The sequence below is a fragment of the Rhizoctonia solani genome, chromosome 12, assembly GCF_016906535.1.
Source record: "Rhizoctonia solani chromosome 12, complete sequence".
In the NCBI taxonomy this organism is placed as follows: domain Eukaryota; kingdom Fungi; phylum Basidiomycota; class Agaricomycetes; order Cantharellales; family Ceratobasidiaceae; genus Rhizoctonia; species Rhizoctonia solani.
In genome coordinates this window covers 815917-1895666 of record NC_057381.1, presented here as the reverse complement: position 1 = coordinate 1895666, position 1079750 = coordinate 815917, and the positions used below count along the sequence as shown (strand labels likewise).

The 1079750-nt window shown below is 47.9% G+C and overlaps 344 protein-coding genes across 344 annotated transcripts in view; 176 read left to right on the top strand and 168 right to left on the bottom strand.

Annotated features, from left to right (window-relative positions):
• RhiXN_11834 (uncharacterized protein) overlaps positions 1-521 on the top strand; it is a gene marked incomplete at both ends in the record, with an annotated part of 1541 nt that extends 1020 nt beyond the window's left edge. The window contains 3 exons of the mRNA XM_043331649.1: positions 1-21; positions 76-289; positions 348-521. The exon at positions 1-21 is cut by the window's left edge and continues 168 nt beyond it. Of these exons, the coding sequence (XP_043185159.1) occupies positions 1-21; positions 76-289; positions 348-521 (409 nt within the window). The remainder of the gene's footprint in view (positions 22-75; positions 290-347) is intronic.
• A 1799-nt stretch (positions 522-2320) lies between these two features.
• On the bottom strand, positions 2321-5453 carry RhiXN_11833 (uncharacterized protein; the record flags this gene model as incomplete). Its single annotated transcript, XM_043331648.1, has 16 exons — positions 2321-2401; positions 2449-2535; positions 2588-2698; positions 2754-2849; positions 2896-2946; positions 2999-3160; positions 3211-3294; positions 3350-3930; positions 3978-4098; positions 4147-4263; positions 4315-4768; positions 4841-4888; positions 4952-5069; positions 5125-5211; positions 5261-5290; positions 5348-5453. 16 exons carry the CDS (start codon positions 5451-5453, stop codon positions 2321-2323), a joined length of 2334 nt encoding a protein of 777 aa, XP_043185158.1.
• Positions 5454-5768: 315 nt separating this feature from the next.
• RhiXN_11832 (Transposase family Tnp2 protein) lies at positions 5769-6401 on the top strand (the record flags this gene model as incomplete). The annotated part of the gene is made up of 4 exons (XM_043331647.1): positions 5769-5810; positions 5871-5999; positions 6027-6063; positions 6130-6401. The coding sequence occupies 4 exons, from the start codon at positions 5769-5771 to the stop codon at positions 6399-6401; spliced, it is 480 nt and encodes a 159-aa protein (XP_043185157.1).
• Positions 6402-9373: 2972 nt separating this feature from the next.
• RhiXN_11831 (E4 ubiquitin-protein ligase UFD2) lies at positions 9374-10215 on the top strand (the record flags this gene model as incomplete). Its single annotated transcript, XM_043331646.1, has 3 exons — positions 9374-9488; positions 9537-9778; positions 9832-10215. 3 exons carry the CDS (start codon positions 9374-9376, stop codon positions 10213-10215), a joined length of 741 nt encoding a protein of 246 aa, XP_043185156.1.
• Positions 10216-10806: 591 nt separating this feature from the next.
• On the bottom strand, positions 10807-12928 carry RhiXN_11830 (cytochrome P450 family protein; the record flags this gene model as incomplete). The annotated part of the gene is made up of 11 exons (XM_043331645.1): positions 10807-10885; positions 10947-11090; positions 11150-11309; positions 11364-11598; positions 11662-11700; positions 11768-11848; positions 11905-12008; positions 12068-12216; positions 12273-12361; positions 12419-12518; positions 12579-12928. 11 exons carry the CDS (start codon positions 12926-12928, stop codon positions 10807-10809), a joined length of 1530 nt encoding a protein of 509 aa, XP_043185155.1.
• A 1488-nt stretch (positions 12929-14416) lies between these two features.
• RhiXN_11829 (uncharacterized protein) lies at positions 14417-16113 on the top strand (the record flags this gene model as incomplete). The annotated part of the gene is made up of 6 exons (XM_043331644.1): positions 14417-14595; positions 14646-14718; positions 14763-14815; positions 14871-15079; positions 15138-15495; positions 15606-16113. 6 exons carry the CDS (start codon positions 14417-14419, stop codon positions 16111-16113), a joined length of 1380 nt encoding a protein of 459 aa, XP_043185154.1.
• A 236-nt stretch (positions 16114-16349) lies between these two features.
• Positions 16350-18036, bottom strand: RhiXN_11828 (uncharacterized protein; the record flags this gene model as incomplete). The annotated part of the gene is made up of 6 exons (XM_043331643.1): positions 16350-16379; positions 16443-16630; positions 16683-17066; positions 17119-17340; positions 17401-17502; positions 17556-18036. 6 exons carry the CDS (start codon positions 18034-18036, stop codon positions 16350-16352), a joined length of 1407 nt encoding a protein of 468 aa, XP_043185153.1.
• Positions 18037-20202: 2166 nt separating this feature from the next.
• Positions 20203-22010, top strand: RhiXN_11827 (hemopexin domain protein; the record flags this gene model as incomplete). The annotated part of the gene is made up of 3 exons (XM_043331642.1): positions 20203-20293; positions 21327-21946; positions 22005-22010. 3 exons carry the CDS (start codon positions 20203-20205, stop codon positions 22008-22010), a joined length of 717 nt encoding a protein of 238 aa, XP_043185152.1.
• Positions 22011-22991: 981 nt separating this feature from the next.
• RhiXN_11826 (uncharacterized protein) lies at positions 22992-24652 on the bottom strand (the record flags this gene model as incomplete). Its single annotated transcript, XM_043331641.1, has 6 exons — positions 22992-23021; positions 23078-23265; positions 23319-23702; positions 23753-23974; positions 24035-24136; positions 24196-24652. 6 exons carry the CDS (start codon positions 24650-24652, stop codon positions 22992-22994), a joined length of 1383 nt encoding a protein of 460 aa, XP_043185151.1.
• An 807-nt stretch (positions 24653-25459) lies between these two features.
• On the bottom strand, positions 25460-27827 carry RhiXN_11825 (transcription factor TFIIIB component B; the record flags this gene model as incomplete). The annotated part of the gene is made up of 6 exons (XM_043331640.1): positions 25460-25704; positions 25786-25933; positions 25985-26470; positions 26519-26625; positions 26680-26860; positions 26913-27827. 6 exons carry the CDS (start codon positions 27825-27827, stop codon positions 25460-25462), a joined length of 2082 nt encoding a protein of 693 aa, XP_043185150.1.
• Positions 27828-28228: 401 nt separating this feature from the next.
• On the top strand, positions 28229-29978 carry RhiXN_11824 (uncharacterized protein; the record flags this gene model as incomplete). Its single annotated transcript, XM_043331639.1, has 7 exons — positions 28229-28642; positions 28716-28837; positions 28889-28987; positions 29037-29205; positions 29269-29375; positions 29424-29834; positions 29894-29978. 7 exons carry the CDS (start codon positions 28229-28231, stop codon positions 29976-29978), a joined length of 1407 nt encoding a protein of 468 aa, XP_043185149.1.
• Positions 29979-32818: 2840 nt separating this feature from the next.
• RhiXN_11823 (uncharacterized protein) lies at positions 32819-34259 on the top strand (the record flags this gene model as incomplete). Its single annotated transcript, XM_043331638.1, has 8 exons — positions 32819-32863; positions 32939-33060; positions 33112-33210; positions 33260-33428; positions 33491-33597; positions 33646-34056; positions 34115-34166; positions 34218-34259. 8 exons carry the CDS (start codon positions 32819-32821, stop codon positions 34257-34259), a joined length of 1047 nt encoding a protein of 348 aa, XP_043185148.1.
• A 2965-nt stretch (positions 34260-37224) lies between these two features.
• RhiXN_11822 (cytochrome P450 family protein) lies at positions 37225-38332 on the bottom strand (the record flags this gene model as incomplete). The annotated part of the gene is made up of 8 exons (XM_043331637.1): positions 37225-37270; positions 37322-37388; positions 37445-37634; positions 37691-37704; positions 37765-37894; positions 37947-38089; positions 38140-38253; positions 38311-38332. 8 exons carry the CDS (start codon positions 38330-38332, stop codon positions 37225-37227), a joined length of 726 nt encoding a protein of 241 aa, XP_043185147.1.
• Positions 38333-40953: 2621 nt separating this feature from the next.
• RhiXN_11821 (aldehyde dehydrogenase family protein) lies at positions 40954-43021 on the bottom strand (the record flags this gene model as incomplete). The annotated part of the gene is made up of 12 exons (XM_043331636.1): positions 40954-41014; positions 41065-41080; positions 41133-41226; positions 41284-41686; positions 41739-41760; positions 41811-41969; positions 42027-42078; positions 42130-42270; positions 42334-42404; positions 42463-42557; positions 42609-42765; positions 42853-43021. The coding sequence occupies 12 exons, from the start codon at positions 43019-43021 to the stop codon at positions 40954-40956; spliced, it is 1440 nt and encodes a 479-aa protein (XP_043185146.1).
• Positions 43022-43842: 821 nt separating this feature from the next.
• RhiXN_11820 (ICE-like protease (caspase) p20 domain protein) lies at positions 43843-45902 on the top strand (the record flags this gene model as incomplete). Its single annotated transcript, XM_043331635.1, has 14 exons — positions 43843-44016; positions 44073-44160; positions 44210-44298; positions 44352-44412; positions 44471-44656; positions 44711-44802; positions 44856-44903; positions 44961-45050; positions 45108-45315; positions 45381-45455; positions 45508-45535; positions 45654-45708; positions 45768-45806; positions 45870-45902. The coding sequence occupies 14 exons, from the start codon at positions 43843-43845 to the stop codon at positions 45900-45902; spliced, it is 1266 nt and encodes a 421-aa protein (XP_043185145.1).
• A 2600-nt stretch (positions 45903-48502) lies between these two features.
• Positions 48503-50628, top strand: RhiXN_11819 (VHS domain protein; the record flags this gene model as incomplete). The annotated part of the gene is made up of 15 exons (XM_043331634.1): positions 48503-48531; positions 48688-48881; positions 49061-49077; positions 49135-49161; positions 49213-49339; positions 49395-49456; positions 49505-49552; positions 49623-49634; positions 49695-49719; positions 49774-50066; positions 50130-50204; positions 50258-50337; positions 50391-50448; positions 50509-50547; positions 50596-50628. The coding sequence occupies 15 exons, from the start codon at positions 48503-48505 to the stop codon at positions 50626-50628; spliced, it is 1119 nt and encodes a 372-aa protein (XP_043185144.1).
• A 614-nt stretch (positions 50629-51242) lies between these two features.
• On the top strand, positions 51243-53247 carry RhiXN_11818 (uncharacterized protein; the record flags this gene model as incomplete). The annotated part of the gene is made up of 10 exons (XM_043331633.1): positions 51243-51308; positions 51362-51426; positions 51481-51522; positions 51575-51650; positions 51709-51751; positions 51806-51987; positions 52045-52218; positions 52266-52394; positions 52447-52632; positions 52684-53247. The coding sequence occupies 10 exons, from the start codon at positions 51243-51245 to the stop codon at positions 53245-53247; spliced, it is 1527 nt and encodes a 508-aa protein (XP_043185143.1).
• Positions 53248-53632: 385 nt separating this feature from the next.
• On the bottom strand, positions 53633-55603 carry RhiXN_11817 (arabinogalactan endo-1,4-beta-galactosidase; the record flags this gene model as incomplete). The annotated part of the gene is made up of 5 exons (XM_043331632.1): positions 53633-53719; positions 53779-54928; positions 54984-55239; positions 55290-55443; positions 55502-55603. The coding sequence occupies 5 exons, from the start codon at positions 55601-55603 to the stop codon at positions 53633-53635; spliced, it is 1749 nt and encodes a 582-aa protein (XP_043185142.1).
• Positions 55604-55897: 294 nt separating this feature from the next.
• On the bottom strand, positions 55898-57008 carry RhiXN_11816 (arabinogalactan endo-1,4-beta-galactosidase; the record flags this gene model as incomplete). Its single annotated transcript, XM_043331631.1, has 2 exons — positions 55898-56623; positions 56676-57008. The coding sequence occupies 2 exons, from the start codon at positions 57006-57008 to the stop codon at positions 55898-55900; spliced, it is 1059 nt and encodes a 352-aa protein (XP_043185141.1).
• Positions 57009-59476: 2468 nt separating this feature from the next.
• RhiXN_11815 (lactonase, 7-bladed beta-propeller) lies at positions 59477-60793 on the top strand (the record flags this gene model as incomplete). The annotated part of the gene is made up of 5 exons (XM_043331630.1): positions 59477-59779; positions 59833-60112; positions 60167-60603; positions 60659-60732; positions 60787-60793. The coding sequence occupies 5 exons, from the start codon at positions 59477-59479 to the stop codon at positions 60791-60793; spliced, it is 1101 nt and encodes a 366-aa protein (XP_043185140.1).
• Positions 60794-61278: 485 nt separating this feature from the next.
• On the top strand, positions 61279-64413 carry RhiXN_11814 (glycosyltransferase family protein; the record flags this gene model as incomplete). Its single annotated transcript, XM_043331629.1, has 7 exons — positions 61279-61599; positions 61653-62059; positions 62120-62554; positions 62615-62769; positions 62827-63097; positions 63982-64108; positions 64156-64413. The coding sequence occupies 7 exons, from the start codon at positions 61279-61281 to the stop codon at positions 64411-64413; spliced, it is 1974 nt and encodes a 657-aa protein (XP_043185139.1).
• A 1266-nt stretch (positions 64414-65679) lies between these two features.
• On the top strand, positions 65680-68968 carry RhiXN_11813 (Sodium/hydrogen exchanger family; the record flags this gene model as incomplete). Its single annotated transcript, XM_043331628.1, has 11 exons — positions 65680-65754; positions 65800-65875; positions 65933-66055; positions 66106-66195; positions 66246-66482; positions 66537-66590; positions 66643-66998; positions 67058-67245; positions 67294-67416; positions 67469-68474; positions 68528-68968. 11 exons carry the CDS (start codon positions 65680-65682, stop codon positions 68966-68968), a joined length of 2769 nt encoding a protein of 922 aa, XP_043185138.1.
• Positions 68969-69843: 875 nt separating this feature from the next.
• On the bottom strand, positions 69844-70623 carry RhiXN_11812 (uncharacterized protein; the record flags this gene model as incomplete). The annotated part of the gene is made up of 4 exons (XM_043331627.1): positions 69844-69857; positions 69908-70073; positions 70132-70410; positions 70459-70623. 4 exons carry the CDS (start codon positions 70621-70623, stop codon positions 69844-69846), a joined length of 624 nt encoding a protein of 207 aa, XP_043185137.1.
• A 2118-nt stretch (positions 70624-72741) lies between these two features.
• RhiXN_11811 (threonyl-tRNA synthetase) lies at positions 72742-74448 on the bottom strand (the record flags this gene model as incomplete). Its single annotated transcript, XM_043331626.1, has 4 exons — positions 72742-73114; positions 73171-73456; positions 73508-74074; positions 74136-74448. The coding sequence occupies 4 exons, from the start codon at positions 74446-74448 to the stop codon at positions 72742-72744; spliced, it is 1539 nt and encodes a 512-aa protein (XP_043185136.1).
• Positions 74449-74812: 364 nt separating this feature from the next.
• Positions 74813-76862, bottom strand: RhiXN_11810 (uncharacterized protein; the record flags this gene model as incomplete). The annotated part of the gene is made up of 13 exons (XM_043331625.1): positions 74813-74815; positions 74872-74969; positions 75029-75395; positions 75449-75505; positions 75559-75762; positions 75831-75839; positions 75889-75954; positions 76012-76140; positions 76191-76211; positions 76272-76319; positions 76367-76537; positions 76586-76798; positions 76860-76862. The coding sequence occupies 13 exons, from the start codon at positions 76860-76862 to the stop codon at positions 74813-74815; spliced, it is 1389 nt and encodes a 462-aa protein (XP_043185135.1).
• Positions 76863-77315: 453 nt separating this feature from the next.
• Positions 77316-79280, bottom strand: RhiXN_11809 (Tyrosine kinase specific for activated; the record flags this gene model as incomplete). Its single annotated transcript, XM_043331624.1, has 11 exons — positions 77316-77624; positions 77764-77772; positions 77831-78034; positions 78095-78103; positions 78153-78224; positions 78284-78406; positions 78466-78486; positions 78546-78584; positions 78650-78820; positions 78870-79082; positions 79134-79280. 11 exons carry the CDS (start codon positions 79278-79280, stop codon positions 77316-77318), a joined length of 1317 nt encoding a protein of 438 aa, XP_043185134.1.
• A 1923-nt stretch (positions 79281-81203) lies between these two features.
• RhiXN_11808 (U3 small nucleolar RNA-associated protein 11) lies at positions 81204-82373 on the top strand (the record flags this gene model as incomplete). Its single annotated transcript, XM_043331623.1, has 4 exons — positions 81204-81536; positions 81604-81811; positions 81867-82054; positions 82104-82373. 4 exons carry the CDS (start codon positions 81204-81206, stop codon positions 82371-82373), a joined length of 999 nt encoding a protein of 332 aa, XP_043185133.1.
• A 1014-nt stretch (positions 82374-83387) lies between these two features.
• On the top strand, positions 83388-89648 carry RhiXN_11807 (SCF E3 ubiquitin ligase complex F-box protein grrA; the record flags this gene model as incomplete). Its single annotated transcript, XM_043331622.1, has 5 exons — positions 83388-85266; positions 85328-85548; positions 85915-87429; positions 87486-87713; positions 87801-89648. 5 exons carry the CDS (start codon positions 83388-83390, stop codon positions 89646-89648), a joined length of 5691 nt encoding a protein of 1896 aa, XP_043185132.1.
• A 278-nt stretch (positions 89649-89926) lies between these two features.
• Positions 89927-92058, bottom strand: RhiXN_11806 (cytochrome P450 family protein; the record flags this gene model as incomplete). The annotated part of the gene is made up of 11 exons (XM_043331621.1): positions 89927-90091; positions 90165-90365; positions 90427-90507; positions 90554-90602; positions 90658-90845; positions 90906-91006; positions 91068-91134; positions 91273-91546; positions 91610-91721; positions 91776-91836; positions 91891-92058. 11 exons carry the CDS (start codon positions 92056-92058, stop codon positions 89927-89929), a joined length of 1467 nt encoding a protein of 488 aa, XP_043185131.1.
• Positions 92059-94295: 2237 nt separating this feature from the next.
• RhiXN_11805 (cytochrome P450 family protein) lies at positions 94296-96585 on the bottom strand (the record flags this gene model as incomplete). The annotated part of the gene is made up of 11 exons (XM_043331620.1): positions 94296-94469; positions 94554-94754; positions 94815-94895; positions 94941-94989; positions 95044-95231; positions 95302-95580; positions 95666-95939; positions 96001-96112; positions 96167-96227; positions 96287-96418; positions 96475-96585. The coding sequence occupies 11 exons, from the start codon at positions 96583-96585 to the stop codon at positions 94296-94298; spliced, it is 1662 nt and encodes a 553-aa protein (XP_043185130.1).
• A 1191-nt stretch (positions 96586-97776) lies between these two features.
• On the bottom strand, positions 97777-102462 carry RhiXN_11804 (exocyst complex component Sec8; the record flags this gene model as incomplete). The annotated part of the gene is made up of 18 exons (XM_043331619.1): positions 97777-97974; positions 98027-98237; positions 98286-98404; positions 98499-98568; positions 98621-98841; positions 98889-99035; positions 99089-99334; positions 99385-99446; positions 99503-99893; positions 99949-100071; positions 100119-100202; positions 100255-100916; positions 100972-101074; positions 101126-101294; positions 101351-101552; positions 101617-101734; positions 101786-101835; positions 101883-102462. 18 exons carry the CDS (start codon positions 102460-102462, stop codon positions 97777-97779), a joined length of 3756 nt encoding a protein of 1251 aa, XP_043185129.1.
• Positions 102463-106971: 4509 nt separating this feature from the next.
• On the top strand, positions 106972-108905 carry RhiXN_11803 (uncharacterized protein; the record flags this gene model as incomplete). The annotated part of the gene is made up of 9 exons (XM_043331618.1): positions 106972-107169; positions 107224-107254; positions 107302-107500; positions 107584-107697; positions 107751-107997; positions 108061-108113; positions 108197-108585; positions 108653-108730; positions 108775-108905. The coding sequence occupies 9 exons, from the start codon at positions 106972-106974 to the stop codon at positions 108903-108905; spliced, it is 1440 nt and encodes a 479-aa protein (XP_043185128.1).
• Positions 108906-109390: 485 nt separating this feature from the next.
• RhiXN_11802 (GMC oxidoreductase) lies at positions 109391-112823 on the bottom strand (the record flags this gene model as incomplete). The annotated part of the gene is made up of 14 exons (XM_043331617.1): positions 109391-109728; positions 109787-109883; positions 109943-110362; positions 110424-110515; positions 110569-110593; positions 110656-110972; positions 111032-111169; positions 111233-111333; positions 111390-111416; positions 111472-111536; positions 111674-112210; positions 112276-112478; positions 112537-112577; positions 112633-112823. The coding sequence occupies 14 exons, from the start codon at positions 112821-112823 to the stop codon at positions 109391-109393; spliced, it is 2592 nt and encodes an 863-aa protein (XP_043185127.1).
• Positions 112824-113799: 976 nt separating this feature from the next.
• Positions 113800-115832, bottom strand: RhiXN_11801 (cytochrome P450 family protein; the record flags this gene model as incomplete). Its single annotated transcript, XM_043331616.1, has 12 exons — positions 113800-113950; positions 114013-114120; positions 114213-114227; positions 114282-114348; positions 114404-114593; positions 114647-114660; positions 114721-114862; positions 114924-115066; positions 115117-115238; positions 115312-115506; positions 115572-115710; positions 115778-115832. 12 exons carry the CDS (start codon positions 115830-115832, stop codon positions 113800-113802), a joined length of 1341 nt encoding a protein of 446 aa, XP_043185126.1.
• A 1464-nt stretch (positions 115833-117296) lies between these two features.
• On the top strand, positions 117297-122659 carry RhiXN_11800 (rRNA biogenesis protein RRP5; the record flags this gene model as incomplete). Its single annotated transcript, XM_043331615.1, has 19 exons — positions 117297-117326; positions 117380-117595; positions 117658-117780; positions 117843-118244; positions 118295-118304; positions 118349-118512; positions 118566-118733; positions 118784-119068; positions 119121-119315; positions 119368-119514; positions 119574-119779; positions 119828-120677; positions 120720-120986; positions 121041-121364; positions 121413-121973; positions 122022-122175; positions 122221-122386; positions 122436-122486; positions 122536-122659. 19 exons carry the CDS (start codon positions 117297-117299, stop codon positions 122657-122659), a joined length of 4443 nt encoding a protein of 1480 aa, XP_043185125.1.
• A 265-nt stretch (positions 122660-122924) lies between these two features.
• Positions 122925-128466, bottom strand: RhiXN_11799 (cell polarity protein; the record flags this gene model as incomplete). The annotated part of the gene is made up of 10 exons (XM_043331614.1): positions 122925-123627; positions 123675-124732; positions 124786-125157; positions 125210-126121; positions 126169-126690; positions 126745-126893; positions 126950-127161; positions 127369-127477; positions 127532-127687; positions 127740-128466. The coding sequence occupies 10 exons, from the start codon at positions 128464-128466 to the stop codon at positions 122925-122927; spliced, it is 4920 nt and encodes a 1639-aa protein (XP_043185124.1).
• Positions 128467-131355: 2889 nt separating this feature from the next.
• RhiXN_11798 (uncharacterized protein) lies at positions 131356-132219 on the bottom strand (the record flags this gene model as incomplete). The annotated part of the gene is made up of 3 exons (XM_043331613.1): positions 131356-131374; positions 131427-132145; positions 132214-132219. 3 exons carry the CDS (start codon positions 132217-132219, stop codon positions 131356-131358), a joined length of 744 nt encoding a protein of 247 aa, XP_043185123.1.
• A 762-nt stretch (positions 132220-132981) lies between these two features.
• Positions 132982-134116, top strand: RhiXN_11797 (uncharacterized protein; the record flags this gene model as incomplete). The annotated part of the gene is made up of 4 exons (XM_043331612.1): positions 132982-133292; positions 133361-133406; positions 133460-134055; positions 134107-134116. The coding sequence occupies 4 exons, from the start codon at positions 132982-132984 to the stop codon at positions 134114-134116; spliced, it is 963 nt and encodes a 320-aa protein (XP_043185122.1).
• A 2201-nt stretch (positions 134117-136317) lies between these two features.
• On the bottom strand, positions 136318-138790 carry RhiXN_11796 (glutamate-cysteine ligase catalytic subunit; the record flags this gene model as incomplete). Its single annotated transcript, XM_043331611.1, has 11 exons — positions 136318-136396; positions 136451-136571; positions 136636-136741; positions 136794-137308; positions 137360-137507; positions 137558-137674; positions 137727-137869; positions 137925-138064; positions 138114-138413; positions 138464-138591; positions 138641-138790. 11 exons carry the CDS (start codon positions 138788-138790, stop codon positions 136318-136320), a joined length of 1947 nt encoding a protein of 648 aa, XP_043185121.1.
• Positions 138791-141350: 2560 nt separating this feature from the next.
• RhiXN_11795 (Retrotransposon gag protein) lies at positions 141351-142703 on the top strand (the record flags this gene model as incomplete). The annotated part of the gene is made up of 2 exons (XM_043331610.1): positions 141351-141360; positions 141403-142703. The coding sequence occupies 2 exons, from the start codon at positions 141351-141353 to the stop codon at positions 142701-142703; spliced, it is 1311 nt and encodes a 436-aa protein (XP_043185120.1).
• A 170-nt stretch (positions 142704-142873) lies between these two features.
• Positions 142874-146133, top strand: RhiXN_11794 (Retrotransposable element Tf2 protein; the record flags this gene model as incomplete). Its single annotated transcript, XM_043331609.1, has 2 exons — positions 142874-143821; positions 143857-146133. 2 exons carry the CDS (start codon positions 142874-142876, stop codon positions 146131-146133), a joined length of 3225 nt encoding a protein of 1074 aa, XP_043185119.1.
• Positions 146134-147218: 1085 nt separating this feature from the next.
• Positions 147219-148570, top strand: RhiXN_11793 (Retrotransposable element Tf2 protein; the record flags this gene model as incomplete). Its single annotated transcript, XM_043331608.1, has 2 exons — positions 147219-147588; positions 147624-148570. The coding sequence occupies 2 exons, from the start codon at positions 147219-147221 to the stop codon at positions 148568-148570; spliced, it is 1317 nt and encodes a 438-aa protein (XP_043185118.1).
• A 77-nt stretch (positions 148571-148647) lies between these two features.
• Positions 148648-151623, top strand: RhiXN_11792 (Retrotransposable element Tf2 protein; the record flags this gene model as incomplete). The annotated part of the gene is made up of 1 exon (XM_043331607.1): positions 148648-151623. One exon carries the CDS (start codon positions 148648-148650, stop codon positions 151621-151623), a length of 2976 nt encoding a protein of 991 aa, XP_043185117.1.
• A 527-nt stretch (positions 151624-152150) lies between these two features.
• On the bottom strand, positions 152151-161646 carry RhiXN_11791 (Retrotransposable element Tf2 protein; the record flags this gene model as incomplete). The annotated part of the gene is made up of 4 exons (XM_043331606.1): positions 152151-153667; positions 154238-157593; positions 157668-158965; positions 160306-161646. The coding sequence occupies 4 exons, from the start codon at positions 161644-161646 to the stop codon at positions 152151-152153; spliced, it is 7512 nt and encodes a 2503-aa protein (XP_043185116.1).
• Positions 161647-162097: 451 nt separating this feature from the next.
• Positions 162098-163411, bottom strand: RhiXN_11790 (Transposon Tf2-7 polyprotein; the record flags this gene model as incomplete). Its single annotated transcript, XM_043331605.1, has 1 exon — positions 162098-163411. The coding sequence occupies one exon, from the start codon at positions 163409-163411 to the stop codon at positions 162098-162100; it is 1314 nt and encodes a 437-aa protein (XP_043185115.1).
• Positions 163412-164583: 1172 nt separating this feature from the next.
• On the top strand, positions 164584-164904 carry RhiXN_11789 (uncharacterized protein; the record flags this gene model as incomplete). The annotated part of the gene is made up of 1 exon (XM_043331604.1): positions 164584-164904. One exon carries the CDS (start codon positions 164584-164586, stop codon positions 164902-164904), a length of 321 nt encoding a protein of 106 aa, XP_043185114.1.
• Positions 164905-165271: 367 nt separating this feature from the next.
• On the bottom strand, positions 165272-166823 carry RhiXN_11788 (Transposon Tf2-1 polyprotein; the record flags this gene model as incomplete). Its single annotated transcript, XM_043331603.1, has 2 exons — positions 165272-165372; positions 165434-166823. 2 exons carry the CDS (start codon positions 166821-166823, stop codon positions 165272-165274), a joined length of 1491 nt encoding a protein of 496 aa, XP_043185113.1.
• Positions 166824-167222: 399 nt separating this feature from the next.
• RhiXN_11787 (Transposon Tf2-1 polyprotein) lies at positions 167223-167709 on the bottom strand (the record flags this gene model as incomplete). Its single annotated transcript, XM_043331602.1, has 2 exons — positions 167223-167597; positions 167650-167709. 2 exons carry the CDS (start codon positions 167707-167709, stop codon positions 167223-167225), a joined length of 435 nt encoding a protein of 144 aa, XP_043185112.1.
• A 3053-nt stretch (positions 167710-170762) lies between these two features.
• RhiXN_11786 (Retrotransposon gag protein) lies at positions 170763-171629 on the bottom strand (the record flags this gene model as incomplete). Its single annotated transcript, XM_043331601.1, has 1 exon — positions 170763-171629. The coding sequence occupies one exon, from the start codon at positions 171627-171629 to the stop codon at positions 170763-170765; it is 867 nt and encodes a 288-aa protein (XP_043185111.1).
• A 4245-nt stretch (positions 171630-175874) lies between these two features.
• Positions 175875-177651, top strand: RhiXN_11785 (cytochrome P450 family protein; the record flags this gene model as incomplete). Its single annotated transcript, XM_043331600.1, has 12 exons — positions 175875-175894; positions 175951-176136; positions 176185-176306; positions 176353-176495; positions 176551-176677; positions 176734-176747; positions 176800-176989; positions 177044-177110; positions 177181-177195; positions 177247-177354; positions 177410-177551; positions 177607-177651. The coding sequence occupies 12 exons, from the start codon at positions 175875-175877 to the stop codon at positions 177649-177651; spliced, it is 1179 nt and encodes a 392-aa protein (XP_043185110.1).
• Positions 177652-177780: 129 nt separating this feature from the next.
• RhiXN_11784 (ketosamine-3-kinase) lies at positions 177781-178891 on the bottom strand (the record flags this gene model as incomplete). Its single annotated transcript, XM_043331599.1, has 5 exons — positions 177781-177843; positions 177904-178057; positions 178111-178190; positions 178246-178315; positions 178374-178891. 5 exons carry the CDS (start codon positions 178889-178891, stop codon positions 177781-177783), a joined length of 885 nt encoding a protein of 294 aa, XP_043185109.1.
• Positions 178892-180064: 1173 nt separating this feature from the next.
• RhiXN_11783 (cytochrome P450 family protein) lies at positions 180065-181668 on the top strand (the record flags this gene model as incomplete). The annotated part of the gene is made up of 8 exons (XM_043331598.1): positions 180065-180119; positions 180180-180333; positions 180383-180571; positions 180629-180750; positions 180801-180943; positions 180995-181109; positions 181171-181184; positions 181246-181668. The coding sequence occupies 8 exons, from the start codon at positions 180065-180067 to the stop codon at positions 181666-181668; spliced, it is 1215 nt and encodes a 404-aa protein (XP_043185108.1).
• A 1696-nt stretch (positions 181669-183364) lies between these two features.
• On the top strand, positions 183365-186376 carry RhiXN_11782 (cytochrome P450 family protein; the record flags this gene model as incomplete). The annotated part of the gene is made up of 17 exons (XM_043331597.1): positions 183365-183566; positions 183621-183759; positions 183812-184000; positions 184052-184173; positions 184234-184376; positions 184427-184553; positions 184616-184629; positions 184689-184875; positions 184929-184995; positions 185065-185097; positions 185144-185216; positions 185298-185395; positions 185451-185521; positions 185679-185720; positions 185771-185778; positions 185833-185946; positions 186020-186376. The coding sequence occupies 17 exons, from the start codon at positions 183365-183367 to the stop codon at positions 186374-186376; spliced, it is 1986 nt and encodes a 661-aa protein (XP_043185107.1).
• A 633-nt stretch (positions 186377-187009) lies between these two features.
• RhiXN_11781 (histidine phosphatase family containing protein) lies at positions 187010-187933 on the top strand (the record flags this gene model as incomplete). The annotated part of the gene is made up of 5 exons (XM_043331596.1): positions 187010-187059; positions 187122-187141; positions 187194-187681; positions 187737-187860; positions 187911-187933. 5 exons carry the CDS (start codon positions 187010-187012, stop codon positions 187931-187933), a joined length of 705 nt encoding a protein of 234 aa, XP_043185106.1.
• Positions 187934-189655: 1722 nt separating this feature from the next.
• Positions 189656-191480, bottom strand: RhiXN_11780 (meiotic recombination protein DMC1, related protein; the record flags this gene model as incomplete). Its single annotated transcript, XM_043331595.1, has 15 exons — positions 189656-189756; positions 189818-189916; positions 189964-189994; positions 190053-190084; positions 190134-190221; positions 190272-190331; positions 190390-190499; positions 190594-190694; positions 190753-190768; positions 190824-190950; positions 191008-191061; positions 191119-191184; positions 191236-191268; positions 191321-191362; positions 191421-191480. 15 exons carry the CDS (start codon positions 191478-191480, stop codon positions 189656-189658), a joined length of 1020 nt encoding a protein of 339 aa, XP_043185105.1.
• A 3235-nt stretch (positions 191481-194715) lies between these two features.
• Positions 194716-199515, top strand: RhiXN_11779 (uncharacterized protein; the record flags this gene model as incomplete). Its single annotated transcript, XM_043331594.1, has 6 exons — positions 194716-194751; positions 194881-195407; positions 195461-196051; positions 196534-197273; positions 197381-197644; positions 197699-199515. The coding sequence occupies 6 exons, from the start codon at positions 194716-194718 to the stop codon at positions 199513-199515; spliced, it is 3975 nt and encodes a 1324-aa protein (XP_043185104.1).
• Positions 199516-201090: 1575 nt separating this feature from the next.
• On the bottom strand, positions 201091-204539 carry RhiXN_11778 (chitin deacetylase; the record flags this gene model as incomplete). The annotated part of the gene is made up of 19 exons (XM_043331593.1): positions 201091-201108; positions 201156-201228; positions 201291-201340; positions 201396-201409; positions 201462-201551; positions 201604-201638; positions 201688-201727; positions 201777-201924; positions 201978-202042; positions 202093-202118; positions 202215-202260; positions 202313-202325; positions 202382-202432; positions 202503-202578; positions 203822-203968; positions 204022-204129; positions 204185-204199; positions 204259-204325; positions 204380-204539. The coding sequence occupies 19 exons, from the start codon at positions 204537-204539 to the stop codon at positions 201091-201093; spliced, it is 1242 nt and encodes a 413-aa protein (XP_043185103.1).
• Positions 204540-204828: 289 nt separating this feature from the next.
• On the bottom strand, positions 204829-205197 carry RhiXN_11777 (O-methylsterigmatocystin oxidoreductase; the record flags this gene model as incomplete). The annotated part of the gene is made up of 2 exons (XM_043331592.1): positions 204829-205028; positions 205077-205197. 2 exons carry the CDS (start codon positions 205195-205197, stop codon positions 204829-204831), a joined length of 321 nt encoding a protein of 106 aa, XP_043185102.1.
• A 6200-nt stretch (positions 205198-211397) lies between these two features.
• Positions 211398-212094, bottom strand: RhiXN_11776 (uncharacterized protein; the record flags this gene model as incomplete). Its single annotated transcript, XM_043331591.1, has 3 exons — positions 211398-211719; positions 211777-211943; positions 212011-212094. 3 exons carry the CDS (start codon positions 212092-212094, stop codon positions 211398-211400), a joined length of 573 nt encoding a protein of 190 aa, XP_043185101.1.
• Positions 212095-212275: 181 nt separating this feature from the next.
• RhiXN_11775 (endocytosis protein end4) lies at positions 212276-216300 on the top strand (the record flags this gene model as incomplete). Its single annotated transcript, XM_043331590.1, has 15 exons — positions 212276-212383; positions 212425-212620; positions 212680-212822; positions 212872-212947; positions 213000-213138; positions 213185-213197; positions 213243-213292; positions 213658-214066; positions 214120-214455; positions 214516-214546; positions 214597-214664; positions 214728-214889; positions 214939-215023; positions 215076-215507; positions 215543-216300. 15 exons carry the CDS (start codon positions 212276-212278, stop codon positions 216298-216300), a joined length of 3006 nt encoding a protein of 1001 aa, XP_043185100.1.
• A 1318-nt stretch (positions 216301-217618) lies between these two features.
• RhiXN_11774 (cytoskeleton assembly control protein) lies at positions 217619-226679 on the top strand (the record flags this gene model as incomplete). Its single annotated transcript, XM_043331589.1, has 13 exons — positions 217619-217842; positions 217919-219253; positions 219310-219655; positions 219704-219744; positions 219797-219901; positions 219974-220151; positions 220206-220688; positions 225189-225350; positions 225405-225477; positions 225555-225667; positions 225757-226054; positions 226108-226379; positions 226434-226679. The coding sequence occupies 13 exons, from the start codon at positions 217619-217621 to the stop codon at positions 226677-226679; spliced, it is 3876 nt and encodes a 1291-aa protein (XP_043185099.1).
• Positions 226680-227624: 945 nt separating this feature from the next.
• Positions 227625-229449, bottom strand: RhiXN_11773 (replication factor C subunit 4; the record flags this gene model as incomplete). Its single annotated transcript, XM_043331588.1, has 10 exons — positions 227625-227738; positions 227872-227895; positions 227947-228067; positions 228126-228256; positions 228316-228477; positions 228662-228857; positions 228914-229015; positions 229074-229180; positions 229228-229339; positions 229391-229449. The coding sequence occupies 10 exons, from the start codon at positions 229447-229449 to the stop codon at positions 227625-227627; spliced, it is 1128 nt and encodes a 375-aa protein (XP_043185098.1).
• Positions 229450-230047: 598 nt separating this feature from the next.
• RhiXN_11772 (uncharacterized protein) lies at positions 230048-231459 on the bottom strand (the record flags this gene model as incomplete). Its single annotated transcript, XM_043331587.1, has 4 exons — positions 230048-230596; positions 230661-230969; positions 231030-231256; positions 231330-231459. 4 exons carry the CDS (start codon positions 231457-231459, stop codon positions 230048-230050), a joined length of 1215 nt encoding a protein of 404 aa, XP_043185097.1.
• A 231-nt stretch (positions 231460-231690) lies between these two features.
• Positions 231691-233070, bottom strand: RhiXN_11771 (uncharacterized protein; the record flags this gene model as incomplete). The annotated part of the gene is made up of 7 exons (XM_043331586.1): positions 231691-231863; positions 231923-231968; positions 232026-232094; positions 232167-232253; positions 232314-232433; positions 232705-232815; positions 232897-233070. 7 exons carry the CDS (start codon positions 233068-233070, stop codon positions 231691-231693), a joined length of 780 nt encoding a protein of 259 aa, XP_043185096.1.
• A 713-nt stretch (positions 233071-233783) lies between these two features.
• On the bottom strand, positions 233784-234248 carry RhiXN_11770 (YABBY domain-containing protein; the record flags this gene model as incomplete). The annotated part of the gene is made up of 3 exons (XM_043331585.1): positions 233784-233859; positions 233917-234022; positions 234212-234248. The coding sequence occupies 3 exons, from the start codon at positions 234246-234248 to the stop codon at positions 233784-233786; spliced, it is 219 nt and encodes a 72-aa protein (XP_043185095.1).
• Positions 234249-234980: 732 nt separating this feature from the next.
• On the bottom strand, positions 234981-237829 carry RhiXN_11769 (tRNA-dihydrouridine synthase 1; the record flags this gene model as incomplete). Its single annotated transcript, XM_043331584.1, has 14 exons — positions 234981-235117; positions 235152-235308; positions 235375-235396; positions 235450-235536; positions 235593-235719; positions 235769-235871; positions 235929-236092; positions 236169-236328; positions 236382-236522; positions 236577-236608; positions 236659-236857; positions 236904-237264; positions 237326-237691; positions 237759-237829. The coding sequence occupies 14 exons, from the start codon at positions 237827-237829 to the stop codon at positions 234981-234983; spliced, it is 2127 nt and encodes a 708-aa protein (XP_043185094.1).
• Positions 237830-238969: 1140 nt separating this feature from the next.
• On the top strand, positions 238970-239353 carry RhiXN_11768 (uncharacterized protein; the record flags this gene model as incomplete). Its single annotated transcript, XM_043331583.1, has 3 exons — positions 238970-239150; positions 239201-239298; positions 239351-239353. The coding sequence occupies 3 exons, from the start codon at positions 238970-238972 to the stop codon at positions 239351-239353; spliced, it is 282 nt and encodes a 93-aa protein (XP_043185093.1).
• Positions 239354-241942: 2589 nt separating this feature from the next.
• Positions 241943-243433, bottom strand: RhiXN_11767 (uncharacterized protein; the record flags this gene model as incomplete). Its single annotated transcript, XM_043331582.1, has 8 exons — positions 241943-242087; positions 242136-242281; positions 242333-242503; positions 242573-242708; positions 242766-242944; positions 243006-243123; positions 243179-243358; positions 243414-243433. The coding sequence occupies 8 exons, from the start codon at positions 243431-243433 to the stop codon at positions 241943-241945; spliced, it is 1095 nt and encodes a 364-aa protein (XP_043185092.1).
• A 227-nt stretch (positions 243434-243660) lies between these two features.
• On the top strand, positions 243661-248020 carry RhiXN_11766 (uncharacterized protein; the record flags this gene model as incomplete). The annotated part of the gene is made up of 12 exons (XM_043331581.1): positions 243661-243702; positions 243846-243947; positions 244000-245106; positions 245159-245388; positions 245440-245689; positions 245741-245907; positions 245970-246072; positions 246124-246558; positions 246611-246901; positions 246966-247558; positions 247625-247725; positions 247779-248020. 12 exons carry the CDS (start codon positions 243661-243663, stop codon positions 248018-248020), a joined length of 3663 nt encoding a protein of 1220 aa, XP_043185091.1.
• Positions 248021-249740: 1720 nt separating this feature from the next.
• RhiXN_11765 (uncharacterized protein) lies at positions 249741-251250 on the bottom strand (the record flags this gene model as incomplete). Its single annotated transcript, XM_043331580.1, has 3 exons — positions 249741-250822; positions 250883-250945; positions 250995-251250. 3 exons carry the CDS (start codon positions 251248-251250, stop codon positions 249741-249743), a joined length of 1401 nt encoding a protein of 466 aa, XP_043185090.1.
• Positions 251251-255333: 4083 nt separating this feature from the next.
• Positions 255334-262802, top strand: RhiXN_11764 (proteophosphoglycan 5; the record flags this gene model as incomplete). The annotated part of the gene is made up of 7 exons (XM_043331579.1): positions 255334-255751; positions 255835-256208; positions 256477-257389; positions 257445-259597; positions 259654-261449; positions 262250-262267; positions 262319-262802. 7 exons carry the CDS (start codon positions 255334-255336, stop codon positions 262800-262802), a joined length of 6156 nt encoding a protein of 2051 aa, XP_043185089.1.
• A 1125-nt stretch (positions 262803-263927) lies between these two features.
• RhiXN_11763 (uncharacterized protein) lies at positions 263928-264571 on the top strand (the record flags this gene model as incomplete). The annotated part of the gene is made up of 2 exons (XM_043331578.1): positions 263928-264061; positions 264109-264571. 2 exons carry the CDS (start codon positions 263928-263930, stop codon positions 264569-264571), a joined length of 597 nt encoding a protein of 198 aa, XP_043185088.1.
• A 661-nt stretch (positions 264572-265232) lies between these two features.
• On the top strand, positions 265233-265883 carry RhiXN_11762 (uncharacterized protein; the record flags this gene model as incomplete). Its single annotated transcript, XM_043331577.1, has 2 exons — positions 265233-265351; positions 265415-265883. 2 exons carry the CDS (start codon positions 265233-265235, stop codon positions 265881-265883), a joined length of 588 nt encoding a protein of 195 aa, XP_043185087.1.
• Positions 265884-266531: 648 nt separating this feature from the next.
• On the bottom strand, positions 266532-266989 carry RhiXN_11761 (NADH-ubiquinone oxidoreductase family protein; the record flags this gene model as incomplete). The annotated part of the gene is made up of 3 exons (XM_043331576.1): positions 266532-266705; positions 266771-266888; positions 266946-266989. The coding sequence occupies 3 exons, from the start codon at positions 266987-266989 to the stop codon at positions 266532-266534; spliced, it is 336 nt and encodes a 111-aa protein (XP_043185086.1).
• Positions 266990-267273: 284 nt separating this feature from the next.
• RhiXN_11760 (Ran GTPase-activating protein) lies at positions 267274-268582 on the top strand (the record flags this gene model as incomplete). Its single annotated transcript, XM_043331575.1, has 2 exons — positions 267274-267480; positions 267551-268582. The coding sequence occupies 2 exons, from the start codon at positions 267274-267276 to the stop codon at positions 268580-268582; spliced, it is 1239 nt and encodes a 412-aa protein (XP_043185085.1).
• Positions 268583-270172: 1590 nt separating this feature from the next.
• On the bottom strand, positions 270173-273138 carry RhiXN_11759 (uncharacterized protein; the record flags this gene model as incomplete). Its single annotated transcript, XM_043331574.1, has 15 exons — positions 270173-270373; positions 270428-270595; positions 270651-270713; positions 270782-271015; positions 271069-271434; positions 271504-271875; positions 271923-271950; positions 272002-272014; positions 272074-272116; positions 272181-272509; positions 272580-272610; positions 272665-272778; positions 272838-272919; positions 272977-272990; positions 273046-273138. The coding sequence occupies 15 exons, from the start codon at positions 273136-273138 to the stop codon at positions 270173-270175; spliced, it is 2151 nt and encodes a 716-aa protein (XP_043185084.1).
• Positions 273139-273996: 858 nt separating this feature from the next.
• Positions 273997-276915, top strand: RhiXN_11758 (uncharacterized protein; the record flags this gene model as incomplete). The annotated part of the gene is made up of 16 exons (XM_043331573.1): positions 273997-274086; positions 274149-274162; positions 274214-274295; positions 274348-274470; positions 274524-274788; positions 274845-274936; positions 274990-275032; positions 275095-275107; positions 275160-275187; positions 275242-275661; positions 275710-275984; positions 276095-276278; positions 276344-276406; positions 276464-276619; positions 276671-276853; positions 276913-276915. 16 exons carry the CDS (start codon positions 273997-273999, stop codon positions 276913-276915), a joined length of 2034 nt encoding a protein of 677 aa, XP_043185083.1.
• A 2026-nt stretch (positions 276916-278941) lies between these two features.
• RhiXN_11757 (uncharacterized protein) lies at positions 278942-280182 on the bottom strand (the record flags this gene model as incomplete). Its single annotated transcript, XM_043331572.1, has 4 exons — positions 278942-279184; positions 279239-279820; positions 279935-280021; positions 280078-280182. The coding sequence occupies 4 exons, from the start codon at positions 280180-280182 to the stop codon at positions 278942-278944; spliced, it is 1017 nt and encodes a 338-aa protein (XP_043185082.1).
• A 3203-nt stretch (positions 280183-283385) lies between these two features.
• Positions 283386-284272, top strand: RhiXN_11756 (UbiA family prenyltransferase; the record flags this gene model as incomplete). Its single annotated transcript, XM_043331571.1, has 3 exons — positions 283386-283401; positions 283456-283677; positions 283731-284272. 3 exons carry the CDS (start codon positions 283386-283388, stop codon positions 284270-284272), a joined length of 780 nt encoding a protein of 259 aa, XP_043185081.1.
• A 1099-nt stretch (positions 284273-285371) lies between these two features.
• RhiXN_11755 (major facilitator superfamily transporter) lies at positions 285372-287441 on the top strand (the record flags this gene model as incomplete). The annotated part of the gene is made up of 15 exons (XM_043331570.1): positions 285372-285509; positions 285564-285574; positions 285633-285659; positions 285716-285776; positions 285836-285892; positions 285954-286033; positions 286086-286189; positions 286239-286403; positions 286450-286625; positions 286675-286722; positions 286773-286832; positions 286889-287021; positions 287077-287134; positions 287189-287306; positions 287361-287441. 15 exons carry the CDS (start codon positions 285372-285374, stop codon positions 287439-287441), a joined length of 1317 nt encoding a protein of 438 aa, XP_043185080.1.
• A 209-nt stretch (positions 287442-287650) lies between these two features.
• Positions 287651-288585, bottom strand: RhiXN_11754 (uncharacterized protein; the record flags this gene model as incomplete). Its single annotated transcript, XM_043331569.1, has 4 exons — positions 287651-288130; positions 288197-288283; positions 288334-288387; positions 288439-288585. 4 exons carry the CDS (start codon positions 288583-288585, stop codon positions 287651-287653), a joined length of 768 nt encoding a protein of 255 aa, XP_043185079.1.
• Positions 288586-289061: 476 nt separating this feature from the next.
• RhiXN_11753 (uncharacterized protein) lies at positions 289062-289446 on the top strand (the record flags this gene model as incomplete). The annotated part of the gene is made up of 3 exons (XM_043331568.1): positions 289062-289181; positions 289244-289274; positions 289331-289446. 3 exons carry the CDS (start codon positions 289062-289064, stop codon positions 289444-289446), a joined length of 267 nt encoding a protein of 88 aa, XP_043185078.1.
• Positions 289447-289822: 376 nt separating this feature from the next.
• On the bottom strand, positions 289823-291847 carry RhiXN_11752 (spindle pole body protein; the record flags this gene model as incomplete). The annotated part of the gene is made up of 9 exons (XM_043331567.1): positions 289823-289867; positions 289919-290151; positions 290199-290495; positions 290573-290680; positions 290733-291276; positions 291327-291416; positions 291474-291509; positions 291584-291722; positions 291780-291847. The coding sequence occupies 9 exons, from the start codon at positions 291845-291847 to the stop codon at positions 289823-289825; spliced, it is 1560 nt and encodes a 519-aa protein (XP_043185077.1).
• Positions 291848-293242: 1395 nt separating this feature from the next.
• Positions 293243-294787, top strand: RhiXN_11751 (uncharacterized protein; the record flags this gene model as incomplete). The annotated part of the gene is made up of 4 exons (XM_043331566.1): positions 293243-293279; positions 293335-293394; positions 293452-293848; positions 293896-294787. The coding sequence occupies 4 exons, from the start codon at positions 293243-293245 to the stop codon at positions 294785-294787; spliced, it is 1386 nt and encodes a 461-aa protein (XP_043185076.1).
• A 2091-nt stretch (positions 294788-296878) lies between these two features.
• On the top strand, positions 296879-297818 carry RhiXN_11750 (pectate lyase; the record flags this gene model as incomplete). Its single annotated transcript, XM_043331565.1, has 4 exons — positions 296879-297068; positions 297130-297232; positions 297285-297746; positions 297806-297818. 4 exons carry the CDS (start codon positions 296879-296881, stop codon positions 297816-297818), a joined length of 768 nt encoding a protein of 255 aa, XP_043185075.1.
• A 2960-nt stretch (positions 297819-300778) lies between these two features.
• RhiXN_11749 (COP9 signalosome complex subunit 2) lies at positions 300779-302606 on the bottom strand (the record flags this gene model as incomplete). Its single annotated transcript, XM_043331564.1, has 9 exons — positions 300779-300926; positions 300984-301111; positions 301153-301468; positions 301531-301609; positions 301659-301708; positions 301735-301985; positions 302038-302399; positions 302460-302549; positions 302594-302606. 9 exons carry the CDS (start codon positions 302604-302606, stop codon positions 300779-300781), a joined length of 1437 nt encoding a protein of 478 aa, XP_043185074.1.
• Positions 302607-302689: 83 nt separating this feature from the next.
• On the top strand, positions 302690-310799 carry RhiXN_11748 (WD repeat protein; the record flags this gene model as incomplete). Its single annotated transcript, XM_043331563.1, has 22 exons — positions 302690-302931; positions 302980-303198; positions 303254-305189; positions 305237-306073; positions 306136-306244; positions 306290-306407; positions 306464-306588; positions 306642-306869; positions 306923-307139; positions 307189-307320; positions 307374-307705; positions 308286-308631; positions 308678-308764; positions 308818-309007; positions 309056-309071; positions 309136-309140; positions 309196-309284; positions 309337-309450; positions 309712-309893; positions 310010-310178; positions 310228-310647; positions 310700-310799. 22 exons carry the CDS (start codon positions 302690-302692, stop codon positions 310797-310799), a joined length of 6213 nt encoding a protein of 2070 aa, XP_043185073.1.
• Positions 310800-311726: 927 nt separating this feature from the next.
• On the bottom strand, positions 311727-315651 carry RhiXN_11747 (phosphate import ATP-binding protein PstB; the record flags this gene model as incomplete). Its single annotated transcript, XM_043331562.1, has 6 exons — positions 311727-311799; positions 311862-311980; positions 312033-312389; positions 312447-312565; positions 313639-313885; positions 313939-315651. The coding sequence occupies 6 exons, from the start codon at positions 315649-315651 to the stop codon at positions 311727-311729; spliced, it is 2628 nt and encodes an 875-aa protein (XP_043185072.1).
• A 1005-nt stretch (positions 315652-316656) lies between these two features.
• RhiXN_11746 (phosphate import ATP-binding protein PstB) lies at positions 316657-318748 on the bottom strand (the record flags this gene model as incomplete). Its single annotated transcript, XM_043331561.1, has 4 exons — positions 316657-316926; positions 316982-317212; positions 318163-318276; positions 318320-318748. The coding sequence occupies 4 exons, from the start codon at positions 318746-318748 to the stop codon at positions 316657-316659; spliced, it is 1044 nt and encodes a 347-aa protein (XP_043185071.1).
• A 2747-nt stretch (positions 318749-321495) lies between these two features.
• On the bottom strand, positions 321496-323791 carry RhiXN_11745 (C2H2 zinc finger; the record flags this gene model as incomplete). The annotated part of the gene is made up of 4 exons (XM_043331560.1): positions 321496-321905; positions 321953-322843; positions 322893-323063; positions 323116-323791. The coding sequence occupies 4 exons, from the start codon at positions 323789-323791 to the stop codon at positions 321496-321498; spliced, it is 2148 nt and encodes a 715-aa protein (XP_043185070.1).
• A 737-nt stretch (positions 323792-324528) lies between these two features.
• Positions 324529-325893, top strand: RhiXN_11744 (uncharacterized protein; the record flags this gene model as incomplete). The annotated part of the gene is made up of 3 exons (XM_043331559.1): positions 324529-324648; positions 324917-325403; positions 325766-325893. The coding sequence occupies 3 exons, from the start codon at positions 324529-324531 to the stop codon at positions 325891-325893; spliced, it is 735 nt and encodes a 244-aa protein (XP_043185069.1).
• A 2434-nt stretch (positions 325894-328327) lies between these two features.
• On the bottom strand, positions 328328-330750 carry RhiXN_11743 (50S ribosome-binding GTPase; the record flags this gene model as incomplete). Its single annotated transcript, XM_043331558.1, has 10 exons — positions 328328-328593; positions 328644-328847; positions 328896-329324; positions 329374-329753; positions 329809-330069; positions 330116-330202; positions 330251-330389; positions 330444-330546; positions 330595-330690; positions 330748-330750. The coding sequence occupies 10 exons, from the start codon at positions 330748-330750 to the stop codon at positions 328328-328330; spliced, it is 1968 nt and encodes a 655-aa protein (XP_043185068.1).
• A 153-nt stretch (positions 330751-330903) lies between these two features.
• On the top strand, positions 330904-334039 carry RhiXN_11742 (FAD-binding domain protein; the record flags this gene model as incomplete). Its single annotated transcript, XM_043331557.1, has 13 exons — positions 330904-330958; positions 331012-331075; positions 331820-331916; positions 331967-332411; positions 332460-332545; positions 332602-332721; positions 332768-332903; positions 332952-333073; positions 333123-333229; positions 333283-333312; positions 333366-333447; positions 333498-333709; positions 333760-334039. 13 exons carry the CDS (start codon positions 330904-330906, stop codon positions 334037-334039), a joined length of 1836 nt encoding a protein of 611 aa, XP_043185067.1.
• Positions 334040-334417: 378 nt separating this feature from the next.
• RhiXN_11741 (The BTB (BR-C, ttk and bab)/POZ (Pox virus and Zinc finger) domain) lies at positions 334418-335558 on the top strand (the record flags this gene model as incomplete). Its single annotated transcript, XM_043331556.1, has 2 exons — positions 334418-334632; positions 334682-335558. 2 exons carry the CDS (start codon positions 334418-334420, stop codon positions 335556-335558), a joined length of 1092 nt encoding a protein of 363 aa, XP_043185066.1.
• A 284-nt stretch (positions 335559-335842) lies between these two features.
• RhiXN_11740 (uncharacterized protein) lies at positions 335843-337126 on the top strand (the record flags this gene model as incomplete). Its single annotated transcript, XM_043331555.1, has 3 exons — positions 335843-335989; positions 336053-336228; positions 336529-337126. 3 exons carry the CDS (start codon positions 335843-335845, stop codon positions 337124-337126), a joined length of 921 nt encoding a protein of 306 aa, XP_043185065.1.
• A 1253-nt stretch (positions 337127-338379) lies between these two features.
• RhiXN_11739 (glycosyltransferase family 8 protein) lies at positions 338380-341995 on the top strand (the record flags this gene model as incomplete). The annotated part of the gene is made up of 7 exons (XM_043331554.1): positions 338380-338515; positions 338574-338708; positions 338889-339408; positions 339467-339540; positions 339585-341260; positions 341317-341401; positions 341457-341995. 7 exons carry the CDS (start codon positions 338380-338382, stop codon positions 341993-341995), a joined length of 3165 nt encoding a protein of 1054 aa, XP_043185064.1.
• Positions 341996-343075: 1080 nt separating this feature from the next.
• Positions 343076-345114, bottom strand: RhiXN_11738 (cytochrome P450 family protein; the record flags this gene model as incomplete). Its single annotated transcript, XM_043331553.1, has 9 exons — positions 343076-343244; positions 343307-343738; positions 343798-344011; positions 344075-344254; positions 344308-344493; positions 344551-344662; positions 344721-344779; positions 344838-344994; positions 345052-345114. The coding sequence occupies 9 exons, from the start codon at positions 345112-345114 to the stop codon at positions 343076-343078; spliced, it is 1572 nt and encodes a 523-aa protein (XP_043185063.1).
• Positions 345115-346758: 1644 nt separating this feature from the next.
• Positions 346759-348208, bottom strand: RhiXN_11737 (BRCA1 carboxy-terminus (BRCT) domain protein; the record flags this gene model as incomplete). The annotated part of the gene is made up of 2 exons (XM_043331552.1): positions 346759-347360; positions 347416-348208. The coding sequence occupies 2 exons, from the start codon at positions 348206-348208 to the stop codon at positions 346759-346761; spliced, it is 1395 nt and encodes a 464-aa protein (XP_043185062.1).
• Positions 348209-349405: 1197 nt separating this feature from the next.
• On the top strand, positions 349406-350349 carry RhiXN_11736 (pectate lyase; the record flags this gene model as incomplete). Its single annotated transcript, XM_043331551.1, has 4 exons — positions 349406-349595; positions 349657-349759; positions 349816-350277; positions 350337-350349. 4 exons carry the CDS (start codon positions 349406-349408, stop codon positions 350347-350349), a joined length of 768 nt encoding a protein of 255 aa, XP_043185061.1.
• A 1130-nt stretch (positions 350350-351479) lies between these two features.
• Positions 351480-352339, top strand: RhiXN_11735 (ion transport domain-containing protein; the record flags this gene model as incomplete). The annotated part of the gene is made up of 2 exons (XM_043331550.1): positions 351480-351782; positions 351851-352339. The coding sequence occupies 2 exons, from the start codon at positions 351480-351482 to the stop codon at positions 352337-352339; spliced, it is 792 nt and encodes a 263-aa protein (XP_043185060.1).
• Positions 352340-354871: 2532 nt separating this feature from the next.
• On the bottom strand, positions 354872-357096 carry RhiXN_11734 (uncharacterized protein; the record flags this gene model as incomplete). Its single annotated transcript, XM_043331549.1, has 7 exons — positions 354872-355531; positions 355607-355681; positions 355736-356458; positions 356510-356684; positions 356736-356850; positions 356914-356942; positions 356993-357096. The coding sequence occupies 7 exons, from the start codon at positions 357094-357096 to the stop codon at positions 354872-354874; spliced, it is 1881 nt and encodes a 626-aa protein (XP_043185059.1).
• A 135-nt stretch (positions 357097-357231) lies between these two features.
• Positions 357232-358419, bottom strand: RhiXN_11733 (formate/nitrite transporter family protein; the record flags this gene model as incomplete). Its single annotated transcript, XM_043331548.1, has 5 exons — positions 357232-357464; positions 357515-357676; positions 357733-357912; positions 357973-358038; positions 358092-358419. 5 exons carry the CDS (start codon positions 358417-358419, stop codon positions 357232-357234), a joined length of 969 nt encoding a protein of 322 aa, XP_043185058.1.
• A 958-nt stretch (positions 358420-359377) lies between these two features.
• On the top strand, positions 359378-364811 carry RhiXN_11732 (formate/nitrite transporter family protein; the record flags this gene model as incomplete). Its single annotated transcript, XM_043331547.1, has 16 exons — positions 359378-359761; positions 359830-360026; positions 360081-360249; positions 360301-360816; positions 360865-361221; positions 361272-361305; positions 361477-361816; positions 361867-362318; positions 362374-362479; positions 362534-362563; positions 363707-363753; positions 363804-363974; positions 364036-364101; positions 364153-364335; positions 364391-364552; positions 364609-364811. The coding sequence occupies 16 exons, from the start codon at positions 359378-359380 to the stop codon at positions 364809-364811; spliced, it is 3417 nt and encodes a 1138-aa protein (XP_043185057.1).
• A 208-nt stretch (positions 364812-365019) lies between these two features.
• On the bottom strand, positions 365020-368383 carry RhiXN_11731 (Fungal specific transcription factor domain; the record flags this gene model as incomplete). Its single annotated transcript, XM_043331546.1, has 11 exons — positions 365020-365104; positions 365157-365840; positions 365906-366311; positions 366376-366493; positions 366557-366716; positions 366775-366813; positions 366867-366896; positions 366950-367098; positions 367158-367841; positions 368026-368079; positions 368336-368383. 11 exons carry the CDS (start codon positions 368381-368383, stop codon positions 365020-365022), a joined length of 2457 nt encoding a protein of 818 aa, XP_043185056.1.
• A 490-nt stretch (positions 368384-368873) lies between these two features.
• Positions 368874-370575, top strand: RhiXN_11730 (elongator complex protein 4; the record flags this gene model as incomplete). The annotated part of the gene is made up of 6 exons (XM_043331545.1): positions 368874-369339; positions 369400-369547; positions 369597-369684; positions 369737-369905; positions 369966-370094; positions 370181-370575. 6 exons carry the CDS (start codon positions 368874-368876, stop codon positions 370573-370575), a joined length of 1395 nt encoding a protein of 464 aa, XP_043185055.1.
• A 154-nt stretch (positions 370576-370729) lies between these two features.
• Positions 370730-373880, bottom strand: RhiXN_11729 (Fungal specific transcription factor domain; the record flags this gene model as incomplete). The annotated part of the gene is made up of 13 exons (XM_043331544.1): positions 370730-370790; positions 370842-370980; positions 371043-371323; positions 371381-371816; positions 371915-372032; positions 372094-372253; positions 372312-372350; positions 372422-372451; positions 372518-372666; positions 372724-373515; positions 373565-373619; positions 373684-373796; positions 373851-373880. The coding sequence occupies 13 exons, from the start codon at positions 373878-373880 to the stop codon at positions 370730-370732; spliced, it is 2403 nt and encodes an 800-aa protein (XP_043185054.1).
• Positions 373881-376552: 2672 nt separating this feature from the next.
• On the bottom strand, positions 376553-377125 carry RhiXN_11728 (double-stranded RNA-binding motif protein; the record flags this gene model as incomplete). The annotated part of the gene is made up of 2 exons (XM_043331543.1): positions 376553-376656; positions 376720-377125. The coding sequence occupies 2 exons, from the start codon at positions 377123-377125 to the stop codon at positions 376553-376555; spliced, it is 510 nt and encodes a 169-aa protein (XP_043185053.1).
• A 255-nt stretch (positions 377126-377380) lies between these two features.
• Positions 377381-377914, bottom strand: RhiXN_11727 (dsrm domain protein; the record flags this gene model as incomplete). Its single annotated transcript, XM_043331542.1, has 2 exons — positions 377381-377656; positions 377714-377914. The coding sequence occupies 2 exons, from the start codon at positions 377912-377914 to the stop codon at positions 377381-377383; spliced, it is 477 nt and encodes a 158-aa protein (XP_043185052.1).
• An 829-nt stretch (positions 377915-378743) lies between these two features.
• RhiXN_11726 (uncharacterized protein) lies at positions 378744-380069 on the top strand (the record flags this gene model as incomplete). Its single annotated transcript, XM_043331541.1, has 3 exons — positions 378744-378778; positions 378826-378987; positions 379634-380069. The coding sequence occupies 3 exons, from the start codon at positions 378744-378746 to the stop codon at positions 380067-380069; spliced, it is 633 nt and encodes a 210-aa protein (XP_043185051.1).
• A 3294-nt stretch (positions 380070-383363) lies between these two features.
• RhiXN_11725 (carbohydrate esterase family 10 protein) lies at positions 383364-385577 on the top strand (the record flags this gene model as incomplete). Its single annotated transcript, XM_043331540.1, has 13 exons — positions 383364-383588; positions 383644-383673; positions 383729-383776; positions 383958-384009; positions 384067-384185; positions 384243-384361; positions 384414-384561; positions 384617-384758; positions 384817-385064; positions 385121-385173; positions 385227-385373; positions 385432-385481; positions 385546-385577. The coding sequence occupies 13 exons, from the start codon at positions 383364-383366 to the stop codon at positions 385575-385577; spliced, it is 1413 nt and encodes a 470-aa protein (XP_043185050.1).
• Positions 385578-385876: 299 nt separating this feature from the next.
• On the bottom strand, positions 385877-387274 carry RhiXN_11724 (pre-mRNA-splicing factor CWC25; the record flags this gene model as incomplete). The annotated part of the gene is made up of 3 exons (XM_043331539.1): positions 385877-386857; positions 386913-387146; positions 387206-387274. 3 exons carry the CDS (start codon positions 387272-387274, stop codon positions 385877-385879), a joined length of 1284 nt encoding a protein of 427 aa, XP_043185049.1.
• Positions 387275-387839: 565 nt separating this feature from the next.
• On the top strand, positions 387840-390177 carry RhiXN_11723 (ABC1 family protein; the record flags this gene model as incomplete). The annotated part of the gene is made up of 5 exons (XM_043331538.1): positions 387840-388427; positions 388482-388679; positions 388741-389259; positions 389312-390040; positions 390097-390177. 5 exons carry the CDS (start codon positions 387840-387842, stop codon positions 390175-390177), a joined length of 2115 nt encoding a protein of 704 aa, XP_043185048.1.
• A 737-nt stretch (positions 390178-390914) lies between these two features.
• RhiXN_11722 (uncharacterized protein) lies at positions 390915-392929 on the bottom strand (the record flags this gene model as incomplete). Its single annotated transcript, XM_043331537.1, has 9 exons — positions 390915-390948; positions 391002-391031; positions 391089-391938; positions 391986-392051; positions 392104-392211; positions 392267-392323; positions 392375-392428; positions 392488-392568; positions 392641-392929. 9 exons carry the CDS (start codon positions 392927-392929, stop codon positions 390915-390917), a joined length of 1569 nt encoding a protein of 522 aa, XP_043185047.1.
• Positions 392930-398729: 5800 nt separating this feature from the next.
• Positions 398730-400781, bottom strand: RhiXN_11721 (FAD-binding domain protein; the record flags this gene model as incomplete). Its single annotated transcript, XM_043331536.1, has 9 exons — positions 398730-398891; positions 398949-399035; positions 399096-399643; positions 399697-399859; positions 399914-399979; positions 400037-400303; positions 400367-400404; positions 400462-400530; positions 400583-400781. The coding sequence occupies 9 exons, from the start codon at positions 400779-400781 to the stop codon at positions 398730-398732; spliced, it is 1599 nt and encodes a 532-aa protein (XP_043185046.1).
• A 1992-nt stretch (positions 400782-402773) lies between these two features.
• RhiXN_11720 (Sugar (and other) transporter) lies at positions 402774-404690 on the bottom strand (the record flags this gene model as incomplete). Its single annotated transcript, XM_043331535.1, has 5 exons — positions 402774-403335; positions 403383-404271; positions 404325-404427; positions 404478-404529; positions 404578-404690. The coding sequence occupies 5 exons, from the start codon at positions 404688-404690 to the stop codon at positions 402774-402776; spliced, it is 1719 nt and encodes a 572-aa protein (XP_043185045.1).
• Positions 404691-405172: 482 nt separating this feature from the next.
• RhiXN_11719 (mitotic spindle assembly checkpoint protein MAD2B) lies at positions 405173-406324 on the top strand (the record flags this gene model as incomplete). Its single annotated transcript, XM_043331534.1, has 8 exons — positions 405173-405242; positions 405298-405324; positions 405388-405551; positions 405600-405730; positions 405812-405915; positions 405968-406035; positions 406087-406182; positions 406247-406324. The coding sequence occupies 8 exons, from the start codon at positions 405173-405175 to the stop codon at positions 406322-406324; spliced, it is 738 nt and encodes a 245-aa protein (XP_043185044.1).
• Positions 406325-406542: 218 nt separating this feature from the next.
• RhiXN_11718 (CaiB/baiF CoA-transferase family protein) lies at positions 406543-408447 on the bottom strand (the record flags this gene model as incomplete). The annotated part of the gene is made up of 9 exons (XM_043331533.1): positions 406543-406662; positions 406714-406759; positions 406831-407102; positions 407159-407282; positions 407334-407505; positions 407559-407905; positions 407956-408070; positions 408123-408234; positions 408289-408447. The coding sequence occupies 9 exons, from the start codon at positions 408445-408447 to the stop codon at positions 406543-406545; spliced, it is 1467 nt and encodes a 488-aa protein (XP_043185043.1).
• Positions 408448-410614: 2167 nt separating this feature from the next.
• Positions 410615-411929, top strand: RhiXN_11717 (aspartyl protease; the record flags this gene model as incomplete). The annotated part of the gene is made up of 3 exons (XM_043331532.1): positions 410615-410718; positions 410769-411010; positions 411070-411929. The coding sequence occupies 3 exons, from the start codon at positions 410615-410617 to the stop codon at positions 411927-411929; spliced, it is 1206 nt and encodes a 401-aa protein (XP_043185042.1).
• Positions 411930-412115: 186 nt separating this feature from the next.
• On the bottom strand, positions 412116-414014 carry RhiXN_11716 (DNA replication and checkpoint protein; the record flags this gene model as incomplete). The annotated part of the gene is made up of 3 exons (XM_043331531.1): positions 412116-412978; positions 413034-413846; positions 413900-414014. The coding sequence occupies 3 exons, from the start codon at positions 414012-414014 to the stop codon at positions 412116-412118; spliced, it is 1791 nt and encodes a 596-aa protein (XP_043185041.1).
• Positions 414015-414591: 577 nt separating this feature from the next.
• RhiXN_11715 (IBR domain protein) lies at positions 414592-417972 on the top strand (the record flags this gene model as incomplete). The annotated part of the gene is made up of 5 exons (XM_043331530.1): positions 414592-414753; positions 415075-415215; positions 415285-415341; positions 415397-416903; positions 416972-417972. 5 exons carry the CDS (start codon positions 414592-414594, stop codon positions 417970-417972), a joined length of 2868 nt encoding a protein of 955 aa, XP_043185040.1.
• A 301-nt stretch (positions 417973-418273) lies between these two features.
• RhiXN_11714 (phosphotransferase enzyme family protein) lies at positions 418274-419233 on the bottom strand (the record flags this gene model as incomplete). Its single annotated transcript, XM_043331529.1, has 1 exon — positions 418274-419233. The coding sequence occupies one exon, from the start codon at positions 419231-419233 to the stop codon at positions 418274-418276; it is 960 nt and encodes a 319-aa protein (XP_043185039.1).
• A 1434-nt stretch (positions 419234-420667) lies between these two features.
• RhiXN_11713 (polygalacturonase) lies at positions 420668-422489 on the top strand (the record flags this gene model as incomplete). Its single annotated transcript, XM_043331528.1, has 13 exons — positions 420668-420687; positions 420765-420945; positions 421010-421102; positions 421159-421208; positions 421271-421287; positions 421343-421445; positions 421501-421613; positions 421667-421735; positions 421790-421798; positions 421849-422023; positions 422083-422206; positions 422258-422348; positions 422401-422489. The coding sequence occupies 13 exons, from the start codon at positions 420668-420670 to the stop codon at positions 422487-422489; spliced, it is 1134 nt and encodes a 377-aa protein (XP_043185038.1).
• Positions 422490-422792: 303 nt separating this feature from the next.
• Positions 422793-423152, bottom strand: RhiXN_11712 (uncharacterized protein; the record flags this gene model as incomplete). Its single annotated transcript, XM_043331527.1, has 2 exons — positions 422793-423069; positions 423121-423152. 2 exons carry the CDS (start codon positions 423150-423152, stop codon positions 422793-422795), a joined length of 309 nt encoding a protein of 102 aa, XP_043185037.1.
• A 608-nt stretch (positions 423153-423760) lies between these two features.
• Positions 423761-425784, top strand: RhiXN_11711 (amidase; the record flags this gene model as incomplete). The annotated part of the gene is made up of 7 exons (XM_043331526.1): positions 423761-424046; positions 424139-424386; positions 424440-424520; positions 424572-424588; positions 424650-424825; positions 424878-425167; positions 425221-425784. The coding sequence occupies 7 exons, from the start codon at positions 423761-423763 to the stop codon at positions 425782-425784; spliced, it is 1662 nt and encodes a 553-aa protein (XP_043185036.1).
• A 1201-nt stretch (positions 425785-426985) lies between these two features.
• Positions 426986-428474, top strand: RhiXN_11710 (aldo/keto reductase family protein; the record flags this gene model as incomplete). Its single annotated transcript, XM_043331525.1, has 9 exons — positions 426986-427019; positions 427074-427197; positions 427255-427381; positions 427432-427542; positions 427599-427895; positions 427949-428043; positions 428094-428147; positions 428203-428333; positions 428389-428474. The coding sequence occupies 9 exons, from the start codon at positions 426986-426988 to the stop codon at positions 428472-428474; spliced, it is 1059 nt and encodes a 352-aa protein (XP_043185035.1).
• Positions 428475-430432: 1958 nt separating this feature from the next.
• RhiXN_11709 (uncharacterized protein) lies at positions 430433-430892 on the top strand (the record flags this gene model as incomplete). Its single annotated transcript, XM_043331524.1, has 5 exons — positions 430433-430530; positions 430583-430605; positions 430656-430708; positions 430760-430783; positions 430839-430892. 5 exons carry the CDS (start codon positions 430433-430435, stop codon positions 430890-430892), a joined length of 252 nt encoding a protein of 83 aa, XP_043185034.1.
• Positions 430893-431358: 466 nt separating this feature from the next.
• RhiXN_11708 (uncharacterized protein) lies at positions 431359-431635 on the bottom strand (the record flags this gene model as incomplete). Its single annotated transcript, XM_043331523.1, has 2 exons — positions 431359-431409; positions 431465-431635. 2 exons carry the CDS (start codon positions 431633-431635, stop codon positions 431359-431361), a joined length of 222 nt encoding a protein of 73 aa, XP_043185033.1.
• An 899-nt stretch (positions 431636-432534) lies between these two features.
• RhiXN_11707 (uncharacterized protein) lies at positions 432535-436251 on the top strand (the record flags this gene model as incomplete). Its single annotated transcript, XM_043331522.1, has 9 exons — positions 432535-433036; positions 434107-434265; positions 434320-434437; positions 434495-434580; positions 434624-434670; positions 434732-434813; positions 434869-435043; positions 435093-435185; positions 435240-436251. The coding sequence occupies 9 exons, from the start codon at positions 432535-432537 to the stop codon at positions 436249-436251; spliced, it is 2274 nt and encodes a 757-aa protein (XP_043185032.1).
• A 242-nt stretch (positions 436252-436493) lies between these two features.
• Positions 436494-440040, bottom strand: RhiXN_11706 (26S proteasome non-ATPase regulatory subunit 12; the record flags this gene model as incomplete). The annotated part of the gene is made up of 17 exons (XM_043331521.1): positions 436494-436629; positions 436683-436799; positions 436902-437054; positions 437130-437139; positions 437199-437241; positions 437294-437361; positions 437494-437603; positions 437668-437819; positions 437873-437891; positions 437933-438111; positions 438162-438221; positions 438683-438931; positions 438987-439228; positions 439275-439615; positions 439684-439727; positions 439789-439802; positions 439857-440040. The coding sequence occupies 17 exons, from the start codon at positions 440038-440040 to the stop codon at positions 436494-436496; spliced, it is 2121 nt and encodes a 706-aa protein (XP_043185031.1).
• A 1218-nt stretch (positions 440041-441258) lies between these two features.
• On the bottom strand, positions 441259-442170 carry RhiXN_11705 (uncharacterized protein; the record flags this gene model as incomplete). Its single annotated transcript, XM_043331520.1, has 1 exon — positions 441259-442170. The coding sequence occupies one exon, from the start codon at positions 442168-442170 to the stop codon at positions 441259-441261; it is 912 nt and encodes a 303-aa protein (XP_043185030.1).
• A 1433-nt stretch (positions 442171-443603) lies between these two features.
• Positions 443604-444825, bottom strand: RhiXN_11704 (proteasome activator pa28 beta subunit; the record flags this gene model as incomplete). Its single annotated transcript, XM_043331519.1, has 10 exons — positions 443604-443645; positions 443697-443810; positions 443862-443995; positions 444055-444095; positions 444144-444181; positions 444251-444308; positions 444359-444532; positions 444585-444589; positions 444649-444711; positions 444772-444825. The coding sequence occupies 10 exons, from the start codon at positions 444823-444825 to the stop codon at positions 443604-443606; spliced, it is 723 nt and encodes a 240-aa protein (XP_043185029.1).
• A 339-nt stretch (positions 444826-445164) lies between these two features.
• Positions 445165-446103, bottom strand: RhiXN_11703 (proteasome activator pa28 beta subunit; the record flags this gene model as incomplete). Its single annotated transcript, XM_043331518.1, has 4 exons — positions 445165-445268; positions 445322-445677; positions 445754-445824; positions 445960-446103. 4 exons carry the CDS (start codon positions 446101-446103, stop codon positions 445165-445167), a joined length of 675 nt encoding a protein of 224 aa, XP_043185028.1.
• A 560-nt stretch (positions 446104-446663) lies between these two features.
• RhiXN_11702 (uncharacterized protein) lies at positions 446664-451346 on the top strand (the record flags this gene model as incomplete). Its single annotated transcript, XM_043331517.1, has 25 exons — positions 446664-447325; positions 447375-447385; positions 447434-447702; positions 447755-447951; positions 448005-448025; positions 448077-448166; positions 448213-448284; positions 448337-448477; positions 448531-448535; positions 448665-448847; positions 448901-449128; positions 449181-449291; positions 449346-449388; positions 449448-449495; positions 449546-449687; positions 449744-449876; positions 449936-449948; positions 449997-450146; positions 450220-450261; positions 450322-450386; positions 450454-450674; positions 450748-451002; positions 451055-451081; positions 451135-451155; positions 451209-451346. 25 exons carry the CDS (start codon positions 446664-446666, stop codon positions 451344-451346), a joined length of 3288 nt encoding a protein of 1095 aa, XP_043185027.1.
• A 669-nt stretch (positions 451347-452015) lies between these two features.
• On the bottom strand, positions 452016-452889 carry RhiXN_11701 (pectate lyase; the record flags this gene model as incomplete). Its single annotated transcript, XM_043331516.1, has 3 exons — positions 452016-452487; positions 452544-452646; positions 452700-452889. The coding sequence occupies 3 exons, from the start codon at positions 452887-452889 to the stop codon at positions 452016-452018; spliced, it is 765 nt and encodes a 254-aa protein (XP_043185026.1).
• Positions 452890-453928: 1039 nt separating this feature from the next.
• RhiXN_11700 (short chain dehydrogenase) lies at positions 453929-454243 on the bottom strand (the record flags this gene model as incomplete). The annotated part of the gene is made up of 1 exon (XM_043331515.1): positions 453929-454243. The coding sequence occupies one exon, from the start codon at positions 454241-454243 to the stop codon at positions 453929-453931; it is 315 nt and encodes a 104-aa protein (XP_043185025.1).
• A 1074-nt stretch (positions 454244-455317) lies between these two features.
• RhiXN_11699 (short chain dehydrogenase) lies at positions 455318-456266 on the bottom strand (the record flags this gene model as incomplete). The annotated part of the gene is made up of 5 exons (XM_043331514.1): positions 455318-455474; positions 455540-455670; positions 455724-455875; positions 455933-456138; positions 456196-456266. 5 exons carry the CDS (start codon positions 456264-456266, stop codon positions 455318-455320), a joined length of 717 nt encoding a protein of 238 aa, XP_043185024.1.
• Positions 456267-456807: 541 nt separating this feature from the next.
• RhiXN_11698 (Integral membrane protein sed5) lies at positions 456808-458148 on the top strand (the record flags this gene model as incomplete). Its single annotated transcript, XM_043331513.1, has 7 exons — positions 456808-456997; positions 457060-457106; positions 457201-457410; positions 457465-457546; positions 457597-457760; positions 457814-458065; positions 458122-458148. The coding sequence occupies 7 exons, from the start codon at positions 456808-456810 to the stop codon at positions 458146-458148; spliced, it is 972 nt and encodes a 323-aa protein (XP_043185023.1).
• A 1423-nt stretch (positions 458149-459571) lies between these two features.
• On the top strand, positions 459572-468943 carry RhiXN_11697 (ABC transporter; the record flags this gene model as incomplete). The annotated part of the gene is made up of 30 exons (XM_043331512.1): positions 459572-459681; positions 459740-459931; positions 459985-460042; positions 460101-460322; positions 460379-460402; positions 460710-460785; positions 461065-461173; positions 461228-461337; positions 461401-461416; positions 461480-461537; positions 461590-461811; positions 461873-461921; positions 463216-463329; positions 463385-463527; positions 463581-463609; positions 463672-464075; positions 464127-464283; positions 464331-464456; positions 464507-464731; positions 464796-465681; positions 465742-466812; positions 466865-466938; positions 467084-467171; positions 467227-467280; positions 467329-467384; positions 467454-467776; positions 467821-468098; positions 468153-468291; positions 468347-468529; positions 468582-468943. 30 exons carry the CDS (start codon positions 459572-459574, stop codon positions 468941-468943), a joined length of 5958 nt encoding a protein of 1985 aa, XP_043185022.1.
• Positions 468944-469589: 646 nt separating this feature from the next.
• On the bottom strand, positions 469590-470358 carry RhiXN_11696 (uncharacterized protein; the record flags this gene model as incomplete). Its single annotated transcript, XM_043331511.1, has 5 exons — positions 469590-469746; positions 469800-469983; positions 470061-470103; positions 470157-470254; positions 470316-470358. 5 exons carry the CDS (start codon positions 470356-470358, stop codon positions 469590-469592), a joined length of 525 nt encoding a protein of 174 aa, XP_043185021.1.
• Positions 470359-471054: 696 nt separating this feature from the next.
• Positions 471055-473056, bottom strand: RhiXN_11695 (phosphotransferase enzyme family protein; the record flags this gene model as incomplete). The annotated part of the gene is made up of 5 exons (XM_043331510.1): positions 471055-471908; positions 471978-472487; positions 472542-472646; positions 472707-472961; positions 473014-473056. 5 exons carry the CDS (start codon positions 473054-473056, stop codon positions 471055-471057), a joined length of 1767 nt encoding a protein of 588 aa, XP_043185020.1.
• A 929-nt stretch (positions 473057-473985) lies between these two features.
• On the bottom strand, positions 473986-476588 carry RhiXN_11694 (alpha/beta hydrolase family protein; the record flags this gene model as incomplete). The annotated part of the gene is made up of 15 exons (XM_043331509.1): positions 473986-474142; positions 474199-474291; positions 474345-474359; positions 474429-474542; positions 474600-474737; positions 474790-474899; positions 474958-475049; positions 475108-475372; positions 475423-475573; positions 475625-475828; positions 475883-475963; positions 476021-476118; positions 476187-476291; positions 476353-476427; positions 476541-476588. The coding sequence occupies 15 exons, from the start codon at positions 476586-476588 to the stop codon at positions 473986-473988; spliced, it is 1746 nt and encodes a 581-aa protein (XP_043185019.1).
• Positions 476589-478697: 2109 nt separating this feature from the next.
• Positions 478698-481175, top strand: RhiXN_11693 (alpha/beta hydrolase family protein; the record flags this gene model as incomplete). Its single annotated transcript, XM_043331508.1, has 14 exons — positions 478698-478745; positions 478811-478942; positions 478998-479102; positions 479152-479249; positions 479299-479379; positions 479443-479797; positions 479851-480106; positions 480163-480254; positions 480305-480417; positions 480468-480605; positions 480659-480772; positions 480826-480840; positions 480893-480985; positions 481040-481175. The coding sequence occupies 14 exons, from the start codon at positions 478698-478700 to the stop codon at positions 481173-481175; spliced, it is 1776 nt and encodes a 591-aa protein (XP_043185018.1).
• Positions 481176-485033: 3858 nt separating this feature from the next.
• On the top strand, positions 485034-487681 carry RhiXN_11692 (Retrotransposon-derived protein PEG10; the record flags this gene model as incomplete). Its single annotated transcript, XM_043331507.1, has 3 exons — positions 485034-485282; positions 485312-486190; positions 487325-487681. The coding sequence occupies 3 exons, from the start codon at positions 485034-485036 to the stop codon at positions 487679-487681; spliced, it is 1485 nt and encodes a 494-aa protein (XP_043185017.1).
• A 1850-nt stretch (positions 487682-489531) lies between these two features.
• RhiXN_11691 (uncharacterized protein) lies at positions 489532-490021 on the top strand (the record flags this gene model as incomplete). The annotated part of the gene is made up of 3 exons (XM_043331506.1): positions 489532-489855; positions 489913-489965; positions 490018-490021. 3 exons carry the CDS (start codon positions 489532-489534, stop codon positions 490019-490021), a joined length of 381 nt encoding a protein of 126 aa, XP_043185016.1.
• Positions 490022-490989: 968 nt separating this feature from the next.
• Positions 490990-491456, top strand: RhiXN_11690 (uncharacterized protein; the record flags this gene model as incomplete). The annotated part of the gene is made up of 2 exons (XM_043331505.1): positions 490990-491181; positions 491235-491456. The coding sequence occupies 2 exons, from the start codon at positions 490990-490992 to the stop codon at positions 491454-491456; spliced, it is 414 nt and encodes a 137-aa protein (XP_043185015.1).
• Positions 491457-491796: 340 nt separating this feature from the next.
• Positions 491797-494831, bottom strand: RhiXN_11689 (Retrotransposable element Tf2 protein; the record flags this gene model as incomplete). The annotated part of the gene is made up of 2 exons (XM_043331504.1): positions 491797-493248; positions 493326-494831. 2 exons carry the CDS (start codon positions 494829-494831, stop codon positions 491797-491799), a joined length of 2958 nt encoding a protein of 985 aa, XP_043185014.1.
• Positions 494832-495235: 404 nt separating this feature from the next.
• Positions 495236-495553, bottom strand: RhiXN_11688 (Zinc finger, CCHC-type; the record flags this gene model as incomplete). The annotated part of the gene is made up of 1 exon (XM_043331503.1): positions 495236-495553. The coding sequence occupies one exon, from the start codon at positions 495551-495553 to the stop codon at positions 495236-495238; it is 318 nt and encodes a 105-aa protein (XP_043185013.1).
• A 131-nt stretch (positions 495554-495684) lies between these two features.
• On the bottom strand, positions 495685-498882 carry RhiXN_11687 (Retrotransposon gag protein; the record flags this gene model as incomplete). Its single annotated transcript, XM_043331502.1, has 3 exons — positions 495685-496416; positions 496714-497010; positions 498736-498882. 3 exons carry the CDS (start codon positions 498880-498882, stop codon positions 495685-495687), a joined length of 1176 nt encoding a protein of 391 aa, XP_043185012.1.
• A 171-nt stretch (positions 498883-499053) lies between these two features.
• RhiXN_11686 (Transposon Tf2-1 polyprotein) lies at positions 499054-500310 on the bottom strand (the record flags this gene model as incomplete). Its single annotated transcript, XM_043331501.1, has 2 exons — positions 499054-500007; positions 500086-500310. The coding sequence occupies 2 exons, from the start codon at positions 500308-500310 to the stop codon at positions 499054-499056; spliced, it is 1179 nt and encodes a 392-aa protein (XP_043185011.1).
• A 625-nt stretch (positions 500311-500935) lies between these two features.
• Positions 500936-501720, bottom strand: RhiXN_11685 (Transposon Tf2-7 polyprotein; the record flags this gene model as incomplete). Its single annotated transcript, XM_043331500.1, has 2 exons — positions 500936-501430; positions 501475-501720. 2 exons carry the CDS (start codon positions 501718-501720, stop codon positions 500936-500938), a joined length of 741 nt encoding a protein of 246 aa, XP_043185010.1.
• A 399-nt stretch (positions 501721-502119) lies between these two features.
• On the bottom strand, positions 502120-503454 carry RhiXN_11684 (Transposon Tf2-1 polyprotein; the record flags this gene model as incomplete). Its single annotated transcript, XM_043331499.1, has 1 exon — positions 502120-503454. The coding sequence occupies one exon, from the start codon at positions 503452-503454 to the stop codon at positions 502120-502122; it is 1335 nt and encodes a 444-aa protein (XP_043185009.1).
• Positions 503455-504024: 570 nt separating this feature from the next.
• Positions 504025-505551, top strand: RhiXN_11683 (uncharacterized protein; the record flags this gene model as incomplete). Its single annotated transcript, XM_043331498.1, has 6 exons — positions 504025-504094; positions 504388-504601; positions 504652-505009; positions 505063-505247; positions 505301-505333; positions 505389-505551. 6 exons carry the CDS (start codon positions 504025-504027, stop codon positions 505549-505551), a joined length of 1023 nt encoding a protein of 340 aa, XP_043185008.1.
• A 1483-nt stretch (positions 505552-507034) lies between these two features.
• Positions 507035-507892, bottom strand: RhiXN_11682 (Vegetative incompatibility protein HET-E-1; the record flags this gene model as incomplete). Its single annotated transcript, XM_043331497.1, has 1 exon — positions 507035-507892. The coding sequence occupies one exon, from the start codon at positions 507890-507892 to the stop codon at positions 507035-507037; it is 858 nt and encodes a 285-aa protein (XP_043185007.1).
• A 132-nt stretch (positions 507893-508024) lies between these two features.
• Positions 508025-508719, bottom strand: RhiXN_11681 (uncharacterized protein; the record flags this gene model as incomplete). The annotated part of the gene is made up of 2 exons (XM_043331496.1): positions 508025-508039; positions 508096-508719. 2 exons carry the CDS (start codon positions 508717-508719, stop codon positions 508025-508027), a joined length of 639 nt encoding a protein of 212 aa, XP_043185006.1.
• Positions 508720-510712: 1993 nt separating this feature from the next.
• RhiXN_11680 (Retrovirus-related Pol polyprotein from transposon TNT 1-94) lies at positions 510713-511039 on the top strand (the record flags this gene model as incomplete). Its single annotated transcript, XM_043331495.1, has 1 exon — positions 510713-511039. The coding sequence occupies one exon, from the start codon at positions 510713-510715 to the stop codon at positions 511037-511039; it is 327 nt and encodes a 108-aa protein (XP_043185005.1).
• Positions 511040-512548: 1509 nt separating this feature from the next.
• RhiXN_11679 (Transposon Tf2-1 polyprotein) lies at positions 512549-513892 on the top strand (the record flags this gene model as incomplete). Its single annotated transcript, XM_043331494.1, has 1 exon — positions 512549-513892. One exon carries the CDS (start codon positions 512549-512551, stop codon positions 513890-513892), a length of 1344 nt encoding a protein of 447 aa, XP_043185004.1.
• A 401-nt stretch (positions 513893-514293) lies between these two features.
• RhiXN_11678 (Transposon Tf2-7 polyprotein) lies at positions 514294-515991 on the top strand (the record flags this gene model as incomplete). The annotated part of the gene is made up of 1 exon (XM_043331493.1): positions 514294-515991. The coding sequence occupies one exon, from the start codon at positions 514294-514296 to the stop codon at positions 515989-515991; it is 1698 nt and encodes a 565-aa protein (XP_043185003.1).
• A 1137-nt stretch (positions 515992-517128) lies between these two features.
• On the top strand, positions 517129-518481 carry RhiXN_11677 (Retrotransposon-derived protein PEG10; the record flags this gene model as incomplete). The annotated part of the gene is made up of 2 exons (XM_043331492.1): positions 517129-517492; positions 517565-518481. The coding sequence occupies 2 exons, from the start codon at positions 517129-517131 to the stop codon at positions 518479-518481; spliced, it is 1281 nt and encodes a 426-aa protein (XP_043185002.1).
• A 170-nt stretch (positions 518482-518651) lies between these two features.
• On the top strand, positions 518652-520895 carry RhiXN_11676 (Retrotransposable element Tf2 protein; the record flags this gene model as incomplete). Its single annotated transcript, XM_043331491.1, has 1 exon — positions 518652-520895. One exon carries the CDS (start codon positions 518652-518654, stop codon positions 520893-520895), a length of 2244 nt encoding a protein of 747 aa, XP_043185001.1.
• A 1527-nt stretch (positions 520896-522422) lies between these two features.
• RhiXN_11675 (uncharacterized protein) lies at positions 522423-530075 on the top strand (the record flags this gene model as incomplete). Its single annotated transcript, XM_043331490.1, has 2 exons — positions 522423-528768; positions 529519-530075. The coding sequence occupies 2 exons, from the start codon at positions 522423-522425 to the stop codon at positions 530073-530075; spliced, it is 6903 nt and encodes a 2300-aa protein (XP_043185000.1).
• Positions 530076-532505: 2430 nt separating this feature from the next.
• On the top strand, positions 532506-533201 carry RhiXN_11674 (Retrotransposable element Tf2 protein; the record flags this gene model as incomplete). Its single annotated transcript, XM_043331489.1, has 1 exon — positions 532506-533201. One exon carries the CDS (start codon positions 532506-532508, stop codon positions 533199-533201), a length of 696 nt encoding a protein of 231 aa, XP_043184999.1.
• Positions 533202-533928: 727 nt separating this feature from the next.
• On the top strand, positions 533929-535712 carry RhiXN_11673 (Transposon Tf2-7 polyprotein; the record flags this gene model as incomplete). Its single annotated transcript, XM_043331488.1, has 2 exons — positions 533929-533944; positions 534256-535712. 2 exons carry the CDS (start codon positions 533929-533931, stop codon positions 535710-535712), a joined length of 1473 nt encoding a protein of 490 aa, XP_043184998.1.
• A 504-nt stretch (positions 535713-536216) lies between these two features.
• Positions 536217-539945, bottom strand: RhiXN_11672 (uncharacterized protein; the record flags this gene model as incomplete). Its single annotated transcript, XM_043331487.1, has 2 exons — positions 536217-539686; positions 539759-539945. 2 exons carry the CDS (start codon positions 539943-539945, stop codon positions 536217-536219), a joined length of 3657 nt encoding a protein of 1218 aa, XP_043184997.1.
• Positions 539946-543214: 3269 nt separating this feature from the next.
• RhiXN_11671 (Retrotransposable element Tf2 protein) lies at positions 543215-543901 on the bottom strand (the record flags this gene model as incomplete). The annotated part of the gene is made up of 1 exon (XM_043331486.1): positions 543215-543901. One exon carries the CDS (start codon positions 543899-543901, stop codon positions 543215-543217), a length of 687 nt encoding a protein of 228 aa, XP_043184996.1.
• Positions 543902-544072: 171 nt separating this feature from the next.
• On the bottom strand, positions 544073-545758 carry RhiXN_11670 (Retrotransposable element Tf2 protein; the record flags this gene model as incomplete). The annotated part of the gene is made up of 1 exon (XM_043331485.1): positions 544073-545758. The coding sequence occupies one exon, from the start codon at positions 545756-545758 to the stop codon at positions 544073-544075; it is 1686 nt and encodes a 561-aa protein (XP_043184995.1).
• A 2575-nt stretch (positions 545759-548333) lies between these two features.
• RhiXN_11669 (Retrovirus-related Pol polyprotein from transposon opus) lies at positions 548334-549590 on the top strand (the record flags this gene model as incomplete). Its single annotated transcript, XM_043331484.1, has 1 exon — positions 548334-549590. The coding sequence occupies one exon, from the start codon at positions 548334-548336 to the stop codon at positions 549588-549590; it is 1257 nt and encodes a 418-aa protein (XP_043184994.1).
• Positions 549591-550602: 1012 nt separating this feature from the next.
• RhiXN_11668 (uncharacterized protein) lies at positions 550603-552281 on the top strand (the record flags this gene model as incomplete). The annotated part of the gene is made up of 5 exons (XM_043331483.1): positions 550603-550794; positions 550848-551134; positions 551185-551542; positions 551596-551780; positions 551834-552281. The coding sequence occupies 5 exons, from the start codon at positions 550603-550605 to the stop codon at positions 552279-552281; spliced, it is 1470 nt and encodes a 489-aa protein (XP_043184993.1).
• A 211-nt stretch (positions 552282-552492) lies between these two features.
• Positions 552493-553350, bottom strand: RhiXN_11667 (Vegetative incompatibility protein HET-E-1; the record flags this gene model as incomplete). Its single annotated transcript, XM_043331482.1, has 1 exon — positions 552493-553350. The coding sequence occupies one exon, from the start codon at positions 553348-553350 to the stop codon at positions 552493-552495; it is 858 nt and encodes a 285-aa protein (XP_043184992.1).
• A 132-nt stretch (positions 553351-553482) lies between these two features.
• RhiXN_11666 (uncharacterized protein) lies at positions 553483-554177 on the bottom strand (the record flags this gene model as incomplete). Its single annotated transcript, XM_043331481.1, has 2 exons — positions 553483-553497; positions 553554-554177. The coding sequence occupies 2 exons, from the start codon at positions 554175-554177 to the stop codon at positions 553483-553485; spliced, it is 639 nt and encodes a 212-aa protein (XP_043184991.1).
• A 2300-nt stretch (positions 554178-556477) lies between these two features.
• RhiXN_11665 (Retrovirus-related Pol polyprotein from transposon) lies at positions 556478-556831 on the top strand (the record flags this gene model as incomplete). Its single annotated transcript, XM_043331480.1, has 1 exon — positions 556478-556831. One exon carries the CDS (start codon positions 556478-556480, stop codon positions 556829-556831), a length of 354 nt encoding a protein of 117 aa, XP_043184990.1.
• A 75-nt stretch (positions 556832-556906) lies between these two features.
• On the top strand, positions 556907-560514 carry RhiXN_11664 (Retrovirus-related Pol polyprotein from transposon opus; the record flags this gene model as incomplete). Its single annotated transcript, XM_043331479.1, has 9 exons — positions 556907-557488; positions 557539-558136; positions 558314-559375; positions 559808-559889; positions 559943-560051; positions 560106-560165; positions 560221-560285; positions 560337-560472; positions 560509-560514. The coding sequence occupies 9 exons, from the start codon at positions 556907-556909 to the stop codon at positions 560512-560514; spliced, it is 2700 nt and encodes an 899-aa protein (XP_043184989.1).
• Positions 560515-561633: 1119 nt separating this feature from the next.
• Positions 561634-562539, bottom strand: RhiXN_11663 (Retrotransposable element Tf2 protein; the record flags this gene model as incomplete). The annotated part of the gene is made up of 1 exon (XM_043331478.1): positions 561634-562539. One exon carries the CDS (start codon positions 562537-562539, stop codon positions 561634-561636), a length of 906 nt encoding a protein of 301 aa, XP_043184988.1.
• Positions 562540-562608: 69 nt separating this feature from the next.
• RhiXN_11662 (Retrotransposable element Tf2 protein) lies at positions 562609-563951 on the bottom strand (the record flags this gene model as incomplete). The annotated part of the gene is made up of 2 exons (XM_043331477.1): positions 562609-563876; positions 563933-563951. 2 exons carry the CDS (start codon positions 563949-563951, stop codon positions 562609-562611), a joined length of 1287 nt encoding a protein of 428 aa, XP_043184987.1.
• A 1017-nt stretch (positions 563952-564968) lies between these two features.
• On the top strand, positions 564969-566321 carry RhiXN_11661 (Retrotransposon-derived protein PEG10; the record flags this gene model as incomplete). Its single annotated transcript, XM_043331476.1, has 1 exon — positions 564969-566321. The coding sequence occupies one exon, from the start codon at positions 564969-564971 to the stop codon at positions 566319-566321; it is 1353 nt and encodes a 450-aa protein (XP_043184986.1).
• A 77-nt stretch (positions 566322-566398) lies between these two features.
• RhiXN_11660 (Retrotransposable element Tf2 protein) lies at positions 566399-569749 on the top strand (the record flags this gene model as incomplete). The annotated part of the gene is made up of 1 exon (XM_043331475.1): positions 566399-569749. The coding sequence occupies one exon, from the start codon at positions 566399-566401 to the stop codon at positions 569747-569749; it is 3351 nt and encodes a 1116-aa protein (XP_043184985.1).
• A 501-nt stretch (positions 569750-570250) lies between these two features.
• Positions 570251-571347, bottom strand: RhiXN_11659 (Retrotransposable element Tf2 protein; the record flags this gene model as incomplete). Its single annotated transcript, XM_043331474.1, has 2 exons — positions 570251-570262; positions 570316-571347. The coding sequence occupies 2 exons, from the start codon at positions 571345-571347 to the stop codon at positions 570251-570253; spliced, it is 1044 nt and encodes a 347-aa protein (XP_043184984.1).
• A 167-nt stretch (positions 571348-571514) lies between these two features.
• On the bottom strand, positions 571515-575236 carry RhiXN_11658 (Retrotransposon-derived protein PEG10; the record flags this gene model as incomplete). Its single annotated transcript, XM_043331473.1, has 3 exons — positions 571515-572962; positions 573932-574540; positions 574792-575236. 3 exons carry the CDS (start codon positions 575234-575236, stop codon positions 571515-571517), a joined length of 2502 nt encoding a protein of 833 aa, XP_043184983.1.
• Positions 575237-576499: 1263 nt separating this feature from the next.
• Positions 576500-577377, bottom strand: RhiXN_11657 (Copia-like polyprotein/retrotransposon; the record flags this gene model as incomplete). Its single annotated transcript, XM_043331472.1, has 3 exons — positions 576500-576694; positions 576998-577158; positions 577209-577377. 3 exons carry the CDS (start codon positions 577375-577377, stop codon positions 576500-576502), a joined length of 525 nt encoding a protein of 174 aa, XP_043184982.1.
• A 26-nt stretch (positions 577378-577403) lies between these two features.
• Positions 577404-577838, bottom strand: RhiXN_11656 (Retrovirus-related Pol polyprotein from transposon TNT 1-94; the record flags this gene model as incomplete). Its single annotated transcript, XM_043331471.1, has 1 exon — positions 577404-577838. The coding sequence occupies one exon, from the start codon at positions 577836-577838 to the stop codon at positions 577404-577406; it is 435 nt and encodes a 144-aa protein (XP_043184981.1).
• A 349-nt stretch (positions 577839-578187) lies between these two features.
• On the top strand, positions 578188-578800 carry RhiXN_11655 (uncharacterized protein; the record flags this gene model as incomplete). Its single annotated transcript, XM_043331470.1, has 4 exons — positions 578188-578246; positions 578311-578404; positions 578461-578606; positions 578665-578800. The coding sequence occupies 4 exons, from the start codon at positions 578188-578190 to the stop codon at positions 578798-578800; spliced, it is 435 nt and encodes a 144-aa protein (XP_043184980.1).
• Positions 578801-579700: 900 nt separating this feature from the next.
• RhiXN_11654 (uncharacterized protein) lies at positions 579701-580102 on the bottom strand (the record flags this gene model as incomplete). Its single annotated transcript, XM_043331469.1, has 3 exons — positions 579701-579808; positions 579868-579903; positions 579971-580102. 3 exons carry the CDS (start codon positions 580100-580102, stop codon positions 579701-579703), a joined length of 276 nt encoding a protein of 91 aa, XP_043184979.1.
• A 372-nt stretch (positions 580103-580474) lies between these two features.
• On the top strand, positions 580475-582946 carry RhiXN_11653 (alpha/beta hydrolase family protein; the record flags this gene model as incomplete). The annotated part of the gene is made up of 14 exons (XM_043331468.1): positions 580475-580522; positions 580588-580719; positions 580775-580879; positions 580929-581026; positions 581075-581155; positions 581216-581570; positions 581630-581885; positions 581943-582001; positions 582084-582193; positions 582244-582381; positions 582432-582545; positions 582598-582612; positions 582664-582756; positions 582811-582946. The coding sequence occupies 14 exons, from the start codon at positions 580475-580477 to the stop codon at positions 582944-582946; spliced, it is 1740 nt and encodes a 579-aa protein (XP_043184978.1).
• Positions 582947-584757: 1811 nt separating this feature from the next.
• Positions 584758-587235, bottom strand: RhiXN_11652 (alpha/beta hydrolase family protein; the record flags this gene model as incomplete). The annotated part of the gene is made up of 14 exons (XM_043331467.1): positions 584758-584893; positions 584948-585040; positions 585094-585108; positions 585162-585275; positions 585329-585466; positions 585517-585629; positions 585680-585771; positions 585828-586083; positions 586137-586491; positions 586555-586635; positions 586685-586782; positions 586832-586936; positions 586991-587122; positions 587188-587235. 14 exons carry the CDS (start codon positions 587233-587235, stop codon positions 584758-584760), a joined length of 1776 nt encoding a protein of 591 aa, XP_043184977.1.
• Positions 587236-588633: 1398 nt separating this feature from the next.
• On the top strand, positions 588634-591223 carry RhiXN_11651 (ankyrin repeats; the record flags this gene model as incomplete). Its single annotated transcript, XM_043331466.1, has 11 exons — positions 588634-588762; positions 588814-589530; positions 589583-589711; positions 589764-589893; positions 589952-590106; positions 590137-590264; positions 590315-590340; positions 590395-590481; positions 590534-590679; positions 590746-590978; positions 591043-591223. 11 exons carry the CDS (start codon positions 588634-588636, stop codon positions 591221-591223), a joined length of 2061 nt encoding a protein of 686 aa, XP_043184976.1.
• Positions 591224-591564: 341 nt separating this feature from the next.
• Positions 591565-594264, bottom strand: RhiXN_11650 (phosphoribosylformylglycinamidine synthase; the record flags this gene model as incomplete). The annotated part of the gene is made up of 10 exons (XM_043331465.1): positions 591565-592037; positions 592063-592290; positions 592340-592611; positions 592666-592846; positions 592906-593044; positions 593094-593245; positions 593303-593548; positions 593602-593889; positions 593945-594011; positions 594067-594264. 10 exons carry the CDS (start codon positions 594262-594264, stop codon positions 591565-591567), a joined length of 2244 nt encoding a protein of 747 aa, XP_043184975.1.
• Positions 594265-594409: 145 nt separating this feature from the next.
• RhiXN_11649 (histone acetyltransferase type B subunit 2) lies at positions 594410-596180 on the top strand (the record flags this gene model as incomplete). The annotated part of the gene is made up of 5 exons (XM_043331464.1): positions 594410-594611; positions 594659-594985; positions 595048-595714; positions 595779-595980; positions 596037-596180. 5 exons carry the CDS (start codon positions 594410-594412, stop codon positions 596178-596180), a joined length of 1542 nt encoding a protein of 513 aa, XP_043184974.1.
• Positions 596181-596596: 416 nt separating this feature from the next.
• On the bottom strand, positions 596597-598354 carry RhiXN_11648 (RNA recognition motif domain-containing protein; the record flags this gene model as incomplete). The annotated part of the gene is made up of 6 exons (XM_043331463.1): positions 596597-596934; positions 596990-597092; positions 597145-597472; positions 597527-597779; positions 597830-597908; positions 597965-598354. 6 exons carry the CDS (start codon positions 598352-598354, stop codon positions 596597-596599), a joined length of 1491 nt encoding a protein of 496 aa, XP_043184973.1.
• A 620-nt stretch (positions 598355-598974) lies between these two features.
• On the bottom strand, positions 598975-600114 carry RhiXN_11647 (RNA recognition motif domain-containing protein; the record flags this gene model as incomplete). The annotated part of the gene is made up of 3 exons (XM_043331462.1): positions 598975-599235; positions 599291-599425; positions 599671-600114. 3 exons carry the CDS (start codon positions 600112-600114, stop codon positions 598975-598977), a joined length of 840 nt encoding a protein of 279 aa, XP_043184972.1.
• Positions 600115-601202: 1088 nt separating this feature from the next.
• RhiXN_11646 (glyoxylate pathway regulator) lies at positions 601203-607148 on the top strand (the record flags this gene model as incomplete). Its single annotated transcript, XM_043331461.1, has 15 exons — positions 601203-601243; positions 601297-601399; positions 601457-601617; positions 601678-601751; positions 601808-602011; positions 602881-603167; positions 603200-603527; positions 603581-603708; positions 603769-604512; positions 604562-605144; positions 605195-605606; positions 605660-606314; positions 606367-606570; positions 606627-606755; positions 606810-607148. The coding sequence occupies 15 exons, from the start codon at positions 601203-601205 to the stop codon at positions 607146-607148; spliced, it is 4392 nt and encodes a 1463-aa protein (XP_043184971.1).
• Positions 607149-607536: 388 nt separating this feature from the next.
• On the top strand, positions 607537-609811 carry RhiXN_11645 (glyoxal oxidase; the record flags this gene model as incomplete). The annotated part of the gene is made up of 3 exons (XM_043331460.1): positions 607537-607615; positions 607665-609539; positions 609591-609811. The coding sequence occupies 3 exons, from the start codon at positions 607537-607539 to the stop codon at positions 609809-609811; spliced, it is 2175 nt and encodes a 724-aa protein (XP_043184970.1).
• Positions 609812-610391: 580 nt separating this feature from the next.
• Positions 610392-611484, top strand: RhiXN_11644 (glyoxylate pathway regulator; the record flags this gene model as incomplete). Its single annotated transcript, XM_043331459.1, has 8 exons — positions 610392-610490; positions 610549-610565; positions 610630-610732; positions 610783-610859; positions 610916-611054; positions 611108-611126; positions 611180-611387; positions 611442-611484. The coding sequence occupies 8 exons, from the start codon at positions 610392-610394 to the stop codon at positions 611482-611484; spliced, it is 705 nt and encodes a 234-aa protein (XP_043184969.1).
• Positions 611485-612460: 976 nt separating this feature from the next.
• RhiXN_11643 (NAD-dependent glycerol-3-phosphate dehydrogenase C-terminus) lies at positions 612461-613917 on the top strand (the record flags this gene model as incomplete). Its single annotated transcript, XM_043331458.1, has 7 exons — positions 612461-612744; positions 612797-612953; positions 613008-613032; positions 613093-613302; positions 613350-613433; positions 613490-613671; positions 613747-613917. The coding sequence occupies 7 exons, from the start codon at positions 612461-612463 to the stop codon at positions 613915-613917; spliced, it is 1113 nt and encodes a 370-aa protein (XP_043184968.1).
• A 321-nt stretch (positions 613918-614238) lies between these two features.
• On the bottom strand, positions 614239-615190 carry RhiXN_11642 (pectate lyase; the record flags this gene model as incomplete). Its single annotated transcript, XM_043331457.1, has 4 exons — positions 614239-614251; positions 614315-614776; positions 614835-614937; positions 615001-615190. The coding sequence occupies 4 exons, from the start codon at positions 615188-615190 to the stop codon at positions 614239-614241; spliced, it is 768 nt and encodes a 255-aa protein (XP_043184967.1).
• Positions 615191-616175: 985 nt separating this feature from the next.
• RhiXN_11641 (major facilitator superfamily transporter) lies at positions 616176-618217 on the bottom strand (the record flags this gene model as incomplete). The annotated part of the gene is made up of 7 exons (XM_043331456.1): positions 616176-616488; positions 616541-616762; positions 616824-616973; positions 617027-617177; positions 617233-617409; positions 617475-617727; positions 617783-618217. 7 exons carry the CDS (start codon positions 618215-618217, stop codon positions 616176-616178), a joined length of 1701 nt encoding a protein of 566 aa, XP_043184966.1.
• Positions 618218-618931: 714 nt separating this feature from the next.
• Positions 618932-620113, bottom strand: RhiXN_11640 (uncharacterized protein; the record flags this gene model as incomplete). Its single annotated transcript, XM_043331455.1, has 1 exon — positions 618932-620113. The coding sequence occupies one exon, from the start codon at positions 620111-620113 to the stop codon at positions 618932-618934; it is 1182 nt and encodes a 393-aa protein (XP_043184965.1).
• Positions 620114-622356: 2243 nt separating this feature from the next.
• RhiXN_11639 (uncharacterized protein) lies at positions 622357-631157 on the bottom strand (the record flags this gene model as incomplete). Its single annotated transcript, XM_043331454.1, has 12 exons — positions 622357-624513; positions 624654-624776; positions 624910-627258; positions 627358-627870; positions 627925-628064; positions 628119-628136; positions 628186-628351; positions 630079-630213; positions 630297-630383; positions 630475-630553; positions 630621-630949; positions 631017-631157. The coding sequence occupies 12 exons, from the start codon at positions 631155-631157 to the stop codon at positions 622357-622359; spliced, it is 6237 nt and encodes a 2078-aa protein (XP_043184964.1).
• A 300-nt stretch (positions 631158-631457) lies between these two features.
• RhiXN_11638 (uncharacterized protein) lies at positions 631458-631897 on the top strand (the record flags this gene model as incomplete). The annotated part of the gene is made up of 2 exons (XM_043331453.1): positions 631458-631637; positions 631703-631897. 2 exons carry the CDS (start codon positions 631458-631460, stop codon positions 631895-631897), a joined length of 375 nt encoding a protein of 124 aa, XP_043184963.1.
• A 429-nt stretch (positions 631898-632326) lies between these two features.
• On the top strand, positions 632327-635081 carry RhiXN_11637 (Retrotransposon gag protein; the record flags this gene model as incomplete). Its single annotated transcript, XM_043331452.1, has 2 exons — positions 632327-632777; positions 633739-635081. 2 exons carry the CDS (start codon positions 632327-632329, stop codon positions 635079-635081), a joined length of 1794 nt encoding a protein of 597 aa, XP_043184962.1.
• A 77-nt stretch (positions 635082-635158) lies between these two features.
• RhiXN_11636 (Retrotransposable element Tf2 protein) lies at positions 635159-637135 on the top strand (the record flags this gene model as incomplete). Its single annotated transcript, XM_043331451.1, has 1 exon — positions 635159-637135. One exon carries the CDS (start codon positions 635159-635161, stop codon positions 637133-637135), a length of 1977 nt encoding a protein of 658 aa, XP_043184961.1.
• Positions 637136-637338: 203 nt separating this feature from the next.
• Positions 637339-638436, top strand: RhiXN_11635 (uncharacterized protein; the record flags this gene model as incomplete). Its single annotated transcript, XM_043331450.1, has 1 exon — positions 637339-638436. One exon carries the CDS (start codon positions 637339-637341, stop codon positions 638434-638436), a length of 1098 nt encoding a protein of 365 aa, XP_043184960.1.
• A 2779-nt stretch (positions 638437-641215) lies between these two features.
• Positions 641216-645806, top strand: RhiXN_11634 (Retrotransposable element Tf2 protein; the record flags this gene model as incomplete). Its single annotated transcript, XM_043331449.1, has 5 exons — positions 641216-641463; positions 641502-642045; positions 642139-642363; positions 642417-645374; positions 645435-645806. 5 exons carry the CDS (start codon positions 641216-641218, stop codon positions 645804-645806), a joined length of 4347 nt encoding a protein of 1448 aa, XP_043184959.1.
• Positions 645807-647021: 1215 nt separating this feature from the next.
• RhiXN_11633 (Transposon Tf2-1 polyprotein) lies at positions 647022-648359 on the top strand (the record flags this gene model as incomplete). Its single annotated transcript, XM_043331448.1, has 1 exon — positions 647022-648359. The coding sequence occupies one exon, from the start codon at positions 647022-647024 to the stop codon at positions 648357-648359; it is 1338 nt and encodes a 445-aa protein (XP_043184958.1).
• A 400-nt stretch (positions 648360-648759) lies between these two features.
• RhiXN_11632 (Transposon Tf2-7 polyprotein) lies at positions 648760-651702 on the top strand (the record flags this gene model as incomplete). The annotated part of the gene is made up of 1 exon (XM_043331447.1): positions 648760-651702. The coding sequence occupies one exon, from the start codon at positions 648760-648762 to the stop codon at positions 651700-651702; it is 2943 nt and encodes a 980-aa protein (XP_043184957.1).
• A 1068-nt stretch (positions 651703-652770) lies between these two features.
• RhiXN_11631 (Retrotransposable element Tf2 protein) lies at positions 652771-654123 on the top strand (the record flags this gene model as incomplete). The annotated part of the gene is made up of 1 exon (XM_043331446.1): positions 652771-654123. The coding sequence occupies one exon, from the start codon at positions 652771-652773 to the stop codon at positions 654121-654123; it is 1353 nt and encodes a 450-aa protein (XP_043184956.1).
• A 239-nt stretch (positions 654124-654362) lies between these two features.
• On the top strand, positions 654363-658341 carry RhiXN_11630 (Retrotransposable element Tf2 protein; the record flags this gene model as incomplete). The annotated part of the gene is made up of 2 exons (XM_043331445.1): positions 654363-657550; positions 658119-658341. The coding sequence occupies 2 exons, from the start codon at positions 654363-654365 to the stop codon at positions 658339-658341; spliced, it is 3411 nt and encodes a 1136-aa protein (XP_043184955.1).
• Positions 658342-659687: 1346 nt separating this feature from the next.
• Positions 659688-661125, top strand: RhiXN_11629 (Retrovirus-related Pol polyprotein from transposon TNT 1-94; the record flags this gene model as incomplete). Its single annotated transcript, XM_043331444.1, has 3 exons — positions 659688-660330; positions 660377-660490; positions 660539-661125. 3 exons carry the CDS (start codon positions 659688-659690, stop codon positions 661123-661125), a joined length of 1344 nt encoding a protein of 447 aa, XP_043184954.1.
• Positions 661126-663949: 2824 nt separating this feature from the next.
• On the top strand, positions 663950-665284 carry RhiXN_11628 (polyadenylate-binding protein, cytoplasmic and nuclear; the record flags this gene model as incomplete). The annotated part of the gene is made up of 3 exons (XM_043331443.1): positions 663950-664099; positions 664162-664352; positions 664684-665284. 3 exons carry the CDS (start codon positions 663950-663952, stop codon positions 665282-665284), a joined length of 942 nt encoding a protein of 313 aa, XP_043184953.1.
• Positions 665285-666163: 879 nt separating this feature from the next.
• On the top strand, positions 666164-667136 carry RhiXN_11627 (pectate lyase; the record flags this gene model as incomplete). The annotated part of the gene is made up of 4 exons (XM_043331442.1): positions 666164-666383; positions 666443-666545; positions 666605-666792; positions 666847-667136. 4 exons carry the CDS (start codon positions 666164-666166, stop codon positions 667134-667136), a joined length of 801 nt encoding a protein of 266 aa, XP_043184952.1.
• Positions 667137-668312: 1176 nt separating this feature from the next.
• On the top strand, positions 668313-670599 carry RhiXN_11626 (ankyrin repeats; the record flags this gene model as incomplete). Its single annotated transcript, XM_043331441.1, has 7 exons — positions 668313-668412; positions 668564-668641; positions 668740-669088; positions 669229-669941; positions 669997-670018; positions 670074-670464; positions 670522-670599. The coding sequence occupies 7 exons, from the start codon at positions 668313-668315 to the stop codon at positions 670597-670599; spliced, it is 1731 nt and encodes a 576-aa protein (XP_043184951.1).
• Positions 670600-671891: 1292 nt separating this feature from the next.
• On the top strand, positions 671892-672335 carry RhiXN_11625 (uncharacterized protein; the record flags this gene model as incomplete). The annotated part of the gene is made up of 2 exons (XM_043331440.1): positions 671892-672004; positions 672059-672335. 2 exons carry the CDS (start codon positions 671892-671894, stop codon positions 672333-672335), a joined length of 390 nt encoding a protein of 129 aa, XP_043184950.1.
• Positions 672336-673265: 930 nt separating this feature from the next.
• Positions 673266-675577, top strand: RhiXN_11624 (isocitrate lyase; the record flags this gene model as incomplete). The annotated part of the gene is made up of 12 exons (XM_043331439.1): positions 673266-673723; positions 673780-673947; positions 673997-674048; positions 674103-674475; positions 674524-674673; positions 674727-674898; positions 674954-675009; positions 675060-675102; positions 675157-675212; positions 675265-675370; positions 675422-675456; positions 675513-675577. The coding sequence occupies 12 exons, from the start codon at positions 673266-673268 to the stop codon at positions 675575-675577; spliced, it is 1734 nt and encodes a 577-aa protein (XP_043184949.1).
• A 320-nt stretch (positions 675578-675897) lies between these two features.
• Positions 675898-679430, bottom strand: RhiXN_11623 (uncharacterized protein; the record flags this gene model as incomplete). Its single annotated transcript, XM_043331438.1, has 5 exons — positions 675898-676186; positions 676250-676708; positions 676770-676960; positions 677034-677422; positions 677504-679430. 5 exons carry the CDS (start codon positions 679428-679430, stop codon positions 675898-675900), a joined length of 3255 nt encoding a protein of 1084 aa, XP_043184948.1.
• Positions 679431-680218: 788 nt separating this feature from the next.
• On the bottom strand, positions 680219-683691 carry RhiXN_11622 (alpha-L-fucosidase; the record flags this gene model as incomplete). The annotated part of the gene is made up of 15 exons (XM_043331437.1): positions 680219-680627; positions 680702-680813; positions 681105-681142; positions 681222-681298; positions 681514-681607; positions 681714-681809; positions 681861-681943; positions 681992-682137; positions 682191-682213; positions 682264-682313; positions 682366-682374; positions 682428-682454; positions 682505-683123; positions 683188-683426; positions 683476-683691. 15 exons carry the CDS (start codon positions 683689-683691, stop codon positions 680219-680221), a joined length of 2238 nt encoding a protein of 745 aa, XP_043184947.1.
• Positions 683692-684116: 425 nt separating this feature from the next.
• Positions 684117-684853, top strand: RhiXN_11621 (endoplasmic reticulum membrane protein; the record flags this gene model as incomplete). Its single annotated transcript, XM_043331436.1, has 5 exons — positions 684117-684160; positions 684215-684257; positions 684315-684537; positions 684599-684780; positions 684830-684853. 5 exons carry the CDS (start codon positions 684117-684119, stop codon positions 684851-684853), a joined length of 516 nt encoding a protein of 171 aa, XP_043184946.1.
• A 119-nt stretch (positions 684854-684972) lies between these two features.
• On the bottom strand, positions 684973-686741 carry RhiXN_11620 (uncharacterized protein; the record flags this gene model as incomplete). The annotated part of the gene is made up of 10 exons (XM_043331435.1): positions 684973-685384; positions 685444-685510; positions 685561-685570; positions 685630-685752; positions 685801-685910; positions 685955-686015; positions 686066-686173; positions 686233-686267; positions 686315-686357; positions 686577-686741. 10 exons carry the CDS (start codon positions 686739-686741, stop codon positions 684973-684975), a joined length of 1134 nt encoding a protein of 377 aa, XP_043184945.1.
• Positions 686742-687994: 1253 nt separating this feature from the next.
• On the bottom strand, positions 687995-689130 carry RhiXN_11619 (helix loop helix DNA-binding domain protein; the record flags this gene model as incomplete). The annotated part of the gene is made up of 5 exons (XM_043331434.1): positions 687995-688133; positions 688184-688274; positions 688325-688476; positions 688533-688959; positions 689019-689130. The coding sequence occupies 5 exons, from the start codon at positions 689128-689130 to the stop codon at positions 687995-687997; spliced, it is 921 nt and encodes a 306-aa protein (XP_043184944.1).
• A 3982-nt stretch (positions 689131-693112) lies between these two features.
• RhiXN_11618 (uncharacterized protein) lies at positions 693113-693967 on the top strand (the record flags this gene model as incomplete). The annotated part of the gene is made up of 6 exons (XM_043331433.1): positions 693113-693284; positions 693352-693462; positions 693516-693655; positions 693718-693779; positions 693853-693860; positions 693918-693967. 6 exons carry the CDS (start codon positions 693113-693115, stop codon positions 693965-693967), a joined length of 543 nt encoding a protein of 180 aa, XP_043184943.1.
• Positions 693968-694508: 541 nt separating this feature from the next.
• Positions 694509-695818, top strand: RhiXN_11617 (homeobox domain protein; the record flags this gene model as incomplete). Its single annotated transcript, XM_043331432.1, has 3 exons — positions 694509-694825; positions 694998-695124; positions 695165-695818. 3 exons carry the CDS (start codon positions 694509-694511, stop codon positions 695816-695818), a joined length of 1098 nt encoding a protein of 365 aa, XP_043184942.1.
• Positions 695819-701261: 5443 nt separating this feature from the next.
• RhiXN_11616 (cytidylyltransferase domain-containing protein) lies at positions 701262-702894 on the top strand (the record flags this gene model as incomplete). Its single annotated transcript, XM_043331431.1, has 7 exons — positions 701262-701361; positions 701425-701448; positions 701514-701592; positions 701651-702160; positions 702213-702508; positions 702570-702598; positions 702649-702894. 7 exons carry the CDS (start codon positions 701262-701264, stop codon positions 702892-702894), a joined length of 1284 nt encoding a protein of 427 aa, XP_043184941.1.
• A 573-nt stretch (positions 702895-703467) lies between these two features.
• On the bottom strand, positions 703468-704878 carry RhiXN_11615 (pantothenate kinase; the record flags this gene model as incomplete). Its single annotated transcript, XM_043331430.1, has 6 exons — positions 703468-703630; positions 703696-703789; positions 703851-703912; positions 703966-704506; positions 704583-704611; positions 704664-704878. 6 exons carry the CDS (start codon positions 704876-704878, stop codon positions 703468-703470), a joined length of 1104 nt encoding a protein of 367 aa, XP_043184940.1.
• Positions 704879-704925: 47 nt separating this feature from the next.
• On the bottom strand, positions 704926-705267 carry RhiXN_11614 (pantothenate kinase; the record flags this gene model as incomplete). The annotated part of the gene is made up of 3 exons (XM_043331429.1): positions 704926-705027; positions 705062-705127; positions 705184-705267. 3 exons carry the CDS (start codon positions 705265-705267, stop codon positions 704926-704928), a joined length of 252 nt encoding a protein of 83 aa, XP_043184939.1.
• A 161-nt stretch (positions 705268-705428) lies between these two features.
• Positions 705429-708817, bottom strand: RhiXN_11613 (coatomer subunit gamma; the record flags this gene model as incomplete). The annotated part of the gene is made up of 14 exons (XM_043331428.1): positions 705429-705748; positions 705793-705913; positions 705973-706137; positions 706193-706437; positions 706496-706630; positions 706690-706770; positions 706895-707002; positions 707054-707422; positions 707479-707514; positions 707593-707804; positions 707859-708250; positions 708370-708528; positions 708593-708663; positions 708718-708817. The coding sequence occupies 14 exons, from the start codon at positions 708815-708817 to the stop codon at positions 705429-705431; spliced, it is 2514 nt and encodes an 837-aa protein (XP_043184938.1).
• Positions 708818-710442: 1625 nt separating this feature from the next.
• RhiXN_11612 (uncharacterized protein) lies at positions 710443-711107 on the bottom strand (the record flags this gene model as incomplete). The annotated part of the gene is made up of 2 exons (XM_043331427.1): positions 710443-710920; positions 710974-711107. The coding sequence occupies 2 exons, from the start codon at positions 711105-711107 to the stop codon at positions 710443-710445; spliced, it is 612 nt and encodes a 203-aa protein (XP_043184937.1).
• A 348-nt stretch (positions 711108-711455) lies between these two features.
• RhiXN_11611 (CK1/CK1/CK1-D protein kinase) lies at positions 711456-712803 on the top strand (the record flags this gene model as incomplete). The annotated part of the gene is made up of 6 exons (XM_043331426.1): positions 711456-711516; positions 711565-711839; positions 711893-711988; positions 712042-712174; positions 712233-712629; positions 712716-712803. 6 exons carry the CDS (start codon positions 711456-711458, stop codon positions 712801-712803), a joined length of 1050 nt encoding a protein of 349 aa, XP_043184936.1.
• A 1618-nt stretch (positions 712804-714421) lies between these two features.
• RhiXN_11610 (uncharacterized protein) lies at positions 714422-716401 on the top strand (the record flags this gene model as incomplete). The annotated part of the gene is made up of 6 exons (XM_043331425.1): positions 714422-714521; positions 714579-714742; positions 714806-714865; positions 714930-714968; positions 715035-715085; positions 715145-716401. The coding sequence occupies 6 exons, from the start codon at positions 714422-714424 to the stop codon at positions 716399-716401; spliced, it is 1671 nt and encodes a 556-aa protein (XP_043184935.1).
• Positions 716402-717492: 1091 nt separating this feature from the next.
• On the top strand, positions 717493-718330 carry RhiXN_11609 (uncharacterized protein; the record flags this gene model as incomplete). The annotated part of the gene is made up of 5 exons (XM_043331424.1): positions 717493-717544; positions 717593-717763; positions 717820-717899; positions 718066-718125; positions 718178-718330. 5 exons carry the CDS (start codon positions 717493-717495, stop codon positions 718328-718330), a joined length of 516 nt encoding a protein of 171 aa, XP_043184934.1.
• Positions 718331-719876: 1546 nt separating this feature from the next.
• RhiXN_11608 (uncharacterized protein) lies at positions 719877-722170 on the top strand (the record flags this gene model as incomplete). The annotated part of the gene is made up of 14 exons (XM_043331423.1): positions 719877-719989; positions 720040-720129; positions 720181-720321; positions 720371-720423; positions 720475-720578; positions 720630-720647; positions 720703-720765; positions 720819-720880; positions 720933-721106; positions 721160-721247; positions 721303-721399; positions 721452-721572; positions 721623-721983; positions 722039-722170. The coding sequence occupies 14 exons, from the start codon at positions 719877-719879 to the stop codon at positions 722168-722170; spliced, it is 1617 nt and encodes a 538-aa protein (XP_043184933.1).
• Positions 722171-722554: 384 nt separating this feature from the next.
• RhiXN_11607 (uncharacterized protein) lies at positions 722555-722980 on the bottom strand (the record flags this gene model as incomplete). The annotated part of the gene is made up of 4 exons (XM_043331422.1): positions 722555-722623; positions 722682-722696; positions 722755-722833; positions 722889-722980. The coding sequence occupies 4 exons, from the start codon at positions 722978-722980 to the stop codon at positions 722555-722557; spliced, it is 255 nt and encodes an 84-aa protein (XP_043184932.1).
• Positions 722981-723525: 545 nt separating this feature from the next.
• RhiXN_11606 (carnitine O-acetyltransferase) lies at positions 723526-726534 on the bottom strand (the record flags this gene model as incomplete). The annotated part of the gene is made up of 17 exons (XM_043331421.1): positions 723526-723554; positions 723610-723658; positions 723712-723737; positions 723789-724294; positions 724346-724455; positions 724509-724612; positions 724667-724784; positions 724846-724980; positions 725039-725230; positions 725287-725399; positions 725453-725594; positions 725648-725757; positions 725809-725875; positions 725929-726109; positions 726165-726248; positions 726306-726475; positions 726529-726534. The coding sequence occupies 17 exons, from the start codon at positions 726532-726534 to the stop codon at positions 723526-723528; spliced, it is 2142 nt and encodes a 713-aa protein (XP_043184931.1).
• A 1003-nt stretch (positions 726535-727537) lies between these two features.
• On the bottom strand, positions 727538-730453 carry RhiXN_11605 (amino acid permease; the record flags this gene model as incomplete). Its single annotated transcript, XM_043331420.1, has 22 exons — positions 727538-727671; positions 727725-727743; positions 727796-727834; positions 727886-727909; positions 727961-728027; positions 728082-728148; positions 728196-728259; positions 728308-728340; positions 728385-728457; positions 728518-728725; positions 728779-728905; positions 728965-729041; positions 729177-729183; positions 729236-729303; positions 729361-729419; positions 729482-729544; positions 729596-729622; positions 729671-729781; positions 729840-729884; positions 730144-730177; positions 730237-730288; positions 730355-730453. 22 exons carry the CDS (start codon positions 730451-730453, stop codon positions 727538-727540), a joined length of 1497 nt encoding a protein of 498 aa, XP_043184930.1.
• A 1947-nt stretch (positions 730454-732400) lies between these two features.
• On the top strand, positions 732401-732865 carry RhiXN_11604 (uncharacterized protein; the record flags this gene model as incomplete). The annotated part of the gene is made up of 2 exons (XM_043331419.1): positions 732401-732580; positions 732623-732865. 2 exons carry the CDS (start codon positions 732401-732403, stop codon positions 732863-732865), a joined length of 423 nt encoding a protein of 140 aa, XP_043184929.1.
• Positions 732866-733012: 147 nt separating this feature from the next.
• Positions 733013-734139, bottom strand: RhiXN_11603 (helix loop helix DNA-binding domain protein; the record flags this gene model as incomplete). The annotated part of the gene is made up of 3 exons (XM_043331418.1): positions 733013-733164; positions 733323-733474; positions 733526-734139. 3 exons carry the CDS (start codon positions 734137-734139, stop codon positions 733013-733015), a joined length of 918 nt encoding a protein of 305 aa, XP_043184928.1.
• A 620-nt stretch (positions 734140-734759) lies between these two features.
• Positions 734760-734989, bottom strand: RhiXN_11602 (uncharacterized protein; the record flags this gene model as incomplete). The annotated part of the gene is made up of 2 exons (XM_043331417.1): positions 734760-734776; positions 734827-734989. The coding sequence occupies 2 exons, from the start codon at positions 734987-734989 to the stop codon at positions 734760-734762; spliced, it is 180 nt and encodes a 59-aa protein (XP_043184927.1).
• Positions 734990-737627: 2638 nt separating this feature from the next.
• RhiXN_11601 (uncharacterized protein) lies at positions 737628-738842 on the bottom strand (the record flags this gene model as incomplete). The annotated part of the gene is made up of 4 exons (XM_043331416.1): positions 737628-738144; positions 738199-738289; positions 738367-738518; positions 738571-738842. 4 exons carry the CDS (start codon positions 738840-738842, stop codon positions 737628-737630), a joined length of 1032 nt encoding a protein of 343 aa, XP_043184926.1.
• Positions 738843-739852: 1010 nt separating this feature from the next.
• Positions 739853-743557, top strand: RhiXN_11600 (ubiquitin-conjugating enzyme; the record flags this gene model as incomplete). Its single annotated transcript, XM_043331415.1, has 14 exons — positions 739853-739888; positions 739935-739985; positions 740051-740059; positions 740131-740484; positions 740539-740751; positions 740799-740949; positions 740997-741162; positions 741225-741801; positions 741888-742560; positions 742609-742788; positions 742843-742849; positions 742898-742957; positions 743011-743091; positions 743248-743557. 14 exons carry the CDS (start codon positions 739853-739855, stop codon positions 743555-743557), a joined length of 2868 nt encoding a protein of 955 aa, XP_043184925.1.
• Positions 743558-743721: 164 nt separating this feature from the next.
• Positions 743722-745977, top strand: RhiXN_11599 (uncharacterized protein; the record flags this gene model as incomplete). Its single annotated transcript, XM_043331414.1, has 1 exon — positions 743722-745977. One exon carries the CDS (start codon positions 743722-743724, stop codon positions 745975-745977), a length of 2256 nt encoding a protein of 751 aa, XP_043184924.1.
• A 43-nt stretch (positions 745978-746020) lies between these two features.
• RhiXN_11598 (Reverse transcriptase (RNA-dependent DNA polymerase)) lies at positions 746021-749872 on the top strand (the record flags this gene model as incomplete). The annotated part of the gene is made up of 1 exon (XM_043331413.1): positions 746021-749872. One exon carries the CDS (start codon positions 746021-746023, stop codon positions 749870-749872), a length of 3852 nt encoding a protein of 1283 aa, XP_043184923.1.
• Positions 749873-750233: 361 nt separating this feature from the next.
• Positions 750234-753626, top strand: RhiXN_11597 (carnitine/acyl carnitine carrier protein; the record flags this gene model as incomplete). Its single annotated transcript, XM_043331412.1, has 5 exons — positions 750234-750921; positions 750984-751277; positions 751329-751922; positions 751982-752399; positions 752561-753626. The coding sequence occupies 5 exons, from the start codon at positions 750234-750236 to the stop codon at positions 753624-753626; spliced, it is 3060 nt and encodes a 1019-aa protein (XP_043184922.1).
• Positions 753627-759253: 5627 nt separating this feature from the next.
• Positions 759254-760411, bottom strand: RhiXN_11596 (metallo-beta-lactamase superfamily domain-containing protein; the record flags this gene model as incomplete). Its single annotated transcript, XM_043331411.1, has 2 exons — positions 759254-760092; positions 760153-760411. 2 exons carry the CDS (start codon positions 760409-760411, stop codon positions 759254-759256), a joined length of 1098 nt encoding a protein of 365 aa, XP_043184921.1.
• A 560-nt stretch (positions 760412-760971) lies between these two features.
• On the bottom strand, positions 760972-761543 carry RhiXN_11595 (uncharacterized protein; the record flags this gene model as incomplete). The annotated part of the gene is made up of 2 exons (XM_043331410.1): positions 760972-761192; positions 761399-761543. The coding sequence occupies 2 exons, from the start codon at positions 761541-761543 to the stop codon at positions 760972-760974; spliced, it is 366 nt and encodes a 121-aa protein (XP_043184920.1).
• A 1581-nt stretch (positions 761544-763124) lies between these two features.
• Positions 763125-764162, top strand: RhiXN_11594 (pectate lyase; the record flags this gene model as incomplete). The annotated part of the gene is made up of 5 exons (XM_043331409.1): positions 763125-763344; positions 763409-763511; positions 763568-763828; positions 763880-764086; positions 764150-764162. 5 exons carry the CDS (start codon positions 763125-763127, stop codon positions 764160-764162), a joined length of 804 nt encoding a protein of 267 aa, XP_043184919.1.
• Positions 764163-765339: 1177 nt separating this feature from the next.
• Positions 765340-766382, top strand: RhiXN_11593 (pectate lyase; the record flags this gene model as incomplete). Its single annotated transcript, XM_043331408.1, has 5 exons — positions 765340-765565; positions 765627-765729; positions 765780-766040; positions 766096-766302; positions 766370-766382. 5 exons carry the CDS (start codon positions 765340-765342, stop codon positions 766380-766382), a joined length of 810 nt encoding a protein of 269 aa, XP_043184918.1.
• Positions 766383-767423: 1041 nt separating this feature from the next.
• Positions 767424-768184, top strand: RhiXN_11592 (pectate lyase; the record flags this gene model as incomplete). Its single annotated transcript, XM_043331407.1, has 3 exons — positions 767424-767640; positions 767842-768115; positions 768163-768184. 3 exons carry the CDS (start codon positions 767424-767426, stop codon positions 768182-768184), a joined length of 513 nt encoding a protein of 170 aa, XP_043184917.1.
• A 549-nt stretch (positions 768185-768733) lies between these two features.
• On the bottom strand, positions 768734-770988 carry RhiXN_11591 (carbohydrate esterase family 10 protein; the record flags this gene model as incomplete). The annotated part of the gene is made up of 13 exons (XM_043331406.1): positions 768734-768795; positions 768842-768891; positions 768946-769089; positions 769144-769196; positions 769254-769501; positions 769558-769699; positions 769754-769901; positions 769952-770070; positions 770125-770243; positions 770295-770346; positions 770404-770477; positions 770536-770583; positions 770643-770988. The coding sequence occupies 13 exons, from the start codon at positions 770986-770988 to the stop codon at positions 768734-768736; spliced, it is 1605 nt and encodes a 534-aa protein (XP_043184916.1).
• An 859-nt stretch (positions 770989-771847) lies between these two features.
• On the bottom strand, positions 771848-778706 carry RhiXN_11590 (ABC transporter transmembrane region; the record flags this gene model as incomplete). Its single annotated transcript, XM_043331405.1, has 30 exons — positions 771848-772008; positions 772058-772134; positions 772188-772258; positions 772312-772331; positions 772361-772691; positions 772743-772808; positions 772860-772888; positions 772949-773025; positions 773080-773117; positions 773172-773359; positions 773418-773460; positions 773515-773744; positions 773803-774065; positions 774133-774295; positions 774347-774469; positions 774523-774552; positions 774613-774710; positions 774773-775106; positions 775171-775282; positions 775339-775438; positions 775501-775519; positions 775573-775710; positions 775802-776241; positions 776308-776327; positions 776401-776865; positions 776928-777500; positions 777605-777674; positions 777727-777899; positions 777953-778482; positions 778541-778706. The coding sequence occupies 30 exons, from the start codon at positions 778704-778706 to the stop codon at positions 771848-771850; spliced, it is 5148 nt and encodes a 1715-aa protein (XP_043184915.1).
• A 1692-nt stretch (positions 778707-780398) lies between these two features.
• RhiXN_11589 (50S ribosome-binding GTPase) lies at positions 780399-781712 on the bottom strand (the record flags this gene model as incomplete). The annotated part of the gene is made up of 4 exons (XM_043331404.1): positions 780399-781203; positions 781273-781475; positions 781548-781581; positions 781642-781712. 4 exons carry the CDS (start codon positions 781710-781712, stop codon positions 780399-780401), a joined length of 1113 nt encoding a protein of 370 aa, XP_043184914.1.
• Positions 781713-782477: 765 nt separating this feature from the next.
• On the bottom strand, positions 782478-783873 carry RhiXN_11588 (50S ribosome-binding GTPase; the record flags this gene model as incomplete). Its single annotated transcript, XM_043331403.1, has 4 exons — positions 782478-783321; positions 783386-783582; positions 783640-783673; positions 783731-783873. 4 exons carry the CDS (start codon positions 783871-783873, stop codon positions 782478-782480), a joined length of 1218 nt encoding a protein of 405 aa, XP_043184913.1.
• A 1526-nt stretch (positions 783874-785399) lies between these two features.
• On the top strand, positions 785400-786836 carry RhiXN_11587 (uncharacterized protein; the record flags this gene model as incomplete). Its single annotated transcript, XM_043331402.1, has 2 exons — positions 785400-785774; positions 785826-786836. 2 exons carry the CDS (start codon positions 785400-785402, stop codon positions 786834-786836), a joined length of 1386 nt encoding a protein of 461 aa, XP_043184912.1.
• A 1018-nt stretch (positions 786837-787854) lies between these two features.
• On the top strand, positions 787855-792636 carry RhiXN_11586 (glycoside hydrolase family 16 protein; the record flags this gene model as incomplete). The annotated part of the gene is made up of 11 exons (XM_043331401.1): positions 787855-787956; positions 788014-788500; positions 788561-788737; positions 788876-789044; positions 789130-789290; positions 789360-789475; positions 789532-789815; positions 789867-790355; positions 790414-790479; positions 791278-791335; positions 791395-792636. 11 exons carry the CDS (start codon positions 787855-787857, stop codon positions 792634-792636), a joined length of 3351 nt encoding a protein of 1116 aa, XP_043184911.1.
• Positions 792637-794424: 1788 nt separating this feature from the next.
• Positions 794425-798622, top strand: RhiXN_11585 (RAV1-regulator of (H+)-ATPase in vacuolar membrane-like protein; the record flags this gene model as incomplete). The annotated part of the gene is made up of 16 exons (XM_043331400.1): positions 794425-794473; positions 794523-794866; positions 794919-794953; positions 794995-795314; positions 795370-795849; positions 795904-795997; positions 796051-796215; positions 796267-796490; positions 796555-796688; positions 796739-796773; positions 796825-796929; positions 796981-797305; positions 797355-797598; positions 797647-797897; positions 797956-798163; positions 798213-798622. 16 exons carry the CDS (start codon positions 794425-794427, stop codon positions 798620-798622), a joined length of 3423 nt encoding a protein of 1140 aa, XP_043184910.1.
• Positions 798623-798837: 215 nt separating this feature from the next.
• RhiXN_11584 (uncharacterized protein) lies at positions 798838-800319 on the top strand (the record flags this gene model as incomplete). The annotated part of the gene is made up of 4 exons (XM_043331399.1): positions 798838-798884; positions 798991-799384; positions 799441-799641; positions 799696-800319. 4 exons carry the CDS (start codon positions 798838-798840, stop codon positions 800317-800319), a joined length of 1266 nt encoding a protein of 421 aa, XP_043184909.1.
• A 1424-nt stretch (positions 800320-801743) lies between these two features.
• RhiXN_11583 (pectate lyase) lies at positions 801744-802647 on the top strand (the record flags this gene model as incomplete). The annotated part of the gene is made up of 3 exons (XM_043331398.1): positions 801744-801933; positions 801992-802094; positions 802146-802647. The coding sequence occupies 3 exons, from the start codon at positions 801744-801746 to the stop codon at positions 802645-802647; spliced, it is 795 nt and encodes a 264-aa protein (XP_043184908.1).
• Positions 802648-803836: 1189 nt separating this feature from the next.
• On the bottom strand, positions 803837-805532 carry RhiXN_11582 (Rab proteins geranylgeranyltransferase component A; the record flags this gene model as incomplete). The annotated part of the gene is made up of 8 exons (XM_043331397.1): positions 803837-804023; positions 804074-804218; positions 804268-804436; positions 804498-804753; positions 804802-804910; positions 804963-805284; positions 805337-805468; positions 805515-805532. 8 exons carry the CDS (start codon positions 805530-805532, stop codon positions 803837-803839), a joined length of 1338 nt encoding a protein of 445 aa, XP_043184907.1.
• Positions 805533-805758: 226 nt separating this feature from the next.
• Positions 805759-807962, top strand: RhiXN_11581 (Phox and Bem1p domain protein; the record flags this gene model as incomplete). The annotated part of the gene is made up of 6 exons (XM_043331396.1): positions 805759-806590; positions 806638-807210; positions 807267-807438; positions 807488-807594; positions 807650-807762; positions 807816-807962. The coding sequence occupies 6 exons, from the start codon at positions 805759-805761 to the stop codon at positions 807960-807962; spliced, it is 1944 nt and encodes a 647-aa protein (XP_043184906.1).
• A 1088-nt stretch (positions 807963-809050) lies between these two features.
• RhiXN_11580 (Phox and Bem1p domain protein) lies at positions 809051-812424 on the top strand (the record flags this gene model as incomplete). Its single annotated transcript, XM_043331395.1, has 5 exons — positions 809051-809612; positions 809660-810814; positions 810868-811669; positions 811725-812214; positions 812272-812424. The coding sequence occupies 5 exons, from the start codon at positions 809051-809053 to the stop codon at positions 812422-812424; spliced, it is 3162 nt and encodes a 1053-aa protein (XP_043184905.1).
• A 642-nt stretch (positions 812425-813066) lies between these two features.
• Positions 813067-814485, top strand: RhiXN_11579 (aldo/keto reductase family protein; the record flags this gene model as incomplete). The annotated part of the gene is made up of 9 exons (XM_043331394.1): positions 813067-813102; positions 813163-813176; positions 813238-813277; positions 813343-813486; positions 813542-813725; positions 813786-813864; positions 813914-814167; positions 814226-814386; positions 814438-814485. The coding sequence occupies 9 exons, from the start codon at positions 813067-813069 to the stop codon at positions 814483-814485; spliced, it is 960 nt and encodes a 319-aa protein (XP_043184904.1).
• A 3923-nt stretch (positions 814486-818408) lies between these two features.
• On the top strand, positions 818409-819138 carry RhiXN_11578 (glyoxalase/bleomycin resistance protein/dioxygenase; the record flags this gene model as incomplete). Its single annotated transcript, XM_043331393.1, has 6 exons — positions 818409-818583; positions 818639-818692; positions 818747-818893; positions 818943-818964; positions 819035-819047; positions 819106-819138. 6 exons carry the CDS (start codon positions 818409-818411, stop codon positions 819136-819138), a joined length of 444 nt encoding a protein of 147 aa, XP_043184903.1.
• Positions 819139-819791: 653 nt separating this feature from the next.
• RhiXN_11577 (DDE superfamily endonuclease) lies at positions 819792-820240 on the bottom strand (the record flags this gene model as incomplete). The annotated part of the gene is made up of 2 exons (XM_043331392.1): positions 819792-819957; positions 820008-820240. The coding sequence occupies 2 exons, from the start codon at positions 820238-820240 to the stop codon at positions 819792-819794; spliced, it is 399 nt and encodes a 132-aa protein (XP_043184902.1).
• A 93-nt stretch (positions 820241-820333) lies between these two features.
• Positions 820334-822020, bottom strand: RhiXN_11576 (uncharacterized protein; the record flags this gene model as incomplete). The annotated part of the gene is made up of 5 exons (XM_043331391.1): positions 820334-820688; positions 820737-821286; positions 821380-821733; positions 821782-821911; positions 821961-822020. The coding sequence occupies 5 exons, from the start codon at positions 822018-822020 to the stop codon at positions 820334-820336; spliced, it is 1449 nt and encodes a 482-aa protein (XP_043184901.1).
• Positions 822021-822761: 741 nt separating this feature from the next.
• On the top strand, positions 822762-824681 carry RhiXN_11575 (uncharacterized protein; the record flags this gene model as incomplete). The annotated part of the gene is made up of 9 exons (XM_043331390.1): positions 822762-823175; positions 823230-823298; positions 823353-823508; positions 823581-823682; positions 823740-823829; positions 823883-824040; positions 824101-824331; positions 824384-824550; positions 824605-824681. 9 exons carry the CDS (start codon positions 822762-822764, stop codon positions 824679-824681), a joined length of 1464 nt encoding a protein of 487 aa, XP_043184900.1.
• A 173-nt stretch (positions 824682-824854) lies between these two features.
• Positions 824855-825636, bottom strand: RhiXN_11574 (mitotic spindle checkpoint component mad2; the record flags this gene model as incomplete). Its single annotated transcript, XM_043331389.1, has 5 exons — positions 824855-825104; positions 825161-825266; positions 825320-825404; positions 825455-825500; positions 825551-825636. 5 exons carry the CDS (start codon positions 825634-825636, stop codon positions 824855-824857), a joined length of 573 nt encoding a protein of 190 aa, XP_043184899.1.
• Positions 825637-825868: 232 nt separating this feature from the next.
• RhiXN_11573 (RNA helicase) lies at positions 825869-829651 on the top strand (the record flags this gene model as incomplete). The annotated part of the gene is made up of 16 exons (XM_043331388.1): positions 825869-825970; positions 826042-826142; positions 826199-826309; positions 826366-826662; positions 826714-827205; positions 827265-827330; positions 827379-827408; positions 827461-827859; positions 827915-828362; positions 828410-828528; positions 828587-828771; positions 828827-828934; positions 828984-829105; positions 829161-829266; positions 829322-829354; positions 829413-829651. The coding sequence occupies 16 exons, from the start codon at positions 825869-825871 to the stop codon at positions 829649-829651; spliced, it is 2958 nt and encodes a 985-aa protein (XP_043184898.1).
• A 583-nt stretch (positions 829652-830234) lies between these two features.
• On the top strand, positions 830235-831712 carry RhiXN_11572 (Ima1 amino-terminal domain protein; the record flags this gene model as incomplete). The annotated part of the gene is made up of 5 exons (XM_043331387.1): positions 830235-830270; positions 830325-830631; positions 830682-830845; positions 830897-831010; positions 831068-831712. The coding sequence occupies 5 exons, from the start codon at positions 830235-830237 to the stop codon at positions 831710-831712; spliced, it is 1266 nt and encodes a 421-aa protein (XP_043184897.1).
• Positions 831713-831982: 270 nt separating this feature from the next.
• RhiXN_11571 (heparinase II/III family protein) lies at positions 831983-835709 on the bottom strand (the record flags this gene model as incomplete). The annotated part of the gene is made up of 3 exons (XM_043331386.1): positions 831983-835302; positions 835358-835458; positions 835516-835709. The coding sequence occupies 3 exons, from the start codon at positions 835707-835709 to the stop codon at positions 831983-831985; spliced, it is 3615 nt and encodes a 1204-aa protein (XP_043184896.1).
• A 505-nt stretch (positions 835710-836214) lies between these two features.
• RhiXN_11570 (heparinase II/III family protein) lies at positions 836215-838784 on the bottom strand (the record flags this gene model as incomplete). The annotated part of the gene is made up of 4 exons (XM_043331385.1): positions 836215-836647; positions 836703-837889; positions 837948-838331; positions 838389-838784. 4 exons carry the CDS (start codon positions 838782-838784, stop codon positions 836215-836217), a joined length of 2400 nt encoding a protein of 799 aa, XP_043184895.1.
• Positions 838785-839480: 696 nt separating this feature from the next.
• On the bottom strand, positions 839481-840449 carry RhiXN_11569 (F-box-like protein; the record flags this gene model as incomplete). The annotated part of the gene is made up of 1 exon (XM_043331384.1): positions 839481-840449. One exon carries the CDS (start codon positions 840447-840449, stop codon positions 839481-839483), a length of 969 nt encoding a protein of 322 aa, XP_043184894.1.
• Positions 840450-841823: 1374 nt separating this feature from the next.
• On the top strand, positions 841824-842474 carry RhiXN_11568 (carbohydrate esterase family 16 protein; the record flags this gene model as incomplete). The annotated part of the gene is made up of 5 exons (XM_043331383.1): positions 841824-841842; positions 841897-842100; positions 842170-842197; positions 842257-842377; positions 842424-842474. 5 exons carry the CDS (start codon positions 841824-841826, stop codon positions 842472-842474), a joined length of 423 nt encoding a protein of 140 aa, XP_043184893.1.
• A 1343-nt stretch (positions 842475-843817) lies between these two features.
• RhiXN_11567 (uncharacterized protein) lies at positions 843818-844249 on the bottom strand (the record flags this gene model as incomplete). Its single annotated transcript, XM_043331382.1, has 1 exon — positions 843818-844249. The coding sequence occupies one exon, from the start codon at positions 844247-844249 to the stop codon at positions 843818-843820; it is 432 nt and encodes a 143-aa protein (XP_043184892.1).
• A 538-nt stretch (positions 844250-844787) lies between these two features.
• RhiXN_11566 (Fungal cellulose binding domain protein) lies at positions 844788-846094 on the top strand (the record flags this gene model as incomplete). Its single annotated transcript, XM_043331381.1, has 9 exons — positions 844788-844894; positions 844948-845030; positions 845081-845329; positions 845382-845499; positions 845551-845602; positions 845648-845841; positions 845903-845920; positions 845974-846034; positions 846086-846094. The coding sequence occupies 9 exons, from the start codon at positions 844788-844790 to the stop codon at positions 846092-846094; spliced, it is 891 nt and encodes a 296-aa protein (XP_043184891.1).
• Positions 846095-846328: 234 nt separating this feature from the next.
• On the top strand, positions 846329-848762 carry RhiXN_11565 (50S ribosome-binding GTPase; the record flags this gene model as incomplete). Its single annotated transcript, XM_043331380.1, has 11 exons — positions 846329-846668; positions 846711-846741; positions 846793-847072; positions 847146-847188; positions 847239-847388; positions 847453-847572; positions 847623-847705; positions 847756-848152; positions 848202-848519; positions 848570-848608; positions 848659-848762. 11 exons carry the CDS (start codon positions 846329-846331, stop codon positions 848760-848762), a joined length of 1905 nt encoding a protein of 634 aa, XP_043184890.1.
• A 583-nt stretch (positions 848763-849345) lies between these two features.
• Positions 849346-852718, bottom strand: RhiXN_11564 (heterokaryon incompatibility protein Het-C protein; the record flags this gene model as incomplete). The annotated part of the gene is made up of 20 exons (XM_043331379.1): positions 849346-850068; positions 850128-850235; positions 850298-850412; positions 850465-850526; positions 850580-850686; positions 850740-850803; positions 850856-850945; positions 851008-851018; positions 851072-851141; positions 851204-851252; positions 851308-851404; positions 851454-851522; positions 851572-851749; positions 851815-851923; positions 851982-851992; positions 852051-852119; positions 852177-852278; positions 852329-852498; positions 852552-852574; positions 852627-852718. 20 exons carry the CDS (start codon positions 852716-852718, stop codon positions 849346-849348), a joined length of 2319 nt encoding a protein of 772 aa, XP_043184889.1.
• A 1651-nt stretch (positions 852719-854369) lies between these two features.
• RhiXN_11563 (ApbA domain-containing protein) lies at positions 854370-855451 on the bottom strand (the record flags this gene model as incomplete). The annotated part of the gene is made up of 3 exons (XM_043331378.1): positions 854370-854884; positions 854937-855268; positions 855330-855451. 3 exons carry the CDS (start codon positions 855449-855451, stop codon positions 854370-854372), a joined length of 969 nt encoding a protein of 322 aa, XP_043184888.1.
• Positions 855452-855904: 453 nt separating this feature from the next.
• RhiXN_11562 (3-ketoacyl-CoA-thiolase, peroxisomal protein) lies at positions 855905-858997 on the top strand (the record flags this gene model as incomplete). The annotated part of the gene is made up of 9 exons (XM_043331377.1): positions 855905-856178; positions 856234-856497; positions 856552-857154; positions 857187-857243; positions 857298-857768; positions 857821-858087; positions 858143-858434; positions 858484-858824; positions 858873-858997. 9 exons carry the CDS (start codon positions 855905-855907, stop codon positions 858995-858997), a joined length of 2694 nt encoding a protein of 897 aa, XP_043184887.1.
• A 290-nt stretch (positions 858998-859287) lies between these two features.
• On the top strand, positions 859288-860804 carry RhiXN_11561 (uncharacterized protein; the record flags this gene model as incomplete). The annotated part of the gene is made up of 7 exons (XM_043331376.1): positions 859288-859439; positions 859494-859524; positions 859583-859821; positions 859886-859955; positions 860006-860085; positions 860134-860539; positions 860601-860804. The coding sequence occupies 7 exons, from the start codon at positions 859288-859290 to the stop codon at positions 860802-860804; spliced, it is 1182 nt and encodes a 393-aa protein (XP_043184886.1).
• Positions 860805-861073: 269 nt separating this feature from the next.
• Positions 861074-862774, bottom strand: RhiXN_11560 (gag-polypeptide of LTR copia-type; the record flags this gene model as incomplete). Its single annotated transcript, XM_043331375.1, has 1 exon — positions 861074-862774. The coding sequence occupies one exon, from the start codon at positions 862772-862774 to the stop codon at positions 861074-861076; it is 1701 nt and encodes a 566-aa protein (XP_043184885.1).
• A 348-nt stretch (positions 862775-863122) lies between these two features.
• RhiXN_11559 (TatD DNase family protein) lies at positions 863123-864804 on the bottom strand (the record flags this gene model as incomplete). Its single annotated transcript, XM_043331374.1, has 9 exons — positions 863123-863248; positions 863301-863602; positions 863659-863684; positions 863826-863908; positions 864050-864222; positions 864283-864438; positions 864496-864609; positions 864661-864726; positions 864780-864804. 9 exons carry the CDS (start codon positions 864802-864804, stop codon positions 863123-863125), a joined length of 1071 nt encoding a protein of 356 aa, XP_043184884.1.
• Positions 864805-865245: 441 nt separating this feature from the next.
• Positions 865246-866086, top strand: RhiXN_11558 (TB2/DP1, HVA22 family domain-containing protein; the record flags this gene model as incomplete). The annotated part of the gene is made up of 4 exons (XM_043331373.1): positions 865246-865277; positions 865331-865507; positions 865565-865628; positions 865685-866086. The coding sequence occupies 4 exons, from the start codon at positions 865246-865248 to the stop codon at positions 866084-866086; spliced, it is 675 nt and encodes a 224-aa protein (XP_043184883.1).
• A 1608-nt stretch (positions 866087-867694) lies between these two features.
• RhiXN_11557 (ABC transporter transmembrane region) lies at positions 867695-875597 on the bottom strand (the record flags this gene model as incomplete). Its single annotated transcript, XM_043331372.1, has 33 exons — positions 867695-867849; positions 867897-867915; positions 867974-867984; positions 868035-868061; positions 868117-868335; positions 868387-868499; positions 868552-868595; positions 868654-868743; positions 868807-868823; positions 868875-869149; positions 869215-869314; positions 869365-869377; positions 869435-869460; positions 869517-869550; positions 869601-869651; positions 869703-869807; positions 869865-869892; positions 869945-869965; positions 870024-870123; positions 870174-870549; positions 870617-870821; positions 870874-870949; positions 871002-871434; positions 871504-871753; positions 871805-872200; positions 872256-872350; positions 872403-872892; positions 872944-872992; positions 875053-875094; positions 875145-875154; positions 875234-875260; positions 875314-875434; positions 875473-875597. The coding sequence occupies 33 exons, from the start codon at positions 875595-875597 to the stop codon at positions 867695-867697; spliced, it is 4143 nt and encodes a 1380-aa protein (XP_043184882.1).
• Positions 875598-875907: 310 nt separating this feature from the next.
• Positions 875908-878140, bottom strand: RhiXN_11556 (aspartyl protease; the record flags this gene model as incomplete). The annotated part of the gene is made up of 14 exons (XM_043331371.1): positions 875908-875954; positions 876012-876034; positions 876087-876174; positions 876289-876482; positions 876535-876633; positions 876696-876869; positions 876921-877209; positions 877265-877276; positions 877350-877370; positions 877432-877467; positions 877527-877663; positions 877734-877756; positions 877844-877874; positions 877941-878140. 14 exons carry the CDS (start codon positions 878138-878140, stop codon positions 875908-875910), a joined length of 1374 nt encoding a protein of 457 aa, XP_043184881.1.
• A 1271-nt stretch (positions 878141-879411) lies between these two features.
• On the top strand, positions 879412-880807 carry RhiXN_11555 (ML domain-containing protein; the record flags this gene model as incomplete). Its single annotated transcript, XM_043331370.1, has 3 exons — positions 879412-879522; positions 879576-879939; positions 880005-880807. The coding sequence occupies 3 exons, from the start codon at positions 879412-879414 to the stop codon at positions 880805-880807; spliced, it is 1278 nt and encodes a 425-aa protein (XP_043184880.1).
• Positions 880808-881256: 449 nt separating this feature from the next.
• On the top strand, positions 881257-883815 carry RhiXN_11554 (amino-terminal nucleophile aminohydrolase; the record flags this gene model as incomplete). Its single annotated transcript, XM_043331369.1, has 12 exons — positions 881257-881394; positions 881496-881644; positions 881709-881771; positions 881839-881848; positions 881905-881937; positions 881988-882691; positions 882933-883168; positions 883228-883288; positions 883337-883385; positions 883439-883518; positions 883570-883661; positions 883715-883815. The coding sequence occupies 12 exons, from the start codon at positions 881257-881259 to the stop codon at positions 883813-883815; spliced, it is 1716 nt and encodes a 571-aa protein (XP_043184879.1).
• An 808-nt stretch (positions 883816-884623) lies between these two features.
• Positions 884624-885296, bottom strand: RhiXN_11553 (uncharacterized protein; the record flags this gene model as incomplete). Its single annotated transcript, XM_043331368.1, has 2 exons — positions 884624-884934; positions 885005-885296. The coding sequence occupies 2 exons, from the start codon at positions 885294-885296 to the stop codon at positions 884624-884626; spliced, it is 603 nt and encodes a 200-aa protein (XP_043184878.1).
• A 1153-nt stretch (positions 885297-886449) lies between these two features.
• RhiXN_11552 (aminotransferase class I and II protein) lies at positions 886450-889103 on the bottom strand (the record flags this gene model as incomplete). The annotated part of the gene is made up of 9 exons (XM_043331367.1): positions 886450-886606; positions 886943-887068; positions 887744-887925; positions 887988-888122; positions 888181-888285; positions 888351-888572; positions 888635-888763; positions 888820-888929; positions 888989-889103. The coding sequence occupies 9 exons, from the start codon at positions 889101-889103 to the stop codon at positions 886450-886452; spliced, it is 1281 nt and encodes a 426-aa protein (XP_043184877.1).
• A 242-nt stretch (positions 889104-889345) lies between these two features.
• Positions 889346-895449, bottom strand: RhiXN_11551 (NAD(P) transhydrogenase subunit alpha; the record flags this gene model as incomplete). The annotated part of the gene is made up of 22 exons (XM_043331366.1): positions 889346-889455; positions 889511-889699; positions 889756-889916; positions 889979-890139; positions 890192-890271; positions 890319-890378; positions 890440-890670; positions 890726-891082; positions 891134-891427; positions 891477-891554; positions 891619-892002; positions 892059-892221; positions 892274-892489; positions 892540-892696; positions 892750-893194; positions 893246-893320; positions 893379-893395; positions 893443-893507; positions 893566-893586; positions 894441-895023; positions 895091-895254; positions 895315-895449. 22 exons carry the CDS (start codon positions 895447-895449, stop codon positions 889346-889348), a joined length of 4146 nt encoding a protein of 1381 aa, XP_043184876.1.
• A 766-nt stretch (positions 895450-896215) lies between these two features.
• Positions 896216-898003, bottom strand: RhiXN_11550 (F-box-like protein; the record flags this gene model as incomplete). The annotated part of the gene is made up of 4 exons (XM_043331365.1): positions 896216-897522; positions 897576-897687; positions 897743-897933; positions 897988-898003. 4 exons carry the CDS (start codon positions 898001-898003, stop codon positions 896216-896218), a joined length of 1626 nt encoding a protein of 541 aa, XP_043184875.1.
• A 434-nt stretch (positions 898004-898437) lies between these two features.
• Positions 898438-900379, top strand: RhiXN_11549 (F-box-like protein; the record flags this gene model as incomplete). Its single annotated transcript, XM_043331364.1, has 3 exons — positions 898438-898719; positions 898768-899644; positions 899697-900379. The coding sequence occupies 3 exons, from the start codon at positions 898438-898440 to the stop codon at positions 900377-900379; spliced, it is 1842 nt and encodes a 613-aa protein (XP_043184874.1).
• A 269-nt stretch (positions 900380-900648) lies between these two features.
• RhiXN_11548 (uncharacterized protein) lies at positions 900649-903012 on the top strand (the record flags this gene model as incomplete). Its single annotated transcript, XM_043331363.1, has 9 exons — positions 900649-900851; positions 900905-901003; positions 901052-901217; positions 901292-901508; positions 901690-901821; positions 902033-902130; positions 902185-902304; positions 902362-902778; positions 902839-903012. The coding sequence occupies 9 exons, from the start codon at positions 900649-900651 to the stop codon at positions 903010-903012; spliced, it is 1626 nt and encodes a 541-aa protein (XP_043184873.1).
• A 295-nt stretch (positions 903013-903307) lies between these two features.
• Positions 903308-904626, bottom strand: RhiXN_11547 (integral membrane family protein; the record flags this gene model as incomplete). Its single annotated transcript, XM_043331362.1, has 8 exons — positions 903308-903512; positions 903571-903735; positions 903791-903917; positions 903966-904053; positions 904117-904222; positions 904272-904441; positions 904490-904495; positions 904546-904626. 8 exons carry the CDS (start codon positions 904624-904626, stop codon positions 903308-903310), a joined length of 948 nt encoding a protein of 315 aa, XP_043184872.1.
• A 604-nt stretch (positions 904627-905230) lies between these two features.
• On the top strand, positions 905231-905899 carry RhiXN_11546 (uncharacterized protein; the record flags this gene model as incomplete). The annotated part of the gene is made up of 5 exons (XM_043331361.1): positions 905231-905233; positions 905283-905344; positions 905399-905618; positions 905671-905779; positions 905826-905899. The coding sequence occupies 5 exons, from the start codon at positions 905231-905233 to the stop codon at positions 905897-905899; spliced, it is 468 nt and encodes a 155-aa protein (XP_043184871.1).
• Positions 905900-906918: 1019 nt separating this feature from the next.
• Positions 906919-907983, bottom strand: RhiXN_11545 (coatomer epsilon subunit domain-containing protein; the record flags this gene model as incomplete). Its single annotated transcript, XM_043331360.1, has 6 exons — positions 906919-907027; positions 907080-907324; positions 907377-907512; positions 907569-907744; positions 907778-907938; positions 907977-907983. The coding sequence occupies 6 exons, from the start codon at positions 907981-907983 to the stop codon at positions 906919-906921; spliced, it is 834 nt and encodes a 277-aa protein (XP_043184870.1).
• A 655-nt stretch (positions 907984-908638) lies between these two features.
• On the top strand, positions 908639-911153 carry RhiXN_11544 (chitinase; the record flags this gene model as incomplete). Its single annotated transcript, XM_043331359.1, has 10 exons — positions 908639-908720; positions 908798-908953; positions 909011-909169; positions 909223-909603; positions 910292-910369; positions 910432-910532; positions 910601-910720; positions 910771-910956; positions 911011-911073; positions 911133-911153. 10 exons carry the CDS (start codon positions 908639-908641, stop codon positions 911151-911153), a joined length of 1347 nt encoding a protein of 448 aa, XP_043184869.1.
• A 659-nt stretch (positions 911154-911812) lies between these two features.
• On the top strand, positions 911813-912983 carry RhiXN_11543 (uncharacterized protein; the record flags this gene model as incomplete). The annotated part of the gene is made up of 2 exons (XM_043331358.1): positions 911813-912757; positions 912819-912983. 2 exons carry the CDS (start codon positions 911813-911815, stop codon positions 912981-912983), a joined length of 1110 nt encoding a protein of 369 aa, XP_043184868.1.
• A 310-nt stretch (positions 912984-913293) lies between these two features.
• RhiXN_11542 (complex 1 LYR-like protein) lies at positions 913294-914367 on the bottom strand (the record flags this gene model as incomplete). The annotated part of the gene is made up of 3 exons (XM_043331357.1): positions 913294-913676; positions 913723-914116; positions 914188-914367. 3 exons carry the CDS (start codon positions 914365-914367, stop codon positions 913294-913296), a joined length of 957 nt encoding a protein of 318 aa, XP_043184867.1.
• Positions 914368-914683: 316 nt separating this feature from the next.
• RhiXN_11541 (uncharacterized protein) lies at positions 914684-916719 on the top strand (the record flags this gene model as incomplete). The annotated part of the gene is made up of 7 exons (XM_043331356.1): positions 914684-914707; positions 914761-914970; positions 915022-915157; positions 915210-915264; positions 915320-915407; positions 915551-916012; positions 916150-916719. The coding sequence occupies 7 exons, from the start codon at positions 914684-914686 to the stop codon at positions 916717-916719; spliced, it is 1545 nt and encodes a 514-aa protein (XP_043184866.1).
• A 149-nt stretch (positions 916720-916868) lies between these two features.
• On the bottom strand, positions 916869-921090 carry RhiXN_11540 (DNA-directed RNA polymerase III subunit C6; the record flags this gene model as incomplete). Its single annotated transcript, XM_043331355.1, has 13 exons — positions 916869-916931; positions 916981-917084; positions 917152-917242; positions 917300-917547; positions 917607-918411; positions 918464-918630; positions 918720-919443; positions 919517-919813; positions 919873-920064; positions 920113-920403; positions 920458-920590; positions 920644-921022; positions 921081-921090. 13 exons carry the CDS (start codon positions 921088-921090, stop codon positions 916869-916871), a joined length of 3504 nt encoding a protein of 1167 aa, XP_043184865.1.
• Positions 921091-922818: 1728 nt separating this feature from the next.
• RhiXN_11539 (C2H2 zinc finger) lies at positions 922819-923862 on the top strand (the record flags this gene model as incomplete). Its single annotated transcript, XM_043331354.1, has 3 exons — positions 922819-922894; positions 922952-923603; positions 923664-923862. 3 exons carry the CDS (start codon positions 922819-922821, stop codon positions 923860-923862), a joined length of 927 nt encoding a protein of 308 aa, XP_043184864.1.
• A 594-nt stretch (positions 923863-924456) lies between these two features.
• Positions 924457-925447, top strand: RhiXN_11538 (uncharacterized protein; the record flags this gene model as incomplete). Its single annotated transcript, XM_043331353.1, has 3 exons — positions 924457-924506; positions 924563-924644; positions 924701-925447. 3 exons carry the CDS (start codon positions 924457-924459, stop codon positions 925445-925447), a joined length of 879 nt encoding a protein of 292 aa, XP_043184863.1.
• Positions 925448-927179: 1732 nt separating this feature from the next.
• RhiXN_11537 (uncharacterized protein) lies at positions 927180-928448 on the bottom strand (the record flags this gene model as incomplete). The annotated part of the gene is made up of 3 exons (XM_043331352.1): positions 927180-928037; positions 928100-928245; positions 928295-928448. 3 exons carry the CDS (start codon positions 928446-928448, stop codon positions 927180-927182), a joined length of 1158 nt encoding a protein of 385 aa, XP_043184862.1.
• Positions 928449-932569: 4121 nt separating this feature from the next.
• Positions 932570-934552, bottom strand: RhiXN_11536 (homeobox domain protein; the record flags this gene model as incomplete). The annotated part of the gene is made up of 4 exons (XM_043331351.1): positions 932570-933706; positions 933757-933870; positions 933929-934038; positions 934093-934552. 4 exons carry the CDS (start codon positions 934550-934552, stop codon positions 932570-932572), a joined length of 1821 nt encoding a protein of 606 aa, XP_043184861.1.
• A 434-nt stretch (positions 934553-934986) lies between these two features.
• On the top strand, positions 934987-938078 carry RhiXN_11535 (homeobox KN domain protein; the record flags this gene model as incomplete). Its single annotated transcript, XM_043331350.1, has 3 exons — positions 934987-935533; positions 935600-936293; positions 936344-938078. The coding sequence occupies 3 exons, from the start codon at positions 934987-934989 to the stop codon at positions 938076-938078; spliced, it is 2976 nt and encodes a 991-aa protein (XP_043184860.1).
• Positions 938079-938658: 580 nt separating this feature from the next.
• RhiXN_11534 (tyrosinase) lies at positions 938659-939926 on the bottom strand (the record flags this gene model as incomplete). Its single annotated transcript, XM_043331349.1, has 7 exons — positions 938659-938670; positions 938722-938931; positions 938984-939057; positions 939118-939253; positions 939306-939494; positions 939548-939606; positions 939659-939926. The coding sequence occupies 7 exons, from the start codon at positions 939924-939926 to the stop codon at positions 938659-938661; spliced, it is 948 nt and encodes a 315-aa protein (XP_043184859.1).
• A 1048-nt stretch (positions 939927-940974) lies between these two features.
• On the bottom strand, positions 940975-942280 carry RhiXN_11533 (tyrosinase; the record flags this gene model as incomplete). The annotated part of the gene is made up of 7 exons (XM_043331348.1): positions 940975-941028; positions 941082-941291; positions 941351-941424; positions 941477-941612; positions 941668-941884; positions 941935-941962; positions 942013-942280. 7 exons carry the CDS (start codon positions 942278-942280, stop codon positions 940975-940977), a joined length of 987 nt encoding a protein of 328 aa, XP_043184858.1.
• Positions 942281-948330: 6050 nt separating this feature from the next.
• Positions 948331-950523, top strand: RhiXN_11532 (homeobox domain protein; the record flags this gene model as incomplete). The annotated part of the gene is made up of 4 exons (XM_043331347.1): positions 948331-948787; positions 948840-948961; positions 949023-949136; positions 949192-950523. 4 exons carry the CDS (start codon positions 948331-948333, stop codon positions 950521-950523), a joined length of 2025 nt encoding a protein of 674 aa, XP_043184857.1.
• Positions 950524-951855: 1332 nt separating this feature from the next.
• Positions 951856-952311, bottom strand: RhiXN_11531 (uncharacterized protein; the record flags this gene model as incomplete). The annotated part of the gene is made up of 1 exon (XM_043331346.1): positions 951856-952311. One exon carries the CDS (start codon positions 952309-952311, stop codon positions 951856-951858), a length of 456 nt encoding a protein of 151 aa, XP_043184856.1.
• Positions 952312-955525: 3214 nt separating this feature from the next.
• On the bottom strand, positions 955526-957860 carry RhiXN_11530 (Tyrosine kinase specific for activated; the record flags this gene model as incomplete). The annotated part of the gene is made up of 9 exons (XM_043331345.1): positions 955526-955852; positions 955911-955919; positions 955981-956169; positions 956222-956242; positions 956293-956340; positions 956394-956564; positions 956619-956879; positions 956949-957244; positions 957320-957860. The coding sequence occupies 9 exons, from the start codon at positions 957858-957860 to the stop codon at positions 955526-955528; spliced, it is 1863 nt and encodes a 620-aa protein (XP_043184855.1).
• Positions 957861-958982: 1122 nt separating this feature from the next.
• On the top strand, positions 958983-960338 carry RhiXN_11529 (uncharacterized protein; the record flags this gene model as incomplete). Its single annotated transcript, XM_043331344.1, has 4 exons — positions 958983-959229; positions 959293-959380; positions 959433-959616; positions 959676-960338. 4 exons carry the CDS (start codon positions 958983-958985, stop codon positions 960336-960338), a joined length of 1182 nt encoding a protein of 393 aa, XP_043184854.1.
• Positions 960339-960553: 215 nt separating this feature from the next.
• RhiXN_11528 (uncharacterized protein) lies at positions 960554-961375 on the bottom strand (the record flags this gene model as incomplete). The annotated part of the gene is made up of 1 exon (XM_043331343.1): positions 960554-961375. The coding sequence occupies one exon, from the start codon at positions 961373-961375 to the stop codon at positions 960554-960556; it is 822 nt and encodes a 273-aa protein (XP_043184853.1).
• Positions 961376-961478: 103 nt separating this feature from the next.
• RhiXN_11527 (uncharacterized protein) lies at positions 961479-961786 on the bottom strand (the record flags this gene model as incomplete). The annotated part of the gene is made up of 2 exons (XM_043331342.1): positions 961479-961724; positions 961772-961786. The coding sequence occupies 2 exons, from the start codon at positions 961784-961786 to the stop codon at positions 961479-961481; spliced, it is 261 nt and encodes an 86-aa protein (XP_043184852.1).
• A 126-nt stretch (positions 961787-961912) lies between these two features.
• RhiXN_11526 (uncharacterized protein) lies at positions 961913-962645 on the top strand (the record flags this gene model as incomplete). Its single annotated transcript, XM_043331341.1, has 3 exons — positions 961913-962214; positions 962252-962264; positions 962322-962645. The coding sequence occupies 3 exons, from the start codon at positions 961913-961915 to the stop codon at positions 962643-962645; spliced, it is 639 nt and encodes a 212-aa protein (XP_043184851.1).
• Positions 962646-962819: 174 nt separating this feature from the next.
• RhiXN_11525 (uncharacterized protein) lies at positions 962820-964689 on the bottom strand (the record flags this gene model as incomplete). The annotated part of the gene is made up of 8 exons (XM_043331340.1): positions 962820-962844; positions 962895-962969; positions 963027-963251; positions 963299-963342; positions 963395-963780; positions 963843-964020; positions 964072-964304; positions 964365-964689. 8 exons carry the CDS (start codon positions 964687-964689, stop codon positions 962820-962822), a joined length of 1491 nt encoding a protein of 496 aa, XP_043184850.1.
• Positions 964690-965496: 807 nt separating this feature from the next.
• Positions 965497-966009, bottom strand: RhiXN_11524 (uncharacterized protein; the record flags this gene model as incomplete). The annotated part of the gene is made up of 2 exons (XM_043331339.1): positions 965497-965904; positions 965956-966009. 2 exons carry the CDS (start codon positions 966007-966009, stop codon positions 965497-965499), a joined length of 462 nt encoding a protein of 153 aa, XP_043184849.1.
• Positions 966010-966886: 877 nt separating this feature from the next.
• Positions 966887-968237, bottom strand: RhiXN_11523 (uncharacterized protein; the record flags this gene model as incomplete). Its single annotated transcript, XM_043331338.1, has 5 exons — positions 966887-967506; positions 967572-967700; positions 967755-967811; positions 967862-968102; positions 968157-968237. The coding sequence occupies 5 exons, from the start codon at positions 968235-968237 to the stop codon at positions 966887-966889; spliced, it is 1128 nt and encodes a 375-aa protein (XP_043184848.1).
• A 777-nt stretch (positions 968238-969014) lies between these two features.
• RhiXN_11522 (triacylglycerol lipase) lies at positions 969015-970719 on the top strand (the record flags this gene model as incomplete). The annotated part of the gene is made up of 4 exons (XM_043331337.1): positions 969015-969885; positions 969933-970205; positions 970297-970476; positions 970535-970719. The coding sequence occupies 4 exons, from the start codon at positions 969015-969017 to the stop codon at positions 970717-970719; spliced, it is 1509 nt and encodes a 502-aa protein (XP_043184847.1).
• A 1010-nt stretch (positions 970720-971729) lies between these two features.
• On the bottom strand, positions 971730-973497 carry RhiXN_11521 (glycoside hydrolase family 88 protein; the record flags this gene model as incomplete). The annotated part of the gene is made up of 12 exons (XM_043331336.1): positions 971730-971806; positions 971859-971985; positions 972052-972094; positions 972154-972249; positions 972305-972401; positions 972465-972486; positions 972538-972549; positions 972591-972634; positions 972691-972790; positions 972844-972994; positions 973052-973138; positions 973187-973497. 12 exons carry the CDS (start codon positions 973495-973497, stop codon positions 971730-971732), a joined length of 1167 nt encoding a protein of 388 aa, XP_043184846.1.
• A 1287-nt stretch (positions 973498-974784) lies between these two features.
• On the bottom strand, positions 974785-976770 carry RhiXN_11520 (origin recognition complex, subunit 5-like; the record flags this gene model as incomplete). Its single annotated transcript, XM_043331335.1, has 6 exons — positions 974785-974952; positions 975009-975173; positions 975232-975392; positions 975443-976148; positions 976205-976453; positions 976540-976770. The coding sequence occupies 6 exons, from the start codon at positions 976768-976770 to the stop codon at positions 974785-974787; spliced, it is 1680 nt and encodes a 559-aa protein (XP_043184845.1).
• A 216-nt stretch (positions 976771-976986) lies between these two features.
• On the top strand, positions 976987-977273 carry RhiXN_11519 (Exocyst complex component Sec3; the record flags this gene model as incomplete). The annotated part of the gene is made up of 2 exons (XM_043331334.1): positions 976987-977171; positions 977243-977273. 2 exons carry the CDS (start codon positions 976987-976989, stop codon positions 977271-977273), a joined length of 216 nt encoding a protein of 71 aa, XP_043184844.1.
• Positions 977274-977416: 143 nt separating this feature from the next.
• RhiXN_11518 (Exocyst complex component Sec3) lies at positions 977417-983743 on the top strand (the record flags this gene model as incomplete). Its single annotated transcript, XM_043331333.1, has 27 exons — positions 977417-977558; positions 977608-978707; positions 978778-978879; positions 978930-979062; positions 979121-979221; positions 979276-979434; positions 979487-979592; positions 979641-979753; positions 979834-980099; positions 980154-980283; positions 980353-980436; positions 980482-980674; positions 980726-980871; positions 980929-981273; positions 982428-982478; positions 982536-982548; positions 982609-982654; positions 982730-982755; positions 982803-982867; positions 982923-983070; positions 983120-983159; positions 983208-983242; positions 983299-983388; positions 983439-983448; positions 983508-983558; positions 983608-983671; positions 983726-983743. The coding sequence occupies 27 exons, from the start codon at positions 977417-977419 to the stop codon at positions 983741-983743; spliced, it is 3777 nt and encodes a 1258-aa protein (XP_043184843.1).
• Positions 983744-984284: 541 nt separating this feature from the next.
• On the top strand, positions 984285-986160 carry RhiXN_11517 (chitin deacetylase; the record flags this gene model as incomplete). The annotated part of the gene is made up of 17 exons (XM_043331332.1): positions 984285-984405; positions 984445-984635; positions 984688-984700; positions 984752-984797; positions 984948-984973; positions 985029-985059; positions 985110-985143; positions 985197-985235; positions 985286-985328; positions 985367-985456; positions 985510-985549; positions 985609-985643; positions 985698-985787; positions 985839-985848; positions 985907-985957; positions 986017-986086; positions 986143-986160. 17 exons carry the CDS (start codon positions 984285-984287, stop codon positions 986158-986160), a joined length of 948 nt encoding a protein of 315 aa, XP_043184842.1.
• A 944-nt stretch (positions 986161-987104) lies between these two features.
• Positions 987105-993311, top strand: RhiXN_11516 (Retrotransposable element Tf2 protein; the record flags this gene model as incomplete). Its single annotated transcript, XM_043331331.1, has 6 exons — positions 987105-987234; positions 987291-987419; positions 988547-989886; positions 989925-991613; positions 991653-992181; positions 992236-993311. The coding sequence occupies 6 exons, from the start codon at positions 987105-987107 to the stop codon at positions 993309-993311; spliced, it is 4893 nt and encodes a 1630-aa protein (XP_043184841.1).
• A 623-nt stretch (positions 993312-993934) lies between these two features.
• RhiXN_11515 (AC transposase) lies at positions 993935-994997 on the top strand (the record flags this gene model as incomplete). The annotated part of the gene is made up of 6 exons (XM_043331330.1): positions 993935-994036; positions 994096-994223; positions 994274-994352; positions 994403-994537; positions 994595-994924; positions 994983-994997. The coding sequence occupies 6 exons, from the start codon at positions 993935-993937 to the stop codon at positions 994995-994997; spliced, it is 789 nt and encodes a 262-aa protein (XP_043184840.1).
• Positions 994998-995480: 483 nt separating this feature from the next.
• RhiXN_11514 (Retrotransposable element Tf2 protein) lies at positions 995481-1000081 on the bottom strand (the record flags this gene model as incomplete). The annotated part of the gene is made up of 3 exons (XM_043331329.1): positions 995481-997119; positions 997177-998885; positions 998921-1000081. 3 exons carry the CDS (start codon positions 1000079-1000081, stop codon positions 995481-995483), a joined length of 4509 nt encoding a protein of 1502 aa, XP_043184839.1.
• A 1389-nt stretch (positions 1000082-1001470) lies between these two features.
• Positions 1001471-1002651, top strand: RhiXN_11513 (hAT family dimerization protein; the record flags this gene model as incomplete). Its single annotated transcript, XM_043331328.1, has 5 exons — positions 1001471-1001560; positions 1001618-1001855; positions 1001930-1002090; positions 1002163-1002391; positions 1002452-1002651. 5 exons carry the CDS (start codon positions 1001471-1001473, stop codon positions 1002649-1002651), a joined length of 918 nt encoding a protein of 305 aa, XP_043184838.1.
• An 828-nt stretch (positions 1002652-1003479) lies between these two features.
• Positions 1003480-1005087, top strand: RhiXN_11512 (chitin deacetylase; the record flags this gene model as incomplete). Its single annotated transcript, XM_043331327.1, has 15 exons — positions 1003480-1003638; positions 1003689-1003701; positions 1003754-1003799; positions 1003944-1003969; positions 1004020-1004050; positions 1004102-1004135; positions 1004196-1004234; positions 1004285-1004393; positions 1004447-1004486; positions 1004544-1004578; positions 1004632-1004721; positions 1004774-1004783; positions 1004839-1004889; positions 1004945-1005014; positions 1005070-1005087. 15 exons carry the CDS (start codon positions 1003480-1003482, stop codon positions 1005085-1005087), a joined length of 771 nt encoding a protein of 256 aa, XP_043184837.1.
• A 1051-nt stretch (positions 1005088-1006138) lies between these two features.
• RhiXN_11511 (alpha/beta hydrolase family protein) lies at positions 1006139-1007451 on the bottom strand (the record flags this gene model as incomplete). Its single annotated transcript, XM_043331326.1, has 6 exons — positions 1006139-1006203; positions 1006258-1006654; positions 1006713-1006808; positions 1006861-1007129; positions 1007185-1007334; positions 1007397-1007451. 6 exons carry the CDS (start codon positions 1007449-1007451, stop codon positions 1006139-1006141), a joined length of 1032 nt encoding a protein of 343 aa, XP_043184836.1.
• A 359-nt stretch (positions 1007452-1007810) lies between these two features.
• RhiXN_11510 (GMC oxidoreductase) lies at positions 1007811-1010505 on the top strand (the record flags this gene model as incomplete). Its single annotated transcript, XM_043331325.1, has 16 exons — positions 1007811-1008036; positions 1008094-1008172; positions 1008225-1008352; positions 1008402-1008419; positions 1008479-1008500; positions 1008550-1008642; positions 1008698-1008782; positions 1008837-1008920; positions 1008974-1008987; positions 1009035-1009056; positions 1009110-1009324; positions 1009373-1009649; positions 1009701-1009897; positions 1009946-1010014; positions 1010071-1010383; positions 1010437-1010505. The coding sequence occupies 16 exons, from the start codon at positions 1007811-1007813 to the stop codon at positions 1010503-1010505; spliced, it is 1911 nt and encodes a 636-aa protein (XP_043184835.1).
• Positions 1010506-1011027: 522 nt separating this feature from the next.
• RhiXN_11509 (uncharacterized protein) lies at positions 1011028-1011513 on the top strand (the record flags this gene model as incomplete). The annotated part of the gene is made up of 5 exons (XM_043331324.1): positions 1011028-1011130; positions 1011187-1011230; positions 1011285-1011357; positions 1011409-1011443; positions 1011511-1011513. 5 exons carry the CDS (start codon positions 1011028-1011030, stop codon positions 1011511-1011513), a joined length of 258 nt encoding a protein of 85 aa, XP_043184834.1.
• A 6166-nt stretch (positions 1011514-1017679) lies between these two features.
• RhiXN_11508 (Fungal Zn(2)-Cys(6) binuclear cluster domain) lies at positions 1017680-1021594 on the top strand (the record flags this gene model as incomplete). The annotated part of the gene is made up of 15 exons (XM_043331323.1): positions 1017680-1017905; positions 1017950-1017957; positions 1018011-1018147; positions 1018199-1018692; positions 1018751-1018801; positions 1018861-1019569; positions 1019625-1019741; positions 1019794-1019810; positions 1019869-1020039; positions 1020108-1020234; positions 1020308-1020658; positions 1020724-1020860; positions 1020922-1020988; positions 1021042-1021109; positions 1021164-1021594. 15 exons carry the CDS (start codon positions 1017680-1017682, stop codon positions 1021592-1021594), a joined length of 3111 nt encoding a protein of 1036 aa, XP_043184833.1.
• Positions 1021595-1021803: 209 nt separating this feature from the next.
• On the bottom strand, positions 1021804-1026168 carry RhiXN_11507 (uncharacterized protein; the record flags this gene model as incomplete). Its single annotated transcript, XM_043331322.1, has 8 exons — positions 1021804-1021989; positions 1022052-1022088; positions 1022149-1022346; positions 1022399-1023610; positions 1023689-1024602; positions 1024659-1024876; positions 1024927-1025257; positions 1025308-1026168. 8 exons carry the CDS (start codon positions 1026166-1026168, stop codon positions 1021804-1021806), a joined length of 3957 nt encoding a protein of 1318 aa, XP_043184832.1.
• A 1782-nt stretch (positions 1026169-1027950) lies between these two features.
• Positions 1027951-1029663, top strand: RhiXN_11506 (DDE superfamily endonuclease; the record flags this gene model as incomplete). The annotated part of the gene is made up of 4 exons (XM_043331321.1): positions 1027951-1028522; positions 1028571-1028976; positions 1029025-1029184; positions 1029245-1029663. The coding sequence occupies 4 exons, from the start codon at positions 1027951-1027953 to the stop codon at positions 1029661-1029663; spliced, it is 1557 nt and encodes a 518-aa protein (XP_043184831.1).
• Positions 1029664-1029843: 180 nt separating this feature from the next.
• Positions 1029844-1033452, bottom strand: RhiXN_11505 (SH3 domain-containing protein; the record flags this gene model as incomplete). Its single annotated transcript, XM_043331320.1, has 8 exons — positions 1029844-1029947; positions 1030015-1031411; positions 1031466-1031737; positions 1031794-1031846; positions 1031885-1032886; positions 1032951-1033080; positions 1033133-1033196; positions 1033265-1033452. The coding sequence occupies 8 exons, from the start codon at positions 1033450-1033452 to the stop codon at positions 1029844-1029846; spliced, it is 3210 nt and encodes a 1069-aa protein (XP_043184830.1).
• Positions 1033453-1036500: 3048 nt separating this feature from the next.
• Positions 1036501-1037412, bottom strand: RhiXN_11504 (uncharacterized protein; the record flags this gene model as incomplete). Its single annotated transcript, XM_043331319.1, has 1 exon — positions 1036501-1037412. One exon carries the CDS (start codon positions 1037410-1037412, stop codon positions 1036501-1036503), a length of 912 nt encoding a protein of 303 aa, XP_043184829.1.
• A 628-nt stretch (positions 1037413-1038040) lies between these two features.
• On the bottom strand, positions 1038041-1038988 carry RhiXN_11503 (uncharacterized protein; the record flags this gene model as incomplete). Its single annotated transcript, XM_043331318.1, has 1 exon — positions 1038041-1038988. The coding sequence occupies one exon, from the start codon at positions 1038986-1038988 to the stop codon at positions 1038041-1038043; it is 948 nt and encodes a 315-aa protein (XP_043184828.1).
• Positions 1038989-1039439: 451 nt separating this feature from the next.
• On the top strand, positions 1039440-1039961 carry RhiXN_11502 (uncharacterized protein; the record flags this gene model as incomplete). Its single annotated transcript, XM_043331317.1, has 3 exons — positions 1039440-1039578; positions 1039637-1039838; positions 1039889-1039961. 3 exons carry the CDS (start codon positions 1039440-1039442, stop codon positions 1039959-1039961), a joined length of 414 nt encoding a protein of 137 aa, XP_043184827.1.
• A 560-nt stretch (positions 1039962-1040521) lies between these two features.
• RhiXN_11501 (cAMP-dependent protein kinase inhibitor) lies at positions 1040522-1051319 on the top strand (the record flags this gene model as incomplete). The annotated part of the gene is made up of 24 exons (XM_043331316.1): positions 1040522-1040609; positions 1040659-1040756; positions 1040816-1041776; positions 1041831-1042886; positions 1042941-1043222; positions 1043280-1043438; positions 1043490-1043775; positions 1043828-1043848; positions 1043904-1044282; positions 1044336-1044426; positions 1044463-1044491; positions 1044549-1044590; positions 1044649-1044888; positions 1044948-1045181; positions 1045245-1045359; positions 1045412-1045486; positions 1045546-1045616; positions 1045669-1045799; positions 1045862-1045937; positions 1046100-1046286; positions 1047357-1048238; positions 1048291-1049228; positions 1049586-1050779; positions 1050831-1051319. 24 exons carry the CDS (start codon positions 1040522-1040524, stop codon positions 1051317-1051319), a joined length of 8124 nt encoding a protein of 2707 aa, XP_043184826.1.
• A 547-nt stretch (positions 1051320-1051866) lies between these two features.
• On the bottom strand, positions 1051867-1052436 carry RhiXN_11500 (ribosomal protein subunit L28; the record flags this gene model as incomplete). The annotated part of the gene is made up of 1 exon (XM_043331315.1): positions 1051867-1052436. One exon carries the CDS (start codon positions 1052434-1052436, stop codon positions 1051867-1051869), a length of 570 nt encoding a protein of 189 aa, XP_043184825.1.
• Positions 1052437-1052539: 103 nt separating this feature from the next.
• Positions 1052540-1054062, top strand: RhiXN_11499 (F-box-like protein; the record flags this gene model as incomplete). Its single annotated transcript, XM_043331314.1, has 2 exons — positions 1052540-1052737; positions 1052788-1054062. 2 exons carry the CDS (start codon positions 1052540-1052542, stop codon positions 1054060-1054062), a joined length of 1473 nt encoding a protein of 490 aa, XP_043184824.1.
• A 1557-nt stretch (positions 1054063-1055619) lies between these two features.
• On the top strand, positions 1055620-1057278 carry RhiXN_11498 (uncharacterized protein; the record flags this gene model as incomplete). Its single annotated transcript, XM_043331313.1, has 3 exons — positions 1055620-1055832; positions 1055912-1055931; positions 1055985-1057278. 3 exons carry the CDS (start codon positions 1055620-1055622, stop codon positions 1057276-1057278), a joined length of 1527 nt encoding a protein of 508 aa, XP_043184823.1.
• Positions 1057279-1057926: 648 nt separating this feature from the next.
• RhiXN_11497 (uncharacterized protein) lies at positions 1057927-1058778 on the bottom strand (the record flags this gene model as incomplete). Its single annotated transcript, XM_043331312.1, has 3 exons — positions 1057927-1058103; positions 1058154-1058344; positions 1058400-1058778. The coding sequence occupies 3 exons, from the start codon at positions 1058776-1058778 to the stop codon at positions 1057927-1057929; spliced, it is 747 nt and encodes a 248-aa protein (XP_043184822.1).
• Positions 1058779-1062069: 3291 nt separating this feature from the next.
• Positions 1062070-1064205, top strand: RhiXN_11496 (uncharacterized protein; the record flags this gene model as incomplete). Its single annotated transcript, XM_043331311.1, has 6 exons — positions 1062070-1062213; positions 1062275-1063069; positions 1063129-1063289; positions 1063341-1063579; positions 1063653-1063859; positions 1064108-1064205. The coding sequence occupies 6 exons, from the start codon at positions 1062070-1062072 to the stop codon at positions 1064203-1064205; spliced, it is 1644 nt and encodes a 547-aa protein (XP_043184821.1).
• Positions 1064206-1068714: 4509 nt separating this feature from the next.
• RhiXN_11495 (3-beta hydroxysteroid dehydrogenase/isomerase family protein) lies at positions 1068715-1070148 on the bottom strand (the record flags this gene model as incomplete). Its single annotated transcript, XM_043331310.1, has 6 exons — positions 1068715-1068750; positions 1068815-1068947; positions 1068989-1069528; positions 1069583-1069665; positions 1069722-1069904; positions 1069960-1070148. 6 exons carry the CDS (start codon positions 1070146-1070148, stop codon positions 1068715-1068717), a joined length of 1164 nt encoding a protein of 387 aa, XP_043184820.1.
• Positions 1070149-1070801: 653 nt separating this feature from the next.
• Positions 1070802-1072132, top strand: RhiXN_11494 (uncharacterized protein; the record flags this gene model as incomplete). Its single annotated transcript, XM_043331309.1, has 2 exons — positions 1070802-1071209; positions 1071302-1072132. 2 exons carry the CDS (start codon positions 1070802-1070804, stop codon positions 1072130-1072132), a joined length of 1239 nt encoding a protein of 412 aa, XP_043184819.1.
• A 582-nt stretch (positions 1072133-1072714) lies between these two features.
• Positions 1072715-1073275, top strand: RhiXN_11493 (cytochrome b5; the record flags this gene model as incomplete). Its single annotated transcript, XM_043331308.1, has 4 exons — positions 1072715-1072735; positions 1072808-1072991; positions 1073050-1073156; positions 1073219-1073275. The coding sequence occupies 4 exons, from the start codon at positions 1072715-1072717 to the stop codon at positions 1073273-1073275; spliced, it is 369 nt and encodes a 122-aa protein (XP_043184818.1).
• A 292-nt stretch (positions 1073276-1073567) lies between these two features.
• On the top strand, positions 1073568-1077626 carry RhiXN_11492 (origin recognition complex subunit 4; the record flags this gene model as incomplete). The annotated part of the gene is made up of 11 exons (XM_043331307.1): positions 1073568-1073729; positions 1073787-1073855; positions 1073907-1075103; positions 1075154-1075906; positions 1075959-1076273; positions 1076330-1076530; positions 1076585-1076818; positions 1076873-1076959; positions 1077012-1077120; positions 1077170-1077366; positions 1077447-1077626. The coding sequence occupies 11 exons, from the start codon at positions 1073568-1073570 to the stop codon at positions 1077624-1077626; spliced, it is 3504 nt and encodes a 1167-aa protein (XP_043184817.1).
• A 146-nt stretch (positions 1077627-1077772) lies between these two features.
• Positions 1077773-1079449, bottom strand: RhiXN_11491 (cyclin-dependent kinase; the record flags this gene model as incomplete). Its single annotated transcript, XM_043331306.1, has 8 exons — positions 1077773-1077851; positions 1077909-1077974; positions 1078029-1078157; positions 1078206-1078297; positions 1078346-1078481; positions 1078533-1078811; positions 1078860-1079379; positions 1079431-1079449. The coding sequence occupies 8 exons, from the start codon at positions 1079447-1079449 to the stop codon at positions 1077773-1077775; spliced, it is 1320 nt and encodes a 439-aa protein (XP_043184816.1).
• Between the last annotated feature and the right edge of the window lie 301 nt (positions 1079450-1079750).

The following is a 1079750-nucleotide window of genomic DNA, read 5'->3' as shown; positions in this document are numbered from 1 at the left end:
CCTCTCGGACGCGCAGGCAGGGTAAGAGGACAGGTGGTGAAGGTGATCGAGCCATCTAACGGACCCGGCTTGTAGAGCACGGACGCCCGAGTCTGGACCGAATGACACGCTGTCGACGACAGTGAGCCAGGACGACCTGTACGAGCTGCTTGGAGATGTACTTGGGGTGCCTGACCCTAGGCTAACAAGCAGCGCGTCCGGGTCGGAGGTCAGGGGCGATGTGGAGGACGAGGTTGGGGTGGAGGTTGAGGGTGAGGGTGAGGTAGGGGGTTCGGATGAGATGATGCCGGTATGTAGCAGTATGAACGACGGTGTTGACGATGTTTCTGACTGCATCGACCACGCAGCCAGCGACTGGTTCGGATGCGGGGGCATCTCTTCCAGTCAGCTTGTCTCCTGCAGTCAGCTCGTCATCCAGTTCTGGCACTCTACGATCGTCATCGTCGAGGATACGAGTGCTTGGGATGGAACGGGCGTGGGCGGGGATCCATACGCGACCGTTCTCGGGCGTACGCACATGAGTGGGGATACCCAGGGCCACTCTGTACCGCTGGCCCCGGTACAGAGGGGTATGCTCTCTCGATGGTAGTGTGCGGTGCGAGGACGGGGGCGTTGGACGGTTGACGGTGGGTGTAGGAAGTGATCACTAATTGGTGGGTATCTGGGTGGGCTGGGGAGTTGTGTAGTATCGGTTACTAATGGAGTCTACAGTATACCATGTTTGTGTGATAGTGTATTGTTAATTTATTTCCGTTTCTTCCCCTTATCTTCTCTCTGGTTAACGAACCTCATGTGGACGCATGTAAAGGGGGTGACCGCGACTGAGAAACTAATTGAGTATGTATGCGTTAAGATTCCGCTGGGTATCTGCGGGAATCTAGGCTGACATTTTCAGCCTGGGCCTCTCTTACAGGAGACGGATGCTTTCGGGACACGAGGTTGGGAGGCGCCAATGGACAAGTCGGACGCTGTGAGGCGCGTGCAGCGCAGCTGCACATGTAGCACTGGCACCGGCCTACGCTTCACTCGTCTCATCTCACTTGCTCTCGCTCGACTCGTTTCATTAGATACATAGATATAAACACGACCTCCGATAGATATATACACCCTCCTTTTCGTGTAGATAGAGGCTCATTCTTGTTTCCGAATACGAGACTCTGGCAAGTCATTCGGCTCATCCCATAAGCCCCAATACCGCCTCCAGCCTCGCCTTCGACGTCAGGTCCTTGCGACCTCACGGACGCTTATGCAGTCATGTTGGACATGCATGAACGGGGTCTATTCTGATCCCTTATTTTTTTACCTCCTTTGAAGTGGGTCCGACTCTAGAGCGCCATGAATTGCTGCAAGGTCATATTCCCGGAACCATATGTGACCATCGTTCCTATATGTCGAATTCCAAATTGACCTAAGCCTTGATGCCGGGACCATACATTCTCGGTCTTATTTCGTAACTCGATCAGCCGGGCCTCGATAGTTTACCACCACAATGACCATATCGATGGTTTTATGCTATAAAATTACCAAGTATTCGAGTTTGTAATGGCCACTCATTTTTAGGGCTGGCCCATGAAGGAGGGAGATATAAATATCTTCGGACTTTTTCAGGCACAGCGACGAGACTTATGATCCTGCCCAGATTTGATGGTATTGTGGCGGCTAGTATGCGAGTACTGCGTGAGTTTAGATGTGTGCTGAGCACGACCACAGGTGTATCCTCTTTGCAAATTCAGATCAAGTGGAGGTGTCACAGAGAAAAGAAACGCAGCTAAAATTAGCTGGGCGAGGTAGGAGCTGGTTTACATGAGAGCCCCACTTAAATTAGATGAGCAACTCACCTCTTTTTACGTGCGTTTTGCATGTGGCAACATTTTCTTGGTTCACACACGTAAATTGCGTGTATGGATTCCCTCGCCGCTTACAGCTAATTTTACACGGTTTTTAACCTATATCAGCTACTGATCCCGCAGGTGGTTTTACGTGCAAATAGTAGTTAATTCTGATCGTATAAGTGATGAATACATGTAAAAATACATGGAAATGTATCTAATAAATGCATGCGAAAGCATACAGTCCTGCGCTGCGATTATCCATTGGGGTGCCTTGCCGGGTTCGGGGTATAGCGCCGATGGGCATTTGCATTAGGATCGGTCGCGTGTTCGAACCCCAGGTGGGCCGCCGGTCGGAATAATGATAAAAATAGAGCATACAGTCAAGTGAAAGCCAGAAATTCGAAAGTAAAGAAACGAAAGTTCGAAGTCGAGGGAAGGGTCTTCAGTTCAAAAGGGGTGATCGGTGAATAGGGGGGGGGGGGTATCGTCTAGGTGCGCTTGCGGAGGCTGCGGTCCGAAGGTGGTACTGGAAGCTTGATCTTTAGTGTTCCAACGGCACGAGCCTTCCCCTGGAGTGATATGTAATAATATACAAACAACGTTGGGCAATACTTACCGTATTGATAAGTTCCTGAGCGGTCTCACCGGTTGATTGTGTGGTCACCTTATTCGACGAACTGGCCTTGGGTCCATTGGCTAAAGGCTGTAAATACTATTATGGTAGGGAAGAAAAGATAATCAAGCAGCCCACTAACCTTGGCAGTCTTCTGCTTCCGGCTTTCTGCAAGTTCCTTAGTGATTTGAGGGATCAGGGAAGGGGGGAGGGGCTCAAGCTCTTCCGCTTCGTCCTCCAGTTGTTCGGGAGCCTACCAGATGGGTCGACGGAAGCCAGCAAGGGACGATTTATTGTGCTCAACGTACCAAGCGCCTTTTCTTCCTTGATTGGGGCTCTTCTCTTTCTCCCTCGCCCTCATCGTTGCTAACTTCCTTGGGTTCCTGCAGGGTTTTCTTTGGTTTCTAGGCCATAGGTTAGTCAAAACGCGAGAGGGTTTGTATAACATACCGGGCGTCGAATTGTTTTGGGGCGCTCGTCATCCTCTTCAATGGGCGGAAGCTAAAAGTGTATGTAGTTATTGGCGCCAAAGGTACAAGCATGATGTACTTACTACATTTTTTCGACTCTTTACCATGTCCTTCTCTGCGGCCTTTACATCCTTTGTACGGGAACTGGTACCCTTCTCGGGCTCCGCCACAGGCTCGGGATCGGCGTCAGATGAGCTGGGGGTGGAGTCGACCCGGCGAATTGATTTGGGAACTTGTCGGGCCGACTAGATGAATATAAATTAGCAGTAGCCGTAAATTAAACAAATAGAAAAACCTGTCGCACAGGCTTGGGATCGGCGTCAGACGAGCTGAGCGTGGAATTCACACGGCGAATCGACTTGGAGATTCGTCGGACGGGCTATGTAAAAATGTATTAATAGCAACAATAAACCCAATAGATAAGGAAAAATTACCTCGTTATCCTCGTTGTCCTCGTCGTCGTCCTCCATATTGGCTTCCTTGCGGCGAATAGGTTTGGGCCTTGGAATGAGAGGACGGCCCTCGCACTCCTTTCCCTTTCCCTTCCCGGGACCCAAGGGATCAGCTGTGGCCTTGGCCCCTGCCCGGTCCCGAGAAGCGCCAAGAGCCTTGTCGCGGGCTTGCTCCCTTTCAACAACCTTGTTGGCCTTGCGAATATTGGCGGCGGTTGGCTTAGGAGGCAGGGTTGGGGGTTGGCTAGACGGCCGATCCTTGTCGTCTTCATCGTCGTCTTCATCATCGCCTTCATCACGCGTTAAGTGCCTTGCTTTTTTCGTAGGTCGGGTGGTACCATAGCTGGGGTGGGGTCGTTTCAAGGAGCGGGATGCTGGTTGGGGTTTTGAGGCTGTTTGAGTGTTGTTGTAGCGACGGGCATTGAGGTTGTAGTCATCCTCCTCGCCACTTTCATCCTTGTCTCTGCCCCGGTCTTCACCCCCTATATCTGAATCCTCATCTGAACCCTTGCTGTTGGGATCAGAGGCATTGCGCTTCAGGAACAGCGCAGCTTTAGCATTTTCTTAAAATTTTGTTAGTTACAATTCGATGTAGTAACGTTAGACTTACTGCCGGATCTGGTGTATGCGCTGTTTGATGCAAGATAGCCAGCGCATATAGCATCAATAGCCCAGCTATCATCACCGGACTCGTCGCGAAAGTGATATAGGAACTTATGATGCTTATACATCTATTGATAAACATTAGAGGTAGTCTGTGCTGAAAGAAAACAACTCACATAATTGTTGATCTGGGTTCGCTTCTGGGAACCGTAATTCTTGTATGTCAATTTCTGACCCGGCTTGAGGTCAAGAGTTTGAGGGCAGTATAACACAAGGGCCTTGCGGGCCGATCCCTACACAATAAACTCAGTAATTGAATATATTCAATACAGGAATAAACTCACTTGAACATCCAGCGCCATGTCATAATCATCACGTAGTCCAATTAACTCAAACCAAGGCTTTGAGCCTGGTCCCCCGCGCCCAACCTGGAATCCCTGCGGCTTCTCGATACGCTTGCAGTTCTGTTCGTTCACGCGGGCCTTGCTGTATGGGTTGAAATAACACCCATGTTTGTCGCCAAATAGGTGGCCATTTTCAAGCACATATCGGTACTTGGCCTTCCTAGTGACAAGACGCTCTATTGGGGTTTGTTCAATTTGTTGCTGGCCTTCAATCATAGTGTGGACACGGCCACCGCGTTTCCCGGGCCGTGTCTCATACGAGGTGGGGCATGCGTCGTATGGGTGGGCAGTTGAATTTGCTGGTGGAGGACTTGGGGAGCGGCTCGACAAGGCGGTCTTGCTGCGATTCTTGCGCTGATCCTGTTGAGCAAAGGCATGTGGAGTTCCACTATGTCTGGGTAGGAGAAACAAATCAATCAAAATAAAATCATCATTTTTGTGAGCAAATGTATGCAAATGAACTTACGTAGAGCTGAGTTCAGGCGTCTCCATATTTTCTGGGTCATTTTCGGAGCTGTGATTGGGAATCATACACAACGTGAGTCAAACCAACCAGATGTATGCAAGTTTAACTCACCTCCAAGGCCTGTTCTCCTTAGGATCCGGGGTGGGCAAACGAGAAGACGGGAGAGTTTTGTCTGGGAGAGACTCAACAGACTCTAAAGTGCGGCCAATTGTTGAGCTCATGTTGCCGCCTGATGCTCAACCGGTAAACAGGAAAAGGGAAATAAAGTAGATACTAGGTCTCACCTGTGTATCTGTCCTGTTCTATGGTCACTTTGACATGGTCCAAGGACCGCCTGATTGTAGGGCTCCGTGCACTCTTAGAAACGCAACCTGAAAAAGATAAATATAATAAGAATAAACCTACAAAAGGAGGCATTACCTGAATCTTTGTGAGTTTTACCGGCTTTATCTACAGCAAGAATGTGTTAACAGATGAGAATAATTAACAGAATTAACTTAGGCTTACTGGCCACTTCCATTGCCAGGAATGCTTTGAATTGCTCCCAAGTGGCTTGATCAATATCCATTGAAGACATATGAACTTCTTTATGATCAATGTAGCCTTGAATCATGATGTGGCGTGAATTTGTTACTTACCTCAGATCTGGTTGCACAAGCTCCGCTCAAGTTGGAGGTAGTAGTGACAAGCAAATTGACGTAGAATATATTTTTGGCGCTTTTATTTAGTTGAATATGAGGTGTGTTCTAGAACAGGGACAGGGGAGCAGGGATGGGGGTTGTGGTTAAGAGCAAGGTGGGAAGAGGGGGAGGAGTGCAAAATGAAGATCAACCCTCACGTGATTGTGCCAAGTGATGCGTGTTGTCAATCAAATTTGTCTAAGTCCCCCAACCCCTGTGCAATTCCCTGGCTCCCTGCATATAACACCATGTCTGCTGTTGCTAGACAATTTCCTGGGGACAAGTTGCTAGTTTATTGTGCTCACTGTAAAAAAAATATTAGCTCTAGTACTCAAAATAAACATTTGAAGAAATACTTTGGTACGGCTGATAGTTTGGATAACAATCTGGAATTGAATGCCGGCAACTCTGAGCAGGACGTCAATATGGGCTCTGACAAGGAGTTATCCACAAATGACCTGGATCCCAGTGGTTCACAAGTGAGTGGAATAGTTGAAATTGCCCAGAACTTGGATGCAGAAGACCAGGAGGAAACTCATACATGTGAGTAACTCTTAAATTGAAACCAAATGTATGCTAATTATATTGTATAACAACACCTTCCAGTAGACAATGCAATCAGATTTCATACCTACAAATTGGATGGGGAGCAATCTGAGTGCTCTGACTACTTGCGCGGGAGTTGGTACCATATCCCAACACCCCCTCCTTCTCCCCCAAGCTCCCCTCCACCCAACCAGAATGTTCCTGAACCATTAGAGGATGAAGACAGGTTTCAAAACCTCAATGCTATTGATTTTTGCAAGTATGATCAATGGTACGCTGAGCCGGATACTGGTGAAGATGTTGAAATGCATAAGTCTCATGGAATGATACTCTAGCATATTGATAATGATAGTTACCCAGATGCTGAGACTCTGACAGACAAAGAGGTTGACAGCATTATAATGCTTGCAATCCAACAATTTGGCACAGTTACACAAAGCAACTACAAGCGCATTTGATACTCATATTGACATAAACTGCAGCTTCTCACATCCCACCACTTGCAAACTCAAATTGCAAAGCTTTCCGGTGTCAACCCAGTTAATATTGACTGCTGTATTAATGTTTGTCACGCATTTACTGGGAAATATGCCAAAGAAACTATTTGCTTGGTATGCAATGCGCCTTGCTACAACTTCAAGAATTGCCCATGCCAGGTCTTTCAGTACCTTCCTGCATCCCTGCGCTTTTGCGCTTACTTCAACAATCCTGACTTAATCCGCAAGATGCTATACCAACATGAATTCAAGCATTTGTCATGCCCTAGAGGCGTGACCACCTTAAAAATCCACTAAGTTGAAGAAATAGTGAATATATGCGCTATTTTCATGAAGATTTATGGATATATGCATCTTTATGCTATTTAGGCGCTGAGCGCTTATTATGTAATCTCATCACATGACCTTTAGTCATGTGATCTTGTTTCCTTATCTCTGGTCATGTGACCTTATCTTTGTTATGATGTTTGTACATGTAATTACTCTTCCCCTTCTCTGTTGAATATATAAGGAGGGTTCTGAGAGCCTTAAGCCTCAGAACTCAACCTCTTATCCCTTCCACACCTACTACCCTAAGACATACACCTAAGAGTATTGCCTGAGAGCATACCAGTCCCTGTCAAAGGTCCCTTGCCCAGCTGTCTTAACAGCATAGTGCACTCTTACTACATTGGTCTTGTCCAACCCCTTATCTGGCAGTTGCCTTGAGCTCTGTTAGATCCTACTAGCCCATACTTAAGTCCCTCTGGGCTGTTAGCTAGTTAGGTTTACCCTGTGGTAGTTGTTGGCTCTGACACATTGGCTTGGACATATCAACAATTTTTTCAATTCTCAGATCTACAAGCAGCTGCTGAGGACAAACATTGTCATTGATGGTGCAGATACTGGCGTCCAACACTTCCCGGGAAAGCACAACATTGCCATTGCCCTTATGTCCAATGGTGTCAACATCTTCAATCAGGGCTCCAAGGAGACTAACACGTGTTGGCCAATCATGGCCCAGAACCTCAACTTGCTGCTGGAGGAACGCGCCCAGATGCGCAATCTTATTCTGTTAGGTGTAATTCCTGGGCCAAACAAGCCCAAGGATTTTGACTCATTCCTTGTCCTGTTTGTTGAGGAATGCATTGATCTTGCAAAAGGCATTGACACATATAATGCAATGACTGGTCAAACATTCACCTTGCATGTCCTAGACATCCTTAAGGGTTGTCTAGGTAGTGGGCGCTTGCAGCTGTATGGAACTGAGTAAGGACCGCATAAGGCGGTGGGGTTGCTACCTACAACAACTAACTATCTAAGTACAGTAACCAAGGCCTGTAAGGGCAATGGCAAGCTAAGTAACTACAATGAGGAAGCCGCTTAAGGCAGTGAGTACAGGAGTGGGAACTAAGTGCTTACTGGCCTAAGGCCTTGTACAGTGTGGAGTGCAACAAGAGGTAATCAACCTGGGTGTTACCATGGTCAGTGTGCCTCCTTATATATTCCAAGTGTCTACTAATTACAAATACAGTATGTCAAATATGTGATCCAATAAGAACCCCGCTCTGCAGTTGGCCTTACTCATGCATACGTGTTACTGACGTGCCATGATGATGTCATAGGTGGAGGTGGCTACATGTGCTTGAGTAAGCGCAGATGGGGACGTGGCTTGGCGCTTAGTGTATGATATAAGCGCCAAGATCACATGATTGAAAATGTCATCTGTTCAGCTTTGTTTAAATTCAAGAAAATGGGAATAAATTCCCTGGTATTGATTGTGTCTACAACATTGCGTGTCCACCCAGTCATTATCTCTGGCAATATGCAGGCTATCAAGTACCTGCAGAACTTCAAAGGTCCAAATGGTTGTGTCCCATGCTGTGGGTGCTTGATGGTTGGCGTCTACCACGCAGACAAAAAGACTTATTACATACCTCTAGCTGAGCCTGTTGCTACTGACAGTTCATTGGCTAATGTTAACTCATACAATCCCCACAATCTCCCACTTTGTACTGACAAGAAGACAAGTATTCAAACTAGGAAAATCAACAAAGCTCTGACTGCTGGCCTTGCAGAAGACTTATGCAAAAGAACTGGTATCTGTGGTCCTTCAATTCTTGATTGCATTCCCTCCATCCAACGCCCATCTTTGTATCCTCATGAATTCATGCATCTATTTTTACTTAACCACAGCCCAGCTCTGGTCTTGCTCTGGGTTGGTACTCATCCTGGTATATCCAATGCAGGCTCTGGATATTACTTGCTCTTGTGTGCTGTCTGGACCGCTATTGGAATTGAGACTGAAGAAGCAACATACTTACTGCCAGCAAGGTTTATTTGACCTCTCCCCAATATTGCTACCAGTGTCAACCTCTATAATGCTGAGTCTTGGTCTTTCTGGCTTGTCTACATTGGTCCTGTGGTGCTACAAGGCCAACTCCTGCCAAAATACTACAACCATTACCTACAACTTGTTAGCATTCTCAAATGCTTGCTCAACCTTGAGAACACCATACAGCAGATCAAAGAGCTCAAACAGGAAATTATTGAATATGTAGAAAAATTTGAAGAGTAAGTAAAATTGAGTATCAATATTTAGCTCTGAACTGAATAATTGCACAAGATACTACTATCAGTACAATTACAACCGCTTGAGTGTGTGTTGACTTACGCTCCACGCTCTGCTTCATGTTGCCAACAATGTTCTCTGCTGTGGTCCTGTATGGGTTGCTTGGTTGTTCTCTGTTGAGCAATACTGTTGGGAGATTGTTGGATGCGCAAGGTCAAAAGTTGTTCCATATTCTACCATTAATTGGCATATTCTCCAAATGGCTCAACTTGCTTTGGTTGCTTGTTGCTTCCCAATTATCCGCAAGGCAATGCTCTTTGGAAAATCTCAAGCACCCGTCCAATCCAGTAAGATGGAAATGATATACCATGGTTGTATGTACTATTCTTATCACTTAGTTCATTACTAACGTATTGCAATAGACCCCAATACAATTCTCTGCTACCCCCATCTGCCTGGATTTCCCCTCAACCCCCACGTACGCTGCCGTCTAGCTCAATATTTCCACACCAACTACCAAGAATGGACTTTCCATGCTTGGTTGGCATTCATTCCTGACTGTGCTGAACGCTGGGGAAAGCTCCGAATCCCAGAAGGTGATAGCGTTTGTTGTGCAGCTGTTGTCAATCCTCTCTTGTTGTACGGCAAGCGTGACTCCTCTTTTGTTTGAGTAAGTACGCGGGAAACTTGCTTGTTCTTTTGCTGAATTAGTATCAGTACAAATTTCAAAGGGATTTGAATGAAAACTTTTGTAATCAACCTTGCAACATGGTCAATGCGTTTGGATATGGACGCCTTGACTTTATCATTGCGCTTACGCTCCCACGCAGCAAGAAGTTCAAGATTGACAAGCCAACACTTCATATATTGGCGCATATAACTGAGGCCAAGGGTGCAGAGGGCAATGCAGCAACAGATTTTGTCTCTTTTACACAGTTTGGCCGCTTGATTATTCTTGATGTCACATCAGTTCAGAGGGTTGTTGGCCAAATTTACACTAAGGGCGTCAAGGAGTTAGGGGAGTGGTATATCATTGACCGGACCCTTGACTGTTGCGAAACGGTATTTCATCCGGCCAAGCATCCATACGACGACGATTAACTTATATGTGTATTATGTATCTAAACAGCTGAGTATAATTTACATGTATTTCACGTCTAGTCCGGTCCATCAGAACCATCGCACATTGTTTACATGCGCGACACATAAACCGGAACACAGCTAAACCTGAAGATGAGGTAGGTAAATATTAGTTGAAAATTTTACCTGCTGACCACATATAAAAACACTTATTCATGCTTCACTCAGGTAAATTTAGCTGGTTCCCTTTTCTCTGTGCTTGCGGGGTTTTGTCTGAGATAAAAGTGGCACGCCAAGGCGTACTGCAAGACTCGGTGTGTGCGGAGCTGGACTGTGGAGGAGGTCAAGCGCAAGCCAACACAGCATGTATGCGGGTCGTGCAAGCCACCAGTCACATGACAATTTCACTTTGTGCTTTCGTTTCATGAATTGTTAGGTTTACGATCATCACTTTGTGCTTTGCTATTGGTATATTTGTAACACAATATCAACGAAATATAGTCGGACAGCATTATAGGATATTAAACACAGACTATATGATTTTTCTAATTCTTTTCATTTCGATATTCTGTACTTATATCAATCACGACTTAATTTCCAACTACTCTAAATCTAGAACATTGTATCCCGAATAATTTGTTTTATCCTTTCTGACCTTGGTTTGACATTGCATTGGAACGGTCTGGGGTGGCTGCAATGTCATATTTTATGGATTCAATGGCGTCGAGGGATACTGACGCATTACTACTTACCTCACGGTCCCATTGCAGTACTCTAGAGAAGGAAACACAGAGTTCCCATCCGTTCCAATAGGCGCAGTTATCTTGTACGCAGCCAGTGTGAGCGCTATTGACAACCAGACGGATGAACGGGCAACGGCTATTCCAGGACAACGACTGTGCCAGCTTCATTAGTCTCAAGAATAAGATTCATCATAGTCGACATATATACATACCGACGACCAAACCCAAAGACAACTTCTTCTGGATCCGGTTCTGGGTTTTCCCGGAAAAAGCGTGATGGATCAAAATTTTCGGGATTCTGGTAAACATTTGGATCACGAAGCATGTTCCAGATATTCGCAATAACTGTCGAATTTGCTGGGATACGCAATCCTTCCGGCATACTATCATCAGTATAGTCTACCTTGGCGATAGAGGAGAACCTACCTTCGTACTCGTCGTCTGTTTGTGAGCCAAGCCGATGTGGGATACCAATTGGTGCTATGGGCTTCCATCGCATAACTTCCTTGAATAGGGCTTCGACATACGGGAGTGAAGCTCGGTCTTTGAATGTGGGTAATATATCTTTTCCAAGAGTTTCTTCAATTTCTTTTTGTGCTAGTCTTTGTGCTTCCGGGTAATGAAGCATAGCCACGAAGAACGTGGAGATGGCTGAGACGGTCTGTATCCATTAGTTGAGATATTGAAGAACAAAAACTCTGCTTGGTTGTAGATATGAACGTACCGTATCAGCTCCACCCGCATATAAAGAAGTAGCGGCAGCCTGTGTCGGATCAATGAAATCAGAAAGGTATGCAGCATGATAACATGTATAATCGGGATCGTCTTACCGGAATAAATCTTTTGTCGTTCTCGTGGCCCGATTCTTCGAGCCACTGGGAAACAAAGGACGACTCTGCAAGATCGTCCTGCTTTATGCATCGAATTAGTACCTGGGTTCTGGAAGAGGATGTACTCAAATGCACACCATTTGTTTGTACACAAATTCCATTGGAAGGTCGATAAGCTCTGATAGCTCTTGACGCCATCTCATAGCAGTACGTTTGAATGGGGCCCATGGGACATATCTTACTGGCAAGAATAAATTTACAGCCACTATAAGAGCTGATTAAATTGTTCATTGAACTCACGTATGGGGAAAACATCGACCATGAATGTTCCCGGGGTTGATGCCAAGGAAAATACGTCCATGACGTGTTCAGCCTTTTCGATATATTCGTCATCTTCATCTTTTGGGATATATCCATATGTTAACCGCACAACCGACGCTCCCGCGGTGCTGTGGAGAACTTCAATTAACGTGGGCGGACAGTGTTGATTTCAAAATATACTCACTGTCTGATATGAGCCAAGAAGTTCTCAGGCGACAATAACAGCTTTTGAAGAAACCGATACGCCTCCTTTTCTTGTTGAGGTTCCCAATCCTAGGAGACATTCATATATGTCATTTGAAGCCCCTGAATAATATTCACGCAACGAACCAGGATTTTTTTAGAACTCATACTGTTGTGCATGTATCTGCGAATAACCCTTGTCCGTTCGGAATAGTCGGACATTCCCAACAATTGTCTCCACCCTACCCTATTAGATTTGAGTTTGACATAATGAAATCAGCATTATAATTTATAATTCAATGCTCACAGATCCTTGAGCATCACCATACTGGGTCGGTCGCTATATTTATTCGACCTTTTCTCAAGTAATTCCAAAGCGGCCTCACGGGTGTTGAGGACGACCGTATCGGTACCTAGTACTCGGAAATGGATAGTGTCGCTTTTTGTCTTGTTAGCCCATCGGGTGAACCAAATCCAAATCGGCTCCGTTGCATCCGGCAAGGAGAAGAAACTGCCGATGATTGGCCAACATGGAGGGCCGGGAGGCAATGGAAGACTAGACACACGAGATGAAGCTTTGAAACGTCTTCGGCTGAGCAACGCGATAGCTGCCACGGTCAAAAAGGCAAGGGTGTATTCTAGGTGGCTGAAGGGCATTATGAGTTAGAGAGGGTAACGGCCGCGTGCTAGCGATACTTATATGTAGAAGGTTGATGTATTATCCAATCAAGCAAAAAGAACCATACAGGAAGCCGCCGAGAAATACCAAATAGCTACACACCCTTGTGCTAATCGGTATACGAAGCCTCAATTTGCAACAAATATGCATTTGCATGTATTCTATCGGTTACTTGTTCAGGCAACAAGTGCCGTAGTTGCCGCCGGCGGAAAGCAAACTCAAACGCCGCGTCTCGGATGTCGGGTGAAAAGAGCTTGCCAAAAAATGCACCCATGAAGTGCATATATTTCAGGTGCACGTGCCATTACAATAGCTCCTCAAACCGTCGATGAGTTGATAAATTAAGGCTTTAATGTTCTTCCCTTGCTACTGTTGACTTAGCGTAGGTATGACCGTGAACTGAAGGAGATGAGCCGGCCCAAATCATGGGATGTATGGGTGGAATAAGGAAATAAGTTCTAACAAGAACCTGCTAGATATCAATATTATAGCTCGATTTTGCATGTATTGCGCGACCGAGTTACCTTAGTAGCTGGGCCCAAGCACTCCAGAAATTAAGTCTCGTTTCCGGCTCGATCCCTTCTATCACCTCTACGCCTGTCATATTTCGAGCGAAATGAGGATCTCTGTTGTACCTTGGCCCGTTTTTTCTGTTGATTATGAGCGGCTTTGTCTTATTCGCGCTTGTCTTCCGCTACGGCCGAAATGGCAATTGTAATATAAGTAAGAATATTAAAGTGACGCAAATTGCACCTCCTGCGTATATGCTCACTCAGAGTCTTCCTGTAAGCTTCGGTTCGCTACATGGTATCAAAGCTGAGATTGGAATGGATATATAGTAACATGGGTAATATGTGAGTAAAACAATAAATATGCGGAAGAAATTGAGGGATGGTCAATGGGTGCTGAGCAGCGAGAGGACAGACTGAATCCTCGCTCAGTACGCCATTCCGAGGACGCAGTATCGAATGTTGTTTGGCCGATTCACGTGACAGCAATCTTCGCCTTCGGTCAAGTGCCACTGCTACATGTGATGCCTCCGCGCGCTGTGGCTCGCATGTCCATTTTCTAAATAGCTCGACCACTCGTTTGGCGGATTTCTGACTCAGAATGAACCTTGAGATTGGAGATTTTATTGCATATCCGCGGTGTTAAGACGGATAATTGTTATCCTACAGCGTCACCCACCAGATTTGTATGTCTTTTCAACTTTTCGAGCTGCGGTACGCCAGTTGAGTCCATTGATGCGGATTTCTGTCCCGCATTACATATTCATCTTTTTGATTGGTTACTCCTTGAATGAACACTCTTGCTTGGACAGTCCCCAACTCCATAAATCTCCTCGGACTTGTCCAGTAAGGGCCATGACCCATACTGCGGCTTCAGTCCGTCGTGTAAAATACTTCTTAGCTTGGTCGTTTCTCGCACCCTTTTCTCGACTTTCTGTAAGTAGCAAGGGCAGGGCAATGGCCACGCTGGACTTTGATGATAGTCTTGTTGAGAGACTTTTCCCTGCTCCTATCTTCGCTTCTACATATACCAGTTCATCTGCACCGACCCCTAACGCCGGAATCACTCCAGATTCTACGGCTGAGCTAAGACGTCTGTTGACCATAAGAGGTTCCATGCGTTTCGCAATCACAAAGTGAGTCGCTTTTGATGAACCAGAGCCTGGACTCTTATTCTACTGCACAGGAATTCCATAATCATTTATCGCATCACCTGTTCGCAGCCTACGGAATCGGAGCCCCAGGACATGTCTTCCAAGGTGCCTTCGATGTACAAGCGAAATACTAACGCCAATCATACAAGTCTCCAGGGCCCATCACCCACGAGAACTGGACCAAGCATCCAGACAATGAAGAGTAAGTCGATTATATTCTTATAAAGAGCCATCTGATTTATCTAATTTTTGCCCAGCTTCTACAATGAATACACGAGCTTCTTCTCGGAGGAAATCCAAACACATGGATTACCCCAGACTCTTGAAAAATTTGTGTTTAGCAGCGGGGCAAAGTGGACCAAAGACGGGCCTCTCATGTTGGACCGATTTATGTCTGCGGTAATTCACCATCTGATACACCTTGGGCACGTTGTCGAGTCTGGAGTGGAAGGAATGGTCGTGGAAGGTGAATTCATCTACGCTGAGCATGTATTAATCCATTCTAATCAGCTTGCACGACCCAGGATTGGCTCAAACTGCGGTTCATGATGTTGATCACGAGAATCTCTATGACGCTAACTACTTCAACCCTCCAAGCTCTGCTGGAAGCCACCTCCCTTCCCTTGACTCCGCGCCGTCCCTCATAACGCCAAACACGAAACCCCAGCATACGCATGCGTTCACCATCCTTGCACGTATCCTCGAAGACGACCGTCCAGAAGCCGGAAAAACCTGTACGAAAGACAGCACGGCCAAGTTTATCGACACGCTGAACAGTGCTGGGGTATCGTTCAGGAGTATACATCCCTCTGGAAAGTCAGCGAGGATGGAAAAGAGATACAAGAGTGATTGGAAGATTTCGCCTGGCTGGCGCTTTGATGTGTGGGGTAAGGGGATGGAGAAATAATCGTGAATTCAAGGTAGACTCCTTTTTGTGAGCTTCTGTAACGACAACATCTAACCATTGACAGTCTGACTTGACGCGTACCCAGGGTTCATCTATTTACCTCGAACTTGTTTGTTCCCTCGATTTTATCCCTCCTCAAGCCTGCATACAAAGAAGACCTTTTGCGTGCGTACTTTCTGGTCCTCCTTGGGTACTTCGTGTGCCACGGTCGTCCCGCCCTCGATATCAAAGGTTTCTTCTCCGTGACCGCCGACCCGAAGCCTGATCAGTCAAGCTCTCTTACTGATTTGTCCGAACGAGTTGGAGATCCGTGGTACACTCTCTTGGCGGAAATTATTCCCCACCGAGATGAACATCACATCAAAACTGAGCGCACGCTTGCCCATTGTGCCGCACTCTACGGCACGCGTCCGAAGGGTCACCTTTCACACACCGGGCTTAAAGGTAGCAGAGAAATTGACGGAACGCTGTTTGTCCGAACCGGAGGACTGCTCATGGATGTGCTCCAGTGGACATCTAGCCCAGGATGTATGGGTGACCAGGACTATGGAGAGCAAGCACTGTGGAGTAAAAGCGGGCTCGGGTGGGATTGAGTATAGGGATAGGTCTCGTATCCGGAATGCCTTTTTTTTCGGACTCGTACGTAACTGACCATTTACACTTATGGACCCCACACTTTTCGTCTATCCCTGTCGTGTCTAAAAGTAACTGCTCCGAATAAATGCACAGTTTACGATAAGTGAAGATGCAAATTCATTTTCTTCGTTCACGGAAACAAAAAGGAAGATGCAGCTACAACACCGAGAAAAAGGGCCCCGAGTCCAGGGGGTTAGTGTCTTCTATTTTCGATCACAAAAACCTACGGATGATAGTGAGTTAGGTTGAGCTTAAGCTTGTGGCCACATGGGCTGTCCAAACATACCTCTCCGGTCTCGTCGGAAGTCGCGTACAGTTCCCCCTGCTTACCGAATGCCAAAGCAACAGGGCGAATGCATTGTGAAGGGCATTTGGTCTTATCGGGCGCATACAATATTTGCTCGTACCCTTTAGTGGAATTAGCGGATGCACGTGGAGCATCGTTCGCCCATGGAATACGAACAACGCTATATCCTACATCATACTAGATTTCAATCAATGATAGCGCACTTAGAATAAAGCTTACCTGTTGGTGGGTTGCTATTGAAGGACCCGTGGAAGGCTGAGAACGCATCGCCGTCCCAGTTGCGGGTGAGGCCAACATCGTTATTTCTAGAGCCGTATTTCGAAGTATCGTAGAAAACAAAGTCGAGAGGCGCGGAGTGTGCTTGAAATAAAAGACGAGATGGTTTACTGTTTTTTGGGTTTTGACACCAAGCATCGTCGGGCTGGCTCCCTAGTGGAAGGATCGAGAATTGGGCGCCCGTCGGCAAGTCGAAGACGGGTTGAGACCAATTGCGAGGAACAGAAGAGGAGTTCCAAGTGGTAAAGCAATATGGGTACCCATAGAACTTGCGCTCATTGGGAATCCTTTCGGGCTCGTGAAGAGAAATCCGGTTGAGCTCCTCCGCTATTTATGCATGTTTTAGTCTTGAGCGATTCAGCCACAGTTTATCACCCACCCGGATTATCATTGTGTACGTCAACACCGCGCCACAGAACGTTGTCCGAGCCATTTTCAATCCCCCACAAGTCCTTTTTATCCTTTGATAGAGCAATACCAACACTGTTACGGACTCCCCACGCCAGAATTGTCCCTTCGTTCCAACTATAACCTTGCGCAGGAATATGTTTCTTGGTGAGAGGAAATCGTCTGATTTGAGCACGTCCCGTATTCACATCGGCTAATGAAGGTACGTATAGGGTTGAGTATTGAGCGGTCCTGAGTTACTCGGATAACATACCCGCCCCGTCATCAGAGTTTCCAGCTGAGCCACGACTAACAATGATATATTCCGATTGTTGATTGGCGTCGGGCTGCAAAAGCAGAGTTCGTGTAACATGATCTGGCAATGGGTCGAAATATATTAGATTAAAAGAGTATAGTTGTATGACTCACTGGGGTTTGTGTCGTTGAAGTTGCCAGGATTCGTCATATTGTACACGAGTATAGTGGAATTTCCAACAATCACAGCGTTCTTTGGGTCGTACTCCCACCGATATAGAGTCTCCTGCGAAGTGGCATACAAGTACTGCTTGTCTTTCTTCCCAGGAATCGGTCCAATTTCGATTCCGTGCTCAAGATCCGCTTGTGATATTACAACGCGCTTCTCCCACCCGACGCAAGTTGAATCATTTCGTTTTGTTAGGGAAACCATTCCCTTGAGCCTTTCAATGACCAGCAGATTATTCTGTCCATCGATGCGGATGCCACGGGGCTCGGTCAAGTTGTTGAATATAATGTGAGCAGAGAGTCCTTTGGCAGTTGAAGGTGGGTACGTAAATGATAGCGACGATAGAGGTTTACATTCGCCTGGAGTGCTGGGCAGTGCCAAGGTATACAGGGCACTGCTGAAGAGAACGATGGAGAGGGCACGCATCTCGAGCTAGGGACCAGTGCTTGACGCCTCGCCTAGTTATAAAGTCTTGGGTATAGAATAGGACCTTGCCAAGAGTAAGTTTGGTGATGAACTGCTACCACGTGGGCACCCTACGACTCTACAATCAACTGCGCCGGCGCTAAATTAGTAATTTAACCTTCTCGGATCCGTTTCGGCCAGCCGAATCTTTCCGAGATCCTATGTCTCAAAGCGATCTCAACTTCGCCCAATACATGCATTGACACAATGCTGCTACCATCGACATGGTAATAACTAAAACCCTTTTGCCGTCACTGCGTTGTAAAAATAGATATGAACAATGCGTTACAGAAATTGTTCCTGGATTCGGGCATCGTGTAAGTGGTACGAGGCCGCAATTGAATGGGGCGCAATATAGCTGCTTCTTCCGGACTCTGATTATAATTCGAAGAGATTTTTCTTGTTAAAATCACACGTGTAAGACAGTTGGTAGAGAGTTCCTGAAGCCTCCTATTTTCTCTATCGTCTCTGGTGATCAATGCCACGTACACTAATTTGCAATATAACTCTCTACTCCGCTTTGTTTGATTATTCTCTTACTCAAAATTGTTCAATTCCAGTGCTACTGCCCGACCCAACCATGTAGCTGTATCACCCCATAGGGCCTGGTCCAAAGACGCCATATAATGTGCACAATTAGAAAAACTAATTGGAAACTGAACAGCTCAGCAACGCTCGGGAGCACCACATAACAGTCCCATATTCAAGAAGTCACCATATTCTGTTAAACCGGATCGAATGTCAAACGGTTTATAGTATATAAAATGCAGTTAATTAAGCGATACTAAGCTCAGTAGAATGAGGAACGCCGAGTAATGATGATAAAGAGGAAAAACCGCAGTGAGAACTGACGGTGTAAATTGTAGTCTTGTATATTAAGTAGAGTCGATATCTCCGAGGCGTAGAAAGCTCGGAGTACATGTGGAAAAAGGTAAACTTAGAAAACGGAACATACAAGCGATAAGAGAAGGTACAAGCGATCTATGTATAGTATGTGCGTTGGAATGTTCGTGTGGGTTGAATCGCATAGCCGTAGATGGCGTGACTATGCGTCATGTTCAACGTATTCAAATGCTATCATTAGTAGTTCAACACCTTTCTTGATTTAGAGAACTATATAAGTGAAAATTTCTCAAACTATAATGACGGCGCTGGTGCTTCTGAACCTTTCAAGTTTCAGTTGAGCCATTCTCAGTATTCCGAGCGAATAAATTTCTCGTCGATTAAATAACATATGCATTGTGTTGGTGAAATGGCGTTACCGCAACAGTGAACAGTGTATTTGCGATTCACACGCACATGGGCTCGGGTTGTTGATAGGTTCTAATCATAAGGCCTTAGGTAAGTTCATCGGGCCGCTAAACCATCCCAAAGTTCATGGTTCACTTAACAGTATTGTCCGCATTGGTATAATTAACTCTATGTATTTCTTACACAGCAACGCCCAGTACGGCGGGATGGGGCAGACTACTTTCGTTAACGTCCCAGTGTCATCTCATCCTCGAGCTTGCTCGGATTATGTTGGTCAATTCAATACTATTCTGTGTAGTATTTGGATATCTGTGATCGTTTATATAGGCTTATCAACACCCACAACAACAAAGATATTAAACTATAAGCACTCTGCGCCGATTACCCCTCTGATGTCTAGGACCTTTGCGCTAAGGTCACATATATCAACAAAATTCACAAGCCCATGTTGGCTTGCGCCACTTCCTTTCCCATTATCGCCGCACGATGGCTTCCTACATACATACAAGAGCACCTATATCAGAATGTTATGTGGATTTGCACGATTGCATGATTGCCGGCCGTACATCTCACAAACCAACGGGGGAGGGGGATACGGCACCCTTATACATTGATTTAACGCGAGCACTCTGGTTCATACTCTCGGGACTAAACCCGAGGGAGGGCGACACTCCAGCGTAGATATAAGTACGTAAACTCTGTCCTCAAACCGGGAACTACTCATCTCACTTCCTTTTTCTGTTTTCAGGATGCATAGAACTTTACTCAGGCCCTACCATCGATCCCATCTCAAAGTAAAATTAAAAAATAAAGCTGAACCACAAGAACGGAAATATGGAAGCTTCAGTTATAATGACGACATAGGCATCATATGCGATGTCGATTGTCGTGGATCAATATTACTCCTGTATTGAAATCATCGGATTATCACCAATGGGTCTAGAAAAGATTGCTGATGCACTTGGAGGTAAACACAGAGACTCGACCGGCTTGTGATTGGTTCTCCGTTACTCTGGGACATGAATTCTAACATACACCCATGAATTAAGAGAAGCAGCAACGATTACCCCTTGATCAAACATCGGATTCCGGTATCCAGATATAGGTTCACAAGTGCGCTCGCGGAGCCGATGTACTATACCTAACTGGGGAGGATCCGCGTTGGTGGAGAATCGACCGGACAGAATAGCCACACCCACACGTCCCTGGGTGTGAGATCGCGGGTTATCTTGATGCTTGACGACTGCATTGCTCTTATTGCACCACGAAAGACTACATGTAAGAATTGTATGCTATGCATGATTGTACAGATATCACGCAGAAATCAAATACCTTGCATAATGGCTGACCAACCACGAACGATCTCGTGACCTTGATTGATCGGCGGAATGTGATCAATCATTTTAAGATACTTCCGCGTCTCTCATGATCCAGCAAGAAGTTCCTGATACGAAGAGAGTTGGGGTCGATAGCGTGGTGATGTGCACTATTGCGTCGTGTATTGGTCATAGCCCATCCTACCTATGTCATGAAGCTGTGGAAAAGGAGCCAAAATCCACAAAGTAGGTAAGGCTTCGAGTTAGTTTGATACATTACTGACACCGAAGCCTGATCCAACTCCTCAGAGCCTGATTCATTGTTTTTCTTCTTGTCTAGAAGTTTTGGACTCGCCGTCATAGCCTGATGAAAGGTACCCATTACAACCTTACTTTCAATGACGGCATTCGGGCTTTCCTAGACTAAATATGTATCATTTCCTGTAGCATTCAGGAGCCACTATTTGAACTGCTATTTGAGATAGATCTCCAAGTTCGGTCACACCAAGTTGGTCACACAGGGCCGGGGCCTCATATAAATACCCCCAGCACTTGCAGACCATACCCAGCATACCTAGCAATCTTACAGACCTACCCCCCCTGTTTATACAGTCTACTGCAAAGAATGACCGGCACAGCCTCTATCTATATTCCAAACGAGGACTCGTCTTAATTTTTTCAAAGATAACCAATATGCCAAGATAAAGTGGTCTCCAAGTGAGGACTCGAGCTCTCTTGGGTTCGGACCGACCAAAATTTCGGAGTGGGCTACGCTTAACAAGCTGAAGTTCGACCGTGTCGACGCCATCTTGCCGGCCAAGCCACACATTAATCGCGGCTTGTTCTTCTCCGCGTCTAATTATGCAGACATCGAATATGTTCCATCGAGCGGCGAAGAAGCTTTGATCCACCACGGATCATTCCAAGAGAAGTGGCCCGCGCTGGTGAAAGCCAACTTTTATCACGTAGACGCCGCATTCTGGGTTCCCGGTAAAACGGACGAGGCCTACTTTTTTAGCGGTTCCCAGTACTGCCGCATCAAATTCTCATACGATGGGAAGGTCAATAAACTGGTCGAAGGCCCAACCGGAATCGACCGCAGTTTTCCTCGCATGCAATTAAGCACTGGCAGAATTGATACCATTGTTCCAAGGCCGGACGATAGCAGCAAATTTTACGTTTTTTCCGGCAACAAGTATCATTCTTACTACATCAATCCTGACCGCCCGGATGAGCAAGAAATGTGGGGTCTTTTCACGGTAGCTCATGGGTGGGGAGCTCTGGTCGAGGCTGGGTTCTACAAGGTGGGTTATATGCGTATCTCGGATAGCGAGATATTGATCTCACCGGTTTGATTCATAGGAATGATAGGTGGACCTATTGGCATCTTAGCGATGGGATGACCGCAAAACTGAAGAGTATTGGTGTTTGGCATGAAACTACTGTATCGAACTGTGAAATTGAAACGTCTGAGATGAATAAAGTGTGCTATTTAAATTTCAGGACGAAGTGAGAAAAGCTTACGAGTACGATAGTCTTAACTTATGAAGTATCTCGAAGACTCATAGGCCACTTATTGGCTATTAGAGTTATACTTGAGACGGAGGGTGTAAAAAAGGAGTTATATGGGGGCGAATGAGGTACCGCACGCCAGGCATCGATTACTGTAGTGATGATTACATGTACTTACATGCGCTATGGCAGATTCTGGTGTCCTGTGGCCTCGTAAACCTCAGCACAATCTGGACCATAGCCTAAGCCCAAAGAGATACCGTTCTGTGTTTACGGTATAAAAAGACTCCACTCCCGAAGCAGTTGTGTCGAAAAGTGGCTTAGTATTCTGTGTGCGCGACCTACCAAGGTTTTATGCAAGAGTAGATTCATGTAAGTCTCTTGAGCTTTGTAATTACGTATAGAGCACGCACAGATGACACCAAATATCCTTCTCAGGGACAAAAATAGGAGAGGCCAGACCTGTCGCGTACCTCGTAACCAGCATATGTAGTCAACCCTTTTACTGACCCTATTGAGCGTCAAGAAAAGAGAAGTTTTGATACAGACCGACTAGTTCGTTTTCACTGTCCTTGCCTTATACAATTGGAGGGTCGGGTCCGGGGCTAACGTCTCGGCACGCTACCACGTAATTGGTTCGGGCATTGTGTATTTATTCTGTCCCTCGGGTATAAGCCTATATACCTTGAGGAGTTTTGCATATACCCTCTAATGTCTTGGATGCGAAAAAGAACACAAAAAGACGAGCTCGAGAGCCCTATAAAATTGATTTCTACTAAACGCAACATCGAACGAAGTGTATCAAACTAGACCGGGCAGGCCTCATTTCACAGTTAATTAGGCTTTCTTCCCTTCAATCACGAAAACCTATAATTATTATAGATCAGATCAAGCTCAAACACGAGACCACGACTCCAACATACCTCTCCAGTTTCGTCCGAGGCTACCATCAACTGCCCTTTCTTGCCGAAAGCCAAACCAACGGGACGGATGCATTCCGAAGGGCACTTGGTCAGGTCTGGTGCATATACAATGTGCTCGTAACCATTGAACGAGCTGGCAGGGGCGCGGGGAGCATCACCCGCCCATGGGATGCGGACAACGCTGTAACCTGCGCGATTCAGATTATTACCAAGCATTATGTAAGGGCTGGATAAATCTTACCGGTTGGTGGTTGGCGATTCCAGGAGCCGTGGAAGCTGGTAAATGCATCACCGTCCCATTTACGAGGGATGCCAACATTGTTATCCCTGGGGCTGCACTTTGAGTTGTCGTAGAAAACAAGGTCAAGAGGTGCCGAATGAGCTTGGAACGAGAGGCGAGGAGGCTTATTGTTGTTGGGGTTCTGGCACCAGGCGTCATCCGGTTGAGTTCCTACTGGGCGTCTGGAGAACTGAGCGCCAGTTGGGAGGTCAAAGACAGGCTGGGATTCATTGCGAGGCACCGATGAAGAATTCCATGCGGTAAAGCAGGATGGGTATCCATAGAACTTGTTTTCGATGGGGATCTTTTCGGGTTCACGAAGGGAGATTCGGTTAAGTTCTTCGGCTATTCACATGTCAGTTCACAATGCCAGGATGTAAACTTAAAAGACCTACAAGGGTTGTCAATATGGATATCGACGTCGCGCCACCGGATATTATCCGAGCTATTCTCAATCTCCCAGAGGTCTTTCCCGTCTTTGGAGAGGGCAATGCCGACACCATTACGAACTCCCCATGCCAGAACCGTTCCTTGATTCCAGCTATAACCCCCTGCAGGGCGGTCCGACTTTGTAAGAGGGAAGCGCCGGATTTGAGCGGGACCGGCGTTCACGTCGGCTAGAGTAGCGTAACGTTATAAGTATCGTCCTACGTAACGGAGCCTATTGACCAACATACCCGACGACTCGTCAAAGTTGCTAGCTGAACCACGGCTGACAATGAGATACTCGGATTCACCATTTTTCCCAGGCTGCAAGAGCAAGGTACGCGTAACATGATCTACCCAATTAATCAGATCAAATTACAAATGAATGTTTGATTGGAAAAAAAAAACTCACCGGAATTCGACATGTTAAACGCGATAATGGTGGGATTCCCAATGATCGCAGCGTTTTTTGGGTCGTACTCCCATCGGTAAACTCTCTCTTGGGAGCTCGCGTACAGATACTGCTTGTCTTTGTTTCCGGGAATCGGCCCAACTTCAATGCCGTGTTCCAAGTCGGATTGGGTGATCACAGTGCGCTTTTCCCAACCAGCGCAGGTGGCATCGTTGCGCTCGGTCAATGCGACAATGCCCTTGCCGCGTTCTACGACAAGCAAATTGACATCTTGATCGAAGCGAAGACCACGGGGAGCAGTCAAGTTGTTGTAAATGACACGAGCAGAGAGTCCTTTGGCGATGGTGGGTTGGTAAGCAAAGGACAACGACGACGAGGGCTGGCATTCGCCTGGGGTCGCAGGGAAAGCAAAAGCAGAGAGAGCGCCACCAAGGAGAGCAAGGGAGAGAGAACGCATATCGAATCGAGGGACCGATGCTCAGTATTCTCACGAATCCTCTCCGCCTTATAACATGACCCGACACCCACAGGGTACAGGCTGTCGTCAGCCGCGTGATAGCCCCATCGAGCTCCGATGCGTCGGCCTGAAAATCTTTGTTTGGTGTTCTCCAAACCCCATTTTGGGTAGCCTGGCCTTTTCGGAGATCTCATGCCCAACATGATCTAATTCGTTGTGCGTGGGGTTTGCGTCTTCCATCACTGACCTGACCAGCACAGAAGCCGCATATCGTCATTGCACCGTATGGTTGCGAGGGACCGAATGGACACATTATTCTTTCAGCCGCGCTGGTGCCTTGACAAACCTTGGGATGCGTATAGCTTCTAATAAGAAGCCAAGCAAGCGTTAAGTTTTAGTAGTACTATTTCTTTGCTTAGTTTACCTTGTATTCACCGCGCCACAGTTGAGCCTGGGCATACAGAAGCTGGGAGGCTGATATTATGGGCGGCCAGGGTTTAGCATACTGATAGGCACAGTGATGTTGATTTATTGTCCAAGCAAGTGTCGGGTATTGTAATCAAAGCCAAGAGCGAAGGGATGGATAAAGGGAACCATATTGGTCAGAGATGGTCAACATCAGAAACGGAACCAGATTTCACGCAGGGTCGGCATTCACCCTGACTTCGATATGTCTTGGCGCCGCCGTCTATGGTCAAATGTTTTCTTTTTGGGAATGTCTACTCGCCCGGTGCTCTCGTTGCGCGACGGGGTAGAGAAACTTCATAATATTCATAAAAACAATAAAAATATACTCAAGGTGCTGCATTAATCATCTTTCCCATCCCGCTCGTATTCTTCCATAGTCATGATTTCTTCCTCGGCATGAGAATTGGCTTTGCGATTCTTCCGAGGGGTGGTAGATGGAGTGGCCGAGGTGGCCTTGGCTTTGCCTGATGAGGGGACCGGCTCTTGTTCCTCATTTTCGGCCCGAGGAGGTACCACAGGTGCCCGAATCTCTGGTGGTGGCCCGGAAAAATCACGCCCGGTGATCCGCCCAAACTCTTCAAGGTCTTGATGTGATGAGTCAATTCCACCATCAGGCACAACAGGCGTTGATATGATATGATATGATATGGTGACAGTTTACCTACCTAGGGGTATCCGCGTCTTGATGGCTAATGTGATCCGCTTTTCATTTCCACGTCTATCTTCCGACTTGGTTTTGTTTTTACATTGCAGTGGGGTTCTTCCAAGGTATCGCGCAATATTCTCGTAATCCTCGCCAAAGGCAGATAGACACTAAATGAACCCGTCATCAGCCCAAGCGAACGACAATAGTCCCTCACATACCCAATAAAATAGCTCGGTCTCGTCCGCTGTCCACCTCGACCCGCGAGAACCTGCCTTTTTCATGAAACTATTCGAATTCGAGAACCGGGTCGAGTCGGCCTCGTCAACAACAACCATCGAATCCTCATCCTGAACCGTAGCCCCTGCCCGATCATAGAACTGCGAGTCTTCATCCAAGACCATCTCGCCATTGACAAATCGAATCTGAGGCGCCGCGGCCGATTCGATAAAGGTTTCCTCCGGCTGTCCAGGCTCAGCCTCGGGTTCGGGCGAAGGCGAGAGGGAAGCGCCAAGTTCCCTTTGCTTCGAGGGTCCGGCCGTCGGGTTCCCGTCCTCGTCCACTTCAGTCCCGGGTGGCACAGGTGTGGGCTCGGGCTTCTTCAAAGGAGGAGGCTGGGGCTGGCTCACGTCTAATCCGCTCTGTCGGAGGTTCTTCAGCCGTTCTGCTGTGCGTGCCACAATTCTCTGGCGTCTCTCTTCGACGTACTACCAGGGGGTTAGTGTGCCTGATGACAACGGCCATAGTGAACTTACTTTGACGTATGCGATCCCCTTTTCGAGATATTTCGAACTTAGTCTCCCGTTGGGGATGTCAGAGTCACAGAGCGATGCCATTGTCGCCATGGTGGGATCTAGAGGTTCTGCAAGAGAAAGTGTTAAAATAGTTAAGTAGATAAAAGACACATTCACCTTACCGGCGTTCTCCACACCAGCAGCCTTTGCCGCTTCCTGCTCCAGTACTTCAATTTTTTCCTCCAAGGTCGCGGATTTGCGGGCTTTTTTCTGGGTTGATCGCCTGCGTCGGGGTTTACCTTCAGGTTGCTCATTCTCAATGTTGTTTTCCTGCCCTTGTGCTATTCCTTCATGCGACTTGGCCTTTACATAAATTTAAATAACAAATCCGTTGGGAGAGGATAAAAAAACTCACTGTTTTACGGCGTTTTCGTGGTTTTGGCTCTTTAGTCGGTACTTGACGACCTCGTTTTGGCTTGGCGGGAGTTACAGAATCGCCAGTGCTGGGCTCATTTTCCTCGTTTTCCCCGGGGTCCGGATCGACGGGCAGCAGGGGCGGAGCAGGTAGCAGGTTAGTTCCATCAGCAAGTTCCGGTCTAATCTCAAGAGGAGGTTCCACCACGATTTGAGGCATCCCCGGCGGAGCGAAGAGCTCGTTCCCTTGGGGTAGGTTGGTAAACTCGAGTATGGCAGGATCGACAGGAAAGTTTGTTATTGGGAGTTGTGTGCTAGCAGGTGTTGGTATTCCGGTTATATTGCTCGTTTGTGATGACCCAGGTTGTATTAACGCTGCAGTGAGGTTTTCAAAGGGTCGTTGTGAGGGTTGGAGTTGCGTGGACAGAGGGGTCGGTAGTGAGATATTCCTACTGGTGACTTGGTGGGGAAATACCAGATGATCGCTAGGTACTATATCAGAACCAGTGGGCCTTGCAAGATGTAGTGAAGTCTGAGTAGCATCGTTATCATCACCAGAAGTCGTTGATACAACTGTAGGAACAGAAATATTCGAAGATTCAGTAGCCCGGCTGGTGGAGGCGACAGCCTGTGGCTCCACAGGTCTTGACGGTTGGAGAGGTCGAGATATACCGGGAGCTATATTGACCCTCGAAGCGCTAGTACTACGAGTCATAATAAGAGGAATAGTCCCTCTCGATGGACCGGCCTCGGTGTCCGAGCTATCAGCTATATGATCATGAGCAGAGGATTCTTGGGTGACATGTGCGTTTAGCTTCGATGGCGTAGAAGGTATCGCGGAGCCGGAATGCGTTGGCGGAGCGGGTGAGTGGGGAATGGTTGGTCGTCGAATAGAAACTCCAGGTCGAAATTTCATGGAACCAGAGTCTATTAAAATTATTTAATTCGTTAATTCTTCGGTATGTAGGAATACACTTGCCAACTCGAGACGATGCATGCCCACCAGCCATGCTGAGATGATCGAGGTCACACAAATTGTTGAGGTATCAGAAGCGCCACATGAGATCACGTGATATTTGAGCTTCTTTGACGCCCGTCGACAACCGCACACCGCTCCAGGACCTTAGTGGAACACTGTGTGGTTCGTCAATCGAAATGCTCACCCTTACGTTTGATGCTTAGCTAGATTGAATCTGAGAATAGCTCTGATCGCCTTTTGTTCTATACCCGAAATGAAGAAATGACCAGGAGCCGATGTTCTTCGAGCGCATAGGTCCAACTGGATTACACAAGACACAGCGCTTCCCGAACACACTAATGAGGCAATATACCCGACCTTTATTGTCAACCACCGTTGTTCTCCTTCAACATCTTGCGAAAATGCTGCGAAACCTTACCCTGGACGACTATTCGCCATTCATACAATATGATTCATCGTGGGTCGATGCCAACATTACAACCGATGGTAGGATGAATTACCAAAACTCAACGTTTCGTCAAACAAATATTTATGATGCAAAGGCGAGTCTAATAACCGGTAGCACCAGTTGTTGTTCTGCTGAACTGTTTCTAACCGGCTTTCTCAAACAGGCAACAATCACATTCAGAGGCTCTGGTTTATACATATATGGAGCAAAGCGAACAGATCATGGTCTCTACCAGATCACGGTGAACAACGAGCCGCCCATGGCCGGCAACGGATACTCCGGTGGATCAAATATTTATCAGACTGTGCGTAGTTCGTGACTTGGTTTGCGGCCGCGAATATGGCAATGGTTACCTTGCATTAAATGCACTCTTATAGCTCCTGTTTGGTCGGTCGAATCTCCGGAATCAACCCAACACGGTCGTGCTGCAAAATATACCTGACTCTGGAAGGTCTTGGCTCGATATTGATTATGTTGTGATCACCTATGAGACAGATACGTAGGTCCAAATACACTACTCATAAGAACTAGCCATTTACACCTCTCTTAGAGATACTTCTGAGTCTGTGGACATTGACAGCGGAAAATTCACCTACTCTTCTGAATGGGATACCGAAATCATATCAGGTTACCGTACATCCGTGCCCTAGTAAGTAGAGAGCTCATCGCCTTTGCTTAGACTAACGCACCTGACTTAGTGTCACGCGCACTGCAGGAGCAACAGCAACACTTGACTTTCAGGGCTCAGAAATAACACTATACGGAAGAACCGGACCAAATTTCGGGATGTTCCGAGTTCAAGTGGATAATCAAGAGGCCTTGACGTTGAACGCCACCAGGGAGAACTCTTATCCTCCAACGGTTCTCGTGAGTCACTTTTCTCTATTATAATCACCTGGCATTGAACTGTAACTCTATTACATCAAGTAGTATACAACCAACGGACTTTCGGCAGGAAAACATACGATAACTTTGACGAACTTGGAGGCTAACAAAGCTTTGGCAGTCGATTACGCCACTTGTATCCCTCACGCCGGGTGAGTTCATCATCAAGACGCTATTTTACAAATGGACCGATTCTCTAGCTCCCCCAGTAGCCCCAAAGTTTTGAGCCCCGGTGCGATTGGTGGAATAGTTGCAGGCACTATGATAGTGCTTGGCATATTTGTATTGGGATGGCACCTACGTCGCAGGCGTAAGCATCGCTACCAAGGTGTATCGTCCGTGCCAAGGTCGGAAAATGTACCAGTCAACTACCAATGGGACCATTACGACCCGCACATATCGCTCAGCAGCAATCAAATTCAGCCTCCTCTTGGATACGTCCATCTCCAGCCGATGCCTTCCACAAACGCGCACAGGAACTTTGCTTCAAGGAAACCTGGTACTGGAGAGGGACCGCCTCGGCCACCAGCAAGTACAGTGTTGGGGTCTGAGACGCAGTCTAGCTATGACTCGCAAAACGATACTTTAGTCACAAGGGAAGCTAATGATGGGTAAGAGTCGGGTATCAGTTAACTAAAGTTCCAAGCGCTAACCGTGGTTTTTTGAACAGGCACTTTGTTCACGAGACAGATGTGAGGTCACTTCCACCCATGTACAATCAGGTTAGTTCTTCAAAGCTTTTATGCTGCAAGTAGGACTGTGACGCAATCGAAATATAGGTATTTGCGATCCGGCCAATTACAAAAAATGGTTGAGTTTCTGTACAGAGGATGCGTCGTTCGCGAACACAAATATACCCGGATACATTATGATGTATGCCATGATGGATATACCACTCAAGTGGTAATTCCGACCCATTCCCTTCATTCGGACAAGTGCTTCAGTAGTTTTTTTTTTGGACAATATCTGCTATTAGGACTCTCATAAAATATAGACCCATGAAAATCTCGTAAGGTAGCACTATTGAATCATGCTTATAATCGACCTGCATTGGCATGGAAATGAGTAAAATGCGTTCCTTCCTCGTAATTAATCGCTTGATATGTGGGAATATACTTGCCAACTCGAGGCGATGCATGCCCACCAGCCATGCTGAGATGTTCGGGGCCAAACACAGGTTATTGAGACGTGACATCTGGAATTCTTTGGCGCCCATCATCGGGTACTGGGTGCACAACCACCGGCTGGACCGGGAGTTGGAATGCGTAAGGGTTTTGATGGTCATGGGTAGAATCTCCGGATCCGAGAGGACACCTGATGGTTGCAGGTGGTCACTCATAAGGCACCTTTTAGGGAATGTACGCTCAGCATCGACCGGCGAACGTACTCAATCATTCGTATAAAGTTTCGGTGAATCAGTCAAATTGACTCACCAGGGCTGCGGGGCGGCCGCGAACCATACATGCAGGGTGAAGGTAGCGGCTAAATTTGGTATGCGAACGCGGAACGGCCTTTCCATGCCGACGCGATAGGTATCCAGGGACAAATAGCGCCTCGAAGGGCGACTTTACCAAGTCTGCATTGGGCTTGAATGGCTAGTACAGAACTAAACGCATGGCGCTGCGTATGAGGGCTGCAATCAGGCCGTTTTTAAGATCAAGTTGGCATCAAGACTCAACTATAACTTGATCGAGCTTATCCGAATTCTGCGCTGACAACTATTTTCTTAATTAACAGGGAAGCTGCGGTAGAATGCGCTGAAGCGAACGCTTATCCGCGCGCTGCAACATCAGGTGTTGTCATCAAGGCTTTGCAGTGTTGTGCGCGAGGGAGAAGAGACTATAGATAAAGGACAGTAAGGGGAGCTGGTTTGGGTTGAGAGTTGTTTGAGATGGAATAATAGCATAAAAGAATGGAAAATTGAGTTCGAAGTTCTCGAGTAGCCTCCTGACCCACGCCTTTTATGTCCTCACAGCTGGACTCTGACAAGCACAGTTTCGGAAAATGACCTGAAGGGTGAATATGTCAGGTTACCATGTGCATGCACACTATGAGTTTCTGAATATTGTGCGTATCATGAGTTGCCTGACACAAACTCCGGCCGCAGGTAACCTGGCGGATATACTCGGTGGACCTGCAACTATTTTGTCCTCTAGATCTATGATGAAGGAGCGGTCACGGGGCCACGGGGCAGTGTTTTTAGAGCGCATAGATACAATCAGATTTTAAAAGACGCAGCGCTTCTCGAACACATATATAAGGCAATGTGCCCGACTGTTGTTGTCAAACATCCTTGCTCCTCCACCACATCCTGTGAGAATGCCGCGGAACCTTACCTTGGATGACTATTCGCCATTAATACAATACGATTCATCATGGTTTGATGGTAATGGGTGACTACCCGTAAGGCAAAATCGGCAATCTAGAACAAAATTTAGAAGTCAGAGCGGTCTAGATTCTTCGGATGTAAATAGAGACCCTGGTAACAAATCCAATTACGTTGCATCCGCCGGAAGTGACTTTGGCCTACAAGTCTAAATTCTAAATCATGAGGATCGTCATTGAAATCTAGAGAGGGGGGGTACCCCCCCTTCTAGACTTCATAATGCATTCTAAATGGCTCAGGGTCCACATCTTATACCTACGTGCAAATCTGTGAGTGTGATAAATGAGACTCAATGCGCGCATACATGCTCTGGGGGGCTGCCCGGAGCTTGCTGGACCTCTTCCAAAGGCCGCCGACGCCAAAGCGTGCCTGATCGAGCTGGAACAAAGTAAATATAAGTCGCCCGATCCCTTCCACCAATAGTCCCGTGCAATCACCGCGCCAGACGAGGCTCTGGTTGCAGGTTTGGGCGTGTAAGATAACGACGGCTAGGCTTTCTGATCCTATTACGAATTGTGGTACCAAGGTAGTATAGAGCTGCTAAGGCCGCGCTGACGCGTATGGCTTTTCTGAGACGAGCCGGTTGAGTGTCTTTGTCATCTAGTATAATGGAATACACGAGGTTGGGATGATCCTCAATGATGTTCATAGCTTTCAGGGGTGGTATCTGAGCTCCCCGCACGGTTTATAATTACTAAAACCCAACTGTATATTGATCTCGACGACTATATGCATGGTCAATTATGTTCAGCTATATTACAAATTGACTAAGTTGATCGCGGTAGTGTGTTTTAAATTCTAGAATTGGTTGCGTGGATGCGTGCCTTTCGGCTTTACGGGGGAGGTCTGCGCCTGGGGTCCGCTTGCCCGTCGGCACGGAATCGGTCCGTATCCGACGGACCGATGATCGAGCGATCTAGAACTTCTAAATCGCTCTCACGCTTACGGGTAGTCACCCAATACCACAACACACCAAGATGATGCAATCCGTTACTACCAGAACTCAACATTTCGTTGTACAAATGTTAGTGGTGCAAAAGTGAGTCTAATAGCTACTTGTAGTCTTAACAGTACTGCTCTAATGAACACGCTCTAACCAACTGTCTTGAACAGGTAACGATTTCATTCAGGGGCTCTGCGTTTTACATATATGGAGCAAAGCGAGTAAACCATGGACTATACCAAGCCACAGTGAACACTGAGCCACCCATGACGGGCAACGGATACCCCGGCAAGACTGATATTTACCAGACGGTGCGTATCTCACAAACCGGTTTGCAGCTATAAATATGGTAGTGTCTACCTTTCATTAATACCACACTCCCATAGCTCCTTTTTGGTCGGTCAAAGCTTCAGGATCAACTCATTACTGTTGTGCTACAAAACGTTCCTACTTCGAATGGGACGTGGCTGGATATTGATCACGTAGTCATCACCTATGAGAGAGACATGTAAGTTAGGACACACTATTCATGGGTCCTAATTGTTAAAACTTATTATAGAGATAATTTTGAACCTGTAGAGGTTGATAATAAAAACTTCACCTACTCTGCCCAATGGGGTGCCGAAACCATGTCGGGCTACCGCACATCTATAGCCTAGTAGGTGCAGCACTAGTTACCTTTGGCTATACTCATTCCCCCAGCTCAGTGTTACGCGCACTGAAGGAGCAACAGCAACACTTGAGTTCCAAGGCTCAGAGATAACTATATACGGGGGGACAGGACCAGGTTTTGGGATGTTCCGAGTTCAAGTGGATGATCAAGCGGCCTTGACGTTGAACGCAACCAGGGAGAAAGACCACCCTCCAACAATTCTAGTCAGTACTTTGCTCGTTCAATCATTTAGAACCTAACTGTAGCTCTCCCCAATATCAAGTAGTATGCAACCAATGGACTGTCTATAGGACAACATAATGTAACTTTGACAAACTTGGAGGATAGTAAGGCTTTGGCAATTGATTATGCGACGTATATATCTCACACCAGGTGAGCTTGTCACTAACACATTATTTCATATGTGAACCTATTCTATAGCTCCCGCAGTAACCCGCATGTTTTGAGCCCTGGTGTCATTGGTGGAATAGTTGCGGGTATTCTGACAGTGCTCTGCATATTTGCATTGGGATGGTGCCTACTCCAAAGAGGTAAATATCGTTACCGGGGCACATTCCCTATATCAGGGTCAGAAAACACACCAATTGGCTACCATTCAAGCAACAGCAACCCTATCACCACGTTTACAGGAGCACACAACCAGCCTCCTCTTGGTTACGTCCAACGTCAGCCTGTGTTTGTTCCAAACGTACGCAGGGCCCTTGTTTCAAGGAAATCTGGGGCTAGAGTGGGACCGGTTCGGCCACCATCAAATACAGTATTGGGATCTGAGACGCAGTCCAGCTATGAATCCCACAGCAATACTTATGTTACAATGGATCAAAATGACAGGTAAGAGTCAAGTACCAGCCGATCGACCCTCCAAGTACTAATTGTGGGGGTTGAGCAGGCATTCCATTCACGAGACAGATGCAGGAACACTTCCACCCATGTATGATCAGGTAAGCCCTCAAAAGCATATCTGCTACAAGTGAGACTCTGATGCAATCAAGAAACAGGTGTTCATGACTCGACCAGCTGCAAAAAACGGCTGAGCTTCTGTATAGAGGCAATCAATGTTGTTACTAAGTGTAGAAATACCTTGTAGATACTATAACAATCTAGTATCTTCCATGTAATTGAATCAGTGTGAACTAACCAATGGAATGTATGCGCAGTAGTGCACAGTAAGTACACGTTGCCCCTACAAGTGACTCGATTGATTTGTTTGCGGGTATATAAGGGAGGCCTGTTCTACCTCCTAGCAACTCATTGTTTTACTCTTACTCTTACTCTTGTTCATACTTTGTATTTGGCTAGTTATTAATATATATATTGTTTTTATATACGTTTTTATCTTCTTTCTACACTGAGCGGAAATACCTCCAGATATATTTCAACGTTGATATATTAGCCAAGTGGTAGCTCCGGCCCATTCCCTTTGTCCAGATAACTGCTCGGGTAGTTACTTCTGGGCAAAAGTGAAACTTATCCTCTGTCCGCTTGTCTGCGTCAGCCATGAGACCCAGACCGGTGAGGTTGGGGAACCCCCGCAGCTGCGAAGCAGCGAGGGTGGACCGGGGGCGCCCGACCGTGAGTCTGGCTCGTGGGTGGGCGGCCCAAACCAACCCTCGTGACCTATGGGATAGTGGGCGGGATAAAACGACACTCAAAGGCGTGCCGCGACACTCGGTGTATACGAGGGCCGGACGGTTGAGGAGGTCGGACGCAAGTCGAAGCGGTCCTCACGTGACTTGCTACATGCTTCGGCTAAGTCGCTGTTTTGCGACTCCGCAGGCTTCGTCGCAAAACGTCCAGATGTATATTGATTCTATGGTTGGCACTCTCGAAAAATGTAGATCTGTAGGAGTTGTATAAGGTAGCATAATAAACTATGCTTATACTGTGCCTAGATTAGCACTGGGCCTTGGGCTGGCACGCGAAGACAAAGACAAGAAGAATGCGCACACATAAAAGGGGGGGAAGAAACGGGCATACGACCGGATCGGCGGACGCATGGGGGTGGGAGCCGGAGAGGCGGTACGCCGAACCGGGGTGCCACTGGGGCCGAGCCACCGAGCGAGCTGGGTGGGCGGCCAAATAGGATTGTATGCGTGTAGAGAAGGCACGGGCGGGTGGGACTCGCGGAGAAAAAAGGGAGAAGACGGACTGGATAAGCTCTGCTGCGAGCGCGTTGTGCTCGCCGAACGTAGAATGGAAGAAAACAGAACAAGAGGCGTAAGTGCCGAAACACGAAATACAATAAACAGTGCGCAAACATGACAGCTACTGAGCAGTAAGGGCACATGCAACGACCTGGTCGGCCCAGTATAAGTTTTGCGTCCTCCATAAGCTCCGTCGCAAGTCTACACAGAAACTCAAGCAGATAAGAAAAAACGCTCCTTCCCGGTCAAAATTGCCCAGTTTGTGCAATGGATTCAGGATGCGTATCTTGTGACTTCTCATAGAATAAAATGCAAGTAATAATTCTAGCTTCGAGATCCCAAGTCCACTGTTTTAAATCGCCGAGCCCGCTATGCCGCCTGTAGAAATAGAATATGCGTAGGCATGGCCCCACATCCTCCTTGTATTTCGCTTCGATAGATCATGAGAGCATTTTCAAAGATTTGATTTTTGATAGTCATTCCAGGGGCTCCCCCTCATAATAGGCTAGAATATCCTCTTAGAAAATGCTAGTGTTCCTTAATCTAGCATGACTCCTAAAGTGATGCTTTTGTTACAAGAGGTCCTGGCAGTAGGTAAGGGTATCAGTCGATCGAGATATCAAATACCAGTCGTGATCTATAAGTAGGCATTCCATCCACGAGACAGATTCAGGGACGCTCCCTCCCGTGTACGATCAGGTTAGTCCCTCAAATTTGGCGCACGTGGAGCTCTGATACTAATCGAGATATAGGTCTTTGGAACCCGGCCAATCGTAAGGAGCAGTTGAGAGATGTAGCATGGAAATACAAATACATCCAAATGTATTGCGGTGTATGCCATCCTGGCTACAGCGGCCAGAATAGTGGCTTTGACCCGTTCCCTTCATTCGGACAGTTGTTATAGTAGCTCTTCATTCCCGGACAATATCGCGCATATGCACTGATTCTGTTATTGCGACACGAACGCGATGTAGACATAGATGGATTGGATAGGGTGGCATAGCATAGCTAAATCATACCAATGTATGACATAAATCAGCGGAAAATGAGCCAAAGAAGCTCCCCGTTTACGCTTTTTCCGTACAAAGATACCCCATTCGTGTGGCAGACGTTACGCATGTGTATGATTTATATAACTTCCCATAAAAGGAAGTGCAACACACGGTTCGAGTTTCGAAGGGCCTCCGATCCTGAAGTATCAAGCCAGTCGGATCATCCACGAAACAGAAGCCACGGGAAGATAGAATTTGGCCCACACCTGGTTTTCTCTCACTTCTAGAAATTAAAATAACTCTTACGATCATGAAAACATATTCAAATATACGATTTATGAAAGTGTTATACAGCTATTTCGGAGTTTCTGCCCCCCCTCGTTGCAGATTGGACCATTCTCTCAGAAGTTGCTGATGTTTCTCAGATCTAGCAACAATTTCACAATCAAATGGAACTGGGTGACTGGTTATCCAGAAAGTATCATTAGACCGGGTTTCTGAATTCGATCTCTTTACTTACTTGACCAGCATATTGGGACCCATTTGAGCGCTTGGCAGGATAGGTTTGCCTAGTGAATCGCATACAGGCCGGATATCAAACACTGTAAGCATCGTGGTTATTGTGCTAAACAAAATTGCTTCGGCGAGGTGAATCCCCGGGCAACTTCTTCATTTTTAGCATGTCAGCTAGCGCATCACCATCATTGTTGTATCTAGATCTACTTGCCTTCGACCGAAACCAAATAGTGGAGCACTTGGAAGATGAGGATTTAAAAACCGGTCTGGGTTGAAGATATTGGGTTGGGAGTAGACTTCTGGATTGTTACTCATTGCCCTGATGTGGAGAAGTCAAAAACGTGTGTCTACAACAATACAGAAGGCAACCAATCTGACCAGACGTTACCAATTCTACGGCATATAATCAGTCGGAAATTATAAGTACAGATCGTCAACACTCACACCATTGCTCCCTGTGGAATTTGATATCCTTTGTAATAATCATCCTTTATGCACCTATGTGGGATTGCTGGAGAGTTATTTAATTTAAAGTGCCCAAAGTAATTGAAGCAGGGATATTTATACCTAGCGGTGTAACCGGGCGCCACCTGCAAACCTCCTTAATGACACGTTCAATATAAGGTAGATATGGTCTATCGGCTAACTCCGGTAGTCGGCCTCCTCCCAGTAGAGCATCAAGCTCCATCTGGGCATTATGTTGTACCTCTGGATGGAGTGTCATTGCAAGGACAAAGACCAATAGCACGGCGACAGTCTAATAGATGAACGCTTCATAATGATGGAAAGCCTCACACAATACCCGAAACCTACTGTATCCGACGTAGCTATAGTAAATGCATATAGTCGGTGTTAGTAATCACTAAACCAGTATCGAATCTGCTAACCGCTGAACATAGTCCCTACAGTCCATCTAATTCGATCCTCCTCTTCCTTGAGTTCCTTCTGGTCTTTTTTCTGGCTAGCTAATTTCAAGAGTAGGCTAGTAAGCATTGATGGTGTCCCAGTCCCAGTCGTCTGTAATTTATGAGAACCTATTTAGATTATGCTAAGAAATCATAACCCTCACCATTTGAACTCTGGTCCAGTCGAATGGTGTATGTAACATTTTATCTTTCTCTTCTCTCCACTTGTTAGCTTGACGCTTCCAACCAGCACCAGGGAGCCAAGATGGAACATATTGTAGCCAGGGAATCACATTCACAAAGAAATCTGGACGGAACAATTCAGGTTAGGCATGAATGTCATATTAGCTTACACACTTCCGGCTAACGCAGACTGGCAGAGTCCTTTATTGGCGGCCTCTACGATCTTGACTAGCTCCTCATCAGACGATGAAACATCGTAGCCATAGGCGCTTGATAGGATCATACATGCTGCCATACTATGAGAGTGTGATAATCTACATACCCCATCTCGATTAGAACACGTACTGTTTGAATTTCCCCTCAACATTCTTAGGGTGGCTTAATAATTGACAGAGTGCGTGCCGTGATTTCCTTGTTATAATGGGCCAAAAGTCTTCGCTGGCCTTTTTGTGAAGGACTTCATGAGTCATCCTGCGCTGTTTGCGCCATCGCTCGCCGTAAGGTAGAAATGCCGTGTTGTTTCCCCATCCAGTACTGGATCCAGCCCCGGTGAGTTCCGAATGAAATCACACGTTACGTATCTGGAAGCTTACAGGTTTTTGTTTCTGACCATCTGTAGCTGTGGGCGATCGGAATATATAGCCGCTCGGTGAACAAGAATCTCATTTGCGGCCTCGGCAGAATTCAAAACAATGATGATTTGACCCATCATATTAAGAGAAATAATATCACCTGCCACACGTAAGTAAACACTTGAGATATCGCAATAAATAAGTACTTTGTAATTCATCGCCCCATTGCTTATAGGTGATATGCTCTTTCCCAGAAGGCAAGAAGCGTATGTGGCCGATAAAAGGGTCAGCCTTTGGTGAAGGTGGCAAGGAGAGACTCGTCTGTTCTCGTTTCGATCCCCAATATAATAGGAATATTAACAAAGATATCAGGCCCACGAATCGGCACAAGTCTTGAGAGTTAGTGAAGGGAAGATGTGTGCTAAAACCTTCCATTGCTCAAATATCAAGATAATAATTGGGAGTGAGTCTTATCTGCTGTTTTATAAGTTGCCATTCAATTAGGCGCTCATATAGTACCGGAACCTCCCACCTTGAAGTAAGAGGCGGAGTAAGCATCAATTCACGATCGCGAAGTAAAGTTTCCATCACACTAACCCAGCATGGTCTGTAGTTACGATGGTTGGAGCATGAATTCGCCCAGCTAACAGAAATCGCCTCGCATACAATCCCCGTATGGAAAGTTCGCCGAGTTGAGAAGTTGGCTCCAAATCAAGGGCTTTGTATGCTGCTGTGAGAACCTCGTTGTACTTCCTCGCAATGTGCTATCCAAGGGGCCTGTTCTCAAAAGGGATAGTAGACGATGAGCTTTGAATGGGTTTACCGTAAATCGCAATTACAACCCCAGGATTTAAGTAAAGTTTGAGACGATAGTCCAAGTTCGCTACCAGTCTTTCGTTGTCACCAGAGGTTCTTGGCTCGTCACAGCCGCAATAGCTGTTACGTCGGCACACTCTGCACAGGTGCCCTCCTTGCTCACTCGATATCATGCCAATTAACTCAGAATCACGGACGCTAACGCGATTGTCTAGCACCTTGCGAGGAGCCAGAAACCTCTGCTGAAAACGAAAGACCGGTAACAAACTTGGACTATCGTCACGAATTTACTTTAGGACACACCGGTAAAACTATGCACCGCAATTTCTATATATTGAATGCTCCAATCTGGTACATTCCGAACAACTTATCCTCTGCCCGCTCGCCCGCGTCGGCCACGAGACCCAGACCGGTGAGGTTGGGGAACCCCCGCGGCTGCGAAGCAGCGAGGGTGGACCGGGGGCGCCCGACCGCGAGTCTGGCTCGTGGGTGGGCGGTCCAAACCAGCTGTCGTGACCTATGGGATGGTGGGTGGGATAGAACGACACGCAAAGGCGTGCCGCGACACTTGGTGTGTACGAGGCCGGACGGTGGAGGAGGTCGGACGCAAGTCGACACGGCATGAAGCGGTCGTCACGTGACTCGCTACATGCTCCGGCTAAGTCGCTGTTTTGCGACTCCGCAGGCTTCGTCGCAAAACGTCCAAATCTGTGCTTACTTGAAAGCTTTATCTATATATATCTGGTCTGCATCGCTTTATTCTCGCGTGAAAATGAGGTGCTCGCTAATTAGATTATTGATATGAGTAACTGTACTAAGATCTTGCTCTAACATACACGGTTATTGATAGATATCTCTAGGAAAACCATATCTGTGGCTTTCTGGTAAGGAGCTCCTCCTATGCTTGCACTAGTTGCTACACATATATGATCTATTAATGTGCGGCATATGATTTTATCTGTGGCAAAATTATAATAAGGCGAGAAATGAGATCAGACAGAGAGCGCATCGAATTGAGCAGAGAGGGCCGCTGGGGTCACGTTAGCGACGCCGGTAAGGATGGTCGGGGCGCCGGGACGCCGGGGGAGGTTTGCAGGTCAGGCAGTCATTCCCCCTAGGCGCACTGTGTATTGGTAGGTGGGACGAAAAATAACAGCCGCGTGAGATTCTGGTGAGATGGGCGGTGTCTGGTTAGTGGGAGGTCACGTGCTGGCGGCAGGGAACTCGACTTCCCTAGTGAATAAGTCTACGCCGCGGCTCGCCAGTAGCCCCGAGCCACACCGTGCAATTTGTATGTCGCCTAAGCATTCCAGACCTCTTATCGGAGGGGCAAACCATTCAATGTTTGGCTATCAAACACCAGTTCGATATTTCAATCGATCTCTTTCAGATTTAGGCAATTGCATTGTATATTTTGAACAATGTATGCCATAAAGCAGGACCTACTAGACTAGCGTAACGTAAAAGTTTGGGCTTGATCTGCGAGTTACCACACTAGAAATTCCGGACATTTGAAGTAATACATTATTGAACTTGAACAATCTGTACAAATTTAACAAGTAAACTTTTAATCACTTTCATCGGCATATTAAGCGTGCATTTATGCCGTTGGGAACTTGTGCAGTTCATTGACAGTTATCACTTTCAGCTGAGTAAATTCCCTAAAATGCCTTTAGCCCCGTTGACAACTTCATAAAGTTACAAAACTTACTTTATTCCTTCCAGACCTATACAGAAAAATAAGTGTGAGATATTAGTGACAGTTAAATTTGAGCATACCATTGAATCGTCCCCAGCCGCTCTTCTTCCAACCTCCGTGTGGAAGAGTAGGATAGTCGTGGATGGTTGAATCGTTAATATGAACCCCGCCAGACTATACCAAATGCAATTGGAGAACATTCAAACAGATGTAAAGAAAAAAAAAACCAACCTCTATGCGTCTAGCAATCGCAAACGCCCTCCCCAAATCCGTCGAGAAAACAGCAGCACTCAATCCAAACTCACGATCGTTCGCAATCCTCACAGCATCTTCCTCGTCCCTGAACCTAATCACACAAACGGCCGGCCCAAAAATCTCGTCCGTCACAATGCGCGCGGATTCGGGTGTGTTGTCCAGGATGGTGGGTTGGATGATGTTTCCTGACCCAGTGGAGCCAGTCACGAGGGACGCCCCTTGCGCGACGGCGTCGTTTATGAGGGATCGGACGCGGTCGGCGGATTGGGCGGTGAAGAGACCACGGTAGGCGGATTCGGGAGATTGTCCGGCCTTGAGAACGCGGCCTTTCATGGTGTTTAGGAATTCATCGGCGATAGAGTCATGGAGAAGTAGGACGCTGAGAGATAAGTTAGCACGCATTGTGTTGGAAACCAGACACGAAGACTGACTTTGCTGACATGCAAATCTGACCTGTACGCTCTCGTAAGAATTGCTTTTCTGGGACAAATAGATTGCCATACCTGAGTGGGTGAATGAAGCATGGATAGCATTGTTCACGGCGTGTTCGATGTCAGCATCTTCGAGAACGATGAATGGTGCTGCACCACCAAGCTCCATTACTGAGGGTTTCAAGTGGCGGCCACACATCTCGGCGATCTTTGCGCCGACCGGGGTAGATCCTATTTAGGCACGTCAATGTGAATGACTCCACGATTTCATTTGGAGTGAATACCCACCAGTAAAGTTAACCTTACGGATTGCTGGGTGAGCCACCATCGATTCGACAACCTAGCAGACCGTATGATTAACTGAATAGATGAGAACGTGATTTGAGTCTACCTTGGGCGCGTCTCTTGGGTCAACGTGAACAACATTAAGAACGCCCGCTGGAAGCCCGGCCTCTGCGAAAATCTGGGCTACAGCATTGTGTATACGGGGCGAATGTTCAGAGCTCTTCAAGATAGCCGTGTTCCCGCCAATCTATCCCCACGAAAAATAAATAAGCGCCACGGATATAACGGACGATTCCACAAAGGCGCTCACAATTGCATTTGAGACCGACCGGAATCCAAGCGTTAACGCCGCATTCCAAGGTGCAATCCCAAGTACGACACCTGTGAAGATCTGAAATGAAATCGACTGTCCAAAGATTGAAATGGAAGCATTTCTTACCGAAAGGTTCTCGAAAGATATATCCTTCCTGGCCTGGAGCCGGACGCACGACTTCCGCTGTAAGTTGTGTAATTGCCGAAGCAAGCTCTTCCAAACTGGGTCTAATATTAGTAACAAGGTTATGTGAAGAGCGCTGCAATACTCACGCGGCAATTGCCAACGTCATATCAACGTGAGTCCAAGCGACCGAGTGGGTTGTTTCGTAGGTTGCGAGCTTGACAATGTCATCCTTGCGAGTTTCAATGATGCGAGCTGCATTTTGGAAAATTTTGCGACGTTCAATTGGCGAGGTAGCTTTCCAAGCTATAGTTACGTGAGCATATTAGCCTGCCGTTTGATGAGTTGATTGCTTGCCTGGAAACGCCGCTTTGGCTGAGTCGATAACAGCACGAGCGTCGTCCTCGGTAACGGCGGTTACATCGAACAAGTGCTTGCCAGTGTGAGGGTCATTTCGAGAATAGGTTTTCGAAGTAACATATGGCTTTCCGTTGATGATGCAAGGGACTTGAGCTGCTGAGAGCGGATTGGAGAGCACATCGATTGAAGCAGTGACAACCATAGTGAAGGTTATTGTATATGTTTAGATCAAGTAATTTTAATACACAAGTGGGGTGTGGGATAACACAAATGTGTTGGTTGACGTAGGGAGCATCAGTGGTTTCCAAGGAGCATCCTTATAGGTAGAGGGAACCGGCTCGTGACCATAGATATATTCCCGAACCGGTTAATTAGCTATTGGCTTATATTTTAACCGGTGGCTCGCTGATTAAACTTATGTATATCCAACCCACCCTGATTCAACAGGTTGCGGCCGTTAGCGTTATCGTCGTGAGGAAGACCCGTTGGATTCCCCGCACTGCCATCCGCGGGATCGAATGCCACGTGATGTACTTGACCCTGATCGTCTGTTTATGGCAAGTGCTGGCGCACCGAATCAAGACACCCACGGCCAATTGCAATATTGCAACATCAATATACGTGCGCATTGAGTCGACCCAAGGGGCTTTTTGTTGGGAATATTAATACGTATATGTATTCGCAGGATTAACTAGCACAGCACCGAGTGGCATGTTTCATATGTATCGTTGACGCTATTAATCCTCAACAGGAATCTTGAAGCGCGCTTCTGACTAATGTTTGAGGTTACATGATCCAGAGGTGAATTCTTTCTTCTCTCCCGGCATTTTGCTGGTAGTTTCACAGTCTATATACTCTAGTTGGCAGCAACTGTGACACGTTTTGATCGCTCATCCAAGTACAGTAATATTTGTTGGGTTCATATATATAGACGAGTGTATCGATCCAAGCAACCCCATCTCACTCACCATCCCAGCCTCTCTCTAAACGCTTCGCCTTATCCCTACTTCATTGGTGAAGCTCATGACATTAACGGTCACCCAGTCTGCTTCGCGTGGTGCACAAGACTTGCCGGTTGCCACACCCTCTTCTCCAGATCGTAGAGAAATAGTGGCCTTTATAAAGCACGCAATCTCGGACGGCGATCTCTTGCCCAACACTTCTGATATTAAACCGGCTCGACGAAGAGCTTTAATTGTATTATTCCTTTTCTTTTCTTACCAAGCTATTACCAGAACTAATGGACCGTAAAGATCGCGCCACAATATCGAGAACCCGGGCAAACCTTTGGTGCATTACCGTCCACTGCCGCCGACGTCAAGCTAGTTTACGAACTTCTCGGTAAGCCCAATCCATGCGTTTTGTGGATGATGACTAAGCCAACCCAAAGTTCGGTCTGGCTACGATCGCCGAAACATTCGTATCCTCTGCGATGTGTGGAGTTTTAACGGTCGAGCTCACCCGACTAGAGAAAATATTGTGAGCATTGTCTTCTTGTGACTTTGATGGGCAATTCCTGATTATTCTTCTAGTTGCATAGTTTGGACTGGCTAGTTGCAGGGGCGACCAAGGGAGATTTTCGTTTTCTACACTGTAAGTATTACGGTGGTTGTCAAATTCAGAGGGCTAATCGCTATTCCTTGCTAACAAGTCAGTGGCCATGGGACGCAACTCACAACTGACTCGTCGAAAGGAAAAGAAAGCCGAATTCTGAACTCCAATAGCTGGTTAAAGATGCCCGGAGGATGGGACACCGAACTGTCACCTAGTACAATGCGTGGCGAGCGAATTACGGAGCAGATTATAACCGAGGCCGAATTGGTGTATTATAATGAAGGTGAATTGCTTGCTTGAAATACTGCATAACGGCTCCTGATCCTGCTTTTGAAAGCAATTGTCACTAGGATTAGTGAGGAGATGGATGCAGACCTAGACCCAGAGGGTAATGAGGATTCGGATTCCATTGGAAGAATATGGGATCGGGTGCGTATTGGTCTTTTCAGTATTATTTGTAAGAGGCTTGATGTCTTTGGCAGGAATTGAACGAGTATATATCCAAACTCCCTGAAGGTTGCACTATCACGGTATGTGTTGTTCAAGTTTGTGCCCAACTTTGTCTTGCTAATTTACGTCTACATTAGTGTATCATGGATGTAAGTGAAACCTCTGCCGCGCATAAAATCTTATTTATTGGACACCTCGATAGTGTTGCTCCAGCGGAAGAATTCTCAGTACGTCTTGGGAGTATGACCTCGTGCAGTTACTAAAGCTATCACTCCGACTCGTAGACCTCAGTAGAAAGCTCCAAGGAAGCGGATTCAGGGGAAAGTCTACTCAAGCAACAACCAAAAGACCACCGCTATACATTCCATCGCTGCCTTCCTTCAATCCCACTACAGAAAACACACCTCGCTCCCCTCTCCGAGCCTTTTGTCGCCCACAATTCCCAGCATTTCAGCCATCGCGTCAACGGTGGTGAACGTCCTCCCTCAAATGGTTCGATATGCGCGTATATGCAATGCGTAGGAAGGGATACCAGATCAATCCTTGGGATCGATTAGTTTGCATGGAGCGCCTGCCACCAGCGTCAATTGTCATGGGACTCGAACGACTGTCAAAACGGACTCTTGACCCGGGTATGAATATTACTTGCATCTATAGTTGACTTGGCTCTGAAAAATGCATTAGACTTTTACCGAGACTTGTCTTCGGTTGGGTACGACGGCGGAATCACCCACCCGCTTCACATACAATACACTTTTTGAAGAAGTCAGGCATGTGTCTTTGATGATATAATGAGCTAAGAACTTGCCTGTACTGATGCACGAACTTAGTAAACTCGTTGCAGAGCCGAGCAATTTTCCGAACCCGGTACCTCAGTTTGTCCAGGTAAGCGCTCTGGGGCTTAGGTATCCTAGAAAGGTACTGATCATTTTGGCAATGAATAGCTTTGGACTTCGTTTCAGGAAGAGAACAGACTGATCGAAGTGGGTCTATAATTTTGTCCAAGGCGAGGCGGCCGATATTAATACTTTCTCCTTTTAATTCAGACAAGTCTATTGGATTCCTATGTCGAATTCTGATCGACTGTTGAATTTCCGTTAGGTTCCTAGTGGTCCCTAACTTTGTTTGCTTATTGTATGTATCCTTTACTTTGTTACGTTTCGTGTCTCGGGTTACGTATATACCCCACATAACGCAGAATATGTGTAGCACTTATAGTTGACGAATTTCTTTAATCACCATATTGAGTATCAATGCGCCCATTATTTAAGTTTTCAGTCAAATAGTCGTCTGACAATCTTCCATGGATCCTCAAGACCTTATGCCAAAGTTCAATGGCTTCAAGTCAATCCGCTTCGCTAAAGGAGTGTATTGAATAAAAACCCGTCTTGCGCTGCCGTTGTGAGCTTGGCGCACAGCTGAAAGAAATTTTGTCTGGGAATCAAGGTGCTACACTTCTTGAATACATATTATAATGACAAGAACCCGTTGGAAGCTGCGGCCCGGAGTCTGCGGGGGGTTTTACAATCTGGGACTTGTGCGCAGGGTTTGCGAGTGTCACCGGCTTAAGCATTAAGTGATTGCAGCTCGTTGTTGGTTGTTCAACACACAGCTTGTAGTGCTTGTTCTGCGGGTCATCCTCACGTCTTAGTACCCCATGCTCATCTTTTGCCCCACACCGGATCTCCTATCCACACCTGGCTTCTGACGGGTTCCCTACTCTGTATTTGGCCTCTTATTAAAGAAGGCTTCGTCACCTCTCGACTCGTTGGTTCACATCTGCGCACAAGTATATAGGGCCCTGGGTTGAGATACGTTTTTTGATATGGCTTATAGGAAGCTGTAGCTCATTCAGAATATAGCTGATGAGCGCTATTACGCATACTTGGCCTCGGGCCGGAGCAGCAATTAGAGAATAGACGTGGGTAATGGATATATAGAAGACACAGACGACCGGGGCTGGAGGACGAAGAGGGATGGGGGGAGGTGAGGCGGTACGCCAAACTGGGGTGCCATCGGGGCCGCGCCACCGAGCGAGTTGGGTGGGCGGTCAAACCAGGTCGAATGCAAGTAGTATAGGTGTGGCTGGACGGGGCTCACTAAAAAAGAAGAGATTTTAAGGACAAAGCCGCTGCGAGTACAACGGCCACGGCGCGTGGTGTGTTGTGGTGTTGTTTGTGTGGAAGGGAAAATAAAACGGTATACAAGCGCCGTGTCGTAACACAATCAACAATGCGAATACGGCACAGAGGTGGACAGTGCGAGGCCCGGTCTGGCTCGCCCGGTATAAGTTTTCAGCCTCCACAGGCTACCTCGCAAAACTCCACATATTTGATTCGTGTATAATCTCCGACTTGATCAAGCTCTACTCGAGCTAATCACATTGCATTCAACGCTTTTTTACACTTATTCATCCTGGTCGCCCAATAGTAAGCGAAATTAGTAAGGGCCCGTCTTTCTACCTTCCACGGCTGAGTCTGTGCATGAGACCATGAATCTGCATCCGAAAAGTGGAACCCATTACCAGTAAGATGTTTTAGGGATGATCGTTTACACCCTGGGCGTATATGAATTTAGTTGCCTAGCCGATAGGTATTGAACAAGGTATCGTACGATGATGAGATACCCTATGACTCGTCTTGTGACTCGACTGTTGCCTCGTTTATTGGTCCATTTAATGACTCGAGATTCCTTTTCTGTATATGTTTATATTACTACTCACGCCGTATGTGTATACAAACCCTGGGTCTCGATGATTCTCGACCCAGGGCTCTTGTTAACGTACTCTCATACTCTGTACTAAGCCGGTACAAACCATCAATTAGCTAACTATATACTATATCGCGTTCAACTAATTTTCCACTGTGCATGTACTTGGGGATTGATTGCCCTCAATAATAGACCCTCCTCATTCCTTCCCAGTCCATAAAAATGAGGAGTAAGAGCTTTAGAGCACTCACCGTTAGAGTAGCCATGGAGGTCGGCTCTCACGCGTGTTTGCACCCAACACTTAGGGTTTTCATAAACACGTTTCAGGAGGGCGGCAGTTAGTGTGGCTAAATTAATCTCTGACTTTGCATTGCAGTGTAACCCAAATGTACCAAATATGATAACTGGGTTTGGGTTCTCCTTGCTTTGGCCCCAAATATATCTATCCCTCCAAAGCGATCGCAGGATACTATATATATCCGTCAAGTCCACAGGAACGCCTTAACATGTTCCGAGCCCTAGGTTACCCCAATCCATGCATTCCTTTTCAGCGCTTGAATACAGATCGTTCCTGGGCGGCTATAAAAAAATTAATCACACGGCCAGGGTCCCGATCAATCGATTCAGGTCCAATACATTGTCAAGTCTGTTGGCTTGGTACTGGCGCTCAATCCCGAGCGCATATAAAGAAATGTAGGTTTGATTCTATATTTCTACTGGGTTTACTATCTAGCTTATATGCTGTCCTAGACCCCGAGACAATCCTCCAAAAACCCCGCCTCCCCGGCTTCCGCTCAGTGATCGTGTCCGTCGTCGCATCGCTGCATATTTCTATACGAACGAGCCGGAGTGGACATTCCACGCCTGGCTTGATTTTGTTCCCACACATGCCGAATGCTGGGGAAAACTCCGATTCCCGATGGCGGCGACTACATTTGATGCGCCGCAGTAGTCGACCCACTCTCGCCATATGGTAGGCGTGACTCCTCATTTATTCGGGTAAGTGCTTTATCTTGAGTTTATTACTTACTAATTGAATGCAGTATGAGTTCGAAATGGACGCGAACGAGAACTATCCTAATCGCGACATCGAGATGGTCGAGGCGTTTGGTTACGGGCGCCTTGATTTCATTATCGCTCTTACTCTCCCCCAAGCCGGAAATTCAAGCTGGACGACCCAAAACTTCACATCCTGGCGCATGTAACCGAAGCCAAGGGAGCGGAAGGCGATGCGAGGACGGAGCCAGTCTCGTTCCGCAGTTGGGACGATCGGTTATCCTCGACGTGTCTTCAGTTAAGCACGTCGTCGGGCGAGTTTATACAACAGGCGTCAAGCGCTCGGGAGAATGGTACTAATTGACCGTTCTTCGGGCGTTTGTGAAACTGCCTTTCGCCCGGCCGAACAAGTGTATGAGGATGAAGACTAAATTACATGTATTATTTCTATCATTATTGATACTTATTTACATGATTCATCAGGTAAATTGAGATGTGAATATGCACATCTAAAGTTTACATGCGTGAGCAGGTGCCCTCACGGAGCATGTAAATTGACGAACCTACAGGTAAACTTTAGCTGGATATTTTACTTACCCGCTGCAGCTAAAAAAAACTTTACCTACCGATCAGGTATGTTTAGCTGTTTCGCTTTTCACTGTGATAATGGCAAAGAGATTCAAGATTCAGACTGGGATCCATAGAGAGCCCAAGGCAAAAGACACAGAGCGATCAAGCTCTAACGTTACGTCCAAGAGTAGAGTCTCTTGGGTGACAGTTCCAAAAAACGAGTTGAAACACTATAATGAAGGTTAGCGAGGTGGCTAACGCTGTTGAGTGACAAGAGTTCAACAGTCACCCTACAGGAATAGCAACGAGAAAAGATGTCAGTGACAGAGAGCACCCAAGAGATATGATTTTAGATAGTGTACGCAGGAAATAAGTGTTTCTATATAGTTTACTAACTATTGTCAAGACGTTGAATCAATGCTTCTCAACTCTTCCTGAAGATTGTATTATCACAGTAAGTAATACAGCAATTAGTGTCACATTTATATCTGGGTTTACTAACTTTGAGTATCTCATTCCACTAGTGCACGCTCGATGTGAGTATCTACGTCATTACCAATGCATCAAATGCCTAAGTGGGTAATACAATAACCAAGTGTTGTGCAAGTGGGAGAATGATTAGTACGTCAATCCACTTAGAAGCCCTCGGTATGGTGTAGGCTAACTTGACCCCAGATCTTCCGACAAAAGTGATAGGAGATGGGTTTAGAGGAAAGGTCACGTACTCGTCGGGAAAGGCGTCTGATTTACACGAGAATGAGCACGCTAAAATAGGCGATATTTCAAGCCATTCTAATCAGATCACCAACAACTCGAATCCGGCTGAAGATACATCCGGGGTAGGAGGAACTATAGAAGCCTTCGCTCGACTCGTCTTTCAACCGCTCAATGTTGACCCTGTGATGGTAACGTTACACGAGAACATTCCCGAAAGAGAGAAAGCAATGAACCGCGTGAAAGCCCGGATTGTAAGTTCAATACCAGAGTACCGTCGTTTTATCTAATATAGGCCACTGGAATTTCGATCGAAGCTATCTTGGAGTGCTAGTCATCAGCGTCAAGAAGCTTGGGATCATAACGATGGCAGCGCGGGACTGTTTACAAAGGTGAGTCTCCACGAATTTAGGCCCCTTTTCTTATATAAGCCCTGTATGCCTAGTCTTTCACCCAAGCATGCAAAGAGCTGAAAGCGACCCAATCTGGAACATTTACCTATAAGCAACTTTACCATAAGGCCAAGTGAGTGTTAATTGGTAACAAGAAGTGTCTATTGTTTACTATACCACACCTAGTGAACTTGTCTCTCGACAGCGGGAAGAAGCTACCCATCCCCGTCCCCAATTTGTCCAAGTAAGTCCTTGTTGCAGCTTCCTTGGGTGCTTTCATGAATCAAATAAATTTTTCGTTTAGTTGTGGAGTTCGTTGGAGGATGATGAACAAGACACCAAGGTAGTTTGACCAGTAGGTTTATTGTTGAGTACTGAAACGTTATAATAGGATAAGTTGTTAGAATCTCTCGTTGTCTTTTAATATGGGGAGGAGAGATTCCAGAGTAAAATCTCCAAGGGTTGACTCATTTCTCGAATTGATGTCTGTATCGTACTACCCTCAAGAGTGGAAATACTCTCTAAGGGGAAATGCAATTCTATCGCGGCATCACAATCAGAATAACTTAGCTTTAATACTTACAATCGAAGAGATAATGCATTCACATATGTGACTAGATAAGCTTACTATGAAATTATTGGGTGGAGCACTGGTTCTTTCATTGCTATTCGTGGTGAGTGTAGAGCACGAGAAATACAGAGAAACCCTATATGGTATCCATAGCTTTAGACCTGGATGCTCATAAGCGCCTTGATGACATCATCCTTCATTCGGCCACACCTGCCGGTTGATCCCTGCACATCATCTCGAAATCGGAAGTCATCCACCACCAAGCTTATCCTCTAATCTACGACATACCAAGATACCCCTCTTTTAGTGACGGAATCAATATAATCGGGAGTCCTTGGTTTCCTAAGTACTTGTTGCTACAATTAAAGATTGTGAGTTTAACACTGAAAACGACCACCAAACGAAAGTATACTAATGCATTTGTGGAATATGTGTCTAGCTAAGCCAGAGAAGGAAGCGTTAGAGTTATGGCTACATCTACTCTAGGTCTTGCTAAGCATGCGCTTAGCACATTAACTGGGGAGAAACCACACGTCTGTCATTCCATCTGGGGTGGTCGACAGAGCAGAGTTGACAATCATTACAGTCATCCATTACCGATTGGATAGAGCTATTGTCGAGAGAGCAGTACAAAGAGGACGACTATGACGGGTAAGCCATCTTCCTTAGGGCAAGGTATAGGCAACCGACAGCACACGGCAATAGGATCCCTGAATTGGTCGAATCAGTCAATCTACAATCAGGAGGGTAAGTTGCACCTCTATCCGTTGTCGTGGCTACTATTAACATCGTATCTCAGTGCGGTGGAGGCGTCCAGGGCCATTCGAAAGAAACTCAAGTATGGGAATGTCCATCGTCAACTCCGTGCATTGACGGTGAGTGCGCACAGCTTGGTTTTCATAACAGAGGCGTCCGAAATGACATAAATCTCAGATGTTGAAGGCTTTGGTCGAAAACTGCGGTCCTAAATTCCAGTGTTAGCAATATGTCAGGTTTGATCAGTATACGGCTTATTTATCTTCTTTCGCAGCGACCTTCGCAAATGACCAGCTGGTTGATCGAATCAAATTGATGTCTCAGGATCCTATGACCGACGAGCATGTGAAACGCAAACTAATGTCCGTTTTGGCAAGCTGGCATCGACAATTCAAGGATGATCCGAAGATGCACACAGTATCAAATTTATATATCCAATGCGGCGGTGGCAAAAAGGTTGACTCAATACCTATGAGCTCCACCTATCCGAACTGACATGATAACATAAAAAAGCCAGTACCAAGCCAAACTCCTACGTCCCCTCGCCCACATGCAGAAACTTTGTACGAGCAACACCAGCGAAAGGCTGAAGAAGAAGCACGTGCTCGCGCTGAGCGAAAGATGAAAGAGCGGGAGGCGAAGGAAGAAGAAAAGCGAAAGCTTAAGGAAGAAAAGCTAGCTGCCAAGGTAGGGACCCAAACTTTTGTATGCATCTGTGGACTAATGACTTGTAGGAGCGGGAGCGGAAGGCACGCTCGCAGCCCGCACGTAGGCCGTTTGTTTATGAAGCAGAGAAACCAAAGATTCTGCAAACTATCGCGGAGGCCTCGCAGGCATCTACTAATCTTGTTAACGCTGTGAAGGTGCGACAATTATTGGTATACTATGGGGTGATTACTCATGATTTTTTATCAGCGCGTCAACCGCGAGCAGGAATCCGTCACTACCAATGCCGATGTCCAAGAGTGCCTGGTGACTGCCAAGACGGTTCGAAAGCAATTGATCCGTTATATTCAACTTGCGATCCAGAAAGAAGAAATCATTGGTACATTACTGGACACAAATGAACGCATCATTGCTGCGATCCAGTTGTATGACAAGGTAGGGTTTCTACATAATCAATTGATTTAATAATATAACGTTTGTAATTAGATGTCTAAATCCCCCGATCAAGATTCCGACGAAGAAATCCGACAAACTCTGGCCTCGACCGCCATGGGGGATAAACCCCAAACCGGGACGACACCAGGGGATGACCGAGACACGGAACTTGAGAAATTACAACTTAGACAGCGAGCCCGTATTCAGCGGGAGATCAGTCGGTCGTCGCTTCGATCCAGTCTCACAGCCGGAGCGGTTGGGGCCGGAGCCGGAGCAGCCGGAGCAACTGCCCTGCATCCCGATTTGCAAGATCTCGCGTGGGGCGGGGCCAGTTCTTCCAACCTGCAACCTCCTCTTCAGCCCGGTGGCCAAGATGCAACTACTGAAGCATATACGAACCGAGGCTCTCTCTCCGATTTCAGTGACTACGATTCATCCGACGAGGAAACGCATCGTAATGCTGCGGCTGGGTCTTCATATAACTATCGAGAAGCGACGTCCGCGCCCCTTAGTTCTCAGCAGGCCGATGACGACGAGGATCCTTTTGCAGATCCTTTTGCAGATTCAAATGGTGTGGGGACGCCTGGAATACCGGAGAGGCGAATGCAGTGGTAAAGCGAGAGTATAGACACCGGCTGGCGTATATTTGGAATTTATATTTGACTGAAACATCCATGTATCCGATTCTGATTTCTTCGTAATAAGATCTGTTCACGTTCATCTTACGCTTAGAAGAAAAGCAAGCCGAGACCCACCTTCACTTGTTAAGGCTTTGGTATTGAAATGCTTCGCCTAACGACGCAACCGTTTGCATGAATACCGTTCTTGCTCTTCGCGCCCGGGTATGAACAGCCCATATAACGTTTTGCTGGCTTGCCCTACTCCCAATCTTCCCGAATCTGATCATTATTCATTTATTCACAACAAAATTATTATAAAAGGCTAGGACGCTGGTATAATAAGTAAGCTTGGTTCCGAGATATCGAAAAGCATAGGTCGACTATGCCTGCAGTTTATAAATGACAACCTTGCTGGGAGGTCCCTCTCCAAGACCGTCAGTTGTGTCTACTGAGTCTGGATCTATTGCCTGAGCCCCAGTTCAATGAATAATTAGTTTCATTGCTCCTAAATGGGTCTTTGGCTTACATTAATACCGACAATATGCTGTCCATCAACTGTCCAGCCTTCTGCCCAGGACGTTTGGCTTTTGGTCACAACTCGATAAGGGAGACTCGATACTACGGGCGTCTTGAACCCCCGAGAGATTACGGTGGGTAGATCACTGTCGATTATTTCCACCAGCCCACGGGATCCTTGGGAATCAGTAGGTATGGGTGTGATCAGCCTCGTGCCCTTTGATACCACCTCTTTGAGTTCGTCCCGATATTCTGCGGTTCCAAGGTAGTCTGTGTCCCTCTGACGGGCGTTCCAGGGGTTGAAGTCAAAGACAGATAGATCATATAGAGGGCGCAAGAACCCCCCGGTATCAAGTCTGATGTATCTAAATCCAGACATGAAGCGAGACCAGGTATCTACTCGGTTCTCGTCCAAGAACCATCGGGTCGTATGTGGGCCCCATTTGGACCAAGGTATCACGCTAGAGTCGTTTTCCATACATCGAAGCAGTCGTTCAACGTCGACGAAAATCTTGAACGTGATATCTTCTATGGAATCCTCGGATAAATCTTCAAGGATGAGGGGAAGACACAGCGTCGAGACATGTGGATGAGCGAATCCTACTGATTTTGAATAGGTGGTGTAACCCGGGACTGGCCCTGCTCGCAATTGTAGGGAGTTGCTGAGCCCATAACGATCGTCTATTTCCGGAAATTCGAAAGTTGCTATTGGGTTGGATTGAGCCACATCTGTGAGTCGTAATATGGGCCCAGTGCGTGAATTCAGAAGAGGCATTGATATGTGAGTCTGGGAATATATATTATATATCATGAGTTTGACTTCTTCCAAGTCACCAGTGCTTTCATTAACTGGACCGGATACCAAAACAAGTCGATCTTTGTCAAGGAAGGCAAAGTCGCTCATACCACATCCAGAATTAGGTCTTATTCGGTTAATTAGAGTACCTAATTTCCAATCAAATATCAAGAGCTCGTAACTGGGTGTGCGATCATCGTCGATTTGGATGGCGAGCAGGTTGTGCATAACACTCAAGAAGAATGTTTCGTAGCGTATGAAGTTGATTTTGAAGTCGACCCGTAAGATAAGCAAGGGGCATCGTGCGAGTGGATGGAATAATCCGGTTTCTGCTGAGAGGAGTTCTATTTGGCCATATTGCTTGCTGTTGCATGGGTTGGTTGACCCCTTTTATTTCAAGGACGCGAAATGATACTAACTTTTGCATTTTTACATTGGCTAGAACGACCAAGTCTTGTGCATAGTCAACGTAGAACTCATGGAATGGCCGCTTGAAGCTCAGAGGATCGCGTGGGACTGAGTCACTCAGAGGGATAGATTGGAGCGAGTGGGGACCGAAATCGTCCGCCCTTCCAAGGCTGACTGCGACGTAATAACCTTCGCTAAGCTTCCATTTTACCATTTGTCCGTTCATAGATTTCTGAAGAGGACCACCAATGTCAAGGTCCAGCCATGCTAGAATTAAAGCTTTAGTGTTATGATAGCTTGTGCGGCCGACCGCTCACCGTTGCGGTACCGTCTAAGTTCTTCCAGTATCAGAGCATAGTTCGAGCCAAATGTCCCTGAGCCGGTAACAACTTCCAGGTTATTCAGCTCCAGCTCGATCTGAAGCTGCAAGCTAATTGTCTCCGCTACAATGCTATGATGCCGCTTGCATGTCTAACCGAATGCAACGACTGGTTAAACCAGTGAAACCACAAGAGAATATCCTACCTACTATAGCGAATTGTAATATCTCCAGGTATCTACAGGAGTGCAAGATTTTCACTATGATTTCATCTGATAGAATAACCAGGCCATGCGACACAACTGGGGTCATCGCGTCTACAAAGAAGTTAAGCCTTCAGGACAGTGATCGTGATTTGACAAATAAGAACCCAAGTTGATATCACGTGATTGTTTCATTAGGAGCGGCTCCATCCGCGAACCCGCTTAGGCCCCACTACGACAGCAGCGTTGGTCCTATTCAACGCATGGTGATGTTACGATGAAACACAACTGAGTCTTGATCCCTGCACTAGCTAACTGGTACTTTTAGTCACAAAACCTGATTTCTGCACTTTCCAACGTGACGAATTCCAAATGAACTGATATTATTATCAAACTCGAAACTTTAGATCTGCCCAAATACACTGAAGCTGCTACGAATCTTTCCCGATGAATCTACCATGAGGTTGTCGGCACAACTCGAGCCTAGCCCGCCATTTCCAACCCAGCCAGGCTCCCAGTAGTACAAGCCGACGCCTCCTGGTGTGCCTGCGACAATCGATGCGACATTCTTTATCCAAGTTGCCTGTCCAGCCGCCGAGATAGGAATCGATGACGTATCGGAAGGGAACTTGTATTGGGGATTGGGGCAGGATACGGGCCAGTTCGTCTCTGCGACGACCAGTTGTTTGCCATAAGTAGACGCAAGCTGGCCAAGCGAGTATTTGAGTGAGCCAAGATAGGCCTCCGAGTTATAGAACGGATAGTACGAGACGCCGATCATATCAAAATCGGAAGTGAAGAGGGGGCCCTGTCCGAGAACGGTCTTGTACCACCACAGTTGAGTGCCCGAGTCCCAGCCGTTGTCGAGATGAATCATAATCTTGGGCTTCGGGTTAAGCTTAGAGTCCTTGACACCCCAAGCTGCGGAGTGAAGAAGGGATGCGATGTTGTAGTAAGAGCTCGTTCCTCCAAGAGGCCAGAGCAGACCAGCCCTGATTTCGTTGCCAATGGAGACAATTGCAGGGTTGACGCCTTCAGAGGCGAAGCGATTGCATACGCTCAAGGTATACTGATACACGCTGTTGGTAAGTTCACCGATGTTAGCTTGCTTCCAAGCTTTGGGTGTTGTCTAATCCGAACTCCTTAGCCTCCAATCATTCAAATAAAGGAAGCACACGTACCTGATGGGCAGGATCGGCCCAAGTGTCACTATAATGAAGATCCAAATACACGCTCATACCGGTAGCCTTGACTCGTTTAGCAAGCTTCACGTTGTAGTCCAGGTTGTAAACACCGTCGGAAGGGTTGACCCAGACGCGTTGTCTGACAGAATTGGCACCCGACTTTTGGAGGATCCATTCGAATCCCTCGACATAGCCGTCAGTCCACTTGTATGTCTTTCCTTGGCCTTCTAGCATGAGGAGCGAAGAAATGTCTGCGCCCTTGTATTGAAGAGCTGCAGCAGCGCGCTCGGCGCACAGGGCGAGAGCAGGTAACAACGTCGCGAGACGCATCGTGAGTAGATAGAGATGCGGGAGCTAGCAAAGCAACCAAGCGAGGTCCAGCATCACTCAGTTAGCTCTTATATCCTTTATTCGGTGGTGCCAGCGGACCGAGAAGTTTTGTCGGCAGAACTGCCCTGTTGTGTTTGTTATTGTAGATCTTACTTAACCTGGTGAATGTAATTTACCGTTTGGTCCTTCTTTCGCATCCAATTCCCGTTTTTACCGCCGGTTTGGCGAACTCGGCCGCTAGAGCTAAATAGAGTGGGCCAGAATGATGCGCTTCTACGCAGGTCACCCTAGTTTGGGATGCCTCCCGGACAGAGGTGACGTGATGGTTTTGCCAGAAGCAGGCTATATGCACATGTTAGAATTTCCTTAAGAAGTAACGACACGACTCTACGCGGAGTCAGATGACACACTCACAAGCGCTGCCCAATCATATGCAATATTCTCCTGTGCGCCTGACTACCAAGAAGCATCAAGCTCAACCGGATTGGGCCACAGGCCCAATGATCCAGGGACCTGCAGGTAACGTGTATGTGTGCCTTCTTCGCGCGTGGGGGTAAAGCCGAGGTCCGAGGGCGAGAATTACGGGGAGAATCGGATTAAATAATTTAGGTACTATAGCCGAATAGATATAAGTCATCAGGACCACCAGTCAGCCTGCTCCGTAATTTTTTTTGTAATTAGCTGAGATCTTCCTACATTATGTATGATATAGGACATGAGTGTTTTGTCCGCCATATATAGAGATTCGTGTATCGCTGAGTGTAATTTGGTCGATCCTAACTATTCGTTCGTTAGAGTATAAATTACATTTTTGCCTCCAATGGGTTCGCAGTGCTGGTAATACACGGGGAGCTCCCAAAGTATGAGAATCCTCACGGATTTTAGATTTTGCCAACCACCCGCACGCCGAAATATACAACCTGCAGCTCGACAACACATAGAGACGTGGTGGCATGTGGATTCACAGAGATACTATTCGGGTTGTTCCAGCACCCCGCATATAAAGTGCGGATTCTGGCGTCCATGAAATCCGTACTTTGGGGGCTCGCCATGATAGGGGTTTTGAGTCGCGGCCGGCAGAGACACTGGATGCGGCGATCCTACACATACATTATGCATATAAGCGATCACGTGATGTCTAGAGCGGATTGACTTCCACTTTTGGGCTGCGCGCTGGTGCCATCCGAATCCATGCGCTTTTATTTTTATCCCGCCGACTATCCCTTTAGGTGATACAGTTGGAGGAGATGGTATGTTATATTTATCTCGTCCAGTATTGATAGTATGCCTTCTTTCACTCGCGGTATTACACTCGTGGTCGTCAGTCTTCGGGCATGCGAGTTTGGTTGGCTCATGGTCCTCTATAGGGTTCCGGACTATAGGTCTCACTGTTCCGATGACACAATGAGCGATTTTCGTTCTGCAAATTTAGCAAACTTTTAATATATACGGTATATCCGACAGAATTAAGCCACATATCGTGATACCTAATCTTGGGTGACGGTAGCGATTGCAGCTTCCCATTACTGACGAAGAGGATCGACATAGCAATATTCGTTAGTCAATGTTTCTTAGTTTTACTTTTTGACAACTCAAACTCATCCGAAGATGGCCTATAAACCCCTGGTTTCCATCGAAGGAGTAAGCTGAATTGACATCCCCAAGTCGGATAATCGCATAGTCAGATGCTCGGCTTGTAGTTCTTGCAGAAGACACGTGACTTACTTTACTTGGCCACCCGACAACCACCATCTTACTTCTGTCTCTTGTTCAGAGTATAAACTAGGACAGTGAGTACGATCATGTACCTCTCCCCCTGCTCTTAAAATTTGTAAGAATAACATTAGTACTATGCGAACTTGTGACACCATAACGAAAGAGCTCGGCTTCTGGAGCTCGCTTGGCATCCCCCAGCTTTTATGTACGACTATATCAAAATTGGGTATTTCGATACCAGTTCTAATCTTGGATGGGGGACGCAGCATTTATATCCGCTATGCCCGGATCGGGTATTTATATGCTCGCGCTCGCAGTGCACTGCCATCGTTCGCGAGCGAATAATATCACACCGAGAAGATCACCTTCCGAGATTGATAGTGGTGCATCTTGGGAGCATCATAAACGCGTCATGACAAGAGGCTGGTAATCACTAGCTAAGCGCCTATGCACCGGTTTGCAGACACCTTCCCCGGTAGCAAACTCGATTGCATCATATCTAGTATATAGCACGCTTTAATTTTGTGAGTGCCATTCGCATAATTGACCTCATTCCGTCAGTCGAGTTCAATATGATACGAATTCTGCCCTCCGAGCACGCAGGTTCGCTCAATCTTCGGGCCCTTCTGAATGATCGCCAAGGGCTATCTTCGGACTATTACGTCATCGCCGATCGACGACTGCGAAGGATATGATAAACCCTCGAGCAAGCTGTCCAATCCATCTTCGCTAGTTTCCCTCTCCCAACAGCTATGACGGTCCACCGTATTCTAGTAGCATCTTACACCCCCAATATCTCAACACTCGAGTTTGACCCTCTTGCACACAAGCTCAAACCGATCGCCCAATCCCCAGCTGGGACAAACCCCTCTTGGGTCGCCGCACACCCGACAGAACCAGGCCTAATTGCTGCCACGAACGAAGTGACAGATGGCAAAGTGCATCTCTTCCGATACCTCAAGGATGGCAAATTGAAGCTTTTGGAGAGTGTGGGAACCGATGGAGAGGATCCCGCACATTTGGCCGTGCTTGAGGATGAGATCGTCGTTGGTAACGTAAGCCACCTCATTCCCCGTCATTGCGAAAGATAAATTAAAGTCTTGAATAGTACTCATCTGGGAACCTCCTTTCCATCCCACTTTCTACCTCTGCCCCTCACCTTGGTTCTGTGTCTCCTTCCATTCAACTTACTGGCTCAGGTCCCAACAAATCGCGTCAATCTTCTCCGCACCCACACCAGATTTTTCCATACAAGGGGCGATTGTATGTTCCCGACTTGGGTTCTGACCGAGTCATTCAATACGAAAAGAAAGACGGCCAGTGGGTTGAAGTAGGAGATATCAAATCTCACGAACCTGGCGCTGGACCGAGGCACGTCCAAATTCACGGTGAATTCTTTTATTCACGGCTCTCAAACTATTCAATCTGACGCATCTGGGCAGATGAAATACTCTACGTCATCGAAGAACTAACCAACACGCTCTCCGCCTACTCGTTATCAGACGGGAAACATATTGCGTCGCTCTCAACGCTCCCCTCGCCTCCTCCCAATCTCACGGTTTCTTCATCGACAACAGGTAGTTCGCCTACCCCGTCTTCTGCAGCACCCGAAGGAGCCCCTTCGGCGCTTCCTTTACTTGCAGCAGAGCTCCTTTTGGTCACGCACCCCGAGCCATTGTTATTTGCGACCAACAGAAACGAAACACACCCCGAAGGTGATTCAATCACTATTTTCTCCCCTATCAAGGACGGGAATACCGACGCCTTCAAGCTTGTCAACTCGGTTCGGACGGGGCTAAACCATGCCCGAGGGGCTGCGTTTGGAGGGGACAAGGACAAGTGGTTGATCGTTGGAGGCGCGGACAAGGGGGGTGTTAAGGTATGTTTTTCGTGACGCTAAATGTAGATAGTGAACACCCTAACCATCTGGGTAGATTTTCGAAAGAGATGGGAAAGACTTGAGGCCTGTGGTAGGCATGGCCGGAGTCATTGCGCCCACTGGGTTCTTGTGGGTTTCGTAAATAAGGCGCTTGATGTAGGCGGTTGATGGTCGGTATTGTAGACCATGAGGGATTTTCTGAGATAGACATACATCTGTACAATTGAAGAATCGTTATCAATAAATAATGACACTGGATTTCTGCCCAGTCTTAAGAATGGATGTTTCCGAGTCTTTGCCGTGGAGATGGATTTATTGATGGGAATTTCTATGCGATACCGAGAATGCGACTTGTATGCATGAGCAGCGAGGTTTTCCGTATTCAATATATTGTATGATTCTAAGCGAGTATGATGGGTGATGGTAGCTTGATTCATAATGTCTTAGTGTTTCCTTTCATGGAGCAGCGACTCCGACTCTGAGCTTAGTTTGGTTCTGTGTTTCTCCTTGCCTAGACCCGAGCCATCCTAATCAGGAAAGTTGCAGTTTGGCTTTGATGTGAATGAATGCAGTCACGTGCGCTTTTACTGTTCTACGAAACCCACTTCTTAGGGCTTTGCTTGGAGAGCCTAATCTCAGGGCGTCGCCTCTCCAAGTCCGATTCCGGTATCCACTATGTCTAGTGTTCACCCACGATGGGGAAGGCCCCTGGACGATTATGTCGGCTCCTATGATCTCGCTGCTGCCAAGAAGAGAATTGACATTACGTCCACAATGAAGGCCGAAGCCGAGGAATCCATCTCCCAAGTAGTCAGGTTAGCAGGACCGTCACAATATCCAGATCCAGAAGGGACGAAGGTAGTAACGCTCCAAGTGCTAGAGTCAATTCTCAATCTATCTATGTGTCCTCAAACCTATCATTATTTTGCCGATCCTCCACTTATCAGCGGGTGTCTCAAATTGATGGGTACTGTTGAAGCAGATGATAGAATGTCGGTTCGTAATCTCATATAGCTTAAAATGTGAAGTGATTATTTATACTTTCGCAGCCATTCAGTTATGAGTATGGCTATCTATGCTTCAAGATCATCGTTCTCGCCATTGGTACCAACATTTTACTTCGAACGGAGAATCTCGATATGACTATTGCGAACATGGAGTCTGATACCAACACAGAGCTAATACTCATACTTTCAGGTCATGTTTCGCGAGCTATCAAAAGCGAAATTGAGATAGGAAATGCCGGGCAGCCCTGTAGTTGGGTTCTTGGCTGGGTTCGTGTCCAAGACCGGCGACGATTACAGCTAACTCCCTTGATGCTACGATCTGATATATTATTACTACTCGACATGTTGTGGGACGATCGACATTTCTTTCTCAAGACATACATGATGACGCACTCGCCTGGACTCTCGGGAGTTATGTTTGTCCTCTGGCGATATTTGTACTCTAATAGGTTCGCATTCCCGATATCCGGCCTTTACACCGAAAGTGGAATACTTATTCTTTAGTTTAGTATTTTTGTCGAGTCGCTTCCGTCAGAGAATCTCGCTATACCTTTTTGCGAGATATTATGGCGATATTTTCTTGTCGCAACTACGGATCAACTCGAATCGCTAGTATACATAAATAACGACGTTCAGCTAAGCAGCAAGGCTGATCAATGGACGGATAGCTCTAAACACGTTACTCTGGACGACCTACGAATAGTACTTCAAGCATATACTGGGAGGATGTCTCTAGTCGATTCGCCGACCTATTTATCACTCGAAATCAACGCCATCCTCGTTCTTTTGAACTTTGTGACGCAGATTATGCAGCCTAGAGTTGAATTTTTGCTCCCGCCATTGATTGGGAATACACTAGACCGGATCTGGGAGATTATAAACAACAAAAAGGAAGATGATCAAGAGACCATCATTGGTATTGGCCGAGTATTTAGACTCATTGGGTGTGTATTGGACTTTTTTTGTCGATTGTTTCAAGTACCGGAAGACTGAAGGAAATACAGCCGGTTGATACGATTTTTAAACCATACATACTATGCTAGCCGATACGCGGTACTGGATCTTGTCGAAACGTTGGCAGGAAGAGACTTGCCAGATATGGTGGCCCGAGCGATGATCGTACTCGAGCCCTATTCGACTAAGGCTTCCGAATCTTACAGTAAATACTTTCTCCTCGATGTTGAGGTGTCCTTAATAACCTATATTAAACCCATAGAACAGTGTATGGAGTTCTTGGAAAACACGACGGAGTTATTCTTGCAACCTGAAGCCGTGGTTCCCAAAAGTTTATTGAAAAAGCCGTTCCTGCCTTATGCCTTTCACTGGATTAAGACTGACCAGCACTTCAAGATGCTTGGAACATCTTTATCAGATGCCATTTCTCCCTATGCTGGCTATTATCAAGCCTGCCGTCGAGTCTGGCACCAGGTTTCGCAGAGCCTGGCTATGGACCTCTATGTTGCGCAAATTCGCGCATCTGGGGCTGGGTGCATGTACACTCGATTTCCAAGTCCTTTTCCCTTGAATTTCAACCCGCTATTCTGTGATCTATGCTGTGACCGGGCTTATTGTAGTATGGGCTGCCAAGTCAAGTAAGAAATCTCAACTTATTTTATCATGTTCAAATTAATCAACTTGGAGTAACTTGGTAGGGCCTGGGAGCTTGATCATGGGTCTGATATATTCAGCAGATCGCATCGGATAGGGTGTGCAAGGCGCATACATCCAATAACATCTGCTGAATCGATCATGCCCGATAATCTGCTCGAGAAGGGAGTCCCATCCCGGGGGTAGCCATGTTTGGGTGCTTCCCCACTGGGACATGTAAAGTATGCATTACCTGCTCCCGTTCTAAAACAAAGTGACGCTGGATATGAGCTTATTGTGAAGTAGGAGGCGTTTTATGAAAATTGATTGGCATTAACTGGCCCTTTTCCTCTAATGTGCCAACTGTGCCATAAACTGAGTACTCTGAATGTTATACAACCAACGTGATATCAACGTTAGAGCAAGTACCGTAGTTTTTCCTACATTGAAGCCTCGCTCGAGGATTTTCCGGATTGGTTATTGGTGCCTGAGTTCGGAACAGCATCCCCCGGTACCTATAGATGTGCCAATCCGATCACAGTTCACACGAGTGATCAGCACATGACCCGTCACCTTCCAATGCTATATAAAGTGACCAGCATCTTGGTTTCATAACTGAGCCCACTCTATTCAATCCTTCTAACTAACATCTCATACTGTTTTAAGTCAATCCGGGGTTAAATGTCGCCACCTGTCCGTATTGAGTCCATTATAAATCGATATCTATGAGCGTAGTCTTACCCAGTGTTACATTACAGTGGGAGATTTATACTGCACCCAATAGTTACGAAGTCAAAATAAGGCTCAGCGATAAGGAGGAGACCTTTTACCTTCAACAATGGATTATACCTAAAGGAGGCAATATTGAGGACAGACATCTTGATGTCAAGGCTTCAGCTTCCGATCCATGGGTATGTGGATTATTGAAGCATTTTTTCGGGTCTGACAGTTTATATAGTACCTGCGTTACCTCATCCCACTGAGTTCCTACCGTCTACGCTTCAGTTTCTTTGAGCAGTATTTCAAAGACGAAACAAAGTATCCTGGATTCCAGACCACTCCACTGTTTCAATGGCCTACCGGCAAAATGCTTACACCTGAAGAATTCTTAGCCACCGATTTGGGAAAGGCCTTACAGACCAATGACATTGATGTGTATCGAAACAAATGGATTGAGTGTTTCCGCCAGTCTATTCAACTCACAAATGAACATTAGAAGGAAGTGAGACAATCTTACATGTGTTACTTAACTCGACCATGTTATAGAAACCCAATAATTCTGTATCTCCGTGCAAGCAATATACTCGGAATTCTGCTGCGAATAGAGGTCCTCTACCAGCTCACTGTAGTTACATACGGTACTTCGCTTACAAATCAACTGCTTCTAATCTTATCTGCGCGAAAGATATCTGCGGCAGTTTCGATCCGGCTAATCTCCAGTTATCTTAGGCACGTGCCAGACTCTATATCTACACTGCCCCAACACTGCCACCAGGTTGGCTCCCAAGGATTCGACTCAGCAACCATTTCGAGGCATCTGCTCGAGTGCCAACCCGTTGAAGTTCCCTTTAAGGAACTGAGCCATCGAACCCTGAAATTCCCCCGGCCTACCGAGGTCCTTCTGAGCACAATCGCTAGCAGGCCAATTGTTATGGCTGACATCAATACCCGTATAAATGAGGAGATAGATGCGTATTGACAATGGAACCCGACTGCCTTTGCTTCTAGGGCATCTCTGGGATACGCCGAGTACCCCCTACTGCTGAGGATGATCTGTTCCGTCAATCCATCATTGCCATCATTTAGTCTAGAAACCTGTTCTGCCTTCTTATTGAGTTCTATTGAATTTTTTGATCTACTTCAGCTCGCGTACGGGTCTGGATCATTCACAGAATTGGCTTGCCACCGTATGTTCTTCATTCCATCCCAAATATTGTCTAATGCCTTTCTTCCCTGTTAGTAACCCTTCGTGCTTTTGCAGCCTCAGTGACAGATGGCAATGCACGTATAGCCGGGGGGTCCCAGCCGCTCATAAAGTCACTCAGCAACCGAAGTCAGTAAAGTAGTGGCCTTTACGTTGGTAATGTTCTAATAGACATTGTACAGGCCTCCTAACGGCTTTCCAGGAGCCTTATGTCGGCACCGTACACAAGTGTTTTATCGAAGCCTTGGATTCCTATCCAAATCTCCCAAATGATAAAATTTCCAATGTCGTACTTCTGAGACAAACGTCGACCACGATAGCGTTTGATATTAAATTGACTTTGTGCTCATGTCCATTCAGGGACTATCATTCAATGATATATCTCACTTACATATTGAATCAAAGCTCCTTACGTGGGACAAGGTCATTGATCGAGTGACTTCCCTATAGGCCAAGCAAACCATCAGGCACATAGGGTCAGATTTTCACAGACTCTAGCGTATATATTCCCTGGGCCGAGTCTCGACCAGCTTATTGTTGCCCCCGTCGTACGTTGCCATGGGCGAAATTTCTGACACGCTTCTGGGCCTTGGTCATGGGCTTGCGAAGCGAGCTGCACGAGAGCAGGCGAGTGTACTGGATTCCTGCGAAAGCCAAAAGCGTACTCACCGACAATAGGGGGGAATTCTGTCAGGAGAAAATCCAGCTCATTTTGACACGGCAAATCCGATACGCATATGGGTTATCCAGCTTAGTGAGTGAATTGAACTACGAGTTGAGCCCTCGATACCAAACGCTTATCCTATGGTAGTTCTTATCGTATGCATGACCCAGGGACTTGCCCTCTTATTCGCAAAAATCAACCAGCCACGCGTTATAGCGGAAGTTGTTGGCGGTATTCTGCTTGGTCCCACAGCTTTTGGTCGAATCCCCAGTAAGTTCACCAGTCTCGGTCTTTTAATTTTACAACTCAAAGAAATCTAGATTTTTCGGCAACAGTGTTTCCTCCTCAATCGCTCCCGTATCTGAGCTTAGTGGCGAACATTGGCCTATGCCTCTTCATGTTTGTAACTGGTAATTTTCGTCTCCCTCGCTAAACCGTCCTAAAACTCACTTGCCCCCAGGCATGGAAGTGGATCTCGCTGTGTTCAGGCGAAACGCCAAGAAGTCGATCGTCATTTCAGCTGCGGGCATGCTCTTGCCCTTTGCCGTAGGAGTTGGAGTTGCGGTTCCTGTTTACCACAAATTCGTTAATCCGGGGGACGCTTCATTTGGCCTGTTTCTCTTATTCATCGGTGTGGCCATTTCGATCACCGCGTTCCCTGTTCTGTGCCGTATTCTGACGGAATTGAACCTGTTGGGTAAGCATTCACTTGCTCTTACTACCCAAAAACTTTGACCCACGGTCCTCGCAGATACACACGTCGGGATCACCACCCTGTCTGCTGCCGTTGTGGATGACGTTACTGGTAAGCAATCGATCTTTGTCACTATACAAGACCGTGAAACCGAACTTGGCAGCTTGGATTCTCTTGGCTTTGACCGTCACTCTTATCAACGCCAGTGATGGGCTCACTGCGCTCTGGATTCTGCTTACTTGTGTTGGGTGGATTCTTTTCATTGTTTTCCCTATCAAATGGGGATATCTATGGCTCGCTAGGCGTAGTGGAAGCCTCGGCAACGGCACACCCACCCCATCCATGATGACTGTCACTATGCTGCTCGTGTTCGTGAGCTCTTTCTTCACCGACGTGATCGGCGTGCATGCTATTTTTGGAGCCTTTATCGCTGGTTTGATTGTCCCTAGAGACAACGGCTTTTCGATTTCGCTTCTTGAAAAGATCGAGGACCTGGTCTCGATTTTGTTCTTGCCCTTGGTAAGCGATCGTCGCATCCGTAGGCCAAGACTGCATTCTAACTTTAAAGTTTTTATTAGTACTTTACGCTCTCAGGTCTCAAGACTGACCTTGGTCTTTTGAACGACGGTACTGCTTGGGGGTATACCTTCTTGGTTATTGCGGTGGCTTTCCTGGGTAAATTCGTTGGTTGTGCCCTTCCTGCACGCTTGATGGGTTTCAACAACCGCGAAGCCGGAGCAATTGGCATGTTGATGAGCTGTAAAGGGTACGTTGACAATTTGTCCCGTTTTGATGCATACTTATTTTATCTCAGTCTCGTCGAACTTATTGTGCTCAATATTGGCCTATCCGCTGGTATTCTCGACACCAAGGTATTTTCCATGTTTGTCATGATGGCCGTCATCTTGACCTTTATTACTTCGCCTTGCACCATTTTGTAAGTCTCGATTAGTTCATTTTGTTTTAAATGTTAACTCAGTCGGATGCAGAATTTACCCCGAACACGCGCGCGAGCATGCTTCTCCGAACAAGTCTTCCAGTGAAACTCCAGTCAACAGGACTCGCCGGCGCTCGACCTCGAACACCACTGGGCCTATTTCCCTCATGACACGCTTCACCGTTGTGCTGAGCAAAGTTGAACACCTCCCAGCAGTCATGACATTGACACAATTCTTGCAACCTCCCCAGACAATAAGTTCGACTATGTCTAAAGCGCATTTGATTGGGTACTCTGACGAAAAGGTGGACGTCTTGGATCCAAACTCTCAGGCGATCTCACCTCTCGCTGGAAATCTGCCCGTCCTTTCCGATGGAACCCCTCGAGTATCGATCGACGCACTGCGTTTGATCGAGTTGACTGAGCGCACTTCTGCAGTCATGAAAGGTACTGGGTCGGAAGAGCTGATGCATCGTGATACTGTAATCAGCGTTATGCGCACGTTTGGGCACCTGAATCGAATCCCAGTCTCGTCCGTGCTTTCGATTGTTCCCCGGGATTCATTCAGCTCGAGCGTTACCTCTCATGCACGCGAAACTAATGCTGATCTTGTGGTTATCCCATGGAACTTGGCTCGCTCGACGCTTGAAGACACACCGCAAATGACTAGCGGAGTCGTTCCGCAGAATCCATTCGATGCTATCTTTGGTGGCAGATCAGCGGGAGCAGACAAGACTATTACCATGAACTATTCGCAATTCATTCGTCGTGTATTTGCCGAGTCTCCGTCTGACGTTGCGCTCTTCATCGACCGTGGTTTATCGCCTTTGGAAACGAATACTACGTACGGCCAGCACATATTCTTGCCGTTTTCTGGTGGCCCAGACGACCGTCTCGCTCTTGCCTTTGTAGTACAGCTCTGCACGCACCCGGCTGTTTCGGCTACTGTTATGAGGATGAAAAAGACAGATGGACTCGAAGAAGTCGAAACTCGCTTTACAGACTTGAAGGCTCAACAGAGTACTACCGAACTTGATAACAACATAACCGTTCATTCGGTGGGTACCTGTTCTCGATTGGCAACGGCATTTTCTAAACGATCGTTTGACAGCTCGAACCCGATACTGTATATCCCCAGAATACCACACAGCATCGTCTCCAGTCTGAAGCTGCCGACAATCTGCTCTGGACCCAAATGACTTCTTCTTCTGCGGTTCAGTCCCCAGTGGTTCAAAACACGCGCTCTCGCGTTACTTTTGTAGAAGATGAATCCCCCGTCCTCTTGGCCGGAATCCTACAACGCTGCAAGTTTGAACATACCACCGCCACGTCGAACAACAAAGCTCTACTAGTCGTTGTCGGTCGTGGACGGAGAATGGCCGAGTTGTACACGGATGAACTCCGTGGACTTGTCGCTTCGTCGAACGCGTCCGCGACGATTGGCAGCGAGGTTCGACGCACTGTGGGAGATGTGGCGACTGCGTTTGTTGCGACGGGTACCAGCGCGAGTTTGTTTGTCTTGCAGGCCGCGGAGAATGTGAGGGACGATTGATTGATTGATGGTTTTTATGATGTTTTTGTTTTGATGCATATATATTGACGTAGCATGTATGCTTAGCCAAGTGACTGCTCTGGCGCTTAGCCTCATCTCCTATTCGCGTTTATATTTAAGTCGAGTTTCACTTGCATTTCCTTCCTGAGTTGGCTTTGTTATTCATCGCTTCCGCTGAGTATAGATATTTATCTGCAGCATCTTCAACATATATCTGCCGTGTGAGTTTGTGTTGTTGTTCTTTGTGCGTTTTTGACTCCTGGTGTTTGTCGCTTGAATTGGGTGTTCGTGTTGCTATAATGACTTTGAAAGCCGTGCTCAAATCAAGTGCATATAGGCCGGATAACTTTGAAGTTGTCTAATAAGATTGCTTGAACCCTGATTGTCTTCGGAAGGTATATGCGAAGTATGGGGAAGAAGTCACCAAGGAGGTCGAGCTTGATTTGTAGGATCTATATAATCCGAGAGCCTTCTGGTTGCGCAAATTACCTATGTTCGCCGTGTGATACGAGAATTTAGTCACAAAAAATGTTAAACGAAGAGGGGAAACAGCAACATGAAGCCAAATTGGCCCTTCAGAAACACGATTCAACTCGGAGGTCGGGGTTTGTTTGTTTGGGTGATATATACAGTATGCGCTAAAACTCCGAGTCACGAAGCAATCGTGTGAATAGATGGAGCTGTTCCGGTTTTTACGGCTCATGGAGCCTTTCAATGGACAGATCTCGCAAACAGCTGCAACGAAACAGAAGATTTTATTCTAGAAGAGGTATGAATGCCGTATTTTACACTAAAACTTGGGGCCTAACAGGGAAGAGTGGGTTCCGTGTGAAAGCCGCTTGTTCATAACCCATACCGTGACACCTCCCTGATCGCTAGTTATAGAACCCTATCCAGGGAGTGAGTTAACCTATATGCGTTTGCTCTCACATGACTCACAATACTTGGCCGTATACGGAACAGTCACGGTCTGACCGGCCGTGCACGACGCGGGAGGTTGGCCCCCCTGGGTATTGATTCGGTAGACATACTTTGCCAAGGTTCCAGAAGTGTTTTGAAGCTCGAGCCAGTCGACATTCTGAGAGCCATCAGGCGACGAGGCGCCCTAATGTAATAGGTCCTACTCGTAAGCGCTCGTTCGCATGGTTGACATGGGCACTTACCCCAATTTTCTTGCTGATCACGTATCCATTACCAGTTTGAGTAAAGTCGAATTTAGGAGCGATAGTGCCACTCTGGGACACAAAGTAATGTTTTCCGAGGACGTGGGTGTAAGGTGCCAGAACAGATACAACGTTGTTCCAGTTGCCGATCACGTTGTATGCGTAGGTTTGGATGTTATTGAACGTTTCTATGTCCGATTGCTCGAGGCAGCTGAGGTCAAAGAGCGTTGCTACAGCTCCCGCTGAGGTGTAAGTTCCTGATGCAGAGCAGGTATAATTCTAGAAAGAATGATTAGTAGATTTAACGAAATATACAATGTCTCGTACTTGTGTGCCAGCCCCAAGTGCAATAAATTGAGGCCCGGCGCCACTGGGCGGGGAAAGGGTGCTAGGAAGTGACATCTGAGCACTCGAAACATCGCACCCGTATGTTTGCTGCCTTGGTGCTGCCATAACAGAGGCTACCAGTGTGGCAAAAACATGGAAGATCATTCTTGAGCTTGAAGTACTAGTGAGTAACTGAGAGTTGAACAGTGGATGAGTAACAGACGCACTGAGTGGGGGTTACTTATACTCTTCGTTTTAAATACTAAAGTTGATGCAACAGCTATGCTCATGAAAGTTTGCTGAAGCTCTGGCGTACAGCTTACGGTTCCGTACATTCAGAGAATGCCGCGGACAAGAACAAGAGCTTACGGATAAGCCATGCACGTCGTGTGAATATGACTCTCGGGGCTGTCACTCAGATGCTTCTTAGGATCTTTATGGATGGCTAATTACTCGAGCTTCAAGTGAAGCTCTCACGACTATGTTGTAGTAAGCTATTATTGGACCATATTGAGGTTTGACGACAAGCTACCGGGGTCAAACTGTCGTGGTTTAGGCTTGGCCCGGGGCAGTATAGTAAAAGGGCGTCCTCGGCGATCATAGAATTTTTATCACAAGATAGAAAATCATGATAAGAGGGACTAGAAGCTTAACAGAATAGACGTGAGAATGCTGAAATGGATGTGGATGCCGATCCAGGCTGTATGACATGTCTAATAATCGCGTAGCCAGAGGGTTCTAGCGTAGAGTTTGGATTTTATATGCCAGAAAGACTAGAATCTCGCCGCCGCTTTATTTGCCTTAGGTATTGTACTGCAGATAACGTACGTGCGTGCTTCGTGGTACCATATGGCAAAACCTCTGGGACTCGATCTAGAGTAAAGGCGGCTTAAGCCTTGACATGAGGCAAGATATTCATTTATTCGAATTTTCCTACGCCCGACAACATTGATGATAGCTGGACGATATGTCCTTTATATTCGGAGCCGACACATGATGGTGCGACGTAGGTCGCGGAGCTGTACGACTGGTGTTGAGCCCAGGAAGCCAGCGCTTACGAGATCAGGTGACCGTCGCCTCACCGAGCAGTTGCGATCATTGACTACGTCCGACAGATGGCTCGAACGCTCGCTGCCTTTTCTTCCCACACTTATAATACGGCCCGGGCGCCTCCTCTCTTTCTGCCATTTTGCACTCGATGTCGTGGCGGCAGGCCCCCACATGTAAGCGCATCCACATACATGAGCAAATCTCACAAGGGAGAGGCCTTGGGCTCAGTATTGCCGCTCTCGGTGTTGAGCTGAGCGAGTCTCCTCTTCAGTCACGGGGGATCAATTACTAGTGCTGATAGATACTGAGCATGCAACTTCAACCTGAGCCTCATCGATAGTTGTGCGAACGACCGATGTGATCGAGCCAACTATGCGCTCAAACCAAGCGTCATTCGTCCTGGATTAATGTGAACCTCACATATGTTCTCTTCCTTTTCATTTATTGATCCACTATAATAAAGGCTACTTGGTGCTTTATGAAATATGATCTACCCATTTGTTTTATACAAATACTGGAGTCTCCGAACCCTACTGATCAATACGTGAACAAGATTTTAGAGGTATTCGGAGTATATTACAACGGGCGAACTCTGTGTCTCCAACACAGGCAGCTAATTCTCCTACCGCGTTGTGAAGCGCTTGGGCCACATCAGTACTTTTTATTCGAGTGTGGGAGCCAAAATTAGAAACAAAATTGAGTAAGGCAAAAGGAATAAACCCTGAGAAACTGTTTAGAGAACACAAACCAGAACCGAGGTCGGTCAGCGTAGTCCAGAGTCACGCTTAGTTCTTGCACATTACTAAGTTATACGCGCGTAAATGTTGGCTACAATGAATTACAGGAGAATAGCTTATTATCCCCCCTCATTCAAAAGTCGGGTGCGAAAGCTTAAAATAGGCAAAAAATTCCTATTTTATTTCCCTCAAGCGGTACCTTGCACCGAGGTACACCGAAAGGAGCCATTGTGGCGTTTACATGTCGCATGGGAAGGAATCGACCATAAAATTGGAGTTCGACGCGTCTACCAAGACAGATTTAAGTCGAACAAGAGGGAGGGTACATATTGGATTCTCTTAACCTGCGTGGTCTCTCACTGAGAGTCACTATTATGCAGTCGACGGACTCGATACATCGTGACCCTTAGATCAACTTGGACCTGGAAATAGAATCGTGGTTTATTAAGTCTACTATGGGTCATAAAATGCGCTTGAATAGTCCTCCTTGAAATTTCTATTCCCAACGAATCTCGATTTCCCCAAACTTATCGCCACCAACCCAGTACCTCCGTAATACAAAGGGTAGGACGAGGTAATCCAAATCACCCTCGTCCTTGAATCTAACTCCATTCTCGATCAAGGCAATAATCAATCTCGGAATAGCCGCGGCAGTGCCATTCAAGGTATGCGCATAAGGGAGTGGTCCGGTTGCTGAAGTATCGTCGTGAGCATATCTATGACGGATGTGGAGTCGGCGAGACTGGTAGTCTGTGCAGTTTGAGGCGGAAGAGATTTCTCCCCAGGCGCCTCGACCGGGCATCCAAGCTTCAATATCGTACTTTCGATGCGCAGGGGCTCCCAGTTCTTCACTTGGCATATCAAGAACACTAAAAATCATACACTTAGCGGTTTGGTTATCCTGTAAAAGTTCGAAACGGCATACCGGAAGGGAATACCTAAACCCGTGTATAACTCGATTTGTAATTCACGAAGATACTCGAGCTCCTGATCGCTGGCTTTGTCGATGTCCATTTTAGTCTGACCATCAATGCGCTTCACTGCTTCGCCAGGAGTGACTGAAAATAACTCGACCTTGGTGAATTGATGTACTCGGTATAGCCCTCGAGTATCTTTGCCACGAGCGCCTGCCTCTGCCCGAAATGCGTGGCCAACCGCAACCGTTCGACGAGGCAGTGTTTGAGGATTATACAGCGCTTGAGCGTGCATAGCTACCCCTGTGATAAGAATAAAGTTGGATATCTAAACTTGGGAAAACTTACCTGCCAATGGAATCTCTGATGTTCCGGCCAACACGAGGCCTGCCTCACTATTCTCATGCTTGGATTGCACCCCATACATTTGTTCAGGGGTCTTTATTTCACTTTCTTCATCACCTTTAACTTCCTCGTCTCGTGGAATAAAGCCACATCGATCGGCCACATCTCGCCGGACAATATCTGGCGTAATGATAGGTTCGAAACCTTTTCGTACAGCAACCCCCATCGCATATGTGATGAGCGCTAATTCCAGGAGGGCACCGCCTCCCCTCAGGTAAGTGAATCCAGCACCAGAGGATATCACGCCAGCGTCTCGATCGAAGAATTTCATTCCTTGGATTTCATTAAGTTGGTTGTGGTCCCTTTTAGGATCACTAGGGATCAATTCTGGGCCATGTGTGGATATTACTCGTGCATTGGGCTCGGGGCCGAGTGGGACATTGGGATGAGAAGTGTTGGGAATACGAAGTCCATGAGCAAGGAGTGATTTCTCAAGTCGTAGAATTTCACGTTCATGTGCATTGACAGAGTCCCTCAAAGTGCGCGCCTTGCGAACTGCACTTTCCTTGTCTATCCAATTCACAGATGCAGTGATCAATCGATTGCTTGGTAGGACCGATTAAACACTCACCCTCGGGTGTTTCCGCTGATCTTACACTATTGCCGATGTGTGACTGCCTGGCTCTGAGATTATCCGCCGCCCTAGTCGTCGTTTTCCATGCTTCCAAATCTCTACGAAGAGCCTCAAATGTTCGTTCCGGGAGGTTTACATTTCTGTCCTTCGCATTGGTGACCTGATCCGCATGAACTAGGCCTTCGTAATTCAGTTTAGGGGGAGGTAGAATCCCAGACGAAGTAGATCTTTTAGGTGGGGTGGGTTTGACTGAATAAGCACGAAACAAGAGCTTGTGAGAGGCACTGGGCCGGCGAAGAGAAAATGACATTGGAAGTCACGTGGATAGACCCTGGAAATTCTGGTAATTCAATTGCGTGCTACTCCCGTTTACTGGTTCAAGGCTATCCCAAAGCCACGCTTCCAGGCCGAGAGATGCTATTCTTCGCTAACCACATATTTTTCAAGAGGAATTAATATAGGATTGAACTCGGGTCTACAATGTATACATAACCAATAAGAGGCGAGTTGCGAATATAGGAACAAGCACTGAATCAATTATGAAGGCTCCCAAATTGAAATCGAATAGGACAATGTCAACTCATTGATAGTTAGTCTCTTAAGCCCAGCTTCCTCATGAGAGATACATAGAATTTCTAAAAGGCTTGATCTTATAGAACATTCATTTTGGTTCATCACTGAGAGAGGAGTTAGCATAAAACCATCAACACATGAGCATTCTCAAATAACTTACGCAAAAGCCCGAATTCATTATCTTTGTAGCGCTCTTGTTCTGTGCCCCGCGACGAGTCTTGTCGCGGCCTTCATACTCGGGGTGGGGCTCGTCCATAACTACTCAAAAATGAGAGTCTCGCCCATTCTGTGACTTGACTCGACACTTAGGCACTTACTAATTGGAGTGGCTTTCCAGCACGGGTCATGCGCACTCCCTTCATTGCTGAAGGTCCAATCCAGTGGACGATCGTTCCATATGGACTTGTGCCATTCGTTAATTATGTTGCGGGCGGCGCTGGTCGAAGCCAGATCTTGGAACAAACCGCCAACTGCACGACTCTTGAATCGGGTTTTTCGGAGAGTAGTAGCTGATTGTGACTTCTCCAGTGAAGGTGTTAGACAGCTATCCTCCAGCTCAGTTCCACTAGGGACGCTGGAAGCTCGTGATTGCCCAGCTAATAAAGCTGACCCAGGTTCCAAATCATTGGACGACATCTTTCCTAGTGGGACCACTGGAGTTTGTGGCGAGGAGAGATCCACGGTCTGTATATGCCTGGATTATTGAGTCGATGATCATTATTAGTCAAGTGATTTACCATTGCCTCGTCAGTATTATTTCGCTGCGCCGTCGGTTGGTGGCTGATGGCTCGAAGCTAAACAGACCAAGCAAGTGATTCAATTGATCCAAGCTAACCAACTGACTTACTGTGCTAGCTATTTCAGTAGCAGTCGGTCGGCCAAGAGGATCAGAATCCCAGCAATGCGTGAGCAGTTTCCATAAAATATAGGCTTGTTCATCATCTCTTGAGAACTTCTGTTCATGCCGAGTTGGGGGTGTTCCAATTAATACTCTCGTGAGAACCACGGGCTCGGCTAGTTCAGCATATGGTAATGTCTCAGTGATTGTTTCCTTGAAAGCACAGTGGATGTCAGTGAGGGGCAGTGGGGGCCGATTTGCGACGAAGGCATCTGGCGTACCAAAATTGTCTACAAAATACTATGTCATTCACTCGCTCTCAAAAGCTGAATAACTCACCATTCCCAAGGCATATACATCCCCTTCGGCCGATAGCTTAGTTTCTTCCCTGAGTATCTCGGGCGCCTGCAACAAACAGTTCGCCCGTGGTGTTTGAGCATAATTATGGATCAGATCACTCACCGTATAGCGAACAGTCACATTCGTCCTACTTCCACTTCCTCTTGTAAACTGGAGAGTATATAGAGTGAGAATAGAGGTGCCGAAATCGGCCAACTTGGGAACATGATCATTTGACACTAGAATATTGAGCTACCAGAAATTATTGCCTATTGTACTTGACGTTGTTGATTTGAGCTTACTGGCTTGATATCACCGTGAATCTGAAAGTAATTCATGATGAGCATTACGCACTGAAATTTGGTTCAAACACCATAACTTACGATGTCACTTGAGTGTAGATGTGCAACCCCGGCAGCAATTTGTGCACACTGCGTATTCGTTATTGTTGTAAGGAAGCCCGTTTTTGCTTTCTTACCATAGCATATCTATCAACATCAGGATGGCGAGATAAAAACCAATTAAGATTCCCTTGCTCCATCCATGGGGACACCATGGATATTCGATTTTGATACCGAGCAATGCCTATCAACTCGAGCACGTTCGGATGTTTACACTTCGACCAGACATATATTTCATGTGCCGCACGCTACACAATAAATGAGCCCAGGAAACTGCCACATTCGTTGGATCGCACCCTAAGCTGTTTTCGGCCCTCTGAATCATCAACGCCCACCATAATACGAAGACACTTGATGGCAACAGGATCGCCATTGTGAAGGAATCCGCTGAATACATCACCGAAGCTACCACCAGCAACGGCATATTGACTACATTTGGCGAGATTCAACTGATCGGTTACGTCTTGGCAGCCGTGGTTGCACAGGTGGGCAAGGATCTCTTCGCACGGCTAGTAGTGTTCCGGTTTGTATACCTATTACACCATCTCCCTTTATTTTTAATAATCTTACCATAGCCCCGCTAATAGTATTTATTATATTAGCATTGTCATTGGAATGAAATGGATCCATGAGTCGTGTTGAATGGCGTTTCTGCAAAAGCTGGCTATTGTAAATTGTGCACGTGAGCTTGCCCCGATTCCCTGACTCAGCCACAACAATACGAGAAAGCGAAAGCCAAACAATATTCCACTTAACATTTCCTCTTCAGGCGAGAAAAGGTCGGATGTGTTCGCTACAACTCACGATATTCGTAAGAAAGCAGCACTCCCAGAATAGACGACAGGGGCACAAAATGATCATATACGCTTGACGAAGCTTTTACGCCAGCTGAATTTATCTTCCTGTGCAGTTATTTCTTCTCGTGGTTTGGGCCTATCTCCTTTTTCTTATAAGATCCATCGTGCTGCACATGTATTCACTTCCCAGAGACAACTAATTCAAATAAAAACACAATAGTAGCTATGCCTAAGTGGGGTTCTTGAGCTTGTTCTTTACACCTGGGGGACGACCAGGTCCGCGCCTCGTACTTGACTCAGGTACAGCCCCGCCCTGGCCCATATCCATATTATTTGCGTTCTCCTCCAAGCCTTCTTCTTGCGGACCTTCCCTCTGTGGGATTTTGTGTTTATTCTTTGATCCTAGTGGGCGACCACGCTTCTTGGTTGGGCTGCTCTTTGGGGTGTCGAGCGCCTGGCCTGGGGCCCCAGGTTCGGATTCGTTGTTTGATTCGTGTTCTGATCCAGAGGTAGAAAATTCTTGAAGCTCCTCGGGCCCCTGTATTATATTACATTGACACGTGCTTGGTTCCTGTAATTTTTACGGGTTATCGACTCGGTAGTCTCAGTTGAATTAAGCAAATTACCATTGGCCTACCAATATTGCTGCTTTGCTCAGAATTTATATCGGTACTAACATCATGGAGCTGGCGTACTTAGTAAGTATATTGGCTCTTTCGTGTCAGAATAACAAGTCTAACTCACCGCACCAGCCACCTCGATAGCACTGGGTCGATTTTCGGGTTCCAACTCCCAACAATGTGTGAGCAATCCCCATATCACATTGGCCTGCTTGTAATTTTTGGGCAAATACTTCTTAGGTCGAGCTGGCTTTAAACCCTCAGTAATTTTACCCGTAGGAACCATGCCTTCATAATCAGAATACGGCGTGCTTCCCGTGATTGCTTCCTGGAGTGCATACTCAATAACCAAAACACAGGAAAATGTGTAATACACAACTTGACATACCAAGACTGTCTGTGGACGACTCAGCCATCGAATTAAGCTTAAGAGCTGCGTGACTTACCATTCCTAACGAATATACATCTGTCGCGGTTGTTAGCTTCAAGTTACCTCGAGTCTTCAGTATTTCAGGAGCCTGTGGTAGCTCAATTAATGCGCCACGAAGTATCATTAATCATCAACCGAATATCTCACCGAAAAACTCATGGTAGTCTGTATCTTGGTGCTCCCGGTGAACTCGAGGGTGCACCAATCTATTTGTGCGCTACCAAAATCTGTGAGCTTAGGAATACCGTTATCTGACATCAGAATATTCGACTATTATAACGCAACGTCATCGTAAGCCTTTTTTGGAAGCGTAAAAATGCACGGCTTACTCCTTTAATGTCGCCATGAATCTACAGGAATTGAAAGTATGTCATGTACCGATAGGATTCACTTTAGTATTTAAGCTCACAATGCCATGCCCATGAAGATGGGCAACTCCTTCGGCAACCTGTGCACACTGGGTGTTTCTCAATGACACTGTCATGCGTCATCAACTTTTCCTTCTTATCTTACTATAGCGTATTTGTCGACATCGGGGTTCTTCGATAAAAACGTTACGAGGTTGCCTTGTTTCATCCAAGGGGACACCATGACTATTCGACTCCGATACTGAGCAACACCGACCAGCTCAAGCACATTGGAGTGTTTGCATTTCGACCAAACATATACTTCGTGTGCTGCCCGCTAGTATATATGATGAGACAAGTTCAGAGCGAGGGAATCCAAACCGTACCTTAAGATGACTCCTGGTTTCCACTCCATTGGCCTGAGTGGTGACTCTAAGACACTTCATTGCCACATTAAGGCGGTCATACAGAGTTCCTGTGTAGACATCACCAAAACCACCATAGGAAACAGGATCTTGGACACATTGTCCAAGATCTAGCCTTTTCGTCACATCGGTACACCCGTGGTGTTGTAGTAGTTTGAGTATCTCATCGCAGGACTGGATGTACTTGAGCAGTGTATCAAACAAAAGTATAGTAAAGAATTTTACCATAGTCCCGCGAATCTTGTCCTTTTCATTGACATTACCAGTCTCGTGTGAGCCCATGAAGTGTGTGGATGAGTGGCGATTCTTGGTCTGTGGGGCAGCCTTATAACCTTGAATAAGGGTTTCCAGCTTTGAGATGTGTACAACCATTGTTTTGTCTGATGGAAGGTGCCAGCTTGAAGATAATGAAAAGGAGCGCACCAGTTTAACCAATATTTACTCGTGAATTGCACAGGAGTGACTGTTGTCAAGAAGCTACGATAGTAAAGTTTAGGAGACCTAGATTGTTTGCTACGAAATGTAGTATGGATATTATAGCAGTATCAGTTGCACCATTTCACCGTTGTTAAAGGTATGAGCGACAGAGACCCATGGTCTTGGAAATCCCCTTTGTATACGAGTAACATTAGTGCTAGCTATCATGTGGTAACAAGTAGCTTTTCCAATCAAACGAAGAGCAAAACCATAGGCAGTTATATCTTTCAATGCAAACTGCACAAAATGGCTGTTTAAGTTTAGCATTGCGCCCAGTAATGCGTCCTTTGATTCCCCCGAGAGACCCCTGATAGTGCAATACATCCGCGTCCACACCTCTTCAATTCGAATTCGATAGTGATTCGGAAGCGGATATAGGTAAAACGAAGGCTCCATGGAAGTCCGAACCATAGCATAGAATAAGTCCCGAAGTTCTGTGCATGATGAACTTATTTTAAGATCTTCAGGTGGCAGATGGCCAAGCTTAGACGCGGTGCGGCTGTGGCATAACTAAATGGAGTAAACTGAGACCGTGGAAAAGGATCAGCGCTTGTAGAACTCGAGTAAGGTATTTGTTACTCGGTAGAATACAGTATATGTGCACACATATTGATTAGTTTGGTTCTGGCTGCTCATGGAAGTAGCGTGCGTTTACGAGTCAGCTCACATATTATTATTTACAAATATTTAAATTTTGTCCCTGATACAAAGTCTGTTCTAACCGTCCTACTATGGTATATCTATCAAAATCGTGGTTATTAGATAGAAATGCTATGAAGCCCCCTTGTTCCATCCAAGGCAACACCATCCCAATTCTACTTTGGTACCAAGCAATGCCGACCAGCTTGTACACATTGATATGTTTACATTTTGACCATTCGCTCCATGCCTTCACCGCTTGCTAGTATATTGATAAGCCTAGACCTAACCAAGATCGGCAAAACAGAATATACCTCGAGCTCATCTGCAATTTCATCATCGTCGACTGGTTCCCTAGCGGAAATCTATCTTGTTTCCACAAGGAGATCGTCGTTGAGAACTGTTTTGTCAATGTGAACAGAACCCCTGGGGGAGGCAGGATCTTGCTCGCATGGGGTTAGATCGAGTTGGTCTGTCACATCATTGGAGTGATGTTGTAGTCGTTCGAGAATATCGCCTCGTGATTGGGTACACTAGAGCGATCTATCAGATGACTCAAGGAAGATGTAGAGTACTTCGCCATACTATTATGGGAAATAGTCGAAAAGTCCCTACAATTAGCTTCCTGTGAGTCTATGAAGGATAATAATGGGTATCGTTGCTTGATCTGTGGAGCCAACGTTATAACTTGGACCTGGGGCTCGAACCATTGGGTGCTGGACAGCCTTTTACCTTTTTAATAATTAGGCGGAGCGTAGAAATGCGTCAACCCTATGCGGATGGCCTTCAAAAGCCTGTTGCGCCAGGCGCTATTGATCGAGGGAGTCATAATGCAAATAAAGAATAAAAGTGTGGATCTAACATGGTACCAATATTCTCACCTGGATATAGTAAGGTTATAATATTTGAGTGAATTTCGGGGAGAGGCTCGGGGGAGTGCCCACGTACCGCCCGAACACGCGGTGGCAAATAGTATCTACAACGCGTGCTTAATCACGCAAGGTTGAATTTTATATAGAAGCCCATCTTAAGATGGACATCTTCCTATTCTTTTTCCTTTATCATCCCTCATTGGGAAACTCGCGGTGACTGGAGCTTCAAGCCGCCACACGATTGATGACGTAATTATCGGAGCCGCCCAGCGGTTCTCGAAATATTTACTTTCCTCCTGCGTCCATCATGCCACTCCGAAATTCTCTCCACCGCCGCACGCACAAAGAGCGCTCACAACTCGCACATCGCTCCAAACTTGGGATATTAGAAAAACATAAAGACTATGTGCTCCGCGCTCGAGATTACCGGTCCAAACGTGATCGACTGCGTACTTTGAAACTCAAAGCCGAGACGAAAAACAAAGATGAATTCTACTTTGGAATGAATGGAAAGAAGACCGAGAAAGGGGTGGAATATCGTGATCGTGGAGGGGAAGGTGCATTGCCTGAAGATATGGTCAAAGTTTTGAAGTCCCAGGATGAAGGATATTTGCGAACGGTTAGAAAGAAAGGGCTGAAGGTATGCACTCATTCCTTCTTGTGTACATTAATGGTGTGTGATGACCACAGAAAATTATGCGAGATAGCGCATCGAGTCTATCAAGACTCAATTGACAGCAATGGTCGATCTTGTCCCAACTCCCGAGGATCTCGACGATTTGGATGACGATGTTGTGGATACATTACGCTCCGCAGGAGTCCTCGCTCCAACGAAGCCAATCTCACGTAAATGGAAAGGCAAGGCAATCCAATCGACGCCTCGACATGTAGTGTTCGTCGATAATCAAGAACAGGGTAAATATTTATGTATTTGATTTAGACCAGGTGACACTTAACATTTTATATGCAGCGATGAATTACACTGGCCCTTCAGGCAGCGAGTCCCCAGCTAAGAGCCGGGACCAATGGTTATCGGACGATGAGGATGATAATACCGAAGATTGGACGGAAGATATGCACGAAGATGATGATGATGAAGATAAATACGCACCCCAACGAGCCCAAAAACAGGAGTTAAAACGACAAGCGGCTGCAAAGGTACGACATATGCATATTTCGGAACTTCATCCCGCTAACCAGATTGTAGAAACACCGTCTTTCTCTGCTACAAGAGCTGTCCGCTCGACTCAAACGTGATACCGTCCTAAGACATACTCTTCGTGAGCTCGAATTACAAAAACGCCTCATGGCTCCTGGTGCTCGCATAAAAATACGGGGGCCGGAGCGTGTGGAACAGGACGATGAGGGTGAGAACGAAGGGAGTAAGAAGAAGCGTGGGGAAGTGAAGTTTGCCAAGCAGGGTGATATCGATTACACACCTCGGGTGTATAAATGGCGGTCGGAGCGCAAGCGATAAACATGCACATCCCGTTCGGATACAGGCTTCATTCTTGTCACATAGCATAGCCAGGATGGACATGGATGTACCTCACCATATGCCCACGCGGATATCCATTTTCCTTCCACCGGATGCCCTTTTCTCCAATAGGCATGCCCTATCGTAGTTTCGTACACGTTGAGCTGCGAAAAATCTTAAGCCCCTTGCATATATATAAGTCGTAATCCCCGTTCCCCGTCCCCCACAATAATTGCGAATAGCTCTACAAATTGTAATCGAGCCTATCAATCATCTGTTGAAAATGAGGTAGACTATACCCTAGGGAGTGTCTTAACATGTCGTGAGGAACGATCAAAGCGGATCGAGACATCCATGTGTCAGAATTATACTTACATAAGCTTCGCCATAAGGTGAATCACCGAAAGGGACTGTACTTCGGGATGCTTCAATCCAACCTAGGGGTCTAATAATAAAATTTCCATGGCTGTGATTGCTAATAAGACATACTGCAATCAAGGTGGCTTGAGATTCCGAGCCCGACAAGATATAGGGGTGCCGATATCCATACCACGACAGAAGATACTACCAAAGGGCACTGCCTATGATGCAACAATATATCAGTATCTCGAGCCGAGTAGCAATCGCAGTATATGGAAGAACCAAGGTTTGGATTTGAGAAGCGATCTACAGCAGCGGTCCAGAGATTCGTGGCTCCTGGATACACGGATGCATGAGGTTGGAACCTTGTGCACTGTAGTGTTAATAACCTAACTCCCCTCGTTGCGTCCGACTTGTAACTTACTCATGGGTGATGGATAGATAGCGGTACCACCCTCGTCCTCATTGTTTCCACGTCGAATCCACGAGCTTAGCATGAGAAAGGGGCTCTGTTCACGACTTGTTCAGCGACCCTGTTTCGTATTGCCGCTGGTTCGAACTTAAAAGGTCTCACTCCGAAGTTTTCTGGAACTAGTCGCGCATGAATTAATCTCGGAGCCAAGTCAATACCGCCATACCCTCGCATTATCTACAATGTTTGAATCTCTGGCTGTCCCGTGTAGCGGCTCTCTTGACTACTCGTTCGCCTCTTCCAGCCAGCGAGATCCGACGTATAGATGTCTTATACGCTTTCCCAATGAGTTCTTTGATCCCGCGGACGAGATTACTGCATGGTACACCGATCAGCCTCGTAAACGATTTAATACAATTCAGTATCGTAAAGAAAAGACTAAAATAGGCCACGAGTTCATTCTTGTTCTATTAGAAGAAGAAGGCAAAGTCGTTTCCCACTGCCGTGTGGAGCGCGCTGGCGACCCGGAGCACAAATTTCAGGTTATGCGTACCGACGGAACCGTTGCACTCGATTTCATACAAGCTATTCCACTCGAAAACCCCAAGTGTCGTAGCTTAGTCCAAAACTCCGATGTAGTTGCTCAAATTACTTTCCCAGTCACCTACGATCTTCGTGACGTACTAGCCATTTGTTATGGAATATCCAAGCAACGACGATCCCAAAGATACACCCTACAGCAATACAACTGCTATTTTTTCTCATGGACAATTATTATAGCATTAGGTCGCGCGAATCTGAATTGGGATCTCTCTGGCTCAGTACAAGAACACATACAGAATATTCGATGTCGGATGTCCAAATTGATTAACGATCAAGGGCTGGAAAGATTCGATTCACTTGCCTATATCACATCCAACCATGCTTACCCAAGCCACGGAGACGCAAACAAGCACCCACTCAACCTACCAGTGCACGATTGGATCCATAGTCCAGAACTTGCTCAATTGGTTCTTGAAATGTTGCAAAACATGCTTTGGACACAGAAGCTCAGATCTAGCATCACCCACTGCCTCGAACTAGCAATAGGCAGGTTAGCACATGGTACTTTCCAGTCCATCATCGAGCCAGAATTAGTACGGCAGCTTCAACACAAATCAGATTCTCGCCACAATCTCGGCTGTAAATTCGAAAGAAGAGTCCATAAACTCACGTGGGAAGCGGTAAACATAGGTCACCAAACCTACCAAAAGTTATTAATCATAACTTTGGGGCGCTTGGCTGAAGATATGGATATTGTCAAACATAGGATGAATCCGAAGTCGTGGGGCAAATGTACCAAAAACTTTATCCTTGCCTCAAGACGCCCAGAGGATTGTCAGTCCACAGATTCCCATTTGTACGAGTCTACTGGATCGCTATTTCCGAGCATCGTTACAGGATATTTAGACGATGATAACCCCGACTCTTACTTCAAAATTACGGGCTATAACCTTGAAATGTTTTTACCATTTTTCTTGCGTACTTCGATGACACTTACGTTTAGTCATTATGGAGGCGGGAGTATTATCCGACGTACAGGCAGGATCGTCAGAAATACGATTCATTTGGGTGTCCGCGATGCATATCGGATGTATCCTGTTTCAAGGCAGCTTTTATGCGCGTTCATGTTCTGCAATACCGAAACGACAGCTGAGCTCACACCCCCCGAGCACACGGGATTTATCGATGATTTTCGAGTTCAAATGAACAGAACCTTCCGAGAAGGTCTCAGTCGAGGTCTGTCCTATCTTAATAATGGCCTCCGAAAGTTGATCGAAGACCATCATACGACAAGTTTGAACGTGCTACACCCCTTTTCGCTTACTCTTTTGGTTGATCTGGGGGAAATGGGACACCGTCCGGGAGCGGAGGTTGCCTGGCGAGCTGTTCTCCAACAACAATTTTTGGACGGCGCGGTGGAAGAAGCTTACCAAGAATTGAAAAGTTTTGTCGAAGCTGCCGATTTAGAAACAATGGTTAAGGCAACTGAAGTGAAGTATGATACCAACGATCATGGTCAAAGTGGTATTTGTGAGGATGAGGCTGGAGCTACCTCGAGTAGCACAACCGCGACTAAGGGTGAGTGTATCAGCTGTCGGCGCATTCGATGTAGCACATGAGTACTTAACCCAGATATTAGGAAAAATGGGTGATCCCAACGAAGCTGACAGCCAGCCTAAAATACAAAACTATACGGAGCTACAAGAGTTTATCAGCCAACGGATATCTCAGCTCAGTACACGGGAAATCCAAGCCCCGTCCTCCTTGAAGTATAAAGAGCTGAAATTTGGCGACATATGTCAGACCCAAATAGAAGAAACGATGGAGGATGTATGGCAAATATGCCGACCTTTGATGACGGTAACTCGGCACTAGGAATGAGTGCGACATGGCAATATGCTATTAAGATGACGAACTGGTCGATAATTAAGATATTAGTTCTAGAGACACTGTTTAAAGCACTTGGCTATCTCTTGAGACCCGTAGGTTTTTCTCATTTGTTATTTCCATGATACGCATTGTTATGTTCATCGTTATGTCTGTATATCTATTGGGGTATAATTTGGTACATTGTTCTCGGCTCTATCAGCGAGTTCAAAGTAACTGGTTCATTAAAGATAGGAAAGTCGGCATAACTAAATTATACGAGTCTTGACGTTTGATGAGCTCAATATTGCGCCTGGTGAGCGTTCATTAAGAAGCAATGGACGGGAACACCACAAATAGCACGAACTAGGTTCCAAGGGAAGAGGGACGAAAGAAGCAGCTATATGCGGAATAAGCTTTCCGATTTCACAACCAATTGTGGACGAATGCGCCGATCAAGTGGAGCACAAAGTGGCACGTGAACTAAAAAAGGATCGGAGCGCACAGCCACCAGAGGAACCCTTTGCGAGGTGGTGTGGGAGAAACGCCCCAGCTCAGTTGACCACCCTCTCACGCATCCAGGCGATTAAAATACACTTGGTCGGGCCGTTGAGTCCCTCGAGCCCAACGACGATGAATCTCAGCACTTCCGCATCAGAGCTCGACGTCCCGATCGGCCTTGCTGTCGATTTTGCCGATGAAATCGAGTTTGAGCTTGGGCTATCTTCGGTGCAGGACAAACCAGTGTCCATGTCCGTGTCTTCGCCCCGTCTATCCTCTGTCCAAATGTCACCTTCGCCGAGTCAAATTTCGACGGGAGGGAATATGACAAGTCTAGCGCCCAATTCACCAACAAGTACGGCATATATGACATCGCCTCCCACTTCGCCTACGCCCATATCTTTCGCACCGGATACGGGGCCCGACTCGGACTCTGAGTGTGAGGAAGAAGACACGATCGATTCGAATTCGGCCGTGGGGCTGGAAAAAGGTAAAGCGCCTATGGCCCCACCTCGACACGACACGAAAGGAAAGTCTCGGGCGATCCCTACTCCAAAGCTCCCTTTTCGCGATTTGAGCTTACACGAATTCCAAACGCCTCCTGATACGACTTTTGGAACTCCCTCGGGCTCGGGTGTGGGGTCTACAGGCACGAGAAGTCGATCCAGGGCGAATAACACGATGCTGCCAGCGGATGAATCCACTCGAGATCTTCCCTCCATTATGCCTCTCGGTCCATCCTCCTCCTCCTCCAACTCTTCCGAACCCGAAATCGACGTTACTCCTCGTCCCTCTAGAATCAGATCCCGCGCTTTGTCAGGCTTATCGTTTAGCTCGCTCCGAGACGCAGTGAATTCACATCGCAAGAGTATGTCCCGCCAACCATCGATAACGATATCGGGAACATCGTCTCCAACTCCAAGTCTAGCACGAAGGCTCAGTCTGAAAGGGCTTAGCGCGCTTATACGTAGGAAAAAGGATCGAGATGGGTCCAGATCCAGATCTGGCTTGAGCTCCGAGGTTGCGTCGGGAGTCAGTACCCCGGCATCGCCGTTTTTAACGCCTTCAAGTACGGTAGCCCGTCGGAATGGAGGAAATGCCAGAGTATGCGTTACAGGGGCATGGGAAGGTGGTCCGAGCGGGAGCAGCGGCGAAGATACCGCTAGTACAGCCCAACAAGATGACGCTCCGCCAGCAGCAGACCCAATTCCAAAAGCCGAGCAAGAAGTCGTATCTCGTCCGGTACGAGGTCGAGCAGACACCGTTCCCACTAGCGACTATTTTGGATTTACGTTTGGATTCGAAGACGAGGAGGAAGAAAAGGAGAAGCCTGACGTTGACGAGCCCAGCAGGGAAGATACTTCAGATGTGCTGGTGCGCATTTTCTGATTCGCACCTCTGAAGAACACAAATGATTGATCTGGAACTAGGTTCGATCCTCTGATACTGCCCAAGTGGACTCGCCCCCTCAGAGTTCTTTCAGTACGCTCCCGCGCGAACTGCACTTGTTGATTTTGGTTCATTTGGCAAGGTCGTATGTTGACGATCATGCGCGGGCCATCCAAGGCGAAGCTTGGAGCACCACCAAGGCGGGAAGCATAGAGAACAAGTGGGTTGGCGAGGCAGCGGGTTTGAGAGCTATTATTGGCATGGCACGGGTGAGTTTAATTTTTTTTCCAAAATAGAAGGGAGTTGATATTTAAGCGGACATGGTGTGTTTTGCCTTATTTGTCCTCTGGCGCTAGGTGTCTCGGGCTTGGTATTCACTAGCGTACGATGGCTCGTTCTGGTCTCAGATCAAATACGCGTCGATCCTTCCTCCTCGACCAGGGGTCCCGTCCCTTGCGAACTGGATTCCGCATTCTATTCGAGCACAAGCCAAGATGCATCCAACTCCCGCAGACCTCGAGGAGCAGGACGAACGACTCATGCGATTGATTCAAACAGCCGGGCCTTGCCTCACCAACCTCGACATGCGCGGGTTCACGCGTTTCAATGCAGGTCATGTCGAACGCGTCGTTCAATGGGTGAGCGTCTCGACTGTGGAGGTACCTAGATCCAATGAGGAAGGTGTTCTGCCGGTCCGATCCCTTCTCTCCCTGACACGATACGATACCTTGCCCGACCTTCCTTCCAAGACCACCAACCTGACCCGTCTCATTCTCTCATCCTGTTTCCAACTCACTTCTCAATCTCTTCATGCCCTCCTCTCAGCCAGCCCAAATTTGATTCACCTCGAGATGCGAGCTCTCGAGGCTGTCACGGACGAAGCTTGTTCTATTCTTTCCTCCCATTGCCGATCAATCACCCACCTCGATATCAGCCGGTGTACTAACCTCGGACCCGAGGCACTAACTCATATTTGCGGCATCGCTCGACCCCACATTCGCAACACCGGCTTGTTGAAGCTGAAATATCTGAACATGGCCGGCTATGCATACGTCGATAGTACGTCACTCAGGCGACTGGGGGATAACTTGGGTCATACCCTCGAGATCCTCAACCTCGCCGGCGCATGGGGCGTCAGCGACTCTGCCATTGCTGCATACGCCGAGATCCAACCGACCGCGGCCCAGATCGAAAAGGCCAAAGTGGCCGAAATCGAACGTTGGGCAAGGACGAGGACGAGGGCAAAGAGCAAAGCCCGGAGAGATGAAACCGAAGAAACCCAAGTCGAGTTTGTCGTTCTTACCGCCCGCGAGGCAGGACTGGATCCTACGCTCGCCGGGCCGTTTTATCGCCGTCGAACCGCACTTCGACACCTTAACCTTTCCAACTGTCGCCGACTTACTGATGTCGGACTCGCCTCGCTCGCTTACGCTGTTCCTCGGCTTGAGATTCTCGAAGTTTCTGGTATTGCTGGTATTGGGCAACCCGGGATGGCCAAACTCTTAAAGACGTGTAAAGATATAAAGAGACTAGATCTAGAGGAGACGTTGGTTGGAGATTCTGTATTAGAGGTTCTGACTCCGCCCATGGAGGTCGAGGATGAACAAGAAGAAGATTTAGACGAAGAATCGATACACATTGCTCTAAAGGCAGACAAATCGCACCCCGGACATGCCCTCACCCATCTCACCCTCTCGCACTGCGCCAGCACACAACTCACATCGGAGGCCGTCGCGCAGCTCATTCGCGCCTGCCCCAAACTCAAAGTCCTGTCCGTCGACGGCACGCAAATCGACGATCGGGTCGTGCGGTTTTTCGTATGCGCCGCTCAGGCCCGCGGTCTACTCGGCGCTGAGATCGGAGCGACGGATACGAGACATGTTGCGCGCGCCGGTCTGCCGCCGCCTACTTCCACCCGCCCTCGTCGCGGGGTTCGTGATTGGGAGAGCCGCGGGATGGGCTACGTCGATGGACGGGACTGGGAAGAGGGAGAAGACGAATGCGATGAGCGCCGTGTGGTACTCAAGACGTACTGGAGTTGGCAGGGCGTGGACGCGACGCTCGAACGAAGGCGTATTAGCTCTGTCCCAGGTATCAACAGGAGAAATACGGATGGTGGAAACGGAGGGAGTGGGATTCGGGGGAATGGGCCGAGGTGGAGAGCAAGGGAGAGAGATACGCGAGGCGGATGTGTTGTTATGTGATCCTCATGTCTTTGTGGTTTTGGTTCAGCAGTATGATTCGGGGGGTTGTGGATATATGCGTTGCTGGTCAGTGTAGATTATACCTTCTTGCTTTGAGTGAATCTTTGAATGAACTACGTGTATGAATATTTCAACATTTCGATTGGGGATTATGGAGGGAAACAGACATCAGTCACGATATGGGTAGGGAATCAACGCGGTGCGTGATAAATTCAGTCAAATTTCAAATTGTGTTATACAAATACAGATATCGGCGAAAAAGGTATTCCTCACTACGCCTAGTTGGTCCCTGAATCATCGACCAGGGTTACCCGAAGGGGCATCTGTGTTCCTTTGCCCTCTTCACCTGCAACATAGGATTGCATCGTTCCTACATATCGGGCATGCATAACTGCGCCTGTATCGTGGAACTCAAACTTCCGAATGTATGTTGCTAGGGTGGTCTTTGGGAAGAGCGTCAGATCAGTATCATACTTAATAGTATGTATGCAATCAAAAGGGGCTCGGTCTACTCACCTTGAATGTGAGAACAGCCATCCTATATCCGATGCATTGACGCGGTCCATCTGAGAAAGTCAGTATGCCATTCCATCCAAACTTCCTGTTCACGAGCTCGAGTCGTGCGGGATCTAACCACCTTTCAGGTTTAAATTCGTCGGCATCGTCACCCCAGACCGACTTCATATGATTAATAGACATGACAGGTATGATAATAGCCTACACGCGCAATCATATGGTAGAACTTGTTTATTAATATATTTATCGGGCATGTACGCACCTGTCCTGCCTTGATCAAAACCTCGGTGATCTTCTTCCCATCCGACCCTTGTATCGCACCCCCAAACCTCAGTACGGAGTCCTAAACAAGATCAGTGATGTATGGAATAAGTCCGCGTAAGATTCACCTCGGTTGCAACTCGTTCCAGGTGTGGAACAACAGGCCGATGACGGAAACTAGACTTTGGATCAACAAACGCATCGCAAAGGAGGGAAATCATATTGGCATCACCTCTCCATCATAATGGCATCGAGCCACGGCATTCCTGACATAAGATCATCGTACGTTGGTTCACGACCTAGTTGGAAGATTTCGTCGCGAAGGCGAGTCTGGTATCCGGGGTACATAGCGAGCTGGTGCAGGCTGAATGCGAGACTACTTGCAGTGGTATCCTGACCAGCAATAATCATGGTGCATACCTAATATTCAATTTGCTTCCTCATTCGGCGTTGGTGGTCTATTAAATATAAAATACGCACATGGTCATAGAGTTCATCCTTGGTACTTTCAATTTGACCTTCATTAGATAACTTGACTTGAAAAGCACGAGGGACAAGTAAGTGTAAGGTACCGAAAGTAGCTTCAGGGAAACATAGCACACCCATAGTAGTAAGCATATCTTCTTCTCTTCCCTCGCTCACGTTCTGGTTTACGATTATCTGTGAGATCTCTTGAAGTATTCTTTTGACGGCCAACTGAGCTTTCAGGCTTGGTATCGGAAGATAAGCAATAAAGGGAAACATCCGGACAGCTACTTGCCCCTGGACGATGTAACCGTGTTAGTATGCAGCAAGTAGCTGAAATTGATCATACGTGAGCGGTTGGTTAGACATTTTAAGTACTTACAAGTACTGCTGTCCAATGCAGATTAGTGGAAGATTGTTTTTTCCAAGACTGCTTGATAAATTTTGCAGCGTGGCCCTTTCCAGATTCAAAGTCATAATTGAGCGCGAAGCGGCCGGTAATGTCTAGCGTTATCGACTCAGTCCAGTCCACTATATCTAATGTTAGACCTTGTTTGGGATTTCCAGTATTATTGATGATGTGTGCTTCAAGATTATCAGCACCCATGCTCGCGCAAACACTAATATTATTGAACATATTGCCAGTTGCTTGAGCTCTGAGTTTCCAATAGATAAGTGCTGCAAATATTGAGGCACATATAGATAGTTTAAGTGCTCACGTGAAAAAAGGTGCAAGTTCTTGTCTCTGTCGCTTATGTAAATTACCTTCCGCCCAAACAAGACCTTTTCCAACAAGGCGTTCAGTGAGGGTGCGGATTATTGGCGATTTTACTGTTTAAACAATAAGTTTCACTGGTACGAAAGACTGCGAAGGAGACTGCAGACCATATGCGTAAGTCATCTTTCCAAGTATGTGGCGAACTGTAACTTGGTCTCCAATAACAATCTAGGGTCACCCAATCTAACAAAGTGATAACACGAATAACTTCCGATAACTTACAATGTCTGGGTGAAACAGTGCTCCTTTGATTTTGTAAACCGGTCCGTACCGGTTCATCCATTCAGTATACGCCCCTTCGTATGGAGTTTGGTGAGCCATCATTTCGTGTCCCCAAAGCCAGTGTCCGCCATCCTGCACACAGTCATAGTCGATCAAAGGCGAGGGCATATAAGGCAGGAAGTCTCACAGGTCCTGGAATATATGAGATGGGACCAGACCCGAGTCTAAAAAACCTATAGGCAAACCAGTATATGGCCAACGGAAAGAGCAATAATAGCGGAATGCCAACCGTAGTAGTCATGAGGAAACTAGCAAGATACAGTTCAATCAACTGAAGTATCTGATTTGTATAGCGGAGACTCATGCTAGTTCAAACCTCGTGCTACTTTACCAAGCTCTGCTACATATACATAACAAGTCATGAGTAACAGCAAGATGACATCAGGCTCACGGTGATCCCTGACCGTCGGTATTACCCAGGATCAAATCGAACTTGATTAAGTGATTTCTACCAGACTTCTCGGGGATTAATGCAGTCAATGATCAGGTTAGCGAGTGGAATCTCCTCCGCTACCGTCAGCCTGGAATTGTACTGCTAGAATAAGGGGCAGGGAGTTGCCTGCTCGAAGTACTAAGTGGGGTTTTGCGACGTAGCCTGTGGAGGCCGCAAAACTTATACTGGGCCGGTCAGACCGGGCTTAGCACCCTTCACCTTTGTACTATATTTGCATATGCTTAATCGTATTACGACACGGCGCTTGTCATGCCGCGTTAGTTCCCATTCCACACCACGCACCACATCCATTGCGCTCGCAGTATTTTCGCCTTCATATTCCTGTCCCTTTTTTATGTGAATTCCACCCACCCGCACCTATACTAACTGCATTCGACCTGGTTTGGCCGCCCACCCGGCTCGCTCGGTGGCGCGGCCCCGGTGGCACCCCAGTCCGGCATTCCGCCTCACCTGCCCCCATCCCTCTTCGTCCTCCGGTCCCGGTCGTTTGTGTCTGCCTTATATCCTTCGCCCTCGTCTATCACCTAATCTCTGTCCCAGCCCAAGGCCAAGTTGCTCTAGAGCGGTTGCAACGTGCTGTAGCTTCAAATCGGGTTTGTTAATATGTATCGAAACCCCCCAGACTGCCTTAAACGTATTTTAACATAGCCTCCGTCAAAATACTTGCTTTTGAGAGCTCATTCGGAGAACATCAATGTGCCAAAAGATGCCGTAGCCTTGAGATTATATAATATGCGGCTGAGCAACTCCCTAAGGAGCAGGCTCAATATGATCAAAAATAAATCTTCCCTTGGAATCCCAAGGAGCAAAATGTCACGGTGGACCCCAAAAGTGCGGATTTTCTGAACGTGAAAAATGGCGCGTTATATGCGGGGTGTTGGCAAAATCCGACCATTTTTTCCATGAATCCGCATCCTCAACTCACCCCTGTGTGTCGTCGAGGTGCGGATTCTGCTATTTTAGATGCGGATGTCTGGCAAAATCTGGACGTCATGCGGATTTTCCGCACTTTTGGGGTTCACCGTGTGTATATTACGGTTATTTACTAGAGTCCCAACCTTAAAGTGGAGTTGGAGTGCAAATGACCTCAGCTTATTAGTTGGCTCGGTTTAGGACGTATGAGAAAAGAACTATGGGCCTTGGGAAACTCATAGATCCCCCCCAGTTTTTACCTTAGGAAATTGAGATTTCATTGCCTACAACATCTCAATAAACGGCTAAGAAAGGATAGATACCAGGTATACAGAACACAATGCGAGGACACCGATGATAGCTTATATATGCAATGTAAGAGACAAACATCATGGGGTTCCGTAAGATACAGTCTTTATGATAAATATATGCGCACCAAAAAGCATCTGTGCAAACACCCGGAAATTTTGGACCCAGACCATTACATAGACTTCTTTTAGTACGATTCTGACCGATTATTCGGAGAAGGTTTAGAAACGGCGACACATACCGGTTTCCGGTGTGCTTCCGGCCGAATATCATGAGGTTGTTTGTTGAGGAACCTCCGTACCCCTGCTGCGCTCAGTGGTGATGTTAGAGTAGGGGAGGCAGCATCCGGGGGAGTCAGTCGAGGTGGGGAAGAAGGAAGTGTACCCGAGGGGGGGCGAATCTGTTGTTATGCGATGCTTAAGAATTTATGTTTTTGATTGGCTGGTGGTGTGATTATGGATTTTGTGAATACATGGGCTGCTGGTCAGTGTAGACTATACTTGTGGCTTGTCTGCCATAAATATTCTGATTGAACTACGTATATGACTGTCTTGAGTTTGGAGATTACATACCCGTACAGGCACGAGCAATGAATGAATGAGCAAACACATATGAGGTAGGTGTTTACATTTTAATTATACTACACGAATATCTGCGGGGATATCTTTCATCAATACGCCTTGTCATCTCCCAAATCATTCACCAAGGTTACTCGAAGTGGCATCTGCGTTCCTTTCTCCTCTTCATTAGCAATATACGGCTGTAGCGTTCCCACATAGCGAGCATGTATCACTGCACCGGTATCGTGGAACTCAAACTTGCGGATATATGCAGCCAGGGCCGTCTTTTCCCGAATTGATAATATTGTTCGATTAGCATGATACTCACGCTGGCATTTATAAAATCCAAATGAACTCCGTGCACTTACTTTGAATATGAGGACAGCCATTCGATACCCAATGCAGTGACGCGGTCCATCCGAGAAAGTCAGCATACCATTCCACCCAAACTTCCTATCAACATGCTTAAGCCTTGCAGGACTGAACCATCTTTCCGGGTCTAGCTCTTCGGCATCATCGCCCCATACAGACTTTAGATGGTTCATAGCCGTGATAGGTATGATGATAGTCTAGATTCATAAACATACTGTCAGTCGTATTTACGTATATAAATAGGAGTACATGCGCACTTGTCCTGCCTTGATCGCAATTTCCGAGATTTTGGCTCCATGGGAGGTCTGAACTGGGTCCCCGAATCGCAGTATAGTATCCTTGACAGATTCAGTAGTTATAGAATACCTTCATATGTGACTTACTTGAGCTGCCACTCGTTCCATGTGCGCACCAACAGGGCGGAGACGAAAACTGGTTATTGGATCAATGGTTGCGCCACAAGGCAAAAATGCAGAAGCGACACACATCTCCATCGTGATAGCATCGAGCCATGGCATTCCTGACATCAGGTCATCATATGTTGGTTCTCGGCCCAGTTGAACAATTTCATCTCGAAGGCGACTCTGATACCTGGGATGTATGGCAAGCTGGTGTAATCCAAACGTGAGAGTACCTGCAGTGGTATCTTGACTAGTGAACGCTATAGTGGATACCTAGTAGTCAGGTTTGTTACTCGTTGTGAGCGGATTGGTAATTATAATTCGTGAAGTACATATCACATACCTGGTCGTAGAGTTCGTTTTGGCCACCTTGGATCTGACCTTTGTTGGATAATCGGACTTTGAGAGCATAAACGGAAGTCTGAGGCGTGATGAATCGAATACTGAGAGGCCATAACTTACCCATGGCAGTAAGCAGGTCTTTGTCCTGCCCTTCGTTCACATTTTGGCTGACGACTGCCTGTGATACATCCCGAAGTACCTTTTTGACAGCTAGCTGAGCTTTCAGAGCTGGTATCGGAAGATGGGCAATAAAAGGTAGTGCCCTAATAATCACTTGCCCCTGAAAGTGTACTAATGTTAGCATATCATGAGTGCCTGAAACCGGACGTGCATATCTATGGGGATACTGCGCCTTGAGCACTTACAAGTACAGCCGTCCAATGCAGGTTAACAGAACATTGCTTCTTCCAAGTCTGCTTAATGAAATTTGCCAAAGGACCTTTTCCAGACTCGAAATCGTAGTCGAGCACAAAACGTCCAGTAATATCTAGGGTCATTGACTCTGTCGACTCCATTATATCCACCGTCAGGCCCTGTTTTGGATCACTAGCATTGTTGATGATGTGCGACTCAAGATTCTCAATGCCAATGTTGGTGCAGGTGCTAACCGTATTAAACATATTGCGAATTGCTTTAGCTCTGGAACTCCAACTGGTAAGCTATATGAACACCAAAGCACACAAATCATTCGGTCACTTACGTAAAAAAAGGCGCAAGTTCGTGGCGCTGCCGTTTATGTACATCACCCTCTGCCCAGGCAAGACCTCTTCCTATGACACGTTCAATGAGGGCACGGATTATCGGAGATTTGACTACTCGAACAATGGATATGTAAGGGACAACAACCTAGCATGAAGAGCACAGACCGTATGAATAAGTGTCCTTTCCAAGTATATCACGAAGTGCAACTTGGTCACCAATGACAAGCTAGAAGGGCTCAATGTGATGAATCGACCCGATGAACATCTGATTGGCCTATAACTCACAATGTCTGGGTGAAACAGTGCCCCTTTAATCTTGTAGGTTAGGCCGTACAGATGCATCCATCTCGTGTACGCCCCTTCATATGGGGTTTGATGGGCTTCCAGTTCATGTCCCCAAAGCCAGTGTCCGCCATTCTGGGCATCGTTGCGATCAACTAGACATCCGAGTTTAGTCGGTAAACAACACGTACAGGTCCAGGCAGACACGATATGGTATTAGATCCAGCTCTAATGAGCCTATGCACGTACCAATAGGCAGCTAATGGGAAGAGGAATAGTGAGATATTGATGAGGGTACTCATTCGGAACTCAATGAAGAACTAAGTTCGCCCTGGGACCTGGCCTATGTATTAGAGAAATGATGCATGCTGCAAACCTCGTGCTGCTTTATAGAATTCTGTCACCTTGGGCAACTAACCCTGATCACGGATCCGAGTAACGAATTGGATACAAGAAAATAAGTTCAAACTTCATGGCCAATGGGTCGACAAGACAATCAAACGTGCAGGAGGGCCTTGGCCTGGTTTGTGCTCGGCCGTTTCAAAGGACGGGATACATTAGGGGTATTTTACACGTACATCTATTTTTTTAAAAATATATTTCTTATCAAAGACGAAGGGGAGCTACATGCGAACAAAGACAAACCGCTCGACAACACGTGCATCTATAGATGAAACGCCAGCAGTACAACCAACTGTACGACCAAAAAAGGGTCCAACTGAACTGTGACACTGCTTCTTTTAGTTGTACGGCCTATGCATGTATTAATTCTGACGTAGATTAGTTGTTGTTAGCTAGCGCTTTTTCTCTGGTATGCACAAGCTCACTGTTGCTGGCACTATCACACTCGTTTCCCCGTTTTTCTGTGAGTTCCACCTACCCCACTGTACAAGGTTAAAATACTAAAAATAAGAATGTGTATTTAAACTGAAATCAATGCCAATATATGCTAACTTTAAATATCAATTCTCTCTTGGTCTGATTCGTACTGAGGAAAGCATACTGACGTTGTAGTTTTCAGGCCAAATTATACTGAAAAAAGATGTCTTTTACTGATATACTGATTTTCAAGATCTTATCACGCCATAGTGCCGCACCTCTACTCATATACGACCTGTGGCGTGGCCCCCGGCGGCACTCCGGTCCGGCGTACCGCCTCTTCATCCCCCATCTCTCTTCGTCTCCCGGTCCTGGCTGTATCCCTTACTCGTTGCACCAGTATTCCCCCCCCCCCTTTGTGCTGTACCGGCCCAAGGACAAGTATATGTCTCTCAAGCAGTAAAGTAAAGTGAGTACATTTCAGAACTGTATGAGACTCCGAAGTAACATTTGGTAGATCAGCAGCTAATTGAGCTGTATGCGAATAGTGTTGGATTTCTAGATTAAAATATCATAAAATTGAAGAGAAGAATACAAAATCATACAAAAAGCTGCCAATAGATGCGTCAGGAAATAATAGCGTCAGAGATAACTGGGTGCGTTATCTAAATCCCCTAATTCCAATCATCGATGGCAAGTGCATGTAATTCAATCAAGTAATCGTTATACTCTCTATCGGAGGTTTGCTGTGGTGCTCCACTTAGTCGAACATTATCCGCCAAAGCTTGATCTACGCCGCACTGAAGATTTAGCATTGATTTGTACTCTTCAAACCCAAACACTTGATTGTTCCGTATCCGTTCAAGCATAGCCTACAAGCCTCTACTTAGTAAACCATAGATAGATGATAGAAATAATGCGAACCGTCGGGCCTAAATCGAACAAGTTATAATAAGCCTGCGCTTGGGAAAGTTCAAAATCCTCAGGTAATCCGGTTATAGTCTTTAGATTTTGACGCAAGGCAGAAAGGTTCCTGAGCATCTTCTGGATTCCAAAGTCATTGGCAAACCGAATGAACCGGGAGTTGGATACGAGCAGATGTTCGACAAGACCACCAATCCCATCGAAGATGAACCTTTGGCACGTGTCAATTTTGAGTAAAGTCGTAAATCCTCCCCCTCACCTCCTTTCTACCTCTGGCAGAACACCGTTGATAGCATCGTCACATGCAATGAGACTTGTATTAAGATCTTGAACAAACGGATCAGGCTGCTTGCATTCTTGATCGATTCGGTAGTTTTCCTAGGTATGAACAATGAGTGGAGTTCGTTGAACTAAAGATAGTGCCCACTGATTGAACCCCTGTATGGAGGTAATGCATGACGCGACAGCGTACATCGATACGGATGGTGCTGAGAGTGAGTTCAGCTAGTTGATCGTATGTTTTCATGATTGCATCGAACCGCCTGAAAGTGCCGTAGTAAGTGCCCATGTTCGAGGGAGTATATGATAGCTTACTGAGCCATAGCACGCGATAAAGGCAACCTGAGTGAGTCAGATGGCATATAAGACGATTGAATTACTTCGAGCGGAATCCTTGGCGAAAATGGCGAGTTGGGGACTTGTGCTGGGCTTCTTGGAGACGGTGGCGGTTTGGGGCTCGCACGAGGGTCGTTGAGAGTAGCGGGTGCATCATTAAGTGTCAATTTCATTCCCAGGAGTTGAGTGATGAACCAGGTCTACTGATGCGTTAGATAATAAGTGAGAAGGAAGATCGGTAACATACCAAACTGCGATACAGGCTCCCAAGTGCAGTCAAATCTCGAACATGTGGGAGGAGATCATCCTTCCCTACGATCGCATTTGCAAGGAATGTCAATTCGACTCTGGTTTCTTGTTTGCACAAGGTTCGACGTTGATTTATTTCATGCAGCTATAGCATTATTGGGTTGGTGGTGAGGAGAAAACCCGAATTTAAGGACTCACCGGCGTCGAATAAAGTTCTCCAAGACAGGCTGCAACTTCAGGTCGTTGGGCCCACTTGGCCGCGATGCTGCTATTTTCTCCGCTGAATGTACTTCGCGAGACAAGGTCGAGGAATCGCTCATAGCAGCGCTGGTAGAATTGAATTATTACACCTAAGATGAGCCGAGCATAATTTTCTCGGTGGAGAGGCGTGGCTTGGAGCATAATACATAGGGAGTTGATGAGTGCCATGAGTTGCATACTGGCCTGGAGAAATGGGTAAATATGTACCAGTATAGTAGGTAGTACTAACTAACTTTGACCAAAGGCTGTTCCGAAATACGCCCTGAATGCGTGTCTTCATGGAAAGCGTCCAAACCTAACACATCAAAAATGTCATATAAAACTAACAGTTTATCATAGAAGACCGCTCACCACCGACTGCTTGGTGAAATAGGTCGGATACCTTTTCCTCTAGCTGCGGCAAGTATACCCTAACGACGAAATCGTCCAGGAATAGACTTCCCCCGCCCATCCCTCCAACGCCCTCGGCAACCCCATCGGGCAAACATGCTGCCGCGCGCTCTAGGAACGCGAGAGTCGGTTGGAACAACACGCTCACATGGAATGCATCGGGACGAACAAGAAGACGGTGCTCGGATGCGTCAGGCCCCGTTGTGAATTGTGTACCAGCACTCGCTTCACCAGCGAGACTGGTGATTAATCCAGGGACGGTTGCGCGTAAAACCTGAGTAATCCCCTCTTCGTGTGTGCGCAGGGCCCGGTTAACGGGTTTGGGGTCCGTATCAGCAAAGTGGAAAGCTCCCTGTAACATTCGAGTTAGACAGCGATAGCCATGCCTTAGAGGAGGATATTGTTACTTTGGTTTTATCTCGGCCAAATTTACCAGTACGAAGGATCTCATTGATTGAGGATATTGGATTCCTTCCCGCAGTCACGCCACTACCTTCGTCGCTGATTTGATCGTGCAACAAATTCCGTACCTAGCCGCACTCAACAAACACACACTCGTATAAAGGAGGCCACTCACCTCGGAGCGGATGGAGCTCCAGGCATTCGCCAATGGGAAAAGTTGACCTGGATTGATTCCCGAAGCGTCTTTAAAGTCCCGTCTCTGAGGCATTATTCAGTAAGCTAAATCTATTCCATTTAGACGGGTTACTCACAGATGCAATCCTTTCAGACACCTCACTGACAACCCTCAGCCCTTGTACGACGGCATCTAACTTGGAGTACAAAGTCCAACACAAGTCCCTCAGAATTTCATGATCCACTTTCTTTGCCGCGCCTTCGAGGGCGGCAAGTCTCAGTGCGCCAGGACCTTCACCCACAAACACATAAATTCCTCCGCCACTCCCTGTGTTCCCGGCACCCGGTTGAGATTGTTCCAGTCCTCTTCTAACAAATTCTGCTCTTTCGTGGACGTCCGAGATCACACTCTCAACAAGCGTGAAGATTTCTACATTGAGACGTTGGTTAACAGTGTCAAGCGCACCACCCAAAGATCCTAAAACTGCCAGCGCTTCGAGTAACATCTCGATGTAAAGGAATGAGTTGGACTCGATATTGTCGGGAGTTTTGACCGTTGGTGTTGGATCGACCACAGACGTAGGACGAGCGGAGAGAGATGGGTTACGGGAATGAGTACGGGATCCCGGTGGTTCAACCACAGATTGCCGAGGATCGTCTGAAACTGAGAATGGTGCATCTGATACTGGTCGCATATTTAAGTCGGTTAGATATTTGGCAAGGGCTTGTGGCATTGCACCGAATGGCGAGATAATTGGTAGCTCATCGTTCGATGACGAGCCAGGGCCAAGGTCAGGTACTTGAAGGAGTATGATAAATCAGCACAATAGTAAATTATAAGCGGCTATACTTACATGATTCTTGACCAGGTTTGTAAGCCGCCCATCGAGACTCGCACCAGAAACTTTTCAAATATAGGTGAGCGTGTAGTTCTTCAATCATGATGTCACGTAGAGCCTTTCTAGACACTTTAGTTCAATATAATACTGGTGGAAACAGTGGACCCACCGTTTCTTGCCCGCTAAGGTACGACCTTAAATCAGTCAAAGCCCCAATATCCATAAGCTCTGCATTCGTGATTGTCTTTTGACTTCGCACCAGCAACAAGGCGGCTTGAAGGAGTTTCTTTTCAGACATGAGCGATTCCAATTGATCGGGTATATTCTTCAGGCGATCTCTGTTACATTCAACGGTTTAAGTAGAGAAATCTCACTTGTCAATCGAATGACATACATTTCATCTAGTATCCTTAGCATCTCCTCGATAGTTTGCCCTCTGGACCATAACTGAACCAAGTCCGCCCTCTGATGACTTAGTGCAGCACGCGCATCAATAAGACACGAACGCGTTTCCGCGATGTGCTTTTGAGTCTCCGTGAGTAGGTTTATTAATTTGCTGTGGTGTGGCAGCGAAGCAGCAAATGCTTGATAATGTTCTATGAAAATGGTTAAATACTGTAGGGGTAATCAATGTGATATAATACATGATGCACTACTCACTGTCAACTGTGCCTTTCAAGGCTCTCTCCAACATTCCTTTGGTTCTCCGAAATGAGTCCAAATCGCGTCCTACAGATGAATCGTCGAGCAAGGCCAACGCAAGGGATACAGGATTAAACTAAAAAGATGTCACACCAAAGTTCTGACAGACGAGACGCAAAATACCAACATCTGGGTCCACAACAAACGCCCATTCGTCTTGCATCTGATCAAGGACCGCTGATTTTTCATAAGTGACTTGAAATAGACCTTGCCCTCGCACTTACCATCAATTTCTCCAATAGTGCCCCTTCGGCCCTTTATCGCCCTCCCAGGTTCGCGCTCCCGTATTCGATCCGTCTGCTCTATCAATCGCTCCCTCTCCTTATCCGGCGCAGCAGCATGTCGGTATCCTGCAATTTGAAAAGCCGATATGACGCTTCCTAGCGCTTTAGGTTCGCCGTGGTCGTCCTGGAACTGCGGCTGTGTAATAGGCAACGCGTCCACTCCTCCATAAGGATCTGCGTCATCATCAATCGAAGGTCTTGAACTATGAGTTTGCCTAAACGAGTCAGATGCAACGGAGTTTATTGGACGCCGTTCTGATCGTGCTGGACGACTCGGCGCTGGAGAGGCTCGGCTGGGGGAATCGTAGTGCATGCGGCTGTTGGATGGAGATGTTCCAAATCTATCTCTGTCTCTATCACTAGTGTATCCTCCGGTGATCGAAGGCACGCGAGGACGAGGCTGGAGAGGACGAGTTATAGGGAGAGGCGGAGTTTCATAAGTATATCCATTGGAGCGCGAGAAATCCTCAGATCCGCGGTCCCGTGAGCGGGAGCCGCGCGTACGAGGCGTTCGAGACATTTTATATGATTTTGGGTCAATTCAGCAAGCTCATAAGCAAGGCCCCAGACTAGATTGCCAGAGCGGAGGACGATTTGGCACAAAATTCCAGGTAAACCCAAGCTTTATTCTCGTATATTTACTTATAAGATTATTCGGTGATGCTGGCCACGTGAAAAATCGATAAATGGTCGATAATAGGTGGTGTTCAGGATGAAGAAGGCACTCTGGATACTTGTGTGCCAAGCGCCTCGCGCTTCCTAGCAATTAGTCACGTGGTCATCTTTTTTTTAATACACGTCCATATATAATTATACGGGAGCTACATGCGAACAATGCAAACCGCTCACAAACCGAGTTAAACTACACCAATAGAGAAGGGGTGAAGAAAAAAGATATGATAGTATAAAAATAGAACGGAGTAAGAGAGGTAGGAAAACTCCGGGGGGAGGGGGAGCGTGAGACCCGATACAGACGCTATATGGGCTATCTACGTGAGGCCGTAAAGGTGGAGGATATGGCGGCCTGAAGAGTCTACGGAGTTCGAGCAGCTGCCGGCAGGCCTCCAAGCCTCCTGATTCCCGACTTAGATATTAATTTAGCTACGGCCTCTGGTCCTGGCAGGGTTCCAAACATTTCTTTCCGGATGCATTCTGGTGACCATATGAATAAGTGGTTTGCCTTGTTCGTATGTAGCTCTTTAAATGTGAATTTTTTAAAAAGAAGTGGGGATCGCATGATCGCAGGCTCTTGAATCTCACCCCCACACTACGAGCTTTTCAATTCTCTACGTGCCTAAAAACCCTGAAGTGCTCTGGAGTGCTCCGGTTTTGGAAACCTACTCGTTAAGATCCGACGGATCCGGATTGCTCGGGGAGCACTCGGGAGCACTCCACGAGCACTTCTGAACGTCATGTCGAACGCTGCGGGGTGTTCGCTGACAATAACAAGTCCCAAAGCGCTCCCGGAATTTTTGGGGCCTTGTAGAGATATACACCCTAGGCGCACAAGTTGTGGTAAACTTAGTCAATGGCAAATTCACAGGCATTAACGAATATTTATTCTGCTATTGCTTCCCTTCATTCAATATTTATGCTTGCTGGTTGGATCAAAGCGATGCTAAACTTGTTTCAAGTTTCCCAGAAATCAACTTGGCCCTGGCAGTGATCACATCGATAGCCCTATGTCGAAATCAAATGCTCTCCCTCATTCCTTTGGGGCACGGCCCTTACGTGTCATAGCTTCTGGTATTAACATGCCTTGATTTTGTTCTCCGTGATCTCTTTATTGCTCTTGGAGATCTGAAAGACATTGGCACTTCTATCGAACGCTACACTCAGGCGCCATCTGTAGCTCTTAGTGGATTTGAAGTCCTGCCAGAACCTCTGGCAGAGATTGGCAGCTCCTACAAAATTCGACATGAACTTTATGGTAACACAAAGGACCTTAAAAGATCTATAGGAAGCCAAGCCAAAGCCATGTCTCTGGTTGGGGGGGGGGGGGAGTACAGGCGATATCCTAGTGCTTCTAGGAAATCTGAACTCTTCATACCTTATTCGTTTTTGCGCTCTCACTGCATCTGAGGATATTGACCAAGTAATCCATTTTTTGTGAAAGCTTTCCGGGATACAGTCGAGCAACACCCCAGCACACGCGAAGTGCTACAAAATCTAGGTCTTGCTTACTTATCCGGGTTTGAGGTTTTTGAAAAGCAAGACGACATCATCATAGCACTTCGGTACCAGGATCATGCTAATTCACTCACTTCCAAACTCTACCCCGAACTTCCCTCACACTTGAGTAATTTTGGTTTTTACACCTTTGTCAATTACAATATACTGGAGTTCCCCAATATCTGCATAAAGTGATTGATTATCGGACTTCGGCGCTATCACCTCTTTCTAGCCGCCTCATACGCCAATCTAGTGTAATAAGATTAGGGACTAAAACGGATCGCGGTTAACCGGGTAAATCCGCGGTGGATCCTGCATTCCCAAACTGCGCCGGCTAGGCGGTCATCCGATTAACTGGCAATATCTACCTGCGGCCTGCGGCCTGCCACAGCCACTGTCACTAGCCGGACTGTGGTCGGGCCGCTGCGGGTTGGAGCGAGCGTTGCTCGGCAAAGACTACTCGCTGATTTTTGCGTCGGTGCTCTGTTAAATCCGTAATGGTTCATGTAACTATCCATATAAAATTGAATATATGCGCAGTATAAAATCCGGTGCCGTTGCGCCTTGTTTGTTAAGTCGATATATCTCATAAATCATGCATAATATTTTGTAAACTATCTCAATTTTTCATTATATGTACTAATGCATCCTTTCACCCCGGATTAAAGTACTTTATACAAGCGTACCGTACGAGACAGACCTGTTCGCCAGCGCATAAAGCGCCATAAGGGAATTAAAGCAGAGTCCGATGCAGAGGCCCAGATGGCAATAGGTTCATGGTATAATACTTCTCTTCTCTTGGATGTTTTGTATCCAACTCATATTTTAGATAGACATTTTGCGACTCCGCTGGCTTCGTCGCAAAATAGCGACTTAGCGGGAGCATGCAGCGAGTCACGTGAGGACCGCTTCATGCTGTGTCGACTTGCGTCCGACCTCCGCCGTCTGGCCTGGTACAAACCGAGTACCGTGGCACGTAAAGGCATGCCGTTTTTATCCCACCCACCATTCCGTAAGTCACGAGAGCTGGTTTGGGCCGCCCACCCACGAGCCAGACTAGCGGTCGGGCACCCCCGGTCCACCTTTGTTGCTTCGCAGCCGCGGGCGTTCCCCGACCCTCACCGGTCTGAATCTCGTGGCCGACAAGGAAGAGCAAGCAGAGGATAAGTTACTGAAATATAGTATGTCGGTGAGTAATGTCTTTTTTCAGTATGATATGGCCTGAAGCCATCCCAGCAAAAACCAAAATGTCATTGACAGTAATTAGACGTAATAAAATAAGGGGAAAAGATCATGGTGTTACAAGACCAAATGACACTGGTGCCACGGTGTGATGAGGGATCATCATACGCCATGGCACCATCATCCTTCACCCCCTGTTTTATTACACCTTTGATTTTTGCAGCGCACGAACTCACCATATACGTCCTCCTCAGTATGAATCAGATTGAGGGATGTTTGATGACTTGTGTCATTATATATAGACCTTAATTTCGGCCCAATCTCTACCCGAATACACATACTTATTGTCAACATGTCAACCTTGCTGCAGCGATCGACAAGCCTGACGTTCTTAGTAATCTGGTCAATGCATACGCAACCGGATCTAGGCAACTCGGAAAAATACTATTGATAGGGCTATTGAATATCAAACTGAAGCTTTGTTTCTCACACCAGATAAGTACGCGAGTATACCTACCCCATTCAGTGAGCTTGGAACCTCCTACCAGTTACGATCCCAATTTTAGGGAATCTCGACGGTACTCACAAATTGATCAAAACCGACTCCTGAAATCTGCAAAAGTGAAAGATACAATAACCTTTAAGTAGAAAACCGGGAGAAGTTCAATGCCCGTATAATTGAGACTGAGGAATCAGAAAAGTCAAAACGACGCCAAATTCACCCCAAACGAATGCTCGTAATGGAGGCTGTGGATCGGAGCCTGCGGAGACCCACGAGCCTAGTCTTGCACGAAGGATGTGACGACCGAGTGCGCGGCCACGTGATCGTCGGATGTTAGTTGTTGGCGACCACATCCACATTGCGCGTTCGGTCCACCGATGCGCTCTTTCTCTTTTTAAGTCCCACCCACCATCCCTGAGTCCACGCATATGTGGACATGCATTGGTGCATGTTGTAAGTGCCGGTTCATCATTGCATGGTATGTTATTTCCTGTACCGGCATTTATACAGCTGTCGCTAGGGATGGCTCACCCGCCCGCGAGTGTTGGCTCGCGTCCGGGTGCCCCAGACCCCCCATCCGGTGCATATATGCGCTGGATCGCCCAGACCAATCTGGTACCTGGCGATAGAATATATATTGCGCGGTCTCACGACTGCCAGAGCACCGGAGCGTAAGAAGTTCTAGGCCTCCTATTTGCTATGCTTACCGAGCGATCTAAATAAGGGCAGTGCCTATTTCCTTCAGAGATTAAATCCTGCTTATTCGAAAAGCTCTCGTTTACGACCCACCCAACTGCTGGCGGAGTGTCTTGGGCTCTGTCCGGACAGGGTCAGGCACACTTGTAAAAAACAGCTGCCACCTATCTTAGCATTCTCCGGCAAGTGTTGAAAACTATGTGTGGGCGCTCTATTCATCACCAAGAAACCAGGCACCAGCACTGATCTGTACAGGGGATACTTACTTAGCCGACACCGGTTATGCGGCTCCGGGATATGCTGTTCGTGGAACAATATGCGGTTGACAAAGGGATACAAGGCGGTTTTCAATAGCCGCACGGGAGAGAGCTTGAGCATCGTGATCTCATCAAAGGGATCACGAATAATACATAAATAACCCAGCATGATTCATTGTCTTGAGCTTCAGACCCCCACTAACTTACCGGTATATCTATCATGAACAATTGCGTCCCGACCCATTTTCCAGTTAAAGAGGGTGGTATATTCTCGACTATGGATGGGGTATCCGAGGCTCTTGCACAAGCTCTCAAGGGCACCATCGTACTTAATCGGGAGGTACCAGGCGAGGGATGGATGAACCAGGAGTTTACCAATGCGATGAATAGGCTAAAACTGAGTGGGCTGGAGAGAGTTGTGAGTTCATTCCCAGGTATCGAAAGCCACGTGCCAGTTCTTACTAGGCCTTAGACAATGACCAAATCCGTAAAAGAGGCCCAAGGTAGGGTCATATTAATACATGTAATAATCACTAATCAAGCAGTGGAGAGGGCCATGATTTTAAGTTCGCCTTTGAGTTCGAGACTCACGAGCTTGAAGCCAATACCCTCCGGATGAAAACAGGATATAAACCATCCAGGGCCAATTTAACGCTATTCTTGCAAGCGAAGGTTGTGAAGTACAATCTCCAACGGGATGGTGAGGATGTACCAAAGTTAAACGATCGTGATTCGTCGGTAGATTTTCTGTGAGTAAGGGTTGGCACGATATGGTCATTGAAAACTTAATTTCGCTATCTCTAACTCGGGATACGCTTTGACACTTATACAGTGATGGGTACGAGCTAATAAGCCGGGGAATAGCCGCAAGCACGTGGGAGCATTCAAAACAATATTATTCTACCAATGAGGCCTATAAAAGAATGCGTGACACTAAACTTCTAAGGTACGACCAAAACAAAATACAGACAAAAAGGGTAGTTAACTCCCTGGAAGCAGTCCAGAGGAAATTACCCGCGAGCTGCAAGAGGACAGCGAGAGAGACGTCAACGCGCCCAGGAGATCTCGAAGGACCCACTACGGCTCACAGGCACCGGTAAAGCTTCCCCAGAGCATGATTGACTATGAGGAAGGCAATACGTCTCGCAACCCTGTGACAAACTCCATACGCAGAGATCGGTTACAAGCGGAAATTCTTCAGTCTGCTATTGCGGGGGCTCAGAGTCAAGCCGATGCCTTCAACCAGGTATTAAATATTGCATTATTTGTATGACGGTAACCTGAAACACTCAACTTATATTATGCACAGGCAAACAGAGACACTGGCAATAAACGTGGATTCGATAGATACGCATATGGCGGGTGAGAATTTTATGTCCCCCCAACTATTTTCATGGAATCAACTTATACCATCCCGCCTTTTTATTCAGCTTTATTGTCTATAGTGTCCAACAGGTGTACTTCTTCCCGATTAACATGGTAGAAACCGCTTTTAGGCTTGCTGTGAGCCAAGAGATAGACATACAGTCCAAGGAACAACTCAATGGCTTCATGTGGGACTATCTTAGGTCTCAAGATAAAGCAAAGATTTCACTTATGGCTATGATAAACTACCGACCCTGTGTCGCCTCGTCCTCTTGGGAGCTGACTCCGACCGATGCCCAAATAAAGAGGCTAAAGTCGCTCGAGGAATCCCGTAATCACAAGAATCCTAAGAGGTCGATGAATGCCGGTAGAGTTAATTCCTCTGACCAAGATAGGGTCTTACGATCAAGTTCGCGGGAAAGAGAGGCGAAAGATTCTACATCCCGTAAATCTTTGAAGGAGCGTCAAGGTGAGTGAGAAATATTGTATTCTGTTACTCCTTTCTAGCCCTTTGATTTCTTAACGTTCCGTGGAAGGCATGCGCAGGGACGCGAAGGAGAAGGTATTCTCTGAAGATAGAAGGAGAGATCTTGAGGACTCCCAGGATAGCAACTGTATGCCACATATAGGTCTCCCATGCTTTACAACATACTTACAGTGAACTGGCAGATTGAAGAAAATGTACTCAACATCCTCATGGCTATGGAACACAAGTCTGCCGTAACTCCGTACTCATGCTACTCTTTCTTGGCTCCTATCTCCCCGAGTACTAGCACAATAAAGCTGTAAATCACATTTGCTTAGCTTATTATGCTGGTGCTATCAAATCATAAGTGATCCGTCAGTATTCTGAACGGTAGGAGTCCCTTTATAACGACCTGATACTGAGTCAATTTCCATAAAAGCTCTTAGAATTTCGTGTTCAACGCATGTATGAACCTGGCGTATGGATGTCAGTAATTACCGGCGGCGTGTCTCCCTATCCTATATGGTCGTAGAAGCGCAACCCTCTTTCAGAATGAGGGCTTTTCAACATGGCTGTAATTGATACTAGAAAACATCATATCATATATTCGCAGAGGTAACCAATGTGCAGTAAGAGACGGCTAAGAGAACAGTATCAGAAGTCCAAACAACTAGTCCGTAGAAACAGGTATATACGATATGCGACATAAAAAGAAAAAGTCAAACGAATGTCTAGAGGCTCTAGAGACAGTCCGAGATAATAGATGAAAAAAGTCAAAACCCATTGAACCATGAGTATATTAAAATGATCATATCCGAGCACCAGTATTGGATCCTGGGGAGGCTCTACCGCTCACATATTGATACTCATGGGGATTGCCGGGATTAAGCCCAGGTGCAGGGCCCATGTATGGAGTGCCAGGTGCGCTGGCGTCGGTGTATGGATTAAATGTCTGAGAGCCATAGGCGTACCCAGGAGAATGAGGGTCATCGTAGTGCAAGTGTTGGTGCTCTTGCATAGGAGTAGCAGCGTGTAGCTGCGCGGTATCCATGGTCGACGCAGACATACGGTAGTCGGGCTTCCCGCCTGTCTTGAATGGAGCAATCGGGGCGTTGAGGTCGGATTGAGAAAGGGTTTGCATGGGAACTAGTTTCGATGGGCGTAAGTAACATAATATTAGACAAGACAGGGGTAAAACACTCACGATCGGAACGGCGTTGGTCGGTAGCATACGCTCCAGAATAAGCATCTTCTTGTGCATTTGCCTTTTTCCCTCGCTTGCGAATAAAGAACAAAACGGCCTACAAACCCAACAATTTAGTCAGTACTCATCCGGATTCCGGGCTCAAATCATACTAACAATCAAGGCAGCGACAGCAGCCGCACCACCAATCGACGCTGCAATGGCAGCCGTCCTTTGGGTTTGGGACAACCCACCAGTTGCGACACCAGTCTCCGTATCAGGGGTGCCGCTAGGACCGCCAGCCTTAGAGCTTGTGGTCGAAGCCGAGGGAGGCACAGGCCAGTAAGCCATCTTGATAATATCCGCACCGTACTCGGCAATCGCGTACGCCGGGGCCATTGTATGCGCGGTCACGTGGATCGGCATCACGCTCGCGTCGATCACGCGCACGTTGGTGGTCCCGTACACGCGCAGGGTTGTATCGACCACACCTCCCATGTCGAGCGGAAGCATGGAGCAAGTGCCGATGGGGTGATAACCGGTCGCAATACTGTTGGCGACGTAGCTATTGATCGCCGCGTCTGTCGTTGCCGCGCTCTAGTGGTGTGGGTGAAATGTAAATATATGCACTAGAACTAGCGCAAGTGAGAATACATACTGTTCCGCCACCCTCGGTTTTCAAGTAGGAACTCATTGGCTCGGTCGAACCCACGCGTCTGACAAACTTGATCCCAGCGTTCATAATATCCACTGCAAGAGTTCCAGTCAGCGCTATTGACCCAAGGCTCGTACGAGTTACTCACCATCCCACCCATTCGATAAATAGTTCTTCACGCCAAAGCCAACTTTATTAGACCAATATCTCTCTATGTTCGATTAAAAAAACATACCGGGTTGATAGTAGGGTAGTCCCAGATACTCGCGCTAGAGATCCTGAGTTCTCCTCTACTCCACGCGTGCTGCTGGGCAACCTGAATACCAACGTTTCCAGCACCCGCAAGCATAGTCATAATAATTTCTAATTGACCGACACCGTTCTTGAGCATGTCGAGTTGAATATTGAATTGCTGAGTTATTCCCTTGAGAACGGTGCTATCGAGGGATTGGGCGGTCGAGAGCGACGACAGAGCGCTGGAAAGTTGGGAAGAAACAGAGGAAATCCAGGTATCGGCAGATGTTCCCATGATATTCTGGATATTTGGATATGCTGCATTGCCCATATTTGATTCAGAATCGTCTTCTCGAGAAAATAGGGTGATGACGTACCGACTGCCTCGTTGATGTATGTCCATAGCCCGGTTGAAGACTCTCGGAATTCTACGAGCTGTTCTGCTTGGAGCGTGGCGTTGCCCGCCAGGTCGGCCCATGTTGCCCCGTCAACGGACCAAGTGACCGTAGTGGCCTCTGGAATCATGTCCGGTCTCAGCGCGGTCCTTGGCACATCAAGCAAATAGTGCGAGAACTCACCGTGGTCCTGCAAATTTTGGCCAACCCCTGGTAGATCAACGACTGATTGGATTTTAAGAGAGTCCATGAGAGCCTTCGGTCCTACTCCGGAAACTTGCAGCCTGAAGGACAATAGTGAGCAGGGAGGAACTTTACTACGAGCCAAGAACATCCTTACAATTGGGCAGAACCAATGACACCACCACTGAAATGGGGCTATGAATTTGATTGACGAATGCAGAGAGGGAGGGCAGGCGTACCATAGGATAACCTCTTTGGAAGCTTTGACTGAATAAGTTTGACCACCAGCACTTGCAGCGAAATTCTGCGAATACGGAAATCAGTTATCCACCCCGATTGAAAATTCGGACTTGTAACGTAATTCCAAGGCCATTGCAAGCTCGCAACGGCGAGCAATTTGCCACTCGTACGCCAAGTCGAGATAGAAATCAAAACACTTACCACACCCGTGGCAACAGCGCCGCCGTTTTTCTTGGAACCCCACACAAGACCTGTCGCTTGTACCCCGGTCAAAATCACAAGGTTGCTCCGAGGTCCCACGGGGGTAATGTAACCGGCAAGACTGTTACTCCTTGTAAAGTTGCTCGGGTTCAAGGTGCTGGGAGTAATGGTCGCGACATTGGTGTCTCCGCTCGCCAAGTCACCTTTCTTCATGCCCACGTTTACGAGCGTGGGAACCCAATTAGAGACCGGGTCGTAGATAAATTCGCTCATGGTTGTTTGGATCGGACCCGAGGTTCCATGCGCGTCGGCATCGATCATCATACCATATTTGGATTGTTGTTCAGCAGGAGGAGCGTGAAAGGTCTCTGATTTTTTGTGGTAATGCTGGATCTGGGTCCATGTCCATGGGAAGGATGCTGGCGTTCCGTTTGGAAGTTTGGAAGAGTTGTAGGACGGCGAAGAAGTAGGGAAGAGCGTAGACCATGCGTCCCAATCGTGTGCCGAACCAATACCCCAGAACATGCCATTTGTGCTCTACGTAATTCACGTGTGTCGATTAGTCCATTAGGACATCGATCGTCAACATAGCAGAAACTTACACCACTGCCTCCAAGGACTTTCCCTCGAGGCCATTTAGTCGCACGGTTCCCGGCGCTGGACTGGTTTGTGATGGTGTATGACCAATCTGCATCGCTGCCGGTTAATCCGTGGAGATATGAATATCCGGGAATATTGATGTTATCTGCGTGGTCAGAACCATCACCACCTGCTTCGATGACAGCGACTGTCATATTCGAGTACTCTGCGATCCGAGCGCATTTAGTGTTACATGTCAATACTGAGATGACAACGAGACCCACCTGTCAATCGAGAAGCCATGGCGAGACCTGCTGTTCCACCGCTATGTACGTACAACGGTAAGTAGCGAATGAATGAATGCAAGTGACGTTGCGTACCCAACAATGACGAAATCGAAAGTTTTGCCATCGAGCTTGGAGGTATCGGCTGTGATGGCACGGGCGAGCAAGTGTCGGTTGGGATTGTCTGGGTTGTGAGCTGTATCTCCGCGTGGAAATGCATGTGCACCAAGAGTGAAAACAATAGTAGATGCGACGAGCGCAGATGTCTTGGCTGCAGAGCGTGCCATTGCAGTCTGCACACACAGTCAAGTATGGAAGGGATGAGAGCGTACGGAGGAAATAACTTTTCTGAACAGAGGAGTATATAAGCAGCGAGGAAGAATGGGGGTTCCATAACATCAGCAATAATCAGCCGAGCCGGCCAAGCTCGCGAATCGAAATCCATTACCACCCGAACGGCTACGGCTGACTATTTCCTCTCGACCAATACACAGCCCCAGCACACAATTTCATGCATGTTCGTTTGACAGTGCAATTATCATATCAAGCTGCCAAGATTATGTCTTGAACTAGTAAGTATCATGTCTTATCCAGACAACCTCCAAGTCCAGCATGGTTCGATTGCGTAATTTTTGCTCTCGGGCAATCACGTGGATAGCCGCGGCTATCCGGCTCCGCCGGCGGTACGTCGGTACAGCCACCCCTTATCGCCAAGATCCCAAACGGGTGCCTTCGGGTGCATCTTTTCAACTCCCATGGAGACGGCATAGACAAAGGCACAGTTTTAAATATCCTCGAAGCGCTTCGGAGGTTCGTTCTTGGTGCTGGTCCAATCGCGCCATGTGTGTTTCTCAGGTGCATGCGGAACATGTATAAAACCGCCTCTGTGCACCAAGTCTGTGATGATGTCTTCGCCGAAAGGTCATCGCTTCCCACGGCGTACTCATCGAGGGCCATTGTTGATGATCGAAAACTGCGCCAGTTTGACCTGAGACATGGGGCATTAACACTAAGCAAACCATATTCATTATCCGTTCTACAACTCGATTGTTGCCATCACATTGCGCGGATGGAAATACCTTAGGACGTATTTGTCAACATTCGCTCAAATATGAGTCAAATATCTCAAAATCAGCTCCGAAGAAGCAGCTTCTTGTGTTCCTCAGAACGTGGGATCAAGGTACACTTAAAGTTGAGCGGGTACCTATATGCATATATCCCACGCTTCAACCAATACGTAACATTCCCCAATCACGACTCTGCTCACCTCACTAAAGAGCTAGGCCCCATTCTCGCATCAGGAATCACCGGATTTCCGTTCTCGTCCCGACCAGGTTGTATGTCGAAAACTGCCAGTAAAGTCGAGATGGCCATAAAAATAGTAGCCTCGGCGAAATGGACCCCCGGACAAATCCTGATCATGTCGCGCGTAAGTCGAATCGAATATTTGCTTCATGTCTCATGTTCCGCACCCACCTTCTTCCAAATCCAAAGGCTGGCGCGTCAGGCACAGCCGGGTCGAGAAACCGGTCCGGGTTGAATCGGCTCGGCTCCGGGTAGACCTGGGGATTGTTGCTGATCGCCCTGAAAAGTGAGGGATTAGACTTGGGGATAATCATGCCGCAGCGACCAACTTATACGTATATCGTAACGGCGTTCCTGGGGAGAGTGCTCACCATATATTCCCAAATCTGCGGGATGGGGTCAGGATGAAAGATTCTTATATTGTGCATATAATCACCAACATAATTGATCCTTTTGGTATACGGTACCCAAGGTATGTATCCTCTTGAGTGCATGAATGTGGAATAGCTGCGTATAAAAAAATCAATAAAGGTTATTGATTGACGGCGCCATTAGTATTTACCTGTCGGAAGAACCGACCTCCAGCGCAAAGTTTCCTTTATGATATTACACATGTACGGTAGACTATCACGGTCTTGTAGAGTTGGAAGGCGCTCCCCTCCAAGTACGCCATCCAGCTCTTGTCTGGCTTTGGCCTGGATCTCGGGGTGACGTATCAGGGCTAGGATGGTCACAAGAATCGACGAGGCCGACTGAAATATACCAAGTTAGGCCATGACAACCAAAATAAATAGCATATACTAACTGTTTCGCTCCCAGCTGTATGCGCAATGGATATGTTAGTAAACTCTTGGGAATCATGCATTCACACGAACCGACCTCCAAACAAAGACCCGACCGCCCACTTGAGTGGATCCTCCTGCTCTTCAAGCGGCGTTACGAATCCATGGGATCCGGAAGTTTTGCTGCGTAGATTGGCCAAGAGCGTGTTAACAATGGACGGGTGGGCTGTTCCAGATGCCTATTGTAACAATATTCTCAATTATTTCAGTTAGAGCAGTTAGTATATCCTGTCAACATACAATCTGCTGCTTTGTCCAGTTGTACGGAATTTCTATCATATTATCTTTGTCTTTCCTCCAAGTTTCTGCTAGACGCTTCCACCCAGCCCCAGGAAACCATGAAGGGATGATTTCAAGGAACGGAAAGTAGTTAACGAGGAAATCTAAAGCGCAGTTCAAGTTGAGGATCTATTTCAGCCAATGCCACACTTACTCGCAGGAGCAGCCGCCTGAATGAACCCGTTCAAAGCGACTTGTACTATTTTCACTAATGGGTCCTCGGCCGAAGTTGTGTCGTACCCGTAGACGGCGGATAAAATACTACATCCTGTCATCCTAAGATACAATATCAATTAATCAGATTTAAGAACACAAAGAAACTTGAGAAATATTATATACGATCACTCACCTACAAATCTCAGAAACGATATCATCAGGGCTAGAATTATCCAGAAATTTCCGTGCGGTGAAGCGAACATCCCGCTCGATCAAGGGCCAAAACATCTTGACCGATTTCTTGCCGAGTGCATCGTGCATATACCTCCGTTGTGCTTTCCAGTGCTCATTGTATCTAGAGACGGCTGCTCCCTTTCCCCATCCCGTACTTGATGAGATGGGCGGGTTTTGTATCAGTGGGGTTGTTCCAGATGTTTTGTCACGAGGACTTACAGCTTTGGACTGGCGATCATATGGATGTATGGACGATCTGAATAGATCGATGATCGTTTGTTGAGCAGCTCATTAGCGTGATCAGCCGAGTTCAGGACGATAATGCTTTGGCCAGGAACTTTCAGAGATATTATGTCACCTGATGGACCCGGCAAAGTATATCCTAAGTCAGAAAACTGGGATATTTCGGGGCTTCAAGAACTCACTACCGACTTTATCACTCCACTCCTTGTACACCTCCTCTTCGTACTGAGTAGGCATGAATCGCAGGTGCCCGATGATAGGGTCCGCATGAGGGCTCGGTGGGAGAGGAAGTAATCCCGACCGGGTCCTCAGTTTACGTCCAGATAAAATCAGAATACCGAAAAATCCGAGCGCGAATGCATATCTATAAAAGGGACTGATAAATTCACTCATTCCAGTGGGTGGAGCCTTTGCGTTCTAAGATGGGTCAGAGAGGGGATCATGGCCGCCTTATATACCCGATATGTCAACGCCTCATTATCGGCAACATCCATGATATTGGTTCAGACAGTATTTTTCGCCCTCAGGAACAGCCATGCGATACAAACAGCTGTAAATTACTGTAAAAGGAAAGCAAATGCCAACCGTGGCCACTTGGCCGGAACTTAGGAGCCGCGTAAATTTGGAAGCACGATGAACCTATTCCTCGAAGTAATCTTTTGCATTTTCCTGCAAAAAACCGTTGACATAGGGGACGCACGGTTTGGTATGCCTTTGATTATAAAGTTACAACTTGAAGTAAATAAGCATTACGTGGAGGTTTACTCCAAACTGGACAGGAATTTAGGGGTCTCTACGGGCCGTTGGACTGGTAACATGCTTCATATGACCAGAGTGGCGTTACACTGGCTGGTCGTGACAGATAAGAGTCCAATAGGATTAAAATGAACTGAGTGTCTCGGACTAGAACATTCAAAGACCGCATTTATTTTAGGAGAAGGGGCAATAGCTCTGCAAATCTTGCTTTTGTAGATCCCATACCGAAGTGGCTCCAGCCACACGCATATACCGATACATTTAGCACACTTATCAATTTCTCATGATACACATAGATCACCAAAGAAATCAAACAGCATTTAGGTGTAGTACGTATAAGGACAGAAAGCGTAGGTCCTGGTTGAGAGATGCATAAAGGAAAGCCGTTTTGAGCTGGATCTGAGTTCGGTAAAGCTGTCATGGTTTGTAGGTTCATTGTTGCATCGAACAGCGTACGAGCTAGGGAGAGCCAAAAAATTCAAAAGAAGTCATCTGCCGAAGCCATCAGGCAGGTAGATAATCAGGGCTGGCGGATCGCGCCCCCGCCTGAGAACCGATCCGTCAATTACGATCGGCAGTGTCTTTGATTTGCTTACCCTGGCAGTGTACACGTCCTTGTCTTCGTGTATCCGCTGGTTTGGCATTTAGGACCTTAGTGTGTACTTGATTCGCCTCGAAAGTGGACCAAGTCAACGGGACGGGGCCTTAGTAAGATGGTTGTAAAAGCGTTGATCTCATCAACCAAGATGTTGTGAGATGTTTACGACTAGGAAACGCCGTTCGCCTTTATACAGGCAATAAAAAGCCTCCTAATCGAGATTAATGAACAAGACCTGATGAGCCCAATAAGCGCCAGGCATATTTCAAATAAAGGTCATTTTGTACCACGTGACCTAACAAGTGATCGGCACAAAATTTGGAAACCTAATTTCGACTCTTTCCATTATGGCACCTCAGAAACGGACTCGGGACTTGGTCGACCAACCAACGCCTTCAACCTCACTGTTGAAAGCTGAAAATATAAAAAGACAAAACGATCTCATGAGCCAGGATCTTACGATGCCCAGGCCGCACCAGCCGGGAAGAAGGTCAAGTTTGGGGAGGACGGCAGCTCGAAGGATGTAGGCCAGAGACCAACCACTTTACTCAGCGAAGAAGTCGACTTTCCTCGAGGTGGCGGTGTCACGCTGGAGGAGCTGAATAAGTCTACAAGTGCTACTGCTATGGAAGTTGATGGCCAACCCGTAAGTCTGCTCATTCGGCCAAGTTAGCCGGCAATTGCTGAGCCTTTTTCATTCCAATTTAGATTCCCAAAAAGGTTATAAAACGAGCTAAAGGAGGAAAGAAAGACAAAAAGGGGAAACAAAAGGCAGATGCGAGCGTTAGCGTTAAGAGCGACACAATCCGGGTAGAGCATCTCAATTATAAAGTGAGTCTAGCATTATTCATGATCATGAATGATTTTTAGTACTAAATTAAAGTTGAAACTAGCGTCTCGAACCTGGACAGAGACTATTTGGTCAAATAACATCCATTCTACCTCTTGCCCTCATCGTTTCCCTACCTAACCAACTGATGGGGCATGTCCCTATCGTCAACGTATCGACTCAACTCACCGCTCGTTTGGAAGCTACGCCGTCAAATTCTTCTGAAGCCGAGGAAGAGGAGGAAGAGGAAGAGGACAATGATGGAGTGCCCTCTTTGTCGCAAATGTTCAAGCCTGGCCAATATGTCTCGTGTATGGTCAAGCAAGTGCGGCCAGTATCCTCTACAATAGATTTTGGTGCAAAACCACGAGACGAAGAGGAAAAGGCCGCTCGGCGGGTCGAGCTGTCGATTCGACCGACCGAGGTTAATGAAGCTGTCGGTACCGGGGACCTCCGAACCGGATTCGTGAGTTGCCCATGTCCCAAATGACTGCATAATTGGCTAATCTCGTTTAGAATATCACCGGTGCTATCAATCCGTTGAAGATCACGGGTACATTGTCGATTTAGGTATCAAAGATGTATCGGGCTTCATTCCGTACAAGGACAAGTCCAATCCCGATGAGAGGCGACTAAGCGTTGGCCAGGTTGTGTCTTCGACTGTAGTAAAATTATCGGAAAACAAGCGATTATGCACACTGTCCGTTGAGCCAGACGCAATCCAAACCGCTTCAGTCCGTATATCACCTTTCTTACCTGGCTAATTACTAACATGAGACTTGTATAGCTAACCGAAGCCACTTCGGCACACGCATTGCTTCCAGGAACGCTAGTATCAGCATTGGTCACTGCAGTTGTCCCTAGCGGATTAAATCTTCAGGTTCTGGGATATTTCGGCGGAACAATCGAACTGTTCCATCTCCCAAGCGGGGCAGATGTTAAAGAGGGAGATAAGGTGAGCACAACAGATTCTCGCTAGATCTCGAGCTTAAATTATAAATAAAGGTCAAAGCCCGAATATTGTGGGATATTCCTGGCTCAAGTCCCCCTCGCTTCGCTCTTTCGTTGCTCCCTCATGTCATTCGACTCACACCACCATCTATCCAGCCTATCCCTGTCCAAGAATCTAAAAAATCGAAGAAAAAGACAGAAATCATCTCCGAGGATGCACCCACTCTGAGGGAAGCATATCCAGTTGGCATGATCCTGGAAGCGGTAAAGGTCACGCGCGTCGAGTCGGAATGGGGGCTGGTGTGCGAAGTAACAGAGGGAGTCGGAGCATTCGTACACGTGAGTCTACACATAGCACTCCAGGTATTGTTTTTGTTTAAACTTGTTCCAGATCTCTCAAATTTCCGATTCGCTTATTCCTCAATTGTCGAGTACATCTGGAACCTGGCGTCTAGGAAGCAGTCACCGCGCACGTGTGATCGGATACCATGCGTTGGATGGGCTCTTGTTGCTCAGCTTCAAACCGAGTGTTCTGGAATTGGAGTATATGCAAGTGGCTGATGTAGAGGTTGGGAAAAGACTAAAGGTGTGCTTTATGATGATCATCTTCACCATCATGTCTTGACAGGCCAATACAGGGAACAATTGTTAGGTTGCGTGAGAGTGGTCTTGTCGTTGCTTTATCGGACAAGGTTACGGGCCTGGTGACCCCGCAGCATTACGCAGATATCAAGTTAAAGCACCCGGAGCGCAAGTTTAAAGAGGGAGCAACCATTAAATGTCAGGTATGCTTTCGCGTTCTCGAGACTCACTGTCTAGGTTGGTTAATTCCAGGTTTGAGTAGGTTCTTAATGTGAACCCTGAACGAAGTCGAGTACTCTTGACCCTCAAAAAATCGCTCCTAGATTCAACTCTTCCTATATTAGCAGCATTCGAAGATGCAAAAGTAGGAATAGTTACACCTGGTGTGGTACAGCGGATCGAAGAACGGTTTGTAATATTGGAGTACTACGGAGGTGTGAAAGCGTTGGTCCCGCTCAATGAATTGACGTGAGTGTATCTGTCCGCGCTTGTTACTAATATCTTACTCTACTATAGGGACACCCAAGTATCCAGCACCTCAGGTCTCTTTACCATGGGCCAAGTGGTCAAATCCCGCATCATCTCTATTGACAAGGACCAGCACCGTCTAACTGCAAGCATCCGACAAGCAGCCCCTTCCTTCCAAGGCCCAGTGGATATTTCCAAAGTTGAAGTCGGAAGTACCGTATCAGGAACGGTCTCGGCGGTACATGACGAAAACGTTGTTCTCTCCTTGGATGACCCAGAAAGTGGCCGGGCCTTACTGAGCGTCTCCAACTTGGCCAATGCGCGTGGAACAACTGTCCCCCAGCTCCGCTCATCGCTAGAGAATGGAGAACGAATCCTAGGTTTATCCGTGATTTCTGTGAACGCAGAAAAGGCGCTTGTCATCGTTTCGGCTGCTAAACCCAAGGAAAAATCCAAGCCTAAAACTGGGATTTCCTCGTCTCTGCGAATCGACGCATTGGAAGAAGGCCAAACTGTATCTGGGCGTATCACTCAAACTATGGGCACTGGGATTGGTGTTAGGCTGTCCAGCCATGTTGTCGGGAGACTCCATGCTACGGATGTGGCGGACGATTACACTGGCCCCTCTGCTGTACACCCAGCCGAGGGAAGCGTTGTCGAAGTCGCTATCGTTCGCGTTGACAAAAACCTCAAACGGGTAGATGTCTCGATGCGTAAATCCCGTCTTGAACCTCCTTCGAAACCCAAGATTGTTGACCGAGAAATTACTAAGATTGAGGAGCTGAAGGTCGGGGAGAAGGTCCGGGGAATAGTAAAATCCATTGTTCAGCACGGAATTTTCGTTATGCTTGGGCGGGACCTGGATGCACGTATTCAAATCAAGGAGCTCTTTGACGAGGTGAGAAACACGCTACTGACGCATTATTCTCATTGCTAATAGCCCACCAAGTACGTGAAAGATTGGCAATCTCGCTTCTCAATCGGCCAGGTCGTTGAAACCCGAGTGCTCGCTACGAACCCGGAAACGAACCAGATCGAATTAACGATGCGCTCAGGGGACATCAATAAGCTTCTCAAACGTACTGTTGGCCTGTCAGACTTCCAAGTCGGACAGAAGGTTGAAGGACGAATCAAGCGTGTGGCCGACTTTGGTATTTTTATCGAGATTTCTGGAACAAAGATTAGTGGGTTATGCCACAAGTCCGAGGTATGTTCCTCTATGTATGCGTCGCGATAGCTGGGTTTGACTGGATACACACAGATTTCCGATAACAAAAAGGCCAACGTTTCCGAAGCCCTGAAGTCTTTCCGAGAGGACGACCAAATCAAGGCTGTGATTCTTTCGATTGACACTGCCGCCCGAAAAATATCCTTTGGAATCAAGCCGTCGTATTTCGATGACGAAGATTTTGCTATGAAGGACGCATCAGAAGATGGGGATAGCTCCGAGGAAGGTGAAGGAGAGGGTGAAGATAATGATGATGACGAAGACCAGGATGAGGAGGCCGGAGAGGAAGAGGTATTAGAAGAGGAAGAAGAAGGGGAGGAGGACTCAGACGAGGAGCTTGCTGAAGCAATAGCAGAGGTAAATTAATGATAAACCTAAGCTTGCATCTACTTATCGATATGGCAGGTGGCCTTGCCCGAAGAAACAATCGCCACGCCAAAGACAACACACTCATCCAAAGACGCTCCCGCCCTGTCTCTGAGCGGGGGATTCAACTGGTCTGGTCAGGGTGAGGACGGGGCTGATGAAGGGGCGAGCGGAAGCGAAGGTTCCGATTCGGAGGACGAAGATAGCGCCAAGAAGTCCAAGAAAAAGAAAAAGCGCGGAATCCTGAAGGACATGACTGCCGACTTGCACACCAAAGTTCCAGAATCAACTGCTGATTTTGAGCGCGTTCTCTTGGGATCTCCAAACTCTTCGTATCTCTGGATCCAATATATGTCTTTCCAGCTTCAACTATCCGAGGTTGACAAGGCTCGAGAGATTGGTCGACGTGCTCTCCAGACAATCAATTACCGCGAAGAACAAGAAAAACTCAACGTTTGGATTGCTCTACTTAATTTGGAAAATCAGTTTGGAACTGAAGAAAGCTTGGAGGCACTGTTCAAGGATGCTGCGCGACACAATGATTCCAAGACGGTGCATTTAAGGATGGCTGCGATATTTGATGAATCAGAGAAGACTCAGGTGCGTTGTGAGTATATGTCAAGTGAAGCCTAGTTAATGATTCAACAGAGAGCGGAAGAGCAATACGCTCGCACTGCGAAAAAGTTTAGCCAGAGCAGTAAAGTCTGGACGTTATTTGGCGAGTACTACCTCAAGACAGGAAAGCTCGAAGAATCACGCAAACTGCTTGCAAGGAGTCTGCTTAGCTTGCCCCAGCGAAAACGTGAGTTCACAAGTGGGATGCATACAACTAACTAACCTCTTTTAGACTTGAAAACAATTTCTACATTTGCCCGGATGGAATACAAGCTTGGAGATCCCGAACGCGGCAAGACCATCTTTGAGGGTATTGTCGAATCTCACCCCAAGCGGAACGACTTGTGGTCCATGTATATTGATATGGAAGTTTCACAAGGCAACGCTCAGAGTATTCGGTATGTCCATGTATTATTTGATATGTTCTTGCTACTAAAACTTGAACAGAAATGTTTTCAACCGGGCCCTTGCACGAAAGCTTACTGCAAAGCAAGCCAAGTAGGCTAATCCCAGACCCAAGTGTACACCCCACTAACCCTTTGACTAGATTCTTTTTCAAAAAGTGGCTTGAGATCGAGAAGAGAATTGGTGACGATGCTGGAGCAGAGGCCGTCAAAGAAAAGGCTGTGGCTTGGATGCAATCGCACTCGGGCTCAGGCGAGGAGTCATAATTTAAACAGAAAATTGGTTATTTCCGGAAGGGGGTGGGGGTGGAGTCATGTAAGATAGCTAGCTATGGGTATACATAACAGATGAACGACTGGGTTGCATTCTCGAAACCAAAACGAAAAAGAAAATAAAGAACATATCAAGCGAGTACCCATATCAAATTATCGACAGCAAATCAAGACGCGAATAGTATCAGACAGAAAAAAGAGAAATGGAAACATGGGATCAAAAAGATCGTGTGGGGATTAACCGATACCAATACAACAATCAAGCGCCAGGGCGTGTCCTGCCGTGCTGGGCATGAGGCGTGCTAGGTTCATAATCACTTTCGCGAGTGGTCGATGCACGCGAATGAATGCGTTGCTGCCAATCCTCAAACGAGTCGAACTGGGTCATGCCGTTTTCGGTGCTTGCCTGGCTTTCGCGCTTCGAGATACCGGACACTCGTCGATCCTCTCCATAGCCGCCTTGGTCGTCGAGGAGAATATGAACCCGGTGCGAGAGCGCGTCCTTCTCACGTCGAAGCGCAGCGTTTTCGTTGGTCAGACGCTCGACGACAGTCTCGTCAGGTCCGTTACGAGCAAGGATAAGTGATCGTTCGAGATGTTCGATCTTGGCTTCGAGTTCTTCGATCTGGACTTCGCGTTCCGAGGCTTCGTTTTGGGCAATCACGAGTTCTTCACGTGATTGCTCCAGGTCGCGCTGTAGCGCTTCGATCTGACGCTTGAGCTCGTTGCGGTCAGTAGTCAGTCGTTGGAGGGAGCGTTGGCTTTCGACAAGCTGACCACGGATGGAATCGTGGCCTTCGTCAGACAAGGGGGTGTTGCGGCCCGTGGCACCACGTGTACGAGACCCAGCCTCGGAACTAGTGATACCGCGCAGCGTATCCAGATCGCTCTGGAGCTTCTCATTTAGTGCTTTACTCTTGGCATAGTCTTCCTTCATGCGACGCATCATCTTTTCAGTTCCCCTGTATCAAATCAGCACCCAATTGATTGGAAGGAGTAAATCACTCACTTGACGTATTTGACTGCCATCTGGTAATCATGGTCGAGCTCCTGGATCCGTTTGTTCAACCTTGTCTCGGTTTCTTCGCGCTTTCGCTCAGCTGACGCTGCTCGTCCTTCCGCATCGGGTGAACTGGGACTGGCAGCTGATTTGGCCCGCTCCAATTGTTGGGCCAGGTGCTGAATACGAGTTTCGGCATCCTCCCGTCGTCGAACAGCATCTTGGAGTTCGCGCTCGAGATCCTGATACAATCGGGTCCGCTCACGGAGTTCGTTCTCGAGCTGTTGAATGCGCACCATTCCGCCTCGACTCTCATTGTCGGCATTGATATCCTCTTCGTCGATAACGATTCCGTTGTCAACCAGGTACTTGCGCAACATTCCGAGTCGAACTTCAGCTGACGATGCGGCACTGGCGCGTTCTCGAACTGCAGCCTCTTTCATCGCGATTTCTTGCTTTAGGCGACCTTGTTCGGCCACATAAGAGACTAATTGAGCCCGTACACCATCCAACTGAGCGCGTAGAGCCGCTGCATCGGCCACCGCTGTACCGGCCTTGCGTTGGTGCGCGACCAAGTCGGTCTGGCTCGCAGTGATCCGGTTTCCAGCCTCGGTCAACATCTTTCGCAAGCTCGAAATTTCCATCTCCATCTCGTGGACCTTTTCAGCATGGCCGCGACTGGCGCGGTCTTCGTCGGCCATCAATTCCTTGTGCGAATCGAGCAACATGCCCAAGCTGGACGTGGTCGCATGTCGGTGCGCATCTGCCTCTTCGCGGGACTTGGCCCACGCTTCTTCTACATCCCGGAGCCTATCGGCTGCACGCTGGGACTCTTGCGTCCGGTCTTCAAGATCGCTTCGAACTCGCGCAAGCTCCTCTTCGAGGGACTGGATCATCCCAGTCGATCGCTCCCACTGACGCTCCATATCATCTGCTCGGGCAGTCGTAGCCGCCAAAGCCTGCTGAGTCTGCTCCAACGCGCGCATATGCTGGTCTCGCAACATGCTCGCTTCTTCAAGCTTCTTCACCACGGCCGCATGTTCCGCTTCGTGCTGCTTGATGCTGCTCTGCACAACGACGAATCTCTCAAGTGATCTCGGTTCGACCCTTCAAGAAATACATTCCGCTCGGACGTTTCGTGATGCTCGACTTCGGCGCGGGCCATGTCTTCCTCTGCAATCTCTGCACGACGAATCGCGTCTGCCGCTCGCTCTTCGGCTTGTTCCCGGAGTTGAGTTTGTAAAGCAAGAGCATCGGTACGTTCGAGTAACGTTCGTTCCAGGACGGCACGTTCGGTCTGAGCAGCAGCAACCAACCGTTCCAAATTCGCGCTCTTTTCGCGCTCGAGTTTCGCGGGGTCGTTTTCGAGCGTCGATTCGTACGCCGCCAACTTGGCACGGCAAAATGCGGCTTCTTGTAGAGCGGCGGTTTTGATCCGGTCCGCTTCGTTGATTCGATCAGAAGCAGATTGAAGTTGAGCAACGAATGAAGACTGTCGCAACATCAGTTCCTGACTCGGTGTCATCTTAAAAAAAACAATCAACCCACTGTAACTTGGCTTGCTGCTGCCTCAGCCCGACAACCAAACCCGCCATCTTGGCGGGGGCATCTTCGACCGTCCATTCGCCCAGTCCTTCCTGGTCTTGATCAGCCCACACGAACCCAGCAGCCGAAGCTCTCGCCAGCGCAGCACGCATCCACACATCTCGACGACGCAGCGCTTCGATTTCTTCCTGCGCGCTTGCGACAAGGGGTGATGCGCCTCCGAGCGGACCCGCTCGATCTTGTGGAATCAATGGAGACCCTCTGTTCGAAACGGCGCTTCCAGCGCGGGTGTGTCCATTCACGGACGGCTTCAACTCGGCAGGCGAATTGCTTCGGCTGTTGGACCCCTGGGCGCGCATGGTGACAGCCGCCATGTTGATCGGGGAGCTCTTGCCTGGTGGAGATCGTGCCCGCTCGGGGGTGAGCTCGGACGGCGTGCGTGCGTGTTGGACTGCTTCGGTGGGTGTACGTGCGTGTTGAACCAGTTCGGATGGATTACGAGTATGCTGAACATACTGAGCTTCGGATGGATTCCGACCGTGTCCAGATAGATTGATGTCGGAAGGAGTGCGAGCGTGGTTGACGTCTGATGGAGTACGAGCGTGCAAGGACCCTTGTTGAAGGCCGAGCGAGTCTTGTCCATTCCTAGCGTCCTGCGGCGACTTGGCCCTCTCAAGCGCATCTTGCGGGCTTCTCGCCCTCTCCAACGCCCCCTGAGGACTCCTCGCACGTTCCGCGGGGCTTTTGGCACGTTCGCCATCTCCCTCGTCCGCGCTCTCGATATCGGATCGCCTAGGTGGTCGAGGAGGTGCTCCCCCGCTCGCATGTCCATCCCGACTGCCATGTCCGTCCCTGCTCCCGCCGCCCACAGCATTCGCCTCCCGAATCCTTCTAACCTCCTCAGGCACACCCTGCGCGCTTCTCCAGCTCTCGTCTAGTCGCCTCGGTTCATCCACACTTTGCGCGCCGCGCCTTGTTTCGTCTGGCAAGCGCCGGGGCTCATCAACAGATTGGGCGCCTCGGCGAGGATCTTCGATTTGTTGGATTCGGCGCAGGTCTTCTGAAGGTTGCTGCCGGCGCGGGTCTTCTGATGCTTGTTGTTGTTGTTGTTGTTGTTGTTGACGACGAATATCTTCTTGGCGACGAGGATCTTCTGGCTGCTGCCGACGGGGTCGCGCCCTTCATCTCCGCTGACTCCTCCCCGTGGTCCATCAGGCGTACCGCTAGCTCGTGGGCCATCCGGAGTACCGCTCCCTCTTTCCAGTCCGAGCCCAAGACCTCGTTGGGGCGTGCCTTGCGTTTGGACGTGGGTGGTTTGGGCTTGTGGGCCGGGAGGAGGGGACGTGACTCCCCCGTTTGCACGTCGCTGGGGCCCAGAGCCAGGTTTGGATTCGGGATATTTGATGAGGTCTGTTTTTATGGGGCCAGAAGTGACGCAAATCGAGTTGAAAGATAACAAGACGGGGTTGAAAAGGATGGTCTGTTAGAAGGGAATGGGTACGGTATATAGCAGACACGTACTTGTATCCAAAACATGGATCATCATTGCATCGTCCTTTGTCGGTCCAACCTCCCCACTCTCGCCTCCAACAACGAAAATCCTCCCGTCGGCAGTCGACATTGCGTGTCCGCTCCTTCCGGAAGGCTGGGGGCCCATATTCTGGAACATGTACCATCTGTGGTCTTTCCAACCAGACGCAATTAGCATAGAATTCGATCAGCGTAGAGTATGGACCCACTGGATATTTTAAAACTGCCCAGATCGCCCAAGTCTTTCCCGTCTACACCGCGTCCGCCAAAGACATACATGACATCTCCGACCAGAGCCGCGGCGTGACCTTCACGCGGGACGGGTATGAATCCAATACATGTGAGCTCGGTCCATGTACGAGTCTGCATATCGAAGCACCATGTGTCGTTGTAGTGGAAAGCTCCATCCGTTCCGCCAAATCTATTGGCATTGATTCACCGACAGTGAGAAGGCGGACAAGCCGGGAAAAGCATGCATTGGTTGTGGAGAAAGACGTGTGTTGACCAAGATGCCAAGTTCGGAAAAACAGGAGATAAGTATTGAAATCAAGCGTGGCGTTCGGGCCAGGTTGGAAATCGAATCCCCATCAGCCTCAGCATTGGAAATCAAAAAGATGAAAACACGTACATGTAAATCTTGTTTTCGTGAGTGACAAGAACATGGCCTGTACGCTTAGGAGGCGGCTCGTTCCCTGGTATGGGAGTAAGTTGCTCCCATGCAGATGTACCACGCACGACTAGTTATATAAAATCACTTAATAAACGCAGATTGAAGAGGATGAGATACGTACGCGAGTGGAGATCAAAGCTCCACAAATCGTTGAGGAATTCGCCATCAACCTGACCACCAAAAACGATAAACTTGTTCCCAGACATGCCAACAGCGTGGCCGTAGCGACCAAGGGGGACGGGGCCAACAGTTACGACCCGCGTCCAATCCCTCGTAGCTGTCCGAACATAATCAACACAGTCACTTGGCTGAAAAGAGAATAAACTGACTCAAGTTGAGAAGGTACAAGCCATCATCGTTCCTCTCGCCCTCTTTGGCAAGCGTATCGCCACCCCACACGATCAACACGCTGCTGACAAGTGCGCTCTTGTGTCCGACTCTCGGACCTGGTGCTTCGCCCGTGGTCTCCATCAGATTGGCTACGACGCCCATCTCCTTGGTTGCTCGCCTTGATCCCGCATCTGGAGCCCATGTACCGCGCAACATCCACAAGTCATCCTTGACTTGGTCTTTGACCAGTCCCCCAAATACGAAGATGTCTCCGCCGGGAGTGGCAACCAGAGGAACTGAGTGTCCGTAACGGGGTAACGGAGGGCCAGTCATCGATGTTACACTCGCAGTTGTCCCGCCGGGCACACGCATAGGCCCCTCGACCTGCAAGCGACGCACAGACCATGGATAATCCTGCCTGGGGCGAGAGCTGCCTCCTGATTGGCTGGGAGTCTGAGCATGTCCTGAGCTTGACGGCGGTTGTTGTGGTTGTTGTTGCTGCTGCTGCTGCTGCTGAGCAAGAGGGTCTGGTGTGTGTTGGTGCGGCTGTTGTTGGAGCGACTGAGGCGGTGGCTGTGGTCTGGGAGGTGCTGGATTTCGACCAATGGATCCCGTGCTCTGTGTCTGGGTGGGTGGTGGTTGTGGTTGAGGCTGTGCTTGCGATTGTGGTTGAGGCGCGGCGGGAGGCTGAGCCGTATGCCGCTTGCGCGAAAAGAACGAGGCCATCCTACTGCTGCCCTCGGTCGGTCTTCCAAACAAGAACGATATCGTGCCAGTCGCCTATCTATCTCCGAGTCCCTGTTATCAACAACAAATCCCCACCAAACCTTCAGCTCAGAAAAAAAACACAATTGCAAAGAATCGAGATAGGCGCACCGTCCTGTTGTGTGACGCAGACTCCAGACTCACGTGACCCGCGGTTTGGGTATTTGGTTCCGAACGGGTGTTGCTAGACAGCTGTCAGCGCCCGTTTTTACGAGGTGATAGTGTTGGTGTGCCTTGGGTTCGGCCTTTTTTGGTAAAGGAGGGGGGAAAAGAGTGTCGGGATGAGTGATGCAGGTGCGGTGGTGGAAGAGAGAATCAACTCGCGGTGTTTGTTTGTTGGATCATGGAATACCTCGTTGCTAACTCCTGAAACCGCGTCGTATTTGATCGAAAGGTGCTCAGGGTCGGCCGGTGCGCTGCGCCCCGACGCCCCGCCCATATAACCTACAGTTAATGAATGAACGCGTTCCGATAGCTTTTATGACAATCCTCCTATTAACGTGGGCTGCATGGCGCCCACTTTTGTTCACTTAAACTTTAACCATCTTTCCCCTGGCTTGACTTTACTCAACGCTTCACTTCGTTATTTGAAACAGAGGCCTGGACATGATCGACCACGGCGAAATCAAACCAGTTCTACACGAGTCATGAGACGAGAGTCACACTACTGGTTTTTTATATTCTGTAGGCTCTACAACACTACAGGGCTAATTCCTATGATGCAACGTATCCACTAGGCGACTACTGTGGGTACAATGTATCTGGGTGAGAACAGTTACCGAAACGGCGGGACAAGACACGTGGTAAATGTGACTAAGTCTGTAGAAGGGAGTATATTTAATTAGATCTTGATACACTATGTGTGTCAGACAAAAGAGAGAGAGAGCGACGGAGAGGAGAAAAGGGAGACGAAAAGGGGAGAAATGTCGTAGCATGTATGCGGTACCACGTGACCGTGTCGGCGCTTAGCATTATCTTCTATCCATAACCCCTTATAAAAGCCGGGTTCTGTACGTTCTTTTCCCTCAGTTAGTTTCGTCGTTATTGCTACCACTGATTCTTTCGTGTTGTATTGCAGCGCCAACAAGAAGGACATGACGAGAGGCAACAATCACTAGTATTGTGCTCGGCGGGACGCAACTAGCCCACAAGGAATTGGCCTGTGGCTTTGACATGGTCGAAGAGGTGGATCAGGGCGTGGAGGTGGAGGTGGGGGTTGAGGAGAACCTTCACGCAAAGAAAGTTAGAACCCAGACGGGTAATGTGCTCTCACCTTTGCTTGGCATAATGGGGGTATTGGTAGAGGAAGTGCGTGACAGTTTTGGGTTCGGTCGGCATTCTGGGAAATGCTAATGAGACCCGACTTGCTCATGCAACCACATGAGCTAAGGGTCTACCAAATTGTACTAACTAGCTACAGGTGGATCTGGCCAAGGTGGTAGGACCGTGTAAATCAAACACTATCATTGTATTAGATTCATTTCATGTTACAGGTGCGACACGTGCATGTGTGTCATTCCGCTCAAATTGATCAAGTCTCATCACGCTTGGGAAGTTATCTGGTCATACAGTAGATCAGTGGCATACGGATCACACACCAGTCTGATCTTGATAATAGGTGCAATAACAAATTACATGTGCACCTACACGCGATAGGCCCATGTCAGCTAGGTACTAATTTCGTGATGTAATTCGGGGCAAGCCCACTATTGTACCCGCTCTCTGAATAGGGGCCCATGATCACGTGGCACAGTCGCACCCAGGCCATGAAATATCCACTGGATATCCCTGGTAAGATCCAGAGCAGAGACTGGAGACTGTTCTCTCAGCATGAGTCCCGTAGTTAGTACACTAAGACCCTACCCGGGGCATCTGCACGAGTAAACGATGGCCCTAGCTGGAGGCGAAATTGAAAGGATTATCGTACATTCCGCACATCTTACCTAGCATGTCCATATCAGTGATACATTACTGTTTACTTGATCTCGAAGTACGAGCAGAAAGCTACATCGTCAAAAATGTGCGATAGAAATGACACCTCTGTATTCATGGGCAATGGATTCCTCTGGCCGGGGCCATACATTTTACGACCATGTATATCGGACATGGTCGTGTTTATTGTGTTTTCTCAGAGAATATATTGTTATCTCTCGTTTTACGGGTGCCTTTCGCTCTCCATCTAAATTGCACTTCCATCATGTATGCGTATCTACGGGAGGGGGCCGGCTTTTCAATAGAGTAATTCAGAATGAAGAGCAATGGCCTTTTCTTTACGCATTCACACTGTGCAATGTTAACGTACTGAAAATATATATGCGTCAGATAAAAGTGGGGCTAAGGCGAAGATCAACATAGACCGATTGTAAGAGCCAACCTATGTTAGCCTGATTCATGCTGAGGAATAGATACTGAAACTACGGTTTTCAGACCATATTATACTGAAACAAGCCGTTTTTCGTCGACGTAACTAAGTTTCGATATTTATTTTCTACTACAGTGGCTAGCTGGTTAACAAAATAGTGGGTAGAGGAACAGTGCTTTCATCGGTGCGGTCAGATTTATAACTCAATTTGTGACCTCAGTGTGGATCGCCCATTAGGTAATATTACTTCAATGCACTCCAAAATGTGTTCTGCCCAATCCGTTCGTGTGTAGGTGATGATTCATATGGTTGGCGTATATAAAAAACCTACGAGCCGAGTGACAATAAAAGCCTGGACTGTGCTGTTAGCCGGCTGTGACGGTCTATACATATATATATGACTTGTTCATTACATGTGATACCGGCCTCGCCCCGTTGCCTATTGTGCTCAAACAAAAAATGGTTTATTCTCGAATTGTTTGTGGTTACTACTGACCAATTCTCATACTTTCAGATTTGTTAGTGTATATACGAGGAGCAGTGCATTAATGGTACATACGCGCGATTGTGTCGGTCTACAAGCGTGTCTCTCCGAGTAGTAGATGAGCCAGGGCCTTCCCAGATGGAGTCCCTATGTGTGACTCGTTCATAACCACGACCAGGTTCATCGTCGTATTGTTTTTTGATGGGCTCTACTTGCAGACGCTCTGTACCAGCGAACGGGACGTGCGATACTCGGTAGTCTTGGTAAATTTCCTCTTCCTTGGTAACAGCATGTGTGGAATTGAGACTTGCGTCCTGTGTGATGACACGCCTCGGTTTGCCATCGGTTTCTCCCAACCACCACTTTCGAACATTAAGTGTGTAAACCTTGACGTAATGGTATTGCGTATTACCAGGCTTGATAGTGAATTCCTTGCTTTCAGATCGCGTACTCGACTTGGAGTTGGTCGTAATCGTAGTATGTCCCCCACCGATATCGAGGTCCAAAACTCCAGGTATTCCGATGCTGGCATTGAAAGACGCCTGGTCGGTCTTGCTCCTTGTGGCGGTGTAACTATAGCTGAACGTATGCTTTATGTCGGAAGTAGTGCTGTTGGTAAACCCCCCCGCTTGAACCTCTTCCCACCTGATCTTTTTTAGGTAGACCTCGGTGATTTCTTCGAAACGGAATTGGTTTGAATGGTGTAATATTTCCTGCTTAGTCTGTCGAATGAGCACTCCCCGTTCACCATACTTGGGATCAGCAACAAGAGTTCCGATCGTGGAGGGATGGTCCTGCCATACATCGTCAGTCGACTGCACCTGGGTGCCTTGGGGAAGGCGAACATGAACAATATACTTACAGCCATAGCGACAATGAAGAACGCAGGAGAAAAATCAGAACACCGGATGCAACTGAGGCTTGAGCACGTAGAAAGGTGGGAAACCTAAGGTAGAAGTCGGCAAATATTGCTTGCTTTATACCCTGCCCACCGGTATATGACAGGCTTGTAGATACTAGGACACCATAGCTGGACGTCAGCACTGATTCTGCTCCCCCCAACACCGTGGGCGGTATGACAACATCAAGATGGCTTGCTGAGAAGATCAAACCTTGATGATAGCGTATCTTCATCGGAGTGCATTGCATGTGTCGAGATATCGACCTTGCCATAAGTATGCTAAAGTGAGGCTTTGCCTTTGATCCAAGGTGGAGAGTGTGATTAATTAAATTGATAAGCTACCAATGATCAAGGGTCAAGGGGTGGGCTCGGGGGAAGCCTGTGACTTATCTTGGACTCCAGGATTTTACCTCTGGGTGCATATGTGTATTCTAATGTATTCACAAGTTGCATTCAAATGTCCAACTATCTAAAAACTTATTGAAGCCAATTTCGAACTCCAATCCATATATCAGATTGTCCCGAATAATCCCCGATTGTGACATTAGAGGTGAGCTAGACGGTGGCCAATTGTTAGTGTAAGCCTCAGAGGTAAAATCCTGGAGTCCAAGATAAGTCACAGGCTTCCCCCGAGCCCACCCCTTGACCCTTGATCATTGGTAGCTTATCAATTTAATTAATCACACTCTCCACCTTGGATCAAAGGCAAAGCCTCACTTTAGCATACTTATGGCAAGGTCGATATCTCGACACATGCAATGCACTCCGATGAAGATACGCTATCATCAAGGTTTGATCTTCTCAGCAAGCCATCTTGATGTTGTCATACCGCCCACGGTGTTGGGGGGAGCAGAATCAGTGCTGACGTCTAGCTATGGTGTCCTAGTATCTACAAGCCTGTCATATACCGGTGGGCAGGGTATAAAGCAAGCAATATTTGCCGACTTCTACCTTAGGTTTCCCACCTTTCTACGTGCTCAAGCCTCAGTTGCATCCGGTGTTCTGATTTTTCTCCTGCGTTCTTCATTGTCGCTATGGCTGTAAGTATATTGTTCATGTTCGCCTTCCCCAAGGCACCCAGGTGCAGTCGACTGACGTTGTATGGCAGGACCATCCCTCCACAATCGGAACTCTTGTTGCTGATCCCAAGTATGGTGAACGGGGAGTGCTCCTTTGACAGACCAAGGATACGGTATTATACGAACAGGGACAATACAGTCTTGACGAAGTCACGGAGGTTTACTTGAAGAGGGTCGACTGGGAGCAAGTCGGCAGGGCATATACCAACAGCGATGTCTTGCCAGTTGTGAATTCATACTCATTTAGCGAGACCAATTCAATGTGCAAGGAAAGAGAGACGTCTTTCTCTTCCGGAATTGGGGGTGTAATCAAAGGTATTGGGATCAATCTGGGCACGGAGTACAAGACAATCACGAGCGACTTTTCTTCAACCACTAATTCCCAGACCGTTCAATACACTGTTCAACCTGGCGAGACGGTATATTATTATGTCAAGGCTTACAAGCTCACCGTTCGAAAATGGTGGTTGGTGGACCTTCACGGCCAAGCAAACCAAGTCGTTACACAAGATCATAGCCTCAATTCTACACATCTCGGTATTCGGGAGGGAATCATTTATCGAGAGAAGCGCATATCGACAACCAGGTTGTCTGGAAGCAAAGTGCTCCCGGTGGGCCAAATTGCAAGGTCGTGGTCTGACGAACATGGGGGCAATGCGAGAATCAAGCATTGGGATCTTCCTTCGGCAGTTTTGAGCGTTATCAAGGATCGTCACCAAAAGATGTATGTCCTTTCAAGTATTACTCACCACTCGCGTATTGACTGGTTTTTAAGAATTTCATGAACACAAATGAAACGCAATAGAAGTTTATTCTGTTCGATTGGCGGTGGGTGTATTTTAAGTGACTTGACAGTCGGACGTAACGGTTTCAACGAGATCGGCTGATACCCACCATCCAGTACCCGTTTTCACGACCAATGTGATACGTTTACGGAGCTAACCAAGGGGTGTATTAATGGCTCTGTTGTGTATATGCTTTGAATTAATGTTCCTCCTTGGAAGTTGCTATTTAGCCTGGGTGCGTTTATGAAGTGACAAATGTATAGGTAGGGTAAGTGTACAGCACTAGCAAAAAAACATTTGGCTGAGAACTGGCACAATAATGCGGGGCTTTTGTAAATCGCAAGGAACTAGGGAGAGTTATCATAAATCGATGGTTTTAGGTTGCTTCTGCCTTTGTCTTGGACATAAATATCGCGTTTTCGATACAGTTTGACGTTACTCACAAGCCGTCAAAAACAAAAGCGCAAAATTATGCCTTTGTTGGTCTTATACCGTATAGTTGCACCAACGCCGCTGAGATTAGTAGGAACACGTGATAATCTGGTGCCATTATAACGCATGGAGGCCTCTATCTCCGTCAAATCTCAATGTAATTTCGCATGCCTTTTTAGATACATTCCATAGCATACTGCAGAGAAACTGTACTAAGGGACCTAGCTCACTGGGAGGAGGGTCCCGTTCTTGAGGTGGTCCAGATGTGTCAAAGATGGAGGTTTTTGTGCACGTCTTGATAAATCCTGTGATTTCTCAAGATGTGACTCAGATTCAACCTTTTGACGCATCTGGTTGGTGGATCTTGATACGCACGTGAAGCAGATGTGAAATAGCGCTGGGCTCTTGTCGTCATACGATTCATTGTGCAATTATCCGTACTATTCATTGGACCATAAGTATGTCGTATATTGAGTGATTATATGTACATTATCTCAGATCCGTCCCCCTCATTATCGAATCAGCATAATATTTAATATCAGCCCGTGTCTGGTGCTTGCGATGAAGCGACCGCTCCCGTTGACTGTGATTTTTGAAACCGTAGTGACAATGAACGATGAATATTGAAAATTGGTGCGTACCTTTTTGCTCCCTTCTACGCCCCCATAGGCGATAGTTAGGCTTGCAAGCCGACTCTTGTCAATTTTTGAGGTGCCGGAGCGATTAATTTTACGCAGTTGGGGGTATAAAACAATCTGTATAAGTGTAGTCAACTCGAAATTGCCTTCAGCCGACAAAATGAATGCACAGAACCCACCTGCTCCTCCAACGGCTAGTCGTGCAACCTCTGGTCCGCAGCAAAACCCCCAAACTCCCTTGGAAAGTTGAACTACGAATCCCGCAATGACGGTGGGGCTTGCTCAATTGATTTCGCGTGTTGAAGGAATCAATGAACGCATTTGTTTCCACCAAAGCCACATAACCTGCAATAATAATAGTCAATTATCAGAGCATACTCATTAGTAGTACATTCGGGGCCCCTTTGTCTTGTCATAAACACTCACCCGGTCTCGAGCCCTCTACTCTCGATTCTGGAGCTACTAGCGGTAGTACGACCTGCCTTGCTAGCCGTTTTTGCTGAGACCAACAGCTTTGTTCGCGTAATTGGTGCTGGCGCCATGCTGAATATTTTGGCATCTTAAACCCCTCAGGGGTCCGTGCGCACTACACTTCGTAACAATGTTCGCAAAGTTTAGCATAATCGGCAGGCTAATGAAGAGCGCCGATAAGAGGTAGACTGGGAGCAATCAATTCATACCATTTCTCAGGTTGAAGGTATTCATGAGTTGGCCACGTAACAAGCGTCCTAAGGTCTCGTGGCGGTAGCTGGCAAGCTTAGGGGGGTATGATATTTTATTCCATTTACATGGCCCACTATATTACATTTAAGGTCCATCTGCGAGTGTTCAAGATGTATGCAAGATGGCACGTGATGTCCAGATGTATCAAGACGTGCAATTGGATACATCTGGGGCGCATCTGATGGTATCCAAGATGGGGCTCTCCTCCCAGTGTAGGCGATCCGCGCATGTGATTACCAGCAAGAGCGCCTGAACCGTGAAACCAGTCACGCGTGCAATACCTTTTGGGGTGACCGTATTATAATTCAAGATAAATTGGTATTGACATGGTGGTAGTGAAGCCTTAACGGATGTACATAGGTTGGGATTAATGGGATACCATTTATGAGAGTTCTCGGAAGCCGCAAGTTATTGATCAGGCTCATCATACTTCGATCCAACGTAACCCGAGGGCAAAAGTTCCGGAGCATGTCGCTCTCCTCGTTCACTACCAGGACGTTTAATTAGCCAAACAAATAAAGGGCCAGAACAAACAGCTCACATTTCGTCGATCGCCTTCATTAGATCGTAGTTGACCTCGCGAGACACGACCGAGTCATGCTTGTATGCAGGGTGAGAGCGAACGAAGTTTCGCATCCAGGTTGCCGGCGTTTGAAGCGAGCCTATCAGCCCCGGTAAGAGTCAAGCTCTTCGAGATATGCTGTAGCTACTCGCCCTCTGCTCGACGCCGAACTAACTCGATGTATTTTCTCAGCTTGAGTTTCCGAGTCGCATCCACATCCAGAGACTCGATGTATGCGTCGACAATCCCAAACAGTCCGAGATAAGATCCCTACTGATGGGTTAGTAGTCGGTCTATATGACACACAAATGCCCAGACAAACCTTTCCATTGATGATCTCGTTGATAGTCATCTCCTCGCATTCATCTTCCGCAGCACCCTGAAGTCCATCTCCAATTACACGTTCGCGACCATTACTATCCCCGTTCGATGAATTGCGGGTGATAGTTCCTACACGCTTCCTAAACCAGAACCCTTCCCCTCGCACAGCATCTCTCCGCTGCGCCCGCTTCATGTTCTCGTCCACCTTGCTGATCGGAAGGTACAAGTTGAGACCAAAGCTCAAGATCGCGCGCGAAAGTAAGACGACAAAAAGTGCCATCGCAGCGTTCTCGAAGTCTGTCGGCTGGACTTCCATCGTTCGGAACTCTATACGCCAGCCGCACTCGCCGGTTTGTGACGGCGGCTTGAGTCGGAGAGACTGCCAGTTTGTGGACTGGAATGACTCGAAGTGCTCTGTGGATGTTTCATCGTCCTGTTCGAGCTTTTCGGGGAGAACTAGGAGTGGGTCGCGGACGAACAGGTGAGCGAGGAGCTTTGCCAGTAGGTCATCCACGTCTAGGAAATAGACTCATTGAAACATCCAATCGGAGGGCGAAGGTCACTCACTGTTATCACGCAAGCGTCGGTAGACACCTTCGTGGAAAGGTATGGGGATATCATTATACTCGGGCCGGTTTTCCGCATTCTCAGACAAGTACATATCCACACTACTCCATCGAGACTTGGGTATCCGATGCTGGCCTTCCTTGAGGGGCTATGTAGAATATTATCAGTATAATAGACAATAAATAATGTAAATCTTACTTTTAATCCTTTCTCCTCCTCTGTCCGATCGTCGCATGATTCTTCAAGAATGTCCCACCGGCAGTCGACATCTGCAAGATACCCACGATACGCCGGGGAGGAAGCGGTCAACGCCATCTGTCGAAGAATTAAACTCACGACGCTATTGGTGACATCAGATTAGACATACCATAATGGGAGCGACTGGTACCAGAGCATCATAAACGACACGAGCCTCGTCTACATCACGGGCCTGGAGAGTAACTTGCAAGCAGCAACAACCGGCACCAAATGTGGTTGTATCCAAGTAGATATGGTCTTGCTTGATTGCCCCTGGGATTCAATTTGGTTAGTTCGAGCTTATTACTGGAAGACAATGGCAACTGACCGTGATCTTCTGGAGAAATGCCTGTCTCCCAAGGAATGGTGGGATCCACAAACGGCCTGGGTGTGTTGGTGTCAAAGTATATGGGAATATTGGCTGCAACTTTGGCCCCTCGTCGGCTCTTCATATTAGCAATCAAAGATCTAAGTGCCAATGAGTAAACGCCAGGAGCCCGTGCTCAAACGCACTTACGGGAAACGGGCATTAGGACTGGTGATGTCACCCGATAGAAACAAACTTTCGCTTGTCGCCGCATGCACAGGGTCAGTTTCAGGGTGATGTGTAAACGGTTCTCGAACACCAAGTCTGGGGAATGAAGTCAACGTCACGAGGGATTCACTTGGCAGCAGATACGCCTTGGCGAGTTTGCGTCGGTTTCGCATATCTTTCTCGACTGATAGTAGGCTATCAACGCTACCGTTGTACGGTGATCCAGGAGCGGACTCCAACATATAGCGATTGCACTCTGGCTGGAACTCGGGGACGGAACCGCTGGGGGAAACCTGTTAGCGCCGGCATTGGAGTCACTATGTTTAGCTTACGCATTACTATGAAACATCTCCCGAAGGCGACTTTCGCAAGCTTGGATCTTTGGCAAAATCTCACTCTGACGCAATGATAATCGAGCATCTCGATTCTCCTCGTCGTAAGAGATGACCATAGATTCAATCTGAATGACCAATCAGTACAGACGACACTGGTGATGGACGATTTCATACCTCGTCTCCCCAGAGGAATGGATAATCTTTTCGATTTTGCTGTTTTCGCCAAATGTTCAGAAATTGTGTGATGCCGTGCTCGCGTATGTAATCTGCGTGCTTTTGGGTTTCTTCCCAATCCAGAGGGGTACCGACAACTGCAAGTCCCATGTTGGCTCAAGGCAAGCAAGCGATATAGTGTGCTGGGTGACCTGGAATAGTTCGAGTTGCAGATGGTGGGCCATCCTAAATTATATGTAGGGCGGCAAGGTCCCGCCTAACAGTGAGATGACGACATAGCAGTACGAATGCGCTAGTGGGGCTTTGTTCGGGTCCTAGGCTTTGCACAAGGGATTCATTCGTCTGTCTCCTTGTATAGACGTCGAGAACATCGCGGATGTACATAAAATGTCATACGCTTACCAGATGAGCTTGGCATATGACGTCATCTCACGTGCCTCAAGGTTCAATGAATGATATCGATACCCGGATCAAAGCGGAGATCGTTAGAGGCCTGGGACGTCGATCTAGGTGTTGGTTCTTAGGAATGCTCCACATGCGTCCGCAGGCCCACCAGTGCCAAACTCAACCAAGTTGCCCTAACACATGGGTCCTTTGACGAATACCACAAACTGTTCCAGTCCAATAACAACTCGAAATGCCCATTCAAGCGGTCAACCATTGCCGGCTAAGCCACAAATGGTTTATATTGTCAGGCACCCAGGGGGGACGACTCAATCGAATAGATATTCAAATTTCGTCGAGCAAGCGAATTCCATCCGTTTTGGAACCAACTTGAACGCCAAATCCTTCATACTTGTTGGTTCAAGGTGCGGTCGAATAGTTACTGAGTCCGTTTGACGGTGAAGCATTCAGGGGTTGCATTATTGTTTGCCAGACACTCTGTGTGGGGATTATTCACGTATCAAGGTTATTGATAGTGCAAACTTAGTCAGTGAGCCCCATGCCGCACCTTAGGAAAATCAGATAACTTCCCCCCCAGAAAACTAGATAGTATGCTTTACACGCATGAGCTCAGACCTCAATCAAAAGCATCCATTCAAGGCAGTGGTCCACATGCATAGCAAGAGACTGGTTGATGGTACTTCCTATTCTGTTCCATGGCGTATGATATTTATGGTTATAGGCAATACACAAATACTTGTTGTTTAACCGTGGAAAGTAAAAACATAGTTGGTTGTTACATCCGTCTTAGTTTTGAATTGACCAATTATGGATCGATTTTTGATGGCTGTGCCTGGAAGGTCACGTCCCCAAAGGCAGGATATCAATTTACCAAATTTCTCTTAGTCAAAAGATAGTTTCACTGGTGGTAATTGGGGCTGCGTTCAGGACATAGGCGCGCATTGGCTCACGCCACCCAATCAAATTTAATGTTCTAGGAACCTTTCCTATTGTGGATGCCAATTTGGACATCTGGCCAAATTGTTCAGAATGAGTGGCTATTTTAATACTCAACCATGTGCTATCTGTATTGAGCGTACTTATCCCTCTGGGTCTCACTTCAGCTGCGCAATATGGCAATCACCCTGCCAGTTGTGGTCTCTTTGATTTTCTGTGCTATATCAACATTTGTATACAAGCGGCAGCGCAAAAATTATAGGTTACCCTTACCACCAAGTCCCAAAGGAGATCTGTTGTAGACACAGTTGATACCAGGGAATTTATTCCCATTTTCTCGAATTTAAACAAAGGTTAACGGACAACATTTTCGATCACGTGACTTCGGCGCTTATATCATACGCTAAGCGCCAAGCCACGTCCCCATCTGCGCTTACCTCAGCATACGTAGCCACCTCCACCTGATGACATCACTATGACACGTCAGTGACACGTATGCATGAGTAAGGCCAACTGCGGATCGGGGTTCTTATTGGTTATGGTATTGCATATATTGTATTTGTAATTAGTTCACCCTTGTAATATATAAGGAGGCCAACCGACCATGGTAACACCCAGGTTGATTACCTCTTGTCACATCCTACACTGTACAAGGGCCTTACAGCCCGGTAAAAACACTTAGTTACACGCCTTAAGCGTTGTCCTTGCTGTACATACGTAGCTTGCCGCCGCCTTATAGCGTGTGGTCATTGTAGATAGTAGTTTGTTGTTGTAGGGTACCCCGTCGCCGCCTTAAGCGGTTTCTGTACTAGTCACACGGCCACAAGCGCCCGCACCCTTGACGTCCTTACAGACGTCTAGGACACTAGGTAATTGACCTTAAGTTGGTTTCAAACTGTGCCCACCAAACACACCCACTTAGCTACAACAAACAAGAAGACCCCCTGTACTAGCACAAGGGAAAACAGGTGATCAAGCTCGCCTTTTGCTGTTAATAATCAAACCAGCGTCAGCTCCACCTAGTACCAAATTGCTATAAGGCAGACGGGTTCTAATCATCCGCATACCCACAGTTGCCGCACCTGTTACCAGCAACCTCAGACAGCAGATACACCCGCTTGCAGAAACAAGGCCCTACATTACGCCTGCCCACGGCTGTAATTAGCGGTACTTACTGTCCAACGCTAGGTTGTTTGACGCAGAGGTTTAGCGTTTGCGTAGCAAAGCGCTCATAAGTCCTGATATAGGCACCCCTGGCTACACAGCCCTCACTCCCCCTCACTCGCCCACCATTACCTCGCGCACTCCCACTCGCTCCTTGTCCCGTGCATCTTCTCACGCTGGCCGCTCCTACCTGCCAACACATACCATGGCAACCCGTTCCTGGCCAGCCTCTTGAACCCGTTCCCCAATCAATCAAGGGGAGCTGGGACCCCAACTTTTGGCAACCCCCTATGTCGAAATTGGGGAAGTTTCCCTCAAGCAAATTACAAGCCTCCTCCTTGGCCTCCTTGGCCAAGTTGAGCACCTTGAGCGGAAAGTGGAAGAAGTCCAAGAAGCAGGGGTTGAGGCCCGCACCAACCTTGAGAACATCTCTCAAGCCGTTGATACTGTCAAGGATGGGCTTAGAAGCCTCCAACTCCATGGGCCCCGGACCCCAGAAGACACAAAACCCCCAGCTGTGGAAGCAACGCCACGCCCCTTATCAAAAGTTGACCCTGTTGGATTGACTAGTCGGGTCTCATTCTGGCCCGAACCGTCTAGAGGGCTCCCCGCCTTTGCCCAACCCACTCCTGTCCAAGCAGTGCCCCCGCAAGTCCCATCTCCCCCTCCATCTCCGCGTCTCCAATCCCCGATTGGGACAGCTGCCCCTCCACCTCCGGCTCCAGTCGCCGCCTATCCTGCTCCGGTCAAGGTTGACCACCCCGACGCCTACACAGGCAAAATAGGGAGCAAAGCAAAACAGTGGTTGACTTGGATGTTAGCCTGGACCCGCCTCAACTCGCGGATGTTCCCCACCAACCAAGAGGTTCTATCCTTCCTCTTGATGAACATGAAGGACACCGCTGGGGCCTGGGCCCACCCTCACCTTGACCAGCTTGGCTCACACTGGGCCATCATTCAAACGGTTGAAGGGTTCAAATTGGAGTTCTTGGCAGCATTTGGCGACCCTGACGCTACAAGGGCCGCAGAGCGGAAAATTACCACCCTCACCCAGTCCGGCACATGCGCGGACTATATTACAAAGTTCAGGACCTTGGCGATGGAACTGGACTGGAATGACGCAGCCCTTCAAGGCCAGTTTGCCCGTGGCCTCCATTGGGAGGTCAGCCGCCAAATTGCTACCCGCAAACACCGCCCCCGTACCCTCCTAGAGCTGCAAAATGCAGCACTTGTCATTGATAACGCCCTCCGTGAGGAGCGTGCTAGCCATCCGCCAAAGGATAATAAGTCTAGCAGACCATCTAACCCCGCAAGGGGGACAAGTGCCGGCCAATCAAGCACTGGTTCTAAGAAACTCTCCAACAACCCAAACTTTGTGTTGGAAGAAGAACAAAACCGCCGCCGCGCCGCCGGCGCTTGCATCAAGTGCGGTAAAATGGGCCACAAGTTTGCGGAATGCCGCACGGGCTGGAAGGCTACCCCTATTGAGGACAAGGGGAAAGCCAAGGAAACTGCCAAGATTGGCAAAGACTCCAAGTACCAATCAGGAAAAGAGTAAGGGTACCTGCTGCCGCACGCAAGGACCCCAAGGACTCTGGTTTTGTCTTGGAATTATGTAATATATCTACTTCACATAGAAATCAACCGCTGTTCACTATTCCAATCAAACCAGAGAAAAGAGCGGAACCATGAGAAGTCCTGATCAACTCAGGCGCCACATCCTCCTTCATGCACCCTTGCACTGCGGAATCACTCTGCCTTCCACTCATTGACCTCCCTACACCCCGCACCGTCACAATGCTCAATGGGTCAAGCCCCCAGGCTGGTAAAATCTGGAAGAAGGCCACTCTAACCTTCTCCTTAGATGGCAAACAAATAACCAAGACCTTCCTGATTTGCAATACAGGGTCCCATGCCACCATCTTGGGATTGAAGTGGCTAGACGCCCATAACCCGGAAATCAATTGGAACCAACGCACACTCTCCTTTCCCCACACACCACCGGAACACGCTGCTATTGCCAAGGAGGAGGAAGCTGATAAGAACCCTCTTGAAGGAGTACCCCCTGAATACCACCAGTATGCCAAGGTATTTGGGGAAGAAGAATTCAACAAGCTTCCCCCCCACAGGCATTACAATATTGGCATAGAACTTACGGAAGAAGGCCCCTTGAACTCACCCTTATACAGCATGACCAATGCCGAGTCCGTCACACTTAAGGACTGGCTCAGGGACGAGCTCAAGGCTGGGAAGATCCGTCCCAGCAAATCATCAATTAGTTCCCCCGTAATGTTTGTTCCCAAAAAGGATGGTTCCCGCCGACTGGTTGTCAACTACTGCCGATCAAACAACCGGACAAAAAAAAATGTATATCCATTACCCCGTCCAGATGACCTTATGGCCCAGCTCCGCGGCGCCAAGGTCTTCACCAAGCTAGACCTGAGATGGGGTTACAACAATGTCCGCGTTAAGGAAGGTGACAAATGGAAAACAGCGTTCCAAACCAAGTACGGTCTCTACAAATCCCTGGTCATGACCTTTGGCCTGACAAATGCCCCTGCCGCCTTCCAGCATTTCATGAATGAACTGTTCAAAGACTTACTGGACGTATGCGTCATCATCTACCTTGATGACATCCTGATTTACTCCAGAGATGACGCGTCCCACACAAAGCATGTTCACAAAGTCCTGAAGCGTTAATGGATAACCAGTTATTCTGCAAAGCATCGAAGTGTACATTCCACGTTACCTCTGTGGAATACCTGGGAATCATTGTTTCAGATAAGGGTTTCAGTCTGGATAAGCTCAAAATCCAGGCAGTACAAGAATGGCTGGTACCAACTAAAGTCAAAGAAGTCCAATCATTCCTAGGATTTGCCAACTTCCTTTGTTGTTTTGTCGCCAACTTCAGCCACCTGGCTAGGCCGTTACATAACCTAGTCAAGAAAGACACGCCGTGGAAATGGGACATCAAGGAACAAGAAGCCTTCCAGGGATTGAAAGATGCTATCACCAACGCCCCAGTTCTTTGTCACGCCGACCCATCAAAACCCTACTTTTTAGAAACGGATGCCTCCGGCGCAGCTCTAGGGTCCATACTCAGTCAACGACAGGAAGACGGCCGTCTACACCCCCTAGGATTCTTGTCTGAATTGTTCAAAGGCGCCAAGCAAAACTACAACACCCACAACAAGGAACTCCTGGCCATCATCCAATCGTTTGAGTATTGGCGCATCTTTTTGGAAGGGACACTCCACCCCATCACAGTTTTCACAGACCATTGGAATCTAGAATATTGGAGGGAGTCAAGAACGTTCAATCGTTGCCATGCACAATGGCACCTGCTACTAGCCAGGTACAATTTCCAGATTGTCTACCAACCTGGGAAGCAATCAGGGAAACCAGACGCCCTTTCACGCCATTCAGACCACACTGACATTCCACCTGCGGATCAAACCATGCTCCCGGACCCCGTATTCGCCAACATTGCCCTAGTAACTCCCAAAAAAGAGCTACAATGCCAGATCGAGACTTCTCTAGACCAGGATGAATCCTTGGAAGAGATCTTGCAGTTCCTACAAAATGAGTCCAAGGCACCACCCTCCATTAAACGCGCATTCAAGGATTATGAAATGGAGGCTGGCCTATTGTTTTACCAAGGACGGATTGTAGTACCGGATGTAGGAACCTTAAGAACGGATTTGCTCAGAATCTTCCACGATAGCCCATTGGCGGGCCACCCAGGCAGACAGAGGACCCTAGAGTTAGTGTCCAGGACTTACTACTGGCCCGGCATCCGTGCCGACACATACTGGCACGTTGACTCATGTGAAATCTGCCAACGGATTTGGAAACCCAAGTATGCGTCTATCCCACCTCAGCCTCTGGAACTCCCATCACGCCTGTGGCAACATGTGTCATACGACATGATAGTAGACCTGCCCAAAGACAGAAATAGTGATTCTATCCTGGTCATTGTGGATAGTTTTACCAAGTACGTAATCCTAGTAGAGTGTTCCAAGAAGCTCAAAGCCCCGGAGTTAGCAGACCTATTCTTACGCCACGTATGGAAACGCTATGGCATGCCTGAAAAGACAGTATCAGACCGCGGACGGGTGTTTAATAACAAATTCCTGAAGGCCCTGTACCAACGCCTGGGAATAGACCCCCACTTCTCTTCGGCCTATCATCCTCAAAGCAACGGGCAAACAGAACGTGTGAACCCCACGGTCAAACACTTTTTACGGGCCTACTCAGGGGTAAACCAGAAAGACTGGGTCAAGTGGTTACCAATGGCGGAATTTGCCTACAACAACGCGGTACATAGCTCAACAGGCAGATCTCCCTTTAAAGCGCTATACGGTTGGGAACCTTCCTTGACTCCAAGTAACGTCCCAACAGATGTCCCTGAGGCACACAATCTAGCAACCCAGATGGAAGCACAATGGCGGGAAATAGAGGCAGCACTCCGGCAATCAAAGTCACGCATGGTGGCCGGAGAAGTAGGAGAACCACTTGAGTTTGAAATTGGGGAAGAAGCCTGGCTAGACGCCAAAAACATGAAGCTAAAGACCCTTAGTCCAAAGCTAACCAAACAACGCCTAGGCCCCTTCAGAGTAACCGAGAAAATCTCCGACAGAGCTTACCGCCTAGAACTCCCGCCAACAATGAGAATCCACAATGTTTTCTACGTGGGTCTTCTGTCAAAGGTCAAAAGGGACAAAAAGCGCAACTTCAAGAACCGGCCACCACCTGTCACCGTGGATGGAGAAGAAGAATACAAGGTTGAAGGGATCACAGACATGGAAGAAAGGAACAGGAAGTGGTTTTTTAGGGTAAAATGGAAAGGCTATGGATCAGAGGAGAATACCTGGGAACCAAGGGAAAACCTCAAAAACGCCAAGAAAATCCTAGAAAAATTTGAAAAAGAAATGAAAAGGAAGGCCCTCGGCGCCGCCAAGGCCCTTAAAGGGGGGGCAGTGTTGTAGACACAGTTGATACCAGGGAATTTATTCCCATTTTCTCGAATTTAAACAAAGGTTAACGGACAACATTTTCAATCACGTGACTTCGGCGCTTATATCATACGCTAAGCGCCAAGCCATGTCCCCATCCGCGCTTACCTCAGCATACGTAGCCACCTCCACCTGATGACATCACTATGACATGTCAGTGACACGTATGCATGAGTAAGGCCAACTGCGGATCAGGGTTCTTATTGGTTATAGTATTGCATATATTGTATTTGTAATTAGTTCACCCTTGTAATATATAAGAAGGCCAACCAACCATGGTAACACCCAGGTTGATTACCTCTTGTTGCATCTACCCACTGTACGAGGACCTTAGGTCCAGTAAACACTTAGTTACTTAGTTTTAGGTTGCCTTAAGCAACTTCCTTGTTGTACTTAGCTAGCTCACCATTGCCCTTACAGGCTTGGTCGCTGTAGTATAGTTGGTTGTTGTTGTAGGTAGCTTGCCCACCGCCTTAAGCGGTTTTTACTTAGTCTTACCCGGCCGCAAGCGCCCGCCTCCTTGACGTCCTTACAGACGTCTAGGACACTAGGTAATTGACCTTACGTTGGTTGCAAACCGTTCTGTACCCCAACCACTTAGATCCAACAAACAAGAGAGCCTCCTGTACTAGTACAAGGGAAATCAGGTGATCGGACTCGCCTTTTGCTGTTAATAATCAAACCAGCGTTGGTCCCACCTAGTACCAAATTACTACAAGGCAGACAGGCCTTAATCGTCCGCATACCCCCGGTCACTGCACCCTCTACCTGCGACCTTAGACAGTCGATCCACCCGCTTGCAGAAAACCTGCTCCACATCACGCCCGCTCACGGCTGCTGATTGGTTGAAAGGACTGTCCAACGCTAGGTTGGTTGAGACAAAGGTTTAGCGTTTGAGTAGTAAAAGCAACCCATAAGTCCTGTTATAGGCACCCTTGGCTACATAGCCCCCACTTCCCCCCACATCGCCCATCATTACCTCCCGCACTCCCTCTTGCGCTTCCTCCCGCGCCTCCCAGCGCACTACTTCTCACCAAGGCCGTTCCTACCCCCATGAAATGGCAACCCGTTCCCGGAGCACCGCTTGTCCCCCGTCCCCTCTTGATCAAGGAGAGTTGGGACCCGCTATTTCGGCAACCACCAATGAGCCAACAAGCCTTGAACCCAAGGTCTATGGGGAAATCTCCCTCAGCCGCACAATCTCCCTCCTCCTGGGATTGCAAAACCAAGTCCTCCGGCTTGAACAGGAACTCAAGGAGCAAAAAGAAGCCACAAAAGAAGCCCAAGACTGGATGGGAGCAGTCAACCAAGCCCTCACTTGCATTGAGGCTAGGGGTGGAACCCCACACACACCAGAAGACCGGAAACCTCCAGCAATTGAGGCCACGCCCAGGCCCCTACCCAAAACCGACCCTCTTCCAGCGCCTAGTGCGCCCCTTGTTGCCCGGGCTAACCCCACAAAGGCTCCCCCCGTCTTTGCACAACCAATGCCTGTCCGAGCTCCCCGCAAGTCCATACTCCCCCTGCACCTACGCCTATCTGGCTCCAATCCCCCCAAGTCCCACAACCAGTGGCCCCTGTAGCCACTTATCAAGCCCTGGTCAAGGTGGACCACCCTGACGCCTATACGGGGAAGATAGGGAACAAAGCCCGCCAATGGCTCACACGGATGTTGGCATGGGTACGTCTGAATCAACGGATGTTCCCCACGGATCAGGAGGTCCTGTTGTTCCTCCTAATGAATATGAAGGACGTAGCAGGAGCCTGGGCTCACCCCCATCTTGATCAACTCGGGTCCCATAGGGCCCTTATCCAAACAGTTGATGAATTTAGGATGGAGTTCTTGGCTGCATTTGGCAACCCCAATGCCACGCGAGCCGCCAAGCGGCAAATCACACAACTCACTCAGACAGGAAGCTGTGCTGAGTACATCACAAAGTTTAGGACCATTGCCATGGACCTAGACTGGAACAACGCCGCCCTTTGTGGGCAATTCGCACGTGGCCTCCATTGGGAGGTCAGCCGCCTCATTGCTACTCAAGAGCGGCGCCCCACAACACTCCTTGAGCTGCAGAACGCGGCTCTGGTCATCGACAACGCCCTCCAAGAGGAACGCGCCAGTCACCCAAGAGGCAATAAGCCTGGCGCCCCCGCCACTACCCCCAACAGGGGGACAAGTACCGGCCAACAGGCCACAAGACCAGGGCGCCTCTCCAACAATCCCAATTTTGTCTCTGAGGAGGAACGGAACCGCCGCCGGGCTGAAGGCCTATGCATCAAGTGCGGCAAATCAGGGCACAAGTTTGCAGAATGCCGCACTGGCTGGAAAGCCACACCCAAGGAGGAAGGCGTCAAGAAAGAAGCCGCCAAGATTGGCAAAGAGTCTGGACCAGAATCGGGAAAAGACTAAGGGGACCTGCTGCCGCGCGCAAGGACCCCAAGGACTCTGGCTTGTGTATTGAATTTTGTAATATATCTAGTAGTAAAATGTCACCCCTCTTCACCATTTTGATCACACCAGAGAAAAAAGCGGAACCCTTAGAAGTCCTGATAGACTCAGGCGCCACCTCTTCTTTCCTTCACCCCCGTACTGCGGAATCACTCCGCCTTCCACTCATAGACCTCCCTTCTCCCCGCACCGTGACTATGCTTGATGGGTTGAGCCCCCAGGCTGGCAAAATTTGGAAGAAGGCTAACCTAACCTTCTCCTTTGATGGCAAATGTATGACCAAGACCTTCTTGATCTGCAACACAGGGTCCCACGCCGCCATCTTGGGATTGAAATGGTTGGATGCCCATAATCCAGAGATCGATTGGAATCAACGCACCCTCTCCTTTCCCCATGCACCACCGGAACATGTAGCCATTGCTGAGGAGGAGGAAGCTGATCAGAACCCCCTTGAAGGAGTCCCTTCCAAATACCATCAATACGCCAAGGTATTTGGAGAGGAGGAATTCAACAAGCTTCCCCCACACCAGCATTACGACATTGGGATTGAACTGACAGAAGAAGGCCCCTTGAACTCTCCGCTATATAGCATGACTGACGCCGAATCCACCACACTCAAAGATTGGCTCAGGGATGAACTCAAGGCAGGCAAGATCCGCCCCAGTAAATCTTCTATCAGCTCCCCTGTAATGTTTGTACCCAAAAAGGATGGGTCCCGCCGTCTAGTTGTTGATTATCGCCGCCTTAACAACCGTACCAAAAAGAACGTCTACCCGCTTCCTTGTCCAGACGACCTCATGGCCCAGCTCTGCGGCGCCAAGGTCTTCACCAAGCTGGACTTACGTTGGGGTTACAACAACGTACGGGTAAAAGAAGGTGACAAATGGAAAACCGCATTCCAAACAAAGTATGGCCTCTACAAATCCCTGGTTATGACCTTTGGCTTAACAAACGCACCTGCCGCCTTTCAGCATTTCATGAACGAGCTATTCAAGGATTTACTGGATGTATGCGTCATTATCTACCTTGATGATATCCTGATATACTCTAAGGATGACGCATTGCATACACAACACGTTCATGAGGTTCTGAGGCAACTAATGGAAAATCAACTGTTCTGCAAGGCATCCAAGTGCACGTTCCACGTCACCTCTGTGGAATACCTAGGGATCATCATCTCAGATAAGGGTTTTAGCCTGGATAAGCTCAAAATCCAGGCGGTACAAGACTGGCCGGTACCTACTAAGGTTAAAGAAGTCCAATTGTTTCTAGGATTTGCCAACTTCCTTTGTTGTTTTGTTGCCAACTTTAGCCACATGGCTAGGCCGTTACATAACCTAGTGAAAAAGGACACACTGTGGAAGTGGGACACCAGGGAACAAGAAGCCTTCCAAGGGTTAAAGGATGCCATCACCAACGCCCCGGTCCTTTGTCACGCTGATCCCTCCAAGCCTTATTTCTTGGAAACAGACGCCTCTGGTGCAGCCTTGGGATCCATACTCAGCCAACGCCAAGAAGACGGCCGCCTGCACCCATTAGGTTTCTTATCGGAGTCATTCAAGGGGGCCAAGCAAAACTATGACACGCACAACAAGGAGCTTCTAGCCATCATCCGCTCCTTTGAGTACTGGTGCATCTTCTTGGAAGGAACACCACAACCAGTCACTGTGTTCACGGACCATTGTAACCTGGAATATTGGAAAGAATCCCGGACATTCAACCGACGCCATGCACAATGGCATTTACTACTTGCCGGATACAATTTCCAGATAGTCTACCGCCCAGGGAAACAGTCAGGAAAACCTGATGCCCTCTCACAACGTGCTGATCATGCTGACATTCCACCTGCGGATCAAACCATGCTCCCGGACCCCGTATTTGCCAACGTTGCCCTAGTGACTCCCAAAAAAGAGCTACAACACCAGATCAAGGCCTCTCTAGACCAGGATGAATCCTTGGAAGAGATCTTACAGTTCCTACAAAATGAGTCCAAGGCACCACCCTCCATTAAACGCGCATTCAAGGATTATGAAATGGAGGCTGGCCTATTGTTTTACCAAGGACGGATTGTAGTACCGGATGTAGGAACCTTAAGGACGGATTTGCTCAGAATCTTCCATGATAGCCCATTGGCGGGCCACCCAGGCAGACAGAGGACTCTAGAGTTAGTATCCAGGACTTACTACTGGCCTGGCATCCGTGCCAACACATACTGGCACGTTGACTCATGTGAAATCTGCCAACGGATTTGGAAACCCAAGTACACGTCGATCCCACCTCAGCCTCTAGAACTCTCATCACACCCGTGGCAACATGTGTCATACAACATGATAGTAGACCTGCCCAAAGACGGAAATTGTGATTCTATCCTGGTCATTGTGGATAGTTTTACCAAGTACGTAATCCTAGTAGAGTGTTCCAAGAAGCTCAAGGCCCCGGAGTTAGCAGACCTATTCCTACGCCATGTATGGAAACGCTACGGCATGCCTGAGAAGACAGTATCAGACCGCGGATGGGTGTTTAATAACAAATTCCTGAAGGCCCTGTACCAACGCCTGGGAATAGACCCCCACTTCTCTTTGGCCTATCATCCTCAAAGCAACGGGCAAACAGAACGTGTGAATCCCATGGTCGAACACTTTTTACGGGCATACTCAGGGGTAAACCAGAAAGACTGGGTCAAGTGGTTACCAATGGCAGAATTTGCCTACAACAACGCAGTACACAGTTCAACAGGCAAATCCCCCTTTAAGGCACTATACGGCTGGGAACCTTCCTTGACTCCAAGTAACGTCCCAACAGACGTCCCTGAGGCAGACAATCTAGCAACCCAGATGGAAGAACAATGGCGGGAAATAGAGGCAGCACTCCGGCAATCAAAGACACGCATGGTGGCCGGAGAAGTAGGAGAACCACTTGAGTTTGAAATCGGGGAAGAAGCCTGGCTAGACGCCAAAAATGTGAAGCTAAAGACCCTTAGTCCAAAGCTAACCAAACTGTCAGAGTCTGACTAATGAAGAATGGGATAAATGCCTAAAGAGGCAGTGCTGGCTTTGGGGATAAGCAGAAGACTGCAACCAACACTTTAGATAGAGAGATTACTTGCCAAATATGGCACAAGACCCCTTAGAATAGAGCAGGAGAGTGGGGAGGGTAGTCAGTAGATTGACAGGAGGTCAAGTTCTGGTCTGAATGCCAGAACTCTCCCTTCATTATATACATCATACAGAACAAGGGAACTGTAAAGTACAAAGGAGAACAATGGAAGACATACTACAAAGGTATGGGTAACTAAGAGAACAATAGAACAATGCAACTAAGGACATATGGTAACTAAGTAACCAGAGGACAAAGCTAACAGGCTAAACAAAGGGACCATTCACATTCCATGTTGATTGCTCTGCCAGGGGAGTCCTTCATGGCCTGTGGTCATGTTGGGAACATCCCTTGGTCCATATAATTCGTAAAATTTAGATAAAAAGATAATAGAATATTAGGGTATCTGTGTTCATGCCTCTTGGGTCATGACACTTCCCCCCCTTCAAGGCCCAGGTGCATCTGAGTGGAGCTGGTGGAATTTGGCAACCTGTTTTGGTGCATTGGCCAAGTGACTTTTGGGTTCCCAGGTGTTCTCTTCTGGTCCATACCCTTTCCACTTGACATAGTACCACAGGTTCCTTCCTTGCTTCCTGGAATCCAAAATCTTCTCCACCACATATTCTTCTTCTCCTGTTTGGGTAATTACAGGAGGCAAAGGTTTGGGTTTGCGCTGGAATTCATCAAAGGGTTCCTTGTGGAGTAGAGCTATGTGGAATACTGGATGGATCTTCATAGATTTTGGAAGTTCCAATTTGTAGCTCTCTTTGCCAATCTTCTCCAAGACTTTGTATGGTCCCAACCTCTTGTGTTCAAGTTTGTGGGAAGGCCTTGAAGTTTTGATATTGCTGCTGTCTAAGAAGACCCTATCACCAGGTTCAAGCTTGATTGCTGCCTTGTGCTTATTATTGTAGTAGAAGGCTTGCTTGTTCTGGGCCATGGTTAATGCAGCTTTGGCTTCCTCCAGGTTTTTCTTCAAGAACTCAGCCAGTTCATCTGCTTGAGGGACTTGGGTAACAGTAATATCCCCAACAGTGAAATCTGGATTGTACCCATAACAGAGGTAAAAAGGAGAGTGTTTGGACCCAGCATGAACCCCATTGTTATATGCAAATTCTGCCAAGGGAAGGAGAGCAACCCAGTCATCTTGCCTATGGCTAAGATAGTGCCTTAGGAAGATTTCAACAAACTGGTTTAACCTCTCACTTTGCCCATCCACTTGGGGTCTGTAGGCTGTTGAGAAGTGTGGTTCTATCCCCAAACGCTTGTATACTTGGCACAGGAATTTGGCATTGAATTGAGGCCCACAATCTGAGATGGTTTTTCTGGGCAGCCCATGGAGTTTCCATATGAAGTTCACAAAGAGATTTGCAACATCAACAGCAGTGGCTTTAGAGGTGGTAGGAATGAAATGGACCATCTTGGATAGTCTATCCACCACTGTGAGTATTGCATCATATCCCTCTGAAATAGGAAGGCCAACAATCAGGTCATATGTAATTTCCTCCCAAGGCTTTCTGGGTAGATCAATAGGTTGGAGTAGCCCCATCTTGGCCTGGTTGGAATGTTTACTTCTGATGCATGAATCACATGCCTGAATGTATTTGGCCACAGATTGCTTCATCCCAGACCAATAATAATGGCGAGACAGCAACTCCATGGTTCTCCACTGTCCTGGATGGCCTGTGGAAGGATTATCATGCCTGCTTTCAAGAACAAGGCGCCTGATTTCTGGCTCATTGGGTACATAAATGCACTGGTGGTAGTAGAGCAACCCATTATCCAGAGACCAGCCTTTAACAGGAATGTTTTCCTCCAAGGACTTCAGGATTTTGGCAACAGTTTTGTCATCAGGCAGTGCATCTCTGATAAGGTCATTGAGGTCACTGTCTGTGAGAATTGAAGAGATAAAAAGCTCTGGTGCAATAAGTGCAGGGGCTTCACCCCCCCCTTTAGCCTCCCCTGTCCTAGACGTCTGAATGGACGTTGAGGGCGCGGGCGCTTGTGGCCGTGTGGAAGTACAGTAAATACCGCGTAAGGCGGCGAGGTCTACCCTACAACGTCTAACTACTAATCTACGATGACCAAGGCCGTATGGGCAATGGCAAACTACGTATACACAGTGGAGTCGACGCTTTAAGGCGTGGTAATACTACTTAGTGATCTGGCTGTAAGGCCTTGTACAAGTGAAGATGCGACAAGAGGTAATCGACCTGGGTGTTACCATGGTTGGTGTGCCTCTTTATATATTCTACAAGCTAGCTAATTACAAATACATTATATCAAATACTGTATCAAATAAGAACCCCGCTCCACAGTTGGCTTTACTCATGCATACGTGTCACTGACGTGTCATAGTGATGTCATCAAGTGGAGGTGGCTACGTGTGCTTAGTAAGCGTGAATGGGGACGTGGCTCGGCGCTTAGCGTATGATGTAAGCGCCGATGTCACGTGACTGAAAATGTTCTCCGATTGCCTTTGTTTAAATTCGAGAAATTGGGAATAAATTCCCTGGTATCGATTGTGTCTACGACACTGCCCCCCTCTAAGGGCCTTGGCAGCGCCAAGGGCCTTCTTTTTCATGTCTTTTTCGTATTTTTCTAAAATTTTTTTGGCGTTTTTTAGGTTTTCTTGGGGTTCCCACGTGTTTTCTTTGGACCCGTATCCCTTCCATTTGACTTGGAAGAACCATTTTCCGTTCCTTTCTTCGGCATCAGTGATTCCCTTGACCTGGTATTCCTCTTCTCCGTCCACGGTGACTGGTGGGGGACGATTTTCAAAGTTACGTTTTTTATCCCTTTTGACCTTAGATAGGAGTCCCACATAGAAGACGTTGTGGATCCTCATGGTTGGGGGAAGCTCTAGACAATAAGCCCGGTCGGAGATTTTTTTGATAACCTTGAAGGGTCCCAGACGTTGTTCCGTTAGTTTGGGACTTAGTGTTTTAAGGTTAACGTTCTTGGCATCCAGCCAAGCTTCTTCTCCAATTTCAAACTCCGTTGGGCTCCCATCTTCTCCGGCTGTCATTTGTTGTTTGGACTGTCGGAGTGCTGATTCCACCTCCCTCCATTGTGCCTCCATTGTTTGGGCCAGGTCGTCTGCTTCCGGGACGTCTGTTGGTACGTTTGATGGGGTTAGGGTAGGTTCCCAGCCATACAGGGCCTTGAAAGGGGTTTTGCCCGTGCTACTATGTACGGCGTTGTTGTATGCAAACTCCGCCATGGGCAGCCATTTTGTCCAGTCCCGTTGGTTGATGCCAGAGTATGCCCTTAGGAAATGTTCGATGGACGGGTTGACCCGTTCAGTTTGGCCATCGCTCTGGGGATGATACGCCAAGGAGTAGTGGGGGTCAATTCCCAGGCGTTTGTACAGCGCCTTCAAGAATTTGTTGTTGAATACCCTCCCTCTATCCGAGACCGTTTTTTCAGGCATGCCGTGTCGTTTCCATACATGTTCCAAGAATAATTCTGCTAGTTCCGGGGCTTTTAGTTTCTTGGAGCATTTGACAAATATCCCGTACTTAGTGAAGCTATCAATGATGACCAGGATCGAGTTGTGATTCCCGTCCTTTGGTAAGTCCACAATCATATTGTAGGAAACATGTTGCCAGGGTCTAGACGGTAGTTCCAGAGGCTGGGGTGGAATAGACGCGTATCTGGGTTTCCTGATCCGTTGACACGTTTCGCATGAGTCTACGTGCCAATACGTGTCACTGCGGATACCCGGCCAGTAGTAACTTCTTGACACCAATTCCAGAGTGCGCTGTCTTCCCGGGTGTCCTGCCAGGGGGCTGTCATGGAAAATGCGGAGCAGATCTGTCCTTAGTGTTCCAACGTCGGGGACTACAATTCGTCCTTGATAGAAAAGTAACCCCGCCTCCATCTTGTAATCCTTGAATGCGCGTTTGATGGATGGCGGTGCCTTGGACTCGTTCTGTAAGAATTGGAGGATTTCTTCTAGCGACTCGTCCTGATCCAGGGACAACTCAATCTGTTGTTGTAATTCCTTTTCTGGTGTGACTAGGGCAACGTTGGCGAATACAGGGTCTGGAAGCATTGTTTGATCGGCAGGAGGGACATCGGCATGATCCAAGCGGCGTGAGAGGGCATCTGGTTTTCCTGACTGTTTCCCTGGGCAATAGACTATCTGGAAATTGTAACCGGCAAGGAGGAGGTGCCATCGTGCGTGGCGGCGGTTGAAGGTTCTAGATTCCTTCCAGTACTCCAGGTTCCAATGATCAGTGAAAACCGTTATGGGGTGCAAGGTACCTTCTAAGAATATGCGCCAGTATTCAAATGATTGGATGATGGCCAGGAGTTCCTTATCGTGGGTGTCATAATTCTGTTCAGCACCCTTGAATGATTCTGACAGGAATCCCAGCGGATGTAGGCGTCCGTCCTCTTGGCGTTGGCTGAGTATGGATCCTAGGGCCGCGCCAGATGCGTCTGTCTCAAGGAAATAAGGTTTGGTAGGGTCGGCGTGGCAGAGTACGGGGGCGTTGGTGATGGCATTCTTTAGGCCTTGGAATGCTTCTTGCTCCTTTGTGTCCCATTTCCAAGGCGTGTCTTTCCTGACTAGGTTGTGTAGCGGCCTAGCCATGTGGCTGAAGTTGGCCACAAAGCGACGAAGGAAATTGGCAAATCCTAGGAACGATTGAACTTCCTTGACCTTAGTGGGTGTTGGCCATTCCTGTACCGCCTGGATCTTGAGCTTATCCAGGCTAAAACCCTTATCCGAGACAATGATTCCCAAGTATTCCACGGAGGTGACGTGGAAGGTGCATTTGGACGCCTTGCAGAATAGTTGATTCTCCATTAGCCGCTTTAGGACCTCATGAACGTGTTGTGTGTGAGCAGCGTCATCCTTGGAATAAATCAGGATGTCATCGAGGTATATGATGACGCATACGTCCAATAAATCTTTGAACAGCTTGTTCATGAAGTGTTGAAATGCGGCGGGGGCGTTGGTGAGACCAAAGGTCATAACTAGGGATTCGTATAGGCCATACTTGGTGCGGAATGCAGTTTTCCATTCATCCCCTTCCTTAACTCGGACGTTGTTGTAACCCCATCTCAAGTCTAATTTAGTGAAAACCTTGGCACCACGGAGCTGGGCCATAAGATCATCTGGACGGGGTAGTGGATAGACGTTTTTCTTGGTCCAGTTGTTAAGGCGGCGGTAGTCGACAACCAGGCGGCGGGAACCATCTTTCTTAGGGACAAACATGACGGGGGAACTGATAGATGATTTGCTGGGACGGATCTTTCCAGATTTGAGCTCGTCCCTGAGCCAATCCTTGAGTGTAGCGGATTTGGCGTTGGTCATACTATACAGAGGCAAATTAAGGGGACCCTCTTCCGTGAGTTCAATTCCTATATCGTAATGCCTGTGAGGAGGAAGCTTGTTGAATTCTTCTTCTCCAAATACCTTGGCGTATTGGTGGTACTTGGAGGGTACTCCTTCTAGAGGGTTTTGGTCAGCTTCTTCCTCCTTGGCAATGGCCACGTGTTCTGGCGGAGTGTGTGGAAAGGAAAGTGTGCGCGCGTTCCAATCTATTTCTGGGTTGTGGGCGTCTAACCATTTTAAACCTAGGATGGCAGCATGACTGCCGGTATTACAGATGAGGAAGGTTTCCGTCATCTTCTTGCCATCATATGTAAAGGTAAGTACTGCCTTTTTCCAGATTTTTCCTGCCTGGGGGCTTGACCCATTGAGCATAGTAACGGTACGGGGTGAAGGGAGGTCTATTAGGGGGAGACGTAATGCCTCGGCGGTGCGTGGATGGAGGAAGGAGGATGTGGCGCCTGAGTCAATCAGGACTTCTAATGTTTCCGCTATCTTTTCTGGTTGGATTGGAATTGTAAAAAGTGGGGCGTGTCTATTGGTACTATTTGATATATTACAAATCTCAGAACAACCAGAATCCTTGGGGTCCTTGCGCGCGGCAGCAGGTACCCTTACTCTTTTCCCAATTGGGATCCAGAGTCTTTGCCAATCTTGGCGGTTTCCTTGGCTTTCCCTTTGTCCTCCTTTGGGGTAGCCTTCCAGCCGGTTCTACACTTGGCAAACTTGTGGCCGGCCCTTCCGCATTTCACACAGAGGCCTTCTGCGCGGCGGCGGTTGCGTTCTTCTTCCGAGACGTAGTTGGGGTTGGAAGAGAGGGGGCCGGTTTTGGTGGCCTGTTGGCCGGTACTCGCCCCCCGGTTGGGGGTGGTAGAGGATTTGGCAGACTTATTACCCTGTTGCGGGTGGCTGGCTCTTTCCTCGCGGAGGGCGTTGTCAATGATGAGGGCAGCATCTTGCAGCTCCCTCAGGGTACGGGGTTGCCTCTCCCTTGTGGCAATCTGTCTTCGGACCTCCCAGTGAAGTCCCTGCGCAAATTGGCCGCGTAGTGCGGCATTGTTCCAATCGAGCTCCATTTGCAGCGTGCGGAACTTAGTAATATATTTGGCACAAGTGCCGGTCTGTGTTAGGGAAGTGATCTTCCGCTCCGCTGCACGGGTTGCATCAGGGTCGCCAAAGGCGGCCAGGAATTCGATTTTGAACTCATCCACGGTCTGGATGAGTGCGCGATGGGACCCCAATTGGTCCAAGTGGGGATGGGCCCAGGCCCCTGCTGCTTCCTCCATATTCATGAGAAGGAAGCTGAGGACCTCCAAGTCCAAGGGGAACTGCCTCTGGTTGAGGCAAACCCAGGCCAACATGCGGGTTAGCCATTGCTTGGCCTCCGAGCCTATCTTGCCTTTGAAGGCATCTGGGTGGTCCACCTTTACAGTGGAGGGGGCTGGAGGCTGCGCCGGGGTAATGACAGGCGCTGGTGGAGGTCCTTGGGCTGGAGCCGGTCCAGAAGGGAAGGAAGAGGAGGGATAGGGGTTAAACAGGGTGAGGGGGTCGCGCCTAGGGGCCCCTGTGGAGAAGATGGGGGCTGGAGCCCCGAGGGATGGTTGAGTCTTGCCAAAAGGCTTGACTTTGGGCGCGGCCCTGGGAGTTTCCTTGACCGCGGGGGGTTTTCGTTCTTCTGGGGTGTGGGGGCCCCGGGATTGCTGGAGTTGGGCAAGCCCATCCTTGACAGTATCGACCGCTTGTGAGATGTTCTCGACATTGGTCCGAACCTCTCGGCTAACTTTGGCTTGCTCCGAGAGGGTCCGCTCGATGCGGTCAACCTGGGATTGGAGTCCCCAGAGGAGGCGGATGACCCGCTCGAGAGATACTTCGCCGAGCTCAGGGGAGGCTGGCGGAAGGAAGGGTCCCAGCTCTCCCTGATCGATAGGGGAGCGGGCTCAAGAGGGTGGCCGGGAGCGGGTTGCCATAGGATGTGTGGGGTAGGACCGGCCAGCGTGGGTGGATGCCCGGGAGGAAGAACAAGGGGGAGTGCGGGAGGTAATGGTGGAAGGTATGGGGTACTAGTGTGCCTATATCAGGACTTATGAGCGCTTTATTGTATGTGTACGCTAAACCCTTGCCTCAACCGGCCTAGCGTTGGACAGTTCTTACCCTGATCAACTGCCGTGGACGGGCGTGATGCGGGGCAGTGCTTCTGCAAGCGGGTGGATTGGCTGTCTAGGGTCGCTAACGAATGGTGCGGCGACCGGTGGTATGCGGACGATTAGAACCCGTTAGCCTTATAGCAATTTGGTACTAGGTGGGGACAACGCTGGTTTGATTATTGACAGCGAAAGGCGATCCCGATCACCTGATTTCCCTCGTGCTAGTACTAGGGGCCTTCTTGTTGTTGGACTGAGTGGGTGTGCTGGTGGGCACGGTTTGCAACCAACTTAAGGTTGATTACCTAGTGTCCTAGACGTCTGAATGGACGTCGAGGGCGCGGGCGCTTGTGGCCGTGTGGAAGTACAGTAAATACCGCGTAAGGCGGCAAGGTCTACCCTACGACATCTAACTACTAATCTACAATGACCAAGGCCGTATGGGCGATGGCAAACTACGTATATACAGTGGAGTTGACGCTTTAAGGCGTGGTAATACTACTTAGTGATCTGGCTGTAAGGCCTCGTACAAGTGAAGATGCGACAAGAGGTAATCGACCTGGGTGTTACCATGGTCGGTGTGCCTCTTTATATATTCTACAAGCTAGCTAATTACAAATACATTATATCAAATACTGTATCAAATAAGAACCCCGCTCCACAGTTGGCTTTACTCATGCATACGTGTCACTGACGTGTCATAGTGATGTCATCAAGTGGAGGTGGCTACGTGTGCTTAGTAAGCGTGAATGGGGACGTGGCTCGGCGCTTAGCGTATGATGTAAGCGCCGATGTCACGTGACTGAAAATGTTCTCTGATTGCCTTCGTTTAAATTCGAGAAATTGGGAATAAATTCCCTGGTATCGATTGTGTCTACAACATCCCCTTTCAGGTCTTCTCTCCTGGAAAGGATATCAGCTTTTTTGTTTTGGGAGCCAGGCCTGTAAACAATTCTGTAGTTATAGTCTGCCAAAAATCCCATCCATCTAGCCTGACGCCTGTTAAGTTCCCTCTTTGTTTGGAAATATTCCAGGTTTTTGTGATCTGTGAGGACTTTGACAGGGATTTCAGAGCCTTCCAAAAGGTGTCTCCATTCCTTCAATGCTCTAATCACTGCAAGCAACTCTTTGTCATAGATGTCATAGTTGCATTCTGCAGGTGATAGGCTCTTTGAAAGGAAGGCCACAGGATGGAGTTTGTCATCTCCACCTTTTTGGCTAAGGATTGCACCAGTTGCATAATCTGATGCATCACACTCAAGGAAGAACTCTTTTGAAACATCAGGCTGAATGAGGACAGGGGATTCAATCAGAGCTCTTTTTAGGTTGTCAAAAGACTCCTGCTGTTCAGCACCCCACTTCCAAGGGTTCTCCTTGCGCAACAGTTGATAGAGTGGATATGCAAGCTTGGAGAAGTTCATAATGAACCGCCTGTAGAAGTTGACAAAACCTAAGAACTCTTGAACCCCTTTAACTGTCTGGGGTGTTGCCCAATCAACAGCTTTGGAGATTTTTTCAGGGTCTGCACATACCCCTTCCCCATTGGCTATGATTCCCAAGTAGTGTACTTGATCCTGGAAGAACCTGCATTTCTCAAGCTGACAGTACAACTTGTGCTTCTGTAGCCTTTTGAGAACTTCCCTGACATGGGTAACATGTTCTTCTCTGGATTTGGAGAAAATAAGGATATCATCCAAGTACACTATCACATAGACATCTAAGATGTCCCTCAGGATATCATTCATGAAATGCTGGAAGGTAGCTGGGGCATTGCACAGCCCAAAGGGCATAACCAGGTATTCAAAAAGGCCATATTTAGTCTTGAATGCTGTTTTCCATTCATCTCCTTCCTTAATTCTGACAAGGTTATATCCAGATTTAAGGTCTAGAGCAGTAAAGCACTTTGCACCCCTTAACTTCTCAATGAGATTGGAAATCAAAGGAAGGGGGTAAGAGTTCTTGACTGTGTTGGCATTCAGTGCACGGTAGTCAATGCACATCCTCCTTTTGCCATTCTTTTTGGGAACAAAGATCACAGGAGAGCTGTAATGGGATTTTGAGGGCCTGATAAGGCCTTGGTCCAGCTGTTCCTTTAAGATCCTCTTGAGTTCCTCATCATCAGAAGGTCTAAGGGGATAGACAGGTCCTTTAACCTGTTTGGTTTGATCTTGGAGGACTATCTCCAAGTCATAGGAGCAATGAGGAGGCAACTCTGTCACCTTGTCCTCAGAAAATACCTCTGCATAGTCACAGAGTTCCTCTGGGATGCCTTCAAGTGAATAATCCACAGCACCTCCAGGATCCCTAGGGATACTTTCAAGAGCCTCATAAGGAGCCTCAGCACCTCCTAGGTCTTCTGGTACACTTTCAAGGTGGTTGGCAGTCCCACCAGTGTTTCCCAGGATAATATGAGAAGAAGAAAAACAAGTTGTACTACAGTATACAGAGTTAAACATTACACGCTTGGTAGTCCATTCTATAGTTGGGTTGTGTAACTTGAGCCAAGACATTCCTAAAACAATTGAGTGTCTACCTATGTCTGCTACATTACATTTCAAAACCTCTTTATAGCTACCTATAAAAAATTCAAAAGTACATTCAAACTCAACCAAACCAGAGCTGATATCACGACCATCAATGACCTTTAATGACCTAGGAATTGACTTCCTGACCAAGGGTATATGATATTGGTCAATAAGATTTTATGGATGAAACAGGATGAAGCTCCTGAGTCAATCATAGCCCACCCATAGAATGGTTTCATCTGGGTGGTGCTTTTCTTGTTGGGGGCACTAATACTTGGAAATGCAGAGTAGTAAATATTGAGTGGAGAGATGTTATTTACAGAAAAGATCTCCAAATTGTCCAAGTTTTTAATTCCCTCTGAGACATGGTGCCTTTTCATGTTCAGAGGTCCCCATTTTCCGACTCATTCTCAGATAGATGGGCTTCATAGCCAGAGTATGTATTAGAAGGACATTGGCTAGCATAGTGTCCCTTTCCTCCACAGGTAGAGCATACAATAGGTTTTTTGCCCTTTCCTGCAGAGTCAAGATCCATAGGGCTTGGTCCAGAGTTGGAAGATTTTGGCTGGACTGGAGAGGGGTCTACAGGATGTGAGTCCTTTTTGAGACTTTTGAAGCTACTCTCAACCACAGTGCCATCATTCCACTTCACAGTAGGAATAGACATGCCCTTTGCATTTTTGCCAATTTTTGAAATGGTGCCTTTCCTTGCTTTTCCATCTGGTCCAATCATGTACACTTTATCCCCAACAGTGAGTTTATCCCTGGTCACATTGCCCAAGGCTCCTGTTGACAATGTAGTGCCACTTTTGGAACCAGAGGAGTTGGTCTGGCCCTTGTGTTGTGCCTGGAACTGTTCTAGGCGCTGGTCAATCTTCAGAGCTTTATCAGCAAGGTTCTCTAAGGAAACATTGCTGGCATTATGGTCATAGTCCTGAGCCATAAGCATCTCCTTGATTTTGAGAGACAGGCCATCATAGAAAAAGTCCCTTAGGGATATGTCATTATACCCTAGGTTCTGGGAGTAGGTTTGGAAGTCCTTGTAGTAATCTTGAACAGACTTGGTTTGCTTTAGGGTCTTGAATTTAGCCCTATAGTTCTCAGTCTTGTTCTGGACATTCCACCTTGCATTGAACTGCAACCAGAACCCATTGATACTGTGGAGCCAAGCCACTGGGTGATTATTGACCACATCCTCTTCTAAGTAGGGTTCAAGCCACTCATGAGCTTTACCCTCCAGGCAAGAGATAATAAAAGCTATCTGTTCCTCAACTGAGGCTTGGGGATATGAAACCCTCAGATAGTGAGAGACAGCCACCCTAAATGAAACTGCTTTGTCTTTGTTACTACCATCAAACTTCTCTGGTAGGTTAAGCTTGGGCCTCCTGGACCCAGAGCCTGAGCCTGAACCAGAACCTTGAGGGGCACCAGCCAGAGCAGAGATAATATTCTCCAGGGCTTTGACTTGCCCTTCCATCTGGGTGATGCCACCATCATGGTTTTGAAGAGAGTTGTTGGCAGTAGCAAGATCAGCAGTGTTATTGTGGATCTGACCAATTGCTACCTGCAAATTATGATTAACAGCCATGATTAAGGTTTTCAAGGCTGTGAGGGTCTGAGACACCTCTGCAGGTAATGAAGGTGCAATGGAAACAGAATCAGGATCCACAGTAACAAAGAGATTTTGGCTGCTCATGATGAAAGTGGAAAAATAAAAAGAAGAAGAAATAAAAGGTAGAAAAGAGTAGAAAGGTTACAGGAGTTCTATACTACTGAAAGTGCTATACTACTAAAAACTATCCTAAAAATGTTCAAAAAACTATACTAAAAATTCCTGCTCTAGGCGCTAAAACTTTGCTCCACACCTAGCCTTGGACAGCCCCTGCAACTAATCAACAGCTATGGACAAGCGTGATATAGAAGTGGGTGTTCTGCAAGCGGGTGTTTTGCTGACTAAGTTTGCAAGGCAGTAGGTGAATGTATCCACCTGTCAGGTTGGTGATTCCTAGTCTATAGCCCTATAGTAATCCAGGTACTGCTTAGTCCCTCAGGGTCTTTGATTATTACACCCCTATGACCTTCAGCTATTCCCCAGGTACTGGTACCACAGATGGTCTCAATCCCCTAAGACTATAGTGCCCACTAAGCTGGCCCACCAATAGTCCTAGTTAAGCAATACTGGGGCAAATGCGTCACCCAGTAGAGTATTATATGCTAGCACTAACAAGAGCACTGCACAGAGCCAAGAACTTGACCTAATGTCAGAGTCTGACTAATGAAGAATGGGATAAATGCCTAAAGAGGCAGTGCTGGCTTTGGGGATAAGCAGAAGACTGCAACCAACACTTTAGATAGAGAGATTACTTGCCAAATATGGCACAAGACCCCTTAGAATAGAGCAGGAGAGTGGGGAGGGTAGTCAGTAGATTGACAGGAGGTCAAGTTCTGGTCTGAATGCCAGAACTCTCCCTTCATTATATACATCATACAGAACAAGGGAACTGTAAAGTACAAAGGAGAACAATGGAAGACATACTACAAAGGTATGGGTAACTAAGAGAACAATAGAACAATGCAACTAAGGACATATGGTAACTAAGTAACCAGAGGACAAAGCTAACAGGCTAAACAAAGGGACCATTCACATTCCATGTTGATTGCTCTGCCAGGGGAGTCCTTCATGGCCTGTGGTCATGTTGGGAACATCCCTTGGTCCATATAATTCGTAAAATTTAGATAAAAAGATAATAGAATATTAGGGTATCTGTGTTCATGCCTCTTGGGTCATGACACAAACAACGCCTAGGCCCCTTCAAAGTAACCAAGAAAATCTCCAACAGAGCATACCGCCTAGAACTTCCGCCCACAATGAGAATCCACAACGTTTTCTACGTGGGTCTTCTGTCAAAGGTCAAAAGGGACAAAAAGCGCAACTTTGAGAACCAGCCACCACCTGTCACTGTGGATGGAGAAGAAGAATACAAGGTTGAAGGGATCACAGACATGGAAGAAAGGAACGGGAAGTGGTTTTTCAGGGTAAAATGGAAAGGCTATGGATCAGAAGAGAATACCTGGGAACCAAGGGAGAACCTCAAAAACGCCGAAAAAATCCTAGAAAAATTTGAAAAAGAAATGAAAAAGAAGGCCCTCGGCGCTGCCAAGGCCCTTAGAGGGGGGGCAGTGTCGTAGACACAGTCGATACCAGGGAATTTATTCCCATTTTCTCAAATTTAAACAAAGGCAAACAGACAACATTTTCAATCACGTGACTTTGGCGCTTATATCATACGCTAAGCGCCAAGCCACGTCCCCATCCGCGCTTACCTCAGCATACGTAACCACCTCCACCTGATGACATCACTATGACACGTCAGTGACACATATGCATGAGTAAGGCCGACTGCGGATTGGGGTTCTTATTGGTTATAGTATTGCATATATTGTATTTGTAATTAGTTCACCCTTGTAATATATAAGAAGGCCAACCAACCATGGTAACACCCAGGTTGATTACCTTAGGTCCAGTAAACACTTAGTTACTTAGTTTTAGGTTGCCTTAAGCAACTTCCTTGTTGTACTTAGCTAGCTCACCATTGCCCTTACAGGCTTGGTCACCGTAGTATAGTTGGTTGTCGTTGTAGGTAGCTTGCCCACCGCCTTAAGCGGTTTTTACTTAGTCTTACCCGGCCGCAAGCGCCCGCCTCCTCGACGTCCTTACAGACGTCTAGGACAAAGATATCATAGTTTCTTTCAGCAGGTGCTAGGGATTTTGATAGGAATGCAACCGGGTGTAATTTATCATCACTGCCCTTTTGATTAAGGACAGCGCCCGTTGCAAAATCAGAGGCGTCACACTCAAGGAAAAACTCCTTGTATGGATTGGGTTGGATTAAGACAGGGGATTCAATGAGAGCCTGTTCAAGAGCTTTAAAAGACACTTCTTGGCGTTCACCCCACTCCCAAGGTATATTCTTTTGGAGTAGTTGGTATAAGGGTTGTGCCAATTTTGAGAAGTTATGTATGAAGCGTCTATAGAAATTTATAAAGCCCAAAAACTCTTGAACCCCTTTGACAGAGCGCGGTGTTGCCCAATCAACCGCTTGAGTGATTTTCTTGGGATCTGCTTTCACTCCTTCACCATTGGCAATGACACCAAGGTAATCTACTTCAGATGCATAGAAATTACACTTCTCCAGGTTACAGTAGCATGCATTGTCTTGCAGCCTTTTCAGTACCTCTTGGAGATGTTTTGTGTGTAATTCCCTGCTTTCTGAGAATATTAGGATGTTGTCTAGATATACTACTACATAGACGTCCAATATGTCCCTAAATATCTCATTCATGAAGTGCTGAAATGCAGCAGGAGCGTTGCATAACCCAAAGGGCATGACTAGGTATTCAAACAGGCCATATTTGGTTTTAAACGCAGTCTTCCATTCATCACCTTCCTTTATCCGGACCAAGTTATATCCAGATTTCAGGTCAATGGTGGAAAAGTATTTTGCGCCCCTTAGTTTCTCAATGAGAGACTGTATTAGAGGTAGAGGGTACGCATTCTTGACTGTATTTGCATTTAGGGATCTATAATCCACAACCATACGCCTTTTCCCATTTTTCTTGTTGACAAAGTGAACTGGGGAACCATATTTGGACTTGGATGGGCAAATCAATCCTTTGTCCAATTGTTCTTTAAGGAGTTTTCTAAGTTCCTCATCATCAGATGCCTTCAAGGGGTATACCATAGCCTTAACAGGTTTATCAGGATCGATTAAATCAATCCCTAAATCAAAAGGACGGTGCGGCGGCAGTTCCGTCACCTTCATGTCCTCAGAAAATACCTCCGCAAAATTGCGCAGTTCTACTGGGATACTTTCAAGTGGAGAATCCACAGTACCTCCAGTTTCCCTAGGGATGCCTTCAAGAGGTTCAATTACCTCAACACCTCCTAAGTCTTCTGGTATGCCTTCAAGGTGGTTAGAAGTCCCACCGACATTTCCCAGGATAGAATTAGAAACAGAAAGACAAGTGTTGTTACAATATTGAGAATTAAAAGTAATACGCTTATTAGGCCAGTCTATAGTAGGGTTGTGTAACTTGAGCCAGGACATTCCAAGGACTATGCTATGTTTACCTATATCAGCTATGTTACATTTCAGAACCTCTTTATGACTACCTAATTCTAAAGTAAATATACATTCTGAATCTACCAAACCAGAACTAATGTCTCTTCCATCAATCACTTTAAGGCAATGTGGTACAGACTTTTTTGTAGTAGGTATACCATATTGTTTGATCAAGTCCTTGTGTATAAAGCAAGATGATGCACCTGAATCAATCATAGCCCATCCAAAGAAGGGCTTCATTTTCTTGGTAACCTTAGGGTTGGGAACTTGTTGAACGCAAGATGCTTGAAAATATATTTAAAGGAGATATATTATTTACAGAAAAGATTTCCAAGCTATCTAAATGTCCATTATTTCCCTCTGATACACTGTTCCCATTAGTGTTCAGAGGTCCCCATTTTCCAACTCATCCTCAGAGATATGGGCCTCATGGCCAGAGTAGGATTTGGAGGGGCATTGGTTGGCATAGTGTCCCCTACCTCCACATGTTGCGCATATAATTGGTTTTTTGCCTTTAGATGAGGCAGAGTCTAAGTCCATTGGTGAGGGACCAGAGTTGCGCAAGGAGGAGGAGGAAGTCTTGGGAGCAGTGGAAGAGGTGGCAGTGGCAGGGTGGTTATCCTTTTTAAGAGATTTAAAGGTAACATCCATGGTGGTGCCATCATTCCATTTGACAATTGGAACTGCTATTCCCTTGGCATTTTGGCCAACCTTTTGTAGAACCCCCTTCTTAGCCTTTCCATCCACAATTGCATACACCTGTTCCCCAACAGACAGTTTATCCCTGGGCGCTCCCTGGGCTGCTGCTGACGTAGAAGTGCTGGATTTGCTTCCAGATTGGTTTGAAGAGGAAGAGGGACCCTTGTGTCATAACCCATATCTGGAAAGGTTATTACCATATATATCCACTGTCAAAGATATATATAGTATATGTGATGTACAGTGATATATGAATATATATTGCTGGGGGACGTTGCACTCCCCCCGCCCCCCTAGCCACGGGCCAATGTTAATGGAGCCTGCGGGCAAGGTCTGAATAATATATTATTATAGAAGAGATTATGTCATCCCCCCCCCCACCTCAAATCCGTAGTAGTTTAGTATAGTATTTGATAAAGGACTGGAGGGGGGGAGGTCATGTGACCCTGGTGGACTGTCAGTCTCTAAGTCATGAGCCCTTAGAGTAATGACAGTTCTGACTGCATATATGTGAGTATATGCGGCCTTCTAAAGACTGTGGAATATCCTATTAGTAGGTGGCTTGGTCAGGAGACATGCCAGCAAAGGCATGGGTCATGACATTGCCCCCCTTTTAAGCACAAGTCTAGGGGACCTAGATCTGTGCAAAATAAGAGGAAAGCTACCTCTAACAGGATACCAGCACTGAATGGACAGAAAAAAAATTTCCCATTTTTGACAGTAATTGGCCAACAGTCATTGGCCAACTACACATGGTTCATCTTGATAGTCCATCCTCCATAGCCTTTAGTTGAAAGTAGTGACATGGTTGTAACTCTCCTCTTGACCTTGGAGTAGTTACCACCCTGTAACCCTACTTTCTTCTCTCTACTCTATCCCCCTTTTAGTGCAAGTTTTAGGGGACCTGAAATTGCACTTATTGAAAATGACTTGACCAATTTTCAATCAAATGCTGTTTGTTCAATATTTGCAGTCATTCATCACTGCCTTCTTCCCTCCCAGGGTTCAAGTAAGGCTAGCTGGAATTGAACCAGACTTATAGAGCTAGACCAAGAGCCTTACTGATCCTGAAGCAGATAAAAGATCATGAAGTAGGAGAGGTAAAGCTAGCTGGGGATGATCCAGCCTTTTAGCAGACCACACACTCTACCATCCCCACCATGATCTAAGGAAGTACCAATATTTGCAGCCATTTAGAGACTGTCTTCTTCCCTCCCAGGGTCCAAGTAAGGCTAGCTGGAATTGAACCAGACTTATAGAGCTAGACCAAGAGCCTTACTGACCCAAAGCAGATGAAAGACCATGAAATAGGAGAGGTAAAGCTAGCTGGGGATGATCCAGCCTTTTAGCAGACCACACACTCTACCCTCCCTACCATGGTCCAAGGAAGTACTGATCAAACTGATGGAAAGGGTGCTTAACCATATGTCTGTGTGCTAGAGGTGAAGATCAATCCTCTCAAGTAGTCTTGAAGCAAGAGTTGACTGATAGGTAAGAAAGACTTCTTCCTTATAATGGAAAAGTTGTTGATCATTGAGTATAAGTAGATATGTCAATAGGTAAGGTTAGCTGGAATTGAACCAAGCTCTCCCCTCTCCAAGAACCTTATTATTCCTATGACCTAGATAGAGGGGGGACCCTAAACCCCCTCAGAAAGAGTAAGAAGTAGTACTCAATGTTGTAGACTCAGTCCCTTCTGAGTAAGTAGTATGATCTTGACCTATGCTGACTTGGGAAAGGTATGATTACTAGTTAGATATATGGTTGATTAAGCAAGGATAAGGGAATGGAAGCTGGACCAAAAGCATTCCATTGCCTGAAGGAGACCTTAATGTTCTGACATCATGATAGAGAGAGTTCATGATATCAAATGTTTACTCATGTTTACACACAATGGTCATGTGATTACCAATAAATGGTCACAAGTTCACACATTAAGGGAGCATGCCTTCCTGGACCTATCTAAGTTTTTGGGTTCAAAGACAGGGGGGAAAAACAAGCTGGTTTTTTAAGCAGCTGTCCCCACCCCTTTATATACCTGGGCTTCACTTGGGTCTATATACATATTTCAAATTGCAGCACAGCCTCAAGAAGCAGTATGAGTCAAAGAAGCATCAGGGTCTTCTTTGATTAGCCAATCAGAAAGCAGTAAAAGAACCGGTGAAAAGAAGTTCCGGTGGAGGAGATACTATATTTGGAAGGAGTTGGAAGAAAAGAAGCTCCAGAACCTTCTAGAAGGATGAGTCATCCACATGGTGTGCACAGCCACACTCCAATATGACTCATCCAAATTTCCTTTTATGGTAATCCTATTCCCCAATCCGGCCCAGGATAGCCGGTCACCCGCACAGCCACAATCACATGACAGTGGCATTACCATGACAAATGGGACATTATTTGAAATGGCATATTTGGTCATGTGATGTGGCTGTGTCAAATCAAATTCATGACTAATCCATCTTTGTCAGCATCAATTACATAATCATCAATTACATAATCTGTGATGACTGAGCATGATTGGATTTGTCATGGTTGATTTGTCATCTTCCCAAAAGGGAAGGTGGACTTCCTTATTTGGTAACTCCTCAGTCAATACCTTCTTGACCTAGGTATTTCCTGTTTTGGCAGGAGAGTTACCATTTAAGGTAATCCAAGTACCAAGGGGTTGACCTTCATTCTTCATATATATGATGCATCATTGATGTAGGGGCATTAGTCATCCCCACATCCCCTATAGGCAATACATATACACATATATATATATATACTGGGTATAGGTAAGCAGCTTGTTTTCAATGTCATAACCCATATCTGGAAAGGTTATTACCATATATATCCACTGTCAAAGATATATAGTATATGTGATGTACAGTGATATATGAATAATATATATTGCTGGGGGACGTTGCACTCCCCCCGCCCCCCTAGCCGCGGGCCAATGTTAATGGAGCCTGCGGGCAAGGTCTGAATAATATATTATTATAGAAGAGATTATGTCATCCCCCCCCCCACCTCAAATCCGTAGTAGTTTAGTATAGTATTTGATAAAGGACTGGAGGGGGGGAGGTCATGTGACCCTGGTGGACTGTCAGTCTCTAAGTCATGAGCCCTTAGAGTAATGACAGTTCTGACTGCATATATGTGAGTATATGCGGCCTTCTAAAGACTGTGGAATATCCTATTAGTAGGTGGCTTGGTCAGGAGACATGCCAGCAAAGGCATGGGTCATGACACCTTGTGCTGGGCTGCAAACTGCTCTAGGCATTGATCCACTTTAAGGGCCTTCTCTGCAAGAGTTGCAAGAGTTACAGAGGCATCTGCATGGTCATAATCTTGAACCATGAGAGTTTCCTTAATTTTGTGGGATAAGCCATCATAGAACATATCCCTGAGAGAGGGGTCGTTGTAACCAAGACCTTGAGAATAGGTCTGGAAGTCCTTGTAATAATCTTGGACTCCCTTGGTTTGTTTGAGGGTGCGCAGCTTGGCGCAGAAGTTCTCAGTCCTATTTTGGACATTCCAGCGTGCATTGAATTGCAGCCAGAAGGCATCCAAATTGTGGAGCCAAGAAACAGGGTTCCCTTTAACAACATCCTCTTCCAGGTAGGGCTCAAGCCACTCATGGGCCTTGCCATCCAGGCAGGAGATAATAAAGGCGATTTGCTCATCCACCGTTGAGCCAGGATATGAGATCCTGAGATAATGAGAAACAGCAACTCTGAAGGAGATTGCCTTATTTTTGTCTGACCCATCAAATTTGTCTGGTGTTGCAAGTTTAGGAGCCTTGGTAGCCAAGGCAAGGGAGGAACCAGAAGCAGCAGCGGTGCCAATTTTGGCAATATCAGCCCCTAGTTTAACAATGAGGGCGTCAAGGTTGGTGATGCTACTATCATGGTTGTTGAGGGTAGCCTGAGTGGTGCCAATGTCTGTATGGTGGGCAGCCGCTTGTCCTATGACCAAGGATAGATTTTGGTTCATAGCCAGGAGGAGGTTTTTGATCTCCTGGGCCCACGCAGGTATCTCCTGGATATTGGTGGGGACTGACAGCGCATTGGGGTTGGCATGCACATAGGTGGAAGGTTGGGTAGACATGGTGGAGAAGGAGGGATATGATAGATACTAAGTAGCGTCCTTGCTAAATAAGGCAACTTCACTACTAGTTTAGGAATAAGGGGAGGCTAGATGATTGGCCCCACTAAGCTCACAGTTTATTCTTTGCGCTAATCACTGTCTCAATACCTAGCGTTGAATGCTCCTTACAACTGATCAACAAGCCTTGGATGGGCGTGATACAGAGGCAGGTTTTGCACAAGCAGGTCTTTGACTGTCTGTGACGCAGAAGAAGTTGTGGCAGACTTTTGGGTGGACGTTTGCAATGCTAGCCGTGTAACAATAACCCCCTAGTGCAACAATCACCAGTTTTGACTATTATCTGGCTATGCTGGATCACTGGTTCTTGATGGGTTGTGCCAGTACTAACACCCTAGTTGTCCACAAGGGTTGGTGATGAAGAACTCAACCTAATGTCAGAGCCAACAACTACCAAGAGGTAAACCTAACTAGCTATTGCCTAATATAGGACTTATCAGCAAGTAGGGCCTAACAATGCTCAAGGGCAATTGCCAGGAAAGGGTAGGACAAGACCTAATACAGTTAAGTGCACTATGCTATAAAGATAGCAGGGCTAAAGACCTTTGACAGGGACTGGTATGCTCTCAGGCAATACTCTTAATTGTATGTCTTAGGGTAGGTAGTGGTGGAAGGGATAAGAGGTTGAGTTCTGAGGCTTAAGGCTCTCAGAACCCTCCTTATATATTCACAGAGAAGGGGAAGAGTAATTACATGTACAAACATCATAACAAAGATAAGGTCACATGACCAGAGATAAGAAAACAAGATCACATGACTAAAGGTCATGTGATGGGATTACATAATAAGCGCTCAGCGCCTAAATAACATAAAGATGCATATATCCATAAATCTTCATGAAAATAGCGCATATATTCACTATTTCTTCGACTTAGTGGATTCTAAGGTGGTCACGCCTCTAGGGCATGACAGGTATTGGTAGATGGATCTGATTATGTGACAATGCGTGCATATAGGGCAATTTGCTCCAATTCTGAGATATATTCTCAACCTGAAAGATTCAATCCAGACCGTTTTATGGACCCTGCCACTCCCGACCCTCCAGCCTTTGGTTTTGGGAGACAGCAAGCATAATCCCTATCTAAATTGATGCCAACACTCAATTCCTAGTAGAATCTGCCTGGGTCAGCAATTTGCTAATGCATCCTTGTTCCTGGCTATTGCCACAATGTTGTCTGTCTTTGACATCAAACCTGCAAAGGATGAACAAGGAAACAATATTATTCCTGACACAAAACTGAATGGAAATTCACTTGTTAGGTAATTAATTCTTAAAGTATTTGTTCAAATTTGTGTACTAACTAGCAAAAGGTTCCCACTTCCTTTCCAATGCTCTATTAGACTGCGCTCCAATGGGAAGCAAGCACTTTTATCCTAACGTTGAAAGCTTGGGATGCCAACAATGGATCTAAAGGCCATCCATACTGTACGCTTTTATCACGTTTGTACTAAGGTTCCAGTTTGCAGTGTATTATTGTTTTAATGGAGTACTTATGCGGGAAGGACAATATTCAATTGGCAACCAAGCAAGAAGTCATGCAAATAGGCTAAAATAAGCGCCAAACTCTGAGCCAATTTTGTAAACATAACACCCCTGGGTAGCTAGAACTTTCTTATAGAAGAAACCCAGACCATTGAGCTCCAGCCTCCAGTAGCTACAGTGCTTTACCCTCAGATCTTTCCCTATTAATTATGCACCAGTATATAAAATAGTACCGTTTGGCTACTTGGCTCTCACTGATATTCATTGGCCTGGGTCAAGGGGCCCGTCACTTTCTATGACATATGTGGGAAGCCCAAGGTGGTGTTTTGTGCAGCTGAATAATAAGCATTTCAATCAATATGGATATACAGGGTTGTCCAATTGCAATACAAAGCAATCACCCTAGATAGCACTCCCCTACACTCCAGCAAGCTCCTGCTTGATATATTGTCCACTATATTCAGCTCCTGTCCTAGACGTCTGTAAGGACGTTGAGGGTGCGGGCGCTTGTGGCCGTGTAACTAAGACAGTAATCCGCTTAAGGCGGTGATGAGGTACCCTACGACGACAAACTAAGTAAGTACAATGACCAAGGCCCTAATGGCAGTGGCGAGCTATGTAACTACGTTGAGTAAGTTGCTTAAGGCAACAGTGACAGGCGTGACTAAGTGGGTTGCTGGGCTGTAAGTGTTGTAAATTGGGGGAAAAGAGGTTGAGACTCTGGTGCTGAGCAGAGTCTGTGTTGGAAGATTTCCCAATTTCCAAGCTAAGTAAAGAAGTAGCTTCTTTAGGGTTCTCTGGGTCTAGCTATCTTGAATACAATCAACTACAGATATATCTTTTCTCAGTGTAAAGTGTCTTAGTAAGTATTTCTGTAAGAGCAAGAGTACTGGCTCAGGTTCCCTTTGGCAGAGATAGTTATGTAAGTTTCACTCCTAGTTGCAGGAACTAACTGGTTACTTAGTATATATCCTTCTTTAAGGATGATTGCCTTCTGTTCACTTAACCTAAGAACTCTGTATCAGGTCTACAACCTTTCCACACTATGGGTACTTGGGAGATCCACTTATACAAGTTTAAGTTATTTGAAATCTTGAGGCACAAAATATCACACAATTGAGGGGGGCAAGCCCAAACCCAAGAGTGACAGTCAACAGTAACAGTGAGGTGGAGTAAAGTAAGGTGGTGCCCTCCAAGGGTATGCAAGAGTCCCCTTTTATACCCTAGAGTGGCAAGGTTACTGAGTCATTCACCTAGTCAGAGTATGAATATGACTTGCTTAGGACTGTGCTTCCTAAGACTTTGATTGGTGGGTGGGAAGGCACAGATATGACTAGGATGGAATGTGACTGCTCTTGGGTTGAACTGCAATTAGTTAAAAAATAGAAACATCTAAATACATGACTCAGTCTATCAAGAAATGCTTGGCAGCCAATGAGCACTTAGAGTGAGTCATTAGTGTGAGTCATTCTGGTGGCAAGCAGAATGACTCATAAGCAGGATTTGCAGTGCCACTAGAAATTACTAGATAAGGAGAACCTTAGTAATCTCATGAGAGGTATGACTCAACTAAGCTAGGAATAAGGTTCATTTCCCAAGTTAGAGCTAGTCATGTGATGAGCTAGATGTAAAGATACAAATATAATGATTAGTAAGGTACTTGAGCCACATAGATAGAATCTTGTGAAGCTAATATCTCCATGAGATCTTATTGTATGAGCACGTGACAGGCAGCGTTAGAACGAGCGGAAGGAGCTCTATTGAACGATATGTAACACATACAGTCAATATGAGCGTTACATAGAGTAATGACAGAAATAATGGAAAATAGGAGTCAAATGGCCATTAAATCAGAAAGTCAGATATATACAGATTATTGTGGATGGTGAGCTGTGAATGCAAAATTGTGTGATACATAACAGTAAGGCCCTTGTACAGTTGGGGGATGCAACAAGAGGTAATCAACCTGGGTGTTACCGTGGTTGGTTGGCCTCCTTATATATTACAGAGCTACCTAATTACAAATACAACTATGTGCAATACTGTATCAAATAAGAACCCCAATCCGCAGTCAGCCTTACTCATGCATACGTGTCATAGTGATGTCATCAGGTGGAGGTGGCTACGCGTGCTGAGGTAAGCGCGGATGGGGACGTGGCTTGGCGCTTAGCATATGATGTAAGCGCCAAAGTCACGTGATTGAAAATGTTGTCCAATTGTCTTCGTTTAAAATTGAGAAAATGGGAATAAATTCCCTGGTATCGAGTGTGTCTACGACAGCTCCCCCCCCTCCCAGTAACTTGCTCAAGCTTGCAGGACAAACTATGGCGGTCATTCCAGCAGCAGTAACATTGGTGATTGTTTGCACAGTTTCAGCACTTGCGTACAAGTGGCAATACAGAAAACAAAACCCACCTCTCCCACCAAGTCCCCAAGGCAATCCAATCATTGGACATATACAACATATGCCAACTGAGTACAAGGAGGTGGCTTATAAAGCATGGGGTGACAAGCTTGGTAGCATGTGATGGCGCGCCTCTTCATTTGATGTTTATTATTGACAATGCATGTACTGCTGTCATCCAGGCAGCATAGTATCCGTGAAACTACTGGGACAGCCAATTGTTGTATTGAATATAGTGGAAGACGTCAATGAACTTCTTGTCAAACAAGCTCTATACTATTCAAATTGTTTCCAAATTCCTATGCTGGCTAGTCCAAGACTGTAAGTTGGGGCTGCAAATAAGACAGGCAAAATTGTCATGTCTGGTTGAATTGCAGAACTAACTGGGGGAAAGCATCTGGTTTATTAAACTATGGCAACCAATGGAAAGGACAGCGTAAAGTGATGCATGAAGTACTCCAGAAGAAGGCGCTCAAAATAATGTGGCCGGCCATTGTTAAACACACCTGGTTGCTAGTTCTACGGATTTCTGATACTTGTGGATTGCAGTCCAAGATTGCACAGTAGGTTATGAATTGCCATGTTGTGAACAGGTTAACCGTGCAGTCTAGTGCGGTAGGCGCTGTTATTCTACAATCTGCGTATGGGTACAAGGCCACTGAAGCAGGAGATCCCATGATTGGCATAGCCAGAGCGGGTATGCAAGGTTTTAGTGATGCATCAATGCCCCCTGGTGTGTGTCACTCTTTATTAATTTCATTAGTTGACCTAGCCTCCAGACTTCCTTGTAAATATATTCCCATGGCTCCAGTACGTCCCTTCATGGTTCCCTGGCGCCAGTTGGAAGCGACAGGCAATAGCTTGGAGCAAAGCTCGTGAAAGCTTGATAAATATACCTTTTGGGTGGACCAAACAACAAATGGTACTCACTGGTGATAAGGACGTGTTGCTTTGAACTTACTAATGAATGATGCAAGGTTAATGGCACGGCTCTGCCTTCCGCTCTTGGCTCCCTTTTAGCCAGGCTGGCAAACAATGGATCCGTAACAGACCAAAAGGAGGAAGAGGATGGAATCAAATGGGCAATAGGATCGCTATATGCAGGTATAGTCCATTATTCAAGATTTAAACTCCATGTGTTGCTAAAATACCACGTGAAGGTGCAATAGAGACGGTAGGTGTTGGCGATGATATAGAACTTCCTCCGGAATATTCAAATATACCAGACAACTTCGACTATCTTGATTTTTATCCTTGCCATGATACACAATCCGGATATACAAGTAAAGGCTCAGCAAGAATTGGATACTGTTGTTGGCAATCAACGCCTTCCCGAAATGCAAGATCAAGATGATTTACCTTACATAGGTCGTGTTGTCAAGGAGGTATTTCGCTGGCGACCAGTAGGACCGTTAGGTATATTGTTTGAGCACAAATCTTAATTGATAGATTGTGATTACTCGTGAATAGGAGTTCCGCATGTGTGCGCCAAAGATGATGTGTACAGGGGATATTTCATTCCCAAAGAGGCCGTTGTGTAAGAGTGCAATCTCTTTTCGATTCCATACCAGCTCTAACTTTATTGAACCCCTATTAATCTACCGCAGAATGGGAAACATCTGGTGCGTATAACATGTAGCGCACGTGTGGGCCAATACAAGTTAACATCGTAGGGCAATGTGTTCCAATCCCGAGACATACCCCAACCCTGAGAAATTCGACCCAGACCGGTTCAAAATCCCAACGACACCAGACCCTCCCACGTTTGGTTTTGGAAGACGGTTTGTATCAATCTTACTTTAACTCTCAGTTTCGCTTATACCTAAATGTTTGTAGCATCTGTCCGGGCCAGGAGTTTGCCGATGCGTTCTTATTTTTGGCCGTTGCTACAACGCTGTCTATTTTGAACATCAGACCCGCCAAAGATAGTCAAGAAAACAACATCATGCCGGAGACAAAGCTAACCGGAAATTCTCTTGTGAGGTATTCGAGCTGTTCCAACCTTTTAAACGATTATTTGTCCTGACCCGCAGAAGGTTCCCTTTGCCCTTTCAGTGCACTATGGAACTACGCTGTGAAGCAAGGCGGATTCTTTTATTCCAGAATTGAACTGCCCATATGAGGATGCTAGCCTTTTCATGCCACTTAAATATTACTGGTCTTGTTTCATTCTTAAATTACCATACTATTTGCATAATACAAACTGTTTACAATGGGAGGGATTTGAGCAGTTGAGTTGCCAGATTCATTGCCTGATTGGCATATCCGCTCTAAGAAAGACGTTGGTCCGCCTATTAGTGCCGACTCGGATGCTCATTTACATCACTTACGCCAAATAGCACAGTATGATTCAAGTAGTGGAAAAGCTGATATAGTTTGACTCGTTGATCGTATTCTTCCAACGGCTCAGACTTTGGCCGGATTAAATGGTATTGCTCATAGAATACAGCTGAAAAGCCACCAAACATTCTCCCAATCGCAAGGCTAGAGAGTGGTGAGACACAAACAAAATTAACATATGTATAGCGTAGACTTACTCTGATTCATTGTGTCCATAGTAGCTTGACGGATCGAATATCGCTGGATTCCCTTCAGAGTCTACTCCCACATTGCCGCTCTACAGTACAATAATTAAGAGTATCCATTCGACATAACCACCTCTGCGAACTTACCCATAGATCTCCGTGACAAAGCACTGGCTCTACCCCTTTTAGGCGATCACCCAGATAGTGAGGAATTACCCTATATAGAAAAAACGTAGTTCAACTTTCAGAATCACTACAGAATATTCCCAAGATACCTTTGTTGAACCTCCCGCCCAGTTCTACATAGTTTTTTGTAAGATTCTTGCTTTTCTAATTTATCTAGCAGTCCGCCAATCATTGCATTGTATGCGTCTGCCCAGGTGCTATACCACCCGTTGTCGATTTTTGTTGCACCGCAAAATGTGGGGCATTCGAAGCCAAACTTGCCATTGTTAGATTTAGCTCCATGGAGCTCGGACGCTAATCTACGAGCAAGAATAGTGGAAGCACCGGCAGAAGAAGCCAGACTGGACAATTCAAGGTAGTCACTAATTAGGTAGGGTCTCCCTTCGTGTGAAGCAGAAACCACACTTGGGCATAAGCCCGGCGCAGCAGCTGACATAAGCTGCAGGCTTCGTATTTCTGCGCGGTATTGTTCTACCTCGCTTGGAGTACCGGATTTGCCATAGTAGGTTTGATCATTGGATGATGATATCCTTGGGCCACCCCTAGCTATGAAAGTCTCTCCAGGAAATGAAATCTTGAGTTTCTCGATTAAAAAAGTGGAAGACATGACGAGTGAGGATCAAGTGGGGAGTTGGATGCTGCGGATGGGTTCATGTGAATGTGACGATTATCACCTCGCTACTGTGCATCGTTTCACGTGACCCGTTCCGACCATTTCAAACCCATTGAGAAGACGTCACGGTCTGGTGTAGTACGCTCTCCTGGCTATAATTATACTTAGAGATGACTGGGCATACGCACACTTGCCTCCGTAGCAGAGGCCGTAGGCACTACCCCATTTTCAAAATGTGGTGATCAAGTTCGCTTCTTGGGTCAGTATAAATGTACTCTGAAATCTCACCAGCGTTGTTGGCTATGATAGATGTTTATAGAAGGGTGAATTGGCTGTAACTTGACCGCCGATCCTACCCTATTGCCAATTCTATCAAGCAATCGACACCCGATCCATTTTCCAGGTAAGCTAAATTAAGACCTCGCTCAGAAGCTCGATCACGGATTTGTTACAACACCGAAGCTGTCCCACACCAAACAATTCAAGTCTAGCAAGGGCCTATGTGTCCCGTTCACGTTATGATTTGACTATGTACCGGTATAACTTCTCTTCAATGGAGCGATTCTCGTTGGAGCTAAATTCCGAATCACGAAGTGATCTACTAGTGAAGGGAGAAAATTCGAGCGCATGAATGAGAGGGAAGCCTCCGGAGATATCAATGATCTCCGGCTCCTTATGGTGCATGCGGAATAAGTATCAAATACACGACACTTCGGCCCATAGCGCCCAACTATCCACTAAACCAAATCAATACTTATATTTCTGAGATAACCCACCTAGAAAGGCGTTACACTCATTCATATAATCATGGTAACTTCCCTTATTCCTAAGAGTGCAATTACATAAGGATCGCGGTTTATTCCAAGGAAGATGAAAGAAGCGAGGTTCTCGGTGTATACCCGTTTCCGCGGTCCCGTGTTCCGCTTTTTGAGTGGCCTTGAAACATATATAGACTGCGGGGTGCTCCTCAACACTCATCGAATATTTTCACACGAGTCCCAATATTGAATTAAATCAACATGGATCATTCCGACGTTTGCATCTACACATGCCTTTTCCTAATGATAATGTGCTGCTTCCTGGTACCCTCTAAGGAAAAGCAGGACTGAGAGACATCTTCCCCCGTCACCCAAACCTGACATGTTGATTGGTCATATGAGATCTCTAATGGGGGTCACTGACGAGCCAAAGGCATACATGAAGTGGAGCAAAGAGCTTAGAAGTAAGTGTAGGATACGCGCAGCTGGGACTCGTATAATCTGAATCATACTGTAAAACCCAGGTGACATCATCTCGATCACACTCCCACCTGGAAAGACACTCGTAATTCTCAACTCGGTGGAGGACGCTAATGAACTCCTTAACAAAAGATCTTCAATTTTTTCCGATAGAGCACAAACACCTATGATTACAAGCGAGAAATTGTGGGTGTACATGTATGCACATAGCTCGGATGATCGGCTCACCAAACGTACTTACATCAAGACTTGGCTGGGGAAATAACACAGGGATGATAAGATATGGTGATCGCTGGAGGGCTCAGCGCCGGATGACGCATGAAACTTTGCACAAGAAGGCCAGTGAAAAATTGTGGCCGACCATTACCCGACAAGCACGATCATCCCTCGTAAGGCTATTAGACGAACCCAGTAATTTCTCAAAGGAAGTTAGACGGTATGTTTCAATATTTACAGAGTGGCCCATCTATATGATTGAAATGCATACCCCAAGCATGGTTGGATCAACTCTACTGTCGGTTGTTTATGGGTACGAGGTCAGGTCTTCTAATGACGAACTTGTTGAAGTCGTTGAGGCGGCCGTTGCTGGGTTTTCGCAAGCTGCAATGATCTCAAGTAAGCTCAGAGCTGATGAGCGAGCATATTACTCATTTTCCCGTACTTAGATTATTATGTCAACGTTATCCCATGGCTACAGCATATCCCAGATTGGTTCCCTGGTATGGAATGGAAACGAAAAACCAACGTATGGCGTAGTCAGACAGAGGGCATGCTTAATATACCTTTTGAATGGACGAGAACCCAGATGGTAAGATATAATAATAGGGCCCTTGGGCCAAACACTTAAAACACTTTTCAGTCCAACGGCAACGCACCTCCTTCAATGCTGACAAAACTACTGTCAAAATGTACCGGCGAAGAGACTGACGAAGATATGGATTCCATTCGTTGGGCAACGGGAACCCTTTTTGCAGGTAAGCACGTCTCATCTTGCAGTTTTAGTTAAGTATTATTATTAATCACTCGCCATGCAAGCCGGTACCGACACTGTATGTGATACATCTCATCTAGATAAGCTCCATTTCCGAGTAGCTGAGAACTGATCCATAGTCTGCGGCAACTATCTTAGTCTTTGTCATGGCGATGGCGATGCACCCCAAGATACAAGCAAAGGCTCAGGCAGAAATCGACTCAGTCCTTCAAGGCGCTCGTTTACCAGAAATAAGTGACTATGAATCTATGCCTTATATGGGGTGTATCATCAAGGAGGTATTTCGTTGGAGGCATACTGTGCCCTTAGGTAAATTTCACTCCACTCTACGAGGCCTCGAAAATCTTGGGAGCGCTCCGGGACTCGCTATCGTCGGCGAACACTCCAGGGTGTTCGGTGTGACGCTTGGAAGTGCTCATGGAATGCTCCCAACTGCTCGCCGAGCAATCCGAATCCGCCGGATCCTAACGAGGAGGTTCCCAAAACTGGAGTACTTCAGAGCGCTCCAGAGTTTTGGAGGGGCCCGTAGAGTACTCGAATAACTCCCTATGAACTAATTCCACAATCCAAGGTGTCCCCCATGTTTCTACTCAGGACGATACATACAAAGGGTATTTTATACCTTCTGGGACGCTTGTGTATGTGCACTATTTTCCGAGCTGTGGCAAACCGGTCTAAGAATCCGCTTGTTTAGTATCTCTAATATTTGGTGGGAGCTCATAGTCGCAATTCAATTGAACATAGTCATCAATAACGATCTCAAGGGCAATGAATAACGATGAACGCATCTATCCAAGCCCAGAAGAATTTGATCCTGACCGTTTCCTCGACCTATCCGTGCCCACGCCTCCGACATTTGGTTTTGGACGAAGGTACAGTCGGCATTTCTTGAATATGCTTATCTAATCCCATCATTCATTCAAAATCCAGGAGTTGCCCTGGTCTTCATCTCGCCGAGGCCACAGTATTCATATTCGCTTCGACGCTACTCAGTTTGTTTACTATTGGGCCTTCACTGGATTCAAATGGGAATCCAATCCCATTAACCGGAGAGATGGGACCAAATTTGGTAGTCACGTAAGTATTTTCCCTCTTGGCTGCTAAAGAGTATCCTCAGCCGTGCACGTAGACAACCCCTTCCATATGAATGTAGGATCGCGCCCCGATCCACAGATCACGAGAAGACCATCCGTGAGTTGATGGATCGGTAAGGCTCCCAGACTCCTCCGGTGAATTAAGCATGTGTGACATTTGATTTGTGCTCAAAAATGTCGAACGGAATTGAGAATCTTATAAATGAAGGGTTTATTGAGTACATTGAGTACCTCAGTGCAAGCAAGAATTTGAAACAATTTTATAGTCATGTTGCTGTACCTTGCTGAGCTTCAGAGCTCAAAGGTTCAAAATACAGATATGCATTCGTATCTTCCCCTTCGATTGTATTCCAAATATTTAAGCTCGCTACTACAAATATGATTATGATACAAGGAGATTAATATAAGCACAATTTCAAAATATTACTTGTGCTCAAACTGCCTATTAGGGGTGACCAATTCCTCTGACCATGTTTACGATACCTTGTCAAGCTTAAGATAAGGATTGATCTCACGAGAGGCTTCTATACGGTAGTAATAATTCGAGCCTAGTCAAGCGACCTGGTGTTGGGCCCTGGCATTATACAGGAACTCCTTCCTGACTTGGGAAGAATGGCTATCATATATCTCAACGCGTTGTTTAGACTGCGTGTCGGAATCAGCAGACTGGTATGGTAGTACTCGATTCTTGTTTTGGCTTGTAGTCTCATGTGCAGACGTCAACTCACGCAGCGGGCCTAAATGGAAAGTGCGCGGGAAAAGGAGTAAACTAAGCCTCCTTTTATCTGAGCTCTCCCAGTCAACCCCTTGACGAGAGAGCTGCAGACCAAAAGCTAACAACTAAGGTATCATCAGTAGGGGTTTAGGATACGATGATGCGGAAAGAAGGTTCGGACGACTTATCTATATCCATTAACCATTTCTGGTCACTGCCGCTACCCAGCACCATACCCAACCTAATCTCGGCCTGCAGTAGCCGAACCCGCAGGCCAGTTCCATAGGCTCGTCTACCACAAACGGAGATCGAACCTCGGGTTCGGTCATAGGCCGATTCCACGGTTTAGTGAAATGCAAAGCAGTTAGCCCTCATATGTGCCTCAACACTCCCGCGAAGCATGACCATTTTCGCCTTACTTATACTACCATGAGCCAAACCTACATATATCTCTTACTTGGGGGGCTATGTTCAACTCTGCTTTGGCTTCGTGCCAGTGCAAAGCGAGAGAAACGCTATGGGCCATTGCCTCCATCTCCCAAAGTCGATCCAATTATAGGTAACTTACGAGCCATGATAAGTGTTATAGACGAGCCACGGGTATACAGGGACTGGGGGTTGGAGCTCGAAAGTAGGTAGGATCCATCTGTAATAAGTTTCATATTAATTTACATTCGTCAATCAGGTGATATAATTTCGATTATCATTCCAGGACAAACGATTATCGTACTCAACTCTCAAGCTGCCGTGGATGAACTGCTTGTAAGGCGCTCATCAATATACTCCGACCGCCCGCATATACCCATGGTATCGAGCGATAACCTGTGAGACCTATGCACTTTAAGTATCTCGTCGTAAACCTAACATCTATAATAGGGTAGGCTGGGGAAACAACACTGGGATGGTTCGTTATGGAGAACGATGGCGTAGCCAACGAAAGATGACACACGAAGTACTACACAAGATTGCTAGTGAGGAGAGGTGGCCACTAGTGGAACGGCAATCACGCCTCACACTTCACCGGATCCTTAATAATCCTGAAGGGTTTTCAGCGGAAATTAGACGGTAGGTTCTTACTTGGCAGCCTATGATTATCCCGGTGATTAATATATATAGTATGGCCGGCTCAACGCTGCTCATGGCAGTTTATGGGTATGAAGTCACATCGCCTGATGATAGTTTGGTCAAAGTAGTAGAAGATGCAGTGGAAGGTTTCAGTCAGGCAGTTATAGTTTCGAGTGAGTATGACATTTAGCTTGATTCCGAATTCAGAAGTTCCATCTCAATCCTTTTTCTAGATTATTTCGTCAATACTGTACCTTGGCTCCAGTATCTTCCAGAATGGTTCCCGGGAGCGTCGTGGAAGGCGAAAGCCAACGCTTGGCGCTATCAAAAAGATCTGATGTTGGGTATCCCTTACGAATGGACGAAGAATCAAATGGTGTGCTATATTCGATACCTTCTGTTGGAGTAGCTACTCACATTTAAGAGGCCGCTGGAACTGCAACTCCATCCATGCTTTCGTTTTGGCTTACGAGATATGTGTATCAAGAGGCCCCCTCAAACCTTGCCGAAGTGGAAGATCGTGTTCGATGGGCAGCAGGTACAATCTTCTCAGGTAACAAATATAGAGTTTAAGCTTTTTACTCCGATTAATGTGCACATTTCCTTTACTTGAAGCGGGAACCGATACGGTAAATCTAATCTAAAGCAGCTTTTCCGAGGTGAATTAACGACCGCGGCTGTTTTCAAGTCAGTTGCGAGTACTCGGGTTTTTGTAATGGCCATGGCCATGCACCCAGACGTCCAGGCCAAAGCGCAAGCCGAGTTAGATGCGGTTATTGGTACGCGGCTACCCGAGATGGCAGATCGGGATTCTTTACCGTATATACGGCGCATTGTCAAAGAAGTGTTTCGCTGGAGAATGGTACTGCCTCTGGGTATGTAGTAATCATACACAAGAGATTCATTGCGTATTGATTCCACTTGCCAGCTCTTCCTCACGCTTGTATTCAAGACGATACTTACAAGGGCTATCATATTCCGAAGGGCGCAATTGTGTGAGTGAATGTTATGTATAATATGCGTGGTATATTTGATGACAAACATGATTGTTCCAATATCTATAGCATTGGAAATTCGTGGTACAGTCGTATTTTGCCGTTAGTATTAACAAACCCAATTTATTTCTTCTTCTTTTGCATTTAGGGCCATAAGTAACAATCCAGATGTATACATCGATCCCGACCGTTTTAATCCTGATCGCTTCCTGGATCTTTCGGTTCCTGATGCTCCCACCTTTGGATATGGACGCAGGAGCTGTCCAGGATCGCATCACGCTGAGCATCATTGTTTATTATAGCAGCGGGCTTGCTTGCCATGTTCAACATTGGCCCTGAGGAAGACACAACGGAAAGCCGATCCATTGAAGCCAGAGATGAGATTAAATGAGGCGGTTCGGTTAGTAGTGTGATATGCCAAGGCGTGAGCTAAATATTGACTCTCAAACAGACAGTTATATCCGTTCAAATGCAGGATTACTCCTCGATCCGAAAGACACGAGCAAATTATTCGGGATTGGGCAGAGTGAAAAGATACCTATTTATTCTGAGCGAGTTATCAAAGATTTGATGTATCAGTGAAATAATGTAGCTGTCAATACGAGATGGTTTTCCACGCGTTTGCTAGCATCACGAGTGTTTCGTTAGCTACTTCATTGCCATCTGAGTTGCTGACACATCAGATCGATCACGTGTCACTGGTGACCTTTGGCAAACAACCATGGGTGAGTAGCACGTAGTCGTGTCCTATGCTTGTCACTACTAATTCCAGTAGATTATCAGGTAAATTATAAGCAGTAAAGGTGTAGCTCTCTTTTGATTAAATAAAATCCGCAGAACCGAGTGGGTAGCAAATTTGGAGGCGGTGGTGTGGCGGGAGCGTCCGAGGCGAATGTCGACCGACGTGAACGACTGAGAAAGCTTGCGTTGGAGACGATTGATCTCGCCAAGGTATGTACGGACTTACGAATGCATATCTCATGCAACGCCCACCGATAACCTATTTAATGTGTTGCGCGAATAGGATCCATATATTCTTCGCAACCACCTTGGATCGCTGGAATGTCGTCTTTGCCTGACACTTCACACAAATGAAGGATCTTACCTGGCTCATACCCAAGGCAAAAAGCATCAAACTAATTTGGCTCGACGCGCTGCTCGAGATGCAAAGGAAACCCAGCTCATTACCGCACCCGCCCCAGCAGCATCAGTTCCCCGTAAAATGTTTATCAAAATCGGAAGACCAGGATATCGCGTAACCAAGGTGCGCGATCCTCTCATGGCTGCTGCGGCAGGTGGTGGGGGTGCCAAGGAAGGCATGATGGTCCAAGTACACCTACCCCAGATCAAAGAAGGTGTATTCCTCGCCGCAGGTTTATGAGTGCATGGGAGCAGAAAAAGGAGCAGCCAAATAGGGCTTACCAATATCTTATCGTGAGTAAAACACTTGGGCTGATGTTCGGAACTTTGCCTAACGGACCAACAGGTGGCTGCAGAACCCTATGAGAGTATCGCATTCCGGATCCCAGCACGTGAAATTGAAGATATAGAGGAAAATCCGGACTGGAATTGGTCGCACTGGGACGCTGATACGAAACAATACAGCTTCCAATTCATGTTCAAAACATCATCTTTGGCGCCGTACGGCCAATAGATATCTTGGGACAATAACTGTGTGTTTACTGCGCTATATGTATCACAAAATGTTCTCTCGCATCCCCACTATGGGGACTCTAATATACGAGACGGGTCAATGGCTCGACTCAGTCGACAAGTTGCGATATTTGTATGAGGTCTGGGCTCATTTGCCAATGATCGAACTAAGCGCTGACTAGGGCATCGTCCCGCACACGACTAAATGACGTCCACTGCCCCACCACCTCTCTTGTCTCCCCCGGTCTACACAAGACGATAACACCGGGCATCTTAAAGTATCTCTGATTTATACTGTCCCGGACTCATCCATCTGCACATCGATTACAGCCAACTTAATTAGTCACTCCATCTTGTTAGAATGTCCTCTAAGCGTGTTTACCTCCTTCGTCATGGCCAAGCTGAGCATAAGTCAGTTTATATCAGTGCCTTATAGAAGAGAATGCGTGATTTAACCCTCTACATCCTCGTAGCGTAGCGAATGATTACTCGAGTAAGGGCATACCATTCATTTGATGAGTCACTACTAATGCTATCTCCCGTAGTCCACGATGCCGTATTAACACCGTATGGACGACAACAATGTGTCGAGTTTGCTCAAGCCAACCCTGATTTTCAGAACATCCCAGAGTTGATTATCGCCTCTCCCTTTAGAAGAACTCTTTCCACCACGCTCCTGGCCGTACCTAAGACCTTTGAACGGCTATCTCCTCGAGGCGTCATATTGATGCCGCAATTACAAGAGACTCACGACTTTCCCTGCGATACAGGCTCAGATCGCGATGTTCTCGAGCAAATAGAAGAATTCAAGGATCGAGGTTTTGACTGGAGCGTATTGACGGATGATTGGAACAAGAACGAGGGATTCTACGCACCGACTCCGGAAGCTCTGGCTGATCGCGCCAAATGGGTCCGGAGGTTTGTGAGGGATCGGCCGGAGACTAACATTCTTCTCATCGGGCACGGCGGAATCTTTCGAGAGATTGATGGCCGGATGAGGGGCCCCAATTCGGGGGTAACGGTCTCATTATCGGTGAGTTTCGACAGCCCGGTAGGCCTGTGACTTGGGATTGAATTTGCTTTGACAGAGATGGGGAAACGTCGAATGTCGAGTGTATACTTTTCAGAACGATGATGACGAAAACGCGACCATGATTCCCATTCAGGAGCCATCCCTCATACATGCGATTGACAAACCCATTGATTCACATGGTACGTAGATCTAGCCTGGTCAATCGAACTTGAGCTGAATCACGGATCAGTTGAAATTGAGGTCGTTGCTTGATCAGATTTGGCAGCTGTTCCTCAAACGAACGATTTCATCGCAACACACGGGCTGCCAATAGTAATTCAAGTGCAATATTTTTATATCAAGGCCTGGTACATCATGTACAGAATTGAGCCATTTTGATTATGAACTTGACTTTACAAGGGACTCTACGGGAGCCAGGCTCTCATGCCTCATTTAGACCAAACTGGTGCACGCAGATAAAGTGCCTACATGAGCTCTACTCGCGCTATTTTACAGGAAGTAGGTGTGTATGTCCCCCCCCCCCCAATCGGCAAATGCGCGGTTTTAATCAGCACAAGGTACAGCCAGTAGGGATACATTTTAGTAGAGTCAATCGAACAGGTTCATAGGTTGGTTTGTAGCGCGAAATGGCACCAAGTCCAAAGACAGGTATTTCCGTCCTAGCAAAGATGCATCTTCTTCGGTTGGTAGACGCGCAAAATAGAACAAAAGTAATGCCTTAGCTATTGGAATCAGACTAGTCTACCTTTGATAGCGCAATCCGACTTGAGTAAAAGACTGTACAAGACATGCATGTGAATAGGGGGCTGTGATAGTTATACCTAGCGGCTACAATGGTATGTGTGGCGCTAGTTGTAACATCAGTTTCATCCCTATAACGTATACTACGCGGCGTATGAAGCCTATCAAATCATTTAGGAATTTCTTTGGTGCGGTATCCAGCAATTACCAAGGTTTCACGCACTTAGACCATCACCACAGAATCATCACCCTCCTAAAAATAAAAGGCGCTTCGAAAGAGTCGATGCACATGGATGAAGAAACCCCTCTTAAGCTTTGGCTCCAGCCCCATCTCAATCTCGTATTAAACAACGTTAGGTTATCAAATTATGCTAGCGATAAAGCACGACGATTTCAAGGACAGGCGTGCGCTTCAATTGGCTACTGGCGACTATGTCATCGCGTATGCATACAACAAACTCAGGAAGCTTTCGTCAGTAATCGCACATCAAAGCAAACGCTAAATACTTTCTGGGCTCTTGTAGTATTGCAGGGACTCGTACAAGTAAGGGGAAACACTTATCAGCCAAGCAAAGGTCACGGTAAATCCCAAGAGTACAGAAAATCGACATGACATGCCGATTTCGCCAACCACCTGCAACCAAAAACGCAGAATCTGTACCTCTACGACACAGCACAGGGCTATCAAGTGATTCATAACTCGGGCCATGCGCCCTCAGTTTGATTTCGGCACTGTGGGGAAATTACTACCCAGCTATAGTAACGGACAAAACCTTTCAAATAAACTCGGACTTTGATTAAGTTGCCTGTATATCTACCGCGCTCAAAAGTCTCGGAAGATCGCATTTATTTCGTTTTAAGCACCCCAATAAGAAGAAAGATATTGATGAAACTGAGCAACCTTGGTACATCATATAGGGCCCGCTTCAACCATGCGCGGAGTGGTAATATAAATAGCAGTGATTGACCAATTGTAACTATTGTATACTCAAGAATACGTAAAGGCACTCAACTGTTATGCATAAACTGACGGCTGCAATGGCACTATTTCAGCGGCTCTTGCGGTGATGTAAAATCATAGTTAGGTGCATGAATATAAGCACAGCAACTTCATATAAACTTCATTTTGAAAGCCTGTGGCTCACTGGAGCCAACGAACAAATATGAACAATAGTGAAACTCGAATGCACATCGCTCAGAATAAGATTACATCACAAAATATGGTCCTTTTGCTCAAACGTCTGCCCAACCACCTTCATCCAGTTTATAGCTACCCTCACTTTCCGGCCGATCTGGACTGTCTACTAGTTTTGCCACGCGTTCTTCGCCACGACCTATTTGATTCATGGACTATAATTAGAGAACGAGTAACGATATTGTTTGATGATCACGTACCTTTACGCAACATGATGCGTGTGGCGGATGCATGAGACAGTATATGGCCTCCAATCGGCTTGACAGTTGGAGCAAATGCCATCGTCGCACCGGGATCAGCTAGAAAAACAAAGTCGGTAGCGATCATACAGCCATGACTAGCATACCTTGTACTTGGTTCGTAAGGAGCACAACGATCTAACATAAAGTCAACTGGGGTCGGAGATAGGGAACGAAGAACATCCATACATTGAACTCCTCCGACAGCTTCGATAGCTTGGCAAGCATCTGAGCCAGCTGTTCAGCAGTAACTGTCAAGCATGTTCTCCACACTAACAAAATCCACTCGCCTTTTGCTGTCGCTCGCTCAATTCTCCGCGCCCGGAGTAGTCAGTCCTAAACAGTGCCATGATGCTGTCCACAATCTGCCACTCGTCATCAGTTGATGACAATTCAATCGAAACCGCTAAACTACCAGCAGCCTAAAGTTCTTCTCTTCTGCGAACCGCATCCCCGCTTCTTGTATTAGCTCCATCTGCCGATGCATGCGTTATTCCAAGCTATTGCGGTACCCTGCAGCCACAAATTCTTACCTGATGTTCACTATTGTATGCACGAGCGTACGTAATGTTCTCCAGTGTCTGCTCAGGATCGACTCCAAACCGGTCGGCAATCGCCCGGATGCGGTCGGGCCGGAATGTGCCTGTGCGAAGACATGTCAGCTTATATAGGTTCAGATCCCATGAGAGCGGTACAAGTTCAGAAAGCGTAAAAGAATACCATCGTGTCGAACCTACCTTCGGTATCTATGTATGTTACCTTGCCCGAGGCGCCGCCCATCTCCGGTGGCAGTTGGGCCATAACAGAAAGCGTGTGTGCGAGTTGGGTTTTCCCCGTGCTGTCCAAGCGGATAATGTCACAACGTGATCATATGGACGTGGAATCCGCTCACGAACCGGAACTCCCCATAGACTACCGAGTTCCATGAGTTTGTATGGCATGTATCGGCAAGAAAACCGAAGCGTACCTTCTGATATACTCTGACTCATGAACCCGCCTCCGAGCATTCCATCGACCGACTTGCTTCCAGAGCTAATCTGTAGCACGCGCTTCCGCTTGTCCGAGACCTGCATTCCGGTCTGGAACGACGATCCCTGTCGCACACAGTTAGATCTCCAAGCCAGTCATTGCTATCGTATTCTATTGCTTACTAGCATCTTCTGCGCTGCTTCCTTGATCTTTTCCACCTTGGCTTCCGACATTCCCTGTTCATGACCCGCATCAGCGTTACGAATGTATGCGCCTGATCATGTGCGCCATACTTTGATCTTGAGCATGTTCCTGCGTGAGGTCATGCGCACCGCTGAGACCGTGCATATGCCTTCTTTCTGTACCTCAATGAGTTAGCGCGCACGCCTTGGCCACTGGATGAGAAGAACCTTGAGCTTGGTGATGTCTTGTGCATTGATTCCCTATCCCAAAACAGGTAAGCGAAATCAATAAGATGCGGTGGCATTGACATACATGTGATTGAAGCTCGTCAATCATGTCCCACTGAGGCTCGTCCTGCGATTTATGGTTAGCGTGCATAAAGGATGAGGCTGACAAGCGCGCCAAGACTAACAAAATCGATATCGTCTCCAGGAGTACCTGGGCGAGATTCATCGGGTGCGGGAACTGGCATGACTGGAGGTCAGGAGAATAGTAGTCAGGCTGTCGGTGGCAGATGAGAGCAAACGATATACAAAGTAGAAAACTGTCTGTATTGATTTAAAACTCGGATGTAAATCATCGTTTGGCTCCGCGACGCGGTCACGTGATGTTAAATATTGATCGTGGCCTTGGACCTTTATGATAATCAACCGGAACAATCTGAGTCTATAAAACCAGATTCAAACTCCGAACTCGCGCAGAAGCAATGCTGCGTTTTTTCACTAGTCAAGGTGATAAAATTTGACCTATTTAATTCCCACGACTTGCTCTGAATTGAAACCTACGATGGAAACAACAAGCACTCGAATTGACTCTCTTAGGCCCGCGATGTAAGTGGGGTAACTGATCCGATGCCGCTTCCAGTGAAGACAGTATTGTTCACAAGTTCAATAACTCTGCTGGCGCCCACAAAACTGCCCTTCAAACCCGCTTTCGTTCAAAAGCAAGATTGGATGCCGCGATCATTACGCACCATCGGAATTCAAGTCAGGGCTGCATGAGCTCACCGAGACGTCTTCCCCATTGGCTAAACCTATCATCCCTTGGCCCTCTTATCACATAGAATACACCACACCAAGGCGCACTATCCGAATTGATGAATGTGCTGGTGCAAGAGGGGATTTCTTCGGAGTTTTGTCTACTTGCCCACACTGTTCTGTTACCCGGATCCGAGCGTCCCACTGACAAGCACGACAGCATATGCTTCCCGCGTACCCAACTAGTTTCGTCCAAGTACTTCTTGGTAGTCAGAAGCATGTATTAGTCGCACCCTCCATAACTCGCATCTTTGATGTAGCACTCGACTCAGTTGAGAGCCAGGGATGATCGACGCTGTCCTGTATCTACATTGTATTGCGCATATTAAATAGATAGTACTCTATTAGGTCGCACCCTGAAACAGACACAACTTCTCACTTGTGAAACATGTATGACTATCGGTCGGGGTTTATTTGTACGAGTCACGTGCGCGTCGGGAGAAGATAGGCCTATAATCAAACCTTTACGCGTAGGTTCGGATCGTATCTCCAACAAAGCTTATCACAATGAACATCCCCGCAGAGACCGACTGACCAAGCCCTGTACTCACGCCCTCATATATCATCCCGGCATCACGATCGTCCATAGGGTCGATTCTCATCCTCCGTTATACCATTGTTTCTTTTTATTATAATTTAGATAAAAGAGAGATAAAGACAAGGTGTCCTAGTGTAACAAGTCCCATCACGAGATGATCAACTCAGGGGGGGCTTCTACTCGTACGTATACGTACCTTTCAAACCCCGGCCTCGGACACACGGAGTTTGGGCCTCCCCCCCTAGATCATTTAGGCCGTTTGGTAAGTTTCAGTTCTCGGAGCGGTTCCACGTGCACATCAACGTTGGGCGATCTCGGATATCATCACGATGCTTTCTCTCGCGCGCGTGGTGAACGTCATTTCTGCATGGGAGTCACTGCGGATGTGCATGCGAAACACGGTGTCATTCGAATGGGCTCGGAAAATGGTTCCGAAATGATTATTCAGAGAATATGATATGTGTGTTATGTTATCAAGAAGTGGGAATGTTTGATCTGTCCCCCACCTCCACCCCCGTATCGAAGGATAGTTCAAGTTCTCGAGTCCGTGGGCCGTGGATGTTCGGGCGGATGGCAGTGTGATGGTGTGACCCTTGGGAGGGTTAAGAAAGAAAGGACTCGCCACTCGGGCTCAATCAGCCACATACGCGCACCAAGAATATGGTTTTCCTCAAAAATAATAAAAAAGGAGATTATGTTTCTGCCCGGGCCCGGATGTATCACGAGACGTCATTGCCCAGTTCAACCTCGCACGGCACCATATAAAAAAAGAAACACACTGTAAAGTTGGAATGTAGTGGAGGTCCGCGCGCATGAACTTGGAAGCTTGGAGATCAAAAAAAGTGTACGATCAGAAAGGAACGAATACGTATGTTGGAATGTGTGTGTTCTCGAGGATCGCTGGTGAGTAAAGGTCTGAGATCGCTGGTCGTGTTCTAGTAAGCGTAGGGGTGTGCATAGCCTTTTTCAAAATGATATTCGTCTGTTGGAGTTTGCATGTTCAGAGTTGTACTAATATATTTTTTTTAAAAAAAAGTTGAAGGTACACCTGGAATCGTCAGTACCTATGAACGGCGAAATACTAAGACTCTTAGGCATTTCCAAGATCCGAGCGAATTCCTACAAGGATTCTTCTGGCCGCAAGTGCCTGCTCATTCTACGATACCCTCTTCCTCTCCCCTTGCTATGTGCCTGCGCAGTTTGTTAGATGCACCCTCGATCGGCTTGAGCACGGGAAGTTTCTGAACAAGTCCCAAAACGGGACGAGTTAGAAGTCTATACTCGTCATTTCTGCACGTTAGTTCCTCGTTCGCGGACATCTAGCGCCCGTTCTTCTCAAACGATGCGTGACCCTTTTCTAGCCTTTAACATGGGAAGGAGGGAGGAGGCTGCGAGTCATGCGCCGAGGTGGGTGAACGATAGCCCGCTACAGCTTCGATTCGTATGTGGGTGCATCTATGTTCCTTGCGTCGAACGCGGGATCAAGGTTATAAGCTCAGGATCAAGGGAGGTTGACGGCGAGGATAGAGTTTGTTCATATTCGACCCAGGGGGGGCAATAGGTGTACCACCGTAGTGATATTGGCTGGGTTGCGATCGGGATGTACATTGTCATACACCACGGTGCTACGACCCAACCACGCCTTGCTCATGTGTGCAAGGAGAAACCGGATCGGGGTAGGCTAGGCTGGAGTGATTAGAAGACGGGTGGTGATGAGGTTAACGACCATCAACGGGGATGGTGCATGTATTTTCAGGGTGGACCGGAGTCGGCCGAAATAGCTGTTGATAGGGATTGTGATTTTTTTTGGGAGTGCATGTAGGCTGTATGCCCTGTGCTACGCGAGTGTGCCACACCACATGGATGGCTAGGAACCAGGTGAGGTGGGGCAATAGGCTGGGACCGGCTGAAGGGGGAGGTCGGACCCGGTGGACAGGCCCTGTCCGGGTACGACATGGGTGACATGGGACATCATATTTACGTATATCGAAAAGTACGGGGGGGGACAGAGAAAAAAAAAAAAGAGAGAGAAATGCGAATAAAGATTGGTAAGGATATGAGAGACATACCCGGCTCAAGACTAGAAGACGCGGTCGCCAAGGTATATTTGACTGTCGGTAAGCTTAGTCTATATGGGGAAGGGAAGAGTCGGGGGCCTGGATAGTGTGGTAAGCGGGCGGAAGCAAAGGGTCAGGGACTCCGGTTTTGTTTCTTGGTTGAGTGGGGGGTTCTTGCTCTGTCTTGCTTGCTACGACGGGGGACGGTTCATTTGGATGAGTTGTGAGTTGTGCTTGTAGCGCGTTGAACGGTGGCTGAGGATTGCAGAGGCGATGTCTGGGATACTGTGGTCCCGACGACCGAGCGATGGGAGCGTTGCGAGCATCGGGGGATCGAGCCATGGGCCACGGACGAGGACGACGTCTGGGGGCAAGGGGGTCATATCCAGTGTGTTTGTGGGGCTCAGCAAGGCCAAGTCGAAGGAGCGACTGCGCAACAACGGGACACCGCCCATGCCTCCACGTTCCTCGAACCGACAGACCGTTGTTTCCACTGGGTCTGGCTTGAGCGATCTCTGGCCCAACGAGCCCACTACTCCATCCAGTGCCACCGACACCAAACGCAGTTTCCATGCTGTTACCATCGGAGGCGCCGGTCTGACTGTCGGTGATGACCCGTTTGCGAGAGAACCACTCTGCCTTGCCAAAGACTCGCCCGCACCCAGTCTCTCGTCGTTTCCGAACCCACCGCTGCGACACCCGAGGACAGCCACCGGTTCCCCCTCGCTCCATCCCGATCCTGGCCCTAGTCGCCATCTCCACCCGCCGTCTCCCCCAAGAGCTCGACACTGTTGTTGTCTCCACGAAGCAGTCGCCCCAGCTCACCCAACAGGAGCCGATCTACCAGTGCATCGAGCTCTCTCAATCCCCCGAGTGTTGGCAAATCTCCGCGCACACCTCCCCCCTTTATATCCAGCGTGTCTCCTGCCGACATGCACGCACACGCAGTTGCTGCCGAGCACCCCTGGGGCCCAGACGACATGGCCATCTACGACTCGGGTCCAGACGTCGACATTCGATCCAGGCACTTTGAGCCAGACAGCCGACACGCACATGAAGTCCACAGACCAGACGATGTTCCGTCCATTCGACGCGGTCAGAGTGCCCATGCCGTCCTCGCTTCGGGTTCCAGCTCCAGATCACCCCGTACGCCCAGGTTGCTTCACTCGGCCTCGTCTTCCCATCTGTCCTCGTACTCACAATCTCCCCCTACCAACACACTCTTGCCTCCGCCCCTCTTGTCTCCTACTTCCCACCACACTGGCCGTGCCGGGTCCAGTGCAACCTCGGAAATGGGCTCCATGACCGCCCTCGCCAGCGGCATCGTCCAGCGACTCGAGGACGAGTCCACCGGGAGCGACAGGCGCAGAGGTCCCCCCAAGAGGCCCTCCAAGAGTCTACTCAGGGAACGGTGCGTCTTGATTCTCTTTCTGTCCCTCTTTATCCAAGTCCCCTCCCAAGCGATCTTCGCCTCCACTGGCCATTGCACACCGGTCGAGGTCCAAAGACTGTTCGCATCGGGTCCTTGGTATTTATGTCTCCCCGATTACGAGCCTGCCTTTAGCCCGATTCCATTGTCCCATCGGGCTTCCAGGTGTCGCTTCATGCCTTCCACTCTGACGTTTGGCTTGCACCACTGTTGAGATGGTGGCTCGCTGTCCTTGTCATTCCATTCTTTTGTACACCGGTTGTAATCAATTAAGGCTCCCATTTTCGTCGTCTTCTATTCTCCAATTTCAGCTCGTCCTCATTTCACCCGATTTTCCCACTGTTTACTGACTGGCGATCCTTTTTCCTTTTTGTTGCTTGCGCGCGCTTGATAATCGATCCATTCAACGCGACACGCTTTGCCATGTCCTATTCCAACACTCGTTACCCTGGCATGTAAAATAGTGCCTCGACCTCGTCACTCGCGAACCATGTTCAGCCACCCAGGCGAAAAGAGTCACTCAATGCGCTGCAAGGAAGCACCTCGCCTGCGTCGGTTGCACTCTCACTCGAGCCTGTCCCCAGGTCTCCCAGTTCGCTGCTCGAATCGCTTCCCAGATCACCCGAGTCGGCAAATAGGTTACTCGAACCGCCTCTATCACCCGAAAGGGCAATCCGATTACTGGAGCCATCAGCAGCACGGTCACCCGAATCAACATCTCCTCCCCGTCCTCGCACGGCTTCGTCCCCTTCCCGACCCCAAACTCACACCTACTCTCATACTCACGCCCACACCCGTTCGCGCCCACCCACATCCCCGTCCCGCCACCGAACGTTTACATCCCCCTCGTCCCCTCCTGCCCGATACGGTGTTCCTCCTTCCCCAGGGGGATTCTCGCCTCCCTCGAGTTTGTTCCCGCATTCGCCCCCGGCCAGTCTTTTCCCCCACGGTTCTCCACCAACTCACTTTACCACTCATCCAAACTCCCTCCACTCCCCGCCCTCGTCCCCTCCCGCCCGACTCACATTCTCGTCCCCCGCCGAGCGACTATCGGAAGACACCGAAGACCTCGACAACTACCACTTTACGATCGCCCCGGCCATCCAAGAGGCCGACGCCCAGAGTATCGGCTTTTCCGATTTCGGGTATGCGTTGAATGAGGATGAGGATGTGTGGAGCGATGATGGGATGGCGTTTCATCATGGTATGTTGCTCGTATTTTTTTGGTTGGGTTGTGTATTGATTGTCTTGTTTGTTTCTGCGCATTTACGCGGGCTGATGTTTATGCATTTACACGCATTTACACGCTAGCTGGACCCCTGTCGAATCGCCGACCCCCGCCGTCGCCCACGAACCTCCCGTTTATGGCTGGAAACGCAGGACGAAGGGCGAGGCATGATCTAGTCTATCCCTCGGGCGTGCACACGATCCCGATGAGTGATTTGGCAAATTTGCGAGGGCTGGCTACGTTGGGTGAGGATATCCCAGTTGGGAAGGAGGAGGATGCGGTCGTTGGGCGTTCGAATGGGGATGCGGTAGAGGGTGGAGTAGGCGGACACTCGAGTATTGATCTCGGTGAGTAGCGCTTCTTGAGGACGACGAGGAATGCGAGTTGACGCATTGGTTTAGACACTTCGAGTAAAGAGTACACTCCCTCGACTCAAGACGAGACTCCTACCGGTTCGTCTCCGTCGCCCGTCAACGTACTAGAACGCATCCCCTCGGCGTCGACAGGGACCAGCTCGTGCAGCTCGATCGCACCTGAGGCTGTCCCTCCCCGAACAGTCAGCTCCCGCATTGAGTTTTCGCGCCACGCACGCACCGAGTCGCACTCCGATTCCGAGCTCGACCTTGATTCCTTCCGTATCAAGCCCAAGCCCAGGCCCACACGGCACCACCAACAACAACACGTCAAGTCGACCCAGACTGCGATCGCATGGCGCTGCGGATCGGGGAACCACGAGAAATGCTGCGCGACGCGCTCGTTGCAAGAGGGCCACAATACCGGCCAGTTCAAGTGCTGTGCCGAGCGCACGCCGAGCGGTAAAGTCGCACGGTGCTGTGCCTCGTTCAACGGGATGCCGTGCGAGCGTGCGCGGGTGTCGAGCACGAGCTCGGCGTCGGTGAGCGATCTCAAGCGACAGCGGTCGTTGCATTTCCCCGGTCTCCCTTCTTCTACCGGTGCCGCTAGCCACTGTACGCCGGCCAACTTGGGCGGAGGGAAAAGGTCGAGAGGGTTCTTTAGGCCGCATACGTCGCATGGGAAGAGTACTAGCTCTGCGCTCATGGACGATGATCTCAAGGCGATGATCGTCCAGTGCAAACCGAGCCGCGAGGACCCGGGTCCGACGACCACGTCGTCCTCGTCGGAGGCGACAGTTACGGGGGCAGGGATGGGAACGGGAACGGGAACGGGGACGACGTTGGAAGGATCCGGGCCCGTGTCGATCGCGAGTCCTCCAATGTCGCCCGTCGCAAAGCAAGAGTTCCAGACCCGTCCGATCATCTCGCCTTCCAAGCTGAACGATCATCTGAAAGAGACGCTCGAGGCCGTTGCGCCATCCTCGACTCCGGACCCTATCAAGTCCCCCGTACTTGGCCCTGTCCGCGGGAGAAGCGATACGACGACGACTGTCCGCAGTGCAACGACGACAGCGACAACAGCGACAACCGCCACAACGACGACGACGGGGACAGGAACAGGGACCGATACGTCCGGTTCAGCCTCGGTCCGGTCGGTGCTCACCAACCAGTCGGACGACTCGCCCGCGCCGATGAAGAAACTCTTCCCCCCGAGACCGAGGAGGAACCAGAACGTGTCGTTGCCGACGATGACGACGAGCACTCAGGCGGTCCTACCTCCACGCCGCTATGTGCAGAGCATCACGCCGGTCATCCAGCCTCCTGGCGCGACGCGTCCTGCTATGCCCCCTCCCAGGTCGCCTATTTCGGGCTTTGGGCTCTCGAGTTTGTCGAGTGGACAGCCGGCGTTTTCGGTTGGGGCTTTGGACGGTTTGTCGCCTGGAGTTAGCACTGGAGCCGGGACCGGGACTGGGACTGGTCTCCCACCCCCGCCGCGTACGGTACACGGACGAACCAACGCCCAGCCGATTGTCTCGTTTATATCCTCCCGCTCCGCACCGACGCCTACTCTTCCTCCCAACGTAGGACTCCGCCACAGCTCGTCTCGCGAATCGTACGAGTCGAGTCGGACCGTGAGGCGCGAGCGGTCGATCCCGCTCCTTCGCGAAATGAGCTTTTTGGAGTTTGAGGAAGGAGTGAGCGAAGAGGATGAAGAGGATCTTGTTGAATCTCAACAGCAGGAACAGGAGCAACAACGAGCCGAGTGGACGCGTCCGACACTGCATCAGACACAGAGCTTCCTCGATCTGAGTAGTCGCCAGTCGGGCGATACGATGCGCGAGAACATGGCCATGTTTTCTTGATCTCATTCAATTCCCTTTTTTTTGTGTACTCCGTTATGCTCTCCGGTTTTTGTTTGTTTGATTTTGATCTTTTTTCATTTCTCATACCCTATACATATACGCATTTAACTTTTTTTCACTGTGCTTATCTCTCTGTTGTTTGTTGTGTTTATGCACTAATTACCCCGGTTATTTATCTATGCGTTTTTGATTTTTGATTTTTTGATTTTTCTTTATTGCTATGCAGTTTTTACTATGTAGAGAGCGCACAGGTTGGTATGCGCAATGGATTAGTTGTAATTGGAAGTATGGTATGCGACTTGATGCGTTGCGGGATGCCATCTCTCGAACACGTGAACTCGACTTGTTCTTGCGTATTCCTCCTGCTCACGCTATTATTAGCCGGAACAATGACTGCGCTTGGTGCTACGGATGTTCTATGCACGACCTGCAGTTGTTCCCAAATTACCTGGTCCATTGACCCTGGGCTCCTCATCTCCATAAACGCTCCCTCGACTCCAACGAGCCGTCGGTTACCGAGGACTTTCTTCCGCATCCCAAGGCAAATTCTTAACCGGCCGCCGAAGGCGTCAAAACTTCTGTAGATCACCCTCAACTCGAAACGGTGTGGGGGGGGTACTTGCTGTATCAGGGAAGAGAGGGACAGATCACTTCTTGGAATCATTAACATGGCTTCGACCGATATCCACGAGTGCGAAATCGTGGCGCTTGCGATTTAGCCGTTCATTTCGTGATTTTTATGATTTCAGCTGTCACTAGTGCACGTGGGCGCGCACGTGCGACGGCTGGTTTCAGGTAGCTGACGTGTATGGAAGACGGGCTTGAGGCTGCTCTATCGGGATCGTATATGCGCGCGGGACTGGACTGTGACGCGAAGAGGGGGAGGGGGGCAGAGATCCATCTGTCGCGCTTTGGCTATCGGCTGAAACACGGATCTTCAAGCGCGCTCATTGTGACTGGGCGTAATTGCAAGAGACACGACGGTTTGGCGCGCTAAATGATTAGACGTGTGCACAGGTTGTATGTCCAATATCTTTGATTGGTGGAATCCGTTTTTGGTGATGTTGATTGCAACGAGGTTGTGACTACCAATTGACGCCGTAAAAGTGCCTTGCTTTGGCCTAGCCTACTAGTTCGTTTGATTCCACCATGGTACGAAAATAAACTCGAATAAAATATGAATAAACACAGTCTCCTCATTGGATCCATTCTTATCTAGACTGGCGCAATGGTGAATTTTAATCCGGGACCTCTGGTCATTATGAAAACCCTATAGTGATCAGGGCAATGGCGGAAAGTCTATTGGTAGCAACAATCTGGCGACGTGGATTGACCACTTCATCTAAGGAAATTAGATCCGGAACCAAGTGATTGTTCTAGGTGAACAGCTGAAAGAGATTGCATATCATGCGGTAATTGGTCAAACTACAAAAATCTTACGAGCATTTCAGCTCCGGCTATTCTAGCAAAACCCTATATATAGCACGATTGCAACACAAAAGAACGGAATGAGAGGTAGTGATCAAACAAGAAATAATGTCCAGTACGAAAGCAAGGCGTGCCTAATAGGAGAACTTAGCAGCTCCAAGAACCCTGTGATAACGTGAGTATGTGGCCAAGGAGGGGTGACTGAAACGCACTGTGGCAGGGGGGCCCTGAGACTGATAGGCTGCGGCCGGTGACTCGCCCAGGCATTCAGAAAGAGTAACCATTCTATGAAGAAATAAAAGGTTAACTACTATTCCTGACTCTAGTTCTATGAGCGCTCAACTTACCTGTAGCCTGCAGCTTGAAGCTTAGCGATTGCATGAGGGAGGATATCAGTCTGAGGAAATCACAAGTAAGTATCGCGACTAATCAAGTATTCTATGGAGCCGGACATACGCAGTAGGCTCTGTAGGTGGATGTGGTCAGTTACCTCCCTTGTTTGTGAGAACGCAACTTACCATAGGTCTCATGGTTAAGTGTCAGGATATTTGAAGGGCGTCGCGCGGTAACATCATCATATCTCCCTTTGGAAGCAGCCGCGCTAATGCCTGGCACAGTCATTAGGATACACTGCAGCCCAACCTAAATACCTCCACTTACCAGCCGAATCACCGCTATCAAAGTCCCAGATAGCGCTAGAATGATGTTGAGTGATGAAAATGGTGAGAATTGGTGAATACTTACACTTTCTGACCGCGAACGGCGGAAGCTCGGAGGACGTTATCTGAAGCATATATAAACACTCCATCCTAATGCTGTTTCTGTTACCGTACCATTGTATTTTCCAAAGGGAGGACGCATATATGCGGGATTAGCGCCAATGATTCTCATTAGAGCCTGTTCAACGCGCCACATCTCATCGTGAACTTGGTCCCAAGTGAGCGTTGTCAGATCTTTATGACCCCAAGTATGAGAGCCGATCTAAGAAGGGGCGATCAGCTGCAGATACCATCTTGGGTAACAAATCAATTTACTTGATGGCCTTTTTCATAGAGGTATTTAATGCGGTTCACGTTGTCCGGATGATAGATGCACTGATCTAGGGAGGGTTACACATGTTGGAATCGAAGTCCGATTTGAATGACTTACAGTTGTTTCCATTAACAAAGAACGTGCTACGGATTAAAAGAAATGTTAGCTAAAGTATCTATCTCGAAACGTAGGCCATATGGCTGGAGGGGGGGATAGCGGAATCGGCCGGGGCCACTTACGCCTTTCCACCAGCCTGAAGGATTCTCTCCGAGATCTCGTATGTATCTACATACAACAAGTCAGCAGAGTAAATTGATGTGAATATGTTGCTACGAACATAGGTAAGGGCCCTAATTAATAGAGGGTGAGCACAGCAGGCAATTTCAATAAGATAAAGAGAGCGTACATCATCAAAGGTAAGGGCCACAGTATTCGGGACAGTGCATTTGGTGATGACCTGATATGCAAAAATCGGGACAATTAAGAAACCCAGTTGGACAAGAGTTCCAGCAATTTGGACTACGTACTTGAGCCAGTTGGCGGGGAAATAGAGTGCTATTTGTAGGAGCAGCCAAGGTACCCAAGAATGAGGATGCTATAGAGCTAACAAGGGCGAACTTGACAAATAGCTGCATATTGAATGAAAGTATATAAAATGACTGTGATGCGACACCGGAAACTTGAGATATGGACTCAAAGCAGGGGACGAAAACAAGCTTAAGGAGTCTTTGAAACTCGGGTACTTTTTTTATACTCCAGTGGCAAAAAAATCAAGGGGTTTGGCACTGTGTTCCGCAAATGCATATGGGGCTTGGCAGGTTTGTGGCTGAAGGTCTTCTTCGATCGGCTGCTGGACATTGACTAAAACTGTCATCAGCGCCCGGGCGTAAGGTCTTGGTTTATTTACTAGGAACCATGTTCTGTCGTGGATATTATTGCCAACAAAACTTTAGCATCTAGGTTCGAAAGCAGTGACGGCACCGTGGTGCGATAGGATCCTGAAATCAGTATATCAACAAAAGATACCTTTTTTCAGTATGATATGGGCTGAGAACTACAAAGTCAGTATACCTTCCTTGGCATGAATTAGTCCAAGGGAGAAATGACACTTAAAGTCAGTAAATATTGACTTTGCTTGCAGCTCGAATTTTACTTAAACATGCATACTTATTTTCGGTATTTAATCTTGTACTGTACGGGTTCTGGGATCAAATAGAGATAGAACAATACGCTAATAGTCCGGGCAACTGTATGCGGACCCAGAATCTAGGCATCAAAAGTCCCAAGACTTGCCTATATTTACTGCTGTTGATTAATAAGGCGAGAGGAACTACCAGTAACTCATGGCAGAACTAAAAGTGCAAGTTTCTTGCACACAAAAAGCCGCGCCTTACGTGCAGAGCGTTAACAAAATTCGGCCACCATCCATGAATCGGTACATCCAACTCGCCCCTGTGTCGTCTAGCTGTGGATTGTGAGTTTAAGTTTTGGGGCGCGGGTGCTTGGTAAAGACTCGGCGCGGCGCGGACTTTTCGTACTTTGAGGGCCCACTGCGAACGTGATGCGTAACTATTTCTGTAAGAGTGAAAATTCCACTTATATGCACTAGTACATAGGCGAATGATATACTCCCTTGCACGTACAACTATGGTACGACCGTATACAATGTTACCGGCATGATTATAGCAACATGAATATTGATGTTGTTCATATTTTCTACTCTATTGAAGTTTAAATAATTCTTTCATGTTTTTCGGACCTTGGGGTAATCCTGCACTCAAATGGACGAAGTACTCTGGGCGAGATACTTTAAAAGCCGCTGTTAAACATTGTATGAAGTGCTTACCTAACTGCCTCGTCCATTGCTATATCAGCCTTCATCGGCCTGGGTCTTCCTTCCACATCCACTGGGGGGCGAATATTAAATACTGAAATGATACTGGCCATTGTCAGAAACATTGTAGCATCCGCGTGGTGTATCCCCGGACAGATTCTGTGTGCATCAGACAATTTAGTAGGATTAATTAATCAGCTAGTCAGTTATACCTTCGGCCGTATCCGAATGCAGGAGCATCAGGAACTGCGGGATCTAGAAAGCGATCGGGGTCAAAGCGGTCTGGATCCGGGTACACGGCTGGGTTGTTGCTTATAGCCCTGTTCGTGGGATGAAGAAGAAGTACATACTGAGCGTTACTTTATGCACACTTACCAGGAGTTGCCGATGCTTTTGTTAAATGAGTTTTTGTCACTTCTAACATGCAAGGGCATGTATGTTAGACTTACACGATGGCACCTTTGGGGATGTAGTACCCTTTGTACATATCATCTTGAGTACAGGCATGAGGGACAGCTATGTGACATGATCAGCGCCCATGGGCCGGGTTGAGACGGCTGGATGACATACCCAATGGAAGCGTTAACTTCCAGCGTAAGACCTCCTTCATGACACATCTGACGTAGCTTAATGAATCCCAGTCTGAAATCCTGGGAAGACGAGAACCGATGGTACCATCGATCTCGGCTTGCGCTTTGGCCTGGATACCTGGATACATAGCCATCGCCATGATAAATACCCGGATACTCGAGACAATCTTTAAATAAATGAGCTCATGCGACCAATAAATAAATTGAATAGTCAAACCTACCGGGGTAATCCCAGCTACATAAGCGTCATACGTAAGTCTGGAGCTAATGGGTCCAGTGTACATGTGAAGACATAAACGCACCTGCAAATATAGCGCCACATGACCATCTAATACAATCTTCCAGTCCACCAATGCCTAGTTCCGACTCTTGGTGCATATACTTAGTTAACAATGAAGAAAGCATAGATGGAGCCGCTGACCCAGTTGCCTAAAGTAGGGGCCAGGAGTTAAATGCCGCACGTGAAAGGAATGCGTTGGTACTCGCCATTCTGCTCTTTGTCCATTCGAATGGCACATGCAGCATAAGGTCGCGCTGGCGGCGCCACTCGTTTGCCTTGGCTTTCCATGTAGCTCCTGGGAACCACTCAGGTACGTACTCAAGCCAGGGTATGGTATTGACGAGGTAGTCTGTGGGGCCGTTATGATGTTGATAATTTTACAATCGCATGTACTCACTTTGAACTATGAGAGCCTGGCTGAAACCTTGAACCGCTGTATCCACAGCTTGGAATAAGCTATCATCTTCCGACATCATCTCATAACCGTAGACAGCCATGAGCATTGTTGATCCTGCCATACTGTAAAGGGTGGTGGGTTGTAGCAGCGGCGAACTTTGTCTAAAGCTGTTTCCTACCGTCTAATCTGCTGCGAAAATTCTGTAGGCTTTACCAATATTCTTTGGATAGCAGAACGGGTCTGTGTCTCTATCAGGGACCATCTAGCGTCGCTCGCAGCTTTTTGGAATGCCTCATACGTCAGTTTGCGCTGAAATCTCCATCTTTCCCCATATCTGATGCTACCTGTGCTATGCCCCCACCCCACTCTTAGAGGATGCTGTCAGATTTTTAATGCAAACTAGTCAAACTTGGGCCTCACAGATTTTCACTCGATACCATAGGGATATATGGGCGATCAGAATATATCGATGACCGCTTGATAAGTAGCTCATCAACTGCATCTTGTGAGTTCAACACAATAATAACCTTTCCCGGAAGAATAACAGAAATAATGTCGCCTTTTCAATGTCAGTTAATATTCACGTGGGACACGATGTTAACTATCCTCACTTTTGAGCTCTAGTCCCCAGTCTCTGTACGCCCTAGGCTCATCTACCAGCTTCGACATAGCACGCAAGTTGCCGATGAGTGGATCGGGTGAGGGTGAGGGTGGTAATGGGCGGTGTGGCTTAGTCCGCTTTGAATAAATCCAAATGGAAACAGCGCAAGAGGTGGCTAATATGCATGTATATAATGTATTCATGGAATGAAGTTGTCGATGTGCGGATTGGGTGCTCTTTACCCCATCCCGCTATGTGTAGGTTTATATAGTAAGGCGATTGCCTACTCAGGATTTGTTCGAGGTCATGACTAGCCAACTTCAGGTAACAATGAATGCAATCTCAACAGGGTATCCAACGAACCTGATTTATACCCTTGATTGATCAAGGTTAAGCAATTGATATTGCGTGCATTTCCATAGTGGAATTGCCTTTGTGCTGGTTGATCAAACCCTCAGAATGTTGATACTTGCTCTACTATAGTTGTATGGGTATACGTTTGAGAAGATAAAGGAGCTGTGCTGAATTATTTCAAATGATTGAAAGATACATTGTGGCCCACAAGATACCCAAATATCTTTCTGCGATCGTGAAACCAATAGTCCCACCCCGTCCCGCGCGCTCCCCTTCTGTGCCAATCTTATTCTTCTCCTTTCCTTTGCTATGTATGTAGCCTCGCTCCAGTAGAGCCTCGGTGCCCGACTATGTGTTCAGGCCTGAGTAATAAATTGCATTAAAAAAAAATCGTGAAACCAACGCTTCCGGTGGAAGCCAAACCTAATTTAAAATTGAATGGTATTCCTCCGCTCAAGCTGGCTTAAGAGCTTTGGCGGATTTTGCAGAGAGCTACCTAATCAATACAGGCTTCAGTTGGCAGAAGCAACATACACATAAAACTTGGCGATGTAATTAAAAACTTTGGTAAAGTACTCATATGTCTGTTAAGTATGCGATTAATCGAATCCAACGGGCAAGTACCTATGAGCTGAGTTGGTAGATCTGCAGGGTCCTCTAGACTTGATATCCCGTATGGATTTTCAAGGCACGAGCTGTGGGACTATAGGGCCCACAAACTATATTCTATACTTGCAAGGCATGGTATCCTGTCGCAGTTTGTAATTGTTTGCTTATCAGATCTCCTTTACTTTGCTCAGTGCACTTTTTGTAGTGCCTCAACTCAGTTTCCCGCGAGCAATTGGTGTCTTTCGCATGTGATCTCTAAATATCTTAAGTATTGAACCCAAAACCCCTCCTGCGTGACCGCACCACGGAGACAAATAATGATTTACATGAGTAAAAAATCAATACGGGCGGCTATTACACTCCATCTCACTCGCTCCCATTCAATAGCAATAGCTGTTCTAATTACCAACCGTAACAAGCTCCATACTTAATGGGCCTTGCCTCGGCATTCCTGCTGAAGATGGTGTGGATTTTGTTAACCTTGGCGTGCTTGTCAATCATCAATTGTTCGCGTACTTTCTAACTAGAAACCGCAGGACGAGCCTCAGTGGGAGGCAGATTTTGAAGGGCACCACGGTGTTACTTAACATAAACCGCTCTGAGCACATGGGGGACTGATTAAATGGTAGCAAAAAGTGTGTTTATATTGACTACGCTACTATAAATGCGTTACTAAGCAGTTTGTCTGGATGCTTGAGAAGTTATTGAAACAGGCAGAGGAGCTTAATATGCCCCTATCGTTATTTACCTTGCATCTGATTCTGGTCACCCAAAGCTTGCCCTAGGCTGCCCTTCTCACGAATCAAATTCAGTTTCAGCCAAATAAACATGTATCAACCTGCCTATTGACGTTTCCTTCAGCAGACCATGGCGTGACAACGGTGCTTGCTGCCACTATATTTATTATCACACATAAAGATAAGTAAATATTCAACAGCCTCACAATTAAATACCTAATCCCACCTATATGAGTGCCCCCAAGCCTTCAATCCGGACAATTGCAGTCTTGGGTCACCCGGCCAACGCCCCTAGGCCACCCGCGGACGCTCACGGGTTCCCTCACTTGTACCGTGTACAGAACCCACATAGCACAAACAAAAACGCGCCATGCGGAGGCACAGGTTAAGTAGAAGTTAGTGATTAATTACTCTGTTTGTCCCACACCCCGCTTGCCCGCTCCCCGACTTTGGTCTCCTAAGAGCTAACGTTTACTTCGTATAAGCAATGATTACCCACCAAACTGTATGACGGTTCAATCGGTGATGTGATAGCCTAAAGAAAAGACCGCCACAACCTCCGCCACAACCTCCGCCACACCCCGGTGGCGCAATGGCTCTCATTTGATTAATAATCAGGTAATTAAAACCATCTAAAAAGTTTCTAGACTAGATATCAAACCTATGGCTATCACAGCTTATCAAGCCAAATCGGTAGTTTCTCTTGATGATAGGTTTGACCTGCAAGAGATTAGGGGCAAGTATGCAAGCTAAAGTCATGAGTATACCTACCGTGACTTGTAGCGCGATTTTAGTTATTCGAGTCGAAACCTGGTGCTATATGTACATGTGATCGCCAGTTGAAGCACCGTGGTATCGAAATTTCGATGATTTGGGTTGCCCGATCGTTATTTAACCAAATATTTATAGCGTAGCAGTTCCTCCTTAATTTAGATTTTGCGCAGTAGTGCTACATATAATATATCGACTGGGTGTTGCTGCAGGGCGCCCTAACCTCTCGTTCAGCCGGTCTGTGTGTTCTTCCAATCTACAGTATATTCATATTGGGAGTTGAATCAACCATGTGCGTCGAGTTGTACTTTAAAGAAACGCGCGATGTATGTTGTTCGCGCAGACCCACTAGGCAGCTAAATGTGGCTGAGGCATATGTTCAATCCCATCAAGGGAGTCCCTAATTACGATCCGATCAAAGGTGATACAGTAATGTCATTAATTCTGCTGTGTAGTGTGTGCATCAAAGCAGGGGAAAAAATTAAACGGCAATTATACCGCATGCCTGTTTGCCAACCTACCTTCAAACAAACATGAGCGTATTTAAAACAGTATTTACCAAAGGTGTTAAGACTTATATATTATAAGGGTACAGTTTTACAGATCGGCCGGTAACGGTACTGGTTTCGATCGGGAATTGATCAGTGTAGATCAGTAGTACTGAACCGGCGGTACCCGGTACGTCGTTTTCGCCTCGTGTTTAGTGACACCATGGCGTACCGAGCCCGATGGCACCGATACCGGCACGATACGGCTAGTGATGTTTCGGTCCAGATTGTGGACAGCTCCGTAGGTGCAGATTGCGAAGGGTAGGAACGCACAACGTGGCGTTACCTGCATGTTCTGGAAGATCGGGTTCTGAAACTATGATTAGATGTTCGTGCCGGGCTCTTGTTTTTGCTTACGCAAGGGAGCCTTGCTGTAAAAAAAAATTGGAAGCAACTGAGTTAAGTTAGGTGTGAAGTGCACTGGCTAACAATTTGCCGCCCATAAATAACGAGGCTGAATCTCCAGAACCTTTCCCGGTGACAGGTCGAGATTGACCTCTGGTAACCCAGGCAAGCAATTGCCCAATTTAGTAACATGTAACCGAATGTACATGCATGATCTGAATGTTCCGTGGCCACGTGGGAGCTATACCAAAGGAACATGTGAAGTGGCTTGATCACCCTTTGTTGACTGGCCTCGGTTGAGAATACACCCTTACATTACAACAAAATACTTCACATTCTTTCTCAGTCATGGGGTTATCAATACAGGTGAGCGAATAAACGCACTGAAAGCAAACAGCGGTTGCAAGACCGGCTCTTATAACTGAATATCCTACTTTTAAATGATAGTATTCATAAAAAAAGTGTGATAAAAACTGAATACTCCAAACGGGGGATGGGTAATTGTGGAGCGTATGTCGGTCTTGGCGCCAGGCTGGGGTGAATACATAGAGCAAGTACATCCCGAACAAAAACCCGCCTCGCTCGACGAGGATAGAATTTTGACGCGCTGTTAATTGCCCCTGCTTGCTGTAAAGCGATAGTATGTTACACGGTCCGGCTATTCTATGTGTTTCATTTGACGGGTCTAATTCGGCTGTGGTTGTCTATCCGTATGGTAACGACATGAAACACGCTGGTTTGGCGTAACTACCGAGATCCAATTAATACCAAGTTGCTATTGTGAATTGGCATGCTTTGGACAGAACTTGTAACTCGGTGAAATATCATACTTTTAGGTCATAGGCCGCCGGCCACGCTTAGTTGCAGTTGCACAAAAATTGGAGCTTTAGGAGGAATTAATAATAATGACATGTATTCAAAATTATTCACCCGATCCCGGATCCCGTCGGAGTCGAAACCTGTCAAACAAAGCTCATGCTTGCTCGTGCATACAAACAAATGAGGTGCACCCAACGAGTAGGATGTGGTCATAAACGTAAGTTGAAAAGGCACGCTGCGTCCAGGGCCACTACAAGTTTGCGCGCGCGGCCAAGATAGACTATCCCCTGTCAGATATCTCTGTGGGGTGTTCCTTTTGCAATGAAGTGGGTAGTAAGTGGAGCTTATTCCCCACGGCTGAGTCTGACTAATATCCGCATCTCATGTGCGTAATGGCTGAAACACGAGGCTCCGTTGCTCACTGCGCGAACCCATTACGGTTAGAGTATTTAATTCAGATGATTGATATTTGCGGACTTGCTTTTCGTGCTGATAGGGGAACTACTAAATGAAAAACGCGTGCATGAGCTACGTACATACGATCGCATTAATCATAGGAAATCGTTCGTAGGTTAGATCTTGCGGGGTAAGGCTATCGATGTCAACTCCAAAGACCCCTGAATGGCATACAACTTGGTAGACAGATACACGTAAAGAGTAATACATTGTCAACGCATACGTTGTATAGTGAAATGAATGTAACAAGAAATGCAAAGCCATTAGCCCAGTGTGAAATTACTTGGGGACGAAGGCTTTGCACATGGGTCTCAACTGCCGGTTTGCAACAGTGAGAAAACTTCGGAGATCCTCTGTTCATTTCCTAGAGTTCCCGAAACATCAAGTGGAGCTTACCAAAATGGCCTTACGCCTATGCGCAGCCGAGATGCCCCGCCCCTAGGCTACATGCCACGCGACTTCGCCTAGTGATGTTGTGCAACGTAGGGACCCGGGGTGAGCGTCGTCGGAGACGGGATGGCTGTACCCGGGACGGAACCAGTAGAAAATTACCCGGATGTAGACTCTGTGGGCTGTTATGGAAGGTTGTAATCTGGGTTGAGGACCTGGAACACAAGGGATGTTTGGTGGCCAATTTTTCTCGACTTCGATCGATTTGGAAAATCCCATCGCTGATCTAGCCCTCACACATCCTATGATTAGATGTCGTTCCCTATTTGGCAATTATCTCCGCCGGCTGGGGGTCACACCAAATTCGTTGGTTTGAGTTTGTCTTATTGGTTCGTAAAGTTCGTGAACAGGAAGGAATAAGAAGGAGTAAGTGTTTGAGAATAACAACAAGGGATGAGAAAAACACACACACACACAGGAAACGCCAAGAGTGGTATCGGTACGTACAATTACAACAGACAACAGGGTAGGGTGAGAGAGAGAAAGGGAGATATGGTACAGGTACAAGAATGTCCGTGAGAGATAGAAGTAAGAGAGATAGAGAAGCAAGCCCGATGAGGGAGGTTCAATGCTAGCCCAAAAGATTAGGAGCGGGTCGATGCGATTCGAGAAGGGACAAGTAAGAAGTAGATCAAAATCCGAGCAAGTTATGAAGTCCGGTTTCTGCGACGGCACCCCATTGGTTGAGACCCATAACCCAGAGCTTAAACCAGACACCGGCAGTGATAGCGCCAAGAAGGCAGCCTGCACCAACCTGTGACATGGTATGGTGGTGAAGACCGACGCGAGATAGGGAGACACCGGTAGCCCATGGGAGTGAGATGACGGAGGGGATAACGCGGACGTAAGGGGAGCTCGGGAAGTGCCATGCAGGGTGAATAGGCAAGAGATTGGCGGCTAGGATGATGTATACAGCATAGAATGTGATCGCAGCTGAATGGGTGCTCGGCATGCTAAGATCGGCGGGACGTTTCAGACAGGGAAATCCGGCTCCGAGCAGGTGTACGTACCCATATGTGACCTTGTCAGTTCCGACCGGCCTTGGCTGGCGAATCATACGCTTGAGCTTCTTGGCGAGCATGCAGACGACGATGACACCGAGGCCAAAGTAAGCAATGCCGGCGGCACGGGTGAGCAGTACGAGTACGATAGTTGCCGAAATGAAAAGGGACTGGGTCTGAGAAAACAAAGAAACATAGCCTGTGAGTACTTGCTTTGTACTAGGTGAGTGATTGCGGACCAACCTCCTTAAAAAGCAACTTGAGGTGGGGGAACTCGTTGAGGAAAGCCTCACAGTCCAGATTGTCAAGTGTAGTCAAGAAAGACATTGTGGGGGAGTGCTCAAAGGCTTAGGAGGAGATGTGAGGAGGAGATGTGTAACTCGGTGCATCGTCTGGGATCTTTTTATGCCAACGCTCGAAACCAGAGCCCGATTTCATGCGTGCGGCAGAGGCCGCTAGGGGATCCGGGTGTGCGGACCAGTAAGGGTCCTGATCGTGAACCAGCGTCATGGCGCAGTTGGCTCAGCAGGCCCTAATTGCAAATTGGGGAGGTGTTTCCCAACACCTTTCGTCACCACGGTCTACACCAGTTGTATCTGTTGGCCTAGAGCATAATGTGAGCGGATATTCGGTAGCCGAAAATGTAGTATAATTTAGTTGAGATTCAGGTTTTCGAGTGGAGGGCGCACGCGGCAAAACCAATCAGACTTTCTGGACGAGCGTGGTGGACGCAGCGACCCACACTTTCCAACGCGTCCAGTCGACCGCGACAAGGCAGAGGCCGAGCTCACACTTAATATAAAGAAAGCCACCAGCCCAGAGGAGAGTGCTCCAAAGCAAAAACACGTGCGAAGTAAGTTCTCGATAGAGTGCTATATCGCCCGTCCCTTCTCACCGCCTTTTCGCGATTAGAGTGTATTGTATATACATGGGACTATCATTCATCCACGTCCATATGGACCGGCCTCCGAGTCCAGCCCATTCTATCCGATGAGGTTCAGACATTCAAGGCGCTCATCACTGTGCACAAGGTGCTGCAAGAGGGTCATCCAGTTGTAAGTCATCACATGTTATTTGCCACATAGACGCGCTAACGTTGATTAGGCACTCCGGGAAGGCCAAAACCAGACTGGATGGCTGGAGACATGTGCTCGCACTATTGGCAGTGATGGCACGCGAGGTACGTCTTGTCGGTGCTTTCCACTCCCGATTTTCCTCTCACTGCCTACTAGGTTACGGTTCATTGATCAGGGCATATGTCGCATTCATACTATCCAAGCTCCGATTTCATCGGACTCATCCAGAGTTCAATGGCATGTTCGATTATGAGGAATACGTCTCATTAAAGAATATCGACGATCCAAATGAAGGGTAGGGCATGGACACGTCTTATCTTGACTTCACTATACTAACATAGTAATCTGCCTCGTGTGAGTCTAGGTATGAAACGATCTCTGATCTGATGAACTTGCAAGACCAAATCGAGTCTTTCCAAAAGCTCGTGTTCTCGACCTTTCGTCACTCGGTAAATAATGAGTGCCGGATATCCTCGCTTGTTCCTTTGGTCAAGGAGAGTTATGGAATTTACCGCTTCGTTACTAGCATGTTGCGTGCGATGCATCGGCGTGCGTATTCTTCCAGATTCTCAAACTGATCGCCACTAAACTCGCACGATCTTCCCTTCGACCCCCCTTCTATCGGGCTATGATATCCCCCCATCGCTCTTTTTAGGAACCGACGTTGGTGACGCACTCGAGCCACTCCGGACTAGGTATAACCAGCAGCACTATAATCTACGCAAGTTCTATTACGAATGTTCTAATCTCAAATATCTTACTGGGCTCATTAATGTCCCGAAACTCGGACAAGACCCCCTTCATTAACTGACAGCGGATCGGCGCCCGACCTTCCCAAGCGCCCAAAGTCGACCGCGGCCCCTGCATCGCCTCCACCCACGGCACCGTCGCCCGATCCAACCGCGGCGCAGATAGCCGAGCAGGCACGCATGCTCAAGGAGTATGAAGATCAACAAGCTGCGTTGATCGCTTCCCGCCAGGCCGAGGAGACACGCCGGCTTGAACAGCAAATGGCTCAGCAGCGCGAGTTTGAGGAAGCGCAGCGCCAACAGGCGGAACGGGAACGCCTTGCGCAAGAGGAGCTTCTGCGTCAACAGCAGCAGGCTGCCCAATTCCAGATGAATAATCAGGCAGCGGCGCGATTGCAAGAGATGGAGCGCGAGATGTTGGGCATGCGAGGCCAATGGGAGCGCGACCAACTGATGCTCGAGCAATATGATCGAGTAAGTGGCTAGTCCATGCGCCACAGGGCCCGAAGACTTAACATCTACCGCAGAGAGTCAAGGCACTGGAAGGGGCGCTCAACACTACCAATGCCGATGCATTGGCCCAAATGGGCGGCAAAGACGAGTTGATTAAACAACTTCAGGACCAGGTCACGCTATGGCGGAACAAGTATGAATCGCTGGCGAAACTATACTCCCAGCTGCGCACCGAGCATCTCGACATGCTTAGTAAGTTTAAGCAAATGCAGCTCAAGGCCAACTCGGCACAAGAGGCAATTGACAAAATGGAGCGCATGGAGCGCGATATCAAGGCGAAGAATCTCGAACTAGCTGACATGATTCGTGAGCGTGATCGGGCGCGGTTCGATCTGGATCGTATGAAGTCGGTAAGTCTGGTTGATCGGGCAGTGTAGAGGCTATACCAGATCTAACACCATCGCCTGTAGAACCATAAAGAGGATATGGACCGCCTCCGCCGTGACTTGAGTTTTGCTAATGAGCGTGCGGAGGATGCAACCCGGAATAAGAGTTCGAGGTATCGACTATGATGACCAAATACAATCGTCAGCTCAACGAGTTGGAGGATTCACTCAGGGTAAGCCCTTCATCACTTACATTAGTTCTACCTTCAATTAAATAACTGGTCCCGAACTAATAGGCCAAACAAATTCAAATCGACGACCTGCTCCGGAAATTGGATGGGCAAGATTCGGCGGTCGAGCGGCTCCGCGAAGAGAAGGACCAAGAGATTGCTATCCTTCAAGAAGAAATGGATAGCACCATTCAGAAAATGGCCGAAATGCAAATGGATCTGCAAACGGTAAGGCGCACCGACCTTTGTTTGTACCTGTGATCTGACCCTTACGCAGTCCCAAGGCATTGTGGAGGAGACGACGAATGCGCAAATCGATACGCTCATCTTGGACAACCGCAAGAAATTGAATCAAATCATCGGTAAATATTTGTCCCTCCCCCTCCGAATCACCCGGCATTGACGGCAGTCCAGATTCCATCTTGCAGAGCTGTGTCCAAAAGATGGATGACGCTATCTATGAGCTTGAGTCGCCTAACCAGAACGGGAACCAGAACGCCACTCCCGAGTATACATTGTCGATGATCGAAAAGGCGATGAATAACGCGACCGAGTTCGCCATGACCTTCAATCTATACCTCGGAGGCGAGGCCGGCGGAGATCACGTCGACGTAATCAAGGCGGCAAACGAGTATGCCCACGCTCTGTCAGAAGTTCTCCTCAACTGCAAGGGAATTACTCGTTTGGCCAATGACGATAACGCTAGCGACAAGTTGATTGCCGACGCCAAACATGCTGGAGACGTTGGCCTCCGCTTCTTCCTCAACCTTCAGTCATACAAATTGGATCTCATTCCCCAATCCCAGCGGACTGAAATTCCTCTCCGCAACAACGTCGAAGCTCGCGGTGCCCTGACGAAGCTCACAGAAGCTGTCGACAAGCTGGTTCCCAAGGGGAAGGCAGGAACTCGCACGAATGGGACTTGGGCGATATGGTCGAGCAGGAAATGTTGGGCGCTGCACGCGCAATTGAGGCTGCTACCCAACGTCTTCAACAACTTATTGACCGCCCACGCGATGCTTCACGTTTCAGTGCTGTCGATTTGCAAGTCCACGACTCGATTCTCGCAGCAGCAATGGCAATTACGAATGCGATTGGTCGCTTGATTCAAGCTGCTACCGAATCTCAGCAGGAGATCGTCGCTCAGGGCCGTGGCTCAAGCACCACCCAGCAGTTTTACAAACGTAACAACCGCTGGACCGAAGGTCTCATCTCGGCGGCGAAAGCAGTTGCCTTTGCTACCAACTTGCTCATTGAAAGTGCCGACGGTGTCTTGAGCGGCACTCACTCACTGGAGCAACTGATTGTCGCTTCAAACGAAGTTGCCGGAGCAACCGCCCAGCTGGTCGCTGCCAGCCGCGTCAAGGCTTCTCTTATGTCTAAGACTCAAGATCGTCTTGAGTTGGCTGCCAAGGCTGTTACTGAGGCATGCAAGGCGCTCGTACGACAGGTTAAGGCTATCACTGCCAAACAGATTGAAGCAGAGGATGTCGATTACAAATCCATGGCCGTCCACGAGTTCAAGGTCAGGGAGATGGAACAGCAAGTGGAAATTCTCAAGCTGGAGAAGGAATTGGGTGCCGCGCGTCATCGGTTGGGTGCGATGCGGCGCGCTGGATATCATGCAGAGGAAGAGTAATCGTATGTTGTTAAACGTCATTCATAGGCCACTGATACTATTGTTTTACAAACACTGTAATACCCCAACTGTGAATATGACGCTATTTTAGGGAGCACATGGGAATAATACATAACATAACTTTGGAGACCGGAAATTTTCTGAAGTGAATGCGTCACTGAATGCTTTTAGATCTCGACCTTGACATCATTACGATTGGTGATGTGAATATTAGTTGTATTGTGGTAAGTTTCCTAGATGGCCTCAAATCTAGATGCTGTTTAATTGAAAATTCGATAAAAGGATCTATCCATCGCGTGTTTCAATCTACAGGCGATTCCATGCAATTGAACAAGTGTGTATTTAATAATACTGAATTTGGAATCCCCTTTGTCTTTTAGCTATGTTTTTCTAATTTGTGAAAGATTACCCAAGAACTCGGTGTGTAGTCAGTGTCCGAGATTTGATTCGGTCCGACTCTCCCCGTAACTAATAGCCGATTTTCACCCAGCCGGGCCGGAAATCAATATACAACCCCTGTATGGGAACCACCTTTACGTGTTTTCATGAGATAGACCCACCCATCGAATACGTAGAGAGAGAACAAGGCACATGTATACGGGCTTCATAAACTGATGTTAGGGCTGTTTGACAGGGCATGAGGCCCGTGACGTCTTACATCTTAGGGCACTCCTTTGCCCACCTCCACACGAGGCATTGTGGCCACCGTTGACGCCACCCATTTTGATCACAATCTCCTCGGGTTTCATTTCGGGTGGGGGGTGCCATTATTGGAATAGTTCTACTGAGATGATCGGCGATGATAATCAACGAAGTGGGAGTCTCCTTTTTGCTTGCTGTCGATCGCATTTCAGTAAAATTCCGTTCTCCCCAGCCATGATGTTTTGCGCTATTTTCACCCAGGATGTCGTTGGATGTGCGAAAGTAGCGGAAAAAGGGCGGCAGCACGTGTTCACATGACTATGTCCAACTGACTTGTACTGTATCAATATTTGCCTACGGCTAGGTCAGTTCTTTGACTTCTTTCGTCCATCCACGCATCCAAACATGTGAACAAGAGCTCTTCGTCGTGGGAAATGGCCAAATATGATCAGGGTGCGTGCTTCAAGGAGTTATGTATGCATCCTTTCGATTTCTTGTCGACTTCGTAGTATTGTGGCCAGCATCCCCGGCCCTCCATTCCCTTGGAATGCAAAGGTCTATACGCATATAGAGTTACGACCGCTTTATATAGCGATATGTGCATTACCCGGAGCTCATGAATGCCAACCCACTTGTCCTCAGTCTTGGTATTTTGCTTGGCTGATTGTCGCACATCATGCTCATATCGAGTTTGATTCTCGGTGCCTTACCTCTCTTGGTAGTGGGCCAACGTTCCCCGACTCTTGGATTATCGAGTGGTTATCTAAACCTCAATATCGGATCGAGCGCCGGCGTGCAGCTGGTCAAAGATTCCCAAGTACTTGCATCATTCAAGCCTAGTTCAGCTGCGGCGTTTGATTTCGCGCCCTTCGATAAACTCTCCCAGAGGCAATATAACGGGTGCGCGCTGATCACAACGTGGCAGAATGTAGCATCACTGAAACATTATTAAGGAACTACCATACCGGGGACGTAGCGCTCCGGGTTCGACAGGTCGGCGCCTCGACATGGTGTCGGGTGATTCTGCAGCCGCACGCAAAGCGGTCACTGCACTACCAGTATCGGGAAGTGTCCTAGCCTCAGCTGACCTGACCCCCACGCTCCCGACGTCGGTCACATCGTTGCTTACTATTACCCGTTCCTGGGTACGCTCATCAACCGGGGTTCTTGGACTTCGCTTCACCTTGCGAAACAAGGCAAGCACGGCAGTTGAAGTTGGATCGCTCGAATTTCCGATTGCGTTCAACTCGATTTTCACCGACCGAACTGCAACCGATACCAATACTAAATGCTCGCTCATCGACCCCTATATCGGAGCAGATGCCGGGTTCGTCCGCGTGACTCCTCTCTCCGGAACTGGTCCAGTGCTTCTCATCACACCATCGGGATCAAGTAAGTCTGGCCTCGAGGCGTGGCGCTTTCTCACCGAACCTGGTGACTCGACTGGCAATGCGCCTTATTATCAAAGCCAGACATTCGAAGGATATTACTCATGGCAAGTTCACTCAAAAGCCTACGCCGAGGCTGAATGGAAGAACGTACCGGGCGGACCGTGGAACGCACCTTCTAGCATAACTATTGAGCCAGGTGCTACCAAGGAATATGCGCTCGATTTTTTGGTCGCGGACGGCGTTCGCACTATCGATGACCGGTTATCGCAAGCTGGTCGCCCGGTAGCCTACGGTATCCCAGGCTACATCATTCCATTGGACACACCAGCGAAACTGTTCTTGAAGCATACTGCTGTCGTTCAGAGTTTGTCAGTTTCTCCTGCCGGTGCACTGACGTGGACTACCAACTCGGAAGGAAAGAATGGTTGGACAGGGTACACAATTACTCCGAAGTCCTGGGGACGGTCTCGCCTTACTATCCAGTTTGCAGACGGCCTTATACAGACAGTCCATTATCATGTCACGCATAGCGCTGTGCAAACAGTGTCCGAACTCGGAGACTTCTTGACGACTAAGCAATGGTACGAGGATTCGTCAGATCCATTTGGGCGCTCTCCTTCAATTATTACCTATGATCGCGAAGTCAACACACCCGTTCTTCAAGACGCTCGGGTCTGGATTGCTGGTTTAAGCGATGAGGGCGGCGTTGGCGGATGGTTGGCCGCAGCAATGAAGAACGCTTTCTTACCTACTCCTGCTGAAGTTGCGAAGCTCGAGCGATTCGTCAGCGAAACGGTATGGGGCGATTTACAGTATTCGAGCGGGTCAAATATCTACGGCGTAAAGAAGAGCGTGTTTTTCTACGAACCTGCTAAGGTTCCTAATTATGGGTATAGCACATCGATTGGTTGGGGCAATTGGTGGGTCTGAGTCATTTCATATGATTAAACAACAGTATTGATGCCATACAATCCAGGTGGTCGTGGAATAAAGCTAATTCAGATGCACTTGACCGCGCATATGACTATGTTCATGTCACTGCATTGTACTGGTCACTCTACCGTGCTACCAGAAACTACCCGTCACTCGCCACTAAGAAGACCTGGCAGTACTATATCTCGCAGGCGCTAAATACCGTCTTATTTGCTACCAATGGTCGTGTCGGATATGCAGACGTAGGGTTGATGGGAGAGACTGTATTTTGGTATCTTTTGGATGACCTGAAGCGCGAAGGTCTGGCAGCCAATGCGACGCTACTCGAATCTAGGATGAAGTCAAGAGCGGATCGGTGGAGTCGCGAACCATATCCGTTCGGTAGCGAGGTCCGTACATTCGTTCGAATCGCATGAATTTTGCTGAGATACTCGTAGATGGCTTGGGACTCTACTGGGCAAGAGGGTGTTTACGCCTGGTAAGCTAATTTTTTCATGTTATTTTCTAACGGAACTAAGCCACGCATATAGGGCACGATACTTTAACTACGGTACAACTGCTGCCAACACAGTGAATTCCATTTTAGGGTTTATGCCTACGGTACCTCACTGGGGATGGAACGGCAATGCCAGAAGGTCTGCGCTTCTTCTTCTTCTTCTTCTTCTTCTTCTTGCTCTATTAGGTTGTTAGTAACGTGGCTACAATAGGTACTGGGATATGATCTACGGCGCCAAACTTCAAAGGATTGAAAGACAGATCCATCACTACGGAAGTGGTCTAAACGCTCTTCCGCTCATTGCAGAATTCATATCTCGCCCAACGGACTTGTATCTCCTACAAGTTGGATTTGCTGGTCTGAGTGGGCCACTCTCGAACATTGACCAGGTGTGTAAATATCACTTTTTTCGTATACAACTAATATCTGGCCCTATCATACAGGAAGGCTTTGCATCGGCGGCGTTCCACTCTTACCCCGATACCCTGAAATGGGACGCATACAGCGGTGATTACGGCCCAAATTTCCTTGGGCACGCTCTTAACACAGGCACATTCCTCGTGAACCACCTAAACTTTGGGTGGCAAGCATTCGGTGGAATAGTCACTAGCGCGACCAGCACATCCGTTTCAGTCAGCCCGCGCGATACCCTCCGGAGACGCGTATATGTTGCCCCGCTAGGCGCTCTATTTACCCTTGATGCAGGAGCCTTCGATACAATCCAATATACGATTTCCGACAAGAGCGTTACGTTGAACATTATCCCGTCGGCAGGAGGCTCGAGCGCGAGTGCTGCGAACGGTCGGCTATTGGTGTCACAACCTGCCGCGGTTTCAGGTATAGGAACGTTAACACCCAGCGGGAGCTACTCCCAGGATGCTGGAGCTTATGTTATTCACTTCTCGAATGGAAGGGCCAGTGTCACTGTACGTTCTAACTGAAGTATTGTTATGGATACTTGCTCTCTCAAAATATGCATACGATTTGACCACAAAATCTGTTAGCTCTCCAGTACCGGTGCCTCCCATATGTCAGACAGAGAGCCACCCTGGGCACTGTGCCCTTGAGCCATGCACAAAGGCTATCGTCAGCAGCTACCCATTAACGTACGCTTCTACTTAGCGCGGTAACTGAAACCTGTCATAGATGTGGGTTTTCCTGCCAGTCAGAGCGAATCAAGATAATCGGGGTTTCGATTTCGTGAAAATCCTAGCTAGAAATTTGTAGATTGAGCTTGATTTATGAAAAATAGGGACTGTGGATCAGAGCTTGCAGAGACGCACAAGCCCAAACTTAAGTGTATGGTCGCAGAGGGTTTTTCATAGACCGTACTTCCGCAGCGCGTCCGGTCCCTCATAGCGCTTTTATTTTCTTCTTTTCCCACCCACCTTCCCGTTCACTTTCTTTTTGAATCCCACCGCACCACTCGTCTCTCTTTCTGTGAGGGGTTTTACTGCTCCCGTCCCTCCGGCTTGCTTGACTGTCGTCAGGCTTGGCCACCCACCCGCGAGTTCTGCTCGAGTCTCGATGCCCCAGCTCTCATCCGCACACTCTGTGCCGGATCCCCCACACCCCGCTGATGTCTGACTATGATTACGCATACACTCACATATGCACAATCTTCCTATTCGAATATCACTCCTTTGAATGCACGAGGCTACCAGAACCTAAGACATGCTTCATAGCCAGGTTGGTGCCCGCGAGCCGGCCTCGTATCACAAGAAACTAACAGTGCATCCCCGCCAACACATTGCGACTGCTTGCGAATGGTTCGGTTACTAACTCCCTTTAATGCCACCATAATACACACACCATACATACTCACGAGCTCCAGATTTGGTCCTGTTGGCGCATATTCATTCGCAACATTCAGTCTCAGGCTGCTATTTGATCTAGCATCCTCCCACCTAGCCTTGATGTCGGACATTCCTGGGTGAGTCTTCCGCTCGCCTCAATAACAAGTGATTAAAGAACGGATGTCAAGGAAAGTTCAAACATTTTATCACTACAGAATAGTGTACCTTGTTCAGATCATGGACTATGAAGGCCCGCTAGTAATCATATGGCCATTAGTGCCGTTTTAGGCCTCACTGCTACAAATAATCCTTAGAATCCCCCGTTGCCTAAGCTTGTATCTAAAGTTCTAATTATCATATCACTGAAACGGACTGATAATTGGTGCGAGTTAGCTAACTGACATATGACATATGTAGCATCCAGAAAGTTGTTGAGAAACGTATGTAAAACACGTCGTTGAATGATTCGCATTATATCGATTACCACAAGTGCCATTCCGCTGTGATTGATTTATAGGAGCCGGGATTATGATGGATCAACTGGAAATCGGATATGTTGGAGGCAAGCCAGACCACAATATCGTCATCATCAGCAATTGGCCTCATTTTGCGGTCGTGGTCCTCATCAAACAAAAATCCGGCCAAGTGTAACTTCTGGATATTGTGGCTTGACACAACAGCGCGAATCCCATTTTCGTCTGAAATTCGAGCGTCGTACATATAGAGGTCGCGAAGTAGAGGTAGTGTTATGGTGTCTGCCCCTATCCAACTAGGAGCACGTGTCAAAGCTTCCCAGTGTTGCTGGTTGATTGACCAAGAATTGAGCTTCAAAGTCTTTATACTCGGCACAGCCCTCAAAAGCTGGGATAACTCGGATCCATCAAGCCAATCACTATTGTATCTCCCCTCAAGTATTAATGTATCTATGTTGAACCCCTGTAGCAAAGGGACTAGCTGCTCGGGAGTAGGCGGGGGTTGTGCTCCAAACAAACACCGATCTTGGAGGAAAATTATCCATTTTTCATTTCTGGGCACAAAAGACTTGAAAACCATTTCAAAATCGTTGAACCAGGCCACTGAAAGGTGAACAATTCTCAAGTTGGAGAGAGAGATAGTAAAGCTGTCTTCCTCTACGGTGTCTACATCCGATGATGAGTAGCTTGATATAAAGTTAAGCCCTAAATACTGAAGATTTGACGCCGAAGATATTGCCCTAAAAAGCCTTCTGACCATCTGTGGACTGCCAAGTATAACCTCTTCAACCTTCAACTCTACCAATCTAGCGAAAGATACGTCATGCAAGTCGATATAAAAATTTCGAAGTCTGAGTGAACAAAGGAAACCCAGAATTTGGTTAAAGCGCTCTTGCTGTTGGAAAGGTAGTTCGATAGTCTCTTGATGCCACGACGAAGGTCCCAATCGTCAGTAAAGTAGATTGCCAGTTCGGAAAGAGTACCTGGCGAAGAAGACGCAATAAGCTGAGACACAGTATCCAGTGGTCGATATGGTGTTTTAATGTTAAAGGCTCGGATACGGCTCCCATAATTGAGCAATGGACGCAGGAATGTAGCAGGATCGAGCGAAGAGTCTATAGCAAAAGAAATGCGAGCACCATCAGACCGGCAAAGACTACGTTCCATTACGGTACTCAGTAGCTGGCGTGAGCATCCACATTCGTCAAACACAGGTACTATCGACCAAAAAGATCCCCTGTGTATTATAGTGTCTCGCCAGGAAGAACAGACACCAATTAGCTCGTATAATTGTCGGTAAATGGCCCGTACGTCGTGCTCAATCGATGTTCGTTTTGGTTCGTTATCAGCGGTAAGTCCATAAATTACCCAGTTAAATATTTCTACGAGGACGTCCTCTGGGATGGTGTAAACCGGAGAGACTACCTTGTTCTGAATCTCCGATAACATGTGACGAGTTCGAAACACTTGCTTGACAATAAACGAGCTTAAAGACGTGATATGGCGTTCGATCCGAGCTATAAAATCTTGGGAATTGCTGGTTAATTCAGAGAGTGTGCTGTTCTCAAATCCGCGCATGTGTCTAGATATGACGCGAGTGCGCTCGTGAGATGATCATGCGCATCTCCCATCGCTGCACGACCGGATAGGGTGACTTCAAGGCCTGGTGGCAACACGAAACCAGTCAAACATGTGTGATGGGTTTTGATAAAAGATTGTCACGCCTACTTCTTTTTTGCTTCGCATGTTGAATATCTGAAAGTGATAGGAGTGTTGTGAAATCTCGGTGCCACCGGGTCAGTGTGGAGTCCAAAGGAAATCGACGCGAGTGCAACTCTGCCCACCAGTCACGTGGTAATAGATTTTGTGATAATGCATAAATTAGTCACATACGCTTAGGCCCGATTCTAGTTAGCTGGGCCATATCAGTGACGATAGTGATCCTTCAAAAACAAGTTCGCTCGATGATAGATAACTCATATTTAAAGCCCACATACTTATGTTTATCTCTCCGGTAAAATCTTCATTAAGCCGCTGACGTGCTTGTCTTAAACCTGACTATATGCGTCTCTCCCTGCTTATGGCCATGTTATAGCCGCGATGACCATGCGAGGCATGGCACAAAAGGTATGGTTTTGGAAGTATTAGGAGGTTATTGTAGGCGGTGATATTGTATGGCAATTTGATGGGGTGAACGTGTGCGGTATCTTCGGGTAAAGCAAGCTATCCTTTACAGTGCATAGGTAGTGCTCAGGCTGTGTGATGGAAATACTAATGCGCGCCTCTGTTCGCCCATATCACTGAGCACAGGGAAGCTAAGAAGACTTGGTGTTCGGGGTAGTCATAAGGGTTGTAGTCAGAGTTATGTCATGTAAAATAATCATGCTGTAACTAAAAGGATCATGGGGCAGCACCATGTGAACATGCGATAGAACATGTTGGCTTACGGCTTCGAGAAGTCGACTCCTCGGTCGCCGAATTGTCGCGGCTCTAGATCGATTTAGAGCCCGAGCGAGGGTCGGTGGTAGTTATATGGCAGAAAACTATGGCCATTTTCAACCCCACCAAGCGGAACGCGCGCCGCGCGCCACGCGATACAAGTGGGTACGTGGGATATATGTGGTCCTAACTGTTTGTTACCCTAACAAACATCACGCTCATTCCCAAATTATACCAGTAGAGATGTTGTTGGTGTGCCAGGGCTGTAAATAGTTTGTAGCACAAAATAGCTACAAAATTCAGTTGTTCAACTTACCAACCCATCAACCAAGCTGAGTCAGTAGGTTCAATCATATGAAACTACCACAGAAAAGCTTGGGGTTTCAAGCCAAAATTCTTGTTGTTTCCTCAGCCGGCAGTTGGCCAAACGAACCGACGCCACACGTCCCTGGTGAGAAAGGCACACAGTTAGTGTACAAGAGATGGAGATAATGTTCCAAGCGTATTTGAGCCTACTATACAAAAATAGTAGACGGGGCAGTTCGCTTACGGCTTGGAGACTGGAAGGGGGTTCGGTTGTTACTGTCTCCGCAGCACTTATTTGCACCCGGTCGGTCAAGGGCGCTTAACTCCCCTCTTCTCGACCTCCATCACACTTCACCATATAAACTCCTATTACCCCACTCTCTCTAACTGCTGCTCTTTCCCATTAACACAGCCATCTCATTTTCTACTCACACACAACAACAACTCTAGCATGTTCATCTCTCGTATTGCGCAGGCCGCACTTGTCCTTCTCGGAGCCCTTCCTACCTACGGCGCCACTATCGAATCTTCATCACAAACAAAGCGAGCAACAATATGCAACGGATACAGTGAGGTCCGAATATTTAGAGCATTTAAGCCACCAAATATGGGCTCACATATCTCGTAGCTTTGCAGTAGAACGTTTGGCAACGTAACCTACATCGGCACTCACAACTCCTACTCTGTTGGGTCCAACAATTGTCAGTCCAGATCGGCGGGTTTATTTTTGGACTTTATTTTGCTAATGCCGAGTTTTTTTTTTTTTTTTCATTCACAGTGGCCGCGAACCAGGACTACGATGTAACGCAACAACTGACCGACGGCATCCGAATGCTTCAGGTACAAGCCCACCTTCAGAACGGCGCCATCCGACTATGCCACACCTCATGTGTACGTTAGCCAAGTTTTCTCCTTGGCTTTGCTTTGAGCCTAATCCAACCATGTCCTTTGTCCGCTTACTAACGGTCACCCTATTTCAGCTACTGATGGACGGAGGCTTGTTTACCGAGTATCTCAAAAAGGTCAAGACATGGCTAGACAGTAACCCGAACGAGGTTATATCCATTCTCATTGTCAACATCGACAACCAACCGGCCTCGTCGTTTGCTGCGATCTATGAAGCTGCGTCCATGGTCGACATTTCTTATGCACCATCCACGCCCACTGTTGCAGCCGATCAATGGCCCACGCTAGGCACACTGATCGACTCCGGAAAACGTGTGCTCACCTTTATGGACAATAGCGCAGATTCTACCGCAGTGCCCTATATCATTGATGGTGCGTTTCGATCCGCAATCCATCTTTCCTGCTTTGCTAAACTTGATTCGCAGAATTTTCGAATATCTGGGAGACAGCATACAACGTTGTAGACAACGCTTTCCCATGCACCTTGAACCGTACCGACGGGACGGCCGAAGGCAAAATGGGCCTATCTAATCACTTCTTGGACAAATACGCGAGTGTCTTGGGCATCCAGTCGCTGGTCCCCGACAAGGATGCTCTCAACCAGACGAACGCTGTCAGCGGAGTAGGCTCTCTGGGTCAAGAAGTGCAAACTTGCCTAGCACTAAACGGAAAACATCAGACATTCTTCCTGGTCGACGTGAGTCTTGTTGTCGTGTGCCGTGACGAGGTTACTGAGATTGCGTTATGCCAGTACTATAACTACGGCGAAGGTTCGGTTTTCCAGGTGGCAGCCACCACAAATGGTGTTACCTATGATGCTAGCAAAACCATTGCTCCTCCCATTACCAACGGCGGCTCCAACTCTTCCTCAAGCTCGAGCCCGCGAACCAGTGCAAATGCTGCGCCTGGTATGCAATTGGTGAACGTAAGTTGGATGGCTTGGGCTGGTTCGTTCCTTGCGATTGGAGTAACTCTCGGCGGTATTGTTATTTTCTAATTGGGGTCGATTCCTCAATGTTTTCTCAAGATGGAATACGAAGGCGAGAGGAGCGGGGAGTGTCAGCTAGCTGGCATGGACTTGATCGGACTCTTCGGACTTTTGAGCAGAATTCCCTTGACCTCTTCTACTTATGGTACATAGTCACATACTATAGGTTTGGGATAATGAGATGATGCTTGGATAAAGATGTGCGTTTGCGTTAGGCCTGGGGGGGGTTAAAAAATCCTGTTATAGGCCTGGGTTAGTAGATCATCCATAAAACTCTAAGCGCTTGTGATCTGTTGTGAGTCGTACGATATTCGATATTCCTACCTGGGATTCTGCGGGGACAGGTACTCACTCAGTATGAACGTATAATACGTAAATCTTGTCCTCTGGGTGGTGGCGGGATGAAGTTGGATCGTCAATAACGTGTTTAGTCTCATTCAGGTACCTGGTGTATACAAACGGGGAAATAGGTTTTGAGGCGGGGGAGGAGTGAGCGAAGAGTTTAAGAAAGTTTTACAGGTGTACATGAGAATGGAAAGGAGACTCAGCTGACAAATCAGCCCGAGTTCGGTGAATGAACTTAAGTATCGTGCTTCAAAGTATCCATAGTTTACTCAACTTGCAATGGCTCAAATCCCTCTGTAAACACAGAGTCTGTTCTGTTCTGGGCAAACGAGGAACTGACCGATGGCAGAACGGGGATGTTTACCCGCGGGCACATGCCTCGATTGCAGCACAACATCAAAGTTTACTCGCTCAGCCAGACTGCTCCATAAGCGACGTCATAAGGAGAGACATTCAACTGGCGCACATGCACTCAGGGATCCATCAGCCATTAATTTTAAATTTGGGACGGGTGGAGTTGAGCGCCAATGCCCGTGCCGCCTTGAAACTTGACAAGCTACCCGTGGCATATGTATTGAACTTTAATACGGTCTGGAACCGACCCAGTTCTTAGAAACGCCGTGCGCGAGTAGGCATGTCACTGAGTTTCCAGTGGCAATAGGCGTGGTAGGAGTACTGAGTCCCATCGCCGATGGGTAACGGCGTTTCGGGTTCAAGTAGGCTCTGATCGTAACGGCGACTATCGTGTATAATTGTGTGAACGTAGGATAAATTATAGTGTTGCATAGGCGACATTCCCAAGGTAATAGAAGAAAGCAAACAGTAGACGGTGCACGCTTGCAGGGATATCCTATACTTCGAAGAGCTCGGGTTTCATATGCTGATAGAGGTAGGGGTTAGCAAGCCGCGAGCGGCCATGAACAGAACAAACCTTGCGACATAACCGCCCCATCAAACCACCCAACTGAACAAGCGTACCAACTCCCTCTAGTACCCGCATGTGTGTCCATCCTATCTCTTTGATGAATTCGAGCTTCATGTACTCTGGTAGGCTATAACGAAATCGTAGCTTAATACAGGGAAGGTAAACTAGAAGCGAAGCAAACGCACTCGTCAAATGTTTTTGTTACGCGGAATAAGGTGGTTACGATATCCACTGCGCTATATCCGTTGTGCCACAGTTCGTTCAACTTGGACATGGCACTATCTATATCTCCGTTTTGGCATGCGCGGATTATTTCCTAACGGACGGGATCAATGATCCCAAGTTGCTAGGAAACAAAAATATATGGATGCTTACCTGCACAATCACTGGATGAGGCTGGTCACATACTCGGAAAACATTATCTGCAGAGACAAAACCAAATCCGGCGTGTGTACTCTGAAGGTTGTTGAGCGCTTGACGAAGATCGCCCTCAGCAGTAAACAACAACGCCGTAAGACCCTCATCATTGTATTTTACCTGATGAATTGAATGAGCATTCAATCATATCACTACCCATATGAAAGAGAATATCTATCGACAAGGTCGTGCCGAATTAGCCTGGGTTCGTTATCAACCGATTGGCTGGTCGCTCCGCCAAAGAGTATATCACATTCGAGTACGAGCGCTCTACTGCAGCCTTTTAACAAAAACTGAGACTTACCTTTTCCATCTCACACACCTCCAATACCCGCTTCAATACCTCTTCATCCCTGAGTTTTGCATACCGAAGTACTGCACAACGTGACTGAATAGGCTCAATAATTTTGTTGGCTTGATTGCAGGCTAATGCGAAACGCGTAGTTGAGGAAAATATCTCCATCGTTCGCCTCATAGCTTGTTGCGCCCCAGTTGTCATGCTATTGTGAAATTCCTCTCAGAATTCGAACGCAATGTATTTTGCGCCAGCACCCACCTATCTGCTTCATCCAATATAACAATCTTGTGCCTCCCTGGTGGCAGCGTAACCTTTTTCTGGGCAAAAGCCTTAATTTTTCCTCGAACAACATCTATACCACTATTGAATATAGGCTCATGTGAGTATGTTTCATATTGAGCAAGTTAAGACAGCGTACCGTTCGTCAGAGGCATTCAATTCCAGGACACCCTCCTTATACGCATCCCCAAGCATGGCATGAGCTAGACAATGTATACTTGTCGTTTTCCCTATACCTGGCATTCCCTGTATCTCTTTAGATACGCAATGTTGTTCGAGAGCTCACAGCTCACCGATATTATGATATGTGGACAATTTCCATCCTGTGCAATGACTTTAAGGCGATCTATTGTTTCCACATTTCCGACGATGTCGTTCAAAGTTTGAGGGCGGTATTTTTCTACCCTGATTTAGTTTTTGGTAAATTTTTCATGTATAAAATAGCAATTGGCTTACCATGGAAGCTCATAGCCGATCTCTGTGGCTTGTTTCGCTTTGTTCGTGACCCCACTCATGGTGGTGTAGTAAATTCAAACCAAAAGAGACGCGTTGTGGCACGCGAGTTGAGAAACTACACGTATCACGTAAGCAAATTACTTTGTTTTTGTTGTTACGGTCGTGACTTGTTCAATTGGTTTCGTTTTTTCAAGACCTCTCCAGAATAGCCAGGTCAGGGGAGTAGTATCAACATTGTATATAAGGAGGGAATATATGGATTAATTTGCGAGAAAGAAATCTGCAAATAGAGCTGCGAGGAATCTCCAGTGATTTTCTTCATCGAGAACCCACCTACAATATATGCTGGCTCTACGGAAATCCTATGTACTTGACGCCCGTATGCACACTCGCTGCGGGCGAAGATTTCTACAACAGTATTGAATCGCGGTAAATCATGGAGTATAAATGTTCGTTTTATAGTACCTAAATTCCGAAGTTATCCCAGCCAATTACAAACATGCAGCACAGTCCAGTCTTTGTTATTACGAATGAGCATTACCCAAGAAAACTGAGAATATATCCATATAGTGTTGATAAGCCATAAGGGCGTAACCTTGATGCGCGGCTAGGGCGCACTCCTAACCCCTGGGGCTAAAGGCGACAGCTGAAGCTATCCTATCCCAATGCATGGGGTGCGCAATAGGTAAATTCGAGGTCCGGACTGTACCATGCGTGTGAGCATGCTTCTTGCCCTGATAGCTCGCAGCCCGGAATGTATGTATTCCCTACGGGGCTAGGTTGGGTTGGTTCTTCATTGTCATTGGCGCAAGCTCCTCTCGGTGCACCCCTTCCTGTCATGTTCAAGCCGAGAACTTCTTGGCTATGAAATAAATCTTCTCCTATGTTGCTACCGTGATACAATCTAGCGAGCACATCTTCGAGCTCACCTAGAGTATCTAGAGGATACTCGAATGACGCCGCATGTTCGTGAACGGAACGGAAGAGAGCTGCCAACCTGTCCCATCTGGAGTGGGCTATATGTGCAGGAGGTCTGGAAATCGTGCAATGATTCCCGGGAACCAGATCCAGCTCACGTGTGTACATAGCAGCCTGAGTGATTGAGTCTGCTTCCTTGTCCCCTATAACGCATAAATCCCCAAGCTCGTGATGCTGGGGATAGAAGGGCCGCTCCAGGAGAGGCTGTTTCTGTGCTTGATCGTAACTCTGTAAATAGGCACGGTGTTAAGCTTCTCTGGTTCATCTCAAAGGTGGCTCTGGAATGACTTACCGCGTCTTCGGATTGGATATCATAAACAGGAAGGGCTGACGATATTGAGTTATGGGAAGGGAATATTGCTGACGGGACATCAGGGGAGGAACATTCCACGCTACTGGTACTTGGGCTATAGCTAGGCGTGACAAGAGACCTTGGAATAGGGTGATTACGTCGGGCTAGGATCCTCCTGCCTTTCTTGGTGAATGGTAAATTATCGGGACCGATAGAATGTGAGTGTTCTCGTTGATACATGACTCGGACGATGCTAGTATTAATGTATGTCTTGTAGCAGATCGAAGCGGGGCACCCAATTCCGTCGATCTAGAGAATCATAGCAAACTTTTAATGGATAAATTATTCGAGCGGATAAATATCACTCACCTTTCGATTCGGGAGCTTACGAATCCTCTCCGGGTACTTCTTGACATATTGCTTTCGACCCCGACGTGAGTGACGTGCGCATACAAGCTTGACATGCTCCTTAAACCGAGGGGGATTGGAACGCGAACCATGAGAATCACCCCTAACAAACTCTATAGTGTACATTTCTTCTTCTTGCTGCCTCCATTCCTCGAATTCAGCAAGTGACTGAAATGTGAGATTGTATCCTAAAGAATAATGGCCAGATCACGATAAAGCATAAGTGAGTTGTGCGCACTCCATCACAGGCTCCCGTCTCACCATCACCTGGATTGTTAGACACGAACAATTCGGAAGACTTAGATTCCGCGTGTGGTCGAATCACAATGAATTTCGCCGCAGCGTCATCCTTGGGGGCTTCCCAACAGTTGTTAGAGGTACTCAAACTCATAGCTTTAGAGCTTCAGATTTTCAAAACGTGTGAAGGAGAGGATACCGCATGGAGCGAGTAAGACTGTGGGTCATTTGTAGGCAGAAATTGTGGCGCTTGAACACGCGGCTGTATCGGAACTTTCGAGTTGCACCCACACCTAACATCACCGATTTAGGAACTTGAACCTAATATTGGGCGTTGATCGATAATATGTTCATTCAGTATTCCTAGGGCAATAGACGTTGGCGCCTAGTGCTCCTTGTCTTTTAATGGAATCTCCTTTCCGGTTACCATCCTAAATCCCGTACGGATTGCATCGCTGATCTGTTCGTCTTTGGCTTGCTCGAATGCACTCTCATTATCTTGCGGGCCCTGCTTCAGGACATGTTCCTGATATAAATCAACCAGCTTGTCCAACTTGTCTATAGGCTCGTCCTAAGTTTGACCACTTTAGAGGATTCATAATACTCGCTCCACCTACCTTCGTTTGCTTCAGATTTTTTACCACCTCCAGCCAGTTCGTTAAGCTTCATTCAGGGACACGTAAGCGCTGGCACCCGTTATCACTGTTCTGTGCCTCTTACCTTGCCAGACAACGAGAACTCTTCCTTCTTGGGCTCCTCTTTCGGCGCTCCAAATAATTGCTCCCCCAACTGAAGTTTTGTTTCAATTCAAACAGTTTCAGCAAGTAATTAGTTGCCCAAACCACATGATCAAATGCCAACCTTGTCCCTCCATGACACCTCTTTGTTAACCTCTTGTTTGAGACGCTCCTTTCCTTCTTCGTCCTCTCCGTCAAATATATCTTTCAACTATTCGGAGGTAACCGAGCGTATTGAGTACTATTAAGTTAGTAAAGTAGTTTTACTAACCTTTCCTTTCCAGCCTTCTTGCTTTTCCGCCTCCTGTTTCTTCAATTCAGCTATCTTTGTTTCAAGTTCAGTGATTTTCGCTCTTCGTGCATCTTGAGACCCATCAAATCGCGCCGCAATCTGTGTTATACAGTACATCAGTAACTAGTTACTTAAAAAAGGAATACAGGAGACAATGAGGTCATGATGTGGATATTTCAAGTTGATCTCCGAAGGGACCACGAGAATGAAGGTAAAACCTTTGGTTGCCTTCGATAGGCTGGTTCTCGACTTCGGTCTGATAGTGTAGCCTAGGATCTCGAGACAGGGTTTAAACTATCCGCAATACAGCTCGCACAACGCCAAGTCGGATAAAACCATGAGCTAAATTGAAATAGACGAATGGACTTACTTTTTCGGTCCATGTATCGTCGGCCTCGTCGGCCTTGAGCTCAGCAAGTTCCTGCTCCAACTTCTTAATCTCTTGATCTAAATCATCCTTGTCTTTGGTCATATCCGCGAGCTGAGGCGTCCGTTGCGGGCGATACGGATATTCAGCAATCTATTCGAGAACCGATCGAACTTGCGTAGCTAAAGCCCTTACCATCTTTCGCCATCCACCAGTCGCCTCCCCCCTCTCCTCTTTCAATTTGGTTTCCTCTCTCAAGGCAGCGTTGAGCGCAGCCTGGTTCTTCTCTTCCGTGGAATTTTCCTTGTTAGCGCCCATGAATGCGTCCTTCAGTCCTCCCAAACCCCAGGTGCTGGTTGTTTCAGCCATAGTTATAAGAGTAGATATATGTATTGGGAAGGGTTTGAGATATCGTATTTATCGTTGTTATCTGACGATTGTGCGAGGCAGCCAGGCCCGCAACCCAGCGGTACTTATACGTATGGGTAGGGATTATTGTGGATCACCTGCTCATCTCGATGATGCAGCTCCTTGCCTCATGGACTTGATAGAACTGGGATGATGTCAGCGTGTAACCGCTTGGAGAATCTCATGGGGATATGCGCCGGTGGGGCTGTGTTTATCGGAGCAAACGCGTTTGCTGGATGCCGTGGTGGCTCACATCGAACCTTGTGTTGGTAATATATAGTTTCAAATAATCGCTATAGGTGAACATAATAGGATGCATTCGCTATTCACTCGAGGATATACCTGTGATCAAGTGAGGCAATAACCGCATAGATAGGCGAGGCTATAACACGAGGTGAGGATATTATGGCACCGTCCGATGAAATTAAATGTCGTGCCATGCTTTCCAGGTTGCCCATAGTTCATGATCAACTCATGCATAATGTTACGATCAGTTCGCTGGTTGGTCGAATCGGTAGGCGTTTATATTGAACCCAAATCGAGAAATCGTACATATGGATCGAAGCTAACATAGAACAGAAAAATAAACAGAAGCGGTATATGAAACGAGACATCCAAGAAACGGGCAGAAGACCACCAGTCATAACGCCAGAGTGTGATCGAATGCAAAGCATCTATTTCTGGTTCTTGGGATTCTCAGGGGACTCGGCCCAGGAAGTGGCAGCCAACTTGAAGCGCTCCTTATGGGACCTGATAGTGGACCGAAATAAGATGGTGTTATAACAGCAGTAAACCAAGATAACTCACAGCTCGGGGTTCTTCTCTTTCAGTTTAGCCAGCTCGGCCTTCATGTAGATGTTATAGGGTGAAGACTTCTTCTTCGAACCAGTGGCAGCAGAGGGTGAGGCCTTGGCTGTGTAACATAGGCGTGTACGACAGCAGGGGTGATTATAGTTGAAATTGGTGATGAGGATAGATCAAGTGAATCGGCCAACGATGAGGCGCCAGCACGCAAGTTGGATCATGATATGCGATAGGGAAAACAATTAGTCATCACACCGATATGTATGCGAGGCTAAAGGGGAGTTGGGATAGAACATACCCTTCTTGGAGGTCTTCTCAGAGGCAGCGCGGGGCATAGCGAGTTACAACTGACGAGCGTCTATAATGACAGGTCGCAATCAGTCAGCGAAAATTCAAGTTTTGTTGGGGTACAGGGCGGGCACAACGCGGATATCGCCGATTACAACGTCAAGAGCCGGTATTTCAGCCCAGACGATATATATAATAATTCGTGTGATAATAATTCTGAATAACTCACTTAATGAAACAGCTTAGTTTGGTCGTCTAGAACGCTTTGAAAGACAAACGGGGGCGAAGTTTGAAGGGAGGTGGTGGATGGGGGGAGAATTTTAGAGGGCATGTTGACTGAGCCAAAGCTTTGAGAGGGATTCACTTGCAATCAGAGGACCCGTGCACCAGTGGTCCCCGGATACTCCAGAGTCAGACCCTTATCCACGTGACTCTCGTCTCGGATTCGCGATTTGGACATTTAATTCCTCCACAATGGCCCGATAGATCTCACTCGGTCCGCTAGTAACCTCCGCGCCATGTTGCATGAAGTGCACGCTCCTAAAGTTCTCAGAGAGATACCGCCCATTCTGGCACCCACAATGCGACTCTCAATCCAAGTGTGAGTCACGTGTAGGGTTTGATTGTTGATTAAAAACACTTAAGCTTGGTCGTGTTTTGTCCAGTCTTTGCTATCATGTGGTCGTTCTGGCTCGATTGGGTCAGGATCGAAATAGAGCGCTCTTCTCATTCGTCTCCAGCTGGACATGATTATCAATTCAAACTACGCCTGCTTCGATTCAACCATTCCCTTCTTCGCTCCCTTGAGCGTTGCTCTTATGCTTCGGAGTGAACGTCCACCCTTCGGGCGCAGGTCCCAGGAACATCTCACTGATCCGCACCCAGTCACTGCTTTTGTTACTAGCTAGAAGGCACTCTGCGAAGAAATGTGTGAGAAAGATGAATCATACGGGCGACTTGGCACCACTCGCCTAACTCATCTCGGCCACGATACGCAGGTGGGCGTTCGTTGATTTTCCCTGGTAATCGCTCTAACAGCCCAATTGGTATGTAGCGATACGTGAATGAAAGCGCCTCGCATAAAAAGCGGCGGGTGTTGTTCACGCCCTAGACGTGAGGTTACGGTGAGCCATTTATGATGGAGACATAATCCGGCGTTTCAGCGGAACTTACCACGGTATCTGAACCCCAGTGACTGGAGCTCTCGTGAGTTTCTCGAATTGCTGAGGTAACCAAGCCGCTACTTACTTTAAGCCATATTCGGCATATTGGCGAATCATATCTAACCGTTCCCTTGAACTGATATCCCATTCCCGGCGCTCGGCGATTTCCGTGCTAGTATTTAACACGCGTGAGTGGCCCTTGGTGAATGTGAAAGAGAGAAATTTTACAATATCCAAGGCTTGATCAAGGCTCCACGCCCAACCATTATACCGTCGACGCCGGTTTGTTCCACGTTCGCCCAGTATTGTTCTGCCGAATATACGTCACCACCACCAAAGACAGGAATCGTTGGCACTATCAGTCACAAGTTAGCCAAAAGCTCCCCCACAATTTCGGTACTTACAATCTTCGTCTTCTGTACTAGTTCTTAGTGTTTCCACACACTCTTTGATGTAGTCCCAATCAGCAAATTTGGTGTAGCGCTGCTGTCGGGTCCTCCCATGGATCTATGGGTTCTCCCGATATTTAGATGATCATGACAACAGGCCAAGTAAGGCACCCACTGTAAACGCATTGACACCCCAGCGGGCCAGCCGTGGCATCAACTTGTGAGAAGTATTGCGCCCATCTTTGATCCCGGTTCGCACTTTGATTGTTAACGGCACCTCGCCCAACGTGCGCGACATGCCAATCAATATCCTCCCCAATTTGTTGTGATTATCGAGCACTGTGAAGGTATTGGTCATTGGTCATTGGTGAGTTCCATGGCACACGTTTAGTCTGGTAGCTGGTATATTACTCACGTGCGGATCCAGCGCCGCTCTTGAACACCATGTCGATAGGGCATCCACAATTCACGTCGACAAAATCTATCTGAGCTCGTTCTCTTCCGCTTTTTGGTCCGAATTCATTGGCCAAAAGCTCGGCAGCACGAACAAGTTGGGGAATTTTGCTACCCGCAATCTACGGGGGGACATTCAGTGCCCAAAGGAAGAGTCGACAGCAAATGTGTATACCTGGACGCCAAATATCTTTTCGCTAGGGTGACGCCTAACCAAGCTCCACTCCGAATTGGCCCATTGCAGCAGCGACTGAGACAGAGCCATCTCGGAGCAAGTAATCTGGGCACCAAACCCAGCGCATAATCGGCGGAAAGGCTTGATTCCAATTCATTCAGTATGGCTGGCTGGGTGTAGTGGCATAAGTCTTACCAGATTTCCTACGGTGGTCAAAGGCGCAAGGTCTAAACAAGATTAGCACTGAGATAAGGGATCAAGCCAAACGCTCCCATACAGCTCATTCCCTGCCACCGTAAACGCTTCTTCTCGCTGGCACGTAACGGTACGTCAGGAGTGTCATTTTGTGCTTCGGGATCGACGCCCTCGGTCTTTTGGTGCGGTTCAAGAGGCGGTTCTATAACTTGTCCGCTTTTATTTTCGTTCATTAGTAAAGAGAGTTCAGCGACGTAAGCGTCCGAGATAGGGAACGGATACTGAATATAACTTAGTTTGGTGCTGGCAAGGCATGCGTGTACATACTTTGTGTGTCCTCAGAACCTTCTGTAATCCAGACGAAGGAAAATTGAATTCCAAACTATTGCTCTTCATCTTTTCGTACTTCTCCTCATCTTTGATAAGTTTGAATATATTGCCAGTTTCCGATTCTTGGAGTTCGACATGTGAGCCGAGATAGCGGCATTTGAATCCAGATTGGCATTTGCCTGAACAAGCGAAATTCGGGCACGCTGAGGCTTTATTAATGCTTGGGTGGGATTCCGACAGAGCTTGGTTCTCCGGCAGTGAGACGAACGGTTGGCTGGTTAATAAGTCTTTTGAAGGAAAGGCCAGGTCGGTTGGCTTGGTTGACAAATAACGAGCAATATCATGCGAAAATCGACATCTGGGCAAAACATTGATTAGTGACAATCAATCAAAAGGACGTCAATCAAGGATTGACATACCCCTCTCCGTCAATACATCCTTCTCCACGCGAGGCACCGTGGCAAAGCGCCACTTGGTCTTGTACTCGAGCAAATTTCCTCGCCTTGTTGGACCCCTTTTGCTCTTTTCTTTTCTCCTTAGCGAGTTGCCTCCTCTCTGATACCGGCATCCGCTGTTTTTTTGCTGCAGGCTCCCCATCTCTTGCATCTGGCTCTTCACCTTCTCCAGGGGTTTGGTTGCTTTGCACTAAGATAGGCTCCACATTGTGATCAGTGCCTGTAGATTCCTCGGCAGCCCTTTTCTTTGGCAAATTGCTTGTTTTTCCCTCCGCAGCGTCATCATCCGGTACTTCACGCTGGGTGGTAAAGGGGTCCCCTGTCAGGTACCTAGGACAAACGTCAGCCAAAGATGTAAGGTAATGTATTGGAACTTGGATGGTAAAACGTAACGTACTCTGATTTGATGGGTGCCATTCCAGCTGGCCACTGTCTAGCGCCTTTACTGGGTTCGATCGCCACTTCCATGATCTACCCTAGCAGACTATCTTTGCGGTGTAACCCGAGCAGGGGCGATCACCACGTGCGGTCAACGTACGCTATCAATTCCAAGAGGCGCTTACACACTGAACCGGTGATATGGCACGATTGAAGTGAAGCAATGATGTTGATAAGAATGGCTATGATTTGCACTATAGGGTAGAGTGTGGTGGTTTGCTCGAGGAAAGCTTAGGAGTTTAGGTTCGCATAGTATGGCCTGCTGGGAACGAAGTCGAGAGCCAAAATCAGTCCAATTGCCAATCGATTTTTCATTTTCGACCATTGGCCGAGGCGCTTGTTCAATGTCCGAACCCAATGTCCAAGCTTCCTACGCCGACAACCACATGAGGTTCCTACACTCCCTCGGTCAAGTGTCATAAAATTCAGCTATCAATGTCCGGGATCTGACACTCATTGCACTTCATACATTATGATATGCATATCTTGCCCTGCTGCTTCTTGGAGTATTGAATTGCTTGCGTCATGCTCGGCCTATCCCCACTAACAGGATTACTATCTGTTCGCGTACGATCTATCATTATCTCCAAAGCTATGCTTGACGCATACTATCAAGTGCTTTTCAACTAATGTCCGTTTCCTATTTTCGACCCATACGTGCTCCGTCAGTCAGCTATCCTAAAGTAGTCCCATGCTTGTGGTCTTTTGATATTGCTGTTGGCTAAACTTCATTTAACTCCAATCCCTGCGAAACGTCAATTTCGTGCCATAATGTCGGCCTATCCTCTAATTATCATTCAGAACCCACCAGAAACTCAATCATGGTCCCTTCTACTCAGCGTTCGATCAAAGTACAAAATACAATCTTGAATTACACCTCCAAACACGACTAATACCGGACTTACCGCTCATTGATGGCAATGCGCTCTCATTGGTGTCAATGTCCGAATTCGCGTAGTCAATGTCCACAGGGCGCAACACGGGTTCAACACTAATAACGATTTCGTCGTTTTACCGATATTCATTGAAAATGTACGTGGCAAGTGCGGCCCTTGCATGCCTTGAATATTCTGCAGCGCTATAGGAGCCATAAAGTATATAAATCTGTAGCTCATTCATCAGCCCATTCATCAGCAGCGCACCTATTTTACATAACCGTTAGATCTCACAATGGCGACCATTTTTAATCGGCGCAACGGGAACCATGTATTTCGAGTCCCTACTAAAGCTAACGGTTGGGCGTCCCTCGTCAACTGTTGGCACCAGCAAGTTTATAACGACCTGCCAGTTGATTACGATTGCGTGCAGACTGGTGCTGATCATGAACCTCAATGGACCGCTACTCCACGGAGTAAGTTACAGTGTCGCAAAGACATAGGCAAGTACTTACACGATGGCTAGTTCTTGGCGAACGCAATGATGATTATCGAGCCACTGGAGCCAAGAAGAGCGAAGCGATAGAAGAGTCCGCTAGGCTAATCGCTGCCTCTGGGCACTGTGTGAGTCCCGTACAACAAATGATCGTACAGCGCATCTCACTGTCCTTTGTAGTAAACTCATTCTTCCCTTTACTAATGATGCTTGATCTGTCAATTACGACCATCTGTCCAATCTAATAATTTATTCTACCTCGTTATAATTCTTCCTTTCGGGTATCCTAAGAGGCCTTCAGCGTTCAATAGAGCTGTCAATCTGCAGTTCAGACCTACTTCTTGTTATTGGCAAGTAGTTCAATTCGCTTCCCGAGTTAACCATCGCGTGAATGTGTGCTGTAGTATATGCTTATTTCTCGAAGTGACCCAGCAACCTTCAGCACGTTTGGTCCGTTGCAAATATTCAAGTACAGCAAGGGCTCATTTTCGAGTTTCATTTACTTGCCCAGTTGCTGTGGCCTTATGTATTCTTCAATTCCTTCAGCTAGATAGACCATTTTGATCTAGATTTGCACTCATGTCTCGGTTGATATACCCAACCTTTAGTTAGCCTGATGACTATGATATCAAGGTGAATGGATATCGCATTAAGACATCAACGTTTCGAAACAAGAAGAATCCAGCCAATTTATTACCCGATAGTGTATTTGAGGCTTCAGGGGGCCAGTTTCCGGACAGCTGCTGGTATCATAGTTTGTGTTGCATAAACCTCGTCAATGACCTAGCTAGCCCCCTTTGCTTTATAATAGTAGCGGGCAGTGAGTAATTAGTTCTGATGTCTCTTCGCAAGGCGTGACTTTAATTCATTCTTCCCGAAGCTGCGTTGTCTTAGCTGGAACTACTGAGGAGCGCTTGGAAGCGCATACAGTTCTCTACTCCAGCGCCTTAGTCAACTGGCGCTTGTGTTGGTACCATCCGGATTACGTAAGTGTCCAGTGTCCAACCCCCATCGGTATTTGCGATACACGAATAGCTAACATCAATTTGTTAGAGTACTCATCTTACGTCTATGGGAATTGAACTGAAAGTTAAGCCAGCACCATGACTGGGCAAAGTAGGGCAGGTGTAGTGGCTTTGATTAGTGATCAGAGCTCGGCGAAAACGATTTTTGCTGGGGAGGGCTCAGGAGCGACATGGTGCACTTCCTAAGTTCGCTGAGCTTCGCGAGCCCCGCCGTGCGATTAGTCAGCTAGCCTCTGAGCCCAAAAGGTGTCCCAAAAATGGTGGCGGCCAAGCTGGCTAATTGGCCAATGGGTTCCCGAAGCTCGGTGAACTTGGGGAGTGCACTATGTCGCTCCTGAGCCCTCCTCACAAAAACCGTTTTCGCCGAGGGCACTTTCGGCAGGTACTAGCGCCTCATAGATCCGGCGAAGGTGCTAGCGGCTTCAAAATACCAACGATTATTTTTGGCGTACCGAGACACACGCCCGACTATGATATAGCCAATTCATAGGATCGGTGCGAACAAATTGTGGCGGAAGGGCTAATACCTGCCAATCAATGAGCCAGCTCCGAACAGATGATAATGATAGCTATCCTAATAGAAATCTACATTAGATATTTATTAAGGTATTATTCTGCTCCCTTTCTGTTCAAAATATTTCTCAATGTCACTCATACGGCAATGTCTCCCAAAGTTCATCAATAACATGCATGTAGATACATTATTACACCTTTATCACATGGTCTACTAAATATTCTTTACTTTTCCGTTTTAAGACCAGTGAATAATGGTATGCTTGTGTTTCTTCTTGCTATTTTGACTGGCCTTTCACATGTTGAGGCACACAAGGGCCTGCAATGAGCTTGAGAATAAAACGGGGACGACGTTAAAGTGCGGCTAAGGAGCATCTCACGATGATTTCGGCTCACTCCTTCCTGTTTACACCTTTCTATTTCAAGTACGATCGTGATTTAATACACACCTCCCGAAAATTCTTTCGTAATTGTTATTCGTTCCACTGTAAGGGTTACGCGATCATCGTAGGCATCACGAAACCGGGCTATGTCATGTTTTCGCATACATGCCCATGTATTTCGCATCAGGTGACGTATTTAGTCATATGCTGATATCGGCATGTCAGTGACTATTCGGTTGCTGTTCAATGACCAGCCGTTTGAGAATTCCGGCAATTTTGAGCACACTTGGGTGTGCCTGATCCCAGGGGCGTGCCTGACGTATGGAATGTGTCATGTAGACAAACTATGTATGTCAAACGTGAATAATACCAATTACGGGGGTAATGGGGCAGTCATCCAGAGGATGCCGATCACACGTCAGATTGAAAGAATGTGCCCGGTAGGTATAATTTACATGCTATGCGCCAGGCTGTTCAAAGCCGATATGTGGGTACATGTAGTTTCATTTTAGACACAATGGCGAAATTCCTATAGTCGACCACAGCATGATGGGATCGTGCATTTGTAGGTATGACGGGCAACAAATATGTATGGAACCCCATTCATTGCGTTTGCTCCATTTTCGGGGTATTATACGACCAGTATATCATACGCAGTATTTGGGCTAAACCGGTTTATATGCGATTAAATGGCATTGGCCGTAGTGTATATACTCGATAAATGAAAGACAGGGTTCTCAAGGATAGAGAGACGTACAATTAAGAACAAAATAAACGAGTGTGAGAAGGTTGTTCAGAAAGGAAAATAAACGAGTAGGTTATGAAAGAGCTTGACCAACGCTATTCTGAGACTATGCCGCCACTCCTTCCACGCCACCGTTACCAACGTTCAGGTCTTGCGTCTCGAGTTGTGCGTCCAACATCGACAGCGTGCCATGTTCACGTCCAAGCGCAGCCGCACCAAGCCCGCCTAACTGGACCCCGTCGAAAACTTCTCTAAATCGGATGTAAGTCATAGTGCATACCAACTCATTGAAAACCCACTTGTTCCACCATTCCACAAGTTCTTTGGACCAACGACGATACTTCGGGTCCTCGAGGAACTCGCGTACCTGGTTATAAAACTCGAGGTAGTTGAAACCAGCACATATCTCGGAAAAGTGCTCGTCGGATGTAAGGGAATGGCGCGTCTACCACATAGAATTAGGTCAATCGAGTGCGTTAGGTTGATTGGTGCATACCACAACACAGATGTAGGCAATGAATGCTGCATTGACTTCGGTGATACTGTATGACTTTGCAATCCCGATCAAACCCCTGTGGTGGCTACTGCGTCCTCTCGAGCCAACTCGAGAGACTGCGTGGGAGTAGGAGTGGGAGGCACCAGGCGAAAGGAGAACACACTTGGCAGACTAAGCAGAAATATCGCATATATAAGTATCCAACACGAATGTATCATGCAGTCCGAGGCCCAAACATACCTTAACTAATAAACTGCTACGCAGCAAGCCTGTTGCACGATTGTTAGGGTCAATTACCCCATCTTGGTACATGAAGCGCTCCCAAAAGCTGGGCTCCATTGCTGGAACCCCAAATGCCCGAAATTGTTCCATCGCGCTGGTGGGTAGCTTGCGTCAGCAGTGAAAATAGATAAATTGGACAAAAGTCACTTACGACTCATCAGTGACATCCACACGACAGTCGGAAAGTAACGTTGCACACTGTGGGTGGTGCAACCCACGGGTGCCCTTCTCGCCAAGTGGGGGGTCCCACTTGCAATCGGCCCACTTTGGCATCTCCTCCCGAACCTTACGCATGTCCTCGGACCGGCCATTGCTTTGGCCAACAGCCAGCTTTTTAAGCATGTGGGACTCAGCACATTACCCTACACATAGAAAACGTCAAGTCACTTACTCGTGACCTTGCGTCCCTGAGAGCAATGGAACCAGGGCGACCGTTTTGACATAAATACTCCGCTAAATTGGGTTGGAGTTCGTATATCTTGTCTGCTATGATAAGCAGACGTTTCTTGCTAAAAGTTGGCAAAGTTATTGGCATGGATTCTCAATGAAAGTCAGTATACTAACCTGGGATCGGCTGATTCCCGCATTCGCAACTCGGCGTCGTCATCCAAACGATGGATCTTCTTTACGAGAACAAGAACGTCCGATGGGCTCCAGAACATCTCGTTCATTCGAGTGATCAAACGACTATGCTTAGCAAGCAAGGTGTCAGTAGGATCTTCAGAATCGTTGGTAGATCTCTGGCTATCAGATGATGTTAGTTAAATGGATACGTATCATTGAGAGTAATAGAGCTTACTTGGCGCGGATGGGAGCCATGAGTGCAGGTTGTTCGAGGGGGAGGATTCTGGAGAGCTAAGTTCATGCCTCAGGCTGTAGCGACTTAAATGGTTGGTTCGGGACCAAATTCAACGGCGAATCACTGCCGCACTTAAGGCACTGACTGCCATCCTCGGCGCCCACCTTTTGCCTGAAACAAACTTGATTTGCATATGGTACCTTACGCGGGCAGGTACCTGACATTTTGGGCTGTATGTTTGGTCTATATGCTCCGATTTTTGCTGGCACATTTTCTCGAAATACTGCTGGTATGCTGGCCGTGTTTCATTGCCCCCCCCCCCTTCCAAAACCAACAATGTCGAGTCAATTATGTTGTATTTCTGGCTGCCCTCGGACTTTTAACACTGCAAAGAGCCGTTCTCTTCATCAAAATCATTGTTGGGTCTATCAGAACAGTCTTTTTGAAGACTGCGATTCGGAGTGCAATGATAATGGAGGTCTAGCAAAGCGTCGCCGGGTCTATAGCCCCACTCATGAGCCTGAGCGCAATGAGGTACGTATTTATATCTGGTTGGCATTTCTGAAGCTAAACAGAGTATATGCAGGCTGGCAGTAGCAACAATGGCCGGGTAGCCCCCAGCACACCTGATCAACATGCCCCTCCACCCTTGCCTCCAGAACCTACTGCAGCTGTAAACCCCTCCCGGACCCGCCCGTTTACACGATCTCAGGCTCTTCGAGTTGGGATTGGATTCCGAGTTGAGCACGATGCTCTCCCAGACGGTCCCCGGCCCCTGGCTCCGCCTCTTGATGAGGTAGCTCCCTTACAAAATGAACACATGAACACAGAGCAACGACTTCCCAGGCGGCAAGGGTATCGAACTTCCCCCGACTTATTTGGTCGCTATCGAGTATATGCATCGCGCCCCTTGACTATCCCTGACCTCAATGCTCCAATGGCTCATGTTCTCCCCCTGCACCTTTGCCGCCCATTAAACCATGCTCAGTCTGTCGAGAAAATCATCCAACCATGCCCCAACTTGTCTGTCTACTATGTACAACGGCACCACTGGCTTAATGGCAATACAAAATCTCTTGCTGACCGGGACTTTCTTGTTGATGAGGTACTGCTTCAACCGGGTTTCAATCCGGCCGACATGGTTGGTGTCAACTTACGGGAGATCGACAACCAACTTGCCAAGGCCGCTCAAAATCAAGATCCAAGCTGTCCGCCTGCAGAGGGATGGAAAAATATTCCGCTGGTTCTTGAAGTCCCTCGCCTTCGGAGTCAACTCAGCAAAGATCCATTTCATGTTGAGGTTTCTGGACTTCGTGCGCGCAGTCTCTTGGACATTATGAGGAAGACCTTTTCGTCTAACAAAAATCCAACCTTCCACTATGAGCCGTACTACGAATACTATAAACCGCCCAATACCCCCAACTCAACCCCGCAGCCTCTTTTTGGCGAAATGTACACTTCTGCGGCAATGAATCGAGTACATCGCAAGGTCCAGACGGCACAAATTTCCGACCAAAATTGCATACTCCCCCGCTGTGTTGCCGCATTCATGTTCTCGTCTGATGGCATACAATTTGCCCAGTTTTCGCACGTTAAAGGATGGCCAATATTATGCTATTTTGGGAACGAAAGCAAATACGAGAGATGCAAGCCCACCTCGAATACCTGTTATGCAGCTGCACATGTTCCTACTGTGAGTATTTTCTTAAAGGTGCACTAATATTATCCTTATTTATATTATAAAGCTACCTGATAGTATAAAGGACGAAATCACAAGGCTTTACGATGGGAAACCTCCAAATGAGGCGCTCTTAACTCACCTTCGCCGTGAACTTATGCATGCCATATGGACTGCGCTCATTGACGAAGAGTTTGTAGACGCATGGAGGAATGGCATAGTTATCGACTGTGCCGATGGGATTCGACGTCGAGTCTTCCCTCGTATCATGACTTACTCAGCTGATTACCCGGAGAAGTAAGTTTGCTATATGCTATGAAACTGGTATATGTTTAAAATCTTCTGTAGAGTTTTATTAGCTACAATACGGAATGGAGGACAGTGCTTGTGTCCCCGATGCCTTGTACAAAAACCAATGGCTTCACAGGTCGGCACCACCCAGGATATGAACACACGAAAGCATAAGCACCGGAAAGATAACGACAAATACCACAAGAAGATTAGCCAGGCACGTGACCTGATTTATACACAAGGCCGCTTGGTTCAGAGCAAGGCCGTTGAAGATTTGCTAAAGGAGGAATCCTATGTGCCTACTCAGGTATGTATGATATGTTTTTATATGTGTGGCTAATTTAATCATATTTTCCAGAATGCTTTCTCACGTCTAGGTGGCCAACAGGAGTTCAATGTATTCTCATCACTTGTAGTAGATCAACTCCACGAAGTTGAACTTGGGGTTTGGAAAACGCTATTCAAACATCTAGTCCGACTGCTACATCTTGGTGGGAACAATGTTGTTTCGGAGTTTAATAAACGGTAGGTAAATCCCTGAATTCAATGTATACAAGTTCAGCCAATTGACATTATACATTATCAAGTTTCCGAAGCATCCCCCCCTTTGGATCCACCATTCGAATGTTCTCAGAGGACGTTGCTAGTATGGGTCGGATTGCAGCCCGAGACTTCGAAGATATCCTTCAGGTGCGCTGATTCTAGCCATTCGTTGGTTTCAAAGCTGAAATGAGATTGCAGTGCTCTATTCCTGCTTTTGAAGGTCTCTTACCGGAGTCATGTGATAGACCCGCACAACAATTGCTGTTTATTTTTGCTCAGTGGCATGGGATGGCAAAACTCCGACTCCATACAAAATCTACCCTCGGCATTTTTAAGTCCCTTACGATCAAACTTGCTTCAGCCCTTCGAGCGTTTTCGGATCTCACAAAGTCCCTGGATGTTCGTGAGACTCCCCAAGAGTATGCTCGTCGCAAGAAAAGACAAGAAGCAGCAAAGGCGGTGGCTATGACAAGAATTCATCAAGAAACCCCAACTCGGCAAACCATTTCCCATTCTGGAGATGGACGGCGCATATGCTCATTAAACTTGAATACCTACAAGTTTCACGCGTTGGGCGACTATGTGCGAACAATTGAGGAGTTTGGAACCACGGATTCATATTCAACTCAAATAGTGAGTTTATTTCCCCCTTTGTCTTAATTTTAGTCTTATTCAACCTCAATAGGGGGAGCTACAGGGCCGGAGATTCAAAGCTCAATATTCTCGAACCAATAAACAAGACGCCGTTACACAAATGACCCGCATAGACGATATAACTAGTGTACTACGAGAGATGGAGGGAGCTCTTACCGCACTGCAGAAAGCTTCAACCAACCAACCACCAATCGACGAAGGAGCAATGGACTCCCTTCTCGATGGGGAACCTTACTTCATCGGGCTTAAGGATCGCTCCGAAGACATGATTCCGAACGTTTCACTGTGGGTCTCGCAAAATTCACACGACATCTCGACGAGAGTGAGTCCCGAATTATCGTAAGATCAAATTATAAAGACATACTTATATACATTGAAATGAACAGTTTTTCCTGCCCCAGCTGAAACGACACCTCCTTGCTCGGGTCCTTGGCGATTCCAATCACCCCGAATTTTGCAATAGCAATATTCTCAAGGTTCGACTTGCCCAAGAGCGCATGTATCGGCATAACACACTTCGAGTCAATTATACGTCGTATGATATCTTGCGCCAGCAAGATTCACTTAGCCCCACTTCCCACCAATGCTTCGCATTGCTCCCAACAAAAGCTGATCGACATCCTGACGAACACCCCTTTGTTTACGCAAAGATCCTAGGGGTTTATCACGCCAAAGTTCTCTATGATCGACGCCCCCCTAAACGCTACGAGTTCATTCACGTAAGGTGGCTTTATTACGACTACGATCGACCTGGGGGGTGGGAACATCACAAGTTGGACCGATTGCACTACCAAATGTGCCGCAACGATCAAGATATTCTTGATGCGTTCGATTTCATAGACCCGAAAGACATTCTTCGTGCAACCCACCTCATACCCGATTTCCAGGCAGGCAAAACACCTGAATATATTCCCCGCTTTCATTCTTTTGCGCACGATCACACCGAAGGTACAGACTGGAGTGCATACTATGTCAACAGGTAGGTACTTATTGAGTGTTACGCTTCTCTTATGGTACTTCAAGTTTGGCTCACACTTTGCAATAGATTTGTGGATCGAGATATGCTAATGCATTACATTGGAGGGGGTATTGGCCATTATCAACCAACCCCTTCCGAGACTACAGTTGGGTCAAACGATGAATCGGGTGCGTTTACCCGTAAGTTGACTAGGCTTATTTATTGATAATTTTCACGACAGACGGGGAAGAGCAAGCTGACAACGACGATGAAGACGAACTTGGGGACGAAGACAAAGACGGCAATGGTGCCGATGAAGACCAAGGCAAAGCGCCGGAATCCGAACGTACGGAAGATACAATCAACCAAGAAGACGTCGATGTCATTGAATTTGACGGAGAACCGAGCGACGAAGACATGGATGACGAGGCTGAGAGCGTTCTTGAAGGCGACGATGAGATAGACGATGAGATTGAATTCTAATAATTTAATTTACTATATGTACACCTACAGCCATCTAGCTAAGGAATGAACAATGTATATTAATTTCACTTAAATCTCACACATAAAACCTCCGAACTAGCCCGCCCTGACGCCGCGGACAACCTCACGCGGTGGCCCGGACACATTCCTGGTGGCAGTTATTGACCTTCATACATGTTGCCGACCAGCGCATGCATCAGGACGTTAGGAAATGACAGCGTGGTTCAAAAATATATGTGGTTGATCATGAAACGTATTTACATATTCCTGTTGTCAGTCAAATACGCCTCGCATGTCAGGATCCGCTAACAATATTCCTATCTCAGGCACGTTTCAGGAACATTGGTTGCACCGGTTGGTTCTTGCCATATCCGCGCTTAATCCGATCAAGTGAGTCTGATTATTTCCATTTCGCATATATTATTGGGCCTGATAGAGCCCGGTTTCGTGATGCACTAGGTCCAGCTCGAGTGTATGCGTTACCCTTACGATACACCGTTACTTCCCCTTGGCGTTACTCCTGCCCCTTGTGCTTTGTTTGACTGATTACCAACTATATACGCTCATTTGGTTTATTCTGTTTACGCATGTATCGAACCGGGCACCTTACAAGGTCCCGGATTCCGACCCACCCTCCTTGTCTTTACTCTGAACACCAATATCGGGTGTGTGTTAGGACTTGTTATTTAGGCGATTGTCGCCGACCGAGTCACATGTATACATCCGATAGGTAGAGACCTTACATTCACCTCTGAAATAGCTATAACCTCTCACTCTCTTTCGACATTCAGAGCTCCTGCCCTCCTTCCCGCGCTTTGCCTAAACCTTACCTGCTTCCGTGTCTTGTCCGGTCATTCCCCGAGTTTGTATTCTGCATATTCATATGATAAAGCTATCTATAGGCTTTCACGCCTTTAGTAGTGTTTGAGCTGACATGGGTGCCGCCTACTGTATTGTATGGTACTCGACCTGCTACCTTACTACATTGTCAATATGTTCATGAATACAACAATATTAGTACTATTGCTTTCTACATGGGCCACGGTCTTTTTCTCCGGGGAGGGGGTCCCGATCGTGTAGATACACGACCAAGATGGGTACGTGATCCAGGACGCTCACTCTGCAAGTGTTCGCTGAGCGGGCGGCATAGTCAACGTAAATCCCATCAGTAAATGGGTAGCCTTCGATAAGGTAGTGCTGTGATAAGTACTCATGAGCCAAAGATGCGCCTGGTGTGTCGTGGTTGGCGGCCTTAGTCTAGCTCACCTGCATACCACAGCCCAAATGGGACGTTCCCCCGGCGCTCCTAAGTCTGCACTCGAGCACACACGCTGCCCTACTTTTGCCGTCGTTTATTTAACAAATTTGTCGCTATGATACGGTAAAGCTCATTAAGTTAAAATGAGCATAATAGATTCAACGTAAAATGGAATAGGAATGTGGCACATTGGATTCAGTTGAATGTATTCTGATCTTAACTGAAATACTCAATGTGTGCGGATGCTGCAGCGTTACTTATGGATGTAGGGAGGGGCGAACGGTATGAAAAATCCACAAGACAGTGCATGTGTATATATCTACTTAGGTTAATTCTGTTTTATTTTAAGATCTAACTCAATAGAATCGTAAAACATTCGATGAGAGGACAAGCGCGCGCTGGACAGCTCAGTCAAAACAAAAAGCTAGAGTGCAAAGCAAAATTAAACACGGAGGAAATTATCTAAACAAATTCCCGGTAAGCTTGAGTCTCATGCTGATATGCTAGATATTGAGAGTACTTGTTGGGTGCCTTGCTAGCCTTCAGCCATTCCATCATCACCTCCACGCTCGGCCAATTACTTTCCTCACTAGGATAGCGCTTTTGACTTGTTGGCTCCATAATATCCTTTATTATCTGATGGTCAATCTTTGCTTCATTCCACTCGGAGGCCTTGTTCCCCATAGAGCTCCAGTTATACCCGGATTCGACCCATTCGTTATAACGGTGCATGGCCAAGTGGCGAAACCACTCTGCATCATCTCTAGGGAAAAAACCTTTGCCGTCATGTTCTCCTTGTGTGATATTGAGTAACCAACTCAGGTCTTGGATTGAGTCTGTTGACCAGCACCCGCGACCCAACTTGGGGCTGAAGTACTTGCACCCGAATGCCATGCGGTCAAGCGCCTGATCATAATCGCCTCCGGCGCTTTCGCAGTCAAGTTTGAATTTTTCTTGACTGGTCTCCGACCAAATAAATTGAGGTTGGCCTATGCCTTTGTCCGGATCGGGACGATGTATGTCAGGAGAATTTGCGTCGTCATTGGTTGAAGCTGAAATTCTTGTACCATCAGACTCCTTGTCGTTCAATATGCCTGTGAACTCAGGATGGGTAGAGTTTAATCCGGCTTTATACCCTGTATGATGCGAGTATGGTTTTTTTATATGCGCGTGGCGGCGGCGGCGGCGTCTGCCTTTGGACTGGCCGGGAAGCATTTGGTGTGGTATCATGCCGGGGGGGAAGGGGACATTGATTAACGCTTGCGGATGAGGCCGATCCCGATTTATTATAGTGTGGTTTGCTGATTCGTCTGCTACAAGGGCTTGGCGATTAACATCAGGCAAGCTATAGGTTGCCCCGGGAGCTTGAAAGGATTCACCGGTAGCGGACGGTTGAGCGTACGACTCCGGTTGAACCAAAGGATGTTGGTTCATGGCCAACCATTGTTCATTGCCGACTCCGTAGGACAAGGGTGAGAAATGTTCCCAGCTGTTAGAGTTCTGATCTCTCTGAAGATGAACCGGCTTTTCCTGGGGGTTTTGACCTGGGTATTGATTAGCATGCCAAACACCAATCAAACCAATCAGCCAATAGATGTACGTACCAGGCAGCTCGTTTGATATCGCATACGGAGCCTGGTTACTCCCTTCGTTGGTAGTTGGATGTGCTATACAACCAATGAGCACAAGCGTTGCGTCAAGGCTTACGACACATACCAGAGAGCAGTTCAGCTGTTAATCCATTGTAATCCATGCCCGAGTACTGCTGCATCGGCGTACTCCAACTAGCTTGAACGGGGTGATTCGCAAGAACCGCAACAGACGCGGGAGACACCGTATACGAGGGCGATGTGAATGTGACACTCTGGTCTACGTCGGACCCATACGGGTGAACACCATGAGAGGGGTTAAAAGCAGGAGCTTGAGGCGGAGCTTGCTCGAATGAACGTGTGGTTCCATGATAGTAGTACATTGTGGTCGATGTACTGTGGTGGATTGACGAAGTATACAGAAGACGGGGAGGGGGGGGGGGCAAGGCAGGCAATCTATTTTATATGCACTATGCTCCCCAAGCGCTACTACATGGCGATGAAACCAGCAACACGTTCACCACGCTGCTTAGCCAAATACCGATTTTGTTATTCTCACTCGTGTCACCCGGTGTACGAGCTCCAAAGTCATTAAGTCTTAATCAAGATAAGCTTCGAGGGCAAATAGGTAGGTATATTGACAAGGTAATGATCAAAAGAGCCCACGATCTCCAGGTCCATGAGCGCTTAGAAGAACAAACGACTCGGTTTGGTCAACAATGCCGGCCCAAGAGCACACGGGGCTTGCAAAACAGTCTTGAGATGACATTCACGATCAGAATCAGACTCCAGGTAGACATCTGAGTTGATACTTCTAACAATACTCAGGGCGGGATCTCGACAACGATCTAGTGGACCACAAAGACTTTACATTACCTGAATCGCCCAATCGAGTGTATTTCGGCTGACGAGTGGCCACCCGCCCCAAAACCAATGCGTACGGCTGTCAGTAATACCATATAAATGATCAAATGAACCGCGGGTGCCGTGTAGCGACCCCACCGGCTCAAATCTTCGAGATGGAGATGAAACGCGGCAGACACCCTAAGTACCAAATCACTCTCTATCATATCCTTTGGTCAATAATTTTACGCACTAACCAATCTTGTCAACATTTTTCTCGTTGGGAAATAGACGCGGGGCTAGATCACAGGCGATATTCATCAACTGAACCGGTAAGTGGTACGGATCGGCGCATACGTCTCTATCACTTCCGAGAGGACGCTGTGTGATCCACCCTGACATAGGCACATAGTCAGAAACGGGGTGCATTCGGCAGGTCGGAGTACGAGCTAGGAAACTTCTTCGATAGACACACGGTCGTGTGAGCTTAGATCGGTGGAATCACAGCTTTCGCCCACGTCTTATGTACAAACTACACATGAAATCGAAGCAAACCACTGACGTGAGCATCCCCCCGCTCAATGCCGCGTTTTATCGCCGACGAGAAAATTGGGCCCGATATTCAACGTCATGAGGCTTGTCGTGTCCAAGTGGCATCAGCTGTATTAAGCTTTGGTTTCCCCCACCGGAAAGAAGGCAGCACAGATGGGGTCCTACGTATAGTAGCATCAGCCATTATCCCGCCGCCCTATAGATCGGGGCCTGTCTGTTGGGGCATAGAGCAGTACAGGGAGAGCCCTTTAATCATTATTCAACCCCGACCCCCGCGCTGCGCACTCTTCCTGGGCCTGTTCTACAGCTGCACCAATGAAATAACGAACAAGTTTTTCTTCCGCCGATAGCGCTATGAACCAAGGGGAAGAGTAGTACATGTGCGTGTCAGGTGCAGCGGGGAAGCAAGTCGGGCAAATAGGTTGTCCGAGAGCGTTTCGTAGGTGAGAAACGCTGTAGATATTTACCCCATGATTAAACCTCCCAGACTTAGCAGGATCACTTTCGAGAGCTAACACAAGGTATTGATTGTATGCATGGTTCTGGTCAATGGTACCAAGTGAACCAACTCGAACATTGGCTGAAATTCGCCAAAATAGGTACATACATGATAAAGAAGTTATAATTGGTTGATTCGAGGCGTTGCCACCCGGGCATCTTTCCACGTGACCGTAGGGTTGGTATGAAGGGCCCAAGTGGGCCGAGAACAATTGCTACTCAATTGCGGATGCTCTGGATTGTCTCGTTTGATCCTTTTTTTCTCAGTGGAGCAGGAGTTCCCTGTGTATCTTACGGCTGTAACCACTTCTTCTTGCACTCGAGCCACACGAGTCTGCTCAGACCCTCATAACGTCGTAAAACTAATTTCTCACTCTATTGCTATCATTTAAGACACAAGTCATCTCTGCGCCATCGATGGGCCTGAGTTACTACGAGATGATATGAACAGAAGCTTCGTGTGAGGCATCGGGCATGGGTTTAAACGCAGCAAGGGCATCCCGTCCCTATTTCGCCTTCTGTATTCAGAAACAAAATCCCGAAAGGCACATCCAATGAGGCTTTGATTTCTGAATACCTTTATGGCATGATGTGCGCGACAACGTGTTCTCAGCACCTTAATGTTCCCGAGTAGTCGGGAATCGGAACCGGTTTGCGAAACAAGCTTTGAGGAAGTAAGGGGACTGGGCAATTCATGCGCGATCAGTGCGATCGTACATGTTACCGCTCTGTAGGAGCGCAATGACTTGCCTCCCGCGCTGATTGCACCTGACAGACAAAGGCCAGGTATCGGGCACGGTAGCCCAGGAAGAACACGCCAATATCATTACGAGTGCTATAACAGCGGCTGGTAAATAGGGTGGCTGAGGATTTGAATTAGGCAAAAGTGGACAAGACCGCACTTGACTCTGCGTGGATTATGGATACGGAAGTTCCCTTTGCGGCACTTTGTACGACCCGGAAGAAGCCTAAGAACGTTCTACATGAGGGTGGGCTAAAACAGAGCGACGCCTGAACGAGTGGTATTGGGCTTGCCTACTGCGTATACATTATACCAGTCAATGTCTCGTATGGTAACCAGCAGTAAAGGCTCAAAAGGATGCACGAGACATCCCCCGGTCTTCTGCGTGGCAACGACCCAATCGCGTATAACGCAAGAGGTTGTAAGAAGTCAAAACCTATCACTTCGAACGCAGCCAAATCGCACCAAACAAGCACCACGATTGGAAGTTTTGTCAATTAGCTGTTCAATTAAGCCGAAAAGACCCAAGACAGGTATTTTTATAGACAGAAGCGCCATAATATCTAGAAGATTGGCTGGTACAATGCACATGTAGTAGAACAGTCAAGTGCCGTTCGTTCGGACGCTACCCTGCCATAACTAATCTACACACAAAGTAATCCTAGGCTCCTCCCGTACAAAGTGTCGCAGCCGGGATTTCCGTAGTCATATTCTACTCAGAGTTAACACGCGTACCAATATATGCGCTTTCTTCCTAGAGACACTACATGTATACCCAATACCTGGCCTCTATCTGTCAGATGCAGGCAGCGCGGGAGGTCAACCATCGGCTCATATAGAATGGTCACGTGTACGATCGCGCCAATCACGTGCACGCATCTTTTTTTTTTGATACAATTTATTACACGGACGACACGTGCACGCATCAATTGTCCAGTCCCGGCAAGGATATGTTCGAGAATGGTACATTCTCGGTATATAGGCCTACGGTCTACATACGCAATAAGCTTAAGATATTAATTCTATGGTAGGGTGTGTACATATACAAGGGCCGGGTGGACTTGGAAAAAGCAGAGATGAGGGGTAGGCATGAAATGGAAGAACACGTAAGCACAGGGGACGAAAAACTTGATCGATTAGCGCCGAGGGTCCTATGAGACCGACCCGACCAAATTCAAATAATGCGCCATTGTCCATGACATTTGAACACAATTGTGACGTACCTGATCGCTAGAACAGGGCCATCTTATGCGGAGGATGTTCGTTCGAGTCCATGAGTTACCTGCTGATCCCCTGATTGTGCGAGTGAGAGTAGGTGGGGGATGTCGGGTTACATCTAGAGTGAATGGGAAAGCTCTTCTGTTTTCCAGCTCGTTCCTCTGAGAATTCTGCCGATTTCAGTTTGGAGTTGGATCGGCTAAGGACTGCGGTGAATGGCACTGCTCGGTTCAGATCTGGCGCGCTGTTGTCTTGGCACGTCTTCTGGGTTGGTTGGCTTGCTGATCACCAGAGCGGCAATTATCGTTCATAAAAGGATTTGTATAAATAGGTACCTTGGAAACGAATGTTCAGATAGAGAACGGCCACGTATAAGCGAGAAAGAAACAGCCTAAAAGCACCACACAAACCTCGACCTATCGACCAGGATTCATAAAGAACCAGTTTTCCACTGTGGCTGGCAGGTCCAATCGCGCAAACGCCAAAACACTCAATTCAAAGCCGTTCCAGTCCGGACCTTGTTAGGTAAGCAGGTTCGAAGAAGCCGGCGGGGATTGGAAATCGATTGCAGCACGAGCCCAGAGCAGACCACGCCAGAGCTCGCAGGACGACGATGAGCGTGGAGACGTTAATCCTGCGAATGTCTTCGGACTCTGAGGCGTCCTCTGCGCCCGAGTCTCCGGCTGTGGACTCGACTCCCGAGAGCGCTCCGTTCCTAGCCGAAGAGGCTTATCCACTTGTCCTGGAAGCGCTGGTATCGACTGGCCTGGGGGAACAGATTTGCTTATCCGAGGACAACATTGGGGAGATATCACGTGTAGCGAGCAAGGCACTTTTCACGCCCGGCTCGGTGTTTACGCAGTTTCTGGTTGTCCCCCGGGTCGAATGTGCCATTTCGGTCCTTTTATGGCGGTTACGAGTTTCATCGACCTGTGCCGAGGGACACTCGGCCCTCGACTTGCCATCGATCCCCGCCCACGTACTGGCAAGCAGTCTGTCTGGACTGTTGGACAACACCAAGCTGTACAAAGGTAAGGATATATTACTTATTCTGTTCTGTTTTATTTTTTCGGGATCTCGAACTTACTGTTTGATGTGTTCCACGCACGCGTAGGGACCAAACAGCACCCTGTGCCTGTCCGGAGACTTGTACTCGACTCCCACCACCACCAACAGTCCCACTTGCTGCCTTCGCCTGTCACAGCCACTCCGGTGTCCACCTCGCCTTCTCCACCGAGGCCGGCCCTGCTCCAGACGCCCATGACTCCTCCAGACTCGGTCGCAGGTGATTCGACACCAGTCCCAAATGGACTCCCGACTCACAAGAAGAGCATCAAATTTCGGCCCCCGCCAATCATCACACGCACAACTCCTGGTCGAAATCCAAAGAGCGCCGGTACTGGCCCTCTTGCTCTGAATTTTGCCGCTGCGGCCTTGGCCGAGTATCAGATCGAGCCCTTGGACTATCAGCCTACTCATGACACCGAGGTCAGTGAGATTCACTATTAACTCCAGGTCTCGTTTTTTTGTCGTTGCACGCGCTGGCGCTAGTCGGTTCATCCCGATCGGTTAACAAAGGGTCGAACATGTGCTTGGCAGTTTTGGTTCCTGCCATATCCAGCCTTGCGTCATTCTATTCATTCTATTCTTGCCATTCCGTTCATTCCAACAGAGACTTGTCAATATCTGCTTGTTGGGCTGTGTTCTCAAAACTCATTTCAACCGCGTGCTGATCAATTTCATACTACCCGAACAGAGTCCAGCAGACAAACTTCCTCCGCCATCTCCATCCAAAATTCCTCCTCCTTCGCCATCCAAACTTGCTTACCTCAGTAAGATCCCGACCACACCATCCAACATCGCTCCTCCTCGTATCCCCTCTCGCCCAGCCTCGCCCACCAAATCAGGCCGATCCCGCTCCAGACCTCCGTCCCCAAATCCACCCAGACCGGCTTCACCCACAAAGCGCCTCAAGAAACCTCCACCTGGCGTCAAGCGCTCCAAATCCCTGACCGGCAAGTCCAAAAAGCCCAAAGACAAGGACAAGGAAAAGGAAAAGGAGAAAGAAAAGGAGAAAGACACGACCGATGGGAGACCCAATTCGTCCATGTGGACTCCCGCAGGGGTTGAAGCGCATTACCGAAACGACTCGAGTGTGCGAACCTTGGCGTTGGGTGCGTTGACGGCTCGGATCGCGACTGAGAGCGGGGAGCTTTCAAGTTCTGTGACGAGCGGGGGATCGACACCGCTCCAGAGTGGAGTTGGGACACCTCTTCAGAGTGGGGTCCCGACGCCTTCTGCGAGTGTGATGGCCACTCCTATTTTGACCGGCGCGATCATCACCCCGTTTGAGCCTGAGCCCGAACCCGAGTCCGAACCTGAAGTCAAACCTGCGTTGGAGGCGCATATTGAGGTGGAGGCTCCTACGCCTTGTGCTTCCCCCAAACCGTCTGTGAAATTATCGGTTCTATCGGCGGAGGATGTCTGCTCGTTTACTGAGCGAAGCGAGGAAGATACCGTTGAAGCTTTGGCACCATCTACATCAAGACAGAATTTAGGGGTTTCCCCTTCACGAGAACATCTGGTACCGTCTGGGTCCAGAGACCATCTATCACCCTCTAGATCAAGAGAGAATATAAGTTTATCAAATTATTCGCAAGAAGAACTAGGTACGCCCTCTTTATCCATCGGAACCAAGTCCAAACCTAATACTCCAATGGCTAGCCCCACCTCGAACTCCGTCCCCCTCCCGACCCAAACGAGTATCCATATCCTCGGACCCACGCACGCCCTCGCCCACCCGTTCCGTCTTTCCAGGTTCGAGCTTGCACGTGCTTCACTCCCCCGACTTGTTACGTTCGCCGGTGTCGAGTATGTATCGGATGAGCGCCATGGGTAGCCCGAGTCCGGGGAGGGACGGTTCGCCTATTCCCAGGTCGATTTTGAGGAACTCGCTGAGCGGGTCTCCCGCTCCGAGAAACGAGCTGCTCAAGCGCGCTACTTCTCCCTCTGGCTCCACTCGTTCGCGGACCATCTCCATCAGCGGCGCGAGCCTCGTGCGCAGTCGAACACTCAGTGGCGCAAGCCTAGTTCGCAATAGGACCGTTAGCTCTGGCGAAAGCGTCCGACACCGAACCCTCAGTTCGAGCGAGAGCATTCGTGTTGAGCGGACGAGAACGACGAGCGATCTCGGTCGGACGAGTGAAGAGGGCAGTTTGCATAGTGTCCAGCGCGCGAGTATCGAGTCTGCCCAACGCGCCAAACTCGAGAGTCCTGTCCGTACGAATCTCGAGTCTGCGCGACGGAGGGCTAGCATTGGGCGCGGGAATAGCTTGGATAGGCGGGTCGGTAGGGAGGACCGGTACCAATTGAGCGTTCGCGTCGAGGATAGACACCAGGCAAGCCACGAGGACAAAAACCGAATGAGCGTCGACATGGACGGAATCACCATCATGGCCGTTAGTATCGCCGACGCGACGCCCGTTACGCCTACCCCCAGACGCACAGCGTTTAATCTCGACGCGGACGACTTTCTCACCCCTGTGAAAAGGGCCGGGTCTCCTGGTGCGATGTCCCTCGGAACCGGAACACCCGGTACAATTTCCACGCCTGGTGCTATACGTACGCCCTTGGGAGCGAACACTCCTGGAGCGATGTCCATCGGTACGGGTACCCCCAACGCCCACCTCGGCGTCTCACCAGGCCCCTCGTTCCACTTGTCCCCGGGCGCAATGTCCATCTCGACCGTTCCTTCGCTCTCCCCGTTTCCAGAGTCCGATGATGGCGATTTCGGGTTTAGAGACGGCGAAGAGGAGAAGACTGTTACCGCTCGCATGCCGCCGAGGGCAGAGAGTCCTACGAGACGCGCGAACCAGAGTCCGTCGAGACGGGATAGCCAGAGTTTGACTCGGCGAAATAACCCCAGCCCCACTCGACGAGATAACCAGAGCCCCGTCCGGCGACCCGAAACTCCCCCCAAGCCCAAACGACGACCACTCCCTCCGCCTCCGCAAGGCAGTCCGACTCGAAATGTAGCCGCTCTGCGTCCCTTGGCGGCCAATCCGCCCGTACGTAACAGGCCAGTCAGTCCGCCCATGAATGGTCGGAGTACTCCTGTTACGGGCCGAGGTACCCCTACTCGCCAGCTCCAAGGTACTCCTACGAGGCAGCACCCCGGTATACCACCCCGCAGTTGGACAGATTCGCCCTCGCGTGCTTCAACCTCTACACACCAGGCGATCGGAGTTCCCATGACCCAAGTGTCTTCCAGGCCACGGACCTTGTCTACTCAGACTCGTGGCCAACAGGTCGAGAGCGGGGTCTCCGAGAGCGAACCCGAGTCGCTGGCCTTTCCCGGCAGTACATCCACATTATCTCTCCCCGGGGACGTCAGCCTATCCGAAGTGTCCCCCTTTACTGCCCCGAAAGAGCTGGAAAGTTCGAGCGAGAGCGAGCGTCCCAGTCCATGGATCGGTCCGGGCGTGACGTCTTCCCCCTGGGTCAATCCTCGCGCGTCGTCTTCGAGTTCAGGTTCACCTTGGATGGGAACGAACAGCATCGAGTTGCTTGGCGGGAGCGGGATGTTGATGAATTCGAGTTTGCCCAAGCTTACGGAGAGTCCGAGCCCGAGGAACAGTGCAGAGACGACTCGGCCAAAGGGTGGTAAACATTCGAGAAACGGTTCGAATTTGGGTCATTCGAGGGCGGGGTCTACCGTCGGACATGAGCGCAATGGGTCTGCTACCGGACACGAGCGCAACGGGCCTGTTGTTGGGCACGAACGCAACGGATCGAGTTCTCGTCCTGGGTCGTCTGTTGGGCATTCTCGTCCCGGGTCAACTATGACCCACTCGCGCACCGGCTCATACACCACCCCGGTCTCGGGCTCAGAACCGGTCAAGATATCCTCGTGCCTATGATCTCGCCATCCAAGGCGATATCCCGCTCGGACGTGATGAGGCTTGTTGGCCGAGGCGACTCGTTTGATTCCAGTCGCGAGGAGCCGACTTCGCCACGACCGTCTGCGCTCAGCACTGTTGCCGAATATAACCAGCCCAAACCTATTTTTATGGTCCCTGGTGCGGATCCGGCCAAGGTGTCGAGTACGTCGAGGCCCAAGAGCATGGCCCATGTCGAGGAGGAGCAGTCGCTTCATGGGCGGGTCGCAAGCGAGGACAGCGAAGAGTCCGTGATCCTTAATCAGGACGGGCAGGCGATGGTGCGGACCACTGAAGTTGGAGTCGGAGCTGGACGAGCGAGGGTGCAGACCGGGGTTGGAATTGGCGTGAGTCGGTCAAGAGGCGGCAGTGTAATCAAGTCCAAGACGGACAGCGGACTACGAAAACGAGTGGATAGCGGCAAGAGCGAACCTCGGGCCAGGGCGGACAGTACTAAATCCAATGAATCCAGGCCGAGAGTAAGCAACGTGCCCCGGCCCAAGATTGAGAATGTGCGTCGCAAGCCCGTCTCGAGTGGGTCTCAGTCTCCCGTGACTGGCTCTCCAGCGACACCTACTTCCGCTTCGACTACTTCCGCACGTCGATTTTTGGTACGCAAGGCATCTTCTGAAGCGCCCTCTCGTACGCGCAAAACCTCCAATGCATCGATGCGCAAGAGCTCAACGTCCTCGTTGCGTTCAACTCCGCACACGACCGTGTCGTCTCCCTCGGCGCGTAAATCGACCCGTACGACCTCGTTTTCCTCTGGGGCCTCTACACCTCGGTCAAATGGCGCACTTAGCCCGCGTATGAGGACTGCGTCTGGAAGCGGCAACGCGACGCCAAAAGCAGGCACCCCTCGGACAAGTATATCTTCTGGTCGCAGCAGCATTGCGTCCCCTAAATCGAACTTGGTCAAGTCTAGCACTAGCCCTCCCAAAGCCGCCCCTAGTACGGCTACTCCCAAGGCGGCCCCGCGGCCATTGCCTCCTAGGCCCGGCCCTCCCCCAGTTCGCCCTCAGAGATCTGCGCTTCGACCCAACCTTCGTGCCTCGGTCACTATTCCGCCTGCTCCTGTTCCTTCCTCATCAGCGACTACTACGCCTACATCCTCTGGCCCACCTCGTACCCGTGCTGTGACCATGGACGTCCAGCCTACCTCACCTACCCACGCCGACCCCCGCCCCAGACGTACAACATCCATCTCGTCCAAACCACCCCCTGTATCCCGCTCAGGCATGTCGAGTGCTCCTACAGCCCCAACTCCCATAGTATCTCGCCCCATGAACCGAACTTCTGTTCATTCCGGATTAGAGCATCCGAGCAACGATGTGCCCTTCCCGAGCCCAGAGTCTAAACATAGCCTCCAGGTACCTGAGCCGCAGCCGTTGAAACGTTCCTTGAGCGTCAGCTCCGCGGCCCGCAAACTTGTCGGTCGCACACGGTCCGGTTCGCCCGTTCCTCCTACTCCACCAGTCGAGACAGCTTCCATAGCCCAGTCCACCGACGCTTCCTCTATCGAAAAGTCGCCCCAAAAGGGTACACGTAGTTTGAGCCGACTTGCATTCTCGGCTTTGCTTCCTAAGCGGGGCTCGAACAATGCTGCTGCCGAGGCAAAGGCCGCGCTTGCACAGGCTAAAGCGAGGGAAGTCGCAGAAGCCAAGGCCAGGGCCAAAGCTGCGGTCGAGGACGCTAAAGCTCGTGCTAAAGCCGAAGCCGAAGACGCCAAGGCTGCCCGTGCTGTCAAGTCCAAGGAGGAAAAGGAGGCGAAAAAGAGCTCGAAACGCTTTGGGTCTATTTCTAGGCGGGGAGGCCAGTCATAGTTACGATCTGTTCTCTTCATTTTTTTTATCTACTTTTTCTATTTCTGGTCTTGATTTTTGGATGTCGCGCCTGGTGTGCGTTGCTTGATGATGTACATGACCGCCTTGGACCTCTTACGATTTTGTAAATGTTGTGCTTTAGGTTGATAATGCGCTACTGACGTCTTGGCTTTGGTTTGTCTTTCGGATGACTCACGCGCTTTCAGTGTAAATGGTTTAGCTATCTTTGTTCAATACAATAGCAACACAATTCAGTTGATTACCTTGTTTCATTTCGTATCTGGGTGGTGTTTTGAGCTGCTTACGTTTACATACATCCAGTCTGGTAGCTGCGCGAGCTGTGCATACAGCCACCCTCGCAAGAGCACACACCCCAGAAACGTCACCAAGGCACATTTTTGGAGTCGCGCGCCGAGCTGGAATGTCTAGACTGTGCCGACCATCGACGGGAGAACTTGTTTGTTGAATGGAGCGTCTGTTCGAAGGCCAGATTGTCAGATAAGGAAGCTGGCTTAACGCTTTCCGAGGATAGTTCTACCTTATTTGAATGCACCCATAGTCTATAGCCCATTGTCCTATGCGGAATCCCCCCCTTCCTGCTTGCATCTTTATAACGAGTAGCTTTGTGCTTGCGCGCCTCCTCAACAAACTCCTATTTCGTATCTAATACACACTCATACTCAATTGGGTTGGTTCGTAAATTTGTATGCATTGTGGGCTCAGCAGCCCAAATCACAGATGTAGCACGAAACTAACCACCATGACCTAGTCACGGCTTCTGGAATGCGTAAGCATATTCGCTCTCCATACGAATATTCTGCTGCTTGAGTCTCTTTAGTGTCTTTTCTCAGCAATATTTCCCTCTTAATGTGCAAAATCCGCCTGGTCCTAATTACCTTATTTCACCCGAGGAGCGGATTAATGCCGCCTCGAGGTTAGATCTGTATATCACCAGACTCAACTGGGATGGTAGCCCTCCAAGCCCAGTGGCGGTCTATGAAGGCAAAGGCGCCACCGCAGGGGATACTTGGGATTCTATTCGCCGTCAACTCCACGACTATGGACAGGCTATAACTACCCAAATGCCGAGAATCCCGGGCGTATATCTGATTGGCGCCAAAGGCCAATCTGCCTGTTTCTGGTTTTACAAAACGGGATATTATACTAACCCCTTGCCGATATTGGTTCAGTCGGGAAGTAGAGTGATAGTGAAGGACAGTTCTCAATTGCCTCCTGTATCTGATGTTGGTACTGGCTTCCCGGATATTGATGATATTCTGCGATTTATTCGTGTTACTCCTGATCCCCAAGTTACTAGATAAATGTCCTGATTCGTTCAATAAAGAACTTTTGCTCACCCTTCATATTAAAGCAGTTGGATGCATATATATGCGAACGCATTTACTTTAAAATAGAATAAAATCCGGACTGGACGGGTAAAGGAGAAAGGAGTAAAGCATTAACAAGAAGTAACCGCATTTTTAAACCTAGTATGAGGTTGAAAATAGCATACTATGTCGGCCTTTCGTCACTGGTACACTAACGACTATCAGAAAAGTTCAGGGCTTCACTTCAAGAGGTCTCAAGGCTGTTTTACATTGCACTACGCCAAGTAAACCTTGTCGTAATACAGTCAGGTTGGTTCATTCTGATCTGCGTTCATTTGTTGGGCAGATCAACCAGACACATAGGGGCCCTCGCCACAGATAAAGCCTACATCCCATTCGATTTCGTCAGGTCGAGATATATATATATAGAGGATTGTGGCCAAAGCCGTTGAAGGTTGTGGCTTCGAACAGTTGGCTTGCTGTGCGACATCCTATTTAAGCGGAGGGCGTTGTATACTTGCCTGTCAGTGAATAGCAAATAGCTTGCCAACTCGAGAAAAGGAAATCATGAAATGAGGATACGATGGCAAACGCGAGGTATTAAGGAATGGAGATGGATGCGAATGAAGCAAGCCAATCACAGTCGCCGACCATACCGAGTCTAAGGGTCTTAGGCTACCGAATCGGTTATCAAACTACGGTGCCTTGATCGCCTCAACCTGCTGTGATGCATATATCACTCCTAGGAATTTCGCGGACATATTTCAGGGACCATCACTTCATTTAAGGGTGCCAGCCTTGGTTCCCTCTGATCATGGATTACAGGTACAATACTAGGAAATAGGATAACCGCGGCGGCTACGCGCACTCCGGGTGCATGAGCAGGGATCGGTTGGGACATCCCGGCACCGGGATAACGCTGGTGAAGCAGTGCGTTGATAGGTTACTGAGACTCCAAGAGGACTGACTAATTGGTTTACTATAAAACTGACCCGAGTCCGCTAGCTGCGACTTGAAAGCCCTCAGAACAGAGACCGCACCCCATAAATCCATTTCCCTTACGTTTAACACATTCAACATATTTATAAAGGCCTAGCGCAGTGAACTACGATCCATAAAATGTATCCGGTTCTACAGCGCAGGCAGGCAGTACTCCAATTCCCACCTTCATTCTTCAACTTGGGCTTCAATGAAGATGATGAGCTATATCAGAGCCTGGAACAGGAGAGTTGTGTGAATGGGTTCTGGATTGCGTAGGTATTTGCTCGTTCATAATAACCATAATCTTACGTTCTTCCAGTGTGCTCAGCAAATGCTTTCCTCCACCAAGGCATTTCGTTCAACCCAATTCGGAAGTGAAAGATTCCTCCGGGGTCGATTTACTGGTCACAAAGCTCGGGTTCAGGTCGAGTGGTCAGGCGATATACACCCCCATCATAGTCTTCAAAGGAGAGGGCGTTGATCATAAAAAAGATCAGAAGAAAGAAAATCTCACGGACCATATTAGAACATGCGCAGCGGACACAACAAGAAAACACAATCTTAGGAAGATATGGTGCATCGGCGCTAAGGGGAGATCGGTCTGTTTCTATTACTTCGGCACCACTTCGGTTTCGTGGACGATGAGGCCCCTTCGTGTTGACGACGATATGATAGTGAGGATTGGGAAAATTGATGACTCACAAGCCGCCCAGTACTTTGATCTCAGCGAGTTTGCAAAGATTAATGCGGCTTTTACCTATATCGTCAATGACCTTGCATAGGTCACTATAATTCAAGGTCCTAGACCGTCTCCGTTATTTTTATCTTCAATTCAGTGTAATCTACTCCCTCTCGAGTTCAGCTTTTGTCTGCTTCCCTCTCTTAATTTGCACTTATGGTTCCCTCCGGCTTGAATAAAACTACAAACGGGGTTTTTATGGTGCCCTCTTGTATTGACAACGGTCTGGTTCCTAACGCTGCATCCTATATAACTAGGGCGCCTCCGTGTTAAAACACTTATCTGTGACTGAGAGATGACCTCTTGATCGAGGATGTTCGCTACAGGGATCAAGATCTGAAGAAATTCCCAGTATCCGGTGTTAAACCAAAATAAGTGATAGTAGGACTTTCCTTGATATTCCAACTGGGTTCAATGGCAGTATTGATCAACTGCACGTACACAGGAGCCCGCGAGTTACTTATACATGTTGCAAGACGGCTTATCGTTGTGAACAAAGGCAGCGGGCGCAATATTCAAGTACTAAAACAGGAACCCGCCGAGCGCCTATGTTTGACAGATCCCTGATATAAGACACTCTCGTTGGGCGGTGTGGTGGCTATCTTCATATCCAACCGCCGTTAGCCCCCCTCCCTCCATTTGAATAAGTGATTTTAGGCCTGGTTCAAGGTATCTAGTAGTATCACTGAACGGGAACATATTTAATGCGGAGTTCTTTTAGGACAAACAACATGTCGTTTATGCCAGGATTGTCACCTCAGCAACAAGGAGTGCTGGCAGATAACCTGACTTTTGAGAGTCGGGTTAATGGATTCTGGTTTAGGTGAAGCATCTTAGCCTTCACGGTTGAATAGTAGGGCTAACCTTGTCCTCAATATCAATCCAGCGTGCTTGGCCAATACTTCCCAACGCCAGCCTACCTCATCAACGCCGAAGAGCATGTCACCACTGCCGATCGGCCCGATCTTTATGTTACACGACTCGATTGGGGTCTAAACAATCAATCCGTAAAGTTCAGCCCAGTCGCAGTCTTTGAGGGAAAGGGCAACACTCCCGGTGCGGATAATTTCGAGAAGATCAAGGCCCAGCTAGCCAGGTACGGCAAGTCTACCACCGATGCAGAACGTGTTGGCGGCGTGTACTGTGTTGGCGCCAAGGGCCGTAAGATCTCGTTTTGGTATTTCAAGAAGGGCGATATGATCGAACTCAAGCCTATCCTCTCATCGAGGAGTGGGCTCATTATCAAGGACACTGCTCAGATGCCTCCTGAGCTCGATGTCATCAACGAAGCTGTTACGATCAATGATTGTTTCCGCTTCATTTTGGCTAATCCTGTACCGACAATTACGCGCTAGCGTACTATTTCGAGCCTAGTATGCGGCCAACAAAAAGTGATATTTTTGTGATTGCTGTAATGAAATGAAATTGAATGAATTATCATCTGTGCTACTAGTCAAGACAGCATACATTATGTTCATGGAGTCCATCAGCATACAGAACTCAAAAATACACGCAGAAGATGTTTTTCGCGAGGCAGCAGAAACTGATGTGTGGTTACGTTAAGGTTTGTATGGTCTAGATCGAGAAGTCGAAGCCCGGGGTATATGCGCCTCCGGGGTCCGAGGCACCAATCGAAGGAGCGTATTGCCGCCGCAAGCACAAAGTGGAGCAGAAGTGGGTTATATAACTGAGCTATTTTGTATATCCGAGGACAACCGAACCGTTCGAACGTGGATATCGTACGTATGCGACATCATTTTGGCAGTCCTACGCGAGTTCTTACACGTCTTTCGCTTGCTCGAACGCGCTCAGTCCTGGAGACTTCCGCAGCGTGAATCAGACTCAGTTGCGGTACGAGCTTGATTCCAAACCCCGCCAGGCCCAAATGTAGATATTCAAAGCCGTCGTGCATTCATGCAGCAAGGACAGGATGTTACAGATAAACAATACAGCACAGCAAAATACAGCAATACATCAAGCTTTCCAACATGCATCTGCCTCATTTACCGACCCACTGCACGCTCCTTGATCTCATGAACCTTGGCACTCGCCTTGAGTGCGACATCTTGGACCTTCATTTCGGCCTTCATAACGGCATCAGTTGTTGCAGCAAAGGCTGAGCGAGGGTCAGGCATGCCGACACGGGACTTCCAGAATTCGGCGTTTGGCGAGTAGAGCTATGGGCCAATCAGAATGTCAGGATAAGTATCAGAAGCAAGAACGTCCTATGGGCTCCAGCGACACGAATAGGACCGGGTGGGCAAGGAGGGGGAGGTATGCGACTTGCCTTGGTATTCTGGTCTTGCCTCACGTTGTTCCATGGGGTGGGGTTGGTGCCGCGTGCGATCAAGACCTCTTGGCTACAGACGGTCGATATATTGTTAGCGGTGAATGATATAGCTATTAGTGATACTCACTTGTTCTTCAAGACGTGGAAGCCAAACCAGCTGGCTCCGACCATGCCTATAGAGTGAAATGGTCAGCAATATGCCATGCGGCGGTGGACAATGCCCTTACCGGCTCCGACAGCGACAAAGAGGGGAGCCAGAGCGGGGTTCGAGACAATAAAAAGAGAAAGAGGCTGGAGGTATAGAGGGAGAGCAGGGCTGGACTAGGGCGGGGTAACCTGGGGCCCCGCTTTTATATACAATGGACACGTGAATGCTTAGAAAGTGATCGCTTGATAAGCTGCACAGCATTCGACACGACCACGTGACTTGCCCTTAGCCGCGACAATCTTTCTCCATGGCCTCAACGACTCCATCTGGAACTTATGCTGACCCCTCGAGGGTATTTACTATTCATGGAAAGGGTCTTACTCTCTCTACGCGAGAGGAAATTGAGCCCTATATTAAACAAATGCGAGAGATAAAGGATTTGGAAGAAGTACATTTCGGTGGCAATACACTCGGTGTCGAGGCATGCCAGGCTATTGCCGAGGTGCTCAAAGAGGTGGACACGCTCAAGGCATGTGTTGTTACGCGTAACATCCCTGACCGCTTACCAACCATACTCTGTTTAGATTGCCGACTTTCACGACATTTTTACTCGACGATTAATTTCTGAGATCCCCCAAGCTCTTTCGGCAATTTGCGATGCCCTCAAAGACAAAAAGTCCATAATTGAACTTAACTTGTCTGACAACGCATTCGGTGGACGATCCGCTGAACCTATGGTTCCTTTCCTTACCCACAACCGAAGTTTCCAAGTTTTCAAACTCAACAATAATGGGCTTGGAATTGCCGGTGGCAAAATCATCGCTAATGCACTCTTGGCCAACGCAGAAGCTTCCAAAGCAGAAGGCATACACACTACTCCACTACGCACTGTCATTTGTGGACGAAACCGTCTAGAGAACGGATCGGCTCCTTTTTGGGCTCGGGCATTTGCCGCTCATGGAGGACTCACCGAAGTTCGAATGCCTCAAAACGGAATCCGAATGGAAGGTATCGCAGAGATTTCCAAGGGCCTCGCGAAATGTTCCAAGCTGCAAATCCTCGATCTTCAAGATAACACTTGCACCGAGTCGGGCTCGAGAGCTGTGGCAGAGTCGCTCAAGTCGTGGCCGGATCTCAGGATATTGAATTTGTCGGATTGTTTGCTTGGCCCCAAGGGTGGTATTGCGCTCGCGACGGCTCTCAAGGAGGGAAACTGCCCGAAACTCGAGACTCTCAAGGTACAATACGGTGAATGGGATCACCGTGCACTCAATATTCTCGCCGAGGCCATCAAAGAGAAGCTCCCGAACTTGACAGCGCTCGAGCTGAACGGGAATAGGGCAGATCCGGAGGACGAGTGTATTACGAATATCCGCGATGCTCTTGAGTCGCATGACCATGGCGATGCCCTTGATGAGCTGGACGACATGGAAGAATTTGACGAAGAGGAGGCCGAGAGGGAGGAAGAGGAAGCTGAGCTCAAGAGAGGAGAAGCAAGTGACGAGGAGGAAACGAAGGAGAAGCAAACTGTGGCTGCCAAGGTTAACGACAAGCTAGACGACGCGGCAGACTCGTTGGCAGAGTTGATGGGCAAGGTTAGCTTGGGAGACAAGTAGAATCTATTGTATCCGGAAAGTATAATTTGCATTACATTTAATGAGATAGAAATCCTTGATTTAAACACTCAATTGCTTGTGCATTTGAAGGCGGTCCAATTGTCGATCAATGAAAGTAGCATTGGTCGAACTATCGTTAATCTGACAGGTGTATACTCCAATCATTCTAAAATAGTCTAGGTCTTTGATTCTGGCATCAATGAAATTTCCTTTTCGATCAAAAGTTAAAACTCCTTCGCCTCCCACGTGGTTTTGCTCGAACAGAAACGAATACGGTTCCGCTAGTTCAGGTATTCAACAGATACCATATTTATCTAGAATAATAAATCCCCATTAAAAATATCATGTAGAATACCTTTCTCCGAATCCAAGAAGGATCTAATAATAAAGAGGCAACGGAAAGCTTCTGATTCTTGTCACGGAGAGCAACCGGATCTTTACCAATAGAATAAAGGGGAAGAAATTGCATGAGAGAATCATTAGGATCAGATCGTTGGTGAGATGACCGTGTGCTCTCCCACAGTCGCCATCTCAGTAGATTTGGGGGGCTGCATATAGAGTTACTTGGTGTGCATTATTCCCTAGTTCTCCATGAGCACCATGCACTTTCGCCTTATCTTCCAGCTCCTTTTCTCTCTTCTTTTGTTAAGAATATCAAAAGCACAAAATGCGATGTGAGCATAACGGTGATACCGACCAAATCCTCAGTTCACCAATGTTTCCTTAAACTAGAGATTCCAGTCATAGTCAACCTTCTCAACGCATTCCCAAGGTCAATCCAGCGCCCGGAACCAATCCATTAGCTGATTCAATCAGAGCACAGCAAAACGGAACACTGCGTGCCCTTGACATGGCTTTATTGAACTCGCCTCAGTAAGTTTCTGTCTGTTGAAGTGTAAAATTAAACTCAAGTCCAGGGTCGATTTAGGTTTACGATTGGTTGGAACGCATTTTTTAGACAAATAAGATACAATAGTACGGTTCCGGGGGACATCCGAGAACTATCGGTTTGTAGATAAGTTTCATAGCAATCGGTGTTATTCATAACCATAATATCAGATACTAAGAATTGCTGCTCTCCAAGGGGCAGCTTATCAATGGCAGCAGCACGAATCCGTGGGGCGTTCCGAAGGCCTAACCTCTGCCCAACTCAAACTAATTCGGGATCCAACATTCTCCCCCTACGCAAGTTCTGTGTCTCTTTTTAATGCGAAACAAATCGCCGCTTTGAAGTTTGCAGATGCCTCGACGAGAAATTCCCACGTTTACGACGAGGTGTGGGGTGGGCTTGCAAAACAGTTCCCAAATTCTCAACAAATTACGGAGTTGGTATTGACTGTGGGCGCATACAATTTGGTTTCGAGGTTTCTGTTAGCTGTCAGCGTCGATGGCGTGGCTGAGATGCAAGTACCATATCCTGTATAGTACAAATTCTCAGCTGTTGTGAATTGGTATCCTCTGTGATTAGCTCCTGAAAAACATGCATACTTGGACTTATGACCATAGATGCGATGGTAATCAAAAAAGGAGAAAGAGGACTTCATTTATATTGTGGGTAGAAAATAAATTTGATGGCCGGCCCAAAGGCAACTACGGATTAAAAGTTATCCAACCCCAGGTCCGGTTTTGTTGAAAGTCGCTTAACCTCTTGTGTTTCGTTCTTGAGGAATTCCTCTCCTGTCTGATGATAGCACGCTGGATCCCTTCATCTGTCGGAGGAAGAATCCCAACGAACGCCTCTTTAATCTCTTCTCCTCTTGTGTGGACGTACTTCTGTACCTCGGCCTCCTCCTTCAAGCAGCTATTTGAGTATGTATGATGATTTCATTAGCTTAATCGGCTTACCTCTTGCACCAACTTTTCCATTCCTTGCCGACTCTCATCCACCCATGCTGAGATATCTTTCTCTGCTTGACTGAGATCCTCGGCTTTGCTTTGCTTGCTCAAGCCTCCCATGCCATCAAGCAGTTCAACACCGCGCTGTATATGCAAATCGTACATCTTGATGTATAACTATTGATGTTACTTTAGTGTGTGCGCCTTCAAGTGAGACAACACAATTACGAACCGCTGAAATCCTCTCCACGACACGTGTTATTTTGACTGCTCCCATAGTCTGGTCGTAGAGGAGCTGTAGAGTGGTAAACAAAACAAAACAAAACAACCACGAATTAGCCAGTAATGGTCTAATATACGTACCTGCTTTGCAAAGCTGGACAATTTGAAGTTTCCGTGAACCAGTTCCGAAGGTTTTCCATCCCTGCTGGTCGTAGCATTGGTTATCACATTTACCAAATAGTCTACTTTGCTCCCTGCGGCTTCGTTGACGATGGAGTCAATGGTGCTGAAATATAGAACTAATCTATGCAAAGATTTGTTTAAGTCGGCCAAGCATGTAATCGCTTGATGCAGGATGTGAGCGACTAAGTCCCACTGTACATAGGGATTTAATGCTAATTTTCCAACTTAATAAACGAGGGACTTACATTGACTTTTTTGGCGTCAATCTTATCGAGCTGCCCCTTGAAATCAGCCAGGCGTCGACTGATTTCGTAGAAGTCGTCTGTTGCTTCCTTGTGTAACTGTCCGTTGGTGGCCAGATATGACTGTGCGAATTGGACTCGAGTCTGAGCTGCTTCGGCATCAATCTTGGCCCACGAGCTGCTGTTGGAAAAATGAACGGTTGGACCGCCATTAAGTATCACATTTGAGGACCCCAAGGATCCTACAGTTATCTTGGCCTCAAGCGTAAAGTCCCTGGACTCCTTAGCCAATTGATCGACCGTTTCAACAAGTTTCTTGATCTCGGGCTCAGGCTTTGTAACTTTGATATTCTCCATAAGATCGCAAGCCTAATAAATATGGTCAGCACACGCTATTGGAAGACAATCGTGCTCGCTTGCCTCGATTCCTTTTTTTACCAATGTCTTGGCCCTATCGCCAATTTCCTTACCCAAATAAGTCTGAAATACTGCACGAATACCCAGCAAGCCGCTTTTCTCCCCGCTGCCCACCAGATCCCACTTTATGCCCCCATCTCCGTTAACAAGGTCCTTGAACTGAATAAATCCGGCATCAATTGCTTCAGCATCAGCATACCCAGGGTCTTGAGAACGCCGGGTGGGCTTCGAAGCCGACTCCTGCTCTTTTGGTGTTTCGGGTTTATCAGAGGCAGGAGTCGAACTTGACCCATTGCCTGAAACCGCCTCTGGCTTGTGTTTTAGTAAGTCTCCAAGCTGACTTTTAAAACACTGCTCATTAATGAAAGCTTCGACCCCGGTTTGCGCGGCATTCTAATATTAGTGAGTACGGAAGCAAGACCGGCATTTAGCCAACTCACGGTCAATCCTTGAGCCAAACCCATCATTCTGGGACAAAGTATTAGTAAAGAAGGCGGCCTACTTGAAATGCATTATTACCCGATTGACCAGGCTATGATATAGATAGAAAACTTGAGTATGAGAAACATACATGCAACGTACCCAACATACCATCTGGTATCTTATCAATAGCCTCCTTCACAATATTATGGCTCTAGAAGACCAGTATTCGGGAGCGTTCAGGCATATATTCTAAACGCAACAGCAATGGGACGTACGGTTTCAAGTTTCTTGCGAGTCGTTTCCATCCACATTTCTGCCTTCTTGAAGTTATCTTCTTCATTTTTCTTTTGAGCTTCAAGGTATTTGATCTGAGCTTCGGCTTGAAGCCTCAATGATTCTGTCTCGCCTTGCGTGGACTTGCATACTTCCTGTAATTGTTGTGCTAGTTCCAAGACAAAAACCCACTCCTTTTTCATCTTTTGGGCTTGCTCAAGGCAGGTAGCGCTGGCTTTTTTTACATCGTTGAGAATACCAGGAAGAAACGCTTGAATATCATTGTTATTATCTTGTCGGCCTAGTAATTGAAAAGCGGTCTTAATGTGTCCTAGACAGTCGGCGTGTCAGTATGACATAGCAATGAAATAAAGAAAAGAAAAGAACAGGAAATAGCTTACCGATCATAGTTTCTGAACTATAGTTGATTTTCTGGTAAAAATGTCATTCACTTTTCAATACATAAAGTATTGGGACCAAACTTACTTCCATTTGACTTCTGCTTTCGGTCATAGCATTTGTGCCAGAATTTGCCAGGTGAGCAATGCTTGCTCCAAAATAATGATATTTAAGATGGCCGGGGTTTTCTGGAATGATTAGCTGTTGTAATTCTCAGATAAATCTATGTAGGAATTTGCCAGCCCCTAATAATCACATACCGGAAAATCAACTACAGTTCCAAGCTGAATGAGACGACTGAGAATCAAAATCACGGTTGGCGCAGGCCCTATCAGGTCCGCCCTATTGTGAATTACTCAAATTAGCTAGGACCAACAATACATAGGGACTAAATCAAACCATTTCGTCTTATGCTGTTGGAATGATGATCAAAAATTGACATATGCATTTTGGACCGCCACAGCTTACCATGAAGCTCGTCACTTGGTCATTCAGCTGTTTAGAGGCTGAGAAGGTCTCGGAGACTTGTTTTCCAAAGTTCGCAGGAGTGGATGTAGTCATTATAGTTAAATTTCAACAAAAATTGAAGCTGGTCAGTACGAGTCGTGATAGACCATTTCAATATTTTTGCTGATTTTTATACCCAGACATTGCGATGCCCCATCGAACACTCTGTACAGCAGATCACATCAATAGATCCAATTCTGGACAAAACGGGCCACTTCAATCCCCAGCCAGAGTGCCCGGAGCTCGGAAGGTGAATAACCGACCGGGAAAGGAGCGTAAAATGAGAAATAGGGGGAGGGATTCCGCATGTCTCAGGGTCAGTTACTACGGGAGTTACGAGCGGGCACAAGAATCATGGTCTAGGCCCGCAGAGCACAATGGAGTCTACTTGTTGTTCATCGGGCCAAGAAAAATACAGCTATAGCCTTTTCGCTTATTACCACTCCGTCCATGCTACTATCGCATGAGATTTACTGCTAGCGATTGCCGAGAGCGGGTATTTTTGACCACTGCGGCTTTTGAAGAGGAATCCAGTTGTAGCACAAACTAGTCATGATCACATGGTTCCTATGCGAAACAATGAATATGTAATTGGCGCCCATCAAACTGAGATCGGGCGGCTACTTGGCCTGAATGTTATGTATTTGTTGCTTTCGAAGTCAAGGGATCCCATGTAGCATTCATCACAATGATTCTCCAAGTTGCAAGATGGCTTGTTTCAGTAGTGACAACTCTTGCTGTTCCTGTTCCTGTTCGACTACCCACACTCAAATTGGGTGTTCTTATCCGACGCCGGGCATCTTGTTTCCGAATTGTGAGAACAATTTTAGTCGCCCATATATCGTCCATAACAAATCGGTTTCCTCTCATAGCGGTCTCTACCTCAAGAACTTGAGAGTTTGACTGGCTAACATGAGAATGGATTTCTCCATATCGAACGCCAATTCTGATATGTTATGGACGCGAACAGATCAAATTGGAGACTACGTATGGCGGCATTGGGTGAGCAATTATGCACATAAAATGAATTAGTAACATTAGGGGTCTGAAGTTGCTCTTTGTAGGGAGAAGTCGATTGGTATGACCTACGATGTATGGCTATTCTACCACTGGTTTATCTTTTAATCAGGTGTCGTGCCCTCGGAGGGGCTCCAGCCACTATTTTAGCCCTAGAGAAAATTGAACAAGTTGCGTCAGTCACTAGCTTTGAGGTAACAAACTGCGTACTGCAAACTTCACGGAATTAACGGCAGTTTTCCCTAGCTCCCGAAGCCTGTTACACCATTCACTCATATACGCCAGTCCGAGCATGAATTTCAGGGTGCAATAGTACAGTTGATCGAGGCCGGCGTACACGCATTACAAGGAAGCTATACGCAAATGATCGTAAGCCCTGATGTTTTTCATTTATATATAGAATGTTGTTGATTGCCTCATAGGGTATTGAATCAAATTGTCTAGCAATGAATGGTGTTTTTCAGTCTTTCTCCCTGAAAATATGCGTGCATGCTGACGAAAAACCGGTAGATGCTGTTGATTTAATCTTGGGTGATCTGGGCTCGAACCCATCTCAAGAAATGATAGAAAATATTGAGAATAACTTAGGAAGACTTCAAGAAAAGGCAACCGAGTGCGTCGAGCGCGCTAAAATTATGGCTACAGCTTTCGACAATCTCATTAAGTTGGGGATGGAAATCCAAGAATGTGTAGGATTACAATCAGCCATAACAAATCAACTACTCGAAGACATCGACATTAAGCAAAAGGTTCTAAACGCTCAAAAGGAGCAGAAGCGGCAGCCATAGCAAGTTTAGAACTCTCAGCAAAGACAGCCGAAAAGGCATACGTACAGGTAGGTTTGGGCCATATTTTATTCGCCATCAATTCATCCCATCAATTCCCAAGGCTAGCCAAGATCTCGAGAAAGCGGTCAGCGAGTTGCCCACAGGTATTGATCCACATCTTTTTTTGTTCTATTATCCGGCTAACAACTCAAACAATTGTTTCTAGCCCAGCAACTCACGTATGTACTGTTCATTGACTTATTTTTACGCCAACTAATGCGAATCTTGAAGAACTTTAACACAACTTGAAGCTTTGTCGGTACAGTACATATTTCCCGGTCATTTATCCTGCGCTAAACAAAACTATCTGCAGTATGAGATTGAAATACTCACAGAAGCAGTGATCGCATACGAAGACCCCCTACATTATGCTATTAGCCGTGTAATCAAGCAAGAGTTACCATTTTCTCGGTTTATAAAAGCTGTGGAGAATCTTGGAAAACAACCTGACCCCAAGCCCGAGCATTCGATTGATACCACACCTCCCCCGGTTACAAAGCGCAACATGTCTTACGAGAAAGCACCGAATCTTAGCGCATCCCTCAACACATTACTGTTGGCCATTTCGACTGGCCCCGACAAGTTTGTTAACTGGGACCAGGTCACAGCTACCGATGAAAGTGGAGTCCCATGGGCTCGCATCAACATGGAATTAGCGCTAAAAGCAATTACAGCGCGCGTTCCAGAGGAAGATGCTGCCGAGGCCAAGCAATTATTTGCAACTGGAATTGAGGTATGTTGAGGAACAGGCTAAACTTTGGCTTAATTAAACGAGGTTTAGCTCTGCAGAAACCTCGAGATCCTTGTGCCAACAAAACCCGTGGATAAAACTAAAGACTTAATCATCAAAATCAAGGCTTTTGCTAAGGATGCCACTTCATTTTGCACAAAAGCGACTCTTGAATTGGGCCCGCCTGCTGGACTTTCAATTCCCAGGCCGGCTTCCAGTAGTGAAACGTCATCCTCAAGCGTTGGTGCTGCAATCCAATTGGCTCGATTTAAAGTCCAACTAGCCGTTACACAACAAGAGGCTAAATGGGTAGAATGGCGAAATTGGTCCGAACTTTGGAGGCCTCCAATAACAAGATGTTTTCTTTTGTCAACCAGCTATCCGAAACGCAGCTGCAACATGACAATGAACACGAACTGCTACTTACACTTAGTAGGACCTTGACATACTTAGCACACCTTAAAGATGGCGTTAGACAACTCATCCATTTCTTCAACGTAATTCAATCAAGAGCTGGAACCAAATTGGGGTCTTCTTTTACTGCATTTAAGAGTATCATCAATGGCTCTACAAAAGATAGTGCCATGGGGCCAATTACTCTTAGCAAATTTGCTAGAGAGGTAAGATCTTGCCTGATACCTTGTGTGTATATTATCATTACTCATCCTAACCCTGATCTGGGCAGATGATATATTTACAAGCGCTTGGACTTGCTAAAAACTGCTGCCTTATGTGGGAGTCTTCCCAGGTAAGTGATCATGACGCGTTGAGGTCTGCGCAACATCTTTTGATCCACGTGTTAAAGCTTTATGTGAAAATCCACGAGGCATATGTGGCGGAAGGCGTTGAGAAACTCCTTGATATTGCAATGCCCGTTGGAACTGTTTCAGAGACGGCCCGCACCGAGTTGAATGACTGGGGAAAAACTGCCCAGAATGGTATAAGTAGCCTGATAATTGAGGTAACAGGATTCATTCTTATCCGATACTATGTGCCTGACTTTTAACTCTAGGGTAACAAGAAGCTAGAGCGAACAGCAAAGATACGAGCTGAGAAAATCCAGAAGTCAACAGCGAAAGAGGGCCTATACTTCTGGGATGAATTATCATCGGTTATAGATTCTGCAAAAGAGGAGCACATAGCAAAGAAGTTTGACCAGCAAAATAAGCTTTCCAATCTTGGTTTCTTGGATAATGTGTTCAATACATAGTTATAGACAATATGTTCCAAGTGCAGTAGATTTTACACGAATAGTAGACTTGGCCTTGGGACGGTACAGCGATTAGGGAATAGACATGGGGAATGGAGATAGGGAATACACAGACGACCGGGACCGGAGGAGGAGGGATGAGGACAGGTGAGGCGGTACGCCAAACTGGGGTGCCACCGGGGTCGCGCCACCGAGCAAGCTGAGTGGGCGGCCAAACCAGGTCGAATGCGAATAGTATAAAGGTGAGGGTGGGTAGGAATCAGAAAAAAAGGGGCGAGTGTAAGGGTAAAATCGCTGCTAGCACAACGGGCGCGGTGCGTGGTGTGGAAGGGAAACTAATGCGGTATACAAATGCCATGTCGTAATATGGTTATCAATACGCAAATACGGCACAGGAGCAAACAGTGTGAGGGCTGGCCTGACCGGCCCAGTATAAGTTTTGCAGCCTCCGCAGGCTATGCCGCAGAACTCCACTTTGGATGGTGTTCCTTCCTACTTGTTGTAGGGCCTAGACCTTGGGCGCGCTCGTCATGCAACAGAACAAGTGTAGAATACGTCAGTCATGATGAGGATGGGTGTTTGCAAGTAAATGTAACAAATGAATTGTGTAGAGCTGGGACAGACCAGCAAGTATCAGAACCTTGCGATTGTTATTTACGATTTATTCTTGTTACCGTTATAAGTTGTGTGATAATTGGTGCGTCACGATTGTACAGAAATGGATAAATGTGTTAATGCATAGGTATGTAGCTTATCCTCTGCCCGCTCGTCCGCGTCAGCTATGAGACCCAGACCGGTAAGATTTGGGAACCCCCGCGGCTGCGAAGCAGCGAGGGTGGACCAGGGGTGCCCGACCGCGAGTCTGGCTCGTGGGTGGGCGGCCCAAACCAGCTCTAATGACTATACGGGATGGTGGGTGGGATAAATACGACACGCAAAAGCGTGCCGCGACACTCGGTGTGTGCGAGGCCAGACGCTGGGAGGTCGGACGCAAGTCGACACGGCGTAAAGCAGTAGTCACGTGACTTCCTGCATGCTCCGGCTAAGTCTCTGTTTTGTGTCTCCGCAGGCTTCGTCGCAAAACGTCCATGGATACATGGAAGTGCAGAGCAGCTATGAAGGGGCACAATTAAGTGACTAAATCTGCATAAGTATGAGGGAGTATTGACGATAGAGTGGTATAAACCTTAACGCCAGCTGGCCAAGGGTCTTTGGAGCCCCAGTGGTCTTACTGGGCCTTAGGCCGGCACACGAAAAAGGGAAGGGAAAAATACGAGTACATAAAAAAAGAGGGAAAAAGTGCATACGGCCAGGACCGGCAGATGGATGGAGGTGAGTGCTGGAGAGGCGGTACGCCGAACCGGGGTGCCACCGGGGCCGAGCCACCGAGCGAGCTGGGTGGGCGACCAAACCGGATTGTATGCGCATAGAAGATGTCGTAGCATATACACGGTACCACGTGACTCGTGTAGGCGCCGATCCCTTTCCCCCTATTGTAGATAGTATAAAAGCCTCGGATATAGTTTCTTACTCCTCAGTTGGCTTCGTCTTTTCACGCTGCCGCCGAGGTATGTTCTCACGTTCTCTCATATCATTACCCACTCACTCATGTACCATAGTCTAGTGTGTTTGGTTTCGCAGCGTGCTCAACAGAAGAGGCGTGGGCGGGCAGGGCTCGCGGAAAGACAGGGATGAAGTGGACAAGATAGGCTCTGCTGCGAGCACGTTGTGCTCGCCGTACGTAGTGTAGAAGAAAATGAGCACGAGGCGCAAGCGCCGAAACTAAATACTATAGACAGCGCGCAAACACGACATATAATGAGTAGTACGGGTACGTGTTTCGGCCTGATCCACCCAGTATAAATTTTGCGTCCTCCACAGGCTCCGTCACAAAACTCCACTGTGAAGATACTTATATTCAGTAGAAATTGTACTAAAAGCCCTTTTGAAGTGTGGATTAAAGCTTGGGATATTGATGTTTTACATAGATATTAGCAAGAAACTTTCATGACTACAGTCGGCAAAGACGCCCCTATACAGGCGATAATGGCGTACCCTAGGCGATGTCATATTTTAGCTATGGGTGGCCGCTGTGTCACCACTGAGATCGACGATTTTACGTATTCCGGCAACAAAACTCTCGGCTGCAGAAGAATCCATTTCTACTAGATGTGTATTGATTCCTCCTTTTGAATTGATTAACTTGGTGAAGTTATCGATTGATTGAATGACGGTTCTCATTGACAGAAAACTATCGATATTGCCTGCTCCTGCAAACAATACACCTGTCGATCCTTCAAGTTTGCGAGACTCGCTCTACGATCAAAGTAAGTTTGCTGGATTATCTGAGGATATTTAGTTCAGGCTTACATTTAGCTCTGCGAGTGACTGCTTGTGGCTTTTGAGCGTTTCAAGCTCAGATTCAAGACGATCTTTATGCTTCTTTAATCCAAGAATGTGCTCTTCATGTCCTGTCACGTCGGATTGTTTCTCCTCGAGTTTCTTTTTTTCCTCTTCTTGCTTTTTCTTGCTCTTGTCGTAGATTGTTTGCGCCGCTTCGACTTTGGTCTTAAGCTCCAAGATCTCGTTGGATCTCCGTATTAGATCAAGCGTGGAGGACATTCCTCCGGATTCGACCGCATTCATACCATCAATAATCATGTCCAGTAATGGTGGGTTTTTAAGCTTCTCTTCCAGTTGGTCGTATGCCGTCTTTGCCTGATCGTGCTTTTGCTTATCGGTGTTCAACTGAGTCTCACAAGTGACCACCACTTCGTTTGCCGCGTCGACTGCTTTCCGTGCGTGATCAAGGTCGAGAGCTTCGGCAGAAAGCAGCTTCTCGGTGTCTTCTAATTTCTTTTTTGTTGTCGCGTGTTCACTTATCGTCTTTTGATATTGCGTTGCAATTTCGCTATGCCATTTGGCGCTTAATTCGGAGGCCTCTTTTAGATCCTAGTGCAAGGTGAGCCCAAGGGATCACGAAACTCAGTGTCGAAAACGTTGAATAAGTTGTCATCCCCTTACCTTTGAACAGTCTCTACTATACTCCTTAAATTTCTCAATTACCGACGGAGGATAATGATCTCTCATTGGAGCACCAGGTTTACTGGTCGGGGTGGGCGTAGGTTGACTCAGGAGAGATACTACATTGTTCTGAACGAGACCAAATTTGGAGATTATTGAGAATCGAAAGCGTGAATAATACATACTATGGACCGGATGGCGTTATTTAGATGATCTTGAACACGTGTTTGGTATGACTGATCTTGTGGTGCAGCCTCAGTAACCACTGTTGTCTCAGGGTTGGTTGACATGACAAAGGTATAATTTTGAGACAATGCAGACTGAAATAGCAAGAGATGAGTTACGAGGTAGCAGAATGCCAATAGGCTTATATACATAGTAAAATACTGCTTCAAACAGACACATCCTCACGAACGATCTACGGACCGCAGCTCGGCTGGGGATTGGCCAATCATGATAAGCGGCGGAACTCCAAGATCAATTGCTGATTGAAGCTGTGCCTGTAAGTTGGCTTGAGCATGTGTGCGGTCCCGGTCTGTAGGTACCCAGCTCCGGCAAACCCACTCCCGAGTAATCGCGTGACTTACGGAATGAGTTATCCGAACGGCTACTCTCGCTCCAATACATGTGATCTTGGGTCCGGTATTACAATAATAAAGCTAAATCGACACGCCCTTTTGTCACTCGGGGGCATGTGTGTCGGCTGGATTTTGAGCACTCCAAAAGCAACTCCAACTCGGATCTTGTGTGCCCGCAGGTTGCTTTTCGGTTGCTGTGAGTTACCAATGGATATTGCATGCCGTCCGTTCGAAGGTTTAGTTGAATAAATAGCATAATGTAAATGAAATTTCAATCCGTAGCACTGTAACATATGGTCTGGCTGGTTTTGAAGCCAGATTTTTACAAAAAAGCCCTCAAAAAGGTAAAGTGGTTTGAATACAGCGAGAACTTCGTTCGGAAGGTTGTGAAACCACCTACTTTACTCTCGTTTATTTAATAGATCACCAATGCGCAGCTCCTAAAACAAAACAGGCACCGGCATTTCCCATCAGAGCAGCACCTAACAGAATTACCAAGACACGCGCGGCAGCGCCTTGGCCAGTCTCCAGCCAGACCCACGCCCCAACAGCTACAAAAAAGGCTAATGCGGACATGCCTCCAAAGAGCGAGGGGGTTGAGTTTAGATAATAAAACAGATAAGTTTGCTTCGATAGGTCCTGTATAAATATGCATGAGTCGATTATTGTAAAGTAACCGATAGTATTAAGTGGTGAAAATGTTGACGTACTTTCAACCGTGATGGGTGGACTCCAACAATTGACCAGAGGCACACAAGCCAAATATAATTGAGAGGAGACTCATGTGAACAGACGATAGGCAGGCAACGTAGGTCATTCGTCGAGTAGGACCCATACATAATAAGCTTACGCCCGATCTAGTAAATAATAGTCAGCAACCCCGATACTGCACATAGCAATAGCAATTAAAACTAGAAATTAGAGTACTTACGCTAGTAACAGACCTGACTGTATGTACTGGGTGAGGAATAGTACGCCGCAGATCGGATAATGCGTACCACAACACCAATGTTTTGAAGCTTGATCATGAGAACTTTACGAAACCTAACCCAGTCCGCTTGCTTTTCAAGTCTTGGAATGCAGTCAAGTTATGTCATTTATGGGTATTTGTTGGGTCTAGCTCGAACTACTAACCGCCTTTGTGAAGACGAGGTTGCATGGCCAGATGTGAGCAGAAGGATGACGCGCAATACCCTATCAAATGGCCCGGCTAGTTTCGAGGCCATGCCTGGCCGATTACGTTGTCGTCGGGATAAGCCACGACAAAGCTTAAGGATATAGTATCAAAGTTACCTTTGACCACTCTTGAAACTATACTGTCATCACCAGAGTGTTGTTCATGCTCCTCAGCTTGTACCTCATCAATAAATGAGTTAGAGTCAGCATCAAAAGACCCGACAAGTGGGCGTGGGAGCTCATGGTTGTTGGGAGAACCTCAAGAAGGTAAAATTATTTTTCTCTTCTCAGACTCGCTACAAGAGAGGAGTTTCCACCCTCAAATAGGACACCAGCGCTTATCGGAACGATCTTCAACTAAATAGCCCTCTGATGGTGGAACGGCCATCCCGGTCTCATCACTTATACCTGGTCAGTTCATTGTCCTCACAGCCACCCTAATTTGGAATACGACTTTCACTCATAAAGTTCGAAGGCAGACAGTATGTAGACAGTGTCTTGATTTGACATAAACGATTATCGGAGTGACAACTTCTGATTCACAATTTCTCCCAGTGGATTGTGCCAAGGACAAAGCATGCACCCGCGTTCCCCATCAATGCTGCACTCAATAAGACTACCAATGCCCGGGAGGCGATTCCCTGATCTGTCTCTAGCCATACCCAAGCCCCAACCGCTACGAAAAAGGCAAGTGCCGCTGAGCCTCCGAATAAACAAGGTGTCGCATTGAGATAGTAAAACAAGGTGGTCTGTTTTGACAGCTCCTACGCACATTTGTAAGCCAATACCACGAACGTCTATGAAGCCCCGTACCTTCAGACGAGATGCGTGTACTCCAACTATTGACCACAGACACAAAATACCGAAAACGATCGATAATAGGCTCATATAAATCGACGCTAGGCAAGTAACATATGTCATCCGGCGCGTTGGTCCCATACACAAGAGATTTGTGTTAGCACTGTCCAGTTTTTGGTTTGAGCGCCGTTCTGGATCTCCACAGAAGACTTACGCGAGCAATAAACCGGACTAGTTTAATAGGCGACTGGTAAGAAAAGGGAAGAAAAGTAGCCATTTGAGCTATCGTACCACCACACCAATATTTTGTAATTTAATCATTAGGACCTTGCGGAACTTAGGCCAGTCCGCCACTTTCTCTAACCTTAGACTAACGTTCAATAAAGCAGTGTCATACTTGAGGGTATAGTGTACCTTCTTTGTTCATCTTCAGTTGGGTATCCAGTTGTCAAAAGACGTACTATTCGGCTTAGACGCTCAATTGGTGTAGTCAAGAATGTGGGAAGGCTTTTCCATATTGCACGCCCCCTTGTTAACAAGCGGTGGTGTGGAACGTCACTGTGGTCGGTGTGATGAGCGGGTGGTTCGAGAGGGGGGAGAGCAGCTTGTTCCAAGCTCATCGTAATCGCATGATGGTTCCAAATAGTGAAATCCGCCTAGATATATAACCTGCAACCTGCACAATGTGGTTGTGGGTGACCATTGAATGGCTCGGCGCCTATCAATCAGGGTCCAGCCTAACCCCATTGGCGCGAGAAAGACTTTTGGAACGCATGATGGCGATCATCATGGTCAAGGCACAGCTTTCTTCGTTACTTTGGGCGAAGACCACCTTATCTTGACACTACACGAAACTATATCTAGATCTGCGACTTTGGTTAGGACCTTGGCCTATATACCCGCTTCCCCCACCTCGTTGTTTGGATCTGATTAATTCAACCATGGTCATGAATTATGGTGAGTGTGGGAGACTAGCTTAAATGTGTACGCTCTAACTTGCTATTACTGTAGGTGCCATCACATCGTATATATCATCTGCGGCACTGGCCCCTAAGCCTACGGTAAGGCAGCACTTCGTGATGCTTCTCAAGTCCAGTAGGCCTCCAGGCTGGACATTCGGCCCGATTTTATATGGGATCGGAGTTATCTATTCTGGAATCATTCCAAATAGCATTGGGGCGCTAGCTATATCAGCGTTCCAAATCGTTACATTGAGCTTTCCACTGTGCATCAGTGAGTTCCATATTGTCTTTGTTATCTAAAGAAATTAGACCATTACCTCCCAGTTGTCTTCGGCATCAATGACATCCATGACTACAAGTCAGATCTATTAAATCCGCGTAAATCGGTCACATCGCTTGAAGGAACTATTCTTCCCCCAGCCCACCACGACTTTGTTCGGAAGGCTGCGATCGCTTGTTCAGTTGGAATCATCATGGTTTCAATGATTCCTTCCTTTTATATCACATCTGGTACCAAAGTTGAGCCTAGTTTGCAACTTAATTCTCCTATTCTATCAACAGCAGGACTTGTTGCTCTCGGCTGGGTCTACTCGGCACCCCCTCTTCGGTTGAAAGAAATACCCATAATAGATTCGATTTCTAATGGTGTCATCGTCTGGCTATCTTGCTTTATTGGGTTCTCTTCTGCACGTGTGTTGACAGGCAACTTGAATTGGGGGCTCGCCGATATTCCAGCAAAAGGATATATATTAGGACTTGTCACCGCATCTGTTCATGCCCTTGGGGCCGCGGCAGACGTCGAAGCAGATATTGCAGCAGGTCAACGAACGATAGCGACCCAAATAGGAGAAGGGGATGTGCATTAATTGGGACTGCTGCATAGTGAGCTTTTTCTTTGTTGTTTCTTGGACACTAGCTCATGGCCATGATCAGTGCAACTGCGCTAGTAACCGAAGCCACGGAGGGTTCTATATCCATCTTTGGGGTCTATCTTGTTGGTGGACTTGGCTTAATGCTTTCAGCATGCGTCAATCCTTCACCAATCTGGGTGCATCGCGCATTCCAGGCGATAGTCTACTGGACTGTGGTATCCTCGGTAGTATGGTTTGGTGTCCGTTTTAGCGAAATATTGAACTGATGAGATTGTAAATATTATCGTAAATTCCACGATTTGATCTTGTTGGATAACGGCGGCCCTGGGCCAGTGTTGGCCGCAGTCGTCTACTCACCGCAGGCATGAATGGCACGTACGCATGACACAGAATATTCTATCAACCAAATCCTTGTCTATGGTGAGTCATGGTTTTCGGATTCCTGTAAGTATGCCTCCTAGCCTTTTTATACTCTCTCTCGCCAAAGAAACCTACTTCTATCATATTTTCTTGCGGTATGGATACCGCACTATTCAGTTTCATAGTTTGACTCATACCGGAAACATTGGTCTTGCAGGTACAGGTTTTTTCGTTTCTTCTCATATAATCATGCGGTCTCCTATTAAGGGCCGTGAACTGCGTTATTTAGTAAGTATGATTTCTCCAACCCATGATCGAGATAGGTCCTTGAAATTGGCCGTGGGTCTCATTCCTACTCCTAATCAATCTCGAGCGCCTACAGCCAGTTGATAGGCACCGCCACATCCTTCTAATATTCTTCTGATTGGGCGATACCATGATGAGCTTGGTCTCAATGCCGAAAAGCACGCGTCCATCGACCGCCAACAGTGCGGGCTTACGCTATGAGGTACATAAACCTCCACGCCCCGGGAGATCGGGGATCCAAATCCACCAATCAGGAATAGTGCCCTTTCCAGTTATGGTTGAGCCGCACAATGCACCTAGTGCTAAATTTAGCTAGGCACTTGCGAACAACGTTGGTCCCCAGTCCTGAATTGGTATATAAAGCTGAGGCGCTTTCTCTGGGATCGGGTTGTGCTATCGCTCTCCGTCCGCGCACCTGACGCACGTAATGGACACTGATCGACGACTTGACGCCGAGACCGCCACTCTTGACGCGTCCAACACAATAGCTACCGATAACGAAAAGCAGGCACCAGTGTATTCACCGCCGCAAATTCCCGATGGCGGAGCGGTAGCATGGGCCACGGTACGTGCAAAAAATTAGGGTATGCCTAGTAGTTAACTAACGCGATTTAACCAGGTTGCTGGAGCGTAAGTACAATGATGTATCTTGGATAACTGGGTAACCCATCCCTAACTTGGCCTCCAGATGGCTTATTCTTTTCTGTTCGTTTGGGTGCGTGTTTATAACCTATAGCTATCACTGAGTTATCGAACTGACTCATCGCTTAGATATGTGAACGCCTTTGGGGTCTATGAGGATTATTATACCCGAATCTATATGACCAATAAAGTAATTATAAGTTTGAGTTCCTTTGCTTTCCGACATTGTCGCTCAATTATCCTTTCTAGACCTCGTCCGAAATTGCATGGATCGGATCGACTCAACTGTGCCTCCAGTTCCTGATGGTATGTGTTTCGGATCGTTGGAGCCGGGGTTGAAGGCCTGACGGAGATAATTGCGAAATAGGGACTTGTTTCAGGCAAGTTGTTCGATGAAGGATACTTTCATACCACTGTTAGCTTTGGATCCATCCTATATGCATTCTGGTGTGTTTGTTTTATTTATTTGTCTCCTAATGTCAGACTGACAAGTACCCAGTCTATTCATGCTCTCGCTAGCAAAGCAAAACCAATATTACCAAGTGTTCTTACCCCAGGCTGTCGGCCTCGGGATCTCTCTTGGTCTGGTATTCTTGCCCTCGAGTATGTGTTAGCTCATGCATATCTGGCATATATCTCATTCTGATTGCAGTTGGTGTGATCTCGCACCATTTTGCAAGACGCCGTTCTCTTGCGATGGGAATAGTAGTCAGCGGCTCATCATGTGGTGGAATTGTTTTCCCAATCATGCTAAACAAAACATTCGAGCGTTACGGATTTGCATGGGGCGTCCGGTCGTCTGCATTTGTGGTATTGGGTGAGCCTTAATTTCGAATAGCTTGATTCATCTAATCAGCATACAGGCTGTCTCATTGTTGCTAACCTCTTGATGCGGACTCGACTTCCACCTAAATCAAAGCGCCCCCCTACTCCACCCCCAGATTTTAAAGCCATAATGAGGGATTCTACTTATCTTTTCGCGATTGCTGGTGCATTCTTGGTAATGATGGGCTTATTCTTGCCCATTTTCTATATCCAAGTGAGTGTTGAGCGCCTGAAGTCCTTGAATCTAACTGAACTCTTGAAAGTTATTCGCTGTTGTACATGGAATCGACCAATCACTAGCTTTCTACTCGGTAAGTGAATATCATTCATCCTTTTATGAAATAAGTCTAACATTAAACAGTTGGCTATCCTCAACGCGGCATCGATATTCGGCCGAACGATTCCAAACTTTATCGCTGACGTGAGTCGAAGTTTCAATCCATGCCTGCGTTACTTGGGCTGATTGTGGTAATACAGAAATTCGGTCCATTCAACCTCTTGATTCCTTGCTCGGGAATTAGTGCTATCCTCATCTTTGCCATGTTTGGTATCAAGTCCTCTGCTGCTTTGATCATCTTTTCGATTCTGTATGGATTCTTCTCTGGAGCTTGTAAGTCTGTTGTATTCAAGCGTGATTTGGCTAGCTGAAACCAACTTTTCCATAGATGTATCGCTCATTTCGCCCGTATTCATTTCCCTTGCGAACGGATTTCATGAAATTGGGTAGGCTCAACCTTTCCTCCAGTGGGATTTGCATTGATTAGGCATACGTTGTAGTATACGAATGGGCATCGCATTCGCCATTGTAGGCTTTGCAGGGCTCACAGGCACTCCCATCGCCGGCGCGCTTCTCACTCATGAACTGACATGGTGGAAGCCCATCGTATTCTCGGGAGTAAGTCGTAACCCGATATTCTTCTATTAAATTATTAATGATGTCTGTCAACAGGTCGTTGTTATGGGCGGGTGTATTATGTTGGTCATTGCCCGGGGAATTCAAGCAAAGAGAAAGGGCACTGGATTGGTTTAGAAGTTTTAGTACTCGGGTTAAGGCCTCATTGTTATACTTGTATATGCAAACGAATCATAATTGCCGTTAATGGTGTCCACCGGAGTATTATATGACAATGCATATATAAGGATAATGTATCAAACTATTTCATTTACTTCAAAACATTGTATGTATACAGAGCCAACTAGTACTCAGCTGTTTCATATTCTCATGCTTCGGGACTCAGATTACTTGGTCATCCCCTCTGTCGCGTCAAACAATCCCCCAGACACTCTCGAGCGCTCACTACCATTCCGATCACCATTTCCATTTGTATTCAACGATCGCGTCACATTAGGGCTTCTTCTCGAGCCCATCTGAAACTCTTGGACCATTGGATCTGGACTCTGAACAACCGGTTTGCCTAGCTGTTGCTCTATCCCAGCCGACATTGACCCAGGTGGACTGTTCCTAAAATGACCCAGACCAGATCCTCCATATTGAGCGGTGAAGTCCAAAAATTCTGGGCGATTTTTACGTTCTCCTTGGTCAGGTTCGTCCGAAAACTTTGCCATTCGCTGAGCTAGGTGGGCTATATGGATGTTGTGCTCCATTCCACCATCACCTTCGTTATCAATGAGATTTTCGACAGTGTGTTGTTTATGGAACAATCTTGCAAAGGCAATAAGGTGACCAACTGTGAGTACTGCAGAGAGAATAATTCCTGCCTAGAAGTACAGCGGCAGCTGAGATCAGATCACAATCCACCAAATCGATGTAATTCAGTTTCAAACCTTGGCTGTCCACCCTTTATCAGATGCGTTCCAGGCAAATACACCAGTGCAAAGGAAAAATGTAACGATACATATGCCTGCCCAGACCTATCGAGCTATGAGTTAGTAGTGGATAGTTGAACTTGGATTGAATATACCTGTGGAATCGAAAGCGCAAAGACGAATAAAATCGGATACCGTGTTCCTATTTTCTACTCAAGGTTAGATGAATTGATACAGTTGTAAATATATGCAAGATCTACCTTGAGAGTCTCTCCTGCAACGTCTCCTAAGACATACATCAACCCGGTTCCGAAGCCGATAGAAATTAAGCTGCTCAGCAGCGAGACGACACCAAATCCGAACGCAACAGCGTCTAATTCGACGTCGGCGAACATGATAGTAGACATAGCACTTCATCGATATTAGTCACCTCTAAACTACTGCTCCGGTACTAAAACACCCTACCCCATTATCAAACCACACTTGCAGAGAATTAAACGTCAGCTCAGGTATTCGAATTACAATAGGATATACATACTACAATGTTCAAATTGGTCCATTTACTCATGAACCCGTCCCGAAACCCAACCCACCGTATGGCATCCCCCTTTTCAACGAGATATCGGACCTGTTCGGTAGGCGCCGCCCAACCAATAGTGTAACTCCCGACCAGACCAATACTGTCTGAAAGGCTCCGGCGCTTCTTGCGTCTACCAGTATGACGGGATTCTCCCGACAATTCCGAGTCAGGTTGCATTTGTAGTAACTAAGCTATGGGGGGAGAGAATACGCGAAGTCAACTAACGCTCGGGTTGAGTTCCTTGTCAATAACTAACCTAAATACAGGAGCGTCTTCGGTCGTTTTCGACCCCGATCATGTGAGATGGCAGTGCACGGTGACGGAGTTCCGCTCTCAGAAGCGCTACGGTTATCTAATCAGACGTTGCCCAAACCGCTCAGTTACTACACTCAGTCACCAGCCACCATCATGCCTTTGATCGAAGTGAGCTTTAATTTCGTGACAAGGCCACACTCAAAGGGAAACTTACTTTCTCTCTGTCGTAGGTCATTGCCAACGATCGACTTGGAAGGAAAGGTATATGATTGCGCGGTGACGAGGCAAAGGACGGCTTACTGACGCTATTTGCTTAGTCCGTGTCAAGTGTAGTCCTGATGATACTGTTGGAGACTTGAAGAAGCTTATTGCTGCTCAGACGGGCACCGACGCAAGCAAGATCCAACTTAAGAAATGGCAAGAACCTATATAACATCCTCGTATTCAACTAACACTCGATCACAGGTATACCATCTATAAGGATCATATTACATTATCCGACTACGAGATACACGATGGCATGAGTCTTGAGATGTATTAATTGCTGCATGTTTTGCTACCTCAACTGGACGCTGCCATCTGTATGGCCATACTGCTGTATCTTTGCGTCTCGCTTATAATTTACTGGGAGCTGGCTACTTTGGGCGAAATCTAGACATAATGGGCATGCGCTAAGTCCGCAATGTGATGGGGCTCCAGCAGAATGGAAATTCTGAGCTCTACGATCCATATTGTGCAACAGGGTACACATCGCACAAAACGCCTGAATCCAGATAGGACAAGGTACATTACTTGACCCAACCCAGGCTCTACGCTTTTCCTTTCACAGGCACCCGTCGACTCAACTCCCAGATCTGTCGCTAGCATTAGTTCTGGACCGAACCTTCAGAATCAAACTCACTAACCTGTACAACAGTCTCCCCCAAGAAAATCATTTCCTTTCTCGTCTCCTCCACAATCATGTCTTGGATCTGGAACCACTGTTCGCGCTCCCCTCGCCCAGCCCGTAAATGAATCTTCCACACGGTACTTTCTTTGTCGTGCGTCGTCCCAGCTGCTGACTCTTGTGTGACGTTTGCGACCAGGTCATAAATAATGGTGCATTGGCTAATTCGGGCGAACGTTCCAGCACTTGTGGCTCAAATTAGTGTTCGAGCGTCTTTCTTAGTACACTGTTTTACATACCTTGGCTGAAATCGACTCCGTCAATCGGAAAGTTGACAATTGTTGGATTCCTCTCCTCTACAAAATTGTTCTTTGTGAATCGTTTAAAATGGAGAATTATGTACGGTGGTAACTTCGTGCATCTAAATCTCTTCAGCTGGCCTGCAAACTCCTGCGTCGTCTTGCCATCATATTTGGCCAGAAGCGAAGCCAGCGAGACTTGCGGAATGATGTTTTTCTCAACGGCGTCCTGGAAGAGAGGTGGTGGCGGGAGGTCGAGGGCAAGTAACAAGAAAGGCGTTGTAGTTTGCTTAATTTCTAAGAGGTTAAAGTGATCGTTGAGTTTATGAAGAACAGAGCAGATATAATAATGACGAGTAGCACCAACTACTCACCTCGGTCAATATCGAAATGAGGTTTGACCCCGCTTGCCGCATCGGCTTTGACTATAACCTGCTGGGTCTCTAATCTAACCTCTCCCTGAAACGACGAATAAATTATACCTGGGCACAGGCTAAACATTTCGCCCGAACGTTCCAACTAAAAAATACTCACTGGATCCCCTTTTCTTAGTTCCTCCAAGGTCTGCATGTATTCTATTTAACAACCATCCCAAAAACTCAACCGGATCGCCTTGCTCTGTGATTTTGAATTTGCCTACGCTCACCCTCGCCACTTCTTGTAAAAACTCGTGGGGGCTTACTTGAGATTTGAATAGCCGAGGATTCCATACTTTTTTAGCTAATCCTGCGAACCGACGCACAAGCTCCGAAGGCTGTTTGACCGGTTTTATGGGAGCGGCGCTCGGTTTTGTTTTCGGCGTAGGCACGGTAGATCCATCCATTGCCAATAGAAAGTCCCTTACAGGTGGGACATGTAGTAATGCTTGAACAATTACTGACAGATAGTCATTGCGTTTTATGTTTTGAAGCCCTACATATCCGGGAATATACGGCCTTGACATCAGGTCGTAAGATGTCTGTATGTTGTCTGTGCGTAGTTTGGCGATCTGGGCAGGCGAGAAACGAGGTGAGAGGACGTATTTGATATCGTCAAGTGAAGGGTCGGAGACTTGGTACCCATCAGGAAGGACGTACACCTACAATATATTATAAACATTTGTATGGGAACATATAGTGATTAGATTACCTCTGTGGTCTCGAGGTGAATGAACACATGGTGGTCTTCATGAATTGAATGTGCATACGCATGGGACGATTTCCCTCGCCCTTGGAAATACTTTCCACATACGAGACATCCGTAGATATTTTGGTTTGACATAGATACTGAGCATACTTTTTCAAAATCAAAGTCGAGGGCCGCACGGTTTACCTGGCTCAGTGGCGGTAAGCTGAAGGGCAAAGTGAAGGGAAGATACAGATCGATCAGATGATTTGCAGGCTTACGGTATCAAGATATAAGTCCGCTGCTCGTGTATTTTCTTGTTTCTCGTCGTATCCTGCGTATGGGTCCTCGTCATCCAGATCGTCTAACGTAGGCTCTTCTTTTTTAATACTATTGGATTCGGGTATGGCCATAGACTCACTAAATGGACAGCCATCTTAGTACATCAGTTATTTAATACACCTATGTGATACGTACTCTGGCTCTTCGGTTTTGGCTCGCTTTGTCGGTCGATCATCGGGGGTCAGCCTGGTGGTGGACTCCATAGTAAACCTGAGTGACACGTGACCGCGGCGCGTAAGCAATAAATGTCCAAAACAAATCAGCTATTATTGGTGTGGCATAAATGTTCGCTGTCGGAAAAAACTACGAGTAATATCAATGCTTTTTGGCTGCTCCGCATAAGCTCATCGTATTCGGTTTAAGTTCTGGTCTATTAAGGGGGCGCAAACGGAGTGATCCTATAGTCAGGAGTGGTTAACCTGGTGACATTCGGAGTACGTGTGTAATCAAAGGTCCAGATACATTATTATGCGGAACTTGAGTATACAGTAAGACCTATCCCTGAAAGTGGAAATATAAGCTTCTAAATCCTTGCGAACCATTTTGCACGCAAACTTGCACTGAAATACTCGCTACTCCATAGTGAAGCTTTCATATCGAGCTTCCCCGTACCCTCGTTCTAAGATACAGGACACGGCCGATACTACAAGAAGCGTGTTGACTAATGATGGGATATAGAGGCTCAAGCTTTCGATTGGGTACGTAAATGTAGTGATCAAACGGGGTCCATCCACTCATTAGCCATGTAAGTCGGGGCTCCAGCATATAAGAGCTTAAAAGGGGCGGAGACACTTTTTACTGCTAATATAAATATAAATCTGCCTACACGATGTAATCACTAAGATTTAAAGTGCTCTCTGGGTCCTGTAGATCTGTGAAGCATCTCCAGTCGAATAAATCCACCCGGAACAGCCCCCCCCCCTCAAAAAAACACTATCATTACCTTGGATTTGTCTTTCCTGGAGTCTAACTCTCATTAATAATGACGCCTTGTCGCTATTATACTAGCTCCGGATCCTCTTAGACCTGATGTCTTTGGCCGGTCCATGATCAATTGATACCATTAAGCGCCCATAGGACCTCGGGGTCACAACGGCTTCCATTGATCCTGATCTGGCTAACCTACTTTCTTATGTCCCCCTTGTACTTGACCCTGATCGAGGCTTACTGACACTAGAGCTCATGTGGTAAAATGCACATAGAAACCACAAAGTGTGTATTGGACCACACAACATGGGTGATGTGGTGTTGTTGTTATACCCTCATGCTAACTCTGGATGGACTTGGTGCATATAAACCGACCTGTTGCACTTGAATTCCCCAGATCCTTGCACCATGATTGACTCTTTCGATCTGTCTCACTGTATCAACGACGAATATGCGTGGGGCTCTCAGGATCTCCTTCCGCCATTCGATCTGACCCTGCCTCAAATTCGAGCAGTCGACTCCACTAATATTGATCTTCAGCGCTGGGCGACACAGTATCTGTTGCTCCTCCAATATTGAGCTCGCCTGCAGAATCTATCGCTGCCCCTCGTACACCTGCTGACGGTTCTGTTCAAGCTGGCTTGAACATACCACATCAACTATATTCGGATATGGCTTATAACACCTCGACAGGCGACCTCTTTGAAGGTATGTATTACAAGTCTTAACGTGGAGCTCATATTAGTGCTCACCATCTATATAGGCCATCTGCCTCTATACAAAGAAAGTACAAAAAACGCATGCGAGTTGTTTCCACAAGCTAGTACGTATCTCTATTGAGGTTATTTTACCATCGTATTTAATTCTACTTGGCTTAAAGATACTATTCCTTCGACAAGCTTAACCCAACCGGAGTTACCAGCCGCCACATTGAATCAGACCTTGCCATCGATTATCGTATCACAACCACTGAGCTTCCAGGATTTTCCTCAACTCGATACCAGTGCTTCATTTAACCACGATATTGCTTTCGATCAACCCCCCGTTTACGGCTTAGAAAACTATGGCTTCATAAACCTGAGCGATATGCACCCCCATGATAATCTTTGCGATATGTCTGTCCGCGATCCATTTCACTTTCCAGCTCAGTGGCCGGTGTCTAATGCAAAGATTCCTGCTTCGTGCGACAACGATTTCGTTTCCAACCAGCTGTTGGATCTCGACACTACCCTTCAGGGGCTGCCCACACCTGTAGTCCTCGAACCTTCTATACTCTCGTGGGGCTCCCCATTCTTCCCGAAGTCTCTGATCACGATCTTCAAAGTATTCTAAACAATACGTTTGTTGATAAGTTCACTCCCAGTCAGAAGGTGGCCCTCAAGCCCCTGGCTCCCAACAGGCAAACTTGTACCGCCACAAACAAGTCGGAAAGTTATATCCCTTATGGGGACAACTCTCACTCTCCGTTATTACCCAAACCTTCCCTATCATCCAGCTCCATGCCACCCCCGGCACTTCCCAAAGATCTGAAACGCAAGAGATTCTGCGTGGATATGCCAGAATCGGTACCCAAGCACATGAAGCCCGCCAGCGGTTTGCGTCCCACTCGTTCTATTGGCAGTTCCTCGGCCAAAAGCTCTGGCTCCGCAAACGAACCGTCTTCCGGATCCAGTAGCCTGGTTTTAGATTGTGATGAGCTAGTCATCCCTCTTAACAATCGCTATGGGTCATTGATAGGCTTAGGAGAGCGCTACTATACTCTGTCAAAGATCAACAAGGCTAAAAATGCTCGACCAATTGCCAAGAAGAATAAGTCACTTAAGAACTTTGCTTGCAAGTACATTGGCCCTGAGTTGGGTGATGTTTGCTTTATGTTAGGCTCAAATCAAGATCCCGAGTGGCTGATGGAGATAACTCAAAACAAGCGTAAAAGCATGGGGTTCTTCCCTAGAAATGAGGCAGAATGGCTTCGTCACTTGGCCATGCATCGACATGATGAATGGATCAAATCACTACGTAACTGGGACTCTATGGGGAGCAATGCGACTGAGTGGGATGACGAGCGGATTGATGAGCAGATTATGAAAGATATTGAAGAGCCGGAAGCTCAGGTGTGGTACCGGAGTGAAAAAAGGAACCGGAATGAGGAGGTGATGATAGAGTGGCTGAAGGCCAGTAGGAAGCCCAACAAGTACAACCGAAAACGGAGGAATTAACCAAGGCTCGATATGAGACGATACCAGTTACCGTATACCTATGGCTGTATTTTGTTTTTTTATGCTTTGTTGATATTCGTCGCTGTCCATTGTCATCAGCAATCATTTCTTGTCATTCTCGCTGTCGCCTGTTAATAGTATATATGTTGTTCAGCTACCAAATACTAAGTTGTCATTTTGTGAAAGGATATTCTAAATTTGTGGGCTTTTCGTGTGTATGTCCATACCTAACACGGCCCTTCACCTAGGTCTGGCCTGTGCGTACATGTCTCCACCAGCCCGACTCACGTCCCCTAATGTTAAGCGATGCGCAATTAGCGTGCCGGATCTCCTCAATATTGATGTCAGGATGTTACTGCGCTCTTAACGAGCTTACCTCTATCAGCATCAAAATGCTCACGGTGGGGCGATATCCATGTTATGCAACGTCTGAGCAACAGGTCCCAGGGAATGTGCGTGTTACAACGTTTCTCTCATTCTTCTTCAAGGATGCGAAATCTTGGCTAGTATTGAAATCGGTATTCATATTATATTTAGGCTCGAATAAAATAGTATCACACGAATGATATATACGCCCAATCCTTGTTGATGCGCAGGTATGTCGATGCTAGATGTAATGTATACTCAGCTTCGACTATGATATAGCGAACTCTATTCAATGTACCTAGATGTAATGTATACTACAGGTACTTGTGAGATAACATGAAAAGATAGAAAACAATCCGTACTTTACCTCAGCTTCGACTATAGCGAACTGAGGTTTACATGAAAAATTCCGTGAGCATATATGCGAATAGGACAAACAGACACAAACGCGTCACGTGGACACGTATACAGGTTATCTAGTTATGATACTGATATTACAACAATCCTTGCATCAATGAGCGGCTTGGATCTGGCAAGTCCAGAGCCTTCAACACAATGTCCCATACGAGCTTAGAGTTCATACTGTAGACTTTGTTATATAGTATAGCACCATATTGAGTACCAGAGGACTGAACAAATAGTAACTATATATGTGTATTTATTACACTTTTTATCACTATTTGATAACTCTCACATGGTTAATTTTGGGGTGCGTAAAGAAGTATACTATCACTCTCAAGGGTAGATTCCACATCCATCTCATCTCCAAATGCGCAAAATTCTGCTCGTATTCAATCTCTAATCGTGTTCATTCAACCTTCTGACCTTACCGTATCAGGAGACGCTGGTTACTAGGTTCGATGTACTATTTAAACCTGCTTGAAGATCTGATACTTATCTTATTTAGTTAATTTACTAGACAATGGGGAAACGGGTTGGAATGATTTGTGTGCTACTAGCAAAGAGAGGATGATAGTATAGTCTTGTGTATTGTACGCTAGGGTATCCAGCTCTCTTGAATACTAAATTGGAGTACAATAATTAACTTCTCTCAATGGCGTCTCCAAATCAATTCAAATTTAACGTGCCACAGATTATGATGATATTTGATATAAATCGTGAGACTACGTTGACTGTGACTGGGCATCTTCGCAGCATATTTCATATATAGAGAGAGAATCAATAGATTACAGAGATGTTAAGAGGAAAATGATAGTCGTGACTAGAATGACCAAAAAGCAAGGGATATGGGAGCTATATTATAAATATTAATCCCCAGTTTGTGTTGCTACACGGCGCACCTACGTTGTCGAATTAGCCTCTGACCTGGCAGGTTGACAATCAATCGGAGCTGATTCGACAACCGCTTGCGTGGATGATCGGTGGGTGTGACAAATTAAGCTGTACCCGGTACCTATATACGGTAACTACCTTTGGTCTTCATCTCTACTCCGCTGCTGGACTGTCGAAACAGGGATGGCTTGGCATGCTCACTCGGTCCATCTCTAACGTGTCGCCTGGATACAGTGCCAAGACCGTCGCGATCTATCATTGGAGTTCGTCAACGCACGCTAGTCCATTCCATGTCCAGCTGATCCCGACATCGCATATAAACCCGACCCCAGCACTGCTCCAACTCAACAACAAGCATCTTTCTTTCATCTCTTCATTACCACTACTATACTCTCCACACCCTCACTTTACACTCACTTTTCCATACACACCATGATCTCTTTCAAGCTTTCCACTATCATTGCCGTCGCTGCCTTCTTCGCACAGGCCGCTATCGCCGCTCCCTCTCCTACCATCGACACCAGAGCTTCATTTATGAAGCGTGCCACCAGCTGCACTTTCCCCACACCTCCCAAGACCTCCAGCCTGAGCGCTCCCATGAGCGTCAAGGGCACATTTGACGGTGAGTGATGACAAGACAGTTATATGCGTGTCACACTAGTTACTTACAAATCGCTAACTAGGTGGCAACGTTCGCTTCGACCGCGGCAAGGGTGCTTGCTCTGGTCAGAAGGAGGGCGGCGACAAGGATGCCGTGTTCCTGCTTGAGAACGGCGCCACACTCAAGTAAGCTACATTCGAGTCTCTTTACTCAGTCTTAACTCAACTTTTTTTGCAGGAACGTCGTCATTGGCGCGGACCAGGCCGAGGGTGTCCACTGCAAGGGCTCCTGCACGATCGAGAACGTGTGGTTCGAGGACGTATGTGAAGACGCTATCACCATCCGCCAGACATCCGGCACGACCACGATCAGGGGCGGCGGAGCCAAGGGGGCCAGCGACAAGGTGGTTCAGCACAACGGTGGAGGAACCGTCAACATCTCGTCGTACTGTGTGCAAGATTTCGGCAAGCTGTACCGCGCATGCGGCAATTGCAAGACGCAGTACAAGCGCACTGTAAACATCAGCGATGTGATTGCAAAGAACGGCAGTCTGCTGGCGGGGATCAACTCGAACTACGGGGATGTCGCAACAATCTCGAACGTGACGCCTACGAGCGTCAAGTCGATGTGCGACACATTCCAGGGCAACAACAGCGGAAAGGAGCCGACGAAGCTGACGTCGAACAAGGCAAACACCAAGTACGTGAAATCTGTTATGGCTGATCTATGAGGTTACTGACGAGTGTTGGGTTTTACAGCTGCAAGTTCTAATCGACAAGGATGCCTTTAGCGTCCGTTACCGAGTCGGATGCATAACTCTAGAACGGATGAGGTCCTTTGCACGTCTGATTAGCAGTTTCGCTATCTCCTTTCGGCCTATGACATCTATGAATCACTTAAGCTTGGAATGAACCATTTTAGTATAGTAGCAACAAAACAGCAGGATTTTTACCGTATTGATGTACTTTCGAAATCGCGCAGCTACGATCTGGGTCTTGCAAACTCTTTGGCGCTATTCGACGCCTCTAGTCTAATGATATCAGGAGAGCCCAGGTGAACATCATGTTAGTTACTCAAGACCAACAGTATTGCCATCCTGTATTCCAGGATTTACTATCTTGATGGTGGGCAATTAGAATTAGTGATAAATCCCATGGCACAAATAACCAAGTCACAAACAAACCCTTTGTTGACGGAGAACCGTCTTTCCATCACCCCACTCACGTCACGTGCATCGAGAACTGGGACATTCCAAGACGTCTTCAACTTGCGCCCCAGTTTTTTCCTCATGGGTGCACTATCCAAAAGAAAGCGTACAGCACGCAACAATCTCAAGAAAGCGCGTGTAAGTGATTTTGAGCCATGTGGTATTCAAATGTAGTAACCCACAAAAAATCAAGGAGCGACGTCTAAGGAATAGAGTGGAGAGACACACTAACTTTTTACGGGGAATCGATCCAATACAGGCCGACCAGTATGTGTACTCACCTGACATGGATACCGAAAATGAGCATGTGATACAAGAGCCATATGTTCCTAACGTGTTACTCTGGGATGACTGTGGTTCCATCGTCTCGGAGTTAGTTGAAAATCGCACAGAGGTTTCCCAGCATGATTTTTCCAATGAACATGAGGCTACGGTAGAAGAGGATAGTGCTCAGGTTTATGAAGCAAATGCAGAATCAAGCACATCTGTTGAAGAGACGCCGTCAGAAGGTCCGTCGGTAAAGGATATCGATCATGGCTTGGAATGTTCTTATCCAGGTAAGTACTGAACGATTCATCAATAGACTTATTTTTACTTACAAGCCTCGAACCAAAAGAAACCACTCGCTCATATTCAATAGATAGAGTGAAATACGCAATTTCTTTAACTGACCCATATGGACCGTAAGTCAACACGTCTTTTTTTATACTATTTTGGACAAACAAACCTTGAGCAATAATATATAGTAAACGACCCGTAAGAGATGCTTCGACGTCTTACTTGAGGAACTATAAAAAGATCTTTCGTGCGTCCAAAAAAGCAATCGCAGCAACGCAATCCTTGCCTATTTCTGGAGAGTCATGGGTAATCGAAGGTCCGTGGTCCTCATTCAAACTTTTTATTGCACCCCAGTAATCGATGGGAAAAATAGGGGTTTCTTTGGAAGAGATGCTTCATACCTACGGCCGGCGTTTGGACAGAACGGAATCTCCAGAGAAGCAAAGAGACACAGGACCATCCCGATACCTGGTTGTCAAGTTGGATTGATCCCGTCTTGTATCTATTTTTCAGGGAGGTCGCACACCTTACAATAATTATTTTGCCTGGAATATGGGGCTAAAATGGAAGCTTATAGTCGGAATTGGAATTGGAGTAGGTCTATTGTAGGATGGTATATAAGGAAAAGAAAGGGGGTTTGTAAAAGGCAGTATTCGGCGCTTATTGGACTGAGCGAGTAGATATTATACGTACATGATCTTTCTATTTATGCATGGGATACTAGAATTTTCAACTTGGAGACAAGCAATTTTGACAAGTGCTTCATTTATTTCCTTATATGTATGCGTAAAATTCAGCGGTGTATCTAGTTGCTCGTATCGTTTAAATCCGTGCCAAGACCATGATCAAGGAAAACAGAAGCGCATTCGCATGTTCACTCTTATAATGACTATGCTTATCGAAACGGTAGAATTCATTTTCGCTAAAGTATCTTGCAACTGCATAGCGCAACATCAACAAGCAATGACATTGATCCGATTGTACAACCAAGGATACATACGATCACAACTCAATTAATGTTTACATCACAAAGTCCCCAACTCCTCGCCTCCCATACCTCAAAAATTCCCCAATTAATGCAAGACCGTTCCAAGTAAAGCAAACGACGCACCGGCATGTCAGAGTCCTCGACAATCTTGAAGTGGCTGCGCCCTACACCACAAGCCGAGGACTCCCCGCATCCGGGAGCGCGCTCTTTACTCCACGCCCCGCAGGGACTATACATGGTCTGTAGGGGACAGGAGGGGGAAAGTGGAAAGGGGGGCGAAAGAGGGCAAGAAAAGGGAGTAAAACACTTACCGTTCAGCTTACCTTTTTTTTTTTTTGCTTGTTGTTCAACTTGTCTCTTGACTTGCCTTGATCACGAGCGAGGGCCGATGGGCTTGGATAGGGGCTAATATGGGGGTTGATGTGGTTATAGTCGAAATCTTTGCGTTCATCGTTAGCTTCGCCCCTTTGACCGAGTCTTACCAAGGTAGCTGCAAGGAAATTGAAGATGATAAAGTCAGTGCACCGGAGTGATGGCTAGCAGCTAGTCAATATCTCGAAATTGGTAGCAAGTAACAATCCAGGGGTACCCTCGATAGCTGCCCATCGCTCGAAGCCTGTTCAACGTTATCAACGTTTCCTCCAGGTTGCACACGACAAGCCCACTCACCTAACTAGAAAACAGGGAAGAAGCAAACGTTAATAGGGTGGCATTAGCAAACGTCGCGCAGTGGTGGTTGAGAATGAACAACCCCAGAGCATAAAGGGGCTTTATACATTAGGGGCTAGCTCGGGGTGGCCAATGCGCATATACGCATCCATCAGGGTCCGACTCATATACGCCGTTTTAGGTATCTGTCCCACGATCATGGATTCCTTGCGTTCCATAAAGACGCAACTCGTTCCCATATTCATCATTAAATAATTAACATTCATCTTTCATGTATATATATCAACTAATATCGCGGGGAGTATGTAACTACATCATCAACGCGCCCATACGTTCAAACTCTCCGCGCGCGTCCCCGGCGCCGCTGATGACTTTACCGGAAATGGCACCGTTGAGATTTTCGAGTGCGCCAGTCCACTTGTCAAGTGCTGCGTACCGCCGACGGGCGAGCGGTTGTCTGCATATAAAACCGAGTAAGCGGGGTTTTACAAAACAAGGAGATAGGGGAGCGCACGTCTTGGTAATCTCCAGCCTCTGAGCCACCTGATCGATCTTTCCTTCTACTTTGCCTTCGAGGATGAGTCCGATGAGGAGTTCCTCGACTTCATGTTTCTCGACGTTGAGTTGCTGTTCACGTTTGGGCTTAAAGGTGTGAGTGAATAGAAAAGTGTATGCGTGCGCACCTTGGCCAGGAACCCGAGTTCGAGACGCGTGTAGGGTTTGATGAGGTCGATGAGGTAGGACGTTCTGAGACTGCGCAAGAGGTCGCCGATGTAAGATGCGATAAAGGGGTCGTCCATGATGGTGTCTCTGTGGTCTGTGGTGGCGGGTAAATCAGAGTAGCGGCGAAAAGGAGTGGGGACTTGCCTCGGAGGATACGTTCCGCCTCGTGCACTTCTCTTCGTTGGTGCACCGACGAGATCGGTCATGGCTGTGATTGGGGGTCGGATTGTACCTAGTCCCGGACTCGAGTGTTGAGGCTCACGGTTTGGCCTCTTGCTGTCAAACGGATTGATCCCGGAACCCATGAGCAAGTTGGCCAAGACAAGGTATTTGAGCACTTGGATCCGCTGGGAGCACCCGACTCGTCATAGTTCCTAAACGACTCGAAAAAGTCGGTCGATGCGCGGGCCCACTGTTCTGTCCTGGCCGTTAGCACCTGGGAAGGATAAAGCAAAAAGATCCCCACTCTCGCCCATCCACATCTTGCCGCCACACTCTTTAATCACGCCCATGATCCTGGGATGAGGAATCGCACTGCGGACCTCGCTCGATTGTTATATATCTCCTTGAGCTTCTTCCAGTTTTTGGTCTCGTTGTACATTTGGATCTCCAAGGCGTAGATTTCGAGGAGGAGGGTACCGCGGGACTGGTCGGATGTGTCGTCGCCGGCCGAGGTGGAGGATGTGGACGAGGCGGAACGGTGGAGTTCGGAAATGACGTGCAAAAGACGGGTGTATTCTTTCCTGTCGAGCCAGAGTTTGGCGAGTTTGAGGTTGATCTTGGTGGACAGACGCTATTTGGGGTGCATTCAGTTTGGGTGTGTGGGTGATTAATAGGTGACACACCTCGTTGGTCTCGATCAACACACTCTTGGTGACTTCGTAGAACTTTTCGAGTGTCTCGACAGGAACGACGGGGTTTGCCTTTTTCTGGCCCTTTTTGAGTGGTTTCTGGCCACCGACATAGTCCAATATACCGTTGATGGTCTTTTCCGAGTAGTTGCGGGTGACGGCGGAGCGGGTGTATCCGAGCAGCTCGGTATAGGTCTCGAGGGCGTCGTCGGGCTTGGCGAGGATCTGGAAGGATATCTTGGTGGATTGCTTGAGGGCCTTGAAGCCCCAGTCGGTGTATTCCTTCTTGTCCTTTTCGGCGTCGATGATCTTGCGGAGAGCCTTGAGCGCATCCGAGGGATCGTCTTCCTTGAGTGCTGTGGGCGTGTTAGTATGCAATAGGGATGGAAGGGGACTTGCCCTTGGCGGTATAGTACTGGTTCTCACGTCGGCATCGGCACCCTGGTCCGACTCTTCTCCGGAATACTCAAAGTCGTCCTCGTCGCCTCCGTCGAGATAGTCCATATCTACGCGGGTGAGTGGTGTGCATGGCGGAACTGGACGCGCCTACCATCATCATCCATGATTGCAATTGGTGGTGGTGGGGAGAGGAAACAAACGCCAGCACAGCCACGTAGTGTGATTCTGACTGATACTTCGACCAGCCATGGCGGGGCGGGGAGGAGCATGGCAGGCGATGACGCCTCCGTCGCCGAGCGAGATGTCTGGGTCCTTCAGCGACGACGAGACCAAGAACGGCGACGAATCCGACTCGGAAGAGTCCGCACCCCAGAAGCTCTTTTCCGAGAAACGGCACTTTAGCTGTGGAAATCCGCGTCCCACTATGGGTGGTGGAGTGCCCAGTGGCGGCTCAAGGAGAAGCTACGCACTGCTCGGGCCGCCCTTGTCGTGTGTTTGAACATCGGTGTCGATCCACCCGATGTGGTCAAGACACAGCCATGTGCAACTCGAGTGCTGGGTCGATCCATTCAGCATGCCCAGCAACAAGGCCCTCGAGGCCATTGGCCGCAATCTACAGCACCAGTTCGAGAACCTCAATCCCCGTATGAACTACAAGCCCTATCTCGATCCCTCGGTCGAAGACACCCGCAAGTGGTGCATCGGTCTCCGCAAGATGGTCGGCCGCGAGTGTGCCCTCTTCTACTACAACGGCCGGTGTTCCCAAGCCTACCCGCAGCGGAGAGATATGGGTCTTCAACAGGGGTTACAGCCAGTACATCCCTGTGTCTATACAGGACCTCCAGTCCTGGCTCGGCTCTCCCTGCGTCTTTGTCTGGGACTGCTCAGCCGCCGGAAACATCGTCTCCAACTTTCTCAAGTTTGCAGAGCAAAAGGACCAGCAGGCCCGTATGGACCCGGCCCACCAAGACCCCCAGGCATCCCGCCCGTTTATGGACTGCATCCAGCTCGCTGCCTGTGCTGCCGACGAAGTCCTCCCCATGACCCCCGAACTCCCTGCCGATGTCTTTACCGCTTGTTTGACCTCGCCCATTGAATGGCCCTCCGTTTCTTTGCTCTGCGCAACCCGCTTCCATCCAACCCGACTCGGAGCGGTGTCCCCCACCTCGACAATGTCATGCAGCTCCCTGGTGACCTCAAAGATCGCCGCACCCCGCTCGGGAGCTCAACTGGATTTTCACAGCCGTCACAGACACCATCGCATGGACCACCTTTCCCCGCGACATTTTCCGCAGGCTCTTCCGCCAAGATCTCATGGTCGCCGCTCTCTTTCGCAATTTTTTACTTGCCGAGCGTATCATGCGCAACTACCATTGTACCCCCAGTCCTACCCTCCCCTTCCTCCATCGCACAACCACCCTCTTTGGAACTCGTGGGACCTGGCTGTGGATTCGTGTCTTGCCCAGTTGCCTCAGTTGCGTGCTGCCGAAGAACAGCGATTGGCTGCACAGCAGGATGTCGGTCCAGGAGGCTCCCAGACATCCGACGCACCCGGCCCCTACCAATACGTCCCCAGCTCATTCTTTGGCGACCATCTCACAGCGTTCCAAGTCTGGCTCACCCGTGGCGCTGCCCTCTCCAAAACAGTCACCGACGAAGCCGTCCAGCCGATCTACTTCAACACCGCCGACAGCAGCGACGAATCCGAACCACGCGATGCGTTTAGGCCGCGCAGGGGCATCTTGGTCCCGCGCCGTCCGCCCGACCAGTTGCCGATTATACTCCAGGTCTTGCTCTCCCAGACCCACCGCCTGCGCGCGCTTATCCTTCTCTCCCAATTCATGGACCTCGGTCCCTGGGCCGTCCATCTGGCGTTGGCCATCGGGATCTTTCCCTATGTCCAAAAGCTGCTCCAGTCCCCCGCACAAGAGCTCAAGCCCGTGCTCGTCTTTGTCTGGGCGAGGCTACTAGCCGTCGACCGATCCTGCCGAGAAGACTTACTCCGAGACGACGGGTACATGTATTTCGTCAACATTCTCTCCCCCCATACCGGAGTCTACATTCCCAACTCAGCCGAACACCGAGCCATGTGTGCGTTTATCCTCTCCATTGTCGCGCGCGACCACCCCGAGGGACAAATGGCCTGCCTCCGCGCGTCCGTCTTTCACATGTGCTTGATCCGCCTCGACGACGCAGACTACCTCTTGCGACAGTGGTCCGCGCTGTGCATCGCCCAGCTCTGGGACGGAAACGACGATGCGAAAAAGTACGGAATCGACCAAGGCGCGCAGGACAAACTTTCAGTCATGATGTCCGACCATTCGCCCAACGTCCGAGCGGCAGCACTGTATGCGCTCTCGGTCTTTCTCGGTGCGTCCGGCTCGGCGATCGAAGGTCGGAACGGGGGCGGTGGAACGGGGTGTCGTATTCCGCTCCAAGAGCGAGACCAGCTCCGGCTCGAAGTGGCCATTGCGACGGGTGCGACCTTGGCCGGGAAAGAAGACGCGAGCCCGATGGTGCGCAAGGAGCTCGTCGTGCTGTTGAGTTGTCTCGTGAACGAATGGCGAGGCTGGTTTGTCGTTGCCGCCTGGGTCTATTGGGAGGACCACGGTGGGCTGAACCCGCTCACGAGTCCGAGCGTGAGAGAACAGCGCACGGCAGAGGGGGCGTTGCGAGCCGCACATGCTCAGCGCGAATGGGCCGATCGGGCAGCGAGCGAGCCGAGACGACGGGACGAACTCCGAGTCGTCCTCACTTCATTCTTTACCATCTACTGCACCCTCTTGGAACTCAGCGTCGACCCGTACCCGAAGTCGCCACGCTCGCTCAGACGGTTGTCGATTATATAACCGCGCTCTTGCTCGAGTCTCCATTTTCCAAGCTCCCCACGAGTGATTTCCCCAAGTCGGTCCCCGCGCGCCAGGCGCACTATCCGCATCAACCGCGGGCGGGCGGGCTGGACGAGGAGAAACACCCGCGCGCGAGTCAGATTGGACGGATGACCGATACACTCAAGCGCACGACCTCGTTTGCGGCCACGTTGAAGAGTATCGCGACGGGCTACGCCTTTCCCGCTCCCGAATCCCCCGGTCCGAGCGAACCCGACCACGCAGGCGCGTTTTTATCCAAGGACGTACCGCGTCCGCATATTCTTAGCGCGCAGTATGTACCCCCCTATCCTCCTTCCTCGGACGCGCTCGTCATGCCTGCGCTCGGGTTCGACGATGGAAAAATCCCGAACGACCCGTCGACGCCTACCTTGGTCCATTCCCCGCGGTTAACCACCAAGAGCGCAAACGGGAGCCCGAGAAGAGATCAGGCATCGTCGCATTTGCCGCTACCCAAATTCACAACCGACCCGCGCGTCTATTCCCACTCGCACTCGCACTCGCAGGGACACGGTACCGCAGCGGACATTATCGAGGCGCTCGTCGAGGAAGATCTGGACCGCCTGCGCGGGCGCAAACATCGTGGTGCGCCGCCCCCGCCGAGCAGCGACGGGACCGAGAGCTCGCTTACGGGGAGCGCGTTGAGTGGGTTGTGTACGGGCGAAGGACTCGCGAATGTTCTTCCTTTGAAGAGCCGGTATTTTGATTGGAGTTGCGAGTACTTTTTGGAGCCGCAGATGAGGGTGTGTCCCGATTTTTATTATTTTCAGAATTTGGGGCTGACTCGAGGGGGTTTTTTTTTTAGCAATCGGAAGAAGACGAGCCGGGAAGTGTGACTTATAACGAGCTGATGTGGAGAAGGCAGCGAAACGAAAAGATTTTGGACGCGACGGATCATCAGGCCGGTGTAGCCCGTGAGTCCCCCGCTTCTCAAAACGATGGTGTTGATGGGAGCTTAGCACACTGCCCATGGGACCGGCCCGTATCCCATTTCTCGGTCGACGGTGTGCCGCTGAGGATCAAGTTCCACCAGTTTGACCCGCATATAGCCGTGATTGACGATACGACCAGTTTGAGGTGGGTTCTCGAGTTGTGTTTTCAGGGTCAAACAGTTGGCTGAAGTGTATACACAGCGTGTGGGATTGGAGCAGGAAGAAAAAGGTCGTCACGTTTAATAATGGAAATCCCCCCGGTTCTGCGATTACGGGTATACACTTTGTGAATGAAGATGCGCAAACGATGATCATGACTGCCTCTGGTGTGCACTCCCTTTATCCTGTCTTTATTTTTTTGGCTGACATGTTTTAAAAGCCGAAGGAACCGTTCGGATATTCCGCAATTACGACCTCCAACGATCGCATGATCCTTTAGAAATGGTGACATCCTTCCGCGCGCTGAACCATACGATTCCGCTTCAGAAGGGGTCCGGGCTGGTGACTGATTGGCAGCAGGAGAGCGGGCTCTTGTTGGTTGGCGGTGATTCGAGGGTCGTTCGTGTTTGGGATGGGTTCCAGGAACTATGTCTGGCCGTGAGTGCCCGTTCTTCCATCCCTACCAGATGGCCTTTTCATTCCATACTAAACTACTCGCAGGAAATCTTCACACAAATGGACACATGCGTCACCTCTGTCGCGTTCGACCCCGAAAGCTCCAACCTGTTCTTGGCGAGCTCGGCCGATGGGCGACTGTGCTTGTACGACCGTCGTATCGGAGGAAACGCGTCGATGGCCCGGAACTGGCATCGCCACCAGAGCTGGATCGAGAGTTTGCATTGGCAAAAGGGAGGGAACAAGGCGATATGACTGCCAGGTGAGGTTCCTTGCTGCCGTGTCAGGTTTTTCGTGCTGATGTATCCCAGTTTGGACGGCGAGGTCCGATTATGGGATTTACGAGACCGGGACGGGGTCGGTATTTTGGGCAAGAAGTGGCAGCCGCACGGAAATGCGCTTGCCAACTTTGCATTGCATCCCAAGGCGGCGGTGTTTGCTGCGTAAGTCTGGTCCGTCCGTGTGTGTGTGACTGTATTGATGTTGGGCACTCTAGTACCTCGGCAATCGTAGCTAGTCCCCGACCACAAAGCATCATCGTCCATTCGATCCCGCCCGTCGAGAAACCTTCGGTCCTGAGCAAATTCACCCTCCCCGGTCATACACACGCGCACGCACACATCTCGGCCCGCTCCCCATTCTTCGCCGGTCCCTCGAGCCTATCCTTCCACCCGAACGAAATGCTATACGCCACAGGCGGGATCGACAACATTGTCCGCGTATACGGATGTAAACTCCGAGAAAGCCAAGAAGAAGACGTCCCCCGGGGCGCGTTTGAGCATGTTCCAAGGATGAACGGACACGGACACGAAGGGTTGAGAATGGCAAGTACGCGATCGGTTGCGTCTTCGGGTTGATCAATAGATGGATATTAATTACATTTGGTTTTCATCCTTTTATTTCTCTGGTTTGGTAATCTTTTTTTTTTTTTTACTTTTCTTTGCCCTTGTGTATTTAATGCATGTGCGGATGTGAAGTGCTTTACCTCGAGATAACGGGTGGAAGACTGGAAGCGTAGAATCTGTACCTGGACGATACCGCTAATACTGTTATGCGGGCTGCCAATATTTTGATGCGGGCACACACAGCTGTAGGAGCTCGGCTGCAGTACAGTGGTACCAGTACCTTGAAGCGCACTTTTCCACGCAAAGTAATGGAATGATTTACATCGAGGCACAAAGTATCTCTATTTAAATTATCTGGATTCTTATGCTTGTTTTCTTCGTAAATTGCCACTTTTAGACTTTCGGGTGGTTATGATTCGTGATAGCCGGTTTACACACGACCAATTGCGACTGCAGCGATCCCGGCTTGTCGATGAATCAAGGGCTCGGATACTGGTGAGTGTAAGTTTGAAATTACATCGGTCTTGGATTCGTAAAACCCCGACGCTTATTCTTTGTGCAAGAACACCACACCGTCGGCCCGCACCGAATCGACTTCTGGAAAAATTGCTTCTGGAGCTTTCCCCATACAGTAACCAACTGCGATGCGTACGTCAGAACAAGTTATCTAGCTGAAATTAAGCGGTCTTCTGACCTCCTCGAGCCTGGCTCCGCATGGCTTAGAGGGACCGGAAGCAGCGATAACGCGCGTAGAAATAGTCCTAGGCCGCTTGGGCACGGCTCCGCACTTCTTTCTCTCCCAGTCATCATGAGGTTGAGCAGCACACTTTTGGTGGGCTTTGTTCTTTCTGGATCGAGTGCATTGGCGGGGAAGCGGATCAAGGGCCTTTCGAACAATGCACAGGAACTGTGAGCAAAAAATCTAGATTATTCTATTTTACAAGATCCAACACAGGTTTGACATAGCCATGACTTATAATGACGATGGGTGGGACCCAATTCGTGGAGCAACTGGCGCTGGAAGTGCTCGTGCGACAGCATGGTTTGTTCCATGTTTTTTTTTTCAGAATGAGCTTGGTCATGATACTTCTGTAGGTATGCTGTTGGCTTGTTGGCACGCAACGATGGTTCAGACGTAGCCACCGCACGGGATATCATCGAGCGTGAAATTGACGCTCAGTATATTGTTCCGGGCAATCCTTGGTATGGAACGTACAAAAAGACATTCGAAGAACCTATTCCAGGAACAGCAGTATCCTGCAAGCATTTACGTGAGTCCCACTCGGTCTGCCAATTGAACTACTTCTCTGACCTCATGGTGGTACCCTGGTAGAACTCGTACGACCCAAGTAAGTTCAGCCTGATTGTACTATATTCAAGGCCCAAGCTGACCACGCTGCATCCGATGTGTAGACTGGGTAAGCCAACAAAATGGTCCATAGCTTTTACCCTGTGGCTTACATGACTCTTTAGCGTGAATTTGTCGGAACAGCATTTATCCTGGCAATTGAAGAGTACTCGGACTTGCTCGGGAAACCACTAGTGAACAAAATGCTGGCTAGGTGTGTGGAATCTCAATGGCTATTCCCCCTTGACTGAATAGCAACCTCATAGCCTAAATCACGCAGTCCTGGGTGGTCTCACTCGCGTTGGCTTGGATGGTGATAACTTGGACTTGATTTACACCAATCCAGCCCTCATGCGCGCATTTTCAACTGGGTGGCTCGGGTATGTCACATTGACCTCAGATACAATGATACACTCTAACACTATTCATTAAATAGGAGCGGATAGGAGATACGAACTTCACGCAAACGGCTGAACGGGTCCGTGTCCAACCGCTGGCCTCGAAGCTTTACTTACGCATATCTTGACAGGAGGCGAAAACCTGTACGAGATCTATCAGACGTCAAACAACTCACTTCCCGAGTTTAACGCGTGAGCTCATTCCTTATTGATATTGATATTAAACTGAAAATAGTTCTGCAGCCCAACTTACTACGGCATTGATATGTGGGCGCTTTCTCTTTGGACCAAGTATTCTCCAAAGAACAGCAGTCTCGCCAAGTACGGACCTTTGATACTTTCAGGACTCTGGGATACAATGGGCGACTACTACAACGCCAATCTCAAGAATTTTGCCGGGCCATACGATCGTACCTACGGAAACGGTCAGTTATTTGGCATCCAGCACATTGTCAGACTTTAACTCCCCCCGAATCCAGACATGACCACCTATATGGCGGTAATCGGTCTATATCAATCATGCATAACCGGAAAATCAAAGGCGCCCTCCCGCCCAAATTATATGCATCTAAACACATTGACGATTGGGCTCAAGGCCACTTGGTTGCCTTGACATGCGACACGGCTGTGAAGCATGCAAGCTCCAAGGCCAAATCTGCCATGACCAAATTTACCAAGCCAAGATATATTGAACGTCACATACGATCAAGGTAAATTCTCTTTAAACCAAAAGCAGACAGACACTTACACTCAGTACAGTGAGACCAACGATACCCGTCGGCCGGTGACGACCTGGATCGAGGACTGGGCAATGTTTGGAGGCGAATCTATTAGCGAGACCGTACACATAAGGGGTGACCAGTTTGTTCCAGGCCTCGTTCAGTGGTCGCCCAAGAAAGGATGGATTTCGTGGATTGCTTGGTCCCAGTCGGCCAATTGGTTGTCCGGAGTCGTTGGCAACTCGAGCACAGGTCAGCCAACATTAACAGTTTCTTATCCCAACCGAGCCATCCCTGGGACTGACCGCTTCACGTTCACTACGGGTGGGCTGCCTTACGTGCGTGGCTCCAATATGTCGTGGAACGGCTTTGAGGCACTGCCTGGGATCAAGCTTAAAGTGACAACAGTCGGAGTAGACGCACCCTCAACTTACTTTAGCAACTCTGCTCTTCACGAATAGTAAGTTGTAATGCTCACGATATAGTAGACTGCATCTAATGAACTCAAATAGCTTATACTGGAACACGACATATCACGTCTCGTCCAATTTCACTGGTGTCCCTTCCATATCGTTTACTCTTTTAGAATCGCCCAAGGAGCCAAGTTCGTGATATTGATTATTGGCATGAGGTTTCAGACTTCATTTGGGAGTCTGTTAGTTGAATGTGGGACAAATTCAAGGTGTTAATGTGCTGGTGTAGCTGAGTGAATCGAGTATTTCTATCGCTTTTGCCTCGCTGGGATCAATTCTCATCGAAAAATGGTAACTAACTGTGACCTCGCGCCACCCCAACCTTCCAGACACATTGTCTATATCACCAAAAGTAGAAATCATATTGGTTTAAGCAGAAGAGACTACTTGGACGTATCACAACATCATAAACATAGACTAGTGTGCATGAAAGGTACAGGAGACCTGGATAATCTGGAATCGCGGCTAGCTCCACTCCCTACTAAGGGGGCCATCTGGCCACTCACCCCAGTCGGCCCAGATTTATATCCTTAGGGGTTGGCCGTGATCAACCTTTTCTAATCCTGAGCTAAAATACCAGGGGTTTTGGAGACATTTGCCAGCTGGAAAGATAATCCCACAATGCATTATTAACTCTGCTGTCAGTAGGTCAGTAATAGAAGCTGGAAGTCAAGAGGGGTAATCACATCACAGAGACACTAAGATGCTGGTGAAATCAGGGATCCTAAAGGCAATTGCAATAACGTACATGAGCCCAACCCCCAAATAAATGCTTGCTTAGTCTTAGATATAGGACTGGGTGGCCGATTTGGTGATCGCAGCTTGCCTTTTAGATATACGCCATGTGCGCGTAAAGTTGCACATACCCCTCGCTCACTTTATTGTTTCGACGTAATAATATTCTTTGGTGCGTACAGGAGCAGGACCATAAATCTCGTGTATTGGATCGTATATGGAATTGCACGTTCTGCTAGATCTAGTGTTCTCCATAAAGATATTGTTAAATAAGCAAAACGCCATCATGAAGCTGTATATATAGAGATCCGTTACTACATATTCTAAGGGATTACAGCTTTGTAACGGGCGAGTCTCCTGCCTTGCGCAACTTTGGTTTAGAGCGACCCTGCGACGAGGCTGCTCTATGAAGCGTAGTAGGTGTTTGAGTAGACCTCCTGCCTTAGCTGCTTGTAGACTATAAAACTTTTCCGTTTCTCTAGTGTATATAGCTAATTCTTGTTCCGTGCGGAAATATCCCACGCGGACGTCAGTCACCGGTTGGTCGACCAGATCCACGATGTTGATGTATAATGACCTGATAAGCTACAACCCCAATATTAGACCCTCTAGAACCGATGCTTATAGATCCGCTAACCTTTTTACAAGCCGGAATATTGGTAGGTATTTCAGCAAGGTTGAGTGCGCTGCAAAGGTTTCGCCAAGCACTGAGGTCCTCAGGATCCTTTCCGTATATAGCATTGAATTGGTTGGTTAGCGCCCCATTCATTCCTTTACGAGCTTTTTCGAATTCATCGATACTCTTTTGCCATCCTGTCCATTGTTTTAGACGCTTGAATTCGTCCATACACGGCTTGGTTGGGTCGTAGTCAAAACCGGGATATTTAGCAAAGAACTTTTCGATATGCGTCCTTAGCTCTTTAGGCGGAGGCTTTTGTGCTGAGTCGGCGCCTATCTTTGATTGATTTGTTGAGTAATTCTTGGTATGCGTTAACTAATCATTATCTCTTTGAGTTGAGGTTGTATTTGAGGAACAATAGAAATGGTGCACCTTTTTCAGGATCTTAGGTCTTGATCTATACAGCGTAGCGAATGTCCCAGCGGGATATCCGAGTATCGTAACTGGATGTGAAATCCCATTCAGCTCATGGAACAACCTTGAGGAGACAGCTGAATTAAGGTCAGATTCAACGGTATTCCAGTGCTTTGATACCTAGTGGGGGTGTAAGCGCAAACATTAAATGCTGATAAACTAGTTGAAACTTGCATTATATCCCACAGAGGTGCTTCTCACACGGTTTTGACTATGAATGAGTCGGTAAGGGATGGTGCCCTGTTTGATGTAGGACATTTGGGGTGAACTTCTTGGAAAATGTTGTGCATAAATACCGACTAGGCTACGGTAGCCCCAGAAGCTATGCGAGCCAACAAGAATCATTTTCAAACAGGCTGAACCAGGTGGACAAATGGTCCAAACGACGTGAGGGTAATGGGAAGGTTCAGGACGCGTGAAGTGGCAACCTGCGAGTAAGATATAAAAGTAAGTCATGGACCGGATGGGACCCCAGTCACGCCTTCCCAACCTTTTTAGTCTAGGTTGGACACAATAGGTATCGGAGCATTGTGTCCTGACTTGTAGATTCAAGGAGTTGTAATTCAGAAGTCTCCACGCTTTTCTGCCATAATACTGGCGGAATAAATGATGGATAAGAAGCCAATCCTACAGAGGAAGCTATGGTAAGAGCGATACTATTTGTGTGAGGTCAAACGCCGGTTTAAGATGAGTGGACCTGATTGCACTAGACATGTAGCCACTCGAAGCCACGTGCCCCTTGACACTGCAAGGACCCTAAACACCCCGTCCAATCAGGTAAAAGCAGTTATATAGGGACAATGTTGTAAGATACCCACATTATTGGCTCGCTACGTTTATTGACCCAATTTGGCCTAGTTCATACAAACCTTTCGCCATTTTACACAACTTACATCCCATTTTACGTCCCTTTTAGGAATTGCTCAAGAGACAGAAAAGGCACAGAAGTGTATTCAATGATGGGGTTAATGCAACCCGGAGCCTTCTCAAATTTTTGCTTACTATACGTACTACATATGTGGATAATCGAACATTTTATACAGTTTCCGGGTTATCCGTTCTCTCTATATCCTAGACCTCTGGAAAGGAAATATTTTATGTACAAGATGTGCAATTGCAAGTTACATATCCACGGTCGCTATACGCTAACTAAAGCTCTGGTGATCTTCTAGTATTGGTATGCTTCCTCTCCAAATTGCCTCTATTTGATCCTCCATTTCCTTTTGAGACTGAGGAGCGGGAGTTGCAAATGGAGCGGGTATGTGTTCAACAATTCGCATAGTCTCGATTTGGCGCTTGCTTAATCGTTCTATTCTCTGGCGCATGAAGGTCTGTAGTTCTTGATGAGATTTTGTAGCCGGCTCTGAAGGTTGGTTTATCGAGTCCAATGAAGTGTTCTATGAAAACCTATGAGAAGGACTTGGTAGCCCTAGAAAATAGATGCACGTACCTGTCTCCATTTAAACCCGATGTTTAGCAGATGCCTCTTAATCACCTTCAGAACTACATCCGTTATGATTTCGCCAAGGCATTGCCACAACATAACATCCCATATCTCTTTCGGGCTCATTTCTACCGCCCCAATTTCATTGGCAAGTTCAAATATAATCTCCACTATAACTTGGCGAATCATCTGCTCGTCCCACTCCGGGTTTTTCTCCCTTAATTCGACTATGGTATCCTGAAGCGTATGGGGGCCATATTTGTCCTGTATACCATGATGGAGTTCGCTAACCATCCGGGCTACCCCAGCTTGACCAATTTCAAAGAACGTTGTATCCAACTCCTTGACCTTTGAGGTAACGATTGAAGTGTATGGGAGGGCAATCTTGGTTGCATAATAGACATGACGAGGAAGATGCCTGATTGTGTTTCCAACAAAAAGAATTTTCCGTAGTGTTCTGTCCCTTCCATCATGACGCCAGAGTCTGTCATCAGCGCGCGCCGCAAGATAAGCTCCCTGGTAGCCGTACTGTGTAATGAATGCAGGCATTATTGCGAGTACAACTCCGCGTGAAGCGCCAATTCGATGAGCCAAAGACTTATGGGCACCTACATCCTCTGTGGAACCACGCTCATTTTTTATTCCACGCTCGAGCTCCTTGACGTGTCCCGGGGCCTGTCTCCATGCATCTCTATGGAATATTTTGGCAGCCTCAAGTGAGTATCGATGTATACTCCGTGGACCAGCCTCCTTTCGTTGGTATATCAAGGGTAACTCGTTGTCAATCCCCAACCCTTCTGCCAGTAAGTCCACTGTATTATCTGCTAGGACCTTGAGTCGACCCCTGAGCGCTGTTCGAATAAAATCGGGGCCATTTTCTTCCCAGAGCATTGAGCTAATGGATTTACCCATGGCAGAAGTAAACCCTTCGCCTCCAAGTTCGACTCCCAAAGTACTAAGAAGCGAGTGTTGATCTTGTGATTCCTCGCTGCCCGATCTTCGAATCTTGGATAATATCAATAGCAACTTTGCTTGAGTTGTGGAATCCGAGCTCTCGACCGAATTGAGTATCTCTTCCTTTATCTCTTCGATACAACTACGATAGGTTACCTCCCACCCTGTAGCATAGCGAGCTAAACAGAGCACAATAGTCCAAGAGAAAAAATAGCAGTTGAATTGTTGTAAGGTGTAGCGTTGCGTTTTTGGGTTACTGCCAATAGCCCAGCAAATTGCAAGTGCGTGATAGAGGTCAAGCGTGCGGGGATAATGAATATCAGCTACAATAAAACAATTCTCCTTGAGATCCTGGTACTCGTTACTGGCCCTATCGAAGACCTGGACATAATCAAAGGCATCGGTGCCATGGATTCCTATGGCGTTTATTCGGTCTTTGAACCGGGGATCGGCCATTCGTTCAATCTTGCAGAACCATTGTGTAGGCTGGTCTGGCCTTTCGAAAAGTGGCAGCAGAATATATTCGTGCTGCACGCCCGTCTTAAACTTGCAATACAGAACGGTTTGGAAGCGAGTGCACCCCCCTTGTAGCCTGTACCATTCACCGACTGTTCCAGGATCACTGCTAAGGTCCTTCCAACCATCCGGAAACGCAATTTGGATTCGCGACTCTCTCTTGAGAAATCCGAGTGCCTCAACTGCTCGATCTAAAAAGTGCTTGGCATTGGCACTGGACGCCAGGAGTGATCGCGGGATAGTGGACATAATGAAACAACAAAAAATTCAGCGTTACAAACTATAATAAATCTCCCGGTCGGAGGGATTTGCTGGTGGCAACTGTGGTACCGATGATACTCTCGTTTATGTAAAACGGACAAAAGTCCATCAGCGATAATGCATGTGGCGCGAACAGTGCTAGCGTTTGTGGTAAAGCTGTGATAGTGGGGCGGTAGATATTGGAGCGGTGGGCAATTATATTTGCCTCGTGTCCAGCTTACAATTGAGTACGGCCCCAACCCGGCCATGTGCTGTGCTGTGCCCTTTTCTTGCCCGTGTTCTGATTTACAGTAGTTTGAATCCAGAGTTCAGAAATGGACTGGGCCTCGCCCTGTGAAGCATGACTATACATTCCAGAAGATACTGGCGTATCCGGATGCATCTCGAAGAAATCTCCTATTTCAATGGCCTTGAATTGCCTTGACCGTACATATGTACCAAGCTAACAATAACTTCATCCTTGATCAAATTATATGGCGCATATACAGTATATACACCCCGTGCCGGCCTTCACCCCATAAACCCGGAGTCTTCCTCGAGGATAGTGTCACCTATTACATGAATATGCACTTTACAGTGCTTCAGCTATTACCTACTTGGAAACTCCTCTTGAACCAACGTAGTAATTGGCCTTAAATCGATAGTAAAGTATAGGCAATACTTCTGCCAACTTCCAGCTAGCTATGGGCTATGCTACGTACTCGAAACTTTAAGTACTATCCCGCCGGAAATGAACTGGAAGAGACATCTAGCGTGCGATTGTTGGATCTTTATAACAAATTATCAGGTTTTGGCAGAATCGAAACTTAAAGTAGTGATAGGGTTGCAATTGGGTTATATATCCCTGGAAGACATATTTCATGACACTTGTGCGCGCACATGTACAACGTACTTCAAAAATTAGCTAACATCATTGACCTGAGACGGAAATGACAACTGAACCAAAATTGGTGAACCAAAATGAGGTTCATCTATACTGTATACAGCGACTTTTTACTTCTTAGCCGTGGCAGGAATGCTTTCAACTTTGACAGAAGGACAGAGAACCTTGTCTTTGGGCTTAGGAGGATTTGTGAGATTACGAAACAGACGAGCGACGATTGGGTCTTCTTTTTTAGAAATGGGAGGGGCTATTTTGGGTCTCACTGAATCTTGAAAAGTATAACTGCTAAGTTCCTTAACGGTAGGAAAATCTTTGACCGCGACCCCAGTAACAGTTTGGTCGATTAAGTCGCAAATATTCAAATTGATTGATTTGGCGCGCTAAGTTTACTCGATTAGATTGTATTAACCTAATCCGGGTCGACCTAAAACACACCTTGTAGCACAAACCAAGGTCTCGAGGCTCTTCATTGATCCCGATAGCCTGGAAGAATTTGTGCCAGACATGGAGCTTGTGAGGACGGACACCATAGACGTCTTGAAACTCCCTAACCATAGCGTCCTTCACGCCCTTTCGTGCCGATTTATACCTCTTTCCATGGCGACCATACCCGTTAGTATTCACTAGGCGCCAAAACTCATCCATAAACGGTTTTGATGGATCATACTTGAAGTTGGGGTATTGAGCAAAAAAAGATGACAAATGAGGTCTAACAAGTGGCTATGGGTGTATATAGCCTGGGTTAGTACGATTCAATTGAAGATTTATATAGAAGCTCACATCCTGTTCACTTCTGGTGTTTTTGGCATTAGTTGATCTATGCAATGCTCGCCTAGAGTTAAGAGGAGGCCCGGTCGCAAGCTTAATCTTAGAGGGAATTTTTATTGAAAGGCATATTGGTGTGGAGATCGAAGCGGTGGTGAGTCTCAGTGAAGCAAGATTAAAGTAGACCATCAGGGTTTTTGACGACGGATGTAGCTAATCGTCTTAGACTCAAATTCAAGATATAGTAGAACGGAGGGGGATTTGGAGGCAGCACTGGTTGGTGGCGAATTGGCCGGGCTGAAATACACAAGTCCCTACTGACAAATCCCCCGGACACTCCATTGCCTCCGTCGATCCCATAAAGGTGACTTAGCCACCATTTCTTCAGATAAGGTGCTAATGCTGCTCCTTTTCTTATCACGAGGGCTTTGAATACAAACTTGGCGATCGAAAGACCGGTACAGTTATAAAAACTCAATATCATTACAGCTCGGAACACAGCAATCCGACCACTTTTGAAAACCCATCTCCAATATGCTTTTCGTATTCGACAGCTTTAATATTCTCTCATATACAATGCGGTAAACGTTTTGTTTGATTTCAACGATATAAACGCAACTTGAAGCGCTGCTATCATGCGTTCCCAGCAGTTTTCAGGCGTGCTAGGTCACCCACGGTAAGAGACACTGGTGCAAACGAGCTTCATATCAAGATAATTGAATATATTTACATTTATTTCTGCAAACCTGGCCGTGGATAGGGCGATGGGCCCTTCGGAGGGTGTAATATATGCCGAAGCAAGAACTTGAGCAACCCTCCCGCGTGCGCATCCTCCAAAGGAAAGAATTTACCCGTCGCTTCGTGTATACACTCAACTTCTCCTCGCTATCGAAATGCCTGACCTTGGTGTGTAGCACAGGGCTATCTACAAGGTCACAAATATTGACATACGACGATTTGACAAGCTGGAAATATGAGTGTCAACTCGAAAGACTAGATTCAACCAACGGGACTACTTGCTTCTCTGCATCTGAATCGGCTTTTTGGTATTTTTGCGATTCCAAGAACACCACAGAGGTTGCGCCAGGCCGCCAAACTCTCCTCATCTTCTCCATAGATCGCATTGAACTGAAGAACACTAGCCTTATTAATCCCTTCGCGAGCCTCCTTAAATTTCGCTTGTTGATATTCGTTCCCTTTTGAATTCCAGCCAAATTGCTTGGTCATGCGATAAAACTCATCCATGTATGGCTTGGACGGGTTATATATGAACCCCGAATGTTGGGGTTGCGCAAAAAAAGCTTCGAGATGGGTTCTCAACTCAGCTTGAGAGAGTTTCTTCTTGGGAGGAACAGAGGCAGAGACCTTTCCCTTAGAGTTTTTTGTCTGCTTCTTCGGCGTATTCGGTGCCTTCAAGTAATGGTTAATGCTAGCCATGAATTGCATAGAACAAAAACCTTTTGAGATTCTGTACTTGAAAGTCTGGTACCCATAGCCGGCTTGAGTTTGAAGTGTAGTAAATCTGGTCGCAAACCAGTACTCAATGGATGACGAGCGAGGCTCGGCAAATTGCCGCTACCATAAGAGAGACGAGTCCCAAATCTAATAAAGGATATATGCGATATTAAACCAACATTCAAAGGTCTGAGCATCTCGCTTCGAAGGAAAATGAGTGTTGAGTTATAAGATAGCGCGCACCACTTAATGTAGCCACCCGAGCCGCGTGTTTCTTCAGGTAGAGACTCCAGACACCCTCCCAACTAGGAGCTGGTATCGACAATCCTGTATTACACAGATGTTATCCGATGTGATAGTGGCTGAGTATTTTTTTTCGAGATAGGCAGCCTTTCAGCCCCAACGAAAGGCGCCTCAACCAAAGCCTTCGGTGTATGCGCTCTTGCCACTGTGCGTTTATAGTACTTAATACACAAACCTTTGTGAATTGTCATGCCTCCGGATTGGGGTAATGATAGCGCGGTCTCCTGGTTCTCAGACGGGAAATTGTGATTACCTGTGGCCGAGGAACGAGGCCCAGGCAATCACACTACCCTATTCACCCACTGCCATACGGCCTAAGATTTGTGGTGGTCGTGACTAAGCAATTCTCACGACCGTTGTTTTGTAAGCCAATTAATGCTTTGTCAGTTAATTAGGCTCCTCGAGATATTTCAAGTTCTGAGTGAATGCTGTGGTAGATACAGTGCTACTGGTTCAGCTTCCCTATGGACTACAATCAATTATATTGAGTCAGGTATCTTATTCGAGAAGAGCACCCCCGAAGCTTGAGAACTTCCAACGCGTACCGCTATCAACACTTATTTGCGATTCGAAGAGGTGGAAGCCTGCATACCAACCGCCCATATCACTTCCCAAGGCAAATCCAATAGCTAGACCTATGAGAAGGTAACACGACTGAAGCTATGCGGTACAAGTTGCGGTATTGTTCTGAGACACACTGAATGAGAAGGCTGAGCGGCGTGCTGTACCGTTCCCGTTTGTATACATCAAATGCTGTCCCAGGATACTATATCCCACCCAAACCGGTGCAAAGAACCCACAAGTCTATTGCAATCATCGTGCGCCCACGCTATTAGAGTGACTTCGACCAAGGTATATATGCCTCGGAGCGCTCGGTCCCGATCATATACGCAAAGCGCAGCGCAGCTCTCGATCATACCGTCTTCCTAAGGACTCAACTACACAGAAGATCAAGCTCTCTGAGAACCCAGCCAATTGAAACTTGCAGCACGCTTAATGACGTCGTGACCGCATCACGATAATGATATCACAAAACCTTCAACCTCCGAAGCAAAACCACACGATATAAATCCTATTGAGTCTAAATCCTATGACGGAATCTAAACGGGGATGGAGAAGAGTCAGATTAAAGTGTTCGCGCCCATTGCCAAGTCGAGCCACCAACGTCAGCCGTCAAGTGGAGAGAGAGGTTATCGATTCGGGATCAATTTCCTCGTCCTTTTTTGCTCGGTCAAAGACAAATCGAGCTTCTTATTTGCGGATGCCAAGCTCCTCGAGCTCGAGCTTACTACCGATCGGGTATGTATGTGCTCTTCAAAGTATACCTATCCTATTGAGTTCCCACGCGCGTGCGTCTTACTTGGCCTCCCGTGCGCCATGAGCTTGCTTACGATCTTGCGCGTGTTAGTGGCACATAACACGCACTCCGGATACAGCGTTTTGAGACCCAGACGACAAAAATAACTCACAACTTGCCGTAAAGAAGTAGATGCGCCCCTTCGAGACCTTGATGTAATACTGAATACGATTTCCTGATAGACCGCATGGCCATGGGACAAGGTAACAACGACAATAACAGTAACAACTCGCAATTCACTCAATAGCCAAAAGTACTGCGCATGCGTTGCAGCAGAACACAAGCTTACAATTGTGGAGCTACATGTATAATACAACAGAACGAGGATCATGAAACACCGCAACCTCGACAAACACGCCCCCCTCGGGAGAAGCTCCACACACATGTACACACAACGCAGCCTGATCGATTCAGGGGCGGGCCGACAACACAGCCTTGCCAAGCCCCCAAGCCACCCGATCGACCCAAGCATTATCTCTCCCTCCTCCCGATCGTCCACGAGGAGCAAAATCATGCACGTGACGAGGGCCACGTATGGCTTGGCATGAGGGGCATAAAAGGTTAATTCACCCGGCAGGGGCGTTTTTGGGAAGGTTCCATGGGAAGAGAGGGGAAGATCGATAGACGGCTTTGTCGTGGAAGTATTGTATTAATCGATACAGTATTGTTTTATCTGCGGTTGATAAGAACCTGAAGCGGCTTGGGGATGATGGACGACAAGGGGAAATACCGGAGTTGAGGGGTATGAACGTCCCCGAACAGGTCGCCCAGACGGAGAAACAAACGCAACCGTCGTCCACGGACCTGTCAAGGCTGATCTCAAGGTTTCGTAACATGCCGACATCCGACATCACCCATCCATGGTCTTTTGCTTTCAAAGTGCACGCACACACACAAAAGAGTAAGAATGTAAGAATAGTGAAAAATATAAACAAAATACGATTCAATGCATACAAGTACAATAATCACACAACTCCAAAGCTACAACTCCAAACCACGAAACAGACAAGACTAAAAAATGAAAACGAACAGAGAGTCTATGCAACCATCTCTACATCCCTCGACACCTCTAACTTTCGCTCCTCCACCTGTGGCTGTGCAGCGCACCGTGCTTGGCAACCCACTCGCGGTTGACAGCGACGATCATTGCCTGGATTACGGCAATATGTCGCATGCGCTCTTCGACCTCCTTGTTGGCCGGGCGAGAGTCGTTGAGCGCGATGGAGGCAAAGGAAGGCAGGACGGTGCCGCCTTGGGCAGAAGGCGAACCGGCACGAGACGTCGCGGTGCTGTTCGAGTCCGAGTCGTCGTCCTCGTTCTCCGACGACGAGGCAGGAGACGAGCTCGATGCGACAGGGCGCAGGCGGAACGAAGGCTCGAGAAGAGACTGGATGCCCGGGAGCTTGATCCGTTCCCCGGACCCACTCGAGTCGGTCGAAGACAGCGAAGCAGGGAGTGAAGGGTAGAGCCCCGAGCTGCCTCCGATGAAGCAGGAATCTTGGCAGGCATCCCGGGTGTGCGCATACCCAGTCGGGGTTCGACTGGCGCGGCGGGAGGAGGCAGCCGGTTGGTCTCTCCTTCTTCCATCTCGGCATCCTCGTCTTCTTCCTTGACGGGCGCGGGAGGAGCGGATTTGAGAGGCACGACGCTTCGCTTGTCGCCCATTCCCATTCCTGGTATACCGGCCGCACCGAACCCAGGGAGCCCAGCGAGGCCAGGGATAACGGGGGGAGGGACGGCAGCACGAGATGGTCGAAGAGCATCGAACTCAAACTCGGACTCCGAGGCAGACGCACTTCGGCGGCTCGATGAGCTAGCGGGGCGACGAGGGGGAGAGGAAACGTGTTTAGCGTCGGCATCGGCTGCAGCGTGCGCGTGGGCCGCGGGGTTGGCTGCGGCAGCAGCGGCGAGCGAGGCAAGGTCCAGTCCTGGGTAGAGGCCAGCTGCAATTTGGGATTGGACAGCCAATGCCTGAGCCTGTGCTTGTTGGTAGGCCGCAATGGCGTTGTAGTCGACACCTCCGAGGCCTCCGGCAGCAGCACCAAGCATACCCAATCCAGGCAAGCCGCTGAGCCCGAGTCCAAATCCGAGCAAGCCCGGCATACCCGCGAGGCCAAACTGGGCGAGCGCGGTGGGGTCGAGGTATTGTTGGGGTGGTGGCGGTGGGGGAGGAGCCAACCCAAGGGCGTGTGCATACACGGATGAAGCCACTTGTTCACCTAGCTTGACGAGGTATTGGTTCCATTGCGCAAGTTCCTCGGCGCTTCGTGGGTCAGGGATCGGTAACGAGGGGGGAACCGCACCAGGTGCAGCCGATGGTGGTGAGTTTGCGTTGGGATGGAGCGAGAGCGACGGGTGGGCCGCGCCCAGAGGAGGGAAGCCAAGTGATGACAAAGTCGAGAGCCTTTCGGCCATTTCTAGGAAGGAGTGAGTGATTGCGCGGATAAAATGGTGACGGCAACTTACGAGCGTCGTACGTAGGCTGAAACCTGCGCTTCTTGGCGTCGGTCCAAAAGTCATCAGAGGGACTGGATGGGTCGCTCGTGCTTCCACCGCGGCCGCGCTTGCCGAGCGAAGGGGTATCCCAGTTGTAGTTGATGTCGGCATGCGGTGGCATAGGCGAGATGCGTGCAGAGGCTACTCGAATTGGATTAATGCAATTTAATTATACTTTCATTGTTTGACTTACCTGGAGTAAGAGCCTCGTCGGCAGAGCGCGGAGAGACACTACCGAATTCACCAATTCCGGGGCCATAGGCATTGTGGTGCTGGGCTCCGGCAAAGCTGGCGAGGGTCGGGCTGCGAGCATGCTCGCGGGTGGCGGTAGCACCCGCGAGATAGGCGAGGTTATGACCTGCGCCGAGACCAAGTCCAGCTAAAGAGGGATGAAGGCTGTTCAAATCCAATCCCCGGGGTGGAGCGGCGTTGGGAGCCTGTGCGCGTACGCGCTCGACATAGGATTCGTCGTGAACGGTAATGGCTTTGGAATGGCGGTGGGCCATGTGATGTTCCTCGGTGTGTATCTTTTCGTGCTTCTTGAGATCCTGAGGGCGCTTGAATGGCTTGCTGCAGATCTCGCAGACATGGGGCTTGAGTGGGGTGTGTACACGCAAATGAGAAGTGATATGGTCTCGCTTGGCACATGTAGCGCCGCATCCCTTCCACTTGCAAGTCAGGCACAGATTGTTGGTAGACTTGCGACCGATGTGGTCGTTGCAGAGATGGATGTAGAGCAGTTCGGGGTCGGGCAGAGTCTTGTCGCAGGACTCCCATTGGCAGGCGTAGCCCTTGTCGGGAGGTGGCGATGCGGCTGTAGTAGCGGGTGCAGCGGCGGGTGGCGCAGGTGGCGGGGTCGCGTCCGGCATGAGGGGCAAGGGATAGGTATATGCGAACAGGGGATGGGGAAGAGTGCGAGCCGCAAGTAACGGATTCATCCTTATAAACGCTGATCTTCGCGCGCCGAGTTTGCCAAGTCCACAGAGCGCCAAGACCAAGGCACTCCAGACTTCGAGGGGCTTTTCAATCTTTCTCTCTACCCGAATGCTCGGTTTACCTCCCTTCCCTTCCCCCGATCACACACGCTCTCCGGGGTCCTCCGCAGCTCGCCGTTTGCGCCGGCCGTAATCCAAAAACAACTTGCAAATTTACCCGTTGCGTCATGCGCTGACACCTCTCCCATCACGTCATTCTCTCCCTCTTTCTCTTGGCTGCACCACCATCGCGAATACACCGCTCGCCCACTCGCACGTGATACGCCTCCTCGTTCCTCTCCAGCACGCTCTATCCCATTCAATCCTGCATACACTCCGCGCACATCCAACATAAATTTAGATCTTGGTTTCCATTGCTTTTCTTAGACACCCAGAAATAGCATGCCAGCACACTTAATCTCACTAATCCTATTTCGCCCACATTCTCCTCCTTACGTGGAGCTGCCGGCATCTCCTGTATCCCACACTCCGTATCAGACATTCCGTCGCCTCGTTGCTGTCACCCTATATGGGAACTCATCCAGGGTACCTTTGCTCGGATCCCCATTGGTCTCGGTCTCGCCTACGCCGCATTCCTTCTTCTCAAAAAATAGCTCCTTTTTTATTGTACAATGACATCCGGGCTGCCCAGTCTGCCCCCTATTCGTTCATCTGCTCTGCGTAAACAGGCATTTACTGATATTTCAGTATACCGCCTTGGCCCGAACCCTTCCCTCGAAGAACTTGATCGAGTGAGTATAGTATTGTGGTTATATAATCGCTAGCATTGGGGTCGCCGAGCCCGACTCGATCAGTCTTGGTATATACTTTCACCGCCTTCCGTAGTCCACGACAAATCCTATCTTATCTGTTACTGGGGTGTCCAGTAGCGATAAGTCAAGTGGCACAAAAATATCCTGCCGCTACAATAAGAACCGCAATTATATTTGAGATGACCGCGCTAGATATTTGACACGGCTAAACTGTATACTCGACAACTGACTGGGCATGTACCCCTAGGTCGAGAACACAGACAATAACCGTCTCTCTTTTCTCGGACGTTCTACACTCGAATATGCATTCACCAAATGCACCTCTCATTCGTTCCCTGACCAAGACCGTAGGTTGGACGACGGACTGGCTTTGTGCGCCCATACGTACGATATCGTCAAGTTGCTCAATGTTGCTTGGACTGGGACGCCAGTCACGGATAAAGAAGCCACACGGTTAATGGAAGCGTACGTCGGCGCGCTGGTCCTCGAGTCCGAGCAAGAAGGAGTACGGTTTGCTGAGGGAGTTGTAACGCATATCTTCCAACTCACTGACCCCCGTCCTATTGTTTCCCCGCCTCTCATTAACAATACCGATGTCCTTCCTTCTGCTCCTACTCCGCCCGCACCGACAGGACTCTTACACGACCTGGCAAAACAACACTTTCTAGAACTCGTATGGGAGGACAGTCCCTGTGGACCTAGACATGCCCCAGAGTGGATCTCGGATGTGACGTGTGAGTCAAGTGTTTGTCACGCTCCCCTCTTCCATTCGTTCCATGCATCTCTCCACATGAATTATTCGGTACGGTCTCGGCACACTTTACATTTGCGCTCCGAATTGCTCCTTGGTCTTGGCATTCATATAAAGTGGTTTCTCACGGCCCCAGGCGGTCGTTAATTACCGAATGCATGCGGGTGCATGTGTATGTGTGGGCAGGGAGGAGGAGGGTACCGTAAAACATTTCTTCGTTCCGCGTCATGTCTAAAAAAAAATTCTTCCGTTTTTCTTTCCCAAGTTCTGCCGTTTCCGTTTCCCCTTTTATTTTTTCTTTTCTTCTTCTGCTTATACAATGTGTTGAAAATTTGACATGTCTAGTGAAAGACACGAAATCGGACCGGATCTGGCCGTGTATTGCTCGAGGGATGGGCACGTCTAAAAAACTGGCGCGGGCTGATGCAGCTAGCAAGGCACTGGTTCTCTGGAATGGGTTGGGATTCAGATGAGCTCGTTAAGGGATAAACATGTCACACCGGGCCGGAGAGGTTAGGTGGAAAGGAAGATCAAAGACAGGGGGGAGGAGGGGAGAGATACGGAACGGTCCCTACCCAAATGATTGCGGAGATGATTGTGAGGAAAGGTACGGAACAGCGATGCAGGAAGGCACGGCGGACCAGAACGACGTTTTTGATGAGATGCTATTTCCAGAAATTCTACTGCACTACGAATCCATATATTTCTAAATTTAGGATCCTTGTGCCTTGTCGTCAGTCCATGTGCCGTAGGCGGCGCATCGAGGGGGGGAGTCGCTAACGTTTGCTCCTATGGAAACTGAGTGCTGTACGACATTTGGCGGTTGTCTTGGCGCTATGTGGTTAGCCTGACGTCTCTATGCGTAAGAGAACTGTAAAGTTTAACAGGGAAGTTGACGTTATATGCAGATTGGAAGGTCCCGGTACTCTGATTAGCCGCCTCGAGAGTCTACTTCAGCCTACTGTCAACGTTTTATTAATACTTTCAATTCAATTAGTATCCCTTTTTGGGACTGTGGGTAGCACATGGGTGCTTTTTACAGGGCGTGTTTTCACAATGACAATACACCGATTTGGTAGTACAAGGAGATATGTCTTTTTCACGGCAAAGGATGCCCTTAAGCCTGTCCATTCGACCCGCGCGTCACTCGCGGGTCGATAACCTCAAAAGAGCCGCTTGTATTCTTCGTGTGCCGATGAGACAATGGATAAATGGAACATACCACATCGGTGCGCATGATCACGTATTCTGTGCCCTCCGTAAGCCGCATCACAGACTGCCCGTGGGGCAACGTAAAGCCTCAGGCGAGTCATTCACCTAGTAACACAATATATGATCAAGGGGCATGGTGTGCATTACAGAGCGTGTTCAAGGATTAGCACACAATCTCGCCATCTGGATCACTCAAGGGTGTGGGTCCACGGGTCTTGGGTCCACCTGACGAGACCCAGTGACGACTCTTACGATAGGGTTATGAGGGGGTGTGCGATCGATTGTTGGCCGAAAAACTCATGCATATATTCAGGGTACGTACCTTGCCCCCCTCCCTAGGCGTAAAGCTATCACCCATATATATCCAGTCCCATGGATCGGCCACGTACAGTACGGGGCAAGTCCCAAGTGTCCACATGCACACCACTAAATACAAATCGGCGGTACTTGCGGTTATGTCGGGTATGCTATCCTTCGCGGACACAGTTATAATACACCGTTCAAATCTCAAATTTGTACAAATTTGTAGGAAGGTCTGTGATTTTGCCAAGAAATCTCTTTGCTCTCGAACTCATTAGCGACGCGGGGTATCAGGTATTTGAAACCGGTAACGGTTACGCATTTCGTCTGTAGATCACTTGTAGCCAAGTTTATGCTTGGCGAAATTCAGGTCCCTAAGTATCTCGAAAAAGGAAAGGCTGGGAATCTGGGTAACATGGTTATCCCGGCAATGGTATATCTAGCCAGTTCATAGTCAGGGGGTACGCATGTACAGGGGTAGATTTACCCTGACTCCTTCAGTGGAGAACGTGTTGCATTCTGGCTTGGCGGTGTGGTTGGCGCTTACTTAGGGCTACGTTTCACATCGTGGATTAAGAGCGTCGATGCCACTTGCAGTAATGATATAGGGTATGTGTAGTGCTACAAGGCGTCGATCCTTTTGGCTTGGCTGACTCGAGTGATAATAACGTCAAAGTCCCAGGCTGAATGTCAAATAGCATTACAGTGTGACTAATGATTGTAAGTCAGACGAATGGCTCCGTGACGTTTGCGCCTCAATTTTTTGATACATGCACTACTTTCTTCTGGATTCAGTCTGGACTTGCCGGCACTCGAGGCAGGGTGTCCCAAGTCACAAGAGCTATCAGTGAAATATAGACATTAGTTATCTCAATTGTTACGTATCCTATACAAGATAGACGCTCCATTCTCCAAGCCATGTGCCTTAAAGCTTAATAGGGGCCACGGCGATCTCGGGAGGATCACCGGCTGCCGAGCGTTTCTCATGACTATAGAACAAACCAGACAACGCGTGCCGCATATACCCGCGCTATCCGCCCCGCCATGCGGTTTCAAAGCCCTTGTCATTTATCGTGATGCTTCATTTAGAATCGTCCAGCGTTCATTAGCATCGGCGCCGGCATTTACGCCATACGCTTGGCGTTGGTGGCGAACCTCCTTGGGTCATTTACTTGGGCGACGTTTCATGGCGTAGCCAATTACATAGCAAGGTTCCGATGCCGCAAACCATGCAACCTAAAGAATGATCGAGAATCTGTTCTTTCAGCCTCGATAACCTTGGCTGCGTAGCGCTTGGCACATCGTGTAGATAGACTTGTATGTGCGATAGCAGTTCGCATCGCATGTTTATTCAAAGTTCAATATTCTATAGTTAAATCAATGTACGTCACAAATCTAGTCGTACCCCTTGCCACTTCGTTGCTTGGCCCTCTTGTTGCCCTTGTTATGTTTCTTGCCTTTAACGGCAGCTTCGTCTGCCTTTATCCCTCCACGTACCATCCTTCCGTCATCACCAATCGAATTTTGATGTGGGTAGGCCGTGGAGCGTATAAACGCCTTGCCCCCCTTGACAAATGCGTTTGCGGCCAGTTCGCTCCCTTGTTCGAAAAACTCGCGATCGAGAACTTTTCCTGCACCGAGCCTGCGCCGGGCGTACTTGTCTTTGCTGAGGCATCAACATCCAAGAAAGTATCGGCGTTTTTGCCTACACGTGTCGCAGGGGCCATTTTCTTTCCTGCGGCTGCTAACCGCTCGAGGGCGAGTTGACGGGAACGTGCATTGAAGGCATCTTCATCGAGACCAGGGGGTGGGTGACAAAATAGGAGCTTTCCAGCAACGTAGTCTTTGAGAATGTACCGGGCAGCGCGAGCTTCATCCGGTAAACCCTGTCCGGCGCGAGCAAATCCACGAGCGACTGGGAGATATTAGTTCAGACTCCGCGATAGAAAATCACTGAACGTACTCGCGTAAGACACTAAGAGATCCTCCGCTGTGACCTGTTCGCCATCGCCATCCCCGCCATCTTCGACGTCACGCCGTCGTATACGCAACCCATAAGTACCTTCCAAGATACCCCGAGGAATGCGCCGAACAACCAAGCCGATTGGCCCGATATGTTCCCTCATCTGGTCGATTGGTAACACGCCATCGCATACAAGCGCAGCTTTTGTGGTCGCAAACTGGGGGAATACTAATCCAGGACAATCACACAAGACAATAGACGGGGATAAATGGATCGTCTGGAAATGTTTCGTTTTACCAGGAGTGGACGAGACTGAAACCTTCTTCTCGCCGAGTAATGCATTGATTGTGCTGGATTTTCCAACGTTGGGGTATCCGACCAACCCTACAACAAGCTTAGATGGGGCCGGGGTTGTTGTTGTGGCGAATGCTAAAGAGAGTTGGTATAGCGTGAGAATAGTATAGGTGGCATGACTTACTGGATAGATCCGGCGCAGAACTCAAGAAGAGCTCTTCCAACTCCAATACTGACAAAACTCGTGTCCGGGGGTCGTCTGTCTCGCTTGCATCGACAGGAAGGTGGTGAGGATCAATATCAGCAGATGTGTCTGCATGTGGGGCGGTTTCTTCCGTAGACTCATCCGTGTGTGACTCTGCGGGGTCCCCAGTAGCATCGACGACCTCGTCTTCCGACTCTATCTCCGAATGATCTTCGCTTTCATTATCTTCATTTTGCTGCGGCTGATCAAAAGTAGCCTCTTCCGCAAGCCGTTTGGCTTCTTGCAATGCCTTGGCGTTTGCTGCTGAAAAAAAGGCGAACTGTATGCCTTCCTTCTCAAAGTAGTCTGCCCACTCTCGCCTACGGAAAATATCGTGAGAACCGTGCTTTGAAGAGACGTGCTTGGCACTCCCACCTTTGATCGGCGGTCAGGAGGTCTGCCTTATTCACAAGCAACAAGCATCTGCGTAGGCCTTTGGGGCCCGAGTCCTCGCCCTCAGGGCCCTCAACGTCGTGCACATATGAATCCAAATCAGCGCATCGGAAGCGCAGGGGATTTCGGGCGTCTACAATCTGAACGACCAGGTGCGCACGCTCCAGAACACGCCATAATTGTCTCCACACAGCAATGTTTCGCTCAAATGGGGTTAGAAGAAAGTTCTCTGCTTCCTGCAACCTATAAGTCGTTAGAGCAACTTCTGTGCAAGAACACAACTACTTACTGGGCAATACTTCTTCTCCACTCCAAGAATGCCTCACGTTCTTGCCGTTCAAGCTGGGATGTAGTAAGATCACGGGTCCAGGGAGGCCTGGGCGTAAGTTAGGTGAGTCAAATGTACAGAGAATGGGGTGCTTACCTTCGGGGCACACGGAGACGATCCTTGTTCTGAGCATGTCTTCGCAGGGTCTCTTTTTCCTCTTGAGATGATAGGAGGTAGGGGTTATGTCCTACTGAGGTAACGGCGGAATTCTGAATTATGGTGATATTTTGACGCTCTGAAATAGAACGCCTTAATTGCTATCTTGCGGGTCCTTAATGTAAAGGCAAACCTGCTGTGAATTCGGTTCCCGCCAGTTGCGCCGTATTTAAAAATTCGTCCAGGTTCCGCTCTTGAGTAATAGACTGCAACCCTGTATCTAGGTCTGTAGTATACTGGGGTTCGCTTAGTTGAAAATAATATAATCTCGGCATGAATCGCACCTTGTCTGTATCTTCTCGGGCTGCTCGAGCATCTTTCACCTTTCGGTTGATGATAGCACGTCCAAGGCCAACTTGATTACGACTGTTCTTTGGCGGCTACAGGTGGATCGTGTTGAATATATATGATTTATTTCAACACCAAGAATGACATACCATGATATCGGTGGTTTGGAGGAAGGTCAGCGGGAAATCTTTGGCCGTGCTCACGTGAGGTGATTTGCATAAAAGCAAATGGGGCGAGCCCGTGATTCACGACAGCCCACAGTGCCTCGACCACAGATATACAACAAAGTTTGCTCCGAATCCGACATGTCCACACTGTCATTGCCACCTCATTTGAAAGCTACACTTGCTCTCCCTGATAGTAAAACGTGTCCGACCTATGTGAATACTCCGCCGTACTGACAGGTGTTTCAGTTCGGACTACCGAGAAAGACATACAGCAGGATAACATGATAGGACGGGCATCGACGCCCGAAGAGTGAGTATTGGCTTGCTCGGGCTCCTCCAGATTACTGAATATTCCATAGTACCCCTATTTATATTTGTACAATCGAGGGTATGGAGATTCTACGTACTGTTTGAATTTGATTTTACATAACCACATAGGATGCAACAAATTATTTCCTTCCAGAGAACGCCTCGGTGGACATAGGAAGAGAGATCATGAATCCGACGACGTGACGACCAATGTATTGACTTGGAATGAATGATTCAGTTTTCAGGGCCGAGTCCTTGCCCTTTTACTTAGCCCAGATACTGACCCATTTCTCCTTGGATCCTACTTTTGCGAGGCTCGGCACGGTCTTCCAATCTGTACTCCGATACTTAATGCCATATCCCTCTCATAACATTTTTTACAACCTCGCCCCTCGGGCTACCTGCCGCCCGGCACACGATACAGCAAGCGCCACTGGAACTCTATCGGACTGAATGTCGAATGTGGCGCACCATCGAAGTGCCTCGTGCAAGTAGCCCAGATACATGACGGATTTTTCGAACCCAGGACTCGGCCAGAGCTCAAGCACGGATGCTCGTCACATATAAAACGCGTACGCATGGCCTGGCTCACTATCAGCTGCTAATCATGACCCCAGAAACGCAAATCGATGTTTTAGTTGTCGGAGCAGGTGCATACCTTTTCTTGCTTAAACTGTTTCTTTTCACAGGTCGCTCACAGTGGATAAGGGCCCGCAGGGCTGATGTGCGCACTGGCTTTAGCTAGAGCAGGAGTTCACACACGTATAGTAGATAAACTTCCCGAAAGAATCAAGCATGGACGCGCGGATGGGCTGCACGTCAGAACGCTCGAGATTCTACAGGTATGGGACCGACTTTATCTATAGAAAATATATTCAACTTCCTCCGCTAGACTTACGGCCTGGCCGAGCGAATTATACCATTGGGCCATCGTCTATACACATCAGTCACTTACAGCACCGATAATCCCTCTGGCAGTTTGAATCGAGTAGGAAACAAAGCCAGCACAATGTTGATGGGCGGTCGTTATCCCTTTGGTATCATGGTCAACCAAGGTATCGTTGAGGGTGTATTTAGGGAAGCCATGTGTGAGACCGGGCGTCAGCATGGTGAGATGGCGTATGAATATCCGGCACCCTCGCCTCCCAGACAGGTTCGAGTCGAACAAGGCACCTCGCCCGTATGGATGAACTATGAGAGCGACTTTGTCGATGTCCACCTGCGTGACTCAGGCGGGAATCTGGAAGCTGTCCGGGCCAAGTATGTCATCGGGTGCGACGGGGCCCATTCTTGGGTTCGTTCCCAGCTCGGTTATAGTATGGAAGGAGATCATAGCAGTGAGTAATGTAGAATATAGTTATTTCAAGCTCTAATCATTCCGATAGATGCAGTCTGGGGAGTCATTGATACGATTCCCATCACCGACTTTCCAGACATACGTAACCACGCGTGGATTAACGCCGGACAGAGGGTTAGTATTCAAACCAGCTAGAGGCTTTTAATCCCAACCTATTGCCCCGAAATTAGAAATGTCAAATTATTCCACGAGAGAACGGATTGGTCCGTTTTTACGTTCAGCTCCTGGAAGCAGACACGGACAGTGAGAGGTTCGACAGGTCCAAAATCAAATCAAAGGACATTGAAGAAGTGAGTTACAACCAGACAACTATAATACTGTACTTAAAGATCATAGATTGCAAAAGAAATATTTAAACCATACAAACTCGAGTTTCCGCAACGCCCTCAGTGGTGGACCGTTTACATTGTCGGACAGCGATTAGCAACCAGATATTCAGCTTCTAGGCGGGTATTTTTGGTGGGAGATGCATGTATGTTACGGATTGCTTTCATGGGCATCGTTACTAAAACATTTGCAGGCCATACCCATTCGCCGCACGCTGGACAAGGAATGAATGCTGCCATCGGTGATTCACATAATTTGGCATGGCAATTGGTACATACACTTCGTGGATGGACAAAGCCTCGCCTACTGGATATGGTATGAGAATTTCTATCCAAAAGAGCAAAACTAACAAAATGCATGGCAGTACGAACGCGAACGAAGACAGTACGCGCATGAACTCATCGAGTTTGATCGAAAACTTTCAAAAGTGCTTGCCTCCAAGTCTGAAAAAAGTTCAGACAGTCATCAAAAGTATGTAGCCAGAACCCTTTTATCACGATTCGCTGCTCATAGTAATGGTCAAGGCTCTTAAAAGCTTTTGCTGGTTTTATCTCGTGAGTCTTGCTGCTCTGTTATTATGAATCGGAAATACTTACAAAAGAGACAGTGGCACTGGGATTAGTTATTCTACTGCTATGAAACAAGCATCAGCCTTTCAGAACCTAGCTCCTAGGATAACAATCGGACAGGTTGAAATTCTCCAAATGTGTTATCAGTTCGGGTGCTAACCTATTTTCAGCGAGTACCTCCTCAGGTTATTCTTCGCATGGCAGATTCACGACCCTTCGAAATACACGACATGCTCCCTTCGGATTCTCGCTTTAAATTATTGGTCTTTGGAGGAGACATGTCACATAATCGAAAAGCGATAATACAGCTCGGGCGATCCCTCGCATGTCACGAATTGGGCACAGCCAAGATGCATGACTTGTTTGGAGTAGTTTATGTCGGGTAGGCGCTGCAAAAACTTCGTCGGGTTCTTATTAACTCTCTGTCTGCAGGAAACTCGGCGAAAACTGTGCGACTATGTTAGATGTCCCCGCGAGCTTGGTATGGCATTGGAGTTGCGCATTTGTGGATGCAACCAACGCTCGTGATGGTGGAGGACAAGCGTATCGATCTTACGGGATAAGCGACGATGGATGTGTTGTCCTTGTTCGTCCAGATGGTTACGTGGGCACAATAATGCCTCTCAATGGAGAGAAGCTTATAGGTCACTTGGCTCTGTACCTTTGTTCTCTTGGTTATCCGGTCAATTTACAACGTCGGGCCCGATTGTGACGAAACAACTTGATATGCACAACATTACCATCTTTCGATTTTCCCGATGCTTTTTATACTAGTATTGTCTCTGACTAATCCTTTTACTATAATGGGATCTCATTTCGCATTTGTTTATTTGTATCAGTTTGACTCTGTGTGCCCCTATAATCGGAATATCACTTGTTATTTGCTCGTCACCTTGACCACTACACACTTACTCCTATGCCCAGGACTGCCTCTCTTTCTCGTGCTGGTTCAGTAAGATCAGTAGATGTTCCGGCCTTTTCAAGAGACGAACACTACTATTTTCAGGATGGCAATATAGTTCTGTTGGTTGCAAATGTCCTATTCAGAGTATGGTATGTTTCAGCTTGCCACCAAACTTGTCGATTGACCATGGCCAAGTTGCATTCATCGCTCCTCTCGCGCGAATGTGAGATGTTCCAGAACATGTTCTCTCGCCCTGCGCGGGTAACATCCTCAATGAGTCTGGATGGCCCACCTGAGATGACCAAGAAAGGCAAGGAGGGCAGCTGCGATGAGAATCCTGTTATCATACCACAGCTTCAACCGCAGTCTTTCCGCAACTTTTTGCTGATAATTTATGGCCGGTATGTGTGCCAGAATTGTTTTCGATGAACTTCACTTAGTCTATGCTAGCCCCGGTGATAAAGAATTCAGATCTCTGTTCAAGAATGCTACTGAATTGGCGCATGCCCAAGCGATCATGGCTTTTATCAAGATTATTGACATAGTCGACCTGGCGCACCGATTCATCGCCCCCGATATCGAAACTTGGGCGCTTTCTCAGCTAAAGAGCTATTCATATCTAATTGAGACCATAAATGCCTATCCAATCAGTTCGGAATCACACAGTCGATTGTTGGGCTACTCTAAAAGGACTGAACACGAAGAGTTGATTCTATGGGCTCGACATTGGACCCGGAGTTACTATGCTGGTGCCATCGAAACCCCTAGCATTGCGTCATCAGCTTTCAGGCCTATCCAAATAATTAGGGAACAACTTGTACAAGAATACAAGCTTGCAGAGATGACACGGTCAATGGATACCCCCATTTTTGGATATCTTTTTTGCCTTCTTCTTAGTCTTGGTCATGAATTCTGGGATAAACAAAGCGGTTTGACGCGTGAAGACCGAATTACGTTATTGGGAGCTCAAGTCCGTCTCACTCCTTTACCCCAGTCCATCCCTCTTGACTGGATCTATTTGGGAAGCCCCGATCAACCCGGGCTAAGAGCTAGTCTTGAACTATGCTCTGAGTGTCACTTTACGCGAACTTGGCGGGCCGTTTTTGGTAGCACCTATCAAGACATGCTAGGGAGCATTGCACCTTTGGGCGGCGTGTTTGCCCTTTCCATACTACCGAGTCGGAGGCAGAAGTTCGCCAATGGGACGAAGAGCTTGGCGTCCGATACATGCACCAAGAACTGTCGAGATGTATGCCTGAAATACATTGACAAGAATATGGACGCAGTTTTCCATCGCCTAACCAAGTTCTGTAAGAAGGTGGAATAGGTGAGTCCGAAAGCGACCTTGCCATTCTCAATATTTCTGACGGCTTCCGTAGGATTTATATGTTCAACTGAAACTGTAGTCTTATTGTAACTGACTTTTATCTTCGTTTTCCCTTCAACTTGATTTATTGAACATTTGTATTGCCTAATTGCCACTTTATGCCAAAATATAACCGTTTTTAGCTGGTATATCACACCTGGCGCTTATCTGTACGATACAGTTTTTGTTGGAAACTTGGCCACGTTGATCTACAAGTGCCTGGACCAGTTTGGTGGAGTACCACGATGTCAGCTCGACACGAGGACAGTTGGGCTGCACACCTCACTGATCTGACTTCAAGCACCTTGTCGCATCCAACATACCCACAAGACCCTACCTATTATTTTCGAGATGGGAGCCTACTTTTGCTCGTGGAAGAGACTCTATTCAAGGTCGGTTCTAGCTATCAGCCTCTTTATCTGTTTGAACGAATTACCAAACCCTGAAACTCAAAGGTTCACTCCTCGATTCTAGGAAGAGAATCAGAGGCCTTTAACATACTTGATCCAATCGATTTCTGTAATACAAACGAAGGAATCGCTCCGGTTCATATCGCGGGTGAAACGGCTTTCGAGATTGCAGACTTAAAGGCCGAGCATTTTCGCCATTTTTTGTTCATATTTTACGGCCTGTAAGTTAGCTTTCTTTCGTTGAGTCCGGAGTCCATGTTGTATATCACTGAACTATAATTCCACGCCCCAAAGCCCAAGCAGTCAAAACTATCGACGTGTCATGAGTTGTGAGAATGATGCGCCCCAAGACGATCATAACTCAGTCGTCAATTTCCACATTTATCTGGACGTCGCAGAGATAGCAAGTCGCTTCTCCGCACACAAACTTAGCTCTTGGGCCCACGATCAACTGCGCAAGATAGCCAAGGCCGTATATGAGGAGCTCTCCGGTTTTTAATGCGTACAGACTATCAACTCAGGGCCCTCTTGTATGCAAAACGGACACAGGACGAAGAACTGGTAGCCAACGTCCGCAATGCCATTCAATTACATTTCGCATGGGTCTCAACCAGCTCTCCACTCAAGCTCATAAATTCTGCTGCAGGACTTGATGGTTCTAGGGAGAGGCTTATCCGGGTATTCAAGCACCCAAAATTAAAGGAAATCGACCCAGCTCTCTTTGGCTTTGCGTTTTGTGCCATCCTCAGCCTTGGTCACGATATTTGGATGAAAGACCCCCTGCTGTCCCGAGAAGATCGAGTTATGCTTTTATCAGGACAAGTTCATTTGATGCCTCTCCCACTTTCGACTCTCGGATTGGGCTGGGTGGAAACTTTGAATTGCCAGAACCCAAAGGGATGGGTACACCGATTGAATGCTGTTCTGAATGCAACCATGTCGTCAGCTGGGAGGCTTCGTTTGGTGACAGCTATCGCCAACAACTGCGCGCCACTACCCCATTGCTCTGTGGAATTTCTCATCTCGCAATTTTGCCGGTTCAAAGACTCATGTTTCGTGGCGCTCTATATGAAAGCAAATCTCCAAATTGTAGAAACGCTTGCTGCGACAGAGTGCTAGAGTTTGTTGATTCGTGTATAAAAGATACATATGTGCGCCTAGCAGAGAATTTTTGTCGGAGTACAGAATAAAGGGTGCCGAGTAAAGGTGAGTTTTCGTTTGATAAAAGTAACTTGAGGCTGGGACACTCACCGAGGCACCAAGTCAAGATTGTATTATAGGTGGGTGGTCCGTTATTTCACCGAGCCGAAGGGTATCAAGTGCTGTCCACGGGAAGAAGCCCCTGGGCTCTGGGCTCTAGAAATACAAGAAGCATCTTCCGCCCAGCCTCGGTGCGAGCGCACGTTTCTGGGGCTTCGGCCCGGCAAATGAGTACTTACTAGCTTGATCAGGGAATACAAACAACGTTCTCTAGTGTTTACGGCGATGATACGCACGCTCGTATCAGATCTTTCGTCCTATGTCAGTGCCCACGCACGGATACTGACCCGGTGCTCCCCGCAAGGGTGGAGTCAAGGTTATGACGATGTATATCTAAAGGGTTCTCGAAGGCAACCACTCGTGAAAGGATGTATGCGCACGACCACAACTGATTCTTCCGATGGTGAAATCACCGAAAATTTCTGGCATTACATTCCAATCACGGTCATGACTGATTATTCCTTCCTTAAATGATCCAGCTTGAAGAATTTCGGGACATTCGAGAGGGAGGGGCGATAAGCGGCGATTCCATAGGTTGCGGGTTTAGCTCCGAAATGGATAGTCGAGTATCACGTAATCCATTAAAGGGTCTTGAAGATCGTTGATGATCATCCCCAACTTGAGTTCGTTAAAACCGAACTCGACGACGTCAAGCCCTAGTGCTCTGCCCTCTGCAACACGACCACGCCCCTCTCACGCGGCTCGAAGGTATGGGAACTCTAATTTTACAGATCCGCCATCGCTCATCACTCACCCTGCTTTTCTTACCGCCCCACTAGGCAACGCAGATCACCTGAGTCTTTGTGTCAAGCACAACTCGCCCCTATTAGATATTTCGGTAAGGCCTGTTTCAGCTCTTTCTCGGTACATCAATGCTTTCCCATCTCACATGAGTTTCATCTTCACTGACTTGGCCTTGCATCGATTCTGTCATTGTACCCGATGTCGCCCTATTTTTTTTGTCCGATACTCAGCCATAGCCCTCTACCCTCGTACCAAAGCAGAATTGAAACCATATTGGATGTTTGTGCGCTTTTCCAATATCCAATATTGCGATACTAATCACACTTGGTAATACAGCTCGCGAATCGATCAAGGGGCGCCCGCATTCAATGACTTCAACCTCGAGTCTGCCGCGTACAGCGGCTGATCACGCATTTGTGACACTCATTACATCAGACTCGTATCTCCCAGGAGCATTGGCTCAGTCCGCTGCTCTGAATGACCTCCATCCTACTCGACGAGGCGGTAAGATCACACGTGTAATCGATTAACGGCGTTGGCGTTTATATGATTTCCCCCTTAGGCCAGTTCCCGTCGGGAGTCGGCCTAGAAGAAGAGACAGACCCGGTTCCCTTTACTACCGTTTGTCTGGTGACTCCCGAGACTGTTGCAGTCGAAACGATTAAGCAATTGCGTCGAACATTCGACCTTGTTATTGGTGTTGAATTGATTGAAGGGGATAGAAACTCACATGAAATTAAACTCTTAGGCGAGTGAACCCCTTTTTCTATTTTTGTAATGTAACTTATGCGTTCTATTCAACCACGGGTACTTCTCGGTTATTTTCTCAAATCTTCGAACCCCTTGGCTTCATGGGATTGACTATTACCAAATCTAGGTCGACCTGACCTCCACCAGACGTTCACCAAGCTTCATATTTTGCGGCTCGCTCAATTCGCTTCGCTTGTGTTTCTAGATGCCGACGTTCTCCCTCTGCGACCTATGTCCCACTTGCTTAACATGGTTTCGTCTTGGCCAGATGAATATTTTGAAGGCGATAGCGGAGACAAGACGCCGACGGCGACGAACCCGGGAGATATTGTAACCCTCAATGCATCGACAGTAACCAAACGTAATCCCCATAGGCTTCAAAATCCTGCTTACCCATGCCCCATTAGTGCGGCGCCAGACAGCGGATGGCCCGATATCTTCAACTCGGGCGTGATCGTTCTGGCACCCCCAGGAGAGCGTGGTTTCAAGCAGGCAATGAATCAAAGGAGTTGGGATGGTGGTGATCAAGGAACCCTCAACGAGTGGGCTGGAAATCAAGCAGGACTTTCAGTTGGCCAAGGATCTGGGGGTCCTGGTTGGAATCGATTGAGTTTCAAATATAATGTTACTCCAACTGCGGCGTATACGTATGTATTTATTCTTTTTCTCTTGACGTTGGGGATTCCATCTTACCGGTGTCCACAGATATGCCCCGGCGTATGCAAAGTTTGGATCGGGCATACATGCAGTCCACTTCATCGGAGGCGCCAAGCCTTGGAGTGCGCTCTCCTTCCGACCACCTTTATTTCGAGTAGTGGTCAAGGGGCAACTTATGAAATTGGTGCCTACAGCCTCACGGCCAAGGGCTCAACCCCTCAATGGAGAGAATCGGCCTATTCCTATTATCTTTTGATAGATCGTTGGTACGCAGTATACGATGCGCACTTCCGTTCAACGGGTACGGATGGTCCCAAAAGTGAATTTGAAGTACAAAAATATGAAAGCGCATGGGAAGGAGGTAAGGGGGCCCCGGAGTTTACCGCATATGATGGTGGTGTCGATTCGGGCGCTACCAAACCACCGACTGATCAACCGAACCAGTACCCACATGTCATCCCGCCGCATACCTATCACGTTACAGTAGCTTCCAGCTCGTCCGAGGGACCATCTTCGGCTTCCCAGCCAGCTTCTCTTGAGGAACTTCGTCGTCTGGCCCTTCATGGGCTCGGACATGCAGGAGTAGTGCGTGCTGGTGAAGGATCTTACATCAGCTTGCCAATGGAAGGACGCTTCACACTGATGCGCCCACCCCCTCCGCCGCCTCCGCCGGAGCCCGAACCCTTTTACGCACCTCCCGAGGCTCATCATCATCATCATCACCAAGAAGAGCCCTATCATGCCCCACCACCACCTCAAGAGCACCACCACGAACATCATCACGAACACCATCAAGAACATCATCAAGAACACCATCACGAACATCACCACGAACATCACGAGCACCATGGGCACCATGATAACCAAGGGCATCAAGAACACCATGGGCATCACGAGCATCACGAGCATCACGAGCATCACGAGCACCATGAGCATCATGGACATCATGAACACCACGAACATCATGAGCATCATGGACACCACGAACACCACGAACATCATGAGCAGCACCAACATCACGAACATCACCATCACCACCACGAGCCCCCTCATCGCCCCCCCTCGCCACCTATGATTGTATGGAACCCTGCATATGAGCCACCCCCTACCACAGCACCTTCTCACCCTGAACATTTCCCGGCTAATACCTGGTACGAAAACCAATGGGATATACCTGCCACCAAGAATTATCATCATGGTGACGAACACGTCCAGGCCCCAGAGCAATTCTTCCAGCCTCCCGAGCCTGAACAGTACATCCCGCCGGTACTCATTGATCAAGGAGATTATTCCGATCTTACGACCAATGGGTATCAGCCTGATGAGACCCGTATCAAAAGCGTATTTCCATGGGAGGAGGTTGAACGCCCTCCACCGACACGAGTCTTCCCAGACAGTAAACCACCACGCGTTACTCCGAAAGTCAAGGAAGAGCCCGTGGCCCCTGTCCCACTTCTGCCCGAGAGGCCCCCGTCGCCTCCGCGCGTATTGGGTTCGGCGTACTATAACGCATGGGACGATATACCCAGTATTCAGCGTTATGCTGCTCGCCTCACCGGCGCAAAATTGTCCCCTCCCGCCGCGCCCGTGGCACCCGTTGATGCAGCTCCTGTATCTTCAGCTCCTCAGAAAGAATGGTCTTGGGAACGCGATCGTGGAGATAGTGGAGATGCGTCGAGCAGAGATGGCGATGATGAAGATGATGAGTCTGAATCTGAATCTGAGAAGGAAGGTACCCCCAAGGCTTCGACGACACCCACTGTCAGTAACGGGAAGTCTATAACTAAACCCAAGTCGCCTCCTTCCGGGTCTATTTCTAGCTCGGAATCGGAGCCGATTGAAGTAGAGTGTGAGTGATGTTGCCTTTAATCCTGGAGTCTCACCGATTGTTATTTCAGCGGTCGACACTGGATCATCTACAACAGCTCCGCCTGAACAAGCCAACCGCCTCAACCAGTACAGCCAGTGCAACCGGTACAACCGGTACAACCAGCACCCATCGCCCAAACCTCCAACTCGCCTAACCCACCTCTCAAAGGGTTTGAGCTATATTTGTCCGAGAAGCGAAAAGATCAAGGTGCGCAGGAAGGTCCTAAGGACATTCGTGAACGACTTGCTATGCCCTTTGGGAGATTCACTGCTCCTATTTATGCGTCCGGGAACGAGGCCCAGTTGCCAGTGCTTCTTCAGATTCCCGTATCTGATAAGCTTCAAATCATCGGAGATGTTGGAAACGTGCTGCCTTTCCTGGCTGAGCCATCGTTTGAATCCTCGCACCCGCGCCGTACCTCCTCGACTGCCGTACCTTTCTCAGTTGTCGCCACTCTAGGCACTACGCTGGAGGTTCTATCCCATACACGAAATGACTCGGACTCATCCGACGGCGAATTCACTGATGACTCGTCATCTACAGCATCTGCCGGGCCTTCTTCGCCCTATGAATACGATCCTAATGGCGTGCCCACTCCCTTGCGAGCCTGGGATGAAGCCCGAAGTGTCGATGCGTTCAAGCGAGACTCTCATGAAGCCTTGGCAAGATTCCTGAGGAAAGGTTCTTGGGGAGGAGGATCCTCTTGAAACGTACAAGGGCCGACAGAAAGATGGAAATTTCAAGACTGAGTGGTAGTTGTATGCGTCATTTTTGCACCTTTTACTCTTCGTGTTTGAATCGAGTGTACCAGTAGAGTGTTCAATGGTGTATCCGTTTCTCCTAGCTCTTTACGTTTGATTGTTTGTTTGTTACCTATAGATTTTCGAGTTTACGTTTTGTTCACCCAAACCCATAAGACGTGTCATTAACAGAAGCAACAAAGGAGCCACTATGGTGTTCGCAAAAACAGCGATTCATTAGAACAAGTTGAGCCAACTCTGCTTTGAAATTATCTCAATCTTGCGCTTCTCGTCTCTAGAGCGAATTCCCCATTTGATAGTCCAGATCATCGTCTTGCGAGATTGCTTCCGGGTCCTCGGCAATTAATCGAGATACACAATAATAGTTTTGATAAAGTTGAATTTAACAAGGCTTCTAATACCGCCCCACCCCCCGAGTGACAGGCTTCGGAGGAAAGTTACCTCAAAGTCGAGCACAGTCTTCCATTTCGACAATAAGCATGCGCAGTTTTCTGACCGCCCTCCGAACCACCAATATTTCGTCTCGACGACCTGCGGTATTGATAGTCCTACTCAAGGTGCATCCATGACTTTCAACTCATACCCGATATCGCGGTTCCTAAATACCCTGTTGATGTGGAATGGTACTACATTCTTCAGATCGTGTCTTTCGTCTCTCATTATGATCTCATCGATGTATTAGTCGCACAGGGTATTAAGGTAGTGTCGAACTGCTTGGCAAGGTGATCAAATTAAATAGTAATGACATTGGGAGTCTACTCGAAGCAATGTACAAGGGATGATATCATGCCGTAGAGTAAAGGTCCTTGGTGGGTGTCTCGAGTGGAAAATTATGCAAATAAATATCGGCATAAATGCAAGGGCGTATATAAAACACCAAATTATTCTACAAACCACCCCACGAGCTAACATCTCAGCCACTATACAAACGATTTAATTGTTACTGGCTTACCACGCTCGCTACAGGACTATTAGACTCGTCGCTTAATAGCAACTTCGCAGTGAGCTGCATCCCTAACAAAGCTCTCAAAAGTCTGCAGCTGACAAGTCATCTTTCAGCGATATTTCGCAGCACGGAGTGGCCGAAGCAAGTACCTTAGTGGTAGGGCTAGCCAACTCGATGTCATACCGACGGAAAAAAGTAGAAGAAACCAATAGTAAGTTAAGGTTTGCTAGATTGCGACCTACGCAGCCGCTTTAAAAACGCATAGAGAGTGTTATTAAATAAATGTTAGACTCGGTGGAACGGCGGCTTACCGAGGTCCAGTCGAGAACGCAGCAAAGTACTTGTTCAAAGACGATGCTCCTTCCTCCAACCACCGTTCTGGCCGGTACGCCTCTGCGTCAGGACCCCACACGTTTGACCTGTTGGTACAGCACGATGGTACACTAATGATGCTTCCTGCGTTAAACGCTTGACCAGCAACAGTCAGTGTCTTGCCTTCTGGGACGACTCGGGGCAGTCCAGAGCCCACTGTGGAATAGAGTCTCAGAGCCTCCTTTACACATGCGGCGAGATATGGCAGGTTTTTGACCTGATCGAAGCTAGGAATTATGCAGGTAGACTTCTCCATTTCAAGATCGTTCATCTTCAGAGCCGAGCTCAGATCAATAGAATCAAGTTCATGCTGGAGCTTCTTTTTGACGTCGGGGTTCGAAGCAATATAGTAGGACATGGCACTTAGGGAACTATGTATGGATTTGGCCAAATTAGATTGAGTGGATCTGAACAATATGTTATAACTCACTTTGCTGTTGTATCGCTCCCTGCCGCAAGTATGACTGTGGCTTCAGCATCGATTTCTGATCTCGTCAGTGGCGAGCCATCGGCATTCTTAACCTCGAACAACTTGTCGAGTAAGTCCACCCCCCTCTCGTTTGCTTCTTGTCCTTCTTTTTCTCTTCTGATAGCACTTGCTTCGACCGCCGCCCGCGTAGCATCCTCAAAGTTCCGGAAAGCAGCTATTTTCGAGAAGTTCCAGGGAGCACAGAAAAGCAATTTCCGCGTCCATGAAGGGCATGAACCTAGAATCATTCCACCCTGTCCTGCGACCGCTGAAAGGTGAATGGGGGCTACGCCTTCAATGCTCTTCTTGGAGGTGAGCGATAGAACAGTAGGAATTGAATCCTTCTGTGCCTCGATCATTCCAAAAGGAGTTCCAAGAGCCAGGTCGCTGATGAGATCAAAAGTAAGGTAGGCGAATTCTGTTGAACGAATGTGTCAGCCCGACAATATGAGACGACTACCTAATACCTACGCGGACAGCTATTAAGAACGGCCCGGCCGTCCTTAGCAACCCAATTAAATCCAGACGTACCGATGGCGGCCTGGTCGCACCGCATATCTAGCTGGTCACAAAATCGCTGAATGTGCACCCTGACACGAGGCTCAAAGGCACTAATGTTCTGGGGACTAAATATGTTTGCGATACGTTTACGTTTCACTGATAATGGGCAATCGTTGGATGGACAATTAATTAGATTATTTAAGTGCCACTTACTGGTGTGGATGGCCCTATCCCGAGTGTCAAATACGTTCCCGTCACCGCTGCCATTAACAAAGACGTCGTAAAATTCGGACTTGAGTAGGCCATTCGAGTGCCCATATACTTCCTTTTAAGCACCGGTGTCGAGGGTTAATATATGCTATCAAAAGAATCATGTAACGTACCACCAGAGCATCAGGATCGGAGATACTGATGTGATTGGGTCCGATTCTCACAAACTTCCCTGTCGTTCAACGTTACTCTCTTTCATGAACTTTGCATCGTTGCACAGCCAGGCTCACCGTATTTCTCGTGGGCTTGGAGAAGGTTCTGGTAGTGCTGGCCAGAGCTAGCACTTCTTGCCAGCCATGAGCCACTGACAGATGCGAGCCATGGGCCAGAGAACCGACGTCGATAGCCATGGGGGTCCAGTAAATAGGGAACAGCATAGTATGCCATCTAAGGGTGTATTTCAGGCTGGTCAAATACTTTGTTAGTTAAAATTTGAATACACACCAGGAGAGCTCCTGCGGCAGCACAGTAGTGAGTGGTCAAGTATTGAGGGGACTCGGTGAACATGGTATGTGTGAACTGCAATCCTGTTCGAGCTTTTCCCTTTAATACTCTACGACCATATATTGTTTCAATATAGAACTCGGGTCAGCCCCCTGTTTCTGTGTCCTTTGCGCGCGTATCGCATTCATGGACTTGCGTAAATTTGATTAGATGTAATGTTAGAAAGACACAACTAAAAGACTATAATGACACATAAATCTGCAGTCTATCCCGAGTAACAGACGGTATGTCGAGTTCGACGTATCAAATATTGTGTATCGCGTGAAGCAAGGGTGGACAAACGCATCCAGCGAGGCTTAGTCAAATATCTCCTAGCTCATTAGCTACAGTATCCCGAGCTCAAGATTAATCTGCGCATCTTGTCTCATTCTAGTGACTATGGCTTTGGTGAATAACTTTCCAATAGTTTGCCAGACTTGTGTGCAGCTTCGGTTTAATGATATACAGACATTAAAGGGCTGAAGTTTTTGTGAGTCCCCAACCTTGCTCTTAATCATTAGAATAATTTTTTCTCCTCGTTCGCGGTGGACCCCAAGTACAGAAAACTCGCATGATATCCAGATCTTGCCAAATATCCGCACCCGGAAATACAGAATCTGGAACTCGATGCCGCAGTGACAAACTTGGGATGCGGATTTATGCAAATTCTGGTTGGATTTCGCCAGTACTCCGCATACAACGCACGGATTTCTTCCGTTCAGAAAAGCGGTGCTTTTGGGGTTCACCGTAATTTTGGTGACTCACCTTGCATGTTATTATGATTTCATCATGTCATACTACAACACCTCTGATGGCATTCCAAATCACCCGCGCACCTTATTAATTGCCCGATGGTGCTAAGCCCCAAGTTCGGAAGTGTGGAGGCACTTCGTCCGGGGATCCCGTCCAAACGTTGTTTTACTCCAAAAGTACAACACGGTAAGAAATTTATATTCGAATATGTCTACGATAATTCGCCCACATGCATGTTGTCTCTGCATGAAGCTACCTACGACTTAAAACATCATGAGCACATGGTGAGGATATAGCGGTTTCCTATCTGCAGAGGTTTCGTCCGGGCCTGTGGTACACGGATCCTGCGCTGATTAAGTATTGGTAAGTACTTGAGATCCCGGGTTAGTCCAATTAATATCGAGCTCACTTTGAGCCGGAAATCAAGAAATCAATGGGAATAAAATGCAGGTGACGACCGCTTGGTTCCTTGCTCTTGAGATGAAAATCTGCACGGGGGAGCATGGATGAGATAACAGTATTACTTCAAATGTATAAGCAGTATGGCCTTGAGCATGTACCCTTATCGTTCTTCCAATACTATGAGTCCAAGCTATCATTCTACTGTATGGTAAGAAGGTTCCTACTTCGAACACATTAAATGGCCCGAGATTTTCTTTACCTTGCTATCGTGCAGCTGCATTAAGTTATCAAAAGGCCAGCATAAAGTACGAATACATTTCAACATAAGTTCAAGGTTTCAATGCGACTATATATAGCTCAGGCTAAACCCAAAACGAAGTATCCATTCTACAATCTACATACAAAAACCCGGCCCTATCGATAGCAGATGATAAAGAAAGAAACTAAGGTATACAGTTCGTTCATGAAGTACCATTTATTTATACGAAGCGGAGTCCAGCCTTTCCTAGCCACTTAATTTATTGACCCCCCACTACCAACCAGCTGTCCCGCTTCTTTCCCTTCCTCTACATTCCCTGTACTGGTCGGAGGATACACCATCGGGTACAAAGGAGGAAACCCGGCCGCATTTGAAGGGCTCGCTACTGTGGCTTTTGGTTGATCCTCGGGTCGTGGACTAGATATTTGTGGGGCGGGTTGAGGTTGATTGGTAGCTAGCTGCTGCTGCTGCGACTCAGTAAACCCTGTAAATCCTTGGGGATTCGAACCTTGCCCTTCAGTCGTAAACTGAGCATGGGTGGGCGAAGTATATGATTGGTTCGGAGTCGAAGAATACGAGTGGCTTGAGGGACTGGTATACTGCACAGGAGCACTAGAAAATGCTCCGGTGCTAGCTGCGGATGTTCCGAATGTATATTGCTGAGCGGGTGATTGGTCCGTCCCAGTTGTAGGTTGAGAGAACTCTCCCGCCGTCGCTGGTGAGAATTCTGGGCTGGCAGGTTGGTGGTCCGGGTCAGCTTCGGCCTCTCCATCCGGGTCCGGCCCAGCACCAAAATCGGCAGGATTCGCATTAATATTGCCTGCTTCGTATTCCTTGACCCAATTCTTAAACGAGGCTGGAATATCAAATCTAATTCAATAAATGATAAAAAGGTAGGGAGAGGAACTCACTAGCGAACGCATGAGCGACCCAGCTCTGCCTTCCTCGGTCTGGCCTAGTCTCTTTTGCCCAACGTCGGACGAGCGTTGCCTGTTCTCGCTCGGTAGGAGCCGAATGTTGGCTCATAAAATCATACAATGCGATGTTTTCCTCGAGTGTCCATGGGCGGTTTGGTTGTCTCGGAGGCCGGGGATTCCGCTTCTTGATTGGGGTCGTTGACTGCGGAGTCTGAGTAGATTGCGGATTCGGATCGTAATATGGGTATTGTGGAGGATAATACCCAGGCACCATTGGATACGCAGGGTAGGCAAACGAAGGCTGTGGTTGGGGTTGCGGCTGAGGCTGGGGTTGTGGTAATGGTTGGGGAGGAATATCAGTTCGGGGCTGCTTGTTGGCGCTAGCAGTCGGGTCTTGTTCGTCTGCTGCGCGTTTACGTGGTTGAGGAGTTCGTCCAAGCCTGCACCCTCCCCAGTCGCCTGCAATCACTAGTTTCCCAGCAGTCACACACATTCCTAGCCACTCGGGTCTAAGGACCCGTTTGTCAGGGCGGTCCCCGTAGCCGTCGATGGTGTCTTGTCCGTCCGACGAGAGTGGGTCGACGATCAGGTAGACCGCATGGCGCATGGTCGTCGTAAGTTCGCCGCCGTTTTGAGTGACGACTTGGGCAAACGAATCGCGGGTTGGAACATCCTTGTGTAAGAATATAGGGAGGGCATCTCCTAGGTGGTCCACGAACAAGTAGGGGTCGGGAGCATTGGTAGTTCTCCGTGCTTTTTCTGGAGGGGGGAACACGGGGAATGGCATTGTAGGCCAGAGCGATCGTAAAAAGCTCCCCAGATTTTTTTAGAGTTTTAAAAGAGTAGTATGTATGCAGTTTGAGTAAGTAGATTGTATGCACTCTGGCAAACGGGCAAGTAGGCACCGGACAAGAATGAAGATGCCAGCTGAGGCAGTCGTCACCAACTTTGCAATGGGCCCTCATGCCTCATCACGTGGCTGGCGACAAATTGGCTACGCACGTGACGTCCCTCGCCCGGGTTACTACTCTTCAACTTATGGTTGTTGATCCAAATATGCTCATGCATGTACGGGGTGAATGAATACAATTGTTTAAAGCCCCAATATACTATTTTTTTTTTGCTGCTATCGCGGTATGTTGTCCATTTGTTCGGTGAGGTCGTTGGAGTAGCTTTTGGAGCTCAGTCGTTTCTCAAATAACTCGAAAGGACAGCCATCCATTGTCTTGTAATAACTGGATTATGAAGGATAGTACTGCTAAATAGAGCTCGGAGTAGCTAAGTCTTGCTGGTCGGTACTAAACATTTGCCCATGACACTTACTTCTAACGGTATTAGGTAAATGGTTCGAGAATATGCATCCCCTCATCAGTTTATAGTTGAATATTGACGAATCGAATGTGCCCTTCTGTTGTATCTCTAAAGCTTTATTGAATTGATACACTCTATTAGCTTTGATCATCTGACCGATTCCAACGAGGCCAATGAACAATGGCAATGATCCATGCCCCCAAAGTAGTGCGTCAAGCCCTAGATCTATACACCCAAATTATCGCCTTCCCAAATAATTCCTGGATCGGTGTAATTCAAATCAACTCTGTTTCTCATTAGCTGGCCGCAGTGATTCAAGAGCCAGAACTGCTTCGGCGACCGCTTGCGTCTCTGTGACAAATTAAACCGCGTCGGCACCTTTAATCTCCATCTCTACTTCCTCGCTGGCCTATCGAAACGGGGGGAGGCTTGGCACGATGACTCGGTCCATTTCTAACGTGTGGCCTGGATACAGTGCCAAGACTGTTGCGACCTATCGCCGGAGCTCGCCAACGCATGTTGGTCCATGTCATGTCCAGCTGGTCCCCACCTTGCATATAAACCCGATCCCAACACTGCTCCAACTCAACAACAAGCGTCTTTCTTTCATCTCTTCATTACCACTACTATACTCTCCACACCCTCACTTTACACTCACTTTTCCACACACATCATGATCTCTTTCAAGCTTTCCACTATCATTGCCGTCTCTGCCTTCTTCGCACAGGCCGCTATCGCCGCTCCCTCTCCTACCATCGACACCAGCGCTGCATTTATGAAGCGTGCCGCCAGCTGCACCTTCCCCACACCTCCCAAGACCTCCAGCCTGAGCGCTCCCATGAGCGTCAAGGGCACATTTGACGGTGAGTGCTGATAAGACAGCTATATGCGTGCCACACTAGTTACTTACAAATCGCTAACTAGGTGGCAACGTTCGCTTCGACCGCGGTAAGGGTGCTTGCTCTGGTCAGAAGGAGGGCGGCGACAAGGATGCCGTGTTCCTGCTTGAGAACGGCGCCACACTCAAGTAAGCTACATTCGAACGAGTCTCCTTACTCAGTCTTAACTCATCTTTGTTTGCAGAAACGTCGTCATCGGTGCGGACCAGGCCGAGGGTGTCCACTGCAAGGGCTCCTGCACGATCGAGAACGTGTGGTTCGAGGACGTATGCGAAGATGCCATCACCATCCGCCAGACATCCGGCACGACCACGATCAGGGGCGGCGGAGCCAAGGGCGCCAGCGACAAGGTGGTGCAGCACAACGGTGGAGGAACCGTCAACATCTCGTCGTACTGCGTCCAGGACTTTGGCAAGTTGTACCGTGCATGCGGCAACTGCAAGACGCAGTACAAGCGCACTGTGAACATCAGCGATGTGATTGCGAAGAACGGCAGTCTGCTGGCGGGGATCAACTCGAACTACGGGGATGTCGCAACGATCTCGAACGTGACCCCGACGAGCGTCAAGTCGATGTGCGACACGTTCCAGGGCAACAACAGCGGAAAGGAGCCGACGAAGCTGACGTCGAACAAGGCAAACAGCAAGTACGTGAGATCTGTTGTGGCTGGTGTATGAGGTTGCTGACGAGTGTTGGGGTTTACAGCTGCAAGTTCTGATCGGCAAGTATGTCCGCACCACTCATCACTGGGATGTATGCATAATTACAGAATGGGCAATGACATTTGCCCAACATATCTTAGTTGATGAGTGGTCCCGTTTTCTCTTTTCTGTCCATATGTATGAGTGCTATAAGCTTGAAACAAATCACGAGAATAATTTCCCTCAAATATTTGGTACTTAAGTGACCTTGGCCTAGCTGCCTTCTACTCGCAGCGTGGACTATTTTATTCAATAAGCTATACTTCAGTACGGTCTTGTGATACGGGCAACTATTCTACCGATCCTCGTTCTCCCCCAGGTCGGCTCTGGAAGGCTGGCAAGCTGACTCTAAGGTGCTTGGTATATACCACTATCTTGTGCATCAACGTATATACTAAATTCTTTCTCGTTAAATGAATAGAACAAGATTATAGTACTCAGAGTTAATAAGAAAATGTGATTCGACACTCACAGATGGCATGAGCGAAACAAATTATAAGCACTCGCAGAGTCAAAGACATGAGTAGTGATGCTACTGGCAGATGGTCTCGTAGCAAACTTTACGTCCAAAATATAGTTTGCCTAAACTAATTGTGACCATTTAACCTCTGTAATAATAATTATAATCTCTGGGTGATAACAGGTTATATACGCATTACAGCCGGTTGTATTCTGTAGAGCTGCGATCTTCAGGTAACTGGTTCATGGCCTTAGGTCAAAAACAGATTATGGCGACCCCAGGATAAGTCTGTCTATTTGTTCAGTTGGCGTGATATAGATATGCGCCTATGTCCTGATAGTGCTCTATGTGATTTTTTTGTCCTTTTTTTTGCTGGTTTATGAATTGTGAACCAACTAGTATCCACCTTTTAATACTAATTGAGCGACTTTGAGCAGTTGATACCGGGAAACTACTAGTTCCGATCAGAAACGGAGGAGACTCACAATAAGTCCATTCCATCACATTCCCCTCATTAGCGCTGTGAAATTCCAGCAAAACTATAACTCAGGATAAAAGGTGAAAGTGCTGAAGCCTGGGAACGGCTTACCGAAAACGGATTCAGGATTGTATGCTTATGGTACCTGTGGCGGTGACAGATCGCGGTTCCTCTTACCGGTTCACGTGATTTGTACATGTCTCTCTGTGATGGACAACTTGAACTCGGTAGCCGCTCCTCTGCTCTCGTCGGACTCGGAGACAAATGTGCCTCCGCCGCGACACTCTCAGTATGGGCTCACACGAAATGAACTCACAAAAGCTGTCGCGAACCGATTTGTGCACTCGCGGGTGTACGTAGCAATCTATCTGGGCATGGCGTTATTGAGTGCTACGACTGTTGCATTGTCGCTCTCGGACGGATGCCCTGGGACTGCCTTTTACGTGCTCGAAATTATTGTGAATTCTGCGATGATTGCAGAAGTTTCGATTCGGTTCTTGGCTTTTGGACGCGTAAGTCTCGTATCTCATCTCTCGTGTTCTCTCTTTCTCTCCCGCTCACACCAATTCTACATCCGCAGCAATTTTGGAAATCACCGTTCAACATATTCGATTTAATCCTGACCACCCTCTGTGTGGTCACGCTGCTCGTTCTGTTCCTCGCCGGGTGCGGAAACACATCCAAGGAAGAAGAACTGCTCGATACTCTGTTGCTCGTCTTCCGTAATGTTATGCAATTTGGGCGGCTAGCAGCGGTGATGCGCCAGTCTGGCCAATCGCTATTCTCTCGACCACGGAAAATCGATTTATCTCTCCCGACCCATCACGACAGAAACCATACTCGATTGGACATCGACCTCGACGACGATGAAATTCCGGATTGGGGAAGGGGACCGAGAGGGGCGCTTAGCGGGGCCGAAGGGGACGTTGTGTTTGATGCTGGCACAAACGGATGGGCTGACGAGGCGAGTGTGCGGAATGTTGTTGCCCCTGCCCGCAAACCCAACCCAAACATCGGCATCAACAGGGGAGATCCAGGCGAGTCGGAGGATTTGTGGGCAGGGCTCTAGCTGTCAATAGGGAACGAGTGATGTCACAGCGGAGGGCCCCGGCTATGCAGTGACGAGTGGGGAAATCTCCCAAATACGGACTGGCGTACGTTTCATTATACTCTAATCTGCATTGTATTATCTTATAGTTCTACTTTCCCAATTATATCTCCAGTTGTTTCTTGCTTATACGAATACAAGCAAGGGTCATAATATATATTTAGAGGATGTACTTGTGGAGAATCTGAGTGTCACGCGAGCTCAACAAAGAATTCACATGACCGACTTCCCGACCGTTGCATGCACGAAGCAAGCCCTTCACGCAACACGTAAAATAAATAGCAGTGGTATTAGTGGCGAATAGTAGCGGTAATATACAGTGTAGACGCAAGACATACTACAAGGTAAGGTACACATGATACAGTGTCACTACACGACAGAGTGATACATGTGCAATAAAACATGAGACATGCGACTAGGCCGTAAAGTACAATAGTATACAAATACGCGCGTATATGCGTAGATATAGCTTAACTACAAGGTGTTATCATTAGATACATTATCCGAGGCAAAGGTACAAGAACAATCTAAAAGATACACTGAAATGATCATTAGTTCAAGTCGATGCTTAGCGAGCTGAAAATACTTACTCTATGTGGGAGTGCGCAAAAAAACAGTTGTTCATAATAAAAAGGGCGTACAAATACTCTACAGTGGATGGTGATACAGATCCGGGTCTTGAGTTAAATACAGAGTATGGGTATAGTAACACGTCTGAGCAAGAGATCAGATCGTTTCATATACTGACGCAACGAAGAAGCTTACCACAGGGAGGCCGAGCCATACAGTTGCATAATATATGATAAATATCTTGATGCAGTGTTGTACAAATGACTTGCGGGTATATCCAGATAAAGATTACATGGTCAGCTGAAAAACGGCACATTAGATATTAGATAAAGGTTGTATGAGAATATACTGACTATAGAAACATACGGGACGAAGAGTAAATAAATAGGTGCGGTCGGGTGGTAATATAGTCTAGGATGAACACGGGTATGATTCGGGAATACATGTCTATAATCTTGATTATGTCTATAGGTTAGGAACGAATCAAAAGGGTAAATGTAAAGTACTCACCTCTACAAAACAACATTGTACAAACAAAATGTCCAATAATATACAAGTAATAAATATGTGGTTGTAGGTGTAGTACAGTCCGGGGGGGGGGATCGAATGGGTATTCTACACATCTGAGGGCCGCCGTTAGTAAACCCAAGGCATAAGGAGTAAAAGGTGGAATCATACCTATGGATATATTACAAAAATCTAGTCATATAAACATCTAGAATCCGAGCGAGTGTGGGTTGTATAAATACAGCGTCGATAAATACCACAGCGAGTTGATAGTACAGTTTCAATCGAGTCTAGTCGTACAGTGGTGGCCGTGGTAGTCGAGGATGTGAGGAGACCGATACAGGACCGCCCGGGGTCATAAATAGTCTGAACCGAGACAAAACATAAGTATCAAGAAGGATACATGGAACATGGAGAGGGCGCACCTAAAACATACAATATCAACAGGATCAATGCCAATAGGGGTCATGCAGGCTGGGTATCCATGGGCGGGAACGAGTAAATAAGATTAGATCAGATCCGACGGCGGGGGTGGCAGAGGATGACAACCCCTTGTCGATCGCGAACGTGGCATTGAGATGAGAGAGAGACCGAGACAGGGTATCCAAGGGCCGAGGTGTGGGGTATCCTTGGTGATGTTCAAGTTGGCTGAAAGTATCACCGGGTATATATGCATTGAGGAATATCGAGGGCATTTCAATCTAGTAGAATACATGTATAGGTACAATTCATGCGGCTGCATTACGTGCACATTAGGATCAATTCGTTTCATAAATTGTAATCCGAAACAGCTCACCGTTCGGAGGGAATACGAAAAACTAAATTACAATGCGCCGCGTAAAAGAGGGAGCGGCGCAGGGTAGCAGCCAGCAACGAAACGTGCTCTTATATACCGCAGCAATGAGCGATGCCTGCCGTTAGAGAGAACAGCTCTAAAGGCTAGAATGCTCCTTGTCCCCATTCCGGGGCTGTATGCAGCCTCGTGGAGGCTTTGTGCTCTCCACATGAGCGCGTGTGATGATCTAGCCGGACACTGCAGACAATGTCATTGTCCATAGAAAATTCCATCTGACGTAACGCCCATTAGGTAGAACTTGTTGAGTTGAAGTCTAATGTGCGGGAGTCATGCTGAAGCAGAGATTTGCCGCCCATCAATTAGCATGATGTCCGGTCATATCCGCCAAGACCGCTTAAGCTTCTTTATCCATCCAATTTATTTTATTCTAAGGATACATTTAAATTTGCGCCGGGATGGAAATTCATCTCACTTCTCATAAGCCCTTTTCATTATTTATATATATTTTTTCGGCAAGACTGCTTTGTTTAAGACATAGTAGCTCCTACGGCAAAAATAAGATTACGCGCCGGAAAATCGTTACATAGCCTGCCTCGCAGGGATACATTCTGCCCTGTACATCACTCGGACTTTCCTCCCGAAACCGGGGGATCTGCTGAAATATGTTGGTTGAGCGGTTGTCCGGCCTGTTGCAATTGCGAGAGAGCTTGCGGTTGCGACAGTGTGGTCGTATTTGACAGGGCTGGGTGTTGAGGAGGGGGCGAAGATCTGGTGGCGTTGTTTGGATATGCCGCCGGTCTGCCCGAATGTGACGAATGGACAATGCGGGCGGAGTAATTTCCGGGTGATGGACGGGATACTGTCGTGCTAAACGCCCTGAGGGGTGGAGTACTCGCAGTTGGCGCCGGGAGTGGCATGGTCGAATTTGAGCTAGGAACAAGCGCAGTAGCTACTTTAGGTATTGACTCAGACACGGTCGGTACCGCTGGAGTTGGAGTCTGGCTCTCCGAGGCGGTGGGCGCGTTGCTACTGGGAATAACAGGCTTATCTGATACAGCAGCCGGTCGATTAGTTGGTGCAGGAGTCAGGATGGCTAGAGACATCGGCTCCGCCTTCTCCTTGCCTTTCGCTTTCGGCTTAGCAGTACCATCTCCCGAGTCAGTTTTCCGTTTCTTGAGAACACCCCCTCCGGCCGCACTGTTATTTCGACGCTGTCGCGAAGTTGTACTAGGGATGGGTGTTTTGGACGGAAGGAGGAATGACTGTGCGTGGGGATTTGCCTGTATCAGAGAACAGTTTCAATCAGAACCAGGTTATTTGATTTGCGCTTGGCCTAGAAAAGCAAAATAACCTACCGTTTTGATATCCTCCCACAGTGCACCTGGTGCAATACAATACTGGAGATAGGATCTCTGAGGAACATTCGTTATCTATAGGAATAGTAAATATCACTATGAGTCCTCCTAAGAATGAAACGTGCTGACCACTTCCGATAATACGGCCTGGACACTGCTTGGCGCGACAACCGTACACGTGCGCGAAAGCGCATTCCAAACTTCAGTTGAAGCTCCAAGAAAACGCATAGTGATCGGGTGAGCTGGTTTGGAACGCGCCGTGCCACCAGCAGGAACATATGCATCGAACGGGTAAAACGTGGATAGGTGAACGTCCCCGTTTAGACGCCGATCAATAAGCACGTATTCGGTGGGTAGCAGCCATCTATCTATCGACCTTTCTGCGAACTCAAGGAGGACAGCAGTGGTAGGCAGGGCAGGCGGAGCCATCGCGCGAGTTGGGGGAGTTTGGACATGTGTTGATGGTGCTGGCGTGGGGGCTGTAGGTGGTGCTGGGGTCGGTGCTGTAGCAGCAGTGGGCTTAGGGGGGACGGTAGGGGTCGGGTTGGACCTTGGAAGTGAAGCTGAAGCTGACACAGGAGCGAGTGCTGAAAGCGAGTCCAGGGCACTCGTCGACCGAGGTTGAGCCGCAGTACTAGTTTGAGGTTGGCCAGAGCGAGACGCGATTGCGGCCAGAGAAGACGAAGAAGCACTTGACAAAGGAGGTATACTCGTAGGACTTGTATATGTTCCAGCCTCGATCGCCCTGATGGCTGTACCGAGAGTTCGCAGTTGCGTGACATTTGCAAGACCTTGCGAGGCGAGCTGAAGGACGTGATGTAGGTCAGGATCTTTAGCTGCGGCCGCGAGAACCTACAGATTAGGAATGTTATTGCGAGGTAAAAAAGAAGCGATGGATCTTACTTTTGCGTGTAATTCATGTGAGACAGTGATTGGTGGGGGATGTTGTGTCGCGGTGGGAGTTGACGGTGGTGGCACCGGAGTTGGGGTCACAGTCGGGGCAGAAGGTTGCCGATACCGGTATTGGACAAAAAATATTTTGGTTTGCGGGAAAAGATGGGGCCCTATCTCAAGGTCACTGAGAAGAAATTAATCCGCAGTTGTGTATGGCTGTATTGGTCGCGCTTACCAGTTTCCAGCCAACGAAAGAGAATGAGGTGGTGGAGCAGGATGCACCTGATCCGCCTTTTCTTTCGAAGAGGTAGAGAAACGTAGAAATGCTTTAGTTAACCATATAGATCGAGCTATAGTCGCGGTGGGTGATTAGTACACCTTTGACATATCCAAATGCGTATGACATGACAGACATTGCTTGAGTGACTGTGATAGAACCAGGCTGTTGCCTTAGTTAGTTAAAGCCATATGCCCGAAAGGTTAACATCGGACCTATCTGGTATAGATAGTTTACTTCCACCAGGACTGCTTTGGTTTGCCCGCGCTTCATTTTTGGTGTAGACGGTGGGAAGTCCAAGTGGGGGTTGAGTAGACATGATCATGAGTATCAATTTGAAATCGTGTCACAAGTCACACCAAAGCAGTCGCCCAAATCAAAGTCTAATTATACAATTCTATTCATCAGTTCCAAGTTCTAACTGTCCAAGATTTTCGGATACGAAAGGTATTCTCTACGATGATCTGGCAGCACCCATGCGTTCTTCGTCGACTCGGTTAGATGGTAAACTCTTTGATGACTCTGGCCATGGGACAGGCGATTTCCAAGAATTGATTAGGTGCATGCCCAATCCAACCACAACAGCCCCTCCAATAAAATTGCCGCATATAGCGGCCGATTGGTTAAACCAAAGCTTCCCAACTGTGGAGGGAGCTCCATAGAGAAGTCCGGTGGACAAAAAGAACACTGGTATAGTCAGAACCATTTATCCGACCGGCAAAATTGCCAAAACTTACTGTTCGCTACGCAATGTTCAAACCCACTGATAACGAATGTTATGACGGGGAACCATAGGACCAATATCTTGCCGGCCGAGTCGGTGCATGCGTTGAACATCGCGATCGCTACACACACCATGGTGTTCGCACCAATGGCTCGTAGAAACAAAACACCCCATCCTGTCATGCATCCTGTCAGGTTATCCATATATGCATTCTCGCGTTGTGAGACTCACCATGTCCAACCTTTCCAAGAACTAAGCTATTCATCCATTGTTTATAGGAGGCACCGACGAATAGATCGCTCAAATATGCCATAAAATATGCCATTATCAAGCAACCACACCAATTGCCGATATAAACGACAACAAGATTGATAACTGAGCGACGTATGGGAATTGCACGATTGTACCATCCTATTCACTAGTGGTTAGCACCTAGACAAGAGTCCTGCAGCTTCAGGTCGCCGTACTTACCGATACTAAATACCAAGGTGGTGCCGGTGACCAATTCTCCTCCCATAATGACGATGAAATGCAGAGCTGATTGGATAGATTAGTTACGAAACCAGCTCTCTTTAGACCCATTCACCCACCAAAAGCAAAGAACGCCCCTGTGAGGAACTTTGGTATAATAGGCCAATCCGTTTGAACAGAAACAGGTATCCCCCCAGCAGCATTTAACCCGGCGATTCCACCAAAGCCAACCCAGATCCCGGCCATGACTGCGAGAAAGAAACTCTGGTCTACCGGTCTATTCGCTCGAATCTTTGCAGTAGTCAATATTGCTGCCTCGACCGCAGAAACGTTCTGCATTCCGGCTGCCGAGGAGGGTACAGGTGTCACCGCGTTGCTCCCGATGGGGGTGGCCGTCCCCGACGAGTAGAAATCTACAGATGGAGTTGGATGTTCGTTATGAGCCATGGCCAACTTGTTGTGCGTGTCTGTTGTGGACAGCATTGATCGGGGTAGCGCAGGAGTGAGGATAGGTCCCAGCTAGAGGCGGAGGGTTATTTATAACAAAACATCACTGACAAACTGCACAGGGTCTTGGCAGACGAGTTTGAAAACTGATAGGGCTGGAGCCCTCGGTGGTTCGCTAAACACCATGTATCTAGTAAGCTTAAGCGTATTGTGACCTACCCTAATGACCGGTTGGTTTTGTAGTGTCATATGGTATGACGGCACCAACATAAGTGGGCATGAATAAGTTCAAAAAATCATGGAGATTGTGACGCTCACCATACTGGCCGCTTATCCGAATGCGTGTAGTAAATAATGCATTATTCATTTGGCGTCGGCATATTCGCGTAAGCCGAAGTCGACAAATGTAGTGTTCTTTGCATCATCGACAAGTGAGAATACATATCATCTCCGGAATAGAATTCGCCCAAATATCGACACCCATAAGAATTACATAAAAGATGTTGACAGGAAGCAGTGTAGTGCCAATGTTTAGGAGTTGCTAGCGTATTCTCAAGTCTCCAGATGTTGCCGGATTCAGCCGTTAGGCCCCCGAGCCCCAGACTGGTTTGTGGGGCTCCGCCGTCGCCGAAGCAAGAGACGAGGAATCCGGCTGGTAGTTGCGATGAGACGTAGTGACTACGAGTGATTTGGTGTATGCCAGATGCTCCATGGCCAGTACGTTAATTTGACCAAATATTTCAACCAACGGACTTCTCATAGGAACAAGTGCCAGATCTAAACCAAGCCACAGAGTGGGCGCTTGTCAGCTCCGTGGACCTTGGCGCTCGGACAAGGATCTAACCAATCAAGCGCCACAAACGGAACCGTAGTCACGATGGATGGCTCATGACTAGCGTTGTGTTCTGCGTCAAACCAAAACCTCCTCTCCTGGGGCCCTTGAACCAACAAACTACCGATGCCCAAAAGGCGCGAAGCACCAACTCGCAAGACCGCTAGCTCTGCGAAAAGAATAAAATTCAGTTCTTTTGGCGCTCCCAATGAAACCGATGATCTCCCACAGGCTCATGTGGCTGCTCAGCAACAATCGGGTCCTTCTGCTGGAGCCTCTCTGCGAGCCCCCCGCCACACTAATGGGATCCCTACTCTAGCTTCCTACGCTACTCGGGTGCTTGCGATGCATTTTAAGACACTCTGCCTCTCTGCAAGTGAGAACCTGAGGATAGGCGGGCCTCCTATGCTAAGAAGACTGAGTGACTTGCCGGATACTCTCATCCCGAACCTCCTCCTGCTCTTGCGGGAGTATTGTCCAACTTATTTAAGATCGGACATAATCACAACGGTGAGCCAATTTCATCCCTTTTGGCTCCTGGTGTCTGGGCAAATCTGAGACAGTTTGTTACCTTGTAGTATCTTTTAAGAGGTCGCGAAATACGGCTGTCGGGAGACTTTCCCGGAGTCATTACCTCGGTCTTGGCCGCTATCGGAGTACGACATAACGCAGGGATTATAACCACGCTGGAGCTAACAGAACTCCCGGCGATCGCTGATCAAACGTTTGCCACGGTCGTAGCGAGGCTCCCGGAATTGGATATATTAAACTTGAGGTAGCATATATAAGCCACTTGCCGACAATAACCTCACCTTAATTTTGTGTGCAGGAAATGCAGTAAAGCGGGTCCTTTGGTCCTTGATGCCGCAGCGTCCAAGTGTCCTCGACTTAAAGTGTTAAATATGAACTACACTGTTGCGACTCCTCGATCGATCTTATCAGTTTTACTTGCGTGCAGAGAACTGGAGGTTCTTAAAATTGCTGGTAGTCCCAAACTAGTAAGTCTACGTTCAGGATGTATAGTACAACGTACTGAACTCAATTACAAGATTTCCGGCTCCATATCGGCTCTCATCAAATCTCATACTGAAGCAAACCCAGACGACGAAATACCCACTTTCAACTCTCTTAAGTCCCTTAAACTCCGGTTGACAAAACTCGGTGATTCGGACCTTGCCGCTTTCTTCTTTCATTGTCCAAATTTAACGACCCTTGACATCTCGTTCACCCAAGTCAAAAACATTCCTATTATCTCACCATTTCCTCCACTGAAGAAGCTTTGCCTCACTTCGACACGAGTTTCGGGTACAAATTTGGTAAACGTGCTGGACAACTGCTCGGAGCTAGAAGTGCTTTATCTGGGAGCGTTCGGCAAAACCTTGGGAGCAGCTTCGGGGAGCGGGAACATCCTTACAGATTCACTACTACGGGACATAACAGACGTACTAGAAAGGTGTCCGAACCTCAGGAGTATAAGTCTGGTCAGTAATACGAGACTTGGGGCAGGAGGCAGTGTTGGTAGAGCGTTGCAAGACTTTGTCAAGAGGGTTGGACGAAGATGCGAGGTATGAGAACGACCTTTTACCGCTCCAGATTACTCATTCAAGGACTAGATACTAGACTTTGAGAATATACCTCAATTGCGCTCTGGTGATCTTGAAGGTTTACTTAGCACCTCTGAATACGACCAACCTTCGCCACTTCGCGCCTTGAACGTGGCTCGTACGGGTGTAAATGGGGATGCAGCCATGTTTATTGCGGCGTGTCCGAAACTTGCGGAATTGGATATTGCTTCGACTAGATTTGGGAGTAAGCACCACGCGTTTTCGTGGAATGGGTTCGGATACTTAAGGGAATGGTATTTAGAGGAAGAGTTGTTCACGATTCTGGATTGTTGCCCAGATCTTATCCGACTGGATTTGACTGGTTGTCGCAGTGTTCCTTTACAAGACAGGAGGCGATTCTTTGAGGTTGGTTTATAATTGACTATCCGGTGAGGAATGGTGCTCACGGATTTTAGGTGTGGGAGTCGGCTCGCGAAGATGGATCGAGTAGTGATTGAGTCCTCAGAGTTTATCTAGTGCAAGGTTTCTCTTTGTTTATTGTAAACTAGTGCTCTCATAAAAGATTGAAAGATACTGTACCATAATCAAAGCATCCCAAAATTAATTTTGTCTATACTTGTGTATGACCGCACATCACGTGTGTATCGAATTCCCAATCAGGTTTGCCTTCGTTTATCATCATGGCCATGAGAGTGAACTGGTCTCCCTTTACAGGCGGACTTGGAGCAAAATCTCGACCACCCACAACTCAATTCTTGCGACATTCTCAGACCAGACTAGCATCTTCAGGATTGGTCTACAGCTCAAGTCGTCCATCAGGAAGTGAGAAATCTAAGTTTAATTGGACATCGCCGACGACTCTTGTCCTGGGATTTATCCCCATATTCACATTTGGACTTGGGACATGGCAAATACAGCGACTAAAATGGAAAGTTGCCTTGATTGAAGAGCTCGAAGAAAAATCCCGTAGAGAACCACTGGTACTCCCTAAACGAATCAAGTGAGTTGTATTGACAGATCCATCCATTTTCGAGCACTCAAACACAAAAGCCTATCTGTTCTCCCCGAGTTCGCCTACAGGCGCGTGTTGCTCACCGGGACCTGGGATCCTGACCCATCTCACACTATTTTGCTTGGCCCGAGGACTCGTGACAACGTTTTAGGATACCATATCATCTCACCTCTGATTCGTGGTGATGGCGCCTCGAGCATTTTGGTCAACCGAGGATTCGTGTCGCGCGATACCCTCGAACAGGGGAAACAAATCATGCAGGGTGTTCGATCCGACATTCCCAAGACTGCCGCCTTGGTCGCCGATGCAGCCAAGCAAGGCAAGGTTCAGGTAGTCGGAATGCTCACCTCGGCAGCAAAACGCAACAGCTTTACGCCGGATAATAAACCAGAGACAGGAGAATGGTATTGGGCTGATGCTGATGCTATGGCAAAGGTAGCCTCAGGGCAGAATGGCGATGTTCAACCTGTATTAGTAGACGAATTATTCGGTGAGCCTTTCCACAAAAGGCTATGTTAGAGTATATTGATGCGTGTATTGTGCAGCTGGGGATGGCGCTGAAGCATCTCGGAGGAGCACGCATGGGATTCCAATTGGGCGTCCTCCTGAGATTGAGCTCAGGAACATGCATGCAACCTATGCTGCCACCTGGTTTGTCGTTCTTTATAGGCTCTTTCCCTCATACTAAGACCCGTCTTCTTCCAGGTACTCGTTATCGGCCGCTACCGCCTTCATGTTCGTCGCACTTGTGCGTCGAGGCCGAGGTGGAAGAGACCCGAAATTCACGCGTCGGGTAACTTGACCATAGTTAGGCTTAGATTGAGCCACATTACTACAGTGAATGAATGACCACTATTCCGGTATTCTTGTTGTGACTCCGGAACAAAATATGAGTTCTAGACTCGGATGATCATTGCCTGTCAAAAGGAAGTTCTATGCACGTTTTTTGGGAGATGACGCAGGCACAGTGGTTGATTGGTTGAGCACTATTACATAACTTATCCTTTAGCAACTGATCTTCCACCAATGAACAATCATGTCGGACTTTTGCCGCGCCTCCCAACTGAGATTTCCAGGCGTTTAACGGAGCTTGTAGAATTCGCCGAAGGTGAGTGTGCTCCAATTTACTAGACAAGATGTTCACTTCAGGTACAAGCCCAGATTCAGCATGATGCACGACTTGATTGAGAAGGTCATTGTTATTTGAACGATCGCAAACCATCTACTTTATTAGAGAACGCTGTTTGTTGAAACATCAGACTCAGGGAACCCTCTGGACTTCAGGAAAGCAACTCGCCGGGAGGGCTCGTAGTGAGCGTTTCTGCCGAAGGAAGGAATACTTGTTATCTTCAGTCTAACCGTAAAGGATGTTCAAGGATTATCCAACTTATTTCCAGTCCCACATCGAGATCCAAGTTTGTTAATAATGTGCCAAGCCGCGATTCGTCTATACCATAGAATGTCCCAATGCGTCTTCTTTGACCGGCTACGGACCTTACTCGCACCTGTGGTGAGCTAGACTTACTCTTTTCGTCGGCTCGACCGCACCGATTTTGACGGGATCGTACTTCAGAATAATGTTGCAGCGCTAAAATGACTTATGGCTCCGATCTCGGACGGAGCACAATCCGCCTTGGAAGCCAAGGCTTCTAAATTATGAGCTTTTATGCGTATGTACTGGGTACCGTTGCATTCATAAATGTAAGCATCTGGCATCATCTTACCTCGAAGGTCTTTGGGCCTATCCCTCCACTTTTTGTGACTTTTTCTTACCTACCCACTCTACGGACATGGCATCGTCTACGTTTCAATACCGTTCTTCACGCTCCTCATTCCACTTCTTCCTCCATTACGACCTCTACAATGGTTTCTCACCAGGACAGATGTAAAACCTCCAGCACACCCCAGCTCTCCAAAACCAATAGGTATGCAGACCGCTCCTGCACTTGAAGCCGGGATCATTGCTACGCCAAAGTACGAGCGAACCGTCCTGTGGACCAAACGTTCTATCTTTCGGTCGTTGCTGGTATATGGCTTGGTTTCGGGGCAATCGGCGCTCTCTCTGCTGCATGCGGCGTTCCCCAGAGCGTACGTGCAGAGTGGCCGATCATTCCAAAGTTCCTCATGGGTTCGATATTCGCTTTTGGTAAGTATATGCGTTTGTATCATATTCGATTTGAGTCGCCCATTAAACAACCTATTTACAGCTTTGCATTATATTGTCATATTTGGGGGCGAGCTCTTCACAGGAACCATCATGATATTCGGAGTTGGTGTGTCTTTTTGATGTGCCCTGGCTTTTTATTTGGACTCATGTCTTCAAGGTTGGATAAACCGGGCGATACCCATTCGCCGTTCAGTGACTAATCTAATAATCGTATATGTCGGCAACTGGTGTGGTTGCCTTATCATGGCATATTTCATGGCGTATTTGACTGGGATATTCGACGATGCTTCGTCACGGCAATGGCTGACGGTCGCCACGTTGGGTAAAACCCACGGTCACGGTGGGTGTCACACTGTAAAGCTGGTGCATTGATGCATTGACAGGACTTCTTTCAGGTTGGGGGGTTCTGTTCTTGAAAGGAATAGGTGCAAATGCGATGGTTTGCATGGCTGTCGTTCTTTACCACGCGTGCACGGATTCTGCCGGGAAGATCATGGCGATATGGTTCCCAGTAGTTGTATTCGTCATCAGCGGTTATGAGCACTGTGTAGCAAATAGTGAGTCCTGCCCCTACGTCCCACTCAGCTTGACAAATCGGAATTGTCCTTGTCAGTGTTCTTCTTATCTGTCGGTCTGTTATACGGTGCTCCTTCGACGATTGCGCGACTCTGGTTCAATCAATCGGCGGCGTTGTGTGGGAATATTATCGGTGGTGCGGTGGTAATCGGATTGAACCTTCATCTCATGAACAATTGGATTTCTCCTATTCCCTGGGACCGAAAGCCCAAGGAGGGCAGTGATGTGGAGAGGCGTTGAACGGGTTGAGATGTGGTGGTAGAAGTTCTATTAGCCTAACTATATTTATGCATTGCTTGATTTAATTGAAGAAATCCACTCATAACCATATAAAATATAGTACCAAGACAATAAATCCAATGGACATCGACAGAGCCGTACTATGGTACAAAACGATGACAAGAAAGCGCATTAAGAGTCCATCCGTAAAACAAAGAAACATAAGGTATCATCCGGTCCTTGATTGTGGGTTATGACATCTTCCGTGCAAGCCAAGGGTGCCTCGCATAGTTGCGTCCCAGTATGACATAGGACTGTTCCGGAAAAATATAAGTTAAAGCACTGGGGGATTTGGGACGCACTTACGATTCATTTCCTTCCGAAGAATCCCTACTATGACGCAAATCGCTGGTCCATCCAGCCCGGCTTGAATTACTCATCCAACCCCTTTGCGAGAATATTCCTAAACCAGGGATCGCAACGGACGGAGGATTCAATTCTCCACTCGTTTTATCGGGAGTCGGGTGCGAGACGGATGTAACTCGTCGCGCATGTTGCTTCATCGCATCTCTAGCAGTGTACCCATAGTCGGGTAAATACGGCTGAAAGTTGACTGCATTCGGGTTCGTTGACCCCGATTGCTGCGAATATTCCAAATGGGTAGCAAATGAGGGCGAAGCCTGATTTGGCAAAGAATACAAGTTAGGAAGCGAATATAATCCTGCAAACGCCTCGTCCGCATATGCCTCTGGCAGCGCATAATCATAAGACACTTCAGGGTCCGCGGGTTCCAACGAGTCAGAATTGTGCTGGCTTGTTGAGAATGGAGGTGTTGTGTCTGGTGGAATGTACGTAAGGTCGAAACTAGTTTCTTCTTTTTTGACTTTGACCTTGGTTTTCGGAAAGAAGGAATCCGAAGAGTCAAATGGTAGGTTTTGGGACGGTTGTTGGCCATGACTATTCGCACTAGCCGGGGAAGACATGCTGCTGGAGCGAGCGCGAGGTGACAATTCGAGCCGCCAATACTCTTCGAATTCACGAACCATATCACTATATATCAATGTACATTAGCCTTGTCCCCCACAAAGAGTATGAGCGTTATATATTCCACTTACTAATATCGACCTGCGAGATGGAATTTCCCCTCTGCCTTCTTAAGAACATTCATACACTCCCTCAGGTCTTCTTCTTTCTGATCCAACGTGTTCGAGTCATACATGGGATTGTTGGATTTCGCTTGGGCGATAAGATCAATGACCAAGATCATCGCAGATGAAAATGCCGGGTGCATTAGTGGAGGAGCCAAGAGAGCCTCGGGATTCTTGAGGTAAGCCCGTAGGACTTCTGTACACTCTCTCGCCGCACCGCCGCACAGCTTCAAAGCCGGAGCAGCCAGAGGGGAAGGTTTGGCGATAAAAGTACGGTTGGCGGAGATAAGTAGGTCATAATACAAGGTCCACATTTCAATCTTGTCGATAAAAAGGCGGTTGGTTTCGTATTTGTCTGTGGTCGGAAGCCTCACTAGTTAATGGGTTCGATGTAAGTTTCAGAGTAAAGCACAAGCACGATGAGAAATAGTCCTCACGGAAGGAGGGTACATCTCGGACCCATTGGTTGAACTGCGAGTTGATATCGTTGAACATCCATGCTGTTCCCTGAGGACCATCAAGCCCGATTTGGTGTTTCGTCGACTCGAGCGCATACTGTCAAACCACCATGGGATGAGGTAAATTAGAGCCATACAATAAGAAAGAAAATGTGCTTACCACTGTCTGAAGACATCGCCCCCCAATACGTAGCAGCTTGATCATTTGGTTGAAGCAACTGAGTCTAGAAGGAACCCCAGCCGGTTGAACCGGTGGTGGTGCACCTGGTTCCAAAGACCAAAATTCGTCGTCCACTTCCAGAGCGTAGTCCAAATCGATGCTATGGCCAACGCGTTACATCATACTGGAGGTTGAAAAAAAGAAAATAAACTACGTACTCGAGATCTTGTAACGCAGCGTGCCGGCCCATGGTAAGACTATCCATCACACAGTGAGAAAAAATAACTTGGGCCTTGAAAGACCCGCGTACCATTGAAAACGGTCGAGCATAACTACGGTCCTATCTGGATTGTGAGCACAGAGCGGGTCGACTATAGTATATGTTTTCAATACCAGAAACACCGTTTGAACAACTCGCTCTCCAAAGATTGTGTCGATTTTCGGCGATGGGCACCCACATTCTGCATCGTACGGATGGCTATGCCGGATATAACCCACGCAGCGTAGTTGCCTGATGTACCAAGACAGTAAATGATGATAAGCTGGCGATGCCGTCAGTGAACAAAAAAACGCAAATGATTTCCCGCAGAAAGGACTTTACCGTTTGGAGTTGAGCATCTTCCAAGAGGATATCGTCCATCCAACTCTTTTGCCAAACGCCAAGTTGCCGAAACCACCGGTGGCCAGCGCTCAGTGGGACGGGCCATCTCTCATCCAACACTCGGGGATCACCACACCACCGCGCACCAGTCGCACACACGAGCAAGACGATGCGAAGAAAGGTACCGTTTCGCTTGTGTAAACCATCCTTGAGCTGCTTTTCGAACATCCCGCGATGCATAAAGGGGAAAAAGGCCGCTTTGAAGAATGTGTCTATGAGGACGGGCATCAGATCGTCGGGCGGAAGGTCCAAGGATAAGCCCTTTTCAGAGTCCCATGGGCAGTTTTCGATGAACCTGGTTTGAGCGGGGACGGGGCGCCAGAATATTGGTCTGCGATGATTCGTGGGGATCGTCGGTGGGATATTGCCTGGGCCGTATCCGTTGCGCAACATTTCAGCATCACGAGACAGAACCTCGATGCTTGAGACACCATAATAGTGGGGGGCTTTTTGTCTGCTTGATAAACTAGAGTTCCAGGCGATTTCCTCATCGGTGTTGTCGGCCGGGGGACGGTGGTGGTCGGGGCCGAGGTTGGCGAAGCGGACTTGTTGGATTAAGCGAACGGTGCAGGAGTGCTGGTGACGATAGTCGATGATGGAAGGGATGCTCGTGTTGAAGGTGATCTTTTTGCCGATTCAGCGCTATCCCGTGGCTGTTGATTGGGGGTGGTCGAGTTGGGCTTGTTATCGGCAGATGACGTTTGCGGATTGAGCAGAGTATCAGTTCTTTCTTGGTATTGATCCCCGGAAATAACTGCCAGCGTGGTCAGTACGTTGGAATGAATGTCGTCACACGATTTGAACCTACGGTTTTTAAATGTTTCTCGACCTCTTTGACTCTTGTCTCAGATATTCTATATAGCTAAGAGCATTGTTAGTAAAGGAATTGACTCGGAACTGCTTGCGGAGGTCTTACGAGCTATCTGGAGGTGGCAGAGGCTTTGGAACTTGTGTCCACGTGCATTCCAAATGACGGGCATGACAGCCCTTGCACTGTCTTCTTTGGCCGGGTTAAATCTACAGCGGGCCTGGCGGTAGTAGCATGTGAGAAAAAAGTAGCAACACGGAGCGATCGGTAACTCGTACGCAGATCGTAAACATTGATCACAGGCAATCACCATCTTTCCAGATGCTTGTTGAGGGTGCTTCTGGCTCCGGGTATCCATCGGCCAAGGATCTTCACATATAGGTGCGGACCAAGATAGGATGTGCTGGGTTGAAGTAGTGCAGTGATGTAAGGGTCAAAAACTAAAGTGGAGCAAGCTCGAAATAGCCGAGTTCAGAGCTGGGCTCTACGTAGTCATATAGCCTGGGGGTTAAGACCCAAGAATAATTCCGCGGAGGTTACTAGGCAGCTGACGGAAGATATAAACTTGGAGCGAATCCCAAGTTGCCGGCTGTGGTTAAGCGCAAGTTCGGCTCGGCGTCACTTGGCTATCATCCACTTAGCAATGTACAGGGGCCCTCCCCCGAGCCAAAACTAATTCATAACACGCTATTCTTGTTTTTGTCTTCAATATTGCGTGGCATGTGCTATTCCCCCGACAATATGTCATCCGAGGGTGTGGGGAAGGCGGGTAATTGCAAGTTTATGGCTGCTCGCGCGCCTACTTACAATTTGCAATTTGTATTTCTCTGGCCTCCAACACCTCAAAAATGTCTTCCTTCAAACGACGTACATCCAGCAAGGCTGTGCCCACAAACCCACCTCAGCCTGATAGTAATACACTCCCGATACATACTGTAGATTCTACTCCAATACCGCCCCTACTGTCTGGGCTCTCGTCAATCGATGACATCCTTGGATTCAATGGACTTCCTACGGGACAAGTACTTCTCGTTCGGGCGCCTGATCCACACTCAGCCTGGGGCTCAATGATATCTCGATACTCTGTCGCCCAGGGTCTTGTATCTGGAGAAGTTATAGCCATCGTATCCTCGGAGGATGACGCCGAAGATCTGTTGGATGGGTGTATGTGGACGAGTGATGCGGTTACCTCGCCCCTCGATGCTGAAGGAGAGGACCCGGATGTTCAGCCGGATGAGAGTATGAAGATTGCCTGGAGGTACGCCAAAATGAAACAATTTTCTACTACCGTACCCAAGCGATCTGGCGATCAAGGTAGATCCCATTCATTCTGGTATAAAGTGAACTTAGTAATGATTCATTCCGTATCCACAGAATCCGCCATTTTCGACTTGACCCTGAAAATCCCAGCAGAACTGATCGCGCATAGCCGTAAAATTGGCCAAATAATTAATGTCCCACTACCCCCGAGCTCGACGTGCGACGCCGTAATCCTCCATATTCGCAAACTTTTACGTGAGCTGTAAGTTGTTCTTTCAAGACCCACAAATACCTCCTTAGACAAGACATAGGAACTCTGTCGGCGGATCTACTCGACGAGCACTCCGAATCATAGTTCCAGAACTTGGGAGCCCAGCGTGGGGTGACCTCCAACAAACTGTATGCACCATCATTCAATGCTTACTATACCCCATTCTAACAAACTACGTAGCAAGTTATTCGTTTCCTCTTGGCCCTGCGCGGTATACTTAGAGGAACCCCTGCAGCAGCGTTTGTTACGCTCTCTAGCACCATTTCAGGGGACAATTGGGGAGGGGACGGATGGGAGGGAAAGCTCTCTCACGTAACGGATAGCTGCATCACCCTGGCCGGTTTTGGTGGTACGTCATACCTTACTTGTGAATCGGGGTGTCCCTCTCTGAACTAGGGACATTCGGCAGGAGACCCACTTTCATCTATGAGCTTCCCGAACCACCATGGTTTAGTCAAAATGCTATCATCACCATCTCATGGAACACTCAGGGCACCCTCTATTTCCCGCTCCGTACTGCGCGGGATGTCGAATTCAGGTAAGTGTGTGTGCGGGGAGGGGGGGAGGGGCGAGAACTTCAGAATCCTTATCCCATACCGAACTTGATCTGATTGATTCATCCAGGACCTCACGGCGGCGGAGAGAACAATCTCGCATTCCGATGCACCCGGAGACGTTTAGTAATCGAAACAATGCATCTCGGCGCCGAAGGTGGAGTTGGAGCTAGGCAAACCACAGCGCCCACTGGATCCGAAGTCCTAGACTCGTCGACGACTCGGGCCCCGGCTCCAGCTCCAGCTTTCGTTCCCGCTACGGCTGCGGCTTCGATCGTAGCCCTGCCAAGCGAGAGTAAACCAGCCCGGGTGGCGATTGCGTTTGATGACGCGGGCGAAATCAAAGCGGGTACGGAAGTAACGCCGACGAGCGCGGGTGAACGTGCTGGACAGAAAAAGAACACCAAGACCAAGGAGAGGCGGGTTTTGTTCCAATCGGATAAACCTGAAATTTACGACTTTTGACCCTATTTGGATGGTTTATATAATAGCATTATACTCATTTATCTGGTACTGCGTAATATCTCCTTGGTTACCCTGGCAAAACGACTCTAGGATGAATGAGGCAGGTGGGAAAACGCCACTACACAAATGGCATTCTCCTTCAATTCATCTCATATTATGGGCCCGGCTCGCTATCCCAAAGTCTCAAAACACTCCCCATGGTATCGTTCCAATCGCTACATTCGGCAATGTTCATAACTAGCCTGACAAAGTTTAGGACAACTTACTGTTCCGATCCCGGAAGTAGCGAGAATAAATCATAATTTGCGCTATCAGGAACCATTACATCACCAAAGTTAATTGCCGCTTCTTCAGGCAGAAACTGAGCAGCATAAGCAGCGCTCTGAGGTCCATCGTAAGTCCTGGCTAAATCAAAAACACAAGTGAATTCGAGGTGGACAAGACAGAAGAAGGTAGATATCACATACCGGATTGCATTTGGGCGGTTAGAAGGTTTGGCTCACCCATTTCATTGACAAATGCATTAGGGAAAACGGGAGCCGGGTTCAGCCCGTCAGCAAGCATAGGTGTTCTCGTAACTTGATGTGCATATAACCCTGTAGGTTGTAATCTCTCGACCGCAAAAGGTGCGGTCGCATATGATTTGTGGGTACACCACTCTTCCGGGGGTTGCGTTGGCTCTGAAACGGTCGTCAATGGAGGGGAGATATGAGAACTCCATACTTCTCGAAATTCTTTCACAACATCCCTAAGCCCAAGGTGGTCTAATTAGTTAGACTTGATTATCACACAACGACGGACACACCTAAGCTTTCCAGCGATTTTCCAACAGCGCTCCATGCGCTCGAGGACTTCTAGACACGTTTCGATGTCTCGTTCATTTCGAGTTGCATTATGCTCTGGATTATGTAAAACGGTACCTCCGGCTTCAAGTTGCTCCGGACTCGAGTTCGCGATCGAATCAATAATCAAAATCATTGCGCTTGAGAAGACCCCAGGGATAGCGCTTTCAAGTGGAAGTACATCGGGAACTTTGTAGTAGGCGTCCACCGACTCTGCGCATTGACGGGCGGCCTGGTAGCAATTGTGGAATGAGGCGGTGGCAATTTCTGGGACTTTACTGTTGATGAACGACCGGTTGATGTATATGGTAGTGTAACAATAACAGGTCCATAACGTAAGCACCAGGTGTAGGTGCGATATTGAATGTTCGGCGAAGCGCTCTGGATCAGGAAGGCGAACTGCCAAAAGCAGATGCCGGAGTGATATTAGCGTCAAGAAGTTATAACCAATGATCATTAGCGTTTATATTCGATGTGTTTTGTAGAGAAATTCGTACGATTTATTGGAACAGAAGCGACCCATTTATTGAGCTGCTGGTTTAGGTTGCGAGCTACCCATTCTTCTCCTTGAGGTGTATCAAGACCGATCCGCACTTTGGTGCTCCCAGGCAAAGTCTGTATCAAATTTAGTGGATTAATACTCGACCGATTCAAAACTCGATCGTTTTGTATTCACCGCAATCTGGATAGCCTGGCCTGTGATGGTGCAAAGCCTAGAAGAGTAGTTCAAGACAACAAGTTGCAGGGAGCTGCCCTGAGACACTGGTGGTGGCGATGCATTGAGCTCTGGGGACCAATAAAGATCGTCGACTTCCAGAACATCATCAACATCGATTCTGATAATGAGATTTAACGTTTCAAAGGACATGGACAAGGTATATGTCTATGACTGACTCAAGGTTCTGGAATACGCTGGGCCGCCCTACAGTGGCGCTGTATAACAACAACCCCGAATTAGTGTAACTAGACCGACCACTGCCTAGTAATGTATATCCCAACTATACCTTGTAATTTGATCCATTATAAGAAAACACCTGTTCAAAATCATTTAGCTCAGCGTTAACGGAAGACGTATCCATATAAAATAACCAGGATTTTACCTGAAAGACCTTTTTAATAGCTCGTCGGCTAGAGTGACTGATTTCTTTCTTCTATGCGCCCCCAGAGCATCAAATATCCTCGACACCTTGGCAGCAAAAAGCCAAGCCATATCATACGTTGAGGAGCCGAGGAAAAAATATAACGAGAGCTATAACCGAGGTATTAGCATAGGAGCTCAAGGTTTGTATTCGGAGATTATACCTACCACCACGAACTGAGCATTAGCCAGAGAAGGCATATACATGAAATTGATTCCATTCCTATATGCAGCCCGAAACCACCGAAATCCAGCACTTAATTCTGAGGGCGATTGTTCATCCAAAACTCTAGGATCCCCGCACCAACGAGCGCCTATAGCACAAACTATGAGCAGCAGGCGTGCGAAACCATCATCTTGTGCGTGAAGATTGTTGCGAAGTTGGGATTCAAAGAGTGGCTGGTGAAGAACGGGAATCACCGGGTGTACACGTTCAAAATACCGCGCAACCAGAATGGAAGTCAAATCAGCCGGTGGAAACTCCGCTTGAAGACTAGGAGTGGCAATCTCGTCACTAGCATATGCATAGCTTTCTACCCCTTGTGGGCATGAAAGCTCGTATCTGAGATGCTCCTTCTTCCCTATAGCTTGATCCAAGCATAATTCAGCTTGTAGGACTAGAGCCTCTATGCTAGATGGGCCATAGTATTGGGGCTCGGGGCCAATAGGGCTTTGTTTCCACAAAGCATTCTCCTCGTAGTCTTCACAAGCAGTAGCTGGGGCGAGCGTTACATTGGTGAGTCGAATAGCCTGCAACATTCGAGAAGCAACCGGGGTACTAATATGGCCAAGGCTGTGTTGAGTCAACAGGGTTGTACTCTCCCGGCTCCGGCTGACACTTGTTTGTGATGTGGTGGCATCATTGGGGGCGTTTAAACAACGGGTATCCTCAGCTTCATGACGGATCTCCAACAAGTTGTCGATTTCTCGTTTGAGATTAATGCCTGGTAACACCTTCAACTATCCATAAGCAAGTACAACAAAATTCCGAGATGTCCAAATAACCAACTTGTTTTAGGCGTTCTTCAATCTCCTTCGCTCGACCTTCAAGGTAGAAGACATAGCTAGGTAGTAGTTAAGTGTTTAGCATTGTCACAAAAATATGAGTATTGAATTCATGGTACTAACTGTTCATCCGGAGCTGGGGTTGGCTTTTTGGTTCGTGTCCATATACATTCGGCTACCTGCTTACTACACAATGCACAATCTTCATCAGTAGCTGGATCGAACACGCAGCGTACCTATATTATATGCTTCAAGTAAGTTATGTGCGCTTGGCCAATGAAAGTGCTAACTTTTAAACGCCAACATCTATCACAAGCCATTGTGGGTATTAGGATATAAGGAGCCAACAAGTTCTCTGGTTGAAGCTTATGAGCTTAGGTTGGACTACGAGCCAGCTTTTGACACGGGAGTGATATCCAATCGACCCAGACATTTATTCAATAGTAGATCATACTTTCCCAGCAAACCTCGAAGATTTAGAGTCATGATTTCGATCTTCGAAGTGCATATAATTTGCAAAGTGCGCAGTCAGGAGAAACTAAAACCATGCGCTCATTACTATGATACCGGAACAGTCATATGCCCGAATGTGGGGAGTGATCGGAATCACACCATATCCACGACCTCTGAAGCAGAGCTAGGTATACTAACTCGAGGCGAACAAATACTTGATATTCGGACAACGTTTAAAATCCTCAAAGCAAAACCAATAACGGGAAGTCATTTGAGTTAATGGATCCTATCTTCCCTCTCGTTCATCACTATGTGCATCATAGCATTTGAAGATTACTGGGGTCAATTGCCTAAGTTTAGAGCGCGTGGCTACCCGATTGGCCAAGTACCCCAGTGACATCCTATGGGTATTTGATCAACAAACCCATCGTCCCCGCAGAACAGGTCGAATCTAATTCAGATCAGAGTAAGATACCTCTGTCTAATCACTTCTGAGGCGAGATTAGTTGTCGTTCATAATAAATTTACGCTATAAATCAGGTTGCTCGATATTGGAGATTGAAATTGACATTCGGCACATTACTTTCTTACTTGTAGAGGTTATATGGGGCATGATATTGGTTTAGGCTGTATGCATTAGGTTTTGCTCCGAAGTTTATAATAAACCTTTCTGCTTGGCAGATTACGAGACTCGGCTTGAGACCCTATAGATCTTAATGAGATGACGCTTTGGAATCAATGACAGGGCATCCGCAGTCGACATGTGGTAATACTTGCTCTCTTTTCTCTCATGATTGTGAGCATGTGCACGCTATCGATATATTACCACACCGTGGAAATATGCAAGGTACATCCTGCAATCGATTACGCATACACAGAGCAATCGAAATTTATCGGAGCTGAGTGCCGAATGCTGCGGGGTTCCTTATCCCCATGGACTCAGTCACCCTATATACATATCATGGAACCTGCTCAAATAAAAATTATTCAACAGGCCGAACAGCCCACGGAGAGCCGACGTATAAGCCTACAGTTCCCGGTTGTTTTGAATGCCCCATACCTGTAGCATGGATGTCACCTAGTAAGTTAGATATTTGGTGGTAATCAAGAATCACTGTGTTGATATAAGCTGTTGACAAGACAATTTAAATTTGCTAGTACGGCTAAATATATGCTAGCCCATTAAGAGTTGTAAAAAATGGTTCCAGTCCATGGTTCCTCCAGGCAGTGCACAGAAGAGGAGCTAGTTCAACCCTCCCTACCCTAAACATTACTTGAAGCTGACCATACTTTAAGCTTGCCGATCCTGGGTCTGTACTCTGGTTTTTGAATTACAGGAATTTCCATAATCCCCTAAGTCTATTTGCGGAACAGAAGTCTGATACAGCTTGTCTGAATGATCCCATCATTGATTGAGAGTCATTGCGTCCTCGGTTCCAATCAGTCTCAGGTCCAATTTATCGACCTATCAATTTTTCTATCCTAGCTCGATGGAATATACTACTCCATAATCCAGACCCACGGGCTCCCATCCTGAATTCGAATAGGAGCCAGCCCTGTGTACATGGCCCTGAATTATGTTCCAGAGATCATCTATGAGTCATATTTTTAGCTCTAAAATTACAGAGCCAAGAGTCTCGGTAGTGCGGGGATAGATGTGCGTGATATCAACGGTCACACAGTCAGGGAAGCTTCGTGGAACAAGAAGCACCAGTCCTTACCTATCGTAGGTTTATACGTAATTTAAATAGTTTGAATAGGTCTGGAACAATGGAAGATATGTCTAATGGAATGGGTCTACGAGGCTATGGTACTGTAGACCATAAACAAGTCTGACCTTAAACGATTCATTGTACCAGGTTCCTTTCTGATGAATAAAGGACAAAGTATCGTGATCTACTTGGCAGGTTCAAGGTCTACATTAAGACTGTTATTACAGGTACTTGAATGATTTTCAGTCGAGCACTTCAATACTCCACAATCTGATATAGTACACTTTGGTGGCGTTTCAAACTTCAGCCACCTGCCAACAGCCTTCAAACATCCTCGTGAGGTAGGCCTGTTGATCCGTACAGCATTGGGAGGCTACCATTGACGTTGCTCATCAGCGCTGGCCCGCAGAGTGGCTTCGTATGCATTGAAATAGTGTAGGCGAAATGATTAGGACATCATGAAACGTGATTCGAGCTCAGAGCTACTACCGTTCACCGTGGTTTTTAGCCAAAGCCAATTGTCGGGTGGTTATTCACGATTACCCACGATTGACCAGCACAGCATATAACAGTACCAGCGTGCCGACACCCTGCGTATTTGAATATTCACAAATTTTGAGACATCACAAAGTACAGCCAATCAAATTCGCAAAATTCCATAATCCGGGCCATAACATAATGATTAAGGTGTGAACATATCCAGTAATCCTCAAACTGGTCTCTTCAAAGGTGCGCATCAAGCCAAAGCAACCAGAGATGGTCTAATTCTCACTGAAGTAAAAAGAAAGAAAGAAAAAAAGGGGGGGAAGAGCGGATGCAGGTGATATTTAGCCTTGTATCCATCCGAGGGCCTGTAAAGCAGCTTTAGACGCGAGTTCCTTTGCGGCTTGCTTAGTCGGCGCGGTTCCCTGACCTCGAAGTTCACCATCGACTAGATGTATCCGATAATCTTATCAGTGAATCGGAACCAAAACCAACATCGATCTTCACTTACGGAATAACCACATGGTCCACTCTGGCATGTGCTGCTGGCCAACCTTTGCCTGTTGCCATGAGACACTCCTACGGTTTTTCATCGCCATCTCGTTGATAAGCGAGAAACCCTGTGTTTGCTGAGGAGCGGCTACAGGCGCCGGCGCGGGCCCTGGTGCGGGTGGTGCGAATCCTGAATTCGGACCTATTCCCATAGCGGGATAGCCACCAGGTGGCATAGCACCCAGGGGTGGCTGTGTGGGATACACGGTTTGCGATGCATCCCTGGGGAGGTTGACGTTGTACTGAGGCTGTGGGTGGGCCAATGCAGCAGGGCTTGAGGTGTGAACGGGACCGCCGGGACCTGGAGAATAAGGAGAAAAGCGCGCGTGCAGCGAGTGAGGGGGTTGCATATGCGGTGGAATCATAGTTGCGTTGGGTGTATGGTAATATGGTTGAAAAGGCTGCTGGTAGTGCGCTCCATATGACAGCGGTGGCGGAGACCTACCGCTGGAGACAGATTCATTGCTTCGATCTTCGAAAAAGTGGGTTGTTGAAGACGCTCTTGTTGAAGATGCATAGCTTAGTGCAGGTCTGGCTTTATGGGTGTGTCCATACGCTGCAAGCCAGCAATATCGACATTCTCTGTATCAAAATAAGCATGCTGTCTCGAAAATTGAATTTTAAAATTCTCTTGCCTCGTGGCTATTGCTGTCTGCTGCCTCTCTTGCATTGTCGTCAAGGACCATGACGCAAAGATCGTTAATGGAATCGTGTATCTGATTGCTTCCTTCTTCTTTTAGGGAACACGCAAACGTGGCACCCACATAGGCACAAAAGATTTGGGCTACATCAATTGGGTTATTAGCCACATCGTCTACCTTTAGGCGCTGTAGTAGCAAGCTCTCCCGAGCCACCCGTGCGAGATTGCGCTCAGAAATATCCTCGTCCACGTTGACCTGACGTCAAGGCGCTCAGTAGGTAGCACCGAAAAAAAAAAAGTAAAATAATCTCACCTCAAAGTCTGGATCAATTGGGGGCTTGAATTTTCTGGAGCGCACGCAGCATTTGAGTAGATCTCGGCCCGTCATTGCAAGAACCTTAAGGTCTTTGGAGGAGCCGATCGTCAGCATGAGATCTCTCAATGGCTGGGCCGGGGGCGGCGGTGACATCAACGATTTGAGCGCTTTCTCAGAGAAGTTGATTGACATTGGCATCGTGTAGTAGTGAACTAAGAAGTGGCTAGAAGGGGAGCGTGGCTACGGGAGAGTGCAGATAGGAAGTTTATATACCGCTTCGGGTTGAAAAGAACCGGAAGAAATCCTGAAATCAGGCGGTTTGTGGCGTGAAGGGTGTGATGAGGTGGCTAGGACCCGGATTTTATGTGGCCAATCGTCAAAATCAACCTGTCACGTGTGACCATTGGTAATTGATTGGGGCCAAGGGCGACCGCTCCGCGCGATGTATGTAAATGCCCCGAAAATGCTCTATTTTTCGATCTGTTCGAGTTGATGCGACGCTGGCGCCCGTAGCCACGTAATGTACGGGCGCTCTTGGGGCGTTTGACTTGTGATTGCAATTATTTGCAACTTGTGCCACATCCAGTGTTTGGGTGCCACTTTCCCCCACACTTCCCAGCCTCATGACTCGCCTGTAACGACCAGTAAAATAGACCGAAAATATATTATATCAATTACCTCTGTTGCTATCTACTGGGACAAGTGGCGCTATATACAAGGCTTGTTTTGTGGCATTACTCGCGCTACTACTTGGTATCACGGGCTGTTCAAACTCCACGCCATTATGGACAATCCGCTCACCACGGCCGAGCTCTCCCGCTTACGCAAAGCTATCCAACAACGCGATCGTCTTATTCTCAGGGCTTAGTGACATCAGCGGTTGACTCAAAGATCTCCAGCGCATTATCGAATCTAAAGCTCTATCTACCAACCCAGACACAACTGGCTGCTGTTCTCAAAGACTGGGAAGTTTCGGATTTTACTAAAAGATCACAAATAACTATCTGGCTACAACAAAATATACTCAATGATGATTCGTCTCGAGCAAGCACGCCGCCACCAGTACGTGAGCCAGCCTTATTGATATCGAACTGAACTGGAGAACATAGACCGCTACTACTCCTAGGCGAACCCGCCGCGCCCAACATTCGTTCATCCTCCTCCACCCCCACCTCTGCCTTCACGTTCTGGTCTTTAGTCTTACGGCCAGATTTAAACCGACCTTCGCCATCCGTTACCCCCACTCCACTTGCCAAGTCACGTCGCCCCAGGTTCCATCCGGTCCTAATAATACACCGCGCGAAATACATACACAGCGAGCCTAAACACCTACTCCACCTCCAAGGATAGGGCCTCTGCCTCCCAGGAATCCCTTACTAGGAGGCACACTTTTGCAGGGCGTCCTCAGGATTCACGCCAATCTAGTAACTTGGTTCAGAACCCATTAAATGAACATTGCACTGGTTCATCAAGTGGCAGTAAATTTACCCGGTCCCTTTTCTGTGAGTATCGATTAGATTGCCCCATCCCCGGATTATAGACGTAACGAATCATAGAAGGGTCACAACTCGAGTCAACTTGGTGGAAGTTCCTTAAATACCAGTAACGTGGCCGAACTGATCAGCCTCCAGAGGGAGTCAGCGGCTCCACAAAGCCATAGTCATACTCCAGATCCGAACCGGCCAGGTCATCTGGGACACGACCGAGTCAACCTTATGTGTCTCCGACCTTTGGTCAACCCACCCATATTCCTCAGTCCTCTGGTTTCGGCCAGGATATAGTCAGCAGCAGAATGTATTTGGCAAGGAATACAAGGAGGAACATCTCTGGCCGCGGATCCCCGCATAACCAACAGTTATGACTACGCTGGCGAATATACAAGCACAACAAGCACAGCAAACCTCCGTCCTCCTACAGCGATTTCCCAAACGCAACAGTCGTCCACGTCTATACTATTGCTCAGATCTTTGCTGCTGCCCAACATCAGCAAGCGCAACAGCAAGCCAATTTGTTTCAACAATTACAGGCTCAACAGGCCACTTCCTCGAATAGCACCACGCAGTTACTCGCGAATATACAACAGCAACAACAAGCGCAGAGCAATCAAATGATGTCGATGCTTCAACAATACCAGCAAAGCGCGACTAACTTCAATCCATATCAGAACGCGCAGCAGAACCAACAAATGCTTGATTTGCTTTCGCAAACTCAATCGGGAGGGGCCCCACCGGTTGACTGGGCCAGCCTCGCGAACGCATCTGGTATGGATCCTAATATGCTGATGAGTATGATGATGGGAGGCATGGACCCGACCAATATCGCCATTCAAGGTGCTAGTTTTATGTTTGGCTGAGTCATCATTCTCTGGTGTCATATCATATGATTGCTCGTTTTGGGGTTATAATGGGTAGAAATATGCGTCTACTTCTGTGAAACACTACAAACAGGATTATTCAAAGGAAGCGGACCATGCGATAATCCATCCATATATTTGAGGATCCAAGCCATTACATGCGTATACTTCACAGACGAATTCCTGTCCTGGTCTCGTCGATTATAGCAAACATGCCGGGACCAATAAAGCAGAACAAAAACGCGTTTGTTGCACAACAATGACCATGTGGCAGGCGGTCGTAGTACTACTGAATCTAATTAATTAATATTGACACGCTTGAAAAATACTGCTACTGACCAGCTATGCCTACCTACTACCTCATTCAATAATATCGTTGCTACTCTTTCGCAACCACAATATAATATAATGGTAGTTGGATCGCGTCGGCCTTGTAGAATTGCTTGGTTTCATAGGACCTGAAAGTTTGAGCGCAGTGTTCAAACAGGTCATCGATAAACAGAGGATCATTGTCAGGGCCTGATAATATGACCATACATGCGTGCAGTATGTTATATCGCTGTTCGTGCGGCTCACCTACAATGACGGCAATCTGTCGCGCGTGAATGGTTTTCCGAATACACCCCTATTTCGTCTGCTTTTGAAGAGGCCGCAGACCTCAAGGTACAGATAAATATTCTATACCCAACTGGACAAATAAAAACCGAACTTCCCCTGACCTGCGAATCTACACGGCTTCTGAATTAATACATTGTTGTCGGCTCTCACAAGCCTTGAACTTAGCCGGCGCGCGTGTTGTACACACTCTCACATTCAACAGAATTCGCCCAGGGTCCGAAATGAACTCTTTTGAGTCAAGCTCTGGTCCAAATACCCCGGACTCGACAACAATGAGGATCCCATCCTTGCTGGGCGGGGCGGGTGTGTTTGTGTCAGGATCAAGAACATAGCACATGTAGTCTTTAAGCGGATGGCCTATGGGAATCACTGATTCATCCACATCATCCTTCCCCTCCCATATGGTTATCGGGATCTAAACCCGACTTAGGAGCTCACTTGGAAAACAATGATACACATGCTGACGGTCGCTGCTGTTGGACCGTACGTATTAACAAAACGAGGACATTGGCCTATGGTTCTTCACCAAGATTTGAGGACACTGCTTGAGATAAGCTCCCCACCAGAAGTGATGAGGCGTAGCAAAGGCGGAAGGACAGGTTTGCGTTGGACAATATATTTGCGAATCGACGTTAAACATGTACAGCAGCATACATGATCACCTCGGCCGCACTGGTATGTTTAAGGAGCTCCAGATAGAGGTAGGATATGAAATTAAAGCGGGTGTCGAACACAAACTGAAGGTCTTCAAGTTGGATTACTATTTGGCCACCAACGAATGGCTAACGAATACATGGGTGAGCTTTCATGGTGACAGATATCGAATACATTCTGACCATCGAAAGTGCAGGAAGCCGCATGACCCCATCTATTGTGCTTGTTAACATTATCTTCGTTTCCACTCGTGCATTATGTTCAGACGGCTGAATGAGAGTTGATGATTCCTTTAGAAAGTCCTATATATTCGCTGCGTTCAACCCTTTCTGACAATATCAGGCCAAGCATAGTCATATCTAAAGTAACAACTAAGAGTAGCACATCCAGAGCGATGCAGAGACTTTTAACGGGTATTTTTAAATACACTAATATAGTATAGATAGGAATACAGCGTGGTCGGTGGCCATCCTATATAACTTCCCCAAGTAGGAAAGAGGCTCTGGGGCCCGAACAAGTGCAAACCTACTATGTCGTATATGCAGTTCGAGCTCTATCTTCGACCGTACAACGGCATAAGCAAAGGTTCAAGCTACCCGGTCAGCGACCAAAACGCATCAGAAGATCAGCGGTCATAGTGCACCGTAAAAATGTCAAACAACACATATAGTGCTCACCATTGCTTAAATTTCACGCAAACTTCAATAAAAACCCTGCGATTAGTGTTCTCATGATTTATTTACTTCTCAAGCGGCCATTTTCCTAGAGACAGACCTTGAATGCCTCCCATCTTGGAGACACGGAGTGCTCATGTGGTGATCACTTGACCTACGCTTCAGTCGCTATTATGTATGCTATGCGGGTTCTGTAGGCGGTGCAAGTGGGGGAGCGCGTGGCTACCCTCAGGCGACCTAGGGGCGTTGGACCGGCCACCCAACACTGCGACCGTCCGGATCGAAGGTTTGGAGTGGCAAAGAACCGCACAGCGTGGGTAGGTGAAAGGAATGGGTATATGATAAGATATGATAACAAACAAGTAATTGAATAACGTTAAATATGCGACGAAAATGTCAGGGATGGAGAGTGGGCTCCGAAAGCCGCTAGGAGAGGCTGGATCCTCGCGCTCAGTACGCCACTCCGAGGCCGTAGTAGGGAAGAACGATGAGCTGACTCACGTGGCTGCGACCTCCGCCATCGGTCAAGTAACACATGTGATGCCTCCGCACGCTGGGCTCGCATGTCCACAATTTAATACGTGAACAGCTCAAAACTATGTAGCCTGATCAACTGTCGGAAAGACTGTGTCTTTTTCACAGTCCGACCGTGAGCCTCTTTCTGGCCATGGAATACTTTGTTTTACCTGTACTAAGCCGCTTGCCTGGTTTTTGTGGATTTATTCTAGGAGCTCTCTTTGTCGCGGTTGCTTTTGTAGAGTGGTCCCGTTAATGCGCACATTGTACAGTAGCTCCGATTACTCAGTGTCATGCATTTGAAGATGTGCTAAGAATATGAAACACGTGACTTACATGCGTGCCATCAACTTCCACAGAAGACATGTTCGTATGCATATTCTCGGACGTTTTAAGCAAGCTATACTCGGACTGTGCTCGGCCGACCAATTGTCTGTTCTCTTGAGTGGCTGGTTAATTTATAATTCGTGGTAAGGTTTTCACGCCCGCGGCACGCCAGTTCCACTGTGCGAAGCCAGCCTTACGTGATTGACGCACTATTGCGGGTGTAAACTTCTGGCTCGCTATACTTGAACAGATCAGGTAAGCACTTCTATCCACCTCTGATTATGACGTTGAGCTCAAAACGATGCTGCTCTCTCGGCATAAAACACGATTACAGGCGGAATGGTACCTTCGTAGTCCGTCTGCGCGTTACGCTCTCTAGTATGCCAAGCTCAGGTTCAGCAGGGTCCGTCGCCTCAACATATGTGTTTTCTTTAACTCTAATGATGCGAAATTTGTGTATAAAAGCCTACAAAGAATCGAAAGTTCACTTGAACATTGACCCAAGATGAAGTTCTTGGGTGCTGTATTGTCACTCTGGCTCTCTACAGTAGTCAACGGCGACAAGGTCATTGTGGCCAGCGCTTCCGGTGTATCCTACCTTGGTGTTCGAAACTCAACCGGTAATCAAGACGTATTCTTTCGCATTCCTTACGCTAAGCCATCTGTTGGGGCATTGCGGTTCAAGCCTGCCCAGACTTGGGCTCCAGAAAGCAATAACTCCATTGCCGATGTAACCGTTGAAGGCCCCACCTGTATTCAGGGCGCTCCAATTACATACTCACCAGTTTCTGAGGATTGTCTCCACCTCAATCTATGTAAGTTGGAATGTGTTGGCCAGGTTTACCCCGACTAATCGACTACCGAATTCAGGAAGGCCAAGTAATGTTACCACGAAGCTACCAGTTACGGTATGGATATGTAAGTTTGCATCTGTGCATATCCCTCACGCTTAAAACTCAACACCCTTAAGATGGAGGCGGATTTCTGAACGGAAAAATAATAGGATATCCAGGCGAGGGTTTGGTGAGAACTGCATTCCAATTGGTAGGGATGCCATCCACCATCTATTTTAGTCCAATACTCAAAGATGCACATATAGGAAAAACCTGTTATATATGTAGCCATGAACTACCGCCTTGGTATCTATGGGTGTAAGTCTTACAGCAATTGTATGAATTTATTAAACACTAAGTTGTTTTCTGTACAAGTCCCGCCGGGTACACAATCCGAAGTAGCTGGTGCACTCAATCTTGGTCTGAAGGACCAGCGCTTGGCCCTTGAGTGGGTAAAGGAGAACATCGCTTCATTTGAAAGGGACCCGGAGAGAGTAGGTGCTTTAAATCAGACAACGGCTTTTCCGCCTAAGCATATTTATATTCCGCAGGTAATGATATTCGGAGAATCGGCTGGAGATATGAGTGTGGCATATCAGATGATGTATAAGGACGGAAACCATGGTGGCATATTCCGCACTGCTCTCATGGAAAGCGGTGCTCCTTCAACGTAAGCCTCGCTAATTTATCGTAGTTTACTCGTTTATAAAGCTACAAAATAGACACGCTGCGCTGCGCGCCTCATACCCGGCTCGACAAGCTTCTTACGACTTCATAGCTAATGCTACAGGATGTGCCTCCGATAATTTCGAATGTTTACGACATGCGAATACAGATACACCGAGGGAGGCGAACTATAATTCATTTAAGGTAAGGCCCAGTTAGCTCATGCATGTTTCCGACCAATTATTTAAGATACCCTCAGTTACCACCTGGGCTCAAGTCGCCTGACCCATATCCATCCGCTGTTGGACCTACTCTCTCATCTGGAGACTCTTTTTTAACTCGCCCTCCCAAAGAAACAATCCGACGAGGAAATTTTACTCGAATTCCTTTTGTATGCGGCAGTAAGTACCAATGCACCATCATCGAATTACCTCAACTTCACTTTGCATTGTGCTCTAGCAAGCTTAGACGAGGGTACCATGTTTACAACCAACCCCGCAACAACTGAAGACGTAGTGTTTTTCCTCGCGATTCAATTGCCCGCTCACACGTTTGGCGTGATCAACGAGACGACCGCGAAGCGATTGCTCGAATATTACCCCGAAGATCCTAGTGCTGGTTCACCTTATAATACCGGGAATGATACGTTTGGTAGAGCCACTCAGTATAAAAGAGCTGCAAGTGTTCTTGGCGACTTGCTATTTGAGGTAAGTTGCCTATAGTGGATGCGACTTTGGAATGTAACCATTTTGCCGTATCCTAGGCCCCTCGGCGGGACTTCGTGCAAGTTGCGAACAAGTTGGGTGTCCCCGCATGGTACGCAATTAACACATCCACTGTCAGGAAACAGATACTAAAAAGTACAGCAGGTCATATCAGTGGGCCCTAACAGGTCTTCGATTGCCTGAATTCGGGGCCAGCCACGGCTTTGAGCTTGGGTTGATCTTCTTTAAAGAATACCCAGAGAGGGCAACTCAATCCTTCATTGGCCTAAGCGCGGCTATGATCGATTATTGGTATGATTCAGCCATGGCCATGAGCTAGCATCGACGCCTGAACATTTTGTTACGTTAGGGTCACCCTCGCCTATAAACTTGATCCAGGAGCACCTACTGATCCCAATTGTGAGTTGCTTTCTTTAGAAATTTAAGACGAACTAAATCCCGTGTGGGTGTTGCTTGGCCAAAGTATGGGTCTTCTGGTCAGTCCCTGAAGTTTGATAGAGGGAACATAACAGTTATTCGAGACGACTTCCGTGTTAGCGCAACGAATTATATTCGAAATAATATTCTGATTTAGATTGGTCGCACTGGTAGTAAATGATGCATGTATGTTGTTTTACGATAATAACCTATCTGTCTCGCTACCTAAACCACCAACTTTGGGATTTTAATAACGCTCGCGGGGAGATCTGGATATTGAGGAATATTTAGTATGATACTCTCAACAAATAAATACAATGAGTGGCAAGTAATTATACATCCCAACAACCTTCGACACACATTAGTCCCAAAGTTTCCTAATCACGCTCTCTAACCAAGTCCTTCCTTCCCCTACGAAGCCTCTCAGCCAAGTCAATCCCAGCACCACCGTACAAAGCTTTCTCTTGGTCGCGCATGAACGAACCCTTGCCTCCCTCTTTGCTGGCCTTTGCACGGGCAGCCTCTTCAGCGGCAGCTTCGGCCTCTTCAAGCTTCTTGATTTCCGTAAGCCGGGTGTCACGTTCCGCTTGCATTGCGTCGGCGTTAGAAGACATGGCTGCGAGTCGAGCTGCGCGTTCGGCAGCGCTGAGTTGTGGTGGGCCACGAGGGGGCGAACCAGCCCGTCGATGAGGAACTGGGGAACGACGACGCGGCGGCGGGGGGGAGCGATTACGGGGTGGTGGCCTTGGAGAACGTTCACGGTATCGGGGAGGTGTGCGAGAACGGCTATAAGGTCGGGAACCAGATGGTCGTTCGTTGTCGTGGTTGTCAGAGTATTGCCTGGAGGGGCGAGCGGGCGACCTTGACCTAGATCTACGGCTGTGACGAGGTGGGGTGTCGTCCGAGCGCCTGTATCTAGGCGGAGAGTCGTGGCGGGGGCGACGAGGAGAAGTATCATATCTAGAAGAACGACGGGGGGAGCGATCAGGGGATCGGGATCGATCGTCCCTTCGATGGCTATGTCGGTGCTCATGGCGATCACGCTCGTGATCGTGGTGTCGCCGAGAATCGCGCCCTCTGGGTGATGAAGATCTTTCGTCGCGCTGTCTTTGTTCACGTTTCTTCTCTTTCTTGAGACGTTTGCGCTCCTCTTTGTCCTTTGCCTTATCTTTTTCGTCCATGATCCCTGCTCGCTCTTTCATCGCACGCAAGCGGAGCGGATTGGACATCAGTGATGCGTATTCGGCTTGTTCTTGTTGCTTGATCGCAAACATTGGATCCTCTCGGATTTTGGCCGCAGTGTCTCGAACATTATTTGCGTTTTGTACCGCAATAAAGTTCTTGTGTGATGCACCGACCTAGGGTTGCCCGATTAATATTATCCTACGGGTTCACATAGGGTTATAAACGTACCTTGCTAGACTCGTCACCCTTCAACATCTGATCCACACGCTTCTTTCCCAACAAATAGTCTTCCAACTCGTTTGCGCTTGGTCCTCCTCCAGTTGCCGGCGTTGCGTACATCCACTCTAATTTTTCGACTTTCTTTTTCCCCGTTTGAGCCTCTTGAAGTCGTTGTAGCTCTTGAAGTTGACGTTCTTCCTCAAGCTCCTTCCGAAGTTGGTCGAGTTTCTTTTTCTCCTCGAGCTACGTGAATCAAAATAAGTAAGTGAATAACAACGACAGACGTGTTTGCTATCACATACTGCTTTCTTCTCCTCGAGCCACACCCGCTCCTGATTCTTCATCAGGAGCGGATGCCACGACTTTTTCATGTTCAAGTCGCCACCTAGAAGCAATACACATGATGAGTCGCATTCAGTCTTATATGATGTTTGAGTCGTACGTACCACCCATATTGACTGGCTATAAATTCGTTTATTAGAAAGTGGTGGTTTACAAAACAGCAAGGCACAACAACTGTGTACCGGTGGTTGTTGTGTGGAGATCAGAAGCGAGTGGCAGTGTCGTCTTAGCGCCCTTGAGCTATTACGTAATGAGCTCTATTTGTAAATTAATCTTCTTCCTTCCACCTCCTCAAAATAACCTTATACCGTAATGGTTATTTTATTCCATTAATTAAGTGTACAGCATTTATTGATATATCTGCTCGATAAATGAGGACTTACCTGAAATTCTGTGTGTTCAGATTTTCCTCAGGAGTGACGTGACGTCGTTGGAGTAAAGTCAGTCGGTTTCACCTGCCAAAGGTATCTGAATCTCATATTTAGTACGTACCAACCACACACCTGCTTAGGGTTTATTGACACCGTTCCTCTAACCCTTCAAAAGGGTATTGCTCCTGGTTATTTGTCTTTTGGTTCTATCCCGGCTTCGACCATGTCTTTCTATGCCCTCCAGCGCGGGACTTCACATATGGCATCTCGGGAGCTCTTTCGGCGTCCCCATTCACACTACTTTGGGATAATGAGGCAAATTGGATCTCAGAAACGGAAAGCCTGTCTAAACCCCTTGCATGTACCGTTCCGCTCTGCTCATACCCTTTCCCGACATCAACTCCCATTACACACACCCCCTTCTCTGCTATGGCTCCTCGTCCCCCTGGGCGGCGGGCTGCTCATGTACTCTCAGGAAACTCCTCCTTCAATTAGCTCGATCCTATCTTCTCCCAACATCATACCACGAGGCGCCCCTCCCCAACTTATTCGAATTGATTCGCCTTACGAGTCTCAGACGTCATTGATATCACAACTTCACGAATTTCTCCGCTCCCGAATTTGGGAACCCATACGCACAGGGTTTCGGTTCCTGCACCTCGTAACCATATTCATCCCAGTGATATTGACCACTCCAATTCTTCTTATCGGGTCGCCAGAAGATCGCTACGGGGGTGACAGGTGGGGTGCGGTATGGTGGTACGGGCTTCTTGTCAAAGCAATGCAACGTGCCGGGCCTACATTCATCAAGGTAAATTACCAAATAGTACCGATTATTTAGGGCTTACTCTTGCATCCTTCGCAGCTATCACAGTGGGCAGGGTCACGAGAAGACCTCTTCCCGGCTGTCCTATGTGAGAAGCTTGGTTCATTGCATTCCAACGGGAAACCCCACAGGTTTTCTCATACGAGAAGAGTCATCGAGCGTGTGTTCGGTCGCTCCTTTGACGAGGTGTTTGAGGCCTTTGAGGAATCGCCAATGGGCGTTGGTGCGATTGCACAGGTGCGCCACTAGCCAACTAAGCTCTATACATACGGGAGCTGGCCTCATAGTCACCCATTAGGTTTACCGTGCAACTCTGAAGAGCGATCTACATCCGTTTACCACCAATTCGACTTCAGACAGCGTCGATCAACCCGGTACTGTACCCGCATTTACCCAGGCCCCAAAGACATCTGTCGCCATCAAAATCCTTCACCCACATGTCCGAAAGCATATTTCCCGCGACCTAACCATTCTTTCTGTGTTCGCGAGTGCGATCGATATGATTCCCGGACTCGAATGGTTATCACTTCCTGATGAGGTTCGGGTATTCGGAGAGATGATGAAACAACAAATCGATCTCAGACATGAGGCTCGGAATCTTGTCCAGTTTGAGCAAAACTTCGGACGTGATGGTCAAGGCGGGAAATCGGGCAGGGTACAAACAGCGGTCGTATTCCCTCGCCCATTGGTCAATTGGAGCACAGACGAAGTTTTGGTCGAGGAATATGCCGATGCAGTCCCACTCAAGTATTTCTTAAGACACGGTGGTGGTCCATTTGATCATCGAATTGCTAACTTGGGATTGGACGCGTTCCTGGTCAGTGCCCGTGATCACTGCTCTAGCTACATGCTACTGATACACTTTTTAGAATATGCTCTTATTGGATAATTTCGTGCATTCTGACCTTCACCCCGGAAACATCATGATCAAGTTCTACAAGCCCAGCACTCGCGACATGTTTTTCACCTTCTTCTCTTCAGTTCTTAACAAGTCTGGACCGCCACTCAATAAATTCGCTCATGCCGAATCGGACGTCATTGTCGCGCATCTCCGACGACTTTCGAATTCTCCTGACGAATGGCACCAAGCGCTTGACGAACTTGAGGAGGACGGTTACCAGCCTGAACTGGTACTCCTCGATGCCGGACTTGTAACTGTGCTTTCGGAGAAGAATCGCCGGAACTTTCTTGATCTCTTCCGAGCGATAGCCGAGTTCGACGGATACCGTGCGGGACAGCTAATGGTCCAGCGATGCCGTTCTCCACACCTCGCCATCGATCCTGACGTCTTTGCGCTGAAGATTCAACATATGGTACTAGGGGTCAAGCGCAAGACATTTTCTCTTGGAAAAATCAAAATCGCGGACGTTTTGTACGATGTATTGCGGGCTGTACGGACACACCACGTCCGTATGGAAGCTGATTTTGTGAACACAGTCCTCTCGTTGCTGTTGCTAGAGGGCATCGGGCGTCAACTAGATCCTGACATGGATCTTCTCAAGAGTTCGCTTCCCATATTGAGGCAGTTGGGAAGGCAAACGGCAGCACGAGACGCAATGGCACAGCTTCCCAGTGGAAACGTCGGAGCGATGATCAAGGTTTGTAAATTTGCCACATGCCGCTTTGCTCCTTCGACTAACACATCTGCACGAAGATGTGGGTGTATCTAGAAGCTAGACAGCTTGCTTCATCTACAGTTGTGAACTTGGATGAATTGGTACGATATGACTGGTGAGATTAGTACCTTTTACCCGGATCAATTGGTGTAATTTGACATGTCTTTTATATCAGGCTAAGCCCGAACGTTTGATAATCTTTATCGGTTCCCACCTATACACGATCCCATTCTTCCTTTGAGACTGATTTATATGCCAACTGCTCCTGGACCTGTTTTCATCAATCACTGAGCGCGGGATTGACTGTTATACAATTTATCATAGATATGGCAAAGCGGGCTGGACCTTCAGAGGACATTCCACGAACGCAAATAATGATCACGGCTGACTTAGGCTGCAAAATTACCGCGTGGGTAGAACCACCGTGATGAGATTCCTGCTTACGGAAGTGGGAGTGGGAACTGTGTTACAGAGACAGGTATTTTGATGAGGCTTGATCGACCAGGGTTTGAAACCCCTACTCTGTTCCTGTTGTGAACTATCATACATGATTAGACTTCAGGCGTCTCATCATCCGGCCGACTAGTTGGTTCGCATTGCCTCATTCATACGTCAACGGACCTTTGTCTCTAGTTTTCCAGATGAAAAATAGTGAGGATAGCACAGACGCTTAGTATGCTACACTAATATACACATGTTTGTTTATCGCAAACAGGTAGGAAAACAAAGGCTGGCGTCACGCGAATCATGCTAGGAGGGCAAAAAGCTCAATAACATCGGAAAAAATTACTAAAAAAAACAGCTGGGACAATCTAGAGAATGATATCTTTCTATCTACACTACTTCCTTCTACACACTAGTCTGTGATAGTGAGTTTGGGATAATGGCGCCTACTCATGGAGTCAGCAATAAAGCTCTATAGATACGCATACTAAGTACCCACCTGCATGCACTGCCCCCATATTTCAGGTGTCTTGATCGGGGTAGATTATCAGTCACTTCAATCAATATATAGCAGTGATCAACTTACCGTAATAACGCATCTATGCGACTAAGTGACTTTCTGCATCCCTTACACAAGGTGGTCTCGTCCGCTTTCAAGTTTTCAAAATTCGTTTGCTCGTCCGGAGACAAGAGGCCGTCCTCAACCATAGATTGTTCAGTCCTCCTGTGTCTCTGCATGTGTCGTGGCAAGTCTGCCACTCGACTCATAGATTGACCGCAGGGCACCTTCTTGACGGGACATACGTACTCGCAATCCACGCGCTTGTACTCTTTTGGTCCCTTAGACTTCTTGCCTTTCGTCTTCTTTGGACCTGAGTTGCTGGCCGATGATGTGGTAGTGCCCGGGGTGTCAAAATCGATGAGCTGTTCGTGCGCGGACATTTTTTGGGAACGACCGTAAGGATGGTGACGATCTTTACGGCTTTGTTCGTAACCTTGGACCGACTTTGAGGAAGTACTCCGAGTTAGACGTTCCACGCGCAATGGTCCGTTGTTCGATACAGGTCTTCTAGTTGTCTTCCCCTGTCTTGATGAGTTAGGAGATTCAGTCGAGGCATTTGTAACTTGTGTGCCAGCCAGAAGCTGAGAACCAGTAGGAATAGCTCGCGAAGGAATTGCATGGGTATTGCTAACGGGGCCGCGATTGCTCAAGAAAACGCGCCTCCTGACAGGACCATCGGACTGGTAGCTCAAACTCGAAATCGGGTGCGCAGCTGGGTAGCTCGGAAGGGGTTCCTCTTGTGACACGGGAGAGTCCTCGAAGCCCGAATATGGCGTGCCAAGTGCACTTCGGCCGCGCTGTAGGGAAGCCGGGGACGAGCTAAGGCTTGCCAGTGAGGGGGAAGAGACCGCGAACGAAGTCCACGTATCCTTATCTGTACTCACACTTAGCCGAGTTATCACATGCAGATCTTTGACTTACCTAGGGGGATGCCCTCAAGGCCCAAAGTAACAGGTGACTGCGACCCTCTCTTGTCCAGGGACATACCTGCAGTATTTCGCTCTACCGTCGGACGTTACTTTTGACACTCCCAACGTACCCCTAATGAACTCACCCAACAATGACCTCGCTGGATGATAACGGTGCTCTGCATTGAAGAGCCTAGGACGGTTCTCACCCGGATAAGACGTATATACGTAGGAAATACCTAGAATAAAAAGACGTCAATGAAGGATTACGATAGTGGATGGCCGGATACCGACCCGGAAGGGTTGGTGCCTCAGAACACCCAACCTGCGTGTACGTTGAGTTGCTCCCGTCTATTAACTAATATTAGATACATCATCTCAACGAACTAGCCATCGACTTACATGGCTCATACACTGTTCGACCAAATGCCTGGTAGGGCTCTGAAGGATATTCATCTGGAAGCAAGTCGACCGATCGATAGGCAGCAGAAACATCATTATAAAATCGTACGTACGTTGAGTAGTATCCAGCCCCATACCTTCACTCGAGTTCGAGCTGGTGGCCAAATTTAATTGATATGCAAACGGGGACATTGCTACCAGAGGGTGGAGTGGCGGTATCAGCACTGGTATTCACAGAGATGCTGGGTAGAAATTTGTGAACTTACCGTGATCTCGAAGATGGTGATTATTATCTAGAGAGCCGGGTGGGGCTCCCTGAAGCTTGAACGAGTACCCGGAACCTGAAATTGGTGTCGAGTACGGGGGTTGCACAGAAATTGCGCTACTACCCATAGCGACCACTTCCTGCTCGGGAGAATAAGTCGTAGAGGCTGCCTGAGCCTCCCAACTATTGCTGAGGTCGAAACAGCCGGTGGCCAAATTATTTGGAGCCTCTGCGACGTAATGCGCCGGAGGGGTGAGACCCGTCATCGAGTAAATCCAGTTCATAGCCATTCTGCTCGGGTTGGAAAAGTGAGCTAAAAATCGTACTACTGCTCGAGCTTTTATACACCCTAGCTCGCAGAGTGGCGGCTTGACGCACTATAGCAGAGGCAGACTCGAGTCCAAGTCTTGGAGATATCATACAAAGTCCAATTTCGAGCTCGTTCCGACGTTCTGGATCTCATGACTTCCACACCCTGTCATCGAGACCTTTTCCAGTTCTAGTTCTGTCAGCGGTCGGAGTTCAGATCCGGCGGTATGCTTGGACCTCATTGTAGGCACCGTTTTTGTTCTTGTTAAGGCTTGATGACATGACGTTGAAGCTGTGTGCATAGGCAATTCTAAATTGGATTTATTTGACGATCGTAAATTGACACTCACTACGCTAGTGTCGCTGCCCATCATCACCACCGAGAACGTCCCAATCTGGCGGATCCCTGTATCCTGGGAACCCATATCCCTGGTTCAGCCTTCTGTATGGACAATCACGAAGTCGATCTCCGGAAGTCGGCCATAACGCAAACGCGCGGGCGCTAATTTGAGCTATATTTTGTTCGGAATTATGCCCTGTGCCGAAAGGACCGAGGAAGCCTTCAACGAGGCGGTGCATACGAAAAAGGACATCATTTCTCTGTACTTCGTGGGATATCCAGCTTGTGTCCATCGTGACCTATTGGTGAGACCTGGCTACAATGATACAGCAGCGGCTTCCGAGAACAGCATGAGAACATTCGCTGGATAATGGGTGGTCCTGATTAATGTCGCTCCAGTCAATCCAAGCTGGATATCCTAGTAAAAAAGTGCAAATACGAGATATTGGCCAGTAGGACCACAGAAGAGGTTCGAATGGCTGTCCAGAAACCGTGCGTTGCGTATAGCTCTATTTGCGAGAATTTGCGGGCCTGGTCATGCAGATAGAGTAGCTTGAGAAGAGGCAGTATACAGATAATTGCTGTGGTATCCATAAGGAGAGGTAAAACATCAGGTTGCGCTTAAGAGTTGTATCTTGGGCGCCAGTTATCCTAGATCGCAATCTTAATTTTCTAGACCAACGCCTATCACAGCGGTGGCAACTGTTGGATAAGAGCTTCGGACATCGAGTAGTTTTAGTAGTTTGCCTCGTGAGATAATATCTTAAGACGACTAGTCAGGAGATCCAAACCATGAGAGTGAGTCTATGCATGGAGTTGGGGTCCCGAGTCCATAGTGTACTTCGTACCAGAAGTTGCAAGATAACCTTTCTCTAAGCTGACTTCCAATTACGAGCATCCCAGCACAAGACTCATAGAATGGCGGGAAGAGAATGGTGCTGAGCTCATTCCTCAACTTTCAACAGGTATGAGAAAACCGTACCTTGGAAAACATAACCCACGCGTTCCCCTAATTCACAGGACGGCACCCAGGAGAGCGTATACGTTATGACTCCAATGCACAAGCTGAAAGACTTTGATATTATCTGTGTGTAGATCAATATTTACCGAGAGTTAACGCCGTGGTAAGTATATATTCATAAAACAATCATTCCAGCGACAGAGTAGTTAAAAGCTATTACTTACCCCACGGGTTTTTACGAACATACACTATCCACTTCCTCCAGAGCCGATTTTCATACAATCAACTCGAACAAGTTGAATGGTTTCTAGAATAGCCCAGGTAAGTAGACCCCCATGTTGATTGACTGTCACTTTTTTGCCACTATATACTCCCAACCTTTGTGTCCTAGCTTAGTTACCCGTAGATAGCCCCACGGTCAACTGGGTAACATTGTGGCATATCAAGGCGCTCTAACCTTAGACTTTAAATAAGTCTATGTAGGAGCAAAGCATGATCACCGTGCAGCATTCATGAAATGAGCCTGGCGTGAGCAGTTTTGCAGCACCAGCTACTAATACACTCACTGCGTTCTCCTTCTACCACCTCTTATCGAGAGGCGACAGCGCTAATAGTATTTATGTTCAGCGCCAGACAAAACCTGGTGGTGAGGGATATGGAATCGGATCTGGGTATGAACAAAGACAATTGTTATTTATCAAAGAAAGCAGTTGGTGGCGACCTATAATTTAAAATGAGAAGCGCACTGTTCTGATTACCTACGTTGATACGCTACGCTTTATTTGGCACCCCTGACCTTTGTTTATGGACAATTACCTAGTCTGGGATACTTTGAGAGATGTAAATCAATTTGTACCTTGATGCATAAGCTTAGTAATATGTGTGCTTATCTGTCTATCTGACTACCGTTCATGACACATGATCACAAGTGGGTTGACCAAATAGAAGTTATGTAAAGAGTAACATGCACGTGTCGCGCAGAATTTAGTCTATCCAGTCCAAAGCTACGAACTCAATCTCTGTATCTATCATCGATGACCTGGCGCTCGTAGTATTCTATGCTTATTCTTGTGCGGTTTGACTTATGTGCCATCCAATACTTCTGGTAAGACAGATTTTTTGTGTTTAAAAAAGGCGCATTGGTGATCGCGGCCGAATCAATAGCGGCTTCAACATTTGTCAGTTTCAATTTATTAGCGTCAGGAGCAATAGTGCGGCTTGCTTATTAGTTTCTATCTAGCTTTAAATAATTAGGGAATAAGGTGGACGTCAGCGATCGCCCACTACCTGGCCCGCGGATGTACGCTTTTAATTGGCGCTGAAGCGAAAATTCGCCATATATGCGCACTTTCTCGCCAACAAGAGCAAATTTGAACAAAAAACGTGGTAAAGTTGTGTGGATAACAAATGGGAGTACGAGACTATTCTTCAAGCTTCAGTATATGTGCTATACGTGGTGGTGCATCGAAAATACACCCAGGTTGGATGGATTATGTGTTGCAAGAAACCTGTGGTTCTTGTTCGCAAGCACTTGTAATTCGGCCTCAACAGATTAATCAGGTCAGCAAGAAGTTCTGGGGTCCTTTTCTGTATATTTGGAAACTAATACAATTCGTCCAAGTAAAAAAATCTATAAAAAAGGGAGAAAAGTGATTATGCAAGGATATATACTTGAACACAGCAACGTATATCATAGTTGAGATACTGAGTGATAACTCAAACTCTGAGCACACGATCCATTTATGAGTGAATGACAAAGACCCCGGAGCCTGTAGATCAGCTGAGAAATCGATCTCGAGCAACAGCGTCACTCACGTATCACGTGCAGGCCGCCAAGGATGCCCGTATTTTGAATGCAGCGTCGTAAAAACTAGGACTAATGAGATTTGGACCACGTATATACACCTATACGTATATTTTGCACAACTTTACCACGTTTTTTGTGCGAATTCATCCTAGTTGACGAGAAACCTCGGATTCATTGTGATTTTTGCCTCAGCGCTAAGTAAAAGCGTGCATCCGCGGGCTAGGTAGTGGGCGATCGCTGACGCCCACCTTATGGATAAGTTTTGTCGTTAGAACTTGTACTGACTCTTCGGTAGACATGGATAGGCACTTTGCATGAGCTCCCAGCAAAGGCTGGCTCGAGAATTGGATTATGCGACACCTTTTGGAGAGATACTTGTACCAGCTATCAACAATACCGATCCGGCTTCTATCCTATCTGTTAGTGCTCACGATATCAACTACTACTCGCGTGAACCCACAGTCAGCCCTTAAACATGGTTATGTGTGATTTCTTGGCCCTTTCGACATCCCTAATCCCCTTGGCACAGTCAAAGGTGGCTCCCCGTTAATATATAGCTTTCACAGATGTCCGAATCTTGACTCATAATCCCCAACATTGCATGCACCCTGTAGTACCTACCCCCAAATTTTGGTGGGCATGTTTGGGTCAATACGCGCCTATTTGGTAGATACGATCTGGTGAATATTCAATCTCCGTCATGAGGATATACTCTACCATACGACCGAAAGGTACCACACGAAGAAACTCAGAAACTAAATTGTTCATCTGACCCTGCGTCGAAGCTTGAGCCTCAGGTATCCATGGAGCTTTCAAGCCTCCCACTAGATCCCCTACGTTGGGAGAAAACGCTATGATATATGTAAATGATCCGGTGCTCGGAGATCAAGGCAGATATTTAAGCAACGAGACCTTCATTATGATATAGAGGAGGTCCGCCACCAGCGGATACGTGTATGCCCATCCACGCGATGTGAATTACCTTTTTGGCTTCTGGCGTTCGGGTGGTTACCTTAGTTGGTGTGTCCTACGTGGCTCTAAGATTAACACGATGTATGTATGATAAGATGTATAGAGGGAGAAGAGAGGTCGTTTTCTGGTCGGTTGCAAGGAGATACTTGTGGAACTAAGGACCGGGCATTATGCCCAGTCTGGGCGCTCTGATATCTTTTGCTAGCGTAGGGGCGTGTTTATCCAGTATTATTATTATTATTATTATTATTATTTGGGGGGGGGGGGGGACTTGGCCAGCTTACTTTGGGCCTCGTGTGCCCACTCGATTTCACTACCCGGAAAGATGCAGCCGGGTGGGGCCCAAATGTAAAGTGGCAGGAGTTTGGGTGTATCGGAATATCGGCGGTGTTAACACTGTGGGCATGCTCGAAAGTTGACATACTTCAGTGTGCGGGTGCTAAAGGTTCCCGCCACATGAGAGAAAGGGTTTGATCAAAACCTCCGTTGTGCTTGATTACGGGGCTTCGGTTATGGATTGATTGCTGACTGTAGCCGATGCAGATATTGCCTCGACATGTAGCCACAATAACAAACAGCACGTGTATTTGTTGCGCACCCCAAACCCGAAATTAATCAGGAGTGATATGGACATTCTAATCACAACCGAAGTGTGACAAAGCCGCTACTGTAAGCGGGCCGAGCGTGGTAAATCCCTACTATATATGTCAAATTGGATGGCGTCGAAGTTCCGAGTGGAACTGTACAGAATTACCCATTATAGTAGTGCTTTCCTATCGCTCCTAGAAATGCCTGTGAGAGTGGAGGTGTGGTGTGTAATGATAATCTTCGGCTATATAACAATATGTATATAGTCACATTAGGATTCTAGAGCTCCGGAGATTGTTTGAGAAATGACTAGCTTTTGTCCAGAGGTATGTCCCTTGACAAATCTATAGACTTACTCGTCGCCCCCGCATCGAAAACACGTCAATAAACACGGGAGTAGGTTCAACCTGAAGGGTGGCCAATGTACACCCTGACTTCCGCCATAGCATCGATTGAGCTGTTTCAAACAATGGAAATAGAAAATACAAACAATCAAACCCACCGTGTGGACTTTGCGTAGAATAGCCTCACCCTTCGACCCCAAAGTTCCATCGGGGAGTGCGGGAAACCACGGGCAGGGAAATTAGCGTCTGACCATCGGCTTGTTCCAAGGGGATTTCCGGTGGCTAATCCAATGGTTTGGGACCCTTCTTCGCGCGGCAATATAGTGTGTGTGTGCCGACGTATCAGGACTAAAGCCTGCCCTGATTCTTAGAGCCGTTGGGGACCTAACTTCCAAATACTTTGACATCGTAACAGCCAGAACACTGGTTTTAGGTGTATGCAGTACCAGAGAGCAACAGCGCATTATTCAACTTGCTGAGAGATTATGGTCTTTGACCCCCCCCCCTCCGTTCATGCTGCTGAGCTGGAAGTGGCGCAGCTCTTTTCTCAGTTTACTCCTCTCGCTTATCGAATATACTACAGCACCACGACAACAGTGAGAGTAAAAAATAGATTAGACCTCGATACAATAGATTGAATGGGAAGTTTGAAAGTCAAGTTGAACAACTATGGCCATGGTCAAGGTGGTTTCGAACAGAACATTTCCTCATCCCACACGATAAACTAAGTAGACTACCATACCCTCTGCCATTGATGCAACGATTATGCTTAAGCACACGTTGAATGCGCTTTGGCCGCAAGCGTAGGCGAGCCAACACCGTGCCACACTTGGAACACGTTGTTCGGGTCCCACTTGGCTTTGGCGCGAAGCAGAGCGGGATAGTTGCTGCCCCAGTAGGCCTCGGCTGCGTTCGGCTCACTGATGTCGGACTGAGTGATTAAGACCACGTGAGGTTAACAATGAAAAGAAGGCGCCGACTAACGTACCTCTCCGAAGTACGCTCCCCCATCCTTCGCAAACTCGCGTAGCAGTGGGGCAGTCACGCCAGAGGCAATGTGCCAAGGTGATTGATACTGAGCCAACAAGTATGTTAGCGGGCGTATTCCATAACAAGATAGGAGCGAAAACCCTACCCAAGCAGGAGTAACACTTGTAGCATTGGCAGCGGCGGGATGATCTCTTGCAAAGCGTAAAGGTCCTGTCATACCAATGATAATAAAATCTTTTTTACTAGCCCCAACCAATATCTCCGCGAGACCTTCCGGGTTTGACTCGTAGTATCGCCTAGGTACAAGGCGCGACGGTAAGCTACCGCCAGCACCGCCAGCGGGAGAGTCGGAGCCACTTGCTAGTGACCGAGTGAAGAAATCGTACCAATCCATGTAGCTTGCATAGATTGGAGTACCGTCTACGGTAGATTCGAGGTCGGTACTAAGCACCCCTTGCTTGGCTAGCCAAGAGGTAAACGGCATCATTGTCTCCTTTAGCGTGGAGAGAGTCGCAAAAGCCGGCTGGGCTAGCGCAATGATACTCAGGCTTTTGCCTGAGAATATTGTCGCTCCACCTACACCCAGATCGCCCAGTGTGGGAGCAAGCTTGACCCATCGAAGGACTATTTCCCGGACCACGGATTCGGACATGTTAGCGGTTAAAGCATTGAAAGATACGACATAGACTTCGGCTCTGGGATGTGTACGGTATGTCACCTTAGTCGTTGCCCCCCATGTACCCCACCTCCGCCACGAACTGCCCAGAAAAGATCGGGGCTGGAGCACTCGCTGATAGTTCGCAGCTGACCATCGGCAGTCACAAGCTCCATTTGGACCATGTTATTGAGGCCTAGTCCTAGCGACGGGGAGAGCAGTGAGTAACCGCCACCAAGAGGGAAGCCACCGGCCTATAATTCAGCGTTGAGAGCAAGTACCATATCAAACATAAAGATCTTGCTTACTGATCCTACTGAAGATGCACCCCCTCCTACGATAGTACGATTCACCGAGTTGGCAAACTTGTACGCCTGAGGACAGGACTGCATTAGCTACACATGAGGTTCATGACGGAAGATGCATCTTACCTCGCCCCACTGAACGCCAGCGCCCACTGTTATCACACCACCATCCACATTCGCTGAGCATCCTTCAGGTGTGAATGTGTGGTTGAACTGAATCCCATTCAGCTTGTGCGTCCATAGTGCAAACCCGCCCCTCCCGGAGCTCCTGCCAAGTAAATCGTGGCCTGTGTTCTTGATGACGATGCGCAAGTTGTATCTGGTAGCGAAACGGACGTATTCAACCACATCCTGAGTTGTTTCTGCGTGAACGGAGTAGTTGGGAATACGACCCTGGTCACATGTTCTATTGTGCACAGGGGTCGTCGCGTTACAATTATCTGTGGGGGCACAGACCTCCGAGTTGATATATTGATATGTTGGAAAGTGCTCAACTAATATATGTGGCGTTAGTGACGGTACCAAGCTATGACCTGTTGCTTTATTCTTACCCCTCCAATTGGAACTATTCGTATTTTTTGCAACTTCAATGCAGGCTGCCTGGTTAAAGCTTGGACCATCTGCACGCTGATTCAGATTGCCAATCGGTCTGAGCGTACCGTAAAAACTGACCTTTGTAGCACACGGCGCCAATTGGTCGCTCGGAATGAAGCCGCCCAGAAATACTGGCATTGAACTGAGCCAGAACATCTGGAGGCGGAAAGCACGGCTGATCTGCGAGGCAAAACTCAATGTCGGCGCTTCGGGGCGGTAGGATACTGGCAGATGCAACGACAAGGGAGCATACTCCCAGTAGAATATAGCTGGACATAATGCGAGTAAGAGTTCAGATCCCTTTTTGTGGATGTATTAGCGGGTGAGTACATTGGACTCGCTTTGGTCCAGTATAAATAACATACAAATTGGCCGCGCTTACCGCGCGGTGTCGCGCGCCTCGCTGGACGTACTCACAGTTCAAAGAGAACCAGTTCGGGTTTGAAACTCTCTTTATCGAATCACAAATACAAATTCTTACAAGCTAAATACTAGCCTGATCACGATAGCGGATACACAATGAGGGTAGGATATCAACCAGGTAATCCTATGACCAACAAATGGCCAAGCGGCATTTAGAATTTTCACTACAAATTGTACGATCTGTGTTGGTCTGACTTTAAACTCTCGTAAGAGGCCAACGTTTTAGCACCCGCTGCTTTATATACCGAGACATCGCACCAGAAAATCGGGGGAAAAAGATCTATCTAGGGTTGGAAAACATATCCTCATCTCTTTAATGATACAAAAGAGAAGTGTACATAATTGCTAAGCGTAGGAGACGGTCAACCAGTCAAAAAGCGAAGCGCAGGCACAAAATCTGACAGGTAAACTTTTGGTGTGCCGTCTCAAATCAACAAAAACTCTAATTTTGTGGCTACGGCATTGTCATTTAAGTCCTTGGTGACTTCCTGAGGCTACTCTATCGTATCTGCCATAAGTACGGAGCAGGGGCAGATATATGCTACTTGGATATTGAAGGTAGTCGCGCTGCTGCTACATTTGGCTGTGGCATGAATACGGAAGGTAAATGCTACACGCAAAAGATCTTGGCTAAGAGCTACGTATACATATGCAAGAAAATAAACAAGAGACTTGGGGCTAAGAGCCTGTCGTTATACGGGGCTTTCTCCGGCCTATGGCGAGCTTTCCTTCTGAGTTTGAGTTTGGCTACTTACCCTGCCGTCGGACCAGACTGTTAGTGTATATAACACATGCACGTATAGCTAACTAAACCACTAGTTGTTCTAGTATACATTGCTTGTTCTCAAAAAGATGCCAGTGAAGGAGCCTGGGTCCACTTTGACCGCCCGGGATTGTCAACTGGGCCACCCAAGGTAACAGCCGTTCTGATCGAAGGCTTAGGGTGGCAGAGAATTACGAGACTGTATGTTTACTCCCAGTAGTTTATAGTACACTATAGGACTCAGTCCCAACACGACGTAGACTAAAATAGGATTCAAAAAAGTGAGTGTAAGAGGGTTTACACACATAAAATATCGCACGAAAAGCCTCCAGCGACTGCGTTTCACCTACCACAATATCACCGGCCCGGTAAGACAAGGGTTACCAAAGATTACAAGATGTACGGAGGTTTGCCTCGTCAACTCGCAAAATATGAGATAAATCTACAACAACAGACAATAGTCACAAGCCAACACAGCACGAGACTTTCTGCCAAAAGCCGGCCTGATAACGTGCGACAAGATGCCCAACTTCGAACTCGATATGCTGGACGATCAATTGGGATGGGCAAGATGTATGCGGATATCGATATTGATTCTTCATATGAAAGGAGCGATAACGGAAGCCAAGAGGGTAATAGGATATTGTGCATGGAGCATGACCACGTTCTCTCAAGCCAGATTGGATTTACGTGCCGATAGTAATAACTTTGGCCGCAGGAGGCTGAAGTATGCGTATCTCGTACATACCGAGACGGATCAAACATATGCCCAATAATTACCTCTAAGCGAACTAGTAGCCAATTTGATCGGGGGTACCCGGCAACTAGTGCGTTATCGCTCCATCATCAGTGACGTCAGAAACGGAAAACAAAGGTCAGTGTTGCCCGAACTGACTGGGCGTGTGTTTGTGCCATTAGCAAAAATTCTTTAGGTGCAGTGCAAATTAGACCTTGCCAATAGGTTATGCATCACTCAATGGATATGTGAAAACAATCGTACGGTCATTCCAAACTATAAAGAAACAAATAGTACACAAGTAGCCCGAGAAACGCCACAAGACATAAGATCATACACTACGCGATTCAACGCCTCTCTTCAGCGACAGAGGGCATAACATTAACCTGCTGACTCCTCTCGAAACGCTCATCCACGTGCTTCTCATCATTCCAGCCAGAACCGGTCGAAGAGCCATAGCGGCGGAGACCCTGTCGAATCTGGTCACGGTCCTCCTCACGCATACGCTTAAAGGCAAACTTGTTATCGGAAAGCGAGCGGGTAACAAGTGAGCCCTCGAAGAGATCACCGATTTCCTCGAGCGAGTATCCACCAGTCTCGGGAAGGAAGAAAATGGTCCAAAGGACACCGAGCATGGTGGTACCAGCATAAAGGAGGTAAGTACCATAGGTGATATCTTCGAGAAGGATGGGAGTGATTTTGGAGATGGTAAAGTTGAAGAGCCAGTTGGACATGAGACCGATGGACATGGTGAGTGAGCGCAAGTGGTTGGGCTGCGACTCGGACATCACGGGCCAAGGGGCGACAGACCATCCGAACGAGTAAAAGGTGACATAGAGGTAGATGGCCACAATGGCGACGTAGGAAGTAGGAATAACCGTGCCATCAGTATGGATCTTGAGGTAAGCACTGGAATACAATCAGAATCAATTCGGATCGGCAAAGTCTAGACTCACCCAATGAAGCACATGCACACAACCTGGCCGAGACCTCCCCAGATCAACAAACTCTTCCTGCCGAGTTGCTCCACACCAAGGCCGAGAACGAGCGCGGTCATGACAATTTTAACGATACCGTAGATACCCGTGCCGAGCAAGCTAGCAGACGAGCCCTTCAGACCAAGCGACTCGAAAATCTTGGGCGAGTAGTAGTTCATCGAGTTGACACCAGTCCATTGTTGGAAGGCCATGAGAATAAATGGCAGGGAGCAGCGGTAGAACATCTTGCGAGATGAAGTCGCCTCACGGAACTGTTGGGCAAACGAGAGCTTGACGCGACCCTCAAAGTCGGCCTTAATGAGCGCGTATTCGTCTTCAACGACACGATCATTGATGCTGACACTACGCAGACGGGCAAGAACCTTCTTGCACTCTTCATCGCGTCCTTTTTCAGCAAGCCAACGAGGAGATTCGCTCTGGAAGAGCATGAAGACGACTAAAAGGAGACCAGGGAGCATCTGGAGGGCAAATGCGATACGCCATTGTTGAGGAACATCATTGGAATCGCCGTATTGCTCGAGGAGGCCGTAGTTGACCCAGAAGGAAAAAGCGATACCGAACACAATGGCGAGTTGGTACATGCCAGTAAGACGACCACGGATCAAACGAGGGGCCGACTCAGAGACATATGTTGGGACCACCACACTGACCAATCCAACTCCCAAGCCACCGATGAACCTGCCGATATAAAGCTGGTTCAAAGAGCTACGGGGAGATTGGCCGCCTAGAGCAGGGACAGTTTGAAGGATGGAGCCGATGAAAAACAAAAATGCAGCAACAAATAGAGCTTTCTTGCGACCAAAGCGATCAGAAATGAACGCCGCAGACATAGCGCCGAAGAAGCATCCTGTGAAAGAGTTAGGGGATATCTCGGAGTAGAATCACGTGGTGATTGCTCACCTCCTTGAAGGACTGTTACGATCCATCCTTGAAGATTGGCATAGTCCTTGGCCATGGAGGGCGAGTCAAGACCAAACGAGTGCTTGAAGGACTTGCGCGGGAGCTATACATTCCTGTCAAAGATAGATTCTTTACCCTCTAATGTCCACTTACAATGCCACCGATGAGACCAGTGTCCCACCCGAAGAGCATACCACCCCAGCAGCTGAAACTGAGTTAGCAGAGATAATAGTTTTCAGCCATTTTAACTCACGCGCTGATCGCCATTAGATAGCTGGATCGGTTCACCACCATGTCTCTCCATAACGAGAGTGGTTTCTCGTGAGTGGCATGTACCTTGTTGTCGGCGAGCTCTTGGTCAGACATGATGATAGGAAAGGGCAAGAGGGACAGCCTAGAGAACACACGGCTCGCAGCGGTGGTTTTTATGTGCGAAGGCGGGGACCCCGGATGCCCCCGTGGGGAGTAACGGCTTGGCTTAAACCTTAGCCGGCCCGCCTTCCCGCGTCCCTGACCGCGGTCCGTGGCTACTATGTGCCTGGCTTAGTTGGCCACGTGCGAGATGGGTATATATACCTTTGCGATAGCCTTGGCAATGGCATATTCACTTGTGCAAGTTTCTGTGCGCTGTCATCTCCAACCTCTCCCATTCGAAGTGGCATTCTGGTGTGCCCGGTAAACCTGAGCTTCTAAGAAGGCTGAAACTATTGGCATAGAACCATTACTAATTGACGCTCTGGCCGTCGAGGGTCAAGGTGCCAAGAGATTGGCTACGGGACCCTCCGGCCCGCGTTAATATCTTATCACGTGCACGTGAACGGTTGGAGCAACCTTGCCACTCCCGCTTGATGGACCAGTCCAAGTCCAAGTCCAAGGCCGCAGTTGACCATTCCGGCGAAAGAGGGCTCACCTTCAATCGTCAGTTACACACACCTGCATTCTCATGCCAGACTGACGGTTTTTCTCGTTAAAGAAACCGTTAGAGAACTTGTTGAATTTTGTGCGTCATGTGCCTTGCTTGGATTTGACTTTGCTAGGGCGTTCTCTGATTTGGCATATACAGTAGAAGTTGCAATTCATACGATTCTTTTCATTCGAGGTGTCTATCCTCCCGATTTATTTGTTCGTCGGCGAAAGTGGGACGCACCGGTTTATCAGTCGCGCCACCCCGCGTTGAACGAGTATATTGCGGGCGCAGTGGCCGCAGTTCGCGATGAGCTTCTATTGGTAGGCACGAATATCTCTATCATAACCAGGCTACAATGCATCGCGTAGGGTACAGTAGACAAGATGGTCATGGTTATCAAAAGCGGTCAAGACATAGCACTAGAAAGGTACATCTTTTCGTTACAGACGGTGGTCCAGCCCGGCCCGTCCGAGATGAGTAGATGGAACAAAGACATGGTGTACGCTATCTTGTCTCGTCGTTTCTTGGCGCATCAAACTAATTTACTGTTTTTTCATCATCCCTACCTCTCCTGTTACAGAGTTCAAAATTCGTTGCCGTTTCTCGCGTTGCCCCAGCATTTTCGTTCGTTTCTGGTAAAGTTAAGTTTAGTAGAGGCCCAATTGGGCGACCTGCCATCAGATGGTGTGTCTTCTCATCAGCCCTGGGTTCCCATTTTCCCTTACGCTCATCGCAGAAGACATGTCATTTGGTATCTTTCTTGAGCTTCAAGATGGTGTTAGCCCGTCCGCTTGTACAGGCTCCGTAAGTTTCCTTGCATTTTTCACATATAGTCACAACCACCGATGTATTTAGGACCCCCCACCATGGATCGCGGCCTATCCACAGCACACCTCGGCTGGAACTTCTGACGATGCCGAATTACGCGTTATACGGGCCCTTGAGACGGGCGTAATTGATGCAAGTTTTCTTTGCCTCGTGCTAATCCCTATTTCTTATTTTTTTTTCTCAATAGCTGGCACTGGTTGTTCAAGAGTCTGGTGAGAAACTGAGCAGGATCAGTAAAGCGGCTGGAAAGAAGGCCCTGAAATGAGGCCCGGTCGGGATCTGTCTTGCCCAGCAAGGTTATGTGGACAGAAGGCATGTATAAAACACGTGGCAAATGAAGTCCTGATACCGGTCAGCCTTCGAAATTGGCAATCCTGCCACTGGGGTGATGAACGCATATTTACGTCGTCATTACAATTCTTGTCTCTTCACAGCCCAGCCGTGATCGGCATGCCCTCCCCGTTTTCCTCCCCTATCCGCGACTCATCGTGGAAGCCATTGGGGCTGAGATGCATTGAGTCCATTAGGTGCAACCCCGACTTTGACTGGTGTCTCCGACATCACAGCTGCATGGCGCAGGGCCCGAAGTTGTCCGAATTCAGCCTACACTCTTATCGTCAGCCCACCATTAATTTTTGGATCTACACTACGTACCGGCACGTCGACAAGAAGGTTTTCTATTTCTGGGGCTTGGGGTATGCTACGCGATGGAACTCGATCCCCTTGGAGTGCCGGTGTTAGTTGTCCGAGTGAACGGAGCCAATAACCGACCCCCAATAAAGAAACATCAACGTTCCAACTTCCACCTTCCTAAATTCCTCGGTAATCTTTTTACTCAGGCGGCAAACGCGCGAGGTGATACGACTTGCCTTGATCCGACGTGCAAGTGCAGCATTAATGCCAAGAGTGAGTAAATGTCCCCCACCGTGGTCTAGTGCTTGAACCGGGAGCGCTTGGATGGACGAGTGGCTGCCGGGATCTGTGGTGGAGGCTTCCGCTTCTGCGATGTTGAACCCTGTTGCCGCCTGGACGAGGGAATCGAACTATCGCGTCGTACTTAGGGAATCAATGGCCGTAACGACAGAATGCGAGTACACACCCCTCGACGACCTCCCCAAGGCCCTTCGGTTCCGTATGCACTGAGATTCGCTGTTATGATTCCGGGATATTCTTCGGCAAGTACTTCGGGGCTGAATCCGCGCCTAGCGAGTGAGCCAGGTCGACTGGTTGCATATATGAATAACCCATTCCATCTTGGGTTAGAGGGTACTTACTAACTCTGAAGCAAGACGTCTGCGTCTTTGAGCAAGTTCCTGAAGATCGCCAGATCAGATTCATCGTTCAGGTCGAGCTGGATAGTTCGTTTGCCGCGGGACGTGTCTATATCAAGTGCGGGAAGCGCCGGTAGATTGGGAGACGTGATCCAGATCACGTCAGCTCCATGAGCTAGCCAAATGTCAGCAGCGCAGCTATGGACCGGGGAAATAACGGGACTCTACCGGCCAGCGTGCGCCCGCACACGGGCCCAGCTATCACCCTCGTCAAGTCAAGAACTCGCACGCCAGCCAAAGGCATGTCTCCCGGTTTCGTCGGAACTTTCCAGACCGGGGCTTCTCCGGTTTTGGTGAGCGATACTTGCAAGGGTGGATTGCCAGCCGAGTGAATTCCACGCGGATGAGCGTCCCATTCGTCGAAAGAGCGAATTTTGGAGACGCATCCTCCAGCAAGCGTCGCCGCATCTTCGAAGTCTTGGCTCAGCCAAGACTTGAAGACTTTCGCGACTTGGTCTCGGGAGGGAACGGGGCGGATCGGAAGGCCGAGCACAGTGAGTATGATATCTCGATGACTATACACGATTAGGGGCTCTCTTTGTGGATCTCGAGGGGATGTACATACTGTGGAAAATTGGTATGAATTCGAACGTGTCCATCTTGCGTTTCGTATACGCCTGCCAATGGGTCCCAGGCGTTTGGGGTCAACTTGCCGTCTAGCGTAACCCAGGCTTCCGACTCTAGCAGGGTAAAAGTAATTAGTGCAAACGGTCTCTGTCTGAATCAGCCTACTAAAGTCCAAGACTGCGTGTCTAGAATCGACTGATACTGTTTGGGGTTCGTTGCGTCCTTGCCGAAGTTGATGGACATATGCACTGGATAGAGCAGAACATGCGATTGTAGCCTGCATTCCATATTCATTGTAGACCAGTTTTAAAAAGATTCAAGAGATACACACCTGAGCAATTGCCCCGACTCGAAAAGCCGAGGATGCTGGATTAGCAGGTCCCGTAAGCTCAAGATTTTTGGTTGCCTGCACAGGAAGGTTAAGCCCAGGAAGCGTCCATAATTTATTGATGATACATCTAGTCGATTCAAGTGTGGTATGGATTGCCATGGATGTTCTGTTCTGGTTGGCAGGTACAGTTGATACCGAGACTAATAATAGCCAATCACGTCATCTGCAGATACACAGCAATCATCTTGCTTTTGTAATGTCAGTGGCCTTCATGTGGCTGGTGCATCTGAATGAAAAACACTATAGTTTGATCTTTCAATTCTCAGTCATGGCTTGATTGCGTTGAGGCTAGCGATGTGCTTTTAAGAATAGCCATGTATCATTGACGTACTGGTTCAGCGACCTTGGCCTGGCTGTTTTTAGAGCTACAGAATCATATGTACTGCGTTTTTATTAATTCATAGTTAGCGAGCTGAATGAGAACAAGACAAACCGCTCACAAACCGAGAACACTACTCAGAGAGAGAGACTGCAGGGGGGGGGGGGTTAGCGTTAGACCTGGTACAGGTGCTATAAGGGCTATCTACTCAACGCCATAAGGGCGGGGAGCGGCCGTACGGACATATGGACAGTAGCCTTAAGGGCCTACATAAGTTGAGCGGTTGCCGGCGAGCCTCCAAGCTTTCCGATTCCCGACTTAGATGTGAAATCAGATATGGCCTCCAATCGTGGCAGGATTCCGAAAAGGATTCCGTTGCATTCGGGTGATATTTTTGTGAGGATGCTCCTAAATCCCACTGTTTCTGGGCAGAATATGAGCAAGTGTCTGGCGGTTTGTTTGCTTTCGCCGCATGAGCACTGGGCGTAGCCTGCACCGAGAATGGATCCTCTTATCGAGCGATACCCCTTCTGCAGCTCGGTAGGCCTCAGATGAACTTGGTCCGTTAATCCGAACAGATGGTGATGAGAATTCGAAGGTAAAAGTCATTATGGCTTAACAACTGTGCCGATCAGCGGAGAATTAGATTCTGTCTAACTGGCTTCCATTGATCACTGATTAATTGAATCCATTGTCACACCATGTCGAGTTCGAAAACTCCCAGAGCCTCGCCTATGAACGATCAAGAAAAACTTGATGCAATTCTTAACCGAATGTCCAAAATCAGCTTCTCCTTAGGAAAATTTATGCACTGTCTTTTTAGCGAGATTGACAAGAGAAAAGCTCAAGTCAGCTAAGGGTGTGGTATTCTGCAAACGCTCTCCTACACACGCTAAATGCGTCTCATCCTTCCTATCAAGGAAAGACCTGTGATAAGCCTGCCACACAGCCCGACTAAGCGACTTCTAATATGAACTATAGGTCTCCCAACGAAATTATTTCAACGTAGCAACTCCAAAGCTGTCCTCTGACCAGGGCCAAATTACAACAACAGATACATCTTAAGCCTACGACGATAAATAAATGAGGTGTGCATCAACCATTCTAGCCATGGAGGTCTGCGTAACGCGTGGTGGCTGTATGAAGCGTGAAATATGCTTGACAGAAACCGTAGGTTAATCCCACATATACTACGAATTACACTTTATCCTTTGTACCTTGTACGCCATCAGGTAGCGTTATACTCTAAATTCTTTTACTTCGTAAGTATAGATCTGAGAGTTTGATTACGAGGATTTTAGACTTGGTAAAAGAGTGCCTGGGATTGGCGCGTGCGCCATACTCATTGCTTCTGGTCTTGTATGATTGGTAACTCTGGAAATGTATTACTTTTTGTGTTCGCCCAGTATGGATGAGATAGTCAAACAACAAGAGAGGCAAACGAGGTGTTTGGTAGGCGTTAACTGCAATTAGACCAAGCAGCTCCTTCGAAGCCCTTGTGGCTATGAATAAAGGCCGAGGCTCGGAGTGAGCACATGGTTTAAGAACAGCCCACAACTTATCAATCAGAAGCAAATTTGGTCTATAGCATAATGATCCATGTAAAATTGTCTGGTTAATAGTAGTCGGCTAACTTCTGTTTGGTGCCTTCCCTTCAGTAAATAAGCTATGCCATAATATACGTGGTCAAGCTACTTCAGTACTCTCCACATGTCGAATGATTTAGCAGAGCTCAGTATGCGCATGGATTTCTGACAATGGCAAATCTTATACTATATTTGTCCCGTGGGGCTTCTACATGGCGTAACTGGTTTGAAATTGCGTCATCCACGCTGAAATGTCTGTGCAACGGTTCATAAAGACCCCCTCCTAAACAACACTGAGAATCATCACCTTGTATCGTCCACATTATTAACCACTCTGAGTATCGTTTGCGCTATCGGAACTATGTGGTACCTCAATACTCTTGCCTTTGGTTCGTTCTCTACTTTGGCCTTGGCGTCAGCCAGTTCCATTCACCAACTGGGAATACGTCAAAATGATCATAGTAGGTCAGTACAATCTGCAGACCCATCGCGTTCAACTAGCAAATCTCCTACAGCGAATTAAAACCTGTTACTGCTCCCATAAAAATCCTGAACACGTACTCGACAATCGAACTATCGCTCGGGACACCACCTCAAACCGTTGATTTACTATTCGACACGGGTTCAGGACCATTCTGGGTTCTGAACCCTTCGTGCGCGCAAAACTGTTCAGGTCCTGCTAATCGTTCGTTCTTTGACCCAAGCCGCAGTAACACGGCCCAGTATACGGCCGGGCACGAAACAGTCGATTACCAAGGTGCGTAACTATCGTCTTTTCAGACTATATGAAATTGACGTGATGCTGTGTATGGGTAGGAGGAACCGTTTCGGGGGATATCTGGTCTGATAAACTCACCATTCAAAATGTGACTTTTCCAACGCCTCAACGTTTCATCAATGCCGATTTCTCAAATTGGTTCGCGTTACCAGCTGGAGGCTTCGTAGGGCTCGCGTTCCCATCTATCGCGCTGGGAAACACTTCGATCTACGACGTTTTATTTCATCCAACGCAGATTCCCGACCACCGAACCGGCATTTACCTTGGAAACGCTTCGACTACAGCTTCTAATACTAGCCCTCCAACCAATGGCATTGTTACGTTTGGCGGTAGTGATGAGGAAAAGTACGGTTCGGAACCACTAAAGTGGGTCGACGTCCTTCCAGCTCCGGCAGGCGATGAATACGAAATATGGCGAGTTCCTGTCGGCGCGGCCAAGACAAGCAGAAATGGAAACTTGACCACTCTGAATATTCAACCTGGGGCCTCGGCTATTTTCGATACTGGCGCCGGTCTAATTTCAGCTCCTGAATCAATTATCGAAGAGTTGTACAACAGCTTGGGCTTCAACTATACTGCGATTACCGAAGGCTACCGGCCTTTGTGCAGCGATGTCATAGGCTACAATGCTTCTTTGACTCTTACATTTGGAGAGATCGAAGTCACTGTTACCACTGCCGACTTGGCGAGACCAGGATATACGGAAGACCAATATTGTTTCCCACCATTCAACCCATGGGACTCAGATAGGTGGATCCTCGGCAAGGCGTTCCTTCAGTCCTTTTATTCGGTCTGGGATCTTGGAGGATGGAAAGTATCTGGTGTTGCAGACGTAAAGCCACGCCTGGGTCTTTCGTACCTTAAGGACGAGTACCAGCCTCGCGTATCGCCAGTGTAGCTTCATGTACTAACACTAGAGTGACAGAAGGAGTTGCAGCATTTTTAACGCATTGATAACGTAGTCACCTTCGTTTCTACTGAATGTATGCGTGTTATTATATATGTTAAATGTGTTACGTAATCTACATGTATACGATAGCTCGGGCGAGCCTCAACAACTTCAAACTTCGACTTCACACCAGCCTTACATCTCGACCACCCCCTTCCATCCCTCGGGTTCACTATCCCAGTCATCACCCTCTCCTTCCTCCTCGTCCTCCATATCTCCAACACCCCATACTTCCCCAGCTCGGGCCGAAGTCGAGCGTCCGGCCAAAACATCCTTAGCCAACGAATCCGATCTTAGGAATTCTCGACGGGTAGAATGAAGCGAGAGGAGAGTGCGGAGATCGGACGGGAGATTGGACGCTAGGTCTGGCTCCTCATCCGCTTCGTTCTCTAGTGGTTGGGTAGCTTGAGCTTGAGAGCCAAGCGACGGTCGGGCTTGAGAGCCAAAAGGTGTTTGGGTCTGAGAGTCGGAGTGCTGGGTTTGAGAACCCATCAATGGTCCATATGGCTTCCACTCGATCTCGTTCACATCCATTTCACCATCTGAACTTTCCGCACCGTCCATCTCTACCTCTTTGTCTTTTCCTTTCTTTCCTTTTGACCTCGAGTTGTCTCCTCTTGATTTATTGTCGAATCTGGATTTAGTAGAAGAAGGTTGGTCATCCTGCATGGGGAGGGGTGGTAACAAGTCGAACGGATTCGATACAGTTTGAGAAGACTCCTTTTCCTTTTCCTTTCCTTTCTCCTTCCCCTTTGCCTTCTGTTTCGTGGGCTCTGGCTGAGGTTTGCCAAACCCTTTCTTGAGGTGTGAAAAGTCTGTCCCGGGAGCCGGAGCATCCCACGTATCTTGCGTCCATTTCCCAAATGCTGGCAAGACTGGTCGAGTCCCAGGTCTGGCGGGAGGCTCCTCGTCCTCGTCCGAATGAGACCGCGTGGATGTCCAATCATGATCGGGTTCGGAAGGAGGCGGGGGTGGCGTACTCCTTAAACTTGACATATCTGTAGTAAAAACTCATGTAAAGGATAATGAGCGCCAAGGAGACTTGGTACATACCGTCAATGAATGAAGTTGTATCCCCACCTCCGCCTTCATCGCCCATAGTAGAACCACCAGCAGTGCCCTCATCATCAAACAAACCCGTAAATACCCTCCCGTTCACCGTTGTGGCTCGCTTCTTCTTGGGCGAGTCGACAATTTCATCTTGATCCTCTTCTTCCTGTTCATCCTGAGTAGATAGAATAGACCGTACGGCACCAAGTTTTCGTCGTTTATCTCCAGGTGTAGCAGGGACCTCTTCTCCTCTCATTCGTTTACGTGCTTTAGTCCGGGGTGTCAGGAAGGGTTGGGTTGACGGAGATGATGAGCGGGGCTTGGGTTTAGATGGTGTCCGGAGGTTAGCTTTCGAAGGAGATTCGAAAGGTTTAGTGGGCGATACACCTCCTACAGATTTGGTTGGTGACGTGCGCCTCGAGCGAGTTGGTGAAACAGGGTCCGGAGCCGCGAACGGATTATCGTCATCAGAGTCCGAGGCCAGCATTGAAGGGAACACTCGTGTCTGTGACTTCGCGCTAGAATTAAACGGTATAACTCGGGAAGATTGGGCTGAAGTGTTTCGTTTCGCGGTGGATAGGTTTGGAGCAGGAATTCGATCGTCAGAACTGGACGAAGCTTTCCTAGTTGGTTGCTTTTTACGCGCTGAGAAGGGGGTAGAAGGTGCTTTCGATGCGCTCGGTACAGGTAGAGTTTTTGGAATTAGGGACCGGGATGGGCGAGGGGGTGTACTTCCATCGTCGTCTTGTTTGTGGGGTATATCTTTCGAAGTTTTAGGAACCTTGAGCGAATCTTGCCAGATTTTGTATTTCGCCTCTTGAGGTTTGATTAGTAAAATTGGCAGAAGAAGTGAAGAATGGTATACGCACGCATCTCTGGGTTCTTTCTCAACTCATCCTTGCCCGGATCACGCCCATGTGCGCGTCGATAAGCGCGTTGCCATTCCTTAATCTCGGCTTTAATCTTTGATATATCCGTCGACATGATTGGGCCACAAATATTAGTTGGAATATATACTATTGTCGATCAACGAACCCGTGCATGGAAGAGACAAGGAGACAGCGAGTAAGTCACGTGGCTCGTGTCATCATTACAATTTCACACTCCAGCAGGGTCAGCGCAACGAGGCCTGTACCACCACACCCTCAGCAATTCCTCCTCCGCTACTCCACCTTTTTATTAAATTTTTGATCTTGTAGAACCAAATAGACGCCGAGGTGAGATTGGGATTCTTCGTTTGCGCTTAAATGATTCACAATCCACTCTGCTGCTCTGTATTTCCTTTCCTCGCTTATTTGCGTTTGCGTCTTAAAGGCACGACCTTGATGCTCATGACGATGAGTGCAGATAGACAACGATACAGCTACAAGTGCGGGCTGAACTAGACTAGACCAAGTCTTGGTGACAAGGTGAATTTCCAACAGTACATCACTGTGAGTGGCTAAACATTTCACTGTAACGCATGCTCCAAATACCGGTTGCTGACCTTACTAGCGCTTGTTCTTAGCCACACCCGCCAACTTTTCGAGTGGCGATTGTTATTCATAAACATTACTTGAGAATGTCCGAAACTACTGGTGCGCCTCCGCGCGGTACAGGACGAGGCCGACCCAGGGGGAGATCGCGAGGAGGAAGGTATAATGGCCCTGCTCGACCTATGCGTCGCGACGGACCACCCGCCAGGTCTGAAACTCTGACAGAACCACCTACAGACTCTCCCGACGTAAGCGGTTACAAGCTCAAGTCCTCGATATGCTTACCCACGTATTTCTGTCTAGCCGTCGGCTCTCCGACTGCAAACAAATGAGCAAGCTCCGAGCGCTCCCACTCCACCTAATCCCCTCTCGACTTGTCTTTACCTCCGAAGCCCGTAGGAACCATGGAGGCCACAGAGAGAAATAGAGGTCGAGGTTATTCGAAGAACCGATTTCCAAGGCCTCGTCAACCCCCAAGTGTAGATCAGCCATCTACGAGTGAAAAGCAGCCACCAGAGGCAAGATATCATCCCAGTCGAAAATAATTGGAAATTAATTACGTGTGATAGGTAACTCCGGCTCCGAAAACCACAGAAGGTCCTACCCCGGTTCCCAGCACGAATCCACCGGTCGAAAGGTCTGGGAGGGGCCGAGGTTCTAGGAATTTCCGACGAGGAGGCCGCTCGGAACCGAGACCACGACCAGATAAGGTAAGCCCAACTTGACTCGAGCTGCCGCTCACCCCGCATTGACTCAACTTTGGTCATTAAATATAATAGCAGCCTGCACGAGACGCCCATACTACTCCTACCCCGCGTGAGCCGAGCATGGAACCTGTATGCCCCTTTCGGCGGTGACCTGAACGATTATTAATGCCTTTGATTTGTTTAGGACTCATCGAGCTCCTACTCTTCGTCAGTTCAGACGCCCACCCACCCTCACTCGACCCTTGCTCCAGACGAGCCTTCCCCGTCACATTCACAACCCGGCGAGCCAAGGAACAAAGGAAAGGCGCCAGAAATCCAAGAACCCCATGTTAGCTTGGATCATTGGGCGGAAAGTGCACCAGACGAAGAGATGTGGAAGCCGGATGACAGCTGGGAATCTAGCATCTCCACAACCTCTATTATCCTCGGTAGTCCTGCCTTTTCCAAGGCTACCCCTTCCAAAGCTCTCTCTTCCGGTGGCGCTACCCCTTCCAATGAACCTGCCGGCCCAGCTCACCCCATCCAGCCACCAATAGAAGATTCCCCTACGTTCATGCGCCGAGTGGGGCTCGCATATGTGCTTCTTGGTCCGGGCGCTAGTGTTCAAGCAGTGTTCACCGACGCCGAGTCGCCATGGGTCATGCTCTCTAACCTTCCTCGACACATACGAAAACACAACTTGTACAATCTTCTTGCTGCTTTTGGCCCAACACGAAGTGTCAGGATCTACGAACCAAGAAGAGAGACCAGGTACCTCGCAAGCGCCCGTATCTTGTTCGAACGCCACGAGCAGGCAAGGTATGCTGTGGACCATTTGCAAGGGCAGATGCTTTTGGGGCGGCCAATAGTGGCTCGGCTGGACACCGATGCGTCTGGCGGATTTCGTTCAAAGCATATTCCAGGAATAAACGATGACTCCGCAGCGCCCCCCGCAAAACCTGAAAGCTCTCTAATCGCAAACGATCCAACGGCCATCATCAAAAGTGCTACGGTCAAAGTCACCTGGTTTGCGCCAACCTCGACGGTCTACGTCACATATGCCACGGCCAAATACGCAATGGAAAAGGTCAAGGAGATGAACGGCCGGACGTTTATGAACCGGCGAGTCAATATGACCCCCATGTTCCCGGAAAAAGAGAGCAACTCGGAGAACGCCAGAGAACAAGCAAGGGAGGCTGGAGGGTACATGGTTCGTATCACCGGTCTCATGGGCGACCCCGAGATGGACAAGCTGCGCCGATTTGTGCGATCCAACGATGTCGTCGTACATCCGAATTACTCATCCGAAGCTGGGTTGCCGAAGCTACGAGAAGAGCTGGCGGACGTTGCCCCCCTCGAGTCGTTCCGCTTGATGCCTAATCGGCGGGATGACCTCAAGTTCCATGCCATGGCGCAGTACACCACTCCCGCCGCGGCTGCGGCTGCCGTCAAAGTCTTCGAAGGCCGAAAGGGCGATTATCTCGGTAATTCTCCAATCTGGGTTTCGAGGCATTTAACGGTCCGGTACTCTATTTCATCCAAGCTGGCCGAGGTCCTTCAAGGGGAGATCAATAAACTACACTCGTGGGCGATCGATGATCCCGATCTGTACGTCCGCCAAACGGAGGATCAACATAAACCCGGGTTCATCCAGCTATTGCTCGCCGGGAACGACACCAGGCAACTGGTCGCCGCCAAGTCTCAGCTCGACCGTGCATTAGGAGGAGTTCCTCTATCAACCGTCGATGACGTCAAAATTGGGATTCATACTTTACGACAGAAGAAGGCGCATCGTTTTTGGAGAGTGTGGCCAAGTCATGCAAGATCTGCGCACGGGCGGACAAGCGCACGAACTCGATCCTGTTGTTTGGACCTCGATACGCGAGGGAAGAGGCCAGCCAACAATTGCGGGCCAAACTCGTTAGCCATTCCCGTCTACGTCGTATCGTGCGTCTCCAAAAGTCCGTGTTCACGCGTTTAGCAAAGGGCGGCATCACAATCCTCCGTGATCTCGTGGGCAAGGGGAGCCTCTACGTTGACCTTTTGGACGAGACCTTGACGTTTTATGGTGACGACGAAGTCGTTCGGCGCGTTCAACAGGCGCTTGATCTCATGTATTCAGAAACCGGCTCCAAACTCCGACGCAAGTCAGACTGTGTAGTATGCTTCTGCCGTCCCGAGAAGGCACTGTTGTTTTCGTGCGGACATCATTACTGCAAGAGTTGTTTCTCGCAGTACGTAGCATCGGCTGCAGAGAATCGGACCCTTCCCTTGTTGTGCGTTGGCGACGGGTGCAAGGCTCCCATACCTCTTTCGATGATCACGCTACATGCGAACCAACCGGACCAAGAAGCTTTATTCTATACTGCGTTCCAGGCGTATGTCACGGCCCACCCCGACCAGTACCGATACTGCCCCACTCCAGATTGCCAATACATTTATCGCGTTGGGCCCGAAGACGCAACGGTGCAATGCAGGCTCTGCCTCTCGAATATATGCACTCATTGCCATGTCGAACAGCACGAGGGGATCACCTGTGCGGATTACAAGGCCTCGCATGACGATTCCGAAATCCAAAGGTCCTTTGACCGGTGGCGAGCAACGCACAACGTCAAGCCGTGCCCCAACTGCTCGGCGCCCATCGAAAAAATCGCAGGGTGCAATCATATGATGTGCTCTGCCTGCAGAACGCACATGTGTTGGGTTTGCTTGGCCGGATTCGCAAAAGGCGACGAAGTATACGATCATATGCGTAAAAAACACGGCGGGATCGGGCTATAATCCCATTTTTCTCTTATCTTTTGGCCAAGACGTATGTTGCTTGCCTCGCTTGTGGAAATCCGGCGATAGTGGTGATGACAGTGGTTTTTTTTACAGGTCGTGGCCAGTACCTTTCGATATCCCCCAGCTCGACCAGCTTGCGTTTGTGTAAAAAAAGTGGATTTTTTTAATGCGGATCTTTTGTGTGTTCATATAGTATTGCTACAATGATGTACGTTTTGAATTGGGACTGCACACTATGTTTAAATCAATAAACTGAATATATATGCTTGGGATCGGACATTTTTTTGATATGGTATAACTACTCTGCCAATTTACGAAGGCCTTGCAACGACATTTGGATTCCCATCCGCCCGTACGCCTCCATATCCTTCCCTCCATGTTCGAGCTCCTGGACGCCCCTAAAAGTGACTTCGATAACCCATATCAAGCTCAAATGTAGGTCGTAAAACATTCGTCGGATGCGCTCTGATGCCGTTAGCTCTTCGGGCTTATAAGCGCCATAAGCTTCCACGAGCGCAGCGGGTGCCATCAACGCACGAAACGTAGTTTCCATCAACGGGTCTCCCCATAAAGCGCGTTCGTAGTCGATTGTACCTGACACAGAGCCTCCAGATTTCTTTTCCGAGTCGGTAAAGGAGATTAGAACATTCCCATCCCATTGGTCCCAGATGACAAGTTTCGCCTCGGTTACTTCATCAAATGCGGACGCATGCAAAGCGAGCAAGTGCTTGATTTCTTCGTGTGGAATATCAGGTACAGATGCGTCCTGAGCATCTGAGAGAAGGTTGAGAATGAAAGCAGCAAATGCTTCCCTCCAGGTAGAGTACCGAGGCGCGTCGATTGCGCATAGTCCGAATTCAGAAACGGGCCCGCCAGGTCTATCGTCTCCTGATTTAATGCGGGTAATTTCATTGCAGAATCTCAGATGCTGACCCATTGCTTGATCGATTCTACGCTCGTCGTTTTTATCAAGTTGCTTCCGAACCTGATCGAGGTTTTCGCCTGGAATAAAATCGATAATGGCGTATGGTGCTTCGATGAGTTTACAGCTCTCATCGAACTTGTGGACTTTAGGTACTCGAAGAGGGGTCTGATAATTAGAAAGTATTCCTAGAACCCGGACTTCTGCGTCGAGGATATTGCGTTCGTAACGTAGAACTTTGACACTTGGGTTGGGTGCAACTTTGAGTACCCATTGCCCGTGTTCAGTGATTACGCGATAAACAGCATTGTAGCATCTAGGCGTAGTGAGGGACATATCGCATTATTTAAGCACAGCTTGAGCTTACCCACTAGCGAACTCTTTTATTAAAAACTCTCGTGGACTATTCCCATAGAATTCCATAGCGATGCCTCGAATCTGCGACTCTGTGAGCCTGTACTTGGTAATACTTGTAATCTCAGTCGTCATTTGGTAAAACACCAGTATTCAAGACAAGTCACGAAGAGGTCCTAATGTAAAGACACGGGATAGTACCCTAATTTATTGATTGGTCGGAATGCGTCGCTAGGGTTAGCCTGTGTCCTCTGCAGCGGGTAATTCAGAAATGACTCGGAGTGTTAGATGGGTGCACATGTGATGGCCAGGGCCGGCTTGAATTTGGAGAGTCGAACTACTTTCCACATGCGCAATCGCACGATCCGGCTTGTCCTCGGTCAGACGTTAGGTGATCACCAGCGCCCCCAGTGGCACCATCGTGACGCCAACCTGATAATTTGAATCATTAACTAATTATGTTATAACCTGTCTAGATTACCAGAACCTATTAAATTGTGCGCTGATATGATGCATATATTGCCAGACACTTTTGTAGAAATATCATGTATATAGTAGTAAATACAAGAAGAATCTGGAATGTACTGGAACATACATGTAATCGAGTCAAGCGACGATACCTAGTCATATACTAGATGACTTGACTATAATGTAAAGGTATAAATACGGGTGCATTCGACCGCATAGTACCCCACCCTCTCTTTCTCTCTATTCATACTACTGTCTTTACTATCGTTTTGTATTCATATAGTTCTATTTACAAACTTATTCTTTCTACAACTTTGTTCACTCTCCCCGTCCGGGGCGCGGTGCACCAAAAAGGAAGGACACATCATATTGCAATCCAGTTCATTACCTCTGATACCAATACTTTAGTAAGCATATATGTCTGAAAGCGGGATAGACTATTCTTAGTCCACAGGGAGGGCTTTGCCGGAAGCTCATATGTATTTTACTGCCTGTGGCTATAATACGTTCCCAGAGACAGGATAACCTTAGGACGGAATCCGATGAATAACAAGGTTTCCTATTATTACAGCATATTACTATGAGAGATTGCTGTGATCAATTATTGAAGGCTGAAGGCGAATTTCGTCAAGTTCGAGGACCAGATGAACAACCGTGGCATACGTGTCGTTCTTTTTCATAACCAGATGCTAAATGAACATGGATCTCTGGGGTTAGTGAGTCGATTTGAATTTTTTGATATCAACTGCAAGGTAGACTTGTAAATCGCCCAAAAATAGCTGACTTGACTACGAATCTGCATGTGCGCATCTATGCTTGTCAGATCATGTGCGACCAAGGTGCTGACAATGTGCAAATGTTTCCATGCACACCAGCGGGCCGGCGGACCCAGCCCGTCGAAAAGAGCACGAAAATAACTTCGGAGCCCGACCGAGAGCCTCAGTAATAATGGCACCGCTGGCTCCCATGTGCGTATAAATCTGGTGCGAGTAACACAGAATTTTGGCACAACAAATCCTGGGCCTTTCATCTCTATCAATCTCAGTATCAACATCAAATTTCAACGCCAAGTCCTCGCTTCAATCATGATTGCCACTGTACCAGTCCTGGCGCTCGTTGCTTCTGTACTCGGAAACCCGCTACCCGCCTCTAGTAACCTTGAAGTTCGGGACAGTTGCACTATCAACTCCCTCTCTACCGTTGGAGCTGCAGAGAAATGTAGCACGGTAAGTTTCCGCTCCCACGCCCAGAAGAGTATAGTTACTGAAGATATCGGCTGGGCTTCCCAAGATCACAATCGATGCATTCAACGTTCCCGCTGGAGAAAAGCTCGTGATCAATGCGCCAGATAAGGCGGTTGTCAACTTGAAGGGTAACGTAGTGGTGCGTTCAGCCATCAGATATTTTGATAGGACACCCCTGATCTTTCAATTTTATAGTTCGAAGCCGATACAACATTCAAGACAACCGGGCCATTGTTCACTTTATCGTAAGCGTTTTTCTCAATCCCCCTTCTTATGATACTTACAGGGTATAAAAACACTTTTGCAGCGGAACTGGCATTACCTGTAAGTATCTCATCAGTTGCATGAAGTTCTTGTATACACTAACTTTCTTCAAAAGTCAATGGGAACGGGTTCACTATTGATGGTCAAGGAGCCAAGTACTGGGATGGCCAGGGAATCTCTTCGTCCGCTAAGCAAGCCAAGCCGCATCCTATGATCAAGTAAGCCATTCATTTAGAGACTTAAATATAAAACTCAACTATAATACCTCGATAGGCTTAGCTGCAGTGGTACAGTCGAGAACTTCAAGGTTCTCAACTCTCCGGCTCAGGTGTTCAGCATGGGCAACGATGCTGCTCTTACTGTGTCCAAGATCACCATCGATAACTGTAAGCTAGAGTCCTAAAGGATATTATATGCGCAAATCCAACCATTTTTCTAGCTGCAGGAAACTCTGCAAATAGCTTGAGCGGTGGCAAACCAGCAGCTCACAACACCGACGGGTTTGACGGTAAGTTCAGATTAATTGGTAGACTGTATTGTATCCTCTCATACTTTGCTCTAGTCTCGACTAGTGATGTTACATTCAAGATAGCATAATTACCAACCAGGACGATTGCTTAGCTATTAACAAAGGATCGAATATTATATTCCAGAACAACAAGTGTACTGGAGGTCACGGTATCTCGATCGGATCGGTCGCTAGCGGGTCAACCGTGTCAAACATCCACATTACAGGCAATACCATAACCAATAACGTACAGGCTCTTCGTATCAAAACTGACGCGGACGCTACAAGGTATGTTGTTGTTATCGATGTGGGCGATTGCTCAATGGGTTCTCATACGGATTTCGTAGTGGATCTGTTAGCGGGGTAATTTACAGTGGCAACACTGCTACTGGATGTACTGAATACGGGGTTATCATTGACCAAAGCTATCCTGATACTCTTGGTACCCCCAAGGGGGGTGTCAAAATATCGGTAAGCAAGTGCTCTATATCCTCGGATCTCCTCTCATCCTTGATGAACCAGGGTATTACTTTTACGGGGACAAACACCATTGCAGTCGCGTCTTCGGCAAAGGGTGAAGTTGAAGTCAACTGCGCAAAAGGCGGTTGCACTGGTGAGTCTCAGACCAACTTCCACCATGACCATAGCTAAATAATCATATGTAGGCACCTGGAATTGGGCGGGACTCAAGGTCTCTGGGGGAACTTCAGCCGGCTCCATCGCTAACGCCGACATCACAAACTTTAAATTGTGAAATACCAACCAGCAGAGTTCTGCTACTATAGCTGTAGAATAGGGCTCCAATAGCCGCTTCCAATTCATCATATTCCGTTATATATCTAAGTGCACTTAAATACGATACATGTAATAGTAACTTCTCGTGTCGCCCTGATAATTACGACACCTAGTATCTTTTCTCAGCACTGGGAGTTCTGTTTACAAGGTACTTGCGGGGTGTGAGCCAGCCCACTCATATCCTCACATTCCCATTTTAGCGCAAAATTTGCACCATCAACTTGCGAGCCCAGAGAGTTGACTGTATATCAAGACCGTCTCTTCATTTGGAGCCCGTCGCGAGCACTTGGGTTTTGGGAGCGGTTTCTCCATCCCTCAAGCCGACCTGGCTGCCTCGGCGTCCCCTCGGCGCCCCTTCCTCCTCGTCTGACTGGTCCGTGGGCTTCTTTGAGTCCCACGAGTCGTTCGAGGGGCTGGCCAGACTCGCGGTCGGCGCCCGCGGTTCACCTTCGCTGCTTCGCAGCCGCGGGAGTTTCCCAAAGTTTACCAGTCTGGGTCTTGTGGCCAACGCGGGCGAGCGGGTAGAGAATAAGTGGAGGCTTATACGATAAAAAATATTTGTCTACGGCCGCCGGCTAAACTTTACGCACATACCATAGCTCGGGGGATTAGAAATCGACATTGCGACACGCCTCCTTAAACTCATTTTGTCAAGAAATTGACTCATATGCATGTGTTTGTAAATATTAAAGTTGCACAGCAATGAAATGCGAGTTCAAGATAGCATCATCTCTACTTCGAACGAATATGTATGTTCAAATCCCGAGTTGGCTTGGAGTCATTATATGCACATGAAGTTGAAGCTTCCAATGATAAATTTATTTACTCCGATGCTTTTTACGTATATTCCATCGTGTACCACCCTCTTTTATCCAGTTATAAGTTAGGATAATGCTGCCATCTAACTTTATTACTTCGTATATCCGACAGCCTTGGTCAATAAATCCCCTAGAGTGCACCCCAGCTGCACTTCTATGAGTTTAGCCTAACTTACTTACCGATCAGCTATTGACAGAGAAACGAAGAAAAAAGCACACAACCCCATGCTTTATTTGATTATTTCATTGATATTTGTCAGGTGCTCTTACTGGGAGAAAAAACGTAATTTGGCAAACTCTAATGTTTGGCGATGGCCAAGAGCGAGTACATAAGCCCAGTCGCCCACGCTCTCTTGTACTACATTATTTGTATCCAAAAGTCACTACTGTTACTCCTTGTTCTTGCTCTAAGATGACTGTCAGCGAACACCCGTCCACGTTGATTTCTTCTGAGCATCACAATGACTCGAACAATTCCAAGTTGGCCAAAAATACTTGGAAAGTCACCGCCGCTCTCAAACGCGACGATCGAGCGAACCGACTCAAGCCCTATGCTCACTGGGGCTTGGCCGAACTCGCCCCCCCATCATCTCAAAAGAACATTACGTCCCTTGTTCATACTCGCCTTACTGACAGGGAGCGCTCTTTCCTTGCGATCGATGCGACCGATCTTGCCCAGCGTCTGGCCAGTAGAGATTGTACTGCGCTAGAAGTGACCACAGCGTTTTGCAAAGCGGCCTACGTGGCCAGGAGCTCACGAACTGTCTCACTGAAGTGATGTTTGATCAAGCTTTGGCTCGAGCCCGGGAGCTAGACACGCATATATCGGCGACTGGGAAGGTAGTTGGGCCGCTGCATGGTGTGCCAGTGAGCATCAAGGATCATATTGCCGTTAAAGGAGAGGATACTGCTACTGGCTTTGTTGCTTGGGCGGGACGCAAAATTGCAGAAGAAGACGCAACTATCGTTCAAATTTTAAGGCAGGCCGGAGCTATCATCTATGTCAAAACAACCAATCCCCAGGCCTTATTTGGTTTGGTTCTTATTCCCGAGTCAACAAACGCAAAACTGATATATGTGTACTTTCTTAGCTCTCGAGACCCGGAGCAATATCTACGGTTCCACAAGTAATCCTTATAATCGTGAACTTGGCTGCGGCGGAAGTAGCGGTGGTGAAGGAGCACTGATTGCATCCCGCGGAAGTTTGCTTGGAGTTGGAACAGATATTGGAGGCTCTATTGTAAGTGGTGACAACATCGTATAGTATCTATGGAGTGGTGTCTGACCTATCACTATTACAGAGGTATGTTGGAGTTCACACCGTCCTGCTCAGACATATACTTATACCCACTTAATGACATCAGAGTACCGTCAGCCTGGTGCGGGCTATACGGGCTAAAACCCTCAAGTAATAGGTTACCCGCTTCCGGCTTATTGTCACCATACCCAGGGTTCGATAATATACATGTGGTAATAGGTGAGCTATAAAAAATTATCTTATTCAAAAATTAATTGTGGATCACGTTTAGGTCCGATGGCACACTCTGCGAGGGATCTTGAGCTATTCTGTAGAACGATTTCTGACTATGAGCCATGGAGTTTCGATTTTGGTACCTTATCTGTTCTTTGGAACTCAAGCGTCACCCAGCGCAAAGAAGGCGACAAGTTGGTGATTGGATTCTTCACCGATGATGGAGTAGTTGCGCCTCACCCACCTATCATTGAACGTCTACACAAGACCCGAGACGCGCTTATTGCTGCAGGTCATGAAGTTATTGATTGGGTACCAATGGATCACATGCAAGCATTTAAACTCATTGTACGTTCAAATCAGCCTAACAAATTTTGTCCCTTCTCAAAGGTTCATTTCAGGCAGAACTATTCTTCCTCGATGGTGGAGAGGCTATACGTGCCGTTTTAGCGGAATCGGGTGAACCTGCAATCCCACCTCTCGCCCGTCACTTACCAGATTCGAAGGAGGCAGATACACATACCCTAGCTCAATCTTGGGCAGCCAACGTCCAGCGCGACCAGTTCCGAGCACGTGCATTGAAACACTGGAACGACACCGCACTGCAGTCTAAGAGTGGTCGACCAGTCGATGCGATCCTTTGCCCAGTAGCACCTACCCTTGCGCCTCCTTATGACACTACGCGATGGGCAGGGTATACAACCTACTGGAATCTGCTTGACCTTCCATCAGTAGTCTTTCCATCGGGAGAACCGTTTCGCGCAAGTACTTGGGAGTCGACAAATAGTTCTCCAAGCGATGAACCTCGAAACCCGATTGATGCGTTTGTGAAAGAACAGTGGGACCCTGAAGCATTTGATGGTGCACCTATTGGCCTTCAGCTTGTGGGTCGTCGATGGCAGGAGGAAAAACTACTGGCCATGCTGAAAGACGTTGAAGACGCGGTGGTTAGATTTGAAAAGTGATCATGTATCCAGTAGTAAGAAAATATAGCTGGCCAGCCAAGTCTTTATATGATAGTTCCGATTAGCTTAAGAAAGCGTTGACCATCGGTCGATTTCCCATTACATTTATAACTATATGCTCACTGGGTGATAGACAACCCAGAGGTCGCGGCCAGAACCACAACTATGAGGTGGGGCAATGTAGCCGGCGGAGCTGCACGACTAGCACTGGGCCTAGGAAGCCGGGGCCTTCGCCGAGATCACATGAGCGCCGACTCACCGAGGGGTTGCAAACGTCGACTACGCCCGGCTGATGGACAATTTGAGCAACGTGCTCATTGTATTTCTTCCCACCCCCCTATCCCTGTCACCACATCTGCCGAACGCAGGTGGCCCACCCTGCTTGTGAGTTGTGCTCACGTCTCGGGCGCCCATCCACCACCTGCCGGTTGCACCCGGTATCGCGGTGGCAGGCTGCCCATGTGGGCATGCACGCATAAATGGACAGGTCTTGAAAGCGAGAGGCCCTATGCCCAGTATTTGTCGACCAATCACAACGCCATGGGCTAGGCTCATGATTGATTCAAGCGCCTTGCGTCGATTAAGAAGCTATTCTATTCTCGCTCTTCTTCGCTGTCTTAGTTGGTAAATCAGAGGTCGCTAGCGAAGCTCGACTGCTGAATTTGAGCGCATCCTCAACCAGAATAGAACTATAGCCAAGTGCGCTCTGGATAGGTCCAACTTGCAAGTTGAACGGGGACGCCATGGCCAGGTTAGAGCAGATTCAAATTTATTGTTCTGAGTGTTTTTTCCACACAAGAGATTATACGTAACCCTATTGCACTTTCAACGTAATTGTGGGAAGGAATGACTGCTGCAATATCCAATCTACAGGTGAAGAATACTACAGATGACTTCCGGCCGCTCCAATGAAGTCATATACGGGACACAGCAGCCTTCGACGAAATAATTTTCTTGTGGTTGATCATTTGAAAGCATAATCAAATCCTTTATCTGGATAACATCCAGTAAGCCAGACCTAACATAGGAAATATCAAGTGTCTTGCAAGGGTCGCACTCCCCGCGCGGAGCCTCTGCTCCACTTCCACCTCCACCTGCCCTCCACCAAGGATGGGTTGATGCAAACGTATAAGGAGCAAGATGGAAGTAACACAGAATTGTCTCTCAAGACTAGTTTTTTCTCAGCAATACTGTGATCACCATGTCTACGGAAGTTAACAAAAAAATGACCTATGGTAGGCACGATTGTTCTTGTTCTTTATCATTGCTCGTCTAAGTATTTCTATTAGTCCGCTTGGGCAACTCTGGTCTCAAGGTGTCAAGAATTATACTGGGGCTCTTGAGCTATGGGAACAAGCAATGGGGCGAGTGGTTATTGGATGAAGAAGAGGGCATTAAACATATCAAGGCCGCGTGAGTAACAATGGCCCTGATGCGCACCTGTGAACTGATTATCATATCAATATGTAGCTATGATGCCGGAATCCAAACTTTTGACACAGCCAATTTATATTCTAATGGAGATTCGGAGCGTATTCTGGGCAAAGCTATCAAGCAACTCAAATTGCCGCGAGATGAGATTGTTGTCATGACCAAAGTATGTATATTATTTCATGTGGTGCATTCAAACTCACATTCATCTCCAAGCTGTATGGCATCGTCGCTCGTGAACCTGGCGAGCTTCTCAGTCCAGCAGATGATGATTTCTCAGAGGGTGATTCGAAGGGCTATGTGAACCAACACGGCCTCAGCCGCAAGGTATCTTCTAACTATCTGCCAGAGAGGGAGCTAGTATTAATTTCGCTGGATCATAGCATATTTTCGAGTCCGTCAAGCACTCTCTTGAGCGCCTTCAACTTGACTATGTTGACGTACTTCAGTGCCATCGCTTTGACTACCAGACTCCAATCGCTGAGACTATGCAAGCCTTGCACGATGTAGTCAAAGCTGGCTATGCACGATACATTGGAATGTCAAGCTGTCATGCCTATCAATTCCACGCAATGCAAAACTACGCAATCGCCAACAAACTTACGCCCTTTATCTCCATGCAAAACCAGCATAATCTGGTCTATAGGGAAGAGGAGAGGGAAATGATACCGACTCTGAAGGTTTGATATACCTGATAAATTTGTCCCTTCTATGGGCTAATAATCCGGTACAGATGTTTGGGGTTGGAATGGTTCCTTGGTCGCCTCTGTCTCAGGGGATCTTAAGTCGACCATACGGGGCGACTTCACATCGGGGAGATACCAGCAAGTACGTACTGTTACAGCCAACTCTTTGGAGTTATTCATCTTGTGCTTTAGATTTTCGGGGATGTGGGAAAAGACGAAAGAGGATAACAAGGAGGTGATTTTTCGGTGCGTAATCAACATACTAAACTTGCGATTTTTCTTGGTTAAACTTGTCACTTAGGGTCGAGAGGATTGCCAAGGCTCGAGGTATCAGCATGGCGCAAGTTGCTATCGCATGGAGCTTGTCCAAAGACGTAATCAGCGCTCCGATTGTTGGAACCACAAAACTTTCGAATTTGTACGATCTACTCGGTCAGTCCGTAGTGATTATGTTTTTATGGCTGAATCTGAAGGTTGGCGGATATAGGTGCCATTGACGTCAAGCTTACCGAAGAGGAGATTAAACAACTTGAGGAGCCATACGTTGCCCAGGCTATCCAAGGCTATACCTAAAGTGATAAAGTTTCTTCATTATCCTATGGTGGTTGCGAGGTCGCGTATAAAACTATGATCGCGGCCGATGAAAAATCGCAATTCTGTTTATGAACACTGACTGGAAGGGTGTATTGCAATGTCACCATGTGATTGTCTAAATTTACGTATATTTCAGAAATAAACTGTTGTATTTTAAAATTGCACACAATAAAAATCGTCAATCCATTTCCCCTTCTGCTGGAGCCTCATACCATCGCCCTTTAATCACCTGTTCAGTCCCGACAATAGTAGAGCATGTTTGAAGTAGCCGCGTTTCGGTTTGAAGGACCCAAGTGGGTGCCTAATCGTAGACGGAATTGCCCCTTCTCACTATCGATCTCTACCATTGTGCATGCATAACGATAGTCCCGGGTGTGTGTATCGGGTGGGGCGTTATTGTGCGGGCGGACTGGGGGACTATCTGTGGTGGGATGGGAAGGGCCACTTCGTGGAATCAAAAATTTAATTAGTCGAGTGAATATAAGAAATATTGGTCGGCGTATGGGTTATAGAGAAAGAGGCTAAATAATCAACATCAATTACCAAGGAAGTAGCCTATATGCTGATCCAGTGAGCAAAATATTTCACAGACGCCAACAAATCGAGTCTGGTTGATACCTCTAATTTCTCTGGGGTAGGGCGAGTAGGGGTTGTCATTCGGAGCCTACAGAGACGCATGAGCCTAGACTTAGGCGCAGGTCGCAGGCAGGGATTCGAGTAGTTAGTCACGTGACCACATCCTCCAAACTATACCCCATATTTAATCACACGAAGCTATCCCGCAACGTGGAATGCCGCCTAGTCCAATTCCTTACAGGACGCGGCTTTTATGGAGAATACAGGGCTCGTTTCATCCGCACCTTAACTCGCAATGCTCATGCGGCGAAAGTGAACAAACGATACGCCAGGCCCTCTTGTTCTGCCCCGACACGGCGATGCATAGACACATATTGACAAGTGTATCACCCAAGCACACCGGGGAAGAATCTTTCGGAACACTGCCGGGGCTGGAGGCAGTAGCTAAATTTATATCCAGGGCCGGGATTGGAAAGCTTGGAGGTCCGCCGGCAGCCGCTCAATATCTGCAGAGCTTTACGTTCGAATCCATACGCCCTTATGACCCCTTATGACCCCTTATATACGCCCTTACGGCCGCCACCTTCCCGTCCTTATGACCTCCCGTCCCACGCCCTTATGGCACCTGTATCGGGTCGAAAGGCCCTCCCGGGCTCTCTGCCTCTCTTGTCGTGTTCTGCTCCTGTTTTCTCTCCTCTGTCCCTTCCTTTTATTAGCGTATTTTGCCTCGGTTTTGTGAGCGGTATGCCTTGTTCGCTTGTAGCTCATCAAGTATGAATAGAAAAACCTAGTCACGTGATCATTAGTCGCGCTCGCTCGACCAGACTTCCACAGTGCATTCCACTCCTCATCGCGCCTTCATTTTCGTCTTTCACACCGACCGGCTCATTCGCTCGCCTTGATACCATTCCTCGCCAATCGTTACTTCACCTGGGTGGTCTCATACATCTCACCCATCATTAGGTTTGGCCACCCACCCGCGAGTCTACTCGCGTCTCGGTAACCCAGCTTTCATCAGCGCACTTCGTGCCGGTCCCCCACCCCCGCTGGTACCTGGCGATAACCATGTACTCACACACTTATATATTTATGTTTGCTCCCATACCTATGATATTATGACGGATACACGGAGCCACCAGTGCCTAAGTCACTAATATATGCCTTTAATTCTTTGCGCCTGATACGATCGGGATGAAGCCTCCCAGGCCAGACGGTTTGCATGTCTCGCGTTCCCACTTGACTTCGGCCACCATATTAGGAAACGTAATATTTGCTAAGATCTACTAGGCGCCGAGATGACGACAGCATAAAGCAGAATCCCGGCGGCATGATCACCGTCCAGTTGATTCTGAACCACGATCATGATTGCTCGCATTGCTATTCGTACTGCTGCTCGCTCGTCTCGCGTTGCCGCTCCGCGCGCTACCGCAGTTCGTTTCTACAGCGAGGATCAATTCGGGTGCGTACTCTTGCATCCCGTCCGATAGTCACCGGTTTAACAGTTTCTGCAGCCGCAAGGAGAAGGCCCATGAGGGTATGCTCTAAAGACTTCACAGGCTATGGCCTTTAACTGTGCACTTCTAGATCAATATGTTCGCAAGCATCAGGAGGAGCAGATAAAGAAGCTCAAGGAACAGGTATGAACCTGTGTAACCTTTCCAACCAACTATTTACTAACTTGTTGTCAGCTCGCCAAAAATAAGGAAGAGAGCGTAAGCTTAAATTTGTGTTGGCTCTTGATCGTAATGCTAACATCTAGGGGCGCAGGCAAAGCTGGAGAAGGAGATCAACGAGCGTGAATCTAAGAACGGGCGCAAGTAAATAAGTCTGATAAACCCAAAATTCGCTCCTCGATGTATGAGTGTTTTGCATTTGTAATGACAATATGGCTCATATCACTTCTATCGCATACAATCTGTTGTTAAGACTAGCTCGGATCTCACGCAGTGTTCAAATGAAGATTGTCCTGGTGGCTGTGTTTTCCCAATCTGGGTAAGCCAATCGCCAGGCGCTTCTCCGATGACGCTGAACCTTAGCACGCCAGCCCCTATACAGTAGCATCTATGACTGGGCTATATAACAGTCCTCTCTGCTTTCGGTCAATAATTCCACCCTCTGTACTTTGGAGATGAGCCAGTATACTGCAACAGCCATCCTCAGCCTTCCTAACACATTTAACGGCCATATTCTTGCTATCTCACTACTTGCGTCCATCGTCTTGTCGATTGTGACACTCATAGTTGGATTGATCGATCCTGCAGTTGGTTATTACACGCTCTTCATACTTCTATCTATTGTTCCGTTGACGCTCATACACCACATTACTATCATCTGCCTGCTGCACAAACACAGAGAAGAAATTATCAGCAATTCTTTAGTTCCCCAGTACTTACCCGCAAGACGAACGTTGGATTTATGCTGCTATTTGAAGCTACGTGGGCTTCTGGAACAATCCTTGGGTTCACGGGATCTTCTTCGACAGATATGGCTACGAACATGGCTCTCGTCCGGGCATCGTATGCTGTTGGACTAGCAGAATGCATCGTGTTGCTGGTGGTGATCATAGCTTGTATTCAAGCAAGGAGAGAAAGGTCGCAAGTTCCCTTGAAGCTTGACTCGGAATGTAGGTCTTTAGCTCTAATTTCCAACGGAATCGCATAAGCTAACTATTTTCAAGCTGCATAATTCGGAGTAATAACATTAAGCTGTATCTGGGATCCGGAGGAATAGTACTATGTATCATGTACGCACACGGACATTTAAATAAAAACCTCTCACATAAATAATTTTTATTTATGCTGTACAAACGCATGAGAGCCTCATAGATCAGCGTATTCTAGTCTCTTCCTCTACGGGGCTCCCAAAAACCCTGGAGCGTTCTGGAGTGCTCCGGTTTTGGGAACGGGTCCGGATTTCTCAGCAAGCACTTGGGAGCACTCCACGAGAGCTTCCGAGCGTCATACCAAACGCTTCAGAGTGCTCGCCGACCATAGCGAGTCCCGGGGCGCTCCCAAGATTTTCGGGGTCCCGTAGAGTTGGCGACCTAAATTAGAGTTCAAAGATTCGGTGGCTGTACAGGCCGACCGAGGTCGCCCACGCGTTTTCCAGTTACCACCGCCTGCCTAAATCTACCACGTATGACAATGTACCGCCCTACCACATGATATTTATTGCTCAAATTATTCGTCTTTGCTGTGGCAAGAACCGTGGATATAATCAACTTTGCCGTTCTAAAAGCTCTTTTAACTTTTCGATTGAGGCTTCCAAGCTTACCCAATGGCTGTGTCTCTACTGTGTTGAGGGCTTGCCGTAAGTGGGAGCCCAGGAATTGCTTCGTTAAATCAATGGGTGGCATTTGTCGTTTTGGAGCGCCTAGTCAATAGATTTGCATCGCTCTTGGCTATTGCTCCTTGTGATATATACTGACTTCTTTGAGCGTCCAACCATCATTGTACCCTCTCCGATGCCTCAACGCACTGCAGCAGCTGTCCTTGGGCTCCCCGACTCTTTTAACGGCCATGCACTTGCTGTTGCTCTACTAACATCAATGGCGTTGTCTCTTATTACAACCGGGCTGGTCGCACCTGCCGCAGGACTATACCAGCTATTTGTCCTCATTGCGGTCGCCCCAGTGACCTTCATATACCACATTACTATCGTTTGTCTACTGCGCAAACATCGCGACGAGTCCATAAAATCATCTCTCGTTCCTGAATGCCTTACACGCAAGACCAACATCGGAGTTTTGGTGCTTTGCGAGCTTGCATGGATAGCCGGTGTAGCCGTTGGATTTTGGTTCTACGCCAAATATCATACTTCGACAGATATGACCAACTGGACTGAGCTTGCTATGACATCTAACGTGATCGCGGTATTGGAATGCCTTGTGATCCTTGCCGTGATCGTGTTTTGTATTCGGGCAAGGAACGAGAAGTCGCAAACTCCTGGAGAACTGAATTTGACACGTGAGTCTTAGATTAAAGGCTTTCGGGTCGTGGAATATGAGCTCATTCTTTTTGTGCAGCATAACAATATCCATAGTGAATACTTCACGATAATTATTCTCAATAGATGGCCTTTAAGGTTATTTAGAGCATAACTTATTGTTTTGATGATTATGGAATGAAATCAATGAATGCATTCTTTCTGAATCAACTACCTGTGCAATCGGTCGTAAACTTAATTGATACTTTGCCGAGTTTCTCGTAATGGTTCAAACAAATAGCGTTACTCGCAAAGGTGAGCATGCTATTTCAAAATTCTAGCAATATTATGAATTATCATCCTATTTCATTATCTCGTGAGTAAGTTGGGTAGTCAAAGACCAAATCGGAATCATCATGAATTCGATTCGTTAGTCTTACCCCGTAACTGGTAGGCTTCGTCATAATCCGTATGCTTCCTAGCCGGCGGTCCGGAGTCGGCCATATGCCACGATCCAGTCCCATCAAATTCCATAGTGACAGGACTTGGCGGGGTATGTATGACTTCTCGCTGTTGGCTACCACGTTTATTTCATCAATAACAATAGCTATGATTGCATATAGTTGTCCGGATCCTGGTTCTCTTCCATGTTTTACGGAAGACGTCTTTGATGAGTGTGCGATCGTGGCGCATGCAGCTTGGTTTTGGAGCAGAGTGGCGCACGCTGTTGTGGCTTAAAAAAAAGCGTATTAACTTAAGGCAATAGTTGTATCTATTGGGCTACGCATTTTTGCATAAATTAGATCGGGCTCGAATTCCCTGACATTATTTAAGCGAAGTAGTGGAAATCAAATCGCCAGCTGGATATCCTCGCAACCTCAGCTTATTACGGATCGAATTCCATGTTTCGTATGGTAACATAACCCTGCATGAGTGCACATATAAAACCCGGCGTCCAGCAAGATTGAGACTCACAATAACATTTCTGACCTGGTGTTCCTCTTTCCCTTTGTTGTCGAGTTGATCCCGCACATTCCTTCTATAGACCCATCATTGATTGTAAGCTGCGGCCATTGAGTTATTTCTTCGTTGATGCTGACGGTTTTGGTAGGATTATCTTTTTGTTGTGACATAATCGTCAACATGAAAGGCGCCGCTGCTATCACTCTGTTGGCTGCCTTGCCCGCTGCACTTGCTGCTCTCTCTTCTTCCAGCCTGAAAATTAGTGATGATACTCTCGCACTTCCTGCGTCGTTCGATCCAATCCAAGGTTATTATGATTACATTTAAATAATATTCGTTACTAAAACTCATACATTTGTAGCCGCATACTGGACTGGTCTTCCTAACCATCGTCGCACACCTTTGCCGTCTCTCCGGATGGCAAATCCGCCTTCCTCGCCTTCCTCAGCGCTTCCAAAGATGCCGTTTACGTCCAACCGGTAAACCCGACTACTTTTGCCGCCAACGGCGACGCGGTCAAGATTCCCAATGCCAAGGAAGCTGGAGGATTGGTCGCCCATGATGATGGTTTCGCAATCATGGTTACACTTCCAGTTTCAGGTTCAAACGCACCTCCCAATTCGTACCCAGTCACGACTTTGATCCGCTATAAGAATGGCTCTCAGGCTTGGTCCACTCCCTTAATGGCCCAGGAGTTCATGTCAACGATGGTGTAAGTCATTTCCAGAACAAACCTTGCAAGGTTGATACTAATTTAATTCTGGGATATGCAGTTAAGCGCCAGCCCCGACATGAACGGAGACCTCGTATACTCTTCCGAGTCTGGTCTCTATGGCGCCTACTTCGTTGTTACTGGTACGTAGACAAGTTTACCTAGTTTTATTTTCCACGGCTAACTTGAAGAATCTAGCTTATAGCGGCTGGGCGTCTGGCCACTTCGGAGACTCGATCCAGTATGTCAATAACGATGGCAAACTCCAAAGTCTCCCACAAAGCTCGAGCTGGGGATGCTCCCATAACACTGGCATTGCTTTCGAGGCTGCATCAGCTGCACCTTTCGCAAGTGTATGCGCCGAGGATCATGGGTGAGTGTGAACAATCCAGTAGACTCGTTTTTAAAACAGTTTTCATTAGTGCGATTTGGCTGAACACCGATACCCGCTCTATGAACGGGATCAAGATCGCTAACGAGAATGTGACCAACGGTGTCAGCGGTGAGCCCAGTAAGTCTATAATTACCATGGATACATGCGCGCATACTGACCACATTTAAACCTTTAGTGGCGGAATGAGTGGATCGTATAGCAACCTTGCTGCCCTCGATGGTGGTCGCTACATCTTTGCCTGGCAGTCCCGTGGTGCCGTCAACTTGACGCCCGATTCCTGGATGGGTGATGGCTTCACCCAAGCTAGCCCCCGCTGGCTCAACCACAACGTCGCCATCGCCACCATGGATGCGAAGAACAAGCTCGCTGGTAAACAAGCCATCTCGACTGTCGGCGCTGCATCAGGTGATGACCAAGTCAACTGGCTCACCAAGGAATCTGGAATCGATCACCGCAATGTTCGTGTCGCCGCTGCTGGTGGCCAACTTGCCGTTGTCACCTGGGAGCAGCTCACTAGCCCCAAGTGCGAGCCTGTCCCTCTCAGCTGCACTGGAACCTTTTCGGGAACATTCGCTCAACTCGTCGATGCTACCGGAACTGGCTCTACCGTCGGAGCTGCAGTTAATCTCGGAAAGGACGTTACTGTTTCTGGCGATATTGTTACAATCGGATCCAAAGTTTGCTGGCCGTTTGTTAAGCAAACCTGGGATATTTCTCGTCCCAAATCGAGCGGAACCCCGGTTACCAAGATGTCTTTCGCATGCTTGACCACCGACGGTACCGCTGCAAAGGTCGAGGCTGAGACACCCACTTCCGAGGCTCCCGCTTCTACTACTCCTGCTGCCAGCGCCACTGCCACCGAGACCTCCATCGCCGAGACCGGGCCCGCTGCTACTTCGGTTGCTGAGCCGACTTCTGTTGCACCCGAACCTACATCGGCCGAGTCTGAGCCTACCTCTGTGGCTGAGCCTGAGCCCACTTCCGTAGCTGAGCCTCAGCCTACATCCATTGTCGAGCCCGAAGTTACCCCTGCTGTCTCAGAAACTGTGTCTGCACCAGAGGCTTCTGCCACTGAGCCGATTCCTTCTTCTGTCGCAGATGTCTCCAGCACCCGTCGCCATCGCCCAACTAGGTACTGGGGGCGTCCCCATGGGCAGGCCACACCTACTGATTACCACCAGCAGTAAAGGCCAACCGAGCTGTCATCAAGCCCTTGGCTGAGCCAGGGTATCCGTCTCGCGGGTTTTGAGACGTTAGCACAGTATTATTGCATGTATGCTATATCCTCTTCAATCTCATGTTAACGGCTAGCCGTGTTGCACAAACCTCACTACATGATGTGATGATTCAAACTGAAGTTCCACGCTAAGACACTGATGTTACAAAGGTGATTTGGGTTATATAAAAAATCTCATCCAATATGCAACTGTCATGAAGAGGCTCCCAACTTTGCTCGGGCCGCGAGCTCTGCGTTGATACCCATACTAGCTTTTTCAACCAGCCCCATCATTTTGCTCACATCAGCGCTCCATGCATTGAGTACGTCGTCGGCAGTACGAGGTTTCCTATACGTTTGCTCGGTAAATTTTATAACCACTAAAGAGAAACAGGAGCTCACCTGAAGTTCACAATTCCTTTTGGCCTATCAATACGGGCCCACACAGAGCCATCTACCACAAGTTTGCATAGGGTTTCTTCTGTCTGTGCCAAGGGCAAGTCTAGAAGGCCTGTAAGCCTGTCGAGAGTAATACGAGTATAATAGACCGAGACAACGCGAATATTCTTGGGTTGCGCAAGTCAGTTTCGCATCTGAAAGTCAAAAACGGGATTGACGTACGTGCTCATAACCCTCATATGAAGATCTTCCCATCGTTTTTCTCCATCTTTCGCACGGCCAAATACACTGGTTTCACGTAGTTGTGCACCATATAGTCCTTCAATCCCTGGCCACCGCATCAACTCGCGGGTCACAAAACATTTAGCCAAATTACTAGATAGTATGATCACAGCAGATAGGGTCGATTATAGTAAGCTCCAGAACGCGAAGACTAGTCGATAGGCTTACTATTGGAGATCTAGTTTTGCAAGCTCGGGTCGTTGTATAATCGGTGCAGCATGTCACTCTGTTCGTTACTATGTGAAGCAAGGACGACATAATAGACAATATATTCCAAGGTCTACCATAGGTTCTGGTCAGAAATGGAAACTGAGAAACAACGCGTTACTCACACTTCGACCTCGACCTTCTGTTTCTGCTTTGATCGATGGTGTCTCCCAGACCTTGTAATAATGCTTAGCTGCGTCCAAATATGAGGCATTATGAAGCGCATATTTGATCATGAGCTCATAATACTTGAGTTTCAGGTCCTGTTACCAAAGTAAATGACTACATTTAATCGAGCACACTTTGTGATCCATGATAAACATACCTCGTTTTCGGCCTCTTTTAGAATCCCTCATTGACTTCCTGCCTCCAACCCTGACCTTGATCCACTCGGCTTCGCCCTCTTGGCTCTTGCCGGTCTCGCCTTCATATTTGCTACTAATACCAGCAGTCGCATTTGTCGAGCAAAAATTCGGTTTTCTCCCGGCGAGTCATAGACGAATATGTCTCAACTTGAAGCTCGGAGAGAAGATCAGATGCCGTCTGCGCAGATTTCAGAGCTTCAGAAGTATCAGACGCTTGGGCAACCAGTCGCTCGTGGTGGAGTGAGAGAGCCAGGGTGACACGGGCCCGAGATGTCTCGAGGAAGATCTATTGGCATACAGTTAGCACACGATTCAAGTGATAGACCAATAGGTTCTCACCTTCCCTTCCGTTACTGATCTCAAGGCCTCATCAGCTCCAACCATTTGGCTCGATCTGACTCGAGGTCGGGGAGGTAGGTCATGGCTTCTTCAACCATTGCCTGAGTAGCAGCCTTCAATTGGCCATGTTTCTTGGCAAGGAGCGTAATGTTCGAGTTGACGAGATCAAACCTCTGAGCGGCTCTGCATAGCTTAACTATTGCAACAAGCAGGCGAGAAGTCGACGCAGCATCCGCACTCTAGTAGGCTATATGTCAGCGGAAGTCAACAGACAGATCGCCAAACTCACATTCCGAGCCTGTTTCTCGAGCACAAGTAGCTTGTCAATAGCCGCCTGTAGTTGACCTGACTGTTGGGACCACCGGTTTTAGATAACTTGTAAGAGGCCGATAATATGAATATTACCTGCGCAAGGATTCCGCCTCTGGGATTAACGCATCGACCTCAGAAGTGTAGTCTACGGGCCGTATACTGCATCAGACTCATATGAGTTACTTGTTTTGTCCGTACCTTTCTCCTGCTTTTTGTTTTCAGAAGACATCGCGTTAAGTAGAGAAAGGCGTACGCGTCAGGTAAGCGCTTGCGCGTCGATGCTCCAATCAGTGGCTGTGCCAGCTTGCGGATGTGCATAAATACACCAAAATACATTGTATCATTCAAACAAGCACCGTGCACATAAACATACTCGTCACAAAGCCATATAGATTAGTATGAGACAAGTAAAAGGTTTTCTGATTGGCCCAGACCTCTCAGCCTTTTGAATTCCCGGCGCGATACAAGGCGATGTCTCCAGTCCGTGTCAAAAGTCACCCAGTCGAAGTCATCGTTATTCAGGAATCGTGGAGACTCTATTAGAGTTACTTCGCGACCCGAGTCTCGATGAATAATAATTACTCTCCCATCGCCTTCATGAATGGCTTGAATTGCGGGGACCTGTTTGGCCAATGCGAGCACAGCCTCTTCGTGATCGCATTCAAGCGCTGCAGCAAAATCTTTGACTATATGCCCTCCGATGATTTCTAAGTTTGGGTAATTTTTTAGTGCATCAGGGATATCAATCTGACTTGCATGTCAGCTGACTAGGAAGAGATAATAATAATAATCTACAGCTTACCTGTGGGCTAAAATCCTCAGCATTTGGTGTGGTGGTATCGGCGACAAACGGACGAAGAAACTCCAAAAATCTAACTTGTGGGGCAACTCGAGCTATCCTTGCATAAACTTCACGGTCGAGCTGTGGGACCTCGAGCCTAAGCCGATTGACCTGATTCTTTGGGGCATTGGCGAGGGCACCCATGATTCGATCAATGTAAGGAATCTTTGCATTGTCTTGGTCGAAACCTTCTTCTGAATTGCCTACTACTCTTCACCGATGAGCACGCGGCTTTGCTCTCGAGCACACCGGCAATGAGTCGCGGCGAACCGATCAGTCTTTCAAGGACAGGGAGCGAATTGGGATATGGGGACAATGACAATTGTTGTGCTGTCTCGCTCTGGGAATCTTCGAGACATGTCTCCTGAAGGATAAGCGTTTCTAGCCCAGGATGATCAACGAGGAACTTGGTAAGCAACTCTACTTGCTCTGCGGATTGCCATAGTTCCCCCTTCCAGAATCGAAGCACCAAGTGGCTCAGATTTGGCCAGACAAACACAGGCCTGTTCTCCAAGGATGTATCGCAGATAAGATCGACAAGCGACCACTGTCCGCTCATTGACTCGGCGAACTTGCAATCGAACAGGATACTACGGAGATCTGGGTTACGGTGCATCATCTGGGCGATCGCATAAAAAGTTCCAAAGTTGGCTCGTACTCGCTAGTGACGGCAAGAGTCTCGAGACCCTCGAACATGAATGCCTAACAATTGAGTGAGTCAAATTTTTTTGCATCATTTCATGCTGGGCCAAAATATGCTAACGTGTTCTCGGTATGCTATATCAGCGAGACTAATGTGTCAATATTCTTAACCTCAGACGGATGACTTACCTAGACTTTCACTACTGACAAACATGTCGATTCCATACGCCAAGTGTCGGATTACTTTGGTCTGTTGCAGGTAGCGTGCCAAATGATAGTCTCCCGCGAAGCGACCATACCACTCGAACCCTTCGAGTAGGACGAAATGAGAGAAAGCTGCGTGAACCTTTTGGCGTATTGTATCGGGTTCCATCTGAATATCAGGCGGAATCGCGTCTTCTTCATCACCTTCGTCAGGTCCTCGCGGCTGTTCACCTAGATCCTCGAGTCCGAGGTGGCTGTCAGCGTCACCATTGGTTATACCCGATACAATAAGTGTTTTTTGTATAGTTCGCCACTGATGACTTCGGTCCGTTCCCGCAGCTATGATATTCAACTATCTGGTCGCACAATTCGACAAGTTTGCCAAGAGAGCTTATAGATACTGTTGACAGGAGAGTGGGGGCCACCACGGAATGCCATTGATGACTGACAAGAGACAGAGGCTTCAAATCGAAGGTGGACTCTTTACCTACTACCTTTGATATTTTCGAAAGTATCTCCTCAGGTAGCCTCTTCGGCATTGTCGAAAGTAGGCTTTCTAATATGCAAAATGAAATATCGATGGGTATGGAGTGAATGATAGAAAAGAGGGTGAGGTAAGATTGGTGGGACTATATACCAACCTTGGGGAAGCGACGTCATGGCTGGGTTTATAATAAGATCCTCACAAAGTTTCGATCAAACCGCAATGTGATCGGAGCCGAACTAACGATATGTCCGCTTTGGTACCTTGCCGATTGCAAGTACTTCGAGCTTTACACTCCTACCCAAGTAACTCCTTCGTTATATCATACGCATGAATATCAGCTTGAAACTACCGCAAGATCGCTCGATGGGAGTTGCCGAATTTCATGGATAATCAAAGAGCTTGCATGTATGCGCTTAGTTATGGGAGATCAGATTGAATAGACATATTGGCAAGGCACAATGGTGGACGGATAAACATCCTTTCACATGTACAATGCCATGTACAAAGCGAGGTAGTATAATCAGGTACATAAGACTATACAAGACATATTCAGGAACTGTTTAAATACGAGCAGATGTTACGATGCTGTCAGCATCGTGATCGTAAGTACCAAGGGACATAACATTTGAATGAGTGCTCGCACTGGTACTACTCGATCCCTTGATAGTATTCAGCTATCCGGGCATATAGGCCTTGAAGATCTCGGTCAATCTGGCCAAGTACTTCCAATGACACTGTGTTGGCACCGCGACCTTGAAAGCTTCTGAGCCAGGTCCAGTCTGCGATTCGGAAGAGACAGCAAGGTTTTTATTGGCATTAATGTATCCTTATTGCTCATACGGTGTAATAAGTATCGTCAACGTCTCTTGCCAACAGGTGAACGCGTTGGTGTAGCACTGTTCAATGCAGGATTTGTTCGTTGTGGCGCCCGAAAAATCGTAGCAAAGCTTTTTGCGAGATCGGCTTTGTAAAAAGCGGGACGGAAACGAATGTTTGAGCGAGTCGGGCCATACGATCCATACGGGTGAATATGTCTTGCTTCCAAGTTTGGTTGCCTTGACAAAGTAATATTATAAAGAGGAATCCAAACATGGATGGGTCTTTTTCCTGCAAGCACGCTACTCTGAAGAGGCCAACAATAGTATCAATATGGTGGGTTTCCGGGTAAAGGCAATGATGCTGAAGTACGTTTCGAACGTCGTAATGTAGAGAGGTATCCGATACCGACTCGGCATACAAGAGAGCATCCATCAGTTGAAACGTAGGGTTTTCCTTTTCTTCAGGAGGAAGAAGAATTCTGCTTTCTGAGTCACCGTCTCTCATTTCTTCGTCCGAATCATTTTCCTCGTCAGAGTCCTCCAAGCCGCCAGAGCGAGGTGATTCCGGCGAATTGGTTCGGTCTTGTGTAGCATCCCCCTTGTTCGTATCGTCGGTTCCGCCAACATCGTTCGCATTGTTAGTGTTATTTGGTTGAATAGAGTTGTTCGCATTATTAAGTGTAGGAGCCGGGTTAGACATAGTAGCATCAGTCGGACCACCGGTGTGATCAGTGTTGTTTGCGCCTCCTGTTACTTCTGGTTCCCCACGACTCGGATCTTGAGTCCCATCCGTAAGATTGTTGCTCTTCGCCCCGTTCCCAATCACGTTGGTGTCATTGTCCCCACCAGCCACTTCGTCACCTTGCTTTTCGCCCTCGTCTTCGTCGGATGCGTTGGCTTTAGACGCCTCGTCAGCACCTTCTGAAATCGCCTTTGCCGATATCCTGACAAGCTGCCCAAGCTTGGGCCTTGCCCACTCTTCGACCCTGCCCATGACGAACCGGTTCGATAGGGTGACCACGTTCAGATAGAAAACGAACTGCTGCCGCGTTTGCGTTGATCTTTGTATTATCTCCGAGCGGTTTGCCTTGTTCGCATGTAGCTCCTGTTAGTCTAATAGAAGTGTATTCAAAAAAAAAAAAAAAAAAAAAGTAAGTCACGTGATGTGGCCAATTGTAACCAATCGGAAGGAAGAACTTAATGCAACCATATATGGCGCTCCACAACTGTACTCAAAATGAAATAAAATCGTAGTAAATGTATCATAGCCATATGGTGTATGAGCAACCGTTGGGCGCCCATGACGTGTATGGCTTGAGCAGCAAAGAACCATAGAAACGCGCATATACACAATGCGCATTGTTTTGTAATGTCGGCCGAAAAAACAGGGGGAAAAAAGTACTTAAGGTGGCCATGGATAGCGGACTCAGGCCACAGTACCACTTGTAAATTCAAACAACTGTCCTATATATTTTACTATGCATCCTCCGTGCTCTTATGTGTTCGCCGCCTTGCATGCCCAGTGCATAATTGTCAACCTTACTCACAGCAGTCAACGGAGTTGCTTCCTACTCCATCAATTGCTAGTCAAAAAAACCTTTCATCCACTGAACTAGCCTCTTGAGTATGTTAAATTGTACATACTATCATACCTAGCCATCAGCTAATTTACTTGTATTAGATTCGTATGCACCACTCTGAAATCACTTCAACTTTGTTTCCGTATCATTGGAGCGTGCTTTTTCATCAAGCAAGCTCACTTGCACACGTGAGCGCAGCGTATACTGCCCGAGAACCTTGAGCGGCTCCAGGTTCTTAAACATGCTCTCCAGCGCCACCAAGCTTGCTCTGGGCGCGCTGAACAGCCTCTCAATTTCATGGAGCACATTGTTAATCCAGACAGCGAGAATGGTCACTCAGACACGTCCGACGTTGAGTCAACGGACGGATATGAATCAAACTAGTACCAGTACTGTGTCTTATGTAGAATCCAATTAATTATACATGCCAAACCTTTGTCATATCATGCCTATACTGCAATTTCCACCAGGCATCCCAGTTATGGCTTACTAACAACTCGCTTTGCCTCGTGTGGGCAAAGCGAGTTCGTGATGATTCTGATTAGAAATCAGGAATCGCATCATCTCAGCTCGCATCGTTACACCGCTAGACATGTTGCAAGTGTTGAAAGAGGCCAAAGAGATGATCTACACATCACGTGTCCAGATACCCTCACTCAGCGCCTACCTTCGAACGGGACGAATTCAGGGGATAAGCATGGTTACCTTGGTTGAATCAGTCACAGGTAGCCCTAGCGCCAAGAGCTGTGGAAATGTGGGACCGCAATATATATAGGGATCGATGGGCCAGATGGTCGCATCCAAATTACATTATAACGATATGTAAATAGTACGTATAGGATCCATATCAGTACATAGCAGCACCATTGTTGCCCTTCGGCGCGCGGATCTGACTCGGATGTTAGACACCATACGTGCCAAGAGTACGAAGAACGCAAACCTTTTGAAAATTCTTGTGAATAACGTCAGTCAAGACAGCGTAGATGTTTCTTAAGTCTATCAAATTTCTAAGGGCCATGTAGAATTGTTTCTCATCGTGCTCTTGGAGAGCGATCTGGAGCTCGAAATCAATAAAGCTTTCAAGCGGGCGAGGGTGTAGGCTCACGGCATAGTCTTCGACATGAGGGTATTTCAGAATCTTGGAGCATATTTTCGCCCGGTTGATATGATGCGACTTGGAAACCGCGTCTCGCAGGTTATATCCTGAGTCTTGAGCACGATGGAGCTCGTTGAGGACCTCTGATCATGCATTGTGTCAATGCTATTGGGCGGGCTATTGTTCAAAGAAATTAGCATACCCTCTTGGATTTGTACGCCAAAGTTGTCGCCGTCCTCGATTCTGTAGATTCTCAGCATTAGCTTTTACTGAATGGAAAAAGTAACTTACTTTGGCATCGTAAGGTTCACCCAAAGTTTAACTTTATCCTATATGCATGACAAGGCACAGGTTCTCAACATGAAAATACATGTACAAGAGGCCCACTTCAAACTTACACAGAGATTGACCAGTTCCATGTACTCATTCTTCAAGTCATCGTGTAGGGCCCGCAGCCTGTGGTTGGCAACAACGCGGCCCACGAATCGAGGACCGCCTTCCCTAACTCGACAACACTACCCATGGTTACAGAGTCGCCATTCTCATGCCGACGTTTCTTCGTCGGCGGCTCGGGTTCGGTTGGCGGCGAATAGACAGTGGTATCGGTGGTGCCATCGGTGCTGGCAACATGTAGAGGCGAGTCATTACTGGAACATTGCTCTATTTTTTGATTGAGGGTCCTGGGTGACAAAAACTAAATGAGTTTCTTGAGACCGGTGGAGTGGTACCCACAAGATCTATGCAACACATGTTAGCCTACTGTATATAATTCGGAATAAAAGACAAAACGTCAGACCTTTTGTGGAAACACCTTGAATACAATTTCCTCGGCTCGCTTCGTAACATTGTCGTTAAATGCCTGAAACAGCCATGGGTATGTCAGCTAGCGGGATCGGCCACCCGACATGAGGCTGTGGACCTTGAGTTGCTCAGCTACAGCGGTGTCGACAGTAGTCGACGAATGGCGAGGCATAGTATAATGTGCGCTGGCTGAGGATCGTGAGGTACGTGACAGGGGCTCCGAGGAAAGCGGAGCAAAGGGTCGTTGTGGAGTAGAGCAACCTCTTGACCGGGGTTGGCGCCCGCGGCAGAACCTAGTATCACGTGACGCTCAGACATCTACTCATGGTAAACATGGTCGGAGGCCTGATTGGACAAAAGGGAGAAGCGTGTGATAGTGATTCATTTGCAGCATCTTCAACAGCCCGATATTGAGTTATATCAACTTGTTGTTGTGGTACTAATAGGAGTACAGGATACCGCTACAAAGACAATATCCACTATAAACACTCTCACAACTGAGGCTACCTATTTAAAGATACAAATCACATCCAAGCGCTCCGACGATTTTGAATGGGACTGTTGTATGAATTCCTTCTACTGGAACCGTTATGCCTTCCGCGAGTTCGACCGTCCCTATAAGTACCCAGAACAAGTTTGCATCAGCCTCCAAAAAAGCAATATTAAACATGACTTGCCAGAAAGTCGCTGGACCGGGTTCGTAAAGTTATAAAAGTGCTGGGCACAAGTAACAAACTCTGCAAACCAAGGCAACCCAGCAGCCTCTCTGAAAGATGATAGAGGAATTGAGCCCGTTGCAGGCTGAATCTTAGCCTTGAGCACGCCCTCGACTTCATAATCATACGACAGACTGTCCGACGAATTCGCAGGAATGAACTTGTTGAGCGTTGTGTTAAGGCCAAAAGCGATCCATGAGCCGGCAACATTAATCGCGTTGTCGACCATGATTCGTCGTTTGAAAAGGAAGGGCTTGCTCGGTGAACTTCCTATCCTAGCAACATACGGAATCTGAATCTTGGCTTCCCTGCATATTCAGAACGTTGCATGACAGGATATCAGCAACCTGTAGCGATGGTTCCACATTGCACTTATCTACGCACTCGAACGATATAAAGTTCAACAGCGGGGGCCCGCGTTTGCCTCTCGACCGAGCTCGAACACGATCGGGTGGCTATCAGCTCCCAGGCCAGGATATATGCTTGCATTCGGTCGAATAAGAGATCTCTATACTTCTCCGGGAGCAGCTTAAAGTTGAAAGGACTAAGCCGTTGTCGAACTAGCGAGTGACAGGAGAATGATAGCTTACGCTTTGAACAAACGATATCGGGGCTGCTCCCATGAGAAATGACACATTGTACGTGCCAATGATGGCAGCCGGTAGATCCACGATAGCACCCAGGGTACCAGGTACTGTTGCAAGGGCAATGCATAGTAGACGGACTGAAACCATGGCTGTTAGGATCGCAAAAAAACGAGGGAGAGATATTATTCCAGTAACTTCACGCATTTATGAGAAAAGAGCAAGGAATGCATTGGAACCTTGACGCATGCTATGGGCCAAGAATCACGTCCGGTATGCTCAAGGAAGAATCAAAGCAAGGGGAACCAGTAAGGAAGCTAGGACTGATGCTTCTGGCGTATGGTACTTAGTATACCGATCAGAGTACAATGTCTCTTGATCACAGTGCATAAAGATATCAAGAATACCTCCGAGGATTAAGCTACCGAGAGGAAGGGCTTCCAGGGATGTTAAAACCATTGGGTGTTGGTTTGGGGCGGTGGCAAGGTGGGGGTGATGTGAGTAGATACAACCACAAAGTGATCGCCTTGCCTTCTTCCGGTTTCCCATGTGCCAGCTCCACGTGACTTTTATCGGCGACCGCGTCGTAGCCGCACAGCCACCATCCCGATCGTGACTTTTGCTTGACCATCCCGGATTGGGACGCGTGCATCGACAATCTCTGCCCGAAACTTCTTGGATACTCTGCGAGCCGCAAATACGCTGGTAATATGGATTCAAAAGTAACTTTAGAGCGGCTAGAAAAAGATCTAGCAGAGCATCGGCTCGAGGATAATACCACACTTGGGCACTCGACAAACGACTTATTTTTTGATATCCAGGACGAGGAACTAGTGGAAAATGAGCGGCAAAAACAAGGGAACACATCCGAAGATCCTCTGTTTCGCCCATCGAGCTCCCAAGACATACCGGCTTCTGATCGTCATAATTCTCCAGATGGGGACGTCGATTGGGTGCCTACGGATGAAGAGAGAGGCTCAACGCCACGTGCACCTTCGACAACCCACACAAAATCTGCGCCTTCGTCTGTTATAACTATATCTGACTCTGAGGACGAAACTGCGCCACCCCCAAAGAAACAAAAACCAGCAACGTCTCTGCCTGCTATTTCTAGCAGAGCCAATAGCGCTTCTGCATCCAGTTTGTCACTGCGATCCCAATCTACCAAACCTCCTGATTATGCCGCTCTGTTCGTCGGAGACCTTACGGTTGAGGCATGGTCAACGGTCAAGGGAAAAGGTCATCTCCGCCCCGGCGAGTTACTTCGGCTCGAGCGAGATGACCTTCCCGGGAAAACATCGAACAAGTCGAAAGCCAATAATATCGCATCCATCACCGCTGCGGCAAAGAAGAAGCTAGGGAGGACGCAATAGTGAGAGTGGTCAACTCTCGTGGATCGGGTACGAACTCTCTTGGTTTAGTGATTCAATTTGTGACTAATTCTATGATACAGAGGTGGGTAGGATCATAACTGCTTCAGCTCGTTGGATCGCCAAACTGCTGGACAAGGACCTAGTGCATCTGTCTGGGTTACCTCTGGACCCTCCTTCCGAGTTCAAACACACTGGAGATAATTTCAAGATATTGCTGAAAGCGTACCTCAAAGCCTCGGCTTTCCGCCCATTACCTATGGGTTCCAAACCTATAATGAACAAGACGCTCGAAAAACATCTCAACGCGAACAAGAAAGCGTCCTTATTCTTCGAAGGAGCAGAGACTGCCGAAGAGCAGGCTTTACGCGAGCGCAAGGTTGGCTTGGTGACTCTGTTTAATGAGGTTGGTCTGCGACCGAAGCGATCAGGTTTCAGTGATTTCGCGGGGAGAGAAGGGAAGAAATCATCGAGAACGTCTGGTCGCGCAAAATCAGCTGATGCGGGTGATTCGCGGCCTTCAAACAAGGGAGATGGTGGAAAAAAAATTGAAAACGACTGAAACGATTGGCGAAGGAGAAGAGGCTGAAGAGGCTGAGTTGGAAGGCGAGGAACTGAACACTAATCAGTAAGTGTTATAAACCATGATTATCCTTGTATATTAACAAGAGACTTCACCAGGCTTGGAGATATCTATCAAAAGTGAGGATTTGATATGATCCAGCTTTCGCACTGAGCTCATCGTATTGTTAGAGCCCAGCGTGGCGACAAACAGCTCGCATTCATGGACCCTGCGGATAGCTTCGCTTTGACTTTGCGACCGTACCAGCAACAAGCACTTTGGTAAGTATTTTTGACCTCAAGGGATTTCTGTAACTGAACCTCCCAGCTGGATGTATAATCTGGAGCGAGGCGAGGCCTCTGCTAGGGACTCTACATCACTACACCCACTCTGGGAGGAGTAAGATCGGTTACTATTTGATGAATAGCACTTTAATAATCCCTTTATCTAGATACATGTTCCCTTTCGAAGAAGACGACGGCGTTATCGACTTATGTGCAGATGAACGTTCGTTTTATTTCAATCCTTATTCTGGGGAATTAAGCCTTGATTTCGTGAGGACGGAAAATCATAAAAAGGGTGGAATCTTAGCGTAAGCTGTCTTTCTTCTTTCCATATGATGATGTATAGACGCATATCCTCCAGTGATGGTACGTATGCAGTTTCAACTTGGCCTTACTTGGACATTGAACTAAGGGCCGGGTGAACGTACACGTTCGTAGACAGTAAGTGGAGTCAGTTTTTGTGTTCGACGTTTACTCAACACCCCTCGTGTCAAGTGGGAATGGGCAAATCGATTATGATGTCATCATTAATACATACCAGCCGCGGCACCCCTCCCACTTGCTCTGCTACTGCCGACACTGTACCGGCGCACACCATCATTTCTGCATTTGGAAAGCGCAAGCGGCCAGATAAAAATAATAGCCAACCTACAGAGCCTCATGCCACTCTTCTTATCGGTGAGCTCGCTTGCTAATGCTTGCACGATAAATGTGTTGAACCAAAGTTCTAGCTCCAATCAGTCTTCTGTCACAGTGGCAATCCGAGCTTGAGAGGAGTAGTCATCCCGATACGTTGCGCACGCTCGTATGGCACGGACTCAATCGTGCCAATTTGTTCGAAGTACTCGGCCCACAGCCAAAGGGGGAGAGACCTGTCGATGTGGTTATTACGTCATATGGGACCTTGTCTTCAGAATACGCTAATGTTGAAAAGGGCAAATCTTCTCAGATATATGATAGTAAGTTGCGAATATTATCCTGCTTTCTATTTCTTGACGCACATCGAACAAGTTCAATGGATGAGAGTAGTTCTTGATGAAGCTCATTATTGTAAATCGCGACACACGAAGAACGCCAAGGCCTGTTATAAGCTCAACTCGGTATATCGGTGGGCCCTCACTGGTGCGTGAGGATCTTTTTCTTGGCAAGATACATCACCCAAATATCTTTCTATAGGTACCCCAATCGTCAACAGACTTGAAGATCTGTATTCACTATTGTGGGTCTTGTCCATTTATATGCGCATATAGCTTCTCACGGTGCTTCGATGACCTCTAGGTGTTTCCTCAAATACGAACCGTGGTCAAGTTTTGCGTATTTCAAAAGGTAGAAATACATTCATATGTATGCGCTTCAGTCGACTCACCTTTGCGCAGCTTTGTCACAACCCCATTCTTGAATAGGGATCCCAGAGCCATTGAGATTATTCAAGTCATATTAGAGAACGTTTTGTTGCGCAGAGAGAAGAACATGAAAGATGTAGATGGGAATCATATTGTTGAACTCCCGCCCAAAGTGGTGAGTTACGTTGGTTTATCTCGACACTATTCAACGATAACTAAGTTTGGATACAGATGAGCATAGAGGAGCTTACGTTTTCCCCCGCCGAGCGAAGAACCTACGAAGAAATTTACATCGACGCCAAGAAGGACTTTGGAGACATGGATCAGTCTGGCACCATAACCAAAGGATTCGCTCATATGTTCGGTAAGTGCAGGCTTGAACCGGGGAAATACGTTGGCGTAACCGTAGCCTGCCTTTTTCAGCTCAAATTATGAGGTTTGGGCATGTTCTACTACTTTAGATATTATATTGATGATTTTCAAGACTTCGGCAAGCAGTCCTTCACCCAGATCTGATCAAAGCGCCGAAAGAGGATCCAGACGAAGTGGATCTACTGGAGAGTGATGATAGTATTGAGAACGAACCACATCCACACCTCGGCCTTCGGTCAGCCTCAATGAGCCCGATCATGGGGTGGGTGGTGTGGCTCTGCCCGGTGCTACAATACTAAGACAGTTCCATAGGAATGCTCAATTTGTTTTGAAAGCATTAAATCACCGGTAACCATCAAGGAATGTGGGCATGTCGGGTGGGTGTTCTGTAAATATAAAAAACAGTTATTATTAAAATATAAACTTTCTTCTCTCAGATGTCAACGATGCTTCATCAATTTCCTAGATATGCCAGGAAAAAGGAAGCAGTATGATTTGTCCAGTGTGTCGCACACCGATTGATGGGGTCAGTGTGTCATCCCGATATAGACTTCGCATAAACCAACCAGCTCCCCTTTCGCAGAAACCCTCTTTCATTGTTGTTGATAGCCATCCAGTAAAAGAGGAATTCGTGGAAAAAGAAACTGACCATGATCAAGCACTTAGCTCTCAAAAGAATACGATGAACAAAGAAGGATTTAGATCGTCTACTAAGGTTGATGCACTGCTCCGCAATTTGAACGAGTTACGTGAACAGGATTCGTCGTTCCGTGCTATTGTCTTCAGTCAGGTGGGTACTACCGTGACGCTCAATATGTCTGTAGTTGTACTTACAACAACCTAACTGCGTTTATTTGAATTAGTTTACAAGTTTCCTGGATATCATTCAAAAAGCACTGGTGCATCACGGATTCGAGAACATGCGACTCGACGGTTCTATGTCCCAGCAGCAGCGCAGCCAAGCATTGCGCTCTTTTACACAACCAAGCGAAGGGCCCAAGATTTTTTGCATTTCGTTGAGAGCCGGAGGAGTCGGTTTGAATCTAACGCAAGCTCAGTATGTATTCATGATGGACTTTTGGTGGAACCGGGCTGCAGAAAATCAGGCAATAGATCGGGTAAGCGGCCTGTTTTCAACTTATAATTGGTACTCTGACACCTTGTGGTAAGATTCACCGAATTGGGCAGACACGTACGGTAGGCGCATATCACAAATAGTATGATTCTCGGCCTGATTTCTTCTTAAATAGGTCTATGTCAAGCATTTTGTAGTAAGTCTGGTGCGTAGCCATGGCATAAATTTGAGTGCTAATATATAGGGCAGATACAAAATACCATCGAAAAACGCGTTCTCCAAATTCAGAAACGAAAAACAGCCATTGTAAAAGGTGCATTTGGGCAGGCTGGAGACAAGGGCACAAAGGAATCCGTTCAAAATATGAAGCTCATGTTTGGAGACTAACTTTTGGTATGTATATGCGATTTTGTTTGACGCTAGTACTGAAACCACTCGGATAGTATATGAGATGGGTTCAACACCATAATTGGTAATCAGGTTCAAGGAGCACGTGCATACTGCAATCAATGATCCTAGCCATCTAAATCTGTTTTATTGGATTGCTCTTTTAATGTGTTAGACAGTGTACCAGCCTATAGAACTTTACACTAATTTTTTATGATTGTTATTTGTTGGTCGTATGTCTACTTTGGCCTGGCGTAGAACACATAGTCTCGAGAGCTGCGAAAGTTGCCGGGGGACTGTTTTACAACACACTAACTTACTGGTGGATCTTTTTGAACGACACCTATCGTTCAATCAAAACCATTAAGAAAAAAGCACTGACGGTAGTACCGGTTGCAACTCTGGCGCTTTCGCATAAAAACTCTCGAAAATGGGGTCCGTGTAAGAGTGGGATCACACCAAGGAAATGCGTAGAATATATTATAATTGTGGCTCTTTGTGAATCATAGCATACAAACCACTCAAATAGAGAAAAGTAAATGAGACAGCAGGTGAGCAGGCTAATCGTAAGTAAACCTAAGCCTCTATCTAAAGGTCGATAAGCCTGCCTCAGAACTTGCAGCTGATTATTGAGCGATAGTTAGTGAACTGGTGAGATGCAATAGGACGTTAGGCGTACTTTGCGTTGGACTTGTTCGAGGTCAGCTTAGGTGGCTCCTTTCCGCTGTCGTTGCCTTGGAAAGTATCACACATCGACTTCACGCTGGTCGCCTTCACGTTCTTGATGGTCGCGACATCGCCGTAATTGGAGTTAATTCCGGCGATGAGCTTACCGTTGCTTGCGATCACATCGGTAATGGTCACAGTGCGCTTGTACTGGGTCTTGCAGTTGCCGCAGGCGCGGTACAGCTTGCCGAAGTCCTGGACGCAGTACGACGAGATGTTAACGGTTCCTCCACCGTTGTGCTGCACAACCTTGTCGCTCGCTCCCTTGGCACCACCGCCTACAATGTTGGTAGTACCGGAGGTCTGACGAATTGTGATAGCGTCCTCGCATACATCCTCGAACCAGACGTTATAGATGTTGCAAGAGCCCTTGCAGTGGACACCCTCTGCTTGGTTAGCACCGATGACCACGTTCCTGAGTAAATGTCAATTTAGGAATCTTGACAAGCAACAGGGTAGAGAGGCACATACTTGAGAGTTGCACCGTTCTCGAGGAGGAAAACAGCGTCCTTGTCTCCGCCCTCCTTCTGCCCGGAGCAAGCATTCTTGCCACGGTCATAGCGGACATTGCCACCTACATGATCAGTCAGATATGCTCAATTGCGTACATATGGTCGACCTGCTTACCGTCAAAAGTACCCTTGACCGACATCGGAGCGCTCAAGCTCGTGGTCTTAGAAGGGCTGGGGAAAGTGCAGCTTGCTGCACGCTTGACATAGATACCACTAGCGTCAACGCTAGGCGAGGGAACAGCAATCGCGCTCTGAGCAAAGAAAGCAGAGACAGCAATGATAGTAGGGAGGCTGAAATAAACCATCTTGGCAATGATATGAAAGAGTGTGAAGATGAGAGAATGTGGTAGAAGGAAACGAGGCTCGAAAATTGAGAGAGTGCTAGTTGTTGGTTGGAGTAAGATTCATTGAGCCTCTTTTATATCTACGAGACAGGAGTGTTCTGCATGAGTTCCCTAGATGTTGATGTGAATCATTGGAATTGCGTTGAGACTGAATCCCAGTGGCGAGTAGTGCTTAATCTTCTGTGACCATGCCAAGCCCAACCATATCCGATCCATCCATTCGCGTCGATTAAGCATGGTTACCAAGAATAAGTGGTATTTGACTCGTCGCATGGAATGTCTGCCCCTGCTGACTATAGTTATCGCGTGGAGTCACGGCTAATTCAAACCACGTGGGCATGACAATAAATCTATAGCTACCGGGGAGTGACAAACTTGCCCATGGTCGGGCAACTTTACAACCCAATTTGACTTGCCCGATGTGCGCCAAGACCATACGCTAAATACAGGATAGAACTATGCTCGTGCCTTATTTCTGCAATGTTCCTGTCCTCCTCCACAAGTACCACATGACCAACCGCTTGGGAACTCATCTCAATATTCCGAATAACATCGTATGCGCTCCGATAGAAAAAGTTCTTGTCGAGCCTCCAGTCCTTGACGCTGCTTATGCAGCGCCTTTTCCAAATGTTGGCTGCATTTCTCTGATTGATCTCTATGGTTTGCCTTTTACATATTCGGCCGCGGGCATTGATGGTTCTGTTTGGGACATTTGAAGTTGACCTACAATGTTTGGTAGATACGCTTGAAATAAGGAAGTCAGAGGAAGGGTAAATGAGCAATATTCAATCTATGCGCCTCGTGTATCAGCAGCTAGCAAGACCGACAGAAAATGAAGGCCATACCTAACTTCTCCCCATAACAACAAGTATCACACAAATGTCTGGAAATAATGCTCTTGCTTCCATTTGCAACGTTGCTACATATGCACCGACCCAAGGTGTTGGCTGCTCTCGAATTAGTGGTTCAAACTAAAATAGCGCAAGCATAGAAATATAATTTATAGTTGGGCAGCGACTGAACCAATAGCAATAAATGTTCCTCTCTTCTTTGAAGCCATATGCATACGCAGGAAGAAAGTTCGGGCCAATCGGAGTACGCCAAGAACGCTGGTATCCCATAAATGGCATTCTTTAGCATCTTGTCTGCATCGGGCAACAATTATCGTACCATGACAGAGGATACAAGCATTCCCAACGATGGTATCTATCCTCACAACTTCCTCAGCTGCCTGTTCCACACCCTTTTGGACGGGAGAATCGGATAGGAGATCCACGATAAGTGTACTAATGGATGGTCGTGTAAAGGAGGACATGGTTTCAAGACATCGAGCGGATGCGTATGCTATGCATCACTTGGCGGTGAATGCTTCCCATCTAAAAGTAGCAACATGTACTAAATCATGATGTCAATATTATAATATTATAGCGAAGCAGCAGAGGGCACAATAATGAGTGTCTGATTTCTCCGAGCGAAGAGCGAGTGACGAGGGCGGCTAGAGAGCCGGTTTGAGCTCCATGAGCTAGAAGGCCATGGCCAACAGATCTGAGGGTTATTCTGACGCATACACGAGGGAGGAATCCGTGCAACGAAGCTCTGAATTTGGTTGAAATTATGAACTTCAAGATTTGGACTTTAGTTTCCGCGATCGAGGCAGGTAAAATTGCATTGCCAGATGAGTGCGACGCAGCAAAGCGCCCAGAGGATGTTATTGTGAGGTTTACCGCTGAGTGGTTTATTATGGTGTTTTTACTAAATTGTATGGGATTCATGCAGCTCTCGACTCGGACCTCGCCATTTCAGAGCCATTAAAATTGTCAAATGATTTGGCAGTACGATTACAAGTCGGGAACATTCACACATGAGTTTTCCATGGCATATTGTTTGGATTATGTTGCGGCTTAGGATGAAAAGGTATGGGCAGATGCTATCCTGCAGCTAATAGCTTGAACCTTGGATTATTTTAGTTGAGTGCGAGGAACAAGTCTATATCGCAACCTCAAATTCGAATGTACAGATTTGCGTCTCTGCGATGTTACCCAGAAGTTCCAGTTCTGACAGCTCGCGAGACGCAGACAGAGTGATTCTGTTTGTCATAAACCGTGTGTAAGCATCAGACCTTGAGACATGGTGGTTTGGCAATTACTCCGGCACGTAGTGTATCAAAATTTGATATATCATCCAACCGCGGTAAAAAGTAATACCTTTTACTTCCTCAACTTTCCAAACCTTCTCCACAAAATGAACAAAACTAAACCTCTTGGAAGCCACCTAAATATCTTGAACAACAACGTATGCCCGCCAATTGCCAGAGTCCTCGGCGCTCCCCCTTTTCGTAATGCAGCGTTTACCACGCCTTTCGGAATCATCAGTATATTTATTCTTATTTTTAGATCGGTCCATACGACGAACCTTTAGCATACTCGGCAGTAGGCATACTGGGCCCTGTTTGAGATGATTGAATGCGGGTGATAATGTTTGGGAGATAGTTCTGAAAAAGGGATGTTGAAGGGAGAACGAACGTAGAGTTGTTTGCTATATTTGATCTACAGGGATGAGTAGACGAGTTAGTAGATGAAAAAATCTAGCAAGAATAGAGCGAGAAACGTACTTGACTCCTCCCGTGACAACGAGCATAACTCTGATATCTGGGCTCAATGCTTTTGCTTCCATCTGCAACGTCTCGGTGATAGCATGTGCGGCTGCCTTGGTAGCTGCGTACATTCCCGCCCACGGGGATGCCTGTTCTGATGCTAAATAGCCATACTAAAGTAAGTGACAGGGAGGTTACTCACATTATATCCCATAACGGAGCCGATGGTTATAAATGTGCCTCTCTTTCGTGAGGCCATGTAGGGAAATACCGCCTGTGCGAGTCGTAGTACTCCAAGAACGTTGGTATTTAGCGCCTTTTGTGCATCGTCGATAGAGATATCCAGGATCGGGCCTTTTGGAGACTTGGGTTTAATATGATATGCATTGAGGTGGAGGTGATAGTGCATACCATGGCAAGGGACGCCAGCGTTGGCAACGACAATATCCACCCGTCCGGCTTCCTCGATAATCTGTTCAACTGCCTTATGGACAGAGACATCGGATGTTACATCCATGATCAAGGGACGAATGTGTGGATGGGTGAATGAGGAAATAGTTTCGAGGCGGCGTGCAGAGGCATATACTATGCATCCCTTGGCGGCAAATGTTTCGCAACTGTTTATGATTAGATATAGGTAAAGTATACTGGAAAGAAGCAGGGGTATAACTTACAGTGAGTAGCCGATTCCGCCATGTGAGGAGCCTGTAATGAGGACTACGGGAGAGCTAGGTGGGGCTGCCATGATAGAGTTGATCGTTGTATGGATTCGGTCTCACGCCTGCACGAGACAAACACGCGACAAGTATTTCTTTAAAAAACGAATTTTCACAGATTGGAGAAGCAAGAGGCCGTGTAGCCGGAGAACAGAAGATGGTTTGCGAGACCAGAATAGTATGTTCGGGGCCTTATCAACATTCCTCAGATTGCCAGAGATAGATGACATTTGAGATGCTAAGCGCCAAGTAACGTTAGCGCCCGGCGGTAGAGGCCTCCGAAGCACAGCCAGATCCGGGACACAGTTCTCGGTTCTTGATCTCCACGTCGACGACAGTCAGGCACTCGACCCTGCCCCTGCCTTCAAAATCTTTTTATTTCGTTCGGAAATAGAACTCTTGGCCTTGTCCATTTCGATCTCAACTAGACGATACCAACAATTACATACCTCGGCGATATCGTAATTTGCAGCCCTTTGTTCCCAGCGACCGCAGTCAATTCGACTTTTGTTCAATTAAATACTTTCCTCAACTACCACAACCACCCCTATATCCGATCACTACTTCACTATGCCCGTACAAGACCGCACTATCGAATTCCGCACATGCGTCGAGTCTATTCGAAACCGAACATTGGGTCCTAATCGGTCTCGCCAGGTCACTAAGCCTGGTTCATCCAAGTCCGAGTTTGCGAGGATGGCTGGGTCTATTGGAAAGGATATTGCTTCATGTAGTCTTAAACTCGATAAGCTCGCACAGTGTAAGTGGGAGCTCGGTGTTTTACGTGGGAGCAAGAAGTGCTGACAAGCCCTTTTTTGACAGTGGCAAAGCGGAAAACTCTGTTCGATGACAAGCCCGTTGAAATTAGCGTACGTCCCCCCCCCCCCTTTTTTTCCGAGATTTTTAGTTGGGGCTGACCATTTGTCTTGGGTTCATCTCACCTCAACTGCTCCCCCTCAACAGGAGCTCACATACGTAATTAAACAAGAAATCGCCTCGATTAATAAACAGATCGCGACGCTTCAAGCGTATGTCAAATCTCAGAACCAACAAGGTCGAGGAAAGAACTCGCGAGAAGTGGAAGAACATAATAACAATGTCGTCATGTTGCTCCAAAGCAAATTGGCCAATACTAGTATGAGCTTCAAGGATGTTTTGGAGATTCGCACTCAGGTTGGTCAAACTTTCATCTTGACCATGCGTACGCGAGCTGATCCTTTCTTATAGAACATGAAGGAGTCAAAAGACCGCACAGACAAATTTGTATACTCTGCGTCACAAGCCGCTACCAACGCTCCACCCCCGGCCTGTACGCTCTTTCACCAGTCCTCTTTTACGAAAGCTAACTCATTTGGCTAGCTTCACTACTGTTCGCTGACCCGGCCGAGAGGAGCAAATCAAAAGGCAAAGGCAAAGCTCGTGACACGGATTTGTTGGCACTCGACATTGACCGCTCAGAGCGTGCCGAAGCTGGAGAAATGGGCGGGGATGGATACATGCAGATGCAGCTTGTTGAACGACAGGTACGCTGCCTTTCCACCTTATCGTTGAGCTTACATTAACCCATATCTCTCAGGATAACTATTTGCAAGAACGTTCAACAGCCATCGAATCAATCGAATCCACCATTGCCGAACTCGGCCAGATCTTTACTCAGCTGGCCCAAATGGTTGCAGAACAGCGCGAAACAGTACAGCGCATTGATGCCGACACTGTCGATATTGCAAACAACGTTGCTGGCGCCCAACGAGAACTGCTCAAGTACTACGCGAGCATTTCAAGCAACAGATGGCTGATGTTGAAGGTGTTTTTGGCGTACTCGGTTTTCGTAAGCACTTTATTGCGCCCCGATGACGGTTTGCTGATTGAGTTTGCTCTATTTAGTTCCTCGTGTTTATTCTTGTTTCATAAACCGATCGAATTCTCAACTGTCGTTACTGGACTTTCTTATTCTCTTCACGTTGTGTATGTAATCTTGATTGTAGCTGGTATGGACATGGCTTTTTTGCTCTTCATGAACACGGGTGGTGGTTCCTTCCCGACGGCCGATATTTGTGCCGCTGGGCACTAAGTACGATCTCAAGCCGACTCGATCTGGCCTGCCCTTGCTGGGAGTAACCCTGCTAAGTGATTCTGAGGTTGTGTCAATGACGACATGGGTCGATTTATGGAATTCAAACCCAATCAAGTGCGTATACAAGGACACCGTGCAATTTTAAGTTACGAAGCTTTCCCGGTCAACTATCAGAGCATTATCTCGAGCTTAGCACGAGGCTTGCAATGTTTGCGTTTTCTTCTAGACATCTAAGGCTCAAATTTGGACTCCCCCAAGAAGATGAATTGGACAATGACGCCATGATGTACGGAACTCTGCAAATGCGTTCGAAGTTGTCGGCGGGATCAACACGGACGTGTACCTGAAGTCCAGAGCTCATTGGGCTGAAACTGAATGGTACCTTGGACGTCATATTAAGTGAAATTTGGGGAGGTCCAAAAGGATCGGGAGGGAGAAGAAGAACGAACTGACCTTGTTAGTCCATGTAATCATTAGTCAGCCTGGGACTTGTTTGGAGATTCACCAACCGGTAAGTGCAACTATACAGTACCTTACAGCGGCCCACGCGCATGCATACCTGGTGCGAGATTGAACAGCCTCCATTTTGATGAGCCATTTATCAAACCATCGCTAAAATATTCCAAGCCAATGTTCTCAGACACGCCTTTATCTCCGGTTCCTTGAAAATCCTCTACAATACTTGATGCCCCTCCTCCCAGAACTACAAAGTGCTCATTTTATCGGGATCATGTTTCGTACTTGATCCTTTTATACTATATCTGGCAATAATATTTAAGACAGAGTACTAATAAAGCTTGTGGAGTCACACTTGATTGGGCTGCCATTCTTCGGGCGCGAATTATTTATCAGTGCATAACCCCTAGACCTCGGGTCCCCATACTACGCAGTGGGGCCGACGTCTTTTCACCTCCACTAATTGAGGACCAAATAGCACTTTTCCTTCAGTCCTGTTGCCATTATCGCGATTTATAAGAAAATCTGAGCATGTATGAGCATCCCATCAGCTTGAAACCTCCACACGAATCTCCGAGTTGGCCGAGCTGACCTTGGGTAGTAATGGACCAAAGCTGTTGTTGATTCTTACTAAGGAGACCTGCTTGAGTTGATCTAGGGCTGTCAAGTAGTGGAGGCCAAGAAAGTGGAGACCTTTTACTATACGGCAATTTGTGCCCGAGGTAAGTAAAAAGCAAGGAAAGGTGATGATAAATGTCCAGCACACTCCTCTCAAGTAACTTTCTAACTCTCAACAGCCAAAGCATGCCTTCCCGAATCCTCTTTGTTTATACCTCTGCCGACAAGACTTCCAGTGGGACTCCAACTGGATGGTGGCTCTCCGAAGCCTCACACCCGTATTACTTGCTTCGCGAGTTAGTTTTACTTTTACACATACAACTCTGGTGGACCCCTAACGCATCCTACTTACAGCAAGGCAGAAATTGACTTTGCATCCCCAAAAGGACCCAACCCCCCGGTTGATGAAGGCTCGGTCAAGGCTTCGACCGATGCTGAGAGTGTCAAGTTCTTGGAGGATCCCGAGGTGCAAGGGAAACTTGCAAACGCAAAGAAGCTAGCGGATGTCAATCCACAGGATTACGATGCCGTGCTTTATATTGGAGGGTGAGCCATCTCCAACCCCCAAAAAAGGTGATTATTCAATCTGAGGACCGCAGGCATGGACCGATGTTTGACCTATCCATCGATCCTGTAAACGCCGAGTTGGGAAGCGCTGTAAGTATTTTGTAACTCTATATGAAATAATTTAAGTTGTTTAATTGTCTTCTTACAGTTCTTCCGATCGGGTAAGATTACGGCTGCCGTCTGTCACGGCCCCGGTGCTCTTGTGGGTGTAACGGACGCGTCGGGGAAGAGCATATTCGCAGAACGAAATGTAACCGGTCTCTCCAATGTCGAAGAGGAGCTTATTGGTGCTACCAAAGTGGTTCCGTTCTTGCTTGAAGACCGAATTAAGGAACTTGGCGGGAAGTATTCAGCTACAGAACCGTTTGGCGTAAGTGGCCCATTTTATTACTGGTAAGAGTTGCTTGACCTGACTGTTTTGTATAGAGCAAGGTTGTTGTTGACGGGAATGTGATTACCGGTCAAAATCCGGCCAGTGCATTTGCAGTTGGAGAGGCTATCTTGAAAGCGCTGAACTAGACGGCGTCTCATTTAATGGATACCGGTGTTAATAGTAATATAAACAATATGCATCAATAAATTCTGGTATCAAATCCGTGATAGGTCACCGTTTGTAATAGTTGAATGCGTTGCTACTGTGTACCATTATGGTGGTAGCTATTACAAACTTCATGGCATCAGGCAAACAAAACACCAGATATCTAGATTCTCATAGTAATTTAAGTCTGGAATTTGTCGACTGACCGTCCCATCTCAGTATTTGGCAATTGGCTCTATGCTGAATGACCCAATCGCTATGAATAACCCCGACTCGGATGCGGGCGTACGCTTGCGTGCGCATTCCTCTGACTACTTGGCCTCTATTGATAATCATATCATACTTTCGGCAATTTCAAAACCGCGGCTATAGTACGGTCGCAATCATTTTATTCTCCGTTCACCTTAGACAAATGAAATGAAAGTGGAGGCCTGTGGAGGCTTACATCGATTTACTATATTGTGACGCCTGAAGCGCTATAAAGAGTCTCGAGCAATGCTGGGGATCCGGTCCATTCATTTACCGAGTTTACGCTCACTCGATACCTTAACTATTGATTGACCCCTTCTTGTAGACATGCCTCGCGTCCTCTTTGTCTTTACTTCTGCAAACAAAACTCTGACAGGGTCTCCGACCGGCTGGTGGATGTCCGAAGCTGCTCATCCTTACTACATCCTTCACGGGTTTGTTATTTTTTTATGTCCGCATATACCACCCTAAATCATTCTCTGCCACAGAAAGGTCGATGTCGACTTTGCATCCCCTAAAGGTCCGAATCCCCCTGTTGATGAGGCCTCAACTAGGGAGCCCATTGATGAAGAGAGCGAGGTTCTGGAAAGATCCAGAAGTAAAGGAGAAACTTGCGAGTGCCAGGAAGCTGTCAGATATTGACTCGATGATTATAGTGCAGTTTTTTATGTTGGAGGGTAAGCGCGTTATAGGCAGAGTAAGATAGCTGAGGTAACTTGACTGACAACGATTTGCTTTAGACATGGCCCTATGCTTGATCTAGCAACCGACCTTGACAATATTAAGCTGGCAAATGCCGTGAGTTACCTACCGCATCGAGTCGCTCATTGTTTTTTGACCAATTCAACAGTTCTTTCGGTCTGGAAAGATTACCTCGGCTGTATGTCACGGCCCCGGTGCTCTTGTGGGTGTGACCGACGCATCCGGCAAGAGTATCTTTGCAGGGCGGAACGTAACTGGACTTTCCGATACTGAGGAAGTGATCTTTGACGGGGTTGGACGTATTCCATTCTTGCTCGAAGATAGAATCAAGGAGCTTGGAGGCAGGTATTCAAAAGGGGCAGATTTCACCGTGAGTGGTTCTCCGCTTGCAGTGTGTTAGTTTATCAGCCTAATTTAATCATATGATATAGACGCATGTAGTTGTCGACGGGAACGTTATAACTGGACAGAACCCAACTAGTGCGCTGCGGTTGGGCATGCGATTCTCAAGGCTCTGAATTAGATGTTGCTCTGCTCGATGGTTGTGGATAAACGGAAGTGATATGATCACTATTATAGCGGCGATGTATGTCTTGGTACACGTGGATGAATTGAGTTTTCGTTTATTTTAAGAAATGCGTGGCGGAGATCTTTGATTATCTAGGGATTCGGGAGACGATGTGAGTTCTACTTTCTTCCGGGCCCGCCTGCACAGGGCAATAAGGTTGAGCGGATTTATCCAAAAATTTCAGCGTGTGGGGACAAGAAGCTCGAGGCCAACAAGCGTCCATAACATTGCCTGCGCTACAGGGTCGCTTGATAACGGTACACACATCATATAGCTACTCTCACATAATAATTTATAGGTATTACTGGCGAGTACCTTTGATGGTGCTGTGGTAACATCACATTGCAATGTGAGCTAAGACAGCACTTCCCTGTCTCGTCATGCAATGCACTTTTATCTGTCAGTCGCAGCAATCTCTCCGGATTAAGACTTGAAGAGCCGAGCAGAGTCCTGTTGGCATAATCTATAGCCACGAAATCTGCCGTGGATTCAAATTCAAGAGCTGGAAGCTGATATTTGGGTAGATAAAAACGTAAGTTGAAGTGTGATGTTTGTCAAACAGATGAGCATACCGTAACCAACGCATCGAAATTATATTAATCCTTAGAGGGACGCGAAAGGGGGGCGGACGAAACATCAGGGTTTCGAATTTTCTATTACTGGGTGCTCCTCGCTCATAACAAATTGAGCTCGCTGGCTACCCAGAGGGGTTTGTTGAAAACAAGTTGGTCGATGGCTTTGGTTCCAAGAAACACGTCTCGGTTTGATCGCTTGGTACCCGTCTTGGAGCGTGTCGAGCGCACCGGGCCGTCGGGGATTCTGCAGATTGGGCTGGGCTCTAGCTACAGCTAATTGATGGCAACGTAGGTTCCTGCAGTTGGTTGGGCCTCTGTTTGTACATGTTTACCTCCTGGTGATCACAGGCGCCCGATTTAGCTTACTTCCCTTTATTGGCACCGAGCTGACCCGGGCATAGGCCATCGTGGGTCATCGTGGGAGTGACGCAAAAACGCCTTGAGATACTCAATGTGGTATATATACAATGGGCTGCGGTGGAGCTGTGCCTCGAGTGACGCATGCTGTAGAAAGTGCCAAGTACGGGCGATCGATTCACAAGTTCGATAGACGAAAACCGTGCGTAATTCCACTGATGGATGTGCATTTTGATAACCGGCAGTGCCTAACCTAATTCCTTCTGATTTATAGTCTCGAGGGGTCAGCATTATCTCTCCTCAGGCCGCGATGATGCTCAAGGTGTTTTGGCGTCAGTTCCGCGCTCTGGTCCGGAAGAATTGGATTGTGGTCTCCAATCACTGGTTTGTAAGTATGCCCCCGTCCCCTCACTTGGTCTCTGTTAATCGTGGCAAATTCTTAGCGGAATATTTTAAGATGTTTTTTGTTGCCGATTGGTATGTTATATGGACTACTTCCCCTCTTGGACTGCGATTTGACTGGTGGTCCACAGCGTTCGCAATCTTCTTTGCTTATGCTTCCGAGTTTCTCAACCGTCCTGACAAGGTATGCACCGTTATACTCTACCTGCCATTCATTTTTTCATCCATTTTTAACAGCTTGGCTTTGGATCTGCTGTTGACATACCGTTACTCGGCGATATCTGGACCTCGGACACAATTTACTATGTTGACAACACCGGTTATTCAGACTCACGAGTCCCCGCCCTGATCTCAGCTCTCACACAATATCTAACCTATCCCCGGCTCAACAATCTCGCCTCAAACAACTTGCATCTCCTAATGACGTTCAACGTGCTTGCAAGAGTAATTTTAACATGATTTCAGAATGCTTTGCTGTCATTATCTTCGACTACGTCCCATACAATCCACAGGACCGTAGCCCGCTCTCGTATACGATACGTGCAGATTCCGGGAGAACTAGGGTCGACGTCGAGAATAACAACAGCGACGCCGAGAAGGTTCTGCTCCCTGTTCAATGGGCCGTCGACCGTGCTGGAATGGAACTCATGGGCGTCATGGGCGTCGAGACCCCACGCGAATGGCCGTACACCCAAGAAACCAACGAAGAACAAGCCCTCAAAAGGAGGTTGTGTAAGTAACGTGGTTTATTTCAGCTCTATGAATACTGACATGACCCCATAGCATATGCCGATACCATCGAGGATCTACTTGTCTTTGTCCTGTTTGTTGTATTTTTGGGCATTGTATACCAACTTGCCGGAGCTGTAGTTGACGAACGAGCAAGCAAGCTAGCGAGCTTGATGCATGTTATGGGATGCGGACGCGCGGCCCGTATTGTGTAAGTCGTTTTCGGACGCTGTGGATCCAGTCTAACATTTCGAACAGCTCGTGGCACATTAGCATTTCGATGGTGTACCTTCCCGCATGGATCATCACTGCGGTTATCTGGCAGCGCCGTATCTTCAGCGCAACCAACGTAGGACTTATCATAGCAATTCACATTATTACTGGGTATGAGTGCTCACTATCTATAAATACCGTCTACTGACTTGTTTATGTAGATTATCCCTCTCTTCGTTCTCCTTGCTTGCATCGATGCCATTCCACAAGTCTCCCCAACTTGCGGCCATAGCACTACATTCCTGTCACTCCTCCTTGCCATTATTGCCATGCTGCTTCCTGACTCTCCAACTGCTGCGGGATGTACACCCTCATCTTCCCTCCGGTTTCTACGTATTTGCTATCAAGGCGTCTCTCGTTTCGAGACACGAGAGCAAGGCGCTGTGGTCGGGAGCAACAACGGTTTCCGAGTTGGAGGCGACGAAGGCTTGGTCGATGGTCGTATTCTAGGCGTAGTAATCGGCGTGGCGTGGCGAACATCTTCCTATGGGCTCACATTGCTGGAGTCGTCGAGCGATCGATGTTTGAGCCAGGAGCAGGTGAACGAGACGCCTCAACGACGTCATCTGGATTCTTCGGGTTCTTGCGTAAGCGTAAACCCGCCCAGTCAACCAACGAGGGCGCCGCTCCACCAGTTCTTGCCTCTATGACCAATGGCGCCCATCCCGTCCCAGCGGCAATCACTTTACACAATATCACCAAGACCTTCAAGCCCGCCAAGCGTCGTGCAGAACGTATCACTGCCGTCAAGAATTTGTCCCTGTCTGTCCCTTCGCGTGGGATCTTTGTCCTACTCGGTGCAAATGGAAGCGGCAAATCCACTACACTGGGAATGGTCGCTGGCCTCGAGAAGCCTGATTCCGGATGGATTGAGTTCAACGACCAAACTGAGGCACAGGTTGACGAAAAGGGAAAAGGCTTGGAGAAGGGAGACGAAACTGACCTTGAGAAAGCTACCTCCTCAAGCGGTGGTCGCAAGGCCTCGCTCGGCCTGGTCCCTCAGAAGAATGTTCTTTTCCCCGAACTTACCTGTCAGCAGACCCTTCGTTTGTGGCGAGACCTCAAGGCTGCACGCTTTCCTGACGAGGCTAATAACGATAGTGGCATCGACGAGTTGATCAAATCGTGTTCGCTCGAAGGCAAGACTCATGCGCGTGCTTCCACGCTTTCTGGTGGCCAAAAGCGTAGACTGCAACTCGCGGCTGGGCTGATTGGAGGTAGCAAGATTGTGCTTGTCGATGAGGCTACTAGCGGAGTCGATCCTCTTAGTCGTAGGGCGATTTGGAGAGCGTTGAGAGATGTTAGGAACGACCGTTGCGTTGTGTTTACTACCCATGTGAGTGAAACTTTAATACACCGGGGGAGCGGACGCTTATCTTTGTTGTTGTTGTAATAGTTCCTCGACGAAGCCGATCTACTTGCAGATGATATTGCGATCCTGGCCGCTCCCGGAAAATTACTCGCGCAAGGATCTCCTGTATCGTTGAAATCACGTCTTGGAGAAGGATACGTTGTCACTGTCTCCACCGATGCTTCGCCCGAATCAGTTCTCGATGTCATTCGTACCCGAGCTCCTCATGCAGCTCAAGATCCCTCTGACCAAGGCGCATATATTTTACATACCAAGAGCGCAAGCGTAGTTGGACAAGTTCTCGACGCCCTCGAATCCAAGAAGAAAGAGCTCGGTATTGACGGTTACGACGTACGCGGTACAAGTATGGAAGCCATCTTCCTAGGACTCATGGGCACAACCGACACCGAGGAAGTCATCGAACACGACGAACTGGCTGCCGTTCAAAGTAAAGACGGTGCAAACCCTGAGCTCGGACGTCGACTCTCCCGAACCGGATTGTATCCTTCTGATGCTGCCCCACTCCCTCTGTCCGATGGGCGCAAGACATCTCCATTACGACAAGCTCTTACTGGATTCCACAAACGCTGTTTGATTCTTCGCCGTTCCTGGCTCACTTATGCACTGATGGTTATCATTGCTCTCGCTGGTGCTTGTGTTCCCCTTATTTTCCTCAAGGATCGATCGGATACTTGCAGCTTCGAGCAGGATATGGAATTTGTCCAACCCTTATATATCCCTTCTGAAGTCTCGAGTTTGCCTTCGGGAGCTGGGGCCATGCTGAATGCGTACAGACCGCTTATTGCACCTCCCGGCTTGTTAGATACACTGGGCAGCCAAGCCGAATCCATCCCTCAAACTCAGATACAGACCTCAGAATTCGAGAGCACTCTGAGACAGAACTATCGGAACCTCTCCCTCGGTGGCCTTGCTGTGTCCTCTGGCGTCGCAACCGTGGCATGGGAGGCTTCGTCGGGATCCAAAGCAGGGATGGCGTTACTCAACCTCGCAAATAATGTTCTTGTTCATCAGTCTTTGGGATCTGGCGCGGATGGCACTGGTGGACGAATTATGGCCGCATTTCAGAATTTGCCAGGGGCGTGGGTGGCCGGTACTGTGAGTTTTCGATGTTTGAAGTTGGGGACAAAAACTTATCTTTTTGTGATAGGGCGCTGCGCTCAAATGGGAAGGTTTCTTCGGTGCCTCGATGGGGCTCTGGCCAGCATTCTTTGTTCTCTACGTGTCGGCCGAACGCCGCTCTTCTGTCAAGCCATGCAGCTTTCCAACGGGATGACTCCCGCTGGCCTGTGGCTGGGTCATTTGTTATTGACTTCCCTGGGTCGTGGTTATCTCCACTATTGTAACGATCATCTTCGACTGTGACCAGCCAATTCTACGCCCTTGGCGTACTGTGGGTTGTGATGGTTCTCTATGGTGTAGCAGGAGCCTTGTTTGCCTATGTGATTCGACTTTTGGTGAGTGCTTGAACGGATTTCAAGCGTGCAGTGACACTGATCGAATACAGTGAAGTCGCCCCTGGCTGCGTTTGCAGTAGCCGGTGGATACAACGTTATCATCTCTGTGGTATGTGCTGTGGGCGTTCCCATGAACAAGGGCTGACGGGACGATTAGCTATACACAGCAGCATACATGCTTACTCTACATATTCTCCTGCTCTCAATCGGAGCGTAACCTTCAGATCGTTCGTAAGTAACTTTATCTCGGTATCATAGACACCGTCTCACGACCAAATATAGATTACACAATAGCCTTGTTTCTCCTGTCGTTAGTCTCGTTCGCGCGGGTTTTGTCTCGGTCAACCTGTTCTCTATCCTCTGTGATGGATTCGGTAATTATAGCCCGAGCTCCCCTGGAAGTATGAGCAAATTTGGTGGGCCCATTGTTTACCTCATCGGCTGGATCCTATTCCTCTTTGGGTTGCTCATGTGGATCGAGTACGGCAAACCCATCCCCAAGCAACTCCGATTCAAGCGCAAGGCCCTCAATGATCACCAAGACATTGAAGATTCGCCTCGCGGAAACGCATCATTTGTCAACGAAGTCAGGGAGAGCCGAACGCGTTCAACATCGGACGATGCATTACGGGTGCTCAATGTTTCCAAGGTCTTCCCCGGCCGATTTACCGCCGTCGACGACGTCTCTTTGGAGTCGATAATGAAACCTTTGCTATGCTTGGACCCAATGGAGCCGGAAAAACAACGACATTTAATATCATTCGAGGAGACATTCGTCCAACCAAGGGGGACGTGCGGATCAATGGCGTGTCTATTGTGGATGAGCCAGCGGCCGCTCGCGTATCTCTGGGTGTCACACCTCAGTTCTCTGCAGCAGATTCACAGTTGACGGTCAGGGAACACATGATGATCTACGGGAGCATCAAGGTACATCGATATCCGCGAGTTTTCTTGGCTTGAGGCTAACGGATGTCTTTATAGGGACTTCACGGGGAAGAGTTGAAGCGAAATGTCGATATGTTGATCGAGGCGGCGACATTGAGTCAGTACGGAGATCGTCTGGCCAGTAAGCTTAGTGGCGGCAATGCTCGGAAGCTTAGCCTTGCGTTGGCTCTCATCGGTGAGTACAAACCGCTAATTTTATTTATGGCAAATATTTACAACGTAACTCTTAGGAAACCCTCGTGTGCTGCTCATTGACGAATATTCGACCGGTATTGACGCCGCGACCAAACGTGCGATGTGGAAAACTCTCCGCCGCGTCAGTGCTGGAAAGGCTGTGGTTATCACAACGCATTCGATGGAGGAAGCATCGGCGCTCGCATCAAAAGTTGGAATCTTATCCGGGCGTATGTTAGGTGTGTCGAGCTTTATGACCGCTCCCTCCAATTCCTGACAAGTATTTTCTAGCTGTTGGAACAATGCAATCTCTTGTCTCGCATTTCCCAACCTACGAGGTTCATTTCACCGCAAGGACTCCAGCGGAAGCCGCTCGTGCCCAAGAGCTAATGACACGCTTCCCGGGTGCGAAACAAGCTGATGACGTTGCGACCCGTTACGAAGTCCCGATTGGTCAGACATCACTTGCCGATTTATTCAGGACACTTAGTGGCGGAACGGACAAGAATGACGACAGTATTCAAGAGCCAGATGCAGATCTAGAGTACACGGTAGAACGGCTGGGATTAGAGAGCGTTTTCCTCAAGGTCATTCGTGAGCACGAGCGTACTAAGCCCCAGCCTGAGAAGCGTTCTGGGTGGAAGTGGTGGTAAATTTTTGGTTGTATGGGTACTGTATGCGAATGTACGATTAGGTTCTCACGATTATTAGGCTTTTCTGTATGTATTTTGAGTGAATTGATTTCTTGGCTGTCTTAAGCTTGGGGGCCGGGTGTTGAAATACAGGCGTACTAACCTGGCCCAGGTTACTTGCGTCGTGGAGTCTCGAATATCTTATCAAAACTTCCGATAGTGTGTGTAGAGCTGTTTGATCTGACTCACTAGCGACACTGATGTAAGTCTGGTAAGAGCCAGGGTAATAGTATCATGTTATCTGTCCTGTAAGATACTCTAAATACAACAGCATCGTTTCATCCACCGGCGACCGACCCATGGACCATCGAGTGATGATCGCGATGTAGCCTTCCTTATTTCGCTTTGTTTCTGATATCAGCACCACGCTGGTACATACACAATGTCTGAAACTGCTCGGTGATCGATTCTACTAGCGCCAATGGCGTCTTTTAATAACAATCAAAATTTATAACTCTTAATACTAATCGAGATCCTAGGCCTAGGAGTTTAATATTGCGACTTTTGGTTTAATTATTAAATTACTAATATCATGTCATTATAGTCGTTACAGCTCAGATCGTCTAATGATACAAGTTACGTGAGACGAGAAAATCCACTAGTGCACCTATCGTGTCACCGGTAGTGAAACAGGCGCTTTGCGGGGTGGTGTAAGAATAGGTGAGCCGCCTATTCCTCCGAGCCCGATAGGCAAAGTAGGGCCACCAATTGCTGGTGCATTCGCTGCCACAGCATAGGCAAAGTTGACCAAGTTGGCTTCCGAGCTGCGTAAAATAGTCTCACTTCTGTCAATTGGAAGGGAACTAGTGGTGCTTACTCCAATTCATATCTTTGGATCTGATCGTAGGCAGAGTTGAAATTGAACTCGTTTAATTCATCACGACGATCATCCCAACGTATATTGGTATCACGATCAAGATCATAAGCCCAGTCATGCCACTTTCGGATAAAAGTATCGAGCGCAAAATAAGCCAGTTGCTCCCGTTGTTGTGTTTTGTTGCCTAGTTGAATGAATTAAGTATCCAAGTTGAAACGTAACTTGAATGAAGCTACTTGCTCTTGAATGCGGCGATCACACCGCCAAGTATTGACGCCGCTGCTCCAAGTATTACAGTTGGAACCTGCGCAAAATATTAGTTAGATTGTCCAACCAAGGCTCTTTCCCTATACTGACCCCTGCCCCCCAATGCGTTGCGCTTATCGCGGAGATGATGGCCCCATTTATGATCTGGAGTATCACCAATGTTTGAAGAGTATACTCCAGGATTTTAGCTATACATCAACAGTTGGAACGCCGGATCATACATGTCTAATAGACTCGTCGACTGCCTACCTTGCCTGCGGTGCGACTCTCGATGTTTTTCCGCCGCTAGCATGGTCAATTTAATTTGATCGGGGGACTAGTATATAGGTCATGTGAGTTTTGAGATTTTTTCAGTGTTAGCATGCAGTTAGGAGGACTTGCAGGTTCAAGAAGGGCCGTACGCTCAGGATCGTCTGAGTTATGCCTCCCAGCATTCCATGTAATAGACCAAAATCCTTTCATGAGTAGTAAACTGCTGAGAGCCCACAGATATTAGACCAAGCAAGAAGCAGGGTAGTCGTACGAGGCGGAAAGAGCACCCAGCAGAACATCAACCTATATAGGAGGTGTTGCGCATTTTATTTGTGTATGCTGTGGACCTTCTTCACGTGATCATATACCTAGTTGGGGACCCTCAGGGCCAACCTGTTTTGTACATCGCTGCAGAAGAGCCAGGTTTCTTGGCTTGGTAGGCGGAAGGTGCTCACTCTTGGCCTAAAGATAAGCTCTCCTGATGGATTCTATTCTGGGATTATTGAGTGGCTTCGATGGATTCTTTCTAATCTCGACATCGCTACGAGTGCGAAATGCAAGACTAACCCGTATTCGTCCAAGAACAATTCAATCAAATGAATGAAGCCCAATCCCCCTTGAGCTCTTGTATAGCTTATAGCGCAACTCGACTTGAATTCAAAACCACCCTTTCGATTATAATTTAACCATAAATAACCTTTAGCGCATACATGCCACGGATACTCCAGTGCTGCCGCTATGTAACAAACCAAGAAGGGGCTCCATCGGTAATGGGATACGGGCCGCCAGCGGCCATCTCATCCCAATCTTCCATCCGCTGCTGATTCAAGGTATGGATATCCTCATAGTCTTCGGAAGATACCCAACCATCGCCCTCGATACCCAGCTCCTTGTATAGTCGCGACACTTTATCGTGGTAAACTTGGATCCGGTCTTGGTTATCACTATCTATAAAAGAGCCCGTCGACTCCTCGACTCCCGCAGCGATAGCCAGAACTGACAAGTGTTGGCGAAATGGGCCTAGGCCTAGATCCCAAGTACGGCTTGCCTCATCAATCGCAGACCGGAGGCGCGTATCACGAACCCATTGCTGTGCATTCAAACTCCTAGGCTCCACCCCTGAGCAGTAGTAAAGATGTCGGAGGGCGAGTCGATGTTGATGTCTGAGATAGATCTTTTCGTGCCAAGGTAGAGAGTCAAAATCGTCAGGGAGCCGAGCATTGTTATGGAGCTTGATGCGTGGGTCTCCATGGTATTGGGCAAAGATGGCGAATGTAGCTTGTTGAAACACTGGTCCGACAGAAGTGCTTTGCCAATCAATCAGCTGGATTGAGGGTGGCGAAGATTTATCGACCATGATGTTTCTTGCATGTAAATCCTTGTGCCATAAGACATTGGCCTGTAAATCAGGAAGAACCTCAAGTTGAGACGATAGAGAAACAAGCTTCTCCAGGAGTTGTTGGTGAGCCTTTGGATCGAGGTCTTCCGGACTTCGGGGTGGAACTTGGACTTTATGTTGCCGTGCGTGGCTCGAGAGCCAGGCTTGATGAATTCGTACAATGCCTTCGATGTATGACTTGACATCTGGCCCTATGAATGCGTATTTAGATGCAACTTAATCCGCCTGACCACAAGAGCACCATAAGACATTTGACTTACATGGTCCATGATGAACTTGCAACTCGGCTCTAGCGCCCCTCCACAGCGCCCATTCGGTCGATGGGCCAATTCGGAATCTATCAGCGCCTTCGTGGGGGCCTGATCCATCCCGATACAACGGGCGCTGGCGAAGAGCGGGCTCGACATCTTCCACATAATAAATGCTTCCAATTTGGGAGAACTGGTAACTGGCAAACTGGGACTCGGCGCGCAACACATAATCAATCACTGCTTTCGCATCCATTTCGCTCATCGAATCCCAGCGTTTCCGCAGTTCACTCCCCGAGCCTGGGCGCATGAGTATGAACTCGGTACCGACGGGTGTCGAATCGGCGCGGGCGCTATAGGCGAGTACTTCTGGGACGGGAATTTTAAGAACGGTGCGCACATAGTCCATTGTGGCAACTTCGCTTGCCGTCGTGTAGAATGGAGGGATAAGTTTGGTCGGTATTTTGGCTATTATTTCGCGGTTATTGTCGAATTTAAGGCGGAAGATTTTGTTATATGAACCTAAATATTTTTATCAGAGTGAAGTCACCTTTGGACAAATCTCGAGTCCAATACCTTCATGGGTTTTGGTAATGGAAGTACAATATGATGCGCCTATGGCTGCTGCGGCAATTTGTTGAAGAGCGTCTACGTTGAACCGCACATATCTCAGAGCCAACTCTTTGTAAGGAATTTGAGCTTAGCGAGCGTGTTCTCAACTCTGAAATCCAAAGAACTTACGCTTATCTTCATTATACAACCACCTCCCTGAAGTATACTCAAAGAATTCCTCGCATTGAGCCAAGCTCAAAACACATTTTGCTCGTAGAGACCGGTACTGCCAAAGAATCAGGGGAACGATAACCGCAAGCAAAAGCACAAAGAGATTAGGCAAGTCGTCTACCATATACCCTAACAGAATTATTTTCGAAAAGATAGTGTGAACGAGTGTGGAATACAAGGAAAACTTATAGGTCGAGGCAACGGCGTCGGAGGCTGCACCAAATGGTGAAAGATAAGTCACAACGTCTTTGTGGTTGCCGGCTACCGGTCTCCGGATCCGTCTTAGCCGACGCAACTCGACCTTCCATATTTGGAACCGCCCGGAGCGGATGCATTCAATTAATTTGGTCAAGGTTAACTTTTGTATTTCGCACTGGGGTTATAGCACCCGATGATATGAGGAGTTTCATTGCGAAAATTCACGGTTTAAATTGAACTATTCTTCTCCACAAATACCACAACACGAGTCCCTTTGGCAACCACTTGAATATCGTGAACATTCTAGTCTGTGCTTTGTAAGTAAACTCCCGCGGGAGACCTCCTTTTCTTAGTGTAGCCTGTATAACCGCATTGGCAAATGTAGCCGTGGGCATAGACGCACCGGGTTGTTGAGGGACTCGTAGGCGCGAAGCTACACTGGAGAGGTAAGCTTATATAACAAAATTTCGAGAAGCTGGAAGGTCGAGTTCTCCGCAATATCGGATCTGAGAAAGTGTATCTGGATTGCAGCGGTTGCATTGTTTGAGGGTGAGTTAGGCATGTAGGAATATTCATCATTGCTCTCTACAGCTGGAAGGCGATATATGTCATAATATCATGGGAGCGCTGATCTCGCGTTTCAAGTCATATCAGGAATATATAGATCGGGTAACGGACCAAAATGACAATAAGCCATAGTTTTGATAGATTTATGCACGAGTGTATATATACGTAGTGTCTACTATATAAATAACCAAATCTCAGTCGCAGCTATTCGAGAGAGTTCTATGGAAAAGATCCTGCGAGTAAATTATTATTATATCGATATCAATATTCCGCATGAGTTATAGGTAGAGATTTGCCCTCGGAGTATTGACATGGTCCCGCTATATTAAAGCATTCCTCCTATTGACTGCATAGTTGCATAGCTTAGAGAATAACAAGAGAACTGAATTAATTTAATGTAAAAGTTACGAGCAATGAGTTCAAGGTTCATTCACCTAATAGTACAAATAAATAAACAAGGCCGCCATCCTTTTCACGTCGTTGAAGCGGTGGCAGCATCAAGTCCGGAAAACTGCGTCTTGGTTCTTGCATCCCTAAGCCTGGATATAGCCCCCAATAGATCTTCATCCCTTTTACTCAAAGATCGTCTCTCTTCGGTCTTGTTGACGTTGGGATAGATGTATCCCGGTCTAGTTGTAGTGAAAAATTAATGAATTGAAGTCGTACGGCCCAGTTGATCGCTTACTCTGGGGTACAATAGGTTCCATTATTAGGAACCTTCCCGCTCACGAAGTAATCGCGGATATTCCGTGCGGTACATAATGAAGGGTGAGCGATCCTGTTCGCTCGGATTATTGTCACAGTACGATAGGTCAAGATAACAATACTTACGAGCAATGTCCATAACTATCGTCATGGAACAAATGAGATAAATTCAGTCTACGTTAAGTGTGATCAATTGTAATAAATATTCACCCTTGCTGAACCAGGAGCGTGGCCGATTCATTCCCAAATGCACGACTCATCTTGACAGCCGATGGGAGTGGGGTAACCGGATCTGCATCCAAGCTCACAAACAGAATAGGGAACCTATATATAGGATATAGTTGAGTATATGCGCCTCTGAACTACTTTGATCGTGCGCACCTTGTTTTCTTTAGTCCATCTTTCACACTCCAAGGGCCCGTATAACGCTCCCGCGCGCGGAAAGACCATTCGCGACAACCGCCTACGGTGAGAGCCCACTGTTCCCCTGCTGGACTGATCCGTCCTAACTCGCGAATACTACCACAGGCAATTAGAAAAATATGCTACCATCTTGATCTAGGTTACTCACTAATTGCTATATCTATCATTGGTAATGTTGAGGTATGAAGAGTCCCCACATAAAACAGGATACAATGATTCTGAAGTGCCATAGGATTGCATGGAACGATTATAGATGTTCTGGGCCGAAATAATAGTAAGTTTTAGGTTATGATTGTACCTTGAATATGAAACATACCTCACTATACGACCTGGGTATGATTTGCGAGAAACCACCATAAAGAGCATTATATGCGTTAGCACCATTACCACGTTCAACCTGGACCAGCACTATTAAATTTATCAGTTGAGTGATATTGTACGCATACAACAGAGAGTGGTCGCTTACCGTCTGCCAGAGTCCTCCAAGAAGTGGGATCGTATAGCACAGAGAGAATCAAGTACTGAATATCAGACGCCTTCAGGAACCCGGATCCTGCCGCTCTTGAATCGGCAATGATTAACGGTTCTTGGGCGAGTTTTGAGTACAATGAGTCTAAGCGCTTTCGGAGGGTTTCTACTGTTTGGGTTTCGTTTGTTCCAATAGGCGGCACAGCCATAGTACAAAAGTTTGGTCCGGCCTCGATGCAAGTTGACAGAAAACCGGTCAGGGTCTAACACAATGGTATCAGAAAAACCGCATGTCAATTCTGAATATAAAAACCTTGTTGGTATTCTGCATGCCATCTCGGCCCCATTGTAAGATATCGTTGAAGTACGATTCCGAGTCGGAAACCCCATCCAATACCATTCGTTTGACGAGATTGGGCTTGATAGCAGCAAAAATAGCCCCAAGGATAGTTCCGTATGAATAACTGATAGCGGTGTTAGTCTTGTTGGGAGGCTTACAAGCTTTTAACTCTTACCCCCAGAAATTTAATCCGTCCTCACCGAGTGCTTCTGTAATCGCAGCCATGTCCCTCGCGACAGCAACAGTTCCAACTGATTCGAGCACATTCTGATTCCCATTTCTTTCACAGGCGTCATCGTGCCCGGCCTGAAGAGCGCTAAGTCGTCTTATATGCTCGCGCTGAGTGGTATTGTCTAGTGGCGGAAAGGGTGCGCCCTGCCTTTAGACCACCAATATATGAGTATGTAAATATTAGATAGGGTAGAGCCCTCACAGTCTCAGTTGATATTCCCGAAGTAAGAATTTGGTTTCAACATTGAAGCAGGCAGTTGAAGGGCCTGTCAAGTTGACACCACTATCGATAGTAGTAAATACTGATTTGCCGGCTCCCACAAGGTACCGTACGACTTACCGAGGATCAAATCCAATTATGTCGTACCTTCCTTCAACAATGGTACTCAACTCTTCGCCCCCGGAAGCAACGAATGCACTGCCTGACCCGCCAGGCCCCTGATATGGGTAACAAGACCGCTAGTTCAACACAACGTTTTTGCACACATGTTTGGGCGAATGCTCACCCCTGGGTTAGTCAGAATTGTACCCAAACGTTGGTCCGCGGGAACCTTGGCTGGCAACTTGCGCAGGAATATTGATACCGTGGAGTTATTGTTAGGGTTCGAGTACTGCAGTGAAGTAGGCAGTTAGAAATATTTTGTCGTGCATAATGCTTGGCAGAATGCTTACGTCCATAGGAGTTTCAAAAAACGCACATTGAGTTGTGGGACTGTCGGGACAATCGAACCAAGAAATATTCGATGACTGTCGTACATTATGAGCTGGGAATGCCCGTATGTAGGGGGTTATGCATGCAAGCTTTGTGAAATGGTGGTAAATTGAGGGATGCGGCAAGGGTATAGATATTAGTTACTCACCAGGAGGATATTTGACCATAGAGTCCACTTCGATTTCAATGTAGACATGGCTTCCGGCCGAGCAAGGGGTAGGAGCAGCAAGGCGAATGGTCCAAGCAATACTGATCAGAAATAGTGCTTATTTATACCAGCACGTTTCTGACTCCTCGTGGAGAGTCTAAGTCTCACACGATGGCCCAGCGTTTTCGGGGATCAGGCCTGGTTGAGTCGCCAAGCCACGCGTCATCGTCATTGCGCTGAACTCACCGGATGCCGTACCTCACTCGGCATCATCGGAAAATGCTGGATACCAAAGGATACCATACTAGATGTAGTATGCCATCGTCATGATAAGCGATGCCATATATTAAGTTGTAGAAAGCGCCGCAACAAGCTTTCGGGCTCATGACGTCTTCATTAAGCGCCGACGGACACTCGGTCCTATCATGATCATGTTCCAAATGTCCATTTGAAACTGCCGAGCGCGCTCAGCTCAAGGCCTACCACCATTGCAATGTTTTATTCTCTGATTTGAGAAAAACGCATGAACATGGTGATTCATGAATGCCAGTGGGCACTCAGAATAAGAACTCGGCTTAGACCTTATTCTTTAAGCAGCATCAGAATACATAGAAGGATTGACTGCGTCGGAGCATGCACTTGGACAGCTTTGAAGTTACAGGGACTTATCAAATTTTCTTGGTAATTTTCGACTCCCAGGGCCCGAATTGGATATCTCGTCTCATAGACTCAAGCTTAAAAAGATGGATATGAGTCAATGCTGTACACCCAACGACAAATCTATCCCCAGCTTCACCAGACTTATTAGATTTCATTCAGAGTGAATACTTTATCTTTAGTGCTTGTCGTTCAACTTGCTCGTGAGCTGCTTTATAGTTTATACCTCGTCTCTGGGTCGTCTCATCATGCACTGCCGCAGGCATTTGACGTGATCTTGCACACCATGATCGCAAGAGCTCTGAGGGCCGACAAACGTGCACCTGGCTTTCGGCTACGAGATTAATTTCGAAAGCATTCCATCCGTCATTTCGTAAATATGACTGTTATAGGACTCGTGCACCTACACACATATGTATTGTTCCCACACGAAGTAACCGAATATATACGCGTCTTTCATAGCCCCCTGTGTCCCACCGTGCTACGCTAGGCTATTGAGCATCATGTCCTATGTTTGCGCAACAAGTTGACCCGTGTTTTCTTACGTTTCTAGAGGCCCGCTTCGTACTTCATTGAAGCCCGGGACAAGTGGGCATGAAGCTGAAGTGACGGATTAGGGTTGCCAGTCAACGGTTCTTATACCATACAACAGTTGCAACCATCCACGACGAACCTCCTGAGCTACGAGCAGCTTTGGGTGAGAACAGGACTCCATCATCTTCAGACATGGCCACATGCGACAAGACCTCGACCATATGAGCATGCCGCAGCCACATAGCCCATTCCCGCGGCAGAGGCAATCCTGTTGACCCCGTGTGCTGTAAGATCCTTGCCGACGCAGCAGACGCAGCAGCTTGTTGCATACATCGGCATTGCTACCCACTCACAGCTTTAACGCGCCTTTCGAGTGGCGAGCTCTACTCCCAATTGTTTCATGGGTTTGAATACGGATGCTAAATCGTCAGAGTGGTTGTATCCAGAATGGCACACAACGAAAGGAAGCAATGTGTGACTGGTGCCCTAACTTAGTCATAAATCTTTCGGCTATGTTGTGCACCTAGATTGGAGGGAAGGTGAGGCCATCACATTCAGCGGCAAAAGCCATTTCATAGACACATGTACAGGCATGACGTTAATCAGGTACACATATTGCCAATCGGCAGAATTGGGAATGATTATATCACCGTGGACCCACGAGATACACGCTGCAGCCATCACTCGACACTGCGGAAGTGTTTCCTCGGACTTCATATAACTCCACTTATGGAAAGAGTACGAGTACATGGGAATTTTTATGTTAAACTCCACGGCGAGGCCTATGACCGTCGATCAAGCGACCCTCGCGGTGCTAAAGTAACGCCCAGCTCCACAGCCAACAACACCTTGCAATTGACTATTACCTACGCCAAGCAAACGGCGAGGACAGAGGCAGCGGGAAACGCGAACATATAAAAACAACATGCTAGGCTTCAGACTTCGTATCAAACCAAGCTTTGTACTATGTGGAACCAGCTCACTATCGCAAGCGCTGCCCTATGGGGACTAACCGTCAGTTTATACTCTTTCAGTCCTACATCCCCCAGCCATTCATCTGACGTCTTTCCGTCTTTCAGATACCCGCTGTCAAGGCGACCTACACGCCTTCTGTTCACTCGCGACAGAGCTCTAACGCGAGCACTATCTCATGGTCTGCATGTCCTGATAGCAGCAACACGCAGTGCGCGATCTTTGACGTTCCTATGGACGTATGTCCTGTCCTTTTCCGTTTGCGTACGTTCTAACCCAGCTTGTTGAATGCAGTACACGAATCCGGAGAACGGCAAGACGGTGTCGATATTCATGCGCAAGTATGCTGCCACGGCTCCGGAAGACCAGCGACTGGGATCGATTCTGGTTAATCCAGGCGTACGTTCCATGTCCATCACTTTTTTCCACACACTAACCATCTCACCAGGGCCCCGGAGGGTCGGGGACGGCCTCTGTCGCAGTCCAAGGAGAAGATCTAAGCACAATGGTTGACGGCAGATACGATATCATCGGCTTCGACCCTAGGTACGCTCATTATAACTCCGGCGATAGTTGTACTAAACATCCATCGCAGAGGTGTAAACCTCACCGGACCACCCACAGCCTGCTATGATACCGAATACAAGTTCGCTCAGAGGATGTATCAATTCACTGCGTAAGTCAAGTAGCCAGGCATGAATAGTGTGTACTTGTTTTACTCAAAGCCGTGCTATGATAGACAAGGAGCACCGTTCCCGCACATCGGCGGTGCAGGCGAGATCGCCCATGTCGCAAAACTCTCCGCCATCCAGTCTAGCCATCCAAAAGCATGCACTGAGAACGGAAACCATGACATGCTTACGAACTCGGGGACTGTCGCCGTCGCGAAAGACATGGAGAGGATCGTCCAGGCTCTAGGCGAGGATGGCTTAAACTTCCTTGGGTATTCCTATGGGTCTATTCTAGGTGCTACGTTCGCTGCCATGCGACCACATCTCGTGAAGCGCATGGTGCTGGACGGGGTCTCAGATGCAGAGGCATACTACAACGATGTCCTTGAGTGGGGGAGGACAAGCATACAAGATACTCACAAGGTTTGCTCAGTCTGACGATAGCCCCTCGAGCCATGTCTGACATAGACTCGCAGACGATCGCAGGCTTTGTGTCTACCTGCATTGAAGCTGGACCGACAGAATGCGCGCTGGCTGCAAGGAAGGACAACAAGACCGAGACAGTGGAAGGTCTGACGAAGCGGATCGACGCGCTGTACACGAAGCTGGGAAAGGAGCCGCTGGTTGTTGGGGACTCGGTGACTGGGCCTGGTATCATACAAGCCAACATAGTACAGTCTACGGTATTTGCCTTTGCGTATTTCCCCGTACTTTGGAAGCAGCTAGCCGCAGGTGGGTACCACACAATATGGTAGGATGACGACGGTTGGGTTAATACTTCAAGCTAGGGTTGGCCCTTTTAGAGCAAGGGGATGGGCGCGATTTTTATCCCGCACTTAATAGCTTTATTTATGGGGTTGTACCGGAGCCTTACACACAGGTCGAGCTTTTACTTCCATCGTTTGTACGCGAAGCTTACCATTTGTTCAGAACATATTCAACCGCTCGATGCAAAGGTTAGAAGGAACCAGGGAGACACAGTATCCGGTGCTGTGTGGGGACTCTCCACGAGTAAACATTACAGTCGAAGAGTACACCGACTAGTATGTTTCTAGATTAGGCTTACTGTGCCCTGGCTTACAAAGATTTGTAGCTTTCGTGAAATGGGAAAGAACAACTCCACAGGTGAGCCATTGGCTCTCATAGTAGGGGGGTGCCGCGACTGGCCGTTCCGCGCAACCGAGAGATATACGGGCCCGTGGTCTGTTGAGAAGGGACTCAATAAGACGAGGTACAGCATGCATTTTTTCCTTCTCTGGCGCGCATATACCTATGTTTTTGCAGATTCCCGATCTTGCTTGTTAGCATGGATGCAGACCCTGTGACACCACTGCCATCGGCACTAAAGATGAACCGGGCATTTGGGAGCGAGTCTAGCACTTTATTGATTCAACACGGGTAAGCCCTCTTAGCGATCTACGCTGTTGAGTAGTTTTTGATGTAGTTAAAAGGTTCGGACATCCCTCGTAAGTGGAATTTGAATAACAAAGAGATCCCAACTGGAGGCTTGATTTCTAGGTATTCGCACCCGTCTCTCTGCACGGTCAAAAACGTTCACGACTACTTTGTCAACGGCATCGTACCCAAGAACGGAACTCGCTGCACGTCCGAGTAAGTATCATATACTTGCTTCTTCCCTTTTACTGAGACCCGACTGCAACCCAGGCCGGGGTATATCTATCCAACGAACAGCACGCGGTCGAAGCGCTCAGCGCTGAGCAAGCGAGATGCCAAGCTACTGGAAGCTGTGGAGAGGCTGGGGCTGAGGCGTGCTGGCTCTGGAATGATACCTGGTATCTGAAGGAAGTGCTGGCAGGGTGAATCAAGTGACCTACAAGTCAAGCCTCCAAGCAAGTAGTATGATAGTATGTGGTTGTAATATATCTCAGCCCAATATAAACACCTCGGCTGCAAATCTGCATATTCAATACATCGCATACAATTTATCTCCAAATAATAGACACATGGACGGTAAAAACAACAGTCGATTCGGGGGTTAACACAGCCCCTCATAGAATTGTAATGTATACTAGGGCCAGTTCTATTGGACTACTGAAGGGTCACCGGTCGCGAGTGGGCGAGACACAAGTGAACGAGTGCGAACAGGTAGGGGGGGTGTATGCGGCAAAAACGAGACAAGACGAGCAGACACAAGGCGGGAATGGATGTCGCGGTTGCGCACAACGCGTAGTTAGTAGCGCGTTGCAAGCGAGAGCTAGGCAATAATGACCGGACGGACAGATCTCATTCGTGTATCACACGGGAGGGGGCAAGTACGAGGCCTGAACGTATAAGGGACCGTCTATTCGGCTAGTGCAGTATCTAAAGAGGAAATAAAATAAATAAAATCCAGTCGCGCAGTTGTGGCGGTGGCGGCGGCCGAGAGTTTGGGTTCTGCGTAGCGGCTCTTATACAGGAGGAAAATCAGGAGGGACAAGTATAGAGACAGGATAAAACCCTCGGAGACGGTACTTATTGGTATGGATACTAAGCACCATTACAAATTATGTTGGCTCTTAGACCAAATTTAACTGAAAAGAGCGTACAAATCTTGAGCGTCTTGTTGCTTCACAGAATATCCTTGCGTTTGAAACTCCCGCTATACAAGTGAGAGCTGCGTCCGGGTACTTCCCAGACAGCAACACAAACAAGATGTTCAAGGAGATACTCAACATTGGATAAGTTGATGCATGCATGTACTATCTGGATCTTCCATGTGCTCATTGTTTAGAAACAAACTCAAACTGTACAAGACTTATTAAGTATGTGGAGTTGTGCAATAGTGCCTATGGAGGACACAAAACATATACCAAGCCAATCAGGCCAAAGCATATGCCTGTACTACTTGGTGTGTGTGGTGTTTGCACACCATTTGTAATACTTTGGTTTGGTGCTTATGCCCTGTGTTCCTTCTCTCACATAATACATACAGCAAGCACAACATGCCCTTACACTGTTGTACACCAACTGTAATGTTGGGTACTTGCTAGTGGGCAGGCACTTAGGGCCATACTACTACACTGCAAACTATCTCAGGCTATACCACCGCTGCTTAAGGCAGTCTACTGGGCACTATCTGTAGTGATGAAGGGCCCAAGGCCAGAGGCAGGCTAACTACTGTTGGTGAGGGGCTATAAGGCCCAAGTATCTACTGTTAGTGAAGGGACTTAGGGTCCCAAACTACTGGCTGACTGCTGAAACCTGTCTGAATGGTAGACAAGGTAAAATTGACTTGGGGTCTCCAAGCAATTTTCCTGCTGTATATGTACACAAGAGCTAGCTAATTACAAATTGATAAGTTGTGAGAGAAGAAGTTCTAAAGATAGGGAGAAGTGTGCTGTGGACTGTGCAGAAGTGTGGAACATGTATAAGCACCCTTGGCACAGCATCTTGGCAGGTCTTGGTGCAGCATCTTGGCAAGATAAGCGCCAAAATCATGTGATTGAAAAAGTAAAAGGAGAGAGTTTGTAAAAAAAAGTAAAAAAATCAGAAAAATGAGGCAGTTACAGTGGTATAACTTGTAAGGGGTGTAACATTGCCCCCCCTTAAAGGCTCTTGGCAGCATCACAAGCCTTTCTGAGTCTAGACTGGTTGAAGCACTTGGCTTCCTCTTTTGAGTGTTCTAAAAGCTCTTTGGGTTCTGTTATGGAATGAATAATTTTGTCCTGGACATGGTCACATGACCAGTACAAGTGGTTGCATGCTGGCCCAAGCCCAAATTTGGGGGGTAGCAGGTGTAATCATGGGTTGTCAGCAGAGGAATAATAGGGCTCTATGGCTTAGTGGTCAAGCTGGTTCAATTCCAGCTAGTTCTATTTTCCTCTGTTTATGACAAATTTAGACATATGCACCCCTAATTGCCAATGGGGAATAGTGCAAACTGGAGTAATCACACTTGCTCTATCCAAACATGGGCATGCACATTACTATATTTGGAAACTGGCAGTGCTACAAGACCTTTTATACTTTATTTCCTCATTGTGCTTGCATATATACACATTTGATCATGCAAAATGGTCATACTATTACTCCTATGATTTATAACATTTTTTGTATCATACATTTATATGTAGGAACAGTACTTACAGACATAGAACAAGTGCAAGTAAGCATGCAAGCACCAGTGCTTAGTAATTGCAAATAAGTGCCAAAGGTTGGCAGGGTGCACCAACACCAATATCTTGGCAGGAAAAAGGCATATTACTATGCAGACAAATACCAATAGGTCAGAGGCTCTGGCATCTCACTTGTTGTACACCACTGTAAGGTGGGTACTTGCTAGTGGGGCAGGCGCTTACAGCTGTACTGCTACAGACAAAATATAACAACTAACTATCTAAGGCTATTCTACTTGATGCTTAAGGCATCCTACTACTGACTACTACTGACAAAGGGGCCTAAGGCCTGGGAGGTGTGGTAGGTGAGATGGAGGGGTGAGTTACTTCTGACACATGGGGGCCGGCTACTTAGCTGGCTGGGCTGCCTCCTCAATGGATATGAGACAAGGTAAAATTGACTTGGGGCTTCCAAGTGATTTTCCTGCTGTATAAATAGACAAAGAGGTGCTATGTTACACCCTTGTTATATATACCACTGGAATTGCCTGTTTTTTTCTATTATTTTAGTATTTTTTCCAAACCTTGTACCTTATGTTTTTTGATCACGTGATCTCAGCGCTTACTGTGCTGAGATGCTGCACCAAGATGCTGTGCCAAGGGCGCTTAGGGGAAATCCACGCTTCTGCGCAGGCTGCAGCACGCTTCTATTGTACCTTCTTTACTTCCTTTCTCACAAGCTTTGACCACCTGTAGATAGTTTCCTTGTGTATAAATACAGCAGGAAAATTGCTTGGAGACCCCAAGTTGATTTTACCTTGTCTATATCCATTGAGGAGGATGTTTCCCAGCCAGCTAAGTAGCAGGCCCACAGTAGTTACTGCACTCACCCTCTACTTCACTCACCACACCTCCCAGGCCTCAGGCCCCCTTGCCATTGTAGATAGCCCAGTAGTCACTGCCTTAAGCGGTTAGTTAGCAGTCAGAGCCTAGATACAGTAGTTAGTTAGCTTTGCAGTGTACTAGTTACAGCCTTAAGCGCCCCACCCACTAGCAAGTACCCACCTTACAGTGGTGTACAACATTGTAAAATTGACTTCTTGTAGACTTGATCAACAAACAAGAAGACTCCTAGTACTAGCACAAGGGAAAAAACCGTGATTGGGGCCACCTTGTGGGACATAATAGTCAAAAGTCCTCCACCCCCATGTAGTACCAAATTGCTATAAGGCTAACAAGTCCTATTGTCTGCATACCACAAGTTTTGCCAGAACTCTGCAGTTAGCAACCCTAGTCAGCTGGAGTACCTGCTTGCAAAAAACCCGCTCATATCACAATTGCCAGATCTGTTGATTTGTTGTAGGGATTGTCCAACACTAGGTATTTGATGCAAGGGTTTAGCACACATACTGCATAAAAACTGCTCATAAGTCCTGCATCAGGCACACCCTTCCCCCACACTGTTTTTTACCATTCCATCCACATACTCTGGCATCCCTCACCCCTACTCTTGTCCCTCCAGCTGCTCCAGTAGACGTTCCATTCCTACCTGTTCCCAACTGCCCTCTTGCAGCCCATCTCCCACTTTGCAAGACTTGCCAAGGATGGAACCAGAGCTGTCCCCTGCTGCTCTCCTTGAGGCTATCACAGCCCTCCATGCCACAGTCAGGTCCTTGCAGGACCAAATCCACAATCAAGGCCAACAGCTTGAAGAACTTAAGGCCATATGCAAGGAAACCGCTGACCTTGTCAGCAACAAAGATCAAGGAGGCACCCAAGCCCAGCCTGGCCCATTGACTGGGCCTATCACCCCTCCTACCCAATTGGGGGGAGAAGCAAACACTCCAGGAACTGTTAGGCCTGGACTCAAGGCCCCATTCAGACCGTCAAGGGGAACAGGTTACAATTCAGAAGAGGAAGAGGAACTCAGAAGGGCTCCCAAAAAGAGCCTTGCAATACGCCTAGGAGCCTCAGCTCCCTTACCCCCTTTGATTCAGGGTCCTCCATTAAACAACCCAAGATGGAGCTACCGGACCCCTACAAAGGGGACACCAGAGGATGCAAGGCCACCCAGTGGCTAGACAGGATGCTCCTTTGGGTAGCCCTCCATTGTGACCAATTCAACAAGGAGGAACAAATGGTTGTGTGGATCCTCTACCACATGACTGATAAGGCTGCTGATTGGGTGCTCCCCATCATAGGGGCTATTATCAAGGGCAAAGGGAACCCTCCTACCACCATCCTGGCCTTAATGTCCAGATTCAAGGAGGCATTTGCCAACCCCAATGCCAAAAGGGCGGCTGCCAGAAAAATTGCCACGCTGACTCAGACAACAACCACATCTGAGTACTCCACCAAGTTCTGCAACCTTATGGCGGAACTGGACTGGAACAAGGAGGTGTACATTGCCCAGTTCACGCGTGGCTTCCATTGGAAGGTCAAGGAGCTCCTGTCCACTAAGGACAACATTCCCAATGACTTGGAGGCTATCATTGCCGCCTCCATCAAGATCAACAACACTTGCCAGGAGAATGAGGAGAATCAGCCAAAAAAGCAGCCTGCCAAGTCCCTGGCTACTGTGGCCACTTCCACTTCCACCACCACCCAATGGGTCCACCTATTGGAGGATCCCAACTACATCACACCAGAGGAAAGGGACCACTGCTGCACATCAGGGCTTTGCGTGAAGTGTGGCCAAAAAGGGCATGGCATCAAACAGTGCCCTAATGGATGGAAGGCAACACTCAAGGAAGTTGCCAAGGTAGCAGAAGAAGAAGGGTTGGGAAAAGAGTAAAGTCAAGGACTGCTGCCAAGCCCCCAACTAAAATGGACAGTATAGATAATTTTGAATTTGTATCTCTTGGATTGGATTCAAATAAAAAACCCTTGTTATTCATTAATCTATATGTCCAGAACCCCCCGGCAGACCCTATCAGAAGTCTCATAGACTCCAGAGCTACTTCCAGTTTCATTTCTCCCTCCATTGTTGAAAAATACAAAATTCCAAAAACCCAACTCAAAAATCCCTGAGTTGTGAGGATGCTAGACAGTACAGTATCTCAGACTGGTTCCATATGGCACCAGGTCCAACTTGCAGTCTCAGCCAGCAGCCACCCCCATTCCATTCCTTTCCTAGTCTGTCCCCTTGGTAATACTTTGGCCATCTTAGGCATGACGTGGTTAACATTGGAAGCACCCCTTATTGACTGGTAACAGGGCCTTGTCACATTTCCTGAACAAGTACAGACTGCCTCAGAAGAGGAAGCAGACCCAAACCCCTTAACAGACCTCCCTGCTCAATATCACAAGTGTCCTAGACATCTGTAAGGACATCAAGGGTGCAGGTGCTTGCAGCTGGGTGTCTGGTACAAATATACCGCTTAAGGCGGCGGAGTCTACCCTACAATGTCTAACTACTAATCTACAGTGACCAAGGCCTTAAGGGAGTGGCTAACTATGTATATACAGTGGAGTTGACGCTTAAGGCATTGTAAGTACTTAGTGGATCTGGCTGTAAGGCCTTGTACAAATGGTGGATGCAACAAGAGGTAATTGACCTGGGTGTTACCATGGTTGGTTGGCCTCCTTATATATTACAGAGTGTCCCAATTACAAATACATTGGTTGTGGGAAAGGAAGCTATCTATGTGAAATAAGAACCCTGCTCTGCTAGCAGCCTTACTCATGCATACGTGTCACTGACGTGTCATAGTGGTGTCATCAGGTGGAGGTGGCTGCATATGATGAGTAAGCGCAGATGGGGACGTGGCTTGGCGCTTAGTGTATGATATAAGCGCCAAGATCACGTGATTGAAAATGTTGTCTGTTCTGTTTTGTCTAAATTCAAGAAAATTGGAATAAATTCCGTGGTATTGATTGTGTCTACAACAACAAGTTTGCTAAGGTGTTTGGAGAAGAAGAGTTCAAGGTACTTTCACCCCATAGGGAATATGACATTGCCATTGACCTTTTTCCTGATGCCAAACTCTCCCCTGGCCCAATCTATGGCATGACTGATGCGGAATCCAAGGCGCTTAAACAACATATTGACAAAGAGCTAAAAACAGGCAAGATCCGCCCTAGTACCTCCTCAGCAGGCACCCCAGTCATGTTTGTGAAAAAGGCTGATGGTTCTCTAAGGCTGGTTGTGGATTATCAAAAGCTCAACAAAGTAACCCACAAGAACATGTACCCACTCCCAAGACAGGACAACCTCATGGCAAAACTAAGACATGCCAAGATGTTGTTATAGAGTAGGGTTTTAGGGACTATGTAATTAAGTACAAAATATAATAAAGTGATTAATAGATCAGTTATCTATGGATATAAAAGGCAATAGACTAGCTATATAAGGGTAAATTAGGTTAGTAATCAGGGTGATCCCTACACTTAACAAGTAATCAAGCAATTACTGCAGATGCAGGTGGTTGGTTATGCTTATACCTATAGTATGAAAGTTAGTATTGAGTCTTAGTTACCTACTAGAACTTATCTGGATTTGTTAGTAATTTATTTGACTGAGATTGCACTAAATTAAAGTGTATATGCTGCTTTCAAGGCCTTAAACTCTCCCAACTGACTTACTCAAGAGGTTCAGGGTTGCCCTAGAGCCTTTCCTAGCTACCCAGTATCTGTTGGGACCTTGCTCAAGGCTATATGCGCCAAGATGCTTTACAGGTTAAGTTCAGTGAGCTTAAGAGGCTAAGAAAGCAAAATAAGACACTCTAAACTAAGTAAAGAAGATATAATAGATCTTCAGGTTCACACAAGGGATGAAAAGAAGGGTAAAAGGAGGATGTATTCATAGGGTCTCCCTCAGGGGCTTTATATACCCCAGAGGGAGAACAAATAACTATATACATGATGTACAAAAGAGGAAGTTACATGAGAGGTACAGTCTGAGCTATTTGATACATAAAGACCAATTAGTCCCAATAAGTCCTAGTGAGATAGACCCAAGGCTATTTACAGAATGTTCTAGAGCATACATGACTAAATTACATTAGTGTGAATGCTAAAAATAGCCTTGAGGCAAGGTAGGATCTCATAGAAAAAGCTAGAAACTTAAATGGTTAGTATCTCCATCAATTTGGCTCAGAATCAGACAATTCCTTTTTGGGAACTGAGATGCCGGAGCCTTTGATCTATTGGTATTTGTCTGCATAGTAATATGCCTTTTTCCTGCCAAGATATTGGTGTTGGTGCACCCTGCCAACCTTTGGCACTTATTTGCAATTACTAAGCACTGGTGCTTGCATGCTTACTTGCACTTGTTCTATAGTCTGTAAGTACTGTTCCTACATATAAATGTATGATACAAAAAATGTTATAAATCATAGGAGTAATAGTATGACCATTTTGCATGATCAAATGTGTATATATGCAAGCACAATGAGGAAATAAAGTATAAAAGGTCTTGTAGCACTGCCAGTTTCCAAATATAGTAATGTGCATGCCCATGTTTGGATAGAGCAAGTGTGATTACTCCAGTTTGCACTATTCCCCATTGGCAATTAGGGGTGCATATGTCTAAATTAGTCATTCCATAACAATACAGCCACAAGCGCCTGCTGCCTCAACACCCCTTACAGATGTCTAGGACACTAGGTAATCAACCTTACATTGGTTGCAAACCATTCTGCACCCACCACCACTGAGACTCAACCACCAAGAAGAGTACCTGTACTAGCACAACCAAAATCACATGATCAGGGCTACCTTGCAGGAAAGAATAATCAAAATTCCCCCACCCCCATGTAGTAGGAAATTGCTATAAGGCAGGATACTCCTATTGCCTGCATAACCTTGGTTGCTGCACCTTTTGTCAGCAGAGCTAGTCAGCAGATCCACCTGCTTGCAGAAACCTTGCTCCATATCATGCCTGCACACAGCAGTTGATTGTTGTAGAGACTGTCCAACGCTAGGCAGTTGAAGCAAGCTCTTAGCAAGAGAACAATAAAGTGCTCATAAGTCCTGTTATAGGCACCACCTGGCTGTTGTAGCCCCCCTCATTCCCATTTGCCCACCATTACCTTGTGCACCCCCACCCACTCTTCCTGACAGGCCTCTTCCCATGCTGGCTGCTCCTACCCCATACATCCCATGGCAACCCGTTCCCGGCTGCCCTCTCAAGCCTGCTCCCCTATTGATCAAGGGGACATGGGACCCTACCTTCCATCAACTGCCACTGTTGAACTTGGCAAAGTCTCCCTCAAGCGTGTCATGCAACTCCTCCTTGACCTCCTTGGCCATGTTGAGTGCCTTGAGCAGGAAATTGCTGAGATCAAGGAAGCAGGGATCAAGACCCAAACAAACATGGAGAACATCTCCCAAACCATCAATACTGTCAAGGATGGGCTTAGAAGCCTCCAATCCCAAGGGCCCCAGACACCTGAGGGTGTTGAAGAATCAGTATCACAGTCTATAGTATATAATCCTTACAAATGTATTTACAGATGTTTGGATGTATACTTCTTATAAAAGTTTTGGTATTGGCTCTTGAGTACCTCAGTTCACTATTCTACAGTCAAACTGAGGTACGTTTTATCTTTCTATATCATTCTATCAAATGTGCTTATCACCATGTAGATAACTATTGTTTAGGTAGATATATGCACAGAGTTCACTATTCTACAGTTGAACTGAGATAACTATTGTTTAGATTTTATATCATTCAAAAGGTTATGAGCCCTGCTGGATGTCATAACCCATATCTGGAGGGGTTATTACCATATATATCCACTGTCAAAGATATATATAGTATATATGATGCACAGTGATATATTAATAATATAAGTTGCTGGGGGACATTGCACTCCCCCTGCCCCCCTAGCTGCGGGCCAATGTTAAGGGAGCCCGCAGGCAAGGTCTGAATAATATATTATTATAGAAGAGATTATGTCATCCCCCCCCCACCTCAAATCCGTAGTAGTTTAGTATAGTATTTGATAAAGGACTGGAGGGGGGAGGTCATGTGACCTGGACTTAGAGAATATCACTAAGTCCAGCCATGTTGACCATAAGTCTCTTATATATGGGAACCTGGAGGTTCTGAGTGCATATGTGCGAGTATATGCGTGCTTGCGGTCATGTTGGTGTGCAACATGAGTGTGTTGGAGGCTTGACAAGGTCAGGACTCATGGACAGAATGGAGTGGGTCATGACATTGCCCCCCCTTTTGCACATAGTTTAGGGGACATGAACTTGTGCCATTAGAAAAGATATCTGGATAGATATCTTATTAGGTGTCAAGTTCTCCTAAGTACAATTGTGCAATGAGTTGTTCTGAGGTCACCTGACTTGTTCTTGGTCATGTGATCCTTGTTGGAATGTTATTTTCTTCCTGTGGGAAAGTTCCCACACTACAGTCTTTGTAAAGCAACTTCTCAAGTCTTCTGGAAGTTCCTGGTTAGCAACATATTTCATGGTTGCTTGGTTACTGTATGGTGCCATTTTATTGTTCAGAAAGGATTGGTATAGTAAGTCATTTCCCTCTGACTCAGTCTCTTGGCCCCCATGGTATAAAGAATAGGGCAGTGGGAGGTGGGATAAGTCATCAACATGTCTCAATGCCCAACTGCCAGCGCCACTCCCTCCACAGTCTTGGATTCACAGCCTTCAGGGCTGTTGGATGCCACCCCCTATGTTTCCCAGATTGCATCTACTGTGTGGCAGAGTCAAGAGCTGCCTCTGTCACAGCTCACTCCCAGGACTCTCAAAAGAAGGTTGGATCTGGACTCCCAAGAAGAAGGAGTAAGTGGTCTTGTTTGCTAGCAAAATCCTTTTACTAAAAGATAACTGTAAAGTCACAGATATCCTGCGTGCTTCCCCCCTTGTCCAGGCGTTGGTTAGCAGTGCTCAGCAACAGGGAAGACTTAGAAAATGGAGGAAGCTCCATTGTCCCATCCATGGTGTCACAACTCAGCTCGGACCTATGGTTCAAGGGGCTTAAAGTCCGTGGCACTATCACCAATGGACTAGGAGACAAAGAGGGGCGACTAGGGCCCAGGGGTTATGGATATGGGTAGAGGGCAACAAAGGCCTGGTTGGTGATGCTTAAGTAATGTGCACTATGCTCAACAAGGGAGCAGGGCAATGGGTAGGTAGGAGTGAGGATGAATTGACAAAGAGGTCAAGTCTTGCTGTTCTAGCGGCAACTTGACCTAGCTTATATACAAGAGAGGAGCCACATCAAAAACAATATTACAAAACAGTGAGTCATTTACAATTTCACATCATATATCAAATATGTCACGTGATCTTGATGAGTCATAAATATATACCAAAAAAGGAAACTATCTCAGAAAAAAGGTAGAAAATAGTAGAAAATTATGTCATGCCAATTAAGGTCATGACATTACCCCCTCTTCAAGCTCCAACTGCCTCAGGATGTTCCTTATAAAATTCCTCTAAGGCTTCTTGAGCATTCCCCACATTGTCTGTTGGTTCCCATGAGTTACTTCCTTCGTCATAACCTTTCCACTTGACTAGGTACCAGAGTTTTCTTGATTTCCCCCGTCCTTTCCATTTGCTGTCTATGATTCTTTCTACTTCGTATTCCTCTTCACCTTCTTCTGTGATAATTGGTGCAGGTTGAGGAGGATCGCGGCCATGGGGATCGGGGTGAAATTTGGTTAGGAGATTGATATGGAAAACTGGGTGTATGCGCATTGTGTGAGGTAGTTGTAGCTTGTATGCGTGCAATCCAATTTTCTCAATCACTAGGTAGGGGCCTAACTTTTTATGGCTAAGTTTGATGGACGGCCTATCAGTAGATATGTTCTGATGGCTTAACCAAACTTTATCCCCTACTTGGATTTCTTCTTCTTCCCTGTGCCGTTGGTTGTAGAAATATTTCATTTTTTCTTGTGCTAAAGATAATGCTGCTTTGACTTTGTCGTAGCCTTTTTCCAGAAATTCTGCATGTTCGTCTGCATTGGGAACTGTTTCATCTAATTTTTGTCCAATAGTAAATCGTGGGTTCATCCCATAGCATATTTGAAAAGGTGATTTGCCTGTTGATGTTTGTTTCAGATTGTTGAGGGCAAATTCTGCTATGGGTAATAGTGAGACCCAATCGGATTGGCAATGATTTCCAAACATGCAAATAAAAACTTTGACTTCCTGTTGGATCCGCTCCATTTGACCATCAGTTTGGGGATGATAAGCTGTGGAAAAAGTAGGTTTGATATCCAATCTTTTATACAAGTGTCTGATAAACTTGGCGTTGAAGTTGGGGCCCCTATTGGATACTGTACTCCTGGGTAGTCCGTGCAATTTCCATATGTACGACATAAAGAGGTTGGCTATATCAATAGCAGATGCTGTGGAATGGGTAGGAATAAAATGAACCATTTTAGAGAATCTGTTGATGACTGTGAATATTGCATCAAATCCTTCCAACGTTGGTAGTCCCACAATCATATCATAAGCTATATCTTCCCAAGGGCGTTCCGGAATTTGTAATGGTTTTAACAAGCCTACAGGTACTTGATTTGTGGGTTTGGATTGAATGCAGGTTTCACAATGGCTGACGTAAGAGTTGACAAATTTTTTTAGGGATGGCCAATAGTAATTTTGTGAGACAAGTTCTAATGTCCTGGCTTGTCCTGGATGTCCTGCAGCCAATGCGTCATGCCTAGATTCCACAATGAGGTTCCTGATGGTGTCATCCTTTGGTACAAAGATTTTCCTTTGATGCCATAGTAACCCCTCCTTTAGTTCCCAATCTGTGACTTTTTCCTTGTTCTGAAGCTTGTGCAAGATCTCTTTAAGACGTTTGTCCTCATAAATTGCTTCGCCAATTAGATCATTAATTTCCTGATCCGGAGTGATGGATAAAATAAAAAATTCCGGCTTCAGGAGAACCTGGTTCTCTACCCCCCTTCAAGGGGTACTAAATCATAGCGTTGTGAGAGGATGTCCGCCTTTTTATTCTGTGCCCCAGGTCTGTAGATGATTTGGAAATTATAGTCGACTAAGAAGTTGGCCCATCTGATTTGCCGTTTATTCAGGGATTGAGATGTGGAAAAGTATTCCAAGTTCTTGTGATCCGTTAGAACTTGAACTGGTAATTCTGATCCTTCCAACAAATGGCGCCATTCTTTAAATGCCCTAATGACTGCTAGCAATTCTTTGTCAAAAATATTGTAGTTCTTTTTGGCGGGTGACAGGGATTTTGATAGATATGCTACAGGGGCCAGTTTCCCTTCAGGGTTGCGCTGAGATAATATGGCTCCTGTTGCGTAGTCGGATGCATTGCATTCCACATAGAATTGTTTTGTAGTGTTGGGCTGTAAAAGCAAAGGTGCTGACGTAAGACATTTTTTTAGATCATCAAAGGATTGTTGTTCCGCCTGTTCCCATCTCCAAGTACTGTCTTTTTTGAGCAGGTTGTACAGAGGTCGTGCCATATTACCAAAGTTGGGAATAAATCGTCTGTAAAAATTTACAAATCCTAAGAATTCTTGAATATTCTTGACATTCTTAGGTGTTGACCAATTCATAGCGTCTGTAACTTTAGACTGATCCACTTCTATGCCAAATTCGGATATAATAAACCCTAAGTAATCAATTTTCTTGACGTGGAAATGGCATTTCTCAATATTACAGAAGAGGTCGTTGTCTTGTAGTCTTTTGAGCACTTCTTGTACATGGGCTTCATGATCCTTTTCATTTAGAGAGAAAACTAGAATGTTGTCTAAGTAAATGATGACATAAACATCTAAAAGATCCCGGAATATTTCGTTCATCATGTCCTGAAAAGCCGCCGGCGCATTTGTCAATCCAAAAGGCATAACCAAGTATTCAAATAGTCCGTATTTTGTCTTGAAGGCTGTTTTCCATTCATTGCCTTCCTTGATCCAGACTAAATTATATCCTGCCTTGAGATCAAATTTGCTAAAGATTTTAGCACCTTGTAATTTCTCAATGAGATTCTGTGGCAAGGGCAGGGGATAGACGTTTTTCTTGGTCATACTGTTCAGACGCCAATAGTCCACACACATGCGTAACTTCCCATTTTTCTTTTTGACAAATAATATGGGAGAGGCCATAGGGGATTTAGACGGTCGGATTAAACCTGCTTTGAGTTGTTTCTCAATGGTTTCTTTAAGTTCCGCATCCTCCCTTGGACCTAAACTGTATATGGGACCATGTCGTGGTCGCGCATCCGGGAGTAACTCAATGGCGATATCGTAAGGACGGTGGGGTGGCAATTTGGATGATTCTTCCTCAGAGAAGACCTTGGAAAATTCTTGATAAGGTAGTGGTATTTCTTCTACTGCCTTGAGTTCTAAGACAGCAGGTACAGACAGACAGTTATTGGAACAATATAACAAGTTGAAAACAAGTGTATGTTTTTCCCATGATATTTGGGGATTGTGCTTTCTTAACCACGACATCCCTAAAACTAATTGATGGTTGCCAATATTGGAAATATGACACTCTAATTCTTTGGTGTGGTTGCCAATGGTACATTTAAACCGAGTAAAATGAGTGATTTGGCCAGAATCAATTTTGCGGCCATCAATAACGCGTAGTTTCTTGGGAATTGGATGTATATAAGTTGGAAGCCAATAGGTTTCTATTAAAAGAGGGTGGATGAAGCAAGAAGTTGCCCCAGAGTTGATCATGGCTTTTCCTTGAAAGGGTTTAGCCGAAAAACTTGATTTTTGGGTTTTAGGAGTCTCACACGGATTTGCAGAGAACAATGCATATATTTGAGATGTATTACATAAAGAGAGTATTTCGAAATCATCGTTTACATAATGCAAATCCGCGAGCATACAGCCAAGTGCCTTACTCCTTAGTCAACCTTGGCTTTTCCTTTTCCCGACTCTTCCTCATCAGAGACAACTTCAATTCTATTTTCTTCTTTAGGCCTTTCCCAAGACCATTTGACATTAGCCACATGTCCAGACATGGGCTTAGAGGGACAGTTGCGTGCAAAATGGCCCTTTCTGCCGCACACATGGCAGGTTAGATTTGCAAAACCCCTTCCATCAAGATCCGTGGGGCCTGGACCCTTGCTTGTGGCTAACACCGGGACAGGGGCAACAATTGGTTTAACTGGGGCGGCCGCTGCAGGGCGCTCATCCTTTTTTAGGGAGGGGAATGGGATCATGGTGTCCTTGGATTCTCCATTCCAACAAACATTTGGCATATTGCCAGAGGTTGTGCGTACAATTGAGGTAATGGCGCCTTTCTTGGCGCGGCAAGTAGTGGGATCAATCATATATACATTATCCCCTACATTTAGACGTGTACAAGTGGGAGTGGAGTTGGAAGTGGAAGTGGGGGTTGCAGAGGAAGGGCGCAAGCAGTAGGAATAGACGGATTGGACAGGCAAGTGGATTCAATATGATTGGCGATTTCTTCTGCCTTGTCATAGACTTGTTGGGCAGTAGCACAACGCCACTGGAACATTGTTGAAAGCATGATGTCCTTGATTTCATTTTTGAGTCCATCATAGTACTTGTCACGCAGTGTCTCATTGCTATAACCAAGAGAGACTGAGTACTGTTGGAATTCACAAGTATATTCCTGGACTGAAGCCTTCTGCCGCAAGTTGTTCCATTTTTGCCAATATTTTTCATTGCAATTAGTGTCCACATAGTGCTTAGTAAACTCAGCCCAAAAAGTGTCAATGTCTTCCAAAAGAGGAACTGCTTCTCCCCTGAACACCTTCCTTTCTTTATATGGGCAAACCCAGTCTTTGGCAGCTCCCTCAAAATATGATGTAACCCACAAGATCTTTTCCTCGTGGGATTGGTTGGCCCCTTTTGCCCTTATATAAGCTTGGCAGGCAATAATGAAATTGAGGGCGTCTTCTTTCTTGCCGCTAAACTTGTTTGGCTTGGCAAATTTCAAATCGGAGCTAGAAGATGTAGGGGCAGGTGGGGGATTGATAGTGGTGGCAGTGCCAGAAGGTGGGGGTGGAACTGTGGAGCAAGAGGAGGATTGATGAAGAAGCTGATCTTGCACAGCCTGAATGGATGTTGCCGCCCCTTGGATTTGATTGGAGTAAAGATATGTTGGTTACGTGATTGTTCTCAATGTTCCTCTAACTCTGCCCTTAACAACGCAATTTGATCATGTTGCGCGTCATAAGATCCTTGTAATTGAGAGAATTTTTTTTTAAAATGATCATGTTTTGGGCAACCATGTTCAACAATTCACAATCAGACATATGGTCAAAGGACATAGGAGAATATACATGGGGCGGCACAGCCGCAAGAGCAGGAGTGTGAGTTTGAGAAGATGGTTAGACCATCCTGATTGTACTTGGGGGTTGATTAAGCTAGTCCCTTCCATCACGCCCAAGCCAGGCGTTGTCGTGCAATACGGCAAAGAACTCATAGTCCCAATAGTAGTGAATTCGCCCCTTCCATCTTGGGTAGCGTCCTGGATAGATGTGTGTAGATTGTCAAGCTCAATTTCCTTTTCTACTAATAGCCTGTCTTTTTCCTCAGTAAGCCTTTCTTGCTCTTCAATGGTTAGAGCAAGGTCGCGATTATGTGCTTCAAGGTTTGCAATTAAATTCCTATGTTCTTGCCTCTGTTCGTATGGTGTTGAGGCGTTCTGCAAAGGATCAATGGCTTCTTAGAATTGCAATATTTTGAACAAGGCCGGGTTCCTCGATTGGGCTATGTGTTCTTTGAGGTTTTCAATTTGACCCAAAAGGATATGGTTGATGTCAAGGAGAGTTTTTTCAAGGTAGAGATATCGAGTGACAATGGAGTATGGCCAAAAAATGGCAAAAAGAACAAGATCTAAAAAATCGAACACTAGAGTGTGTTCCCGATATAAATCGGTACTCAATCAGATAGATAGAAACGGATTTATAGCGCTAAATACTAACTGTTTGCTTCCTCACTAGCGTTAGACTATCCCTATACTAATATCAACAGCTGTGTACAAGCGTGATTATTAATTGGGTTTTTAGTAAGCGGAGATTTAGCTGACTAACAGCGTATGGCTAAAGGTGCGGACACCCTGATATGCGGACAATTGCTAGCAAGGGGCTATCCCGCGGTCTTACTGCTACTCGTATTCCTGTCTTTGATTATTACACAGGGGCTACAATGTGATAGCTATTCAGATGTTGGTGCTTATCCAAGCGTAGGTCTTGTTTGTTGACAAGAGTACGAGTGAAAAAGACTTGACCTAGTGTCACGACTCAGCTCGGACCTATGGTTCAAGGGGCTTAAAGTCCGTGGCACTATCACCAATGGACTAGGAGACAAAGAGGGGCGACTAGGGCCCAGGGGTTATGGATATGGGTAGAGGGCAACGAAGGCCTGGTTGGTGATGCTTAAGTAATGTGCACTATGCTCAACAAGGGAGCAGGGCAATGGGTAGGTAGGAGTGAGGATGAATTGACAAAGAGGTCAAGTCTTGCTGTTCTAGCGGCGACTTGACCTAGCTTATATACAAGAGAGAGACATCAAAACAATATTACAAAACAGTGAGTCATTTACAATTTCACATCATATATCAAATATGTCACGTGATCTTGATGAGTCATAAATATATACCAAAAAAGGAAACTATCTCAGAAAAAAGGTAGAAAATAGTAGAAATTATGTCATGCCAATTAAGGTCATGATGGCTCCATTGTGTCAGAGCCAACAACTACCACAGGGTAAACCTAACAAGCTATTGCCTAATATAGGACTTATCAGCAAGTAGGTCCTAACAATGCTCAAGGCAAAGCCAGGAAAGGGTAGGACAAGACCTATATAAAGTAAAGTGCACTAATGCTGTTAAGACAGCAGGGCAAGGAACCTTTGACAGGGACTGGTATGCTCTCAGGCAATACTCTTAAGTGTATGTCTTAGGGTAGGTAGGTGTGGAAGGGGATAAGAGGTTGAGTTCTGAGGCTTAAGGCTCTCAGAACCCTCCTTATATATTCAACAAGTAGAGGGAATAGTACATACATGAGCAAACACAATAACAAAGATAAGGTCACATGACCAAAGATAAGAAAAACGTGATCACATGACTGAAGGTCATGTGATAGGATTACATAATATGCGCTCAGCGCTTAAATAGCATAAATCTGCATATATCCATAAATCTTCATGAAAATAGCGCATATATTCACTATTTCTTCGACTTAGTGGATTCTAAGGTGGTCATGCCTCTAGGGCATGACACTTCCCCCCTGTTAAGGTCCAGCTGCCTCTGGATGTTCACGGTGAAACTTGGCCAATTTCTCAGGGGCATTGGCTAAGTGGGCTTTGGGCTCCCATGTGTTATCCTCTGGTCCATACCCTTTCCATTTAACCAAGTATGTTGACCCACTTTCTTGGAGTCTAGGATCCTTTCTACAGTGTACTCCTCTTCTCCATCAGCTGTGACAACTGGGGGAAGTGGGACTGGATCACGGTTGTACTCGTCTACTGGTTTTTTGTGTAACAGGGCAACGTTGAAGACAGGGTGGACCTTCATGGATTTAGGGAGGTCCAGTCTATATGAGTTCCTGCCAATTTTCTCCAAGACCTTATAAGGCCCCAATCGCTTATGTTCTAGCTTATGGGAAGGTCTTGAGGTTTTGATGTTGGCGCTATTCAGGTAGACTTTATCACCAATTCCAGCTTGGTTGCTTCCCTTCTGTTGAGATCATAGTTGTGCATTTTGTCTTGCCGCCATTTCTAAGGCAGCTTTAGCTTCAGCTTGGATCTCTTTCAGGAAGTCTGCTAGGTCATCGGCTTGAGGAACATGGCTTTCCTTGGTGTTCCCAACTGTAAAGTCTGGGTTGTAGCCATAGCACATGTAAAAGGGTGAATGTTTGGAACCTGAGTGTTTCCCATTATTGTATGAAAATTCCGCAAGTGGTAATGACGCAACCCAGTCTGTTTGCCTATAGTTGATATAGTGGCGTAGGTAGATTTCCACAAACTGGTTTAAGCGTTCACTTTGTCCATCAACTTGGGGTCTGTATGCAGTGGAGAAATGTGGTTCTATCCCCAGCCGCTTATAGACTTGTCTTAGGAACTTTGCATTAAATTGGGGGCCTTGGTCCGAGATGGTTTTCCTGGGTAACCCATGTAACTTCCACACAAAGGATACAAAGAGGTTTGCAACATCAACCGCAGTTGCATCAGAGTGCGTTGGTATGAAATGAACCATTTTGGATAAGCGGTCCACTACTGTTAATATTGCATTGTATCCTTCTGAGGTGGGGAGTCCTACAATCAAGTCATACGTTATTTCCTCCCAGGGCTTATTGGGTAAATCTATGTTTTGAAGGAGACCTTCAGGAGCCCGGTTGGAATGTTTACTACGTATGCATGAGTCGCATGCTTGGACATATTTTGTTACAGACTGTTTCATCCCTGACCAATAGTAATCCCTTGAAAGGAGGTCTAAGGTTCTGAACTGTCCTGGGTGCCCAGTGGAAGGGTTATCATGCCTGCTTTCTAAGACAGCTTTCCTGATTTCTGGCTCATTGGGGACATAGATCTGATCATGATAGTAAAGTAGGCCATTATCAATCTTCCATCCTTTAACAGGTATATCCTCTTCCAAGGATTTAAGGATTTTGTGTACAGCTTTATCATCATGCAGAGCGTCCTTATTAAATCATTAAGGTCACTATCTGTTTGAATAGCTGCAATAAAAAGCTCTGGGCTTATGAGCACAGGGTTTCACCCCCCCTTTAACCGCAGACTTGTGGTCTTCACGGCGAGAGAGAATATCTGCTTTTCTATTCTGTGCGCCCGGCCTATACACAATCCTATAGTTGTAATCTGCCAAAAATCCCATCCATCTTAACTGCCTTGGTTCAGATCCCTTTTGTGTCTGGAAGTACTCCAGATTTTTATGGTCTGTCAGTATTTTGACAGGGATACTGTTCCTTCCAGCAGGTGACGCCATTCCTTTAAAGCCCTTACTACTGCTAGTAACTCCTTGTCAAAGATATCATAGTTTCTTTCAGCAGGTGCTAGGGATTTTGATAGGAATGCAACCGGGTGTAATTTATCATCACTGCCCTTTTGATTAAGGACAGCGCCCGTTGCAAAATCAGAGGCGTCACACTCAAGGAAAAACTCCTTGTATGGATCAGGTTGGATTAAAATAGGGGATTCAATTAGAGCCTGTTTGAGAGCTTTAAAAGACACTTCTTGGCGTTCACCCACTCCCAAGGTATATTTTTTGGAGTAATTGGTATAAGGGTTGTGCAATTTTGAGAAGTTATGTATAAAGCGTCTATAGAAATTTAAAGCCCAAAAACTCTTGAACCCCTTTGACAGAGCGCAGTGTTGCCCAATCAACCGCTTGAGTGATTTTCTTGGGATCTGCTTTACTCCTTCACCGTTGGCAATGACACCAAGGTAGTCTACTTCAGACGCATAGAAATTACACTTTTCCAGGTTACAATAGCAGCATTATCCTGCAGCCTTTTAGTACCTCTTGGAGATGTTTTGTGTGTAATTCCCTGCTTTCTGAGAATATTAGGATGTTGTCTAGATATACTACTACATAGACGTCCAATATGTCCCTAAATATCATTCATGAAGTGCTGAAACGCAGCAGGAGCATTGCATAACCCAAAGGGCATGACTAGGTATTCAAACAGGCCATATTTGGTTTTAAACGCAGTCTTCCATTCATCATTCATCACCTTCCTTATCCGGACCAAGTTGTATCCAGATTTCAGGTCAATGGTGGAAAAGTATTTTGCGCCCCTTAGTTTCTCAATGAGAGACTGTATTAGAGGTAGAGGGTACGCATTCTTGACTGTATTTGCATTTAGGGATCTATAATCCACAACCATACGCCTTTTCCCATTTTTCTTGTTGACAAAGTGAACTGGGGAACCATATTTGGATTTGGATGGACAAATCAATCCTTTGTCCAATTGTTCTTTAAGGAGTTTTCTAAGTTCCTCATCATCAGATGCCTTCAAGGGGTATACCATAGCCTTAACAGGTTTATCAGGATCAATTAACTCAATCCCTAAATCAAAAGGACGGTGCGGCGGCAGTTCCGTCACCTTCATGTCCTCAGAAAATACTCCGCAAAACTGCGCAGTTCTACTGGGATACTTTCAAGTGGAGAATCCACAGTACCTCCAGTTTCCCTAGGGATGCCTTCAAGAGGTTCAATTACCTCGACACCTCCTAAGTCTTCTGGTATGCCTTCAAGGTGGTTAGAAGTCCCACCAACATTTCCCAGGATAGAATTAGAAACAGAAAGACAAGTGTTGTTACAATAATGAGAATTAAAAGTGATACGCTTATTAGGCCAGTCTATAGTAGGGTTGTGTAACTTGAGCCAGGACATTCCAAGGACTATGCTATGTTTACCTATATCAGCTACGTTACATTTCAGGACCTCTTTATGACTACCTAATTCTAAAGTAAATATACATTCTGAGTCTACCAAACCAGAACTAATGTCTCTTCCATCAATCACTTTAAGGCAACGTGGTACAGACTTTTTTGTTGTAGGTATACCATATTGTTTGATCAAGTCCTTGTGTATGAAGCAAGATGATGCACCTGAATCAATCATAGCCCATCCAAAGAAGGGCTTCATTTTCTTGGTAACCTTAGGGTTGGGAACTTGTTGAACGCAAGATGCTTGAAAATATATTTAAAGGAGATATATTATTTACAGAAAAGATTTCCAAGCTATCTAAATGTCCATTGTTTCCCTCTGATACACTGTTCCCATTAGTGTTCAGAGGTCCCCATTTTCCAACTCATCCTCAGAGATATGGGCCTCATGGCCAGAGTAGGATTTGGAAGGGCATTGATTGGCATAATGTCCCCTACCTCCACATGTTGCGCATATAATTGGTTTTTTGCCTTTAGATGAGGCAGAGTCTAAGTCCATTGGTGAGGGACCAGAGTTGCGCAAGGAGGAGGAGGGAGCCTTGGGAGCAGTGGAAGAGGTGACAGTGGCAGGGTGGTTATCCTTTTTAAGAGATTTAAAGGTAACATCCATGGTGGTGCCGTCATTCCATTTGACAATTGGAACTGCTATTCCCTTGGCATTTTGGCCAACCTTTTGTAGAACCCCCTTCTTAGCCTTTCCATCCACAATTGCATACACTTGTTCCCCAACAGACAGTTTATCCCTGGGCGCTCCCTGGGCTGCTGCTGACATAGAAGTGCTGGATTTGCTTCCAGATTGGTTTGAAGAGGAAGAGGGACCCTTGTGCTGGGCCGCAAACTGCTCTAGGCGTTGATCCACTTTAAGGGCCTTCTCTGCAAGAGTTGCAAGAGTTACAGAGGCATCTGCATGGTCATAATCTTGAACCATGAGAGTTTCCTTAATTTTGTGGGATAAGCCATCATAGAACATATCCCTGAGAGAGGGGTTGTTGTAACCAAGACCTTGAGAATAGGTCTGGAAGTCCTTGCAATAATCTTGGACTCCCTTGGTTTGTTTGAGGGTGCGCAACTTGGCACGGAAGTTCTCTGTCCTATTTTGGACATTCCAGCGTGCATTGAATTGCAGCCAGAAGGCATCCAGATTGTGGAGCCAAGAAACAGGGTTCCCTTTAACGACGTCCTCTTCCAGGTAGGGCTCAAGCCACTCATGGGCCTTGCCATCCAGGCAGGAGATAATGAAGGCAATTTGCTCATCCACCGTTGAGCCAGGATATGAGATCCTGAGATAATGAGAAACAGCAACTCTGAAAGAGATTGCCTTATTTTTGTCTGACCCATCAAATTTGTCTGGCGTTGCAAGTTTAGGAGCCTTGGTAGCCAAGGCAAGGGAGGAACCAGAAGCAGCAGCGGTGCCAATTTTGGCAATATCAGCCCCTAGTTTAACAATGAGGGCGTCAAGGTTGGTGATGCTACTATCATGGTTGTTGAGGGTAGCCTGAGTGGTGCCAATGTCTGTATGGTGGGCAGCTGCTTGTCCTATGACCAAGGATAGATTTTGGTTCATAGCCAGGAGGAGGTTTTTGATCTCCTGGGCCCACGCAGGTATCTCCTGGATATTGGTGGGGACTGACAGCGCATTGGGGTTGGCATGGACATAGGTGGAAGGTTGGGTAGACATGGTGGAGAAGGATGGATATGATAGATACTAAGTAGCGTCCTTGCTAAATAAGGCAACTTCACTACTAGTTTAGGAATAAGGGGAGGCTAGATGATTGGCCCCACTAAGCTCACAGTTTATTCTTTACGCTAATCACTGTCTCAATACCTAGCGTTGAATGCTCCTTACAACTGATCAACAAGCCTTGGATGGGCGTGATACAGTAGCAGGTTTTGCACAAGCGGGTTTTTGACTGTCTGTGACGCAGAAGAAGTCGTGGCAGACTTTTGGGTGGACGTTTGCAATGCTAGCCGTGTAACAATAACCCCCTAGTGCAACAATCACCAGTTTTGATTATTATCTGGTTATGCTGGATCACTGGTTCTTGATGGGTCGTGCCAGTACTAACACCCTAATAGCCCACAAGGGTTGGTGATGAAGAACTCAACCTAATGTCAGAGCCGACAACTACCACAGGGTAAACCTAACAAGCTATTGCCTAATATAGGACTTATCAGCAAGTAGGTCCTAACAATGCTCAAGGCAAAGCCAGGAAAGGGTAGGACAAGACCTATAAAGTAAAGTGCACTAATGCTGTTAAGACAGCAGGGCAAGGAACCTTTGACAGGGACTGGTATGCTCTCAGGCAATACTCTTAAGTGTATGTCTTAGGGTAGGTAGGTGTGGAAGGGGATAAGAGGTTGAGTTCTGAGGCTTAAGGCTCTCAGAACCCTCCTTATATATTCAACAAGTAGAGGGAATAGTACATACATGAGCAAACACAAGAACAAAGATAAGGTCACATGACCAAAGATAAGAAAAACGTGATCACATGACTGAAGGTCATGTGATAGGATTACATAATATGCGCTCAGCGCTTAAATAGCATAAATCTGCATATATCCATAAATCTTCATGAAAATAGCGCATATATTCACTATTTCTTCGACTTAGTGGATTCTAAGGTGGTCATGCCTCTAGGGCATGACACATTGGAGTCAAGGGAATCTATTGTTCCTGCAGGCCCTGAAGGGCAGGAGGACATTGGGGTTCTTCCCCAAGAAGGGAGGCGCTTCCGTCGTAAGGGGAAGTGTTATCTTCTCACTTATGCTTGTTATGTCAAGAGTGAGGAGACAAGGGAAACCTCTTGCCATGAGGTTATAAAAGAGTAAGTAGTTATACCCAGGATGTTTTTACTTTTACTGAAGATTATTCAAGTCTTGTAGATCATCTTCTTACTCTGAGGAGTGGGGCAAATTCCCTTTTGGAGTATGCCATGGGAGTCACTGAGTCCCATGACCTGAGGGAAGGTGAATGGCAGCCTGATTGGCATTGCCATGTTATTGTTTGGGCCAGGACCCTCATCTCATCAGAGGCCCTGAACCTATGGAAGTATAAGGGAGTGCGCCCTCATGAGCGTCTTCTTGTACTTAGGGATGATAAGGGAAGGTTTGCCCCTTTATCAGCCTATGAGTATCTCAAGAAAGAGGCAGATGCCTGGGAGGCAAGATATGGGACCCTTACAGAGGAGTTCTTATTAGGCCAGTGCCCTGCAGGGTTGAAGGCTAAGACCAATGTAAGTCCCTGGTTATGGAAAGAGGTTCTCAGCTGATGGTTCTCTTATTACAGCGTAATGAAGATTTTGCCTATGCCATGGAGGCAGAGGATGCTGAGGGATTTTTTGGTCGCTTAAAGGAGTGCCAACCTTGTGATATGGCCATGGGGTATAACAACCTCAAGGCTTTCACTGGTTACTTCTACAGGGACAAGGGTGCCCTTCCTCAGGGTGTATGTGAACCCAAGGCCCTTAAGAAGTAAGTCCTCTTCTTTTTCATCATAGAAGAGAATGTTGACAAGTTGTTACCAGGGCTACAGTCAACTTGCCACCTGGTGTTCAGGAGTGGGTTACTTCCAATATATTGGAACGTGACCCTGAATCTGATTGTGGTAAGTAGCGTTGCGGCCAAGACAAGTTTGACCGGGTGGACCTTGTATTGCCTCAAAAATTGGGGCTTTGCAAGGTCAGGGATTCGCCTCGTCATCAAGGGAAAGAATTGCCGGCAAGTGACCGGCCACTTGCTGGAGCTAACCAAATTAGGACTGGCGAGTCCCACTTGACTTGCATTAGTCAGCTACGGCCCGCTTCCCGACCTGGGTCTCACTCCGCTGTACTCAATTGCAGCAAAAAATCCTATTGTGCTTAATGAAATGAATAAATAAATAGTCAGCATTTTGACACAGCTTTCAATTCTGGAATTCTACAGCACATAACTCGTGAGCTGTTACAACGTCATATACCTTGCTCTTGCCTGCAATAGGCGCATATACGCGCATGCATCCTGAAACAAATCAGCCGCAATGAGCTTGGAGCATACCTGGAGCAACCAGATGACCGCACAAGCTGAATGAAGTCATGAGAAAAAAGAGAGCAAGTGTGTGGTATGAAAGTAAGAGACACAAGGAGGGTTGAAGGGCAAGCTCAAACTGCTCAGCTTCTGGTGCATCCAATATCTCATTGTTTCTTTTTATTCGTATCTTACTTACAATGCAACAACCCGTTGGCGACCCTGCTACTCAGCCCAAGCCAGCTCTCGTCCAAACAAGCTTTTTCATCTAGTAAGTTAACTTGCACCTCCGAGCGGAACCGGATCTCCTCCAGGTCCATGGAGTCACTCCAGGTTCTCAAGCATGCGTTGTATTCACGCCGCAGGTCAGCAGCTGAATTGCAAGTTCTCGACTTTGTAGCCCATCAGTTCAAGAACCTGGAGGTGAATGATTAGGTGGAATAGTTCTGATTTTATCTCTTATGTACATATATAATCGGTGAACTACATTCTTCAGAGCTGACAATCCTGCCAAATCTTGGACCAACGTAGGCGCCAAGCCTTCCCGCTGGCTGACAAACCATTGGTAAAGTCGGCAAGTTAGGGTCGATTTTGCTTAGTCAACCTCGCTGAGTTTAACTTGCTCGACTTCTCACAAGTTTGCATCGTCTCGTCTCGCCTCGGCCGCAACGCTAGTGGTAAGATCCTTGTTTTGTGGGGGCCCTCAGAAACAGGGAAGTCAGCCCTGGCTTGTTCTTGGGGGCACCATATTAGGTTCAGGCAGAACCTCAACTCTGATGAGTTTAGTGACCATCCTATGGTTCAGTATGCAGTGCTGGATGATATGGATTGGTCCAAGGTTCCTTTGAAGATGTGGGTGCAGGAAGACTTCAACTTCCACACTAGTTACAGATCAGAGCGCCATTGCCAATGGGGGCGTTCTACTGTTATATGTTCCAATTCTAAGCCTTCTGTATTTGCTGATTGTAGTTATGCCACAGTTGATGGCAAGAATTGGATTGACACCAATTGTACCTTTGTGTATATTGGTGATAAGCTGTATTAGATAGTTCCTCTTTGTCTTGTCTTTCCTTGTCTTGTCTGTTCTGGTTCCTGTCTTAATAAAAGCATCCTTTCTCTTCCTCCATTTGGCATTTAGAGATAAAATGATTCTTGGAAGATCAGATAAGACACATGGTTACTAAGAAGGATCAAACATTGGAAGAAAAGGAAGAAGAGAAGAATGTAAGGTAACTAATGGAATGTTACATATTTCATCACATTCCATCAGCATAATCCAAGGGATTCCATTTGTTCATGGCCTTGTTACTTTCAAGGTCAGACTCATGTCCTCCTTCATCACTTAGTTCATGGATTGCTAAGTTAGATATACTTCTGCTCAGATCATTCTGAGCTGCTTGCATGGCCCATTGTTTGAGCCAGTCATGTAGATCCTCTATGCTCATTTTGCGTTCTAGGATCATGTAATAGACATCCTCAGGAGTGAGGTTGTCCACATAGCCACCTAAGCCTGATGGCAGTTTGTTTTTCCAGTTTTCAATTTCCGCAGCCAGCCATTCCCTTACTGTTGAGATTGGTATCCACCATTCAGGATCAATTTCCTCAATGTCTAGATGCCACTCTGCCAACTTCCTTGTGTGCTTTAGCACTGGGGCCCTCACTACATCCTCCACAGAGGCACCCACATTACCTCTACACACAAAGAATTTGGTACTTTGCATTAGTTTGGGTTGTTTTGGTGGCTCACTGCCAACCCAGCAGAGGTATCCCCTGGTTGGACAGCGTAGGGTTCTTCCAATCCAGTAGCATTTCCATTGTTGACCCATTGGTATGTAATCAAGGGTTGCTGAGGGATCAAGTAGTTTGGCATAAGCCTTGGATTGTTGGAAGGAGTCACATCTTGTGATGACCTTGTGCCAGTCATAGATGTTGGTGATAGGGGGTTGATCATTCCCCATGTCCCAGCCCATGGATGGATCTGGGGGTGCCCATTGATCCAGGTTGTCCTGGGACCAAGGGAACTTGGTCCTGTGCTCACTGGATCTGTCAAGGTGGTAAGAGGTGGCATCTCCAGTGGCCTTGGAGATCCTGGTCTCTGTTCTGATGGCAGGCATGATGTCTTAGTAATGGGGATGGATAAGAAAGTAGTGGTGCCAGTGGTGGTTTGAGATGACTTCCCAGGCATGGGATGCCTTCCTTTATACCCTGGGTTGCCAGGACCCTTATCTTTCCGCTTGTCAGACCCTTTATTGCCCTTTGCCCTAGGGTCACGTGATTTCCTATGTTCTTCAGTAGAGTGGTTTGTTCTCCCACACACCTCACATTGGATTTCAGTAGACCCTGATTTATTGGAATTGGATTCACTGTAGTTCTCAGCCTCCCAGAGGGAAGACAAGGGAAGTATTTTATCCAATTGATCAATCACTTCCTGAGAAATACCTTGATCCAGCATTTCCTGTTCCATCTTTAGATGGTTGTCAATATGTTTCTCCAACCTTTTGACTCCCATTACTAGTTCCATTAAGAATCCATAGACCTTTTGGGTACTTGTAAGGTGGTCATTAGTAATCCGTTTCCTGTTTGCCTCAGTTTTTGGTGGTTGAGTTTCCTCAGGGAATTTGGCAAAGAAGTCTTCAATAAAATCCTTCACTGTCTTATTCCTGGTTGCCTCATTCACCAAAGGGGTGTCCTTTTCCCTGGTGGCAGGGTCCTCCAAGGGTGTGTTATTCCCTGGATTCTCATGCCTAGGGTCTAGGATTCTAGCTGTGGCAAGTTGAAATGATTCCATATCCGGTTGGTCAGCCTGTTTAGAAGGGGTAATTCCTACTCCTTCCTGATGTCCCTGTTCCATGCCTTGCATAGGAGATGTCAGCTCCATGACATGATCATGTTCAGGGTTATCCAATTGGGGCAAAGTCCCAAATACACGCCTAGGTTGCATCTTATGAAATCCCATACTGTTGCAAAAGGCCAAATAGAACACTATAATAGTCTCTGTCCTGGACACGGTCACATGACCAGTACAAGTGGTTGCATGCTGGCCCAAGCCCAAATTTGGGGGGTAGCAGGTGTAATCATGGGTTGTCAGCAGAGGAATAATGGGGCTCTATGGCTTAGTGGTCAAGCTGGTTCAATTCCGGCTAGTTCTATTTTCCTCTGTTTATGACAGTCTCTATTACTTGCAAGTTCCAAGATATACCTATCTTAGTCAGTAAGAAGCCAAATAGCGCAACCCACAAAGGAAGTCTTTAGCTATTTGCAAGTAGAAGACAAGAAGTCTTAGTTAGCAAGAGGCAAAATAGCGCAACCCACAGAGGAAGTCTTTAGCTATTTGCAAGTAAAGCAGTGGACACCTAGGGTCCTAGTGATGAGAAGACTCTGACAGTACTTCTTATCACTAATCAGAAAGAAGGATCAGTGGAGATCCTTTATTGACAGTTGTTGATAGTTGAATTTCAAATAAATCACGCAGTTGCTCTTTTTGAGGTGTAGCAACACCTGCTTGTCCCTATAGGTTGTAAGACAAGGGAAATCAAGCTGGCTTTTTAAGCAGCTTGTTCCACCCCTTTATATACCTGGGCATCACTTGGGTCTATATACATATTTCAAATAGGAGCACAGCCTCTCGGAACTGTAGCACAGCCTCAAGAAGCAGTATGAGTCAAAGAACCATGTGGCAGTGCTTGATTAGCCAATCAAATGCCAAGAAATACACCGGTGAGGTGAGGTCTTGGCGGAGTTGGTTCTATTTTTAGCACATGATCACGTGGAACACCGCTTAAGTATGACTCATACTCTTGGCATGCACAGCCACAATATAAGTATGACTCATCCAATTTCCATATATGGTAATCCTATTCCCCAATCCAGCCCGGTTTTACCCGGAGATTGAGCACAGCCATCATCATGTGATTGTGGCAGTGCAGGTAGTACTTGATGACTAAGCATTTGTCATTATGCTTGGTCATAGTTGATTTGTCATTCATGAGTTGATCATGTGACCTGGTTGCTGACTAAGCATTTGTCATCATGCTTAGTCATACTTGATTTGTTATCAATGAGTTGATCATGTGATCTGGTTGCTGACTTGTCAGAGTTCAGCTGACTAAGCTTAGTCATCCATCCATTTCATCTTCTTTCCTAATTTGGAAAGGGGATTGCCATTTTTGGTAAGTCTAGGTTGCTTAGTCTCTATTTATCTTGAAAGTCTTCTTCAAGTTATGTCTCTTTCCTAATTAGGAAGGTGAGTTACCATAAATGGTAATCTGATGTTGTGTTGTTGGGACAATATGTTGTGCATCAGTGATGTAGGAGCATTAGTCATCCCTACATCCCCTATAGGCAATACATATACACATATATATGTATATATACTGGGTATAGGTAAGCAGCTTGATTTCAATGTCATAACCCATATCTGGAGGGGTTATTACCATATATATCCACTGTCAAAGATATATAGTATATATGATGCACAGTGATATATTAATAATATAAGTCGCTGGGGGACGTTGCACTCCCCCTGCCCCCCTAGCCGCAGGCCAATGTTAAGGGAGCCCGCGGGCGAGGTCTGAATAATATATTATTATAGAAGAGATTATGTCATCCCCCCCACCTCAAATCCGTAGTAGTTTAGTATAGTATTTGATAAAGGACTGGAGGGGGGGAGGTCATGTGACCTGGACTTAGAGAATATCACTAAGTCCAGCCATGTCGACCATAAGTCTCTTATATATGGGAACCTGGAGGTTCTGAGTGCATATGTGCGAGTATATGCGTGCTTGCGGTCATGTTGGTGTGCAACATGAGTGTGTTGGAGGCTTGACAAGGTCAGGACTCATGGACAGAATGGAGTGGGTCATGACACTGGAGACAACTCAAAGGAAGACAGCAGTAAAGAGACAAAACCTAACAAGACCGCCATACTTTACACAATGCAGTTGACCAAGAACAGCTATCTGAGCAAAAAGACCTACAAAATCCCACTCCTTAAAGACAATGGATTGAACTACACTGCATGGAAGTTCAGACAAACAACCATACTATGGATGCGCAAGCTTGATACAATTGCATGGGGCAAAGAAAAGCCACCAGCCAAGTTAACAGGCACCAATGCCACTGACAAGACAAAATTCAACAAGCAAGAGGCCGCATGCTTGAAGTGGAAGCTGCGCAACAATGAGGCGTTTGCTCAGATCACATTGAACATGGAAGATGGGTGCATGGCCAATATAGTCAAGACCTGTCCTAGATGTCTGTAAGGACGTTGAGGGTGCGGGCACTTGTGGCCGTGTGACTAATACAAACATACCGCTTAAGGCAGCAGGGACTACCCTACAATGTCTAACTACTAAACTACAGTGACCAAGGCCGTAAGGGCAATGGCAAGCTGCGTATGTACAGTGGAGTCAATGCTTAAGGTGTTGTGGTACTACTTAGTGATCTGGCTGTAAGGCCTTGTACAGGTAGGGATGCAACAAGAGGTAATTGACCTGGGTGTTACCATGGTTGGTTGGCCTCCTTATATATTACAGGAGTGAGCTATTTACAAATACATAATGTGCAATACCATAACCAATGAGAACCCTGCTCTGCAGTTGGCCTTACTCACGCATACGTGTCATTGATGTGTCATAGTGATGTCATCAGGTGGAGGTGGCTATGTATGCTGAGTAAGCGCAAAGGGGGGATGTGGCTTGGCGTTTAGTGTATGATATAAGCGCTGAGGTCATGTGATTGAAAATGTTGTCTGTTCAACTTTGTTTAAATTTGAGAAATTGGGAATAAATTCCCTGGCATCAATTGTGTCTACTGTCATGCCCTAGAGGCGTGACCACCTTAGAATCCACTAAGTCGAAGAAATAGTGAATATATGCGCTATTTTCTTGAAGATTTATGGATATATGCATCTTTATGCTATTTAGGCGCTGAGCGCTTATTATGTAATCTCATCACATGACCTTTAGTCATGTGATCTTGTTTTCTTATCTCTGGTCATGTGACCTTATCTTTGTTATTGTGTTTGTCACTGTATATACTATTCCCCTTGCTTGTTGAATATATAAGGAGGGTTCTGAGAGCCTTAAGCCTCAGAACTCAACCTCTTATCCCTTCCACACTACCTACCCTTGGCATACAATCAGGTGCACCTTGAGTGTAATAGTCCCTGCCTTGGTTCTAGCCCTGCTATCTTAATAGCATAGTGCATTTTACTTAAATAGGTCTTGTCCTACCCTTCCTGGCATTGCCTTGAGCTTTGTTAGGTCCTACTAGTTGATAAGTCCTATATTAGGCAATAACTAGTTAGGATTACCCTTTGGTAGTTGTTGGCTCTGACATTAGGTTGAGTTCTTCATCACCAACCCTTGTGGGCTATTAGGGTGTTAGTACTGGCACAACCCATCAAAAACCAGTGATCCAGCATAACCAGATAATAATCAAAACTGGTGATTGTTGCACTAGGGGGTTATTGTTACACGGCTAGCATTGCAAACATCCACCCAAAAGTCTGCCACAACTTCTTCTGCGTCACAGACAGTCAAAAACCTGCTTGTGCAAAACCTGCCTCTGTATCACGCCCACCCAAGGCTTGTTGATCAGTTGTAAGGAGCATTCAATGCTAGGTATTGAGACAGCAATTAGCGTAAAGAATAAACTGCAAGCTTAGTGGGGCCAATCATCTAGCCTCCCATCTTTCCTAAACTAGTAGTGAAGTTGCCTTATTTAGCAAGGACATTACTTAGTATCTTCCACATTCCTCTTTCTCCACTATGTTGACCCAACCTTCCACCTATGTGCATGCCAATCCCAATGCGCTGTCTGTCCCCACCAATATCCAGGAGATACCTGCATGGGCCCAGGAGATCAAAAACCTCCTCCTGGCTATGAACCAAAACCTCTCCTTGGTCATAGGACAAGCGGCTGCCCATCATACAGACATTGGCACCACTCAGGCTACCCTCTCAAACCACAACAGCAGCATCACCAATCTTGATGCCCTCATTGTTAAACTTGGGGCCAACATTGCCAAAATAGGCACTGCAGCTGCGTCTGGTTCCTCTCTTGCCTTGGCTACCAAGGCTCCCAAACTTGCAACGCCAGACAAATTTGATGGGTCTGACAAAAACAAGGCAATCTCTTTTAGGGTTGCTGTATCACATTATCTCAGGATTTCATATCTTGGCTCAACAGTGGATGAGCAAATTGCATTTATCATTTCCTGCCTGGATGGCAAGGCCCATGAGTGGCTTGAGCCCTATCTAGAAGAGGACGTTGTTAAAGGGAACCCTGTTTCTTGGCTCCACAATCTGGATGCCTTCTGGCTGCAATTCAATGCACGCTGGAATGTCCAAAATAGGACAGAGAACTTCCGCGCCAAGCTGCGCACCCTCAAACAAACCAAGGGAGTCCAAGATTACTACAAGGACTTCCAGACCTATTCTCAAGGTCTGGGTTACAACAATCCTTCTCTCAGGGATATGTTCTATGATGGCCTATCCCACAAGATTAAGGAAACTCTCATGGTTCAAGACTATGACCATGCAGATGCCTCTGTCACTCTTGCAACTCTTGCAGAGAAGGCCCTTAAGGTGGATCAGCGCCTAGAGCAATTTGCAGCCCAGCACAAGGGTTCTTCCTCCTCCTCCTCTTCAAACCAATCTGGAAGCAAGTCCAGCACCTCTACGTCAGCAGCAGCCCAGGGAGCGCCCAGGGATAAACTGTCTGTTGGGGAACAGGTGTATGCAATTGTGGATGGAAAGGCTAAGAAGGGGGTCCTCCAAAAAATTGGCCAGAATGCCAAAGGGATTGCAGTTCCAATTGTTAAGTGGAATGATGGCACCACCATGGACGTAACCTTCAAAACTATCAAGAAGGATAACCACCCAGCCACTGCCACCTCCACTCCTGCTCCCAAGGCTTCCTCCTCCTCCTCCTTGCGCAACTCTGGTCCTTCCCCTATGGACTTAGACTCTGCCTCATCTAAAGGCAAAAAACCAATTATATGCGCAACATGTGGAGGCAGAGGACACTATGCCAATCAATGCCCCTCAAAATCCTACTCTGGCCATGAGGCCCATATCTCTGAGGATGAGTTGGAAAATGGGGACCTCTGAACACTAATGGGAACAGTGTATCAGAGGAAAATAATGGACATTTAGATAGCTTGGAAATCTTTTCTGTAAATAATATATCACCTTTAAATATATATTTTCAAGCATCTTGCGTTCAACAAGTTCCCAACCCTAAGGTTACCAAGAAAATGAAGCCCTTCTTTGGATGGGCTATGATTGATTCAGGTGCTTCATCTTGCTTCATACACAAGGACCTGATCAAACAATATGGTATACCTACAACAAAAAAATCTGTACCACATTGCCTTCAAGTGATTGATGGAAGAGACATTAGTTCTGGTTTGGTAGATTCAGAATGTATATTTACTTTAGAATTAGGTAGTCATAAAGAGGTTCTGAAATGTAACGTAGCTGATATAGGTAAACATAGCATAGTCCTTGGAATGTCCTGGCTCAAGTTACACAACCCTACTATAGATTGGCCTAATAAGCGTATCACTTTTAATTCTCAATACTGTAACAATTCTTGTCTTTCTGTTTCTAATTCTATCCTGGGAAATGTTGGTGGGACTCCTAACCACCTTGAAGGCATACCAGAAGACTTAGGAGGTGTTGAGGTAATTGAACCTCTTGAAGGCATCCCTAGGGAAACTGGAGGTACTGTGGATTCTCCACTTGAAAGTATCCCAGTAGAACTGCGCAATTTTGCGGAGGTATTTTCTGAGGACATGAAGGTGACGGAACTGCCACCGCACTGTCCTTTTGATTTAGGGATTGATTTAATCAATCCTGATAAACCTGTTAAGGCTATGGTATACCCCTTGAAGGCATCTGATGATGAGGAACTTAGAAAACTCCTTAAAGAACAATTGGACAAAGGATTGATTTGTCCATCCAAATCCAAATATGGTTCCCCAGTTCACTTTGTCAACAAGAAAAATGGGAAAAGGCGTATGGTTGTGGATTATAGATCCCTAAATGCAAATACAGTCAAGAATGCGTACCCTCTACCTCTAATACAGTCTCTCATTGAGAAACTAAGGGGCGCAAAATACTTTTCCACCATTGACCTGAAATCTGGATACAACTTGGTCCGGATAAAGGAAGGTGATGAATGGAAGACTGCGTTTAAAACCAAATATGGCCTGTTTGAATACCTAGTCATGCCCTTTGGGTTATGCAATGCTCCTGCTGCGTTTCAGCACTTCATGAATGAGATATTTAGGGACATATTGGATGTCTATGTAGTAGTATATCTAGACAACATCCTAATATTCTCAGAAAGCAGAGAATTACATACAAAACATCTCCAAGAGGTATTGAAAAGGCTGCAAGACAATGCATGCTATTGTAACCTGGAGAAGTGTAACTTCTGTGCGTCTGAAGTAGATTACCTTGGTGTTATTGCCAATGGTGAAGGAGTAAAAGCAGATCCCAAGAAAATTACTCAAGCAGTTGATTGGGCAACACTGCGCTCTGTCAAAGGGGTTCAAGAGTTTTTGGGCTTTATAAATTTCTATAGACGCTTCATACATAACTTCTCAAAATTGGCACAACCCTTATACCAATTACTCCAAAAGAATATACCTTGGGAGTGGGGTGAACGCCAAGAAGTGTCTTTTAAAGCCCTCAAACAGGCTCTAATTGAATCCCCTGTTTTGATCCAACCTGATCCATACAAGGAGTTTTTCCTTGAGTGTGACGCCTCTGATTTTGCAACGGGCACTGTCCTTAATCAAAAGGGCAGTGATGATAAATTACACCCAGTTGCATTCCTATCAAAATCCCTAGCTCCTGCTGAAAGAAACTATGACATCTTTGATAAAGAGTTACTAGCAGTAGTAAGGGCTTTAAAGGAATGGCGTCACCTGCTGGAAGGAACAGTAATCCCTGTCAAAATACTGACAGACCATAAAAATCTGGAATATTTCCAGACAAAAAGGGATCTGAACCAAAGGCAATTAAGGTGGATGGGATTTTTGGCAGATTACAACTATAGGATTGTGTATAGGCTGGGCGCACAGAATAAAAAAGCAGATATTCTCTCTCGCCATGAAGACCACAAGTCTGCAGTTAAAGAGGGGGGTGAAACCCCTGTGCTCATAAGCCCAGAGCTTTTTATTTGTTGTACACCACTGTAAGGTGGGTACTTGCTAATGGGATGGGCACTTGTGGCTGTACTACTAGTACACTGTTTATGTAATCTACTGTTGTAGACACAGTCGATACCAGGGAATTTATTCCCATTTTCTCGAATTTAAACGAAGGCAAACGGACAACATTTTCGATCACGTGACTTCGGCGCTTATATCATACGCTAAGCGCCAAGCCACGTCCCCATCCGCGCTTACCTCAGCATACGTAGCCACCTCCACCTGATGACATCACTATGACACGTCAGTGACACGTATGCATGAGTAAGACCAACTGCGGATTGGGGTTCTTATTGGTTATAGTATTGCATATATTGTATTTGTAATTAGTTCACCCTTGTAATATATAAGGAGGCCAACCGACCATGGTAACACCCAGGTCGATTACCTCTTGTTGCATCCCCAATCTGTACGAGGACCTTACAGTCCAGAAAGCACTTAGATACACGCCTTAAGCGTTGGGTCCACTGTACGTACATAGTTTGCCGCCGCCTTACAGCGCGTGGTCATTGTAGTTAGGTAGTTCATCGTCGTAGGTAGAACCCCCACCGCCTTAAGCGGTTTCTCACTTAGTACACACGGCCACAAGCGCCCGCTGCCTCAACGCCCCTTACGGACGTCTAGGACACTAGGTAATCAACCTTACGTTGGTTGCAAACTGTTTTATACCCACCACTAAGAATCAACAAACAAGAAGGGTACCTGTACTAGCACAAGCAAAATCACGTGATCGGGGCCACCTTGCGGGACAGAATAATCAAAAGTCCCCCACCCCCACGTAGTAGCAAATTGCTATAAGGCAGACTACCACTATTGTCCGCATACCCACGGTTGCTGCACCTTCTACCAGCGACCTCAGACAGCAGATACACCCGCTTGCAGAGACTAGACCCTACATTACGCCCGCCCACGGCTGTAATTAGCGGTACTTACTGTCCAACGCTAGGTTGTTTGACGCAGAGGTTTAGCGTTTGAGTAGTTAAGCGCTCATAAGTCCTGATATAGGCACCCCAGCTACACAGCCTCCACCCCCCTCACTTGCCCACCATTACCTTGCGCACCCCCACTTGCTCCTTGTCCCGGGCATCTTCCCACGCTGGCCGCTCCTACCCGCCAACACATTCCATGGCTACCCGCTCCCGGCCAACCTCTCAAACCCGCTCCCCAATTGATCAGGGAGAGCTGGGATCCCAACTTCCGCCAACCCCCTATGTCAAACTTGGGGAAGTATCCCTCAAGCGGATCACAAGCCTCCTCCTTGGCCTCCTTGGCCAAGTCAAACACCTCGAGCGGAAAGTGGAAGAAGTCCAAGAAGCAGGGGTCAAGGCCCGGACCAACCTTGAGAACATCTCTCAAGCCGTCAATACTGTCAAGGATGGGCTTAGAAGCCTCCAACTCCATGGGCCCCGGACCCCAGAAGACACAAAACCCCCGGCTGTGGAAGCAACGCCACGCCCCTTACCAAAAGTCAACCCTGTTGGATCAACTAGTTGGGTCTCATTCTGGCCCAAACCGTCTAAAGGGCTCCCAGCCTTTGCCCAACCCACTCCTGTCTGAGCAGTGCCCCCGCGAGTCTCATCTCCCCCTTCATCTCTGCGTCTCCGATCCCCAATTGGGACAGCTGCCCCTCCACCTCCGGCTCCAGTCACCGCCTATCCCGCTCCAGTCAAGGTTGACCACCCCGACGCCTACACAGGCAAAATAGGGAGCAAAGCAAAGCAGTGGCTGACTTGGATGTTGGCCTGGACCCGCCTCAACTCGCGGATGTTCCCCACCAACCAAGAGGTACTATCCTTCCTCTTGATGAACATGAAGGACACCGCTGGGGCCTGGGCCCACCCTCACCTTGACCAGCTTGGTTCACACCGGGCCATCATTCAAACAGTCGAGGGGTTCAAAGTGGAGTTCTTAGCAGCATTTGGCGACCCTGACGCTACAAGGGCCGCAGAGCAAAAAATTACCACCCTCACCCAGTCCGGCACATGCGCGGACTATATCACAAAGTTCAGAACCCTGGCAATGGAACTGGACTGGAACGACGCGGCCCTTAGAGGCCAGTTTGCCTGTGGCCTCCACTGGGAGGTCAGCCGCCAAATCGCAACCCGCAAACACCGGCCCCAAACACTCCTTGAGCTGCAGAACGCAGCACTTGTCATCGACAATGCTCTCCGCAAAGAGCATGCTAGCCATCCACCAAGGGATAATAAGCCTAGCAGACCATCCAACCCCGCAAGGGGGACAAGTACTGGCCAAGCAACATCCGGTTCAAAGAAACTCTCCAACAACCCCAACTTTGTGTTGGAAGAGGAACAAAATTGCCGCCGCGCCGCTGGCGCCTGCATCAAATGCGGCAAAATGGGCCATAAGTTTGCAGAATGCCGCACTGGCTGGAAGGCTACCCCTATCAAGGACAAAGGGAAAGCCAAGGAAACCGCCAAAATTGGCAAAGACTCTGAGTACCAATCGGGAAAAGAGTAAGGGTACCTGCCGCCGCGCGCAAGGACCCCAAGGACTCTGGTTGTGTTGAAATTTGTAATATATCTAGAAGCTCAAATAGAATCTCACCCCTCTTCACAATTTCAATCACACCAGAAAGAAAAGCGGAACAACTAGAAGTCCTGATTGATTCAGGCGCCACCTCCTCTTTCATGCACCCACGCACCGCAGAATCACTCCGCCTCCCACTCATAGACCTCCCCCTACCCCGTACCGTTACTATGCTCGATGGGTCAAGCCCCCAGGCTGGTAAAATCTGGAAGAAGGCTAACCTAACCTTCTCCTTTGATGGCAAACGTATGACTGAGACCTTCCTCATTTGTAACACAGGGTCTCACGCCGCCATCTTAGGGTTAAAATGGTTGGATGCCCACAATCCGGAAATTGACTGGAATTCCCGCACACTGTCATTCCCTCACACACCACCGGAACGTGTATCCATTGCGGAGGAAGAGGAAGCCAATCAACACCCCCTTGAAGGAGTCCCTCCCAAATACCATCAATACGCCAAGGTATTTGGAGAGGAGGAGTTCAACAAGCTTCCCCCGCACCGGCATTATGACATTGGGATTGAGCTAACCAAAGAAGGCCCCTTGAACTCCCCGCTATATAGCATGACTGATGCCAAATCTGCCACACTAAAGGATTGGCTCAGGGACAAACTCAAGGCAGGCAAAATTTGCCCCAGCAAGTCTTCTATTAGCTCCCCCGTAATGTTTGTACCCAAAAAGGATGGTACCTGCCGCTTGGTAGTTGACTACTGTTGCCTCAATAACCGGACAAAAAAGAATGTATACCCGTTACCCCGTCCAGATGACCTCATGGCCCAGCTCCGTGGCGCCAAGGTCTTCACTAAACTAGACCTAAGATGGGGTTACAACAACGTCCATGTTAAAGAAGGCAATGAATGGAAAACTGCTTTCTGTACCAAGTATGGCTTGTATGAGTCCCTAGTGATGACATTTGGTCTAACCAACGCTCCCGCCGCCTTCCAACACTTCATGAACAAACTATTCAAAGACCTGCTTGATGTATGCGTCATCATCTATCTCGATGACATCCTGATCTACTCAAAGAATGACGCTTCCCACACACAGCATGTACATGAAGTTCTACAGCGTCTGATGGATAACCAATTGTTTTGTAAGGCATCAAAGTGTACCTTCCACGTCACATCTGTGGAATACCTAGGGATTATTGTGTCAGACAAAGGTTTTAGCCTGGATAAGCTCAAAATCCAGGCGGTACAGGAATGGCCTACGCCCACCAAGGTCAAGGAAGTTCAGTCATTCTTAGGGTTTGCAAATTTCCTCTGCTGGTTTGTTGCCAATTTCAGCCACATGGCCAGGCCATTACATAACCTGGTCAAGAAGGATATGCTATGGAAATGGGACACAAAGGAACAAGAAGCATTCCAGGGACTGAAAGACGCCATCACCAACGCCCCTGTCCTTTGCCACGCAGATCCCACTAAACCGTACTTCCTTGAGACAGACGCATCAGGCGCAGCTCTAGGTTCCATACTCAGCCAACGCCAGATGGACGGTTGCCTCCACCCACTCGGTTTCCTGTCCGAATCATTCAAGGGGGCCAAGCAGAACTACGATACGCACGACAAGGAGCTCTTAGCAATCATCCGCTCCTTTGAGTACTGGCAAATCTTCTTGGAAGGAACCCTACATCCCATCACTGTCTTTACGGACCACCGCAACCTGGAATATTGGAAGGAGTCCCGCACCTTCAACCGACGCCATGCACAATGGCATTTACTCCTTGCCGGTTATAATTTCCAGATAGTCTACCACCCAGGGAAACAGTTGGGAAAACTGGATGCCCTCTCACGCCGCTTGGATCATGCCAATGTCCCTCCTGCTGATCAAACAATGCTCCCAGATCCCGTATTTGCTAACATAGCCCAAGTGGTCCCTGAGAAAGAGCTCCAGCAACAGATTGAGGCTGCCCTGGATCAAGACGAGTCCCTAGAAGAGATATTACAGTTCCTCCAGAACAAATCCAAGGCACCACCCTCAATCAAACAAGCTTTTAAGGACTATGAGATGGAGGCCGGATTATTGTTTTACCAAGGACAAATTGTGGTACCTGACGTGGGCACCCTGAGGACAGATTTACTTTGCATTTTCCACGACAGCCCATTGGCGGGTCACCCAGGCAGACAACGAACTCTGGAATTGGTATCACGTAACTATTACTGGCCGGGCATCCGCGCAGATACATATTGGCACGTAGACTCCTGTGAAACCTGCCAAAGGATCAGAAAGCCCAAGTATGCCTCCATTCCCCCGCAACCGCTCAAGCTACCAGCCAGACCCTGGCAACACGTCTCCTATGACATGATTGTGGACCTACCTGTCATGACCTCCATTGGCATGACATGATTTTATACTATTTTCTACCTTTTTTCCGAGATAGTTTCCTTTTTTGGTATATATTTATGACTCATCAAGATCACGTGACATATTTGATATATGATGTGAAATTGTAATTGACTCACTGTTATGGAATGACTAATTTAGACATATGCGCCCCTAATTGCCAATAGTGAATAGTGCGAACTGTAGTAATCTTACTTGCTCTATCCAAATATGGGCATAGGCATTACTATATTTGGAAACTGACGGTGCTACAAGACCTTTTATACTTTATTTCCTCATTGCGCTTGCATATATACACATCTAATCATGCGGAATGATTATAATATTATTTCTATGATTTATAGCATTTTTTGTATCATACATTTATATGTAGGAACGGTACTTACAGACCATAGAACAAGTGCAAGTAAGCATGCAAGCGCCGGCGCTTAGTAATTGCAAATAAGCGCCAAAGGTCGGCGGGGCGCGCCGACGCCGATATCTCGGCGGGAAATAGGCATATTACTATGCGGACAAATACCAATAGGTCGGAGGCTCCGGCATCTCAGTTCCCAAAAAGGAATCGTCTGGTTCTGAGCCAAATTGATGGAGATACTAACCATTTAAGTTTCTAGCTTTTTCTATGAGATCCTACCTTGCCTCAAGGTTATTTTTAGCATTCACACTAATGTAATTTAGTCATGTATGCTCTAGAACATTCTGTAAATAACCTTGAGTCTATCCCACTAGGACTTATTGGGACTAATTGGTCTTTATGTATCAAATAGCTCAGACTGTACCTCTCATGTAACTTCCTCTTTTGTACATCATGTATATAGTTATTTGTTCTCCCTCAGGGGTATATAAACCCCCTGAGGGAGACCCTTTGAATACAACCTTCTTTTCATCCCATTCTTACCCCTTGTGTGAACTTGAAGATCTATTAGATCTTCTTAACTTAGTTTAGAGTGTCTTATTTCGCTTTCTTAGCCTCTTAAGCTCACTGAACTTAACCTGTAAGGTATCTCGGCGCATATAGCCTCTAGCAAGGTCCCAACAGATACTGGGTAGCTAGGAAAGGCTCTAGGGCGACCCTGAACCTCTTGAGTAAGTCAGTTGGGAGAGTTTAAGGCCTTGAGAGCGGCATATACACCTTAACTGAGTGCGATCTCAGTCAAATAAATTACTAACAAATCCAGATAAATTATAGTAGGTAACTAAGACTCAATACTAACTTTCATACTATAGGTATAAGCATAACCAACCACCTGCATCTGCAGTAATCGTTTGATTACTTGTTAAGTGTAGGGATCACCCTGATTACTAACCTAATTTACCCTTATATAGCTAGTCTATTGCCTTTTATATCCATAGATAACTGATCTATTAATCACTTTATTATATTTTGTACTTAATTACTTAGTCCCTAAAACCCTACTCTATAACATTGGTGACCACCGCAGGGCATCGCATTGGTTACATCTTTAATTCTTACCTGTAGTCTCTTAATACTTGTACTTAGTCTTACTACTATAGTTGTACTAACACTGCATGTGGAAACCTCCAGAACACTTGCACAGATTGTCTAGATCTGAATTAGGGCTTTGGACAACAAGGGAACATTGCTCTTCAACGTCCAAACATGTGCCGTCAACAAGCACTGCCTTGGATACCCTTCAGCCCACCGCTCGACACCCTCTTACCTCTCCTAATCACTCCATCGACCTCAGCAACAGTACCAATGCTGCCAGGTCGCCCGACACAACAACTTCGTCGCCAAGAACCCATCAAGACGCTCGCAAACATGGTTGGATGACCAATTACTCCAAGGCTACCCCTTCCACTTCCTCAACAGCTCAGCCCCGGTCGACTACGCTCCCTATACCAAGACCCCAATCGCGCTACTCATCAGACGTGAACGACGATTGTATACACTTAGATGCTGCTCTTAGGATGTACTTAGATACGAATAATAATCATGCGAACAACACTGAGACTACGTCTAACTCAAGCCGACGCTCCCAACAGAGCTCTCAATGCCGGAGCATTAGTAACGAACGCTCCCAGCACGAGAACAACAGCCTCACGGTCTCGGATACGCACAACGTAGTAGCGGTTAACAAGGATATATTTCGTCGAGCACAGGATGGTAGCATACATACATCTAAGGAACGGTACAGAGAGCGCGACGCACCTTTCGACCCAAACCATCGTCGCAAGGAAGCTATCTCATCGACTCCATCGACTCATGAGGCCCGCACGGCTACGGCGCAGCATGAATGCGTTGAAAACTATATGGACGACCGTCACAAACGTTCATATCAACAATTAAGCTCTAAACGATCATTGCCGAACAATATTTACTCACCGTCAACTGAGAGAACGTCGCCGTGCATCCCACGCGACCCATCGTATACTGCAAGTGACCCATCGTACGCCCTAAGCAATCCGCCGTACAGCTTGATCGACCACAACAGTGAGGATCCAGTCGATCCTTTGAATCATAGCATCAGCTATGATACAATGCGGGATAACTACCTGGTCAACAACAGGGACAACGGCTGCAAAGCCTCAGGCAGTCAACTAAGCTTCGAACCTGATACAGAGTCTAAGTACTTACCCGCAACGGTAAGACAGCCAGAGGAATGGCACACTAAGACTAAGACTCGACGAGGTCAGGCAACGGTTAGCTCCCAATGCTCGCCAGACCAAGCTATATCATACAACCCCCGCTACGAATCAGTTGCAGAGAGTTTGGATTTAAGCAAGTACACACCAACAGTTGCAGTACAGCTAGACGAATGGCCGGTACAGCCTAGAACATGGCAGCACGAGGAGACTACTAGCTCCCAACACTCGCCAGAACAGGTTGCACTGCACGATAGCCGTAGTTCATTGGCAACTAGCAGTCCAGAACTAAGGAAGTACTTACCGTATTTGCCTGATACCCCCGCGTACGCAATTACAGATAAGGAAATAGCAGACTACTCGTTTCAGCCTGCTAGTGCCGGACTTATCTCTGAGACCCGATTGGACCCGGAAATTAGCCGAGCCAGAAGAACACTTCGGCGGTTAGCACGCAACTTATATAATCTACCCATGCCGACTCAGCAAGACAGTTACACTCCGGACCAATCATGTGAAACATGGGCCACGCATTTATTTGAGTTACTAGACATAGTTACTACATTCAGACCGACCTGCCTTATCACTAATAAGTTAATTCCTGCCCAAGACATGCAGGACTGGCCTGAATATGGCGAACTTCACATTGCCTATAATAGTCTAGTTGCTAAGACCATTCGGCAATCAAATGAATTTGACTTACTACTTCCTACACCAGAATGGCCGGCTTCCGAATGCTTGTTCGACGCATGCGCGTTCGAAGTAGCTGCTGTTAGCTTTAGGGATCAAATGGAACGATCAATCCAAAGGTTGCACAACATACTTACTAAGTCTATAACAGTTCAAGACTTGCCTCATAAGTCATCAACTAATCATTTACCTGCAACGAATCATCCACAAGGTGATCCACGTAAGCATAACTCACGAATAAATTCGAATTGCCAACCGGACTTGTTACCTAACGAGGCTAAGAACCAACATGAGTTATCACATGATAAGTTGCCGACTCAAACAACACTAATCGAATCGCCTACCATGTCATCTACATGCGATGATGATTACAGAGTGACCAAAGTGTTTCAGTCATCAGCTAAGCTTCGACTGCCCCATTCAGAACCAATGGGACATCTAAATCGGCATACAAGTCCTAGAGCAAGCATTGAGTACATGTATGCGTCAGCAGGAAGTACCATTAGCAACCTTGAAACGGTTAAGGGTACTCAGCCTAATCATATGACGATGAGCTCAAGCTCCTACTCATCACTCAACGATTCTCAGCCGTCCACCCCTCTCGACTTGGAAGTAGTATCCGTATCGACACCTACGTTTACTCTAGAGTGTGGCAATAGCCCAGCATTGCCCGTCTGGAAGTCGGTTGACAAATCGATACCCATTGTTGATGAGATACCAGTAGAAGCCGTAAAGGGTATTGCATCTAATGAACAGCTAAGCGATCTATGGGTCAACAAGATAGCTCAGCCTTTAGTTACAATCAAAAAACGCAATGGTATTACATCAAGAAAGGAGAGCTTAGCCAAACCTGTTAAGCAACCAGACAATGAGTCAATCCGGATGATGCGCGACCAGTTCAGAAGTACTACACCACTGCCAGATGAAGCATTGTGTGATCCGGTACACATAAACAGTCATCACTCTTTTGGTAACCTTAGTCCTTTGCATGTATTGGTTACAACTAGTAGCGCAAATGGAATCATTAAGCATACAGGAACGCCGTCTAACCTTACTAGTCATGGTCCTACTAGTATAGATACTCACATATCTAATACACATGCTAAGCGGACTATAAGTAATGATTTAACCTATAAGGAAGCAGCTCCTAGGACAATTAGCGGATTATCAATTTCTCAAGCTAGTCATTCACCAGACGAATTCCACAATGCAACTGATCCATTTTCATCCATGATAACCAAACAAGCAATCGACGCTTCGCATAACAATGTGGTACACACCTCAAGCAGTATTAGGCAAACAAAGGAACAAGATTTATCTAGTCGCTTACCTAGACAGTCGCAATCTAAGCCATGCTTAAATCAAGACCTATTGACTAACGCGCCAAACAAACCACTTAGTCAGCAAGAACATGGTGAGACGCTAACGGGTGTTTGCAGCGAAACATTGGGAAATTTTCCAGATTTTCAACCGCTGGAAGTCGATTTATCGCCGGATATGAAGGACTGGCTAGTTGAAACTATCCGTGAAATTCAGCAAATAATGGATATATACGCAGAACCTACCGTCTCGCATACATCTACAGCTGACTCAGCGGTTATTGAGATTGAACGCCATTCAGCTTTAGACTCGACAAGACCGCCCGGTCCGGAGCATCCAATATCGACGATATTGCCTGATAAATCAAGCAAGTCGGCCCAGCGAATGACTAAGCTTAGCGCGTCAATGAAGAGTTCGGAATCTTCGTCTCTGTGTAACAACAGTCACACGACTAGACTTGTCAATGATCTATTACTACCAGCGCAATCATCCGTAAGGATCTTTGAGTCTGAAGCAAGCAAACAATCTTTATTGGTGGATAAAATTGACATGGGCAAGAACGACACTATTCAGAGCGCGCTACAAGCGACACCGTCACGTGATCCTTACTCAGCATTGTCTGAAACAATTCGCGGCTCTGAATCGACTGAAATAAGTGCAGCCGACTATGCTACCACTAACACTAGTATATTCAAGGACGTTTCAATCAATAGTGGAGAAGGAAGCGTGACTATTAGTTCAATTGATTCATCGGCATCGTCTGTAAGTACAATCGATCACGAACTACCGACGCAAGACTCGAACGAGCCTCCGGAAAGCTCGCATTATGAAATGAAACATAAGACACTTACGCCAAGCTTCGATACCCAGTGTATCAGCTCTGAGTTACGAAATGAACATGTTGGTTTGCACTCCGAGCAGCTAAGGAATTGGATTAGCGAGCAGACGCTAGTACATATCAGTGAAGAACCAGACAGTGCCCATAGGAGCTTACCTATTATACTTGTGAACACAGAATACTCTAACGCGTTGCATGAATACGACTCATCGGGTACATCGGTAGTATTAGTCCCGAGCATTAGCGTTGCTGCGAACGCCGCATTTGAATCTCTAGCGCCGTCGGAAATTAGAAACCTAAGTCCCGACTACCAGCCTATGGCCCTATGCATAAGCGCCGAGTCAAGCGCCGAGTCAAGCGCCGTTAACACTGAGCTCCGAATCGTATTACCTGAGAAATCAGCTAATGACGAACCAGTTATTAGTCAAGCAGAGTTAGTTTCAGATATTGGAATTAATTGTCTAGTACCAGAAGAGCCGACTACACCAAGCAGAGGTGATAATATCGATCAAATAAGTATTCATTCATCAATATCTACTGACGAAGGACTCCGGTCGCCGGTAATTAATACAAAGAGTCCAAACGGCTTAACAATATCGGATGTAAGAGTCGAAACTCCTATGTCGCAAGACCCCGAACTACCTTCGACACTTATATCAGGGATGTCAAGCTCGATAACGCATTCGTTCACCAAGCCGACCGATCATGAATACTTGCTACCGCCTGATAAGCTTACGCCATATGGTTTGGTTACAAGTGAAGTATCCAATCCAGGAGACAGGAGTAACAACGACACGTTAGCTTCGACACCAATGAGAGAGCATCTATACCAATACGAACTTTTAGAAGATCAGTTGGATATATCGACAACCCTCTCGTACAAGTACAATCAGGAAGCGGAACGTAAACACTCGACTTACAAGCCGGAAGCTATCGAGCCCGACGAACCAGATATTAATCTTTGTATTAGCTCACTAAATACACAAGCATCTGGCACAGCGGAGGAACAGGCACTGCAGCATATAACCGGTCCGTCGTACCAAGACAACTTTACCTTTACAGTTAGGAGCGCCGCAGCACGAACATCACGGCTGTCTCGATCGCCTGTAAGGTCCAGCTCAAGACGAAGTACTAACCAAGCATTCGGCACTGCAAAGAATTTAAGGTCGAATAGAGTCAGTAGTTCAACCGCGTCTAAGGCACGACGAAATAGGAATACATTACCTACTCACGTAAGGAGCCGATTAGCCAGCTCGCGCAGATTCAGCGAATCGTCTCAGGATGAAACGTCGCAAGCTTCCGTTAGCAGTCAATATAGTCATAAATGCGACCGAGGAGACTCGCCTTGTGCCCATGAATCAAATCAGAGCTCCAACGAAGACCAACATCCTCAACAAAGGACAAGGAACGATCCTCCGGATCCACCTGACGAATCAGGAGATGAGTATAGTGACGTACCTATAAGGAATCCTATACGCGCACGATCTTTCAGACCTAAGCCCGTGCACTTTGATCCTAAACTTGAGCCGGATAACATTCCAGAATGGAATGGCAATACCAGCGAATTACCCAGATGGATCATATCCATCAATAATTTAGCTGAATACGGTATCTATGCACGCATACAGTTAGGACGACAAGTGCCATCGAGACTCACGGGTCGAGCGCTAAGATGGTTTAATGCACTAGATAAGACTTATCGACGAATCATCACCGCCGATTGGCCAAGTTTGAGACGCGCAATAACAATACACTTCATGAATCGATTGCTGATAGACAGAAATAAGGCCGAAGCTCTTCAAGCCGGATTCAGAGACAGAGATAACCCGTATGAAACACCGGTAGACTACATTGTTCGGAAGGCCGAAACGCTTACTCTATTTAGCGATTGGACCGAATCTGAACTAATTACGGAGATCATGAACAGCGCTCCTGAACATTGGTCATTGTATATAGATACATCTGTAGGAACTACATGGGACGACTTCTTGGACAAAGTTGCATGGCATGAAGACCGCTTGCTGAGACATGATAATAATATATCTCAGGACATACAGAAGCAGCTCGACGAAATAAAAGAAATTCTGAAAAATATCGAAATTCAACCGGATTCCAACGTCAAGACGAATCGCTCCAGTCAAGGGGATTACAAAGAGTTAAGCGACAACGAGAATACGAGTGACAACGAGTCTGAAATCAACGAAAAAGCCTCTACTCAAGACTCCTACCAAACCCTTCGATCCTTCACAGCGTTAGTGCGCCCATGCACTCCCGAGCCAATACCAGCTAGAAAGTCAATCGAAGAAGACGTTAGTAGTCGACAGAGTTTGGACTGGAAGTCCAGCCAGGAGCGATTAACAATAGAATTAGCTAAACTGAATGAGCGATTGAATGAGCTATTAACACCGCAAACGTTGCCTGCTAGTACGCACACGAACAAACCAAGACAAACAGAGTATAGGACAGGGAAATATTGCCCGGCAAGTTTTCAAAGGTTTAGGTGGTTCGAGGGGAATCAACACTTCCTTCTGAATTCAGTCCTTTCCACGTCCAAGCAAAGAGACAACGTGCCTGGGGGGGATACAAGGGATAGAAAATTCGACACAGAAAAAATTGGATTAGAAAAGCGAAGTCTTAAGCAACAACCAGAAAGACTTAAGAGTTTGAGAGCCAAAAAATCCCAGAACTATCATCACTGGTCAGAGAACACTCAAAAGACAGCCAAGTATATCGCCGCAAAGCACATTGCTCATGCTTGGACAAAGGAATCGCATTTAACTACACAGATTAAAGCAACTAAGCCAATTGATTGCACCAAAGCTAGTACAGCTACTGTAGACAGCTATCATGAAACGGCAAGAGCGTTCAAACATATACAAAAGAAGCGACGTAGTTATATGCAAGGACCAACAACGCAGTATACAACCAGCCAAACTAGCGGAAGCATATTATTGAATAACTCTGCTCAGAACAACCTTAGTTGCACTGAAAGATTACAAGTACTTGTAAATGATACTAGGACACAAATGGACGTGCAGCACAACAAGCAGGAAGCGCCTGTCAACATGCAAGGGAATCGCCTCAAGCATCCAAACTCTTGGCACTCGGTAGATACAATACTTAAGTGTATATTGAGACGAAACAGGGCAACTGGAGCTAGGACTGAAACAGTAGCGGAACTACCTAAAGGCGATAGGAAAGAAATCCCTACGGACTGTAATGCATCAGCAGGTACCAGCGCATTTATGGGACGGAATCAAGCAGTGGAATCACCTCTGCGCAAGACACGTCTCCAGTCAAAGGCAGACCTACCGTATATCAGCCCGGCAAACCCAAGGTCACACGGAACAACTCACAGGCGTAACCACTTATATCCAGGGAAAATGCAACAGCCTCTGGACAAGTTAACATATTGGTCAGGACAACGTACCATTATCAATTTAATAGATGTTCCATGTTCAGATATCATCAAAGCGCCTTTGTACAAACTCAGAAGACGTCCTAATAGATATCAGCAAGACCTAGTGATCAATCAATGGTCTAAGAGCTTAGCGGAAATGTTAAGGGAACAAGAATACATGAAACTAGGAGATAAATGCACCTACCAGCACCCTATTCAATGGCTGGGACGCGACTTAAGTAGCAAACCAAAGAAACAACTCAAGAGTGCACCAGATTTAAGATTAAGATCAAAATCACTCAAAGGAACCATTAAAGATAATCCACTCTAAGTTCCTTGACACTTTTGATGTGTCCACACTGGTGTAATAAACCTGGCCTGGCTACTATATCTTGGTAACATACTTAAACATGCCTCTCCCCAATACTCTACTAGCATTTAATTTACCTATACTCCTTTTAATAATCTGCAAGGCCTGTACCTTACTTTTCAAACTCTGCAAGGCTTTGCATTTTTGTTGCATGCATCCATAGTTGCTGTGCAACTTTCCACACCTTCCAAACTCATGATGCTAGCATTACTTAGCAAGGCATTATGAAGCTTTATGCATGAATATCAACACAGGACCACATAAGGACATGGGAAATACAAGTCTTTCCTGCCTGCTCCCACTATGCAAGATGGTCAGCTAGCCTCCTGGAATGGCTATAAGAGAGAATCAAGACCCATCCTAAGAATCAGAATGGTGACCCAGTTACTTCACACAAGCACATATGTCCAAACTGGGGGGGATATGTTATGGAATGACTAATTTAGACATATGCGCCCCTAATTGCCAATAGTGAATAGTGCGAACTGTAGTAATCTTACTTGCTCTATCCAAATATGGGCATAGGCATTACTATATTTGGAAACTGACGGTGCTACAAGACCTTTTATACTTTATTTCCTCATTGCGCTTGCATATATACACATCTAATCATGCGGAATGATTATAATATTATTTCTATGATTTATAGCATTTTTTGTATCATACATTTATATGTAGGAACGGTACTTACAGACCATAGAACAAGTGCAAGTAAGCATGCAAGCGCCGGCGCTTAGTAATTGCAAATAAGCGCCAAAGGTCGGCGGGGCGCGCCGACGCCGATATCTCGGCGGGAAATAGGCATATTACTATGCGGACAAATACCAATAGGTCGGAGGCTCCGGCATCTCAGTTCCCAAAAAGGAATCGTCTGGTTCTGAGCCAAATTGATGGAGATACTAACCATTTAAGTTTCTAGCTTTTTCTATGAGATCCTACCTTGCCTCAAGGTTATTTTTAGCATTCACACTAATGTAATTTAGTCATGTATGCTCTAGAACATTCTGTAAATAACCTTGAGTCTATCCCACTAGGACTTATTGGGACTAATTGGTCTTTATGTATCAAATAGCTCAGACTGTACCTCTCATGTAACTTCCTCTTTTGTACATCATGTATATAGTTATTTGTTCTCCCTCAGGGGTATATAAACCCCCTGAGGGAGACCCTTTGAATACAACCTTCTTTTCATCCCATTCTTACCCCTTGTGTGAACTTGAAGATCTATTAGATCTTCTTAACTTAGTTTAGAGTGTCTTATTTCGCTTTCTTAGCCTCTTAAGCTCACTGAACTTAACCTGTAAGGTATCTCGGCGCATATAGCCTCTAGCAAGGTCCCAACAGATACTGGGTAGCTAGGAAAGGCTCTAGGGCGACCCTGAACCTCTTGAGTAAGTCAGTTGGGAGAGTTTAAGGCCTTGAGAGCGGCATATACACCTTAACTGAGTGCGATCTCAGTCAAATAAATTACTAACAAATCCAGATAAATTATAGTAGGTAACTAAGACTCAATACTAACTTTCATACTATAGGTATAAGCATAACCAACCACCTGCATCTGCAGTAATCGTTTGATTACTTGTTAAGTGTAGGGATCACCCTGATTACTAACCTAATTTACCCTTATATAGCTAGTCTATTGCCTTTTATATCCATAGATAACTGATCTATTAATCACTTTATTATATTTTGTACTTAATTACTTAGTCCCTAAAACCCTACTCTATAACACTCACTATTTAGTACTGTTGTTTTTGATGTGGCTTTCCTCATGTATATAAGCCAGGTCAAGTTGCCGCTAAAACAGCAAGACTTGACCTCTTTGTCAATTCACCTGAGTTCTTACCTACCCATTGCCCTGCTCCCTTGTTGAGCCTAGTGCACTTTACTTAAGCATCACTTACCAGGCCTTTGTTGCCCTCTACCCTAAATCATACCCCCTGGGCCCTTGTTGCCCCTCTTGTTCTCATAGTCCATTGGTGATAGGGCCACGGACTTTAAGCCACTTGTATCATAGGTCCAAGCTTAGTTGTGACACTACCAAGGGACGGGAACAACAACTCCATACTGGTCATAATAGACAGTTTCACAAAATACGGAATCTTTGTCAAATGTTCCAAGAAGCTCAAAGCACCTGAGCTAGCGGAACTGTTCCTGGAACACGTGTGGAAACGTCATGGAATGCCGGAAAAAACAATATTGGATAGGGGTAGAGTCTTCAACAACAAGTTCATACAAGCACTGTACAAACAATTAGGCATTGATCCACACTTCTCCTCAGCGTACCACCCACAAAGCGACGGACAGACAGAATGAGTGAACCCCTCTATTGAACACTTCCTAAGGGCTTACTCCGGTATCAATCAACGGGACTGGACAAGGTGGCTCCCAATGGCGGAATTTGCATACAACAACGCCGTACATAGCAGTACTGGGAAAACACCGTTCAAAGCCTTATATGGATGGGAGCCTTCCCTGACCCCGTCCAACATACCAACAGATGTACCGGAAGCCAATGATCTAGCTCAGACAATGGAATCTCAGTGGAGAGAAGTGGAAGCTGCACTCCGGCAATCCAAGACAAAAATGACCGCTGGAAAGGAAGGAAGCCCAACCAAATTTGAAGTAGGGGAAGAAGTATGGCTTGACGCCAGAAACGTTAACCTAAAAACCTTGAGCCCCAAACTGACGGAACAACGTCTGGGACCGTTCAAAGTCTCCAAAAAAATCTCCAACCATGCTTACCAACTCAAACTTCCTTCAACTATGCGCATCCACAATGTCTTCTACGTGGGACTATTGTCAAAGGTCAAAAGAGATAACAAACGCGCCTTTGAAAATTGCCCCCCTCCAGTCACTGTGGATGGGGAAGAAGAATATGAGGTGGAAGGAATCACGGACATGGAAGAAAGGAACGGGAAATGGTTCTTTAGGGTAAAATGGAAGGGCTATGGGTCAGAGGAGAACACCTGGGAACCAAGGGAAAACCTCAAAAACGCCAAAAAAATCCTAGAAAAATTTGAAAAAGAAATGAAAAAGAAGGCCCTTGGCGCTGCCAAGGCCCTTAGAGGGGGGGCAGTGTTGTAGACACAGTCGATACCAGGGAATTTATTCCCATTTTCTCGAATTTAAACAAAGGCAAACAGACAACATTTTCAATCACGTGACTTTGGCGCTTATATCATACGCTAAGCGCCAAGCCACGTCCCCATCCGCGCTTACCTCAGCATACGTAGCCACCTCCACCTGATGACATCACTATGACACGTCAGTGACACGTATGCATGAGTAAGACCAACTGCGGATTGGGGTTCTTATTGGTTATAGTATTGCATATATTGTATTTGTAATTAGTTCACCCTTGTAATATATAAGGAGGCCAACCGACCATGGTAACACCCAGGTCAATTACCTCTTGTTGCATCCCCAATCTGTACAAGGACCTTACAGTCCAGAAAGCACTTAGATACACGCCTTAAGCGTCAGGTCCACTGTACGTACGTAGTTTGCCGCCGCCTTACAGCGCGTGGTCATCGTAGTTAGGTAGTTCATTGTCATAGGTAGAACCCCCACCGCCTTAAGCGGTTTCTCACTCAGTACACACGGCCACAAGCGCCCGCTGCCTCGACGCCCCTTACGGACGTCTAGGACATCTACTATCTAAAGGCTATACTAATGACGCGTAAGGCGTCCTAATGGTGACTACTACTAGTGGTGGGGCCCTAGGCCTGGGAGGTGTGGTGAGTTAAGGGGTAGTTAACGTCTGAGATCAACTGGGGGCCGGCTACTTAGCTGGCTGACTTAATCCTCCTCAATGAGTATGAGACAAGGTAAAATTGACTTGGGGTCTCCAAGCAATTTTCCTGCTGTATATATAGACAAAACTTCTAAGTACATGTGGTCTGTGTGTGTGAATAGAAGACTACATGTGAAAAGAGAAGCGTGCTGCGGGCTGCGCAGAAGCGTGGATTCCTGCTAAGCGCCCTTGGCACGGCATCTTGGCGCGGCATCTTGGCATAATAAGCGCCAAGATCACGTGATTGAAAAACAAAAGCTAAAGGTTTCGGAAAAAATACTAAAAATAAGAGAAAAATCCGGCAAATCTAATGGTATATGTAAGGAGGTTGTAACATTATTGCAGCTATTCAAACAGATAGTGACCTTAATGACCTAATAAGGGATGCTCTGCATGACAACAAAGCTGTATACAAAATCCTTAAATCCTTGGAAGAGGACATACCTGTTAAAGGATGGAAGATTGATAATGGCCTACTATACTATCATGATTGGATCTATGTCCCCAATGAGCCAGAAATCAGGAAAGCCGTCTTAGAAAGCAGGCATGATAACCCTTCCACTGGGCACCCAGGACAGTTCAGAACCTTAGACCTCCTTTCAAGGGATTACTATTGGTCAGGGATGAAACAGTCTGTAACAAAATATGTCCAAGCATGCAATTCATGCATACATAGCAAACACTCCAATTGGGCTCCTGAAGGTCTCCTTCAAAACATAGATTTACCCAATAAGCCCTGGGAGGAAATAACGTATGACTTGATTGTAGGACTCCCCACCTCAGAAGGATACAATGCAATATTAACAGTAGTGGACCGCTTATCCAAAATGGTTCATTTCATACCAACGCACTCTGATGCAACTGCGGTTGATGTTGCAAACCTCTTTGTATCCTTTGTGTGGAAGTTACATGGGTTACCCAGGAAAACCATTTTGGACCAAGGCCCCCAATTTAATGCAAAATTCTTGAGACAAGTCTACAAGCGGTTGGGGATAGAACCACATTTCTCCACTGCATACAGACCACAAGTTGATGGACAAAGTGAACGCCTAAACCAGTTTGTGGAAATTTACCTACGCCACTACATCAACTATAGACAAACAGACTGGGTTGCGTCACTACCACTTGCGGAATTTGCATACAATAATGGGAAACACTCAGGCTCCAAACACTCCCCCTTCTACATGTGCTATGGTTATAATCCAGACTTCACAGTTGGAAACACCAAGGAAAGCCATGTCCCCCAAGCCAACAACCTAGCAGACTTCCTGAAAGAGATCCAAACAGAAGCAAAAGCTGCTTTAGAAATTGCTGCAAGACAAAGTGCGCAATACTATGATCTAAACAGAAGGGAAGCAACCAAGCTGGAAGTTGGTGATAAAGTCTATTTGAGTAGTGCCAACATCAAAACTTCAAGGCCTTCCCATAAGCTAGAGCATAAGCAATTGGGGCCCTATAAGGTCTTGGAGAAAATTGGCAGGAACTCCTATAAACTGGATCTCCCTAAATCCATGAAAGTCCATCCTGTCTTCAACATTGCCCTTTTACACAAAAAGCCAGTAGACAAATATGACCGTGATCCAGTACCACTTCCCCCAGTTGTCACAGCTGATGGAGAAGAGGAATATACTGTTGAAAGGATCCTAGACTCCAAGAAAGTGGGTCAACAAGTCAAATACTTGGTTAAATGGAAAGGGTATGGACCAGAGGATAACACATGGGAACCCAAGGCCCACTTAGCCAATGCCCCTGAGAAATTGGCTAAGTTTCACCATGAACATCCAGAGGCAGCTGGACCTTAACAGGGGGGAAGTGTCATGCCCTAGAGGCGTGACCACCTTAGAATCCACTAAGTCAAAGAAATAGTGAATATATGCGCTATTTTCTTGAAGATTTATGGATGTATGCATCTTTATGCTATTTAGGCGCTGAGCGCTTATTATGTAATCTTATCACATGACCTTTAGTCATGTGATCTTGTTTTCTTATCTCTGGTCATGTGACCTTATCTTTGTTATTGTGTTTGTCACTGTATATACTATTCCCCTTGCTTGTTGAATATATAAGGAGGGTTCTGAGAGCCTTAAGCCTCAGAACTTGACCTCTTATCCCTTCCAACACTACCTACCCTTGGCATACAATCAGGTGCACCTTGAGTGTAATAGTCCCTGCCTTGGTTTTAGCCCTGCTATCTTAATAGCATAGTGCACTTTACTTAAATAGGTCTTGTCCTACCCTTCCCTGGCATTGCCTTGAGCTTTGTTAGGTCCTACTAGTTGATAAGTCCTATATTAGGCAATAACTAGTTAGGTTTTACCTCTTGGTAGTTGTTGGCTCTGACAGTTCCTATCTATCAGGCAGTCTGTTATTGCAAACAGATGTTCTTCTTGTTGATGGGAATTGAAAGATCTGTCCATAAAACCAGAGGCTTGACCTTCCTTCCATGTTGTCTTGACTTTGATGAGCTTGATGGTATGCGCTGGGATAGTAACTGTCTCATATACTTTTACTTTGACAGTATTGGGAGGTAATTTCCTATGTTGAAGTTGCTTCTTGTAGGCTTTCTTAGAGATCTTGATTTTCTCAGAATTCTTGATGAATCCTTGTGCAACTTCAACCATAAAGGTATTACCTTGTTGGTCAATTCTTGGGCTGGAATCTGATTCTTCCACAGGAATAGAACGTCCTGTATCCCCAAAAACTATCCTTGTTCCATCTCCATTCCTAACTAATGATAGTTGATACTGAGATGCAAAGTCTGTTCCTAAGATGAAAGGCGTGTTCATGTTAGGAACTATATAGGCTTCTACAATCATTTTAACTAATCCTTGTTTGGTATCAAAGATGATAGGAAGGGAAATGTACTGTGATAAGCTACTATTCCCAGTAACTTGAATTAACTTGAGTTTTTGTCCAATGCACACTCTAGGTGATGGATCTAGAGTTTTAAGTATTGACTCATTAATGAGAGTGATCTCTGATCCTGAGTCAAAGGTGATGTGCTTCTTAGGTCCATTGCTTGTCTGAAGCCAACCTTTGATGATGGTGGCTTTAGATCCAAAAAAGGCAGTTCCTGGTGGTCTTGACATTAATTGCTTGAGAGTGATTTCTTCTCCATTCTTGGTAATAGCTGTATGACTTCTAGCCATTTTCAGTTTCTTATTAAGGCTCTTCCTAGTGGGGAGCTTGGGTTGTACATATCCAGAAAATACAGATGAATCAGATTCCTTACTGCCCTGGTCAGCAGAGTTAGTACCCTGGGTGACAGTGGTCCCCTCCAGACCATGCTGTTCCTCCTGGGATCCAGAGCTGGGCTTAGCGCTGGAGGTAGAAACAGCTAATGACTGAAGGGGCTTATGAAAATCCTGCTCTTCCTCAGAAACAGACTCTTCTCCTTCAGTGTCATACTCAGTTTCATCAAGGTAGGCTTCATCACAGAGATCTTCATAAGCTTCCTGGGCTTCCCATTCATCATCATAGTCTCTATCCCAGTGCATCATACTTCCACAGTGTCTACAAGGTCTAGCTTTCTTGTCTTTAGGAGTTTTACCTTTAGATACTGTAGAGTCATCCTTAGGGTATTTTGGTGGAGGATTATTTTGATGCCATCCTACTGGTTTAGATCCTGCTAAGTGTGAGCGCGCACTTGGCCAAGAGTGCCTGTTTCCTTCTAGTCTCTTGAGAGTAGATTGCATCTGATGTAGCTGACGCTGTATGTCAGAGTTATGAGAAGAATCTTTTCCCAAAAGGTCCTCCTCATGCCATGCAATCTTGTCAAGGAAATCCTCCCAAGTGACTATTCTTGAGGTGTCTATATGCGTGGTCCAGGACTTAGGAGCACCATTCATGATTTCAAAGATTAATTCAGAGTCAGTCCAGTCACTGACAATAGTAAGAGCCTCCATCTTCCTGATGACATAGTCTTCTGGAGTCTCTTCTGAATGATCTTTATCCCTGAACCTGATGAGCATGGCTTCATTCTTGCTTCTGTTCAGGAAGGTCCTATTCATGAAGTGGATAGTGATAGCTTGCCTAAGTGCTGGCCAGTCTTCAGTTATAATTTGCCTATAGTCCTTATCTAATGCGTTGAACCATCTAAGAGCTCTACCTGTGAACCTGAGGGGAATCTGCTGTCCAAGCTGAATTCCAGTGTAGCTACTATACTCAGCTATGTTGTTGATGGATGTCATCCAGTGCAACAGCTTCTTAGTATCTCCATCCCATTCTGGGATTATGTCAGGTTTCAGCTTAGTATCAAAATGTACAGGAGCTGGATTGAAAGGTCTAGCTCTAGCTGCATTTGCTTGAGCATATGGTTCATTTCCTGGGTCTTCTGGGTTGTTAGGAGGTCCTCTTCCATCCCTTCTAGGTGGGTTGTTCCTTCTTCTACCAGAGTTATCAAAATCTCCCTCATTGCTATCATATGGTGGGTCATTTCCTCCTCCTCCTTCAGCTAAGGGAGCTAGTCTATCTCTAAGTTGATCCCTAGGAGGTGGATCATTAAACAGCTCACTAAACCTTCTAGAGGAGACCATACGTCCTACAATATGAGGAGGTAACCTAGTCCTGTCAATGGGTGGTGCTGGAGGTACTTGAAGTTGTGGGACAGGTGCTAGTAGAGGGGCTAAGAAGTTTCCTCTCCTACTCATATTGGCTTCTTCTCTAGTAGCTGGTGCTGGCTGCTCCTGTAAGTAAGGTAAATTGGTATGAGTACTTAGAGGAGTTCTTCTTGATTCAGGAGAGGAGGTAGGTCTCCTGTGTGCACTTTCAGCTAGTCTGGAGGAGCGCTCTTCTGGGATTGTAGATACTCTGGTAAAGGACTCAGCTGGTATAGCTGGTCTTCCTGAGGATTGCCAATTTGCTCCCAAGGAAGATCTGCAATTAATAAAGTCAGCATGTGGAGGTGGATCTCTAAGAGAAATACTTGGGCCTGCAAGGCTAACTCTTCTAGCAGCATTGCTTAAAGGTGGATTATAAGGTATATTCCTAACATTATCCTCTTCTACTTGGCTCCTAATCCTGGGAGTAGATTGGGCTACTGGAATTTGCATGGTGTGGGTAGCAGCACTTGAGACAGAAGTAATAGAATCAGCAGGAGTAGCTGGGGCAATTAGTTCAGGGGCTACTTGGTCTCTTCCAGTTGATGATTCAGAAGAACTTAAGCCATCTATACTTCCACTTGAAAGATTGTTGATGTAGTCTTCAAGGGCTTGTATATTGAAAGGAGGTATGGCTGAAGGTTGGGCTATGGGAACACTAGTATTACCTCTAGGAGATGATGGTAAGGTTTCTTCTGAACTAGTGGAAGGGACTATAGTGGGTCTAGGAGTAGGTGGTCTAGGTCCTAGAGATCTAGTAGCTTCTCTTCTAAGTCTCTCAGTCCTTTCTAAGGTAGGTGGGACTTGTAATGTTACATAGGGTGATTCTTCTGGTATTCTTCCTAAGGGTATAGATCTAGAGGAAGAAGTAGCAATAGAGCTAGGAGGTGGTGGTAAAGGTTCTGAAGGAATGAGTAAAGTTCCATTATCAGGTCCTAAATACCTAGGTTGCATAGTAACAGTAAGAGAGGCTTTGGATGAATGAAGACTACTAGGAGGATGTCCTGGAGGAGTGCTACTGGAGGTATGCAGGGTCACAGTTGGAGGAGAAACTTGAGGTTCTGGAAGTAAAGGACTAGCAATAGTAACTTGACTTGTGGGTTTGATAAGACTCCTTAGTAAGTTTTCTTGAGCTGCCTCCTGTGGAGTGACAGAAGAGGCTCTAGAACTTTTGGGCACTAATTAGGTCATATCTTGCTTAAGTTGTAGAGTCCTATCCCTAAGGTGTTCTTGTCCAGGTTCTACCTCACTGAGATGTCCTGCAGAGATGACTGGGGAAGGTGGTCCAGTCTGAAGTTGTCTACCAAGAATCTCATATAGCTTCTGAATGAAACGCTCCATCTGGTCCCTATAAGTGACTGCAGCTACCTCAAAGGAATGAGAGGTGAATAGACAGTCATGTTCTGGCCATTCTGGAATAGGCAATAGCTCTTCCATGTCATAGACGCTCTGAACAGTTCTCTTGATCAGTTTATTCAGGTCTATGTGTAACTTACCATATTCAGGCCAGTGGTTGATTTCTTGCGCAGGGACTAACTTGGTAGTGATGCAACATGTAGGTCTAAAGGTTACTACAGTATCTAGTAGTTTGAAGTAGTGAGAAGCCCATAGCTCACAAGAAGGTGAGGGGTAGCAATTCTCATGTGCTGGAGGTATCTCCACATGATAGAATACTCTTCCTAGCTGCCTGTAAGCCTTCCTGAAACTATTGGCTTGAGGGTTCTTCCTGCACCAAGAGGTCATTTGTGTACAGTCAGGCTGATAGTTAAATTCTCCCAGAAATTCTTCATTTAAAGGGTATAAGGTAGTGGAAGGAGAATAAGGTAGGTACTTCTGGAAAGCTGGGTCATTAGTAAAAGACCTATCATTAGGATCCAGTAAGGCAGCTTGAGTTTCCCTATGTTTAGATATGTGGGCTTCAGAAGTCTTTCCTTTAGATCTCTTAAGCTCATGAGAGTTAATAGGCTCAGAGGACTGAGGTCTACTAGAGGAAGGTTCCAACATCTCTATATCTGGAAGTCCAAATACAGGTATCATTCTCTGGAAGGTAGCTGGGCTAGTCTTATAACCAAAAGGTGAAGGCTTCCTTATAGAAGAACTTGGCTTAGCTAGCTTGTTTGCTTCCTGAATAGCTTCATATTCCAAAGGAGACAATCTTGGAGAGTGTCTGGATGATGACTTATGAGAGTGGGGTGATATCCTTCTTGAGCTACTAGGTCCTGCTTGAGGGTCTTCCAAGGCTGGCATGGAAGCATGTGGCTTGATGGGTGATTCATAGGGTTGGATAGGTTGGGGAATCACTAGCTCCTCAGGGGAGGGTTGTTCAATAGAGTACCTAGTAGGTCCAAAAGGGTTGCTGGGACTATCTGTAGGTATGCTATCTCTAGGAAGCACAGAGCTTCTAGGGGTACTATGTCTAGGCATACCTTCTCTTGAAAGTCTTGTGTCCCAAGGGGTCCTACTAGAGGATGCAGGTCTACTTGATCTTCTAGACATAAAAGAATGTTAGTAGTGTACCACAATTAGAATGTATCTACAAAGTATGAAAGCTTGTACAAAAGATTACAGGTAAGAATTAAAGATAACCAACACTAGGCCCTGCAGTGGTCACCAATGTTAAGAGTTGTGTAAGTACAGGAGTAAGAAAGAATTACTATATACAAAATGTATATGGGAATAACTAAGAACTAGTATTAAGAATCAGAATATATGCACAGAATATATGCACAATATAGGCTAGGTTATCAGGAATAACAACTCCTAACAAATAGTCTAGCAACTATGAAGTGCAGGTGGTTGGTTATGTATAGTACCTTAGACTAATGTTACTTAAGCCTAAGTGACTAAGGGTAGGTATACTTAAGGTCTCTGGGATAGTACCTTAAGTAAGAGAGTTACCTGACTAAAGTACAGGATTTATAGGATTTGCCTAATAAGTATAGGACTTATATATGCTTAAGTAAGACTTAAGACTTATGGGGTGTACCTAAAATATATCTAGGATTTATGAGATATTGTAGATAAAGCTATCTACAATATAGGGGTATGGTGGATTGAAACACTATCACTCAATCACAACAATCCTTACAGTATTGTTGCACTATACTCAATGTTGAACTCAACAACTGTGACAGTCAAGGGGCACAGGGTTGCAGTAAGTACACTAATAGGTTACCCTGTGTCTGTTGGGACTGGCCTATGGTCTTAGTGCGCCAAATAACCTCCTATGCTATTTACAGTGAGTCAATCACTAAAGTAAATGCGCAGATAAGCTGTTAAAGGCTTGTGTGTATATGTCAATATATAAGAGTAAAAGTAGGATGCATTAGAAGCGTCTTCACAGGGTCCTTTTATACCCTGAGAAGGCGCACAAACAAGTATATACATGATTGATACCAAGAGGGGGTTGTTACAATCCCCCAAATTATACCACTAGATTTGCCTGATTTTTCTGATATTTCTACTATTTTTTACAGACTCTCTATCTTTACTTTTTTAATCACATGATCTTGGCGCTTATTTTGCCAAGATGCTGTGCCAAGGGCGCTTAGGAGAAATCCATGCTTCTGCACAGCCCACAGCACGCTTCTCATTTCATATACAAACTTCTTTTCTCATGCGCACAGACCATGTAGATAGTGCGCTCTCTTATATATACAGCAGGGAAATTGCTTGGAGACCCCAAGTCAATTTTACCTTGTCTCATATCCATTGAGGAGGCATCAGCCAGCTAAGTAGCCGGCCCCCAGAAGTTCTGCTAACGCGTCATCCCCTTTACTTCACTCATCACTCCTCCCAGCCTAAGGTCCCCTTGCATTGGCAGTAGATAGTTAGTTGTTGCCATAAGCAACTTAGTTAGACAGTAGTTAGCCTTAGATAGTCAGATTACATAAACCAGTGTAGTAGTATGGCCACAAGCACCGGTCTTCACTAGCAAGTACCCACCTTACAGTGGTGTACAACAGGGGTACAGGAGGTACATGTGGCAACTGAAACACTTGAGGGAGCCAATACTTTGGTATATAGTAAACAAACAACAGTTCCTAATATTTGTCCCAAGGCAATGTTTGCCCCAAGGCAGTATTTACCTGTGTGGGTCCTTAGATGTCCCAAGGCTAAGTGTTTCATCCTTGGAGTAAACAGTCCCAAAGGTATGATACCACTGCATTGGGTACTTACAGTAAATGGGGCATAACTCTGCCAAATGTTGTCCGTTTTGGGAGTTTGACCCAGCTTTCTGGAGCGGACAAACAGGCGCACCTAAGCGCAAGCGATTCGGCAGCGTGGGATGCCCGGGTGATGGAGAAAATGCGCATTTAGTGCGTCGGCGCTTAAGCACTGATTAAGCGCCAAAGCACTTGCCTATGCAACAGGGGGGACCCTGAATATTTCTGTGTGTAGCCACAAGATAGAATCTTGAATAATAAATACTACAAACAAGAGAAATATTACTTGTTACTGTTTATCTACTCAGCTGAAATTATACATATTTAAGTGAGTGAGAAAACAGCATATATGCAAAAGGCATTGCATATTGAGGGTATTCCTGAGGTTTATAGGTTTTGTAATGGTCACTATTGGATAGAGGGGCCTTGAAAACCCTAGTTTGCATCTTTATCTTATTTGTTTACTGTAGGATTACTAATGTAAAAAATAAAATAAGTACAGATTAATGAAGAAATGTCATATCCATAACAGCCCCCCCTTTAAAGGCTCTTGGCAGAGTCACAAGCATTTCTCAGTTGTGCTTTGTTGAAGCATTTGATCTCTTCTTGACTATGTTTCAGAAGTTCCTCTGGTTCCCATGAGTTGTCTTCCAGGCTGTATCCTTTCCATTTGATGAGGTAGAACCATTTTCCTTGTTGTCTCTTTGAGTCAATGATTTGTTCCACTTTGTACTCTTCTTCCCCTTCTATTGTCTCCAGAGGGGGTTTGTCTGGGAATGGTTGACTTGGGGACTCATTTTTCTTGGAAAGTAGTCCTATGTAGAACACATTGTGGATTTTCATGGTTTCCAGAAGTTTCAGACAGTATGCATGGCTAGAGATCTTCTCCACAACCTGAAAGGGGCCTAGCCATTTGGGATCTAATTTGTTTGAATTAGTCCTGAGTTCTACGTTCTTCCTGTCTAGCCAGACTTCCTTGCCAACCAAGTACTCTGGTATTGTTCCCTTATCTCTGGACATCCTTTCCTTACTCATCTTGAGGGCTGCTTCAGCTTCCTTCCATTCTTTGGCAAGGGTGTCTGCTACTTGATCCACTTCAGGGACGTTAGCCAGTACATTGGATGGGTTCATTACTGGACTCCTCCTGTAGACTAATTCAAAGGGGGACTTCCCTGTGGAGGCGTGTTTAGCATTGTTGTATGCGTATTCCGCCAGGGGCAGCCACATGGCCCAGTCCAAGTGATCAGCCGCTACATAGGATTGAAGGTAGAACTCAATGAACTGGTTCACCCTTTCTGTTTGACCATCTGATTCCAGGTGGTAAGCTGATGAGAAGGACAGTTTGATTCCCAATTGTTGGTAAAGGGCCCTGAGGAATTTCCCTGTGAATGTTGTCCCTCAATCCAATATGGTCTTGACTGGTAGTCTGTGGAGTTTCCATACATGGGTGACAAATAGGTCTGCTAGTCCCTTTGCAGTTACTTTTTTTGAAGTAGGAATAAAATGGCCAAACTTTGAAAAGGAATCTATAACCACTAGGATAGCATTGTGCCCCTGTGACTTGGGAAATCCAGTGATGAAGTTGTACAATATGGTATGAAATGGGAATGGCAGGACCTCTAAAGGTTTTAGGGAGATAACAGGAGCGTGTGCGCGTTGATTGGCTTGGCATACTGGGCAGCATTCAACACATTCTTTTGCTGAAGATTTCATGCCTTGCCACCAGTAGTTACAGCTGAGAAGTTCCAGGGTTCTCTGCTGTCCTGGGTGTCCTGCAAGGGGCAAGTTGTGAAATTCTCTTAACAATTGCTCTTTGAGGGCTTCTGAGTCCAGTACCACCAGTTTTCTGCAATACCATAGTAGGTCTTCTTCCCAATCATAGTCCCTGTAGGCCTTATGGATGGAAGGAGGGGCGTTATCAGCATCTTCAATTAGGAATTGGATGATTGGCTCAAGGGAGGGGTCTACCCTTATTTTGGAACAGATTTCTGTGACAATATCTAATTCCTCCTCCAATGTGTTTGCAAAGACATCTGGGGGAAGCATGACTTCTGGTTCTGGGGGTGTATCTATGTAGTTGGATCTTCTGGAGAGGGCATCTGGTTTGCCTGACTGTTTCCCTGGGCAATAATGGATTTCAAAGTTGAAGTCACTCAGGAATATCTGCCAACATGCGTGTCTCCTATTAAAGGTGCAGGCCTTCATCCAGTACTCTAAATTCTGGTGGTTGGTAAACACTTGTATTGGTCTGTCTGTTGCCTCCAGGAAAATACGCCATTCTTCTAGGGCCTTGATAATGGCTAGGAGTTCCTTGTCATGGGTATTGTAATTTGCTTCTGCCCCTGAGAACAACTTGGACATGTACGCAATAGGGTGCAGCTGGTTGTCTGGACCTCTCTGACTCAGTATGGCTCCCATGGCAACTCCTGATGCGTCTGTCTCCAGATAGTATGGTAAATCTGGGTTGGAGTGAATTAGGACAGGTGATCTGGTGACAAGAGTTTTCAATTCTTGGAAAGCCTGTTCCTCCTGTTGATCCCATAGCCAAGTGGTTTCCTTTTTGGTTAGGTTATGTAGAGGTTGGGCAACTGTGCTGAAGTTGGGGATGAACCTCCAGAGGTAGTTAACAAATCCTAAGAACGCCTGAACCTGTTTAACTGTCTTGGGTTGAGGCCATGCTGTGACTGCTTCAATCTTCTTCTGATCCATTGAGAAGCCCCTTGGGGATATTACAATACCCAGGTAGTCCACTGTGGTGACATGAAAGTGGCATTTTGATAGCTTGCAGAATAACTGGTTCTTCATTAGCCTGGACAGAACTTCCCTTACATGGACCAAATGTTCTTCAGGGTTTTCTGAGAAGATTAGGATGTTGTCCAAGTAAATTACCACAGTGACGTCAATGAGATCCCTGAACAGATTGTTCATGAAATGCTGGAACGCTGCGGGGGCATTTGTGAGGCCAAAGGGCATAACCAGGTACTCAAGCAAGCTGTATTTGGTACAGAACACTGTTTTCCATTTGTCTCCTTCTTTGATCCAGATGTTGTTATAGCCCCAATGCAGGTCAAGTTTGGTAAACATCTGTTATGGAATGACTAATTTAGACATATGCACCCCTAATTGCCAATAGTGAATAGTGCAAACTGGAGTAATCACACTTGCTCTATCCAAACATGGGCATGCACATTACTATATTTGGAAACTGGTGGTGCTATAAGACCTTTATACTTTATTTCCTCATTGCGCTTGCATATATACTCATTTAATCATGCGGAATGATTATACTACCATTTCTATGATTTATAGCATTTTTTGTATCATACATTTATATGTAGGAACAGTACTTACAGACTATAGAACAAGTGCAAGTAAGCATGCAAGCGCTGGCACTTAGTAATTGCAAATAAGCGCCAAAGGTTGGCAGGGCGCGCCAATGCCAATATCTTGGCAAGAAATAGGCAGATTACTATGCAGACAAATACCAATAGATCAAAGGCTCCGGCATCTCAGTTCCCAAAAAGGAATTGTCTGATTCTGAGCCAAATTGATGGAGATACTAACCATTTAAGTTTCTAGCTTTTTCTATGAGATCCTACCTTGCCTCAAGGCTATTTTTAGCATTCACACTAATGTAATTTAGTCATGTATGCTCTAGAACATTCTGTAAATAGCCTTGGGTCTATCTCACTAGGACTTATTGGGACTAATTGGTCTTTATGTATCAAATAGCTCAGACTGTACCTCTCATGTAACTTCCTCTTTTGTACATCATGTATATAGTTATTTGTTCTCCCTCTGGGGTATATAAAGCCCCTGAGGGAGACCCTATGAATACATCCTCCTTTTACCCTTCTTTTCATCCCTTGTGTGAACCTGAAGATCTATTATATCTTCTTTACTTAGTTTAGAGTGTCTTATTTTGCTTTCTTAGCCTCTTAAGCTCACTGAACTTAACCTGTAAAGCATCTTGGCGCATATAGCCTTGAGCAAGGTCCCAACAGATACTGGGTAGCTAGGAAAGGCTCTAGGGCAACCCTGAACCTCTTGAGTAAGTCAGTTGGGAGAGTTTAAGGCCTTGAAAGCAGCATATACACTTTAATTTAGTGCAATCTCAGTCAAATAAATTACTAACAAATCCAGATAAGTTCTAGTAGGTAACTAAGACTCAATACTAACTTTCATACAATAGGTATAAGCATAACCAACCACCTGCATCTGCATTAATTGCTTGATTACTTGTTAAGTGTAGGGATCACCCTGATTACTAACCTAATTTACCCTCATATAGCTAGTCAATTGCCTTTCATACCCATATATAATTGACCTATTAATCACTTTATTATATTTTGTACTTAATTACATAGTCCCTAAAACTCTACTCTATAACATGTATGGAACTGAGTAGGAACTGCTTAAGGCAGTGAGGAGGCTACCTACAACAACTAACTATCTAAGTACAACAACCAAGGCCTTAAGGGCGTTGGCAAGCTATGTATCTACAATGAGAGAGCTGCTTAAGGCAACAAATACAGGGTGTGTCTGAGTAGTTACTGGCTCTAAGGCCTTGTACAGTTTCTTGGGGATACAACAAGAGGTAATTGACCTGGGTGTTACCATGGTTGGTTGGCCTCTTTATATATTACAAAGTAAGCTTAATTACAAATACAATCTATGTGTGAAAGGAAGCTGTGTATATAAAATAAGAACCCTGCTCTGCTAGCAGCCTTACTCATGCATACGTGTCACTGACATGTCATGATGATGTCATTGAGTGGAGGTGGCTACGTATGATGAGGTAAGCGCAGATGGGGATGTGGCTTGGCACTTAGCATATGATATAAGTGCCAAGGTCACATGATTGGAAATGTTGTCTGTTTATCTTTGTTTAAAATTGAGAAAATGGGAATAAATTCCCTGGTATCAATTGTGTCTACAACAACAGAGATGTGGGGAACTATTGATGGAGGAGCCATGTTGTGCATTGTAGACATGGTAGTCTTGGTCCAAATCAAATACCTATTCAGGAAGCTAACTCCCTCCAACATTGTGTGCCAAATGGCAAATGGAAATTGGGTCCCCTTGATGGGTAGAGGCATGGTGTTGTATGCCACTGTAAGGTGGGTACATGCTAGCAAAGGTGGGCACTTAAGGCCGTACTACTACAAGCAAGACTTATGTAAACTAACTATGGGCTATCTACTAGCGCTTAAGGCGCTCTATTACTATCTACTGTTGACAGGGGGCCTTAGGCCTGGGAGGTGTGATAAGTGAAGCAAGGGGGTTAGCTTCTGAACTACTAAGGCCAGCTACTCAGCTGGCTTCTGATATCCTCCTCTAATGGGTAAGAGACAAGTTAAAATCAACTTGGGGTTTCCAAGCAATTTTCCTGCTGTTTATGTAGACAAACTAACTATATACATGTGGTCTGTGTGTGTGAAAAGAAGACTACATGTGAAAAGAGAAGTGTGCTACAGGCTGCGCCAAAGCATGGATTTCTCCTAAGCGCCCTTGGCATAGCATCTTGGCGCGGCATCTTGGCATAATAAGCGCCAAGATCATGTGATTAAAAAAACATAAGATATCAAGTCGTAAAAAATACTAAAAATAATAGAAAAATTGTCCAATTACAATGGTATAGTTCTCAAGGGTGTAACACATGGGCACCATCATCCATTGCAAGTGCTCCTGGCCAATTGAATTTGAAGTCTTAGACTTGGGAGGATTGTTTGAGATCTTATTGGGAAAAAACTGGCTTAGGCAGGCAGAAGCCAAACAGATATTCAAGGTGGATGCAATCACATTGACCTCAGATACAGGTCCTAGGTACATTGAGAACAAAAACCCAAGAGGCAGACAACTGCCAGTCAAACCCAAAGGGCCAAGACCAAACAGCAGACCAGTGGTACTGCAGGTCCATGCTTTGCCAGCAGGGCCAGAGTCAACGCAAACACCCCCAAGCCCAAGTCCACACCCACACCCACTGTGCTGCAGCAAAAGACTCCTGAACAAAGGAAACAGAACCTCAACAAGTAGAGGCTGGATGGCCAAACAGGCCCTGGTTGAATACAAGTGCTATAGTCAGAGCAAAGAGTCAGAGTTGAGAACACTTGATAACCCAAACAATTGGGCAGAGAGGCATTGGCAAGAGGCACAAGCAGAGGCAGAGGACAGGCAAATGAGATCAATCATGCTCACCAAAGAGGAGGTGCCTACACCAGCTGTAACTCAACCCCTTGAGGATGTACTCACACATGCCACAAGAACAAGAGCAAGGAAGAGAGGTCCAGAGTTAGGTACACAGTTGGCTACAACTGCAGCAGTAAACCTGAAGTCCAAACACAAAACAAACCTGTTTAGCCCCAAACAAGTAGCAGAAATCCTACAAAAAGTCCACATTGGACTGGACCTGTCACCAGACCAGAGAACTGCAGCACAGAGTGTGATCCAGGAGTTTGCAGATGTCTTTGCACTTAACCTTTCCAAAGTCTGTGCAGTTAATTTCTTGAAACTCTGCTTAGATATCCTGGCAGCTGCAGTGTTCCCTATGAGAGCAGGTCAGAGGCAGATGACTGAGCTGCAGAAGCAAGCACTTTACAGGATGTTGGACAAGCTAGAGGCAGCAGGAGTCATCAAACAGGTCATGCAAGATCAGGTTAAAGCAGTCTCACCTATCAGCCTAGTACCAAAACCAGGAGGCATCAACCTACCCACAACAGAGTACCTCCAACGCCTGGCCAACTTGGAGTGTCAATGTTATGGCATACCAATCCAATTCCCCAAGGCAGGGTTCCACAAACCAGGACAACAGAGAGAACAGCCACCCCCAGCTAAGTGGCAACTGGTCCAGAACTTTGCATCAGTAAACCAAGTGACCTGGGTATACATGTTCCCAATGAGAGACCTGGTGTTGTAGACACAGTCAATACCACGGAATTTATTCCAATTTTCTCGAATTTAAACAAAGAAGAACAAACTACATTTTCAGTCATGTGACCTTGGTGCTTATATCATATGCTAAGCGCCAAGCCACATCCCCATCCGCACTCAAAAAGCACATGTAGTGTCATAACCCATATCTGGAGGGGTTATTACCATATATATCCACTGTCAAAGATATATATAGTATATATGATGCACAGTGATATATTAATAATATAAGTTGCTGGGGGACGTTGCACTCCCCCCGCCCCCCTAGCCGCGGGCCAATGTTAAGGGAGCCCGCGGGCGAGGTCTGAATAATATATTATTATAGAAGAGATTATGTCATCCCCCCCCCCACCTCAAATCCGTAGTAGTTTCGTATAGTATTTGATAAAGGACTGGAGGGGGGGAGGTCATGTGACCTGGACTTAGAGAATATCACTAAGTCCAGCCATGTCGACCATAAGTCTCTTATATGTGGGAACCTGGAGGTTCTGAGTGCATATGTGCGAGTATATGCGTGCTTGCGGTCATGTTGGTGTGCAACATGAGTGTGTTGGAGGCTTGACAAGGTCAGGACTCATGGACAGAATGGAGTGGGTCATGACATTGCCCCCCCTTTTGCACATAGTTTAGGGGACATGAACTTGTGCCATTAGAAAAGATATCTGGATAGATATCTTATTAGGTGTCAAGTTTCCCTAAGTACAATTGTGCAATGAGTTGTTCTGAGGTCACCTGACTTGTTCTTGGTCATGTGATCCTTATTGGAATGTTGTTTTCTTCCTGTGGGAAAGTTCCCACACTACAGTCTTTGTAAAGCAACTTCTCAAGTCTTCTGGAAGTTCCTGGTTAGCAACATATTTCATGGTTGCTTGGTTACTGTATGGTGCCATTTTATTGTTCAGAAAGGATTGGTATAGTAAGTCATTTCCCTCTGATTCAGTTTCTTGGCCCCCATGGTATAAAGAAGAGGGCAGTGGGAGGTGGGATAAGTCATCAACATGTCTCAATGCCCAACTGCCAGCGCCACTCCCTCCACAGTCTTGGATTCACAGCCTTCAGGGCTGTTGGATGCCACCCCCTATGTTTCCCAGATTGCATCTACTGTGTGGCAGAGTCAAGAGCTGCCTCTGTCACAGCTCACTCCCAGGACTCTCAAAAGAAGGTTGGATCTGGACTCCCAAGAAGAAGGAGTAAGTGGCCTTGTTTGCTAGCAAAATCTTTTTACTAAAAGATAACTGTAAAGTCACAGATATCCTGCGTGCTTCCCCCCTTGTCCAGGCGTTGGTTAGCAGTGCCCAGCGACAGGGAAGACTTAGAAAATGGAGGAAGCTCCATTGTCCCATCCATGGCTCCATTGGAGTCAAGGGAATCTATTGTTCCTGCAGACCCTGAAGGGCAGGAGGACATTGGGGTTCTTCCCCAAGAAGGAAGGCGCTTCCGTCGTAAGGGGAAGTGTTATCTTCTCACTTATGCTTGTTATGTCAAGAGTGAGGAGACAAGGGAAACCTCTCGCCATGAGGTTATAAAAGAGTAAGTAGTTATACCCAGGATGTTTTTACTTTTACTGAAGATTATTCAAGTCTTGTAGATCATCTTCTTACTCTGAGGAGTGGGGCAAATTCCCTTTTGGAGTATGCCATGGGGGTCACTGAGTCCCATGACCTGAGGGAAGGTGAATGGCAGCCTGATTGGCATTGCCATGTTATTGTTTGGGCCAGGACCCTCATCTCATCAGAGGCCCTGAACCTATGGAAGTATAAGGGAGTGCGCCCTCATGAGCGTCTTCTTGTACTTAGGGATGATAAGGGAAGGTTTGCCCCTTTATCAGCCTATGAGTATCTCAAGAAGGAGGCAGATGCCTGGGAGGCAAGATATGGGAACCTTACAGAGGAGTTCTTATTAGGCCAGTGCCCTGCAGGGTTGAAGGCTAAGACCAATGTAAGTCCCTGGTTATGGAAAGAGGTTCTCAGCTGATGGTTCTCTTATTACAGCGTAATGAAGATTTTGCCTATGCCATGGAGGCAGAGGATGCTGAGGGATTTTTTGGTCGCTTAAAGGAGCGCCAACCTCGTGATATGGCCATGGGGTATAACAACCTCAAGGCTTTCACTGGTTACTTCTACAGGGACAAGGGTGCCCTTCCTCAGGGTGTATGTGAACCCAAGGCCCTTAAGAAGTAAGTCCTCTTCTTTTTCATCATAGAAGAGAATGTTGACAAGTTGTTACCAGGGCTACAGTCAACTTGCCACCTGGTGTTCAGGAGTGGGTTGCTTCCAATATATTGGAACGTGACCCTGAATCTGATCGTGGTAAGATCCTTGTTTTGTGGGGGCCCTCAGAAACAGGGAAGTCAGCCCTGGCTTGTTCTTGGGGGCACCATATTAGGTTCAGGCAGAACCTCAACTCTGATGAGTTTAGTGACCATCCTATGGTTCAGTATGCAGTGCTGGATGATATGGATTGGTCCAAGGTTCCTTTGAAGATGTGGGTGCAGGAAGACTTCAACTTCCGCACTAGTTATAGATCAGAGCGCCATTGCCAATGGGGGCGTTCTACTGTTATATGTTCCAATTCTAAGCCTTCTGTATTTGCTGATTGTAGTTATGCCACAGTTGATGGCAAGAATTGGATTGACACCAATTGTACCTTTGTGTATATTGGTGATAAGCTGTATTAGAAAGTTCCTCTTTGTCTTGTCTTTCCTTGTCTTGTCTGTTTTGGTTCCTGTCTTAATAAAGGCATCCTTTCTCTTCCTCCATTTGGCATTTAGAGATAAAATGATTCTTGGAAGATCGGATAAGACACATGGTTACTAAGAAGGATCAAACATTGGAAGAAAAGGAAGAAGAGAAGAATGTAAGGTAACTAATGGAATGTTACATATTTCATCACATTCCATCAGCATAATCCAAGGGATTCCATTCGTTCATGGCCTTGTTACTTTCAAGGTCAGACTCATGTCCTCCTTCATCACTTAGTTCATGGATTGCTAAGTTAGATATACTTCTGCTCAGATCATTCTGAGCTGCTTGCATGGCCCATTGTTTGAGCCAGTCATGTAGATCCTCTATGCTCATTTCGCGTTCTAGGATCATGTAATAGACATCCTCAGGAGTGAGGTTGTCCACATAGCCACCTAAGCCTGATGGCAGTTTGTTTTTCCAGTTTTCAATTTCCGCAGCCAGCCATTCCCTTACTGTTGAGATTGGTATCCACCATTCAGGATCAATTTCCTCAATGTCTAGATGCCACTCTGCCAACTTCCTTGTGTGCTTTAGCACTGGGGCCCTCACTACATCCTCCACAGAGGCACCCACATTACCTCTACACACAAAGAACTTGGTACTTTGCATTAGTTTGGGTTGTTTTGGTGGCTCACTGCCAACCCAGCGGAGGTATCCCCTGATTGGACAGCGTAGGGTTCTTCCAATCCAGTAGCATTTCCATCGTTGACCCATTGGTATGTAATCAAGGGTTGCTGAGGGATCAAGTAGTTTGGCATAAGCCTTGGATTGTTGGAAGGAGTCACATCTTGTGATGACCTTATGCCAGTCATAGATGTTGGTGATAGGGGGTTGATCATTCCCCATGTCCCAGCCCATGGATGGATCTGGGGGTGCCCATTGATCCAGGTTGTCCTGGGACCAAGGGAACTCGGTCCTGTGCTCACTGGATCTGTCAAGGTGGTAAGAGGTGGCATCTCCAGTGGCCTTGGAGATCCTGGTCTCTGTTCTGATGGCAGGCATGATGTCTTAGTAATGGGGATGGATAAGAAAGTAGTGGTGCCAGTGGTGGTTTGAGATGACTTCCCAGGCATGGGATGCCTTCCTTTATACCCTGGGTTGCCAGGACCCTTATCTTTCCGCTTGTCAGACCCTTTATTGCCCTTTGCCCTAGGGTCACGTGATTTCCTATGTTCTTCAGTAGCATGGTTTGTTCTCCCACACACCTCACATTGGATTTCAGTAAACCCTGATTTATCGGAATTGGATTCACTGTGGTTCTCAGCCTCCCAGAGGGAAGACAAGGGAAGTATTTTATCCAATTCATCAATCACCTCCTGAGAAATGCCTCGATCCAGCATTTCCTGTTCCATCTTTAGATGGTTGTCAATATGTTTCTCCAACCTTTTGACTCCCATTACTAGTTCCATTAAGAATCCATAGACCTTTTGGGTACTTGTAAGGTGGTCATTAGTAATCCGTTTCCTGTTTGCCTCAGTTTTTGGTGGTTGAGTTTCCTCAGGGAATTTGGCAAAGAAGTCTTCAATAAAATCCTTCACTGTCTTATTCCTGGTTGCCTTATCTACCAAAGGGGTTTCCTTTTCCCTGGTGGCAGGGTCCTCCAAGGGTGTGTTATTCCCTGGATTCTCATGCCTAGGGTCTAGGATCCTAGCTGTGGCAAGTTGAAATGATTCCATATCCGGTTGGTCAGCCTGTTTAGAAGGGGTGATTCCTACTCCTTCCTGATGTCCCTGTTCCATGCCTTGCATAGGAGATGTCAGCTCCATGACATGATCATGTTCAGGGTTATCCAATTGGGGCAAAGTCCCAAATACACGCCTAGGTTGCATCTTATGAAATCCCATATTGTTGCAAAAGGCCAAATAGAGCACTATAATAGTCTCTATTACTCGCAAGTTCTAAGATATACCTATCTTAGTCAGTAAGAAGCAAAATAGCGCAACCCACAAAGGAAGTCTTTAGCTATCTGCAAGTAGCAGACAAGAAGTCTCAGTTAGTAAGCAGCAAAATAGCGCAACCCACAAAGGAAGTCTTTAGCTATTTGCAAGTAGAAGACAAGAAGTCTTAGTTAGCAAGAGGCAAAATAGCGCAACCCACAGAGGAAGTCTTTAGCTATTTGCAAGTAAAGCAGTGGACACCTAGGGTCCTAGTGATGAGAAGACTCTGACAGTACTTCTTATCACAAATCAGATAGAAGGATCAGTGGAGATCCTTTGTTGACAGTTGTTGATAGTTGAATTTCAAATAAATCACGCAGTTGCTTTTTTTTGAGGTGTAGCAACACCTGCTTGTCCCTATAGGTTGTAAGACAAGGGAAATCAAGCTGGCTTTCTAAGCAGCTTGTTCCACCCCTATATATACCTGGGCATCACTTGGGTCTATATACATATTTCAAATAGGAGCACAGCCTCTTGGAGCCGGAGCACAGCCTCAAGAAGCAGTATGAGTCAAAGAACCATGTGGCAGTGCTTGATTAGCCAATCAGATGCCAAGAAATACACCAGTGAGGTGAGGTCTTGGCGGAGTTGGTTCTATTTTTAGCACATGATCACGTGGAACACCGCTTAAGTATGACTCATACTCTTGGCATGCACAGCCACAATATAAGTATGACTCATCCAATTTCCATATATGGTAATCCTATTCCCCAATCCGGCCCGGTTTTACCCGGAGATCAAGCACAGCCATCATCATGTGATTGTGGCAGTGCAGGTAGTACTTGATGACTAAGCATTTGTCATTATGCTTGGTCATAGTTGATTTGTCATTCATGAGTTGGTCATGTGACCTGGTTGCTGACTAAGCATTTGTCATCCTGCTTAGTCATACTTGATTTGTTATCAATGAGTTGATCATGTGATCTGGTTGCTGACTCATCAGAGTTCAGCTGACTAAGCTTAGTCATCCATCCATTTCATCTTCTTTCCTAATTTGGAAAGGGGATTGCCATTTTTGGTAAGTCTAGGTTGCTTAGTCTCTATTTGTCTTGAAAGTCTTCTTCAAGTTATGTCTCTTTCCTAATTAGGAAGGTGAGTTACCATAAATGGTAATCTGACGTCGTGTTGTTGGGACAATATGTTGTGCATCAGTGATGTAGGGGCATTAGTCATCCCTACATCCCCTATAGGCAATACATATACACATATATATGTATATATATACTGGGTATAGGTAAGCAGCTTGATTTCAATGTCATAACCCATATCTGGAGGGGTTATTACCATATATATCCACTGTCAAAGATATATATAGTATATATGATGCACAGTGATATATTAATAATATAAGTTGCTGGGGGACGTTGCACTCCCCCCGCCCCCCTAGCCGCGGGCCAATGTTAAGGGAGCCCGCGGGCAAGGTCTGAATAATATATTATTATAGAAGAGATTATGTCATCCCCCCCCCCCACCTCAAATCCGTAGTAGTTTAGTATAGTATTTGATAAAGGACTGGAGGGGGGGAGGTCATGTGACCTGGACTTAGAGAATATCACTAAGTCCAGCCATGTCGACCATAAGTCTCTTATATGTGGGAACCTGGAGGTTCTGAGTGCATATGTGCGAGTATATGCGTGCTTGCGGTCATGTTGGTGTGCAACATGAGTGTGTTGGAGGCTTGACAAGGTCAGGACTCATGGACAGAATGGAGTGGGTCATGACATGTAGCCACCTCCACCTGATGACATCATCAGTGACACGTATGCATGAGTAAGGCTGCTGGCAGAGCAGGGTTCTTATTTCATATAGTTAGCTTCCTTTCCCACACACGCTGTATTTGTAATTAGTCCACCCTGTAATATATAAGGAGGCCAACCAACCATGGTAACACCCAGGTCAATTACCTCTTGTTGCATCCATCTTACTGTACAAGGCCTTAGGCCAGTAAACCACTTAGATACATGCCTTAAGCGTTGACCCTACTGTACATACGTAGCTAGTTGCTGCCTTACAGCATGTGACCACTGTAGTTAGTTAGTTCATTGTTGCAGGTAGCAACTCCCACTGCCTTATGCGGATCTTACTTAGTACTTACAGCTGCAAGCACCCGCTGCCTTGACGCCCCCTAAGGACATCTGGGACACCTGGCAGCCAAACAAAGGGCTGTGGCAGGGCACCACTTTGTCAGTGTAATGAACTTACAGGCAGGGTTCCATGCAATCCCAATTGCAGTGGAGAGCATCCCATACACTGGATTCTATGTGGATGGCAGGGGACACTACATATACAAACAGATGCCTTTTGGGCTCACCAGCGCCCCAACAGTCTTCCAGGAGATGATTGCATTGGCATTCCACAATCTACTAGGGAAAATACTTGAAGCTTGGATGGACAACCTAGCAACAGCAGCAAACACATTTGACAAGGGCATGCAGAACATATGTACTATATTCAACTGGTGTTGCAAAAAGAAGATCTCCCTGTTGGCATTGAAAATGGTCCTATTCATGACAGAGGCAGTATTTGCAGGCGCAAGAGTGTCATAAGCTGGAATTTGCCCAGACTTGGCCAAAGTTTGGGTTATTCTAGAATGGCTGGAGCCACAGACGGTCTTAGAGGTCATGAGTTTCATTGGGCTCACCAATGCCTACCAATCCAAAATCCAAGACTATGCACAAATTGCCCAACCCCTACAGGGCTATACTAGGGGCATGAGATCAGCAGACTCACCAAGAGCAGAATACAGGAGAGCACTGCAAGAAACCCAAGTCACACTGAGCAAGGAGGCCAAGAAGTTGTTTGCAAGGCTAAAGACAATACTCACCTCAGATTTGGTCCTGAGAGCCCCAGTATACAATGGTTGGCCATTTATTGTCACAACTGATGGATCTAAATATGGCTTTGGTGCAGTTCTAGCTCAGGAATGGGAAGAATTGGGAGTAAATGGTGCAACCAAGAAAGTGAGGTACCCAGTTGCCTTTGCCTCCAAACAGACATCCCAGGCCAAAGAACACTACATCCCATTCCTACTCAAGTTTGCTGCTCTCAAGTTTGCTTTCAACAAATTTGAGAGTATGATATTTGGACAGATCATTGAACTCAAGACAGACTGTAAGGTGTTGGCAGACCTCATAGGGAACAAGAAGTTGAACTTGACCCACAAACAGTGGAGGGAATTTGTCCTTGCAAGAGATATACAAGCGGTCAGACACAGACCAGGGAGCACCAACACAGTCTGCAATGCGTTGTCAAGGGTTCACAAGAGCTGCAGAGACCTCTACAGGGCCCCAAAAATCTTGGGAGCACTCTGGGACTTGCTATTGTTGGCAAGCATTCCAGAGCGTTTGGTATGATGCTTGGAAGTGCTTGTGGAGCGCTCCCAAGTGGTTGCCAAGCAATCCAGATCCGTTGGATCCTAACAAGGAGGCTCCCAAAACTGGAGCACTCCAGAGTGCTCCTGGGTTTTTGGGGCCCCTGTAGAGACAACAACACAGGACCAGGGAGGCTTGAAACAGTCAACCCAGGATGGGAGGCACAGAAGCAGCTTGTCAATGATTTATACCATTTGGCTCCAGACAACAGTTCAGCATACTTGCTTGATTGCTTTGCAGGGGACCCCTACTTTGAAGAAATTCTGACGCACCTGTTGTTCAAGGCTGGATTGTCAACCCCAGAGAACCCAGACAAAGTGGCAGCTAGCAAACAAAGAGCACACCAGGCATCAGGATACTTTGCCAATGATGGGAAGCTATGGCTAGTTGGCAGAAAGAATGGACAAGCAGGAACAAGAGTCAAATGCATACCAGAGTTGGAAGGACCAGAGTTGGCAGCATCAGTCCATGCAGCAGGAGGTCATTTTGGCAGAGACATGACAGTCATTGCACTACAGCAATGTTACCACTGGCCCCACCTCAGGCAAGATGCAACATTGGCAGTAACCACATGCGCTAGATGCAAGAACTTTGGACCCTGGCTGCTATCAGCCCTGCTCAAACCAATTACCAGGGCTTGACCCTTTGACCTCCTAGTGGCAGACTATGTCTTGTTCCCAGAAGGCCAAGGAGGATTCAAGAATATCTTACTTGTGGCAGACATGTACAGTTGGTTCTTATTTGCATTTCCAACTCACAAGCCTGGCACCAGGAAATTCACTGTGGACTTGTTAGCTAGAATATTGAGTATGCTCATGAAACCCAGCTTGGTTATGACCAATGGAGGAAGTCACTTTGACTGCAAGGAGGTCCGCCAATGGGCCAGCAGCTGCAACACACAACTTATTAAGACGCCGGCATATGCGCCCTGGACAAATGGACCAGCGGAAGGATACGCAAAGCTCCTTGCAGGCAGGATCAAACGCCTCTGTGCCCCAGATCTTGGCATAGACCCAGACGCTGACCACAACCCCATGTCCACACCAGCAGCTTGGCCCAAACACCTTGATGAAGCAGTAGCACAGCTAAACAATAGGGTACTACCATCCCTTGGATATTCTCCACGCAAACTCCTAACTGGCATCCTATCCCCCAAGCAAAAAGCCAAGATTGGTATACAAATACAAGACCCTACACAAGAGGAGGTAGATGTCAATATGGCACTCACGTATGCACTCCGCATGGATGGATACGCCAAGGCCCTACAGCACGCAACCAGGCGGAAGCGCCAGTTTGACAAAAAGGTTAAGCCAGCAGACTTCAAAGCTGGGGACCTAGTACAGAAATATGATGCATGCCTAGATGAGACCCATAGCTCTCTCTGCAAACTTGCCCCACAATGGTCAGGCCCTGTTTGCATAGTTTTGAAAGCCACCAACTCTTATGTTCTTGTAGACCTTGAGGGTAACACCTTCTCAGCAGCTGCCCACTCACGCCTCCTGCGTCCATTTATCCCCTCACCTGGTACCCCGTTAGACAACTATACCTGTGCACTTGCACTGGCACAACGCTTGGACTCAAACACCACGCAACCAGCCACACCCATAGACCACTCATTGCTACCAGTCACGCCCAGACCAGAAGACAAGATACCATTAGCACAAAACAACAAGACGCAACCCACAAGCCCAGACAAGGAAGCTGACAAACCAGACAAAAGTGCCTGAACAAGTACGACAATATCCGCATTGGACCCTCTCCCTTTATTTTAGCATTGTTTTCTATTCTTTACTCTCCCCTTCTACTTCCCTCATTCACGCTTAGTAGACAATTATTTATTAGCTTACATAGCCTCACACAACATGTATAGTGTAGTACAGCCTAGTAGTAGTAGTTCCAAGGGCGGACCTGGCCTTGAGGGGGGACCTGTAGTAGGGGCTGGATCCTGTATATAGTCTGGGTCACATGACCCAATACATCCATCTCTCTTGACCACACTACGGCGTGTCCACTGCCCACCGTCTGCCCCTTCTGCCACATCGCCCGCAGCAGCAGCATCCATTGCCACCTTGTTGGACAACAACTCCAATTTGATTCCTACAGTGGCACGCCAAGTCACTTGAATGGTTGCAATGTTCTGATCCCCTCAAGCTGTCTTGAATGCATACCCAGAGCTCCAACAAGCCATTGAGGATGGGTCAGAGGCAACACTCCGCACCACTGCATTGCCAGCGTAAGTGGTTCTTCATTATATAAATGACTTGCATTCTTACTGCAAAACTATAGTGAAAAAATTTGTTACAATATATGCAAGGAGTTGGAGCGCATACAACCGGATTTCTTTGAGCAACTAGGCGCCATGGAGAGCAATTCCAGAAGGTATGTGCGGCAAGATGTAAGTGTAATTTCCCTTGTTCATGTGTCTTTATTCAATTAATATTATCTACAGCTTGGTGTTGGTCAAAGTGGTGCAAAAGCTGAAGACAATAACAAGGTGAAACACAGTATTGTTCACTGGCAAGAATGGTTCTCCCCCCTTAGTAAACGAGCCAAAAACCATTCAGGGCCTATCCCACCTGGAATGTGCTCGCCTACTTGCACCAATTACGGTGGACTTTGACGATGAAGAGTAAGCAAGATATTTGTGTCATTGAATCAAAATACTTACTACAACATCTAGAGAGAGGCGTCAATTCACTGAATGTGATAACCCGCCTATGATCTCAAGCCACTGGCCACGTGCATTGTATCTAGACAACAACGGCAATCCTACACAACCTTCAAAGGGCCTTCTCCAAGGCAATTTACTCTACAAGGTGAGTTTTGTTGAAGCGCAGGTGTGTTGATGCTAGATGTAATGTATACTCAGCTTCAACTATGATATAGCAAACTGAATTCAATGTACCTAGATGTAATGTATACTACAGGTACTTGTGAGATAACATGAAAAGATAGAAAATAATCCGTACTTTACCTCAGCTTCAACTATGATATAGCAAACTGAGGTTTACATGAAAAATTCCATGAGCATATATGCAAATAGTACAAACAGATACAAACGCGTCACGTGGACACGTATACAGGTTATCTAGTTATGATACTGATATTACAACACGCCCACTCAGAATCATGACGGAATAAAAGAGAAAAAATAGAGAGAACTATGCCATACCCATATCTGTAATGAACTTTGGAAATTTAAGTTGTCCAAGGGGCTTTGTAAGCACGTCGGCAACTTGTTCATTGGTAGGGATAAATTTAAGTTCTATCTCCTTGAATGCAATCAATTTGCAAATGAAATGATACTTCACTTGTATATGTTTTGTATTTTGATGATTGCTTGGATTTCTTGCAAGTGCAATAGACAATTGATTAATGGTTAACAGAGCTGTTGGTCTGTTTGTAAGAAAACTGTCCTAGACGTCTGTAAGGACGTCAAGGGCGCGGGCGCTTGTGGCCGTGTGGATGTACAGCAGGTACCGCTTAAGGCGGCAAGGTCTACCCTACAACGTCTAACTACTAAACTACAATGGCCAAGGCCGTATGGGTGGTGGCAAGCTACGTATGTACAGTGGAGTTGACGCTTAAGGCGTGGTAGTGCTACTTAGTGATCTGGCTGTAAGGCCTCGTACAAGTGGGGATGCAACAAGAGGTAATTGACCTGGGTGTTACCATGGTTGGTTGGCCTCCTTATATATTCTACAGTACGACTAATTACAAATACATAATATCCAATATCTAATCCAATAAGAACCCCGCTCCGCAGTCGGCCTTACTCATGCGTACATGTCACTGACGTGTCATAGTGATGTCATCAGGTGGAGGTGGCTACGTGTGCTGAGGTAAGCGCGGAAGGGGACGTGGCTCGGCGCTTAGCGTATGATATAAGCGCCGAAGTCACGTGATCAAAAATGTTGTCTGTTAGCCTTTGTTTAAATCCGAGAAAATGGGAATAAATTCCCTGGTATTGAGTGTGTCTACAACACTGCCCCCCCTCTAAGGGCCTTGGCAGCGCCGAGGGCCTTCTTTTTCATCTCTTTTTTGTATTTTTCTAAAATCTTTTCGGCATTTTTTAGGTTTTCTTGGGGTTCCCATGTGTTTTCTTCTGACCCATAACCCTTCCATTTGACTTGGAAGAACCATTCTCTGTTCCTTTCTTTGGCATCAGTGATCCCCTCCACTTCATATTCCTCTTCTCCGTCTATGGTGACTGGTGGGGGACAATTTTTGAAGGTGCGCTTCTTGTCCCTTTTGACCTTGGATAGGAGTCCCACATAGAAGACGTTGTGGATACGCATAGTTGGGGGTAGCTCAAGTCGGTAGGCGCGGTTGGATATCTTCTCAATAACTTTGAATGGCCCTAAGCGTTGCTCGGTTAACTTGGGGCTCAGGGTCTTGAGATTTACGTTCTTGGAGTCCAGCCATGCTTCTTCTCTGATCTTGAATTCTACTGGGTTTCCGTCTTCTCCGGCTACCATCCGTTGCTTAGATTGTTGTAAGGCAGATTCTACTTCCTTCCATTGTGCCTCCATTGTCTGGGCAAGGTCGTCTGCTTCCGGAACATCTGTTGGTACGTTGGATGGGGTCAAGGTGGGTTCCCATCTGTACAGGGCTTTGAAAGGAGTTTTTCCGGTGCTACTGTGTACGGCGTTATTGTAAGCAAATTCCGCCATGGGGAGCCACTTTGTCCAGTCCTGTTGGTTGATGCCAGAGTATGCCCTTAAGAAGTGTTCAATGGACGGGTTTACTCGTTCTGTCTGCCCATTGCTTTGGGGGTGGTAGGCTGAAGAGTAGTGGGGGTCTATTCCTAAGCGTTTGTACAGGGCTTTCAGGAATTTATTGTTGAATACCCTTCCCCTGTCCGATATTGTCTTTTCTGGCATACCATGGCGTTTCCAGACATTTTCCAGGAATAGGTCTGCTAGTTTGGGCGCTTTCAATTTTTTTGAACATTAGATGAAGATGCCGTACTTAGTGAAGCTGTCAACAATAACCAGGATTGAGTTGAAATTCCCGTCCTTGGGCAGATCTACTATCATGTCATAGGAGATATGTTGCCAGGGTCTGGATGGGAGTTCTAGGGGCTGCAGGGGAATTGAAGCGTACTTAGGTTTGCAAATACGCTGGCAGGTTTTGCAAGAATCCACGTGCCAGTAGGTGTCGGCGCGGATGCCGGGCCAATAGTAATTCCTGCAGATTAATTCCAACGTTTGCTGCCTCCTGGGGTGTCTGGCCAATGGGCTGTCATGGAAGATACAAAGTAGTTCCGTCCTCAGCGTTCCAACGTCAGGGACCACAATTTGTCCTTGGTAGAAAAGTAGGCCCGCTTCCATTTTGTAATCTTTAAACGCGCGTTTGATGGACGGGGGTGCCTTTGACTCATTTTGGAGGAATTGTAATATTTCCTCTAGCGATTTGTCTTGGTCAAGGGCGCCTTTGATCTGGCGTTGGAGCTCCTTCTCAGGGGTGACCAGGGCAACGTTGGCAAATACGAGGTTGGGTAGCATTGTTTGATTGGCGGGGGGAATGTCCGCATGGTTGGATTGTTGTGACAGGGCATCAGGTTTACCGGATTGTTTACCGGGACGGTATACTATCTGGAAGTTGTATCCGGCCAGTAGAAGATGCCATCTTGCATGGCGGCGGTTGAACGTCTGGGATTCCTTCCAGTATTCCAGGTTACGGTGATCAGTGAATACGGTGATGGGGTGTAGAGTCCCTTCCAGGAATATGCGCCAGTACTCAAAGGAGCAAATGATTGCTAGGAGCTCCTTGTTGTGTGTGTTGTAATTCTGCTCAGCTCCTTTGAATGATTCAGAGAGGAAACTGAGGGGGTGTAGGCGACCATCTTCCTGCCGTTGACTGAGTATAGAACCAAGGGCCGCGCCGGATGCATCCGTTTCCAAGAAGTAGGGTTTGGTAGGGTCTGCGTGGCAAAGGACAGGGGCGTTGGTGATTGCGTCCTTCAACCCTTGGAAAGCTTCTTGTTCCTTTGTATCCCATTTCCAAGGGGTGTCCTTCTTGACTAGGTTGTGCAATGGCCTGGCCATGTGGCTAAAATTGGCAACAAATCGGCGGAGGAAGTTGGCGAATCCCAGGAATGATTGAACTTCTTTGATTTTGGTAGGAATAGGCCATTCTTGGACAGCCTGGATTTTGAGCTTATCCAAACTGAAGCCCTTATCCAAGACAATAATACCCAGGTATTCCACAGATGTCACTGTTGTAGACACAATTGATACCAAGGAATTTATTCCCAATTTCTTGATTTTGAACAAAGGCAATCGGAGAACATTTTCAATCACGTGACATCGGCGCTTATATCATACGCTAAGCGCCGAGCCACGTCCCCATCCGCGCTTACCTCAGCACACGTAGCCACCTCCACCTGATGACATCATTATGACACGTCAGTGACACGTATGCATGAGTAAGGCCGACTGTGGAGCGGGGTTCTTATTTGATACAGAATTGCATATAACGTATTTGTAAATAGCTTGTCTGTAGAATATATAAGGAGGCCAACCGACCATGGTAACACCCAGGTCGATTACCTCTTGTCGCATCCCCATTACTGTACGAGGGCCTTAAGCCCAGTAACCCACTTAGCTACTTAGCCCACACCGCCTTAAGCGGCTTTCTCGCTGTAGTTACATAGCTGGTCATTGCCCTTACGGCCTTGGTCATTGTAGTATAGCTGGTCGTCACCGTAGGATAGCTTGCCGCCGCCTTACGCGGTTCTCTACTTAGATACATCCGGCCACAAGCGCCTCCCTCCTTGACGTCCTTACAGACGTCTAGGACACTAGGTAATCAACCTTACGTCGGTTGCAAACCGTTCTGCACCACCCCACTTAGATCCAACAAACGAGAGAGCCTCCTGTACTAGTACAAGGGAAATCAGGTGATCGGACTCGCCTTTTGCTGTTAATAATCAAACCAGCGTCGGTCCCACCTAGTACCAAATTACTACAAGGCAGACAGGTCTTAATTGTCCGCATACCCCAGTCACTGCACCCTCTACCTGCGACCTTAGACAGTCAATCCACCCGCTTGCAGAAAACCTGCTCCACATCACGCCCGCTCACGGCTGCTGATTGGTTGAAAGGACTGTCCAACGCTAGGTTGGTTGAGACAAAGGTTTAGCGTTCGAGTAGTAAAGCAACCTATAAGCCCTGATATAGGCACCCTTGGCTACATAGCCCCCACTTTCCCCACATTGCCCATCATTACCTCCCGCACTCCCTCTCGCGCTTCCTCCCACGCCTCCCAGCGCACCGCTTCCCACCAAGGCCATTCCTACCCTCATGAAATGGCAACCCGCTCCCGGAGCACCGCTCGTCCCCCGTCCCCTCTTGATCAAGGAGAGTTGGGACCCGCTATTTCAGCAACCACCAATGAGCCAACAAGCCTCGAACCCAAGGTCTATGGGGAAGTTTCCCTCAGCCGCGCAATCTCCCTCCTCCTGGGATTGCAAAACCATGTCCTCTGGCTTGAACGGGAACTCAAGGAACAAAAAGAAGCCACAAAGGAAGCCCAAGACTGGATGGGAGCAGTCAATCAAACCCTTGCTTGCGTCAAGGCTAGGGGTGGAAGCCCACACACACCAGAAGACCGGAAACCCCCGGCAATCGAGGCCACGCCCAGGCCCCTATCCAAAACCGACCCTTTTCCAGCGCCTAGTGCGCCCCTCATTGCCTGGGCGAACCCTACCAAGCCCCCCATCACCTTTGCCCAACCAACCCCTGTCCGGGCTCCCCCAAGAGTCCATACTCCCCCTCCATCTTTGCCTATCAGACTCCGCTCCCCCGTTGCCCCTCAGCCAGCGGCTCCTGTAGCCACATACCAAGCCCCTGTCAAGGTGGATCATCCTGACGCCTACATGGGAAAGATTGGGAATGAGTCACAACAATGGCTCACAAGAATGATGGCATGGGTCCGCCTTAATCAGCGCATGTTCCCAACAGATCAGGAGGTACTTTTGTTCCTCCTAATGAACATGAAGGACACGGCAGGAGCGTGGGCGCACCCCCACCTTGACCAACTAGGGTCCCACAGGGCCATTATCCAAACGGTCAAGGACTTCAGGAGGGAATTCCTGGCTGCATTTGGGAACCCGGACGCCACAAGGGCCGCGGAGCGGCAAATCACCCACCTTACTCAGACAGGTACCTGTGCTGAGTATATTACAAAATTCAGGACCATTGCCATGGACCTGGATTGGAACAATGCCGCCCTCCGTGGGCAATTCGCACAAGGCCTCCACTGGGAGGTCAGCCGCCTCATTGCCACTCGAGAACGGCGCCCAACCACCCTCCTGGAGCTGCAGAACGCGGCCCTGGTCATTGACAACGCCCTCCAAGAGGAGCGTGCCAGCCACCCGCCCAAGGGTAGTAAGCCTGGAACTTCCTCCACCCCCAATAGGGGGGCAAGCACCGGCCAACAGGCCACAAGACCAGGACGCCTCTCTAGCAATCCCAATTTTGTCTCCAAGGAGGAGCAAAACCGCCGCCGGGCCAAAGGCCTATGCATCAAATGCGGCAAGTTGGGCCACAAGTTTGCGGAATGCCGCACTGGCTGGAAAGCCACGCCTAAGGAGGAAAGTGTCAAGAAGGAAGCCGCCAAGGTTGGCGAAGAATCTGGACCCGAATTGGGAAAAGATTAAGGGCACCTGCCGCCGCGCGCAAGGGCCCCAAGGACTCTGGCTCATGTATCAAAATTTGTAATATATCTAGTAGTAAAATGTCACCCCTGTTCACCATTTTGATCAAACCAGAGAAAAAAGCGGAACCCCTAGAAGTCCTGATAGATTCAGGCGCCACCTCATCCTTCCTCCACCCCCGTACCGCGGAACTACTCCGCCTTCCACTCATTGACCTCCCTACACCCCGTACCGTCACTATGCTTGATGGGTCAAGCCCCCAGGCAGGCAAGATCTGGAAGAAGGCAGTTCTAACCTTCTCCTTTGATGGCAAGAAGATGACAGAGACCTTCCTTATATGTAACACAGGGTCTCATGCTGCTATCTTAGGATTGAAATGGTTGGATGCCCACAACCCAGAGATTGATTGGAACAGGCGCACCCTTACCTTCCCTCATACAACCCCTGAACATGTGGCCATTGCCGAGGAAGAGGAAGCAGATAAGAACCCCCTTGAAGGAGTACCCTCCAAGTACCATCAATACGCCAAGGTATTCGGGGAAGAAGAATTCAACAAGCTCCCTCCACACCGGCATTACAATATTGGAATAGAACTCACGGAAGAAGGCCCCCTTAACTCCCCTCTTTACAGTATGACAGACGCCGAGTCCGCCACACTCAAGGACTGGCTCAGGGATGAGTTGAAAGCTGGGAAGATCCGCCCTAGCAAATCTTCCATCAGTTCCCCCATAATGTTTGTCCCAAAAAAGGATGGTTCCTGCCGCCTGGTTGTTGACTACCGTCGCCTTAACAATCGCACCAAGAAAAACATTTATCCGCTTCCCCGCCCAGATGATCTTATGGCCCAGCTCCGTGGCGCCAAGATCTTTACCAAACTAGACTTACGATGGGGTTACAACAATGTGCGAGTTAAAGAAGGTGATGAGTGGAAGACCGCATTCCAAACCAAGTACGGCCTCTATGAATCCCTGGTGATGACTTTTGGTTTGACAAACGCCCCTGCCGCCTTTCAGCATTTCATGAACGACTTGTTCAAGGACCTCCTGGATGTATGCGTCATCATTTACCTTGATGACATCCTAATCTACTCTAAGGATGACGCAACACACACCCAGCACGTTCATGAAGTCCTACGGCGCTTAATGGAGAACCAATTGTTCTGTAAGGCATCCAAGTGTACTTTCCACGTCACCTCAGTGGAGTATCTAGGAATAATTGTATTGGATAAGGGATTCAGTCTGGATAAGCTCAAAATCCAGGTGATCCAAGAATGGCCTACACCCACTAAGGTCAAAGAAGTACAATTGTTCCTGGGTTTTGCCAATTTCCTACGCCGCTTTGTTGCCAACTTTAGCCATATGGCCAGGCCATTACATAACCTGGTCAAAAAGGACATACCATGGAAATGGGATACTAGGGAGCAAGAAGCATTCCAAGGGTTAAAAGACGCCATTACCAACGCACCAGTACTATGCCACGCCAATCCTGCCAAACCTTATTTCCTGGAAACGGACGCCTCAGGTGCGGCCTTAGGGTCTATACTCAGTCAACGCCAGGAAGACAGACAATTACACCCCTTAGGATTCCTGTCAGAATCGTTCAAGGGAGCGGAACAAAACTATGATACCCACAACAAAGAACTACTGGCTATCATACGATCTTTTGAATACTGGCGTATATTCCTGGAAGGAACTGCACACCCAATCACCGTGTTTACCAATCACCGCAATCTGGAGTACTGGAAGGAGTCAAGAACCTTCAACCGTCGCCACGCACAATGGCACCTTCTACTAGCCGGTTACAACTTCCAGATTGTCTATTGCCCCGGAAAACAATCAGGGAAACCGGATGCCCTTTCACGCCGTTCAGATCACGCCAACATTCCTCCAGCTGACCAAACCATGCTCCCAGACCCTGTCTTTGCCAACGTTGCACTGGTCTTGCCAGAAAAAGAGTTACAACGCCAGATTGAGCAATCCCTAGACCAAGATGAGTCTTTGGAGGAAATCCTCCAATTCCTCCAAAACAAATCAAAGGCACCACCTTCCATCAAACGAGCATTCAAGGATTATGAAATGGAAGCCGGGTTGTTATTCTACCAAGGACAAATTGTAGTACCAGATGTAGGCACCCTAAGGACGGACTTGCTACAAATATTCCACAATAGCCCCTTAGCTGGACATCCTGGTAGACAACAAACCCTGGAATTGGTCTTGCGCAACCACTACTGGCCTGGCATCCGTGCGGACACCTATTGGCACGTGGACTCCTGTGAAACTTGTCAACAAATCAGGAAGCCCAAGTATGCGTCTATCCCACCTCAGCCTCTAGAACTTCCGACTAGACCCTGGCAACACGTTTCTTACAACATGATCGTGGACTTACCAAAGGACGGAAACTACAACTCAATCCTGGTCATCATTGATAGCTTCACCAAGTACGGGATATTTGTCAAATGCTCCAAAAAGCTGAGAGCCCCGGAACTAGCGGAACTATTCCTGGAACACGTATGGAAACGGCACGGCATGCCCGAGAAAACAGTCTCAGATAGAGGGAGAGTGTTCAACAACAAGTTCCTAAAGGCGCTGTACAAACGCCTGGGAATAGACCCCCACTTCTCCTCGGCGTATCATCCCCAGAGCGACGGACAGACAGAGCGAGTCAACCCTTCCATTGAACACTTCCTAAGGGCCTATTCGGGGGTCAACCAACGGGACTGGACTAAGTGGCTGCCAATGGCGGAATTTGCATACAACAATGCCATGCACAGTAGTACTGGGAAAACTCCTTTCAAGGCCTTATACGGATGGGAACCCACCTTAACCCCGTCCAACGTACCCACAGATGTCCCAGAAGCGGATGAACTTGCCCAAACAATGGAAGCACAATGGAAGGAAGTAGAATTGGCCCTCCGGCAAGCCAAGCAACGGATGACAGCCGGAGAAAGCGGAAGCCCAACGGAATTCAAAGTCGGAGAAGAAGCTTGGCTCGACGCCAAGAATGTCAACCTCAAAACCTTAAGCCCCAAGCTAACAGAACAACGTTTGGGCCCGTTTAAGGTTACCAAGAAAATCTCCGACCGCGCTTACCGGCTTGAACTACCCCCAACAATGCGCATTCACAACGTCTTCTACGTGGGGCTTCTATCTAAGGTCAAAAGGGACAACAAACGCGCCTTTGAGAACCGCCCACCACCAGTCACCGTGGATGGGGAAGAAGAATACGAGGTGGAGGGGATCACTGATGCTGAAGAAAGGAACGGGAAATGGTTCTTCCGAGTCAAATGGAAGGGCTACGGATCAGAAGAAAATACATGGGAGCCTCAAGAAAACTTAAAAAACGCCAAAAAAATTTTAGAAAAATACGAAAAGGAAATGAAAAAGAAGGCCCTTGGCGCTGCCAAGGCCCTTAGAGGGGGGGCAGTGTCGTAGACACAATCGATACCAAGGAATTTATTCCCAATTTCTCGATTTTGAACAAAGGCAATCGGAGAACATTTTCAATCACGTGACATCGGCGCTTATATCATACGCTAAGCGCCGAGCCACGTCCCCTTCCGCGCTTACCTCAGCACACGTAGCCACCTCCACCTGATGACATCACTATGACACGTCAGTGACACGTATGCATGAGTAAGGCCGACTGCGGAGCGGGGTTCTTATTTGATACGGAATTGCATATAACGTATTTGTAAATAGCTTGTCTGTAGAATATATAAGGAGGCCAACCAACCATGGTAACACCCAGGTCGATTACCTCTTGTTGCATCCCCATTACTGTACGAGGGCCTTAAGCCCAGTAACCCACTTAGCTACTTAGCCCACACCGCCTTAAGCGGCTTTCTCGCTGTAATTACATAGCTGGTCATTGCCCTTACGGCCTTGGTCATTGTAGTATAGCTGGTCGTCGCCGTAGGATAGCTTGCCGCCGCCTTACGCGGTTCTCTACTTAGATACATCCGGCCGCAAGCGCCTCCCTCCTCGACGTCCTTACAGACGTCTAGGACAGTCACGTGGAAGGTGCACTTCGAGGCTTTACAGAATAGTTGATTTTCCATAAGGCGCCGTAAGACTTCATGGATGTGCTGGGTGTGGGAAGCGTCATCCTTAGAGTAAATTAGGATATCATCAAGATAGATGATGACGCATACATCCAATAAATCCTTGAACAGCTCATTCATGAAATGCTGGAAGGCGGCAGGGGCATTTGTTAAACCAAAGGTCATCACCAGGGACTTGTAAAGGCCGTACTTTGTTTGGAAGGCGGTTTTCCACTCGTCACCCTCCTTAACACGGACGTTGTTGTAACCCCATCTTAGATCTAATTTGGTGAATACTTTGGCGCCGCGGAGCTGGGCCATGAGGTCATCAGGACGGGGTAGCGGGTAAACATTCTTCTTGGTTTGGTTGTTCAGGCGGCGGTAATCAACAACCAATTGGCGGGAGCCATCCTTTTTGGGAACAAACATGACTGGCAAGCTGATAGAAGACTTGCTGGGGCGGATCTTGCCTGCCTTGAGCTTGTCCCTGAGCCAATCTTTGAGCGTAGCGGATTTGGCGTCAGTCATGCTGTATAATGGAGAGTTCAAGGGGCCTTCTTCCGTCAGTTCAATCCCAATGTCGTAATGCCGGTGGGGGGGAAGCTTGTTGAATTCTTCTTCCCCGAATACTTTAGCGTATTGGTGGTACTCGGGGGGTACTCCTTCAAGGGGGTTCTTATCTGCTTCCTCTTCCTCAGCAATTGCCACGTGTTCAGGGGTTGTGTGAGGGAAGGAGAGTGTGCGCAGGTTCCAATCGATTTCCGGATTGTGGGCGTCTAACCACTTCAATCCCAAGATGGCGGCGTGAGATCCTGTATTGCAGATTAGGAAGGTCTCAGTCATTTGTTTGCCATCTAGGGAGAAAGTTAGAGTAGCCTTCTTCCAGATTTTACCAGCCTGGGGGCTCGACCCATTGAGCATTGTGACGGTGCGGGGTATAGGGAGGTCAATGAGTGGAAGGCGGAGTGATTCCGCGGTGCAAGGGTGCATGAAAGAGGATGTGGCGCCTGAGTCAATCAGGACTTCTAAATGTTCCGCTTTTTCTGGTTTGATTGGAATAGTAAACAGGGGTTGATTTTTATGAGACGCAGATATATTACATAGTTCCAAAACAATACCAGAGTCCTTGGGGTCCTTGCGCGCGGCAGCAGGTACCCTTACTCTTTTCCCAATTGGTACTCAGAGTCTTTGCCGATCTTGGCGATTTCTTTGGCCTTCCCCTTATCCTCCTTTGGGGTAGCCTTCCATCCGGTCCAACACTCGGCAAACTTGTGTCCAGCCCTTCCGCATTTCACGCAAAGACCTTCTGTGCGGCGGCGGTTGCGTTCTTCCTCCGAGACGTAGTTGGGATTGGAGGAGAGGGGACCGGTTTTGGTGGCCTGTTGGCCAGTACTTGTCCCCCGGTTGGGGGTTGTGGTGGTCTTGCTAGGCTTATTCCCCTGTTGCAGGTGGCTAGCACGCTCCTCCCAGAGGGCGTTGTTGATAATGAGGGCAGCGTCCTGTAGCTCCCTCAGGGTTCTGGGTTGTCTCTCCCTTGTGGCAATTTGTCTTTGGACCTCCCAGTGAAGTCCACGCGCAAACTGGCCGCAAAGCGCGGCGTCATTCCAATCAAGCTCCATTTGCAGCGTGCGGAACTTGGTAATGTATTTGGCACAAGTGCCGGTCTGGGTGAGGGAAGTAATCTTCCGCTCCGCTGCTCTGGTTGCATCTGGGTTGCCAAAAGCGGCCAGGAACTCAATCTTGAATTCATCCACGGTTTGGATGAGTGCGCGGTGGGACCCTAGTTGGTCCAAATGGGGGTGAGCCCAAGCTCCGCCGGCCTCCGTCATGTTCATGAGGAGGAAACTTAGGACCTCCAGGTCCAAGGGGAATTGCCTTTGATTCAGGCATACCCAGGCTAACATGCGTGTTAACCATTGTTTGGCCTCCAAGCCAATCTTGCCTTTGAAGGCATCTGGATGGTCCACTTTTACAGTGGAGGGAGCTGGAGGCTGCGCCAGGGTAATGATAGGCACTGGTGGAGGTCCTTGGGGGGCTGGAGCCGGTCCCGAAGGGAAGGAGGAGGAAGGGTATGGATTGAATAGGGAGAGGGGGTCGCGCCTAGGGGCCCCTGTGGAGATGATGGGGGCTGGGGCCCCAAGGAATGGTTGAGCCTTGCCAACAGGCTCGGCTTTGGGCGCAGCCCTGGGAGTTTCCTTGACCGCAGGGGGTTTTTGTTCTTCTGGGGTATGGGGACCCAGGGCTGATTGGAGCTGAGCAAGCCCATCCTTGACAACATCGACTGTTTGCAAGATATTCTTGACATTGGTTTGAACCTCTTGACTAACTTTGGCTTGTTCCAAGAGGGTCCGCTCAATGCGGTCGACTTGGGATTGGAGCCCCCAGAGAAGGCGGATGACCCGCTTGAGTGAGACTTTGCCGAGCTCAGGGGAGGCTGGCGGAATGAAGGATCCCAGCTCTCCCTGATTGATAGGGGAGCGGGCTTGAGAGGGCGGCCGGGAGCGGGTTGCCATGGGGTGTGTGGGGTAAGACTGGCCAGCGTGGGTGGATGCCCGGGAGGAAGAACGTGGGGGAGTGCGGGAGGTAATGGTGGAGAGTGTGGGGACTAGTGGTGCCTGTATCAGGACTTATGAGCGCTTTATTGTATGTGTACGCTAAACCCTTGCCTCAACCGGCCTAGCGTTGGACAGTTCTTACCCTGATCAGCTGCCGTGGACGGGCGTGATGCGGGGCAGTGCTTCTGCAAGCGGGTGGATTGGCTGTCTAGGGTCGCTAACAAAAGGTGCGGCAACCAGTGGTATGCGGACGATTAGAACCTGTTAGCCTTATAGCAATTCGGTACTAGGTGGGGACGACGCTGGTTTGATTATTGACAGCGAAAGGCAATCCTGATCACCTGATTTCCCTTGTGCTAGTACTAGGGGCCTTCTCGTTGTTGAGCTGAGTGGGTGTGCTGGTGGGCACGGTTTGCAACCAACTTAAGGTTGATTACCTAGTGTCCTAGACGTCTGTAAGGACGTCAAGGGCGCGGGCGCTTGTGGCCATGTGGATGTACAGCAGGTACCACTTAAGGCGGCAAGGTCTACCCTACAACGTCTAACTACTAAACTACGATGGCCAAGGCCGTATGGGCGGTGGCAAGCTACGTATGTACAGTGGAGTTGACACTTAAGGCGTGGTAGTGCTACTTAGTGATCTGGCTGTAAGGCCTTGTACAAGTGGGGATGCGACAAGAGGTAATTGACCTGGGTGTTACCATGGTTGGTTGGCCTCCTTATATATTCTACAGTACGACTAATTACAAATACATAATATCCAATATCTAATCCAATAAGAACCCCGCTCCGCAGTCGGCCTTACTCATGCGTACGTGTCACTGACGTGTCATAGTGATGTCATCAGGTGGAGGTGGCTACGTGTGCTGAGGTAAGCGCGGAAGGAGACGTGGCTCGGCGCTTAGCGTATGATATAAGCGCCGAAGTCACGTGATCGAAAATGTTGTCCGTTAGCCTTTGTTTAAATCCGAGAAAATGGGAATAAATTCCCTGGTATTGAGTGTGTCTACAACAAAAACCTAATTTGGATAGGAAACTTCGAATCCAAAGAATTTCTTGTGCCGCGCTTGCGGCCGCAACGTATTTGGCCTCAGTACTCAATAAAGATATTGTCGGCTGTTTTCTCAATGACCATGCAATAGCACCTCCTGCCAGAATGAATGTCCAACCAGTTGTGGACCAACTTGTATGCGGATCTCCAGCATAATCTGCATCAACAAACCCAATGAGCTCTGAATTCTTAGAGCTGTTGTACACAATTCCAAGATCTTTTGTGGCTTGTAAGTACTGTAGAACTTGTAGCAATGCTGACCAATGCTCCTTCCCAGGATTTGCGGCATGTTGAGCAAGCAGTCCTGTTGCGTATGCAATGTCAGGCCAAGTTGAGATCATTCCGTACATAAGTGAGCCAACACCTTGTTGGTAGAGAGTGCGGTCCACGCTTGGTGAGTTGTATTTTGGAAGGCTTAACAATTCTGCCATTGGGGTAATGCATGGTTTGCAGTCTTCCATCCCAAAACGTTTAAGAACGTTGTCAATGTATTGACGTTGGGAAATTTTTAGCGTTCCCGCCTTTTGATCCCTTGTTATCTTGACTCTGACAAACATTTGTGCCTCCCCTAGATCCACTATGTTGAAAGATTTAGCCAAATTGCCTTTATGTCTTCAAGGTATGATCTTGGTGTGCCTGCAAGCAACATATTGTTGACATGCGCTAATATTATTGCTAGTTTATTGTCTTCCCTTTGCCAAAAAACGGCATGGTTGGTCTTGCATTGGGTGAATCTGATTCTTGTGAGTACCTTGCGCAAAACATAGGTAAAACGCTCTTGCCGCTTGTTTCAACCCGTATAATGCCTTCACAAGTTGCCATACTGACTTATTGTTGTTATTGTTGTTGCAAAACCCTCAGGCTGCTCCATATATATCTCCTTGTCTAAATTGCCGTGTAAGAATGCAGTCTTGATGTTGAGTTGAAGGAGCTTGAGGTTTTGGTTAGCAACTTTGCTTAGGAGCACTTGATATGAGTTGGACGCAGCTACAGGTGAGGAAACTTTGTTGAAATCAATGCCCAGGCGCTGAGAATATCCTTTTGCAACCAGTTGGGCTTTGTATTGAACAATTTTGCCATTGGGTCCACGTTTATATGTGAGAACCCATTGACATTCCACGACATTCTTATCTGTTGGACAATTTGCTTGTTTCCAGACTCCGTGTTTGGCAATTGAGTTGATTTTGTCAATCATTGCAGCTAACCAGAGGTGAAAATCTGGCCTTTCCATTGCTTCTTTGAACGTCTTGGGTGGTTTGTCAATTACTGACATATAGGCGTACTTGGCGTGTTTGTTTGTCCTAGCACCGTACCGTTCCGGCAGGCAAATGCGTCAAGTCAAATGACAAGGTCAAGCAGGAGGTTCAGGCATTGGTTTGCAAGTCTCTGGGGACTGTGCGCGCAATTGGTGAGGCAATGTGTAGAGCTTTGGACTCCAAATTGATTTTGACCATAGGTCCGTCTCTTTGAATTTTCTCATCTGTTTTCAAGACTGAAATTTTGACTTCCCTGGTGTGTTTTCAATTCTTTTTGTTGCCCACTTGCTTGGCGTTCCATTTGGGCTTTTCAAAATCCTCAATGATAATTTGTTGACGTGATTCACCGCCCTTGTCAATACAACATCTTGTGAGGTGAGGATCTTCCCGCTTGACCGCTCTAGTGTGTGCCTTTTGATTTGGCGCAAACCCTAAAATTGGCATTCAATTGACCTTGCTTGTAGCTTGGTTTGTTATTGTCGGGTATGCGTGCCCATGCCTTGCAACCAAATATGCGGATTTGCAATACGTTGGGGACCTTTCTGGTGAAGATTTTGAGGGGTCCGCCCATTTAGGAATTGTTTTGGAGTAATATTCCATAGGTATGCATAAATGACCGCATATCCCCAGAATTGATCCGCCATGTTCATGTTGATTTGAATTGTTTGCTGACAATTGTTTATGGTACAAATGGCTCTTTCAGCCACACCACTCCTTATATATTACAGAGGAGAACTTATTACAAATACAAGATATGCAATACCATACCAATAAGAACCCCAATCTGTAGTTGGCCTTACTCATGCATACGTGTCACTGACGTGTCATAGTGATGTCATCAGGTGGAGGTGGCTACGTGTGCTGAGGTAAGCGCGGATGGGGACGTGGCTTGGCGCTTAGCGTAGATATAAGCGCCGAAGTCACGTGATCGAAAATGTGTCCGTTTGCCTTTGTTTAAAATCGAGAAAATAGGAATAAATTCCCTGGTATTGAGTGTGTCTACGACAGTTTGCCTTGTATACATGGGCTGCAGATCAATTTGGGAGGTGAGCAACTTCCTATTATATCCATGCCTTTAACTGCGCCTTTCTGACCATTTCTAGGACGTATTTGTAGTTCATATGGCCTAATTGTCAATGCCAAGTGGTCAAATGGCTCTTGCAATAGCAGTGCAGCATAGGCAACAAAATTGTGTGCCTTGGCATCATTGCGTTTGTTCTCATTGTCTGGTTCAACCAATCCAGCGTGTGCGGTTTCTTTGGTACATTTCACTTGTGCATTTAGTTTGTAGAGTCAATCAGTTTGACAAGCATAACCAATCTTGGGACCTTGTCCCTTATTTGCACAAGGACCGCGCCATAGTCCTTTCCAAATGCAACCTCCGTCCTGTTGTTTACAAGTTCTTGGACCAACATGAGGTTTGCTTGTAGCTTGGGTATGTGTAGGACTTCTTTTATTACTGCTTCGCTCAGTTCCTTGACAGTTTTGCATCACAATAAAAACACAACCAATGCCTGCAGCCAGGATTTGCTTCCCGTTTCCAACTCAAACGTGGATGGGCAATGTAAGTGGACAATATGTGGCAAACCAGTGTCAATTGGGTGTCATGTGCTTCGATGCACCCAAATTGGTAGCCATGAGTTATTGGCTGGTTCACTGTTGACTGCCGGTAACGCATATAGGACTGCAGGTAAGTTGTTGTTGTAACTGCAACCTTTGCTGATTCAGTTTTTGTTGACGTCTCTTTGCCCTTGTCCTTTGGTTGCTTGTTGGCACACGTTCTTCTGCCTTGGTCCCGTTCCTTTGGCGCCGCCTCCCGCTGCCCAACATTCTTGCTTCAAATGACTGGGTTTACCGCAGTTAAGACATGCGGGTCCTTTGTTTTTCTTTTGCGGTTTTTTGAGTTCAAGCTCAACAATTTTGCATTCAATGTTTTGGACTTGTTTGGTAAGTGCAAGAACATTGCCGTGAGACCAGTGCTGTTTTTACAATGTTCTTCCTCCTTTAGAGCGACTTCCTTGACCATCAGAGGTGTAACAGCGCTTGCCTGGTTTGTGGTTTGGATGACGGTGTTAACAATTGCATAGGTGGGTGGCAACGCATTCATCATGATTTGTGCCATCATTAGGTCGCTGACAGGTTCCCCAAGTGTTTTCATCTTGGAAGCAATCGACAATAGGTTGTTTAAACCAGTAGCAATGTTGTCATCTTCCAAAATTTTGTCAAGGTAAGCTGCTGATATAAGAAAGATAGCGATTGGACGCCTTTTCCTTCCCAGCGTTTGACTATTCGAGTCCATGCTTGCTTAGCCGTAGTCGTGTCCATTACGTCCGCCATAGCTCCATCTTCCATGTTCAGCGTGATTTGCACAAACGCGTCCTCATCCTGTTTTGTCCACTTAGCAATTGACTCTTTATAGTTTGAGACTTTTGCGTTGTCTTTTAGTTCAGCTTCGGTGGGTGAGTTGGGCAAGTTATTGGTTCCGTTTGCTACGCCAAATAATCCACACAGTTTCAAAACTGTCGTTTGACGAAACTTCCACGCGTTGTAGTTGGACCCATCGTCCTTCAACTTTGGGAGTTTGTAGATTTTCGTGTTCTTATTCTCACTTGTTGACATGTTGTGCGGCTAACGTGCATGTATTTTGTCTTCTTGGTTAATTTGCCAGTGCGGGGGGCTCATAACCTGTTGAAGCGCAGGTGTGTCGATGCTAGATGTAATGTATACTCAGCTTTGACTATGATATAGCGAACTGAATTCAATGTACCTAGATGTAATGTATACTACAGGTACTTGTGAGATAACATGAAAAGATAGAAAATAATCCGTACTTTACCTCAGCTTTGACTATGATATAGCGAACTGAGGTTTACCGAACTGAGGTTTACAAAAATTCCATGAGCATATATGCGAATAGTACAAACAGATACAAACGCGTCACGTGGACACGTATACAGGTTATCTAGTTATGATACTGATATTACAACAAGTTTTGACAAGCAAACTCTGGTTGAGGGCTTACCCCAAGTCCGTAGACCGTAAAAGCAATCCTCGACTCACCTTTGTCCGCTCTACCGTCGACTTCGGCTAGGCCAGACGCAGCCAAACAAGGTCGTAAGGGGATTGCACACAAGTACCAACTTGTCGTGATCACACCTGCGCTCCTGGCATACGCGGCGGTAGTTGTAAGTATTTGTAATTTCTCTTATGCCTGTTTGCTTATCTGAAGCTACGTTCACAGCTTCGATTTTCCCTGTCTTCGGAGACCCATTTCAACGATACAGGCGGGACATTTAATTATATCGACTTTTATAACCAAATTCGACGCTATCTAGAGTCTCCGAAGTATCAGAAAACCAACAAGATACTTCTTGCTTGGTGGAATAAGTACGTTACCTTATCTGAATTCATCGTTTGCCGAAAGAGTCTAACTTCCCCCTCTTAGGAAAATTTTTCCGAACTCGGTACAGAGCCGCAACGATGCTACAGGTGGGGACGAGCCTACTGGCATGTTATCGCTCCTTGATGCGGAGATAGAGAGGGAGCAAGGCGACATGGGGGGCTCTGAAGATGAGGAATAAGACGATGCACACATAGCTTTGATGTAATTCGATATAAAATACTATTTGAATCTACCCAAACCGATACACGAACATCTGTCTTGCTGGAATTGATTGCTTAATATATATGCCCGATGAACACCCATACGCATGTTGATTTTAGTTATCGATTTCGATTTCGGCAAGGCTTTTTAACAATTCTAATGCCGGACATGTATTGCCAGCCGTGCCCATTTCGTCAGGATGTTCCCCAATTGCAAGGTGTCGCTGCCTTGGTAATCAAGACATCGACTGCATGCCTGTTGCGGCAATTGTAATCCAAGCCAAACTTGGCAATCCAGACTTAGTGTGCAATCCTGACAATTACAATTGTAATTCATTCCCAATAATACAGAATCATTTCAATTATATGCAGGCTGACTTTGGGTGCAAGGCTGCCACAGGATTGAGAACATACCTAATCATGACCAAAATGGCCGGTTAATTACAAGGCCTGGCAAGGCCTACGTAAGCCTTCTAGCCATTCTAAGCCATATTGCCATTATCAGGCCTTACCATCCCCCGCCAGCCTCCGTTTTGGTGATGTGCTAGTGATGGGTGCTTGTGGCTGTACTACAACAATGCAAACTACTAACTAAGGCTAACTACTGGAATCTAAACCACTTATGGCAGTGCAGGAATTACTAACTACAATGAAGAAGGGCCTTAGGCTGGTGAGGGGGGTATACATGTTCAATAGGTTGACCGGCTTATAAAGGCCCAATTATGCTTTGTTGAACCCTGGGGCAAACGGGTATGAGACTGAAGCAATGGATTAGGATTGCCAGTCAACGGTTCTTATACAATACAACAGTTGCAACCATCCACGACGAACCCCCTGAGTTACAAGCAGCTTTGGGTGAGAACAGGACTCCATCATCTTCAGACATGGCCATATGCGACAAGACCTCGACCAGATGAGCATGCCGCAGCAACATAGCCCATTCCCGCGGCAGGGGCAATCCTGTTGACCCCGTGTGCTGTAAGATCCTTGCCGACGCAGCAGACGCAGCAGCGTGTCGCATACATCGGCATTGCTGCCTACTCACAGCTTTAACGCGCTTTTCGGGTGGAGAGCTCTCTTCCTGGCTGTTTCGTGGGTTTGGGTGCGGATGATAAATCGTCAGAGTGGTGGTATTCAGAACCACACACGACCAAGGGAGTGATGTGTGACTGGTGCCCTGAGTCAGTTATAAATCTTTCGGCTATGTTGTGCACATGGATTGGAGGGACGGTGAGGCCACCACGTTCGGCGGCAAAAGCCCATTTCATCGACATAGACATAACGTTAATCAGGCACACATATTGCCAATCGGCAGAATTGGGAATGATTGTATCACCGTGGACCTACGGGATACGCTCTGTAGCCATCACTCGACACTGCGGAAGTGCTTCTTCGGATTTCATATAACTGCATTTATGGGAAGAGTAAGAGGACATAGGAGTAATTATGTTAAACTCCACGGCGAGGCCTATGACTGTCGATCAGGCGACCCTCGCGGTGCTAAAGTAGCGCCCAGCTCCATGGCCAACAATACCTTGCAATTGACTATTACCTACGCCAAGCAAACGGCGAGGACGGAGGCAGCGGGAAACGCGAACATATAAAAACAACATGCTAGGCTTCAGACTTCGTATCAAGTCAAGCTTTGTACTATGTGGAACCAGCTCACTATCGCAAGCGCTGCCCTATGGGGACTAACCGTCAGTTTATACTCTTTCAGTCCTACATCCCCCAGCCATTCATCTGACGTCTTTCCGTCTTTCAGATACCCGCTGTCAAGGCGACCTATACGCCTTCTGTTCACTCGCGACAGAGCTCTAACGCGAGCACTATCTCATGGTCTGCATGTCCTGATATCAGCAACACGCAGTGCGCGATCTTTGACGTTCCTATGGACGTATGTCCTGTCCTTTTCCGTTTGCGTACGTTCTAACCCAGCTTGTTGAATGCAGTACACGAATCCGGAGAACGGCAAGACGGTGTCGATATTCATGCGCAAGTATGCTGCCACGGCTCCGGAAGACCAGCGACTGGGATCGATTCTGGTTAATCCAGGCGTACGTTCCATACCCATTGATTAGTAACATGATCTTACTATTACTACAGGGTCCTGGAGGATCAGGAACGGTCACCATTGCAGAGCAGGGAGAGGACGTGAGCACACTGGTTGATGGTAGATACGATATTATCGGCTTCGACCCCAGGTGCGTTTAATGCACTATGAAGATAACCCTACTAATCATCCAGGGCAGGGGTGTAAACTTGACTGGGCCGCCCACTGCCTGTCATGACACCGAGTACAAGTTTCTGCAGAGTGCATACCAAATAGCATCGTAAGTTTATTCGTGCATGAATAACAAGTATTTATTTAGCTTAACTCTGTCTTCAAACAGGCAAGGAGCACCATTCCCTCACGTCGGTGGTGCAGGCGAGGTCGCCCATGTCGCAAAGCTCTCCGCCATCCAGTCCACCCATCCAAAGGCCTGCACTCAGAATGGAAACCATGACATGCTTACTAACTCAGGAACCGTCGCCGTCGTGAAAGACATGGAGAGGATCGTCCAAGCCCTAGGCGAGGATGGGCTTAACTATCTTGGATTCTCGTATGGGTCTATTCTAGGTGCTACGTTCGCTGCCATGCGACCGCATCTCGTGAAGCGCATGGTGCTGGACGGCGTCTCGGATGCAGAGGCATACTACAACAATGTTCTCGAGTGGGGAAGGTCAAGTATGCAGGGCACTCACAAGGTTTGTCCAGTCTGACGATAGTTTCCCACTATCGAGCCATGTCTGACATAGACTTGCAGGCGATCGCAGGCTTTGTGTCTACGTGCATCGAAGCCGGGCCAACAGAATGCGCACTAGCTGTAGGGAAAGACAACAAGACGGAGACTGTGGAAGGTCTGACGAAGCGAATCGACGCGCTGTACACGAAGCTGGGAAAGGAGCCGCTGGTTGTTGGGGACTCGGCGACGGGACCTGGGATCATACGAGGCAACGATCTACAATCTATGATATTCTCTTTGGCTTACTCTCCCAAGTACTGGAAATCGCAGGGCCAAAGTAAGTTATTACAGAACCTGATAAGGGTACAAATTTTGTGCTAAAGTCTCGAGACAGTGCTTGCCGCTCTAGAGAATGGGGATGGGCGTGACTACTATCCCGTGCTAAACAGCCAGGTTTATGGAGCTCTGCCAGAGCCATATAACCAGGCAAGTTCCACAGCTTCATTATTCACCTTTAAAGCTTATTTATATTCAGAACGTGTTCAATCGCTCCATGCAAAGGTCAGGGTCCAGAGAGACATTGTACCCAATTTTGTGTGGCGATTCGTCGCCGCTGAATTTTACAGTTGAGGAGTATGCTGGATAGTAAGTTCCCAATAAAATTTAATTATGCCTCCGCCCATCATGTTTCACAGTTTCCGCGAAATGAGCCAGATAAACTCAGTCGCCGAACAGTGGGCTCTCCTTGTTGGGGGGTGCCGCGGCTGGCCATTCCGTGCAACTGAGAGATATACTGGGCCGTGGTCTATCGAGAAGGGGCTTAAAAAGACTAGGTACGTTATATTCATATGTCCTTCTCAGGAACATGCTCACATACAGTCAGGTTTCCTATCTTGCTTGTCGGCCAAGACGCGGATCCAGTCACACCGCTCTCGTCAGCAGTAAAGATGAATAAGGCGTTTGGAAATGATTCCAGTACCCTACTAGTCCAGAAAGGGTAAGCCTAATCCTACCAATGATCGAGAAATCCGATCTGACTCAGCTTCAAGCTTTGGACACCCATCGTGAGTAATTTTTTGCGGAAAGAAATTCTATGTCACAAATGTATTCCCCAGCATTTCACACCCGTCTCTCTGCACGGTCAAAAACGTTCACGACTACTTTGTCAACGGCATTGTACCCAAGAACGGAACTCACTGCACGCCCGAGTACGCATCGTATATCTCTTTCTTTCCTTGTACTGAGACTCGGCTGCAACCCAGGCCGGGGTATATCTACCCAACGAACAGCACACGGTCGAAGCGCTCAGCGCTGAGCAAGCGAGATGCCAAGCTGCTGGAAGCTGTGGAGAGGCTGGGGCTGAGACATGCTAAGTCTGGAATGATACCTGGTATCTGAAGGAAGTGGTGACAGAGCGAATCGAGTGACCTACAAGTCAAGCCTCCAAGCAAGTAGTATTATACTGTGTGGTTGTAATGTGTCTCAGCCCAACATAAACGTGTCGTCTGTAAATCTGCAAATTCAATACATCGCATACAATTTATCTCCAAACAATAGGCACATGGACGATAAAAATAACAGTCGATTCGTGGTCTAACACAACCCCTCATACAACTGCAAGAGATACTAGGGCCGGTTCTCTTGGACCACTGAAAGGCGCACCGGTCGCGAGGGGGATGGACGGTAAGAGTCGACCAGCGGGAGTGTGACGAGGCGGGACACGAATCAACGAGTTCGAACAGGCGAGGGGTGTATGCGGCGAGAACAAGACGAGATGAGCAGAGTCGAGAGAACTGCAGGCGAACACGAGTGAATAGGAGCGAATAGGAGCGAATAGGAGCAGACACGAGGCGGGAACGGAGGTCGTGGTTGCGCACGACGTGTCGTGAGTAGCGCGCTGAGAACGAGAGCCAGGTAACACTGACGGGAGGGGCGGATCTCACTTGTATATCCCACGGGGGGAGCGAGTACGAGGTCTGAACGTGTAAGGGACCGTCTATTCGGCCGGTATAACATCTGGCGAGGAAAGGAATCAAATAAAACTCAGTCGCGCGGTTGTGGTGGCTGAGGATTTGGGCTCTGCGTAGCGGTTTATAAATAGGAGGAAAGTCAGGCGGGACAAGTGCGGAGACAGGATAAAACGCTCGGAGACGGCAGAGAAAGAGAAAAGGAGAAAGGAAAAATCAAATATATGCGCCTTCTTACGTTGCGGCCAGCCTCTGGCCGGGCGTTAGACCACCGCCAAGGCCACAAACATATACAAGCAAGACGCTAAAATTTATCATGATGCTTGATAAATAATCACTTCCAGCACTATTTAAACTGTCAATAAACTGATGTATTGGTACATATTGGTATGGGTACTAAGCACCATTGCGAATTACGCTGGCTCTTAGACCGAATTCAACTTGAAGGAGCGTACAAATCTTGAGTATCTTGTTGCCTCACAGAGCGTCCTTATGTTTGGAACTCCCACCGTGCAAGTGAGAGCTGCGTTCGGGTACTTCCCAGATAGCGATACGAACAAGATGTTCCAGGAGATACTCAACATCGGATAAGCCAATGCATGCATGGCTATCTGGATCTTCCCTGTGTTCATTGTTTGGAAACAAACTCGAACCGTACGTGACGTATTGAGTATCTGGAGTTTTGCGACGGAGTCTGTGGAGGACGCAAAATTTATACTGAGCCGACCAGGCCGAAGCATATACCTGTACCACTCGGTGTGTGTGGTGTTTGCGCACCGTTTGTAATACTTCGGTTCGGCGCTTGCGCCCCATGTTCCTTCTCTTTCGTACTACGTACGACAAGCACAACGTGCTCGCAGGAGAATTTTCCCTTACACATTTCCCCTTTTTTCCCGCGAGCCCCACCCGTCCGCACCTCTTATACGGGCATACGGTGCGGTTTGGCTCCCCACCCAGCTCGCTCCGTGGCTTGGCCTTGGTGATACCCTGGTTCAGCGTACCGCCTCTCCGACCCCCACCCCCATCCGTCTGCCGGTCCTGGTCATATGCGCGTTTTCCCTTTGATTTATTGTACTCGTACTTCTCCCTTCACCTTATTTGTATGCCGGCCCGGGGCCCAGTAAGGCGTTGTACGGCGGCGCATTCATATTACACGGAGTCTTATTATAATTGCATATTACTATACAACCTGTTTGAAGGCTCGACTTGTAGGTCACTCGATTCGCTCTGTCACCACTTCCTTCAGATACCAGGTATCATTCCAGACTTAGCATGTCTCAGCCCCAGCCTCTCCACAGCTTCCAGCAGCTTGGCATCTCGCTTGCTCAGCGCTGAGCGCTTCGACCGTGTGCTGTTCGTTGGGTAGATATACCCCGGCCTGGGTTACAGTCGAATCTCAGTAGAAGGAAAGAAGCAAGTACATGGTACGTACTCTGACGTGCAGTGAGTTCCGTTCTTGGGTACAATGCCGTTGACAAAGTAGTCGTGAACGTTTTTGACCGTGCAGAGAGACGGGTGCGAATACCTAAGAAATCAAGATTCTAGTCGGGATGTCTTTATTATTCAAATTCCACTTACGAGGGATGTCCGAACCTTAAAATTACATGAAAAATTATTTAACAGCGTAGTTCGGCAAGAGGGCTTACCCGTGTTGAATCAATAAAGTGCTAGACTCGCTCCCAAATGCCCGGTTCATCTTTAGTGCCGATGGCAGTGGTGTCACAGGATCCGCATCCGTGCTAACAAGCAAGATCGGGAATCTGCAAAAACATAGGTATATGCACGCCAGAGAAGGAAAAAATCGATGCTGTACCTTGTCTTATTGAGTCCCTTGTCGACAGACCACGGGCCCGTATATCTCTCGGTTGCGCGAAACGGCCAGTCGCGACATCCCCCTACTATGAGTGCCACTGGCTCACCCGTGGAGTTATTCTTTCCCATGTCACGAAAGCTATAAACTCTTGTAAGCCGAGGCATAGCAAGCCTGATCTAGAAACATACTAGTCGGCATACTCTTCGACCGTAACGTTTAGTCGTGGAGAGTCACCACATAGCACCGGATACTGTGCCTCCCCGGTCCCACCTAACCTTTGCATCGAGCGGTTGAATACGTTCTGAACAAATGATAAGTGTTGCATATAACCGATAGAAGTAAAAGCTCGACCTGTGTGTAAGGTTCCGGTAAAACCCCATAAATAAAGCTATTAAGTAGGGGATAAAAATCACGTCCATCCCCTTGCTCCAAAAGGGCGAGCTCTGGCTCGACGTATTAGCCCAGCCGTGGCCACCCTATCACATTGTATGTTACCTACCTGTGGCTAGCTGTTTCCACAATACGGGGGTATATGCATAGGAAAATACCACAGACTGCACGCTGTTGGCTTGTATGATACCAGGCCCAGTCACCGAGTCCCCAACAACCAGCGGCTCCTTTCCCAGCTTCGTGTACAGCGCGTCGATCCGCTTCGTCAGACCTTCCACTGTCTCGGTCTTGTTGTCCTTCCTTGAAGCCAGCGCGCACTCTGTTGGCCCGGCTTCGATGCACGTAGACACAAAGCCTGCGATCGTCTGTGGGTCTATATCAGACATGGCTCGAGGGGCTATCGTCAGACTGGGCAAACCTTGTGAGTATCTTGTATACATGTTCTCCCCCACTCAAGGACATTTTTGTAGTATACCTCTGCATCCGAGATGCCGTCCAGCACCATGCGCTTCACGAGATGCGGTCGCATGGCAGCGAACGTAGCACCTAGAATAGACCCATAGGAATACCCAAGGAAGTTTAACCCATCCTCGCCTAGAGCCTGGACGATCCTCTCCATGTCTTTCGCAACGGCGACAGTCCCCGAGTTCGTAAGCATGTCATGGTTTCCGTTCTCAGTGCATGCTTTTGGATGGGTGGACTGGATGGCGGAGAGCTTTGCGACATGGGCGATCTCGCCTGCACCGCCGATATGCGGGAACGGTGCTTCTTGTCTGTTATACCATGGTTTTGAGTAAAACAAGTACACGCTATTCATGCCTGGCTACTTGACTTACGCATTAAGTTGATACATCCTCTGAGCAAACTTGTATTCGGTATCATAACATGCGGTGGGCGGCCCGGTGAGGTTTACGCCTCTGCGATGGATGTTTAGTACAACTATTGCCGGAGTTATAGTGAGCGTACCTAGGGTCGAAGCTAATAATATCGTATCTGCCGTCAACCATTATGCTTATATCTTCTCCTCGGATTGCGAGATAGGCCGTCCCCGACCCTCCAGGACCCTGGTACGATAGTAAGTATACAGAGGCAAGTGGTAGACGTGGAACGTACGCCTGGGTTGACCAGAATCGATCCCAGTCGCTGGTCTTCCGGAGCCGTGGCAGCATACTTGCGCATGAATATCGACACCGTCTTGCCGTTCTCCGGATTCGTGTACTACATTCAACATGCTGATGAAGACGTACGAAAACGGAAAAGAGCAGGACATACGTCCATAGGAACGTCAAAGATCGCGCACTGCGTGTTGCTGCTATCAGGACATGCAGACCATGAGATAGTGCTCGCGTTAGAGCTCTGTCGCGAGTGAATCGTAGGCGCATAGGTAGCCTTGACAGCGGATATCTGAAGGACAGAAAGATGTCAGACGGGTGGCTGGGGGATGTAGGACTGAAAGAGTATAAACTGACGGTTAGTCCCCATAGGGCAGCGCTTGCGATGGTGAGCTGGTTCCACATAGTACAAAGCTTGACTTGATACGAAGTCTGAAGCTTAGCATGTCGGTTTTATATGTTCACTTTTCCTGCCTCCGTCCTCGCCATTTGCTTGGCGTAGGCAATAGTCAATTGGGAGCTATTGTTGGCTGTGGAGCTGGGTGCTACTTTAGCACAGCGAGGGTCACCCGATCGACGGTCATAGGCCTCGCCGTGGGTTTAACATAAGCATTCCCATGTATCCTTTCCATAAGTGGAGCTATATGAAGTCCGAAGAAGCACTTCCGCAGTGTTGAGTGATGGCTGCAACGCGGTCCACGGCGATGTAACCATTCTCAATTTTGCCGATTGGCAATATATGTACCTCATGTACGTCATGCCTCTGTTGATGAAATTGCTTTTGCTACTGAATGTGATGGTCTCACCGTCCCTCCAATCCATGTGCACGACATAGCCGAAAGACTTACAACTAAATTAGGATAGCAGCCACACATTACTTTCCTTCGTTGTCGCGTATGGTTATGTCTGGAGATGATGGGGTTCTGATCCCATCCAAAGCTGCTCCTAACTCAGGGGGTTCGTCGTGGATGGTTGTGATTGTTGTATCGTATAAGGACCGTTCGCCGGCAATCCTGATCCATCACTTCAGTTTCATACCGGTTCGTCCCGGGCTTCAACGAAGTGTGAAATGGGGCTTCAGAAGCGTATAAGACACTGGCTAACCTATCGCGCGCACATTAACGAAGACTTTCTATCTTGGCACTGAACGAGGTCAGCCAGCTCCTTACAGAAGCGACTGTAGTAGATGAAATGCAAGAGATGTTTCCAAGTCAAGTGTATCGGTCTGGGTTCTTGTACATGAGTGCTAGTAGTCCAGCTGTAAACGAAAGAGGTTCAATAAGATGATGTAGCACGGCGTGACACAGGGGGCTATGAAGGATGCATATCTATTCGGTTACTTCGTGTGGGATCAATATATATGTGTAGGTGTATGAGTACTGTGACAGTCATATTCATGACATGAGGGATGAAGTGATTTGGAAACTGACCTCGCAGCCGAAAGCCAGGTGCACGTTTGTCGGCCCTCGGAGTTCCTACGATCGCGGTATGTCAAGATCACGTCAGATGCCGGCGGCAGTGTATCATGAGAGGACCAGAGACGAGGTATAGAATATAAAGTAGTTCACGAGCAAGTTGAACGACAAGCACTGAAGATAAAGTGCTCACTCTGAACAAAATGTAATAGGTCTGGTGCAACCGGAGATAGATTCGTCGTTGGGCGCGCGACATTAAGCTCGGAACTATAATTGGGTCGATTTATCAAAGTTCATCCGCTTCCCCTGGCGTGGCTGTGCGACTCACGTGAACTAACGTTACTGTACGTGGCTCGGCTTCCCCAATTCCGAAGCAAACTAGACAACCATGAGCGAGCTTGCCGGTTTCTCGAGCAAGGGGACAGCAGTGACAGCGGTAACTGCAGACAACGCCAGCGCGGCTGACGTTGCTCACAACCCAACGGCGACGATCCAAGTGCCTGAAGAAGGGGATGAGGTGCGCCCCAATCTTGGATTACCCATGACCATGTGACTAACTGTCTTGTAGACAAACATCTTTTTGGCTGCACAGAGGGGAGACGTACCTCTCTTGCAGTCGCTGATCAGTCGAGGATTGGCGAGTGCCGCAGATCGTGATTCACAAAACGTAACGCCGTTACACTGGGCGGCGATCAATGCCCAACTGGCAGCATGCGAATATCTCATCCAGGCAGGTGCAGAAGTCGATGCTGTCGGAGGTGAACTCGTTAGCACACCCTTGCAATGGGCCGCACGCAATGGATACATCTATATTATCCAATTGCTCCTTCAGCATGGCGCGGACCCCTCGATCTGCGACGCGCAGGGATACAATACTCTTCATCTCGTCACACACTCTAGTGGAGTCATGGCTGTTCTCTACATGCTTCAGCATTTGGACAAAGTTCCTATCGACTCGCAGGATAGTGCTGGACACACTGCGCTCATGTGGGCTGCTTACCAAGGCGATGCTCTATCGGTCGACTTGTTACTGAAGCATGGCGCGAAGGTTTCGGCAGTGGATGCCGTCGGCCTTACTCCACTGCATTGGTCCGTCGTACGAGGGAATAGAATGTGTATCAGGCGCTTGGTCGAATCAGGAGCCGACCTTAATGCTCGAAGTCAAGACGGGAAGACTGCGCGAGATATGGCTGTTGAACTCAAGAGCATTGGTGCATGGCGAAAAGCGCTTGAAGAGGGAGGGTTCGAAGAAGATGGAAGGAAAAGTGCCAAGCCACTCAATGAAGTGGGTATCCTAACCGATTCGCCAAATCAAATCATGCTGATCGTTCTTCCAGCGAAACACGAAACTCGCTGTCTTACTTACGCCCACCGCCTTCCTCTATCTCATATTCAAAACTATTGACATGCTACCCTGGTACTCTGGCATCCCGCTCGCCATGGCTGAATTCTTTGGAATGCATCATGTAAGATTATCGTTCCTTTGCCAATCAACCTTTTGCCTAATTACGCCTCCAGATCATCTCCCGTGTCCTTCTGAACCACCAGTCTTATTCCGAGCCGCTAACCGGCTCGCCTTACTTTGCTGGAATCATCCTTGGTAGTTTGGTCTGGGTAACTTGGGGGTGGGCAACCATCCTCGTGCATGGTACGTCACGCTCGCCCCATCTCAACCAAGTTATACTAAAGCGAACACGGTTATTTAGCTCTTCCAGATCATTCACTAGCTCACCTCCTATACTTCGTATCCGCGTCTTTATGTGCATACAACTTCTTCCGCTCTATCACTCTTGACCCTGGGACATGTGCCCGACCTGGGAGCGCGGGGGAAATGAAAGCTGCAAGTTGTCCTCTTACTCCTGTTGATTTCCGCTAACGTCTTGGATTACAGATCATAGAAAAACTTGCGGGAGAGGGAAAACTCAACGGCCAAACGTTCTGCATCACCTGCATGGCTAGAAAACCCCTCAGATCAAAACACTGTCGAGTATGTGACAAGTGCGTCGCAAGGTTTGACCAGTAAGTTCTACTCTGCCCTTGCTTTTGAACGAGCCTAATTGAGGATGTAGCCATTGCCCCTGGGTGTGGAATTGTGGTAAGTAGATATAGTTGTTCTGTCCAAGCGCGTATACTAAGGCGATATTAATAGTGGGAGTGAATAACCACCGACAATTCATAATCTTTGTTTCGACACTTGTATCTGGCATCTTCTGGTTCAATTATTTAACCTGGCAATGTAAGTGATTTCTTATTTCCTATATGAATAACACCTGGCTAACCCGACGTAGACTTCGCATTAGATACACAGACTCCAACTCCCACTCGTCCACCTTCACCCTCCTGCATCCTCCCAACCGAACTCTGCGCCCTGACTGCCGCACATACATTCATCCTATCGCTCGCCCTATGGGCCACTCTCCAACTTTCCTGGACAGTCATTCTTAGCCGGCCAACTATGGCAAATCACGCGACAATGACCACGCTGAAGTCTCCAACCTAGGACGATACGGATTCATGGGCGGAAAGGGCGGAACCAGTCTCTCGGAGCAACATGGTCATTCACACAACCACAGTCATTCACACGTGCCGGGGTCATGGTCATAAGCACAAACTAGGAGGATGCTGTGGAGGTATCGTATCTGCCGTCATGTCTTTGACCGGACTCGAGCGATATACCAAATTCCGAGCCGGCGAGGGCCTCAAACGCGCCAAATCGGCGCGAAACCCGTTTTCGTTGGGTGTTGTGGCAACTGCACAGACTTTTGGACCGCGGGAAAGACACTCGGGTGGATTATAGGAATGTGTGGGATGTCCCACCCGAGGGCTTCCTAGAGGCTAAGAGGAGACGAGGGGATGATCACGAGGATTGGAACTCGGGTGCAGGAGGCGGCAAGTTGATGGGGCGGTTGAGAGCTATGATGGGTCAGGGAGCCGTATCGAGAGGGTACGAGCCTGTGAGGATGAGTGAGGGTGTGTAAGGAAGTTTGTATCTTATTTGGCTTTGAGAAGTAAATGTTGCCTGCTTTGATGAAATAATATAATATATGTGATACCAAAACTCGAAACGAAGTGCTTACAATTGCGCATCGATAGCACATGCTGAGAAATATCCATAGGATAAATCGATGGTTGGGTCGGACCTGAATCAAAATAATTCATTTTTTTATTCACCTTAGATTTACATGTATATTAAGTATTTCCTCATTTACAGCCATGCATCCAGACCAACCAGCTCTACCCTTCCCCACTCACAACCTCGCCAATCTGGTACACTTCTCCATCAATCAATCCTTTCGCCCTCTCAACATCTTCTTTTCGACTATGATAACCATACCGATCCCGCAGTTGAATGTCCGCGCCATCTCGAGCGGCTCCACGCCCCCTTCTTCGCGAGCCACCGGAAAACCGGGGGGTAAGGATATGTCGACACGTCGATACGCGCAGCGGTACCCTTTGGCAAAACTCGTGGGATATTTTCGACAAAGCCTCCGCCGGTTATATGCGCCAACCCTTTCAGAGCAGAAGCCCGAACGGCAGGGAGCAATGGTTTGATGTATATTTTGGTAGGTGTCAGGAGCGAAGATCCAAGGTTTTTCGAAAAGTCCCATGGGCAGGGAGAAGAATAGCTCAGGCCGGCGCGGGCGATGATTTTGCGAACAAGAGAGAAACCGTTGGAGTGAATGCCTGATGAAGCAAGGCCGAGAATGACATCTCCAGGAGCAATATTTGGCTTGGGGAGAAGTAAGTGTCGGTCAACTACTCCGACAGCAAATCCAGCGAGATCATAGTCCCCTGTTCATGATGTAAGACGCTAAACCGAGATACAGGAGGAAGCGCTTGCCTTCATGATACATGCCCGGCATTTCAGCAGTCTCGCCTCCGATGAGTGCACATCCGGCCTCCAAGCAACCGTCGGCGATGCCTTTGATCACTTGTGCAGCTACGGGAACATCCAATTTGCTGCACCCATAGTAATCTAGGAAGTAGAGAGGTTCGGCTCCTTGGACCACAAGGTCGTTGACCGACATCGCGACAAGATCAATTCCTAGATAATATATCAGCGTTAATTCCATGTAGGATGGCAAGAGCCATACCAACGGTATCGTGTACTCCAGAGTCGAGGGCGATTCTCAACTTGGTACCAACGCCATCAGTTCCACTAACTAACACAGGGTCGCGCATCCCGCCAAACCCAGCAGCTTTCAAGTCAAATACGCCTCCAAATCCACCGAGCGAACCATCGGCACCCGCCCGGCGAGTTTGACGAGTATAAGGCTTGATGGCTTCAACAAGCGCGTTTCCTGCATCGACTGAAACACCAGCTTGGGCGTATGTGAGACCGGACCCGTTTTGTGGAGCCAGCGCCCTATTGTTATGTTTTGATATAAGTGAAGAAAGGGGTCGGATATATGCGTCCTACCTGTGCGCTATATCTCGCCTGAAAGTTTTGCCTTCAAACTCAACTGCATCCACTCCTTTGTACGCTTTGTCTAATGCGTCGCGGATGGTCTCGCCGTAGGCAGCGACTGCGATTACTCGTCCACCAGAAGTCACAACTTGGGAGTCTTTTTTGGATGTCCCAGCATGGAATATAACAGTGTCTACGAGCAGGGATAGTCTTAACAAAAGAAAGGTTGGCAGAAAGCATCGCGAAACTCACTCTCTGGGACCGATCCTGTGGTAATGGCCCTGCCCTTGGGATAGCTGCCAGGGTATCCCTTAGAAGCCAAGATCACAGAGACAGCAACTCCAGGGCGTGCAGAAATCTTTACGCTATCCAATCGGTGTTCGACGCACGCCTGAAAGTGACGTAAACACTAAAAATATGTAAAATAGGCTGGAACTCACCAACAACACCTCGGCAAGGTCAGTGTCATCCGAGAGGAGTAACATTAAAGCTTCAGTCTCAGGATCGCCGAAACGGACGTTGTACTCGAGGACCTTGGGACCAGAGGACGTGAGTATGAACCCAGTAAAAAGCATCCCAACGAATGGGAAACCTAGTAGATTTACGGTGAGTACCACAAAACGATCAATTTAAGTGAGGCGTAAATTACCATCTCTACGCATTCCATCAATCGTAGGCTGCAACGTCTCCTTCATAATCAATGACATGACATCAGGCGTCGCCACTGGGGCGGGGGCATATGCTCCCATTCCTCCTGTGTTTGGGCCCGTGTCGCCCTCTCCAATCCTCTTATGGTCCTGAGCAGCAGGAAGAGGAATAATGGTGTACCCATCTGAGAAAGCGAGAACAGATATTTCGGGCCCAGTAAGGCACTCTTCAATTACCACTTCGTCTCCTACAAAATACAATAAGTTTTCGGCGCATAAACAAGGTCCCTTCATATCGTACCAGCGCTTCCGAAAGCCTGATCCAACATAATCTCTCTCAACCCAGCTTCGATTTCAGCGTCTGTTTGAGGCAAGAGAACTCCCTTTCCGGCGGCAAGCCCACTTGCTTTGAGAACTACCTTAAATCCACAGGTCTTGGCGTATGCGAGAGCTTCGTCAAACCGGGAGGACTTGAATGTCCGATATGCTGCAGTCGGAATGTTATGTCGGCACATAAAGTCTTTGGAGAAGGCTTTGGAGCCCTCCATTTGAGCCGCCTGTTGAGATGGACCAAATACTGGTATTCCGGCTACATAGGATGACGTTGGAGGTACTACGAATGCTCAATGGATTTGGCTACGCACCCTTCCTAAAGACGGTTTCAATCCCATCGACTAACGGTTGTTCTGGGCCTGGCAAAACGAGGTTCACCTAAACTTATTCAAGCGCTCAGTTTCCATATTACATTACGGATAGGTTTACATACATCGTTTTCCAAAGCAAACTTCTTCAGTCCCTCGAAATCACCCGCTCCAATGGAGATATTCGTTGTTTTCTGGGTTTGGGTACCTCCATTTCCCGGAGCGATAAAAATTTTACGGACCCGAGGTGACCTTTCGAGTCGCCACGCGAGTGCGTGTTCGCGACCTCCTCCCCCGACAATGAGAATGTTCAAGTCGGACATGGCGATGGTGGATGAAGTGATGAACCTGGATATGAGCTAAGCGCCGAGATGGGGCGTTTTTAGTGGGCAAATTTTTTGTTAGGCGCCGATACATCGCACCTTATCGCCGACCACTTTACCCCTTCCTTAATCTGACTTTAGGACAATGGCTAAGAGACCTGCTACGGAAAATGCCGCTGAGAATGAGGGTCAAGCATATTCAAAAGTACCGGCAACGGGCAATGACGCTCCCCGAAGGTCCATTTCCATAGATGAGATGGGCGAATTCGAAGACGAATGGGAGGATGAGTTGGAGAGTGACGGAGAGGTCGTGGATGGAGGCGAAAATAACGAGGATGATGATTCAAGTAAGCTGACTTATTTTATCTATTAACTAGACATTAAGCTTTATTAGAAATGGAGGTGGACGAGGACGTCACCCAGGCAGCTGAAGACGAAGACGAAGTTCCCGCAGCTCCAGATGTCTATTTACCTGGATCCCATAAACTCGCAGAGGATGAAGTATTGGAAGCGGACCAATCAGTATATGAGATGCTGCATCAGATGAATGTGACCTGGCCGTGCTTATCGTTCGACATACTTCGTGACAATCTCGGTGACAACCGACAAACATATCCTGCAACATCTTATGTCGTAACGGGAACCCAAGCGGACGTCTCATCCAAAAATGAGGTTGTGGTGATGAAGATGAGCCGTATGTGCAAAACTCAAAAGGACGATGGTGCGTTGTGAGTTTCCGTATTTCCAACTTTAGATTGTCGCTGACGCATATGCTGAATAAAGCCGATTCGGACGCTTCCGATGACGAGGACGATGAAGAAGAAGAGGACGCTATTCTGGAATACCGCTCTATTCCTCATCCAGGCGGAGTCAACCGCGTCCGGGCCCAGCCAATTACTTCCCTGTCATCCGTGACCACTCCGTACTATGCAGCTACCTGGGCCGAAACTGGAAAAGTCCATATCTGGGATATAAGACCCCTCATGGAAAGTCTGGATGTTCCAGGGTATACCCTCCAAAAATCACAAGCATCCAAACCTGTGCATACAGTTAATCAACACGGTCGTACCGAAGGTTTCGGGCTTGACTGGGGCACTCAAATCGGAGGTGTACGGCTACTTTCTGGGGACCTTGATGGGCGGATTTTCCTGACAACTGCGACTCAGTCGGGCTTTACAACCGCCCAAGCACCCTTTACGAGTCATACAGCGCCGGTCGAGGATATACAATGGTCCCCAAGCGAAGCAACTGTATTTTCATCATGTTCGTCAGACAAGAGCGTTCGGGTATGGGATGTTCGTGCCAAAGGCAAAAAGAGCGCGGCTCAGATCCAAAAAGCGCACGAAAGCGACGTGAATGTGATGAGCTGGAACCGGGGGACCAGTTACTTGCTTGCAACCGGTGGAGATGAAGGAGGGATTAAGATTTGGGACCTAAGGAACCTAAAGGAGTACGCTCATCTATCTGCTAATATTATTTTGATGAAGACATCTCATCTGACCCGACCTAACCAGAGCGTCATCGAATCCTCCGTCACCTGTGGCCCATTTTAGCTGGCACACAGCGCCCATCACATCGATAGAATGGCATCCTTCTGAAGATTCTATCTTTTCGGCCTCTGGGTCTGATGATCAGGTTACGTTGTGGGACCTCTCGGTCGAACAGGACGAAGACGAAGTTGGAACGAAAGAAATCCATACTGCCAATGGTCAAAAGGTGTGTATATTGATGGTTAGACTGATGGTCTGGCGCTGATACTATTCTGGTTTCAGCTTAAGGATGTTCCATCTCAGTTGTTATTCGTTCATCAAGGTCAGTCGGATGTGAAGGAGATTCACTGGCATCCCCAAATTCCAGGATGTCTCATTAGCACCGCATATACTGGGTTCAACGTCTTCAAAACTATTTCCGTTTGATTTACCGGCTACGTTCCTTGAAGTAAAAAGCTATTTGTTGTTTGGAAACCAATACATTGTATACATTATAGGATATAACCACACGTCGTCTATAAAGAGTAGAATTTACAAACGAGACGCCACCAAAGACGACTACACAAGCAATGGTTATAGATCACAACAATACATTCGGGCGACACAAGCTTATACACTACTGAAAACAGGGCTATGTCTTAATCTCAGTAGAACACAAGGTGGATAAATAGTCAAGAAGCGAAAGGTTCTAAGGAGATATGCGCGATCGTGGCCTTCACCCGAGCGTACTGTGTTCAAGGCCATGCGGGCGGCACTGTCACCTAGAGGTGCTACCTGCGCAGCGCTTTTATACAGTAACACCGTAGGAGAGATCATATCTAGCTCATGATCATTGAATAACCTTAGTAACCTGAACCTGTGCCCGGGTACTGTCTTGCATTATGTGAGTGGCTCTGGTGAGCATAAGCCATAAAGTCGCCCGTAATAGGAGTGAAGTTTAGGGTTTGTCCTAGAGCGCTTGGAGTACGATATAGGTTTCCAGAAGCATCGAATGGCATAGATCCGGAAGACATATTAGCAGAACTAAAATAGGTAACGCCATCTGCAGTCGCCGATGTGCTGGCCTTGAATAGGCTTTCGGGCTCGTAGGAAAACGAACCATCTGTCCTGGCCGAGCGTCCATTGCCCCGAGGTGAGTGGATGACTTCAGCGTATGCACTCATAGGAGATAGGTAGTTTACTAATGATAAAAATAAGCCCAAGAGTGCTTATATCATAGCTTGATAGTCACTCACGGTCATAGTTTGTCGGAGATGGGCGGCTATTGTCCGAGAGGTTCGGAGAGGTCTGCTCGTTATATGCTTGATTGCGGCGTCTGTTGTCGACTTGGTTTGGGTGCTAATGGGATGAATCAGAAACGAGCCTAATGGCTGCTATAATAGTTGCTCACATTTCGAAGCCAATCGGAAGCGATCCGAGAAGGGGTCGCGAAAGTATCGTCCATAAGATACTTGTTCCAAACCTCCAGAGTCTCCCACATTTCTTGGAATTTTGTCACGAGAGAACATGAAGGTGAACGTCGATGACGATACAAGTTTATGCTCTTTTCAAGCCTTTCAGAAAGTCTTCGTAATATTTCACCGAGTTCCGGGCTATAGTCCCTAAACTGTGATAGGTACTCTCTCGAAACGACTGGGGCGTTGGGGTCGCTCGCAGACAGTTCTACACAGTTTCCCTGGCTGAAATCCCCCAACAAAGCAGTCAAGGCGCCGAAGCAGCTGCAGCAACTTTCAGTATAGGTCCAATCGAAAGTGCTAATAAGGCCAACTTACATTCTCAAGCTCACACACCCCTTTTGTTCGGATCTCAGCCCCTCATAATCTAGTAGGAATCTTAGGAAGAGGTTGATTGAGTCAAGTGCCTGAGAGACTTCATGCATTTTGGCTCGCATGTCATGCGATTTGACACTTGATCGAACCATTATTCCTGCGTAATTCTTGGCGAGAGTGTACTTTGAATCAGTCCCAACATAGTCGTGGATCTGTGCTTCGTGTTCATGAGGGCAAAGGACCATCGATCTAAAATCTGAGGGAAATCTATCAGAATTTGCTTGATCGAGGCGATCGAGCACATACCTTCAGGGGTTGGGCGTCGTGATGACGACCCTTGAGACCTCTTTGACACCACTTGCCTGGACCTGTTGCTCGTCATGTTCTATATGCAACTTACGGGTTAGCCACCAGATCAGTTCGGCTGTTTCAATAACTTACACCAGACTCAATACTGGGTGAAGCGCTAAAGGACACCTGAGAGCTCGAATGTAGAGTAGGTACAGACATGGTGGTGGGCGGCAGGGGTGAGCACCAGCTTGAGTCTTCGTTCAAGGGGTCACTATCCTGGTACCCGTCTACTGAAACTAAGCCAGACGTACTAAAGGAACCTATATCTAGCGGGGACTGCAAGAAAGCGTCGCTGAACAGGGGTGCGCTCCCTTGGAAGAATGCGTCTGTCAAGTTCCGAGTTCGAGGTGGTGGGCACTTGGTGGCACAGTCCTGCTCTTGATCGAATTGATCGTCGCAGTATATCTTAGATACAGTATCCGATCCTGAAAGGCGAGAGTACGGGGATGTAGATGATTGGGACCTTCCAGTGAGTCTCATGCCGTTTTGACTTGAGCTACTGCGGGATTTCATAGCTTGTATAAGTCCGGATCCTTCTAGATATAAGAGAATGAAGGGCAGATTTATGAGAGAATCGTGGCGTAAAAAGACTAGCGCGAGGGTGCTGTTATAGGTCAAGGGCTCGGGCTATGTCCACTGGCGAAAGAATTGCCATTGCTCATCTTTTCACCTAATTGGGATCTTCGACGCGCTTGGCCTAAACGTGTAGATATAGATGAGCAAACATGCGAGATAATCAGGATTGTTGGAGGAGCAAGACACACTTAGATCGTGTCTGGAATACTAGATAAGTTGAGGCAAACCCATGACAAACGCAATACGCATATAGCGGGCGGCGAATCTCAAAGCATAGTGACTCATTCTGATACCATCAAGCCCCTAACATAGTGAAATCACATCAAGTAAGATTATCAAGAAGTACAACATAACGGGCTCCATGTACAGCTCTCCTCGTCGACACGGGTTTTCATGGATCAAATTACCCTAGATAGACATTGGTACGGGAAACGGGAGATTGAGAGCGTACGAAACGTGCATGGTGCCTATCCCACGAGGTACGACACAAAGCAGTTCGTACACTAGAACTTGCTTACTATATTTTAGCCGACTTTGATAGCATTAGCCCCACTAGGTGTCCATGAACTTTTACGTTGCACTGCATTAGCGCCCTTGCTCTTCCCTCGTGTTTTTCTCGTGCTTAATTTTTCGTCCTCGGAGTTTGGAATAGACCAAGTTTTAGGTCGATTAGTTGTCTCGATTTGTCCGGAGGTAGTCGAGTGCCGGGTAGGTAATCTCGACTGTGAATTTCCTATGTCATCATTTCCAGTGTTCTTGGCGGCCTGACGCTCAGCGCCCCTTTTCTGAGATGTTAATCAGAATGCATTGGATCAAAACATCAGACATTGATAGACGCACCCGTTGTTCATTCAATGTATGATTACGCGTCCGGAGCTTTTCTTTCCGTTGATCACTGTTTCCGCCGCCTCCAGCAGTCAGCTCAACATTGATGCGTCGCCCTGCCAGTTCGCTATGGTGTTTCCGAATCGCGACCTGCATGGCACTATGAGAGGAAAATTCGAGAAATGCACAACCCTTGCTCTTAGCAGCCTGTACAGCGGTTTGTGGTTTGCCGTTACGAGATTTGGGCGTAAGAAGTCTTATGGATGGCGCCGGTTCTGTTTGATATGAGAGATGTAAGATGTCATCATAGTAGATAGCAGATGAAACCAGTTACGCACTGCATTCACTAAAATGCTCCAAAATCTGTTCTTTTGATATGGAATATGGTAAATTACCTGTGTATGGTTATTGTTGCGCCCAAAGTAGTGGAAGTCAGCCGCAAAAGACCCACCAACGAATAAGATAAATCGCTTTAATTTCGCATCTCCGCCCGCGGCCTCGTTTCCACTCGAGTCATCGGTAGTCTTGACCGTTTTTCTTTTCTTAGGCTTTGCCTTGGGCGATACGCCGTTGGTGCCTCCCTGACTTTCATTCGTCTCCAGGGCTTGATCATCTTCCTCTAGCGTTCGTTTTCGTTTCCTATCGCCCAAGCTGCGCACAGCTGTCTCGGATTGATCAAGCGCTTGCTCATCGAAAGTCTTTTCTTGTCCATCTTGCACCTCAGGCTCGGGAACATCGGCGGGTTCTCCGTCAACGGGCTTTGAGTGACCCTTTCCTCTCCGTTCTCGAAAGGCGATGGCTTTCTTTTGCTTTTTTGTAAGTTTTGGTTCAGACGGCATGAGTTCCTAAATAGTAGAATTGAGAAGCAAGCCCCAGGTTCAGGATAAGAGATTGGAGATCAACTCCGCCGAGAAGCCAATGGTCGTAGACATAATAATCAAAAATTGACGAGCCATGTGATCACGTGGTGAGCAAAGAAACAAGCGCGCTATGCTCAGCCAGGACGAACCACATCTGTTTAGTGTTGAGATAATCCAAATGGACATGATTTTCAGGGTCAGTCAATTATTATCAAGCCACGATTTGAATCTCTCGGATCTCTCCTCGACTCGACCAACACTACCTGACAACTACTACGAGCTTTGCGTCCCTCGGAAACACACAATACCTACTCGATCCCCAACAAGCCTTCTAACGGGCGTGCCTCGGGTTTACAAGACGACCGAATTTGAAGCAAGGCATTATTCCTGCTGTTTGAGCTAACTGAGCTCACGAACATGGGAGGCGAGTAGCCTTCTCGTAAGGTCCGGTGACCCAGCAGTCGCTTCGAACTGTAGGGACGATTCGTCTCCAGCTGAGGGCCAATACCCAAGAATTCTCCAAGTTGCACCCCCCCCCTTAGCCCGAAAATAACAATCTGACACAAGTTCGGCCTTTGAATATCCCTCTAAAGATTCTCTATGAGCCGACCCCGCAGGACGCGGTTTGAATTACCGGCACAGAAGGCTTCGTTCCTCTATGCATAACTTCTGTTCCACCAAGATCTACGAGCTATAAATCTCACTCGCGCTATGACGTACTACTTCCGTTCAGTCGCGGCCAGTTGTGCTTCTGCCTCCAATCTCACCCGAGAGCTGGCCGCGCTTGAGTGACACTTGACATTCAAGTTGCTTCCAAGCTGAGATACCGGTCCGTCGCGGTGAGCCGACAATCAACTGAGCCGGGGAGCCAACATCTCGGGGTTTGAGCAGTTCCCACCGGCAGAAAGTACGAGGTAAACCTACAAGAACAAAAATAGTATATAACAAGAGTGGAGTAGTGAGCCAGCCTACCAGGTCCTCTTCTCTCTTACGACTTACAGCCCTTTAGCGTAGTCCCGCTAATACCTTACATTCCACTTATTAACCCTCTATTGACGAACACTACCATGTCTGACATCGAGAAGTCTCAACCTGGTTTCCCCACCTAGTAAGCGCATATACAATACTATCATTTATATATTGCTAATATACTATCCTCAGCAACCGCCGCATTGCGAACCCCGCACCTTTAGGTTTGCTCTCATTTGCAACAACCACTTGGATCGTCTCGCTCTTCCTTGTACAGGCTCGCCATGTTTACGTCGTAAGTGAACTTTAAGGATGCATATACCACTATTACATAAGCTCAATTTGGGTCCAGACTAACTTGTCATTGGCCATGGCCCTTGCTGTTGGTGGCCTGACACAATTCCTTGCCGGGATGTGGGAGTTTGTGACTGGAAACACTTTTGCGGCAACTATGTTCTCTATGCTTGGCGGTTTCTACCTCGCTGTTGGTGCCATCTACTGGCCTGGGTCTGGGTGAGTGTTACCAAAGCTTAAATCGTCCCAGCGCATGATACTTAACGTAATACAACCTAGAATTGCTGATGCGTATGCTGGCACTGGAGAAGGAAACGACGCTCTCGGTGTCTTCTTCACTGCCTTCTTCATCTGTAAGACGCATATATCTAGCTTCATAGTAAATCGGCAACTTACTCTTTTCACCCAGTCTCGGTTATCATGATTGTCGGTTCCCTCCGTAGCTCGATTGCGATCACCACCCTCTGGTGCTCGATCTTTATGACTTTCCTCCTTGTTATGATTGGTGCCTTCCGTGAGCAGGAAAAGGTCCTCAAGGCGTCCGGTGGTTTCGGTATCCTGACTGCTGCTGTTGCCTACTACTGCGGTGCCGCCGGCTTGTGGACCAAGCAAGGTGCCTTCTTCGACCTGCCCACCGGCAACCAAGTGCAGGTCAAGTACTAAACGACGGGTTCCTTCTTCATGATGTGACTTTCACACCACTCTCGTTGTTGGGATGATTTGATTCTGTATATAATGCTATAGTACTCATATTAATAATGTTTTGTCCAAATGATCTTCGGGCTGTCGTTGATAAAATCTGAGAGGTAGATCCCAGTAGTCGATCGAGATTGTAACGCCATAGGGGATCGAAGCGAGTCATTTCACAGTTGTCCTAGTGCAGCTGAGAGGGTCACTTAAGTAGTAAAGCGTGGGTCACAGGTACACCCCCTATTCACCATGCGGGCGCATGTTTAACCCTCCAAACCTTGCCATTTAGCCAGAATTCCCGACAAATCAAAAGGGGGGCTGCCTATCGCTGCGTAGTTCCGAACTTCTGGTGATCACAATCGATTGGGAAATGATCAAATTTCAACTCTGTTGTTGTTTTCTAGACTTATTGACAAACGAATTTGCGAGTCGCTGGTTATACTTCTGTGAAGGCTGAGTGCCTCAAATTACTGCGCCTCGGTTTAGCGTATATTAAAATTTAATTAGACTGATGTTACCGTGATTCTGAAGGACACGGCGTGCTGAGACTTGTGGGGACAGTCCAAGTATGTGGCAAGTTTGATATCAACGAGGATTGCTAACCAATTACACGTGACTAATACTTTGTTTCTTTCCTCTTTTGTCCATCATAGCCTTTGATGATAGCCACTCCAAAACGTGGTGACCACGAGTTCGGATTCGACGGGATACACAAAGGGTGTTATGATCTTGGGGTACGATACACATGGATGATGCATGGGTGGGGTGCCGTACCGAAGGTATAACATGCAGGAACCTCGCGCGTTGCAGGTACATCAGTCCGCCTCGCGCACCTGGATCTCCCGTCGCTCGTAGAGAGCAATTTCAACCTTTTTCTTTCCACCACGTCGCCCATAACCGACTCTAACTCCTCGCGCAACGCGAGGGATCCTCCGGCGCTGGTCATTCGCCCGCCTGCCCAGCCTCCATTCCCCGACAAGGACTGGGAGCCATCTAGCGCCCTTGGGGTCTGCTCCCCTGAAGGGTTCAAATCCGAACAGTCTATATCTCAGCTCAGGCCTTATACTCCTTCTCCCTCTGTGTCCACTTTTGCTTCTTCATCCGCCACCAGCTCCACTGTTGCCACGCCTCTCTCGACCCACCTGCCCAGCCCGAGGTTTTCCAAGTACTCGAGAGAGCAACCGAGGCATTGCTCTTACACGCCCAACGATCCTTCGATTCGATTACGTCAGAATCAGTCTACTCCCACCCAGACACTGCCCCCGATACTTTTCAGCCAGCGCGATCACACGCAGACGACGACGACGGCAGATCAGAGCTCGAGAAGATCCCCGAGATAGACCTAGAGCCACAGTCAATCGAGCCCCCCTCCCAGCCAATCCTTTCTGAACCAGCGGTCGAATCACTCCAAGTCGCACGCCCGCTCTCACCTGTTGCTGGTATGTGTCCGCTGGTGGCCCATGTAATGCACTTTCCACTCACACTTGACCAGCCGGCCTGGCGACATCTTCAGTGTCTTCGATATCTCACGATCGTACTAAGCCCAACATTCGGCCATCACTGATTGGTTTCTTTTCTCGGTGGGCGGACAAGCGCTCACCGGCCCCTAAGGAGCAGAAGGTTTATATGATCACTAAGACCGTATAATCACTGTAATTTATATTTCTATTATGCTTGCAGGACAGAGCGTCGGGACCCGTCTCCTCCCAAGGATCAGGCGCACGGAATGATTCCACTAATGGTGGTTCAGCCTTCACCAGGTTCAAGAACAAATCAACTGAAAGGCTCACTGCACTGTTGGTTGGGGGAGAGGATATCAAACCATCATCCAGTTCTATCAGATCTTCACGATTCAGAATTGGTGGCCGCAGAGCGAACTCGGGGTCCATCCGAACGACAGACAGGGTTGATAGTAGTAATGTAGCGCAGTCAATTACGCAGGGTGTGGCCCAGATATCCCCACCCTCTAGTCCCGTTCCAGCGGCAAGAGCTCTGGAAGTTGCAGATACAGATGTTCCCCCCGAAAGTAGCAGTACACATTCGAGCGAACGTGGCCGAGCGGTGGGACCGAGGTCGTCTGCCAGAATGTACGATAAGCCTCTTCCTGTTCGGTCGCCTTCTGAGGAGCCCATTGGAGGTGAGCCCGTATTGATCAGTGTAAGCTTCTTTCTTCACCCGTCAAAGATCACCCCAAGCCGACCAGCTTGCGCTAACAGATTAGGGCCACTCCTAGACCGACGTCCAATCGATGCCGAACACGATCCCGTACTACCCGAACCAGCAGACCAACCCGTCCAGGAAAACTCATCAAGGAACCTCCCGACACCTCCGCGCTCTCGTTCACCATCGCTTTTCAGGAAAAAATTAAGAGAGAAGAGGGCTAGAACTGGGTCGCTTCGGGATTTACTTAAGAAATCAGATTCGGTAAGTACTAATCCATTGGTTTGAATCCATGTCTAATCCCATGTAACAGACTAAAAGTAAAAAACAAGATCGTTTTACGCCTCCGACTCCTTTTATCGCTTGGATCACGCAGCATACACACCGTTCTTCTCCATCTGAACTACCTGAACCACCACTTCCGGCTCTCCCAGCTCTCGCAACACCACTAGCTACGCCCCATATTTCCCCTCCTCCTGAGAATCTTTCGCCGGTCGTGGAAACTAGTCCGACGGAGACCTCGCGCATATTATCATTGGTTTGGTACCCTCCTGAACTCATTCGAAGTCCTTATGCAAGTGGCATTAGCCTCAGCGAGTACCATGATCGTGCCAACAACCCCGGCTCCGCGGCTGCTCCATATGACGAGCGCGCAAGTAGCATATCCTCCAGGCTACCCGGCTTTTCCGAGCCTGCAGATGAGACGGGTTCTCAATCCGATCCCCCCTATTCATTATATTTACAACCGCCACTTTCCGGAGCGACAAGCCGTGTTGCGAGTCTCTCATCGAGTACCATTCATGCTTTAACTACCTCAGATCGCAGGTCACCGGCAAAGCTACGCCGCAAACATAGCCAGGAAGTAAATCGAAAACATCTCGCATCCCTCCAACTTCGTACAGCGCCCTATCGAGAAAACAATTTCGAAGTCGGCAAGAATCTACAGAAAGTGTGGCCGGGAGTAGTACCGGCCCAGCCTCTTCGGCGCCTTCCCGTTCTTTGGATACACTGCTGAACAGCGCGTGGCCGGAACCCCCTGACCATACAATCAAGAGTGACGGAGAGGACCAAGCGTATCATTACCTAACCGAAACGGGTGCTGATGAAGACTCGGATCGCGAAGAATATCTTCCTTCTCCTACATCTGCTGGTGGCGCATCCACCCATCCAGCAACACCCAAACACTTACGGGCGAGACCAAGGTCGAGATCCCCCGGAGAGCCCATACGTGATGAGCACCCCCTCCCTGTTGTGATGCGTGGTGCTAATGGCGATCAATCGGATTGGGAGCCTGACTCGAGAGTTACGTCTATTTGTCTGCTTCCCCTTCTACCACTCGATCACCGGCTTCGCCGGGTGTGAAAGCACCACCCGTTCCTCCTTTACCACAACACCTTACGCCCAGAGCTAGGCAGAGGGCAGGAAGTACGAGTGCCGCTCGTCCAATTGGAATTTTCGAAAACCTTCCTTTCAGACCGCTTCCCCAGTGGCCCGTTCCACGTCCATCACGCCAATCCCACCTCCTGGGACCCTGTCTGGGACCCCTCCTGTTCGCCCAACACTCGCACGCGTCCCCTTCACCCACCCGGGCGTCTTCAACCCCAAGGGCGCCATCTCCTGTACCCCCGATACGTATCCCTTCGGCTACGCCCATTTTAAAGGCACCCCTTCCCCGGCGTACTACATCTTATCAGTCCGCTGCGTCTATACGCCAACTCTCGGAACGGCGTGATTCTGTCGAGGAAGCTTACTCTATTCGAGACGACGGCGCTCCGCGGCTGGGCCAAGCCACCCTAAGCGCCGGTCGCCAACTCAGGGAAGAAAGGACTTGTACTCCACCTCCAGAAGGGATTCAGGTCAATACCGTAGGAGCCGAAAAGACTCGAATCGCTCGTATAGAGAGTCTATCAAATCACACAGGGACTCACTTACATTACGACGAGACTCGCTACAAGTTCATAGAAGAGATTCTATTCACTCCATCCAGGTTCGAGACTCTATTATCTCACAACACAAAGATCAAGCCGCATCCGATAATCAAATTTGGACTGTGCCTCGGAGCCATCGTCAGCGGCCAACAATCTGCTTCGAGTTTCCACCACCAACGAATTTTGGCAGTTCTTGAACGAGTATCAAGATTATATCAACCGAGATTCAACACGCGCCGAAGATAGTGAACATCAGCCGAGTAATAACAATATGGCCGAACACAGATCAGGGTCTGCTGCCTCCGGTTCATCGAAATCCTCCAGATCCAAGGTGGACCCAGTCAAGGACTGGCACAAGGTCCAACCCTCGGGTAGTCGAACTTCCAGTAGTCGAGTAAGTTGTGGTATTTTTAGCAACTCGTTCTATCGTCTTATCGCCGTTTTTCTTAGGGATCGATTGACCGAACTGGCGCGCTATATGTTCCCACCCCTGACGTTATCGAGCGCAACGAGCTGATCATCAAGGCTTTGAAGAACGCTCCAGATGCCCTTCATACTAGGTTCAGGCACTTTGGGCAGGTAAGACATCGGCACGTCACAGTTTACCAAGTATTAAACCGGTTATTTTTGTAGCTGGGGGTCCTCGGATGGAGCAGCGAATTTAGCGAACTAATTGACGAAATCCAGCGGTGTGGACTCGAGCGCCAGATGTTTACCACTACGCGCGCACAGGCATTGTCCACCTGCAAGGCACTTCTTAAACTGCACATCGATATTCGATTGCAGATGATTAGCATGTACGTCTTTGATCGCCCATTGTTGCCACCGAGCTGCGTCGCTTACTCACTTGCTCTCGCCGACCTCATTAGGTTTCTGTGTTCGCAGATCGCACGACTTAGACGATTCCTTGATGCCGAAACGGAGTATACCGACTATCCAACACCCGACTTTCCTCTCCCTGAAGCCTATTGATTGCGGCCACGATTTGTTTACGATTCGACGACATCCGACACGTGTTTCTCTGTTATTGTTTTTTGTCATAATCTACATTGATCTAAGGATCGGCTAATGTGTTTTCTTGTTTTTCTATAACGGGTTGTTCGCTCTACTGTGGTCGTTTGCTATGATGTATACGTATCAGATATTTATGTGTTCTTTAGCCCTACCTTGAAATCCAACACATTTGTTAAACTCCAACCGATTATTTATTTCAAATAGCGGGCTTCTTCTCAACAGGGGTCGAAGTATAGTCCTTGAACCCGACGTCGACTTCCATATACCTCGTATATTCATATATTACTTATTTCACGGTCTCTACTCTTAATTATCGCCTATATAATACGTTTCCCCTTTAATTGTTATGCGTGCACTTCTCCTTTTCGGCGCGGCAGCGGTTTTGGCTGGCCCACATAAGGATATCCATGCCTGTGCATCCAAAAGTAACGCTGCTCAAACTTTCGCGGGAGCCACGCTAACCCTATGGTGTAGATTCGGCGTGGAATGGACAAAAGATGCCTCCACACCAGCACTCGCTTGCGTGCGGTACATTCACCCCCTATTTTGTTCCAGAGGGCTCTGTTTCCCTAGATGACAATCACAAATCTATACGATACCTACCCCACACCGCATGGAAAATCGCCAACGATTCTGCATTTGTTGGTGGATCAATGCATGTCTCGAACACTCTTGGAGCAAACGTGACGGTCAAATTTAGGGGGACCGGTATTCAGTGGTTTGGAAAGACTTCACGTCGGCATGGATCACCCCGTGTCTTCATTGACGGTACTCTTACCGGAGCTACTAGCCTTTGGTCCAAGAAGACTTTTGTGAAGCAAAGATTGTTTGGGCTTTCACATTTGGATGAAGGCGAGCATATATTGACAATCCAGAATGACGGTCTTGAAATTGATGTGGACGCTTTTGTGGTTACTTCTGGATCTACGGGTGCCAACTCTAATAAGCCTCGGGCTGAACCCGTATCTTCAAGCGCACGACCCAGGTGGAGACTTGAACAGAGGGGACAAACCGGTGTTGCAGCCATGCAGGTTGCAGTCATTTCGGATACCGAAGTTATCGTCATCGATAAAGTGGAACACAACCCATTGATAGTCGAAGGACACCCTGCGTGGGGAGCCATATACAACTTGGAACGTCACACTGTACGCCCGCTGAACATGAAGAGTAATTCCTTCTGTGCTGGTGGTTCCTTTCTTGGAAATGGCACCTTGATTAACGTTGGGGGAAACCCGATCGTTGAGGACGATACCGGGCCCATTGACTTTGGCGACGAAAACGGGCTACAAGCAATGCGACTCTTCAATCCTTGTCCTGGCGCACTCTGTGATATGTACGACCACCCTAAAGAATTGCATTTGACGAGTTCTCGCTGGTATCCGACTGTCTCAAGATTGGATGACGGTTCGGTGGGTATTATTGGCGGCTCTACCAAAGGCGGATGGATGAACAACGCGTCTACTAATAATCCAACTATGGAATTCTTTCCGCCCAAGCCCACCGGAGACAAAGGGGTTGTTCGTCTTGACTTCTTGGCCAAGACCTTGAATTCAAACCTTTTCCCGATCGTCTTCACGCTTCCAGATGGCCATCTTTTTGTCGCTGCTAACCAAGATGCGATGGTGTACAATTGGAGAACGAATCACGAGCACAAACTTCCGCCTCTGCCTAACGGGGTCCGTGTAACATACCCAATGACCGGAACCGCACTCCTACTACCACTCACGTTCCGCAATAATTTCGAACCCGAAGTTCTAATTTGTGGGGGTTCCACACTAAGCGACCGTATTTTACCAACGAAATTGTCTGCCCGAGACCCAGCGTCTAACCAATGCTTCAGAATGACTATTACGGAAGCTGGGATAGCCGGTGGGTGGCAGGTCGAAGAAATGCCGGACCGCCGTGTCATGCCGGACGCGGTGCTTCTACCTGATGGCCGGGCTGTCGTGGTCAACGGAGGCCGGACAGGGATCGCTGGCTATGGAAACGTCAAACTTCAAGTTGGATCTTCTAACGCGGACGATCCTGTTTTCACCCCAGTCCTCTATGACCCCAAGGCGCCCGCTGGGCATCGGTTTTCGACTGAAGGGATGCCATCATCAGACATACCCAGACTGTACCACTCGGTCGCAACCCTCGTCCCCGATGGTTCCATTATGATTGCTGGATCCAACCCCAACCTTGACGTCTCGACAGTGAAGTATGGAACCGAATATAGGGTAGAATGGCTAAAGCCGGATTACATGTCCTTACCACGTCCAAGGATTGTGAAATTGCCGGACCAGATAGCCTTTATGGGATCCTTCACGTTGGACATCACACTAACAGAGGAGGCAAATAATATCACGGGTAAGTATCATACATTGACTCGAGTATCTATTCCAATGTTTGTTCTTCTAGTTTCACTCATGGATCTTGGCTTTGTTACGCACTCGGTGCATATGAATTCACGCCTTGTGGAGTTGGAATGTAAGCTCGCGTCAGACCGTCGTACTTTGACAGTGTCTTCACCCCCTTCTGGAACTGTGTATCCTCCTGGGCCAGCATGGATCTACGTCCTGGCCGATGGTATTCCAAGTGTGGGGAGGAAGTTGATGGTCGGCAACGGCATTCAGGTTTAGAAACCTCCCAGCTCGGTATCCCCGTCCACCTGATTCGACTCCTGTTTTAGGTGCACGGATACCCACATAGTGATATTTTGTGCTATGAATAATATAGATGTATTTGTATGTTTATTTGTTCCCTCGAAGCGAGTTGAGATAAGTACTCAGCTGCCACTCAAACCCCCTTTCCGTCAGTCATACCCAAGTGCCGTTAGGTTCTTTGCTCAACTCCCGTCTGGTGGCATGAAAACTAAGGGGATCCAGCCAAGTGACCTGCTTCGGCGTATCGTCATAATTCTTTGCGTTTGAGCTGAAGCGGTTTGACCGAATTCTTGCGGTTCGAACCCGGCAACTCAGCGTGACCCGAGTCTCATTTCGCACGCAAGGTGGGGTTCGCCGCGATGCTATCGCAGGATGAAAGAGCAGCTTCAGTATATATTTAATCTGCCCCGTGTCGTCACTTCCCAATCAGCTCACAGCATTCCGTCTACTCCTCTGCGATACTCATTCGCATTAATTCCTCCTATCCGCATTCCTCGGCACCTGTTACTCTCCTACGAGTACCTTTATACTTTAGTCATTTTATCATATAGTTAACATGTCTGACGCTGCCGCTGCCCACCCCGTCTCTCCCGCCACCTCGCACACCCACGTCGAGCCAACTGCGCGTGGCGTGCACTCTTGGGATAACTCTCAGGTGAGTGATATATAGATACTTTATTTTACCGGTACTGAGCCCGCTATTTATCTAATAGCCTGGCTTCCCCGAATAGTAAGTAGTGGGATACCAACAAAATATCTGAACTTGGTTCCTGACCGAGTGATTATATGCACAGTAAGCGCCGCATTGCCAACCCGGCGCCTCTCGGCCTCCTTGCGTTCGCGACTACTACTTGGATCGTTTCTCTTTTCCTTGTCCAGACTCGTCATGTTTACACCGTAAGTTCAAGCTGATTAAAAGCATTATATATTTGCTTATATTATTTCAGACCAACATCACCCTTGCAATGGCCCTCTCCACTGGTGGTCTCGTTCAATTCCTCGCTGGAATGTGGGAGTTCGTCACGTAAGCCAATAATGAAATAATTATTCCACGCATACACTAACATAGTAGGACCACAGTGGTAATACATATGCGGCGACCATGTTCGGTATGCTCGGCGGCTTCTACCTCTCCGTTGGTGCTATCTACTGGCCCGGCTCTGGGATCGCATCTGCTTACTCTGGAACTGTCGACGAGAACGATGCTATTGGCCTATACGTAAGTAAAACCTCTTACCTCTAAGCAGCATGATTCTTACGGCAACTTTATAGCTCTCTGCCTGGTTTATCTGTGAGTTCGCGAGGACCAGAGCCCTTGATACTTAATACTAATCGGGGCTGTAGTTTCCGTCATCATGGTAGTCGCTTCCATCCGTACCTCTGTTGCGATGACCACGCTCTGGGGATCCATCTTCATGACCTTCCTCCTTGTCATGATTGGCTCTCTCCGTGAGCAGGAGAAGGTCCTCAAGGCTGCTGGTGGTTTCGGTATCCTCACCTCCGCTGTTGCCTTCTACTGTGGTGCCGCCGGTATCTGGGTCAAGAATACTTCGTAAGACATGCACCGATCCTACCCTGACATGAAACGCTAATGAACTCTGTACAGGTTCTTCGACCTCCCCGTATTCCATACCGGCGAGAAGAACTAAGAAGATGCTTAGCTGACTGGGTTTTCTCGTGTTTCTCTTACGCTTCTTATGTCTTTTATGATATTTGTATAAAGCTGGTTAATATCACACCCCTTTAATTTGCTTGAAATACCTAGTGTAAAACAATGGATACTCGAAGTGAAAGAAGCACTAAGTCAATTGGGCACAGTCATGATATCTATACTTAGAGACTGGGGTGACTTACTACTTGAATTGAATACCCTTAGTATCGTCATACTTACACACAAGCCCTATTTATCTATGCCCCTGATTTAGGAGACAATGGGTTCTAAGGCGAGTGGCTAACTAATTGAGATCGAGATCCTCTATAGTATAGCAAAGGCCGCCCTTTACCTCTGTGAGAAAACTTGCGTGTCCTGCTAGATTGAGTTAGCTTTCGCCTCTGGTTATACTCATATTTTAGGCAAATGATTTTACGAGCACTTTATCGTACGCCCCTGTCGAAGGAGTTCAATCCTGGGTACTATATGCATAAGCCCTCGCACGGTTGGTTTCACATGACATATGACTACTATTCTAAAAGAAAACAGCATTAACGTTCTGCTCTGTAAGGCTGGTGCTTCATGTCTGGATTTAGCATACTAAAAATCAGAAAAAAAAGAACTAGCAACAGTTTCGAGGTTTATCCTGGGTTGAACAGAACAAACATATCGGTAAGCAAGGCGCTACGAAGAACTTGGGGTTATCACAGTACATACAAGCAATATCCCAATTTCTTCGTTATCCTAATTATGGATTGTTCGACGGAGGATGTTGTACCTTGTAAATGATCAGTGAGGTCCTGTTCGGCACATGCCGTGGCGGTTTACGTCATATCTCATGACTTCAATAAGCACCGACGTACATATTTGCCCTCCTAAATATTCAACAAACCCCGTTCTTGAAGCCTCAACGAAGCTTGTTTACCAATCACTGTTGTCAATCCAATCACAATACAGTACTAAACTCACTGCGGATGACATCTACCTCGAAGCCTACTTCTCGAGTTCTGGTGCTCGGTGCTGGCAACTTTGGTTCTTGCCTTGCCGACCATCTTGCCGACTCGACTCATCGTGTATATCTCTGGGCTCGCTCGAAACAAATTGTTGATACGTTTAATAAAGAACGAAGAAATGAGAAGTATCTGACTGATCACGTATTTCCTGAGGGCATCGATGCAATCGGCCCCGAGTTACCTAGTGCAGATTTCCTCAACGATGTCGATGTAGTTCTATTTGCTGTACCTACTCAAGGATTGAGGTGACTTCTAGGGGTCAAGCCAATGCGTGTGGGTTACTAAACGTTGCTACAGAAAGGTACTGGAAGAGCTGCATCCTCGGATGCCCAAGAATCGAATTCCACTTATGATTTTCGTCAACAAAGGTATTGAGGCTGGGTCCCAAGCTCTCACTTTAGAAATCATAGCAGAGTCGTGCGGTCCTGATGTCGCAAAAGCATCCACATTCATCGTAGGTCCAAATCATTATTCTCATACCTTTACTCCTGGGTCATGTTATCTATAGTCGGGTCCGTCTTTCGCCAAAGAAAGTAATTCGAGTCTAAACTCTAGATTTTGTGCTCTCAAAGTGACGTGACTATGTTAATTAGTCGTGAAACGCCAACCTACTACCGTCTCAGTATCGTCCCTCTCACTCTCACATGCACAACAAGCGTCAGACCTATTTCATCAACCCTGGTTCAGGTGCTACACAGGCGCAGACCCGCTAGGCGTGGAGCTCGCCGGAGCTTTGAAAAACGTATATGCTATAGCAGCTGGTATCGCCGACGGATTAGGATATGAGAACAACACTCGAGCTGGTAATGTACCATTTTGGGCATTCATAACGCATTCTTATTATGTCTAGGCCTCATTACCCGTGCTCTGGCCGAAATGACGCGAATCGGTAGCGCATATGGTGCCTCGCCTCTCACATTTTTGAGCCTCGCGGGTAGGTACAATTTGTCCGAGCTTCCTTAGGGAAACTTAAATGCGTCGGTCGTACAGGAATAGGAGATTTGATGCTTACGTGCACGTCATCCAAGTCTCGTAACTACACTGTAGGCTATCGCCTAGGCAAGGGAGAGCAGCTAGATCATATCATACGGACACTTGGATCTGTTGCTGAGGGAGTCACAACCTCCGAGGGATTGAAACCGATGACCCAGAAGCTTGGAGTATATGCTCCGGTATGCTCTCGTTTTCTTTTCAGGAGTTTTTCAGAGACGTCTCTGACTTTGCTCGGATGTGGATATGTCAACTAGATTGCGGATGGCGTTTATTCCATCCTGTATGAGGGGCGTGACGCAAAGGACGTCGCAATACAATTGATGAATGAGCCGCCGCTACGTGAGATAGATCTACCTCAGGGAGCTGGGGCTCCCGTAGAAGAGCTAAAGAAAAAGCTGGGAGTCGACAGCCTTGACCCGGCTTGAAGAGATAGGATTCAAGAGATGCCAATGAGATCGAGGCCTGCAGATCTGTAATTTAGTTTATAGCTACCAGCGCTGAATTCGACTGTGAAGAAACATGTTCAATGGATATCAACTATCTTGTTGAAAAGTGCTTGAAACCCTCAAGAACTGTCAAATTTTGGTGATGTCGTGGTGAATTGGTATGTATTTATTCATAGAAGAATTAGGATGAATAATACAAAAGTAGGAAACGGTCAGGCCAATAGATAATGTGGTCGCACAGCTGCGCATCAACTACAACGCAAGCCAGTCTATGACAGATGTGTCCACAGTGGCTATTATTTAGAACTTGCAGCTGCACGTAAATCGATCGTTAGTGAGCAGATTTCAATTGAGTTCTTTCGGAAAATTCACGTACCTGCTGTTGGACTTGTTCGATGTCAGCTTCGACGGCTCCTTTCCGCTGTCGTTGCCCTGGAACGTATCGCACATTGACTTCACGCTTGTTGCTTGCACGTTCTTGATAGTCGCGACGTCACCGTAGTTTGAGTTGACACCGGCAAGCAGACTACCGTTCTTTGCGATCACATCGCTGATATTTACAGTGCGCTTGTATTGCGTCTTGCAGTTGCCGCATGCACGATACAGCTTGCCGAAGTCTTGCACACAGTACGAAGAGATGTTGACGGTTCCTCCACCATTGTGTTGGACAACCTTGTCGCTCGCACCTTTGGCTCCACCACCCCTAATAGTAGTAGTTCCGGAAGTCTGGCGGATGGTGATGGCGTCCTCGCATACATCCTCAAACCAGACGTTCTCGATGGTACAGGAGCCCTTGCAGTGGACGCCCTCGGCCTGGTCGGCGCCGATAACTACATTCCTATAAGACACAGTATGGTCAATAACGTAGTATATTTGCGACCCTAAGCAGAACTCACTTGAGAGTAGCGCCGCTCTCAAGCAAGAAGACGGCGTCCTTGTCGCCTCCCTCCTTTTGGCCAGAGCAGGCTCCCTTTCCGCGGTCATAGCGGACATTGCCACCTAAGAGACATCAGTCCATCAGCGACTGGCGAGCTGCAATGGGTTGGACGCCACTCTACCTACCATCAAAGGTACCCTTGACAGTCATGGGAGCACTGAGGCTGGAAGTCTTAGGAGGGTTGGGGAAAGTGCAACTTGCAGCACGCTTGGCGTGTGCACCACTGAATTCCATACTAGGAGATGGAGCAGCGACAGCTGTCTGAGCAAAGAAGGCAGCGACAGCAGCGATGGTGGAAAGTTTGAACGAGACCATGTTGTGTGTTTAAAGTGAGTGTGAAAGCAAATTCCGGAGAGAGTGGAAGCTGTTGCGTGGATAAAAGAAAGAAAGAAACTGTGTGTTGGTCTGAATGGGTCTCGCTGGACTTGTTTTATACGTGATGAAGACCCCCTGAACAGGCGTCTTTACAACTCCCGGCGGCCCGCCACCATGGCTGTCTTGGCACGATGTAGAGTTAATAATCAGAGAAAGCTTCCTGGTGAGTGTACTAACGCTGAATCCCAGCGAAGAAGCATGTGTATCATTTAAGCGTGGTTGCTGTCTATGAGTCTAGCTGGCGGGGCTAGTTGCCGCATATATGTTCTATTTGAATGTTATTTGTCATTTAAGGAACCTAAAACAGTTGTAAGAGCGAATCTGAATCAATACAGCACATCAGAGACCAATGACTAATTATGATGCGGCACTAAGTCGAAGAGATACACGACAAATGCACGGTAACGAGAAATGCCAGCAATGCAGATATGAAATCTATAGCACTGCTGCTCCGGGTTCTTTTGAGGTGCACAATTGATGTTACCCCTGGTATATGTGGTTCGGTTAACTACCGGTAGAATCTCCCTGACTACGGATGTATATACACAACTCTAAGGGAACAATACACATCGCAATACGATAGCGGACTACGAATAATCCGCATCTTACTCGTGCACCGCAGAAACACATATTGATGATTCATTCAACCGGACGCTGCTGAAGGATCAGCCCATAGGAAAGCTACTCCCAATCTAGCTAACCACAAGAGATGTCCTGACCATTGTGGAAGCTGAAGAAAAGGTCTTGCAATTAGCTTCGCTCATGAGAAGCTTAAGGACTGGCCAACATATCAATGCGAATGGATTGAGGAGATATCAAGTAAAAATACAAAGCCTTGCATGCCCGACAAAATATTATACCAGTACTGGGGATCTAAGTATCAAAAACAAACCAAGTACTTCTGAACACGGTAAAGCGCATATATCTAGTGGATTGCTATAGGACGATCGTCCTCTGGCTTACCCTCTACATCATCGGGGCGCCTGCCCTGCTTGTAAAACACTGCAACACCTATTGCAACGAGACCAACCCATGCCAGCAAGAACCAAAGAGAAGCGGAACGACCCTGAAAATGAGTCCCATCAAATGACCCATCCTCGATGACCTTTTCGTCAATGGACGTCTGAATGGATGTTGTCGCTGAGGAACCAATTGCACCGCCAAGCTGAAGAGCAGCATTGAAGACAGCTCCGACTGTGCCCGCGTAGGCTGGGGGTGTAGTTTGGAAGATCGATATACTAATGGACATAAATTAGAATAGCTCTATGCGCCAAGAAGGAGGTTACCTACTTGGCAAGGACAAATACAACTGCTGTTCCTGCACTACCAATTATGAAAGCAGGGAATACGAGCGGCCAGTAGCGGTCGTTGAGTTGAGACGAGAATGGAAGCATGATGGTTGCAATGAACGCAAGAATCAATCCACCCATGATCAAGAGCTTAGGCCGCCCAATAGCCGCGATGCGCCCCCCGTTAACCATGATAGGCCCAGCCACGACACCTAGAGGCAAACTGGCAGTAGAAGGGATTACGTGAGCAGGTGGTGAGCTTTAATGGCTGGACGATGGCTCACAATTTGACGCCGGTAATAATAGTCGACCAATTCAGGTAGTCCTGCCAATATGGGGAAAAGGTCAAGTACATTTGCATATACCAGAAGAAAGGCATCAAAGCTGTGCCGAATAACACAGCAAAATTTGGATAGAACCACAACTTGGGTGGACTGTTAAGCCGCGAATTAGTCTCAACTGCATTAAGGCGCTCTAAGGTGCTTACAGTGCTGCGTTGGCTTCGTCAACTCGAGCTTCCCAGAAGAAGAATGCTAAAAATAGGGCGATTGACACGAAGAAAGGAGCGAGCACACCACCGGATCTCCATCCAGAGACTGAGCCAGTGGTGAGTGCATATACGAATAGGACAATCGCAGCTGAATAATTCGGGAATGTTAGCCAAGGCCAATTGGAATTGGAATTACCACTTACCGATGAGGATGAAGACACCAAGTGCATCTAACTGAGAGGCCTTTGCCTTGTTATTGCGTGGTGAACTCGGGATAAGGAAAACACACGCAGCCGCAGCAGGAATCGAGATAATAGCAATAATCCAGAATATCCATCGCCACGATGCATATTCTACCAAGATTGCCCCAATAATGGTTCCTAATACTAAATAGAACGAGCGAATTTTAGCCCATTGGCTATCAGCCAAGGTTCGGTCCACTCACCATTTGCTACTGCTCCGGATGCTCCAAACAAACCGATAGCGCGCTGCTGCTCCTTTGGCTCAGGCATCATTTGCACAATCATGCTGAGAGCGGAGGGAATGGTATGTGCGGCACCGATTCCTTGAAGAGCACGGAGAACAAGTAGTGCAATGCGATTGTTTAGGAACCCCGCTCCTAATGAAGTTCCCCCGAAGAACAGAGAGCCAAGTATGAAGGCCGGCTTAGGGCCATAAATGTCAGAGATACGGCCACTCTATACAGCATACATAGTAAGCATTCAGCCCTGAATTACCAAACAATAAACTTACAATGAGGAGGAAAGAGGCAAACGTAGCCTGATACGCGGCAAATAGCCAAACCGAATCACTTTCAGTTAACCCGACAGTTTGAGAGGTTGCGGGAAGTGCGGGAAGCATCGCTGAGGTGTTCATGATGTCCATGAATTGTCCGAGGCAGAAGATCGCGAGCAAGATATTCTTTTGAAGAGACCCAAGCTGGGCAAACGATGAGGGCTCAGGAGCGATTGTCTTTGAGTCGTCGACCTCGGGCTTCTCGACGATCGTTGGAGCCGGTGATCCAGAAGTCATGGCTGTCGGGACGGTGGGTAGGTTGGTGGTAAGGGCCTCCATTTCTAGCTTGTGACGATTGCTGGATATTTGAGGTACAATATCGACCCAGGCTTGGCGTCGCTCAGATTTATAGGCCACTATCGCGGGAGATACTTGGTTCTCTTGCTTATCCATAATTTGATTGATGACTAGCTTTCCTGTCCCAGAGGCCCAACATGGCCGAAGGCGCGGAGGATACCTAAGTATTATTCAGAGCGCTAGCTTAAATAGAGCATTATCCCAGAGACGGTATGTATGTGGTCAAGGCCAAGCCTTGTGGTGGGGTATCCAGGGTCAAAAAGTGGAGGTTAGTTCATCTTGAATAAGCAAGCCCCATGATTCAGCGCGGCCCTGCAGGTGGAGGTTTTCTGACTCGAGTGTACCATTCCTTGATGGCAGTGTCGCCCGAGATATTCTCCGCGGTACATGATCATGAATCATAAGTATTACCAATCGCAATAATCAAAGTGCGCGGTAGTTTATACTCGGAGCGTCTACACGCCTTCTTGACAGACCAGCACGCCATCAATGGCAGAGGGCCACCCGAATGAAAGGAGAGAACAATTATTAAGATGAGTGAACCAGAGCCTGGGGCATGAGGGCGGATATCTATTCATCACAAATAAAAGTTGGCCCCCTCCACAAAATATAAGAGTCCGGAGTACGGGGGCCCCAGAAACTAAGCGCCGGTCGTGGGGGTGATTTTTTTTCCAGATGTGAGACCCACCTACCCTCGTTCATTTCGATACCGCAGCGCATCTTACTCCATTTTCTCGCTTAGACACAACCGTTACCTTTAACTCATATAAAACATTGCTCAAATACAAATTTACATTCCAATACGACTGGTCAGGCCCAGCTGTCCCATTTAGCGCAACAGTCTGTGCCGTCGAAAGTGGGCTTCAGTTCCCTAAGGAGCCTCCACGAACACGCGCTCTTGGCTCGAGGGAAATCATCCTTCAGACCACGGGTAGCCAATATGGCCCGGTAGTATCGCGTGGCTTCGGCAGGAATCGACTCGTAAGTTTTTGGACCAAAGCCGCGAGTAACAAACGAGTAGTGTTTGTCGTCAGGGTGAGTTCTATTGCTTCGGGTTCTGCGATGATGTTCGTGGCGAACTTGTATGCGTGGAAGCGCGTCATTCGTCTCTCCGAACTCAAACACAATTGATATCACTGGTTTCTCCGTATCAGCATCTGTGATTGTGCGGTCGACAGAGCAGTCGAGAGAGTTTTTCCGGTTCTTGAACTGAAGGTTGATTGCAGAAGTGGTCTCCGTCGTGATTGCTTGATCAATAGACCCCATATGTATCGGAATTACCGCATCGATTGAGGGCTGGTTGTCCTTAGCTTGCATCGCCATCCCGCGGAACAGGGCTGTCCTAAGCGCTTTAGACGACAGCATATCGGAGTCCTCGGCAAGAGCGAAATGAGAGAAAGAAATAAAAGCATCCTTAAACACGACCTCTAAAGATTTTCCTTCCTCTTCGTCGGACACTGGGGTTGCCTTCAGGATAGCTTCGTGATGTTCGCTCGCAAACAGTGAACGGAGAAAGGCCAGAACAGGCACAGCTCGATGAAATATTGGTTCAAGATCCTCCAACGGTAGGCCGATTGTATAAGGGGCTCTTGTCAAAGCAATATCGTGTGCAATTGTCACCAGAAGTCGGCCGCAAAGCTCTCCTCGCTCGCCTCTTGCAAGAAACCCCTTTTGACAGTTGTCTGCCAGGATTCGGGGGGCTAGAACAGCTATTCCACCATCCCCAGAGACATCATGAAGATAATTTGAAGCCGCCTCAGCCAGCACGGGCTCTGATGATGTTCCAGTTCGCATGTATTCCCGATGCTCAGGGATAGCATACACGATACGCATGTGGCGCTCAACTTGCTGCGACTCGGTTTCGCGAGCAGCAGGGTTCATAAACTCGAAGGCTATTCCAATCCGAACGCTGAGTGCAGCAAGTTCGGCCTGGGAGGTTCGCGAGGGGGCTCCCCCGCTCAGTTCCTTATGATTGGGACTCAGCAACGTCATGTGCTCTGAGTGTCGCTTATATAAGCGATTTTTGCGAGAACGGTAGCCCGACGGTCTATGCGCTACGGACGAAGTTTGTACACATTGCGTCATGTAAATCCAGTCTGATACGATACGCAAAACATGTGAAATACAGCAAAATAAATACACTAACTATGAAGGGACTTGTTCGTAAGTCAGACCTTGGAAGCGCTCTCGGTGCTTTCGTGGAGTACAACGCTTTTCTTGTATACTTTCAGTTGATCATCGAGTTCCTTGCCAATCATCTTTTGGATCGCTGCGGGGTCAAGAACTAATTTGATTCCCGCTACATGCTCCTCGCGCTTATTCTGCCGCTCTACTCGTTTCAATCGCGCACCTTCGTTTTTAGCGACTTGTTTGAATTGGACAGCTACGATCGCCGCTTTCCGGTTTGCTCCAAGTTTTAATGAGTCAATGCGTCGTGCCTCTGCCCGGGTTCACCTGGGTTGCTTCAATGTAAAGTTCTTCTCAATGTAGTCTTGGGGGGGGGGTTGGCTCGATTCATAATTATTGCATTGAACTCGTGCGGTGTAAGGCTTGGGAATCGCCTGATCCAAACATGCCATATACCCAGCGCCCCCTCATTGGCATCGTTTGTTGGAGGCATAAATGCCTTACGTCGGCAAAAAGTAGAAATCTAATAAGATTGTGACATCTAATCACCACTGATTAGATCACGGCTGAGTGGGGAGCACTGATAAGCGCTCAAGAATGCGCCACATCTGTAGCTAATAATCTTTGTTGGAGGATCGTTCGTTATTTAGTGCATTTAAATCAGCGCCGATATTACGAGCCTCATAAATGGTAGTATAGGTGACCAATATGGTAATTACGCCTAAAGCGATTCCCGTATGCGTTGGATATACGAGTATCATGTATTGGGATAAAGAGGGCTGCTTGAGGTTACGAAAATAAAAGATTACACGAGCGTGAAGACTCCGGGTTACTCCACTACTCTCAAATGCCGCCAATACTCAATGCACTGCCACATACTCTGAGAATGGTGATGATTCAAATAGAACTTTTTCCCTATCGCTGGTAGATCCCACTTGCTGTTGAGAACAGTTTCTTCGGGCAAGTGGTAGAATCATGGGGCAAGGTGACATGCAGAGGCAACATCGGTAATTGGAACAAGGATTGTCCGGCGCTTTCCCTGAAATAAGGCGTGTGAAGTTGCGTGCATACCGTGCACTTTGTTCTCTTTTCCAAAAGGTGTGAAGAGCTCGACGTAAGCTAGGTGGTGGGGAAATGCAAAGTTGACGTAATGTAAGGGATGTGCGTTATTCGTACATTAATTCTATTTTATGCGATTCCCTTCGAGCTGGCCACGCCTACTCGATCGACCATTTCGACCCTCCCCCTCTCTCCCTCTTGTTTGTGTCTGGTTTTTAACTATATACTCATTTAGTTTGCTCCGTTTACTCATGTACGAGCCCTGTTGACCTTACAAGGTTCCGGGGGGAATTCTCTTATACCTGTCTTTACTTTCGAACCACAACAATCGAGTGTTTTACGGATTGTCATTGTCTCGGCGACACAGTCGCCATCGACGTTCGTATTTACAAGTGAACGATAAGTAAAACCTTACAAAGGTTCAAGCCAGAAAACAAGGCATATCAAATATGGGGACAAGATGTGTACTCAATGTAGCATTTTTGGTAGGTTCAAGCTAACCTCGCTGAAGTCGCGTGTTGAGTGATCAACCAGAAAATCTCCCGCGCTCAACACATGGTGGACCAAGGCTATCTCTAATCTTTAGGGTTGGGTTGATTATCGGGCTTCTCCATTGTCCTATGTGAACGATGTACAGATAGACGCATGTACCTTGCTTTCATTTTTGGCTGTCACACAATTGTACTCGCCAATAAGAGGAACAACTATATAGGTGCATAGAAAAAACCCCGTGTACAAAAGCCCCGTACTAGCCCAAAGTGTTAACATAGTAAACATCGCGAGTAGAGGTGTTTCAGTTCTGTTGTACATCGTCCAAATAAGTTCAGTCCATAAATCAACACGTATAGATCAACAAAAGAACAAAATAGGTGGTGGCGGCGACGGTAGGAGAGGTGAACTGGGAATAGGCGGAAGGAGTCGAAGGGTATAAAACAGATAGCAATTCCAACATAAGAACAACGTCGTATAACAAACAATCACAAGTCATGTAAAAGACACATTCATAATATCATAGTCTCCCATCTTCCTGGCTCGTCGAAAGAGAGTGTCTACCGTACCGCGCCAGGCGGGATGCCACGAGGAGGGGAAACATTGTGATGGAGAGGGTAGGGTGATACACGGGGGGGTTCTGGGAGAGGGTTGCGAGAGCTTGAAGCCCGGCTTTGAGACGGACGCGAGCCGTGCGGATTGGAGTATACCGCGGGAGGACGGTGAAGGGGGAAAGGTCCGTCGATAGCAGGGGGCTTGGGTAAAGGATTATGAGAACGTGAGGTAGGAAATGTGGGTATCGAATAGGATGAATGCGAAGGACCGTACTCGGTAGGGGGTGCAGGAACAATGGGCTCAGAGTGCGACACCAGTGGAGTTTGTGTTCGGCCCTTGTTGGCCGAAGCCTGTCGTTGACGAGGATCGGGTGTGGGTCGAGGCGAGCCAACGTCCGGGATCACAGCGCGTTGGCCACCAGGCACTAAGACACTTTGCCCCTTGTCAAGCCTATCGCGCTCCCAAGCGTCACGAGCTTTGAGCGAGGGTGCCTCGATGGTGTTGACCGACGTGGGACGGGGCTGGAACGGCTGCGCGACCTCAACGTGGGTCCCTTGAGGCAAAACGGGCACGCCGGCGATAACCTCGAATGACTGCTGGACAGGCTGCGCGAGTGCACTTGCGATCGGGGGCACATACGCATCAGTTTGGGAACGCTGTCGGCGGGCCGGCTGGTTCTCTTTGGGCGGGGCAGGCGGGGCGGTAGAAGTAGGGGATGTCGAGCGCGAGTCGTCAGGATTGCGACGCTTGGACTTGCGGGTCTCTTTTGCGACGATGACGACCTCGCGTTCTCCATCGGCTTCGTGGCGATTACGGCGGCTACTGTTGGTGTTTACGAGCGGAGGCGGCTCCCGTCTACGCATTTCCTCTTCCATCAGCCGCTCGCGCTCGAGTCGTTCCCATTCCAGGCGCATCGCTCCAACCCGCTCGCGTTCGATCCGCTCGCGTTCGAGTTCCAGGCGCTCACGCTCCTGACGCTCCTTTTCAACTAGTTCACGGTCTCGTTCGCGAGCAATACGTTCCGCACGTTCCTGCTCTTCCTTTTGACGCTGCAGCATACGTACACGCTCCCGCTCGGCACGTTCTCGCTCCTTGTCTCGCTCCCTCTCGGCTTGTTCGCGCTCAAGCCGCTCGCGTTCCAAGCGTTCTTGCTCGCGTTCCCTCTCGAGTCGCTGACGCTCCAAAAGTTCACGCTCGAGCCGCTCCTGCTCTCTCCTCTCGCGTTCGAGCCTTTCCGCCCGTTCCGTCCGCGCCCGCTCACGTTCCTGCCGATCGCGCTCCACACGCTCCAGCCGTTCCTTTTCATTACGTTCCCACTCGGCACGCTCCCACTCGGCGCGCTGCCTCGCTCTCTCCTCCTTGGCTTCGTCCCTCGCGCGCCTCCGATCCCGCTCGCTCTCAGCCGTCGACTCGCGCTTGTGAAGCTTCTTGAACTCGCCCTGCGCCGCCAATTTTTCCTTCGACACGCTAAACTCGTCGTTCATGTACGGCGCTTTCGGGGGAGGGGACATGGGCGGCGGAGAGTCCAACCACGCGCCCTTGGAGTCGGGGAAAACCATCTTAGACGGGCCGTCGACGAACTTTCCGGGTGGAGGGGACGTGGTTTCGAAGCGCATGACGCTGATGGGCGGAGGGGGAGGAATAATACCCTGGTATTCGACGGGTTTTTCGGAGAACGGGTGGAGGGGCGCGTGGTCCGTGATAGGAGTCATGTACGGCGTCGAGGTGGGCTTGGGATCTGCGAGCTTGGACCCAGCACCCTCGAGCGACCTGGAATGAGCATGGCGGGACGGGATCGAAATCGGCGCCGGCGTCGGGTCGGCCGTCGAGATGCGTTTGCGCGGGCCAGCAGGGCTTGAAGGAACCTCGCTCGACTCGGACGTCGCTGTACCGTAAATCGAATGTCGCGACTCGGGACCCGTATGTCCGCTGCGAGGCCGAGTTTTCGAAGACTTGGTTCGTTCTGGAGTAGGAGCGGGAGCAACAGCGGGCGGATCCTCCTTGACCGGCGAACTCTCCTTGGAAATCTCGATGGGCTGGGGGTTCGATACCACGCGCGCACGGATCTTTGGGAGTGAAGGTTTAACCGCAACAGGGTGGATTTTAGCTAGACTGTCTGTGCTCGCGCGGGAACGTAGGATTCTTTGGCGTGCGGTCGGATCCTGTTGTGTTTTGATAGTATCAGTTCAGTTGAGATGCGAGAGATGAATCGTGATTAAAATTCGAAAAAAAGACTTGATGATTGAGATTCACAAAGTAACCTCATGCATTGAGAGAGTGCCATAAAGACAAGTTTACCCACCTTGGCACCAGACCCTGCATCATCGTCTCCCTGAATCGCATCCACCGAGGTCGTAGACCCGATTGCGGCCGACATCCCGACCGGTCTGAAACCATGAGATTGGTGCACGTCCGCTCCGTTGAGCTGGACCATCCGAGTCAGTACATGTAACACATAAGCAACCAGGATACGCCCAACACGGCAAACGGCCCGACCCAACCTCGCCCGGAACAGGTCCCAAAGCAAAAAAACAAAAACAAAAACCGCCCGAACTCACCGCACTATGATCCTTCAAGGGCTCAGACCGCCGAACAGGCCTAACGGGCGACCCATCCCTCTTATCCCTCCCATTCCGTTTAACAGGCGACTCCCGACCGTTGCGCTTGACGGGTGACTCCCGGCCGTTGCGCTTGACAGGCGACTCCCGGCCGGCCCTCTTCAACAAAGACTCTCGATCACCTCGCTTCACAGGCGACTCCCACCCAGACGAGTCGGGCGACGTCGACCTCGAATGGGAAGCATTCTTTCGGACGACCAGCGGTTTCGTTCCTTCCCTTCCTCTCGCCCCGGACCCAGGCCCAATTCCAGTTGCGGAATCGGGCAACATCCTCCGGCCTTCGGGACTAGTAGCCAACTCGCGATTGCGTCGATTTTCAGGACTGGCGGGCAACTCCTTGTTTCGCTTGGCTTCGGGACTCGTTGTCGCGGTGACAGCCTCTAATTGGGCTCTAAGGATTTGAAGGTTATCCACCGGAGGATCCTTTTCGTAGATAGCAACCTCCTTCTCCTGCCCATAGATAGCCACTTCATTTCCGTACCCAGACTCCCTCTTGCCGCCTCTCCCAGCACCATACCCAGACTCTCTCCTCCCCAACACCACCGCGCCTCCACTTCCCCTGCTTCCTGCTTTACCACCACCAGCATACACAGCAACCTCCTTACCAACCCCATCCTCCTCTCCATCGCTGCCCAAATCAGGATTAACCACGGCCAAAACACCAATCGGCGAGGGCTCCTCTTCCTCCTCGGCGCTGCCGTTACCCAGCAAGAGCGGGCCATCATGAGGCTTGGGCGTCGCGATGCCCCATTTCGGAATCGAGTGCGGCGAGTCGGGGTGTTTGTTGTCCGGGTCGGCGAGCGCGGGTGGGGGCAACAGGTCGTCGGTCGATATATGGGGCGGGTGCGGATGCGGATGCAAGTGCGAATGTGAATGTGAATACGAGTGTGGATGCGAGTACGGGTGAGAATGCGGATAGGGATGAGGATCGGTAGAGACTTTTCGGTGCAACGATTGCCACGACGTTCGGTCCCTCGCATCCCCCGCGGGGACAATCTCGGGCGGAATCCGGGGCGGAGGGGAAAGCTGCGTCTTGATCAGCTGGGACGACCGGAGCTGGGGATCGAGCGGCGAAAAGAGCTCCTGGTGCGACGAGGGCGAGCGAGTGTGTGCATGTGCGTACGCAAGGTTCGTGCTCGATTGCGCAGCCGGGTGCGAGTCGCCAAGAGGCCCGCGGTATATAGAGTGCGTCGTGTCCATGGTCGCTCGTCTCTGTAGACCCGGCTGGACCGTGACGGGCTTGCGCTCGACCGTAAACGACGGTCTGGACGAGTTGTTTTCGGGGTGGGCCATGACGTCGACCGAGCGTCGTCGGATGAGACTCAACTTGCGTGCGAAGCGAGTAAACACATTCCCAGACTTGTGGTCCTTTCCGACGTGGTTGAGGAGCTTGTGAGGGGGGACTTTGCGGGTGTCTTGCACGGACGCAGAGCGCGGGGGGTCCTTGTCTTTATCCTTGTCCTTGTCCTTGTCGCGCGAGGTGATGCGAGAGAGAAAGCTGTTGATCGAGGCCGCGCTTATTTTGCGCTCGCGGTGGGGTTTATTGGTGGTGACCGACGGCGGAGCAGGTCCTCGAAGAGGAGACATGGGAGACATGGGAGGGTCCGGTGCGGAATGGTGCTGGGACGATGGCGGACGATGATGCTGAAACGAGGCCGAGGGGGGTCTCTGCGACGACGAGGGTCTACGCTGTGACGCAGTGGGAGACTTGGTCTGGGGAATCTGAGCAGGAAACTTGGCAGACGGAAGTTCGACAATTTCGATGTCGCGGCCGGGCCGTCGAGGGAGCTCTCGTGCGAATTGGGAATGGATCGGGGTTTCGATGCTCCGAGATGAATCAAGACTCGCAGCGCTGGACTGGGATGTAGAGCGACCACGTTTGCTGAGCTTGCGACGAGTGCGTTTTTCGGTTGTGGTTGGTGTTGCATCGGTGGGAAAGGCAATTCCCTGTGTTTGGGCAAGGGACTGACTGGAGGGGGAGAGCGGGGGTCTGGACCTCCCACGTAGTCCGCTTGTACGTCCAGCAGGGTCGGGATTGTCCTCGTCGACGCTGGATTTTCGGGTAAAGAGGGAAGTAAGACCGCCTCGACTAGCCGAGGTCGAACGCCGCTTGCTTAATTTTCGTTTGGCACGATGGCCGCTCAAGAGATCGGGGGAGCCAGGGGGTTCGGGTAGCGGTGGTTCGGGATCTGCGAGGTTGATGGCGGAAGTGGACTGCGATAGCGGGGAGGGGCCTTTGCGGGGTGCGCTCGAGGGGCCAGCCAAGGAGCGGGTATGGGGGGATCCACCCTATGAAAAAAAAAATTAAGCTGAATGTAATAATGAATAAAATGAATATATACTTGCCTCCATAGTGGACTCTCTTGTTCGTCCAAAGGGGCGACCGACGACCATTTCTCCGGCGTCGTAGGGACTGGAATGGTGCCAGGCACCGCCAAAGGGGTCTGTGCCGTCCATGAGATCTGTTGCGTCGGCGGGGAGTGGCTGCATGGACGTATGGGGACTGGCAGGGGGTCGCTTGAGCCAAGTCGAGAGGCGATGGGAAGCGGCGGGACCAGCGTTGAGAGCACTCATGGGGTCGAGCGAGGGGCTGTTGAGGGGACCGGCAGTGGAGGCAGGAGAGGCCGTGATGGTCTCGAGGCCAGCCATGCCTGCAGAGCCACCAAACTGGGGCGACATGGCCAGCACACTCGGGCGACGGACAGAGAGGGACGAGCGCACACTGCCACCGACATGGCCAGAGCCGACGCCGGAAAAAACGGAGCCAGAGGAGACGAGCGAGGGCAAGCGCTGGGTCGCATATGATTGGGCAAGCTCACGTTGGAGGCGTTCTCGGGCGCTGGCAGAGAGCAGGTGGAGGTTGTAGTATCGGGGCGGGGCACGTGCGACAAAGGACGGAGGCTGGTATATCTCGTAGCGTCTTAGGTGCCATGGAACCCGGCTCTGGTCGCGTACGGTCATCGAATCCGGTCGTCGTCCGCTCTGCGCCTTGCGGGGCTGCGGATTCGCCGGTGGCGCTAAGGCGGGGGCGGGCGAGGGGTCAGGCCTATCGCTAGGGACAGCGCCGGGCGAGGGCGATCGGTCGTGGTCGTGATCTTCTTCCTCCGGTCAACTATCCAATCCCAATCCGCTGACAACTCAAAACTTACCGCTCTCTCCTTGGCTCGCTACTCATCCCCATTAGCACTACAGCATGCAACACACATGTTCACTCACTCCTCTTCTTCTTTTTCTCCCCATCCGTCCGCATAAAACTATGTCGCCAGCTCTTTCCCCGGCTCTGTCGCTTCGACAGCCGTCGCTGCATATCCACCCGCTCTTGCTCTACATAGTACAACTCCATCTCCTTTTCAGACACCGGCGAACGAGGGCCTTCGGATGCCTGTACATACATACACTTAATTAATACCATGGCTCTAGATGACCATCTCCCCCACTCGCCTCTTCAAAGGGCTCCGCCTCTACCAACGGATTCACAATCGTCGACGCCATCCCTTGCCTATCCCAGACGGCAACAAACAACTCGGAGTGAAAAAGAACCAGCGGGCTAATATCAGATTCCCCCACACGCAATAGTCCATCCAAGTTTACATCAGCTTTCTACAGACCGAACCCAAGTTGTATGCGCATACCTACCTAACCTGCCCCCTGCACACTCGAACTCGGTAGTGTTTGCGTCAACAAGTAAACGAGGACCACGGGCGCCTGTTTTTGCGTCAACATCCACTGACACCGACAACAAACATATGCCATTCCCTCCCCCCTCCCACGTGGTATCCGCGCTTGTGCCTCCCCCTGCTTGGCCGAGTCTCGGCTTCCATCTCGTATCGTTCATCCATCATCATTGCAGGCCTTTTTTCCTTTCCATGTCAATATTCTTGGTATGAATCCAAATTACAAAGGAGAACGCGTCATGGCTGCTGGAGCTGCCATGTGGCTACAACTCAGTGGCCTCAGTGGCTCGCGGTCCATGTTTCCCCATGTGTAATCCTACACAGTCGCCAGAGAACCCCCCCTTTCTCCGCATATAGAACTACATATTATCTCATTTTGCCCGCGTTTGGGAAGAGATGAGGTAGGAAAGCTTCCCGATATCGATTTCGACCCTTGTAAACTCTCGCATCCACGCGCAGCCCGCCAGGGTTACGCATACTTTAAATCCAAGCTCGCACGTTCCCGGCTTACTGCGCGCACACACGCCCCCAATTAAACCATGGCATGACACACAGGAGCAGACGACATGAATCCCATGGGTCCCATGGGCCAGAACGTATCGTATAGTGCGTGACGTGGTTGTTGCAACGTCATACGCATGCATCGTGTTCAGAACAGACCAGGCGCTTGTCGGCTTGCCGTACCCGTTTCCCGGTCCCGGCCAAGTTAACGTTTACGCACGGTCCGAGGAGATCAGGTAACAAGGAGAATGCCGAGAAGCGAGCAGACTAGCTGAAAACGTATGTACACAATCGTGATGGATCAATCCCCCTAAGCCCTCATCTGCGTCCAATGCGCTCTTTGGAAATGACATGCCAAGTGCACCTTCAATTCGGCATGATTGGGTGATTGGTGGGACTGTATAGTTCCTTTGATCCGAGGTGAGCTTAACTTGTGGCCTGACTGAGGATTTGGGCATCCCGGACGTTCATAACGTGAGCACAACCCGTGGGATTATATCTCGTCCCTTGCCAGCCACCGCGGACCTTACGTACGCGGGTCTACCCCTTTGTGAGTCCCTAACTATCTCCTCTGATTTATTTCCCCTTTTTTTCTGCCGTCTTGCGGCCGAATGACTCTTGGTCCCCGGGTCCAAGTAATAAATCCGGTTTGTTTTTTTCTCTTGGGAATACGGCACAAACCATGTGACATTCAATTTTTTTTCTTTCAATTTCATTTGTGTCCTCAAATAGTAAACCTAAACAATACCAGTCTACTTTTTCAACAACAAAGCATGCCCTAGACAGATACCTGTCAAAACACCATTATTCTCACAAGTACCAACGCATATATACTCACAAGTCACATGTTCCGGAACAAATGTTGACACCTGGATAATAAACCCGACTCAGCAACCTCCCTCTCCGACCGAACAAAAAAAGAATCGCAACTCACAAAGTAATACGAGTGATCATACCCCGCACGTTCCCTCACGCTCACCGTATTATCCCCAAACCCAGCCTGCTTGGCAGCAGCCACAAAGTTCTCGGGCAGCAACTGCCCAGAATTGTAGAAATTATCGGCCGTACCCTGCGCATACACGCACAACATACGTCAGCGTTATCATCATTCCCCAAAGCACGAATTCAAACGCGAGGACGGGTATGACGCACATAGTCAGCTAGAATCTGCACGTTTTTGCCCTTGGCCTTGGCAATGAGCTCAGTCGCATCGTGTGCTTTGCCTTCTTCCAATTCGCCCTAGAGTTACACACACCGGACCGTCAGCCGTCATTTCATTTCTGCAAGAGGCAAAAAAAGGGGCAAGGAAAGAAAGAAACTGTGGAAATACCTTCAAATATCCCTTGAATGCCTTGTCTCCCCACGGACACTTGGTCGGATTCAAAATCGGCGCAAATCCACTCGCAGCTCTATACACAACACCTTCCCGCTCTTCCAAAACCCCCTTCAAATAAAGCGTAATCGCACCATGACCACCCATCGAATGACCCATCACGCTCTGCCGCTCCAAATCCAACACCCCCAACCTGCTCGTTCTCCTTTAACACGCGCTGAATCTCGGACGTGATCAGCTTCTCCATGTTGTAGTGCTTGGACCACGCATCGGCCGTCGCGTTGAGATAGAACCCGGCGCCGGTTCCAAAGTCCCATGAATCGTCTTCGGTCGGGATTTGTGCGCCTCGCGGGGACGTGTCTGGGAAAAGAAGCGCGAGCGAATGTTGGGATGCTGGGAGGAGGAGACCGGCTTTCCATGGTGCGGTATCTTCGTTGCATGTTAATCCAGCGAGGTAGGTGACCACCGGGACCTGAAATTCACATCGCATATGATAGCTCTCCTCATCAAAACTCGGTGAATTATATGGGCTCTCGCACCTTGGCAGACGAACTCGCACCCTCGGGAACGAACAAATTAAAATGCGTTTCGAGCCCGCCGAGCGCGTCGGATACGAATTTGTACTTGGTGATCGAGCCACCAAATGCCTTGTTCTGCGCAACCTGTTCGAGGTTTACCATCTTGATTGTGTTGGGGAGGTGATCAGAGATAGGTTGAGATTCGTTGGAAGGAATGCATTTATCATCTTCTCCTGGGTGGAGGCGGGTGATCTGATTCCGTTTGGTGATCGCTGGTTTGACGTCAATTGATGGAGCGCATGATTGATGTGAAATTCGGCTGTATATTATGTGTAGTTAACTCTGCCCTCCACCACATACTATACGTAGAGTGCGAGAGGATATTACTGTACTGGTATTAGAAAGTGGTTTGTTTTGGAAAGCAGATTGTCTCGATAAATAAAACGACGCCAAGAATCTACTATGTCAGAGCAAGAGAACTCAGAGAATAATAATCAGCACCCCCCTCCGAGTCCCCAAATCCCTATATTTGCCAATCTTACTCTCATCACTCGGAGTCCTAGAGCTCCCAAGTTCAAACGATCCAAATACTATTACCGCGACGGAAGCGCTGTGTTCTTGGCTGGAGACACTTTATTTAAGGTAGGGTTGTAACTATTACACTACACATGAGGATTCTCGATATTGGCTAACATGCTTACGTCTAGTTTCAAGCGTCGTTGATAGCCGCAGATCCCGACGTTCGGAACTACGAATTCGAGGACTTAACGAGAGACTTGATCAATCGCTTGGATGCAGACATTAATGCATCAGGCTCTAGCGATACAAACCCTATTGTTCTTCCGGCAGATATCACGGCAGGTTTATTCGAATGTTTCTTATCACTTCAATTTGGAGGGTAAATTTTCTCTCGCTACATCCCCGACGAAGTTTTTTATGACATCTCCTATAATAGTGTTACAAACTGTAGAAATCACTTGTACATACTAGAACAATCTAGTATATTCCATGTAATCGAGTCAGTGCTAACTAACCAATCAGCTATATGCGCAGTAAAGCGCAGTAAGTACGCGTCACCCCTATAAGTGACTCGACTGGTTGGTTCACGGGTATATAAGGGGGGCTTGTTCTGTCTCCTAACGAATCATCCTATTCTCACTCAATTTCACTCTCGTTCATACTTTGTAATTAATTTGTTCTATAATATATTTGTTTCTATATACATTTTACTTCTTTCTACAGGTTATGAGCCCCGCCTGAACGCTTATAGCCTACTTGTACATAGAAACCTATATATACATACCGAGTACTCAACCTACCCCTTAGTCACTATGACTGACCCCTCAGGAGCAAATGCCGGCGGCGCTGGCAGTTTGCATTGGATCCCTCCCTTACGAGGAGCCAACAACTATAACGTCTGGCGTATCCAAATGGAGGACGTACTCACCGACCTTGATTTATATGGACACGCAGACGGATCAAAACTTAAACCAAACCCTAAGGTAGAAGTTGCAATCACTGGCCGTAAAGACAATGAAGGTAACCGCTTACCTGACTTGGAAGTCAACAGCAACAACCCCTTATATGCGTCTTGGATTAAAGCCGACCGCAAAGCGCTATCGAACATAAGACTAAGAGTTGACGGAAGTGTACTTACTCACATACAAGGTTGTACAACTGCCGCCGACGCCTGGTCTACGTTAGAAGCCACATTCCAAGTCAAAGGTACTGTTGGACTCATTGACTTACGGAGACAATTCTTCAGTCATTGGATGACCAATGGTGAAGACATTGAGGAACACATCCAGCAAATGCGCGGATGTGTCATAACCTCCTAACATATACCATTGGATTCGCACGTTTTTTCTGATATTTTTAGTATTTTTTACGGACTTGATATCTTTTGTTTTTTGATCACGTGATCACGGCGCTTATTATGCCGAGATGCCGCGCCAAGATGCCGTGCCAAGGGCGCTTAGGAGAAATCCACGCTTTTGCGCAGCCCGCAGCACGCTTCTCATTTGTCTTAGCTACTTCTTTCTCTCACGCGCACAGACCATGTAGATAGTGTGCTTTGTCTATATATACAGCAGGGAAATTGCTTGGAGACACCAAGTTGATTTTACCTTGTCTCATATTCATTGAGGAGGCTCCAGCCAGTTAAGTAACCGGCCCCAGAAGTTCAGCTGACGTTATCCCCTACCTTCACCTACCACACCTCCCAGGCCTCCGGCCCCTTTGTCAGCAGTAGATAGCATTAGAGCGCCTTAAGCGCCAGTAGTATAGCCTTAGATAAGTTAGATACATACGTGTGCTTGTAGTAGTACGGCCTTAAGCGCCCCTCTTCACTAGCGAGTACCCACCTTACCGTGGTGTACGACATTGTAAAATCAACTTGCTTGTAGGCTTGATCAACAAACAAGAAGACTCCTAGTACTAGCACAAGGGAAATAACCGTGATTGGGGCTACCTTGTGGGACATAATAATCAAAAGTCCCCCACCCCCACATAGTACCAAATTGCTATAAGGCTAACAAGTCCTATCGTCCGCGTACCACGAGTTTTGCCAGAACTCTGCAGTTAGCGACCCTAGTCAGCTGAATTACCCGCTTGCAAAAAACCTGCTTGTATCACGATTGCCAGATCTGCTGATTCGTTGTAGGGATTGTCCAACGCTAGGTATTTGACGCAAGGGTTTAGCGTAGACACACTGCAAAAAAACCGCTCATAAGTCCTGTATCAGGCACCCCATTCCCCCCACGCCGTTTCACAATTCCATCCACACGCTCTGGCGTCCCACACCCATACTCCTGTCCTTCCAGTCGCTCCTCTCAACGTTCCGTGGCAACCCACTCCCAATCACCCTCTTGCGGCCCATCACCCCCTCCGCAACACGTGCCCGGAATGGAACCAGAGCCGACCACTGCCGCTCTCCTTGAGGCTATCCTCAACCTCACCAACCAAGTCGGGTCCTTGCAGGCCCAAATATCATCCCAAGGCCAACAGCTTGCAGAGCTCAAAGCCATATGCAAGGAAACCAACAACCTTGTTGGTGACAAAGATCAGGGCGGAACCCAAGCCAAGCCTGGCCCATCGACTGGGCCTGTTACCCCTCCAACCCACACAGGAGGGGAAACCCACACTCCAGGCACGGTTAGGCCTGGGCTCAAGGCCCCTTTCAGGCCATCAAGAGGAACAGGGTTTGATTCAGAGGAAGAAGAGGAGCCCAGACGCCCCAAAAAAGAGCCTTGCAGCACGCCTAGGAGCCTCAGCTCCCTCACCCCCTTTGACACGGGGTCCAGCGTGAAGCGCTCCAAGATGGACCTCCCAGATCCTTACAAGGGAGAAGTCAGGGGCCAAAAAGCCACTCAATGGCTGGATAGGATGATGCTCTGGGTAGCCCTCCATCGTGATCAATTTGACGAGGAGGAACAGATGGTTGTGTGGATCCTATACCACATGACTGACAAAGCTGCCAACTGGGCACTCCCCATCATTGGGACAATCATCAAGGGCAAGGGAAATCCCCCTACCACCATAACGGCCTTAACAGCCAAATTTAAGGAAGCCTTTGCAGATCCCAATGCCAAGAGGGCAGCCGCCAGAAAGATTGCCGCGCTAACTCAGACCACAACCACGGCTGAGTATGTCACCAAATTCCGCAATCTCATGGCGGAACTTGATTGGAACAAGGAGGCATATATTGCCCAATTCATGCGCGGCCTTCACTGGAAGGTCAAGGAACTGCTGTCTACCAAGGATAGCATCCCTGACAATCTCGAAGCCATCTTTGCAGCGGCAATTAAAATTGACAATATCCGCCGCAAAAATGAGGAGAACTGCCCTAAAAAGGCACCAGCCAAGTCCCCGGCCACCGTGGCCACCTCCACTACCACCACCAGGGTTCGCCTATCCAAGGACCCCAATTATGTCACTCCGGAGGAACGGGATTGTTGCCACGCATCAGGACTTTGCGTCAAGTGCGGTCAGAAGGGTCACGGGATCAAACAATGCCCCAATGGCTGGAAGGCTACCGTCAAGGAGGTAGCTAAGGTTGCAGAGGAAGGAGGGTCGGGAAAAGACTAAGGCCAAGGACTACCGTCAAGCCCCTGGCCCCTAAAATAGATGTGCATGTATTGGATTGTGAAATTGTATCTCTGGCTATGGACTCAAATAAAAAGCCTCTCTTATTTATCAATCTTGAACTGCACAATTTCCCGACGGAACACCTCAGAACCCTTATCAATTCAGGAGCCACATTGAACTTTATCTCCCCCTCAATTGTGGAAAAATATAAAATCCCAAAAACCCAACTCAAAAATCCACGAGTTGTGAGAATGTTAGATGGTACTATATCCCAGACTGGTTGCATTTGGCACCAGGTTCAACTCGCGGTCTTGGCCAATGGCCATTCACACCACATCCCTTTCCTTGTTTGCCCCATAGGCAACACCCCGGCTATCCTAGGCATGACATGGCTCACTTTGGAATCCCCTTTGATTGACTGGCAACAGGGACATGTTACGTTCCCTGAACAGGCCCAGATAGCATCCAAAGAAGAGGCAGACACCAACCCATTGGCGGACCTTCCAGAACAATACCACAAATTTGCTAAAGTCTTTGGCAAAGAAGAGTTCAAGGTCCTTCCTCCACATAGGGAATACGACATCTCTATTGACCTTGTCCCTGATGCCAAGCTCTCCCCTGGTCCAATTTATGGCATGACAGACGCCGAGTCCAAGGCCCTCAAGCAGCATATCAAGGAAGAACTAGCCACGGGCAAAATTTGCCCCAGTACCTCCTCAGCAGGCGCCCCTGTTATGTTTGTAAAAAAAGCGGATGGTTCCCTGAGATTGGTGGTTGACTACAGGAAGCTTAACAACGTCACCCACAAAAACGTCTACCCACTTCCCAGACAGGATGACCTCATGGCTAAGCTGCAAAACGCCAAACTATTCACAAAGTTAGATCTCCGCTGGGGGTACAATAATGTGCGCATCAAAGAAGGCGACGAATGGAAAACGGCCTTCAGAACCAAATATGGCCTTTTCAAGTACTTAGTCATGCCTTTTGGCCTTACCAATGCCCCTGCAGCATTCCAGCACTTCATGAACAACCTGTTCAGGGATCTAATTGATGTGACAGTAGTAATCTATTTGGACAATATCCTTATCTTCTCAGAGAACCCAGAAGATCACCCAAACCATGTCAGAGAAGTGCTATTGCGACTAATGAAGAACCAGCTGTTTTGCAAGTTGTCAAAGTGCCATTTCCACGTTACTACGGTCGACTACCTAGGCATTGTTATCTCCACCTCCGGATTCTCAATGGACCAGAAGAAAATAGAAGCCGTCACAACATGGCCCACTCCCAAAACGGTCAAACAGGTCCAGGCCTTCCTAGGATTTACCAACTACCTCCGCCGATTCATTCCCAATTTTAGCTCCGTTGCACGCCCCCTGCATAATCTCACAAAAAAGGAAACCCCTTGGTCATGGGGTAACCTGGAGGAAGCTGCCTTCCAGGAGCTAAAGTCCCTTGTCACCCAGTCACCCGTCCTAATCCATTCCAACCCCAGCCTTCCCTACTACCTAGAAACGGACGCATCAGGGGTAGCCATGGGAGCTATCCTAAGCCAACGAGCAGAGGATAACCGCCTTCACCCAGTTGCATATATGTCCAAGTCCTTTTCCGGTGCTGAAGCCAACTATGACACCCACAATAAGGAGCTTCTAGCAATCATCAAAGCCCTGGAAGAATGGCGTATTTTCCTGGAAGCAACAGACAAGCCAATCCAGGTCTTCACAGACCACAGGAACCTGGAATATTGGATGCAGGCTAGGACTTTTAACCGGAGGCATGCCAGATGGCGCATCTTCCTGAGTGACTTCAACTTTGAAATCCACTACCAACCAGGTAAACAGTTGGGGAAACCAGATGCATTGTCCAGACGCTCAGACTATATTGATTCACCTCAGGAGCCAGAAATCATGTTACCATCAGAGGTCTTTGCCAACACGTCAGAAGCGGAACTTGAGATTGTTACAGAAATCCAAGAGAAACTGAAGGATGATCCATCCCTAGAACCCATCATCCAATTCCTGACAGAGGATGCGGACAATGCACCTCCATCCATTTGAAAAGCCTATTGGGACTATGATTGGGAGGAAGATCTCCTTTGGTATTGCGGAAAATTGGTAGTTCCAGACTCGGAGCCCATCAAGGAATGATTGCTTAAAGAATTCCATGACTCCCCCCTGGCGGGACACCCCAGGCAACAAAGAACCCTAGAGCTCCTGAACCGCAACTACTGGTGGCCAGGAATGAAGTCATCCGCTAAGGAATGGGTAGAGTGCTGTCCTATCTGCCAAACCAACCGCCGCGCGCACGCCCCCGTCATTTCCCTAAAGCCCTTAGAAGTCCCCCGTTCCCTTTCCACACAATATCCTATGACTTCATCACAGGATTCCCCAAGTCTAATGGGTACAATGCAATTCTAGTTGTAATCAACTCCTTCTCTAAGTTTGGTCACTTCATCCCAACCACAAAGAAGGTCACAGCCAAGGGCCTAGCAGACCTGTTCATCACCCACGTTTGGAAGTTACACGGACTACCGGTCAAGACAGTCTCAGACCGCGGAACAACGTTCACAGGAAAATTCCTAAGAGCACTGTACCAACGCCTTGGGGTCAACCCGGCCTTCTCCTCAGCCTACCACCCGGAATCGGACAGACAAACAGAAAGAGTGAACCAATTCATTGAGTTCTATCTTAGATCCTACGTTGCGGCAGACCATTCAGACTGGGCTACCTGGTTACCATTAGCAGAATATGCGTACAACAACGCTAGACACTTGGCTACTGGGAAAACCCCCTTTGAACTTGTCTATGGAAGAAGTCCCATCATGAGTCCATCCAATGTGCCGGCGAATGTCCCAGAAGCCAACCACGTAGCAGACACCCTAGCTCAAGAGTGGAAAGAGGCAGAATCCGCTCTGAGACTTACAAAGGAAAGGATGGCAGGGAACAAGGGGATAATTCCAGAATATGCAATTGGCAAAAAAGTATGGCTGGATGGAAAAAACGTGGAACTAAGAACCAACTCTAACAAATTGGACCCCAAGAGATTAGGCCCTTTTGAAGTCTTAGAGAAAATATCCAGCCACGCGTACCGCCTGAAACTTCCGGAAACCTTAAAGATCCATGACATATTCTACGTAGGGTTGTTATCCAAGGTTTACAAGTCTCCCAGCCAACCCTTCCCAGAATGCCCCCCTCCAGAAACAATTGAAGGGGAAGAAGAATATGAAGTGGAACAGATCATCGACTCCAAAAGGCAAAAAGGAAAATGGCTCTACCTGATCAAATGGAAAGGATATGGACCAGAAGACAATTCATGGGAACCAGAAGAACTCTTGGAACACAGTCAAGAGGAAATCTGATGCTTTAACAGGTCACAACTGAAAAAGGCTTGTGACTCCGCCAAGAGCCTTTAAGGGGGGGCAATGTCATAACCTCCTAACATATACCATTGGATTTGCACGTTTTTTCTGATATTTTTAGTATTTTTTACGGACTTGATATCTTTTGTTTTTTGATCACGTGATCACGGCGCTTATTATGCCAAGATGCCGCGCCAAGATGCCGTGCCAAGGGCACTTAGGAGAAATCCACGCTTTTGCGCAGCCCGCAGCACGCTTCTCATTTGTCTTAGCTACTTCTTTCTCTCACGCGCACAGACCATGTAGATAGTGTGCTTTGTCTATATATACAGCAGGGAAATTGCTTGGAGACACCAAGTTGATTTTACCTTGTCTCATATTCATTGAGGAGGCTCCAGCCAGTTAAGTAACCGGCCCCAGAAGTTCAGCTGACGTTATCCCCTACCTTCACCTACCACACCTCCCAGGCCTCCGGCCCCTTTGTCAGCAGTAGATAGCATTAGAGCGCCTTAAGCGCCAGTAGTATAGCCTTAGATAAGTTAGATACATACGTGTGCTTGTAGTAGTACGGCCTTAAGCGCCCCTCTTCACTAGCAAGTACCCACCTTACCGTGGTGTACAACAGGATGGTACCAACAAATAAACAGTATCAGTAAGGACTCATGCACTGAGGTCGATTGGATAATGACGCTCATTGCAAGCTTACCTGATAGCTGGGATACGTTTACGCAATCTGTAAACTTCCAATTCAATCTAGACAACAAGAACAAACAAGCAAATCAAATCAGCGATTTGAGGTCACAAATATTAGCAGAAGCCCACCATAGAAATACTAGAGGTACTGATGGAAAGGCATTCTTTAGTACAAACAAATCAACTGTAAATAGAGCTATACGTACCAATGGTAAAGGTCCAGATAAGACTAAGTTGAAATGCAACAACTGCAGACAACTTGGCCATTGGATAGCTGAGTGCCAAAGCCCCGGCAGAGGTGCATTCAAATCAGGAAATAAAGGTAATGGACAAAACAGACAAATAAACTTACCAAATAAAACCCAATTTAACAATGCTAGAACGCATATAGCCGTGGAAAAGTCCACATCAGCCAACTACGCATTCTCAACCATCAAGGAATCATATGGAACCATTAGTAAGCTAACAAATGCATGGATAGCCAATAGCAGAACAACAACTCACATATCAAATAACCAGAACTTATTTTCCAAATATAGTAAGTCATCTGGACACGTATCCGGCGTATCCGGAACCAAGCCAATAATTGGCCAAGGGACAATAGAACTTGAATGTCTCAGTGACCCCAAGACAAACAAGTACGTCACTATTAGACTTACTAATGTAGCTCACATGCCAAGCTCACCTGTGAATCTTATCAGTCTATCTTTGATAACTGATAAAGGCTTCCAAGTTTCAATGGATTGAGACCGCTGAGTAATATATGGACCAAACAATGAATGTATTACTTATGGTTCAAAGCTCAAAGAACGCGCAAAAGGGAATTTGTGGAAAATAAATGCGCGCTACATTAACAAACAAAACGCAAACAATAAGTCCACTGAACTGGCACTCTTTAAACAAACTGGTTGAACTTGGTTTGACTGGCATAAAGTTCTTGGGCACATTGGCCTGCAAGCTCTCCAATGCCTAAAAAACACTGACACTGTAAAAGGTATGGAAATATGTTATAACCTCCTAACATATACCATTAGAATCGCACGATTTTTCTATTATTTTTAGTATTTTTTACGGACTCAATATCTTTTGTTTTTTGACCACGTGATCTTGGCGCTTATTATGCCAAGATGCCGCGCTGAGATGCCGTGCCAAGGGCGCTTAGGAGAAATCCACGCTTCTGCACAGCCCGCAGCAGGCTTCTCTTTCACATGGACGCTTCCTTATCTCACGCACAGACCATGTAAATACTTTCCCCTTTGTCTATATAAACAGCAGGAAAATTGCTTGGAGATCCCAAGTCAATTTTACCTCGTCTCATATTCATTGAGGAGGATTAGTCAGCCAGCTAAGTAGCAGGCCCCCAGTAGTACTTAGACGCTCACCACCCCTTAACTCACCACACCTCCAGGCCTAAGGCCCCCCCGCATTAGTTAGTAGTAGTAGTCCGCCTCAAGCGGAAGTAGTATAGCCTTATTAGTTAGATTACATACGTGTTGCTTGTAGTAGTACGGCCTTAAGCGCCCAACTCCACCAGCGTGTGCCCACCTTACAGTGGTGCACGACATTGTAAAATCAACTTGCTGTAGGCTTTGATTGACAACAAGAGGACTCCCAGTACTAGCACAAGGGAAAAAACCGTGATTGGGGCTACTTTGTGGAGCATAATAATCAAAAGCTCCCCACCCCCACGTAGTACCAAATTGCTATAAGGCTGACGAGCTCTGATTGCCCGCATACCCCGAGTTTTGCCGGAACTCAGTACTCAGCAACCCTAGACCGCTGAAATACCCGCTTGCTGAAAACCCGCCCATATCACGACCGCCAGGTCTGTTGATTTGTTGTAGGGACAGTCCAACGCTAGGTACTAGACGCAAGGGTTTAGCGCCAGTCCAGTACAGAAAAACCGCTCATAAGTCCTGTCACAGGCACCTCACTCCCCCACGCCGTTTCAAACATTCCATCCACACGCTCTGGCGTCCCACACCCGTACTCCCGTCCTCCCAGTCGCTCCTCTCAACGTTCCGTGGCAACCCGCTCCCAACCACCCTCTTGCGGCCCATCACCCCCTCCGCAACACCTGCCCGGAATGGAACCGGAACCAACCACTACCGCCCTCCTTGAGGCTATCAGCGCCCTTGCCAACCAAGTCGGGTCCTTGCAGGCCCAAATTAAATCACAAGGCAAGCAAATCTCACAGCTCACCGCCTTATGCAAGGAAACCAATGACCTTGTTGGTGACAAAGACCAGGGCGGAGCCCAAACCAAGCCTGGCCCATTGACTGGGCCTGTCACCCCTCCTACCCACTCAGGGGGGAAGCCCACACTCCAGGCATGGTTAGGCCTGGACTCAAAGCTCCATTCCGCCCCTCAAGGGGAACAGGCTTTGACTCAGAGGACAAAGAACCAAGGCTCCCCAAAAAGGAGCCTCAAGGAATGCCTAGAAGGCACCTGGGATCTCTCACCCCCTTTGATTCAGGGTCCAGTGTAAAAAGGCCCAAGATGGACCTTCCCGACCCCTATAAGGGTGACACCAGGGGACAAAAAGCCACCCAGTGGCTTGATCAAATGATGCTATGGGTAGCTCTCCATTGTGATCAATTTGACAAGGAAGAGCAGATGGTGGTGTGGATTCTATACCACATGACAGACAAGGCCGCCGACTGGGCTCTCCCCATCATTGGAAATATCATCAAGGGCAAGGGTAACCCTCCCACCACTATCCAGGCCCTAACGGCCAAATTCAAGGAGGCCTTTGCCAACCCCAACGCCAAACGGGCCGCCGCCAGAAAAATTGCGGCTCTCTCCCAATCTTCCACCACCTCCAAGTACGTCACAGAGTTCCGCAACCTCATGGCGGAACTAGACTGGAACAAGGAGGCTTACATTGCGCAGTTCACGCAAGGCCTCCACTGGAAGGTAAAGGAACTCCTGTCCGCCAAGGACAACATCCCCAACAAGCTGGAGGCTATATTTGCCGCCTCCATCAAAATTGACAACACCCATTGAGAGAACGAGGAGAACCGCCCGAAAAAGGCTCCTGCCAAGTCCCCGGCTACCATAGCCACCTCCACAACCACCACAAGGGTCCGTCTATCAGAAGACCCAAACTATGTCACCCCGGAGGAACGGGACCGCCGCCGCGCGTCTGGCCTTTGTGTCAAGTGCGGCCAAAAGGGGCACGGCATCAAACAATGCCCCAATGGCTGGAAAGCCACAATTAAGGAGGTAGCCAAGGTGGCTGAAGATGTTGAGTTGGGAAAAGACTAAAGTCAAGGACTGCTGCCAAGCCCCCGACTCAAAAAACGGACAATATAGTAGATAGCGTTGAATTTGTAAATCTTGGTCTAGACTCAAATAAAAAACCGCTTCTTTTTATTGATCTATATATCCAAAATATCCCGGCAGAACCCCTTAGAACCCTCATCAACTCAGGAGCCACATCAAACTTCATCTCCCCCTCAATTGTGGAAAAATACAAAATCCCAAAAACCCAACTCAAAAACCCACAAGTTGTGAGAATGTTAGATGGTACTATATCCCAGACTGGTTGCATTTGGCACCAGGTTCACCTCACGGTATTGGCCAACAGCCACCCCCACTCCATTCCCTTTCTTGTCTGCCCCATTGGCAACACCCCAGCAATCCTTGGCATGACTTGGTTAACAACAGAAGCCCCCCTTATCAACTGGCAACAGGGACTGATCACCTTCCCTGAACAAGCACAGATTGCCTCTGAGGAAGAAGCAGACCTAGATCCTTTGGCAGACCTTCCTCCTCAGTACCATGAATTTGCTAAAGTCTTTGGCAAGGAAGAATTCAAGGTCCTCCCTCCACATAGGGAGTATGATATATCCATAGACCTTGTCCCAGATGCCAAACTATCCCCAGGACCCTTATATGGCATGACTGATGCTGAATCCAAGGCGCTCAAGCAGCACATTGACAAAGAATTAGCAACGGGCAAGATCCGCCCCAGCACTTCTTCCACTGGCGCCCCAGTCATGTTTGTTAAGAAAGCAGACAGATCTCTTAGGCTGGTTGTGGATTACCGGAAACTCAATGACGTAACCCACAAAAATGTATATCCACTCCCAAGACAGGACAACCTCATGGCAAAGCTGAGACATGCTAAAATATTCACAAAGCTTGATCTATGCTGGGGTTATAACAACGTCTGGATTAAGGAAGGAGACAAATGGAAGACGGCTTTTAGAACAAAGTACGGACTATTTGAATACCTGGTGATGCCCTTCGGCCTTACCAATGCCCCCGCCGCCTTCCAACACTTCATGAACAACCTGTTTAGGGACCTCATTGACGTCACTGTGGTTATCTACTTGGACAACATCCTGATCTTCTCAGAAGACCCTAAGGACCACCCAACCCATGTCAGGGAAGTCCTATCACAGTTAATGAGGAATCAGTTGTTCTGTAAACTCTCCAAGTGCCACTTCCATGTCACCACGGTGGATTACTTGGGTATTGTCATTTCCCCGGCAGGCTTTTCCATGGATCAGAAGAAGATTGAGGCGGTCACGTCATGGCCAACCCCCAAAACAGTCAAGCAGGTCCAAGCCTTCCTAGGATTTGTCAACTACCTCCGCCAATTCATCCCCAACTTCAGTTCAGTAGCACGTCCCCTTCACAACCTTACCAGAAAGGAAACCCCCTGGTCATGGGGCAACCTAGAGGAAGCAGCATTTCAGGAATTGAAGATTCTTGTCACCAAGTTGCCGGTTCTCATCCATTCCAACCCAGGGCTCCCCTATTACCTTGAGACAGACGCCTCAGGGGTTGCCATGGGAGCCATCCTTAGTCAGCGGGGCCCAGATAACCGACTACACCCAATTGCGTATATGTCCAAATTGTTCTCAGGGGCAGAAGGAAACTACAACACTCACAACAAGGAACTCCTGGCCATCATCAAGGCCTTGGAGGAATGGCGTATTTTCCTGGAAGCTACGGACAAACCGGTTCAGGTATTTACAGACCACCGCAACCTTGAGTACTGGATGCAGGCAAGGACATTCAATCGACGGCATGCTAGATGGCGTGTATTCCTGAGCAATTTCAATTTTGAAATACATTATTGCCCAGGGAAGCAATCAGGGAAGCCGGATGCCTTGTCCAGACAATCGGACTATGTTGACAACCCCCAAGAACCAGAAGTCATGCTACCACCAGAGGTTTTTGCAAATACAGCAGAAGAGGAATTAGAAATTGTCACGGATATTTGCGCCAAGCTCAAGGAAGATCCATCACTGGAACCAATTATAAAATTCCTTACTGAGGATGCAGACAACGCGCCCCCTTCAATTAGGAAGGCCTATAGGGACTATGATTGGGAAGAAGATTTGCTATGGTACCGTGGGAAACTGGTGGTTCCGGACTCAGAACCCCTGAAAGAACGACTCTTGAGGGAATTCCACAACTCCCCACTGGTAGGACATCCAGGCCAACAAAGGACGCTTGAACTTATCAGCAGGAGCTATTGGTGGCCCGGAATGAAATCCTCTGCTAAAGAATGGGTCAAATGCTGTCCAGTTTGTCAAGCCAACCGACGCGCGCACGCCCCAGCTATCTCCCTGAAACCCTTAGAAGTTCCCCCTTATCCTTTCCACACCATATCCTATGACTTCATCACAGGTTTCCCCAAATCCCAGGGACACAACGCCATACTGGTTGTAATCGATTCCTTTTCAAAATTTGGCCATTTCATTCCCACCTCAAAAAAGGTCACATTGAAGGGTCTAGCGGACTTATTTGTCAACCACGTCTGGAAGTTACATGGGCTACCCATAAAAACCGTCTCTGATAGAGGTACCACGTTCACCGGGAAGTTCCTCAGGGCACTATACCAACAACTTGGAATTAAGCCCGCCTTCTCATTGGCCTATCACCCGGAATCAGATGGTCAAACAGAAAGGGTCAACCAGTTCATAGAGTTCTACCTCAGATTGTATGTGGCTGCAGATCACTCAGATTGGGCCACATGGTTGCCGCTGGCTGAATATGCATATAACAACGCCAAGCATTCTGCCACAGGGAAAACCCCTTTTGAACTAGTTTATGGAAGAAACCCGGTAATGAACCCATCCAACGTCCCAGCAAACGTCCCAGAAGCAGACCTTGTAGCGGACACCCTTGCACAGGAATGGAAGGAAGCAGAATCCGCTTTAAGGATGACAAAGGAAAGAATGGCAGGAGTAAAAGGCACAACCCCAGAATACACTATTGGGGAAAAAGTATGGCTAGACGCAAAAAATGTGGAGATTTGATCCAACTCCCACAAATTAGACCCCAAGCGCCTAGGACCTTTTGAAGTCACCAAGAAGATCTCAAGCCACGCATACCGCCTAAAGCTCCCTGAATCACTGAAGATCCATGATGTCTTTTACGTAGGGCTACTTTCCAAAAGCCATGAATCACCAAACCAGCCATTCCTGGAACGCCCCCCTCCTGAAACAATAAGAGGAGAGGAAGAATACAAGGTGGAACAGATCATAGATTCCAAGAGGCAACAAGGAAAGTGGTTCTACCTAATCAAATGGAAAGGGTACGGGCCAGAAGACAACTCTTGGGAACCAGAGGACCTACTGGAACACAGTCAAGAGGAAATCCGTTGCTTCAACAAGTCACAACTGAAAAAGGCTTGTGACTCCGCCAAGAGCCTTTAAGGGGGGGGCAATGTTATAACCTCCTAACATATACCATTAGAATTGCACGATTTATCTATTATTTTTAGTATTTTTTACGGACTCAATATCTTTTGTTTTTTGACCACGTGATCTTGGCGCTTATTATGCCAAGATGCCGCGCTGAGATGCCGTGCCAAGGGCGCTTAGGAGAAATCCACGCTTCTGCGCAGCCCGCAGCAGGCTTCTCTTTCACATGGACGCTTCCTTATCTCACGCACAGACTGTCATGCCCTAGAGGCGTGACCACCTTAGAATCCACTAAGTCGAAGAAATAGTGAATATATGCGCTATTTTCATGGAGACTTATGGATATATGCATTTTTATGTTATTTAGGCGCTGGGCGCTTATTATGTAATCTCATCACATGACCTTTAGTCATGTGATCTTGTTTTCTTATCTCTGGTCATGTGACCTTATCTTTGTTATGATGTTTGTACATGTAATTACTCTTCCCCTTCTCTGTTGAATATATAAGGAGGGTTCTGAGAGCCTTAAGCCTCAGAACTCAACCTCTTATCCCCTTCCACACCTACCTACCCTAAGACATACACTTAAGAGTATTGCCTGAGAGCATACCAGTCCCTGTCAAAGGTTCCTTGCCCTGCTGTCTTAACAGCATTAGTGCACTTTACTTTATATAGGTCTTGTCCTACCCTTTCCTGGCTTTGCCTTGAGCATTGTTAGGCCCTACTTGCTGATAAGTCCTATATTAGGCAATAGCTTGTTAGGTTTTACCTTCTGGTAGTTGTTGGCTCTGACATTAGGTCGAGTTCTTCATCACCAACCCTTGTGGGCTATTAGGGTGTTAGTACTGGCACGACCCATCAAGAACCAGTGATCCAGCATAACCAGATAATAATCAAAACTGGTGATTGTTGCACTAGGGGGTTATTGTTACACGGCTAGCATTGCAAACGTCCACCCAAGAGTCTGCCACAACTCCTTCTGCGTCACAGACAGTCAAAGACCCGCTTGTGCAAAACCTGCTACTGTATCACGCCCATCCAAGGCTTGTTGATCAGTTGTAAGGAGCATTCAACGCTAGGTATTGAGACAGTGATTAGCGTAAAAGAATAAACTGTGAGCTTAGCGGGGCCAATCATCTAGCCCCCCATCTTTCCTAAACTAGTAGTGAAGTTGCCTATTTAGCAAGGACATTACTTAGTATCTTCCCATTCCCCTTTGTCTCCACTATGTCAACCCAACCATCTACCTATGTGCATGCCGATCCCAATGCACTGTCTGTCCCCACCAATATCCAGGAGATACCTGCGTGGGCCCAGGAGATCAAAAACCTCCTCCTGGCTATGAATCAGAATCTTTCTCTGGTCATAGGACAAGCGGCTGCCCATCATACAGATCTAGGCACCACACAGGCCACCCTCAACAACCACAACAGCAGCATCACCAATCTTGATGCCCTCATTGTTAAACTTGGGGCTGATATTGCCAAAATAGGCACTGCGGCTGCGTCTGGTTCTTCTATTGCCTTGGCTACCAAGGCTCCCAAACTTGCAACGCCAGACAAATTTGATGGGTCTGACAAAAACAAGGCAATCTCCTTTAGGGTTGCTGTATCTCATTACCTCAGGATCTCATATCCTGGCTCAACAGTGGATGAGCAAATCGCTTTTATCATTTCCTGCCTGGATGGCAAGGCCCATGAGTGGCTTGAGCCCTACCTAGAAGAGGACGTTGTGAAAGGGAATCCTGTTTCTTGGCTCCACAATCTGGATGCCTTCTGGCTGCAATTCAATGCACGCTGGAATGTCCAAAATAGGACTGAGAACTTCTGCGCTAAACTGCGCACCCTCAAACAAACCAAGGGAGTCCAAGATTACTACAAGGACTTCCAGACCTATTCTCAAGGTCTTGGTTACAACAACCCCTCTCTCAGGGATATGTTCTATGATGGCCTATCCCACAAAATTAAGGAAACTCTCATGGTTCAAGATTATGACCATGCAGATGCCTCTGTTACTCTTGCAACTCTTGCAGAGAAGGCCCTTAAGGTGGATCAGCGCCTAGAGCAGTTTGCGGCCCAGCACAAGGGTTCCTCCTCCTCTTCAAACCAATCTGGAAGCAAGTCCAGCACCTCTACGTCAGCAGCAGCCCAGGGAGCGCCCAGGGATAAACTGTCTGTTGGGGAACAGGTGTATGCAATTGTGGATGGAAAGGCTAAGAAGGGGGTCCTCCAAAAAATTGGCCAAAATGCCAAAGGGATTGCAGTTCCAATTGTTAAGTGGAATGATGGCACCACCATGGACGTTACCTTCAAAACTATCAAGAAGGATAACCACCCAGTCACTGCCACTTCCACTCCTGCCCCCAAGGCTTCCTCCTCCTCCTCTGCGCGCAACTCTGGTCCTTCCCCTATGGACTTAGACTCTGCCTCCTCAAAAGGCAAAAAACCTATTATATGCGCAACATGTGGAGGTAGGGGACACTATGCCAATCAATGCCCCTCAAAATCCTACTCTGGCCATGAGGCCCATATCTCTGAGGATGAGTCGGAAAATGGGGACCTCTGAACACTAATGGGAACAGTGTATCAGAGGGAAACAATGGACATTTAGATAGCTTGGAAATCTTTTCTGTAAATAATATATCTCCTTTAAATATATATTTTCAAGCATCTTGCGTTCAAAATGTTCCCAACCCTAAGGTTACCAAGAAAATGAAGCCCTTCTTTGGATGGGCTATGATTGATTCAGGTGCTTCATCTTGCTTCATACACAAGGACCTAATCAAACAATATGGTATACCTACTACAAAAAATCTGTACCACGTTGCCTTAAAGTGATTGATGGAAGAGACATTAGTTCTGGTTTGGTAGATTCAGAATGTATATTTACTTTAGAATTAGGTAGTCATAAAGAGGTTCTGAAATGTAACGTAGCTGATATAGGTAAACATAGCATAGTCCTTGGAATGTCCTGGCTCAAGTTACACAACCCTACTATAGATTGGCCTAATAAGCATATCACTTTTAATTCTCAATATTGTAACAATTCTTGTCTTTCTATTTCTAATTCTATCCTGGGAAATGTTGGTGGGACTCCTAACCACCTTGAAGGCATACCAGAAGACTTAGGAGGTGTCAAGGTAATTGAACCTCTTGAAGGCATCCCTAGGGAAACTGGAGGTACTGTGGATTCTCCACTTGAAAGTATCCCAGTAGAACTGCGCAATTTTGCGGAGGTATTTTCTGAGGACATGAAGGTGACAGAACTGCCGCTGCACCGTCCTTTTGATTTAGGGATTGATTTAATTGATCCTGATAAACCTGTTAAGGCTATGGTATACCCCTTGAAGGCATCTGATGATGAGGAACTTAGAAAACTCCTTAAAGAACAATTGGACAAAGGATTGATTCGCCCATCCAAATCCAAATATGGTTCCCCAGTTCATTTTGTCAACAAGAAAAATGGGAAAAGGCGTATGGTTGTGGATTATAGATCCCTAAATGCAAATACAGTCAAGAATGCGTACCCTCTACCTCTAATACAGTCTCTCATTGAGAAACTAAGAGGCGCAAAATACTTTTCCACCATTGACCTGAAATCTGGATACAACTTGGTCCGGATAAAGGAAGGTGATGAATGGAAGACTGCATTTAAAACCAAATATGGCCTGTTTGAATACCTAGTCATGCCCTTTGGGTTATGCAATGCTCCTGCTGCATTTCAGCACTTCATGAATGAGACATTTAGGGACATATTGGACGTCTATGTAGTAGTATATCTAGACAACATCCTAATATTCTCAGAAAGCAGGGAATTACACACAAAACATCTCCAAGAGGTACTGAAAAGGCTGCAAGACAATGCATGCTATTGTAACCTGGAAAAGTGTAATTTCTATGCGTCTGAAGTAGACTACCTTGGTGTTATTGCCAATGGTGAAGGAGTAAAAGCAGATCCCAAGAAAATCACTCAAGCGGTTGATTGGGCAACACCGCGCTCTGTCAAAGGGGTTCAAGAGTTTTTGGGCTTTATAAATTTCTATAGACGCTTCATACATAACTTCTCAAAATTGGCACAACCCTTATACCAATTACTCCAAAAGAATATACCTTGGGAGTGGGGTGAACGCCAAGAAGTGTCTTTTAAAGCTCTTAAACAGGCTCTAATTGAATCCCCTGTTTTAATCCAACCTGATCCATACAAGGAGTTTTTCCTTGAGTGTGACGCCTCTGATTTTGCAACGGGCGCTGTCCTTAATCAAAAGGGCAGTGATGATAAATTACACCCAGTGGCATTCCTATCAAAATCCCTAGCACCTGCTGAAAGAAACTATGATATCTTTGATAAAGAGTTATTAGCAGTAGTAAGGGCTTTAAAGGAATGGCGTCACCTGCTGGAAGGAACAGTAATCCCTGTCAAAATACTGACAGACCATAAAAATCTGGAGTATTTCCAGACAAAAAGGGATCTGAACCAAAGGCAGTTAAGGTGGATGGGATTTTTGGCAGATTACAACTATAGGATTGTGTATAGGCCAGGCGCACAGAATAGAAAAGCAGATATTCTCTCTCGCCGTGAAGACCACAAGTCTGCGGTTAAAGAGGGGGGTGAAACCCCTGTGCTCATAAGCCCAGAGCTTTTTATTGCAGCTATTCAAACAGATAGTGACCTTAATGACCTAATAAGGGACGCTCTGCATGATGATAAAGCTGTATACAAAATCCTTAAATCTTTGGAAGAGGATATACCTGTTAAAGGATGGAAGATTGATAATGGCCTACTTTACTATCATGATTGGATCTATGTCCCCAACAAGCCAGAAATCAGGAAAGCCGTCTTGGAAAGCAGGCATGATAACCCTTCCACTGGGCACCCAGGACAGTTCAGAACCCTAGACCTCCTTTCAAGGGATTACTATTGGTCAGGGATGAAACAGTCTGTAACAAAATATGTCCAAGCATGCGACTCATGCATACGCAGTAAACATTCCAACCGGGCTCCTGAAGGTCTCCTTCAAAACATAGATTTACCCAATAAGCCCTGGGAGGAAATAACGTATGACTTGATTGTAGGACTCCCCACCTCAGAAGGATATGATGCAATATTAACTGTAGTGGACCGCCTATCCAAAATGGTCCATTTCATACCAACTCACTCTGATGCAACTGCGGTTGATGTTGCAAATCTCTTTGTATCTTTTGTGTGGAAGTTACATGGGTTACCCAGGAAAACCATCTTGGACCGAGGCCCCCAGTTCAATGCAAAGTTCCTAAGACAGGTCTATAAGCGGCTGGGGATAGAACCACACTTCTCCACTGCATACAGACCCCAAGTTGATGGACAAAGTGAACGCTTAAACCAGTTTGTGGAAATCTACCTACGCCACTATATCAACTATAGGCAAACAGACTGGGTTGCGTCATTACCACTTGCGGAATTTTCATACAATAATGGGAAACACTCAGGTTCCAAACATTCACCCTTCTACATGTGCTATGGTTACAACCCAGACTTTACAGTTGGGAACACCAAGGAAAGCCATGTCCCTCAAGCCAATGACCTAGCAGACTTCCTGAAAGAGATCCAAGCTGAAGCTAAAGCTGCTTTAGAAATTGCTGCAAGACAAAACGCACAATACTATGATCTCAACAGAAGGGAAGCAACCAAGCTGGAAGTTGGTGATAAAGTCTATTTGAGTAGCGCCAACATCAAAACTTCAAGGCCTTCCCATAAGCTAGAACATAAGCGATTGGGGCCCTATAAGGTCTTGGAGAAAATTGGCAGGAACTCCTATAAACTGGATCTCCCTAAATCCATGAAAGTCCACCCTGTCTTCAACATTGCCCTATTACACAAGAAGCCAGTAGACAAGTATGACCGTGATCCAGTCCCACTTCCCCTGTCGTAGACACAATCGATACCAGGGAATTTATTCCCACTTTCTTGGATTTAAACAAAGACAAACGGACAACATTTTCGATCACGTGACTTCGGCGCTTATATCATACGCCAAGCGCCGAGCCACGTCCCCTTCCGCGCTTACCTCAGCACACGTAGCCACCTCCACCTAATGACATCACTATGACACGTCAGTGACACGTATGCATGAGTAAGGCCAACTGCGGAGCGGGGTTCTTATTTGATTACATATTGGACATGATGTATTTGTAATTAGTTACTCTGTAGAATATATAAGGAGGCCAACCGACCATGGTAACACCCAGGTTGATTACCTCTTGTCGCATCCCCACTACTGTACAAGGGCCTTAAGCCCAGTAAACCACTTAGCTACTTAGTCCACACCGCCTTAAGCGGCTTTCTCGCTGTAGTTACATAGCTGGTCATCGCCCTTACGGCTTTGGTCATCGTAGTATAGCTGGTCGTCGCCGTAGGATAGCTTGCCGCCGCCTTACGCGGTTCTCTACTTAGATACGTCCGGCCGCAAGCGCCATCCTCCTCGACGTCCTTACAGACGTCTAGGACACTAGGTAATCGACCTTACGTCGGTTGCAAACCGTTCTGCACCCACCCCTACTAAGCTCCAACCCCCGAGAAGGATACCTGTACTAGCACGAGTGAAAACACGTGATTGGACTCCCCTTTCAGCTGGAATAATCAAAGAGCTGTTGGTCCCACATAGTAACAAATTGCTATAAGGCAGGCTATCCCTATCGCCCGCATACCACCGGTCACCGCACCCCTTGTCAGCGGAACTAGTCAGCAGATCCACCCGCTTGCAGAAAACCCGTTCCACATCACGCCCGTACACGGCAGTTGATTGGTCAATAGGGACTGTCCAACGCTAGGCGGTTGACGCAAGTTCTTAGCGCCAGAACAAGAAAGCAACCCATAAGTCCTGTTATAGGCACCATCCTCCCCCCCTTTGCCCACCATTACGTCACGCACCCCCTCTTGCGCTTCCTCCCGCGCCTCCCAACGCGCCACTTCCCACCAAGGCCGCTCATACCCCCATGAGATGGCAACCCGTTCCCGGAGCACCGCTCGTCCCCAATCCCCTCTCGATCAAGGAGAGCTGGGACCCTCTCTTCCGGCAACCGCCGATGAGTCAGGGAGCCTTGAACCAGAGGTTTTTGGGGAAATATCCCTCAGCCGTGCAATCTCCCTCCTCCTGGGATTGCAAAACCAAGTCATCCGGCTTGAGCGGGAACTCAAGGAAATCAAGGAAGTCAACAAGGAAGCCCGAGACTGGATGGGAGCAGTCGACCAAACCCTCACTCGCATCGAGGCTAATGGGCCCCAACCCCACACACCAGAAGACCGGAAACCACCGGCAATCGAAGCCACGCCCAGGCCCCTATCAAAAGCCGACCCTCTTCCAGCGCCTAGTGCGCCCCTCATCGCCTGGGCTAACCCCACCAAGCCTCCCATCACCTTTGCCCAACCAACCCCTGTCCGGGCCCCCCCACGAGTCCAAACTCCCGCTCCATCTTTGCCTATCAGGCTCCGTTCCCCCGTTGCCCCTCCACCAGCGGCTCCAGTAGCCGCATACCAAGCCCCCGTCAAGGTAGATCACCCTGACGCCTATACGGGGAAAATCGGGAATGAGTCACGACAATGGCTCACAAGAATGATGGCATGGGTCCGCCTTAACCAGCGCATGTTCCCAACGGACCAAGAGGTACTCTCATTCCTCCTAATGAACATGAAGGACGCAGCAGGAGCATGGGCGCACCCTCACCTCGACCAACTAGGGTCCCACAGGGCCATCATCCAAACGGTGGAGGACTTCAGGAGGGAATTCCTGGCTGCGTTTGGGAACCCAGACGCCACAAGGGCCGCGGAGCGGCAAATCACCTACCTCACTCAGACAGGCACCTGTGCTGAGTACATTACAAAGTTTAGGACCATCGCCATGGACCTAGACTGGAACAACGCCGCCCTTTGTGGGCAATTCGCACGTGGCCTCCACTGGGAGGTCAGCCGCCTCATTGCCACCCAAGAGCAGCGCCCCACTACCCTCCTGGAGCTGCAAAACGCAGCCCTGGTCATTGACAACGCCCTCTGCAAGGAGCGTGCCAGCCACCCGCCTAAGGGTAGTAAGTCTGGAACTTCCTCCACCCCCAATAGGGGGGCGAGTACCGGCCAACAGGCCACAAGACCAGGGCGCCTCTCCAGTGACCCCAACTTTGTCTCCGAGGAGGAGCGAAACCGCCGCAGGGCTGAAGGCCTCTGCATCAAATGCGGTAAGGCGGGCCATAAATTTGCGGAATGCCGCACTGGCTGGAAAGCCACACCCAAGGAGGAAGGTGTCAAGAAGGAAGCCGCCAAAATTGGCAAAGAGTCTGGACCCGAATCGGGAAAAGACTAAGGGTACCTGCTGCCGCGCGCAAGGACCCTAAGTACTCTAGGCTTATTGAAATCTGTAATATATCGAATAGCACCAATAGAATTTCCCCACTCTTCACAATCTCAATTAAGCCAGAGAAACAAGCGGACCCACTAGAAGTCCTGATAGATTCAGGCGCTACATCATCATTCCTTCATCCTCACACCGCAGAACGACTCCGCCTGCCCCTAATAGACCTCCCTCAACCCCGCACCGTAACTATGCTCGATGGGTCGAGCCCCCAGGCTGGAAAGATTTGGAAGAAGGCTCACCTAACCTTCCTATTTGATGGTAAACAAATGACCGAGACCTTCCTTATATGCAACACCGGGTCTCACGCCGCCATCTTGGGACTGAAATGGTTGGACGCACACAACCCAGAAATCAATTGGAACGCGCAAACCCTCTCCTTCCCCCATACACCACCAGAACACGTGGCCATTGCCAAGGAAGAGGAAGCTGATCAGAATCCCCTTGAAGGAGTACCCCCAAAATATCACCAGTACGCCAAGGTATTTGGGGAGGAAGAATTCAACAAGCTTCCCCCACATCGGCATTACGACATTGCCATTGAACTAACGGAAGAAGGGCCCCTCAATTCCCCGTTATATAGCATGACTGATGCCAAATCCTCCACACTCAAGGATTGGCTCAGGGACAAACTCAAGGCGGGGAAGATCCGCCCCAGCAAGTCATCAATCAGTTCCCCTGTCATGTTTGTACCCAAAAAGGATGGTTCCCGTTGGCTTGTGGTTGACTACCGCCGCCTCAATAGTCGGACAAAGAAGAATGTGTACCCGTTACCTCGTCCAGATGACCTCATGGCCCAGCTCCGTGGTGCTAAGATCTTCACCAAGCTAGACCTGAGATGGGGTTACAACAATGTCCGTGTTAAGGAGGGCGACGAATGGAAAACCGCGTTCCGCACTAAGTATGGCCTGTACGAGTCTCTTGTCATGACCTTTGGTTTAACCAACGCCCCTGCCTCATTCCAACACTTCATGAACGAATTATTCAAGGATCTATTGGATGTATGCGTCATCATTTATCTTGATGACATCCTAATTTATTCAAAGGATGACGCAACCCACACCCAGCACGTTCATGAAGTATTACGGCGGTTAATGGCAAACCAATTGTTCTGCAAGGCGTCAAAATGCACGTTCCATGTTACATTGGTGGAATACTTGGGAATTATCGTGTCAGACAAAGGTTTTAGTCTGGACAAACTCAAGATTCGGGCAGTTCAGGAATGGCCCACGCCTACCAAGGTCAAGGAAGTGCAGTCCTTCCTAGGGTTTGCCAACTTCCTCCGCCGCTTTGTGGCCAATTTCAGCCATATAGCCAGACCGTTGCATAATTTGGTGAAAAAGGACACGCCTTGGAAATGGGATACCAGAGAACAGGAAGCTTTTCAGGGACTCAAGGATGCTATCACGAGCGCCCCCGTACTCTGCCATGCCGACCCCACCAAGCCTTACTTCTTAGAAACGGATGCCTCCAGCGCAGCACTAGGTTCCATATTAAGCCAACGCCAAGAAGACGGCCGCCTACACCCCCTAGGGTTCCTGTCAGAATCATTCAAAGGCGCGGAACTGAATTACGATACACATGACAAGGAATTACTGGCAATCATCTGCTCCTTTGAATACTGGCGTATCTTCTTAGAGGGAACCTTACACCCCGTCACTGTGTTCACCAATCACCGCAACTTAGAATATTGGAAGGAGTCCCGCACGTTCAACCGCCGCCATGCCAGATGGCATCTACTGCTAGCTGGATATAACTTCCATATTGTATACCGCCCAGGTAAACAATCTGGCAAGCCGGATGCCCTATCACGCCGATCAGATCACGCGGACATCCCACCTGAACCACAAACCATGCTACCGGATCCTGTATTCGCTAATGTTGGCCTAGTTATTCCTGAAAAAGAGCTGCAACGCCAAATCAAAGCATCCTTGGATCAGGACGAATCCCTGGAGGAAATACTCCAATTCCTACAGAACAAGTCAAAAGCCCCGCCCTCCATCAAACGAGCCTTCAAGGATTACCAAATGGAGGCGGGCCTACTCTTCTATCAGGGAAGGATTGTGGTACCAGATACCGGGACTTTACGGACAGACTTACTCCGCATATTCCACGACAGCCCTCTGGCCGGGCACCCGGGTAGACAACGAACATTGGAACTGGTCTCTAGGAACTACTATTGGCCCGGAATCCGCGCAGATACTTACTGGCACATAGATTCCTGCAAAACCTGCCAACAAATCCGCAAACCAAAGTATGCTTCCATTCCCCCGCAACCGTTAGAACTGCCGTCTCGCCCCTGGCAACACATATCCTACAACATGATTGTTGACCTACCCAAGGACGGAGCCTACGACTTGATACTGGTCATTGTGGACAGTTTCACCAAATACGTAGTACTGGTGGAATGTTCCAAGAAGTTAAAAGCTCCCGAATTGGCAGATCTTTTCCTACGACATGTCTGGAAGAAATACGGAATGCCGGAGAAAACAATATCCGATCGAGGAAGGGTCTTCAATAACAAATTCCTCAAGGCATTGTACAAACAATTAGGAATAGACCCCCACTTCTCCTCAGCCTACCACCCGCAGAGCGATGGACAAATGGAACAGGTAAACCCCACGGTTGAGCACTTCCTAAGGGCTTATTCAGGGATCAACCAGAGGGATTGGGTCAGATGGTTACCAATGGCAGAATTTGCGTACAACAACGCAGTACACAGTAGTACCGGCAAATCCCCATTCAAAGCGCTACATGGATGGGAACCCTCACTTACTCCAAGCAACGTCCCTACCAATGTCCCCGAAGCGGATGACGTAGCCTCCCAGATGGAATCCCAATGGCGGGAAATAGAAGCAGCACTCCGGCAATCAAAAACACGCATGACAGCCGGAGAAACAGGAGAACCAATCAGTTTTGAAGTAGGAGAAGAGGCCTGGCTAGACGCCAAGAACGTAAAACTAAAAACCCTGAGTCCCAAGTTAACGGAACAACGGCTAGGCCCCTTCAAAATAACCAAAAAGATCTCCGACCGTGCTTACCGCCTAGAACTCCCGCCATCTATGAGAATCCATAACGTCTTCTACGTGGGACTACTGTCAAAGGTGAAAAAGGACGATAAACGCGCATTTGAAAACCGGCCGCCCCCGGTCACTGTGGACGGGGAGGAAGAATACAAAGTGGAAGGAATCGTGGACATGGAAAATAGGAACGGAAAGTGGTTTTTTAGGGTTAAATGGAAAGGCTACGGATCAGAGGAAAATACCTGGGAACCAAGGGAAAACCTCAAAAACGCCAAAAAAATCCTGAAAAAATTTGAAAAGGAAATGAAGGAAAAGGCCCTTGGCGCCGCCAAGGCCCTTAAAGGGGGGGCAGTGTTGTAGACACAATCAATACCAGGGAATTTATTCCCACTTTCTTGGATTTAAACAAAGACAAACGGACAACATTTTCGATCACGTGACTTCGGCGCTTATATCATACGCCAAGCGCCGAGCCACGTCCCCTTCCGCGCTTACCTCAGCACACGTAGCCACCTCCACCTAATGACATCACTATGACACGTCAGTGACACATATGCATGAGTAAGGCCAACTGCAGAGCGGGGTTCTTATTTGATTACATATTGGACATGATGTATTTGTAATTAGTTACTCTGTAGAATATATAAGGAGGCCAACCGACCATGGTAACACCCAGGTTGATTACCTCTTGTCGCATCCCCACTACTGTACAAGGGCCTTAAGCCCAGTAAACCACTTAGCTACTTAGTCCACACCGCCTTAAGCGGCTTTCTCGCTGTAGTTACATAGCTGGTCATCGCCCTTACGGCTTTGGTCATTGTAGTATAGCTGGTCGTCACCGTAGGATAGCTTGCCGCCGCCTTACGCGGTTCTCTACTTAGATACGTCCGGCCGCAAGCGCCATCCTCCTCGACGTCCTTACAGACGTCTAGGACATCCCCCAGTTGTCACAGCTGATGGAGAAGAGGAATATACTGTTGAAAGGATCCTAGACTCCAAGAAAGTGGGTCGACAAGTCAAATACTTGGTTAAATGGAAAGGGTATGGACCAGAGGATAACACATGGGAGCCCAAGGCCCACTTAGCCAATGCCCCTGAAAAATTGGCTAAGTTTCACCGTGAACATCCAGAGGCAGCTGGACCTTAACGGGGGGAAGTGTCATGCCCTAGAGGCGTGACCACCTTAGAATCCACTAAGTCAAAGAAATAGTGAATATATGCGCTATTTTCATGGAGACTTATGGATATATGCATTTTTATGTTATTTAGGCGCTGGGCGCTTATTATGTAATCTCATCACATGACCTTTAGTCATGTGATCTTGTTTTCTTATCTCTGGTCATGTGACCTTATCTTTGTTATGATGTTTGTACATGTAATTACTCTTCCCCTTCTCTGTTGAATATATAAGGAGGGTTCTGAGAGCCTTAAGCCTCAGAACTCAACCTCTTATCCCCTTCCACACCTACCTACCCTAAGACATACACTTAAGAGTATTGCCTGAGAGCATACCAGTCCCTGTCAAAGGTTCCTTGCCCTGCTGTCTTAACAGCATTAGTGCACTTTACTTTATATAGGTCTTGTCCTACCCTTTCCTGGCTTTGCCTTGAGCATTGTTAGGCCCTACTTGCTGATAAGTCCTATATTAGGCAATAGCTTGTTAGGTTTTACCTTCTGGTAGTTGTTGGCTCTGACACAGACCATGTAAATACTTTCCCCTTTGTCTATATAAACAGCAGGAAAATTGCTTGGAGATCCCAAGTTGATTTTACCTTGTCTCATATTCATTGAGGAGGATTAGTCAGCCAGCTAAGTAGCAGGCCCCCAGTAGTACTTAGACGCTCACCACCCCCTTAACTCACCACACCTCCAGGCCTAAGGCCCCCCCGCATTAGTTAGTAGTAGTAGTCCGCCTCAAGCGGAAGTAGTATAGCCTTATTAGTTAGATTATGTACGTGTTGCTTGTAGTAGTACGGCCTTAAGCGCCCAACTCCACCAGCGTGTGCCCACCTTACAGTGGTGCACAACAAAATAGCTGACAACGCCATTGGACTTAACTTTGAATGTGATGTATGCGCACAAACAAAGGCCCACACTTGACCATTCCCCAAAGAATTGGCAACAAAAGTCTCCAATATAGGTGAGTTAGTAGTAACCAATGTATGGGGACCGGCCCAAACTCCTTCAATTGGTTGATACAAGTACTATGTATCATTCACGGATGTAGCTACACAATTTACTTGTTTAGGTTTCTTAAGACACAAGGATGAAACATTGAACAAATATAAATCATTTGAAGCAATACTAAATACACAAAAAGATAAGAAAATCAAGAAAGTTTGCTTCAATAATGGTAGGGAATTTGTGAATAAAGACTGGATCAAGCATGCCACTCAAAGGGGGACTATTTTGGAAACTACGGCCCTGTATTCAGCCCAACAAAACAGCATTGCTGAAAGGTTGAATCAAACACTCACCAAGAAAGCACAAGCCATGCTGCTTGAGTCAAACGCCCCAAAGTTCCTTTGGAGCAAGGCCATAGCATACGCGTGCTACCTAAAGAATTGCGTGCCTACGCAAGTGCACAGAACATTCTGGAAAACGCCCTACAAAGCCTTCTGGGGCATTAAACCCAATGTTAATACGCTCCGTCCTTGGGGAAGTAAGTGCTACGTACTAAATCAAGGTGGAGACTTGTCTAAGCTTGACCCTAAGACAACGACTGCAATATTTGTGGGCATATCAGACGTCCAAGGAAAGAGCTGGTGGTACTACAAGTCAGGATCAAACCGCATATTGCACTCGCAAAATGTCACCTTTCCAAGTCATGCACAAATTGAAGAAGTTGATAACGGCAAACCCAAACCAGGAGAATTGGTTGCTCCGCCCGCTGAGGGGGAGATGACGCAAGCTAACAGCGCTGCGCAACAACCAATAGAAAATACTAGAACAGGGGGAGCGCATGTAGATAGTGAAGAAATAAAAATTAAAAAATTAGAACATATGGGTATAAAAACCAAACCGCTGAGCAACAAATCAACATCCAACAAACCAACTCAACTTGTTCAGCAATCACTCAATCAACCTGTTGTTCCCAAACCTACCACTGTTTGCAACAATCCTGTTATGCGCACTGGTAATAATTCTATTTCTAACTCTACAAACAATCAATGCGCTCAAAGGTAACGTCTCAACCGGAGCCCAAACCCACAGTAGGAATCCTAACCCTACTCACATCTCACTCCAACAAGAACGTGGCGGAGTCAGGATTAAACTCCCCGACAATGTTGCAACAGGTCAGCTTAATAACCAAGCAACAAACAAGACTACTAACCTTGTACTAGACCTCCCCAATGCCGCAAGCATGCACTCCAACAGCTCCAATGTTGATCTTGATGCATATACCTTCTCCACCAACACCTCCTCCATACTCTCCGCCCCTACCATCCCGTCCAAGCTTGCCTACCTGCTGGCAACCCTGCCAGCAACCAAACTGGACACGTCCTTATCCAACTTGCTCAACAATCAATTCAGCTACCTCAACCTATCCAAATTGACTTCAACCAAATTGGATAACACCCTGGCAACGCCCGGGGATGTGGAACACAAATGGGCCTATGCCGCCAAGCTATCCGCGCCCAACAACCACCCAACCGTTGCGGAAGCGCTTGCTGGACCGGACGCAGAGGAATGGCAAAAAGCCATGGCAAAGGAGGTTAGTACATTCAAGAAAATGGATACATACAATCTCACCAATCTACCACCCGGCCACAAGGCAATTGGAAACGCATGGGTATTCACACTCAAGCGTAACGCCAATGGCACACCAGCCCGCTACAAGGGACAACTAGTAGCCCAAGGCTTTAGCCAACAACCTGGTATTGACTTTGATGAGACGTTTGCACCTGTAGTACGTCTTGACTCAATATGATTACTGTTATCCATTGCTAACCAAAATGATTGGGATATTTGACAGCTCAATGTTAATTCTGCGTACCTACATGCAAAAGTAAACAAAGAATTATACATGCAACAAATCCCATATTTTGAAGACGGTACGAATCAAGTATTAAAACTAAAACGTTCAATTTACGGTCTGAAACAAGCAGGCCGCATGTGGAACAAACTATACAATACCAAGCTCAAAAGCCTTGGATTGTCATAAACAGAGGAAAATAGAACTAGCTGGAATTGAACCAGCTTGACCACTAAGCCATAGAGCCCTATTATTCCTCTGCTGACAACCCATGATTACACCTGCTACCCCCCAAATTTGGGCTTGGGCCAGCATGCAACCACTTGTACTGGTCATGTGACCGTGTCCAGGACACAAAATAGCTGTACAAACTGAAAATGTGAACTGTAACAAATGAATTGAATCAATATGTATATCTGTAAATGTGTGACTCAATTAAGGGGGAGTGTAGAAATAACTTGTACATACTAGAACAATCTAGTATATTCCATGTAATTGAGTCAGTGCTAACTAACCAATCAGCTATATGCGCAGTAAAGCGCAGTAAGTATGCGTCACCCCTATAAGTGACTCAACTGGTTGGTTCACGGGTATATAAGGGGGGCTTGTTCTGTCTCCTAACAAATCATCCTATTCTCACTCAATTTCACTCTTGTTCATACTTTGTAATTAATTTGTTCTATAATATATTTGTTTCTATATACATTTTACTTCTTTCCACACAAACAGTTCCATGCTCAATTTGATTCAAACACTTGAAATACCATCAAGCTACACTACCGATCTGGCTAGCCAATTGATAAGACTCGGTTATCTGGGTTGTCGATTCGGTCTCAGGAGATTGGATACTTGGTTTCAGATGCACATTAGCAAAGTCCTCAAAGAGCTTGCAAATAAACTTCCAGTTCAGGATGATTGGGACTCTTAGTCCATGGTCTAGCTTATGCGGTACATGCAGAAAACTGGAACCTTCAATTACCGATGGAAGATATTATCCGCAGCCCATCTTGCTATTTCTAAAGCAATCACCATGGCTTACCCAGGTGTTGACAAAGCACCTCAAGGAAACATGGTCAATGTATGTGCAGCACTATATAAAGAAAGGAGTCTACGACTACATAGTCCCGGCCTTTTTGGATTTGTTTTTACTGTTATTCTTTCCTTGGGCCACAAATCCCCCGTATGGGAGGATCAATTAACTAGAGAAGATCGCAGGGTACTCTATGCTGCTGCTATGATATTTACTTGCCTCAGTAACCACACCGACTTGGGTATTTCTTGGTTACCGAACCCTACGGAAATTAAGCACGTTTGCAACAGATGTTCAAACAACTTCGACTCTTGCTGGGATGCCACATTCTCCCGATTAAAGGGCTTAAAATCTCATGTGCAGCTGGAAGACATTCGTTGTATTGTTGGCATACCGTTTTATTTATCTCGGTTCTTGGTGGCGTTTGCCAGTAAATCTATCTTTTGTGACTGCGCCAACAAAGTTAAGGCCCTTGCTATGAAATCCACGGATAAATTATATCAGTGCTTTGCGGAAAAGTACAACCTTTTGGTGCAGTGGGTCTAATGCATCGCTTCTCTTTGGTGGTATATTAATATCTTATGTGTAGAACCGTTTGACGGAAGGTAAACTTGCAACGTTTGGTGGAAGGTACGGGAACTAACCTTTGGTCACCTAGTAGGAGTAACACGCTATTTACCAGAGGTTACTCTCCGCCGGTCATTTACCACAGGAGGTTTTCTGCACTCTCGTTTGATTATTTATATAGCTGACCAAAAATATTGTTCCACCATACATATGATTATGGGGGATACCCAGTTATTACTCAACTATAATTCCCCATATGTACAGTCTTAAAGACACTCTCGATTCACAACTGCAGTCAAAACTCAGTGAATGTTGATGTATATCGTTTCTCAGGATCCAGCGCCCCAGGCCCGGAAAACCTCAATCCACCCCAGTATGGCAGCTAACAAGGACTCTCCTTACGAATTTTAGTACACTTTTGTATGTTCCCGTCATTTCGATATTATAAGGCCACACAACCCTAACCTTCGCTGCTCCCATGGAATTTCGACAGTAAACAGTAGGTTTTGTGCATGATTGTATACATTTACTCCAAACTCGATTGCATGTAATCGGAGGGTTGGATATTGTGACAACGATAACGATGGCCCTCCACCGTATCTCCTTTCAGAATCATCACACTGGTGATGACACTGAATTAATACCAGTGATACGTCACCTCTATATCAGATTATATGAGCTCTGAGAATAATATCCTAAATCCACTGAGTCTAACTACTCTTACAATAAAGAGGCACATTAGAGACAGCCCTTTCTACAATAATTATAAACCAATCGTAATAATATGTACCGGTAGATTGTTTGGGGCAATGTCTATCGGCCTAAATGCAGTTGTGTATATGTTACGTTTGTCTCATGTTTGACGTACGTTCCTATGTCGCTTCTTGTTCTATATTTGGTGTCGAACACAGCGTTATGCACTCAGTAAGAAAGGTTTATAACTACTCGGTATATGTTTAGATCGGTTCAAACAACTTTATCAATATCTCTACCTTTTATAAATGTCACTATCCTAAAATCCTGTTGGGAGCCCGATCGTGGATTTGGCAGCAGTACTCTTGACCATGATGTACTAGCACACGTGATATCGATATGAGAAGCTGCTGATCTTTGAATCACTCTTTGAAGAAATCAGACCTACCACAGCGCCGATATAGATTCTTGGAGTAAAAAAATATTAAAATGACCGATTGTGACAGCTCTAGAAACAATATTCTGCTTGCACAGTACCCACCAGCTCGAATAACGGCTGCCTCTAGGCCTACGCAAGACCCTGTGTTCTACTATAAATACAACATCATCGTTCTCTCGGTAGGGGGTAATTTGTTCCGAGTATGTCGCTGTATATCAGGATCGGTCATGGTGAACTTATATCTTCTTGCACTTCGGTATAGATTCCAGCATCGTTTCTTGCCCCAGACCCAGGCATCCAAGATTATGAACTCAAATCTTACATGAAGAGCGCATTCGATTTATCTACCAATTCTAGCAGTAATGCAGGATTCAATGATAAAGATCCGATAGTTCTCCCTCCCAATATTTCAGTTGAAACAGTTCGCGACCTTTTGACAGTTTCATCAGGTGGGTAAGTGATTAATGCGCATTTACTACAGTTACACTCTCATGTATAATAGCGTCGGAAATCACGAATTTATCGAACTTCTTTCCAGCGTTAACCATTCTTATCGGCACAATCCAGAGTTGATATATCGTCTATCAAAAATTGGTTACTTGGCCGACCAATTCGGGATAAGAAAACTAGATGATTGGGCTCAGTCTAAAATCGACCAAATATTCAGGTTTTCTATGTCACGATTAACCGGCGAAGGCAATTGGAATACCGCAATAGTCAAACAACTTATGAAACATATGCAAAAAACGAGCCTAAAAAGCTACCGAGGCTCAATACTCCATAGAATGCGATTAATTATAAGTAACTTGGTCTGCAAGGCTTATGATTGTCCGGACGAATCAAAAGACTTGTCCGACCATACTATCATTGCCATATGTGCCGACCTTTACACGGAAAAAGATCTTCTAGTCAACACTCCTGATATGTTCGGCTTCATATTTTCTGTTGTCCTTTCGTTGGGCCACCGTTCTCGCGTATGGACTCGTCTTACTCGAGAGCAACGTAGAGTGTTATACGCAGGCAACAGTACCCTCGTTCAACTATGCGATCACACCGATTTAGGAATCAACTGGTTGCTAGAGCCGTCAGAGATACTCGAGATATTCAAAGACTGTCCCAATTGTCGCAATCCTTCAAACATCAATAAATGGTGGAGCGATACGTTTGGCAGATGCCAAGGGCTAAACTCTCCAATTCCTTCGGAAGATATTCGTTATATCGTACGCCTACCTGAATACAGGTATTCAATCTCCTGGGCATCCAAGTCCCAACCATGGCTGCCCTGTGGTAGCAAGTGTATTCACACTTTAAGAACTTATATTGACGAGCATATGGAAGCCTTGTATTGTGCTTTGGCGAAGAAGTATAGGTATCTGGAGGAGTAAGTTCCATGTTCATTTCCCAATGGAGACTCAAGCCTCGTACTCAAGCTTAAGTCTTGTGTAGAACCACTTGATATCTCAGATTATTCCGGATACTCTAATATGAACTTCATTCGAAACCATAAGCCTGGGCTCTTGAAAAAAGTTTGATGTGAAATGCATATGTTTCTATTATAGGTTTAGAATAAACAAACTTGGTCAACGGGTATGGAGACTGCTTGAGTTAGCCAGTTCTTCAACGCGCCTACAGATCGAAACCTGTTTACGGGCCAGTGAAATAGTAGCATTGGTTGTGCCCTTGTTCTTATAACTATGTATATTCGACCAGCGACCCAAATATCCCATATACATGGCTCCCGAAGTTACCGGGTACCTATCTACATTGTTGCACGTATCACAGCCCATGGACACGTACTAAGGCTCTTATATCTTCAAGTGCAGCATTCAAGGGTGTGGGAATTGATTCCATCCTAACAATGGAATCCAAGCAACCATTGGCAGGCTGTTAGTCATATATGTTGTTCGTTACCATCTCCTCGCGGAATCGTCCAGCTCGCCCTGGGATCTATTCAAAAATGGGAGTTGGGCCTTATTTATCACGCCGCTAATATTTTATTCCCTCGGGAACAAAAGACTTCTTAATCCTGGCCAAGCCTTACGATGGAGCGATACATCTGGATGGCTACTTAATCATTTGCTCCGGATGGAAACCTAGTCGCCCATAGCCCCAAAGCCTTCCAACGGTATCACTTAACCGCACATAAATAACAGAAGCCGAATTTCTCGCCATCTATTTAACAAGGCATTACTCTCTTATTTCCTCACTTTTGGGCATTACTTTGCTTCTCAATCTTGGCCACCAACACCTTCACTACATCTACGATGTTCTTCTCTACTCTTGCCCTTACCTCCGTTGCTCTCATGGCGCAACTGGTGTCTGCTGCTCCTTCGCGCACCTCCGCATCTTACAATAGGAGCGGTTTTGTCACTCGCGATGCAGATGCCCCGCGGTTTATCAAACGTGAGGCCACTTGCACGTTCCCGACTCCACCAAAGACGACCTCGCTCACAGCGGCAATGATCATCAAGGGAACATTTGATGGTAATTCTGATAGACGCTCACTAGCAAAATGGGGCACTCACCAATATTTCGCGATTTAGGCGGGAATGTACGCTTCGATCGCGGCGAGGGGGCCTGCAAGGGTCAAATAGAAGGAGGAGACAAAGATGCCGTGTTTCTCCTTGAGGAAGGGGCTACTCTTCAGTAAGTGGCCATGGCACTGTCAGTGAGCAATGCCCGATCAACCGAACTTTGATATTTAGAAATGTCGTGATCGGGGCCAACCAGGTCGAGGGTGTTCACTGCCTTGGCTCTTGCACGCTGAATAATGTGTGGTTTGAAGATGTATGCGAGGATGCGATTACAATCAAACAGTCTTCCGGTACATCGACGATCACCGGCGGTGGAGCCAAAGGCGCCGAAGATAAGGTGGTCCAACACAACGGTGGAGGTAGGTTAACTTAAATGGAATATGTAGCCTGCTGGATTCTCATTATATGCTTAGGTTCCGTAACGATCGACTCTTTTTGCGTCCAGAACTTTGGAAAACTCTATCGATCGTGCGGTAACTGCTCTACTCAGCATGCTCGTAGCGTGACCATCTCCAATGTCGTTGCAACCGATGGCAAGCTCCTAGTTGGTATCAACTCGAACCTTGGCGACGTTGCGACTGTCAATACTGCCACCGTCAAGGTGACAAATGTCAAGAGCGTCTGTGATACTTTCGAGGGCAACAACAATGGTGACGAGCCTACGAAACTAACCAGCAATACTGCCAACGCTAGGTTCGTTTAATCTACCTGCTATTAATTGAATAGTTGCCGACTTTGTTGATATTTCCTAGCTGCAAGTTCTAAATCCTGTAATTTGCTAGGACGTTATGAATACTGAGATGATAGGATTTTGTGTGCTTACTATCAATTAATAATCAAGATATTCCGATTTATCCCCCAGATGTACTCAAAGACTAAATAGCCCGTAATGTCAGAACCTGGTGCTCTAATTAACCTAGTTTTGATTACGATCGTTTGGGTGTTTAACCTTCTGACTTTGCGTTCAAACTCCGCTATATGAACATCCATTCGATCTAAGGGTTGGCTACATCCCATCGTTTTCGACACGGCGCTGACGCCAATACTGTACCGCATATAGGCATATCCGTCAACATTGGTTTTGTCAGTCAAATGGTTCTTATAAGCCTGTCAAGCCTTGAGCGATAAACACATCCAGGAACGTTTCACCCTTCTCACGTGGCGTTTCAAATGTTAATATCTCCCGGCTTTGAAAACAAGTAATTTGTACCGACCACGTAACCTGGTCCCAACCTCCAAAATACTGTTAACCTGAAAGGGTGACGTGCAGCATTGTTTGCGCCGCAACACTTCGAGCTGGATGCAAAACATTTTCGAAGCAGGGATTGATTCTGTATAGTACCAGATGACGACACTGACATACGTGCTTGGATCGATACTTGACCTCATTTTCCATAAGAGATAGGATTGAAAGCTAGAAGATATGCGCACCAGCTTGAAGAGGGTCGGATTACGCCCCACACGTATGACCTGAGTCATAGTGCTGAATTTTGCAGCCACGTTACTCCCCGTAACATTTTAGTCACGTGCGACGCGACAAACAAAGTCGAACGGCCCGAGAATGGGCTGATAAATCTATAGGGCTGATAAAAAAAATGCTTGCGAGAGAGGGTCACAAAATATTGTGCGCATACAGTTTGTATGTACATAGCAATGGAAGACTTGGTTTGGAATTTGCGAGAGGAAGAAGTCAGGGAGAAGGGGGGATTGATATGACTGATGATACACGTGAGAGATGCAACACGCACGAGAAAATTATTGGAACTCTTTTTTCTTCTCCGAATCCGATCCTGTCCGTCAGGCTGAAAGCTCCTAGTCCCTACTCCGTCCACCACTACCACCTATCCCTTCCTTGCCTAGAACCCATATTCGGCGTGCGATGGTGTCTGCTCTCTGGAATGCATGTGCGGCCGAGGTCCAGGACCTAGAGAGTGTGCAACAGCAACTCAAGGAGCCGGGAGTCGACCTGGAGATCAAGGGTGAGTTAGGCAATCCAGCTGCCATATCCACACCCAGCACTATGTGCTGCGGCCGTAGACCGATCTAGGAAGCTCGATCTAGAGTGGCAGCTGTGCGGCTCTATACCAGCATGGTTCTGACCAAAATTCATTTCGTTTGCCACGTTTTCAGACCACACCGGCACGACAGCACTCATCCAGGCAGTCAGGAACGGCCACAAGGACATTATTAAGGCATTGCTTGCTGCAGGTCGGTATTTTCCAGATAATTTTTCCCCATCGATTATCCTGACATGGTGTTTTAACCGCCCGCAAATTTGCTATCGACATCATCTGGCTGCTCTCCAGGCGCCGATATCAATAACGCCTCTGACCAAGGAAAGCCAGAGACGTACACCACAGACCCAGAGATATTGGCTCTTTTGCAAGCAAAGCCAGCTGTGGCCCAGCCGACTTATGAAGGGTACCCGCAATCCGGTGACCCAAACATCCCTTACGACCCCGCACTTATGCAACACTATTACTATCCGCCCCCTCCGGGCCACGAAGGGCATTACCCCCCGTACCCGTATGCCATGATGCCTCCTCCCGATGGCCAACCGCCCATGCCGCCATTCCCCCCACACGGCGACGCAAATACACCTGGCGGAGTCCACAATCTCCCGCCCGCAGACGTCGCTCGCACAATCCCCTGCAGGTCAGTCCCGCTCCTCTAATTTCCCCGTTCAACGCGCTATCGTGGGATGAGATGCCGAGATGTGTGTCTTACGAGATACGGGCGCTTCTTCTCATGTGGATTTTACTGAATTTTGCTAACGTTCATATGTCCGTTTGCAGGTACTTCCCGGTCTGTCGCTATGGATCATCGTGTATATTCCTTCACCCCCAACCTTCGTATTTTTCGGGACCTCCTCCACCGGCCCCCTCTCACTACACGCCAATGTATCCTCCTCACCCATACTACATGATGCGCCCAGGGGCTTACCCACACCCGCCTCCGCCCCCAGGCGCGGCCACAATCGATCCGTCTTCTAGCCCAGTCGCCGGAACGCAGTCGTTCCCACCGCCGGGCCCTATTTCGTACCCTCCACCACCAAATGGAGCACCTCCGTTCTCCCCTGGTACCAACGGGGCGCCGTTCCCTCCTCCTGTAAACGGAACTCCGTTCTCTAATGGGGCTCCTTATCCTCCTCCCACTAATGGAGCCCCATATCCACCCCCTGCTGCGAATGGGGCACCATTCAGTCCCGCAAGCAGCGGTACTCCTTACACTCCGGCTACAAACGGCACTCCCTCTCCCTTCGGACCCCCGCCGTTCTCTCCTGGAAGCGCGACTCCTTACAGCGCCACCACACCATACACCCCCGGTCCTCCGGTCTCATATCCCTATCCTCGCCCATACGCCGAGGCTCCTAAGGAAACTCCTGTAAACGGTGCTGTCAATGGAACGGCCGAAGAAACTCAGACGACCCCAGCTGCCAATGGTGTCAATGGTACCGGAAACCACCTTAACGGTGGATTCGCCCGTCGAAATGGACGCGGAGGCAGACGTGAGTCCTTCGGTGCTGGCAGGCAACCCAAGCCGCCATGCCTTTTCTTTCCTAGCGGGAGGTGCCGGAATGGGTGGGTCTTTGGGCATATTTCTGATGAACAGATTCTTACTTGCGCTCTTTCTCTTTTAGGGACGATTGTCGTTTCCCCCACGTCATGCCTGAACCGGGGGCTCAAGCCACATTCCGCTACCCCTCCAGCAACGGGAGATTCAATGGCCACCGTTCTCGCCAGCCGACGAATCACCAGGATGGCCCGCCGCCTGCGCACATTCCTCCCGGCACGAAGCTTCCCTTTGCACCTGGTGTGGAGTATCAAAATGCAGGCCAGCGTGTGCCTAACGCAGACGATTTCCCTGTGCTAAAAGGAGGTTCGGGTTCAGACAAGCCCGCTCCAGTGGCTCCCACGAATGGAAGCGGAAACGGCTTGACGGCTGCTCAAGTTTTGCAGGCCCCCGCACCCGCAAAGAAAGGCAAGGCAGATTCGGAGGTTGTCGGAGACTTGGCGGATGCATTGAGCAAGGTGAGTTGACAGGCTTCCTTTTGACATTCTTTAGTCGCGTATTAACCAATATCACAGGTCCATGTCAATGGTCTTCCTGCGCCAGCTTTTGAAGCTCCCTCGACGACCCCAGAGATCACAGCGGTTGGCGCTTGATTTGCCAAGTTGTCAGACACTCGTCGCTGTTATATTTGGCCACGCTTTTCCCGGATCACATGAGCACCACCGGCTTACGTGTATTTGATTTGTCTTTATTACCGGATTGTTATTTCTCTTCATCTCCCTCTTGGTCATGTCGCACGCACGCACACCCCATTCCTTTGACTTGCATCACACTGATTTCAGGATCCGTTTTTCTGCTACCTCTACTACCACCCAAAACCCACAATCACATACGCCTTAGACTGACCTATATTTAACACCTTATCCGCCCACCATGAAATCCTGCTTTTCATACATGCATATCTGTCCTCATCGTAGCTGTCTACATCTACCCCATACTCGTACCTTTTACCGCTCGACAGGGCACACATCGCTTCCGCTTGTTTTCTTTTTTCACTTATCCTACTGTTCTTGTGAGTATACTCGATTGGCGATTCTCTCCCTGTGTTTCTTTTCTCTCTTTCTTTTCTCTTCTTTTTGTTGCTTGCGGTGTTGTTTGTACCACGTCGTTTGTGTTGATATGATCTGTGGGAGATTTTTTGACTGATAGATTTAAGTGACGCAAGTCAGTACAAGGCGCTTTTAGATTTAGAGATGAAAGTGTCGGGCAGGGTACCAGAGCGCCCAGCGTGAATTCCCTGAAATAGAAAACACCCCAACGAGTCATACCCAGTTCGCCCTTCTTGGATGACCGAGACAAGTAATACCGCTCACCCAGCGCATATACATAGCTCATCTTCGCGGAGAGCCCTGGACCGAGTAGGCTTTATGACACGGGCTTACAGAGTTTGATTACCGATGCTCGCATACATCGCGTCGGGCAAGATGATTCGTGGATCGTGGCGTGAGGTAGTACCGAGCTCCGAATAGGCGCATTACACTCATCTCTCGCTTACTTGCCACCCGTACATTATAGTCGTGTCAAGATGGCTATAGTCCCTAGTATGACGCGTTCAGTGATTAGAGGAATGCATGGTCCGACATCGGGGTACATTTACCAACTCCTTTTTAAGTCGAATATGCTCAAAACGAGGGTTTGGTCGGACACACAGCCTTGCCTCGTTGTCTTGTACCTGGTTAGGAGGGTCGGAAATATGTTGGATTACAACCTGTGCGATAACATTAGAGTCAAAACCGGCAATTGGAGCCGATCACGCACACGGCTGTTTTGGTGGTATAAATGCGCAAGGGGACGAGGGTAGGGGGCTCTTGGCATCTGGTTCACATCCCTCCAGGCTTACTGAACAATACGTATTCTGATTCTGTTGCTGTGCAAACGATCGGTCATGTCGGCGCCATCGATGTCTGTGATTGGAGGTCCAGTGGCGACGGATACTAGGCCAGTGGGCAAGCGAGATTCAGTTCTCGCAGACGGGAGTATTCCGGACAATGTTGTGGCGTGAGTATCGAGTTGGCTGTATTGATTAGAGACTTAATCAATAGTGTACTGCAGTATCAACCATGATCTTTCCCTTCGATTATCTCAAGCCCCAAACGACCTTCGAGAGGCATACGCTCGGGACGGGTATGGAGGCGCGGTGAGGTTTCATGCCCGCTGGGCCGAGCTCATTGAAACAGTGCTGAGGATCCACTCGTTCCGGCTCTTGCTATCCTCCACACGAGCTCGGGCACTAAGCTCCTGCGATGCCTGTTTAAGGTTGGGCGTGCCGGTTGATGATATTTGGATCGAGGCGATGAGGTGGGCTGATCTGAACTTATTCAAAAAGTGAGGAGCATTTGATCACCAACGTCTTTTCAAGACTGAGAGCGGTGCTGGATCCGAATCGAGTCTATGATGATAGGCCGTTACATTGAATTATAAAGGTAAAGATTTCGGCCAGAGTCCTTTTAATGTGCCTGAACCATATACTCATTCAGCTTAATGTAGTACTTTGAGTGATTATGAGCTAGTATCGAACACTGGCTGGATCATCAAAGTGGCCGTGCTGAAATTATTGATCAGGGAGAGTCTGTACCGGAGCTCTGGAACGAAGAAAAAGTCATGGATCATACTCATGAATTAGTGCATACATATCGTTTTCTTGATTTATACTTGATTAGAGCAATGCAAATGTGTATAGCACACGGCGCATACATATTGAAATATCGTGACATCGTCCATTGAAATAGTCACCGATGATAGCTCCTTCTAGTAATGATGGCTCCAGTAGTATGAGTCTATATGTAGGCGATGGTGGTAGCATGAGGCGGTGATCTTTTGCTGCGCAATCGCTCCAAGGTAGGTGTATCCACTTGACATGGTGTTAACGTTATAGATAAGAACTACGGGCATAGTTTTCAACCTGATTGGGGTCGAGTCTCTACTGGGCATGTGGGAAGTACTTTCCCCATCACATATAACCGCGCAGTGCCCAATATCACGTGATGTCTCGATTCCGCGTGGTTTCACTTCATTTAGTCTTTTAGGATAACTCGTCCATGATACTTAAGTTATCCTGTTAGGTTGCTTCAGGCTGAAAACAAGCGAGCAAAAGGTTTCTGGCATTGACTTTCATAATCACACCCAGCATGGAGTGTTACGGGTTTGGCGGAGGTTAACGGGATTACTGAGCCCGAATCCCGAGTGCCGGCGTGCACTTACCTCGTGATCGAGACCGGGCTTCACTTTTGTTTTCTCCACCACACCCATCTTGCCTATGATGCTTCGCTCAAAATTTGTACAAAAGACTCCTCTACGTGGTGGACTAACTCTTCGGGCACGTATCCAGTCAAGAGCGATGAGCACCCCGGCACTCCAAGTAGCCCCCCCTTCGGCAGCCAAAGAGAATGAATTGCACTCAGCTCGTGTCAAAGATATGGAGGAATACTTTGAATCTCCTCGGTTTCAAGGAATCAAACGATCCTACACTGCCGATTCTGTGGTAACAAAACAAGGTTCTATACCACCATTACCCCTACCTTCGTCTCTCTTGTCCGATAAATTTCACTCGCTTTTGAAGAGCGCTTCTGCCGAAGGGCGACCTCTTCACACTATGGGCGCTATTGATCCTGTGCAAATGACTCAAATGGCCAAGCACCAGGAGGTTCTCTATGTTTCCGGATGGGCGGCATCGAGTGTGTTGACTACAGGAAACAATGAGGTCGGGCCGGATCTTGGGTAAGTCTCTCTAATGTGACCCGCAGTCATTCCAGCCCTAAACGTTTGTTTGTCAGGGATTACCCGTATACTACAGTGCCAAATCAGGTTCACCGTTTATTCCGTGCTCAGCAGCTACATGACCGCAAACATTATGATGAGCGTATGAGTGCGACCCCCGAGGAACGGGCAAAGATGGAATATGTGGACTACCTACGCCCTATTATTGCTGATGGAGATACTGGGTAAGACATATAGATTAATTCGTCCTTTGCATTCTAAATCGGTTTCAAGTCATGGTGGCATTTCGGCAGTCATGAAGCTCACAAAGCTATTTGCTGAATCAGTGAGTTCGATACGCGATCATGACAAATCACGCCTAATAACACTTGAACTTTAGGGCGCCTCAGCTATCCACTTGGAAGATCAACTACATGGCGGAAAGAAGTGTGGTCACCAAGCCGGCAAGGTTGTTGTTCCTACTTCGACCCATGTTTCTCGATTGGTAGGTGCACGTTTCCAACTTGATATTCTCAAGTCTACGATGCACCTTATTGCTCGCACTGATGCCGAGGCCGCGAGATTAATATCTGGAACTGTTGACGTTCGAGACCAAAAATACATCCTGGGCACCACATACACTGAGAATGCTCATTACAAACCTTTGGCTGAGGTCCTGGATGATGCGGAGCGGGCGGGCAAAGCTGGAGCAGCGATTGATCGACTTGAGAAAGAATGGATGGACAGCCATCCCTTGGTAACCTTTGAGCAAGGTATGCTATATGCGATCTTGATTTAAAAATACTTAACAATTTGATCAGCTGTCGAACAGGCCATATCTAAATCCCAGCTTTCGGACAAGGCTGGTGCATTGTCCAAGTTCCGCGAGCAATCGGCTGGATTATCTGTCAATGACGCGCGATACGTGGCTAAGGACATCCTTGGTGAACATGTCCTGTGGGACTGGGATCGTATGTTATTTTGGCAGTATTTAGAATATCAAACACTCACTATAGTTGCATAGTTCCTCGTACCCGTGAAGGTTACTATCACTTTACGGGCGGAATCGACGCATCCATTGAACGAGTCCTGTCATTTGCACCTCACGCCGAACTCCTTTGGCTCGAGACAAAGAAACCAGATCTGGAGCAAGCACGCTCGTTTGCACGGAAGATCAGAAAGGCCTTCCCTGGAAAGTAAGCTAAGTGTCCCTCATCGACCGAAGTCCCCCGACTAACCACGAATGGGTAGGTGGCTCGTGTATAACTTGAGCCCGAGCTTCAATTGGTCTGCACATGGATTTACAGGTGAGTTCTGGATCTTCAAGGCAGACCATGATTACTCACGACAAAGATAGAGAATGACCTAAAGAACTTTGTCTGGGACTTGGCCAAGGAGGGGTAGGCAACTCTCACAATTGTTCATACATGATTTCTGACAGACTGAATCCGCAGCTTCGTACTTCAACTCATCTCCCTAGCAGGTCTGCACAGTACAGCCATGGTAACAGGTATGCCCTCCGCTTCCTCTCAGCCCTTGAATCCAAACTCACAAACCCGCAGCTGAACTTGCCGAGCGCTACAAACGTGAAGGAATGCTCGCATACGTTGAGCTTATCCAGCGCAGGGAAAAGGAACTGGGTGTGGACGTATTAACCCACCAGAAATGGTACGCAGATAACTCGCGTTGATGTCTTCTCATACTCAAATAACATTGTAGGAGCGGTGCTCCGTATATCGACCGAGTTTTATCAAGTAAGTTACCCTATCTCTAGAAAGCAAGTCAACACGCTTATATATACGCCTTGCAGCCATCTCATCTGGCTCATCCAGTACCTCAGGAATGGGCAAAGACTCTACAGAACACACGTTTTAGAGGACACAGGATACGATAGTGTATATGTTGCAATGCATGATCATAAACATGAATCAAAAAAAAAATAACAAAAAATCGATGAAAGCGAAGCAAAAAGAAAAGAAAAGAAAAAGGCAAGCAAACAGAATATGCAAGAAAATATGTGCGAGAGTCCATGCAATACGAACCGAAAAAAAACAGCAAGGGTCATACTATGTACGTTATACCACACATCACTGGCCATGATTGTCACTATACCACCATTAGTCGTCTCGTGACTACAACAAAATACCCCGTAATCAAAACCTCAGCTCATGATTTACACATTAACTAGACGATTATCATGACTGCTGTTGCTGCTGTTGCCCATCATTGGACACAACCATCTCAAACTGACTCATCCTCGGTGTCATCGGCTCTCCATCGCTCGCCAAACTCGAACTCACGCTCGGCCGACCGCTATCGGTAGCTTGGAGTCCATTCGCGCCGGACGTGAGCGTATTGACGCTCGAGATGCTCCCGCGCGCCGATTGGGTCGGTTTAGGCGACAGCTTGGGATCATTTGGCTTTACGCTCCATTTTTTGAGGATGGATTTCGTAGCTGGTTTGCCTTCTTTATCTTTTGTTAGGCTATTATAAATCTCGTTAGTTCAACCCGACCGGCAAGAAAGAGTCAGAGAGAAAAAGACGCACTCTTGATCAAAATGAAACGGATCCTTGCCCGAGTTTGAGCTGTCTCGCTTATGACCCGCGCCCGAGTTCACAGGCAACTGGCTGTCCCGATTCGCACTCGCCGCCGCGAGCCCGTTCAGATTCTGCGTCGAGTTTCTCCCTCGCCATAGCTTTTTAATACCCTTGACGCTCATGATCGAATTCGCGCGTTCCCGGTTGGGAGCGGTGAGACCAGAGACGTCCTCCCCGTTGGAATCCATGCTGAACCGGCTGCGTTGCTGTTGGCTCGGGACTGGGGGAGAGTCTTCAAACGGGGGCGAGTTTAGTGCGACTGGGGTTTGGGGTCTTCGAGGGCGAGGTGGGGCTGTTTCGGGTGGTGGGAGGTTGGCGAGATCGAGTTTGTGTTCATTTTGCATGCGGATACGGGATTCGGTCGTCATGGGAGGTGTTCGAGGGGTAGTGGGTGTGCTGCCTCCCTTTCTAAAAATAAAATATATCAATATATCAATAAATAACCAGCTAAAGATAAAGTGGGACCCACTTGGCAGCCATGCTTGCTTTCAGATTGCTCAATTCTTCAGACATGAACAATGGTGCATGCGGGTCCGGACGAGCAGCTCCAGCGCGCAACGTCCCACCACTCAACATACGAGAATGCAGTCCCGGCGACCTGGGACGATCCAAGTCGGGTGGAGGAGGCTGCAAGATTCGGGGTGAGAGTTGCGCGAGAGCCTATTCCCCCCAAGTAAAAAAGACCACTGTCAGCACGCAATGTTTACAAAACAAACCATCCCAAGAACCCCACCTTTTCGAGCTCGTCCAGTCTCTCCTTCCTCACATGCTCGCTGGAGCGCCAGTTCCAGTCCTCCCCGTCTTCCCCGGTAACAACAATCTCCGTCTGGCCCAGTTCCTCCTTTTCGGCCTCTTGCTGCTCCTCGAGCTTCAGCGGCGGCGGTCGCTTGACCGAATCGCTCCTCTGTCGCGCCGGAGCCGGTTTGGGGAACACAACTCGGCTCGGGTCCGCAGGTCTCGAGAACTCGGGCGCCGGAACGGCAGGAGCAGAAGAGGGAGGAGGGGGAGCGAGGCTGATCCCCGGTCGGTTATGCTCGTTCCACAGCTGGACGACTTCGGCTGTCGAATCGCCGGGCGGCAACTCGTCCTCGTCCGGCTCGGGAATCGGCAGGTCCTCGATTCCTTTGATCGCGCGCGTCGAGACGTTCCAGGTTCTTCTTCAGGGAATACATCCCTAAGGATCCCGTCCTGATCGCTGGTGACCCCGTCCGCTATCGTCCTCGTCCTCGTCGTCTGACAAGGCGGCGTATCCGCCCTCGGGAACGACGTCGAGCATCATCCCGTCTGCAACAGTCGAGCTCGACGGGCTCAATTGCAGCCCGAGCCCGATAGTCTCGTCATCGCTCGACGAGGGAGTCGGGAGCCTCGCGTCTTTAGGGGACAACAAACCCCGATCCGAGCGGTTGGCGGGGTTCGAGGGGAGCTGGAGGTGCATCGGGAATTTACTGGACGAAGGCGAGGCCGAGCGCGGGGCAAAGTGGGTATCTACCCCAGCTGGTGATGCGCTCCTTGCACGCGGCGGGAGGTTAAGCGTCACGGGTGAGGGGGATCGGGAACGAGGTGCGGGTGTCGCGAGTGGTCCGACGGGGGTTTCGACTCGCGATGGGAGTCGCCTTTGGGCCATTTGCTGGTGGGCACGGTTGCAGAAGGTTTCGTACCATGGAGCACGGCGCATGTCAATGTCAAACTCGATTTTTCCGACAATGGGGAGCGTTGGCATGATATTGATTTTGCCGGAAGATAGCGTCGTAGTTGGGGAAGACGTTCGACTTTGACTTGTCGCGAGGGATGGATTGCGAGAAAGTGCGGTCGAGGCTGTTCCGGATGACTGAGAGGTCGCACTGAGTGGGATGGACTTGAAAACCTCTTTGCTGTTCATAGCCGCGACGGTCTTCAACGGCCGGGGTGAAAACGAAGACACACTCGATTTATGCGAAAGAGTGTGTTCGCCGTTGGGAGGCGGCGATTCCTCCCCGCCCAGAGCTGCAAGTGCAGAGGCCGGACTTCCGGTGATGCTCCCGGCCTCGTTGGGATTAAACGAGCGCATCATTTCATCCCTGTCCGCTTTTAATAGCGCAGCCCAGAGCATCTTCCATGGCTCTTCCCCTATACGTGGTCCCAAGGCGCGTTCGTCTCCTCGTTGGGGAGGCACGTCATCGTCGTCTTCTTCCGGGGGCTCGTAGTCGGCGCTAAGCAAATAAACACACATTCCGCTTGTACTCGGCAAACCGTACTCTTTTGCAATAGCGCTGAGCTGTCCCGGAAGGGATGCGTGCAAAGCGACAAGGGTACCTCGCCTAAACTGAGAATGGTAACCAGGTGGGGGAGTGCGTGATGCAAAGGGATGAAGAGAAGGCATATGAGGCGGGGGATAAACATGGAGCAAAAATCGGGTAGGCTGGGACGGAGTGGCGACGACGGGAAAAGTTGAAACTGAGCTGCTCGCGCTCAAAACCGGTCTCCTGCTGTTCACGCTCAGACTGGTCGCACTACGCATGGGGGTCGGGCCGCTCCGGAAGGAAGCAAGACTGGATGCGCGTGCATGGTTCAGAGTGAGAGTTGCGTCGTCCAAGCTGGCTTTGCGTACTCGGTCATCGGATAACCGGCCTTCCAACACTGCGCGCGGGGGGATCGGGATAGATACACCGAGTGCGTTGGAAATGAGAGCGAGTCGGTGGGGGTCGAGTGGATTACGGGGCAAATGGCGTTTGCGCGGATGGTCCGGGTCGCTCAGGGCGTCATTCCCAATCTGAGCTGGCTGAACATGGGGTTTTGGCGTATGATTGGTTGGCTTGACTGTTACAATCGACGAATGTCTGCTGCTGATATTGCCAGTAGGCATTGAACTGGGGAGAATAGGAGCCATGCCGTCCCATACGCTTGACTTGGCCAATGCGAGACGCGCCTTGGGAACCCATACTGGCTCTGGCTCGGCCTCTGGTTCTGGATCGTTTCCAGAGGGAACAATAATCGATATGCCGCCCTCTGGTAATGCCGTTACAGGCAATCCGGGATACGCCGGGTTGTATGTCGGTGTTGTTGGGCCCGAGCCAGACTGCCCTCCCGAGGCTGTGGGGCGCGATGGAGGCGGCGGGGCCATGAAGATCGAGGTGAGCGGTCGAGGCGCCATGCTTATGAATATAAAGAATTATTTATTCTGCACAAGGAATATCAGCAACTGTCGACACAGCAACAATCGAAGTCAACTCACAAGTGTGCTGGGTACCGTATCTGTATTGTCTGCGGATGACCATCACTCTCTGAATTCCACCACACAAAACCAACTTACACAATCAACCGAACGTATGCCTTTCTTTCTCTATCTTTTTCCCGCCAAGTCTGCTGCTGCTGCTGTACAAATTGACCTGCAAAAAAACAGTGAGCGTGGATCAAAGAGGAAATAAGCAAACAAAGCAACGCACCTTGATGTCTTGCTGTTGTGTAAAGCTACTGTAATGGCCGTCGCCCTCTCACCGCATGTACCAGTGACGCGCGCACACACACACCAAATACAGTCCCCAGTCGACGTCCGAGGCGGAGGCGGAAGGTTGAGAGAGACGCTTGGCTTTGCGTTGTGTTCTCTCGATCATTCCATTTCAAATCACAGGAGGCGTTTCATCGCGCCGGCCTTTGTGCCGACGCATACACTCGACGATACATGTCTTCGATGGGGTTAGTCGCATCAATTCGCAAACTTCTTCAGTGCGCTTCATTACCATAACTTGCCACAACCGGTCTGAGAAACTTCAGCTTGCGTATCCCCAAAGGTTGAATGAATTCCCGTCTTTCAGGGCTGTTTTTTTGACAACCGCATTAGAGTTTCAAATCACTTTAATTCTATTTTTTTTCCTTCGGTCTTAAATGAATGAATTACCCGGGGCTGGTTTATCGACAAACGCCCAGATTTAACTCTTATACTCAACCTTGAACGCCCAAGCATATTCGACCAACCCAATCTCCTCCTCTCCGACTTGCACACAACACCATCCTCCTCGCCTTGCCTCGTCCACTCCACTTTTTCCCACTCCCACCCAACAGTCTCACCTCGTCCCCCTCCAAAATCGGAATTGGCATCAGAGTTTTAAGTATACCACCTTGCGGCCGGCTCAACGCGATGATATAAAACGCTTCGGGGGTGGTCGTGAACCGGAGATTATAGGTCGTATCGGCCGGACCGACCGACCAGTACCGGGTAGAATAGATTGCCGGGCCAGAGTGCGAGAGCCATTGTCCGGCTTGAAGCAAAGGCGTTGTCATTTCTGGGATGATTTCCCCAGTGGCGGTAGGTCCGACGTCCAGGAGATAGTTACCCCCTTTAGACACGATACTGGATGGGTGGGGGATATCAGTGTGAGGGGGAGGACTTAGGGTCGAAGACGAGGATCGGGGTAGTTTACGTACTCGACCAATTGCTTGATCACATCTACACCCTTCATATACCTGTCAGGCGCCGTGCCGCTGTTGTATCCATAAGAATGAGGATCCAATCCAGAATTACTCTCCCATTTCCGGACTTGATACGAGTTGAGAGTAAAGTATTCCTATTGCCCAAGGTGAATAGACGGGAAAGTGACTTGAAAATGGGAGGGCGCGCGCACGGGAGTGTTGAAATCGGAATAGTTTCCTCCACATCGGTTATTGTTGTTTACTTGCCTCCCACTCTATATGTGGCCCATTGATTCATGAAGCACGCACATGGCAAAAATACTCACTTTCTTGGCCCAGTTGTACCAGTCAGCAGCTTCCACCCCGATCCCATCAACAACACCGTCCACACAAACTCACCAAACCGGGCAAAACTCACCGATCTCGTCAAACGGTGATGGCCCTCCAATATCGCACCTAACATCCCGCTCCCATATTAGATATGTAATAACGGATATAGAACATAAGGTTCTATACATCAAATGAATGTACGTACCAGATCGCATCAACCTCATAATCGTAGAACAATGTTTCCATTTGCGGTTTTTGGAGATCCTGGACCCAGTCGTTGATCTAATCGGTTCGGAGACAAGTACAAGCGAGTCGTGGAGGTTCAGTTTCGCGCAGTTTATGCGTGGCAATATAGGCACGACCATGTTGAGGGGTTCGGGATTGAATGGATTCCCCCGGGAGGAATTGATCATGTTTAGAGGGTTGAGAGAGGTACCAAAACGGATCTCTCAAGGTCCAGACCTAGCCTTGATGATCCAAAGTGAATCTTGACTAACCTTGACGTACCCCTCGTACCCCTCGCAGCATGTATCATTGTATGCAAAATGAGCAAGTCCGCCTGGCCAGCTTCCGAACCCATACGGGAACTGACTGTAATTCAGTTGATTTCAACAGTGCACAACGAAGCCGCATTCACTCACTCACTATATGCCAACCGTATCAATATTCATTTGCGCGAAAGGGTGAAACCGCTCACGGATGGAAGAACTCAGTCATAGAGTAATATGCAATCCTGTGCAGCTCTGGATGTCGGGCCTTGGAACTTGCAAACAGGTCCTTCAACAAATCACGCCTTTTGCTCCTTGTCAGGTCTTCCCTCTATGATGACCATGCTGAAACCTACTTTGGACCATACAATAGCGAGTTGCGATTACTCGTGTTTTTGGTATCGTATAGAGCGAATCCGTCGTGGTGTTTGGATACAATCTACGCTCCATCAGTTAGAGGGAGCGAATGCGGAGAGAGAGATCTCACAGTAAAGTACTTCGCTCCAGAATTAGCAAACAAGTCCGTCCACTCGTCAGGGTTCCACTGCGACGCTGTAAAGTTGGCGATAAAATCATCGTAGACTACATTTTCGCCATAGACCTCCCGGTGGCGTGTCCAAGTCGACGAATTGACTATTAGCACGTGTTATGATGATGATTAGTCGGCCAATAATGAAATCATTCACTTTTATGTTGAATCCAAACGTATCTAGAGCCAATATTAGACGTATGACTGAATATATGCGCGGGGAAACGTACGATTCTGCATAGGTTTTCCCGTCTGACCAAGCAGGGACAGAGTAGACACCCTGAAATACTGATGAAGTGAGGTATGGATTGAGGCCAATATCATATACCCACCCAGTGGATCTGACCACCAATGAGCTTATTTGAGTTTGTACACAGAGCAAATCAAGACTTACAAATATTCCAAACTTGGCTTCATCAAACTGCTCCTCTTGAGTATCATTGTTCGTACATCAATTAGCGGGACACTTACCCAATCCGACGCCTCATGTTGGGACAAACTCGCATCTACAGGTTCGTAATCCGGTATTCCGGCCATAAACTCGTATTCTTCGCTTCTGAACTCATCCTCCCCACGTGCGTCCTTGACGACAATCTGTCCCTTGGTCTTCGTTGGGGCCTTGAACGTGTTGTGCACGCCGATCTTCATAACTACTTGATCTCCTGATCTCAATCTCTTGAGTGCGTACGGGCGAGAAGTCTTCAACCCTTCTCCCTCGATAACGACTGAATAATTCCCATTGAGCCAAGTAGACGTAGGAGCGTCCATAGTCGCCAAATTATCTAACGCAACCTCGAAGATCTGACTCGTAGGGTCGGGAATGGCGTTGGCACTGTAATTGTTCTGGGCCCACTTGGTTGTCGATCGAGCGTACTGGACATTTAATACTGGTTCATTTGGAGTCTGAGAGGGAGGTGGTCCATATAACGTCAAAGCAAAGAAATGCATAATTGGGGTTTTGGCAGCCGGAAGTTGAATAGATTCGACCGTCCTGGAATTATCCAAGCCAGCCTGGAAATCGAATATCCAGGTTTCGTTGCGGTTGATACCTTCGGGTGTAAGGACCGTTGTACTTGTGTAATGATATGGCCTGTAGTCGAGCCATTATGGGATCGTAAGTGTATGCACGGTTCATAATCTGATACTCGACGTACGTCCAAATAGGCCCGTTGGATGGGTTATTTATTTGAAAGTAAGCAGGGGCAACGACTCCAATGGTAATCGAAGTGCCATCGGTATAGTTGACGGTAATATTTCCTTGGCCGATATTATTCTTCTCAGCAGCGAGTAAAGCGTGAACTGCATGATATCGCCCAGGAGGGACTGAAACCACTTGAGCAGCAACCCTGACATTGTCCAGGGCGGTCTCGTTATGGAATGGCGGAAGATTAAACTACATATATTGTCAGCTTGTCTCTGTGAATTATGTGCAATAAACTTACGTCGACTCTTCGATAAGTGAATATGCCTTTGGGTAAGAACTCTGAAACGTATGACCCTCCGGCTAAATCAAAGTTCCCGGTCCCATTGACTTTTGCCGATGCGGCCTTGTTATTGAAATGGGGACTCAGGTCCACAAAAGTAGACGCAGATTTTGCCAAGCAGCACTGTGAAGCTGCTAACAGGAAACACAAGTATCCAGGTGGCTTCAAGCGCATGGTTGGATCTGGGGCTGATTTGTAGACAGGAAGCTGGCCTTATATGGACCCCAGCTATAATCAGCTGCTCCATCCCCTTGGGGAAAAAGCTATGCTCCGCCGAGACTCGTAGTTCATTGTTGCTTCGAGAATAGCACCCGCATACACCAATACTAGCATCTTACGGCCCGGATGGCCCCGTCGAGAGTGCTCAGAAGCGACGAAATTGGCTGTTATATTCGGGAAGCAATCTTAGAACTGATGAATTTGGAGTAATTTATCCATTATGTGGTTCTACGATGTGTCTACGATTATAGCTTGAGCATAGTATTCGTTTTGAGTATGCTTTGACGGATCTGGTGGTCGCTAATTATAAGGGTCGAACCTATATCGAAGCAACACGTCAAATATACCACGTGATCTATTGCTTGACTTTCGCAGCAACCATGAGCAAGACGAGCTTAGATTATGCGTCAATTAGCACCCATAAGTAAGCATTACGGATATTACTCTCACTTGCTACTCAGTACCTTGTTTCCAATAGATGGAAGAATATACCTAAACCTCCTGGCTTTGCCGAGGTTACAGTAAGTCTGGGTACGCGTCCGATAATCCCATTGGCTCAGCTATGACGGCACATACAGAAGGGAAGCACTCAATCCCCCGCGCAACTCAAGTCGAAGGAAGAATCATACGAATCCTTGAAAGAAAAGCGTGCGTGGGATATGGCGATTTCGCCAGCAAAATCGCTACCTATGAATGCATTCATGCTATACATGAGCGGCAATAGTGTCCAAATCTTCAGTATAGGCATACTAGTCATGTTACTTCTCAACCCCCTCAAGGCGGTCGCCAATATCAACTCGGGTACGCACGCTCGTGTCCATCATGCACGCTATGCAAGCAACTAACTGGCGCGACCTCCCAGCTTTCGCGTCATTTGCTCCCAAGAACTCAGACCCATCGGCTTTCTCGACCCTCGGCCTTCAAAAGCTAGCATTCATTGGGTGTAATATTTTAACTATGGCTCTAGGACTCTACAAATGTCGTTCCATGGGTCTCATTCCAACTGGCACAGGGGATTGGTTGGCGTTTGAGACACGAGGCATAGTACGTGGCGCTTACTTTCCTGGAGAGACATCTACTGACCACTATCCAGGCTCCAGAGACACTACTTTATTAAACTCTTGTTTATTTCTTTACCTTTCAATAACTTATTCTGCTATTAGGCAACGATTTGTGTGAACAAAACTTGGTGCCGAACAATAGTACGAATAGTCTACACAGAATAACGATAGGTCATTATGCGCCTTGATCGGAACCTCCTTCGTTAACGATGAAATGTCGAGTAATGCCCCTTCGAATAGGCCCCATCTCCATATCTTCGTCAGGGCTGGCAATTTCAACATCCTGCTCTTGTCGTCTTTTACTCGCCCGCCTCTCCTCAGGATCGAAATCCGGGCCCTCTTTGTCCTCTTCCTCTTCCTCTTCTTCCCACTCCATTACATCTGTCAATCTCGTCGAATTCGTGAATCCGGTTGAAGACACTGGTGCTTTTGATTTCGGGACGTCGTCAAGATCCGACCGAGGAGCAAATTGCATTATACTGAGTCCTTTGACATCAGTTTCTGCCGACCATTGTGTGTGATTCGAAACATTCCGGAGATTAAGTAATAAACGGGAGATAAGTAGAGTTATGAGGGCCCAGATAAAACTCAAAGGGGTGCCCGGTTAGTACTCCCGGGTAGCCGAACGGGATCAGTAGTTGCTTACTATAATCCGAGGTAAATCAAGGAGACCGGTGCAACGATCCATAGAGCCAGGTTGAGGATGCGCATCACTGGGCATCTGTTACGTTCCAATAATTAGAGCGGCATTGAATTCACCTACCTACAATGACCTATGCCATGTCATGAGGTGTTATAAGCATGCAGATGACTATCCAATAAAACGGCTTACAAGGAAGTATAGGAATCCGTCTCGATACAAGGTCCGAAGTAGCGGCACTTGCAGCTGTTGGGTCTTTGCATGTTCCAAGCACTTATGTAAAGTCATAGCGAATATTAATATCTCGAACCCCAACTACCAATGTTTTAGTAGCTTATTTGGGTCTCTGAGTTATAAACTCACTGGAGCGGCCCAGACTGCTTGTAGTGTAACAGGCTTTTCAGAAACAGTACATATCCCTGCCAATTGGGAGTAACTGAGTTGCGGGATCATTTGCACAAGTGCCAGCGTTGCTGTAGTGAGAATAGACATGTACGTCAAGATGTACAATATTAACAAGAACACGAGCACTCTGCGAGATCGGCCATAGATTGCGTGTACTCGTAATAATAGTAAAACTTATCACACATGTGAGAACTCTGAACGATCCGAATTCTATGGTACTCACAGTTAGATATTCCCAAGCTTGTAACTTCGGCGTAACCCTCAACGGGGACCCATCTGCGACAGCTACAAGGTGGTTGGTTGAGTATCTCTTATCTACCGGTACTAATACCTACAACTAGGCAGAAGATTTAATTAACTGCTACTAAGCACATGTGCCAATGCACTTACGGTAGTTGAATCTGGCCCAGTGAACCCACTCATCTCTAGAAAATGTTAGTTGATTGATCGTAGAGTTAATCATGCGACTGACCCCAGCTATTAATAGTTAGAAATATAGGAACGGAATACCGATTCTGCTCAGACGATAAGTAGTTGAATAACAAGCAAAAACTGGATGTTCACCATCAGAAATAACGTTTTAACAAGTGACCAGGGCCCGGGCCATATTAATTTGACCTCATCTTGTAGGGTGAGAAGATGATCGTAGAGCAATAGCACATAACCTAGGCGTTGAAAACCATAGATCAACTGGCTGTAACAAGAAGCCCCCAAGGTCACACCCCGCCACGCACCTGCAGCTGAGAAAGCAAATACAAACTCAAATCAGAATGCTCGAGTTCAATGTGCACCGCTGCAAACAAAGACCTGCCTGACAAATACCTCGACGCCCTAACGTGAAGTAACTCTAGTTCAATCTCGTGAAGATTAAGTTGGGAGCGCGCAGCTAGTACGAACATGCTGGAGGCTCGGTTGGAGTGGATGAGCGCAAGTGAGGTCGATCAGGTCTGGTAGAGGCGCAAGTTTGTTGATTGGAAGAGATATCACCGCCTCCCGGTTTGCGGCAGCCAGGCGACAGGCGTTCAAAGCTACTACTTCTTACTGTGCGCTTCGTGAACGAAATGTGATCTCATCAAATTCCAACGATACAAGAACTCGAGAGTTCGGAGGGCCGACGGCACAGGCAAAATTGAATACCGCAAACGATTTCCATGCACTCAGCCTACGGGAAGAATCTTGTGAGGCCATGTGCTCACCTACGGCCGTCAAGTTCATCACAGGAAATATAGTGCTCACGTGCCTATTTCTAGAGCCGAGTTCCCGCCCTGTGCTTCTAATCGTTCCTATGTACAACTAGATTAACTTTATCCGCAGATAATCCTTCTTTGGTTAATAATATCTATTATAGTTGAGTCATTTCATTCCGGAATATTCTTGAGGCAAACTAATCCCTGAAATAATCAGGCGAATGTATCACCCTCAATAATCCATCAGGTCTCATGGGGTAGAGAAAGATCGATCACGAATATATGCCATGAAATTGGGACAAGCTCAGGAAATCATAAGATTGTTACGGCAGAGCATAATACATGCATATATCATGAGAAATAACATAAGTGACCGTAATACCGCAATGTGAGCATGAATATACACTGCCCCATTTACACTACAATCAAAGTATCAATATAGGGTGTCACAGGTGCTGGGAATATCAAGTGGTGCCAGTTACAAGAACGAAGCATGAGAATCGGCGTGAATTGGAGTGACGTGAGTATCTATGGTCTGACCGGAGCGCTTGCAAGCTCGGAGCTTGGATCTCGGAGCCAAATTGCGCTCCTAGGCGGGACCTAGGTAGTGTGACGAATGGAATATTGAGTGCTTTGGGCAAGGTTGGTGACGAAAGATACGAAAAATTCTAGGAAACACAAGGAAGAGTCGTGGTGGATAGATACAGCGGATCTTTGATAAACCTATAGAATATTCTTGTTAAATAGCCTCGAACGGGAAGGGCTTTGTCGTTCCGAGCAAGGTAATGGGAGTGTGATGGCCGGCATCGCATCACTGGTTCATTTGTCCATGCGAAGGTTCGCATAGACCTGCCGATTCGAGAGTTAAAATAGCCACCAGGGTAACCAGTCTGTATAAGTAGCAAAGCGCATCTAGGCGCGCCAATTTTAGACCCTTAAGAGATAAATAGTATTGGTCCCTTCATTTAATTAAACGCAGGGGCAGGGGTAGGCTCGGTTTTAGGGGATCCATTGTGCGAAGGAGGAGGGACGGGCTGAGCTGGGGCGGATTGTTGCGTGCCAGAGCGACGCTCAGCCGCGCTTAGCATCAGGGCCTCGTTAACTCTGTGAACATGCGTTAGACTCGTGCAGGGCCTCGTGGCTGGAATACTTACTGCCTCAACCTGGCTACTTCGAGGTCGGATTGAGTCAAATTTGTTTGCAACTGATGCTGCATCATTTCAAGGTACTTGATATGGCTCGTTGCTGTTGAAATTAATTCAGAGGTCCAGATGATGAGTTGACGTCGCGCTTACCCCTATCCAGTAAAGAGACTTTGCTCGACTTTTGATTGGAGACTGGCAACACATCCTTCAATCGCCTGTATCCGTCCCGGAGTTCATCCCGGCGACGCTGTTCAGACTCGATCCGTTGTTTGCGAATTTCTTCTCGGCGACGTTGGACAACCCTATGACGTACACTCGTAGGTTGGCAGCTCCTGGACATATAATAAAATATACTTACACCTCTTGGGGTGCGCCGCGGAAAGCATCCCCGTCGCTCTCAAAGTCGTCCTCATCGTCGTCTTCATCGGCACGAGAGTTGCGTCGACGATGCCTTCCACCAGCTGCCATAACAGTGGATGCAGCCGGACCCGGGGGATAGCGCATGCCATGTCGTTGAACTAAGCTTGTTCCATTACGGGAATGCGTAGAATTGGAGGATGTGTTCGAGTCGCTAGTAGACTGGCGGGTTGCTCGCCTCATTGACCCATATGCGGTGTATCCAGTCACATTCGCGAGGTTCTCTCCGGCTACGTCAGAGCTGGAGCCGGTAAGTGGTGGAGATACCGTTTGGGTAGTAGCAAATTCGCGAGGAGACGCAACTCGAGTCATTGGATAGCTTGGCATGTTGTTCGACAGACTAAGGGGGTTGAATGCCGGTGATCCACCTGCCAAAGTTGATTGAGTGGGCGGTTAAAACAATTAGTAGGGGGGAGGCAAAGCGCACTATTGATCATGTCATATGAACCCGGGTAAGAGATGTACCCTTCGGGATTGGACCCCATGTAACCAAATGAGTCACCAGATGCTGAGAACTGAGGGCCTCCGTGGCTATCCATCGTGGGGTGGGCGCGCAGTACAAATGGAAAAAATGAGGCGTCAAAGATGCGGCGTGAGTGCAGCGTTCAACGCTAAGGGGAGGCAGATGATAGTCGTGATGTGCGCGGTATCCAACCGTCTAGCAGTCGTAGTACAGGTCGTCAGTACGTGAGGTCGTGGGGTCGTGGATGTCGTGTCAGGGCGAGGATAACGAGTTCAGCTAGATAAATAGTACTTCTAAGTCAGATACGGATCAGTGACGTTCGGTTTGGTTTGCTATAGGGTTAGATGAAGGGTTTACTGACCTAGGTAAATGCCTCGAGGCTTTCGGCTGAAGAACCGTGTTTCGGATGGATCGTGTTCGGGTACAAAATGCGTGCAGTGGGGGAAGTACTAAAGCAAATACTAGTACGTGGACCGAAACGACTCCGGTACTGAGATGAGAATGGGGAGGGGGAAAGAAACACGGGGCAAACGGCTAGCAGCCTCGGTTCGATGATTTATTGACTGTCATCGGACTTGATTCCGGTGGGTTATCCGGCGAAGTCCTGTCAATATCAACAAGATTGGCCTACGAAAAACAGCCGTGAAATCACCAAAAGCAAAGGGTGCGGAGCCAAGTGATCGCACAATTTCGCGGGCATTGTCGCCTAAAGGCTCCATCCAATAGAACATGGACTCTACGAATAGAATTAACAATGCAAAATTCGCTCACTTTTTGTGGTGTACGTGATTTACGGTTTTCCATGCACACAATAAATCGTAGTGATCGGGCTCAATCGAAATCGTGAACAGCGAATAGGGGGTGAAGATTCTCTCCATGTGACGAATCAGGTAACTTTCCTTGCGCTCCAACGTTTTCGAGGAATAGTAATGCTTCGGAATCCTCGAGGATACCTCATGTTCCTCCAAAGGCTTGGGTCGCGCATGTATTGAAAAACACGTTTCGCAGAGGCCTAGATTGCTTGATGGCACGTTCCTTGACCAGCTCACTAGTTGCACAGCATCCAGATGAACGCCTTGGCTAAACCTACTTGGTACCAATTAAGGCATCAATGGTAAAATCCATCAAAAACGTGCCCATGTAGCCACGGTGTCGCCACTGTCTCTCGGGTCGATGATCGGTGAACCTAACGAGAACACATTGTTTATATAAGTACGGACAGAATTACGTCTCTGCATTGCCTCAAAATGACCAGACTATATTGTCACATACCTGATTTTAACCTTCTACACCAACGAAGCCAGCTATTCAATTGTAATAGGTTAGATGCCCACTGATAACAGCAATCTATTAGGTAATTTTTGGCTCATGTGGATCCTAAGTCGGCTTTCGCCTCGGTTACACAAAATCGATGCGTTATTGCAAAAAGGGAAGGTAGTAGCCGCCACAACCATCATCGCTCGAGACATCGAAGGGGGTTTCCTAACAAATAGCAATACTGTTCGTCCTGAGATCAACTCGCAGTGTTGCTCTGGGTCCAGCTTGCTTGACACTTGTCTCAGATGCTGTGAGTGCAGAAATAGCACGGGCCCATCTCGATCCCTTCAGGTAGTGTTTTAAACCATCCGCAGCTTGAGCATTCGATGATTCGCGAGAAACGCGCAAATTGTAATACCGAAAGCCCAATGCCAGACCATGCATATCCAGGGAGCAACCCAGGGCAAGTCCATCAAAGATCTAGTTCTCGAGCTGCGGGTCACTGATGCTGAGTCCGAGGAAGGGAAGACGTATCCAAGGCCCAGTACATGTTTTTCGTGGGACCTTTGAGCCCAAACCTGATTCGATACAAGTATACGGGTAGCCGTACGCTCCCTAAGGTCCCCAACGCAGCAGTGCCACTGTCGATCAGTGGAAAGACGTCGATAGCACGTGACCTTGTGGCGATCTTGTCTGTTTGTCCATGATTGGGTGTAATATAAATGACGATCATTAACCCCTATTCTAAAACTCATCGACCTTCACCACCGAGTAGAGAGCATCAAGGTTGGCTACTTATGCGCCATTTTTTTGCTGCTCTGATATCCAAGTAATCACTACCCCAAATTCTCGACTCGGTTGATAGGCTCTGAGTGATTTCACGCTCTGAACTACCCCAAATCACTCCAGGGTTGAAACGACTCAAAGACTATTTCGTGTTGTATTGAAAAGCCAAAAATGTGGTGTGACAACTGCCTCCTTCTTCTACCACTCCGCGGCGGAGCAATTGCTTGGGCTGTTTTACTGGGCATATACAACCTCGTGGGGGGTATTCTGCTCCTTCGCTACGGACAATTCCTGTATTTCGTTTACCCTGAGTGGTGCGCTAAAACTTTATTTGCCCAGCCGATGGACTTTACCTTGGTTAACAGGTTCATCTACGGTGGAATCTCAATGGCTACCGGTAGCATTGCAGTTTTGAATATATTATCCTTGTCAAACGTGAGCTTTCGGAGCCTACATCTAATGATTAGTACCCTAAAAGCTTAACTATACTTCTGTAACAGCGCTCCTACATTTGGACTCGTGTCTGTCATTTCTTGTGGCCTGTACTTCTCGTAATTAGCGGCGTGCGCGGAGTGGTGATGATTCTTCAACTCAATAAAGGGTAAGTTCGAACGTCTGTTTACCTAGTTTTTGGTTGTGCAATTGGAACGGTCATTTCAGACAAGATAAGATTGCCTGGGAGTGTCAAAATGGACGGCAAGTCTGGGGGTCTTCTTCTCAAGATGCAGCCTCAAACACCGTGTATGTACAGACACCGCTGATGCATTTCAGCATCTGATACTTGAACCTAGCACTATGCCGGGTGGAATATGCTCAACAGCATTCGGAAGTCTATTCACAGCATTCATTGTTGGCATTCTAATCGATATAGGGTTTCAGGTATGTTTGGCTAGACATAATATGGTGGCAATCCGATCGCTCACTTACCTGATAGTTGTACATGTTCTTCCTTAATTGGAGATTTTGTCGCCGGCTGGAGCACTATCGGGACTTCAAAGGGCCAGACATGAGAGGTGAGCTTGCTGGGGAGTTTTCGTTGTCTGAAATTACCTAATCGAGTACCACTCAGGATACTATACCGCATGATTTCCACCTGCTACACCTTTAAGGAAACTCAGCCCTTAATGGCTTATGCCTGCTGTAATCATATACTCATGACATACGACACTCACGAACAACTTGAAAGACGATCTATTCGGATTTTCAACAATTTTGAGGATTTTTATGATCCACAGACACTTATCTTTTTTTCTTTTTTTCTTTTTTTCTTTCTTATAATTTGGACTTTTTCGGTAACTGGGTATTTTCCTAAACTGATATTGGTGCTTGTGAGCCAGATATTTTGAGCAAATGTCATTGACTCCTGAATGTATGGCGGATCAGGTGATTGTCACGAATGTTTTAGTGTGCCTGATCAATACTGCCTCGATGTTGACGCGTGGTTTTCACCAATGAACATCATGATCAGGTCGCGGGTCCCTGATCTGGCTGTTGCGCGACCAAAACTATGTTGCATTTGATGTCCTTACCAGGTAAATAACAAAGACATCGGACGGATGACTCTTGAACTTCGCCCCCCAAAACTTCAACACCAACTATATATTATATACATACCCAGCGACGTGTGGTCGATATCCATTGAAATTATTTTGTTATAATTCCAATATTAACTCAGGCAAGACGTTCTTTCATTCTGGGTAATTATCAAACTACCGGTACACTTTACGGCCAGGTATATGCAGTTAGGCTACATATTCGCGTCCATATCAAAGCACACTCATGCTATTCACGGCATATCACATCCTTCCGATCCTCACATGGTATACACTTATCCCTCGGCATCACACTTGGCAGGGGGCTCTGAGTCACGAGGTAGATTGACGATAGTAAACCCAAACCCAAGCGGCCTCGTCTGGATCGAGCGGTTTTAGCTATATAAGAGGGTGGTATGCGCATATAAAATCCACTGCGGCTAGGAGGGCGCGGGTGTGAGCGTCGATACCTCCACAGGCATCATGCACGTTAAATCGTTTGCTCTCCTGGCCGGTTTCAGTCTCTTGACGGTTGGGGCTCGGTCCATCAATGGGGTCGAAATCGAAGAACGAGCGCCAGCCGCAGTGTGTACAAAGAAGTTTTCAGGCACCCTGTCGACCATGGAGATGGTGATTGGAGAAGGTCCAGCACTTGGTCAGTCGCTTTTTTTTTTCCTAGCCCTCATTAGTGAAGTGAGCACAGGCTAACTTCCACTGCGTAGGTAAATGGCAGAACCTTACAATCAATTCAAATAACGAAATCGCATTCAAAAATAACACAAATAAACGTGGGGTCCAAGCCGAATTTCAGGCATGCAGGCCCAACTACGGAGGTAAAGTATAGCATACATATATGTTGAACAGAATCAGTAGCTTTCAGTTTTAGGCTTCCCCAATGACGGAGCGAATAACATTTGGGCGGGGCGCATCTATCTTCCGGAGCTGAAAAAATGCCTGGCAGTCAAGAATCCAAATGCCGCGGATCAAAGGCATTACGTCGAAGTCCGCACTTGTCCAAAGCCATCAGTAATTACTTATCTACTGTGTCCAGGAGCTGACGAACTTTACTGAGAGCTGACTGCAGTCAGGGAAGGATTCACAAGCGTACAATTTCGTCGCTTCCAAGTACTCACAAATCTACCTCGAATGGGTGAGTTGCCTGCACGATCGCGAAAAGTGGAGGTGATGGCTCATCTGCTCTTGGGCGCGGCCAAACCGAATAGAGTGGAATGTGAGTGGCGGAAGGCTTTGATATTGGGAGCTGCTCATCGCTGATGATCAAATTCAGCACAAACGCCGCCCGGACTCGGACTCAAGGAGGTTCATCCTGCGAAATAGGGTATATCTATCACACTCTTCTGCAGAATCAGTCTGACACAGATTGATCATACTAGAACATATGGTTATCTGCGTGATCGGTACAATCTCCCAGTGCCTTATGAAAACAATCGCATCAAATTGGCATGTCTGGATGTCCCCTCAGCTGCGTCGTTTGCCACTTTGAAGCAATGGAATTGAGATGCTGTTGAGCAAATAAATGGGCTGGTGTATTTGAGTTTCTTGTGGGAATTCGCCAACAGGGATGTTTCGGTCGCCCTGGATCCCGAGTGACATTCTGTTTGAATCCCGTTGATGTATTTCGCACGCTTGGTGCTTTGTTTCCGTGTAAATCTCATGCTGTGTATCTGTCATATCCCGACGTGAACTACCCGAAGAGATAGATAAAGCGGAACTTCGGTACGAGCGCGCTCCCCCCCACGAGCCTGCATTGTTGTTTGAAAGAGGAACATCGTGTAGTTCGCGTCCCTAGATCACGTGAAAAGGATCTCTTGTTGTCATCGCGGGACTTTCACTCGCCCCTCACAACGCGTCAAACATCATGGAGCAATCCCAGCCTGCTCGGCGCTCAAGGCGGCAGCTTGATCATCGTAACACCGCCAGGGCCGACGGCCTCGACGAAGAGGAGATCGGGGACAACGGAGAGACTCCTGCCAGCTCAGAGCTTGTTAATCAACCGGACGAGATGATCGACACACCAACAGATACGCAGTCCAAGCCTCGTCTGAACACCGGACGCACGAACAAGTCTCGAACTGTGTTTACTCCCGAGCAACTAGCATTGCTCCAGGACGCGTTTGAAAAGAATCCGTATCCATCCCGCGAAGTCCGGGAGAAACTTGAAGAGGTTACTGGACTGTAAGTGCGATCTTGTCATCACACCCGTTCAGGCATATTGATCTACTTTTTCCCTCTCACCCACGTGTTTGCGGTATATCTTCCTGTGTTCGACATTGCTCAGAGGCCGTAAACGTCTCTCCGATTGGTTCGGTCACCGCCGGCATGCGCTTAAGCTGAAGCGGCTGGGCAGTACCCCTTCGTTATCGACCGCTCGCACATCTCCGCCAACATATTCCCACTCCCGATCTACGTCTCCCTCCTCGGATGCTCGGCCGCAGTCGCCTCGGCGTCGGGCTCATTCATCAGCTCTCCTTCCCGTAGGCTGCCTTATCCTCCAGTTCTGCATTCTTACCACAGCCAACCGGAGCCTCGTACATCGGGCCTTTCCTCCCTTGCCTCCTGGGCCCCGCCTGTCAATCATTCCGAGGAACCCCTCACCGCGGCTACTATCCTGAGGATTATCATACGAGCGCTCCGATTTCACATACCTCTGGCATTCCATTTCCGAGCGCTTCAAAACATGGCTATTCCCTCGACTCTTATGCGTCTCGACGTGATATGATAACTCAATCATCCACGCCTCCATCCTCAGCTCCCACGCTCCCGCCTGTCAGATCAAGGCCGTCGCTCGAATGGGCGTGCGCTATTGAACGGCAGCGTGTTCGCCCGTATCCTAAAAAGCCGGCCTCCCGCGAGACGGGATGGTCAAGGCATGGCAATCCTAGTCTTGATGGAACTCGCTCACGTTCTCATAGTTACTCTGCAGCTCACGGTTCCTCGAGCGGACGCAAGGACGAAGAAGATGGTGGTGGCTCAGAAACTGAACCAGAGGATGACGATGTTCATGAGGTCTTTACCCCTCCTCAGAGCCTTTTGGCATTGGAACGTCAAGCTCTAGTTCAAAGCTTTGGAAGTGCAATAAGTGCCAGCTCCTCGACAAACAAGTTCACCAGCGAGACTCAAGCTGATTTGGACGCTGCCATGATCCTTGTTGGTATGGGCAAGAGCTGATATTCACGACTATTCAAGACCTCTTTTTATTATTCGGTTTAAGTTTTTTCTTTCTTTCTCAGTTTGCTTTATGTGCTCGTCTACAACAATCTGGGACTTTGGAACATATCAACCCATTTGCTGTCTGTTTAAATATCTACTAAAGCTTCGAAGTTTATAGCTTGCTTTCGCATTGACTCCGTTTACGACCGTTTGGCTCTATCGCCATTCGACTATATAACCCTTCCCACTAACTCTTACCTCTCTTATTTCTCCAAAACTGCGCGTCGTCTCTGTCGCGTACAAATTGATTATGCTTGATCGTTTTCGCTGTCTATACTCAATCTTCTCGTATTTTGTTGAAGTTTGTTCGATTCTCGGATGCCACATAATGACATTGTGTATGCGTATCCTTTGTCTTAGGTACTTCTAGCTCGTTCGAAATATATGGGCGTCACTGCCGCTTTTTTGAGAAAGGACGAGCCGACGGGACGAGCACGATAATACAGGGTAGTTGGTCTTAACGCGGCGCACCTGTGGCGTTGTATAATGTCAAACGTTTGTTCACTCGGAAGGCTGGAAGTGAACGGTAGGGTTACCTCTACAAGGCTCATCGATTCTTATTCGATAAAGAGATCGACTACGTCTCGACGGCCCGTTCATTATTAGGAACTAAAGTGTGCAAATCAAGGCAACTGCTGTTCCTCCGCACATCTCCCACTCCGTCGAGCTCATCTTTCACCAAATCGCGTGGGCTACGAAAGTCCAGGAAGTTAGCACGCTGATTTTCAAAGATGCGAAGACGTTGTACTGGGACGTATATGGCTTTATGGTACCAGTGGAGGTTACTCAAATTTTCAACTGGGAGCAGAAGCTGAAATCTGATTTATACCATGGGTGGCGCTTTTCGCCGAGCTTTCCTTATTGGCGGAATGCTCCGACGTAAACCCAGCTCTCAAGCCAATTGCCCTGCTCGTCGTACACAGTAATCGGCTGGCTTTCATTGATCTTCATTAAGAAAAGGGACCCAATACCAAAAGCACATTTCTAAATCGTAAACATAGCCACCCCGTTACTGATGCCCGAAACTAAATGCGTAATAATCATGACCTGATTCATCTCCTTTATACCCACATTATCCGCCTCCTTACCGGTTGAGCAGGTTCAATTTCCATGCAAATACGGGTCAGTTAAAGTTGCACAGTCCCCGCATGTCGGCGGTCGACCTCGAGGCTTCGAAACTTGCACCATTTCCTTGCCTTGGGCAAACGTTCTAGGCGGTGCTACTGGAGAGGAGTACGGACCGGGCGGGTGTTCTCCAGGGACTATCCGAGAAGTGGTATTACCGAGCCAATAAGAGAGCTACCACCTCAAGCGGGTGGGGGCCCTCACTCCGGATAGTAGGTGCATCCCAGACAAAGGGCGCCATTTAGACGTAGCATTGTTACCTTATGAGATACAGGGAAACCTATTATCCAGTCCTACGGTATTCTGCAGAGCTGTTCTCTCCGATCCAGAAGAAAGTTTCACAAAAGCACTATCATTGTACCACAGGTCTACAGCTACCGTAAGCTATCATATCGATACACTTTCCACGACTCCGGCGAGAGTAAACGTGGGGTGTGTGGGAGGGGGATCTTCCATCGAGGAACGCTGTTCATATTCTGTAGTTCTAGCTTACAGAGATCTAGAGGTGTGGGGATTCGAGAAGGCTGACTGTCGAGCCCCAGTGAGATACTCGTGATGAAATGCAGGGTGGCGGGCTTTCCTGTACCCTTGACAAGCTTCACAGTAGGTATATCGGCCTGTATCTGCTCACACAGGTCTTCTGACCTCTTCGGACAGGGTGTGCAATAACAATAGTCCGGTCCAAAATAAGTTTGAGAGCAAATTGCGTAACCAGCAGCTGTTGGTGCAATATCTCGGGTCGCGTCCTATAACTACTAGATCATGGCGGGTGCGCACCCGATCGTGTACCATATTGATAGCCAAATAACAGTACTTTCACACTACAAAGAGCGAAATTTTACGTCCCACGCACTTTGATTTGAAGTTAAGTACGTTGTATAAATCCAGGCTACTTATCTGTAAATACATAATTACTACGATATCATCGGTCGATTCTGGGTTCAACCATGTGCATATATGGAGCGGCTGGGTGTGAGGTATGACCCTGGAGGGTCATATTGGGTTCGAAGGGGGCGTTCTGCGAAAAGTTGTGATATTGTCAGAATATCATTAGTTAACAGTAGACTTTGACACGTGCACTGGGCCATAATAAATTCAGAAAGCTATGATGCCGGTGTCAGAAACCCAGTCAAGACACGGGAGACGTACCTACTTGATGAGTTTCCCTAAGCTCAAGGCATTAAAACTGACCTTAATGTTTATTTTGGCTATTGCTGGTGGCCTTGTGTTTTGCAGGCAATCTCTTTCAAAGACGAAGCTGGAGCCCCACCGATATTCTTGACACAGGTAAGTTTTAAGAACACAAGATTGGGGAAAATAGTTGAAATCGCTATTATTCAGTTCCCGTAAAGGCTTATCGTGTTCAAGATAGCGGAGTGCAGGAAAATAAGTCCTTGGAATCAAAAGTAGTCTCCATAGATTTAGTGCATCCGAAAAAAAAATCAATGTTAGTGAGAACGATCCGCAGATATGTAAGTGAATTGTAGGGGAATACTCGGTCAATAAAAGAACAATTCAGTAATTCTATCGTCGAATCTGTGTGCCCAGGGGAACTATCCAAATTGGCGGTGATTGCGGTAAGCTTAGATACACGAGCTCAATTCTAGATACACCGAAACACCGAATAATTAATACCTTTGAGAGTGGGGTGCGCAAGGATAGAACAAATCACCAGAGAGGGATATTGTCTCCATGGTTTCAGGGCGACCAGACCGCAAACCGGGTGATTCTAGGTGCGTAAGGTGGCCCAACACAAGAAGCCCTTCGCCTATTGAATTTGAGAACCCAGATTCATCCATGAACAAAGCATCGAGGCCTGTCAGGTTCGGTAGGTGTGTAAACTAATAATATCGCTCCGATATCCACTTGAACACAGTAAGGGAAGCTTAGTTTCAGGTGGGAGATTGTAGTGTGATAGAAGGCCAATATTTTCTTCTTCAGATAAATCTTTGGCAAGGGATGCAATGAAAAACTACAGCCGGAGAGAGGGAAAGTCTCGTCTGCGTTACTCTTGCTGCGGTTCTATTGAAATATCCTGGACAGATGGCGACAGGAAGAGTGTAAACCAAGAAAGAAGAGCGAGTGCCTCGATCAATGGGTTATACCTAAATGTGAAATCCAGAGAACGCAGGTTTGGGAGCAGTGCACCTTCTTTTAGTTTTCGGAACAACATATTGCAGTCTTGAATTGCGCACGTAATTCGCAACTCCTAGCCGGACCTCTCCCATCGTACCAAAGTCAAGTGCTTTACATGATGAGCATAGAACCAGTACCGCGGCCAGTCACTGGAAAGAGAGCCATCATAAACCTCCTATCATCGTTGAGCGTGGGCTAGTGGAGAGCAAGTGCCAGTAGCTATTATCTGAGTTGCACTGGTTGCCTAACGCCCTACACTTTATTCGATTGACCTTGACGTACGGGATAATACACAGCATTTTTCAGGTTGGTTAGCAACTTCCCAAAGTACTGGTGCAATTAAATCAAACATCCACCGACAGGCAATAGCTAAATTTAATGCAGCGCTCCTTCGGTAGTTGTAGGTTACTAGACGAATGATTTCGGAGGGCAGAAAAATGTCTGACATTGGCTACTAGCTGAAGATTAGACATAGTGGCAAGGGCTAAAGTGCTGATGTGTTCACGTGATATTGGAAAATTAAACCATAAGATCGAACTCAAAGCGCAGGGGGGGGGGGCTGATCATAACAGTGCCGATGAGTGACCATGATTTGCTGATGCGGTTTATGTTATGGGAGCTTAGCTTATACTCTTCACTAAAATTGCGTTCTCAGCAATACTATCATGATTTCATAGCATCTACGAACTGGTTTTGATGTTAGAGTTGAATCAAGCGCGCATATATGTACTCAACGCCCGCGGTTACAAAACGTAGAGGCGTTTGGGCGGGCATATACCCATCCCGGTTCGCTCTTACTCGCCCCATTCGAGATAAGAGCGGGCTACTCGGCAACCGTCCAAGTCGCTTCACACGGAACACATATCCATACGTCTGCCATGACCTAAAAATATCAGCTATTCTAGGATATAAATTGCGCGCTGAAACTTGATATTGCATAACATATCGCCAAACCATGTATCTCTCTACTATGATTATGTCTGTTGCATTTGCTGCTGCTGAATTAGTTTCTGCTGCTCCAATCTCTACCCATAAACCTGCCGTAGTTGTCACCAGGGAGGGGCGCTGCTTTGAAAATCCGCCTGGTAGCGGCATATATATTTGTTAACACAATGTACGTATGTATTCAGTCGTACAGGCAATGGTCGAAACGGGAATGACACACGTATATACTAGTAGAACACCAAACACCACGGTCAGGTTGAACAATTATCCTTCACGGGTCTGAGTGTTCACTCGGGCTTACCATGTTACCTTAGGCTGTAACACTTGATGCATATGATATCAGAACAACATGCAACGCCCTCCTGATACGTTCGACTGTGAGAACTACGGTATATGCGCATATTTATGCCAATTTGGGCTATGTAGGATGCAACATAAAGTAGCCCAGGCCGATTAAAAGAGGGAAGGATATGATTAGCTCGATGTACACTTCTAATCACAACCACAAGTGACCAACAGTGATCGGGAGCTATCCCAGACTCTCAGACAGCTTAATTCCTTTCAGATCGATGGTCCTTTCAAAGCTTAGAGGACCAGCGCACACAACTAGTACTTGTTTCTTCTCGTAACGACGCCACCGATGGGACGTATAGCCAACCAGTTAATTTCTCTCTTTGGTATCCACTGGCACGCCATTTTTGAAATTATCGACATATACCCAATCCCCGTACCACCCCCACATGGGCCCCGCATATGTATAGCATCAACACGGACAATTTATCTCACCTTATTAACCTCGACACGCATATTCTCAACCTGCATATACAAAGTCCCATTCCTTATGCACCCGTGGTTGGGGATCAAACCAAGCCAGTGATTCGCAAAAGGGAGTATGAACCCGCTTAACCGACGGAAAACTTTATCCCATTTGTAGAAGAGCGCACGTGTGCTCGAACGTTCGGCAACGAAATGAAGTACGTGATGCCGTGCTCATCTGATGTAAATTATTATAACCCGATAAACGTTTCCTAAGCTGAGTGCAAGTGGGGCGTACAAAAGATACAACCTGGGCCACAACGTCACGTTTAGGCATAAACGGGGGTGGAGCAGTGACATAATATCATGAGACCCTGATGATCATACGTCTTTGCTCGAGTGTATAGTACCTTAGCGCAAGTCAACAAAGACCGCCATCATGTCGGACGAATCTCTACCGATTCCACGCAAGCCGCTTACCGCACCTAAGAAGTTCTTAACCAGACATTCCAGCCAGCTCAGTGCCGATTCGCCATTATGTGAGTTGATTTGGACTATAAACCGAGCGATGGGCACATAACTGATCTCGGAGAGGGGCACAGACGATGCATCAGAAGAGGATAATGGTGTGTAGAAATCGGTGAATTCAAATAAGGCGGGATTCGAGAGCTGATCAGATGGGAGAGGGTAGACGACTTGGACTCTGCATCGACCGTATCTGTTCCGCACGTGCGCAACCACCACATACCTACATCCCCTCTCGCCCACAGGTAGGCCTCACCCTCTGACCACGTCTGATCGCACCTTCTGACCATAGAGCCACAACAGTGCCAGGACACGCGCAGCAGCACGTACCGCATCCGGCCCAAACCGCCACGCTACCAGTCATCTTGCGATTGAATCTGACACTGGCGTAGATAGCCCCACCTACGACGGAGATATCGAGTCTTCAACGGCCGCCCCAACCCCCACCATGCGCGCTACCGAACCAGACGCTGTCACTGGCGCTCCGAGTCTAAACCTTCCCAGTCGCCAGTCCTCGACACTGAGCTCGATGGACACACCTGTTAGTGGTAAACCCTACTCCGAGAGGGTTATTCCTACCGGGCCTGTGTCTCCTTTGCCACCAGTAACGGCCGCGCCTACACACCCCGGAGAGACGGAAACGGTGGTCAAGAACCCAGACGATGCGATGCTCAGCCCTGCAGATATAATTGCATTCGTCCAAGCTGCAATCGACGGGACCGTCAAGGAGCGTACTTACCGTACAAACCCACCTCCGACAGGGAGACCAGTAAGAATCTACGCGGATGGGGTCTATGATCTTTTTCATTTTGGGTCAGTCTCTTCAATTTGTAGCGGTTAAATTTTCTGAGATGTGTCGGGATAGCCATGCGCTACAACTTCGTCAGGCAAAGCTTTCTTTCCCCAACGTGCACTTGATCGTGGGTGTCTGTTCTGATGCTCTGGTCGAGCAACATAAAGCTCCGACAGTAATGACCCATACCGAACGATGCGAGTGTGTAAGACATTGTCGATGGGTCGACGAAGTGGTTGCAGACGCACCTTGGGTAGTCACCCAAGAATTCGTAGATCTTCACAAGATTGACTATGTTGCCCATGATGAAGACCCGTATGCTGGAAGCGACGGAACTACGGATATCTACCAAATGCTCAAGGACCAAGGTCAGCCCATTCTTCCTCCTCTCCCTCCACCCTTTTCCTAGTTTACGAACCTGCATTATAGGTAAATTCCTCCCAACGAGACGAACCCCTGTGTCTCGACCTCGGACCTCCTGAAAAGAGTAGTAGCATCGTATCGACAGGGAGAATGGGACCCTAAACTCGTCCGGTCCGGATACCCAGAGCTCCAGTCCACGTCAATGCCAGGAACACCCCAACTACGGTCCCGGGCACATACCCCACCGCCTCACAGCCCACTGGGAGGGCTAGGATCACCTTTGAAGACTTTAACTTCTGCGATTACTGCGATCGGAAAGGCTGCGGGTGGGTCTGGGACGATTAGCCCTCACAAGTTGGACTCGCCTGCCAAGACACCTCCAGCCGTGTAGGGCGCAAGATCGATAACGAAATACCCACACATGCAATGCAGGGAGAGCGAGGAGAGAGAAAAGGGGGGGTAGATGGCTTATTGGAACCTTGCAGTCTCGAACCTCTTTCTCCTCGTGCCAGACCATCAATCTCACTTTCTTTCTCTCTCCATCTCTCTCTCTCCCGCGGCCTTGTCCTCGTTTCTCCTCCTCACTCCCCTTTTTTGTTACATGTGCTTGCCTCCCTCACCATTTCCCTCTCGTGTACACGTTGGGATCAGCCTCGTTCAATACCAATATTTTTTGAAGACAGGATCTAGACTGCTGTGCAGCGTCTGCCACTTTTCGCCAGCCGCTCGAGTTTATTAATGACAGGAGCAGGGTTACGGGGCTCGTACCACGACGGGCAAAGCCGAAGTGCTCAATCTGACATGATGCTTCAAAATATCATCGAATTCAAGAAAACCATAAGGAAAAGAAAAAAAGTACAATAAAAAATGTGCGAGTAATGTAGTTGTAGCATACTTGATGATCCGGTTTCCCTTGTGCCCTTGGCCAGAATTACACGAATGGGGTTGGTGGGTGAATATAGCCCTAGGAAAGGGAGAGGCTAGTTTTGAGTGAGAACAAAGACCGGGGCGCTATGTGTCGACGGGACTGGGGCGTCGGGTGTCGTCGGGGATGATGAGCCGTCGGCGAGGAGGGAGATGTAGTGTTGCTCTGGTCAATATTCTTGATCCATGCGCCAATTGACCCTCTGCAAGAATGAGATACGTTCAATGGGCGATCAGACGGAGCGAGCGGGGAGGGATGGGAACGTACAGGAACCCTTCGTGCCTCAGGAACATTGCCCTCATCGAACCCTTGCTCCAGAACCGAATCGCATAAGAAAGTGTAGCGATTGTTGTTGCATGACCTGTAAAAGGGGCAGATTAATTAGGGGGATAGCGTGTTGATCAAGGAAAGGCGATACGGACCTCGAATGAAACACCCTCCAAAGTAGATTCTCTTCAGGCCATACTTTTCCGCATTCATGTATCTAACCCCAATCTCATTAGTATCTGACTGGACAAAGTAGATGGCGAAACTCACGCAATATGCCCGATATTGTTCGAGATGGCATACAATAAACTCCTGCTGATATCCTCCGGTGCAAAGCTACCACGCTCAGCCCCCTTGCCCTTTTTGAACACTTTTCCGAAACTAGAGGCAATAACGTTAGCCTTGAGGCCAAGCTTATCGGTCCCGCCGGATTCGTTGCCATAGATATCGCCGACGAGCATGTCGACTTTGGAATGATCTCCTCGTTCCGAAAGCGCGAGCATTTCGTCAAAGGACGTGGCGCCTGTTAGGAGGGAAAGCAGGCCCCAGAGTGTTCCTCCACCCAGAGCGCTACCCGACACACGCTCGAACTGGCCTGAAGCATCTACCCTGAGAATAGAGACACCGCTGCCGATATTGACCACCAAGCATGGCAAATGCGGGTTTGAAGCGGTGGGAGGAGCAGCAAACGCGACTTGATACTCGGGTGGATTTGGACTCGGTCGTTCAAGAGGTTCGTTTGAGGGAGAGGCAGGTAGGAATTGGTGGGGGGCACGAACGGAGCGAATGAGGTCATCGGAAAAGTAGTAGACTTCGTTAGGGATGAGTGTAATAAAGTTTAAGCCCGTAATTAGACAGTCCATTTCTGCTTCGAGTGTAACATCCACCCGTTCGCGTTCGAAGCATATCACAGTATCTGAGGGGGAATATAAGCAATTGACTTAGAGAAGGAAAGCTTGGTTGCTGACCTGTATGCCCCGCCCCCGGTGGCCATAATCTTGACGCTCCTCCTCATCTCGGCAATGCTGACCCTGTTAATCCTGGCACTCCGGTCGATCAACTGGCATATAAAATCTGTGCAATCGTCGATAGATTCGGTCTCGAAGCGCTCAAAGTTGAGAGATCCGCCCGGAAAGTGGTTCACGGCTGCTCTGCGCTGGAGCAAGTCGCTGACACTCGTCATGTCCGTCACGGGCGAGGTGTCGAGTGCAAGTGGAGTGAGTGCGCCATCTACCTTGTCGAAAAACCGGGGGACGAGGGCGACTCGGCTTTGGCTTGTGGGGACGACGCCGAACGGGTAAAGTACACAACCTTGGCTAGCGATCCGCCAATCTGTTTTTCAGTCAGCTTTTCAGTGGGTGCTCACATCGACGGCGATATGCGAAACAGGCTCAATGTGGTTTGGGAGATATATCCCGCGGCTGTCTCGGGTCTATGATCACTCGGTCAGCTGGCTCAGTCGAGAGAACGAGCGATTGCAAGACCCACCGCAGGAGAGTCTTCGCCGAGAATCAGGGCACCACGGGTATCGACTTGGATGACTTGTGCACTAGGGATTGGAACCTCGGGCATTGTGGTGGGCAGTTGCTGTACTACTCCACAACCCACCCGGCTTATACATACCCCGACCCGACACCGACATCTTCCGCGGCTTGCTCTCGCGTGACCGCTCATCTCAACATCCGAACATCCTCCCACACACATTCCGTGATCCCCATTCATCCCATATCATTTTATGATTTTCGCTGTCTAGCCCCAACCACCAATCTCGCAGCCTCTTCCTTCTCAGCCCGAACCCCCAACTCGAGTGTTACACCGTCACCAGCGGCATACGTCATTCGACACCGAGCCAGCACTTTTCCACCTCCCCCGACTACAAATCCACTCAACTGCAACGTATGCACCGATTTGCTCGTCGGTTTTCTGTCCCACCCAGGGGCTCCATTCCGAGGATTTCGATGAGCGAGTCGCACGCAGCTAGATGGCGCTCCATCAATCACTTGCTGAAGATACCCAAATAAGACGAGCGCACCTTTGATACTATCCATGGCACCTAGCGAGAATGTCTCCACACTTTCATGACCAAGCCTCTCCCACTCGCTGGCAAATACACAAAGCTTCCCCTAATCCAATCCCCGGCACTAATTTCCACATCTTCCAAATTGTATTCATCCTCATATCCGTCTTCTTCAGGCTCCCCACTGGTAGGGTCCACTTCCTTGCTGATGAACTTGAGCGTGCAAGAGAACGAGCCGAGTGAATACGTCGACGATCAACTCTTGTATGCGAGACGTAGACGGCACCGGATGGCGAGGCAGCACTCAGTGCCGGAATAGGAATGATAAAGTCCTCTGTAAAGGAAGCTCCCGTCTCCTCTGAAGGCGCCATGGTAACTACCACTTGCTCTAGCAATGTGTCGGGCAATGTGTTTGTCACGTTGAACTGTCCTCAGCCTTGGTTAACGACCGCCATCTTTCCTTGGAAATATAGGACATACCTGGAATACAACATGTTCCTTGAACAAATGCTTTACACACGCAACCACATATTCAGTCTCGCTCTCGGTGAGCTGCACAGGCTTGACGCTGCTCCCAAGCACAGGCCCATACGAAGCCAACTCGGGCACAGCAGCAAGTTGCTCCGCATAGTTGGATTGGGTTTCTGCTGCGCTAGGTGCTGCGGCTGCGGGCGTCGCCGCTTTAGGCGCATTAATAGCCAAAGTAGCATCCAATGCTGATGGACCTGCATAACAAAAAAAGTAAAATAGGGAAAAAGGGGCTAAAACGAGTAGAGAACGCACGAGCACTCTCAGCCTTGGCTTGATCCTTGCTGATCCTCGGAATTTCGGACGCATCGAACGATTCGGTTTGGGCGTCGGTATCATTTACGTACGCGACCAGCTTGGATTCAAGAGCCGCCAGGGAGAATACACCCTCTGATTTGCGCCCGTTAGTCTCTGTTCGCATGAATTGACCATGGGAAATCTCATCTCACCATCCTTGACATATGTCTGCGCCAATTCTTCTTCTTCAATGACCTTGAGATACATTGCCGCTCGGTCACGGACTTCGTCGTCTACATCATCCAAGCATCTTCACATCACATCACATCAAACGTCAGTATTCCTCCAGGCTCAATATTCTGCGGAAGGAGGAGAATGGGGTGGAATCGGAACGCACCGGCTAAGAAGCACACCAACGCTCCTCCTCATCGCAACATCGATAGCATTCACCCGAATTTAGCGAGACTTGATACAGCAGCCGCACGAACAATTGCATTCTCAAGAACGACGCGGTTGTAGATGTATCTAACCCAGCCTAGATTAACATTTATCTCGCCTAAATAAATAAAAACTCACCGAATGTATTTCGTAGGCTGAGGCGACTTGGGACCCCCACACCAAGAAGATATAATATCCTCACACTCAACTTGGTAAACTCGCAATCTTCAATAAATTCGCACAAATGCGCGAGCGCCGCATCTCGGGCCTCGGCCACTCTGGCGACCATATCAAACAACGCCTCGACGACGGCGCGTTTGAATTCGTAGCCTCCTTCGTCGCGCAGCACGCCCGCAAGGAAAGACAGCATAAGCGCTTGTTTGGACGGGAACTTGAGACACAGGGCACGCACGGCCGAGACGACGATGACTTTGAATTCGTCGCTGATTTCGGCCATGAAGCCGGTGATTTGCTTCATGAGCGGTCGACAGAGGCCTCGTTTCCGGTCTGTCACAAAATAATCAAATTTATTTACTATTAAACAGCAAGAATGAGACGCATACCTTGAGTAGAGTTGTGATCGCATACGTAGCCACGCTCTGTTCGAATCGGTAATCAAGTTCTCCATGTCGAGATTGCATGCCGCTACTGCTGCAGGGTAGCTGCAGCAAGCGCACTCAAGGTCCTAATCGCCGCAAACTTTTGAACCGGCTTTGGGGAAGACAAGAACAACTGGAGAACCGAAACCGCCTTGGTGAGGACGGGCAGAGGTGTGCTCGCCTTGGCTTGGAACTCGCAAATGACGCGTGCAGCTTCAAAGTTGACCATGTCAGACTTGTGACGCAACCATGACTCGAGGAGATCCATATTTGACGTTGCATACTGTTTCCTGGTTTAGTAAAAAATGATAACGGGAAGGAAATGAGAGTGAGGTCAGACGTACTTGGGATCTTCCTCCATGATCTTGGCAGCGTAACGAACGAGCATACAAAGTGCCATAGGATTCTTGAGCGTACCACTCGCTCCGCCCTTTCCTCCGCCAAACTGCTGAATCATCTTGGTCACCGCCATGCGATCTTGCTGTCGGATCAAGTACAACAATCCTAGAGCATGGTACTGGGTAACAAATGTTGTCGATGGGAGTACTTGTTGTTGGTCTGGCTGGGACCTGGATCCCCAGCCCGAAGAAGAGATGGGATTAAAGTAGGAGGAAGTGGGTTTGGTGTTCAACGCCTCTTGGGCCTCGTTGACCCATCGTTTGATGACGTCCTTTGAGACTGGGAAGAGGTGGTACGAGGACACAAGAGCGGGGTGCGATGCTAGGTGCCTTGTCGACTATCGCGGCTTTAAAGAACCGTTCGACTCCTTGAACCATGCTTGGCTATTTAACCCCCCCCCCCCCCCAAAAAAAAAGAATTAATTTGCATATAGAGACCGCGTTTAGGGTAACTCACGTCGATGATCCTGCATAGAGCGCGAATTGCGTTTGGTCGGTAGACCGCATCAAGGTTGCCTTGCATATCTTTCATGATGCTGCTCGTTACCATGATCACATCTTCGGCAGTCGTTGATAGCTCTTTAACAGCCAGGTACACCATCTGTCTCAGCGCTGCCTATCATCCCCAATATCATTAGTCAACCCTCTCTCTCTCTTATATACATATATCACAAACTCACATCTTTATTTTGAAACAACTTTGTAGTCCCAAAGAACAAATTCGTCGCTTCTTGAGTACCAAAACTATCGCCTAAATACAATAGATATACGACCCGTGTCAATAACGCTCGGCATTTTCGCGGACTGATAGGAGACTCGTTGAAGACGCGCGCTTCTTGAATGATCGTGCTTTTGTTGTTGTAGAATGACCCGACGCCGGGATCTTCGTCCCGCTTGGTGGCCATGGTGGAGACACGTCGTACGTGGTCGGGAGGCAAGGGTGAGATTGGTCAGCACAGAGTTGGTAATTGGATATATTTCTCTCTTTCTCTCTCTCTATAGAATCTATTGCGTAATACATTGAATTTAGAAAAATGAGCAGTTAAATGCGGAAAACCGGCCCTTCCTCTCCCTATCCATTTTTAAAATGGTCGTTTTGTGTGACGTACTGAAACATTCACCAGATAGCTCACGCGACTGGGAAGGCACTAGTAACTTTAATATTTTCGCAAATAAGTTAGGCACTGTTCTGGCCGAGGAGGCACGTTAGCACAAAATGAGCAGTTAAATGCGGAACCGGCCCTTCCTCTCCCTATCCATTTTTAAAATGGTCGTTTTGTGTGACGTACTGAAACATTCACCAGATAGCTCACGCGACTGGAAATTTTTGACACACCTGCAGGCACTAATATTTCGCAAATAAGTTAGGCACTGTTCTGGCCGAGGAGGCACGTTAGCACGTCCCGCCCCACGGTCGGTCTTTACACGAGGCTTATATCGGTCAGTCTATCAGGCCCGAGCCGAGGGCGTCCCGCGCCAGGGTCCGAGGTCTCCTTCACAGGAACACAAGAGGCGCGCTATAAATTCGTCTATGCGCTGCTCCCCAGTAAGCACTCATTAAGATAAAATAAGTATAGGTTTGTGATTCTTCAGCGCTTTGTCGAGACGTATTATACTCGAGTCTGGACTAGGTTCAATATCTAAGCGCGTGAACCGGTGTATCAGATGACTCGGTGTCTGAATATCCACGTCCGGTACGTGTGGGATACGAATTGGAGGGGTGGGAACAAGTGGATCTTCCGGCAGACCCGGAAGCGATGCTAAACATATGGAATCTGTTACGGGATACATGCACACTATGAGCACATACACACACAAGTTTCACGCTAATAGGTTTACTAAATGCGGGTGTATTGCTAGTAGCGGGAAGCGCAAGTATGACGTGCTGTTGCGAGACAGGAGGGGACGCGAACCGAGTCTATGCGGGGATACTCGGTCTCGGTGGTCCCGAGCATAGCGGTTCGGATGCAGCTCCACCTTTAGTTATGATCTGCAATAGATGGTGCAAAAAAGGGACGACTGCATAGCGAGAAGTTCTGGAGATGAGGAGAAATTTGACAGGCTGTTGGTGCGGATATTTCAAGTGGGGTAAATGGTGCCTAGGTTATGAAAATACCGACAAAAGACGGTAACGAAAAACTAAGAGACTGAGATAGGAGTGAAGGTAAGCGGCGAGTAAGAACGAATACCCGGGAGGAGGGAGGGAAGGACGTTACTACCAAACGTGAGTAGTCCAAATATGAGTTTCAGCGAAGGAGCTTGCGTTTCGAAACCCGGGTCCGATCTTCGGTGTCTGAACGTCATGCCGCGCTGTACGTGTAGAAGAGGTATCGCATACGTCAGCAATGCAAGCGGGCCGCAATAGGGTCGTGGTCGAATCGATTGAAGACATCGGGAAAAAGAAGGCGGATTCGGTAAATTGGGTGTCCGCCGCCTGAGGGGTCGGATGTCCGGAGCATCCAAATTAGGCGCATAGAGCCCCGACACGGTTTGAGGTTTTTTTTTATTAGAATCTAAAGAGAGCTCAACCTTAGAAGGCAGTCGCGCTGTCATACGACACGAAAAAAACAAACCAATTTTGCGCACGCGAATCACCACGTTGCGCGCCACGACGATCATCCCGAGAACGAACCATTCTTGACTCAAAGGACGTAAAGAATGGTGCCAAACAGTCTCCGTCGTTGTCGGGGGTGTATGCGTGTTTCAGCAGACAAATGGTACGGTTCGAGCTGGCGACGGTGTGAGTCGATGACGCCGGCAAAGGATTGTGCGACAGCGCCATAGCAATCCGGCCTAAGGCGATCAATTTGGGCTGTGTCGGGGAGAAAGGTGAACTTGCGGCGCGGTACTTCCGGAAAGGGGCCAGACCCTGAGACCCATCTGGGTTAGGGCAAGTCACAAATGCACGTGCTGGTAGCGCTGAGCCATCCGGGTCGACATACATAAGCCGGTCGCCATCAGCCCGTCCCACCACACCTCCCTCTGTTGACTCTGCACTCTCCAGTGCCCTTTTTCGCGTTTAACACCACTTAGTAGCACGTAACGTGAGTACTTGCCATACTCGAGAATTATACCTCGTTGTTTTTTTCGCTGCATTTTTCGTGGATGTGCTGGCTGGTGGGGGCAGTGCTGTGCAGACAGACGGGCGCGAGGCCGGGGCGAAGAGGGGGGAGAAGTTCCATATAGGGGTGTCATGGGACCTCGAGGCGAAAGACACGCCCTTTTCGGAGAGAAACGAGGCCGTCGGATCTGACGTGCATCGAGCCACTCGCGAATGTGCCGTGACGGCTACGACTCGAGTCTGATCACAACGCCTAGACCCGGTCTATTCTGCCCTATTAAAGTCTTTGTTGCTTTTTCTCTGCAATTGTCTTTACCCCTCTTGCATTTCCTTTTCGCCCCAGTGGCTGATTCTTTCTCTTTAACACCGCCTCTGCTCTATATAATCCGTCCCAGTGACAAGCCACTAACTAAATCCCTACTTGTACAGCCCCCCAGTTGCCCACCACGGCCGACATTAACCCTTCCGCATCTTCCTCCCGCATGGATCTCCGTGTGGGCGGCAAATACCGCCTTGGCAAAAAGATTGGCAGCGGCTCCTTCGGTGAGTGACTATCTATCGCGGGCCTGCGGTCATTGACGCGAGGACTAGGTGACATTTACCTCGGTGTAAACATTATCTCTGGCGAGGAGGTCGCTATCAAGCTCGAGTCCGTCAAGGCCAAGCATCCTCAGCTCGAGTATGAGAGTAAAGTCTACAAAACGCTCGCTGGCGGCGTCGGTGTACCATTTGTCCGGTGGTTCGGTACCGAGTGCGACTACAATGCCATGGTCCTCGATCTCCTCGGCCCCTCTCTCGAGGACTTGTTCAACTTTTGCAACCGCAAGTTCTCGCTCAAGACTGTGCTCTTGCTCGCTGATCAGCTGGTAGGTACTTACCTTCCCACTCCACTGCCCCTTGATTAACTTTGCGCCCATAGATATCTCGCGTGGAATATATTCACTCTCGTAACTTCATCCATCGCGACATCAAACCCGACAACTTCCTGATGGGCATCGGAAAGCGCGGAAATCAGGTGTGTGCTTTTGTTACTTGACTAGGCTATATTTGTCTAACCACATGTTCCAGGTCAACGTCATCGACTTTGGTCTGGCCAAGAAGTACCGTGACCCGAAGACTCATTTGCACATCCCTTACAGGGAGAACAAGAACTTGACCGGGACCGCTCGTTACACGTCTATTAATACTCACTTGGGTGTCGGTAAGTGACAAGTCCATGTGATTCATTGCTTTTTCAAGTTATTAACTTGTCAAAATAGAACAAGCTCGTCGTGATGACTTGGAATCGCTTGCATATGTGCTCATGTACTTCCTTCGCGGGCAGCTCCCATGGCAGGGCCTCAAGGCTGCTACCAAGAAGCAAAAGTACGACCGCATCATGGAGAAGAAGATGACCACTCCCACCGATCTTCTCTGCCGTGGATTCCCCAACGAATTTGGCATCTTCCTCAACTACTGCCGTGCCCTTCGATTCGATGACAAACCAGACTACAGCTACTTGCGCAAACTCTTCCGCGATCTCTTCGTCCGCGAAGGCTACCAATACGATTATGTCTTCGATTGGTCGGTTCAACGCCCCGGAAACCCCGACGACAAGTCCCGCCGCAAGGTCGTTGGCGACGAGGAGGGCGGCGAACCCAAGCCCTCTGATCGGATGTGAGTGACGGTGTTCTTACATAGCCAGTGTGCGCACCCCCTCCATTTTTTCTCAAAGCCTCAACGTGTACTGACTCTACCCTTAGTCTCAGGAGTCAAACGAGGCAAATGGCGGCGGCTGCGGGTCAACCAACACGGCAATCGTCTCGCCGCGAGCAGGAGGGGTACTACTAAACGCGTGCTGGCTTCGCGCGACTTTTGACCTGGCTAATATCGTGTGGTGTATTGGTTTTGTTGTTGATAGAGATGTGAGTGCACGAGCACAGGAGGGAGTAGCACGCCGCGTTTGGAGAAGTACGCGCGCACTGCACTGCGATCGCGGTGTAGTCGATAGGCGGGCCACACATCAACTGTGCCCGCCATGATCATTTTTATCGACGACACTGGGCTCCCATGCCCTCCCGGCTTGTTTTATATCACGCTTTTTCTTTCCTTTTTTACAGTGGACGCTCCTCCGTTTTTATCTCACACCCTACCTCCCTGCGCCCTGTACATGATGTCCTCCTGGGAACTCCACGTCTTTTTAGCATTCTCATAATTGTTACGATCCACGTCACCATTGTCACTCACGTCTTACTGTGTACTTCCATCACTCCCCACTTTCCCCCATATTGTGTACTTCTTGGCCTGGCCACTACGCGTCCGGGGCACATGCATACCATTTGATTGGTAATTGTACGGTGCCCCGTCCTTCTTCACTCCACATCCGTACATGCTCGGATGTCGTGCGAGTGCGGAAGAGGGCGCCGCGGTTGGTGCGGTTATAAACTGTAGTAGGCTTTTGCTCTTAGGAGTACGAATTCATAACATTTGTTGACACGAGTCATCTGTTTCATTTGAGTGCCAGATTTTGATGGATAAGTTTGCTCACCAGCCATTCACAACGATCACGACTGCAAGCTCCAAATGTCATGTGTATGCTCGCAAGCCATTGTTTCGTTGGCTCTGTCGTCCGTTTACCCGGGATGATATGTTGCCATGAGTGATTATCATGTATATATAGACAGACTCAAGCGCGCTCGAGGTTGATGATTTGTTGACTCCAAATTCCAACCCTGTGCTGCTTGATAAATGTTGCCACTTCGGTCACTAACTCTCGCCTGGTACAGCGCTCCAAATCGGGGTTTGTGCTTGCGGAATAAACGGTGGGGATTCCCAATCCCGCACGGTTCGGTGCTTCCCGACCTCAAGTGGATAAAGGAAAGCAGTAGTAGGTGGCTGTGCCCTGACGAGCTCGCTCCGCCCCCTTTGTTCGCGGATACGTTATTGTTCTAGATACAGACATATTTTATACGATAAACTCTCTCATTCTCTCAAATATCCAGGGACAGGCATGTTTCATTCATCCAAACAAAGTCATTCATAGCGCAAGCTAGAAACTAAGTGTGACGCTCGGTGGCAATCAGGCAGATCGGGTGTGATAACTCGACAGAGTGGTACATGGGTATATAGATGTTGGGTCTCCCACCCCTTTCAGGCCCTTGTACAGAATACTCTCATCTCTCTCTTTCTCCTAAATATCTCTCCCTCTCTCTTTCTCTCTCGCACGCGTGCGGCGGGACATTTCAAGGAGCTTTCGATTAAATAGACCTTACGACTCGGTTGGAGACTTGAACTACTTTCGACTTTGTTTACTTCCCGCCAGATTCTGTCGACCTTTGAGTTGTTGGCAGCTGGCGCGGAGGATATACTACTCTTGGATTTTTGTTTAGTTTTTCTTTTTCGACAACTACGATCCGGAATTGTATCCATTTTAGCTTTTTGTCTTTTTTTCGTTCACGCCTCTACACGCATGATGATGATGCCTGCTATCTCCTTCGTCTTCGTCTCTACCTTCCTGTGCTTCCTTTCTACAACTCATGCTTATCCTATGAGATTAAATGTCAGACAAGGTAAGGCATGCTCATTCAGTTGTCCAAGGCGGGCTAACTCATTCAATGTATGCATAGCCCTTCCAAACACCCCCGCGCCACCCGCTTGTGTGGTTGCATGCGCCCAAAGTATTGTACCCACCGTCCCGTCATGCGTTCAAGGCTTCGAACTATGTATTGCGAAACAATGCACGAGCTCTGAGCTCAATGCCGGTAATAATTTTGTTGGGCCTTACTGCGCCGTAAGTACGATCGGATGTACCGTGACGATCCACCCCTCCCTGACTGATATGGTATTGTTTTAGGGCAATGGTATAATACACGCTGAGAACGGAGTCTTGGTTACTGATTTACCACCAGTACCGGTGAGCTACTTCTGACGCCTCGGGGCAATGCAACGTAGGCTGACTTGTTGCGCCTTTGACGCAGAATGGTGCAGCTACAACCACTACCACCGTACCGCTCTCTGTAAGTCACCTGGATAAAAGCGTGCTTTTTCGAATGAGGTATGCTGAATGAATTCTTCTTCGCCAGGCTGGCCCAAGTACTGTTATTGTGACTGAATTTGTGACTCTGAGCCCTACTGTGAGTCCCGCTTTTGTTCCTCCGGGGCCAATGAGTGAACTTATGCGTATTGTGCTTAGCCTACAACTGAAGTCGCAACCGCCACTCCTACCCCTGCTCCTGCCCCTGCTCCCACTACTTTGAATCCTGCTCCTGTGTCCACAACTCTCATGTCATCCACTGATGCTCCAACCTCGACACTCATTTCAGCCACAGTATCTCCTTCTGATCCTAGTAATCCACCGGGATTCATCGAATCTATGAGTTCTTCCACTGCCCTTCGTTCGCCTGCTGCTATCTCGGTCTATGTCATTATCTCGATTATTATTATCCTTGTTATTCTCGTGTTCTTTCGTCGTTGGCGCCGTAACCACCACTGCGACTATATCATTCCCACCCACCGCCGGACCCGGGGCAAGTCCTTCTTGATCGACGAATCGTCGTTTAAACGGCACAGCTTCCACAGCGCGATCGAACTGACCAAGAAACCATCTCCAATCTATACTCTGAGCCTCAAAGAGGAACAACCTCTTCCTGCGCTACCCATCCCGACCAAGAACTCGGCTACCCCTTCCGTTGGAGTGGCGTTGTCCTATGTCCCCCATCTTGCCATTGCATATGCGCCGCCCAGGAACTACACCGCGCTACCGGGACGTTCGCCTAGCCCCGGACTCTCTCCAGAATCTGAAAAGTCCTTTGTCGGCCAGACATTTGCTGCCGGGCGCGAACGTGCGATTACGAATATCAGGCACAGCCGTGAAGGTTCTCGAAGCCCCACTTCCCCTGTATCCCCTGCCTCGAGCACTTCCTCGATTAACGTGGACATGTACGGTGCCGCGACACGAGCTCCACTCCCTGCGCACGCATACATGGTGCCTTACCAGCCTACTGCGCCGTCCCCACTCAGAGCTCAGCTGCCATCGAAGCCAAAACCGACTCGGGTTTCGACGATCGCAGAAGAACCCAGAACACCCCACGGTGCACAAAGCGTATTCAGCATGGAGACTACGATATCTCAGCCCTTTTCCATCTTGAGTTCCAAGATTGAAACAGCGCAACGAGTCAAACCGACCTTGGCGTCCCATGTCCGGGGTCCCCATAGCTCTGAAAGGATACGTCAGTTTACGTTCCCGGCAGCCAATCCCAGGCAGAGCCTCAACGAGACCGAGCTCCAGATTACGATTTCTGATGCCCTGATGGACGACGCCCCTGTGACTCGCAGCCAGACTCCCAATGGCTCGATGCATAGGGGTGCCGGTGGCTCGGTGTCGAGCATCTCCAAAGTACAGGGGAAGCTTCAGGCCCTTGTTGGAGGAATGCGGCGTGATCGAGATTAGCGAGCTAGTGGGCCCTCAATTTCGTTATTCTTTCTTCCTCTATCAATTTCTATATTCGTCTTTCTTTCTTTCTTTTATGTCTATCTATCTTATGGGACTCCTTCGTGAACTAGTTAAATTAAAATGTATTCAAATAGCGTAACCAATGGAAGCATTCGTTTATTGACTCAAACGTCTCAAGTGGCTCGTACGAGATGCATCTCAATATAAAACCCAAGCTTCGTGGCGTTGTCGTTAAGGGTTACAATATCTATACAATAGCAAGACAGATCTGGTTAACGCGTTTCGTTTGATATCCCACAGTCGTTTCACACTCAACAAACCAAATGAGCCGCTTGTTCGCGAACCTGAAGCGATTTTGGCGTCACCCGTGGTCATAGATGACGACTTGACCTGGTGCTGTCTTAATGGTCACACCTACGGCTGAAATCAGGGTTGTTAGACACCGCTGATACTGGACCATTCCCGATATTCTTGAAATCTAACGATGCCTTCCGAAGAGCATTAACTGCTGAGCTCCGAAGGGACTCTCATACTTTAGTGAATAGAACTAGATCATGATTATAGGATAGATGTTCGAATCTGAGGAGCCTGGCTCCCAACAAACCATGTTAGCCAAAACTCTCAGAAGAGTGAGAACTCTGAGTACGACTCCACGTGGAAACAACGAGTCGTTTATGATCGCCAACAAGTGTTAATAATTAACAATATGTATGCTGTCGCGGTTCCATCGCCATGGCTTAATGGCTTAACGTTGGTCCTGGATATCACAAATAGCACTAGCCAAGCCATCACGAATTTTGTCTGAAACCTGAATTGAGAGTGCGCTCAATCCCGCCACAACGTAGCCGCTCCGTAATATCCAGAATCTTTCCATTGTGACAAGAGTGCGGATCGTGCGTGGATGTAGTCACGCGGTAAGTTGAGAGCTAGCCACCAAACCGGTTTCTGCTCCTTCAAAGAGCGTCTCTAATACTGAACTCGAATCTCACTCCTAGCGACACGCTTTGTTTGCTATCCACAGATACAAATTATTCGATCCCCTTTCACCATCCTTCGATAGCATACATCCCGCCTTATCACATTTGATCATGGGCGATACCGAAGTAAGCAAGGTAACGCACACACAAAACTCCCAACAAAGTAAAATTAGATCTATCAGAATTGGCTGTGATACTGAAAGAATTCTAGTTACAACATCCCGAGAACAATCGTTTAATTGGGATGAAGAACAAAGCGCCTGCCTGACACTGTTTACATCTCCTTTCTCCAGTGACCGCAACAATACTATCCTCAGCACCGAGGATGAATACCTTAAACAAGTATGCTATGAGCTAATGGATAAAGACGTGTATATTGGAGGTCAGTTGCTAGCCTAGTTATATGGTTCAGCAACTGATCACTGAGGTCGGTTACAGCATCTGAAAATCCAGCTGCCAGCTCTGTTTCCTCCCCAGAACTTCTCGACGCTCTTGATAACCCATCACTCAATCTTAATGTAGGTAGAATATTACGCTCTTTTTCATCACAGTGGAGGGTTTCTCTGTGTATTGACCATATGAGCTCACGCCATGGGGCACGCCACATTTTCATCAGTTTAACCGCCGTAAGCTATCTGAAGATCGTACTTATCGACCTCACAAGGTATGTATCCTTTATGAAAGCGAACTCGTCTTGCTAATATCAATCTCATACTGATGCCACCTAATGGGTTTGGCTATTGGGTAAGTTCGACCCGAGCCCAGATCCCGCTTGTGCTGAAAACCCGAGTCCTAGGAATGGGAGGGAAACACGGAGAGAAAATACAGAAAATTGGCCGAAAATATGGGCAAGGCTACTCTACTTCAGGGAAACGAATGTGGCCATTTATTTTCCTCTCAATCACCTCAGACTTACCCCGAGAGTTTGCCTGTGGCGGACGATAGCTGAAGCCTTCGGAGGGGTTGGAAACTGGTGGTGTGCCTTAGATCTCGTGTATTCTTGATGTATGTTTATCTTACTAGATTTTTATGTTTAATGTTATATTGCGGAGTACCTCTGGAGGGCCTCTTCATTTTGATGTGAGGCTGGGTAGTTTTGCATCCTCTGAATGCATCCTCGTATCCCACCTGCTCCCGTAAATCAGAGATTTGAAAATCCAACAATCAACCTCGAATCTTTTTGTATAAACTACAAGTTCTCTGAGAAGTGCATCCCCAGGCTTCGCTTGGCCACTTGGTGCGCTACAACTTGATGGGTCTTATGGACCTGGAATAACCCGTGTTTGCTCATCATTCCGCTATACATGTACAATTGCAAGTGGCTCTAGAGGTCAGTTATATAAGTGTGTTTATAGACTGTATTATCAATAATTATACGCCAGGACAAACCCTGCTCTTATACATCCTACGCAACTGCTAGGAGCGCTCTTGTAGCATCAGCCCCTCTATCAATATTAGCCGTCCTAGCCGTTGACCTACTTTCTTTTGGCGAAACATACAACTCGACCAGGACTGCTGAGGTTTTAGGAACGCCAGGGAGCGCCCTAGTGGCGCTATATATGCTCATAGCGCTTCGGAGACCCACAGGATTCTATATAAATTAGCCTCCATTTCACTTGGTCTGGTACCACAAGCCGTACAAAAGCCAATTAAGATGTCATAGGTATCACCCGGCTAACATCTATGTGGCGCTCTGAAGCACTAGGGAGTCAATACAATGCCACTATCGCGCTCTCACGCGCTCTCGAACCCGGCTGGCGTTGGTCGAGTTCGTGATAGCAAGATAGATGTTTAGCATGGATCTCCTCCAGTTCCCATTTTGAACTCGCATATGCATAGCCTCATTATTCCGAGTAGATTAGGTCAGATTCGTGACAAGTCGATTGGTGAGCGGTGAACGGTGAACGTATATTGAAAAGGATGAATAAGTTGACATATGCATAGATACATGGGTTGTGGTACTCGCTATTTATCGTTGTCAAACGTATTCACGTGACATTTGCCAAATGGGGTTGTACATCCCATCCAATGACACCTCATGCCTCTCTTGTTCTCGAAGTTGCTTGAAACGATGTTGGTTAAGCGCATGACTTCTCGCATACGTGGATCGGTCGGCGTGTCGAATAATATACAAATGTCGTCAAACAAAGCTGACACTTCCTCGCACAACTTACAGGTGAGCTGCTTGGATATACTGATTTTTCGCCCAAAAGCTCGGCATCCACCTGATTCGTAGTTTCCTCCCACTAGCTACATATGTCTGAACTTGTGAAAAATGGTAAATAATAACTACGCTTCTCACTCATCAAAAGACTGATTCCGACTTCTTGATCCATATAGCATGTTTTCCGTATTCTTTAGCTAGAACTTCGCTTTAGTGGATGCATTAGATTCCAAATAGTAGAAATATCGCCGAATGAATGGCCATTTAAAGGGCCACACACCTCACAAATTTCTGGATGCCGAAAGCCCGCTCATACATCACCCTACGAGCTATGTACCACCTAAAGTTTCTCCCTTTGCTTCTCGCGGCTACGGGGGCTCTTGCTTTAGACAATGGACTCTCACGCACACCCGCACTGGGATTCAATGGATACAATGCCTTTGGGTGGGTATTCGTGATACCTTAAGAGATCCCAGTCTCATCACAGACCGCAGTTGCTCGGGGTCAGAGACCAACTACAAGACTACAGCAGACCAATTGGTCAGCTTAGGACTCAAGGATGTTGGCTATCAATACCTCAATATGTAACTTCTATTTCGCTATTTCTGTCTGCCTTGACTTATAGCAATATTCAGTGATTGCGGTTGGCAGGGAACGGCCCGTAACTCATCGGGAGCCTTCACCTGGAACACGGCCTTATTCCCTTCCGGTATACCATCGCTGGTCAACTATGTTCATCAGAAGGGGTTGAAATTTGGCCTATATGGTGACGCAGGGTGTGTCCTACCGTAAGCTCATATACCATAGCTGATAATTATTCCCTAGATACTACTCTTGTGACTCGTCCGGTGGAAATTCCAAATGGCTGGGATCACGAGGTGCGGTTATAGAACTGTTGCTGCGAGAGTCACTCACTTACCGGAGGGTAGGATACGAAAAACAGGATGCGATTCTATACGCATCCTGGAACATTGATTATCTGAAGTATGATAATTGTTATATTACCTCTCCAAACGAGTTCCTCAACTACAACGTAAGTATTTTGAATACCATCTTGAGATTAGTTCTTAAACTATATTCGTAGCCCTCGATACCGTTGCAAGTAAGTTGGTGCAGTACTTAAGAGAACTCCACCTTGATTATCCGTTTGATATTAGCCATTTTACACGCTCATGCGTGATTCCCTTAATGCTACGGGCAAGTCTATCGTCTACTCAGTTGTAGGTGCTTGGTCTGCCATTTTTATTTATTAAGGCTAAATTTTATGCCACAGTGCAACTGGGGAATTCAAGACCCCGCGCGCTGGGAGCCTACGGGGAACTCATGGAGGATGTCGTAGGCACCTTCTCCATTTTCATTGACGCATAACTGAAAATTCTGCTTTTAGTAACGATATTGCCGATGGCTGGGATCACGTCGTACGAATAATCAACGAAGTATTCCCAATAACTGGGTTCGCTAGGCCTGGTGCCTGGAATGACCTCGACATGCTCGAAGTGGGTAACAAAGGCATGACTATTGAGGAGCAAAAAACACATTTTGCATTCTGGGCAGCTGCAAAGTAGGTGACTTGAGGTTACTTGCCTCTATCACATACTAATGGTGTAACGTCAGGTCCCCATTGCTGATTGGAACTAATCTTGCCACTATATCTTCCGATGCGCTAGCAATCCTAAAGAATCCTCGTCTGCTGGCCGTGAATGTAAGATACCAATATTTAGTGTCACGCTTACCTTTAACAAACGCTATGATTCCAGCAAGACTCTCTGGGGAAGTCTATTGGGCTTCAGCGACGCTATGCTGGGGACAAAGATGTTTGGTCTGGGCCACTTGCTGATGGCTCCACTGTCGTGAGTACGTACATTGAGCCTGTCCTCGTTGATAGTTTGTATCTGATTTTATCCAGTCGTTATTAACTGGCAGAATTCTGCCAGAAGCCTGAGTTTCAATCTTGCAGACATCGGAGCCAGCTCAGCCAATGTTATAGACCTTTGGACAGGATCCAACCTGGGCAAATTAACCGGCTCGTAAGTCTTATCCATCCTCTTGGCAAAACTTTGCTGTATATGCGCTACAGATATACGGCCAACATTGCTGCACATGGATCTTTCGCCTTGAAATTGAGCTCCATTCAGGTCGTAATTCCCCCAACTTTCACCTATTATGCTGCTGCTTCTCCGTCCAACACACTCTCCGGAGGCGCAAACACTCGGGTTGTCAATTCTACAATCACTATGGTCGGTTATGTTGGGAATGGAGCCGGAACACTTAAGTTCAACAATATCGATGGAGGTGCCGGAGGAACGAAGCTTGTGGCCTTTGACTACATCCATGCTGACTGGACCATGAGCAACACTGCCTGTTCCAACTGCCGGAATGCGTATGTGAGCGTGAACGGAGGAACCGCCGTACAGGTGCAATTCCCTATTTCGGGCATGGTAAGTCACAGATACTTGTTAGCTTAAGGCCCGTCACCCATATTAATCCTATTAGACTTGGGATATCCTATACTCTGGCTTCAAAGTTTCACTTTCAGGATTCCAATCTGGGAAGAACAACATCATTACTATCACGAATCCCTCGGCCTATGCTCCAGACTTTTATCGTATCGGAATTGCCAATTAACCTGTCGTTTATTTGTTGCAATTTGCTGAAACTTCACAGTATTTTTTTGCCTTGTAAAGCTTGCAAATTGAATCCCTTTGAGATAATAGGGGCAAACTTTCAATCAATATGTCAATGGTTCCAAAGTCAGAACTATGTCCACATCAGCTCTTTGAGCTGAGACTGCTAGAACTTGTATGCGGCTTTCAGGGAGGTTCCTAGTCAACGGTCTGTTATGATACCTAGCGAGTACGATATATGGTGTAGATGTAAGGATGAATGGCAGCATGACAAACAGAACTTGTTTCTGAAGCATTGAGGACAAAACCCCCAATACAGCAGTACAAGTATGTAGATGAACAAGGCGGTGACGCAGAAAATTTTGCATCTTTCGCGTACATAATATCAATCTTGCAATGGAAGATCGTAATCCTCGTGGATTTTGGCAACAGAAGTCTGTTTAATCGCAGCCAACTGTACATATAGATATTTAGTAAAGTAAAATATCCATGTATGTGCGCCATCGACTTACTCTCCCCAAAATAACCTTTATTCGGCGCATAATCAACAGTCCATCTTGTTGGGAGCCAAATGTATATCCTTACCTGAGCAGCGTCCTTTGACTCGTTATATGTGTGCAAAAGCTTGATATGGCGGTCCACTATCTTCTGTGGATCCTCATTGCTACACCCGATTATAAATCAGCTACTAGTACGTATGATTCGGAAGCTTTTCCAACCCCAATAGTTTCTGAAGAGTGTCTATATCCCTTTGTAAGTTCTCCGCTTCCTGAGAAACTGTAGCCTGGCGGAAAAGTTTGAGAGAGAGCATGCGCATTTGTCTAATACATACTCTTGTGTGGTTCATGCTTAAATACGCGCTTTTTAAGCTAAATCGATACACTTGCAGATTACGAAAAAGTGTGGTGGACAGTGGCAAACCCGGACGCGCCACCCAATCATAGTTCCCCAGCTCGCATCACGTGCCAATTAGTTTCAGAATGATTTTGCAGCTACAGTGCAGGAGGCAAACACAGTGGACTGTGAACTTTAGAAACCCCTTGTATGCATGTATTACGAGCGGAATTATAGTTTAGCCGACGTGAACCCCGTATGAGGATATTGAAAAGTTGATTAATATTTCAGCTACCTAAGTGTATTTGGCTACTATGAACCCCAAGTTTGGTTATGGCCAAAATTAATCAGTGCTACATTCATTCTGAAAAGGTATGTCCTAGAATCTCCCGAACAGAATAGGTTTATTGGTTGACCAATTTAATTTCAGATATACCATGTACAACTGCATATATACATTACAGTAAGAAATGAGAAATCCAAAAGACCCTGATGCAAAGTTTAAGAATTGATACCGTAACTTTAATACTCGGAGATCTGGAGGACTTTGCCTACAAAAATTACCATTTGAGTTTAATAATGGGTCGATTTCACTTTCAAACTTACCAACAGCCGTATTCCTCGGGCGGCGGCGAGCGAGCCTCTGTACTTCGACCTGAAAAGCAAACGTCAATACAGTGCAAATTCCAAGGTACGAGATCGACTTACACTATCGAAGAACGAGTAACCGGAAGCTATGCGAAAAATTAGTAAGAGGGAAACGTCAATCTAGTCGTCATGCTTACTCGAAGGCTCCTCTTCCAACTCAAGCGTACCAAGGCCGGGGGTCTGAGCAGGAGTCTGGGCACTTAAATGCGCAATAACCCTCCCTGTCTTGGCTTCGCGGAGCACACCAGAGTGGTCCACAAAGTTCCCTGCTCGTTCGTTGGCCGCACGATGGATCTGCAAGATCAATTGTTGGACGTCTAGCAAGTACGAGCTGAGAGTATCCAAGTATCGACGAGTCTGCAAATGCTTGGACGTCGCACAGACGGAAATGCCATCTTCCTTGATAATATAACCTATACCGAAACCCTCAGCAGCAACAGGTCCGAAGCCAAAGAGGCGAAGTGCGGGATTGCCACAGTTGGAAGTTGAAAGAATGCTGGTGTTGAGAAGAGACCAACCAGGATCGCTGAAAATGGATGGCATCTCGACTTGGTTACTCTTATTAGACCCGGAATCGGAGACCGGCGAACTTGGGGCTGAGTTCAGTTCTCGCCGGACCAGGCAGTATAGTGCATACAAGTGCCTGGATGCTCATTAAATCACTAGAAGAAGAATAAAGCATGGATTTAATTACCTGTCTTGTCCAAGACCCTGGCTACATTCCTTGGTAAGTTTGCTATGGGCAACGCAGGCATTTCGGAGGGCCTGGATTTTTTCCTTGTTTGGAGCTTCGGAAAAGTAAGTCTAGCGTAACGAGTTCAGTTTGCCCATAATCCATGCCGTTAACCAAGACTCACCCGAGTAAAGTTAACGCTAGAAGGCTGAACAGTACGGATGGCCTCGGTTCTTCCATGCAAGAATGCCTTGGTCATCGCGGGCTCGTATGTGCACTCAGTCCGGCCTACATCAAGCCATCAGCAATAGCTCTATAACCGCTCCCTATATTAGTCTTTACCATAAAGGCCAAAATAGGCAGCCTGGAACGCCATCTGCACAAATGCATCAGGACTGAAACCATGAGTCTTGATAAAGTTGGCGCCGTAGCCGGTGAATTCTAAAGCTTGACAATCATTCTAAAGACCGAAGGCGTGAGCCACACGTATTGATAGATCGGTATCGATTCATTGGGCATACCTGGCAGATCAAATCGCTCAACCTAGTTTCAGCAAATCGGATTCCAGTTAACAGTGTGTTGCTGAGCTCCCATTCCAATTTCTTCGGAGATGGGTCAAGGGGCTCCGGCTCAACGTCATCAGGTCCGGGTTTAACCTGCGGCAAGGCCCATCAATACAACGAGGCTGTGGTGAACTCAGGAGGATCTACATACCTTGCTCGCTTTGGCATGAGGACTAAGCTTAGCCTTAAACATGACGGGTGCTTTAGGGTTGATGGATCGAGCGAGTAACATGAGGCCCTCAGTGAAGATGTCGGCGGCATATCGTAGTACTGTATGTCCGTCAACTCCAGTATGTTCAAAATTAATTCCTGCGGCACCATTGGCGCAAACAATGATTTGGAGCTGTGCAAGACCAATTGGATTAGACTGTGTATGCGGGGAAGGGGGTTGAAGCGGACCTTATCGTACCACCTGTTGGTACACGTCCCGACCTGGACACCTCCTGAAAGACCATAGGTACCACAGAGGAAGTTACCGCAAAGTTCCCCTAGGTCCTCAGGGGCCGCATCATCTGGCATTAGAGTGTAAGTGTAAGGTGTTTCAGGTCAACCGGTAGCGACTCACCGAGACAAACAATGAAAAGTGCTTCGTCGATTACCTCGAGGCTGCTCGCATTCGAAGGGGAACTGTTATGAATAGTCTGTCGCAGCTGTGACCAAATCTTTCGATTCTCGGTGGTGAGCAATCCAACGGAAGATTTAGCAGCCTGGTACCCTGGGTTTCAGTAGGTTGCACTCAAATCCACGAGAAGCTACCAACCTCGTGAACAGGGGTTTGGTCCGCATCGGCAACGATAGCCTTGAGGTTTCGTAGAATATCTTGCTCAGTTACGATGGGCCGGTTATTCGAGTCTAAACAGTCAAAATGATCTGCGATTCTCTTCAGCACATGTCCCGATACAGTCACAATCAGCAACTTACAGATCTGGCCTCTTCGGAGGACGACAATGTGTCGAGAATTGGGTGTAACGGACATCCGACATCCATGCTTATGGGCAGCATGAGTTACTTGCCACGTTGCACTATTGGAACCTAACTTACCTGAGTCGGTATCCGAGAAGTTCCAAAGAGTCGAGTATACTGGTCCATATCGAGTTTTGTCGTTCGAACAGCATCTGGCTCAAGAATTCCCGCACGAAGATCATGGACAAATCCCAAAGAGGCTGTGATCAGGGAAGCTGCCCGCTGTAACTGTGCTCCTCGTGCCGGATTTGGATCATCTCTGTAATTCATAGCGACTGTTAAGACATTATTGATGGGTTTCACGTGAAACTTACTCTAGGACGAAGAAGGGATTCAAGGCCAGAACGACGGGGTCTGAATGAGACAAGTACGATTCATACCAAAACTCTTCAATGTAACTGATAGCGTATTGAATGTCAGTCATGCCCGAAGTTCGGCATTTCCGGGCTTCGTACCTATCTTTCGTCTCGGCATACTCTCGAAGCTTGGCGTCCCACATGGGACCAGAGCGTGCGAGGAAATCTTCTACTGCAAGCTTCGTGGCGTGGTGCTCTCGCTCATCTTGGAGCGCTGACAACGCCCTCAGATAACGTTCGCAAGTGTCTTTCAACGGAGGAATAGGCAACTTGGTAATGATGACTGGTTAGCAAAAGTGGCATTGGTTGATTTATCGGGTACGGCCATGATTTCAGACAAGCTACTGCGTTCGGATGTATTTAACTTGGGGGTCTCAATTAGTCGGGAGTGAGAGAACAGAGATGCGAACCGCCGCCACAGCCAATTGAAGAGGGTGGTTTGGTAGCTTTCGGGCAGAGCGAGAGACAGCGAGGGAGTTAGTTGGCTAGATACAAGCCACTGTATCTATATATACAGATTACAGACTCGCACTGTATCGCAATGGAGAGTCACGGAGCATACTCTGGTCACTTGAACGACGCGGGAACTGCCATTAATTATGGACCCCAGATACCCTTTGAATGCGGAGATGCGGGGTAAGAAATTCTGAGCCAACTGACATACTGTTCCACCCTGCGTAGCTAGAAATATCAAGATTGGATGTAAAATAAATGATTATTCGTGGCTGCTCCATCCTTCTTTGGCTCGCTTGTCGAGGACCTGAGTAGTGCCAAGTCGCCAGTGAGGGAGACTGGGGTCCTGCTTAGTGACAGGCTGTCCTGAGATCCCCATGGGGTCACCTGAGCTCCCACAAGTGTCTCCTCGGGGTGACGTCTACACCGTAGTAGACAATTCATCCTCCACATATTTTTCACAGTCTTTGGCGGATCAATTCGCGTGCCAAGTTGTAGTGCGATTACAAATTTAAAACCTCGACAGAACCATACGCTCAGGAGCGACCATAGGGCTTACCCATCGTCTTTGGCCTTCTGCATATGCCATGCTGCTTCTTTCCTCACGCAATTTTTCTTACATCTGACACCGCTAAGTGCCGACATATCGACATATTCGACACCTCTGTGACCATAAATGCACATCGTAGCTCTGCATCCTGAGGGACGGATAAAGGCGAGCCGCCGATCTTTTACATACTTCACACGCCAACGCTGCTGCATCTACCTTTCGGGCGGAACAGGGAGATCTCGGACTACCTCGGAGCGATCCATCCCGATAGAAACGAAATGGGTATAGGCTGGTTGGTTACTACGGACGTTTGCGCGATTGCATACACTCAAGACATCTTCTTATCTTCGTCGACATCCTCTGTCAACGGCGGCATGTCCACCGTGCTGACTGGACCCTTGAAATGGTAGCGCCCATAAAGCATCCAGCTACCCAAAATCAAAATGAGTACGGCCCCAATAGCTTGTAGTAAAGTTCGTTAGCATAGAATGGATTGGTTACTCGAAAGCGCTTACCAACTACCGAGTAATTCATCTATCGCGGGGATATCTCAGATGCAGGACAAACGCATTTCATCTAAACTTACGTTGAGGGCATTTACAGGCATCGAAGTAGGAAGTATAAACTGGAAGAACCATACATAAGAAATTGTGTGATTGGAGCCAAATGGGCTTACCAATATGCATACAAAGACAGTAAACTATCGAAGCGTCAATGATCCGTCATTTGAATGATACGAATGGATCCTCACCAAAGCACTGATGATATTGACAATTCGCGAGTACTTCCCGAGATGAAACGGCCCGCGAACCTCCATCCTTTGCCAATGATCAAACTAGGACACTATAAGTAGTCTTCCGAGATTGACTTACAATTCTGGCCACAGCACTCGACATAGAATAGGCTGAAGGTAGGAAAGCATCACTGCGATCGCAGCACCTGTGGGGTCTTAGATCCGGACTTCGTTTCAACATATGAGAACGTACTAGAGAGGATAGCATTAAAAGCCACCACTGATCCAATATATGCTGCAGATATGATAATGGCAATCTTTCCAAAAAGGTCAATATAAATTACGCAACAATTGAAGACACCTACAATCGCACTTAACCAAACGCCGACCCAAGGTGCCTAAATGCCATTAGCCAACGCTCAACTGAGCGCGCTATGCTTACCTGGAACCTGTTTAGAGTCATAAAGGCCCTTTTACAAGGAATCGCATTATCTCGAGCAAGCGCATACAATAACCTACTCGATGCGGTAAAGCATGTACAGGCGGCCATGAACTGACACGAGCCCACGACAAACAAGCACAAGAGCGTCAGTCGAGATCCGACTGCGTCATAGTAGAGTTGAGCGATCGGAATGGCGAATGATGTACTTTGGACCGACGGAATGGATTGAATAGAGAAAAGTAAGGCTAGTAGGTAGATTAGGCCGATGAACCATGACCCAACGATCGAAGCAGCAATTCCAATGGGGGCAAGCCATTCTGCGTTACGCGCCTCTTCGGCCACTGGTTTCTGGTTTCAGTTTGTCTTCGAAATGTTCTCAAACCGAGTCTCACACCTTGTGCCGATGTTTCAGCACCCTCGAGAGTGTAAACTGCTTGGAGAAATCCAAGAAGTACGACAAAGCCCTTGTTTTCCCAACCGGTGAAATTTTCGAGATCAGTGAAAACAAAAGAGGCACTGTTCTGATAGTGATGACCCGATTTTAGTCTCATCCTGCTCATCATCTATGACGTGATTGTACCTTGACTGGAGACTTGACCAGGAGAGTTACGACGAGTATGACGGTACCAATTAGCGTCCACCAGACTGAAACAGCACCTATGAGATCATGCTCATCGCAAGCCGTTGATAAATTACTTGCCATTGACCTGGGCAACCGTCCCTGTGTGATAGACAAGTCAAGTGTGATCCGAAATCATGCGAATTCAGGGGTAAAGCACAGCATATACTGACCAATTCCCTTAAAAGTTGTCAGCACCAAGCTATCAGAAGAAACGGGTAAAAAAGAATACCCTAGAGCCGAAGGTGTTTATTAGACCGCTGAGCAGGTTAACGCCCCACGCCATTGCCGCAATTTGAACTTGAAAAAGGAAATCAGGACTCATTTCGGTTCCGAAAAGGAAATATATGGCCTTACCGCGGGTAAGAGTGATTCCTGTGCCGACCTCTGCCATCGACGCAATATACAGTGCCGTGCTGGGAATGCCCCATAGATTTAGTGGAGCAAGTGGGTGGCCAAGTGAACCTCCTATGCTGACCTAAGATTTCCCGAAGTGCCTGTAAAGATCATTGCACATGCATACAAGACTCCCGTTACGTATCTATCCACCCAGGTTAAGATAGTTTTATTGTGGAGCGAGGAAGAGCTTTACCCAAGAATTGGTTTGTCGCCTTTCATCCTTGCATCGAGATTAGTTTGCACAATCGGCGGATGATCTAGCGCTCACTTGGACACCCAATAGTACTTGTCAAATTGAGTAAACCCGTCAGCGACCCTGATACGAGGATGAGAAAAGTGAACCCACCAATCCGCCCATGGTCGGATAGGCCGAACAAATCTACCCAAGCTCGCCATTAGCTAAGATGCTAACCTAACATATTTGCATTGAAACCGACCTCGGCCAAGCATAGCGCAACAAGAAACATGAAGAGCGCACAGATCTACAAGAGAAAAAAAGAAATCAATCAAATATTCGTCACAAAAGCAGCAAGGGATGGGGCGAAATACATTCCACCCCCTGGGAGGATTAGGATTTGTCATCAGTCGACCTTAAACTTTACTATTGAGAATTACAATACGATTGGCTCACCAAAACAAGCCCAACGGTCCTCCCGCGAAAAGTCTAAGGAATCCCGGGGGGACGACAGACGTATTCAAAAACTCCATTTCCCACGCGAAGCCTTGTCATCGAATACGTACCCAGTCTGAAAGGCGCTACTCATCCCCGTTAGAACTGCCAGACGATCTCGTCAGAAGCCGAGAGATACCGAGGAACGGACTCTGGATGCTTACTTCCGATAGCAGTGAAGGACATGCCCACGACCGCGAACAGATTCATCTCACGCTACGGGAGCAAGGACCGTTCCGTTCAATTCAATTCAAAGACGATAGGAATTTAGAGAATGCTTACTCGGAATTCCGGCCGGTAACCCAGTGCCTCCAAGCGGGCGTCCGACCTATCCAGGGCATCGCTCTGCGCCTCCAAAACGTTAATGGCAGGGCTAGGCATTATTATCTAGGGCCGCGAGAAATGTTTAACCGAATCCGTAGGTCTGACGTTCTAAAAGCGGGTGGTGCACCCAAGCCCACAGTCTGCCCCAAGGTCACGAAATGGTTTTTAAATGCATATCTTGCCAGACAGTCTTCGCTCGGGCCATAGACCTGAATTTAGACGAGGAATTCACAGAAGGTGGAACCCATATGGAGTCAGAGATAAAGACTTTGTTCATTCTTTGTCGAAGATACAGAAGCAAATACGTGATAGGTTTATTCGGACAAGTGATAACTGGCATAGATAATGAATATGAAAACGAGCACGCCCATATTCAAATGAGCGCCTCATGATCAGTGCCGCCGGTAAAGCTTGGCTTATGCCCCAGATAGGACCAGGCCGATGGTGGCTACGGCCAATATGCAGAGCAGAACAACCAAGCCCATATAGCCTTTTTCACAAGACGTAGTTCAGAACCCATATACAAGCCCAGCCCGATCGCTCAGTGCAAAAGAGCGTCATCGTCCCATTATGGGCGCTTGCGGACTCTAGCCCACACCTAGATCCTTGCCCGTACCATACCGACTCAAAGATACTGATGTTCCTCCCTTTGAACGGCAGCCTAAAAGAATCTTCCAAAAGAGCCGTTGGCGGAAGCTCATCACCGAGCAGTCCGCAGCGAAATAGGGGCCCACCTCTTTCTTTCGCTTATATGTTATGCATCATTTCGTACCGTCATCATCTCGGACTCGAGAACAACATTCATAAAAAAAATAACATATGCTGCTTTGACAGGTCCGCAATTTATCAAAAGTAGGTTAGCGGGATCTCGGCCTTCCAGGGGGAGCGAGCGCGAGGAAATACGGTAGTGTACTACAGTACTACACTGTATGGTGCACCACAAGTCATGCATATACGATCACGAGCCATAAGTCCAAGGACTCACACGTCGCTCCCCTGTTCCGGACAAGAAAGTAAGAACGAACCTTGTTTCTCCTTCGCAATCGCGCAATTCCAAGCCACCCCTCCCCCCATATGCACATACCACTTACCCACCCACCCAATGTAGCTCGGAGAACTGGATCTCCTCTATGAGTCCCGTTTCCAAATTAGGCAGGCTTCTTGGAGTGATTTACCGCGCGATCAGAGAGCTATACCCAATCGGAGCATCTGCGCCTCGTTCGGGGAATTGAATACCGCGCCGCGTCGCCGACCTTGCTTGTCTGGTTTGCAATGAATGGGGGAGTATTACGGTGGGTGTATGTGTGCGCGGGAGGGTGTAATTGTATAAGCGGCGCATCAAACCAGATCGCTCATGAGCTCTCCTGTTTCAATGAAGCACCTGGCCGCATGCTGATGTGCAAACATTACCGTATCCGGGGGGGGATTCTCAGCTCTAGGCACACTCTGACGACACGAAGCAAGTCACGCGATAAACAAAATATTCAAGATATTCAGATTGCAAGAGATCGACCGCACATCCACGATTGGAGAGGACGGACCCCCTGGAAGCGGGATGTGATTTATATACAGCGAAACACGGAGAGATGGATACATAGGGGGGATGCGGGATGAGAGGAAATGTGTAAGGATTGACATCAAGTCATAGCGCTCGGAGGGAACAGGATCGCGCTGCGTCGTCAAGGATCATGACCAAGAGTTCCGTGTGGGAGTGATAAAAAAAAAAGCCAAAACAAATAAATCATTCAAAAAGGCGAAGACAAGGGAAGATGGGGGAGGGGGAAGAAAAGCAAATGGACAACACGATTGAACCATCACGAGGGGCCGACCGCCGGTTCGCACGGAGGGATCGACAGATACAACTCGGGAGTGTATCCGCCCGGCGGTAGCAAGATAAAGAGATCCGATGACAAGTGTGGATGGATGTTGGGCCTAGGAGGGTGGAGTCGCAGTGTTGATTAATAAACGAGGGTGCTTTACACTCGAAGCGAGGGGTGAGCGCTCATGGGCCAGTTGAGCTGGGAAGCACTGCTCGCGACAGAACTAGCCGTCAGCGAGTGGCATCGACCAGGCCAACCAGACCAGAGGTCAAACCATGCAGGAGCGTATCGCAGGAACTATTCGAACAAGCTGCAGGTAGGAGACCGGCGCAAGCGCCTACTCACTACATGCGACCTGAGACGAGTAGGTCCAAGTTTCGTACGCGGCTCAAGGTAGCCCGACTAGCAAGCATACCGAGCAGAGCAGTACAAGGGGTTCTCGAGGCGGTTCGACCGCCAGATTAATCGGTACCGGACATTCAGTCATAGACAAAAAGAGAGACCAACGGACAGAAGCCGCGCAAGCACGGCTCCGCAATCCAAGGCACTTGTCGAAGGGGTGTCGTTATATCGCGAGCCAACAACGGTCGGGTTCGCACGGCTCCAGGTGTGCGCCCAACGCCTTCGCGTCCGCAAGGGGGGGGATTAAGCAGGGGTAGGGATGGGGGGAGAGGGGTCTTCACGATAAGATAGCAAGTCCATGTCAGAGTCGTAAAAGCACGAGATAATGATAGCAGACAAGATCAAACAAACGGATTCCCGAGGGCAGGGCTTTTGGAGAGACGACGGAGAGCGCTTAGAGGGGAGATTGGGACGAGCGACGCTCTGCGGCCTTGAGCATGAGAGCCTCGTTGATCTGTCGCAGACGGTTAACCTCCATTTCGGAGGCCGTGAGCTTGGTCTGCATCTGCTGTTGCATAGCCTCTAGGTAGCGGATATGGCTGGTCGCTGTAAAAAGAAGTGGGTCAGCAAGCTTGGTCTGGGTAATTGGCGGAGGTTGCCGGGACCGAAGCCGAGGCCCTGGGTCACACGCGACGAGGTTGATTGGCCACAGAGGGTAGACTCCAGAGAACAGAGTCAAGGATACCAAATTGGAACTGGCTTACCTCGGTCGAGCAGCGCCATCTTGGATCCCTTTTGGTTGGACACGGGGAGGACATCCTTGAGACGTGCAAAGCCTTCGCGAAGATCATCGCGGCGGCGTTGCTCAGACTCGATACGCTGACGGCGGATTTCCTCGCGGCGGCGGGAGACGACACTTGTGGCCCGAATTAGTTCAATGTAATATAACCAAAACGAGACAACTTACACATCGGCAGGGAGGTTGAGACCGAGCTCGCTCTCAGGGTCGCTTCCATACGAGTCCTCGTCGGCCATGCGCATAGAGGTGCTGCCACGGCGCTTGTGAGCGCTGCGGTCGGCCATACCACGGGTGATGCCACGGTTGGAGCGGTGGACGAGGCCAGAGCCGTAGCCCTGGAACGAGTGGGAGGATCCTGGGGAGCCTGTTCCGCTGCGGCTGCCGGCACCTCCAGAGACGTAGCCCGAGGCCGAGTTGTAGCCCGAGTTGTATCCGGAGCGACCGCCTGGGGTGGTATTGGTGGGTGTCCAGCCATGGCCTTGGGAGAGACTGTCGCCCGAGATTTCAGAGCCGGTGAGGGGCGGGGTCATGGGCGAGGCCGGGACAAAGGGCTGGCGGGGAGAGGGTGTGCTCGTCGTGTCCATGACTCCGTGGGCTGGGACAGCAGCCGGCACAGAGGGGCCAAAGCCGTACGAGGGATACGAGGGCATCTGCGTCTCGCCAAAGCTGAACGGATGGGAGCCAGGAGAGTTGGGCGGGAACTGGATGAACTGATCCGCCTCGTTCTGGGGAAGGAACGAGAAGTCAGCAGTCGAAAAGTCGTGAGTGGTCGAGGGATCCATGTCTGTTCAGTTGATCGTCGGCTGGCGAGTCACAAGTGGTCGTTAGTCGTGCAAAGATGAAAAAGGCTATCTGACAGTCGTGTTCGTGAAGCAACTCAAGAAATAGTGCGGGCGAGAGCGGCGGGACAAAACAAAGAAGAAAAAGAAAAAGGGAAAACAACAGAACAGGAGCTGAGAGCCAGGGAGACAGAGGAGAGCACAACGACGGTATATATGGTCCTGATGAGTACAGGACATCTCAAACTCCGCCGGCTGTCCCTGACGGATCCAAACCCAAATAAATCGAATTCCAATCCCATAATTTCGTAACCTCCGAGCGATCCTGATCATCCCCAGGAAAAGCAGCACCTGAAGCACAACTCGTTCTGCTCCTCTGCTACTCGACTGCGGTTCCCAACTGGTTCCCACCTCCGTTCTCCCGCTGCCCATTTCCGTCCGGTCTGCTTCATCCCCGACAATTCTGGGCATCCCTCCCGGTCGTTTGCTCGTTGGAATGTCCCCGCCCTTACCGACGCATACACACCAAATAGATCTTCGATGACCTTTGTGCACCGGACAAAGCACTCCCGACAATGACCATCCAGCCCTAGTCCTCATACTGTCCATAAAGGGTTATAGTACTAATTTGCAAACCGCCCTATGACGCAAAACGTTAACATTTACCCCACATTCTGTTGTCCTGCTCACCTTGGTCTGGTTCCATCGACAAGCAGGCGATCGCTGTGATAAACCCAAAGGTTGACTTGCGCCGAGCCGAGCAGGTCGTTCCACAGACGGTAACATGGCGCTCAGGATCCAGATTTCCAATTCGTGTGCTGAAGCGAGGGCTAGCAACTTTGTCCATCGACATTATCGATCCCTACCGCGGCACATCTATCTATCTCTCTTCTTCTTTTTTTAATATTTGGGCCCTCGAAATCGATAGCGCATATACGGGCTGAAATCAAAGTTCGATAAGTCTAACGATAATCCTATCTATCACATTTTTGTTCCTCACTTTGGTCACAACCTTTGTTATTTCGGTCCGAGCACAAAACGCCACCATCTAGTTCGCTCGACGAGAATAATGCGAACAGAGATAGAAATGTGGGTCTCATGGGCAATTGGTCCACCCGTGAACCCACCAGGTACCAAGCTTAAGCGCAGCCATCCACTCCCGGTCGGTCTAGTCCCATCTGTTCCTCGAACAAAGTAAAAGAAAGAGAGAGAAAGAAACCGTACCATGTGCTTATTACAACCCAATGCACTTTGATCATCCATCAGTCCGAACAACGTTGTGCACACGGAACCAGCCGCCATCGCAACTTGGCTCGGAGTCGACAGATCTTATCCTATCAACCGACGAATATATCGAACCATTCCAAAGCCAGAACTCGTCATCCTATAACATTATTCCTCGTTCCCCTCGCCAAAAAAACAAACAAACAAACCAATTGAAGTAGGATGTGACGACCCCCATTGGCGGGGTTGGACAGATGTAGTTTAGCCTCGAGCGGTGATCAGGATGAACAAATGGATCTCGGCGCGGTCGTTTATGCAATTAAGGATCGGAGAGCAAGGTCCATTAGATGTGATTTCCAAGGTAATATTAATGTGATCTCTCCTCCTTGATTCCTGGTTGGTACGACTGTGCTGTAAAAAGCTCGAGGACCAAAAGTGGGTGGCGCCTGGGTTAAGATTTGACTGTACAGAATGTGGTTTGCCCCGGGAGCTCAGTTCCTCAGGCCCCCGTCCTGGACTCCATTGGATCAAATGTGCAGAGAATGTAAAGCAGATAGGGGGCCCAGGGGCAAGAAAGCACATTAAAGAAATCGCGCACAAGTGAATAAGAAATTCCATTCAGATTGTTATGAGCCGCGACTATAGATGGTGTGATGCTTTATCGGGAACGAGGCCGAGCAAGATACGATAACCGGCCGATGTCAAGTTAATCATGCTCGTCAATCGGGAAGCAGGGAAAGGAGGAGCCCTCGAGGGAATGGAAGCAAGGGAGTGAGGGAGGGATGAAATGGAGGAAAGGAAAGGAGGGGGGGATCCAACCGTTTACGCTCTCGCTCAGCCCAAGACACGCCCCTCCAGCCCAGATATATATCCATATTTTCGCTCCTTCGCCTCTCACCCCGCGCGCGCAGACACACACTAACCTCGCTGAGCGCACGTCCTCGAGGCCACCGCGTGTCGTGGAGCGCACGGTACGAGTCATTGTATTTCAGCCAAACATATATGCGGCGTACCCATCCGGATATAGAAACTCGATCACGCGTACCTGCTTGAGATCACAGTTATCAGTCCGAGCGTCTTGGCGAGATATGGATCTAGGAGATGGGGGGAAGGGATGTAAGGTACTGCGCGCTTACCTTTACTGTATCACGGACAAGTCCGAATCTCGTACGAAAAAGCTCATTCACAGGGATGGGACTCTTTCGGACATACCGGCACTGGGTAGGGTAAAGAAGAAGAAAAAACACAATCGTGTGGACATATCACGAAATCGAGTGGCGCATTAATTAAGGAGTAAGTAACCCAAAAAAAAAAACAAAAAGCCTACTCGGATTCTTTTTCGCTCACCCCAGCCATCCGCTCCTGCTCATCGCTTCGGCGAACGGATGGGACACTCGACTTCGAATTCGAATTCGATAGGAAATCTCCTGGGAACGACAGCCCACCTTCGAGAATAGGTCAGTTGATCGTAAAGCATAAAAGCTATAGGAAGTGTATTACTTGGGCTGGACCCAATTGTAATCACCCCCGGAGCTCAATCTCGGTTGAATTATTCCCATCTCACGCGAGACAAGTCGTCACATTAGCCAAGGGAGTGAATGTACAGTAATACGACAGGGCTGGGGTAATACAGCGCGGGGAGGGAAGAGGGAACAGAGAAGATAATTCTGGAGCGATTTCTCCCGAGGACCGGCTCCGGCAAGGTGACCCGGTCTCGATCTGTAGGACGTTCTTGAGTCGTTCCCCGCTCCCCACCCCCCTTGTTCGACTTCCCGTCTATTCCACCGAGCGCTCAAGACGTCACGGGTAGACTACTCGTCAGCTTATCGAGCCCAGCGCCCATAGTACAACGCAACCCCGAAATTAATTCAATCACCGCAGTCAATACGTACACCTCCCCCAGATTCTCGGTTTGTAATGGTACAAAGAGTGATATGGCACAAGTGATGCGTTGTACATTTTGGTCAGGGAGACGAAGGATCGTATAGAGACATATGAAGCCAAGATAGATAAGACGTAAGGGAATAAATCTTAGTCGGGCGGAGAGGCGAGACCCCCAAGCGACGAAAGCCAAAAAATGAGTCTAAAAAGGGAAAAAGGGAAAAAGGAAATGGGAGTAAAGAGAAAAAAAAAGGAAGGGGAAAAACGAGAACAAGGACTTGTCGCACGCGGACGAGGAGGATGTACGATTGAAGATCACCTCCTCCAGCTGGCTTGTTCGCCGGAACTTCGGATAATTCGAGGCTGGCGTTTGGCTTGAGTTTGGTTTACGGCTGGCCGTAGGCCGATGACGAAGTGGTAAATCCAGCGGATGTAGAAGTGATATCTGTAAATGTTCCAGGCAGCCCGCTGCCGGTTGCGTTCCAGTCGTTGGACCAGTGTGCCTGGTCATCGGGGCTTAGGAAGTGATGGAGATGCCCTGGGCTCTCGGAGCGAGGAATGCCGAGTCCATGTGGCGCGGCAGCGTAAAACTCGGGAGGGTAGAGGTGGGGATCCGCCTCGAGTGTGCCTGGATTGTAGGCGAATGTATCTGCCTTGGAGTAGGATGGGTGGCCGAATTCGCCGGTCGGGTCGGGCGGATGCTGGAGGCCAGTGTAGGTATGGGGAGGGGTCGGGAGGGACGAAGAACGGTCATGGGCGTGACCGGGCTGTCCGACGCCGAATGCGCTGACACTCGTGTGGGAACTGGAGCCAGGACGACCGCTGGACGGGGAGCTTGCCTGGGGAGAAGACACAAGGAGTGGGGCCGCTCCAGAGGCCTCGAGCATGAGCTGTTCGTTGGCTCTGCAAGGACGGTGAGCAAGAGCACAAGGAAGAGGACTAGTACTGGAAGCTAACCGATTGAGGTCCCGAATTAATTCTTGTTTTCGCCTGAGCTCATCCTCCATGCGATCGTTCTGGTCCCTGAGTTGGACGACTCGGGCCGTCGCTGGCGGGATCAAAAACGGGAGCAAAGCGGGGGCAAATGTAAGTGGTAAAGTGAATAGACTCGGGTATGGGACTTACCCCGCTCGACAACACGGTACTTGGAGAGTCGCTCGTCACCGCGGTTGAGGACAGAGCGCAGACGGTCGTATCCCTTGCCGAGTTCATTTCGACGCTGCTGCTCGGCGTCGCAGCGGATGAGACGAGCGTCCTCCTGGCGCTGACGGAGAATGCTGGGGGGAGGTGAACAACCGATTGGATTAGTCATTGTGTATGTGTACGCACTTGTTCGACTCGTCCTCTGGATCCTCGTCTGTGGGGATCGTGAGGGATGCAGTCGAGTTGGTACGACGCTTGCGGTTCTTCTGGCGCTCGAGGGCAGCCTGCAGAGCCTCTGGGTCCTTGGTAGAGCCGCGGCGGCCGGTGTTGACAGGGACATAGGCAGGGATCGAACTCGTGCTGCTGTGGCGGCTATGTCCGCGGGGTCGGGAGCTGGAGGCCACCGGCTGCTGGTCCCAGGCCGGAGCAGGAAAAGAAAAGTCGTCAAAGCCAGTCATGGTCGTAGAATCAGATATTGAGCAGACGGGATAGGATCGGTTGCGATTAGGTCAAGTGGTCTGGTTAACGTTGCGCCTCGTATTGAGTGCAAATATATGACGCTCCCAGTTGCCACCACAACAAAACAATCGTCGGTCGTTCCTTTCTTCACGGCGGCGGTCGACGCTCACTCCACGACCATTCACTTCAACGTTTGGCTCCGCGACCGGTTTCAAGACCGACGGATCTCTGCCACGATAAATCCACAAACAAATATATCCGGGCGCTTGTCCAATTTTCCTTTCCCTCCCCTGCATATACCCAGCCCCAGACATGCCCCCACCTCTCCCATCTGTTTCACCTTCACCGTCATTCTCTCTGCCCATCCTCGCCCGCGTTCTCTCGTCATTCTCCTCCTCTTTTTTGTCCCCCTGTGCGACCACCAGAAAAAAAAGGATTCACTAGCGCCGGTGGGTCAGCCACTCCTCTGGCCCACACCTGCTAAATTCGGCCACACCACCCGCCCAACGAAACACGTTTCCTGGCGCACAAACCCAGAGGCGAGCCGATACGGCTAGTTATCCGAGCTCTCCCGACTTCCCTTCCACATGGACGTCGGAAGCGCAATCCCGAGCAGAAAGGGATCTCCGTCTGTGGATTCCCGACAGCGCCACCCCTCGCCACCCCGCCTGCTCCCCATTCAATTCGTCAACAGCAACCATATTAGTCCACACGTACCTGTGTTCCTTCATCGGCCGATCTCCCCAACCGACCTTGGCTTGCAGACTTGTCTCGACTTGGCTAGACCTTGTTCCGAGGCTTGTGAACAAAAAAAAATTCCTTCCTAAATATCATGTACATATGCATTCGGCATGGTCTCGAAACCCGTCGCAGTCCCGCGTCCTGTTCTCAATCTGTATAATGAATATAATAGAGCCCACACCGCGCGTGATCGAGCAAAGAGTCGCGTTGCCGATTAAACGCCAACCTGTGTGATGACATAAGCGACGCTCAGTTCTTGCACTCAACCATGGCCCCGAAACAGAGTTCGAAAAAGGCGGCAAAGGTGAGGTCCAACACAGGCAGGGTTAAGCCCACAACTCATTTCGCAGTTCTATTCCGAGGACATTGTTCGCAAAATAAGCGATCCCACACGAGTGGCGGTGAGTCTCGCTTTGCATGGCACCCATACTCTAACACCAAACTGACACACCGGGCATGGTCTCAGATGGTCGGCGTACGTTGTTCCGTTTAATTGTTCTCCTCCTTCCCCACCCTCTCATACGCATGTAACTGATCTACCCCAAGCGCAGCTGGCACGACGCAGACGACCAAGTGTCCCCACTGAACCCCTCCGATCCGCTAGAACTACCCCTCAAAAAGGGTGAGTTTGGGATAACGGATATCGAGCACCGCACGCGCCACATTGTGCCCGAATCCGAATACGAGCTCGTCGACCGCACATTTCGGGTCGGGGACGTATGCAAGCGTGGGATCGACGACGTCGCTAGCGCCGTGGTCCTCGAGGTCCGATGCGAACTTAGGCTCAAGCACGCGATCAGCGGGGTACCTGTCGAGGGATGGATACCCGGGGAGGAAGTGGAGAATAAGCCGGGTGTCATGCTGGGGGATTACGTTGTGTGCAACGATTGGGTTGGACAGGTGCGTATGCGCGAGTTTTGGATTCGTACGTGACTTTATGGGGGTTATTGCCAGGTCGAGGAGATTTTCGACGAGGCGATTATTCTGCTTAATGACAAGGATCTAGTTCGGGTTGCGGATATGGGCGGCAGGTTTGCTGTTGGCGATCGCGGGACGGACATTCTTCCTGCGACTGGCCACCCGCCCTTCACGTCAGGCACCTCGCAATGCATTCTTGAAGTTCAGCCTAGCGTGTTGGCCGTCAGCTGGTTGGCTGTCAACCAATGGGTTTGTACAGTTTTGGTATAGCCGAGCTTTGACTGACTGCAGTTTAGCTCACCCCCGAAGAATCGGCCAATCGACCAAGACCGCAACAGTTTTGGACCGCAGAAGATCTTCATCACCTTACCTATGTCAAGATTCGCTCTGAAAACGTAACCCGGGTCCCCGATCGAGTGACGTTCAAAGATCCAGGGGCGTATCAAAGTGGGTCTATGCTCTCTTTTCTCTTTATAATTCTCATGATCTTGCAGGGTACGGTGTGGTCAAGACTCAGCACAGGGGCGAGTCGGGTCGCGTACTCGAAGTGGAAACGATGGTGGTCACTGAAAGTCGCTCGACCGCCAAGATCATGTGGCAGGATGGGACAATCGAGGAAGTTTTGGGTACCGCCATTATTCCATACTTGAATGTGGACGAGTATGATTGCTGGTACTTCACCCCTTTCATTTTCTCACAATGTTGTAATAACGATGCGCCAGGCCAGGAGATTTTGTCCGCTGGAAGAACGAAGACGAGGCCCGAGTGGCAGTCGTCCAGTCCACTCATGCCCAGAACCGAACGGCCAAGGTAATGTGGTATGGCACAAGCCCTCCCCAGACCGAAACCGTCTCCGTGCTCGAACTCGATCCACACGGACCGTCCGGGACCGAAACATTCGGCGTTCGACGGGGTGATTTTGTCTTTTTGCACAGACCGGGGACGACCAATGGTGCGCAACTACCCGCAGTCCCGCGTATCGGAGAATTGGAAGAGTGGGTGCGAGAGCCCCCGCCAATGGCTCAGCAACCTCATCCGTCCCACACGCATACGCACTCGCATTCGGACGAGAACGGTCATTTTCACGTCTATTCGGATGGCCGGGACCAATCTGGGAACGATTTGAATTTGGCCGAGGCCGGGTGGAGAGGTGTGATGGCTGCGCTCGGGATGAAACTCGCCGAGGAAGGAGCATCGCAAGAGTACTTTCATACCGAGCAACTGGGGCGCGAACGCCGTGTAGTCAAAGTCCATGAGTTCAAGGGTGGGAGTATCAGGTGGTTTGGAGAAGTTATGAACGTGAGTTTCTTTCTTTCTTTGTCTGGGGTGCTTTTTTTGTTGTTGCTGTGTAGATCCTGGGGCTGATTTAACGCGGGGTGGGGTAGTTGACTACAGGCGGGCTGATTCAAGTCGTTTTACCTCATGGAGAGGTGGTCGAGGTTCCACTTGAACGGGTTACGCTGCTCAATAACGAAGGGTTCGATGAACTTGGCGGATGGCAGGACGGTGATTTGTCTGCGGATGAAGGGAGCAGTTATGGTTCGGAAGAAGTCATGGAAGAGGTTGTGTATCCCGATGGACAGCCCTTGCAGGAAGAGGAAGTGGATGGGTGGGAAACGGAAGGAAGCGAGGATGAAGATATGGAGAGCGCTGGGTCTTGGGGCGACGATGAGGATAAAGATATGACTATACCCGGAGGATATATCCCTGGTTCTCCGATTCCGCCTGAGTCCGCTACTGATACTACGGCTACTACTGGTGCTACTGGTGCTACTGGTGCTACTGGTGCTACTACTGTGACCGCTCCTGTTGCCGAAAAGGAGACATCCCCATCACTGCCTTCAGTACCTGGACCGAGCACGAGTCTAAATGTTAGTGGAGGATCGATACTTGATACGCTGGACGAATCCACTTCGCCTTGGCATCGATTCGAGATATTGCCTAGTGCCCCAGTGGACCACGCGTATTATGGACACAAGACCACCTCGGCTCAGCCTCCCAAATCGTTCATGACTCGACTGGCTAAAGAGTACAAGGTGCTCGCTAGTAGCTTACCTAGTGAGTTCCTTGTAAACCTAGCCGGGCAATTTACAAACTAGCCAGCAGACACGATCTTGGTCCGAGCGTACGAAGACCGTTCAGACCTCTTGCGATGCCTGATTATCGGTCCTCAGAACACACCGTATGAAGATGCACCGTTTGTGATCGACTGGTTTTTGGATAGTTCGTTTCCTCAATCTCCACCGCAGGCGCATTTCTTGAGCTGGACGAACGGAAATGGACGCGGTGAGTGTCCTACCTGTTCTGGCTGAAAAGCATACTGACTTGTTGACGTTGTAGTAAACCCGTGAGTAGACTTGAGCCGAGGTATGCATCTAGCTGACATGGTCGACAGGAACTTGTACGAAGAAGGCAAGGTGTGCTTGAGTATCCTTGGGACGTGGTCCGGAGACAAGTGCGTGTGTTGATTGATTAAATGATATGAATTTTGACGCTTGGCGTGGGTAGGAGCGAGTCCTGGAGTGCGGCGAGGTCGTCGCTGTTACAGGCGTTTGTGTCTATCCAGGGGTTGGTACTGGTCAAGGAGCCGTGAGTTTGATTCCTATAGGAAAAGCGACGATAATAACATTGGGCTAGATGGTTCTGCGAGCCCGCATATGATAAGCTCAGAGGGACGGAAGAAGGCATTGTTAACAGGCAAGTCCCATGTTGATTGCATAGGATCAATCTGACGTCTGTATGCAGCCGACTGTATAGCGAAAAGGCCTACGTCCTTTCCAGAGGATTCATACGACGAGCCTTGGAGGTCGAAGTGGGCGGGCTTGAAACCGAGATCGAGTGGTATTATATCAAGCAGGGCCGATTGGCCAGAGCAATCGAAGACGCACGAGCTCTGGTAGCACGGAGTGAGGCAGGAGAGTATGAGGCTCTCAAGGAGGTATTAAAGGAGTCGGACCCAGCGGTTGGAGTTTTATCTGAGGGTGCAGTGATCATGCTCAGGCGAACCCTAGACAAGCTGGATGCTATACTGAAGGAGAGGACAAAGTCGTCTTGATTTGTGTCGATTTGCCTGTGTCGCCATTCCTTTCATCGTTTTTCTTCTTTTGGTTGTTTTGGTGTGCAATGAATAGATGTAATCACAACGCATACAGGCATGCTGTGCCCACGTGGTTCGGGCGCGTTTAAGGTTCCAGTGACGTACACGTGACGGCGACCACCATGACCGACAATCCTGGGCCCAAGGGCAAAGGAATCAGCTCGCGTTTTTCAGGCATTCTGCGTCGTTCTACTCGCTCTACTTCTGACCTTACCAGCATTCACGCACACGATATTAGTTCTGTATACCCGTCTGAGAGAAAAGCTATCAAAAAATCCAAAAACAACGGCTCCAATGACTCCATCTCTATGTATGGTTCTGATGATTCCGACCAAAAACCTAGAAAAATTAGCAACGTCCAGTCCGCCATCCCTGCTGGGTCTACCCAGGAAGCAGTTGCAGACGCAACACTAAACATTGAGTCCATCTCCGAATTTTCTCATACCCCTAGCCCCACCCGAGCATCACGCGTCGCGAGCCCAAAAGTCCCCCTCATCCCGCCCAACACAGGCAATCCTCCCGTCACAATGATCGTCAGCTCCTCCCAAGAGTCTGAACAGATTAGAGACGCCGGGGAAGGGTTTGAGCGACTAATGGAACATACGTCGGACTACGATGATAGCCAAGTTGGCACACCCAAAAGCATAGCCATGGATCTGGCAGAGGACACACGTCCGATGTCGGCCACCCCTAAATCTAACCGCATTAGCAATGTCCGCAGAGAAACACCAATGCACGACCTTACATGGAACCCGGAAGATCAACACTGGCTCGACCGACTAGAAGACGGAGCATACCCTTGCGATGACGCGCTCGAGTGCGCCCTCAAGTACTCCCAAATCACCGCAAAAGTCATCCGATCCATCATCAACAACAGAGTAACCCAAGACAGGACCACCAACGAGCAAAACACCACGATCAAGTTCTTGAAGGACATCGCAAAAATTAGCGAAAGTACCCACGACCATGCAGACCGCACAAGTCACATCTACCCGCAATGCATACGGGAGGGAAGACCCATGAAACCCGAACCAGTCACATCACTAGTCGACAACGAAGAAATGGAGACGGACCACGAAACAGACTGGGGCAACTCCAAACCCGGAAAAGGATGGGGTCAAGCGGCACACCACCCACAACCTACCAACCCGTTCATCGACTTCGACCCAACCTCCGGACTAATCAACCCCAACCCAAACACACCCTCAACCCTTAGCACAGACAACCCAATCCTCAACCAAATCCTCAAAAAACTTGAACAACTCGACAATATCAACACCAGGCTGAGCAGGCTCGAAGGTTCGAAACCGCAGGCTAAGCCTGCACATACGACCCAGCCAGCCTCCGCCCCCAAACCTAACCAAAATACAAGCAACTCAGCAAGCGTCAGCTGGGCCGATGTCGCGGCCAAGGGTAACTCCAAAGCCCCGGAAGTCAAAGCTTCCAACATCGCGTCCGCCCTCAAAAGGGACATTGCGAAACCATCACCCGCACAGAGCGACGACAGGAACTTTGTCGTTCGCTTCAAAACCCTACCCGTCACCCAACCCAACCCGGAGAGCATCTTTGTGTCCATGCGCGAATGCCTGGATGCCGCGAACAGAACGCTCGGCAAAGGCAGACTCACCAGAGTCCGCTGGACACTCAAGGCGAGTCTACACCTGTCTTTCTCAAACTCTGCATCCATCACGGCGATCGAAAACGCCATACCCCTACTCATGGACAAGCTGAAAATGCCCGAGTACGATTTCGGCCCCGAAGTTCCGTGGAGTCGTCTGGTAGTCACCAACGTCCCCACTGGGATGGGAGGGCCCGCGCAGCGCATGCGCAACCGAGACGAACTTACACAGCTGCTACGGGACTCGTTCCCTGAGGAAGCCAAATTTGGCGACCTCAAAATAACCCTTTCACCAGATTGGCTCGCAGACCCCGCGCGCCTCCAAGCGGAAGGCCGGCAGGCCTCCACAGTGTCGTTCGCATTCGAGGACGCCGGGGGCATCACCTCGAGCCGCCTACTCGCTAATCCACAATTATTCATATACGGCCGAAAGTGTGAAATCAAGAAATTCAACCCCAAACCCCTCCTACAAACATGCTCGAAATGTGTGAGGTACGGACACACCGAACGACAGTGCCGCACCAAGAAGCCCCGCTGCCACAAATGCGGCCGCAACACCCACACCACCGAAGACCACAACGCCGACAACTGCCCCCGATGCATTCGGGATGGCAAGGGAAACCCATGCGAATGCGTGTATTGCACGTCTTGCAGTCTACACGGACACCGATTCAACACCCCCGAATGCCCGAAGATGTCTGAGTTCCGCCGCCCCATCACGCAGATCATTGCAAGCCGGTCGACAGGCGTTAATGCCTGAACACCACATACTACAACTGAATGTTGCGGGGTGCAACCCAAGAATGCACGCACTCCTCAACGAACCGCTATATGAGTATTTCGATATATTTATTCTCCAAGACATTTGGTGGGGCCGTATTGGCTCCCAAAAAGACACTAATCCCAACAAACAGAATATTTATGGCACTGTCGCCTCCACTAACTTCCTATGTATTATCCCCCCAGGCTTCAACACGGTTGAGGGGCCAGGGGTAGCCATATATATACGCAACAATCGCAACATCCATCCTCAATTCTCTAACATCTCACCCATTCATAAAGATATTCTTGCAGTGGACCTCAAACTACACGACTCACCCCTAACCATCATCAACTGCTACCCCCACGGCAAGAGCCTCAAAGACACCGTCGACGCCATCACCAACATCAACATCCCCATGGATAGACCATGCATAATGGTTGGGGACTTCAACCTACATCATCCCGAGTGGGCCCTCACAGGCTCCAAGTGGGAGCAACACCGACCCAACGCACAAGAAAGGATGTTTAAGGCATACGCTGAGTACCAGGACCTCCACGTCCTTAATCACCTCTCTCTCCCCACACATATCGTCCCAAGATCACCCGCCTCCAACGCCATAATAGATCTTACACTCCTTAACAGCCGAGCAGTGGACGCGTGGCCAAACCTCAATTGGGAGGTAGAAGCCCAGTCCTCTGGCAAGTCACTAGGGTCTGACCATATGGCCATCACATGGACCATAGGCCCTCACGATCAAGCCGAGTCTGTTGGGGTCACGGAACCGTCCCCCAGACACCTTATAGATACCAGCCGCCAAAAGAAGTGGACCCAAGAATACATGCGGCAAGTCCAGAAGAACCCCCCTCCCACAGATCCCTCGGTAGCCGAAGACGCAGATAGGATGACCTCCATAATCCTAGACGCCATGTCAAATGCTACCCGCTTAGTCATGCCATCACCCCCGTGTCAAAAGAGGGCCGGTCCAGTTAGATCCCCATGGTGGACAGACGAGTGTTCTGAGGCGGTTCACAACCTCAAACACAACCCTGACCAAAAACCAAAGGAACAGCTGAGAGCGGCCTTACGAGGTGCCATCAGAAGGGCCAGAAAAAGCCGAGGGGACAAGATCTTGGCAGAGATCTCTACCCAACGCGTTTTTGACGTCCTAAAATGGTACCAGGGTAAGCGGCGTTCCATCATCCCCCCTATCCGCCATCCATCTCTAGACATCACAGCCACACATCCACACGACAAAGCTAAACACCTAGGCCTGCAATTCTTCCCACGAGTCAACTCCCCCCACGTGACGCTAGAACCACTCGGCCTCAAGAGCACCCCACGAAGGCCACACCAACCCATTACCTCAGCAGAAGTCAGATCCGCGCTTGAACTCACATCCAACCGTTCTGCCCCAGGCGCCTTTGGATCCAACTATCGACTGCTCAAATGGGCCTTCAACGCCTCCCCAGATATCTTTGTCAACCTGTTCAACCTATGTCTAGAGATTGGATACCACCCCACCGCCCTCCGTAACTGCATCATTGCCCCCATCCCCAAACCCAACCGTGCCGACATGTCCACCCCCAAGAATTACCGCCCCATTGCGCTACTGGAGACACTTTCCAAACTCCTCGAAAAAGTTGTCACGGCGAGGCTCCTACATGAGGCCGGGGAACACAACCTAATCCCCCAAGCGCAATTTGGGGGAAAGGACATCACGTCATGCACAGATGCAGGGCTATGCATGGTACACGACATCCGCACAGCATGGAAGAACAACAAGGCAACCTCCCTATTAACTCTAGATGTGTCAGGTTACTTCAACAACGTCGACCACTCCCGCCTGATCTACACTCTAGACCGCCTTGGGTACTCGACCAACATTTGCAATTGGCTGAAATCTTACTTAAGCAACCGCACAGCACAATTCCGCATTGATGGCGTCCTCTGCCCACACTTCCAACTGCCCAATGTTGGCATCCCACAGGGCTCTCCTCTATCCCCCGTCCTCTCTTCGCTATACTCCATCCCCCTCCTCCTTGCTTCTACAGATCCTCAAGCACACTCCTTCGCCTATATCGACGATTTCACCATCCTCGCTTACAGCCACTCCCATCAAGAAAATATCAACATCATCTCTGAAGTTACCAAGAACATCAACCAAGTTGCCATCAAACTAGGCCTAGAATTTGAACTCCCTAAGTCTGATCTTATCCATTTCATTTGCTCTCCTAAAACCCCTCACTCCAACCCATCACTAACCTTTTCCCACTCCGGTACAGATACTACCATCAGTCCAAAAGATGTAGTCAGATGGCTGGGGTTCTTTCTGGACAGAAGGCTCAACTTCAAGGAACACATCCAGACCATGGCCATCAAAGCCAAGGCCACGCTGGCCGGTCTACGGATGCTAGCCAACTCCCAGAACGGACTCTCAGTACGTCACGCACGCATCTTGTTTAAGGCTAGTGTCACCCCAATCTTGACCTATGGGCTCCCTCTGTGGTTTCATGGGCGCAGGCAGTTGTCGTTGCTCGAGCCACTTAGGAAAGTCCAGAATCAAGGCTTGAGGTGGATACTTGGTGCCTTCCAAACCACTCCCTCCAGATGCATGGAACACCTCGCTTCCATACCCCCCCTTCATATCGCATGCCTCAGAATTATCGAAAACCTTGCTAGGAAACTTAAGTCCATACCCGCACTTGCCGAAGTCGCGCGCAGACTACCGCCAGAATGGGACTCCTCCACGGAGCGCCAACACAATCCCAAGTCCCCCATCACTTTCGCGGCTTCACTCTCGCACCCGGACATAGAATTCATCACACCGTACCTCGTTCACCCATCCAAACCCCCAGTACCTTGGCCAGGGCAGCTCGAAATCGAACATAAATCACCCGCCCCATCGAAGAAAGCTGCCGCCAAGATCATCCAGAACGAAATAGACGAAGCCGAAAGCAACCACCTGGGAAACACCGTCCATGGATTCTCAGACGGGCATGCCGGAACCCTCAATGGCATCCCCAAGGTCGGCCTCGGATACATCGTCAAATACGGGCGACAAACCCTAGCAAGGAATTCACATAGCATCGGCCCTAGAGCCAACATATACGACGCTGAAATGTTAGGGATCGCCATGTGCCTTAACAGTGCAGCCCGTATAGCCGAGCAAGTTCAGGCAAAGCGAATCATCATATACTGCGATAATCAAGCGGCCGTCAAAGCCATATCATCACTACACAGACACCCCGCCCAATACGCATCGAGAATTTTCCATCAACACGCCCAACAGTTCCTGGGAAAAGACCCGTCCCGCCACATCACGATCAAGTGGCTACCAGGACACTCCAAAATAGATGGAAATGAACTCGCAGATGAAGCAGCGAAGGGGAGCGAGATGCTCCAACCCACCCCCGTTTTCAACAGAACTATAACATGGGCAAGAACTAGAGCCACGAAAAGAGCCACGGCGAATTGGGGCAAAATCTGGAACGAACACACCACAGCTCGTCCAGACTCGGGCACCTACATACCGCGACCACCCGCCCTTAAACTACACCCCATATTCAACCGGCCTACATACCCCCGAAACGTACAATGCCGACTAGTCCAATTCCTCACCGGACACGGCTTCTACGGGGCGTATAGCGCTCGTTTCCACTCCCACATCGACCCGCAATGCCCATGCGGCGAACCATCACAAACGCCCGAGCACATGCTCATGTTCTGTCCCGAGACGGAAAAATACAGGCACATCATTACTGACGTATCGCCTGAACACTCCTGGGAGGAGATTTTCGGAACACTGCCGGGACTGGAGGCAGTATCTGAGTTCATACTGAAGTCGGGAATCGGAAAGTGTAGAGATCCGCCGGCAGCCGCTCAACCTCTGTAGGGCCTTATGCCCACTTCCATACGTCCTTACGACCGCTATATACGCCCTTATGGCCGCCACACTCCAGTCCTTAAGACGCATCGATTATCACGCCCTTACGGCCCCTGTACATGGCCCCCGCGGTCATCCCGTGCTTACTACCTCGCTTCCCCGTGTTGTGTTTTCTCTTTCTCTCTCTCTCTCTCTCTCTTAGCGTAGTTTGCCTCGGTTTCTTGTGAGCGGTTTGCCTTGTTTCGCATGTAGCTCCTTAAATATGAATCAAAAAAAAAAAAAAAAAAAAAAAAAATGACGTACACGTGACGCGAGCGGTTTATATGAGTCGCCACTAGGACGATTACTACAGCCATTTGTTTTCTGCAACATGCGGTGGCGAACACTCGCCAATGCACTCTTGGTGGGCTCGGTGCTCGCTGACCAACAACATTTTGAGGGCACCGGTGATGATACCTTTGTTGAAGAATATACCTTTCGGAAGACGATCATCGATGTGCTGTCGGCCGACGAAGACTACAGTCTACTGCTGAAAGCCTTGCAACGAGCTCGATTGGTCCCAACGCTGAACCGAATCAATGGGAGCACTCTATTTGCACCGACCAACGCTGCTATCGAGCGATATGCCAAGTCTCATCCTGACTCGCTCTGGGCGTCGCTAGTGTCCGGGTCAGCTCCAACCAACCCACACAACGAGCTCAGACAACACGTGTTTTACCATATGCTAAACTATACCACCACACCAACAACATCGAACGACCTCCCAGCTGCCCCTGCAACATTCACACACCGAACGCTTCATTTTCCACAGGCACCTGACGATGGATCTGGACCACCCTCACACGAGCCTCCGGATCTACCTCCGTGGATGCCAGTACCCGGCGGACTCCTTGCCGGGGAGCCCCAACGAGTCAGAATCACCTGGAGGGACGATGCTGCGTGGGTAGCTGTTTCTGAACAAGGCGAGGGCGGGTTGAAGATCGTCAAGGGTGATGCTGAGGCTTCGAATGGTCGTGTAATTGGGGTCGATGGCGTTATTCCTTTACCAAAGAATCTAGGTGAGTAAAACATGCGACCTTGTTGGATTTGTACGTGGCTTGCTAATACCATTCATTTGTAGCCCATGTGGTTAAACACCATCCAAATTTGAAGACACTCTCCCGTTACCTCACTCCGTCTATCGAACGTGTGCTTTCCAACTCGCCTCACCTCACGCTATTCGTCCCTGATGACAAGGCATGGGATGTACTTCAACCTATGGAGAAACTCTGGCTAGATAGCGGATTCGCCGAGCGAGATTTGATGGATATATTTGCCAGACACGCGACCACCGGGGAGAAACCACATGAAGATGTAGATTTCGCCGATAATATCAAAGTAGGCTGGAGTGAATACTGGGGCAGCGATTCGTCCTGTGAGTTGATTTTTTAATTTGGGTTACAAAAATTGACATTTGGTTCTGTAGATCAATCTTTGGCAAACAGTAAACTACAACTTGCTACTCATTCCAATGGAACTACTATGGTCAATAATGGCACCGCCTCGGTTCTTCAAAAGGATGTCTATGCTTCTAATGGAGTCCTACACACCCTCGATTCATTGCTTGTCCCGTCTGGTGCGCCGTTATTCAAGGCGACCGCTGAGAAATGGTTGCTGGCTCTCAATGCCACAGTGTTTGTTGGCATGCTCAGAGAAGCCGGATTGGACTCTTACGTCAACGGATCTGGAAAGGACAAGGAATGGACCATCCTTGCTCCCGCTGATGACGTTCTGAATGATATCCTACGAAAGAGAGATCTGAACCTGTTTGGAAGTATCAAGGACGAACTTAAGACGCTTCTGAGATACCACGTTATCCCTGGCATTCTCGAGCCCAAGGACCTCGTCGATGGACAACTGGTCGGAACTGAGTTGAGGCCTGATAGTCTCAAAGGAGAACGAATGCGACTCAAGGTGGACGTTGTAAGCAGTAAGAAAGGAGATATTGGGACAGAGGGCGAGGGTGGTGTGGGGAATGGTGATTTGGCATTTGGAGGAGCAAACGTGATTGCTGAACCTGGTATGGCAATCCTTCTGCTGCATTCGTTCATTCATTCAAATTTAATCCGTAATATGCAGTCCGTGTCGACAATACGATCATTTATCTGCTCTCAAGGCCCCTCAACTTACCTCCTGACGCAATACAAGCAGCTTTGGGTTCACTTGATCACACGACGTTCACCTCACTGCTATTCTCCGCTGGGCTCAATATTTCTCGCCCTGCAACAACCTTGCTCGTACCGGTTAATGAAGCCTTTGCTGCTCGAGGTCTGGCGACCAAATGGCTCATGATGGACGACGTCGATGCACGGACAGGGTTAAAGCGAGTATTGATGCATCACTTGCTGGAGGGTGTAGTGTTTGGTCAAGACTTGTCGTTCGATGGTGGAGCCGGGAAGATTGCCATACTCGCTGACGGAGACAAAGGAAACGGGAAAAAGAAGAGCTGGGGCACAGTGGAGGGGAGCGACGTCCGAGTCGTAAAAGAAGGGGATAGGTGAGTACTTCGGTTCTGCTACCGCATCACAATGGTCGAGGGCGAAGCGATGAAAGCACGGAATCTACCCCTGTGCTCGGACCCAGCCGCTCCACCCCTCGGGTGTCGCTATCGTGTTTGATCTGTGCCTTGCTTTTGCCCTTTACTGACTTGCGGTTCAGTCTCCTAATTGAAGCAAGTGGCCCGGATGAATCGCCACTCCCCTTGACTATTCTTGACACTCTCACACGCACCGGAGCTCTCCATGAAGTATCAGGCGTCCTTTGGCCCCGAAGCGTACGTGTCGGGATCCGCGAGCTTGGGCTAGCAGCGGATGCCAGTACGATGCTCCGGCTCGTCCAACGTGCCGGATTTGAAGGGATCTGGAACGGAACGGGTCTTCCGGTAGACAATATCGTGAACATCTACCCCCCCTCAATTGCGAGCGCTAAATGGGGGAAATGGTGGCTTCGTGGTGGCAATGGCGACAGCAAAAAGCCCCAGCCCCCGAAATGGACATACACGCTACTTTGCCCAACCGACGCCGCTTTTGCGCGTATCAATCTTACTCGCCTATTGGATGATCATGACGCGCTCGTGGCACTTGTACGTCAGCACATCGTGCCGGTCCCAATCGCTGAGCAGGGCGCTGGGGTGGGCGCCAAGGAGTCTTCCTCCACTGGATGGGTAGAGTGGATTATGAGCCGCTTTGTTCAGCCTGAGCGTGGAATCGAAAACTTACTCAACGGCGAATACGCACAATCTCCCTCGCGAGCTCGTCCTCACACCAATACCGCATCTACCACTACCAGCACTCCTTACGAGCCTGATGCCGAGACCCCACTACCACTGCAATCGTCAACTGCGCGGTTTGGAACACTTCAGACGTCCCATTCTGCCTATGGGGACGTGATTTTCGCGCATACAGGCGACCACGGTTGGGCTATCACCGTCAAGGGTGCGGATGAGTGGGCTGGGGTAAAGGCGTGGGGGAAGACCGTTGGAGTCACGCCGGATTCGGCAAGCAGGCTGGCAGGTAACTCGTTATTGACGGGTGGGGTTGTCCAGATCGACCGTGTTCTCGAGCCATACTTTCCGTCATGGTGGCGTGAGTGGATACCTGCCCTTGGCGTGGGTGCGGCGGGCGTTGCGACCATAGGACTAGTGTTCTGGGGTGTCATATGGGTATGGAAGAGGGACGTGCAGGAGGCCACGTACGAACCTGCCAACGGAGACGAAGATGAATGAACGAGAGTTCAGGGCGGTCGGAAACGAACGAAATAATGCGAGTCAAAGATTGGGGGGAGGGGGTGCCATGGGAAGGACTGGTGAGGAGCCCATTGGCTGGCGTGAGAAACTCAAAGGACCTTGAATTGAGCTTGCAATCGGCTACGGTTTCGTTCGCGGATCACATATGACATCCTCACCTCGCCTATACATTGGCTTCAACATAACAGCGTTTCATTACTCCCATTTCTGATTTAATGATAGGTTGTACATATATAATAGCGTTCTGGTGTATTGTTGATAGTTTTTTGCATTTCGAGCAACAAGGACTCAGACACGTCTTATGGCGAATGCTTTTTTTTTAATTCAGTTCATTTTTTTTTTAGCTTGAATCTAAGGCATAGAAGACGGCTATCAACCGCTTCAAGCATACTTTTTTCCATACTGCCCAAAGATCCACTCATGCCCACCGTCCCCAATATGCCAACGGAATCCTGAATGACATGGCTGTATGCACTTCATGACATTGGGTATTAATAAATCAGATAGTGATGGCGACTAAAGTGGCGGTGAAATGGTCTACCGAGTGGCTCGGGTGGCTCGGATAAAACTGCAGGCTTGATCGGCCATTATATTTTGACTAATTATCAGGGTTCTGTACAAGATCAACAGATCACCCACGCACGGCATCCGAGCAATGCTCAGACGTAGCGCCGGGACCTTCAGAAGCTACCGCTTCACGCTACACTATTTACTTTGAGAGGCCATTAAGCCGGATCCTGTGCTGAGGAGCCAGCGAGTGCCGCGCAGGTACATAAAGAATCTTTGTGCTCAAATCGGGCGCCCTTAGCACATCTCATACACTGGCAAGATCGGCCAGCCTCGCCGAACTGATTCACGCAAATGCCTCGTGCAAGTCACATCACCGCGCACAATCAATGCCGCACTTTAGGCGTTGATACCAGATTAAGTAAAACTCATGAATTCAAGATGAATTGAACGTCTCAGTTATTAGGCAAGAAGTATTGGCATATCCCGAGTTGATCGGAGCCAGACAACAACCTCAAATTCATGAAGGGCGTCGATGACATTTCATAACACAGGACATCGGTTTGTTCGTAGACCCCATTATTCTCATCGTTCTAAACATATAGCCCTATGCTTTGATCGGGTAGCTTCAATGCATAACTATCAGGCGCTAATACCAGTTCTTCCTTCTTGGGTATCCCGGACTCTTGCGGCCCCGTTTAGAACCCAATCCCACACCAGTGTCCGGTGCTATTACTCAAAATCGTGACGTTATATATCGAGATATGTAAGAGGAAGCTCGTCGCTTCTCGGGAGCCTATATCCATTTACTTTCTCTTGTACCCTTGATAGGTAGACCTTCCCCTCCGGGGCCTAAGCACGGAAATTCAGCCATCATCTGACTCAAACAAAGAGCCGAGCTTAAACATGCTGTATAATTGATGCACAGGCCTCATTAGCTGTGTGTAAATAACCAGCAAACGGGCCGTAAGTGGATGGGCGACGTTGATATGCATGCTGAAAATATATCACGTCAGTGAAAAGTACATGTATGTATGCCCTTCCTTTGCGAATGCCCGTGCATAGCATTAAATGCCTCGCGTTTGAGCCCCGCTCCTGCCAGGTTGTATGCACCCTAGTATACGTGGGTAGGTGCACATTGAACTAGGTAAGGTGGGCTAGCCCGTTTAAGCAATATGATGCTGCACCCATTAGATCAGACACCTGTCGGTTGATCGGTATCTCAGGAGGAAGCTTTGTGATGCGTTACCGAAGCACCCGGACTTTCATCCAACCATCGATGTACACCACTCGCGGGGTGCGAAGTGCGTAGTCTAGAGAACCAATTAAGCGAATTTCCCGAATTTTGGCATTTGAGCCAGCTTTTCGGTAGCATTCGAGCAAGCCCACCTCCAAGTTATATAGCCAACTCCTGCTATTTGAGTAATATGATCATTTTAGTAAATTTATGCTCATATCAAACATAAGCAATACAAATCCTAGGATCCATAAGCTTATAAAGAAAATCTATACACTTTATGTTGATATGCGACCTCACCGGGGTGCTCCAATGTGCGAGTGCTAAGACTGACATTTAATTACAGCCTATTATGAGAAAATGCCACCGGTCGACATCGCAGCAAGAGACAACGATAGTCCAGACACTCAGGTAAGAGCCGGCCCGGAGCTCCTTGCTGCGTCCCAAACAGGATAACTCGCCGGGAGTGGAGAATTTGGGGGCGAATCAATGTAAATCAGAGGCGCCCAAAGACTTTAGAATTTATCAACTACTAGTCAAGATATGCCTCGAGCACATCAAGATCTCCGGAGTACAAACAGAACATGACTCTGTCAGACACTGACTAATTCGATGACTGAGAATCAAGCTACCTTGGCTACTAAGCTCGTCCAGTTTAGTTACCATCGTGGATGGTACTACTGCAAGGTGTCTAGGGGAACAATAAGCTCCCGGCACCCACCGATAGTGATACAGAGCACACGCAGGGTGGCCGTTCAACCCGGACGCCAATGGCATACCAAATTCCCAAGTGATGAAGAATACCATCTACTAGGAGGTGTTTATTCCAAATAAAGGAACCCCGCCCCATTTCTCCTATTTCTTCAAAGGCTCCTCTGTATATTTGTGTTAGTTTCCCGGTGTTTCCCGTACTCTTATGTCTGCAACCGTTCCACTGCCCATAAGCTACGTTCTCAAGTCGGAATGAGCTTCCCTGAGTGTCCCCTATTTGTGATCGGGCACACTGCATCAAAGCCGAAGCGGCGTCCCTTTCATGTTTGGTTGATCGAGTTGCGAGATTGAGGTCTTGAGTTTTATGCACTTTCTGTAGCGCCATTGATCCCGGGGATTATTCCAGTTGTAATATACAACTCGAAAGCTTTACACTCGGTTAGAGCGCTGCCTGGATAGCGTAGGTCCGGCGGTTTCGGAGCGTATTCTCTATAAATGAAACGATAGACATCATCGACAATAACTCAAGTTTCACTCTTGTGCTGTGACTTTTGAGCTATTACATACAACCCCCCACCTCCTACCTTTACACATAAGTTCAATCTTGTCGGAATGGCTCACCAATTGCGTCCTTGTCGTGTTTGCAACGAAAACACTCAATTCCGCTGCAGAAGGTAGCGTGAACAGTTTATTACAGACTGAAAATGCTGACATACATCTACAAAGCTGTAACATCGAAGCGTACTGTAGTACCGCATGCCAAGAAAGGGACTGGCCTTCTCACTATCTCGTTTGTGCCTCTTCGCCGATAGTCCCACCTACTGGCGCAATAATCGTTAAAACGGATACAGTAAAGGGGCTGGGATTTTTTACCGGCCATAGTCAATACCAGCAAATAAATGTACCAATCCACACGTACTCGCTCCCTTCGGGCCAGTCCCGGTCTTATCCAGTATTTGACTCTAACCCAACTCTCAATGTTGGCGAACATCCGGGATATGCACTATGCCTTCATGACATTGGTGGATCTCCGCTCAGCTTCCCATACGCGATATTCTTTCGAAGAAACTTTCGAAACGATGGTAGCCCACTCAATGAAGCTATAATGCGTCTAACTACGGATATTTCGTACCCATGGGCTGGGAACGTCATTGTCCTCAAGTACAATGGCGCCCGCCGACAGGGATACCAGAATACAAACCTTAGCGACTTGCCTACGATCGCCCAGTTTTTTAGAACCTATTTTCCCTAGTTAAAAGAAGTGTCTCAGACCACTTGCTTACTTGTCGGACTCCAATAATGTATTTATTCATGCTTGATTGTCCAAATCAACCTTTCCGATACAACACGATAGACTCGTCAGGGGTGTCCAAGATAGGTTGGCTGTAAGGGAACGTCAAGACATATTCGGCAGAGCTGTGTTTATGATTATCTTATCTTAAGGAAGCTGTACGCCTCTGGGTGAGCTGCTACACGCTGACTTGATTTCAGTCTTTGCCTATTAACAGATACTGGAGTACCCATGGCTGTATGCACCCCACGGCAGTGCACAAGGCAATCGCACGTGAGAGATCGCTTTGACCATTAAGGTTATTGTTTAGACCGATAGGTTTGCGACCTGTGCTCCTCTTTTCTAGAATCACGAATCTTGTCCATCGTTTCATCTTCATACAATCCAAATTGTTGCCTCCCAGCTTGTTTGAGTTAAATTGAAATTCGGCTGTGCCGAGCTTGCTGCATCGGTCACGTGATTACAAAGCAAGATCATCTAGTATTTCTTCCTCATCCTCGACACCATCAACCTTGGACATTCCGAAAAGGCAACACTTTCTCGTCAGAAAAGATGCAATAATCACATCGGCGTATTATTACCATGACCGTTGATGGTGCCTCAAAAGCTGTGCTTCCTGTTTCCCGCATCGTTTCTTTCATTTCGACAGCTATTTCATAGGCGCCTTCGTGTCTATGGCGAGCACCTCATAGACTCTAAGAGCTTCATGTAGTCGAGTTCCTACCGAACAGCCACTATGTCACAGTTTAGCAGCAAGAAGTCTGGTGACGGAATCTCAATGAACTGGCTATATGCTCGAGCATCTAGTTTGCCAATGCTGTGAACTTGTACTAATTTACCTTTGTCAGTCTTGTGGTGGAATACTTGAATATGGAAAGTGCTCTCGGTTACTACTGGCCTTAGAACTTGATAATTGTATGGCATTCTTCAGTATGATACAGTTCCGTAGCCTTTTCCTGTAGAGCCACGCTCGTATAAAATACGAGTACCTGACCTCGCGTTGTAACTTGAAGACCTATACTTGTCAAGTTCCTCAGGCGCTGAACTTGCTTGAAACACCTCATCACAGTTCTGCAATCGGAAACGAACATTTAGACGGAAATATGGCATCGATCAACTATTGCCAAGTTTGTTATCAGCCATCTTTCTTGCAGTGTACGAGGTAAGTATACTTGCGTACGTATATGCATACATTCGTAATTAATAGCCTATGACGCTTAGATGCCGTTCGGTATGGTACTGTTCGACCGAATGTCAAAGTGCGGCCTGGCCCACCCATTACACTACCTGCATTCCTCTAGAAGAAGCACTCCGACCCAGCCCACCTATTGAAGGAGCTACATACATGCAGGCTCTTTTTCTAGCACACAACTCCCCCAAACACTTCATCGTCCCTGTTAGAGTAGAAGCTCGGGCGAATCCTACGGGAAGCATCCGATGGGTTCCAAACTTCGATTCTGATATGGATCTGGGATTGTCGCCCGCCAACATCATCAATCTCGAAGGCTTCGGAGGGAGTGCCCATCGTTTCCCATTTCATATTTTCTTTCGCCGCTCTTTCATGAATGATGGAAGTGAGCTTAATCAGTCCGTGCGCACGCTTACACAAAATCGGGCCGCGCACCCATGGGCTGGGAATATTGTTGTTCTCAAGTTTCATGGTTCACGTCGGGAAAAATACAGAGATTTTGAAATCACGGATATTGCTGTGATTGCCCATTTCTTTTTGCATTATCCTAACATTTCGTAGTACCATTTAATCGTTAGATTCGTATTCGCACTAGACCTGGTTGCATTCGAGATTGTGTAGCATTTGTTTCGATCTTGCATTAGTAGTATACCAAATTGTACATATCTAGTTTATGGTAACGCGCCCCCAAAGTCCTTTAAGAACATCCACATGCTCGTCTCTTTATACCCCCTAGACTTCCAGTCGTTCAACGGCTTAGGGAAAAAATCCAACACGTCCAACATGGTTTTGTCATGAGCAATGACTGTAAAGACGTTCTCATGACAATCGATGCTTATCAGTTTCTCTACACTCTTCTGGGCCTCAACAGGATTGGTGCTGGCCGCTCCCCCTTGCGGTGGATCAGCTACTTGGTAAAACGGTTCGACAGCAGTGTGTTTGGGATGAATGGCGAGCAATAATGCCCCTGGGCACTCTAAGTTTCCTATTCGGTCAGGAAAGGGATTTGGGGAAACAGAATGCGGTAGGGGGACGTATTTAGTGGGTCGTATCTGTCCGCCATGGTGACATATATCTGCGCCCATGAATACGAAGGTATCAGGAGTAGTCCTTGCGAGTCCACACAAGTGGCCGATTGCGTGGCCCGGGGAGTCAAGTAAATAAAAGCTTCCGTCACCAAAGTAATCGAGAGCTCGGAATCCCCCAATATCGAGCACTCGCTCATCGTTGAACGAGATTTCAACCAGCTCTCTATCTTTGTATGCGCTCTCTAGGAAAGGGGACTTAGGATTGGTTGGATAACCAGGGAGCATTTCAGATTTGAAACCCGGGCCGACGGTCAGGCTGGTGGTGGATGGGAAGAGATGAGGATCACCGGTGTGATCCCAGTGCCAATGAGACCATATTACAGTGTTAATGCTTTCCAGAGAGACACCATGGTCAACCAAGATTTCGGAGACGCTCTTCGGGGCCGATATATCCCAACCGAGCTTAAGGGATCTGTTGGCGACTACAATAATTTAGCTGTTAGAGAATGTTCGTTCTAATTCGAAGGAGCAAAGAAACTTACTCACTGGGGGACCATTGCGCCAATCTTTGGAGACTCCTAGGTCAAAGACAAGCTTGGAGTTACTTTTTTCATGTTCTATCAAAAAGGCAAATGCAGGGCAGTCTATGGTTTCAAACCCTTTGATTATAGGCTCAAAGAACACGCCGGTAGGAGGGCCCTTGATGCGAGAGGTGGTGTCAATAATGCTAATTTTGACAGTGTCACTAGAAGACGGGATGTGTAGTGGAGGGGGAGGAGGTGCACAACGAGGTTGAGACATGGTTCAATAAACGATGTGTGTCAACGCGTTGGTAGAGAGTAAGTATACGGCCACTATTTAAGTACCTAAGTTCCGCAACATGACTAAGAGATCCTATCCATGCTTACTCACTCTAGTGGAGGTTCATATCTATTGATGATCACTAATATATTTGCGGGAATATACCTGTATATGGATTGTTGTGCTATGAGGGGAGTCGAATACTTTCGGGCTGTGATACTTAATGACGTCACTCTGTGGTGGTGTGGCGATATACCAGATTATGTAATACGGATAAGCCACGGCTAAATATAGGTGTGATATTGTGGAATAACTTTCCCCAGGAACTCAGATGGCCAAAATATATCTGTTTTAAGTGCATTTAATGGTATAGGCATACATAGTGGTGTGTATTCCTTTTGGTCTTCATATTCGAAGGCATAAGTTATACACTTAAGCCCCTGAACCGTCCGTTAAAATTAATGTATCTATGAAATACATCTGGATTTACAAAAGCGATGTTCAAGGCGCGTGCATTGTGGTGTCTTTTTGATTTCCTGAAAATGCTTCCCTAAAGTCCTTCAAGAATTCATGCCCCGTGCTTTATATCCCTCTGTCTTCCAATCGTTCAAGTTCTCAGGGAAAAACTTTAGCACGTCTAACCATGTGGTGTCGTGTGCTATGATAGTAAGCACATTATCATGTCCGTCCATTTCCTTCATTTTATCCAAGCTCTCCTGAGCCTCAACAGGATCTGTTTTAGCCGCACCACCAGGTAATTTAGACACACGATAGAACGGCTCTGTGGGATTATGAGTCGGATGGATGGGAAGCAAAAGTGCACCTGGACATATTGCTCCATTTAATTTGTTGGGGAATGGATTAGGAGAAATATATTCGGACAAGGGCAAGTTCTTGGTTGGACGTGGCTGACCTCCGTGATGGCATGCATCTCCATCCATGAGCACGAACGTATCGAGGGTGGTCCGTGCAAATCCACATATATACCTGATCGTGTGACCGGGAGAATCAAGAAGGTAAAAGCTTCCGTCACCAAAGTAGATTGGTCAAACGAAATTCCGACGAGCTCTCCGCCCTTGTAAGCACTCTCTGCGATGAACGAGCTGGGGTCTGTGGGATATCCGGGAAGCATCGCAGCTTTAAAGCCCGGTCCAACTGTAAGACTAGTAGACGAGGGGAATGGAGAAGGGTCGCCCGTGCGGTCCCAGTGCCAATGAGACCATATAATTGTATTGATGCTGTCTAGCCGAATGTTCTGCTCAGTCAAAATATCGGCTCCGTCCTTTGTCACCGAAATGTGCCAACCAAACGTATTGGCCCTTTCAACCACTCCATCTGTGTTAGTCCGAGAAGTGTTTGATCCGACAAAGTTAACTACCTATCTGTGGGCCATTTCTCCAGTTTTTGCGATGCCTAGATCAAAGAGGAGTCGACTTTTAGATGGCTCATGTTCAACCAGGAAGGAGTATACAGGACAATCTAGCACGTCATGCCCCTTGATCGGAGATTCGACAAAACTGGGGCACGGAAGACCCTTTAAGTGTGAGGTTGTGTCAATGATGCTGAGTCTGACGGTCTGATTAGATGGTGGAAGGCGTAATGGAAGTGTTGAGTCTAGAGTTGGGGAGATTTATGAACTCTACTTGAACGAATTGATCGTTAAGTCCACAACAGATCCAATACCAAAGTTTTCTCCCCCGCGCAAACGGTCTTCGATATACGGACAGGGCTGGGATGTTATGGCTACTGAAGCCAATCAGTGTGATTAATCTTGCAACATTGTGTGTGATACACCATGTAACCTATGCGTTACACTCTGCGATAGGCGTGTCAGTGTATCTCACGTGGCTATCGCTGCCGCTAATTAGGCGACCCCAGAGTGTTCCTAGTTTCTTCCTCTTCAGCTGATCTTGGCAACACGTTTAAAGATACAGATACCATATGACCCATCTTTGACTGCGCACGCCGGAAGAGTCGCCCCTTGGTTCATCCGATATTCATGCACGGGCCGCGCGGCATTCTTTCGCCACTCTTCTCCGGACAGTCCGTGTATAGTAGGGGTTTTGACCTAAAGTTACGGTATAGTTATGCGATATAGCGCAAAAGCTAACGTCAGTGTGTCAAAAATAGGTCACTGCGTACTATGTAAAGGTCAGTTCTCTCATGGTATATGTGAGTCCCTCCGAACATTCCTGCGGCATGTACAGAGCTGGTCTGCGCTCGGACGACAAGAAACTTGCTTCCTAAAGCGGCTAAGCGGATGCGAAGGACATGCTCTTGCCATTTGCCGCTGACTTATCGAGAATTTTCTTGATTGGAAGCTCACGCGCGCATAGCGATGATTTTCACATTGGATTATTTCCTTGTACAGCGACTCCATGGGGCACTTCATGATGGCCTGTGGTTCTACTTGGGTGTGATGACCGCGGGTGTCTGTGATGGCATATCAGCTATCAACTATTCACTCAGTGAGTCCGGAAAGCGACAGGTCTCGAAAATCTCCTATTAATCCGAACGGGCCGTTTAAGGTCACCTGAAGCCTGCTATCTTACAGTCATGCCGATTCAACGGCCCGTCAGACCAGATAATTTACCTCCATAAACTACCCGTCCGACTAGCAGAGCTTAGAGTATTTAATCGACAGATTCAATCTACAGTGGACCTCAGTACCTGATTCCACAAGCATTTTCAGAGCTCTCAGTCCACTTACAACATGGTTGCCATCTCACTCGCTGTTCTCTCGGCCGCCACTGGCATTTTCATCCAATCTGTACAAGCTGCACCTTCGCCTACCACCACACACGTCGATGAGTTTGTTCGCCGCGACGCTGAAGCTCCTCCGTTTGTCAAGCGCGCTGCTAGTTGTACCTTCCCCTCCCCTCCTAAGACTTCGAGCCTTAGCAAGCCTATCACCGTCACTGGCACCTTTGATGGTGAGATTTCAATGGGTTCTGAAGTTAATGAGTACATACTGATAATCTAATTGTCATATTTAAGGTGGTAATGTTCGGTTTGACCGTGGCTCCGGTGCTTGCACAGACCAGGCTGAGGGAGGCGACGCTGACGCAGTCTTCCTCATCCAGTCCGGAGGAACCCTCCAGTATGTTTATTCTCTCCCTACTCTAGCTACTCATACCGATTGCATCTACCTGCCAGAAATGTTGTGATTGGTGCCAACCAGGCCGAAGGTGTTCACTGCCTCGGGCCTTGTAACCTGTACAACGTCTGGTTTGAGGACGTGTGCGAGGATGCCATCACCATCAAGCAGACCTCTGGACAGTCCAACATCGTCGGCGGAGGCGCAAAGGGGGCAAGCGACAAGGTGGTGCAGCACAACGGAGGCGGAACTGTGAAGATAGACTCGTACTGTGTGCAGTCGTTTGGAAAGCTCTATAGGTCTTGCGGCAACTGCTCCACGTAAGTTTACGGTCTTGCTCTGGATTTTTCATCCTGCTAACCCGGTATCAGTCAATACAAGCGCACCGTTTTGATCTCCCAGATCATTGGTAATACTGGCTCTTCCTTGGCTGGCATCAACTCCAACTACGGAGATGTTGCTCAGTTCGACACTGGATCCCTCCAACTTACTAAAGTAAGCAGCATCTGCGACACATACAAGGGCAACAGCAGCGGCGATGAGCCTACCAAATTGACAAGCAACACTGCCAATTCTTAGTAAGCCTATCTTATAATCAACGGTCGCGAATGGGTTACTTATCAAGTAATACTACTCTCTAGTTGCAAGTTCTAAGTGCCCTCGGTGTATTAAGCTTACTGGTACGATGACTGGCTTAAGTGTGTGTCCTTATGTATCGCATAGAATGAAATGTTTTTCAATTGTGATTTGGGTGATTTTAGTGATTTGATCGACACTAATTTAGCTTCTTATTACCAAATACGATCGAATACAATGCCGGATTGTATTAGTTAGTCAGTCTCATGGAACTTCTATACTATTGCACAGTGTAGAGCAGCTGAATCACTTCAACGAAACGCCTTTGTGGTGATTACTGGGCTGCGCCCAAAATGTTCCTATATGTATGCTAGCTGACCTCGTTAATGCCTGAGTTTATTTCACTTTGGCCTTTGGGGTGGACGAGCCCGGTCGATTTTCATGTCATTCATCGAGGCTCCAATTCAACTGAGTGCCAATAAATCCGGGGTAATTTTTACTGTGAAATTAAAGTGGCAATTGATGTGGAGAGAATTTTTTGAGAAAGGCCAAAGTGACCGACTTGAACACAAGTGCCAAAGAGAGGCCACGTACAGAGCGTGTTTACCGCAGTGACCCAAGGCACCCGTAACCGTGCTGATCACTGATGGGGGATCCATTGAAGTATGTTGTCGGAGAAATCAAATGTTTTGGGATAAATATGGTAGAAAATCTAGAACTCGTCCTCCCTGAAGTCACCAGGACTGGATGCATACTAATGTTGACTATACCAATGATACCTCCATATTCAGTTCTATTGAACGTGTGTTTTGACTTCTATTTAGGATCAAATCACCACCTCTATGAGCTGGCATGCTTGTTTCCTGGATGTAGCATACGCGAAGACCATCAAGTGTCGTAAATCAGCATCTTTAACGACATATAACGGTACCATCGCTTAGCCAGAAGGCCATCTCTCGTATGCTCATGATGAATGGTACTGCCCAGCTGACCATGATAGTTTTATCTTTACGGGCCGCACTAAAGACAAAACTGAAGCGATAGCAACAGTTTTCCAGGCACACAGTATACCATGGGACCTTTGGGAACCCTACTATCGCATTCGAAAGTAAAAACACGACGGGCCGGTAGAAGGCACAAGCCAGCAGTTTTGTAGTATAAAGAGAGTTCCTGCGACTCAAGTTGATCACTCACCTCTTGGGTTGACTTTGACTACTCCTAGAGATATTTCTAGACTTGGATTTCATCACTTGCAATGCTTGCAGCTCTTTACCTGGCTCTCACCGCCCTTTCTACAGTTCTTGTTGCCCCTACTGCTGCAGCTCCATCTCCCTCTACTACACAAACTCATGTAGATGAATTTGTTCGCCGTGATGCAGATGCTCCTCAGTTTGTCAGACGCGCCGCAAGTTGCACGTTCCCTTCGCCCCCAAAGACATCGAGTTTGAGTGCACCCATCACGGTCACTGGAAAATTTGACGGTAGGCAGCAATTAGATTAAATGTATGCGCATTTTATAATTATGTTGGATTCTGTACGTAGGTGGGAATGTGAGATTCGACCGTGGGTCCGGAGCATGCAAAGGACAAACCGAAGGAGGAGATTCCGACGCCGTTTTTTTGCTCCAATCTGGTGCCACCTTACAGTATGTTTTCATATTGATCTATTTGTATTTTATTGAATTCAGCTTTGAAGGAACGTGGTGATCGGTGCTAACCAGGCTGAAGGTGTTCACTGCCTTGGTCCCTGTAACATATACAATGTCTGGTTTGAGGACGTATGTGAGGACGCCATCACCATCAAGCAGACCTCTGGACAGTCCAACATCATTGGCGGAGGCGCTAAGAGTGCCAGCGACAAGGTGGTGCAGCACAACGGAGGCGGAACTGTGAAGATCGACTCGTACTGTGTGCAAACATTCGGCAAGCTATATCGCTCGTGTGGCAACTGCAAGACGTAAGGGAGTTTGGTTTGAATTCTTTTTTTTTTACACTGAATTACTCGACGCCAGGCAATACAAACGTACCGTTCTGATCTCTCAGATCATCGGTTCTTCCGGGTCAGTTTTGGCAGGCATTAATTCCAATTATGGGGACGTTGCCCAGTTTGATACTTCTTCCCTCAAATTATCCTCGGTCAAGAGCATTTGTGATACATATCAAGGTAACAGTAGCGGCGCCGAGCCTACCAAGCTGACAAGTAATACTTCCAACTCTTAGTAAGTCCACATTTTGTCTCATTCAGTGGTCCGAGTCTACATCAACTAACAAAATGCAATTATTTAGCTGCAAGTTCTAAGTTTGTTGCATGGCAATTTCTCCTGTTGATTGTCTTGGCCTACATCAAATCTCAAACAAGTTCCCTGTTACATAGATCTAGAGCGATTCGTAAGATGAAACGTCAATACATTCACCCAGTGAGGGACTCGAAACGACCAAATTATGAAAATTTCTGACCTCCTATCGCAAGCTCCATGCAGGGTACTATGCGATAGCACATAATGGAACATTTTTGTTAAGGGAAGTGTATACAATACGAATAATGAATTAGTATGCAAGTTCTGGCTTTATGTATAAAGACCCTTGGTTCAAGAAGACCTTATGATATTCATTTATATCTTTACTAAGTAATTCTAATTTCAGTCACCGTCATGCTCACGAACTATATCTAAGGCCTTTCAATGCATGCTGCGGTTTCTTAATGAGTACTTAATAGAGCGGAGAGAATATCGCTAGAGAAAACGGGAAGGAAAATAAGTGTGCAGGGTGCCAACTCCGCTTTGGGGAATGTTTCCTTGATAGCGTGGTGCGATCATCTGATTCTTCCTTTCCAATATAGTGCTTGAAGGATTTCCAATGCTAAGTGCGACAAATTGGACCTCACGGTGGGGTGATACGTTGACAATCGCGGGTATATCAAAGCTCGGTAACAGGGAAGGCTATGATTCCTTGATATCTTCTTGGTGATAAGCAAACGATCAACTCATATTCCAATATGGATTTGCGGGAGGTTGAGTTATGTATTCTTGAAACTCTTGGGTGGTACACATGACAGGTGACCAGATTTTTTATTTGCTACCGGCCCGCTAGATCAACGTATGCGCCAACGTTTTCGTATAGCCGGAGGTTGCAGTATGTTGTGTACTACACTAACGGACCGTGTAGGACTTGGGAACAGAATGTATTTTTGGAAGCCACGGCCCGGAGAGGTGCGTTTTCTCCAATCGTCTTCGGTATATAAGCTTAAGCAGTAGTCGAGCAAACAGTCAAGCAGCTACCTGGTTGTCTGCTAGTACACTTACTACTCATAGTGGTTGTCCTTTGCACCTTGACACTTGCCATGTACGCTGTCTTTTATATCGCTGTTACTGCATTTATTTCATCACTGGTTGTTGCTGCTCCGTCTTCCACTGCTCCGCAAGGCCACATAGATGAATTTGTTCGTCGTGATGCTGATGCTCCACCGTTTGTGAAGCGAGCTGCCAGCTGCACCTTCCCAATTCCTCCCAAGACATCGAGCTTGAGCTCACCAATTACTGTTACTGGAACGTTCGATGGTAATGCTACTTTGGGTAGTTTATATGCGTAATTCTGACCGTTTGTAATATTGCAGGTGGGCATGTTCGCTTTGACCGTGGCTCCGTTGCTTGCACAGAGCAGGCCGAAGGAGGCGATGCCGACACAGTCTTCCTAATCCAATCCGGAGGAACCCTCCAGCACGCTCATTCCCTTCTGCTCTGACCGCACACGCTTATTAGGTCTACGCGCCAGAAACGTCGTAATCGGCGCCAACCAGGCTGAAGTTGTTCACTGCCTCGGACCTTGCAACCTGTACAACGTCTGGTTCGAGGACGTGTGCGAGGATGCCATCACCATCAAGCAGACCTCTGGACAGTCCAACATCATCGGCGGAGGCGCTAAGAGTGCCAGCAACAAGGTGGTGCAACACAACGGAGGCGGAACTGTGAAGATAGACTCGTACTGTGTGCAGTCGTTCGGCAAGCTCTATAGGTCTTGCGGAAATTGTTCGACGTGAGTAGCATGGTGCTTAGCTCTAGATTTTACTAACCCTGCTCTAGCCAATACAAGCATACGTCTTAATATCACAGATTATCGGTAAAGCCGGATCATCGTTAGCCGGTACAACTCCAACTACGGCGATATCGCCAATTCGACACCGCGTCTCTCCCTCTCTCTCAGTTCTGTATCTAGTATTTGTGATACTTACCAGGAAACAGTAGCGGCGATGAGCCTACCAAGTTGACCAGCAATGCTCTAATGCCTAGTAAGCTGCTCTCTTTCGTCTCAACGGGCAGTGGCTAATCTTCTCGTGCCATATAGCTGCAAGTTCTAGGTTGGCAGGAAGAAGGAAGGGGGTACATATTGGTACCTTTTCAATTCATATACTGTTCAACGTTTCGTAAGAATTTAAGTTTTTTAGTTGCCAAATCTAGAATTCAGACCTTGTGATTGATCTGCTTATTGGTTGGGTCATGGGTTTGGTCGATCGTACGCGCCTTCTTTTTGGCTTATAAGGACATCACTTGATAAAGTTTATACATGTACTGCCATCTATGGGCTAATATTAGGTCAAAAGGTTATCCTGAATATAATTCATTCCGCCAACACGGAAGTCGTCTCCAATAACAGTTATATTCCCGCTTCAAGTTTCAGCGACTTTCCCACAGTGCCGTATTTCGGCCAAGCAGCACCTATATTCAATTCAGATCTACTCTTTTTTCTAACAAAATAACTCACGGTTTGGATTTGCGGTTGCACCGGGGTCAAGTTTGTATGCGAGGGTAATCCTAGAGTAGTGCCACTATGAATTCGGTGGATATCATTACATGACTCAACCATACCAATAATCGATCATAGCAACGCTCAGGTCAATGAGAGACTGAGTCATTCCTTCCCAACGCTGTTGAAAGACGAAGGCAAGGTCAAAAGAGTGAGCGGCGCCGAATTCAGGTAAATCCAGGCCAGCTTGAGCCCATTGGTATGACCTGTATTTTTTTTATAGCTAATTTCATCCATGAGAGGGAGCACGGGGCACACACCATGCCGAAACACCAAGCTTGGTTGCAACCTGTAAGAAATCCCTTCGAGGTGCCTAAATTATTGTACAGTGTCATGACCTATGGTCTAACTGGTATGAGACATAACTTACATCAAAAACCAGATCACCGATTATGCTCGCGGCCCTTTTATACTGGGAAGCTTTGCCGAATGTATTGTTGCCAGTATTATAAGGTGACCCGGCGCTTGGGTGAGCAGGGTAGTACTTCAAGAGTTGGTTTACTGCTGTCTTATTAGTGATACCAAAAGTAAGACCGGGCAGCTGAGCCGTCAGGAATGCCACCACATCTTCCGTAGTTTCTGGATTTGTAGTGAAAATGGTGCCCTCATCCAGGTTTGCTGTGCCGTAGTGCGAGGTCAATTCATAATTTTGGGGCCATGTGTTTTGTACTTACTACCGCATACAAAAGGAATTTGGGTAAAATTTCCTCTTCGGATTGTTTCTTTAGGTGAGCGCGTTAGAAAAGGATCTCCTGGTGAGAGAGTGGGGCCGATAGCAGACGGGTATGGATCGGGGGACCGAAGGTCCGGTGGGAGCTGGGGGATGTCTTAAAATCTTCTCAGTACTATTATAAGACGACCTAGCTTCACCTTGAACAGATTGTAATTCGCTTCTTTTAACGTATCCGAATTTGCTTTTCGTAAGCATTCGAAATTATTCGGAGCACACCCAGTAGCATTGGCGATAAAATTGTAAGCAGTTTGTCGGGGTGGGTACGAGGCAGGCAGAGCGGCGTATCTATTCCCTGTTGAATACAAAAGAATAGATATAATATTGGCAAGACTTACGTGGAAGGAGCACCACTTTCCATCAAGGCCGTTCGGAATACGCCACCGTGCTTTCCATCCTTGTACATCATTTGATACGCTACGCTCATGGCGCCGGCTGATTCACCAAATATCATTACCTATGCGAAATGAGCGGGTTAAGTTGTGAGGAATGGTTGGTTTGAAACCCCTACCCTATCGGCATCCCCGCCAAATAGGCCAATGTTCTTCTTAACCCATTCCAGGGCCAAACGCTGGTCTTTGAGACCTAGATTGAGCGCGCCGGCAGCCTCGGATTGTTTACCCGGTGGAACTGAAGTAGTGAATATGTGCTAGTTCATGTGCTGAGGAGAGTGAGACTTACATCCGTAAATGCCAAGACGGTAGTTCATGGCCACATAAATAACAGGTTTGCCCTACATGCGCGAATTGCACAATTTGAATACGATAATTAAGATAAATGGGAGTCTTACTAGCTGGAACGCAGTATTTAATATTGCTTCTCCTGGATACCATAGTGTTGATCCGTTGAGGAAGCCGCCCCCGTCTCATGAACAGGTACTTAGTTTCCTTAATGCAAAAATCCAATAATCGCTCAGACTTACATATCCAGACCATGACCGGTAGCTTCATGGTAATGTTGTTTGGTTTCCCTGCGCCAGGTATTCATCAATTCGACCGGACCTATTCGGCACAATGGGTGGTAACTCACATACGCTCAGATAAAGACAATCCTCTGAGACGGGAGAGTCATCGATTGGAGTGCTCTGGATACAAACAGGTCGGTTGGCGGTTGCGTTAACGAGGGTATGATTGCTAGCTGGGGCCCAAGCTTGGGGTGGTTTAAACCGCAATGGACCGACCGGCGGTTGGGCATATGGAATGCCATAGAAGATGTCTTGCTTGCTGGTCGTATTTCGAACTCCAACATATGATACCCCAGAGGGATTGTGATGGTGACCGAACTGCATTTGGCGATCACAGAAAGCCAGAGCAACAAGGTGACGCCTAGTAACTGCATCATGTTGAGCTGGGATCCGCGAGTACTCCAAGACCATCCCCGTCTCCCGCCGCCTTCTTTTATATCGTCGACCATATGATCCTGAACTCTAAAAGACCGCACGCTCAAAAATCAGCCGAACTGATGGGCGTGATGCATGATCGTGGATTCTTCCAATGCGAGCTTAGCTTACCAGAAAGCGTAGCCCGGACATAAACTGGTATGGTATACACCCAATCCCCATCAGGTTCTATCAGCGGGATGAGATTGCTTTGAAATTAATCCCATAACAGGAAGATGTTCGAAGACGCTTGGACGCTCACCTGACGCGCACCGCAATGTATAGAATTGCGAACTTAGTATTGGCATGTATTTTGGAAGGGAAACTAGTCCTCCACATTCTGAGGTAAGAGTTTAATATTGATCTGTTATTGAAATTGACATAAGAATTGCTGGCACTTGAGCCATCTAAGCTTCTACGATCGTGGAATTAGTAGGACTCAAGCTGGTTTTTACAAGTCGAGCCACCGATGATAGCAGGCTTACACCTTCGCCCCTTTTCCTTGGGGGAGGGTTACTCCTGGAACAACGTAAGGAAATGGCAAATCTCAATTGCATCTATCCGCATAGCTGGCGTTGAACGAAGGAACCAAACTCACAAGATAGTTGCAGCCTTACCTTATTTCGGCACTTGCGAAAATCACTTGGTGGTTCCTACCGCACGAGTCAAAGGCCTAGGGGTTGAATCAGATTTCCAGCCATGACTGCATCGAAATCCAGAGCGCCGAGGTCGCTTCAAATTTCCGTTGATTAAAGTAGTCAAGGCAATTAATTTATGCAAATATAGAAATTCGATTGCAGTCACTCAGTCAACAGGAACTATACGAAAATACTACTGCTACCAACTACTACGAGCTCTACGAACGAGCCTTGGATTCTGCCATCTCGAGCAACTCGTCATAATCACCACTCTTTTTGCACATTTCGTGGAAGACACCATCCGGTTTCTTCAAGAGATTGGCTGGGGTATCAAATTCAACCACACGACCAGCGTTAAGAACCAGAATACGATCGTTATCTGCCACAAGGGTTCAGAGAGGATCCAACTACATTCAGAGAAGCCTTACCTATGATAGTGCGGAGTCGGTGGGCAATCGTCAATAAGATGCTCTGGTTAAATTCTTCGCGAATCGTCGTTTGGATCCTGTTTCGTTATCATAAGATACAAGCCTATAGCGGTCTAGTTTTGTCACTTACTTGGCATCAGTTTCAAAATCGACCGATGCTGTGGATTCATCCATAACGATACACTGGATTTTCGCAAGAGACTGATGGACCATATTAGAAATGAACAAAAGACAGGCTAAGGTCATAAACTCACGCTCTTGCCATCGACAGTAACTGGCGTTGACCTTGGCTAAAGTTGTTACCTCCTTCGCTGACCTTGGTCTCAAGAGTGAAGATTGTACGTCCAGAACCGGTTCCTCCTGGAGTGCTGGGTGCTGCAGAGGCAGCAGTGGCAACCAATGTTTCTGAATCATCGCTAGCTGGCTCTTCCGGCACAGTAATAGCCTTTTGAGAAACATCGTGAGACGCATCTTCAGGTTGAACTATTCCGGCGATGAGGGGGGTTGTTGCACCATCTTTAATGGATGCCGCACGGCTTGTGGCGAGAGAGCGCCCAGGACTGTCGGTTGTTCTCAGATGGACACGTTGAAGGGCCTCGATACATTCCGCGTCGGTATATTCGTTGAAGGGGTCCTATGAGGAAGATGAGACACTCGCGAGGCATGTTTGGCTGCTCCACCTTACCAAGTTTTCACGGATAGTTCCATTGAATAAAACCGCATCTTGAGGAATGAGCGTCAACTGTGACCTCTATAATCCCGAGTCAGTTGAGAGTTGGAAATATTCACAAATTGTGCTCACCAAGTCATCGAGCCCAATGGTAGTAATATCTGTCACAAGAGCCAAAAGGGTTGGTCATGAACGTTTGGTGAGTCGGGTATTGGACGTACCGATACCGTCCAGAATAATTTTTCCAGCAGAAGGATCAACAAACCTAAAGAGTGCTAAAGCCAAGGTCGACTTTCCACTGAAGTAGTCTACGTTAGTAGTTTCAATAAGAACCGCACTCAAAGAAACTTACGATCCTGTTCGACCAACAATTCCGATTCTTTCGGCGGGCTAGGAAGGGTAATGTTAACCTCACATGAGTCTTGAGGAACGAGTATAACTCACCTTGGTTTCGAAAGAAACACCTTTCAAGACAGGTTCCAATTCGGGAGAATATTTCAATTCTAAATCCTCGAACGCCAGCGTGCCTTTTGTGGCGGATGGCCAAGCAGCGGGAGGTCGGTGAGACTCGATAACCGCAGGAGGTTCTGAGGGAAGATCTAAATATTCTTGCACACGTTCGACAGAGTTAACTGTGGATTATAGTTTAGTACTCAAACTTGACTCGTGGAATACCATGAGTCCACTCACGAGATTGTTCGAGTTCGGTCCAGAATCGGAGACCCCAGTACAGCTGAGCCATAGCACATGAGCGTTATATCACGGTAGCGGTTATTTAAATACTCACCCCTCGGACATAGGCTTGAGCTTGAACAATAACAATACCGGCCAACCCAGCCGAAGCTCCTCCCAGTAAGGATCCAGCAGTGGCAATAAGAACTGACAATGCTCCCAGGGAATCGAAGCGGAACAACAGCCAACGGTTACACATCCAGTAGTAATGAGTGGCAGCCTGGGTACGATCGACGCGCTTGTACATGTTGTTTAGGAACGACTTTTCCGAACCGAATGCACGGACTGACGTTGAAAGCGCAAATGAGCTCCAATGAAGCATATGTAAGAAGGTTCGACTTACCGGTGACGATGCCAACAACAAGCTCGCTGAACGATGAAACGATAGGAGACCGGGTGTTTGACTCAATGCGGCGGAGATCACGCGACGCATTGATGTAGCCACGGGCAAACCACAAGTGAATGTATGCGATCACAATCGCAGGTACGATGAAAACCGGAACAGCATAAACGATGGTACCGACTGCGACTGAGAGTGTGATCATCTGACTGAGCACTTGTATCATGAAATCTTGAAGGCCTCCATCGATAGTGTCAATGTCTTTGCTAAACAATCGAACCGGGTGCTGTCAATCTACTGCTCTTATAATTCCACTTGGGTAAAACTACACACCTGAATCGGTTCAATATACGCCCTGAAGGAGTCTTGTCAAAGAACCGACTTGGAGAGCGCATCACGGATCTCAGCATTTTTTCGTAGAGCAATCGAGAGGCTCGCAAAGTTGACATGATGCTAGGGATTTGGCTGATAATATTGATAAAAGAGATCCATGCCTCTGCCCAAGGGTCGTGAGTTTGAGTAAATCTAAATAACGCAGAATGCTTACGAATTCCAATATAGACCAACAGGTAGGGAAGAACATTTTGGTTGGCAGGAGGGAACTTCCACTCGAGCCATCCGCTTGAAGTGTAAACCTGGGCGTCCTGAGTCATATAACTCTCGCTCCAATCTGTCCAGTTTTATTTACGAAACGTAAAGTCAACGAAAATCATCATCACTTACACTTGATCCAGAACTTTTGGAACAACTTGGCTAAAAAACGAGCGTTAAACCTGGGTCGGTCTCCCGGATAATAATAATAAAAATACTCACACAACTCATCCGAGAGCAGGAACAGAACCAGGAAGCAGAACAGGACGTAGGAAGCCGCAGACAAATAAGTCTTGTAAACAGCGATACCGACGCTTCCGCTAAATGGATACCATGGGATGAACAAACGCAACCGCTGGGGCAAAGTCAAGTTATTCCATACCTGGCCTTCTTTTCGTCCTCCACCAACTTCCTCGCAGTCTTGTTCGGATCCTTTGGCCCGCCGGTTTGGTCCTCTCCGCTCTCGGTCGTGATCACTTCCTCTGTCAACTCGATTTCTTTCTGCCCCGCGCGGATGGACGATAGTGCTCCTGATTCACGGAGTTGTGCAACCGTGCCCTGGGATTCAACTTGGCCTTCGTAAAGCTTGACGACCCAGGAGACCGCGGGAAGGACAAGGTCAACATGGTGGGTCACCAAAATAACGGTACGGTGCTTCATAAGAGGCCCCAGGAAGCAGCGTTTGACGATAAGCTCGGCAGTATGAGAGTCAACAGCTACAGACCAAGTGTATTAGTTTCCATTCAGGCCCACAAAACAGAGCTTGAATGGAAGACATACCGGACAAAACGTCGTCCATTAATACGACCTGGGTTCGAGCGTATACAGCACGTGCGAGAGCAACTCGAGCCTTTTGGCCTCCAGATAAAGACACACCCTTCTCTCCGATTTCCTATAGCCCGCGTATCTCAGTTTGGTATCACCAGATAAAACGAGACATATACTCACCGTTTGGTCGCCATCTTCCAGAACGGCAAGATCGGGCAACAGAGCGCAACAACTCAATGTAGCCTCATAACGCTCCTTATCATACGGAGACCCAAACAAGCTGTACACATCATCTCCAGTTAGAAACTCGGAACCGGCAAAAAGCCCGGGTGTTGTACGCACATGTTATCCTTGATAGTTTCTGTAGCCTCGGTTAGATTCAGGATTTACATCGTTCCGGTCGAAATGACTTACTATGCTCCAACCAGGGTTGCTGCGCGCAATAACTAATCGTCATCGGGAGTCCAGTCTTCTCGTTCAAGCGGGTCGGCTCCTTTGGAAGATACACTTCGCCCTCGATACGATCCATCTCGCCCAAGAGCGCGGCAAGCACTATCCAAGCAGTCGAGTTTCCAGGGACCATTCGTCAGAAACAAAGAAACAAAGAGAAAGAGGGGAGCATCCCCAAGAACCACACACTCACAGGACGATTTCCCACTTCCCGTAGGTCCGGACACAAGCGACATGACACCCTCGGGAAACACAATGCTCACATTCTTCAACTCGAACGGCTTTTCGGGGACATCTTCAGGTTCGGTGCGATCGTCACCATCGTCACCTTTAGGAACTTCTTCAGGCCTTTTCTTTAACCTCAGCAGAACGAATACGCGGCCGATGAACCCGGTGAGAGACCCCCAGGCGGAGCCGATCTTGGAAAAGAACCCAGGTTTGGTTTCCTTTTTCTGCGCGTCGTCGGTGGGCGCTTCGGGCCAACGGAACGTGGCGCCTGCGCAGCCGATGCGGGAGTCGACGGGTTCGTGTGGGGAAGGTGCAGCACGCCTGAGAGACGATACGTATTCTGGCACTTCTTCCTCGGAAAGATACTTTTCGATGCGCTTGACAGCGACCATGCACATCACGAACCTAGATAAGAGACCCCGGTTAGTGCTCTAGAAAAAGAAAAGAACATGGAGATAAACGTGTGCGTACCAATTCGCGATCATCGGAAGCTACGTATTCAACAGACGTTTTTGTCAGCACTACAGGACAAGACCAACGACGGAGACTGGTGGTTCCACTTACAGCCGTCAAACTCTGGCTCAACATGCTAAAGACCGTAATGCACGGGAAAGCAATATCCACCGTCAGCTGTCTCTTGGCTATCAGAGTAAAGCATGAAAAGCTAATAGCCGAAACCAAAATAGGGACAATGTCCCACATCATCCCGAGGAAAAAGAACGATATTTTGAGTTTGCGGAGCCACTTGAGTTCGTCGCTCCGAGCCTCGAGAACACGATTGATCCAGCGGGATTCCCAGGCCGAGAACTTGATAAATTTGATGGACTGGATTGCTTCGTTCATAGCCCTCATACGGCGATCACGCATGGACGAGACGGATCGTTGGAACGAAGAGGTACGGCGCACGATAACTGTGTTGATAGGCAGCGCGATAAGCAAGGCAACGTATCCAGCAAACGCAGTCCACCCCATGAGGTTGTAGAGCATAGTGCAAGCGATAATGATACTAAGCGGGGCATCGTAGATGAACTAGACCCCAGATGAATTTCAGTCAATGGATATCATTATGGCCAGACGGAAATATAACTCACAGGACCCATAGAGACGAACCTTGACACACGCTCCGAGTCGGCCGCAATAAGGGATACAATCTTTCCGACGTCTGCGCTGGACGAGTCTTGGGGATCTTCAGGCTTGGCTGCTTTTCCCTTGCCCTTGCCCTTCACATCCTTCTCTTGGTTCTTTTGGACAGCGCCGGTCACGTCCTTGCGTTTCAATGCCTTTTCGTAAACGCTTGCAACAAGCTCTCCCTTGACACGAACCGAAGCTCGACGGGAAAAGTACAAGTGTTGCAAATCGCTCTGGGACTTGATGAGTTGGCAAACGAATGCGGCGATGGCAAAGAAGTAGGCATCACTACGCTGCAGTTTGCGAGGGGACTCTGTGGCACTGGTAAAGGCTTGTTCTGCGCCTCCAAAAGTGCGAACCCAAGTGGGCAGGAATATCGAATCTAGAGAAACAGAGGCATAAAAATGAAGATTGTCGGTAAGGGAAGAAGTTGAAAAGCTAGCCGACGATGCCGAGACTGGTTGGTCGTCGAACATGGCTCGGAGAGTCAGGTTAAGGAAGAAAGGTGCGGAAAAGTTCATGAGAGTCGATATGACCTATACAACGAGATAAATGTGGTAGATGTTCCGCGAACGAAAGAAGCAATACCGAGGAAAGCTCAGTACCATGTGGATATCTGACAAGCCATGTGGTTACTTACCGTTAACGAACCGTCAAGGAACAAATCCATGGCATTTGCTACGAGAATGCGACGCAGGAGCGATGGCCGCCTACGAAATAACTGAGAAAACCAGAATTACAGTCGAGAAAGGCAAAACTCACTGGACTTGGAGGAATTTGCGCATCAAAGTTCGAGTGCGCATGGACCGGCTGAGTCTCCACACATCTTTTTCTTCGAGAGGTCGGACAACTCCCAACGAAATGATGGGGCTGACCCAAGTGAATGTCATCCATTGCCAGAGAGTACAATAGTCCTCGAGTGACGGATGCAAGCCCTATACACTGAGATTAAGAATGTTAACGGGGTGGGGATACAAGCAACTCTTACATCTTCATCAACCTCGGGCTTCCCGGTCAGCGATAGTGGCATATTGACGATTGCGGCCAATCCCACAAAAGTCAAGAGTGAACTGATGACATGGGCAAGCCTGTCTGTGCTGAATCCGATACTACCGGTAGCTGAGGTAGAAGATTCATAGAGAGCGACACATGCAGCAAGGAAATGGCTGAAATAAATGGTAAGGAGGTCATAGTAAGGGGTGCGCGAGGGCCTGATATTCGGACGAAGAGCGGCGTAAACCCAAGAAACAAGTGCGACAATTGCGGTGACAAGAGCCAAGAGACCTGCGCCATGCCTTGCTCGGTCAACAACAGCTGCAGTCCACCCAGCGGTTTCCAGGAGAGCCAGAACAGTGAATGTAATTTGGCGCCAACTGTCGGGTCGAGTGGCTTGGGTGCCGCTGTTGGGAAGCAGTGACGAGCGTTCGGTTGGGATGTCAGCATCGGGTGGAGGTGTTGCCTTTGGTTTGGTATTGTTCGCAGCCTCTTCAACTTCAACAGCTACGATATCATCTTCGGCTGTCCCAAGTCTATCAGCACTCAGATGAAACAAGTCCTCGCACGACGCAAAACTCACTGATAAATTGGGTAAAAATCGGGATTTTAGGTGGCTCCAGTCCCAAAACATGGAGCGCAACAATCACAAGCGCAATGGCAGGAACAATGGCGGTCAGAGATATGCCAAGAATACATGTTATCGAGTCCAAGCACGCCTCGACATCGGGCGGCGGTTCGGGCAACATTGTGAAGGACACTGGCCAATTCGTTTGCGCGTCTATTACACTATTTATGGCTTCCACCTGGCTGATAAATAAACTCCGGATTGGCGCTGATTGGCTGAACGAAGCATGTGTATCCTGAGACTCCATGTGCTCGCAGCCCGCCACCAACAACTCCGTTTCACACAACCAGCCCACATGTACGTGATCTACAAACTCACACTTGAGCTCACGCACAAGCCAATAGGCAGTTTTTAATGCAGAAAAATGCAATGACCCAGAGGTTGCCACACTCGCATTTTATCGGATTACATTTATGTCTTATCGGCCCCTTGAATGGATGTGCTTCCCCGATCAGCCCGGTCTATCTTAAGGCATGGTTCCTGTTATGTCTGCTACACGCGACTCTGAGAGGAAACGTCCACGCGAATTTCGTGTTTTCATCGAGGTGATTGGCTCATGCATGGTTGCAAATACTGCCGAAGTCGCGTGTAGGGGTGGGAGAATGTGATCATCAATGACTCGCACCGCGTCCTGTTCGGCCGTGGCGGCAGTAGTGAGTCCGCAGTCGATCACGCCAGAACTCACAGGGCTCGTTCATCTGAAGTAGAAAGACGTACTGCTCCGTGGCTAAGCTCCGCCAGAAGTAAATTACTTGCGAACTACTACCCTGCTGTACGGTGGCATTCGTTCTATTGACGCCCACCAACCGTAACATTCTTAAAATTTATATATTGTATATATTTCTAGCAAACCCGTATCCATTCCATGAATATTGTACGAGTACAAAGTATCGTTCGTGCGACCTTTATTGACTCGAAAGTGCATGTGATACCCATATATACAATCGACCAATCTGTAACTATTACTTTGAATACCATTAACTAAAAATAGCAATGTTGCGCTACTACTAAATAATGCAAGTACCCGTGTTGCTAAAAAGATGCCCAACGAGGGCGATCCTCAAATCGTTTGGATTCAGTTCTCAGCCTTAATGGTATGCTCTCGCGTCCTCAGGGCTGGATAGCGTCGGTCTTAAATCCAGTACCCAGGTCATTTATAATATCGGTAGACTCGTCTCATTGATCAACTCGCACCGGATTATTATTCCTATCTGATTCATAGACTTTTTAGATCACCTTAGGTCTTTTGGCCGAACCATGGCATATGCATGGACCGAGTATCATCTGTAGGCCCTAGCGCTATAGTCTCCCCAAGGCAGACCGTTACAACGGGCCCACAACTCCTTGACTCCTGTCAAGATGGAGATGCCTATTGTGCCATGGCCTCTAAATCTGGTATCCACGTTGTTCATATGTTGGAATTGAGCCTTTTTCTATTGGTTGCTATTTTTATTTTATATGGCCTTAATGGTGGTCACCCAATAACTCGATATCACTGCAGCTTAAATTCGGCAAATCCTTGAGGGAAACTGGTACCCTCCATAGCCATCGAATGGGGCTAAGACCTGGCGGGAATGAACTATAAAATTAAATGCGTCAGAAGCTTAAAAGATATAACGGTGAAAGGCTCATTCCTGGGTACATGCGTACAGATTCACTCACAATGTGGACCCGCCTTTGTACACTTAATCTGAACATATTGATCAAAGCTGTTCATTAAATTGACATTTGGCAAGATGAAAACAACAAAGATAGTAGATCGTGTATCTCGTATCTCAATTTAATTCACATGAACCCATTGTTTGATTTTGAGCTAGGCGTTCCATATCCACTTGGAGAAGCTCTTGATCCCTCCATAAACCAACGTTGCTCCTGCCACTGTTAAAGCGCCTATCGCCGGTGCCGCCGCTCCTACAACGCAAGCTCCGGAGCAGGCACTGATAGATATCATTCCGACTACTTCGGCCATAGCTGCCCCGGTCGTCGCAGCTGTCCAAATCACCCAAATCATCCAACTCTTGCTCAATTCTAGTAGCTTTTCTTGTATAAATAGCGCAGCCAACTTGGTTTCAAGGTCTTGGATCGCTTGATTCATCCGATCTTGCTCTATCGGATCCTTGCTGGGAAATTCAGAGTAGTATTCTCGAAGATCTTTCAACTCGTCCTCGAGATCTTTACGCATTGAAGATACTGTGTTGCGTACCGCCCGGCCTGCTGAGGTACTCCCCAATTTAACACCGTGCTTTTGCATTTCAGTTTGAATCTGAGCGATTTTGGATGGGCGCTTCACGAATACATCGAGTAGCGCCGATTGTGCTTGTTCAGCAGTGGATCCCTTCACGATCCTATAGCGACCTCCAGCATTCGCCCCTGCATTTATGAGTTTCCCGAAGAACTCTTCTTCCTTCGCGAGTTCGTCTTCGTAGCGCTTGTGGGCTTCGTCGGGAGGGTTATCCCACATGTTGGTTAGAATTACCACATGGTCAAACATATCTTCGCCAATGAGTTTTTCAAACACACGTATAGCGTCAACTGCCGATCCTTTCATTCTGTTGTCCGTAATACGATGCACGTAGATGACTCCGTGTATGTGTGGCTTTCTGCTATGTTCTGTATTTCTGCAAAGGATTTTTGTTAATATCAACCAATATACAAGAAACACACAAACTCAAAGCCGTAAAACTCACAGCTTGTCTAGCCCATGGGCTAATTTCAAGAGTTGCTGTGCTGGGGCCATTTTCGTATCATCGAACCCTGGTGTATCGAAAAATGTGAATTTCCGTCCTTTGTGAATCCGAGGAAGGGTGGCCCTGCTCATCCTCTCCGTGCAGGATTTGAGCCCCTCTCCGATTGCTAGGTTGGCCGAGTTATCGGTGAGAAGATTGATTATCTATAATCCAAAGGAATATCGTAAGCTCTGAGGATCCCAGGTATATACGCACTAGGTGTTAGTATCACTTACCGTGGATTTTCCGGCACCGGTGGGTCCAAATACTCTACGCATACAGGTTGTTAATTCTGGTTTCTCGAAACCATGTGACGTATTCACGACTCACAATACGTTCAATGGCTCTGCTTTGTCACCATTTTCTTTCTGAGATGATGTATATGGAGGTGGAGAAGCCATAGTGTTTATATTGATGGGATGAGCTGGGTAGATTGCGTTCCAGCCTCTATATTTTATAGGCTTAGGGCTCAGGGGATTAGGTCGAAATCAACGGCGGGTACAGCTCAAGCCAGTACGCGCAAGCCACAGACTTAGACGTGAATTGCATAGTCTTCAAAAGATAGGGGCATATCTAGAATACGATGAGCCACCCGAAGGGGTCAATATTATTTCACGTATCCTGGATTTGTACAGACGTAGTTTTGTATACCCATCCTGGCAATAATTCGCGAGGTATGAAGGGGTTCGGTATTCTTGAAATACCAAGTGTGAACAGCTCCAGTACCTGGGAGAAGATCTGAAAACAAGCGAGCGACGTCTGTTGAGGGATTTTGTTTGATATTGATAGGAGGATGAGCTGTACTCCAAGTGAAGCAGTGAGTGACCTGCAACGAACTTTAAGTGCCCGAAGGTGTATTTTATTTTGGCGCGATTGGACATGCGTATAACAACATTGTGCATTCGAACAGAATGTCCATATCTCAGTATTTCGGTTGAGACATAACGCTCTACTACTTATTTCTCTGGCATGTGTGTATTTGTAGGACTTAGAATGTAATGTTGTTATTTTATCACTCAAATTGTAAAGCTTATAATTAGAAAGTGATAGATGACCATGTATGAAAGAAATTGATAAACTAATGCAAACAACCAAGGCCTCTAGTTCTGCAAAGTTCTTGCGTACTAGTACTGAATGCTCTAAACTTGAGAGAAAATCCTTCCATGCTACAATCCTGCCAATTTCATGATAGTCGCTATTCCAGCTGAACCGATGGTATGCACGGCGTTGAGTACAGCCTCGCCGCTCAGCGTTTGAATAAAACTTGTAGTCGCTGCCCCAGACGCCACAGTTGAGGCCCCTAAACTTGCCGCGCTCGCTACTTCCACCACCCCAGCCATCCCAGCGCCTAGCAGTCCCACCGCCCCTGCTGCAAACCCAGCTATTAAGCCTGGGTGCTTCCGAATCTGTGCAAGCGTAGAACGCAATAGACCTTCTTGTTTCTCGGCATCGGCCAGCCGATTCATTAATCCGATCTCTTCGCTCTCGATTTCCTCTTTGGACTCATCATCACCCTTGAGCTCCGACAGCTCTTGCCTTAGGTTTTCCACCTCCTTCCTGATATCCTCCTTGAACTTATTCAAATCCTCGAAAACCACTTGGCCTGCCTCGGTGTCTCCTATCGCCTTGTTCTCGTCGATCAGATCTCGTTGAATCTGTAAGAGCTCAGGGTCATATCCCAGGAATAAATCAAGCAACGTGTTCTGGGCCTGGGAGCAAGTGGATCCTTCGAAGATACGATAATCAACGCCCCCTCTTGCTCCTGCTTTGATAGCTCGACCAAAGTACTTGTCATCGTGCACCAACTCGTCTTCGAACTTGATATGCCTGGGATCTAGGGGATTCGTCCACCGGTTGGTCACGAACACCAAATTTTTGAACACATGTGGTCCGATCAATTTTCTAAACACACGAAGGTTCGTTATGCTCGATCCCGTCATCCGGTTGTCTGTGATCCTGTGGACGTAGAGGACCCCGTGGATATGTGGTTTGTGCTGGGCTGATTCGTACCTGCACATCCATTAGCTATTTCTGCCCATACGGCCCACAATTGTAGTTGACTAATGATACGTACAGCTCGGAGAGACATACTGCTATTAACGCAAGATGCTCAGCTGGCTTTTTCTCAGAGTCATCAAAGCCTGGTGTATCGAAGAAGTTTATGATCCGTCCTTTGTGAAATACAGAGGCGACAGCGATATGTTCTGTGCACGATTGGAGAGAATCTCCGACGGGTAATTGAGCGGAATAATTTGTTAGGAGGTTAATAATCTTGGGTTTTTATATTGAGTTTAACCTCCAACTAATTGTGTATAACGTACTACTTACCGTAGATTTTCCTACTCCTGTTGGACCAAATACACTAGGCTCATATTGTTAGTCAGAAGATAAGCAGCCCCGGTCATCAATAATTACCCACAGTACGTTCAATGGCTCTGGTTGGGCACCTTGTGGTATATGCATAGCGACCGGTTTACGCGACACTGTTGGCTCGAGGGTGGATGAGAAAGATGGAAGGGGCCGCCGACTCGAATCCTTTGTATAGGCCGAAGAGTGATCCATGAGTTACCGAACAACACGCCGTCTGCGTCCGAGGGTTGACCTTGAGGCCCCAACTTCGAGCCCTGAACCACGACAAGGCGTTCATCTCAAATAGCGATCGCTGAGATCGCTCGGGGGTGCCATCCGCCTATATTCGCCGTTGATTGAGCGTTCTTATTTAAGAATACCCCATTAGCTAGCATGTACAACCATAGCATATATGAAGCCTATAGTCAAGCTCAACGTCCTCCCTTACGCGTTAGGGGGATGAAGGCGCAGGCTTGTCAGCTATATCGGGATAACTCGTGTATCTGCACCCCGCCTCGTTGAGCTGAGTTCTGGAAGCTAAACGTCAGCGCGTTACACTAGCCTGATGTAAACATTTTCCTTGCACAATAATCAAGCCTGTAGTCAAATATCATTATAGAAGAAAAATCCACCAACTTGATCGAGCGACCTATTTCCCATAAAGCCATTGCTGCTCTGTGGCTTACGTACATATAGTACAGAGTGCGAATATTAAAAGAAATTAGCCCCCTTGTCTTTCTTCGACACATTTATGATGACCAGGTCGATATTCATTACTGCACCCACCAAAACCACAAGGCCTGTGCTCGTACTAGTTAAGATAGTATTGTACCCGTCATTGCCCGCACCCGCACCCCTCTGCTATCGCCGCTAATATGGATATTACTCATGCTGCCAATGCACCCTTTTTGTTTCTACATGTGCACTTCGAAATCGTTACCATTTTATGCAAAACTCGGGTTTGGTTTACCTGGAGATGAGCAAACATCCGTGTTCGTTGGATATGCGCAGATGATATCCCAAAAGACCCGAGGCAGGCTACTTAATTATACTTCTTTTCGGTCGCTTCCATGTCTCGGATCACATTTATTACACCTGGCTTCGAGTCGCATCCTACTAGAACCAGGTAAATTAGCTTCTCGCTGCTTGGCATATACCCAAGAGTAATAACGTCATTCAAGTCACGTGGCTATATGCGCACACTATCCGGTGCACGTGGGCATTATATCCAATTGATTGATGGCCCGACTGAATCGAAGCATCGGTGGTTGCTCCCTACGAAATCCACTTCTACAATAAACGCCGACTGCGTCGCTGTCCCCTGCCAACCACCTTCCCATCCATCACGCTTCCCACAACTCAACTCACCTACCGCAGCCGAGTTTGTCTCAAATCACTCGTTTCGATAAAAGCCCAAAGTTGACCTGAGGCTTGTTCCTCTCCTTTACTGTGAGTTTTGAGATTTTCTGAATCGAAATTGCGACTTTTTCCGAGTACGGGTTCAACCTGCGCCCCGGGGTTCGTTTCATTTGCGCTGGACGTGCGAGCACCCTAGTTTTTATCAACCCATCTCCCGCCTATCAACCTCGGCTCCTCTCATCTCCTGTGCTCCCTCCGTCCCCCCTCTCCACCCTCTCCACCTTGTACTCTCCTTTATTCTCTCCACCCAACTGACCTGCTTGGCGCCCAGTAGACAAAACATTGACAGCATAGAACCAACGTAGACCCGACAACCAACGATGACCCGACTCAACATCCCGCTCTTCGTCGCGCTCGCAGCATCGCTTTTGTCTGCTGTTCCCGCCAATGGCCGTGATACGCTCCCTCACCAGCGGATGATCCGCAAGCGTGGTCCACCCGTTGCGGGTCCTGGGGCGATTGGTGCTGCTGCGGTGATCGGACTGCGTGTTCGTCAACTGTCGGACGACCTGCTCCCGACTGCAAGTTCGGCTTCCAGTTCCGCGGCTGCAACCCCTTCGACGACGACGACAGCTGCTGCTGCCACCACCACAACGACAAGTTCGTCTTCGACATCGGCTGCCCCTACGACAGCTACTACTCCCACTACGACGAGCTCGGCTGTTCAGACCACCAGTTCGAGCTCGTCGACTTCGGTAGGTTGTGTGAAAGGCGGGTTGTTGGGCGTTATTCATTGTGTAACACAGGCGGCTCAGACCACTAGCACTGGTGGAGGTTTGCTCGATCCTCTCACCAGTCTCTTGGGACTAGGCTCTACTTCATCCACGACTAGCACCACCACCACCAGCTCAACACCCACCACGACTAGTACTTCATCTACCACCAGTGCTGCTCCGACCCCCACCACCACCGCCCAGCAAGCTCCCCAGACTACCCAACAGGCCCCAGCCCCCCAGACAACTCCAACTCTGAATCTTGGTACTCCTACTACCCCCACTCCTAGTCCCAACCGTGGCCCAGTGACGACTCAAGTTTTTGTTACTACATCGCTGGAGCCTTCGGCCGCTGCTGCCGCTTCCCAGTCGGCAAAGGCCCAGAGAACTAAGACTATCACCAAAAACACGATCATTGTTCTCGTCGTTATTGCAGCTTGCATTGGTGGTGCCATGGCCATCTGGACTGTCATTCGCAAGTGGAAGCTTAGCCCCTCGGAGAAGTTTGACGACCGGATGCAGCCAATTGATTGGACTCCTCCTACGAATGGCATCGCCGAAGATGCGATCGAAGAGAAGACCAAGCATCGTCGTGTCGGAAGTGGCGCGTCGCACGGTAGCTTCACCAGTGGCGGTGTCCCACAAAGCGATCAAGGACACGGTGCCAAGGCCGGCACGTACGCGGATTCCCAGCGCGGTCATGGCTATGGCCCTCAAGACTTCCCACCTCCGCATGACTTTACGGCCGGCGCTGCTCAGCCTGATGCCTATGGTCAGTACTACGGTGGTCAACAGTATGCTGGCGGCCCTGGCTATGCGGATCTCCAGCGTGGACCTAGCGTTAGCGAGAGCACCTACAGTCATGGGGCTAGTGTTTCGCGTGGCCTGAGCTATAGCCGTGGTCATGCTGCGTACGATTCTCAATCCGGCGCTGTTCCTCCTATGCCTAACCCGTATGGGGGCGAGTACGCCTATGAGGACTATGCCCATCCACCAGCCGGGCAGGCTCAGGGACAGGCCCAGGCACCCTATCGTGCATTCTAGGGAGTTCATCTTTGATATGTCACTGGAGCCCTTATGTCCTTATGAACACTCTAGTCCAACCCGCCCAGCGTTGAACATGTAGCGCGTACATCCTTGTGTTTTGTTCTTGTGTCTCACTTACTATAAATCTCATCATCGGTATCTCCCTTTTTCCGTTTTCTTTTTTTTCATTCTCAATTCGGATTTTAAACGAACTTTTGTTTGTTTGAACATTCTTATTGGTCTTTTTTGTGCCCACGTTTTCTGTTTGAGCCCCAGATATCCCTCCGTCGCCGGTCGATAGAGTCACTCTCCTTGACGACACCCACTCGTTTTGCCTCCCGCGCGCACGCGATTTGAAATTTTATTTGTGCATAGTTTCGTCAGGATCTACCAATTTCTCTCAGTTCAATCCGAGTGAATATGGTCTATTATTAAATTTCGTTCGCCTGGTGCTATTGCCCTGTCATTTGGAGTGACAAGGATTCAATTATTTTGTATATGGGGGTGGGTGGTCGTAGCCGGGATGATTGAATGTATTTTGGGGTTCTTTGTATATCTTTTCCCTTATGGTCACGATAGATGGGTAGTCGGCCAGGGTTGAAGAAGTCAGAAGCTCTGCATCGCAATGCGGGTATGCTGTTTTTGTACATGCTCCTTTGAATAGCCTGCATATGGAAATTGTATATGTTGATCATATCACGGTATGCGGAGGAATGGCCTAGACCTATGCCGTCACAGTGCATATACTGGGTATATGCGAGCATCGGGTACCTTTTTCGATTCCAGTAATAGGATACTGCGGGAACTATGGCTCCTGTGACCTCGTGCGAGGAAGGGCGGGACTTGTTTGCGCCGGATGATCGACCCCCCGAATACCTATCACGTGGCTTTCGGCGATGAATATGTCAGAGTGGAGCTGCGAGGTGTCGTCTGTCAACCGTCTCCTGCCAACGGACGCCTTCTCCTGACCGCCCTATTTGTCTTCCCGCCCTCTGCATACTCTAATTTCCGATAATTATTCGTCAGTAACAAGCACATGCAGAGGCGACAACCAACTCAACCCCCGGCTGGGCGGCGCGACGATCTCTCTGGGACAATGAACATTCCTCCACCGCGACCCGATCGATTCAAAGCGCAGGTAAAGACTTGGTTGAAATGGATTGACGGTAGCAGATGTTCATATTACGATGTACAGGGACTCCCTGGTGGACCCCGCCCGACGGTCATGTCAGGGCCTGCGATCCCCCAGGTCGCTCCCAGACCAGTAGCAAACCAAGCCCAAAGACAAATGTATCTTGCAGGTATAACGCAATCTCTTAAAGAATTCAATTCACGAATGTTAATCGCTATGGGTTGTGTTCCAGGTGCAAACTCTTCTGCGACTGGTTCTGCGGCCCAGCTGCTTCACCCAACCTCAAGGTCCGACACACCTGATCACCAGATTCATGCGGCTCTCGCAGCAGCACCGATCGGATACATCGATAAGGGTAGCCACACATCACTGGGAGATACACCTTACCCTCAGCACTCCAAGGCGTCTTCGACGAGCGGCCACGATTCGTTATCGGAAAAGTACCCGTTTGCGGATAATCCGTTCGTCTATGGCCACCATGGATATGCCGAGACGGACGACGAGCTGCACACGCCTGACCCACAGCGTGACAAAAAGGCTGACAAGGGTGGTTCGCTTTTCACGTCGAGGGGAGCAACCAACCTTGGTTGTCTATTGTTCCTTATACTAGGTCTTGTAGTATTATTGCAAGTTGCTCCAAGTTCTTGCGGGCCAAGGCTGACCAGTTTCTTTTGGTACAGCGCTGGATATCCGATGATCACATATTTTACCCAGAAACAGTTTTCTACTCTGGGAGGCTACAACCTCGGGGGCATTAACGCGACAGGACAAATTCCCATAATGCCCGGTGCGTTTCTTTTGTCGATTGTTCTTGTTCGTTTCCTCGCTATTTTTGGTAACTCACTTGGACTGCCGAGTATCTCCCAAATTTGATTTTCCCCGTAAATCGTCCAAGACAAACGAATGTGCTTATTATTGTATCCAGGAAACTTTGGTCTCATCGACTCCGAAACTCCCGAGGAAGCATACACGAGGACGTCAATTGAAGATGGGTCCGAATGGGACCTCGTATTTAGCGATGAATTCAATACAGACGGTCGCACTTTCTACCCGGGTGACGATCCGTTCTGGGAAGCAGTCGATCTGCACTACTGGTGAGTCATACTGACGTTGCGCGTCCTCATGGGACACGGGTACGCTGTTGCATTGCCACTAGGATACTGATCAGCACTTGTACAGGGGAACAAACAACTTGGAGTGGTATGACCCTGAGGCGGTCACAACTGAGGGCGGGTACCTCAACATCACCATGCGAAAGATGCAAACACACAATCTCAATTATCAAGGAGGGCTTATTTCCTCGTGGAACAAGTTTTGCTTCACTGGCGGGTACATTGAAGGTCAGTTGGAAAATCAACTAGAGTTTTTCGGTACCCTAATGACGTCGTATTGCCTCCTGGTTTGATTAGCCAACGTATCTCTTCCTGGCAAATCAACTGTATACGGCCTGTGGCCTGCGTTTTGGACAATGGGCAACCTCGGTCGCGCTGGTTACGGAGCGAGCCTGGATGGCATGTGGCCTTATGTAAGTCGATACTTCGGCTAAGTGTATGCTACGCTATTTACCGATGATCTGCTCAGTCGTACGATAGTTGCGACGTTGGTACGCTCGCGAACCAAACAGATCCCAAGACCAACGGCCCTGCAGCGGTTCATACTATGGGCGACCCGAGCAACGGGGATGAGTTGTCGTATCTTCCTGGTCAGCGACTCAGTGCATGTACGTGCCCGAATGACCCGACCCACCCGGGACCAAAGCGGAAGGATGGTAGTTTTGTTGGAAGGAGCGCACCTGAAATCGATGTTTTTGAGGCTCAGGTAGACAGTGGAACATTGATTGGTCACGTATCTCAATCTGGGCAATGGTGAGTTGTATGTTTCACTCTAACCAAGGCACGTCTAACAGTGCACAATAGGGCTCCCTTTAATCACCTATACACTTGGTTCAATAACTCTGACAATCTCAAAATCTACGATGGATCTGTCACGAAGCTTAACAGTTATGTTGGTGGTGTATTCCAACAATCAACTTCGGCCATTAGCGAAACCAACCAAGACTGCTACACTCAAGGTGGCGGGTGTTTCTCGGTATACGGTTTCGAGTATGCGCCTGGCAATGACGGGTACATTACATGGGTCAACGATAACAAGCCCGCATGGACAATTCGTGGCGCCGGTATGGCCGCTGATCCCGTCGTTGAAATCGGTTCCCGGCCAGTTCCCCAAGAGCCGATGTACATCATCGTAAACTTGGGAATCAGTCCAAACTTTGGCGCTATCGATTTCGAACATTTGCAGTTCCCTACATGGATGCTCGTGGACTGGGTCCGTGTGTACCAACCAAAAGGAAAGAGAAATATTGGTTGCGACCCCGAAGATTTCCCGACGTCAACTTATATTAACAAGTGAGTGCAAGGTGTCTGGCAATTTAGGACTGCCTGGTGACCGTGATTTGGTGAATAGGCATATCGAGGCATACACGAACCCCAATTTGACGACTTGGGTTGATGACTACAGGCAACCCATCCCGTGAGTAGATCATGAATCTCGATCATGCTGACCTTTCTAACTCGAACATAACCTTGCAGGGCGAATCGGTTGATTGATACATGCACATAAATATGCAAACCAAGACTCTATTTGAACAAACGTCGAGTGTACGGACTCATACCCTCTAGAACTTTCGTTTCTTGTATAGGCTGTTGTTTTCATAATGTATTATTGGACTATCGCCATTGTTGACATTGGCTATGAGCACGGGTTTCATCCCATTTTCCATTTTATCCAGTATGGGCTCGTTTCGTTTCGCTTGTTTTCTATCAGATCTTTCTGAGTGTTGCGTTGGCGGCCAATAGCCTGACACTTTATCGATTAAGACTTTTGGTGAATTTTAAGTAGATGAGAATCTATACCCTACATACAATTCAGATGCATTCACCCGTAGAGTGGTGTTTAGGGATGTACTCCATTTATCCTGATGCAATTTGCAATAGTATTGTACATCAATACCAGTCACGTGCATTGCGTTGAAGCCTCTACCTCTTCTACTCCGAGTCTCAGAGCTACAGTACTCTTTAATTGTTTCGAACTCCTTTTTTGAGTTACAGATTGTGATACCCGCAAAAAAATCTTGATGATGATGGAATCCAGCCCTTCGCGGGTGTCGAGAATTCCGGAACTTGTTAGCTTCATATGTCGATTCGCCACTCCTCATACACGCGGGTCTTTGCTTCGAGTGTCGCGCTCGTATTTTAATATCACCGCGCCCATAGTATGGGAAAGTGTTCGAGGGGTCCATAATCTTTTGAGACTTATTCCTGGGGTTAGCATTGACCCCCCAAACGACCTTTATTTTCAGTACAAAGCACCAAATACAATCACAATCGTAAGCTACATTCACTGAAAGTCAGAGGTTAATATTGCAGTGCTGATGGGCTCCAACAGGCGTTGCCTCCAGTGTTAAACCTTGATCGATTCAACTCATATGCACCATATGTTCAGAAGCTTGAAATCTACACCTCAAATGGCGATTCAATATTTTATGACCAGATAACACTCTCCAACTGGACACTATTGTCGAAACATTCCCAACGCTATACGCTTCTTCCCAATCTATCCCAACTTACTCTAACGTCGCCTTGCGGAAGGGCGGACGAGACTGAATTATTTATATGGGCTATGACTTTCATGTCACCCGGGCTTACCACTCTTCGTGTTAGCCCAGACACAAGCGTTTGCCAACACCTATCCCTCTCATTCGCAAGCACTCTTGCGCGACATGCCAAATCCACCTGTCCGAATTTGCACACACTATCTCTTGTGTCTTCCGGCGTGGAGCGAACACGAACTTGGAGTTCCAAGTCCACGCAACTATCCTCGGCGTTCGCAATTTGGGAGCCATCCTATTACCAGTGTATCTCAACTATGCCTCTCCGTGAATTGTGTTGTGGCGCGGGCATTCTGCTCCCCTCCAATATCTGTTTAGTTGGCCAGCTGGCCTGCTTGGAGCGATTGGAACTGTATTGCCGATCTGAGTCGCTAAATCAGAGCCTCGCACAACTAGGACCAGAATTTTTGCCGTTGTTAAACGAACTCAGCTTGGTTGCAATGTACTGGTCAGATATTACCAGCGTACTTGAGATGGACATATATTCTAGAGTGAAGTCTTTGTCAATTCGTATACTTGGCCTCGACCAAGAAGTAGAATTATCCGACGACGAATCGTCAATAGACTTGGAGCCGATAGTTCTCTATACGCCTGCACTCATCAAACTCCAGATCGATTTTGGTGGTTCTTTTGCGCCTCGTGATGCAGCCGCGCTCCAGGTGTTGGACGCTCTGTCACTTCAAGACTTAACTCTGGTGAATGTGTCGCTGTCCCATGGAGCGCTTGAAAAGCTCCCCTTAATCTTTCCCCTGGCCCATACAATCAGGATCCCCCAATGTGAACTCAACCTAGAGGATTTACAATGTTTTTCTCAAAGCTCGGAGCTTGTTCATCTGGCTGTGGATTTATCTATATTACCGCCTGGCTCGAGATCTCCACTTCAGCCGAGTTCTGGGTCCCAAGTTGCTTCCAAGTTCCGAACTCTGGAGATTAACGCATTGTCTACTACTACCATGATGGTTGATCTGTCTCCCCTTGCTCGGTGTGTAATGATTTCGGTCTTTTTGCTTTCTGGTTGATTGATGGTCGTAAACACATTCGTGCTCGTAGATACCTTTTATCCATTTGGCCCAATCTTCAGCAAGTTGTCCAGACTTCAAACTCGTACTGGCCCTATGAAGGCTACGTTGATTTTGAAGGGAACGACATCATCACAAACGCGTTGAACGCGCTTATTTCAGCCTACCGGACTATCTCAAATCTCAGCAAATAGTATCTTTTTTGTCGAATGCGTGCATTCTCGCCATTGTTTGGGATCGACTTTAACGGCACCACATCTACAGCAGCTGAATCTACGCGTACCTTTAATCTGGTTTTGCATTCAATCATTCCGATTTATAACTAAATTTTGCATGTTTCAAGACTGGGAAAATAGGCTATGTAATACTAGTGATTGTATGTGTCTCATGATTATTCATAAGGTAGTACTACACATCCTTGCATATTTTCCTCAGACCAGACCAATCTGGTACTGTCTTATATTTCCTAACTAGACACGCATTCTTGATTTAAGTTGGTAAACGATTTATGTTCTTGCAGAATTGCCAAGGGTGTCTTTGTTTCATTCGCGAACCATCCCTTCATGTATTGGAATGTACTGGTACAGCTGGCCCTCTTGACTCGCAATTTGATAGCGCAGGGTATGCGCTAGAACTAAATTCACCCACGCTCTATTCGGGTCTAAGTGATTCAGTCGATATCAATGAATTGCGGTGTGGAGGTTTCCAGTAGGGTCGACTATAATCATCAACTTCCTCATTGGGACGATGATTAAGGTTGTTTGTTCCTCTTTGAAATTCATTGCTATAGTCTCTGACTTTCACCACCATCCGCATTGTTTGGCCTCCGTATATACTGGGCTACTAGACGACCTACTTGAATCGACACACGAATTAACATACTAAATCGAATTTAAACGCCAGTATCATTGTTCTTCCCTAACGGCTTGAACCAACTTGATGCTGAGGCTGCGTCACTCATTACCCGGCCAGTATGAGTTTGCGTCGGTTCCCGCGCTTTTGACGCTACCTAGGGATGGATTCCTAGCTTTGGTGGGACCTGATTTCTCGAACAAATGACTGATGTGCTGAATCTTGAGCCAAAGGCATATCCGTCGCTTGATACTATAAATATATTAGAGGCGAAATCATTACGGTTTTTACAGTCAATCGCATTAGACGACGCAATACCTCGACTGGACGATCAGATAAATAGGGTAGAATGTATTGCTGTTGATCAGGAGCTGAACCTTGTGAGTAGGAGGAATATATCCTAGAATAACCCTAATAGTCTTGAATATTTGAGCTCTTTGGATCGGTGGGAGATAGGGTTGGCATATGGGAGCCCTCTTCGTCGTTTCGTAATCGCAATCTATTTCGGGTCCATTCAACGCTTACCCATAAGGCGAGAGTAAATATGATTGTCTCGCGTAATGGTATGATATTCGTTGATCAGCATGTATTATTGCTTATAGAACGTGGGACAAAAGGTCTTTTGGCGGTTGCCAGTAGTGAAGAGGTTACGTTCTACAGCCTAGATACTCAAAAGGATCTCCCCACGTGGACTCCAATATCTAATCTGAGGTATGGTTGTTCATGGTATAATGTTAGTGCCGTGACCTTACTGTTTGTGTAGAATTGACTCCTGCTCGAAACTGGCCATTTCCCCGGGACTTACGCGAATTTCTTGTATACCAAAGGTACGCAGAGAATGAAAATCACAAAAATCCTTCTAATCGACGCTAGAACGTGCATCAAGTCCATATCTATTCGCTCGAAAGTCGAAGGCGGATACAGTGCATATCACACATGTGTCAGGTTGAAGAGATAAGTTGGCGCGCCTCCAAACCTCCAATCGGTAAGTGATTGGGATATTCAAAGAGCCCTGAGTATGCTCACTGAAGTAGGTAACGAATATAGGTCCGATACGATTCTGTACACCGTCACTGCTGACTATACTGTCCGGATTTACATGCCCGTACTGGACTCTGCTGATCACCTGCAGCTACATGCATCACTGGACTTATATTCGTTTGGGATGTCTGGTATTATCTCTAGGATATGTTTACTAGACCGGGACGCTGTCGTAGATTCATTGGGTAAAGCCATGGAACGGCCTATCGAAGGATCACCTCAGGAAGAAGAAGAAGAAAAGGCCCGAAGAACTCGTTTAAAGTCTATTATTGACGAAGGTTGGGATCTCTTTGCTGTCGTAACTCAGGATGGGACTGTAGTGGTCCGAGCAATCACCGTGCGTCTGCAGACCCCTGGATGACGCCAATGCTAACCATGCACTGGAGTAGAATATTGACCGCCGCCCGCCAACTCTGCTACATCAGTTTGCTACTTTGCATTCACCCCACAAACTTTGCTACCCAGCATACGTGGCTTTGCGCTTTGCTATGAGCCTTCGTCTTCCAGCGCGTTCATTATCACTGCTCCCCGGCTGCACTCTTACATAGTATCGCCGCTTTCTTTCTTTGATGCTCAAGTAGGTGGGGTGCGAAGATTATCAGTAGACGAGGCGGGACGTGGAAGCATTGAAAAGATTCAGCGCTTTGTACGAACCGCTTCCGGGCTTGCCTTGGGCGCTTGCTATGGGAGCGGTGGTGGAGAGGTTTGGAGACGTCACCCTGACAAGGGTATTGTGAGAATAGGCCGGTGGGCATCAGGAAATATCGCGGTAGTATTGAGTGAAGGTGCGCTCAGACTCGTCCCCTAGCTATTTATTCACTTTATTCGTCCTTGTGCCAGGTCGCGCCGTTATTTCATACACCAAGACATCCCGGACATTGACTCTTTACCATCTCCTTAGCGATTCTACTATCGATTATAACGTGCCTGATATCGATTCTCTAATTGTTCTCAAGGATTCGGGCACTCAGGCATCCATACTGGCAATTACCACACATAGATCAGTCATTCAAATCCGTTCTACTTTGCCTTCCGACCACTTGCCAATGAAGCTGAATGTACTTGGCCCCACACCCTTCCCTGGCCCCACATCCAAGGAAATTCCGGCATTAATTCTACCAGTGGATCCCATGGGGTGGTCTTTCACACTCGATACTTTACAAGTAGCGCACGATTCTATACTAAGTATATCCCACTCGGGGGTTCTAGAATTCTGGACGCTCTCTGGGGATGGTGAATGGCGTGCAACTGGTCAAGTTCACACCGAAAGAACGAGCATCAAGTTGGCGAAATGTAGCACAGCGAAAAAATCTGCCTTAGGTACGTCATTCAATAATTCATGTATGCGTGCCTATTAATTGTATCCTCGTTCAGTCGCCACGACTGCAGAAGGCAAAGAAGAGCTGACAATATGGGATCACAAAGAATCGGAGTTCGCGTCAGGGTTGGAATATGTTCGAATACTCAAGTAGGCTGTCTTAATCTCTCATCGAGAAGAGTTTTTCGAGTAATCTTGTCCAGCGAGCCCATTACAGACCTTGATTGGACCTCCACGGCCGCCCCCCAATCTCAGTCTATCCTGGCAATCGGATTTGCCCAGCATGTTGTCCTCCTTTGCCAGCAGCGTCTAACATATTTTGACGACGAAACTGCATGGGTGGAAATCGGAAAAGTTGAAACTTCACAGTCAGTATTTTACGATTCTTTGAGTGTCACATCGCCTGACCCTAAATCCAGATTGATACCGTACCATATTTCTGATTCGATATGGTTGGCTGGCGGCCTGTTGCTTGTTGGGGCTGGTCATCAAATGCTTTTGTGCGATAACTCTGAAGAGCCAACGCCATTGAACAACAAGCCAAGAGAACAACACTCGGGCAATCTATTCGAGATAGTGTCTTCGCATAATGGTCCACTAGAAGACCACCATCCACAGATGTTATTACAATGCTTATTGTGGGGTAAGCGACCTTTCATTTTTCACAATTTCAGGACCACATTGCTCATTGTTAATGGGAAATACAGGAAAGATCGATCTAGTAAAAGAAATAATTGTCAGGCTTGCTGCAAGCTTCGATGCAGCGGAGGGTGCTGGCAGTGATTCGTTATACTTTACCAAACTTTCGGCTTGGCAGTTTTTGAGCGGACATACATCTTATGTGAGTAACTTTATTTGCTCGAACTTACATGCCTCTAGATTGAGAATTAGGATTCCATTATTACGTGGTCAAGTTCTGCCGATGAGTAAGACGGATCCAGTGTCTACGAATTCAACGCAATTAACTTTGCCTCTAGCGATGATCCACATTCGTTCTCTCGTAGACTAGTAGAAAGATTGCTGCAGAAGCTTGACAACAACGGCTCCCACATCTTTCGGAAACCGAGCAAGCACACCTTATTGTGATGATTCAGACGACCTTGGAGGTATGTCCACACACTAACGATATTGAGTCAGACTCACGAACTGGAACAGATTGACGAACAACGGAGAGCTCTCGATGCGAATGGCTTGAGATATCTTATCTCGATCCGTTCTTTCTACACCCTAAACAAGCGACTCGAAACTTTTGGTGATAGTGGCAAACAGAACGGCATCGCAAGTACCCGCGCTGGAAAACGGGAACGACTACGTTATCGCGACATTGTTTGGGCTTTTCATAGTGAAAGTCAACAAATCATGATGGATGCTTCGACGGAGGCATGCGGTGGACGGATGACCTGGTCAGATGCCAAAGCTCTTGGAGTATTCCTATGGACCCGATCATCAGAGGACTTAGTGAGCTTATTTTCTCTGTGGCCGAAATAGCTACTAATGTTGCTCTCAGAAAAACCAAATGGAAGTGCTGGCACGAAACCAATATTTAATTGGTGATAGAGACCCAGTCTCATGCTCTTTATTCTACTTTGCTTTAGGGAAGGTCAAACTCGTCCATGGGCTTTGGAGGCAAGCGGCTTGGCACAAAGACCATCCCTTAATGGTCAAATTTCTCTCTAACGACTTTAAGGAGCCCCGGTGGCGCACTGCAGCTCTGAAGAATGCATTCGCACTTTTGGGAAAACAACGTTTTGGTGAGCGAATTTATAGCGAAAGGTGGAACCTTGTTAAACCTCTGGCAGAGTTTGCTGCCGCCTTCTTCATGCTGGGAGGGAGCCTTCAGGATGCTGTAAACGTTTGTATTAAGCAGTTAAATGACTTCCAACTCGCGATCGCGCTAGCCAGAGTTGTCGAGGGCGATTCTGGCCAAGTGCTCCGCGGCATCCTGACTAAAATCGTCGTCCCGCTTGCATTCAAGGAAGGAAATCGATGGCTTGGGAGCTGGGCCTTCTGGATGCTGGATCGACGCGATCTTGCAGTCAGGATCCTCCTGGTGAGCCTATTTTGTTTTATGCTGCTGATCAAGCGCATACTGCTTACAGTATATACAGACGCCCCTAGGACAACTAGCATCGTCATTACAGGGCGATTTTACAATCAACGAAATCGGGAATCCTCACTTTGATGATCCGAGTCTTGCTTTACTTTTCGCACAACTCAAATCCAAATCGTTACAGACAGTGAAAGGCGTTAACGAAATATCCGGTCAAACAGAGTTCAATTTTGTCTTACAGATGGCTCGTGTTTTCTGTCGCATGGGTAGGCAATTAAGGTCTATGTATGCACTCAATAACCTATATTCCTCTAGGCTGTCATCCACTGGCGCTAGCGATCACGACATCATGGTCATTTGACCGACCAACGTTACCCACGCAAGGAGCGGTGCGAAGGAATTCAAGCGTCTCGAGCGCGCCATCATCCCCCACTTTATCACGCAGGGGTGAAATTCAACCTCGTCCAAGAAACCACACCCGCAGAAAAAGCCTGATTATGGATATGGATATTTCAGCACTCCCTCCAACTAGAACAGTCTCTCCCGTGCCGGAGGTACCAACCCCATTACCATCGGAAACAGGAGCTCCCAAAGGAGGGCCTCTCTCAACTCCCAAGGAAAGCGATGCTATCCAACCCAGGAAAACAGGAATTGGCAGTTTGATGCAGGCAGCTAAGCAAGAAGTGAAGGTTCCAGAATTTGACATGGGCGCTTTCGGTTTCTGAAATGTACCAAAAGATGTAACCGTAATCCTTGTAATTTCAAACTTTCCGTTTGTTTATCGCTTACGAACACTGGCCACGTTTCAAATTGCACACGAGGTTCCCGTCAGCAGCGTTCACCACCGTAACTTACTTGTAACGACAAGGGGGACAAGTAATCTGTATCACCAGAGCACAAGTACCACAATTTTATTTCCCCTTTAGCTCTTGGAAGTAAGATGGAGCAAACGGAACTGGTACCACCCCCTGTTCCTCCTGGCACTTTGTACGTCGCCCTTAAGTCTTAGCTTTCTTTCGGGAGTTTAGTTACTTACTGAATCAAACATATTTCCCGTTGCATTACGTTTAATCCGATTGCAATCCATTTTTAGCGAGATGAACACATCGGTACCGCAATATTTCGCCACTGGTGTGCCAGAACCAGGACATCACCCAGCCCAGCACGAATATTACACAGGGCCACCCATGCCGCCACCACCTCCGTTACCTGAGCCACCCGGTACAAGTAACGTTTCACTCGACCCGATGCTACAACAACCGCCCCAACCTCAATCTCAGCCACAACCCCCTCAAAACCAGACTCATGATCAGGGATCAGAAGCCATCATCAATGCAGCCAAGGCGGAGCGCACTGCACAAGATCGCGAGCGGGGTCGATTGCGAGTGCAGCGATTTCGAATGAAGCGTAAACTCGCAGACGTGGATGCCGGAAGGCGAGATAAAGATACACTGAAGAAGATCAAGTTCCCATCTACAATAGCTCAGGTGAGTACGATATCGTTCATTTCATTCTGTTTATTATAACTAACTGATGCCCTCAGGAGGGCGAAAGTAATGGTGCTGGGCCATCAACCCCCCGCAAAGTCAGTGGTGTGAAGGACACGGAAGCTGAATTGCGAGAGCGTGAACGAGGGCGGCTGCGCGTCCAGGCTTATCGGATGCGTAAAAAAATGGCAGAGGCTAAGGAAGGTATTCGCGATGTGACCACGTTGAAGAAGATTCGAACAGTTAAGTCTGGGACGGTGAGAATCCATATGCCCATTTGGTACCGACCAGTACTCAATCTAGCTTTCTAGGCCCCCGTGACACCACCTGCACCAAACCCGATTACATATGCTGCTGCCATGCCTCACTTGCAACCTCCTATGATTCAATATCAAACTGATGAGATATTCAATGTGTCAATTGAAACTCAACCTATGCTTCCACCGCCTCCACTTCACCAGACGGCTATACCTGACCAAACTGAAGCCCAATCCACGGTCGATATCTCCCAACCCCCTAGCTCATCGCCCACGGCCTCGACTACCACATCCCCTCGTCAGCGTGCAGTCCGGACCAATTGGTTCCACCCCTCACGTTGGTCAACAATCAATGCAGCTGGGCTCCGGGCCAATTTTAGCTCAGCCCATGAAATTGTTCGATTGGCAAAGCTTGCCCCTGGAGGCGAAGACATCTTCAAAACCTTGGATCGTGGGACAGTACACAAATGGATCGATAAAGAGCGGGGGGGATGGAGTGAAAGTGTGCTCGAAAAGGTCCGCAAGGCCGCTGTTAAGGAGGCTGAAAGCTGGGATGCAGCACGGATTGATGACATTGTGAAACCAGATAACCCTAGCGTCTTTGAAGGAGGACTAATGTCGCTTGACGAATCGGGGCAAGAAGAGCAAACTGAACTAGTACCCTTGACACAAGTCTAGGGAGTTCTTGATGAGGACTTTGATACGATTCCCTTTGCTTGTATGTCTACCTTGTACTATTGCACTTCAGTGTATCCTTTGCTCTTATTTGCTGTGGGCTGGATTAACCACTTCTTTAATATATACCTCTTCTCTACGTTCAAAATAGCTGATGTCTCTCGATGTAGTCATTGGATACGATGAGCCGCGAGTCGATGCACAAGTTATTTGTATTAGCCGCGATGGAAGTCAAGGGACTTGACTGCCATGCTCTCATTGTTGACTCTGGAACCATAAAGCTTGTAACATCCTCCATTCACACAAGTAGTGCCGCATACATTTCAAACACCCAGAGCGCATCACACTTCACTGCGGCCTTGGGTGTAAATGTTCCGCCAAATTCTAAGTCACCATTCAAACCAACCTTTCTGTGCAGATTTTCTATCCTTCTTTTGCATGATAATTTATGCGAACACGATCGCTAAATGAGAGTCCTCAATCAAATCATGTGAGTGCAATGTGCGCAAATTTTATTACGGTGACGACCTTTGGGAGTACACAAATCTGCTCCGATACTACTGGCTACTGATCGCTTGATTTATAGTAAGTATCTAAAATTCACAAAACACCTTTAACTATAGCTCTGCAGGATCTACTCAGCTCTTGTTCTCAGGTTTGAAGTGGTTGATATTGAGTTAAGGTTACCTTCATGGCCTATATACATTTGAAGTATATATTATTGTTCGCTCGAATGGATGTGGCCACGTGGGTTCTGCACACTTTTCTTTGCAAAGTCAACACGCTCTGGTCGACATTGCTACCCGGTTAGAATTGGTATGATCCCGATATGCCTGTTTCACCAGTATTTCATGTATAGATGATGTGGGGACCTCGGGGACGCGTGCCAGTTCCTGTGACGCATTCTCATTTGAAGTAGGAATGGCAACCGAGCAAGTAACCATGACTGGCATGACTACACAATCCCAGAGCTCTGTTTTATTTGTCTACTAATTGCCAAAATTGCCCCAAACCACGCAGTTTTAATTAACCTTCATATCCTAATGTGCCAACCCCCTTCTTGGGCGGTTCATGACAACCGCCAGTCATTTACCCCAGATAAAGAATTATTTCGATTCCCATGCTTAGTAGTTACGCATGGTCGGCATGACTGTCTCTCAAACAAGGCATCAGAATCCACATGAGCTTGGCAGCAGTGGGGCAAATTGTTTAGGTACAGTGGGTCTCCACTCTGTCCAATGCCGAGCCGATCGTAGTAGGTCGCTTGTAGTTGTGAGGATGATGTGCCAGTCCTATGGGGAATAGCTCTATCATATATAAAGAGACGCGTGCGAGTCTTACCCAGATCATCACACAGTATCTTTCTCCTTCTTCACTCGGTTCTACTACCACACTCTCTTCAGTTTACACTCTTTTATACGAGCGATATGGTCTCTTTCAAGTACTCCACTATCGTAGCTATTGCTGCATTTTTTGCGCAGAGCGCTATTGCTGTTCCGTCGCCTAGTGTCGACGCTAACGGTGTTTATGTTAAGCGTGCCGCGAGCTGCACGTTCCCCAAACCCCCCAAGACCTCGAGCTTGAGCGCCCCCATGACTGTCAAGGGCACTTTTGACGGTAAGCTCCCCAATCCTCTTCCCAATTGGGTTGATCGCTCATAATCATTGAACATTAGGCGGGAACGTTCGCTACGACCGCGGCAAGGGTGCTTGCTCTGGACAAAAGGAGGGAGGTGACAAGGATGCTGTTTTCCTCCTCGAGAATGGCGCTACCCTCAAGTAAGTATCACTATCAGCACACCAGCGTAGTTATTGATATTCTATCATCAGGAACGTCGTCATTGGAGCCAACCAGGCCGAAGGTGTTCATTGCAAGGGCTCCTGCAACATCTACAACGTCTGGTTCGAGGATGTATGCGAGGACGCCATCACCCTTCGCCAGACTTCTGGTACCACCAACATTGTAGGCGGTGGTGCCAAAGGTGCAAGTGACAAGGTCGTGCAACACAACGGTGGAGGAACTGTCAACATCTCTTCGTACTGCGTGGAGGACTTTGGCAAGCTCTACCGCGCATGCGGCAACTGCAAGAAGCAGTACACGCGCACTGTCACTATTACCGACGTCATCGCCAAGAACGGCAAGCTCATCGCTGGTATCAACTCCAACTACAAGGACGTTGCGACTATCAAGAACGTGAAGGCGACGAGCGTCAAGTCGATGTGTGACACGTTCCAGGGCAACGACAGCGGCAAGGAGCCACCCAAGCTGACCTCGAACAAGTCGAACAACAGGTACGTCTCGCTTGCTTCTTCTTCTGAGAGCTTTAACTGAATGTTTCTCCCTTGTAAACAGCTGCAAGTTCTAAGTCGCCCTCAGGCTGATTCGATAGGCTCAGTAATGAGCTTTATTTCAGTTGATTTTTCGTTTCTCCTCCATAAGCTCGGCTGGCTCCTTTTCTTTGTAAAAATTTCTGGCGAAGTCCGTCGGAATTAATCCATTTTTTTTTATGTCTTTGTCAATAATACTGGCGCCATTGAGATCGCCAACGCATACTTTATAGTGAAAAGTCGGTATGGTGGGTATTACGACATTCTGCGGTCAATTTACGCAGTCATTATCCTGCACCATGTCTGTTGAACAAAACGACGCTATGAACATAGTAATAATGAATTAACACTTGAATTGTGTGATTATTCGTCTTCATCACTTGACACCATATGTTATACATCGTCATTAACATATGGTTTACTTCATGTGCTTCACGTTAAGTTGACAGGACCTCGCATATATAGGGGCTCACGCACGGATAGTCCAAATATGCTTTTGTCCCCTTGATTCTTGGTCTTGGGTTGGACAGATATGGTCCATATGAAAGAAATCATAGATGCGGATAAGGATGCGCGTAGGTTTCAATCAGCCACCACTCGTTGCGCTCTTCTCTCTTCGCTTGTATGCGACCGCCAATTCTGCCCGTGATGAGGTTACTTGCAAATATGAACCACTTGTTTGTCTGGCTAGAGACTGCATATCTCGCGTGATCCAATCTACTAGTGTTCCTATGTATTTTCGTGTAAAGTGTTTTTCCTGCCATGGTCTTGATCGATGCAGGTGCGTCATTTGCCTCTTCATCCCTGGTTTGATCATCTTGCTTCTGGATCTGTCTAGAGTAACAGGGTTGAGAGGTAAAGTCTATGACTGGGAGGGGGTGTCGTTATTTTACGTATAGCCCCCATGTATGCTAGCACTCTTGCTCTTCCAAACAAACACTACTGCCCTATCTTCGCTTGGCTATGGATAGTGTTAATCTGGGCCGGTTTTCATGTCATTCTCGGCGACTAGAGTCTTTCAGCCACGCATACACTTATCGGTTTGAATATGGTTCCTGTACAATTTGTTATTTATTACTCTCTCCACAATACCATAGCATGCAAACATCAAAAAAAGGTAAAAGAAAAATCAAAGCTCAAACAATCATAACATCATTTGCAAGGAGAGCCTACTTGGCTTACACTGGCAATCCTTACTCGGCAGCTTGCAGTTCACGCTTCTGGATAACCAAGTCCTTGCCGGTTGCACGCTTCCAGACATCGTGTACGTCAGTAACGACAGTCTCAAAGTGAGACGTAGCGTCGTAGGAACGGGTGATGAAGATATTATCTTCTGTACCCGAGGAAGTGGGCTCGTAGAGCTGAGTGACCGAGATAAACCTATCCCGATGTTAGCGTTCATCCAAGCAAAAAAAGGGAAAAAACCTTACTTCTCGTGAATCGGCCCAAGGAGAGATAGACCGGGTTGAATTTCTTGCTCCGGACGGTCAGTCTCGACGATTGTGCTCACGATCGCGACATAGACGTCCTTAGCGCAAACGTTGTGTGTCGAAGAGACCATCGCAATGTAGATATCTGCGTCCCGCATAAGCCAGTCACATAAATTTGCAGTGGATGAGCTTACCATTCCTGCGCTTGACCTGGTTCTGGGGAATGATAATCTGGACCGAGTCGGCGTCGTCGGTGCCCGGGATAGGATGCTTGAGGAAGCAAATAGCACGGACGACCTTTTGGCCTTCCAACACGCGAACCTTGCCTTCCCCTTCGGACCTGAAATAAGAAGGATCGCCGATCTATGATGATGTGATCGTCGATTTCCGTGTAGTGCATACACTTGATGGCTAGGGGACTTACGACTTGCTTGGCCTTGACAGTTTCTTCTCCTGACCTGACGCCAATAAACTTGCCATCTGCTCCGACAACAATTTCATCGACCTTCTTATCGAGCATGTATGTTCCTCCATAAATGGCGGACAAGCGAGCGAATGCCTGAGGAAGTTCTCCAAGACCATAGAGAGGGTAGATGTATGGCGATTTCCCATAGCGAGCCATGGACTGGGTATAAAGGACAATACGGTTAATGGCTTCGCGAGCGGGCTTCTGGATATAGCTAGACAAAGTTGAGTTGATCGAACGGAAACGCGTCGAGTGGACTTACTCGTCGTCAAGGTACAGGGCCATAGCGTGTCCGATAAAGTCCTGCGTACCAGGCTCAAGTCCAAAATGCTCATAGACCTTCTTCATCGAGTCCTTGTCCAAGTCGAGCCCTGCTCCACGAAATGAGATGTGACCAAACGTGGTCAAACTTAAAATGCTGACCTTGATGAGTAGCTGGGTCTTTATCTTTCCAGCTCTGAATAAACTCAAAGAACTTTTTGGCGCGGCGTTTTTCAAAGAGACCCATAAGCGGGGACTTGACGGCTTCGAGTTCGGTGGAAGGGACCTTGGAGATCTTGCCGTCGCGATAGACAAAGGACCCTGCGATCTGCTTGAACTCGAGGTAACGGGTAACGTCCGTGTGTACAAGCATGTGGGTGAGTTCACCGGATGCGATGATGAATTTGGGGATGAGGTCAACTGCATAGTCTCTGTCGCGTCCTAGCTCCGCGGGGGGAGCCACCTCGCGGAACTTGCTATAGAGCTGGGGAGGGACGCGTCAGCCAGAATAAATAAGCGAGATAAGTATAATATACCTGGGTCAGATTGAGCGAGGCAGACTCTGCACCGTAATAGTCGTTGCGGTCCATATGAAGCACCTTCTTGCCATCTACCGAGAGCAATCCGGAGAGGATACATTCGGTCAAGCCGGTGCCGAGAACGATAACCTATTCAGAGTTAGAGGGGAAAACACGCTATAGACGCGTCGCTCACGTCGTATTCCTCATCCATGGTGTGTGGGTCGTCGTAAAGTGGAGTAGAGTGAGTGGTCAAGGGCGTGTATTACGTATTTATATTAAGGAGGTCACATGATTTATATGAGTCACGTGAATTTTTGTTTTTGGAGAGAGGGCGTGTTTTTGCAGATATATTAGCTGTATCTTGCTAGATCATCTTTGCTTTTCTCCTCTCCTCTCCTCTCATCTGCCCATCTTCATCCCCCTCTCTATACTTTACGATGGCCGCAATGAAGCTAACTTTCAATGGGATAACGCGACGGGTGCAGTTCCCGGATGAGCATCCTGCGTGGACGGATGTATCTGTCCGCGTCGAGCAGCTGTTCGCCATCCCAGCCAGTGATGTCGCGCTGTCCTATGTGGACCCCGATGGAGACACGATGTATATCTCCAGCAACGACGAGCTATTTGATATGTTCCACACGGTCACCGCTCAGCAAGCCGCCCACCGCTTCACCGTGCACGATATGCGCAACACCCAGAACAAGTCTCCTGATGATTTTGAGCACGTGCGCGGTGACGATGACTCATCTTCCAGCTCCAGCAGCGCATCTTCTGGGGGAAAGACCCCCCAGATACCGCCCAATTTTGGCGAGAGCAAGTCGACTCGCAGCGGTGGGTTCGGCTCATCGGGCATGGGCGGCTTTGGCTTTGCTCCCTTTGAGATGATGTTTGGCCAGGCCGCTACTGCTGCCAGCGTCAAGTCTCCTTCCCAGGGCCATATCTCTCCTATTCCCTCCAGCTCTGATCTTGGGGCTGCTGCCGCCGAAGCTGGCCAATCACGTAGCCAGTATGGACGCAGTGTTGCCTCGACTGCCATTGGACGCAGCGCCGCGTCGAGTGTCTCTGGACGCGAAGATTACGAGGGAAATCCTGCCATCCATATTCAGGGTCCCAGCACCGATAACGAGTCGGTCGGTACCGCCGAGCATATGCATGAAGTTGCCGAGCCTGAGCCCCTTCACCACCCTACTCCTGCGCTCTACCAAGATGTTGCCACGCTTTTGCACTCTTTATCCGATGCCATCGTCACCCACCCTGCTGTTTCGCACAGTAAGTGAATTTGTCTTTTTATTGGTTCGTAATTGATTTGTTTCCAGACTTTAGTCATATCTTGCACAATGCTCATACGGGCGTGTACTGGGCCGAGGATCCTCATCCTCCGGAGATGCAACAAGTAGCAGCTCATCACCTTCTCGGCGCGTTCAACTCGCTCCTTCACACACTCTTGCCTCCCCCACCTCCACGTACCCCTACTCAAGCACCAGTGACACCAGCATACACTGCGGCCCAGTACGAGCTCCCACCGTCCGTAGCTGCACCCTCAACAGCTGCACCTTCCACAGTCGCACCAGACGAAACGCCTGTCCCATCGCGTCTCAATACTCCATCGGTTGCACAGGTCCCCCTGGTCGCCTCTCCTGCCATGACGGCTACCAGCCTTCGTTCCGCATCCACCGTTGGACCAGGTATTCGTCCAGTCCTGGATATGGCACGCGCCGATCGCGCGTCTGTTAGATCCGATACCGATGCTGGGAGTGTCATTAGCGGTAGCGGAATGGGCTCTCCTATTCATGGTACCGGTCCTGCTTGGAGGTTTGCAGGAAGGAGCGGTGGAGTACAGCCGCAGGGCCAACAATGGGGTGCGCGTGGGGGCCTTAACATCAATACTGGTCAGTTTTTTTTTGTCACGTCTCTACCTGGAACGCGTACTGATGAAAAATGATAGGCGCAATGGTCCCTGCTCAATCCGTCAACGCCCCTGAAGCTGCCAAGTATGTCGAGAGCAAGGTCAAATTGGAGCACATGAAGGAGATGTACAAGCAAACCAAGGAAGAGTACCGCCGTGAGCGCGAAGAAAGGAAGAAGGAACGGGATGCGAAGAAGAACCGTCTTATTGGGTACGTTTTCTCATCTATCTTGAAAACGCTCCACTCACAATATGGATAGACCTCCTGAGCCGCCATATCCCGCCATACAGCATGGTGATATGTTTGACAAGCTGAATGAAGCACTGGCTCATGTTCCTAGCCGCGCTGGAATTTCCGAATCTACATGTGTGTTCCTCTCTGTTCTTTTCCTACCTAACTCGGGTACTGATTGCGTATATAGCGAGGAAAGGCATTGTTCCACCACCTGCCCCCAAGTCTGTTGCCGACTCTGTGGATACGGCTGTCCGAACCCGACAACAGCTCAACAACTGGCTCGTTGAACAACTCGGCGACGTACGTTCGCTTTGTTTTCTTATTTTTCACTCTGCTGATAGCGTTCTTTTTAGATGGGATTCAGTGCCGCAACTCATCCTCAAGTAAGCCGTATGGTTCGCGACGCAACCCGGCCATATGCAACCAACGCCGAAAACGCCAACGAAAACGCCCTGCTAGAGGAATTGTTGGCTCAGTTGGTTCCCACCGGGAGCAAGTAGATTTCTCAAGTCCCCTTTGACTTGACGACGACGGTATAACCACCCTTGGCACGAGATTAACGATTTACGATTCGAATTAGTGACTGGATTGGATTGACTTGTTTCTATTGCTTGGATTGGATCTACGGTACAGATTTGTTGTGATAGTTTTAGATTTTTTTTTTCTCTTATGATTACTCTGTTTTGTCTCTTGGACCGGTGTAGCACGCTAGCGTGTAGAATTGAGATATTTTTACTATTGGGTGGTGTTGATTTGTGTGACTGGAACGGTTGTTTCAAGTTCAGAGTGTTGTCTGAGCACCGCTCTGAATCAGGAGTAACCCCAAGGACTTGAGTCGACATTTATCTCACTTTATGTCAAGACACTTGTACTGAAGTCTCAATGAGGTACACCTGTGTAGCTTGTTGATAAAGAGTGGAATACTCCCAGGCATTGATGTCAACGTCTACACGCATTTAACCCCCACACACGTGTATTGGGCTACGATCGCACTCCACAACTTCGACGGTGTGAACGAGTCGATCTAGAATGTCGGTGAAATCATGTCAGGCGAAACGTGAGATTTCAAAATTGGCGAATGTATGCAGATTTTCAATAATTTATTTAGTTTGAGAGCCATGCGTAGCTCGAGTCTACTCGATGACTTGGGCACACTTTGCTTCCGCCCATAGTTTGCTCCCTTGGCCAAAGTAAAACCCACACAAATTAGTGCTTCTCCCGTTTGGAGCCCCATAACAAACCCCAGCGCTTGTCCCTCTCATGCATTTCAAAGGCACACTGAATGATTCGATCTTGATCTGGCGAGCTGGGTCCGACTTTGGCGAGAGCTTCCTGTTCTTATCCACCGTCAGCACTTTTGGGCCGTTGCTCCTCCCTAAGGGGGCGGCGAATTACGATTGTTCATTTTTTGATTTTACTCTCTCTCTCTCTCTTTCTAAACGCTTTCCGAGATCTTTACGCCGTTGTTATCTGAAGGAATTAAACTCTCCCCACCGTAGTGCGGTATCCGAATCTGATTGTGATAAACAATAGAAACTGACTCGACCGGTTGAACTTGCCCCCAACCCACATACACACCTATACTCGCATGGTGCAGTTCAAACTATTACACCGCGGCCTAGTCCGCAAAGTGACGTTCAAGAATGTGGAGCAGCCTTCGTGGCATGAACTGTCGTGGAAGATCGGGGACGTATGCCAGATCCCGCACGCAGCGGTCGCATTGACCTATCTCGACCCGGACGGAGACAAGATCACGATCTCGTCCCAGCCCGAGCTCATGGAATACTACTACGCCCTCGAGGAAGACGATTTCGACCCGTCCTCGACGCCCCACAAGTTTATCGTCCGGAACTTGAGCGAAGGTATTCCGGACGATTCGGTCTCGGACCCGCGGGAGGATATGTTCCTCACTCGGGATCTGCAGACCGTGGCCGCGAGCACAGTCGGCGGCGGCTCTCAGTGGGGCCTTACGCCCGAGGACGAGGCCGAGCGGGATCCGACCAAGCTGCGGCTCTCGGGCTACTCGACCTTTGCGGATGCGTTGAGTCCGCTCGCCAGGTCGGCGGGAGGCACGGATTTGGAAGATGCGTCGTCCCCTGAAAAGGAGGATCTCCCAGGCGGGTTTAAGCCTTCTCCGAGTCCGCAGCCGAGTAAGAATACTGGCGGTACTGGCAGTTGGTTTGGCGCGTGGGGGAAGTGCTTGGTGGGGGGAATGAATCTTCTCCTACTCCTGCCCCTGCCCCTGCTGCTTCTGCTCCACCACCTCCACCTCCACCGCCTCCTCCGCCTATTCCCGAGCCCACGAAACCCATCCCAACTTCGAATACAAGCTCGCGTTTGGACCCCGATTCGAATCCATGGGCGAATGATGGAAATGTGACCAAGACCCCAGCATGGGCTGCGAGTACGACTCCTACCTCTACGGCCAAGGCTCCAGCATTACCTTGGGCCCCACCTTCCCATGTTGCCACTGGTACACTCAAGGGTCCCTCGCGTGGACCTCCCCCACAACAGCAACAACAACAGACTCAATCCAAGCTGGTCCCTCCTCCAGTGGCCGCAACGGTCCACATGGACTCGATGGTCGCTGATCGCGCGACAACTTATGAAGGCTCTCCTGCTGTACTGGCTACCGTTCCTCGCGGGCGAAGGCACAAGAAGAAACTCGAGAAGGCTGCTAAGGAGGAAGAAGCTCGTCGTGCTGCCGAGGCGGCGAATCCGACCGGGTCCAAGTTTGAAGAAATGGAGCTCAAGGCGATGGAGCGCGAAGCTGCTCGAGAGCGGGACGAAAGCGCTCGTGCGTCGGCCGAGGCTGCCACCCGTGCGGCGGTCGAGGAACAGCGCCGACAGGAGCAGCATGAATGGGATCGCGAGCGCGAGCGTCTGGAGAGGATCAAGATCGATGAACGGACGCAACCTCATCAGACGCATCAGCGTGGCGTGTCAGACTTGTCGCATTCGTCCGAGTGGGAGCATGTCCAGGACCAGACGGCCGACCAGGAGGATGAGCAATCGTACAGGGATCGAATCGAAGCTGCCAGGGCGAATGTGTTTGGCACGTCCCCATCTAATGCCCCCACAATTCGTCAGCGTAAATCATCGACAAGGAGCAAGGACAAGACCGGCAAATCGTCTCGTCCAAACTCCAAGATTTATCCTCCTACCCCGGCACCTAAGAAGTTTTTCGATTCGGATTTGGTCTCTGAGAATGGCCAGAACGGAGCGAGCGGTAGTGCACCCGCCACGCCTGGCATTCCTGCGCCTCCTAGCACAGCTCAAGTTTGCAGCGACGTTGCTGATCTGCTGGTCTCATTTGGTCGGATTTTAGACAACGAACGTGAACTTCTTGACGGTAGGCTTCTATGTAATTTGGCCATACGCATATTTACTGATCTACGCCGATAGCGATTCGTGAGACGTTCTCAAGTGGTCCTCATCCGGGGGCGCTCAGTTCTACTTTCCACAACCGCCGCCTTTCCCCCGAAATGCTCCGGATAGTCACTTCGGTTGATGACCTTCTCACCAAGATCCTTCCATCCCGCCCGGCACCATCTCCTCATGAGAATATTAGTATGGCACTTGAGCCGCGTGTACCAACGCCTTCTGTGACCCCTACTCCTACCATTCCAGCTGATCCCGAATTCAGCGTTCCCAAGAGTGAATTCGCGACCAGCTTTGAATTCGCCAATCGCGGCAGGCAACAAGGCGCGCCGATTATCAATGTGCCACGCCCCAAGTATCCGGCTTCGAGCTTGACGCGCGAGGGCTATTCGACTGGAACGACTCCGCCTTCACAGACATCATACGGCTTTGGGACCTCGTCTTATCCTAGCAACACCTCGCCCGACAAGTCTTCGCACGCCAGGTCTCGTTCGCGTCCCCCTCCTGGTGATTTCGAAATCGTGCCGCCATCTTTCCTCCCGCCTCAAGCTCGTGTGGTTCCTCCGCCTGTAGTTCCCGGCGAGGAAACGGATGGCAGTCCGATGACTCCAGACCCAAGCCGTGGATTCGCGAGGCACGGTGGACATGAAGGCGGCCTGGTGCTCGCCAGTCAGAGCCAGCGGTCGACGGATACGACCAAGGCCGATATGGATAGGCAACTCTACAAGTCTCAACGAGAATTATACAAACTTGAGAGGGCAGAGCGGAAGAAGGAAATGGAAGAACGTGCGGCAGCCAAGGCAGAACGCAAGAGGGCCAAAGCAGCGTAAGTGCCGTCCGTTTAGTTTGAAAGATCATGACCCAACTGTTTGCATACATAGGGCCAGCAGCGACCCTAAGATTGCTGATTTGACGAGCCAACTCCAGGGCCTTGTTCCTCCGCGCCCTCACGAGGCGGAACGTCAGTACATTGAAAATCCATATGATAATGGGCCACGTACTGCCGGGCCGTATCCCGGATCGCAAGCAAGTACCGTCTATGCGGAGGGCCTTGGTCAAGTGACGCTTGTACCTCCTCCGGGATTCCCAGGATCGAATTCTGCGGTTACTGCACCCGTCTCCCCTGTACACGAGGATCCCTCGGCACAGTCGTTCGATCGAGCCAGGCGAAGACGACAGTCCCTTACTGGTGGTGTTAGTCCTGAGCGATACTCCCATTCTCGTCCGCCGCCCTCGAATTCTACCCGCACTGAAACGTATCACGGTTTGCAACCCGATGCTTATCCGGGTGCAGCTCACCACTCCTCACAATATGCACCTCAGCCACTACAGCAAGATTTGGCTAAACGAGTGGCCTTGAGATTAACCGAGGTAAGTTGTTCCTGGTCCTTGAAGGCTATCTCCTGTGGCTGAAGACGTGATACCTAGATGGGCTACACCCCGCAGAAATACCCTACACTGCCGTCGATTGTCGGTCACCGCATTCGACCACTGATGAATACACCTGGCGTTAACGAGAACGAGCTTGCATACCACATTGTACGGGATCTATTCAAGTACTCTGGCCACGGCCAAACTTAGAGCACTGGCTATCTAGCCCCAATTTGTATCGCACTTTTTTTTCCCATCTGTATTGAATAAGAGTGCTGTCAGGATACGGTTCTCCCATGTATGCTCCGTTTCTCCTTAGTTCCTTGTCTTTTCCCTTTTCCTCTTTTCTTCGGCGCTTGAACGTATTTTGCCGATTTGATCCACTTCGCTTAATAGATTTGTCTTGTTTTAAGTTGTTTACCACAACATTAATAATACATGAACGTGAATACAACAAGTACTGTCTGGGGTAGCTTCGAGGAAATTTGCGGATGAGGTACATCACAAGAGTGTTGGGGACAGGGGCTATATGTATTACTTATCATCATAGTCTAATTATTTTTTCCCGAAGTCCGGCCTCCACGTCAATTCCAGCTACCAAAGACATTCAAACGTCATGGTTTCCGGAACTAATTCGTCGATTGGGCCGAGCGACACGAAGTCCAGAAGGCCCGCCAGGAGATACGATCACGCAAGGATGGGACGCCGACCGGCGCGATATCGATATCCCCTTTTGGACAATACCTCCGACTTCTATATATCTACCGCGCATTTTCTTCGGTGTCTTCTGCATTCAACGCTTGTATACCACCACCTCTCCCTCTCTTCATTCACTCATCCCTATTCACAACCATGGCCAGCATTACTCTCAAGCGCACTGGGCAAAAGGTGAGGTTCAACGCGTAATTCGATCGAGCATACAACTGACTCGACGCGCGGCTATCCTAGATGCCCCTTGTTGGGTATGTCTGGATCCTTTATGTCACTTTTTCACCTGTCTCATTTTCGTTCTCCGCTCTATAGATTTGGTCTCTGGAAAGTCACCAAGTCTACATGCGCCGATGTAAGTTTGATCGTATGACCAATCAGCAGACAGAGATATTGACGCTGCTCTGCCTCTGTCGTCAGACTGTCTATAACGCAATCAAGAGCGGCTATCGCTTGCTCGATGGTGCAGGCGACTATGGAAACGAAAAGGAGGCCGGTGAAGGTGTTGCCCGGGCGATCAAGGAGGGTATCGTCAAGCGTGAGGACCTCTTCATCACATCCAAGGTTGGTCCCAGGTATTGCGCCCTGGTTAGTGTACATCACTAACTTATCTTGTTAGCTCTGGAACACTTTTCATGCCAAGGAGCATGCTCACGCTCTGGCCCGGAAACAACTCGCCGACTGGGGTCTTGACTACTTTGACTTGTTTTTGATCCATTTCCCCGTCTCCCTCAAGTACGTTGACCCGGCCAAGCGGTACCCACCCGAGTGGTTCGGTGATGACGGTAAAACAGTCGAGCTTCGTGAGTGAACAAAGTTACGATTTGTGAGTCCGATACTCATGAGAAGAATGCTCGAAATAGAAAACACCCCGATCCAAGAAACATGGCAAGCTCTGGAAGAGCTCGTTGATGCTGGTTTGGCTAAGAACATTGGAATTTCGTACGTTGAACTTCTAATAATTTTTACCGCCCCCACTTATCGCATACAGAAACATGCAAGGCTCTTTGATCATCGATATATTCCGCTACGCACGCATTGCTCCTCAAGTCCTCCAGATTGAGCACCACCCTTACCTTACTCAGGAGCCTTTGATCAAACTTGCCAACACCTTGGGCATTGCCGTGACTGCCTACTCTTCGTTTGGACCTCAGAGCTTCTTGGAGCTCAACATGGGACAAGGTGTCAAGTCGTTGCTCGAGGGCCACTCCACCATCGAATCCGTAGCAAAGGCGCACAACAAGAGTAAGTGCTACACTTTGGCTCAAGGGCGATATACTTAGCCTGACTGTTCAATCTTCAGCCGCCGCCCAAGTCCTACTCCGATGGGCAAGCCAGCGTGGTATTGCTGTTATCCCCAAGAGCAACAACCAAGGCCGCCTCGAACAAAACTTGGCTTCGACCGATTTTGATCTGAGTGATGAGCAGATCAAATCCATCAGTGCTCTTAACCAGGGCATTCGCGTAAGTGTTCACCAAATGTTTTAGTCTACTAGGTACTAAGTATACAAACAGTTCAACAACCCTGCAGATATCGACCCACGCATGTCGATCTTTGCATAGATAATGCATAGACTATCAATGTGACTTATTCTGTTATCACCTAAAATGAAATCATATATAAAAGCTTCTAGACTATTCAGCCAAAGTAAGCCCTGCTGGCGATTGAGTCATATCTTTTCTACAAGCAATTCCGGTAGTGGTGCAAACCTGAATTAAAAGATTCATTGAAATGCAAGGGGTTGTTACGCAATCGAATTTGCCAAATTGCCTGGTCCTCGCTACTCACTTTAGGACGATCGGGTAATAGTTGAGCAACGCCACTGCTAGAATGCTGGAAGTGATTAAAAGTCAGGTAATTCCCATACCCCTGCTATCTTGCTTCCGTTCCTCATGGACATCACTACCGATAGCCACAACTTTTGTAACTTTTGCACTCAGTTCCGTTTCCCATACAATTCCGAAATGTCAACCCACGTTTCTCTGTGTCCACAATCCTATGGAAGCAACAGTGTTAGCACTCTAACAAATCAAATGGGTCCTCCACGCGTCCCGTACGTGATCTATATGATCATATAAGAGCCTGGCTAACATAGTTGACGCATATAACCAGTGCCTACAAAACCGTCATGGCATTGCACCTTCCGGCGATGTGTCTCAACCCAAAGTTTATACAGGTCAGGTTATGGGAGAAACCACATCTGAGCTCAAGTTCGTCGCTCCGCTGGGCACCAGATCTGTCGTCGGTTTTCCCGGGTACATCACTGGGTAGTATCGACGTCACTTCTCATGCGGATGGTACGCCCCTCCATCGGCCGCTTCAGTTATTTTTCAGAGACACATTTCGTAACGATTCGAGCCCTATAAACCAATGTCTCCGGAGTATGGCCCCGGGAGACGTGATTCCCTATCCTTGGGCTGGGGATATTGTTGTACTCAAGTTTTTTGGAACACGGTGTGAAGATTATTGCCATGTTCGCGACGAAGATATTCCTCGCCTAGTATACTATCTTAAATCCAATGATTTTGGGTACAATGGCCCTGCACAGTATTAACATTGTCTCTACATATTTATCTTTCTCTTTGAAACTTATCATAAAACGATTATGGTCTCCATGTATATATACATCTAGCCGCTCTGTAAATTGATGCTTTCCAAGGTTCGACTCCCCCCAAATATCTTCGCGCGTGCGCTCAACTCTCTTGGTTTTCAAATTCTATAACCGTCGCTGATTGACATCCACTGAATTTCCGAGACCCAGATCAAGTGCAGGGGGAATTCAGTTTTAGCACGAAACGCCCGCCAATCAACTTACAAATTAAGAGAGCTCTAGGGGTAAATATGGTTTCAAATGGCTGAATATTCAGAGAAATTATTGCTTGTCCCTCGCCAGAAAGTCTGTCACGCTCATCAACGCCAGTGAAATTAAACACATTCCAGCTCATCGCAAAACTACGTCATGCTCCGAGGGATTCCTGCGCCGAACAATCACTATATTGACACAAAGTCGTCCTCATTAGATTATGTCCAATTGGGCCCGGAGGGCCGCTGGTGTATCGGTATTGGCCCTCTAGCGAATGCTGTCGTGGGTCATCATCCGGGTATTGCTTATCGCCCCAGTGTCCTTCATTGTACGAGTTCTAGATGAGTTTCACTTCCTGGATAGTTTGCACAGCTTACCAATGAACGCGAGCCACGAACTTGAAACATGATTGCCCGTCACACCAATAAAACCTTCTTCGGTAGAAAACCAATACGCTACATAATTCAACGTTATATCCTGAGATTTGTCGTTTGTACGTCAATGATGGGCTTAGAGCTGAGATGACTCTGTGATAATTGACTCACCCATACAGGCCCAGCATCGGCGTGATCAGTAAGATACCCGAAATTGGCACTATGATTGTGCAGGCCTAAGGTGGACGACAGCAATCGCCCACCACCTAACCCGCGGATGTGCGCTTTTACTTGGCGCCGAGGCAAAAATTCACAATGAATGCCTATTTTCTCGCCAACTAAAGCGAATTTGAACAAAAAACGTGGTAAAGTTGTTCAGAAACTTAAGTAAAGAGTAAAGATACGAGTTAAATTGCATTATATGTATCATACAGAACCGTGCATCGAAAATACAACTGGGTTTGGTGGTCTACACGTGACAAGAAACCAACGGTCCTTGCTCGCAAGCACTTGTAATTCGGTCATAGTGGATTCTTTAGTTCAGCAATGGACTCTGGGGTCCTTTTGCACCCCATCTGGTAATCAAAACAATGCCTCCCAGCAAGACAAAACTTCGAAAAAAGAGGCAGATTGGGATTGCTCGGAGAGTGGTATGTTTAATGGTAACAACGGCGAAATGGCAATAGAATGGGCAACCAAAGCGTTCCGAAGCCATCACCAGACGCCAGGTCACATTCCATACAAGCAGATCGCCCTAGGACATGTACATACGCAAGATAATGCATATACTGGTTAAATCCTTCACTTAGAACTAATTTGAGCGTTTATATATTGACAACACGGACCCCGGAGCCTACAGATGAGCTAAGGAATCCATCTTGACACAATTGCGAGTGGTCGCGAATAGCGACAGTCGTTTCTCATCACGTGTAGACCGTCGAGCACGGTCATATTTTGGATGCAGAGCGATGAAAAATGGAACCAACGGGATATAAACTAGATACGTATTCTGCTACACAAATTTCGCGTAACTTTACCACGTTTTTTGTTTGAATTCGCTCTAGTTGGCGAGAAAATAGGCATTCATTGTGAATTTTCGCCTCGGCGCCAAGTAAAAGCGCACATCCGCGGGTTAGGTGGTGGGCGATTGCTGTCGTCCACCTTACAGTTGCATAATTGGCATGTGAACCGCCAGCAGAATAAGCAATGGGGCGTAAACCACGTTTGGGAGTTGCGGTGTATGTGTAAGCAGGGCCATCTGAGTGCTGCGAGTAATGCACAGACTGAGGTACGCCATTGAGAAATCGTATCATTATATTTTCCCAGTCCCCAACGTGATCGCCATATACCGAACCATTATAACTGTTGCCCCGATTATAGCCTATTTAACATCAGCAGTTAGGTGAGGTAAGCACCCTGGCCAGGCTGTACGTACTGTAAAAGAAGGGGTAGAAGATATCTACATATCCTGGGCCAATTATTTCACTCTATCAAGAAACACTTATGAGAGACCGTACCGCCAAACAACTAAAGTGGTTTACCTTGTCGATAGCGATGATAGCAGACCGCGCCTTACTTTTCCCGAATGAGTCCGGCCTTCCGTATGTACTTCGGAGCCATTCTGGCTCAGTCTCTACATCATCGTTTCCAGTCAGATAAATATCTACATTGCTTCCAGTATAGTTCAAGTTAGCGATAGTTAACGGATAAGGTGCCGTAGTATCATTGCTAGAGTCACTATGCTTGGCTGTGATGTGTTGGAGATGAATAGAAGGATCAGAGGGCCAGAAATTTTCCTGCGACCAAAGATGTATTATCGGTGCATAGGCTAGAGCATATTCAGGCAAATGTCCAGATGTTTGTATCTTGCGAATAGTAGCACGGGGCGAGAAAGATCTTAAGGCTTGTAAAAATAGCGAGTACAAGTACATTCTGGATTGGTCACGATAACCGTCGGAAGTAGGGCGAGATTCAAGAATGGGCGAGAAAGCCCACTCTGGTTGAGAGCAAACGTTCGAGCTTACCTAAACACGTCCTTTGGTACTGGCAAGTTGTCAACAAATCATAGCAATAACGTCATCGATCTGCGAGATATAAATCCATTTCGAATAACGGATCACCAGCATCATCAAGCATAGGCCTGTTAGTAAAGCAGCTAGTCTTGCTACAATAGCTGATCGTTTGGGCAGGTAGCCTGGTTATTTACACCCGTCATGGCGCGATCAGCAGAAACCGCTAGTTTTAAAGCGAGTATTGATGTTAAAAAATCAAATTCCGACTCTGACTGTGATTCCAGTTCAATCATACTATGATACGAGTCAAGGACCCCAAGGTTTCACTTCAGTTTTACACTGAAATCCTAGGGATGGAGCTTATCTCTAAAAGTGACTTCTCCGACTTCACTCTTTACTTCTTGGGCTATGATCATTCTGATGGCAAAGCGACGACCGAAGAGAAGGATAAAGGGAGGTTTTCTCGCGAGGGTAAGAAAACGTACCGTGTGTTGCCACCACGCTATAGCTCAAGAAATGGATATAGGAGTCCTGGAACTTACTCACAATCATGGCACGGAGAACGACGCTGACTTCAAAGGTTCTTTTTATCAATAATACTATGAATGCATATATGCTAACCCTTCTTACATAGGTTACTCTTCTGGAAACACCGATCCTGGCAAGGGGTTTGGACATATAGCAATTGCAGTAGACAATGTTGAAGCGGCTTGCGAGCGGTTTGAAAAACTGGGAGTGAACTTCAAGAAGCGCCCATCGGATGGAAAAATGCGACACATTGGTGGGTACAATCATGTCAGCAGCTACCAAAAGACTGAGTGTATTTTCAGCGTTCATCTTGGATCCCGATGGGTAAGCTTCTTACGCCATGACCACGCATATGAACTTTACTGAAAATATTAACGGAATGTAATCCTTCAAGTTATTGGATTGAGGTAAGCTTTAGTCGCGAGCCTCTCGGATACTCATGATATTCACCCGCCAACATTGTAGATTGTGCCCTCCAACCTGAACCTATCCTCGTAAATATATTACTCATAAGGCAGTGGATTAACATGAACCAGATGTTGTACATTCAATTGTAAAATCAGAAGTTCTATGCTAAACTAAAACATAAAGTGAACACCTAAAGCTGGGATAAACGCTCGTTTGCTTCTGTCGAGGTGTCGCTTATTCGGCGCTTACTCCGCGTGTGATATGCAGATCTGGAGGATGTTCTCGAACCCCGAAGGTTTCCTCTATTATCGTACTTGATATTTTCTTCCTTACTTTGAATTTACCCTGCAACAATTTCAGCATCTATGCATCTATGCAATCGGTGGTAAACGATTAAAGGAGGCGTCATCCATTGACCGCTAACTGACTGTGGAGCCACGCTTTTTGATGGCGCTTAGGTCGCTTTTATCAGTAAATCCCCATTTTCTCCTTTTCTCGGACAGATTTGACGATTCTGAGAACGGACATCTCTGCGCGTCGAGCCTTTACATCTGTATATACATTTTGTTTTATCCCATTCGGCTTTGTTTTGGCTGCGCACTCCTTTGATTGCGACCGCTTAGCTCAGCATACGAGAGAAACTCGGTGGCAGTCCATGCGCGCAAGCTTACTAACATAGTCCGGGGGCCTACTGACCGACTGAAATTATGTTCCAAGTTGAAAGAGCGATTGAAAATAAGAATTTAATTGTTTGTTGTATGTACATAGTTAGGAGCAATCTCGTCGTACGGAATATGTGCTGGGGTCTCTCGGTGATGTTTGAATATCGTTGTAGCCCACGCAGCAGCTTGGGACCCGTCCATACCATGGTCATATCCATCGGCAAAACGTTGAGAACGAGCAGCGAACCTAATGAAAAAGTGAACAACCAACTAAAGTAGAGTTATAAGGTGGCATACTTGCGCATCGATAAAATTGGGGGTGATTCTAATGCCTTTAGTGCGTTCTCCTTCAACTTTTTTGAGCTACTATTAGGGGGATTATCTCGATAGTCTCTTTTTGCGTATCCCCAGACTTGCTCTATCATACTCAGCTCACAGTGGTACTTTGGGAGAAATACCACTTCAGTTCCCAGCTCTCGAGCAGCCTCTTGTAAGCCTGATTCACGATTATTGAAATCTGGCTGGTTCATCATTACCCGACGACAGCAACAGTCAGTCTTCCCTGGTTCACATCCCTTCGTGCAAACTGCGTTCAAATCGGCAAGATGACCGAGACCGCGCTCTCAAAGAATCCACGACATTCCCTTGAAACAATTGGGTTCGTTTGGGTCATAGAACTCCTGGGGTGAGCCGTCTGGGAGAAAACCATTCTCCATTCTCACAAACACGCGTTTGTCGTCCTTGTCCTTGTAGTAAGGCCAGTCCAGAAGCGGACCCTTGGGCATTCCATAAGCGGAAAGTGAGGAAAGCGAGCGTTTCGTGTGCGAAGGAGCATTGTCGTACACAAATATGTGAGTGAACTGGGGGAAGTGTTCGTTGACAATTTTGACAGCATCCTCTAGTTGAAGAATGACACGGTCGTTTGTAAACCATCCATCTTTGTCGCCCCCGGGAAACATTGTTACTCTTGCAGATTCACTAGATTCATTGTGAGTTTCAAGCAATACACATTCCACTGCAACTTACCCATTCGGTCCACGCAACCACCCAAACTCTGCACACACAAAGTCGGCCACCATTAAACTACACCCCTCTCCTTTCTTGTGTGGTACTGGGCTTTCTCCAACAAAGACCCATCGAACTTTACGACGATCGTTTGCGTAAAAAATTGTCTCGTCGTGAAACCACAAAATGATGGGTTTCTTGCCAGGTAGTAATCGCAATGGACGTGTAGGATCTTCAACACCATCCCAATTATAAATTATTTGCCGCCGCTCGATTTTCTTCAGGAAAGGTATGTATACCTTTTGCCGGTATTCAACTACATCTTGTCGTTCGTGACCGTCAAAGTATTGGCCCACAGGTTCAGATTGCCAAGAAAAACCAGCCCAAGAGAGCCAGCGTTGTGCTGTTCGAAGACTAATCTTTTTCTTGATGTCCAGTGTTTTCCGAACCTCTGGATCAGACAGAAAGTCCACCACATCCTGTGCACCCGCCAACTTCCCAGCTTTCTGTAAGTGAAGCCTGATTGCAGATGACACATCCTCATCCTCCAGTGTGGATACATTCCACCAACCTTGGATATTCCCAGGTAAGTCACCATAATTGATGAGTTGACGGGTCCATTTACGGATTGTTTGGGCATATGTATCTCTTCAATTATGCATACGTGCTGCATCCTTGGATGCCTGAATAAATTTCTTTCCTTTTGGCTCAGCCTCAAGGAATTGGTTCAGACAGGCTTGTATTGCAGTGTATCGCTCAGCAGTGATCCGGTCCAGGTCTTTGTACTTGTATCCACCTGATGGAAGTTGGGTCTGGCGTGCAGAATCAAGTGTGGCAAGTGCTGTCTGCGCTTGGGCAACAGTTGGTGGGCGGTAATAACTAAGTTCCCATGGGAGTTCTCCACTGCTAGAGCCAGAGTCGGAATCTCCTTCAGAATCAGAAGAGTCAGAGTCAAAAGAATTGGGGGAATTGGGATAAGCTGGAGGATGATCCAGTTCGGAGCCACAGGGGTCAGGGGCTGCTCCAGTAAGTCATTTAATTTGCATAATCTGCTTAAAGAGCCAACCTATATAGACTACATCCACTCCTAGTCTGCAGAGTGATGTCTCAGAGTCATTGTACAAGTCCAGTGGCTTGAATACACTTTTGTTGTTGTTGTCTTCATTGTCAAAATGAGCTGTTTTTATACGTTTTTGCTACCATGATATCAAAATAAAATTCATAAGATCTATTTGACACACTTACATTGGCCCTGGCCTTTTCAAGAGCCTGTAATTGCTGCCTTTTTTTATTGCTGATAGTCATTGGGAAGTATGGTTGCTCACTCAATCTAGTTAGCGGTCCCCCGGACTGTGTTAGTAAGCTTGCGCGCATGGACTGCCACCGAGTTTCTCTCGTATGCTGAGCTAAGCGGTCGCAATCAAAGGAGTGCGCAGCCAAAACAAAGCCGAATGGGATAAAACAAAATGTATATACAGATGTAAAGGCTCGACGCGCAGAGATGTCCGTTCTCAGAATCGTCAAATCTGTCCGAGAAAAGGAGAAAATGGGGATTTACTGATAAAAGCGACCTAAGCGCCATCAAAAAGCGTGGCTCCACAGTCAGTTAGCGGTCAATGGATGACGCCTCCTTTAGATGAGAAAAACTCGGTGGATTTGAACTCGGACTTGGGAGCTGGAAACGCCACCGACACCTGAGATCTCCGAATAAAATTACTGTATACACACCTATGCTAGACGTAATCCAGAGCTTAGTTAATATAGCTACTGTATATATGGAGTGTATAATTCATCACCATAACGATTATATGCGTTTAGAGAGAACATAGATCAACAACCATCCACTCTGTGGCCATGGCTGATGTTGCTACATATTTAATGTCCTCAGATATATCATTTTATATAGTTGGTTTAAGCAACTTAGCTGTCATCTTGCTGGGCTGCTAGAACCAAGCCAACGTCCGGTTTACTTGAGCTCATGAGGGCACCAGAGCCAAAATGAATTTCACATGCGGCATAAAAAGACCGCAAATGTACCAAAGAGGTATGGGCCTGTATTTGGCACACTGCCCATATCATATTGAATACCCCATTGAAATTACGCCCCGGCCCTGGCCGTGGTTACGTGTCAGGAAGCGCGACTACAATAGCACTAAAAATGAGAGCTCTTTTGACGCGGCCGCTCAACAGCCTCGCTCGAGTGAAATGACCTCGCTTGTTTTTTATGGTAACTTAACTGCTCTTGCTTATTTAGTAATAGTGCACATCTTGCGGTACCGCCGCATTAGATCTATCGTGGCAAAATATCCTCCCTTGCAAGGCACTGATGGGAAGAGCACGTCTGATTACTGCATGACACCAGCAGAAGCACAGAAGATTATCTGGACATCGTCGCTGTATGATCACCCTATGCTAGTCGAGAAGGCCTTGGAATTTGCTCTATTCAAAACATACGGGATCGTGAGTCTACATCTATAACCTCTGGCTAAGTTAGTACTTTAATATCAGCTGCAGGAGTCGATCTCAAAGCTACTCCTCAAAACAGGACAATTGAGCAAGGATATAAACGCTAGCAGGCGATATGTAGATGCAAGTAAACACCCAATTCATTCTAACGCCTTGGCTCTTAACGTGTAGCGCACTCGACTTCAGACAGCAATATTAATTCAAACCTGGGTGCACGTTCCAATTACCGGCCCCGGCTCCGGAGTCGAAGAGCTGCCAAAAGGTGCAGACCCCCGAGGAGCAATCGCATTGGCGCGTACGAACTGGTTGCATTCAAAGTACACAATTGTAAGCCAGTTCGATATTTGGTTCCAGGAGTAGGTGGCTCATCCAACTATTATACCGGATGAACTTGACTAGAGCAATGACGATTACCTATACACGCTTTCCTTGTTCATCATGGAACCAGCCAAATGGATAGAGAAGTACGAATGGCGGGGCTTAACCCTTTTAGAACGTCAGGTATCTATCACTTCATGTTCAGCGCGTTAATGATTACGTATAGTTGAACATTTCTAGGCTTACTTTGTGTTTTGGTCTGAAATCGGTCGTCGTATGGGAATCAATAACATTCCCGGAACTCTTGAAGCCCTTGTCGAATGGTGTGAGGTTAGCTTCTTGCCCATATTTCTGGTATCTTGTGATCGATGATGTTTTATTAGGAATATGAACAGACAAACATGGTTCCATCTCAAACCAGTAAAACCGTGGCAGAGTTGACTACAGCTCTACTTCTCTACCACGTCCCACCCTTTGCTCGGGGCTTTGGAAAACAAGCTGTAGCGGCGCTCTGCCCGGAAAGGCTAAATAGAGCAATAATGTATGCGGGCGATAGTACCGAAGATTATGCCTCGATTGCTGACTTGGTATATTATTACAGGGTGCCCGAGCCTCCCGTTTGGGTCATCAAGTCTGTTGATGCGGTTCTGAACCTCCGTAAACTATTTATCAGACATCTATGTTTACCGAGATCCAGCCCCCAGTGCTATGTTCCTTTCGATACGACTGGTCTAGGTGCACCTGGTGTATGTCCTGCTGGAGTTTCCGTTTGTCCTGTTTCTGGCAAACAAAGCCCGAACGGTGGGCCAGTATATCGCCTGCATCCATTCTAGTACGTGGTATTACTACTCTTTTTCAATGCGAACTTGATCCAATTGTTGTAGCGCTAATAATGACCCGTGGTACATTGGATCTCCATCGGCTTTGGGCCAAATCCTGGCCAACATATTGACTGTCTTGGGGATTCGCAACCCTAGGGCTACTCCTGGGCCTCAGTTTAAACCCGAAGGATATCGTACCGAGGAGCTAGGACCAAGTTCGTTTGAGAAAAGTAAGAATTCTTGAGCATGCGTGTGTGCTATGGGTCGGACTAACCCTTTCATAGGTGGAAGGGAGGAGGTGCTTGCCAATGCTGAGGCTATATATGGCGGTAAGATAACTGGCCCCTGGTCGTTCCAGTGAGCCCCGGAATGATAGTTTGTGATGGAATTCAAGAAAATACTTTTATATTTTGTACGTTCTGGTAGTGCTACATAATAGGTACTCTAAAGTCTAGATCGGCGAGATGCTCCGTACGGTTAAAATAGCCCAATCAAGTGCCTTCTATCACTGATCTAAATATACAACATTTATGTCTACTTTGGCATCCCTGGTATTGAAACCACGCATGGCCGTCTGGTCACGAATTTCGGTTGGTATTGAATGTGGATGGGCATCGACCCATTTCTGGCTGGTTGGTAACTCAGAAGATTGGTCTTCATCCTTTTCACGGCAAGCAAATTGAAAATAGTTGGCTCTTTGATATCCGGAAATATAGGAATAGTTGCTTTTAGTTGCTTTAGCGTGGCTTGTATTTTATGCTGTATCTTGTCCAGGTGTGCGGGACTAGTCAATTCGAACGTATCAGCGAAAGTTGAGCGTCAACGGTATGAGCCGCTTACCCATCGTGAGGTTCCAAGTTGAACACCCAGCGCTCCAATGTCTTGCCTGTATTTTTTGATACAATAGCCAATATCACTCGGCGGATTAATTCTTGGCCAAGCCATTCTGATACAACCTGATAGGCAAGCATTTGATCGGGGTGGCGTTCACACGCGTACCTTCAACTTGCTTGAAGAATCTGTCCAAGAATTGTGTCACTTCGCCATCCCTAACAAGAACTAGATCTTGTTCGTATTTGTTGACCTAAAGCAGTCTGCGTTGGTAAATCCACGAATCAAGGTTTTAGTGCTTACGGCGCGAAAATCCTCAGATTCATATACACCGCGATAGAACAGGATGCTATGTACCAGCGGTTAGAACCAGACGTTTGGCCGCGCTTTGGCGCGTACCTATTTACGGCGTAGTAAAGAAATTCAATAATGGTGGCAGGACTGCCTGATGCAGTAAGTTCAGGAGGAGCGTTGGGGGCGGACATGATATGGCTTGGAGCCAATATGGGTATATTCGACTTTGGTCTGGAGAACCGCAACCAGTATTCGAAGGTGGTGGGGTGGAGCTACAAATATTAATCCTTATTTGTATCGGAATGCTCACGTGGATTGACTACTGCCTTAAATGTCGTTTTTGGGCGCTAACCAGTGGCAAGTGGCGGCCATAAGCTTCGCCGGTTTGCGGTTCAGTGATCACCACCACAGCAGGAGGCTGACATGCCGATTCTATGCGAGATATGTTCTATCACCCTTAGCGGCCCAGTGGATCAAGCGGCACACGTTTCTGGACGGAGGCATAGGGCAAACGTTGCAGCACAGGTGAGTCGAGTAATTTGCTCAATATTAGTGTCGCATGCCTGATTGTCTGATAATTAATTTCCATAATTTAGGGTGAATCTACTAATAATAATGGCGTGCCTCAATCACATATACCTGAGCGTGGCCGCCCAAGGACGAATCCGGCACCTCCTACCAGTTCGCGGCCAAACGGGTATGGTTCTTCACATGATTGTATCCTAGACAAAATTGTTGATGGTGATATCTCAGCCTCAATGCAACTGACCCAAGCCGACCTCAACGTGGGTCTGGCTTCAATGCTCGTCGAGGAAACGGGGCGCCACGAAATCCTACACAAACCAATAGACCCCCTTTGGATAGGTGATAATTGATAGCTATAAACTCAATATATTTATCGACTGATATTTGATTTGTAGCTCTGACACAGGCGCTCCGCCTCGTGCTACCCGAGGGCGGGGGCGTGGTCGAGGGCGTGGTCGAGGACTACCAGTTGGATCTAGGGCACCGCCTCGCGAGACCAACAATGCGAGGTCCGATCTGGATGCACCAGTGCCCGTACGGAAAATCTATGCCGTGGACTTTGGAGTTGTTCCAAACACAGATCCTACAAAACAGGAAGGGGCGTACGACTTCATAATTCACGAGTCCCTTGTGAGGGGGCCGACCGTTCAAATTGTAGCCATCAAACCGTCTCGGAAGCTTAGCGTCAATGGGTAGGCTTTGTTTTGATATAATATATAATAACTCATGGTTCCGTTTTGCAGATTTTCATTTCTTGGCCTGTGCTCCTTATCTACAGAGAATCAAGGCCAGCAAGGCCATGGGCTCCGTTTCGAATTCAACCCCCAGGCTGTTAATCGAGGGGTACACATTGTACGAGTAATAGTCAAGTATACTCCCCTCGGCGCGCGGCCTGGTCGTAAATATCTGAAGCTGAGGGCTGTGATAGGTTCTCCCGAAGATCACCAAACGCTTCAGCCAGTTGCAGATTTTGTACCGATGCGCAGAGAAGAACTTAAGGATGACTGGCATAAAACTCGCATGATTCGAGAGAAATCGACACAACACACCTTGGATTTTGGAAAATTGGATTACTACGACGTCCCTTCCGAATTTTGGAACCAAGCTCAAGATACTGTGGAGAGTCTTTCGAATGCTGAGATTCACTTACGATCGCAATTGCCACATGAAATCAACATACAGACATACAACAAGCACTGGAAGTATTTATTATGGCACGAAGAGATCGCAATGTGGTAGGTTATATCTTATTCTTGCTTCGCTATGCATCACAGACCCCATTATCGTACGTTAGCAATCAACTCAAGCAATACGATATGAAGAAGACGACGATAGAAAAGCTTTCGAGCGGGAAATACTCGTGAGTACATTCAGTCTTTTTAGTCAACATAGTTTAAACACATTCCAGTCTTAATGTACCCGGACTGGAAGAAAAACGGTAAGCCAGATGGACGTCTAATATTCCTGAATGCACTAATTTCTCTCGGAAGGCCTTCAGTAATCGTGTCCGACCTCGTTGCTATTAGGAGTCCGCCCCTTCGCTTTCACTCGAGGACGCCAGTCTATGGAGGCAACGTGGTCGAAGTTCAACGCTCGGATGTTATCATGCAACTTCCAACAGACTTTCCTCATGTCGATGGTCAGGAATGGGAGGTTCGTTTTACCGTCAATCGGCTCGTTCTTCGGCGCATGCACGATGCCGTTGCGAAGGCTTCCGCCACGTTTGAGCGACTACTCTTTCCTGCCCCATCCCATGTGAAGCCTCGCATTCCTGCACGTTCGAATCTCAGTATCGACCGCCGTATTAGATCAAACGAACGACAGAGAATAGCAGTCGAGCAAATTGTGGAGCTAGCTCCGGGTGATATTCCGTTCATTATATTCGGCCCGTAAGTAAGGTTGATGGCCAGAATGCCATAAATCGATTGAGCCTTAATTTTATAGCCCTGGTACTGGGAAGACAACCGTAGTCGTTGAGGCGATTCATCAAGTTGCGAAGACTAATCCCGACAGCCGCCTCCTGGTGTGTGCACCGAGCAACTCCGCGGCGGATCTATTGGCGACTCGGTTGTCTCAATTATACACTCCAAGGCAGCTCCTGAGATTGAATGCGCCGACGAGATCGTACGATGCACTACCTGTTAGTTTGAGGAAATACTCTGTATTAGAATCAGACGGGAGAACATTCACAGCACCGTCTGAAGATAAACTGAAGGGATTCAAAATTGTTGTATCAACGTGCTTCTATGCATCAGTTCCGAGGGCTCTGAGGATTGAAAACCATTTTACGCATATCTTCATCGATGAAGCAGGGCATGCATCAGAGCCGGAAATCATGATACCGATACTCCAAAATGCATCTCCAACTACAAATGTTATCCTTTCTGGTGATGTGAGTCTTACTATCCCTATTATGTTGCCTTGTTAATGTTTTCCCAGCCCAAGCAACTTGGTCCGATTATTCAATCGAAAGCTTGCGAGGCGCTCGGGATGTCTGTCAGTTTCCTGGAGCGCATGACCAAGCGACTTGTTTATAGGATTGAACCCGGCAGTGGCGAGTAAGTACTTTTGTTATATATCCGTTGTATAATACTAAAAATCACCTTATTTATATAGAGGATCAAACATTGTGAAACTATTACAGAATTATCGTAATCATCCCGCCATCTTAAGGTTCTCGAATACCGTCTTCTACGGAGGAGAGCTTCAAGCCTGTGCAGATACAGTCATATCATCCCGCCTTGTCCGGTTTCATAAGCTCCCTCAACAAGGGTTTCCTATCATCTTTCACTCTATCTGCGGTATGTATGCGCCGAAACAATTGGTAGCTCATACTCAAGACGTGCTCTAAATTAGGCGAGAATCAGCGTGAAGGCAGATCTCCCTCGTACTTCAATATTGATGAAGCAACTCTGGTTAAACATTATATACGGGCTCTTATTGACGAGGGAAGCTATGGGCTGAGTGAGTAATGTAGTCTTGAGTCTTTAGCCCGAGTTATTTATTTTGCTAGACTCCAATCTCGTCGGTGTTATTGCTCCTTACCGTCAACAGTGTGTCAAGATCCGACAGTTGTTGAATAGAGAAGGATATGGAGGCGTGGAAGTTAAGGTTACCGAAGATTGGCAAGGCCAGGTAGGAAATATAATGAGGCTATTGAGCGATCAAGGCGGTTTATACTTTACTCCAGGAAAAACGAGTCATCATTATCTCTACTGTTAGAAGTGACCCAGAGTTACTCGAGGAGGGTGCTCTAAAGTTCTTAGGTTTTGTTACGAGCCCAAGGCGCACCAATGGTGAACCCGGCCTATATCTTGACATAAGACCAGTACTAACCTGACTCTGTATCAGTCGCTCTTACCCGAGCACAAGCTTTAGTAATTGGTATGTGGACTCAAGCCAAACTCAATAAGCTCAAACTCATGGTATGGAACTACAATAGTAATTGGAAATGGGCCTGTACTCTTACTAGACCCGTTCTGGAATTCCTTCATACGATACGTACATTCATCTGGGGGATGTGCAGGGGACGACCTTTCAGGCTTCATCGATCCTCAGGGGGAGTGTGGTTCTGCGATATTTGAAGATATGAGGAGAGAGAATCCGGACTACATGGATCAAATCGACCATGACGAGTTGTGGGACCCATTGAGGATTGCTTCACAGAGGTGGCGCTCGTGAAACCGGCGAAACTAATGAAATGATCTTGCCAGGATGATTGTTTTGGTGTATTCCAATACTTATTTATAACAGGATTTATTGGAAAACAAAGATATTAAATTTAACATGTACAGTACATTTAATAAAGGGATGGACTCCACTTTTATAACTGGCTTATTCGTGATGAGGTCACCAGACTTTTTGGGTTTCCACGCGTTATCACGTGACGTGGTACGGATCTGCTCCCAACTTTGCCATCATCTTGAAACTACACCACCATGATACGTCGAAATCTGAATGCAAAAACATGTCACTTCTGCAATACATCTATCACTGGTATTCATACCGGTGACTTTAAATGCCCCCATTGTGATTCGTGGAATATGTTTGACAAAAACGGAAGGCTTGTATCGGATCACCCAGCCATGCATGACGAGATGCTCAATACTGATAGTTTCGCTAAAAGAGGTGAGAGCTTTTATATGTAAAAAGATCGAAATGCTTTATGCCGATTGCAACAGCATCGCCCAATAGGAATCGACTCCCGCCCTCGTTCTCTACAAGCGTGTTTTGTCACTGTTGCCAAACTAATCAGACCTTGATAATGAACCTTTTATCTAATTATCTTCCCCCATCATCCGTGAGTTGTTATGTTTTGATTTGTGATCTGCCTGACCATCCCTAGTCGTTCTAGGATCCTACCTATTCTCAGCGTTTAACGGAATTCCCTGCGTACAAGGAGTCACTTTACGCCCGATATCCGCCGGTTTGTGCGAATTGTCAACCGGCCGTTGATGAGCAAATCCAGCAGAAGGACAGTATGGCAAAATCCGCGGCCCTTGGGGGGTGGCTGCAGGCTAGTGCACGACGCAGCAAGTCTCCAGGGTCTGGGTTTGGCGAAAAACCACCGGGTACCATCGGCCGGCAGGTCGTTGTGTGGAATATCCGCGGAGCTCTCTGGTTAGGTACAACCTTATGGTGGTTGTTAACCGACATTCAAGGTTTGGGTTCTTTTATGCCTTTCATACGACCAAATTAACTTGAAGTACAGGCGGTTTACTGTACCCACCACCTCCGAAATCCTTGCCTTGTCCAAATCTTATAATTGGCGTCTTGTCTATCTTATGGCAGTTCTGGGATCCTACCTGGAAGTCCCTCCAACGAACTCACCTACAGGGTCATGAAGCCCGCGTAGAAGGGAAAGCGGTCTGGGTGGTGAGTTCAAGTTGAATGTCAAAAATCTCCATGTTGATTCGCTGTTCCAAGCGATGCCAAGGTCTTATTTGGACATGTCGGGCTATTTTAATCCTGGCTATCCGATCCCAAGCCCCTTTGATGTCCAGAGGTGGTTTTTGGTTTGCTCTGTGTCTCGAGTTTGTGGTGCGCGGCTTCTTCATCGGCTCAAACACTGATAACCCGGTACTAATCATTCACCAGGCCAATTTACTTGCATTCAGGAGTATTCGTATCATTCGACCACCACGAATCAGGCTCGTTTCTTCCTCCCGCACTCACCATACTCCAAAACCCAAAGGCGGGTCTCTTACGACATTTGGCGAATCCAATAGCGAGCAACCGGTGGAGGTTCCTGCCTTTTCTGGACTCTCGCTTTCTTCTTTCTCGCCCACCCGCCCTACACGAAGTGTAAATCCTATATTTGGGGTTACATCGTTACCTCAGTCCCAGTCTCAGCCTCAATTTCAGTCATTGTCTGGCGACTATAACGACACAGAAGCCACAGATGCAATGGACTGGACTCCTGCTGTGGCTTATACCAGAGACGAAGCCGCAGAACTTCTTCGGCCAGCACGATTTGCTCCAGAAAAACCTACTGGACTCGAAGGACTAATTGAGAAATTTGGTATCAGCGAGGACGAAGCCAGGAAGCCGACCGGTAATCAAAGATCGAGCACCAATGCAAGGGTCTCTGGCGTTGAGAAAGGAATATTTATTGGAGCATTTTCGGCCTTGGGTTTAGTTGGGATCCTTGTTTTTGTAGTCACCTGGTGGCCTCAATGGCTTGCTAGCCAACAAAACACTGGTCAGGTGCTCACGCCTCAGCATATAGTCGAGGGCCTTTGATGGACTGTTGGAAGATGCCTATACCCTACTTTCTTGCTATGGAGCTATTGTTGATCGCATGTTGTAGAACGGAGCATAATGTTTACCATAGTCCAAGTCCCTGTAATAAACTATATATACATGTACAGGTATGCAGATGAGAAAATCCAAGAACAAGACCAGCATGGTCCATTGGAACGCAAGCACATAGGAATGGTGAAGTAAACCGAAAGGAAAATGACTAGAAATAAACATATTTACTAAGTTCGTAGGTATCTGAAAATGACCCTGTTATTCTTCATAAGCTGGCGGAAGACTACGTCGTGAATCTAGACGAGTCATAGATTCTCCTGGAGGAAGGGATCGTTGCGGCCTCGCTCTTGGACCCCCAACTTTTGGGGGACGCATACCTACTCCAGAAGCAGAAACAGGGGACGAAACAACATTGTCCCGTTGATTCAATCCTTGGTGTAAACCTCTCGGTGCATCAGGAACTGCAGATCCTGCGATACAGGCCGATTCGTTGATTTGCGGGCCTGGAGGATCGGCAACATGTTGGCCAAATTCCGCGACGCCAGGGAGGTCCCAAGTAGGGTTGGCGAGACTAGAACCTTCAACGTGAGATGTGCCCTCTATACTGGGCATACTTGCAATACCCAGGGCCGGGGCCGATGGACTCCCAACGCCGGGCGTATTGTTGGAACCTGGCGCCGAAGAGCCCCCGGTGCCAACCACATTGTCGGCACCCATAAGGGCACTGTACCTAGGAATATTACTATGTATTGGTAAAGAGTCCACCGACGCAACTGGTGCACTGTTTTCCCAGTACGGCGGGCGCTGAATATCTGTTGACATAAAAGGCTGGGGCGACTCGTGCGCCACGCCTCCTGTACCACCATATTCCACGTAAGGAGGCGAGATTTGGTGCGTATGATCTGGATGTGGCTGAGGAAATGGATCCATGGTACTTGGTGCAAAGCTTGTTGTACTTTGGCCATTCGAACCGGACATGAAGACGCCGGAATCAGTTTGATCGGGTTGCAAAGATGCAGGCGGATAATGCTCAGAGACAGCTGGCGTCGAGTGATAAGGCTGGGTACCCCCAGCAAGGTCAAGCGAAATTCCGGGCCCTGTCAACGCGCTTTGTCTTGTCAGGTTGTTCCCAATAGGAACGGAATCTTGGCCGTTAGGCAAGTCACGGTACGGATCGAACTGGACTTCTGAATTCGATACAATGTATCGTATATCACGACTTTCGTACCCATGATCGCGATCGTTCATCTCTGTATCGTAATGCGAATCCGGACCGGCAAGGCCGCCATCTCCATATCGCTGGGGCACCGCGTCGGGAGTGTCCTCGTCGCGTATCCCACCATCTGCGTAGCGCCCATCAGATCCTGGGTCGCGTCCACGTTGGTTGCTGCTGGTCGCCGCAGCTACGGCTGCAGCGGTTGCGACGCCCGTATATGCATACGCCGGCCCCCATGATGCGTCGTTCCATCCACCACCGACTTCACCCCGATTGCGCAGAGCCGAACGTAGCGGAGCCTCATTTCGAATTTCGGCCATACCACTCGGCCCCCCAGCCCCGATTCCACCACTACCTCCATCCCTACCACCAGCCGAACCTCCACTTGGTGCAGCCTGATAACCCCCACGAGGCTCAAATATGTCGTGGCCCCTATAACCACCAAATGATTTTATCATAAATGCGCCGATACCGAGCAGACCGACTACACCAAGGATGCTTCCTACTATGATTCCTGCCAGAGTGCCACTTCGAATGCCATCGGGAGCAGGAGTAAGAGTTGAAGTTGGAGAAGGAAAGAAAATCCCCTGCGTGGAAGGGACAATAAAATTCGAGGTGAAAAGTACCGTTGAAGTTGAAGATTGGGTGGGCCGCGGAGAGGTAGGCCGAGGTAACCCAGGGTCGGTAGGGCCTCTGAACGTTGTTGTTTCTTGGACGCTAGAAGATTCTATCTCAAAAGATGTGCCCGGGCTCGTTTGGGAAGTGGGGGGCGCTGAGGTATAAGTAAGGTGAGACGAATGCACTTCTGAAGTTCCTATGTTCGCATCGGAAATGGAAGTGAGTGGGGTTCGAGTTGGTGTATGCGTCTGGATTTCAGGTGTATATGTAGGCTTATCCGTGAGGGTTGTGTCGTCAGTAGAGGTTGGTTCATCGGTTTCTGTAAAGGCAGTAGTAGGGTGGAAAGTATGAGGATGTCGTGTAGTCGTCGCGGTCATGGGGCTGGAAGTACCCGTAACCTCTGAGATCAAAGTCCAAGTATCCGTACCAGACGTGCGCGCCACTGATGTGCATGGTACCCATATATCCTGGCTATCATCAAGACACATCGACGTCGGGGTGGCGGTGACACACGGGGCAGAAACCCACAGTTCCAGCGATGGAACATAAGTACTGCAGTGCTGGGTCTGAGACGCAGTCGGCCTCGTCGTGATTGTCGGGGTCTTAGTAATATTGAATACACTAGTGATAGTATTGATCGTTGTCGTGTTGTGTGTGGGCGTGCTGTCCGGTATCGTTGCGATTGTCGAAGTATTCGTAGAAGGATCACATGGCACTGGAATCCAAGTTCTCAGATCCTGGTCATGAGTGCTACAAGATCTGCTGTGTGTGCGAGTGGGGGTGATTGTCACAGTCGGAGGCATTGTTATTGTCGGCGAAACTGACGTAATATTAGGCGTAGATGTACAAGGGACTATGGTCCAACCAGACCGGGGGTCCATAAATGAGCTACAACCGCCTGGTGAAGACGTTGTAATGTTGGGTGCAGTCGAGCTGCAAGATACGGGGACCCATTGCTGTAACTCAGTTGCGTACGAGCTACACGGCCACGAGGTTATGGTTCGAGTTGAAGTGGTTACATTGGTAAGGGTTGAGGTCGTGCTAGTTGTGTTTGTAGAACCAGACGTGCAGAGAACCAGATCCCATTCACCGTTCCTGTAGAAAGAAGTACAAAGCGATTCACTCGTGGTCGGGGAACAGCGCGCGGTGTAACTCGAATACGGGTACGTGCCGTCGAAGAGCGTATAAACACACTCGGAGTAGGAACGTGTGGCGGTAGGAGGCCATGGCACCAGAGTAATAGTAGAATTCGGGGCTGAAGAAGTCGGCGAGAGTATGGTAGATGTGGACTGCGTATTTGATGATAGGGGTGGAGATGTCAACGGAGGCGCAGTAGAAGTGGGCCTCGATCTAGAAGTAGCCGCGCTGGACACTGGAGGGCTAGGGTACCAGGTTCCCCTCGAGGTGGTCGCTGGCTCATCCCATGTTGAAGAAGGTGGAACAGAGTCGGTGGCAATCGTCGGCCGAGACGTCGAGTAAGTCGAAGAGGAGGGCGGTTCCCAACCGGAACGTGATGTGGGCTCGAGCCAAGAAGTGGGTGGCTCGCGACTAGAGTGGGATGCAGGCAGCTCGCGACTGGAACGGGATGTAGGATCGGTATTCCAGCTCGTGCTAGTAGTGGGTCCACGACTAGTAGGAGGACAACTATAGATAGTCTCGACCGGTGTCCTTGTGACGTGTGTCTGGGTGATTGTTATTGGCGTACCATGTACTGCTCTCGCCCTTGGTATAATATCACTGGTAGCTGCGAAAGATATTCAGCGACGAGGGCCTAGGGTGGCAGATATGATGCTGCTCACTTGATACGACGCTCTTCTTGGGCGGGAGTAGAGTAGTACTCGTTCTCGTTTCGATCGAGATTGGAGGCCGTGGTTCGAAAGTAAACGTGTAATGTGTTCGACTAGAAGCAAAAGATTAGACAGTAGCACAATAATCAAGAATAAGTCAAGACACTCACGAAGTATATGCAGGTTTCGTCGTTTCAGGAGGATTGCTGGAATGAGAGGTAGAAGTATAGTACGAATACGAAACATGATGACTCGTGACAGTCGAAGTTTCATAGCGAGTAGAAATAGGTGTAGCATTGTGACAGCCTTGCCTCTTGATGAAATGCCACTCTCGACTATGGTCCTCTGGTGTGGAAGCGGCCATGGCGCACACGGGCAGAAACACGGGCAACGCAAGTCCACGAATTGAATGGTCGAGGACAAACCTCAGCCCAGACAGAAAAACGCTAGACTATATTCAACCCATGCATGTCCAGCACAGCAATTATACCGCAGAGCCATATCCGTGACGTTTGTGCATGAGGCAAGCTCTGCTTTCTGTCGAGTCTCGGATATCGATCCTTCTGGTCATAGAATTGAGTTCCTGAAGATCAAGGGGCGGCGCTAAATCCCATGTGAAATTGGATCTAAACCCTTTTGGTGTTCATTCTTCACTCCACAAAGAGATCCAAAAAGAAGTCCATTGCCAGAGTTCAAAGCGACTATAGAAACCCAAAACACAGGTTGCGGTCAAAATAAAATGAGATCGAGATGAAAAGTGTTCTCTACGAGACACGAATCAAAAAACGTTTACAGGACTATGAGTTAAAAATAGGGTAATGGAGAGTCCGTTACAGCTCGTGATCTACGCGATATCCAAATGTTCAGGCTCAGTTATGACTTGTCACTGACCATTGGTCCAAGGGTACATTTGCGGGCGTCTTGAAGTCCGATGCAGACATACCAGACCATTGTGGGTTGAACAATACTTGCAAACTCTGTGTTCCGCCCGTGGCAAGAGTAATGCACAGCACAGTTACACCAGGGTTGGGCTGGTCGGTTTGTCCAGGAGGGAATGCCGGATCGGTGGATGCGCGAACGGCCTCCTTGGTGCTGAACACGACACCTTGCCCAGCGTTAAGGAGCTTGACTTCCATCTTCTGGCCACCAAGCTCGAGAGTGGCAGTGGTTCCTGCACTATCGATGGTGACAGTGGCGTTGGTATGCATGCGCCACTCAACAGATTGGGACACATTAGAAAGATCGTCTTGAAGAAGCACTTGTTTACGTCCATTGATGAGTCGCATGCCACGCTTGATGTTTCTGAGGGCGGTATCGTTAAAATTTAGAACATTCTTGTACACCAAGCCAGACTTACTGTCCATTATAAGTGGTGGTCAAGTCGGTGGTAAAGAACGCAGTCGAACCGCTCCCAACATCGTAGACGGTGCTCGAGCCTTGCTTATCGAGTGTAGAACCATACTGGACGGTAGGTTGAGCATTAACATTCTGGTTATCGTTGTTGACAACTAAAGTGTTTTGACCCTCGGTACGCTTTCGGTAGTAAAGCCAGCGCTGACTGTCTTGCTTTTCATTCTGGAAATAGCCCGTCGAAAGATAATCGCCGTTACCGAGTTCACCAGCCCAACGTTGGCCCATAGCATCGAGGACAAAGGTACCGGCATCAAGATCACCGTGAGTTTGATGACCAGTGTGATTACCCGACTTGATTGCAGCATACAGGGCATTGTTGTCAGTCCAGCTGGTGCGCATAGCTGCCCACTGATCGAGACCATTGTCAAAGTAGTGGTCGAGCGGCATGCCATCCCAGAATGCACCGCTGACCGAGGGGTCATACCAGAACATGGACCAGGGCTCAGCCGCATCAGCACGGTCACGCTGGAAGAGAGTGTAGCGCGGCTCGTTAAAGTATGAACCGTAGAACATCATCGAGTTGGCAGTAGCACTGAACTTGTTTGGGCCAGTATCGCCATAATCGAACTTGGCAACCGGGCCATAAACATGCATGTGATACAAGGCGGTGAGATTGTAATCTGGGACGGGAAGATCGTATGTGCTGCCAGTAGCGGTGAGAAGAGCGGAGGACATCTCAGCGTGACCGGTGGTTCCAAAATACCAGTAGTTGGGTGTTTCGGACCAGGTGCCGTCGGACGAAGGGCCAAATGCACAATTTTGCTGGGCGTTGGGGATGGTCAAGCCAAGCATGGTCTCGGCCGTGCCTGTCGGATCATCGCCAAGAATGGCAAGAGCGCCGACTGTGAGACCGCCGTTACAAACGCAGTTCCAGTTGCCATTGATGCCGTTTTGCCACCAACCGAAATTGCCATGAGAGGTGGGATCGTTATACGAGGCAACGCCCGCGCTGAGACCGACATTGATGATCGTCCACATGATCGCGCTGCGCTGGTCAGCAGTCCAGGCATCATACATCCAATCGTAGCCAATACCGAACGCATTGGTGAGTTCGGCAACATCGAGGAAGTGCATTGTGTTCCAGTGGTCGCTGGCTGGACCAAACCCGGCAGTAGTATTGCCGGCCGCATTCTAGAATAATGGAACATAGTTAGGCACGAATGCCATAAGCACAAAGGGTCAAACTTACTTCGAGTTCCCTCCAAGTACGGTCTACCCATTTGGTGTCCTTGCTCATCCGATAGGCATAGGACCAGGCCTTTACACGCACCTTGATTTCACGAGCAATATCGAGAATACCGTTACCACCATCCATAAAGTAGGCCTTGACGGGCTGATCATAGTAGGTTTGTGCATTGCTAAAAATAGTCTCGTTCCAGCCCTTGAGGTAAGGGTCGGTCTTAATAAGGGCAGGAAGCGCCTCCCACTTATAGGCAGGGGCGACAATGCGGGGACGATCGGGGCGGACAGAAGTTGCTGAAGGGTTGGAGGGCTTGAAGGAATCAACTGGCCAAGAGAGGGCGGAATTGCCCGATGCGCCAAATGTGGGAGCCGTAAACGCGGCAGCGTTTGTCTGTCCAGGGTGCCAAGCGATCAATCAAAAATCCATCGACAGAAACACGACACTTACCGTAGAGGGATAGATAGGATTGCTCATGCTGTCCGTGGCGGTAGCAAATCTGCCAATCGCATTCTTGACGCTGGCCGCAGAGCTCTCGGCTGCGGGGCTGCCGTTCTTTCCCCCGCCCGATCCCGTGCCCGAGTTGCCAGACGTGGCGGCATTATCCGACTTGCTGTTGCGCGAACCGACTACACCTCCAACGACTGCTGCGATAATAACCGCAATGAGAACTGGGATACCAAACTTGACCCATGGGCTAGTGCCTGTCTTTTTCTTCTCTGGCATATTCCCAAAAGCTGCTTGAGAGCCATTATAATATGGATCCCCTGAGCCGTAAGGATTATATGCCTCCTGATAGCGAACGTCGGAATGGCGCTGACCTGAATCATCGTAGTGACCCGCCATGTTGGCGCGGCAAAACCGAAACGCTGAAGAAGAAGAAAAAGTAGAGAGTGTGGGTCGAGTTAGCCGAGAAAACTACAAGTTGAGGTGAAGAGGAAACTGGGGTGCGAGCGCAGACGTGAAAGGAGACCCCTATAAACCTTTTCCAAAGGAAGTCACAATTCCACGGAATGACCCTGAACCAATTGGAAGACGTCACAGGGAATGACTATGTTTAGTTCAAACAATGTTATTCAGCCTTTAGAAAATCAATTGCTTTGGAATATTTTGCAAACTCCACCGCAGGCTGGGTTATACTTGGCTCTCGGCATGTGAAGTGGTGTGGGTTCGCTAACAAGCCATGGCCAAGTCGCGATGGAAGCCATGCACTCCAGAGTTCGATGCTGCTTACTTTATCCGGGTAACCGGAGAAACACATTCGATCGAAGATGTGGTCAACTCCCCGTTGCTGGGTGCCTCGCATTCGCGTAATTCAGCCTCATGCTATGATTCTATTAAAAATATTCTGGCCCGCCATACAAATGACATATTGCAACGATTATACCCTAATAGACACGGATGCCCAGAGAAAAATGTGTGTTCAAGGAACTGATCTGTGAGAAAAAAAACTGTATTCGATCGATGTCGTGTCAATCCTTCATAAACTCATTCGAACAAGATCAACAAGAAGCGCTTACCCCAAAATCCATTCCCATAATACTATGTCCACGCTTCCCATCCCCCACGCACAGTGTCGATCCAATCCCGTCTCATTTCGGTCGCATAATCCTCCACGTCCCACATGGTGCGCTTAAAACACGGAAGTAACTTCATTTTGCCTGGTGGACAGGCAGGCACCAAATCCTCTAGCTGTTTCAGGTACTGTCTATAAAACTGGGATGTGTTCCCAGCAAAGAGTGGCACCGGAGGGGCAGCCGGTTTGACCACTAAAGAGACCAGTCCTCTCGGAAGTACCGGAAAGGGCACATAGGTTCCCTCGGACTCAGCATCTCCGGAAAGTGGGACTCGGTCCAAACACATCTGTTCGCTATCCGCCCGAGCGCCAGGCAAACCAAACGCTGCAGAAACAGCGTGGGTAATATTGCATTCAGAGCTCATCGATATCCGGATATGTGAGAGCAAAGGACACGCGACTGCTAATGGCGTAAAACAACTTGCTGGATTACGCTTTGTTAGTCCTGCCGTATGAAAATGCCTCAGGGCCGGAAGTGAGAGGGATGAACCAAGTGGTATAGGGTGCTCTCCACATAGGGTAAGGTCTACCAAGCACGGGAAAGGAGTATCAAACACGGTCTGGAAAACCTTTTGTACGCCCTCGTCACGGGAGTGGATTGAAAGTGCCAACGACTTGACAGTAGGTGCGACAATGTGCCACAGAATGCGGAGCGCATTTTCAAACGCCAAGCAATCTAGGCCTGGACCTGAGCTAGCAACAAGTACATGCTCGACCAGCGGCGCAAAGTGTCGTTCGCGTTCGAAGCGTTGGAGAATGGTATTCAGACTATCCAAGCTATTAAATGCGAGAACCCGATAAATAAATGGGAGAGCCAAAAAATGGAAGGAGCGCGAAACAAGTGCCAAGGAACGCGCAGTGGTACCATCATCGTCGCAGGCAGCGCCGAAAATGATGAGCAGTAGCTCTGGCGGGAGGATGCAGACGGAGGCCATATTCTCAAGGGGAACATGCTACAATACACGCTTTTATTAGACTTGCTATCTACACGGGAACCGAACGGAAGATGGGGATACTTGCACCGGAGCGGGAACCAGATCTCCTTATCAGATAACGGACTTTATATGCGCATTGATACTAACTCTATCCTGAAACGTAAAATAGATGGCGAAAATCAACGAGAATGAGCACTTGGCAATAGGGATCTTGCGGCAGATCAGACATATTCTGCGTTCATATTCGGCCTGTCGCCTGGATGCGGAATTTACACACCACATTCAAGGCACGAGATCTTGATAAAGTACGGTGCCTGGCGTTTATATCGTTTGCATCCATAAAACGTAGCTAGTTTATTCCCACACAGTCGTCGATGTCTTGGGCAAGAGGCCGCTTCACCTTGCTCTAATCCACGCCGGATCTAGCTGGTGGTCCGGACGACGATTACATTGTAAAAATTGTGCCTATGTTTTCACCGAGTAAATTTGTGACAGAGATGCTGTTACTACCACACTCTCATGCACTCATATCACAGTTTGACAAGACGCCAGAGAACCATATTAGCATACCACGCTTTGTGGGTGTAATGTGCTTGGCTTCGAAACACCAAGCACGGGGCGAACCCCAGATTACAGAACAAGTTTAAGCGCTAGAGAAAAATATATACGTCTAAACTGGGTGGTAAAGATAGTACTTGTATTTTGAGATATTTTAATCAATTGCAGAGGCTATGAATAGCATGCACTGCATAATGAGCCTGCCGATCAGTCACATCATGTTCCTATTATAGCCTGCTCCGGTCGGCTTTCCGATGGGAATCTTTCCGTGCTGAGGGCGTTATCTGAGGTCACACCTGGAGTACCGCCCCAAGTTCATCATGGGCAGTAGGCCCGCGGCTGGTGAGCGGTACAGTATTGTGCTGTGCAATTCGGCGAAATCGTCTCACCGCTCGTTATCAACGTTCTGCCACCTCCAAGGCACATCTAGCGCGTGGTTTGTTCCCCTTGACCAAGACAAGAACTTTCACTTGAACCTTTGTGGGAAACTTGGAGAATTTGATCAGGCGGCTTCTTGACGTGTTGCCAGGTAACTGCCTGTGCTTTTTCTCTTTAGTCGTAAACTCATCTTCAACACTTTATGAAGTTGTCTGGTGTGATTACTACGGGTGGTGTAATTCAGGCCGTGTTTGGGAGTAATAACGTGGGGCCGCGATGGCCTGGATTCGATGGGTTACGGTATTTTTTTGCTTTGTGAGTTTGGCTGTGATATTCCAAATTCGATAGTTTATGCGAAAGAACATAAATGTTAGTGGCGATAGTTATACTGCTATCGGATTCGATAGCTGGCAACCAATCCCAACAGACTTAAATCCTATGGGCGTGCCTTATCCTGGTTTGTTGAATTGGTTATTATCTATCCCCACTACTAATGCTAACATATCTCTAGGAGCCACATGGATTGATGGCGCGAACTGGGCGGGCTATCTTACGACGCAATACAACCGAAGCAAGTTATTGACGTTTGACTATGCGATTGGAGGAAACACAGTACAAGGGGTGAGAAACCAAATCATGGGTGATTTTCTTTCGACCAGAGGCGCCGGCCATAAACCACACTATGCGCCCTGGACAGCCTCTGATTCTCTATTTGGTGGGGCCACTGGTGTTATTTAGCGTATTTTTCAAACGGGTTATTACTTACGCACATTTTAAAATACAGCATGCTTCGTTGGCATAAATGACCTTAAGTGAGTCTCGCGGAGCCTCATAAGGGTTTGTACCCGGACCATCTAAATATGTCTTCCAGTACACACGCCCCCATTAACCCAACTATCAACGAACTCTTCGATCTTTATGAAACTTTGTACCGCGTTGGTGCCCGAAACTTCCTGTTCGTCAGCGTTCCGCCCATTACCGCGCCCCATTTGGTATGTACTTTGGGGTTTGCTCTTACGTGCTTCTGATATTCATTAGGCACCGACCCCACACTCGGAACACGTGTCGATCTATGGAATACAAGACTGAGGAGAGCTGCTGAAGCTTTCCGATCGCGACGCTCTGATGCCTCAGTTTTCTTCTATGATGCATGGTGCGGCGTAACGATTCGGCTCTTCATAACTCCTACTTAGTTGTACTTACAGGGCTCTTTATACCGAACTTCTTGATAATCCTATTAAATACGGATTTTCTGACACGACCACAGTTGGGGGCAGTTTTTGGTATGACCCGGTTCATCCTAAAACGAAGGTGCACGGTTACATGGCAGCAAACATGGCAGAATTTCTTTCACAGTATTAACCATGTGGAAGTTCTTAATTGATTCCTAGGCAATCGTATGCAGAGTGATTGTCTTATTTCTTGAGTGAAGTTGGATTGGGGAAAACTGTTGGATGAAGTATGGGACAGGGTAAAAAACCCCTTTTTCATGATTGGAATAGAATACCGTTGTTACATATGCATCCATATATGCGAATACACTACTTCGTTATCGAAGAAAAAACGTTAGGACGTTATATCATTCCTGAAAAACGGCAGATAATTATAGCGCATATAATCAATCAGCCCTTATGAAGTACAACCGCGGACCACACTATGCGAACTGATAGCCGCGAATCGGCTAAATACTTTGCTTCTGGTAAATAAATCCGGTAATAATAAGTCATGGCGGGGCTCTTGGGCAGTTAAAACCGGTATAAGAAAAAATAAATTTGAGAGCAGGAGGACTGGGTTTTTTGGGCATATATTCTTGTCTTGGTAGCATTCAGCTTAGCTACGGATAAAAGTGGATGGTACGGTAGATGACACCTTTGCCGCTTCGTGCGTGAAGAGCATTGTACGCTCCACGTGTTTTGTGAGCGGTTTGCCTTGTTTCGCATGTAGCTCCTTAAATATGAATAAAAAAAAAAAAATACGCTCCACGTGACATGCCTTTTTTTTTTTTTTTTTTTTTTACATTTCCATATATAAGACAATACGGGAGCTACATGCGAACTAGGCAAACCGCTCACAAAACCGGGACCGAACCGTGAAAGCTACAAAACAAGCGCAAACGGGGAAACACACAGAAAGAACAAGCGAGAACGTAGCACGGTCAGAGGACAAAGAAATGGTCGCGTGGCGACGTACAGGTGGCTTAAGGCCTAACTCGGGGTAGAGGCCGTAAGGGCGGGAGTGGAGTGGCGGCCTTAAGGGCGTATATACTACATGGTTGAGCGGCTGCCTGCGGGCCTCCTCGTCTTCGGCCTATGCCCGTCTTGGCTATGAACTTTGCGACTGCTTCGAGACCTACAAACAGTGTGCGGTAGCGGGACAGGAGGTGGTTAAATGAAAGATTGTCTCCTCCGACTCCCCGCAGGCGCATCTGGGATCTACGTCGTGGTGGAATTGTGCATGGTACTCGCCGTAATGCCCGTGTCCGGTGAGGTATTGTACGAGGCGGCACTCGATGTCCCTGCCCAGCTTGCTTGAGTTGAATATGGGGTAGTTTGAGTGCGGGTGGGCGGGGTATGTAATATTTCGAGTTGCGTGATTCCGAGTGTTCGTACCATGCTTTCTTCCATGAACGTATGGTTTTGCGAGTTGCCTGTTCTTTCGCCCATGTATGGTGCGATTGAATATGGGGTTTGGGGCGCTCTAGCTCCCTCGTTAGCCAAGCGGTCCGCTGTTTCGTTGCCTTCGACTCCGTTGTGCCCAGGTCCAGGTGATGTGGATGGATCGTTCTGGGTGTCCGCACGAATGCCTTGGCGGCGGTCCACGTGACATGCCATGGGCCACCAGGTCACCATACCCTTCTCCTGCATTCTCCGCAGTGGTTCAGTCGGAGCAGTCTGGTGAACTAACCCCTGTGTAGCTTCAGCCCATGGTTAATGCAGTATTGACTAGAACTCGAAGTCTTGTCCTTTATCCTCACTCCCCTCTAATTTTCAACTTCTCTGGTAATCAAACCAAGGTAGTGTAAGCGAGGCTGCTCACATTCCTGGCTTGTGTCTTGGAGAAAGCCGCGGAACTGAGCTTCGGAGCTTCTGATTTTTATACATTTACCATTTTTCAATAACACGGAAACACTACCGAGGAATCGCCATGGATATGGAAACCCATAAGGCAAATGGAGGCATCTTATTAGCTTCATTCTAAGGCAAATGGAGGCATCTTATTAGCTTCCATTCTACCGATCCCATTAGTTCATGTTCACACGTGGCCAATCCTAGGGTATCCGCCGCCTTTCGGGCCCAAGTGAATCTTTGCATAAAAGGCTGATCTGTGCTGCCAAAACTCGCCATTCACCACTGCTTTATTATAAGCCCCAAACAAGTGTAACTCGCCGAGTACGTATTATACATGAGGATTTCAGGAGCTTTCGTCGCCGGAGGACTATTTCAGGTTGCCGCCGCAGCAACAGGGCCAAATTGGCCCGGTTTTAAAGGACTTCGTTACTTTTTTGCATTGTGAGTTCGGTATGGTTCCGTATACCGTCGACTGATATGAACAATGTAAATAGTGGTGACAGCTACACTGCTGTAGGATTTAATAGTTGGGCAGGGGTTCCAACGGACACGAACCCTTTGGGCGTGAGCTACCCAGGTAAGTCAGAAGATTGCAGGGCTTGGTTTGTTTCTAAGTCATGTCTACAGGGTCTACCACAGCTGGGGGAGCAAACTGGGTCGGCTATCTCACCACACAGTACAATCAAAGCAAATTCTGGTCGTTCGACTACGCAGTGTCAGGAAACGAAGTTTCGGGAGTCAGTAACCAAATCAACGAAGACTTCCTCAAGCCAGGGCGCTGGCAACAAGCCTTCATACGCTCCGTGGACTGCTACAATACATTGTTTTCAACCTTTATTGGAATTAATGACCTAAAGTCGGACCGCTGCCCGTTTAGTGAGTATGAAGTTCTTCTGAGATCAAGGTAGATTCTAACACTGCTCACAAGGCAATAACAATGCTACACTGGCGTCGCTTGTCACATCGTGGAACACGCAGTTGAAAACTTCCGCAGAAGCTTTCCAAGCCAAGCACTCCGATGTCTCCGTCTTTTACTATGATTCATGGTATGTACTCGTCTAAGAAAATAACACGCAGTGTGTCCTTAGAAGATCTAGGTCTTTGTATACCAAACTTCTTGATGATCCGACCCAGTATGGCTTCACAGATGTGACTTCTACTGGGGAGCTTCTGGATCGACACCATTCACCCTAGGACCAAGGTCCACCATATATGGCCGAGGACCTTGCGAAGTTTTTGGCGACCCAAACAGGCAGCGCAACCAACCCTGTGACGACTGCCACTACGAGAACCACTACTATAACTACATCTCAAATCTCGACCACAACCCGGACAACCTCCGCTCCTGCATCAACCGCCACTGGAACTGTGCCTAAATGGGGGCAATGGTACGCAGCCCATATTGTATAGTTATACATGAGCCTTATGTATGTTTATTCACTCGTCAAGCGGTGGAGCTGGATATACGTAAGTTCACCTCCCATTGTTATACTGCACGATACTGAATTGCCTCGATTCAGTGGTCCCACTACTTGCGTTGCTGGAACTACGTGCACTGTGTCCAACCAATATTATAGCCAAGTACGTATTCATGATAATAATCTGACGTTATAATTAAAATCGCTATCGCAGTGCCTTTGAGTTAATATATGATGGTGTATGCGCGTTTAGTCGTTATATGTCATTCGACGTTAGCTTATGTAAAGTAGTGGTCAACAAGGCATTTTAGTTGCTCAACGTCATCGATGATCGACCACCACCCTAGATTTTCCCCATACCCCTGCCTTTTATCACCTAAGTAACTTTAGCGTACCAATAGCCCACAAAGTGACGGGTTGGGCTTGATCACTAGTTAAACTTGACCTGCGCTTCGAAATGCCCCGCCGAAAGCCATTCTCTGCCAAACAACGAAAAGCTCAACTTCAGGAGAAGCGTGCCATTAAAAGAGGAGATTTACCAGGACCTATTGTGGATACGAACATCAAAAGGACAAAAAAGAAGGCAGGTGGACGACGTCCAGCTACTGACAGTGATGCTGCTGTGGCCACAGCTAACCGAGCTCGGATGCTCATTTCTTCGTTTCTGAAACCGTCACCGCAATTTTTAGAGGCGTCTAAAAAAGCCGCATCCACCGAGATACTGGTGCGGCCTATTCCTGAGAGCTCTGCGATTCTCAGCCCCGGTATCTGCGAAGTATCAGACCAAGGCTTAACTTGTCCGTCGTCCGAAATGGAGATACGAGATGACTAAGAAGAAGTCGAAAAGAACGAAGAAGGATTGTTTGCCAAGTATGCATATTAAAATTAGTGTGTCGCTCGTCGAATAATATGGTTTTCAAGGTGGATTGCACAAACTGACGAAGCTATCAATACTTGGCGGCAAGCTAACCTTGTGCCAGTACAAGGAACGACTGAAAGTATTCTTCCCGCACCAACGTATTACGAACGCAATATTGAAGTGTGGAGACAGCTCTGGCGAGTATGCGAATTATCCTCCATTCTAATGATTCTGCTAGATGCACGCTGTCCTCCACTCCACTACCCCCCTTCATTAGACGCATACATAAAAGCATTGCGCCCCGCTCGCCAAGTGATACTGGTCTTGACCAAGATTGATATTGTTGGAGAGGAATGCGCTAATACTTGGTCGGCCTGGTTGAAGAACCGGTATGGTGGTAATGGTGTTCAAGTAGTGGGAGTTCAAAGCTACGAACAAGTTAGTTGGGGAAGGACAAGGTATGCGGCCCTGTGAGTGTGATTCGGCCTTCTGTCTAATTATTTTCTAGGCACCCGGATAAAATATCAGCCACATATGCCTACTCCACTTCGCGACAGTCTACGAGAGGCACTCAAAGCAGCACACGCAGCCTTGTTAGATCCTCCCTCAAAGGTCAAGGAAGATCCTGGGAGGCTGGCTAAGTGGCGACCGGCAGTACGTGCCGAAGTGAATTGGGAGGCGATTGGACAGGAGAGCGACGCTAAGCCCGTTGCTGTGTAAAGTGCCCGATGAAGAGAAACTCGAAGCACTTGATGAAGTAGACGCTGTGCCGTCCAATGATGAAGATGACGATAGGTTCTCGAAGGAATACTCGGAAGACTTCCTGACCGTTGGCCTGATAGGTATTGATATGCACTTAATTCTGTGGCCTCGTTAACCCGTCCAAAACTAGGCCAACCGAATGTCGGAAAGTCTTCATTATTGAATGCACTGTTTGGCGAACACAAGGTCAAGGCGTCAAGGACACCTGGGAAGGTGTGTTTACATTGAGAAGCATAATGCCAATCTTGCTCATTTAGCTATAGACCAAACATTTCCAGACACTCTTTTTGACACCGGAAATCCGTCTGGTTGATTGTCCTGGGCTCGTATTACCAGCGCTTGTACCGATGGAACTACAGGTGCTATCCAACGTTCTTCCTATTGCGCAGATTCCAGCCCTTCCTGCATGTATTCGATATGTAGGGGGTATAATGCCGATCGAGGATATATTTGGTGTCAATAGATCAATGCTCGAAATAGAAGAAGTGGTTGAAGACAAGCGAACTTGGAGGGAAGGGATGAGACCCGCTGCTAAAGAAGATCCTTCTCAAGAGGCACACAAGTGGACTGCACTCCAAGTTATGAATGCATATGCCACAAAGAGAGGGTGGATGACAGCCAAGGCCGGTAGGCCCGACTCCATGCGCGCTGGAAATGCCAGTAAGTTAGTATGATTACCTTGTAGATTTCCGCTAAAAGAGTGCATTAGTGATGCGAAGCATCGTGGAAGGTCGGGTACCATGGGCATTCTGGCCACCAGGCTCCAAGCCACCAGAAAATGGACAAGGAGTATGGCTAAAAGGTGAACTCGCCCACCAGGACGAAGACGATGTTGTATCCAGCGATGACGAAAAGGACGATCGGGTTTCGGAACAAGATCCACCAAGCTATAGCGATTCCCTGGTTGGAACGGACGATGAAGAGGGAGAAGATGAGTACGAAGATGAAGAAGAAGTGGCGACCAAGACAACGATAGGTCGCTTTGCAGCTTTAGGAGTCACTAGTGAAAATGAGGAAGATGAAGGCAGTGAATGACTAAATTGACTTGAGAAAGTATTTCATTGACTTTTATTGCAGAAGTGAATATATTTAATTGGGCAATCGAATCATTTGCGGGTTCTATATACACTGTGACGTTGGGTGTCCATGTACTCACGACAAACTAGTTTGTGGGCAGAACGTAGCCAGAAGAGGGGCCGAGAAGCCAGAAATTGACGATGATCAGGGTCGACGGCCCACAAATAGCGAGGAGGCTACTCGAACTAACTAATTGGTGCACGGGCCAGTTATGTTATTGATATAAATGTCACTGAGTTGCAAAGCTAAGTTCTTTACCACTCTGGCCTTTTGGCTTAGATCAAGTGTAGTATCTGTTCTTTTAGTCTTAATCGACTAAACGCTGGCACCGCCAGCTATATCGATTATTCAATTTTTGCCGCCCGGGTAGCTGCTCCTCTGCTTGCACGGTCGGTTACAAGATGACCTTGCCCTTACAGTACCGGCTTGTGTTGTCGCGGGATTTCTCTTTTTTTTGAAGTCTTGTAGGCCTAACCCTAAATATCTGTAATATTGATAACCGTTTATCCTTTAATACGACATGCATCAACTCATAAATGGCGCTTCATTCAAGAGAGTTCTTTTATTTCATTCAAACTACACTATTCTGGGGTGTGCTGTATACAATCACTTAATCAGATAAATCGATTATAAACTGTTGTTTCAATAGCCTAATCCAATGAGATTAGTGACTGTCTACGTCGATAAACCACCTGCTCACAGTCTCTGTTTAGTAGTCAGGATTATAGCCTTGGTGGCGGCGCCCACTCCCATAGCCACCACCCTCGTAACCTTCGTTATCGTCGTTGAGGTTGAGGCTCGGCTCCAAAGGTGTCGTCGTCGCGGCGCCTACCTCCATATCCCCCTTCATACGAATGCTCTTCGCGCTGACCGTAAGATTCTTCGCCTCCACCGTAAGATGGGTTGTATCCTCCTCCATGGCGGGATCCATAGCCCCCTTCTTCATCATTATGGCGAGAGCCGTACCCGCCACCATATCCACTCTCGTCATCATTACGGTGGGAGCCATACCCTCCGTCGTCGTCTCTACGAGAGCTGTATCCGCCCTCGTTATCGTCATGACGCGAACTGTATCCACCATCTCCTCCCCCATATGAGGGGTTGTATCCACTATGGCGGGGTTCCTCGGAACGAGAGCCATATTCATCGTTGGACCGCCCGTAACCACCCCCATAGGACGATTCTTCAGTCCGACCATAAGTAGACTGAGAGTTGTCCCCATAACCAGAGTGGCTCCCATATCCTTCATTCTCGCCATAACCGCCAGAATGCCCTCCACCATAGCCGCTGGATTGTTGTTCCTCGTGGCCACCAGGGCGACCCCCGTAACCGCCAGATTGACCACCATAGTCACCAGATTGTTGACCATATCCGCCCGACTGTTGGCCATGTGCGTGACTACCGTAACCTCCCCCAGCACCTGATTCTTCTGATCCGATACGTTTGTTCTTGCCATCACGGACGCTCTCCTTGGTCAAAAGTTGAATAGTCTGTTGACCCTATAATATTTTGAGTTGAGACAGTTCGTTCTTTCACTGAAATGTTGAAGTACACCTACTTCGGACTCTCCGAGACTTCCAAACCACCGTGTCAACTCCTCGTACATTTCATTCTGAACCCTGGAGTTTCCTGATGCATAGTGAGGGTGGTGGAAAGCCTCCAAGACCTATCATAAATAAAAGTTCGAACGTCTGCGGAGAGAGAGTGTGTGTAGTAGCGAATAATTACCTGATTAATAGTTGCTCCGATATCCTTATTGTGGTCGTACCATGCCTCAACAACAAGCTCAACGGTGTGTTTGACGACTATCATAGCAATCTTGCCAGCAGGTTCATTAATCAGACTATGCGCTCGGAATAAGCCTCGAGTTTTGATGAATTTCGAGTCCTACTCACCCAAAGTGGTCCTTGGAAAGGAGTGAATGGGATGGATCAGACGCATCTGGGTTATTGAAAACCTGTGGACTTATATGTTTGGTGCAAAAAGGAACTGGCGACCACAGGTATTCACCTCGTACTGGTCGTCTGAGTCAATCACTGCAGCAGAACCTTCCTGCAAAGCACCCGTTGCATTCTGAAGGATTGGACTAAGCCAAGGCTCGAGAGTAGTGTAGACATCTGGTAACTTTCGGATGAGCAAATCTTACAAGTTGGTACGGGCGTCGACGTACATGCGTTCAGAGCATTGGTGAGATCATCCAAAAGGCTTTCCAGGCCCGGGATATTTTGGATGGTCTGGAGTATTTTATTGAGTATTGTAGTTTATGAGCATCATGAATGAATTAACCTTGGTAATATCACGCATAACTTGATCATGCCATTTCAAAATTTCGAGAAGTCGCTGCTGAACCTCTTCTGGTGCAACGTCGTCGGGATTCTAATTATGAGTGAGGTTTTTCCATGAGGGACAACTCTCCTATATTCTGTGATAGCACTTACAAAGTCGAAGGCTTTGGCACGGATTGGTCGCCTTGCTCCATTGCGCCTTGCTGTTGGTCCCCACCTGATGGGATTCTTCCTAGTATAGCACGCAACTTCGCAATGGGCGACTCGGATTGATCTTGATTCTTCAACTATATGTGAAGAGACAATCGTACAATTAGAGCACGAAGGAATAACATTGAAGATTTCCTACCTCGCTCATTTTCTTGCTAAGATCGCTCACGCTAGCCTCGCTCAGGTGGCTGGATAGGTTGGTTAATATGATAAAGGGCTATTCATGTGCATTGAAACACATACTCTGTTGCCTCGCCGAGCATACTATGCATGAAGTCAGCCGAGCCGAAAGTTCCAGTGATAAGTGGTGGTACGGGGCCATTAGGGCTGTTGACCTTGACTGGATTGTACTTTAGACGTAGTTTTCTGAATATTATAAAAAAGCGCACCATTATCGCCAACATGACAGAACACCTCGCTATGACCCATCTTTAACAAACCTAGTTCGCACCAATTACCTGACACCGTAATTAAGGATGGAAGCGGTGTGTAGGTAACTTTACTTACTGTGTGCTAGTAAGTCTTCCAGAGTATGAAGGGCAGTACCAAGCAGTCTGAAGGCTTCCCACATATCGGCATTCTCTTGGCCGTTTGCTTGCCGTCCGCGTTCGATACATGCCTCAAGGGTACGACGAATATGAGCGGTAGAAGTATCCCAAGACTGGCCTTCGGTCGCAATGTAGTTCTAGGAAAAAGAAAGGGGGAAACGTATAGTGTAGCTGAGGATTTAAAATAACCTGAATAATTTACCTTCATACCGGTGTTTTGGTCTATCTCCAATTCTCGGTTATCGACTGGCGGTCGCAATTTGGGGTGGAACTGGCGAGCATCGCCTTCTTTCTCAGCGTAGCCCTTGGGGCTGTATTTAAGAGGTAAGTTATTGTATCTATCAAACGTAGCACAAGGAATCGTCTTACTTGTCAATATGCTAGAGAAAATTTGAGATGAATGAAAAAGCTTATTTTACCCGTGCGGAAGGCACCTACTTCAACCGGTAGATACACACCGAGCCTATCAGGGGTGATTTCGAACTCTTCAGTAGCAAACCCAAACGTCTACAGGATATTATCTTTATGCGTCGAGTCGATACTGCACCAATGGGGTATGCTCACCATAAATCCGAGTACGCTGACGACTGTCACGAGAGTTTGGGCAGTGAGCTTAGATAGACCGGCAATATCCATCGCTTGCGAATAATCGCGGAGCCAATTACCCTACCCTTATGCTTTAGCAAGCCGATCTTGAGAGGAAACATGAAACATACAAAGTAGACGCGCTTCACGTCCATGGTTGTAAATCTGTCTCCTTTGCCTCCCCTGAGTGCTGCTTTGGCAACGCCTACAAGAATTCCTGCTACTCCCCCACCAAAACCAGAAGACCCCACGTTCTTAGACAATTGGCTCAGGATCGACTCGATATCGCCATGACGGAACGCTGGAAAGAGCCGTATTTCAGCATCGGCCCAAACATGCCACAGTGGAACGCACCCTTATCGTTTAAATATGCGTAGCTTTGAAGTAGAACATTAATCAATCGATCTCGAAAATGAACAGCGTACTCACTCTGGGATATCACCCGCACCAAATGCCGCCACATTCGGCACAAGAACGCATAACAGTGCGACGACCAGCAGGGTCGTCGTGAATGAATACATAATACTCGGTCTTTCTTGTATGAAGTCTGCTCTGAAGTATTTTCGGCTGTAGTTGTGGCCAACCCTCCATCGGGTTTCAGGCTTTATCAATCGCTCCATCGCACGTGACGTCATCTCCATCAAATCCGTCCTTCGCAACCGCAACTGGTGCTGCGGCTGCTAAAGTTTTATTGCGCTCACTCAAAACAAGATGGATGGGTGCCCAATTGCGCGCATATACTCCCCGATAAAAATGTTAACGTCACCGTTAACGTCTTCTTAGCCCAAGCGGATTGTAAATCAGCAAAAATACGTAATAGATGCACAGCCACGTGTGGGATCTCCCACTCGACTTGACTCGGAATGCATTGGACTACTTTCCAAAGAGAGGGCATAGCACTACCACTCGGTGCACAATGTAGTCTCAGGTTAACTAATAACACACATGGTAGGTATATGTGTCCTTCGTAATCCGCATACACGCTATTGATACCAATTTTATAATCAAGGGCACGCCGGCGCATTATACGGTATCTAGTCAAATCCCAATCCGGTTATCTCTGGAGCCATTATTATCTTGTTTCACACTCCCAAATGAGCTTTAGTAGTAGCTATTCTTTAGTAGTAGCTATTATGTTACTGGTTAAAGCCAGTGCAATTAATACTGTAGAAGCCTCCGTGGGATCTCCTAAAGTTTGAACCTCAGGCATTTCTCATCAGCTGTAGCTTGGTGTCTCCGTTGCTTAGTCAAACGGCAGATAGTTCGTCGAGCTAATCAAGATCTCCATCAACTGTGAAGGATCCGGGGCGGCGCATGCTCGCTTCGCGTGTTGTTTACACGTGTATATTCGGACCAATAGTGAAATAACTACTGCAGTCTCATCCCCTCAGTGAAGCTTCGATTGAGAGATACGCACCTTCCCGTCATCTTTCACAGGCAGTAAAAATGATGTAGTACGGCGACTATTAATTCGAATACTAATATCTTACAGGGACCTACGCTATTTCTGAGGCAGCACATTAATAGGCAGCTGTATAATGCTCTGTCTTGCATAAGTAGAGGTATGCTTGCATGATACCACTAGGCCTACATCGCCTAAATGCTGAGAAATTTCTATTCATAAGACAGGCAAGGGACTGTTAAGTAAATTGGGCTTCACCTGTATTTCCCGCGGTACCCGAGTACATTACCTCTCCATAGCTTAGAAGGTAGTACATGAGCAAAGGGTGTAAAAGATCTGTGCTTTCTTTGCCAAATAAGGAAAAGCAATTCTGTACCAAGTTAGACGTTGATCTATACGTTTGATATATGGGTATATGCGTCCTTGACTTTACATAAGTTGGTGCTTGGGCCTGAGTTAGTAAAGCACCTTAATATATTTGCAGTGAACGGTGATTGTTCGAATATAGCTTAAATATGCGTAATCGTACACATGGGCATGCTATGGCTCCTCTTTATTCGGCATCGCACCCTTCATCTGAACCAGCGTTCTAAGCATATCATTCACCGGAGTCTGGATACCATATTTCTTCCCCATCCTACTCAGATAACCATTCATATAATTTACCTCGGTCTCCTTCCCACTCCTTACGTCCTGTAACATTGAAGAAAAGTTCACAGACGTTAACCGAGCGACACGAACGAATTCGGCCTCGAGACTGGGCCGTCAGTCTAAGAGGAAGATTTACGCTCCCCAAGTCTTGATCCGTCAAACTCGAGTCTTTGTTGGGTTGACCTCTTTCGTCTTCTAACATGTGCTCGAAAGACTTTTTCCGCTTCTTGACAGATCCCTTGTCCGATTTTATATGCGTACTGGTTTCCTACCAGTGATCCATTTCGACATCCCATAAGAGCCGTGAGTGGATTGACGACACTGTTGGTGACGAGCTTTCGTTGGAGTCGTTCTTGTAGCGTGGAAGCTCCGATCCAGGATGACTGCAGCCCACGGAGTGAAAGGAGAGCATTGACAGTGTCATGAAGGGACGCATAAGGGGCAAGTTGATCAAGAAGTGCCTCCTGCTCCTTTTTATGCGACTCAAGGTCCAAGCTTCTAAGTTGCTTCCGGCTTGGTTTCTCGAAATCGATAGGAATTTGGACTCGACTACTCGGTGCAACTCCAAATACCAAATCGCCAAAGCCAGCATGAACAGTGTGGAATGGTCTCTTGACCCAAACGCCGTGTTGTACTTGCGAGCACGAAATGTGGTCTCGTTTCCGGGGCAGGGAAGATGTTCGCACATAGTTCTTCGTACACACCCATCCCGTTTTGGAGCAAGGTGATTGTCGAGTCTGGGGAGAGCCTGGGCGAGAGGGCCCGGATGGCCCGAGAAGTCGAGGGTGCCTTGGTGGTGACGATGAGAGATGTGATGGGTGTTGCTGGGTCATTAGATGGCTGAACCCCCGCGTATCGTTTACGCGGACGGAGAATCGACGCACGGAGTGTTCCGTCGGGGTGGCGTAAGAGGTTTCGCATTTTCTCTGCGGCAGGATCCGTGAGCTCGACACTAAATCCGTCTGCTCTGATGGTCGAGCCTTCGCGTTCGACCGTGATTGTTTGTTCGAGTTCATGTCTGTGGAGAAATTGCGTCTTGAAGCCCTCATTGAAATATAAGGTGTATAAGCGAAACGCACCTGAATGTCTGCGCGAAAGAGCTACGTTTGACGAGGAGGGTGATCTGGTGGGGTGTCGAGTGCCGCAGGTGTAACGAGATGAGCGAACCGATCGAGCCGACTCCCAAGACATGGATATGCATAGCACTTCAAAATGCTCTATTTGTTAATGAGATTAAAACACATGATTACACTTACTTCAAGTTATCTCGGAATCTTGTTGATACGGATTTCTTCCCTTTTCTTGAAGACCAAACGCTTATATATTATGGTTTTCGATAATGGCCCACCAAATTGCCTGGCTAAAGTTTGAGATCGTCCTTGATGACGCAATACCGATCTTCTAACTCACACTTTGCTTAGTTGTATCCTCAAATTCTTTTGGAATTTAAGCTACCAAACTCCTGAGTGCTGTGTATCTCCAAGAATTGAGCCTCGTAGATGTCGAACCTGATACAATAGTCCAGAACCGCGAAAGATACAAAGCAAAGTGAAGCGCCGGGCGCTCGAGCGTCCTCCAAAAAATTTGCATCCGAGGTCGTGACTTTCATCAGCTATCTGAGCGGCTCAAGTCAAGTGAGCTTGGGAAGAGGCCAATGCTGTCGACGTCGCCCAAAAAGAGTGCAGAGCACAAGAAGAAAAGAGATAGGGACAATGCTACCACAAATGGGGTAACCGAAGAAACAACTGTAACGGTGACGGCAACGACGGTGGCGGAAGGTGCACCCAGGAAGAAGCGGCGCAAAGAGGCAGTGGCCAAGAGACAAGATGCAAAAGACAAGGTATGGAAGTGGGCAAACCTAGCGGAGAGCTCCATATCCGCCCTCCCTCCGCTCTTTACTCCCGATTCCAGGCAAGCATACCATTCTTGTCCAAATTAAGCTTATTTATTTACCCATTTTCAGGTATTTCTTTACCTCGGCAGCATCTTCGCTCCAAATTTTCTCCACCGCTACTGGACGACTTGTTTCGACTATTCCGGCCCACTCTGACACAATCACAGCCCTCCTACTTAACCCACACGATTCGACACAACTCTTCTCCGCGTCCCTAGACGGAACGCTCAAGCGCTGGGATACCCACCATGGCGCTTTGCTCGAAACACTCCGGATCGATCAGCCTGTTACGCATATAGCGACTCACTCTTCCCTCGATGATGACCTATTTGTTGTCACTACTGCGAACCTGGGTGCTTCATCTCTCCATACCCCATCATGTGTGACTAATCCTGGTTATTACCCAGGCAAAGAGTCTGACTCAAGCCATGTATTCCGCGTTACGACTAAACCAAAACACCAGCTTCAACCTCCAAAATCTTGTCTATCGGATCCCCCAAAGGCGTATAAATCGAGTCGTACGACCTATGTTGGAAAGACCCGCCGTGCAACTGGAGCAGCCATCTCGGCCTGCGGTGAATATCTCATCGTTATTGGCGGCAACAAAGCCTACGTCTCTCGCACTCGCGGAAACGAACCTCGCGGATTCACAACATTCATGTCACCGGATGCATTAACTTGTCTCGCTGTGCACCCCACCGAGTCCTACTTTGCAACTGGCGACGACCGAGGTGTTGTTAGGCTTTGGTACTGCTTGAACGACACCGCCGTACCTCTCACATCCGACCCTTCGCCTTCGAAATCTACCGCAGCGACAACCACACTTCACTGGCATGCTCATGCCGTTTCGGCGCTTTCGTTTACCCCGAGCGGAGCTCAACTCGTCAGTGGTGGTGAAGAAGCGGTATTGGTCGTCTGGCAGTTACACTCTGGTCAAGAGAGTACATTCCTCGTGTGGGTGCTCCCATCGGGGCCGTATCGGTATGTTTTGGCCCCAACGGGGGCCTTGAGTACGCGATTGCACTTATGGATGGGGGAGTAGTCTTTGTGGGTAGCGATACTCTGAGGATCATCAGAGCAGTGAGAAGAGTGCGATTAGGTGCGTCTTACACATCTTTCAGGTCAATACTCTCCAACTCACCCAGGATAACAGACCCTAATCCGACACTCCCCCTTCCTCTCGTATCCAATTCACAATCCAACCGTATACTTGTCCCGGCCACGCACCCTGCATCCCTACAAATCCTTTCCCGTACAGGCGCCGGGCTAAGCCTCGTTGGCGAGCTCGAGGTCGCACCTGCCAGCCGAGTCTCAAGAAGGGACGAAACACCAATCGAGCCTATCCGTGTTGGATTGGTTGCACTTTCTACCAAGGGGAAAGAGACCGATGTACAGTGGTTGGCTACAGTCGACTCTCGAGCAGACGCGGAAATCTACCTCAAGTTTTGGAAATGGAACAATGCTGATTCTACCACGACCCCCTCGCTCAACACCCGTATCGACAGACCGCATGGAGAACACCGCGTTACCAGCCTCGCGTTTCACCCGAGAGGTGATATGCTTGCCACTACAGGGGAGGACGGGCAGGTCAAGTTGTGGGGCATTAGGAAGTCCTCTGATGAAGGTGTGTTCCTGATTTACTTTACGCTCGCACGCGGTTAATTTAGTTCAATCAGAGTTTTGGATGTGCGCTTCTTCGTTCAGTTATCGAAACCACACCCCCTCCAAAGCATTATTCTCTCCAGACGGATCCCTCCTGGCTGTCATACACGGCCAGTGCATTACGCTATGGGATAGCGAAAACACTACCATTCCTCGTGGAGCCTTATCGTGTGTCGAGACCAAAGGCCCGAGAGAGCTTGTGTTCGTGGGGTCAAGTGGGAGGTACATTGCCGTGCTTGGAGCTCAGACTGTAGTGTTGTGGGATTTGGTTCGGCTATGTGGTATGTCCCCTCGCCTTTGGCACTTACTCTAGCTGGCTAACGATCGCATGTGGAGTCCTTTGGCATGCACCCTTGACGATGTACCCGTGCTCGTCCCAACATCCTCCGCATATTGCAGCACATCCCACTCAGCCTACATTCGCACTCTTCCAATACCCAGATGCCAAATCGACCCGCATAAGCATATTTGGGGCCTCGGGCCCCACAGAAGCACGTACCCGTACTGTGCCGTTCAAGCTTGACCAACCGTCGTGGGATGAGTCTGGAGTGCTTGGAGTCGGGATGAGCGATTCGGACCGATGGTCGCTCGTTCTTGCCGGAGATGAAGTCCAGGAGCTCTCCGAAGGGTTCAAAGGCTCGTGGAATCAGTGTAGATGCTGCACCGTTTGTCCCGAGGACGTTGTTTGAGGACATATTCGGACGTGGAGCCATGGGATCAGTGACAACATCTGCGACCAAGGCGCCCCCGGGAAAAGGCGCAGAAGCTGCTGGCAATAACAATCCGGAGGCACAAGAGAAGGAGAACGAGAAAGCAAAAAAGGCCGAGGAGTTCAAAGCTGCGAAACGTGCCCGAAGAAAACACCGAAAAGCGACGAAGGCGGAGGCCAAACTTCTTGCCGAAGTTGGAGTAGATAAAAACAACGAAGACGATGAGCAGGAAGGACAAGAATCGGACCCGGAGACGCCTGAAAGCTCGGAGCCTGCGACCGAGGCCGATGCGGTCGAGACTATCGTATGTAAGTCCTTGGTAATCCTGGGCTGGGTAACGCAGCTGATGACCATAGACCTCGGAATGAAGCGTAAACCGTCATTTGGGGATGGATCGATCAAGTTGGTCAATGGAGTCGGTCGAGTAGGTGTTCACTCTGCGTCGGACGAGGAAGATGAATCTGGCGAAGAGGTTGTGTGATTGTTTATTCCTGTCGTTTTCTTCCCTTCTTTTGCATTCGCTTTGGTGCACTTTTTTTTGTTAATTTGGATTTAACTGTCAATGCATTACAATCAATCAATTACGCTCATTACTCAGGCTAGATTACTGTGCTTGCAAGTCGAAGAATGGGAGATGAATTATTTCGGCAACGAACTTGTCCCGGTAATGCCGGGAAGGCGAGGGCCCTGACAAGTTCCGGTGACATAGTTGGATTAAAAACAGCTGGGTGGCAGGTGACTAGTTACTACTCATCCCAGCCTACGATAGCCATGGACCGTATCAGACAACTCACTTCCCATTTCTCGTCGGCTCCCAGCGGCCTTCCTGCGTTGTCGAAGAAAAGCCCGGATGACGTCGTAATTACTATGGCAGTCAGGAGCGCTTTGACCAAGGCCAAGAAGGGAGGGTTCAAGGACACTCGGTGCGTATCTTGTACAAATGAACATCAGGCACGCTAATAGAATGCCATCCATAGGAGCGATGAATTGCTCACTGGCATGTTTAAGGTACATACTTTGCCCATTAATTTACCCCACAAATTTCCCTAATTATCACTATCCGTAGGCCGCAATCGCCAAAATGCAGATTGACCCCGCGTTGATTCAAGATATCTGCGTTGGGACTGTTCTTCCCCAGGCGCACCCTACGAAGCGCGCTCGGCGGCTCTTGCAGCAGGCATTCCACAAACGACGCCCGTTCAGGTCATCAACCGCTTTGCTCAAGTGGATTAATGGCCGTCACCACTGTCGCAAACCAGATCCGGGTTGGTCAAATCGACATTGGGTTGGCAGTTGGGGTCGAGAGTATGACCGCCAAGTAAGCAATTTGTGTGTCCAATAGTATAGATTACTGATGAGAGTAATGTAGCCCTGATTCTGGCTCACCAAAACTGAGCGATGAAATCATGGCTCATAACACCGCCAAAGATTGTGTTATGGTACGACTCTCCCTCCCCCGTTGAGTCATTTGACCAATAGTTACGTCTAGCCGATGGGATGGACAAGTGAAACGTGGCGCAAGATTTCAATATCACTCGCGAAGACATGGACCAATTCGCTGCTCTGTAGGTTCCGTTCCAGTCCCCCGTCTCCTTCATGACACTCATTCTTATACAGATCCCACCAACGTGCCTCTGAAGCACAACGTACTGGTAGATTCTCGGAAATTGTCCCGGTTGAAGGATTCTCCAAATCCGAATCAGAACGTACCCGAATTATCGTCGACAAGGACGATGGAATTAGGCACGACACCAACCCAGCTGCACTCGGCAAAATCCGTAGTGCATTCCCGCAGTGGGGAGGAGGGAAAACGACAGGCGGGAACGCGAGCCAGATCACGGATGGAGCGGCAGCCGTGTTACTCATGAGGAGGAAGAAGGCCGAAGAACTAGGATTGCCAATTTTGGCTAAATATATCACGACCAGCGTTGCCGGGCTCGCGCCGAGAATCATGGGTATCGGCCCAACATATGCCATTCCAATGGCCCTGGAGCAGACAGGGTTGAGTGTTGGATGTGGATTTGTTCGAAGTGAGTAGGTTAAAGCTACATTGTCTTCTGCTATAACTCATGTTCATCTTCCAGATTAACGAGGCGTTTGCATCGATGTACGTCTACTCTGTACGCAAACTCGGCCTAGATATCGAAAAAGTCAATGTAAATGGAGGTGCTATTGCACTTGGGCACCCGCTAGATAAGTGTTATTCTTCCGTGCTCTCTCGTCTAGTCCTGACATACATTTTGCGTATCTACGCGCGACAGGCGCACGTCAAGTTGCAACAGGCCTAGCCGAGCTCGAGCGCCGTGGAGGAAAGGTAAGCACCAAGCTACGAATATAGGTTGTCTCTCAGCACTCTAAATAACTCGAGCAGGTCCTGGTGACTTCCATGTGTATCGGCCTCGGAATGGGCGCAGCAGCCGTCTTCATTCGCGACTAAAATACACACGTGTCTTCTTAAAATATCGATTCATTTTGTATACGCTTTATAACCTCTTGAATGGAACTGGATTACAATATTACTTACAGCTTTCTACAAGTATTGATTACAATGATACAATCACCGCCAAGAATCTAATTCAATAGCAGACAGTCCGTTGCCAGACCTGGAGCTTACAACTCCCGAACTCCCAGACGGCACCTTGGATATAGGCGAAATGCGCCCGCTACGAGCCGACATCCATCCAGCTGACGTGGTGCGCGTGCGATCCGGTCCCCCAGACACAGCACGCATCCGCTCCTGATCTCGACCACCACCAGGGGTCGTCGGGCGGCTAACCCGACCATTGTATACTCCTAAAGCCTGCCTAGAATTATTGCTGGTTTCAGACCAATCAGGCCGATGAGCGGAGCGTCGATCCCATGGCCTCTGTGCGTCCTTTTGAGATCCCCACAGCCCCAATCTGGCCTCGGTCTGAGGACAATCAGGCGCATACGCCTTGTGTCCAAATGATAGGCATGCTCCACAAGTCTTCTTGGCTCGAAGATAGAGTGTGCCGTCGGGGAGAACTCCGTCTCCGGTATACTTGTAGTATCTCAAGTCCAAGGGTAGGCAAGCGCCAACGTTGTGTTGAGAAGTTACCGACGAGCAATCTTCGGAGATGGTTTCTTTCTTGAGCATCATTATATCCTGACAAAGGTCCTGGATTGATGTGTGCTCCTTGGTGCGCAGCAAGCCCATATCCTTCAAGAGTGCACCCGGCAACGATCCCAATACAAACTGCTTAGCTAGTTCCAGTGGAATAGGATAGGGCCCTTGGTTCAGTTCATCTACGATCCCCTCGAAACGATGCAAGTAGTGCTGAATATCATGTCCCTCAAAGTAAGTCATCCTGGTCATCTCCCTGATCAAATCCACAGCTCGGCTCTCAGGAGTAGGCTTGTCCTTGTAAAGCAGTTCTAAAAGATCCCAGACTTCCTTGGCGGTCGTACAGCTTCGAACCTGGTCAGAGATAATGTCAAAATTCAAAGACGAAAGAAGGGCGCAGTGGATCGCAGTTTCGTCGGCGTCCCACTCGTCCGAAGATTCGCGAGAACGGGATCCGTCGATATGTCCCCAAATATTCTTTTTGGCCCGACAAACTTTACGCTGAATCCAGAAACTCCAAGACGGCCAGTTGGGCCCCTCAAGTTTCTCGACAACTCGGACGGCTTCATGTATGCTGTCCCATACAGTCGTTTTAGTCTCCTCCTTATCGAGGTCCTCGAGCATTGCGAGCTGTTCGTCCTCCTCCAGAGTTTCGTCGTTGAGATTGACCTTTGGGACCTGCTTGGTCGCGGATGAGTTCGAAGTGTCTTCAAGCTTCGATGTTGACTCGCGCGACCGGTTTAATTTCCAAGGTGGAATATAGAGATCCATCGGAGTCCAAGCACCGTTCTTCGTAAGTGAAGGAGGAATAGATTGCTGGTCTGGCGAAACGCGCAATTCTTCCAACATCTTCCTAACAGTCCCCAGAGCCTTTGCGCGTTCCTCCCCACCAGCAGAAGGTTCGCGAAGGCGCCCGTCGGATGCACGACGCCTGGTAGGGCTAGTCAAGTCTACCCCAAATGAAGGGCGTAGCGGTAAGGGCTTTGGCACTGGTGCAAATATACTTGTGTATGGCTTAGTGTACTCTGCACGAGCGGGTGCATCAGTAGCGACCAGCTCGACTGCGGACCCGAGAGACGGAAAATCTGGACTATTGGGAGTCACTAAGGGGGTGACTTCCAGACTGTCGGGCGACGGATTTGGGTCAACGATGCATGAACGAGTGACTAACATATTTGAAGGAGTGTGTAGTTTATGTCTGCCTTGCAAGTGAGCTATAGCCTTCTTGCTCGATGGGGGGGGGGGGGACTAACCTCCTCAAAGAGCGACGGTAAAAATAGGTGACAGGAGGGATGGGAAAGAGCGCACAACTTTATATGGTTGAAAATAGGAGGCTTCCGCGGGACCGGATACCAATCGACCAAAATAGGGGCATCCTCTACTTTTTTCGAAACACTGAGAGATTTCTGAGTAAATTATTCTATTGTCTATTCATGAGCATTACACTGCAGCTCAGTAGCATATATGCGCTAATTGGTTAACAGGCAATTGGATATGATTGATTCATCTATTTATTCTGCATTATGACTTCTCTAGCTCTTCGAGTTGTTTCAATAAATCAGCCTCCCCCTCAATCTTCTGTAATTGGGTCGCTTCTAAGCTATCACCGTTGTCCCTCCGTGCTTTCAATTGCTCGATCGCTTGTAACTGCAAGATTGACTTAATTAGCGACCCCAAGCCCCTTGTCCAATCAACCAACCTTTTTTTTGAGAATCCGTATCTTCTTCTCCGTAGGATCTACCTCTTTTGCCTCCGTTTTTACATCCATCGCTCCACCATCAACTACTCCACCATTCTCCACAGGTTTATCTTTTGATGCATCGCGTGCTGCGATATCCTCGTGATATTCTGCATCCATCAACTCGTGTAAATCGTACATTTCGACGGTATTATTCCATGCCGCACGGCTCACGTCGATCAGTTCGCGGTTCTTGAGACTGGCGACGACCCACGCAACCCCTCCTATTGCACAAGGCTCGTTGCGACCTTTAACCACTCGGCCTATATAAAATGTTTAATCAGATACTAAATAGAGCTTACAAGGAAACCGGGCAAACCTTCGATAAACTTCTCAGGTTGACAGCTAGGTGGAAAATATAGTTCTCGTAAATGAGAAGGAAGGGTGTTTATATGTGCTCTGGACGAATGAGTGGATGTCATTGAACACCACGGAGCATCTGGTAATTCATTAATAGAGACCCTTAAAAACCGGTGGAGCTCTCACCAGTTTCTACCATCAATCGATGAAGGGGTATAGCCTTTGTTGTCGCGAGATTTTGGTCCGTTTTCATCGAACACCCATTCACACTGTGATAATTAAGTTAATTGGCCAGTCCAGGAATCACATCGACGCGTTCCGTACCTGATGTGAAAACCCATCGCGACAAGTTCCTTCATCTCTCCCGCCCGACCGGTAAAACTATGGACCAGGCCACCTCGCCCACCTACCGCTCGTCCGCCATCCTCCCCAAATCCTTCCTCCTTCAAAATACGGACAAAGTCTTCGTGCGCGGCACGCACGTGTAGGAAGAGGGGCAGATGATACTTTTTTGCGAGCGAGAGTTGAGAGCGAAAGTGTTTCTGTTGAGTGACGATCGGAGAAAAATGGAGCCGGTCGTAGTCTGGAAGATATCAGTGAATACCATATATGGAAGGAGGTGATACGGGGATACAAAGCTTACCGAGACCGCATTCACCGACCGCTACGCATCTCCCTGTGCCGGTAAGATGTGATGCGATCAATTGGTCCAGCCTTTCGAGATACACCTCCGGTCCACCTTTGAACGAGTCGAACTGACTGGATCGAGTTGGGTGACATCCGACTGTTGCATAATATCCTGTCATCACAATGAGTTCCGATAGATTACTTTTGGAGTAATAGTAAACGAACCTACCAAATTGTGCAGCGAGATCCAATGCTTCGCTCGATTCGTGTAAGCTCCCCCCTGTCAAAATGGCTGATTGTACGCCGGCAGCTTTTGCTCGTTTGATAACATCTAATATGTCATCTAATGGGAGAAAATTTAGGGTGCTGACAATTTACGTATCCAATAACTTACCCCGGTGCTTTCTTTTCCCCCTATGTAATCCTCGAAATACAGGATCGGTGAGGTTAAGTCCAACATCTACATATACATAGAACGTCGGTAAGATGTTGTTGGGTAAATTATATATTTACCGATGAATCTAACTCGGGAGCTCATTCCTGGTCTCAGGTGGCAAGTCTAGTGGCTATAAAAATGGAGAGATCAATGATGGTTAAAACCCCCAGGTTTATATGCGTAAAATCAAAGACCGATTAAGAAAAGCAAGTGACTCGGAAGGCCGAGGTGTGAACGCCTCGAGCTTCGAAATTAAAATAACTTGGCAATAGAGGTGGTGCAGTGTGTGCTATCGTGTGGCCAGCCTACCTGAACGCGTGTTTCCGAAGCAGCCGGCCCAGCACTTGTATGGGGATGTACATGTCCAGCAACGTGCCCATTTAGGGCCCAACAGGAAAAGATTAGTAATCCGAAGCATCTGGGTGGTATATATAAGTAGGTCGTTTCGCGTCGTATGCTTCATTCCACCGCAGGCGACCCTCCGCAGCGAATACTCGCTCACACGACTCTTATTATTTACTAGACACCCTTTCTACTCTCACCATGGTCTTTTTCCACTTTGCGAAGGCTTGCAGGTATGGGGCATTCTCATACGGACACCCTTGCCCGCTTATTCACGTCTTTCTAGCATCGTCTACGTGTTCCTATACCCAGGATACGGCATCTATAAGACTCTCAAGAATGCTCCCGAAGGTGTCGAGGAGCAGAAGGTCCAGGCGGCCGAACTGAAGCGTTGGATCGAGTACTGGGGCGTAATGGCGTTCGTGATGTCTGCAGAATACCTGGCTGAATGGCTTGTGTCTTGGTACGTACCACACCCATGCAATGCATCTCGCTGTGGCTAAACGCGTCTTTCACAAAGGTTCCCTGGATACTGGTTGTTCAAGTCGATCTTCCTTGTTTGGCTCGTTGCACCACAAACCCAGGTACGCCGCCACCAACATGCCCAAACAACTTAATCTAATTTAGTCATTATTACTAGGGCGCTACTTTTGTCTTCCACCACTTGCTTGCTCCTTACCTTGCTCAACATGAGTCCGAGATCGACGCTCGTCTCAACGGTTTGAACTCGAGCGTCATTGCCTACTTCCAGGATCAACTCGGCCAACTCCTCGCTGCCGTCCTCCCCAGCATGACCCAGCAGCAACCAGGTCAATCCGGCCAGCCTCAAGCCAACTTTGCCGCCGGAATGATGCTCAGCATGCTCCATCAATATGCTCCCAACGTCATGGCCCGCAGCCAGCACCACTCTACCTCTCGTCCCGGCACTCCTAGCGTTAGCGAAACTGCCAAGGCATCCGCTTACGAACTCCGCCCCGAGTTGAACCACAACGAGTCTCAATCTTCCATCAGCTCTCGCTCGACTGCCATCAGTGTGATGTAAACTCGCACCCCTATCCCTTTCCCCCGGGGACTCAAATTTAGTGAACCTAATGTACATTGACGACCCCCCCCCCTTTCTCTCCCCTCCGCGAGGGTTTAGCATTCACGCAATCATTTGCATAGACCATCCATAGCGTTTTGACTTCTTATTTCAACCTGTATTTATTTTGCTCTTGTTTTCGGGGTTTGCGAACGCCTCACAATACGTGCATTGAGAACACACCAGACCGGGTCTTGAATAAACTCAAAAGAGGCAAGGGCAAGGCAAGCAGCATGTCGATGGTGATCAGGCTTCTGCAGGACCCCCAGATCTGAATGGTTCGACGTTAATTCGTAACAATCGAGTCTAATATTATGTAACAAGTATGAATGGTGTTGGATTTGTGTCCTGTAGTCCAGAACTACCCTCGCCGAAAACGCGTGTAAACTCGCTCCAAGATGTGATCGAAGATCCGTCGCTGGACGGCGTTGGGATTTGAGAATTGGGATCTGGAATGCATCCCTCGGCTCCTATGCATCGGCGTATCAAAATCAGCAATTCGACCTGCATGTCAAGTGAATCCTTGCAGGCCGTTGCTTAGCACGTGCAGTGCACGCGGGGTATATAGGGGCTTGCCAGGCTCATGGGTCCAAACCGTGAGAAATGTTTGAATCAGTATGAGCATGCTCGCCGACGTCACGATAGTGCATGGTCTTATTATTGATGAAATCAATGTTGCTGGCCGCGAAAATCGTCTTGAGATGTTAGTGCGCGATATTGCCGCTACAGTACTTCAGAATCTTTGTTCCGAATCAATACCAAGGCACACAGCTAAGGCGAGGCCAGTGGAGCCGGCGGGTTCTACGCCCAGGCTCCATGAATAAAGCCCGTGGCGGTGAACTAAAATCAACATATAGGGGGCTATATCATGAGTCTAGCTAAGCGACCTAGGATTAATGCATGAGGACTGAGAGCCCGGCTTCGAGGTGTATGCGGATTGTGGGGTCCAAGCCACATCATCGAGAACACCTAATTCTTGTAATTCACAATCCTCGAATTCCTGCTATTGCACATCACCTCGAACTATCACAGATATCTAAGCTCTTGGTTGTTCTACCCCTGTTAGTTCTTTGATATTACAAGAATGATCTTCGCCTCCCTGGATTCGCGTGTTAGGAACTCACAGTCTTGTTCTGTTAGAGCTGTGCTATTGTGTTGAGGTCATGAACCCTCATAACCGTACGAACTCGGGATACTCGGATATACTCCTCGGGTGGTGCATGTATACCCCCCAACGTGCTTTATGCGAGGTAGGGGCACCCCCGCCTGTCCCCTGCAGAGACCCAGGCCCAATGCTAATACTAGCCAGACAAACCCTTATGAATACTCCACTGCACGCTAGATGACGTTCTAAAAATCACGCTCCAGGATAGAACCCAGCGAACTGGCATCATGCCTCAATCGATTGCAAAACTGGTATATACAGCTCGTTAATCCCAGTAGGATAAGAAACCCAAAGCGTGTGGCATTAATTGATTAAAATCGTGATGAAATAACATAAAAAGCGTCTATATAACCAATACTATCGTAAAGCGTGTTAATCTGAAGTTTTTCTAGATGAAGATGCATTCAAAATATCCTCTGCCGTGATGGACGATCGTTCGCACATCGAGCGGAAGATACCATCGTCCGCTTGTACAATGCCATCGGCGAATCAAATTCGGCGATTTGCCCGGCATCGAGAACGCAGATACGGTCGTATCCGATGATGGTCTTCAAGCGGTCTATTGATTTATTAGCATAAGGATTTGGTGTATAATTTCGAACTTACGAGCAATGCAAAGTAGTGTCTTGTCGGCAAATTCGCGAGAGATCGTGTCTTGGATATTTTTATCCGTCTCGTATCACCGAAGCAGTGGCTAGGAGTGGGAGTCAGTTGAAGCAGAAGAATCAGCGTGAAGCCGCTTACCCTCATCGACACAATGATCTTGGAGTCCTTGACCAAAGCACGAGCAAGGCTCACAAGAGACGCTGACCAACGCTCAAGTTACCTCCCTCCTCTTCAATAACAGTGTCAAGTGTGAATCGATTCACAGGAGTCTGGGCACCACTCGGAATATCCCCGTCTCCGACGACCTCTTGTGCCGGCTGTCGGACGATCAACAAGGTAAGCCCGCTTGAGAGCGTCCCACAGACGAGCATCGTAAACGCCAAAGGGATCGAGATTACTTCGGATGGTTCCGCTGAAAAGTAAGGGTCTTGTGGGATGACTGCCCAATGGTAGTGAGCAGACGTAAAACCATGTTAATCGTAATACGTACTCGCAATTCGATCGCGAAGAGTATGGAGACCAATCTGGCTGATATCAACGCCATCCAAGGAGATCGAACCCGAGGTGAGTTCAACCATCCGGTACAAAGCAACCATGATGGAGCTCTGTATATCTTGTTAATAATGACTCCAATTGGCCTGGCTGTAGTGCTTACCTTTCCACACCAGTGCGCCCGACAATACCGATCTTCTCACCTCCCTGAATGCGCATGCTCAGTCCACGGAGAACTGCGGAAGACCAGGCTGTAGCTCATAACGACATCCTTGAGCTCGACTGCACCACTCTCAGGCCAACTTGCAGGCGGTTCCTTGTCCGGAATCTCATATGGGGCCTCCTGTTCGACGTGCTGGGCATAGTGGAGAATACGTTTCGACACCGTTCATGTCGTTCTCAACTTCTGCGCTTTGACGAACCATCCACCGAACTCTATCAGATATGGTTAGAAACTGCAAAAAACCGGTAATCAACCGAACAAACCTGCGAACCAACAAATATAGGATAGAGCCACACCAATCTGCGAGGGGATAGGCTGAACCGGGCAGCAACTGCCAGGATAGCGACGCAGAAAGTAAGGATAGTACCCAAAAAGTCGAGTCGAATGCCGAGCCATCCGTTGATTAGTGACGGTCAACCAATATGCTCGATTCTCAATGTCCATACGCCTCCTGTTCTCTTCTCGGAATCGACCCACTTCGTCGTACGCCGGATATGGCGAGGCCGGACAACTTTCGGAGAAGTGGCCGTAAAGGCTACTACGAAGGATTGCATCTGGAAGATGATAAATAATATAATAAATGGATACAAATATGCGACTTACCAGACGTTGAGTTCACGTGCACTCGAGCGGTAGAACAAAGCTGCCCAGTAGATGAACAAGATGGAAACAACTGGGATAAGGAACCACGGGAGCAGGATAGCTATGAGGATGATTGCACCAAGATTTGGGACATGGTTCCAGCAAGCATACGCAGAGCATCGCCCTATAGGATTAAAGGCGTGGTCAGGTTTAGATGATAATGCTGGTTTATGAAACGTACCAGAGTATTATCAATAGTGTCGATGTCTAATAAAATGGATCTTCTTAATCCAAAGCACAGAGGCGAGCTCAAGTCTACATACCTTTAGTAAGACGGTTCATAATGCGACCCAAAGGCTAAAATATATCGTTAGGGAGTAGTCACATACAACATTACGACCACTTACTGTAGTATCGAAGAAGGACATCGGAGCATGCATAAGCCGTTTCATCGCGCCCTGTGTATATAATCAGCAATAGCCGCTATACTTCAACCAATAGGTGCTTACTCTGTGCAAGGACACAGACGCATAGAAGGACATCAACGCGAACAATGCACCCATAGCGAATATCGAAATTGCTTGTGCTGCACCCAAGCCAGCGTATATGCCCATCTAAGCAAATCAGTGCGTTAGCTTTGTAGGAAACGTTACAAAATGCAAGATACATACGTAAAATCCTTGAGGATATGGCCATTTCCTAGGAAATTTCGGTAAGCATATGGCTCCCCTCCGGCCAGTTATCAACTTACATTTCTTGCCAGTAAACAAGCCTATTATTTTTTTTTTTCAATCAGCATCCAGAAAGGATAAATTCCAGTAAGTGCTTACCAGTATGCAGACATCACGGTAGCACCTTGAGTCAAGAGAATGGCCAGAATCAAAAGCGGTACCAAGACCTTTCCGTTGGCAGCCTTGAAATAGAGGTATGCTGGAGATCTTTGTCAGGTTGTGTATCTTCCTCAAACAATCATTTCTTACCAGAACCACTAATGGCACCCGTGTTGCGTTCTTCGGCTTGCATGAGCTGCTTGGCTGGTGCTTGTTCCTTCTTGGGCTTCTTCTCGGAAGACTCAATAGCCTCGACCTCCTCTTCACGCTTTTCCTCTTCCTCTTCCTCGTCCTTGGAGCCAAACTGTCTCTGGAAGCGCGCGAATGCACCGTCCTTGGCCATCAGTTCCTCATAGGTACCACGCTCCGCGATGCGTCCGTCCTCGAGGGTGATAATATAGTCGCACTGAGGGATAAAGTGAAGAGCATGCGTGACGAGAATGCGAGTACGACCGGCAAGCGCGCCCTGGATTACGTTCTGGAATACAGCTTTACCGACGTGTGCGTCCAGTGCCGAGAGGGTCGTCTATGAGAACCATCAGCAACTTACTAAAATTCAAAACAGAGCCAAGATGCTTACCGAAAAGAACTACATCGGCACCATAATACACAGCTCGAGCAATGTTTATGCGTTGCTTTTGTCCACCAGAGAGCGAAATACCCTTCTCGCCGACTTCGGTCAAGTCTCCGGACGGAAGCATGTCAAGATCGGACTGGAGGCAAGCGACTCGAACGGCTTCCCAGTATCGTGCCTCGTCAAATTCACGCCCGAAGGTAATGTTGTCTCGCACAGTAGCGCTGATTATTTAAATCAGGAAGGGCATGTGATAATATAAGCGCATATACTGACCTTTGTATCCAGGCGGTCTGAGGACAGTACCCGACGGAACCTCCAAACGTAACACTTCCCCTTTCCCTTCGCATTTCTTGAACAGTAATGTCAGACCAAGCAAGATTAAATGCAAGTATGAGACTTACCTCCAATCAGACCTTGCAACAACGAACTCTTTCCTGATCCGACGGGACCAACGATCGCACAGAGCTGTCCACGAGGAAGGGACAAATTAATGTCCTTCAACTTGAAAACTACCTCCTTTGCAGGTTCATCGCCCGTGGTTCCAGTAGCAACAGCAGCAGCAGCGCCCGCGTCTTGAACCGTAGCTTCCTTCTCCCCGGGTCCACGCGCAGATTTCTCGGCGACCTCGGCGGTAGATTTCGAGGACTTTCCTTTGCCTTTCTTCCCCTTGCCTTTGGACACAACGTCCTCTGGAGGGGCTCCGTCCCAGGAAAACTCGGCGTCCTTGACTTCGAGCGCGACGGGAATAGACGGGTCGATAATGCGGGTTTGGGATAGGACCTCGGCGATAAAGACGCCCTCCAAACGACCGGTCGCGTTCCACGCATCCGCAATCTGGGGAGAATCAAAGATAGAAGGGGTCAGCTAGATCCGATAACGCAAGGCAAGATCAAAGATGCTTACACTCGAGAGGGCAACCGGGAAGAACATGAGCGGCATGCGCAACATTTGGAACAGGGTAAGCGATGCAAAGATAACCGCTGGATCGAGAGAATGGCCCGAGAGTGAGTACGAGACGAACGAGATGACCGAGGCGAGCACGGGGAGCGAAAAGGCTACAGCGTTGTTTGCGGAGCGGACGAGTAGCAAAGATCGAATGTACTTGAGCTCGTTGTTACGGAAGCCGGAGACTCTCTCGAGATAGGGATTTTCCCTGTAAAATATGAGTAAAGTACGCCGATGATTAACCACCCAAGAGACTCACCATGCAAAGAACTTGAGAATCCTCATACCGCCAAGAAGTTCCTGAAGTAGCTTGGCTCGTTTATCCGTCCAAATCATGCTCTTCTTGCGCATAGAAAACAAGCGCTTCATGACCATGGTCTGGAGAGGGGTGATCAAGACAAAGAATGCGAAACCAGTAAGGGCGCTCCATCCCAAGTTCACAAGCAGAATGATCAGGCAGATGATCATCTGAATGGGGGCAGTCCAGGCCATGTGAGCGAAAGAAGTGGCAAAGTCGATGCGAGAGACATCTGTCGAAATATGGTTGACAAGTTTGCCGTTTGTGAGAGTTGAGCGAGCACGGGATGTAAGCTGGGTTGCACGGGAGTAGATGGCTGTAATAAGACCAGTGCGAAGCAGGACCCCAGTCGAGGCACTGCGATAGAAACCGTGGTGGATGCTGAGCGCGGACACTATTTGGAAGGAGGAACAATCCTATCGCTAGGCCCACTCCTTTCCCGATGGGTGGAGCGGGGACACCCACACGATGCTTAGCATACGATTCTTGGCCGAATTGAATGATAGCCTTAGTCTTCAAGTCAATATCCATACTTATTTACTACGGAGATCCAACTGACCTTTACGAGTAGAGGACTGCATATTTGTGCCACGTTCGATATCAGGACGCACAATCCTCCAGTCCAGAACCACCATTTGACCGAGTCGTTCATAGCCAGCATTAGACTAGGCTTCTTGAGACCATCTTTCTCGCGCCATTGCTGCTCCCTCTTTGCCCTTACGCCCCTAAGTGACCACCAAACTCCACGCAAGCCGGGGCCGATCTGGCCGCTCTTTAAGCGTTCGTTATATGCATCGGCCTCTGCCTTTCGTCGCTCGAAACTTTGGAGAATGAGGTTGGACATGACTTCAGCGGAACGGGAATCCTGAAGTTTCCACAGGTCCGGGGCCTCGAGAGGTCGAGCGTATCCCAATGACAGTGTAGGAGTGATCCATTGGAAGAAGAGATGGGAGAACCAGTTTGCGTTTGCCTCTGGAGTCAGAGGCGCATCGTCAATCGAGACTAGAGGGGCGGGTGGGTTGCTGCCAGCAAAGGGCACACGTTGATACCTATAGGGAATATAATTAGCTGAATACAAACAGCCTATGAAGACGACTCACCATTTCGCCTTATCATAGCGCAAAAAATCATGGTTTCGAGGTGGCTCAGCTGTGAATTACCAGCTTCAAGCTTTCCCTCTTGGCGCTGGCGTCATAGTTGATCGCCTTTTCATCTTGACTCTCCCGACGAATGTCTTCTCAGAGTTATGTTCCGAATCAGAACGTTCAAGCCTAGTCGATGGCGCCATTGTTCGAGGCGCGCACGTCGTCAACTAACCCGAGGGAACCTGCGCAACATCCCAACGGAATCGCGGCTATAAGTAGTCCTTTTTCATAGCGTATTAGTCCGCAAACTGACGTGCGGGGAAGTTGGATCGAGCATGTGGGCTCAAAAGATCGTAGCTGACTCAGGCACTCCTGCCGCGCGACCCGCAAGGTCTTTGAAATGATATAACACTGACGCGTATGACGAGTCCTATGGAACCCCTCCAGCTCATTCAGATATCCATATCCTTTCCTTTACACCATTCAAGCCTAATGCCAAGCTCGGTAGTTATTACTAACGACCAGTCTTGTATATGTTACTCAGCAGAATACGTGTGTAATGCTTTCCACTACTTGCTGCGCAAACCCACGCCGGGGCCCGCGGCCGATGCGGCCTCGCACAAGCCCGAGGTTTTCGGGTCTAGGCCAAATCAGAGGTCACATGTCAATCCCTAAATTTGGACCGTACTCAGGCTTGGCGCTATTGGATGCAAGAGCACTGAAGGTCCCAGTGTTCATGCACTTTGATAAAATGCATCCAACATACTAACCAACGGGTGCGACAACAACAAAGCCAAGTTGCATACCTGGCTGACTCATTAATTAGTGGACGTGACCCTATCCGCCTTAGTCACTATGCCTACGTTTGCCAAACAAAAAATGAAATGACATAGTGGTAATTGTATCTCTCTACGGTTTCGTATAAAGACCAACGCCCTCGAACCATTAAATTATCGGAAACCAATGAACTAGAACCTCCCAACTGTTACATAGATTTGAACAAATATACGTGTCACCCGCGATCCTTTCAACACGACTGGTGCTATCGTATGCCTCAGCACTCGACAATACGTTAAACTGCAAACTGATCATGCATCTTATCCGTGTCTCGGAGACTGCTTAAACTCCGCCCTATTCGTATGCATACGAGTAACGTTAATATACGAAGATGTCGGTTTGATATTCACTTAAAGAGATAAATTACGGCTGGCTTGTTGTATTTCATCTACACCTTCCGCAAACCAGCCGAACCCTTGAATTCGAATCTCAAACCAAGGATCGAGGTACTCTAATATGACCCCTTGACGCCTAAGTATCACAAACCCCAGATGCTAGCAATCACGTATATTCGCGGCACACACTCAGTGTGCTGTGCTTGAGGCCAGCCGAACAGTGGTATGTGGCTGGCTATTCTATTCCGTTTATGCACATATATGCGCATATAACTTTGTAATATTGTACAAATAAATAATATGAAGATCGGAGTAGAATAACAGAAGGATCCTGCTGTACCAACACTGCCGCATAGATGTGGAAGTGTTAGAAAAGCGTCGATTGCGGCATATGATCAGCTCCGGTTTATAGCAAAGCCATATAATTGAGGCGCAAGGACCACTCACGAAGCTCTAAAGACCAACGAGAGACTTACGTTGGTCGACTTCCATGCATAACACCGGGTTTCTATAGGACTTTCCGGGATTTGGGACAGAATAGAACCAGCTACTGATCGTCGTATTCATCAGGATCGATCATAAGAACTTGTGTCCTACAGGTCTTATCTACACAGCTATTGGTGAATTCAATTATGAGGCAAACTCTGGTCCGTGGCAAAAGACTGGGACGGGCTATACGCCCCATAGCATCTTTGATTTGGCGGTTCACCGTGAAGCGGCGCTCTCGATTTTGTTCAGCGTCATCGCCAAGCTTGCCAATACACCGGTTATGTCATCAATCGTAATGAAGGTGGACCGATCCTGAGGCATTTTTGCCCTAGAACTGCCCCTTGCATCGTTCTCCACAGAGAGCAAAAATCGTAAGTTCAGAAAGGGACAATTTATTTATGTTTTATGGATACAAATGAATAAGAGATGGAGCGCGCAAGCCATGCTTTGTGGAAGCAATTACTTCTTGTGGACGGGGCAGCTTTCGCAGGAGCAGGATGCGCCGCTAAGATAATAATCAGCGCCAAGGTCGTGTAGTTCAAAATAGATACTCACCACTTGCAGTCTTCCTAACAATCCCATGAGAGCGAGGCGGAGTCAGTACATACGAACATGCGGTGCATCTAGACGGGACATCAACGTACGCCGCAGTAGTTAACAATCTCGACGTTCTGTCTCGATGAGTCAGAGAGGAGCTCTGCAACGGCATAGCTAGAATACTCACAGCAATCATAGTGATAAGTGTTTGAAATGAGTATGGGAGTGGTAGTGTTTCTGAAGAGCTCCAAGGCCCACCACGGAGCCTTATATAGGCCAGATTCGGGCGGAGCTGCGTAGTTCCATCCCTCTCCAACGATCAGTTTGCCAATTATCCAAGAATTACCTCGTCAACTCAAACGTGCCAATCGGGCACGCCGTCCCGGTGCCGATTCCAGCGATCACAGCATCGTCCAATCGCGTAAACTCCTCAAGGGGGGTGAGGCGCGCTCCCCCGTCGCCAAAGTCCATACGCGCCTGAACAGGATGGACAGCAGCATGATGAACGAGGTGGCCACGCAGGTCAAAGGTCAACAGAGAAAGGAGAGTTCAGGCACCATACTCCAACGAGGCTTGAACGAGTTAGTGCGACAGCTCAAAACAGCACTTAGAGCGTACCAGGATCAAGGATGTTCGTATAATACGTTGAGGTAGAGTAATATCAACAGGGAGATCAATAAGATGAATCGGCCGAAAGACAATATGCATTCGATGACAAGGGATACAAGGGCCGAGTGGCTATTTGTGATATGAAAGAAGGAGGTTACCAAATGCTCAGACCTTACGCGAGTTTGGCAAATCCTACTTGAAGGTTAGTCTGATCGAATACTAAAAAGGGGATATGATGTAAGCATAGTGTCAGAGAATATGCAGCGCGATACATACCAGTATACACGTTCTTGAGGAACCTGGTAGCAAAACGTCAGATATCGGCATGTTCTGTACATGTGTGAGACTTACGAGTCGCCGACAAGCCATGCATTACGTTGTGCGCTAGGTACGATCGCTCCCACACATGTCGTGTTAGTGGCATCAGAGCCGAGACTCACTGCAAAGGCGGAACCATTCCAAATGAGCAACCGGAAAACATAAAGCCATACCCACGCCCACGTTGTATGATGGAGACAAACGCGCGGCATTTCTAAAAAAGACTATAACTCACTATCTGCGGCTTTTATGTTAAAGTTCTGCCCTGCGAAATTAAGTGCGACATCCGGGTTTGCATTGCACGGATAGGTGAACAGCCCATTCTGCCCGAGCTTCGATCCCGGGATGGCTGCATAGATGGCTTGGGCGTCGGCCTGGGGCGCGATGACGACGGATGTACCGGTATCGATCGTCGCGAATTGTGAAGCACTAAGGTGAAAGAGGTCAGTATATGCAAGATCCGAAATTGAAATGGATTAACGTTTGTACCGGTTTTCCGCCAACGCTCGCCTGCCCCATGTTAATGGTCCAGAACGATGGTGGCTGGCCTTGCGTGGTCAGCACGGGCGAGAAGGCGACCCTTTTGCGGCATTGTATTAGCATTCTACAATACCAGCCGAATATCCAAAGTAGAAGACTCACTGCCCGGTGAATGCGGCCGTATTCATCCCTCCAACCGTCAACTCACTTCCTGGCGCGTTCTTTCCAACAAATTTGAAGCTCATCATGCCCTGCGTTGGACTAAGCTTTGCAAGATTGCTGAAATATGGTGTCTGTTTAGACTCGGCGAGGACTGGGAAAGCCATCCCCATCAAACTATATGCTAGGTGAATCCGGTGGACCATATATTAATAGTGAACGACCCACCCATCACTTGTGTCACCGCCGGCGTTGGTGAAGCTCTGGCTCAGCTGGGTCACTGCGCCTACACCCGAGTTGGTGATAGCCAGGCCACCAATAGAGACAGTGTCGGTAAAGACATTGGCACGCACTGCCGAGCCATCACCAAACGATATTTGGAAGGTATTGGGCGTCTTGGCTGATGTAGATGACTGAACCGAGTAGGCATGTCTGAGATCGGCATTGAGAATCAAAAAGATATGGCTAACCTGCGAAGGTGTATATATATTCTTGCCTGCGCATTGTGCAGCTGGGCCTGTACACCCAATATCAGTAAATAGTTTCGGTATTGATATTGCTTGAGCGCTCACATTGATCAGATGCTACAAGACGCAACCATGAAGGGAGGTGTGAGAATCATGTATAGGTCTCGGAACAGGGTCACACAGTACGAACCCAAGAAGAAGTCGGAGCTGCCTAGTATCGCATACAACCTGTGAGTCGAGATCAGGCAAAACACAAATCATGGGTAACTCACCAGTATCGAAATCGACATTAAAGGTCTTCGAGCCAACTGAAAGTCGTCAACACTGTCAACATTCAATTAATTTTTACTTTGGGAAAAGGGCATACCTGTTACAGGGCCGCTCCAGAGGAGATCCGGTCCAATGTCAGTCAGAGTGATGGTAGTATTCTGGGCAGCCTGACGGCGGAACAGCCGAGCATGGGTGGTCTGCAGCTGTTCGACTGAAACGTTCAGGTCTGGGTGACTAGAGGGGGAGCAAAATCGAAATCGAGAAGATCAGATGGGCGTTTATAAGGGCAGAAAAAGCTACGTACACCTCCCCAGTATTCTGATAGTACTGCGAGGGTTGGCGAGAAATCAAGTGTCAGCGGCTATCGGTACTGATGCGGTTCTCAGTGTCCATATTGGAAGAGAGATAACTTACTGCCAACGCATTTGCATATTGCTTCCTTTCTCTATTATATGCTCGGGTTAGTATGATAGGATAATCGCGCCATCCGTCAAGAAGCGATCGTGCTCACAAGTAGGTCATATGAGCCATACAAAATGTCTCATTAAACTGTCCAGTTTCGAGATCAGTGATGGAGTTCGTTCGACTGAGGGAAATAACGTTGGCCCCGGGTGTCAATCGCCGCAAGATTTTGGGTTGGGCTGGGGTGGGTGCTGCGGCCACGGTCAATGCTAGCCCGAGACTGAGTGCTGAAACTGAAAGATGCCACATCGCGAGTTGAAAATGAATGTATGGTAGAAAAGAAGCTGCCTGCAGCAAGATGGTTAAACAAAAATTGAAAGCGAGTGCACCGGGCACGTAGAGAAACCCAGATAGGCAACAATGGGGAATCAACCGACTAGCAGTCGAAACAGGGAATAAAGACGATAGTCCTGTGCTTTTAGGTAAATGTACGCCATCTCGTCATTTATCGCTCGGTAGCTGCGGGTTTCTATCTCCGGAGAAAGTGAAGCGTGGTCGGTTCGCAACGCACTGGATATTGAGATCGGAAGCAATTGGTAGAAGGCCTATTTGTAGTATGTTGAACGCAACAACCATAGGCCCACCTAAATTATATAGAACTGCGTTTTATTTTCATATGCGACAAACACTGTAATCACTTAAAGTTGACACACGTCTGCAGCATAACCCATCGAACCTTTAATCGATCCCAATATCTCGGCCACAAAATCTCGGTATTTGTGGGGCTTATTGTGACAATGATTTCAAGCACGAAAAAAGCACAGTAATCCTACTCTCCCGTATTGGATGCGTCGGCCAGACCCAGCTTTTGTGGTTGGGGTTTTGGCAGCTACGGGATGTTGGAGGGCCGTATACAACACATTGGGAGTAAATAAATGCAAATACAGCTAATTGGATTATCTAACATCTACCATCAATCCTCAGGTGGGGCCGTGGAGCACTGATTTATTCCGGGTTGACATTGTCTCATCTGTGTTGAAGATATCCATGGATGTGGACTCCAGGCTGGTGGCTCTTCCAATTCAAGAAGCGTGCAGTCTAAGTCTAAATCTATGCCTTTCATGTAATTGGGTAATACAATAGGGGCATTTGGTTGCCTAGACTCGGAATTACCATGAGCGCCTGCATCCAATCCCGGGATTCCGTTGTGGTTCGGATGAATAGGACTTGCCCCTTTCCACCACCGTTTGGCTGTCTACTAGGATTGGAGCTTTGGATTCTGCTCATTTCAACACACTCATCACTCATTGTCTGCCTTGGTTTGTTCTTCCAAGTCACCGGGCGCCTGCTATTCGGACCAAATCATTCCGGTTAAAAACGCTGGGAGCTGTGCTGACACCGGTCCGTGACGAGTCCTCCCGCAGCATCTGCTCTACTTGCACCGACTCGACTCCCTGACTGTGCTGGCAGTGCTCTCGAAAACTACTTAAAGTTGACTTTGATCCCACTCTTTTCTTTCTCGCTCGACCCTTTCATCATCTCCTTCATACCCACCCACACTTCCCTGGGGACTGTTCAAAATGGTCCGCAAATGGATCCCAGACACGCAGTTCAACAGAGGGGCTGTTGTTCGATTTAATAATCTATTTTATCGGTCCTCTGTTTCTCATACTTCTGGTCCTGGTCGCGAGGTAGGTCGCTCCTCATCATACAGCGTGGCTTAACTTTAATTATTTACTTACAGCCTACCGAGGCCCCTCAACTCTGGGCGGCCTTGAATAATGAGTCTGCCCCTCCCGCCGCCCCAGATCCACCACAGTCCTACGAAAACCCGCCCCCAATGTATGTGCATCCTGAGAGCGGTGCATCTACTACAACCGTCAATTCTATCCCCCCTCCCCCTCCTCACGTACCCGGCTACGGTTTCTACACTTATCTCCCTGCCGGCCACCACCCTACTCAATACCATCTACCTTCAGGCTACCGCCCATTGTACAACGCCCCTCAGGCCCCTTATTTGCATGCACCCAAACCGCAGCATCCCATTCGTCCCCCCGACCCTGATGTGAAGCTCCCACTTCCCGTGACCCAAGCTCAATCGCAGTCCCGTTCTGACCGAGCCTCCCTGATTACGTGTTGCCTATGCCATTTCCCTTTTCGCGTTTCATCGAAGGACCCACCCATCCCGCCTACCGCACACTTGCTCATGCAATGCGGGCACTCGAAACTAATGAAGCTGTTCTTCGCGAAGAAATGAAGGGCGAGATTGACGCAGTCTGTTGCGTGGGTGGCTTCGGTCTCTGGGCATACCGGCATGGAGAACCAGGAGAAGATGTCAAGCGCAGGGTGTACGCCGAGTTACAGTCAGATGACGACACCGGCCGGGAAGCGTGGCTCAAAGCTGCCCGAGCACGGACCAAGCGCTACTGTGAGCCTGGAGCAATCCGTCCTGCTATTCGCTGGGTCTTGGTGGAGCCCCATCCAGAAGCCGAAAATATGACACCAGCCGCACTAGAACGCCACGCCTTGCAACATGGTTCATTCCCTCGCATACCCGACGATGCGCTTCAAACTGGTACCGAAGTCTCCGGAACCGGTCTCTACTCGGCGCGAGCGTGGCACGCCGGAGGTGTGCACCTTGGAAAGGCCGGTAAACACTTGCAGGCCGGGGGCGCATCTTTGTCGTACGGTTCCATCGAACACGAGCTAAGTTCGTTTGAGGTTTTGGTCGGCGATGTTGCATCTGTTCGTTGGATCGAAGGCTCCCAGCTTGCTTCCCAGTTGGCGGCTGGAGTGATTCCTGTTGAAGGAGGTCGCGAGGCACACGGTGGAGCTATCTTGATAGCACAAGCTCCATACGAAGGTGGGTGGCACCCTGGCAAAGCCGCAATCGGTGAAGACCATGCCTGCGTTGGATTCGGAGGGGGCGAATTTTGGGCGCGCGGATATCGCGTGCTGGCCTGGACCGACAACTAGGCACAAATTTAACTTCTCATTTGGGCTATTTCGACTTTTTGATTTATCGATAATTGGGGAGCGAACGCATGTGAAAACATTTTCGAGGATAAACGATTTCTGGCTCCAACTTTCTCTTCCATCTTCTCGGAAATATAATATACAGTCTCGTTTATCAACAGAAGCACACCCTTTCGCAAGGCGTATACATGGGCGACTCGACAAGCAAATGGGCTACCGGAAGCAGGTATACACGTCTGCAAACATTACGATACCATATCTACACTCTGTATAGTAGGCATACACGGAGATATTCCCTATTCGGAAATCTCAACTCCACCCACATTTTTTGGTCTGCTCCCTCATCTTGGAACAATAATAGCAACTTGATTTGGCATGTATTACAGAATATTTACAAAGCACAATTGATGCAATATATTCCATATAGAATCACTATCCTGCAAGCATACATGTGGGTGCGGGTCTATGCATGCGTTCTCTTCGGCTCAGTACATAGGGCATCGATTGCTACTGTGCCTAGTACACCTGTTGACCACCAGCATCAGCAGATACCATCCCCTCCTTCTAGCTCACACTATGTGCCGTTGGTTTGCATATATCAGTGATTCAGAGCCCTGTGTGAGTATCCAGGGGCTTTAGCCCTATGGCGTTAGATGTTCCAGAAGTTGATTTCATTGATCCCTACTAGCTCTTGGACGACATTCTCAACCGTCCCGAGAATTCGATTGTGAAACAAGTGAAAGAGCACTATTTGCCGGGCCTATTCCCTCATAAGAGTGCAGAAGAAGATAAGAAACAAGAAGCGGAAAGTGCTATTCGAAATGCGCATTTTAACAAGTGCGTATTCACCGATTGCCGACAAGCCTATCTAAAATCCGACTATTCCAATAACCTTTCTCAGTGATGGAACCGGTGTCGCCTTTTACAACAAAACGATGCAAGACTATGGTGAAGCAAAGTGCCGGTGAGTGAAAGAAACCATTTTGTTTTGTTTTTTTTCTTGTAGTTGATTGTGCTGATTGGACTTGCAGTATGCCCCAGGTACATAGATATCACCTGTCTATTTATTTATTCGTGTGCTGACCTTAACAACTCAGATCTATAAAACGATAATCGCACCTACAAACGACGTATGTTTGCTATTACCAACATACACACGTCGGCTCATACGTTCATACAGGTCAATTTCCAGTCTCTGTGCCGTAATACCTCGAGCAGGACGGTGTTCGCTCATGTTCGAATGGCAACATCCGAAGTGCAGCAATTCAACAGCCACCCCTTCGCTTTCGGAAGACACATATTCATGCACAACGGATCGGTAGCAAACTTTAGTTCGATTAGGCGAGATCTATGCGCCAAATTAAGTACCAGAGCGTACAATAATATCAAAGGTTCGACGGACTCTGAACACCTCGCCGCCCTGTATATGACGCACTTGGGCGATGACTGGACTGTTCAGTATGGTCTGGAGAACATGAAGCGCGCGCTCGAACGTGCGATTGCTGATATAATAGCACTCCAACGGAAACTCCCGGACGCGACCACGCCTCTTGCAGCCTCGAGTCTCAATGTGTGCACTACTGATGGAGAGGAACTCTTGGCGTTCCGCTTCCGCAGCTCCGAGGTCGAGCAACCTCCATCTTTGTACTACTCCACTTCAGCAGGTGTGACGTTGAACAGGAAGTACCCGGGACACCCGAATTATTTCAAGTGGGAGGATCCTGGTGATGCTGCTACAGGACTGGTGGGACCCGATGAACTTCGTCCAGAGGCCTATGGAAATCACGTCATCGTGGCAAGTGAACCAACTACAAAGGTATGGAACTTTTCTAAGCCCGCGCACGAGCTAACCGAGTTTTCAAGGATGAGGGCGAATGGGAACGGGTTCCCAAAAACAAGGCGGTCATGGTCGATTTTCCCAGGGGAGAGAACCGGGTCCAGGTGAAAGATATTGACATCAGTTATTAATCGGGTTGAAATCAAATATTTTAATAAACATCGTCAGTTTCTGTGCGAGTGTAAACCAGTGTGAACAAAGTCAAGCAAAATGAATGTTTGAGTCCGAATATATGCGCGCTATTTGCCGGTGTAATGGACGTTAATGATTACGTCATATACCCGCCAGCGCTAGCGTCATCAGTGTTGATTGGCCGCCCCGGCTCTTGCCTTCTGCCACAACATACCTCACGACACCCGCACACCTGCATTCCCGAATCATGTATTTCCCCAAGGTTGCTCTGCTTGCTGCTTCTCTTTCACCATTCGCTGCTTCAGCGCTGTCTTTCACTCGTCCCGACTTGGTTTTAAATGGCGAATCGCCTATTTTCACGCAGAGCCGATGGAGTTGGACCGATTGTGGTTGTGAGTCCAAAATAGTGTTTGTCGAGTTTTTCTCTTTTACTCACGAAACTGCTTTTTAGTGCCATCTGATGGTGTCCAGATCAAGTCTATCGAAGTTTCTCCAGACCCACCTAAGCCTGGGTATGTCACACATTTGGCCCTATTAGCGATTATTCACAGAATATTTAGGCAGGACTTGACAGTCACAGTTATTGCTACAGCCGATCAACCGATTGAAGTATGCCATCCCACTCCAACATTTTCAGATACCTAACACTCATACCACACTAGGAGGGAGCATACGCCGACGTTACTGTTAAGCTCGGTTTGATTAAATTGTTGAATAAACGATTCGATATCTGTGAAGAAGCGTGAGTTGGCCATATCCTAGAATTAATCATTTTGCTTATCTGGTAATCAAGACGCAACGCCAACGCAACCATTCAATGCCCGGTCCAAAAGGGTGATCACACTGTTGTTCAGACTGTTGCATTACCTAAGGAGATCCCGCGAGGTATGCTTAGCCCTGCGAATCAACCAGACATTGAGACTAATTCCGATGTACAGCCAAATTTACAGTCGACGTGAAAGGATATTCTGCTGATGAGGAAGATCTCGCCTGTGTCAAACTTAATGTTGATTTCATGCTTGGCCACAACCTGTGGTAGACTCGCTACTATCTTCCATGTAATTTTAATCTTGATGACTCCATAATGCAGTGATTGCTTTTCTACCACAATTATTTGACACGGCAGTTTTAACTCGGGCAATGTACCAGAGCTTAGCCACCTGAGCGACATAACCGCCCATCTGCCACACACGCGAGCATTCTCACGAAACTTCACAAACAGGATCTGGTGGCAATCCCCAGTGTGCACAGCACTTTTGGTTCTGTTCCTACTCGGCTTGACCATGAAATCATGCGTTTTTGATTTCCCAATAACCTGGATCAGGCGATCTAATAATTATCAGAGGCCATGCACAAGATCAACCAAAACACCCTCGGCCATGGATGCCCGTTGGATCGCCAAGAAATTGGTCCGACCAAAGTCCCTGTGGACAACATCACAGCTGATTCAACTCCCCATGGAGTTCGATACAGGGGTACCAAACATCACGAACTCAGGTAGCAGTTTGAAATGAATAAAATTTAGAGCATCGAATAAATTAATTTAAATGGACAGACAGCGATACCCGGTGTCTTCTCGAATACAACATTGTACAATGACAGCTAGTGATTGATTGAGGCGCATACATGGGGTAAGTATGACCCGAGATGGATCACGTTGATAGAGCATGAAAGACAGAAGAATAGAAACATGTGTAGAAAAAGGATAAGAAGACTGGAAATGGCAGTTCCCATAATTACGGTAAAAAGGAGTATACTATCATCCCCCCACACACCACACGGCCCGTGAAGATTCGAGTAACACGTGTGACTGGTGATCATGTATGCATGGTCGGAAAAACGAGGAGTTACATAATGACTTCGCAGGAAGAATAGTTCATGTCGCCGGGGGCTGGGAGGGATAGGCGTTGGGTATCGCCGGGGGGCCCGGCTGATGAACTTGATGACGCTTGGGAGCTGGGAGAGCTGGGAAGCGTGACGATGGGGCGGAGGGGTGGCAGTTGACGCGAGGAGGGCGATGCTTGAGGGGGCGAAGCAAAGAACTGATGTGCCTGTCCAGGTGACCGAGTGCTCGCAGGACTGAACGGCACATGAGGTGGATTAAACGAATCTGGCTGCGCCGTCATAAACATTGACGTTAAAGAGGCTGGATTCTGAACTACACAATTGAATATCGAATATGATTGATTAAATCTCGGAAGGACTCTTAAAGTGGGGGGGGGGCTTACTATTCTGAACAGGGGAGAAACTCTGCAAGAGATGAGGGTGAATCGTCTGCGACTCTGGAAACATCTCCTCCCCAGGAAAGTTTGCGAGGCATTCCATGAGTTCTTGCTCCGTCATCTCATCCATGAACTCGGCGCTGTAAAGAGCGTCGAGATCATAATTGCGTGTCCATTCTGTGAATCCTACGCCACTGGAAACGGTGCTGGTTGCGTCACCACTGGACGAGTGCGAATCGGAGCTCCCAGAAGGGGAGGGGTGCGAAAGATATGAGTAGTCTTGAAAGTTATCTGGCATCGCGGCAAGTGTGGGTTTCAGTTCAAGCAAGTGGCACTGTGTAAGACCCCCAGAGCCAAGGCAAGCGTAGTAGCATATAACTCGGTCCAAATGAGAAGAAAAAGGCGAATCGCCCTGGGAGGCTCACGCGTTATGTGGAAGTCTTAAGTAGTTTACTAGGACCGAGCAAAGGCGATCCTACAGGTATGAACGGGTGGGATGGGCAAAGAGAAGCTGAGCTCCACCGAAGGGCAGTCATAAGGGGTATTTATATGAACTTGGTATCGGACCGCAGCCTGTTTCTCGAATCTAGGATCCGTGATCGACACGCAACCAGTATTTGGTCCTGTGGATCATACACAAATGGATTGGTAACTGAGTCCCCCTCCCCCCTTTCCCTACAGTACTATCCTTAAACAGTTGCTCGGAATCGACAGGGTTGTTGCAAAGGCACAAGTGGGGATCAGTGGCAGTACTCGTTCTAGCCGACTTCTTCCCTTTTTGCGAGCCCACAATATCGGCTCTGCGCCTCCCTCTTCGCCTCTTAAGAGTGGGTCGAACAGAATTGTCACAAATATTCTATCGAACGGATGCATATTCCTGCCGAAACACACACGACACAAACACAGAATAAGGATGGCAATGATCCAATGAGACTTTTTTAGTGTTCAGGGAGGAACTCTGGGGAGCGAGCCGGCGGAAAACACGTTGCGCGATCAGATGGCATCAGGCCCCTTACCAACACACTCATTCCGTCGGTCCATTGCGCACTGCCCGACGGAGATAACTCTGAGAGATAATTCTCACATTGCGCCATAATCCTACTGTGCTACCACTATAGTCAGCTCTCTCCGCAAGACAGTTGCGTTGGCCGATACACACGGTTCAAACGATGGTTGCCCTCACTAATTGCCTCATATTGTAACCGTTAGACTGGGTTCAAAATGTTTCACAAACATATATACAGCAAAAGTGAACGGCTGTTTGTAGCCACTATCACATCCGCTGTAAAGGTAGCCAAACATTTCTGACAGTGAATCTTAAGTTTTATGTACTAAATCTCCAAAATTAGTACTCGAGTTGGAACATCATAGTAATTTTCATTCCGATCAAATACCGGATCCCAAGACGGAGATCACACATGGAAACCAAGCCCGATTTTGACCCCGGATTTTTAGAGTGTGCCCTTGACGGCCTTGTCAACGCTCTCCGCAAAGTACTCGATATTTCCAGCGTTGAGGCCGGCCATCGAGATACGACCATCAGCAGTCATATAGATATGTGCCTTCTCGGCCAGCGCACGGGTTTGAGGCTGGGAGAGCCCAGTAAAGCTGCACAAGGAGATAAGCGTCAGCACATCATATTCGCACGAGCAGGAAAATGAATAAAAAGGTATTGTTCTCTGCTTACGCCACATCCAACAACAAAATCTACCATCTGTTGGACGGGAGAGACAAGGTTGGCGGGACGAGCCGACCCAGTAGGTTGGCCAGAGACAGTGCTGCCAAGTCGTATAAGGGCATATCGACCCGCCACTGTTCAAGGAAACGTCCGACCATTTCCGCCTCGGCTAGACCAGGAGATCCCCGATCTTTCAACACGAGGTGATTGTGTATCCCCGCAACGGAAAGGTCTGAAAAACGGCACCGAAACCAAATTCAACTCACCTGAACATGCCAATCTGGGATTTGATATGTCCCCACTCGCCAGGTGTGCCAGCACCCTTTAGTGAGTTGTAGAGCTTCTCGCGCATTGAGATAATTCGCTCAGCCATCCCTTTAACTTCGCCTTCCCTGTCAAGATTGGAACAATGGAAAATCAGTCATGTGTGATGATAGCATATATGATTGGAAAGAGGGAAGATAATGTGCCATTGGGAAGGTGAGGTGCTCTGGATCGGATAGCAGTATCGTGATGGGATAAGAGATGGTGCGCGATGATATGAATGATCGGGATAAGAACGAAACGAGGGATAGTCTATGCGCTGCGCAAAGCAGAGGTGCGACCACTCCACGTCGTTCCACCCTCGAGTTCTCGACTAGCCCTTTCCCATCTCATTGTTGTCTGGTACCAATTCCCTATCACCTCCTATTCCAATAGAGGGACTTTAATTTGGAAATGCGGGCATTGCATCGTCGGCCCGAGTTGCCCTCCCACCATCCAGCCCGCTCAGCTCAACACTAGCCGATCCAATTACACACGCATGACTGTGTGAAGCTCTACTGCGGCTCCAAACCCAACCTTCAACAATGTGCGTGCCGCAAATCCCGAGTTGGCCGGTCAACTGCCGTGCGAAATTACGATTCGAAATCGTAACGCGACCCGTGCTTCCATCCACCCATCCATGGCCCTAAATTCTCAGTTGCAAGCCCTAGTCTCCCAAACCATAGGTCCGCGATAACACACACGACCCCCCCCCCCCGGGAAACACATCCGAAACTCAAACTCGTTGATGAAAGTATGCTCACCATTGCTGGTACAAGGCTGGGTCTCCCAAAATAGTACCAGCAATCCTTGCACCATGGATCGGAGGGTTGGAGTACATCGGTCGGACGATGATCTTGAGCTGCGAATCGACACGAGCACGTTCTTCTGGCGAGCTGGTAACAAGAGAGAAGGCTCCAACACGTTCACCATAGAGACCCATGTTCTGGGAAAATCGTGGAGTTAGGTTCGATACAAAGGTGGAGCCAATTGCAAGTGTGGGAGTACCTTGGCGAAGGATTGAGAGAGGGCGATTTGGTGGCCCTCTTTGACAAAGTGCCTGACTGCATAAGCATCTTTCGTAGTGTTACCGGATGCGAAGCCTTGGTAGGCCATGTCGAAGAAGGGGAATAGTTGGCGCTCCTGTAGTCCAATATACCTATTAATTTCGGAAATAATAGGTTAAAGGAATGGGACTTACCTTGACGATATCTGATATTTCGTTCCATTGCGAAGGAGTGGGGTCGACACCAGTTGGGTTATGCGCGCAGGCGTGGAGGAGTACGATGCTCTTCTCAGGAGCAGCCTGAATGCGCCAAAAAATAATAATTAAACGCCCGTGGGAAAACACATTCGAGGAGTCAATCGTACCTTCAAGTCGGCTTTGAGGCCCTCGAAATCAAGACCAACGGTCTTCTTGTCAAAGTACCTGTAGTTCTTGACCTCGAGCCCAGAGTCACGGAAGATAGGGGTGTGGTTGCCCCAGGACGGGGTAGGAAGATAGATCGTCTTGACGTGGGGATAGTGACGTGCAAGGAAGGCACCGCCAATGCGGAGTGCACCGGTTCCAGAGATAGATTGAGTCACCGCGATCTACAACGAGCGTGGGTAAATCGCAGTGTCGCAATCAAGATATTCGAATTTTTGGTACTTACGCGTCCCTCGTTGAATGGAGCACTGTCGCTGCCATAGGCGAGCTTAGCAGCAAGCTTGGTGAAGTCGGCGAGACCAGTGATAGGGAGGTATTCCTTGTCGGCCTTGGATGCAGAGATCTTATCCTCGGCCTGGGAACGATCAGCATAAAAACAATTTAATTTGGAAATTATAGAGGTATACATACCGCCTGGACACTGGGAAGAATGTATGGCTTGCCTTTGTCATCACGGTAGGCACCGACACCAAGGTTGATCTTGCGCGGATCCTTGTCGGACTTGAATGCCTCGGTCACGCCTGGTTAGATAGCATTAATTGAGGCTACGAATTTATGCTATCATTATTGATTGAATTACCGAGAATTGGGTCTGGGGGACCAGCAGGGACATTGGACCATGTGGAGACACCGGCACGCAGCGAGAGCCTGGCGATTGGGCGTTGGAGCTGGGCAGCGCGCACGGCAAGAGACATGGTGGGTTGGTTCAAGTCGCGTTCAGCCCATTCCGCCCAAATACCCACTTTCCAAAGGGTTCTCGGAGCAACCCGGGCCTCTTCCTCCCTCTCACAGCCTGCCACACTCCTCCTAACACACTCACGCTTGTCCACGCGACCCTACAGTACGCTCCTTTCTCGCTAACTTTCCATATTTCGTTGGAATCTCGAATATGTATATGCATGTGATTTCAAATTTATTCTACATTTGTGTGCTGTAACTACTTGGGCGCCTTTTCAATCCCGACTTTGAGTGCGTCGCACAGATCCTTGGCATCTCCAAACAACATTCGCGTATTAGGCTTGTAGAAGAGAGGGTTGGGCACATCGGCTGTGAAATTTTGTCAGCAGGAGGTTCGTCTGGATAAGTGCATATATATACATACCATATCCACTGGACATGCCTCGCTTCATCACCACCACCTGTTTACTCTTCCATACGTGCAAGACCGGCATACCGGCAATCGATGATCCAGGCTCGAGTGCAATAGGGTTAACCGTGTCGTTTGCGCCAATTACGAGAACAATATCAGTATCACCAAAGTCATCGTTGATTTCGTCCATTTCAAACACCACTACAACCGGCTGGTCAGTCCGAGTTGAGGCGGGCGCTCGGGAAATTAAGACGTACAATCATAAGGTACCCCAGCCTCTGCGAGCAGGACGTTGCATTGTCCCGGCATTCGTCCCGAGACGGGATGCACCGCGAAACGCACGTTGATTCCCCGTGCACGTAGCAGATTAGTCATCTCGGCTATAGCAAACTGAGCCTTGGCGACTGCCATTCCATATCTAAAATCACCGGTTAATAGGTATACACTACAAGTGGAGGTTGGAAGCTGAGAAACTCGTACCCAGGTGTAATAATAACGTTCTCCGCCCCGATCAATGAGTCTACGACTTCGTCTACGTTTGTCTTCGTTACTGTGCCTTCTATCTTATGAGTCACGCCTGTAGGTGTTGGTGCAATGCCGCCGAAGAGAACGTTGGTTAGGCTACGATTCATGGCAACACACTAGCAAGCCCTGTTAGAAACATGTCTATATGCGCAAAGACAAAGAACACACCATAATATACGACAGGATAGAGCCAGATATTCCAATCAAACTTCCGACGGCTGTCAATAGATCGTTCTGCAACATGAAACCTAACGCCCTGTTAATCAGGTACCTATCCTCTACCAGCTCGACTCACCCTCTGCAACGAGTGCAAATCCGGAATAGGCATTCAATACAGTTATCACAACGGGCATATCTGAAGACCCCCAATCAGTTTCAAACGCGATGGCATGTTTCAAAGAAAAAGTGAGACGTACCAGCGCCACCGATAGCAGCGGTTGTCGTATATCCCTTGATAAAACTCAAAGCAGCATTTCCAGTGAGGCACAGTGCCGCGATAGCAGGTGCAGACGGAGCCATGGTAACAAATGCTCCGAGTGTAGCAAAATTGGTTGCGAGCAGACTGGAATTGATCAAGTGACGACCAGGGAGCACAAGAGGTTTGCTGCCCATCTTGCCGGCGAGTTTAAGGAAAGCAACGATACTGCCTGTTATTATGAATGATTAATCAATGCTCAAACAAATAACAGGAAAGAGACGGACCAGTGAACGTAATCCCTCCAACAAGAACACCGAGGTACGCAGTGACCATATGTAAAGTGCTCAATTCGACATGTCCAACCTCAGCCATGACGCTTCCGATGCTCGTGAATACTGCGGCCAAACCAACTACCGAATGCAGCGCAGCAACGGTTTGAGGAAGTTCGGTTCCAGTAATCCGACGTCCGATCCATCGGCCTAGAATAGCTCCAATCGAAGCCAAAGCACTGAACTGCACAAGAACGGGTGTGGGGAAGCCTACTGCCGCGAGAGAAGAGACAATTCCAGACCCAACACCGAGAATACCGAGTGCATTGCCTTGTCTAGCGGTAGATTGGGATGCAAGTCCAGAGAGACCACCTGGTCGCCACCATCAGCCATCAAGTGCACTTAATAGGGAGAGGGACGTACCAATGCACAACAAACTACTCGTCAGATACCCAGCCTGAACTAAACCTGCCATTCCGGTCGACGCGGCAGCCAAAAATGCACCAGTGAATACGACTCCCGGAACCGCATATAGCCATGGATATTCGGGTGGATCGCCAGGGCGCTTAAACATGTCGAGCATGCGCTGGGTAATGATGAACCCTCCGAAGACGTTTAGACTTGCGAGCATAACCGACAGGGCCCCAAGTACTTGAGGGATAGTGTGAGGTAGGTATCCGCCGCCCATGATGAATAGGCCGCCAATTCCAACCATACCTAAATGGAGAATTAATACCACACTCGAGATTATGGGATAAGGACGTACCGGAAATGGCATTGGTAACACTCATGAGTGGACTATGTAATGCTGGGGTAACACCCCAAACCGCACGATACCCGATCACTGTCACGCAGCCGCATCAGTATTCGACCCGATAAACATGTCCAAGGAGATGGAGATGACTCACGTCCAGCCAAACCAAACGTGTAAAAGTTGCTCATAAATGCAGGACCAGTGATCTTTCCAAGTGCAACAACACTACCCATCGCACCGGTTAGAGTTGCCACCTCTCTTGAAGCCTTTTGCCATGGTGTGATCGCCTTGGCCTCGGGCTTAACTTCAGCTGGGGGAGTAGCAGAAGCGGCAGGAGCTTGGACGACCGGAGCGGGAGCAGGCCAGAGGACTTCGCCTTGGTGCAGAACGACTGATCGGCGCGCAATTTCATCCGACATATCAATGGCTAGCTGAGACTCATGTTGTGGGGTAGTAAGAGTCAGAAGGAATTTTGTTATATTGTTAGAGTAGAGGTTTGAGGACTGTCTAGCCAGACGCGAAGGGAGATCCGTGTAGCCTAAGTAAATCATGTTTAACTCGTGTGGTTCGATATGAGGCAGCCGGTAGACGCACCGATGATGTTGACGCCGGCATGAGTATACATCTCTCCTGGACGCGTGAGTTCACAGTTTCCGCCGTTCTCAGCAGCCAAATCAACAATAACCGAGCCTTGTTTCATCGCATTAACCATATCTTTGGTGATCAACTTTGGAGCCGGTTTGCCAGGAATGAGGGCCTGAGTCCAAGTTAGTCTAAGGTGACTCCATTGATGCCATAAATGGCCATACCGTAGTAATGATAATGTCAACTTCCTTGCATTGCTCCATGAATAGTGCCATTTCTGCCTCGATGAATTCCTTGGACATAGTTTTAGCGTATCCACCTGTACCCGAGCCATCTTCCTGAATAGCGACTTCCAAAAATTCGGCACCAAGAGACTGAACCTGTTCACGAACTGCCGGACGAGTGTCAAAGCCTCGCACAATAGCACCCATACGACGAGCCTATAAATATCCTTTAAGATGAATCTCAATCGAAAGCGGACAGTACTCACTGTGGCAATCGCACTCAAGCCAGCCACCCCGGCACCAATAACGAGCATCTTGCAGGGAGGAATTTTTCCAGCAGCAGTAACCTGACCAGTAAGGAATCGACCAAAAACGTTTGCAGCTTCTAAAACAGCCTTGTAACCCGCGACATTTGCCATAGAACTACATAGATTAATAATCAAAATATTCAAACCCAGATTGGAACGAACACACACCTCAAAGCATCCAAAGATTGCGCGCGAGATATCCTGGGTACACAATCCATCCCGAATGCCGTAACTTTTTTCCTTTGAAGTTGTTCAATCAATTCCTTATTTTGCGCTGGGTAAAGAAAAGAAATCAAGGTGCTCTCTGGTCGGATCATATCGATCTCCGATTTGGAGCTCGACAATCCCTTCTCGAGCATTGGTGAGCGGACTTTGAGCAAGACATCGGCTTGTTCGTATACTGCATCTCGAGTGGATATCTTTCCTCCAGCTTTCTTATAGTCCTCGTCAGAAAATTCGGCTTGAAATCCAGCACCCTCTTCAACTAGAACTTGTTTAAAGCCTTTCTTAAGAAGTAGAGCGGTGTTAACAGGTGTCAGAGCCACGCGGCGCTCCCCTGGGAAACCTTCGACCGCGACTCCAACCGTAAGTTGTGAGTATGGTATACCAATGACTATCAAGTCAAGATCAGTGTGGTCCCTACTTCATTTCGAGCGCTCCATACCAGGTATATCTTTAGCTGCATCTTGGGGAGCCTGGTGGTTGTATCGGTTGGCATGCAAAGATCGAGACGGTGAAACTGAAGCATATCGAACATAAATATGGTAGTCTGAGCATCAATGGTGATCATCGCTTACACCGCGATGATAGAAACCTTGTGAGAGCTATCGGGCGTTTCCAACGCCGACACGACAGACTCACCGCGGAGAGGGACATCGCGCGCTGCCAACCCCTCCTATTTCAGCACTATCTGATGCTGAAGAGACCTGTGGTGGTACTGAGTGAGCTGGCATATCGAACTGTTCCTCTTCTAGATGATCTTACGGCTATGTTCGGGGATTCTGTCTAAATATGGATGTCAATCTTGCGCCAATTGTCTTATAAGTCGTTTTGTTACTGCAGGGAGATTTCGAAAAGTTAAAAAGGAGCGCAACTCTGCATCCATGAAAAATGACTCGGTCATAGAATAAAATCGTGTGTCCAAGGTCGTTGCGGCTGAACGCGGAGCCCCGCGTAGTTGAAATTGCTGTATGGCTGCCTAAGCGCCAATCCATTACGGATCTGTGACTACCATTAATTTTACTAAACAAGTACATTGAATTACGATCCAAATATTCTACCCAATTGAGACCAGTGGCCAACAACGGACATAAATAAAGCGCATCTTTGTCCAGACATTGCGTACTGTTAGCTCAGCTCGATGGGGGCTCTATCCATTGCTATTGCGGGCAATAGTCCAGGCTCGTCACAAACTCCGTGGAGGCAAGCTTAAGATCAGCTGCCATAGCACCAAATGATCCCCTATATATTACCTGATACAGTACTGTTGTTTGAATACTGGGTCCATATACCATGTAAGAAAGATGTGCACTTGTACAATCAATCCATACCAAGCTTATTGCTTGGTCATATGCTACATACAGTAGCCTTACTTAGGCTTTTTGGTGGTCTCCACAACATCCACATTTCTATCCTCCCCCCTCTTCTCCACATATCATCTACATTGCTTGATACACAACTTGTAAGGATTGTGTATACATGAAAACAATCTAAAAAAATATCAATGAAACAGTGCGTAAAATTCCATTTACATCCATTCAATTGGATCAGTCAAAAGCTCTGTGTAGAGCAATAAGTTGAGTTTCCCATAAGGGCTTTCCTAGTTCAATTATTAAATTCACGTTGGACTTTTTCATTACCTCTTCCCATGGAGTAATCAAATCTTGTTCATCCCATGTAGGATTGCGTGTGTGTGTGCTGTGTATTCGGTACCACAACCTCTCTAGGTTGTCTTTAAGTTTTCGGTAAGCCGGAGTATTGGTCCTGACCGCTTGGGCATGTAAATAAAAGAGGCCACTCCGGGCATGAATCCTGACTGGTTTGGACGTGGTGACATAATCGGCGATCTTCGAGATCGCGATTACCACGCGGGCGGTCAAGGGTCGCTCAATGCAAGAAAGCGTCAAGAGTATTTGCCCGCCATTGTAAATGGTGTATAAGGCAAGCAATAATTGAGCGAGGATGACGCAAGGGCAAGAAGAGTCCGCATTCAGTATAACCAAGTCGAATTTTTTATTGAGCGGCGCCGGCAACGGGTGGGTTGTTGGATCCGATGACATATAACTTGCCACCAGGGTAAGAAGATCAACCGGGTACTCTTCGTGGCGATCGCTCAGCGGGATACCCCAGTTATCCTCCCTTTCGTCAACAGGAAGAAATACGCGCACACCACTGCCATTGGAATTATCGAGGACATATCGGCTAAATCCATCGTATTTTGACCTAGATATAGACACAGGAATTTTTAATCATCGAATTTAGTAGCAAGGAATGTTCCAATCACACTAACCCGACGTCCAAGAACCGAGCAGTGCGGTGTGAAAATCCATATGGGTGCTCTGATCCCAGACTGATAGTTCTGAGTAGCTCGTACATAGTATTCGCCCGGCGGGAAATGAGATCGGGAGTTATGCGTGGAGGGTGGACGTGAGGAACGATGCCGTTTGCATGAATCTTTATCGCCATTTGCTCCATATTAACCCAAAAAATCAGGATGTCTTATATTAAACATACATATGAAAGGGCCCCCTCAAGCTTGCGAAAGGTATCGCAATCGGGGTGCTGATGACCAAGCAGTGCTTCAGTTAGCCACTTGGCCTCGGCCTCAGCCGGGGCGTCCATCGCAAGCATAGGATGCTTGGGAGGCATGCGATATGATATTCTGTTATATTTAATCGACAATAGTGAGTTGGATGACGAGGGGTGAGATAGAGAGCAGGGGAGGAAGGGGCCAGTTTGAGCTCTGATGATATACCGTGATACCGTGGCTATGTCCAAATAGCCACTTGATACCCTTGCCACGGTGTGAAAATATGAAGATGGCGTGGCTAAGCTGTGATAGCATATCTGGAACATTCTAGCACTCATGATCATCGATGTAATAGATTCCAGTCCCTACGCGCGGATAGAAGCATATTGCTGACTCGCGTGTATGTTGAGTCAAGCGAGACGTCTCTATTGGTTCACTACTACCGCACATGTACCTCGTTCATAGTTGCTGTTATCCCTGTGGGCGGTACCTGTACTAAGTTCGGAGGTCTATGAAATAAAGATGAGTCCAGATAACAGATGTAGAACCTGATGTAATCGGGCTAAGAAAAGCAGATTATTACGATACGTTTCTCTTACCAGATTACCAAACTTGGCAATTATCCGCATCAGCTCTTTTCGGGTCCGCCGCCAGCTGTAATTGTTTATTTTGTTGTCTTTAAGAATATTAATCGTTGTGCCCCAGTTCGTTTTCCAAATATCACCAGGCATTGCACTCTGTTCACTTAATAGGATTGACCTCCCGTTCTTATTGGCTGAAAACAAATATGCTATTTGATTAATTTAAGTCAGAGTCACTGTGGCCACTGATAGATACATCCGCATCGCCTGCGGTTTATGGATTGCTATTTGAGTCATTTCCGGATTAACTGTCTTCGTGATCATCAGCATTGCCTGAATCTGTGTCTGTCCAATCGCCCGAATCTGAACTCGAGTCCGAGTCTGAATAGCCCGAATCCGAATCAGTAGACGTATCACTATCGGACTCGTTATCATCGACATATGGCCTAAATTTCGCCAGTCGCAGTTCGTCAGATAGTTTCGCTTTCATAGGCTCTGAAAAGTTGCGCCAATCGCGAGAGTTGACTTCTACAGTTTTGAAGGGTGCCCCGTTGCGAATTCTAGACTCAACCAGATCAGCCAAGTCGAGCTCATGGACGCCATATACTCGAATATGCTCCACGCCTTGACATATCTTGTGGTCCTCTAATGCTTGGTTAATTGTGATCGGCTCTTGCTCTTGAAGCTCCCAATCTAGTCTCGTAATGGTTCTCAAGGACCCCAACATAGCAAGAAGCGATAGCGAAGTCCCTGTGAAAGGTCCCAGCGCAAGGTGTTTTAGTGTGGGATAAATGGGACGCATATCTGTTGTTTTAGGCGGAACTTCCTCCCCGTTAAACCCTTTGCCGTACGCAATATAAAAAGGTATTGGATCTGCAAGCGATTCAGATCGGTCCAAGTTGAGGGCAAGAGCTTCAAGTTCTGGTGCATCAATCATTTGAAGAACAGAGAGTCCCCACTCCACTGATATAGGCTCCTGCAAAGAGAATCGGCGCAAGAAAGGCATGCGAACTCGGGTTTCTGTAGCGTTCTTGTGTTCAAAATTGGTTGTTTCGATCATCCCGGTATCTAAACACAGCGATTCAAGGCGAGGGTTGTGAAGCAGGACTGAACGAAGACACATAAGCGGGGGAAGATACAAGAGAAAGCCCAGGTCCAGGCGAGTAAGATTGACAACTAGTGATGTGCTCTCGTGGGGAAAGAAAAAGTTACTTGGTACGCCAACCAGCTCGAGCTCTCGAAGTAACGGCGGAGGAGTGCGGAACAATACCGAGTTGGATAAATTCCGCTCCCTCATCGCTTCAACAACAAAATCTTCAACCACCATTGTATCAGTATCTGTGTTGACAAGAGTTAGCTTCCGCAAGTTGCTCAGAGAAGCATCGATCAGAAGGTCGACAATGGCAAAAAAGGTCCTAGGTTTTTCGAACCAGATTGCCAATCTTGCCCAACGAAATGGTTTCGCTCCTTTGAAATCGAGAAAGTTTAAGGCATCCAGAACAAGTTTAAGCTCCAAACTTGGATTGTCAGAGGTTTCCGACCACGAATCGATATCCAAGTGCTCAAGGACATCAATTTCTATCTCGAGAGGAATGGTCTTTCCCGACCTTTCTAGAAAAAGGGATGCACTGCTGAAGGATTTCGGGCCGGATACTGATATGTACGTCCAGAGCTAAAGTGCCAGACCTCTATCAACTGGGATTGATCGTACTCAGAGCAGGAGGGACGAACCATGGGCATATTGACAGCGATCTCCCTCCATTTGCGACACACTTGCTAGTGAGTACACAATACATGAGAATATGCGGGGGAATATATGTCAAGAACATACTGCTACTAATTCCTGAAACTGTAGAACGGGGTCATCCTTGTCACGCTGATCCTCAGAATCATCTTTATCTTGATCCATCTCTTCACCAATCACAAAAATGCGAGACAGAATCTCATTTGGGAACCTGTTTATCCATACAAGCTTATTCTGCTGTTCACGTTTTTCACGGGCCTGTTCTGAGAACGACGCGTCTACGGCGCTGTAATATCAGTACTGTAACACCCCTTTGCTAGCAAACGAAGTACCTTGATCGTTTTTCATTTCGTTTGTTGTGTAAATTGAATAAAACAATGAGCTCGCTAGAACATAATCTTGGAGAGCACAGTGGGGTCGCAATGATGGTGCCACACCAAACAAAGACGATAAGCCAAGGAGGTTTCGGAATTTTCCACGTGATACTACGGTGATCCTGCCAAGTTCCCACGCTTTGGTTCACGTAAGTTTGTTCTCAACTCAAGCGACCGACTACCGTGGCAGTCCATGCAAGAAGTCCGATAATCGAGTCGATTACCGATTAATCCGCACGTTCTCGACACTGTGGGGATTTCCTTTTGGGACAATACTTAGGGACCAACTAGAAAATTTGGATTTGGTCACACGTTTGATTATAGCCACGAGGGTCTTATAAGCCCTTGGTTCGGACATCTGCCCCTGCTTTACACTCTCTTGTTCCTGCACAGAGCCAACTCTAGGCGATGTCTGTATTGGATATTCCTGAGCTACTACTGGCAACGTTGGGTTACCTCGATCAGAGCTCACTTGGGAAATGTGCTCAAGTTTGCCGTGCTTGGAGAGAGCCTGCCACTGAACTCTTATGGGCTCAAGTACAGGACCTCGAATGCCTGGTAAATAAATCGTTCACCAAAAATGCGTTATCTTGTTTCAGTAATCCTGCATGGAACCGATTGATTCACAAGCCATACCCGGAACTCGCCAGCCCACCAAATAGCCCACGCGGCGATGATCAGCCCGAAGGGGTGAGTCCTACACCGTTCATAATAAACTATACCTGACCTATTTGATAGACCGAACCCACCCTGGCTCAAGCATGGTGCGAACTTCGATCTTTTGATGTAGACTGGATAGAAGAGACAAAGCTATTTCGAATGCGGACTCAGCGCATCACACATATATGTTTAACTCGATCGAGTCTCCACGCTCTTTTAGTTTTATATGCTTTACAAGAAATCTGCCCGATGGCGTGCCGAGGGATATTTCCTCGCCTATTCGCCCTTACTATCGGAAACGATCATTACGCACCATTGACCTCCCAATCTATTACGAGGTTAACATCTCTCCGACACATCACCTACGAAGCGAGTAGCGCAAATTTGTATAGCACATATTTTTCAAGTTGGAGGGTAGCTTGCCAGGATGCCATAGGTCTTACATCCTTTAGCATTCGCTTCACCGGAGAATCAGACAATAAAGAGTATTTTGGAGGATTCCTCGAGCCATACTGGGCCTATTCCAAAAATCTTTCCCCATCTTTATCTCGATTCCCATTCGTACTGAGCCGACCCTGGAAGCACATCGAACTGCCAGGACGGCTGGTAGGAAAATATCTCTTTTCAGCACTTGCATCAATTAGTACCCTGGAAACTCTGACTATACACGGATCCCTCAAAAGTTCAGGCGAGGACATCAAGTACAAAGGAGCCCTATTCAAATCTTTACGCGAGCTTCGCTTACTCGATGTTTCAACTATTGGAGAAGAGTACTTCACAGGCCTGGTGCTCCACAATGTTCGAGACCTGGAACTCCGATACCTTCCAGAACGTGAAAAGGTTACCAGTGCCACCATCCTTCCAACTGTTAATCTGGCAGCAATGGCACAGGCATGTCCGAATCTTCTGACTTTGATAGTCACAGCGAATGATATTGCGGAGGAGGGGAAGTTTGGTGCGCATTTATTTCCGTAAATTGGACTTGTCTTTCTCACAACCTATCACAGTGAAAATTTTTGAAAACTCTGACTTTGAGCCATTATTGGCACTTAATTCTCTCGAAAAATTAGTGGTCCGGGTCCCACGGGATAGCAGTTTACGTCTTTCTGACGATTTTCTGGACAGAGCAGCACGATCATGGCCTTCTTTGCGAGAGCTGGATATGGACCAGGCGCATTCAAGCAAAACGCTAGTTACGCTACAGGGACTCGCGCCGTTTTCCCAGTATTGCCCGAGGCTGTGCTCACTCCAGCTCGGAATCCGGCAGGATCACACTCACACCGTCTTCAACGCAGACTTATACTCCCGGCGGGATATCAGCAGCCCTGGTGTCAGGTGCTCGCTTACATACCTAAACATTGGGTGCCCGTGCATCTACAAGGCAGAAGCCGTCTCCGACTTCTTTTCGGCGCTGTTCCCCAATTTGCGTCAGATCGAGTGTCCTAAACCATCAGGTTCGGTTCCGTATAGCCAGGGAGACTATTTCGTCTGGTCTCAAGTCGTCCGGACGGTTCAGGAGCTCGATAGGGACCTCGAATATCTGGCCCGTACGCTCCGAGCTCGGGATTTGGCCGAAAGGCATGAATCTATCAATGGAGAATTTATCGTATCATCGATCGATGATAGTGACGAAGACTATTGGGCTTATTCTGGCAGTGAAGACGACAGCTATTCTTCAGATGAAGATTAGTGGAGCGGTCTCGTATACTTATCTCGAACTTTTTGCCTTTCGAAATGCTACTGTATTATATTCATTCAACCGATATACCACATTTATGCAATCTGTAGTGTATTAATGCATTGCTTCTACGCTTTTCGGCCTTGCATGGTTCGGAAATATACTTGGCGATATTTGGCTCACGCTTACCTAAGTACTGAGGGCCAGCTCCTCCAGATATAAGTAACTCAAATCATGAACACGATGTTACTGCAGGCGCCTCCTCAGATCCCGCCACAACCATGGATCCGGACACTTCACTCAACGCACCAGAGCCGATAGCTAACGGAGAACCACAACAAAAGGAGGAAGTAGCTAAAGAAATTATGCTATTAGAGCCCAACGCAGATCATCCATCCTCACGATGGGAGACGGCTTATGTCTATGCTTTTATCGTCAAGTTTACTAGCCTGAGGGGGAAGGATGGCCTGGAGAGCCCTACCGAGTAAGTCGGTGTTGTTATGGGTGAGCTGTTGATGAATTTGTATGTTCCTCTAGTCTTGAAGAGGCGCTGTTATTTCCGGGTCCTAGCCCAGTGCTAGAGCAGGTGCTGGCTCGGTTCGTGTTGAATTTGAGACCAGGTTCAAGAAACACCGGGTATGTCCATCTCACGTGGCGTGTTGGCTCGACACAAAACTTACGCAGTCATGACATCAGCCCGAACTTGATTGCTCGAACAACCCAATCTCTGCTCGACGAATTCCTACGCACAAGCGAACGGAGCTGTTGGTGGGATGATTCCCTTCACCGTAATCTTGACCCTTTTGCGGGACATGAAGGTGATGTGTTCACATTACCATGGGAGACCAAGGTATGTATCAAACTTTTCGCCTTTGGTTTAGTGCCTTTTAACGATTCAATTTCTTAATCGGAACGTGATTCAAGTTGCAAATATTGCGCCAGCTGGTAGACTATCAGCTACAGCATTCGGCTCTTGTTCGTGATATTATTGACACAGTTTGGGGCGCACGTCCCGCTAAACACCGAAAGGGAGCCAAAAAGGAAGCACCTCCACCTGCCGCCGCAGGTTATACCAAAAAGCAGCTACTCGTTGAACCAATGGGCCAGGACCGCTCAAGACGACGATTCTGGACACTTGATGGTGAGCTGAAACCTCCATTTGAACCCTCCCACTATTAGTTTAGGGCCCCAGACCAGTTGGATTTTTGTTCGCTGCCAATGGGACACAGGAACTTACTACTCTGCCAAACCCCCTGCCCTCTCTCACTAATTCCACGTTTTATTCATCTGACCTCCTTTTTCTTTCGTCGCGTGATCCCCAGATTCCACACGCGTTTATGTATCTGGAAACCCGTGGAAGTCCCATTGCGTATTCTACGCTACATCCTCGACACGCGACGAGTACATGAACACGGTCGAATATCTCAAAAGCACGCTTCCTAAACCTCCTACAGGTATGTTCTTCATCCAACCAACCCCTAGTGCGTTTTGCGAGATGAGGGGAACGATTCTTGTACGGCGGAAAGATCATGTTGGATGCGATTATCTTGCTTCCGTCAGCCATCCGCTAGGCAACCTTTGCGCATTTCTTTTTAGTTTCTTGCTCGAGTGGGGTTACAAATATGAGCAAACATCAAACAAGACCCTGACATTGCGATTCTACAGGTAAATCTACGAAGCGCTCGAGATTTGAACAAGCACAAGTCGACCTGGTCGAGAAACTGGAAGGAACACACCTGGAGGCTATAGACAATGAGCTGAGTGTAAGCGGTCGCTTGACTTCGTTTAGAGATGAGCGCACCTAACTGTTTCTCCAGAGACTCGAGCGAGCGCGAAAGCGAGCCGAGAAACGGAACATGATGATTGCCCAGGCGGAACTCCGGTCAACTCGCACTCGCAGACAGACCAAGCGACCTGATTACGTATATGATGCAGATGTAAGTAATGCTAAGCGGCTCGGCTTGCTCGTCTTCTCATCTCCAACATGTATGCAGGATTTCGAAGACGACTATGCCGACGAAAATGGCGAACGCTCGGATGAGGAGTTTAATGGCGAGGCCGAGTCATCACATACTACACCGGACGAGGACATGAATGACTACACGCCAGATGATGATGACGATGGGGGCCTGCGTCGGAGCACACGGAATGCAGGCAAACGAGTCCGCCCCATCCAAGCAAGGCCAATAGGCAGACGCAGTGCTCGCTTGGCCGCAAATGATGCGGAAACCAGCAGCACCCGCTCGGGAGACGACGACATTGATATTACCAATGGCAAGATAGTGAAGAGGGCCAGGACCGCGACTGCCAGTCCGTTGCACGTAGATCGATTGAGTCTCGAAGGCGATGATGGAAAGTCCAAGTCTACTTATGTCAAACTAGAACCGGTGCCCGGCAAGAAAGCATCCAAGGTATGAAGAAACCCAGAAAATTGTATAGGCCGTTGCATGCTTAGCGCCTTTATTCGATAGTTTTGGTTCTATGCAATAGAATCGCCCAGTGGCGGAGCAGGATCCGTATCTATTGATCGGGAGTCAACAAAAAGCAGCCGTGATGGCACTTCCAGGAGCAGCATGGAGGTAGAGCTTCCTGGACAAACGAACGGATTAGGCCTCGATCTGAACGGCGAGCCGAAGGAAAAGTAGAGAGCGATATTCCGTGAATATTTTCTATTTCTTTTTACAGATTTGTATCCTACTTGCGCAAAGATGGCGCTAATTAGCATCTAGATGTTACATTCCCCACATCGTGTCGTGTAGCTGCTCCAGGAGCGATCCACGACTGCTTTCTTTTTCTTTTGTAAATTACGTTTCTACTATGATTATGGGAGGGCTTGCCGAATAAATCCTATTATATCGCAGTACAAATTGCACAGCACGCAACAGCATAACACAATCAAGGGGTTTCCCTATAAGAAATAAATTGCCTACATAGCTTACACTATCTTGTTGAATCCTCATCCGACTTGTGTACTTTGGAATCAGTAGGAATCGAAGTGACTGAGAGTTTGCGAGACGAGGACGAAGCATGTCCATGGTTCGCTTTCGGGATTACGGGCGTTTCAGAAGATATCGATGTTTGGGTCGCAGGCTGTGAATTCGATACTGCGGCCATTCGCTGGTCGAGGGCTTTCAGGGCCATTGCACTGTGCCAAGTGAGATGCGTCAGAACCAATCTATGGGTCACAAAGGCGAACCACATACCGCCTTCGTTCTGCTTCAGCCCGTGCACCACCGGGTAGAGGTGCATATCCTCCGTTACCAAGCTCGACGTTGTTTCCGTCGGGAACGGAAGAACCAGATGGGTGCACCAGGTTGAAGCGCACGGCGTATGTGTACACAAAAGTTGATAGTATTGATACCGGTTTGCTATTAGCCAATATCAGCATCGTGAAGCGTATGGACAGACTTAAAATATTCTTACTGAGCAATTGGCGGGAACCAATTCACAAACGCAAAGGTTTCACTACGGTCTCCATGAGTGGTCACGCCACCCAACGATCCCTCCAAGACCGTTCGCTTGTAGAAGCGTAACCAAACCCATGATACGACTGTACCTATGTTAAATATACTACATGTATAGTATAGAGATTACTTACGCCATCCAAACTGAATAAGAATAAAAGGAGCTTGATATCCGATGATGCACATTATATTAGAGTAGGTCACGTATGCCATCGGGAGTGTCTAGGCAATACCGTTAGAACGGTAACACAGAAAAGCTGGGTTGCTGCCTACCTTTACGCGCACTTTTATTACACCAAATAACTGTACTTGGTGCTCCGGGATTAATTGAGTAAAGGCAACCAGGATTCCACACTGTAATGCAGACTGGCCACGATATATCATTCCAAAGCTTACCATCGGATTAGATGGGGATTACACAAAGGCAATCAATCACTTACAGGAACAGTTCTGGCTTCCCAATAACAACGTACTCTATCCATGAGAGCCCAACAGCAATGACATTAGACGCGACAACCGTCACGAATATGAATTTAGCTGTCTCGATAGACCCCCATAGTCTTTCTAGATACCGTAGTGATGGAGGAACAACAAGCAAGCTCAGGATCAACTATTCACAGAATTTATCAGTATAAGGTCTGTAGCAATTGGGAAATACCAGCCTCTATGATATGCGTTTCGACAAACATGGAAGTTAAAAGTGTCCAAGGGTACCATAGCACAGAGCCAGGGATCACCACCAGATAGGGAAAGTGTTCTGGACCAACCCAGTTCATCAGGGATCGTTCTGGTCATGAATGGATGTTGGTTAATATGCAATGAGTTCGCGTGTAATATTCATACCACCAACAGGGGGAGAGTAGAAGCTTCCTAGTATGTACCCTAAGGAAAATACAACGGTGCATATGGTGAATATTTTGGTAGTTGGAGGTGTTTGTTGGATGAGAGTGAATGGGCTGCTAAGGAACGCCATTGCCACAAGCTACCAAGACAGTCTAGTAGCTATGTTGAGCGCGGTTTTCAGTCCCACAAAGTTGATCAAGCCTAATTTTCTAACGTCTAGGTCTGCAATGCGAACGTTCACGCGAATGTAATCTCGGGGTAGCATAAAATGCTCACCTAAATATAAAGGACTAAGCTGACTGTATTGAAACTACTCTACAGTTAGAGCTCCTGTCGTGCGACAGCTTTCCCTTGTCGAAAACCGGGCCTTAGCGATCCGAATGGTCAAGAATACGCTTGCAAACGTAGTATCCAGTTGCTGAGCGCTTATGGGCAAGATCACGTGTCAAAGACAGTGACACATCAATCCCCACACAATCCTCACCACCACCACATTCATCGGATCCCGCACCAACATTGTGTTCTTATTTGAGAACGTGCTGGGTGTCCGCTCAAAATGGTACTATTCATAGCAATTTTTTGACTCTACTACTAAAACTTGCACTTAGAGCGACGCCTACGATTTTCGCCCCGGTGGCTCCCTCAAGTTGAAAGGTGGAGGGGAGAAGAAGTAAGCATATAAATGATAGAAATTGTATCTATTTAGCAAACTATATCTTCGTAGGAAAAAACATAAATCCTCGTCCCAAACCTCTTCGAAAAAAGCTATTCTTGGGGAAGACCCAGTCGCCAAAGCAAAACCCGTTGAAACGCAAACCAAGGATAATTCCCCTGTCCCTTCTGGTAGTAGACACGAATCTCCGGCTGGTACTTCTTCGGGTAATGCTTCAAGTTCGAAAAAGACTGCCGCGGAAATTCGGTTCGAAGAGACTCAGCGAAAACGGGTAGCTAGTAATCATACCTTTTGAAAAGTGAATTTAATTAATCCGTTTTTAGCGATTGGAACGTGTTGCCAAACTTGCGTCTAAGACACACAAAGACAGAGTTCATGAGTTCAATGCTAAGCTTGAATCTCTCAGCGAACACCATGACATCCCTAAGGCAGGTTACCTGTTTAACTCGGAGTTTATTGATTTAACCTGTTTATTTAGGTCGGACCAGGATAAGACATGGAAAACTGCGTGCCTTTGTCCATATAGTTACTATTATTGGTATCGCGGATTGAGCTACAACCGCGATGTCACGCGGCTTGCGTTCGCATTTAGCCCAAATATATATATTACTTATTTCTCGTGTTTCTGTTGACTTCGCCTGTGAGGCCCACGGTGATGAACTATGGCCCAGAAAGATAAAGTGTGATACGGCAAACCAGGGAGCCATTTATCCATCAGAGTCCCGAAAATGAAATATTTCAACTCTGAGTTACACGCGTTATACACGAACAAGGAATAGCAGCTAACCGGACTGGGGTATCCGCAACTGCCATACTTGATCGTTATCTTGGATAACTGAACTTGAATGTATCCCCAGAAAGGGGCCAATAGATTCAACGTGAGGCACCAGAATGGTTGGCGATACGATGATGAAACTAGTAACAAGATGTGATATAGCCCAGAGCTAGTTAATAAAATAGTACCAATGTTCCCCGCACAGTTCAGTTATACTATACCTCCCACACAACACCCGAAAAAATTAAATACTCTCAGCAAAAATAACAACGTCTCACAAACTAAAAATTCAAGTTAGCGGAGCTCCAAATGCCTCGTGTGGCTCATGTGCCACTCCGAGTCAGTCCCCAGGGGTTTACTTTTATCTACGTAATTATAGCGTTAGTCTCGTTGTCTGAGAATTTAGCTTCGACAGTTGGTGTTACGGATAGCTTATCGACAGCCAAACTAAGATATCAATGAGACAATTCCATCGATCTCCACAGTACGATGAGATCTGCTGAAACGTGAGCATCAGCCTCCGAATGATACACCCGCTTCGGCATGCTGTAAATCATCGTTCTGAACGAGCACAACAAAAAAGGTCCCCTATAATCTTATACTAGCCCCTGTGTTTCTATCTCTCTATGCCTCACGCAGCATATTAACACTAACTACGTGTAACAAGCCCGTCACCCTAGATCTGGCCCATTAAAAACAAGCTTTGAGAAGGCAGCGTGTGGGTCATAGTTTAAAGTTATAGATTGCGGTAGTAGCTTTGCATACAGTGCAGTACTGAGCAATGGTTTTAAACTACTCAAGCTGCAGTTGAAACCGTAAATTTGGCTGCGATCTCGTCAAACAACTCCGACTTGGCTAACACGTCCTTAACGTATGGATGATCTGGGTAGCTCTGCGTTAAATCACTAAAAGGAGGAGTCAGATATGCGCGAGACAAATCAAGAGGACTAAGCTCACTTAAATTGCTCCTCTCCGGCCCCTGGTTTTCCACTTAACTCGGTTACAACCACACGTCCCACTGCAGCGTCGGCACTCTTCCCTACACGTTCCGCTTCTGCAAAATCTGCTTCTGCTTCAGGTAACTGTCCCTTCAATAGATGGGCAATGCCTTTGGCAGCGATAATCGAAGGATTAGATGAAGAAGATAGGAGCAGCGATTGCTCAGTGTAAATATAAGATGCTTGCGTTACACCAGTGCCACCCTGTGAGGCACAATCAAAGGCCGAACACGCATAAACTCTCCTTGATACTCACGGTTGCTAACCCTAGAGCTGCTTCGACTAGCTGGATTAATAAAGTGTCATCCGCGTGTTTTTTCGCCAATTCATACTCCTTTTTGGCAAGGTGTATTTGATTGATAGACAGATATGCTTGTACCGTCAAAGCAGCACTGTGTATACTATAATTCGCTACGAGAAATGCAAGGAAAATAGATGTAATACATACCATTCAATGTCCTTAGTGCCAGTTCCAGCACCGAGCGTGGTCAATGCTTCTTCGACCTCTCCTTCGCGCAAGAAAGCTGTAGCAGCAACGACTTTCACAACCCCATTCAAGGGCCCCTCCTCCCCTTCAACCTCTAGGCTCGCATCACGCAGTTCCTCCAAAGCAGTGGCCGAGTCCTGTCCTTGTAAGTAGTGAGCTAAAGCACGAACAGCTTTAACGCTGGGTTCAGAGTCGGTTTCTGGAAGGATGGCAAGAGCAGATGCTGTATCTCCCAGTGCGATGTGTGACCGAGCAGTATACAAGAGTGTTTGCAAGTAGTCGGGGGAGTTTTCGTCCGGAAGTGGATTTGCCGTCAATGCACTATAGGCACCTAAGAAAACTGATTCTTGAGATGGAAAAGGGAATCACTATCCATTTTGGTTGTAGACCGAGGGACGTGTCTCGGTCTCGCCCTGTGGCTGTGGTACCAAATAGCACGTGACCTCTCAGATCCTTTCTCGATCGGCGCGGGTAAGCGGGAACTGTTTCATGGAACGTGTACGCATCGTAGCAAGCCGCTCACCCAAGGTTTGGTCCCTTAATAAGTGTGGCCACTGGCGAGCTGGTCATGTTCTTCTCGTACAGCCTCCAGGACCCTGGCACGTCTATTTGATGTTAGCCCCAGAAAGGGTTGGTCATGTTCTTGTGGCCGAATGTGCCACTCTGGGGACACAGTCTTCCCTTGTTCGTTCCCAGACTGGAAGGGGGTAACGGACTCCCTCAGAAACGCAATCATCGGCTAACAAGTGAATCACATTTTCTGAAAACAGTAGGAATAAAGCTCTATATAACCCTGCAAGCGCGTGGAATTAAGTCTGAATAACCCCCATAGGTATCCGTCCCCTCTCGTCCCACTTTCTATATCAACCGAATAATACAACGATGGCTGGTGATCACTTGAAACGAACTGGTTACCGACACGGTGTACTATGCGAGTATTCTATTCCGCACTGGCATGGTTGAGTTGCCATGTGCATACAATCTAATATCTCCTCATAGTGATAGCCGCCTTGAGTGCCCTAGTTGCCGCAATGTATACACAATCCTCCTTCGTCCATCAAGTTTCCGAAACCGAGTACAGCATCTCACCCATTACCAGTGATGCATACATCAGTAGGTGCTATATTTCTGCGCTAAGCCCAACTGCGTGGCTATGTGTCGAGGTACACGCTGACTGGTACCCCCAACAGAACCCCATCAATTTTCAATTGCTATGATTATACTCAACGCTATAACTTGCGCATTGACCACTTTGATGTCCCTAATCATCGATTGGCACTTCGCCATCCACACCCCAGCTTATGTAGAGTTTGGGTGGGTGGGTTTGGCTGCCGGTCTAGAGCTAGGTGAGCTGGCGAAAAGAATTCAATCTTACTCGCTAGCTCATACTCTTTGATGATAAGCTTCTGTTGTTCTCGCAGGCATATCTGCACCCCAGGCAGAAGTTTGTTCACTAGATAAAACATCATTTGGGGTTTACGAGGGATTGGTAACTTCCGGGAGAAGGGTTTGCTCAAACTGGACGGCAGTTCTTGTCACATCCGTGATATCACTCATTATGTGTAAGTCATAAATTATTTTCAGCCCACAATTGCTGAGGTTTACCACTGCAAAGTCATTTTTCACTTCATGTGGCACATCATATTCCGCTTGTGGCATAGGGCGGCATTAGCAAGGCGCCCTACAGCTCCAATCGATCTATGGAATACGCCTATACCTAAATATTATCCCATCAATCCCCAGGAGACCGTAAAAAGGGAAGATGCAGCCTTCTTAGCTCTCGGCGAGAGGGGAATAAAGCCTGAAGATTCGATTGTCATGGATCCATATAGCCGTATCTTCAAGCCTGTTGCTGTACGAAAGGCAGAGAAACTTGTCAAAAATGGCACAATAGGGCACGAAATGCCTGTTGTCAATGTGATTGTTTCTATAGAAGACCGAGAAGCGAAATGCGTCCAAGGCAATGCATCCGAAACGACTCTCAATGCTCCACCCGGTATCGAACTGAATATGAAGGGCCCAAAGTTGCATTCACCTTCTGATTAGCCTCGTCGCATATCACTCGTTTCGTACATCGCCATCCATCACATACTGAGCCACAATGTACTGCTAGTCTAACATTGTAATTATTAACTCCTTTCTCTCCCTAACATATAAATAGTTTCGCGTGGCTCCTCTCGCTTAGGCCTTCTTATGTTTACGATGTACCAATTTTCGTTTGGAGTTGCTGTCTTAGCCATATCCATATCTAAATACAAATAGCTGTGGATGTATGCGATTACGTTAGTCACGTGATGATGACTGACATCGGAGGCAAGCCGAAGTATATAAGTCAGGCTGCGGTCTCGGTCGATCTATATCGATACTCGATCTTCAGCGATCGTACCATGGTGAACATTATTGAAACCTATATATCTTTTCAGCCCCTAACTTGAATATCACGTCTCACAGGATAACTTTATCAACCTTGCCAAACAAGGCTACGAGGCCTATAGCGAATCTCAAAAAGCCCAGCATGGCGGGCAAGGTTGTGAACCAATCTCATAAACATCAGTGAAGAATATTAAGTACGCTTTCTTCAGGTCAGACGCAACAAGGTATTGCTCCTCAAGGAGGCTACGGAGGCAAGTCTTCAAAACCAATTTAATGATTGGCTAGTAGTTTATTCAATGGTTTTGTTACAGGCAATCCAACGCAAGGTGAATACGGACACAACCAGCCAAGTAGCGGAGGTTACGGTGGACCTCAACTTGGTCCCTCAAGTAAGAAACAATGACCCAATAACATTAAATTGGCGTTTATTTGACGTACGCTTGTGGATCAGTCGATCAGCAGGCGGCTGTTCAAAATGCAACACAACATTCAGGAGGTACTGGAGACACTTCATTGTTTAGCACTGCACTTGGGTTCCTTAATCAAAACCAGGTAGGTTTCAACACTACATGGCGAGTATGAGCCCTAACGTGTAGTATATGTCGTAACCCGGACGTTAGGCCCAGCATACTGAGCCGATCAACGAACAACACGTTCAGAACGCTCATGCAGAAGCGTACGAGAAAGGAAAAGCCAGTAGCCTCGATGCTGGATCGCTGGGAGCTGCCGCTGCAATGCAAGTAAGTAATATGAGCCCCCAAGCTGGTTTGGATACTCATTTAGTTGGTAGGTTTTGAAAAACTTTACTTCGGGCTCGGGCCCGACCGGTTCTGGTGGGGGAGATAGTCGATCCCAGCTTATCGGCATGGCAATGTCAGAGGCCAGTAAACTTTTTGAAAGTCAGGAAAGCAAGACTGGCCAGAAGCAAGACGCTGTAAATTCGGCTGCAATGACGGTTATGAAACTACTTGTTCAGGTATGAGCGTGCTGTAATAGATTCTCATAAACTAAATTATGAATACTCTATTAGTCCAAGACAGGCCCGGGTGCCACCAACGCTGGTGGCAACGACTTTGGTTCCCTCCTCAATCTGGTGAGTTCACCTCCATCTTGATTATAGCGTAAGGGCCTATCATTGACAAGCTGCAATAGGCTTCTAAATTCTTGAAATAGGCTTGTTGCTTGTAAATATGCTAAATCACTGTTCCTGTACACGCAGCATGAATATGTAATCATGCATGGTTTTTATGAGTTTGGTGCTATGTATTACTATACAGCACCAGTAAGCCTATTGTGTGGAACTATTATTATCATTTACAAATCAAAGAAGGGGAGTGGGAATTCTTGCTTCAATTAATAAGACCTAAACTCAGCCCAGGGGGAATGTTTCTGTTCAGGATCTCCGCGATATTTGTCATACAACCTTCTCTTCCACGCTTCATTCCGCTCGTGCGACGTGGTATTTCGAGGCCAGGACGTGTTTTGAACGTAATCCATGCAGTCAATGGATTGTATTGAACACCAGAATGGTTCTGCTGTAGGATGTTTTTAAACATGTTCAGCTGCCACGTGCTAAGTATGATTTGTTAGTCTAACTTATCTCTTGGGGGATCATACTTATCACACAGCGTCACACGACCCTGCTTTGTTCATTTGACGCAATCATCTGAGACAGGATTCAATCTCATCTCGGTTTCAACAAGAATATTCATAACAGAATGAAAAGTGCCAGCTCAGTCAATCACCACCATACCTCATAGTTCGTTTGTGTGCACCTGAGTTTCGTCGATCCGCTCAGCCATATTCACTCGTTGCCTTTGTGAAAGCTAACAATGTTGGCACGACTCACTGATGTTCCCCCCGAGCTGATTTCAGACATTCTCATATATGTTACCGACCCAGTCGATCTTGCAGCCTTTGCATGCGCCAGTTCCTACCTTCGTTTCGAGGCAACACGTGCATTGTATACAACTGTAAAGCTTGTTTCACTCAAACAGGCCGTACGATTTTGTCGAACCATCACATTTCATGCTCGTAAAACCACCGGCACTTTGCGAGAGCATCCAGGCGTGCATGTCCAAAGCCTTACATTTCGGCCTCGGGCACTACACACGGAATATCCTCCCGTTCCACTCAATGCTCGTCGCAAGACCGTCGATCACACGCCACGTCCAACGGCCACATTTTTTAGATTACTATCCAGGGCTATTGCTGCTTTGCCGCACCTCGCTATGTTGGACCTAGCATGGGGTTTCCTGTATCGTCACACGCACCCAACATGGACCCTTGACCGCATTGGAACCCACAAATTCTTGCATACGGTTCACATCGATGGGGTAGAGAACGCAGACGCATTAGAGAGGTTTTTGGCACGTCATCGTCCAAGTGATAGGGACGAAGGATGCGTGGGAATCAGCAGCTTTGAAAACCGCTCCTGGTTGGACTTGCTCGATCCTTTATCGCCCCGAGGCGCCCGAGTTCTGAAACAATTTACCCCAGGGTTACTTCCGGTTGCGAACAGTTTCTCAGGGCCGGCAAGTATGTTGAAAAGCATGGGAGTATGTGCGAGTAAATTGGATAAAGTCAGAGTGTGGAGTTGGGGGTATGGGAGCGCCGATGAAGAGCTATCAGGTATTCATGAGGCATTGGCGGGAAGCAGAGACATATCAAGCCAAGGAGACAAGCCTTTTGGATGCGGAATTTCCGAATTCGCATATGTCTCTAAAACCTTGGTAGAGGATGTCATCTCATTAGCTGGAACGTACCTTCCCGATGTGGTCCATTGACTATAGAGGTAAGCAGTTTACTGCCCGTGCTTTGAATAGTAATTTAATGCAGCATGGATCAGGGATACGAATTGGGGAAGACTCCCTTGCCCGAAAAGCTGCCCAACTTACCGAACCTCGAGTCTATCACCATTGTCGCACGAGCGACCAGGCCAACGGAGAAGCCATCCAGATATCCAGCGGTATCGTTCACGAGGGATTCGCTCGGTCAAATTGAATCAGCCACATCCGAGATCAATATCCTATCGCTGAGAGAGGGGTCTATTGCACAACCTGCAGATACTTCAGAAAGGCAGGAGGGGTAGCTAGAGCATGGCTTCAGTGTCGGGAATCTGGTACACCTCGTCTTCAACGCATCTCGTGGAGGCCAGGCCCAAGGATTTTCATAGTATGGGTCCGTAGGCGTTGGTTGGGATAGGAATACGGACCACCGAATAATGCCGAGCACATAGAAATACTTTGTTTAGAACTTGGTAATTTGGGTGATAGAGTACTGGTACATGGGTAATGGTCAACTCTTCATTGGGTTAGCAACAAAATTTCCTACGTTTTAGTGGACGCGGTACTCCTGATTTGGGTTCCGGGCGCCCTTTTGATTCGCGAGCACGTTCTATCCACTGGCGGTCTTCTTGAGTCATGAGAGAGTAAGTCGTCCGGTTGCGAGGCCCAAGGGTGGTGGCGAGTGGAGATATAGATACACTAAACCTTCCGGGAGATACAGGGGGCACGGGTGGGGTGCTCCGGCCCTGAGGCCGTAAATCAGAGCTACCTGTAGGTGGTACTCGCGAAGATGGTGCAGAATTGAACGACAGAAGTGGCATTTTGCTCAGCAATTCGCGATATCTTCGGCGCATGAATCTTGATTGCGGAGGAACGGCCAAACTAGTTCCAACTTCTGGTTCCTGGGTGTCTGGGATGCGTTCAGTGAAACGGCGAGGCGTCTTTGGAACAGTGACTTTGAGAATATTCTTCAGCACGATGTATCAAGTCGAATTCTTGAGTTTTGGCCACTGGTAGTCCTAGTTGTCTGAGCCGCAGAGATGCTTTTGAGCTAGTTGTACCAGAATTGTTTGTGGCTCTGGCTTTATCGGAAGGTAGTGTGCTTGCGTTATCTGGGCTTGGTTCGACTACTTCAATCTCCGTCGGTACAAGTGTTTTTGTTGGTTCTTCTCGCCACCAATTCCACCATAGATTTCGTTCCCTGCGCTCCGGAAGCTTTCCTAACCATCCACGCCTATCCAGTGCCAGTGAAAGTGCCAGTGGTTCATCGGGCTGGACTTTAGTACCAGGCTTCGTGCGCGCCAAAGGAGAGGACAGCAGGGCCTTGAGTGCGGGCGCGAAGGGAGGGGTCTGGTGTCGGTAGGATTGGGCGAGTTACCAGTAAGCTTGTACATGGCCCTGAATAATTTTTAGATGAGTACAAGGTGAGTGTTGGTCATACCACACACAAGTTCTGGTGGCGAATTGGCCCTGAAACTCCATAGGCAAATCTGAGGGGTCCGCGCCACGGCGGTTTTATCACCGTTGTTAGCAGCTTGCAGTTGCCTCAATTTCTTTTTCACAGAGTGAGTATAGCGATATGTAGCTGTGATGAGATCCATACTTGTCCGGCGGTTTTGATTTTTTTGTAGCGCAGGCTTTCGTCACAGAGTGAGTATAGCGATATGTAGCTGTGATGAGATCCATACTTGTCCGGCGGTTTTGATTTTTTTGTAGCGCAGGCTTTCGTCTAAGACTCGTGCATTCTTCCTAAATCTGTCTCTGATGTAAATAGAGTAAGTGAATCTAAATTAATTCTGTTAGAACAGCCACCGTAGCAGGTAAGAAATAGGATTTCTGGGTTGCCGGCTCGGTTCAATGAGATATAACGCCCATAATTAACCGATCGATACATTCTAGTGCAGACATTTGCTAGCCATGGATGAAGATATTTTCGACAGTGTTACTTGGACACCCAGGCATCCGAGCCTGTGCGAGATCCATACGACCCGGAGTTCCAAACCGAAACTGTCACGTCTCCTGTGCAAACGCCTGGAGTATCAAGCGCCAGTGGGCCCGGATACAGACAAAGTGTGGACTCAACCGGAGACGGAGATGCGAGTACACCTAAATGGAGCGGCTATTTGTTTGTTCAAGTCAAGGACCCCGTGAAGGAGCTCGATGGCACGAAAGATGTCTACATATCATACAAAGTTGAAGCCCGTGTAAGTCGACTGTATGGATAGTCTGACATAACCTTAGCGAACATATATTAGACCAATTTGCCAACATTCTCTCAAAGTAATCCATCTGCTCGTCGGAGGTTCCAGGATTTCGTTTTCCTTCGCGAACATTTGTCAAGAGACTTTCCAGCATGCGTGGTGCCGCCGTTACCTGACAAGCATCGGATGGGTTAGTTTATTGTGCTTTTGTTGTGTGATTTTTATTAATTAGAGTATAACAGAGTACTTAACTGGCGACCGCTTTGGTCCTGAGTTTGTCGAAAAGCGTCGCCTCGAGTAAGCCAATGTTCAGCTCGCCTACTTTTGATTCATGTTCATGATTAATTCGTAGTCTCCACCGATTCCTCGAGCGGTTGGCCCGTCATCCTACACTTCAACGGAGTACACTCGTTCGCGCGTTCTTTGAGTCCACAGAATGGGTATGTTTCATAAACTTATTTATCACAAATCACAACGCATCATCACCCCCAATACATCAACTCATGTTGTCGAATACTATTCATTCGATTCTTTACTTCCCGCGTAACTTGTATCGTTCCAGTGCTCATCTCGACTTCTCTAGAGTGTACAGATGCACGCTCATTTGACCCATCCACCTCATCCGGATGACCGGGACCGCTCCCCAGCATCACCCGCGAAACTACTTGACGCGGTTTCTGACACGCTTCTGAACGCGTTTGCTCGGGTTCGGAAGCCTGATGACCGCTTTATTGATATGCGCGACTCCGGCGATAGATTTATTGAAGCTTTAACGATACAAGAAAGACTTTGGGGTCGTAGCAGATCACGCACAATAGGCAAGTACAAGCCCTATCATCACTCAGAACAGGGCATGAGAATTCTGGGGACCGGCTTGTACGATATGACCGAGCTAACACTCAATTCTTTGTTAGATATGGCCGCCGATTACCATGACCTTGCCGTTGCAGTCCAAGGCCTTGGTTTCTTGGAGTCTGGGATCACAGACCCGCTCAATCATTTTTCCAACACGCTCCTCGAGTTTTCTGCGCTTCTGAAGCACAACGTGAGTTTATTTTTATCTCGCCCATCGTTCTGCCCGGTCCATTATCCCCAGCTTTTGACTATACATGAGCACGTTGCAATGCACTCTCCGACTTTCCATGCTCCATTGATATTGATGTTCTGATTTTGATTTTCCAGGCCCATGACACGGCCGATCCTTTATTATCTCACTTACACTCCTTACATCAATACGCACAAACGCAACGTGCTGTACTTCGTTTGCGAGACCAAAAGCAGTTGGACTTTGAAGAGCTCTCGGACTATTTATCTGGAGTAACCGCCGAACGCGATCGGCTTTCTGCTCTGATTAGCGGAAGGGCTGGAAGTAGGGCTGGATTGGGACAATTTTTGCGAGAGAAGGTCGATGCTCTGAGAGGTGCGGATGATGATCGGAGCCGTGTGGAGCGGATGGATAAATTGGATAAGAAAATAAAAGAGGCAAGCAGGGTATTTCATTCTACATTGCAGGAAGCGCGCTTACACACACACTTTCAGCTCGAAGAGGCTGTTACCAATGCCAACGAGGTTTCTAACGCGTTTAGTGACGAAACTCTCAAAGAACACGCCATTTTCCAACATGCTAAGCGAGCAGAGATGAAAGAAATGCTAGGGAATCTCGCCGACGGCCAAATCGAGCTGTATAAGTCGGCAATGGAGGAATGGGACCGCATTATTCCGATCCTGCAGCGAATCCGCGTAGATGTATAAGCGCACGACCTGGATCTATACTGGGTTGTATACCTGTACATCGATTTTATTTGATCGCATGTGCTTATGATTTTCGATTCCTACATCAGAACGTGTACATTGGAAAGCGACATGAACCCTATTACATGCTGTGATTAATATACCTAAGATCATCGGACTCGCCCAGTGGACGTAGAGTACAGCCGTGCCGCGATATTCATACTTTGTAGTTCCTAAAAGGGTTTAGCGATACCGGAGATAGGGCGACTCCAGCCAACTCACTTGGATAAGTAACTTTGCAGCATATGGAATGTGCAGTTGCGATATTGCGACCTTGTTCTTGCAGGCTCGGCACTCAAACGTCTGTTTCTTTAAGTTCGCAATGGCTGTGAGTCCGCATCTGCAAGCGGGTGGTCAAAAAGAGTCTAGAGATCCTAAGGTAGGAGGACTCACATGTCACAGACATGCAGCCTATAGGCATCACTAGCCTCGAATAGAGCTCCTTCAAAAACCCGGCAATGCCATGAGAAATCATGCAATCACGCTAAACAGCAATTAAATTAGCCACGTGAAAATAGTGCTGTGCCAATCTCAGCCTCACCTCCATCTCCCCAAATCGAAGACCTCCATCACGACTACGACCTTCGACTGGCTGGCGAGTCAAAATCTGAACAGGACCACGAGCGCGAGAGTGGATCTTATCGTCTACCATGTGCTTCAAGCGTTGATAATACGTTGGACCAAAGTATACTTGCGCCTGTAGCTTCTTCCCCGTGTGACCGTGATACATGACCTCGAGGCCGCGTGATTGGTAACCCTTTTGCTGCAAGAGTTGAGATACCGAATCTACTGTGAGCTCGGTAAAAGGTGTCGCATCCCTTCGTTACCCAACAAGGTCGCAACCTTACTGAGTAAACACTCGACAAGATGGCCGATGGTCATTCGGGAAGGAATGGCGTGTGGGTTGATGATCAAGTCGGGCGTAATTCCTTCAGCAGTAAAGGGCATATCTTCCTGGCGATAGGTAATCCCAATTGTACCCTTCTGACCGTGCCGGGAAGCGAACTTGTCTCCAGTCTGTGGAACACGTGTCGAACGCACACGAACTTTGACAAACTTGTGACCCTCGTGGTTGGTCGTAATAAGCACTTGGTCAACAATTCCATTCTCTGTGCTCTTGAGCGGAGTGGAAACGTCGCGTTTGGTATGACTACGAGTGCGCTGTCCAAGCTCTTCGCTATCTGCCTGCAAGGGGGCTGTTTTGCCGATAATAATATCTTCACCCGTCACACCAGTTCCAGGTGCGATGAAGCCATCAGCTTCCAACTTGTCATAGGTACCGTGTTTCATGCGAAGTGTGGTATCTCGGGTGGGCTTTTCGAACTCCTCCAAATTTAAGACGCCAGCCTTCTTCTCGATATCCATATAGCTTCGATAGTACATGCTACGGAACAATCCTCTGTCAATTGAGCTTTGATTCATAATGACTGAATCTTCTTGATTATAGCCACTGTAGCAGAGAATAGCAACGATGGCATTTTGACCGGCGGGTAGCTCTCGAAACTTTAGGTATTCCATTGATCGAGTCGTTGCAAGTGGCTTTTGGGGATAGTATAGAATGTTCGCCATCGTGTCCATACGAATTTGATAATTCGTGAGGTAAATACCCATTGCTTGCTTACCCATAGCGGATTGGTAAGTGTTACGGGGCGACTATTCCAACGCATAAGCAAATGAACGCATGCCTATGTGTAGGGAGACTGACCTGATTATGATCCGGGAATGGGATGATGCTCGCACAAATACCAAGAATCATGCTGGGATGAATCTCGCAATGTGTCCAAGTGTGGATATTGGGTACACTCTTGACACGCGCGGTGCCAGATGGATCCCAATCGGGATCGTTCACGTTGGAAACATACCCTCCTCCCTCTATACGCCTTGAGTTCTCGAGATCCTCGGGAGTCATGCTGATCATAACAGTCTCCTCTTCGTCTGCGTCAAGTAGTTCGATTACGCACGCTTGACTAATTGCTTCCATTTGAATTCCTGGCCTTCTTCATCGACCCCATTCTGTAGCCATTCAACGTGCTTCTTTTTGAGGGTGAGTTTCTGTTGCTCGTCGACAATAAACAAAGGTCGGCAGATGCGGCCTGCATCAGTGTAGATACGGAGTTCCTTCTCGCGGATATCGCGAACAATACTGACTTCCGAATTGATGTGATCCATGCGCCGTAATCGGTGTAGGGTTTTGACCAAGTTAGGAGCGTCGCGGTGAATACCGAGCCAGACACCATTCACAAAGACTTTGGTCGCAGAAGCAGAGTTGCCGGTTGCCACGTTCTCTTCTAGGCTCTCCAAGCCCCACTCTTCCAAAAACTCGATAACCGGCCCAGACAAAGATCCAACAGAGATGCACGACATCAACGATAGGTTTTTTACGAGGCCGCATGCCTGTCCCTCTGGAGTCTCTGCAGGACAGACCATACCCCAATGGGTGTTGTGTAATTGACGTGGCTTGGCTATCTTGCCCTCTCTTCCGAGTGGGGTGTTGCAACGTCTGAGATGCGAGAGTGTAGACGCAAAGGTATATCGATTTAGCACTTGAGACACGCCTGCTTTAGCCGACATGGACTTCTTTTGGTCGCCCCAGTTGCCAGTGGCAAGGGAATATTTAAGGCCATTGGTTATAGTATTGGCCTTAACTGCCAAACGAAGCTGGAATTCGCGGTTCGATTCGACGCACTAAGTAGGATTATATTAGGATAACATTACGTTGAAAAACGAGGTAGCTTGCCTTTTGTAGATATCGATATACATCTTTGGTAAGCTTCCTGAACAACATACGAAAGAGACTAGCCAACAGTGGTCCCGCTAGATCCAGGCGCTTTTTACCGAAGTGATCACGATCATCAAGTTCGCGGCGATCAAGCGCAGCAAGAAGCAGTCGGTGAATCATGTACCCAAAGAAGAAGGCCTTCTTAGTTTCAGAGCCCTCTGCCATTGAGATGTGTGGCAGCATTTCTTTTTGTAGAATCTCCTGTGCATAGCGCAACCGCTTTTCCTTGTTCAAACCCGTCGTAGTTCCACGTGACCCAATAAAGTCCAGTGCATTCTGTCCTCAGTGGATCTGTTCAGGTGAGCTCTAACATGTCACCTACGACAGCCACTTACGATACGCTCCTGGATCACAAATCCTTCGTCAATGCACGGTTTAAGCATCTCGAGCATTGAAGTATCATCCCGGTCGTAGCAGATGTGTTCCAGAATGTCACGATCGGAAGTAACCCCAAGTGCGCGAAAAACAACCCATATTGGAATATCGTTCTTGATGTAAGGAAGAGATGCTCGAATTACGTTCCCAAGCTGGAACAAAGTTCTAGTATCTTAACGTCAGATTAAGGATAAACTCACAGTTTTATCTTGATTCCTATGAAACATCTTCACCTGCATAGTACTTATCGTCTTGCCGCCTTTTTCGACCGCACTCCGAATCTCACTAAGGAACGAGATGGGAGAAGGTTGGGCCTTGGCAAACACATAAACGTGATTTCCAGCCATCCGCTCCTGTGCAATCAAAACCTTCTCGGAACCATTGATAATGAAGTAGCCTCCCTGGTCAAGGGGACATTCATTCAAATCATAGAGGTCCTTCGACTCAAGGCCTTTAAGGATGCAAAATCCAGAGCGAAGCATGATAGGGACCTAACTCGCAAGGATGAGAACGAACTTTACGCAGAGAGGAATATTTCGACCGACCTTTCCTATCCAAACTTTGTCCGCCCGTTCCTCCAACCCATTCCCTTCAGGCCGAAATTGAGTTTCTCCATTTTCGTCCTCGAAACCATGCAAGACACGTTTTGTCATATCGACATACAGAGGCGCTGAGTAACTGCAAACCTGTTAGCGAACTAGGGACCATTGATCCAACAGTTGAGTACCCACGTTAAATTCCTCAAGCGAGCTTCTTGAGGAAATACAGGTACAACGCTACCATCCGCTTCAGTTATCGTTGGCCGGCTGAGGTAAATCTGGCCAAAGCGAATCTCATAGCGTTTAGTGGCGTCGTTTTCGGCACCCGTATGCTGGTCGCTCTGATCTAGAATAAGATCCGCGCTCTCGTCCACCAATTCTTGCATAGTATTTTGTACAAACTCATCAAAGGAGTCCAATTGCTGCCTGACAAGGCCCTTTTCATCGAAAAACGATGTTATGATCGTCCAGCAATCCTCCTGCGTGATTTCATCATAGTCATCCACGTCGTAATCTGCTTGGTCCTGGTCTCGATAATCCTCGTAGTCTTGACTGTACGCGCCATATCCAGCTTCGAGTATCAGGTAGGTAATTATGTTCTCTGTCCTGGACCAGTGGCTTCCGCTTACCTCCGCTCATAATTGCAGCAAAAGTAGGATGTTGTGGGACCCGGTGAGAACAATCGCAACAAATCTGAAGGGACCTATACAGCCGGGCAGTTATTTTGTATCAAAATGCACAGTACAGATGAGTGCCGGCAAATGTGAGGATGCATAAACCTGAGTCAAGCAATGCCGACTCACCGAGCCACAAACGCGGTTACGAAGGAAACCTCCAAACACGCTCAGAGTAAGCGCCAATAGCTCACGTGATATTATTAAGTAAGATAGATTGAGTGCCTAAAATTATACCTTCTGAGGAAAGCATTGAACGATTAATTTTGATTATAGCCTCCTGGAACTTGCCTTTTTTATAACGCCATACTAGGGAATAACTATAAGTGCTCCTGAAGCCCCAAACATCTCAGAGCCAGAGTCTTCGGGACACATATTGTGAACGATGCTCGCATGGAAGCAGCCCAATGTTCTCAAACAGAGCCACTTTGTTATCAGATGGTTTCACCCATTGTATGGCGTAAATCGAAGCGATCGGTGTTACCACAGCCGCTAAGGAATCCTGTCGCCCTTCGATTCAGTGTCATCACCAGCTTTTATGGAACTCGTATTTTGAGCGTTTAGTTTTCAGCGTAGTATACTTGACCATGGGTCAACAGCACCCATCATATTGGTTGGCGTCAGTTACATAAATGATTGTATCCTGCTGCTTATGAGCTCTCGCTTCTATGTTACTTCAAGCCTTGAGCATAGTGGACAAATGCGCTGTGATCGAAGGATTTGTGTAAAATAATATTTCGCACTCCGCTGCACCCCGTACTATGGCCAGCAAAGGGTCTATCTAAGAGCTTGTCGGCCATTCATACGCCCCGGCCGAAGATACAATATTCGCAATGGGTATCCGCGCCGTCTTACGTTCCTAACTAAGCCATCTCTTTCCCTTTTACCACCATCCCCCCAATCTACACTCCAGCAACTCTCGTGAGCGTTCCCAGCATGATTAGCCGTAAGCCAAGTGCGAGTACCCAGGTATTCGTTTCAGAGATATAGACGCTGCCGTTCCAATCCCCCCAACAGAGTCCCATGATAATCTATCTTATCCCTGTAAGATCGACATTTTTTGTCGGTATACCAACAGGATAAACAGTATCACTAGCGCCACTTGAATATACCAAAGGATTTGGCGTATTTGAACAATATATGTGCGTCGCCTGCTCTTGCCGCTCCCCATAGCTGAAACCCTCTCCCTCCCATCATCCCCACCCCGGTCGTTCGCCACCAGTTTTGAACCCTTAACAGGTCAATGTTGAATGTCTTGCACAGTACCCATAGTGAGAGCCGAGGTGCCACATAGGTATAGCCCGAAGGCGCCCTCTAACCGGAACAGCTGCCATGCGACCAGCCACGCATCCCATGAACGCTCATATTCGTTGCCGGTATCAACTCAACACCTCACTCCAGCTTTCCCTTCGATATGTATAGTCGGAGCTAGACTCTGGTTTCTCAAGCACGCGCTAGATTTTAGGACCCGGGGGACGATTTTTTTACCCAGCACATATCCTCCTCGAGAGAACAAACATGCCCATGTTTTAGTACCATCGGGCTGAGTTTGAAAGAGTTCTTCATGATAATATACCATCATTCCCTGAAGCCCTAAGCCCATGTCCATGTGAGCGGTCGGTCGAAAGAGGGCTCTCTTTAATACTTTGTGCACCCTATCTATCCACTTGCATCTCCATAAACAATTTAAGTGATGGCTTCTTCATCTCAAGGTCTCTCAGCGGACCACAACGAGCCAGGGAAAGATACAGACTCTGAGACTACAAATGGTATCTCTTTGACTTTGTCTTGTATGCGCATGCTCTTCAGGCTCACGACAACAGTAGTGGACACCGGCCAAACGTCTGAGAAGCTTCTAGGAAAACGTCGAGCACGAGAATCACCCGGTGCCTCCAATCTCCAAATTCAAGAAGAAGACTCACTTAGTGATAGAGACGCCGACTGGGAACCTGAAGATATCGAAATCAGTATATCACCTCCCGGCTCGGCATCGAAGTTTGTACGTCTGGCATCGGAGCCGGACGATAGGAGCCAACACAGTCAAAGCTCACCTGGCCCAAGCCCTGGTCCAAGTATGATCCGTGGAGTGAGGGGCGCCGTGGCTCTTCGACACCGAAGGACTCCGCGTACAAGATCTTCGGGAAGAGAAGGGTCCTCAGGAGAATACGACTCGCTACCAAATGAGGCTCCGAATTTTAGCTGTCGCTGGGTTCCGCTACAATTTCCTGAACAAGAGCCTTGCAAGGAAACTTGCACTCGTCTCTCAGACTTACGTCGACATCAGCGCCCCCATTTTGAGATTGACCTCAGCTATGCCAAAGAAAAACTGGATGAAGTGGCGGTTTCCAAAGCTCAGGCGGCACTAGATAGATGTGCAGGACGTGGACAATCTTACGCTTGCGAAGTGTGTGGCAAAGTCTACTCGCGCCTTGATGCTGTTGCTCGTCACCGTCAACAGCCCCAGGGTAAATATTGCAAGTAAGTGGTCACTGCAATGTTCTATATGCGCTCACCTTTTATCCGCAAACAACTATACAGCATAATGTACAAGAAAATGCGTGCAGAAGAAAAAGCACGTGCCAAAGAAAGTCAGGGGCTGGAACAGAGGCTGAGGGTACAGAAAGGGAAAATGAAGCGGAGATTAAGCGAGAGCCAGAAGAAGACGAACAAGAGGAACAGTATGATGACGAGCACGAATATGAACACGAACACGAATACGAACACGAGCAAAGGATAAAGGAAAAGACGATGAATAAATGTGAGCCGAGTCAACAATTCAGGATGAATCAGCGAGGGCGCATATGGCGTATAAAACAGTTTTTCAAGGTGTCTTCTCGGGTTATATATCGTTGTTGTATCTGTCAGTCGTCCATACTTGAGTTTGGGAGTCTACAGGGTAACAGCGTGTATTTAAAATTTTAACATATGTATACACATAGATAAGAGCGATAAAATACAACAATTGTGCGCCTCGAAAAACTCTAGCCTCATGGATCTTCAAAGCCAATAATTAGGGCCCAGTTATTGTTGAGTTCGAGGATTTCAGTGAATCACCCGGACGCACCTCGTAATTGAATTGAGATACACCTTTTACACATACCCTTCAAATATTTTCCAATTGTATTACTGTTGTTAATTACTACACCAGCCTTCTTAAGACTTGTAATCCTGCCTCAGCCCTGAACCACCAGATGACGTCACCTCCCGTACCTGATGGCGTCAAAACGTTATAAATTGATTCGGGCCTCCCTATAAGAACGCGATCCTCCCTCGGATAGCGTACATCGAGCCACAACCACAACCACAAGCTTGGGATCTATACTATACAACTATGTCCAACTTTACCGCTGCATCCGTGCAATCAACTACCTATACCGCCGAGTAAGCATGGTGTAACATAGTAGCTCTGATATTGTACATATATTGTCCTCATACAGGCGCGCAAAGCAAGAGACGAGCGACGTCAGCAATATCGTGAAAGAAGGGGCTACGGAATCTCAAGACGATTTTCAGTCTAAAGTTGGTCTATCACTATCACTACCTATCATCTTTTCTGATCATAACCCTATATATAGGTCGATGCAGCAGCAAACGAAGCTCGCGTCAAGAAGGAAGAAGCCGTCGCCGAAGGAAAAGCAGATGTTGAGCAGGCCAAAGCTACCACCGCATCTTACATGGAACAAGCCCGCGATCTAGTTGGTGCTGCACTTGGCAAAGCTCAAACCTATGTCTCCGCCGGCCAGGAGCGCCTTGGCGCAACAACCACCCATTCTACCGCTCATGTTCGAACTACTGGACATGAAGGCCCCCACGCAGGTGGCTTAACAAACACTCTTACCGGGGTTGCTGTATCTGCATTACAAACCACGAAGGGTGTTTTGGCGACAGCCCAAGCTCAGCTTGCTGCTACAGGTCAATCTACACAATCCACCGCTAAACCTCACTCTGAATCACCCCGCCCTACTACTCCGTCTTACAAAGATACTGCTTTAAAATCACAAAGCGATAATGCTCCTAACCCACTCGCCTCCGATCCCGTCGTTGACACGCCTGCAGCATCTGCGCCATCGATATCTTCTACCACCGCTACCGCTGGGTCAGCTTCCTCTGCTTCTACAGAGACCCCGTCAGTGTCGAGTCAGATCGCCTCCCCTGCTACTATTTCTTACCCTGCGGAGCCCAAGACGGAGTCGCACCATGTTACTACCGAAGGAGGTGCTCCACCTCCTGAGAAAGTGGATGACAAGGCTGTTAATAAACTGGCAGAAGGGTTGACTTCGACCAAGATTAGCGATGCAAGCCCAGCCACCAGCACCCACTAGTGAATTTACCTTATGTATGAACCAGGAAATAAGCTTGTAATCTGTATATACCACCAATATGCCTTCCATAATGTGTTCTTCGTTGGATGATTGAGCCGCGCGCGTGTGACACGTTTTAAATATTCAAGCAGTTATGAACAGAGTATTTATAAAAATCAAATTTCGCTCGCCCTCTTCGGCCTACACCACACTGATACATAGCAGATTTTGTTAATCATTTACTTTCCAACCATCCACCACCCATGTGCAATCGATAATAACCAATCTTGATCGAGCCCACTTGTTAGAAAGCAAATAGGGATGCCGCTATATGCGACTATATGCAGATATACTTGTGTAAGCCGTACTTGAGAGAGCCCGGATCTATACAATCCCACTACAATATCAGGCTGAGGTTATCTATATTTGTAAGTATATATGCCTGTTCGCTGGTACCAACAGCAGCAACAGCGTCTATACTTGCGAATAGTGCTCCTCGCCACCAAGATTGAACCCCTATAAATAATATTCGTGATGTAATAAGAAGGTAAAACAGCAGCTTCTTTGGCTAATTAATCTTACTACCACCCATCGGCCAACTTCTTGAGCCGCGAGTTCTCACTTTCAAGGCTATACACAACCACTAACCAAATCGCTGTCCAACGCTTTTACTTCAGATGTGGTTCGTCTAAACCTTGTATCCTCTTTGCGACTTCGTTGTCCCAACAGCTTCGGTTCCGGAGTAATTCCATCTACTGAATGCAAGGGGTTAATGCGCCAGAAAATATAAAATGTGCGGGCCCAACCTCACGTGATAAGGCAAATAGACGCCCCTACGGAGAAGTCGCCCTATATCCATGTTGGCTGCTGATCCTACTCGCAAGAAACACGCGGACTTGCCCTCTGCCACTTCAGTTCAAGACACCAAATGTTTCCTCCTCGTAATCCGGCTCTCCCTACGTACTAAGTTACTATCTAGCGGCTCACATCATGGTCTGAATGACTTATCCTAAATCTCTCGCCGCCATGGTTCGAGGGCCAAAAGTCTGCTGTGAAATACTCTGAGGGCAAAGCCATATCAATGGAACTTATCTCGTGCTTTGAGCTAAATTGTTCTTACTGGGCTTGATCTAGCTCTATTACCTATTCAAACATCATGTGGATGAACCCTCTGGTCACTCATTATGTTTCACTCTCAGCCTGCACCTCTACCACTCTGGGAACAACGGGGCCCTCAGCTACTTGTAAAAGGGAGGATCACTACTACCGGTTTTGCTTATATTGAAGTAGATGCATTGTTTTGTTTTGCTCGTTTTACTTTTGTACACCTGGGCTGGTTTGACAGGGATAACCGCCTTGCTCTATCGTTTATTTTCCCACGAGGCTTAGAGCTTGACCTCGCCACCTCAGAGTTGTCGTGCCGACAAGCCCAACGAGGCTTAGGTAACCTTTGTTAGCTACCTGTGGGAGTTAGATTAAGCCTGTAGTCAATAACCTTTGTGCTAGTGCAATTGAAGAAACAAATTTATTATGAATTAGTTCGAGTCTATAGAAATAGAAAATGAGAAATACATCCGTGAGAAACAATTCATATAAGAACATAGTCCGCAGAGGCAAGATAGACTACGAGATAACAGTCCGAAATGAGCATAGCGGTCGTGTAGACCATTGTCCAATATACTGAGCAGGAAAAAGCAAGGAGATGAAATTTCTACGAAAATGTATAATTAATCTCTTCAATTCATTGTGTCAATTAAAAGCGTTTGAACGCCAAAGAGGCAAGAGAATGTACGTTCTCGTGCGATGAAGGAGTGGGCACTTGGTAAGGACCCATAGAAATACCCTGCGAAGGACTCTCGGTATCCGGGCCGGCCATAAATGTAGCCATAGATTCAGTCGAAAGTCTCGAGGAACTGAACTCTGGATTGGGTGAATTCACATTGACATACGATCCGCCGTAACCTGTTGTAACTATGTTGGGAGGAAGCATAGCATTGGGTAGTTCTGGATCGAAATTACTATTGGTGATACGATGATTTTCGGCCCCGTTGATAGGCGGATGGTTTGACGTGAAATCCTGCCAAATGAAGGTCTGAGTAGGCAGGGAGGGCTCAGTACGATCTCCGGATGGCTGATCAAAAAGTTGACAAGATTGGCCGGGTACGACAGGCCTCATAAAAGTCGTTGAATAAGATGATGATTGGCTGATATCATAGGGCAGAATATTTTGAGGCAACCCAAGATTAGGTTGATTGTACTCAGCACCTATACGTTGATCGAGGACCCGACTATGGGTAGAAAGGGCACCGTCAGACTGTGTATGAGCAAGCCCATCGAATGACATAGCAGGAAAATGACTTGGTCCCCCCGTCATTTGAGGCCAAGTACTAGTTGGGACCAGAGGCCCACCAGCTGGGCTATAGCTGCGACCTTCGGGAAGAAACCCAATCTGTGCCCCACGAGGGCCAGCGGATATTGCATTTCTTCGTCCAAATACGGGCGACTGCAGTGGTCGAGCTGACAGCGGAGGAGATGCCGAGAAAGTTGAAGACATATCCGAGTGAGGAGTGATGGGAAGGGCCTCATCAGTTGTTGGAGACGAAGGGTTATCCTTGGTCAGCCAAGGGGCAACTTAGTCTCGGCGCATTTACAGTGCTGATGCGAGCCACTTACATCAGAAGACATCCAACTATAAGGGTTTCCACCACGCTTTCGACTTTGCTTAGTCCCCTTCGCCCTCCTATGGGGGCCAGGAACAGAAAGAAATGTGGATGAGGCCTGGGTAGTAGATGATGTACCAGTAATCGTCTCCTCCGATGCTTCAGATGTGATTAATATTTTGCAAGAGTGATAAGCCATCAAACTCACTATTTGCGGGCTCCGTTGTAGGGGAGCTCCCCCCTCTTCGTGGCCTATCAGGCATAGTGATCGACGCGCCGGGCGTGAGGCTCAAATTCTTCCTCTTGCGACGAGTCAACTTGGGTCGGTTCGCCAAAGGAAACTTGCCGCACATGGACTCCATCGTCGCCGGCGCCGACGAGCCACTGGGGACCTAAAAGTGCATAGTGGGTGAAAGAGGATGCCCTGCCCTATACTTATAGGTAAGTTCTGTCACAAAACACGGAGACACTGTTTTTACCAATTCCTAGGCGCTCCTCCGGTGATTGACTGAACAACGCAAAATACATCCCAGGAACTTGGGAAGATCTAGGTAGTTTCCGGGAGACCTCGAGACCCACTGATCCAGTTTCAGTTCTCTTCGATCTGTCAGTGTCGATCCTAGCACAAGGTTGAAATCAGAATTCTCGCGTGCGACATCATAGGGATAGCAGACGCGGTTCATTCATCCCAGACTGACGGCACAGGAACGAATCGGGCCATGTGGTGGCTGTCCTAACGATAGGTTGCCACAAAGGTCAAAGGGGTGAGATTATATAAACCGAGTGGTTATCCGATAGAATTGTCTTCCTCACCTTACAAGTATAAGATACATAGACAGAGACTGCCCCACTCAAGTTACAAGAATTTGAATCGTCTTCAACTATCCAGAGTGGGGGCAGGCCTTCGTTTTGTCATCCTTATGGGCTTGACGGCCTGTCTACCTGCGGGCCCATGGGCAAGGGGTAGCTTTCCTCCGCGTTGCTTTCGCTTTCGGTGTTTATCGGCCTTTTCATTTAGTTGCCGATGCTTGTGACATAACTCGGAAAAATGGGAAGGAAGGAATTTAATGCACGAGAAATGATACTACTATAGCATATATCCAACGTGTGGAAAATAAACCATGTAAGGGATTTGTTGAGGCTTATAGATGCTGCTCAGGGTTCTCATCAAGAAGCACTCAAGGTATTTGATAACTTTGGTAACAATAAGTATTCCATGTAAGGTATTTGACGGAAAGACAATGGAAGCATAAAATACACATAGGCACTTGACCTGAAAGAAGTCTACGGGACGATTGATTAATGATGTTTAACAGAATGCTTCCTCAATAATCTGGCCTCTCGAAAACCGATGGGAATTACGGAATTACGGAGCAACGTCCTAGATCGTGGACTGAGGTTCTTGATGCCCCGGGGGCAGCGCATACCCGTTCGGGGTTCCAATCTTGGACCCAGCGTGTCGCCGTCACCCCAGCTGGAGTTCGGAAGGCGAATTATACGCTTATTTAATTTATAGACATAACTTATTCACCATTTGGGACTTATCTGAAGGTATTGATATCGTATTTCTCAATGACAACCAAGTCGTTTACAACGCATAGATGTCTGGCTGAATCCTTGCATGTATGCTGATTGACGAAGAGCATCGTTGTCGCGCAGTTGGAATCAATTGATTATAGGAATATAGAGTAACAAAGTCAATGGCCCGTTAATCCTAATCTCCAGTTATTCCCTAGTAAATTCCCTCTTGCCAGCATGGTTCTCGAAGTGGTCCGCCGTCGGTTATTATATTCTCAGAATTTGGAAGGGTATATTTGATCGTTCAGTCGACTACTCCTCGGCAGGATTTACGGCTGCGCCTTGCAACATTCTTAATCTGTGGCTAATTTTTGATAGCATGTACTGCCTTGATCTACCCATCCTGATCGGAGTATACCATAAATTGATATCAGAGAACTTATGCCTAGATGCTATCCCTTACTTACGAGAACACGCTAATTTACGCGTGTCGATTTTGACAGAATTAATCTAAATAGTGTCCTATCTATCTCTGGCAACTATCCAAACAATGGAGCTTGATTGGATTTATGGGCCTGCCAGTCTGAGAGAAACAACCCCCACCCAACGGATGGCGCTGCGCCACAACGGATGTATGCGAGGGTTGTGGTGGTTGGTTTGGCGCTGCAATCAAAATTCACGAAAAACGTGAACTATGATCCAATCACTTTCCACCGTAAGGCGGGCTTACGGGAAGGCTAAACTTGCTCATGTTTTGAATTGGTCTTATCGGTGGTGGTGTGCACATTTTAGGGAAATGCTCATGGGAGTTGTGCTACTGGGTGTGCTAATGCTAAGTAACGATTGTGACGTGCGGGCGTTGACGATGAAACACGGTCAACCCCTTGGCTCCACGTTCGATGACCCAACGAGCAGAAGAAAACAGTAAAACAAAGGTGCGCAAGGAACCGGTCGCGTATCTAGGAACACGCTCCAGGGCTCGTGTGCAGAGTTTGAATTGGCAAATCATGGCCAGAGCTCCAAGAGAGGTGAGACTGGGAGCTCGTAACACTCCGGTGCTATGGGAAGCAAGTGGGTGAAAGGACATCGGGCCGTAGCGGCAAGGCAAGGTTAATTTTCATTTAGTCACGCAATGCGATTATAGCGAATACCGGCAGTGAGCAGATCATTATAAGCGATACTAGAACTCTAACTACCACGGTAAGTAGTATATGACCAAGGACTAAGAAGTAGCGGAATGTGATAGTGTTCGTCTGGTTTGGAAAGATGGAATGTGATCTATGGTGGGGTAAGTTGAGAGTCCAATAGTGTAGGAATTATCGTACTTCAGCGACCGGGTAAAAGGTATCACGTTTATCCTTTTCAAAGTATTGTCCCGTATTGAATATCATTTTATATATACCAGCCTTTAAGCGAGGTTGGGCTGGGAGGAGGTTTGTGCATCGGCCATCCGAATCGGTCTCCCTGGACAGTAACCTAGGGTTATTTAAATGTGTTAAAAATATAGTTCGAGCATACCCCGAAGCTAGGGTCACGAATGATGGTCCTTCCATACCCTCCAGTCTGACACCAACATTGGCGGCTGGCTTGCCAAGTGTGGAATCCAACACTATTTACGGAACGGGTTAGGGCAATAACTTGTAGCAAAGACATTATACTGACCATGACATGTTACGGGAGATTTTGTTGAGGACATCGATAAAAAGGACGACCACTGAGAATCGATTAGCGCTGATCATGAGATTAATCTCCATGCGCTAGATTAGATAAGTACTGTAGTCTGCGAATGTATATATAGCCAAATCGATGGTGAGCGTGGTCCAGGAGTCCTTGGTAGGTTAATTTAATTCTGTCACCTGCTGTAGGTGCTTATGTAGGATGTAAATAATAAGTGGCAAGCTGGGTCGCCCATAAGTGCATTATAGCTAAATGTTCGTACTTTGTAAAGCAGGTGTTAGGTCTTTTTTTTTTTTTTTTTTTTTTTTTTTTTTTTTACTATAGTTCCGTTATAGACCAACGGGAGCTGTATGCGCGAACAAGGCAAGCCGCTCATAAGAGAACACGAAACGACATCATTGCGCGACACGACCCGACAATGAGCACAAGGTAAAGCAGTGATGAAAGATAGGGATGAAAGAGAAAAAGAAAAGCACGAAACGGCAGACGTCAGCCGTAGATGAGAAGGAAAGAGCCTTTCCGGTATGTCGGGTCGGGCTATAAGGGCTATTGGGGCAAGTGGATTTATCTATAGAGGCCGATTTCAGAGCGGTATATAATTTTTGCAACCGCTCCCAGAACCTTGAATGTTTCGAAGGGGGCAGAGAGATTGGGATCGGGTGCCGCCTCGGAAAGTATCTTGTGGCTATCCTCTGCAAGTGGGCAGTGGAAAAGGAGGTTGGTTTGGCTCGTCGCGTGGGCGCTTGGCGTTGCCATTGAGGAAAGGCATCCTGGCTTTATACTCGCCGAAGCATCTGTGGCCCAAGGTGTGTCGGATCACATTCTCGAGAGCAGTCCGGAGAAGCGTCGGACCGGTCTGAAAGCCTGGGTGCAAAATAATAATACATGAATTGGATTCGAAACATACAAAGCAAGGCGAAGTACATATAAGATGGTCACACACAATAAGAGGGCTATTACAACGGAGTTAGAAAAAGCAATGAAGGGCAAATGTTTCAACAAAACGAATACGGAATGCGTGAAATAAGAGCACATAATATGAAGTACGGCTTACGAGCGTGTTTTGGAAGTAGAGTTCAAGTTAGCAAGGAGACTGATCTCCAGTCATACTATAGTGGTTTTCATGGTGTTGATCCAGAGAAATGTTGTGTATACTGGCCAGATGCAGACAGTAGTGTCGATTCAGCAGACAACAGAAGTAGCTAATCCAGGGAGAGGCGTCAGCCAGAATGAAAGTACGATGTAATTTGGGCGGGTAGTCGAGACGAAGGGGTGGAAGGTAGCTTCTCTAATGCTTGGGTGTGCCGGCTTCGGGGTTTGCACGCGAACCAACGCCCATACGACCTGCCATTGCAGTTAGTCGCTCTTCCATGTCTTGCGGTATTCTCGGCGCTGGCTGGTTAGGACACAATAAAGAGCCCAACGTTGTGTTTCCTAACGAAGGATTACTCGATGGGGGTAATACAATGGAAGCTCGCTTCGAGCCTGGAATAGTGCCAGAAGTCACAACTGAGGGAGGACTGGCACGGGGAGGTGGTCGAGGGCGAGGTGCGCACCCGGTGCGACGAGGAAGAGGCTTTGTTATGGGACGAGGGGATGACGCAGAATGGCCTGATGGCGTAGAAGATCGCTGCGAAGATTGGGTTGAAATAGAGTTTTGTGGAGAGAGCCCGCTGGAAGGCACTGGAATAGGCATAAGCACAGTAGTGCTAGGAATCTCCTGAGATAAAGATTGAAGGGTTGTAGTCGATGAAGGGAGCGTAGCATTCACTTGAATAGTTAGACCGTGTGCGCTGGATGTGACCGAATGCGGGGGTGTGGAGATCGGTGGAGATTGAGTCGACGGAAGGTTGGCATGTCCAAAGTTGAAAGTAAACGAAGGCTGCACTGGTATCGTTCGTATAACATTTGAATCATTGTGGCGCGTGGGGAGACCCTTGGTAATACGCAAGGTGGCCTTGGCCTTAGTGGAATCATCTGCGTTATAGTTGACTGGCCCTGTTGCCGTTCCCGAAACCTCTCGCAATGAATTGTTCGAGGCTGCAGTAGAGTTGATGGTAGTAATTGAAGTAGATAATGAAGGGGCATGTATGCTGGGCAGCAAATCGGCTCCTTCGTTGAAATCATCTGACAAGTCTGTATCGCCGGAATCGGAGTCCGAGTTGATAGTAGAATTATCGAAATTCACTTTCATCGGGCTAGTAGGAAACGACCCATAGGTACCAGCTTTGATAGGGAGCGCTGATGTGAGGCGCCATGAGCGGATATCGAAGGTAGCATCAGGTCTGGGGACTGCGATTCTTTGTTCAAGGTCGCCCTCATCGTCTGAGACCTCGGACGATGCACAGGAGTTAACGGAACCGGTGTGGGAGAGAGATGTGCGTTGGGCGTGTTCCTTGAGTTCTCCTCTTCGTCGATTCTGGAACTAGAACCAATTCAATTTGTATATTGAAAACTGGCCTGATAATCACTTACCCAAATGGTGATTTGTCTGTATGTCATGCCAGTCATATTGACCAAATAGGTTTTCTCAGGTTTGGTAAGAACCTTGCCTCGTTCGTGCAGGGCTTCAAATATAGGCAAATATTTCTGAATGATCACATATGTTAAATTTCATTAATTGAACTAAATCTGTGCGAGTACATACTGTTTCTAATGGAGGTATGTCTTCTTCGGGCCGAATGGGTGCATTGTCGTCATCATCGGCCAACCCCTCAGTCTCTTCGTCTTCTTCGCCGTTATCGCTTTCATCCAGGACTATATATATTGTAATGAATTAAATAATGTTCTAGTGGATTATTAATGACATACCTGATTCAGAGTCGGAAATATAATCTGAGTCAGAAGGAGAGTGCTCTTGGAGACTAAATTCAGATATTTCACTACACAAAGCCTCAATTCGAGAATTGACCGACTGTCGAAGAAATGCATCGAGGGCGGCGTGGACAAGGGAGGGGATCCTTGTAGGGTCTGACGATGTACTGAGTCGACTGAGCTGTTGAAGTAAGCGTTGCTGGGTTTGCGCAATGAAAGTACCATCATCGCTCAAATCTTTGGTCAGGAGCGCTTGAAGTTCGTTGTTCAGGTGTGGAGGTAGGTTGAAAGATGACAAGCACGTATTGAGATCCGGTAATGGTATAGATATTGGCGTATGGGCAAAGTGGCAATCAAACAGTGGATGATCCCTGGAGGCAGTAGCGAGTTGGTCAGGTGTGAAAGTAGCATGTTTCTGGATGGTCTGAAAGACAGAATGAAATAAGGACTTGTCCATGACTTCGTAACCTCAAACCAGCAGATGGTTGTGGGAGGGGTTGTGAGTGAGGGTGGAAGTCTGCAGGTTCGAAGTCTGCAACCGAAGTCGAACAATGCAATTTCAACCGGATGCAAGCATGTCACACATGCACAAACACATGTATACTCGAGTCTAAGCTCATGCAAATGGAGACTCAGTTGTCACTCAGTCTCTCACGGTCTTTTACCATGTCTGAGGCCACGTCTCCGGACCTCTTGCCACAGCAGTTACCTTGTGATAATATACCGCCTCAGCGTTTGTCGGCGGAAAATGCTTGTGTGGGCATGTTTGGGCATGTGAGGGACTGTTACAATAGAGATTCGGCCCATCGTTCTTTTGTTCTCTTGTCCGAGGGTGTCAACCTCCAACTTCCAGTCTCATCAACCACACCTCGACACCACCCTCCAACCGCCATGAGCTGTGTCGGAGACAGCGACCTGATTCAGCAAATCCAAACTCTCGAGGTTCAGTTTCTGAAGGCCATTGCTGCGGGAGCTGATGCATGCGCTGTTTTTTCTACTCACCTTGAGTCGATTCTTCTTCAAGCCCAGCAATCTATTCTCGACGGGCGTGCGTCCGCAGCTCTAATCCAAATACTCGCAAACGCTACCCGTCCCCTCAGCACGATATGCTCGACATTCATGCGATTCGAGCACGAGGGTACAGAGGCATCATCAAGGCAAGCCAACACAATCCAAGAGATATTCACAAAGGCTGTCCGGCGCCGCCACAAGCGTTCGGCCCGGTCTCATAAGTCGAAAGCCGGGAAATCCGGGAAAGTACGGCAGTCGGGCAAAAAGTCGAAGCGCGGTCCCAAGTCCCCTGCCGGCAACCCGAAGCGCCGGGTGTACACCGAAGCCAACAGGCCGACACCAGTCGGCGAAAAGCCAGGGCCGTCGAACGAAAACGGCAAGAAGCTCCGGGTTGTTACCGCTCCTCCTACTGACTCCATGAAGTTTGGTAAGATCACTTTGAAGGCCTGTTACATACCCCAAGCTAACTTTGACATCTCATCCACATCTGCAGGCGCTTGCCGAGACTTCTTTCTATCCCACCTTGGTGACCCGTACCCAACAACCGTACAGAAACATCAGATCTTGAAGCAGTCCTCTCCCGACTTCACCCTTCGCTCTCTCAACCTCTGGTTCGTCAACATCCGCCGCCGGTCCAAATGGATGGACATATACAAGCACCGTGCCGGATCCAAGCGTGAGATCATGCGGGACCTCGTTGCCCGTGTCGAGGCCCAGGTCGCCGGCCGACCTCCGCCGAACCCACTTCCGAGCGGGGCTGCGCCACCGGGCTGCAAGGTAGACCAGTCGATCGTGGAGGAGGTGATGGCGATGCGGGCGGTGGTGGACATGGTGTCGCGGGAGGTGTACGGTGAAGGGTGGGACCAGATTCTGCAGATCAAGCCGTGGACGGAAGAGGAGGTGCGAGCGCATGAAGAACGGAAGAAGGCGCAGAGACGAGAAGCACGCGCGAATAAGATGGACGGAGAAAAGAGAAAACAAGAACGCGAGGCGCGCAAAGAAGAGCGAAAGCGTGATCGGGAAGAACGAAAGCGAATTGAGCAGAACGCAGTTCAAGGCATTCACGCTGCGCGTGAACTACACGAAAAATTGCTGGCACTGAACAAGCGCAAACGAGACGATGACGACGACGGCTCGCAGGATAGCCCCAAACGTCGTAAGGATCAGGAGGGAGAGAGTGAAAACGAGTAGGTGGACCCTTATATATGCGTATCATGGATGCTGATTCAGACTATAGTGCTTCTCAAATGGCTAAGATTCGAGTTCCTAAGGTAGACGAAAACGGAAATCCTTTGTCCAAGAAAGAACGCAAAGCTCTTAAGAAGGCTATGCTCGCTGCCCAAGCCAACCCTCTGAAGCGAAAGTCGCCCGGATTTGGCGAAGATACTAATTATCCTGGCGGATCGGGCGAGACGAGTGCTTTCCCCGATGGTTTGTCACCCAGTAAGCGTCGTCGCCGTGATGCAGCCACCTTTGAAGGGTTCCCCGGTGCTGGAGAAAACACTGATGGTGCTGCAATGACCGACTTGTCCCAACTATTTTCCATCCAATGGGCGTCGCCTACGACTTCTACCACACAATTGCCGCCCAGCGAAAATAGTCCTACTCCCGTACCGGCTCCCGCACAGGATTCTGAATTTGGCGAGTTTGCGCCCCCATCCGGGTCCCAGGATGTGCCGATGCCAGCTGCATCAACGAGTCTCGGACTTCCTATTGAAGTCCCGGGCGAGCAACCTCGTAGATATTCCCAGCAACTAGCCGAATATGCGCTTCAAAGTGGTATGTTTGGTGGCGACAACTTCGAATTATTTACCGAAGATACCTTCCCGGCGATGTCCGTCGATCTGAATCAAGAGACTAACATGACGCCGTTCCTGCATACTAGCGTCGCGAACCATCAACCCGGTTCGTCCATGAACCAGACTCCGCTTCAGACCGAGCCTCATACCCCTATTCCAAACTTGGCTACTCCGATCGAACCCCAAGTTTACAACAATTTTGCTGCCCCCCAACATCCTCCACTTTCGCCATACTCATCCGCTAGCACTGTTACACCGACTGGGGATGGCGACTCTGATATGTCCTGGCTAAACGCTGCGCTCGCACAACTTCCGAGCGAACATGACGCGCAACATCATCAATTCAATGTGCCTGGTTCTCAAGATAGCTCTGGTTTCAATGCAGATTACGCCGGGAATCAAGGCGCATATAGTCATCCCATATACGCCGTGCCCACAGAATCGAGAGCTCCCGTTTCTCATCAACGAACTTCGATGGGGTACGTCACACCCCAGCCACATCCGTCCCAGCCGCAGAATGATATGCGTCCTCAGCACGCTCGTACTCCTTCGATCCCCCCGACACAGCCCCGGCGATCATTCCCTCACCCTCAAAGTCATTCTCCAGCTCCCAACTTCCCCCACCCTCAACCCCACCAGTCGCAATCGCAATCGCAGCCACAGTCACAGCCACAATCGCAGCCCCGACGTCCGGGAGGTCTCTGGCAAACTCCCTATTCTCAACCAGTGCAATCTCAACCTCCGCCTCAACCGCAACCGCAATCTCAGCAATACCATCATCCATCAACACCGTCTTTCCCTTCGCCTTCTCCACCGCCTTCTCGTTCTTTCCCTGCCCAAGCGCACCATCACTACGACCCGAGCCATGAGCGGCGCAACGCATACATCCACCATTCCACTTCACCTTCTTCGCAAGAATATCACCACACACCCGTATTCCCTCAATCTCAACCCCAACCAGTTCAGTACGCACCCGCGCCAAACCACGCGCCCACAGCGGCCCCAGTACCAGACGCTGCTTCGATCCTCAGGCAACACGAACTCGAGTTTACGCGCACCCAAGAGGAAATGAGAGAACGCTTCAAGCGTGAACAAGAGGAGCATTTCAAACAGTTTTTGCTTGCGCAAGAAAAGCTGAAAAAGCAGCTGTTGCCCGAGGGCGGTCGGTCGTGATTTAATTAAATCTCTGAATATCTTAGCGTTTTTTTTTGTAGCTTTAGTTTGTGTGGTTTTGTATGCTTTGAATATTTGTTTATGCTGTACATGTGCACATCTTTGGTTTTCTTGGTCGATCTAATTTGTCGGGTTTCGCTTCGTCCATGCTCTTTCTACATACTTTTCGTACATGAATTCGCGAATATAACTCAATTTGTCTGTATCAATTCGAGGATCTACACAATGAGTGGTGCTAAAACTCGGCCCGGCTGAACGGCTTCGCGAGCCATGCTGAGCGACTCTACTAACGACAAGTCCGAATCCGCCTCGGCCAATTTTCCCTCACATGATTCAGTTGAACACATATAAATTGTTGGGAATAGACCGTGGTGACAGTGCAACAGCACTGCACAGGATCTCAAATATGGTACACACATAGTAAGTCCTTTTCCGTGAAAGCTCAGTACAAGTCCGATATCCAAAAAAAAAAACACCCCAGGAAGAAACGTAAAGAAAGACATGGTGAATCATCTCCGAAATCTGCAAACTCATAAGAAATCATATAGCCGCCTCTTCGGTCCTTCAGTCCTTTCACTCGTCATCCATCGTACTATATGATTCGAATCAGTACAATTCATTTTTACGGGCTATTGAAACGCACCTTGTAGCAAAGCCCATTGGACAAAGTGTCCATCAAACTCTTGACAGATCGGTCCTCTGCCAGACCCAAGAATTTCATCGTATCGTCGAGGCTAGCGGTGTTGACGGTTGTATTCTGGACAGTATTTCCTCCGTAATCCGAGAGCCGGGTCTTGTTACGACCTTGCCAAAGGGTCCACATGCGATCGACTTGGGCGTGGTGAACAAAAAACTAGCCAGGGATATCAGCAAGTGCATGGTACACGCACGAAAAGACAACATACGAGAGGCTCATTGGGTGAGAACTGGCGCCTCAAGTCTCCTCCGACAGCGCGGTGGATGTTATCATGAGGAATGCCTATGAACCAAGGTTATTTCGAATCACGTTTTTTTTGTCATGGGGGGAGAGGGAGCTTACGCTCAGTGTCATTCCAGAAGCGGATGTAGTCTGGGTAATCCATGATCTTCTTCACTACCGAACTTGTCCAATTGCCCGGCATATCGCTGGTCAAATTGAAGCTACGCCTCAAGCAATGAGGTTCGGGGAAGTTGACCTATAAATATTGGGTTCAGCTGACGATCCGGGAGTTGCAAAATTATACATACACGCATCCCAGCATATGGCCCCTTCTTGACGCAGCTTGCCGTCGAGTTGTCGCCCTCGGGATAGCCGGTTCCTCCGAAACCCGTCTTGGGATTGAATATCGGCGAGTTTTTGAAGTCGCTCACGCTACCAGCGTCGCGGGTCCAGTCCCAGTAAGGGATTCCGTCAGAATACCCACAGTCGCTCAAGTCCTTGGGGGGACATTAGAATGTGACTTTGACAGAGTTAAGAGCAATAGATTTACCCTTTCCCGGATAAGGAGATAATAGCGATGCCAAGGGAAGAACGCAGCCACCTTGTGAACTAGACAAAAAAAGTTAATTACGCTCGATCGCTCGCAACTTGGCTTACGTACTGGTTTGATTGATGGTATAGTGGACGTAGGTGTAGTCGTCGTACAAGTTCTTAGCGACTCCGCCGGTCTCGACGATGCTAGGCTTGCTCTGAAGGCACTTGACCGCCTTGTGGAACGCATCTCGCTTTGACTGCGGGAGAGTGGACCACTCCCGGCGAATCTTGGGATAGGTGCATTTGGTCGACTTGGTGGGTGCTGAAATGACAGCTGGGAGGACGAACAGAAGAGCAGTCCAGAGGAACACGGTGTGTTGGGCGACTGCGAACATGTCTATAGTGAAGAGGAGTCGCTGCTCAGAGGATATTGGGAGAAACTGAGAGACTGATGCTGAACTCGACGAGAGAGACGGATTCATTTATTCTAGTGCCAAGCGGTAAATCATACAGCTCGATGGTTCGCCAATCAGCCCGAGCGCCCAAGGGACAATTAACCTCATGCTTACTTCGTGTGGGTCCAGTTCGGCGACATTGGATAGAGCAAATAGAGTCTCGGGCCGTGCAAGTCGCGGTTAGGTGCAGCAATTACCATATCACCTACCCGAAAGTAGCGTGGATCTAGTCACACGCACGATCACTAGGCATATTCTATTGGGTCGGGGATGTAGGCCATCAAAGGTCCGTGCAATGAGGTAGTCGAACTGAATAGCCACTAGTTGGGACTCCATCTCCTCCAAGCGCCGATTTGAGCTTGGCAGGGCCAACTAGCGTTACCCAGTGTAACATCAGCTGGGGCTGGTAAATCGTGGTGTATCGCCATTGCGCATGACCTTTTGCAAAGTCGAATGAATAGTATAATGTAAAGCGATAGCTTGGCTCAGGCACTAATTAGAGGGACGAATCGGGAGCAACACCTATTAAGGCATAGAGGGACATAAGTCACATTATGAATGTATGCGCAAGAGGCCCAGGCGGGGTCCGTGATGGGACTTTCTGCATTCGCGGATAAAAGTGTGTATCAATTTAACTATTAGGAAAACCATTTTCGTTTTTCCCAAAAGACAAACCGTACATCGTACATCTCATCTTGTCTATAGACTTCCTTCACATTCTTTTATGGGTTGAACATCATCCAGGAGGTTGTGCCATGCAATATACGTTCTCAAAGCCCGTAAATGATGGATGAGGTAGATTAAATTATAAGTACATAGCATTGCCCGCCGGGCCCAGTCGTTCGGCAAAACTATACATGTCAAATACAGATGATCGTAGCAGTCCGTTCTCAAGTCCTTTACAAATCCGGTTCAAGCAGCCCAAGAAGAAAAAGTACATGGTAAAAAAAGGTTCATGCTAAAACGATTCAATCGCGCATAGAGTGGCTCAGTTGTCATCATCGTCATCATCATACTTCCAACCGTCGGCAAAGTCGTCATACTGAGGTTATATATTAGCTGGACATTTCATAGTCTGTTGGGAAATATGCTCACAGTATAACACAACTCGTTCGATAGGGTGTCCATCAAGCTACCAACCCCAACCGCCGGGGCGAATCCTAAAGTGAGCATTTGGTCGTTAAGACTAGCAGTATTAACAGTTGCATTCTGGACCGTGTTCCCTGCGTAATCATGGAGGCGAGTCTCGTTCCGACCTTGCCAGATTGTCCAGAGTCGGTCGATCTGAGCGTGGTGGAGGAAGAACTATTAAAACAACACCTTAGTTAGTCTCGGACTTTGTGCCATCAATATTTGTCTCGTACCAGAGGCTCGTTGGGAGAGTACTGGCGCCTCAAATCGCCACCAACAGCGCGATGGAAGTTGTCGTGAGGATGGACTAACAAAAAGTTAAAATGTATCCGGATGAAATGGACCAGGACTATACATACGCTCGGTGTTGTTCCAAAATTCAAGATAGTTGTCGTACCGCATAATTTTATCGACCGTCGACTTGGTCCAGTTGGAAACGACCGGCTCGCTGATATTATACCGCCGTGTCAAGCAATGAGGCTCCGGAAAGTTGACCTGAAACACTCGGTGAATATACGTAGGAAGACCAGGTCAGAGATGGAGGACTCACATGAAACCCAGCGTATGGGCCTTCCTCTACACACAAGCCATCGGCCCAGTCGGTTTTACCCGTTCCGTCTCCTCCAAAGCCTTTCTTACTATCAAAAAGTTCAGAGTTCCTGAACTTTTCGGGTGTAGCGTCCCGTGTCCAGTCCCAGTATGGCATTGGGTCTTCATAACCACATTCCGCCATCGCTTTCTCGCGCAGAATAAGAAAATAGCGATGCCTGTGGTCGTGATTAGACTTGTTACAGTTTAGATAGATATTGTAACCTACCAAGGGAAGAATGATGCCACATGATGGACTGAAAAAGGTCAGTGGCTGACAAAGAAAGTAAGAGCCTAAAGCACCCACTAGTCCTGTTGATAGTATAATGAACATAAGAAAAGTCATCAAATATGTTCTTGCTTCCCTCGAAATCGAAGACAGAAGGCTGGTCTTGAAGGCACTTGACAGCCTTGTGAAACTGGTCCTTCTGACCTTGGCTGAGAGTACGCCATTCCCTGCGAACCACAGGATTCTTACACCCATAGGTAGTGGGGGCCTTGGTAGCGTTACCTGCTACAGGTGCCGAAAGTATGGCAGGGAGGATGGAGAGGAGCGTAACCCAAAAGGCCAACATTGTGCGAAGGGGGACCGTGGAGGGGCGTGATTGTCGTAAGAGGATTGGGAAGGTGCCAAGTCGAATGTCCTCTTGGCTCGCGGGATGGCACTATTTATTATCTCCCAGGGTCATGCTTCATGCCATTTATGATATTGAGAATCACGCCAAGTTTTTGGTGGCCGAGCAGCCGAAGCTTAAGGATCTTGCGGTGATGCGAGGGGAGCTTCGCTACCGTATTCAGCCGTGATTACAATCCGAGTATATCAAGTTACCTCCCCGTTTGCGGTGCCGTTCATCCTGATAAATGCACTTCCACAGTTCCATTCGTTATTTTTAGCTAGAAGCGCGGTGATCATATTCAATACAAAACTTATAGATCCGGGGACTGGGTGGTTAGCTAGTCGTCTTGTGGGTTTCCGAGTATATCGAATACTGAGCGCTTGGATTGAATAGTTCCTGGCGGTAAACGAGCCGTAAGCTTGAATCTTGCCCAGCCCTTCATATCGATGCAGTACACTCGATGCAAATGTGTTAATCGAACACAGCCCCATTACCCGTGCCGATGTGTAGACAGAGCGCTAAAAGTGGCGGAGTTGGTCACTCTTGGAATTTAAACTGAGGCCATTACGCGATAGCAGAGTGGAATTTTAACCTAAGTCATCGACGGTATAGTATGAAGCTTGAATTTCCCATATAAGTACTTATACGATGCGATATTATTACGATATTCTAACACCCATGAGTCACTTGACGTATTTTGGCCGACATGTGCTATGAAATAGGAAGTCACGAGAAGCGTTGCATCATTGATCAATGATCGAAAATCGGCGTCACAGGTTTATGATGTCATTCTCCGTGGCCGAGTTCGGTGTGTTCACTAAATTCGCCCTGCCCAGCTCTGCCCAGACCAGGCGCCCACGGTATCGGAAGTATCTCGATAACGAGATTACCACGAAGCAACGAACTCGTCCGCAAACAGAATGACCCGCTTGTCGATCGATGCGAACAATTGACGCTGCAAACGGCACGTTTGTACAGACCATTTCACGGAATCATTTCTGGGGTGAGGTCTGATATACTTGTACGGAACTTTGGACTCACACTCCAGGGGTATCATGACCTTGTATTCCGATGAGTGATCACATATGGCAATTTCGGCTCCATCCATCCATAACTCAATACGCGAGCCTGGCTTGGCCGCCGGCTACTCTCACCCTGCCAACTTTACGGACTCTCCCGGGATCTCCTGGTCGGCTGACTGCAATGTGCAAACTCATGTAACGCTCATTGAATAAGACATAGTCGAACTCGAATCTGGTAGGATTCTTCAATTGATCCTACTTGAAGGCGTCGCGTAAGCTTCTATCATGATCCCCTAGCATCGTGCAAACAACGAAAGTAGTTATGCTTCTTGAGTTATACGCGGTTGGGGGAACTGTGTACTCGTGATTTTTGGAGGTGCTACATAACACGAAATCTTCTACAAGAAATCGCTGGGGTTTTGTGGGCGCTCGGGCACACCCAGTGCATATGGTTCCCTGTGCCCTTGCGTAGCTTTCGCAAGGTCTTAGTCAGCTAGCGTTTATGCCATTTCGGGGTATCGACACGACATTTATCCATCCAAATTAAGTAAATTAAATTACGTGATGATCAAGCCCCGTGTGCTCCTATGCACTCGCGAACCCCAGCCGCTTTCGTCGAGCCGACCGAACCACCAAACGATGGCATATAAGACTCATAAACCTACCAAATTGCCCATCGATTTTGTGACGAACATACGCATGTTTTATCACTGCTCGGGCGCAAAGACACATATAGAGGTAGAAAGCATGTATAGAAGATATAATTACGATAGCCGTTTGAATTTTCCATCAGCCTGTGTGAAAGACTATGAGTTATTAATTCCCTCTGTAGCTTAGAGTTTTGCCTGTCGAGACGTACGAATCCATTCCAGCCGGCATGGTTTACGAAGATCCAGGTTCGATACTCCATCGGGCAAGTTGTTAATGTAAAACTATATAGACAGACGAAAACAGCATGTTTAGAAGTATTGGCCTCCAGCGAGATGAGCTCTCACAATCGGTAAACGACACTCGAGAAGTTAGGAATTGCAATACCAACACTTACCACAGCCGAGGCCCAAGGCTACTCCCGGCTATTTTACAGAACCGAGTCGACAACGGCCCAATCAGATATTTTTTAATTTCATAACATTGGTATTGGCGTTCAGTGTGCAAGTGGCCCGAGTCCACACTGTCGCTTATCAATGATCAGGGCCAATTGATTAAGCAGGGTTATGTGGCTACGGAGAGTTCGCGTTACCTCATGGAAAGCCTCGTTCTTAAGGCATTCAAATATCTGTGCCAATAGTCGGTCTATTCAGAGGTTTACATACCACGAAACTACAAGTCGGCTCGCTCATCTTACTTTGGGTAATTTTGGTTGGCTCAACCCTTCGGCCTATTTCGCAATAACTCCCCCCTATTTTTCAAGCTTATACCTGTTCCGATCTTCATAACTACTGCCGGCTGTGTACGAACACAAATAATCACTACATTTATGACACACCTGATCTAACCCCCCCCCCACAGACACGCACATACACATGACCTATTCTTTGCAACTTCTTAGTTAATTGGATGTACAAATTAACGGTAAAAGCCTTTAGTATTGGCCATGGGTCTTCTCTGCAATTAGCACCAGTCGAGTACATGCGGGCACCCACATAGCCGAATAAACGAGCGAAGCATTCTGTTGTTGAAAACATTTCTTCATAAAAATAGGGACGAGGCCCTCCCTCGAGCTCCAGGGATGACCGAATGTGAGCGGACTTTTTAATTTATGTTAACTGAGCGATTGCAACCAATATACAATATTTATTGATTTTGTATGTTTCAAAGATTTGCGTGCCACATTACCCCAGAAATGCACCATCAATTGAAAGTTAATCTGTTGAAACTAAAGGAGCTGCTTTCAGCCATTCGGGTTCAAATCCCTATTGGTCAATGCAACAGAAGCTCCAAATCGTTCACTCGTACAATGACTTCCCTGGATCATGATGAGCGCACTTGGTTTTCAATCTCTAACGCCATAAACTTCGATTAAAGCCGATTCAGGGAACTTAATTTCGGATATTGGAGTGGGAACACCGATCAATGACCCTCTGTTGAAGGGTGTGCACAGGAGGAGAGGCACTATTTAGTCTAGAAAGAACATTTCCGAATGCCATTCTAGCACTTTAACATTAAAGAACGGACCCAGCCAATCACAAGTGCGCCTGCGTAATTTAAATAGTGGAGGCCAGCGTACCTACGTAGTGATTTATACTCCCTTCCCGACGTATGGTATCGCGTCACACATGCATGTGCTCTGGTCCAAGATATGCGTGTAATCTAGAGCATAATTGATCTAATCTTTGACACGATAACATGGTGTTTTTGAATGAATAAGTGGCAACGGCCAATTTGTCAAAATCATGTAACGCTCATTGAATAAGACATAGTTGAATTCGAATCTGGTATGATTCTCACATTGACTCCACCCAAGCTCGAGAACGTCGTGCGGATTTCTATGAGGGGCCACCCTATGATCTTCTCTCATCTCATATGTATCTGTGGGTACCACATGAAATGTGCCTTTCAAGTTACACTCATTCAACTCAAATATGCATTCACGTTCTGTTCGAGGCGTGACGTGACGTGGACCATATGATCAACCGGGCTGCTGAATCACGACAAATGAACAGTTGCTTTTATGGCTAAGATGTGCGTGTGTTTTGTCGTAGGAATGAGCTCGAAAATAAGTAGAGGATACATCTGGAAGACAGATTTACGACAAGTGGCCGACTGATTTATCAACTTATCGAATATTACCGCATGAGCTGTTAATTTCCTCCACAGTTTGGGTTTTCGTTTTCAAAGCGTACGAAATCGCTCCGGCTAGGAATTTTTGTGAGGGTCTACAGGTTCAACATTCCACTGAATAGATAATTACAATAAAGTCATATAGACAGGCGGAAACAATATGTTCAGAAACTTGGCTTCCCTAACCGTAAACCTTGAGTAAAGTTACTTCCCAAAACCCTTGCCGTCATCCAGCAAGCTAGTAAAATATTAATACCGATACCTAATATAACGTGACTCAGTCTAATACCAACCCAGATCACGTTGTAGAACCGAGTTGAAAACGGACTGAACCTCTCGAGATCTTCAATTTCGTAACCTTGGGACAGGCGTTCATTATTGTCTTGAGTAGCCGACGACCACGTTGTCGCTTGTGGCCGAAGTTTTCTGGCCACGGAGAGTTCACATTGCCTCATGGAAAGTCCAACTCATAGGATATTCAAATGCCTATATCAACAACCTGCCTGCCTGGAGATTTGTACACCATAGGACAGCAAGTGAACTCGTACAAATTTAAATGTCCCATGACTGTTGCCGAAGCAGACGAGTAGAAGTTCTGACTGCACAAATATGATTGGTTTGGGTGCATAACGTCATCGTCACAAACCCCCCATTTGTCAGCACAGTGGCAGCCAGCAATGGCAATCTGTTTCCTATCGGCTCACCCTAGTCCCAAGATTGCTATGACCCGGGCATCGGATTTATATACCACGTTGCTTTGAAAGCGCATGGAGAGACTCACAGTACCAGTTGATATGCTGATATGAATAATTGGGCTTATTTCGACCGTTTCAAGTCAAATTTATCCGGCCAATGAAGGAGAAGCTCCAGCCCTTCATACGCAGAATGACTTCACCGAGTCATGATGGATTTACTTGATTTTCAGTCTTTAACGCCATACATTTAAACTAAAGCCGATAGAACGAAATTAACTTCGGTTATTGCAACGGGAACACCGATCACGGTGACCCTCGATTGAAATGTGCACATAGAAAGTTTTACCTGATTCACGAAGAAGAGCGTTTCTGAATATTAAGTGTTGATACACCATTCTAGCGTTAGTCAATGTAACCAACCAAGGGATACTCGCGTGGTGATTTCTATCCCCTCTCGATGTGGGCCGACTCACTGTGTATACCGTCTTAGACACCGGACATATGTGAGATATAATTGATTTAATCTCTGACGTGATGATGTATTCTGGTGATGACCGATTATTCATTGGTCGTTCATAATGTCAATCGCTTCACGTGTGTAGTCGTTGATCAGACGGAAACACTCACGGGACAGAATTGTTTGAGATATTTGTAACCGGCCCCGCGTATATGCCCAATAAAGTACATAAGAAGAATAGTGGAAGGCACTTGACTTGATTTATTTTGGCAGAGCCTCCTAATGTTATTGCGTTAAATATAACTGAAGGCATGGATGCCTAACTAAATGTCAGTATATGGGGTTTACAAAGGACAAGCTGCGCATGAGTATGATGTCGCAGACAACACTGAGGACAGTCGTGACTATTGCACAGTGACATTTGTGCTTCCTAATGCATGTAGCTGAGACTGGTGGCTCCTGTAGTTTAGTGGTGCCATGTTTCAGCACTCCCATGATACACAAGGACCGCATCCTATCGATTCCAATCGATTGTACACAGCACTGTTTTACAAAGATATCCGATTTTGTTAGTGAAATTGGACCAACCCAAATATTCAATATCGGTGCCTGGATCTTGGGGGAGATTGGGCCTTGTGTGTTGGTACGGGGAACTGGACCCGAAAGTTACGCATGGCCATGGACGACGGGCGTGCAAATCAAATAAATGTACATGGTAGTTGATGACTCATACTAGCACATACAAGGCATTTGACGACGGATAAAACCAAGCATATAAAACTCGAAGAGCAGGCTTGAGTGTTGAGGAGAGAACGGTAAGATGCATGGGGCAAGTCTTGATAAGGTTGATTACCACATCACAATGGGGATGATAGGGCGAATTTGATCTTGTGATGGGGCTTGTTGACATTCATACTTCCGTCCCATTGTTCTCCCTTGAACATGTAAACAAAGTCAAAGGCCGACACCTGCCCTATCATAACTTCACCACCAACTTCAATACCCACTTCCGCACCGACAACACCACTTCCTCGTGTTCTCCTTGTCAGTGCAATGGCTATGAGCGAGCCATCCTTTCTCGAAGTCGCTGCCTCTATTCGAGAAGTGCTTCAACAAAACCTGTCTCTTGCCCAACAGTACATTCCGCCTCAACCCAGCAACCCTCCACCAGTTGAGCAAGTGCCGATCCAGCAGCGATTTATCGACTTTTCGCAGCATGCCCATTCGCTCAAGCTCCCATCCGAAGCCGCGGGCGAGGTCGCTGCTCTCATGGCAAAGCAATCACGCAAGTATCAAGAAGTTGTCGAGCAAGCCCACCTCCGTCTCATCCACGATATATACTCTTCATGCGATACTTCGACTGCAGCAAACTTAGCTCAGCATGCGAGGATGGCCCGCGATGCTATCTATGATCGCTCTGTCAACAAGATCCTCGATATTGCTAATCAACTGGCTGCCGACGTTGAGCCTGAGGGTGCTGCATCAGATGGAGAGGGGCTTTCCGACTCGGGTAGGTTTGCATAGCTCGATACAACTGATCATCGCCCTCATTATCCCCCCAGGCTCATCCTCGAGTGAGGATGAGGACGAGACTGAGGACGAGACTGAGGGTGTAGAGGAGGAACCCGAAGAAGATGAAAATTCCCCGATGAGGCCTGGTGAAGAAGTGCCACCACTTGAAACTGTCAGTCCGCAGACATTAGATGTCTTTATTGAGGTAGCTCACATACATTTAACTTCCTCAGAAATACCTGCCTATCTTTGAAGCACTCCATGAACGTGGCAAAGTTTTAACAAAACCCGAAAAGACCTACCTTGTCAATCTGACTGGTATGACTTATCGTCAAATTACAATTTGGGTATGCCTTCCTATGATCGTCGCACCATCATCTTTTCGCTCATTTCCAAATACAGTTCCAAAACCGGCGTCGGGGCGAGTTGAAGGAAGACATGGCCGCCCGCATCAACCCTTATGCAGCTTCGATTCACTCTGACGACAGCTCCGAGCTCTCTGATGATTTTCTTGAGAAGAAGTTGACTGGCATTCAGCCATCTGATACAACATTCAATATTCGTTCTTGGCGTCTTGCTTCTGCGGTCGCCCCGCCCGACGCAAGGACCCCCTCCTTTCCTCCCAGTCCCACCAAGGTTGGGTTTACTGATACTACAATGCCTCGCATGCCCTCCGAAGATAGCGACAGCGACCTCACCGACTCAGATGATGATGAATCTCCCATTAGCAAGGGCAAACGAGGAGTTCCTTCTCTTACTACTTCCTCTGCGACCTTCGACTCTGGATCAGACCAAGGCCCGGCGACGGTTGTATCAGGACCATCTTCACAAGCGCGCCCAGATCAACTGAATGACCCCCTGATCATCGCCGGAAAGAAGGGATCGCCCCAACAGCTCGTTCCCATCTCCCGTCCAATGAAGTCGCTTCCTTCGGCACGCCGCACTTCTCCAGCCCCCTTGCATCCTCATCAACAGCCAATTTCTCAACCTACAACAGGATTCAACTTTAACTTTAGCGCTCCGGCACCGGCGCCGGCACCAGCTCCCGCCCAAAATTCACAAGATCGATTCCTTTCTGTGTCAATTGCGCCCTCTGCTCTGCCTCAGTTCGTCACCTCCAACGAGCGCGGTCTGACTGTTGAAATGGATACCACACCGCCGAGGTCTACAATAACATTACAGGCTCAATCTACTACTACTACAGGTAGTGGATCTGCCCCTTTTGTCTCGCCTCCATCACCCGTCCTGCAAACTGGTTCCCCTCAATCCTCCTCGCCTTCGCCGTCGGGACATTCCGCTTCATCCCCCCGACCTGCAGTTAAGCCTTTGGCGCGCCGGACTGGTTGTGCCCCTCGCCCCCGCCCACCACCGCGTCCGACACCGGCCGTTAGTACATCAGCTGCTCCCACCCCTTCAATCCGCTCGTCCGTAGTGCTTCCGCCATCTAGTAATCCATCGCTAGCGAGCACCACGCTGGGTGCTTTATTGCGACCTAGCGTCCCTCCCCCGAATATTCCACCTGAAATGGAAGAAAGACTGACCGCGATGGCGGGCCGTATGGGCGTGGGGTCTTCTGTTAACGGAGCAAGGCGGGCTGGCCCACCCGGGCTTCCTTCACAACCGCAACGCCCTATGTCGTTCTCCTTTGGCTCGACATCTTTGCCAGGACTTGGTTTGTCTACCGGGGTGAGCGGGGCTACAATGCCAGGGTTGCCACCAAACTCTGAGCAGTAGGCTTTGGTATCGAAAACCTGAGCGCTATTACCCTCATGCCCCATTCCCGTATCTTCACTTCCTATGCTCCTCTTATAGCGTGTGGCCCAAAGTGCCTCATCATCACGTGCATCGTATATGTCAGCATCGCATCAATCATCGTTGTATACGTTTTCGGCTCTTAAACAACACTGTTCTTTCGTCCAGTTTCTTTGGGGTTCATTCGATCTTGTAAACTATCGTTGTTAACTTTACCTTCTATTTATGTACTATCTGTAATTCCCCTATTTCCCTAGTTCGATAATGAAGCTTTCCTGGATGATCATCCGATCATCGAAAATGTAAACGTGAACCGAGACGGGAAAGCGTGAGCCTGATCGTGACCCACTTCTAGTTTATAAACCTAAGTATACGACATATCAACATCGATAGTTGCGCTCTCAACGTTACCACGACGCGCCGTACTTCTCTGATTCCATCATGTCTCCAGTGACAACAAATCTCTCAACCAGCGCGGCCAGCGGCAGCCCCCAGCCTCCAGCCTCCAATTTCCCCCAGGCCCCTGCACCATGTAAGTTTACGTAAAACTCTAACATAGTTATAATTAGTAAAAAAAAAATAGGACAGAACCTAGCGATTCTGTTGAGCACAAATAAGATGGATAAAAAGCAAGAACTTAGTCCCGAGCAAACTGACTACCAACGCCTAGCGTATTTTGGTAGATATTTCAGCGCAAGACTCCTGTCCAGTTATCAGTCGGACTTTTATGGTTTTCTCATCACATAGCACTGGGCCTCCAATAGAGATCTTTGGAGTTCTCCTAAGAATTTTAGGGAGCTTAGACACTCGAAGGTGTTTCCTAATAGCCTCCTGCGAGTGTCCCCTTGGGCTTACAATTGCTCAGCCAATCAGCCTTTGACGTTGCATATATGCATGAGTCATTTGTCTAAGCCCCGCGCGCCTCATGCAATTACTGCGGGGTTTAAATACAACTATTGATTTATCTATGTATAGTAATTAAGACTCGGGTGCATATGGTCCGTGTTCCAAGGCCGCGCAATCCTTACACCTAGCATTCATCCGAAATTCACGGGACCAATACCTTTCTATTTCGATTCGCCATGCAGCCCCAGTTCGTCACTTCCAACGAGCGCGACCCGAGTGTTGAAATAGACACCATAACACCAACGTTCACAATCATATTGGAATTCCAATCTACTACCGATGCCGTGGGCGGTGGACCCGCCTCTTCCGCGGCCATCTCTCCTCAACCAACCGTCCTGCAGTCGGGCTCTCTTCGATCCTCCTCAGCTTTACCGTTGGAACGTTCTTCCTCGCATCCCGAACGCGTCATTAAGCCTTTGCCGCGCCGCTTGGGCTGTGCTCCCCGCCCCCACCCACCACCACATCCAATACTGGTCTCCAGTATTTTCTCGCTCCTGCCCCTTTGATCGGTTCAACCATAGTGCCCGCTCCATCTGGCAACTCGTCACTAGAGAATATAACGCTAGGCGCTCTGTTGCTACCTAGCATCCCTCCTATGGATATTCCGCCTGAAATGCAAGAAAGATTGAACGCGATGGCGGGTCGTATGGGCGTGGGGCCTTCCGTTAACGCAAGGTGCGCTGGTCCACCTCGGCCTCCTTCCCAGCCGCAGTACCCCAGGTCGTCCTCTTTTGGCTCGACATCTTTTCCAGGACTTGGCTCCTCTCCTGGGGCGAGCGGGACTACAGTGCAAGGGCTACCACCAAGCTCCGAGCAATAGAATTTGACCTCTAAAATCTGAGCGTCGTTTCCTTCACGCTTCATGCCTTATCCTATATCTTAATCTATACATTCTTCATAGCGTGTATCACTGTCCTCGCCTGGAATGTATATATTTCAACTATCGTATCATTCATCGTTGTATACGTTTAAGGTTCTGGATTGTTCTACTCGTGCACTAAGACATACTCTTGTGACATGGCTGTCGATCCAGTCGTTTTCATGCATACAACTTTCTACAGCCAGAAAATCGCATTGTACAACTTTTCAATAACCCAATGTAAAGAACCATCAAGATGTAGAAGATCCTATTAAAGTGACACTCATGATCAATAGCTAGGATACATAGACTATCCAGTTTATACGCGTATACATGTGTCTCAACTTTCTACCAGGTGTTACCTCTGTAGTTAGTCGATCCACGTTCATCGGTCGATTAACAAGCTTTCTACATTAAAGTCGGATGTCCACTGCCTGTAGTATTCGAACCATTGGCTTCGGCTAAGGGTATTGATTCTGCTGAAATTGTAAGCCTGATATAAAATATATGTTCGTAGCAATAATTGTATGGTATATGTGTCTGCATTTCATAAACTACCACTGTTTTTGTGTATATGCCTGCATTATGGTGCTTTAGAGTGAGGTATCCATATCCGCGATAGTCTGATGTGAAAACATTGAATTTGTATAAGGGATATTTTGCAGGACTGATGTAGCTATGCTTATGCCTCTCTAGACCTCATCAAATAATTAAACACACCAGTCAATAGCTGTAGATAAGCGAAAGATATGCTGAAGAATCAGTATCACGGTCTATAGTATATAATCCTTACGAATGTATTTACTGATGCTTGGATGTATACTTACTATAAAAGTCTTTTTATCGACTCTCGAGTACCTCAGTTCACTATTCTACAGTCAAAATGAGGTACGTATTATCATTCTACATCGTTCTATCAAATGTGCTTATCACCATGTAGATAACTATCATTTAGGTAGATATCTGCACATGAGTTCACTATTCCACAGTCGAACTGAGATAACTATCATTTAGATTTTATATCAATTAAAAAGATATACAAACACTGTTTGTAAGTAGGCTTATTGATAAATTTGCTCAAATAACTTACACGGAAAGTGTGGAATGATGAATCCAGCCACTTTGTACTTATGGGCAAGATCCGATGCAGATCCACTCTCCCCCCACTAACTTGCAAGTACAATTACCAGTAGGGACCGCAGAAGCGGTATTCGAAGTGGCAAGGGTCAAAACAAGCACAGAAACGACGTATCGGACAGAGAATTGCATGGTTGGTCGAGCCACGTTCAGTTGTATATGATTGGTGAGGAGGATATGTCGCTCTGCTTGTTTATAGAGGTATCTTGTCCACGCTTTATATAACCTTATGCAGCGATCTAACGATGAGTGTTTCATAAGGGGCCGATGAATCTCCTAGATAAAGTGCCCCAATCGCTCCGAATAGGGTGTGTTGGTATGTAGGTCGTGTGGGATCAAATCAGTTACTCACCCGGCTAATATCTGGGGCACCCTTGAGCTGTTATCCCACGGAACTACCCATGTGGATGCTTAATCTTGGCGTAATATATAAAGGATTTTACTCCAGGTATGAATCCTGAGAACCATATGACTATAGGTGTATGGCACCGTGAATGTATGGGATCATCATACCGCTCCTAGCTCTGTAATACGTGCGAAGGGTGCTTCGAGTGAGGCCAACATTCTGATGGCAGGAAATGTATCAAATCATGCTCGAGATTGTTATCAGTTGGTCGTAAAAGGAGATATCTCCACGATTTAACTATCATCGGTCAATCCAACGAGCAAAGATACCTCAGATTTCAATATCGTTACCCGACACCGTGTGACTGCATGGAATCTTCGGCCTTCTCGTAATCCAAACGAAAGATTGACGTGACAAAATTGGGTGTTTTATGGCTTTGTTGATGTGGGACCAAGCGTGGGGAAGAGAAGTAGGAACGCATACAAACCCACGATCAAGCTCCTTCAAGACTCACAAATATGGTGTAATTATCGCCATGGGTGTCTAAATTGACTGATAGTAATTATCTATTACTTTTATCAATGAGTCTATATATGCTTTATTGTCTCATTGGGAATCCCAAAAAAACGGCCTCCATCGACAGATATTTAACTATAGGAATGCAGCATCAAAGCACCGTGTATACGCATAGCACCGATGCTCAACATGAACAGAGTTTGATTTACATAGATAATCAAAGATTCATACAGCCTGTGAATAACACGATGGACTTCAGGCTTGGGTGCGGATAATACCACGCCAGTCATGAACAGTTGTAAGCCCAATCTTCAGAGCCAGTTCACAATTATCGCGAGTCAGCTGTCAAGCCATAGGCCATAGTCTCAAAACAACTTACCATGTACGATCACCGATCATGGACGAGTGCTCCCGTTGCAAACGTATTTGTTACCAATCCTGTGGCATGAACACCCCCGAGGGACTATCGGAACTGCATCAGCGGGCACGGGTAAGGCTGGAGCAGCGACCACAGCCGACGTAGCGACAGATGCAAGGACGAAAACAGAAAAAGCGGAGCGAATAGAGAATAATATAATTGATAGTATGTGTCGAACTTGGATTATGAGACGAGTGTCCGGAGAGGAGTTTATATCAATAAAATGTCCTGTGAGTATGCGGAGCTCTTTGCATTATGGGCAGATTGTGAGTGTTGAAGATAGGAAGCGCATACATGTATTCAGCCCGAGATCCTCAGAGCCGTTGATTAGAATATACGCTTGGCCAGAAAGCCCAATGTAATTGCTCGGATGACTGCCCCCGCCACCACCTATCTACCCACACGTAACATTCAGCATGTGGTTTGGTGTTGAAATCCGGCCATCGGCCTTCGGCTCCCGATGTGATTATAATCAAGCCGGACTTTGTTGGGCCCAAATGGGGATTGGAGAAGTATCAACACTCTGACCAGGATCGATAGATATTGGCCTAGGGCTATCTTTCGGATCAACTCTGGAGTAGATAATACATCTCCACAGGCTCGAGTGGGCATCTCGGAGACTCGACAATTTTGCATAAGATTGATGATTTTTTTTGCCAATCCTTGTACATGTGGTAAGAGGAAATCAATGATAGTGGACCCATGTACCAAAACCGGTACCCATCAATGGGACATCCTAAGCACTGCACTAAATTTATTCAATTACAATTACAATTATAGTACACAATATCCCCAACTTTAACTACCCAGAAAAATCCAGTTGACCTCCACCCACCCTTCGTTTCTTCTTCTGCATGAACCATTCAAGTATGTCATTCGCAGATGGTCTCAGTGATGGATCTTGATCCCAACATTTTTCGACAAGATTCCATGTACCATCGTCCATGGGTACACATACATCTCTGACCAGCCCTCGTTCCCGAGGAGAACGAGCTCTGGTCCTGTTGCCTTTCTTGTTGAGACCTCTCGTATCCTTGGGTCGAGGAGGTCTGTCTCCTTTTTGGTATTTTAATAGCACCGCAATATCGTTGTTGATGTCCGCAAAGGGCGGGAGTCCACTGAACAGCTCCTGTTCCCAATAAATTATTGGCCTCTATGCAGAAGAAAAATTATGGACAAAGTCTTACAAGCGTAGTCTATATGAACAAACAAGGTTAGATGAATGCATAAATTCCGGGAAAAGGCATAGCTGCTTACCATTCCAAACGCAAATATATCGCCTGCGGCAGTAGCCCCTTGCTGCTCAGTAACTTGCAACTCTGGTGCCATCCACCTGAGAGTCCCAGCCAGAGTTGAACTGGCCGAAAATGGATTACCGTTTGTGGCCGAGGCCAAGCCAAAATCAATCAGCCTTGGTCTACCAGACTTGGAGATTAAGACATTTGCCTGTCATGCGCATTAGATTTACGAGAGTTTGATAAGGGTGGGAAGTTCTTACCCCTCTTAGGTCCCCGTGGACCTTTTAGCTCGGGTTAGTTGGAGAAAGGAGCAGGAAGAAGGAAAACTCACAATGCCAGTGTCATGTAGGTATTTTAGACCCGAACATATGCCTTCGCACTACAGACCGATCGGCATTACGCCTTTCCCCAGGGTAAGAGACTCTGACATACCAAATCCAACCTATTAACGCCAGGATGGGCATTTATCCACTCGACGGCGTTCCCGTTACCTTGCCATTCGGACACAATACCAATTCCACCCCTGAAAGTGCAAGCCCCCAGGAGCGGTAGGATATTTGGGTGATTTAAACCGGACCAGATAGACAACTCCCTGTTTGTTCTCTATCCTCAAGTCAGATAAATTTGTAGCCACACAGACGGGGAAAACTCAAGCACCTTTGCGGTCTTTATAATACCCTCGTCACCCGCTGCCGTATACATCGTCAAACGCTTGACCGCAACGGGCCGACTGTCCTTCACGTCCGATACCAACGCGCCTTTCCAGACTTCTCCAAACCCGCCTCTCGCGATTGGCCATTCTGAGAATTCGGAAAGGTCTAGTTGGGGCGTGAGGTCCTTGATCGTAGGACTATGCATTATTGAAACATCGTACGGCGGTAAACCCATCGCTACACTGGGAGAATCTGGTTTTTCCGACTTTATATGACCAAGTTAATATAGCCGAATTAAGTTCAAATGCGCTCTCTCAGAAATGAGTGTACGCACATTGATGAACATGTTGCTCCCCTTGTACCAATCAGAGCTACTGCTATTAGCCCGCTCGGCCCGGTGCGGGAGAAATCCATCGGTCGGTATCTCAGATGACTCGGATGCACATTCATCGTCCTCTTCGAATGCGTCGTCCAAGTCGGAAATATATTCCGCACTTTCATATGTGGAAGTATAATGGACTGGATGATCGAACACGTCGGCAATATCGGTACTGTCGGGAGATATAGTGGGTTCGGGAGCATTGGGCGGTCCTGAATGTACGACAGGCGCTAAATCGGACTTGTGAGCTGCTAAAAAAAGAGTCGGTAGTCAATTTCGTTAGAAAGAGTTGCCCAATATAGTGTACTAATGAACAAGAAACTTACGCTCTGGAGAAGACGGCGGAGTCAAGTAGGACAAAGCAACTGGTTGCACGGCAGGTCCGCGAGGGGGAGAAGGGGTGTCATGACGAGAATGAGCACCCTCAGGACCATCGAGGCGGTCCCATAACTCTTGACTCGCTCTCCTACATTCGCCGACTTCCCACGGCCTGGCAGAGAGAATGTACTCTCCTTCCCCTGCCTCGTCAAATGCCAAGACTGCGTCCCCCAGAGGTGCAGCTTTCGCCAATATGTCGGCCGCCATATGCAGCGTGTTGACTTTGCCAAAATGTTCATCGCTCGAGACGAGGTCTGGAATAGTCAATCGCCTTGCGGGCGGTCTGGGATCAGGACTGGAAGACGGCGTGGGGAGTTGGTGCTGGTGCTGATGCCGGCACTCTCGTTGTGGGTTGTCTGGAGGGTCATTTAGGAAATAGAACTTTTCTATTTGGAGTAGAAAGGTGAGTAGGATTAGGTAGGCGACAATTATGCGATATATCGTACGTGGGCTCGCAGCGCGCGCTTTAGGCTGGTGAATTGTCCACATCTCGGTAAAGAGGACAGTCCTACGTATCTTTTGGAATTTGCAGAGGGAAGGTTATATATGAGAATATTCTATATTGTATCGGAAGCTACGTATACGTGTTGCTGTGCTGTAGCCGAGTCATTCTGTCGTTGGCCAATGGCTATTGGCCTACTACGATCTGTGAACCTGAGATCGACGCATCGGGCAAGGAGCAACCGGTATACTCAATATTACCGCACTGCCTCGAGCCTCGAGGTCGTAAGAAGGAAGGAAGATGCAGTTGTTTGGCGAAATGAAGGGTTGTCTCTGATAGAAGCGGCCTTGAGTAAGCCTGGGATAGATGTGTGGCGCGTGACCGCGTTCAGGAAGGGATGCTGTTGGTTTGACCATTTTACATGAATACACGACATAACATAGTATGTACGGCTACAGGACCTTATTGAGGTCGTAGCAGCTTGTTAAGGGGATATTCAGTATCTATTGCACGCTATAATTACCGCAACAGGGATACTACACTTGGTATAGAGGACCAATTGATCGTTCAGCCTTAATTTCTATCTACCAAAGCCACTTGAAAGCCTCAGCGCGTCGTAGGTCTGACAATATTCGAGTCTACAAATGTATTTCGGTACTAGATGGTCCAAATTACGAAACGGAGGATGGGATTTAACGTTTACAGGAATGATTAAACTCAGTTTTGGATTTGACAGTTTTGGGACATGGCCGAGGTCGACAGGTGGAGCGTCACCAAGGCTAAACAGCGTCATATGGCCTCGAGGACGACTTGGGGACTTGTGTAAGTCGATCATCACCTGTTGTGGTCTTCCCCTGAGCGCCGTAAAATCCGAAACTCGAGGCGATGCTCTTCATTCGGGTCAATTCAGTAATTCACATATACTTCTACTGAATGTCCACAGCAACAACGACAACGTGTGTGTAACTTGTTGTTGGCTGCCAGCGAGGCACTCGACAGCAGAAAACCAAAACGAGGAGCGGTGAAGAGGCTGACAAAGCCAGTGGAGATCGAGATTTCACATGTATACACATGCGCACTCCCACCACCCCCCATTGCATTTTTTTTCCAAACACCTATAGTTAATGTTATAAATCTTCTAGTTGAATATATATAGCCTCCCTTTAAGAATGGCGGACGGAGATCCCAGGATGGATGTCTTTGGCACGGTTGAACCGGTTGTCGCCCACCATACACGCGAACAGCCAGTTGTCGACGATTCTCCCAGTGCCAGTGGCATTCAGTCATCTACAAGAGCATCGAAGAGAGCCCAGTCAGTGGATGTGTCAGCAAGGCCCTCTCGACGTAGACGGGAGCGAGGAGACAAGAGCAGACTACGGGCAGAACTCGATGCAGCCGCACCTGCCTTGGCTCTCGGTATGTTCCATCATACTTTTCCCCCAACATCTTCATTTTCCCGTCGGTCGTTAACCGTGACAGGGCGGCGCTTCTTTTCATTATACCTTTTCGCCTTGTATTTCCTTTTCATATATTTCCACGGCCCGGCAGCCGCTCTTATTATACCTTGGTTTCTCACTTGTTACTCACCCTCTCTCTCATGAGTGACCTATTGCTGACAGTCAGACGAACAGACCCGCGAATCGCCTCGGATGTACTGGCTCTCGAACGACGATTTGCAGCCGCCTCAAAAGGCAAATCACTTCCTTCCCGGGATCGACCACACCACAGAACACATCGCCCCCGGCCCTCGCTCCCAATCTCACAGGCACGAGACCATCTGGGATCGATAGAACCTCAACAGCTGTCCGTTCTTCCCGAAATGAGCCCATCCCTACCCGAAACAGACACACATCTCAATTCAGCGATCCCAAATCACCCACTCGACTCGTTGGCCCAGCTCTCCCTACGTCAGGCGTTCCCACTCTCGTGCACCCCCAGCCCCAACCTACACCGACCCCCTCCTCCGTCCGACCCCACCACCGATTCTCAAGGCGGATAGACCTGCGTACCATGTTTTACTGCCCAATTCAGACCCAGAACACACTTCCGCATCCCCTGAACCAAAACGCACATCCCGAGCTGCCAAACGATCCAGTTTGACAGCTATGCTCGGTCTAGGCAGTCGGAAGAAGCACAAGGATGGGTCGGGACAAGACGAAGACAGTACTCATTTGTCTGTGCGTCCTTTGAATCGACGGATCGACACGCAACATACTATGCGCACCTTTAATACGGTTTACACAACTGCGACGGCTGGAAGTGTGGATACGGGTGATCGAGCGTCGTTGAATGTCCCGTCCTCGCCTGGACATAGCGGGCCAAGTCAGGGCGCACGATCTGCAAGTGGGGCATCCTCTCATCACGGGTTTGTTGCGACCCCGAGTTCGACAGATCATCATACCATTGAACCGAGTGCCAAGACTCTTGCCAGGGCTGCTGCTACCAGGACCAGCTCTCTAAACGGTATGGCCTACTATACGCCGGCCTTGACGCTCAAGCCTCTGGCTCTCCTGCTCCTGGCCTGAACCCGCTTGAAATCGTACGATGGCGAGCCGGCATAGTACAAGAATCTCGACGGAGCGCCGAGGCGGGCCGGAATGCAATCGACGGCGGAACGGGGATGTATGGGAGCGCGAGGTCGAGCGGCGAATACGAGGCCCCCAGCGTTATCGGGAACTTCTCTTCCTCCAGCATTCCTCGGGAACTCTCTCCCCGAAGCAAACTCGCTTAGTTGGCTACCTTACCTCGAGCCGCTGTTTATGGAAGACGAACCAGGACGGATGGGATTGGAATGGGCCGAGACGATTTCTCCAACGGGCCGAGCGGGATGACGGCGTGGTACATTCTTGCTTCCTTTGCAGAGGGGTATTTGGCTTCCCAAGATCAGACGACGAGCCGGCCTGGCAGTTTTGGCTCGGACGCGCACAAGTCTCTTGGATCGACGGACCAAAGAGTTTCGGCTCGGACGCGTACAAGTCCTATGCCTCTGACGGGAAATCACTCCCCGATCCCCCCCACACACGAACCCGAAAGACGTCCGAGCGCAAGCATCGTCAACGCGCATACGCACGAAGTTCGGCACCGGCACCGGGGCGGTGAGCGACGACGCGTCCGCCTCGGGATCTAGGTTCGCAATCATCGACCGAGCGCTACGCGCACGGTCCAAGAGTTCAGTCGTTGTCGAGACCCGGTCGAGGCAGGGGTCTTGGGAGTAAACAGCGAACCCCCTTCGCCCTCCCACACCTCGCCCGCCCTCCTCATACAACAGCAGCGAGCCAGACTTCGCATTCGTACAATGGCAAGCCTTCGAAGCTTGTTGACCCCATACGGTCGCGCTCCGGTTCCCAGATTCACCACTCCCGCTCCCAGTCCCAGGCGCGTTCGGTATCGGCCGGGAACGGCGCCAAGCATAGCACCAACGATTTCGGCGTCTTGGCTCCCAAAGCGAATGGTCAGGTCCCACTTCAGTCCCAGGGAGAGGCGGCAAGATGTCCCCCGCGTCGTCCCGCCTGAACCTGGCGAACATCATCATCGGAGGCGCGGCCGTGCTCGGGCTGAGCATGCGCCGCGGAGGGCACGGCAGCCGTTGGCCAAGGACGGATCAGCGGGAGCGAAAACGAGGGAGAACGGCTGAGCAGCGATTGTTCGCCTTCGGACTTGGATCTCTACGCGAGGCGCCATGGGGGGTTGTCGGATGGGGAAGGCGGGCGCGTCAAGAGGCGTCGAAAGACGTGGAGGGAGCGCGAGGGCGGCGAGGTCCCGCTTTCGGACGGGGATAGGGAGAGGAGCGGGAGTGGGGGTGTGAAGAGGAGGTTGAGGTTGGAGAGGACCGTGATGGAGCCTGTGGAAGCTGGTTCCGAGGAGCTGGAGAGGGAGAGCGCAAGGAAAGGAGCGGAGAAAGGAATGTATGGCTGAGTACGAGAAGAAGCGGACGTGAGTCTTGTTTTACTCAACTTACATACGATAAACTCATCGTTTGACAGGACATTGGACCAAGCGAGGACGAAATTCTCAAGGTCAATAGTCGACTGTACAATTTCTCTCGACTGCTGGGCGATTTGAATCACGTTCACAAAGAGGGCTCGGATGTGTTGGCGAAATGTTTATGGCCATACCTCCCGAAATCGTTCACATCCTCACCCCCGAGCTTTCTGACGCTGATGAACCATTGACGCCGACGACTCCCGACTATGCACCTCTTGTCTCCTTTTCCAAGCGGCTTGGGGACCTTGAAGCTGTCCCCACAGCCGTGGACTATGTCGGTCGGGCCACACTGGATGCCGATCTGCCCATTGCTGCGTTTGATTCGCTCCATGAATTAGAGCGAAGGCTGGCTGGAATATCGCACCAGATTGCGGAGCTGCGGTCAATCTGTGATCAAACCGAGGAGGAACGCAAGACGTAAAGACTCTGTATGATAACATAGCCGGAACATTAGCAGCTATCCAGAGGTCAGTAATCACACGTTTTCTTTCCCATCCAATCGCATAAAGCCGACCCTGTTCTAGTGCACAAACATCGAACATCTCCTCAACTCGCTCGTCACGGAAGACATGCCCTGGCTCCCAAGCTGGCTCCCCCTTTGGGTTCGACACCTGCTCGAAATTTTCTCTGGCCAGATCCAATTCCTTGTCGAAAACGGATTGAGGATCTACGGCTATCTCTATGCGGGCATTTCGCTCGTCTCACTCGTTTTGAATCTTTTTATTAGCTTGTTTATGCTCATCACTCGCTTTGTTCGTTCTTATTGGTTTGTTTTTGTCGGTGCTGCGATGGCGGGGGTAGGGTATCTTATGATCGTACCGCCTGAGGAAGTTCAAGTTGAACTCTGACCTTCCTCCCCACCCCTTTTGCATTTGGGATTTATTGTGTTAGATTTCCTCCCTTTCTTTCGTGAGGATATTTCTAGTGTACATGTATGAATATGCGATCAACCCTGTTATGACGGATACCTAGATAGCTAATCATATGCTCTCTGTGAATATATACAACTAAAGCGTCCGTGTCTATTGTATGGCGCGTTCGGGATATCTGAGGGTGCCGTTGAGTGACGAGACTGGTTGTATACAGGCCGAACATACCTCTGCTTGACGCGCTCTAACAAGTCCTTCTCGACTATTCTATCTTGACCAAGTTGGTTGCCGAGGGTTATCCATCTGCACCAATTATTAGTATTGGCAACCAGTAGCGCTTCCATGATAGTCAGAACGCACCCAGGTCGGGTGTTGTGCTTCCTCCCAAATATCTCAATTTTCCGTCCTCCAGGGCACATTCGCTCGATCATCCCGTAGACTTCGTCTGGCTTGCGACTCGTCTCCCGGACCTCGCTTACGATAACGTCGCAGTCGACCCCCCGGTTAACCCATGATGGCCAGATTAAGTTACCCTTGTCGTCGACGTTTGTCTTGACGCCGACAAGCATGTGTTCCTTTGTATGACTAGGCAGGGGTTGGTATTGCTCGCTAAGACAGAAAGAGAAACTTACTTGAGCCAATGGCCCGTTCGTCCCGTCCGGATTACACGTTGAAGCTATCGCAAGACCATGTTAGTGTAGTTCTACAAGAAAACAGAAATGTCGTACCTGATTGGTCTTGAGCCACACAACCTCGTCGACGCGCGTGTATCCCCAAACTCTCATACATTCCCTTCCAACCTCCATCGCTCGCCCGGTGACCCACAGAAACAATAACCCCTCGTCTTGAAGCTGTGGAATGGGCATAGATCTCATCTCATCGTCTGTCATCGTTCCGTATGGCAAGCTCATATGGATGTCCCATGGTGGATCAGCCATAATCACATGGAACTTGCCCAGTACACTGTAATCGAATCGCCTCACGTCGCAGTTGATCCATTGAGGTGGGAGGAGAGCCGCGCCCCCACCGGGTCCCAATCCCAGCTTCAAATCAAGGTTCGGTCTGGGAGGTGTAGGGGCATGGAAAATCGCTCGTCCTGGTGCAGTCGAGTAGCCTGGTGGGGGTCATAGTCGACTTCAAAGTGCAAGTATCGGCAAGGAGCCTTTTCCTTCCCACGACCGCCTGCGCCGAGTCCAGAAGGAAGTTGTACGCCCTGTGCTGGGCGGGATTTTGACGTGGAGGAAGTTAGCGCTGGGGAGAGTGCGTAGGTTGGTTCGGAGTAGCAAGTGTTTAAATAGGAACAGTGTCCGAGAGATGGATCAGTATGTGGTCGAATGAGTGGTCGGAAGTGGACCTTTTCTCTTAGATCAGTGGTGCCCTTTACCCTTTTAAAGCTCCAACTTACCCTATCACAATGCTGTGGATCTTTTATCCCATCATTTGTTTGAGCTTTGACACAGTCCAGCTTGGTTACGTGTTCGCAGATGGGGTTGAACTGCCCGTCGGAACGATATTGCTCTGCGAGTAGCTTTCCTTTGGCAGTGCCACTCTGCAGCATGTTGTATAAGGTATCCATCGGAGACGTGGGAGTTTTTACGGTTTCTTGACTACTGATCGTATCCTCGTCGCTCTGCTCGTCTAAAGTAACACATGTTCAGTCATGCTTATGCAGGTCAAGAACAGTGGCTAAGTACGCACCCTGGTAAATATCGTCGTCTCTATTAGGCCTCTTCCTCTTTCGCGCCGCATCGTCGACAACCACATTCGTAATTAGCGTCGTCCCTGCCTTGTTGTCAAGAATAACGGTGCCATGTTCCCAAACAGAAGCGAATTCGACTAGGAACGATTCGAGAAGCTTGACATCCGTAAGTTTCAAGTGAGGCCGGCCGGCTAGTATAGGTGAATATGCTATCAGTGCTTGCAGTAGTGCACCAGAACTCAACGGTAGGACGAGTTCGGGAGAGTGGTGGATAAATAAATGTCGGAGATTATTTGAGGTCAGATCACGCAGTTCTGCCGTCATGAAGTCCAAAGATATCCAAGGCGCGTGTCCCAAAAGTTATTCGATGTGATGAGAAGGATGACCGCTTGGGACAAACATACCGAGCGCCGAGAGGGAAATAGTGGCTAGGATCTAGGCGCCTAGCCCGGGGTTGGGCCACTTCCAACCGACTATTCATTTCAATCTGCACGAATTTTATTTGAATTAGGCTCAAGAAGCTTTATATCACAAAAACACATCTAGAGTAAAACGAACAAGCATCAGATTACGTAGATGTGCTCGACCGCCTCGTAGAAATCCGAATGACGAGATCTTCCAAACTAAATCTACGCGGAAGCTTCTTCAACCTATCCTTTACTTGGTTCTCATTGGCCGTCCACTTGCCCCCACCTACAAGCGTAAAGAGCCTTAGCGCCTTCTCGTAGTGCTCTTTGGCTTTTGAGTATTTCTTCCTAGACTGTTCAGAATAGCCGGACTCCTCAGCTACGAAAGCCTCTATCTGTAGGCCGCAGTCCACGCTTTGCAGGCTCTGAGCGATCCCAGTAGCTTGCTTCAGATATTCAAGGGCTCCGCCATAAAGGCCTATCCGATTGAGGAGGTGGCCCAGGGAATAAGCGCACCACGCCTCCTGCTTTCGAAACCCCTTCTCTTGGGTGATGGCCAGGATACTTATGTAGGCACGAAACGCCTTCCGATAATCCTCAGCGTATTCATCTACCTGTGCGAGCTGGCGGTCACATTGAAGCCCTTGCTCCTGATAGTGGTCACCCAGGCCTGTATAAATTTGCTGAGCGCTGGAAAAATGCGAGCGTGCCTCGCGATAATCCCTTATGGCGAGATATGACCCGAGGTGGTTGAAGCATTCCGCTTCCTGAAGTAAGTTACTCTTCTCCCGGTAATATCGATGGCCGCCCGGAAGTATATGCGTGCTTCGTCATAACGGCCAGCATAGTAAGCATTTAGACCCGTTTCGTAGGTTACGTTTCTTGGTATTAAGCCAGCAGGTCCGTGATTATTCAAATCTGTTGAGATAGATTCACGTCGGCGAGTCTCCAGTCGCAACTCCAAACGTCCAGGGGATGCTTCGCGAACAATTTCAGCAAAGCGGGATGGTGATAGCCTTACTACTATAGGATCGTTGCTGAGAGTTTCGTCTCGAACCAGGTAGCATTCAGCGGTCTGAATACCATGTGGCAAGTAACCCTCCCACATGGTACAAGCAGCGCCGAGGACCTCCTGAGAAGGGGGTGTTACGCCACAGATGGAAAAAGTGTTGTTTTGGCATACCTCGTATGATTCGGAGAGCGCCATGTCGCAATATTTGATCTCCCCATCATCCATTCGATAGGATAAGAAGATACTCATGATCAGTGTCTTGGAGAGCTGGGGATAAAGGCCTAGTAAGTGCCTGCCACGAGACGAGAGTCCCAATTTCGAATACTGAGCCCATATCCATTCTTATGAGAGTCTGGTCTGAGGTTCCGCAGTAGCATGATTCCCCTAGTTGGCTGTACAGGAACTCAGACATATATTTACATATGGCCGGTGTTGACTAAACACCCTTCTATACTGCCACCTTGTTGACAAAAGAACGTGCATCTATATCCCGGATTTGGTTAAAGTAGGAGTCTGGTGGTACGTGCACGATTTCCTAGAGATGGCCAGCAACCAATAATTTATAACGTTCGTCGCTGAACAGACCCGATTGGTCCTATAATGTACCAGGGCTATACCTCGTTTTTAGTAACGACAAGATTGAGTCAATAAGGTGACTTGTTGGTGATGAATAGGTTTAAAATCAATGGAATTTTGGTAGAATATATGCATCGTAGTCATGAACCTCTACCCGATTTTAGTCCAATGATTAAATGCGTTAATTGGAATATTTAAATCGAATCGGGTATGCACCTTAAAACCGTGAAACACATTGTTAATTATTAAACCCAGTTCAGCACCCAATAGCGAGCACAAGCGATTTGCAGCACACTATACAAAATTAGAGTACAACAAAACTATACTTCGAATGTCACCGACGAATGGCCCGAGTATTCGCTCTATCCCAATCACCGAGCTGAGGTTGACTGCCTCCTAAGTATACTGAGCCTACCCGGCTCTGCCTCACTCCTAGATGCTCTAGCCTCTTCTTTACTCGGTTCTCGTTATCTGTCCACTGCCCGCGACCCCGGTCTTGAATTCGTCAGGGCCCTCTTGTAACAGTCTATAGCCTATCCCGATGCTGCTGGCGCTCTGCAGAATGACCGGATTCTTCAGTTGCATATGCTTCTATTTCTTGATTATTAAGTGCTTTGGAAGTCGTGATTGCACTGCTGAGGTGCCTGCGAGCATCTTCGTATTCGCGTCTGCGATTGTGCAGGCGACCTATGAAGTAATCACACCACGCTTCTTCAGTTTGAGAGGCTATGGCGCGAGCGTTGGATCGGATTTCCTGGTAGGCGAGAAGCGCTTCTTCATATTTGCCCTGATCTTCACTGACCCGAGCAAGGCTCCGTTCACATGACAATAGCTCCCGCTGGCAATTGCGGAGCGAGTCGTATATCCTGCGGGCGCTAGATAGATGGGACACAGCGTTGGGATAGTCCTTAAGATGTCGACAAGTCATTCCGAGACGAAGAAGGCATTCAGCCTCTTGATAAGCATCGCCAGTGTCGCGGCATTCATCTGCCGCAAGTTGAAATCGGATGCGAGCCTCATCGAATCGGCCAGCAAAGAACGCAGTCAACCCAGCCTCGTACGTTGGATTCCTGGCGGTAGGACTTGGCGCCGGGGTTGGGCCGGGGTTGGGATCAGGATTGGGGGATGAGTCGGATACGTGGGTGACTCGACAGATGGCGGTACTTGGTACCCGATTGAATTATTGCTTATAGTTGAGGTGTGATCTATACTGGCTCGATTCATTCGTGTATCAGTTTGCTCGCGTTGGTTTTGCGTATCGATCAGCGACATTGGGGTCAAAGGCATTGGTGCTGAAGATTTGTTGTTTGTATCGACTTCCATAGCACTGGTGGGTCCATCTAAGTAATAAGTCAGTGCTGTATGACTTTGAAACAAGAGTTTGCGCCCCTTACCTGGCCATGTATGGGAGGGGTTATTGCTGTCAACGTTGAGTATTGGGGGAGGCATTTCTAGAGCAACGTTAGCTACCAGTAGTAATCTATTCGAGGGTTGAGATTACCCAGGGATGATGGCGTACTGGTCTCACGATAGTGGCGACGGCCAATCTGAGTGTCCAATTCCAATCGGAGTTCTAACTCCTCTGGACTGTCTCGCACGAGCTGGATAAAGCGAGCCTCTGATATGCGTGCCCATTCAATTTCGCCATGACGTTTTATTTGACGAGCCAGATACCGCCCAATGATACATTCATCAGACGGTAGGCGGTTCTTCCATAGGGCACAGGCTGCATTAATAACACCCTAGGCAGCCACCCGATCAGTTAAGGATCTGAAGTTAACAATACGAAAATATACCTCGTATGATTCAGAGGGTTCCACGTCAGCGTACCAAGGCCTCCCCCCTTCCGGTGGCTCGTATGATATCGTGAGAGTCATGGATTGAATGAAGATATAGATTTTCCACAGAATAGGAAGCCCTGTGATTGTATACACAGCTTATGCGCTGCTGAACAGATTGTCCAAGGTTGAAAGTAAGATTAAGTCTCAGAGATAAAAGGGGGGGATTCCCCGACCCAGCTCTATAGTATGTGACAAGTCTTCATCTCGGCATGCTGCCCTGGGGGAAAGCGCCGGCCGACCGCAGCGTCCAGAGCCTCGATCCAGGAACCTTAGGAAGATACACGTAGCCTGCCGGTCTTTGAGCCGGAGCGGTAAATGCAGTTTGAACGTTCGCCGTTTGAGAGATCTGATTGGCTTCGTAATACGCTCAAGGTTTTTCTTAGACCTTGAATGATTAACCCCATGGAACGAATGATAAATACAAGGGAGCTGACTTCAGTTGATCGAGTGCTCAAATATGCTGATACATGCGTTATGATCGTCCAGTCCATTTATAATAAATACATGGACCTGATTGTCACAGGTAACATGATTTCAAAATACAATTTGACGTCACCATCCTCAATCGAATTGCAGGAAAGTCTATTTGCTTAGTTGCCATATAACAACCACAACATTCTGCTTTGGCTCTAATTCTATATAAATCTGGTACCACCTCTAGTTACCCGTGATCAACAACACGTCTTCTCACGACTTGGGTACGCGTCTGCCCAGCCACACATATAAGGCGTGCTGCCTAACTCACCAACTTCTGTAGATAGATGAATTAGTAACTCGAAGAATCGTACTAATAATTAATCAAAACTCATATTAATGGATAATACCACTCCAACTCCACCCAAATCGAACGATCCGAAGCCCCGAATTTCGCTTTCTGAGAGACTTGGAAGCCTTATCCCAGACTCACGTATTGACGGCCTCCCTAATAACTCAGACCAGCCACGAGAGAATAGTGCTAAGCAGAACTCTCATGATGCCAAACTAGCAATCGACACTACTAGGCTTGAAAGGACACTTCCCGCTCATGTGACCACACCTGCTACAGGTTCACCCAATCACACTCCAGCAACCACTACAACGACCAAGAGCAGACTATCGCCCAACGAAGCAGCCAATCAAACGGGCCGAGTACAAATCACCTACGCACCATCCATCGAATCTCTCCAGGACGCGCTTTCCGACGACCTTACCTCTTCAGTACACCATAAATCATCTTCAGCTTCACCGACTTCATCTGCCATGCCACCCACGTTTTTATCATCAAGAACACCTCGGTTTCTTGATAGCCTCGCACGAAATACTATGCCAACTGCCTCTTTGTCAGTACCACCAAAAGCGTATTTGCACACTCCAATTCCATCTCCCTTCCGCGATACAGCACGAGCCACTGCACAAACCGAGGCGCTACTAAACCCGCCTGTTGCAGCTTCACAAAGCAATCTTGCATCAAAACGCTCTGAGAGCCCTCTGAAGGCACCGACGTTTTTAGGGCCTACCAGGTCATCAATTGATTCTCTTCGAGGTACCTTACAGCGATCAGACTCTATGCATACTAGTGCGTCTCAAAATAAGGGGTTTGCTAGTTGGTGGTTCGGAGACAACAAGAAGGATGTCGATAAGCTGCTAGATGAGTCCGATCGTGCCGAAACAGCTGAACAAGAACGAGATGGGTTCCGTAGTAAATGTGAGCATTCCTATTATCACTCTGTCCTTAACTTACAGCCCGCACAGACCTTACCCCACACAATCCAATCGTTTTTTGCCACGGCCTTTTTGGATTTGACACGATTACTCTGGGCCCGTCCTTCGCTCCTCTCTCCATACCTCATTGGCGCGGAATATCTGAGGTCCTTGCTGCTGCTGGGGCTGACGTTCTCGTCACTCGTGTGCCGGCTACTTCAGCGGTTCCGAACGCGCAGCTGTTCTTCGTAAGAAGATATCCGAAGTCTATCCCGGTCGAGACATCCACCTCATTGGACATAGTATGGGCGGGCTTGACTGCCGGTATCTCGTCAACCAGCTTATGAAGGAAGCAGAAAACAGGACCGAGGGTGGAGATGTTGAGAGGAGGGGAGCAGCTCGGTAATTCAACGAGGCGGAGAATACCGGCGCGAGGGAGGTCCTGAACGAATGGCCGACGAGGCAGATAAAGCCGCGCTGGCCGCCGAGCTGAAACGCAAAGGTTTGCCTCCCTTCCGAGTACTAAGTGTCACAACGATCGCGACCCCTCACCGTGGCTCTGCCTTTGCCGATTACTTCTTATCGACATTGGGTCGTAAGTGTTCTATATTCAGTAAGATAATTTTAGTATCTTATGATGTTATACACTTTAGGTCAAAACATCCCTGGGTTTGTCTCTTTGATGGAGAAACTTCCAATTGGCGGTGGAGATGGCAAGGCATTTGAATCGTTAACGCTTGACAGTATGCGCAAGTTCAACGAAGAGACACCTGATGATCCGAACGTACATTACTTTAGCTGGGGTTCCAAATTTGAACCTGGAGTATTTGATGCTTAGGCTTCGGGTGAGTCTAAACGCTACCAATGATTTTCTTGAAAGAATAATTGCCCAAAGGTTTTCACACAAGATTATCATGCAAAAAGAGGGCCCCAATGACGGACTGGTGTCGGTTAAATCCGCACGATGTGAGTGGCGCATTTATGCGCGAAATCGAGGAATTGCTAAGCGTACGATTAGGGGGTACATACCTTGGAACTTTGGATGGAGTCAACCATCTCGAACTGGTGGGGTGGGTAAATGAGGCCCGAAACACCATTACAGAATGGATGGGTGGAGAAGCCAACTTCCGCCCAGCAACATTTTATCTGGGAGTAGCAAACCATCTGGCTGAGACGATTGAAGGACAAGAACGAAGGACAAAGACATACTTGACCCCGGCGCGCAGCTGGTCAAGGAACCTGAGAGCATACAGGGTATGGCACCCGAGAAGAGCTTACCAAAGAAACAGAGCGCGAGCTTTCGTCCTCCCAAGAAAACGTCAGTGTTGATAGCCGAGGAAGGACGATCGAGGATTAAAGAGATAGAGGCTACAGAGTTATTAATGTTTCTCGTTTGGTTCTGGAAGACATATCTGCGATGACAAGTGATATGCTTAACTTATCCCGACTACTAAGAGCATTTTGTTGTATACCTCACCTACATATTCTAACACGTTGTAGCTTACACATTTATCATCTAGTAGATGTTATAGTTTAATTCATATTGTGGTTATAACAGCCTGTATAAGTACATACAGTGAGAAGCTGCAAGTTGTGTTTTAGGCTTGAAATAGACAATCTGGCTCGCAGTGGAAAGTTATACGAATGAGCTAGAAAGGTTTATTTGCTTTGCTGATATCGGATTCACAGACTTCGTGGAACCGCTTGCTTTCCAGAATTGATTGGCTTGTCTTGCGCGATGTTCAAGGTGATCACTGCGCCTGCGATCAAAGATAGTTGAATCCAAGGGATATACAACTATTTTGACCCAAAAATTCGCTGTGCGGAACTGTGTAGAACCGCAACATACTATTTACAAGTAAGATCAATCATCACCATCGAGGTCAGCAAGAAGCTAGACCGAGCTTTAACATAGTGTTTCCGGCCTGTAAAAAAGTGTCAGGCGAGCGTGAAAGATTATTTAGTTATCATGCACACCTGATAGCGTAATAGTCCCATAGACCAAGCCGGTATTTTTGTTGTTCTGAGGAACGTTCGAGGTACCATTGCTCAGGATGCTATCCCAAGTTGGCTTGAATGCGAATTTAAAGTTGTTGGTCAAAAGCTATGAGGACAAATAGGTCAGCCGTCATGCAGGGAGTGTGGTTGACACCCATCCTTAGGATCTCACCTTCACTCCTTGTTCCTTATAGTAACTGCGCCTGTTGCGTTTGCTCTGGGCAAAATAAGTAAGTGGTTTTGCTAGGAATTAGTTTACACTAATCTCACTCACGTAGGCTTCAGCCTCGGATAAAATGAATAGCCCTTCAGCAGCGATCGTGGCAGCAGAGGTGTCAGCCGGTCGGTTGGATCGGGTGCGTCATAATCGCTGCATGTACAACGTGAGCTTCAATTGTGGCTATCTTTTCTGAATTGGGACTGACTAAGGCGGAATGCCATTTGAAGGGAGGCGAGTTATGAAGACTTTTGCCATTCGTCGGGCGGTGTCCAAATACTGAGGCTGAGACGTAAGGTTGAAGACTAATAGGTTTTATTAGATATCACGAGTATTAGCTGGAAAGAAGTTGCTTACTCTTGGCGAACCCATATATACCCCAAGCTTGGCCTGTACATACTTTGTCAGTCGAATAACCATGCGCATTCGACGCGCTCATACCTCGTCCAGGTGCTGTTGTCAGCGTAGCCCTGTGCAGTATAGCGTCTGATTACTGCGCCCGTATTCTCATTGTATGCCACGACGTGGTAGGAAGAGCCTGTTTATACAACGTATGAGATGATGCGGGGTAGTGTCAAAGGTATGTTTGCCTACCATCAGGACGAATGTGGTTGTCAATGGTCTTGTTGGCGTGACTGATAGCCATGTCAATCAGTGTTCGGTTTCCGGTCAAATTCGCCGCAGTGAATAGCAACTGGATGGCTGAATGAGATCCAAGGTATATTAAACGAAAGATTTTATTAATACCTCCAAATTCATCATGTTGTCCATAATCACTTGGAACTCGGGTGCAGCACTGTTCCAGCTTCGCGTGCAACCAACTATGCTACTATATCGGTTGGCCAAGAGAGTTGCAAAGTTTTTTACACCAGTGATAGCGCTGGCGTTGGTCGGATTGCTACATACCATCACATTCAGTACATGTATCACGCCGCAATAAGGGATTTGAACTCACATTTTGAGCTCATCCAAGTACGGAAGGGCCAAAAATCCCTGGTCATGACCTTGACCATTGCCCGCTTGAAGCGATATTAAACCATCACTGGATCCAGTTATGCAGAACAATAACAACCACACAGAAACAACAAACCTCCAACGTCTTCCATACGTAAGCCAGTCGACCGAGTTGAGGGCCTTGTCCTTGGGACATAGGCGCTTGCGTTCCTCCAAGAGGTAGAAAGAACCTGGCAAGAATCCACTAGTCCACCAATCTGCATGCGTCCAAATCCATGAACCATTTGCCGCGGTGATGTGCGGGTATGATGCTGTCTTGTAGGCTGCACCAACTCGGTCGTACTTTTCGGCTATATAGGGCGAGAAAATGCTATCAGAGTATTCAGGTGCTAAAGCAAGCGACTGGTGGAGAAGTAAAGCGCCAGACAGGAGGGAAAGAGACCGCATGGTGGGACGAATGGTAAGTGGATGTGTCCATGGGTCGGGGCGACGACTCTTTTATATACCGAAGAGATACAGCTTCCAGGACCATCCCATGCGTCGGCCATGCGCCACAAGAGGGTTGATTTCTCAGTTCGGATTCAGAAGGACGGACCGGCTTCCGTATATGTTCAACCACGCGAAGGAAGCGAGGGAAGAGTTAGACAGGGTTTCCTTTGCGAGGTTGCACTTCGGACAGCCTCGGCCTGGTGGAGATGATGGTGGTTTAGATATCTAATATATTCAATTGACTTTTTGTGGAATCGTTGGTCAAGTATTGATCCAAATCTATCCGAACATTCCATCATTGTTAGAAGCTTTCTAGAATCCATCCCTAAGCCCCCAATGGTCCGTGCATATTACTGCAGGTTAGAGTGATTTGGTTGCGCCTAGCGGACGCCGAGCTATCAGTGCGTCTCGCGCAACGTCAAATTATGTCGTCATGGAGAAGTTTATGCAAATAAATTGGTCATACCATCAAACGGCAAGCGCATTACAACGGATATCGGGCACATCAGCCTGGGCCCGACACAATTTTCAAAAGTATAAAGTCATACGTGTGTCCGATAAAATTGTTTATCCATAGTATACATACTGTTGATCTATATCTATTTATTCAACCGCAGAACGCCCTGTTATATCAGCGAGCCTGCCTGTCGTATGAAACTTTGTACTCAAGTGTGTTCCGCTTGATCGCAAGTCGAGCTCGATATTGACCTGGCCGGCTATATGCATCTGATCCGGACGCGATCCCATTCACCGTTGTAGGATACGATTGAAACTCTGTTAAATTACCCTTGAACGGCCCGATATTGACCACAGGTACATCAAACTCAATTAAAAATACATCAGATATATTCCCAACGGGCAATTCGGGACCGGGATATCCGGGATATCACTGTGCGCATCGCTGAATCATTTTCATCTGATACGCATGGTCGATTACCCGGGCACATAGGAACCACCAGTCGGTACCCTGCTCAAAAGTTAAACCACAACAACAATCAACCCCCCTGGAACACATAATGCTACGTCGCTCAACTGGTCTGTCAGAGATCGGTTCAGGTCATATGGTTTATAGCAGTTTGGTATGCCAATGAGATATATGACTGGGATATAGAATACGTAATTACTGCAGTGTTGGCTGTAATACTGGCTGGGATGAAGGAGTTGTATACATGTAGGAAAACGCTCAGTGTGTTTACAAATAGAGGTACTTGCAGAGTCGGAACGCCAATAGAAAAGAATGAGCAATTACTGATTCTCTGGATCCCACAGTAATTCGTTGATCGGAACTCGTAGGGAGTCGGCTATTTGCTCGATTTCCTCAAATCCGATATTGCACTTGAAGGTGCTATTGCATGCGATCGAGTCTGTGGCTCCTGTGCGTGCAATTTGCCCCTCTTGAACCAGCTGAGCCAACTAGAAGTAAAAGTCAGCTCGCACAATTTGGGACGGTCGTTAATAATGCGAGGTACCTCTGAGAGTATACGGGCCCTGCTAGTTTCGAGATTAGCAGTGTCTTCGCGCTCGTATGCTTCATCCAATCCAGGAAAATCGATGTATTCCAAGGTAAGGGCTTCTAATATGGCTAGCATTCGTTCTAGCCCAAATGCCGAAGGGCCCAGGAGTTTTTGAGGTATCTAAAGTTACAAATGGTCATCCACGCACATCTTGCGCAGGGTCGGTTCAAGTACACACCTTGGCTGTTGCACCCTTTCCTTTACCCTTGGCGTAACCACGGTTTTTCCGCTTGGGAATCCCACTTGAATCACGACCAAATATTCGCATATCGGATTTTGAAGGGTTGTAACTTGCAAGGTAACAAGCTAAAATAAGCATCCTTGTATGCGAACTTCCATCTGCCTAAACTTCAATATAATACATTAAATTTTCAGCCCATTAAACTCACAGGCTGTTACGTCCGAATTAGGAGCCTCCGTACGTTCAACGTCGACATTCATTTGAGGGTAAGATGTCCATTGAGAGGCACGGAAGCTTGTCGGAGGTATATGTGACTTGGCCCAGGCGCGGGCTGAAGTTCTGCGAGGAAGGAGTTCATGAAATGCTGCCAGAATGCTAGGTGAAAAGTGTCGAATCAATCGTAAGCGTGTTCCTTCAGTAGGTAATGGATATTCAGAGGTCGAGGCTGTTCGTCTCCACTCCGAAAGTAGCTCTTCAGGCCCTTGTACGTCTCCGGTTCCACTATCATCGATGTCGACATCCATATCGTTTTCCGGAATTTGGCTTATTCTTATCGTATTCCAATCGGCTAGAATAGGGGTGACAAATGCAGGCCAGGTTGCTTGTACGACGTATGCGATCTCAGCTGGATCACGCGAATGGGGTGAGCATATGTCGTAGGCGGCCGACAGAAAATGTTGTCGAAGTGGCACTAAATCATCATGTGCCGCTGTAAGAGAGGGGAGACCCGGCGCTTTGATGGCCCCTTGCTTAATCACAAGTGGAGGAGGGAAATGGGAGGAAAGATACAAAATAGCGTCTTCGCGGGATAGTGCGGGGACTTTGATAAGGTAAGGGTCGGGGCATGCTCTGGATGTTTCCCTAATATCGTCCCAACGCACATCAGATATAAGAATAGTGGTAGAGTTGGTAACCTTGGGGGGTACCAGAGTTTAAGAATAATACACGGATTCAGTTTCAAGTGACTAACCATTTCTGAAAGTCGTGTCAATGGCACTAGTAATTCTTTCAAAGGGCCAGACAGGTAGTTTGCATTCTCTACGACAAGCACCAAGTTACAACTAATAGCCTGGTCCAACTCATTTTGGTCACTCGTTTCAGTGGTGTCCATAATATCGCTGTCAGATTTCTTTTTTTCAGCAGCAAATAATTTGCCAATTTCTCGTAGGCCGGCCAAAAACGAGTCTAAGCTATCGCTCCAGGTGCCACTAGCCCAGTTCTCGTAGCTATTTGTACGAGTTGGGCGGTGGCCAGCAAAGGCATTGATTGCACGATCGTAAAATTGTCGTGCAGACACAATCTCACGTGCATCAACACAGGCGTATCTGAGGGTTTAAGCTCCGGGTCGTCCGAAGAGCCAAGAATGTCAAGAAGTGAAGCTATAAGTCGACAAGTTGTGCGAGGCGTATGGGGGTCGAATATGTGCATGAAGGGTGGTGGAGCAACTGCCATGAGGATAGACAGGTGCGACAGAATGTTAGAGCGGCCAGGGTAGTACTGGTTAATATCGTCCAGAGATAGATCATTGATTCCCATCGTAAGGTAAATTACTGGTAATGACTGTAAGATGCAGGTCTGAACTTTCAATCGTTGTCGTGTTTGAAGCCCTTTGGGCAGTGGCTGTGCAGCTTCCATTTCCAAATCCCAGGATCCAGAACTCGTTCACGACCTCAATCAGGGACCTCATTTACCAGCCTCCGGTTATATTTTGATCTTGTCCTGGATGCCTATTTGCAGCAAGTATATTAGAATATGAGCGATACAACAGTCAAAGACGAAATCATCTCATCTTTGAATAACCGATCCTTGACGCACAGTTCGCCCCCAGAGGACTACGTCTCACATATCAAGATATGGGAGGAAAACCTGCCAACCAACGGGCAGGCCCCTGCAGAAGAAGGAGCACTAAAGCCTCGATATATACTGCTCACTAGCGAGTACTAACCAGTGACGGCGTTTGGTCTGGAATTGACCTCACTTCTGGCTCTAGTCTCTATTAACGGAAAAGGCTTTATCCACAAGGCAAAGAGGAACACTAACGGTACTTTCTCGGTTGGGAAGACATGGAAGCTCGAAGAGTTGAAGGGAGTTGAGGTATTAGGTGTGAGTCAATGTCGCTTTGAGTCATACAAGCAGTCTTAAATACATATAGCACTGCTAGCCACGCGGAGTAGCTATTACTATGCCCAGAACCTATCGCTGGCAAACCGAAAATGAGCGAGAACAGAAAGCTTTTGTTGAATCTCTCGTACAATTATTTTATCGGGTAACTGGTAATAAAGATCTATATGTTGTTGGGCTAGACATTGGTCGGTCTCGCCTAGGTAACCACTCCGTGCCAAGGTAGAAACGCGCAGACTAATGGTTAATTAGGCCAGGAGCAAGTACCTCGCGAGACTCGCGTACCGTCTCCCACGCCGCCATCATTGGCGGCTTCTGAGAGCGCTCAATCATTTAATACAGTTGGCTCGATTCCAAGGCGTGGTGTGCTTCGCCCTCCATCAATTAGCTCGTTGGGGACCTCTGTCGACACCCGTTCTCGTGCGGGCTCTATTGCAGGCTCCTTTCGTCGCGAGAAAGAGCGCGACCCGGAGCCTGAACCACAACCTCCCACCCCACGCGTTCCGAAACAGCGACCGGCTCCCCAATCGTATGCTTCCGACGCATCGGGACCCCGTTCAAGGCCTACAACGCCCTCCGCCAATATGCAAGATAGCCACCCACCGGCTATTCCTCGTCCACGACGCCAACCCCAGCCATCACCACCTACCACTCCCAGACAGTCTAGTAGGAGCGTGCCGACCCGTAACTCGGAGCGCTCATCGCAGGCCAATAGTGAACGGGAGCGGGTATCCCAGGCTGAGAGAGAACGCGTGTCACAAGCCGATTCTCGCCCACCACAACCATCGATTGTGATTCCCCCGACCCTCCAGGATGGGGTACCCTCTCCCCGCATTAGAACGCCTATCAGGGGATCTCCAGCTCAATACCAGAACACACCTCTATCTCGAATCGCATCGAAAGCAACTGTCCGGCCCCCTTCTCCAGATGTGGTTCCTTCGCCAACTGTAGCGCAGCCACCACGGCGTGACCCGAATGCCCGTATATCCTATTTCGACCCAACGAATCAAGCAGTCCTTGAACGGCTGCTGCAGCAGGGTGCAGATGGAGATGTCGGCGAATCTGCATTGTCGAATGTAGAGGATATGTTAGACGGCTTTGAGTGGCGCTTGAAGAGTGGTGGTGCTTCGGGAGGTACAGCAGACCAAATTGAGGCCCGGCTGAAAGATGAGCTCCTGGCACTTGAAAAGGCAAGTCTATTTCGACACAGGGATGCACTGTACCTGAGATTGAAGCAGGCGAACATCCACTCATTTGTTGAATCGGATGATCGATTGGCCTTGGTTCTCAAATTTATTGACGATGCACTCAACGAATTAAACGATATGGACAGCATGATATCAAGCTATAAAGTTCATCTAAATGCATGTGCTCTAATACGCGACCTGGCTTGCAGACTCACAAACCCTCTCTGAATGATAGGCTGTTGGCGACGACATCAGTTACATTCAGTCTCAGAATCGTGGATTGCAGGTACAAACTCAGAATCAGAAAGTACTTCTTAATGAGATTGAAAAATTGCTGGTACGTCCCATGCTTCTGGCTATCCCTGATTCTGAAACAAGATGGTGTAGCAAACCGTTCATGTCGACCGAGATGCGCTTCTTGTTCTCACTCAAGAGTCGTTGGAGAACCAGCGCGGTATTCAAAGACTTGAAGACGCTGCAGCCCAACTATATCGTGCATTGCTTGCCGGTCGCGATAGGGGTGAGAGCCCGTAGTCTGATCATATGCGTTGCCGGGTTGCGCTAACGCAAGTGAATAGATATGTCCGCCACTATTGAACGCTTGGCAGAGTACAAGACTTACAATCAGCAATTTTGTGTTCGGATAGTCGAATTTCTGGGTGTTATGTTTGGTTATCAGGTGAGTAAATTTATTCTTTCCCATGTGTTTGAGGTATACACACCTTATGCCCAGTCAGAGCAACTGCTGGATTATGCTGAAAAGGCGAAACAAACCCGCACTCAACCAACACTCCACCCACACACACCTATGGAGAAATACCTTGGCAAATATAGTGGTTTGATATTGTACCTGAGAGAGATGGATGAGAGCAGGTATTCCAAAGTGTGCGCGGTATGTCGTGACCCGATTCCGTGCTCCCCACCGAGACTGACAGTGTTTCAAGACTTACTTCTCAGCGGCTAGCGATCTCCACGGCAAAGAAATTCGAGCACTCTTCATGAAGCACATCGAAATCGTTCAACGCGCGCCTGAAGAAGATGGAGATAATAGTACGTTCTGTTCAATCTTGCTCTACTCGAACTTATACGCCTATTTAGGTTTTGCGCCCCCGCCCCAACAAAGCGCGGTTTCACGCGCTGGAGGGACTGTCCGACGTGCTGGGACAGCTGTATCTAGGTCACCCATGGACAAAAAGAGCGCGCAGAAACCGGTTGAAGGAGATACTCCCGGTTATGAAGCAAGTCTTTTTTAAATTATAGAGGCTCCATGGTGCATAATAACCTATTTCAGGCATTCGATCACGCTCTAAGCCAAGTGATTGTTCAAATTCACGCTGAAGACGCATTCATCTCCCGATTCCTCCATACGACAGATTCAACCCTGAGCTACGCTGACTATATGAATCTCGATAATTACTTCAAGCGCCAGGCCTCACGCGGACTCGGCCTCAGCGATACAACGCTTAAACTCGTTCGTGGTGCAATGGATCTGATATTTGGATTTCTCCCCCAGGAGATAAAGTCATGGGTTGAAGGTGTCTCGAAACGAGACTCCCTGTAAGTTTGAATTGACCGAACTACGATCACCTCCTGATCACCACAAAATTTCAGACAGCTAGTAGGGATCATTGCCGTGCTCCAGCGATATGTTGCTGAGGCACAAGAAAGAAACGACGCCTTTGTGGATCGTCTGCTGGGAAAACCTCTACAGAGACTGAACGGGTTATACCAACGCCAAGTTGTATGTCAATGTCCCAGCTCAATATGCATCACGAACTGATGGGCAGCGGCTTGGCTATGAACTTTATAGGAGGAACATCTACAGGCTATTGAACAGACGAAATTGACCACTAAGAAACGCAACGGCGTTGCACATTTCATACGATACTTCCCCGTAAGTCTTTTTCACTGAAGTAGCCCAACCTAATATCCCTCGCAGACATTTGTTGGACGTATCGAAGCTCAATTGGTTGGCGCTCAAGGCTATGAGATACGAAAAATTGTTGACGCGGCGTACGAACGTATCGTCCAAGCCATGTTTGAGGCACTTCAACAAATGGCTAAGATGGATGGTACAGAGGCAAAAGATCCGGATGACAAGGGTGTATTGAATTATCATGTCATCATGATCGGTATATATTTTATGCCTCATCTAGCCCTACGTCTGCTCACATGCAAGACAGAAAATATGCACCATTTTGTCGCCGACATGACACAACTTGAACTGGGGGCTGTGCGAGCGTTTGTAACGCGTGCTGAAGAAACCTACCACCGAGAGTTATCGGCTTATGTGACGTTCGTACTCCGAAGGCCCATGGCCAAGATCATCGTGAGTTTGAAAATGCTGGGTAGGTGTGTTTATTCAGACGTATCTTGCTTACTACAGGATTATTTTGACGGAGTGGAACGACTCTTGCAAACGACCGCCCCCTCTGAAATTTCGAACAACAGCAATTTCAGCCGGTCGGCGCTCAAGAAAGTGGTTAAAGAATACGATTCAAAAGATATGCGCAAGAACGTTGATGGCTTGTATAAGCGTGTTGAAAAGCACTTCGATGCTGAGGAAGGGTCCACGATACCTGCAGGGCACAATGGAGCTACTGCACCTGTGCTTGTGGGCGTATGGAATGCTTGTGAAGAACAATTGTTGCGGCTTACCGACAGGTGGATCAAGCTAATTGGCCAATGCTATCCTGACAGCGGGGTCTCACTCGAGTACACCACAGGAGATGTGAGGGCAGCGTTCAGGAAGCATCGGGCCGGCTGAGTATCGTTCGGATGAAGGATGGCATGGCTGGGTGCTAGTCTGAGTTGTGGGTAGATCACCGTGGTTTTAATAATTCATCCCCCCTCCCCTTGGCAAGGGCTTTCGGATTTTTTCTCAGCCGCGACTACTTCGGTGAGATCCGCAACCATGTCAAACCAATTGGAAATATGCAGTGGTCGTGTTGAACCAAGGAGTGATCGCCTGTACACAACCTTGAGTCCTGGGCGGAACTGGGATAAGTTGCTGGGTGTCCACTCCGGCCAAAAAACAATTCCGCCCTAATTTGGATCTCGAGAAGTCATCACGACCGATTTGTGAAGTTATTGATCAATACATAATTTACACTGTTGAGTGCTGTTGAGGGCTCCCTTCAGCTCTATAGATCCGAACTGACGTCTTGGGTTAACGGCAGAGGTTGACTCTGCCCGAAATCTGAACCCATTGCATGCATACTGCCGGGGTTTCGTATGCAATCCAGAATTCACCCTTCGTGGTTTACCATCGAATTGCTATGCTATATGCAGCAGAACCCTGTGTGCCAAGGATGATGGCGCGCATACCTCCGACGATCCATGATATTATCACGTGCCTGTGGGTTCGGGTCTAGTACATCCATGAATCCATGGTGCGACAAACTGTTTTGCGGAAAAAATACACAGCACAAAATGTTGACCCTGCGAAAAGGATCAATGCTCTGCTCCCCGAAGTTGAATTGTTAGGACCGTTTTAACTAATGCCCGTAGGCCGATCGGAGAGGATGACCAGTCTTCAAACGCGCCAAGCACTGTTCCTGGGACCTGATGTGGGACCTTATGGATTTTCGTACATAAAAGGCAGCATGTGGGCCTAAAAAAACTCCTTGAGCTCGCTCTCGTCCTCTCTTTTGAGTCTTTGTTTTGTGTTTTTGATCTCGTGTCATAGTCGCTCTTTATATATCGGCACTCATTATGCAGTTACTTGCTAAGCTCGCTCTCCTTGGCTCTGTTGCCTCATCGCTCTTAGGTGCCTTGGCTGCTCCTTTAAACGAAACTTTGTATCCTCGCCAACTTGCTCAGGCAAGTCTGAAACATTTCTACCTCTTTTATTAATTGCTCAATAGCCCAAACTCTTAAATACAGGTCGTTAGCAAGTGCATTGTTCCAAATACCGTAGCCCTCACCTTTGACGATGTGTGTCCCTTTTTAGCCTGCTAGAACTATCTGTCATACTCACATTTAGTTAAACAGGGCCCATACTGGTGTTCGTAACTTTATACCATATCCACCTATTTATCTACATATGGTAATTTTTTACTTGCAGATACGTACGATATCTCAAAGGCGATCCTTGCGGCCGGTGGAAAAGCGTAAGCGGCTCGGATTATACTCTTGATTCTAACTACTGCCTTTTCGGAATTCAGCTGACTTTTGCGTAAATCTAGTACGTTCTTCGTGAATGGAAACAATTGTAAGTTGGGTTGTACAGTGTCGGATCATATTCCTAATGGTCCTTAGATGGTTGTATCTATGATCCGGATAACGTCAAGCGCATCAAGTATCTCCACAAAAATGGACACCAGGTAGTTCGATTTCATGGGCCACATGACATGCTCAATTTGACCCCCTTCCTCCTAGCTCGCCTCCCACACTTGGGGCCACAAGGACTTGGCTACACTCACCTGGGATCAAGTACATGATGAGATGTGGCGCGTTGAAGAGGCATTGACTAGGATTGTTGGTGTCACCCCTGCGTTTATGAGACCCCCATTTGGAAGCTATAACGGTGAGAAATGGAAACATTGTAGAGACACGCCGTCTTACGGGTCTTTCAGATAACGTCCTTGCAGCCTCTGCTGTCCGTCATCAGAAAGTGTAAGTCCTCTGTAATATGAGTGCGTGCTCGGCTCAACGTAGCTCTAGCGCCATCTGGGACTTCGATAGCGGCGATTCGACCGGTAAGCACAATTAACCTACTCACCCCTCCCCCTCCAAAGACTCAGGATCTCTTTAGGCTCCAGCCCTGCTCAATCTAAGCAGAAATATACCGATATTGCCAATCAACGCCCTTCGTCGATCCTCACACTTAACCACGAGACTTACGGTAAGCCTCTCTCCGAATAATAAAAGTACTTGTACTAAAGTGTATTTTAGCGTCTACTGCGTACGATTATTCAAACTTGAGTATCCATTATTTTATGTACTTATATTGCGATTTTACAGATTCGATGTCCTTCCCCACGCTATCTCTGTGCTCAAAGGCAAAGGCTACAGGTATACATTTTATGATTTGTTTCAACTGCCGGCACTCATTGTAAGACAGGTTCGTTACTCTTGCGGAATGCCTTGGCGAGCAGCCCTACCAACCTCCTAAAGAGCCCACCCCTGTATGTTCTATATCACTTGAATGCTCTCCTGCTATATGCTCATGGTTGTTGCAGGGTCCCTGGACCTGCTAAGTCTTTATATAGGAGTTCTCCTGCTCTAATTGGACATTATTTCTCATCTGGTTATTACTTGTCACTCTTTTGTTGTGTGTTGGCGTCGTATAATATACCTGAGTTTACAATACTTATCGGAGATCAGACGTCCTTCGCAAGCATACCTCAGGTGGCCTGGCTTTGATTTGCCAAGACAGGTTGTCGGTGACAAACGTCTGTCTAGTGACATGTGTCAGCAATAGATATACTCGTGAAGGGCACAATACTCAGAGCTTAAAACACGCAGGTAATATTCTCCCGAGAATACCACTCGAAACTAAACATGCCAAAGATGAAATATACAAACAGCCACGTTAAACCTAGCCTTGCTTTTTATAGACATGCGTTCTTGGCATCAACCAATAGAACGTAGTTTGTATGAATCTCGCCTGATGGCGCACACTACTCCAATCAAATATGAACAACGTCAGGTGATGCTGATCGCCACGCCCTTCAACTTTAAACAAATTACAGCCCAAGCCTGCTCAGCCTGGAAGGAAAGAAGCAGAGGGAGTAAACAATGTCCAATGACTATGCCAAACATGATATTCTCTGGATGTTCGGTCGGCTAATGCAGGAGTATATAAATCGGTTGGGGGAACTCGATCAACCTGAGCATCTGTCTCGTCCTCTCACTTCGAGTACCGGTTTTTCTCTTTTTCTCTGACTTTGTGTCACAGTCACTCTTTACTGCCTACTTCTGTCTCTCATTATGCAGTTGTTTGCTAAGCTCTCCGTCGCGGCTGCATTCGCGTCCGCGATCATAGGTGTCTTTGCTGCCCCGACCGATGGCACACTCTTGACTCGCGCTGCCCCGCAGGTTATCACCAAATGCACCGTTCCAAATACTGTTGCTCTCACCTTCGACGACGTAAGTTTAGCCGTTTTCGTTAGTTTTATCATGCTAAGCCCTTCTATCTCAGGGGCCGTACCAGTGTTCGTAGCACTTTACTATTTCATCTAACCAGCTAACACTGGTTATTCCAGATATTTACGATATCGTAAATACCTTGGAGAATGCTGGAGCCAAAGGGTAAGCTATTCTATTTTTTACCCCTTTGAAACTGCTTTTGCATCCCTGCCTGTTCTTGGAGTTCAACTTTTCTCGGAAACACACAGAAACACAAATTCTCTCATTTTTTCTCTATAATTCTCAATTTAATTGCTCACAATTATACTATAGGACTTTCTTCTTCAACGGAAACAACTGTGAGGCGCCCCCCCCTATCCAAGTGTCAGTTGATTTGACACATTGATATTCCAGACGAGTGCATCTATAGCGCCGAAAATCAAAAGTGTGTTTATCAATATTTTCAGCATATCTAATACTTATTTACCCCCTTAGGCGTTTGAAATATGTTTACGATCGGGGGCACCAGGTTCGACCGCTGGTGTACTTGAACTGAATTCATTTACTGACTCTGTAGACTAGATCGGCTCCCATACTTGGGGTCACAAGGACCTAGCCACTGTGAGTACCCATGGGATCAACTAACGACGACAACTGATTTGTGTCTGTAGCTCAGTTGGGACCAAGTTCATGACGAGATGTGGAGAGTTGAACGTGAGCGTCTGATAATGTGCTTGGCTGACACCCGATAGCTAACAAGCTATACTTGAAATCAGAGGCCCTGCAGAGGATTCTTGGCGTCATGCCCGCGTGTATGCGTCCTCCTTTCGGTAGTTATAACGGTATGGTAGCATTACTTTACTAGCGAGAGTATACCCTCATGTTTATTAAACAGATAACGTCCAAAATGTTGCTGGAGTTCGTGGGCAGAAGATGTCAGTGATTTAATCAATCTCGAGTCATTTTTATACTGAGCATTGGATTTCTATTTCAGTGTTAATTGGGATTTCGATAGCCGGGACTCTGCTGGTACGATGAACAATTCTATGCTCAATGCAGTTTTTTCTCACTTAGTGATTACAGGTGCTTCTGCGGCCGAGTCCAATGGGCTATATGATCAGATCATTTCCCAGCGCCCTTCGACCATCCTCGCGCTGAACCATGAGACCTATGGTAAGTAATGTTCCCACCAACGAGGGGATATTTTGACTAACTATCCTGCAGCATCAACCGCGTATGTATAGCTTACTCTCATTCAACGTAATAGAAGTGCTGATACGCTATTTCTGTAGATACGAGGTCCTCCCCTACGCTATCCAGAAGCTCCAGGCTGCGGGTTACCGGTACGTTAAATGATCGCGTCAAGTTAGAAATAGCAGCTAAGATATGGTTGGCATTATAGGCTGGTTACAGTCGCAGAGTGCCTTGGCGAGCAACCCTACCAGTCCGTTGGCTCCCCACAGACCCCCGATGTAAGTTGGAAATATGCATACATACCTACCCTGAGCTAACGTTGCGCTTCGTCAAGGCTTCCTGGACTTGCTAAATGCATCGCGATGCTCGCTTGGTTCTGTACCCAGAAGATTTCTATTTGCTGCTGCGTGGTGTATGAGACTTTATAATTAATTGCTGAGAGCCGAAACTCTCTCTGTTATCGGAATAAGTTATACATAGTCCAAGGTCTCTTCCGTCATTCCAACTACCCATTTCTTAGAACCCAATCTGCTTGGAGCTAACTGTTGAGAACATTCAGCCTATGCTTTGGTTTGGCACGCCCGTATGTGTATGACATGCAGGCTCTGTATGCGGTATAAGTGGGGGAGCCGGTGGCCGGTCGCAGGCGGCCTAAGGGTGTTGGCTGGGCCATCCAAGGCTTCGACCTTCTAGATCGAAGGCTCAGGATGACAGAGAATTGCACAAGAGTGGATAAGTAACAGAAATGGACAAGCAATAGCCAGCGTTAAATACGCGACAGAAATTTAGGGATGACGGGCGGGTACTGAAAAAAAAAAAGCGAGGGTGGATTGAATCATTACGCTCGGTACCCCATCCCGAGGTTGTCGTATGGAATGACGCCCGGAGAACTCACCTCCGCCCTCAGTCAAGCATCGTATGCGATGCCTCCGCACCCTGCAGTTCGCATGTTTACTACATCCGGCGAATGCTACAGGTGGTAAATTGATGCAATATCCATGGATCGCTCCCGATTAGGGACTGACGGCGGATACGAGTATCCGCAGATCGCACGGATCGAACTGATGTAATACCCGTACCCGTCCCGACCCGTGGCTGTGTGTGGCTATGCGGATACGGCGGGTACGGATATGCTGGACTCAAGAGACCTGTACCTACCCGATCCGTCAAACGCGGGTCCGGTGCCGGGTACAATGCCTGAAATCATGAACCTGTATAGTACCAATAATAATATTATATATGCCTGAGCCTCCCTGCCTTTCCGTACTCCCCCCTCCTCTTCTACTACGTTTAGCCATGGAGGATATTCAAGATGCGCTCCCACCACCTACAACCCTTCTTTCCAGCCTTACTGAATCTCAGCTAAGGATGATCTCAAACCTCCCAGATCACCAGGCTTGGGCCTATTCTGATGATATCCTAATAGGTAGGTGCATATATTTTGCAAGTATAATTGATGTATATGCTCAGTTATAATTATAGCATCCTCTCTTACAAGGCAGAAGAAGGGCTGCATTACATATCGACATTTTATTAAAATTGTGGAGCGCATATACTGGAAGGATTCCAGTGGGAGCCTTGAGCCCAATTACATTAACTTTTGGTACATCTGTAGGCACCAACCCAATAGATGTAAATCACACCAACAGTGGGGCAAGGACCATAATGGAACATCAAACCTCAGAAAGGCTATTCGGAAGTGTGATAAAGAACGTGGTGTTTCTGATAGCCTTGCTGTACCTTCTCCTGAAACTATTGTATTTTCTCAGTTGATGTTCCGTGTACTCCTTGTCATTTGGTGTATTGTTGGGCATCGGTGTTACAACCTCCTGAATTATACCATTAGATTCGCATGATTTTTCTGTTATTTTTAGCATTTTTACGAACTCCATATCTTTACTTTTTCGATCACGTGATCTCGGCGCTTATTATGCCGAGATGCCGCGCCAAGATGCCGTGCCAAGGGCGCTTAGGAGAAATCCACGCTTCTGCGCAGCCCGCAGCACGCTTCCTTTTTCATATCTGTACTTCTTTTCTCACGAGCTTTGACCACCTGTAGATAGTTCTCTTGTGTATAAATACAAGAGGAAAATCGCTTGGAGACCCCAAGTCAATTTTACCTCGTCTCATACTCATTGAGGAGGAATAACCAGCCAGCTAAGTAGCCGGCCCCATTAGTCATCAGTAGTCAACCCCCACACTTGACTTACCACACCTCCCAGGCCTAAGGCCCCTTCGCAGTAGTATAGACAGTAGACCGCCTTAAGCGGTAGTAGCATAGCCTTACTTAGTAGATTAGTCAGCAGTGTTTTGTACTAGATACAGCCTTAAGCGCCCATACCTACTAGTGTGTGACCACCTTACAGTGGCTCACGACATTGTAAAATTGACTTGTGTAGGCTTTGATCAACAACAAGAAGGCTCCCAGTACTAGCACAAGGGAAAAAACCGTGATCGGGGCTACCTTGCGGAGTATAATAATCAAAAACTCCCCACCCCCACGTAGTACCGAATTGCTATAAGGCTGACGAGTCCTGATTGCCCGCATACCACGTGTTTCGCCGGAACACAGCAGATAGCGACCTTAGACAGCTGATTCACCCGCTTGCTAAAAACCCGCTCATATCACAATCGCCAGATCTGTTGATTTGTTGTAGGGATAGTCCAACGCTAGGTGTCTGACGCAAAGGTTTAGCGTTCACACTCTGCACAAAAACCGCTCATAAGTCCTGTATCAGGCATCTACTTCCCCCACGCCGTCTTAAACATTCCATCCACACGCTCTGGCGTCCCCCATCCATACTCCCGTCCCTCTAGCCGCTCTTCCCGTTGTTCCGTTCCAACCCAGTCCCAACCGCCCTCTTGCAGCGCATCTCCCACTTCGCGAGACTTGTCAGGGATGGAACCAGAGCCGTCCATTGCCGCTCTCCTCGAGGCTGTCACAGCCCTCACAACCACAGTTGGGTCCCTCCAGGACCAAATCAGATCGCAAGGCCAACAGCTCACTGAGCTCAAGGCCATATGCAAGGAAACCGCGGACCTCCTTGGAGACAAGGATCAAGGAGGAACCACCCAAGCCCAAACACAGCCTGGCCCATCGACTGGGCCTATCACCCCTCCTTCCCACACAGGAGGACAAGCCAACACTCCAAGAACGGCTAGGCCTGGTCTCCGGGATCCTTTCCGCCCCACCAGGGGTACTACTGGGTACGACTCCGAGGAAGAACAACCAAGGAGAGTTAAGGAAGAGCCTCGCGGAGCGCTTAGGGATCTGAGGACCCTTACCCCTTTCAGCTCGGGTTCGGACACCAAACGTCCCAAAATGGAACTACCGGACCCATTCAAAGGGGACATTCGAGGGCGAAAAGCTGTGCAATGGCTGGATCGCATGCTGTTATGGGGGGCTCTCCATAGGGATCAATTTGAAGAAGATGAGCAGCTGATTGTCTGGATCCTCTACCACATGGAGGACAAAGCTGCCGATTGGGCCCTCCCTCTCATTGGGAACATCCTCAAGGGCAAAACCACGGCCCCCACCACCATCCCGGCTATGACAGCCAAATTTAAGGAAGCTTTTGCCGATCCTGACGCCAAGCGTGCCGCCGCCAGAAAAATTGCGGTTCTCTCCCAATCCACAACCACCTCCGAGTACGTCACGGAGTTCCGCAACCTCATGGCGGAATTAGACTGGAACGAGGAAGCCTACATTGCGCAGTTTACGCGAGGGCTCCACTGGAAGGTCAAGGAACTGTTGTCTACCAAAGACAATATTCCAGACAAACTCGAAGCCATCTTCGCGGCTTCCATAAAAATTGATAACACTCGCCGCGAAAATGAAGAGAACCGCCCCAAAAAGGCACCTGCCAAGTCCCCGGCCACCGTGGCCACTTCCACCACTACCACCACTCAACGGGTCCGCCTCTCAGAGGACCCCAATTACGTAACCCCGGAAGAAAGGGATCGGCGCCGCGCGTCTGGCCTCTGTGTCAAGTGCGGCCAAAAGGGCCATGGTATCAAGCAATGCCCCAACGGCTGGAAAGCCACGATCAAGGAGGTTGCCAAAGTGGCAGAAGAGGAGGTTTCGGGAAAAGACTAAAGTCGAGGACTGCTGCCAAGCCCCCGACTCCCCAAAAGGACAATATAGATAGAATCGAGTTTGTAAATTTAGGGTTAGATTCCAATAAAAAACCACTCCTCTATATCAATCTCTATGTCCAAAATTCCCTGGCAGAACCCCTTAAAACCCTGGTGGACTCAGGAGCCACCTCGAACTTTATTTCTCCTTCAGTCGTAGAAAAATGGAAAATCCCAAAAACCCTACTCGAAAATCCACGAGTAGTGAGAATGTTAGATGGTACAATTTCACAGACTGGTCGTATATGGCACCAGGTTCAACTCGCGGTTTCGGCCAATGGCCACACACATTCCATCCCCTTCCTCGTTTGCCCAATTGGCAACACCCAGGCTATCCTAGGCATGACGTGGCTTACAGCAGAATCCCCTCTCATAGATTGGCAACAGGGCTCAATCACATTCCCCGAACAAGCCCAGATTGCCTCTGAGGAAGAGGCCGACCTAGATCCCCTGGCATCACTCCCTCCACAATACCATGAGTTTGCTAAAGTCTTTGGCAAGGAGGAATTCAAAGTCCTCCCCCCACATAGGGAGTACGACATATCCATAGACCTTATTCCGGACGCCAAACTCTCCCCAGGACCTATATACGGCATGACTGACGCAGAATCAAAGGCGTTAAAACAACACATTGACGAAGAATTGGCAACGGGCAAGATTCGCCCCAGCACTTCTTCCGCCGGCGCGCCAGTCATGTTTGTGAAAAAAGCAGACGGATCTCTTAGGCTGGTTGTGGATTATCGGAAACTAAACGACGTCACTCACAAAAACGTTTACCCGCTCCCGAGGCAAGATGACCTCATGGCTAAGCTCAGGAACGCCAAGCTATTCACCAAGCTGGACTTACGTTGGGGTTATAACAATGTCCAAATCAAGGAAGGTGACGAATGGAAGACAGCCTTCCGCACCAAATATGGATTATTTGAATACTTGGTCATGCCCTTCGGTCTCACAAATGCCCCGGCAGCATTCCAGCACTTCATGAATGACCTGTTTAGGGACCTCATCGACGTTACAGTGGTGATCTACTTGGATGATATCCTCATTTTCTCAGAAGATCCTGAAAAGCATCCGGAACACGTTAAGGAGGTTCTATCAAGACTAATGAAGAACCAATTGTTTTGCAAACTTTCTAAGTGTCATTTCCACGTCACTACGGTAGATTACCTTGGTATTGTCATATCTCCTGCGGGCTTCTCCATGGACCAGAAGAAGATTGAGGCCGTCACATCCTGGCCCCAGCCCAGAACAGTTAAACAGGTCCAGGCCTTCCTAGGGTTTGTCAACTATCTCCGCCGGTTCATCCCCAACTTCAGCTCCGTCGCACGCCCGTTACACAACCTTACCAGAAAGGAGACCCCCTGGTCATGGGGCGACCTAGAAGAGGCAGCGTTCCAGGAACTAAAGAGCCTTGTCACCAAATCGCCGGTACTCATCCACTCCAACCCCAGCCTTCCCTACTACCTAGAAACGGATGCATCGGGAGTAGCCATGGGAGCCATCTTAAGCCAACAAGGAGAGGATAACCGCCTTCATCCAGTTGCATATATGTCCAAGTCCTTTTCCGGTGCAGAAGCCAACTATGACACCCACAATAAGGAACTCCTGGCTATCATCAAAGCACTGGAGGAATGGAGAATATTCTTAGAGGCAACAGACAGACCAGTACAAGTGTTTACGGATCACTGAAATCTAGAATATTGGATGCAGGCACGGACATTCAACCGCAGGCATGCCAGATGGCGCATATTCCTGAGCGATTTCAACTTTGAAATCCATTACCGCCCCGGAAAGCAATCAGGGAAACCAGACGCCCTCTCTAGGCGATCGGACTACGTTGATACCTCACCAGAACCAGAGGTTATGCTCCCCGCAGAAGTCTTTGCCAATTCATCAGAAGAGGAGTTGGAAATCGTCACGGAAATACGCTCTAAGCTGAGAGAAGATTCCTCCTTAGAACCCATCATCCAATTCCTGACAGAGGACGCCGACAACGCACCTCCATCCATTCGAAAGGCCTATCGAGATTATGATTGGGAGGAGGATCTACTATGGTATTGTGGCAAACTAGTGGTACCAGACTCGGAGTCCCTCAAAGAAAGGCTACTAAAAGAATTCCATGACTCGCCATTAGCGGGACACCCTGGACAACAAAGGACCTTGGAACTCCTCAGCCAAAGCTACTGGTGGCCAGGAATGAAATCATCCGCCAGGGAATGGGTAGAATGCTGCCCCACTTGTCAAGCCAATTGACGGGCCCATGCACCGGTTATTGCCCTGAAACCCCTGGAAGTACCACCGTATCCGTTCCACACAATATCGTACGACTTCATCACTGGGTTCCCCAAGTCCCAGGGCCATGATGCAATCCTCGTGGTTATCGATTCATTTTCCAAGTTTGGGCATTTCATCCCCACGTCCAAAAAAATCACATCCAAGGGGTTGGCAGACCTATTTGTGACACATGTCTGGAAACTCCATGGGCTTCCGATCAGGACCATCTCAGACCGCGGAACCACGTTCACCGGAAAGTTCCTTCGTGCACTCTATCAAAGGCTGGGAATCAAACCGTCTTTTTCCTCCGCTTACCATCCGGAATCTGACGGACAAACGGAGAGGGTGAATCAATTTATTGAGTTCTACCTAAGGTCATACGTAGCAGCCGATCACTCAGACTGGGCCACCTGGCTCCCTTTGGCGGAGTATGCGTACAACAATGCCAAGCACGCGGCCACGGGAAAAACGCCCTTTGAATTGGTTTATGGGAGAAACCCAGTAATGAACCCTTCCAATGTCCCAGCCAACGTACCAGAAGCAGATGGCGTAGCAGACACACTGGCCCGAGAATGGAAAGAAGCCGAGTCAGCCCTCAGAATGAGCAAAGAGCGTATGGCAAGGGATAAAGGAACTATCCCTGAGTACTCAATTGGGGAAAAAGTCTGGCTAGACGGGAAGAACGTGGAACTCAGGACGAATTCCAACAAGTTGGACCCCAAACGATTAGGCCCTTTTGAGGTAATTGAGAAGGTATCCAGTCACGCATACCGTCTCAAACTACCGGAGACCCTCAAGATCCACGACGTATTTTATGTGGGATTGTTGTCTAAAACACACGAATCCCCCAGTCAACCATTCCCAGAAAGACCCCCTCCTGAAACAATAGAAGGGGAAGAAGAATACGAAGTGGAACAAATCATTGACTCCAAGAGACAACGGGGTAAATGGTTTTACCTAATCAAATGGAAGGGTTACGGCCCGGAAGATAACTCCTGGGAGCCGGAAGAACTCCTAGAACACAGCCAAGAGGAGATCCAGCGCTTCAACAAGTCACGACTGAAAAAGGCTCGTGACTCCGCCAAGAGCCTTTAAGGGGGGGGCAATGTTACAACCTCCTGAATTATACCATTAGATTCGCATGATTTTTCTGTTATTTTTTAGCATTTTTACGAACTCCATATCTTTACTTTTTCGATCACGTGATCTCGGCGCTTATTATGCCGAGATGCCGCGCCGAGATGCCGTGCCAAGGGCGCTTAGGAGAAATCCACGCTTCTGCGCAGCCCGCAGCACGCTTCCTTTTTCATATCTGTACTTCTTTTCTCACGAGCTTTGACCACCTGTAGATAGTTCTCTTGTGTATAAATACAAGAGGAAAATTGCTTGGAGACCCCAAGTCGATTTTACCTCGTCTCATACTCATTGAGGAGGAATAACCAGCCAGCTAAGTAGCCGGCCCCATTAGTCATCAGTAGTCAACCCCCACACTTGACTTACCACACCTCCCAGGCCTAAGGCCCCTTCGCAGTAGTATAGACAGTAGACCGCCTTAAGCGGTAGTAGCATAGCCTTACTTAGTAGATTAGTCAGCAGTGTTTTGTACTAGATACGGCCTTAAGCGCCCATACCTACTAGTGTGTGACCACCTTACAGTGGCTCACGACAATCGGCCTTTTCATATTGTGACAGACCCACTCTTCCTTGATATTGTTCATATGCTCAGGCCTGAAGCAATTGTTCCATCACCACATACACTCTCATCTGATCTGACATATATCTATAACTTAGCAAGCATGCGCATTCGGGATACATTTGGTGTAAGTGTTTTATCAATCATTGTGTCTCAATGCAACTAATTTACTACATTGTTATACAGGATATGGATACTGGTGTTCACCTGGCAATTGACGGCTGGTCAAGTCCATTGACAAGTGCTTTCCTTGGTGTGGTTGTATTTTGGCAAACTGGTTCAACACTCTGGCAGTCTACCCTGGAGTTTATACAGTACGTTTTCACTATTTTGTATATTCTGGGTGTTAATTTGTTCTCTATAGTCTCACAGAGGCCCACCATGGGTCCTATCTAGCTGAGATGGTCCTTGAGTGTCTGGACCGCTTTCAGCTTCAAAATCAGGTATATATTAATATAAAAATAGCTGGATAAACAATCATGTTTGATTACAGGTCATATCTGTGTGTCTTGACAATGCAAGTAACAACAATACATTAGTACATCGTTTGGGACACTCTCTCCCAAACTTTCCTGGAAACAAGTTTCGAGGGCGTTGTATTGCACATATAACTAACCTTGCAGCAAAGGTATGAGTATTATATGCCTTGTAACTCAAATGCTAAGTTGAATCGATTGTAATACAGGCATTTATGGCTGTTTTCACTCGTCCACCCCCCAAGAAGCGCAAGATTGCACAGAACACTCAGGTGCTTGCCAGGCAGTTGGCAACAGGAACTTCTGTTACTTCTAATAGCATTAACACGTCAATTAATAGTGAACCTGATGTGCCACTGTTTGACGAACTTGATGCTGCACTTGAAATACCTGACGAAGCTGTAGATGAGGCAATGGAACACCACAACACAATTGAAGTACAGAAGGCCGTTGGTACTGCAATTGAGAAGATGGCACAGCTGTACAATCTGCGTCTCACAGATGCCAAACTTAAAGAGGCTCGATGTCATGACCCAACTGTAAGGTTGGTCACACGCTAGTGGGTCGGGCGCTTGGGCCGTACTACTACAAACAAAGCTATACAACTACTAACTAAGGCTATACTAAGGTTTCGTAAGGAAACCGTCCTACTGGCTATCTACTGACGAAGGGGGCTTAGCCCTGGAGGTGTGGTGAGTGCAATAAAGGGGTAAGCTACTGAACTATCTAAGGGCCGGCTACTCAGCTGGCTGGGGGTCCTCCTCAATGGTATGAGACGAGGTAAAATCGACTTGGGGTTTCCAAGCGATTTTCCTGCTGTATATATAACAAAGAGCACACTATTTACATGGTCTGTGCGCGTGTGAAAAGAAGTACTGATAACAAATGAGAAGGGTGCTGCGGGCTGCGCAGAAGCGTGGATTTCTCCCAAGCGCCCTCGGCACGGCATCTCGGCGCGGCATCTCGGCATAATAAGCGCCGAGGTCACGTGATCGAAAAACATAAGATCTCGAGTCCGTAAAAAATACTAAAAATAATAGAAAAAATAGGCGAATCCAATGGTATAAATTAGGAGGTTGTAACATTGCCCCCCCCTTAAAGGCTCTTGGCGGCGTCACGAGCCTTTCTGAGTCTAGCTTGGTTGAAGCGTTTGATCTCTTCCTGGCTGTGTTCCAGCAGTTCTTCCGGCTCCCATGAGTTATCTTCTGGACCGTAACCTTTCCACTTGATTAGGTAAAACCATTTGCCTTTTTGTCGTTTAGAGTCAATGATTTGCTCGACTTTGTACTCTTCTTCCCCTTCTATTGTCTCAGGAGGGGGTCTTTCAGGAAATGGTTGATTAGGGGATTCGTGTGCCTTGGACAGTAGTCCCACGTAAAACACATCGTGAATCTTCAGGGTTTCCGGGAGCTTTAAGCGATACGCATGACTGGAGATTTTTTCTGTGACCTCGAATGGTCCTAGTCTCTTGGGGTCCAGTTTGTTGGAGTTTGTCCTGAGCTCCACGTTTTTTCCATCTAACCAGACTTTGTCTCCAACTGAGTACTCTGGTATCGTACCCTTGTCCCTAACCATTTTTTCCTTACTCATTCTCAGAGCTGACTCCGCTTCTTTCCACTCTTGTGCCAGGGTATCTGCCACGTGATCGGCTTCAGGCACATTTGCTGGAACGTTAGACGGGTTCATGACAGGGTTTTGCCCGTAAACCAATTCGAAGGGAGTTTTTCCAGTAGCGGAGTGCTTTGCGTTGTTGTAGGCATACTCCGCCAGGGGAAGCCAGGTAGACCAGTCTGAATGGTCGGCTGCCACGTATGATCTGAGGTAGAATTCGATGAACTGGTTGACTCGCTCTGTTTGGCCATCAGACTCCGGGTGATAAGCCGATGAGAAGGACGGTTTGATTCCTAGCCGTTGATAAAGGGCCCTGAGGAATTTTCCCGTGAATGTGGTTCCTCGATCTGATATGGTTTTGACAGGCAGTCCGTGAAGTTTCCAGACGTGACTAATGAACAAATCTGCTAGACCCTTGGCTGTGACTTTCTTTGAGGTTGGGATGAAGTGCCCGAATTTGGAAAAGGAGTCAATTACTACCAATATTGCGTCGTGGCCATTGGACTTGGGAAAACCCGTGATGAAGTCGTAGGAGATGGTGTGGAATGGGAAAGGTGGGACTTCTAACGGTTTCAGAGCAATGGCAGGACCATGGGCGCGACGGTTGGCTTGACAGGTCGGGCAGCATTCTACCCATTCCTTGGCGGATGACTTCATTCCTGGCCACCAGTAATTGCGGCTCAGGAGTTCCAGGGTCCGTTGTTGACCCGGATGACCTGCCAGGGGGGAATCATGGAATTCCCTGAGTAATCGTTCCTTTAAGGCCTCTGAGTCTGGGACCACAAGTTTTCCTCTATACCATAGTAGGTCTTCCTCCCAGTCGTAATCTCTGTAGGCTTTCCAAATGGAGGGAGGAGCGTTATCCGCATCTTCAGTTAGGAACTGGATGATAGGCTCAAGGGATGGATCCTCTCTTAGCTTGGCGCGTATCTCCGTGACAATTTCCAGCTCTTCTTCTGATGTGTTGGCGAAGACTTCTGCGGGGAGCATAACCTCTGGTTCTGGTGGGGTATCAACGTAGTCCGATCGCCTAGAGAGGGCGTCTGGTTTCCCTGATTGCTTTCCTGGGCGGTAATGGATCTCAAAGTTGAAATCGCTCAGGAATATGCGCCATCTGGCATGCCTGCGGTTGAATGTTCAAGCCTGCATCCAATATTCTAGATTCCGGTGATCCGTGAACACTTGTACCGGTTTGTCTGTTGCCTCTAAGAATATCCTCCATTCCTCCAGCGCCTTGATGATAGCCAAGAGTTCCTTATCGTGGGTGTCGTAGTTGGCTTCTGCGCCGGAAAAGGACTTGGACATATATGCGACCGGATGAAGGCGGTTATCCTCCCCTCGTTGGCTTAAGATGGCTCCCATAGCTACTCCCGATGCATCTGTTTCTAGGTAGTAGGGAAGGCTGGGGTTGGAGTGGATGAGGACCGGCGATTTGGTGACAAGGCCTTTTAGTTCCTGGAACGCTGCTTCCTCTAGGTCGCCCCATGACCAGGGGGTCTCCTTTTTGGTAAGATTGTGTAGCGGGCGTGCGACGGAGCTAAAGTTGGGGATGAACCGGCGGAGGTAATTGACGAACCCTAGGAAGGCCTGGACTTGTTTAACTGTTCTGGGCTGGGGCCAGGTTGTGACGGCCTCGATCTTTTTCTGATCCATGGAGAAGCCTGCTGGTGAGATAACAATTCCTAGGTAATCCACTGTGGTGACGTGGAAGTGGCATTTTGACAATTTACAGAATAGCTGGTTTCTCATGAGCCTCAACAAGACTTCCCGGACATGGTTAGGGTGCTCTTCTGGGTTTTCTGAGAAGATCAAGATATCGTCCAGGTAGATGACCACGGTAACATCAATAAGGTCTCGGAAGAGATTGTTCATAAAGTGTTGGAAGGCGGCCGGTGCATTTGTAAGACCAAAGGGCATCACTAGATATTCAAAAAGCCCATATTTAGTCCTAAAGGCCGTCTTCCATTCGTCTCCTTCCTTAATTCGGACATTATTGTAACCCCAACGTAGATCCAGTTTGGTGAATACTCTGGCATGTCTTAACTTGGCCATCAGATCGTCTTGTCTGGGAAGTGGGTAGACGTTCTTGTGGGTGACGTCATTGAGCTTCCTATAGTCTACAACCAGCCTGAGGGAACCGTCTGCCTTTTTCACAAACATGACTGGGGCGCCTGCTGATGAGGTGCTGGGGCGTATTTTTCCTGTCGCAAGCTCCTCATCAATGTGTTGCTTCAGGGCCTTGGATTCTGCGTCTGTCATCCCATAAATGGGGCCCGGGGAGAGTTTGGCGTCTGGTAGGAGATCTATGGCTATGTCATATTCCCTGTGAGGAGGTAAGACCTTAAATTCCTCTTCGCCGAATACTTTAGCAAACTCATGATATTGAGGGGGGAGGTCTGCTAAAGGATCTAGGTCTGCTTCTTCCTCCAAGGCAATCTGTACTTGTTCGGGGAATGTGACTAATCCCTGTTGCCAATTGATGAGGGGGGCTTCTGCTGTTAACCAAGTCATGCCTAATATTGCTGGGGTGTTGCCAATTGGGCAAACAAGGAAGGGAATGTGGTGGAAATGGCCATTGGCCGAGACCGCGAGTTGAACCTGGTGCCATATGCAACCAGTCTGAGATATTGTACCGTCTAGCATCCTCACTACTTGTGGATTTTCGAGTAGGGTTTTTGGTATTTTTAGTTTTTCTACTAAGGATGGTGAGATAAAGTTGGAGGTGGCGCCGGAATCGATGAGGGTTTTGATGGGTTCTGCCGGGGAATTTTGGACGTGTAGATTGATAAACAATAGTGGCTTTTTATTCGAGTCTAGACCAACAGAAACAAATTCTACACAACTATCTACACTGTCTGTTTTAGTCGGGGGCTTGGCAGCAGTCCTCGACTTCAATCTTTTCCCAATTCAGAATCCTCGGCTACCTTGGCCGTCTCCTTGATTGTGGCCTTCCAACCGTTGGGACATTGTTTGATCCCGTGGCCCTTCTGACCGCATTTGACGCAAAGCCCTGATGCGCGGCGGCAATCCCTTTCCTCCGATGTGACGTAATTTGGGTCCTCAGAGAGGCGAACCCGTTGGGTAGTGGTGGTGGTGGAAGTGGCCATGGTGGCCGGGGACTTGGCAGGGAGCTTCTTAGGACGGTTTTCCTCATTCTCTCGACAAGTATTGTCAATCTTGACCGAGGCGGCAAAAATAGCCTCTAGGTCATCGTCAGGGATATTATCCTTGGTTGAGAGGAGTTCTTTGACCTTCCAGTGGAGGCCGCGCGTGAATTGGGCAATGTATGCCTTGGTGTTCCAATTGAGCTCCGCCATCAGGTTGCGGAACTCGGTAACGTACTCAGACGTGGTGGTTGTCTGAGTCAGCGCGGCGATTTTCCTGGCGGCTGCCCTCTTTGCATCTGGATCAGCAAAGGCTTCCTTGAATTTGGCCGTTAAGGCCGGGATGGTGGTGGGAGGATTGCCCTCGCCCTTGATGATAGTCCCTATGAGGGGGAGTGCCCAGTCGGCTGCCTTGTCAGTCATATGGTAGAGTATCCATACGACCATCTGTTCCTCCTCGTCGAATTGGTCTCGATGGAGGGCTACCCAGAGTAGCATGCGATCCAGCCATTGGGTGGCCTTACGACCCCTGGTATCTCTTTTGTACGGGTCTGGGAGATCCATTTTGGGCCTTTTTACGCTGGACCCTGCGTCGAAGGGGGTGAGGGAGCTTAGGCTCCTAGGCGTGCTCTGAGGCTCCTTTTTGGGGACTCGTTGGGGTTCCTCTTCCTCTTCTGAATCGAATCCTGTGCCTCTTGATGGGCGGAAGGGGGCCTTGAGCCCAGGCCTAACCGTTCCTGGAGTGGTAGCTTCTCCCCCTGTATGTGTGGGGGGAGTGACAGGCCCAGTCGATGGGCCAGGCTTGGTTTGGGCTCCGCCCTGATCCTTGTCTCCAACAAGGTCGTTGGTTTCCTTGCATATGGCCTTGAGCTCAGAGAGCTGTTGGCCTTGAGTGTGGATTTGGGCCTGCAAGGACCCGACTTGGCTGGTGAGGGTTTGGATAGCCTCGAGGAGAGAGGCAAGGGTCGGCTCCGGTTCCATTCTGGGCAGGTCTCGCGGAGAGGGAGATGTGCTGCGAGAGGGTGGTAAGGAGTGGGTTGGAATGGAGCGTCTAGAGGAGCGGCTGGAGGGACGGGAGTAAGGGTGTGGGGCGCCAGAGCGTGTGGAGGGAATATTGAAGACGGCGTGGGGGGAGTGGTGCCTATATCAGGACTTATGGGCGGTTTTTGTGTAGTGTGTGGGCGCTAAACCTTTGCGTCAAGCACCTAGCGTTGGATAGTCCCTACAACAAATCAACAGATCTGGTCGATTGTGATATGAGCGGGTTTTCTACAAGCGGGTGTTTCAGCTGACTAAGGTCGCTAACTACTGTGTTCCGGCAAAACACGTGGTATGCGGGGGATTAGAGTCCTTCTGCCTTATAGCAATTCGGTACTACGTGAGGGTGGGGGGTTTTTGATTATTCTACCCCGCAAAGTGGCCCTGATCACGTGATTTCCCTTGTGCTAGTACAGGGGATCCTCTCCTTGTCAAACAAGCCTACAGAAAGTCGATTTTACAATGTCGTGACCCAACTGTAAGGTTGGTCACACGCTAGTGGGTTGGGCGCTTGGGCCGTACTACTACAAACAAAGCTATACAACTACTAACTAAGGCTATACTAAGGTTTTGTAAGGAAACCGTCCTACTGGCTATCTACTGACGAAGGGGGCTTAGCCCTGGAGGTGTGGTGAGTGCAATAAAGGGGTAAGCTACTGAACTATCTAAGGGCCGGCTACTCAGCTGGCTGGGGGTCCTCCTCAATGGTATGAGACGAGGTAAAATCGACTTGGGGTTTCCAAGCGATTTTCCTGCTGTATATATAACAAAGAGCACACTATTTACATGGTCTGTGCGCGTGTGAAAAGAAGTACTGATAACAAATGAGAAGGGTGCTGCGGGCTGCGCAGAAGCGTGGATTTCTCCCAAGCGCCCTCGGCACGGCATCTCGGCGCGGCATCTCGGCATAATAAGCGCCGAGGTCACGTGATCGAAAAACATAAGATCTTGAGTCCGTAAAAAATACTAAAAATAATAGAAAAAATAGGCGAATCCAATGGTATAAATTAGGAGGTTGTAACACTCGAGAAGTGTTTCCAAAGGTACATAGCTTTCTCTATGATATTTTATGCTCGAAAAACTAAAATGTACTCACTATCTCTAATTGCCATACAATCTTATGTTCATGCACTCTAGGCAGCTGGTTTTGCAAACCAAATTCATGGCTTGGGGACACTCTATGCTACATTTATTGATATTCAAAATAGATTCAAGGCTGCAGGTATAATAACAACACAGAAAGAGGTACCTACGCAGCGAGTGGCCACTCGATGGGGCGCTGATCTGGCCTGTGCAAGAACTCATGTGGAGTTACGACAGGTAGTTGACAATATGACATCACGACCGGCATTCAAGCTCAGTAGCTACGGGATGTCACAAGTACAATGGGATATGCTTAAAGAATGTACTGAATGTCTTGAGGTACTTCATTTTCCATTAGAAAGTCGAAAATCTCACTATTACAGATCAAACTTGTAGATATTTGAGGAGCCGACACTTATCCACTCGCAGAAAGGCATTGCCTTGATTCATGAGGTTATTCCACACATGCTGCTCATGAAACACCGTCTTATCCGTATACGCGACGCTATTCACGACGCTGAAACCGAACAGCCACCCCAGCTTGTAGCTTGTGTTGCTGCTGTTGCAGCAATTCAAGTTATTGATAAGTACCTTAAACTGCTGGAGGGCGCAGACATATATTGGCTTGCTATTGGTATGTTGATGTTCATTTCTTGGTTCGCTTATTTCTTGCTTGATTTTACTGAGTTATTATGCCTTTGCTGATAGTGTTATGCCCTTGGTACAAGATGCAATGGCTTGAAGAGCATGGCTACCCATCGTTCCTTATTGAACGAGTTCGCCGGGTGCTCTTTGATAGATTTGCCAGCTATAGCGTTCGGTTTGGGTCGCAACAGGAGTCCACCCGCGCGGCAGCTCCTACTCAAATGGTACGTTTACACATAGATTTAATTGTACAGCTAAAATTATACATTATGGTTGGCCTGTTACTGGCCCTATAGGCGAACCTTCCACGTCGCCGTTTCATGCACGTACCAAGCTCAAGCTCCCGTACCGATTCCCCATATACAACTATATCGGCCCCTCTTTCAGTCTACCTTTCCTCCTCACCTGTTAGCGAAGCAGAAGTCTTGCAGGTTGGCGGACTAATTCAATACTGGGATAATGTATCAAGAACTGTAAACGGATCTATTCTTGGGAGAATGGCACTCGACATCTTGAGTGCGCCATGTGAGTCAAGTCCTGCAATTAAAAACATTAATTTGAACTCACTATTTTGAATATGTAAAGCGTCCTCAGTTGACGTCGAGCGAGCATTCTCGGGAGGGAGAATGGCTCTTAATTACCGCCAACATCGCACAAGCGTGGCTACGTTTCGCGCGAAGATGGCTGTTAGGTCGTGGTATGGTACACCTTTGTTACCTGAAGCTCAAGACGTGTACGAAATGATTGAAGGAAGGGGTGCCACCGAGCCTGAGCCGCTGGACTGAAGCGCATGGCTAGTCCGGGTAGACACTTAAATGTAAGGATTGTATTGTCTCTATCTTTCCTATCAATATTCTGTTCAACGTTTACGACCCATCACGATCTCACTATGTTGTTGCCTTATGTGGTATAATAAATTTATCCATTTGATTACGCACATAACTGCGGGTCAATCCGTGAGGACCCATCAAGATGATTTACCCACGGATAGCATACCCGCGGGTCCCAGTACCCAACCTGCACCAATCCGGCACTGACTAATCGATCACGGGTCTCGCGGTTATTGGTGCGGATACGTGCGGATCGTATCCGTTTCCTTCCCTACTCCCGATAAAGCTTCCCGTACCGCTCGCATAATTGCTGATTCCCAAGTTTGTTGACAGCTATAGAGCCACGACGCCGAGGACGCCGCATGAACTCTGGGTGTAAGCGACGATGGCATATCATATAGCTGCTACAGCCAAATATTGGATCTGCCTATTATAGCTGTATGGGCTTGGCATCAACCAGTGTAACACAACTGACAGTGATTTTGTATGATGGGATGCTATGAATATTTAGTAATCAATAGTGTAAGGGATCGCCATGTGATTTTGATTCTATGTATAGCCCAGTCTGGAAGTAGAAGTGAACGATGTCCATGCCGAGCGTGACTTTTCATGTTCGATCGGCTAATGCGGAGGGCGGGGAGTTACTCCGGGAGTATATAGTCTGGTCGGGGGGGCTCGATCAGCCTCAGCCTCTGTCTCGTCCTCTCCCTTCGAGTACTGGTTCCTCTCTCCGACCTTGTGTCATCGTCACTCTTTACTGTCTTCTTTTTTCTCTCCCTCGTTATGCAGTTCTTTGCTAAGCTCTCCGTCGCGGCTGCGTTCGCATCCTCGATCATCGGTGCCTTCGCTGCCCCCACCAATGGCACGCTCTCGACTCGTGCTCTGGCACAAGTTATCACTTCATGCACCGTTCCAAACACCGTCGCCCTCACTTTTGACGATGTAAGTCTGCTATGATTCAGTAGTTACGTTCTTGCTAACACTTTCCTCAGGGGCCATACTCATGTTCGTAGCATTTCAGTCCCACTATTTAGTCGACTGACGCCTATCCTCTTAGACATATATGATATCTCGAAGGCTTTGGTCGCAGCTGGAGCCAAAGGGTAAGCAATTTCGTTCTGTACTCTATGTCTTTCAGAGCTTCAATGCTCCTACATGCTTCTGGGTCCACCCGTTACCATGTCTTGAGCGTCACCCATCTCTTCGAGTTACCCGGGCTCTGATCTTTATTAACGAATACGTTACAGGACCTTTTTCTTCAACGGAAATAACTGTAAGGCAATACCGCTGTCTCAGGGGTACTGGTTGATTGACACATTCCAGACGGATGTATCTACAGCGCCGAAAACCAAAAGTACGCATTCTGGATATTTTCAGCCCCCTTTGATACTCATATCTTCCTCAGGCGCGTAAAATATGCCTACGACAAGGGTCATCAGGTTTGCAACCCAATAAATTTACACCAAAGTCCCATCCGCTGATTACAATTCTGACCTTAGATCGGCTCCCACACCTGGGCCCACAAGGATCTATCTACTGTGAGTCTCACTATGATTCTCTAGTGCAGTTGACTTATTAGCATCCTCAGCTCACTTGGGATCAAGTCCATGATGAGATGTGGCGTGTTGAGCAAGCTCTCCAGAGAATTGTGGGTGTTACTCCTGCATTCATGCGCCCTCCTTATGGCAACTATAACGGTATGGTTTAACTACAAGCTTCTAATCATAACATAGTTAACTTTACTGTATAGACAACGTTCGTAGCGTTGCTAGTGCCCGTGGACAGAAGATGTGAGTATTCTAGTATATCTCACCACTCTTTGACTGAGGGCTGAATTTACCTTCCAGCGCTATCTGGGACTTCGATAGCGGTGATTCCGTCGGTACGACAGGCTTCCTATGCTAAGGTCTATGTTTTCTTATTTGTTACCCCCAGGTGCTACTCCAGCTCAATCCAAGGCGGACTACGATGGTATCATTTCTCAGCACCCTTCGACCATCCTTGCGCTGAACCACGAGACCTATGGTAAGCCGAATTCACAAAGACAATGATCCTTATTGACTGACCCTATCTGCAGAGCGAACTGCGTATGTAGAGCTCGCGAACATAGCCTTGCAGGATGCTAACATGAAACCTTTACAGGCATGAGGTTATCCCTTACGTGATCCCTAAGCTTCAGGCCGCAGGTTACAGGTATACAGCCTCATGTCATGACCCAGCGAACAAGTGCTGAAATTCATTCTTGCAGGTTGGTTACTCTTGCGGAGTGCCTCGGTCAGCAGCCCTACCAATCCGTTGGTTCTCCACAAACCCCCGATGTAAGTTGTTTATATGCGTATGTGCCGGCTCTCAGCTAATACTCGGGCTGTTAAGGCTTCCTGGACTTGCTAAGCCTCGAACCCCTTTCATTACAGTTTTCTTGATTTTTGGGACTTTACTACCTACTCAGTCTGTTTTTGTTGTGAGATAACTCATTCTGAAATAGATTGACATTTGGGACATTTTACTATAATCCATTCTGTTCAGCTGTCGCCTTTATTTCATGGTAAATATTCACACCTTAAGCTCCAAAATCCGGTGTTCTTAGAAACGAACTCTTGAAACATCCATTGTACGATAAAACTCAACCGCAGCCTTCCACAATAAAATTTATGTTGTATGGAGGTAAGAAAATATTCGAATGATACATTACCTAAGGAAGGGGGGGGGGACAAAGAAACCAGATCATTTGCCTTGAAATAATCGATTAAATAGAGCCCGCAAATGCACATACAACTTCGGGCCCATCCCGGGACCATTCAGTTCATCATATTTACGGCTCTCTGTGAATTGGCATTGTTATATACTACTGCCCATCATCGGATACATCGATTATGTGATACCCAGTTATTTGGTGTATAGACAAGGAACAGTTAGCGCAAGATATCGTTCAATATATGCGCATGTACGGAGCATGGCTCCTTACGCGCAAAAGGTGATATGCTTAATTACTAACAGAAATTTGAGACAAGAATTTGCGTTATGTAGATAGAAAGGGTGCAGCCAAACTAACTTATCATCAGTTGCATCAATCAACTGGGCTAATTGTTTGGGTGTTGAAGTCATAGATGTCGAATGTTTGATGTATCTGGTACCATCCCACGTGATTGTGATGCATATAGTGGGCGGTTACACGGTGCTATGCGGGCATATCGAAATTTAGGTTGGCCATTAATCTAAGCGTTACAACACGCCAACAAGCCCGAGCCCACAACTTTTGGATGGTCCTCATAAGTACAGCTGTGGTGTAACCAAGCACAAATCATAGCTGCAAACAAACGGACGTTGGAGACGGCGGTGGAAGGGGCGAGTCTCCGCGTATGCGGACATGTGATATATAGATGTGACTGGGGAGCATGCCTTCGTGTATCCTCTGCTCCAGCATGCATTCAATCCGTGTAGCCTACTGAGTTGCGAGTATTTCCTTAATCCATTCGACGCAAGTTTCGGCAACAGGAATACTATGACCTATCTCAAACATGAGATAACCGGAACCTTCATCCCATAGCACATCTTACTCACTTATGCAAAAAGCATGTGGGACGTCATCATCTCTGACTAGCACCCGCTGTTCGTCAAGCATTGCCCTGACGCTTGAAACCTCGTCCCCAACCCATTCGTCTTTGGCAGCAAAACATGCGTAGATGCGCGATCGTTCTCTTTCGCACGTTGCCTGGACGGTCGAAGAGGCGCTACCCAGTGAACCAATGGTTCGCATCTCGTCATGCGCCATTGTGAGAGTCGAGTATACGACATGGGGTGAGGTAATGAGCGATTTGATCACATTGAGTTGGTCCGTCGGGTATTCGTTGAACTTGGATATGTAGGATAGCATATAAGGGACAGCAGAGAATGGGGGGAGCGAAATTAGGCGGGAAAGGGCTGAGACGATTGTTGGGATAGGGTGATGGAATAGCCACTATGGGACTAGTTTGAGAGATACGCCTCACTTCTGTGTGCTAGCTGATACCACCTACCGATAGCTTTTGACCATTTGGTGTAGAAGCAATATTGCTAACTGTGGGGAATAAGAGTAGCGCACCTGAGGCAGTGTTGGGTCTTGCATGCATTACCTGTATATCTCCATTAATGGGGCCTAAGAGATTACATGTAGGAGCTTCGCACCTGTGCAACTATCCAACTCCCAACAGAATGTCCAGCAAGGATGATCTTCGTGTTCGGCCCATAAAAATCCCGAGCCGAATCATATAATTCTATAGCGCTTGTGACCTGAGAATCCAACCCCACACTCCACGAGCCATTCTCCGTGGGCAGGCCGGGTGCATGTCCAATGTGACCTCGAACAAGTATAGCCAGATGGGTTCTAGCTATGTTGAAAGTATGATGAAGGTGCTCGAGGAATTCGGTGTAAAATTCGACAAGCCCAGGGTTTCCTTTCCAAGTATTTATCAGAAAAATACCGGCATATGTGCACCCTCCGTTACATACCGGGTATGAAAAGAAGTAGAGCATCTGGGGTCCTCCCATCTCCAACCAAAGGAGGCCACCACTCGGCATCAGCGACTCCAACGACCGAACCTGGCTGAGACTTATGTGAAAAAACAACAGGGTAGTGCGTTTTTACATCTTGTACCTGCCCTTGAGCCAATAGATCTCAGTACGCGGCTCCGGTGATAGTTATATATAAATAAAAGACGAACCCTGCCTTGGGGTGTTATTAGAGTGTAACTGAAGGAAAGGAGGCAGCGAAAGCATAAGTTCGAGGCCGAGGATTCCAGGCGTATAGCACCAGTAGACGCTACAATTCTGAGCAGAGACCAGTTGGCGGTCGAATTTTGGTGGAAATCCCGACACGTGAATTAGCGCTGTATCCTTATTTCGTAATTCAAATGACGCCCGCAAATGGCGGTGACCGAGGGTTCGCAACTTGAGGTGGTCCCCTTCGAATTCCGGCTGATGTTCATAAATCAGTATATAACAGAATGCAGAGACTGGCCGGGGGGGAGGGATCTAACTCCCTACATTGACCCCGCTTGATTTTAGGGAACTACGACCAGCAGCCAGTGGCCGGGAAGACAGAGAGCGACTTCAGCACGTCTTAAGCTAATAATATAATGTCTATATCCCAGGAAACGAGGAATATCGCCCTTAAAGCAGCAGGGGCCACAGTGGTCGCTATTGCCGCAACCCACTTGTATCAGTCACTTGAGGGAATCGTCAAGAAGGGACTAGTGGATGATCCAGAACAAGTTGGTAAACTGGCTATGCCTGATGCACAGACGAAGTATGAGGCAACGGATGAAGACCCCTTTGCCTACGACTTCATCATAATCGGAGGAGGTAAGTAATTCCGATTTTGATGATATTACCATAGGCTTGAAATCATGCGATAATTAGGGACTGCCGGGTCTGTTCTTGCATCGAGGCTATCTGAGCGACCAGATTTCAAGGTGTTGTTACTTGAAGCAGGTTCAAGGTAATGAGTTTCCGTGTAAATAGATGATTAAATGGGGCTTACTTTGTAATAGTGGTATTGCTCTTCCTATATCTAAAGTTCCTGCAGCATATGGACAAATCATGCGCAGCAAACACGATTGGCACCTGCATACTACTCCACAAGCCGGATGCAATAATCGAGAATTGTTCTGGACAAGAGGTGAGTTTTCACGAACTTTGAACCACAACAAGCTCATGATTTTGCATAGCCAAACTACTTGGTGGATGTGAGTTTATCCCAGTCTTACCGCTCTGAATGACACATGGACTTCTGATCCATTCTTAGGCTCTTCCAGCAATGCAATGATGTAAGTCTATCTTCACGTGTGGGGGTAATTTTGGCTAATCGCGACGAAGGTTTCATTACGGAGCCGCATCGGATTATGACGAATGGGCATCGGCCACTGACGAACCTGAGTGCAAAGAATGGGCATTCGATCAATTCCATCAGTAAAATCTATCCCCAAATACACTCATTCGCGCTTCGCCTCACAATATCTTGCAGATACTTCCAGAAATTCGAAACCTTTCACCCACATCCTGATTTCCCGGTAGACGAATCAAAGCGAGGGAAGCAGGGACCTGTTCAAGTTAGTTTCCTGACAACCTATGGTGGGGTCGACTGCAAACTAACCCGGTGTTAGACTGGCTTCTACGGCCATTTCAGCAACGTGACTCGTGCTTGTGTTGCGGCATGCCAGTCCATCGGAATTCCATTCAATCCAGATGTGAGTATAAACGAGTAGGTCAATTCCCGAATTAACGCATACTGCAACAACAGCTAAATACCGCCGAGTAAGTTAAGGCAAAAAGTGGTACACCATCATTAATAAATTTATCAGGGGAACACTGGGCGTTACGAAGGTACTTCGGTATTTCTGAGATACACGAATTATCTAACACCGGCATCACAACAGATCATGACATACATAACTTCTACATTATCTCGGTGTTCTGCTGAAGCAGCATACCTTACACCGAACGTTTTGGCTCGCTCCAATCTCACCGTTGCAACAAATGCCCATGTGACGAAGATATTGTTCGAGGGCAAAAGAGCCGTAGGAGTTGAATTTGCAAGAAACAAGAATGCACCAAGGCATCGCGCGAAAGCACGGAAGGAAGTGGTTCTAAGGTGAGTCTCGAGATTAAACCATAAACTGCTCTACTAAATTTGCTACAGTGCTGGGGCGGTCCACACGCCGCATATACTCATGAATTCTGGAATCGGACCTGATAGTGAGCTCAAGAAGCATAACATTCATGTCGTCCATGATCTTCCGGGTGTGGGTGATCATTTAATGGATCATCCTATGCCATTACTCCGGTTCCGAACGCGCACAGGAGAGTCTTTGAATTTCCTCAACCAGAAAATAAACAATGGTTTCTATGCCATGTTGAGAAGATCCAAAGCCATTACACAATATCTTTTAACGAAATCCGGTCCACTAACGACCAATGTGAGTACTCCAACAAGCACGCGCATTAATGCTGAATTAGATGTTTTACAGGTAGCTGAATCTGCCTGTTTCTTCCGCTCGGACGATCCTAAGTTATTTCCTGGGTTGCAACCTTTGGATGAAGACTCCTCGTCTGGGCCCATGACTCCAGATTTGGAATTGGTTTTTATGCCCATTGCATTCAAAAATCATGGACTTGAAGTTGTTCCCGAAGGTGATCTGATGTCGATTGGTACTATTGCTCTCAGGTAAGTCTATGGTAATAACTAGGTTGAAGCCTTTTAACACCTCCGCAGACCCACAAGTTTTGGTAGCATTACCTTACGTAGTAATGACCCATTTGACCCTCCTGTTATTGATCCCAAGTAGGTCGCTGGAACCAAACACTCTCCGCCGTCTTATCGACATATATATATTGCAGGTACCTCAGTACACAACATGATGTTGATGTTCTCGTAAGAGGCTTGCGGGTCGCACTGCGTTTGACTCAAGAAGAACCCCTGCGAAGCATGTTGGATCAGGCTGATACAACTCCAGAGCTTGATCTTAAGCTTGTGAACGCAGATGATGAAACCCTTGCCAAAGAAGTCCGGGCGCGAACCGAGACAGTTTATCACCCTACTAGCACAGCGCGTATTGGATCTGTTGTTGATGCGCGCCTACGCGTCTACGGAGTAGAAGGACTGAGAGTTGCCGATTGCAGTGTTATTCCAACAATTATTTCTGGACATACGGTTGGTTTTATTCGTTCATGGCACACCCAAGTGCTAATTTTACCCGATGATAGGAAGCTCCCGCTCTAGCAATCGGGGAAAAGGCTGCTGATATTATCAAGTCCATGTACTCGGTCGTTTAATGGATTGGGGATAAGGGTTCTCGGAACGGCGAAAAACGGAGCATTCGTCGTGTAGCTTCTAGCGGGGGAGGGTACAAATGTATTTTTTAGGTTTCCGGGTCTTCACGTTGGGCTAGGTCAAATAAATCGATATTTTTCTGCGAGTCAATAAAAGGCTTATCATGATTATCCCTCACGATAATAACGTGTGGAACTGAACTCTCTGTGTCACATTGGCGTTGTCGAAGACATCTCGAGTGTACAAGTTTGTAATATCCCTGAGTTTTGGCATCCGCGCTCCAGTTCTATGAATAAACTATCAAGCGGAATGCTGTGCATTTCAGCCTCCATGACTTCTCTGTCAACACATCCACCTCATGAGCAATGGTTCTAGGGGATTGCCAATGAATGATGAGGCGTAGGACTAACGCCCCTGTAACAGCCCCTGGTTTTGAATGCCTTTTGCTGTTTGCGTGAGTGACTATATATACCAACACCCAAGTCTTGACCTCGACGACTCCCGTCCGGACCTGAGTGCCGAGGATGCTTGACCCTAAAATGACACCCGAAGGCCGTATAGTTAGAGACACGGTCATCTCACAATATGTAACTGTTTCTGGACTCGCGCTACTCTTATACGATCACTGTGAGCTTTCAGTTGTGCACACGAAAAGTCACCGCTAATCAACCGTGCCGATCTAGGCCTCACTTTGGCCGCTGAAGTTGAATTGGTCTGGCCAGCTAAAGTAAGTTATACGTGCTTCATCTTCGATAAGGGAATTCAGACAAAACCTTTTCAGATGAGCCCAGTCAAATGCGCATTCCTGATCAATCGATACGTATGCCCCCTAGTATTATCTTTCATATGCGCAGGTAAGCCATCATACTAGAAAGGTTTCCTCTTGATGATTTATATCGCCTTAGTGAACTCTGGGCATTGGAAGAACTTAGACGACAAAGTGAGTCAGGAAGGTTGAGCATTATCCGTACGAGCTAATCTTCCTCCGTTAATCCTCAAGTTGTAAGTAGTAATGTACCTCTTTCGCACAACTTCTTTAACACAAGCAAACATCCATTTACTCACATCCTTCGTCAGTTGCCACGAGATGCTAAACATCGTCTCGCTAGTTGAGCCTCTATTACTTACTGTTGGTACATGTGAGTGATTTAAGTAATACACAGCAATTGAATGCGGCTATTGACGCATTGCAGTCATAATATGCACCCGGGTATACTCTATATGGGGCGGTCACCGAACCGCTTTTTGGGTGTTATCGACTTGCTGGACAATACATCTAGTGATCGATATCGTATTATTATCCGTATTTGGAGCGCTTAAAATGAGTAAGCAAAAATATTTATTTTAAGCTAATTGATGGCTAAACCTACCAGCCCGGGCTCGTTATTTACCCGAATACAATTTATGTTCTATCGAGAAACATTACAGCTGGGCTATGCTTTTGAACAGTATCGCTTTGCACACTATACTTGTTCTTCTTCTCCTTTATATTTGGATTTCAACCCCGAGGCGAGCAGGAAACGCTTCACTGGTTCAACGTCTACTAACAGTTATTTAGGAATTCAAAAACTCGTTTCTCGCAGCTTATCATCCGTGACGGATGTATATCATATATAACAATGCAAGGACCCTTGCTTTTGAGCTTGGTAATGAGCATACGCGCCAGGGTAAGCTGGTCACTTCTCTTCTGTAAACGCTGACCAACAAAGATGGGATCCCAGTCATCCTTAGCAGCCCTATTCTTTTATTTCATTTGGTCAACTACTTCTATATCTGTTTCTCGGTCCCTTCTTTCGATAAAGGGAGTACGCGGACCAGAAGAATGGGGTCAAACAATGAAAATTGTGGTTCCTGACATGGAACTTGCTCATCGATCAAATTACGAGCTCAATCATTCTAGAGAGCTCCTGATATAAAGTTTAACTATCAGCACGAATTTATAGAACGTTACCGAGGCTATAGGCTGAAAGTGCATATAACTAATTTATTGGAATGGCTCTTTCACTTTTGTTTCTGTTGCCACTCTGTGAGACTATATAGTCGTTACTATTCTATAGCTAATGACGTTCAGTTTACTACCGATATCAAGAAACCTTACGAGAGCCTAATAATTATACCGCAGTCTGTTAACTGCTTCAATTTGTATACATTGAATATTGCTACCAAGTTTATTCGGTGGCTCACTTATCTAGTACAATTAATTGAAGTCGCCGGTATGCAGCCCAATAGCAAATGTTTCAATATGATAGTTGGATTGCCTCTACATCAGAATAGGCGCTAAAAACAGTGATAGTATTTGAGCTGTCATTATACACTAGTAGGTTGCATGTCAGTGGGCTCGATTCCACTAAATGCACGAGAAACCCATATTGGGTGATCAGTCATAGCCACTTTAGTCACGTGTCAACCAGTGGCAAGTAATGGAATACAAAGTGTCCTTCAAGTTATTGAATTCAAGCTTAATACGACAACATCATTTACAAGAATTGTCAGAAATTGCGCTGACAATTTATTTCAATTTTCCCGGACACAGGACCGAGGTGGTTGAACGAACGTCGCGACAAGCACATCGATTTAAGGGCTCATGAAAAGTATGCCATTGAATCTTTGAACTGGATAATTTTGAAGCTACCTGAGCAATATATTCATGAGATTCACTGCCGCCTGCGATTTACCGGCAAAAATTAGCTATAGCTGAGGTTGAAATAAATTTTCATACCATGATTCGGCCTTAATTTCCTACAGTATACAAAGACGCAAACTCGACAAATTAATTGCAAGCGGCTTATTCAATCCAGGAGAGTGTTAAATATGTTCACATATTCTTTGGATGCTAATGACAAAAGCCGTAGCCATGGGTAGCTAATGCTCTCAGACATCGACAAGTTGCATGCTCTCTAAGAGTAGGAACTCCCTGATTATGATATCTAGTATTATTATTGGTTCAATTAATTTAAAAGCAGACGCGTGTCTCTTGCGTGTGTTTTCGCTAGGCATCGCACACATATCCAGGAGAGCGCATCACCCGTGGCCAGGGGTCGATGAACAAATGTCAACTTTGAGATCGAGCGGCGATACCCCCAAGGTTAGTTCCTTCTTCTGAGATAACATTACTCACATGGCATATTTATGACACCCTTCATCGATGCAGGCTTGGATTATTATTTAAATCGCGCGTACTTGACCCCACTTTCGTTGGCCGGCATTCTCATGCTTGGATGCTTCAAACTATCTATCCATCTACAAAGTTCACAGTGGCCGCAGCTCAAGAGGGCTGGCTCGAACGTGCTGGATAAGGAGTTTTTCTGGTGCGTGTTAGCAGAGCGATCTAAAAAAGGAGCAAGCCACTTACTTGTGGTGCTATGGCCATCGCCCTATCACATGCCATTGCGCTTTGGCTCGAGTGCGCCGGGTCGCGCAGGAAAACGTTCAACGGTAGTCGGGAGGTAGCTATGGGTACTCCCCTGTGTAGAGCCTAACATAAAGTTCCCGGAAGGCACGTAGGACAGGTTGGCGGGGTAAGTAAGGCCCCTCGATGAGGTGCAAGAATAGCGACATCTAGTACGTACATACCAACCAACTGCTTGACCAGATTCAGGCTATTGAAAGGATCAGCTCTGTTGAATTATAATAAGATGGCATGATAGAGGATAAAATTCAAGCTATAATACAGTCGTTTGAGTGAGAGAGTCACTCTCCACCTGCTCATGAAAATGGGTATAGTTTGGGAGCTCGGGGAACAAGTGAGTGAAACATGCGTAGTACTGCGGCCACGATTCAGCTTACGTACATGTATGCTGGCCTATTGTACATGACGACACTATTGGGTTCTGCTAGATCACCTTCTCTTTCGAATTTTAGAGCATAATTTCGTGGTTTCCTTACGTCCTTCAAGGCTGGGCAACCTTCTTCAGACTTGTGAACCCAGTTTCAGACAATAATCCAAACATACACAAACAGCGCTCCGAACTTCACTCTTAGAGTAGTCCAATCCATTGACAAAAAAAAAAAGAACAATAAGCCCATTGAGTTTCTTCTTCTAGCGGCTGCTAAGAGATAGGAAACCAGCCCAGCATATATTTTAGGAATAATGCGGCGAGGGATCAAAGAAGTAAAGTAAGCGGAGCTGAAACTGCTCCCGAATAGTTTATTCACTACCCACGTTCGCCACTTTAGGGGAACTAGGTCGGACGCCCCCTATCTTATCCCTTACCAAGTGCCTAGTGTATACTTGCCTTTCACAATCGGCGAAAGCGCTTTCAGAAGAAAACTTACGCATGGTGAACAGTTAAGATTAACTTCATAGATCTGCCACCTCGTACTTAAATGCCACACGGGGATAGTTATATGTCGATGTTAAACCTGAAGAGAGTGACAGTAACCCCTATCATCACCGAAGTACCCAAAAGAGGACGGCTGTCATCTTGTGAATTTCTGGATAAACACATCAACCAAATTAAAACAGTCGTACGCACCTAGAAAAGCTCATTTGCCAAACAAACCGGCTGAACTAGTTGGATACTTCCAGAACAGTCGGCTTGTCTCCTGAAAACATACATAGCCGACGTTGTGCGGAAGTTCTCAGGAATGACTTCGCCCCTCCACTGTAATCAATCAACTGGCGTAGTCTGGACGAGTTTGGAATGGGTATGTCAAACATAGGCTTGATTTTCAAAATGAAGAGCTTGATTACTAGTGTCTACTATATAGCACCACATGGATAAGACAATATGTACACGCGATCATGAAAGCATAATGATCGCATTTCCAAAACGACAAGACAATCGTGGCGGCTTTTTCATGATCTAAACGCAAGGTGTCTAGCTCGCTTGCCGAATCCGACTCTCGTTAATTGACTCACCTAGGAACAACACAATACAATTTGGCCCGTTCAGCGAATACCGCGCACGTCCAACTAGCATCAACCCATTAGACAGATATACCCAAAGTCGTCAAGTCCGGCTACCATTATCTAATTGACAATCCGGCGATCCGAAGCGAATGGCCATACGGGCACGAGGTTTCGGGGCCGCATGTATGGGCTGTATGCTACGAGTTTGGGAAGTACAGTGCCCTTGTGGTAGTGGCGAGTCCGTTTACCGGTTGTGGAGGATGAACAGGGAACAATACTCGGAGTAGAGGTGGAGTTGATATCCCTGGCTTAGATGAGCGGTTCTATCATAGCCAAGGTTATACTATAGCCACTGCAGACATCTAAGGATTACTCACCCGCATCAAAGTTAACACCTTCCGTTCTGGTGAGGGCTGAATATAGGATTCTTTATTGCTCATCAATATAATTTAGAAGACTTAAACATTTGACTTGGTCCGCCGGTCTCTATGGTGAATAGGGGCACTCTCGATCGTCCAATCGGCCGGGACGAGGGAGGGGGTGCGCACTAAATCACTTCGTACCAGCAAAGAGTCGTTCAAGTCCTAGTCCCCCAAGCTTGTTAGAAAAACTTTTTTCTCTTTGATCAGGAACATCATTTAACGCTTATTTATTGGGCATATCCTAATGCGGATGGCGCGCGTGTATTTCATTTGAAGGTTATTCCATTCCGACCCCCTCGGCCAACCGAACCAAGCGGAGCGGAACTCGTGTTTCGTCGTACGGGATGAGACACGGGGAGGTCGATCGAGTTTAGAACATTGCTCGATTTGTTAACTTATTAGGTGGATGTAACGTCATAAGTTTGTAGCCGAGGGCTGCTGGTGAGGGGAAAGGTGGCCGGCCGATCGTAGCATGGCGGTACCGGTGAATTGTAATGGGCTGCGGGCAAGCTATGATGCCGCGCAGTTTGCAAACGAGCGAATGCGGAGGGTATATATATAGGCATACAAACGGACTCAGATATGGACGTGTGTGAACTAGAAATGTGTTCATAGTGGGATTGACGGAATTGAGATATATACGGGTGGATATGCCTCCGTTTGCGCCACACATACGCGGTGAAGAGCAGACAGTTAATATCCAGGATGACCAAGGCCGTTGATGTACCCGTGTGCTAAATCGATATCGTCACATTTGCCGGTGTAGATGAACCTCCGGTACTAGAACAATACAAATCAGGATATAAATTTAATCAATACATTCGTTTCTTGCCTTGATCTTCAAGGTGAAGTATACGAGCGTGACAAGAAATGTGTTTCGGTGCTCATGTGAGCGGGATTCAGGCGACTAATTGTAAGGGTAACGGGACCTTTCACAAGATATCGTTATCGAGTATGGCAGGGTGTGCAATCCGGAGATCGAGTTTGTCCGGCGAGCCGATCACAACTAGCTTTACGTCGTAGAAAGCAAATCGACACGAGATGAGGGAAGCATGGAGAACCATGATACATAGCCTATAAAACCTCGTGTTTACCCCACGATCCGTAGGGGGAATGACTTAATTTATCCAGTGTAGGATCACGTGGTTCTATGGCCGGTGGGCGGCTTTTATTTATGGGATTAGTTACCTGTGACAGGAATGATCAAATGATGAAAAGCCGATGAAAATAGGATCGTCCTGGCGATGAGAAAGAAACGTTGATTATTTGAATATAGGATCATCGGCGGTGGTGTAAAGAATAGGATCGGTAGTTCGAGAATGCTGCTTGGTCAGATCGACAGGATAGATTGAAGAATGGATGATCGCTCATGTGGCATCGCTGGGATGGTCCGAGGCAGCAAGGAAGAAGGAGGATGGCCGAAGAGGTCGAACAACACTCCGAGGGTGTGGCACCAAGTTTCTGAGTCTGAAATTGTAATCAACAAGGCACACTAACCCCAGGACTGAGAATCGAGCAGAAAACGCAGGGGAATCAAAATGTGTGTACGTGCCACGGGGGGTTTAGATGATCAATTGCAAGTCATGGCAGCATATGATTTCTATGGAATAAAACGACCGAGATATTTACGGATGGGATGGGATGGGGTGGGCAGGGTCAAGGGACTGAATGGTATTTGTGACCACATGCGGTAATCAGAAGAAGCACGCGTCTGCCGAACACTTGGAATCGCTTGGATTGCCATATTCTCCGGACGTAACGTTGGTATATACGCCCAGTCGGAGCTGGCCACCTCGCCGGTCCGCCCCCGTCTCTCCTCGACCTTAAGCTTAAGCTTGGTCCTGCATATAACTTCCGATGAGTGATCAGCACAGCCAGCGCACCCAGACTGTCCGGACCATCATGCCTGCTGACAACCCCGTCCGCAAGCGCGAGCGCGAACCAGAGACGATCGAGAGTCCTGAAGAGAATGGCAGCAATGGATTGCCTACTCCAACTGTCTCTGCCCCATCCAATGGGAATCCACCACCACCGACCAATGGGAGCACCACACAGGACCCCGACAAACCGATCAAGCCCCACAAACCTCTCAATCGTGTGCCCCGTATGTGCCTTGCGTTTCATCTGGGTGTGTCTGCTGCTCACTATCCTTGCCACGTCTCTCCCACCTAGGTGCTTGCGTGAGTATTTCGGATTTGATATTGGCATACGATAGTGTTGATCCCAGACACAGAATGCTTGTCGCAAACAAAAGATGCGATGTGAGGGAGCAGACAATCCGCCGTGCAAGCGCTGCCGCCATGCCCACATCGAGTGTATGTTTGAGAAACCAGCGCGGGAAGTCAGTGCGGCCACCGAGCAGGGATTAGAGTACGTTTGATCCTGCTGACCATTCAGTAATCAATTAATACAATTTCCCAGACGCATTCGATCTTTGGAGAATCAGGTTTCTTCAATACAACATACTCTCTCCGAGCTTGTATCAACGCTGCGCAACCAGCAACAACAACAACAACAACAGCCAACAGTTCCGCAGGCCCCAGTTTCAAACTCGGCTCCTTCCCCATCTTCAGCTACGACCGCTTCCACCCAAACACCTCAGATCCATCCTTCTCCTTCTCCTTTCAGCCCGAGCCTTAATGCCACAGGTTATGCTGGTTTCCACCCACCGATGGCCCTGCCTCCCCAGATGTCCCAGTCTCAGCATCACTCCCATAACCAACCTCAGCATCATCACTCTCACTCGCATTCTCATCCACGAGAAACAAGCGAGCGCGACATGGCCGCCGCCACAACATTGGCCATGGCTCAACGAGGCCACCATGGACAGCAGCATTCCCATCAGCAGCACCCGCAAAATTCGAGATCGTATTCGTACGGGGACGGGAGTATCTCAGAGAACGGCGGGACTAACGGTAATAAGGCACTTACTCCTCCCTCTCTCCTTACTCAACGCAGTCGTATTGTCTCCAGGCATGCCAAACCGTCAGCACTCGCAAGGTGATCTTCAACAGGGGTATTCATGTATGTATTCAATTGGGATGACCCAGAAAGTTCTAAATGTCTCACGCTCGTATTATTAGACGCCAATCGGTCACCTTCTGCCTCCGAATCTCCCCAACGTGGCCATCTACATTCAGGACCCAAACCAGCGCCCTCGCATCACGGCGGGTATCATTCAGATGGTGGCTATGTATCGCATACACAGTCACACCATCAACAGCACCAGCAGCAGTACTCGCATCACCAACAACAACACCAAAACCAGCAGCACCAACAACAACATCATAACCACAACCAGCATCAACAGCACCATCTTCAGTACTCCATGTCTAACGATCATAGCTATGCACATCAGCAACAGTTACATCCGCCTCACCCCCTCCCACCCCCACCTCAACGCCACCCAGGAGGAGCCGTTCCTTCATCCAACGTTACCTCCGCCGATAGCTCCGACGACGAGGGCGAGCTCCCAACACAAGGTCTTGTCGCACCGATCGAAGTCCTCCGCGGACTGGCAGAACGCCAGGAACGAGAGATGGGTGGTCGGACCCGAAGTGCTTCACCTGTCGCCGGCCCTTCTGAACCCTCGACCACTCGCACTGGACAACGGGGCAGCATTTCCAAACAAGGAGGAAGCCTTGGCGACAGAGAACCCGAGGTCGACGAACCTCGACCGCCGAAGCGCAGAAAGACTAAGCACGAGGATTTGCAGGCGCCGGACCATGCGTTTCCGGATGTGGTGACTAAAGGGATAATTACCGAGCAAGAGGCGAGGGAACTGTTTGCGATGTAAGTTGAATGAAAGAATGTACAAATGCGGGTGGACCAACCGGGGTTAAACTAGCTTCTATCGCGGGTGTTCAACCTTTTTGCCGGTATTCGATATGGCAGTTGATACTTATGACGCTCTGCATTCTCGGTCTCCTTTTTGCGTCAACACGATCTGTATGGTTGCTGCTAGGTATGTCCGATTGCATCTGCTCCCCCCGATCGTCGCTCACTCAGTATTACAGGGTTCGAGATGGTGGAGGTAAGCTTCGCATATCTTGTTATCGCCACCCAGTTAAATTAACGAACCCATTCCCCAGAGAGTGAGACCTACCAAAAATGCCGAGCAGAGGTAGAAGAGATATCACGGCATACGTTATTTACCCCAGTGGTTCGTCAGGAAGCTGTTCAAGCGATGGTCCTAGTATCGGGCTGGTCCACGAATGGATGGCTTCCTGGAGGACATGCGGTCAGGATGGGGCTAGAAATAGGTAAGTGTGGGGATTCACACTTTTGTGGGGTTGGAAAGCTCGGAATTAAAGGGTATTGCCTTGTAAAGGGATGCACAAGGCATGGCCACGTTTACACAAACGTATGCGCGCGGGGAAGATACTGGTATCGCAAGAGGAAAGACAACTTGTCATTTCTGCCCGAACGTGGTTTGTCTTGTTCCTATTCGAGCATCAGTGAGTCAGCTTGTGCTTTCACATGCACCTTCTATGTGGATGAACATCCCCCTGTTCTCCCCGTGGTTGATAGGATATCGTTCGGGACAGGTCGTCCCGCAATCCTGCGAGATGACGAATCCATCGCACGATGCAGGGACATTCTACGGCATCCCCTTTCGATTCAAGACGACATGCGGCTCGTTTCCATGGTCGAACTCATGGTTTTACGCGAGCGCCTTCACAACCAGTTGGCACCTTACGAAGGTCCTGTCGAAGACCGCGTGTACAAGGTGCTGCACCAGGCCGAGTCGGACTTTCGTACCTGGTACGAGGAGTGGGATCATCTCTTTTCCCAAAAATACGAGGACGCGGCGTTTTATCGGCAAAGTTTAATGATCCAAAGGGATTTCGGAGAGTTGTATCACAATGCGACTGTACTAAGGTAACGATCTACATTTTGTTTGTTTGTTTGAAATCCCAATTGACGTGGCGCTTGTTTCGGTACAGGGGCATACGTGGGCCAGAGGATGTAGCCCGGATGCCCATGGAGCAAAAGATCGTTGCGCAGCGTGCGATCAGGCTCGCTAAGCGTGGTTTGGATAACTGTATTCGTTCGGTAACTTATCGTGAAGGTCTGAAATATGGTATGTTATTACTTGATTTGCTGTGGGGCGTAGCGCCCAACGCTGATCTTCCCCTCGTCAGCTGTTCATTTTACCCATGTAACCGCTACTTTTGCGGCATCCTTTTTGATACGTCTAGCTCGTCTATTGTAAGTCTAAATATGAGCTCGCTCTATAGATAGGAGCTAAAGTGCATATACAGTCCTCAAGAATGTGATCCCAATGCTATTATGTCGACTGTTGAAGATCTTGTACATCTGCTTTCCAATAGTAGGTCAAATTCTCCAACTGAGCGTTGGCTTGTGATTCTAATGGGCTCGGCAGTACCCGCTGGGCGGTATGCCCGCAGCCTGCGTCTTATGTTGCGGTCGGCGCGACGGCGCAGGGTGCTTCCACCACGTCCCGCGGGACCAGTGGACCGCGCCGGCAACCCACCTCTTATGTTTGGAGCTTCACCTCAAGGTACCTCGTATAGCGATACAAGCTCGCCGCAACAGTTTACCGGCGCTTCGCCCGGCACACATCCTGATAACTCGGTTTCTCCCGCCGCGTTCCTCATGGCCAATGGTATGATGAACCCCGGTCAAGAATTCGAGCCATATCTTCAAGGATTTGAGCTTGCGCCTGGACAAGAGGTGCCCGTGTGGCTCTCCGAGTCAAGCTTGGGCGATGCGGCGCTCTCTCAGTTTGGGCTGGAGGCGTTCGTGATCCCACAACAGTATGATCCCAATTCTACCGAGACACAAATATGGTGACATGCTATTCATTCTGCTTTTTTTACAGTCTATTTCCAGAGGAGTCTTCATTTCGTTGTGTACTGTAGCATTATCAGCATTGTTTATAAAAAGGAGTGACCCTATCCTATGCCCCGCGCTTTCAATCCTGAAACTATATATTACAATGAAGGGTGAGAACAATGTCGAAATCGGGGGGAAACGAAACACGATCAGATCTAACTATCACACTACTTGAACAATACGCTCAGTTCCTCCAAACGACGTTGAGCCTGGTCCGCCTTGGAGAGCTGTACACCCAGCGTCATGTTGGCCAACTCGATCTTGCGCTTCTGCACCTCGAGCAAACGCGCCTCGATCGTGTTCTCAATGATGAGTTTGATCGTTGTGACGGGCTTGGTTTGGCCCAGCCGATGCTAATTTAATTGAATTAATTATCGTCAATAAAGTACGCTAGAGCCGATTATCGATGACTTACGATTCGATCGACCGCTTGGTTCTCGACCGCCGGATTCCTGTTTATTGGTCAGCTTTGGTGATCGGCAAGAGGAATCCGCCAAAAAAAAAAAGCATACCAATAAGGATCCATGAGGTAGACTCTTCGTGCAGCCGTCAAGTTGAGACCGACACCTCCCGCGCGGAGCGAGACGAGCAAAACTTCACAGCTCGGGTCGAGCTTGAGTGCGTCCATCGCGCGCGATCGTTCTTCACGCCTCATTGTCCCGTCCAGTCGAGAGAATCGAATAGCGGCCTCTTCGAGCGCATCTTCGATCCTGGTGCCAATATCAGTCCTTTTCTCCAGAGCAGAACAAACCAATGACTCACTTGTCCAACATGCTTGTCCACTGTGAAAATACTACACTCTTGGTGGGCCCATCATCAACGACATTACCATTCTTGTCTACATTCTGCACCTCGACGCTCGACGGATCATAATTAATCGAATAAGGATTAGACCTCGAAAACGGCATCAAATCATCAATCAACGCCTTGATCTTGGTCGAATGTTTCGCACTCTGAAGCGGGCCGCCCTTTTTGCGAGGCTCTTTACGTTTCTGCTTGGTCGCGGATCCGGCCATGAGCTGTTCCGGGGTCATCGCCGCATCGGGTTGCACCTGGATCGCATCCACAGCCGCGACGAGCATCGTCTGGCACGTCGAGCACGGGCGCTGAGAGTTGGGCTGGACCTTGGGCCATCCGGGGCACACGCTCGTTCGGAAGCAGTCGATGCAGTACAGGTGCTGGCATCGGGTTACGACAGGCACCGGCCCCGACGGGCTGTTCTGTCGTGTCCCGGCCTGGGACTTGACCCCCGCCGGCCCTTTAGGCTTTCGCCCCGGTCTTCGGGCGTCCGTCTCGAGCGCGTCGGCCTCGGCTGCGTCCGGTGGGGCAGACGCCAACTCGGTCTGGCATTCTACGCACTGTGCCGTGCCGCAATCTCTCAAAACCGAAAACACGGCCGTCGCGCGGGAGAGGTTCAGCCCTTCTTCGACGATCGCTTTCAAGACGGCATCGTAATCCAGGGGTGCGATCTCGTCTTTACCCTTGACCAGCTCGTAATGATCGCAAATCTGGCGCAGACGCAGAATCTTTTGCAAAATGCCGACATAGTTCTTCATGACCTGGTTCGTCTTGGACAGCTGGTTGAACTCGGCCTTGGACTGCGTATAGTACGAATCGTACACGGCCTTTTCCTCGGCCTCGAACTGGAGCAAGCGCAGCTCGTCGCGCCGGGTCGGAAGGCTGAGGATGGGCGTCCCGTCGGGTTTCTTGGTCTCCTTGGTGCGCCTGAGCGTGATAGATTTCATGATCGCCTGGAGCCGCGCGATTCCGAGCGGCTGGCCAAACTTGGCAGGCCCGCCGATGTATTCGGTCCATACCGCCTTGTCATCAAACGGCTCGAGTCGGATAAACTTGAGTAGCGCGTACACGTCGTCGAGCTTGTTCTGCACGGGTGTCCCGGTCAAGCACAGGCGCCTGTCGGCAATGAGATCGCAACACGCTCGGCTCCCGATTGTCGTTGGTTCTTTGATCGAGCTATTACAACCGAATCAGCGCCTCGAGCGGCAAGCGAGTGGAAGGGTGAAGGAGAGGAGACAGGGAAAGCGAACTTACTGAGCTTCGTCCAATACAATCCTGAACCAGTTGACGCTCTGCAATGGACTAGTCGCCTCGGGACCGACGGTAAACATCGCACCAGGCTTCTTTCTCTTGACGCCCTTTTTGACCTTTTTCCGCGCCGAACCAATGACCTCGCCGTACTGGTCGGTCTCCTCGATCCCATCGCTGCTCGCACTATTATCGCTCCCTTCTCCATCGTCATCGTCTTCATCGTCTTCCTCCTGGCGCGCCTGGGCCTGTGCAGCCCGAATCGGCTCGAGGCTCTTGACCTGACGAGAGTACTCGACGGCGAGGGTGCTATAAGTCGTAATCACCGCGTCGAAATCGGCCAAGTACGCAGGATCGGGTCGTCTCGAAGCGCCGTGGTAGACATAGACGCGGATCCGCTCCGCGCCTGTGTGCGCACTTCCGCTGATCACCGCATGGGGCGCAAAGCCGGGTTGTCCGCCGGGCATCGGCTGGGCCGGCATCACCTGCCCGCCGGGGCTCCCGCCCACGATCACCACTTCCCCAGCCCAATGGTCCCTAAACTGGTCTTCCCAATTGGCAACCGTCGAGAGCGGGCAGACAATCAAGGTTGCGCGCGACGTGGTTTTCAAGCGCGCCGCGCGTTGCGCGTCTTCAACCGCTGTGCGCGATTTGGCCTTGTCCTTGTTGGGATCTTGTACCGGGGTGGGCGTGCTAGTTCCGGATGATTTCGAGTTGGAGGAGGAAGAGGCGCTGACGGATGGCATGCCCCATACGCTTCCTGCGAAATGCGCGGCGGTAAAGGGGGCGGCAGGCGCGGCCGGGGCGACCGGGACTGGCTTCGGAGCTGGTGTATGCATCGAGGCGCCCCCGTAGGAACGCGCAGAAGGGAGCGTTCGGGCAATGAGCGAAACAACGCTGATCGTTTTGCCTAGACCCATCTATCCGCAACGTCAGTACATATTCGCGACCAATCTGGGTTACATCCGAGGCGTACATCGTCGGCCAAAATGGCACCTTTGCACTCTGAAGGTTCTCTTCGGGTTTCTTTTTGCGTAACAATGTTGTACCATGTCGTACGCCCCTTGGAATCTTTACGTGTGGTCCAGAGCGAGGCTGCGCGGCTCTTGGGAGCCTTGAGCTCCCTTTCGCGCTCGAGCAAAAAAGTGAGTGCTTCTTTCTGGTGAGGGTAGAGCTGTGTGGCCACGTTGATGCCTGGACAAGAGTGAGTGGGATAGCCAAGGTCGGAAAGACAAGTCGCGCACCTGCTTCATTCTGATCAAGATCATCGCCACTCATCAAACTCTTGAAGACTTCGTCGACTTGGCTACGCTGGACTTCAACGCTGGTTCCTGTTGCAGTCGTCGAGTGGTTCCATCGACCGGGAGCGGAGCTGCCAATGTTGTTGCGCATGCGATAGCCTCCCGGGGGTGGGTTGTGCGGATTCTCGTACGGGGGATTGTCTCGGTGATCGGCAGGGTTGTATGGGATGCAGGGGTGTTCGAGGTAGAGGGACTGGCCCGAGAGGTGTTGGGATATTGTAGGAATGTTTCCCTTGGGAGTAAATAATAATATCTTGAGCGGGAGAATAGAGGGCTGGGGAAAGAGAATGAGCAAGCAACGGTCAAACAAGGAAAAGGGCGCACATTTTCGGAGCCCTTGACTACTTTGGCCTCTGTGCGGATAAGACCACGCTCCATGAGGGGTGCGAGGACATTTGCGGCCTTTTGGTCAACGACGCCAAAGTCCTCGCCGGGGCCTGCAGCGGTGGTGGGACTGGCGATGTTGATGGTCTGGTCGGTGGAGCTGGTGCCTACCACGGAAGCCATGCGTTTCTTGGAGGCATCGTAACGTAGCTTTACCATGCATGTCGCAGGCATGGTAGCTGTGGCGGGAGTGGCATCGGAGGCGGTGTTGGAGGGGGCAAGGTAGCGGATAGGGTACAGGATAAGAGCGGTGACCGAGATCTCGCCGATGCACATTACGGTGCGTCCCTCGAGCTTGGGAGCGGGAGTTGAGGTAGACGCTGCTGGGGGTGTGGGTGCGCTGGAGGGAGACACAGACACAGACACAGGGGCAGTGGGTGTGGGTGCAGCGGTAGGGGGCGAAGGAGTGGCAGTGAGGTCGATGGCAGTGTTCTTCTGGACACCCGCAGTCCATGGGTTCGTCCCAGTCGTCCCAGGCGGGTAGGCAGAGGGAGGCGGATAGGCAGGATAGTATGCTCCGTACGGATAGGCAGGGGTCCCGGGCGGTGGGTACTGCCCATACCACTGGGGATATGCTGCAGGCTGTGTCCACGTCGGCGCTTGAGTCTGTGCGCCATTGGTGGGTGTCGAGGGCCCAGAGGGTGCGGGTGTGACGGGTGCGGACACAGCAGCCACCTGGGATGCTCCAGTCGGCTGGGACGGCAGCGTAGACGTCCGTTGGCGCTTAGACTCGCGTTCCTGGCCAGCCCATTCATCGTCGGTCCCCGTCAAGTCGATCGTCGGTTGCGCAACCGCAGACATTCCACTGCACATCCATCAGCACATCACTCACCCGACTTTCCACTCCTCACTCACAATTAACCCAAACAATTACACAAACTATTTCACTCCTGCTCCTATGCTTTAGTCCAACCTCTTCCCTCCTCGATCCTAGACACTCACAAACTTTACTCTATCTATAGATAAGAAAAGGCGCGAGACAAGTCGCAAAGAGCCCTAGTCGTGGCGCACCGAAACCAAAATTCGACAAACTTCAAAATTAGCGAGCAAAACTCTTGGTCACGTGCTACTTGGCCACTATCTCAAACCGACCAGTCCCTCTTCCTGCCTTGCGTTTTTATCTCTTCCGCCTCGATCGGCATGACTCATCCGATTTTCTGAACATGTGACAGATCGGTCGCCGGCTCAAGCGCCAGGTATCGGTCCTTGTATGCCACTCTGTCTGCTCTGCTTGCGAGTCACAGCTGTTAACCTTTATTGTATTATTTCGATTTTGATACCGTCGCAAGAACACTCCAAAGTGACTCGGTCCAGTATGGGCGCCTCGTGTGAAACAGGAAAGACGGCCTCACAATGAAACTTGTTTTTTTGACCACAATATGCACGTCATAGTCCTCAAAACTTACACCATCTCGGCCATTCTGACCGCGATCGGGGCTTGTGCGATCTCCTAACTTATGGAATCAGACTCCCAGGTCGGGAAGTTCCGTCGCGGGTGCTGACAGAGCCTCCACTGATCGCGAGCGTAATTATAAATATTATTCAATTCGATGGGTTGTTTTTGTGAGGAATCGGCTTTCAAATGTGGCCGGTAGATATTTTTACTCGAAATGAAGATGGTGTAAGACATCTAGGGTCGTAAGGACCTCTTGCTCTTGAATCTGGCTCTGTGAAATACACCCTGGGCCGGTATTCTCATTACTTTCCGAGTGCATTCCGGATATTCTAGGACAAGTAAGAATTCGAATGCACTATCTTGGTCGCTCACCCAGCCTAACCGTCCTCTCCCTGGACGTCCCATCCAGAAAATCAATTCCAAAGCAAACTGTACGGATACACCACGACGCTTCACACCACCCGTGCACAAGCCCGGCGGAAAGTACCTAAACTCCGCGAAAGAAAGAGACACACACAGGCAAAGGGTTATAGTCTAAACTCACCGAATCAAGTTATGCACATCGAGTCATCCAACAATTCGGGGAAGAACGTGGACGGACTACCAATTCGGTCACTCTTCTACTTTGAGCAACGCCAATTTGAACGTAGACGTATATATAAATCGCTAATAAGGTTATAAACCGGGTCCAGAACGGGTTGCGAACGGGTCCCGAACCCGCCTGGAGGCTTCGGTGTCGGGTGAGTCGGTTCTCTGTCAGCTGGAAGGGGTGTAAGGGTTCCAATCCAGGCACCGCAGCTCTTGGCGCGTTTCCAAGCCCCTAGATATTCGTTTTGTCCTTTTACTCGATTGGCTTTATGTCGTTTGTCCACAGATACACCGAGCGTGACGGTTTCATTTGCTCGTTTTGTGTCAATCGATTGTTTTTTATGTATATTCTGTGTTTAAATACATGTAACATTCGCAGCCACTGGCAGCTTGGTTAGGTGTGACCACTTTCGTAACTCATACTCTATCAGTCACTCTGAGCGCTTAACACCGCTCGTCTACCTTCTTCGCTCTTGTTCGGTTGTTTGCACGCATATATCCACCGCTCACCGTGTTCTCAGCTGCACCTGACTCGATAAGACCGGAAACCTACCTACCGGATCTTCTGTGCTTATTTCCTATCGTCTTGTCCCACGTCCATGGCCAATCTTCTTAGCTTTGCTTTAGAAGAAGAGCAAGGTACTGCTCAGCTTCTGGCACAAGTAATTGCAACCCAAAATCGTCAGCAACACCAGGCAAAACAGCTGAGGGATAGATTGAGGGGGATGCGTGCTCACCAGCAAACCCAGTACACTCAGGAAGGGGTTGCGTACAATCAACAAGCTCGCGCGCCGGTGTCTTTGGTTCGGGACCGTCTCCAGTGGATGGCGAAGCTCCGCGTTGGGCTTGAGGGGAATATTGCAAACGACGCGGTCTTTGCCTACGGACCATTACAGCGTCTTTGCTACTTGGCTCTCCAGGAACTTGATCACGAAGAAGGCGAGGGCGAGGAGGAGGCTACCAATGATAACCCCGGAGTAGTCCACGTTCATAACAATCGACATAACTCACATCAAAGTAATCATCCTCCGCTTGGGGCGGGCCGCATTCGGCCCACTGGTCGTGCTATTCGTCGACGCATACCCTACACGATCTCTAGTCAACCTCGCCAGAATAATTTTTTTGACATGGCACTGGACTTGCCTGAGCACGACTTTCGCATTGTATTCAGGTAAGTTATTGTCTTCCTACAGAAGTCTATAACCTACCAATTTATTAGAATGTCTAAAAGAACGTTTTGGTCGTTAGTGGATTTAATTCGACCCAATGAAGTGTTCGCGGACCATGGTGGGCGCAAGCAACGTCCGGTATTCCATCAACTGGGGGCGTTTCTCATTCGCTTTGGTTCCATGGGTTCACGAGGAGATTTTACGGCGTTACTTACCTCGGTTGGGAAAGGCTCAGTCCCAATTTACTGCGAACGAGTGACATATGCAATTCGGATTTTTGGATTGTCGTGTGTCGGATGGCCAAGTGCCGAACGTAAAGAAGAGATCAAACTCGCTTTTCGGGAGACCTGTGGGTTGAACGGGATCATTGGTATATTAGATGGTTCGTTGATTGACTTGGCAAAGCGCCCTGCTGGGTCCAAAGAGGCATTCCGATCTAGAAAAGGAACGATTGCGGTGAGTATTTAGATCAGTACGAGGAAATAGGCACTGACTAATTGATAGACAAATATACAAGCCATTGTAGACCACGAGGGAAGGTTTATTGCTTATGAGACTGGATTCCCTGGGTCAAAGAACGACTCTTACATATGGAAGCAGTCGTTTGTTTGGAGTCATCGCCACGCGCACTTCAGCAACGGCAAATTTCTACTGGCAGATGGAGGTACGTTAGTGATTAGTGATCACTTAGCATTTGGTTTACACTCACTTACCGATCCAATAGGATATCCACTCAGTTGGTTTGTGCTCACCCCGTTTGCTCGTAACGAGCGACAAGGGGATGATTGTGCGCGTAAAATACAGTTTAATTGCCAAATTTCCAGGGCGCGTGTGCTAGTCGAACATACCTTTGGTCAACTCAAATCCCGATTTCCGTCCTTGGTTATGATGGGGGAAATCGGAGACCTGGAGATGCTTTACCATACAATTGAGGCATTGATGGTTCTTCATAACATCTGCTATGACCTACACAATACCGTTAGTGGAGAGGCAGATGCTTTTATAGAGGCGGGAGGTAATTACGATTGGGTGGACCACGAGAGTGATCTTGATGCAGGCCCGGGAGCAAATATCAACAAACACGTTCTTGTCGAAGGGCGGGCGTTCCGTGCTCGGTGTATGGATCAGATCTGTCCGCCGTAAATTGATCAGTCACGTTTTAAGCCTCACAACGGTTTTGATTGCAATGTCAATAATAATATTGTCCGCAAATAGATATATGACATATGCATTAAATAATCTATTGTTCAAAAACCATCAGCACAATTTGGCGAGGCTGGATATCCACTTACAAGGAAAGATATTGGCCGAGACATGTTCATTCTAATTATTGGTCTCGGCATTTGTATCCCAAGCTTTGTTGTTCACGTGGACAAAATTGTCGCTCCGAGGGGAGGTTTTGACCAGGCTGGGCGCTGTGAGGTCAACTACTTGAGGGGCAAAAGGTAAAAGGGTGAATACTAATTTGTAAGTGAAAAGTTACGAAAAACGCACCAGAAAAAGTTGGGTTTAAACCCGTGTAATCCAAATTCGAGTCATCTCCGTGGCGTGTTTGATCGTGAGCCGGCGCGTCAATTTTATTGTGCGCAAGAGAGGTTGACCGGGAAATGTTGAGGAACAAGGCAGGGCCGGATGTGTCGGCGGCGGGAAGGTACGTCGAGTCTCCCGGGTGATGGCCGGAGTCAAGGTTTGAGGGAATTGATGGGTTTGGAGATGTATTCATGCTGATACGGCCGGCAACAGGAGCCATGGCAATCAATAAAGGAGACTGGAATGTGGTGGTTGAGATAGGGCGTGGGTTAGATAGAGTAGGAGTCGGAGGCTGGGTGGTGGAAGTTGATGCAGACAACGGACTGGGTAAGGCTACACTTTGCTGACGCGTAGCATGGGCAACCACTGATGTTTGTAGCTGAGGTAGCTGGGCAGATGGTCGTCGAGTTAAACAATTGTGAGGATATAGGACGGAAGGGGGGATAGCCAAAGAGTTGCGAGCAGCAGCCAAAGGTGTTATGCCGGCATGTGACAAGACTGTGGACGTGCCGGATGCTGTTGTGACCGGCAGAGATAGATTAGAGGCAGGGACCGGAGCGGCGTGTTCAAGTTGATTGGTTGAAGTGCAAAGGTCAGACCGAGCAGGACTGCGAGGTGCAACAAATGGTTGGAATCGCAACAGCCCCTCTTTTATTGTAAGACGTAGGTGCTCGTTGGCCATCCCGACGATATTGCTTGCAACGCCCTGGTCCGCACGGGATACAGCTTGAAGGCACTGCTCAAAAAACTGCTGCTTCCGTCTCAGATCAACACAGTCCTCCAATTCAGCTGCCTCACGATTGGCACGTTCTTGTTCAAGTTCAATGCGGTTGAGACGCTCTTCTTCCATTGCTGCCTGTTCATCACTAACCAGCTTGTACGTATTGTCAACGCTCCTTGCATCAATCTTGAGTTGTACTTGCCGCATGTCCAGTAGCTTTTCCTGAAACTCCCTAGTAGACAAACACGTCTCACAAATAGCTTCTGTCAAGGCACCAACCGATGGCATACTGGTCTTGGAAGCAGGGTTTGTCACTGCAGGGTTTGGATTGGACACAGCAGCTGCAGAGCGTGCAGCGGTACCAGAAGGCCCCGGAGTCGCGTTTCGTGGCATGTTGGCGTCAATATCTGGCACAGATGGAGCAAAAACCGGGGCCAAAGCTGGAGATGTAGGGGTGGATAATTGGGCACTGGCGTTGGGGCGTAGGCAAACAGTATCTCTAGGGGGTGGAGAGAGAGGGTTGGTTTCACAGGGGCGCTTCTCGTGAGATCGGCTTGATGATGAACCCAAAACAATGCGCCTTGGGCTAACGTGCCCACTACGGTGAGTAGCAATTCGATAGTTAGAATGGTTTCCAAGCCTGTAACAATATTTTAGTGTGCGTATAAGCATAGAAAAGGCGCATATAGCTTACTTTGCATCAATCATTTGATACCAGTTTTGTTCAAACCAGTAGTAGACCTCTACCGGAGTCAAAGTCGAAGTGATTGGATCGCCACGCTCACAAGCTTCTGACAGCGCGACTTCGATAGAACAAATTGCATGGATCTTGGGAACTTCAAGGTCTACGGTCAGACCGCGTACTTCAACCATGAATTTTATTTCCTTGTACTGCGGCAAGATCTTGTGCGTTTGCTGCATGATTGCCGACGATTTACGTTGTTTTAGAAAAACGTCCGATTCCATCTGTACATATATGTTAGTCAACAAGACAAAGGAGTGATGTAATGCATATAACTTACAGTGTTCCAGAGTGACCCGGGTTGCCTCATCAATGCCATTCGCCACCGATCCTCTACCACGTCCGGATGAATATATATACAATTATGAGACCCTTTTCAACAAGGAACCACGTCTTGCCGTGACGACCTTTAAGCAAGAACTCCCAAAGATCATCAGGCTCCATAACCGGAAGGCCGCATTTATCGATCAAGTCAAGAAGCTTGGAGAGCTCTGGGGGGCTAGAGGAGCGAGCCGCTGAGGAAGTGCGACGATATGCCTCTGCGAACCCTTCCATTTTGTCAGGATCGTTATCGAGGTCCTGGTTATTGTCGTCAATATAACTGAAATCTCCTCCTCCATCATTGTCATTACCCCCACTATCATCCCACCCTTTAAACAACTCCAGGTCAGCCAAGCCCAGAATGTTGGAATCTTCATCGTCGGCCTTCTCTGACAAACATAGGTCGATTGGGCTAGACGGCCGACCTGACGACGCCAAGCCTTTCAAGGCCGAGTTAGGCAGGATAAATGCATGGAATTGGGAAGGCTGAGGCGCGGAACCTGGATCAAGCTTGGTTGGACAAGCACTTGAGCAAAGGAAAGGGTTGTTGGGGGAAGGGGGAGGCTTTAGACGTAGACCAGACGGAACCAAGCTCCTCTGACTGAATTGCAGAGGCTTCATGATCCCGTGTCCAATAAAATGGGTAGTAGATGTAGACGGTGGGCACGGTGTAGCAGAAAATGCCCGTCCCTTGCCCTTGCCGATGGGAGCCAGCCTAGGGAGTGGGACGCTATAGGTAGGTACTGAAACAAACGAAGCGGGAGGGGCAAGGGTGGGACTGAGCGAAGGCTCCGGTGCCGGCACGGGCTGGGGACGGGGACGAGGACGGGGTCTAGGCTGGGCTGCAGGTTGAGTCTCAGAGCATGGTGGGAGCATGGAGGAAGTAGGGATCAAAGTAAGTCCCAGCGGCTCAACCTTTGCCAGTCGAGGAGCTAGAGTGCGCTGGTTTGCACTGCTTGAGCACCCGTATACGTGTGCGCTGCAACATGCGCACGACATATTGTTTTTCACGCCTTGCTTTACGTCTGCTGTATAGTGAATCCCACAAGGCTCTAAGATTGCGATAGATATTTATTACTGTAAAGCGACTACAAGTGGGTAGGTACATCTACTTACGCTGCTTGGCCACGGGCGCGTAATCAATGCCAGGCGCAGCGCGTATGGTTTCAGCGTGATCAACGGGATGAATCGAGATATAGTTTGCATGTTGAGACAAAGTGAAAGTGGGATGCTCCTCGAATACTTCCTGAAAACGATTGCGTGTGAATTTGGGGTAAACGTGATACGACCGGACATACCTGTGTTATAGGAGAGCTATGGGCCTCAGCAAAAGTGTTGGGTTCCTGTTGGGTGTGCGAACACCTCAATAAACTCAGTAATTGTATAGACCGTTAGAATCATGCCACCCCAACAAGCTGAAAGTGACTTACTTGGGATCGGACATGAGGATATTAGCCAGCAATAGGTCGTCCGCACAGTGAGAAGATGAAAGCGGGGGGAAAAGGGAGTTGAGAATGTTGATGAAAGTAGTGAGACGTTGTTCGGCGGGATCTTGCCGACGGAAGGCACGATAGGCAGCTAGTGCGTGGGCAATCTGTTCGGTGCGTTGTTGATGCATTGGCGAGTCGGAGGTATATATATGATGTACTGTAGCGTGCTGATATAGTGGTCAATGTGAAGAGGCAATAGTGGAAGTGACACAAGAGAGGGGAGGGAAGATGTGTACACGTGATCCTTTCAGTGCTGTCAACAATACCGCCACATCGTTTGCTCTAAGTTGAATACACGACATAACTAACAGAGTAAGCTTTAGGTCACTACAGCAAACTCTGCTAACGCACCCTATGTTTCTCTTGGTTCATACTTGCTCTAAGTGAACAATTGAATCCATCCACACGCAAAAGGAATACTCGGTGAGACCTTCTTTCATTCAATCACGACGCTAACCCTTCCAAACGTAGCAAGTAGCGATTGACTTTGTACATTCAAAGACCTCCTGGTGACTATATTATCACATTGTTCCCACCTCTTGACTAAACAATGTTGAAGACAATGTGGGACATTTCCGTATGCGGAATTGTCTTGGCCTGAACTGGTAAGTTTCCCGCTACCAGTTCGAGTCCGTTAGCTCCCCGCCATCGCACAGGCACTAACCAAAACTTTAAGAGCGTACAGTTGGATACATGTTGGAGATATTCGGTGCTTTGAAAAGGCTCTTGGGCTTCTCCGCGTCGACTCTAATTTACTGAATCAACTATTCAATCGCGCTGCTCTCATCTAGGTTTCGGGGCCTTGCGGACAAACCCACACGTACGTGAATATATTGCACTGATTATTCACATCGATCTTACTCACAGATCAAGCCGCCTTGCCAGGCACACGTTTGTCAACAAGATCTGGAGTTTTCCAAACTAAGGTATGTACAACTTATCTCGTATACCTATTTTTGTGCTTGGATAGCCTCATCAGGAATGTTAATATGTAATCTCTATTCTAACCAAGATCACTCGACTCTGTCACAAGAGTTCGCGCAGATAGCCAACAGATTCATCGTACATGCCGCCCGCCACCAGTTGACAACGGTACGTGAGCAGTGTCATTCATTTCACCACTTTACGTATGTTTGTATGTTTGAATCGGTGGCCATAGCTCGAGGCAAAACTGATCAAATGTTGAGGTTGAAGTGAATTGGCTCGTTCTTTGGGTAAATACCGTACCCCCTGGGTAATAACGTAAGTGCTATTAACTGACCATGTTCGAATACTAACAAAAGCAATATAGCATTGGCGTTATGCCAGTGGGTTACCCATGTACTGGGCGGCTGAACCATATGCCCATAAGAGACCCACCAAAAGTCCACCGGAGGAAGTAACTATTCACCCTCGTAACCACGAATTCATTTTTTAATATCAGCCCAACGAATTCCCGTGAGTATCGCACTATGTAGGACTTGTAGGAGATGACCCCAGCGAGCAATGAGGTTCAGGTGTCGTTGCTATCCCGTTGTATATCATATTAAGTAATACATGGCCTTTATATTCGAGTATTGTTAACATAATGTTAAATCAAACATCATCAGGTGCAGATGAGGGTGAGCGGTGGATATATGCGTGCAAACAACCGAACAAGAGCGAAGAAGGTAGACGAGCGGTGTTAAGCGCTCAGAGTGACTGATAGAGTATGAGTTACGAAAGTGGTCACACCTAACCAAGCTGCCAGTGGCTGCGAATGTTACATGTATTTAAACACAGAATATACATAAAAAAACAATCGATTGACACAAAACGAGCAAATGAAACCGTCACGCTCGGTGTATCTGTGGACAAACGACATAAAGCCAATCGAGTAAAAGGACAAAACGAATATCTAGGGGCTTGGAAACGCGCCAAGAGCTGCGGTGCCTGGATTGGAACCCTTACACCCCTTCCAGCTGACAGAGAACCGACTCACCCGACACCGAAGCCTCCAGGCGGGTTCGGGACCCGTTCGCAACCCGTTCTGGACCCGGTTTATAACCTTATTAGCGATTTATATATACGTCTACGTTCAAATTGGCGTTGCTCTTTTTGCCGTGATCAGATTTCTAGCAAAGTTTAATAGATAAAGATTAACAAAACGTTGATTGTCCATCACAAAGAGGTTCCGCTGTGCGGATTGTGTGGAACGTTCGAGATGCGATGAAGTACAAGGATTCGTGTGTGGGAGCCTTGAGAGAGTGGGTTTGGGCCTTCCACGTATATGATCTAGACGAAGGAGAAGGTCGTTTAAGTTTGTTCTTCTCCGTTTTCAGGGCTGGTAGAAAATCCTTTGATGCGCATGTAGACAACGTTGTTCCTTCTCCTTCGTGATGGGCGATGGCGCAGGGGCGCATTTGTGTGGATTACTATAGTATTCACCGGGGATAAGTCTCAATTTGTTGACGAGCCGCCGGTCAAGAACACAATGAAGAAGTAAAAGAGAGAAATATACAAGTGTGCTAATGGAAAGCAGGTCCTAATAATGACAACAAAATAAAATAAATATTGCGGTCCGTAGACCGTCCACTCTGAACTAGCGTGTCATCCTTGTGCAGGGGCCATGCTAATCTTTTCTGTATCGTTCCAATTTTTGTATATGTCACTCCGAAGAGGACATTGTAATGTGAGTTTACCAAGTGCAATGTATAAGCTGAATTATTTGTTTCCGGGTTTGTGGGTCGGGAAATCTTTGCAAATCGAGGAGTGGCGGAAATTGGTTATGAATTAGCCACATGAGCCACATAATGCCTATGAAGCCGCACCAAGGCAAACAGATGAACCCGGATCACTTTGTGTGAATAAACTACTATGATATTGAGACTAATCCGCACCTTTGATATCGTGTAATTTGGTTGTGTACTGTAGACATGCTACCAATGTGCGAGGTGAAATTAAATGCAACTCCGTCCTATTAAGACCAACCAGATGGTCTCGCAAACACGGAACTTCTGTACTATTTATAAAAACAAGTGGTCTATATATATAGTTGTGAGACAGCGACAATGTGAAAGACACTTGATAAGTAGTAATGTTCCGTTCAATCGGAGTCTATGGGATGTATTCACTAACGAAAACATCCGAGTTAGCTTTTGCCGATCTGGAGTAGTGTGCCAATAGCTTACAGCAATTCTTGCCCTGTAACGCTAGTGCTAGGAATCAAAGTCATCTGGTAATTCCCATTCGCTATCACTGCTCGCTCCTTGGACAGTTTCGTTGTCGCTATCCTCTTCTTCCTCTTCGCAACCCTCCTGGACAGTCACCACAAGCCGAGATTCTGTAGTCCACGACTGCATTTCACTTTTCTCCTCCTCGTGTCTCCGGATCATGGTTTCCCATGGACTTTTTGTGAGCGTTTGTTCCGGGCCCTCTTTCGAAATGGCTGGCGAGCTGGAAAGACTGGGTGCTGTTCCTTGTTCGAAATTATCAATGAGCAAGACCGACAGCCGGTGCACATCGTGCCACACAGGCTTCCCATCTTCAGCAGCTACAGAACTCTCGACCGCTCCCCGACTAACCCCCTCAAACTTGAACCCAAACTTTTCAAACACCCAACATAGTTCCTTGGTATTGAATAATATCCGCCTTTTCTGTTCCGCCGAATGGTGTGGTTGTATTGGGCATACGATAGACGCGGTGACCCGACGGATGCGAAGCGTATCGAAAGCGTGTTGGAGGAGCTTTTGGACAAGCAGGCGCCCGCCGCCGATTCTCCGCGCTCGTGACAAAAGCGATACCGTGATTTCTGCGGCACTCGCGTCGCCACGCGCGGCGTTGGGAAAGCGTAGACTACCAAATCCGGCCAACCAATAGTCTACATCATTATTATTCATAACGAGGGTATAGAGGGGGTTTCCTTCATCGTCTACCTGGGTTAGATAGCCTCTTCGGAGCACGACGTAGACTATATCAAGTTCACCAAGCGCCGTTCCTAGAGTTGATTGATCAATATGGTCGAGAGAGTGGCGTTTCTTGAGCTGGGAGAGAAGTTGGTTAAAATTCTCAGACGAGATATTTCCGCCTTGTTCTTCAAGTAGCTCAAACTCAAAGTCGCCGATTCCCATGTTCTCTGTGTTCAAGTGTAGGAGAGGGTTGCGGGCGAATTGTTCTCAACCACATGACATCTCTCACCAATACTAAGCGCGCGTCACATATTAGCCTTATTTAGACCTGTGATGGGCATAACGCAACTTTCAACATTATGCATAGGTTTGATAAGTTTCCAGCTACAGGAGCCGTCTCATTTTGAGGGCACAGTACTGAATAGCATCGAACATATCATGGACCTATTACGGTGAATCTCCAAAGTGCGAATTTTATGGGCGCCAAAAGCCACGCTTTATATGCGGAGTGCTAACAAAATAGAACCAGTATTTGCATATTTCTGCACTCCTAGCTGGTCCCTATGCACCTTCGAGCTGGGAGCTATGTGTTTCGGGTGCGTATTTCTTGTACTTTGGGGGTTCACCGTGACCAGCAGTTTGACTCCTGACCTGACCAACTTTGCACAATCTAAGCGGACATATATAACCAGTCTGGGAAATACCCATCAATCTCGTACGGGAAACTTTCATGATGAAATAATTAGCTAAAATACTACATATTGATTCATCAACCATTTTGAAACTGTGGTCATGGTCAATAGTTATGAATTGATCATTGGTTTTAAATAACTTACCATTGTGAGTTCTTTTAATCATCAAAGTCGTTCGCCATATCCCAATCATGCTCGTCAACATCATCATCGCCCAACATAGTTTCAACATCGCTATTCTCCTCGTCTTCATCACAGGCATCATTGGCCAGCGTATCCTTGGGCGCCTGGGCCCATAGTTTCAGGTCGCGTTTCTCTTCTTCTTGTCTCTGGATCATGGTATCCCAAGGACTCAGCCGGACCGTTTTTAAAGGCAATTTGTGACAGGGGGAGCGGATAGTTGAGAGGGAGCTTATTATGTGTTCTTCAAAGTAATCTGTAACGAGCATCGACATTCGGTGCACATCATGCCATACAGGCTTGTCGTCTTCAGGAGCCTCAGTGTTCATGACTGCCCCGCGACTGATCCCTTCAAATTTGAACCCAAATGTTTCAAATATCCTACAGATTTGTTTTGTGTTGAATCCTAGCTGTTTCTTCTGGGCTGCCGAATGGGATGGCCGCACCGGTGACACAACTGAAGCTGTTACACGGCGAATACGGAGCGTGTCAAACGCATGACCAAGAAGTTCATGTACAACAAAGCGCCCGAACCCTCGCTTTTGTACCGCAGGCAAAAGCGCAATTCTGATATCTGCAGTATCACATATACCGTTCGGATTCCCCGAGAGGATGGATTTCTCGCGACGTTCGTTAGGAGGGACGACCAGACAAGCGAACCCGGCTAGCCGATACTTCCCCTCGTCTTCGATGCCATATCCATTCGCATGAATACCAAGGTCACCATGTTCTTGGTCTTTAGAGATAATGATATATAGCAGGTGGAATTCTTCTGTGTTGGTTGGGAGCGGGTAAAGATGATCGAGTGAGTGAGTTTTGCGAAGCATTGACCAGAGTTCATGAAAGTCTTCGAGTGAGATCAGTCCACCTTGGGACTCGAGCAGTTCAATGCATAGTCCAGTGGGCTTCTTAATGTGCGTGTACATTGGTAGGAAGGAGTTTGGTGGCAAACGTCAATTACTGCCTACGTTTATATGGGCACGCAGATGACATGCTCCTATGTATCTAATTTAGACTTATGATGGGCAATAATATTTCCAAGATAGGAAGCCGAAGTTGCACCCACGCTTCCTCACTATTTTAGTGTCACTAATATGACGCTGTATTTCTATTATATATACAGGGAAGCGATAACCAATACCTTTCAGTGGGAATGCATATGGCCAAGTTTGATACTAAAAATTAGAGGTCGTATGTATTTTATATGTAGTCACTTCAATAGTTATTCAACTGGTAACTTCAAGATCTCACGGAGTTGCTCTCGTTAACTTCACACGAACCTGATATATGTATCGCAAGGATACGGTCTTCAAAGATGCAACCTCGCAAAAGATCAACCTTAGGTAATCTCGTAAGCGCCAGCATCTGTTTCCCCTCATGTCTACGACAGGCGATGGCTCACGTTCCTTTTCCGCTGCGTTAGCCCAAGAAGAGACGCGTTTATCCGCCGAGTACCCTAAACCTGAAGATATCCCAACATGCATGTCGCATCTTGACGAATTCTTTCGCTGCCATGGTGGGCTGAAGGATTTGCCTCTTGTACTTACGGTTGCATATTCACATCCAGCCTTTAGCTCTAGGACCTCAATTTAAGGCCATGTATAGGCATGGAACACTGGCGGTCTGTCAACCTAAGTTTGAGGAATTCAAGTTCTGCCTAAGCATTAAGATGCTCGAGCCTGAGGAGCGCCGCAAAGCTTGGATTCGAAGACGAGCAGAATGGTGGGCCTCCCGACGCGTTGGAAAGAGTAGCGAGGACGTGTGGGAAATTAGGACGTAGGTGCTTATATCCGCGAACGAAAAACACTAATTGACATAGGGTACAGTGAACCCCTCCAGAACTTCCCACCTCCCCCTATATTATCGCCTGACCCTGTACCCGAAAACACGGCTGCGTAGCTATTCGACGTCCCGATTATATATAGGGTTCGCCTTAGATTAATTTATCTCTTCCCCATATTGGGACCCCCCCCCCTCGCTTTCGATGCGCCCAAATGATGTCAAATCACGTCGCTGACGAGCTTTATGCTTGTGTGAAGCGCGGAAACCGGTTGTTCTGGGACGCTACATGCCAAGCATGTAGAACCCGCTCAACTAGGCCCGCAGAACGGAAAACTGATGGGCTTTGAATGAATCATCCGCTTCTCTTCTGTAATTGAATATCATTTAGTTTGATTGGGACTGCAGGAACCCCTGTTAATTTTAAGAAGGGTGGATTACATTGCTGATACTTCGGTCGAAGTTCTCATATACATAGATTCAAAGAGGGATTTCAATCAATTTCTCACATGTACCATCCAGATCGCCCATGTCGAAATGGTCAAGGCTTCAGGAATGTGAAAACTGAGACAATTACCTAAGCACCTTCTCATATGACTTCATTCGGTACTTGGTTCTCAGATGAGGTTGCTTGTGGCCGTACACCTACCTGACTCTGGCTGCCACCTGTGAACTGGATCATGAGCGGTGGCGAACCAACTCCTGGGGACGACTGGAGGGACCTTCACCCTCTGGTTTCACTTGTGGCCGCGGTCTTCTCTGTTTTTGGTAAATGTTTTCAAGGTTAGTATACTGTACCCAACTTACACTTTTCTAGTATGGACATTAGCGTGGGCAAGAACGCTTGTAGCTTTCGTTACTATCAAGATACCAATATTTATCTATGCTGTGCTTTCCTATTCCTTGACCTTGACGGTGAGTGCTTGCGCCTATTCATCATCTCCTTCAATCTGAATGTCGATATTTGTCTCTAGATCAACTTTTATACTTTACTGGGTATAAGCATTGCAGCAGCAATTTTTTTGTCTTATTATATTCGGTATCGCTATCTTAACGACTACGCCGACCTAAAAGAGCCCCCACTAGACAAGCCAAATGCCACATCCTTGCACCCAGATATTGCTGCCGCAGCCGACGATCTCGCTGCTCCCAGGTTTAGCAACTACCTCGACGAGTTTCTGCAAGCAATTCGTGTATTCGGATTCCTCGAAAAACCAGTCTTCCATGAATTAGCACGACACCTCCAAACACGTAGGCTTATTGCTGGCGACACTCTGGCACTCGACCAGGATCTATCTTTCTACTGCGTGGTGGATGGCCATGTTCAGGTTTTCGCTGAAACCGGACGGCACGTGGATAGCTGGGACGACGACTATGGCAATAGCGGTGGATACCAGCTATTAAACGAAGTTGGTCCAGGAGGTACACTCTCAAGCTTGTTTACGATCTTGAGTCTATTCACCGAAGACGTACGGATCAGTTGGCAAGATAATACAGGGGACCAATACCCTCAAGAGAACGAAAACAAGGACGTTTCACACTTGGACATAGCAAACGACACTGGTACAGCACGTCCTATTCTGCGAAGAGCGTCCCTCTCATCCTCCGGCTCTACTGCGCTTGCAACTGCGAGTAATCCTCGGTTCGCAATGTCTCCAACACGAACCCCACCGGTAGGCGGTGTAATGACGCCGGGCTCGGAGCGATCGAGTACATATAGACAAGGTGCGCTTCCCTCAGAACCAGGGAGCGAAATGCAAGACGACTATGTGTACTCGACTGGGGCGCAAAGCGAACATAAAGATCCTCGCAATCCTATGCGCCAAGGTACCATCGCACGCGCTACAGTGGATACCACTCTTGCCGTAATCCCAGCTGAAGCATTCAGAAGGTTGACACACAAATTTCCCAAGGCCAGCGCTCATATCGTTCAAGGTATGTCATTCTCATTTTTCGTTCCATTGGGCTATCATTAACGTCACTTAACAGTTATATTAACCCGCTTTTCTCGAGTGACGTTCAACGCAATGCATAAGTATCTCGGATTGACGGTTGAACTCCTTCGTACCGAAAAGGCTATAAATGAACTTGCATGCCATCCTTTGCCAAACACATTCTATTCTGGAGGTGGAATGCAGCGTTTGCGCCAACGTTTTGCGGCCGTGCCCCATGCTGAGGAAGATGATGAGCAGGCCGTGCAGACTGAAGATGATACAGTAACTGATTCAGATGACTACTTTGGAAAGATTGCTCATCATCGAGGATCAAGCATCGGGTCTGGTACTATCTCTGCGGGAAGTATAAACGTTAACACTCCTCTACCTGATCGACCGGTAGTCAACCAACACAGACGAGCAAGGTTCCCAGAGAAGGGCGCGACATTGCATACTATAGCTTCCTCCACCTCGAGTCCCCCTATAAGCCAAACTCCGAGTCAGCCGAGTTCTACAAATTCTCCGGAGACGCCATTTAGAGTTTTACATCCCTCACGCTCCAATGTCCAAGCGGGTGACCTACACACTATGGCGGGCCAAATGAACGAACCAGAAAACTATCGTCCTGGACCGGCGAGCCGTGCGGTCTCCTACGCTAAGAATTGGATCGGCGATTCAAGAAGGCGCAGCGTCTCCACGCATGCAGACGAAGGGGCTTCCGCAACCCAGGCAGCTACGACACAGGATTTTGACCTTCGCGATGAAGTCATGTCAAGCATCGCAAAATCCATCGGACTACTTCAGCCTCCACTTTCTGATTCGACAGGTGCTAGCCCTCTACTCTCTCCTTTGCGGCCAGGAATGTCCAGGAGCCCATTCCCGTCATCTGCTTCCATGACACCTTCGTCAAGTAAGAACGCATTGAGGAATACTGCCATGTTTGGGAGCGCATTTAGTAACCTAAGCCACCTCCAATCTCAAGACGATGCATCGAGCGTAACAAGCCTGGCAGGAATGACTCCAATGAGCCTCAGTGGGTTGGACAACGATGTAGAAATATTGTTTTTCTCCGCTGGAAGTGCACTTGCTCGTGCTGGAGAGAGAAACGCAGGTAAGCTTTCTTGCTTTTGGCCTATTGATAAGCCATTTTTAATGATTACTCTAGGACTTTTCTATGTTATAGATGGATTCCTAGACGTATCGATACCGCAAGAAGAATCTACATATGGGAAACATACGAATCCACCGGGTGGAGTAGCTACAGTGTCGAAGCCACCTAAACGCAAAAACACCACTGCCCGCCCAGAACTTAAAGTTCGGTCGAGTGGACAAGAAAAGTCTGGGACTTCGAATGTTAGTATAGATCAATCCCTAGGGCGTACAAATCAATCCAAGCCATCAAAGCATTTATTCACGGTCAAAACGGGTGGTATCGCCGGATACCTTGGTGAGTGGGTGTGTGGATTTCCTGTTGCAAATGGATAACACCTGGTTCACCTGCCAGCATCACTCACTGGGTCCCCTTCCTACGTTGACATCAGGGCCAAGACCGACACATACGTCGGCTTCCTGCCATCACATGCCTTGGAGAGACTATTGGAAAGACGTCCGATCGTGTTGTTGACTCTAGCAAAACGATTGATTTCGCTGCTCTCTCCACTGGGTGGGTCCGTCCTCGACTTGAACATTTGAAAAACTAACAATAATCCGACAGTCTTAAACATCGATGCTTCCCTGGATTGGCAACAGGTCGATGCCGGTCAGGTGCTTTGGAGACCGGGGGAGCCGAGTGATAGTTTCTATATGGTCCTGAATGGACGTTTACGAGCGTTAACCGAAAAAGAAGAAGGCGTAGACATTGTCGGAGAGTACGGCCAAGGGGATACGGTTGGGGAGCTAGATGTTATTACAAGCTCTAGTAGACGTACGACACTCCACGCAATTCGTGATACCGAGCTTGCTCGCATGCCAATGTCTTTATTCAACGCAATATCTATTCGGTACGTAGGCTGTCTCACTGATACTACCGCGTGGCTCACAATTCAACATTAGACACCCTCAAACAACTGTCCAGTGAGTATCGATGAAACAGGACGTTAGTCGAACATTGATGAACTCTTAACATCAGACTGCTGCGAATGATCGCCTCCCGAGTACGGAACGAAGTTGACCAAACGTCGATTAATCCTCGACAGCAAATAGGGTCCAAAGAAATCGGGCGCAACAATCCAAATCTCAAGACTGTATGCATCCTTCCGTCGACCCGTGATGTGCCCGTTGTGGTGTTTGCGACCAAGCTTCAAGCCGCACTGGAAGACATGGGTGCACCGACGTCGTTCCTGACTCAAGCCTCCGTGACACGGCATCTTGGGCGTCACGCATTTACGAAGCTCGGCAAGCTCAAGGCCGCGGGGTGGCTCGCTGAACAAGAACAACGGTATCGGATTGTGTTGTATGTTGCGGATACGCCGGTTGGCTCACCCTGGACGCAGACTTGTATTCGGCAGGTGAGCTGGGCGGTGCGCCATAAAATCCTGAAGCTGACTTGTACGTGACTTAGGCGGATAGCATTATGGTTATTGGGATGGGCGATGACCCTACATTGGGCGAGTACGAACGCCTGCTCATGGGTACCAAGACCACTGCGAGGCGTGAGTTAGTATTACTTCACCCAAATAAAAATATAGTGCCAGGGTCTACTCGTGAATGGCTTAAAGTAAGTTTATGATGGATTTCTGTGCCCAGGGCCCGAGGCTGAGTTTGTTCTAATTAGAATAGACCGTGGGTTCATGGACACACGCACGTCGAACTGCCAGTAAGCCATCCAAAACAATCTTCTTCGACATTGTCTCCGACTAAGCCCTAATTCTCAGGGACTTATTCAACCAGAAGTCCAAGAGATGCAGGACACGGACGCAGCGGCGATCATTGCATTCAACAAGATCAAGAACAAAGTTCAACTCGAAATTCAAAAATACACGCGATCGCAGGTGAATACTCGCCCACACCGCCCAAAGCATTTTAGCGATTTTTCTCGCCTCGCGCGTCGCTTGTGCGGAAAATCCGTTGGGCTGGTTCTTGGTGGCGGAGGGGCCAGGGGTATTGCCCACTTGGTGCGAGTTGACATTTCAATGGAATGGAGTGAGGAGCTGACGCATAGTTGTCGATAAAGGGTGTCATTCGTGCTCTCGAGGACAGGGGAATTCCGATTGACCACATTGGCGGGACGAGCATTGGTGCCTTTATCGGCGGACTATATGCACGAGAGGGCGACATTCTCTCAAGTGCTCTTCGAGCAAAACAGTTCAGTGGACGAATGTCTAGTGTATGGAGAATTCTTTCGGACGTTACTTGGCCTGTCGTTGCATACACTACCGGCCACTTTTTCAATCGCGGGATCTACAAGGTTCGTGCGTTTTTTTTGCTTCCTCTGGGTCCGACGATTGAAGATCGTGTCTGGACCTGGTAGGCGTTTTCAAACTTGCATATCGAAGACATGTGGCTGCCATTCTTCTGCAACACAACAAATATTATTACTTCCCGAATGGACATACACGACACTGGTTATGCGTGGAGGTATATCCGTGAGTTTGGTCACCTTGCTTTTGATCGTGATTGCTGATCTTTTATTTGCAGGTGCATCGATGACCTTGGTTGGCCTCCTTCCCCCGTTATGTGATAATGGTACCTTGCTCGTTGACGGAGGGTACGGTAAGTTGCTCACCTCGCCTCATGACCCGTTCCCCCACACGAGGCTAATTCCAAAATAGTTGACAACTTACCGGTCTCGACCATGCTCTCGCATGGTGCCAGTATAGTGTTCGCAGTTGACGTAGGCTCCGTACGTATCCTTATTACCCTTGGTCTGAACTTAAACTAACACCTCCCGCCAGTTGTACGACAACTCTCCGCGCAATTACGGAGATACAGTTTCTGGTTGGTGGGTCGTGCTCAACCGATGGAACCCATTCAGCTCGACAAGGAATATACCTGATATCACGGACATCCAAGGGAGGCTTACATAGTACGCTGTTTCTTTTTGTGCCGGCATCACGACCCCTCAGGGTTACTCACGTCCATGTCCAGCGTCTCGAGCGTTCCGACGCTAGAAGAAGCCAAGATCACACCCGGATGCTTCTACATGCAGATGCCGGTTCATGAGGTGCGTACATGCGCATAATATTCAAGTCCACATACTGAATTGACCCTTCGGTCCATTTCGGGCCCAATCTTGCATCCGGATGGGGAAATCATTTACCCTGTTCACACGAACGATATATGAAACTGAATGGGGACTCATCTGTCCCTTGCTATCACCACGCAGTTTGGAACACTCCAATTCGGACGGTATGATGAGATTTACCAGGTGGGATACAGTGCGGCCGTGGATATGCTCGATCAATGGGATGCCGAGAACCGTTTGCCATCGCGGTACGTCACGAGTGGGGACGACGTGCGTGGTTTGGGAAAGGCTGGGAAAAAGAGCAAGGGCCGAAGTCTGAGAAGGAACAGTATATGACGGCCCGGTTGTGGATAGATTAAATATTGCTTTGTATCGCTATCGGATATAACGGTGTTGTGTGGTTGAAATGGAAAGTGGAGTCGACGCATTAGGAAATGATTAAACCGGGTCGTCGTTGGTATGGAGATTTCATGAAGATGATAATGAAAGTACGAGGTTGGCTCTCTGGTTTCTTTGTGCAATGCTGAGCCTCTCGGGGACTGAGGTTAAGATGCTATATTATTGTTCCTATATGCGGAATAGGGGGCGCTACAAAGGGTGGTCGATGGTTCATCCTGAAACGCTGTGCTCGAGACGAGTTAATGAGCAGAGGCAGTGGTCCAATGAGCGGCTCACTTACTCCATGCATCCCACCCACTCCGGTACACGGCCGATCCCGATACAAAATGTGGGATTATCTACCCAATATGTCTCCGCCTCTCATACAGGATTGCTGCCCCAAATTACAACCGCGCTCGCTAAAAATCAAAGGACTCAAATTACAACTTTTGAGTAGAGCACGCAGACAAAAAAATCTCACACGTTGCGATTATGCGCACGAGTGGGGGGTTGGTGGCCAATTGCCAAGTCAAAGGATGGGGGTATATGGGACCTTGGGACCGAGCGGTCGGGCACGATTAGCTAGCCGATATAAACTTTCCCCCTCTTCCTATCCCTCCCCTAGGACAAGTGTGGCTCCTTTGTCGACAACTCGGATCCGTCATACATTGTACATTTTTTTTTTCGAGGGCGCGGATTTATATTGAGCGGGGTGTCAGGTCCCTCTCTCTCCCCGAGAGATCTTGAAACTCCGGGCGTACGTCACGCCACGCGATCAAAAGTGTTCTTCCGCCCCGTCGGGACTCTGAGACTCATATAACCTCGGTTTGGACCGAGACACTCTCGTGCTTTTCTCTTTCTTTTAATTCTTGTTTTTTTCTCTCTTTCTTTCTTGTGTGGTATGTGATGTCGACGGGTTCGTTTACAAAAACGCCTCCTTGGCTTAAGCGCACGCCCAACGGTAGGTCTCCAAGTATACAGTCTCTCATTTGTCTTGGGAGGCTGAGTATTATATGATAGGCGGACTGCGAACATCCAAGACTAGTCAAAGTGTATTGTATGGAGCGGCACCGATGTTGAATCGGATCGACGAGGCGGGCGTCGGGAATGGAGAACAGGCACCGGGGGCCGGACCCTCAAAGAGGAGGTTCGGCTTGGATAAGCAACGTTCAGTGTCGACTTCATCAGTTCCCGACTCGCCTCCGATGGTCGAGGTGCTACCGCTAACGCCAACCACACCACCGCAAACAAGACACCATCCGTATGCAGATGCCCAGTCCAGCGACAGCAACACTAGCGATGGGGAAGAGAGCGAAGAGGAGAATGGAGTTCAGCCCCCTCGTGTTGTTATAGATGGGATTGAGAGCGAGTCAGGCAGCTTGAACACACGGTCCGTGTCCATGTCACCGCGGTCTAATCGGACGACAAAAACGTCGGCCACGGACGAGAGCACAGCACAGATTGTTCGGGCCCACCGAATACAGAGAGCCCGTGCGCACTCGCACTCGATAGATGAGATTAGACAGCTTCTTTCTCCCCCACCCGACTCCAACTTTCATCGCCCGCTTCCTCCGCCACTGCAGATTATTCAACCATCCGCATCGGGCAATAATAGCACATTGCGACTTCCTTCCAACGAAGCATCCGGCCCGAGTATTCTATGTCCAGGTACACCCGGCTCGGTCTCCCAATTCACTCCTCGATCGATCTCTCCTGTTTCACCCAACCCCCCGCCAGCTCTGCCCCCTCGCTCGACCGCTCGTCGTCGACCACGGATGATTGTCAGAGACATGGGCTCGTTGCTCGAACATATCAATGAAGATGAATCGGATACTCACGGTCGCCTCAACTCGCTCGTTCGCACGACCAGGAGCGTCAGTTTGCCGGGCATCGCACGCCAATGTGAGTCAATCTCGCTGTCCCGTATCGATTCCCACTGACCCATGGCCCCTAGCTTTAGACTCTGATTCGAATGCGGTCTCGCTCCCGCCCCCTCCGCGTCCCCGCAACCGCGCTCTCGTTAGAACCGTTTCTGCCGCGGTTCATACACATACGCTGTCCGAAACGCCGGTAGATCTACATTCTGTCTCAATACAAAGGTCGGAGACTCTCCCGACTCCAACCGTTCTCCTTCAGCCCCCACCTCGTCGCTCGAGTTTGTCTGGGATCCAGGAATCACCTCCGCCAACTCCACCTCCCAAGGACAACAAACACACGCCCACCCTGAGGATCCCGTCTCCCCCTCGTCGCCAGTCCCTGGATCATCACAGGTCAAGTTTGTATTCTCTCCCATTGAGTCCTGTAGGGATTCCGCTCCCGCCTTCCACGGCTACACCCAACTTTCCCCAGTCCCCCCAATCTACCGTGTTCTATACGACCAAGGCCGAGTCTCCCCCAACAACGCCCCAACGAGTTTCCTTCCTTCCATCGTGCAAAGCAACAAGTGTGCATTCGAGCGCCATCCGGGAAGACTGGCCGTCCCCCCGCCCAAGCGAAGACCGCTCCAACCGCCTGTCCACGCTCTCCAATCCGTTTGGCGACTTTTCGTTTCTGCGTCCGCTTGCCAACAACCGTGTCTCCGGTATTTCCTTTTCGTCCAACGTCAGCGGCTCCAGCGCGCGTAGCGTAACCGAGGCCGAGAGTATTCCCATTGGGCTGCACCGCGCGACGAGCCAGGACGACGATCGTGACGACCTTTTACTACCCGTTTCGCCCCGATCGAGTTGGCTGCGCCCCGGGTTCGAGGTCGACGTACATCTCCCGGGGGCCTACGGAGACGAAGAAGACGACGAGAGTGTGACGGAAGAGTCGTCTGAAAAAAGCAGCGTCAACGGCCGGGAACGTTCAAAATCGGTCACGCTTCCATACGTTCCAAGTGCGTCGTTCAAAAAGGTGTGTGCGTGTTCCTTTTCTCTTTTTTTCGTCCCTGCATCCATATCCAACGTCTGGGCTGGATCGGATCTGGAAATGTGATATGCCGCCTTGCATTGGAGTTTGGATTTGCGGTTGTGTGCTGGGCTGGAATCATGCGGCTGCTGGGTTGGATTATTGGATGGGGCAGGCGGTCATATACATGACATAGACATAGACGTGACATATGTTCGGTTGGCCCGGCGGGAGGACCCAACAGTCATTTCAGGCCGCCGGTGGGGTGTCGGGAGCTTCCCAATACATGAAACGCCACATCTGAAACGTTGCAAGTTGGCAATAATGAGCGCGTGGGAAGCTGACATAACCAAATCAATCCAGGCGGCTCGGGTCCTAGGTATTTCAGGGGGCTCGCTTTTATATCAGCACGTTCACGACCCCCTCTTCTCCTCACCTTCTCCAATGTCCTCCTCCCCGGAAAACCCTACCCCAATCACCACAGCCGGCGCGGACCCAACCCAACAATCGTTTTTACCTTCGACCGCCCCACCAAGCGCGTTTTCGATGAGCAACCTTGGCAGACGACTGAGCAAACGATCTTCCCCGTCCTCTGAGCGTCGTCGTTCCGAGGATGTTCCGCGAGCCTCATCTCAAGGTTCGAGCGGCTTGATGGCACGTATGGATAGGTTTATGGGCCGTACGCCCAGTCCCGCCGGACGAACGCGCGAGCTCGAGTCGGAAGACGAGCTACATTCACCACCTCCCATCCTCACGTTTCCCAAGCCGACCCATGGACATGGACGAAAACACTCGAGTTCGGACCCTTCTGCTGGCCTGGCCTCGATGTCGTTGACCGGTCGTCCGTCGACTTCGAATATGCGCACGGCTGCGGAGCGAGCCGAATTGGTCAAAAAGACGCGCAAGATCCAGCAAATGTTGGGCGATGTGCCTCCTGTGTCAGGAACAGCCGGCTCTGCGTTTTACCGGGTGTCTCGAGCGGCCAGGAGCGAGGATTCGCTTGTGACTCCTACCTCTGCACGGGGAGAGGCCATCCTGATTGGCGGATCGTCTGATGTAAAAGGGCATCGGTCGACAGCGTCGTTGTCTTCGCGACCGCTTCTGGCGCTATCGCCTGCCCTTCAAACGGACGGGTGCTTGGATATCAGGACTTCTGGGAGCGGAGATGACTTTAGGGTGGCGCTGACCGAGACTACTGCAAGACCCGAAACGGACGACGTCGATCTAGAAGAGCCCGAAAGGGACGAAGAAGTGGACGAAGCTGCGCTCTCGAGACGGGCGAAACGTGCCAAGGTGGCCAAGTTGAATCGATACCTCGGGTCCCGCGTCCCCGCTCATCTCGTGCTGGGAATGAATCAGGAGACTTGGGATTACGAGCAAGGTCTTCCCCGAGCGCGATCCGAAGACGAAGAGTCCGGGAGTGTGTTTGGCGGGAAGAAGAAGCGACGGGCGAGCGATGGGGATTATTCGTTGCTCGAAGAGGGGATAAACGACTTGAGCGTCATGAGCAGCGAGGAAAAGGCTAGGGCCGTGAAGAGAAATGTCAAGATGGAAAAGGTCAGTTGCTCGCTATATCTGGTAAATATGATTTCTGATCGGCCGAGACAGATGTTTGGTGAACGTCCGCCCCAAAAGTTGTACCAGCTTCCAAGTGGGGCCGATGGTCCGTCCAAGTCTGTATCTGATCACGAATCCGAGCCAGAAGACGCAGAAGACGAGGAAGACGATAAGCCCCTTGAGGGTACTCGAGGTGGCGCGCACTACCAAAGCTACCGTGCCTCGTTTAATTCGCTCGCCTATTTTGTGAGCAACGCGGACCGTGACTCACTCGAAGGTCTCTACGATATTATCAGTGGCCCGTCTGAATCCGATTCTGCAGCCCAGCGCAACCAATTTGCCGCTCGCCGAAAACGCGCGGCCAAGTTGAGTAACTTTTTCGGCGTAAGCTATCGGGATCTGTTTGGCGCCGTATTGGACATTCTTGAGAGTGATGTCAAGGAAGATAAGGAGGAAGGAAGCTTGAGCGCGGCTGAGACGCAAGACTTGTTGAGAAAGTTGAAGAGTTTGAAGGACAAGGGGCAGGACATAAGCGTCTAGTCGAGGGGAGGATCCGCGTTTGATGGGGCTGTGGATGGTGGTGGTGGTTTTGTTCTTGTTTTTTTTTTTTCATTGTTTGGTGCGAGGAGGGTTGGATCCCTACACTTTTTCTTCTCCGCTCTCTCGTTCCTTGATCATCATCCTCATCATCATCATCGTCGCTCACTATCTCTGTTCCGCGCTCACTTTAACTCTTTTGAATTTTCACTGTATGCGAGACCCTTTTAGTTTGGCTTTATCCCATGTACAACTCTCCCTCCATCTGACTCTTTCGTTCTATGTCATCCTTATTTTGCCTTTCGCGTGTACTCTAGCACTTTAGATTTTTTTGGAGGTCTCCCTTCAGACCCAGTTTGCTTGGTTTTGTAGCTAACGATTTTGGTTGTTTGTGATGAATGCATAGGAAATGATTTTTAGATTCAGTCTGGCGAGAAGGGAAAGGCGATAAATTTACGGGGGACTCGGGTGGGGAAATTTGCAGTGGCCCAGAAAGTCTACATAATGAGGGTTGGTCGTGCATATATACGATAGAATCAGTGAGTACCTACTACAACGCTGTCCATCCGTGATTCCAACCATCTCGACTTGGTGTATCGGTCGGCATCCTCATCTCACGAGGAAACAATCCTTCCACCCGACTCTCAGCCTTTTTCCTAGCACCCCTTTTCATTCCCTTGATTCTCTCTCTCTCCGCCTCACTCAACCGGCGTGAATCAACACCCCTGGTGGCTTCTGCATAGCTAACAGGATCTAATTCCTTCAACACCTCCACAGCTCGCCTCATTGACTCGTACTTGCGCTTCAACTCGGCCTCGCGCTGCTCCCGAACCTGTCGCTGGTGCAACTTCCAAGCGCGCTCGATCGTTTCATGCGCCTCGGCAGAAGGGATCGCTCGTTCCAGCGCGAGCTCCACGTCCGGTCTGTGGATCCCTGTTGGGGAGGATGCGAGTCCCGTGACATCCGGTGTGCGTTCGGGGTACAATGTACGTCTTATAATGTCGTTGCGTGGGTCAGGAGGAGCTGCTTCAGGCCTTCCACCTCTGCCCTGGGGTGCAGTCGCATAGGATTTTAAGAATGTGGTTCGGGGAAGGATCGAGGGACGGATGGAAAGGCGCATGGTGGGAGTGGTCGAGATTAATTAAAAATAGTATCTGCGGCGCTTAGATTCGAGTAAAGTCACATGATAGGCGTCATAATGGCCTTGACCACCTCCGAGAAGGATGTCTGATTCTATTGCTCATGATGCGCTAGGAGAGATTAATAAAGACAGTATTGAGCTCAGAAAGCATAGGAACAGTCTACAGGCCGTCAGCCGACTTCCTGAAGACTTGTTGATTGAAGTATTTACGATCATTAATTCTCCAATGCATGCGGGTTCGGTAGAGTTTCCGCCCATCCATTTCGTGCATATGGTTTCGGTGAGGTGATGTACCCATTCAGAGAAGCTTATCTTACATTTATACTACAGCAAGTTTGTAGTCAATGGCGGCGCACATGTCTCAACAACCCTTTGTTGTGGGCTCACATCTATATCAAGGCCTTTCCACTTTCTTCATTCGCCGACCTGTGTATAACCCGCGCCAAGAATGCGCCCATCACTCTCAATGTCACTTCTTCTAGGCAAAAGCTTACCGTCGTCATCTGGAAGCGCTTATTGAAATCTTTGGAAAACAGAGGTATCGGCACCCATCGCTGGAAGGCACTTGTCATTCGTGTGAGCGATTTTGAAGTCTTTCCACATTTAATTGAACACTTGGCCTCGTACCCAACTCCCAATCTGGAATCTATTTTCTGCGCAACGCAAACACACAGGTACTTTGCGGAATCACATCCCAATCGTCGGCCAAGCTCTGTCCCTTTCCTCACCGACCAGCCCACACTATCAAACTTGTCCCTCCCTGGGTTGAGTTCTGTTGTGCTCAAAAGGGTGCATCTAGCCCATTTGTTTGAACGCAACCCTCCCATATCGTTCACTCGGCTTACGCGATTACATCTCGTGGAAGCCGGGCTAGGCCATTACGCGCCAGACGCATTTGCTCTCCTGCTCTCATCGCACCCCAGTTTAGAAGAGGTATCGTTGAACGAGCATACATACTTTCAAGATGACGATTCAAAGTCATGGTCCACCATCACACCTGTGACTTTTTCCTTCCTTCGCAGGTTGAAATTGATGGTCACGGACCTTTACAGCTCTAGTGGTGGCATGGGGCTTAGATGGATGAACCGGTTTCTCCAGTCGATCGATGCACCTGGATTAAATCAATTGATCCTTATAGCACCTTCCGTAGTCCCCAACACCGCCAACGAAGAACTTGTTGACGTTATATCTACTGGTTACAAATTCAATCGAGCGAATACGAACGAGTCGAACCCATCATCCAAGTTGCTATACCCTGCGCTGCGTTACCTTGGTGCTATATTTCCTCTCCCAAAGGATAGCCGGCTGTACATGGCGGAATCCATGCTTACCGCGCTACCATCGTTGACACATTTAAGAATACTTAGTGAAGATATTGCAGTTTTAGACAGGGCACCGCGATGTTCGTCCAGTTTGACCCATTTGTTTATTCAAAATTCGGTATTTCCCAAAGAACTTGGGAACATCTTGCATCGTCGACAGGAAGCAGGACTTCCTATTCGTACATTGGGTATTCTGGGAGGCAAGGATGTAATCGGATTGCCTACCGCGGTTGAATTGAAACGCTATGATGGTAGCCAAGCCGGCGATTTTCTTGATTTGTAGATCTGTGATAATTGAGGGGTGCAGGGGATCATGCTTGGTATGTAATTTACACAGAGTCGATTATGGGGAATTGGTATATGTCCACGATGTTTTACTACGAGACGTTTCATACATCTACAAATAATATATGCGCTATCCTATCGTCCGTTTTCGTGGCAAGCCTGGGCCTTCAAAGTCCTTTTCTTCAATTCACATTGATTTTCAAGTGCTTCTTCCCCAATACGCATGTATTCGTCAATTTGCTTCGATTCAAGTCGCATGGTCTCGTTAGCGGGCTTTGAACGATGCTTTAAATGAATTCAATGAATTCAGCGTGCTGTAGGCAGTTTGGAACCGTAGCGGCAACTCAAATGTTAATGGGTATTTCATCCCCTCTCCTGTGACAACACGCCAAAGATCCAGGGGGGGGGAGGATCGCTAGTTGCGGTAAAGGGAGATCACCACTATGAGAAATATTTGAAACTACTGCTCTATGCAGCGAACATTGGAAATAGCGAGCTGAGTTCCGGTGACGGTCTCGCGCGTTACCCATCCCTTTTCTCAAAGGCAGGGCAATAGCCAGTGGTTCTTCTGGGGGCCACCGCAGACTCTGATATTACTATTGCTCATTTGGGTTCTGCACAGCAAGCGCAGGAATACATGCACAATGGTGTGGAGAAAGTCAATGGATTGCCTACCGAATTGCTATATATTTCATATATTCGTTGTTGTGCGAGGTACGGGGCATAGTAGTATTCGGCCGACGGCAAAGTATTGCGCAGGGCTCCACAAGATATTGTTAGTACGAGTAAATCTATCCACACACCTGGGGCCCCCAAATCATTTTGTGCATAGGGTGTTTGCCATCGCTTGAGGGAGGTAGCAATCAGTTGTCCGACCCATTGGATTCACATTCGCATAGCGTGTTCTGTATACCGATACATTAAAAGACCTGTTCTCTACTACCCCCGTTTCAATACAGATCCTAAATGCATTAGTGGCCGCGGGCTCATTGAACCTGGCAACCTGTTCTTAACTAAGGACACGAAGTCCGTTGATATTTTGACATTGGTATTCTTACAGGTGCGCTTTGCATGTGAAATACATACGGGGTATCCACTTCGGTGGGGTACGAGAAGGATGTGGGTGTAGATGGAGGCAGAGGCATTTTACTTTTATGTGTATTGTGTCAAAATAAAGCAACATTATGGCCATACTTTGATTCATTGACCAGACTCTGTGAGATGAGGTCTTCAAACCAACTGCGAGGTAATGTGCCGAAACCGGTGTTCGGCTGTGGCTTACTGTGTTGGCTATGGACTTGATTGTCGATATTGAAGCCACATTCTGCGCTGATGTGATTAGCACAGACCGTACTTATAAGATCTCTACTGAATTCACAGTAAAATCGCTTGATAGAACCAAAAATCTGCGTATTCCAAGTAAGTTCGATATCCCACGATGCATACAGCCACGAATTCCACCCACATTGAAATAGGCCTCGTTTCATGTCAATTTCAAATATGATGTATAGGCTGTCTGTGCGACTATCCCTTCAGTTCTGGCCGGAACGGCGCAATGGCTTCCATCATTCCCCACAGCATCATAAACGCGGGCCCTCCAGGCACTTCACATTTTACACAAATACAAGGACGTAGACACAATGATGCACAGAGCGTCAACAAACTACCTGCTGAATTGCTCTCACATGTGTTTGCGATTGGCCAAGCATCAGAACGGGCCACCCGACCTAGGACACGGTATTATTTTGGGTTCCAGGATGTCATTACTGTGAGACATTCAACATATATATATGGGTATGATTACGGTCGGCTGATCATTTTTGTTATTTTCAATCGTTTCTAGCAAGTCTGCCATCAGTGGAGGGATGTGGCAATAAGATGCCCAAGCCTTTGGGCTCATATTCACATAACGCGGCCCAGCCCATACCACCTCGTATCCCTTTACCTTAAACGAGCAGGGCCTACTCGCCCCCTTGAGATCGATATAGAAATGCGTAAAAGGTTTTGGGGCGCTGTGTGCATTGAAGCTCGAGATTGGGAAACACAGCTCGAGAAAGTCCCTTATCTGCTAAAGTTCCTCATTTCTCGCGGAGCCACGGTAGACCGCTGGAGCTCACTTACTGTCTGCGTCAAACAGCCGGAGGTACTGTATGCGATCATTGGGTTCATCAATGCACGACCCACCTGCGGCCTCCGTTTCCTCTCATGTAGATGGAAGGTCCGAGGGTATAACTCTGACATTGAAGAGCTACGAAGTTTAGATTATCCCCACCTTTTTAGTGAATCTTATTCTTTCTGCGCCTCTACGGTTCCAAGACTTCGTTGCGTTGAATTTGATGCCGTACCTTGGGGCTACGTTTTCAACAGATCTTCTCCAATATTTACAGGTCTCACAACACTCAAACTCACCTCGTCGTATGCATATTGCTCGCCCGAAAATCTTCGTAAACTACTTGTTGCTAACCCGGAACTGGAGAATCTATCGCTTGAAATTTCGAAGAGAGCTGCGTATGGGTTCGAAAACGAAATTGGACCGCCCGAGCTAGACATTTTTCGTGTCTGCCTTTTACGCCTCCGCTCCCTTGCATTCATCACGGGCTCTTTCACTTCCTGGATGCTGTGCATGATAGAAATGGTCCAAGCGCCGGTGCTCGAGAAGCTTGTGATCTCCGGTCGTTTCGAGTCGTCGAGTGGGAGTATGAGACTCGCCAACCATTTTGCAGGCACCGGGGCAGGCGGTGAAACAAGTAGTGGCTTGGCTACCCGGAGCAAGTCAACCTATCCACTGCTTGATGAACTGGATATATCTAAGCTCTCCATAACCCCTTCTGGAGAATCACTCACGGATATACTATCATCGTTACCCACTGTCACTAAGCTTAGAATTGATGGCAGACATTTTACTCGGGAATTGAGCAAAGTCCCTCACACCTTACCTAACCTAACACACGTCTACTGTTTTCGAGTGTCTTACCGACAGCTGGGAAACGTGCTGCGTCATCGCACGAGTGCTAGTTTTCCCCTCAAATTTGTTTATCTGAATCAAGAGGGTTTTCGGGAGGCTATCGGGCTTCGCTTGCCTGAAAATCTCAAATACATACAGTATCACCGCCCCCATTATCAAATTCCGATCAAGATGAGAGCGATCCCGATAGCGAAGGAGATCAAGGGCGAGACGTGGCGCGTAATAATGACCACTTTAGATCCAATTTAATGCCAGTGTGCTACACCTATCCATATTATGGGCATACTCGACCGGATGAGATACACTTGTCCTGAAAGCTATTCTTAGACTAGTACTGAAGAGCGAGGGCGTGCCCGAGTTGGCGTATATACGTACTTGGCGAGGTTCGAGGGCGAGGTCTACGATACCTGACCATGCATAGTCAACGCCGTGAGCATCAAAGCCTACTTAGTTTGTCGTGTGATGAGTGCACCTAAAAGCGCAACGTTAAAATGACCATTCTAGCTGAATTTATGAATCATGGAACGCGGGATACATGCACTGCACTATGCACGCTGTAACGCTCACATTATATGCCGTCTACTGCATTAATGAGTGTTTTACAGCCAAATCCGATGGATTTTGAGTTCAGACGAAGGGAAAGATTTATGTGGTTATTCAAAGCAAATCAAACATTCATTGAAAGAAAGTAACCAAAACTACAAAGATTACTTCAGAACACCGGTTAAAGTATCCATCACTCAGAAAAAGTTATTTCAGAAAATTCGTGGGTAAGTGCTACAAGGGAGGAGGGAAAGGAACAATACGGGCGTAGGTTTCGTGTGGATTAGAAACTAAAAGGTTGAAAGTCTCGTGATAACAAGCCACGAAGTAAATGCGAGTATGATAGTCATTGATTTAGAGCATGAGTGCGCCTGCAACGATGCCAACGACGGCGGCACCAAGAGACACAGCTTGAGCAGACTGGAGGCCAAGAGGGCTGGCAGCATTGGGAGATGCCGTGGGGCTGGCAGCAGCTGAACTAGCAGCTGAGCTCGCACTGGAGATAACAGAGGCAACAGAGGAGCTTATCGACTAAATTGCCGGGTCAGTATTACGTAATAAACAGGGGCAGGAAAACTCACGTTGATAGCGGAGCTGACTGGAGCAGTGGCGGAGCTCACAGCACTAGAAAGCGATGCGGAGACACTCTCAAGGGAAGAGCTTACACTCTCAGATGAGCTCGAAGCCTCACTAGCAATAGAAGAAGTAGCCGAGGCAGGAATAGTGGTAGCCACTCCACCGATCGTGGTGGTGACGACATCAGAGGAAGATGCTAAAATATGTACGGATATATCAGCGAGTGTAATAAATAATTTTTTTTTACTAACCTGCTGATGAGAGGGCCGAAGTTACAGATTCAGATACGGACGAAATGACCGAAGATACGGGAGCCGATGCACTGGCCGAAGCGCTGCCAGAGGGGCAAGTGGTATCTGAACCGGCTTGGGAGCAAATTTGCTGATAGACTTGCTGGCCGACTTGTTGATTAGTCGAACCGCAAACGTTGCTGAAGCAGTTGGACACAGAGTCCTGAAAGGCGCTTGATGCACACCAGCCGGCCCATGTGCATGCACCGGGGGCGGTAGACGCTGACTGCTCCCGAGCAATACGTAGACAATACTTAACACACCCCGGGGCGCTTGATGGAACCGACTGGGCGTTGATAAGCGAAGCCGTCGCAAGAAGAGCAATAGTGATGAACTGCATCGTGAGTGAAGAGAGCACGAGAGACGAGTACGAGCTTTCTGCCTTTCAGACCTCAGCTTGCTCGCCTTTTACGGCTCACACTTTTGCATCTGGAGCGAATAATGCCCACTCCGACGTCATGTTATGGTGGGCATGTGTGCCTCGTGTTATCGTCATTCCCGATAGGCATGCGTCATTTTCACGAAGCCACCTCCTTTCCCAATTTCTTCGAATAATAATGGCTAAAAATAGCAGTGCTGAGATCGGGTACAAAATCTCGTTAGACATACGAGTTCTACAAGCAAATAAAATATCTGTACCGTGAAGTAGTTTAGCACTCGTAAAAATGATCTGGCCGAAGAAAAAATGTTGCCTGGAACATGCCGGGCTCGAACTTTACATGTTTGGTGGCTACATTACCACACGTCAATGTGACATCACCCATATGGGGCGGAATAATCTAATAAATTGCGATTCCTAGCCGATGCATGGAGATGCCTCGGATAGGAAAAGTCCCTTGTGGAGAACATGGTGGAGAGCACATTTTCCCGCGGCTCTCAGGAACGCCCCGAGGCATAAACGGCCTAGATGTATGCGCATATGATGCAGCCGATATGCATCTTGGGTCTGAGTACCACGTGGTGGCAGCCTCAGGACAAAAATGACAAGAAGTCGAATATTGTTTCGAAATACAGGAGGTAATCTACTCGAGCTGAAGTTCAAGTACGTGTATCACAAATGGACAATGGACCTTACCGATGCTGAGCGAAAATTCGAACTCGAGGTGCACACGTGTACATGCAGCAGGACCGTGGCATTGTTGATTCCGCAAAATACCTGATTAAGTGAATATTCCGCCAATAGTAGGAGCGCTGGACGATAGGTTTGAATGTAGCCCCTTCCATTCGGTTTGATTACATTGATCTAACACGAATGACTGGCTCCACATACATTCGTTCACCACGATAATCTGGAGGCCCATACCATGACGCAAGGGGGATCATTTGAAAATAGTTATGAATAGGCCTACTATAATCGGAAACGTCCGGAGCAGACGGAAAATATTATGCCGGCATACATGTCGACATATACAAAATTGAGTAGCATGAAGGTATTCAACACGCCATGAGAGCCAGTTTGCGTCGATTATAGATAGTCCAGCTGGAGGAGATCTCAATTAAATCATTAACTGTCAGAGACATGGGAGAGCACCGTAAATGGGGGCGCAAATCCTATGTCTCAATTTAATAAAGTGGAACATTCGCCGGGAGATACTCCAGGTTGTGCCGTATCTTGGAGAAGCGGACGCAAATATATGTAAGGGGGAAATGGCCTAGGCTCTATTACCCTTGTAAAATGGAGGAGCTTGCCTCATAGAGTGGTTTCGGCCTATTCAGAAAAATCACCAGTTTTCGAAGCATTGTAGATCATTTTGGTTGCATGGCTAAACTTGCTATGATAGTTTCCGAGTTCATCACTTTTGAAAAATAGCAGCGCTTAAACACTTGGACATATGTAACGGGAAAAAGCGCGAAAACTGGAATCGATGTGCATAGACACCACCGTTCTCCTTCCCGTATAATATAGCTGTCAAATAACTAGGGTGGTAAGATATAACTTAGTTAGAAGTGTTGTATACTAATAGCTATGAATCATAGAAGAAAATTTTGGATGAGCACAGCTACCCTTATATCATACTCTCGTAGATGTGTAGGTACGGTCTGGAACAGAGTTGACATCCAGATGTTTTATTCGCGTTACAAAAGTGATCATGTATTTTCCATGTAGATACATAACTCACCATCAACACACTGCAGTATAAATGGGCCCAAGTGAAAATAGCTATGTTCCGTTGGTCACAAGCGCCAGATGTCTGGCCGATTGATAGGTCGTACAACTTCTATGATTGTGGGACTCATGATCATTTCTGTGAGCTCCATTCACTCTTCGCCCCCACAGGCTCACAGTTGCGTATGCACCGAGTGGTCGAACGCTTAGCATATGATCTCATAATAGTAATACCAGGAAGGGATACATAATTACATCCATATCTTAAGCCATGCTAGACGGCCTCGGGAACTTCAAGCAAACGAACCGGTACTGGGTTGCCCAACTTGACTGTGACTATAAGTATTGGGTTTCGTGGACAGAATTTCCTGGGAACAGTCTATGATATCATTATTTACATCTTGTGACCGAGAGTACACCTATCCTGGATGACTGAACCGGAGTAATCGGCTAAATGCGCGTGGGCTGCCTTGTACTATTCTCCCCGACAATGCCCCCTGCCCTTAGCCGTCGCATCCTGGGTCCTCATTTTCAGACGTCCATCAAATCGTGTTCGGATTGGCGCATGAATTACGAGAGTTGATTTGTGAAAAATCTAATACGGGAGGGTGTTGTGGAGGTAGGTAGCTAGTAGGTGCGAATGGAACGTTGCGGCGAGCTCGTACCGGCCTCGCACCCCTAAGGAATGGTATTACCACCACCGCCCTCCCCTATCGTAATTGAATTAGACTCCTATCTGCTGCACTGGAATTATGCAGATCGAGAGAGTGCCTCGTGCTGGACACTACGTTCGACGACCACTATAGGAACGTATGTACCATACACACGATTCCGGAACGCAAATCTTGCGCATCCTATCTCGGCAAATTACTGCTGCCTGAGGTGGGAAACCAGGTACCAAATTACACTACTCGATGGCCATAGTAGAGAACAATGCGTTCTAGGCAAGAAGTTGTCTGAGTAAAATGCATTCTACGGGGGCATGGGAATATTACCTTTCATCAGGCTCAAGCTCTATCATGATGTCTCTCATGAGCAACCGTTTGATTCGGTCTGGACCTCAGCCTTTGCTTCACAATACGAGGTGTAAGGGGGGGAGGGATAGAACTTTACTTCCAAGTTCCACGCTATCATCCTGTGTGTGATCAGAAGCCCTAACTAAACCATCCCCTGTGTACACAGCCGTCGAGTCTTTCCAATAGTATCGCCACTGCCATTTTAATGCCAGCTTATCTTGTAGAGCACTCTGTTACTAGAACAATGTTAACTTAAAATTTGTATATGAATATAATTCTAGCGAGAGTTTATGCGAAGACAGCTATATTAAGCCAATCGTGATCTATATCTTTACACGCATATATTAGTTAGATGAATATTGATGACTAATCACAATTTTTGTGAGTTGCCCAATTGGAGATTCAAGTTGCAATTACCGACGACAGCTGATTGCGCAAAATCTGAGCACCTCGTTATTACTATCTTGCTGGTGATATTTACTGAATTTTTATCCTACACCCTATCAATATGGCACCCAAATCAATCTGGAGGCGGCCTGGGACGCAGCACTTCCAACTAGTACATCGTTCGCAGAGAGACCCTCTTATTCACGATCCGGAAGCCAGCACTCATGTATTAAAGGGGTTTGAAAGAGAGAATTTGGTGCGTAAAGTAAGTTTCTAATAAAATGAACCTTTAGTGGGCTTTCTTTCTTTACTAGCACATATTATAGGGAAAGACTCGAGCGGACCTGGAGCAGACCCTGCCTTACGCTAAGTCTGAGCGAGCGAACATTGGTGAAGCCGCCGAGCACGGTGTCTATTTTGACGACACCGACTACGATTATATGCAACACCTTCGTCCGATAGGTATGACCGCGGACGCCATCCTGCTCGAGGCGCCCAATAAGAGTAAGGGCAAAGCAAAGACCAAAGACATCGTCACACTCCCTGGAGAATCCTTGCCATCTCAAAAGGAATTATCCCTTGCTGCTGCTCGGGATGCTATGCAATCCGTACCGAGAGAGCTCGTCGGCTTTAATCCAGACCTAGATCAACATCTCCGCCAGACTCTCGAGGCGCTGGATGACGACGCATTTGTTGGGAACAATGACCGTTCTGGAGAAGAAGACCTCGACGATCTGTTTGGAGAACTTTTGGTAGGAGGAGAACGAGAGGCCGGAGAGGCAGGCGAATGGGATGATTGGGAGTTTCGGGAAGAAGGCATTGAACAGCACACGGTTTCTGCTAAGATGGACGGATCTGAGCATGCCGAAGATGACTTGGTCTCCAGGGTAGCTGCCTTTAAGAAGGCGCAGGCATTGGCATTGGACGAGTCCCAAGAAGATGAGCTAGAAGATTCCGAAGGTGGAGATACGATCGGCAAGCTTCCTAGCCTCCCCCGATATCAGTCATTGGAGGGAGGAGGAGAAGGAAAGGTGCTGGTAGCGATGCATCAGGTTTTAGCATGTCAAGCTCTTCAATTTTTAGAAACGAAGGGCTCCGAGGGCTTGATGCGCAGTTTGATCGTGTGAGTGCATCGCTATTACTTTATGTGAACATATCCTGAATTCCTGGGTTCTGCTAGATGGAGATTCTGTACAACTCTGATGAAGATATGCAAGATTCTGACAGAGATAACGAAACAAGTTTATCGAAGGATCTTACTGAAGATGATTCCGACGAAGCACCGGAACTCCTTGACACTAGAGAGGATTTAGAGGGTATGATGGATGAATTTCTGGAAAAGTACGGGCTTTTCGGTACTTGTATGCCCCTATTTACCTTGGTTGTTGTTAGGTACGAACTGGTTGGGAATAAGATGCGGCCTGTGCTGGGTGGCATTACTCCGGCCGAGAAACTGGCAGCGTTGCGTCACGCCTTGGTTGACGATATCAATGGTGACGGAGGAGTACTTGCACGTGCAATAATTAAGAAGGGCAAGACACCCGAAACAGACCAAGACGATTTGATCCCCGAACCCTACGACATAGATGCAGGGTACGAGCAGGATAGATGGGACTGTGAGACGATACTATGTAAGCGTGGTTTGTTTCCTAGCTTCCAACTAAGGGTATTTAATCATATTATGACCCGCCGCGATTATTCCAGCAACGTACTCCAATGTAGAGAACCACCCACGACTGATCCTTGCGCGCGATAAAAGGCCAGTGCCACGGATACAGCTTCACCCTAAAACTGGACTTCCATCTATAACTGGAGACAAAGATCAACGTGACGTATCTTCTGTCCACGGGGCCGCCCATCCTGGTACAACTGCAAGAGAAGAGGTCTTGGGCCAGGCCGCTGGCGAACTTGGTAGGCCAACATCTCGTCCAATACCAATGTACTGCATATTGAAACAGATCATTTTATTTCCTCTAACCCCCCCCCCCCAAAAAAAAAGCCCCCAAAACCATCAGTCGGCCGCGAAATGAATCCAAAGAGGACAAGAAGGCCCGCAAGGAAGCTACCCGCAATCAAAAACAGGCGAGTTCATAGCAAATTAGTCTATACGACGACCCTGTACTGACGTCGTTTCCTCGTCATCAAGGTCCGCAGGGCAGAGAAATCTGCCATGAAGGAAGCGTTTGCGACTGAAAGGAAAGTGCAACAACGCAAGGTAGCGATGGGCCCATCAAATGTGAACATCAGGAAGCTTTAAGGATTCTTTAAACGTTACCACCCCGTACCCCACACTTACAGTCGGGTACCTACTTTACGATGAATGCGCTGATCCTGTAAAACTGTGGAGTTTACCTTATCTTAGAGGCGATCGACTTGGACCGGTGTGGGGAACCGATAGCTCCGGAGCTACCACAGCCGGACTTAAGATAATTTTACTGAAATGACAATGTTCATTTACATAGATATGGCTATTCAGAAACTGAACCAAAGAGCGGGGATTTTGTACAATAATACATTACACGGGAGATGACCTAATGCGAAAACACCCAGCGCTGCTACAAGACATCCCCATAAGATGATTGAAGAATAGGAACCAAAGAGCCCAGATGAGAAATATGGATAGTAGGGAGTCGTGCAAAATGAGCAAGTTTGGGGGATGGGAGTGTTGTGGTATCGGTGAGGTATATGGTTTGGATGTTTACCAAGAAGTAGATTTCTTGCATTGAAACTTCTCCATTTTGCGAGCCGTTTCTCCCGTACGCATGAGCATGCCAACGATAAAGCACACGGCGTGGCCCGAGACTGTGACGATTTGGCGCGACTCATTATAATCTATCTGTCATTTCAACTAGCATGAGAGCCTCAAGGGCCTGCCACATCATTAATAACCGTTAGTTGTCGGAGATGCGGCTGGTCGGCTAGAGCTACTACCTTACGTGCGGCTTCTTGTCGTGCGTCCATTTTTCGCTAAACGTGGGATTGGTTTGATTAGGAGTCAAACCCAGAATTAATCATTGGTGACCAAACTCACTGTGCATACACCATAACCATATTCCACCTGGAATTTAGTGAAAGCAGGTAAGTTGAAATACTTATATAACCACTCATTCTACCCTTACCCGGTCAACTATGGAATATAAAGATACGAGGTAAGTATTGGGCACAAAGTCTGGGAAAGAACTCACTGAATGCTGTTACGGTCCACGTGGGGTCTAGGCAAGGTTACGACAAACTTAGGTCAAAATGGGCAAACAAAACGTCTTGGACTTCTGGGGCATACCATGTGCGGGCCCCACCGATGTTTCCTTCCATAATAGCGCATTTGTTCGTCCTTGTCGTTGCAAAATGTTGTTGAGGGTCATTACTAGCAGGTCGGCCCGTCAGTGGTGGGATCTCAGACGCGCCCAAGCGGAGATTCAAACCTGGGTCAGGTTGGCCTGTAAATAAACGAACCCCCGCGTTGTGAGTTTCCTCTCCATTGCCTGATACGATCTATGCTCACGAGACATTGTGGATACAGTTAGGGTTTTTTATATGATAGAATAGAACAGACAATATATATATGTGTGTGATTCGATGCAGAAGGGCAAAACACAAGAGGGTATCAGTTCAGCGTAGGTGGTAGTGCTAACGAGGGTGCAAATATCTCGGCGGAGACAGTGTTTTTATATTCCCCGCTGACGGCTAGATGTCTGCAATACGTCTTCACTCAAGAAGAAACTTCGCTTTGGTTCAAGTGAATAACTTTCGATCAGGGTTTTCGATAGTGATCTTGCACCTGGAATCTCATCTACATATCGACCGGGGGCGGCAAAATATGGAGTACCTAGCCATGATCTATCCCGGCCCCAAATCCGGGGAATACACATCACTGGATTCGAAGCCACATTCTGGAGCCTGCATATTTTCTAGACGGCTCTTGGCTTGTGAATTGGATAAGACCTTATCATCTATTAGAAAGCCGTAGGGGTAATGCTGCACCGGAGGGTTGGGTCTGAAAAGGCTTTACAAGAAAATCCAGACCTGTGGGAGTTCTTTCCCCCCGACGGGAATAGTTGACCTGAGTACGTCTAAACTCGTGTTGAGGTGTCGTTCCGGCGTAATCACGGGAAATCGTGATTCGTTGGGAGTCTGGCCCCAGTTCCCAGAGAACAATGATCCTAACGGACCCAGCAGGATGTCTGCGCTCCGTGAATGGGATAAGGATCCACATTTAAATTTTTATGCAAACCAAGCGAATGTTGGGATGAACGCCATCGATACTAGATACGCTTGGCCATTAGTGTTAGTATGAATGTATAGACATATATTTTGTGACGGATATAACAACGTGGCTAACACGCACAAGCGGATCCAGGCTCTTCTTTTCGGGGGTTTCCGCAGTAAGCACATGAGGCAGCACATATACGAAGATCAGGAATTGCAGTATGAAATACTGCGACGCCTGAAGGCTTTGGTCCAAGGGTACCAATTGAATACTTATGTATCCCCGTATATTAGTCAAATTGGCTTATGATACGATAATATACTTTGATTGTCCCATAATAGTTCTCCTTACGACGCGAACCGTCACCAACAAAGGTTATTCAAACTCGCTTGAGTTAAAGCGATGTACATTTCCGGGCGAAGGGGTAAAGTAGCTGTATTTTACCACCGGTAACTATACAACGTATTGACGCTGTTAGGCCTTTGGTCAACGCCATAAGCCAATAGCAGGTCGCCACAAACGTTTTGGGGTGGCGTAGGCTTTGCACGTGTGAGCACCCGCTCACGAGCGTCTGATGGCCGATATTGAACTACCACAGTTGCCAACATCCCGCCTGGGATAATTAATCATCGAGGAAACCGTTTGATCCTCAGCCGTAGAATTTCAGAGTTTGGTACCTAAAGTCACTTGAATTCGAATGCGGTCAATCGGCAACGCGAGGCCATTACGACTAAGCTAACCGCGATGTGACGCAAAGTTGGACTCAAAGTTAAGGTGAGAGGTCAGTTATTACGATATGAGCGGTAGACGGCCCTGCGACACCATCGTAGCATTGCTGTCCATCGAAGGTATATAATTCAATGGAAGAAACATAGCTCATTCACTGAGTGACGGGTATACACTAGTGTTAACTTGAACTGGTACGCATCACTGGGTCCGGCGGCGATAGCACGAATAATATTTCTCAAAATTAACGAGATAGTAACGCGTGTCATACACGTGTAGTCTTCGAGCAGGTTGGAAGGGCGAACAGGGACCAGACTCGTGTTTGTGGGGTTGATCCACTCAATCTGCGGACGCGGTCGGCTGCTGTGGTTTGGTGTCTAAGGATGGATTCCTGGCCCTAGGTCCGGGGTACAGCTTCGATCTCCTTGTTCTATGTTGTCATACGCTTGAGAGACACCTCGGACGTTGTGAATAGAGTTGAAAAGAAGGAGTTCGCTTGACGTGCGTCTTGCATGTGAGAAGAGCCTTAAAAAGACGAACCTCGGAGCTATGCTCTAAACCGGGTCAATCACCACCTTCTTTAGCTGGCAAAGAGTGCCCGGTTACTCAAGGGGAATAACATGATCAGCAAGCATTGAGCGTGGTTAACGCGACCTAGAAAGAACAGACGAATAGCCCCACGAAGACAACATAAAAATCCTTCTTGTATATACCATATTAACTCGGCCGGTCTTCCCAGAAATCGCTGGCAGCATTGGCCATTACGTCAAAAATGGCCGATTGTCTGCGGAGCAAACTTTAGTTAATACCAGCGTAATTGCTGGAATGTCCACGGTCCCGTGTACCTGAGATGAGAGGAAACAAACACGAAACTTTGACCGTGTCTGACGTGTTACTCGCGTTACATTTCTATATACTGCTAAAGCTAGAAATGTGTAGATCTTGCCGAATCATTCCATGCATACATCGTATTGAAGCGTGTTCGGGAAATACACAGTATCTGCCTTCACGGTTTTTGTAATTAACTGTGATACGTGCCGCATAGATAAGATTATGGTCTAACCAAGTAATAGCCAAAATCGAGATCGAGGATTATGGGTGGGAATGTTTGATTCTGGGTGAGTAAGAATTTGGCTGCGTTCCAGTATACAAGGTAAGTGGACGGCCCAATACGCCACATGAAGCAAGGGTCAGTTAAGGTTGGGTAAAGCCTAGAACAAACCGAAGAGGACCTCGTCTCAGCACCTGTGTATATCGCCCTCGATCGAAGTTCGTTGGTCGCCAGTTGTGTTGCCAATGTCATGCTGGATGTTAGCCAATAACATCTGGATCGAGGTACCAACTCCTCCTGTGATTAACTAAACTAGCACCAAGGCAGTCTATTAGTCTAATGAGGCGCAATGAACACACTCTCGTCAGAGTATAAGGGCCACCAGCTGATGTCAGGGCATGCGAATCAATTCAATTGAGAAGAGATCGAATCAACGGCAATCACTATTTCGCCTTCTACTCCTATTGGGTTGGGGCCTGATAAGCATTGTATTGTTCACATGGGCCAAGAAAAGTACACGTTCGCCGCGGCTGCCTAATCGTCAGTGTCAAAGGCGCAAGCGATGAGCCTATATCTACTAAGAACCTTGAATTTTTTATGATTAATATCGTGCGGTTTGGGATATTCGGGATATGACAGAGGTCGAATTTGGATGTTGCGAGGAATGAATTTGATTCACGTCCAACACTTCAATGTCAATTGGATATTCATACGAATCGAGCAGCCAATTAGACCATATATAGTATATCTAGTACAATGGTACAACAGAAAGAGGAATACAATCAAGTCGTTTTCGCAGCTTGCTGCTTCTTCCACCACTAGAAGTAAAACGAGAGTTAAGTCTAGGTTCATTTCTCACGCTACGCAGCAAAAATGACTTACATCAACCATGAGCTGTACACCTTCTTCCAACCCAACTTGTGGTTCGTATCCGAGAACTCTTCGTGCCTTCTCAATGTTATACCATCGAGAAGCACAAGCAAATGTCACACGGAAACGAGTGAAACCAGCCTCCCTGCAGTGAGCCAGCTCCACCATTCTGCGGCACCAGCTAACATGAGGCCGATATCTTTTGGAAAGACGAACCGGCTGTTAGGCACATGGCCTGCGGCACGCCAAACTGCACGAGTAAAGTCCCAAAAATACACGGGCTCGCCATTCGTAATGAAAAATGCCTGGCCTGCGACAGAAAGAGGAGAGGTATCTTCCTTGCTTAGTGCAGCCTCGGAGAGGGGATCGAACTTGGTGCGTAGCACGGGTACATCGGGCGGAAGTCCGGTAGTCTCGAATGCGGCTGCAGCCTCCTTGTCTGTCTCTGTCGGGTGCAAAGTAGGCCCGAGAGGGCGTGCAGCAGAGGTAGGGATACGGTGGGGGATGGGATCTGTGGTCAGGGACACTGGGGGTAAAGGTGAGTTCAAGAGCTCATCCTTTGGAGGGAGTGTTTGGCCAAGTTTGTCCGCTGCAAGGAGGTGTGCATGCGCGACGTTGGTCACATACGTCCAGTCGAAAAGATTATTGTTTGAGCCAATCTGGAACCGGGTTTGGCCATTGGCGACCACGTCCATCAATCCTTTCATGACTTGCCGATCACCAGGACTAAAAGTACGTGGCATTAATTAACACGTCAGATGAAATAGAATAGGTACGTACCCGAAAATCCCAGCAGGTCGAATGGCTACGGTGAGAAGGTCATTTACACCATTGGCCGCCAATACAAGTTTTTCAGCTTCGGCCTTGGTTCATTGTAAGCATCCATTGGGACTTCTGGATATTCAAGTCGCTCGTCCACATCAATAAGGTCCTCTCCATTATAGACAACACCTGCGCTGCTCGTGTAAACGAGTTTTTTGACACCGTGCGCTTGAGCAGCAGCAATTACGGCCTTGGTTCCATCAACGTTGACTTTCCAGTAAATTTCTTTGCCGAGGCCGTGCACTGGGGACGCAGTGTGGATAATACATGTAATATTGGCCTAGAATAAAGGTGTAAGCAGCAACACTGAGATTTCTCCACATATGCGAACTTACTTTGCGAATCACATCGGCTACGTCTGCTTCATTCGTAATGTCCGCCGAGAAAAAGCGGACATCGTCGTATCTCTGCACGATATCCAGGACCGCAACATCTTTTTCGCCGCGAGCAACGAGCGCCTCGACTATATGCCGGCCCAAAAATCCACTTCCGCCAATAACCAAGTAGGACTCGAACGCGGTCATGGTGTAAAGTTCTTTTGTGTCGTGTCAAGAGCCAAAAACCTAAACGTACGATTCCATTTGTCCCGCGTCGGCGCTTGTGATGATTACGTCATCATGTTGCCGAGCTTCTTCCCAGGTCCGAGTTTTGTGGAAGAACGACGACCTTGGGTTAACCTTATACATATGCAGTAAACTCTTAAACTCGTTGCATCATCCGAACGTCACTCATAGTGAGCAATTGTGTCACATAAATGACAAGTCCTTTATGTTAAATACTCGATTTGTAGCATACTACAGTCTTTACTAAATTACTTGCTACTCTTGGCAACCGTCCCTTTGATAATCGTCTCCGTCCACGGCCAATTGTTGGTATGTTCCTCCCCCTTACAGACTGGAATATGAGGTGGTTACTGATCGTTCCTGAGAAGATTCGCATCTCGTCCGCGTGCAATCTATAAGTCCAGATAGACTTCATTCGGACCTAACAACAACTTCGATCCCCCTCCGTTGCTACCTGCCGGGAGTAGGCTCGCTCGTGCTCCCAGGCAGCTCCGTTTCAATTCTTTTTTCAACGATTGACCCGGATTATTGAAGCTATCTTTGGACTATTTAGACGTTCTTTTTAACAACCATCGTTCATAAAACACACCTCCTTTTTTCATCCTAGCAGCAGTATGCGTTCCTTCGACTCTCGCAAAGCAATTCATGCCCGGGTTCAAGCAAGACAGGAGCCTGTGCCCGTTGTGGCCCCTCGTCAAGAGGCGTCAGTTACCGTCCCGTTCGAGATCAGCTTTTCCATGCCCACAGCTACCAACCTGATTATTGATACGTCCGTAATGACTTTCGCCCCTCCTCCTACTGCGATTCTTCGTGCTCCTCCCACAAGCTCGAGTACGCCCCTCATAGAAAGCTCTCTCTCGTCCTCAAGCTCTGTTTCAACAGCCACCGCCGAAGCAAGCGCAGATTCAACTCCGCTTGTGCTTGACCCGGCTCAGAGAGTGTACGATGGAATTGCCAACTCGGCGCTACACTCCCTTCCCCCGGCCGTTATCGGCATAGCTTCTGGAGGTTCCGCGCTAATTGTCTTGCTCGCCTTGTACTGCTATATTTGTCGATGGTACTACCGCCGCCTACCCCGATCCACGGCACGATGGGACGTTGACGACCGGCCAAGAAAGAGGCCGTTTACGGCGACAAACCTCAATATTCGCCCAGAGATGACGAGCCGCCTCATTCAGTCGAGGCGGATCGTCGAACCGTGCCTGTAGGTGACTCGTATTTCCCAGAAGGCGAAACATGGCAAAAATTCGACGGGCGTACGGCGAATCATCCCGAGTCTTTCATTTACACTGGCAACGGTCTACCCGAAGGAATGGGTCCAGGCTCACCCGATTCACCTGGTTCCAACGGTCCATCTCCCAGGTCCGGTGTTCCACTTGCTCGGCCTCGGCCCCAGTTTGCCAATCCTCGTCGTGCTCAAGTCGAGAGTGTCTTCTCCAACGTTTCCTTCCCGACCACGCATCGCGCTGATAGCATACGCCACAGTTTCTTTCCCGAAGGCTACGAGCATGAAGGTGAAGTCTGGGATCTCGCTTCTCCTAGCTTTGCCAACGAAGGAGCACGCCCCAGCTTCGAGTCTACCACTGTAAACCGCGCTAGTATCTTCGGAGAAGCCAGTGCTCGCGCAAGAGGCAGTGTAGTCATCTACGAGTCTCACCCTATCCGCCCACCTACTATTGTAGATGATCCATTTGCTGCCCCGGCTGATCTGCCTTCCCCTGCCAAGGAGAGGTTTGCATCCAAGAAGAGTTTGGATGCCCCAGGGAAGAGGAGTTACGACGCCGCGAAGAGGAGTGTGGATGGCGGAAAGAAGAGCTTTGAAGCATATAGTATGCAAGTCCGATCGCGGGATGCTCGCGCGGCTGCACTTGACACTCTGGCTGAGGATGCAGACGAGACTTCAGCTCAAGGTCACGGTACTATCTCTTCGGCGCGGGCAAAGTAAAATCGGGCGTGAGCGTGTTGGCTCACAGTATGTATTCTTCTTTTTATTTGAGACGCCTAATCAGGCTAATTACTTCCACAGTACTTTGGTTATATAGGTCGGACACTGCTGCTACATCTTGAAGGACTGCTTGTTTTACGGACTAGGGGACTTGTCCTTACCTTCCTTTCTTTACCCCTTGCCTATCTTTTACTGTTTATTCTGTCAAATATCAATTCGAGGTTCCCGAGGTCATTTCATTTTCTTTTCTAGTTCAGGCTGACCTTGGCCGGGTGCTCCGAGCATGTTTCAGATTGGTTTCAACTAGTACATACTGCAAGGAAATATGTATGTGGTTGACTTAATGTGTTTTTTTTTTGTTCCCATCTCTGTTGGAAAAATGTGTGATGTAGTAAAACTGTTCTTTAATCTCATCAGGGGGTTGGCCTTTCAGTCAAACTCGGAAGATGATTGGCTTGGTTGAAATTTGTCATACACAGGAACGTGATTCGTGGATGATGACGATCAAACTCTCACTTGCATACAACCTCATCCCCACATCGTCATACCGACCTCTTGTTTAAGCGAGCCACTTTGCAAAGGATGAATCCAGTTCCACCCGAGGTAATACCGTTGCCTTGAAATTGTATCGTGTAGCTAGGTTGACTAAAGGATTGGATATCTTGTCCATCATAGCCGATTGCGCCTCCTAAAGACGATCCTTACACACTCGAGAAACTCAAAGAGTTTGACGGGCAAGATCCTAGCAAACCGGTATATGTCTCTATCAAGGGCACGGTGTTCGATGTCAGCGCCAAGCGTGATACTTATGGCCCTGGCGGTGGATATGCGCTATTGTCCGGCAAGGACGCCAGTGTCGGTGAGCTTCCAGGTCTGCCTTTTAGTAGCTTGAGTCTACTCATTGAAACATCCCGCAGCACTTGGTAAATCTTCATTGAAGCCAGAGGACGCTATCGCCGATTATAGCCAGCTGAATCAATCCGAGAGACAGACCCTTGACCAATGGCATAGTTTCTTTACCAAGGTAGGCCCGATCGATGCTTACTGTACATGCAAATTATCTGAATCATTGTGATCGTATTATAGAAATATAGCATCGCCGGGACAGTTGTTGATATGCCAGAGGCGGTGAAGGACCTTTGAATCTGATTAATTTGGCACACTGGTCTACTTCCATAAGGAACCAGATATTGGCTAATTGTAATAAAGTGATGTATTGATCAATATACATATTGTAGTGACTTTGCTAAGTTTGTGGTGGTAACGGTCATCTCAGCTTGGGTGTGAGCTAAGAATTAGTCATTGTACACGAGGCGCGTAGCACGTGATCCAATTAATCCAATATTAGATATCTCCTCCACACCCCCAGACCCATCTTCTAGGACGTCTGGCACTGGACACATGGTTTACATCCTTTGAAACCTAATCCAGAAAAATGTTATCAAACAAGCGTAAGTTCGACGCCGTCACGCCTGTGAAAGCTACGTCAGGTCGTAGTACAAGTGTTTCTTCCCGAGGATCCTACAGGACGCGACCGGAAAGTGATAATGACGATGAGGAGGAAAGGGTCGAATCTCCCGAAATAATTTCGAAAAAGGTGTGAGCGTGTATTTCTGCCTGGGATCTTCCTTGACTCGACGTGCTTGGTACCTAGCCTAAACTCTTCAGTACGCCTTCAAAGTCCGGAAGGGGAAAGAAGAAGCAGACGCATGCCAACACCGAGGTGCGTCCCATAAGTATTTTGCCTTTGAGTATCTTATTAGAATATCACTAGGTTGATGAAATCGATTCTATATTGCATCCTGAATCTCCTGGACCTACTCCAAGTAAAACTCCCCGCACGAAGGGTGGCAAAACGCCACGCACAGTCAAGAAAGCTGCATCCAATATTACTGTTGTCTCGAGACCAAATGATTCAGGTGACGTTCCATCTGTCTCGGCATCGCAGACATCTGCGTCTACTCCTTCAAAGCCTCGAAGACGAACTTCACCAAGCAAACGAGCGACAAACGCACTTGATCTGGATGCAACTCCAAGAGCTGACCCTACCAGGTCGGCGAGCTTGTTTTCTGGATTACCGCAAAATCCTTTCATTGGGGTTGTGTTACCAGGCGCGTCGTCTAAATCTTCACCTCTTAAACCCGCCATTCCGGGCGCTGCTCGTGGACGCAAAAAGGTTCCAACGCGACAACTCGTGCGCGGTGATTCTGGAGCACAGAGTTCTTCTGCGGAAGAAACTCTAGGTTCCACACTGCACTCGGGCTCCGCTTCTGGTTCTTCTGCTGCGAACACTGACGAGGAAGAATTAGTTCCCATATCGTCTCGCATGTTTGCGAACCTCAAGTCTGGTACCACACCCAAAAAGGCCTTATCATCTTCCCGCAAACTACATGAATCACCAAACAAGCAGACCCTCGCGAATGGAGATGTTTACGTAGATTATATGGTCCCAATGTCGAATGAGGATGACGATACACAACAGTATCGTGGGATATCCTCTGGGGATGAAGGTGCTTATATTAGTTCATCTGCCGAAGAGAACGAAGAACCAAGATCGTATGCGAAGGGTCGTAATTTGTTCGGACGCACTGATTCCTACTCACTCGCATCGCGCCAGCCCCCGAACGCATCTCGTGACGCCTCTCTTTCTCGCCATCCTTCTCTTTCAAGCTACGACCCCTCATCGCCCTACACGTCTCGCGGGCCCTCACCGTCACCGTCATTGTCATTCCCCAACTCGCAGTTTCCATCGGAGAGCGAAACAGAGGAATCGGATAGCGAGTCCATTTATAGTCACCAACAGCATGTTGACCCCACTCGCCATTTAGACAAGCTTGCTTCCCTCGCTCGAATGGCGCTCGCGTCGGCTGAGGATATGAGAAAAAAGGGAATTATGCGGGAGGACGAGGCTCCTTTACCAAAGTGCTTCTTGACCGGGGTGATTGTAGAGCGAGGAAAGTCTCGCACGAAGGTCCCTCAAAGTCCCAGCAAAAAATATAAAGCCGAAGCATCCGGACCGAGGGAGATGATGGAGATGAGCCCACGACCATACGCGCAATTCCAGAACGACGTCTAGGACAAGTCGAGGGCGAGCCTATTGCCCGGTCTCGCTCGTGGATGGATACTGTATTGGGGCCATCTACCTCCCAGTCGGGGATCAGCCGACAGAGCTCCAGTTCGTCAGTAGCTACAGATTTGGATAATCCATTCGATAACTCCCATACACCTTTCCGGAGGACAAACTCGCAGCCAACCTTGCCCATTAGCGTTCCAAAACGCCCAGATTTGGCCAAGGGTCTACCAAGTGCTCAATCGGAACCGGCTCTCGAAACTGTTTTGGCGGCGTACGATATGACTCCCTCGCGTGCTCGAACCATTCATATGACACCAAGCAAAACCCGATTAGTCGCAACTCCTTCTCATATGCGGCTCTTCGGCAGTCCAAGCAAAAGATCCCGTATGAGGGAGGTTCAAGAAGTCGAAGAAGAGATCGAGGAGCGTCCGATTGACCAAGGATTCGCAGCTTGGCTTTCTAAACAACAGATGGCGGTTTTGAGAACACTTCGGAATCCACCTTGGGCACCGACTCAACACAAGAATTCGCCCGAGGGTCCCCAATCTGCCGACGAGGCAACTTTCGAAGTGTCAGTAGATGGAGAGAACAACGAAATTGAAGCTGTTATTAAATTGCGCGCTCTTCTGCATCGTACTGTGGAAACAGGGGAAGGAAATAGTTGCCTATTGGTGGGACCAAGGGGGAGCGGCAAGACAAGAGTATGTATGCGCATTGTTCGGCTCAAGCGTGCTAACCAAAATTGCCATGCAGACTGTTTTGCGCGCTTTACGAACACTAAATCAAAGCTCCCGTTCGCAGTCACAAACTAGGACATCTACTTCGCCAAGCAGCCCAACGAAACCCACAAAGGAAAAGCAAGGTGGACATACTACCAGGAAGCCCGTTGCGCCTCCATCAACTGCAGCCGCGCCCATCGTAATACATTTGTCGGGTCATGCCCAAATAAATGATCGCCTGGCAATGCGAGAGATCGCACGTCAGTTGGTGCTGCAAAGTGGAGAGGCTCTCGATGTGCCCTTAGACGAGGAGGAAGATCCGGACGAGGGGCCGACGGGGATTCATGTTGTCAGTACCAATCTCTCGATCTCGAACTCAATTATGGAAGCTTACGAATATCCTAGCCCGCTGCTACGCACCTTCCCCAGATCGTTGGTGCACTGGCAAGACAAATTCGCCCAGTAATCGTAGTGCTCGATGCTTTTGACTTATTTGCGGAACATGCACGTCAAGCACTCTTGTATTGTTTGCTTGATACAGTTCAGTCATGCAGAGCCGGACAGGGCTCACAGGGGCTCGCTGTGGTTGGAGTTACCAGTCGTATCGTGAGTTGTGATTTGATACCACCCATTTGGGTTCAACGCACCGACTCTTTATAGGATTGCTTGACAATGCTCGAGAAACGTGTCAAATCTCGGTTCTCTCATCGTATTATTCGGGTCTGCCCGCCATCTACAGTTGATTCATACGTTAGTCTTATGATGTCGGCACTGGCTGTTTCCGCTCGACCGGATAGGCGGCAATTACCAGCAACCCCGAAGAAGAAGAGGGATCTTGCTAGTACGGCGGCTCAGACAGATTCTTGGTGTATAAACTGGAGAGATTCGGTCGAGGTAAGCATATACTTGACTGGAATGAATTGGTCAATTGAATCATATCTCCTTCAGAGGATGATTGGGGATAGGCAATTTAAACAAATCATCGAGGATATGTTTGATTTATCAAGAGATGTGAGGTTACTCCTACGCATCCTGGTGAGTAGCAGCTCGCGCCTCCCCGCCGCCGCGTTCTAATACGTCATATCAGTCAGGAGCCGTGGCTAGTTTGACGCCATCATCTCCTTGGCTGACTGTGGGAACAATATCTCGAAGTATTCAATCACAGTGTGCTCCTCTTCCATTCGTATTCTTACAAGGTTGGTTGGTTATACTACTTTGCAGGCTGCCCTAACTTTCACGAATCAGAATTGGCATACCCGTGCGTTGCATTGCTTGTCGCAACGCAACACATTCATGATAGGGGTCATGATGTATTCACGTTCAAGATGCTATGTGACGAAATAAAGCGAGAGTTGGGTAATGAGGCAGTTACCAAAGCACTCGTCCAAGTTCAAGGCCGTGGGCTTGGCTTGATACGCGTTCCCGAATCTGTGCTCGAGACGGTGAGTGCGAAGCCTAAGATCAGGGTTACGAATCCTGACAATTGACCTTGTGCCCCTATTCGTGCTACTTTTACCGATAGGCGTTCGAGAGGTTGGTGGCGCACAACGTTGTAGTACTTGCTGGTCCAGGTTCGAGCTCCACCGGACGCACATATGTGAAATATCGGTGTGTGCCAGATCGTCCTGATATTAAGGAGGCGGTCGAGAGATTAGGGCACAGCGCGATGAAGCGGTGGTTTGTACAAGGGGCATCAAGTTAAATCGACACGAAGGAACCTCAGGGTAGAAATAGAATGGGTTGAGCACGCCTGTATTTTTATGTCATTATACACTAGACCGCAATAGCCTTCGGCATGCCTAATAACAGCGCGTTGCCTACAAGCTGCAGCTTTGATTCTTAATAATCTCAGGGCAAGTCAAAGTCCATAAGCAGCTTGTAGTCAGCAATGCGACTGGGCGCTGAAGGGCTGTCGGGTTTCCGGCGTCTGTTCAAACACCAAGCATTAGTAGGGTCGTTGGTTCATCTCCGATTCGATGCTTACTTTTCTCCAGCGGCGACAGATGGGAATGAGCCGAACAAAGAGGGATGTTTGGGCAATGGGGATTCCCTAAAGATTGTGCATAAGGCTCGCGACGAGGCAGATGGACGGAAAAGTACACACGAAAAATAAGGGTGGTTGAGCGCCTCCTCTGCGCTAATACGTTGAGCCGGATCGTAGGCTAATAAACTAGACAGTAGGTCGAGACCCGCACGGGTGAGGTGAGGGAATTTAGTTCTGAGAGTTGACGGCCTGGTTTACATGTTAGAGATTGGTCTATGCTTGTCCCTCTCCACGCACCAAGCGGCACTGGTATTAACCGTTTTCGCCAGGGGTAACTTGGAAAATCCAGGCCATGATTTCTCATCCGGGTGGCCTAGCAGTTTGAAAATCTAGTGGCCAGTTATTTAGAGATACGGCCAAGATTCCTACTGACGTACCATTGACAGTAGCTCCATTTCTCCCTTGGCCTGGAATAATGGCTCATGAAGTAACAGCTCTCCAAATATACAGCCTACAGACCACATATCCACAGCGGTAGAATATGCAGCTTCCCCTAACAAGAGTTCTGGCGCACTGCTGAGCCGTGAATACGCGCGTTTGCCTAGGGCCGAGGACACAACTAACCGGTACCAAAGTGTGACAACAAGTTGTGTCATATCCCCGAGTGGATCTCCAAATGTCCTAGCAAGTCCAAAATCTGCAACTTTGATTTGGCCACGGTTGTTCATTAGTAGGTTACTTGTTTTGAGATCGCGATGTAAGACCCAATTCGCATGGCAGTGGGCGACAGCAGAAATGAGCTGTCGCAGCAAGGTTTTGATCTCTGATTGAAGGAAAGGAGAAGGCATTTGCGTAAGTAATTGTTTGAGATCATGCTCTATAAAATCCATAACGATGAAGACTCTGAAATAGAGGGTGAGGACTATAACCGGTAGTTATTGGGGAACTTACTGCGTTAAAGTATCCCCGACAACAATCTCTCGTACACCTACGACATGCTCGTGCTTACACACCATAAGTGCCATGACTTCGCGCAAGCTGGTGATAGGGAAACCGTTTTTCTCTTCATCTAATTTGAGCTTTTTGAGGGCCACAATTTCCCCAGTTTCCTTGTCACGAGCTCGAAAGACCACACCATAAGTCCCTTCCTCGATGTGATTCAACCTTTCGTAGCAATAAACCGACCGGCAGGGTTGAATCGGAGGGTGAGCTGTTCTAGGGGGGACAAATCGACTACGAGTAGAGACTGATTGACTGTGATTTTCTTCCGCAGGCCGTAGCGCGCGAGCCGTAACCTGGGGAGCTACTTCAGCTTCCGGATCTCTGGAGAGCGCAGGCACGTCCGGTGAGGACTCTCGGACCCGAGTTGATTTCTTTGCTCGCTTTTTAGGCACAATATGAACGGGAGGCTCTTCAATATCATGCCATTTTGACCGCTTCTGAACTGAGTTGGTCGTTGGAGAAGAAGGTCCTGCTCATACTCTCTTTAGTGCTGTTATGTGCGCATCTGAAGCGACCTTACCGGCACCAGGGGTCGTCATGGAATAGCCACCAACACAGAGAGAGGGAGTCAACCATTAGCGCTACCAATTGCAATTACATATCGCTCATTACCAAATACGTGGTTGTCTCATGAGTTACGATCCACGTCAGTTACAAAGGGAAGGGATCCACTATGCTTTTGTACTGTGAGGTATTCATACACAATAGCCTATTTTATTTTTTGTTTTAATTAAGACTAAACTTGGCTCGATGTTCCCAACTCTAGGCCGGTTTGTGGCACAGTTTGTGAAAGATGCGGGTTTGAAATGTACACTTGGTCATAGCTGTAAATTACCGGTC